Below are 1153433 nucleotides of genomic sequence, written 5' to 3' on the forward strand. Positions count from 1 at the left end.
GGCTGGCATCCTACCTGGCACATAGTAGGTGCTTAATAAATGCTTATTGATAGGGTTGATGGACGGAAGAGACCTTAAAGGTAAGCTAGTTTAAATTCCTATCCCATGAAGGAATCCCACTCTACAACATACCAGAGAAGTAAGTCATCCAATCTTTGCTTGAATGCTTCTAGTGACAGGGATCTCAGTACCCCACTGAATACTATACAACTGCTAGGAAATTATTCTGCATGTTAAGCAAAAATCTGCTTTCCTATAACTTCTACCTATTGGTTGAATGAACCTCTAGGGGTCTCTGGGGACCTGTGGGGGCCACACAGGTTTAGTGTACTCCCACTTTTACATGACATCCTTCAAATATCTGAAGATTGCAGTAATAGCTTCCCTAAGTTTTCTGTTCTTTAAGCTAAACAGCCCCGGATCTTCCAAATTACTCTCTTAAAAATGGTTAAGAAATAGACCCTTTAATATCCTAATATTCCTCTTTGGATATGTTCCATTTTGTCTACATCCATCTTAAAAGGTAGCATTCATAATTAAACATAATCCACATGTGTTCTAACCAATATAATCCCTTCATTTTACACATAAGAAAATGAATGTCATGAGAAGTATGTCACTTACCTAACCAGTCATCTAACTAATTAGTTGCAGACAACCTGTGTCACCTGATTTCCAATCCGGTGTTCTTTTTCCCACTTTACAAATAATATTAATTAATTCTTTTATTTAAAAACATTTATTAAGAGTCCTTTCATCTCTTTCTCTTCAAATCCCTAATTTCCTTCACAGCTCATCTCAAGCACCACCTTCTACATGAGGCCTTTCCTGTTTCCCCCACCCACCCAGTTACTCGTGCCACTCCTCCCCGATTATCTTGCATCTATTTTGTATATTAGGTATTAAAGTCTTGATATATCCATTCACCTAAGAACAAGAAAGGATACAAAGAGACAGGTACCAAGTGCTCATGGACATGTAGTGGCCGGCTAAGGGAAGGTGGCCTGTTGCTCCTCCATCACCTGGCAGTTTAAAGCAATCCTACCTCACTCTCTGCCAGAAAGGAAGGAGGCTGAAAAATGGGTGGACTATCCATTTGGTATGCACATTCAGTTCCAACTCAGTACCCTCCAAGTTACAAGGTATTCTAGCTCCTCAGCCAATTAGAAGACTTTTTGTCATCATAGAGTACTGACTCCTCATCTATCCATGGCTAGAAGCAGGTTCACTCTTGTTTCCAAGACCTTTTGATGGAAATAGGCAGGGAATATCTGTTCATGCTATAATAGCCCTCAAAAGCCAGCCCAACTCTCGTTCTGCTTATTTGGTTTCTGCTGTATCTTCTTTCAGAATGTAAATCCCTCAAGGGCAGAGCGTATATTTGTTTCTATATCTACAATCCTTAGAACAATGTTAGTACATAGTGAGAATATAATAAATGTTTCTCTACTGGATGATTACTACATACAGAATCTAACCAAGGCCTTTGATACTATTAGTCATGAAGGCTTATGGAAAATTATGTTAAAATTTGGCTGTCCAAAGAAGTCCATCTGCATTGTATGGCAATTTTATGATGGCATGATTGCCCAGGATCCTGGATAATGGATAATACTCTCATGCTTTCCCAGTCACCAGTGGAGTGAAACAAGGCTGTGTGCTTGCTCCTATGCTTTTTAGCATGATGTTTTCAGCCATGTTGTCAAATGCTTTCAATGAGGATGAACATGGCATCTAGGTCAACTATTGCACTGATGGTAAATTCTTCAGCTTGAAAAGACCACAAGCCAAGACTAAAGTGGAGGGAGTGTTGATGCTTGATTTTCTGTTTGCAGATGATTGTTCACTCAATGCAGCCTCTGAAGCTGAGATGAAACAAAGTATGGATCGATTCTCTGCTGCTTGTGCTAATTTTGGCCTAACGAGTAACACCAAGAAAAACACAGGTGCCCCATCAGCTACCATCACACCACCTATACGTGGAACCATTGGTTACAATAAAAGTAGAAGTTTTGAATGCTGTGGTTAAGTTCACTTACCTTGATAATGTACTTTCCAGGGATGTACACATTGATAATGAGATTGACTCGCATATTGCCAGAGCTACCTCAGTTTGTGAGGCTCCAAAGGAAAGTATGGGAGAGAAGAGGTATTAGACTGACTACCAGACTGAAGGTCTACAGAGCCGTTGTGCTGACTTCATTGTCATATCCCTGTGAAATCTGGATAGTATACCAGTGCCATGACAGGAAACTGAATCACTTCCATTTGAATTGTCTTAGAAAGATTCTGAAGATCACCTGGCAGGATAAGACATCAGACACTGAGGTCCTTTCTCGAACTAAACTACCAAGCATGCAAACTCTGCCTCAGAGTGCAACTCTGATGGGCTGGCTACATTGTTGGAATGCAAAAGATGTGCTAGCCAAAATGACTATTTTATGGAGAACTCACACAGGGCGAGTGTTCACATGGTGGTCAGAAGAAGAGACACAAGCACACTCTCAAGGTCTCTCTTAAGAACTTTGGAATTGATTCTGTGATATGGGAGACACTGGCACAGGACTGCTCAGCATGGCATGCCCAGATCAGAGAAGGTGCTGTGCTCTATGAACAAAGCAGAATTGAAATAGCTCAAGAGAAACCAAGATGTGCAGACTTAGAGAATCCACCCCAAATGTTCACCTGGACCATTTGTACCCAACCTGTGGTGGAACATTCCGAGCTCGTATTGGTCTGATCAGCCACAGTCAGTCACACTGAAACTTGACTCTAGCATACTGATGTCATTTTGGTCTTCTTCAAAAACAAAGGACAATAACCAACCACATACAGAGTATGATGCCAGGTTCCAAGGGAGATACAAAGATTGGACAAGACACAGCTTTGAGGAGTTTCAAGTCAAAGGCAAACAGATAAGTTGTAAAATAATATTACAATATTTTAAAATAATAATTTAAAAAAATATTTAAAATTTAGAAATTTAAAATAATATTATACCTTAAGTACATTAGAGAAATGCAAAATAAAGTGCTATGTGAGTTGGGAGAGGGGGAGGGGGGATAATCACTGACAAAAAAAAATGGCAGAGAAGGCTTGGGGGAGGTGGCATATTGAAATATTAAAATGATAGCAGGAAGCTCAATAGAAATCAAAAGAGAGGGAGAGAGAGAACAGTCTAGAGCTAGGAAGTGAGAGAACACAGCATACAAATAGAAAATAGCCTCCCTTACTGAAAAAGAACTTTCAAACAACCCTCAGAGCATATTTTTCCCGCTAAAGCATGACCATTATTTCTTTTCATCTAAGATAAATCTGGATGCCCAGGGCATCCTTTTATTAAGGGGATTTGTTCTGTGAAGTTTGGATTCAGTCAAAGGGCCCCACTTGAGGACCTGGAGGGTTACATGTGGCCTCAAGGCCACAGGTTCCCCAAACCCACCCTATACCAATTGGACCACCTGTAATATAGGAGAACAAGAAGAGTTCCTTTCTTCCCAAATAGTGTTAAAGCTCAAAAGTTCACAGGATTTCAAACTGAAGGGCCATTTAGGACAGGGCTCATGCTTTACAGAAGAGAAAACTTGTATGCAGAAAGAAGAGCATCGTGGCAAAGTGGCTTAGAATGCTGGACTTGGAGACAAGAAGACCTAAATTCTAATCTCGACTGAGACATTTGTTATGTGTATAACCCCAGGCATGTCATTTAACTTCTCAATCTCAGCTTTTTTCATCTGTAAAATGGTAATAATAGCACCTGTTTCATGAGGTTATTGTGAGTATCAAACAAGATATTATATATAAAGTGATTTGCAAACTTTGAAGTGCTATATAAATGCTAGCTATTGTTGTTATTGGGGCAACTAGGTTGTGCAGTGCACTGAGTGCTGGGTCTGGAGTTAGGAAGATTCATCTTCCTGAGTTCAAATCTAGTCTCAGACAATTACTGTATGACCCTGGGAGGGTCACTTAACCCTTTTTGCCTCAGTTTCTGCATCTGTAAAATGAACCAGAGAAGGAAATGGCAAACCACTCCAGTGTCTTTGCTGAGAAAACCTGAAATGGGATCATGAAGAGTCAGACACAACTGAAAATGACTGAACAACAACAAATTGTTAGTATTACCCAAGATCTAACAGGAATTAAGTAGCTGATGAAGAAAGGATGCTACATGGGAGAGGGGAAGATATCATACACATGTATGCACATCTTTTTCATGTGCATTTTTCTCCTGCCAGCCTGATAATGAATTTTTAAAAACTCTATTGCCCCAAACAATACTAAAACTACACAAAATATTGGATACGAAAGCTTATTGCTGGCTAAATATAAATATGAATATGTATATATAAAAAGGCATGCTTGCAACCAGACAGAGGGAAGAAAAATGAACTTGCCCTCTGCAATTAGTTCTTGTGATTGCTCAGATTAGCTTGTATAGCATGAGCCAAAATATTTTGAAGTATTAGAAAAAAATTGTGGAGGGTTAGGCCCACACATTTCTATGCAGTTTCTTTGGCAGATTATCTCCCAGAAGTTAATTGAGGGACATGAAATCCCCATAAGGTAATTAAGCAAAAATTATAATAGCTTTTAAACTTTAAGTCTGATAGAAACTTGGTACAGAAACCCTGTCCCTGTTGAGCAAGAAGAGGTTAAAATTAGAATTAATGTCTTATATGGGCTCCTAAGCTGACTTGCTATGATTCCAGAGAAGCTTGGCCCATGGAGACAAGGGCTCTCCTTTTAGAGAGGAAATGCCTATCACATCCAAGGCACCAAAAACAGACTGACTCTCCTTTTGTGAGAAAAAGCAGCTGAGGATTTTTCTCTGATTTGATACCGGGTATGTGAAGTGCCTGATGCCCTAAAAAAGCTGAAAATTAAGCCTCTTGGCTCTAAACTAAAAGGCAGATGATGGTGCCTATTCTTTTGACTAAAGAGAATAAGAATAATACCTCAGTTGAGACCTCAGCTCAAAACAGAAATAGGAAACAGAAAAGTTCTATAACCAAGTGCCCATCAGACCTACTCCTGGAAGCAAATATCAGACCAGCAGAGAGCTACAGAGAGGCAGAAACAATACAGCTCACTAGTCCAGAGTGGAAGAGATAAAGTATTCTGATATCATTCCACCAGATCAAAGTATACTGCAGTATCAAAGGGGTCAGTTGGGTCTCTACGTGTGTATCTTGGGCATGTGTCCCCTACATATGTATTCCCATATTATATCCAGTCTTCCCATTGATATTATATGTATTTGTGGACAAGATTTATGGAAAAAATATATAAAATGCTTCACAAACCTTAAAGGGCTATATGTATTAGTACTATTATTGTCAGTATTATTATTATGATTGTTGTTGTTGATATAACCTAACTTTAGCATTTTGTTCTCTTATGACATCTCTCTAGCCAGACTGTGAATTCCTGAAAGCTGGAAATACTTCTTTTCTCTTTTTCTGGTGCGTCCCCCAAAGTGCCTAGTAGAGTCCAGGGACATACAACAGATGTTCAATGAACAGCTGCTGTTTGACTCCCATATCCTTTGCTCAAAGTTTGAACTGTTGGCCCTTCCCTCTTAGTCATTACAGACAATGCAGCCATCAGTTTTCACCGCTAGAGGTCGTTCCTTTACACAAGTCTTCCCCAGTCAACCAATTCCATACAGCAGAGAGGAGTATATGAGTGGCTCAAAGTAGGGCATGCTAATTTATTTCCTCTCCAACACAGCCTCAGGGCCATCAGAGCCTCTGATGCCAGGGCTCATGCTGTGTCAACTGCAAAATGACAACACTGCAAATAAGAAAGGTCACTGCATCCAGCTCTTGAGAGTTACGGCTCACCTAAAGTCTCCCCTTCTCCCCTAGCAATGTTCCAGCTTGGGCCTTTGATCCATTTTTCCCTATTGAATACCCCCGGCAGGAGAGAGAAGAAATTGGTGAGTAGTGTTGTCACATACAAGCAATGAGGGTCTAGATGGTCTGGCCCTTAAACAAAGGCAGGGACCCAGGAGGGCTGGGCCCACCTTGGGAGTTTCTGACCCAGGCGATGATAGTCTGATGCAACACTACTGTTCTCACCTTGACTGCTGCTGTGTTCTAATAATAATACTTCACCTTTTAAAATGGGTCCTTTTAAACTGCCAGTCATACCTAGGGATGTCAAGGTTCATAGGGTACAGCAATGGATTTGGAGTCAAAGGACTGAGCATGGTTTGCTTAATATCCATGTAAACTTGTAAAAATCACTTAATCATTTTTGGGCCTCAGTTTCCTCATCTGTAAAATGAGAAAGTTGGACTAACGTCTCTTCTGGCTCTAAATCTGCAATTCTATGAGCCTATCCTGGGCAACTAGGTGGTGTAGTGGACAGAGTGCCAAGCCTGAGGGCAGAAAGACAGCTTCCTGAGTTCAAATCAATCTGGCTTCAGTCATTTACTAGCTGTGTGACTCTGGGCAAGTCATTTAACCCTATTTGCCTCAGTTTCTCATCTGTAAAATGAGCTGGAGAAGGAAATGGCAGACTACTCTAGTGTCTTTGCCAGCAAATCCCAAATGAAGTTACAGAGTCAAAAATGACTGAAGCGACTCAAGAATGATGATTCTATGATTTCAAAGTTGGAAGGAATGTCAGAAACCATCTCATCTGACCCACCCTATCTGATCAAAGAATCTCCTCTATCATTTGTCACTTCTCTACCTGATTGATAGATCCCCTCTACCATTTGTCCCAACAAGTGGCTATTCATTCTCTGTTTGTACACGACAGAAGTGGGAAACTCATTATCTGCTACTTTTTGAAATGATTTAATGTTAGGAAGTTCTTTCTTACATGGAGCTTTAGCTGGCTGCCTTTAACTGCCAGCTAAGGACTGGCCCCTAGTTCCTTCATGGGAAAAAACTTCATCCTTTTTTCATATCACAATCCTTTGAATATTCAACTATAGTAATATGTTCTCCCTCAGTCTTCTCTTCTTTGGATTAATCACTAATTCCTTCAAATTATCTTCATATGACATGATTTCAAGTTCCCCCAACTTGGTCAGCAGCATGATCACAGGATTTAGAGACAGAAGGAACCTTGGAGTTCATCCAATCCACCCCCTCACACACACACACACACACACACACACACACTTTATCCTCTGAATGCACTCAAGCTTGTCTGTGTTCCTATCAAAATGTAGTTCCCAGAACTGAATACAATATTCTAGATATGATCTGACTAGCTGCAAAGTTCAGTGAGACTGTGGCTTTCGTGACCTCTCAGTGATGGGGAGGTCATTCAGAATATTTTCCCCATCTGAAGGCCTGCCGCCTAAAACCCCTTTAATCCAAGGACAAAGCCTCTCATTCTACATTTAAAATATCATTATCCCTGAAAGAAGTAATTCATTAACAAATTCACTTTAAGATGTAAGCAATCTTTTTCTTAAAGTTTTATGGAGCAGGGAAGAAGGGAAGGTGGAGGGGAACTATACACTAAGAGAAAGGATGTTAAAAAGGAGAGATTGTAGGGAGACCGAAAACAAATATTTCCCCAGCCAGAATAAGTTATACTCTATTCGTATAGTAGTCAATTCAGTTTGTGACTTCATTCATTTAAATGTTCCCTTCAATGATGCTGATTGCAACCCATCCCTTCCTGCCCATCTTATACGACTGTTATCGGTATCCTCCCTGTATTTGCTGGGAGGCCTCCTGGCATTCTTGGTTACCAGTGAAGCTCTTGGGATGTATGGAATTATTCCTTTCTCTCACCATGTTATCTACCCTATTGCTATACCATGGGAAGCCTGAGTCTTGCCAGGCACCTGGCTATTAAACCCTAACGACCTCTGGGTCTTTTCACCTGCCATGTTCCTCCTATATATGCTTTCCCCTCCCCAAATAGAATGTGAGCTCCTGGAGAGCAGGGAGTGTTTTGTTTTTCTATTTGTATCTCCAGGGCTTAGCATTAAGCTTGGTACATAATATGTGTTCATTTTGTATTTCCTTAATATCTTTTACTCCAATTCTTCTAGGAAGTTTCTAATTTGATATTTGTTGCAACCTGCTCACCTCTACCATGAGCTCATATGTGTGTCTCCACTGCCTTTTCAATGATACTCATTTGTAATTCCTTGGACACTAGTTTTCTAAAGCCTCACGGTCATGTAGCAACCCCCATAGGATATTGGTGTTAGAAGTATGGCCTATGTTTTTAAGAGATTGTTAAAGGCTGTTTCTGGGCCCAACATGCTGTCCATTTGCATTCTGTCTTAGGTACATTTACTGATGGATAAGCTCAATAGTTTGTCCATGGTATTGCATGTCATATCCTTGTCAATATACATTCTTCATCTACATGATTTTCTCCTGTGTTGATGGTTAGACTATACTATTTTGAGTGGTCATGGAACTCTTTCAGGAGGCCATGTTTCAGAGCTTAATGAAATCAACACAAAGTTATATGCAAACATGAACATCTAGAACAAGGGATGAACTACATAAAAACATTTTAAAACTTGTTAGCTAATAGGGCAGAGAGAGTGGTAGCATACAAAAACAGACAGTGGGACAGATTTGGCCTGTGGGCCATGGTTTGCCAATCCATGATCTAAGATCTTTCAATGCACAGGATATTTATATTCAACTTGGATTCTAAAGGGATCTCCTCAATCACATCAGCAAGACGTGTCTCCTTATTATTCCTTGCTAGATACTAATCATCAAAGGGTCCTTGTATAAGCTTATTTTTCTTGTTATATCTTTTCAAGAAATTTTGAGTAATTTTCATGTAGGGATAGGAAACACCTCATTGGAAGAGACTCTTTAAGGCAGCATTTTGCAGTACCAAATAAAATACTTTTAAAAAATAATCAACAATTAGTGGAATCCTACATGCTCTTTATCTTTCAGTCAATTGTGTGACAGTAAAAATGTGAAATATTGCCCTTTAGTTCCCCACTAATTGCCTGTTTATCCCATACCAATACACTCATTGAGGATGCCCTTGACAGTTATGAGATAATTCTCAAAATGATTTTAGATAAATAGAAGAGAAGGAATATAGGTTGTTAGTTGTTGGTGTTCTCAGGTGCCTTTTTTGATATTAGGGCCTGAGTTTTTTTTCCACACATTCAATATTCTTAACCCTCCTTCAGGTACCTTCTGAATATCAATCCCTCTGTGTCCTCCCAATTAGGTTGCCTCCAGCACAGATCTTCTGTATATCAATCTAATCCAGCTAAATCCTCTAATCCATCTGCTTTTCCTGTCTTTATTCCCACTTGTTTCATTTCTAACTCCTCAGTAAGCACATCTGAGACCCTGGTGTTAGAGTCCACATGTGGTGGCTCTATTCTTCTTAAGGCAAAAAAAAAAAGGTTTATTATAAAAAGAGTTTACAGATCTTTTTCATTTTTATCTTACTTGTTGTCCCCTTTCCATTTTCATCTTCAAATCCCCTAAGGAGCTGTCCAGAGAAGTTGAATAATTTACTTAAAGTCACACAGATCATCAATTGAAGAATTGGGATTTGAATCCAGGCTTTGGAACTCTAAATTCATCACCCTTTCCGCCATGCCACATTTAAATGGCAACCAATTGATTTCACCTTGTCACCTTTTTGAAAACAATTTACAAATGTATAATGGACGCAGCAAAGCTGTGTCCCCATCTGAAGTCTGAATACGTAGTCTAAAACAGAGGGCCAGTCTCAAAGTTAGGGAGACCTAAGTTTGAGTCCTCTCTTTGACACATTCTGACTGTGTGACTGGTCCTAAGTCACTCAACTTCTTACTGCTCTAGATAACGCTCTAATGGTATAAATTGTAGAGAAAGCACTGAGTACCACGGAAAGAGGCAATTTCCTCATCTGGGAAATTCATCTATCAATGAAATCACAGTTTCCAGCCCCATCCTTAATCCTGGAGCAGAGGTGTTAGGGCAAAACTCCCCAGTGAGACTGGAACCAGACAAACACATACCTGGGAAATGCTTAACAAAATTAGTAAAAAATACAATAGAACATAGATAATATTACTATGTGGTTTTCTAAGTCGATATGGGCTGCCAGGGATGCTCATGTATTGTTTAGTGGCCCCCATTTCTATTTGAGTTGGACACCATTGCTGTAGAGGGCATGAAATGAAAATATGAGAAGGGATCAGGCAGGCTTTTACAAATTGTATTCCACAGTGGACTTCTCCCATATTAGTCATAAAGATCCTAGGACCATAAATGTAATCATGAGGGATCTTAAAGGTTAACTAGTTTAACCCTTTCAATTTTTTAAAATAGAAATTTGGTGAACTCTTTTGCTTTTAACAGTACATTTATTTACAAATGTTCTGCATCCCCACTGAGTGAAATTTCTGTTGTGGCAGAGATTTGAAAAAAAAAAGTTGAACAAAATGAACTCATTGACCATGTATGCAGTATTCAACTGCATTAAAATGAAGAAGGTGCATTTTTAAAAAAATCTTTTCTGAAGGGCCAGACACGGTCACTATACTCACCCAGCTTTTCATTTTATTGTTCTTTCCATTTACATTGTTTAGTCTTTGTTTATATTGTTTTCTTACCATTCTTCATTCTCTCTGAATCTGTTCGTTGAAGTCTTCCTATATTTCTCTAAATTCCATAAAGTCATAGGTCATAGTATCATAGATTGAGCTGGAAGGGAGCTCAGGGTCTAATTCAACCCTCTCAGGCTTCTCCAGGAAGGTTAAAGAACTGGACCAAGACCATATGGAATGGTAGACATCTGAGATGAAAATTCTACATATTTCCATTTCTTGTGATGCTGTAATATTCCATTATATTTGGACATCAACGTTTTTCTAGTTACTTGGTACTACAAATAATATTTCCATGAATCTTTTGGTGTACATAGGAACTTTCTTTCTGTCTTTGACATCCCTGGTATATATGCCTAGCACTGAGATCTTTGGATCAAAGGGTATGTTGACTTGTATCACTTTTTTTTACTATAATTCAAAATAGTTGGACCAATTCCTAGCCACACAAACAACATATTGGTGTTCTTTTCTTCTAGTAGCCTCTCCAACATTGACTATTTCCATATTTTGTCATCTTTGCTGATTTACTAAATATGAAGTGAAACCTCAGAGTTATTTCAATTCACATATACTTTATCATGAATTATTTGGAGAAATCTTTAACATAGAATTATAGACTTAGAGCTGGGAGGGATTTTAGAGATCATTGAATACAACCACCTTATTTTACAGATGAAGTAAGGCCCAAAGAGTTGAAGTGACTTGTCCAAGGTCAAACAGTTTGTTGTTGAATCATTTCAGCCATGTCTGGCTTTTCAAGATCCCTTTTGGGGTTTTCTTGGCAAAGACACTGGAGTGGTTTGCCATTTCCTTCTCCAACTCATTTTACAGATGAAGAAATTGAGGCAAACAGGGTTAAGTGATTTGCCCAGTGTCACACAGCTAGTAAGTTCCTGAGGCCGGATTTGAACTCAGTAAGATGAGTTTTCCTGATTCCAAGCCCAGTGCTCTATCCACAACACCACCTAGCAGTAAACGGTTATTGATATTTTGAAAATTATTTTTCTTTCTTTTACGAACTCCTTTTTTTTAGGCAATTGGTTTTAAGTGACTTGTCCAAGGTCACACAGCTAGTAAGTGTCAAGTGTTTGGTCTGAGGCTTGGTTTGAACTCAGGTCCTCCTGACTTCAGGGCCGGTGCTCTATCTACTACACCACCTAGCTGCCCCCAAAACTATTTTTTTCATATGCTTTGACCACTTACCTATTGGGAAATGGCTCTTGGTCATATGTATTTGTGCCAATATTATATAATATAAATAAATCTAAGATTATATATGTGTGTATGTATATAAATAATATCTTAGATTTCAGACCTTTGTGTGATGCAAAGATTTTTTTTTTACTCAGTTGACAATTTGGTTATTTGATTGGTTCAACACTAAATCTATACATTAATTCAAGTAGTAGCATCATGTTTATTATATTGGCACAGTCCAACCATGAGCAATAAATATCTCTCTTATATTTTATGTTGTCTTTTATTTCTTTAATGAGCTTTTTGTAGCCATGGTGGTACACACCTAGAATCTCAGCTACTAGGAGACCTGAGGTGGTTTCTTGAGCTTGGTGGTTTTGAGCTACAGTAGGCTATAGCAATCATATGTCTGTACTAAGTTCAGCACTAATATGGTGAACCCCATATTAATATGATGAGTCGGGGGGGTTGAGGAAATATATACCAGTCTGTTTAAGAAAGGTCAGAGCCTGGATTGGGACAAAAGTGGAGCCGGTCAAAGTTTGTGTGGCACCAGTCTTTAGTGGTATGGAACCTGTGAGCATCCCCTAGACTCTCAGATAGGAAAACATACGCATGTACATATATACATAAATATGCATACATATACATATATAAATATATACACGTGCACACTTATATACACATATGTATATCCACACATGCATATATATGTATATATATATACACACACACACACACACATGGTATTCCCATAAATCTTGCATGTGTTTTGGTTAATTGTCTCTCAGATATTTTTTAACATTTTGCAGTTTTTTCAGTATGAGGTACATTGGTATACCTCATCATTTTCCTCAAGTGTATACTATGAGTAAAAGAAGAGATCCTCTTTCTGTTATTTGCTTTTGATTTTTATGACTATTTTACTACATTTGTTTATATAACATTTACTCTATATACAAATGTCAATGATTTATGTAGAATTATTTTAGATAATAGAATTTTATTGGAACCATTGTCTCAATTTACTTGCTGGTTTATTTGCTGATTCTCTGTGATTTTCTTAGTAAGATAATCATGTCTGCAAATTGGGACAGTTCTGTCTTTTCTTCGCCTGTGTTTGTGCCTTTAATTCTTTTCTTTAGTCTTATCACTATCACTGGTATTTCTACAATGTTGAATAGTTGTGAAGAGAGAGAGCATGCTTGCTTTATGTTGTTTTTTACTGGGAAAGATTCTAGTGTTTCTCTATTCCAAATAACACAGGCCTTTCATTTGAGAATGTTTTATAAAATATTGAAAAATGTCAATGTTTATGCCTTTTTTTGGGTCTTTAGAATAAATGAGAGTTACATTTTGTTAAAAGCTTTTTCTTCATTTGATATAATCATGTGATTTGGGTTGTTTGGGTTTTGAAATAATTGCTTATCTCATCAATCAATAAGCATTTAATAAAATAGTGTTATAGGCCTAGCATTGTGTTAGGCAGTAGGAATGCAAACATAGAAACAAAACAATCTCTGCCCTTGAGGAGTTTACATTCTATAGGAGGAGACAAAATCTACACATACAAATGAATAGAAAACAAATGTGCATATACAAAAAATACAAAGGTAATTTTTTTTTTGGTGGGAGGGAGGGGTGGCATTAGCATTTGTAAGGATCAGGGAAGCTAGTCAGTCACTCAAGAAGCATTTATGAAGTGCCCACAATGTGTCCGGTACTGTATAAAGTGCTGGATCTGTAAGGAAAAGTGAAAAACAGCTCCAGCTCTCAAGAAGCTCATAACATAATGGAGAAGGCAACACATAGATAAACATGTACAAATTAGCTATATTCAGGATGAAGAGGAAATAATTAGAAAATGGTATTTGAGCTGAGTTTTGATAAAACTAGGGATTCTAAGATTCATCTGTAAGATGTTACACACTGTACATATGTTGGGACTTTTTCAATGTATCATGCAATTATGCTGACTTTTTCCCCCTCTTTAAAAAATCCTATTTTCTATATGGGATAGCTTAGGGAAAGTGAGGAGAAATAATAATGTGGATAACTAAGATGATCCTAAGAAACAGAAGAAATCTATAAAAACTTATTATAAAAATAAATGAAAAATTCATCATAAAATAGGAATAATAATATCATCTACCTCACAGGGTTGTTGTGAGGATCGAATGAGATAATTTGTAAAGTACTTAGCGTAGTGTCTGGCACAGTAGGTGCTTTAGTAAATGCTTGTTCCCTTCGTCCTCCTCACCCTGAAAATTCCCTCCACCCCTGGCTTTCAAGTCCCCAGGCCAGCCACCTCTTTATTCCTGTCTAGGTTTCACTTCGGACTCTCTTTTCCCTGCCCTCCTCTCTAGCTTTTCATCTTCTTTCTCGATGTTGTCTTCCCCCCATTAAAATGTAACCTCTTGAGGACAGGGACTGCCATTTTCTTTCTGCTTATATTTGTATTCCTAGAACCTATCAGTGCCTGGATACATAGTAAGTGCTTAACAAATGTTTGTTGACTCGAAATGGTTTGTCATCTGTGAGATACAAGAAAACCAGTTTGGTTGGAGTTGAGTGCATGAAAGTTGTAAAAGGTTTTAAATGCCAAACAGAAGCATTTTTATTTGAACTTACTCTAAGTAAGTTCATAAGAAGGAACTGGAATTTATTGAGTTTATTGATTATAGTGACATGGTCAGACCTATGCTTTAGGAATCTCACTTTTCTAGCTATAGGGAACATATTTTAGAGAGAGGAGACACTTGAGGTAAAGAGATCAGTTAGGAGAGTATTACAATAGTTCATATCGGAAGTAATGACTATACGGTAGTGATCATGGAGGGAAGGAAGGGAACAGATGTGGGAAATGTTGTAGAAGTAGAATCAACGTCAATATTCCTTCCAAAACAACTCATCCATGCCTTTCAATCTGTGCAAATCTTGTTCATTTGACATGGGAACATCTATCCAACATACTGGAGACTTAATTTCACTTGCCATTGCAAAAGTGGAAGATGTGAACTATCCCTAAGTAATCCCTCAGTCTTATCACAAGACCAGTTCATTTTCTTTTGGCTTATACGTTTCCTTGATGTATGTTACTTCAATCTGGTTCTCCTTTGTAGTTTTTTCTTTGTAATGTGTTGAAACATACCCACGCTTACCATGTACCTCTACTTTGCCTTCTGAATTAATAGTCATTTTTTTTTGTATATTGTAGGCTTCCGTGACTTTCAGCCATACAATAGCACCAATACAATATCGGAATTTTAAAATGGGCCTTTGTTTCTGGGGGAAGTTTAGGGTCATTAAAGAGCTTTTCTATTTCCCACGGGTAATCCAGCCTGTTTTCCTCCCTCTGTTTAATTATGAACCCAATGCTCTTTTGTACATTTGTAGTGTATGTTTAAGTCATATATGTTTACAAAATCTACAGGTTGTCTATATAACTGCATTTCATAGTTTGCACAATAGACATTCTTTGTCCATTTAGTTTGTCCTGTGTGGATGGTGAGGATGAACTCTTTTGATCTCATTCAGGAGGCTTTCCTACATTCCAGAGTTTGTTGCAGTCAGCACAACGTCATCTCCAAACAGGAACATCCAGAGTAGTTCATCAGATGCAGCAAATCCATTTTCCAACTTAGAGTCAGCATTGGATTCTTCTATGACAGTGGCAAACATGTTTAGTGAACATATAGCTCCCTGCTCTATTCCTTGACCAATATTGGTTATCAGAGCATCATTAAACACCTTTGTTGCTATTTGTTGCTATTTTTTCAAGGAATTTTGCATAATTTCTACATATGAATAGGATATACCTTGGTGGAAGGGAATGTTTAGGGTGACATTTTGCTCTACTATTGACAAACTATCAATTTATTCAAAGAATATAAGCTCCTTGAGGGCAAGGACTATTTGATTATTGTCAACACCAGGGCCTAACATAGTGCCTGACACATAGTAGAAACTTAATTTGTTGTTTGAAGCAGGTTCAAATATTTTTATAGTCAATGAACAGTAAACATTGGTGCATTTTGTATTCTCTACATCTTTCAGTCCGTTATGTGATGTGCTGTGGTACATATCTGTTGACTCATTGAAATTTGAAAAAGACTGCCTGTTTCCTCTTAATGCCCTCAGCAATGGTACCTGAAATGTACTGTATATGATGATCACTAAAATTTTACATAGATGAAGAAATAGGCATATATGTCAATAGTTGTCAGTACTTTCTCGTTTGTTTTTTGGGTTTGCATCAATCCCAAGAGTTTTTCAATACCTTCAGATACTTTGATAACCTATTCCTCAAAGCCCTCAGAAGCGTGTTTCCACCAAGACTGAATTTCTATATTTACACTTGATCTAGTATATGAAAGTTACATAAAAGGCAGGAACCATTTCCCTAGGTTTGGGTTGAGTCAGGTACTAATGTATCACCTTGACTTCTCTCTCATCCCTTAAATACTGAGTTTGATGCCAAAGCTAAGCATAGGTGGTATCATCTTTTGCTAATGATATAGAACACTGCTCTGTCTAGCCCTTCTCCTCACGGTATACAATTTGAGTTGGAAAGGCAACAATGTAGATAGAAATTTGAGTAGTAAATTCCACGAGTTAAAAGCATTACAACTGAAATAGCTTTCATTGGCCCAGTGTCCTCTTAACAAAAAAAACACACGTAGGCTCTCAGCCCTTTGTTATATGTCACATACACCACAATCCATTAATGAAATTATCCTGTTCACTAGGAAGAAAGATTCTTTGCCTGTGGCTTCAAGACTCAAGATACCATTCTTAATTGTCTTCCTGCCATGAATGGTTTAAGTCATTCTAGAAAACCCCCTAGTTGAAACAAAAACCCTCAAATCACACTTCTGAAGCACATATTTACTGCAGGGGGCTGCTGGGAAACTGTAGCATTAGACAGCTCAGTCTCGTGTGCAGAAAGATCCTTCAGGTGTGGATAGTTCTTTTCAAGCAAGATTCTGGTTTAAATGCATCCGAAAGACAAGGTCATAACAAGCACCAGGCTGCATAACTGGTAGCTCTAACACAGATAGTTAGAACCTGTGTAGAGTCTGAGAAGGATTGCTGCTTACCCAGTGCCCTTTGTACCCAATACAGTAGTCATCTGACAGTGTAATGTTTAAGTAATGAAGAAGGAATGAAGACACATTTGTGAAACATTGACTCTGGGCCAAGCACTGTGCTGGACACTGGGGAATCAAACAAAAAAGGAGAAAAAATGCTTCCCTCAAAGGAGACAACATAAATATCTGTGTGTATGTATGTATGTATGCATGCATGCATGCATGTACATATGTATACGTATATGCATATTATATGTCTGTATTATGTATGTATATAGTATATAGGTTGTGGTATGTACATATAGGTGTGTATGTATACAGTATATGCATATAGTGTGTACACATAGCTATTTGTACACACATGTATATGTGTAATATGTATGCACATGCATATCTGTGTATATAAGTGTGTGTATATATATATGCAATGTGTGTATAGTGTGTGCACATGTGTGCATATAGGTACATGCCCATTTATAAACATATGTATATGTGTAATATGCATGCATGTGCATATCTATGTATATGTGTGTATATATAGTATATGTGAACAGTGTATATGTACATGTGCATATAGGTATGTGCCCGTCCACGGACATGTACACTATAATACATATGCATGTGCGTGTGTATAATATATATATATATATATATATATATATATATATATATATATATATATATATATGTACACATATAGATTATACACATGTGTGTATGCATACATACATATTCACGGGAATGATAGCCAGAGAGTGGTATCTTGGTTTGGAAAGTTACAGGGATGATGAAGCAAATCATAATGAAATAAATCGGCATACCCTTTCTAGTAGCAATGGCAGTATTAATTTGGCTTTGGTCACAGAACTAGAAATCAGAGAGGTGGGGAGGGTATGATCTATGCGGCAAAGCAATTCATTGGAAGATGGTCAGGAGGCAAAAAGTAAGTTTGGCTCAAGTTGGACTAAATAAAGTGCACCACATGAATCCCTCACCAATCCAGACATGAGGGCCCCAGGGTAGGAGCTGCAGAGCCAAAAGGGCTAAGTCCTCCAAGGCAATAAATTGAATATGTATTGAGCATACAGGTAAGCCCCTAATCCTAATTCATAGGAGATTTTCTAGGGCCCACGTGCAAGAACCCATCTACTTATGGCTATAAGAAAGAATTGTGGACTTTAAGAAGAAATGGAGATACAAACCCGGAGAGAGGCCTGCAAAACCAAGTATCTACTACAGGGAATTTTGTCCACCAAGGATTGTTCGCCAGATGGAGATGCTGAAATTGCAACACAACCATAAGAGGGAGAAGCAAACCTATGGACCTTGCCCTTAGAAATCAGCACAAACAGGGTGTTGTGTACACCAAGAAGCAGCCCAAGTCTATCAGTGTTTCTTTCATCAAACAAAATCTGTCCTCTATTTGATGTCTTGTCAGCCTGACTGCTTGAAGGAGAGCTGAGGGCCGTTTTAGGAAGTGCTAAACAAGTCAGATGAAGATATTCTCAGGATTCCCCTGGGACAAGCCAGACACATTGTATAAGAGTTTTGGGACCAATTGAGATATGAATTATAAAACAGGTTCTTGTTGCTGCAAAAGATTTCAAGGTCATTTACTCCAACCCATTTACTTTGACAAATAAGGAAATGGGTCCAGTCAATAAGCATTTATTAAATGCCTACTATGTATCAGGGACTGTGTTAAGGCACTCGAACTACCAAAAAAAAAATGTCAAAAGACAATCACTGCCCTCAAGAAGCTCACAATCTAGTAAGTGAGACAACATGTAAACAACTATATACAGGATAAATAGGAAATCATTGAAAGGGAGAAGGTGCTAAAATCAAGAGGGATTAGGAGAAACTTCCTATAAAAGATGGGATTTTATCTGGGACTTGAAGGAAGGCAAAGGGTGGACTAGCATATACGCAGATATGTAAATAGAAGATAATGTGAGGAGGGAGGGTGAACATCAGCTTCCTGCAGGAGGGAGCACCCTGAGCATTGAAGGAAGATAAGGATTATAAAGTGAGGAGGGAACCCATTTCAGGTATATGGGGTCAGATGATGCAAAGTCAAGAAGACAGAGATGGAGGCTGTTAGGAAATAACAAGTAGTCCAGTTTAACTGAAATATTATTGGAATATTATTCCTACAGGGAAAATGAGTTGTGATTTCAAAAGCCCTAAGTACAAAAGGATTTTTTTAATGTAAACTATTCATAATTTAGAGATAGACATATCTATATATCATAGGATTATAGGAGATGGGAAATTGTATTCAGGGGACAGTAATCAGGCCAGTTTGGCTGAAACATAGAACATTGGCTTAGATGTTAAATTGGTTTAGAAAGAAGTGTTCAAATTTGGAACTGTGCCCAAAGGGCAATCGAACTATGCATACCCTTGGATCCAGCAATACCACTACTAGTTCTGTATCTTAAACAAATTAAAAAGGTGGGGTGGGGCAGAAAGAACCTACATGTACAAAAATATTTATAGCAGCTTCTTGTGGTGGCAAAGAACTGGAAACTGAGATGGAATGCCTATCGATTGGGGAATGGCTGAACAAGTTATGGTATATTAATGTAATGGAATACTATTGTGGTATAAGAGATGATGAGCATGCGGATTTCAAAAAAACCTGGAAAGATTTATATGAACTGATGTGGAGTGAAGTGAGCAGAACCAGGAGAACATTGTACACAGCAACAGCAACATTGTACGATGATCAACTATGAATGACTTAGCTATTCTCAACAATACAATGATCCAAGACAATTCCAAAGAGCTTATGATGAAAAAATGCTATCCACATCCAGATAAAGAACTGATACAGTCTAAATGCACATCAATGCATAATATTTTATTTTTTTTCATGTTTTTTTCTTTTGGTCTGTTTCTTCTTTCTCAATATGATTAATATGGAAATGTTTTACATGATTGCACATACATAACCAATATAAAATTGCTTACCATCTTAGTGAGGAGGGAGGTGAGGGAGAAGCAGAAGGAGAAAATTTGGAATTAAAAATTTTTAAAAAATGTTGAAATTTATCTTTACATGTAATTGGAAAAAATAAAATCATATATAAAACAGAAAGAAATGCTGGGGTCAAATTATAAAGGGCTTTAAAATGCTAAGTAAAAGAATTCTTATTTTATCCTAGAAGCAACAAGGAGTGATTAAAGTTCCTTGAGTAGGGCAATGACATTGTCCAACATGTCCTTTAAGAAGATCACTTTGGCCGCCATGAAGAGACTGGAAGCAGGAAGACCAAGGAAACTGCTGCAATAATCCAAGTGGAAAGTGATGAGGGTCTGAACTAGGAGCATGTTCCATAGGTGGAGAGAAGAGGGTAACAGAATGGACAGAATTTGGTGACTGATTGACTTTTCAAGAGCAAGGGAGAGTAAAGTGTTGAATACAAGTTAGAGGCTGTGAGCTCATATATCTAGAAAGTAGTGGTACCCTCAAGAGAAGAGGGGAGTTTGGAGAAGGGGAAAACAATGAATTCCAGAACTTGTACCAAGTCCTCTTTTGCTTCTGTTTCCTCATCTTTCAGATGGTTGAGAGAATGGGACACAGAGAATAAAAATATAGCTTTACCTTTACAGGAAATTAGTCAAAAGCAATTTAAATAGGCTTGGACAGAATTATGAAAGCTACATTTCTCAAGTTAATGTTTATCCAAAGGACAGTCTGATTTCTGTACCATTTTAGTCCATAAAATTATTTTGCTAAGAGTGCACTCAAGCCCATGTCAGATTTCAAGGAAATCATATATTTTTTTAACTTTAGGGAAAGTTGGTTCTCAGAATTCTTAAAGGACTAAATATGTCTTCAGTTAGTAAAAGCCAGTTTTATTTAGTGAGGTAAACATAAGAAATTGAAAAGGGCTCTCATCACATGTTGAAATAGGGGGAAATCAAATATTTAATATTCAACAATAAACCTGCAGAGCAATTACATTGCTGGGAAATGCTGCACAGGGTAACAAAGTTCCCAGGACAACACAAAAATGTTTCCATTACTTTGCCCGTCAATCAGTCTTGCCAATGATCTAACTAGGGGATTTTAGGAAAGGGAAAAATACTCTGTAAGGAAAAATGCTGCAGCCAAACCAGTAAACCATCTTCCCCACCCTGTGCATTCTGCTCAAAAGAAGTGATCTTAAAAAAAAAATAAGTAAACACTGCATTGCAGGAAAAAGTATTTTGTTTATATTTAATGTCTTTACATTCATTAACTCCTGGGTTTCTCCTTCTCTCTCCTCTCCCTGTCTGAATTTAAGCTGCTAGAAGGCAGGCATTAGCTCACTTCAATTCATTCTGCAAAAAGTAAGAGGTTTATGCATGAAGAAGGGAGGATGAGATAGCAGATGACTGAATAATAAAGGCTCCGTTGATAGACAGGTAGGGTTGAATGTGCTCCTCTCTACAAATGCAGACCTCAATCTTTCCACCTTCTCATGTATCATTTAGGTTTTACCAACCTTCCCTCTCGGTGGAGGCATCCTTCTGTTTTGTATGTGCAATGGAGCCAGATGACTGACTATGTGCCCTTTTCTCTCATTCTCACAACATTACCAGTCAACCAACTTTTCTAATTATCCATGTCATTGTTGAGCCTCTTCTCAATCTCCCAATGTCCTCAGTCATTGTCATCTTCAATCTCTGAGAAAAAAAGATGTGTCTTCTCCTTCTTTACTGTTTTCTGAGGCAGCCAGATGGTCTAAGGGGTGGCATGCTAGGTCTGAAGTCAAGAACACCTGAGTTCAAGTTTTTTCAGAGATACTCACCAGCTGTGTGACCCTCGGCAAGTCTCAGTTTCCTCAACTGTAAAATAGAGACAATAATTACAGCTATATCCTAGGGTTGTGGTGAGGATCAAATGAAGATAAAATTTATAAAGTGTTTAATACAGTGCCTAACATATAGTAGGCACTTAATAATTGCTTGTTTCTTTCCTTTTTCCCATTAGTCTACAAACATGTTCTTTGCTGTTGTTGAGCCTTTTCAGTTGTGTACGACCCTCCATGACCCCATTTGGGGTTTTTTTTTTGGCAAAGAAACTGAAGTGGTTTGCCATTTCCTTCTCCAGCTCATTTTACGGATGAGAAACTGAGGCCAACAGCTAGTAAGCATCTGAGGCCAGATTTGAACTCCTGACTCCAGGGCCAGTGCTCTATCCTCTATGCCACCTAGCTGCCTCCTATTTTTCTTTAAATGAAGGAGTGATGAGGGTCAGACAAGTAGTGGTCTGAGTGTCTGATGGATGGATAGATAGAGAATTTATTAAGCAATTACTATGTGCCAAACACTGAGTATACAAACAGAAGCAACAGTCTCTATTCTCATAGAGTCTACATTTTCATGGGGGAAGACAACACATTAAAGGGGCATTGGAAAAGGTGTGGCGCAGATGAGAAGATGAATGGAATGCCCCTTGGTGTAGGCTTCTCAAGATGGCAGTGTGATAAGTGAGGAGAAAGAGGATTCCAGACAGAGTTCAGCCATGAGTGAGCACAGAGGGGATAATGAGCAATAGAACTTGTTAGGGAAGGTCCTCTGACTAATTTTATTCAGCTCTAATTTTTGTATTCTAATATCAAGTAATCATCAGTGATTGGTGGCTGCTATTGCTCCCCCTCTCCCACCACTATGATTAACAAACATAATTGAGTAAAATCTGAAAGAGATGTCTGATAGTAATACATACTTGCTGGAGGAGGCACCCTGAGAAAAGAAGGAGCAAACCTTAGACAGGTTGACATTGGTAAATTCCAAATATATGTTTTTATTATTGATGGGTTGGTGGCATAGACAAGAACTAGGTCCCCCCAAGGTTAGGGCAGGATGAGAGTTTGAAGGGAAGGGGCATGATAGGTAAATCAGTTATCTCCTGCATAGCAATTCAACAAGAGGGAAATTGAGCAGTAGTGAAAGTTGAGAAGGGATGGAGAGGAGAGGGGGGACCTTGAAAGTTCCCTATCGTGTAATTGAGTCAACAAGCAATTGCCTCTGACCTTTCTCTCATCTACATCCTGATTCTTTCCTTTTCCTGGTCTCTCTCTGACCTGAGTTCAAATCTGGCTTCAGACACTTGACACTTAGTAGCTGTGTGACCCTAGGCAAGTCATTTAACCCCAACTGCCTCTTAAAAAAAGAATAAAAAGAGGGGTCAGTTGGATAGCACAATGGCTAGAGCACCAGTCCTGGAGTCAGGAGCACCTCATCTCTCTCTGCCTCTTTTCCTTTCTCTTTGGTCATAGTATATAAGTGAGAACCTTTTAAAATATTTATTGTATTTAATAAATACATTTTATTTCTCCTGTTCTTAATTTTAAAAGTAAATTCAATGTTTTCTATTTCTTGCTTGAAAAAACAATTAGACACACAGCTTAAATCATTTGTCAGTTGTTTTTATTTTTATATAGCCATGGAATGATTTTCCTCCCTTCAGGGTCAGCAGCTCCAAATAGGAGGGGGAAAAGTTCCCCACCTTTGCCTGAGGGATATTGATTGAGAAAAGAAAAAATGCAAGAAGCACTGAACTGAAAAGTCCCTCCTCACTATAGCTATCCAGACCTATTTCAAACAGCTTGCTTCTGTGAAATATTTTGCTGGAATGATGGGAGGTGATGAGAGTCCTTCTCTGCCCCTATTGGAAATTATATTTGTTATTTTTATTATGTGCTTAAGATACTATACACACACACACACACATATATGTATATGTATATATATATATTATACACACACACACATATATACATATATATGTATATGTACATATTTACACACACACACATATATATGTATATATATATATATATATATATATATATATATATATATATATATATATATATATATGTTGTAAAATGATAAAGATGAGATTCTGGAAGAGGCAGTGTGCTACAGTGTGAGGAGAACTGGTTCTAGAGCCAAAGAATCAGGTTCAAATCCTGCTTCAGTGAGACCTCGGGCTGGTCTCCATTTTCTCATTTGTTAAATGAAGCATTTGGACTACATGACCGTAAGGTCCCTTCCAGCTCAAATCTATAATCCTATAAAACCATTTCTGAGGGGAACCATCTGAGTAGAAAGAGACCCCTGGGGAAGTGGTCCCATCTAGTAATACAACTAGGAAAGGCTTAGAGTATGGTTTTCACCTCTACTCTGCAAGGAGGCTAAGAACCAGATGCAGCTCTTTGATAGAAAACAGGAACTTAATGGGAAATTGAAAATGGAACAGGGAATAAAAAGCAAGGATTCTGGGAGAGAGGGAACAGAGCACAAGCTGGTACAGATTTGAAACAAGTGAACATTGTTAAAGGAGCTATCCAGAAAAAGATGGTACATGCCATCTTGACAGCATGATCACTAAAGAGATTAGGCCTTAGAACAAGAGAGAGACAAATTGAGCTTCCCTAAAAGTTAGAACTAGTCCTAATAACAGGCTGTGAAACTCTTTCAGTCAACCTGAATAGCACAGAGGGAGACAAGCCAAAGCCATAGCAATATCCAGGAGGCAGCAAAAAGGTGTATGAAGGACTCTTTGGGGAGTCCTTCCCCATTTAGAGGGTAAGGAGAAAAAATAGGAACCTTTAGGGGCCCTTGAACTAAAAAACAGGACAATCTATAACCACAATGGTCAACTTGGGTGGCACATATCCAGAGATAAGACTGGGAAGAGGAACTAGACAAAACTGAGGAACCCCCACCCCATCTACCCCCCTCCACAGAGACACATACAGCCTTAGATCTAAAAGCAAAATTAAGAAAAAAAAACACAAAGCACCTACCTTAAACTAAAAAAAATCTGAGTGTCTTTATTTAGCATCTAGTCCAGACAGGGTTGGGGCAAAGGAAAGAAACTTGGAGTTGGGTGCCCCCTAAAACATGCCAGCCAAGCCAATCTTTGGCTGCACATCAGTTAAAGTCAGAAATCTGAACTCTGTGAACTCCTTCACTTCTGTGAATATGTGGTTTTCATTCTGTTTTCTTTCAGTTTCCTAGCAAAAGTTCCTTTTGAAAAATTCCAGCTCTTGAAGGGGCTGTGGGAAAAGCAGGCATAGTACTGTACTGCTGGTGAAGCAGTAAATTGGTTCAGCAATTCTGGATAACAATTTGAAATTGTGTAAGAGAATTGTCTAAAATGTTCATATCATTTGACCCAATAAAACATATACCTCAAGGAAGTAAGAGAAAGAAATAAAAGTCTTGTATATACCAAAATATTCACAGCAGCACTTTTTGTGTGTGTGTGGCAGCAAAGTCCTGGAAACAAAGTAGGCACTCACTGATATGGGGCATGGTTGAGCAATCTGTACAATGCAAAGTTAATGAGATATGATTGTGCTGTAAAAAATAACAAATTCAGAGAAACATGAGAAGATGTATATGAACTGCTGTTCCCAAAGAGGACCATGACATCAGGGAAGTGATGCCATGAAATGAAAGTGAATTGGATTTAAGTGAGGGAGGGTTGTGCAAAGTCATCAGCCTCACTTTCTCCTCAGGAGTCCAGTGGCTAGATTTAGATCAGGATGACTGGAGATGGCACTCTTATGAACTGATACTGATATGAATATGTAACTATGCATATATATGTATATATGTATGTATATGAAGAACACTAAAAGTAAAACTGGAAAACCAATAATGACATTGAATAAAGAAATAAAACCAGTAAATAACAAACCATATTACTGTCTTCTTGGGTAGACAGGTGGGAGACTACTTGGGCAGAATGTTGAATAAAATGGCAGATTCAGTCACTCTGTTGGTTGTTTTCACTTCACTTTTTTTATTGTAAGAAATGATTCAATTTTAATGGAGGTTCGTTGGGTGGAGGAGGCGACATTTGGAAATTACTGTGATTGATTGATTTTAGGGCAGATTTTAAATAGTATTTTTTTTTCCCAATTAGATGTCAAGACAATTTTTAGCGTTCATTTTTACAAGATTTTGAGTTCCAAATTTTTTTCTCCCTCCCTCCCTTCTTCCAAAAATGGTAGGCAGTTTGATATAGGTTATACACGGGCTGTCATTTAAAACATATTTCCATATTAGTCAGAGTTATGAAAGAAGAAACAGATCAAAAGGGGAAAAAAAACCTACAAAAAAGAATAAAGTAAGTAAAAAAAGTGTTCTTTGATAAGCATTCAGAATCCACCAGTTCTTTATATGGATGTGAATAGTATTCCTTCATGAGTCCTTTGCACTTGTTTTGGATCATTGTGTTGCTGAGAAAAGCTAAGTCATTCATAGTTGATCATCACACAGTGTTGCTGATACTGTGTACAACGTTTTCCTGGTTCTGCTCATGTCACTTTGCATCAGTCTGTACAAGTCTTTTTAGGTTTTTTGAAATCTGTCTACTCATCATTTCTTATTGCACAATAGTATTCCATTACATTCATATAGCACATCATGTTCAGCCACTCCCCAGTGAATGGGCGTCCCTTCAATTTCCAATATCTTGCCAGCACAAAAAGGGCTGCTATAAATTTTGCACATGTAGGTCCTTTTCCCTTTTTATAATCTCTTTGAGATGCAGATCTAGTAGTGGTATTGCTGGGTCAAAGGGTATGCACAGTTTGGTTGCCCTGTAGGCATAGTTCCAAACTGCTCTCCAGAATAGCTGGATCAGTTCACAACTATAACAACAGTGCATTCGTGTCCCAGTTTTCCAACATCCTCTCCAACATTTACCATTTCCCTTTTTTGTCATATTAGCCAATGTGATAGGTATGAGGTGGTACCTCAGAGTTGTTTTACTTTGTATTTCTTTAGTCAAAAGTGATTTAGAGCACTTCCTCATATGCCTATATATAGTTTTTATTTCTTTATCTGAAAATCGCCTGTTCATATACTTTAACCATTTATCAGTTGGGGAATGGCTTATATTTCTATAAATTTGACTCAGTTCTCTAGATAGTTGAGAAATGAGACCTTTATCAGAGCTACTTGCTATAAAGGTTGCTTCTCAGCTTTCCGCTTTCCTTCTAATCTTGGTTGCATTGGTCTTGTTTGTGAAAAAGCTTCTTAATTTAATATAATCAAAATTATCTATTCCCAAACCAAAAAAAAATTGACATTCAAGAAAAATGTGACTTCTGATCCTTCTTCACCAAGCAAAAGATTCCTTACCTTTCATTTCTGAGCCCTCAGCATCCCCCAAATATCTTAGCCTTCTTGGAGACGCTACCTTTGCCCCCTCCGATCTCAAATACCCTCATTTAGCTAAGTCAGCACTGAGACAAGGGTCTGGTATCATCAGTGCTCTCTATCTCTTATTTGGTCATGAATTCTTTCCTTCTTCATATATCTGACAGGTAGACTATTCCTTGCTCTTCTAATTTGTTTATGGTGTCACCCAATTACTGTGATTTAAAAACAAAAAGCATTAATAAAATTTGTTTAGGAAGAAAGAAAAGTTCCAGCCCCATCTTGCCTGAATAAAGAGGACAAGGGCTTATGAGAACAGTGTTTTCCAGATGCAGTAGACCAGACCAACCTGGAACCCTAAAAACAACTAAGGAGCATTGAGCACCAGCCAGAATGGGGATCTCAGAGGATGTAGAATCTAGATCAGCTATTGACAATGGCCATAAGAGCTGGAGCTCTTAAAGGGAAAGGGCAGAAATTCAGAATACTCCTCAATTATGCAACTTGGGTTACATCTACACTATCCAGCCCCCTAAGTGCTTGCGCCTTCCTTCTGTTTATTATCTCCAGTTCACTCGGTCTCTATCTTATTTGTACGAAGGTGTTGTCTCCCTGTTAGATTACATAGCAATCTCCTCGAGGGAGCTTTTTGCTCTTGTTTTTCGCTTCTCCTTTCTTTGTATCCTTGATCACTTAGTGGCGCCTGACAAATTAGGTGCTTAACAAATGCATGTTGACTTGATTTGGCCAAGCAAAGCCATAGGATAACAAGACGCCTGGGAAAAGGAGACAAAGGAGAAGCAGACAAATAACCCTTTCAGTTTGTCTTCTCATAGACCAGTGAGTAAAATAAAGCATGTGGAAAATACCCACAGAGCCAGGATAGCTGATATCTACCTTTATGTGTCACATTATCTCATTTAACCCCTACAATCACAGTGTGAGATAGATGCTAGAGCTATCAGTATTCTAATTTTACAGATGAAACTAAGAACAGAAATTAGCTCTCAGATTGCTGATTGTTAAATTTTCAGTGTGAACATTTACATATCAGAAATTGCTGCAAATCAGGACTTGACATTGTTTGGTAAACTGTCTAGACTTAAGAAAATGACGGAGAAAATGTTAAGAATGCAATGTAAGGGGCAGCTAGGTGGTGCAGTAGATAGAGACCCAGCCCTGGAGTCAGGAGGACCTGAGTTCAAATCCAACCCCAGACACATAATACTTCCTAGCTATGTGACTCTGGGCAAGTCACTTAGCCCCAATTGCCTCACTAAAAAAAAATGCAGTTTAAACTTTAAAAAGTGTGTTCTGCTTTTCAGGGATCCCATTGTTAAACATTTACCAGCACACCACTGAAAACCGAAGCTCAATGAGGAAAATGATTTATCCATGGCTATCAAGTAGTGGAGACAGGTTTTGAACCCAGGTCTCTTCTGACTCCTGATTCAGCAGCCTTTCCACTATACAAAGCTCTCTCTCATACTGGAGGAAGTTCCCTACACAGCTACAAAGATGGCCTTCCCAGAGCTCTAAGAGATTACTTGGGGTAGCGGGTGGTACAGAAGAACAGCTCCTCTCTTTCAGTACCCAACACACAGTAGGTGTTTTAAAATGTTTTTTCATTCATTCAGTCCTCAGTTAAATCAATTCCACAACTACCGCGCTAACAATTTGTGTTTTCTCACCTGGGTCAGCTCTCTCTCACAGACTATGAGATTCTATTATAAGAAAATGTCCAAATGAACTAACTTGTCCATGACTAAAACAGTGCGGTCCTCAAAGAAATCCAGGTTTATTATCTCATACTATTGCAGAGACCAAGCAGGAGGCAGTGGAATAGGGCTGTGCCCGCCCTCACCCCTCCCCCACACACCATTCATAGGAGATGACAGATGAGAGCCCAGTTTTCCTGTCTGTTCCATGGGCAGACAAGCCTTTTAAAAGAAGACATTTGCCTCATTCAAACTATGTCATGGATCATTTTTCAGCCCCCTGTTGAAGTGACTTATTTAGTGTCATCTGGGCTAGTGTTATATCCTTCACAAGGGGAACTGTTTACTGACTGCCAACAATTTCTTGTTACCATGTAACCTGACCCTTCCCCCCTCCCATCATCACCCCTCCCACCTCAGAGTACACACTGATGATACCAGACCCTTGTCTCAGTGCTGACTTAGCTAAATGAGGGTATTTGAGATCAGAGGGGACAAAGGTAGCTTCTCCAAAAAGGCTAAGATATTTGGAGGATGCTGAGAGCTCAGAAATGAAAGGTAAGGAATCCTTTGCTTGGTGAAGAAGGATCAGAAGTCACATTTTTCTTGAATGTCAATTTTTTTTGGTTTGGGAAAATATTTACATTTGCTACCTAAAGAAAAACATAAGCATTATATTTTCTGATATGGATAGCTTCCCTCTCCAGCCTCCTACTTCATTACCACTCTTCTTCCTCCTCCTCCTTCCACCTACGGATACAGACCTAGAAAACATTTACAGCTTGTGAATATTTCAATAGTGTGGTTTTAAAAGGTACATTAAATTTATTCTAGATGTTGAGCTCTTGACAGGGATAATGTTACATGATGGAGTAAAGATCTCCAAAGAGCTATTCCTATTAATAAATTGGCAGATAAAATATAAGAATCAGACACCACTCCTGGTTTTCAAAAAGGGAGTCATATAATAATGATAGAACTGACTTCTAGAAGAGTACCAGGGCAAACTAGAGTACTGCCAGAAAGAAAAAATACTTGCATTCCTTAGAAAATAGTCAAGAAGCATTAAGATAGAGACTTACAAAGGGGAGATTAAATATACATGTTGAAAAATAAATATACAAAATCTACCATCAAGTAGTAGCTTTTCATTTCATAATGTCCAATACAAACTTTTTACTGACTTTATTCAATTTAATTTTAAGAAGCACTGGTTGAGTGAATTAGATTATGAGCTCCTTAGGGCAGATTGGTATGTTCTGCCCTTTTGTTGTATTCCTAGCTTAGCACAGGGCCTGGCACAAGATAGGTGCTTAATAAATGCTTATTGACTGATATGCTTATAAGGGCAATTCACTGTGCTAGGCTCTGTAGAGGATCCTAACTTGAGAAAGGACCTGCCCTCAAGGAGTTTATAGTCTAGTAAAGGAGGTAAGAATCATGTACAGGTGGTTATTATACAGAACAGAAGGTGATAAATGCCTGAGAGATGTATAAAGGTTGATAAGGGCTCAAAATAAGTAGAGATTATTGGGGCCTCCACTTGACCCATCGGTCAAGGAAGGCTTCACAGAGTAGGAAGTAATTGACTTGGGCCTTGAAAAATACCTATCATGTCAACAAATAGAGATACGTAGGGAAGTGAGGAAAAGTATGAAGAGGTACAGAAGGAAAGTTTGGGCTGTGTTTGGGGGATTGTAATTAATCCAGTTTGGTTAGAGTTTAGAGTAGGTGAAGAGGACAGATAAAGGAGAAGGCTGGAAAGATAGATGGGGCCAGGTGGTGGAGGTCCTTCCTTGCATAAGCAAAGGAATTTGTACTTTATTTGGTGGGCTATGGGGAATCATGGAAGGTTTCTGAGAAGTAAATGCATATAATGACCATTACCCATTACACTGGCAGAGATAGATAGAAAGGATTGGTGGGGGGCCCACTGGGAGACAGGGGGTCTAGTTAGGTTTTCAATTCAACTCAATTCAATTTAATAAACACTTATTAACTGCCAACTGTGTGCCGGGCACACAGTGAGATATAAAATTCAGATAATATACAGCCCTCATGGTTCGGGGGATATGACACATAGACAAGCATTTTTAATATAACATTATACATGATAGACATGAGAAGCCCAAAAATAAAGTGCCATATGAGATTTAAGGGAGTCTTCTCCTTCATTACTGTGCAAAGGTGAGGCTTCACTGATTATCCCACCCACTTAAAAGTTATTAGCTTTATGAAGGAAAAAGCCTTCTTGAGTTTAAAATGAACTAACTATTGTTACTAAATATTATAACTGATTGGAGGAAAAGGAATCAGTGAGAGCCTCATAGAGGAGATAAAATTCAATCTGTGCTTTAATAATAGCTAACATTTACACAGCACTTATCCTCATTTTGTAGATAAAAAAATTGAGGTTCACTAGGAAACAAGTGATTTGCCTAGGGTCACATAGCTAAAACGTGACCAAAGCAAGATCTGAACTTAGATTTCAGATCTTCCTGACTCCAGGGCCAACATTCTATTCATTATACCACTTCTCTGCCTTGTAAAGGATAGGTAGGGATCAACATGTGGTAGAAGGGAAATACATTCCCAGTGACCCCAACCACCCACCCCATCTTCCATTTTTGAGTTTCTCTTCATAGAGGGGCAGGGGCCTACCTACCTACATTCCCCTCTGGGTCTATTCCTGACTTTCTGGACTTCAAAATCATACCCCTGACTTAAGCATGTTTATCTCACACTTTCTGGATTTTCAGTTCCTTTCCAGCCTTGTCCTTGATCCGTCCTCTTCACCTGCTCTAAATTCTAAACCAATTGGATTAGTTACAATCCCACAAACACAGCCCAAACTTTGCTTCTGTACCTGTTAATGCCCTTTGAGGGCAGGGACTATTATTTTTTTTAATTGTTTGTATCTTAGTGCTTAGAACAATGTCTGGCACAGGATCGATAAATGCTTCCTTCCTTCCTTCCTTCCTTCCTTCCTTCTTCCTTCCTTCCTTCCTTCCTTCCTTCCTTCCTTCCTTCCTCCCTTCCTCCATTCCTCCCTCCGTCCCTCCCTTCCTTCCTTCCTTCCTTCCTTCCTTCCTTCCTTCCTTTTCCTTCCTTCCTTCCTTCCTTCCTTCCTTCCGGGAAAGAGTTAGCAGTTGTGTGGAGATGGGCAAATATAGGCTATGGACAGTCTAATCACATAAGCCAAAAAGAGATTCTACTTGAGAACAAATGGAGACAGACCCAGATTGCTTTGAGCACCTTTTCAATTGTGCAGAGCATAGATATGCACTTTTATTGGCTTCTGAGTGAATGTTCCCTCACCAACAAGCAAAATATCTATAACACATATGGGTTTTGTAGTCTTGTCCTAGAACAGAGAAGAGAAAAGGTTTCTGGGTACATTTTGCTTTATAAGCGATTTCTGTAACTGATTTTGCTAACAAGGTTGTTTTGCTAATATAGCTCTTTGTTCAATGTGGAGTCAATCCTGTTATCCTCTGTGTGTGTGTGTGTGTGTGTGTGTGTGTGTGTGTGTGTGTGTGTGTGTGTGTATACCAAGGATGCACACACAATTATTGCAGGTGAAGAGTTAAAAATGATCCAGAGATTTCTGAGTTTAGGTGATCAGAAGAATGTTGGAGCAATTAAGAGAAATAGAAAATTAAGTCACTAAATGAATCAACAAGAGAGATGAATAAAGCATTTTTAAGCATTTTCTATGTGCCAGGCGCTCTGTGCTAAATGCTGGGAATACAAATACAAGAAAGCAAGGCAGTACTTGCCCTCAGGGAGCTTATATTCTAACGGGGGAAGACCACCCATAAAGAAGAAAGCAGTGGGGGCAGAATGCACATGGCAGCATTTTGTGAAAATGGCCTAGAAATGGCATAGCGGTCTGGTTCCAAGCAAGATAAGGCTCACTTATCAAGGAAAGAGGACCATAGTATGTGGTCCAAAGCTTCAGGGGCAATGGGGAAGGGGAGAGAGACAAGGATGATGGCCAAAGTGTAGGCAGTATGGTGCAGAGATGGCTGGAAAATACTATGTGCAAGGCAGGAAATGATAGCCCTTCTTTATATATTATATAATTTGATGGATCCTCTGGTTATAGGCATAGGTCAAACCTGCATATATATATATATTGTCTTACAGACTCGTAGTAAAAATTGTCAAATATACGTTTTTATCATGCATTCAGAAGATACTTTAAAGTTTGTTGAATTGAAATTCTTAAAGAGCACAGAATGGGAAAATAGAGGGGCAGTTTGCTGGCCTGGGACTGCTTTATTCCAATTATATATAAAATATGCAACAGTATGAAAATGGGTGAACAGTATAACCCTGAAAGGTTTCTAGAGTAAATATTTTCCATTCCTGTCACTGCCCACATGTTATTATGCAATGTGGGCATGGTGAAAAAAAAAAGCCACACTTCCATTATTATAGTCTGTGGGCATTTCACTTGAATTGGACAAACATTTAAAAAGACAGAAATATCTTTAGGTGATTTCAATCTCAAAAGGACAAATGTTTCCTAGTATAGGAGTAGCATAGGTGTCAGTGTATAGAAAAGCACCTCACCTACCTTGAGTGATTTCTTTCTTTCTTTCTTTCTTTTTTTTTTTTACCACGAGGACACTAGGAAAGGCAATCTGAACACAAATACTAATATGTTCTCTACTTAGAGATAAGATGGTGTCTTTTGTTAAAATATGACTATCCTGGGGAAGGATAACATTTTAAACATTATTATGCATTCATACTTGAGGAGAAATGACTATCATTAAATCACAGATTTAGAGTTGGAAGGTATCTTAGAGATCATTAAGTTCAACCCCCTCCCCTCCTCCCCCTACACCACCACCATTTTACAAATGAGGAAACAGAGGCTTGGAGAGGTTAGATGAATTACTCATGGTTACATAGTTAGTAAGTGTTTGGCCAGCTAGGTGGCCAAGTGGATAGAGCATTGGACTTGGAGTCAGGAAAATTCATCTTCCTGAATTCAAATCTGGCCTCAGACACTTACTAGCTGTGTGACCCTGGGTAAGTCACTTAACCCTATTTGCCTCAGTTCCCTTATCTGTAAAATGAGCTGGAGAAGGAAATGGCAACCCATTCCAGTATCTTTGCCAAGAAAATCCCAAATGGGGTCACAAAGAGTTGGACATGACAACTAATGACAGCAAGTGATTGCTGTGAGATTAAAACTTGGGATCTTCTTGATTCTAGGTCCATTAGATGCTAAGGTATACACACACACACACACACACACACACACACATGCCTTCACAAACTGGCCTGCTTGCTGCTTCCTGAGTGTTAGCATTGCTTCTTTTACCTATGTGCTTTTGCATAAGCTGTTCTATACCCAGAGTACCCCCCTCTCTCACCATCTCCTTTTAGAATCCCTAGCTTACTTCGTCTCATCTCATTTGCTATCAACAAAATTCATTTGAATTAATTAAGCACTTAATAATTGCCATGTGCCAGACATTGGTGCAATGCTGGGGTTACCAAGATAAAAGGAATTTTTCCCTGCCCTCAAAAGCTTACATTATGTAGAAGGTAAATATTTATTTGTTCAGTCATTTTCAGTCGTGTCTGACTTTTTGTGACCCCATTTGGGGTTTTCTTGGCAAAGATACTGAAGTGGTTTTCCATTTCCTTCTCCAACTCATTTTACAGATGAGGAAACTGAGGCAGAAAAGGTTAAGTAACTTGTCCAAGGTCACACAGCCAATGTGTCTAAGATCAGATTTGAACTCAGGAAGGGGAGTCTTCCTGATTTCAGGCCAAGTACTCTATCCACTGAGCCCTCTAATTGCCCATTAAATACAAAATATATTAAAATTACATTACGGTGGGAGGAGAAGGACACATGGTCTAATGCAAAAGGCAGTTCATATTTTTTTAACAACAGAAATTTCAGTCAATGAAAAGGTAGAGAAGAGTGAGAGAGGGAGAATTTAAAAGGAATGGGATTGACATGGATGAGAGTCAGGGAAGAAAGCTTTGCAAATCTGAATCAGTGGGATTCGGAGTAAATCCATAGGGCACTAGATGCAAGTCCTGTTTTCACATACTCATTGTTCTCTTGTGAATGAAAGTGTAACATGGCAACAGTGGTCCTACTCTCTCAAAGCCAGGCCTGTCACATTTTAACTCCTCCCCTTTTTCCCTGTCTCCTTCCCATCCCTCCAGGTTTCTCGGATAACCTAAAGTGATTATGAATCCTCTTTTTTCTTCCTTTGGCTTCAGTCCCCACTGGAAACCTCCCCAATTTTTAGAGGGCCTATGACTTGCACCCTGGTTCCATTTTATTATCTAACATCAGATTCATTTTTAGAAAGATATATCTATTTCACAGGTAGAGCAACAATGTACATACAAACATTTATCCCACTGTCTCCCTAGTCTTCCCTCCAAGATCTTTGGGGAGTAGGACAATTAGGCTCACAGCTTAGTTTTACTTCTCTATAGCGTTAGTTAACCAAGTTTAAGTTCCAAATGGGTGCCCCTCAGGGTAGTACAAATTGGCTGCAACAATGGGCCTGGATTACTGGATCATTGGATTAGCTCAGAGATTCCACTTCCTATACATAGAAGAAAATGACCAAAAAGGCCCAAGACCCAGTTCCATTTCTCAGGGCCAAATAGTCCAAAGGGTAGAGGAAGGTCATGAGTAAGAGTCATTTTCAGCCTCAAGTGTGAATGCAACCAAAAGTCTTTGTAGGTGCTGAGTCAAGCCTTTTTAAAGAACTTGATGGTTTTAGTTATGCAACCAATGGAAAAAAGACTGCTTCTAACCACATGGTAGGCTGTGTAAAATGTTTATCTGCGCTCCAGTCCTCACTAGATTCTCCCAGAAGCAGGTTCCTAGTATCTTCCACATGGATGATACCATCTTAGCAAAACGGAGGGTATCTGCACGTATGCCTGACCCCAATTACAAAAGAAAGAAGGAAAAAAACACACCCACAAAGTGAAACCCTGTAGTTCTTTCACTGTGTTACAAAAATGCATTTGGACAAGGTCAAGCAGGCCATAAATATTCAGTAAGCACACACTATGACTAACTCACTGGGGTAAAGAAAAAGAAAGAAAGCAGAGGTCATTTTTCTAAAAAGCAGCTTTCCAGTTCTGCCAATAACTAACTGTGAGAATCATTTCACTTCTCAAACTTGTGTCTTCATCTGTAAAATGATGGGGGGATAAGGGAACAGATTGCTGATTCTCTGTTGTTCCTTCTAGCTGTAACACTGCATTCTGGGATCCTCTTCAGGCCCCAGCCCCGCTCTCCAAGCTCAAGTTCTTCTGGAGGCAAGTGTTGTCAAACAGTGGTCTATTGTTGGACCTAAAAAGTCTTTCCATCTCCCTATAGTTTAATCTCTTAAAGAGGGCGTTAGAGATAAGACAGTCTGGGAAACTGACTCATTGACATCCAATTAGGAAGCCAGGATCTGGAACTCTTCTCTCAGAAACAAAGGTAAAAAAAAAAAGTGGAAGGGAAAAAAAGGCAGAATCAATTCTTAACCAAATGCATTCATTTATTCTCCTGCTCTTTTTTTTTCTGTCATGTCTACACAGGTTTAATCCTTATTTAACTAAACATGATTCATCTGAAATGAGAACCATGATTTCATGGGATTTGCAGGGGGGTCATTACAACATGAGAAAACAAACCCAGAGATCTTATAGATAACATGGTGGCAATAGAAGAAAGCGAATTGAAAAGTCATCAAACTTATTTAAATTTCCAGGCCTCTCTTGATAATTTGATATGAACATCAGGGGTTCCTATGGTGGTAAAGGAATCAAATAACTTTAGAGCCAAAAAGCTCTAATTTTTTTTGAGCCAAAAGACCACAAATTTGTGTGTGTGTGTGTGTGTGTGTATGAAGAAACTGAGGCCTGGGATGTTTTAAGTCACAATTACATCATTAAACCTAAACTACCTCTTTGAAACTTCTACCCCTTACTCCTAGCTTTGTTCTATGAGAACAAGGAGAAAAAGTCTAATCCCTCTTCCATATACATCTCACAGTCTCTCAATTTCTGGGTCTCTGCTGTGTCAACTCCCAGGTTTGAGATTCTCCAAGGTTGGCAGTCATTTCCTTAAACTGATCCTCAAATGTCATGATCTGGAGACTTATCAACATCCTGAACATCCAGTGTGTTTCCTAGTTTGGAGTCATCTGTAAATCTGATAGAATGACATCCATGACATGGGTAAACATGCTACAAAGTACAGAGCTAAGTGGAGAGCCTTGGAACACTACTAGAGACTTTCTTTCAAGTTGACATTCTTAATGATTACTATTTCATCTACTGACGGCAGCTAGCGGCACAGTGGATAGAGAGTAAATGGAGTCAAGAACTTATCTTTCCGAGTTCAAATCTTCCCTCAGACGTTTACTAATTCTGTGACCCAGGGAAAGTCACTTACCACTGTTTGCCACAGTTTCCTCATCTATAAAATGAGCTGGAGAAGAAAATGGCGAAACTACTCAAGTATCTTTGCCAAGCAAATCCCCAAATGGGGTCACAAAGAGTCAGACATGATTGAAAAATGATTGAACAACATTCCTAATACTATCTTTTTAGCATTTTTTTCCCAGGGTTGAGGATCAAATGAGATAGTATTTGTAAAGTATTTACCACAGTGCCTGGCATATAGTAGGAGATATAGAAATGCTTGTTTCTTTCTTTCTTTTTCAGGACCAAGCTATACTTTTATATTCATCCTCCACTACTCATCCTTGCTTCCATCATTAATACTTGTCTTTTAAAAATCTTAGTTGGTTAGTGAAGTCACTGTACCTCAACATCTGTCTAACAACTACTTAGAGGCAGATACAGGATCAGAACCATGGTTTGTGTTTGTTTCTTTGTTTTTTAAAAGGAAACTCAAAGAAAATTGGAAGAATGTGCTAAGAGGAGGGCCATTCCTACCTACACAAGACTCAAAGGAGGTGTTCTCTGCTGATTGCATGTATGGAAATTTAGGCTTTTTGGAGTTATAGCTGAGTCACCTCCTTCTTCAGTAGCTGTCAGCTTGAATCACTACCCAAGCAAATGTTTCCTAGCCAGGACAGGGGATGTGGAAGGGCTCAGGAACCGAAACGGCTGCTCAAGGATGTCATTTGCTAGACTTAGTCCTACATAAACATAGACTCTGTCATCACCCTGGCTGACTGGAGGGTAAGTCTAGTCGTTAACAGTGTTGTAAAAAGGCTTGCGTAAGATCAGAGACCTCCACAAGTGGTACAGCAAAATTCCTCTGATATTGGACCCCAGGGTTGAGTTTCTTAGGTTGACAAGTTATTGAGACAATCCTCCTTCTTACCCTCTGCCCTGGAAAATTGTCCAAGTATCTCATCTTTAAAAGCAAATTACCAGTGGTTAACTGTTCTCTTTGTATAGCTCTACCGTACGTTAAAGGGAGTTAACCCACAGAAAGATCTTCCTTTCTCTTTCAAATAACTATACTTTTTCATGTTAGGAAAAAAAAATGCCCAGCCCATGTACATTTTTCACTAGCTTACTTTCTTCCATGGTGACGCACTTTTTAAAAAAAAATTATTTTTATTTTCAGCTCCAAATTCTATCTTACCCTCCAACCCCTCCCCCACCCATTGAGAAGGCAAGAAATATAATACCTATCATACATATGAAGGGTGATGCACTTTTAAGGAAAACAATTAAATGAGGTGTTTTTTTTTAATTACCCAACATGTACCTCAGTAACAATTGCAGCAACTACATTAAGATAATGTCATATAATGGGCAATTGGACATGAAGTCAACAGACTTGGGGTAAAGTCTCAGCTCAGGTATTTACTAGCTATGAAAACACGAGAAAGTTGCTCGTCTTTTCTGGACTTAGTTTTTCTCATATATAAAATGAAAGCATTGGACTACATCAGGGTTGGGGAACCTTTACTCTCGAGGCCACATGTGGCCCTTTAGGTCCTCAAGTGTGGCGGCACTTTGACTGAATCCAAACTTCACAGAACAAATCGAGGCCACAGGTTTCCCACCCCTGGACTAGATTATCTCTAGGGCCTGAGTGTGCTAGTAAATGTTTAACAACCAGGTCTGCCACAAAAAAAATATAAACTGCTTCTTTAATTTTAATTTTAATCTGCTTTATTAATATTTTCTTCATCAGTTTTCTAAGTCCAGTCAACTAACAAAACAATAAATCAAGTTCTGATTTGTAGTGTTTGCCAATTTCTGAGGAGTAAATGGTCACAATGAAAGTTTAACAATCAGCTCTCCTGATATGAGCTGGCTGCAGGATATCCCCTTTGAGTAATGTCCACAACAGCTTTAAATCTAATGATTGTTCAATGATTTGATAGATCTGTCATTTCATGAAAGCAGATGCTCCCTCCAAGAGTACAGATCATAACCTATTCATGCTTTCTCAAACTATACAACTCTTGTCTGTGTCCTCTTTCTAAATCCTTTACATTGGCTCCAAACATGTTGCTGACCTTTGTCTAGCTCTCTTGACATTATATGGGAACTCAAGTGAGAATATAAGCTGATCCCATGCTCTTAACTAAATGATTGGCTCACCACCTCTTCTGATGCAACTTCTCTGTTATATGTACGTTTCTGTTGTGCAGGCTTTCAGTTATACTATATTGCAACTATTCCCATTTATCATGCATCTTTCCATTGCCCTTTGGATGATACTCAACTTTATTTCTTCAGAGACTGGGGTACTACATGATTTGCAGCCATATGGCATCACCAAAAGAATGTTTGTGTTAAAAAAGATGGGTATTGGTTTCAGAAGAGAAGCTTGGAGTCATAAAAAGTACTGAACAATTGTCCAAAAACAATACAGTCCTTCTCTTTATTTATTGGTCCAATTCATTGTCTATCTGCAATGTCTATCCAAGATATATATCTAGATCTCTCTCTGTCTCTCTCTCTACATATATATATATATATACACACACATACATATATATGAAAACATATGTAATATACATCTATATAATATATAATATACATTTATATATGAAAACATACATAATATACATCTATATATAATATATAATATACACTTATAGAGAGATAAATATAGATATATAAAACACACACACACACACAAACTCTGCAGATTGTCCATCAAATTATATAACATTATCTGGATGACAGACAGTCTTTATCCACTTGGATTTTTCTATGCGGATAGTTGGGTCAAACTTTTAAGTAATTCTAGATATCATATTCTAAGGTTTAATATAATCATCTTTAGGGAAGACTAATACAATTGTAATGAAATTTAATACACCATCTTTAAAAAGAAATGCGGGAAGCACTTTACTATCTTGCTTTCAGCATCCTTTAAGAAAATGGTAAACATGGTTTTCGATCATGCACTGTCCTATTTTATGATTATCTTGATCATAATCAAAGGTTATCAAACAAAGTTATCTTTTTGGTGTCTTATTTCAATGAATATTTTATGATTTGACATACACATGGGAGACATGTCATTTGATTTTGAGCCTTTAATAATAATAGCTAATGTTTATACAGTAGCTACTATATGCCCCAGGCACTGTGCTAAGCATCATGCAATTATTCCTTCATTTGATCCTCACAATCATCCTGGCAAGTAGATGCTATTATTATCCTCCATTTTACAGTTGAGGAAACTGAGGCAAAGAGAGGTTAAGTTGCTTGCCCAGGGTTACATAGCTAGTAAGTGTCTGAGGTCACATTTGAACCCAGGACTTCTTGACTTCAGGCTAGATACTCTACCCACTGCACTAGCCTTTAATGGAACATTTTACTTAACCAAATCAAAATGTTTTTAGTCAGTAAACAATAAACAAAGTGTATTATTGTATACCCATTACCTTTTAGTCAATTGTTTTATTGAAATGGTTTACTGAAGAATATCAGTTTCAAAAGTCAGCCTGTTCTCTTTTTACGTTTCATCAAGGATGCTCTTGGCATATGTGTAGATGATTCTCACAAATATTTTGTAAAGATGAAAAATAGGCACAAGTATGAGTACTCATATTTTTGAACACTTTGCTGGCAATAATAATTAAAATCTATGGTTTTTTAATCAAAGATTTAGCACCCTCCCTTTCTCAGTTCTACTGAGAATCAGCCTCAGTGCCCTTAAAAATAAGGCGTACAGGTAACCAGAATAGATAGAATATGGACTTGGAGTTAGGAAGACTTGAGTTCAAATCTAGCCTCACACATTTACTGCTTGTGTGACCTTGGGCAAGTCATTTAACGTTGTGTGTCTCAGTTTACTTGATTGTAAAAATAGGATAATAATAGCACCCACATTCTAGGGTTATTGTAAAGATCAAATAAGATAATATTTGTAGAGCATTTAGCACAGTGCCTGACATGTAGTAGGTGCTATATAAATGCTAGCTATTATTATTATTATTATTATTATTATTATTATTATTATTAAAATTGTGTCATCTCCAGCATCCACCTGTTCTATTTATACTTGTTCTGGTCTAGCTGTTTTTTTTTCCCCTTTAATACCATTTCTATTTTCTTATACAACACATGACAGATTATGGTTTTAAAGGCCAAGTATAGTGGCTCCACTGCTCTTGATGAAGAAAAGAGTTTGGTGTAAAAATCTTGGCAGATCTTTTACATTTTTCATCTGTTTGTTCTTCCAGGTGCATCCTTAAATGCTTTTGGGAAGATCTGGCTAAATTTTCTCTCTTGCCAAGCTTTCTGCAATTCTTTTCCATCTAGAGTTTCTTGTAATTTTTAGAGGCATTTAATTATTTTATTTTTCTATTTTTTTATTATTTTATTTTTCTATTTAATATTTCAAAGATTTAAAAAACGAGTATCACACAGAATGCCGTAGAGAGGCAGATTATATTTAACTTATGAGGAACTTCAAGCAAGAACAAGGTAAAAGATCTCATAGAAAAATGTCTAATAGGAATAGAAAACGGTCTAGTCATATTACAAGGATGTGGAATGCTCCACTGGGATTCCTGAAATGTAGAAGAAAAGGAGGGAGGCCTTAGCATGTTGGATGGCCTTTGTGCGATGCACTAAGGGGAGGCCATGAACAAAAGTCACACAGGATGGGTAGAAGTAGCTGAGTTGTAATCTGTACCTTGGAAGGAACATCCAAATTGATGACAGCCCCTATCCATCTGAGTACCACTCTTGATCTTTCAGCATCGTCTTCTGTAAGGTTTCAAGAGTGAGTTATAAGCTGATACTCTAAACTAGTGTTGCACTTGGCTTCCATATCTCTCTACTTGGCAAGGAGATCAAACGTCACTGGCCAAAGCAGCTTTTCACAGTGCCTGGCACATAGTAGCACTTAATAAATGCTTGTAGACTGACTTCTAGATTCTTCCTGCCTCCCTTTGGTTTCTATGATCCTAAAAGCATATACTTGGGGATATATTCAAGTACAAAATTTGGCAAAAACTGAACTAGTTACTTTGTAAGTTAAATGCATTTTATTCATGCCACTAACTAAAGTTGGACAAACTGAACAGAGTTTAGTGTATAAAGTGTTGATGGTGTCACACATCATAACAACCTAATGTGTGACAGACAATATTAACTGAATACTTGAAAAGATTTGTGATTTCACATTTTGTGTTATTGTTGTTTAGTCATTTCAGTCTTTGTGACTCTTCGTGACCCCATTTGGGGTTTTCTTTAGCAAAGATGCTGGAGTGGTTTGCCATTTCTTTCTCCAACTCATTCAACAGATGAGGAACTGAGACAGGTTAAGTGACTTGCCCAAGGTCTCGCAGCTAGTGAGAATCTGAGGCCATATCTGAACTCAGGAAGATGAGTCTTCCTGACTCCAAGCCCAGAGTTCTATCCATTTCAATAGAGTTGCCTCATCTGGGGCAACAATCTTTCAGTGAAAACCTTCTATGAACTTAGCTGGGCAGAGCCTTGGCCGACATGCCATCACCAAGCAATTTCCCAAAACCTTTTCATCTGCATAGGAAGTTCCAGAGCTTGAGCTCCAGTGACATGGCCTTTAAGAACTCCCGGCCAAAGTATCACAGAAGCCAAGATTAGGAACAGACCTCAGAGGCATCTAGTCTGAGCCTTACCCTACTAAGAATCTCTTCTCCAAAATCCCCCAAAATAGCCTCTACTCAAAGATCTCAAATGCAGGTGAACCTACTCTGTCCTGAGGTAACCCATTCCAGCTTGGGAAACTTCTAAATTTCAGAAAATTAGATATAAAGTACTTATATCCAATAGTGTGCTGGAGCCAGCTTGGCTCACAAGAGCCAATTAAATTTTCAGTGTGAGCATTTACACCTCAGAAATCAGCAAACATTATCATTCAGGGCTTGATTTATTATTTTCTTGACTGTCTAGATTTAAGAAAGTGGCAGAGAAAATGTTAATAATGCAGATTAAATTTAATGGTGTGTCTTATGTGCATCAAGCGCCACCCCTATCCCCCCCTTCCCCCAGGGCTGGTTGTTAAACATTTAATAGAAGACCCCTACTTACATCTAGCTGAAATCTTCCTCTGGGCAATTTTCCACCCATTTCTACTAGACTCTCTTGGCCTTTTGTGGCCAAGAAGAATAGCTCTAATGCTTCTTCCGAATGATAACCCTTCAGATACTTCAAGATAGGTATCATCCTCCTCACCCCCAAGTCTTTTCTTTTGCTGCCTATCCATTGGCAGTTCCTTCAACTGATTTTGACCTGACATGTACTCCAGTTCTCTTACACCTGTGAGATATTCTTGTCTGAACATGCTACAGAATGACAAAATCCATCTGAAAATGTAGCACCCAGAACTGAAAACACTGTTCCAAACATGTTCTAATCAGAGCAAAATAGAGCAGGATAACCACCTCCCTTGTGCTCAATTCTCACCTATGGCTCCAAGAACCCATAGGATGTGCAGCAGCCACACACTGATAAAAACCTTGCTGACAGAGGGGCTAAACCTGGTTGAGGGTAACCAACAGGCCTCAAGCCTATAAGTGAGTTAGGGGGATGTCTGCCCCAAGTATATAAAGACATCCCCCAGTGGAATGGACAGATGAAAACAATTTGTTCCCACTACCATAAGGGCAGTTGAAGCAGGCACTGGGGAGTGCTTAGAGCTTGATTAGACATCGAAGATGCCCAGGTCATTCATTGCATCCCAGGCCATCGACAGTCATCTTGGAGTTGGTCTTGCCACTGGACTTTGATGACTCTGAAAGAGAGAGTGAGGCCTATGACTTAAATCCAATTCACATAAGTCAAGACATCACCCCATATATGTCATTGTTCCTCTTCTAAAATGGACAAACAACAGCTCAACACTATGCCTCTCCTAGTGACTCATCGTGGCCTCACCCTCATGAGGTGATAAGGTATCAGAGGAGGACTTTAGAAACAACAATAATAATATCTCAAATCCAGAAAGCAATTTATAGTTTTCAAAACACTTTCATAAACACAGTATCATTTCATAATAACAACCTTGTGAATTAAGCTTTAAAAACAATTATTTTATCTTCTTACCAAATAGAGGGATATGAAAAGCTAGAGTAGCACCACTGTAGAACAGGAACTCATCTGTAAGACCTTGCATCATATGATAGTGAAAGGTTATGAGCAGTGTTCCAATAACACTGTGAGAAGCAATCCAGGGAAAAATACATTTAAAGAAAGCTTAACAAGAACATCACAAGAGCATTTAAGACTGGACCTGGAAGGATGACAACAAATAGATGTAGTGTTAGGGCAACTATCTCAACCTCTACTCACACTGATGAGTTGGTCCAAACAATCTACTATTACATCCCCTCAAGGCTCTAGGATTAGCCCTGAGTGGTTGGGGTATTGTTTCTCTAGTGCTAGATAGTTCACTAAACTCCACCTAAATGTTTCCTCCTAAGATTATCAGCTGATATCATTTAATCAACCATTCTCCATTTATTTTAGAAGAAGGGGGAAATTTCTAAGGTGGTCTAGGAAAAACAATTGACATAAAACATCCTCCCAGAAATCTGTGGCACATTTTCCCACAAAAACATTTGGGACCTGGGGAAAGTGGGCTCAACCTTAGAGAGCAGATGTGGCAGGAAGATAACTTAGCTTCTGGTTGTAGAATGTCCTTTCCTCCTCTTTGTGGGGTACTCATGAATTTCCCCTTAGGTGTGGTGTCACCTTTTTGCTGGGCTCTTATAAAGCTATGAATCTGCCTTCCCTCATTGCAGCCAGTCTGTTCTCAGCTCCTGATTCAGACACTGTTGCCAGTGGTTGCTAAGATGCTGATGAGAAAATGGAAAGTCCTCTGGACCTCCAAATTTTATGATGTTCTAATCCACGCAGGGAGTAGTGAAGGGGTTCTGCTCTTTCCCCCTCCCTAATCTATTCCTTCTCAGAGATTAAGATGGAAGATTTTTTCATCTCCACTTGTTAAAATTTCTCAGAGGCAGCTGATAGACCAATGAACAGAGCACTGAGCCTGTAAGGAAGACCTGAGTTCAAATCTGACTTCAGACACTTAAAAGCTGTGTGATTCTGGGCAAGTCACTTAACTGATGTCTGCCTCAGTATCCTCAACTGTAAAATGGGGATGATGATAGTGCCTACCTCTCAGAGTTGTTGTGAGAATCACATAAGATAGTATTAGTAAAAAAGCACTTAATACAGTGCCTGGTACATGGTAGGTGCTATATAAATGTTTATTCCTTTCCTATCTAAGATGGCTCGATATTTTATAGGTGACACCTTAGGAGTGACCAAGTTTCTTCAGACAGTTCAAACAAATTTCTTGCACAGTGTCACTTCTACTGATCAAGGGATTTTTTCTGCACTTAATCTACAGTCTTTGATCAGTTGAGACATTCTCATCTCAATAAAGTATCACTTACTTGAAATGGAATAGAGCAATTTGATTGATTTTCTCAATCCTGCCTGTTCTTTATACAGAAAAATGTAAAATCTCTGTGAAGGTTTTTGTAACAAGTTCTTTTAACCATAAATGATAGTACAGCCACCACATCTGGACTCTAACATAATTCTAGTCCCTCCCCCTGATCTATGCCCTAGAGGTGCTACATAAAGAAGAAATTATGAAGAGAAACTAGACTAGGTGTCCTACTCCAGTTTTTGAGGGGATTGAGAGAAAAATTTTCAATGTATATGAAAAAGAAAAGGGCACTAAAAGATTGGGGAGGAGGATCTCAGACATTATTATTAGTCTTAAAATGAGACCTGAAGCATATCGCTAACAAGCCAACCCATATTTTGATTATACATATGCTCTCAGAACATTCTGGATGAAGATATAAGAAAGGCAGAGGGAAACTTTCACAAACGTTTTAGTATAACAATCCGTAATTGGATAATCACATAATTGAGTGAAAGATGAAGAAAAGAAGGGAGAAAGGAAATAAGTATTTAGATGGTGTCTGTCATGTGCCAGTACCAGTTCTTTTTACAAGTTTTATCTCATTTGACCCTCGTCATAGTCCTGAGAGGTGAGTGCTATCATTATCCCTAATTTATGGTAAATAGAAATTACTTGATTGTGAATGACTTACCCAAGGTCATAAGGCTAGTAGGTATCATCTTAGGTCTATCCTGATTCTAGGTCCAGTGCACTATTCTCTGCCTCACTAGTATTTCTATAAAAATACAAGATCTTACTGAACTTTGGTTACTTAAAATTCATTTAATTCAGTAAGGTGAAAGGCCACCATAAAAGCATTCCTCCAGCAATGTCTTCCAGGCATTATATCAAAATTATATAAGATTCCTTGAAAAATGTAGGAAGAGAGATGATGTGGTTCTATTATGCTCTCATTACTAATACCAGGTGAGCCACAAAAAAGAGAAATGCATGCTCACTAAAGGTGATTGCCACCGTCCTCTCTAGCACAGAATTCAAATCAAAGGACAGTTCCTAGTTATTGCTGAGGTACTCAAAATACTAATTTCTGAGAATGATATTGTGCTGATTGCAACAAGCAACAGAACACTGCAGAGCCTCCTAAATGAGATCCATAATCTCTCCAAAGAGTTTGACCTGACCATCCATGTAAGAAAAACCAAGTGGATGAAGAATCCTTATTGTCCACACTAGGATATGCATTTGGATAGATACCCCCTAGAGCTGGTCCATAGCTACACATATTTTAGATAGAGCAAGTGGATAATGAGCAAAGTCTAACATCAAATAGTTGTAAAGCAGGTAAGATTGCTTTAAGGAAATTGTTCAGTGCATTTATTGACCCAACCTTCTCTCTGAGACAAAGGACCATCTTTCTATCAGCAACGTTTTTCTGGCTATTCTATATGATCATTAGTCCTTTTCCATAAAGACACTCCTCCTGCTGTTGCTTTGAAACACCCCCCCCCCCGATTAAACCATCATGCTTGGGAGGGTCTAAGACATTCAGTTCTGCACACCCAAAGACCTTGCAGTCCCCATCTTCATCTCTGTTTATTTTCTTCTCTGCTTCCTCACATATAACCTCCCCTCCATTCTACTTTTCTCCTGAGAACTATAATCAAATTACCAGTAGCATTACCTATGGAAAGGGTGCATCAAAGATTTGCCCTATTGTTCTACTCAATATCTTTGTGACTTCCCAAACCATGACTCCCTTCCCTGGCCACTTATATACATATACATACATATATATACACACATACATACATACATACATACATACAACATACATACATATATATATATATATATATACATACATATATTGTATATATATTGTCTCCCCAATTCAAATGTAAACTCCCTGAGGGCAAGACTGTCTTGCTTTTATATTTGTATCCATATCACCTGACGTGGTGTTTGATACATAACAAGTATTTAATAAATGATTTTTCCCATTCATTCGTTCATTCATTCATGGAATAGTTGGCAAAACATTAAGTTAGAATGACACAATGGACAACGGAAAAGATCATGTTGGGTGTGAATAGGCTTCAATCCACCATCAACCAATAATTATGCAAGAGAAGCCATGTATGGATTTCAGAAAAACCTAAGACTTACTATGAACTGATGCTGAGGGAAGTGAGCAGAACCAGGAGAACATTGTACACAATTACAGCAACGGTGTGCGATTACCAACTTTGATAGACTTAACTCTTCTCAGCAATACAATGATCTAAGATAATTCCAAAAGACTTGTGATATAAAATGCTATCTACATCCAGAGAAAGACCTATGGAATCTGAATGCAGATCAAAGCATACAATTTTCTCTTTTTGGTTTTTTTTTCTTTCTTGCAGTTTTCCCCTTTTATTCTAATTCTTCTTTCACAACATGTCTAATGTGGAAACATGATTAATATGACTGTACATGTATAGCCTACATCAGATTGCTTGCCATCTTGGGGAGGGAGAAGGGGAGGAAAAGAGGGAGGAAAAAATTTGGAACTCAAAGTCTTATAAAAGCAAATGCTGAAAACTATCTTTACATGTAATTAGAAAAAAATAAAATATTATTAAGTGGAGGGGGAGGAGAAGAGAAACCATGTAAAGAATGCAATGAAAGAGATTATTACTGGAAAATGTGGTTGGCCAATCATATGGGAAGGGTGGAGGACAACTAATGGACAGCCTACATGCTTCATTTATACACACTTAAATGTCAAGAGACCTACAGGAAGGCCAAACTCATTATATGGACTCCTGTCTAGGAAGGCAAGAGGACATGGATGATTGTTATTTGCATATTGATGGTCCATCGAAGTGGCATGAAAATGAATTAGGCAGGGCAGGTATTAATTTCCCCATTTGACAAATGAGGAAACTGAGACTCAGAAAGGTTAAGTGATATGTCAAAGGCCACAGTTGTTCATAGCAACCAGCAAAATGTAGATTATGTCTTTTCTTGTCCATCATTCTCTCTATTCTCTCTAAATCCTTTACAAAATATTTATGTTTAACAATCATTTTACTGTTTAAGACTGGATCTTATTTTTCTTGATAGCTCTTATTTTTATGACATTTATTTCTGAATATATCCTCCTCCCTACCCCTTTTCCTCCCCAGCAAGCTACCATCCATCAGAGGCAAATGATTGCTTTCCCATGGGAATATTAGTAGAATAGTGAAAAAAGTCACTTGCCAAGATGACCCTGGGTCATCTTATGGGCAGCTAGGTGATGCAGTGTATAGTATACCAGGCCTGAAATCAGAAAGACTCATCTGTCCCTGAGTTCAAATCTTTTCAAAAAAATTTTTATTTTTTTTAAACTTTATTAATTTATTTTGTTTTATCAATAATCACTTCCATATGCTTTTGAGTTTAATTTTTTCTCCCCCTTTCTCCCCACCACCCTCCCCAAGACGGCACACAATCTGATATAGGCTATACATTTATATTTCTATTAAACATATCTGAGTTCAAATCTTGCCTCAGACATTTACTATCTGTGTGACCCTAGGCAAGTCACTTAACACTGTTTGGCTCAGCTCCTCATCTGTTAAATGACCTGGAGAAGGAAATGGCAAACAAGAAATGCCAAGAAAACTCCAATGATGTCACAAAGAATCAGACACAGCTGAAACAACTGAACAATAACAAAGATGACTCCTGATCTCCTAGCTCTTTTTTCTTCGTGACATTTCTATAGAAATCCCATTCCGTGAGTGAAGGTTTCCCTCTCACTAAACCTGTGACTCATAATAGCAACTGGATGTTTCTGAGCCACAAAGGACCTTGGATAAGTCCCCTAACTGCTAATTTTTGGTGTGTTGTCCAAGTCCTGAGACCAAAGTGACTCTAAGTTTTAGGCTTCCCACAGTCAGCTCAGGATGAGTTCTTTTCTAAGCTCAAATTGGCTTTTGTTTCAAGGAATATTTCTCAAAGCTCTCCAAATTCCCTTTCAGTCACTGAACTCTGAGAGTTATGATTCTCTCCCTAGGAATGCCATTTTCCTCAGGGGTGGAAAGTTCTGGTAAATTTAGATTATAGAAACAAAATAAAGAAAGCAAAACAGGGGGAGTGCCTGGAACAAGGTAAAAAAAAAATAGACTAAAAGCCTGAAGACCTGGGGTCTAGTCCTGACTCGGTAACTAACTAATTATGTAGCTGTAAACTTGGACACGTTATCATCCAAGGGATAGTGGTATAGCAGACACCAATAGACAATGGATTAAGAGTCAGAAGCCCTTCATTTCACTAGCTACTCTGCAACTAACTGGTTGTGTGGCCATGGACAAATATTTTCCCCTCTCCAAGCCTCACTTTTCCTATCTGTTAAATGAGGCGATTGGATCAGAATACCTTTAAGGTCTCTTCCAACTCTAACATTTTGTGATTCTAGAATGTAGCCCTTTCACTGGTATTCACAAACTCACGCCTTTGAGTTTAAGTTGAAGGATAGAAAGTAGTTAAAGAGAGTACTGTCCTGTTTAGTTTGACATTGGGATTCATTTGTGTTACCTTGATAATAGAAATAGATATTATGTACCCACCAAAGTCAGGAGGAGAACATAACTCAGCACACTATTAATTCTACACTAATCATCTCCGCTATGCGTGGTTGATTGTCCATTTCCAAGTAATTTTTTAACCTCTAAGGTATCCCTCTCCTTATCCTGTCCTCAGGTCCTTTTCTATGACTCCTGTTAACTCACATCCTCATCGAAACATTTGGACACATCTCCTTTTACCCTTTCGAGCGTTCCTTCCCCTCCCCCAACTACACACACAAGAAGGACAGAAAGAAACAGAAAAACTTCCAGTTTAAGAAGACATTGATTCACACAGGAAGCCGGCTTTGCTTTGTTTTAATGAAAACAATCCTTGAATATGCATGCACACATGCACACACCCTACATGGAAAATATGTGTCATTTGTACCTTAGCCCAGAGGAAAATGTTGATGTTGTACCGTTGTTAATACAAATTGAATCAACAGTAAATCCTCAAATTATTTGTCTTTGCAAGTGGGATGAGTACTCAGGGCAGTAATTATTAGACAGAAGAAAACTGATATAAAATGACTTAGCATTTTTAGATCCCTGAAAACCAAGTAAGAGTTAGGAGTTAAATTTCAGGGAAATAAAAAGGGAGAATTTCAACAGCACAAACACGATTGCAGCCAAGATAAAATGCAGTAACATCAGAACTGACCCAAACCTGTCATCATTTTCAGTCACTCATAATTAATAATGGTAATCCTGACAAGGGACCAAGCAGATGATAAAGGGACGTGACTGAATAAAACTTTGCCATATTCTAAGTGCCAAATCAAGTGTTGCATGTGGCAGGATGGAACTTTACTACTCAGAATAATAAAAGAGCTGGGCAAGGTTCCCAGAATGTCTCTAACATTTCTTCTTCCTACTGCGGGCCAGATATTGTAATCCAGTGATTCTTCCAAAGCCATTTTCAACCCTAGAAATTTGCAGACTATGAAATACAGGTCACCTAAGTTTCATTGTAGTTCTCTCCTAATGAGTTGGGCCATCCCATTTGGCTCCTGTTTATGTGGGTGGTGGTAGGAAGTGTACCATTACCAATGCTTGTCTTAGACTGAAGACTGGTCAGTCATCATCCATCATTCTCCATCACCATTTGCTGAGAGTGTTGAGGTATCTTCACCACTGTCAGCAAGCCAGAGAGGAGTTTGGTCATATGATGTACTTAGTCAATGGACACTTGCCTAGTTATGCTTACCAAAGACTTTAAGTGGCCAAAACATATACTTATCTTTACTCTAAATCCATTGAAATTGGTCATTGGCAAAAGAATGAGCTACTATACCACCAAAAATCTACTTAATCAAAATGAAAAAGACTTCAATCAAAATCTAATTAACCAAAGGAGAATGCCTGATATGGTAGAAAGAACACAGGTTCTGGGCTCAGAGAATTTGGGTTCAAACCTCAGTCCTTTCACCTATGTGCAACGTGTATGGTATGATGTTGGCTATGTCACTTAATTCTGTCCTAGTGTTATCATTTCCCAGCAAAAAAGTTGAAGTAGAGGTTATCTAGCATCTCTTAAAGCTCTAAACTCCATGATCCTCTGATCTGAGGAGAGGAAGACAACATTTTTCATCTGGGAAGAGTAGGAAGGGGATGGTACCTTAGCTTGGCAGGGAAGAAGAATTTCAATGGGTGGAGCTGGTTGGAAGGGGGTGGTGAGACTAAGCTAGGTGCAAAGGCATAAAGGTGAGAAAGGACAAAATGAGATGGATAAATAGCTAGAAGTCCAACTGACTTGAGTATAGAGCACATGAAGGCTTATACTTTGATATAAGACTGAAAAAGTAAATTGGCACCTAATGCTAAGTCTTGAAGGCTCATGAATTTGTATTTTAACCTAGGGAATGGGAAGTCATTGAAGCTACCTCCCAAAGATGCTGTGAAGATCAAATGATACAATATTTGTCAAGTGTTTAGCACAGTGTCTGGAACATAGTAAGAGCTTAATTAATGCTTCTATCTGTCCTTTCTTCCTTTCTTCATACTCCAAGGAGGTTAAAGATAGGAAAAATTTCCGTACATAGCCAAATATTTATAGCAGCATCTTTTGTAGTAGCAAAGAACTAGAACAAATGCTCATCACTTGTAGAATGGCTAAACAAATTGTGTTACGTGGATGTAATGGAATACTTTTACCTAACACCAATGAATATAATGGATAGAGAAGAATGGGAAGACTTATATGAATCAATGCATAGTGAAGCAGAACCAGCTCAACAATATATGCAATGACTATGACCATATAAATGGAAAGAACAACAAAAACAAAACAGTTGAAACTAAATGCTGTGAAGTGTAATGACCAAGCTTGGCCCCAAAGAAGAGCTATGAGAATACATGTTTCTTCCTTCTTTGCAAAGATGGATGATTGTGTGTATGAAACATGGCATCTGATGTCGCACATGGTTGATATATTGGTTAGTTGTGCTTAAAATGTTTTCCCCCCATTTTTCATTCTTTATTGTGAAGGATGACTATCCAAGGTGAGGGAAAAGAGGATGAATCTACATCAATAAAGTTTTCTTTAAAACCTAATGAGATTTTGAGGTGTTATTTTATAATTGTTTGGGAGTAAATTTGGGAGAGTTCAGGCAATTTCCTGCCTTACTCCACCATCTTGGCTCTGCCCTCCAGGGATGGCTCTCCATCCAAGGTGAAGGAAAGGAGAATGAATCTATATCAATAAGGTTTTCTTTAAAACCTAATGAAGTTTTAATAAAGGAAAAGAGAAATGAAATACAGTTACACAGATAGAATGAGGAGTTCTGCTCTTTAGTCTCACCTTTAACACAAACAGTCTGTAGCACTATAGGATTCTTTTTTTCACTTTGATACTTCAGTTTTCCTGTTATAAAAATGAGGATGATGAAAACTATGTTGCATACACAAGTGGAATGGGCATTTTTAATTAACAATCAAAAGGATTTTGAGACAGTTTTGATTTAAAAAAAAAACCAATATCAACAGCTTTAAGAAATAGGAGTTTAAACAAAGAACTTAGATGAAAAAACAATTCTCTTAAGAAGTTTAATTTTTTTTAGTCAATCCCAAAGTCAGAGGATGAGGCTGTTGCTGCCAATTCTTAACTCTAAAATAGATAAAAGAAAAATAAGGCAGGTCTATTGGGGAGAAAATCCTGAAATAACCAGTCGCTGGTTCTCAGAAAGCTCAGGGTCATCATTCATCTTTAGACTGAAGAGACACCCAACAAAGACCAACAAGTTCAAGGGCTTACTTTTACATAACACCTGAGCAGGAGAAAGAAATAGCTGTAATTCTTCAGACCTTGAGTATGACAGCAAAATTGGATGCTTTGGGAATAACGTTAAACAAACCAGCCTATGAAATGTTAGATTTCCAGATTCAACAAATGCTTAGAGAATCATGAAAGTCCTTTTGATATAATATAGAGGGTTTTGTTCATAATTTCTTTTTTCAATCCTTTAAAAAAAATAATAACAATAAAAAGGCATTTTAGTAGTCTCTCTCTTACATTAAGGCCAGATGGGGTCACAGAATCTCGATGTTGAATGGGATTTCAGAGGTCTTCTAGTGCAGCCTGTTCGTAAATGATTTAGCAATAATGAAAACATAACTTCCAATGAAATAGAAATCATAGACATTTTAGCAGTTTAAGTTTAATTTTACCACCCAGAACCATATCTGATAACTCTAACATGGTAGGTAGACATTTGCTAAAAATAATAACCACCTCAGTAAATCTCAACATCCTCTTCAAATGGAAATCTTATCTCCACCATGTAGAAAGACAATGTAGTATGGTAGATTTCAAGCTGGAAGGTGTTTTAAAAATCCTTTAACCCAACCCAAACACAGACCAGTTTCAAGAAAATGATGCTTAGCTCCTGGCTCTGACACTTCCTAGTTATGAGATCATAGGCAAGTCACTTACCCTCTTTAATCCTCCATTTCTTCACCTCTAAAATGAGGTTAATAATATCCTATCCCTCTCAGGGTTTTGTGAGGATTAAATGAGATAATTTAAGTAAAATTCCTGGCAAACCTTGAAGCAGTCTATGTATGTCAGCTGCTGATTCTCCTACCTCTGGCATTTCCTAATTATGAGACCCTGGGCAACCCCTCTGAGCCTTTGTTTCATTATCCGTAAAATTTGTACCTACCTCACAAGACTGTTTTGATGAAAAAGCTTTGGAAACATTAAAGCTCTATACAAATATAATTCTATGAATATGTAAAGTAGAGGGAAGAAATGAGGTAATTTTCTAAATAATTAAAAGAAATGAAGAGGAGGATTTTTGTACCTGAATTTCCTGGGCAAGTAATTCAGAATATTTTGGGGAGTGGGGGTAGGGGTGGGTTGGGAGTCTTGAATTCTCCAGTAAGTGTTCCAGTTCTTTGTACAACATTAAAATCAACTCTGAGTGCCCTCTAGCATATCGAGAGGTAGGCATTGTAATTTCTGATGGAATCTGGATTCCTTTTATATTTTCCTGGTGTCTTTAGTGTTTCATATGAAGAAAGCCAAAGAGAAAGGCTTTAAGTCCATTGAGTTTTAGCTTGCAGCCCACAAAGAGCGTGAGAGTCAGTCTTCTTTCCATTCTACATGCCATATGTGACCAGAGCAGTTTTAATATAAAAGCATTTCCAAGGGATCAAAGCACAAAGCAGTCAAAACAAAGTGAAAAAAGAAAACCAGGGAATAATATAAAATGAAAGAAAAAAGTGAAAACTTCATTTTCTGGTGTGAGAGCAAAAATCTGAAGACACAAGGAGCTGTATTTAAATTGCAACAAGAGGAATGTAGGATAAACACAAAGAATCTCATGTTCTGAGACACATGGAAAATAATTCAGAAAGGAAAGCAACCAGTTTATGAAATTTTCACCCATCCTGTCTCGCCAGAGCCTGAGACATGCCCTACTGATTTTCTGATATTCTAGCCTAATTTGAAAAAAGATACATTCTGATTTTTACGTAACTATACATATGAGTACATGTGTACATATACATATGTGTGCACACATATACACATATACACACATGCATGTAAAGGCTGCATAAGTGATTCTGGAATCCTAGAGAGTTCCAGGAAAGAGGGAATCCCCTTTTCCCACCAGAAATCCATTTATTTTGCCATACTCAAAGGGCAAAGGGCCCTTTCTGGAATACAGGAAGGGCCCATGATTTAAATAACTCTGTAAATACAAATTCTCAAATAAATATAAGCTCTGACTTTCACTCATTTGTTGTCAGTCAGCAAAAATTTATGGATCTTCCAGTATTGTGTGTGTGAAACACTGGAGAATCTGACGTTGACCAAGCTACTACTTAAAATTTCTACCAGGTCTGCCAAAGTGTAGAGAGATTCAAGGAGTAAGAGTGATCATTGGAAAAGATTAAGCTCAACACAGAGAAGAGAGTGTGCCTCCTTTACTTCATGATGCTGTAGGGATTGTGGATGTATAATGTGTATATTGCCACAACCAATATGCTGGTTAGCTTTGCTGAAATACTTTTTCCTCATTCTTTTTAATCTTTCTTATGAGAGATAGTTCTCTGCATAAAGGAGGAGAAAGGAATATATTTGGAAATGAATGTAATGTAAAAACAAAATATATCAGTAAAAATAGGCAATATTTTTTAAAAGATCAAATGACTATTAAGTACCGTAATGGTTTCCAAGGACTGAAAGAGAATCTCTTTCCCTCCGGGATTATTAAAATTATAACTCACACTCATCTCTTTGGGATAATTAGGTAGGGACTAAGCTACATGGAGGTATGAATAAATTAAATAACCCCTAAAATCACCTTCTACTCCAAGGATTTAGCGTGTTTTCTTGTGCAACACCAGTGAGTATGTGCCAGTACTTGTCACTGTCTTCTCCCTATTCTCTTTCTCTTTAGAGGGATACACTTTGTTATAAGAATTAGTTTACTTTTTTAGGTAAGCTCATTGGCCAAGATAATGGCCTCTTGGGTCTATATAATTCCATTTTCTGCTGTTTTATAGAATTTCAAGCAGATGAAAATTAGAAGAATAATGATAATAGCTCAGAGCCTCCAGTTAGAAAAACTCCTAACATTCAGGCAGAGGCTTCGCTTCCTCCCTAGTTTAAATTTATCTTTATCCTTTCTTCTAACTCCTGATCTCTTTATATTTGAGACAAAAATCAATGTACAGGAAATATTTAGGTAAATGAAGGACATTATATTGTAGTATCTAAGACTACACAACCACAAAGAGAACTTAGGAAAAGAGTAGACTTTTTTTTTTAAACTTCCCTCAGTGCTTGAAGAGGAAGCTTCAGCTTGAGTCTTCTACTTCAGTATTTTCATAGGCAACTAATCTCCTTCATAGACAACTAGTCTCCTCAATCCCTTCCTCCTCTGCTGCAACTCAGCCCTAGTTTTACTTTCTCTTTTTGCTTGCTGACCCATGTCATCTTTTCTTTCCACCTCAGCTCATTAATGAGTGGGTTGTCCCCATTGCTATTCCTACTCAGCTCTTGAAGTCCCCACTACTGACTCTCCTTAGTATGCATCTCACTTGAGTATGTTCTTTTAAGAATGATCAGGTGCATAATCTATATCAAATTGTTTATTATCTTAGGAAGGGGGGAAAGTAAGAAGGGGAGGGAAAAAATTCAGAACTCAAATTTTTTATAAAAATGAATGTTAAAATTTGTGTACATGTAATTGGAAAGAATAAAATACTATTAAAAAAAAAAGAAAGAAAACCCTGGCAGCTAGATGGTGCAATGGATAGAGCTCTGGTCCTGGAGTCAGAAGGATCTGAGTTCAAATTCGGCCTCAAACACTTGGCACTTACTAAGTGTGCGACCCTGGGCAAGCCACTTAACCCCAACTGCCTCACAAAAAAAGCAAAAAACAAAAACAAAAAACCAACAAGCCAAAATGGGGTTGCAAACAATGGGAAAGGACTGAACAACAACCACAAAGGAATGTAAACTTCTTGAGGGTAGAGACAGTCTCACTTTTATATTTGTTTCCTAAGCAACTAGTACAGTTCTTAGCACATACTAGAGATGTAATAAATACTTGAATTGAAAAAAACAAAAGTTTAGACTTCTGCTTCCGGGAGCCAAGATGGCAGAGTGAAAAGGTAGTCACTCTCACTCTCCCCTATCAACCTCTGAAAACCCAGAAAATATCACCCCAGGAAAAAAAAAAAACCCTGGAACACCTGAACTAGAAGAAAGATGGGGATCAGGGCAGCAGCCCAGCAAACGGATCTCCCAGTGCCTCAGCAAAAATAAGGCAGGCAGAACTACAAGGGGCACCAGGCAGATAAGTACCCTGTGGCATTCATCTGAAAGGAGGTGAAGAAAACAACCTAAAGGCTTCCTAAAACCGTGACCTTGCTGATTCTAACCCAACATCAGGTGAGCTGTCAGAGCCCTGCAGCCTCCAATAGTGAAGAAATCCTGAAGCCCAGGTGGTAGAGCAGGCAAACACCAACACCTGGACCTCTGAGTGCCTCAGTGAGGGGGGGCGGACGTGGAAACCAGCTCAGAAAACCACCAGGTGCCTCGGCACTCACCAAAGGAATCTCCCAGTGCATTAGCAGAAACGAGGGAGCAACACTGCAGGGGCCCCAGGCAGATAAACACCCTGCAGCACCCATCTAAAAGGAGCTGAAGAAAGCTAAAGGAAAGGAAAAGCAGGCAACCTAGAATTGCCTGAAAGTTCCAGCCTTGCTGATTCCAGCCCAACACAGGTAAGCTGCCAGAAACCTACAGCCTCCAATTGCCAGCATAAGAGGCCCCAGCACACAAAGCCAGTGACCAAGACCTAGGCTCCCAACACAAGAAGCTTGGGTCAGTACCCTCTGTTCCCCAGCAGGAGAGCTCAATCTCTTTAAAGGCCAGGGAATAAAGAAACACCATGAGTAAAAAGAAACGTACCATAGATTCATATTATGAGAAGAGTGAAGATCAAGACAGAAATTCTGAAGAGGACAACATTGTCAACAAACCCACATCTGCAACAACAAAAGGGAATATGAACTGGTCTGAAGCCCAAAAAGCCTTCTTAGAAGAGCTCAAGAAGGATTTTAATAGTCAAATGAGAGAGGTAAAAGAGTCCTTCAAAAATACAATTGGCCAATTGGAAAAAAATACACTGAAGAAAACAAGTCCCTAAAAAACACAATTGGCCAATTGAAGAAGGAAGTACAAAAACTAACAGAAGAAAACAATCTGTTAAAAACTAGAATTGGACAAATGGAAACTAATGTCTCTATGAGAGAGCAAGATCAGTCAAACAGAAACAAAAAAATGAAAAAATAGATGAAAATGTAAAATACCTCATCAGTAAAACAACCGACCTGGAAAATCGACTCAGGAGAGACAATTTAAAAATTATTGGACTACCTGAAAATCATGATAAAAAAAGAGCCTGGACAGTATCTTTCAGGAAATCATAAAGGAAAACTGCCCAGAAGTCCTAGAACCAGAAGGGAAAATAACCATAAAAAGAATCAACCATCACCACCTGAAAGAGATCCCAAATTGACAACCAAGGAATATAATAGCAAAATTCCAAAATTACCAGATGAAAAAGAAGGTGCTGCAAGCAGCCAGAAAGAAACAATTTAAATATCATGGAACCACAGTCAGGATTACACAGGACCTTGCAGCTTCTACATTAAAAGACCGCAGGGCATGGAACATGATATTCCTAAGGCAAAGGAGCTTGGAATGCAGCCAAGGATCAATTACCCAGCAAAAATGCATCATTTTTCAAGGGAGGAGTGGATATTCAACGAAATAGGAGACTTCCAAACTTTCCTGAAAAAGACCAGAGCTCAACAAAAAATTTGATCTTCAAGTACAGGACTCAAGAAGGACTTAAAAAGGTAAATGGGACAGAAGATACAATATGTTGTTAATGGGGGGGGCTGTTTAAACCCTACAAGGGAATATGGACTTGCAACCCTTGAGAATTGTATGTTATTACACTTGTTAAAAGTATACATAAAGAGGGTGGATATTAGTTGACTTTGATGTAATGATAAAAAAAAATCTAATCAAGTGGGTTAAATGGATCCAAATAAGCGGATCAATCTGATCTTAGAAAATGTACTGAGAAAAGAGGAGGCAGACAAGGGTAAATTACATTACAGGAAAAGACACAAAATCCTATTACAGCAGAGGGAAAGGGGGGGGAGCATTGTTTGAACCTTACTCTCATCAGATTTGGCTCAAGAAGGGCATAATATAATCAGTTAGGTATAGAAATCTAACTTGCCCTATAGGCAGTAGGAGGGAAAAGGGGAAAGAAAAGGGAGGGGGGAAAGAAGGGAGGGAAGAAGCAGTAAGACTAAAGGGGAAGAAAAGGGAAAGGGATAATAAAAGGGGGAGGGACTGAAGGAGGCGGTGGTCAAAAGCAAAACACTAGTGAAGGGGGAAAGGAAAAAGGAGAAAGAAAAGCATAAATGGGGGGAAAGGATGGAGAAAAAGACACAGATAGTAATCATAACTGTGAATGTGAATGGGATGAACTCTCCCATAAAACGGAAATGGATTGCAGAATGGATTAAAAACCATAATCCTACAATATGTTGTTTACAGGAAACACATTTGAAAAAGAGTGACACATACAGGGTAAAGGTAAAAGGCTGGAGCAGAATATATTATGCGTCAGCTGAAGTAAAAAAAGCAGGGGTAGCAATCCTGATCTCAGACAAAGCAAAAGCAAAAATAGATCTAATCAAAAGAGATAAGGAAGGAAACTACATCCTGCTAAAAGGCACCATAGACAATGAAGTAATATCATTACTAAACATATATGCACCAAATGGTATAGCATCCAAATTCTTACAGGAGAAGTTCAGGGAGTTACAGGAAGAAATAGACAGCAAAACTATACTAGTGGGGGACCTGAACCTCCCCCTTTCTGCACTAGATAAGTCTAACCACAAAATAAACAAGAAAGAAGTTAAGGAGGTGAATAGAACATTAGAAAAGTTAGGTATGATAGACCTCTGGAGAAAACTGAATGGGGATAGAAAGGAATATACTTTTTTCTCAGCAGTACATGGCACATACACAAAAATTGACCATGTACTAGGGCATAAAAACCTCACAATCCAATGCAGAAAGGCAGAAATATTAAATGCATCCTTTTCAGATCATGATGCAATAAAAATTATATGTAATAAAGGGCCATGGAAAGATAGACTAAAAAATAATTGGAAACTAAATAATCTAATCCTAAAAAATGATTGGGTCAAACAACAAATCATAGAAACAATCAATAATTTCATTCAAGAGAATGACAATAATGAGACAACATACCAAAACCTATGGGATGCAGCAAAGCAGTTCTTAGGGGAAGTTTTATATCTCTAAATGCTTACATAAATAAAATAGAAAAAGAGGAGATTAATGAATTGGGCATACAACTAAAAAAACTAGAAAAAGAACAAATTAAAAATCCTCAACTAAACACCAAATTAGAAATATTGAAAACCAAAGGAAAAATTAATAAAATTGAAATTAAGAAAACTATTGAACTAATAAACTAAGAGCTGGTTTTATGAAAAAACAATAAAATAGATAAACCTTTGGTTAATTTAATTAAAAAAAGAAAGAAGAAAACCAAATTACTAGTATCAAGAATGAAAAGGGAGAAGCTACCACCAAGGAAGAGGAAATTAAAACAATAATTAGGAATTATTTTGCCCAACTATATGCCAACAAATTTGACAATCTTAGTGAAATGGATACATATTTACAAAAATATAAATTGCCCAGATTAACGAAGAGGAAGTAAAATACTTAAATAACCCCATCTCAGAAAAAGAAATTGAACAAGCCATTGATGAACTCCCTAGGAAAAAATCTCCAGGGCCAGATGGATTTACATGTGAATTCTATCAAACATTTAAAGAACAATTAATTCCAATACTATATAGACTATTTGGGAAAATAGGTGAAGAAGGAGTCTTACCAAATTCTTTTTATGATACAAATATGGTGTTGATACCTAAACCAGGAAGAGTCAAAATAGAGAAAGAAAATTATAGACCAATTTCTCTAATGAATATAGATGCAAAAATTTTAAACAAAATACTAGCAAGTAGATTGCAGCAACTTATCACAAGAATAATACACTATGACCAGGTAGGATTTATACCAGGAATGCAGGGTTGGTTCAATATTAGGAAAACTATCAGCATCATTGAGCCTATCAACACAAAACCAACAGAAACCACATGATCATCTCAATAGATGCAGAAAAAGCTTTTGATAAAATACAACACCCATTCCTATTAAAAACACTAGAAAGCATAGGTATAAATGGAGTCTTCCTTAAAATAATAAATAGCATCTATCTAAAACCTTCAGCAAGCATTATATGTAATGGGGACAGGCTAGAAGCATTTCCAATAAGATCGGGGTGAAACAAGGATGTCCATTATCACCACTGTTATTCAATATTGTACTGGAAACCTTAGCTTTAGCAATAAGAGAAGAAAAAGAAATTGAAGGCATTAGAATAGGCAAAGAAGAAACAAAGCTATCACTCTTTGCAGATGACATGATGATATACTTAGAGAATCCTAGAGAATCAAGTAAAAAACTACTTGAAATAATAAACAACTTTAGCAAAGTTGCAGGCTATAAAATAAACCCACATAAATCATCAGCATTTCTATATATTACCAACAAAGCCCAACAGCAAGAGATAGAAAGAGAAATCCCATTTAAACTTACTGTAGACATTATAAAATATTTAGGAGTCTACCTCCCAAAAAACCCAGGAACTCTATGAACACAATTACAAAACACTTTTCACACAAATAAAATCAGATCTAAATAATTGGAAAAACATCAGTTGCTCATGGGTAGGCCGAGCTAATATAATAAAAATGACAATCCTACCTAAGCTAATTTACTTATTCAGTGCCATACCAATCAAACTACCAAAATTATTTTATAGAGTTAGAAAAAATAATAACAAGATTCATTTGGAAAAACAAAAGGTCCAGAATATCAAAGGAACTAATGAAAAGAAATGCAGGGGAAGGTGGCCTAGCAATTCCAGATCTTAAATTGTATTATAAAGCAGCAATCATCAAAACTGCTTGGTACTGGCTAAGAAATAGGGAGGTGGATCAGTGGAATAGGTTAAATATGCAAGACACAGTAGTCAATGACTATAGTAATCTATTATTTGATAAACCCAAAGACCCCAGCTTCTGGGATAAGAACCCACTCTTTGAAAAAAACTGCTGGGAAAACTGGAAAAGAGTATGGCAGAAACTAGGCATAGACCCAAATCTCACACCATATACCAAAATAAAGTCAAAATGGGTTCATGACTTAGATATAAAGGCTGATACCATAAGTAAACTGGGAGAACAAGGAATAGTTTACCTATCAGATCTATGGAGAACAGAAGAATTCATGACCAAACAGGAGATAGAGAACATTATGAAAAGCAAAATGGATAATTTTGATTACATTAAATTGAAAAGTTTTTGCACAAACAAAGCCAATGCAACTAAGATTAGAAGGAAGGTAGAAAATTGGGAAAGAATTTTTACAACCAGTCTCTCTGATAAAGGCCTCATTTCTAAAATATATAGAGAATTAAGACAAATTTATAAGAACACAAGCCATTAATTGATAAATGGTCAAAGGATATGAACAGACAGTTCTCAGATGAAGAAATTAAAGCCATCTATAGTCATATGAAAAAATGCTCTAAATCTTTATTGGTTAGAGAAATGCAAATCAAAACAACTCTGAGGTACCACATCACACCTATCAGATTGGCCAACATGACAAAACAGGAAAATGATAAATGTTGGAGAAGATGTGGGAAAATTGGAACACTAATACATTGTTGGTGGAGTTGTGAAATGATCCAACCATTTTGGAGAACAATTTGGAACTATGCCCAAAGGGCTACAAAAATGTGCATACCCTTTGATCCAGCAATAGCACTTCTAGGGCTATATCCCAAAGAGATCAAACAAATGGGAAAAGGACCCACATGTACAAAAATATTCATAGCAGCTCTTTTTGTGGTGGCAAAGAATTGGAAATTGAGAGGATGCCCATCAATTGGGGAATGGCTGAGCAAGTTGTGGTATATGAATGTAATGGAATACTATTGTGCTATAAGAAATGATGAACAGGCTGACTTCAGAAAAACCTGGAAAGACTTATATGGTCTGATGCTGAGTGAAGTGACCAGAACCAAGAGGACTTTGTACACAATAACAGCCACGTTATACAATGACTAAGATTGTTAAACTGAACCCTTCTCAGCATTACAAGGATCTGAGACATCTCCAGAGGCCTCAGGATGGAAAATGCTGTCCACATCCAAAGAAAGAACTGTGGAAGTCGAATAGCTATCACTTATTTTTACCTTCTCTTGAGTTTTGTTTCATCTTTCTGATGGTTCTTCCTATTGGTTTTAATTTTTACATACAACTTCACTAATATGAGAATATGTTTAATGGGTATGTAAATGTAAATCCTATATCAGATTGTGCGCCATCTTGGGGAGGTTGGGGGGGAGAAAGGGGAAGAAAAATTTTCAACTCAAAAGCAGAAGGAAGTGATTATTGATAAATTAAAATAAATTAATAAAAGTTTTTTAAAAAGAAAAAAAAGTTTAAACATTTTTATTATTTTCACACTACCTGTTTAGTGGCCTAGAAAAGGCTGAGCCAACTTCAGTCTCAACATATTTCTCTCTCTCCTTGTCTCATGGGCTTCTGCTTCATTGCTACTAAATCTTTTTGTCCCAGTTTTCCACCATGCTCATGTAGGGGGAAAAAAAACCATACAATAAAAACAAACCCTGGCCCTTTAGATTAAAAAAAAATGTCCAGGTGAAACTCAAGATCAAGATAGTCTCAGATCACTCTCAGAGGTCACAGAAGAATGTTTGTCCCTGGATTTCAGTCAGTTCTGAAATTACTATTTCATTCTTCCTTGGAGTATGGAATTTTGCAGTCCTTTGCAAAACTCAGCTGTGATACACCTGGCATCCAGAACTATACAGTATAGCATCAACTTTCATCAGTATTTAACAGAACAAGGATGATTAGCCAGCTTAGAGTTCTATTCACAGTAAATATACTTCAGCAATATATGCAAAAGACCTAGTAAAATGTAGACTATCACTGGACAGACTGCTCTGCTGATTTGAATTTCATGCTGGATTTATTAAATCCATGTTTCTCAGTAATACATGCATATATATCATGCATATATATATGCATGTATGTGTATATACATATGCACATATGTACATACATTCATGTATATGGATCTCTCAACACACTACATATTTATGTATGTGTGTATGTGTGTATATACATATTTACATATATACACATACATACATACATACATACATACATACATACATACATACATACATATCAGTATCGAGAAAGTCATCCTGGAGATCAGTTCTAATTGACGTTTTCCCACTTCAAAACTACATTCAAAAGTCACATTGAAGCCTGAAGCTTCCATATCTGAGCTGGTCTTCTTTGCTGTTAGAAAAAAATTAACTTGAATCTTCTGCCTGATCCTATGGGTAGTAAAACCCTGAGCTGGCTATGAAACTGAGTTCATAAGCATTGTAACTTCTAATCATTTTCATGTTTGTTCTTGGACCTTAACTCTATCTAAGGTCTAGACTTATCTAGTTGTTAATTCTTTCATTAATTCAACAAATATTTATTAGACACTCACTGCCTGAAATCAACTACATAAGCTGTAACATACAATATCATTCTTGAACTTATCTCTCTGCCTTTTCTCAAACTGAAAACTCACAGGAAAGAACATGGTTTTTAGACCAGGTATTCTCACTTTGCACAGTCCCTTTGTCTTCTAAACAGTGGCTTGAGAGGCAGTATAATGGAGTTATATATTACATATATACTCTCTCTCTCTCCATATATACATACATATATATATATATACACACATATATATATATATATATACACACACACACATATACATACTCTTTTATATATATATATAATATGCTCTTATATTATATATACATACTCATATATATATATATATATATATATATAATATATATATATATATATATATATATTATATACTCTTATATAATATATATACTCTCAGATGGAGAGTTGGCCTTGAGTCAGGAAAACCTGGGTTCGTAGCCTGCTGCTGATATATATTGCCTGTGTAATCCTGTAATCTGTCAATGCCCTAAGACAACTCTGTCAAATTATATACTGCAGAGAATCGGTTATTCTGAACTGGTAGAGCCACATTCCTCATCAGGGGTTACATGCACCAATGAAATTATAGGATCAATCCAAAACAAAAGGGGAGAGTGGTTTGCCTTGGCATGTGAAGAAAATAATGGAATTCTAACTTTCTGGATAAATATCTAGCTTGTATCATAAAATAACCCAATTTCAGAGTTGGAAGGGACATCACAGGCTACTTAGTTTGACCTGAACCAGGACAAAAATCTCCTCTGTAACAAATCTAACAAGAGGTGACCTAGCCTTTGCTTGACAGTCTCCAATGAACAGAAATTCATCACCTCTTAAAGCTTAATGAAAACTAAGTGGTACAATGGATACAGTACCAGGCCTAAAGTCATAAAGACCTGAGTTCAAATGTAGCCTGAGACCCTAGCTGGATAAGTCACTTAATTTCTTTTTTGACTCAGTGTCCTCATCTGTAAAATGGGACAATAATAGTACCCACGTCCCAGGGTTGTTGTGAGGATAATAATTGTAAAATGTTTAGCATAGTGCCTAGAACATAGTAAGCACTATATAAATATTAGCTATTATTATTATAAGGTAGTTTACTATATTTCTGGAAAGATATAAATTAAATTTAACTACATATTATAAACCTTATAACTTTTTATATCTTTAAAAATCTTGATATAGAATATGTTCTCCTTTTGTCACACCCATTTGTTTTACATAATTTGATTCATAATTTACATAATTCTCAAGATTTTGACACATTACTGCCAGACCAGAGAACTGAACAAGGGAGGGAATAAGACAGGACCCTGTTAGGGCAGGGGTTGGCACTCCACTAAGCCTGAGGGAAAGAGTCCAGCATACAACTGGGTACAATTCTATTCTCTTAAAAATCAGTTGGGGAAGAGACCTGCGTGAAGCATAAATTACTCAAGATGAGTAAATTGAACTTCAGCCCACGGGGAAACTAAATGAGAAATAGGAGAAAATTGGGGAGGGTACAATAAAAATTGCCAAAGATCTCAGGGGAAAGAAAATGCAAAGACCATGAACATAAGCAGATGAATAAAAAGGGAAAGCATTAACAATAGAAGGAAACATGGCCTCTAGAACAAGTATGTGTGTTTAGATGTTTATGAGCAAATGCAATGTTGTTCAGTTGTTTCAGTCATGTTTGACTCTTTGAGATCCCTTTTCAGATTTTCTTGGCAAAGATACTGGAGTGGTTTTCCATTTCCTTCTCCAGCTCATTTTACAGATGAGGAAACTGAGGCAAACAGGATTAAGTGACTTCACCAGGGTCACATAGCTAGTCAGTGTCCAAGGCTGAATTTGAACTCAGGAGGATGAGATTTTTTCTGACTCCAGGACTGGCATTCTATCCACTGCACCACCAAGTTGCCCTGTAGTATGATAAAATACAATGAAACAAAGGATAATGACTCAACATTTGATGAGACAGAGGACCAATAGAATTTGAGGAGAACATGAGACCACAGCACACTGTTGCTGAGTGGTTTAAAAGAGAAATGTGAATTATACAAGCAGAATTCATGGTCTGTACAGAAGAAATAATTGGTAGAAGAGAAATCTTGAATCAATGATGCAAGTTTCACCAAAGAAACAAAAGAGAAGAACAACTGATTGGGAATGTAAATACACAGAATTCACAATCTAGAAGAAGAAAAACAATGATGTTACAAGAAATCATAGAAAGAGAGAGGATTAGTGAACTGAAGAAGCATTTTAAAAATTAGAAAAACCAAGAAATAAACAAAAATTAGCTAAAATCAGCACAAAAATTTTAAACACCAAAAATTAGAGGAAAAATAGATAAAGATGGAAACTAAAATAAAACATACAAATAATAAATAAAACTAAAAGCTGGTCCATTGAAAAACCAATACAGCTGATAAACCTTTAGCTAATACGATTAGAAAGCTGAGAACAGAAAATCAAATCAATTAAAATAGCAAATGACAAAAGAGAAATCATAAAAATACCAAAAGAAATTAATATAATTGGAACTTTTGCTGTTTTTGAGTTGCCCAGTTGTGTCTGACTCTCCATGACCCCATGTACCATAGCATGCCAGGCCCTTCTATTCTTTACTGTCTCTTGAAGTTTGTCCAAGTTCATGTTCATTGTTTCCATGATACTGTCTATCCATCTCATCCTACGCCATCCCCTTTTCTTTTTGCCTTAAATCTTTCCCAACATCAGGATCTTTTCCAATGAGTCTCATGTTCTCATTATGTGGCCAAAGTATTTAAGCTTCAGCTTCAGTATTTGACTTCCAGTGAGCAGCCTGAACTAATTTCTTTAAGTATTGACTGACTTGACCTCCTTGCTATTCAAGGGACTCTCAAATGTCTTCTCCAGCACCATAATTTAAAAACTTCAATTCTGCTTTGCTCAGCCTTCCTTCAAGTCCAACTCCCATAGCCATGCATTGCTATTGGAAAAACCATAGTTTGACTATATAGACCTTTGTCAGCAAAGTGATGCTTCTTATTTTTAGTATGCTTTCCATATTTGCCATACTTTCCTTCCAAGGAGTGTCTTTTAATTTCATGGCCTCAGTCGCCATCTGCAGTGATCTTTGATCCCAAGCATATAAAATCTGACACTGCTTCCATTTCTTCTTCCTCTTTTTGCCAGGCAATGATGGGACCAGTTGCCAAGATCTTAGTTTTCTTGATGTTAAACTTCAAGCCAGCTTTTACACTCTCCTCTTTCACCCTCATCAAGAGGCTTTTTAATTCCTCTTCACTTCCTGCCATCTGACTGGTATCGTCTGAATATCTGCAGTTGCTGATATTTCCCCCAGAAACCTTAATTCCAGTTTTTGATTCATCCAGATGACATTTCATATGATGTACTTCACATATGACTTAAATAAGGTGACAATATGCAGCTTTGTCATAATCTTTTTACATTCTTAAATGAATCAAGTGTTCCATGTTCTGCTCTAACTATTGCTTCTTGGTCTACAAACACGTTACTCAGGAGACAAGTAAGATGACCTGGTACTTCTGTCTCTTTGAGGACTTGCCACATTTTGTTCTGATCCACATAGTTAAAGGCTTTAGTGTAGTCAATGAAACAGAAGTAGATGTTTTTTCTGTAACTCCCTTTTTTCTCCCTAATCTGGCCAATGTTGGCAATTTTTTTACACCTAACAAAACTAAAAACACTCACACAAAAAATAAAGGAGTACCTTCAAAGATATAAAATATTCAAACTACCAGAAGACCAGATAGAGAGCTTAACTCAATATCAGGGAAGTAAATGAACTAGCTGTAAATGAACTATCATAAGAAAAAAAAAAGACCTCCTGGTCTTTATTCATGGAAATTGATTGGAAAATTCTAACAAACTTTTAAGGAACAATCCACAAATTATTCTTAAAAGAGAGAAATAAAACACCCTAACAAAATCCTTTTAAGAGGCAAATGCAATCCTAATACCTAAACCAGGGAAGAACAAAACACAGAAAGAAAACTATAATAGACAAATGATTCATGGATATTGACTCAAAAATTTTTTAAAATCCTGTCAAAGAGACTACAACAATTTATCCAAGAAATTATCAATTATGACCAAGTGAGATTTATACCATGGATATAAAAATGGTGTAACATTAGAAAAATGATCAGCACAATCATATTAAAAACTGAAACAACCAAACTACATGATTATCTCAATAGATGCAGAAAATGTCTTTGACAAAGTATAACATTCTTTTATGCTAAGAACCCTATAAAGTATAAGCATAGAAGATATTTTAAAAATACCATATAAAGCATCTATCTCAAACCAAGAGCAAGCATCGTATGTAATGGACATACGCTAGAATCTTTACCAATAAATATGACAATGAAGCAAGGATGCTCATTCTCCCCACTTTTATTTGACACAATTTTGAAAATGTTATCAACAGTAGAACAAGAGAAATAAATCAAAGTCATAAAGATAGATAAAGAGGAGATAAAACTATCTTTATTTGCTGATAATATGGTAGCATACTTGGAAAATCCTGGGGAATCATCGAAAATACTAAGACAATAGCTTCAGAAAAGCATCAGGCTACAAAATAATTCTTTAAAATTGATTGCATTTTCACATACTTATGACAAATACAAGAACCAAAAATTGGAAAGGAAATCCCATCCTAAATGGCTATAATATGTATAAAATATTTGGGGATTGAGTTACCAAAGAGCACAAAAGACATGTACAGTTCCAAGTACAAAGTGCTCCTTAAAGAAATGAAGAACAATTTAAATAGTTGCAGATTATTCAGAACTCGTGGATAGACCATGCCAGTATTAAGAATGACAATACTGCCAAAATTAATTTACACTTTTGATGCTATAGCAATCAAATTACCAATGGTGTTTTATAGAATTTGACAAAATAATAAAATTTGTTTGGAAAAATAAAAGATCTAGACTATCAAGGGAAGTGATGAAAAGAGATAGGAACAAAGGGGAAATAGCACCTCCAGACCTGAAACTATTTTATAAAACAGAAGTCACCAAAACCACCTGATATTGGTTTTAAAAAATAGAGACATCCATGGAATAGACTAGAGAAGAATTAGAAACAAAGGAACTCAATAACCTAGTGTTTGATAAAATGAAAACTGTAAATCACCAAGGAAAAAGCTCTTTATTTGATTTTAAAAAAGACTGCTAGGAAAACTAGAAAGTGGTCTAGAAGAAATTAAGCTTGAACCAACACTATATTCCACAATATATCCTCAACGGATATTTGTTGTTCAGTCATTTTCCAGTTGTGTCTGATTCTTTGTGTCCCTATTTAGTTAGTTTGTTTGTCAGAGATAATGGAGTGATTTGCTGTTTCCTTCTCCAAGTCACCTTATAGATGAGGAAACTGAGGCAAACAAGGTTAAGTGACTTTTCTAGGATCATACAGGTAGTATCTGAGGCCAGAATTGAATTCAGAAAGATGAGTATTCCTGATTCCAGGTCTAACACTCTATCCATTGTGCAATCTAAATACTATAACAAAATGAGAAGAGAAACAGAGGCTTTGCCTTTCATAGCTATAGTTAGGAGATAAATTGTTCATCAAACAGGAGATATGGGCAATTACAAGAGAAAAAATAAATAATTTTGATTACATGAAACTGAAAAGCCCCTGAACAGATAAAATCAATGCACCTAGGATAAGAATGAAGTTGTTAAAATGGGTAAGGATCTTTGTGTCAAATTTTTCTGATAATGGTTTGATATCCAAAATTTTAACAATTAATAAATATATGACTATTTGTCCATATCCTTTGATCACTTATCAAAAGAATTTCAAACTATTTAAAAACACATGAAAGAATGCTCCAAATCATAATAATAAGAGACATGCCAATCAAAACAACATTGTACACCCTATAAATTGTCAAAGATGACAAAAAATGTCAATAGTCTATGTCTGAGGAGTTGTGGAAGGATAGGCAAACTTATACCTTGTTATTGGAGCTATAAAATGGTACAATCATTTTGGAAAATTTGGAATTATGCAAACACCCCAAGGAAGATATTGATAAGAAAGTTCCCATATACACCAAACAAAAGTATTTATAGCAGTAGGTTTTCTCCGTGTGTGTGTGTGTGTGTGTGTGTGTGTGTGTGTGTGTGACAGCAAAGAATTGGAAATAAAACAAATGTATATTATTGAGGAATGGTTAAACAAATTCTGGTAATGAAATATTTATTTACTGTGAGAAATTACATCAGTTATAAATACAGAAATGCATGGAGAGATCTACATGAGCAGATGCAGAGTGAAGTAAGAGGAGTGAAGAAAACAATACATACATACATACGTACATACATATGCACACACACACACATATACAACTACAACAATGTAAATGGAAAGAATAACCACTTTTAAAAATCCAATAAAATGAATGTAATGAAATTATAAACATCAAGACACTCCCAACTCACCCCTTTGTGTAGATAAGAGGTTCACAGGTATTACATATTGCACATACTTTTGCATTTTTTCAGTGTATTGATCAGTCATGCTGATTTTTCCTCTTCTTCTTTTAGTAACTTTAAAAAGTAGAATTTGCTATATGACATGGATCTCTGGAAAGGGGACTGGGAGAAATACTGAGGATAACTCTGATGATATAAAAAAAAACAGAAGACTTCAATAAAAAACTTATTTTTTAAAAAAAGGTGGTTGTATGAAAAACTGCAGCTCTCTTATTTACAACTTGCTTTTCTTTTTAAGTATATATTAAGTTCAACCTATAGCCTTCAAAGGGATAGCTCTAATCATTAGGAAGTTTTTCTTGATATCAAACCTAAATTTTCCATTTTACAATCTCTACTTACTCTTCCCCATTCTGCCCTTTGGGATAAAGTGGAACCAGTCTAATTCCTCCTCCATATTATATTCTCTCAAATACTTGAAGCCATTTATCATGTCTCCCCTAATTTTTCCTTTCTCCAAACTAAGCACCCTCAGCTCTTTCAGCTGATATGCATACGGCATGAATAAGAGGCTCTTCACTATCCTGGTACCCTCCTCAATATGCTCTCCAATCCATCGATGTCTTTGCTGGAATGTAATGTCCCCAAACTGAACGTAATCCTCTGTATGCGATCTGACCAAGTCATAGTACAGGAAGACTTTCCTCTCCTTATTCCTGGATGCTTCACCTCTCAATGCAGTGAAAGATCTGAATGAGCTTTACTAGCTGCCATATTGTCTTGCTTCCACTCCTTCTTTTGCCTCGCTTGTCAACATTTGCTTAACACAATGTCTCATCTCTTCATTAAGGTTTAGAACTGCCCTAAGGGATATTTTGGATGTAACTGGCATGAGCAATGAAACTTCCTAACATATTCCATTTCTGAAGGAAGATTTGTACAAGCTACTTCTTTTCTTTTTAGCATAATTACAACCAGCAGCTCCTCAGAGCTCAGAGGAGGCCTGTGGGCAAGTCTTTCCCTGCCTACCATTGCCAACCAGAAAGAGATATTCACTGCAGGAGAGGGAACTGAAGGGTTTTTTTCCCCCATTGGCAGCTAAGGACAGCCATTCTCCCTATTCCTTTCAGTGAATTGTTCAGCAACAATAGGGATTTTTCCATTTCTACTGGAAAGATGGAGGAATAATCGACTCATCTTCTGGTTTGTGACTGCAAGGAAAGAGAAAAGGAATGGAAGGATAGAGGAAAACATGATGGAGAGCAACAAATATCACCTGAGGCAAATAAGCTGGGAATTGCATTAACAATTGGAAGGATCCGGGACAGAAATGGATAGACAGTATAGAAGGAATATTTTCAAGTAGAAGCACCGAGACTGTCTCCATTCAAGGCTTCAATATGTTCATTTCAGTTGCAGAGAGACTTTTCTTATACTGTCCTCTAAAAGACTAGAAGTCTTAGAGTTGTTAGCTTTATAATTACACTGGGAATACGGAGAAAGAAATGGAAGTGTATTGAAATCTTTTAGGAATATGACTTTAGTTTCCATTCTGTCCTGAATTAAATGTTTCTGTCTCAGTGCTGTTCCTTGTCTGGGTCTGTTAGCATTCTGAGCAACTGAATAACATTGTCCTAAATTAACTTTAGAAATTCTCAGTTCTCAAACCAGATGGGAACAAATGATCTGAGAGGTAAATTACTATTCCAAAGTCACCACAATTTGACTCTAAGTCTGAGAAAATCCTAAAGTGATGAAACCCATTGGCTACATGGGAGAAGGGGGATTTCCTGGGAAGAATATGTATGGTTTGGGTAAAGCTATCTGCACTGGCTTTGCAGGAATCTATTTTAGTTGTGATTCTAGGTTGCATTGATCTTATGTGAGTAAAGGTTGCATTATTCTTTTTAGGGTATATACAGCAGTTTATTCATTAAGGACCCTATGAAGAAACTATGCAAAGTTGGATAGAGAAACCACGGTATATGGTGTGTTGGGATGACTGGCCACCATGGCTAGTCAGTCATTGGAAAATTGATGTTCAATGGTAAGATGAAACCCTCATTAAGGACTATTGATTTTGAAAGACCTACCAATTGTGATAAGAACTATTTATGAGACCATTAGCTCTTGGAGAAGACTATGGGAAGATGATGTAATAGCTTCATTTGCAAGTTTGTTGAACTTCTAGAGTCTTCTCAGATTCATCTTTGTATCTCTCCATATTGTATTGCACATCACCATCATGTCACATTTATATAGTTAACACTTGATATACATTATCTCATTTGATTTGCACAACAACCATGTGAGTACTTTGTTAAGAGCTTAGTAAGTGCATGTTGAATGAATGAATAAATCCACAGATTTTGACTGCTGCCTGGGGAAAGGAGAAAACAACTTACAGCATTTATTCCCCAATCTTTCTTACTAGTTTTCCCTGGCATCAATTGCTAGGGCTCCTATCTTTTTTTGTTGTTGTTGTTGTTTTTAGGCTCCTATTTTTTTTAAAGACCAATCACTGCATATCTTGTGCAAGCATTTTAATCTTGTAAATGACCACTCACCTACTTCCCTAAGCTCCTAACAATTAAACCCAGGTAATCATAAAAGAATGCTGTTTTGTTTATTTTAACCTTTAACCTTCATAAGCAAGGAATTTTTTTTTAAAAAGGTTGACTGTTAGAAGGAGGGATGGGAACTAGGAAGAGAAAGGTGTGTGTGAGTTGAGAAATGTTTGGACTTACAACTTCCAAGACAGCATTATTTTGTTTTTTTAGTTAAGTAGTGTAAATGATTATCTTCAGCATGTATCTAGTATATTTTAGGCAGCTCCTGTGAATTGGCGTAAACACTTTCTGTGTCAGATGCAGAGAAGCAAATCTGTTTTAGAATGGTCCTAATTTCCATGTATTATGATTTCCACCAATACGTTGTCTTTTTATATATGTTAACATCTGCGTGAAAGACAGCATCCCACATTGACCAAGTCTCCATCTGGTAACAGGCGGAGGGACAAGAACAGAGACTGCCACATTCTGCAGATGGAATTCTATTAATACAAGCAAGTGACCCTGAAAGAGAGATGGTTCGTTTTAGTCAAACTTTCAGGAGATTGCCGAGTTTCCTGAAATCAGGTTGTTTCTAAATAGGTGGCATACTGCCTTTTAAACACGAACTCATCCTTCTTTCTTTCTATCCAGAGCTGAGCTTACCCAATTTGGCCTAGTGATCTAGGTCCCTTTCTTACAGCACAGAATAAAGATAGGAAAAAAGGAAGAAAGACATCCTGTAGGAATAAAATATGGGGCTCAAAGTTTTTTGTGAGTACTAATCAGCTTTATATAAACCTCATAGCAACCTTTACAGCAGCCATGGGCAAGCCAGAGTTTGAGATCAGAGGGGAAAAAATGGAAAAAAAAAAGTCATCACAGTAGTTTCAGTAATGTGACACATTTCCTTATTTTTTTTATCCCCACTTTGCAGGGACATGGGTTTCCAAAGAGAAGTCTTGTTCTTGCATTGTGAGAAAACAGAGGTTCAGTCATATAAATTTCAACTCTGGGTTCAAGTTGCCAAGCTCCCCAACTCCAGCCCATTAGTCCCAGAAAGGCCATGCCTTTCAAGGAAACTTGAGTTACTACAGGGTTTCTTGGTGCTGTCTCCCTTTATTGGTACCAGTCAGTCATTCCATTAGCATTTTAAAACAACTACCACATGTCAGACGTAGTGCTAAGCACTTGGGGATAAAAGGTAAATTTCTCACTCTTAAGTTCTTAATAGATGATTCATATGGAAGTTCTGGGAACTAGAATTCTAGTCAGGGATTTTCAGAGGAGACGCCATATCTGAATTTCTCTTTGTGATGTGATGCTAAGAGGACTCTCCTTCTCCCTACCCCCACCCCAACAAGTTTGCAATCTGTTCCTTTCAGCATAAAATTGACAGGGTTCTATTTTCTTATGTGACAGTGACTTCAAAGCTAAGTTTTATGTTGGAGGCCAATGACTGGGATCTGATGACTAAGCCTGGGATGTAGTGTTTTAAAGAATGTTTCTTAGCAATGTCATCTGCCTCAGGTTGCAATTAGACAGGCTTTCACAGGGGAAAAAAGCTGATTAACATTCATCATTTAACAATTCAAACTTTCTGTTAACCAGAACATTCACATTTCAGCAATTCATTTTCCTCCTTTGCAAAATGACAGAGATGTCCTATAAAATGACCAAAAGGCCCCTTCTAGCTCTAAATCCTATGATTTGAAGATCTAATTAATTAATTAATAACCTTAAAACATATTGAAAACCTGTTATGTCCTGCGTAAATGTGAATTATCATTATTAATGTTCAAAATTATTATAAGATGATTACTTTGATCTTGTAAGGTCTCATTTCCCAACTATCAAAGAAATATTAAATTATTTTCTGCATAGCTTTATTTTATTTTATTGCATTTTAATCTTTTCAAAATTGGCAACCCACTATGGGACAGTGCTATATAATGGAAAGAGCACCAGACTCTGATACTGACACTAACTTGCTGCAGGACTTTGGGCTTGACCTTTTCTTGTCATTCCTACTATAAAGTAATGTTAGGATTGTTTGCTTTTGAAAATGACTGCATACCAAGGTGCAAATTTAAGAATCAAAGGATCTTTTAAACTCCATTTGCTAATCCTTTCACAAGCAGGCAGGCATTTGGCCAGATGGTTCCTCCCTTCAAATCAATGAACTGAACCTTCTACCCAAAGGAGGAGAATGTTTCTAGTCGTGAGCCCTTTGCTAACAGCATCCAGCTTGCAGCAGGCACTGAGTGATGGAGCACTATAGCTAGTCCAAATTGGCCAAATAGCTCACAGGAACAGAGAGTTCAATCAACAAGTCCCAACACATGGCCTAAGTTCAGTTTTAGATAAAGAATACGGGGAGTGCCAGGTGAACATATGTGTGTGTATACATTACATATGACACAAATGATAAATACATAGATAGCTTCATTTTTAACAATGTTAGCATTCTATTTATATGGAAACTAACTTTTCTAAGGAAAAAAATCCCTTCAGATATGACTTTTTTCTCTTCTACCACTGCCACACCTACAGTCTCACAGAAACTCTACTGAATGACTGACCACTGTAGTCAACTAGTTCATTTGAAAATCTTGCTGACAGAATAGTAACATAAGTTGAAGATAAGTTTAAATAGGAAAACAGTCTTAATACTGCAATGAGACACAATATAAGACTTGTTTCTGCAGAGAATTTGTGACAATCTATGATGATTTAATGATGGCTTTTAATGTATATGCCCAATGATCATGGTTTTCAAACAGCCTTAAATTCATGCTGTAAGAATGCAAACTTTCACAACACCTCTGATCATGTGATTATGTAGCCAATTAGGTATAAAATACAGGATAGCAGAGGAAGACAATAAGGAAACCATTCTGGTATAGCACACAAAATGGTATACACATGAATCTGACCATCCATCAGGTATCAGTTTGCACTCAAATATTGAAAGCTTGCAGAGATTTGGAAACAATCTGATGACAGATTGAGAAACTTGCAAAAACACATTGGGCTTAGTTAGATATGATCAGAGTTTGTTGTAATCATTGCACAAACACCAAAATTATTGTGTGCATGATCATGATGGTTTTGTAGCATTGTAGAAATACACTATAATGCTTCAAAGACATACAGGAAAAATATATTTGCAATATAATTGGGGAAGTATTTACGACTTACTGTACACTAAGAATTTTTCATGTGAACCTCTTGGACCATTGTCAGAAACTCAAGGGGTTCACAAACCATTAAATGAGGACCATTTGTTTAGAAAAAAGTCTGTCATACAGCAAATGCTTCATAAGTGCTTGTTGAATGAAATGAAATTACTAGTGCTGTATCTCTCTTCTTCATCTGATTTCCTTCTGTCACTTCCTGCAGATCTCCTGATTCTTAGCTACCTGCTTAGGTTTTTCAATGTTTAAACAGCTGATTTTTGGTCACCTTTAATTGTCTAGTCCTAGGGAGTTCAGCTTATAAAACTGGTCAAGAAGTCTGCTCTAGTCACCAATGTCTTGGAGGCAGAGAGATGACATGTAACATTTAAGTGTATGAGGCTTCCATAATATTTAAAACTAAATGATCAACCCAACAGAACTCTTTCCATCTTGCATTACTGCCAACCAGAAGAGATCCATAACAGTTGTTGCTAGAATAAGAACCTGATTCTTTCTGCTGTGTTCTAAGCTAGGGTAATTCAAATCATTGTACTTAACTCCCTCCATCCTGGTCAAGGTCAATGTCTCTGTTTTAAAAGGGCCTTTACTATTTTCCCAATAGGCTTCTTTGATATGAGATTATTTTATCCAGGGCAGAGTGAGGAGCCTAGAGAGGAGCCCAAGTACTTCTTGGGTTCAGAAGTATGGCCTCAAACTTCTTCCTTGCCATTATTATTATTCACCAAGCCAAGGCAGGGGCACTAGAATCAGAAACACTGGCAATTATTTTTATCTGTACTTTCCAACCTTCTTTTTCTTTACTGGTCTTTAAGTCTTTCAATGCTCTTTGGCATCTGTGAATTAGTTCATCTTTGTTTATCTGACTTTTGATCTACTCTTTATCCCAAACTTGACTCTACGTGTAGTCTTTGTTTTCAGCTTGCCTTCCTGGGCTCTCACTCATGTCATGGACATGCTCTTTTCCCCAGATATTTCATCTGATCTCAAGCCTTGCTTCCACTTTCTGCATCTAGGCTCCTCATCTTTTGATCACAGGAATAGAGACGGCTACAAGAGGGCCTTAGAGACCACTGAGTCTATAATACAAATAATGAAACTGAGACTCAGAGAAGTTATTCTTAATTTTAGATAAAAGTGCTATATCTATTATCACATTCACCTTAGTCATAAACTCACTTTTTAGTTCTTATCTATAGATCATTAGACCATAGGCTTAGAGCTAGAAAGACTCTTAGAAGCCATGTAGTCTAATTTCTTCATATATACATGAGGAATATACATATATACTGATACACTTGGCAATAAGTAGTTGATTGGAGCTAAGAGAACTTTTCTTCCAGTAGGATTTTTTTTTTTACTACCTGTTTGATGATGTGCTTTGTTTTTACATTACAAACATTTATAGATTATTCCTCTTTGTGAGAGGTCTCTTGTAACAACATAAAACAGTTAAGAAAAAATAATAATACGATGACCTCATCTAAAATTATATGCAATATTTCACATCTGTAGCACCTCCTCACCTCTCTCCCTCTTTTTTAATTAACAGAAATTTAATTTTCCTGCCTCCCATTCCCCCCACTGGAAAAATAAGAAAAAGAAATTTCTTATAACGTGTGTGCACGCGCGCACGTGTGCTCGCGCGTATGTAATCAAGCAAAACAAATTCCCTCAGTGGCTATATTCAAATGTCTTTATGTCTCATTCTGCATTCTAAATCTATTACTTTTTTTTCATGGGTAGCATGTTTCATTACTATTCTCTGGAATCATGAATGGTCATCATATTGATCTTTCAAAGCTTTCAAGATTTTTAGTTTTTTCCAGTGTTGTTATTGTGATTTGCCCAGGGCTGTAGAGATAGCAAATAGCAGGGCTGGAATTTGAACCCTGATTCTCTGATTTTCAATCCAGAATTCTTTTCAGCACACCATTCCACCTCCTGACCTTAACCTGTATACATACTAGACTGCCATGCCCTCCATGATGTGAATACAGTTTCATAGATTCAGAGGTAGAAGGGATCTTAGGAATCTGTATTGATCCTTATAGTCTTAGTACATAGGAAGAAAAATGTCAGTGGACAGGGAGTCTGGAACAATAGAAAGAGTGCTAGATTTGGAGTCACAACGTCAAGATTCAAATCCCATCTTTGCCCCCTTACTACCTGTGTGACCCTGGTAAGTCTATTAATTTCTCTGAGGCTCAGTTTCTTCTCCAAATGAGATGTTAAACTAAATGACTCCTTGGTTACCTTCAGCTCTAAAGCAATAAGCTCATGAGCCTTTGCAGATTGTAGGATTTAGTTAGATAAGGAAATGCTAAAAGAAATGCTACAGAAGCAGTCTAAAGTAGAAGACAGACAAGGTGAGTTTACAGGTGTCAAGCTGAAATAAAGAGGATTACCAAAGTAACAACAACAAGGGTCTTTAGTTGAGGGTAGAGAATTGCAATTCAGGTTACCACACAGCACTGAAGTACTGGAGTGCCAGGAGGGACAAAAGGGGCAGGGTTTAAATACACTTCAACATTGCACAGACAAAGCCAATCCAACCTAGATTGGAAGTAAAGTAGAAAGCTGGGAAAATTTTGTATAGTCAGTGTCTCTGATAAAGGCCCTGTTTCTAAAATATAGAGAGAATTGAGTCAAATTTATCAGAATACAAGACATTCTCCAATTGATAAATGGTTAAAGGATATGAACAGGCAGTTTTCAGAGGAAGAAATTAAAGCTATCTATAGTCATATGAAAAAAAGCTCTAAATCACTATGATTAGAGAAATGCAAATTAAAGCAACTCTGAGGTACCACCTCACACCTATCAGATAGGCTAATATGACAGGAAAGAAAAATGATAAATGTTGGAGAAGATGTGGGAAAATTGGAACACTAATGTATTGTTGGTGGAGTTGTGAATTGATCCAACCATTCTGGAGAGCAATTTGGAACTCCACCCAAAGGGCAACCAAACTGTGCATACCCTTTGATCCAGCAATACCACTACTAGATCTGTATCCCAGAGAAATGATGAAAAAGAGAAAAGGACCTACATGTGCAAAAATACTTATAGCATCTGTTTTTGTGGTAGCAAAGAATTGGAAGTTGAGGGGATGCCCATCAGTTAGGAAGTGTCTTAAACAAGTTATAGTATATGAACGTAATGAAATACTATTGTTCCATAAGAAATGATGAGCAGGTGGATTTCAGAAAAATCTAGAATGATTTCTGATGCTGAGTGAAGTGAGCAGAACCAGGAGAAAGAACACTGTACACAGTAACAATAACATTGTGCAATGATCAACTTTGATAGACTTAGCTCTTAGCAATACAATGATCCAAGACAATTCCAAAAGACTCATGATGGAAAATGCTAACCACATCCGAAGAAATAACTACGGAGTCTGAATGCAGATTTATTTTTGTTTTGTTGTTGTTGTTGTTTATTTGTTTGCTTTTTGCTTTTTCTTTCTCATGTTTTCTTTTCCTTTTGTTCTGATTCTTCTTTCACAACATGACTAATGTGGAAATATATTTAACATGATTTTACATGTATAATCTATATCAGATTGCTTGCTGTCTTAGGGAAGGGGAGGAGAGGGAGGAAGGAAGGGAGAAAAATTTGGAACTCAAAATTTTACAAAAATGAATGTTGAAAATTATCTCTTATATGTAACTGGGAAAAATAAAATATTAAGGGGAAAAAAATAAATACACTTCAGCAGGGCAGGAGTCTCATGGAGGCACAGTCTCCTGAAGCTGTTATACAAGTTGTTTTGTAAAATAGCCAAGAGTCCACAGAAAAGCCTCGGGGAGGCTCAAAGAGTGGTGGCATCTGTTCAGAATAGTGGACTCCAGGTACAGCAAGAGGTGTTTCCAGAGAAACCAACCACAACACCAGCTCCAACTGGTTCAAACCTTCTCTGACCATGAGATCAAAATCATGGCAGTCCTTCTGATGACTGCATTCAGTACAGGAATCTAAGGTCTGAAAGTGGAGCATTGCATTGAAAGCTATAGAGGAAGGAGGAGCAGCAGTGGGACCATAAGGATATCATTGAAGACCTTGACTTTGACAAGTAAGATTTTATGCAGAATAAAGGCAGGGAATGACCAGATGCTGAGTCCAGGAGAAATTTGGCTGTGAGGAAGTTCACATCACAGGTTTGTGAAAGGCACAGCCCAAAAGCTTGAAGGTCAAAGGGAGAACAGTTCTGAATCTAAAAATTCCTAAACTGACCAAAGGACCTAGAAGCTTCTCTCTTTCACAAAAGAAAGGAAAGAGTCAGAAAAGGCCAGACTAATGAACAGACAGTACAGGAAACAGTTTAGGTAAGTATCAACATTTCGAGCACACTGGCTGGAAAGCACCAGTTAAGTACTAAGGCTCTGTATCAATGTTACCACTGAAACAGATAACTTAAGGCAAGGAGGCAATACTATCCAGGCAGGGAGCTATGAGGGTTAGTTTGTGGGTCTTAAAGGAACAAAAGACTCAGTGCCTCTAGTTAAGGAAAATGTAACTAATTTGCAATCAAATGGATTACAAATTTGATCTAAACCAAAATGGTCCCAGATTCAGAGCCAAATAGTATCCTTAGAGGAGCGGATACTTTTTTTTCCATGTCCTAAATTTAACCAGCTGGAATTATTTTTTTTAAATCCCAACCCAATCAATCGTTTGACATGCTAGATTTGCCTCTTAATGGGAAATCTGCATTTCATCGTACAGATGGAACCTACCATTGGGTGTGCCCCGCCGAAGGAGAATTTCATTTTGGATTGTCTATTTAGGATATAATAAAGAAAGCGGTTACATAATAGTTATTTCAAGCATGACAGATTGGAGACATGCATACATATGGATAAAAGAGCATGGAAAATATAACCTATAGAGAATGATGACAAATGAAAGAGTTTTATTGGAGGTGACATCATTAACCTTTTGTTTGACAGACATGATAAAGCAATTTCCGTACATATTCTCTCTACAACTATCACTACAACTACAGGAAATATTACAGAGAATATTATCCCCATTTTATAGATGCAGAAACTGCAGCTCAGAGAGATTAGGTGATTTGTTATTATTATCATTATCATTATCATTATTAGTTGCTGATATTTATATAGTACTCTATGGGTTGCAAAGCACTTTACAAATATTAACTCATTTTATCCTCACAACAACTCTGAAGGAGAGGTGCTATCATTGATCTAATTTTACAGATGAGGAAACTGATGCTAAAAGTGGTTAAGTGGCTTGCCCAGGGTCACATAGCGAGTAAACGTCTGAGCTTGTATTTGAACTGAACTCAAGCCATCCTGACTTCAAGTTCAGGACATTATCCACTGTGCCACCCAGCTGCCTCAGTAGTTATACTGCTGTCCTGGGCTTGCCAAGGGTCACAGAGCTGGTGGACATGATTTGAACTCAGGTCTTGCCTGACTTTAAAAGACCAGTGCTCTTTCCACTATACCATATTGCTTCATTAATATGGAACAAATTCAAAGATCATGGTTTTAAAATAAGTCATCACAGCAATTTCTATTATTGATAAAGGTAAAATTAAAGGATTATTGGTATAGCATGGAACAGTGGAAACGGGCTGGATTTTTAAAAATCTGAGAAGAGATGTTAAAATCCTGGCCTTGCCAATTACTACTTATGTTACCTTAGGTAAATCACAATTTCTCTGGGCTTCAGTTTCATCACCCACAAAAAAGGAGGATGGAGATACTAGATGACCTATATGGTCCCTTCCAGTTCTTCCTCAATCTGTGCCATATTAATGACTTAGTTATTTAAGGGCAAAAGCAAAGAGTTTTGGGTGTTACTCAGACATGGCCAAGTAAGGAACATGTACATCTTCTTAGTGTCAGTACTCACTCTCACTCCTGGATGAAATAGGACCATGACCTTCAGAAGGACCTCAGAGGTCATCTAGACCAATCCCTTCATTTTAAAGCCCAGGGAGTAAAGTGACTTGCCTAAGATCACACAAGTAATACATGTCAGAAGTGGAAATAGAACTAGGTCGGCTTGATGTGGATATAGGATACAATGCCCTAAGGGTTAACAAGAAAATTAAGGGTTGCTTTTCCAGTACTTTATGAAGCCCTCCTGAGGAGGTTCAGGGCTCATTCGGCAGCTCATCCTGTAACTTGAGATGTCCTAAAAATCCTTTTCCCTTGAAATACTGTAAAACTTCTCCTTAACCTTTACCAAAAGAATTGTCTTTGTCTCCCTTATCCTGTGTTCTCCCTGTCCTAAATCTTTAGCCTGTGTCCCCTCCTGCCCTGTCCTTGATCTTTAACCTGTGGCCATAAACATGTCCATTAACAACCATAAACCCCTAAAAACCTTCCTGTTCTTAATCTTTAACTGTCATGAGATGCTAAAAATCTATAGGCTGTATAACTTTCTGCCTATATAAGCCTAGCGCCCCTCCCCCACTTCTCATATCAGCCCTACGGCTACAGTAAAAGGTCCATGTGCTTTTCACATAAATAAAAGCTCTGGATGGCTAAAAGAATGTCCTCTAATTCTTTCACACTGTAACCACTCTCCCAAATCTGACCTCAACAGGCTGACTCCAGAACCAGTACTCTGTCCTATGCACTATACTGACTCAAATACTTGGAATGGCTTCTGAAGAACTAGCACTTGTCCATTAACATCTTAAGACCAAAAGTTCCTAACACCTACAATAGCCTTCTTTCACACTCATAGACTTCCAAATATAATGAAATCATCCATATAAATATTTAAATGTATATGTATATACATATATACATATATATATACACATACACATATATATTATCTTTCCATTGACATCTATATAGATAAATAGGTGATGACAGCATTATTAAATAGTTCATTTCACCAACCACTTTTCTATGACTTGCTGAAGAGTAATAGTTGGGATGCAGAAATTCCTTTAAGCATGTGCCTTGAATTGGCAGAATCCCACTGGATAGAATGATACATTGTCCTTAATTTCTCCCACCATGGCAATCTGATAGCAGCTACTGCCTCAGTCCAGCACTGAAAGGCCTTAGCTGCCCAGAAGACAGCCTAGGGTTCTAAGGCTTTGAGAATGTGTCACAGCTTCTCTTTACTCCTCTTATTCAAAGTCTGATCATACACACACACACCCCAATCTTCCCAGATTTCTTTCATATCACCTCTCTGGTTAAAACGTATAATTCTGTAGTTATGTTATTGACTAACAGGTCTTTCAAGCAGCTAGGTGGCACAGTGGATAGAGAATCCGGCTTGAAATCAGGAAGACTCATCTTCCTGAGTTCAAATCTGGCCTCAGACACTCACTAGCTGTGTGATTCTAGGCAAGTCACTTAACCCTGTTTGCCTCAGTTTCCTCATCTATAAAATGAGCTGGAGAAGGAAATGGCAAACCACTCCAGTATCTTTGCCAAGACAACCCCAAATGGAGTCACAAAGAGTCGGACATGACTGAAAGAACTAAACAACAGGTTTTTCAGGGATTACTGAAGTTCCCTATCTCAGAGAAGGCAAATTACCAAGACCACTCTTGAAAAGGTTAGGAATCATTGAGACTCATTGCATACTTTGCTCACTGGGCACACCCTACATTCCACTCATACCATGAGAACACACTGGCTCTTATACTAAAACTTCTTTCCCAGAAAATCCTCCCATTCCTCAGGCGCTTCAGAGTCTCCAGAGTCAAACTTCTCTGTGTCCTCCCTTTAGCTGGAGGCTTGTGACTGAGGAGACATCTTGATACCACATGGAGCCACCTTTTATTGATTTTGCCTATTCTCTCTGTTGCTTGCTGTCATCTCCGTATCTGTCACAACTCATGTAATTGAGATACTTTATTTTACATGAACACATACTCATACACCCCAATAATTGCACTCACACCATTTGATCATGTACCAGATGCCTTATCACTTGGGTAAGTCTAATGTGATCCACGTTCTTCACAAGTAGTACTTTTTTGATTGTCATTCTCTGAAATACGCCCTCCAAACTCAGTACAGAGTCTTGGGGCCTTTTCTCTCTCCTACTGAAGGATCCTATCCAGGAATATCACGTAATTACCATGTGCATTGTCAGTGCCATGAAATTGGCTATCTGGCAACTATAAATGCTGAGTGTTCTGACAAGGGAAATACACTCAGTCCAACTTCACCGTGCATTGGTCCTACATTTTTCTACCTAAATACCCTAATACTCATGCCTAATCTCAATGGCGTTTTCTAGTCAAGATGCAAAGTTATCCTCTCCTGATGAACAGGGATTTCTTCCCTGCTCCCTGCCCCAAATAAAAACATCATAGCTTTATCTATTGACTCCTGCTTGATAGTACAGGTTGACTGATATTTTAGGCTAAGTCTCAATTAGGCTAGACCATTTGAGTGCAAAATTTTAAATGTAATAAGTACTCATGGGCTACAAAATCCAATTAAACTAACTTTACTAATTAGACAAAAAAATTCCCATTTACTTGAAAATTAAAATGATATGCAATACTATTCCCTTCCATAGTCCTTCAGCCAAGAAAATCAGGACTATAACTTACAAGCAGTTGTAGCTCAGAAATAATTTCTGACTCCACTGTACCACCCAAGCTCTTATACCTTTTATACCTTAACCATCATACATCTGAATGTCCTACCTACTCCTTTAAATAACCAGCCAGTCCATATTCTGGGAACCACCACCTTGTATGCAAAGTGCAGTGCAAGGATGGGCAAAGGGTAAAGGTGATGGAGGAAGAGATTCTGGTTATGGCCACATACCTTTTAAGGCCAGGCAGTGACAACCAAGTTCCTAACACATTCTACCCCTTGGTGGCAAGGTCACAAAAGTTTACTAGGGGGACATTCCAGAACTAAAATAATCTTAAAACAAACCTAACAACTGGAGGAAGAACTTAATTAAAGTAATAAAAGCATAAAACAATATAAATGATATTCTTAAAAGGTATTGGGAAGAGTATAATAAATTTCCCAATAACTCCCTCTACAATACTTACTTTGGGAACCAGGGATACCCTCAGTTTTAGGTAACTCATAGTATAGTCATTATGTCATTTTCAAGAAGTGCCCACAGCATAGTATAAAGTCATTTCAATATCCTCATCATTTCAATCAATTAGAATCCTTTCTCCCCCTTCAAAAAAAAATAGTCTGAGATGAGGCCCAATGTCTAGAACAATGCCTGGTACATAATAGCAAGCTAATAAATGCTTGTTGAATAGCTGAATTGAACCATTAAAAACAAAACTATTGCAAAATTCCAGCCTGGACTTTAAAAAGGAAGAAAAAAATTCTCAATGCTACTAACATTAGCAACTTAAGCAAGTAATTTTTTTTCTAGGTTACCTCAAACCTCCTAGAAACAATCTATGCAATCTATGATTTAAGGAACCAATGTGAAATTGTGTCAAAGTGATATTGCACACCTTGCTGAAGTGACATTGCCACAAGTGGCCATCCAATTACTAAAAAGCTTGTACTCAAAAAGGCAACAAGGTCATGGACAGAGCTCACCTTGAAAGCAGGAAGACCTATGTTCAAGTCCTGCTTCTGAAACATACTGGATATGTGATCCTGGGTAAGATACTTAGCTTCTTAACCATCTATATGGACTCATTGCTCCCTCACCCAGACACACAGGTATATATGCACATGTGCATACACAAGCACACAAACACACACACACACACACACACACACACACACACACACACACATACAAAACATATCCTCCAATGTACACAGCTAATGTAGATAGCTTCGACTTGATATAGCACAATCTACAAATTCATAAATATAACTATTCTAGATGATCTTACACATTACAAACGTAATGGTAGAAACCTTTACTACCACAGACTCAGCGTGATGCATTTAGGGTAGTGATAAGTGTACAAATGGTGCTCAATCCCATATATAGTATATTCTCTACCAAAAGACTAGGCAGAAGCAATAGATAAAATAACAAAAAAAAATTAATTATGTCAGAACAGCAAAGAAAATAACAGGGGAAAATCACATAGCAGAATCGTTCTCAGTTCAGTGATACAGGAAGGGATACAATCTCCACAGACCTCAGTCATTCAATCATATCTGACTCTTCATTACCCCATTTGGGGTTTTCTTGGCAAAGATAGTGGGGTGTTTGCCATTTCCTTCTCCAGCTCATTTGACAGATGAGGAGCCAAGGCAAATAGGGTTAAGTGACTTACCCAGGGTCACACAGCTAGCAAATGTCTGAGGCCGGTTTAAACTCAGATCTTGCTGACTCTAGGTCCAGTGCTCTATCTCCAGCATTCCGTGGTTGCTCATCTATAGATTCCTACATCCATAGAAAAAGAAATAGTGACAAGAAAATTCATGCTTCTAGGTGATTCAGGCTTCTGTGTCTCAGTTGGAACACCTTGCACAACTCCTCCCAGGAGCTGGCTGTATGTTGCTGCTTATTAGCTCCTTCATGTGTTTCCCAAGGTCACCTTGCCATTGCTACAACATTCTACAGCTTCCACTCTACTCTGCCTCCCCAGCTGTTCTCCACTGAGCTGCCATTTCATTTCACCTTCACACTTGCCACTTCTCTCTGGTTCCCAAACTGGCATTATCTACTCCTCTGCTAAGCTGCTGCTACCATCTGCTAAAGATGTCATCTGCTGCTGAGGGAGTTGTCTACCTTGGGGAAAATGTCATTACTTTATTAGGTCCCCAGACCTCACTCCTACCTGAATGAGAACAAGTAAATTCCTTCTACTTCTTCCCCACCCCAGAATGCAGGCTGTGTATCTCTAACCAGGCTCATAATAACTCTGAGTATGAATCTGGGGATAAACGCATGGGAAACTTTTCATCTGCTCATTAACTTTATGATATATTCCCAGAAGCTAGCTAGCACCTCAGGGTGTCTTGAAACTTCAACAAGTCAGTTCCCTAGAATTGGTAAACCTTATACTTTATTCCTGCCTTCAAGACAAAAGTCACAGGCTTCTAGGCAAATGGACAGAGAGCTGGCTTCAAAGCCAGGAAGACCTGGATTCAAAACTTTCCTCTAAAACACAATAAATATAGGAACTTTGGCAAGCCACTTGACTTCTCAATACTGTAGCTTCTTTCTGATGAAAGTTGCAGAGAATGTAATGACCTGAATTGATAATACAAGTTTCTTAGTCTAGGAATTCCCTATACCAATGAAATCACAAGTTCAACCCATATTCCTGTATGTATGTAGAGGGACAGATACACTTTTGTTTTAGCAAATAAACAAGAGTAATGAAGAAAGAACTACTGATGTAATTAATTCATTCAACAACCACATAAAAAGTATTTCCTACTTGTAAAGCACTGATAGGTGCTATCAGGAGCCAAAAGATCAATAAGACCTGGGTCCTGTCCTCAATGTCTTTAAGAACCTATAAAATTTTCATTATAGAAGTATACTACTATTGACAGAATCTAAGTGGTGCAGCGGATGGTGCATAGGGCCTTGAATCAGGAAGACTTATCTTCCTGAGTTCAAATCTGGCCTCAAACACTTACTAGCTAGGATATGTTGGGCTGTATGTAGCTATGTGACTCTGGGCAGGTCCCTTAACCTTGTTTAACTCAGTTTTCTCATCTGTCAATTGAGCTGGAGAAAGAAATGGCAAACCAGTCTAGTATCCTTGCCAAGAAAACCCCAAATGGGATCATGGAGAGTCAGACACGACTGAAAAGGACTGAATGACAATAACCACTATTGACAGAGCTATCAGATGAAGAAGTCTATTACTGGATTTCACACTAATTGTGTGAAGTTGAGCAAGTCTCTATGTAATTCTGGGCCTCAATTCCCTCATCTATAGAAGGAAGGGGATAGAACATATGATCTCTAGATCCCTTTCAGTCTTATGATTCTATGGTATTGCACAATTTTAGTTGAATAATACAAAAATATATCAAACAATCCATAAGAGAAAACCTTATATCTGTAGGAAGCTGGTGTTAAATTTTGGAAAAATATACAACAGGCTATTGTCCATTATCTGAGATCAAATAATAGTGGTCTGAAAAAACACATAAAATGTTCAATTAGTAGCACAACCACCTTTGTATTCTGGTTAAGAAAAGAATCCTCTAGTCAAGGTTATGTGTCTTGTATATTCTTAAGTTTTACAATCCAGCAATAGAAGAAGTAATGGGAGGTCGGAGAGCGGCTTTTTCACTCTCTGGACTTTAAATTTCTGAGCTTCAGTTTTAACAGAGCCACATAAAAGAATTCGTATTTAGCATGAACACCACAGGGACTCCACTATACTTTTCTACTCATTAAAGAGGTGGTCTAGAGAAATACCTTTGTACTAAAGGACTTGATGTCCTAAAGGGCTATAGAGGCAATCCTTTATAACTTGACATCTCTGACTCTGCAGGAGCACACCCATATTTATCAGGTAATAATGCAGGGCTAGGACTATGGACAATCCAGTATGACCATAACAAACGGATTGTGACATAATCAGTATAGCAGTTTGGGTCAAACAAAGCCTAGTCAGCACTGATAAGGGAAGGCAGTGTGCTAGAATAGAAAGGATACTGGCTTTGGTGCTGGAAGGCCTGTGTACAAATCCAAGCACTGCCATTTATTACCTGAGAAACCTTTGGCAAGGCATTGAATGTTTCTGAGAATCAGAAAGGGTAAATGTCATAGCAAGGATGTGTTGGGTTGTATGAAGCTAGCCTGTCAAGTTTCTTCCCAATTCTAAAATCCTTCATTCTATGACTTTATTTTCAGGTGGTTCAATAGTATGGCTGATTCATAGTTTTGTCTAACTTGTATAATTAGTTGAGTACAAATTATTTCATGACATGGTCATTAAAAACTGGCTAGTAAATTTTAAAAATGTGCTTCTTACAAATCCCATCTCTGGAAATCTTAACCAAAAGAGTTTCATATTTTTCCAATGGTCTGGCATTGCAGAGACTTTTTTTTCTTTGAATTGTTTCAAAGTTAAGTCACCTCAAACATGTATTAAGTGCCTCCTGTGTGCTGTAGAAGGAAATGGCAAACTACTCCAGTATCTTTGCCAAATAAACCCCAAATGGAGTCACAAAGAGTCAAACATGACTGAAAATGACTGAACAATGGCACATAGTAGGCAATTGCTAAAAAAAAAAAAAAGACAAAGGGAAGCTAGGTGGCATAGTGGACAAAGTGCTGGGCCTTGAGTCAGGAAGACCTGAGTTCAAATCCAACCTCAGATACTTACTAGCTGTGTGTCCCTGAGCAAGTAACTTAATCTTATTTACCTCAGTTTCCTCATCTATAAAATGAGCTGGAGAAGGAAATGGCAAATCACATCTTTGCCAAGAAAAACACAAATAGCGTCAGGAAGAGTCAGACAGCTGAATAATGACAACCAAAAAAGGAGAAAAGCAATGCTGGCCCTCAAGGAGCTTATATTTTAATGGGGGAAGATAATGCATAAAAAGGTACTGAAATACTATGGATTAAAGCTTAGTAGGAAATGAAAAGATGGCCACTCTTGTTAAATGAAGGTTCTAGGAGTAAGAAGCTCTCTACTTCCCAATCAGAGGGAGGTTGTGCCGGGGGCAGAGAGTACTTCAGAGGCATGAGTTTGTGAGTTCCAGGTTTGAAATATTTTCTATAGGCACAGTCACTAGTATTTATCCAGGTAGCTCCTTTTTTTTTTCTTTTTTCTTTTTTTTTGGACAGTGTTGCCCAACAGATTGTGGAAATGCTATAGATACAGCGTACTTAGATTGTACCAGAACTTTTGGCAAAAATCTCCCATGTTGCCCTTGAAGATAGGATGGAGAAGTGGGATTTCTATGCTAGTACAGTGAGAACATTCAGAACTGGATCTAAAGAGTAATCATTAATGAGTCAATGTTAGCTTTGGAAAGAACACTGGATTTGGACAGAGGACCTCAGTTAGATGCTGCCACCTAAGAACTTGCTACCCACATGACCCTAAACTGGTCATTTAGCTTCTCTAGGACTCAGTTTCTTCTTCAGCTATAAAATGCATAGACTGGGAAAGATAATCTCTAGCATCTCTTCCAATTAGTTTTTTTGTTTGTTTGTTTGTTTGTTTTTAATATAGATCCTGAGCTCAAGGAGCTTACTTTGTGTGTGTGTGTGTGTGTGTGTGTGTGTGTGTGTGTGTGTGTGTGTGTGTGTGACAATCAGGGTTAAGCGACTTGCCCAGGCCCACACAGCTAGTAAGTTTCAAGTATAGGGGGTTGGATTTGATCTTAGGTCCTCCTGACTCCAAGGCCAGAGCTCCATCTACTGCGCCACCTAGCTGCCCCCCAATTAGTTTTAAGTCAATGAACACAGAGGGCAATTTATTTTGGAATGCCCCAAAGATTTCTGTAGCCCTGTATCGTTCATTCTTTGTATCAATAACTTCAGTGAAGTCATAGAAGGCACGCTGTTGAATGTGCAGATGACAAGAAGCTGAGAGGAAGCCATTCCATGTTAGAGCTGATGCAATTCTACAATATTTAATAATTGCACACTGTATATAAGGCCTTGTGCTTGGTCTAGGCAAGGATAAAACTAGTCTCTCTCCTCAAAGGGCTTTCATTCCACAAGTACACAAATAAGTATAATGTGAAACAAAATACAAGTGAAATAATAATCATAATAATAGCTGCCATTTATATATCATTTTAAGGCTTACAAAGTACTTTAAATATATTATCTCGTTTGATCCTCACAGCAATCTAATGAGGTACGTACTATTATCACCCCTTTTTTACAGATGTGAAAATCAAGACTAAATGAGGTTTAGTGACCTGCTCAGACTGACACAACTAATAAGTGTATGAAGCAGGATTTGAACTCAGGTCTTCTTGACTCCAAATTCAGAGCTCTGGAACAAGGGGATTAGAGAAAGTTTTATAAAGAAGGTGGCACCTTTGGTGGCAGAAAGACAGAGAGTCTTGTATTTTCTCTTTCTTGAACCAATTCATTTTAGAATTGGTCTTAATTTCGGTGTAAATTGGGTAGTCATGTACAATATACTCTTTTTTTCCCCTTTACCTTACTTCTTGTGCAAGGACAGGCAAAAGACAAGCCCAGATCTGCCTAATCTCAAACCCCATTGGACTAGATTTGGAAGTCTCTATCCTTTCACCTGGAACATAGCAAACTGTCCTCCAGGCCAGCGGGGGATCATTTGTAAACCCAGCACGACTGCAGGCTTTTCTTATAATATAAATACCTGTGTGAAATGACTCATATTCAGAAGTCCAGTTGGTCCACAGAGACTTTCCTTCTCTAAGGACAATCAATCCTTTTACATGATATGGATTGTAACTGTAGACGAAATGGTTTTACTAACTTGTACCCAAAGTTGTAAACAGCAGGTCTTTTCCCCATAGCACATTTGAGCTGAGTTTTGAAGAAAGACAAGGATTCTGAGTGGAAGAGATGAGGAGCAAAGCCTTTTCCCCATCAGGGATGGGGATAACTTGTACAAATGAATGGAGGTAGAAAGTGAAAAATCAAGTTCAGAGATAGCTAGTATTCTACACCGACTAGAAGGCTGGATGACAGAGTCAAAAATCTGAAAATGTTACGATAGCTTAAAATAGTGGTGTCAAACTCAAATAGAAATCGGGGCCACTATATTGTACAGAAGCATTCCTGGGGGTCACATGTTGACTTAGAAAACCACATATTAATATGATCTGTGTTTTGCTGCATTTTTATTTATTTTATCAACTATTTCCCAATTAAATTTTAATCTGGTTTGAAATGCACTTGCAAGTGTTGTGATGTGTATGCAGTCTATGGGCAGTGTGTTTGACACCTCTGGCTTAGAATGTTCCACTAAATCAAATACAATAAAAAAATTTTAGGTAAAAGTGTCAGGTTCTATACTCTGGCTCAAATTACAGAAGTACAAGACAAGGGAAGGGGGCTAGTAGACAAGCTCAATATAAGTAAGCTGAGTGACATCATCCCAATGCTAGCATCCCAAATGCTAATGGAATTCCAGTTTCCATTTATTTGTTTTTGTGTTTTATTGATTCCTTTTATCTTTTACACCACAGCTATTTCCTCATATTCACTACACTTCCATTTTCATAAAGAACAACAGTTCACCAACACAGCTACTGCATCTGACAACTTATATAATCTTCAGCACCCATAATCCTCATTTTTCTACCAAGAAGAGGAAGGTATATGTCATTTCTCCGTCCTTTGGAACTGATGTTGGTCATTGCCTGGATTATATTTAGAGAAGCCATGTCAAGGGCAAGGATGATGATAATTTAGATCCTGGTCACGAGTCTTTCTTCATTTTTATCCATCCTCTTTACAGCTGCTAAGGTGATTTTCCTGACGGACAAGTGTGACAATGTCATTTCCCTATTCATTAAACTCCAGTACCTTTTAATTGGGGAGCTAGGTGGCTCAGTGGATGTAGCGTTAGGCCTGGAGTCGGGAAGATTCAACTTCCTGAGTTCAAATTCAGCCTCAGACACTTACTATCTGTGTGACCCTGGCAAGTCACTTAACTCTGATTGCCTTAGTTTCGCATCTGTCAAATGAGCTGGAGAAGGAAATGACAAACCACTCCAGTTATCTTTGCCAAGAAAACCCCAGATGGAATCATGAAGAGTCAAACACAGTTGAACAACAATAAACCTTCTTATTACCTCTAGACTCAAATATAAACTCCTTTGTTTGGCATTTAATCTGCCTCTGACCTACCTTTCCAATCTTATCATATACATTGTTTAACTTCTTAGGCACTCCAGTCCAACAAAACTGTCCTGCTTACTGTTCCTCATATGTTGTACAACACCTCCCTAACTCTATGCCTTTGCATTGCCTGTCTCTCATGCCTAGAATACATTCCCTTCTCCCTTCCATCTCTAAGAATCCCTGATTTCCTTCAAGGCTCAGCCCAAGCTTTACCTTCCAAATATAGTTTTTCCTGATTTCAAACACACCATGGCCCTAGCTGCTAGTACTCCCTCCAAAATTACCTAGCACCTATTTTGTTTGTATCATGAAAGCACATATTGTCTCCTCTGGCTAGATCATAAACTTCATGAGGGCAGGCATTGTTTCAATCCTGTCTTTGTGTCCTTAGTGCCTAGCATAGTGACCAGCACATAGTAGTCACTTAGTAAATATTTGTTAATTGATCATATTCTGAATACTATGTTTAGTTCTATGTGCCATATTTTACGAAAATCATAATAAAATTGGAGCGAGGGGAACAAGTAGAGTGAGGGGATGGGAGACCTTGCCAAATGAGCATCTATTGAAGAGCTGAGTATCTTTAACTTGAGGGTACCTGATAATGGTCTTGAGGTATTGGAAGAGCTGTCAAGAAGAGAGGCTTTAGGGGCAGCTAGGTGATTGGCATGGTGGCTAGAGCACTGGGCCTGGAGTCAGGAGGACCTGAGTTCAAATGCAGCCTCATACACTTGACACTTATGTGACTCTGGGCAAGTCATTTAACCACAATTGCCTTACAAAAAAAGAAAGGAAGGAAGGAAGGAAGGAAGGAAGGAAGGAAGGAAGGAAGGAAGGAAGGAAGGAAGGAAGGAAAGAAAGAAGCTTTAGATTGGTTCTGCTTGACCCTAAAAGGCAAAACTAGGAGTAATCAGTGAAAGTTACAAAGTGACAGAATTAAGCTTAAGTAAGGAAAAATGTCATAGCAACAGGAGCTACGTTAAAGTGGAATGAACTCCCTTAAGGAGGTCTTGAAGCAAAAGACAGATGAATTGCAGCAATGTTATAGAAAGGATTTTTGTTCAGGTAGGAGCAGCCAGGTGGTATAATGGATAAAGTGCCAGGCTTGGAGTCAATCATACCTAAATTCAAATCCAGCCTCAGATACTTACTAGCTATGACTCTGAACAGATCACTTAACCTTTGATTGCCTCAGTTTCCTCATCCATAAAATGAGGATATTAACAGCACCTATTTCCCAGAGTTGTTGTGAGGATCAGATGAAGTAACTGTAAAGTGCTTATTACAATGTCTGGCACATAGTAGATGCTATATAAATGTGAGCTACAATAATATCAATAATAATGATTATTATTCATAACATAAAAACATTTATAACAATTATTATTTATAATATAGTATTATAATATAATAATAATTATTATTATTATTAGACATAGGATCTTCCACATCTATCAGTAGCTATGACTATAGTACCTTCAGGAGTAATTAATAGGCTGTATCTTCACAAGGATTTCTTTCCCAGATGATATCTGAGAGCACTGGGCTAGAAGTATTGTTATTCTCAAGACTCTGGTTCAGGGACCTGCCTGTGCCCATCAGAGTCTCAGAGGAGATGGTGGTTAGAGTGGTAATATGATTTGACATGCCTGGCACATGCTGCCTCCTGTCTCTCCCTCTATAAATATTATAAAATATATTAATAACAAGAATAAAAACATATGCTTATAGCAAAAGATGTTCAAAACACTTTTGACAAAATACAACACTCATTTCTGTTAAAATCAAGATTACAGACAAAAACAAATGGATCTTTCTATAATATAAAGTATTACATATCAAAAACCAAGCACTTACCTTAGAGTAATAGTGATACACTAGAGGCCTTTCCAGTAAGATCAGGGGTAAAGCAAAGATATTCATCATCACTACTTATTTGATATAGTGCTAGAGATGCTAGCTGTAGCAATAAGACAAAAAATAAAATTAGGGAATTCATATAGGCTTAGAGGAAACCAAATTATCAGCTTTTGTATTATGATGTGGACTACTTAGAGAATCTCAGAGGGTCAACTACAAAAGTAATTGAAACAGTAATTTGCACAAAATTCCAGAACACAAAATAAATCCTCATAAATTGTAAGTATATTTTTATTAGAAGTAGAGCCAAGTTGGAAAACACATAAATAAAACTTCTATTTAAAATAACTACAGAATATATGCAATTCTTGTGATTCTACCTATCAAGGCATGAACAGGAATAGTATGAATTAGAAAACACTTTTTGAAGAAATAAAGATAGTTCTAAATGGGAAAATATTAATTACTCATTAAAATAATAATACTTCCTGAATCAACATGCTCTTTCATACCATACCAATCAAATAGCAAAGGATTGCTTTCTGGAGCTAGAAAAAAATAACAACACAATTCATCTGGATGAAGGGCTTCAGGAAGTCCATTAAGAATGGATCCTGAAGGATTTTCAATGTGTCAAATGAGGAGGGAGGAGAGAAAGTGGTTATGAGGTATCAGAGGACTGGAAAGGTGCAGAACAGGGCAGGTTATAAATAAGTTTTTAGCATGAAATAGATTTATATTTGAGCCTGGAGATGATAGGGAAGCACTAGAGTTTACTGAATAAGGGGTAGAAATAAACATGGTCAGATCTGCACTTTTAGAAGATTAATTTGACAGCTGAGTGGAAGTTTTCCAGGAAGATTGTGTTTTTAAGTCAGAATTGTAATTTTATTGATAAAGTACATTGGTGCTTTTGGTTTACAGCAGCGTTACAGGCAAATATGAATGTCCTAACTTTTAGCTAAGTAGTAGTCAAATGACTTCTCTTAATTGATTACTAAGAGTCCTTCAGGTGAGTGCTACATTTATCTTTCCCATCCAAATGTCCATACATCTGGCCCTTGGGGCAAATATGAATATACAAGTGCTATTCTGTGGATAGGGATATATGAGTCTCCTCAGGTAACTGGCATCTCTGGCTTTGTCTATTTGTCCTTCATAGAGCCCACTGGATAAAGTATAAAGTGATCCTATTTGTTTAATTTAATGGTGTGCTCCCACCTACTCTTTTGGTTCATTCTTATCCATTATTCAAAAGGTCAGATAAGGGGCTAAAATGTGTTCCAATGATTCCAAAGGACTCATGAGGAAAAATGTGATCCACTTCCAGAGAAAGAACTGATTGAATCTGAATGCAGATCAAAGCATTATTTTTTCACTTTCTTTATTTTTTTTATGAGGTTTTTTTTTTGGTCTGTGTTTTCTTCCACAACATGACTAATATGGAAATATGTTTTGCATGATTGCACATGTATAACCTATATCAAATTGCTTACCATCTCAGGAACGGGGGAAAGAGGAGGGAGGAAGGGAGAGAATTTGGAACTCAAAATCTAAAAAAAATGTGAAAAATTGTTTTCATATGTAATTGGGGAAAAAATAAAATATTCATTTAAAAAACCAAATCCAAACAAAAACAAAACAAAAACAAAAAGTGCCCCAAGAATGCTCTCCACTCCCCATTCCACCTGCATAGCATACTCAAAATCATAGGATCATAGATTTAGAACTGAAAGGGGCCTCAGAGGCCATCTACTCTAATTTTCTCATTTTATTGATAAGAAAACTGAGCCCCAGAGAGTCAGTCAGTCAATAAACATTTACTAAGTGCTTACAATGTGCCAGGTACTTTGCTAAAAATATTGAGAATACAATGAGAGGTAAAATATAGTTTCATCACTTGAGGAGCTCACAGTCTGGGAGACAATGGGAGAGACAACTATATACAAACACACTATATATAGGATAAATCAGAAATTTTCAGCAGAGACAAGGGACTAAAATTAAGAAGAATCAGGAAAGGCTTCCTGTAGAAGGTAGAATTTTACCTGTTACTTGAAGGAAGCTAGTAGGCAAAGATGAGGAAGGAGAGTATTCCAGGTCTGGGACACAGCCAGTGAACATGTCCAGAGTTAGGAGATGGGAGTGTCTTGTTAGAAGAAGAAGAGAGAGGCTGATGTCACTGGATTACAGAGAATATGGGGCAAGGAGAGGAGGAGAGAGAGGGGGTATGAGGTGTAAGGAATTTGGAAAGATGGAGGTAAGGCAAGTTGTGAAGATTTTTTTAACACAAACAAGGTATTTTGTGTTTGTTTCTATAGGTGAAAGGAAGCCATTGAAGTTTATTGAGTGGGGGGGTGAGGTGGGGTGATATGTTAAGTCCTGAGCTTTAGGAAGATCACTTTGACAGCAGAGTAGAAAATAGGGTGGAGTAAAGAGAAACTTGTGGCAGCAGACCAACCAGCAGACTATTGCAATAGTCTAGGTATGGGGTGATGAGAGCCTGAATCAGAATATTGGCAGTGTCAGAGGAAAGAATATATAAGAGATGTTGCTAAGGCAAAATCAATAGAACTTGACAAAATATTGAACATAAGAGGTGTGAGAGTGTAAGGAGCTAAGGATGACATTTAAGTTTTGCACCTCGATGACTAAGCCCTCAATAAGGATACAGCAAGAAGAGAATGTTTCGGGGAAAAGATCATGAGTTCAGTTTTGAACATGTTGGGTTTCAGAAGTTTACTGGACATCCAGTTTGAAATGTTTCAAAGACAGTTGGAGAGTCAAACCTGGAGATTAAGATACAGATTAGAGTTTGATGATAATTTAATTCATTGCAGTTGATGAGATCACCAAGTGATATAGTACAGAGGCAGAAGAGAAGAGGGCTCAGAACAGAACCCTGGGAAACACATATCATTAGCCATCATGTTGAAGACAAAGATCCAGCAAAGATAATTTTTGTGTCAAAGAAGGACTTTGGTAGAATCCTTTATGTTGCTATTTTTTGCAAGCAGCTCATGTAATATTGGAATTCGTTGTTCTTTGAATGTTTCATAGAATTCACTTGTAAATCCATCTGGTCCAGGAGATTTTTTTCTTATCTCTCTCTAAATCTATCTTCCCTCTTTTCTTTCCCTTTCTCCTCTCCCAGTTCCCTTCCATTTTTCTATTAAGTTAAATATTTTTATAACAAACTGGGGTGTGTGTGTGTGTGTGTGTGTGTGTGTGTGTGTGTGTGTGTGTGCGTGTGTGTTCTACTCTCCACCGGATCAGATGAAAGTAAGTTTATATGATTTCCCCACCCCCTCAATCCCTATCACTTTGTTTGCAGTCTCCTACTTGCATATCCAGATTATGTAAGATATGTTTCCCTCCCTTTCTCCTTCTGTCTTTTCCCTTATCCATTTTCCTCCCCTTTCTCCTTTTCAAAACCAAGCCAAATCACTGCTTATCTTTTTTTTGTCATTTAATTTTTATTTTATTTTTTCTCAATTATATGTAAATAACAATTTTTAACATTTAAAAAAAATTCTGAGTTCCAAATTCTCTCCCTCCTTCCTTCCCCTCCCCCTTCCTTGAGATAGCAAGCAACTTTATGTAGATTATTCATGTGCATCCACATAAAATATTTCCATATTAGCCATGTTGCAAAAGAAAATGTAGACCCTCCCTCCAAAAAAACAACTAAGCATAATAAAGAATTTTTTAAAAATTATGTTGCAATCTACATCCAGACTTTATCAGTTCTTTTCCTGGAGATAGATAGCATTCTTCATTATGAGTCCTTCAGAATTCTTTTGGATCATTGTATTGTTTAGAATAACTAAATCATTCACAATTCTTCATCATGTAATATTGCTGTTACTGTGTACAGTGTGCTCTTGGTTCTGCTTATTTCACTTTGCATCAGTTCATGTAAGTCTTCCCAGGCTTTTCTGAAAGCATTCTTCTCATCCATTGCAATCATATACTATAACTTGTTCAGCCATTCCCCAATTGATGGGCATCCTCTCAATTTCAAATTCTTTGCCACCAAAAAAGAGCTTGCTATAAATATTTTTGCACATATACATCCATTTCACTGCTTTTCTTTTTTAAAACTTTCTTTATAACCCTTGATGATACTAAAATTCTGAGAGGGCAAACCTCCCCACTAGAATATAAATATTTCATCCTTTGATAGTCCTTCCAAATTGCTCAAATTTACCTTTTTATGTTTCTCTTGCTACCTATGATTTCATTCCAAAATTTCTACTCAATTCTGGCCTTTTCATCAAAATACTTAAAAATCTTCAATTACTTTTAAGGTTTATTCTTACCCTTTAACCTTCATAGGAGTATACTCAGTTTTTCTTTTTCTTGGTTATAAGGATATATGGCCAGGTCCAGATAAGTATGAATAAAGAATGCCTTGAGGAGGTCACATGTATTCTAATTCACACTATTAGAAGTTACAAATACATAAAAATGTCATCATTGGTTCCAGTCTTATGCAAATATGCAGTTTGAATTCAAATAATGCAACCTCTTTGTGGGGATTTGTTATTCACACTAACCAGGACCTAGCTCTACCTCCCCTCTCTCCTTTATAATAGTAGTTGTCAAATCTTGTGTGATGCTAACTGTGGCTTTCTGATACATTCTTTTTTTTTTTTCTGACTGCTGGCAGTATTTTTTTTAACTTGGAAACTGAATTTTGGCTATGATGTTCCTGGAAATTTTTATTTGGAAGTTTCTTTCAGGGGGTGACTGATGGATTCTTTCTATTTTTCACTTTGCCTTCTGGTTCTAACAGTTCTGGGAAGATTTCATTCATGATTTCTTGAAAGCCATACTCTTTTTTGGGTCATGTATTTCAGGGATTCAAATCATCTTGAGTGTTTTTGTCCTTGTCCTATTTTTAGGTTAGCTGTTTATTATATGAAATATATTTTCTATATTTGTTCTATTCTATATTTTCTTCTATTTGTTTCAGTATTTTGCTTTTGCTTTAATATTTCTTGTTTACTGGAATCATTAACTCCTATTTGATTTGTTCCAGTTGTCAGGAATTCTCTTATTTGGGTAGGATTTTGCACCTCTTGTACTAAGCTGTTACCTTCTATGTCTTTCCTCTAGAACTCTCATTTCTTTTCTAATTGTTTCCTCAAAAGATTTCATTTCATTTATAATGTGATTTTTCTAAACTCTTGTTTTATTTCTTCTAGGAATTATATTGACTTAGCCTTGTGGCCAAGATGTGGTTTTCTTTAAGACTGTACTTATAAACAGAGTTATTCTTTTCTTCTGGGTTTATCTCTTGGGTGTCCCTAGATCCAAAATAGTTGTGTTGTTGGGTTTTTTTTAATTGTCAGTATCCTTTTTATTTGTTTGTTTATTCATTCTTCCAGCTTTCCTTCCTGAATTGGGACTTTATACCATGGCCAGCCTCTATACACCTCTGAGGGGAACTTTAGGACCTTATTTCATCATTTCTCTGGGGTTCTACTGTTGATTTCTCTGCTTATTGAGTCTTGTGTTCTTCAAGGATATCAAGGGTAACTCAGGCCAAAGTCCTGCAAACTCTCAGTATGCCCTAAGCAGTCTGATCAAGGGTAGAGTCTGATCTCCTTGTATTAAGGAAAGTCAGTCCTAGATAGGTTAAATGTCTTGCCAAAAACCACATACTATCATTAGTAAGTAAGGCTTGAATTCATGCTTAGGCTGGTCAGGTTTGGAGAATTAAAAAAACAGAGATGTTGCCACACTTAATGGGTTTATCAGACAATAATATGCAAGCCACTGATAGAATATTTACTCATTTTTTGAAAGTATCTGGATACTGTCTATCACACTGACATCCTCAGATTACCACTTTGATCTGGTGTGGGGAAGGGAAGGGATTCACATAGATAGCATAATCCTAGCTTAGCCCAGGTAGAGGGCTGATTCTGGCTGGCCTAAAAAATTTTAGGAATTATGGGATTTTATAATAAGGGAAGTAAAAGGAGCTAGAACTTTCTACAGTGACATTAATCTCAGGGCAAGTCAATAAAACCATGCACAGAGGTTGGCAATGTTCCTTTTGTGTCAGGAACTACATAAAAGATATCAACCAATTACTCTGTCTCTATCTGTATAAATCCTTACCTCTAGGCTTCTAATTTGCCTTCTTCAGTGTCTCCTCATTCCAAATCCACTTTTTGACTGCATCATACTTTTGAAATATGACCCATCTAATAAGCTGGAGATTGACTATCTCTATGGTACACATAAGTGTGTATATGTGAATGGCACATGTAAGTATATATATGTACATATGTGTGTGTGTGTATCCTAAGTTCTGTATGACCCTTATGAACAACGTGCTATAGAAGAGTTCACACTTCTGCTAGTGCCTTTCATTTCTTACTAGTCCAATTCCTATCCTATTATCTTTTCCACAATTTTGAAAATGCTTAGCCGAGTATAAAATTGCCTTATCTGGTGCTCTGAAATTCTTGTTGAGCTGACAAATAGTAAATAACTAAACAATGGTTTTTTTTTTCATTCGTTTAGCTTCTGAAAGTTGATCAGATTGCATGCCATATTGTTTTTCACAAGGAGAGGTCAAGTTTAGAAGTTTCAATATCTTCATCTATGAGCCTGTAGATGTTTAGAAAAGTACAGGGATTAGAGTTAGAGGACTCTGGCCTCACAATATGGCTCTGCTAGTCATTAGCTACGTAACCTTGAGAAAATTCCTTTCACTTACTGAGCCTCAGTTTCCCTATCTGTTACCTGTTGTTATTGTTGTTCATCCTTAGTTCTCAAAGAGGACTAATGATATCAATGAGGTGATATCTTGACTTGCAAATGAATTGGATTTAAGTGAGGCAGGACTGCACAAAGTCATCAACCTTACTCTCTCCTCTAGAGTCATCTGAGTCCAGTGGCAAGACATAGGTCAAGACTACTGGAGATGGCCCCAGATGCAGTAGGAAATCTTGGCCTTTTTAAGCTAAGGTCTTTCCCAGGTCTCAGTTTGTCTGAGGCAACCCCCATTCAGTGATTTAAGGATAACTAAGAAATAAGGCAAAAGATGACCTAGTTTGCCTACTCAAAAAAAAGAAATCAATCTGGGAGGGGAAGACTCTTACGGTTTCTTGTCAGAATAGAAATAATTCCTATTTACACTCAATCTGAGCCATCAAAACCCAAACAATGACCAAGTGAGGCTTGAGCCAGGTGAGAGGGTTAGACTAGATGATCTCAGAGTTCCTTTCTAGTCATTGATCCTATAAATTCCCCATGCTCAACAACTCTTAAACTTGTGTGTCTTCCTTATTATTTGACACTGTGACAATTCTGCCTTCCATTGAAGAAAAGTCTGTTTCACCTATCCATTAGTCTCGTAAGTAATATGTTCCATGTTCTTCTAATTTTCTTGTAAAATCTCTCTTTATGGTCTTTATGCTCTCTTTAGGTCATGTATCTGTTTTGACCTTATCTTGGTAAATGGTACGAGATATTGCTTCATTTTTATTTCATTTTATCTTTAGGCATAAAATAGATCATTTTAATTATATTGAATTAAAAAGGGTTTGTACAAGTAAAACAAAATGAAGCCAAAATCAGAAGGAACGTAGAAAATCGGGGTGATTTTATAGATATAGATATAGATATAACAGATAAAAGTCTTATATCTACAATATATAAAAAACTTTGTCAAATCTATAAGAATACAAGTCATTCCCTAATTGATAAACAGCCAAAGGATATAAACAGGTAGTTTTCCAATGGAAAAATCGAAACAATTTACAGTCATATGAAAAAATGCTTTAAATCATTATTGATTAATGAAAGGCAAATTAAAACAACCTTGAGATATCATTTTACACCTATGAGAGGATGTGGAAAAATTGAAACACTAATTAATTGTTGATAGAATTATGAACTGATCCAACCATTTTGAAGAGCAATCTGGAATTATGCCCAAAGAGTTATTAAACTACCTATACCCTCTGACCCAGCAATATCACTATTAGGTCTATTTCTAAAGATGATTAAGGGGAAAGGAAAAGAACCTCTATGTTCTAAAATGTTTATAGCAGCTCTCTTTGTGGTAGCAAAGAACTGGAAATTGCAAGGATACCTGTCAATTGAGGAATGGCTAAACAAGTTGTGGTATAGGATTGTGGTGGAATACTACTGTGCTGTAAGAAATAATGAGCTCAGTGATCTTAGAAAAACATGAAAAGACTTGCACAGAATAATGAAGAGTGAAATGACCAGAACCAAGAAAACATTGTATACAGTAATAGCAATATTGTTTTAAGAACTACTTTGAGTAAGTTATTTTGTCTATTATCAATACCCAAATTAAGTATAAAGGACATATGAAGAAAGACTTGATCTGCATTGAAAGAAAGAACTGATAAATAGAAGTATGTATAAAATAATTTTACATATATATACATATGCATATACATACATATATATACATACCTATTTTGGTGGAATGGTAGCCATGTCTAAGGTAGGGTAGGGGGAAGGAAGAAAAAAATGAAATAAAAAGAAATTTATATGATAAGTTTTTATATTTAAAAGGAATAGCAAGTTGTGCATAGTAGTTTTAGAGGTTCATATGCAATCATCTTTTTTATTCTACTACTCTATGGAAATATTTGTTTTATTCCATAAATTAAAAATAAAATACATTTTAAAAACAAATCAAAACCAAAAAATTAAAAGTTAAATAAAAAGGGTTTTTTTGCTTTGTTTTGTTTTTTTACAAAAAAAGAAAGTATGTGTCAGAAAGTCCTGGAGGAGGAGTATTTAAGCTAAGAAGGAGGAAATTATAAAGGTGATTTAGAGGGCTTTGGAATTGTGAAATGATCTCTGCTAGAGGAGTTCACAAAGAAGGGAACCTATTGTGAGTTTTGCTAAATAAATAGGGACTTATAGAGAGATATAGGACAAGTAAAGGCAGGAAGGTTGGAAATAGAGATTAGTGAATAGAACAATTTATCTCGAGTAGTCAGTTCATGTCAAGGAGCAGTAGGAAATAAGGGTTGGAGACATTGAATTTTATCTCTACGCAATTTAGAAATATCCTTACTACATATGCCTTCTTTGATAACCTTAGCCTTTATTTCTGAGGACCTGGTATTACTTGTGACTCCATCTCTTAAATGAAAGCAGAATCATAGCATCTCTGGTCATTTGTAAGAGATTTGTTAGTCTGTGGTCAGTGTCAGAGTCTGTCTCCATGCTTCATATTAGCTACCATCCATGTTATTCTCCATATCCTTGCAATATTTCTTCTGCCCATCTGCTATTCAAGTAGCTCCTAAAAGTCTCCTTCAGACATGTCTTGCATGGGGGAATTTCAAGGATAGCTCCAATGGCATTTGTTGTTGTTGTTTTTCATCGTTTCACTCACATTTGACTCTTTGTGATCCCATTTGGGGTTTTCTTGGCAAAGGTAATGGAGTGGTTTGCCATTTCCTTCTCCAGCTCATTTTGTGGATGAGGAAACAAGTGAACAGGTTTAAGTGATTTGCCCAAGGCCACATAGGGAGTGTCTGAGGTGAGATCTGAACTCAGGAAGACTAGTCTTCCTGACTTCAGGCCTGGCACCCTATCTACTGTACCACCTAACTGCCCTCTGATAGCATAAATTTATCAAAATATTGAGTATGCTTGATGGAGAATGGTCATAACAATGTTCAAAGACAGGAAGAACAATGATCACATTCATGAGTCAAGTCTCTACTGATACTTCAGTTGTCAAGGCTAATACTTTAATATTTTGTTAGGGTTTTTGTTTTTTATTTTAAACTGTTGTTATAATTTATGCCTTAATTACTTCATGCTGGCTTGATAATATATTTGAATTTTTACTTCTTATATTTAACAGAGTGCTAGCATGGAGTAGTAGCTAGGAAGTTGTCTTCAGAAGAAGGAAGACCTGGGTTCAAGTCTTATATCTGATATATTATATTGATTAGGTGTCCTACTCACTTCACCTGTCAGTGCCCCAGACAACTTTCTAAGACTAGAAATCATGATGAAGGTGCCAACCTGCATTGGTAAAAGGAGTTCCTCACCTCTCACTGGAAGCTTGCTATACTGATAAAATCACAGGTCTAAAAAAAATAGCAAACCTTTTACAACAGGGATTCAGGCTCAGCAAAAGTATTTCATAGTAACACCTGTGATAAAGACATAAGGTATTCTTTAAATTAACAAATGAGTAAGAGGATGAAATGATCAGATCTGCACTTTAGGAAAATCACTTTTGTGACTGAATGGAGGATGGATTGGAGTGGGGAGAGACTTAAGGCAGGCAGACCTGACAGCAGGCTATTGCTATCACTAGGCATGAGGTGACGAGGGTCTGCATTTGAGTACTGATAGTGTCAGAAGAAAAAAGGTGGCATATTTAAGAAATGCTGCAAAGATGAAATCTACAGGCCTTGGCAACAGATTACATTTTGGGGAGTGTGAGATAGGAGCAATACAAAATGACTACTCCATTAAGAGTCTAAGGACCTGGGAAGGTGGTGCTTCCCTCTACAGTACCAGAGAAGCTAGGAAGTAGGGAGAGTTTATAGGGAAAGATAATGATTTCCATTTTGGGCATACTGATTTAAGATGTTTACTGGACATTCAGTTCAATATATCTGAAAGGCAATTGGAGGTGTGAGATTAGAGATGAACTGTGAGATTGGTACAGGAAAGGTAAATTTGAAAATCATCAGAAACGAGATGGTAATGAAATCCATGGTAGGTGATGAAATCACCAAGTGAGGTAATATAGGAGGAGAAGATAAAAGGGCCCAGTACAGAACTCTGAGGGTCACCTACAGTAAGAGGATATGATTAGGAGCAGGATCCAGCAAAGGAGGCAGAGAAGGAGGAGTCAGCTAGATAGGAGGAGAACCAGGAGAGAGGGATGTCCCAAAAACCTAGAGAGGAGATAGTGTCAAGGAGGAGAGAGTGATTAACAGAATCAAAGGCTGCAGAGTTTAAGCAGAATAAGGACTGAGAAAAGGCCAATGGATTTGGGAACCAATTGGTCATTGGTAACGTTGGAGAGGGCAATTTCAGCAGAATGATAAAGTTGGAAGATAGATTTTAAGGGGTTAAGAGGAGAATGAGGAGATACAACCTGGAGGCATCTGTTACAGATGGCCTTTTTTAAGGGTTTTGCTACAAAGGGCAGAAGAGAAATAGGATGATAGCAAAGATGGAAGGATCAAGTGAGGATTATTTTTCAGAATTGGGGAGACATGGGCATATTTATAGATAGTAGGAAATCAGGCAGTAGATAGAGAATGAATATAAATGAAAGAGTGAGGATGACAGATGGGGATATCTGTTGGAGGAAACAGGATAGAATGGAGTCACTTGAGCAAGCAGAGTGGTTAGTCTTGGTGAGGAGTAGGGGCATTTCATCATGTAATGCAGAAGGAGATGTGTGAAAAAGGAGATAGTGGCAGAAGGCACCTTAGTGACAGGAGATGAGGAAGAGGGGGAAGAAAGAGAGCTCATGGCCAACAGCCTCAAATTTTTTCTGTAAAATATGATACAAGGTTCTTAGCTTAGAGAGATTGAGGGGAGAGGAAGTCATGGGAGGCTTAAGGAGGGATAAAAATGTTTGGAAGAGCCATTGTATAGAGAGTGGGATAGTGAGTTGATAAGGGAGGTATAGTAGGATTGTCTAGCAACAGTGAGAGTACAATTGAAGTTATGCAGCATGAACTTGTAGTGGACCCAGTCAGCATAGTTGTGTGATATTCTCTATCTTCATTTAGCAGCATGTTTATAGGAATAAAGGTGGCAAATGGTGGGAGTAATCAAAGGTTGAGCCTTTGCAGAGGATAATTGGGTGGGATATGTTACGGGGCCTGAGGATTACAGAGAGGAAAACAGTGTAGAGTTTAATTGGTTTACCAAGGGGAAAAGATGGGGAGGAGAGAGTGAGTAGTACAGGGGAGATGGACTGGGAGAAAATTGAGGGGTCAAGAGATTGGAGATCACAATGAAAATGAAGAGTAAGTTAATAAGGGAAGGCAGAGAGAGAAGTGAAGTCACTAGATTATAGTCAGATAAGGGGATTTCAGAATACTTGAACATAGAGGTGGTATATTTGTGGATGATGGTTTGATCAAAGATACAACTATCATTGCATGTAGCTGAGGTGGGGTGGAGGAATAGCTCATGGGAAGTGAGTAGGTTGAGGAACTGAGTAGTTAGGACATTTGAGAGAGCATCAATATGTATGTTGAAATCCTAAGATAGGGGCAGGAGTTGAGGAGAAGAGAAAAATTATGAGGTGGGCACTGAACTGTTTGAGGAGGAAAGGGGATTCTGGGGTTCTGTAGACAACAGGCAGCAAGATTTTGATTAGATGGTATGTATAAATAATATGAACCTCAAAGGAAGCAAAGTTACTGAGTGAAGAAGGAAGGGGGAGAACCTGAAAGTGGCAATAGGGAGTAATGAGTGAGCCAAGGAAACTGAGTGAAGGTACAGCCAGTACTGGAAAAGATGGCCAGGGAAGCTGTGTCATCAATGGGGAGCCAGATTTCAGTAAGTGTTAGTAGATGGAAGGAATAGGAGAGGAAAAGATTTAGGATGAAGGGAAGTTTGTTGCCCATGGAACACACATTCCAGAGGGCACAGGGAAGGGTTGGGTAGGGTTAGGTTAAAACTTTGGTATGGGAACTTTAAAGGGGTTGAGAATGAAGAATTAGGTGATAGGGGATGTGGAATTGGGTTTGGATAATGATCCACAGGAGTTCAGTCACTGAGATATGAAAGGTATGACCAGGTGTGAGACTCTTCATCTCTGATTAGAGGGTACCACTCCTCTACTCTCAAAGGGCAAGTGCAGCAAGAGATAGAAAGCCTGAAGTTAAAGGATCCATAACCACTTACTATGTGCTAGGCACTGTGCTTGATACTGCGGATACAAAAACAAGCAAAAAGAAATAGTCCCTACTCTCAAGGCGTTCACCTACTAACGGGAAAAGACAATACATAAAATAAGATTAAAAAGTGAGGTCGGAAAGAAAAACATACCCTTTCAGGGGGTCAAGAGAGACTCCTTTTAAAATTATAGTCAGTTCTTCCACTTTGTGGGGGTTATGGGAGTTATTTCCACAATCTGGAAATCCATGTAAAATATTTTGGCTCTCCCTTCATGGCAGAGAAGATTTTTTTTCTTTTTCTTTTATGGACTGTTTACAGTACCTTACTGTAAAATTTGGGTTAAATATTTGGTCATAGGCTCCATGTTGTCTGCAGCTTCTGCAAAACTCTCCCAAAAATTCCCATTTAATTTCTTATGCCAACCCATGAATGGGAAAAGTTGTAACCTGGAAGGCATAATGGTATATTGAAATGCAGTTAGCAAAATATTTCTTAAAAAGCAAGTTCATGGACCCCAAATTAAGAACCAGGAAGGCCCTGAGAGGGTAAGGGGACTAGGACCAGAAAGTCCTTCTGAAGTAAGTGGGATCTGAGTTGAGCCTTCAGAGAAACCCGTAAACTGAGGAGCATGTGAAGGGGTAAGCATTTCAGGTAGGAGGGGCAGCTAGTGCAAAAGCACTAAAAAGATAAAAGAGAGGAGATGGAGTGTCTTATTCAAGAGATTGCAAATAGGGCAGTAGTGTTCTAAACTGGGGGCAGTGTTACAGTATAAGAGGGGTGACATAAAACCAATACCAATCACTCCATTCAATAAAAGCATCAAAGGTGAACTTGCTGCGTAACACTGCCTTCCCATGAGCTATGTTCCTTTTACTTCATTCTATGAGTTTGAATTGAGGGCAACCCTAGCTAATATTCTAGCTCTGGGAAACAAGGAGTGTGGCTATGAAGTAATGTAAACTGTAATTGATTTGATAGGTGTTACTGATGCCTTTTGTTTTTCCATCAGTCATTTCCAGATATACCCTACACCAGGGGTGGGGAACGTGCGGCCTTGAGGCCACACGTGGCCTTCTAGATCCTTAAATGTGGCTTTTTGACTGAATCCAAATTTAGAGAGTAAATCCTTTCATTAAAAGGGCCTACACCTACATCTCTTCTGAAAGGAAAGGAGAAGAGAAGTAAGGAGAAGGGAGAGGAGGGGAAGGAAGTCAAAACAAAGGGAAAGGAGGAGAGGAGTTTCTCTAGCTATTCCCCAATGAATGGGTGGGCACCTGCTTTGTTTCCAGGTCTTCGCTACCAAAATAAAGTGTTGCTATGGATGTTTCAGTCACATATGGAACTTTGTTTCTATCTTGGGATACATACTTAGTAAGGAGATGTAAGGTGAAACTTCAGCATTGCTTCATTTGCATTTTTCTTATCACTGGTGATTTGTAGTATGTTTTCACAGGGTTGTTTATCGTTTACAATTCTTCTTTAGAAAATGAATTTTTCTAAACAAACATTTCAAAACTTTAACATCAATCAGGGCTCTATAGGGTTGCTACAACCAAAACAATAATAATAGTTAGCCTTTCTATAGCTCTTTAAGGTTTGAAAAATGCTTTATATATGTTATCTTATTTGATTCTTGGGACAGCCCTGTGGGCTATGATGACGGAAGTCAGTTTTGATGTCATGCTGAATCTGGAAGCAATGCCCTGGGTTCAAATACTGGCTTTACCACTAACTTGTAATTTGACCTAAGGCCAGTCACCTTATTTCTCTGGGCCTGTCTCCTCACTGTTGAAGAAGGGTGTTGGTCTAAATGACCTTCTCAGTCCAGCTTCTAAGTCCACAATCATATGATTCCAATACTCAAAACATTTACAGAACTCTTTCTTTGAAACTTCCTTCAAAACCCATGGCAAACCATTTTCAATACATATTCAGTGGTACAAAATCATCCCATGAAAGCATATTTGGTTTCTGGAAATAGAAAATATCACTCAAAGCAAAATCTAGTACCTAAGGTAGATGGTCAGTCTAGGGCACAAAAACAAGCGATGACTATAAAGCAGTGAGATTGTCTCATGTAGAGCGCAAGTTGGCTGTGAAGGCAATTCCAAAAACTAATTCCAAGCATGTTTTGTTCCAAAGATGATTACATGGAGTCCTTGAATTTATGGAAGGCTACATTCCTGGAAAAGGCAGTCAAAGTGGTGTGAAATCGAATCTGTTTTTAACAACGTTATAATCAGAAGTTACATACTTGACCAAGGGCCTGATGATAACCACCCAGTTATTTTTTAAAGAAACAACCATAAATGCCATACTTACTCAAGTATCTAATCAACTTTAAATGTCACACTGGTATACCATCTATAGAATAAAACTTTATTGATTGTATATAAATAAATTAAGCAGGATGGCATGATACACATTGTATACCATGTTTATGATTTTAAAGGTTTTTTCTCACTTCAGCCTTGTGATTTTGGTAGTATGATTATGCTCATTTTACAAATGAAGAAATTCAAACTCAGAGATTAAATGTCTAGCCCGAGGTCATACAGTTAATAAGTGTTCTAGCTAGATCTAGACCTTAGAAAGTACTACATTCAATAATAGCTAACATTTATATAACCCTTACTATGTGCCAGGCACTATGCTAAGTGGTTTAAAGATATCATCTCAACAACCCTAGGAGGTAGGTGCTGTTACCCATCCACATTTTACAGATGAGGAAATTGAGGCAGAGAGGGCTTAAGTGACTTGCCCAGAGTCACACAGCTAGTAAGAGGCTGAATTTGAACCCATGTCTTTCTAACACCAGGCCTAGAGCTCAATCCACTGTACTACCCAACTGTTCTCATTCTAATATGAGATGATTACATAAAATGTTATTAGTATAATAGAGGATAGAGTCAGCTTGGAATAGTGGGTAAGGGGACAATTTTTGAGTCAAGAAAACTCAAGTATAAGTTCTTCCTCTTACTCATACAAGTCATTTAAACTTGACCCAAGTTACTTAACTATTTCAGTACCTCAGAAAACTCTGTAAATTACAGATGAGTTGCCCATCTGAGTAGGTGGAAGGAATTTCTCCATAGGGAGTTTCCCTACACTGATGAAATCATAGATCTCGACCCCTCCCCTCCAAAAAAAAGATAGAGTATCATAGTGTATAAAGATTTTTTTAAACTTATGCTATAATTATGGCTTTATTTTTATCTCAACAAATAAGAAAGTGAAGGAATACCTTCTAAGGACTCTCCTCAGTATTTGGACGTGTGTTAACACTTCCCTTGAGTGTCAGAGCTTGTGTTTTTCTAGGTTTCTATTTTTCCATACTTACAAGGGACGTAGATTGCTTTTGGGCCTGTACTTTTCCTTCTGTGGGTGTATTCTGGACATATGATTTTAACAGTGAATGAAACTCCCACTTGGAAACCTCACTCCACCAATACAGATTACAACTCATCTGGAAGAGCCTTAAAGAATTGCCTGGGGCCCTTTTCCATAATCCTAAAGCTAGTTGTGTCAGAAGCAGGATTTTAACCTAAGCATTCCTTTTCTTCAAAGCCAGCCCTTATATACTGCCTCATGTTCTATTTTTCCATATTCAGAGACATTTCAAAGCCCCTCATTCTTGGTCAAGCAGGAGGGGGTTCTGATGGAGTGCTACATGCTTGAGATTGTTTTGGTTAATTTGTTTACAAATGGCTTGGAAATTAGAAGCTATGTGTATCACATTTTCGAATGAGCTAAAGCTGAAACGTATAGCTAATTCATTCAGTGACAGAATCAGAAATCAAAAAAGTTTTGACAGGTTTGAATGATGAGCTAAATCTAGGGATAAATGTAAAAATTGAACTTCGGTTCAAAAAATCAGTTGCACAAATACAAGACTGGGGAGACATAGCTAGAAAAAAGGCTGAATACCTCTAGTTAATGACAAGATCAATTTGAATCAGTAGGATGATGTGGAAGAAGCTAATACAATTTTAGGCTATATTAATAGAAGCAAAGCAACTAGAAAAAGAAAGAATAAGGTGATGATTCCTGTACTTTATATAGGGGTGCCTATGTAAAGGAGATCGTTCCTGAAATATTATATTTGATTCTAGGTGTTACTTTTATAGGCCTATCTTGCATAATTCCATTTGGTGGTTACCCTTAGATCACTTGTCTCCCCATCCTCAAACTACTCCTATGGCCCAAGGCATCTGTCTTCCTGTTTGAAGGCGATAGGGAGCTCAGAAATGTGCCATTCCGATGAGATATGCAATCTAGAATCTTACCAGGCTCCTCATCACAGTTCATCAATAGAGGTATCACTTCAGAAGGGCCTACTAGGATTCAGAACACAGAGCATCTCCTTTCCTCCCACCCCGGCTCTCACTCACACAGAATCTCTGCCTACTCAGTCAGACTGTGAACCCTAGCCTCAACACACAGACTTTCTTGTTCAAACTGCCAGAGTTCTGAGCGCCTAACACCCCCTCAACTGCTTCTCTTGAACACACTGTGACTCTGACTGAATTCCAACACTAAATTTCATCAACAATCTACCTGCTAAATCTCCTTCCACATATTCTAGGGCTAGTTTCTCCTTTAACATTGAACACCAGTCAAGGGTATATTATATCTCCATACCTCTTAAATAGGCCTGAAACATTATGGCACAGTTTCCAAGGCGTAACCCTCCTATCTCCAGTCCTTCTGATCTATATCATGCCACTGAACCCAGATACCTCTGGAGGAGGAAGTGATGCTGGTGACTTTGCACAGCCCTCCCTCACTTACATCCGATTCATTGGCAAGTCAAGGAAACACCTTCTTGATGTCATGATCCTCTTCAAGAGCAAAGGACAAACAACAACAACAACAGGTGTCCACAGATACTGACCAAATGAAATGTGTCGGTCAGAGGGTTTCAAAAAAATATCAACTGAAGATTGTCTGAAGTGAACAGAGAAATGGGAAATGAAGGGTCATATTAGAGGAAATGGTCTAGGACTGGGGTGGGGAACCTTCAGCCTCAAGACCACATGTGGCCCTCTAAGTCCTCAAGTGCAGCCCTTTGACTGATAGATTTGATGTGGCCTTGAGGCCCTGGTCTAGGACCTGCTGCCCAAACTTAACATTCCATTTCTGGCCTCCATGAATTCACACAAACTATCTCCCCCTTTCACAGAATCAGAGATGTGATAGGAATTCTGATGTTTAGAGTGAATTCAGTGGAGTGAGTTCCAGCCTATCACATCACTGATGACCCTTAGGCAAACTGCTTCAATATCTTTGCCAAGAAAACCCCAAATGGAGTCACAAAGATGAATGAAAAATGACTACACAACAACAACAATAACAATAACAATATTATTATTCCCTAGATTTAGCTGAGTGAGATACATGGAATGATCCTCTAGAGGACCTTCAGTCTCCGAATGGGAAGAAACATGGCCCAGGGCAGGCGTGGGGAACCTGTAGCCTTGAAGCCACATGTGGCCCTCTAGATCCTCAAGTGCGGCCCTTCGACTGAATCCAAACTTCACAGAGCAAATCCCCTTAATAAAAAGATTTGTTCTGTAAAACTTGGACTCAGTCAAAAGGCCATACCCAAAGACCTAGAAGGCCACACATGGCCTCAAGGCTGCAGGTTCCCCACCCCTGCCCTAAAGGAAAGAGCTCTGAACTAAGGAACCAGAAGGCAGGTTTATAGTTCTGTAACTGCTGTGTGTCCTTACACAAATCTTCCAACCTTTCTTGGGCTCCATTTCCTCATTTTTAAAATGAAATAGTTGACAACATGACTGCTAAGGTCCCTTTCAGCTCCAAAATGCTAAAATTTAAGGAGGGGAGGGCCCTGTCCCCAGAGGCCCCAGACAGGGCTCAAAAGAGGCTCTTCTGTCCTCTGAGGGTATGGTAGGCTGGTAGCAGGAGTATGTTCCTCCTCATTAGACACTGCCTACCCTCCAACATATATATACAAAAAAACAGAAATATGGCATTTTCTTTTCTACCTCACTGTGACTACCGCAGCTGCAAGATATCACTCCCTTCTGCCAATTCTCTATGTCCTACAGTAACGTGGGAGGGAGCACGGTATATATAGTGGAAAGAGTGCTGGATTTGGAGTAAGGAAAGAGTTGACTATGAAACTATGAGAAACTTATTTAACCTCTCTGAGCCTCAGTCTGTCTCATCTATAAAATGGGGATAATCTATGTAATATTCACTTCAGACAATTATGAATAGGGGCAGCTAGGTGATGCAGCAAATAGAGTATCAGGCCTGGAGTCAGGAAGATTCATCTTCATGAGTTCAAATCTGGCCTCAGACATTTATTAGCTGTGTCATCCAGGGCAAGTCACTTTGTCCTGTTTGCCTCAGTTTCCTCAACTGTAAAATGAGCTGGAGAAGGAAATGGCAAAACAGTCCAGTGTCTTTGCCAAGGAAAAACCCAAATGGGGTCATGAAGAGTCAGACGACTGAAAATGATTGAACAACAACAATTGTGAAGATCAAATGAGATAGTGTACGGATGTAAAGAACCTTATAAACTTAGAACTATATAAAGAGTAGCTATTAAAATTACAGCTCACTGTGTTATGCTGGGCCATATCATAAATATGTTTGCCCCTATCTTGTCATGTGGGCATAGATGTGTTCAGTCAAAAAAATACCCAAAGTGACACAGTCCTCCTTTACCAATGGGGACTGCCACATGTCAGAGAATGCTACAGATCCTCTCTCACATTTTACATAATCAGTTTCTATTCTGTTGTGTTCTCTCACACATGGTGCTCTGAGTCTATTCTGCAAAGGGAAGAATACCCCCCCATTTAGATTAGTAGCATGTTTTTAAGTTGTGCTTAGATTTCTTAGTAAATGAAGTCTATTACTCATATCTGTCAAATGAAGAGAAATACACACAAATGAGTATAATCTGTTTAAAATCCAAAAGTCTCCCTGTTTCCTTCTTCAAAATCTCCCTGGTATTCTCTGCCAAGAATAGCAACAATCTGCACCATAGTCTTGAAGGTGGGAATTTTGCAATGAGGATATATGGTCTTTTGAATGGAAGTTTATAACTCTGTTGGGGCAGCTAGATGGCACAGTGGATAAAGTACTGGGCTCAGAGTCAGGGAGACTCATGTTCTTGAGTTCAAATCTGACCTCAGGCACTTACTTTTTTTGCTTGCATGCACAGTGCATGGTACATAATAAGCATTTATAAATGCATTATCTATCTATTCTTAATTTAATAATTGATCCCCAAGCTACATTTCTAGCCTTGTCTCCTCATATCAACTCCTAGTTGTAGTTTTGCTTGCTGAACCATTGGTACATGGCATAGAAACAGTGGTCCATAGAACTTGGAGGGTGAGGATATAGGATGGGGAGCATGTCATCAACCTGGATGCTGAAGTTACTCAACTCATTCAATAAAGATTTAAGCACCTAATATGATAAAGGCTCTGGGCCTAAAAAGACAAAAGTGAAAGAGTCCTTGCCCTCAAGGGGCTTGCATTTAGTTTGAAATACAACATGTGCACAGATAAGTAATTATAATATAATTTGGATAGGAACCAAGCTTTAACAAGAGGGAGAATTAGGAAAAGATGATCCTTCACAGAGGAGGTAGCAACTAGTCTGAGCCTCGGAGAAAAACAAGAACTGTGAGAGCTGGGAATAAGGAGGAAGATAATGCTAGGAAAAGGCAAGATGACTAGACATTTTGCTTAAGGTGCCTCTCAGGGTTGCCAGAATCTAGGGCTGTTCTTTCTTCCTACAGGGTTCCTATGACTCACTGCCCTCATACTTTACTTACGTATACACATTCTAGCAGCTTCATATTGTGGCTACTCCCAACAGCCCTGGACTAACACTCTCATAACCTTGGCATTCCTCTGCTAGAGCCTCCCTTCCCAACTTCTCCCTTTTCTAAGGCATCCAGAGGTCATCATTCATACATAGGATCTCAGGCTTGACTATGGAATCCACTCAACTGAATTTTCCCTGAACATCAGAATTTCTATTCTGTTTCTGATTCTAGAAATGGGAGAATGGTTTGGGTGAATTCATAGAGGCCAGAGATAGAATGAAAAGTTTGGGCAGCAGCTTTTAAGCCATCTTGGCTAGAACACAGAGTACAAAACAAGGTTGGAAAGATAGGTTGGAGTTGAATAATAGAAGGGCTCAATGCCAGATTGGAAAATTTATATGTAGATATATAGAAAAAGACCAGGCTGTGATTTATTGCTTAGGGGAAATAGGACAAAGATCACCAGCCTTTTCTAACATTTTCTAACCCTTGCCATTGATATAGAACAGAGGAGCATGATAGAGGTTAAAAGCTCTTTCCCCACCAATTTGACTCAAATCTTTATCTTTGACAAAATAGGATTCTGAGGACATTTACTTTAATTAGGCATGGTAAAGACAAAGAATGAAAATGGATTTCTGACAATAAATCAAATATGAGTTAAACTCATGAGACTCAGAAGTGATAGTAGAGGAAAGAATAGTTAAAAGAAAGTTAAAAGAGCATATGTGATCCTTGCCTGTGCATCTGCTGCATTCTGAGAGAAGTTTGGATGAGAAGAACTTCATAGCCATTGGCTCTAAGAGTTGGCTGATAAGAGCTTCATAGCCCTTGGCTGAGAGAGCTTAATGAAAAGTATCGTAGCCCTCCCCTGAAGGGGAGAGGCTTACTAACCATAGCATTCCCTTCCTTAAAGATAGAGGGAAAAGTAGCAGATGGCACTAAAGACAGCACTACAGCTGTAGACCATAGTTTAGGCCCATTGGCTAAAAGAGAGGCTCTAAGTGCTGACTGAAAGAGTTATAGCCATCCCCTACACAAACGGGCACTACCCAGTGGATATTGGAGGTAGTTGAAAGAAATGGCTGAAAGAATTGTAACCTTCCTCTGAAAAGAAAGAACTTCTTTAATCACAGAATCCCTAGTGGGTGGTGGGCAGAGAGATTATTAGGTAGCCCTGAAGTTAGCTGAATAATTGAAGGCCAGCTGGAGCAATAGAGGCATGGTGAAGATCAGGTAATAGAAGAAAGCAATGCCCAGGGAAATACAGACTTGGCAGAGAGGAGTGAGCAGCATGATGACATCATCAGAAGGCATGGGAAGTGTCTTAAAGTGCCTGTAGTAATTAGAACTGGAGACAAGGGCAACAAATGTGAAACTTCTTATCTAGTGTCCTATTTAAACATCTTTCCAATTCTATTCAATTATTTGCTTGGACTAATAGTTACTACTACCTTCATTAAAATCACTAATGGCTCCAGGGAAAGGCTGACATGCTTGAATTTCACTTGTAGTGAGAATCTTACTCTTTCCTTTTCTGGCTAGGACCCTGGTTCACTCAATCTTCACTTACTGACAGACAGTTGCAATTAAGGCACATTTATTCACTTAAGTTAACAAATGATTCTGCTTCACAACAGAGCTATAAACAGACCTTTCTCTAGTGAATAAAACAAGCTAAATATTCTTGCTCTTTACAGGCATTAGTCGCTGGGTCATTAATCCTCTTTCCTCCATACACCCACACAACTAGTTGTGGCTTTCACTAAATACGGAAAAATCCAGAAAGAAAAGCTCGGGGCCTTCTAGCCTCCTTCCCCACCACATGTGAAAACACTTACATGGCACCTGCTGATAGTCCATTTTCCTACCCGTGGAGATCGTTATAGCTTCAGAACAGCTCACAAACAGGCATTAGTCTTTCTAACAGCCAAGGAGGGAAGGTAGAAACTGTTTCCTCTCCAAGGAGACAGCCTAGTACACAGACTTCAGTGAACACAACAGATTTCGCCCTCCTCTGCACCCTTACTTGACCCCCATCAAGTAAAGGAATAATGATAATCATACAAGCATATGGCTTAAACCTTAAAGAGATTTTAGAGACCATTGATCCAAACCTCTGCTTTTACAGGTGAGACAAGTGAGGCCCAGAAAAGCAAAGTGATTTACTCAAGGTTACATTCAAGGTAAGTGATAGTCAAGGTTGAACCTAGGGTTCCTGATTCCAAGTCAATACTCTATAACAGAAAGAAGAAAACAGTAAGCCACATACAAGGTGCCGCTTTGGGAACCCACTCCTGTGAGTGAAGAATGACAAAGCAATCATCAAACTAGCAATAAAGCCAAGAGCCTCAAAACCCCAAACCAGCTAATAATGGAATCCCTTCCCCCTCTCCCAGTTCACCCTGTGTGCTGCCTTTCATATTCACTGACCTGACACTAATCTGTAGGCACACACTGAAAACACCATGGTGCATTGGAAAGAACACTGGGCTCGTAGTCCAAAGGCCCAAGTAAGAGTCAGACAACAAGCACATATCAATAAGAATTAGCATTTTATGAAGCATTTACATTATGTCAGATAGCTTGGATAAATCCTTTAATTTCTCTGATCCTTCATTTCCTCAGCTGTAAAATGGGGATAATGGTATTAATACTGCTCCCTCACAGAGTTGTAATAAAAATCTAAGGAGAAATAAAGGTGTCGCCTGTAACTGCAAAACACAATGTATGTGTGTGGTGGCCAGTTAGTAATGGCGGGCCCAGCTGGCAGCAAGTTGAAGGAACTTACAGCTCAAAGTGCCTGTGGGGTATGTTAGGCTGATCTCCAAAGGTGTCTCCTGCCAGCCAATTTGCAAGTAATGCTACTCTTGGAGTGCTCTAGTCTAAAAATACCCCCGATTCTATTTAGTGACCCTGTCAACCCAGATAAGCAGATTTGAATCTAAGAAAATGTCAGTCCTGTGTTAGAAGATTCATAATTTAAATCTCTCTTTCTAAGGTATCCTCTGATTAATCAGGGATTAATCAGCCAACTTATGGATTTACTGGGCCATTCATCTACCTAGCAGCTCGCATGCATACACACACACACACACACACACACACACACACACACACACGGGAAAGATAAGGAAAGAGATAAATGATTAACTCAAATCATTCATTATTAGTACTTTGAAACAATCAGAACTACAGGACCATAGCTTTAGAGCTGGAAAGCGCATTAGAAATCATTTAGTCCAACCCCTTCATTTTTATACGTGGAGAAATTGAGGCCCAAAGAGATTAAGACTTGCCCAACATCACACATGTAATGCATGGTAGAGCTGAGATTTGAACTCATTTGCTGTTTGACTCTATTTCCAGTGTTTTTTCATAGCAAATAGAGTGTTAAAGTCAGGAATATCTGGGTTCAAGCCTTGCCTCTGATACTTACTAGCTATTGAACTACTGGCTAGTTAAGTAGCATCCCATCACGCAACCTCAGTTCCATCTGTAAAATAAGATTGAAGTGAATGACTTCAATGTCACTTTCAGCTCTAAATCTATGATGCTCTGGTAAAGGTAGGGTTTGAAACTATTTAATAAAGTACTGATCTCTAGGTAGATTTCATTCTTCTCTCATTGCTTTACTCCCTAACATAATTTTTAATTATCAGAAATGGACTACATTTGGCCATTAAATGCTCCCATCAAAGTCTTGCTCTGATACCTCCTCAAGTCATAAAGATGAACCTGGATTTCTTGAAGGCTTTTCTAGATGACCATAAGCTCTGGCATATCCTACCACATAGGAAAAGGAGTACTAGCCTAGTGATGAATCATGTTATTCTCCAAGAATCAACTCAATTGTTGTTGTTCGTCCTTCATTCTCAAAGAGGACCATGAAATCAGGAAGGCAATGCCATGACTTGCGAGTGAATTGGATTTAAGTGAGGGAGGGCTATGCTAAGTCACCAGCCTCACTTTCTTCTCCAGAGCCATCTGGGTCCAGATGCCTAGAGATGGCCCCCACCAAAAGGTTCATCAACAAAAGGCTGGCCTACAGGTGATGATTTTTCTTGGCTAAAGGAACTCATAAACATATTGTGCTAAGACAAGAAAGAGTGGGGATCTATACCAAAGGCTTTCCCAAGGCCACATACTTAGCAATTGTCTAAGTCGGGACTCAAATCCAGATCTTCTGACTCCAAGTCCCATGCTGCTTCAGTGTCTCAAGAGAAAAACTCCAGCACAGGTTTGGTAGTTCCATTTTTTAACCTTATAAATCACTTAATTCTATATGTGAAAGTCTCTTAGTTTGTGCTGGTATTCAGACATTAAGGACATCCAATCTGTGAGACAGGTGCAGTACCATTAGTGACTTTAACCCCATAGTAGTGGAGGCTAGCAGGACCACTCCTAAGTCACTCCACATCCTCACCACTCTGTCATTCTTCTCACCTGAATTACATGCAAGCAAATGTACTTCTAAGATGCATTCACTCCTCTTAACACAAGCTACACAAACATCTGTGGAGAGACTACAGAAAACATGGGGAAGGAACTGGGAGATGAATATTTCAACAGAAACGTGGGAAGAAGTACACTGCAACTTGCAAACAGCCTTCTGTACCGCATGCCATAAATTAACACAATATAAATTTATACATATTTACACCACATAGTCTCAACTATATAAATCCTCAATACTCAGACTTGTGGGGTAGGTGTAAGAGAACAGTCCATATGTTTATTCATGTTCTTTGAAACTCTAGGGAACTCAATGATTTTGTGTGTCTGTACATGTATAGGCACGTGTTTGTATATAGGCATATATATATAGATATATGTACACATTATATGTTATATATTAATGTTCTCCATAATGGTCAGAAAACCTAACACACATCTTAAAGATTTTAAAAATCAAATGAATATCTCATCCCAGATCTCTGTATTTAGATTTTTAGCTGGCTTCTAAAATAATTACAACCAAGTTGTGTTTGTATTATTTATAACTTAGTATTCATGTAGTTGCCTTCTGCATTCCAAAATCTTAATAAACACTCACTGATCTATACAACAACCATCTGAATGTCACCTCATTTAATGAATGTGAAAGACAGCTTATATGGTTTGCTCCAGGCTCCCCAGCAATCACAGACTGAAGCCCCCTCAGAACTGAGAGATTTAGGATTGTCACTCCCAAAGCAGCTTAGGTCATGTTTCTTTGACATTCACACAAGGTTGTGGGCTGCTGTCTTCTGTAGATTTCTTGGAAGGAATCTGGAGCCCAGTTTCTGTTGACACTTTTGTTGGAAAAGAATGCTTTTCACAATGGTCAGGAAAGCATATTCCATCCCTGTTTGCCAGCTTGTTTTTACACTTGCCTATGTGTGGGCAGGGGCTGTCTATGTGTCTTGGCCATTGTCCAGCACTCCATGGACATTTATTAAATATGGAATAGAAACAGGTAAGTCTATCTGAGGAAAATGGCCGTCCAACATAAATATGATAGTCATTTTTTTAACATGTCATTTCTGAAGTTAGTTCAAGCTATAGAGTGGGCAGAGGCTTTATAACCTAGTAGGCACTGAAGAATCACAGTGAAATCTCATTAGCCTCATTAAAACCAAAATAACAACTGCTATTCAGTAAGAAATAGAAATGTGCTTTCTGCTGTCAATAAAGAGCACTCTGTAGACTGTGTATTGGAAAGAATCCCAGATTTAGAGTCAGAAGACCTAGGTTTAAGTCTTGGCTCTATTTCATACCCAACTATGTCAACTTGGAAAAGTCACTTAACTGTTCTGGGCCTCAGTTTCCTCATCTACAAAATTGGTGGGGGTGGGGAGTTGGGAGGGAGGAGAAATGGATAATCTATAAAGTCCATTTTAGCTCTGACATTTCATGATTCAGTCATAATGGGCCTGACTCTTTCCTTTACATCAGAGAAGGGGTTAGCTGTGCACTATTCTGGACCCTGGAGGGAACCCTGAACACTCCCCTTGAAATTTTTGTTCTATATAATGTATAGAAATATAAATTATTTACATGTTATGTTATATTATATTATATTATATTATATTATATTATATTATATTATATTATATTATATTATATTATATTATATTATATTATGTTATGTTATGTTATGTTATGTTATGTTATGTTATGTTATGTTATATCATATCATATCATACCATATCATACCATATCATACCATACCATATCATATCATATCATATCATATCATATCATATCATATCATATCATATTATATCATATCATATCATATCATTATATATCCAGGCTGTCCTAGAGAATACTTTCCTGCTACAGCCACTCTTCTAGGACCACATAACTTGATGGTCAGGAGGCAAACCCAGATTCATTACATTTATCTGTGTATAGTTATTTCCAGGGGCAGCTAGGTGGCACAGTAGATAGAGCACTGGGCTTGGAATCAGAATGTCTCATCTTCGAGTTCAAATCTGGCCTGAGACACTTATTAACTGTGTGACCCTGGGCAAGTCACTTAACCCTGTTTGCCTCAGTTTCCTCATCTGTAAAATGAGCTGGAGAAGGAAATGGCAAACCATGCCATTATCTCTGCCAAAAAAAACTTCAGATGGGTACATGAAGAGTCAGACACAAGAGCAATTACTCAACAACACAAGCTAATTCCACTGCTAAATCCCCTTACATATACACATACAGACACATCAGCGTTATTAACCACCTCCTTTCTCCATTATGAAAGAGGCAGCATGATTCAATGCATTTGTATTAAATTCAAATGGAAATTCAAATTAAATTCAAGCAGAAAATTCAAAGAAAACATGCATAAAGATTCCCCTCATATTGATCTCATATTGACTTAGAAAAACACAAACTAACATTATCTATGTCCTATTATATGTTGATTTATGCTGGACTTGGAGTCAGGAAGACCTGTGTCTAAACAGTGAAATCATGCCTTGCTAAGTGGTGTGACTGTGGGTAAGTCATTTAATGTCTCTAAGCCTCAGTTTCCTCATTTTTAAAATGGAGGAAGGGTTCATTTGATGACCTCAACCCTTCCTTTGATGACCTTTGAGTCTCTTCCATCCCTAAATCTATTATTTCGTACCCCGCCACCACCACCACTGAGAGGTAAAAGGGAATTCTAGAACTGCATGACTCCTCATATGTTCTGGTCACCATCTAACCTTGTCTACCACAGAGCCTTGTCATGGCTGTCTCCTAAGGGAGGAGCACTCTGTTATATTCTTTTCATGAATCAGAGGACGCTAGGGAACTGAGAATCACAAGAGAAACTTCAAGGCTGGGCCTACCCAGGAGGCATGAAATGGAAAGCTAAAGAGTTAAACTGTCAATTGAGACTGAGGAATTCCTCCCCAATCAAGATAGGAACAAGTCTGACTATTTCCAACATGCAAACTCTTAATACTTTTTAGGCTTCATTTGGCCTGAATTATCCATATAATTTTCTGAGCTATCCACTTCACTTTGCATAGACATAGCCCAATGGTCATCACTACAAGAATAACAGCAGGATAGTGTATGAGCCAGGATTTGATAAATTTTAAAAGCATGTGAAAATGAGTCTTAACAGCTGTAATAGCAATACAAATAATTCCTTGTGACTAGGTATTTGTGATATTACTTTAATTTAGCCAGTTTTTAAAACGTGCTACATGCCAGATTCTTTATGATTTTCAAAATGTCCCTGACTACATTATCTCATTTGTTTCTTACATTAACCCTGTGAGGTAGAACAAGTATTATACCATTTTACAGATGAGGCTTAGCAAAGTTAAATAACTTGCACAACGTCACATAGGTAAGAAGGGACACATCCAAGATTCAAACTTTGACCTCAAATCTACCATGATAAAGAACCAGAAAGAACTTTAGCAGCCATCTTGTCATGCTTTCCTAGGTCACATTCACACCATGTTTGCTCAATTCCAATATAATTCCAATAACTGATGGAAAGGAAATAAAATCAAGATTTAGTTTGTTTGGGGTATGCCAGTGTGTCTAGATCCTGAGATCAGGGGAGAATTTCATTATCCTGGCTTTTGTCTGTGACCTATGAGAGAGGACAAGTACATTGGAATAGAGGGAGACAGCACATATGCTTTTGAAGCATCTAATTGTAGCAACACAGAAACAGTGAATGAACTTCACATTGAAAATGTTGTCGGTTCCCCTCCAAAGCCCTGCAGTGTTAAAAAACTGGGCAAAAAATAGAAGGCCGAGCAAAGGCTGTTGTTTCCCTGATGTTCTTGGAAGCCAGTTCCCAGTTCTTGGCAGAGCCTCATTGCTGAGCTTGAGCTGAAAACTGGGAAGCAAATGAATGACATACATCTCTCACAATGAAAATGAATTTCGTGTTTTGCATCTTCTACAGTCTTGTACCAGAATGCTGCTGATTTGCTTCTTTCTTTAAATGGAAAGTCCTCCAGGGAAGTTTTGTGTACTCTAAACGAGATCTCTGTAGGATCAGATAATAGGGTTCTTGTGGCTTTAATACAAAATAGACAGAGGCAAGCATGTTCACACAGATTATCAGTTATTCAGCTGAGACATCTTCCTTCAATGAGATACATATTGTAAATATGACTGGTGTTATCTCTGCTACTACTCTTTGCCATTTCTCCATTGCTTTTTGAGAGTTCCTTCCTTCTTTAATTCTGTCCTTCCTTCCTTCCCCTCCCTTTCTTCTTTCCTGCCTTCCAAGAAATCAACCTGAGAAAACACATGTGTTTTCCATAAATATTTGTCTAAATGAGTTCCATTTTTAAATTGCATGTTCTTTAAAGCTGACACGTGGAAGAAAAAGTATGGAGATGATTATCACTGATTTTATTTGAATGTTCTTTGAAGATCTGATGGAGAAAAGTCTCTCTGATCCATAAAGATGAATAGAAAATGTTTAGGTGACCCAAATTGAATCAGCCTAAGAAGAACTGACACCCAGGAAACTGTGTTCTCAGAAGATGGCCTAAGTGCTTTGGAGCCAAAAGTGACTGGAAATTTAAAGTCCCTCACTACTCCCTGCTAAGGGCAACCTGACCTATCTGTCAGCTTATGCTTTCTTGACAGCCATGGGCCCCAGCCCAGGAACAGGAGCAAGTGAGCCAATCAGTAGGTGAAAAGAGGGCTTAGGCAGTGTGGTTGCAATAACAGGACAAGTTTGAAGAGGGAATCAGTGCCTTGAAAGTGGTAGGGAACTCATGTCTAGATATTGCAAAATCAGTCTTGTTGCCTTCTTATGATCCAGATCTAATTTTTCAGTTTAAGAACTGGTCTGATCCTTTGACTTTCTCCCTTCTGCCTCTAGTCATCTGCTTGGAGAAGTTAGCTCTTCTACGCGAGGGAACCAACCAAAAAATTAAATGTCTGAACTAAAAACAGTTAACTTTGCTGCAGGTTAGCAGCTGTAATGAGAGTCTGAGAGAGGAAAAGGAAACTGCTAGGTGAAGTGAATTTGTTCTGGGATTCTGGTTATCTATACTGCCTGCCTCTCATTACCACAAACAACTGAATCAACACAGGTACCACATAAGGATACATGTGAAACAGATGCTGAATTGGCCTTTAGGGGTCATCCCATGAAACATATTCCGAATGATCATTCCTGGCTCTGACTGACCACATAGCAGCCTTGGGTCCTGCTTCTGGCCATGTGTGATTGAAAGGGCTTATACTTTGAAATGATGAAGAGTACCCCAGCGGGCAGAGAAGCCAGCAGAGCTGATATCTAGGTGGATATATAAAAGGAAGTGACTCTACACTCAGCTCTTCCTCCTTTCCAGATGCAAATTGTGTCAGGACTCATTCGAACACTTCCCAAGGGGTAGATGGGCCCCTTGGGAATAAGCAGCTTCGCTTATGCCTCATACAACAGTGACAACCTGGCATCCTGAATACAACCTTCCTAGGCAAGGCTCAGATGAGAATTGGGATGCTTCTTTTATGTTTGTTCTTTCTGATCTTAACTGAAATAACATCTATCCCCAAGACAAACATATTGAATCTTGGTGGTGATCTTGTGAGTACAAAAGGTCTGGATTTTTTTATTCCCATCAGGTGATTCTCTCCTGAATGGCAGCAGGGGAAAAGTCCCTGGCAACTACTCCAATTGTCCAGGTGGAGAAGATAGTCTTTGACAAGAAGCTTGGCCCCAGTCTGTCTGTTCTACTAGGAAACATGTACTGTATTGGGAATTGTTTGGACAGTGAAGAGTCCAGGTGAAATGTAAAAGGCCTAATTAGCAGTCATACAAACTGCTTTATGTTTTGATGAGGTCTAAATACCTTATTCTCAATAGACTCCAATAACAGTTTTAAGTTAAATTACTGAATTCTGTTCTGAGTTTGTTTTGGTCAAATGCACCCTTGTGAATATCCTGTGTTTAGCATTCCTTTTGTGTGTATGAAATAAATACCTGTCTCATACCTGATTTACATTATACATTGTTCAGTCATTTTCAGTTGTGTCTGATACTTCATGATCTCATTTGGTTTTTTTATTTTAAGCTTTCATTTAGTATTTTATTTTACTCAGTGACATGTAAAAATAATTTTTAACATTCGTTTTTAAAACTTTGAGTTCCAAATTCTGTCTCTTCCTCCCTCTCTACCTCCCCCCCCCATTGAGAAGGCAAGCAATTTGATATAGGCTATACATGTATAGTCATGCGAAACATATTCATAATGGTCATGTTGTAAAAGAAAACATAGACAAGAAAAAAACTCAAGAAAAATAAAGTAAAAAAGGTATGCTTCAATCTGTATTCAGACACCATCAGTTCTTTCTCTGGGGATGGATAGCATTTTTCATCATAAGTTCTTCAGAGTTGTCTCGGATTGTTGTATTTCTGAGAATAGCTAAGTCATTCACAGCTGATCATTTTACAATATTGCTGTTACAATGTTGCTGTACAAAGGTACACAGCACATTTCACTTTATATCAGCTCATGCAAATCTTTCCAGGTTTTTCTGAGAGCGCCCTGCTCGTCATTTCTTACAATACAATAGTATTCCATCATAATCACAAACCACAACTTATTCAACCATTACCCAGTTGGTGGGCATCCCTTCAATTTCTAATTTTTTACCCCCAGAAAAGAACTGCTACTGTACATGTAGGCCCTTTTTCTTTTTGTTTTTAATCTCTTTTGGGATACAGACCTAGTGGTGGTGGTCACCTTATTTGGTAGGTCAAAGGGTATGAATGATTTCATAACCCTTTGGGCATAGTTCCAAATTGTTCTACAAAATGGTTGAATCCATTCACATCTCTACCAACAGTACACTAGTCTTTTTTTCCACATCCCCTCCAACATTTGTCATTTACCTTTTCTATCCTATTAGCCAATTTAATAGGTATGAGATAGTACCCGTAGCACCTCAGAATTGTTTTAATTCACATTTCTCCAATCAATAGAGTATTTTTCATATGGCTATAGATAGTTTTGATTACTTCATCTGAAAACTGATATCTTTCGATCATTTAAAAAATATGGAACACCACGAATTTGCATGTCGCCCTTGCTCTGGGGCTAATCTCTCTATTGTGCCAGTTTTAGTACATATGCTGCCTAAGCAAGCACTCGTTTGGGGTTTTCTTGGCAAACGTACTGGAGCGGTTTGTCATTTCCTTCTCCAGCTCATTTTACAGATGAGGAATCTGAGGCAATCAGGGTTAAGTGATTTGCCCAAGGTCACACAGTGACTAATAAGTATCTAAGGCCAGATTTGAACTCAGGAAGATGAGTCTTCCTCACTCCAGGCCCACCACTCTACTCACTGTGCCCCCTAACTGACATTAAGTACCTCTTTATTCCCCCATTTTGAGAAGAATAAACCACAATATAGACATCAGCCTTAACTTTAGCTATAAGTATCTTTGTCCCTGAGTGCTAAGGGTGCCAAAGAGTATGAGAAAGAAGAGCTTAACATCTCTCATTAGAAGCCAGGATCCCCCATTATTGAATCAAGTCTAAACTACACGCCCACTCCATAACAAGGAGTGGGCATAGTACCCTATCACCGTAGGCCCGGAAGTGGTTCCTCAGTGTTAAATGTATTTTTTTTTTACCCCACAGTTTCACTTATACTGTCTATCTACTTTCTCACTGTGTCAGAGAGCAACCATGTGAACTGCAATTGACCAAACTTAGGGGTTTTTAAAGATGTTTGGCCTGTAATGTGAGGCCTAAATAAGAGCTGTTGGTTATGGTTATAAAATTTACTCCAGGTGGCATCAAGTCATCATTGCCCTTATACTCAACTCAAAATATCCAAAGGATGACTAATATAAGATGCGTAAAGGAGCACCTAAATTCACTTAAACCCCAAAGTCTGTGTTTCAGAAAAAAAAAAAAAACCTGGACTATTTCCACCTGCCTTCAAGAATCCTAGAAGACACAATAATAATTGCTAATATTTATATAGTGCCTACTATTTGCAAGGCAGTGTGCTAAGTACTTTACAGATGATATTACATTTTATCCTCACAATAATCCTGGGAAGCAGGTGTTATTATCCCCTTTTTACAGATAGAAAAACTGAGGCAAACAGAGGTTAAATGACTTGCCCAAAGTCACACATCTAAATATCTGAGGCTGGATTTGAACACAGGTCTTACTGACTCCACACTCAGTGGTAGAGCTAGATCCACCTAGCTGCTGCTAGAGAGGCCTTCTCTAAATCTTCTTCCTTAGATTTCTTTCTCCTATTTGATTGACTCTGTTCTGTTTCAGAAGGACATTGAATGATGATGATTCAGATCTATTCAAGCTGATGTCAGTGAGGAGGAGAAAAAAGGACAGAAAATAAAAACAGTGTTATTGCTACTTCTGCCTTTTTCTGATCCCTCCACAACAGGACAGACCAAGTCTATACAGGCTAATAATCAGACAGGACAAGTATTTGGATTATTCTTCAAACCTTTGATTCCTGCCAGCCAGTAGTTACTTGGCCTTCTCTCCTTCCCAAATAGCTAGGATATTGTTTGCTGTGGCATTAAAAAGATGAAATGAACCAAAATTGAAGAGTTGTAACATTTGGAATTAATGCACTTTTCTTTTGAACCAAATTGTAATATCTCTTTCTTTTTAAAAGATTTAAAACAACACCAAGGGAATCATTTGCCAGAGTCCAGAAAAAATGTTCCTTTTTCCACACAGTGATTATTTTAAGTTGGGTTTGTCCACCCGCATAGTAAAGGAGCAGATGCAACATTTAGTATTAATGAGCATGCACCCAACTGGATCCTGCTAGAGTTGCGACATCATAGAATTCTAGATTATTAGCACAAAAAAATAACCTTATAGACTATACAATCCCAATTTCTTCTTTGGACAGAGGAAGAAACTGAGACCCAAGGAAATCTAAGACTTGGTGACCACCATTAATTAATAAGTTTAAAATCACTAGACGTGATGGCATGCTCCTACAATCCCTGCTACTGAGAAGGCTGAACCTGATGGATCATTTGAGCTGGGAAGTTCTGAACTGCAGTAGGCTAAGCTGATCATGTGTTCATACTAAGTGTGGCATTAATGTGGTGAGACCTCTGGGAGCAAGGGGACAGCAAGTTGCCTAAAAAAGGATGAATCAGTTCAGATTGGAAATAGAGCAAAAAAAGCTCCCATGCTGATCAGAGTGGGACCAGGCCCATGAGTAGCCCCTACATGTCCAGCCTAGGTCTCCTTTTATCTCTTTTTAAGGCAGTTGGGGTTAAGTGCTTTGCCTAGGGTCACGCAGCTAGTAAGTGTCAAGTGTTTGGTCTGAGGCTGCATCTGAACTCAGGTCCTCCTGACTTCAGGGCGGGTGCTCTATCCACTGTGCCACCTAGCTGCCCCTTGGTCTCCCTTTATCTCAAAATAAAAAAAAGAATTGGAGATGAAGCAGAAAGAGAAAGAAGAGGAGGAAGAGGAAGAGGTGGAGAAAATGGTGAATTTTAAAATTTTGCTGACAAGGGAAAACTAAAAAATAAATATATACATGTATATATAAAATTGTTAAAATTTGTAGTACAAAATAAACTTTACAGAAATTCATGAAAGGATGAGAGTAATAAGGTGAAATTTCATGGAAGATGTGGAATTTGATGAGAACCTTGAAGGATAGAGAGGATTTGGGTAAGCAATGAGATATGACTTTCTAGGTAGAATGATGGGAATAAAATAATTGGTCATGTAGCTTAATTGATACTTGAACAAGAAACCCTTCTACAATGTAGCCAACAAATGATATTCAACCTTTGCTTGAAGACCTCTGGTGAGAGGAAAACCACCCTGTCCCATGGTAACTCATTTCCTCTCTTCAACTTCTGCCCAGTATTCCTAGTTTTCTGCCCTCTGCAATGAGGCATTCTTCCTCCATGTGATAGCTCTCAAAATACTTGAGGCTAGCTATTATGCCTCGCCCCATATTTAGTCTCCTCTTTTTCAGTAATGACTTGGAGGTAGCAATGAGCATTACAGGTGTGAGGAGATAGTAAGTGCCCTTTATTGACCTGAGTGGAAGGTTTGTATTGGAGAGTAGGAAGAAACAAAGTTGGATTGTGAAGTGAGTTCAGATTCTAAAGGCATTATTTTGAGGAGTTTGGATTTTTTTTCCTAGAGTAAAGAGAATCATTGCAATTTCTATAGCACAGGAGTGACATGATAAAAGCATTTTCTTTATTAATTTATTTTAAATTTAAATACTAAAGCTTAAATGCACAATAAGAAAAGAACATATTGTAAACTTAAATAATAAAACAAATACAAAATAAGAAAATAAGAGAAAAGCATTGCCATGTGTACAGCAGACCGTCAGAGAGGTTTCAAAATATACAGCAATAAATTTCCATTTCAAGAAAGCCTATATAGGGGCAGCTAGGTGGTGCAGTGGGTAGAGTTCCGGCCTTGGAGTAAGGAATACCTGAGTTGAAATATGGCATCAGACACTTGACACTTACCTAGCTGTGTGACCCTGGGCAAGTCAATTAACCCCAACTGCCTCACCAAAAAAAAAGCCTACATAATAAATACTACCCATTGTGTTCAGAACTGTCCATCTTTGCTTCCTTGTAGGTTTTATTTTGTTCTCTGCTGCATACTTTTTTACTTTGTTCATTTTTCCTCCTTCCCTTCCCTTCCCCAAGAAGGCTACAATTAAGTGAGAGACATATATATATATATGTATATATTTGTGTATATATATATGTATATATACATATATGTATATATATACACTTACATATATATATACATGTACTTAGATATCTATAATCTTACTCATATATAAGCATACATTCATATGTATCTATGTAAGACTATACTATACTTGTTTGTCCTCTGAAAGCAATATTTTCGAAAGATTAATCTGGTAGCTGTGTGCAGAACCCATTGCAGATGAAGAGGAATTGTAAATAGGGAAACCAGTTTAGTAGATGGCTCCAGGAATCCATATGTGGAGGTGATGAAAGCCCAGCCTAGACAAATGGCAGAGAGAATGGAGAGGAAAGGATGAATCTGGGAGATATTTCACCTATGTTAACAAAATGATTTTTACATAGAAGAGTTGACCTTTTTTCAAAAAGTCCCCTCCTTCCAAATCCACTTCCAAACACTATTCAAAGATGCCCTATTTTTTGTTAGAATTCACCCCAGTCAACAGGTTATAGAAAATATGTATATATGCACTAAGAAGCAACCATTTACCTTCAGGAAATGAGGGAGAATGGTGAAAAGAAAGAGTAGGAAGCTGAAGCCCCCTACCAGCACAGTGACCCAGTTAACAGCCAAAACAAGTGGAATATAAAACAATTATCTGGAAATGGCTTACTCCTTCCCCCATTACCTGAGATTGGTTTTTTAGCTCGATATTGTTTCTCCTTTTCTAAGTCCCATCACCCCTAAAGATGATTTTAAAGTGACCACACCTATTCCACAAAGTTTTCACCAAGAGAAATGTAGAGGTAACTTTAGTCAGTGTAATCATAATTAAAATTAGAGGTTTCTGTAGAGTAGTGAAAAGAAAAGTAGATGGAGTCAAAAGATATAGGTTGGAGTCCTTACTACCTGTGTGACCATGGGTAAGTCACTTCACTCTCTGATCCTCAGTTTTCCCATCTGTAAAACAAGGTTAATGATAGTTGCACTATCAATGTTACAAAACTGTTGGGTAAAAGCAAGTTGTGAACTATAAAGTATCATGTAAATTTGAATTATTATTGTTGTTATAAATGTGAACACCTCTAATTTGTGTTTTATCACCAAGATGTGAATTTAAATTTTTGTCATAACATTCCAGAAGGGGCCTTGAAGCAAGTTATAGAGGTCAGGATGACATCCTGATATGATTTCAGGAGTCTTAGGTGGGAGAAAGGATGCAGCAAATATCTGTGACTAAATGCCTAATCGGATAGGAATGGGGCACAGGATGGTAGTGGGGGAACTACTTTTCAGGAGATTAGCAGGGGAGCAGAGATAAAAGGAATGGAGGAAAAGAACTTTACTGATTGTATGACATTTGACAAGTTACAGCTTCTCTGAATTTCAGTTTCATCATTTTAAAAATGAAGTAGTTGGATTAAGTTAGATCAAGGGACCTTTTGAGCTCTAAAGTTCTGTGATTCTATAGCAGAGAGAGAGTACTAGTGATCAGTGTCTTATTTGGCAATAATGACCAGAGCCTGAAAACACCTGAAATCTATCCATGGACCCCCATCCACCCAAGGGTCTGTAGATCCCAGGTTAAGAACATCCGCTGTAAGGATTAAATATGTGGATTTCCCAAATAGATCTTATGGCTCTTAATAGGAAAACTCCTCCCCTTTATCTCATTCCACTTCTGTATTTCCTGATTATTCAATTTTTGTGCATAATTAGAAGGTAGGAAGGAAACATGCTACTCTATGTCATATGCATTACAAATAATATCTCGTTTGCTCCTCACAGTAACCCTCAGAGGTAGATGCTATAATTATCCCCATTTTACAGATGGGGAAACTGAAGTAGACAGAGGTTAAATGATTTGCCCAAGGTCACACAGCTAATAAGTGTCTGAGGTTGGATATGAACTCATGTCTTCCTGACTCCAGGCCCCATGCTCTATCCGCTATGCCACCTAGCCATCACAATTAATTTAGAAATAAATGTAATCAAAGTAACAAAAATATAGTAACAAACAAGTGTCAGTGAGCGTCAACATTAACTCTCATTCGTACAAACACAAGTTTTAATCTGCCATATCCCACCCCCTAAAAGGGCATGAAGATTCAATGTGCCTAGGACACGGGAGACCTCCTCAATGCTTTATTCAGCCATCCCCAGGCTAGGATTATGTCTCCTTATGATTGAAACTCAGTTGCTACTTCTAATCACTCTGATCTATCTACTCATCAGTTCTCAATCTCTTACATTCCCAAGGGCCCCTGCTCCACTCACTGCTCACCTCTCTGTGGATTCACTCTCAACAACAAGCAAGTATTAAACACCTACTATGTGACAAGAACCATGCTAGGTGCTAGAGGTAGAGACAGAAAATAACCAGTCCTTTTTTCAAGGACTTTCCATTCTATCAGGGAAGACAATGTGTACATATATGCAAAATAAATACTGAAATAACAAGATAATTTTGGGGAGGAGACGCTAGCACATGGAAGAATCAAAAAAGGCTACGAATAGAACAGAGCTGAGCTGAGCTGAGCTAGGGAAAGCAGAAGTTCTGAAAGTTGGAGTTGAAAAGGAAATGCATTCCAGGACTGGGAGGATTTCAGTTTCCTCAGCTGTGTTATTATTGTTGTTTAGTCATGTTGACTCTTCATGACCCCACTTGGGATTTTCTTGGCAAAGATACTGGAGTGGTTTGCCATTTCCTTCTCCAGCTCATTTTACAGATGAGGAAACTAGGCAAAAGGAGTTAAGTGACTTGCTCAAGGTCACACAGCTAGTAAGTGTCTGAGGCCAGATTTGAACTTGGGAAGATGAGTCTTCCTCACTCCAGGCCTGGCACTCCATCCAGAGTACCACTTAGCTGCTCACCAGTAAAATAGGGATGATAACTTCTTTTTTGCCCTCTGTTTTTCAAAAGGACAAGTGACATTATGGGGTGATGTCTTGACCTGCTCACAAATTGGATTCAAGTGAGGCAAAGCTGTACAAAGTCGACAGCCTCACTCTCTTTTCCTGAGTTATCTAAGTCAAGCAGCAAGACAAAAGTCAGGATGATTGTCCATGGCCCAGGATGCAGTCGATGACCTTAGCTCGGTCAGACTGAAAGAATTGTTTCTACCTCAACACCGTTTTAAGGATAAACAATCCTGAAAGACTTAAGAATTCTGATGGATTCAGTAACCAAGTATGATTCCCCAGGACTAACCAGGAAGCATCCTACCCAACTTCTAACAGAGAAGTGCTGGACTAAACACAAAATGTGACACATTTTTGGACATGGCCAATGCAGGAATCTGTTTTGCTTGCCTCTGTGTTTGTTACAAGGCAGGGTTTGGTTTTTCTCTTCTCTCTTTATTTCCAATGAGGGAGAGGGGACGGAGAAAGAGAAACAAATGCTTGTTATTTAAAATAAATTAAAATTGTTTGAAAAGTCAATATGAGGTTCAAGTCATAGATATTAGAAAATATGTTTGGATTAAGTCAGGTACAAGGAAGAAGGCAGGCAGGATTCATTCATTAATTTACCAAGCTCCTAATATGTGTGATATAATTGACAACCATCTATTGCACAATTTACAGCAGAGGTTAACAACTTATTTGGCCTACTGCCCCCTTTTCAAAAAAAAATTATACACTGTCCCCTAGTAATCTACTTTCTTTAACACTTAACAGTTTTTTTTAAATTTTGTCATTTCAAAAAATAATTTTTTAAAAAATGATGCATCTTAAATTTAATAATTTATTGTAAATTTGTGGTTTTTTCCTGCATTGAAATTTTGATAATGCAGTATTGTGTCATGCAACCATAGAGTATTGTATTACAAACAAGTCATTACACACACATATTCCTGCCAATGCAAGCAGGACTTGTATGATGTGCTTGCCTGCCAACACTTGCTTGTTAAGACTTGTTGGTGGACTTGACCATTGAACAGTTATTTTATAACTGCTATCACTTGCATTTTGTATGTTTATTTGGAAAATAAATGTAATCTTACAACTTTAACTCTGTTACACAACAGATGAAACACGTACAAACATTTTTCAAAATTTTCTTTTCTTCTTTTCTTTCCTTATGTTTCCACTGCCCCCTTACTTTTATTCAGTGCCCCCCAATTGTGTCCAAGGGTATTACTGCTCCCCTCCGGGTCATTCCAGTGCCCCACAGGGGGCAGTATGGCCCACTTTGGGAACCTCTGCTAGGATCAAAGATTCAAAGTTGCATGGGACATTAGAGGTCACATCCAATCCATAATATTACCTATCTCACAAGGTTGTTGTGAGAATCAAATGAGATGATATTTGTATAGTGCATAGCACAGTGCCTGGCACATGTAGGTGATATATAAAATGTTAGCTATTACTATTAGCTATTTTTATCTTGTGCCAAGACTCAAAGACAGAGATGGGAGTATTATGTGTGAGAAACAGCAAGAAGGCCCATTTGGCTGAAACAGGGAGGACTTGAAGGAAGTCTGTCTTTGACACCAGAGACAAGATATCTCCTTTAGCATTAGCACTCAGTAGGGGCCTCTTACACAGCTCCACAGCATTCGCGACTTAGCCCTGAATCTGGCTCATGACCACAACAGTGCTGGGTCTCAAATCTTAGCAAAGGAAATGCATCTGGAGGCTAAAAATGGACTGGGTCCATGACAATCCCCATTTTCATCTCTCTCTCTCCTTCTTTACCTTCAAAAGTCCTTTGCTGTTCCACCTCTGTCCCTTCAAGCTGCAATTACTCACCAGGGCAGATAGAGCAGATAACATGGGGACACAATGCCTATATATTGGCAAGCTCCTCTTGGAATTGTATACTTTGAAAATGAGTTGCTGCTTCTCATTGGGGCATAAGCAGCAGAGAAAAAATAATTGAGGATGGAGGCTTCAAGCCTGAAACTGATAATAAATACCTATATGACCTCGGGCAAGTCATTCACTCTGAGTCTCAGTTTCCCTATCTATAAAATGGGGATAATAATGCTTTCAGAGGTAGCTTCTGTGGCACAGTAGATAGAGTGACATTCCTGAAGTCAGGAAGACCTGAGCTGCAGTTGGCCTTAGATTCTTACCAGCTATGTGATCCAGGGCAAATTACTTAACTGTTGTTTGCCTCCATTTCCTCAACTGTAAAACAGGGATAACAACAGCACATACCTCTCAGAATTGTTGTGAGGATCACATGAGATAATATTTTTATAGTGCTCAGCACACTGTCTGGCACTGGTGCTTTATAAATGCTTGTTCCCTCCCCTACCTCCCGAAGTTCTTACAAGGAAAGTGCTTTGTAAAGTATAAAGTGCTATATAAATGTGAGCTATTTCAGTACATAAAGTATTAGACCACCATAGGCCCATTCTCTAAATTCATTCAGTCTGAACCTTCCATCCGCTTGCACAGCCTTAGAGAGCTCTGGATCATCTTCCAGGCCACATTGGATGAGTCGGCATGGCACAAGAGACAGAGCACTAGCTCTGATGCCTGGAAAGTCAAATCTAAAATCCTAACTCTGATACTTAGTAGCTGCATCATCGTGGACTTGGCACTTGGTAGCAGTTTCCCCATCTGTAAAATAATGATATTACATTAATACTTATCTCACCAGTTGTGAAGACAGCCCTTTAGCAGCAACCTTGAAGTGCTATAAAATGTAAATGATTACTATAATGAAATGTAGAAAATCCTTCGTATTTTGGAGCAGAACACCTCATCTGGACTCTAACCACCCTGGAGTATTTGGAGTACATTTTCCCATTCGGGGCTACACTGTTGCTGGTTGAAAGTAGGGGAGGATATCCCAAGGATATTCTCACCTCCTCCCTCCCACAATTTGTTCCCTGCTACAATTTACTCAGAAGATGATAAGAGAAACTCTACACAGTGTCACCCATTGCTGGTTTAGTCTTTACAAACATTTCATTGTCCAACTGCCGTCTGCGCTTTTCTGGCATTAAGTCAGGGTCACATGGGCAAGGAGCTCCTTTGGTGCCTCCCACCTCTGGCTGGCTGAACAGTAAACCTTCCTTGCACAAATCAGTGACAAAACAACCACTAATCCACATTATACCTGATTGGCCTAATGCTGATGAACAGCTCAGCTGAGCAATTCAATTAAATCCCAAGGTGGAGTATTAGATGTTCTCTTTGTGTAATTTTCTTTGCTAACTACTGGGGATACAAAGGCAAAAACATAACAGCCCTTGTCTACTGTATGTGGAAAGTAGAAGCATAACATGCACATAGTTAAAAAACAAACAAACCACAAAGTAACAAAAAGTAATTTCAAGTAATTAAAGTTATTAACTTTAATCAAGTAATGAAAGTAATTAATAGCTGGGGAATCAATCAATCAATAAACATTTATTAAGCACCTGCCATGTGCCATGTACTGTGCTAAGGCTGGGGAGACAAACAGAGGCAAAAGACAGTCTTCCTTCAAGGAGCTCACAGTCTAATGACTGATTAATTATTAATAAATTTATTAAGCATATTAAGAGCTTACTATGTGCCAGGCCAGGTGCTGTACTAGGCTTAGAGATACAAAGACAAAAAATTCAACAGTTACAGAAAAGGTTGGTAGGATTAGCCTCTGAGCTATGCTTTGAAAAAAACCTGGAATTCTAAGAGGCAATGCTGTTCAGTCATTTCAGTCTTGTCCAACTCTTCATTTGGGATTTTCTTGACAAAAATACAGAGAATCAGTTCCAGAGATGATAGACTCAATTCAAAGGAATGGAGGTGAGATTAAAAAAAAAAAAGTCATTGACAAGTTTGACTAGAACAGAGAATGTATGAAGGAAAGTAACATAGAATAAGCTTGGAAGCAAGATGGTAGCCGGATTGGAAAGGGCTTTAAGGGCCCAGTTAAGGACTTTATATTTTATCCTATAGCAATAAGGAACCACAAACAGTTTTTGAATGAGATTGGTGCAAAAAGGAAAATGACATTGCCTCCCACTACATTTTTATCCTAGCCTTAATTTTCTGGGGCCCAGTTAGTTCTAAATTCCCAAGTTTCATGATGAGGCAGTCACATTAACATTTGCTCTTGGATTATTTCAAGGACTTTGTGGACTCCATTTTGGGAAAACCATGGGGATCAGATGGGGCTGGGGGGTCTTCATTAAAATGTAAGGATTTGTACATAGATACCACACAACTGGAAGAAAATCTAGCCCTTTCCTGCTGGATGTATATTTGTTTTCTAATTTGTCAAGGGCAAGGCTGCCCTTCCTGACATTTTTCAGTTGTTGGGGGGGGGGAGGGTGAAGAACTCAGAGTGGAATTTAATCTTATGCCACAGATTGTGGGTGTTGGTGGCAGGAAATTTATGGAAGTATAATTGTAGAGGACTGTTTATCCTTGTCACTTCAGGAGGAGAAACAGTGGAGAGACAGTACTTTAAATGTATTCAGAGGTCATTCGTGGTTCTTTTGGCTCACTGACTTCCAATTTCTCTTAAGCGCTATTCAATTCATCTAGCCAAATTGCCTCATTCATTTTCACCTACTTGCTCCCAGCCCTCTAGGTTACGTGGTGGTTAGTTACTCTTGGCTCTCTCTTTCTGAGTATTAGAGACAGTAGGTTAACTACAGTTCTGGATGATTTTTCCCCCTTTAAAAGGTGGTTTTATTTTTCCATTGTTCTGGCAAACTGCTATTTTCTTGTCAAAAAAAATGTTCAACAAATATTTCTGCTGTTTTATCAATAAGTTAAGGAAATAGAAACCTTATGTTGCAGAAATAAGACTGCACGCTATGGATCCACACTTAACATAAGGAGAAAATGGAGATGGAATTGTTTCATTTCTCCTTCCCTTTCCTCGCCACCCCCTTGTCCCCTCATTCTCAGAGGAAGGAAAGGAAGGAAGAATTCAGGAGAGGAGAGAAGGAAGAAAAAAGTGAGGAAGAGGGGAAAAAAAGAAAGCAGAAAAACAGGCAAAACAGAAATGGAAAGGAGGTGACAAGGGTGGAGTGAATAGTTTTCACTTGACCAAGAGAAGTAAAACTAAATTCAAACCCTCCTAAGAAGAGCTGCTTGAAAAGAAAGAAGAAGAAGAAGAAGAAGAGAAGAAGAAGAAGAAGAAGAAGAAGAAGAAGAAGAAGAAGAAGAAGAAGAAGGAGAAGAAGAAGAAGAAGAAGAAGTGCATGTCAATCACCTTAAAAATGAGTTTAAGGACAGAGAAGCACATCAGAAGAAACAGGGTAGAATACTGCTGACTCTCATTTAAGCTCTCTAAATAATGAAAATTTTTAAAAGCCCTGCTACCCCATCTTTTCATAACTAAGCTAAATATTTTATCATTGTTTTCTTTCCAGGTACTCCACCAAGTAAGCTTCTCTCTTCCCTGCCTTCCCCACCCATCTTAGCTTTTTTCTGGCTTTTAAATGCTACCAGGGTTTGCCCCGCCCACTTCTTTCCTCCTTTCTTAGGTAAATGAACAGGAAACTGGAAATCAATTAACTAATAGTACATAATGATAGCTCAGTTCTTCAATACACTGCATAATAATAGTACTTTACATTTGTATAGCACTTTTAACTTTTCAAAGAGCCTTCAGCTCTGATCTACTTGTTCTCACCACTCAGCAATCATCTACTACATTCTCAGTCAAATATAGAGTGGGACAGTTATTCCCACTTCCCTGCTAGAAGGAGGACTGTAATTCCTAAAGTTCAGTCTCTAAACTAAGAGAATACAAGTCTCCTGAATCTCAATTTGTCAACATGCATTTATCAAGCATAATCTGCCAGCACTTTCTAAGCACAAGAGAAAGCAAAACACATGCCTTGATGAAGCTAACATTCCAGTAAGTGAGGTAACTTGTAGACAAATAAAAACTAGCATTTATATAGCACTTTGAGATTTGCTCAGCATTTTACATGTGTTATCTCATTTGATACTCACAACAACTCATATGGGAGGTGTTTTTATTATCCCCATTTTACAGATGGGGAAACTGAGGCTCAGAAGAGGTTAAGTGACTTGTCACAGAGCTAGTAAATAGCCAAAGCAGGCTTTTAATTTGTGTCCTCCTCAGTTCAAGTCCAACAATCTATTCCCAGATATGACATAGCCACCTTGTACAAAAAAGTCTTTGAACTGAGTCTTGAATGAGACTAGGGATTCAAAGAGCTGTCAGGAAGGAGGGAGAACATTACAGGAATAGAGGAGCAACCAGTGTAAGGGTATGAAGACAAAAGATTCAGAGTCCTGAATGAAGAACAGCAAGCGGTCCAGTTTCAGTGAATGGTCCCAGAGGAGAGTAAAGTGTAAGAATAGTCAGACAGGAAGAGGCAGGTTGTGAGGTTTAAATACCAAACAAGAGAATTTAAATTAGATATTAGCAGTAATAAGGAGCCATTGGAGTTTTGGGTGGGGGGAGGAGGGGTGACTTAGAGCTATGTCTTAGGAAAAATCACTTTGGCAGCTGTATGGAGGATGGGTTGGAGTGTCTAGGCAGGAGTGGGGAACCTGTAGCTTCAAGGACACGTGGCCTTCTAGGTCCTTGGGTGTGGCCTTTTAACTGAGTCCAAGTTTTACAGAACAAATCCTTTTTACTAAGAGGATTTGTTCTGTGAAGTTTGGATTCAGTCAAAGGGGTGCACTTGAGGACCTAGAGGGCCACATATGGCCTCTAGGCTACAGGTTCCCCACCTCTGGGACTCTTAAAGGCAGGAGTACCAATTAGAAGGTTATCACAATAGTCCAGGCAAGGGGGTGGAAAGGCCTAAAGCAAGTGTTGGAAGGAGGGAGTAAGAGGTGACTGATTAGGAATAAAAGGGGATATATCCAGAACAATGGCTTTGACTGTTATACAAACTGTTACCCTGTTCTTTGAAAGGCTTCTCCAGATTCTCTCTCTTGCTCCCTCTTTCTTCCTTGCTTTCTCTCCCCTTAAAAACCTACTGGGAAAACCAGATCATTAGAATTGGCCAATACTAAGGTAAACCCATGTTTTATCCCAGAATTCTTTCTCCCACAGAGATAGAAACATCATTGTAAGGAATCAACCAATCATCAAGTATTTACCCAGTTATCGAATTTATCAATTTATCTACTGTATGCCAGAAATTCATGCTAGTTATTGAAGATATGGAGACAAAATCCAACAGTCCCTGCCCTGGAGGTATATACTTATAATCTGAGGTAGGGGTGGAGATAACCCATCAAGAAGGTGATCAGGGATCAGGAAAGGCTTCAGGTAGAAGGTGACACTTGAATTGAAATAAACCAGGGATTCTAAGAGGCAGAAGTGAAGGCATTTCATGCATGGAAGATAGCTAGGGAAAAGGTACAGTGACTGGAAATCAACTACAGCATATACAGAACAACAAGGCCATTTTGACTGGGTGTAAAGGCTGGAAAGGTAAGTTGAGGCTAGGCTGTGAAGAGTTTTAAATGATGAAACAGAACAATTTCTATTTGCTTGCTAAAAGAATAGGGAGACACTAGAATTTGTTGAGTAGGGGAATGATGTGGTCAGAACTACATTTCAGGAAAATCCTTTTGGCAGATGTTTGGAGAATGAATTTGGAATGAGGAGTGCTCCACCTTCAGACAGTGCATTTTCACTGGCTTCCATCCCTGGAATGCTCTCCTTCCTCATCTCTACTTCCTGGCTTCTCTGATTCCTTTAGGTCTCAGATAAAATCTTAACTTCTGCAAGAACCCTTTCCCAGTCTTCCCAGCTTTCCCAGATGATCTCCAATTTATCCTGTTTGTACATAGTTATTTGCATGTTTTCTCCCCCACAAGATTGTTTTTGTCTTTCTTTGCAACCCCAGCATTTAGCACAGTACCTGACACAGAATAGGCACTTAATGAATGTTAGCTAATTTGGTTTAACTTGAGAGAGACTTCAAGCAGGGATACCTATTAAGAGGCTATTGCATTAGTCATAGCATAATCGATTTAGAGATAGAACAGACCTTAGAGACAGACCACCTAGTCCAATGCCCTCATTTTACAGATGAGGAAACTGAGGACCAAGAAGGCTAAATGATTTTCCAAAGATACGATGGGTTAGAATTGTTAAGATGATTAAATCTCTCTTATCTTCTGAAACTAGAGAAAAGGGGGAGAGGATGAGCCAAAGAAGTTTTGTGCTATAAAGGGGAAGAGAGGATGAATAAGCTTGTGACAAATGGCCTCAATCTTCTCAATTACAGGGGAAGCAAAGGTACCTGATGAGTTCATTTGTGGGCTTGAGGGGATAGATTTGGAAGAGTCCCTGGAGAGGGTGGCATAAGAGAGAGTTGATTAGAGAAGAATGAAGTAAATGAGAGCTCAGTTGAGGACTGATAACAAGAATTTACAGTCCTGCTAGTCCTCATGGCTCATAACTTCCTCCAGTGTTATTCAGTATCTCAGCTTCAGTAGGAGTAGAAAAGGAAGACTGTACTGGTACCAGGGACTGAAGAGTTAGTAGGGCATGAATAATAAAAGTAAAGGTAGGGGGTATAGATTTTGAGGGAGGAGAGAATTTTATCAATTAACTAACTATAGAATCAAGATTGTGAAATGATGGAAGTGACACCAGGAGGATGGTATTATGGGAGAGAAAAGAACTAAATCACACTCTATTCAAGAGGCTCCTTGTTCCTTCCAGGATAAAATAAGGTAAGGACATCAGACTTTGAGTGGCCCATTTGCAACCTGCAAAGGGTCTGAAACTTTGAGTTGTCCATTTGCATATAAGATTGGCAAAGACAATTCATTTGTCCCCAGGCATAGATAGCCTTGGCAAGTATTTAAAAAGGAATATGGCAAGAACTGACCATGGAGAGATTGTTTGAAGAGAGATCTTGGTAACTGTAGTTTAGCCTAACCTCTGAAGCTGCTGAGACTCTGATGGAGAGGAAGGAAAGTTTTAGGCTGGTCTTAGAGAAAGGATTCTACTTCCCTCTGAAAAAGCCTAGCCAACAGTTTTAGCTGAGCCAGAAGATAGAGGCTATGGAGACTATAGTCAAGTAGTGTCTAGCAGCGACCAATGGTCTGGCAGAGACACTGAGACCAAGGTTAAAGGTAATAATAATGCAAGGCTATCAGAAGTCCTATGGCTTTGGAGGTGTGAATTGTCATCTCTTATACATGCCTTGCCTACATGTGTTCCACACACGTGTCTCCCTACTATTAACCTCTAGTTTGTTGTTCAGTTGTTTCAACAGTGTTCAACTCTTTGTGACTCCATTTGGGGTTTTCTTGGCAAAGATGCTAAAGTGGTCTGCTATTTCCTTCTCCACTTCATTTTACAGAAGAGGAAACTGAGGCAAACAGGATTAAGTGACTTGCCAAGTGTCACACAGATAATAAGTCTAAGGCCATATTTGAACTTGAAGATGAGTCTTCCTGACCCAGGGCCTGGCACGCTATTTATTGCACTGCCTAGCTGCTGTCTTAACCTCTATGTGGATCCTCTATTTCTTTTGGCATTAGTGTATTTATGGGAAGTGTGCTTTAACTTTTTGGAAAGAATGCTATAATATAAATTCTCTTATTGTGCTATTTCATGAAGCACCTTTGCTCTAAATTAATTGTATCATCTGGTTGATTACAGAAAAGTAAGCACATTGGTGGGGGCTTCTGAGCTATAGTTTTGTGAGTGAAGATCCAAAGAGGACTTGAGACCTGGGGTATTTGTTCTCTAAGGAATCCACCCTGCAAAGTGTCATTATTGGGGAGAGGGAGAAAAGCAGATAGGCATTGTGTATAAACTCCTCCACTTGGCACTTAAAGCTCTTCACAATCTGGCTCTAGCATATCTTGCCAGACTAATTTCACAATATTCCCTATCGTATGCTCTACATTTCGGCCAAACTGGCCTACGTGCTGTTCTCCCATATTCAACATTCTATCTCTTTGAGTCTTTGAACATGCTGCTCTTCATGCCTGGAATGCTCTGCTTCCTCATCTCTGTCTCTTAGAATCCCTACCTTCATTCAAGGCTCAGCTCAAATACCATCTTCTACATATTTTGCCAATTCTCCCCAGGTGTTAACATTCCTAAAAATTATTTTCTATAGAGACACTGTGATAAAGTGGAAAGCATGCTGGATGTAGAGTCAAAGGCACTGGGGTAGCACCAAACCTGGAGTGAGGATGCTATGAGTTCAAATCCAGCCTCAGACATTTACTAGCTGTGTGACTCTGGGCAAGTCATAACCTCTGTTTGCCTCAGTTTCCTCATCTGTAAAATGGGATAATAACAGCACCTACTTCTCAGGGTTGTTGTGAGGATCAAATGAGATAATAACTGTAAAGTGTTCAATAGAGTGCCTGACATATAGTAGATACTGTGAAAATGTTAGCTATTATTATTTTTTTATATCCCAGGTCTGTTATATACTACCTGTATGACCTTGGGCAAATTATTTAACCTTTCTGGGCCCCAGTTTCCTCATCTGTAAAACGAAGGGGTTGAACTAGATTGCCTCTGCAGTCCGTACTGGCTCTAGGCTCGATGATCCTATGATCCTATCCTGTATTTATTTATCTATGTTTCTCCCCAGTAGAATTACATTCTTTTAGGGTAAGGACAATTTTCATTTTTGTCTTTGTAGCCCACTCTAGCATAGTGCCTGCCTCATAGTAGGTACTCAATAAATACTTGTTTAATTCTCTTTCTTTTTAAAAATCAAATTAGATAGCTTTTTTTCCCCAAAAAAACATTCAGAGTTTTGACCATTATATGTTTCCTTCCGTTATATTATTATATTGTTGTTGTTGTTGTTGTTGTTTTTTGCTCCCAATTCCCTCTCTACTGAGAATAGAGATATATAATAGGGTTGTGATCAGCATCAATGTTGTATGTTTACTGCAAACACCTTCCAATCCTCTAACACCATCTTTTCCCTAATATAGACTCCAATTACAGCTTTTCTTTCTTTAATTAGCTTTTCTTTATTATTATTATTATTATTATTATTATTATTATTATTATTATTAGCTTTTCTTTCTTTAATTTTAAATCCCTCTTCACCATCTCTTCTCTGAACTGAGTTTATTTTGTTTATGGCTAATTCCCCTTGAGATCTACCTTTCCTCTTAATTTTCTCTTTTTCTTCTGTTTCCTCCTGTTTCCTACTTAGTTGAATGCATTTCTACATAAAATTCTTTAGCTCTGTGTGTATGTGGGTATGTTCTACCATTCTTCTACCAGTACAGACAAAAGTGAAGCTCAGTGATACTGCCTACCCTCCAAATTATTTAACTCCCTCTGTGACCCTTGATGACACTAGAGTTGTGAGAGATTGCTTATTTCATCCTCCTCTTTCCATTAGAAGGCCAGCATTTCATCCTTATAAAGTCTTTTCCAATTGCTTACTTCTATTTATCTTCTTACGTCTTTTTTTCTCTTTACACTTGTAGTCTTTTTTTTTTTAAACAGGAATATTTAGAAGTCTTATATCTCATTAAAGGTCCATTTTTTCCTGGTATTCCTAGTATTATATTCACTTCTTTTCTGGATAAGTTATTCTTAGTACTAAACCTATATTTTTTGCCCTTCGGACTACCATATTTCAAGCTCTCTACTCCCTTATAGTAGTAGCTGCCAAAATCTGTGGGATTCTGACTTTGGTTCCTCAGTACTTGAACTCTTTCTTTCTGAATGCTTTTAATATTTTTCTTTAAACCCAAAGCTCTAGATTTTTGGCTACAGCATTCCTGGGAGTTTTTATTTTGGGGTTTCTTTTGGAAGATGATTGGTAGATTCCTTCTGTTTTTACTTTGTCCTCCAGTTTCCTTTCAGGATTTCTTGAAATAAGATAGCCAGGCTCTTTTTTTTTGGGGGGGGGGAATGACTTCTTTTAATCCTAATTTGCTGCAGGCAAGCTTATTTGTAAAGCCCACACTCAGGAATCCTGGTACGCAGCATTCTTGGCACCCTCTGGGAGACCTTAAGTTGCTACCCTTTATTTAACAAGATGTGAGTCCTGTATCAGCTCTAGACATCCCCACCTACTCAGAATTCTGAGCACTTAGTCCATTCTTTCAGCTCTCATTCAGGAAACATATTATTGGGGAAAAAAAAGATATGCTGTTCATACAGCTAGGATGAAGACTAACACATGGATAGGCAGAATTCTGCCAGGACCTATACATTGTTAAAAGACCTAAGAGAAGGCCTCCAGCATGTTGGACAGATTCTCTACCATGAAGACATAGATAAGAAATACACTGAATGAGAGCATGTATTACACCTTGGTCCTTGGGTGCTGCTTCTTGACGGAGTCCAAGTTTTACAGAACAAATCCTTTTATTAAGGGGATTTGTTCTGTGAAGTTTGGATTCAGTCAAAGGGCCACACTTGAGGACCTAGAGGGCCACATGTGGCCTTGAGGCCACAGGTTCCCTACTCCTAGATGAATTGATCTGTACCATGAATTCAAATGGCATTTTTTTTAGCATGGGAGACCTATAATATTATTAATAAAATTATTAATAATAATATAATATTATTGATAAACTTCCAGTGAGGAGATTCCTTCTAACAGTGCAAATCAGCAGATACTTTGAAATTTGTTATGTTAAACAGTTTTTTGGACTCCTGATCCCTTCTGCAGCCTCCTTGAATTTGCATTCCCCTCACAAAATGCCCAATAAAGGGACAAAAATGGCCCTGGCCACAGAACTGGAATGCATAATATACTACTATGTGCCAACTACTATGCAAGGAACTATAACAGACATTAGAATTATATCAGCAACATTTAAAAATATTTATCATTGTCTTTTGTTTTTGCTCTCACAATCATTTCCCTTAGAACACTGGCCCCTTCACTGAATCCTTGCTTTTAACCAAGAAAAACATTTAAGCAAAGCCAAAAGACAGAAAGCATAGCTTACAATTTGTATTATATTTTGTGGTATAGGGGAAAGAGTGTGGATTTGGGTTCAGAAAGACCTGGATTTGAATCCTCCCTAAGATACCTGTTGGTTACTATTATTGTATCCCAAAGAGATGACAAAAAAAGGGAAAAGGACCTACATGTACAAAAATATTTATAGCAGCTCTTTTTGCAGTGACAAAGATTTGGAAATTGAAGGGATGGCTATCAATTGGTATATGGCTGAACAAGTTGTGGTATATGAATGTTATGGAATACTATTGTGCCATAAGAAAAGATGAGCAGGCAGATTTCAGAAAAACCTGGAAAGACTTAATATGAACTGATGCAAAGTGAAGTAAGCAGAACCAGAACACTGTATACAGTAATGGCAACATTATGCAATGCTCAAATGTGACTGACTTAGCTCTTCTCAGCAATACAATGATCCAAGGCAAGTGCAAAAGACTCACAATGGAAAATGCTCTCCAATTTCAGAGAAAGAAGTGATGGACTCTGAATGCAGATTAAAACATACTATTATCACTTTATTTTTCATGGTTTTTTTGTTTTGTTCTTTTTCTTCTTTTACAACATGATTAATGTAGAAATATGTTTTACATGATTGCACATGTATCAAATTACTTACTGTCTTAGGATAGAGGAAAAAAAATTTGGAGCTCAAATTTTTATTTAAAAAATGAATGTTAAAAATTGTCTTTACACGTAATTGGAAGAAATAAAATACTACTTAAATGGAAAAAAAGGTACATATTGGCTATATGACTGTGGATCAAACTAACCCCAACTTCTTTACTCCTCCTGCTTTCAATCTGCCCTCATTCTACTTTGCCCTCCATGAAGTAGAGGCTAGCTTGATCCTAGAGGGGGAAAAAAGGTTTATTAACTTCTGTGAGCCTCAGTTTCTTCATTGTAAAATGATAATGATAGCATCTATTTCATAGGGTTTTTGAAAAAAATTAAATGAAATAATGTACAAAAGTGTGCTTTGCAGACCTTACCATTGTCTGCTGTCACTATTACTATTATTATTCCACATCCATAATCCTTACCTCTCTTCCGAGAAGAGGGAAGGCTGTTTTATTATCAGTTATCCAGAACTTGGTGCTATTCATTGCAAGAGAAAAGAGTTTTACTTTTTATTATTTTTATTGCTTTCATTCTAGTAGTCAGTGCATACATTTTTCTCTTGATTCAGCTTTCTTCCCTCAGCATCACTTCATACAAACCTTCCTATGTTTCTCTTGATTCCTCATATTTGCCATTTCATATGGCTAACTCCTAACAGTGCAATAATATTCCACTGCATTCAGATATCATACTTTGCTCAGTTGTTTCCCAATGGATAGGTGTCTATTTTGTTTCTAACTTTTCTACTACAAAGAGCAACAATAGACATCAATTATACCTAAGTGTACAATGTAATTAACTTGGCACAGTGGGGAGCACAAAGAGCGTTGGTCCCTGTCCTTAAGGGCCACATAGCTGGAGAGGTATAAATAAAGACATAATACTTGCCTTGTAAGCTCCTTAAATAATCTAATGGGTTAATGTTTTCACATTAGTCTACAATGATGTCCAAGTTGTAGCTGATACCCTGGAGACCTACAAATAGTATTTGCAGTATCTCCTCCAAGTGAATTCCAATGTTTTACCCTACTTCCAAACTCATTTACCACTTTTTGACCAGTTGTAAAACTCAAGAGGCATTGAAGACAGATATGCAAATATTGAACCTGGAGTTAAAATATTGAACCTGGAGTCAAAAAGATCTGAGTTTGAATACTGCTTCAAACACTTACTTGCTTCATATATATTCCTATGCAGGTCATTTAAGCTTTTTCAGCTATAACTTTCATCTGTAAAATGGGAATAATAATAGCACCACATTCACAGAGTCATGAGGATCAAATGAATTAACGCATGTAAAGTATTTTTCTAAATCTTAAAGCACTATATACAATCAATTAACCATCTACTATATGGAGGCACTATGCTAAGCACTAGAGATACAAAGAAAGGCAAAAGACATTCTCTCCTAAAGGGGGAGACAACATTCAAACAATTATAAAAAGCTTTATACAGGATAAATCGGAGATAATCAACACAGAGAGGACACTAATATTAAGGGGAATCAGAAAAAGCTTCCTGTAGAAGATTAGATTTTTTGCTGGGACTTGAAGGAATCCAGGCAGAGATGAGGAGGAAGAGCATTCCAGGTATAGGGGACAGCCAGTGAAAATGCCTCAGGGGCAGCTAGGTGATGCAGTGGATAGAGCTCCAGCCTTGGAGTGAGGGGGATCTGAGTTCAAATTCGACCTGAGACACTTGACACTTACTAGCTGTGTGACCCTGGGCAAGTCACTTAACCCCAACTGCCTCACCAAAAAGCAAAAAAAAAAAATGCCTCAAGTTAGAAGGTGGAGTGTGTTGTTCAAAGAGCACCAGGGTCACTGGATCACAGAGTGTGGGGGGAAAGGGTCATCAGGGCATATAAGGAATAAGAAGATTGGAAAGGTAAGATGGAGTGGGTTATAAATAATCCTTCAAAAAGAGAATTTTATAATTGATCCTACAGGTAGAGAACCACTGGAATTTATCGAAGCGGGAAGTGGGGTGACAGATCTTCACTTTAGGAAAATCACTCTGACAGCTGAGTAGATGGATGGAGTAGAGTGGGGGCAGCCTTGTGGCAGGCAGACCCACCAGCAGGCTATTGTAATCGTCCAGATATGAGGTAATGAAGGCCTGCAGAAGACAGAAGGGGGCATGTAAGAGAAGTGTGACACCTGTAAAATTGACGAGACTTGGTAACAAGATTAGGCTATTATGGTTATCATTATACTATTTATCTGAGGTTTCACTACCTAGAGGTGGCTTGTGTTTTCTGTTTATTTTCATGGAGCAGGGACATCATTTGACTTTAGAGCAGGGACTGTTTTTGCCTTCCTTGTATCTTCAGTGTTTATAATTCTAGTGCCTAGAACCTGGTAAACATTTAACAAATGCTTGTTGATGGACTGATTCTCCTGTGCCTAGTACAGTGCCTTGCTCATGATAAAAATCCTAGACCTTTGAGCTGCCAGGGACTTTAGAGATCATTTAGTCCAATCCCCATATTTTACAGGGTAGGACTAGAATTCAGATTTCTTAATTTTCAATCTGACATTCAATTTTTCCATAACACAAGAGAACATAGGTAATATTAGCTTCTTTATAAAACATACATTTCTTTGTAATAGTTTCTCCCTAGGCAGTTCAGAGGATTTTTGCAGATAACATCTCATCAACCTTCTACATCATGATAAAGGAGTAAATATTTACTGAAGGAGATACTGAGGTACAGATCTGGCAAGTGATTCTTCCCAAGGTCACAAGATAAATAGTGAACTTGAAACTTAAAACCAAGTCTCTTCCCTATCACAAGGCCAGCCCCTTCCCCCCAACCCAAATTAGTTACTTCAAACCAAAAAAAGACATAGATGACTGCTTTGCAATCAGTTCATGTATTTGGCTTTTACCATCTATTATGAATCTATTATGAATCAAGCTATACTTGGCATATCTGTGAAAGAGTATGTGAAGCTTTCTTGCAGAACAAAAAAAAAAGAGGAAAAACAACACCAGCCATATTCAAAGATTGTGATATTCTGGGATAGCCATATGTGAATAGTGTATCTTCAAAATATTTTATTCTGTTGATATTTAAAAGATGTGAAAAATTTGTTTTCTCCACCAATGATGCTGGAGGAGGCTAAAGGGCTTACAGTCTGGGCTTTAAAAAAAATCCTTACCAGCAAAGTGAATTATACCTGAAACTTTGCACCATGACATAGTCAATCAACCATATCTTCCAGAGTGAAGACCAGCTGATTTTTTTTTTGTATCACAATAGGCTCTGGTCTTCAGCAGAAAAATCACTGTTAATGAAAGTATGTCTAGCTCAAGGTCATAGTGGTGTCCTGTAAGTGAACATCATTAGTACTACTAGGGGAATTTCTTGGACCTCTTATTTCCTTGTACTGTGTGGTAGAATAACAGCAGTAAGCTTCTAATGTAATAATCATAATAATGATAAAAGTAGCTAACATTTATACAGTGCTCACTATTATATCACAAACTTTGCTAAGCACTTAACAATTCCTGTCTCATTTGATCTTCACAACAACCCTGGGAGGTTAGGTACCATTATTATCCCCATTTTATAGCTGAGGAATTTGAGGCAAGCAGAGGTTAAATGATTTGCCCAGGGTCACACAGCTAGCAAGTATCTGAGAGCCAGATTTGAACCCAGGAGAAAGAGAGAGAGAGAGAGAGAGAGAGAGAGAGAGAGAGAGAGAGAGAGAGAGAGAGAGAGAGAGAGAGAGAGAGAGAAGAGAAGCATTGTAATCTTGTAAAAAAATAAAACCTGGATTCAAGTTCTACCAATGACATATGGTGGGGCTAAGTGACCCTGGCAGTGACAAGTTGCAGAACAGGTATCATTCTGTAGAATGATAACATCAAAGGTCTGGTTAAAAAAAAGATATCAAAATATTAGTCAGAATTGGAAATAACTTCAGAGTCCATCTAGTCCAACCCATATCTGAGGAGAAAATCTCTCCACAACAGCCCAGCAAGTGATAAACTAGCCTTTGCTTGAAGATCTCCAGTGACAGAGAATTCACTACCTTATGATGTCATACATACATAATACCTACCACTATATACTATTTTCTAGAAATAGGAAATCAGGCATAAATTCAACATGTAGCATTTAGCTAGAGACCTCAAGGTTGAATGTAATTACAGCTTTTATATAAACATTGTGTACTTTTCCAATTATAGAGCAGCACAAACAACACCACTAGATGGGTACAAACACTTCCAAACATTCCCACTGACCACAATAACAACATAGAAGGAGAAAAAAATCCCAGGCTCAAACCCTTTGGGGGCCCAGCTACCTTATTCCTCCTCATTTCAATTTGCCTTCATTCTACCCTGCCCTCCACGAAGCACAGGCTAATTTGATCCTAGAAACTTAAGTCCTTTCACATTGTCTGGCTCCCTTACTTACTTACCCTAGTGGAAGCTCTAGGGACAAATCAGTGGGCAATCAATTCAGCTCTTTTAATAATGTCTGTCACTGTGGGAATTTCCCCAAAAATCTCTTGTGTGTGGTAAATGGCTCCATCTGCCCTGTCTTCAAGCCCTCTAGTGCCCCATTCTCCTGACTGTACTAACTCCAGAGTCAGCACTTTCCCACCTTGGGATGGCTCTAAGTCGACAGTGATTCTTAGTCAGAGACGGATTGGACAAAATGACCTCTGGGGGAACTTTGAAATCTGAGATTCCATGATTTTATATTGGTTCTCTCTTTTTTTTTTTTTTGGTCTGCCATGTCACATTATTAATTCATATTGCATTTGAAGTCCTCTACAACTGCCAAATCCTTTTTACTTGAAATAGTGTCTATATGCATCTTTTGGGGTGTATGGAGCTTTCAAGGAGGACAAGTATTTCTGGTGTGAGAACTTAACAGCCGATTTTAGGGCTGTTCATCCACCTTTGGTATCTCCCTGGCACTCAACTCTCACTTGTGGCTCCAAGAAACTGTGGCATGCACCTCAGATACACCCCAGTAAACTGTCTTAGGCAGATGGGCTAAACCAGGTTGAGGGTAAGCAATGGGCCTCAAACCCATAGATGAGTTAAGTGGGCTGTCTACCCCAAGCATGTGAAGATTTCCCTTGGCAGGATGGAAAGATGAGGACAACTTGTTCCAACATCCATTAAGGCAGCTGAAGCAGGTGCTGTGAAGCACTTAGAGCTTGGTCAGACATTGGAGACACCAAGGTCATCCACTGCACCCCAGGCTATCACCAGTCCTGTTTACTTTTGTCCTGCTACTGCACTTTGATGACTCAAGAAGAGAGAATGAGGCTGATGACTTTGTGCAGCTCTGCTTCACTTAAATCCAATTCATGCATTTATCAAGACATCACCCTGTGATGTCTTTGGTCCTCTTCAAAAACGAAGGATAAGCAATATGAACAATAAGATGCACTTTCTCATCCTGCATCTGCATAGATATTTTTTAAGCTGAATTGTAAGATTTTCTATTTGTTGTCGGTAAGTTCATCTTATTAGTTTTGGGCCATCATTCCATTTCTGGAATATAGATCTTTCTGATTCTCAGCTATGTCACCTAATATATATTAGCTATCTCTGCTCACAAATTTGTTAAGGATTCCACAAAAAGTATATACTCCATGATGAAGAGTTCCTGTCCTACTCCCCAACCCCAAATTAACACAGGAATAGCTGAGGGCCACTTCAGCCTGACCTCCAACTCAGTTAACCTAAAGTTAGTGGCATTGTTGGGATAGTGATTTGTGCAAAATCACATCTCTGAGTCTCTGCTGTTGTAGCACCTTCGTATCAGACCACAGAGAAACAATTAGCACTTTTTCATACTCCTTACATAATGGTCCTAGAGGAAACTTCACAAAGGCAAGCAGTACCAAACAAAACCCCATATCAGCATTTTAAACACTCAATTTAGGGGAGATTTTTTGGTTTCAAGTTTTTTTTTTTAACATAAATGTAATCAGCACCCTCTAAATTTTAGTTCCCTGGGGCAAAGCCCTGATTGCCTGGTCCTAGATATGATTTTGCACAACCAAGTCAGATGACAAAGCGAATTAAAAGCAAAGAATTTAAATTAAAATAGAATTGCAAGGTAATGAGAATTGAATCAATTATAAAATGCTCTCATCACCCATTACAAACTGGCTGCCACTCCTAGGATTTTCCAGGGACTTCTACACAATTAACCCCTCAGCCTCCCCAACACAGTAAGAGGGACATACAATTCCACTCATGGAAAGCTAGTAGGGGCATTTTCTGTATTTGTAGTCTTGGAAATGCAGGCAATGTGACACAGCAGCTAGAGAGCATCATTGAAATTATTGTTAACTTCTCTCTCAAAAGCAGGTTCATTCTAAGGCAGTTGACTTCAATCTAGGTTGTGTTGATTTATCTCACCGACTCCCTTACTCCTGTTGCTCATGATATTCCGGGCATATCTTGGTATAGCTGCAGTTTTCCTTTCCTTCTCTCATCTCTTCTGTACTAGCTACTGTGTGCCTTGAAAGCATGCCAATCTAATTAGGGCACTACATGATTCCACCTATGGAACTCATGCAGAGATTCCCCCAGGAGGTGCAACCCAAAGATAACTGCCATCAATGAGCAAAGACCTCTTGGTCCCAAGCACTATGGGAACATGGGACCCACACCCTGATACACTGCCTTCCACTGGTATACCTCTAGAGAAATCCAAGCACATAGAAATTAAAGTTATATCCCAGAAACCCAACATGTCCAAAAAGGAAATAATTTATTATCTTTCTACCTAAACTAAGCCTTTTCCAAAATTCCATATCTCTGTGGAGAGCATCATCATCCTTTCAGTCACTCAAGTTGTGGCCTCACAGTCATCCTTATCTCTCTCTCTCTCTCTCTCTCTTCTCTCTCTCTCTCTCTCTCTCTCTCTCTCTCTCTCTGTCTCAGTTTTCTCTATCTCTGTCTCTGTCTCTCTTTCTCTATCTCTCTCTCTCCCTCCCTCTTTCTCCTTCTCTGTCTCTCTCTCATTTTCTATCTCTGTCTCTCTGTCTTTCATCCTCACCACTCCATATCTAATCAATTGTCAAGTCTTACTGATTCTTCTTCCTCGGTACCTCTTGGACCCATCGCTAGCCTCCTTTCAAAACTCAGCTCATGCTGCTATTTCCTTTAGGAACCTTTGATAACATGCTTAGTTGTTAATACTCTTTCCCTCCTCTTCAAATTATTATGTTTATACATGTCTGCTTACATTTCACATGCTTTCTGATAGAATAAGAATAATCCCTTGTCTCAGTTCCTCAGGGAATGGACCATTTTTAAATGCCTAGTACTCAACACTGATTTGACATAGGTGCTTAATCAATGCTTACTGGATTGGATTCTAAAAAATATTTTTCAATCTTAAAAATGATTCACTACTGTATTCCTTTAAATGGAAAACCCCTTTACATAATTTAAAATGTAATAATTATGCTGTAAAATTTCAACTAAATCTAACTCTTGTACAAAGTCAGACAACTATACTAGAAACATGAGCAAAGAGCACGGAACACAGATGCCAGAGAAGAATCTCTGAAATGAAGAATTAGAAAAATAAATACTCAGCATAGTATAGTAGCCATAAGTCACATCTCATCTGATCAGGGTTCTAACCATTTAAAGGATTCCAAAGATGTGGTTTGCTTCATATTCGGAAGAGATTGTGTGAGCCAGCAGAATATTCTAAAATCTTGCTTAGACAATACATTGATAACTTGTTGAGTCATTTCAGTCGTGTCTTACTTTCTGTGACCCCATTTAGGGTTTTATTGGCAAAGATACTACAGTTGTTTGCCATTTCCTCTTCAGCCCATTTTATAGATGAGGAACAGAGGCAAAGTTAAGTGACTTGTCCAGGGTCACACAACTAGTAAGTGTCTGAGGCCAAATTTGCACTCAGGTCCTCCTGACTCCAGGACCAGTGCTCTATTGGTAACTACACTGGTAACTATAAGTCCCTAGATAACTTCTGAGGTCCTTCCAATTCTAATGCTCTGCTGCTACGATAAGGAAAGAAGGAAATATTGCATTAACATCTGAAGTGCAAACTTCTCAAGTTAAAATTAAAATTCAGAGCTTTATATAGTCATGTTCCAGCAGAGAAATGAGGCTGTCTTTTTGCGGGGAGAGCCATTCTTGGGAATATTTGTAAACTTTAAGGTTTACAGAGGTTTTTCTTTATACATATCGTCTTGTTTGATAGAAATAAATCTCATTTAAGAGTTCTTCTCTCATAACAACTCTGGGAGATAGGTGCTGTTATTATTCCCATTTTACAGTTAGGTAAACTGAGGTTAAGGAGAGGTTAAATGAATTGCTTATGATCACACAGCTAGTGTGTGACCTAACTAGCCGAGGCCGGGTGTGAACTTAAATCTTCCTTACTCCAAGTACATTGTTCTCTCTATTATACTGCCTAGCTACCCTTAGTATCTAAAGAGCTATGGTGCTAGAAAAGGTAGGGAGATAGATCAGAGACCAAAAGTTCACATAAAAATAGCCAATTCAAAACTCCTTGGCATAACCACCCTTAATTGTCATCAAGACAAAGCAAACTAGATGTTCCACTTTACAGGGTTAAAGTTTACAATCTCCTTTTCCCTATTTTTTACCATCTGACTCATCACTTGCTTTCTTAACTGTTTTTTTTCATAATATGCAATAAAAATCATCTAGTCCATCTAAAAGTAAACTTCCTCTTGAAGTTCCTATGAAAACAAAATAAATCCTGGACATGGGAGTTTTGCATTTTTAAGACCAGTTGGGCTATTCTTCAAAGACTTTCCTCATAATTTATTGAAAATATTTCTGTGCGGCCTAGTTTTAAAGAATAATTAAGCACTAAACTTTCCTTTTAAAATAACCAATATGATGTCTATCCACCTCTTGGTTTTCACATAAAAACCCATGGATTGCTAAATCCTCCAAATCTGTGCCTTTTCATAAATTCCTATTTAAAGTTTGGTTTTGAAGTTTATTTTTGCATTTATTGTAGGATAGTGATGCACTACAGAAAAAAAGTATAAAACACAAGCTGTCTCTTATTTTGTCTGGTGATAAAATGCTCAATTAAAATGAGGTTATGTTGCTTGCCCGTGGCACCCCAAGCTGATATTGAATTGTTCAGAATAGTAAAAGTCAGTCGAAATATTTTCACATACATCTGTTTTATTAGTAGGTGCTAATTAAACATGCATCTTGTAGAGTGACTTTACATAAGATCATTTTGCAGTTTCCTGTGCTATTTATTTAACACTTTTGGATCTGTGGGTCACAGATCGTACTATAAACTCTCCTCTTAAAATTGTTAATGAAAAGTAGAGTCACTCTAACAGTTTCCGCTCCCCCACCTCCCCCACCAGCTCTCCCACAGAGCTGGGCTTCAGGTTTCTTAGGGAGCTTTTTTTAGAGTCAGAGGTGTAATTTTTTGGATAATGTACATTGGTGCTTTTAGCACGTGGCAGGCTTACAGGCAAATATAAATGTCCCAATTTTTAAGTGAGTAGTAAGAAATGACTTTTCTTAATTGATTGTTAAGAGTCCTTCATGTGAGTGCTACATTCATCTTGCCTAGCGAAATGGTCAGCCATTTGGCTCTTGGGGTCAACATGGACCTACAAGTAAGCGCTATTTTGTGGATAGGGATGTGTGAGTTTCCTTAGGTGACTGACGTCTCTCACTTTGCTCATCTGTCCTTTACAGAGCCCACTGAATCCACTATAAAGTGAGGCTATTTGTTTAATTTGCATGGTGGCTCATTTTTAGTCTTCTGGCTCACTGTCATCCACAACTGAAAAGGTCAAATCGGGGACCAAAATGTGTCCCAAGTGTCTGCATTCTCCCTTAGATCTGTATAGCATCCTATGATCATGGGATTAAAGAGTTAGAGCTGAAAAGGGCCCTTAGAAGCTATCTACTCCAATTCAATCATTTCATCGATAAGAAAGCTGAGGACCTAAGAGTCATTTGGTCAGTCAGTAAACATTTACTAAGCTCCTACCATGTGCCAGGTAGTGTGCTAAAAATCCTGGAATACAAAGGCAAAAGGATGTCTCTGTTGTCTAGGAGTTCACATTCCAATGAGGGAAACAACATGTAAACAACTATACACAAACACTGTATACAGGATAGACTAGAAATTTTCAGCAGATTTCTTCTCACAACATGACTTACATGGAAATATGTTTTATGTGACTATACATGTATAACTTATGTCAAATAGCTTGACTTCTCAATGAGGAGGGGAGGAGAAGGAAGGAATTTGGAACTCAAAATCTGGGGGGCGGAAGAGTGTTAAAACTGCTTTTACATGTAATTGGAGAAAATAAAATATTATTTTTTTAAATTTTCAGCAGAGAGAAGGTACTAAAATTAAGAAGGATCAAGAAAGACTTCCTGTAGAAGGCAGAATTTTACTGTGGACATGAAGGAAGCCAGTAGGTTGAGATGAGGAAGGAGAATATTTCAGGTCTGGAACACAGCCAGTGAACACGTCCAGAGTTGGGAGATAGAGCATCTTTTTAAATGAATAGCAAGGAGGACAGTATCACTGGATTACAGTGTACAGGGGGTGGGTGGAGAGGAGAAAGAGGGGCGTATAAGATGCATGAAGACTGGAAAGGTGGTTAGCGGGCCAGGTCATGAAGGGGTTTGAATGCCAAACAAAGGATTTTATATTTGATTCTATAGGTGATAGGGAGCAACTGGAGTGAAAAGGGGCTGACATAGTCAGCCCTAGACTTTAGGAAGATCACTGTGACAGCTGAATGGTGGATGGGCTGGAATGGGGAGAAACTTGTGGTAGGCAGACCAACCAGTAATCACAGCCATGTGTGAGGTGATGAATGCTTCTACTAAGGCGGTGGCAATGTCAGAGAAGAGGTGTATTCAAGAGCTGTTATTAAGGCAAAATCAATAAACATTGGCAATGGATTGGATATGGGGGTGAGAGTGAGGATTCTAAGGCCACACATTTGCTTAAGCTCACATAGGTTTTAAGTGACAGGGCCAAGATTTTAATCCAGGTCTTCTGATTTGAAAACCTAGTTGCCATATTGTCTTTTATATATTTGTCTAAGTATCTAAGTAAGTCAAGGGAAGGCAGCATAGAAATATTGGATCAGATCACTTCATTCTCTCTGAATCTCAATTTCTTCATCAGTAAAATAAGGTGGTACAATTACATGGACCATTTAAAATTTATCATGACAGATTTTCTTCTCTTACTCTAATCTTCCTCCTCCATAAGGAGGTACTTGAATGGAGGGTCCTCAATCTAGGTAAGAGAAATGATGCACTTCCAAAAGTCAGCCTGAATTAGAATCTGTGTACTTGATCTGCCCACTCCCTACATAACTTGTAGCATCTTTCACCCTTACGTTGCCAAGTACAGGGTATTCTTAACTTTTCAACAGAGTACACCCTACAGTGATAGTCCAGTCATTTAGGTTTTTAGCCAAATCTAGTAAATTTAGCAAAGAATACCAAAGTAATTCCTTCTGTTACCCAAAAGGTCAGGAAGGCTCTAATTTTCATGAAGAACAGGCAGAGTCTTGGCTTTTAAAGGTCTTTTCCAAAGGTTTCTTCACTACAAATTATGCAGTTTGGTTTCTCTGTGTTAGGAGGATAAAGATCACCATTATTCTCTTGTTGAAAATTGATCTGGTGGTTACAGAGGCAGCGGTCTGAGCTGCTGGTTGGGTCAAAACTTAGTTTAACAGAACTTTTTTTTTTTTCAGTTTCCCAACTTAGGGGATTTTTACTATATTGTATCAGTTCTTTCCTTTCTTGCTCTAAAAGGCAAATATTGAGAATAAATTAAACAAACTCATTTGAGAGTTCTGTTAACATCATGTAGCAGTACTTGCCTTTACATCTTATCCCGTACCCCTTATTTTAGTCTGTGTAGTTTAATTATCACATCCCTAGCATGGTTGACTGTTTCTCACTTTCAATGGCTATGTTAGTTGTCCTGGGATTGGTTTCTGTCCCATAATTTCCCAGCTGAAGTAGGAATTACCCCAGCTACTGGCTCCTCATGTCTAGTTTCTGATGCATTACATCATCTCGCAGCTTTGTCTTGCTTATCAAGTCCTTTGGTGCCTATAACTTAGCTAGTTTCTTATTATTACACTTTTCTTGTTTCTGATTTTTAACTATAACTTTTTTGTGTTCCTTGGCGACTACTGGCTGTTTGCCTGATTTGTGACCCTGAGTCCATCTTAATAGCCAACTAAATCATGTTTGGTCCATACTTTTCATTCTCAGCCTAGTCTTGGCTCCCCTGGTCCTGAATTCTTGCCTTATATCCTAAATTATCATTAAAGAAAAGGAAGACTTAGACAAGGACTTTAGGGAATAGGTCATAAGCCCAACACAGACATACTATTGGAGTAATGGGGAATTCAATTATTTGGATATCTGATGGATCTCTCTCTCTCTCTCTCTCTCTCTCTCTCTCTCTCTCTCTCTCTCTCTGTCTCTCTCTGTCTCTCTCTGTGTCTCTCTGTCTCTCTGTTTCTGTGTCTCTTACTCTCTCTCTCTGTCTTTATGTCTCTGTCTTTTTGCAACAAAAAAAAGAATAAAGCATATGTGACTCACCTTAATTATAATTTTATCTTTTCAAAAGTTAGAACGGGGGTAAAAAGGGAAATGCTATTCTGGAACCAATTCCAACCAACAAGGCATAAGCAGTAATAATGGGAACTTTGGAAGCAAGTGGCTACTCCATTGCAGTGTTCATGAAAGAGAAGGAGAGGAAAGCCAGGTATAGTCTGAAATGCAACCTAGATTTGGGAAACTGGATTTCAAAAGATTCAGGCAATTGACAAGTAAGATAAAATCTCCTAATATTTTCCAAGACAGACTAGCCCAATAAGGATAGGAAGCTCTTAAGAATAAAAATTCTGGACATCAGCAGAAATTATCCTGAACTAGAGAAAGAGAGCCAGCTTTCTGCAGAGACTGCAGAGACTGATGTGGCTGCACAGGAAACTCTTTAACCAACTTACTTTTAACAACTTCCTGCATAGAGGGTAGAATCAAGGGAAAGTAATGAAGGGATCCATATAAAACAGTCTTGACCATACAAAATGACAGTCCTGTTACAGTAGCATCAGAAGAGCTAAAGCACAGAATAAGCTGAATGAAATTTAAGAATTTTTTTCTATGTGGTGAAGTAGAGAAGAATTAGAGAAGGGAAATGGCTATTGATTGGATGTTTGAGATAATGGATATTGATGAGAAGGTTAAGCACAACTTTTATTTTATTTCTATTCTCTCTTCCAAGGCAAATAATATTTGGGCTGGGAAGACCACAGCAAAAATGGTTAACAGAGACTTGAAACCCTTGATAAATAAGGAGATGATAAGAATACTTAACTGCTCTCACCTAACTAAGTGGACCAATCTTGAATGAATTGCATTCGAGGGTACTGAAAGAGCTGGCAAAAGGGACTGCTGAGTGACTTTCAGTAATCTTTGAAAGATCTTGATGAATAGGAAGAGAATCACAAGACTGAAGAAAGGCAAATGAATATTCTCCCAGTTTTCAAAAACAGTATGAGGACAGAATTTGCAAACCTGTGAGCTTGACTTCTAAATCCTAAAACACTTGATTTAGAAATTATCAGAGATAATTTCTGAGCATTTAAAAAAGAAATCAGTGATCAATAGAAACCAGCACATCTTTATCAAGTACTGTGCTAAGCAATGGGGATACAAAAGGAGGCAAAAGACAACTCCTGCCCTCAGGTAGTTCACAGTCTAACAGCATTTACTTCTAAAGGTTATTGTGAGATCAAAAGAGATTTTGTAAAATGCTTAGCACAGTGCCTGACACATAATAGGTGGTACTAAATGCTTATTATCATTAATATTGCTATTAATAATAATGTATTTTATGGGCAGAGACACCACTGTCATTTCCACTTCCACCAATTATGATTCTCTTTTGTTATAATTTCTACCCAGGAGAAACTAATTTGCCTTCTTTGTGTAACCCCTAGCTCATTACTGAAGCTCAGAGTTCAATGTTCAGGTCTATTCTGAAGGCCTCTGACAAATCTCTTTGGCTTTCATGGCCCCCTACGATTTCCTCTGAGAACATCAGGATTTGGCTTATGTCCAACAAAGACCTCAGCTCTCATTCAAATGCCAAGACAACAAGTCATGGAGTACAGACGTTTATTAAGCATAACAAACAATATATAATGTATTTATATCTGAGCCCATAGAAAGTCAAGAAAATTTTCCCTCAGATTAAACCCTTCCCTTCCTAGAGATCTATCTTGGTGCTCCATATTCATAGCACCACCTGCAATTGAGGTTCCCTGCTCCCCCTCCCCTTCCCAGCCCTCTCCCTCCAAAACAAAAACAAAAAACAGAAAACAAAACCTCATGGTCAATAGAATCCCTTATATTCATTATGGAAACATAGTCCAAATAAACCTAGTACCAGTGAAGGGTAAGGTCAGATTTGTTCTTTCCCATTGTGATTCAGTGCCTTACTGCGGCTCAGTTGTGGCTCCTGCAGCTTCTAACTTGAACAAGGAACTCCTGGACATAAGACTGGGACTCTCATCACTCTACAAGATTTACTTGCATTGCTGGAATTCCCAGCTTGGCCTAGGATAGGGGTAGGGAACCTGTGGCCTCAAGGCCACATGTAGCCCTCTAGGTCCTTAAGTGTGGCCTTTTGACTGAATCCAAATTTCACAGAACAAATCCCCTTAATAAAAGCATTTGTTCTGTAAAACTTGGACTCAGTCCAAAGGCCACACTCTAGAAGGCCACACATGGCCTTGAGGCCCCACGATCCTCATCCCTGGCCTAGGACAATTATCTCTTTATTGTCAAAGCAAGGACGACAACAACAACAACATCAAATGCTGAAAAAATGTGAAGAATGTTGAGGAGTGAGACAGCATGTTAGATTTGACAATTCAGAGATTACTGGTTGGACGGAGCAGTTTCAGTTGAGTGATGCTAGAATATGGAGGGTTTAGAAGACAGTGAGAAAGTGGAGGCACTGAGTGTAGATGTCTTTTTCAAGTGGTGTGATTTAGAAAAGGAAGAGAGAGATAAGAAGCCAAAGGAGATACCAGGATCTAGTAATCATAAAAGAAAACTTTTTTGAAGTGGAAGAGATTTGGACATGTTTTTTAGGCAACGGGAGTCAGAAGAAAAAGAGAGATTGAAAAAGGTGGAGTTAGGGAGGGAGAGAATAATAGTTTGGGTACTCTGCTGGAGAAAACTAAAGCCTTGCCACCATGCCTCAGCTGCCTCCTGACTCGTTCCAACAGGTTCCTTTTGTTTGATTAGTGAGATATTCCAAGAATCTCCATTTGGGGGGAAGAGTCCTGACCAACCAATCTTGACTCTCAGGACTTAGATGCCATATCTCAGCTGCTGCCTGACTTTATTCCTGCAGGTCCCTTTTCCCCTTGGTAGATTCTTCCCATAATCTTTATTTGGGGGAAGAACCCAGACCAGCCATCCTTCATTATCAGAGTTTGACTACTATGTCCCTAGAACAGGTACCTCCTTCTGTCCTTCCTCTGATTTTAGCTCCCCTTCTTTCCCATTAAAGACAAAGATTCCTTCTTCTTTGCTTCTATTTGTATCCTCAGAGTTTAATTGCCTCTTAATTGCCAAATCCAACGATTTTTTCTCGATTCTCATTCTCCTTGACTTCTCTGCAGCCTTTGCCACCATTCATCACTATCTCCTACTCGATATTCTCTTCTCTCTAGGCTTTTGGGATACCCCTCTTTTCTGGTTCTCCCCTTACCTATCTGACCACTCCTTCTCAGTCTTCTTTGCTGAATAGTTACCCAGATCACGCCCTTTAACCATAGGTGTCCTTCAGGGTTCTGTCTTGGGCCCTTTTCTCTCTTCTCCTTCGATATTACTTCACTCGGTGACCTCATCAGCTCCTGTGGGTTTAATTACCATCTCTGTATCGATGATGCTCAAATCGACTGCTCTGTTCACCTCTAATCTCAAATGTCCAACTGCTCTTCAGATTTCTCAAACTGAATGTTGAGTAAAACTCTTAAACTCAATATGTCCACATTATTTTTCCCCCTAAACTTCCCCCCACCACCTTCCCTGTACTGTAGAGGGCAACACCATCCTCCCAGTTCCTTAGGCTCATAAGCTAGGAATCATCCCGGATTCTCACTCTCTCTCACCCCCCATATCCAGTCTGCTGCTTCTTGATGTCACCTTTGCCACATCTCTCAAATAAGGCCCCTTCTCTCCTCTGACACTGCCACCACTCCAGTGCAGGCTCTCATCACTTCACACCTTGATTACTGCAATATCTGATTGTTGGGTCTGCCTGCCTCAAGTCTCTCCCCACTCCAATCCATCTTCCATTCAGCCATTAAAGTGATTTTCCCAAAAAGCGGGTCTGATCATGTCACCCCCGCCCCACTCAGTAACTTCCAGTAGCTTCTAGAGGTATTTTCTCTGGCTCTCCCACATGCCTGGAATGTTCTCCCTCCTCATCCCCACCTATCGATTTCCCTAATTTCCTTTAAGTTCCAACTAAAATTCCATCTCCTACATGAAGCATTTCCTAACTCCTCTTAATTATAATGTCTTCTCTTTCTTATTCCTATTTATCCACTATATAGTTTGTTTGAACACATTTGCTTGTTCTCTCCCCCATTAGACTGTGAGCTCCTTGAGGGCAGGGAAAGCCATTTGCCTCTTTTTGTATTCCCAGTGCTTAGCACAGTGCCTGGCACACAGTAGGTGCTTAACCCTTCTTAGATGACTGACTAAATTGTGTATAATTACACAAGTCTTAAACTTCCTTATTTGCCAATGCCAGCCTCAAAAGATACATTTATTTATTCTAACCTAGTAATACACATATCGTCCTTCTTTTCATGATTTTTTCAGAAGCAGTATGTATAAGGAGTCTAGGTTCTTTAACAATCTGGACAAATCTGGTTGTCAATCAGCACTTTGCCCCCACTGCTATTTCACTTTTATGTTCTTACTTCTTATATAGTACTATATGTCAATCAATCTCTGGTTGAGCTCCCACCTGCAGGGTCATGATAGTTCTTGGTATATCTTACTTCCTCAGAGCAGTTAAGTGTGTGGCTTCGTTTCCTTAAATCAGCAGTTGACTATTAGGTGGTATGCATATCTCTGTTTATCTTCTGTGTCTGAGTGAACATGTCCACTAGAGATTTGCTCACTTTACAAAACAAAACACAACAAAACTGCAGCTAGATTGATTGAGTTTGAAATTTTCTCTCTGTTCCTTGAGGTCCCAGCCATGACAACACACAGTCATTCCCCATTTGTGGGACTCCTAGTTTATTTCTAGGTTTTTGATCTCCTGTCAATGCCCTCCTCTGGCTATAGTCTAAGGCCACTGAAAACAGAATGAGGACTTCATTGTGAATTTTATTGTATAATTTCATATTGCTTTACAAAAAGGATGATTAATTCATAATTCCAACAAGAGTGTGTCTTTTTTCACCAGAGACATACCAGCATTGAATTTAAGCAATTTTTTACTATCTTTCCCAATTTGATGAGGGCAGGGGAAATTTCAGAGTTGTTTTAATTTGTATTCATTTGATTATTGGAGCATTAATATGTTATGTGTGATTGATATTCTATATTCCTTCTGAGAATTCTCTTTTCTTATATTCTCACTACTTAACAGTTGGAGAATGACTCTTCACTCTGATAAATTTGGGTCAGTTCTTCATACATTTTGAATGTCAGACTTAACAGAAATATTTAAAAATGATTTTTTTTAGTTTCTTTCTTTAAATTAGTCTTTTCTAATGTAATAGGGCAAGTTTTGTAGCCAAAATAATTAAACTAGATCCTACTTTAAGGCAGCACAAACAGTTTAAATATCCTGCGTCTTCCCCAAATTTTTGTGGAACTCCTAATGAAGGGAATAGACCTGTTGTTGTTGAGTCATTTTTCAGTTGTCTGATTCTTCATGACCCCTTTCTGGGGTTTTCTTGGAAAAGATCCTAGAGTGGTTTGCCATTTCCTTCTCTAGTTCATTTTACAGATGAGGAAACTGAGGCAAACAGGGTTAAATGACTTGCCCAGCGGTCACACAGCTAGTATCTGAAGGCATATTTGTACCCAGGTCTTTTTGGCCCCAGGCCCAGTGTTCTAGCCACTGCACCACCTAATATGTATGTGCTCTTAACTGTCAGTTTGGTGTGCTGACTAATACAATTTCAAACAAGCTGAAGATTACTTGGATATTTGGACAATACTCTCTTTGTCAAAGCAATCCTAAAGACTCATGGCCACAAGCCCCTCCAGTGTGGTTTGGTGAAAAGGTCTAACAAAAATATAGTTACCGGCTGGATTGTGACACAAAAAAATCATACCAGAAAGGTCTACAAGTAGGCCAGTGAGAACTCCAAGATCTAGCCAGCCAGATAAATGTACTAACCTCATAAATCTCTGGACAAGAACCATATAGGGCTCAAGCAGTTTGTATAAAGGGTGGCAAGGTCAGTTCATCCATGCAAGCCATCTCTTCATTTTTTCACCTTTAATTTGTTGTGATCTCTATAAGCAAGAGGGCGGAGAGGGAAAACATCTTTTCTGAGTAACCCATTAAAGTAGATATGTCTGCCTGTCAAAGACATGCTCTACACTGCATAAACCTATTTCTGGAATCCTCGAGTTTGGTTTAGAAAGAGTGTGTTGTATTGCCACAGCAGGCTTCTGCATCTCTGAAAGCCAAAGTCTGTAACCTTCTGGGTAGCTGATGGTGCCAAAGGCAATAACTGTTTCCTGGTAGATCAAGCCCAGAGCATATAGACAAGAAGAAAAAGAAGGTCATCAGGGAAGCAAAACTGGAACATGGGAGCAGAAAAGACAGGGCACTAAATAAAGAATGAAGTGGCTGAAAATTAGAAACAGTCCTTTTAATGTTTCCCAGCATGCATCGCCCCTAGAAAACAGAGAGCTACATTTGATTGTTTCTCCATTTTAATTTGGCATCAGCAGCAGCAAGCTTCCTCTGAAGGAGAAGTGTGGGCTGTTGGGCTGGATGAAGGCTTATTTACAGAGGCAGCGCCTGATCATTTCCCCAGGATTGGTTGCCACCCCTTGCCTGAAGTAGCAATTTAATGAATGGAAAGGGAAAGTGCTACATCAAAGCTGAGTTTGATCAGGTCTGAATGAGGGGGTCACTTGCAGCAGTCTTCTCTTTTCAAGATACAAATCCCAAGGCATTCTACCCTCCAGTCACATATACCAGAAAATTAAAAAAAAATAATAATAAGCGACTCTAGTCTTAGAATAGCAAATTGTATTTTTAAGGACAAACAGCAACAGTCTTTAACTTTAAGACTGTAAGGACAGTTTCTGCTCCCAAAGAGTTTATTGAGATGATATTAGAAGAAACAGTGTATTTATTTAAGTACATAGTTAGATGCATTTTCCTTTGTTCTCTCAACAGGTTAGTAATTACAGGAGCAGTAATTAGCCTTGACAGAGAGTACACAAAACAATAAATGGATACTGTGTGCAGTAGTGGGGGATATGTGGTGCCAGGCTTATTATTTTCAGTCAGAGCTAATTATCCTTATTATACTGCGTGACTCTTTTTTCTTGAATTATGAGTGGGAAAGTGCTGAATAGAATTTTTTCAAAGTGCCCTGAACCATGGAGAGAAATGAAAATCACAAACAATGAAAAGCTTGTTAGACAATGAGAGTGATCATCTATTAAAGGGATGCTGAAGAAACTTCCCTTCTTATCTCCAGTTATAGAAATGTAAAGTGGCTATCAGAAAATAATCGGGTTTGCAGAGGGGAAATGACAGGAGTGCAGAAGCTGACAGATACAGCCCTCAGGACAACAGTGGGGAGCTAGCAGTAGGAGGCTCAGACTGTGTGTGTGTGTGTGTGTGTGTGTGTGTGTGTGTGTGTGTGTGTGTGTGTGTGTGTAACAAAGTCCACAGCAATAAAGCATCCAGGATTTTTAATGCATAGGATGTAGGCCTTAAGGGAAGGAATCTGAGGGCAGGGAGTCAGGAAGCTAGAACTTCACAAACCAAATCCCACGGTGGGAGGTCAGCCCTGTAGACTTCTGACAAACCCAAATGACAGACATGAACATATCCTGGTAAAAGCACCTGAATTTTGCATATAGCTTCTATGCAGTTTTTTTCTTTCCATCCTCTCCCTTTCCATCTTTAAAAAGAAAATCCTTCTCCATCCTGCCCACCCCCCCACCTAGACTGTAGTGAGGCATGCAAGCTAAATTCATACAGATGGTGTGGCACTTTTATAAGCTCAGTACTGAAATGTGGTCCGAAATTTCCCTAGTGTCCTCTGTGCGTCTGTCTCTGCAACAGATGCATTTAAATGTTAGCAATGTATTTGTGGAGCGTGATACAACCAGAGCTAAGGAGAGGTGCCTGTGGGACACGAGGAAGAGTCTGAGTTTGAACTGGGTTAAAATAATCAGAACTAATGAATGAGGGCTAGGAGTGATTGGTTTCTGTGGTTACTGCCGGTAAACCACATAAAAACTAGTTTTATCTGCCTCTCCAGTCAAAGTCTGTTCTGTAACCAAGATGTTAAATCAACTCATCCACTAAGAAATAAAGACATTTCTGAACATTTTGGCTTGGAGACATTATACTGCTGCAATACATCTACCATGCCACTTCTTGCCACTTGGTGGGTCTCGGGTTTCTTTGTGGGTATGACATAGGAGCTAACCAGAGGTTTGGGGAGAGGCTGAGTCTTTTAAAGACATACTGTGCCTCTGTAAAGTAACACGATCTAAGAATTCAGATTTGCTTCTCAGAGTAGTGTATGACTCACTCCCCTTTTAAAAATAAAAACATGGCTGTATTTATATGATCCATTCAGATTTACTAAAAGATTCTTGGACAGAGAATAGTACTCCCCTGTGTGGGCTTTGAAATGTCAGCCCAGTTAAGGCAGGCCCTTAATGACACCAGTGTCACCACACTGACATTTTACTCCAAAGCAGGCATTCATACATGATACTGGCGATAGTACGAAACTAGCGATTATGGACAAGTCAAATAAGGCATGCACTATGAATACTGCCATTAAGCACTTCAGAAAAGATGAGGCTTCATAAATTGAAGGAGAAATGGCAATGTTTTAAATGGAGTAAAATCTCATTATACTCAGTTCATGATTCCATGGGTCAGACATGCCATGGGTCAAATTATGTTCCCCAAATACAGTTATGTAGAGAAAGAACCCAATATAACACTGGTACACCTGGAAGGCTGAGCATAACCTGGTTTTTCCCTGGTATTCAAAAACTCTCTCATCTTTTTTGAACTCTTGTTTTCACATTTATATAGTCTTTGAGTTTTGAAAAAATATTTTTAAAATAATATTTTATTTTTCTCCAATTACATGTAAAAACAATTTTTAACTTTCTTTTTTTTAAGTTTCAAATTCTATCCCTCTCTCCTCCCCTCCCCACCTCCCTGAGACAGTAAGCAATCTGATGTAGGTTATACATGTGCAATTATGTAAAATATATTTCCATATTAGTCATTTTGTGGAAGAAAACTCAAACTAAAAAAAGAAAGAAAGAAAGAAAATGAAAAATTGTATGTTTTAGTCTCTATTCAGATGCCATCAGTTCTTTCTCTGGAGGCAGATAGCAATTTTCATCATGAATCTTTTGGGATCGTCTTAGATCATTGTATTGCTGAGAATAACTAAATCATTCACAGTTGCTCATCATATAATGTTGCTGTTACTGTGTGCAATGTTCTCTTGGTTCTGCTCACTTCACTCTGCGTCAGTTCATGTAAGTCTTTCCAGCAAAAACTCTCTCATCTTAATGAAAAACTGATTTCACATCCCTTAACAGTTTAAAATCGTCCCAACACTAAATGATATAGTATATATATACATATATAAGTATAGTTTAGCAGATGTAGAAATATATTAGTATATGTAAAATATATATATATATATTTGTACATATACACATATGTATACATAGTATATACTTGAAGGTTGTGTGATTTCATTAGCACATAGAACTCCCAGTATAGTAACACCCTTGTAAAAGGTAGATTGCAACCTGTGAAATATTAGGTAAGTAGGTACATCCTAGACACACAGAAGTTTATCAGTTTGCCCAAAGTCATACAGCTTGTAAGTAACAAAAGCAGATTTGAACCTAGGACATCTATCTATGATGTCTTGCTCTCTTAATGATATAAAAATAACAACAGTAACAATAGCTAGCATTGATATAGTGCCTTAAGGTTTGTGATGCACTTTACATATATTATCTTATTTGATCTTCACAACAACTTTGTAACCCTGTGCCATTATTAACCTCATCTTACAAATGAGTAAACTGAGATTAAGTTACTTGCCCAGGGACATAATGGCATGAAAATATCTGAGGTGAGATTTAGATTCAGGTCATCCTGACTCCAAATTTAGTATTCTCCTTATTGCACCAAAAGGCTGCCTTATATGATAAGTGTATAGAATTTTAAATGAAAATATTTCAACATTACTATGCCTAAGTGCAATAGGAATTCTTCGAGCTATTGCATCCCAATACAACAAATATTTCTTTGATTTTTTTTTTCTGCTGCAAAATCCTTAGTCCTTGTACAGCCATCAAAAGCTGTGACAGAGACTAGCATTTTCTGGTTTCTTATTGTCCAATGGCTAGTGACGAGTTAAAGGAAGATAAGTTGTGCTGTATTTTTATTTATTTTGTTAAATGTTTCCTGATTACATTTTAATTTGGTTCCCTCAGCATGCCAGAGTCCGCATGCAGCTCCTATGAGGAACATTCTTACAAGCTATAAGCTTCAGGAGGATAGAATCCATGTTTCATCTAAACTCTGCATCTTCCCTAGCCCAGAGCAGTGCTGAGCACACAGTAGATGCTTAAAAAATATTTGTTGGATTGCACTAAATGCTTAGTGAAAACTGCCTAGCTAATTTAGCAGCTGGGGTTTAATGTATACACATAAAATGCACATTGTGGTCATTTGAGCCCAGAGTTACATGAATTTATATTATAAAGCTGGTAATATACTATCACATTATGGAAATGTAATAACACCCTCTGAATTATAATCTCAATAGATTGTATAACATTATATATGAAATCTCACTTTCAAACAAACTAGGCAAATGGTGGTATGACCAAGTCCTCTGCTTCCTACAATAAAAAGTTTATAGCTGAATGGCAAAAAGTACTCAAAGTAGTTGATGGCATAACACTAACATATTATACTATATAATCATAGTTCCTCTATTATTTGGTGACATCTGGAAATTGGGAGTGTGGGTCATGGACAGCCAATCTACAGTATGCACACCAAAGATGGTGGGGGTGAGGGGAGCAAAATTGTTGGCACATGGGTCAGCTGCCATGGTTATATCCCTTCCTATGCTATAAGAGCAGCCATTGGCTTTGAGAACAAGCCTATTTCCATGTTTGTGATAGCCACCACTATTATTGCAATGAGGGATGAGAACAGAATAAAGTATGGGAAGAATGGGAAGCCCTAACAAGTCACTTAACTTCTACCTGCTTCAGTGTCCCCAACTATAAATGGGGATAATAATACCACCTGCTTCCCAGGGTTGTTGTGGAGATCAAGTGAGATGATATTTGCAAAACTCTTAGCACAAGGCCAGGTTCCTAGTAGATGCTTAATAAATACTCTCCTCCTTCCCCTCTCTACACACACACACTTAGTGGAGGGATGTGGAAGAGTGAGTGGTAAAAGCCTTATGACAGTATGCTAGAGAAGGAGCTGGAATCTTTGCATATCCTTCGATCAACTCCTGGAGGTTGCTCTGAGGTGTCAGACATGACTAATGGATAGAGTATCTCCTAAAGAATATTCAACACTTGGAGTTCAGATTTTCTTATTACAGGGGTAATCCTTTGTGTCATTCACTGACTATTAGTAGCTATAATCATGTTGAAATCTCTTTGCAAACTGTATCTGAAAAACTAAAAAAGCTCTGCTTAGGTTTATGGGGTTTCTCTGAAGAATGATTCCTGACATTATTAGATATTTAAAAAACAGATGAAATTTAAGGCTTAGGGTTTATTATTAGATTTGGTGGTGTGGATTTCTCAACTATAAAAAACAAGAATGATCAATTTTTGTTTATGCTCTTTGGTTGTTTGTTTGGCAGGGAGACAGGTTGCTATCAACGGAGCTGGCAATGCATGAGGTAATGGATAAGATTTAAACATGATTACCTTCACATATACCTACTTTTAGGCCAGGCTAGGCATCACTGGGTCAGGGTATATGACACACACTCTAATTTTTGGTGCTTACAAATTACCAGCCTCTTAGGAAGCTGACCCCTCTCACACTTCCAAACTCATTTTAGTTCATCTACCAGTCTCCAAACAGTCAAAGCTAACTCGGTCTGCTGAGGGTTTTTCACCCGTTTTTTTTTTTAAATACGTGACAAAATTAAACTTAGTTTATTCTCATAATACTACTATTATTTTAATATTTGTGATTTGTAATGTCTTTTTAAAATGTAGTTTTCTTTATTTTATTCAATATTTCCTAATTACATGCAAAAAATTGACATTCTTTTTTTTAGTTTTATTTATTGTGTTTTTAATTTATGGAATAAAATAAGAATTTGCGCAATGGTATAATTTTTTAGAAATGATCACATATGAAACTGCAAATCTATTATATACAACTTGCTATTCCTTTTAAACATATAATAACATTATCATGTAAATTTCTTTTTTTCCTTTTCTCCCCTCCCCCCACCCTAGAGATGGCTACCATCAGACACAAATATATGTATATTTATATATGTAAAATCAAAATCATTTTATACATACTTCTATTTATCAGTTCTTTCTCTGGATGCAGATAGAGCTTCTTTCAAGTGTCCTTTGTAGTTAATTTGGATATTTATAATAATCAAAATGATTTATTCGCTCAAAGTTGTTCTTAAAATAATATTATTGTTACTGTATACGACATTCTCTTAGTTCCGTTCATTTTGCTCTTCATTATTTCATACAAGTCTATCCATGTTTTTTCTAAGTAAACTTTCTGATGAGTTTCATTCAACTGACTAGGGCAAAAGCCTTTGGAAGAAAATATTCGTGTGGTATAAGCCCTATGGCATGAGCCTGAGCAATTGACAGGGCTTTCTCACATCAGGGTTGACTTACTGGGAGAGTGGGTATAGTTAAAAGTCCAGCCTGAGGGAGGCTGAGGCACTCCATTGCTTTTTAGCATGCCTTAATGTGAAATGCTTACAAGTTCATAAACTAATAAATGGAAGAGGAATTAGCATCAAAATGCAGGATTGTAATGTTGTATCTCACAATTTATTAAAATAAAATCTTTGCTCCCTAAAAATCAAGCAAAAAAACCCAACCCCAAAGCATTCATTTTTTAGAATTTTGAGTTCCAAATTCTCTCTCTCCCTCCCACACCTTGAGAAAGCAAGTAATAGAATATTAATTATACATGGGAAGTCATACTAAACATATTTCCATATTAACCATGTTGTAGAAGAAAACACAAAATCGCCCCCAAGAAAAATAAAGTTTAAAAAAAAGTATGCTTTAATCTGCATTTAGAGTTCATTAGTTCTCTCTCTGAAGATGGATAGTATTTATCATCATGGTCCTTTGGAATTGTTTTAGATCATTGTCTGGACCAGAGTGCCTAAATCTTTCACTGTTGATCATCCTTACAGTATTGTTGTCCCTGTGTACAATGTTTTCCTGGTTCTGCTCACTTCATTCTGCATCAGTTCATATAAGTCTTCCCAGGTTTTTCTGAAACCTTCCTGCTCATCATCTGTTACAGCACAATAGTATTCCATCAAAATCATATGCTGCAACTTGTTCAGCCATTCCCCGATTGTTGGGCATCTCCACAATCTCCAATTCTTTGCCACAACAAAAAGAGCTGCCATAAATATTTTTGCACAAATAGATCATTTACCCCCCCTCCCCTTTTTATGATACAGACTTGATAATGGTATTGTTGGGTCAAAGAATATGCACAATTTAATAGGCCCTTGGTTGTAGTTTCAAATTGTTCCCCAGAATGGTTGGACCAATTCACAGCTCCACCAATAGCGAATTAGACTTTTCACTATTCTTCACATGTCCTGGTACAGGGGTGGGGAACCTGCGGCCCTGAGGCCACATGTGGCCTTTAGGCCCTCAGCTGTGGCCTTTTGACTGAGTCCAACTTCTACAGAACAAATCCTTTTATTAAGGGGATTTGTTCTGTGAAGTTTGGATTCCAACCAAGTGTTGAGTAAGTATGAGTATGAAGCAGCAGACATTGCTCCTTTTCTAAAGATTCAAGTAATCTGCATCCTTCTTACTTGAAAGGATTAATTATATGTATTTTGTATAAAATAAATCAAATAAATAACAATATGAAACATGAGATTAAGATGGTATTTACCCATATAACCTTAGTGCTGTGCCCTTAGAAGAATGGGCAGGGTCTTAATGTCAATTGTGCTCAAATGTAACCTTCTCGTTAGTAAAGTCCCAGAACATCTCCATCAGAAAGTTCAAATGTCAAATTTCAAGGTCAAGGAGACATGGCAGTGTTATTTTTAGAACAAGAAACACACCAGTTTCTTCCTCTTCTTAACCCTACCAAACTAGATTTCCAATTATATTCCTTCATCATAATAAAGATTATAACGTAGGTGAACTCTCACATTTATACATATATAATAATAGCTAGCATTTACACAATGTCTTAAGGTTTATAAAGTACTTTACAGATAATCTAACATTTTATCCTCACAACAACCCTGGGTGGTAAGTTCTATTATTATTCCCATTTTTCAGGTGAGGAAAGGGGTAGACAAAGGTTAAGTGATTAGGTCACACAGCTAGTAAGCATATATGTATATGTATCTATAAATAATCTATATCTATATAGTCTCCTTTCCTCATGAAAAATAATGTATGGCTCAAAAATATGAGTCTTGACCAGTGTCATACATATATATGTATATGTTTGCATCTTATAAGTTTTTCTTAGACTATCCCTGTGAAGTAGATACTACAAATATTATTACCCCTATATTATAGATGAGGAAATAGCAGATTTAATTGGTTAGGTAACTTGTCAAAGGTCTCATATGGCAAGTAACAGTTAGAGCTAAGACTTGAACCCAGGTCATCTGATTAATCTGAATACTTTTCCCACAAAATTGAATTGTCTTTTACTTACTAGATTAGTAGGATGGAAAGTTGTCAATTTTTGAATGATATAATAAATGATATCCATTTAGATCATTAGTTTCTTGAGGGCAGGAATCATGTCTTATCTAATCAATGTATCTCAGCACTTATCCTAGACCTCTGCACACAGTAGGTCCTTAATAAATGTCTATTAAATGAATGAATAAATTACAAAGAATATAAATAAGAAATAGCAGGCCAATAACTGTCCCTAAGCCCTCAGGAATCCCAGTCTGACCTTGACTATTAAAGCTATTCCAATTCATCCTCACAGACAGCAAAATTCTGAAAGTATCCCAGTAGTATTTATTAGCTTCTCTTCACAGGTTCTTGGGCACCCCTATGTTGCTATTTTTTTCTGCAACCTCTACTATTGCACGGTGTAATAGAAAGAACATTCACTAAATGAATCTGTGACATTGGACAAATCACCTCCTTTCTCTGGGACTCACTTCCTTTATGTGCAAAATAAAGGTTTGGGATAAGATATTTCCTAAGGTCTTTTCCATCTCTAAATACCATGGACCTATGGAACTAAGAGAGCAAGAGAGAATATGCTTAAATGAATAAGGGACAGACTGGGGCAACAATTAGGAATTTGCAATCAGATCTTAGTACAAGGCAGTTGACTTGTATAGGACATGATGACCCCATATAGGGCCACAACCCACAGTTTAAGAAGTGCTGAAGGGGTCACAAGTGGAAAAAGTGTAAGAAGCCCTGAGAGGAATCCTATGGCCAGCCAAACCCATGTAGCAATAATCATTGGTTGTGTTCATTATATATAGCCCACCATGCTAGAGCTTAAGAGAAACATGATGCTTAGGCACAGTGGCTCCCTGTGCTGGCACTTACAGTCTGGTGGGGGGGATATTACACATTCATAGATGATAAGAAGAACTATAATATAAGCTTATACTTATACAATATTTTAAGGTCTGCAAAGCTCTTTATAGAACAATATTGTGATAAGTGCAACTAGAAAGACACAAAACAAAGTGTGATAGGTACAAAGGATTTAGCCCTCTGCTAATATTCTTTCTAAGTCCTCAGGACTGGAAGATTCTGCTAAATGGGAAAAGTCTCAGGATGAGTCCCTATCCTCATAGAACCAAATAAAAGGCAGCTAGGTGACACAGTAGATAGAAGACCGAACCTGGGATCCAGATGCTACCTCAGATACTTCCTAGTTATACAATCCTGGGCAAATCATTTAACCTCTGTATGCCCTAGTTTTCTCACTTGTAAAATGAGAGTAATAATAGCACCTAATTCCCAGGGTTATTGTGTGTATAAAATCATGTAATATTTGTAAAGTGTTTTAAGAATTTTAAAATGCTATATAAATATTAGTCATTATTATGGTAGCACAATAAATAAGGTACTGGGCCTGGAGTCAGAAAAACCTGAGTTCAAATGAAGCTTCAGACACTGACTATGTAACCCTGGGCAAGATATTTAACCTTTGTTTGCCAGTTTCTTCATTTGTAAAATAGGGATAATAATAGCATCTGTTGTGAGGATCAAATAAGATAATAATTGTAAAGTGCTAAGCACAGTGCCTAGCACATAAGTGTTATATAAATGTTAGCCATTATTGTTATTGTTTTGGTAAAAGGTGTGAGAAATTTTTTTCAATGATTTTTTCAAATTTTTTTCAATTTTTTTGCATATTTTATTAATTTATTTTGATTTATCAACAATCACTTCCATATGCTTTTGAGTTTAAATTTTGTCTCCCTCTTCCTCCCCACCTCCCTCCCCAAAACAGTGTACAGTCTAATATAGGCTATGCATTTATATTCCTATTAAACATATTTTCACATTAATGAAGTTGTAAGTAAAAATTAAACCAATAGGAGGAACCATCAGAAAGAGGAAACAAAACTCAACATAAGAGAAAAAAAGATAGCGATTCAACTTTCACAGTTATGATTACTATCTGTGTCTTTTTCTCCATCCTTTTTCCCCCGTTTATGCTTTCCTTTCTCCTCTCTCTCCTTCTCCCCTTCACCAGTACTTTGCTTTTGACCACCACCTCCTTCAGTCTCTCCTCCCTTCTATTATCCCTCCCTCTTTCCCCTTCCCCACTGCTTCTTCCCTCCCTTCCATCCCCCTCCCTTTTCTTTCCCCTTTTCCCTCCTACTGTCCATAGGGCAAGTTAGATTTCCATACCTAACTGATTATGTTATTCCCTTCTTGAGCCAAATCTGATGAGAGCAAGGTTCAAACAATGCTCACCCCCTCCCTTCTTTCCCTCTGCTGTAATAGGATTTTCTGTCTTTTCCTGTAATGTAATTTACCCTTGTCTGCCTCCTCCTTTCTCAGTACATTTTCTAAGATCAGACTAATCCACTTACTTGGATCCATTTAACCCACTTGATTAGATTTTTTTTTATCATTACATCAAAGTCAACTAATATCCACCCCTTTATGTATACTCCTTTAACATGGTGTAATAACAATACAGTTCTCAAGAGTTGCAAGTGTCATCTTCCCTTGTAGGGATGTAAACAGTCTGCCCTTATTAACAACATTTTGTATCTTTCTGTCCCATTTACCTTTTTATGTCTTTCTTGAATCTTGTACTTGAAGATCAAATTTTTTTGTTGAGCTCTGGTCTTTTTATGAGGAAGGTTTGGAAGTCCCCTATTTCGTTGAATATCCATCTTCTCCCTTGAAAAATCATGCTCATTTTTGCAGGGTAGTTGATCCTTGGCTGCAATCCAAGCTCCTTTGCCTTATGGAATATCATGTTCCATGCCCTGCGGTCTTTTAATGTAGAAGCTGCAAGGTCCTGTGTAATCCTGACTGTGGTTCCATGATATTTAAATTGTTTCTTTCTGGCTGCTTGCAGCACCTTCTCTTTCATCTGGTAATTTTGGAATTTTACTATTATATTCCTTGGCGTTGTCTCTTTCAGGTGGTGAGCAGTGTATTCTTTCTATGGTTATTTTACCTTCTGGTTCTAGGACTTCAGGGCAGTTTTCCTTTATGATTTCCTGAAAGATACTGTCCAGGCTCTTTTTTTCATCATGATTTTCAGGTAGTCCAATGATTTTTAAATTGTCTCTCCTGGATTGATTTTCCAGGTTGGTTGTTTTGCCAATGAGGTATTTTAAGTTTTCATCCATTTTTTTCATTTTTTTGTTTCTGTTTGACTGATTCTTGCTCTCTCATAGAGTCATTAGTTTCCATTTGTCCAATTCTAGTTTTTAACAGATTGTTTTCTTCTGTTAGTTTTTGTACTTCCTTCTTCAATTGGCCAATTGTATTTTTAAGGGATTTGTTTTCTTCAGTGTACTTTTTTTCCAATTGGCCAATTGTATTTTTTAAGGACTCTTCTACCTCTCTCATTAGACTTTTAAAATCCTTCTTGAGCTCTTCTAAGAAGGCTTTTTGGGCTTCAGACCAGTTCATATTTCCTTTTGATGTTGCAGATGTGGGTTTGTTGACAATGTTGTCCTCTTCAGAATTTCTGTCTTGATCTTCACTCTTCTCATAATATGAATCTATGGTATGTTTCTTTTTACTCATGGTTTCTTTATTCCCTGGCCTTTAAAGAGATTGAGCTCTCCTGCTGGGGAACAGAGGGCACTGACCCAAGCTTCTTGTGTTGGGAGCCTAGGTCTTGGTCACTGGCTTTGTGTGCTGGGGCCTCTTATGTTGGCAATTGGAGGCTGTAGGGTTTTGGCAGCTTACCTCATGTTGGGCTGGAATCAGCAAGGCTGGAACTTTCAGGCAATTCTAGGTTGCCTGCTTTTCCTTTCCTTTAGCTTTCTTCAGCTCCTTTTAGATGGGTGCTGCAGGGTTTTTATCTGCCTGGGGCCCCTTGCAATGCTGCCTCCCTTGTTTCTGCTAATACACTGGGAGATTCCTTTGCGGTGCCGAAGCACCTGGGCTGGTTTTCTGAGTTGGTTTCCATCAGATCCCCTGCCCTCACTGAGGCATTTGGAGGTCCAGGTGTTGGTGTTTGCCTGCTCTACCACCTGGGCTTCAGGATCTCCTAGTTGACAGTTGGAGGTGTTGGGCTGGAATCAGCAAGGCTGGAACTTTAGGAAGACTCTAGGTTGTTTTCTTCAGCTCCTTTCAGGTGAATGCTGCAGGGTGCTTATCTGCCTGGGGCCTTTTGCAGTGCTGCTCCCCTTATTTTTGCTGAGGCACTGGGAGACTGGTTTGCTGGGTTGCTGCACTGCTGTTCACTATCTTTCTTCTAGTTCAGCCGTTTCAGGGTTTTTCTTTTCCTAGGGTGATATTTTCTGGGTTTTCAGAGGTTGATAGGGGAAGGTGAGAGCAACTACCTTTTCACTCCGCCATCTTTTCCTTTTTTTCAATTTTTTAAAAAAAACTGAATGACTGACTTGACTCTATGTGCTTTTAGGGTACAGCCTGCTGGTTTTAACCAAATAACTTATTTTACTATAAGCATGTATATTGTTTATGCCACACTAAAATTACAGCAACTAATCAAAACAAGAAACTTAAAGGTATTTAAAGCTACAACACATTTAAGTCAAACAAAAATTATTTTTAAAAATATGACAGACACTTTTATACTCATGCTTATCTGTTGACATGGAAGAAATATTATATACTTCATGGGAAAATGTCAACTGATATAAATTAATATCAAGAATATTGTTTTATTATATAATTTTATGAACAATGTCAGGAGATTGAGTTGCTGTGGGGTTAGGGAAGGAGAGACACATAGTGCAGCTATTTGCAAATACAGAAGAACTGGAGAAGGGAGTAATTGATTTCAATTCCACATCCTTATTTAATAGAGCCATGAAAGTAGGCAGTTAGCTGATAGTTGGCAAAAGGTGATGCATGTGAGTGATAGCCTGGTTAGAGAATCAGTAGTTTTGAACCATGTATTATTTTGTATGAGGACTGGTACCTACAAGGAACAGGGGTGGATGGGAGACTTAACAGCAATGGTATTTATCATTTCTCTCCCTTATATTGTATGTGTGTGTGTGTGCAGATACACCTTGTGTGGGCGAAGGGCAAGAAAAGAAGGGTTATTCATGGGCTTTTGCCTCTAGAAAGATTTGTGGGTTTTTTTTTTACTTTAATACTTTCTACTATAGAGTATACCAGTAACAGCAAGCTCTGATGATAGTTATAGGATCAGATTCATTCAAATACTACTTAACTAAATAGTGAAACAGCCAAAACTGCCTCTGGTTTTCATTCCTGGAAGAGAGTGCTGAGGGAGATGGGTGAGAATGTATCTGGCAAGCTTACAAATAACAATGCTAATACATATTATAAACACTATGTGAAATTATCATTATGAACTTTCTTCACCCCAAGAAATGAAAAGAGTTTCCTCAAGGGACAGATTATTACATCTTCTTTTTCCTCTTTGGGGTTAGATTGGGCAAGAATCCAAGAAAACATCACCAAAAGTATTAACATAGGCAAATGATGAAAGGCAAAGATGGCAGAGAGAGAGGAAGCATGTGGCCCAGATTTCTTGCACAATTACCCCAGCAAAGATTGAGGAAGAGTACCAGATTGAATGATGATCAAGAAACCTGGGGAGAAACTATAACAGATACCAGTTTCTAGCCCAGGTTGGCATGGCTGGATGGACAAAGGCCTGTGGCCACTGGGGAAGGACTTCAGCCAAGAAGGCCCATGAAGAAGAATCTTTCCAGCACATGGACTAGGGTTAGAATCTGAGGCTATGTAGGAACCAAGGGCTAGTCCTTAGCTGTGTGCCTCTAACCTCAAACAGGAGCCATGGAACTTTCTGTCCATAAGTCAGTATTACAGGCTGTAGCTTTGTACCACAAAAGGGAGAACAGACCAGGGGAGCCTGTAGATCTGTCATTCTGACCCAATAGAGATTTCTAGCACGGTGCTAGGGTGAGAAGCTATCTATTGGAGCGTCAAAAAGGGAGAGATCCCATATATGGGTTATCCATACCCCAAACAGGGTCAGGGGCCTGCAAAGCCTCTGGAAGGTAGTAATCCGATCATGGCCCAGATAAGACCAGTTAGGGCACTGAAAGTTTGCAGCTCGCTGGCCTGAAGTCATTGAAGAGCACAACATTCAATACCTAGAGAAAGAAGTGGCAGAATTCCAGGTGATGTAGATCAGAACCTAATAAGGCCCTATCGTGGCTATCAGAAGTGAGTACAAAGCCTGGACCTGGTAGAGTCTTGATTCAGGAAGTAAGGCTGGTAAATGAGTAGGCTAAATAAGATACTAATGATAAAGAAATATTATAGGTTCAAGAATGTCCAAGACACAAACCCAGAAGAAAAGAATTACTCCACATCTACAAGCAACACTTCAAACAATAATACAACTTGGTCAAAACGTCAACTAGAATTCTTAGAAGAAGTGAAGTGAGAATTTTAAAATTAGATTTAAAATGAAATAAGAGCTCTAGAGAAAGGAATAAGAATGTGAGTTCTAGAGAAAGTATTCCTAATCTGGGATTCACAAACTTATTTTTAACAAAATAGTTTTATAACCACATTTGAATATAATTACTTCCTTTGTAATACCATACATTTTATTTTATGCATTTAAAAACATTATTCTGAGCAAGAATCTAAGACATCTCCAAAAGTCTCATGATGGAAAATGCTATCCCCATCCAGAGAAAGAACTATAGAGTTTGAATGAAGATTAAAGCATACTATTTGCTCTTTTTTTTTCTGTTTTGTTTTGTTTCTTCTTTCTTGTGGTTCCTCCTGTTGGTTCTAATTCTTCTTTACAATATGACCAATGTGAAAATATGTTTAATAGGAATGTATATGTAGAGCTTTGCATACCATCTTGGGAAGGGGGGGGGATGAGGGAGAGGGAGAAAATTTAAAACTCAAAAGCTTATGGAAGTGATTGTTTAAAACTAAAAATTAATTAATTAATTAAAAAAATTTTTTTAAACCACATTATTCTGGGCAGGGGCCCATAGATTTCACCAGACTACCAAAGGTCTTCATGTCATGAAAAGAAGTTAAGAACCTCTCTTCTAGAGGAGAAATTTGGAAGGAGAATAAACAACTTAATAAAGAGATGCTAAATTTTACCTAAATAACAGACACCCTGAAAATTAGAATGGATCAAACAGAAGTTAATGACTAAGATTACAAGAAAAGCAAGGACAAAACAAAAAGACTGGAACAATGAAAGAAAATGAAAGGTATCTCTAAAAACAATTGACCTCTGTGAGCTAGTCCAACCATTTTGGAGAGCAATTTGGAACTAGGCCTAAAAAGCTATAAACTGTGCATTTTCTTTGACTCAGCAACACTACTACTAGGTCTATATATCAAAATGATTCACGAAAAAAGAAAGGACCTATGTGCACAGAAACATTTATAGAAACTCTTTTTGTGGTGGCAAAAAATTGGAAACTGAATAAATGACCATAAATTTGAGGAACGGCTGAACAAGTTATGTTATATGAATATGATGGAATACCCTTGTGCTATAAGAAATTATGAAGGGTATAGTTTCAGGAGGACCTGTATGCCTTGATGCAGAGTGAGGTGAGCCAAACCAGGAGAACAATTTACACAGTAATAGCAATATTATAATCAGTGTGAAAGACTTAGTAACTATGACAACAGAATAATCCACCACAATTCCAAAGGACTCATGATAAAAAATTCTATCCACCTCTAAATACAGAACTGATGGACTCAGAGTAGCTTAAACTATATTTTTCTTATTCTCTCTCTCTCTCTCTCTCTCTCTCTCTCTCTCTCTCTCTCTCTCTCTCTCTCTCTCTCTCTCTCTCTCTCTCTCTCTCTCTCTCTCTCTCTCTTTCTGGAACATACCTAACACAGAAATATGTTTTATGTGACTTCACATGTATAACAGATATTGTAATTCTTGCTTTCTCAATGGGTAGAGGAAACAATCAAGGGAGGGAGAATATTTAAAACTGAAAATAAAAATAAAATTGCATTTAAAAATGAAATGAGGTTATCAGAAAAACAAAACCAAAAACAATTGACTGGGGTGGGGGGAGTCGACGAGAGAAAAATAAGAATTATAAAACTATTTGATAAATACCACCACAACAACAAAACGCCATATTTTAAGAAATCATGAATGAAAATTGCCCAGTTCTATTAGAACCAGAGAGCTAAGTGAAAACAAACAAACACAACAACAACAACAACAACAACAAAAAGAATCACTTCCTGAATCAGGTTATCTCCTGAAAAAAAGCACCAAATTAAAATTTCCCAGGAACATCATAGCCAAAATCCAAATCTTCCACAAAAAAAAAAAAATCCTGTAAGAATCCAGAAAGAAATAGTTCAAGTACTGAGGAGCTAGAGTTGGGATGAACAAGACTTGGCAGCCATTACTAAAAGGAAAACAGAGCCTGTAATATGACATGCCAAAAGGCAAATATAAAAGCTTGCAACTAAGAATAATTTACCTGATAAAATAGAATATAATTCTGCTGTAGGGAATTGGACCTTTCATGAAATAGATGTCTTACTAGCATTCCAAATGGAAAGATCAGAGCTAAATAGTAACTGTGAAATGCAAAAGCAGGAATTAATAGCAACATGAAAAAAAGATAAATGAACTTGACAAACTAGAAGGGACTATATAAAAGGATGAAATGTTTACATTCTAACAGTGAGAAAAGAAACTAATGCCTCCTCAGAATCCTGATGTCATCAATAGTCATAGCAAGAGTTAAATAAGATGGGGCTAATGGTGGTTTTGTTATATTTTGATTATTTCAGAGAGAAAAAAAGAAAGAGAAAATGAATACACTTGAAAAAAGGGGAGAGAGGATGACATTTACAATCCAATATAACCAAATTCACAAGAAGGAGACCACAAATATGAAGAGGAGGGGCAGGGCGAATTAAGCATTGCTTGAATCTCACTTTCATCTGAACTGAACAAAAGAGTATAGAATATATATTTACACACTTACATATAAAGAGTTTCTGGTAGAAATATATTTACCTCAACAACAAAAGGGCAGAGAAGTGGAGGGGGGAATAAAAGGGAAGGTAGACTCAGGGAGGGATTATATAAAAGCAAAACCAATTCTAGTCTCATAGAAAGGATCATGAAGTGAGGTTTAAAAGGAAATAAAGAAATGATAAGACTTTATAATTGTATGATTGTGTTATGGTATAGGGGAAAAGAAGAGGAGCGAGGAAGCAGAAACAGGTTGTGATAAATATAGATAATTAATGCTGAGCACACTTCTATCTAAGCGCTCGTTTTTTTTGTAAAGAGTTATAGAAGACAAAGAGAGGGAAAACTATAAGGACAGAATGAAAGGAAATACACAATTAACCATTATAACCATGAATATGAATGGCATGATCTCACCCATAAAATAGAAGAAAATAGCTGAATGCATGAGAAAGCAGAATCAAGCAATATGTTTTTTAGAAAATGTACACTATAAATATAAAGAATCACACAGAGCTGAAATAAGGGGCTGGAGCAAAAAAAAATTATGCATCAGGTGAAGAACAAAAAGAAAATACAGTAATCATGATCTCATACACAGCAACAGTAAGAATAGGTTTGATTAAAAGAGATAAACAAGGAAACTATAATGTGCTTAAAGGCACTGTAGACAATGGATTAATATCAATACTTAGTACATATTCACAGAATAGAATAGTATCTAAATAGTTAAAAGAAAAGTTAAATAATTTATATGAGGAAATAGAAAGTAAAATTACAATAATTGGAAACTTCAATGAATACTTTTCAGACATAGACAAATTAATAAGAAAATTAACATTACTTAAAGACCCAGGTAGAATTTTAAAAACATTGGGATAAATAACATTTTGACAACTGGTAAATGGGAACATAAAGGAGCGTAAATAATTCCTAACAGTGCCTGATACCTTTCCAAAAAGTGGCCATATATTAGGGTAAAAAAAAAACCCTCACAAACAAAATTTTAAAAGCAGAAATATTAAATATATCCCAATAGACTATAATACATAGAAATTATTTCAAAATGGGCCTCTGAAGAAAGAATTAATATTAATTAGAGACTAAATTAATTCTAAAGAATTGTTCAGTCAAAAATTAAGCATAGAAACAATAGATAATTTCATTACAAAAATTACATTAATGATGCAACATAACAAAATTTGGAGGATAAAGACAAAGCAGTCCTTAGGAGAAAATTTTTGCATCTAAATACTTTTATCAACCAGAGGGAGAAAGAACAAATCAGTGAACTGGTCAAGAAACTAACAAAAATAACTAGAAAAGCAACAAATTAAGAAAAATAACCAAATATCAAAATAGTATTTCTGAAAAATCAAAGAAAAATGAGCAAAATTGAAGGGAATATTTAAAAACCTTGAATTGATAAGTAAACCTATGAACTTTTTGGGAAAAGAAAGGTAAACCATTCACTAATCAAATAAAGGGGGTAAAAAAGGAAAATCAAATTGCCAGAATCAAAAAGAAAAAGAATTAGTAACAAATGAAGAAGAAATAAATGAAATTATTAGAAACTGATATACCCAATTATATGCCAATAAAACAATAGCTTAAATAAATTGAATAAATATATATGAATATGTGTGTACATATATACGTATATGGCACACATTAACAGAACAAGAAATAGAGAATTTAAATAACTCAGTATAGAAAAAAGAAACCAAACAAGACATAAATGAATTCCCAAAGCAGGGGGAGAAATAATCTGGCACCAAACAGATTTATAAGTTAATTCTGTTAAAAGTTGTTTTTACATGTAATTGGGGAAAAAATAAAATATTATTAAAGTTAAAATAAATAATATTAAGGTAATTCTATTAAAATTCAAAGAACAATTAATTCCAATATTATATGAACTGTTTGCAAAAAAAGGAAAGGAAGAGATCTTACAAAACTCCTTCTATTATACTAATACAGTTTCCATTGAGAGAAGAAAAAAAGAATGAAAAGTATAGATCAATCCCTAATGCACATTTATATAATTTTTTTAAAAAAATCAACAAATAGGCTAGAGCAATATATCAAAAATATTATACAATGTCATGCCATGTGATTTATGCCAGGAATGTAGAGTTGGTTGATTATTATAAAAACTATAAGCATTATTAATGATAAAAACAACAAAATGTCATTATTCCAATAAATGCAGAAAAAGCTTTTGATAAAATACAAAACCTATTTCTGTTGAACACCTGAAAAAGCATAAGAATAAGAGGACCTTTCCTTAATACTGAAATAATGTATATCTAAAACCAGGAGCCAGCTTCACATGTAATGGAGATTAGCTATAATCCTTTCCAATAAGATCAGGGGTAAAGCAAAGATGGTCAGTATCACCACTTTTATTTGATGTACTACAAGAATTATTAGCTATAGCAGTAAGACAAGAAAAATAAGTTAACAGAATAAGCACAAAGAGGAAACAAAATTATTGCTTTTTTAAAAAAATTATGTGATGGCTTACAACCTTAGAGCGTCTACTATAAATTAATTGAAACAATAACTTCAGAAAAGTAGCAGGATATAAAATAAATCCACACAAGCCATCATTTCTTTATATTTCCAACAAAACTGACTAGGCAGAAATAGAAAGAAAAACTCCATCTAAAATACCTACAGAATTAATAGAATATTTGAGATGATGCTTATCAAGGAACAAAGAAGTATATGAATAAAGTAAAAGAATACTCTTTACAAATAAAGATAGGCCTATATAATTAGATAAATATTACTTTCTCATGGTTAGACAGGGTCCAATAAAAATGGCAATGCTACCTAATTAATTTATGTATTCAGTGCCATCCCTCTCAACATACAAAAGATTATTTCATAGAACTGGAAAAATGAATTTTAAAAATCCACCTAGTGTAACAAAATATCAATAATCAAAAAGGGAAATGATCAAAAAAGTGGAAAGAAAAGGTTTCTAGTTGTACTTCAATTCTCAATTGAGAATTTCTTGTCCTTTGATCCCTTAGCAAGTTGTAACTTCATAGCATCCAAAAACCTCAAAGCTTTGTCTTGAATGGTGGCAAAACTATAGGCACACAGCATTTCTGAGTTTGAGCTTGATTTGAATCTATAAGATTAAAAGTCTTTCCATTTTATCCACAAGCCATATATGTTGCTTTCAAAATAGTATATAAAACAGTATAACTGGTGTTGGAGCACTGCACTGTCTTTTTATTATTCATTTTAAGGACTGCTGCTGAGGTGTGACTATAAAGTAATGAGCCTGAAGGTCCCTCCTCTAGGAAACACACTGAAATTTATGTGTTTCTTAAACTATATGTAAAAAGCAGCAATAATCAAAACTATTTAATGCTAGTCAAAAAATAGAAAATCCATTAGTGGAAGATTGGGTGAACAACATACAAAAGCAAATGAATGCAGGGGCATATCTTCTTTAATACCAAAGACCCCACATATTGGTGAAAGGACTCACTATTTGACAAAAACTGCTGGGAAAATGGAAAGCAGTCAGGCAAAAATCTGCTTTAGGCCAATATCTCATATACAAAAGTAAGTTCCAAGTGGATATGTGACTTAGATATAAAAGGTAACATCATAAAGAAATTAGAAGATTAAGGAAGGAAATGCCTATCCATTCTTGGCTCAACTCATTCTCCAAATTTCTCCACCTCCTAGCCAGTAGCCCTCCCACCCTAAAGATATTTCCATCCTTAAGTCTGCTTTTCTGATTGATGACTCCCTAGCCAAGACCTCCATTTCATGAGGTGTTCCAGCCATGCTCACTTCACCCCTCACTTAATTCTGTCTCCTGTCTTTTCCTTTTCCTCACTAGCAGCCTTGAACTCTTACCAGCTTTATGAAAAAATCTGCCTTGGTAGGGATATTCACCTAGCAGTTCTGGCTCTGAAAAGAGTTCCAAAACTATTTTGGAAGAGGAACATTTATTTGGCCACATAAATTTCAGTGTGTTTCCTAGAGGAGGGACCTTCAGGCTCATTACTTTATAGTCACACCTCAACAACAGTCCTTAAAATGGATAATAAAAAGACAGTGCAGTGCCCCAACACCAGTTATAATATACTATTTTGGAAGCAATATGTATGGCTTGTGGCTAAAATGGAAAGGCTTTTAATCTTATAGATTCAAATCAAACTCAAACTGAGAAATGCTGTGTGTCTGTAGTTTTGCCACCATTCAAGACAAAGCTTTGAGGTTTTTGGATGCTATGAAGTTACGACTTGCTAAGAGATCAAAGGACAAGAAAATTCAATGCAAGTAAAATTTCATCCCTGAATTTTAGAAACAGATATGCCTCGTACAACGTTAGGGTGTAAAGTAAAGTAGACGTGGCGGCTCAAGAAAGCAAAGACTTTCTGAAGCATAAAGTAATTTCTTAATAGTAACTAAATATATTTCATAAAAAAGGAAATAAGAATATTGTACGGTAAACTTTGTTTATTATATTTTAAAATATTATTTAATGTCATGTTATTTTTCTTGTTAAATTGACATATATTGTTTAGAAAGCTTTAGACAGTGTATAAGTACACGATTTGTAGTTTAATTAAATAGTTTAAGAATGGTATTCTAGGGGCAGCTAGGTGGCGCAGTGGATAGAGCACCGGCTCTGAAGTCAGGAGGACCTGAGTTCAAATGCGGCCTAAGGCCAAGCACTTGTTACTTACTAGCTGTGTGACCCTGGCCAAGTCACTTAACCCCAATTGCCTAATTTTAAAAAAAATAATATTCTATTTTATCATTTCCTCTATGGGGAAATAATAGACACAGATGTATAATATTGATTACAGTGATTTTTCCAGGAAGGGAACCTGTAATAAATGCAAGGATTCTCCAGATTTTTGTTGCAGTGGAGATTTCCCTGCACCTCTTGGATTGCACCATGAAGAAAGTGAGGCCTAACTTTGATTATGTTATCACACCAATCTGCCTGGGCCTCTAAGAGAATGTGTGAGCTTGAAGTAGAACAGAACAGGTTTTAGAAGTTCTCTAGAGCGTTTGCTGAAACCATAGAACCAACCGATCTTCCAAGGCTCTGCCAAAAAGTAAGTATCTAGTTAAAGTAGGCTACACTTTACAGTTTGGTGGTTCCCAAGAAGAGTCTGAGTCCTGCCTTAATTTCTATAAATTATTACAGGTCTATGATCTGCGTTAATAAAAAGACCACTTTTACATGGCCTTTAAGTGTGGAAGTATTGTTTCATTCAATTTGCAACTAATTAAACATTTGCATTTTGTAATAACTTTGTCATAACTTTGTAAGTCCCAGTTGTGGTCTAAAAATTAAAATTTATCAGTATTAATGACTTAATTTTTATATTTTAATGTTATATTAAAATGTTAAAAATAGATTTAAATAAAATCATAAAACACTAAATTATCTTACATGTTTAGAATATCATTTATTCAAAGATTTTTTTAAAAGAGCGCCAGAGTTTACTTTTTATAATGTAATAAACTATGAAGAAAGATTCCCTTTCCAAAAAATATTTTTGGGCATCTATGGGCCCCATGCATTTTGGAATCATAGGATCTAGAGCTGGAAGGATCCTTAGAGATCTTTTAGTCTAACAACCCCATTTTATAGACTTGGAAATGGAGGCTCTGAAGAGAGAAGTGATTTGCCTAAGGTCACATGGGTTTTAAATAGTAATCAATAGTAACCAACCCATATGTTTAGACTCCAAATTCACCTCTTATCCTTTTTTTTTCTCTCTCTCTCTCTCTTTTTTTTTTTTTTGTTGGCTAGGCAATGGGGTTAAGTGACTTGCCTAGGGTTACACAGCTAATGTTATGTGTCTGAGGTCGCATTTGAACTCAGGTCCTCCTGAATCCAGGGTCGGTGCTCTATCCACTGCACCACCTAGCTGCCCCATTCACCTCTTATTCTCCTGTGAGTTTGAATTTGTTCTCTCCTTCTACATTACTCAGAAAATGAGTACACTCAGTGGAAGATTGAGTCCCACCTTTGAACTCCTAGAGCACATATTTATTCCACTCATTTGGCACTCTGTAGATGCTCTCTTGTATTACAATTATTTTTTCATTTGCACATCTCTCCTCTGTTCAGCTAAAGCATACACTTTTTAGTGTCAGGGACCATATCTCATACATGCATATACCTGCACCTAGCGTAGTGCCTTTCACAAAAGAGGCACTCATTAAATGTTTATAGATAACAACTACAGAATTATCTATATTGACCAAGTAGAGGTAAAGAATTACAACATTTCGAAGGTACTGTTAAGTTTGGTTGCCCAGTGAAATTTCTTTGGCCAGCTAATCACTGAAAAACAGGCTCTCTCACTCTTATGAGATTTCCCCTCCTTCCTGTTCTCAGCTAGAAATACCATGAGAACAGACTGTCTCACAGTGTTTTCAGATTTCCACTTCTAGTCTCTGCCAAAAGCAGGAAGTGCAGAAGTGGGCGATAATTCTTTTTTCTTTTTAAAACTCTGCATTAAAGAGTTTTGGTTGTTTGCTTTTTTTTTTCTCCATGAGCCTCATTAGAGTTTTAGGTTTGAGTAATATGACTCTGAATTTACAGAGTGATTTTCTAATAAAACACTCAAAAGAGCTTGATTTGTGATTGCCATTTTCATATGGAGTAGGGAGAGGATATGAAATCATAGAATGTTAGAGCCAGAAGGGACCTTAGATAGCCTCTAGTTTTATAGCTTAGCTCCTGAAACATTAGCAATTTGTCCAAGTTCATCCATCTAGCCGGGGCATATCTGCTGAGGGCAGGGGATGGGAGATGGTAGCTAGATGACAACTATCCAGCCTGTACTTTATGGAGTTATATCAATGATCAGATTAGATTGCAAGCTCTTTGAGGACAGGGACCGTCTTTGCCTCTTTTTGTATTCTTAGCATTTAGCACAGTGCCTGGCATATATAGTAGGAGCTTAACTAATGTTTACTGATTGTTGAGAAAGATGCTAGCAATAAGCCCCTTGCTCTTATCCTTATTCAAACTCCTTTCTCAACTATTGGCCACTTCTCCCCTGGCCCCAATCCACCACCATCCCTCATCTTATACATTAGCAAACTCAGGGCTGTTTTTGCATCTGGAAAGTGAAAAGCAGATCCCTTCGTGGAAAAGGCTAGGGATGCCTATGTTTATCTCTAATAATGAAGGCTGGAAGTAGAGGAGGGAAAGAGGGAGAAAGACGTAGAGGAAATATGAAAGAAAACAACCACCACCAAGGGAGGGAACAGAATTTAAGCTGGGACTCGAGTTCACTAGTTTGCTCTGACACAACTCGAGCCTCTTCTCAACACACCAAACCATGGGAATCCACTGTTTGGGAAACACGGCTGCCGAGACTCCTTCTGGCTCTGCTGTAGAGCAGCATTTATTTCTCGGCACCTCACTCTAATTTTATCCCTCGATCACAGATGCATTTATTGAAGAACAAGGAGAGGGGGAGGAGGGGATTTGTGACAGATGTTTGCCCACTAGTTAAACAGGATTGATCACCAGGATTAAATAGATACTCATCCTTTTGGAATGTCAGTTAAGCAATCATTTCCCCAACTCCATCCGCTTCAAATGACTTTATGCTCACAAGGTTGGCATGGTATGTTGTGACACTTGAAACTAAGGTCAAGGCACGAAGATATCTTTGGCCAGGGTTCCATGGATCAAATCAACGAAATAGAGGAATATTTTCACCTATTCTGGACTGCTAATTTAGAAAAGCAAATGCCTACAATTTTGTAAAAAAAAAAAACAAAAACAAAAACAAAAAACCCTCAGAACCTGTGAACCATGTTAATGATGTTTTTAAAATGAGGCCATTCTCAGGCATAGTACTTGTCAGGTCACCGCTTAAAGGTTTTCTTGCAGTTACAAAAGATGGAGAAAAAGATCACCAACCACCCACTTCTTAGACTATGAACTTAACAAAAACACTGATGTGATGTGCAGTTTTCTCCTTTTATCTTTTTTAAGAGACCAGTTAGAAACTGAAAGAAAAAAAAAGAATGCTAATGTGAGACTCGGTTTGCAGATTTAAAATAAAAGTACCATAATTGAGAAATGCAAAAGTTTCCATAGCAACATTAGCTCACATCTTCAGCATTTTCAGTTCTACAAAGCCATTAAAACCAGCTTTCCATCCTGGTGGTATGTGAACTATGATTGAGTTAAACTTATTTTTTGTTCAAGAAGCTTAATTTTTCTGTTTTAGTGTTGTCTTGTGTTTTTGTACCAGTCGCTTCCACTTAACTCCTCCCCATCCCTCAACAAGCTTCATTTTATATTTTAGTTTTCTATTTTTTGATGTTAGGAAACTCATAGTATGACAAGTCCCCTAAACAATGCAGATAATGTAGCTTGAGAATGTCGCTGAAAGCATCCAGAAGTTAAGTGACTTGCTCATTGTCACACCATTAGCAGGTATTGCAGCAGGTCTTTAACCTGGGTCTCTCTACTCTGCCACACTGATTTTCTCCATTTTGATTAAATTTAATTAAAATTTCCACAAACATATCTTTCATAAAAGTATACTGCTCAAAATATTTATTTCCCTTACTCCATCCGCTCTCATTTTAAAACTCCCCCCACTTCCCAGGAAGGAAGGAGGAGGATGCCATATCCTGACTCTTCTCCTGAAGGAAGATTATCGTGGAGAATGGGTCCAGTGGCTCCACCCCCACCTTAGAGCTTTAGGCTTAACTTGCTCTGACATCACAACACAGCTTGGAAATCCAAATACATTAGCCTTGGGGAAGGACTGCCAAGAGAAATTGTGGCATGGAGATTCTTCATGTCGGTTTCCTTTACCACTGGTAGATCCACACAAGAAATTTGCCTTTCCCAGAGGCTCCAAGGACAGTTAACTCTAAGAGAACTACTCTCTTTTCAAACCAAACCAAGAGAAGAATCTGGCAGGCAGTATCTATCCTTTAGAGGGGATAACTTGACTCAAGATTTCATGAGCTCTCTACAGAAAGTCACACGTTTTTCTTTGAGAAATTATTAATTGTGAATTTTTGCTAGTAATTTGTATGATGTTTATTTTTCCAGAAATCAAGGGAGCAGATGGGAATGGATAAGAATGCCAGAAGACTCCCATGAGTTCCCCAAACATAAAACAGTATTGGACACTACGGGACATCTGGAGTGAATATGGGGGGAAGGAAACAAGCATTTTCTTCAGTGTACTTTAAGTCTGAAATAGTATAACAGTGTCATAGACACACAGAAACCCTGAATGGAATATACAAATGGATATGGCAGAAAGCTTAAAGTGAAACCAGCTTGCTATGATCAGGGCTATTTTTAGTTTCTAATGAAGAAAGCAGCTGTATTGAGAAAGCCAGTCACTCACTGCTTGCAAAATCAATTTGCGCTTTTTTTTCTGGGCTCCAACATTCATCACTAATAGAAAACCTCCTCTGGGATCCTCAGATGGGGTTTGAGGGTGGGGGAAGCTGAGGGGAGAGAAGGGAGACCCTAAATAGACATCACTGCGAGGGTGATTGGAACAGAGTGGAGAGGTTGATTGGGGACATCCCTAAACAGCCCTGTTGGAATGAGAGAGCTAATCAGCTATTCCTAGGTCTTTCTGGGACAGGGTGCTGTCAGTTCTTTGTCCCAGCCCCTGGCTTGGTTCTTTGACTTTCTGCAGGCAAAGGATAGCAGGCTATGGTGTTCTTCATATACCAAAAGGGCATTCTCTCCCTCTCTTTCTTTTCCTTTGGAAATAAAGTACTAGACAAGAATGTGGAAGGCATTAAAAATCCCCAGAAATGGAAAAGCTAGCACCACTTGATGACCCACTTTTATAAGTAAGATCAAGAGGAAGAGTTTTCCTATTGTGTGAAAGGAGGACTGAAGGATTCTATATTAGATCAGAAAGGAGATGGGGAAGTACCATCAGAGCTCTAGACACATTACGGTATCCATGGAGAAGCCTAGCTAATTCTAATCTCAAAGGATGGGTTGAGGAGTCGGGGAGAGGGCAAACGAGGAGTTCAGCAATCTAAACACTCGAACCTAAAAACATGTGTGAAGTTTGTACATGATCTCTTTAAGGGATGTTGTCTGATATATCAGACCCCAAATAAGACCTTCATTTAAATGGCTATAACTTGACAGTAGGGTATGTTCTCTGATTTCTAAATATTTAGCTTTTTGGCAAAAGAACTAGTAAAAATGCACTAACTTAAAAAATATGGGTTCATAGATCTTAACCACTGGGGCTTAGACTGACCTATGATGACCACTCTTCCTGGGGTTGAGAGAAGTGATGGTGACAGATTCAGCTTAGGGGAAGAGAACAGAGTCTGGTTCAATATTTAATAAAGGCCATAGTGGCTGCACTGTATTATACTATGTGTGTGTCCTGTGCTCTTCTATCTGTGTGAATTGAATTAGGTGATGCCTATCTTTTTTGCATGCTAGAACTGAAATAAGAACTATCTATAGTCTTTTAGAGCTAGTCAATACCAGAAAAGCCAGATAATCCATCCCTCCAAGTTTAGCACAAACTTAAATTAGAAGAGAGTAGTTTAAATGTTCTGAGACCGTTGAGAACCTTTTCCACTTATAGTACCTAGAATCCCACTCACATGAAGGCAGCCAGGTGGTGCAGTGGATAGAGCACCAGGCCTGGAGTAGGAAAACATGATTATAAATCTGGCCTCAGATACTTCCTAGATGTGTGGCCCTGGGCAAGTTGCTTAACATCTCTCTGCCTACATTTCTTCAACTCTAAAACAGAGATAATAACAGAACCTACCTCACAGCATCATCGTGAGCCTCAAATGAGGTATCTGCAAAAATTTGTTAGCACAGTACTTGGCACCTAAAAGGTACAAATATAAATGCTTACTTATCCCCTTCCCTTCCCGTGAGGGTTTCCAGAAGCTACTCCAGATATGAAGCACTTTGTGGGACAGAACTCATTCAAATCCATAGTTTATAAGCCTCCACTGATGTGTTGTTTACTTTTTCCCCCAATGACACATTACGCATTAGTTCAAAGCAAAAAGATTTAATTAATATTTAATTATAAATCTCTCCATAAAAGCATGTGGTACATTCTTCCACAAGTTACCATACCACTGGTGGGAGAGGGTATAAATGCAGTTAATATATCTGACCAGGGGATGTCTGCAGAGGGCACATGTGTAAGGGTGCGTTTGGGACACTGACTTCTGTGTCCTTTTGTGGTACTATTGTGCTGCTCTAGGCTGGCTGTCATATCATGGCTCTCCACTGGATGTCATGTCATCTCTGCTGGGTACTGCATTCTGTTCTCTGTAGCAATGTCTCCAGATTATGTTGCACCTTTACTCTCTGCTGAGCATTTTTATAGATGCCATAGTTGTTGAGCTCTTCTATAATTTTCTATGATCTGCTGGTCTTGAGCCTCTTTGGGGCCATCTTTTGCTCTCTGCCAACAAGTGCTCAGGTAGAGTGGTTAGTAAGCCTGCCAAGGGATACCTAAAACTCTTTAAATGTATAGCCAAGTGCTAGGAGCCACAGCATCCAGCCAGGTAACCAGCAACAGCTGGCAAAAGCCCTCCAGCTAAGATTAAATCTTATATTTTCATAAGTTTTCCTCAAGTGCTGACCCAAAGTCCCTGGCCCCAGTCAACTACCTGACTGGTAGTCAGAGAATTCTTTTCGATTTCTATTAAATCCCTGATTCTTAGTTTGTGTTCACAAAGTACATATTGGAGCCTCTAGCCAACAAAATCATGGAAGGGCTGGGTTACCCCCTAGCTAAGGTGACCAAGCTTCCTTCAGATGCCTGATTAACAAATATATAAGCCTTGGGGAAAGGACAAAAGGACTATAGGAAGCCAGGAGGTCTATGTTTTCATCTTTGCTCTATGTTTTAGTCTTGATATGTGTGCCTGCTAGCAACAAAATCACTGGTTTTTAGTATTTGTCCGTCACAAAAGTGCAGGTTTTCCTACATACTAAAAAAGAAAAACAGGCATCACAAATACCACTGTGGGCCTCACAATCACCACAGCTTAGCTACTGCTAAGTTATTCAAATATAAAATTAAGGGGTTCAACAAAGTAGTTTATAAGGTTCTTTCTAATTCCAACATTTCAACACGTATCTAACTGACATTTTCCAGGGAAGTCCTCCTTTAAATCTATATCTGTACCTTCATTGTGGCCATTTGAAAACAAAACAAAACTTTTATTTTATGCTCAGTGGGAATTGAAATAATACACAGACTAAGAGCTATAGAAATAAAATCACAGAATCTTAAAAGTAGAGAGAAGCTTAGATATCAAAGTTAGCATTTCCCAAATTAATTTTGCCACAGAACACTTTGAGCTGTGAACTATATTGAAGCAAAAATGTAGAGCTCCGTTGTCAAAACCACAGACTTCTAGTGGAAGGCCAGAGTCACCACTGGACAGGGCGGTAAATACAGAGGCAGAGGAATCCCATTAAGACTGTGAACATCAGGAACTGTATCCACACATGATTAAGAAAACGAGAAGGCATTTAAATTGGTTTGGCACTTCCTTCAGACCTGGTATGTTCTCATTTTGCTATTGTTCAGCCATTCAGTCATGTTCAAGCCTTCATGACCCTGTGGACCATAGCACACCAATGCTGTTGAGATTAAAATTGATCCTGTATCATTTTCTTATTGATCCTATTTACAAACAATTGCTTTTGCTCTGTAACAGAACATGACAGCTTGTCTCTGAACTTGGTTCAGAGTTCAAATGGTCTGTAATGGGTTTAGTTTGGAAATCCAGCTCTCAGGCTAATCAGTGATCTTTTCTTGCCTCAATGAATTTAACTGTCGGGGGGGGGCATATGAACACAAGGGACTTGGGTCTTTACACCACCAAGGCATCCTTTAAAGATGTCAGGTTTGCTGTCCAAAAAGGGATGCTCTGTTATCTTGCACCTGGACTCCAAAAATGATCACTTCTTAGATTTATGAGAGAAGAAGGGGTTGTTGCCAATCCCTCCATTACCAAACTTCCAACCAATCATGTTGCTCCCTGAGCCTCAGCAGTGTAACTAATCATGTTGCTCTCAGTCCCACGATGCCATCTACTCTGCTCCGTACTCTCTAAAACCTATTAATGGGGAACTGTCCTTTTGCTCAGGGTCTTTGGCATAAATGGAGATAAGCCACTGACTCATTTATTTATAGGCAAGATGCCCTGCTAACAAATGTTATCTTCCGCAAAGAATTACCTTGGTTTACCCTTTTGTTAAATTTCACTCATCACACTGTCCCTAGGGTTTTTCCTGACAAAAATACTGGAATGGTTTGTCATTTCCTTCTCTAGTGGATTAACGCAAACAGGGGTGAAGTGACTTGCCTCGGGTCATACAACTAGTATCTAAGACCAGATTTGAACTTAGTTCTTCCTGACTCCAGACTCAGTACTCTATCCACTGAGACAAATAGCTGCCTGTGTTATCATTAGACCAGCCTATCTTTGCAACTTTATAAGGCTTTGCACATTGTATGAGAAAATGTGGTAATGGATGACCAGTTTAGATGATAACATGTTTGCAACAGCTAAATTGAGGCAATCTGGGTTTTCCCTCCAGTTTCTATTAGTGGGGTGTGTGTGTGTGTGTGTGTGTATGTGTGTGGGTGTGTGTGGTTGTTGTACTCCAGAGGAGGTAGTAACACACTGTGATGTGTCTCAGTTCTCCTGAGTGTGTTTACGGTGTGTAATAGGGTCTTGAACTGCTCCAGAGCCAAGAACCAGAATACATCTAAGGGAATCAGGCAATGATGACATTCTACAGACTTAGCCCACTGACTTCCTATCTGAATCTGTTCAACTGCCTGCCCCTCTGGGGAAGATCGCTCAGAAGATGGCATCTTCATGACAAGTATTTGTGCAAGTAAATGATCCGACCCATGGGATCTTTCCTTTCTACTTCTTCTTTCTAATGTTTGAGGGGAGGGACAGGCAGTTGGTGGAGTGGAAAGGGAGCACTGTATGGCTCCCCATTTGTGATGAGGACAGGTAAGTATCTGCTTTACCAAGTTTTGACTCACTCCTATAAACCTGGGGTCAAGGAAGGGCTGGGGAGACAGGCCACCTGCCTGGTATATACCCCCTTTGGTTCCAATGGAGAGAATAAGCATTTAAGCACCTACTATGTGCCAGGCATTGTGCTAAACCCTATGCAAATATTATGTCACTTGATCTCACAACAATGTTGTGAGGATTTTATGATATCCATTTTACAGCTAAGGAAACTGAGGAAAATGAAGGTTAAGTGACTTGTCCAGGGTCATACAGCTAGTTAGTGTTTGAATATAGATTTGAATTCAGGTCTTCCTGATTCCAGGCTATACTGCTGAGTTGTACACATTGGTGCCCAACTATATGCCAATCTACAAGATGAACCAGGATGGACATTTTCCAGAAATACCACATATCCCACAGTACATACTTTGGGTAATTCAAATCTAGTCCAACTCTTATTCACTTTAAATATATGAGGAAACTAAGGCCCAGAGAAATGAACCTGCCCCATAGAACACAGCTAATTAACATCTAGAATCTGGATCCCCTGCCTCACATTCAGTGTTTTCAATTCTGTCACATCACTTCTCACTTAAAGATCAGTATCAATCCTTCTTTAACCTTCTTTTTGCTAACCTAAATTACCTCATTTTCTTTATCCTTTCTCATAATCCACATTTCCCAACCCTTCACAATCTTTATTATTCTCTTCTGAAACTGTCTCTAAAATCTCCTACTTCAACCTAAATTTTATACACTATATATTGTGCATTTTGACTTTGAAAAATTAAGAGAGAGAAGAGGCAGAAGATTGGCCTTGATCAAGATCAAGATTTGCTTGACCAAAAGTATCTCTCCTACTTCCCAGTCTTGGGATCAGAGAAATCCCTTTAAGACAGGGGTTCTTAACCTATAGGTTCACGAACTTGCTTTAAAAAAAAAAAGATAAATGTATCTCAATGCAATTGAGATTTTGTAATTTTTGTAATACTATGTATTTTAGTTTATGCATTTAAAAACATTAGTCCATAGGTTCCCATAGTGGGCCCTGAGGAGCACTGGAACAGTCCAGGGGGGCAGTAATAGCCTCAGGTGCAACTGGGGGGTATTGAATAAAAATAAGGGGGTGGTGGAAGCATAAGGAAAGAAGAGAATTTTGAAAAACCATTTGTACGTGTTTCATCTGTTGTGTAAGTTATAGGACTGTATTATTTTCCAAACAAACACACAAAATGCAAGTTATAATGGTTATAATGTAACCAATTAGTGGTCAAGTCCTCTGACAGGTCTTAACAAGCAAGTGTTGATAGGTGAGCATGTCATGTGTTGTTGGGAAGTCCAGCATGCATCAGCAGGAATATGTGTGTGTAATGACTTGCTTACAAGATGATACTATATGGTTATGTGATGCAATAGTGCATCATCAAAATTTCAATGCAAGAAAAATCCCACAAATATACAATAAATTATTAAGTTTAACATGCATCATTTTAAAAACAAAGTTAAGAAAGCAGATTTCCAGAGGGGTGCTGAGAATGTTTTGGGTTTTTTTTTTTGTAAAGTGGGTGGTAGGCCAAATAAGTTTGGGAACCTCTGCATTAGTGGAAGAAGGAGTCCTTAGGCTTTGGGGTCCATGAGAGCTAAAAAAAAAAAAAAGAAAACCTTTGGGCTAAGGCATTGTCTAAATGCAAAGATGCTTCCTGGGAGGAGTAACACCTTAAACCATTAGAAAAAGATTTGAGGAAATGAGACTGGACTGCTATAGGTTAATGGAGGGAGTGAGACAAGGGTGTGCTTGGAGCCATCTGGCTTCCAAGAACCAATTGTTAGATTTGTAACAAATCATGACTTGATTTATTTTTTGTTAATTGTCTAGACTTAAGGAAGTGATGGGGAAAATGGTAATGATATAGAGTAAATTTTAAAATGGGTCCTGGATTTTTCAGAGAGCTGGTTGTTAAACCATTGACCGATTTGGCTCCTTTCCTACTACCCACCCCCACCTGGTATTGGTAAATGGTTGAACAACCTCACCTGCTTCATAATTTTGCCCAGGGCTAGCCTTGTCTGTGCCCTACTTAAAAGTAACCTGATTTCCAAAAAGCCAGTCACAGTAACTAAACAGACGAATGAGAAGGCTGATGATATAGTTAGTGTCCCCTATATATAGTAGTGGCACCCTGACCCACTCCTGAAATAACTGCTTTCCTAATTGTTCCTATTCTTTACTACATGTCCTGTACTCCAGGGGCAAATGATGGTTCCAGCTGGGCTTCTTCCTGAGGTTCTAAACTTCAAGAAAGAACACTGGCTATTTAGCAGTTCAATTCTGGAAATATTAATTAGTACCTGCTATGTGCAAGAGACAGCTAGATGGTTCAGTGGTAGAGCACTGTGTTTGGACTCAGGAAGACCTGAGTTCAAATGTGGCCTTAGATACTTACTAGCTGCATGACCCTAGGCAAGTCACTTAACTTCTGTTTGCCTTTAATGCACTGGAGAAGGAAATGCAAACCACTCCAATATCTTTGCTAAGAAAATCTCATGGAGGACATTGGCATGTTATGGTCTAAGGGGTCATGAGAAATGGCACCCAACTGAACAAGACGCCTTGCTAGGCACATCCAAAGGCCAAAAACAAACCAGTAACAACAGCAATAGAAACAGCAATAATAGCTGCTATTAACATAGTGCTTTTTGAGATTTTCAAAGAAACCTATATACATTATCTCCCCTGATCCTCACAAAAGCCCTGAGATAGGTGCTATTATTAGCCCCATTTTACAGATGAGGAAACTGAAGCAGACAGAGGGGAAGTATCTGACTCTGAGGCCAGTACACTGCACACAAGACGCTCAGATTTAACCAGGGGAACAAAAAAAAAGTACAGAGGTAGGTAAACCTGAAGTATATGAATAGCAGAGGTTGGGATTTGGCTCCCCTCTCAGTTGATGTAATCACAGAAAGTAAGGGACAGATAACATATTAACACCTTGTTATCTCTATTCAGTACAAAGATTTGTCTAGTCCTTTAGGAAATGAGAAGGAGTTCTCTGAATGAATTGGAAACAACTTGGTATTGACTAACAAAAGATTTGCTTAGATTGCTGACAACCTTTGCCTGCAAGCATGGGAGGAATTCAAAGCAGGCAACAGTCACTGGAAGTGATATATGTTTACCTCTACCCTTCCCTTTCTCCCTTCCTTCCCCCTTCCCTTTCCCTTTCCATTCCTCTTTCCCTTCCCCCTTTCTCTTCTTCCTTCTCTTCCCTTCCCTTCCTCCTTCCTTCTCTTCTCGCTCCTCTTCCCCCTTTCCTTTCCCCTTTCTTCCCTCTTTCTTTTCCCTTCCTCTTTCCCTTCCCCTCAGTATTCTAGGCGTATAGCATCAAACCCATATAAAAATAGATCCCAGGTAGGCCACATATTAGGGAAAGCTAACTGGTTAGAATACCAGACCTGGAGTTAGGAAGACTCATTTTCCTGAAACAGCTACTAGCTATTTGACCCTGGGCAAGTCACTTAACCCTGTTTGCCTCATCTGTAAAATAAGCTGGAGAAGAAAATGGCAAACCACTCCAGTATTTTGCCAAGAAAACCCCAAATGGGGTCATGAAGAGTCAGACAGGACTGAAATGACCAAACAACAAAAGGTATTACAAGAGAAGGAGTACACCATGGAGTGTTTCTCATTCTAGGCACAGGAATGACACAGGGAAGAAGAAAAAAAAACCCACATGAAAAAAACATGAAAAAAAACTGAGTATAGTAAGAATCAATTGATCAATAAACATTTATTAAGCACCAGGCACTGTGCTAAGCACTGGGGGATACAAAAAGAGGCAAAGGATAGCCCGTGACCTCAAGGAACTTACACTCTAGTGAGAGATATGACAAGTCTGGGAGCTTCTGAAACAAGACAAGTTTTTGTGGTCCACTGAGGCCAATAAAGAAGCTTAGTACCTTTCAAATGGTACCTACCAAGGCCAGGGCAGTCTGGCAATGAGTCTCACTTCTTCACTGTGCAATTCCTTTACCCCAGAGTCATTTGGACAGACTAAACTATGATTGGGAAGCAAATGGCACTGAAGTTATTGAGGAATGATCTGCCATCTCTTTGCAACTAATTTTGAGAGGAGTTCCTGTAACTGTCCCAAAGCATTTATTTCCCCAAAGAGTAGGCAACCAGTATTTGGATGATATATCAAAAGCACAGTTACCTATGGCTTCTTTAATTCCAGTAATACCCCCTCTTCTTCCAACCCTACTTATACAATATCTTTTTCCTCCACAATCATGGGAGGGCTTCCCTCATCCTGAAGGACTCTGGAGTGAAGTTTGTTAAAGTCTTTACCCCTAACAAATATTTCAAGTTCTTAACTCCTGCTGATAAAACCTAGTCCTAGCCAGGCTATACCAATGCCTAGTCCATTTGTAACCCTTCCAAGAAGGCTAAAGGACCCTTTTATTTTATATTTGCTTGACTGTATTCTTACAAGGCTAATTTAATTCAGAAATTATCTTTTTTTTCCCTCTTTGGTATAAATACCTAACACAACACCCACACAGGAGCTGGTGAAGAAATGTTTGTTGTTGTTATTGATGAGAAGGATATGGATACTGACTCATACACCAAAGCAGAGCTGATAGCCTAGGATAACTTCCAAACACACAGAAGAATGTTAGAGTCACACATGAGGGATTTGCAAATTAGAACAATGAGGAAAACCAAAAAGAAGGAGGAAGGTAACTTCCTATTTAAATTGTTTTCAGTGTATCCTAAGATTCACCCAGAAAGCTTTCTTTTACTTGTTTCTGTTTCTTGAAAGTTTTTGGCATTCTCTGGAATGCTGAGTGTATATGAGATCAATAACTCCTGCTGAGTCTCTGGAATCACTTATTTGGGTCTATTTCTCTATGCAATTAAGCCAAGTTATTCATTCGCATTTCTTAAAGATATTAAATCACGCTACCAGTATATTTATTTATTTATTGGGGAAGAGAGAGGGAGGGAGAGAAGGAGGAATGACAAATGGCCTGAATTAACACTGCAGTTATTTACTGAATATCTACTTAGGCCGACTCATTGCCCCTTGCAGCGGAGAAGCGACATTTCATGCTCTAGATGCCCATTAATCATGCCCATTAATCATGGGCTGGCCTTACACATAGGCAGAATAAGTGACTAGTCACACAGGGTGGTTAGAGGGTTCTTGGAATATGCTTATTCCCCCTCACCTCCTAATAGTCTCTGCCTTCCCCACATGCTTCTGTTGGCTGCTCCCTAAGATTCCACTGTCAAGATTTCATTCTAGTGAGATTTACCAAGGGCTGCTCCTTTTCTTTCTTTTTTTTTTTCATTCATTTTTTCTTTCTTTTTGTCTCTGTATCCATAAGAGACCTAAGAGCATGGGAGGGAGAGAGTATGATGGTTTAGCTGCTGGGAAGGGGATGACGTGAGGTCTGAGACACAGAAAGGGCCAAAGGTACAGAATGACAGAAATAAAGAAACCTGAAGGCAAACTTAGCTTCTTTCATAATTTTGCTTTCCTAAGATCAATTACGATAGTATTAAAGATAAAACTGTTACACTTAGGTATTAATATATAGGATTCTTTGAGCTTCTTTCCTCTCAATGCAAGACAGAGTTCATACAAGCACAAAATTCTGTATCACCTACTGCAATATTTCTCTAAAATGGACATGCTAACTGTTTTTCAGAACATTTAGGTAATTGGGACAGGGAGTTCTGACTTCTTCTCTAACACAAATCATTGAGTACATTATAGCCATGTACATCCCAGAGTGAAAAATTAGCTGTCTAACCTAGCCTCAAAAGGGATAAATTCAGGCAAATGTTTCTCCTTCTAGTCTGACTAATATTCCATTTTTAAAGACTGTAGTCCCTTTTCTTCTGAAAGCCTTCTTACTTTTCATTTGCGTCAACTTTATTGCCACAACAGAGAGAACAAGAAGCTCAATTTCAAACCTGATGCAACTGACAATTGGTGCTTTACATACATGTATACATACATACATACATACATACATACATATATACATAAACAGATACATATATATGTAAAATTTGTCCAATGAGTACAAATAACCCAAAGAGCAAATCAAAGGAAATGAGTGTTGCATGAAAACAGCCTGCGTCATGTCATGCTATCTTCCCAAGTCACTAATGTCCATATCTCAGCCTTCCTTGACAATGAGTTCAAACATCTCCCTCCCACTCCCTAACCCTCACTCCCAAATATTTTCTGAATTTCACAATTTTGATCTAGGCTGCCACCAATCTTCCAGTCATTCAGGCTAGCAGTCTTGGAGTCATCCTCAATTCCTCACTCTCCCTTCTTCCACATTTCTAATTAATGTCAAGTGTTATCATAGTCTCTTGTATGCATCCCCTTCTCTCCACTCACTGTCACAACCCTACTTCACTTGTAGCCAGGAAAATTCTGAATTTCCAACTGGCTCCTGAGACCCAGTTGTTAAATTTTCATTGTTAATTTTTAACATTGTTAAAATTGTTCAATTTTCATTTATACCTCAGTAAAGGTTACAAGTCAGGGCTTGATTTGTTGTTTTGTTGATGATCTAGTGACAGAGAAAATTTTAATAATGTGTATTAAACTTAAATGCACTATTTAATGTATTTATGCTACTAAATGCAACTTAAAACTTTGTTGGGCTACTTTTTTTTTACTGGAGAGTCAGTTATTGAATATTTATCAGCATACCCCTGGCCTCACAGCAACTCTCCCCTAGACTGTTGTAAAACATCATAACCGGTCTTCCTGCTTCTAGGTTCTTCTCTGTCTAATTCATCCTCCATATAGCTGCCAAAAGAATTTTTCTTTTTTTTACCTTTTTAAGCAATTGGGGTTAAATGACTTGCCCAGGGTCACACAGCTAGGAAGGGTCAAGTGTTTGGTCTGAGGCTGGATTTGAACTCAGGTCCCCCTGACTTCAGTGCCAGTGTTCTGTCTACTGTGCCACCTAGCTGCCCCCCAAAATTTTTCTAAGGTATAGCTCTGACCCTGTTACTCCCATATTTAGGGACCTTCAGTGGCTCCCTACTGCCTCTAAGATGGGAAGTAACTTTTTTTTTCAATACAGTTGATTTCCTTCGCAATCTTATATATTTTATTTTATACATATAAAAACCTATTAAGAGAAGGGGTCCATTCACCAAACACCAAAGAGAACCATAACTTTAAAATGTTTTAAAAAATCCTACTTTAAGATAAAATGCCAGATGTTCCCCTTCACATACCAGTTTTTCTACAACTGGACTCCAACCTATCTTTCCAGTCATTTTACTCTATTCATGCTGGGTGATAGAGTGAGTAGAGCATTGGGCCAAGAGTCAGAAAAACCTGAGTTCAAAACCAACCTCAGACACATACTAGTTATGTGATCCAGGACAAGTCACTTAGCTTCTGTCTGCCTTAGTTTCTTCAACTGTAAAGTGAGGATGATAACAGCACCTACCTCTGAGGGTGGATGAAAGCATAAAATGAGATATTTGCATAACACTAAACACAGTGCCCAGCATAGAGAGATGCCTAATAAATGCCTTTCTTCCTTCCTCCCTTTCTTCCTTCCTCCCTCTTTCCTTCCTTCTTTTTTTCTTCGCTCCTTTCTCTTCACATGCATTATGTTCCAGCCAAATTGATGTCCTTGCTATTCCCTCAGACTTGGCCTTTTGCCTCCTGTCTCCATGTTTTTGCATGGGCCGTCTCCCATAAAGGAATATGTCCAGGCATGAGCAATGTGTTTTTTTGGAACTAAATCCCCGAGAAGGTTATGCATGAGTTCATTGTGTGAGCGACTCCTGAGGTGAAAGATTTTTTAAAATGCTAGAGAAAAGCTTCATGAAGGGAAAGATAAGAGAGATGACAGGGAGAGAGAAGAAATGATGACACCTAGACTTTTCAGGGCTAGCGTAGGTGGCAAATGCAGCAGCAGCGCTCTCTGCGATACTTTCTAGTTGTTGTTTCAGTAAGAGCTCATCTGGGAACCATGGTAAGTGCAGTTCATCTTGAGGCTTTCCCAAGAAGTCAAAATTCCCAATACTGGCTGCTCTGGCAAGATGGAAGGGGAAGTGTCTCAGATCAAAGGCTTAGCCTTGGCTCCCCAAAGATGCAATGATTAACTTTGGAATAGCTTTAACACTACCCACCCCAACTGTAAAATAATAATAATTGTCATAATAGCTTGCATTAATGAATTGTCTACTATGTGCCAGGCATTGTTGTCCTAAGCACTTTACAAATATTGTCTCATTTGATCCTTACAACAATCCTGGGAGGTAAGTGCTATTATTATCTCCATTTTAAATTTGAGGAAACTGAAGTAACTAAAGTTTAAGTGACTTGTCCAAGGTCACACAGCTAGTACATATCTGAAGTCACATTTGAACTCGCCTCCAGGACTGGAGCTCAATCTATTCTGCAAGTAGATAATTTCTAAGGTCCATTCCAGCTTTATATTTATGATCTCACTAAGTCCTGGTGAGCTCTTGATATAAGGAGGTCCTAGGGGTGTAGCTTCTAATGTTCTGAGACTAACTCATTATATGCTTTTGCATTGTCTTAGGGAGATTATGAAGATCACCTAGCAGGTTAAGAAACTGAGGACCTTTCTTGAACTAAACTGCCAAGCATTCAAACTCTACTGCAGAGAGTGCAATTCTGACTGGCTGGCCACGTTGTTTGAAGGCAAAACAAATACTTGCTAAAAGGACTATTTTATGGAGAACTCACACAGAATATGTATTCACATGGTGGTCAGAAGAAGCGATACAAGGACACTCTCAAGGTCTTGCGTGACATGCAAGACACTGGCATAGGATCACCCAGTCATGGCGTGTGCACATCAGAGAAGGTTCTGTGCTCTATGAGCAAAACAGAATTGAAGTAGCTCAAAAGAAATACGATATGTGCAGATTTAGAGAATCCAACCCAAATGTTCACATGGACTGTTTGTGCCCTACCTGTGCTAGAGCATTCTGAGCTGGTATTGGTCTGATCAGCCACAGTCAGACACATTGTAACTTGACTCTAGTGTAGTGATGTCATTTTTGTCCTCTTCCAGAACGAAGGACAACAATCAGCCACATGCCTTTGATAAGCATGGAACTTAGTTTACTTATCTTTAAAATGAAAGGGCTGCAATCTGAGGGTCTCCTCCAGGTCTAAAAATTCTATCGCCCTAGTGCATCTGGCTTCTAAATCTTCTAAGGCAGGGTCCAAATCCCATGCTTTAGAGGCTCATGCTCTCACTGAACTTGCATGGATCATTAAATAGCAGGTCTAAATCTGTGATCCTATAAACAGTGCTTATTGGTACTCAGCTGAGTGTTTTCTGGTCTGGCCTTGTGGCCTTATGATTTCTGTATGCAACAGACTATTTGAGTTCAACACCTACGTTGGCTTTTGAATTGTGAGATGTCCTAGGACACATAGCTGAATCCTCCAATTTCCTCAGAAGAAAGACAGGAACAATATTCACCTCTCACAGAGGGATGCTGGGCATATATATTTTTTTATGATGATGCCTGCAAAGTGCTCTGAAGTTGTATATAGTTCTTTGTAAGATTAGCAGGAAACCATTTGAAGCAAGATTAGGCAACACATTATAAAACAGACATTAGCTACAATCAATCATGGCATGTCATAGAAATGAACTAGGTGGCTCCAATATTTTCTGCCTCTTCTTTTGATTATTTTGAGCTACATATAGAAAAGGAAAAGGTCTTTTGGGTTTTCCCCGACTTTCAAAAACTCCTCTTTGAACTGAGAATATGCATGGGCATCCAGAGCCCCAGGTATTGCGGCTGAACTAAAAGAAGAGGTCAGAATGAAACGGAGCCTGTAGCTTTAACAACAGAGTCACTGGTGTGCTTCCTGAAATAAAGTCATTCCTTGAAAGGCAGAAAGTTGAACAAAAAAGCCTGTCTCTGGAATGTGTCTTTGGCAGGAGCTGGCCCATGTGGGGAAGGAGGCTTCCCACTCTACATTCTCACTGTGGAAAAAATAATAATAATACCTGGCACCTTGGCCACTCTCTTTCCTTAGAATAGAACTTCACTTTTATAAAAGGAATGAATACCTCCCAGTCTCACTAGGCTCATTGCCTAGCTAATCCTACAGAGGCAGGCCTCTTAAATCTTGCAGAAACTCTGTGCAGTCCATGCTTATGTATGAAATTCAAAGCCTCCTGAGGTATTTCAACAGAGCAGGGGGAAATTGTGATGAGTAGTTCTATGGGATGATAATACTAACTGACATTTATTAGATAGCAGTTTAAAATGAACAGAAGCACTCTACATACATTATCTATTTGCAGCTCATGCCAGACAACCCTTACGGAGTAGGGCTGGACATACTGTTGTCCCTATTTTAGAGATAAGAAGATTGAGACTCATATAAGTTACTTCACTTGTTCATAGTAGCACTCCTAGTTAAATGGCTTCTGAGAGGATTTGAAACAAGGTCTTCTTGATTCTGGGTCAGCTTGACAACTTGTCTCTTATCCCTATCTTACAGATCTTCAAAGAAATGTAAAAGCTTGGAAATATTAAATGAATTGTCTATGGCAGAGGTTCCCAAACTTATTTGACCTACCGCCAAAAAAATTACTCAGTGCCTCCCTGGAAATCTACTTTTTTTTTTAACCTTTTAATGATTTTGTTTTGAAATTTGCATCATTTCAAAAAATATTTTTAAATGACATCTTAAATTTAATAATTTATTGTAAATTTGTGGGGGTTTTTCCTGCATTAAAATTTTGATAATGCATATTACATCATGTAACCATATAATATCATATTGAAAATAAGTCATTACATGTACATATTCCTGCCAATGCATGCTGGACTTTCCAACAATGCATGACAATGCGTGACAAGCTCACCTGCCAACACTTGCTTGTTAAGATCTGTCAACGGACTTGACCACTGATTGGTCATAATTTGCATTTTGTGTGTTTGTTTGGAAAACAATGTAATCATTACAACTTTAACTTTGTTACACAACAGATGAAACATGTATGAATGATTTTTCAAAATTTTCTTATCTTCTTTTCTTTCCTTATGTTTTCAATGCCCCCTTATTTTTATTAAGTTCCCCCTAATTGCACCTGAGGCTACTACTGTCCCCCTGGATCATTCCAGCACTCCCCAAGGGGCAGTATCACTCACTTTGGGACCCTCTGGTCTATAGTCACACAGCTAATAAGTATGAGCGGTGGCAAGATTTGAACCTCAAACTCTCCTGATTCTAAGATCTGTATCTTTTTTTTATTACACCACCTCTACCACTAGTACTTTGTTAAACTTAAAAGTAGTTATACTTAAATTTACCATCTTAGCATATGTAGTAGAATCTAGTAATAGCTAACATTTATATTGGCCTTTAGAGAAGGTTCAGCGGAAAAGAGTACTGGATTTGAAGTCAGAAGTCCCACCTCTACCACAAAAATTCTTGATTGTTTTTTTTTTGGGGGGGGAAGGAAGCAATCAGGGTTAAGTGATTTGCCCAGGGTCACACAGCTAGTGTCAACTGTTTTGGTCTGAGGTCGGATTTGAACTTAAAGTGATTTGCCCAGGGTCACACAGCTAGTGTCAACTGTTTTGGTCTGAGGTCGGATTTGAACTCAGGTACTCCTGATTTCAGGGCCGGTGCTCTATCCACTGCGCCACCTAGCTGCCCCTCCCCTTGAATGATTTTAAGGCCAATTTCTAAACCTCTCCATTCTTAGCTCCTTCATCTACAAAATGACAGGTTGGATGATGTGACCTCTGAAATCCTTCCCAGCTCTAAATCTTCAAAACGACACGTACAAAAATCCTCCTGTCAGGTGGATTGGGACTAATACCCCTATTTTAAACTTCTCGGAAATTGGAGCTCTGACAAGTTATGATCTGTCCAAGTTCATAAGGCTGGTTAGGAGGCAGAGCAAGGTCTCTGATCCTTCACCTCCAACTTGAAATCCAGGGGTCTTTCCATTGCCCCACAGAGCATAGCACTGAGCAGCTAGGTGCTTTTCCCATCTCCTTCTCTATTTTGAGTTTCAGTTCCTTGTTAATTTTTATTCTATACTTTTCATTCCCTTGGAGGAGAAAACTGAAGTTAAATAGGAATTGAGTAGTTCCTCTTGTTCTCTCTTGTCTGATATCTTCAATCTATTCTTCCTCAAAATCAGTCATCTCCATTCTTTGTTTCTGATCTTGTTCCCTCCATACCTTCTTCTACTTAAAAGAAAGTCTTCAAAAATTTTTGTGCTTAACATTTATCATAAACCTGAGCTCATCTTAGGCTTTAGTATCTTGATACTCTTAAAAGGCCATTCCATTTTTCTGTATTCATCCTCATTTACCTGCCTCTATCTCTTGTATATTGCCCTTTTAAACTCAGAGCGTATCTATGAATTCTATGCAATTAAATCACTTTCTTTAGAAATCTGTCCTGCTTTTTCCCACTGAATATTTCAGAAATAAATGATCAGGAATTCATTTTTGAGACCTTCTCATCCCTGCTGAGTGGGCATGGCATTCTGCCTACTGGTGAATGTAATGTTGACTTTTGGGGAAATGATTGAACTGATCATATTAAAGGAGTAGTTTGTGAGCATTTGTAAAGGGAAATAGTGATCACTGGGAACCAGCATTCTTTAATTAAGTCATGCTGGACTAAATGCTAGATCAGGAGGGTGGCATGGACCCTATTCAAAGCCCAGAGGGTTAGATCTGGAAGGGACCTCACAGTTGTCTAGTCCTTATTTTACAGATGAGAAAAACTGAGGTCCAGAGGTGCTTATGTGACTTCCTCAAGGCTACACAGGTAATAAATATCAGGGTGAGAATTTGAACCAAAGGTCATTAATTCCAAAGTCAGTCCTCTTTCCATTGCTCTAAGCTCCTTGGGGATTTGACAAAATCTCATGTTATCCCTGGGACAAGATGGAGCTGTATTACAGTGAGGCGAATTAAGAACTCATTGAACCACCAGGCAGAAAGAGCAGTGATTAATGAATTGCTCTCACACTGGAGGTAGTTTTCCTGTGGGCTGTCGGAGGGCTCTTTCCTTGGCCCTATTCTGTTCAACATTTTTATCAATGATTTAGATAAAGTCATAGATAGCATGCTTACTAAATTTGCATATGGTATGAAGCTAGGTATGCTCCAAACCATCCTCACACCTCCCACACTTACAGCAGATGATCTAACCTACTATTTCATGGAAAAGACTGAGCCTGGTGAATATGAGCTCGCTTACCCACTCTTATTTTGAGTCTTAGTTCCTTGTTAATTTTTATTTTATGCTTTTCACTCTCTTGGAGGAGAAAACTGAAGCCAAATAGGAGTTGAGTAGTTCCTCCTGTTCTCTCTTGTCTGATGTCTTCAACCTATTCTTCCTCCAAATCAATTTTTCCATTTCTCAAAATGACTTAGCCTCATCATTCATTTGGTCTTCCTTCCCTCAGATCACAGATCAGCTGTTTTTCAGTCATGTCCAACTCTTTGTGACTTTGTTTGGAGTTTTCTTGGCAAAGATACTGGAGTGGTTTGCCATTTCCTTGTCCATTCCATTTTACAGATGAGGAAACTGAGGCAAACAAGGCAAAGTGACTCACCCTGGGTCACACAGCTAGTAAATGTCTGAGGCTAGATTTGAACTTAGGTCTTCCTGACTCCAGGACTGGTGCTCTACCCATTGCTAGCTGCGTAGGAATCCCCTTTGTCTCCTCAGTGATCTGTCCTCATTCCTTGTTCTCTTGTTCTCTACTCTCTCCTATGGGAGCTTGATTTACTTCCATACCTTTAATTATAACCTCTACAAAGATTGGTCTCAGTCTGTATCTCTAGTCCTGACTTTTCTTTTGAGTTCCAAACCTGCATCCCCTATTGCCTCCAGCATACCTTTACCGTATAGTCCACCAGTACCCCAAACTCCATCTGTTCAAAACTGAGCTTATTATTTTTCTCACCCAACTCTTCTCCTCATTCTGACTTAAACATTTCTATCTATAACACCATACTGAATGAATAAAAAAGCATTTTTTTAGCACCTACTAGTGCAGTGAGGTGGCACAGTGGATAGGGCATTAGGCCTATAGGCAGGAAGACTTGAGTTCAAATCTAGCTTCAGATGCTTACTAGCTGTGGGACCCTGGGAAACTCACTTAACCCTGTTTGCCTCAGCTTTCTCAACTGTAAAATGAGCTAGAGAAGAAAATTGCAAACCACTCCAATATGTTTGCCAAGAAAACCCCAAATAGGATCACCAAGAGTTGAACATGACTAAAACAGCTGAACAACAAAAATGTGCTAAGAGCTAGGGAGGCAAATACATCTTTAAGGAGATTATATCTTAATAGGGAAAGACTACATGTATAGGGATATGGTGACTACAGAGAAATTGAAAAGTTACAGATATGTTAAGTATAGCCAAAAGGGGCTGAGACTGATACACTCTTTCCAGAAAAAATGACAAAGTTATAATTCCAGAACCAAGAAGGGGGATAGGGGTGGAAAAGGTACCTATGCAGCAACATGACTGATGAGGAGATGTCTGGGGGTTATTTGAAGCCTGGCCTACATATAAGAGGTAACTAAGCCAACTACCATCAGGAGAACATGGGCATGAAGTCACAGGGCATGTAGGGACAGAGCATCCCTCCCCTAATACAAGCCCTTATTGCTCACTTATCTAGACTATTATAGTAGTCTGCTAGCAGATTTTCCTATATCTACTTTTTCCACATTCCAATTGACCCTACATATTGCTGCCAGCATTATTTTCATTATGGATTTACAGGTAACATCACTCTTTTTCTAAAAAATCTTCATTGTTTCCCTATTGCTTACCAAATAAAGACCAAATTATTTAGCCTGCCATTCAAGATCCCCCATAATCCGATATCACACTGCATTTCCAGTATTCCATCATGTTACTTATTTCCATATACCCTACACTTTAGTAAAATTGGACTGTTCTCTGAGCCCTCTCAAATCCTCTCTATCATAAGTGCACCCCTTTGCTCATTCTCACACCTTGTCATACGCTTCACATCCCAGTAAATCTGACCTCCTGTAGATGGTCACCCAAACCACATTCCATACCTCCTAGCACCCTATTCCTCATTGCCATTCCCCTCAACCCTCCCATCCCAAAGTTTCAACCAAACTCCACCCAGCCCTTTTACTGTGCCATCTGGAATGCCTATTCCATAGGCACCAAACTTCCTTGCATCTTGGATCTTTTCATCTCCCACTCCTTCCATCTACTAACTCTTACTGAAACTCAGCTCCCTTCAGATGACACAGCCTCCGTGGCCATCCAGTACCAGTGGCACTTTCACTCATTCTCTTTGGTCACTGGTCATGGCAGGGGAGAGTTGGAATACTCTTCATTACCCATTGCTACTTTCAGGTTCTTCCCCTTCCTTCAACACTCCTTTGAGATTTCTGCTATTCACATTTACCACCCAATCAAAATCCTGCTAGCTGTTCACTACAGACCTTCAGATCACTCCTCTTCCTTCCTCAGGGAATTCCTTACCTGGCTCATAATTTTTCTTTCCTCTCCTGCCCTCATACTTGGGGACTCCAAGATATAGACATATAGATATATATGTATATATATATGTATATATATATATGTGTGTGTGTGTGTGCGCACGTGCATGTGTGTGTATATGTATATATGTATGTATATATATGTAGATAGATAGATATAGGTATCAATATAGATACAGATAGATAGATAGATAGATAGATAGATAGATAGATAGATATTGATTCTCTTTCAAATGCCCTAACCACTCAGTTCTTGAACCTATTCACCGCTCATAAGCTACTCCTCCACTCCACTTCAGCCATACACAAAGATAGTCATATCCTTGATCTTGCCATCACCCACAAATATATCACTTCTATTTTCAAGAATTCTGGAATCTTATAATCTGACCATAATCTTTGGAATTTTCACCTGATGCTCTGCCTTCCCTTAAAAAAACCCTGTTCTGTCTGTATTCTACAATCCCTTGACCCCTCAATTCTCTCCCAGAACATCTCCCCTGCACTAGCCATTCTCTTCTCTACTCTTTTATCTTTTTTTCTTTGATTAAGCAATGGGGTTAAGTGACTTGCCTAGGGTCACACAGCTAGTAAGTGTTATGTGTCTGACGCCAGATTTGAACTCAGGTCCTCCTGAATCCAGGGCCAGTGCTCTGTGCACTGCGCCACCTAGCTGCCCCTCTACTCCTTATCTTGACCTCTTAGTGAACTAATCCAATTCTACACTGTCCTCTTCTCTTTGGCCAATTTTGTTTTTTAAGGCATTCTTTTCATTGGCTTTTTGGACCTCTTTTGCCATTTGGGTTAGGCTATTTTTAAGGTATTATTTTCTTCAGTATTTTTTTGGGTCTCTTTTAGCAAGCTGTTGACTTGTTTTTCATGATTTTTTTGCATTACTCTCACTTCTCTTCCCAGTTTTTCCTCTACTTCTCTTACTTGCTTCTCAAAATCCTTTTTGAGCTCTTCCATGGCCTGTGACCAATTTATATTTTTCTTGGAGGCTTTGGATGTAGGAGCTTTGACTTTGTTGTCTTCTGGTTGTATGTTTCGATCTTCTTTGTCACCAAAGAAAGATTCTATGATCTGACTTTTTTGCACAGTTTGCTCATAATCCCAGATAATTACTTGAGTTATAAACTCTTTGTTAAGGTAAGGGTCTGCTTCCAGTGTGGAGAATGCACTGTCCCAAGCTTCAGGGGTTTTGTGCAGCTGTTTTCAGAGATACTTCTAGGGACCTGTAAATTTTCAATTCTTCCAAGGTGGTATGATGAGGGGTGAGGTGTTTACTTCTTTCCTGGCCTGTGCTCTAGTCTATGAGTGGCCACAAGCACTCTTTTCTGCCTTGGAACTGTGAGGAGGATTCCTCTTTACCACCACTACAAGCTCCACCAAGCCAGCACTCCTCCACACCACAGGACCACCACCCAGAACCATGACCCAGATCCAAGCACAGGCAAAGCAAGAGAATCCTGCACCAACAAAGAGAATCTGCAATCCCCCTCTGATCAATTCCCCCTTAGTCTGCGAGCCAGAAGCAGCCACCACCCCTGGGGCTACGTGATGGGGCTGGGTCTGGGACGGAGCTTCTCTCTCACGGCAGTCACAGACTTTTCCTACTGACCTTCTAAGTTGTCTTAAGTGTTCGTGGGTTGGGAAGTCTGGAAACTGCTACAGCTGCCCATGATTCAGTCTTCTGAGGGCTGCTCCAGGTTTGCTGAGGCCTGTTTTGCCTACGCGCTCACGCTGAATTGTGTTCCTCTCCCTGCCTGGCATGATACACCCTTCTGATCAACCATCCATGTTGTCTTGGCCTGGAAATTTGTTTCACTCTGTCTTTTTGTGGGTTCTGATGCTTTAGAATTTGTTTAGAGCCATTTTTTACAGGTATTTGGAGGAGTTTGGGGGAGAGCTCAAGCAAGTCACTGCTTTCACTCTGCCATCTTGGCTCTGCCTATTCTTGTCTCTTGAATCCATGTCCCCCTTATCACATTGCCCATTATGCCCAGCCAAGCCTCTGTCTTGGATCACTCCCAGTATTCACTACCTTCGTTCCTATACACATGCTGCTGAATGAAGGTGGAGAATAACATGCAACTATTTTGATCAGACATACTACAAATTTATGTAACACAACTTCAACTGGGCCTTCACCACCACTAGGCAATCCTATTATACCTCCGTTATCAACTCACTATCCTACCCTCCACAATGGCTCTTTCAAACCTTTTCATCTTACCTCAAAATTATCCATGGCTCTGCCTCCTTCCACTCTCTCAACTGAGAACTTTGCCTCATATTTTATAGAAAAAATTTAGGCCATTCACCATGAACTCCCTCTTCCTCATCTCCTATCACTCAGATGCCTCCTGCCACTCTCTCCTCTTTCACCCCTGTCTCACAGGATGAAATGAACTTACTCCTTACCAAGACTAACCCTTCTTTTTGTTCAAGTGATCTCATTACCTCCTGTCTCCTCCAACAACTTACTCCCTTTATCATCCTTACTCTTTCCCTTATCTTCAATCTCTCCTTTTCTATGGACTTACTGCTTTTAAAAAAAAATTATTTTATTCTGAATTTTAGAAATAAAACAAGTACTTCTATAACATAGTAGAATGGGAAAAAAGATAATTATACATGAAACTGCAAATGTATTATATATAACTTGCTATTGCTTTTAAATATATAATAAAGCCATAGTGTAACTTTCTCTTTTTTCCCCTTTTTTCTTCCCTACCCTCTAGCTATGGCTACCATTAGACACATATACATATATATGTAAAACCATTCTATACATATTTCTTATTGCCTGCAAATATGCCCATGTCTACCCCACCCTCAAAAAATCCTCCCTTGATCCTTCTTTCCCAGGTAACTATCATCCTATAGACTTTCTACCCTTTATAGTAGGAAAGGCTGTCTGTAATAGGAGCCTCTACTTTCCTCTCATTCTCCTCTTAACCCCTTACAATCTAGCTTCTAACTTTATCATTCCACCAAAACTGCTCTCTCCAAAGTTATTAATGATCCTTTAATTGACAAATCCAATGGTCTTTCCTCAATCCTCATTCTTCAGACTTTGACATTGTTAATCACCCTCTACTCCTTGATGCTCTTTTTTCCCCTAGGTTTTTAGGACACTACTCTCTCCTGAGTCTCCTCTCACATATCTGAATACTCCTTCTCTGTCTCCTTTGCTGAATCTTCTACCAAATCATGCCCTTTAACCATAGGTATCATAGATAAACCTCATCTCTTCTCCCTCTAAACTACTTCATTTGGTGATCTCATCAGCTCTTATGGATTTAATTACCATATTTATGCTGATGATTCTCAAATCGACCTATCCTGCCCCAAACTCTCTGTTGACTTCCAATCTCACATCTCCAGAAATCTCAAAAGTCCAGTAGACATCTTAAATTCAATATGTCCAAAACATAACTCATTATCTTTCCCCCTAAACTCTTCCTCTCTCATACCTTTCCTATTACTGTAGAAGGCAATAATTATCCTGCCAGTTCCTCAGGCTCACAACCTGAGTCATCCTGGATGCCTCACACTCTCTCACCTCCTATACCCAAATTGTTGCCAAGGCCAGTTGATTTCACCTTTGTAACATCTTTTAAATATGTCCCCTTCTCTCCTCTGACACTGCCACCACTCTAGTGCAGGCCTTTATCATCTGGATTATTGTAATAGTTTTCTGGTGGGGTAATAGGTCCAGGTCTCTCCCTACTCCAATCAATCCTTCATTCAGCCACTAAAGTGATTTTTTAAAATGCAAGTTAATTCATGTCACTCCCTTACTCAATAAAATCCAGTGGCTTCCTATTGCCTTCAGAAGCAAATACAAAATGCTTAGTTTAGCATTCAAAACCCTTCATAACCTAGTCCCTTCCTACCTTTTCAGTCTTCTTATGCCTCACTTCCCCAACATGTACTCTTTTTTCCATGAACAAGACACATCATTTTGACTTGTGGTGTTTTCTCTTGCTGTCCCGCATGCTAGAATGCTTTCCCTCCTCCACTCCAACTACTGACCTCTCTAGCTGCCTTCAAGTCCCAACCAGAATCCTGCCTTCTATAGGAATGCTTCTCCAAACCCTCTTAATTCCAGTACCTTCCTTCCATTAATTATCTCCTATTTATTTGTATATAATTTGCGTTGTATATATTTGTTTGCATGTTGTCTCCCTACCCCCCATTAGACTAAGCTCCTTGAGGGCAGGGACTGCCTTTTGCCTCTTTTTTGAAGCTTCCTATTGGGATAGGACTATGGAACTTTAGGATCCCTAGATATATGAGTCAGGGTCTAAATTGGCACAATGAAGGCAATGAATTGTCATGACAGCCTGTTTACCAGGAATAAACACAGTACATAAATTAATAAATAAAGAGTATGCCAGTTAGCTAGAAATTGCAGCTTTGAAAAGTAATTTGATTCTAGAAAGAAACTAGATCTGACCAGGACTAACTAAAACAAGAAAGGCACAGTGTCTGGCACACAGTAGGCAATTAAATGATTAATTGCTACTCCCCCAAACCTGGAATGTCTTTCTTCCACCTCTTTGCCTATTGAATTCTTACCCACACTTCAAATCCAAACCTAAATGCCACCTGCCATAAAATCTTCCCAGATTTTTCCATATAGCCCTTGATGCCTTCAAATTCCACCCCCTCTCCCCCACTGTACCTCCTGTGTTTAGAATACTTTGAATGCCTTAGGACAAAAGCACTTGGTATAGCTTTCTTCACTACTTGCTGGTGAACAACCCAGCACTGGTGCATGGCATAAGCTCAATTCAACTTGTTCATGGACATATATAACACTGCACACCACCACAAAGCATGTGTGGGAACCTGCCAGCTTCCCTTTAAGAGTAGGCTCCCCATGATTTCTTTGTTTCAGTTAGCCCCAATTAGATCCAGTTTCCTCACAGGACCAAATTCCTTTGCAAATCTGCAGTTTCTAGCTAACCAGTACACTCTATTTATGTGGTCCTTCTGATTAAGCTTTCTGTTAAAAAGGCAATGAAGACATCTCAGATGATATTCCCATATCAAGTTAAAATGCCCTGTATGTCTGGGGGTCCTGAGGTTCTACAATCCCATCCCAAAACTAAGATTCACTTAATATGCCTCAGATGTTCTTACTGCAACCTGATATTCTGTGATAGTAGCAATTCCTATTTAAAAATACTCTTACCAAGCACTTATGATCTTTCTTGAGGACTTTACATAGGACTTTTTGCAACTTTCCATTGCACTTGTCCTGGAACATTGCAAATTATAATTATCTAAGCTGATGTTTTATACCTGATAGCTGTTTTATACCCCTAACAGACTGAGTACCCCATGAGGGCAGGGATGTTATCTTGTGTGATTTCTGTATGTCTACTGGTTCAAAGAATAATGTAGCGTAATGCTGTGTTATGAGACATGGAGAGATGAAAAATTAAAATGCAACAGTCAAGAAGCATAGGTCAAATCTAATAAAAATTAAATTTAATTTTGAGGAGTTCAAAGTATAGCAATTGGGGTCAAAATTCAACTAGTTAAGTGAAGAATGTAGAAGATAAAACAAGAAATCATTTAATGTGAAAAAGGACCTTGGAATTTTAGTGGAGGGCTTATATAATGTACATCCTATACAGATATATGTGTATATAAATGCAGATATATCTATATATTATATATTATATAGATATGTACATATCTGTATATCAAGATATACATATCTATTTACTACAGATAGGTATCTGTATTATTATAGATATGTATATACATATATACATAGTACACATATAGATACATATAGATATATGCATATATAGATGTATATCTACATTATTATCTATTATAGATCTATATCTATTATAGATATGTATATCCATAGATATATGCAAATCTGTATATAATGGATATAGATACATACATATTGATGTGTATGTCAATATATAAATATGTACATCTTATATGAATAAAGTTTCTGTTTATATATGAGCATCATTTCAGAATGTGAAAGGTCCCCAGAGACCTTATAGTCCAACTTCATCTTTTTTTGGGGGGGAGGGCTAAAAAATGGAGTTAAGTGACTTGCCCAGGGTCACACAGCTAGTAAGTGTTATGTGTCTGAGGTCAGATTTGAACTCAGGTCCTCCTGAATCCAGGGCCAGTGCTCTACCCATTGTGCCACCTAGCTGCCCCTCCAATTTAATCTTGAAACATGAATCTCCTATATCATCCACACAAGTAGTTATCCAGAAAATGCTTGATTTTCTATTGTGACAAGTAATGCCTCTAGAATATGTGGTCCTAATAAGGCACTCAATTACACTCATTTGAAGCCAAAGTAAGACTTCCCAACCTCTCTTCTTACCTCTGCCTTACTCAAAGATGCATTTCAGACAATATGACAGTTATGTCTCATACTGACCTATGAAGAGAGTGGTGCTATCTACTTTTCACATGAATCTTTCCTGAATTTAATAAGCTATCTGTCTTTAGTCAGATAGCAGAATCAACATTCTGCCTTAATTATATAATTTTGCATTATGAAAAGATTTTCAGGCAGGGGATATGATATTTTGCAGTATGGGGATCATGCTGTCTCAACCTCCTCATGCCACCAAAGAGATTTTAAATAACTCAACATACTTTTTTGGAGATGAATTGAGATGGATCTATGAGCAAAGGAGGAATGTCCCTTGAAATTAGTGTACTTTTAAGTATCTGCAAGAAAATGTCCTAAAGAACTTTTGAGTTGACATCCTGTCTCTCATCCTTGCTGACTAAAGGAAAGGAGAAAAAAGAAAGTAATTTTTTCTGCAGGAAAAAAAGACCATTAATTTTTTGTCTTCTCTATTTGATGGGGTTCAAGGTAGGCTGAGACAAAACTTTTCCAAGTCCCTTGTACTGATTTGATCTAGGAACATCTACTGACAATATCTACATTTGTGAAGTATTTTAGTTACAGTAAGCTCAGAAAAAACCCCAGCAATCTGACCCCTCTCCAATGAGAGTGTGTGTCTGTGTATAGAAAGCATGTGGGAGGCTTGTCCCTTGGGATTTTCTAAGGCAGAAAAATAATGCCATTGGACACTTTGCCAGCAATGGTCTGGCCATTTGCCAGTTTCATTATCCTTCCCTAACCCTACTCTGGACACAGTCCATGCCCTGAGAGGATGTTGCTTCTTCTAGGCTCCATTCAGCACAAGTAAGTCCATTTGCAATTGCCATTTTCTTTCTTTTGTATTATGATATTTTAATATTCCTTGTTTTTACATCACATTTACCAAAGTGTACCTCCATCCCATTACCGGAGAATCATCCCTTATACAATGAAAAGAAAGGAAAAAAGAAAAACTGTTTAGCAAAATTAACCAACGCATCAACCAAATCTAATATCATATGTAGTATTCCAAGCCAATGGTCTTCCACTTCTACAAAGAAGGGAGGGAAGGAGATGAATATTTAGATCTCTTCTTTGAGATCAGGGTTGGTCATCATAAGTACACAGTGTACAGTTTCAATTGTTTTCTTTTCATTTTTCTTTCAATTTACATTGTTGCAGCCATTGTGCATATTGTTTTCCTGGTCCTGCTTATTTCACTCTGTATCAGTCCAAATAAGTCTTTGTACATTTCTCTCTGTCTTCATCAAATTCACTATTTCTTACAGCATAGTAATGGGCCTGGAATACAATTGTTATAGAAAATTGACATACATATACGAGAGGATCTCATAGTACACAGAGGGCCAACTTTAGAGTCACAAAGACCTGGGTCTAAGTCCCACCTTTGACACATAATGGCTATGTGACCTTGAGCAAGTCCTTTAACCCATTCAATTCCCTCAGGTAATACTCTATATGAATCTAGATTAAATACATATAAACATATACATATATGAATATTGTGTGGATATGTCACATATATACATACATACATATATATACATATGTGTGTATATGTATATGTATGCATGTATATTCCAGACCTATCATTTCATTGTTTTAAGGAACTCCTATGAGGAAATTCTTTCAACAGTGCAGATTAACAACTATTTTGCAACCTGTAGTCTTAGAAAGTCACCCCAGGTACTAAAAGGCTAAGTCCTAAGGGATTTGCCCAAGGACATACAGTCATTATATGCCAAAGACTTGAACCCAGGTCTAAAGGCTATCTTTTTGTCCACCACATTAAACCCAGCATCCTTTCTTTCTTTCCACACACAAACATGAATACATTAATAACTGCTTGGAATGAACCATCAAATATGAAGGAAAACATTATAGCTTGAAAGGTAAATATGTCCTTTTTTCCCTTTGACATACTGAATTTTGGTAATCCTTATTAAAGCCATTTAATGCATACCTACAGCTTCTGCCAAAGGAGGTTAAGGAAATGAGGTCACAAGTACTAATCCACATCTTCACCCAAAAGATCCAAATGGGAATTACTTGCCAGGCAGACACATACAGTGCCAAAAGAAATGATCAGTAGTAACTTTGACAGCAATCTCATTTTTTGACACAGTTATGGCAGAAGTTTTGGGTTCTCTCCTGTATATGGTCAGCCTGGTGCCCAGGAGACTACCATGTTTACAGCTATGGTCCTGATTGCCTTTCTGCTCAATATGTGGCCTTCACTGTTTCAGGCACATGGTAGAGGAACATTGACTCCCTATTCAATCGATTTCTTATCCAATTCAGTATTGACTAAACTGGAGGTGTGGGGAGGGTGCTGGACAATTGGGGGCAGTGATGCACAATGCATAAAAGGAAAGGCCAGAGAAAAACTTTCCCTCTGCTTCCCATCCACTCTCACCTGACTCCTTTCCTACTCACATTCCCATCCTGCCTGTCCAGTTTTCAAATATGCAGGACAAAGTAACCAGATAACCCTTTAGTAGCCAGAGACTGTGCCCCCACATCTCTAAGCAAGAGAGGGAAGGCACTCACTGTTCTTTAGAAAACTCTCACATGTAATTGAGTGAGAGAAGTTGTCAATCACCCTTCACAATAAACCTAGGAAAGTGAAGGGTAGTGAATTGTGTTGTTATCTCTATAACTGGCAGGTGTGAGGCATGGAGCCCTTAGATACCCTACCTGTGCCTCAACCTCCTTGTTTGTCAGATGAAAACATTATTTTTTTATGGATATTCTAAGGACAGAAGAAAAAGAGCACTAGAGAACTATGCAAAAAACCGAAACAAAACCCAAAACAACCCACAATCTCTAACATCATTCAGCAGTAAAAATTATACAAATGGAATAGTAGATAGAGAGGCAGACTCAAGGAGACCTGGGTTTAAGTACTGTCTGGCTGAATCCTGGGCAAATCCCTTAACAACTCAAAGGCCCAGGCAGATCTATATGTTGCAGAACACTTGCTGATCTTCACTGAAGAATCAATTTCCTTATTGACAGCACCTTACCCAGGTTAAGTCACAGGAAGAAGAAGTAAGCATTATTAAGCACCTACTATGTGACAGGCACTGTGTTTGACAAACATTAACTTATCGGATCCTCAGAACAGCTCTGGGAAATAGGCACAATTATCCCTATTTTGCAGATGAGGACAGTGAGGCAGACAGAGGTTAAGTGACTTGCCCAGGGTCTCATAGCTAGTAAGTGCTGAAGGTGGATTTGAACTTAGGTCTTCCTGAAGCTACCTGGCTGCCTCTAGCAATCTCACAGAAGCGGAACAACAAAACAGATACACATACACACATACCAGAGGATAGGAATAAATCACCAGGGAGTCTAAATGGCTTTTAGATATAGCTCTGCCTGGAGGTTAAACACCCTCAAAGCCTCTTCTAAATGACTTTCCTACCCTAATCTTTGAACCGGGTAAAACCCTCCGGCTCAGCCTAATGCGGGGGAAGGATCAACTGAATTCATGAAGATTCTGAATAAATTCTAGAGTGCTTTCTAAAAACTGAGTTTTATTGCTTTTGTATACCTAACACTATCTGTCACTAGATTAAGAAAATGTGGTGTGGGTCCTAATAGCTGTCTAATTCAATTCAATAGGCATTTATTTACTAAGCACCTTCTATTTACCGGCAAACTTTTCCCTTAATTCCTAAGGAATTTACTTTAATGAAGAGAAAAGAAAGACCAAAAGTCAGAATATCCATCACTTGAATATGACTCAGGGTTGGAGAACCTGCAGCCTAGAGTCCTTCCTAGCTTGATGTTGTATCTTCATTATTACTTTGCTCACCAAGTTCTTTTCTAGAGCTGCTTCAGTAGAAAAGAGATCTGGATTCTTAAGTTAGAAGTCCTGGGATCTAGCTTTGGCTCCACCAAGTACATCTCTTACCCACTCAGAGTCAGTAGAGTGTGTAAAGTGGAGAAAATACCCTCTGTGCTGTCTACCCATCTAAGGCTCAACTGATATAATCTATGAAGTTATCAAAGTTTTCAATGTCCTGCACTTTGAAACCTCTCAGGTCCTGTACAAACATAAAGCATTATTGCTATGATCATGCTTTTTGAATTAGTAGAATCTGAATTAATGAGGACTTCCTGTGTTCTTATTTAATTGCAGAGAAATTAGGACAACGATTGATTAGCAGTCTCTCAGGATGACATACTGAGAAATAAAAACCTGTCCTGCACTACTTTCCAAGCCCTCCATACCCCCCACAACTAGACTGGGCATGGATAGCTGTAATCTATAGACAGGGTAAAAATAAAGTTTAATGAACTTCTAGATCATCTAGCAGTCTAGGCCATGGGGACTGAAGTCCGAGATTAGAGCCATACCATTCCTGTCTCAAGGGCTCTCAGGGTGTGAGGTAGCACACATGGCTTCTGGGTTCAAGTTGGGCCACTCCATGACCCCTGTGGTTGGCCTACAGTGCAATTTGGAGGAAGCAAAGCACCTGCCTTGAGGGAGGGTCACATTCTACTCCCCCAGTCCTGGTGATGTGGGAGATTGGGTAAGGGAGGGAACACAAAACAACTTTGTACAAGAGGTTGGCCAAGGTTGTCCGAGAGAGAGGGAAAGACAGAGAGAGAGAGAGAGAGAGAGAGAGAGAGAGAGAGAGAGAGAGAGAGAGAGAGAGAGAGACAGACAGACAGACAGACAGACAGACAGAGAGTTTGCTTGAGAAACAGCAGAGGAGAAATTAAAGTTAAAGGTAAAACTTTTGCTTAGGATCACAGACAGAACTGAAAGAGAACTTTAGAGGATAACTAGTTCAACCCCATCACTTTATAGATGAGAAAACTGAACCCCAGAGAACTTACAGAACATGTTCAGGGTCTCACAGTTGGTTAGTGACAAGAGTTGGGATTCAAACCCAGCTCCTCTGACTCAAAAATCCCTTTTCATTACACTGCTGCCCAGATGCCAAATTGTGTTTCTTGTTCAGGGGATGCCAAATGACACTGTATTTCATGAGAAAGGATCTCATGATATAGTTATTTGTATGTTGTCCCCCATGTTAGAATGTGAACTTTTTACCATGTGACTCCCAACGCCGAGCATAATGCCTATCATATAGTAAGTATTTAATAAATGCTTGTCAACTGACTGACTGGTATAGCAAATGGTACCTAGTAGTTAAGAAGAATATTAAAGGTTGCTTTTCCAGTACTTTGTGGGGCCTTCCTGAGAGGGGCTCATTCTGTAGCTCATTCTGTAACTTGAGAACATCCTAAAATCCTTTTCCCCTTATCTTGAAATACCATGAAATTTCTCCTTAACTTGTACCAAGAGAATGGCTTTTGTCTCCCTTATCCTGTGTCTCCCCCCGTCCTCTTTATCCTGTCCTTAATCTTTAACCACCATAAAACCCTAAAACTACATCACCATCCTGAACATCACTATATAAGCCTAGTTCCCCCAAATACTAGCACCTTTTACTCATCCCCATTGCTACAGTAAAGGTCCATATGCTTTTCATGTTAATAAAGCTCCTGATGACTAAAAGAGAATGTCTAAGTGAATTCTTTCACACCTGAACCACTCTCCCAAATCTGACCTCAACATAGTGAATAAAGTGCTGAATTTGGACCTGGATTAAATCGTAGCTCTTCTATTTGCTCCCTGTGTGACCTTGGGTGCAGTCACTGAATCTCTGGATTTCTTCATCTGAATGTAATGGACTTTTGAAATGGAGTCTGCCTGCCTGGGAACCTGGAAGATGTGGTTCGAAGAAGACGGAGTAGTCCTCTTCCTGCCTGGAATAGTTTTAAGACTTTAGCAGAAATGGTGCTCCAAGGCAGGGCAGGCATTTAGAACTGAGTCTTAGTTGATGGCACAGGAAGGGATGGCTGGTTGTGAAGACAGCAATGGCATGTGTCATGTAGAGAGAGGAACTGTGAGAGAGAGGAGCACCAGGGTGGCTGGCGCCTTCAAACCCTGGGGCAGAAGGGACAACTATGATCAGAGCATGGAAAGTGTCTGATTGCTGGTAAGCATTCTCCTGGCTGAGAATCCAGGCAGCTGGTCAAACCACATTCCCCTTTCTCTCATCCCAGAGGACTCTTGTACAATCCAGGTTTTTCTGTTCTTTAAAGTTGTTTATTTTTTGTCTTAAGTAGTATTTTTTAAAAGGCAACTGATTATAGATAAAATCTGACCTATTTTAACTGCTTTTGATTTCTGTCTGTCCTTAATTGTGAACAGAATCTGCACTAGGGAAGAATAGTGTTTAGTTTTGATATACAGAGATACAGAAAGGACCAAGGCTCCAAATCTGTTCCAAAGTGCCATGTTTTCTCCTGACTGGGAACAGAGCTAAAATGATAATGAATCTTATGGTTCTAATTTATAGATTTTGGACAAACTTCTTAAAAGGCAGAACCAAGCTGGATCTGGATTTTTCTTGGCTCTGAGGCTAAAATGAGTGAGAATGACATTTTTGCTGTCTGAGACAAGGCTTGGCTTATTGTCATGTGGTCTCACTCACTCATCTCTCTCCTTCCCTCTTCCCTACAAAGTATCTGCAGGGAAATTTCTCTGCAGGAATGGTATTGAGGTCTGTGGCTTGGGAGTAGGAACTTCTTGCCTTATGGGAAGAGAAGAGATGTGGTTGGTTATAGATGGTTATGCCAATATTCCAAAGGTGGGGGCCAAAGGAGGGAATATTTGAGAATTTTTTTTCCTGTTTCAGCTTCACCATCAATCTCATACTCAGAGAAATACAAATGTTACATGAAAAAAAAAGGTAGGGACTGGTAGGTTATAGAATAGAGAGTTTCTGAAGTGTTTTCCAACACTAAGTCTAAAAAATTCATGACACTTGACTATTGCAAAGTGGTTAAGAATTAATCCACTAAAGTCCATTCCTGTGTCCCATCATGACATGGAGGTATCTCTGGATTCTAGTGGAAGCTACTAAATCTTGTGTGATCCTGATTTGTCGTTCCTTGGTACCTGAATTCTTTCTTTCTAGCTGCTTGCAGTATTTTTATTTTGACCCAGGAGCTCTGGATTTTGACTATAACATTTTTGGAAGTTTCATTTTGGGGTTTCTCCAAGAAAGCAACTGGGAGATTATTTCAATTTCTACTTTGCCCTATAGTTCTAAGAGATCTGGGTAGTTTTCTTTTAAGATTTCTTAAAATATTATGTCTAGGGTCTTTTTTTTTTTGGTCATGGCTTTCAGATAATCCAATGATTCTTAAATTATCTCTTCCCAATCTAAGTCAGTTGTTTTTGCTATAAGATACTTCGCATTATCTTCTATTTTCCCCAGTATTTTGGCTTTGTTTTAATTTGTCTTAATTTCTTAGAATCATTAGCTTCTATTTGGCCAATTCTAATTTTCAATGAGTTATTTTCTTGGACAAGGTTCTGTACCTCTTATTCCAAGATGTTATTCTCTTTTCATATCTTTCTTGTTTCTTTTCCCATTTTTCCTCTACCATTCTCATTTGGTTTTTAAAATAACTTTTAGCTCTTTTTTATACTCCTGCTTTTCTTCCAGCAATTCTGGTTGGATTTCTGTCTCAGCTATATTTTTACTTGATGTTTTGCTTGTAGATATTTTCAAGTCAGGGGTTGCTAGGTGGCATAGTGGATGGAGCTCATGTCATGTCATGTCAAAAAGACATGAGTTCAAATTCAGAACTCAGACACTTACTAGCTGTGAGACACTGGGGAAATCAATCCTGTTTACCTCAGTTTCCTCATCTATAAAATGAGTTTGAGAAGGAAATGGCAAACCAGTCTAGCATCTTTGCCAAGAAAACCCCAAATGGAGGCATGAAGAACAACAAAATTTTCAATTGCTCTTTTCTTCTGGTTCTGTGTTTTGAACTTCCAGATGCCATAATAGTTCTTTATGGTGGATTTTTGTTTGTTTATTAGCTCATTCTTCCAGTCTACATCTTGACTTTGGATTCTATGATGGTGCCAGACTTTGTGTATTTCTTGAGAGTGTGGTGGGGAGGATGAAGTCTATCTAGACTGGTCTATTTTCTTATGTCCTTCTGTTGGTACAAGTTTTCAGTGTTCCCAAAGTGATGTGATTGAGAGTGAAGTCTATTTACTGCCCTCCTGATATGAAGTCCACAAATTCTGGATCTATTTGGGTCTATTGGCTTGTCCCTGGTTGGGTGTTTCGTTAGAGTGATGCTGGACTCAGCTACTGTTGGCCTACTGAGAGACTCTACAGGCTCAGAGGAACTGAATGACAGGCTCCCCTTTGGACTAGGATTTCTGCCCTGGCTATTCCATTCCAGAATTCCACCTTGGTTTGAAGGAGAGGATCAAGTCCCTTCTCAGCTCTTAGAGTCAGAGCCACACAGCTATAGCTTGCCTCCAAACTTATTCCTTGCTCAGTATACAGCTAATGCTAGCTAGAAACTACTCCTCTGTACCACTCTTATGTGCAGATCTGCCTTTCAGTCCAGCTGGAAACCAGGTAGTGAATGACAGAGCTGTCAAATAGCACTCATTCATGAACCCTGAGGTAGTTCAGGGTCCTCTGGCATCTCTTCCTGCCCTGGTGCTCAGTCCAGACTCCATTTAAGTCCATGTGTGGCTCACTCCTGACCAGACCCTGTTCCCAGTGTTTACAGACCTTTCTGTCTCCCTAAGCTACCTTGGGTTTGAAAAGTGACTCACTGTGACTTTTGCTTGTATTTCCTGATCAGAATTTGGTCTGCTGCCTTTTTCTAGATCTTTGTGGAAGAGGTTTGGTCTGGAGCTAGGCTGTACTTTTTCCTGCTAATTTTCCCTTTTGACTCCACCTCCTCAAGATCTTGTTCTAAAAAGGTATGTCACAAACTGCCGGTGGGTCCTATAAAGGCACAAGGGCTTTGTGTGCTGGTGCAAGGACAGGCTGTGTCTTTTGACTAAGAAATAGTCTCCCAAGTTCAGAGAGGCTTGTCACCAGATGATTTTTTGGCCACAGAGGATCAAACAACCACCTAAGACAAGGGCATATTTGGGTGTTCATTGGTAGAAGGAGTCCTATGCTGATGAAATCATGTCTCCTTAAAGTATTAAAGTAAGCAAAGACTAGAATTTACAGTTCATCTCATTAGCTAAATTATGAAGAAAAATGAAAGGGGAATAAAAAGGAAACATTTCATGGTAGTGTAGAACACAAGAAGATGCATAGGAGAAATTAATCAGGTTTTGCTCTAATTTTTGCTTTGGGTCCTAGAGTTCAATTTTATGCTATTTGTTCAGAATATACTAATAACTTTTTTCCTTATGAAACTGGATAATAACAATATTTGTAAGCACTTATATGTTTTACCTCATTTGACTCTCACAACAACCCTGTGAGGTAGGTACTGCTATAATCCTCCTCTTACAAATAAGGTTACTTGCCCAGGGTCACAGCTAGTAAGTATATATGGCAAGATTCAAATTAAAGCCTTCCTGACTCAAACTCTGACACTTTGTGCAAAGAAAGCTGTCTATAGGGATAAAGCTGAGGCCTGTGGCTAGAGAATATGAACTTTGACTACTACATCACCTAGCTGAGATTGACTCCCATGGCGTGATGATAAGAGCACTGGATCTGGCATCAGAGACTGTTGTTGCTCAGTTGTTTGAGTTGTAGGCAACTCTTCATTACCCCATTTGGGGTTTTCTTGGCAAAGATACTAGAATGGTTTGCTATTTCCTTTGCCAGCTCTTTTTACAGATGAGGAAACTGAGGTAAACAGGGTTAAGTGACTTATCCAGGGTCACACAGCTAGTGAATGTCTAAGACCAGATTTGAACTCATGTCTTCCTGATTCCGGGCCCAGGACTCTTCCATCTACATACCACCTAGCTGCCCTGAAATCACAGGACCTGGATTCAAATCTCAGCTCTGCCACTTGTAGGACCATGGGTAAACCACTTAAGCAATCTATGCCTCAGTTCCTCAAGTGTAAAATGAACCATGGTGTGGCCAAGATGACCTCTTAAAATTTCTTCTAGTTCTAAATCTATGATTTATGAAAAATTGGGGAGGCTTAATGTTACTCAAAGATATCAGCTTTTTATAGCCATCTGTATGTACATAAACAACCAGTAGGTAGCACCTTGACAACCAAGGCTCTTGAAGGCTTTCTGAAATCTGGAAATGGCTTATTTATATACTCATCTCCCCAACTTTGATGCAGAAGAAGCAAGAGTATGTGCTTGGGCCTTTGTGCATTTGGTTACAAGTTGTAGCCTGAAGTCAGAATGCCTTTTCCAAAAACCCAGTTATATAGAAACAGTTAATTCTATCTCGTATATTTTCAGTTTGAGAGACAGGAAGGGGAAAGGGATTCTGTGAAAATCTTCAAGCTCATCTCGTCAATCCTTGCTCAGAAGAATCCCCAAGAGAAACAAGGAACAAGGCCCTCTCAGCCACTCTGATGCTCATGTTCAGTATAAGTGTGATTTTCCCCCAGTAAACTTACCATCTGGTAGTAAACTTACCATCTGGCAGGACTTGAAGGAGCCTCCAGATGGATAGGTCTTTAAAACAGCCATTAGACACAGGGAGGAGAATGCAGAGAGCTACCTGCAGGCACAGAAAGGGTTGGTGAGTCTAGGGAGGAGGCTATACAACATCACAGACATTACAGGAAAGTCAGAAGCAGGGAGTCCAGCCACAAAGCTGACAGGAAAAAAAAAAAAAAGAGGGACGAAAAAATACAAAGAACTCAAGGGAAACCTTCCACAGGAAGGACATTCAGGAAATTATAGAGAAGCAGGTAGGACCTAGCTGGAGCTAAGAGAACCCATAGGATTTGAAGCAAAATTGGAAATTCTTTTAGTGGAGAATTGTGCTATTATCTGAGGTTTCACTGGTAGGGATTTTTTTTTAAAGATCACAATCTATTTTCATTGTCTAGCACCTCACATTTGAAAAAATAAATTTAAAAAAGTTAAAGATTAGCTCAACATTTTCACTCCATTGTAATATCAAAGCTGCCTGGCTCATAATGCTCCAAGGGCAGGAGAAATAGAGTAGGAAAGGGATTACTTTGTCTTCCCAGCTGCCCCAGGAACTAGCTCTGATGCTAGGACTCAGGCCTTTACCATGGAAGACTGGCTGGCTATCATATCCCTCATCATTCAGCTCACTGGTTAAGATTTTTCTAGTCTTTGAATGATGACAATTCTTCATCTGTGAGCCCTAGAAATTATGTAATGAGTTCATTTAACATAATGAAAACACAATGTTAAATGTTTCCTGTTACCATCTCATTTTTATCTCTAGTGCAGATAAAATATGCATCTGTTTCATTCTTTAATCAAAAACATACCCACTAGAAAATTAAAAAAAAAACTTACCTTCCATTTGTCAGATACCCTAGACATTGAAATGAGTACCCTTTAGTGCTAATGAGTGTGAAGCGGCATCAGCCTTTGAAAAAAACTCCTGTTAAGTTACCTCTGCCTTTTACTAAGCAAAGCTCATCATTGTCTTCACCAGAAGGTGCTTAGAAGAGAAGCAGGCTTTGAAAATTTTGCTTTGATATCCTGAATAGCAGAAAAATTAGTCCTCACTGACTTTAGGATTTTATTTGCTTATTTCATATCAGCTATAATAGTTCTACTATATGTATATGGGCTAAGTAAGCAAAAGGTTAGAGCGCTAAACTTGGAGTCATTTAAGTTCCGTTAGAATCTTGATTCTGATACTGTCTACATGGCCCTGAGAATCTTCATCTAAGATGGGATGATCACAGTACCTACCTCAGTGAGGACTCCTATGGATCCTCCTAATGGAGGGTCCTTACCAACCTTCTTATGGTGAAGATCAAATGTACTTTGCCTAATATAGTCAAAGCGTTTTGTAAAACAATATATGAATGTTAGCTATTACTATCCTAATAATAATAAGGTTTGATTGACACTAAATTGTCCTTTTTATTTGTGCAGAGTAAAATTGGGCATTTGTAGATAACATGCCTCTTTCCAGATGGATACGCTTATTTATACAGATGACAGCATATATCTTAAAAGTAAAACCAAATTATGCATTACACTGAACATTAAAACAGAAGATATAACTAGATAGTATGTTATGATTCAGATGAATTTTATATTAGTATCTAAGTGTAGTCTCAGTTTCCTTATCTGTAAAATTAGTGGGTTCTCCTGGATGACACTAAGAGGCAGCTTGGCATAAGTGATAGAGTACTGGATTTAGAATTGGGAAGACCTGGGTTCAAATATGCACTAACACTGTGTGACCATACACAAGTCCCTTAGACTCTCTAAGGCTCATTTTCCTCATCTATAAAATGGGAATAATAATAATAACAGTACATGTAGTATCTATCTCACAGGCCAGTTGTGAACCTAATGTAAGATAATAATAATGATAATAATTATTATAATAATAAAAAATAATAGTATTCATAGAGTACTTTTAGGTTTGAAAAGCACTTTACAAATATCTTATTATCATTGAAATAATGCCTGTAAAGTGATTTTGCAAAGTTTAAAACTCTATGAATGTCTGTTATTTATTATTATCACTGATAATTATAATGCCTTTTTTTAAACTTCCCTTAAGTGGAAGAGGAAGAAAAATTAGCACTGATCACATACTTGGTACAACCATTTCAGTAACATTTATTAAGTACCGCTACATGCAAGGTTCCTTATAATTACATAAAATAATCTAGCATCAAGTCCTAGCTCGTACAATCATTAGAAACCTAAGTAAAGACTTTCAGAACTGTTCTCTGTATATAACACTCCTTGATGTACTAACAAATATAGTAGCGGACCCTTTTCTAATGAAGAATTAGCTCTTGGCTTGGGATGATTTCCCTTGTGTCCACTAGATGGCTTTTTCCTGGTTCCTTTTAGCTACTAGAATGAATCTGAATGCTTTAGCCACAAATTTTTATCTGTCTAGGAAAAATACTACAGCTATTTACATAAAACGTTCCAATAATTTGAAGGTTTTCAGTTATTTCTCATTAGAAAATACCTAGTACTTTCAGTTTTTAAAAAAATATATGTAAAGAACCAGAAATTAGAGCTAAACAATTTCATGTTAAAAAACAAAATAATACTTTTTCACCTATTAATCTTCAGTCTGAATGCTTCCAGACTAGCTTCACCAAGTGTTTAGTGAAATGTTAGGTACTACAGACTAATTCGAAAGAGGAGAACTCCCTTATTTAGGAGACTTCCCAAGAAAATCAGTTTTTATTCCTATAACCCTGTGTTTATTTGGACTGTTCATTTGTAAGAGTTCATTTGTAAGGTTGATAGAATCACAGTCTAAAATGAAAAGTCAAATTTCACAAGATGAAATGTAATAAGCACAAATGTAAAGTCCAGCACTTAGGTTCAAAAAATCAACTGTGTGAATGCACGATGGGGTAGATGTGGATAGACAGCTATTTGAACCAAAAGATCTCAGGATTTTAGAGAATTGCAAACAAGCACAAAGCAAATCAGCATTGTGGACTGGTTATCAAAATAGCCAATGCTATCTTAAGCTACATTAACCAAAGCACAATGACCCTGAAGAAGGCAGTAATAGTCCCACTGTACTCTGCCTTAGTCGGACTACATGTTGGTCTTACATGTTGTGCTTAGTTTTGGGGGGCACACTTGAGGAATATTGAGAAATAGGCCATTTCCAGAGAGTCCCCCAAAACTATCCCATGTAGATCAGATGAAGCAGTTAGGGCTGCCTGGCCTGGAGAACAAAAGACTTAGGGAAGACATGATCACAGTAAGGCTAGAGGACAGACTGAAAACCTTGGCATGAACAGTTTGGAGGGCAGATTTTGGTTCAATAGCAGGAAGGTCTTGTACAATGAGACGCCTCAGAGAAACTGCTAAGCTCCCACATACACATACTGTCTAAGCAGGACAGAGATTTGTAACAAAATTTTTCAAATTCTGATCACTATGATTCTTTTAATGTATCGCAAGTTCACATTAGTTTTCCAGTTGTTGTCACACCATAGGCTCATACTGAGTTTGTAATTTGCAAAAACTTAGAGGTCTTTTTCAGATGAACTGCTGTCCAGGCATGTCTTCCCCATTCTGGCATAGTCTGGTTCAAAAAAAAAAAACCCAACTGCACAAATTCACATTTATTTATATCAAATTGTACCCTTTTCAATTTGGCCCATCGTTCTAGCCTATTGGATCTTGTTGGAAGAGTATTCTGTTATCTGTTTTTGCTACCCCTTCTATATTGGTACCATTTGTAGATATTATAATCATACCTTCTATGGTTTTCATCCAAGTGTAATGAGTGGTTTGGTCAACGGGAGTCCAGTCATCAAAGCATATCTAGGGGACTCTGCCTGCTGCCAGCTGATATGGGGGTAGGGTGGAAGGGAAGGAAAGGTGGTGAGCCTGCTCCTGGAAGTACATGACTTGTAATATAGGGGTCAATGTCCCAGATTCAGAGCACATGCAGTTATTCTGTGACTGTTTCTTGTCTATTTACTTCATGTTGAGCAAGAATTATGAATGCACACAAAGGGCTGCAACAGAACCTGGGACTCTCTTCTACCCTGATGGTGAATGAGAAAGAAAAACTACTATAAGCTACTGAATGGGGGAAGAGGCAGCTGATTCAGCTGCCACACTCTCCCCACCTGGGCTGACATGTGGCTATGAACACATGGTGCCTCTGTTTCTTTCCCTCTTTGAATTTATTCCTTCTTTTCCTTAAAAAAAAATGAGTATTTAGTTAGAGAGGACTAGACTGTGACTTTGTGAATTTTGAAAGGTCCAATGATAAGTCCAGAGCAGACACTGTCATACCTGCCAAAGTTGAGCGACGTAAGAAGTCACTGCCCCCTAAGGAATACTTTTTGTGACCTATGCCAGAAATGAATTGACTTGACGGCTGAGATACTGTGTCCTGCAAGCAAGGAAATGACTTGGCTAGTGAGTATGCCACACTTGGAAGTGCTGAACTTTACGTGTTTAAATCTGAACTCATTAGCTTTCCCTCAGATTGTATCCTCTTTTAAATTTCCCTATTTCTGTGGAAAATCCTAATATCCTTGTAGTGTCTTGGATTTGTAATCTGTACATTATCCCATACTCCATATTCTCTTATACCCCTATATAAAAATCAGTTGCCCAATCTTTTCACATCAACCTTCACGATATCTCTCCTATGTGACACTTTCTCTCCATTCCTGTATCTACCATCTTAGTTCAAGCCTTCATCACTTCTTGCCTTGATTATTACAACAACTTCCTAATTGGTCTTCTTGCTTCAAGTGTCTTACCTCTCTGATCCATCACACATTCTTCTCCAGTACTTAGCACATTGTCTAGCATATGATGGATGCTTAATAATGATTGTTGACCGACTGCTTGCCAAAGTAATTTTTCTTAAGTCCAGACCTGACTATGTGACTCCCCTACTCAACCAATTCTTGTTGTTTCTTGGATAAAATATATGCTTATCTGTTTAACTTTTAAAGCCCTACACAACATGGTCCCAAACTACCTTTCTAACCTTAGTAGACCTTAGTAAAACCTTAGTATTCCCCATCTTGTACTCTTAGATTCACCCAAACTAGCCTTCCCTTACATTTAATAGTATACTTCCAATCTCTTTGCCTTTGCCCTGGGTATCCCCCTTATTTGGAATGAACCCTCTCCTTACCTCAACCTGATAGGATTCCTCTTTTCCTTTAAGACGCAACTTAGGAACCATCTTCTGCATGAAACTTTTCCTTATCCCCCAACTGCCAGTGTCCTCCCTCCCAAGCTACCTCCTATGTAGCTATTTTGCATTAATTTTTATTTATAACCTTTAAGCATATATGATATATATGTATTTATATGTACTTGTTGTACATATAATGTAAGTTCCTGGAGAGTAGAGATTACTTGATTATTTGTACTTGTATCCCAGTGCTTATCATATACTAGATGCTTAATTACTTGTTAATAAATTTATTGTTAGGCAAATGTTTAGCAGCAACCACTTTAAGTTTGAGCCTACTGTACTAAGGAACTACAGTAATAAAAGGGAGAATGTGGCCAGATTTGGGGAGAGGGTATATTTTTGTACTTTGGCTCTTGCTATGACTTTTCAGTAGGTATGCCTTTTTAAAAGATAATTGATTTTTGATTTTCTAAAATCCTGAACTTAAACACAAAAAAGAACATTTACATATGCACAGAGGATGCTATATGAAAAAATAAATCTCCATTTCATTCTGTTTATTCTTTTCAAGTATATAATAAAGTCTTTATATTACTTTCTTTTTTTTTTTTTGGTTGGGCAATGGGGTAGGTCACACAGCTAATAAGTGTTATGTGTCTGACACGGGATTTGAACTCAGGTCCTCCTGAATCCAGGGCCAGTGCTCTATCCAATGTGCCACCTAGCTGCCCCCTTCATATTACTTTCAAAATTATACTGCTTATCTGTGCTTCCTTCAGAATGTTTTTTTCTGTTCTCTTCTTTTCATTAAAGAAGTTACCATGATCTTTTTTTTAATATTACTATCACTAACCCTTGTGCCCTTGACCCCTTCCACACACAATTAAAAAACAAGAGAAAAGAACTCTTCTACAGGATGTAAAGCAAAACAAGTTCACATAGGGACAATATACAAAAACATATGTCTCCATACTTTGTACATCATCAGGTTGTGGATAAAATGCTTCAAGATAGGTCCACTGGAGATATATTTGGTCATTGCTTTGACCAGACTTCTCAAGGCTTTCAAAGTTATTTTTCTTCACAATATTGTTGTCCTTGTATATTGTTCTCCTATTTTCTGCTTACTTTTACTTCGCATCAATTCATACTATCCCAGGATTCTCTGAAATCATCTCTTTCATCATTTCTTATATGGTGATCATATTCCATTATATTCATAAACCACAATTTGTTCAGCCATTCCCCAATCGTCTAGGAGGCAAGTTATCCTTTAGATCCTCATTCTTTACTCCCTTCCCCAACCCCATCCTTTAATGCCCCGTTAAGGATCAGGAAGTTTATTTTGCTGTGACCATTCCCTCCTCAATATAATTCAAGTGATCCACCAGTCTCAGCCTACCCAGTGGTAGGGATTATAGGTATGCACCACCAATCCCTGAAAAGCTAATTGATATTAATTGTTTATCAGTGCTACAAAGATATCAGTGGGTTAAATGACACTGGGAAGATAATAAATGGCACTGCCAAATGTTATTAGGACAGTAATCGATGATGATTGATATCAGGGGGAAAACACCAGATGGGAACTAAAACTAATAGCATAGAAGAACTCTTCTGCATTCCAGGGTTACCCCTAGAACTCTGAGGGAAAGATGCAGTAGGCAAGCTCTAAGAACTCAACCTGCCATGGAATTAGAGTTAGAAAAGTGATCCCGTAGCACTGCTGTACATTAGAAGATATGCCAAATTTTTAAAAATTGTACTACATAGAACCAAAACAGGAACTGTTATTCTGATAAAGACCTCCTACCAGGTGACCTAAACCCATTAATCGTCTCCTTAGTTCTGGTCAATTAGATAATTCTAAATTCACCTAACTGCCTTGTCATGCAGCCCACATCTCCTTATCTTGTCCACAAGGCTATCATTTGACACTTTATCTAACAGTCTGCTTAAATTCAGGCATGCTACATCTCTAAATTCAACTGATATATGGTACCTATCTAGCCATCATTTCAAAAAAAGAAAAGAAATGAGTAAGTCTTGCAGGATTTGCTTTTAGTGAGTCCATGCTGCTTCATAGTGACTACACATGCCCTTTCAAAGTACTCACAAACCACTCTTTTAATAATTCATTCTAGAATCTAGCCAAAAATCAAATTCAAGCCTCATGTTTGAAAAATCGACCTTCTTTCCCTTTTTGAAAAGGATATTTGCCAATCTTCAATTACGCACACTTCCCCCAATCTTTGTGATTTTTCAAAGACTGCAAACTGTCATAAATGTCCATATTCACACATCCTTTAATAATTCTGGAATTCTTTAAAAATGCTGGAACATAAGTGATGTTGTGAAGGTAGAAATGACAAGATTTGGCAGCAGGATGGATATGTAGAATGTTAGAATGTAAGAGAGGAATCATGGATAATACCAAGGTTGAGAGCCTTGGTGACTGGGAGGGGGAATGATGGTGCCCTTGACATAGGAAATTTGGGAAGAGAGGAAGGGTTGGGAGACAGATAATGAGTTTGGGGGGGCATGTTGATTTTAAGATAGGAAAGAGAAGATATTTAGGAGATGTTGTAGAGATTGAAATAAGATTCAGCAACTAACTAGATATGTTGGATGAGTGAAAGTGAGGAGTTGAAATGAGACCCAGGATTCAAACCTGAGTGATTAAAAGGATGCTGATGGGATGCGTTCTGAAAAGCCTGGAGAGACTTGCATGAGTTGATGCAAAGTGAAATGTGCTATGTACAAAGTAATAATAATAGTGTAAGATGATCAGCTGTGAATGACTTAGCTATTCTCAGCAATACAATGATCCAAAACAACTCTGAAGGACTTATGATGAAGAACTCCGTCCATCCCCAGAGAAAGAACTGATGGTATCTGAACACAGACTGAGGCATACTTTTTTTAACTTTATTTTTCTTGAGGTTTTTTTCTCCCACAACATGATTATTATGAAGATGCTTTGCATAACTATACATGTACAACCTATATTGAATTGCTTACCTTCTCAATGGGGGGGGAAGGGAGGAAGGGAGAGAATTTAGAACTCAAAGTTTTAAAAACAAATGTTAAAAATTGTTTTTACATGTAACTGGGGAAAATAAAAAATACTAAATAAAAAAGGATGCTACTGCCCTCAAAAAAATAAGGAAGTTTGAAAGAATTATAGATTTTCAAAGAAAGAAAAATGTAATGAGATCTGATCACAACTCATTCACACCTATTTCTCTTTTATTCTCTTACTTAGTCTTACCAAAATGTTCACTGTCCTTTGCCCCAGAGAGCAGAACCTACCCCGCTAAAAAAGGCCAGCAGTAGCTCTGAGGTAATCTCCAGGTAAGCTGGAGGGAGGAGGAGGGATTTTCCCTTTGTAGATGATGGTGTGGGTGCTGGCCATGGTTAGTTTATAATTGTTCTGAGGGGCCAATGCCAAGTGGAAAAGGGAGGAGGTTGGTAGTTTGCACAGACGTGGGTTTAGGAAGAGAGGATTGTTTGATGCGTTAAAGTAATGATGTGGTTGTGTTGGAGATTAGCCGCACAGGGAGTTTGGGATGCAGCCTATCACACCCTTCTGGGAGTCATGTCATGCCCCCCCCCCCAATGAGGCTGCAGTCCCCACTCTGGAGACCACTGAATTAGGTGACTTCTCAGCTTTCTCCCAGCTTTAAGATTCTGTGATTCCAGGAAATAAAGAAGATAACTGGGGAGCCCCAAACAGGGAAAGTAACTCTAAACACTATAGCATTTCTGTATTACAGGAGGGAAATGAGTAACATAAATAAAAAGCATTGCTATTTGTATTTTTTATTAAAAGCCTTTCCCACTTATTAATTCCTTAAAGAGAATTGAAAACAACATTAGTGTTGTTACTCATTTTGCCAAACTAATGCATATTTCAAATACACTGAAGGATTCTGTAGGTATTTGGGAATTTCTTTTTGACTTAGGGAACCATATCAAAGGGTCAGAGATTAAGGGCTCATTTTACAGACAAGGAAACTGAGGCCAAAGGACATTAAGTGACTTGCCCATGATCACACAGGTTATAAAGGGTCGTATGTGGGTGGAATTTAAATCCATACCAGGTCCTTTTAGCCCAGAACCAGTGTTCTTTCCGTTGTACCCTAGTTCATCATATTTACCAGTCACCTGACTCTGGAGGTCTTTATGCCTATCAAATGCAAATTTGAGGGTAGCTAGGTGTTGGAGCAGATGGAGTGCCAAGCCTGGAGTTAGGAAGACTCATCTTCCTGAGTTCGAATCCAGCCTCAGACACTAACTAGCTATGTGACCCTGGGCAAGTCACTTAACCCTGTTTGCTTCAGTTTCCTCATCTGTAAAATGATCTGGAGAAGGAAATGGCAAACCACTCCAGTGTCTTTGCCAAGAAAACCTCAAATGGTATCAACAAAGAATCAGACACAACTGAACAACAAATGCAAATTTTGTACTAAAACCATGCAAAAAGGTAAAGATTTTTTTTATCTTTAAGAATTTCATGGGCTTATTGCAAGATATTTAGTAATAGGAGTAGCTTTACTAGTGAAATTGTCAATGAAGCACAAAGTCACACGTGCAAACTATTTTCTCGCCTGGCCAGGTTTGCTGCATGTGATTGTTTGTTTTAGGAAAATCATAGCAAATGGTCCCCTGAAGGGAACAGTAATTTTGATCTTATTCAATTTTCCCTGTGTACCCTCTTGGGAAGCAGTTTCTGGCCTCTTACCACACAGCAGCTGCCTGAGACCAGGAAGCAGGAAGAGCACCTTCCATGGAGCCAGCCAACTGAATTTCTGGCTGCAATCATGCAGAACATATAGCTAGGATAAAGCAAAGATTATATTCTTTAGTGTTTTCTTTAGTTTCCTTCAGTGTTTTATCACTGCTCCTCTGGCCTCTGCCAAGTATTCTAACTTAAGAGTTATACTAGGCCAGATAAGAAAAGCACACCTGATCTTGGTCCAGCTAACCTCATTCTTTCCAATTCTGACTCACAAAGTGCTACAGCCCAATATAATATCAGGGCCTTTTGGCATTTAGTGTGGAGAGACATTTCTTCTGAAGCAACCAGCCAGAGTTATATAGTGCACGGTTTAAACTTCCAGCAAACTGAGAACCAAGCAAGGAAGTGGAGCCGTCAAGTGGGCCCCTGATAAAAGAAGCATAGATTAGCTGTTGCTTCAGATGTTTCATTTTCTACTGGCTGCTTAACTACCCTGTTGCTCCTTTATCATTTCACACTCGTCCAAAGCAAAGACTCTTTCAAAAGCAGCCTTTGATTCAGCTCTACTCTACTTACTTGTTTGAATACTGACATTTTATTTATTATTAAAATACCATTTTTCTTATTTTTATTGATACCTTTTTATTTTACATCACAGTTATTTCCAAATGGCTCCCACCTGCAGTCATACTTTGAAGGAAAGATTTAGAGAAAGAACTATTAAAAGCAGTTCTACAAAAATGACCAGCACGTCAACTGGGTCTGACAAGTATATGTACCATATATACAGTGCCCCATTTCTCTAAAGAAGAGAGAGGGGTACATTTTCTCAGGTTTTTTTTTTTCCAGCAAGCTTGGTCATTACAATTACATAACATTTGGCATACTTTTTTTTCCTTTTTGTTTACAATGGGATCATAGATTTACAGCTGGACTGGTCCTTAGAGTTCATCTAATCTAACCCAGTCATTTTGCCTCAGTTTCCTCATCTGTAAAATGAGCTGTAGAAGGAAATGGTAAACTACTCCAGTATCGACTGAAAACGACTGAACAACAAATAATAAGACCTTAGTCTACAACTCTTCCTCTGTTCCATGCAAGTTACCTCCCAAATTATATACTAAGCTCTTTGAGCTTAGTATATAATTTTGTCTTATACTCTCTTACATTCCTGGCACAGTCCTGAGCACAGATTAGGTGCTCAAATACATCTTGCTGTGGTTAGAACCTAAATTAGGACAATTTGGAGACCTAAGTTTTATGACAGAAACACATCCCTTACCCAGAACCCCCATGTCAGCAATGGCTGGAGCACTCCATAGGGTACCCAGCAGTGATATAATAGGTATTGGTGGTATGCTAATTGCAGGGACAGAAAACTGGGATCATTGTAACAATATTTTTGACCTATGACTATGTTTTGGTGCTAACTTATGCTTGGAGATTTATCTGGCCTGGCTTAGCTGAGGAATGATTTATGGAATTTGACAGATAGGGAGTCTTGTTTCTGTAACTGTGAACAACAGAATGAGTACCTTGAAAATGTGTTTGGGCACATATGTGCATGTTTGCACATGCAGATCTGTGATTATATTGAGGGAGGGGGCTGCTGTGGGGCTGGCTCAGGAAAATAGCAAAGTATACACTAGCTTCCTCTTCAGTAAGGCACAAGACATGTGGGAGAAGGGGCAAAAAACGACCCTGATTCTGCACTTGGACCTAACTTAAGGAACTTGCCCTGGCATCTGGAAACCACATCAAAGCATATGCCAAATGTTTGCATGTTGCCAGCTTGGAGCAGGTCCTGATGGGCCTTATTCAAAGTACATCAAATAACAGCAATAATAAAATTGGAAGGGGGCACCTCCAAGCACATAATGAAGGGAAGAATTAGAGCACCACCCAGTCCATGAAACATTTCTGCAAAAGCCATAGTGTCTGGGCATAATCTGGATGAACACACAGCCAATTCTTTTGAGAATGAGTGAACAGGAATCCCTCAGGTAGTTTGCATAGAAAAGGAGAGAGGAAGGGAGCTCACTTGAGAAGCTGTTCTACTTGCAAAAAAGAAATATAGGTGCAAGTAGATTCACTTTTCTCATGTTGGTATTATTATTGCCTGTCAGCTGTCAGACAAACACACCTTGATCCAGCTGCCTTGAAGAGTGCAGCCTCATGGCTCTCCGGTATTAATTTCGCCCAGCCCTCTGCCTGAAAGGTCCTGTGCTCCTCACAGTCTCTGGTGGCTGCTACTGACAATATATCCCTCCTCTGCTGAGATTACACTGAATGACCTACTTTGAAAATAGTGTGAACTAGGGTTCACAAATTATCTTGGAAGGGTGCCAAAGAGTTGATGTGCAAACATACCGAGTCCAGAAGGCTTCTGTCAGAACAGAAAAGGCTTTCTTAGTTGTCCTTCCAGATGCAGTCTCTATGTTATTTTTTTTTTCTCCCCTTGCAGGGGCCTGGGCTTTGACAATTCATCTTTATGCTCTTGAGTGCAGTCTATTGATTTGCTGGGCTGGGCTGCTAAGTCAGAGAAGCCAGGACCAATCAGAGGAGGCTGAAGCCAGGGCCAATCAAATGAGGCCAAAAAGCTGAAATGGTAATAAAGTGATGAGGGGGAGGGGGGGTTCAGCTGAGCTGTCAGCTGCAGGACCGGGGGTACTACAGGTCAGAGTCAATGCTGAGCACCTGATGATGACATTATGCTATTCTGCAGATTGTGGGTTTCCTGAAGTGTTTCTACTTTACAATCTAATGCAGAAACAGGAATTGCCAATTTTTTTTTTGTCTTCCACATAGGATTCGTTTTCGTCTTGGGGCTCTTGACGCTTTTAAGGATTAAGGTGAACAGAGAGGAGAGCAGGAGGGAAAGGGAGGTAGAAGGGAAAGAGATTTCATCAACCACTTTTAATGATGATTTCCCCTCCCCCATCTGTCCCCATTTTTTTTTCTTTCAAAGTAGCCTATTAAAGGAAGAAACTGGCTTTGTATGTAGGAAAATTATCTGGGGTTGTAAATCAGCTTAAAAGGTGACGCATTTCTTTTCCAAAGCTACCTCCATGAATTCTTAGTAGGTAAAACCCTTATTTACTATCTGATAAGACACTTAGGAACAAGGTAAAGTATTTGTGTAAATATACATCAGGAGAAGAAAAAGCTAGTTTATCAGTTTTCCCATTCAAGACACTTGCAGTATGGTTGTTCTTTTCCTTATTGATATAAAATTCCTTATTAAAATTGAGGAGAAGGAAATTTTACTTAGTTAATTTAATAAATGATTACTAAGTACCTACTATGTATAGGGCACTGAAACTAAAAAGATTGTAGAAAAAAGATAATCCAAATTTTTAAAAGTCTTGGAGACTCCATACTAAGGTGATTTTGCATCCCAGAATAATCCTGATTTGCAGTTCAAGATGATTCTTTCCATGTATTTGGTGCTATTAAATATACATATATATGTATATGTGTATATATACATACATATTATATATGTATGTATATATACTTCTGTTCTACATACTTTTTCACTTGGATGCTATTCAATTTCTACTACTTCCTTTGCAACCCACACCTCCATCAATTTCACTGAACATTCTGGGCTTACTCATACCTCGAGGAAAAGATTAGATAAATTAGATAAGAATTTTCAAGCTAGAGGAGACCTGAAGTCTCATCATTTTTTAAAGTGAGGACTGGCTATTTCCCATGGCTTGCTTTCTTTTCCTAATCTTTACCCTCTTCCCCTCTTTGCAGCATGTGACACTGTTGATCACCCTCTCCAGGGTATTCTTTCTCTTCAGGTTTTTATGAACCTGCTTTCCTCTTCTTTTCCTCTTTGACCAACTCACTCTCTGTCTCCTTTACTATCTAATGCTCATTAATTGTTTGTGTTCTGGGTCTTTTTATCTAATCACTTCATATTATCTCACTTGGTGATCTCATCAGCTCCCATGGGTTCAATCATTATCTCTATGCAGGTGATTCAGATAGACATTTGTGCATGTGTTTATATGTGTATATGAATAACCTATACATAGGTATACATGTGCATAAATACATATTTATATGGATATGCATATGCAGAAAATATATATACTTATATTATACATTTATGCTATATAATATATATCATGTTATATAATAATATAAATATAATGTGTTAAGTAACATAGTATGTTATATTTAACATATAAGTATAATATATTATAACATAAAATATTATATATTATATATAAGCATATGATATATGCTTATATATACTTGTTACCTATAAACTTATACATTATATAACTATAATACATACTTATGTAGTATAACATGTTATAAAAGTAGAGTACATACTTGTAAGTATATCATAGATTTGTTGTATATATATAGATTTGTAAATATAATATACTTATATGTTTATTATATACATGCATATATATTTATGCTCAGCCCTAGTACTCCTGAGCTCCAGTTTTATATCACTTTTTTAATATCTTAGACTAGATGTCCGGTAGGCGTTTCAAACCCCACATGCCCCAAACAGGACTCATTATCTTTCCCCTCAAACCCTTCTCTTTTCTGAACTTCCCCATTACTGCTAAGGGTATCACTGCTTCCTTGTTAGTTGGCTCAAAAGTTGGTACCATTCTTGATTCCTTATTCTCACTCACTTCATATTGCTAACCCTTTGCCAAATCTTGTAATTTCTCATTTCACCACATCTCTCCTGCAGGTCCCCATATCTCTACTCACACAACTGCCACTGTAATTCAGGTCCTTATTACCTCATGCCTGGACTATTGCAATAGCCTTCTAATTGGTCTTTCTGTTTCAAGTCTTTCCCACTCCATGCTATTCTTCCCTCACTAAAGTGATTCTCCTCAAACAGAGATCTATCACCCTGTCCCATTCCCCCCAATAAATTCCAATGGGCTCACTATTCTTCCTATGCTGGGCACCCCTACATAGAGATACAGATACATACACACACACACACACACACACACACACACACACACACTCGGATCCAACTAACATGGTCTATTTGCCTTTCCTGTCATTTCCTCCTCCCATTTCTCTAATTCCCAGACTTTCCATTGGCTGTTCTCTAAGCCTGGAATGTTTCCCTTCTTTCCCTCTGCTTCTTGGTTTCCTTCACTTAAGTCAGAGCAAGATTCTACTTAAATCTCATCTTCTTCAGGAATCCTTTCCAGACCTCCCTGCCCATCCCTCCCCACCAAGCTACTAGTGCTTTCACCTCTGAGATTACCATCCACCTAATCTTGCATTTGTTGTCTCCCCAATTGGGTGCCATCTCCAGTTGCCCTGATCTATATCTTGCCACTGGTCCCAGATGGCTCTGGAGAAGAGATGAAGCTGGTAACTTTGCACAGCTCTCCCTCACTAAAATCTAATTCACTTGCGAGTCATGGCATCATCTTCTTTATGTCATGGTCCTTTTTCAGAATAAAGGACAAACACACACGCAACCACATCTAGTCTCCCCAGTTAGACTGTGAGATTCCTTGAGAACAGAACTGTTCTTTTTTTCCGCCTTGGTATTCACAGTGCTTAGCACAGTGCCTGGCACATAGTAAACCCTTATTAAATGCTTGTTGGTTGACTTGATTCCCTTTTTTACCCCTGCCTCCTATCTATGACTACTGAAATCCTACCTCCTCTCCCATTTTCCCACCAGCTCCACTGTTTTTGGACTTCTTTGGACCTCTCCATCAAGCCTTCCTTCCCTAGGATATACATCATTGGGAAATCTCATTATCCTGCTAGCCTGAATCAGCCTGGTCCTCACATCTCATCAGTGTCTTCTGCCCTTATGATTGGATCTTTTTACTGGAAGTCAGGGCCATGGGATCCTAGGCCTCTATTTAAAGAGGGGGCTCAGCATACTTTTTCTCCTTATTTCCCATCAGCTACACTGCTTTGGGGTTTCCCATTCAGGACGCTTATAGTACAGTTGTTCTTTCCATTGCTGGAATTATACCAAGCATTCAAATGGCTCTGAGCATTCAAATTCTGCTTCAGAGACCACAACTCCAATGGGCTGGCCGTGTTGTTTGAATGCAAAATGTATGCTTGCCAGAAAGACTATTTTATGGAGAACTCACACAGGGCAAGCTTTACATGGTGGTCAAAAGAAGTGATACAAGGACATTCTCAAGGGCTTTCTTAAGATTGTGTGACATGGGAGACACTGGCACAGGACCGCTTAGCATGGCATGCCCACATCAGAGAGGATGTTTTGCTCTATAAGTGAAGCAGAATTGAAATAGCACAAGAGAAACACAAGATGCGCAAACTTAGAGAATCCACCCCAAATGCTCACCTGGACTATTTGTGCTCCATCTGTGGCAGAACATTCCAAGCTCATATTGGTCCAATCAGGCACAGTCAGACACACTGAATCTTGACTCCAGTCTAGTGATGTCACTTTGGTCCTCTTCGAAAACAAAGGACAACAAGCACCAACCAACTGGAATTATAAAAGTCCTTATTTAAATTCAGGAAGAAGAAATTTTACTTAGTCAATTTAGCAAAGATTTATTAAGCCCAGAAAATTCCCTACCCCCGGTTTTCTGGCTTTCTTTTGTGTGTTGTCTTTCCCCATTAGATTGTAAGCCCCTTGAGGACAGGAACTGTCTTTGTTTTTATTTGTATTTGTATTCCAAGCATTTAGCACAATGCCTGTTACATAGTAAATACTCAAGTTTCAACACAAATGCTGCCTTGTCCTATTTGGGGAAGACTTCCCTGTTACTTGAATCAAAAATGATCTTTCCTCCAAACTCATACAACTCATTCTGAAGTATAGTTTGTTGTGTTCAGCCATTTTTCAGGCATGTCTGACTCTTCATGACCTTCTTTAGGGTTTTCTTGGCAAAGATAATGATGTGGTTTGCCATTTCTTTCTCCAGATCATTTCACAGATGAGGAAACTGAGACAAACAGGGTTAAGTGACTTGCTCAGGGTCACACAGCTAATAAATGTCTGAGGCTGGACTTGAACTCAGGAAGATGAGTCTTTCTGACTCCAGGCCTGGCACTCCATACACTTTGTCACCTAGCTGTCCATAATAAATATAAAATATATAAACAAATGCATGCATGTGTACATACATACACATGTATATGTTTCACACATTACACACATGCATGCATATATGTCAATATACATACATGTATAAATATACATAAGGCATTGTCAATAAACATTTATTAAGCATATACGATGTGCAAGGTACTGTGCTAATTGCTGGGCATAAAGATAAACAAACAAAAAAAACCCAAAACAGTCCTTGATCCTAGGGACTATTGGGGGTTGCAACATGTAGACTGTTAAGTAAACATGAGCTAATTTGAGGAGGGGGATAACCCTTGAAATTTGGGTTTGGGGTCAAGAAGGACTTCCTTTGGATAGGCACACAAGTTGAGCTCTGAAGCAGGCTATGGATTCTAACAGGTGGAATAGAGGATGGAGAGAATTATAGGCATGAAGAACAACACATACCAAGACATGGAGGTGGGAAATGAAATGTTAAATTCAGGTATTGATAAGTATGCCAGTTCATCAAGAACTTAAGAGTCTCTTAAAGGATACATGCAGGGTTATGCCAGAACCAGCTCAAAGCTGACTGTTAAGTTTTTAATAAGAACATTCATACCTCAGAAATCAGCAAACCTCATATAGGAAATCACTACATGATAACTGATTTCTTGTCTTCTTGATTATCTAGACTAAAAAATGGTGAAGCAAATGGTCAGAATGCAGGTTAAACTTAAAAGTGTTTCCAGTGTATGGTAATGGGTTTTTTTTTGAGGGGGAAGCACCAGTTCTTAAACATTTACCAGCATAACCATGGGTGTATTTATGTGTATGTATGAATATATGTGTGTGTATATATTCATAACACATACATATACATATATACATAGCATTTCTCACTTAGCCCAGCACCTTTATTATGTAAAATGTTTGTAAAGCACATGCATGAAAATGGCAAAAGTAAAATTATCATCTTAGTGCTAGGCATGATTTTTCCACACAGGATGATGCTGAGGAAAGCATTCAGAATAATGCTGTAGGGGTTTAAAAACAAGGAAAGCTGGGATAAAGACTTTGATCAGTTGTAAAAGGAGAACATTATCTATTCTCTACGTTATTCACGCTGTTGTTAGAAATTGTTCCTTTGCCAATTATTCATGAGACAAATTGCTTGGTGGTAATAGATGACAGTAGGAAAAGGGGTAGAATGAGGGGAAAAAATGTATCGGACACATGGCATTTGCTGGTCCTCTTCACTAAACGTCCATATCAGTAATGTGCTATTTTTCAAGAACTATTAACCCTCATCTCTGCCCCCTCCTTTTGCAGTGCTATTCCAGAGAGCCTTCTGCCTGACAGGTGTAATAATAAATACCACAACAAGGCTGACGGTTTTAGACCAGCAGGATCACTCACACAAGTCTCAGTCTGGGAGTGGGTTTTAATTAAAAATGCTAAATGAGGAATGCTGTGCCCAGGAGTTGGCTACTATGAGGAAGTACAGAAGCCAGACCAAACAGCCCCAGACTCCTGGTGTGAGACAGTAGGTGTGGAGGAGGAGCAAAACTTGACTACAATTGTAGTATGATTGCAGCATTTAATCCCAAATGTCGAGGAAAAAATTAGAGCAGTAAAGAAGGCATTGGTAGAGGTTCCACAAAGGAAGGCAGGGGCAGAAGAACAGATCACTTCCTTCAGTCTGGTGATGTGGAGAACAGTGAAAGGAGGCCAGATAGCCAGACATGATGATGGAGCAGTCATTGTGGGCAGAATATTGCAGTGAGGTCTGCAAGTCAGTCCTGGAGAAGATGAGATTGCAATGACAAATGTGGAGTAATATCACTACTAAATCTAACAGTTTTCACAGGCCTTACGATAGCTGAAAGCTATTTTTAAAGCTGATCATCATCATTAAAAAATAGTTATTTACTTATCTAGTATCTGAGTGCCCATGATGCCATGCTACAAACTGAATAGATGGTTACTCTAAAACAGAGGTTCTCAAAGGTTTTAGTCTCAGGACTCCTTTATGCTCTTAAAATTATTGAGGACCTCAAGGAGCTTTTGATTATGTGGATTATATCTCTTGATATTTGCCATATTAGAAATTAAAATTGATAGGTTAAATATTTTTCAATTCATTTAGAATAATAAACCCATTACATGTTAACACATATTTACGAAAAATAATCATATCTTTCAAAACAAAAAAATTTAGTGGGAAGAGTAGCATTGTTTTATACACTTTTGCAAATCTCTTTAATGTCTGGCTTAACAGAATACATTTCTACATTCAATCTGTTGTGAAATGTTTCAGTTGAAGTATATGAAGAAAATCTGGTCTCATTTAGATATGTAGTTGGAAAAAGAAGTAGCATTTTAATAAGCAAATAATGTCATATCATTATGACGAAAATAGTTTTGACCTTATGGATCCCCTGAAAGGGTCCTTAGAGACACCATCTGGTCTGGGGATTACACTTGGGCAACCACTTCAATGGTTACTTGAAACGTTCTCAAAAGATCTTATACAGTCTAGACAAAGTTAGAAAACGTTGCTTTGATTACATTTAGTCATTTACCAATGACTAAAACTTAACAAAGAAACACAACTGACTATTTCCCATTTCATCCTCTCCTCAAAAAATTTTTCCATCTAGGGGCAGCTAGGTGGCACAGTGGATAGAGCACCGGCCCTGAAGTCAGGAGGACTTGAGTTCAAAGCCAGCCTCAGACCCAACACTTGACACTTACTAGCTATGTGACCCTGGGCAAGTCACTTAACCCCGATTGCCTAAAACAAAAATAAAAAAATAAAAAAAATTTCCATCTAGATTAATTCAATAATAATAATGATATGAGTAATGATAATAACTGACATTTCTATACAGCATCAAGGTGCAAACATTACCTTATTTGTTCCTGGCAATAACCCTTTGAAGAAAGATCTACAGCTTTTATTATTCATTAGATTAGAGGTAGGGGATTGAAAAAAAAGCAACTCAATAAAATAATAAAAGAGAGAATGAAGGTGAAGGTCAATAGAAACTTTGGGGCTGGGGGTAAGGGAGAACCAGCTAGGTGAAGTTGGGCTAAGAAGAAAGGAAATGGGCCATTTCATCAGAAGTGACTGCCCTTTTACTGAACGTTCCACTGAGTGCTGATGTTTCTATTGGCCTATCAGCTTTCTGAAGTTTGCATTGAGTATAAGTGCATTTGAACAAATGAGAGAATATTTGGTGGGGAAAAAGCTCTTAACTCAGTGCCTGGCATCTAGTAGGTACTACATAAATGCTTATTCCCTTCCCCTTTACCTCTACCACCACTCATTAATGGGTGCCACCCATCTCAAGAGCTATTTGGAAATTTCAAGTTCCATTTTTCCCTCTCTACCCATTAAAATCTTTGAGGAAGGAGAAGAAGGAGAAGCTCAAGGAGGTGGAAAGGCCCTGTTAATCTCAAGGGAGACGTCCTGCTGTCCTTCCTGGTGTTCTGTTTCTCCGTGCCCCCATGACTTTAGAGTCTGAAGCTCTGCATCTAATTAAATGGGAGCAGAGGAAATACCAAGAGACACAGGCAAGAGAGGAAAGATAAACTGTCAGCAGAGACCCGATGTGATTTTGTGAAGTGACAAAGCAGGAAGGCAGGGACAACTAGGGAGAAGAACCTTACATTGACTAGATGGGGAGTGAGTGTGGAGAAAACTTGAACTCTGATAAAGTATTGGGGCTTTATTCATAGGTATCTAGGGAAGCAGTGTTTATACTCCAGTATAAAGAAGCTTAATGAAGATTTTCCAAAGATTTTTTAAATCCTTAATGATTTTCAGGAAAAATGAGTTGATTAGATTTTATTTTAGAGGTTATTCTATAAAAGGAAATTCATTAATAAGCAGCCTATATGATACAGTCAAATTTTTGGTATCATGCAAAAGACTGTGATCCCTAATACAGAAGGGAAAGGGAATTAATATTTATATAGTATCTACTATATGCCAGATACTATGCTAAGCTCTTTACAAATACTATATCATTTGATCCTTATAACAATCCTTCAAGGTATTATTTTCATCCCTTTTTACAATTGAGGAAACGGAGGCAAACAAGGTTAAGTGACTTGTCCAGTTATATAGCTACTAAGTGTCTGAGACCAAATTTGAACTCAGGGCTTCCTAACTCCAGGCCCAGTGCTCTATCCACTGTGCCACCTACCTGCCTCTACATAATAATATGTATTAATGGAAGATACATGTCTGTATCTGTTATATACAAAACATTTAAAAGACAGCTGTATGTCTAGACCTCACTGATAAAGAATATCAAGTAATTCATCATCCTCAATAAACATTTATTGAGAACTTGTAGCACAGCAGAGCAGACAGGCTGTTTTGGTTTGAATTATCCATTTTTCAGTTTCAAAATGGTTAGTGAGACTCTGGCCTCCTCTATCTGAAGAAGGTGTTCATTTTAGCTAAAAGGTAGTTCAAAAATAATTAGGTCGACCAGATCTAACAGCTGCGGGAAAGGGATTCTTTTCCTTAGATTCTGTGCTGAGTTCCTGCTGGCGCACTGCATTAATATTAAATTAACAACATACTGCTCACATGGAACTTATAATCTAAAAAAAGCTCACATTATGCTGTAAGCCTTTTATTACAAAATAATAGCAGTCGTGAGGTTAAAGTTTGTTCATACAGTTTTCTATGGAGAACATCTGTACAGTTTTATATAGGGGGATGAAAGTGGCATTCCATGTGGATATTAGTCATATGAATATACAGTATAAAATGAATGGCTCATTATTTAATTTTTCTCTTGCCCCGCCTGCTTGCTGTAGCAATTACATTTGTGATTTCTTACATGCAAGGACTCAGGGGATTCTTTTTTTTAAAAAAAGGAATCTCTGACTTAACATTAATTATCATTATTATTATTTGTTGTGTGCCAACAGTGACTCAGCACCTGCAAACCTCAGGGGGTGGAGAGGGGAGAAGAGCCAAAGCTTAACCAATAAGGATTTAAATTTTAATAGGTGATCCTCAATGAGGATTCAAGGTTCAGCCTTGAATTCAAGATACCAAAAGAGCTGTGACATATAAATTAATAGATTCATTGCTGGGATTCCATGTTAGAAGGAAGATTTCTGTAGTATTCATGATGCCCAAACCATCAGAAGTGTCTCCACTAAAATAATAATAAAGATTTTTCTACTTTCTGTAAGATTAAGGCTGAACTGAGATGGAAGGTTTGGGTTTGGGTTTCTTAAGATGGCCCTGAATCAGACAAAGAATGTTATAACCAGAGTATAGTTTAACAGTAAGTCTGAGAGTTTCCTTTAAATTTTAGAATGTTAACAGTGGAAAAACTTAGCCCCAGATAGAATACTAACAGTGGAGCTCTGCAGAGATTTGTCTGTGAGTGAAGGAGCCCAGACTGCCAAGAATCGCCATTAATGAGTCAAATAAAGGAGCACTGGGGTGGGGAATCAGAAGACTTACAGTCAATCCTGTATCAGATCCTAACTGGCCACGATGTTGAACAAGTGACTTAACCTCTACAGATCTCATTTGTGTAAACTCAGTTGAGTTCCCTCTTCTGCAAAATGAGAGGAGTCAGACATGAATTGATCAGGTGAGGTTTCAGACGTCCATTCCACCTCTAGTTTTCTAAGGTTTTATTAAAGTGAGCATAACCACCCCCCCCAGCTATATGGGGGTCCATGGCTGCAAATACTCAGGAAGCATCCATCTAATCCTTCTTTTCATATAGAAGAGAAGAGAGATGGGGAAAGAAGAGGTGTCTTGGAGACCAGGTTCACTGGGTAGGGGGGTGGTGGAAAGCAGTTAGTGGTAAGGTCTTAGAGAAGAGGGCTGCCTGTTACTGTTTATTGCTGACTCTAAATGACTCCCCATCTTAGTTCGTAAACACATTCACATGCAAGCATTATGTACATTTGAAAATGATTAAGAGAATTTACAACACAACATACATGAGTGAGTACAAATTAATAAAGTGTCAAACAAAGTTCCTACATGCTGAGAGACCACATCCACGTAGGCTGGAGACATAAGGACATTTATAAAGTCATCTCCTCCATTTGCACTATTTTTCTAACGTGCCGTGTGATTCTCCAGAGGTAACTTAGAGTTCAAGATGAAGCCCAGCATCTTCAAAGGGAGAAATGACTCAGACGATAACCGAAGACACTGAGAGCTGAGCTCTCTTCAGCTGAATTTAGAAATGGAGTCCTGTGGTTAGACCTGCATTGTGAGTTTGGAACGGTCAAAGTTCCAATCACAGCTGCCACCTCCTTGCCACATGACTAAGCGTTACGGTCACATAACCTCCTTCTGCCCCAGTTTCTCCATCCAAGGGAATAGCAGTACTCACCCCCTACAGATTTCAAAGTGGTTTCTAAGATTCATAGACTTCTTTCTGCAGGGTGTTTTGAGATTCTCTGCCAAAGGGGTCAGAGTCATTACAAATACAATGCAGGCAAACTAATTCTAAAAATGTATTCATTTGTTTGGGTGTGTGGGTGGTTTAACAAAAATGCAACCACTGTGGCATAACAAACCTCAAAGATTGGCTTTGGAGTGTCTGTGGGAATGGGTACAGTAATCCAGATCTAATTAAATGACCAGTATGGCAAAAGTCATGCTTTGAGGTAGACTGCTACCTCAAATAGCTAAATAGATGTGAGCATGTATAGTTCTGAGGAGCTCAAAGCAAGCTAATAAGAAACACACCAGAACTCAGAAGATAAATGACTTTTCCCACAGCTGAATCTTCAGAAGGATGAGCTGTGGGGCTGAAGAACTGGGAGGAGGGGTTACTATGCCATGTGACTTCTGAAAACAAAGGAGATACAAATAAGACAAAAGTCAACTGAACTGTGGTTCAGAGAAGACTGCACATATTGATGTTACAATAGTACTGATTGCTGATATGATGTTCTTCATGACTCTCAGCATTTCCACTGGCATCATTTTGTTTCTGGTGGAATTTTTTGCAGAACGATTGAAGTTTTGGCTGGAGGCTTGTACAAATGATGGAATAAAAGCAGATATAACAGTGCATCTGACTTAAGGAGAACCTATATGATTCCTCCCCAAAGTGGTCTTTTTTTGACATACAGACATCAAATGCAGCTCTTTGATAATTTATCATCTAAAGTCCATTCTAAGAAAACTTAGCCTTTTAGGCAGGTGTCCTTCAAAACGTTATGAAAATAGATGATGAATAAGAGAAAAGAGTTTGTCATCTCACCCACCTAATTTACTCTTTATAGTATGGTAGGAGTTCTCCCTGGGAACATTGTTTCTGTTCTGCTGAGAAGAGCACTGAGGAAATGAAAAAAAGAATCATGATGCAAATTAAATAAGATCATGAATCTTTGGGGGAAATATCATATGTGGTTATTACTCAGATGATTTTTTTACTACTACTACTATTATTATCTTTGTATTTCTGTTTTGTATCTACACCTAGGGATGAGTCAAACATTCTCATTTGCACATTAAAGTCACATGATTAGGCACCTATGATTATCCTTCTGAAATTTAGATTCTAAGTATACAAATAACTTATGCAAACTTTAAAACCTTCTTCGGACAATTGTGGTCTTTGTGTCTTACAGTGCTGCTGCATCATTACTGAGATTTGTGTTGTATTTTCTCTTAGGAGGCATTTGGATTCTGGTTTAAAATGTTACATATGGAAAAATGGAAACAACACCCACACTATTACTTAGTCTCAGTGGGCACTGTCACTTTTTTCTCTTCTTGGTCACTATAAGAACAGTTTGCAGGAATAGGAATGATGTAGTGTCCAAAATATGGATTGGCTCACACTTTGTGGTTAATTTATGAAGAATAATATTCATTACTCCACAAAGTCTTACTCTGATGACTCTCCATGGCAGGAATATGATACTGGGTTCTTAAGGATGATGCTAATGGAACTCAAGCTACACCATGCTGATTAGGCTTTGAGTATGGACCCAATCACAGGTTATGGCATCTTTCTGAGTACCAGCTGGTCACTTGGTGGTGGATTCTTTGGCCATGGCAATAATTGAAACAAAGAAAAATATAAAATATCCATTAGTCTATAGTCTACTTCTGAAGTAAGGGTGATTAGTTGGTAGAAATCAGAGTAGACGAAGGTAAAAATACATATGGGTATTCCCACTTTGATGAGATCACAGATCAAAGAAATGTTCATTTAAAATTAGTATAACAAACTAACAAATAACCTAACCCCCTCCTACCTTTCCAGTCTTTTCACACTATACTCCCTGCCATGAACTCTCCAATCCAGTGACATTGGCCTCCTGGCTGTTCCTCCAACAAGATACTCCATTCTCATCCAGATATTTGTCTTGCTCTCTATCATGCTTGGAATGGTCACCATCTTCACTTCCAACTCCTGGCTTCCTTCAAGCCCCAACTGAAACTCCATCTTCTACAGGAATCCTTTATCTACCTGTCTTAGTTCTAGTGCTTTCCCTCTGTTAATTAATTCCCATTTTTCTGGTATACAGCTTGTCTGTGCATATATTTTGTGCTTATTGTCTCCCCCATTAAATTGTGAGCTCCTTGAGGACTAAAGCCTTTTTGTATCCCCATTACTTAGCATAGTGTCTCATATATAGTAGGTGCTAATAAATATTTATTGACTAACTGGAAAATTAACATGAGGCTTTGCTTTGCATTCCTATTAGTTCAAAGTGGAGGCCAGCTCAGAAAACTACCAGGTGCCTCCACACTCTACCACAAAGGAATCTCCCAGTGCATTAGCAGAAACGAGGGAGGCAGCACTGCAAGGGGCCCCAGGCAGATAAATACCCTGCACCACCCATCTAAAAGGAGCTGAAGAAAGCTAAAGGAAAGGAAAAGCAGGCAACCTAGAATTGCCTGAAAGTTCCACAGCCTTGCTGACTCCAGCCCAACACGAGGTAAGCTGCCAGAACCTACAGCCTCCAATTGCCAACATAAGAGGCCCCAGCACACAAAGCCAGTGACCAAGAGCTAGGCTCCCAACACAAGAAGCTTGGGTCAGTGCTCTCTGTTCCCCAGCAGGAAAGCTCAATCTCTTTAAAGGCCAGGGAATAAAGAAACACCATGAGTAAAAAGAAACGTATCATAGATTCATATTTTGAGAAGAGTGAAGATCAAGACAGAAATTCTGAAGAGGACAACATTGTCAACAAACCCACATCTGCAACACAAAAGGGAATATGAACTGGTCTGAAGCCCAAAAAGCCTTCTTAGAAGAGCTCAAGAAGGATTTTAAGTCAAATGAGAGAGGTAGAAGAGTCCTTCAAAAATACAATTGGCCAATTGGAAAAAAAATACACTGAAGAAAACAAGTCCCTAAAAAACACAATTGGCCAATTGAAGAAGGAAGTACAAAAACTAACAGAAGAAAACAATCTATTAAAAACTAGAATTGGACAAATGGGAACTAATGTCTCTATGAGAGAGCAAGAATCAGTCAAACAGAAACAAATACAATGAAAAAAAATAGATGAAAACGTAAAATACCTCATCAGTAAAACAACCAACCTGGAAAATCAATCCAGGAGAGACAATTTTAAAATTATTGGACTACCTGAAAATCATGATGAAAACAAAGAGCCTGGACAGGAAATCATAAAGGAAAACTGCCCTGAAGTCCTAGAACCAGAAGGAAAATAACCATAGAAAGAATCCACTCACCACCTGAAAGAGATCCCAAATTGAAATGCCAAGGAATATAATAGCAAAATTCCAAAATTACCAGATGAAAGAGAAGGTGCTGCAAGCAGCCAGAAAGAAACAATTTAAATATCATGGAACCACAGTCAGGATTACACAGGACCTTGCAGCTTCTACATTAAAAGACCACAGGGTGTGGAACATGATATTCCATAAGGCAAAGGAGCTTGGATGCAGCCAAGGATCAATTACCCAGCAAACATGAGCATCATTTTTCAGGGGAGGAGGTGGATATTCAATGACATAGGAGACTTCCAAACTCTCCTGATAAAAAGACCAAAGCTCAACAAAAAATTTGATCTTCAAGTACAGACTCAAGAAGAATAAAAGGTAAATGGGACAGAAAGATACAATATGTTGTTAATAAGGGTGTGTTTACCCCTACAAGGGAATATGACACTTGCAACTCTTGAGAACTGTATTGTTATTACACCATGTTAAAGGAGTATACATAAGAGGGTGGATATTAATTGACTTTGATGTAATGATAAAAAAAAATCTAATCAAGTGGGTTAAATGGATCCAAATAAGTGGAGCAATCTGATCTTAGAAAATGTACTGAGAAAGGAGGAGGCAGACAAGGGTAAATTACATTACAGGAAAAGACACAAAATCCTATTACAGCAGAGGGAAAGAAGGGGGGGTGAGCATTGTTTGAACCTTACTCTCATCAGATTTGGCTCAAGAAGGGAATAACATAATCAGTTAGGTATAGAAATCTAACTTGCCCTATAGGCAGAGGAGGGAAAGAAAGAGAGGGGGAAGAAGGGAGGGAAGAAGCAGTAAGGTAAAGGGGAAGAAAAGGGAAAGGGATAATAAAGGGAGGAGGGACTGAAGGAGCAGTGGTCAAAAGCAAAACACTAGTGGGGGGAAAGGAAAAGGAGAAAGAAAAGCATAAAAGGGGGAAAGGATGGAGAAAAAGACACAGATAGTAATCATAACTGTGAATGTGAATGGGATGAACTCTCCCATAAAACGGAAAGGATTGCAGAATGGATTAAAAACCATAATCCTACAATATGTTGTTTACAGGAAACACATTTGAAAAAGAGTGACACATACAGGGTAAAGGTAAAAGGCTGGAGCAGAATATATTATGCTTCAGCTGAAGTAAAAAAAGCAGGAATGTAGCAATCCTGATCTCAGACAAAGCAAAAGCAAAAATAGATCTAATCAAAAGAGATAAGGAAGGAAACTACATCCTGCTAAAAGGCACCATAGACAATGAAGTAATATCATTACTAAACATATATGCACCAAATGGTATAGCATCCAAATTCTTACAGGAGAAGTTCAGGGAGTTACAGGAAGAAATAGACAGCAAAACTATACTAGTGGGGACCTGAACCTCCCCCTCTCGCACTAGATAAATCTAACCACAAAATAAACAAGAAAGAAGTTAAGGAGGTGAATAGAACATTAGAAAAGTTAGGTATGATAGACCTCTGGAGAAAACTGAATGGGGATAGAAAGGAATATACTTTTTTCTCAGCAGTACATGGCACATACACAAAAATTGACCATGTACTAGGGCATAAAAACCTCACAATCCAATGCAGAAAGGCAGAAATATTAAATGCATCCTTTTCAGATCATGATGCAATAAAAATTATATGTAATAAAGGGCCATGGAAAGATAGACTAAAAAATAATTGGAAACTAAATAATCTAATCCTAAAAAATGATTGGGTCAAACAACAAATCATAGAAACAATCAATAATTTCATTCAAGAGAATGACAATAATGAGACAACATACCAAAACTTATGGGATGCAGGAAAGCAATTCTTAGGGGAAGTTTTATATCTCTAAATGCTTACATAAATAAAATAGAAAAAGAGAGATTAATGAATTGGGCATACAACTAAAAAAACTAGAAAAAGAACAAATTAAAAATCCTCAACTAAACACCAAATTAGAAATATTGAAAACCAAAGGAAAAATTAATAAAATTGAAATTAAGAAAACTATTGAACTAATAAATAAAACTAAGAGCTGGTTTTATGAAAAAACCAATAAAATAGATAAACCTTTGGTTAATTTAATTAAAAAAAGAAAGAAGAAAACCAAATTACTAGTATCAAGAATGAAAAGGGTGAAGCTACCACCAAGGAAGAGGAAATTAAAACAATAATTAGGAATTATTTTGCCCAACTATATGCCAACAAATTTGACAATCTTAGTGAAATGGATACATATTTACAAAAATATAAATTGCCCAGATTAACAGAAGAGGAAGTAAAATACTTAAATAACCCCATCTCAGAAAAAGAAATTGAACAAGCCATTGATGAACTCCCTAGGAAAAAATCTCCAGGGCCAGATGGATTTACATGCGAATTCTATCAAACATTTAAAGAACAATTAATTCCAATACTATATAGACTATTTGGGAAAATAGGTGAAGAAGGAGTCTTACCAAATTCTTTTTATGATACAAATATGGTGTTGATACCTAAACCAGGAAGAGTCAAAATAGAGAAAGAAAATTATAGACCAATTTCTCTAATGAATATAGATGCAAAAATTTTAAACAAAATACTAGCAAATAGATTACAGCAACTTATCACAAGAATAATACACTATGACCAGGTAGGATTTATACCAGGAATGCAGGGTTGGTTCAATATTAGGAAAACTATCAGCATCATTGAGCATATCAACACCAAAACCAACAGAAACCACATGATCATCTCAATAGATGCAGAAAAAGCTTTTGAAAAATACAACACCCATTCCTATTAAAAACACTAGAAAGCATAGGTATAAATGGAGTCTTCCTTAAAATAATAAATAGCATCTATCTAAAACCTTCAGCAAGCATTATATGTAATGGGGACAGGCTAGAAGCATTTCCAATAAGATCAGGGGTGAAACAAGGATGTCCATTATCACCACTGTTATTCAATATTGTACTGGAAACTTAGCTTTAGCAATAAGAGAAGAAAAAGAAATTGAAGGCATTAGAATAGGCAAAGAAGAAACAAAGCTATCACTCTTTGCAGATGACATGATGATATACTTAGAGAATCCTAGAGAATCAAGTAAAAAACTACTTGAAATAATAAACAACTTTAGCAAAGTTGCAGGCTATAAAATAAACCCACATAAATCATCAGCATTTCTATATATTACCAACAAAGCCCAACAGCAAGAGATAGAAAGAGAAATCCCATTTAAACTTACTGTAGACATTATAAAATATTTAGGAGTCTACCTCCCAAACAAACCCAGGAACTCTATGAACACAATTACAAAACACTTTTCACACAAATAAAATCAGATCTAAATAATTGGAAAAACATCAGTTGCTCATGGGTAGGCGAGCTAATATAATAAAAATGACAATCCTACCTAAGCTAATTTACTTATTCAGTGCCATACCAATCAAACTACCAAAAATTATTTTATAGAGTTAGAAAAAATAATAACAAGATTCATTTGGAAAAACAAAAGGTCCAGAATATCAAAGGAACTAATGAAAAGAAATGCAGGGGAAGGTGGCCTAGCAATTCCAGATCTTAAATTGTATTATAAAGCAGCAATCATCAAAACTGCTTGGTACTGGCTAAGAAATAGAGGTGGATCAGTGGAATAGGTTAAATATGCAAGACACAGTAGTCAATGACTATAGTAATCTATTATTTGATAAACCCAAAGACCCCAGCTTCTGGGATAAGAACCCACTCTTTGAAAAAAAACTGCTGGGAAAACTGGAAAAGAGTATGGCAGAAACTAGGCATAGACCCAAATCTCACACCATATACCAAAATAAAGTCAAAATGGGTTCATGACTTAGATATAAAGGCTGATACATAAGTAAACTGGGAGAACAAGGAATAGTTTACCTATCAGATCTATGGAGAACAGAAGAATTCATGACCAAACAGGAGATAGAGAACATTATGAAAAGCAAAATGGATAATTTTGATTACATTAAATTGAAAAGTTTTTGCACAAACAAAGCCAATGCAACTAAGATTAGAAGGAAGGTAGAAAATTGGGAAAGAATTTTTACAACCAGTCTCTCTGATAAAGGCCTCATTTCTAAAATATATAGAGAATTAAGACAAATTTATAAGAACACAAGCCATTCCCCAATTGATAAATGGTCAAAGGATATGAACAGACAGTTCTCAGATGAAGAAATTAAAGCCATCTATAGTCATATGAAAAAATGCTCTAAATCATTATTGATTAGAGAAATGCAAATCAAAACAACTCTGAGGTACCACATCACACCTATCAGATTGGCCAACATGACAAAACAGGAAAATGATAAATGTTGGAGAAGATGTGGGAAAATTGGAACACTAACATTGTTGGTGGAGTTGTGAAATGATCCAACCATTTTGGAGAACAATTTGGAACTATGCCCAAAGGGCTACAAAAATGTGCATACCCTTTGATCCAGCAATAGCACTTCTAGGGCTATATCCCAAAGAGATCAAACAAATGGGAAAAGGACCCACATGTACAAAAATATTCATAGCAGCTCTTTTTGTGGTGGCAAAGAATTGGAAATTGAGAGGATGCCCATCAATTGGGGAATGGCTGAGCAAGTTGTGATATATAAATGTAATGGAATACTACTGTGCTATAAGAAATGATGAACAGGCTGACTTCAGAAAAACCTGGAAAGACTTGTATGGTCTGATGCTGAATGAAGTGAGCAAAACCAAGAGATTGTTTTACACAATAACAGCCACGTTGCGCGATGACTAATATTGATAAACTTAACCCTTCTCAGCATACAAGGATCTAAGACATCTCCAGAGGCCTGTGATGGAAAATGCTATCCACATCCAAAGAAAGAACTATGGAAGTTGAATGCTATCATTTTTTTCCTTCTGTTGAGTTTTCCTCTTTCTGGTTCCTCTATTGGTTTTAATTTTTACTTACAACTTCACTAATGTGAAAATATGTTTAATAGGAATGTAAATGTATAGCCTATATCAGATTGTGCACCGTTTTGGGGAGGGTGGTGGGGAGGAAGGGGGAGAAAAATTTTAAACTCAAAGGCATATGGAAGTGATGGTTGATAAATCAAAATTTTTAAAAATGTAAAAAAAAAAAAAATCATCACACCTGACAAGCCAGTGTTTTCTTGAATACCCCCAGTGAGGGGGAAGGCATCACTTCCTGACAAAGCCCATCCCACTTTTGAAATGCACAGCTTCTTAATTGCTTAGGAAGTTACATTTCCTCCTAGAGATTAAATCTAAATTTGCCTTTTCTCAATTTTTACCCATTGTTTTTAGTTAGAACAAGTTGAATCCCTGTTCTATTTGACAGCTCTTCAAATATTGGAAAACAACTATCATGCCCACCCACCTCCCCCTTTCCAAGAAAACATAGGTAAACATGCCCAATTCCATCAACCTATCTTCATATAGACATGAACTTAAGGTTGTACTCTTCTTAAAACTTTTCAACTTATCAGTGTCCTTACTAAAATGCGCCATCCAGAACAGAACTTAATAATCTAGGGATGGTCTGAACAAGGCCAACTATAGTAGTGCTATTATCTTTCAAGGCCTTGATACAACATACAGCCTAAGACCACATTAGCTTTCTTGGTAGCTATATAGTATTGTTGGCTCACATTGAACTCTTAAACTACCAGAACCCATATTTTTTTTTCAGATGAATTACATTCTAGTCATGCAACGTCCATTTATTCATGAAATACATATAACACTACATGTATCTTATTAAATTTATAGCATCCTTCTGTGGATTATTTCCTCAAATTGTCTTTGCACTTGTGTGTTGGGACTTTAGAGGTGTGATTACTCTCTGGGTTCAAGAGTTGATCCTTTAGGATTGCAATCCTAATTCAGAAACCTTCAGTATATTTCCCATTAACACTCAGCCAATACACACAGTTGGCTCATAGCAAAGGCATTTACTAAGATGGCATAATAAAAATTGTAAGTACAAAAATTTTACCTCCATGAATATGGGGTGCACTTTCCAACAAATACACGCAACATCCATGGGAAGTGGACTCAAACTTAAGAGTTCAATAGTAGGGAGATACATGTGTAGGATTTGCTGTTGCTCAGTCATTTCAGTCGTGTCCAACTTTTTGTTGGGGTTTTCTTTTTTTTTAGGCAATTGGAGTTAAGTGACTTGCCCAGGGTCACACAGCTAGTAAGTGTCAAGTGTTTGGTCTGAGGCTGGATTTGAACTTGGGTCCTCCTGCTCTAGCTACTGCATCACCTAGCTGCCCCTCATTTGGGGTTTTCTTGGCAAAGATACTGGAGTGGTTTGCCATTTCCTTTTCCAGCTCATTTTATAGATAAGGAACTGAGGCAAGCAGGGCTAAGTGACTTGCCCAGGATCCAAGCTAGTGTCTGAGGCCAGATTTGAATTCATCAAGCTGAGTCTTCCTGATTCCAAGCCTAGTGCTCTATCCACTGCACCACCTAGTTGCCCATATGTAAGATACATGGCATCAAAGGCAACTAACAACACTTTGTACTGCAGAGCTTTCTCTCTTTGTATGGTCCTCATGCAGCTCCCCTTCAATGTAGGGTCTCCATTGGGTGGGCAATCAGATGAGGTCCCAGGATCTGCTTCTCTTCATAGCTGGCTCTCTTCTCTGTTGCCAGGTGTCATGCTTTCTCCCTCAGGTGTATAACTCTCTCTATCTGTGTCTATCTGAAGGTTGTGTCTCTGCCCTACCTAGATGCACCATATCCTACTGTTCCACCAGCTCCCCTTCAAAACTATACGGTTGATGTTGATATGGAAAAGAAATCCTGCCCCACCCCATCCCTCAGTCTATTTATTCCAATATTTTCTGGGTGACAATCTCTTTGATATTTAAAGCTCCCAGGAACATGCCTAATTTGTTTGCTCACTCAAGCACCTTGTTGCCTTCTTGACGCAATCAAAGGGATTTTATACCTTGTTAACACATTAAAAACTCATAATATGTGACTATATCCTGTGAGTACATAAACTCAGCCTGAGGGAACTCACTAATACCTTCCATTCCTTACACAGTTTATTTTTACTAGATTTGACCCAATGTTTTAGTTTATTAAAATCTTTTTGGATTCTGACTATGCCATTCAGTGGATTAGCTAACCCTCTCAGTTTTATTGGCATCTGCAAATTTGATGAGCGTGCCCTTTCTGCCTGGCATAGATCCCTAGGAAACTCCATTAAAGACTTCCTAATCAAATCATCAATGGATGGGGCCATTTGATCACTTCTGAATCAACTTAACTGAGTTCTCATTTAGCCCATCTCTCTATATTTACACAAAAATAACAAAAGAGACATTTCTAAATTCTTTGCCAAAATCCCAGTACACTATAGCTATAGCATTTGCTTGATTAATCAGTCTAGAAACCCTGTCAAACATGGAAATGACATTATTCTGGTATGAAACTATTTTAGCTCTTAGATGTTCTGGATGTTCACTCACTATCTGTTTAATGATAAATATAATTATAATAAATTGTATTATTAATAAAATAATAAATATATATAAAAGACTAAAACAAGAATGTCCAAGTTCTTTGCTCCATAATTTTCAGATTGTATTCTTTTCCCCCTCTCTGAAAATCAATACTGTGCCTTTTCTAATCCTATAGGACCTCTCTCCTTTCCCATGGTCAGTGTAGGACTGAGCCCTAAGTATAAGCTTTCATAGAGTTTACATTCTACTGGAGAGATACTAAGTAATTTGCAGAGGGAATGCATAATAACAGCAAAAGGGACTGGGGAGGGTTTCCCAGAGGACATATCAATGAGCCTTGAAGGAAAGTCAGAATTCTAAAAGATGAAGATGAAAAAGGAGGGCCTTCCAAGAGATAGCCAGATTTTTAGGATCTTTAGGATAGACTGGAGAATAGGAAATTTGGGTGTAGGAAATTTTTGAAAGGAATAGTTAAGAAAAGAAATGACAAGGCCTGAACCAGGGTCATGGACTGTGACTGGAGAATACGGCTTGGACATAGGGGACCCAGACTCCACAGAATGGATCTGAGACACCAAGGAAGGATCTGCACAGGCCCAAGGTGGGTACCAAAGGGACTGCTTGGCCCCAGATTGCAGAATAGGGGTAACTGGCAAATGTTCTACTGAGACAGATTTTATCTCTCAACATAAGAGAATACTTCCTAAAAATTAGAGGTGTCCAGAAATGTAAAGGCCTACACTGAGAGCTAATAGATTCTCTATTATTAGACGTCTTCAGGAAGATGGTACATGTGTGCTTGTCAGAGACACTGTAGGAAGAATTTTTACTTAGGTTTGAGTTGGGTTAGATGGACTCTAAGATCCCCTTTCACTCCCTGAGACTGTACTGTACACTCAGGGTTAAGTGATTATATGGAAACAACAGAAATGAGCATGCTTCTCAACTGTGCCAGGCCACGTTTGCAAAGCAAACCAGAAAAATTTCCATGATGCTTGATAATGTGGCAGATTTTAAGAGAAGTATTAGGCATCTGTAGTCTCCCCACTCCATGTGATGAAGCACAACACAGTGGAAATTACCCATAGACCACTGAACAAATGCATTATTGCCGTCTGGGGACTTCTATTGGCCTTTGTAGTTAAAAAGTACATACTTCATTAATTTCTCTTTTCCTTGTGAAAAAAGCAACCAACAGCCAGCATAGGACCCAGAGTTATAAATGGTATAAGATAAAGGAGACTTTAAACAATCTTTGAGGACTTTATTATGTTCTTTAGTCCTACACTTGCTTTCTGCTGAATAGACTTTCATAAAAAGACTTTTGCTGGACCAAGGTTGTGAGACTCAAGCCATCGTGACTCCATTTTGAGTTTTTTTGGTGAAGATACTGAACTGGTTTGCCATTTCCTTCTCCAACTCATTTTACAGATGAGGAAACTGAAGTAAATAGGATTAAGTGACTTGCTCAGGGTCACACAGCTGATAAGTGTCTGAAGCTGCCTTTGAACTCGGGTCCTCCTGACTTCAGGCCTGGCACTCTACCCACTAGGCTAACTAGCTGCCCAAGAAGACCTCTGCAATGTGTGACTATTTAATGCAGGACAGTATCATTGGAATGTAACAATGCTGATTCCCCTGTACCACTTCCAAATATAGGTAGTGAGTTCTCCTTCACTGAAGGTGTTCAAGCAGAGAGCGGATGGGTATTTTTTTTTAGGACACTGAAGAGGGAATTCATACACTGAGCAAAAAGCTAGACTAAAGGATTTATTAAGTCCCTTTTAGGTATTGGATTCTAGGGTTTTATTAACCATTATTCTACCTCTCCTACTCTTGCTGTTAGTACTCCTCTCCCATAGTAACTTTTTTTCCTCCTATAACTTCCGTTAGTGCCTACCCTCATCTGACATACCTCCCCACTTCTGAGCTTTAATGCCAATTACATGCCTGGCTTTAGGGATCAAGAGAATCAATGAATGCCAAAACACTTTCCCCAGTGTGTGTACACACACATACTTGCGCATATACGTATATGTATACATACGTTGTAAGTATGTTATTTTCAATTGCAAGAGTATGTTATTTCATTAAATTGTGAACTCTCAGATGGCAAGATTTGTGCCAGCCCACTTTTTACTTCAGTGTACACATTTGGACACTTGGGAAATACATGTTAAATTAGTCTAGTAAAAGAACATTGGACTTGGGTTTAAAGCAGGAGACTCAGATTAATGGTTCTAACCACTAACTTACTGTATGATGTTAAGCAAATAACTTCTCTAAGCCTTGGTTTCTTCATTTACAAAATGGGCGCAATAGTACCTATTTCCCACTTATTTTACAACGTTGGTCCATGGATAAAAGTGAAGAATTTTTCATTGGATGTGAGGAAAATACTGGATGTGGAACGGCTTAGGGGGTATATGAAACACTTATACAAACACACGTTATTATTAATAGTAGGCTTTGAAAACTGGGAGATTTGTGCTATCCTGTTGGGGACTGACTGTAAGGTTATTTAAAGGTACCAATGCTCAGCAGGGAAAGGGATTTGGGAAATGAGAATTTAGTTTTATTTCTGAAAACTCCCTTTTTCTCATGCAGAAATGCTAATGGTAGACCACGCTGAAAATATAGCATTCTGCATTTGTGAAAGAATATTGTTCATTTTTAGGGAAAAAAAGCACTATTAACTAAAAAGGCAAGGTCTCCCTGGAGTTGTGGCAACATGCAACAGCTTCGTTTATGAATCAATGTAGCTCAGGTTCAAGTGGTCTAATTTCCTGAAAACCACTCTATGGCATTAGGTTTCCAGAGGGGTGTAAAAGCCTGTAGCGTATTTATTCACAGTTATAATGAAATGAAAAGGGAAAAGAATTGTAGAGGAATTATTCTCTGAGAGGGCAAGTCACATTTTTTTAATTTGTCTTTTTTTTTTCCCTAAAGGAACTACTCATATAAAGGTGGGCAGACCTGCTAACAAGCACTCTGACTCATGAGATCCTTGCAAACAATGCTGCGTACAGGCTGGAATCCTCTACTTTTATTAACAGGCCCCTCTCCCAAGGCATCTACTAATAAATGCTGAAATTGGGGAAAAGGTTTGTAGGATACTCCCGCAATGTCCTCTGACACCCACAATAGTGGTTTCACTTTTTTTTTTCTGTCTCTCAGTGACAGGAGCTATACTGTTTCCCTGTTTGTTCAACAAAAGTACGAAGGAGAGCTGAGCTCCCAGTCAGCACACTTTAGCTTGAAGAGGAACTGGCAACACAAAGTTGATTTCTTTCAGAGAATCGTGGGAGTACAAAGAAAAAATGGCACCCAGACACAGGGAGAGCCCTAACCTCAAAGCAGGAGCAATTTCAGAGCTGTATATGTATACAGATGAAAAGAACACTTTAATTTAGGATGAAACACCTGAATTATTTTGCAAAGAAAGGAGTCCCTAAAAATTCTTCAGTAAGCAGGAAGGTGAAAACAATATCCAATATTTTTTCTACCCTTTGAAATAAGTAATTCCTTTGCTTTTTATGTTAGATAATTCTTAATTGAAATTTTCTTTAAACAAAAAGTAAATTGAACTTGAACTCTTAAAGAGTCTTGATTTTAATTTATTTCTCAAACAAAATAAATCAACAAGCTGTCAGAAGGTAATTGTGGATAAATGTGCATTTAACACAATTTCTTTAAAAAAACCTCTAGGCCTTGAGCTGTAATTATTAAGGCTTTAAATGTCTCCAATGACATTAACTACATAACATAATTTGGAGCACAGGAATGGAGTAACCTAAAGTCTGTTTATTGATGCATTGTTCAAAATAATTCAGTCAATAAAACTCTGTACAACATATCATTCTGAAACAACTGTGGTAGTTTTCTTAAACTTATCACCTTTCTACTTCTAATACTGCAAAGATCTATGATTTCCTCCTTGTGGCTCTGCCCTCCACTGATGGAGATTACAATCTCTCCTTGCTACCTCTATCAAGAGAAGGTCTTGAGGAGTAGCTGTGAACAAATTAAGTTATCACCTGGTATCCAGCCTCCTGGTGATGAAGCTTTCCAGACTCAGCTGGGTTGGTCCTTGGATGACAGATGCACAATTTGTCAGCAGGGCCTTACTTGACACCTTTCCAGCTTGGTGGGATCTCCCAGACCTTAACTTATGTTGACATAGCTGGGATCAGCTTCTACAACACATAGAAGCATCAGAGTTGGATATTAGTGGAAGCAACAAACTTCAGTTTTGAATTCTATCCTATTAACAAAGGATCCAGGGCACAACGACCACAAGCAAAAGTCTTTTGCCTATAATTCATATTTTGAAGAAATGTTTATAAGCATTTATAAACTTCAACACACTATAATAATTATTTCTAGAATTTAATAGGGGCTATATGGGAATGTTAAGTCAGCTATAAAGTTCACTAATACTGTTTCCAATTTATCTTAAATACAGAAGGTTCTTGACTGGCTGATTTGGAAATATCTTTGATCAGTGACATGAGAAGTGAAAACATGGAAATGTTTCATTCCATCCTACCAAACTGATATTTTCTTTTTTATTAATTTTTTGTGCTTCTTTTTTTCTTTTTTATTTTAATATAAATTTGTTTATTTTTAGTTTTCAACATTTACTTCCACAAGATTTTGAGTTCCAAATTTTCACCCCATCTCACCCCTCCCCCACCCCAAGATGGCATGCATTCTAAATACTCCTTCTTCTAGTCTGCCCTCTCTTCTGTCTCTCCCCCCTTCTCTTATCCCCTTCCCCTTCTATTTTCCTGTAGGGCAGGATAGACATCTGTACCCCATTTCCTGTATTTCTTATTTCCCAGTTGCATGTGAAAACACTTTTTTAAACATGTGTTTTTAAAACTTTTGGTTCCAGATTTTCTCCCTTCCTCCCTCCCCACTCACCATCATTGAAAAGGCAAGCAACTCAATATAGGTTGTACATGTGTAGTTATGCAAAACGTTTCCATAGTAGACATGTTATGAAAAACTATTTCCCTTAATCCTATCCTGCCCCCGATTTATTCTATTCTTTCTTTTGAGCCTGTCCCTCCTCAGAAGTATTTGCTTCTGATTACCCCCTTTCCCAATCTGCCCTCCTCTCTATCATCCCCCTGCTCTCTTGTCTCCTTCTCCCCCTATTTTCCTGTAGGGTAAGACAGATTTCCATACGCAATTGAATGTGTATGTTATTCCCTCCTTAAGCCAAAACCTATGAAAATAAGATTAACTCATTCCTTCTCACCTTCCACCATTTCCCCTCCACTGTAACAGCTTTTCTTTTCTGCTTTTTTTTGTGAGATAATTTACCCCGTACTACCTCTCCCTTTCTTCTTCTCCTAGTATAATCCTCTCTCATCCCTTAATTTTATTCTCCAGATATGACCCCTTCATCTTCAACTCACCCTGTGCCCTCTGTCTCTATCTATCTATCTATCTATCTATCTATCTATCTATCTATCTATCTATCTATCTATACATACATATAATTTTTTCCCTCCAACTACCCTAATACTGACAAAGGTCTCATGAGTTATAAATATCATCTTTCCATGCAGGAATGCAAACAGTTCAACCTTAATAAGTTTCTTACGATTTCTCTTTCCTATTTACCTCTTCATATTCCACTTGAGTCTTGTACTTGAAAGTCAAATTTTCTATTCAGCTCTGGTCTTTTCATCAAGAATGCTTGAAAGTCCTCTATATCATTGAATGACCATTTTTTTCCCCCTGAAGGATTATACTCAGTTTTGCTGGGTAGGTGATTCTTGGTTGTAATCCTATCTCCTTTGCCCTCTGGAATATTATATTCCATGCCCTATGGTCTTTCAATGTAGAAGCTGCTAAGTCTTGTGTTATCCTGATTGTGTTTCCACAATGCTTGAATTGTTTATTTCTGGCAGCTTGTAATATTTTCTCCTTGACCTGGGAACTCTGGAATTTGGCTATAATATTCCTAGGAGTTTTCCTTTGGGGATCTCTTTCAGGAGGAGATCTGTGGATTCTTTCAATTTCTATTTTGCCTTCTGGTTGTAGAATATCAGGGCAGTTTTCCTTTATAATTTCTTGAAAGATGATGTCTAGGCTCTTTTTTTGATTATGGCTTTTAGATAGTCCAATAATTTTTTAAATTATCTCTCCTGGATCTATTTTCCAGGTCAGTTGTTTTTCCAGTGAGATATTTCACATTGTCTTCTATTTTTTCATTCTTTTGGATTTGTTTTACAGTGTCTTGATTTCTCATAAAGTCACTAGCTTCCAATTGCTCTATTCTAATTTTTAAGGAAGTGTTTTCTTCAGTAATCTTTTGGACTTCTTTTCCCATTTGGCCAATCCAAACTGATATTTTCAAAGAACAAATCTATGTCACTCCCCCACTTAAGAAGCTTCAGGGACTCTCTGTTTTCTCTAGGATAAAGGGAAAAAACCCCAACAACTCCTGCCTGACATTTGTCCTCTACAATGGTGCCAACCTGCCTTCTCAGACTTATCTTACATCATTCCCTTACATACACTCTATGGTACAGCCAAACCAACATATATAACATTTTATCTCCTATCTCTCTGCCTTCCTCTCCTTCCTCACCTCCACCTCTTGAAATCCCTAGCTGTACTTCAAGGCTCAGCTCTAGTGACTTTCTCAAACATCCCATCCAGTTTTAGCACTCTTCCCACCTAGCCTGAAATTCTTTTGAATTTATGTGTATGTAGTTGTGCATGTTATTCTCCATCTTCTCCCCACCTAGAATTTAAAGTCCTTGAAAGAAAGAACTCTTTTCACTTTTGCCTTTGTATCCCCAGCATCTCCCATAGAACCAGGCACATAGTAGGTGCTTAATAAGTGCTTGTTGAATTCAACAGGCTCAACGTGTGAGCATTTAAAACAAAAACCAAAAGAGCTACTTTGTGTAAAAACACAGATAGGGCTACCATGTAGAAGCTGAATTATGTGACAAAATGAAGATTTATGCAATGTGGTCAGAGATGGTTTTATTACTTTATTTTCTTTTGCTAAGTGAGGTGAAATTTGGTGCCCCTCATGAGAAATTAACAGCCATAGTCAGAGTGAGGAACTGCGTGGGAAGGTGTTGTGTGAGGCTCCCAATTTTCTTCTATCACTGATTTTCAGTCTTTACCTACCAATCTTCCCTGCATTTTCACAAACAGAGGTTGCTAGCTGTGCAAAGGAGTCTAGCAGCTTTTAAATCTAGACAAATATTCCCAGGAGACTGGGACAGGAATGAGCTTCCTGAGCAGAGACTGCCATTACATTTATTTGTATGTTGCTACAAAAGAATCTGTATCTCATACAAAGTTATTGACCTCTACTTTAACACCTTGCTGCTAACTAGCTGAGTATAACCATGAGTGCATATGTTTAAAACTGGGACTCTTCTATCACAGCTGTTGAAAAATAGCTATTGCTGTTGTTCAGCTGTGATTAACTCTTCATGACCCCATCTGGGGTTTTCTTTGCAAAGATACTGGAGTTGTCTGTGATTTCCTTCTCCAGCTCATTTTACAGATGAGGAAACTGAGGCAAAGAGGGTTAAGTGATGTGCCCAGGGTCACACAACTGGTAAGTTTCTGAGGACAGATTTGAACTTAGGTCTTTCTGACTCCAACTATCCATTGTGCCATCTTGGTTTTTCATTAGGTACCACGTTATGTGTGGTATCCCAGAAAGAAATGATGAGGGAAATAGAAAACCTAAGTTGTAACCTGAACTCTTCCCTTAATTATCAGCATGTCCTTAGTCAAATATCAACACATTATGTTGGGGAAATTTTTCAGCTGTAGGGTCAATAAAAGTCTGTTTAGCAATCTACTCTTCTATTTTTCATTCTGCTTTATTGAAGATTATATCTGATTTTCAGTCTGGTTGTTAGGTTCAACCTGTTGGGTTCTATGGGAATGTTATATCAAGGATAAAAGTATAACAGAACACAAGGTCTGGAACTCAGGACTATTACATATGGCTCTGACACTCCTCAGAGGACTTGGGTTCCATAATTAAATGGATCTAAAGGCTAAGCCTCCAACAGTTGCCATAAGGATGTTACCCATTTAATGAGTAGCCTCCTGCCCCAATATAACTGACACTGCTAGTAGGATTCCAAATATTCTGACGTATTTGACTTTCATATGGAGAAGAGGACACAATGTTCAATCAACCCCCAATGCATTAAGAAGTGCAGCATGTGACATATTTCAGAAATAAAAAACTGGAAGCAAATGCATCCCATCCCAGTCCTACTCTCAGCTCTTCCATTTCTGTCAGCCTAGCATGGTATCCTATATTTCAGACAGAAGCAAAACTGCTACTCAGTTCCATGGCTAGCTATTTAAGGCGCCTAACACAGCAGGACAAATGTGCACAAGTCCACACAGTATGACAGAAGGAATTAAAAATGTATTTACCATCTGCTGGTAGTTTCCTTGCTGGGCTCCCTTCCTTTCCTGCAGCCACAAATAGGGTCTTCAATTCTCTTTCCAACTTCGGAGAGTAAGCTTCTTTTTCCCCACATCTCTGGAAGATCCATTTTGTTTGACTGCCTAAATGGCTGACAGTGATAGTCAAAAGAGGATAGGTCCTTTTTTTTTTTCTTAAACATTTCTGCTTCTAGGACAACAGTTTTTAACCTTGGTATGTGTCTGTCATGAATCCCTTTGGCAGTTTGAGGAAGCCCCTGGACCCCTTCTCAGAATAATGCCTTTAAATACATAAAATAAAATATATAGGATAACAAAATAAACTAATTATATTGAAATAGTCATCAAAATATATTTATTTTTAAAAGCAGGTTGACAGACCCCTGGTTAAGAACCCATGTTCTTGGGCCAATTTCCTAAAAATGAAAAACCATTGGGATTAGTGCCTAGCACTTGGTTAGCTACTCTTCAGCTGTACAGATCTTTGGTTTTCATTGCTAATACTAAGTCATAGCATGGTCATCAAAATTTACTTCAAAAAATCACTAGAGACTTTGGGTAAAGACTAACACAAAATAAGCATTATGTTTTCAGGAAGGTTTAAAAACTGGCTGGACCTTGCCGTATCATGGTGGACCAGATGGGAGTCAGGCTTCTCCCAGGAGAAAAGAAGATCAGGACTGCAATAATGGATTTAAAGCCTTAGACTTTCCCTGCCAAAAAATAGACAGAATAAAGATGATGAGCCAGAGGCATGGTTGAGAAGCTTGGAGGAAAGCTGGTATGATGATCCAAGATCATTTGGGTCACATAGAAACTTACTTCTCAGTGGGAAACTGACTTTATTTGATGATATGCGTACCACTCCAAAGTAAACCATGAAACTGGGGACAGATATTAAGTGTAGTATTTTCTCTCCTAAGAAAATGGTGATAAATGATAACAGCTAGCATTTATATGGGCATTTTAAGGTTTGCAAAGTGCTTTACAAATATTATCTCATTTTATCCTCAGAAAAACCCTCTGAAGTAGATACTAAAGGAGAGAGAGAAAATAAATTTGTTAATTTAAAAAAAAATAGAGAGATGGGGGAATGTTACAGATGTCAGGTGTTGCATGAATTATCCATGAAAGACAGGTATTACTGCTAGCCTCATTTTACAGATGAGGAAACTGAAATAGACAGAGGTTAAGTAACTTGTCCAGAGTCACCCAGCTCCTAAGTATAGGAGGCCAGCATTGAATTCAGGTTTTCTGGATTCCAGGTCCAGTGATCTGTGTTGTCTTATTAATTCTTAATTACTTTAAACAGTTTGTTTTAATCAGTTAATATCGGTTAGTACTTAAGAGCTTTCAATGTGGATGGAAATAGATCATTTTTAGAAAGATGCAAGGCATGCATAACCTATATATAACTACTTGCCATCTCAGGGAGGAGGGAGGGATAGAATTTGGAACTCAAAGCATTAAATAAAAATGTTTTAAAAAGTAAAAAATGGCATTTAAAGAAAGATGCAGGGTACCAACTGAAGCTGAACTACCTCTTCTTCCTTTCTTCTCACAAGATAGATGTATTACTCATTTGATATTTTTTTCTTTTGAGTGAAGTGGGAAGGATGGTCCAGAATTATAATCTTATTATCTATGTGAAGGCACTCTGAGTGCATAAATTCCCTCCACTGATGCAATGTTGTCTCAACATACATAGTCTGAGTTACCATTAAGAAGTCAAACATCTTGCTCACGGGCACACAGATAGTACAGCAGCAACAGAACTTGAACCCATCTTCTTGACTCCAAAGTTGGCACTCTATGCACTATGACAGGCTGCCTTTCTGCCTGACTGGTTCCTTATGTTTTCTTAAGTCAGGGAAGGTAAGATTTAGATATCCTCATCAGCATTTCCTGGAAACTGAGTCTGGGTGGGTATGATGCTCTCATCAGCTCAACCCTTACTGGCATCAGAAGCATCACCTCAAAAAATGTTAAATGGAGTAGATAATAACGTCAATTTAGTTGGAAGTTAGATTTGTTTCAGATAAGCTTCTTATGAAATAATCATAAGACAATAATGAGCTAATTATTCAGGATTCATGGCACCTTCCAACTAGTAGCTTCTCAGTGAATGTTTTAATGGATCATTGGAGTGGTCTTCCATCCAAATAGCCCCCTAAATGGTAGGTAGATAGGGTGGAATTGACTCCCTGTATTACTTCCAGGTGTGAGACTAAAGACTTTTCTTATTTCTTTGAGGAAGTCTTCTTGGGACAGGTGGGCTCTGAATCATGTCTATGACATTCAACAAATACTTGGTGACTGCTTACTGTTTATAAAGAAGTACTGTGTTAGCAGATTGCCATATGTTGAGGACACATTCTAGAGAAGAATGCATAAATCAGTATAATACAAAGAAGAATGGGATGAATGAATGTGTGAAGTGAGTGAAACCAGAACAATTTATACAATAACATCAATATTGTAAAAGTGAACAATTTTGAGGACTTTTATAAACTTAGGAATAATGAAATAAGTAGGACCAGGAGAATAATAACACTATAAAAATAAACAACTTCAAAATCCATAGGAACTATGATCAATAAAATGATCTTTCATGATTTCAGAGGACCAATGATAAAACATGCTATCCATCCAGAGATGAGGCAGAATCAAGATTCAGAATACACACACACACACACACGTACATGTGCCATTTAGGGAAATTGTTTTGATCGATTGCATATTTGTTACTAGAAATTTGTTTTTTTAATTTTTTTTGTCTTGTCAAGTGAATTATGGTAGGGAGTGGTGAGGAAAGGGAAAGGGAAAGAATGAGCATTTATGTAATGCCTACTACATACCAGACACTGTGCTAAGAGCCTTTACAAATATCTCATTCAATCCTCACAACACCCTGTGAAGTAGGTGCAAAGGGGGGGGGTAGAGAAAACAAATTTGTTAATTTAAAAAAATAGAGAGGGGGGAAGTGTTACAGATGTGAAATGTTGCATGCACTTTCAGATGAGTTTTTGGTATTATTTTTACTTAACTGTTTTACTTTGTTACAAGAGACCTCTCAAAGTGGGAAGCAAGTGTAAATGTAATGTAAAAAAAACAAAACATCAGTAAAACTTTTTAAAAAGCGTTTAATAAACACTATGTGCCAAGCACTGTGCTGAGTACTGGAGAAACAAATATAACAGCAAGCTAGTCCTTGACCTCAGGAAGCTTATGTTATACTAGGGGAAGTAACACATATAAGAGTGGTAGCCAGGGGAGGGCTGCTCATTTTAGGAAGTAAGAGAAAAGGTAAGTGGAGCCATAAGGGAGTCACCTGACATTCATTTTCAAAAGCAATGTTAATATTAATTTCATTACTGTGTCTAGAGCAAAAGGTATAAAGCTGGGCCTGAGGATAGAATTTGGGCAGAGGCAGTGGGAAAGAGATGGCTGAAGTGTATGGTTGGATAAGATGTGAAGCATATTCAGGGGATGGCTAGATAGAGCTGGCCATGTATATCTACACTGGCTGGTTCACCAATCAGGAAAACATGGTCCCAGAGTAATGGTTCCAAGGGATGAGCTAATCAAATCATCCAGAGCAAGATCCCAGGGAAAAACTATACTAATGGGCAAAACAGGTGTCAAGGAAATAGTTAGGGGGGGTAGTTGGGTAAGATGTGAATGACTAGATGTACAAATGATGGAGTTGTAAATTGGTCCAACCATTCTAGAAAGCATTTTGAAATTGTGCTAAGAAAGCAAAAGAAAAAAATATGGAGGGAGTTCCCTCAATGTTAAGTTCCCTTTAACGCAGAGATTCTGCAGTTAGGCGTATATCCCAAGAAGGTCAATGATACAAAGAAAGGTCACATATGTACAAAAAATATTTGTAGAAGCATATTTGTAGTAGCAAAGAAGAGTAAACAAAATAGGTCTTATCAATTAGTGAATAGCTAAAAATGATATGGTACATGAGTATAATGGACTATTATTGTGTTCTAAGAAATGATAAATATGATGAATACAGAGAAGCATGGAAAGATTCATATGGACTAAAGTACACAGACCCAGGAAAAATATAAATAATTATTACAATATAAATGGAAAGAACAACAACAAAAAAGTGAAAACTGAATACATAAGATCATAATGACTAAATTACACGTAATGAAAAAACTAAACTAAAAATGGGCCCCTCAGAAGCAATAAGAAAAGTTACTTTCCCCACTTTCTAAGGGCACAAGAAAGACAGCTTGTAAAATTTAAAAAAAAAAGAGAGAGAACTTCATTAGGGGGAAGAGTTAGGGGACATCCAAATAAAAAGGTTTTTGTTTTTTTTTTAAAGTCAATCAGTCCCCAGTTGTGTTGTTCAAAACAGAATTTCTCAGACTGTGTTTGGTAAAAATCCTTATGTTTCTATTAGAATTCTTAAAAATATGTATGTGTAGCTGGTGTTCCTGATAGCTTTTTATAGGCACGCAGAGTAGGATGATGTGTAGGCACATACAGCCCGTCACGTGTCACCTGGGAACACTCACCAAGCGTACACCTTATCTCCCTCACTGTGACATATGTAACAAAATGAGAATGAAAATAAGTTTAAATTGTTCCAATTTTTTTTCCAAAATGTCTACTTATACTTCACTAAAGGTGTATCCCATACTGCTAGACCTGTCACATCAAGACCAACATGTTCAACCATCAATGTATTTCAAAAACAAGAAGTGGTCCATAGTCAGGTTTTGTTGGGCAATCCCTTGCTATGAACTGACCAAATCTTCCTTCGTCCTCACTCCTTTCCTTCCTTCCTCCCTCTCTCCCTTCAGTCTTTCTCTCTCTCTTTCTTTCCTCCCTCCCTCTTTCTTCCTTTCTCTCTTCCTTCCTTCCCTTCTCTTCCTAACTTTTTGGACCCCATGCCTCCTCCATATATATGTTGCTTTTTCATATTTAAATGTTTCCCTTAATTTTATCACAGTGGAAATTTCATTATAAGAACATCTACAGTAGAAAAGGGATAGGGATGGGATCTATGATTTCACTGGCATAGGAAACTTCTCATTGTGCATCTTCTCTGCAACTTATTTTCTTGGAGGGTTGCCTTAGAGTACTGAGAGGTTAGGTGACTTGCCCAGTGTCATATGGCCAGTATATGTCAGAGGCAGAATTTAACCTAAGTAGTCCAGGCATTAAGGCAAGCCCTCTATTTGTTGTGCCACACTGAGTCCATATCTGTAGTAAGATTAAAATGAAGGAGTAAGTATTGTTAATAAAGAGGCTAAAATACTTCTAGTTGTGTTCAATATAGCATTGAGGACAAGGGGAGTTTTGTAACAATCTGTAGAGGGTGAGTTATATGTGGATTTCCAAATGGAACATGACAGCAATGTATGGACAAAGTTCAAGTTGGCCTTGATTCTTGAGGAAAAAGTGAAAGGGCTGGACAAATACATTTCTACTCTTCAGATTATGAGGGAGAATGAAGTATTCCTTAAAAGAATTAAAGAAGTGCTTCAAAAAGGTATAAAAATAAAAAGGGATCTGAAGAGGTGGAAGGATATCCAATTTTGCGTCAAGAAATTGGATCATAGATGAACATGACATAGCAGCAAAGGAAGCAAAAGGACCTCTTGCTCAGCACTTGGAACTAGAAACAGATATGACTCTCTTTTCATAGACTGGGAAGATGCACCTTCTCAGGAAGAAACAGCTTTTTGTGTTCCAGTGAATGATGATGTGGCTCTACAAATCCAATCAGGAAAAAGGTCATTTAGTCATGGTTAAAGGAAGGAGAATTAAGGAGTGGTAGTCAATGAGCCTTGGAGTAGGTAGACTTAGAAGTTCTTTGTTGACCTGACATAAACAAGAGAGAAGTCAGTTATCTTTTCAGGGCACATATCTGTGATGTGAAAGATTATTAATTACTTTAATTATTTATTATATAAATAATTATTAATTGCTCATGAATAGGCCAAGCCAATATAATAAAAATGACAATTCCACCTAAATTAATCTATTTATTCAGTGCCATACCAATCAAACTATCAAAAAATTATTTTATAGAGCTAGAAAAAAATAAAATTTATCTAGAAGAACAAAAGGTCAAGGATACCAAGGGCATTAATGAAAAAAATGTGAAAGAAGGTGGTCTAGCCTCACCAGATCTCAAACTGTATTATAAAGTGGTAATTATCAAAACAACCTGCTACTGGCTAAGAAATAGAGTGGTGGATCAGTGGAATAGCTTAGGTGCAAATTACATTATAATAAATGACCATAGTAATCTAGTATATGATTAGCTCAAAGATACAAGGTTTTGGAACAAAAACTCATTATTTGACAAAATCTGCTGACAAAACTGGAAAACACTCTGACAGAAACTAGGTATAGATCAACATCTTACACAGTATATCAAGAAAAAGTCAAAATGGGTACATGTTTTACACATAAAGGGTGATACCCCAAGCAAATTAATAGTTTGTCAAATCAATGTATAACAGAAGAATTTAGGACCAAAGAAGATATAGAGAGCATTATAAAATGTAAAATAGATAATTTTGATTATATTAAATTAAAAAGCTTTTGCACAAACAAAACCAATGCAACCAAACTTATAAGAAAAGCAGAAAAATGGGGAAAACTTTTTGCAATAAATATCTCTGATAAAGGCCTCACTGCTCAAATATATAGAGAACCGAGTCAAATTTATAAAAAATACAAGTCATTTCCTAAATTGTCAAAGGATATGAACAGGCAATTTTCAGATGAAGAAATCAAAGCTATCTATAGTCATATGAAAAAGTGCTCTAAATTACTATCGATCACAGAAATATAAATTAAAACAACTCTGAGGTACCATCTCATACCTATCAAAATGGCTAATGTGACAAAAAAGGAAAATGTTGGATATTGGAGGGGATGTGGGAAAACTGGGGCACTAATTCACTGTTGGTGGAGTTGTCATCTGATCCAACCATTCTGGAGAGCAACTTGGAACTATGCCCCAAGGGATATAAAATTGTGCATACCCTTTGATCCAGCAATACCACTACTAGGTCTACATCCCAAAGACAATTGAAAAGGGGAAAAGGACCTACAAAAATATTTAGAGCAGTTCCTTCCACGGTGGCTAAAAATTGGAAACCAAAAGGATGCTCATCAATTGGGCTAAACAATGGCTAAACAAGCTGTGATAGATGACTGTAATGGAATAACTGTGGTATAAGAAAAGACAAGCAGATGATTTCAGAAAAACCTGGACAGACTTACATGAACTGATGCAGTGAAGTGAACAGAACCAGGAGAACATTGTACACAGTAACAGCAACACAGCTCAATGAAGAATTGTGAATGACTTAGCTATTCTCAGCAGTACAATGATCTGAGACAATCCCAAAGGACTTCTGATGAAGCATACTATCCCACCTTCAGAGAAAGAACTGATATTGATTGAACATAGACTGAAGCATGCTATTTTTCTTTCTTTCTTTTGAATCTTCTTGTACAGAATGACTAATATGGAAATGTTTTACATAATTGCACATGTATAACCTATATCTGCTTGCTTACTGTGTCAGGGAAGGGGAAGGAGAAGGAGGAAGGGAAGAATAGAATTTGGAATTCAACACTTTAAATAAAAACATTAAAAAAGATTGGGGGGGAGAAAGAACAGGATTTAAAAGAATAAGTTGGACTTGGGAAGCGAATAGCTGGATAATAACAACTTTTCTGAGATAGGTGTTTGGACTTATGGACTGTGTGTGTGTGTGTCTGTGTGTGTCTGTGTCTACACATTGATACCTATGTAGACATAATAAATATATGTATATATGTATATATATATATATATATATATATATATATATACACACAAATACAAACATTATGGTGGATAGAGAGCTGCCCTTGGGGCCAAGATGATCTGGGTTGAAGTCTTGCCTCTCACACTTAGTTGCATGATCTTGGGCAAGTTATCAAATTTTTCAGTGTTTTAGGTAGCTTTCTAAGAGTCTAAATTACTCAACCTGCATTGGTGGAGGGTGTTTCCACAACAGGAAATTCCCTACTTCAGTAAAATTATAGGTTTAGTCCCTAATCCTTATCCTCTATGTTCATTCTTCCAATAAAGTTTCCATTGCAACAAGCTATTTGTTAAATATCAGTTTTATTGAAGAATACAAATGGCAAAGAAAGTGCCAACTTACATTGGTTGAGTGACTTTCCTCATCTGGTAGTTCTCTTTGTCAGAGAAATCACAAACTTAGTTCCTATATGAATACATCTTTCTCTTTCTTCTTCTTCTTCTTCTTCTTCTTCTTCTTCTTCTTCTTCTTCTTCTTCTCCTCCTCCTCCTCCTCTCTGTCTATATGTGTATATATGTATATCTATATACACACATATGTATGTATTCACATGTTTCCCAAAGTCTTATGACTCTGATAAATAAGTCTTTATATTGAAAAATGAAGGGAGAAGAAGAAAATTGTCTATATGTATCATCCATGCCAGACACTTTAGAGAATATCAGGTAGAACACAGGAAAACTGGCAGAAGAGAGCATTAGGAAGTCATAGTGCTCAGGATAAAAGAAGTAGTAATCCTGTTGTACTTTGTTCTGGTCAGTCCACACATGAAGTATCATGTTCAGTTCTCAATACCACATTTTAGAACTAAAGTCTCCTTCAGAGGAAGACTACTAGGATGGTGAAGAAATTGGAAACTGCCAAAATGATAGTCAGCTGAAGGAAATGGGCATATTTAGCTTGGAGGATGGATGAGATGACTAGGGAGGTGCCATGAGAAATGTCTTCAAGTACTTAAAAGGCTAACATGTGGAAGGATTAAACCAGTTCTACCTGATCCCAAAAAAGCGTGAGTTGAAGTTACAGAGAGGTACATTTAGTTGACAAACATTTATGAAGTACTGACTATATTCCAGGCACTATGTTAAATTCTAGAGATACAAAGGTAAAACATAGTCCTTGTTCTGGAAAAGCTTATATTCCAATGGAAGAATCAAGAAGTAAATAATTACGTACATAAAGGAAGGGAATAAGCATTTATATAGTGCCTACTATGTGCCATGCACTGTGCTAAGCAATTTTTACAAATACCTCATTTGATCCTCACAACACCCCTGAGAGGTAAGTGCTTTTGTTATCTTCATTTTATGGCTGAGGTAGACAGAGGTTAATGGATTTGCCAAGGACACACATCCAGTAAGAGTCTGAGGCTGGTCTGACCTCTGGGCTTCCTGACTTCAATCCCAGTGCTCTATGCACTGCATCACCTACCTACTTCTTGCACATAAGATATATACATTGTAAATGGAAAGTACTCTCAGAGAGAGAAGATTAGAAGTGGAGAGGGAGTAGAAGGGGTAAGAAGAGAGATTGGGAAACGCCATATTCATGTATAACTTAAAAAAAAAACACTAACAAGAGTTGTCCAAAAGGGGTGCTTTAGGAAATTTTAAGCAGAGGCTAGATTGCCACTTAATGAGGATGCTATATGAGGCAATCTTGTTCTGGTTGGGTGAATAAGGTACCTTTGAGTTTACATTACAGTTTTCAGCTTCTGTAACTCTATGCTTACATTTCTGACCGATCTTTGTTTTGGAAAAAAATAAAAGAATAAATAATAGGAAAAGAAGAAAGAATAATAAGAGAAAGAGGAGATGGAAAAGGAAAAACAGAACAAAGAGTAAAAAGGGGAAATGAATGGATGAAGAGAAAAATATATAATTAAAAGGAAATTTAAGATAATGAAAAAGTCAGAAAAATAAGGAGGAGAGGGCAGGAGACACAACCCTATACAAACCTCTTATCTTTGACAAAGGATACATGCATACATACATATATATGTATATATACACACATATATATAAAGGACACATATACACACACTACATATATATGTATATATATATATATATAATCATAGAGATAGCATATAAGTACTGTATTGTTTTCACATTTGATCTTATTATAGAAAAGATTAAATAAGAAAATTTCTATTTCATGATAAATGATAAGTTAAATGTAACATTTGAAATGTTAAAAATAAATGGCTTAAATTTTCCCACAAAAAGAAAAAAATATTACAAATGGATTAAAAACAGAATGCAAAAGTACGATATCCATGGGAACTGCATCTAATGAAAAGATGCTATGGGGGAAAGGAAAAAGGGAACAAGTATTTACTATGCATATACTATGTGTCAGGAATTGCGCTAAGTGCTTTGCAAAACTTATCTCAGTTGATGGGAGGCAGGTGATACTATCATTTCCATTTTATGATTGAAGAAACTGAGGCAGAGAGAGGTTATGTGACTTGCCCAGAGCCACCCAGATAATAAGTATCTAAGGTCAGGTTTGAATTCAGGTCTTCCCGACTCCAGACCCAACTACCTAGCTGCCTGGCTGAATCAAAATTTATTATTTTGCAAATAACTCAAGAAAATCTGGAGTAGCTCTGATGATATTTGTCAAAATGCAAATGAAATTTGAAAGTGATGAGATTAAAGAAATTATATAATGCTTAAAAGCATGTTAAATGTCAAAAGTATATCAATTTTAATGTATATGCCAAATAATATAATAGCTATCTTTAAAGTGGGAAAAATAAAAAAATACACTTTTATATAAAGAAAAAATTAATAACATTAGGAGCTTTATATAATATACTATAATAATAGAATATAAGATAAGTAAAAACATGAATTAAAAAGGCTTGTACAGTGTTGAGCAAATTGGATTTAACAACTATATGGAGATTATTTATTTTGTTTAAACTGTGTAAAGAAATCTTATTTTATTTAGTTTTTCATATGAGAATGTTACTACTGTAGGGGACATTGGAATTCACTGAGTCTAACCCACTAATTTTACAGATGAGATAACTAAGGCAGAGAGAATTTAAGTGATTTGCTTAGGTTTACCCAAATGGTAGCTAGGTTACATAGTGGATAGAATGCCAGGCCTGGAGTCCAGAAGACTTATCTTCATGAGTTCAAATCTGTCCTCAGACAGATCTTGAGCAAGTCACTTAACCTTGATTACCTGAGTTTCATCATGTATAAAATGATCTGGAGAAGGAAATGGCAAACCTCTCCAGTATCTTTGCCAAGAAAACCTCAAATGGAGTCACAAAGAGTTGGACACAACCAAGACAACTGAACAGCAACAGCTACACAAAAGGTAAGCATCTGAGATGGAATGTGACTTAAGGTCTCCCTAATTAAAGGTCTATCTTTCTATCTGCTATACCAGGCTGCCTTCTCATATAATGCTGAATAAAGCACCCGCGTGATTTTAGCTTACATAAAGAAAGAATTTTCAAAGATTGTATATTTCTTAAACTCTAAATTTTTTTAACTCCTTAGTAGGACTAAGGTAGGAAAGGAAGTTATTTTTGTTAATAATAATAATAATTATTAGCATAATGATATTTCAAAGATCTATGGTTCTTTATTGGTGTGGGTAGGACTACTGGATTTTGAACTCAGAGAAGTCTGAGAGATCATTTACAGGTAAGCAAACTGAGACCCAGAGAGATTAATACATTTATTCATGGTCATTTTATTAATTAGAAGCAGAACTGATATTCAAACTCAGGTTTTCTTACTCAAAAACCAGTGCTATTTATACTAGACCATGCCCTAAGAATTTAGATCAGAACCCCTCTGCACCTTTAATTTTCAATTCTGATGGGACTGAAAAAAATTATCATAAACCTTTTTATGCTGAGAATCTCCATACTTGGCCAGGCATATGGGAGGATTTAATGAAAAGCAAGGAATATACTTCTTTTTATCAAGTACACATGGAACATTTATAACATTGAATAATATTTTCTTGGTCATAGAGAAGTCCTACATAAAAATTTGAAAGAAAAATTATGAAATAAATATTATATATGCAGATTGTAACAAAATTTAAATAGGTGATATATGATCAGAATGTGAAATTTCGTGGGATAATTAAAGTGACATAAAATAATGCTTGACTTAAAGAATTACGTCCCTCCATGCCTTTACCACCCACCATTAGACTATAAGAGTCTAGATAATAGTAAGTATGTGTTGTTTTTCATCTTTGTATCCTTAGCATCTAATATAGGGCCTTGCACATAATAAATGCTTACTAAGTTGTACTGAATTGATTATATTGTTGTAAATGGCTTTGCTGGGGGTTTTATTACTCTGGGTCATTTATATTGAGATTGCTACATTAAAAAACTTTATTTTAATTTCTCTTGTTGGCCATTTACTTACTGTCTCCCAAGTCCCTTGAGTCTTACTGCCACCATCTTAGACCAGGCATTCATCAGGTCATGCTTCATGTTCCAATCCATCTTCCACACTGCTACCAGATGAATATTCCAAAAATATATTACTGCCTTGCTTAAGAACCTACGTTAGCTCCTACCGGGTCATGTTCACACTGCTTAGCTTGGTATTCAAAACCTCATTAATACTCTTTCCTTCCATAAAAGCTCCTCCTCCTGACTTATTTTTGTTAATGGTGTTACTACTCTCTAGATCTAGTTACCAATATTCAAAATCTTTGTTTTTGACTCCCCCTCTCCCTAGCTTCCTATAACCAATTAACCATCTTAGTCATATGTGGCAATTCTATATCCTCAAAATTTCTTGAAAGTTCTCTCTTTTGCTTGTCACCACAATTGATGATCTCTATGACTGGCTCCCACATTCCACCACGGTATGTCTTTCAAAATTTAAGGGTTATGGCCAGTATCCTTTACCTATGACTCAAAGGGAGACTAGGTAAATCAGTGGCAACTTGGATGCCATGTAACCTACTGAGTTTCCTATGCTGCTTCCTCCTTATTGTCTATCTTTTCTGTCTCTGCCTTTGATATATTGTCTCATCTGACTTGTATTATGCTCCATTTCTGCTCGTGCCTTCTCCTTTAGATTATGTGAACGTTCCTAGCTACCTCTCCTTAGTTGTGGATCCTTTGCTACCTGCATGATCTGTGACTATTTTGCCTATCCAGATCCTTGGGCTGTGGCTGTGGCTGTGGCCATTGATTTCCCATCGTGGCCTCTCACTGTGTCACAAGAAATGGCCTCAATCTCCATTATATCTTTCCATCCCATATTTTTTTTGTTTGATTTTTAGGCAATTGGGGTTAAGTGACTTGCCCAGGGTCACACAGCTAGTAAATGTCAAGTGTTTGGTCTAAGGCTGGATTTGAACTCAGGTCCTCCTGACTTCAGGGCCAGTGCTCTGTCCATTGCGCCACCTAGCTGCCCCTTCTTTCCATTCCATATTGCAGTATCCTACTAGCTCATCTCCTTGCTCCTCTAATCTGTGCTTAATCTGTGATTAAATTTCCTACCTGCTCAGTCCTAATCATGCTATCCACATCACATACTGCTGCCAAACAACAATGATACAACTGACGTTTATGTAACATGGTACAGTTTCAAAGCATTTTATATACATTATTTTACTTGAACATCACAAACCCACTAAGGCAGATATTATGGGTATTACTGCTATTTTACACATGAGGACAAAGACTCAGTGAGGTCAAATGAAGGTCAAACTAGGCTACTTATCTTCTCCCCATATATCAAAAGTCCTAGAATTTCCTGCCTCCAGAGCTGTTCTGGTTTCTTTCTTTCTTTCTTTCTTTGAGTGGGAGGTGTAGTGTGGATAGGGATAATATAGCAAAAGAAAAGAGGGTCTGTGAGACATATTTTAGAGAAGAGAATAGAATGAAGGTCAGAAAGAAACACAGACAAGTAGTATAGCTTTGAAAACTATAAGTTAAATTTATTCTACTTGAAAAGAAGCAAGCTATACATAGTAGATATCTACAGTTTCATTTATAATGCTTTTTTGTTCTATATATTCATATATGCATATTTTATATATGCATATTCTGTATATTTGTATGTTTGTACATATTTTTGTACATGCTTATATATGTGTATGTATATATATATATATACATGTATATGTAAACAGAGAGAGAGAAGCCAATTTATTTGATGTTTGTTAAGTTCAGTATAAAAAAGAAATACATTTTTAAAGAAATCCTAGCCATTTCTGAGAACTTAGCTCAAATTCCACCTTATTGGCACTTTCTGTGATCTATTCAGCCAAAAGGGAAGTTGCAGAGGGGATGTAGAGAATAATGATTGGACTTGATATTGATACTTGTATGGATATGGGATTTGATCAATGTGGCTGTGTAGAACACATTCCATGCTTTTTTATTCTATGCAATTCTTGTTCCTGACTTTCTTAAAATTCTCCTCTGAGAATCTATCCAATGAGCTGTTGGCCTTCTTCTAGTTCATTTAAACATCTCTGAGGTGAGCCTGTGGGTTGTCTTTCCCTTTAGTTGTAAATACTTTAGAGCTTCTGATTTCACTTAAAGCAAAAATATTCAATATGGATGGGGTTCAGTTCCTCTAGTGGTCTGCCAAGTCATTTGTTGTTGGACGGAGATTCCATGTTAAGAGTGCCAACAGTGAAATAAATTACTGTAGATGGTATAAAAATGGAATTTTTCTTAGTCCCCTTCCCCTGTCCTGCCAGCCAACCACTGGCACTTTGAGAGTGAAAGGACACTAAATGGGACTGAGAGCCATTTTGTGTTTCTGATTATTTAATAGCCAAAATAATTCATCACCTGGGAACCAGTCTTCTGGTGGCAAGTATCAATTTACTTAGTAGGATGGTCCTACAGTGTCATATGCTATTTTTCAGGCCTTTCTCTGAAGTCTTGACAGCCTGGAAGAAGCACCCAGAGCTACTGTTCAATTTTAACATGACTAAACAGTAGAGATCAAAGGAATGTCCTAAATGAGGTACATATGGATTTTAGCCAGGCATTTGGCAAAGTCTATAATGCTATCCCTTTGAACAGGACGGATGGCTATAGCTCAATAATGACTTGGGGGAACAGGTATACTCAAAAAAGATGGAACAACCAGACATAAAAAATAGTGATTGGGTCATAGATTGAGTGCAGGAAGGTCAGAAATAATAGGATCACAGATGGAGCACTGGAAGAGACTTGAGATGGATTCTAGTCTAACCACCTCATTTTATAGATATGCACCTCAGGCCAATCAACAATATTCAGTGCCTAGTCTGTGGCAGGCACTGGGGATACAAATACCATATATAAAACTATCCCTACTTGCAAGAAGCCTACATTCAAACAGTTCAGATAATATGAACATATGTAAGTATATACAGAATGAATATAAAGAGAAAACTACAAATAAATACTATATAGTTCTAGGCAAGGTGCATGGTTTAAGAGGGAAGGCATTAGCAGTTAAGGGAATCAGGAAAGGCTCATGGAAAAGGTGATAATGAGGTTGCATCTTGAACAAAGAATGGAATTCTAAGAGAGAGATACAAGAAGGGAGTACATTCTAGACATGAGGGACAGCCAGTATAAAAACACAGAGGAAGATAAAGTACTGTGTGGGAGGAGGAAAAAGAAGGTCAGTTTGACTAGATCACAGAGCGTGACACGGAGAGTAAGGCTAGAAAGAAAATTTTGAAAAAATGTTAGGAAGGGCTGTAAAAAGTAAAGAGGAGTTTATATATTCATATATGTATATTTTTATGTGTATGTGTGTATACACACATACACACACACACACATTCCGAGAGGTAAGAGAAAACCACTGGAATTTTTTATTGAGTAGGGAATGACACAGCCAGACCTGCATTTTAGGAAGATTACTTTGTCTGCTGGATCATGGATGGACTGGAGTGGGGAGATACTTAAGTCAGGGAAACCAACCAACATTATTTTGTAATAGTTCAGGCATGAGGCATGGTGATGATCTGTTCTACGGTGATGGCTATGTGCGTAGAGAGGAAGGAATGTATATCCTATATACACAAAGAGATATTCTGAAGACAAAAGTTGTGAGATCTGGTCACAGATTAGATACCTGAGGTGAGGGGAAGTAAGATTTTGAGGACCATACTGAAATTGTAAGCTAGGTGACTGGGAGTGTGTGGTGCCCTCAACAACAATTGGAAAATTGCCATCAGATGCAGTGTGCTCAATGTGGGATTCAAATATTGTTTTAGAATAGGATAAGCCAAAGCCAATGGCTACTTTTTGTATGTTGTTCTAAATAATCCAGAATATTGTAGAGCCAATTCCTATTTAGGTATGGGTTGGATCTCTGAGTCCTTTCCAATTATGAGTTCTGGCCTTCTGTGAAATGTAGGGAAAAAATGGTGGCACATTTAGATTTGGCAATGATCTCAGAGGTCATTTGGTTGAACCTCCTACACAATGCTAAAGAAAATTACCACATCTTCCTTTAAAATTCTCCAGGCTAAATAAAATAGATCTAGTTACTTTAGTCATTTCTTCCATGACATAGTTTCCAGATCCATCACCAGCTTGAATCTCATCCTCTGTGGATATACTTTAGCTTGCTCTGTATTGTCCTTAAAGTTTGGAGCCCAGAATTGAACACTTCTATGTGGTCTAACTAGAACAGAATACAGTGGGACTACTACTTCCAGTAATTTTTCTATTGATGCAGGTTAAGGTTGGCTTAATTTTTATAAGTTACACTGTTGGCTCATAGTCAATTAAAGCTCTCAGATCATTTTTTTTCCACACTAAGTGCTGCCAACCCAGATATCCTCCATCCTATATCTAGAATAATAAATTTTTGGAGCTAGAAGATAGCTTAATAGATAACTTAATACACTGTACAAACAAGGAAACAGAAGTCCAGAATGGTGAATCTCATGGCTATTGAGAAGCAGAGTGCAAAGTGTGATGAACCTTGGATTTTAATCCTGCCTCAGTTTCTTACTAGCTGTGTGATCATGGCCAAATCACTTAACCTTTAAGAACCTCAGTTTTCTCATCTGTAAAATGGGGGTCATAATACTTGCACCAGTTATCTCACAGGGTAATTGTAAAGAATTTGCAAACCATTAAGCACTGTATTAATGTCAAGTTGTTATTGTTTAATGACTCATCAGGCAACAGGACCCAGGCCTCATAATTCCTAGTCTAAATCTCTTTCCACTTGATGATGCTGCCTTCTAATTCAGTGGCATAAGTTGCACTATGATTTAAAAGACAGAAAGGTGCAATAATATTCCTTTCCATACATATACTGTAATTTGTTCAGTCATTCCTCAGTCAGTGGGCACCCATACCTTAGTTTCAAATTACCTTTTTTTTTCCATTTTATTTGCCCTTTATGAATCAAGAAGCTCGTTTTGTTTGGCTACTCCCTCACTGTATGATCTTCCCTTACACCAACATCCTCTCTCCCACACTCCCCATCTCTACCTGTTTCCCTATTGAGTTTGATGTATTTCTGTATCAAACCCTTTGAGTGTGTGCATGAATTCAACTCTCTTTTGGCTGGTTCAAATAAGGATGAAATTCATTGGATGCTCATCCTCCAACCTTTCCTTCATGTTTCTATAATCCCCGCCCCCACATACACACACTATATGTTCCAATGAGGAGAAAGAGCAAGTTCTACCACTTTCTTTTTCCTTCCTACACTGGTATATTCCTTTTATTCCCCTAGGTTCTTAATCTGTGTATAGGCAGAGGTCAAAGAACAACATAAAAAAGTGGCCATTGACTTTGGTTCATGTACAAGTTCTCAGAGACTTGCTCAGACACTGTTTACTAAGTGAGTGATGGAGTTGATGACTGACTGTCATCATTTCATGCAGCTAATTGGTAAACATTGTTCATTGAAGCTCTTTTAACTAGAACTGAAGTCACCAACTTTGCCAATTAAATCCTCCATCATTTAATTCGGTTAATTAGAAGCTCATGGAAGCTATTTTAACAACAAATGAAGTCACCAACTTTGCCTCCAAACTAGAGATACTGATTTCAACTTTCCTACCTCTGTTAAGGCATCATTGACCTTTTACTCTACACAGATTTAATTCTTAGAGGCATGACCTATCACATCCTTCAAATCCTCCTGATTTTTCCTCTTACAATATTTCCCTAACTCCAGCTCATAAGTATTTTATTAAGTGCCTGTTGTGTGCCAGGCACATGTGATAAGCTCTGGAATTACAAAAATAAAAACTAAACAGGCTTTCCTATAAGAACTTACCTGTTCCTGAAGGGAAGGAAACAATCTCCAACCAGATCTTCATCACTAAAATCTTTGAGAACTATAACTGTCTCCATCCTTCTCCCTTTCCCCTATCCCATCCTGTATACCATATATCATATTAATCTTCTTTAAAAACATAAGAGTTCAAAAATAAAAAAATAAAAACATGACCTCCATCATCTCCAACTCTCCTCAGATTGGCAAATTTGTTTTCTTTGCCTTCAAACCCATTCTTCTCAGTCTTACATTTGATGTTCTGGTTCCACATTATTTACTTTAATTTTATCTATTTGCTATTACTCTATAGCAGCAGTTCTCAAACTTTTTGTTCCCAGAATCCCTTTACACTCTTAAAAATTATTATTATTATTATTTTTGCTAGACAATGGGGTTAAGTGACTTGCCCAGGCTCACACAGCTAGTAAGCGTCAAGTGTCTGAGGCTGGATTTGAACTCAGGTCCTCCTGACTCCAGGGCTGGGGCTCTATCCACTATGCAACCTAGCTGCCCCACTCTTAAAAATTATTGAGGAACCCACAAAGAACTTTTTTAAGTGGGTTATCAGTTTATAGATTAATAATCTATCAATATTGGCCATATTAAAAAATAAAACATCTTACTGTTGTGCTGAAAAAATGTGTCTTAGGGAAACCAAGAAGTCCCTGGACCAAACTTTGAACTATATTACTCTATAAACTCTACAAACCTTTCATTACTGCCAGGCCAGTTTCTTTAACCTGCCTTAAAGATTCTCTATGTACTTCTTCCTCTTTTCATGTCATTAGACATGATAGAGATTATCTAGCCCATACCTCTCATGTCAGAGATCAATAAACTGAGGCCCAGAGAATAAACTGGTCTGCTCAAATTTACAGAGTAAGAAGCCAAGCTGATAATCCATACCATGTCATTTAATTTCACTGTCAGTGTTTCCTGGTTTTTGGTTTTCCCCCCATTATGCCATATTATCTCTCCTCCTCTAATTCAAATTATAAACTTACTTTACAGTTTAGTCCAAGGCCCTCCTTGTAGAAGCCTTCTCTAGCTCACCTCCCTTGACAATGATCTTCTCCCTTGCTTTTCTGTGAATTTCCTCAGCATTGATGTATTCAGTCTGTGCCACAATCTCACACATATGCTTCTTTTGTAAGATCCCCTGGCTGGGTCATGTGTATCTTCAGGTATGTCCTGTGTCCATCCTTGTTACCTTTTCAAAGGGAAGACCTGTGCCTTTGAATACTTTTGTATCCCTTCTAGTGCTGGTCTCCTGCTCTGAATCATCAAGAAACATTCAATAAATGCTTACTAAACGAATGAATTTGCAGTTGACCCAGGATAAATCAAAAGTCATAGGAACAGATTCATGCAGAAGCACATAAAGGGGTTAAATATTGGCCCCATTTGTCAAAGCACAAAAGTGGAAACCCCACCCACAGTGAGATCTGTGGAAATCAAAGGGCTGAATGTTGTATAAATTCCTCTGCCCTGATTGCACACTGAGACCTGCCAACATTTTTTCCTCTGATGTATTCATTTCTGCAAAAAGGGTCGAACTAGGTTCCTAAGAACCTGATCCTGAACTGAGATACAAAATCATGAATCACCACCATGTATCTAGGAAAATTAACTCCTCACTGATCTTACAAGATAGGGAAGGGAGGGAGAAGGGAGGGTGGCCTAGCTTGTGTTACTGGATCAGCCTCAGGAGCAACTTCTCATCTTGGCACAAGAATGTACAGGCGGCCATTAAAGACATTCTGGGTCATCTAGGTTGCCTTAAATTTAATATGAGTAACTGCAGAGGAAAGGGGGAAAGGTTTGGGGCTGGGAATAAAATTAGGAAATCAACTGGGAAAATGTTAACCCCAGGAGAGGAATTTTCTTACTATTCATTTCTACGCAATCCATTTTAAGCCTGGGGGGGGAGAGGGGAGCAGAGGGGAAGAGAGATAATTTAATGTGCTTGGCTTAAAAAGGAGATGCTACTGAGATACCACTGCACATTTATTATAATTATAATGTATTAATTTCTCCCAGCTCTCTGACAAAGAACAAAAGGGATCTAACAACAGTACTACTAACTGAATAAAAATTTGGCTACAGTGGTGTTAGTGAATAATTTGTCTTCTTCTACTTGATTTACTCACATTCTAGCTGACAGGGTCCCCCATTCTATGCATTCATTTTGTACTCAGAAAGGGATTGTTTATAATTTACAGTAAGGCTGAGGGCTATTATTCTCTGTCAAATAGCATCAGTGGCAGTACCTATCTCTTCCTGTGTCCACGCCACAGATACAAAGCAAATCTGTATCTTAGGTAATCAATCTTAGGAGTATTATACATCTTTTCCACCCAGTAATAGTTAAACTTAGTTATTTTACAGATTTCAATAGTGATTCTGCAAATATTAAATGGACTGTGACAATCCCAGTAATCCCAACATGGGCAGTTTCCCTGAATATATAAATTTGCCAGTGAATTTTTCTTCAAAAAGTTGGAGAGGGGAGAGAGGAAGAGATGGGATTTTGGTGATGATGGTTGTCCTGGTGGAAAATATTTTATTTTTTAAATTTTTTTATATTTTTTCCAATTACATGTAAAAACAATTTTTAACATGCATTTAAAAAAAATGAGTTCCAAATTCTCTCCCTCCCTCCTCTCCCTTCTTCTTGAGAAGGCAAGCAATTTTATATAGATTATACATGTGCAGTCATGCAAAATATATTTCCATATTAGCTATGTTGAGAAAGAAAACACAGGCCAAAAAAACTCCCAAGAAAAATGAAGTAAAAAAAAAAAGTATGCTTCTATCTGCATTCAGAGTCCATAAGTTCTTTCTCTGAGAGTAGATAAAAATTTTCATCTTGAGCCCTTTGGAATTGTCTTGGATCATTGTATTTCTGAGACTAAATCGTTAACTGTTGATCATCATACAATATTGTTGTTACTGTGTACAATGTTCTGGTTCTGTTCACGTCACTGTGCATTAGTTCATGTAAGTCTTCCCAGGTTTTTCTGAGAGCATTCTGCTCATAATTTCTTATAGCACGATAGCATCCCACCACAATCATATACCTTAACTTGTTCTGCTATTCCCCAAATTGATGGGCATCCCTTTAATTTGCAATTCTTTGTGGTGGCAAATATTTTAAAAGTAGTTAAGGCATTCCTGAGTTTGTTAGTGTAAGAAATTCTCTCTGAATTTCTCTATGACATAGTGGGGAGGGAGGTTGTTTAAAGCACATAGAGGTTAGGTGACTTGCCCAGGGTAACATGGTTAGTGTTGGAAGCCCAGTAAATCCTCCTGACTTCAAGCTTAGCACTCTCACCATCATACCACATTGCCTCTATATTTTAAAATAAAGAGATGGAAACACTTAATATTAACAATATCAAGACCTAAAGGTTGTAGGTGCTGGAGGAACCATTAAAGACCAATACGTCCAACATCTTTATTTTTCAGTTGAGGAAGTTGCAACTCACAAAAGTGAAGGAACATGTTTGAAGTCCCACAACAAATGAGTAGTGGAGCTAATATAAGAACAGGTCTGACTGTCAGTCCAGGATCCCCTCCTCACTGGATCATGCAAATGACATTCCAGTTGTAATCCTCATTCAAGAGGCTTTAGTGGCAGAGGTCAAATCAAGAAGAAAAAGAAATATTGTGGACGTATTGAGATTCTATAACCACTCATTTCAACGTCAGAAGAGATTACAGAAGAATTAGGCACATCTAGTTCCATCAACTGCTTAATTCTGGTCATTTTTACCTGTCCCCTTTTATCATCAAAAGGCTGTTTACATTTAAATTTTGTTGCTTCTAATAATATCTCTTGGCTTTGATTTGAATTTGAAGAATGGACTTCTTTTTTGGTAGCATAATGCCAAGATTCTGATGGAATGCTTTACTAGGTTTCCAAATACTCCTAGCCAATAGCAAACAAAGTTCAACTCCCTTATTCTAAACCTTGAAATACTGCCTGTTTTCCCTTTGTGCAAAAAAAGCTACATTAGAAGATCAAGGTTATACAACCTGATAAGTTTGTTTATTTTTTTTAAAGAGATGTTACTGATATCTTTTGTTTTCACATTGCCTAAATTTTTCCTGTATCTCTCACCACCCTCATCCAAAAACCATCTTTTGTAACAAAGATTTTTTTAAAAAATAGAGGAAAAAATCTGCAAAACCAATCAATCCATTGAAAGCAGTCTGACATTATATATTGCTTTTTGTACCTGTGAACTCCTCACTTCTCATATCTCTTCTTTGAGGACAAACCTATTCATTATTATTTTGAAACAGCTCCTTCCATTTACATTGATGTAGTCACTGTGTTGTTTTGCTAGCTGTTTACTTCACTTTGCATCAGTTAATGTCTTCCCAAGCTTTTCTGTATTCATTTATGATCATACCTTCTTGCAAGTCAGTAATACTTTGCAGTATTCATGTGTCACAATTTGTTTAGCTATTCCCCAATTGATGGAAATCTACTTTTTCCCCCCCAGCTCTTTGTTATCACAAAAAGCAGTTATAATTATTTTTGCTTCTCTTTTTGTTAGTGGAATAGCTCTAGAATCAAGAGTATAGGCTTTTAGCCATTTTCTTTGTAGAATTCCAAACTGCTTTCCAGAATTGCACAGATTCACAGCTCCACTAACTATGCATTAGTGTTCCTTCCTTTCCACACTCCCACTAACATTTCCTGTTCCCATCATGTATCACCTTTGTCAATTTCCTGGGGGAGGGTTGAAACCTCAGAACTGTTTTGGTCAGCATTTCTTTTATTTGGAACATTTTTAGCACATGACTGTCTCTTAATTTGCACGTGTTCTTTTGATAATTCTTTGTTGATATCCCTTAACTATTTATTTATTGAGGAATGGCTTTTGGTTTTATATTTGTAAGTTATCTATATAGCTTGGATATTTCTTCTTTTCTAACTTTTTTTCCAACCTTCTGCAGTCTTGCTTCCAACCTTTTAATTTGATTGACACTGCTCTCAGAAGTTACCAAATTCTTAATTGCCAAATCTGATGGCTTTTTCTCCTCCTCATCTGTCCTGACCTTTCTATAACCTCTGCCATTATCGATCACCCTCTTCTGGATACCCTCTTCTCTCTCAGTTTTCATGGTATTTTTCTTTCCTTGTTCTCCTTCTGTCTGATCCATCTTTCTTAGTCTCTTTCTATGCTCAGCACTTAACACAGTTCATGACATACAGTAAGCACTTAATAAATGTGTAATACCATCAAACCTTTATTAAGAGTATTTGATATGAAGATTCTTTGCCTAAGCACCTCATTTTTATTTTATACATTAATTTTACTTGTATAAAACCTTTTCAATTTCATGACATCAAAATTATCTATTTTTGGGTATATGAACTACTTCTACCTTTGTGTGATATGATCTTTAATATTTAGAAACCTTAGCATTTTAAGGGCTACTATCTTATATTTAAATTTGGATATAGTTTGTGTGTGTGTGTGAATTAAAATTTATCTAGGACTTGTTTCCAAAATCAAAGACTAATTTAAAACTTTTCCTCACTATTTTCTTTGTAAGTCTCAGGTTGGATTTAAATGCATTAGAAAGATTAAAAATATATACATATACCATGACAACAGAAGCCACCATTTTTCCCCTTCTGGTGGTTTTGTTCTCTTTTCTAGTTAGGAGGCAAATTATTTCATTTTCATTATCAGCATAGTGCATAAACCATCTGTTACTAGAAGGTATAAGCCCAAGTCCATTCAGCCCAAAGCAGCATGAGCAGCTGTAAATCCAGAGGGCCTATGCTTTCTAAATGGAGCAAAGGTTTGTATATCAATCTCTCCAAGTTGCTGAGTAGCTGGTACTGTGCCCAAAACCTAGCAAGTAAATTCAATTTGTTTAAATAATAATAAAAAAAATATGTTGTGGCAGTTCAGAGCTTATGGAGTTTAAGTATTTTTTTTTCAAAAGCTGTAAGCATGAGCCCCACTAATTGTGAGTCATGAAGGAGTCACATAGCTTTTCTGGCAGGCCAATACCTGTTCAGAAGTAGTATCACTCATATTTATATATTACATTTAGGGAAACTGAGGGGTGACTAAGTGATTTATTTAACATGGGCCAACCCTTACACTGTAGGCAGAGACATGATGAGAACCCAAATCTCCCAGTCTGGATTCCATACACTATTCTCTGGGTTCCTTGGCAATCCCTGGGCTATCTTCCAACTCTCAGTATTAATCACGGGCCAATGTAACACTTAGAACTTTTACAAATTCCAACTGTGTATGTTTTTAATTGCAAACATACACTTATTTTAAATGAACCCTAAGGCCAACACTTCTGAAGCATGAAGTATGTGCAAATTATCCAACACAAAATATTTTAATTTTAAGTATTAGTGATGTCATTTTCATTACCCAGAAGCCTGTTGTCCCAAATTATGGGTAGATGATGAAAGGAAAATGATTCATAAGTATGTTCCCTCAGCTTCCCTTGTGCCAAATATACAGCCCTACTACTTTGGTCTGGGTGTGGTGATTTTAACCTTAGTGTCTATTGTGTATGTGGTTTGTGTTTTTTCAAAGTTTGTTTTGCTTTTTTTAGTCTGCCTACTTCTATTTGGGAGTGTAATCTAAGGAAAGTGTATCTGTTTTCTATGGGCATTATGATTTGCTCATATTTTGTAATGACACATGTAGGATAACACCCTACTTATTATAGCAGAGTTAAGGGTCTGTCACTGTTTCCATGATAAAGTCTTACTTGCTAAGGTTTATTACACAGCCATAGCAAATTGCTATAGGCAGAAACTTGGCACTGCTTTATCCTCAGCTAGGAGGAAATTATTTTCAGCAATTAAAAAAAGATAAAAATAAATATATGTTTACCAGCTAAAAACACATGAGCTAGCTAATGTAATTTTAAATCAGTTTAATGAGGAAAGATACATATATGATATGGCTTATATTTTTAACTTTTTTCAAGTTAGTAATTGAGTTATTGAACTAGAAGTAAGTATTGCTCAGCTGCTATATGTTTTCTAAAAAAAAAATCAACTTTTAAATGATGTGGTTTGCATCTTACACTGGTTTGCTGAACTGATACAATAAGCCCCAGTGAGTGTGAGGACTGCTGAGTAAGTGATCCAGGAACAAAATAGAATTTGAGCAGTAGTGCAGGACGGCTTCTTCAGAGATGTTCTCATTCATCACAATAGAAATTCACCTTCTAAAGAGTTAGATTTGTTTCTCCAGGTAAATATGGATGAAAGAAAGAAATGATGCTCAGAGGGGTTAAATCACTACCTTGTGAAGATAATGACAATTTTAGAGTCAAGATTTGAACCCAGGCCTTGAACAGATCAGTAAGAAATGAATTCGATGATCAATTTATAAGCAATATGGAAAAATCTGACTGGACTAAGAGTCAGTAGGCCTGGGTTTTCCAGAAAGTTCTGACACTGCTCTATAACCTTGCCTCAATTATGTAACTTTTATGAATCTCAGTTGCCTAATCTATCATTTTACTTACCTCAAAGGAATATATAAAGATGAAATGTAAAAGGGCTTTCAAAGTATATGAGGTGCTATACAAATATAAGATAAATTCTTATCATGTGCCTTGAAGCTAAGCAGCCAAAACTGATGGGAAATAAATATTACTATGTATTTTTAAAATAATATTTCATTCCAAACAGCATTATTTTGATCTAGTGCTTGCTTATGTAAATGTCTTTTTTTGCTCTAAGTCCTTCGGTTAAAATGAGATAGGGTTGACTGTGTTTATGAATTAACTCTGTTTTTGAGGAAAGCCTACCCAAAGTAGTTTGGGTATGTTGGGAGTTTTTTTGGGGGTAATACTGGAATAAGATCAAAATTCAATCAAAGAATTTAAATAAAAACTTTAAATAGGCATATTTGCCGAGCTTTAAACTTGAAAAGATGCCTACATCACTCCAAATCTCCAACCGCTATAACCTGGTAGTAAATATTTTAACTCCATATGTCTGTCAATAATTAAACAAAGCATACCTATCAGACGACTGCCAATAAACCGATTTATGAACCACTATTTTAAAATTGCCCTTAAGTTAGAGACCCATATAATTATTACATTCAGCACACTTGTGCTCCCTCTACTGCTTTGATGGAAACATTAACTCATGAAGACCTCAGTACAATTTCCTCAGCAGGGTGCAATGTCTTTGGTGGGGAGGGGGGGACGGACATGTGCACAAATTAGGGAGTTCATTAACTGGAACACAGAAGTGGTAGAAAATAATTAAGTCTTAAAAAATTGCAAACTTTTAAAGGCACAAATTTATGGGGACAAAAGAGACAAGAGTTGGGGAGGAAAAGGTGAGCAAAGGCGTTAAGTGGGATATTGTGGGAGTTATGAATTTTTTGGAAGCTACTACTTTGTAGCAAATCATTTTAAAATATAAAAGCATTCTTGATACAATTTTTCTAATCCCACAAACATGAAGCCAATAAAATTTAATGGGTAGAATTCTTTATATGTTCCTGATAGCTAAGTAATCCAAGACATATGTTAGGTAGGAAGATTCCCTGAATTCAGGAGTACAATGGTGGTAGGGGACAGAATGGAAGGCTTTCCTAGGCATTTCCTTGCCTTTTAAAGTTTGCCTTGTCCGTGTGTGAATGTAATATCTGGTTTGTGAATAGTACTCTAGTACTACACATTTGCTTACTGCTTCATGAAAGCCGTACTCCTTTGACTAAGCTTTTATTTGCATGAGATAGTCTTACTTTTAAAGAGACAGTGCAGGATCTCTCTTATTTGCAATTTATCCTTTCTCATCTAAAAACAACTGCCTCCAATATCCTAGATCATGAAACAGTATCATGAGAATTATGCTTAGCTTTTGGACTTGCAGGAAGAAATAGTTACAGATTTAAGTCATAGTTTATTGCTGTTCATCTCAGAAATTAATGGCACATTCTTGTTTTACTGTCTTAGCAATATACAGATTTAGTTTCCTTAAGGGTGCATTTAAATTAATTGACTGACTCTAATCTGAATTATGAGTTTTAATTTGCTGAAGGCTGTTAAAATAACTTGAACTGCTTATGTCAATGAAATAATAAAAATATTTGCTCTCTTTATTAAAAAATTCTCTTAATGCAAGATGACTAAAAATAGACTGGAGGTGGATTGGACAGTCTGCAGATTATGAGTTGGAATAAAAATGTCTCACTTAAGCCAAAAACATGGCAACCAATATTTTCTGTTACAAAAATATTTTAGATGAATTTAGTTTTTATGAAAGCTGTCTGAAGCTGAAAGGAATAGCAGCAGCTCTATTTATTCACAAGCCAGTAATAATACCTGAGGCTCACAAAAGAGGAGTCATTATTGCATAAAACCAACCAGTTCCCGTTTTTGTTCAAAATCCCCACTCTGATGAAGATGTTAAAATTTTACGTATTGTTATGTTATTTGATACCAACCTTTACTTTGCTAATGCTTGTCAATTGGAACAGCAAAAAAGATCACAGCTTTTTGAGAGATGGATCATAACTGTCCACTAGAGGCTGTAATGAGACCAACAATGTCATTGTACAGCAGACCCTGGATTTTCAAATGGTAAAAATAAATAAAAATGTAAAAATGAGTAATGATGACCAATGGTTCTTTTTATGAGTAACAAATTATGTGCTTGGATTTTCAAAATGATAGAAAAAAACTATTTTTCATACTCTACACACTACTTTATTTTCATATCTAAAGTACAAGGCTTTGCAACCCTTAAGGGGGATACAAGCTGATACCATATTTCTTTTGGTGATTCTGGATTTGCATGACATGTTGACTAATGTATTTCAGTCACACACGAATGCAGCTGAAAGACCCATACATACAGGCAACAAGTAGAGATTTAAAATGCAATGCTAAACTTCTTTTTGAGCTGTATGTTGCCTGTTTCTCCTTAATGGGGGCCAGACAGTGTCCGGACACCTATAGGTTCCCCACTTATCTGTCATAAGAGGAAGCTGAGCTTGCTTCAGCATGAATGTGGCTTCTTTTCCTCTATGTGTGCCACACCTGTTGGCAAGGTGAATATTTCTCAGAAAAGAGATTCCTTCCTACTGAGGTAACATTCAACAAGGGATTAAAAAAAAAACAAACCCCAAAAAACCCAAAACCTAACAACCCTGAAGAGCTTACCACTGAGCCCAGAGGATGTGCTTGAAGCTTTCTAAAGTTTATTTGATGTTTGTCATCCCCATCTCTCACTAGGACCTCATTTCTGATTAAATCAATGAACTTGACACTGTCCAGGTGAAGATGATGTTATCTGCTGTAGCTGGCTGCTCTACTTAGACATTAGGAATGGTTACTGAATATCCGGGTCCAAAGAATCTTTCCGGGCCTACTTCTGAGTGTAAGGGAATGGGCAAGGGATAGTCAGTAACTAGGCTTCAGAGATAGTGGAAGTAAATGTATACCTAGGGAAAGGATCGTCCCTCAAAGTTTCCCCAGCAGAGTTTCGTAAAGATTCCAGGGACCTTGTAGTCACCCTCGATTTTCTGAATTACAGAATGAGTTTCCAACCCTTGAATTCCTAACCCACTTGCTTGCCCAACCGGTTTCAGGATAGACATGAGCTGTTCATTTTAGCAGAGGCAAGATACATCGAGCATCAATGTCCAGAGGAGCTGTGAGTTCGGTTAGGCCAGCGGCGATTGAGTAATTCTCTCTCTGACACTCACCTTGATCCTCCTCTTCTCTAGTCGACACTTCTGGGGTTTGAGTAAAAAAGTCAGTCGGAGCTCCTCGGAGACCTTTCCCTGCCTTGCTTGCCAAGGAAGTGAAAGAAGAGAGAGAGAGAGAGAGAGAGAGAGAGAGAGAGAGAGAGAGAGAGAGAGAGAGAGAGAGAGAGAGAGAGAGAGAGAGAGAGTGTGTGTGTGTGTGTGTGTGTGTGTGTGTGTGTGTGTGTGCAGGTGTGTGTGGGGGGGTGAGAGGGGGAGCACGGCAGTGGCGGCGGCTGTGTAAGACCGAGGTTTAAATAAGCCAGCCCCACTACCTTGACCTCTCATTTCTGACACTCTTCCCTTACTCTCATCCCTCACCTCCTCCCATCCCCAAAGCTACTTTTTCGGAGGAGTGGTTAATGGGTGCAGGTTTTGGAATGAAAACTGCTTCCCCCCCCCCCCGCGCCAATGCTTAATCCCTCCCAGTAAATTCTTAGAAGAAGGCTGTGCAGAGACCAAGGAAGGGTTAAGCCCGGCTGGCCTGGCTCTGCTGTGCGTATGCAATAATCTGTGTGGCTCTCTTGGATGTTCGCCAAAGAGTTGCCTTGCCTCCTCCCCCTCCCCCTCCCCCCCCGGTCCGGCCTCCGCTGCCCCCGCCCCCCCGATCTTTTCACTCCCCCCCCCCCGTAGGATCCTTGAGCGGTTGCAGCGGCAGCCAACTGCTCCATATTTGGCTTCTATTACACATTTACATACTGGAGCAAGCGAGCAAGCAAGAGAGAGAGGGAGGGAGGGAGAGAGAGGGAAAGGGGGGGTGGAGGGAGGAGGGAGAGAGGGAGGGGAGTGGAGGAGGAGGAGAGAGCAGTGTATACCGCAGACATCATTTCTACTACAGTGGCAGAGACGTCCAGGACCTGTTTCACTGCAGGGGGATAAAAAACAAGCCCTGTGGATCAGCAACAGCAGCAGCAAGCAGCAACAGCCGCCGCAAGACATTGTTTCTCTCCCTCTGCCCCCCTTCCCCAAGCAACCCCAGATCCATTTACACTTTACAGTAAGTGGCTATTTTTTTCCTCCTGTTTCTTTCTCTCCCCCTCCCCCTTCTTACTCTCCTCCCCCTCTCCCCCTCCCCCCCCTCCCCGTCCTCTTCTCCCCTCATGTAGATTAAGACCCTTCTTTCTGCTATCCCGGGAAAAACATCATCAACAACAACAAACAAATCCAACCCAAACCCTCAAAAGGCGGCGGCACCGACAACAGCTGGAAGAGCGGAGAAGAAAATAATACGCGTTGTGTTGTGTGTGTGTATGTTGTGTGCGTGTGTGTACATACAACCTTCCTACGCTTCAGCCTCTCTGTTGCCAACACCCCCACTCCCAGCGCTGGGGCAACTGGCTAAGGGAACAGGCCAGGAAGCAGATGGAATAGGTGTAGGCGGGAGTGGGGGTGGGGGACACGCGCCCCAGGGGGGAGAGGGCGGGGGGGGTGGATTGTCCCTGGGTGCCCGCGGAGATTCATTGCACCCCTGTTACTGCTGCTGCTGCTACTCGGGCTCCCCAGTGCATGGAAGATATGTCCTCCCTCGGGGTGGCGCAGGGGGAGTCAGCAGCAGCCAGCACTCTTCTCCACCTCACCCCCCAACACTCACCCCACTCACCCCCACTTTGCACTCTCCAGACTGGGAAGGAGGGACTCCGCGGGGTGTGTGCGTGCGTGTGTGTGTGTGTGTGGTGTGTGTGTGTGAGCGTGCACGCGTAGGTATGTGTTGATTCTGGGGAGGGCTGGACTCCCAGCTTACCGGCTTCTTCCTCCTTGCTGCTGGGGGTCGCCAAGCCTGGCAAGACTGTCCTCCTCTGTGTGTGTGTGTGTGTGTGTGTGTGTGTGTGTGTGTGTGTGCACGCGTCTAGGAGACGGGGCGGGGGGGCGGTCTGGTCAGGACTTTGCAAGTGGCCAAGGTCTCCTGCCCTGGCTAGGAGAAGAGGGGGTGGGAGTATGGGAGAGGGAGAGTAAGGGGGGAACAGAGAAAGAGAGAGAGACTGAGAGAGACAGAGAGACTGAGAGACTGAGGCTGAGAAGGGTAACGGGGAGGGGACGCGCGCGCGCGTGAGTGTGTGTCTGTGGGTGCCCGGAGCAGCGGCAGCGGCTGGAGTGGCGGCCCTGGCTGGCTGCTGCCTTGTTTGTGCGGCTGCTTCCTGATCATGTGGAGCCTCAGCTGCTGGTGCTGCTGCCGCTGCCGCCGCCGCCGCCAGCACCGCTCTGCCGCTGCTGCCCTGTGCCGGGCTAGCACTCCGTTCAGGGGGGTGGGGAGGAGGCTTTTCGCTGGTGCCGGCTGCACGTTGCACGGGAGAGAGCGTAAGAGAGTAGTAGAGGAGCTGGTGGCCGTGGGGCAAGTCCTGCCCCCGTGCCTAGAGTGAAAGGGGTTGTGTGGTTGCTGAGAGGGTGAATGAAGCCAGGAGGAGGGGAAGGAGAAGGAGGAGGAGGCGCTGCAGGGATTGGGATGCGCCCAGTAGCCCCGCTGTTCACTCAGGGCCGGGCCAGGCCGGAGACACCATCAGCACTACCACTACCACCGCCTCCTACTTGTTCCAGTGCGGAGTGAGTGCAGGCCAGTCCCCAGAGGGCAAGCGAGGGAGAGGGGGAGGGTATGCAAGCAGGGCCGAAAGGGGAGAGGTAGAAGTGAGGTGTTGTAATAAGAGGGGCGTGTGAGTGTGTGCTTTGGGGGAAGGGGTCATGCTTGGAAAGAGACTTTGAGATTGGGAGCTTGGTTATCTGATCTCCTGGTTTTTTCTGCACCGGCTTCAACCCCTTCACCTTTTTCCCCCGCCTCAATTGGCCTCAAACTTCCTGTGCTGGGCTTTCGTTTTATTTTAGGCGGTGCAGGGTTTTTGCTGGAAGTGGTAAAACAATTCACATTTTCTAGGGAGAACCTTAGTGAGGGGTGAGGGAGGAAGGATTGAAGCTGAAGGTGGAGAGTGTTTCGGGGTGGGGGGGACACTGCACAGTTTCCAAGGACGTTGGGAATCGGCTAAAACCCGTTCCAGCACTGTTTTGTTTTGTTGTTTTTGATAGCTACAACCCTGCAAAAATTGGGAACATTTAAATACTTTTGCAGACGGGGAAATTGCTGAAGAGTAGTAATGGCAAAAAAAAAAAGCAAGTCGGAAGCTGGTTATATAATGCTCTATGTGGATAACAAGAACAAGCTATTTTTATTTTGTTTACCGTATGCTGTGCAGTAGGGACTCCTCCAAACTGGATCTATCCCGGATGAGATTCTGAGCTGCCCCCACAAGATGCTCAGGATACAGTTAACAAAATCAGAAGACCCCGTTGTCCATAAACAATAAAAGCTAATGCTTTGAAATACCGTCTTGTCCTTAAATATGGTCTTGAATACACAGCAGTGTGTATAGGTGAATAAGTTCAGTTTTAGAAATGAAGTGGTCCAGTTCGGTGACATTTTTTTTATAATATAGATTGCACTTAATATTTAATCGTCATTGTTATATATTATGTAGTAATGGTTAGTTACTTATCAGATATTTTTAGACACACTTTTGCTAATGTCTTAGGTAAGCTTTCTGCATTTGGGTTTCTGATGAAATTTTCAGTTAACAGAGACCCCTGCCATCTTCCGACAACCTCTTTGCATTATTCAGCGGATGAAAATAGTTTGATCCGCTGACTCCTTGGAATGAAGGTTATTGACGGAGGGAGCTACCAGAGAAAAGGGAAGGGGGGTGGGAATCCCACAATAAGCTATTGGAAAGAGGTTGCATCATAGCTGCTAATACCATGCTATTTAATCTCCTCTGCCCTCTAACTGTTCATGCATCATTCAATATTTTACTGGTTAGCAGATCTCTCTAATAAATAGGCTTTAATGCCATCTTCTATATAAAGCAGAGGTTGATGGGTTCTCTTGAACCTCCTGCCTGTCTTTTTCATCATGTAGATACATGTCAATGGTGTAGGTTTGCAATGCACTTACTCCAGCCCTGATCAGTCATGTAATTAGATCAGGCTACCATGGCAACAGACAGTATTCCTCGTCCATTCAGGTGGGTTTGTCTTGTGACTAGGCTACTCCAAGTGTTTTATGTGCTGTATTTGTGCCTACCAAGCTGCAGAGGAGGACTTCACTGTTTTTACTGCATCTTCGTCCGGTAATTTAGATGGAAGACACTGTATTAGACTTCTAGTTACTCTTCTATTATGAAAGACACTCCTGTAATACTACTGCACAGTAAGTCAAATCTTACTGTGTGCAATATGTAAATGCATCTCTCCGCTTGGTGAAAGGGGCCTGACAATCCAATTGGTGTTTATTGTTAACAGATCAACAAGTATTTGTTTGGTACGTGTTAGCAACCTTTTCAAAGCTTACTAAAGAGAAGTTTTCTCTTGCAATCTGGTCCTATTTTGGCTTGGGGAGGGGAGGTGTTCTCTAACCCATTACACACATTCCCTCTGAATTTAAATTGCTGACAGGAGTAAATTCTAGGGGTTCGCCAAGTGAAGTATTTGACTTTGGAAAGAGTCCACATTGCCACATTAATAACCTTTCTGCAATTATAACAGCTGTCTTGACAAAAGGCATGCATATTCCAGTGTAGTCGTATTAGGCTGTATGGTGAGGGTAAATGATCTTTTACGTATGTTTTTATATTGATTTAAAAAATAATATTTTTCTTCTTGGCATAGTTGAGCCATGGACAGGGCTCTGTCCCATAAGCTAACTATGTACTATATGAAAACATAAACAGCCCCCTTTAATTCAATTGCATCTTGTCACTTTACTACATAATGAAGATTTTACAGACTGGTATTTTATTGTTCATACTATATTTAGGCCACCACCCGGTTGGGTGCTTAGAGCAAAGAAAAATTTGTTGCAAAATCAAGAGCTTTGTAGTTGCTAAAGCTTGATACCTGGAAAATGATAGTTAGGAAACAGATACTCAAATAAGCTAGTTTTATGCAAGGAGGCAGAAATGACAGAGGTTTTTGGTGCCTATGATGAAGTTGTGACTCTCTGTCAGTTTACTGTCCTAGGTGCTATACATATGAATTTGTCACTCTCTTGAACTGCTGGGAGCAAGGGAGGCTTAGGAAACCTTGCTCTCACTGAGTTTGTGTGGCTTCTTTGTCCTGTGGTCAGTCTGAAAAGAGATTGTTAGGATTTCGGCATATTCATCTTTGGGGCACAGGTAGAGAGAAAATTGCATGACATTTTTTTATATAGTAGCTGGGGGGGAAAAGTGAGTGGAAACAAGGGAAAAGGAAAAAATCCTCAGAAGAAAAAACAAGTCCGTACAGACGACAGTGGGTGCTGCTGCATTTGCCTGGCTCTCGCTAATATTGTTTTGTAATTCCTAGCAAATTACTGGCACTATAGTGCTTCATTGTACCAAGTGAATCTGTGTTTTGGATAGCACAGGTAAAGTTGTGGTAAAAGAGGGAGCACTATGCTCCTGATTACGACCTAGCAAAAACTGTAATTTTTTCTCCACCCTCTGGATATCATTATGAAAGGGTTTGACAAAAGAAGTGCTATTTTACTGAAAATATTATAACAGGGCCTCGAGGCTGTATGAATTATCCTTTACACCAAGAAATAGATTAAATAAAAATTCTGAAGCCTTTAGATTATGTATCAGATGTCTGAAGATGGCCTCATTTAAGTTTATGTTTCGACACACTTGATTGAATTGCGTGGTAGTCTTGGAAAAGGAAAGCCTTAAGAGAGTATTAAAATATTAGTAAACACATTTCTATGACTGGTGTTTTCTTTGTCACTGTAGAGTTCAAGGACTCACATTCTTTTTCTGAAATTATTTTTTTCTTCCATTCTGACATGTCAAGAGGGCTTTGCTTTTTTTTTTTAAATAATACTTTTCATAACGACTTCAGTTTGTAACAACTCACACACCCTAGCACCTCAATACCCTGTTCATTGTCTTTCCCCACCAAAGTCAGTAAACTTACTTTGCTTTACCCCTGACACTATTAATAAACAGAGGCATGAATGTCGATACCTAAAAATATAGTTGTCTGAAAGTGAACACATACTTTGGACTTCGAAATGCTTAGATACCTGTCTTGGTAATAGCGCTTTAGTGAGGCAACACAAATAGACTGGAGTTCCTGAAAATAATATATTTTGGGAAGGAGGATTGGTGTTGCTAAGTCAATAAAGGGAGTATATTATTAGAAGTTTGGAGTTAAAATTTGAAATCATGTATGTTGTCTCTAGTATTTGGTTTCCCATAGCAATATTACCAGGTATAATGATAAAATAATAGAATAGGGTTTGAGTGTTTGATTTTACATGCATAACTTAATCATTAAAAAAAAACAATTTAATGGAGGTCATGTTGTAGAAGTTATCATAGTTTATATGGGTTGTTATAGTGTAGATAGACCCTAACCAAATATTAAAATATAGGTAACCCTTAGTTGTGTACATTAACTAGAAGAGATGTGTTGCTTTAATAATAGCTCTTCCTTAGATTTTCAAAACATGTAAAAATAAATGAACACAAGGTAATATTTTTAACTAAGGAGATTATGTATAGTATAGGACATTCAACTTATTACCATCTATTAAGTTATTAACGTGTTAGTTTCTTTTAGATCTTACTCAAACTTTAGGTAGAGATACATTTACTAGTCTACATTTTTTGTTTTGTGGGTAGAACTAGCACAATAATATCCTGGGATGAAAAAAAAGATACTTTAAAAAATCACATAGGTTCAATTTATTTTTGACTGTGTTATGATATGATGAGGGTTTGGCTGAGGGTTTTTTCCTCCAATGTTTAAATTTCCTCCAATATTTAAAACTGTAGCAGCAATATAAATAGTAATCTTATTTAGGTAGTAGGAACATTATTGGTAGAAGCAGTTTCTGGATTTTTTTAATAGAAATTTATACATATATGTATATATGTGTGTGTGCATATACATGTATGTACATACATGTATACTGGGAGGTTGTTACATGTGTATATAAAACATATATGTGTATGTATATAAACACATGTATATATGTACACACATGTTATATATGTTGCACACACATATCCATCTATCTATGTATCTGACTTCCCAGGGCAGTGGAGTATAAATGTTTGCACTATTATCTCTTGTCCCCAAATTATATAAAAATGTCTAGATGTGTGACAAGGATATTTTATTTGAAATCTGTGATGTTAGCAGAAAGATTTCGTTGGCTTTTTGTAACTTTTATTACCTCTAATTCATGGAATAATGAAAATTATGCTGATAATTATCATAATGTAAATCTTGTGCTGGCTAGAAAATTGCCTTGTAATAAGCTCATCTTAGTGTAGTCAGAACTCAGACTTGGATGGCAAAGGATCACTGGGTAAGGTAGTGTAATGTCTTTTGGATAAGTCCATTTTTTTAGGAGTTTTCTTTAAGCAATCTTGTGCTGTTTTAGCAATTGCTAAAGATGACTGTCATTGGAGTTTATGTAAGGATTTATGCCTCTAAAATTCTTTTAGACTTTACTTTTCTGTAAATTCATGGGAAGCTATCTATTCCCATCTCCTACCTGTATCCTCTTGTAGATATTAATCCAGTGCTAAGCACACAGTAATTTAACATAAATTAATACTTTTTTGAAAGCTTATTTGTAGTAGAAAAAATTGTTTATTTTGTTCATTATCTTGGAAAAGTACTGGAAGTGGAATGGATTTGTTTTCCTCTCCCTTCCAGAAATGTGCTAGGTTGGACTGGATTCCTGAAAGTGATCTGGGGCAAACTGGTGACTGTTTAGAATGGATGCAAATGGATTTGACTACTGTTATATATTGGCAAGTTCCCAAGGACAATTGACTCAATTACCCAGTTATTCATTATCTGTAGTGGGGAATTATCACCATCAGATTCTTAACCTCAGGATGGTTTCTCTTGAGGCCCAATAGGCTTCTGGGATTTTGTTTTCTTAACTTGATTTCACATGCACTCAGGAATTTCAGAGCAGGACATAATTGGGAAGGCATATCAATATCAAAGGTTATATCATTTCATTCTAATGTCAAAAATATGGCTTGGGAATTGTCAACTATATGCACTGTCTCTTCTAGTTAGTGTGCATAACTAAAGATTACCTGCACTTCAGAAACTCTGGTTAGGGTTAACGTATGATCCTAAAATAACTAGAAGTACTAAGGTATTTGATGGCTAGGGATAAAAAAAGATGGAAATTTATTTCTGTTAAGATATGGGACCAACAGATGATAGTTGTAATTTTTTTTTATCCTCTTAGTTTTAGGAAATGTTGTTTGTTTGCCTTTGTAGTCTTATGGGATCAGAATTCTGATCTCAACAATGTTTTCTTTTTATGATTTTCCCTCAAATTATGTTAGACTTTATATTCTATCTACAAAGGAAGAGAAACTGCCTTTTATAGTACTACATATACAGTAGGAACTGAATAAATTAATGAAACGACATGTTGCTGAATATTAGATATTGATTTAAGCGAGGAAGTGGGCTTTATATGCCTAGATGATACAGTAGTATCAGTACGCATACTTACCTGAATCTATTTATGATTGATCATCAATTGATCCGACTAACAAGAATTAGGGGAAGAATATGAAACTGTGGGAAAAAAAAAGACAAAGCTAACTAGCTTAAATGGAAGAGGAAGGATCAAACATTAACCTTAGCTTCACACTGGGGTCTAGGCAGCCAAGCTGAAATGGTCACAGTTTGATTGATGTCTCTTTGGTACATCACTCGTTGATTCTGTTAATTGAAAGCAAATTTAACTTTTTGAAACTGGTTTGTATTTCTCTGCATCTCTCCTGAAGCAAAAGAATTGTGTGTGTTTGTGTGCAGATGTTGAAGTGAGGGATTCTCTGTGTTTTTGACAATCACTGTGAAGTTACTGTTCTTATATGTCTCTAAAGTTAGATTTGAACCCTAAAAAGGCAACCTATTTTGTTTTCCATTTGGTTTTTATCTCCTTTACTTTTGGATTGTTGCAGCTGCATCACAAGGCAAGCCAGCAGGGTGGTCCATTCGAACTTTGGATTTATTCATGGTCTTTGTACAGCAGCCCCTTCTCCCATCATCACTACTGGGAAGTGTACTATAAATCAGGTAAGAGTTTCATGATGCTATTTATTTTGTATTTTAGGGTTTAGGCAGTCTGGCCTGTAAAGAAAAATATTCTGGAAAAGCTCAATGTGACTTATCCTTCAAAGGTGAAATCATGTCACTTGCTTTGTTTCTGGTCTAGGACTAGCAGTGTCTACACAAGTAAAGTGAAAAGGAACATTGAAGCAATTACCAAGGAAATGCAAACTTTTTGCCTTATTACATTTATTGCTGAAATACTTCAGGGATTTGTGATTACTTCCATATGGGTAGTCCTTCCACCAACACAGACTATAAACCCTTCTTGGTACTCTGGTCTTTGGCAGTTGCCATGGCCAAAAAACCTATTTCCCCTACAACCTACTTTTTGGTGATGAGTCTTTTTTAATTTATCTAGAATGGCCCTTGGAGGATAGACAGTTCATGGAGGAGCCTGTACTGGAATTATTTGGGGGAGTTCACAGCCTCAAACTTTCACCTACTTTGTAGATCGTTTAGTAATTTTATTGCTTGCTTTTACTTAATCAAAGAAAAAAAAACAATTTGTTACAAAATGGTTATCATAAGAATAAAATGTTTTTAATCCTTTAGACTTTGCTATAGAATAATATGTCAAGATTAACATAGACAGTGGGGAAAAAATACAATGGATCTGTTTGGTTTGCAGCAAACACCCATTAGTGACTCTAGTATTTCTTTCTCTTGGTCTGTTTGCATTTTACAACTTCCTGATTTCTTCACATACAGTAAACTTGGACAATCATCCAGATACTGAGTGTTTGTGAAGGATGATGACTCATTGTTCTTCACTGAGGACAGGAAGAGAGGAAATTAAATTACAGCAGGAGAGAATCAAGTTAGATCTGAGAGAACTTTTTAGCAGCAAAGTTTTGTTGAACCCTGGAATGGTTAGATTGAGTTTAATAAGTACTTATTAAGCACCTTCTGTGTGCAACTCACTCTAGGGATACAAGGATGAAAAATGACACACAGCCCTCAATGAATTTACCATTTATTAAGTTAAAGGATATAAGCGCAAATAACTGTAATACAAATTAGAATAAGATATTTATATTATTTATTTTATTTTATTTATTTTAAATAATAAAGGTTTATATTGAACCTTTATTAAGCTTCTCTTCTGCATGTGTGTGTGTGTGTGTGTGTGTGTGTGCGCGCGCCAGTATGCTACAGCAAAACTTAACTGACACTGTCCCTGCCCTTATGGAACTTATAATCTAGTAGAGACATATACTACAAACGCAGATAACTATTGTATGCTGCAGTTCATGATAAATATGTTAGAGAAATATAAAACACATTGCTAGATGCAATTCAAAAGAGAGGGTCTTTATGAACAGGCAAAGGGGCAAAGTATGAATCTGGAAAGGCCTCAGGATGGAGATGGCCTTTAAGGGATGAAATCTTAACTTGTGCTTTGGTTAACCTAAGGTTATTGGGGGAAAAAAATATTTGACAGGAGTTCTGGAGAGACAAATGCTAGATAAAGTTGTCTTGTGCTTCTGTTCCTATATCATGTTTTAAGTGTGGACCATTTTCAGCAAACATGATATACCGTAATCTGATTTTGTAAACTTTAGGAAATGATTACTTGGGAAAAAAAGGTTTATGGCCTTAGAAAGATTCATATATTACTTTCTGAAATAGAAAGTGCCATGCCCTACTTATTCATATAAAATATGACTTTGATTTATATACTTTTTAGTGAAAACATTGTATAAAAGATTATATACTCCTATCTCTATCTATGTATCTATCATCTCATTAATTTTAAGTCATTACAAGTGTTCCATCTGGCTCATAAATGCTTCTAAATAAATAGATTTACCTAATTTTTCTTTCTTTTTGTTAACATTGCAGGCTGCCTGGAAGCTGGGCAAAATGACTATGCCAGCATTTTGTATCTTACAACTTTCTCAGAACTTTCTTTTATCCAACAACAGACAGCTACAAATATACAATATAAAAATAACATACTAATTCTACTTGTTGACAATATAGTAATCATAGAAATAAATGTCGTTCATATTGTTGTAATATGAAATGAGGAATTTAACTCAAAACCAAAGAAAGGTGTTGGTTTTATGTCATAAAAATAAACTTGCTCCAGAATCTTACTGGATGCTACATCAGAAAAGTGAGTCAGGGAAATCCCTATTGTGGAATAACTTCTTAATATGTATGCTACATCATTGTAAAATATAGAACACATTATTTTACATTATATTAGTTCTAGGGTAGGGTATTATTCTTGAAATGGAAATAGACTGAGTAGTTTCTTCCATGCAAATTCATGTCTTTTATCTTTTGTAACAAGTTGCCTTATTAAATGGTCAGAGTTTCTTGCTGCCACGGAAGAGTTAAATCTTAGGCAAGGAATTCCAACACTTAAAAAATTCATGCCTTAAATTTCTGCAGGAAAATAACTTAAGTGCATGTGGTCCACACAGGCTGGAAGCAATCTGTCTTTTTGCATGGGATATTAAGGAGAGTAGCTCATTTTTAACAAAATTATCTCATGGTTTTAGAAAATTGCCTTATTGTGAAAAAAGGAAGTCGCAGGCAAATTCTTGTTTGTTGGTCAATCTATGCAACTTGCTGAGAAGAAACACAGTTCTTCATGGTGTGTTAATCAAGTCTGAGTGTGTAATGAATACCCACATTGTATTATTGACAATGTAGTGCAAAGTCACCTTGGATTTTCAAGCAGCTGACATTTCCTGTGATTGCACGTAAAGCAATTATAAGCATTATCTAAACATTTTGCATAAATAATGACCTTATTATAGTCAGTACAATTGACTATCAAACCTGGGCAACCAAACAATGTCATCCACATTGCCCTTTTAGAGTAATCATTAAGGTGTGTAGATTTTTTTTAAATTGAATGTGGATAATATTTATTTTTGCTTTATTTATAAATGCTTTTTAGCTTGAGGAAGTCAGAGTTTAACTGTCACTGAGACGGTGTCATGTTAGAAACAGTTTTCATTCATTCATTTATTTAGTAGCTATTTATTGACTACCTACTGTCTACAAACCATTGAGTACTGCCCTTTCAGGGATGTGATGATGGAGGCAACATGTGCCCTATTTTCCTGGAGCTTACTGTCTTGGATAGTAGGTAAGATGTATACCCAGAAAAGTAGGGTACCATGTGATTAAGTGCTAAAGTGCTCTGCAAAGAAGCAAGAGGGAGAGAGTTCTTCCAATTAGATTAGTAATGGAAGGCTTTATGGATGAAATGCCATGCGTACTGGGGCTTGAAAATGCAGTTAGGGTTTTAATAGTCAGATTTGAAAGAGAAGAGGAAGGCGACCTTTTTCCTTTTGCAATCCATCCATCTGCATAGCTACCAGACTGACAAACTGATAGTCCCAGAGCACATATGCACAGATGACTAACCATTTTAGTCTTCTGATCAAGAAGTGTCAGTAGTTCTCTGTTGCGCTATTGCTTGTCTCTTTGTCATTTCAAGTCCTCCATAATCTGGATATATTTCTAGGTTTACTTCACATTATTTCTGCTGAGATACTTCGTGTTCTGATCAAACTATTTATAGGCTGTCCCTTCTATACAACATTCATTTCTTGTCTTTGGACCTTTGTAGGTTGTTCCTACTCCTTGGAATATTCTATCCTTTCACCTCTACCTAGTGTAATCCCTAGGGCTACCTTTTTAAAATTTTTTTTTGATTGTTAGTCTTTTGTAGGGCTACCTTTTATAGGAGGCCTTCCTGAAGTTGAAAGTACTCCCTCTCCCCATGACTTTGAATTGACTTTTCGTGTATTTTGTGTTTTCTTATATGTGTGAATGTTGTTCTCCTCTTGTTCATTTTTCCCCAGTAGAATATAAACCATCTTGAGGACAGGAACCATAATTGATTTTTGTCTTTGACTCCCCAGTACCTAATAAATAGTAGGTGCTTAATCAAATGCATGTTCAATTATGTAGAGAATGTTAAACAGTAGTACAGACTGATTGGCTATTACAGTATTAATACAGAAGAAGAGTGGGAGATTAAACTGAAAACTGAAAAACTGAGATTGAGATCAATATCAGTTTGTAGCCTCAATCAGAGACATGCCATTAAATGTTTAACAACTGGCTCTACAAGAGGAAAAAATAATTGTATACCCATTTGCATAAGTTTAGTCTGCAATATGAATGTTTTCTCCATCATTTTCTTAAGTATAGACAGTCATATAAATCAATAATGCAATCAAGAAAACAATAAATCAAGCCCAGATTTGTGGCATTTGCCAGTTCTTGAGGTTAACAATTGATTCTCTAGAGCCAGTTCAGCAGGCTGCAGCACAAGCCTGGCTTCTCAATCCACTGGAGTCAAGCTCAGCAGCCTGGACTTTATTCTGAGGCATCTACTGAAGAATTTTTTTTTTAACAAGATAGTGACATGATTAGAGCTTATTTTTGGAAAAAATATCTGATCATGGTGTGGTACATGGACTGGAAAGAAGAGACTCTGGAAGATGGCAGATAACAAATGGTTACATTTTTAACAATTTGGGCTAAAAGCATTTAAAAATGACTTTTTTAGGGTAGTGATATCAGGAAAAGGTGAAAGAGGAGAGACCTGAGAGAAACGGGGAATGTAGGATAGACAGAAGTCAGTGAGTAGTTGGTTGTTGGGGTTGAGAGAGAGGAAAGAATCAAGTGACCTTAAGTTTAGAAGACTGAATCACTAGGAGAATTATGGTGTCATTAATGGAAATGGGTATTTAAATCTGAAGAACTGGTTTAGGTACAAGGATGATGAGTGTAATTTGGACATGTTGAGTTTGAGGTGTTGGTAGGGATAGCCCGATGGGGAGATATCTAATAGGCATTTGGAAATGTAGAGCTTGAACATTGAGGTGGGATTTTTTTTAGGCAATTGGGGTTAAATGACTTGCCCAGGGTCACACAGCTGGTAAGTGTCAAATATTTGGTCTGAATCCGGGTTTGAACTCAGGTCCTCCTGACTTCAGGGCCTGTGCTCTATACACTGCGCCACCTAGCTGCCCCATGGCACCAGTTAGGCAGGTGAGATTCCTAACGAATCTGCACCAAGCTTGAACATTGAAGCTTGGGGTTTGCAGAGAGGTCAGGGTTGTAGATGTCCATTCGGACATGTCCAAACATCCCTGTCAACGGACATGTCCCTCTGATGAGATCGCCAGATTTCCAATCAGTTGCCAAACCTTGTTGATTCTACCTCCACCCTATCTCTCACCATTGTCCTCTTCTTTCTAATCATGTGGCTAACACCTAATTGGTTCCCCTGCTTTTTCCAAGCCACTCCTCACACTACTGCTAAAATGATATTCCTTTTTTTAAAATATAAATTTATTTATTTTTAGTTTTCAACATTCACTTCCACAAGTTTTTGAAATTCCGAATTTTCACCCCATCTCCCTCCTCCCCCCACCCCAAGATGGTATGCACTCTGAATATCCCTTCCCCTAGTCTATCCTCTCTTCTATGTCTCTCCCCTTCTCTTATCCCCTTCCCCTTCCATTTTGTAGTAGGGAAGGATAGACTTCTGTACCCCATTTCCTGTATTTCTTATTTCCCAGTTGTATGTGAAAACATTTTTTTAAACATATGTTTTTAAAACTTTAGGTTTCAAATTTTCTCTCTTCCTCCCTCCCCACCCACCCTCATTGAAAAGGCAAGCAACTCAATATAGGTTGTACATGTGCAGTTATGCAAAATATGTCCACAGTAGACATGTGAAAAACTAACTCTATTTCCCTTAATCCTATCCTGCCCTCCCATTTATTCTATTCTTTCTTTTGCCCCTGTCCCTCCTCAGAAGTATTTACTTCTGATTACCCCCTTTACCAATCTGCCCTCCTCTCTATCATCCCCTGCTCTCTTGTCCCCTTCTCCCCTTTTCCTGTAGGGTAAGACAGATTTCCATACCCAATTGAATGTGTATGTTGTTCCCTCATTAAGCCAAATCCTATGAGAATAAGATTCACTCATTCCCTCTCACCTTCCCCCCGGTTCCCCTCCACTGGAAGAGACTTTTCTTTTCTGCTTTTTTTTTGTGAGATAATTTACCCCATTCTACCTCTCCCTTTCTTCTTCACCGAGTATAATCCTCTCTCATCCCTTAATTTTATTCTCCAGATATGACCCCTTAATCTTCAACTCACCCTGTGCCCTCTATCTATCTATCTACATATACATACATATAATTTTTTTCCTCAACTACCTAATACTGACAAAGTCTCATGAGTTATAATATCATCTTTCCATGCAGGAATGTAAACAGTTCAGTCTTAATAAGTTTCTTATGATTTCTCTTTCCCATTTACCTCTTCATGTTCCACTTGAGTCCTGTATTTGAAAGTCAGATTTTCTATTCAGCTCTGGTCTTTTCATCAAGAATGCTTGAAAGTCTTCTATTTCACTGAATGACCATTTTTTTCCCCTGAAGGATTATACTCAGTTTTTCTGGGTAGGTGATTCTTGGTTGTAATCCTATCTCCTTTGCCCTGCAGAATATTATATTCTATGCCCTGCGGTCCTTTAATGTAGAAGCTGCTAAATCTTGTGTTATCCTGATTGTATTTCCACAGTACTTGAACTGTTTCCTTCTGGCAGCTTGTAATATTTTCTCCTTGACCTGGGAACTCTGGAATTTGGCTATAATATTCCTAGGAATTTTCCTTTGGGGATCTCTTTCAAGAGGAGATCGGTGGATTCTTTCAATTTCTGTTTTGCCCTCTGGTTCTACTGAAATGATATTCCTAAAGCAGAGGTCTGACCTCATGTCACTTCTCTCCTCAAAAAGTTCGAGGAGCCAGCTCATCATTGGTTATAGGATAAAATATAAATTCATTTGTTTGGCAAGTAAAGGCCTTTACAACCCTGCCCCAACTTTGTTATACATCTTTACCTTTCCCTCAAGCTGTGGTTTAGCCAATCCTAAAGTGGTGCTTTTTTTTTAAATTCTAAACTTCCAATTTCTGGAAAGCAACATCAATACAATGATTAGGGTAGAAATGGAAGTATTGGGTATAGAATCATCTTTTGAGCAGTTTGTGAAAGAATGGTACATAGAGGATATAGGGAGGGGAGAAGCTGCTAAGAAGGTTTTTGTTTTTCTTATCTAAATTAGGGAACTATCTGGGCAGATTTGTAGACAAAGAGAAGTATGGGCATCAGGAAGGGAGAGATTCAAGGTGTAAGGAAGAGTGAAGGCAATAGATGGATGGGGTCCTGGGAGAAGCTGTGGGTGAGCACGGGGACAAATGAAATGAATGAATGAATGAAAAACCTGTATTTTGCACTTACCTTGTGCTTTGCCCTGGGGTTACAAATACAAATGATAACTTTTGTCTTCAGGGAGTTTACATTTTAGTGGAAGAGAAAACAAAACACTACTTGAAGAATTTACCCTTGGTCAAGGTCACAAAGACAGTAAGTGGCAAAGCTGAGATTTGAAGGGAGGGGAGGGGGCATCTTCCGACTTCAAATTTAGTGCTCTTCCTGCTGTACCACCTGCCTCAAAGTCGAATTAACCACAGCTCCAATGTTCTGATTAGAAAGTTTATATGATGGTGTTGGCCTCTTGCAGATTTGCTATCTGAGGTACCAGACTTTGGATTGATGGTCTTTTTGAAGCTGCATATGTGTATGTGTGTGGTTTGGGGTTGAAGGGAGAGGAGGGAGACAAGCAGGTAGGCAATACATGGGTTAACAGATGGTATGCTTGTGCAAATTTGTGTCTTCCTCTTTAGAGTTTTGACTGACGAAATCTTGTTGAAAGTTTTAAAAACTATATGGATGTGTATTTATGTTTACACACACATACATATTAGGAATTTGAGCTTATTTTATTTAAAATTATCATATATGTGTAAATTGGAGGTAAAGCTGGTTTTATAATTAAGACTGTGTTGTACATCCCTTCCTTTAAACATGTGATCCTTCCATTTTCTTTTAATCATTTTATTCGGAGGATTTTCTGTGAAGCACAGTACATTTTAACAATTATTACAGGCCTTACCTTTGATCTGGATTTATTCATCTTACGTGACATCCATAAATCACATTGCAGCATCTCATTGACCCTATAGCAACTGCTTATTTGTGGCAATTCATTGACCATACTTTTTGAACTTTCATTACTTAACTCTGTTATCTTTTGCTGGAGGTTCATATGAACTTTCTTAAGTATGGCATTAAAAAAAACTGAATGCTACACACTTAGAATAATTTGAGTTCAGGACAGAAATTGATTCTTGGTTTCTAGAGGGAAGATTAGGCCAAATCTACGTGACACAAAGTGAAATGGAGGTAATGATCTGTTGAATTTTGTTTAAATGTGGAGCCAGATTTTTTTTGCTTTAATGCTCTAAGTTATCTGGATTTTCTATCTACACGACCCAAATTCCCTGAAAAATTGCCAGTTTGCATTTTGAGCTCGGCTGAATCAGAGCAATGCCAGCACTCAGAAAGATCAAGAGCCATTCATTCATACATCCAACAAATATTTATCAAATTCCCTGTGTTGTCAGAGCATTTTTCTGGGCTCTGGGGGAGTGAAAGTTTAGCTAAGACCTTGTCTTTGTTAAGCTAACTTTCTATTAGAGGCAAGACACATATAATTGTAATGCATGGTATTACATGAGATAAATATGTAAGAGACATGGCAGAGCAGCATGTAAGGTTTGAAGAGGAAGATTACTTTTTAAAAATTCAGATAATGCAATTTGGTTTTTGTTGTCAACTTTAATTTTATTTTTAATTAACATTTATTTACTTTCCTCACATACCTATCCCTACCTTCAATTGAAAATAAAGAAAACCAAAACCTTTGTAACAAATATGCATAGTCAAGTAAAACACATTCCTACATTGTCCACATCCAAAAATGTATATCTTAGTATGTTATCTTGTGTCCGTTTTCTTTTTGTTAGGAGCTAGGTAACATGCTTCATTATTGGTACTTTCAAGTTGTGGTTAATCACTGTATTGACCAAAGTTATTGTCTGTTACCGTATAAATTATTCTCCTGGTTCTGTTTACTTCACCCTGTATCAGTTTATACGAATCTTCCAAGGTTTCTCCTGAAACCATCTCTATCATCATTTTTAACTGCATTATTCCAAATTATATTCCAGAATACCTGGAGCAATGCACAGCTCCACCAAAAAGTCATTAATGTTCTTGGTTTCAGCAGCTCCCCCGACAGTTACATTTTCCTTTTTTGCTGTCTTTGCCAAATTGTTGAGTATGAGGTAGAACCCCAGAATTTCTTTAATTTGTAACTAAGTATTAGTGATTTGAAGTCTTACATGATTATTCATAGCTTGGATTTCTTTCTTTAAAAACATCCTATTTATATCTTTTGAATACTTATCAATTTGAGAAGGGCCCTTGTTCTTATAAATTTGAATTAGTTCCTCATATGTCTTAGAAATGAAACTTTTATCAGAGAAAATTGCTACAAAGATTTTTTCCGGTTAACATTTTCCATTCTAATTTTACCTGCAGTGGTTTTGTGTGTACAAAACCCTTTAGTTTTTTTAATCAAAATTTCCCATTTTTTGTGATTTTTTTTCCATCCCTTATTTGGTCATAAACTCAAAGTAGAAGGTTGCTATTGACTGGGGAGTGGGTGGGACAGGGAAGGTGTCATGGAAAAGATGGGCTTTGACTTGGACTTTAAAGGATAGATAGATGTTCAGCAGGTAAAGAGAGAAAAGGCATTTCAGGAATCTAGAACATCATTAGCAAGGGTAAGGCTATGAGAGAGCGTGTGACACATTTGAGGAACAGAGGCTAGACCAGTTTGCATGGAGCACAGAGTTCATGCAAAGGAGTAATGTGAAATAATGTTGGAAAGATAGGATGGCACCAGATTGTGGTGTGCCTTGAATGTCTGCCAAAGATATTTACTACTCTGGGCCTCCAGCAGGGAATCACTGAAGGTGGAGGTAACCATTAAATCAGCAATTTATTCCTTTTTTAAATATTTATTGAGAACTTGCAAAGGTAGAGAATTGAGGGAAAACTTAAAAAAGGATAAAACACTGGCTCTACCCCTCTCAAGCAGTTGATGGTCTAATGGAAAAGGTGACTTCTTTACAAACTACAATGAGACAGTTCATGATAAGTTCCATAAGAAGGGTTCAGACTGTTGTAGATTTAAGAGGAGAGAAAGGTCAGATCAGCTTGTTTTGATAGGAAAGGTTATTAAATTATAAGTTCCAAGAGGGCAGATACAATTTGCTTTATCTTGCTCTCCTCTGTATCTAACCCAGTGACTGAGGCATCGCTTGTGATTGACAAACACTGAATTGAATGGAAATGAGATGATACGTAAGGCAGGGCCTTGACAGCTGGGCTTCTTGGTGGCTGTTCCATGTCTGATGAGCTCACTTTCAAAGTCTTCTCTTCTTTCCTAAAGTTTTCTTTGCAGTATCCGCTCCCTTCCTCCCACATTCTCTTTGGTCCACTGCCAGGCTCAGGATGCACATTCAGTAACCATTAAACAAAGATGACAATGAGGATAATGTATTTACCTGTCTCTTGGTGTACATATCACGCCTAAGCAGGGCTCTCAATACTGGTGGGCAGGGAAAGTCTCAGGCTGATGCTGAACTTTTGACTCTTAAAGGATTCGATGGGTCATTGCTTGGCTTGTAAGATTTGGCTGATAGAAACTATTTATCTCTCCAGCTTGAGAGGTGGTGGTAGTGGTGGTGGTGGTGATGAATGTAAGTGGTGGTGATGAATGTGCCAGCTGGGAACAAAGCATGCTGTTTGAAAGGAGGTCATGCTTTTGGAAGGAGGATGATCTGATGCTCACATCTTGCTGTCTCCCCCATTCCCTTTTCACTTACCCGTTCTCGTGTTTGCTTTGTAGAAGAATGCTGCTTTTTCAAATCAGATTGATAAAGACAAAATAGTGCATTTTTCTTTTCCTCTTGGATCTCTCTCATAGTATATTGCATTTCCATGTCTATTAATGTATTTTTGATTCTCAGGACAAATATAAGTGCCTTGAAGGCAGGCACTGTCTGCCTTTTGTCCATGTGTCATGCCCATCACATAGCCCAATGTCTGGCAGGTTGTATTGGATTGGTCTTCCTGTCTTGCAGATTGAGTTCTAGCCACTTACTTAAAAATAGCAGAAATGATTTTCTATTTTTTGGAGTGGGGGGTGGGGAGGAGTGAGAGGGAATTTTGTTTTTGTTTTTTTAAAGGGCAAAGTTTCTCATTTCATTAGCCCATTAAACAGCATTAAAGATTTACCATTAACCTATCACTGGTGGTTCCAGCACACATTACAGCAGTAATCTTACAGGATACATTTTAATTTACACATTAGTGGTATCTGATGATGTAACAACTAACAGGGAAGCTCCTCCCTACAACAGTTGTATGTCATCTGCTTCAGAGAAGAAATTGCTTAGCAATTCCCATTTGGTAATTCCCTCTTTATTTTCTGATGAGTTACTTAACAGTGATGGGCTTGTTGAAGAGAGCATTGACGTTAAAGTGTGATTCTAAAACTGCCATGTAGGCCTTGGGGAGGAGGGGCAGCATATGAATTCTGTTGAGATTTACCAGAGGAACACTGAAACCATTATATGACCTGTTAATATCTTACTTAATACTGGGCTTAGTACTGAATAGTTCAAAATATAAAAAAATAAATCAAAGCCAGGATTTTTAAAAAAAAATTTTCCCTGTTTATGAAACTTGTGTTGGAAATGGGATTTGCTATCTATAGGAAGTTTAGTTATCTTTTTAAATTGTTTAAATTGTTAAATTTAAATTAAAATAGATTGCATCAGGATTCTTCCTCCTCCAATTGCGACATGAAAATTGTTTCTATATTTTATGTTTGATTGGAAGCTCTATTTTCATTATTAGTAAGTAATTTAGGGTATAACTTGGAATAGATGTCAGATTTCCAACTGTGACATTATGTGAATTTGTGATTATTTATAAAGAGTTGGTAGGTCATCAAAGACACCTGAGACTATTCATCTTTTTTTCTTTATTACTTCATGACTGAGGCTTCCTCCAGGTCTGTTTACTATTCTTAACTGCAGTGCCTGAAGTGACACCAATTTCAGAAGGTGGAGTATACTACAACTGGACAATAATCTTCAGCTGATTATGGTTTTAGACTATTCCAAGGCAGTATAAAACTGTAGCTGTGATTAGTAACAGTATTGAGGCCATACAACAGTATGGCCGTATATGCAAATAAACACTGAGCTCTATATCCAGTTGATGTCATTAGGTGTTGACCTCTGGAGATACTGGGAAGCCTTCACTTTTCTGCATTCGATTTTCAATTGAGGATTATTTTCACAGTACCTGAGAAGCTTGTCTATATTTGGCCAGATATGCTGGATTTTTTTTCTTTAAAAGACCACTTAAAAAATAAAGAAAATATAAAGAAAACTGCATGACTTTGTATCATCCTCTTTGTTAACTTATTAAGAAAGTTTTTGACCTGTTGTGACCTTTAAAAGTCTTAGTAAGCCAGTGCAGATATTTAGTTGCCAGTGGAGTAAATAGCTCATTTTTATTTTTGAATGGGAAAAGACTTTGTATATAGCTTTTGTTTTTTGTCATACTCTGTTAGAAGACATTTCAAGTTTGTGTCTTTTAAAGTACAGTGAAAATGTATATATTGAATAAAGGTAACAAATATGAAAAGGAATAAAGTTACTTAAGTTTCCTTAAGTGTGTTTTAAAAATATGAATGACTCATAAGTTATTGGATCTCTTACATTTCACTAGAAAATGAATTAACTGATACTGTTGCAGAGTTGGTATTTTTATGACATTTTTGAGATAGCTTAGCAATTTCTCATCTGAAACTGCTATTTTTTTCATTACTGATAACTGTGAACATAATTGTTTCTTTTAATTCTTTCTACTAAGTTTAAATATTAGCTATAAATGAAGGGGTATGATTTTATATTTAAAGAATGCTAGTCATTTCTTTCATAAATATGATTGTCAGAAACATAACATTCCATTTATCATAAAGAATTACTTAGGATAGCTTATAATTTTAAAATCTGTAGTACAAAAGACATAAGGCACACCCAGTGATAATTTCTGTTAAGAACTCCAAATGGTCTTACATAGGTTATTTCTCCAAAACCATTGAAGTTTCCACAAAAAAATTAAAAAGTTTATTCTGGTTTGTAGACATTTATACTAATTATGTGACCATTCTCTTAACCTCTTTGGGCCTCAAATAATTAATAGCTAGCATTTATATAGTGTTTGTGGTGTGCCAGGCATTGTGCTAAGCACTTTATAATTTCTATCTCATACTTCACAACAACCTTGGTCACAGGTTCAGTTACTATCCCCATTTTACAGTTGAGGAAATTGAGGCAAACAGGGGTGAAGTGACTTGCCAGGGTCACAAAGCTAGTAAGTGTCTGAGACTCGGTTTGAGCTCAGGTCTTCCTGACCCTGGCCTGGCGCTTTATCTACTGTGCCATCTAATACTAGGTTCTAGACAGTTACAATTAATATAGGTACAAGGTGTTCCCACATTGATGAAATCACAATTTCTTTATGTTATTTACTGACATAAGTAGATATGTCAATATCTGCTAACATAAGATTTGTCAGTTTCTACTAATATGCCAGCATCTGCTGACATAAGCTATATTTCCAACTACTCATGTTTGATATTATGCAGACAGATATTCTGGATTATTGAGTGATTTTTTTCACTTTTCTCCTGGATGTTTTGGCATTCAAGTCCATTTTTTTTTATCTATTCAAAAATATTTAGTGTCTTCTGTACTAGGTATTATGGAGGCTACCGCGTTAAAGTCTCACCTTCTCAAAATGCTTATGATCTAGTAAGGGAGAGAAGACATATGCACAGACAAGTACACTCCCAGCCGGCAAATAATAAGTGCTCTCTGAATGATATAAATAAAAGGATGAAAAAGGAGAAGAGGAAAAGGTCACTTTGGGCCCTATTATTCAGCGCAGCCTTCTTGGAAGAGGTATCATTTCTGCCAGACCTTGAGTGATGGACAGGCTGTTTAGCAGTTAAAGGTGGGAGGGGGGACACTTTAGAAGAAAGAGAGTAGCAAGGACAATGGTAGCCATCTCTAGGGCAGGGCAGGGGAGGGAAGAAAAAAAAGGAAAAAAAGAAATTTACATAACTTTTATATATTTCAAAGGAATAGCAAGTTGTACATAATAGATTTGCAGTTTCATGTACAATCATCTTTTTAATTTTACTGTGTTATGGAAATACTTATTTTTATTCCATAAGTTAAAATTTAAGAATACAACAAATAAATGAATGAATGAATAAAACAAAGGACTTGCCAAGGGTATGTCAGGGGATGGACGTACAGAAAAAGCCCCAAGGAACAATGAAGGTTAGGGACAAGGTCAAGGAAGGTTCCCAGTGTTGTATTTGAGGCCTCCTGGACCTGAATATTAATCTGCCCACAAGGTCTAGGGCAAGGGTCAGAATTTGGCTCTGTCATATGGAAAGTGCAGCCAGAATATCCCAGAAGCATCTAGTTTGGGGAATCCATCTGGAGGTATCATCCTGAGCTGACCTTTCTATGGGGCTCTGATTATTATGGATATAGTACAGTCAGCCCTGATTAGTTTGTTCTGTCCCTGAGGGTGCCTACATAGGGTCACTAAATACCTGTGATTCATCCCCCTCACCTGCTCCACTGGAATTTGCTTCCCAGGCTAGACGTTGTCAGGATAAAGAGGAGAAGGACTAACTTTTAGTTCTAGAATATGGTCCTGCAAAAGATGGCATTTGGGGGTAGAGCATGGGGAAAATTGGGGGAAGGGATCATGGGAATAAAACCAGAAAGACCACGGAAATTATCTTTGTCTGCTTAGCCTTAGAATAGCCCCACCTTGCTGAACAACAAGGACCTATGGAGAGCACAGTGGCCTTGTCCTCAGCTGCTGCGTATAAGGTATACAGCCTAAGAAATTGTAGTGTCTTACAGAGAGTGCTAGATTTGGCTTCCTAGGACATGTGTTTGAATCCTAATGCTCTTTGCTATGTATACTTCTCCTTTCATCTTGCTAGCCTTATTTTTTGAACCCTAAAATAATGGGCTTCGATTACAGCAGGGGTTCTGAAGCTTTTTATTTTGTGTGCTGGACCCTTTTGGTAGTCTGATGAAGCCTATGGGCCCTTCTCAAAATAACACATTTAAATGCATAAAATAAAATACACAGGGTTACAAAGGAAACTAATATTGAAATACAATTTTCAAAATACACATAAAAAAGGAAACAAGTTCATAAATCCCAGATTAAGAATCCCTAGATTATAACAGGTCTGAAATAGTCTCATTTAGCCCCAAATTCTATGATATTAGCCCACCTCAGGTCTATCTTTTATCTTGCCGGTGTGTCCTAGTTCTCTAGCTCTCTTTATTTATTTTTATTTTTTTCCCACATTAGTCATGTTGTGAAAGAAGAAATCAGAACAAAAGGAAAAAACCACAAGAAAGAAAAAACAAAAAAAGTGAAAATAGTATGCTTCATTCTGCATTCAGACTCCATAGTTCTTTTTCTGGATATGAATAGCATTTTCCTTCATGCATCTTTTGGAATCGTCTTAGATCATTGTATTGTTGTAGCTCTCTTTAATTTAAAGAGTTCCCTTTCTCCCTCAATTCTCCTTCTCCTCTCTCTCTCCCTCTCCTCTCCCTCTCCCTCTCCTTGTAATCCAGACCTATGAGAATTGATGAGTCTTGATCAGAATCTTGCCATCTAGGCCTGCTCCATCTATAAAGCCAGAAATGACCCTATTCTACTGGTTTTAGCGTGAGTGACTCAGATCTGGCATCTTTGTCCTAGAGTTGTATTCATAGGACTTAAGAGCTAGGAGGAGACCTTGGACTCCACCTAACTCAAAACCTTCATTTTACAAATGAGGAAATTGATGCCCAGGAAGGTCAAGCAAATGGTTCAAGGTCACACAAGTTGTGAAATAGCAGCTGGGTAGGATTTGAACCAAGATTTTCTACCCCAAAACCAGCACTTTTGTAATTCATACTATACCCTTGACCCATTTATTCATCCTTTAGGATTATGTTATTTAGTCTTCATTTACATTTGAATCATTTCTTATTTATTATTATTATTATTATTATTATTATTATTATTATTATATTTTTTAGCTAGGCAGTGGGGTTAAGTGACTTGCCCAGGGTCACACAGCTAGTTAAGTGTTATGTGTCTGAGGCCTCATTTGAACTCAGGTCCTCCTGAATCCAGGGCTGGTGCTCTATCCACTGCGCCAACTAGCTGCCCCTGAATCACTTCTTCAAATGCCCCTTATTAATTATAATTTTTATTGTAGTCAGCAAAGGATCACACTATGCTTTATATCTCCCTTAGCACAATTCTGAGTAGACCATAAGTGCTTAATGAATTCTTTTCTATAAAAAAAAATTAAGGTAATTTCAGATATGGTTTGGGGTATGGAAGAGGTAGAGGCCTTCAGTCCCTCTGCCCACCTCTTCAAGGTCATTTAGGTGGTAAGGTGATTGCAGGCTGATAAGGCAGGTACATTTACTCTGTGTCTACTGATGGAAAGATGATCTGGTCTCTTAAAAAAAACATTCCTTCCCATAAACATTGATTTCTCTTGAGCTTGAAGGAAACATATGGACACTCTGTAAGTCTAAAGTTTGATATTTTAAGCTGGCTTTACTGTGTTCTCTAAACCCTTACTACAATTGGTATTTACCTTTTACTTTTTAAACAGTACAGGTTTTGGTTTTAACTTAAAAAAATTACCTTAGCTCCTATATCCTAATGAGCAATACTGTGATAACAATCTGTGTAAACAGATGCAGTGAAGGAAAACTCTACCCCCCCCCATTTTTTTTCTTTCTACCCCTGCAAGGTTACAGACCTGTTTCTTCCTTTCCAGGGATTAGTTGTAGGTGATGATAAGTAATAAACCTCTTTAAAAATGATAAAAATACATTTCTGACAGTGACTTTGTAATGTGTGTCATGGTAATAAAGTCTGATCCTTCACCTAACCAAGATGTGGAAGCAAGTCTATCAGATCGATAGATTTGCACTCTGTATACAGGGGTGGTTACTAATCCATGGAAAAGAACAAACACTGGCTGTTGGTTATACTGCTTTGAATGGAACACTTGGTGGCCCAATGATCTAGCAGTTTCTGTCCCTCTGGTACATTTAATTCTGTCCTCTCCTCTGAATCTTGGGAACAGTTCTAAACATAGCCAGCTTTCTTTTCTCAGTCCAGTTTTGTAAGGTTCAACAATATACGCTTCAAAGTTACAAAGGAGTGAAAAAACCTAGGTTTACTGTTCCTATGGTGGGAGGAGAAAAAAATTTTCCATTTCCCTTCCAGGAGTTTATGCAATACAAACCTTTGAATCATGTAATTTTAGTGCTGGAAGGGATGTCAGAGTTTATCTAGACCAAACCTTACTGAAAGCATGAATTCCATCTACAGCATCCCAGACAAGCAGTCTTCTACTTACTCTTGTCTAGAGACCTTTTGGGATAAAGAACTCATTATCATGGGATGGTGTATTCCATTTTTGGATGGCTCAGACTCACTATCTTTCCCATAAGCCCCCACCCCTCTTCTCCATTTCCCTATTTATTTTAAGGGCATCAACACCCACGTTTGCAGCCCGTTTCCAATCAACTGCTAAGTGTTGCCAACACCTCTCATATCCCTTCCCTTATCTCTACTCACATGGCCACCGTCTAGTTCAGGACTTCATTATGTTTCACCTGGACTATTACAATAGTCTACTAGGTCTCCTTGCTTCAAGTCTTTCTCTCTCTAATCTATCCTCTACATAGCTGTCAATGTGATATTCCTAAGGTATAAGTTAGGGCAGTGAGGTGGCTCAGTGGATAGAGTGCCAAGCCTGGAGTCAGAAAGACTCATTTTCCTGAGTTCAGTCTGGCCACAGATATTTACTGGCTACTTGACCTTGGCAAGTCACTTAACACTGTTTGCCACAGTTTCCTCCTCTGTAAGATGAGCTGGAGAAGAAAATGGCAAACCACTCCAGTGTCTTTACCAAGAAACCGTAAATGGGGTCAGACAGGACTGAAATGACTAATCAGAGTAGAGTCTAGTAGGATCATCATTCTTCCTTGTTCTGGAATCTATAATTAATATAGTCTAAGATGTCAGAATGGTTTAGTGGATATAAGGCTAGCCTTGAAATCAGAAAGACCTGAGTTCAAGTCTTTCCCCTGACACATATATCAACTATATTACTATGGACAAGTCACTTAATCTCCCAGTGTTCTCTCATACTGTAAGTTATAGATCACTTGCTGATCCGTTTTTGTTGAAGCAGTATTCACACTGATAAACTCGCAAGTCTTTTACGATAACAACAACAAGATCATATCAGCATTTGGAGTTTCCATGTTACCATACTGACTTGTACTATACATGTAGTCTACCAAAACCCAGGTATTTTTTACATGAACCTTTATCTCCCTAATCTTAAATTTATACATTTGGCTTTTGAACCAAAGTGTGAAACTTTACACTTTTCTCTGTTGTATTTTACTAGTTTAACTTCAGCCCAGTACTCAGTCAGTTGAGGTACCTTTGGGTCCTGATTATGTATTTATTTAGCTCTTCCTCTCAGTTTTGCAGGGTAACCATATCATCTATGTCTTTATCTTAATAAAGTATAAAAATTATATAAAATGGGAGCTGTTAGAGAAAACTAAAATGGAAATTCAGAGACCTGTGAATAGACCTGTGAATAGTACATGGCCAAGGAGGAAGTGCTACAGTATTCTACTAATGTTCCTTTTGTAAATTGACATTGATCCATTAACTTGTCTTTGGTTCTGTTTAACCAAACTACTTTTAAATCTGTCAAATGGTAATACTCCTAGCTCACATCTTTCCATCTTGTCCAGGTAAGGGGAAGGGAATAAGCATTTATCTAGCACTTACTATGTGCTAGGCCCTGTGCTAGATGCTTTTTACAATTATAATTTCATTTGGTCCTCATAATAACCATATATGCTATTATTATTCCCATTTTATAGTTGAGGAAACAGGCAAATGGAGGTTAAATGACTTGTCCAGGGTCACACATCCAGTAAGTGCCTAAGGTTGGATTTGAACTCAAGTCTTCCTGACTCCAGGCCCAGTACTCTATTAACTACGCCATTAGATAGCTACCTGTCCATAACGATATCATGAGAAACTCTGCCAACTGTCTTCTTGAAGCATATATATCCTCTCTTCATTCTGTTCCCTGATCTACTCTAGTAATGCTTTCATCAAAGAAATTGAGGTTAACCTGTCATGACTTAAACTCAAAGGAATCATGTGAGCTGATGGGAATTCCTTTCTCCCCTTTTCCATTGTTCATAAACCATCCCATTCTAGCATTTTACCAGGAAAGTGGTATCAACCTCACCAGCCTATTTGAAAAAACCATCGTTTTCCCCTTTCTGAAAACAGGATAATCTTTACTTGCTTCTGGGTGGATAACATCTTTCTTGTTCACCATGATTCTTCAGAGATCGCCCCAGCAATCATCTTCACTCATTGTTTCATGACCGGAGGAAGGAGGTGGTCTTGGCCTGTTGGTGTCAACTTATCCAAGGAAAGCTATTTCCTCTCCTACTCTATCCACACTTATGTGAATTTCAGTTCTCAGTTGACTGTTTTTTGTCATGTTGTTCCAAGTTTGAAGGTCATTCTCCTTGGTAGAGAAAATAGAAACAAAATAGGGGCCAAGTTATATGTATTTTTTTAACCAGGCCTATGAGTTCATTGGTTTATGGCACTTGGTGAGAGGGAGGAGCTCTTACTACCAGGACAGATTCATCCTTTTTCTGCCACTTCCAGCTTCAGAGAATTGCCTGGAGGCACTAGGAAGTTAAATTACTTGCCTGCCATCAAATAATCAGTATGTGGCAGAAGCTTGTATTTGAACTAAGATCTACTTGAGTTTCCATGTCAGCTCTCTCTAAGGGCTCCCATTTTATATAATCTTTCAAGGTTTACCCAGCATTTCTTTACAACAATCCTATGAACCAGGCAATGCACATATTCTCTTTTTACATTTGAGTAAACTAAGACTAATATAGAGAAAGTGACTTATGCATCACCTCGAAGTAATTATTACAGGCAAGACTGACCTTAGGCTTTGGAAGTTCATTCTTTCCACTCTGCTACATTGCCTCTCTAATTCTGCCTTCTCTCTCTTTTTTCTTCCTATCCATCCCAAGCAGGGTACCAATTTCTTCTTTGATCTTTTACTCCTCCATCACCCCCTCCCACCCAAACATAAGCTCTTTTTCTTTTCTTTAGTAGTTATTGCAAGCCTTAGATCATATTGGGCTGTTACCTTCCTGTTACTTTTTTCATACGACCCTTTTGCTTTTAAAATATAAATTTATTTCTGAGTTCCTTGTTCAGCAATATCAGCCTCTCTAGCCCACTTTCCCTTCTTCATCAGAATCAACTTCAGTTAAATCCTCAGAATTTCTAACTGAGTGCTTCCTATCCTGCCTTCAGCTGACTTCCCTTTTATGGTTTCACTTTATGGAATCCTATGTATTTTGTCTCTGAACTCTTTGAAGTCTATTCCCCTCAAGTGCAGGGTACAGGTCAGAGTCTAAGATGGCATTGTTCTAGCTAGCTTTCCAATCTTTCTGTCATTTCTGCTGCTTACCAGCATCTAGGTTTATAGACATCTGAGCATCATTTCTGACGTTCTTACCCATCTATAAAATGAGAGGGTTGGACTAGAAGGTTTTTTGAAAGTCTTTCCATGTCTAGAGCTACTGTAGACCTGTAATGCTCTTTATTGATTAGCACCTCTACTGCTAATTCTTTCTCCTATGCCCTTGCATCCTTTTCTTTATGATGGCTGGTTTAGCAGTTGGATCTAAGAAGTTCTCTTCCTTCCTTCCATTTTCAATTCCAAGCCTTGTTCATCTGCAAATAAGAGTAGCTTGAAAAAAGGTGTTCCTTCACCAACCTCCCCTACCTTGAAGACATATATACAGCTAGAGGACTCCAGGAGATACATAGTTACCTTATGAATTGGTATATGACCAGGTCTTTTGTGAGCAGAGATAGCTTTGTTTAACTGAATTGATTAGGATCCCTGAATTTCAAAATGGAGCTGGAAACTTAAGGAAAAGGAAGAACCTGACTCACTGCTGAGCATATTAATATTTTAATGACCCCTTAAAACTTTTAAATTTAAATTTAAATTTATTTTTAAAATTTTACATTTAAATTTGCATTTATTATTTATAATTATTATATTTTAATATAATAACATTTAAATTTATATTTCAAAATAAAATATATTTAAAAATTAGTTAAAATTTACAAATGTAAATTCCTATTCCTTTTCATCTGCTTCATCTTACTAACACAATGCTGGTAATGTTAAGACGGAAGTCATCTTTAGCCTATGAATCCTGTGATCTGATGCCATCTGTGATGAGTTGTTTTCCTTTGTGGTTATTGTTCTGGTAGTATTTACTCCCCTTTTTCCAGAAGACTCTTCAGAGAAGAAGAGAGGAAGTTCATACAATCATCTTTGAATTACAGTGGTTCTTGCTGTGGCTTGAGAGAGCCAGCTTTTCTCTTTCTTGGACACTAGAAAATCATTCAGTAATAGCTATCTACCTACTCTCTTAGCCAATGCATTTCTTTATCTTTTATTTAAAAGGCTGCCCAACCCTTCCTTGATGCCAGTTACATGGACAATAACCACTTTTCCTTCAACTCTATTCAGTTCAATTTGATAAACATTTATTAAGCACTTGCTGTGTGCCAGGTTCTATTTTAGATGCCAAAAAGAATGACTATGTGGCACTGGTGAGATATGAACCCATGTTTTCTAAAGGGAGTTTCTTCTTTTACAGAAGCAGTTGGGTGGATGAAGAGCACAGAGTTAGCTCCAGGAATACCAGGAGACTGACCCTATATTAATCTTTACATAGACTTAACATCTAGATTTTGAACTAGTATTTTGGGCAAGCATCCTGGACACAAAACCCATCTCTTTGTATTGAGGTGTAAGCATAGGGACGAAAGTGATCTTCGCTATATAAATCTTTGTTCTTGTTGGAAGTTTTGTTTGGTGCTTTAGCAGGGTAGCTAAGAGTGATTTATCTCTACTAGCCCATGAGGATTCTGAAAAAACAGCTCTTCTTCTTTCTCTATGATCCATTATGATGGACATCTCCAGTATCTGGCATTTTCTTCCTTGTGTGTGTGTGTGTGTGTGTGTGTACATGCATATACATATATACACACACATACACATAATGTGTATATGCTTTTATATATATATGTATGTATATATACTTTTATATATACATATATATACATGTATATATGTATATATGAAATTCCCAATAGAAATAATACATCACCATTGAGTCATAGGCCTTTTATATAAAATACCTCCAGTTTCAGAGATCCTCTTTTGGACCTAGCCTCCTTTTTTCCTCCCTTCCACATATTTCCCTCCTGGATTTTTCCCTGTGTATTTGAAATCTATTTCCAAATAACACTCAGTTGGCTTAAATTGCCTGTTAAAGGGCCAGAATGATGTACCACTTAAACTTCCATGGCCATATAGCTACATACTTTTGTTACTTTTAGATCAGGGACTCCCCCCTGAACTCTGATCTTGTCCTAATATAAAGATGTTGACAAAAAGGCTCAAATCCAGGCCTTTCATGCTGTCATTTGAGCACAGGCTCAGACCTGGGATTAACTAGAACAGAGGCAATAGAGGACAGATTCATCTTGTATTACTTTGTTTCTGCTGGTTCTGGTCTGTTTGCTCCGCATAGATCTAAGGTACAAATTGTGGAGTAACGGGTGCCATGTGGAGTGAGTTGACTGTTGGATTAGAATTGCTTTTCAGCTTTAATTTTTAGTGTTTCTATCCCTTACCATAAACATTTTCCTCATAGGTCAAAATACAATAGGATTCTTGGAGAAAAATAGGTATTTTAAGATGGTGTAGTGTAAAATGTTGCCTTTCAGTATTGTAGATACAGTGTGGTAGAAATGAATGTGTTAAGTTTTGGCCAAGAAAGGGTGAAAAAAAGAAAATAAAACTGCAACATGGACAAACTAGAATGAAACAAAAGTAAACAGAAGCTGACAAATATATGCCCCTTGTTATGAGTTTGGCTCGTGGAATGTTATGTAGGACAAAAGGAATGGAAGAGATATTTCAGTAACATTTTGTTCTCTGTCAAAAAACCTTCTGAAATATAAATCTGCTGTGTATTGGAGATTGGCTACAGTAATTGAGGCAAGTTGAATAGCTCTCATTTAACTAGAAGATCCCACAGAAAGCAGTTTGTGTTTGGCCAACTACATATTTGCTCCTCTTGACTTTTAAAAAATTTGAACTCACTGTTGATTTATTTTATAAGAGTATTATAAGGCTATAGCCACAAGTCAAATCTAATTAAGTGAATACTGTTAAAGTAAATAATTTCATTTTAACAGAAACATTCCAAACCTTGATTAAGGACCTATAAGAATATTTTGTTCACATTATCACAAAATTTACTGAGTTGAAAAATTTATCATTATTATCATTAATTATGTTATATAATTAAAATGATACAATTTACAGATATGAATTATCTCTATACCTATTCATCTATTTATCACTCTATCTCCTCTTCCTCAAAGGCTATAATGGCTGCTAGATAATCTAAGGGCCACCAATTTTTTTCACTGGGCTTGGCAGCTGAATGCTCTTTTAGGTGTTGTCTTCCCCATTTTGAATGTGAGCTCGTGAGAGTAGGGGCCATTTCCCTTTTCAATTTGTGTCCCCAGTACTTAGCACAGTGATTGATAAACATTTTAAAAAATTTATTCATTCCTTAATATCACCAGCATTCTTATCAACTCCTACTTCCAAAACCTAACTCTTACTTGCATGACATAGGAAGATTCTTAGGAATGGGTTTTTTATTTTCTTCTCACATGATGATTGTTCATATTTCTTCTTACTAGAGGATTTAAAAAAAATCATTCACAAGTATAGATGTGTCCTTTTAAAGGTCTTGACATAGTAGTTAAACCCACTTCCAAGATCTTTGCCTGCAGCTCTCCCAGTGTCAGTGAACTCAGAAGCAGAATTCAAACAGCAAGAGAAATATCTCCTGCAAGAAAATTTCAGTGCTTTTGGTATCCATGTATCCATTTCTAGGTTCATTGAGGTGCCTGCTTACTTCATCTCCAGTTTGCTGGGGGGAGAGGGGAGTAATGATGGTTCTTGGCACCTGGGAAGTATAATGATGACACTCAAACATTGTGATTTTCCTGTGGAATTTTTTATATTATCGTTTGACTTGTATATCAAAAGAACCTTAGGTCTCCAGGTAAATCAGAGGCCCTTAAATACTTAACTCTCAACTTTTTAGGTGTATTGATCAAAGTCATAGGGATATGATAAATCCAGTGGCATTTAACCCTGCTTCCAGATTTAATTTGACATTTAAAATTATATTTTCCTTTCAATGTAGCCACTAGTTTATTTCTTGGATTTGTTTCATTTTCTAACTTGGAAACTTTTTTTTTCTAAATGCAGTACTTAGAAAAGCAAAATGTCTCTGTCTCACCAGGCATTTTTTTCTATACCTTGACTCTTCCCTTCCTTCTTTGCTTTAATTTCCCTCCTCTTCTCCTTCTCTGGGGTTTCACTTTGCTCAGCATTTCTAATGTGTGTCATATCTGGGTACTACTGTTTAGTTTCTGACCCTCTTCTCCTTGCCTCTGAGTCCATTTCCTGTACCATTGTAAACATTTTGGTTCTGGGTTACTCTTTTTTTTTTCCCCTGCTTAAAACTTCTGGCATTTACATAGTCAAAGCTCAGCCTTCTAGGGTGAACCCAATTTAACCTAACAAAACTTTTATTCTCTCCCCATCTCCACTTAACTCCAGTGTCTATTCAAGGAGAACCATTTATTCTCTTTTAAAATTCCCTTTTCTTGGTTATCTTATGTAAGTGATAAAAGGATTTTCAGCTTTCCTAATATATATTCTGGCTCTAGACAACAGTAGCCATCAAAAGGTCCTTTGTAAATTAGCTGTCCCTACACACTGGTTTGCAATATTACACTTGTTTAAAAATAATTAAGCTGCTTTCTGTGTTCTTAGGTGTGGGTCAGGAGCTTTACTGTCTTTGACATCCAGCACAGAAGTTAATCAGCAAACAGGCCCTCTGCACACCAAATAATTAAAAATAGAGCAAAGTTTCTGAACTGGGCTGTGGGCAGAAATAGCTGTACTTCCACCTATGCATGGTTAGCAAAATATTTCATGATATTTAAATAACACCAGCTTTGGCATTTCTCTCATTTAAAAAAATACACACACACACACATACACACACCTATTTGTATGTTGTTCTGAAGGACTTTCTATCTGTGTAGGAGTTGACATTGTATTTGGATTATATCTTCCCTGTTTTCCCCCTCCCCCCACATGTCAACTCCTAGAGAAGGTCTTATTTATGGTTTTTGCTTTGAATCTCCAGGCTTTAAAGGCAGAGTGCTTGTACAGAGTGGTCACTTGATAAAAATGATTGTTAAATTTAATTTCCCCCAAACCCTGTTCAGGAAAAAAAAGAAAGTTAAGTAGGCTAGTATCTTGTACACGTGCTTTGTTTGCTAATTTCTGTTATAGTCTTCATTTTTTAAATCTTTTTTGGTGTTCTCTCAGAAAGTTTTCTTATGCCATTATATTTGACCTTGATAAAATCTGTGTGTCTTTTGACCCTACATCCACTGAAGCAAGGACCTGGCCAGTTGCTTTCAGATGCTAGCCTTCTGTATGCAGAGTACAGATGGATGGAGTTGCAATAGGAGTATGGTAGATTAGGCAATCCATATTAACTGGAAACTGGTTTGTGCCTGGAATTCATGCACATTAGGCACTGAGACACTCTTGTGACATAGACACAGACAAGTGGGTGACTGGTTTAGAAGGGAATTTAAACCCTTCAGCTTTCTTGTGGGTAAGCTGGATCTCCTCAGACACCGCTCATTTCTGCCCAGCTCTGTGACTATAACTTTTTTTTAAGAAAAAAAAATTGTTGAAAAAATGTTTTGGTTGTTATTTAATGTGGAAATTTTTCACTGGAATTTTTTTAATGTCACTATTTTTCCTCCCCGCAAAAGACACTTTGGTTCTATTGTTTTTGTGCTGATCCCCCCACCCCTAGTGGAGTCATTCAGTATATGTGTCCATGTACTTATGATTTGAACCCTTTCTTGATAGCTTTGCAGTGTTGACAGATGCATGGCTCCCATAGAAAACCAATGATGTATGCCACTAGGGGGTATGAAATGACATTTTCTTCAGGATGTGTATGTGTAATATATACCCAGGTGATTTTTCCTTCTCTGGGCATATTTTTCACTTGTTTACAGACTTCTATTAAATGCGTAAGTACTGATTGGCAGGAATCAAACTCAACAATGTTTTCATTCCTGAGGCCTAGGACAACTGTCTTTTTTTTTTTTCAAATCAGGAGCAGTCTACTGAAAGCATTTGTCCACTGAGCTGATTGCAAGGGAAGACTGTGGAAGATCAGTCAATCAGTTAGTCAGCAAACATTAGCTACCTGTGTGAGAGGCATCGTGCTAGATGTTGGGGATATATATACAAAGAATGAAACATTCCATACTTTCAAGAAATATTGTTGAGAGAGAGAGATAATTGGCAGGTTAGGGGATCAGGAAAGGCTTCATGTATGAAGATGCTTGAGCTATATCTTAAAGGAAAAGCAGGGATTCTGTGAGGTCAAAGGGAAGTACATTCCAGGTCTGTAGTGCATGGGCATGGAACTAGCGTGCTGTATGTATGGAACAGAGAGATGGGGACATGAGGGATGTCAGGATGAATTTGGGATCTTATCATACCTCTTAGACTTTGTAGTTAGTTGGGCGAGTCACTTAATTTCATTAAGACTCAATTTTCTCATCTGCAAAATGGAGATAATAAGATCACTTACCTTACAAAGTCATGTGAAGAACGGATTTTTAAAAATTGTAGTGCATATTTTGTTGTTCGGTTTCTTTCAGTCGTGTCAAGCCCTTTGTGACCCCATTTGGGGTTTTCGTGGCAAAGATACTGGAATGGTTTCCCATTTCATTCTCCAGCTCATTTTACAGATGAGGAAACTGAGGCAAACAGGGTTAAGTGACTTGCCCAGAGTCACATAGCTAGTGAGTGTCTGAGGCTAGATTTGAACTCCTGAAGATGAATCTTCCTGCTTCCAAGCTCAGTGCTCTATCCCCTGCAAACCTTACAATGCTACATAATGTCAGATATTAATATTATTATTGTTAAGTAAACACTGCTCTGATTTCCTGCAGTACTCTAATCCATTAACCATTACCCTCTCTACTTCTATCAGTCATCGTGGCTAATTGCAATCTCTTCCCCTGAAGAGCATATAGAGATGAGGGATGCTTAGCTCAGTTTGGGGGTATGTCCCCTGACTTTCTCTTTGTTTGCCTTCCTAGGAAAATAGCTTTCTATACTATTAATGGTACTTTTCCCCCTCCCTGAAGAATTGATATTTTGGTTTCCAGTTGAGTTATATAATATTTTATCAGTTTTCTTAACAACTCTTATTCTTACTAGTTTTGAAATATTTGCATATCTGTGATTTCACCTGTATACCTCCTCCCAACTCCTAGCAGTATTCAGGGGACATTTTTCTATTACTAAACCACACCTTGATGAATGTACGTGCTTTGGCTGTCACCATTTATTATGTGTATATTTATATTTTTGTTGTTCAGTCATTTTTCAGTCCTGTCTGACTCTATGTGATCCCATTTGGGGTTTTCTTGGTAAAGATACTGGAGTGGTTTGCCATTTCCTTCTCTAGCTCATTTTGCAGATGAGGAACTGAGACGGAGTTAAGTGACTTGATCAGGGTCACACAGCTAATAAGTGTCTGAGGCCAGATTTGAACTCACAAAAATGAGTCTTTCTCACTGCAGGCCTGGGTGTCTATCCACTGTGCCACCTAGCTGCCCATATATTTATATAGTCTATCTCTTTGAAAATTTTATTTTTTTTAATCAGTTTTGAAGATTTTTGAAAGAGAAAATGCTAATATGTTTTCTAGCAAAACCCAGGAAACAAATGCCCTGAAAGAAGGTTAACTCTTATTCAAACTTATGAAAAGAAAAAAAAAGAAGTAAGAAAAAGGAAAATTCCTTAACTCTATTCCAACACTGAATACTACATTGTACATAGCTCACAAAATCACTAACTGTAATTTGTTTTCCTGAACAACTTGTGGAATGTTGGCATTTTCTTAACATTATTTTAATTGAACTCGGAATCCAAAATGAGAGCTGACCATGATTATAATACTATAAGATCATAAGACTTATAGATTTAGAAGTGGAAGGGATCTTTAAGGCTAAGAGTTTAACTTCTTCATTTTACAAATGAGGAAATTGAGGCTCAGTGAAGTTAGCAATTTGCTTCAGATCATATAGCTACTAAGTTGCAGAACCAGTTTGATCATGAGCTCTGATTGAAAGGCCAGTGTTCTTTCCATTGTACCAAGTGAGATTTAAAGCTGGAAGAAATCTAGCTGAATCCCCCCTCTTTTGCAGGTGGGAGAATAGGCCAGAGAGGTTGACAAATTTGCCCAATGTTGAATAGGGTAATAAGTAGCAGAGCCAGGACTTGACTCCCCATTCACTGACTGCAGATTCAGTATTCCCTTCCATTGTACCACACAACCTACAATGACCTTTCTTAAACTAGTTTAAGATCAATTATGATTCTATGAAATATGATCCTGTAATAATTTGATTAATAATATTTGTCATTCATCATATATCCTAATTTCATATATTTGGTGCTGGAAGACTTCTAAAGTCTTTTATTTCCTTTGTTGTATTTTTTCTCCTGAAGTGTTAAGATGTAAGTACGTTTATTAGGTTTTGCAGGGCATGGAAAAAATGAAATGAGGAATATTCACTGCAATATGAGATGCTATTGAAATAATTGTTAAGATTTAGATGACTATATATTCTGATTCTATAGAGAATGAAAAGTAGATATTTTAAAAGCATTTAATAATGACTTATGTCTGGCATGAGTATTTGCATATCTTTCCATTACAGGGTTTGTTTTTGAATACAATGTTACCTTATTTAGGTAGTCAGATTTTGGCTCAATAAAGCAAGAATTGTCTTACACTTAGTATTGTTCTAAAATGGAGTAAATTGCTTTTAGTGAGTGAATTCCCTATTATTGTTGTTCTGTTGTTATTTCAGGCTATTCATGACCCCATTTGGGATTTTCTTGGCAAAGATACTAGAGTGGTTTGCCATTTCCTTCTTCTGTTCATTTTACAGATGAGGAAACTGAGGCAGACAGGATTTAAGTGACTTGCCCAGAGTCGCAGAGCTAGTAAGTATCTGAAGCCAGATTTGAATTCATGAGGATGAGTCTTTCTGACTCCAGGCCCAGCACTCTATCCGCTGTACCACCTAGCTGTCCCTATTATTGAAAGTGTTCAAATAATTGGGAAGACCACCAGGATCTTGTAGATAATATTCATTATGGATTAGGACTGGGTGGTTGGCTTCCTTAAAATGTCCTATCATGGGACTGAGTACTGGAAAGGATTGTAGAGATGCTTCTCATTTTACAGATAGGAAAGAACAAAATTGGGACACGACCTGCCCAACCAAGATCAAGAGCTTGTGGCAGCATGGAGCACAGAATACTGGCTGTGGAGTCAGGAAGATGTGGGTTCAAATCCTGCCCCAGATACTGGCTATGTGACTCCGGGAAAGTCATTTAATCTCTTTTGCCCTCAATTATTCATCTGCAAAATGAGTGGTTTGGACTGGTTGGTTTTTTAGGTCTCTTCTAACTCTAAATCTGTGATCATACTATGCAATGTAAGTCATAAGTAGCAAAGCTAGGTTTCAGGTCCCTTCAGTTCAATGATTTTATTATAATACTATATCTGATGCATTGTAACATATTTTTAAATAAAAAATTGCCAGAATCTTGATCATATAAATATAGAGAACAAAAATACGCTTAGGGAAAGTAAAAATATAGGAATTCATCCTTTTCACTGTCATTTAAAATGTATACCTTCACTTTTAAAAATTCAGAAGCAATTACGTGCCTATTGTGTTGCTTACAAAAATGTTTTAAAATACATTTTTTTAGTTAAGTGCAAAAAACATAGTAAGCAAATAATATCCCCCCCCCAACTTCATATCTTGGAACACTTCCCCCTAAAGTGAGTATTGACTTAGTATTTTTCACACTGGTAGTCAAGATCTGGCCACCAGGACCAGAATTGAGGAACCTCAATGAGTGAGAGAATGCCTTTGGAGCAAAAGAAAACTCTATGTAAGAGGCAGCATAGATGGGATAGTTTATATATCTATATTTATATCTAAGTCTGTGTCTATGTCTACCTATGTTGTTGAATCGTTTCCAACTTTCAGTGACCCCCGTTTGGGGTTTTCTTGGCAAAGATACGGGAGTGGTTTTCTATTTCCTCCTCTAGCTTATTTTACAGATGAGCAACTAAGGCTTAATAGGATTAAGTGACTTGCCCAGAGTCTCACAGTTAGTGTCTGAGGTCAAATTTGATCTCACATCCTCCTGACTCCGGGGCCAACACTCTATCCACTGCACCACCTAGCTGCCCATATCTATCTATAGATTATAACACACACATACATATACACAATATTCATACATAATAAAAATTATATGTCATATACAGTATGTATATTTTAAAGTAAACAATATATAATTTTTAAAAGTGAAGATACATATATATATATATGCATATACATACATATACCTCTGTAAAATGCAGAAGGCAAGGTATATGTTGACAGTGTTGACAGAGTTGTAGCTATAGAAGCACAGGCCAGTGTTTATAATTCACAAATGTTAGCCGTTCTACTTTTGGATATCTCTAATTATTAGCATTGAAACAATGGTATATTCTTATGTACTAATGCAAGGCTTTCTACGCAATATGATCAAGCCATGGAATGGAACTCATTGAAATAATACAATTTTGTCATCTTGCCAGGCAAGTTTTATGATGGCATAGTTCAGCAAGGAATAATATTCAGGATGGTTCATGAAAGGCGCAACATGTTTTAGCCCAGTGCTAGTAAGGTAATTCTTTCATCAGGAGCAAAATGTATTCCAATAATTCATTTATTCCATTTTTTAAACAAGCGAGTGGGCATTCATTATTTGCAAATTGTACGATGTTGCATGAAGGCGCCTTCAAATGCTGCCCGGCTCCGTAGGAGGGGGTGGTGATTTAGTGCCGCCTTAGCTGTGCGGCAAAAGCAAATCTGTTACTTTTGAGACACCTACATGTTCTAACAGAAATATCTAACATAATTAAAGACATTCAAAATAACCACAATTTAGCCAATTACAAAAAATGTAGTGGATTTTGAAGTTCTAAAGATGATGTACGCACATAATTCATACATATCTATGCATTTATTTTCTTGATGTTGGTTAACATTTTCTCAGGTGTGTCTGTGTGCATAAATACAGTGGTACTTTATAATGCTAGTGCTGAGGAACAGGACTATAGGGCTCTTCTAAGTTAATCCTGTTATATTAGGCTGGGGTTTTTTTGTGTTGTTGTTTTTCCTTTTCCACGTAGTTAGGAGGTCATGACTGAGTCTGGATGAACTATATTACAACAGGGTTCAAATGTATATTTGTATCTTTTTTGCTTACAGAAAGATGTAAGGGTCAAAGTCAAAATCCTTGAGATGGCTATTAAGTAGTCAAAGAATGCAAAGAGTTTACAAGGGAAAAAACTGTTCTAGCATAGTCTGCATATTATCTCCAAAAATGCCATCAGAAAAGGGACATTCTAAAAATCTTTGTGAAGAGTATTTTTTTCTACCCCAAAATCAAAATATCCCATGTCCGTCAAGTAGCAGAAGTAATCCATTTGATTTAAAAATTCCACGTGAATGATCTAAGTGTGAATCTGCCACAACTAAGGTTGTAAAAATTGCCATTAGCTACGAAAAATTACAGTTTAATATTTCACAGCAAATGATTGCTTGGGGGTGCTTTAAATAGCACAGGAAATGTGTAGTGTGTTATACTTGACATTTACAATATTGAACACTAATACTGAAACAGATTCTTTGACCACAGAGAATGCCAGTGTAGGTGGGGTGAGGGGTGGGGGTGTAGGGGTGGGGGGGTGGAGAGAAAGAGGTAAGAGAGAAACATGATCAGATAAAAATAAAAGTTTAGAAGCTCCTCCTTCAAATTGTGTTTCAGAAAAATGCCCAATTAAGGCTAAGGCAAGATAAAATAGCTCACTTAAATTGTAGCCCCCACCTCCCTTTTAATATAAGGAGACAAGGATATACATTGGAGGGTGTCTTGAGCAAGCAGTTAGAGCCTGGCATGTAGTCTTTAGCCGTCGACAGCCCTTATTTATTTTCTGGGGCTTTGAATGTAAAAATGACCTCTTTGTTTTGAAGAAGAAGTAATCCACATTATCTGTTGCATCTGTATGTGCAATTTCTTTTTTTAAAGGGCAGCTGTGTTGACCTTATTTCTCATAGCAGCCCTGTACTTTGGTATTTTTTTTTCTTCTTCTTTCTTCCCCCAAATGCATCTTGTACTCTCAGAGCTTTCTTTCCACCCTTCCCAAACATGATTAATGCTAGTTTTATCTCAGAATGGAGTCTTCGAGCAGTGTGCTCTTTTTCCCAACTGTACAGAATTCCTTCCTGCACAAAATGCTTACCAGGCAGCTTAGCTTCACCAGCTGTATTTAAGAGAGAAAGAAGCCGTGTCTTAAGCAGAGAGACATTCTCCTGCTTGTAGATACTTCTTTATGATTCCAGCGTCTTTAAATGAGAGTGTAAATGTAGAGGATGTAAACAAATTGGTGTGTGGAATCAGATTGGTCTCAGAGTCCTAACTGGTGAAATTCTAATGAAATATGTCAAAGCTTCACTCTTTCCCTCCTGCCTTTCAACAGGGGCACCTTTAAGCATTGGAGGGTGAGTGGCAAGAATCTTTAGCTGGCAATAGCACTGAAAACACTAGCTTTGGAACTCAAAGAGCATAAGCTGTATTTTTGAATCTTCCATTGGCTTCCTGTTTGAACTTGAGTTAAACAACTTTTAATTTCTCCAATGCTGTCCTCTTGCATAGAGAGCCTAGCTGTTGAAAGCCTGTGTATCACTTAGCTTTAAAGGGCCAGTATGAAGGTGATGATTAAAATTCTCTCTCTCTCTCCCTCCCTCCTTCTCTCTCTCTCTCTCTCTCTCTCTCTCTCTCTCTCTCTCTCTCTCTCTCTCTCTCTCTCTCTCTCTCTCTCTCTCTCTCTCTAACGCACACACCCACACCCCCTCAGGAGAACATGAAGAAAAATATTAAGAAGACAAGACACACAGGCACACATTAGTGCTATGTAATATATCATTAAGGAATCAGACACAGAATCTCAGAGACCAGTTAGTTGAAGATAGAGTTGAATGAGAATTATTTTTATAACATCATTAGCCAATAGTCATCCATTCTCTATTTGAAGATATCTAATAAGGTTGGGGGTTGGAGCGACCCACCACATCCCAAGACAAGCATTATACTTTTGGATGTCTCTAATCATTAGCAAGTATTTCCTTAGTTTAGGCTTAATTTTGCCTCTTCAACCCTGGTTTTTTTCCTATTCCAGTTCTTTCCTGCTTTGGCTGAGCAGAGTAAGTCTTGGTACACAGTCATAGAATTTAAGAATTGGTGGAAACCTTAGAGGTCATCTAGTCCAGACCCTTCTTTTACACATGACAAAACTAAGACACTGCTAGGTTCATGGATTTGCCTGAGGTTCACATTGGCTTTGGGGCAGAGCCAGGACATGTAGCAACCAAAAGTGGTGGGACTTCCCTGGAACACTGATGTTATATTTTGCCCATTGCAAGAAGGGACTGATTGTGAGAGGAAACATAAAGTTGTCTGTTAAGCATAAGCAGGCACTTTTCATCCTCAAATCCTGGAATATTTTATGTTCGTAATTCTTTTCCTGTAAGCTTTACCCCTAAAGAAACCTTTGTCTTCAATATGTTGCAGCTTCACTTTTACTGGACAAGCAGTGGCAACTTAATTTAATATTTTTAAAAATTCTCTTTGACATTCTTGAAAATTATAACTTAGTATATTTGTTGAATGAATATTTTTTAAAGAATGGTGTGTGGGCCATGATTTCCTACTACCCCTGAGCCTGATGAAAAGGATCTTACTCCTTTTGGACTTAGCTTGAGCTGTTTTAGCTTGAGCTTTTTTCCCTTGAGCTCCTAATGCCCAACAGAAGGCTAGAACTAGGAGAACAAAAAATGAGACTGAAGCAAAGTGCCACATATTTAATAAATTAAGCAGAGGGGCCGGCAGTGCAATCTTTTACTTAATGCTGCTAAGTTTCTTCCAGTTTCAGTTCAGGGGTCACGTGATCCTGTAACAAGGAACTACTGACTGGTCAGCACAACTCAGAGTACATTGTCTGGGCTGGAAACTTAGAAAGGGAAACTTTTAAACCCTATCACACTGGTGGAGTTGTTTCATTTGTTTGCACAAAGTAAGTCGAGACAAATGGTAAGAGATAGTTGGGATGCCCACCATCTAAGGAGAAGATCAGGAGATTTGGGAGTTGTAATTATTTGGAAGCACTTGGCTCTGGATTTCCAGATGGAATTTTTGGTGTGAGTGAATAATTCATAGCAATATTATCCAAGTTTTATTAGAGAAAAACAACCATATACTTAACAAGATATTTATGACTCATAACTCTCTTTAGTATCATTTACTGTTAACTTGACAGAAAGTTTCCATTTGATGTCTCATTGCACTTCTTTGTCTGCTCAGCAAAAATATAAACACACACCTTTGAAAGTGAGGGAGAGGTGATGCACTGTGGTTCAGCCAGAGCATAGAAGGGGTAGGTCATGATTTCTGATATCGGTTCTTACACAACAATGTCATATAAGGAAGGGTTGCTTAGCCTGGAAAAAAGAAAGACAAAAGAGAGAACAAAAGAACTGGCTTTCAGGTATCTGAAGAGATTCCATGTGGAAGAAGGATTAGATTGATTCCAGTAGCCCCCAAAGACAGAAATAGGACTCATACTTAGCATTAATGCCTTATTTAATGAATGCTTGATTGATGGATGGATAGATGGATAGAAATGGGTGGAAGATAGAAGCAGGCAGACATGGGCTCACTATAAAGGAAAAACTCCCTAATGTTTATTGCTACCTAAAAGTGGAATATGTTGCCTTACTAGGTAGCAATTTCCCTGTCACTGGTATGTTTTCAGGCAGAGGCTGGGTGACTGCAAGAGAGAATTCAAGTTTAAGGTAGATGTTGGACCAAATGTACTCAGAGGTTCCTTTGATTATATGATCCTTTTGATAACAAATTGTGTGTATATTTTAGATAAGGTCTTCTAGTGATGGTATTTTCTTCTTTCCCAACTTCCAGGCAGGCCAGGGTCAGTCAGTCAACAAGTATTATTTTATTAAGTACCTATTATGTGCCAGATGTTAAACATTCCTGGCCTGCTAAGGAGCTCTTATAATATTACTAAAGCTGTCTTTGGAAGTCAGATTACCTGAGGTACTTCATAGAGCATTGGCTGGCTAACTTCTGGATCTATTATGGTAAGCTTCGGAAATCATCCTGTGTAATAAGATGCTGAGGAGGTTGAGGGGAAGGGAGTGATGGCAACTATCAGTGTGATAATGCAAGAAGAACACACTTGTATGATGGAGATGGTGCCTTGTAATTCTGGAGCCAAACAGAGGCAGGATATGGTACAGGGGTTAGAGTGTCAGGCCTGCAGTCAGAGAGATCTGAGTTCAAATCCAGCCGCAGGCCCAAGCTGTGTGACCCTGCACAAGTCACTTAACCTTTGTTTGCCTTATTTTCCTCAACTATAAAATGGGGATTATAATAGTACCCTCCTGTCACGGTTGTTGTGAGGATCAAATGAGATAATGTTTGTAAAAAGCCCTTAACAGAGGCATGCCCTTGGTATTGTGTACTTTAGAGTTTGTATGAGCAGTCTCCTTTTCTTTATTACGAAATACTAAGTGCCTGCTGTGTACATGTCAAAATATTGGAAATTGGCTCCTATCCAAGGTCTCAACACTATGTATATCTACGGCTACTTCTCAGGTTACTCATTTATGACATTTGTCATTTCACCTCTCATTAGTATTTTTACCTGATAATATTCTGGGAAAAGGTTGGAGATAAAATAAAGATCTTCCAGTTTTACTACATCAAAACCTCATTAATTTTCCCTCTACTAATTTAGAATTTGTGATAATTTAGACAGGGTCTAGGCTGGAATTTACCTTCCATCTATGAAAAAAACCCATTTGTTCTGCTAATGAGTAGTGCAAATAACATGGAAAAGGGTAAATGTTTAGACGAGTCAAGAGAAGAAAACTGTTTTCAAGTACTTTAAAAGTCTCTGTTGGCATCCAGACAATGGGATAATTATAAGTAATCCTAATCTATTCATTAAACACTCTGTTAGCCATTAGGTACTGATATAGTATACACTTGGAAGGAATAAAGCTGCATTTATTAAAAAAAAATCTGTAATTGAAACATATTTAATTCTGACCAGCAATCCCTATGATTTATCTCAACTTGTTTGTGACTGGTAGAAGATCTGATGAATTGAGCTGAAATTTATGTGTAAAAGGAAGCTTGGGGAGTATTTGTAAATTTCACTTAGTCCTTCTCTGTGAGCTTATCAGATTGAAAATTGAAGACTTATTTGGCCAGTAAAATATTTTCAATGTTATTCTTATGATTTGTAAATAATAATTAAAGAATATTTTGGTCCAGATCTGACCAACTTTGAATGAATTCGTCTATACCTCTACAAAATGGGAATCTGGCCTCCAGGTTTAAACTTGTAACCTCCTCTGAAGATATTATATTATTGGGTAAGCCACATAATTAAAATACTCTTAAGAAATAAGCTGCTCTCACTCCTTCTCATAGACTTGAAGACAAATAACCTTTTGAAGACTATTTGTCATGTTAGTTTAAACTACAGAGGCAGTATTCTCAATACTACTCAATACCAAGATCCCATGTGACTTAAACATTTTAGAGTTTCAACTGGAGAAGGAGGAGCAGTATGGTATAATATATAAAGAACTAACTTTGTTGTGAATAAGACATGGGATTGAAGGTACCTCAGATACTAGCTGTGTGACCCTGGGCAAGTGTCTATACCTCACATTCCTCATCTGTAAAATGAGTGGGTAGGACTTGGTCTCTGAGGTCCCTTCCAGCTACAGATTTGTGATCCTGTTATCCTTGCTCTGGTATAGATGGATAGATAGATAGATAGATAGATAGATAGAGGTACATAGTCAGTGTGACCCTGGGAAAGACATTCTCTCATGCCCTGAGGCAGTTAGCTAAAATTATACCCATCCATATGGGTAGAGGGAAGTTTTGTAATTAGTACTAACTACTATTATTGAAATCATAGGTCTGGTCTAAAACTGAGAAAGAATGTCCTGCTAAAAAAATTATTCTATGTGTCTCCTCCTGGCAAACCCAAAAGCGATTCTATGTTTGCATTTCATACTTATAATTGACGTAATATATCCCAAATATTTTATACTCATGTTGATAATGACACTGCTCTGAGCAATCAGATGTTCTTAATGGCAGTGTACAGTGCTTAGCAGACCTTCTCATTCTTTACAGCTTAATTGAGTGTGGATGCACTGTACAGTACCGAATCTTAACAGAATTCCTTAAGCCCATTTCTGTAGTGCCAACACAGGTTTCTGTGGGGGATCCCCTGCCACTTTACCACCTTACCCTCTTGTTTTGCTGCTAAGCACATTGTGTGGGGCTGTGACCTGCAGCTCTGCTTGGATTGATGATCTTCATTGGTCAGGCTCTGATGGCAGTCTAGCTTTGACAGTTTCAAAAGAGAACTTTAAACAAAAAAGGCTGCATTTCCTTTTCTGATTAAAATTAAAATTGCAACATACTGAACACCAAAGGTTCCTTTAGGGGTCAAATTTACAGAAAAGGAATTATGAACACAGAAATTTCCAAGGTTTGAGGTCGTGCTTAACAGATAACTGTATTTCTTTTTATAATCCCTTTGGGGAAAAAAGTCCCCTTTTCAGACTTGCAAAAATATTAGCATTCCATTTAGGCAGCGCCTTTTCTTGCTTGGGCGATAGAGGTCCATGTATAACAAACAAGAAAGAGAGGGAGCAGGAGGAAGGAGGAGGAGGAGGAGGTGGAAGAGGTAGTTAATAATTATAATGTACTTAGCACAGTGCCTGGCACATAGTAAGTGCTATATTGATGCATAGCTTCACTGGTCAGTCCCCGAAGGCAGCCCCTGTCAAAGACCAGCACTGGCAATTTCAAAAAGAGTTGGCTTTGTTCCATGTGAGCTAATTTAACCTTGAAACTGAACAGATCTGAGCTGCTTCTCCATACCTTTTTTTTTTCTTTTTGGTGAGGCAGTGGGGTTAAGTGACTTGCCCAGGGTCACACAGCTAGTGTCAAGAGTCTGAGGTCAGATTTGAACTCAGTTCCTCCTGACTCCAAGGCCAAAGCTGTGTCTACTGTGCCACTTAGCCCCCATACCTTTTCTTTCGTCACCAGTTCATTTGCATTTTCTTGGACCGTTTTCTAGTCTTCATAGCTTTGTAGTTCATACTTTTCTGTAAATATTTTGTCTCCTGTAAGAACTCTGTTGTTAACAAATTAACAATCACTCATCTGGAGTGAAAACATGTAATAGTAGCTACTATTAGTTGATTTGGACTTCTTTTTTTCATTCTTTCGCCCAGCAAATACTCTGAATGATCTCTAGATCAACTCTTAGTGGTGAGGAAGGGACATTTTACAACATTACATGGCACAACAGTGTCCCAGAGGTTCATGCCATTAATTTTCTTTCATCTCTGCTAGTGGTCATTTTGCCCCCATCATAACTTCATTTCAGCTAAGATTCAACTGGAGGGGTTAAAATTAAGATACAAAAGATATTCTTTTCCTGACCTACTGTTTTCAGCTATACCTTCCTCTGTAAAATAATACCCTCCAGTGGTTATGCAGTCAGCCTGTGGCTTCTGGCTGATTGGGCATACTTGATGGGTAGTCTCCAAGGAATTCTGGGAGAATTGACCTCAGCCAGCGAGGACGGATGGTATAGAAATGAGAGCAATTACGCCTATTTTATTAACTTGACTCTGTTGTTAAAATAATTTTAAGCATGTTGAAAGATGCTTTGACAATTGGGAGCAGGCTACTTCTTGGATTGCTTTTCACTGTAGCAGGTGGAGAGCTGGAAGCCCAGAGGGCTGAAGAGATTTATCTCCCAGGTTGTGGCATAATTATGGAGCATGCAGTAGAATGCTGGATTCAATACTTACTTTGCCATCCTGTCAGAGTTTTGGCTTGTCTCCCATACTAGCGAGGCTCTCTCAGCTCTTCCACAAGTTGAGATTTCATGCATTTTCTTTAGGTTAATACTGAGGAATCCATTCTTGTCATCATTTTTTTCCGTTTTTTTTTTAGCAGAGTTTCTTTGAGGCCCATTCTTTTCCCTGTCTAATTTAAAACAAGATAGCCTTCATTTTATAATTTGAAAGATACAGTGCTTTTCTCAGGGGCAGCTAGGTGGCGCAGCAAACAGAGTGCTGGGCATGGAATCAAGAAGGCTCATCTTCATGAGTCCAAATCCAGACTCAGGCACTTCCTGATGGTGTGACCCTGGGCAAGTCATTTAACCCTGTTTGCCTCAGTTTCTCATCTGTAAAAAGAACTGGAGATGGGAATGGCAAAGCACTCCATGTCTTTGCCAAGAAAACCCCCAGTGGTGTCATGATGAGTCAGTGACAACTGAACAACAACAAAATGCTTTTCTCACCTGGTCTGTAATTAATAATTTAATAAAACTTTGGGTCTAAAGAGAATTATTAAGAGAGTTGTGGATTTGAATTTTATTAATGTGAGAAACATTGAGGAACTTTGAGGGGAGTTTCAAACAGGATGACTTCGCATCCAAGAGTTTCATCTTCAACACTGAAGTCCTCTAGTTTGAAACTAAGCCTTGAAAGGTCCCCACTGCTTCAGAACTTCCACGAGAGCTACTTTTAGTATAGCCACGTTCTCAGTAGAGAGTGGAGGGAATACGGATATGGATATGAAGAACATGTTAAACAGAAATGATCAACTTATGTTAAGTATTTGGTCAAACTATTTGGCTGAGGGGGTATTTTTTAATGGCTTTTAGGTTTCGCAATTAAGGAAGTCACATGATCTAAGTCAAATTTTCTTCTAAGCAAAGAAGTCCACTCTGTTATTAATTTAAAAAACATACTAAGAAGTTAAAATTGTGTAATTATCTTAATACGAAGGAGCCTCTTTTCTGACTAAACATTGGATCCTGTTCTGTTGAATGTAGGGAATCTGGCCAGGCAAGCTTAAGGAAACTTAGCCTATGCAGGGGAATTTGTTAGATTTCTAAATAAAAGGTTTAGTTAAATGGGCAATATACAGCATGCTGTGTGGCTAGAAATGTGCAATGGTGTTTCATCTTTTAGTGTGTCTCTTAGGTACAGTTGTCTCTCACTTCAAACTATAGACGAAGTCCTAAAAAGTTATTTGTAAAATGAATTTTTGCAAATCAAATAGTTTTCTAAATGCATAAGGAGGTCCCACTTTTAAAATAAATTCTCTGCATGATCATTTTATAAAGCATAGAATCCTTCTTAAAGCTGGGTACACTTGTGATTTTTGAATAGGAAAAGATAAAATTTCATGACCATATTTAAAAAATAATTTCCTTTCTCTTTAAAAATAATTGCAAAGAATGCTAAGTCTTAACATTTTAAATTGCTTAGTTCCTAAAGCATGCTAATAGTTGCAATGTTCAATTGCAAACTGTTTTTCTTTAACAGCAGACTGTCATCTGCTGAACATTAAATAAATCTCAAGTATCTGAACCATAGCCTAGAAACGTTATGTAAAGCCACCTCAAGCATTTGTAAAACACCTATGCTCTTCATTACTAGACATGCCATATTAAAATAACCAGATAGTCATGTGGGTGGATGCACATGTGTGTGTGCCTTCTCTGATATGAGAAAAATTCGTCTACCGTTTTTTTTTTTCCTGTTAGTATAGCAGATCTCATCGGGGCAGAGGATGCCACTTGTATATATAAAATCATCCACCCTCTATGAATGGAGATTATGGGAAGGCAGCTGGAAAAGCCAAATGGCCACAGCTCCAACATGTCAAGTATACCAAAGTTACTGCAGATGCCAAGTGACAAAATATTAATTTTTATTGTAGTAACCATTGATAGTGTTTGGCAAAGCTGATACAGAATTGAATTCGATTACAGTTATGACTCAAAAAGGCTTTCATAATATGAGATATTTTCACTGCATATAATTTTAGCTTTTTCCCATGTCACTGTGCTTTCTTTCAGCAGAAGAAAAAGGGCCAAGAAAAGCAGTACTTTTAGTGGCTCCCTTTTCAGAATCAATTTTGCAGACAAAATGGGAAAGCCTCTCATTTGTTCTTAGCACATATTTTGCAAGTGCTTCCTTGTGCTTTTCCACATCTAGACATTTTTTTCAAAAATACATTTCATTTTTTTTTCTTAGACATTTTCAATACCTGGCTTGAGCAGCCTAGGGAAGTGGCCTTTGAGTTAGTGAAAAGGAAAACAGTCTATGTACATGTTTTAGTAGATTCAGAATATGTGTCTTATTCTACTTCCTTGTAAATTTTCAAATTTTTCCCATTGATCTAACTTCTGGCCCTTTTATGCATGTGGAGGATGTGATTAACATACGGACATCCTATTGCTTATTCACAGACACCTACTTCTATTGTATCATTTTGGAGAAATATATATAAAGCGTGTGTTGAGAATTTTAAAATTTCTTTCTTCATTTCTTCAACCTTAACTTGTGGTAGCATAATGTGTGAGATAATACTTTGAGTAGGGAGCCTGATGGTCTGTGCTGATTAGGGATAGAGGAGAGGAACATCTGTGTAGTTCAGAGAGAGGAGAATGCTTGGGTTAGCAACTCTACAACAAGTATAAGACAACTGTTTAGAATTTCGATCCTTGGTCACTAAGTTCTTCCTCCTGTTTCTATAGAATCCTTAAAACGATAACTTGGAGACATGGGGAAGAACCGGAAAGTCCATAAAGAGAATTAACAAATGACTGAGATGGTACAATAGGCGTTAGACTCTGAGTCAGTTAGAGCGCCACCTCTTTCTCTAACTAGTCTTATGTTGTTTTTGTTGTTGTTGCATCATTTTCGGTCATGTCTGACTCTTTGTGACCCCATTTGGGGTTTTCTTGGCAAACGTACTGGAATGGTTTGCCATTTCCCTCTTCAGTTCGTTTTCTAGAAGAGGAAACTGAAGCAAATGGGGTTAAATGTTTTGCCCAGGATCACACAGCTAGTAAGCGTCTGAGGCTAGACTTGAACTCAGGAAGATGAGTATTCCTGACTCCAAGCCCAGCACTCTATCCACTGCGCCACCTGACTGCCCCACCTATGCTCTTGACAAAATCACTTCCTGTATAAGGTGAGGGAGTTGGACTAGAGGATCTCTAAGGGCACACTTCTGACGGTATATGTTCCTATGACTATCATAGCGTGGATGATGTCTTAGCAGCATGGCTGCAATGCATATAAATAAGACGGCTAACTCATCTCAGCTTAACTCCCTTTAGTACTTGTTAAGATTTATGAATTGATTGGTGGAAGTATTCCCTGTACCGGCACAGATCACACACGATACTTCCATCCCTGTCTTACTTGAGAGTCTTCATGAGTTGCTGGGTAACCATCTGTCTAGTTTAGTCTTTCTGGGCCCATAGGAGAAGCCTTTCCATAGTGGGATGAATGTGCCAGAGTTGATGCTCCACTCTTTTGGCTTTCAAGGACTCAGGGCTATGGCCAGGACACTATGGAACTCCAAAGAATGATTTCATTGGATTTCACTTTGAAGCACTCAAAAATAATGTTGTAAGACTTCAGCATTGAATTGGCATGAAATGAAGAGACTCTCCTAACCTCCTGCCATAAACCTCTTGCCTTCCACCCCGCCCTTATTTAGGCAATGCTTAACATGCAGGTCTCTTGACTCTTCATACAAGTGCTCTTGACACGACACCAAGTTGGCAATCAATTTGGTATCATTGGGGAAACGAATGAGGACCAAGTGAAGTTGATGACTGCTCTCCCTCCTTGTGCTTTGTTTTATCAGGAAGTATGTAAAGGAGCTTTCAGGGATTTGGATAGGACTGGGGTGGGAAGGTTGACAGTCTGCTAGGCCTAGCAAGCCTTCACCACAGTCATAAAATGGAAATTAGGAATAATTCTTTTAAGAGTAGAGTGACCACTTCTAAAAGGCTAATCATTAAAAACAAAACAAAATCCCTCTCAGATACTAAGTAGTGGGTAGTATGCTTAATTTACTGAAGAAAGTATCTCCGGTTAATTTCTCTAATAACAATATTAAAACAGCAGCCTTTGTGATTTGGGGGAAGAAAAGAACAAGAATGGCAGGAAAAAAGAAAATGCCTAGTTTCTGAGTAAATACTGCATTGGTTTCTGAAATGCTTTCAGTTGTCTTTCAGGAAAGGGATGATTAACTTCTGTGGATGCAGCCCTGTCCCATCATACAAGTAGAAGGCCAAGAACTTGAGGCAGACAGGACTTTGACTAATGGGAGAATATTGAATGGGTAGTGACATACAGGTCATTTTATCTTGCTGTGGGATTCTAGTTATTCCCCATTGTGTATAGTGATTTCACAGGCTAGGTGGAGAAGCCTTGATTTCTAGATGAGTTGGACTGGAGTCATTGGCCATATCACCTCAGTCCCTAAATACGCCTTCATAAAGAACATGGAGACGGGATGTACTGGAAGCAAAAACATAATGCAACCAATCTGTAGAGGCCCTTATATGGCTAGCCATATAATGTGATCATTTCATATCAGCTAGTCAACAAGCAGTTATTGGTTGTTTTTTTTTAGGCATTTGGGGTTAAGTGACTTGCCCAGGGTCACACAGCTAGTAAGTGTCAAGTGCTTGGTCTGAGGCCAGATTTGAACTCAGGTCCTCCTGACTTCAGGGCTGGTGCTGTATCCACTGTGCCACCTCGCTGCCCCCTCAACAAACAATTATTAAAGGGTTTACCACGTGCCAAACACTATACTAAGTATTGGGAAGCAAAGAGAGGCAAAAACAGTTCCTACCTTCATCTAATGGGAAAGACAATTTGTAAGCAACTATATACAAATAAACAAAAACTCTCTCTCTTTCTCTCTCCATATGTATGTGTGTGTGTGTGCATGTGTGTGTGCATACATATGTGTACAGGGTATACACATAGTATATGTTATATACATATACCGTGTGTGTGTGTGTGTGTGTGTGTGTGTGTGTAGTTATTTAGGCTGAAGAAAAAGGGAGAAAAGATCTTAGTGGTGGACATTGTTTCCTGAGCAGTTTAGTTAAGTACCATTTTTTTTTTTCGAGAAAAGGGTTATCTTTCTTTGACGGGAACAGAACTAGTATTTGATGACTCCTACTGAAACAGATCAGTTTTCCTAGCCATCCTAGGTATGTGGAGAAGTCCAGGCTTTCCTTGATTTTTCTTGCTAGTTTTCAACAAAGAAGATGAAAAGGTGGTAACCATGTGAAAGAGGAAGTAATTGTGTGTGTATGTGTGTGTGTTTTGTGGTGGGGAGGACATCTTCCTTATGTCCTTTTCATCCATCTGTCCAAATTAATTCAAAACATCTAGTATGCCATGGCAAAAACAAAAACATAATCTGTCTGCTGAAATCTCTAGTATCATTAAAAAAATTATTGTTGTGCTTTGAACAGGATAGAAACTTAAACTTTATTCAGAAAGGCCGTAATAGCCACAAGAAGTAAAAAGACCTCTTAATTAGTTGTCATATAAAATTGTGACTGTATTCATAAAAAACACTCAGATTATAAGGTTCTTATCAGTAAATGTAGGATGAAGTCTATTTGAGGGAGCTATTCTGTATACCATTAACACATAGGGATCTTTTGACCAATTTTTTGTAATAGCCCATTGTTTTCTTTCTGATTGTTCATTCTTAGCTTGACAGTTACCTGGCAGATTTGCTTGATGATTTTTCTGTTTCAGTATTACATGCTTTCTTAAAGTTATTGTTATGTATTAGTCTACATGCATAATAAGTTTGAATGCACTAATCAATAATTGTTTCCCTTGACATTTTTTGACAGTGCATTGCTATGCTTAGCATTCTGTCGTGAAGGCAAAATGAGATCTATCAGTCTGTGAAAACAAGGTAAAGTGTCTGTCTCTTTCTATTCTCTTTAAGTGTATAGAACATGCATATTTACCTTGACCAGGGGGATTTTTCCGATGTGGAAATGCTGGTGATGATGCAGAATAAAAATAGCAAAGAGGGAATGAAAACAAATGACTTCAGAGAATTAACATCATCTGCTAAGAAGCATTTGCCTTGTGTATTCATCTGAGGCATTACATTTCTTGTTAACTGGACTTGATGGCATGCAGTGATCAGTGACAGTGAACAATCTAGAATAATTAAAGTAGGCAGAGTGATTTTTAAATAGCGATTTAACCTTTTACCCATTTCTCTATTGATTGTCCCATTTGGAGATTCCACATGAAATACTGAGCATGAATGGAAAGACGTGTAAACACATATGTCCAGATTTATATTCACACATATAAAAGGGTATGATAATTGAGGTTGATACGGCTGAAGACAACAGCAGGGGGAAAAATGTTCTCTCTTACTAAAATCGCAGTGTTAAAATTCTTGGCAGCTTTCTTGGTCCCGCTGTAGCTGTTGGTTTACATTTTGATAATTTACCAAAGAGTATATAATATTTAATTCCTGTTAGGATTGTGCAATAGAACTCAGCAGCTCCAGTAAAACAGCTCAAATATGAAAATAAAGCACTTCCTCTAGGGACTAGCAGCTCAGTAACTCCCTCTGTTTGTCTGTGGGTATGAGCATGACCTGAAGGTTAGAAACTTTGGGAAGGAAGAATAAAAATGGATCATGTCACAGAGTTAACAGGAAAGGAGATGCTTCACATTCCTGTTTCATTTGTAGTTTGGTTTTTCCTTCCTTAAAGAGATGGTATTTGGCCTTGCATCGCCCTAGTATGGTAGAGAAGGCAGTCAGTGAACTTCTGATGCCCTCTTTTTCTTTTCACCCCAGAAATATTAATAAATAAGATTCATTGTTTTGCTTATTAGGCTGAAATTTTTCTGAGTACTAAGCAACTGTTGCCCAGTAACAGTGGGGGAAAAACTGCTGTCAATTTCTGAAAGTCTTTAATATTTCCCTTCCCCATTCAGAATGAATTGTCATCATATATATTGTCTATGTTGCCTAAAGCGGTGCATCACGACACTGGAACCGGCGTGTATTTCAGCTGCTGTCCATTATTTCTTTGTACTGGTCTTCAGGCTGCTGAATGGAGAACCTAGAGTAATTTTCCTCTTTTGTGTATGTCTTTGAGAAGTTAGCCTAATACAAGGATAAGAACTTTGTCTTTTATCCTGAGGGAGATTGGGCTTAGTTCTATCATTGTCCAAATAAATCCCTAGGAGAATTAGGTTTCTTAAAATATATTGGTTGCTATACCTGGACTAACACCATTAGGTAAGGGGATGAAGAGATATGAGGACATGTGTGTTGAGCATCAGCAGAGTAATCATCTTGTTATGCTTTAATTGTCTTTCTGGGACATGGGCTAGGATTTCTAAAGGACCTCAGAGAGCCCCTAGTTCAACTCCTCCTATACCCAACTCCCCTCTGAATTTATAGGTGGGGAAACTGAGGCACAGATTTGTCAAGGTCACGTAGTTAATTAATATTAGAGTGGGGACTTTGATCTAGGTCTCCTGATTCTAAGTTATATGTTTTTCAATAACCACATAGTGGCACTCTGGAGATTTGTGATTCTCATAGATGGTAGAGGATAAGCTTTGTTGGCTAATGGAAATATGGCTATTTGGTGGTTTTTGTTTCCCGAACTGGCATCACCAATTAAATTCAGCTGGTAAATGGGTAGTTAGGGTACTGAAACAATTTTGGGGAAGTGACAGCCTCAGCTCCTGCAGTGAGATGACGCCTTGCCCAGACACTTGCTGTTCATTTGTTTCAGTCGTGTCCGACTCTTTGTGCCCTCATTTGGTGTTTGTTTGGTTGGTTTTTTTGTGCAAAGATGCTGGAGTTATTTGCCATTTCCTTCTCCAGCTCATTTTACAGATGAGGAAATTGAGGCAAAGAGGGTTAAGTGATTTGTACAGGGTCGCGCAGCTAGTAAATATCTAAGGCCAAATTTGAACTCAGATCTTCCTGACTCCAGGGCTGATGCACTTTGCTACCTAGCTGCCCAAACACTAGACAGAGTCTGTAGCCTAGTAAAGGCCAGACCCTCCTGCACTCCCCTGGCACTGCTCTTCATGGTGGATATAGAGACTTAAGCTAACAATTGAATATCCAGGTTTATATGCTGTGCATTTCCTTATGAGGCTTAGAACTCTTGGAATTGGTTTGGAAAAGCATCCCCTTAAGAAGAATTTCATTATTGATCTCCATTTCATTAATGATTCTTGTTTGCAGATGCTGAAACGAGAATATTTAGATAGTTAAGTGACCATTATTGACTCCCATAAGTAGTTAATTTAGCTGTATAGTTTGAAATGTATCCATGTTGGAGGGTTTAAAGGCTGCAGCTGAAGGCTGCAAAGAAACATGGCCTCCTTTTGTTGTTTACTTTTCATGGATGCTTCTGCTGGATGGATGGATTCCCATTTGTGTTTGTCAGTCACCTTCAACCCCAAACCTCGTAATAATGGCATTAAGAGAGGGTGGGAATTGGGCAGAGTTAGACTGGCAGTAAGGAGTTCATAGAGGCTCAGAACTAGAAGACCAGTCCAAACCTCTCATTTTTCATATGAGGAAACTGAGGACCACAGAAGTCAGATGATTTATGTAAAGCCATAGAGACAGGAAGCAAGTAGCAGAGCTGAAATTTGAATTAGGTCTTGAGATTTCCAAGTTGAAGGCATCCTCCGTTATAACCTGCTTCTGGGGCCACTCAGATTTTGTGTGTGTGCTTACATTTTGATGATTTCTATGTAAGATGACATGAGGCAGAACTAGGATTAGAACATAGAATAGAAGCTGCTTACTTACCCAGTTTTAGACTAGGAATATTTTAAACTTTGATACTTGGCTTTTCATTTTCGAAAACAAACAAACAGATACACATTAGTGTACCAAACCTCCATCTCACATAGATTGGTAAGAAAACTGAATGGGGAGTCAAGAGACCTGTATTTTCATCCCAGGGTCTGATAAAAACTGGTTGTGTGACCTTGAGTAAAATGTAGCCTTCCTCCCTGGAGGTTAGGGCTCAGTTTTCTCATCTGTAAAACATTTCAGTGGTCTCTGAGATCTTAACACTAGGATTTTATTTTATTTTTATTGGCTGGTAGAGGGCAGTCATATTGTGCACAGAGTGAGTGCCTATGGCTTGGAGCAATGCCTCTGCTTTAATGATATTAGCAAATCACACTTACTTTGTATTCCTGTATTAACTGGAATTTAGAGAACTGCTTCACACAGGAATACACACTCACACATGTCTTTACCCATAAGGGGGTGTTATCCTTTTGTTCCCTTTTCCTTTAAAAAAATAGTGAGTAAGCTAATTGTATAGGAATGTCTCAGAAATCTGTTCCTGTAAACACAGGATTTGTGAATTGAAATAGAGGAAGCAATGCTGATCAGCATGATCTTGTTGAAATCTGTTCGTATAGTCACATAGTTCCCCCTAGACAGATACAATTGAAATGAAGTAAAATCAGCCTCTTTCTCCCACTCCCTTTTCCCTCTGTGTGCAGTAATGTTTCATATGAGCACATTTTTTGCTTTTTATATAGAATTAATATTTTTATTTTTTTCCATGAGTAGAGATGATTCAGAGAGGGAGAGTTGGGATTAATTGCTTCATCAACCATGCATATGAGTCATCTCTCAATTGTCTCAACCTAAGTGAAAAGAAAAAAAAAGTTATTTGGTTCCTGGTGCAAGGTTGATCTTCAACAGACTAGGATGCTCTTTAGAAGGGCTTGTGGTCATATTTTCATTCATTCACTAAGGAAATGAACAGACTGCAAAACCTCATCACACAAATTTGTGTGAGTAGAGGCATAAATGGCAAATCTCAGTTACCTCATGACTGTAACAGCATGTCTGATGTCATCGGTGGGATGTTGACAGAAAAGACAAGGTTTTTTTCTGGAGGGTGAAAAATAAAAAAGGAAAAGTATGTTTAGATGACTTTTCTTCACTGGATTCTTTTCTACCTACTCTTAATTTGGTTAAGTAGGTAGGGGGTGGTTGGAGTAGTATGAAGAAAATACTACTCCAGCTCTCTCAACACTTCTCTGAGTTTAGCTGAGTCATTTGTTAACCGATAGATGAAGAAGAGCCATTTTTTTTTCACACTCCACACAATTTCCACTGAATCTTTTAAGTGTTAATTCTCTCTCCGATTTGAAGTAGGGTGGAAGCTCTCCCCAGGCAACTATTACTGTAGCTGAGGAGGTCCATCCACAGTCTTTAATCACTATTCACAGTTCTGTCTTGGGGGTCGAAGGTGTGAGTAGCAGAATTTTTGTTTTTGATTTTTGTTCTTAATTCACCTCTGTGATTTAATGTGGGTAGGGAACTTCCAGGATGGATGCTTTCTCCATTGATGCCATTCAGCAAACTCCTCTGTAATGTCTAGGTTTAGAGCATTGCCCATCCATGTTCACAAAGGTAATATTTGTGTCAGAACTTGAACTAGAGGCTAGACTTCTTTCTACCAAGTCATGTTGCAGGAGATAGATGGATAGACAGGTAGATAGATAGATAGATAGATAGATAGATATACAGACAGACAGACAGACAGATAGATAGATAGATAGATAGATGTGTATTGTGTATATGTATGTATATGTCCATATGTATGTATGTATGTATATATGCGAACATATACGTATAAACATACGTACACATATACATGTGTACACACATACACACACATATATCCTCTTAGGAAGTAGAAATTCACCTTTCTTCCAGGGCTAGAAATCCCCAGATAGATAAAGGCAAAACAAAACAGAAAGTCCACAATACTCAGAGGTATTTTATTTTATTTTTTTTTTATCTCCAATAAGAAAATTCAAAACTAGAACTTAACTCTTAATAATAATGCTTTGAATCATACTTCATTATCCTTTCATAATCACAGAATTTCATAGTTTTTTCCTTTTATTTTATTGAAGTCTCACAGTACTTTATAAAAGATTCATTTTCATTTATTTATCTCCCCATTTTCTTGATTTGTCATCACAGTTTGATCACCGCAGATCACTGTAAGTTACAGAAAAGGGTCAGGAGTTGACCCTGTCAAGAATTGTTTATTAAATAGTTGAATTTTACAAATTATTTTTATGGAGTACAAGTGATTAATGCTAACTTATGTGAAGGCATAAAGCTAGGCAAGACTAATAAGAAATCATTTTAAATTTGTCCACACTTTCCAGCTACTGACTAACCATCAACAATTATGATTCTTCAATTTGAATTCAGGTCAGCACAGAAACCATGAAACTGCAGTTGAGTAGAAAGTGTGGAAAAGCTGGAAAAGATTGAGGGCCTAGTGGCTTATTGAACAGGCAGTCAACCTGATATATCCATGAACAATTTACGCTCTTTTAGTATATTAAGTTGAAATGACCTTTTCCACATCATGGATTATGTTCCTTAAATAATATTTAAATCTGTAAAGCTGCACATTGGAGGGCAGTGCATTAGCATTATGTATCTTCTAAACTTTTTTCTTGCTAGATTAGTGAGCTATCCTACCTTTCACTTAGGGAGATAAAGAATAATTGTTTTTTTCCATAATCCTCAACATGCAGTTTTCTAGGAGGCTGCAAATTAATTTTTCTCTGAAAATGGTAGGTCAAATAACTGGTGATCCTACAGAATGATAAAAGTTACTGAAAGCTGAATCATCTTTTTATCATAACTGAACTTTTTAAAAAAATTACAGATAACAATACATTATTTCTTTTAAAAGGAAGAAATAGTTGCATGGAGTATCCACATCAGCATCCATTTTTGTTTTGTTTTGTTTTGATTTAGAATATACCAGTTTTTTTTTTCTGACAGATTTTTACCTTCCTTAATTATACTTAGCTTAGGCTGATTTGAAAGGAGTTTGTATTTCATGAGTGAACACAAGCTGGGTAGTGGGGAGGTGGGAGGAGGTGACTCAGATTGTCCTGGATGGTTTGGGCAGAATCTTGCTTGGGATTCAAGATTTTCAGCACGTGGGCCTCATACTGGTTATCAAGAGTTGGCTCTTCTCAAAAAAAAAAAAAGTTGGCTCTTAATTGAAGATGAAAAAAGCAAAGGTGAGGATGATTAAGATAGATGTGCAATGAAAAGTATTTTTTGTGGGGAAGGGAGAGGATAATTATTAACTAATGTTATTTTCTGATTGATCCATCATAAAATACTTCTTGGTGGTCTTTCTATCTCTGCCTGCATTCCACTTTCAGCAAGTCAGTATTCATTGAGTACCTACTATGTACTCAAAATTGTACAAAAAGAAGAGATAGTAGATGTAACTGTTGGATTTGGAAGGGCTTTTTATTTCTTCTCTTTTTTGTCCTTTTATGGGCTTCAAGTACTGTTTTTCTGGCTTATGGCCCATTCGGCACCACCATTGTGAGATGGCGTAATGGTAATGACACACTATGGCTGGGTCATATTTGCTCTGTGGTTTGTATGCTATTTAATTTGTTCTTAAGGCTTCCTGCTCCTTTCGTTTTCAAATGGCGCTGCATTTGTGGTTAGGCTGGATGTTGCCATAGAGAGAGATGACAGACTTAGGTAGTTATACCTGAAAAGTGACTGCTCAAAGAAACCATTCTGGTAGTTTGGACCTGGACTTTTGGAACTGGATCCAGTCATCCAGAAAAGTAAAATCATATGAGCTAGAGCTAGGAGGGAATCTCGAGGTCTTCTCATCTAGTCCCCTCATTGTCCAAATGAACAAACTTAAGGCCCAGAAAAGGGATATGACTTGCCCAGACTTGAACATCTAACTTTCAAAGAATTAAAAACACAACAAAATTTACTTATAATATCATGGTCACAAAGCTAAACACTCAAAAATTTTACCTTTCATGACTGAAGGTGTCTCAATATCTAGCCTTTTTTAGGGGCATTTTTGGTGGGTTTATACATAATAAAATAACCGAAATTGAAGTTGTATTTTTTAAGGCTTTTCAAACCATCTTCCTGGGTTGTCTCCTTTCATCCTTGTGAGAACCCTCTGAAGTTCATGCTGCAGCTATCATCTTCATTTTGCAGAGGAGACTGAAGCTCAGAGAGATTAAATCACTTGTCCCTGGTAACACAACTGGCAATTTTCAGTGGCAGAAATCAAAATTTTTCTGACTCCCAAGTCTAGCACTCTTTGCCTTTTGGATTTGCCAATGAATAGAAAATACAAAATAATAAAGTTTACTGTGAGTTCTTTGAGGGCAGGGACTGTGTGTTACCGTTTATATCCCCAGTGCTTAGCACAGTGTCTAACACAGATAAGGGAAAAATGTGCAGGGCATAGTGGCAAGAACTTTTGTGAGTCAGGAGAACTGGATTTTCACACAGGAGGAAATTAGAGGGGGAAAGGGGGCAGGTGAAATGACTTGCCCAAAGTCACATGGCTCCTTAGTAGAAGAATCTGGACTTCATCTAGATTCCTAATCTTTTCCCTACTGTGTGATTTATTTCTACTGCATTTTGTTTGCATCAAAGTCCAGACAAGGACTTTGCAAAAGGCTACAGAAACTAGTCTGTTATTGACTTCACATGTACTCATTGCTTCCTTGGAGCAGTTAGTTGCAAATGCCTCTATCACTGGTATTTCAGTAAGTTGTTTATATTACATGTGGAAACAAAAATCAGAGAACTCTTTTAACCCTTTCGAAGAGAGAAAAGCGCTGAACAGTCTTCTATTTGAATATGGATTAGTTTTATTATTGCTATTCCCTCTCCATTGTCTCTGGAGCCTTTGTATAAATCTGTTTAATGAATCATTTTACATAGGGAGTAGAATCATGTTGCATTGGAAGTTCAAAATAAAAAAGAAAAAAATGTAGAAACTACTACATCAAGTGTGGGAAGTATTTTTTTGATGGCAAAGAGTCTTCAAGTGCTAAAGATGATTTATGTCAAAAAGACATTTACTTTCATCAGTGTAAAGTATCTTCTTTTTTTTTTTATTCTTAAGAAATAACACCCCAAGTTTTAGCGGTAGCTAAGGTATTGAGTACAATGGATTTTTATCGAAAGAAGTTCTTAGAGGGAGGGTAAGAAGGAGTATTGCATAGTGCCTTTAGAAGTGGTTTATAGCACTTGACTGATTCTGTCGAGTGAAAGCCTTTTTTGGTTTTTTTTTTGGAATTGAGAGAAGGAAGTGCTTACTAACTCAAGGCTGTATAAAAATGACTGAAAAGATCTGTTCAGTAAATCTTCTGTCCAGTTCCTGGTCTCATGTACAACAATTGATGGTGTGTGTGTTAACACCCAGTATTGCTGTCATGACCTAGGAGGTATTTGAGTGATTTCAAAAGCTGAGGTAAAAACTCATCTTGTATTTATTCTAGCAATTCTGCCCACCTAGTATGTGTATATTTTATTTATTTGTATGTGTGTACATGTATACACACATAATATATGTATTTTGTATATGTAAATGTACATATATAGACATATGTGTGCATATGTTCATGTATACATATATGGCATATAAGTACATAAACTACATATACAAATGTGTATGTATACATACATGTACATGCATGTATGTATACAATATATGTATGTATGTGTACATACATGTATACATTCCACACCTGTGATTTCACCCACAATTGGATCTTTCAGTGTGGAAACTCCCTTTATCAGGGCAGCCAAGCAATACTTCTGTAGCTTGTAGCCTTAGAGAATATTTTTAAAAATGAGGGACTTAATTATAAGCAGAAGTCAGTGTTGCTCCCCTCTCTCCTCAATTCAATCTATTACTTATGATCCAGACAAAGAAGTTATTCCTTCCAGGTTTAGACTCTGTTCAGATATTCCTCTTTTCAGGTAAAGCCCTGCCACAAAACTTTTTAATTTATTTGTTCTGTTTGTGCTTCTATTTATATTGGGAGGAGATTTAAAAGGTACATTGTCTTTTATTTAGACTCAGTTCTTCATGCAGTTTCCTTCCTTCCTAAAAAATGTTTCCCACTTGGAAATGAAGTGGAAGCTCAGTGAAGCAGACTCTTGCAGCTATAAGGCTATGATTGGCTTACTACCGTATTTACACCCGTAGGGCCAATCCTCTAAATCCTTTATCTAGTAGCTCCTTAAATTCCAATCTTTGAGGAGAGGCTCCATCTTCTCAGGTCCACATCAAAGGTCTACAGGAGGTAATCAGAGAACTACAGCTCAGGAAGACAAATGAAAACCATCTTATTGTTGGGGAAGTTATAGCAGCAGAAACAATAAAAAGAAACTGGACTTGTTTTGTATGGTTCTGTAAATGGCAAAGATTCAGCCATTATCTCAGGATTTTCTCCACTCTGGACCATTCCTATCACTACAGCCTCCTGTTAAAAGCTAAATCACCCAGCTTGGTTTTCAGCCCTATTTGCCATTACCCAGCTGTCTGGGTACCATTGGTTTGGTCAACATTTTCATCCAGCAAGCAGGGCCAAGGGTAAAAGAAGAGTTTAGTGCATAGAAAAGAAATGCAACAAAAGAATAACAATGGAGTCAGAACAGAGAGTATTTTGGTCTACACGCCATATAGATCCACCCTCAGCTTGTCAGAACTAATACTGAGAGGGTCCAGCCTTCATTCTTCCCAGCCTTGCTTTAGAAGAAGAAGAAATCAATGTAAATAAGTCAAGATCACTGAATTTACTTAGGGACTGTGTTAAGAGTTTTCTCTTCTGCTCTACAAGTTTTGCCCTACCATGTGTGTTTAATAAAAATGTGATTGAAGGGGAGAGTGAGAATGCATTGTGAGTTTCCATGGGTGGCTTAATAGATTTTTTTATGTCTTAGTATAGATTTTATTTTATTCAGTAGATCATTTTAGTCACCATGCAGTTTCAAAAGTGTTTTTCATATGAAGTAGTTTAAGTAGGATTTATTTTTGAATCTCATTACTTTGCTTTCCTTTGAGACCATTCAGGGTGTGTGTGTGTGTGTGTGTGTGTGTGTGTGTGTGTGTGTGTGTGTGTGTGTGTGTGTATCCTTTCATGAGAGAAAGAGGGAGAGAGCTGAAACAGAATGAAAGATGCAAATTTGCACATTTACTGAATTGAGTTTTCTTACCTGAGATAAAAGTTATTAGTATATAAAATGACAAAAGCCTGAAACTTCTTTTTGGAAAGTCTAGGGAGGCCTGTAAGTTCTTGTTTTAATAAAGCCCAGCTGCATCTGTTTCTCCTTATCACCTTTCAGTATCTATGCTGCTGACTCATGTACTGTGGTCTTGCTTAGCCCTCCCTGGAAGTTACATTCTGTTTCAGGCCTCTCTTTACTCTGCCCCACCAACAGTTTTGGGTCTTTCAAATGGATGAGCAGGAGGTATAGCCATAGATAAACAAATGGTGAAAATGAAAAGCGGCTTTTCTGGGGCATCAGCCTTCCCTGACAGGGGCTTGGGCTCGGGCTTGGGCTCGAGCTTTTTCTGCTTCTGGTTTCAGGTTGAGAGAGGGGGGGAGGGGAAAAGGTTTCCTTCTTCCTAAGAGCAAACTATTTACTACCTCTGGTGTGAATGTCAGGAAAATAGTTAACTATTTAAAAACTTAGATTTGTAATGCCAGAGGGTCTGAAATTAGCCTGAAGTTTGTTTTAGGTAATAGTTTCAGACAAATGGCTGAAAGATTTTGCTTGCTTACTCTTCCTTACCCACTGCCCTCTGCCCACCCCTTTTTTTTTTTTTTAATGATGATTAATGGTGAGTAATGGAGAAGTTGTTGCTTCAGTGGAGGGAGCTACTGAGTGAGACCCATAACTGAGCAGATGGATTACAACAGACATATATTTTGCTGTGTGTTACATCTGGTGACGTTCTGAATGTTGAAAAAATAAAAGTATTTTCCCTGTCTCCCCTCTCCTCTCCAGAAGTATGGGCCAGAAATGAACTCCTGGACAATGTTTCTAAAGCAGAACTTAAGGAAACTCGATGGTGTTTTTCTACATTCTTGTTAGTTGGTTTTCTAGGACGATTCTATAGAGGGTGACCCAAAAGTCTTAGTGCAGTTTTAATCCATTAAGGCCAATTAAAGGAACTACACTAAGACTTTTGGTACACCTGGTATTTTAGATACTTTTTTTTAAAGGATTTTTAATTTGAAATCTAAATGACACTTATTCCACTCCTTATTTTGTTGCATTGGAGGAGAATTCATAAAAGAGAGAATTTTACAGATAGATAAGATTTTAGATCATCTGAACCAGAGGTGTCAAACAAGCAGCCACAAGCTGGAGGGAGCCCAAACAAGATTAAAATGTAATTGGGAAATATTTAACAAAATACACAAAAATTCAATAAAATATAGATAATGTTAACAAGTGGTTTTCAAAGTCAGTCTGCAGCCCTCAGGGATCCTTGTCTATGGTTTAGTGGCCCCATTTCTATTTGAGTTTGACACCACTGATCTAGACCAGTTCCTTCATTTTAGAGATGAGTATACTCACGACCAGAGAAGTTAGGTGACTTATCTGAGGTCACTGTATTGGGTAGTAGGAAATCCAGGGCTTGATTCTTTGGCTAGTGTTGCTTGGAGCACACAGATTGAGAAAATCATTGTTTTATTGTTTGTTTTAAATTTCTTTTGAAAAATCATTTCTTTTTACCTTAATTCCATCCTCAAAAAAGTAGAATGGAATTTTTTTTCATAAGCTAAAAATTAACACCATAGAATACAAAGGATGGTTATGAAATATACTGAACAGAGCTTTAAATTCCCCTCAAATATTGAAGAAATTTTAGAGGCTACTGGCCATCATTCATTCTTTAGGGAAAGTATTAGTTAATGAAAGCCCATTATTGGGTAATCTGTACACATTAACAATAAGTATCCCTTCTTAGGTGTTGGGGAATAAATGTAGGTGGAGTGGGGCGGGGGAAGGGATGGTTCTATAAGCATTGTGTGACATCCCCAAAGAATAGAAGCTTGATTTCTATCACATGTTCAATAGTAAAACTTCAGTAGTGGTTCTTGTTAAAATAGAGCCTTTAATGGTAGTGAGAGAGATGTGTTTAGTTTTGTTTGGATGTGATAGTATAAGCTCTTTGAGTGCTCCTCAAATAAAGAACATATTTAATTCAGTGAGCACATGGGATTCACGTGAAAAATTATTCATAACGTGGTGGAGCTTGAGGGCCATGTGTTTTTTCTGTATTTTTTTTCTCTTGACCATTGAGAGAACCTCTTCTCTTTGCACAGACAATTGTGAAATGGCAGTCTGTTCTATTTCCCCTTAAGCTCTCCAGAAACAAAGTTGTGGCCCTGATCTTTAAGGAGAGGTGTCCTGGTGCAGGGATCACTTTTTGTTCCTTGTGGTAGGGTATCCTAGTGGCCAATTGGAGCACTGTCCCAGTAGGTAGGGCCACATTGCCAGCCCAAAAGTATGTCAGGTAGTCACTGAGTATAGATTTAACCTTAACTCCCTTGTGTTTCCTTGATTTAGACCAACATATTGGGTTTGTTTAATCCATTTATAGTATGATTAAGTGCTTGGCTCCATTAAAAAGCCGGTTTAGGTCTTTCAACCATAAGGAGTATCCCCCTACACTTTTGACTGAATTAGGAACATCTGGGGGCACACTCAGTGATGTTACTACACTGCACTCAGTGGCTTCCTATTGCCTCCAAGAGCAAATATAGACCACTCTATTTGACATTCAAAGCCCTTCATATCCTAGCCCCCTCTTACCTTTCCAGCTTTCTTACACTTTACTTCCCACCATGTACTCTTCAATCCACTGACACCGGCCTTCTGGTAGCTCCATGGACAAGAAACACAGTCTCTCTGCTCTAGGCATTTTTTTTCTGACTGTCCCCTATTTCTGGAATGCTCTCCCTCCCCACCTTTGACTACTGACTTTCTTGAAATGGCAACTAAAATCCCACCTTCCATAGGAAGCCTTCCCCAACCTCTCTTAATTCCAGCGCCTTCCCTCTGTTAATTATTGCCTATTTATCCTATATATAACTTGCTTTGTATACATTTGTTTACCTGTTGTCTCGCCTGTTAAATTGTCAACTCTTTGATGGATGAGACAGTCTTTTACCTCTTTTTCCATCCTTAATGCACATAGTAGGCACTTAATAAATGTTGACTGATTGATCGATTGATAAAGAAACAGATACCTAGAAATATAGAAGGCAAGATATCTGTGGCTGAGAGAAACCAAGAGCTGCTATGCACTTATAATAAATAGCACATGCTTGTTGAATTGAGGGCATTTAGTGCAAAGAGTAGGATTAAAGAGGTAATTAAAACCTGTTTTCTAAATATAATTAAATAGAGCTTGGCACAGAAGGGGCTAGAAGCAGCCTGTATGTGGGGGAAAATAAACAAATATTGAGAATAGTGGCGCTTATGAAGCTTCAGTGACAAGATAGTTAATTGTCCTGAGGAGTTTTTGATTTCTTCACACTTGCACTAAGTGGGACGTTTTGAAATTTCATGCTTGAAGGTGAAGGTAACTAATTTTCCAGCTGCCTGTAAGATATCTGTATCTAGAGGTCTCTCTGGTACCTCAAACACGTCCAAACCTAAACCTGTTTTTTTTAATGTTTTACTTTATTATATCTCATTTTTATGTACTCATCTGATCATGTCACTTCTTGGTATAAAACTTTTTCTGTGGGAGGGGAGTATTTATTACCTTATTAGTTTAAACTTCTTTATCTGGTATTCAGAGCCCTCTACAATTGAACTCTTACCCTTTCCAGCTTTATCTCACACTGCATAGAATCCATGTGCTAGTCAAATTAGATTTATTGAGGACGCTTACATGTCCTGGGCTTTTCTGCCCATGTGCCTTTGTTCAATGTTTTCTGTGTCTGTAATCTACTACTTCATTTTCTTCCACTCTCTCCTCCTGACCCATTGAATTCCTACCCATTCCAAGGTTCATGCTAGTAATAACCTTTCTTATCTGACCTTACTAGGACTTTGCTTGCATTTCCCTTGTGTACTGATATTTAATTTTGTATTATAGTTGTGTGTGTGTGTGTGTGTGTGTGTGTGTGTGTGTGTGTGTGTGTGTGTGCTCTTCTCCTGACACTTCTATGAGGGCAGGAACTATTTCATGTATAAACTTTCTCCCTGGGCATTTAATTTAACAATGCTCTCTGTACATAGGAGCGTAACAGATGTTAGTTGAATTGAATTGTGCTTTTGTCTAAACAAAGTGGCATTTAGGCAATGAAATAGCACTGGACCCGAATATAGTGAGGAAAAACCAAGTTCAAATTTAGCCTTAGACACTTTCTAGCTGTGATCCTGACTTAAGCACTGCCTGCCTCAGTTTCATCATCTGCAAAATGGGAATAATAAAAATAGCACCTACTTCCTAGGGTAGTTGTGAGAATAAAATTAGATAATATTTCTAATGCTCTTTGTGCACCTAAAAGTGATAAATAAATGATACCTATTTATTATTATTATTACTATTATTATATTATTATTATTCATTAATAATGTCAGTGTATTAATTCAGTGGTTAGCTATTGAAAGAAATTTGTTTTTCACATGATTAGGCACATGGGGGCAGCCACCGGAGTGGAAGCTGTGATGTCTCAAAGTAACTGAAAAGCCATACTTAGAACTTGACTCCCTGCCTCCGATTATTATTAGTGAGGGAAGTAATAGAGGCATGCAGCGGAGGCATGTGGCAAAAAGTAAAACTCGGTGTCTGCTTGATTTTATTCCAGTCACCTCATTTTATAGATGTGGAAACTACAGCAGAGAGATTAATTTACCTGCTCAGTGTCACACAGCTAGTGAAGGACGGAACTGGAATTTGAACCCAGATTCTTCCAGCACCCCACCAGGGTCATTGAATACAGGATCTTGGCCGTGAACCCACCATACCTGTACTTGCTGCAATCTATAGTTCAAAATACAGAAAGGCTTTATTTAATTGGCATTGCAAGATGCTGGGCTTGACGAAAGAAAAGGTCTCAATGGGAGTCTGTAGTTTCACACTTTACCACCTATGTGACCGTGAGCAAGCAAATTACTTAAGCCTCTCAAAGCCTCAGTTTCCTCATCTGTAAGATGGGGATAAAAATATTTGTACTTCTTTCCTAGCAGGGTTATTATGAAGAAAATACATTGTACACTCCCAAGTCAGTTAGAAATATGAGCTTACTGAGTTTGCACATTTCAGATAATTAAAGCTTAGACTTTAAGCACCAAAGTTTTTCAAAACAAAATGGGACAAATCTTTCCTAAAATGTTTTGGAATTTCCCTTCTCTGCCTTTTTAAAATGAGTGTGCAACATAATTTGCGTTTTTCTTTATGACTTTAGGGTCATCATTTAGAATATCAATTATTGTACTGGGCTGTCCTGTAGTGCCATCCTCAGTGGCTCCTGAAGTTTGTGTGAGGGCAGGGCACGTTTTCCCCTGCTTTGTATCAGTGATTCTGCTGCCTCTGCTTTTTCCCTGTCTCACTATTAGCTGTCACTTCTCAGTATTGCGATGTCTAACAGCTCCACCCCCTCTGCCTTTCTAATAGCCTGTAACCTGGGGGAAACCTGATCACTAAGATTGTTAAATCTAAAAGCTTCTTTTTATGTGCAATTCTAAGCCCTCCCTCGGGTTTCGGGGGTTCATGCTTCTATTCTGGATGTTGAAAGTTATGAGATTGCTGGAAGTTATAATTAATGTATGAAGTGGGGGCATATCGGTGCCCCTTTTATTGTTTTACTAATTGTCCAGAGTCTGCTGGGTATTTTCTCAAATGCTGGCAGTGGTCACAGTGACTGCCCTCGTAGAACTCATGTTCATAGGTAAACTGAGAGGAACACAGGATATGGGAGAAGAGCCCTGGTTTGGAAACCAGAAGAGCAAAGTTCGAATCCATGTTCTGCTGCTTAACTGTTCGGTCTCAGCATGCTCATCCGTATAATAAAGGGGTTTGGGTTAGGTGACTTCTCTATCTGTGTAGGATTAAAACAAGGAGGGGGCAGTTGTACCTGCAGTGTGGTTTTGCTAGGTGGAGGAGAGCTAGCTTTTGGGATAGGACTGGTTCCCTACTAGGACGGTGAGAAAGGAGGAACATGGGATTTGCATGCTTAGGGCCAGATCATTTATTCAGGTAATGACATCAATAAAGAATAGACAGCAGTGTACCTTAATTTGCTTTCATAGGGAAAAAGATTTCCCCAAATGTCAAAATGATGCAAGGCAGACCCTAATTCAGGAGCTCCAAAAGTTTGTAAATTGATTGTTTGGAACTCGGAGGATTATTAAATGACTGATCCTCCTCAGCCGCAGTTTCCTAATCTGTAAAATGAGGGTTTGGACTTAGATGGCCCCTGAAGCCATTTCCAGCCCTAAATGTATGATTTTCTTTTCTCTTTTTAAGTTTCATTGATGACATTTTTTTTTTACTCCGTCACTTCCTGATATGCCCCACTTCTCATAACCCTTCCTTTTAGCAAAGAAAAACAATTACCAAAATCAACCAATAAAGTGACAGCATTAGCGACGTTCGACACCTGTAGTGCCCTATCTCTGCCAAAAGGAGGGAAGCTTGCTTCCTTATCTTGTCCTCTAGGACCTCTAAGACTGGCGACTGCATTTTATCTGAATTCAGAAAGCTTTTAATGTTGCTTTCACTTATTTACCTGAGGTCAGGGTATATACTGTTCTGGCTCTCAAAGCACACATTTACTCATGATACAGTGTTCTAATACAGGGTAGTTAGATTTCTAGGCAAGCTCACAGAAGCCAGGTTAACCCCATGAGGTAGGTAAAATAGTAATAATAATACTAGCTCTTAGCCACATGCACGCAGCTAGGTGGTACAGTGGGTAGAGAGCTGGGCCTGGAATTAGGAAGACTCATCTTCCTGAATTCAAATCTGGCTCTGGTTATGTGACCTTGGGCGAGTCACTTGACCCTGTTTGCCTCAGTTTCCTCATCTATGAAATTAATTGGAGAAGGAAATGGCAAACTACCCCAGTATCCTTGCCACGAAAACCCCAAATGGGGTCATGAAGATCATGATAAGATTGAAACTACTGAATGACAACAGCAAAAGATACATAAACCCATCTGCCCCCAAGATTTCTTCCTGAGCTCAGTCAGTTGTATGAGGAAGGGTTATAGTAGAGAATGTGTGTAGAGCTAAGTCATTTAAATGGGACATAGTGAATATTTGTTGAGTTCAAATTGAAATGACTTAGATGATGAGGTAGGTGAACCTAGCAAAGGGCCTCAAAGGCAGCCAAATCCTACCTCAGAAAATGGAAATAATTTCCCCTCCATTTTTTTCTTTTCCCTTATTTATAAGGGACAAAAATTTAACTAATCATTCTTGCCCTTTTCTATCTTAGGGAGAATCGTGCTCACTCTTTTACTCATCCTGTTAGATCTCATTACACTCCTTTAAACTTTGGTTTTAGTCTCCATTCTGTTTATGACTTCATCAATTGTTTGTGTTAAATTAAATATTGCCACTAATAAAATCATAGGCAGGTGGCTCTGGATTCTTAAACAGCTATAAATATTCAGTATTTTGAAACTTTCATTTGGAACATTTAGTCAGATTAATGGTCTTTGAAGATTATAGAGGGAGAACTTAGACATATCTGACTTTTTTTCCAGCCTCTTAGTCTTTGTTCACAGTGTTGCCTGTGCCTGGAAAGCCTGCCTTCCTTCTTTCCTTCCTTCCTTCCTTCCTTCCTTCCTCCTTCCTTCCTTCCTTCCTTCCTTCCTCCCTTTCACCTTCTTTCCTTCCTTCCCTCCTTCCTTCCTTCCTTCCTTCCTTCCTTCCTTTCTTCCTTCCTTCCTTCCTTCCTTCCTTCCTTCCTTCCTTCCTTCCTTCCTTCCTCCTTCCTTCCTTCCTTCCTTTCTTCTTCCTTCCTTCCTTCCTTCCTTCCTTCCTTCCTTCCTTCCTTCCTTCCTTCCTTCCTTCCTTCCTTCCTTCCTTCCTTCCTTCCCTTCCTTCCATCCTCCACCTTTCCTTCCTTTCTGTGTTCCCCTCAACTCATCCTACTGCAGCTTTTCTCATTTGTTGTTCAAGGCTGAAATCTTGAAATCTCTGTGAAGCTTTTCCTGTTCACCTCTTCTCAGCTTCCAAAACTGAAAGTGATCCTCCCTTCCTTTGAACTCTCCTTGCTCTTTTTATCTCTTACAGCATGAGCACATTTTGCCTCTTGTTATACTAATTTCTGTGCCTGTGTTATCTTCCCTACTTTACTGTGAGCTTTTTAAAGGCAGAGAGCCTGGTACATTTATCTTTGTATGTTCCTTAGACCTTAAGCCAGTGCTTTGTACATAGTAGGTATACTGCTGTGTAGATGAACTATATTGAATTGAATAATCATCCAGAGTTGATACTGATTTGATTCAGATAAAATCTTTGAAATGAAGATGACCTCTGTTTTTAATCATTCCATATAAGACTTTAACTGGAAGTGTGAACCTCGTCTTTTCTTATTTACTAGGTTCTCTAAAACTAATTATATTAAGTATAAATATAATAAACTAACTAGGTGGTATAGTGGATAGAGTGCTGGGCCTAGAGTCAGGAAGACCTGACTTCAAATATGGCCTCTGACATTTACTAGTTGTATGACCTGGGCAAGTCATTTAACCCTGTTTGCCTCAGCTTCCTCATCTGTAAAATGAGCTGGAGAAAGAAATGACAAACCACTCCAATATCTTTGCCAAGAAAACCCCAAATAAGGTCATGAAGAGTTAGCATGATTCAACAACAACATAAATAATATGGATAATATTCGTATGAAATACTGAGAGGATATAGCCTGATCGACCAGGAAAAGTCTGGCTCATGTTCCTTCTGGAAAGCCAGCATACTTTTTTATTGAATCAGCATATCAACATTAGCAATAAATGACAGAGGAGAAACAAACATTTACTGAGCACCTACTACCCACATGGTGGTACACTAAGTGCTTGGCTATAAAGATAAGGAGGAAGAAATGCCAACACTCTGCCCCTTTGGAGCTCATGCTTAGAAACATACACATTCATTCATTAAATAAACATTTATTAAAGTGACTGCTCTGTTCCAGAATAACATATCTGGTGCTAGGGGGCATGCAAACCTTAGATAAAGCATGGTTCCTGCCCTCCTGGATCTTATAGTTTAAAAGAGGGAAAATAAAAAAACGCAGCTGTAATAGTCATTTCATATTTAGCACATTAAAAAGCTGTATGATAAAGTCCTATGTGATATCTAAGGAGGAAGATGATTATTGTAGATTTAGGGATTGTGGGGGAAAGATGAAGAAAGCTTGATGGAGAAGATGACATTTGAGTTTATCTTTAAAGAATTGGCAGAAATTCAATCAATTAATCAACCAACCAACAAATATTCATTGTCTGCTTCCTGCTAGGCCCTATGATAGGCGCTGAGGATACAAAGCAAAAATGAAACCATCCTTGGTTCTCAGGGAGTTTGCATTCTATTGGGGAAAACAACACATGAACATGCAATTGGAGATAAGATAAATATACAAATACAAGATAATATTTTTGGGAGGGGTAGTGTTTGGACTCATAGAAGGTATTGTTTAAGATGGGCTTTGAAAGATAAGTGGATGTTGAAATGGTGGGGGTGGGGGGGAAGGCATGCTGGGCACAGGAAAAATGTGATTACAATAAAGGGATGGAGTGGCCCATGACCTGTTTGGGAGAGAAAGAATAGACTAGTTTAGGAAAAGCCTAAATTGCATGGAGGAAAGTAGTATAAGACAAGTTGGAAAGGAGCTGGATTGTGGAGGGTATTAAATAGCTGATAAAGGTTTGAACTTTACCTGGCAGATAACAGGAAGCCCCTGAAGAGTTTTATGCAGAGGAGTAAAATGATTGGGTTATACATAAGAAAGATTTCAGCGTGCTGTGAAAGATGGATCAGAGTGAAGAGAGAGTTGAAGTGGGGAACAAACTATAAGGAGGCCATTGAAGTAGGCTAGCCAGATAGTAATAAAGGTCTATACTAGGTTAGGAATAGAAAGTTGGGAATCAATGTAGAAATGGAATAGTGGTAGCTTATCAATCAGTTAATCGATAAACATTTATTAAGTGCCTGATATGTGGCAAGCATTGTGCTAAGCGATGGGGGTACAAAAGGAAGCAAAAGACAGGCCTTCCCTTCAAGGACCTCACAATCTAGCGGGGCAGATATGCATATATGTATGTAATACAGAAATGTGTATATATGTGTGTCTGCTTATAATTATATTGGAGATGAGAAGTATGTGTGTATATGTGTATATGGTATATATTTGTGTATATGGTTATATACACACACAGTGAGAAGAAAAGAGGAGAGAAAATGAGAGGAGAGGAAAGAAGAGAGGAGAAGAAAGAGGAATATATTGGAAATGAAAAGTAAGAGAGAAGGAAGAAGTCAAAAGGGCAGCTAGATGGTGCAGTGGATAGATTGCCAGGCCTGGAGTCAGGAAGACTTATCTTCCAGAGCTCAAATCTGGACCCAGACACTTATTAACTGTGTGACCCTAGGCAAGTCATTTAACTTTATTTGCCTTAGTTTCCTCATCTGTAAAATGAGCTGGAGAAGGAAATGGCAAACTGCTCTAGTATCTTTGCCAAGGAAACCCCAAATGTCTTAAAGAGTTGCAAATGATGGAACAACAAAAAGTCAAAATCCAATCCAATATAACAAGTATTTGTTAACTATCTTTTATTTGCAAGACACTGTGCTACATATTGGGAAGACAAAGACACAATAAAAATAGCCATTATCCTCAAGGAGATTACAGTATACCTGAAGACAAAACATATACTCAGATAAATATAGACATGGGATTTTGGGGAGGATCAGAGAATTAACAACTAGGGGGATCAGAAAAGGCTTTCTATGGGAGGTTGAATGTGAGAACCTCAAAGGAATCTAGGGATTCTAGGAGATAACAATAGGGTGAATGCACATGCCTAGAAAGTCATGGGGAATGGCTGGTACACAGGTATGGAAGTGGGATGGCAAGTGAGTATTGGTAACAGACGGAATGTAGAGTTCATGAATGAGAATAGTATGGAGCAAGCCTAGAAGAGCATTCTGGAGCCAGATTGTGAAGGGCTCTAAGTGTTAAGTTGGCAGGTAAACAAAGGAGGTCTCCTATGTTTGTTCAAGGTAGCAAACATAGGAGACTGGATAAATGGTGAATTAAAAAAGAAAGAGAATTAGTGAAGTCAGAAGAAAGACAATGATTAAAAGGAAGTGTAATAAACACACTTGGGATCTTTTGAGTTTGAGATTCTGGTGGGCAATCCAAATGGAGATGTTGGAAATGGTTGGCTCTTGGAGATAGACCTGGAGTTCAAAAGAAAGGTCAGAACTAGAGAGATTTTAATTAAATGCTTGTGAGATTGCCAAGGGAGACAGTGTATAGAGAGAAGAGAGGCAAAGGATAGACCCTTGGACAACATACTTATGAAAGGGTGAGGAGGAGGATGAAGAACCAACAGGGAATCAAGATATTGTGGTATCTCTGAAGCCATCAGAAGAGAGAGAGTTATCAGCAGAAGGGAATGATTCACAGTGTCAGAAGCTGGAAAGATGTCATAGAATATTATGACTGAGAAAATGTCGTTGGATTTAGCAAGTAGGTTTTTGATGTCTATTATAATGTCAGGAGTTGAAGTGCTATCATAAGGGGTTGAGGATATAGTGCATAGGGAAGAAGTGGAAGCTCTAGCTACATAGAGCTGTTTAAAAAGGGTTCTCAGTGAAGAAGAGAAGAGAAGTAGGAGGATAACTGGATAGCTAAGAAGGGCTGTGGGAAGGCCCTTTGTAGGATTTTGGAAATCTGGGCACTTTACTGGAAGATAGCAAGGAGGTAGTAGTAGAGGAGAGATTGAAGATAGGAAATAACTCCTGGAACAGGGCCCCAGGGGGAATGGAATGAAGAGTGCAGGGAGAGAGACCTGATCACAAAAACATCTAAAGTACAGAAAAGCAAAATTGACACATGCAATTTAATATTTTGATTTGATGCCAAATACAAATCTACTGATATTTCTGTGCTTATGTGATCCCAGTACAATATCTTCCATGAAGATAGTTTTAGTGATTGAAGACCTCATAGAATGGAAGAAACCTGCAGTCATGGTTGTGGTAATAGATAATACATATTGGCTAAAGTTGACCTCTCACCATTACCTTGAGGTAGTTCTGGGATGTAGGTTAGAATTAAACCTGTGGTTTTTAGTCTCACGCATACCAGAGGCTTCACACTGAAGGCAGATGACTCAGAGAGTACTGGGGATCGCTTTAAATAAGTGGTTTCATTCCAGTTGTTACGCAGGGTAAGGATAGGTGTAGAGATGGGAGGTTTTGATGAATCTGATGATCAAAGGAGATAGGTACCCAAGGTGCTTTGCAAGCATTAAAATCTTATAACAAGCAAATTTAGTGATGTGTTCGATATTTTAAATACCCTTCTTCCCCATATTAGTTTATTTTTTTACCTGTTTTATCTATCTTGCATTTACTTACCTGTGTACATGTTGTTTCTCCTTAGTTGATTGTAAGCTCCTTGAGGTCAGGGACAGTTTCGTTTTTGTCCATGTGCATTCAGTGACTAGCCTAGATCGTTAATTGAATGAATAAAGGGATGAATGTATACACGTCAGCTGCTGTTTTGTCATTACTATTACCGATACTACATGAGCTATTCGGAACTACTTGAGGAGGGGAGGTGATGAGATGGAAAAGGAGCCGTAGGCCACCCTCAACAAACCAAAGAAATGTTGGCAGCTGGTGGGGCTGTTTCCCAGCGAACAGCATGGAGTCCAGAAAGGTCAGTTGATTTATGAACTAGGTGATGGGAAATACTTGTTTCGATGATACTGTCCCTTAGATCCCTTCAGGGAGACGCTGAAACAGTTCCTTGATGAAGAATACTTCAGTGAAGTAGTTTGAGAAACAGTGGTTGTGAAGGACTGGGACACAGTAGCAATCCCTTAGGATTCTTCCAACTACAGTAAGTTCTCTCTTTAGTTAAACCAATTAGTTAAACAAGCATTTAATTTATTAATTACCTATGTGGTACTGACTACTGTGGGTAAGATATAAAAAAATATAGATTAAGACTTATCACCCCTGTCATGCAACTTATACAAATAATGAACACAAAATCATGTAAATCTGCATAAGAAAGGTGCAAAGTGTTGCGTGTAAAGAGTACCAGGGAGACAGAAGGATTCTAGTGTGGACCATCTGATAGCATATTCTACTCATATAGTAAACTTTCAGAGAAGTGGAAGATAATAAAACATACTTATTGTTAAAACTAGACTGAATATAATTTAATTTTTCTCTAGTTATTGATTCAAAAGATATTTTGTGATTTAGAGTGCTTCAGGGTAATCATGGAATTATCTTGGTACTATAGGTATGTAGAAGGGAGGTGGCTAGCAGTTTCAATTGATAGAATGACAGAACGTTTGCATTATTGTTGTGGAGTTCAAGGCCTTTCATGTCTATGCTTGGTTTTGAACCTGTAGCAGGAGTTGTGTGTTTATTGAGAGGTTAACACTTTTATTCTCAATGGATATCAGTTACTTTATGCATAGACGTCTCTTTAAATTGTTACATTATTCATTTGGCTCATAGAATCAATGTGAGGGCAGGAACTATCTTGAAAAAAATACCTATTTTAAACTTTAAAGCATTCTTCTTTTTATTTATTGTGAATATATCAATTGAATTTACTTACTATATGTTTGTAAAATCTAAAAAAAAAGAGCATTTTAACATTTTTATATCCCAAGCTCTGTGGGGTTTTTTGGGTTTTTTTTTTCAGATTTCAGGCTCTTAGCTATCTCTCTCTGAATCTGTTCACATAAATTATCTGTTGCATTATCAGGCCTAAAATTTTATTGTGACTATCTTTCAGCTGTTAAATTACAGGCTAGAATCAAAAAAGGGACCCACAGACAAAATGACTAATTTCTGTAGTTGCATGTAGGTCAACAGTATAACTGGTGTAGGGCTAATTGGAAAAGTAATGATTTTCCAGATACCTTCTGAATGTACAAAATTCCCAGCACTCCCTTTTCACACAGTAGTCCCCTGTTAACTGTGGCTTATACATTACTATTTTTGCTCCTGACCTGTGATTTGAGTAATGTAGGGAGCTTCTGATGAAGAGCCTCCCCTTACCAGGGCAGATCTCAAAGTGTTTACCAGTGCAGACAACAAACTGGGTAACTCATAGTTTTGAGGAATTACCTGGGTACTTAGAGGTTAAGAAACTAGCCAGTGATTCAGCCAGTATGTTTCAGAAGCAAAACTTGAATCCACATCTACCTTGTTTTGCTAAGTGGCTCAGTGGATGGAGTACTGGGTCTGGAGTTAGGAAGACCCGAGTTCAAATCCTGCCTTAGACACTAGCTGTATGATGCTGGGCAAGTCACTTAACCTCACCTATCTCAGTTTCTTCATCTGTAAATTGGGGATGATAATAAACACCTATCTCCTGTGGTATTTGTGAGGTTAAAATGAGATAATATTTGTAAAGCACTCTGCAAACCTTAAAGCTCTACATAAATGTTAATATAACTTGATTTATTATATTATTATTATTATGACTTGCTTTAGGGAGCTCTAACTAGCCATGTGACCTTAGACAAATAACACTCCCAGGGCCTCAGTTTCATACACTTTTATCAGGAGAAAAGTAAGTGATTTTTGAAGTCTCTCCCAGCGCTATTATTCTATGGTTTGATTGTATTATATGCAACTTAAGCATTTTTTGTGTTTATAACTAACAGTTATAATTGTTAATTACAATTAATAATTTCTGTACTTAGTGCTGGGGATACAAAGAGAAAATGAAAAACAGGCCTTAACGAAATGAAAATGAAAAACTTCTCAAGAAGTTTGCTTTCTACTATGGTGAGAACATTTACAGATCATTAAACACAATATAATTGAAAGAGGAAGAAAACACTGACAATGAGGAGAATCAAGAAAGGCTTCCTGATAGAAGATATGTGATACATGCTTTAAAGGGGGCCAGGAGTTCTAATAATGAAATCTAATATTTGTATAAGTCCTTTAAAATTTATGAAATACTCTGCATACGTTGTTCCATTTGATCCTCACAATAGCCTTATGAGATAGCGTACGTGGTTCCCCCCCCTCCAATTTACAGATCAGGAAACTGGGTGTCAGGGTTATTTAATTACTTGCCTATAGTCACACAGTAAATATCTGAGACATAATTTGAACCCAGATTTTCCAACACTCTTGGCACCATACAGCCCTGCTTTAGGTCATTTTAGCTGGAATATAGAATGTTTGAATTCAAATGTTTCTCTGAAATTGTGTATGCATTGATATCTAGATAGAGTGTCCCAAAAGCCTCACTGCAGTAGGCAAAGAACTAGACAACAGCCTTGTGAGGGGGGCACCACAGGTATTATTATCCTTCTTTTATGGATGAAATGAAGGTTCAGAAAGGATGTCACTTGCTCACAGTAATAATACAGCTATTAAGTATAAGAATGAAGGCCATATCAGCTGCATTGTGACAGGCTCGTTTGGATACCAAGGTGATGAATCTTTGGGTTTCAGTGACTCTAAGATTAAATTGTTAATGTACTGGTGGAGAGAATCCCTCTCTTTATACTGATGAATCTATGGATTTTTGAAGCATCAAAGTATGTACGTATGTGTACATTTACCATGAATTTTTAGCATATTGAACAAATTTCAGTGGATTTATCTCCACTTATGATTGGCTCCAATACTTTGGCTTTTAGTTTCTCAGCTTCAAGCTTAAGGAACTAATGGTGTCTATTAAAAAAAAAACAAACAGAATTGCAAAAAGGGAGAGGCCATGTCATTAAGAGAATTCTCCAGTGAATCTTTCTTTTGTCCTATAAATAATCAGAATTGGATTCTCCTCAGTCTTCTCAGTCTTGTCCATGAATCATATGATTTAGAGCTAGAAGGGCCATGAGAGGTTTTCTGTTCCTCATTTTACAGATAAGGAAATTGAAGCCTACACAAAGAGGTTGAAATGACTTGTCCAAGGTGACACTAATACTACATGGTGGAAAGCTGAGGTTCTACTTTAGGTCCTCTGACATTGGATCTTATATTCTTTCCATTACATCACTGCCCGTTGGCAATATGAGCTATGGAAATTCAGTGCGCTAGGTGGAATCATAAAAATTTTTGAGTGGGGAGAGACTTGAGCAACCTCCAACATTAAAGCTGTAGGTATTCTTTTATCTTTGCATCTGCTACTCTCCAAATAGGGGGCTAGCTTCAGAACCAGTCTATCTAGTCTTTTTAATTATCTGCAAATGCTACTTTTTAACACTTTTTCACCTGGGGTGGGAGAGAGCCCCAGAAATTAAAAATCAAAACAATACTTACCCTTTCTAATTCCTAATGCATTCTCCGTCATTCCATGGCAGCTCAGAACCCATTCTTTAGGGTAAGCAGCAATTATCACGTTTTACCTTTAAGTTGGGACCAAGAAGAAAGTTTTGCCTCCTGTAGGGAAGGTAGGAACATAGTTTTATCATTAAGGATCTCTCTAGTACTTCCTAGCTTCCTCTGTGGTGAGAAGCCTAGAAAAAAAAATATGGACTTTTAACCAGTTTTTGGTGGTTCTCAAGGATGTCATTAGTGGGAATCTCGAGCTTTTAATCCCATTTCATTGAAAGAGTTTATTGGTAGTTTTAGAACAGTATCGCTTTTTTTAGGGAGCCCCACTCATTAAAATGTGCATGAGGAAAAGTAGTTTGGATGTGGTCCAGAATATTTTGTGGGAAGTGGGCATAGAAAGAACTCCCTATTTTTCCCACTACTCTTACATTTTTGGTTTGTGGTGTCCTGTTGAGTCAGGCTATATCCTGTCACAGAGTATTACAGCTTGTCGCATTTGATGTTTATTACTCACAAAATATTCAGCCCACAATGTTAAGCAGGTGCTAAGTGACCCATTCTGAATTTAGTGGCAGCTCTACAGAGGAGACCAAAGTCCAAGGTTTTCGATAGCCCCTGAGCTTTGCTCATCTCATCTCCCTCAGTGTTGGCAGCTGTTTGCTCTGGCACTGAGAGATAACTGGGCTTGGAACCATGGGATTTAGAATTGGTGGTGAAATGACTTACCTAATGTCACACAGTGAGCAAACAACAGAGTTGAGATGCGAACCCATGTTCTTTCTACTTATGAAGTCACTTTAGTGGGGAGAGCTGAGTAATTATTATGGAATTTTTGAGGAGAGGAGGGATCTTCTCAGACTAGGACCCAGAGAAGGGAAGTTAACTTGTCTAAGGACACAAAGACAATAAATAGTAGACCGTGGATTTGAATATGGCTTTCTGATTCCAAATCCCAGGCCCTTTTCCTTACAACTCATGGCTTCTTAGAGATCATCTAGTTTTAAGTGACAGAAGAAGAAACCGAGGTCCTGAGAGATGAGTGAATGACTTTCCCAAGGTCACAGAGGTAGTAAGTATCCAAGCTATGATTCAGAATTAGATGATCTCTAAGATGCCTTTTGGTTCTCGATCTTCTGACCTCCTCCTGTCATCAGTTGAACTAAAAACCCTGCCCATGCTTTTATAAAAAGAAAATGTTAATATGCCAACACATTGAGCTCTTTGCTAGTGTGTATATTATGTCTTTTCAAGTTTTTTAAAAAATATTTTATCTTATTGATCATTCCTTGACTACTTTGTATATATAAAGCCTTATGTTTATAGAGAAGAAAAAAAGACTATATACTTTTGTTAATTCAAATCCTGTAGGAGACCTGTCAGCCAGCAGGAGCTTTCACTGAAGAGCCCGTGGATCAAAAGCTCAGAATTGCGGATAGGGGATGGATAATTGGTAATCAGGACAATCACATATTTTGTTTCTGCTGCTTATTCAGTATAACTGGTGTTTGCTTTCTTTCTTTTTTCCCCCTCATCCTTTTTTTAGTCTCCCTCTGAGTTTTGCAGTTCTGAAGTACATTAGTTGCTATGGCAATTGCAATGTCCCTTCAAGTGGACAGAGCTTTGGTGCTACTGACAAGTACAGAATCATTTATAACATAATGACTTAACATTGATACCTTGATTTGGGAAACGTAGGCACTTGACAAGAGTTAACATAGTTTTGTCTTTGCTCTAAGAACAAATATGGAGATGAAATAAGTAGATTTGTGTTCTTTTTTTGCCTTAACTGCTCATGTTGCTTTTTTGCAAATTTTCTACAGTTATGGATGGTGTCATGGTCAGTAGGCCATGTTTTTTTGTCTGGCCTCCCATGGATTCTAGGCTTGGGCAGATGGTTCAATCCTAGGCCCCAAAGGGTGAGTTTCTGTCTTTGGCTCATGCCTCCACTGGGATCGCTCCAGGAAAATCTCTCAAAAAAAAAAAACAAAAACAAAACTTAGGTAAAGCTCAGGTCTGGGTTTCTTTAAATGTGCATAACAAGGTTTCCAGCTCCTGCACAGGCACTCAGTCTATAGCATGGATATTAGGTATGGGACAGCCCTAATTCATTCAACATAGAAAAATCATAAGATACAAAGAACTCCTAGCATCCCATGAACAAATATAGACATGTAAAGCTGCCAAGAGGAACAGTGGATAGAGTACCAAGCCTGAAGTCAAAAAGACCTGAATTCAAATGCAGCCTCAGACACTTAGAAGCTGTATGACCCTGGGCAAGTCTATTTGCTTCAGTTTCCTCATTTATAAAATGAAGAGAAGTAGCACCTACCTTCTAGGGTTGTTGTGAGCGTCCGATGAGATAATAATCACAAAGCTTTTACCTTTACAATGCCTGGCACATAATAGGCACTATATAAGTGTTAGCTATTATTATTATTATATGCCTTTAAATAGTCCATTAAAATCCCTTTTCCCCTCTCCAAGGTATCTATTGTTAGTGGTTGCTGTGCAGAATTCTTACATGATGATGATGTTGATATGATGATGATGATGATGATGATATCTAATGTTTATATAGGTTTTTAAGGTTTGCAAAGCATATTACATATGCTATTTTATTGGATTCTAACAACAGCCCTGTAAAGTAAGTTCTATTATCATCCCCATTTTACAGATGAGGGAACTGAAACTAGGAGAACTTAAATGACTTGCCAAGGGTCACACAGCCAGTAAGAGTCTTTGCACCCAGGTCTTCCTAACTCCAAGTAAACTTAGGAGGATCCTATCGTCCCATGCACAGCACAGAAGGGCACCATCACATTCAATGACTGTATTGGAAATGGACCCACTTCCCAACCTCTGCTGTTTTTGTAACAGCTCCACCCTGGTTATATCTCTAACTGGTACTGACATGGCCCACAAGCAACTATATGAAACGGAAAGCATCAGCAACATTCCTCCATTGTCTTTGACCCCGCAGGGCAGAAACTTTGACTGTACAGTCCTGGCCTCTTCAGGAATTCACCTAGGACCTGCACTATCTGAGCAAATCCCAGCAATAGCATGGAGAGTTGGCAAGATTCAGATCTCATGGCCCCGTATGACATGTCTTAGGGTGATCCAAAGAGGAAATCTGCTGAGGAAATCTCCCTTTTATGAGGCTGCACCCAAATGACCATTCTTAGGAACTCTAGAATTTGCATAGAAAGTCCACTCTCAGGAAATGTATAGTTTCAGAAGTTGTCAGAAGACAAAACAGAATGGCAGAAGACAGCCAGGACCTGAAGGTTCAGGACTCTCCTGGGAAATACCCTTCATCCCTCATCGTTTTGACTGAGGGGCTTATCAAATTGGTCTTGAACATCCTTATTCAATTTGCCCCAGGGCATTCTATTTCTAAGCACTTTCCTGAATATCCTACATTTAACTATTAGAGAAAATAGGTCCATTTGTCCTCACCCCTTTGCACCTAGGAGGCATATGATTTGTTCTGTTCCTACCCATGTCAGATTGAGTAGCAAAACGTTTAAAAATGATTTTATTCTCTAATTTTGTGAGCTTCTTTTTTGAGGGTAATTTTCCCCCCTCAGTGATTATTCTGCCCTCTGGGGCTTCTAAATAGGGTGATTGTTAGAAGATGTCATCATCTTATTGGAGACCTTCCTCATCTGGCTAGGGACAGCTAGGTGCTGCAGTGGATAGAGTATCAGAACTGGAATCAGAAAGATGAGTCTTCCTGGGTTCAAATCTGGCCTCAGACACTAGCTGTGTAACCCTGAGCAAGTCACTTAACCCTGTTTGCCTCAGTTTCCTCATCTGTAAAATGAGCTGGAGAGGGAAATGGCAAACCATTCCTGTATCTTTGAAAAGAAAACCCCAAATGGGGTCATGAAGGATTGGACACAAATGAACAACAACAACAACTCATCTGGCTAGTCTTGCTTTCTGGTCACTTCTGTGGGCACCTGTGACGTGGGGGCAATGGCAGACTTCTTTTCAAGAAAAGAAAGTGCTTTTGTTTTTGGTCGGGTGGGTTCTAGGTTGGAGGTGGGCTTCCTTTGAAGTACAGTATTGTTTGTTTTTGATAAGCTTTGGTTTTATTTCCAACTGAGAATTTCACAAAACACAATCCAACTAACACTTTGCCTTCCTGGTTGTAATTACATTCCAGGTTCTTGCTGGTTATTATTTTAGAAGTTGAGTTCGTTGTGAATTCTCTGAGTATAGGACTCCCTGACTGTTCACTTTAAGATTGTAATTTCATCCGTGGGGTACAGTGTCATCACAGAAACAGGATGGAATTACAGCTTTATGCACATTATGGAAAGATACATTATTTATTGAAAATGCATTATAAAGTTAAATATTAAAATAATAATTTTCTGATTGTACTGGAAGTCCAAGGAGCTTGGAGAGAAACACAATGCTGGGTAACCAAAAAGGCACTCAGTCAATACTTACTGGTTGAATGATTGATTGACAACCTCTGATTTAACTATAGAATTTAATACACACGTTTCTTCCAAATGTGGAGGTATATGTAGAGAGGTTGCACATAAACTAGTATTTTCATGCATAAATTATTTATAAATAATTCATGTTCTCCTGCCTTAGCATTGCTGGTGAAGTGACCCTGGGTGTTAGAAGCCTCTGTCCCCAGAGCACAGGAGCCCAGAAATATTTGGCATCCAAGGATCAGTTCAGCATATGATTGTGGGCCAGGCAATTGATTTGGCCATTCAAGAAGATCCTCTCTAAAAGGATGCAGAGATTCTTGACATTGTTTTTTGTGTCCTGGACCCCTTGGGCAGTCTGGAGAAGCCTAAGGACACTGTCTCAGAAGATTATTTTCAAATGCACAAAATAAACTACGTCAGTTTACAAAGGAGAACTGATTATGTCGAAATACAGTTACCAACATATTAATATAAACAAACCAAATTCTCAGACCCCAGAATCCCTGTTCTAAGGTACCGACGGATTGTCTTCTGCATCTGTGTACATGGCTGAACCTGCATTGCAAGATTAAATGATCAATCTTGAAGTGTCCAAGTAAGTGTCTGTGATTGATATTATTATGCTTGCTTCCAAAAGTAATTAAAAAAGGCATGTGTTAAAGTACACATACAGGTACACTTGATTATTGGTGGGGGATAGCCTCATCTTAATTTGCAGTGTTGTAAAGTATTTGTGTTTATATTTATTATTTATATTTTATCATATAAATATAATTTGTTTTATAAATAATATATTTTGTATTTTCAAAATTGATTAGCCCATAGAAATATGTTTATTTTGGTCTTTTCTCCCCTTGCTTTCAAGTTTGGTGTTGGGCTATTTGGGAGGCACAGAATCCTCAGCTTTAAAGAGATCTCTTCATAATCAGCAATTGCTCCTAACAATAATTTGCACTCTGGTGTAGGCCCTGTCACATAAAGAGCTGGTTGTTTTACCCACAGGTGAGACCTCTCTTAGGATTTTCTGTCTAGGCAGAAATTTTGACGGTATGATGAGTAAAGGCAGAAGACCTGAGTTTTCTTCAAACTTTTACCTTGTTGATGACTCAGGCAGTCAGAACTAAGGCAAGCCATGAATCCAGAAGTGCCTTGCCCAGTAGAGGGGACAGCCTCTGGGTTTTCTTTGAGGTATTACTTCAGAAAGTGTATATTTTTGCCAACAAGGTTTCACATTTCTCTGTAGGGAGATAAAATAATACTTTGTTATCTGACATGAGCTTATACATTTTTAGCTTCTGTTGTCATTTGCATTACAGTGTGAAGTCATGAACTTTGAAGTGGTGAAATATGTGTGTGTGTGTGTGTGTGTGTGTGTGTGTGTGTGTAAAATTCTATTTCATAAGGGAATATTGTGCCCTCAAGATACAATTTCAGAAAGGCTCTCTGTGGAACATCATTTTTTTTTTTGAGTGAGTCATTGGAATTTCAAAATTTGTGCATATATGCATGAATGAAGAGATCTTCAAATACCTTTGTTGGTATAAATAATTAAGGAAGCTTTTTTTTTATTAAAAAATAGCTTGAAGGAATTACAAATATTTAAAATCAGTTCAGATACATTCTGTCTTCAAGTATTCGACATGATTAATTTGCATGGAGAACGTCAAACAGATGACCCTAAAAGGGACATTAAATGTGCCAGCCACCTGTGTTTTGCTGTTAGAACAAGCAATGATGAAGACCCTGCTTTTCTGGCTGATATTTTTGCCCAAGAAAATGCCCCTGATCTTTATTTCTGTGAAGGAATTATTCAAAACTATGCCAACTAGTTCAGTGTTTGACTGTAAATCGAGACTAATCATTCGTTGTCTGGTTTTTCTTTTTTTTTCACAGCTTGATAACTAATCCCATCTTCTTTTTGTGACTTATAAACATTATATATGCTAGCTAGCACCCGAGTCTAATTTTATAACAAAAGAAACATTTCAGACCCCACGTAGACTTAGAATTAGAAGAGGCCAGAGCTCAGGTTCTGTCTCAGATGCCAGTTAACAGTGTGTCTCAGGTCAAGTCATTCCCCCTTTCTGAGTTTGCTTTTGGTCTATCAGATGGGTCTCACAGTACTTATTTCATGGGATTATTGTGAGAAAAGTACTTTGTAAACCTTAAGGCACCATGAAATGGGAGCTATTATTATGATTATCTTTAATCATCTTCACCCACCCACCCTCCTTAAAGTAGATTTTTCTTCCTCAGATCTTAATTAGTGGTGAATCTTATGTAAAGTCTTGGATCTTCTGGGGTGGTAGTGTAGGTGCCACAGTCATCTTTGCATATGTCTTTTTAAATATGCAAGATGCATCATTGGCTGTGGGTGGGGGAACTACCTGAGATGCTTTAACTAATTACTCATACAGCTGTAGCTCACCAGAAGGGAAAAACCCCCAACCCAATGGCTCACTCAAATTTCGAATAATGAAGAGAGAGAGAGAGACCAGTCTGATTTAATGAAAGATATGAATTATAGAATTTTTGGAAAAAAATAGGTTTTATAAGTTTTGGGACCAAATGGCTTCCAAACCTGTATCTCTAAATCTCTCCTCTCAAATCCTCAATTCACTGTTGCAGCTCTAATGCTACACCTCCAGTTGCCTGATGGAGACATCTCAATCTGAACATGTTGTCTGTGCCTCAAACTCAACATGTTCAGAAGATAACTCATTATCTTGCCCCTCATCCTAACTCCCTATTTCTATTGATGGCATCAGTACCTTCCCATCCTAGTCACTGAGGCTTGAAACCTTTGATTTCTCCTTCTTCCTCAACCTCTCTTCCCCATTCCAGGCAGTTGACAATTCTACTAATTTCACTTCTACTATGTCTCTGATACTCCCCTTCTTTCAATCAATCTATTAACAAACATTTATTGAATGATAGTCCTCCCCTCTCCTCCCATCCCCTCAAGGAGCTCATATTCTAACAGGGAAGGCAACATACACATGCATTGCTATTTTCAAAGTACATATAAAACAGATTCAAGGTAATCTTGTTGGGAAGACAGATGCCACTCGGAGTGAGTGGATGAGTCAGGGGCAGCCAGGAAAGGTCTTATGTAGAAGGTGGTACTTGAGCTGAGTATTAAAGGAAACCAAGGATTTGGTGAGGAGGGGAGGGCATTTCAAATACAGGAAATAGCCAGTTCAAAGGCACAGATTTGGGAGATAGAGCATCATGTGGAAGGACATAATGCTATTCACTTTTAAAATTGGGACAATAATTGCCTCTATATCATAAGGTAGTTGTGAAGATGAAATGAGACAACATATGTAAAATTCTTTGCAAACCTAACATGCTATATAAATGCTAATAATGATAATAACAAATTTTTGTGTTTTATACTATAGTCAATAATAATAACCATTATTATTGCCCACATGCTTATCATTATTATTATTACCTTTAGGCTAAAATACAAACTGCTTAGCTTGGCATTTAAGACCTTCACTAATCTTGTTTCAGTCTCGCTTTCCAGCCACACAATTTTGCCCTCTCTCACTTCCATGTATTTGGTTAGGCTGTCCTCCTGCTCCTAGAAACTAAGAATAACAATAATAATAATTATAAAACCTAGCATTTATATAACACCTGCTTTATTTGCTGGTCACTGTGTTAAATGCTTCATAAATATTTTCTCATTTGATCCTCACAACAACCTTCAGAGGTAGGTGCTATTATTATCCCCATTTTACAGATGAGAAAACGGAGGCAAATAAAAGTGAAGTGATTTTCCCAGGATAAGACAACAAGTAAGTATCTGACACTAAATTTGAACTCAGATCTTCCTGCCTCTGTGCCCAGCATTCTCTCTGCTACTCCACCTAGCTCCCCTATAATATTCTGTCACCGTTTCCATCCTTTGACATCTTTTTCTTTCTTCAAAGACCAGCTCAGACGTGACCTTCCTGACACCTTCCAGGATCTCCCTAGCTGAAAGAGATTTCTCATGCTTCACATTTTCCTAGACCATTTTGTCTGAATCTCCCTTTTGTCCCCTTGCATTCTGACTTGAAATTTTTTGTCTTTATATTTGCCCGTCCCCCTGTAAAATATAAACTCCTTGAAGGCAAGGACTATTTTTCATACTTTTTTTCTCCAGCACCTAGTACAATGCCTTATGCATTGTAGGTTGCCCAAAAACTGTTTAATTTGCATTTAGTATAGACTAAGAGTTAAATGGTTTCTAATCAACAAGCTAAACAGGGTAAAAATATCTTGTCAGGCGCTCAAAGTCAACCCCACACAACCATGTGAAGCAATAAAGTCCTTTCATATGTAAAAATTAGTTGCTGAACCCAGAAATAGGTTGAGGGAGTCCTTTTATCTGAACTTCCGACTCTAAAAGCTACTGACATAAGGCAATAAAGTTCTGACTTTCTTGTAAGACCACGATGACTTTCAGAGAAGGACATTATTTGAAGTTTCCGCTTAAGAATAGTTTGTCTGAATTACTGAAAACTTTCCATCAAAAGAGGCATTGTTGTAGTGGAGAAAGTATTGGACTTGGAGTCTAAAGATTTATGTTTAAATCTTGGTTATTCTCCAGTGTCTGGAATATAGTAATTGTTTAATAAATACTTGGTGATGATTGACAGATTCTGCTTAGTACCCGTGTGACCTTGGACAAGCGAGTTTGCCTTCCTGGGATTCAGTTTTCTCCTCTGTCAGATTGAGGATTGAGTTGAATTAGGTTATCCAACAATCTGCATTTCTGTGAGATTTTACTGTGTAAGAGAGATCCATTTGGAATGAACCTAGATCTTTAGTAGGTAGAAGACTAAATCTAATTGAGAATGAGTAGACTGCTACTTTTCAGAACTGCCGGGAATCTTTGCCAAAGGAACGGAGAGGAGAAGGGAGCAGAGCTTTGTAATGTTCCCCATTGGGACAGAGGGAAGCCTTATGAAACAGAGGAGACAGAAAAGCAAAGTTGCACCGAATCCTTCCTTTCCCAGCAAAGTTTTTGAATTCAAAGAGTCACTGGTGTTTTTCTAGTTACTGAGGAGTCCATATTTGGCCCTTGGCAGCCAATCTTTTGGGAACTGTGTTTTAGATCCTTTGTTGTTGTTCAGTCATTTCAGTTGTGTCTGGCTCTTCATGACCCATTGGAATTTTCTTGGCAAAGATACTGGAGTGGTTTGCCACTTCCTTCTCCAAATTATTTTACAGATGAGGAACTGAGGTAAACAGGGTTAAGTGACTTGCCCAGGGTTACACATCTAGTAAGTGTCAGGCCAGATTTGGATCCAGGAAGATGAGTCTTCCTGACTCCAGGCCCAAAGCACTATCCACTGAACCACCTATCTTTAGATCATTAGTCATTTAATAAAAGATCTACATTTCTGAGTTGGAGTGGTAGAGGAAACGGGGGGAGAGGAGGTTGTCCAGTATCATGGATGTTAGGTCAGCTAAATTACTAGTAATAAGATATTTTTAAAGTCTGAGGCATCAGTGATCATGGTATGGACCCTTTCTATGGCTCCTCTCCCCCTTTTTCTGATATCTCCTCCTCATCTTTACCTACACACCAACCTAAACAGATAGCTCTTTTTGTACTACAGGGAACCCTGGTGTTTTTGGGTGACCCCTTAGAGGTCCCCACTCCTGATTTATTGGTGCTGTGGTATAAGTCAGGGATTGTGGACTGAGGATGGCTCAAAGTGACTTTTCCTATTGCCATGCCAGGCCAAAGGAGGGGGCTGGTAGAAGGAGTGTGGCATGTCCCATGTCATTGCTGGAGTGTGGACAGCTCCTTGGCACTGTGCCTCCACTGCTTGGTGTGGGGTACAGTGAGTATGAATCAGGAGAGTGGCAGAGACTGTGCAGCATTATCCAAATTGGTGGCAGCAGCCTTCTGGCCTGTGTGCCAGGCAGAATAAACTCATAGATCACCCTCTGACCTGCATACCACAGGGTATCCACCCTTGGTCTAAACCATTCTGATTCCTTTGTGCTGGTACAGAAATCAGGGGCACAAGTAGAAATCAACCACTTAAAATTTTTATTTATTTTTTTTTAAAGACTGAACATGTGAATGGTTAGTTTACTCTGATCCTAAGCCTGAGAAGTTTCCATAGCACTCTGTGGAGAGGAGGTGGGAGTTGCTTAGTCAGCTTATTGATTTTAAATGAGTCTGTCACAGTGGTACCAACATAGCCTATGTCAAAGAATCTTGAAAAGAGGATTTTTTCAAAATATGGAAAATGACGAAGGCTCAAATCTCCACTTCTTTTAATAAGGGGTGGGAATTCCTTCATGACTCACAACAGAATTCCTCCTTATGAATAGTCAGGGAGGTACCGCTGTTTCTACAGGCTCTCTAGGGTACTTGAGAGCTCTGGAAAGTTGTAGTAACCTTTAGGGCATTCAGTCTGAGAAACTGCCAGACAACCTGGCAGCTACAATTAATTCTGGAAGGCTGTCAATGGAGATGCTTGCACTGGTTAATTTAGGAAGCTGCTATATATTGGAGGCTGCCAGAGTGCTCTGATTGGGCACATTGGTTTACACCCTATCTAACCACTGGGTGGAGAGCTGCAGGTGTGCCTCACTTTAAGCAAACCCAATATTTGAAAATCCAGACTTGCATCATTAGTAATTGAACTGATTAATTTCCTTAGGGGAGAAAAAAGAATCATACCCTTGGATTTTGTCAAATAGTAAATCCCTTTGCTACATTGAAAATAACGTTCAGTTTATATAAGCCTTTGCAGGAATACACACATTTTGTAAAGCAAAGTATACTTTTCTCTCTGGGTATTGCTCACAAGGATGCCACCTGAGTTTCATCAACAGTTTGGTTCATTTTGGCTGTGGAGATGGTCGTAGTAGAGTAGCTGTGAGCCAGGTTTCTGATGCTCCTTCTAAGCCAGGAGTGGGGAACCTGTGGCCTTGAGGTACCCCGGTTGGATTCAGTCAAAGGGCCATACTTGAGGACCTAGAGGGCCCCTGTTCTAAACCATTTTGGCTTTGAAGACATATCCTGGCAAACTTCAAAAAGACCTGCCGTATTACATTTTGGTAAAATATATCACTAGACACATAAACACATAACAAATATAGAAATAGAAAGAGGAAGGGGAGGATTAACAGATAGAAAAGTAATCATTTTTCCATGGAAATATTATAAAACACTCTCATAAAGGTCTTACTTGTAATATTTTATTCTGTAATGTATATTTGGGTATTTGATTCTGTAGGGGCAGCTGGGTGGCTCAGTGGATAGAGTGCTGGGCCTGGACTCTGGAAGACCTGAGTTCAAAATCTAGCTTCAGGGACTTATTAGCTTTGTGACCCTGGGGAAATCACTAAATCTCTGTTTGCCTTAATCTACTGGAAAAGGAAATAGCAAACTACTCCAGTATCTTTGCCAAGAAAACCCCAGGGACCGTATTGACATGCGATGGTCCATGGGGTCAAAAAGAGTTGAACATGACTCAACAACAGTAATTTGATCTATCCTGAGTCTCCATAGTTTTCTATTTTCTGGTGATAAGTTTTCCATAATTTGGGACCTCAAAGGTTCTTGCAAAAACTTTAAATTTTATCATTTGTTCATTTTGGGGAAGATGTAGAAATGGCTTATTCTCTTGGTCTCAGAAATTAAACATACTTTATCCTGTGTCCCAATGCAATTTTTTTCATTTTTTTCTACCACAAATATTGTTGTTAACTTAGTCATCAAATCTTAAACTTATAGCCATGTGGGGAAGCTAATTTCCTGGGAGATGGGAAGTGTATATTTCCTTGAGAATAAATGATGAGGCCAGATAGGAGAAGGTGGAAGAAGATTTCCACAGGACAGTCTTACAAGTGATGGTATTCAGAACTAGATGTTGACAAGTGTGACAAGAGTTCATTAGAGGTAGAACTGAGCCTTTCAGGGAGCCCCTGATGCTGTGGAACTCAAGCTAGGATCAAAGTCAAGATTAGAACTGATCTTTTACCTTCGAGGGCAGGTAATGCCTGGGTCTTTTAGGAAATGGGGTGTGTGTGTGTGTGTGTGTGTGTGTGTGTGTGTGTGTGTGTGTGTGTGTAGGGGGGAGGGGTGGTAGATGAATAAATTGAAAAGAAAATCCACTTCCAGCCACTTTGGGAAGTGGCTAGTTTGCATGGGAGTAACACCCTTTGGAGGGGTCAAGGTACTCAGGTACTATAGGCCAGTAGCATCATATACTGGAACTGTTTCCATTCCTTCCTTGAGCTTCTCTGTCTCCTCTATCCCCTTATTGTGTTTAAATTCTTGGTCCATAAAATTGCCAGCTGGTACTCTCCATTTCACATTTTGCTGGCATTTTATACCCTCCCTTTAATGGCCTGTGTGTGAACTTGGGTAGTTGGATAATTGCAGTTCGTCCAGTTCATTGCAATATGCTTAGTGACTAATGGCCTAATCAGGATTGTCGAAAATATATAAACAACTCAACATAAGCAGTTGATTCTGTAAAATTCTTTTCATCCAGAGGAGGGTGAGCTAATGAGCATCAAAAAGATGGAGGTGTATAGCAAGCCCTTTGATGTATGGAAGTTAGCACTGTTCCCACAGATCCCATGCATGCATTAATGTTCATTGATGGTTTATCCTTTTTCATATGCATGAGGCGGCAGTGCCAAACTGTAGTCCTAATTGGCGGCTGGATATTCCTTGATGTGGATGTTACACTTGTTACAACTTTTTTCCTCTTTTTCCTTAAATACCAACTATGACAAATATTTATATCACCAGCCTGTCTGGGGGCCTTCATGGCATCATTCTGCACGCTACACTGAGAAGCCTGGCATTGTATTCCCACTCCACTTCTCTTGTTTCTTAGGATAGAATTATGATGGAAACAACACGCACAGTGCCTGGGAGGGAGGGAGTACTTTGGCTTGTTTCCTCGGCCCGACTTCAATGCCCTGTTTAAGGAGCACTGTTGATTGGCACAGACTCTTGTCCGATGTTCTGAGCAACCTTTTCATCACAACCGTGACCAAAGAAGCAGCATAGTGGGTTAAATGCAAATCTCAAACAAGCAATTAAATGTAGTGGGCCACCAAATTCATCAGGAATATGGACAGTTTCTCCAGGGGGAATTAAAAAAAACACCCAATTATGATAGCAGAGTAACATAAATTCCTTTAGGTAACAGTTAAATTTCATTCTAATTTTTCTTCTAGTTTTTACAGGACACAAAATTGGAATCCTTGCTTTCTTTTCCAGGCTCTGACACTAATTCATTCTGTGTTTTTTTAAAAAAAGAAATCACTCAAAGTCTTTGCAAACCAGTCTCTTTCATCATCCACAATTACACCGAACATTTTCCCAAATATGCTATGAAAAATAGCTAACAAATGATGATGAGATATTACGTCTTCTGTAACATTGAGCATGTTTCTTCCTTTAGCTCCAGGATAGTGGTCAGACATGGAGAGGTGAGGAAAAGAGGGGACCACCTGGAGAGAGTGGAGGAGTGACAGCCCCATTTTTCACCTCTCCTGTCCTGAATTCACCAAGCAGGAGGAGGGAAGTTTTGCTGGTCATTCTGAAGCCAGTGGTCTCCTGAATAGGAGCTATGGCCTGAGGCCACCCTCACTGAGATATACAGTCCTGGGATTGTCTCCAACACAGTCACATCTATCTTTATCCCCCAACGTTTCCCCATTTCCCTTTCCTTCAGTCGAGCAAGCTCCTAACCTTCCCCACCCCAGCTCCAATACCACAAAGCCTTTCTCAGTCCAGTGTTCCCTCAGGGCAATTATAACCTAAATTAGCCACTATCCAAAGCAGCTACCCAGATGTCATTGGGAAACTTATATTTACAATATCTGCCTCCAAAAGTTACCAGAGGTCTGTGGCAGTTGCTCCTCAAAGGGTGGGCTCTATGCTTTTGGACACTGACCAATGAGTAAGATCCCAGTTTTCATTTTGAGTTGGGCAAAGTAAGTGCACAACATGAATAGGGATAGGATAGATTGTGGTCTGGATCTCAGATATTATTAAACTATCTTTCCCTACCCACCTCCCAAACCTATCTTTCTGCTGAATTTTTCTATTACTGTTGAGGGCACCACCACCCTCCCAGGTGCTTAGGTTCTTACAACCACAAAGAGAAAAAAATCTTCACTTTCCCTCACTTCATTCAAACATCCATTTGGTTGCCAGGTCTTGTTAGTTTTACTTCCATATGTCTCCTCCCTGCCTCCTTCTCTCCCTGTACACACAGCCACAACCCTTTTTAGGTCCTCATCCCCAATTGCCTGGATTATGGTAATAGTCTCTTAATTACTCTCCTGGTCTTTCCCCACTCTGATTTTCCACACAGCCTCTAAAGTGATTTTCCTAAAGTTGAGGTTTGACCATGTCATTCCTTTACTCAGTACTCCAGTGACTCCTGTTACCTGTAGGATTAAATAGTTTTTCATTTAATTTATTTCTATTTTTAATGAATTTTTGTAATTCATGTAATAAATACAATGTGTATATATACACACATGTATATGTTAATATAGATTCATAAATGTGCCTACATTAAGGGTTCGTGCTTAATTTTTTTTTTTACTCGTGGGCTAGATCACAAAAGTTTGGAGTCTATTGCCCTAGAGGATTTTGTACCCATCTTAGCAATTACGTGTCCATGTGCACAATTGCCAGTGAAAGTTTTTTGGTACTTTGAATCCCTGCTGACCTGGGGAAGTTCCAGGAAATAAGTATCCAGGTTTTATCTTTGGTGCCTCACCTCCTCCTTTTAGTCTACTCTTCTTCCTCTATTCTCCTTTTCCCAGTTTCCTCAATTGTATAAAATGATAGCACCGACCTCCCAGGGTTGTTGTAAAGATCAAATAAGACAGTATTTTTTAAAAGCACTTAACAATTCCTGGCACATAGTAAGCACTTAATAAATGCTTGTTTCTTTCCTTTCTTCCCTTCCCCCACTGCACTGAAAGTTTCAACCTAGTGTCCTAATATTTAAAATTTATGATTGAGGTGTGACTTATAATGGGTGAGTGAATTATGGAGTAGTAAAGTTATATATTAAGGGGTAGTCTTAAAAGGCAATGGGTTAGTTTTTAATGGTGGAGTTTTGTGACATTGTATCTCTTTCTCACAGGGTTATTAGTTATGTCATAGGGAAGTTGTGAGAAAAACACTTTACAAACATTTATTATTATTATTATTATTATTATGCAACCAGTGAATATATGGCAAGGGAGGGGAAGAGGGAGGAAGAGGTTTCCGAGTGGGTGGGGGCTTCCTGTGTCCCTCAAAGAATGCTAATTAAGCAGCTGCTTATTCTGTCTACACTTCAAATTTGGGACTGTAAATTCTGCACTCATGAAGCCCATGCCACAGCCTCCTTTGGGACCACAGAGCTCCAAAAGTCCTGGGAAGAATGGTTGTGATGATCAAATGAGTCAAGACTTGTAAAGTGCATTATTGCAAAGCTTTACAGCATGACATAAATTCTAACTATTATTATGATTTAAATCTGAAACACTAATGTAGTCAATCTTAGGTCATTTGTAGAAATAACAAAGAAATATTCAGTGGTGGTGGACATGTGGGAACAATAATGGTTTTCTCTCCTTTCTCAGGTTTAACCCCTTATCTCACATGTAATAGAGAGTAACGCAGATTAGATTCCCCCTTTGAGTGAAGTGTAGAATCAGAAAGACCTGAGTTTCAAATACAGTTGTAATTCATAGTGGTGAATGATTGACAGTTTAAAAATACTTAAATATGGTGTTGAAGAGCACAAGTCTCTCAAATTTAACTTTAAGTTTTGACTATATATTATCCCTTCTCCTGATTTTTTGCCTACCTATTCCTGTAGTTCCTCTTTCTTAGCTTTGAAAAGACTATCAGTTTTCCTGAACCTTTCTCAGCATTATGAGGATCTAAGACATCTCCAGAGGCCTCGGGATGGATAATGCTGTTCACATCCAAAGAAAGAACTATGGAAGTCGAATCGCTATCACTTATTTTTACCTTCTGTTGAGTTTTGTTTCATCTTTCTGATGGTTCCTCCTATTGGTTTTAATTTTTACTTACAACTTCACTAATGTGAAAATATGTTTAACGGGTATGTAAATGTAAAGCCTATGTCAGATTGTGCGCCATCTTGGGGAGGGTGGAGGGGAGGAAAAGGGAGAAAAATTTTCAACTCAAAAGCATATGGAAAAAATAAAAAAATTTTAAAAAAAGAAAAAAAAAGAAAAGACTATCAGTTTTCACACTGATTTAAGGGCAGAGCCTAATGCAAAGCCTATGCTGTATCACCCAACATGCTCGATAGCATTATCCCTGGAATAGGAGGGTAGTAGTTTTAGTTGAAAGCCTTTTTTTTCCCCTGGAGGTCTAAAGGAAGCCTTTATGTATCTGATTGGTGACAAAGTGAATAAGAACATGACAACAGTATTTCTCTTTGCATATAGCAGGGCTAAATAAATGGTTGTTGAATGAAAATAAATGAATTTACCTAAATAACCAGATAATCAAGAATTGACTGGTCTTTCACTATTAATACAAATTATGGCAGGGCCATGGAGCTCAGATTTTGGGTGCATAAGAACTTTCACAAAAACTATTAAAATAGCCCACAGAAATAATATTGTACTTATTTTGGGTAAAATATCTGCTTGTCATGGAATGGTAACTCAATTAGCCTGTTACCACATGATATAGAACCCGTAATTTGATTTTCCACAGTTCTGGACTTTTAGCGTTTAAGCAAAAATGTAGTCCATTTGGTGACAACATTTATTTAAAATGATCTGGTTGAAAAAGAGTTAGAATGAAAAATACATTCTAAATAATGACCAATATCCAGAAGAGTGCCGTTTTCATTTGATGAATACTTCACTAGGTAGACTTTTATAGGGGAGTAGAGTACCTGACAAAAGATACGGGAGAAGGCCTGGTGAAAAGAACACTTGTTTGGAAGTCTGGGCACCTGAATCTCTGCTGTTTTCATTAATTTGATTGATGGAAACAATCTTTAATGTCTTCCTCAATAGGTGTTCATGCTTCTATTCTGTTTGTCTGACCACATCAGATTAATTTTCTTCATGCATATATCAGATCATGCAACTCTGCTCCCCATTTATTGAATAAAGTTCAAATTTTTATGCCTGGCATTCAAGGAATACACAGTCTGGCCCAACCCAGTCACTCCATTCCTCACCCCCACAAAATCTCCTTCTGCTCTGTGTGAGTCAGATATATTACTGGTCAGGCACGTCACAAGTATTTAAGTGCTAACTGTGCTAGGACTCTTAGGACTCAGCCTGTTTTCCACTACAAAATGGTCCCTGAACTTTCCTGCCTTTGTGCTTTTTTGGTTTTTTTCAGTATTCCTTGTACCTGAAATACTATTCCTCACTTCACTTGTTGAATTGCTCACCCATCCTTCAAAGAGTAACTAAAATGTCACTTCTTCCATGCAGCCTTCTCTGATTTCTTGTCAGTAAAACTTTCTCTTTGAATTCATATTGCATTCTACACTGGGACAGTGACAGCATCTTCTCCAAACTTTGCGCTTCTTCCATAGTAGTAGCCATGTATGATGTGCTCTGCACAGAACAGAAACTATATGGTTGTTGATTGAGTTACATCTGAAGAATGAGAGTATTGAAATCGAACTCTAATGTCCTTTTTAGTTCTAAAGTTCCATGAATTTATAAGAATGTCTTTTAATCATGAACCAAAATTTTATCTTTTTAGACAGCCATTTTCTGTTTTAAGTTGTAGCTGTGTCTTCTGAGAGATTTAACTGTATCATAGATAGTAGATATAAGAGATAGGGTTTGAAAATTGTTTGACAAAAACAGACTGAATTAAGAGCACTAAGAATAAATTGTAAGCATGTATGTCTGAATTCAATCAATTACCCTTTGCTTGCATTCACAATTATTCATCTAATGGAAAAAATAGATGCAGGTGAACATGTTTAGCTGCTTGGAAAGACAAATGCTCACATTGAATTTCCATGAAGAGTAAGGTTAAGTACTTTGAAAAAACAGCTATCTCTGTGCTGAATGGATGAATTCATAATGAAAAGAATGAAAATAAGCAGAAAAATGAATGATGTCTACTTAATTCTCTACAAATGTATTTTGAGATTTAATGAGAATTAACAGTAGATAGGTTGTTTAACTACTGCTGTTGATACAAGTAGTACTAAAAATGAAGCCAAAACACTAACAGATATGCAAACAACAATAGAAATTATTGGGGAATTTCAAAATAACTAATTCTTAGTAACCAAAGTTATGACATTCCAGAATCCTTAATGTGACTCTCAGATTACATGTATGAATTTAATTTTTTAATTTTATAGGTATACCCAAAAGATTGGCCTCAGACACTTACTAGCTGTGTGACCCTAAGTAAGTCACTTAACCCTGTTTGCCTCAGTTTCCTCATCTATAAAATGAGCTGAAGAAGAAAACAGCAGAATATCTTTTCCAAGAAAACCCCAAACAGGGTCACAAAGAATTGGACACAACTGAACAACAAATACTCAAAAGAATGCTTCTTTAATTTGGTTAACAGTTCATTGGAAACAAAATTTAACCAAAAGTTTACATCTGAAATAATATTATTTTATATGATTACAAATAATATAGAAATTATGTGATCAAATAATGTTGAAACCCTCTTGTGTTCATTGTAATGATGATGTGTATATGTATATACGTTTATATAATACCATCGGAATTGTAGAAATAGCAGCTATGAAAGCACGTACAAACTGAGCTTACATGAAGAAAATAGGGTGATTGAAGCTAGTGTGGAACATTTCTTCGGTTAGTTTATAACTTTGTCAAATGCATGTTTCAGGAAGGAAACCAACCACAGTCAAATTGTGTAGCTCTATGAAAGCTGTTTTGAATATGTTTCTAACCAAAAGTGTCATGCTAAAATACCTGCAATACCACAAGCAGCCAGCAACTGATGATGTAGTTCAGGTCCCAGGAATCAGAAAGGAAATACAAAATGTCAAGTTCTTTTTATATATGTAATCCGTGTCCCAGAACCAGGTTTGTCATAGATTGGTTTCAGTCTTGAGGTCTTTCTTATAAGTCATTCTCTTTGGTTTGTGCCCCCACCCAGGGTCTCTTTCACTGCTTTGCCACCACCTTTTCACTGTTGTTATCCCCAGTGTGGAGAAAGTCTTTGGGGATGGTTATGTGGAGGAATAAGCCTTCCCCCTGCTTGGAACCTAAGTCCACTGCCTGTGTGTAACTCCTCTCCTGTTTGCTGTCTCTTAGTTCTGGGCTCTGTCCATGTGCTTTAAAAGACCAAGCCGAAGTGTGGCTCAGATAGACACTGTATATGACTCAGTCAGTCACCACTAATAAGATGTAAATGGGCTAGTAAATACTCTCATTGAGTTTATTTGTTTATTCTTCAAGTTTCTAAATGTGGTATTAGTGGGTTTATTTCTTATTTCTATGAGAAATCAATTTTTCTCTGGCTGTCCCCCATGCTTGACTTCCTCAGTTTCCTTCAGGTCCCACCTGAATTTTTTGTCTCTTTCTGTGCCACCAAATAGCTTTATGATCTTGGACAATCCATGTCCCTTCTGTGGATTTCATTTTCATCACCTGTGAAATGAGAGGGTTGATTTCCAAAGTTGCTTTCAGTGCCTTATTCAAGTCTATTCTAAAAATGCCAAATGCAAGACCTCAGAACAGCCTGGATTCATTTTCATATACAAGAAATTGTGATTTGAAATAATATGCCATGCTGTGCCTTATTTTAGAGAAAAATATTTTTTCTGTAAATCTGAAGCAACATTCTTTGTTAATAGTGTCGTTACCTGGTGTCTATTTTATTAGAAAATAAGGAATTTCATGGACAGAGGCAATATGGTATAGTACAGAGCTGAGAAACCTGAGTTGGAATCGTATCTCTGACATTTACTACCTCTGTGACCTTGGCCAGGTTACTTAACCTATTTAAGCTTTAGTTTGCATGCCTGGCAGACACTTGAACTTTCTACTTCATAGGATTACTAGAATTTTTAGAGCATTATTATAAGGTTTGCAAAGTGTTTTACAAATATTTTATCATTTTATCCTCAGAGCACAACCCTACAAGGTAGGAAACTGAGGGAGGCAAAGGTAAAATGATTTACTCAGGGTCATATAGATAGTAAATGTCTGAGAATGGATGTGAACTTAGATCTTTCTGATTCCAGGACCAGTGCTCTGTCTACTGCTTCGTCTAGCTGTTGTAAAATGATTGCTTTGAAAATCTTAAAGTTTATTTTAAAAAAAAGTTATTTTAATTAAAGACAATAACAAGGAGTGTTCCAGGCAACTCTCTAGTACTATATGTTTTAGTCCAGTTGCTGACCTGCATTGGTGGAGGGAGTTTCCATACCTAGAATTCCTTTATACCAATAAAATCAGAGATCCAAGATACTCCTTCCCACCCCATAGGCTCTCTTCCTGGCAGAAGATGTGAGAGAAAAGCCCAGGGAAAATGTGTGGGTGAAGTTGCCATTTTTTTTTTGCTAGGCAGTTGGGGTTTAAATGACTTGCCCAGGGTCACACAGCTAGTAAGTATCAAGTATCTGGTCTAGACTGGATTTGAACTCAGGTCATCTAGACTCTAGGGCCAGTGCTCCATCCACTGCATCACCTAACTGCCTCCTAAAGTTGCCATTTCCGCAGCTAGGTAGCACAATGTCAGGATTGGAGTTAGGAGTCATCTTCCTGAGTTCAAATCTAGTCTCAGACACTTAGTGGCTATGTGACCCTAGGTAAGTAATTTAACCCTGTTTGCCTCAGCTTCCTCATCTGTTAGATGAGCTGGAGAAGGAAATGGCAAATCACTCCAGTATCTTTGCCAAAAACAAGCAAACACATCAATCACATAAGATCACAGAGTCAAACATGACTGAAATGGCTGAAAAGTTGCTGTTAGTAGGAAGTCTCTGTCCCGGTTAATATGGCAATAACAAATTGAGGCTTGATCTATGAGCATCTCAGTAGAATTAGTCCAGCTAAAAGACTGCGGTTTCATCCTGCCATCTTAGTTATAGGGCAGCTTGTATGGGGGGAAATAGTCTGTCCTTTCCTTGCCTGTAGTAGTCTTTATGTTCTATACAAATCAATTGAACCCTGCTAATCTTCAGGTTGGGCCAATATGGCCATCATACATTTAGATCCACTGTGAGGAATGGTGGTTGTGCTCCAGAACGCAGTGAAATTAGTAGCCTGTGACTTTATACTGCTGTGCTGCGTAAGTGGTGATATTATGCATTGCAACTTAGGGATTAGGTTGAATGGAAAAGCACCCAGAGAACATATTTTAAGTTTTGAGCAGTTCAAATCCGTTACTTGCATGTGACTTGCAAAGAAATTTGTCTGTTTCTCTAGTAGTATGATGTGTTATCATAGAACAGTAAGTATGGCCTAATGCAAAAGCTTCTGTTTGATTCTCTGTACCTCAAAGTACTGAGACTTTATTCTTGTGTGCCTCTGACACAGATCACAACTTACATATGCCTTAATAGATAGCTTTTGTGAGCTGCAACCAAAAAAAAAATCCATTCTTTGTTGGCCAGCCTTCTGGTAACGAGGTCTCGCTTAGCTGGGCCTCTACTCAAATGACAGATATCTGATCCGTTGCTGGAATAGTACTCAAGGAGAAATAGAAGATAGCAGAATGGACTCAGAGTTAGCAACACATACCTGTCTCTGATGTTCACTTAACTTTCTGAAGTGGGAGAGCCACTTAAACCCTCTAAGCCTCAGTTTCTTTATCTGTAGAATGGGAAGAATACCTGTACTTCTTACCTCATGGGGTTTTTGTGAGGTTTAAATGTTATAAAGTGCTATGTAGATGTTAATCTTTTTTAAAAAAAAGAGACTCAAAGCCTTTTTAACTTGGTAGGGTATGTCAAAGTTTCTTTTCCCCTGGAATAGACTATGAGAGTCCAGGGTGACATCATATCCATATCATTATGTGACACCATAGGAGGTTGTTAATGAAGACAGTTCTATTATCCTTGCCAACAAGTCAACAAATACTAAGTACCTACTATGTGCTGATAAGTTATCTATGTGACCTTGGGCAAATCACTTAACCTCTCAAGCTTCAGTTTTCTCAACAGTAAATGGGGGATAATAGCACACACTTAACAAGGTTGTTATGAGGGCCAAATTAGAAATTTAGAAAACTTATGTCAAGTGTTTTGCAAACCCAAAAGTGGTATATAAAAGTTAGCTATTGTTATCATTATCATTGTCATCATTATTAATACCTGTGTTATTAGTTTATCCTATTCATTGGAAAGAGTGCTGGATTCAGAATCCCAATATCTAACCTCAATTTTCTTATCTGTAAAATGGAGGAGGGAGGAGGGAAAATTGTACTCTCTGTCAGTCTGTCTGTCTATCTATCTGTCTATCTATCTATCTATCAGTCTATCTATCTATCTATCTATCTATCTATCTATCTATCTATCTAACTGTCTATTTATCTAAATTTCCCTTGTATTCCTAAATCTGTGGTCCTATGATTCTGTGTTCCTGAGATCCACATGTCTCATTTTTTGGATTTTTATTTTCATTGGTCAAATCTCTTGGCACCACTTAGATATAGCTAATGTGGGCATAGAACACAGAGCTTTTTCTTTTTTAAGAAAGTCCTAAGTGGTAGTCACATAGTCAGCCTTTAGTCAGGTTTGCCTCAGCTAAATAATTTGTGCTATCTCCTTTATTGTTGTTCAGTTGTTTTCAGGTGTGTCCCACTCTTCATGACACCATTTGAGGTTTTCTTGGCAGAGATACTGGAGTTTGCCATTTCCTTCTCTAACTCATTTTACAGATGAGGAAACTGAGGTAAACAGGGTTAAGTGACGTGCCCAGGATCACACAGCTAGTAAGTGTCTGAGGCTGGATTTGAACTCAAGTCTTTCTTCAGGCCTGGTGCTTTATCCACTGTGCCACCTACCTGCCCCTTGTGATATCTCTAGGAGTTCCAAAATTCATGATTGGGGTAAAATGTGTAATGGACAGTTTTTAGTATCATATAATTGGAAAGCAAACTGAAATTCAGTTTAATTCATCACACACTTATTTGTTCAGCACACACCAACTATGCAAAACCCTTATTAAAATATATTTTAAAAAGTTAAAATAATAAGAAGGCATATATCTGCTAGCCTATGGATGAGGATTCATTCATCATGCCTCTGAGGTGGAATTTTGACAAAGTGTCTTCTATAAAGGCTGACATTTCTGCACTGCAGGTATGACAAGGTAGAATAAGACCAGGACCAGTCCAAATATGGACAGATGCCTCAGAACCCTTTGCCTTCCTGGGAGAGGTCTGAGACAGTGGGGCACCACCTGACTGGGTAAGATGACACGTGAGGGTCTTCCCAGCCTGCATAGAGTTCCAAGGTGACAGGTCCTCTGGAAGATGATAAGGGGGGTAGGAGCCACATCTAGCTTTGCAGAGTGAAGCAGGACTGAGAGGCTGGAGACCTGGGTAGAATCTTGGAGTGGGGGGTGAGGGGTGGGGGGGAATAAAAGAGGCCACCCCGTAGTTAAATGCTGTAGTCATCACAGAGTTTTATTTAAAGAGAGATTAAGAAATAGCTATGGGATTCCATCTTTTAATCAATTTGTTAAAATTGAAGAATATTTGTGCTGCTCTGAGAAGGCTTTCATGCTAGAAATGGCCTGAGCTTTTACTTTCGTTTTCTACAAAGAAGTGGCAAAGGCAGCTAATACTGAAGCATTTCATTGATTTGGACTAGATTTGGAAAGGGGTCATGAGAAGAGTGTAAAAGCTGTCTTTTAGAAATGTAATAGTGTAATTTCACTGTCTTTAGAAGCAATTTTCCTTTAGTTAATGTAGATAGAATAGAAAACATATTGCATAGTGTTAAGAAGTACCAGCACAGACTCCAATGAAAGAGAAATTTGTATGTCAGAGGTGGAAAACAAGGAAATGGGTGAGGGTAGACAGCATAGAAATATGAGTGAGTAAATGAAAATCTGCTTCTGTTATAAAATTAGCAAATAGGAATATAACAAAACTGACTTAGTGGAATTCCTTTATAATGCTGATGTTAGGGGCTATAGCTAGTACCCGTTTTAACATTAGAATCTTTTCGTATGTGGCTTTTGTTACATATGATTAGCTTTGGGGATATGATTTGTCTCTTGGAATAGGCAAACGTATGCTATATGGAGATATCTTTTAAGAGTTTCAGATTTGGTATACTTGGAATCACACTGGATGTTCTTCCAGTGTGGAGCAGGATGATTCAGGGCAAGTTACATAACCACATCGAGCTGTGTTTCCTTGTCTGTAAAGTAGTGATAATAACAACTGCCTCTCCTACTTCAAAGGAGTTCTCAGATGAAATAACTTACATGTCAAAGTATCCTTTAAATCAATGGTTCTTAACCTGGGGTCCATGAACTTGATTTTTAAGTATTTTGATCTTTGTATTTAAATATGATTGGTTTCCTTTGTAGTCTTTAAATTTTTATATTATGTATTTGAAAAACATGATTCTGTAAAAGGGTTCACCAGACTACCAAAGGGGTCCATAAAGCAAGAAAAGTTAAATACCTTGGCTTTAAAATATAAAATGCTTTGTAAGAATATTTTTACTTTTGCTATGGTTATTTTTACTTGTAAAGCCAGCCTTTCATTCTGATTAAATATATTGTTGATATCACCTAATCCTTCGTGAATGTCCAACTCAAATGCTTTATCCTCGTGGTGTTCAAGTTGTGGTTTGCCTTCCTGCACTAGAAGGACTTGGAGTGTGGGCCCAGTGATAGAGAGGCTCTATCATCTGAAGAAAAGTCTACCTAAGTTAGGAGAGACTCATCTCCAGGTAGTCATGAATTTAGGCACTGTGGTGATTGTGGAACAAAGAGGGAATATGCATACCTATGCAGTCACGAATTTTTTACAGTATTCAACACAACCAGGATGGGAAGTCCAGAAGAAAAAGGGTTTTCTGACAAAACAAGCAGTCCAGAAAAGTATGAATAATCAGTGAGTTTTTTTCTCCTTTGTAGCCTTCTAAGAGGTGATGTAGTCTGTTCTCAGTCTGAAATATGGAGCAGGGGAAGAAAAAGGATGAGCAAGCTTTATGGTCCCAGAACACCAAAGACCTCGATGTGCCTCCTCTCCCAACCCTTTTCTCCTTGCAATCCTTCTGATGTTTACCCCATCCCTCCAAGTTGTGTTACAGGTGAATGTAAATGTAGGAATAGAAAGAAATAGACTCAGTGATAACAAACAGTGGTCTCCCCCATACCAAGTAGTTTTTTTTTCAACCAAGACCCAGTTATTATTCTTGACAAGCGCTGTCAGGTTATAATTAAATTATACAAGACTCAGATCAATATAGCATGCCTTTATTTCAGTTCAATTCAGCAAACACCTATTAGTTGCTTACTACCTGTGTGGTCTTAGGCAAATCACTTAACATTCTTGTGCTTCAGTTTTAACTGTAAAATGAGGGGGTTGGACAAGTGGCCTTTGAGCCCCCTCCTAGTTTTAAGTCTATGATTCTGTGATCTTAAATGCCTACAAAGGGCCATGTACTGGATGTAGATGTTGAGGCTACAAAGATGAAATGAGACATAATCCCTGTTATAGTAGGTATAAACAGATAGCTTTAACACAAGTAAGAATGTGATAGATATGATAGAAAGGCATGAGATTTAGGGATGAAGGGATCTAGGTAGGACAATTAAGGGTGATTTCATGGAGATAGTCACCTGAATTGGACTTTGAAAGAGGAAAAGGTTTTAAGTAGATAGAGATTTGAAAAGGAACTCATTCTAGGCTTAGGAGAATAGCGTGTACATTTTCATAGTGGTAAGAGAGGACAGGATAAGATTAAGGAGTACTTGGTAGTCTAGTTTGGCTAGAACATGAAGTGTGTGAATGTAAATTTGAAAAGTAAATTGTAGCCTGTTGGATGGGAGGGACCTTAAATGCCTAAGGTATGTGTGTTAGTCAGTAGACAGTGGGTACACAATGAAGGCCAGTAGCAAGCAGTTTTATCTACTGAGAGAAAGGTTGGATATGATACAACAGGCTTGAAAGGAGGAGGTTTGGGACTGGATATTAGAGTCTCAGTGGAGGTGAACAAAAAGATTGCTATGTAGCTGTGAGGTCTTGGTTGAGGTTAGACAATAATAAATATGTAGTGGGTCTAGGCATCAAGATTTTGTGACTTCCTCTAATAGCACTTGGCAGTTCTAGGATAGGATTAGAGAAGGCTAATGGTGGTGTTGGGGTGCCCACAAATGGAGATTATCTGTAGCAGAAGATCAAGGGGCCAGATGTTCAAGGACAGAGCGCATAGTGTCAAGTTTATGAAATAAAGTGGAGTCAGAGCAGGCTTAATGGACTAGGAGAACAGGGTGGATTATGAGAGTAAAGAGGAGCATTAAGAGGAGTGAGAGGATGGAAAAAGCAGAAGGATAGGAAACTATGGTCAGAGAAGGGAACTTTAGAGCTCAGGATTTTGTGGCTGTGGCAGTTTTTGAAGTGAGGGTGAGGTCTGAGGTATGGGTAGGGGAAATGGAGTAGAGTTTTTGGGATTTGAAGAGCGGAGAAGCCACACAAGTGTTTATTGAAGTTGGTGAGAATGATAACTGGGATGGGATGGAGAGGAAGTTGACAAACTTGTAAGTCATTGAAGGAGACAGGAGATGTTTCTGATAGTTGTTCAGTTGACTTACGACAATGAAAAGGGTAGGAAAGGATATTATGTACAGGGTGAACTTCAGAGAAGGAGGTTGTTGAGTAATGAGGTCTAAGCCAAAGTCTTTGGTGGTGTTGGGGAGCATGAAATACGTGTGTTCCTGGCTTTATGAGGAGGGGAAGGATGAATGGTTGAAGGGTTGATCCTCAGGGAGAATACTGCTGTGAACTAGGGCCAGATTTAATGGGGAGATATTAAGGATGATAAGACTATTTATAATAGAGCTGGAGTTCTAAATGGCATTTGGGAAGGTAAAAACAGGAGGCCTGGGATGGGGTTGGGAGTTAAACTGAGATGCAGAGGGATTAGAAAAATAATTGCAAAAAGGTTAAGATACTTAGACATGGAGGAGGTCTTAGAGATCATCTCATATAATACTCTCATTTTTACAAATGAGGAAACTGAGGCCCAGATGATTTATTTGTACAAAAAGTCAGACAGATTGTAGGTAGCAGAGATCTTTTGGTGCCGCATCCAATACTCTTTCTGGAGTTTATGTCTGCTTCAGTTTTCTCATCTGTAAAAGGGTCTGGAGAAGGAAATGGCAAACTATTCAAATATCTTTGGCAAGAAAACCCCCAGTGGGGTCAGATACAACTGAACAACAAACAACAATTAGCAAAGCAGGTGGTACCTTCTTCTTATGTATTGGGTATCTTATTTCCTGTAGAAAAATACTAAAAAGTAACTACGTCTTGGCTTGCAATTTTTTAAAACCAAATTTAGGCGTATTTAATTTTATTAAGATTTATAGTAACTACAGTATTATTAATTTTTCTTCTTGTAGCAGCATGGCAATAATAACAGTTTATCTTTGTGTAGTGGTTTACAAAGTCCTTTCACAGGAATTATTTAATTTGACTCTTTCCACAACTACATGATATAACTTAGGTGGGATAGCTCAACAATTCAGCCGTAATTTGTTAAGTGCCAACTATGAGCAAGGCTTCAGACAATAATGAAATAATCCTACCTGCAGGGGAGTTTACATTCCACTGGGAGAGTTTGCTTATATGTGCAGATAGTAAATGCAAATCAATTTTAGGGGTAGGGGGAGCACTAATAAATTGGGGCATGGGGCAGGATCAGTAAACTGAGTCTCTTGTAGGAGGTAACCACTAGGCTGAACCTTGAAAAGAGCTAGGGAGTCTAAGAAGCAGAGGTAAGGGGGAGGGAGATCATTCAAGGAACGGTAGACAATACAGCGAAGGGAAACAGCAATTAGATCCTTAGGACACTGTAGAGCTTAAGAGGGGACTTATGTGAAATTAGTCTGGATGGGTCAAGTTATTATTATTACAGTTACTAGAAAATTAATTGTTGCTCAATCATATCCAGCTCTTTGTGACTCTATTTGTGGTTTTCTTGGCAAAGATACTGGAATGGTTTGCCATTTCCTTCTCCAAATCATTTGACATATGAGGAAACTGAGGGAAACAGGGGTAAATGACTTACCCAGGATCACACAGCTAGTAAGTATCTCAGGCCAGATTTGAACTCAGGAAGATTTGTCTTCCTGACTCCAGGCCTAATGTTCTATCCCACTGTACCACTTTGCTATCCAAAGAACATCATCCTGAGTCTTTTGCAGTGGTCTTAGATCCTTGCATTGCTGAGAAGAGCTATCTATCAAAGTCTGCCATTACACAATGTGGCTCTTACTGTGTGCAATAATAACATTGTTTAAAAAGGGGTGTGTGTGTGTGTGTGTGTGTGTGTGTGTGTGTGTGTGTGTGTGTAAGATAATAATACTAGGAAAGATTGCTGACTTTAAAATTTAGCAAACATGGTGAATGTAAGGCATTGTATGTGGGGCAAGTAAAGTCAAACCAAAAATAATAGTTATCACTCTCGTTTCAATCCAGTACATTAAGAAGGGAAAGTTTGGTGTGTTACACTTAGATTAAGATGAACATTTTATCGGTTCCACAGATTTGATTAAGGGGGCTATGAAGGGGAAATCCGAGGGCTGAGTTGAGAAAAAAATTCACAGGACATTAAGAAAGGAAACAGGTTTGTACATATGGAATGGGTTGCCCCTGACACTGTTTTCAGACGGTCGGGAAGGTATGAGACATAAATCCACATCAGATCATTAACATTTTAAATAGATGAGCCTCAGTAACTAGGGTCACTTTGAGGGGCATTTTGGTTTGTCTGAGAGGAAGATAAAAATCCCTGTTGTTGCAGCACACTAAAAAAAGGTCCTGTTGTTCTCGCTCTAGGATGTTAAACTTCATTTTTAAGAAACACCGGATGCAGGCCTTTAAAGAGGGGTTGGGAAGGTAAGCAGGTAAATTGGGTCCTGGGCCCTTGAATCTTGGGGTGTATAGCTCAAATGATGGCATTTCTTGAAAAGGTCAATGCCAGTTATTTTGTGATATGCTCCCAGAGAAACATGTTGAAAACAAGAAAAAAAAAGATTAAAAGGAAAGTAGATAGTGGTAGCGAGAGTAACCACCCCAAATAGTGCCTTTGCAGAGTGTATAGAGAGTATAAGACAGGCTTCTGGTGGTTCTCTATGCACTTAGAATCCTTTGTATCTTCTACAATATGTAATGGTCTGTCACTGAAGGCTCTCCCTCCACTGGAGGTCTAATATCATTTATATTGTGTTTTAAGGTTTGCAAAACACTTTACGTATATTATCTCATTTGAACCATAGACCAGCTCTGTGAAGTACTACTATTATTCTCCCCATTTTATACATTAGGAAACTGAAGCACAGAGATGTTAAGTGACTCACCCAGGATCACATCTGGGGCCAGATTCCAACGCAGGGCTTCCTTCTTCTATGGTCAGTGCTGTGTATTCAATGTGACACCCAGCTTTCTTCTGACTTTGTGGGAACTGTAGAGGGGTCCTTATTTGGTTACAGGTTAGATTGGATGGTCTCTGAAATGATGTCTGCCCATGAGATTATTTGAAGTTACCTATCTCTGTGTCTATGCAGGATAGAAGGACATTTTAATTAGTCACTCTGAAATACAGTTTATTTCCCTTAGTAATGTCCAAATCATAGAATATCAGTAGTTGAATGACTTTATAGTCCAGTTAGTACCTGGCCCTCATAGTTCAATCAGTACTTGAATAGGAACCTTCTTGAGGCAGTGAGGGGGCCCAGTAGCTAGAATGCTATGCCTGGAATCAAGAAAACCTGAGTTCAAGTTCTGCCTCCCACACTTACTAGCTGTGTGACCCTGGGCAAGTCACTTAACCTCTGTTTTCCTCAGTTTCCTCAGTGGTAAAGTGGGGGATAATAATAGCACTTATCTCATGGTTTTTTGTTGTTGTTGTTGGGGTTTTTTTTGTTTTTCTTTTTTGGTGAGGATCAAATAATATCCTATTGGTAGAGCATTTAGCATAGTACCTAACACATAGTAGACGCTATATAGATGCTTATTCCCTTCCTTTCTCTTCCTTATAATTCCCCCAGAAAGTGCTTATCCAGTTTCTGCTTGAAAGCCCAGTGTGATAGAGAACATCATTGTCTAGTTAAACTGCTCAGTTTATAGCATAATGTAATATCAGTCATTTTCATATGAAGTATTATTTAGCCACTCTCATCAACCTACTTCCCTACCTCCATCTACAATTGATTTTTTTTGAATGAAGTGTAAAACTTTACATTTATCCCTATTAAACCCTATCTTGTTAGGTTGAGTGCATTGTTCATAGGTTCCCAAAGTGTGCAGTACTGCCCACTGAGGGGCCCTGGAAGAATCCAAGAGGGTTGGTAGCAGCCTCGGGTGCAATTGGGGGGACCTTCAATAAAAATAAGGGGGCAGTGGAAGGATAAGGAAAAAAGGGAAGATAAGAAAAATTTGAAAAACCATTTGTACATGTTTCATTTGTTGTGTAACAGAGTTAAAGTCATAGTGATTACATTATTTTCCAAATAAATGCAGAAAATGCAAGTTATAACTGATCAGTGGTCAAGTCCACTGACAGGTCTTAACAAGCAAGTGTTTGCAGGGAGCATGATGCACATTGTTGGGAAGTCCAGTATGCATCGGCAGGAATATATGGATGTAATGACTTGTTTACAACACAATACTATATGGATGTAATGACCTGTTTACAACACAATACTATATGGTTATATGACACAATATTGCATCATCAAAATTCAGTGCAGGGAGACCCCGCCCCAAATTTACAATAAATTATTAAATTTAAGGTGTATCATTTAAAAAAATACATATTTTTTGAAATGATGCAAATTTCAAATAAACTATTAATGGGTTAAAGAAAGTAGATTTCTAGGGGGATATTGAGTAATTTTTTTTGAAAAGGGGCAAGTAGGCCAAATAAGTTTGAGAACTTCTGTTCTAGTCTGTCAGAAGTTTTCTAGATCCTAACTCTGTCCTCTACTGTATTAGCTCTCCTCCAGCTCTGTCATCTTCAAATTTAATGAAACTACTGTTTATGCCTTCATTTAAATCACTGATTAAAATATTGAATAGATGAAGTGTCAAAGAATGTGGGGAGTTTTTGAGGTAATAAGGAGACTGGCATAACTGGAGAAGGGACATTGGGTTTAGGTATATGAGGTATATTGTATGTTTTTTGGGGAAGAGGATGGTGGAGCTAGTACATATTTTTTGGGTTTTATTTTAAACACTGGGTGCACTCATACACTTATTAATCTTCCTGTCATTAGAGAACCTCAAATTTTTCTGCTGCAGAGTAGGAAATAAATGGCTTTAGAATGAAACATTTGCCCTTTTCATATCATATGTTATTAGCATATGATATGAGGCAAAGGAACTTTTACTGATTGGCCTTTAGTAGGTGGACCTGAGCACTCCAGCAGGCAGGTCCTCCTTTGTAAAGAATAAAGTAGTAAGAAAACCTCTTTAATCTGTAGTAATTTAGGGAAGAACTGTCTTAATTAATGAAGTTTAAGCTAATAAATATTTTAAGTGGAGGGAGGTTTTGATTTAAAAAAAACTTTAGTACTATAGAAAAATTCATACCAAGTTGATTAGTATGATTTCTAATTGAGTTCTTTTGGCTATTGTTAATGCTACATTAATAATTTGTAATTAACAATTCATTTCAGTTTGACAAAAATTAAAATTAATAGCCTTCCATGTGCAAGGCCTTGTGCTAGGCAATAGGGACACTAAGAAGAAAAGTGACATGGTCCCTGCCTTCAAGACATTTATAGTCTTGTAAAGAAGATTAAATATATGCACAAATAAAGAAGACACAAGATAGAATGTGATAATGGCAAAGGAGAGCCTGGCAAAATACTATAAGAAATTTTAGGAGAAAAAAGATCAATTTAATCTGATTAGCACGTCAGTCATACATAAAAAAGTTGTGTTTAAAAAGCATCATACCAACCAATTGAAAACAAACATTAAGCACCGAGTTTGTGCCAAGCTCTGGGGATATAAAGAAAGATAAAAACAGTGCCTGCCTTTGAGGAGCTCACTTTCTAATGGGAAAGATTACCTATAAATAACTGGGGATGTGCAAGTTCTATACAGAGTAGATAGGAAGCAATCTTGAGAAAGTCCCTAGTAAATGAGGAGACTGTTTGTATCTGTGGAAGAGGGATGATCTCCCTGCTACGAAAGGTGGGCTTGACTGAAAACTTGGAAGAAGCCAGGGAACTGAAGAGGTGACTGTGATGGGATAGAGCATTATTAAAGGTGTGGGGACAGCTGGTGTAATGTCATGGAGATAGAAGATGGAGTATCGTATTCAAGGAACAACAAGCAAATAAATAAACCAGTGTATCTGTATAATTAATAATAATAAAAATAATAATAATAACTAGCACTTGTATAGTGCTTTAAGATGTGCAAATCAAGGCGTTCTTGTCTTCATTTTATAGATAAGAGAACTGAGGCAAAGAGGAGTTAATTGATTTGTCCTGGGTCAAACAGATGCTAAGTGTCTGAGGCAGGATTTGAATTCAGGTCTTCCTACTCCAAGTCCAATACTTGAAGTAAGGCATAAAGAGACTAGTTAAGGGAGGAAGGAGAAAAGTTACAAAGAGCTTTAAATGCCAGACAGAGGCATTTCTGTTTGATTGTGGAGGTAACAGGGAGCCACTGGAGTTTATTGAACAGAGGGTGACATGGTCAGGTCTGGGCTTTAGGAAAATCACTTTGTCAGTTAAGTAGAAGTTGGATTGGAGTAGAGAGTTTTATCTAATTAGAAGGCTATTACATTAGTCCAGGCAAGAGGTGACAAGGACTTGAACTAAGGTGATGATCACAGTTTGGCAACACATTAGTGATTAAGAATTGTGAAAATTTCAAAGAATTATTAGAGAAATGTATGATTGGAGATAAGGAAGGTGGATGATGAATGACCAGTGGACAACCAGTAGATTTGCAGTTTCATGTGCAATCATCTTTTTTGTTATACTCTGTTACGGAAATGCTTGTTTTATTCCATAAATTAAAATAAAATTTAATAATAAAAAAAGAATTCATGAAGCTCATTGGGTGAATCCCCTTGTGGAGAACTTATAGGAGCACGTAGATCAAAATCTTACTGATTTAAAAAGTATACCTGGTTTATAATCTGTGTTGTCATTGGTGGGAGCACCCACATGAGCAAATTCGTAGGTCCTTTGAAATAATAAAGAACTTAAAACATTTCCCTTATAACTTTATTTATACTCTGAAAACCTATCTAGGAAGATATCTTGTATAACAAATAAAAACAGTACCCCAACCTCTATTTAGAGTTGTTGGGAGTTTTTTGTTTCATTTTTTAAAAACAAATTATGAATGTGTTTGAATTAATGAGCTGTCATTTAAATGTTTAAAACAATGAATACAAGGTTATTGGATATCTGGCCAAGGTTAATGTTGCTTACTCATCTGCTGATTTGAAAAGTGTAACCTAGTGTAACATAACCGTGATCTAACTATGATAATCACAAAATCCTAGGAGATCATTTGGTTCTGAAACTGGACAGAGTATGTGGTGCTTAGAAAACAGACCTAAGCAGAACCCTTTTTTTAGTGAAGTATCATCAGGATTCCACCCTAACTCACAGTTATTTGGAAAAATAAGACCACAGGTTCATAGATTTAGAGCTATAAAGAACTCAGGAGGTCATTTTGTAGAACAGGACCTGAGAGCCAGAAGGGTTCAGCAATTGATTCAAGGTCATAGGTAGTGATAGAGGCAAGGTAGCAACCTAGGTCATTTGACTCTCAAGCTTTTTTTTTTTTTAACTATACTGTTACTTCTAAAGTTTGTCATTTGATGATCTGATGTGGTCAGGAAGCATTGTAACCATTAACCACTAGCACAGTGCCTAGCGCATAGTAAGCACTTAATAATTCCTACCTCCCCTCCTTCTCCTTCCCTTTCCTTCCTGTCTTCCTTTCTCCCTCCCTCCCTTCCTCCATTGACCTCATTTTAGCATTCTTTTCTAATATAAATAAGATTAACTTCTAAAAGTACATTAAGAAAATATTTTAGGCATTTTCCTAGTTTAATACACATCATTTTCTCTTTGTATTATGAGACAAAGCAATTTCATTCCCTTCTCACACTGTTCCAATAACAGGTTAGTTGGTAGCACCTTATATATTGATATATTACTAATATGTGGTATTTTAAAGTGGCAAAAACAAACAAAAAGCCTTTCATAATGTATCACATCCCTTTATGAAAAGAGTAACTTCTTGCCACAGTTAGATTTATAAATGTCAGCAGGCTTTGGTGTTTCCTTTTCATGAGTCTTTGTTTCCAGTATTGTGGTTTCCACTGGTTGTGGTCATAATCACAATAGTTAAAACAAAAGAAAATTATTTTGTCCCCTGGAAAGAGGAACACTTTCTTGGCCTCTTGATTATAGGCATTGCCCTGCTGGTAAAATAAGGATGATTTTCAAACCAAACTGCCAGAAGTTTACTAATTTCACACACAATGTCTTTGTGAACTCCTGTTAGGCAGAAGTGCAAAGTTAATTTCTTTGACTTTCTACATTTTATATGTCAGAGAGACAGGCAGAACACAGTGAATGATGTCTTAATTATTTAAAAGAAAAATTAAAAGGCATTTTGTATAGTTTCATTAGGACAAGGGTAAGAGTTGTTCAGGATAGGCAATCATGGGTGGTTAGGATTCTGGATCACTGGTGGGGACACACTTATGAGATCACATATCCATTGGATTTCCAAAGTATTTGTATAGAAACAAGTTTTTTCTTGTCAATTTCTATTTAACAGTACTCACTTGCAAGAGACAGTAGTACTTTCCACTCAGAAACTTGATACAGTTTCCTTTCTTTAGAGATTTCTGTCTTTCAAAGAGAGAATTGTTTCAAGAAAGGAAAAAACGTAGTGGATAGAGATCTGACTTCTTTGAGGTCAGTAAGACCAGGGTTCAAGCCTCATTTCTTATACACACTCACCATGTAGTCTTGGGCAAATCACTTACTCCCTCAGTGTTCTAGGTAACTCTAAGACTATAAGGTAAAAAGAGGTACCAACCTACATTGCTGGAAGAAGTTTCCTCACCCAGAAATTCCCTATATGGATGCAATCACAAAAGTCCACTCCTTATTTTTCTGTTTTTAACTTTAAAGTAGAAGCTACCGTGGTGATACCTCATTCAGTTTTTTATTTTCATAGACATACAACCCAGGTTATGCTGCCACCACTGATTTTAGGATAATTTACATATGATATATGTGTGTAAGGGCAGACAGACCTGCAGAATTATGGATACTTCACATTTAAAATGTTGAAATTATTGATTGCCAGACCATCATAAAAGCTAGCCTTTATATGGTATTTTGAGGTTTTCAAAGTGCTTTACAAATATCTGGTTTAATTCTCACAACTGTGTGAGGTAGGTACTGTCAACTCATTTTGCAGTTAAGGAAACTGAGATAGTTGGAGTTTAAATTACTTGCCCAGGGTTACATCAATAGTATGAGGCCAGATTTGAATTCAGGTTTTCTTTACTCCAGATCCAGTGCTCTATCCACTGTGCCACCTAGCTGCCTAATTTCTAGAGATTTAGCCTGTATGTACGTAATGTGAAAACAACCAATTCTCATTGGTTGTGAAGGCAGCACTATATGAATTTAAGAGCTAATTTCCTTCAAAAGTCAGCCAGTTCAGAGAAAGCTATCTGTGAAACAGGTTGTAATCATGAAAATTCATCCATCAGTAGAGTTGAACCTTGCACTTTTTAAACAGTTGTTTTTGGCGTCATGTAGACAGACAGCCCTGGGCTGGGAGAGCATATAGACTTAGATTTTCGTTCCCAAGGGATCATTAAATAACCACAGCTAAAAATAAAAGTTGAAAAAATACTGAAACTCACTAGAGTGCTTTGTCATGGGATTCATATTTTAGCAGTGAGTCATGTTTGGAGTTTGAATTACTGAGTATGATCCATCATTAGCTTTAGCAAAAGTACTGATGATGCATTTTTAAGCTTTTGGGCTCTGCTTGTGTGCTTGGACATTGTAAAAAGTGAGTTCAGCAGATCTAGAACTCATCTTCTCAGAGCTTACCATTAAGGATACATAACACTGGTAGCAAAAAAATATGTCAAGGAAATGGGATGACTGAACAAAGACTGAAGAAGTAAACAGTGATTTATTATATTTGTAATGAGGTTGTTAAGCACTGTGTGTAAGCAATGGAGCAAAGGTGAGTGTGATACTAAGGGAAGAGGAAGTTATGAGAAATGCATGCTTAAAAAAGAAATTTGTCTGAAGGGAAGTTACCTTCTTTTTCCCCCTAGGATCAGACTTTTAGATCTGGAAAAAGCCTACTAGGAGGTTAACTAATTCAAACTTCTTATTTGACAGATGAGGAAACTGTAGAACAGAGAGGCTAAGTTTCAAGGTCCCAGAGCTAATAAGTTCCTCCATGCTTGCTTCTCATTTTTGAAAGGAGTATATTCTTTTCCCAGAATATTTAAAAACATTTGAACAAAATTCAACTAGTTTATTCAGCAGAGATCTACAGTGGCTAGAAAGCCAGCATATAAAAAACTCTTATTATGTCAGCCTTGTGGCAGTTGGGTGTTTGTGTGTATGTGTGTGTGTGTGTGTGTGTGTGTGTGTGTGTGTGTGTGTGTGTGTGTGTGTGTGTGTGTAGGGACAGAGAGAAAGAAAGACAGAGAAAAATGGTAAGAGAGGGATTCAATTTATGGTATAGGTGAATCAATATGAGAATGAGCTGTTATGATTGAATTCTGCTGTATTTTGACATTTTCCTTTCATAAAAATGTTTTCTTTTACAAAAGTCCTACTTGGATGCCTTGTCATGGCATAGAGGTGAGCCCGGGTTCTTGAAGACTGTGAAAGGAAAGCTCAAATTCTGTCAGATCTTAACAAAGCTGGAAAAGCTCCCAATGTGGGCTCAGTGTCAGACTATATGTCTTCTGTTGAATGACCAACCTAACTCATCCTGAAGTTTAACTACTAGGTGACAAATTTTGTTTGTTTATCAACTATTATTTTTTGAATGTTTGTTTTTGCTTTGTCAGATAGCATGATTGCAATTCCTATTTTTTTATTTAATAAATAGCAAATTTATTCCATCCCCTCAGTTTTATTTTGCATGTCTTTCTTTTTTAAATATGTTTCTTGTAAGCAACAAATTATAGGGTTTTGTTTTTTTATACAGTCTGTCATTATTTTTTATTTTATTGGATTGTTTAATCCATTCCCATTTAAAGTTATGAGTTAGGTTTATATTTTCCTTCATCTATCTCAAACATATTTTTAAAATAATGATTATTTCCTGTCTTCTGATGCAAACACATCTTCAGTTACTTAACCTTAATCTTTTAAGGTGGCCCTGTTCTCCCTGTCTCTCTCTCCCTCACTCTTGTTTGTTATCCCTTTCCCTTTGGGGTTTTGCTTATTAGTTACTTTACCTTTTATCTGGTTATATATTTCTTTCCCTCTTTTTTTCCTCTCAGTTATTCAAACAGATTTTCCCTTCCTCTCCTCCTCTTCAACTAGTCCTGTTCATTAACTTTTTAAATTTAATTTTTGCCTTTTTCAAAAAAGATTTATTTCTTCAAAAATATTTCTCTCACTCTTCATTATCCATCTTCTCTTTCTAGCTGTTCTACATCCTCATTCTCTGATTCATGACCCCAATAATTATCTAGTCTCTATCTCTGTCTCAGTCTCTCTGTCTCTCTCTTCCCCCTGTATTCTTGCAGTCAAAGTTTCCAAGGTATCAATTCTAGGCTCTTCCCTGTAGGCAGTTTCTGCCACTGCCTTGTAGTTCATAATTCAAGAACTTGCACCACAGATTCCCCTTTTCTATTGTGCCTGATCTCTTACTGGTTTCTGTGGTATCTCTGTCCTTGGCTGCTATATTTATTCACTCTTGCTTCATTTTTGTTTTTAAGAGTGTTCAAAAACCAAGTAATCTCGTCAGTTCTGGTTTTCCTTCTAAAAATATTTCAGAATCCTCTTTATTATTGAGCATTCATCTTTTTTTTATTTATGATTACTCTCATACTTGCAAGGTAGATCACCTTAGACTGCCTCCTGAGATCTATTGCTCTTATGAACACATTATTCCATTCCCTCTTGTGTTTTCTGGTGGGTACAGAATAGTCTTGCATTTTTCAAATTTCCTTTTCTTTGTGTTTGAAGGCCATTCTCCTGATTGCTTACAGAACTTATTGTTTCAGATTTGAATGGTTAAATTTAAACACTGTGTGTCTTGGAGTTTATAGCATTGGTTTTTTTTTTCTTTCTTTTCTGGAGGTGATCTTTGAATTCTTTCAATTGATATTTCATTTTTTATTTTTAGAAGTTCTGGGAAGTTCTTTTCTATTATTTCCTGTATTATGGGTTTTTTTTTTTCTGAAAGACCTATGAAATTTAGGTTGTCTTTTTTGTATCTTTCCTTTGAGACCAGCATGTTTTCTTTTAAGGTTATTGTCTTTGGCTTCTTTTCTTCTATGTTATCCTTCTTTCTGTACATTTGCATTCTCAATCTATTGTTTACTGTTTTTTTTTTTGTGAGGCTTGCAATTGTAAATTCTAGTTTTTCTATTCTATCCATTATTTTGCTACCCAGGCCATAAATTCCACTGTCATAATTTTCATTTCTCTTTTGAACCACTCAGAAATAGTAGATTATGGTTCAGTGTTCTTCTCACATTCTACAGAATCCTCTGTCTCATCCAGTGTTTGATTGTTTTCCTTTATTTTGTGGTATTTATTCACAGAGAAGCTAGATGGCACAATGGATAGAATGCCAGGCCTGGAGTCAGGAAGACCTGAGCTCAAATCCAACCTTAAACACTTACTAGCCATGTGACCCTGGGCAAATCACTTAACCCTATTTGTCTTGATTTTCTCATCTACAAAATGAGATGGAGAAGAAAATAGCAAACCACCTCAGTATCTTTGCCAAGAAAACCCCCAAAGGGGTCATGAAGAGTTGGACACAACTGAAATGACTGAACAAGAACAATTTATTTATAGATTCTTGAACTCCTTTACTAAATCTGGAGGCCATATTTACTTTCGTTGTTAAAATTTTGCATTGGTTTGTCTGCTTATTGTGTTCAATTTCTTTGAGTTTTCTTTTTCCTGATATCTCTCAGGTAATTTCAGTCTTTCCCTCCCTGCCCTGTCCCCCCCCCTTTACTGTGTGGCTCCCTTCCCTATGATAGTTGTTACCTTAGGAGCTGGATCTCAAAGCGTACCAGCCCCTTCTATTCAGGTTCACCAGTCTAGGCTTCTGTCTCAAGTAACTTTTGGGTGATCAGAAGTGGCCCAGCTAGATGCTGAGCTCTTTTTCTCAGGCTTAGTAGAGTATTACAGAAACATCCCCTCCTACTCTGCTTCCCTTCCCACCCCCGAACCCCAACCCCACCCCCATTCCAGTGTCCTGTCCCACTCCTTCTGTTCCTCAAAGGAACTGCTAGAGGCCTGACCCCAGCAGTTGAGTGTTGCTAGGGGTTTGTTTGCTCTGGCTCCTGGATTTCAGAGGTTTTGGTGCTATGAGGTAGTGGCCTCTAGGAAGTTATTGCTCCTATAGTGCTGAGGTTGTGTTGCCTATTTGTCCTGGCCTGGGCATGAGATCTCCACAACACTGTAAAGAGTGAGCGTGAGTTGTGGTATTAGTGGGTAGAAGCTTTGTTCTGTGTTGGGTGTTTGGGTCTACTAGTGGGTACTACTGGTAGTGGGAGGTAGGGGAGGGGTGCTGAATGAGCTCAGGGTCAATGAATATTAGCATCAGCATCATTTTTTTAACCTTCTTTTGGATACTGGGCATCTTAGACTATGGAGACAGCTAATCATGCTTTGTCTTTGATGCATATTTTCTGTTTTGGAGAGGTTTGAGAGATCATGGGGACCAGAGAAAATGTCTAGTCCTTCATCTTGTCCAGTAATAGATTTTTTTGGGGTGGAGGGACAGAATAGGCAGAAATACAAAGTGGCACTCTGCCCTAGAGGGCCTCCTTATTCATCCCCAGTGATGGTGATTTAGTGGTGGATGGTAAAACAGAAAGTGCAAAGGATCATATGGGTCTTAGTTCATCTCAAAACATGGATATAAATGTTGATAGTCTTGTCATGTGATCTTTGTTCAGTGACCAGCAAGTTGGTACACTACTGGAAGAAATAGAAACACACCCATATCAACACTAGTCCAACCCCTTTCATCTTGCAGATAGGAGACTGAAGTCCAGAAAGCTTGTGACTTGTCTAAGGCCACAGTGTAGGCACCATCATCATCATCATCATGCCAATAACTGCAATGAACAGCAGTGGCATTTATGTAGCCTTTTCAGGCTTATATAGCTTTATATGGCTTATGTCGTATGGTCCTCCTGACTTTTGATTTTTATCTTCCTTTTACTCATGGGTAAAGTAATGTTTAGAGAGGTTAACTGACTTACCTGTCACCAAACAACTAGACATAAGATTTGAACTCAGGTCTCTTGGATTCCCATATCTCTTGGATTCCAGTTCAGTACTTTATCGGCAATATCAGTGCTGTCCTTTCTCATACTTTTCCAATAAAAACCACAAAGTAACTGAGCAAATGGAAACTCAATAAAAACAACCACTGCATGGTACTGAACCTCTCTATATAGTCCCAATTCTGTTAATCAGGCAAATTTGTGACTCATCCAGGTCTCTTGAGGGGTGCTTAGGTTTTTTTTTCTTTTTTGGAATTTTGTCTAAGTCACTTAAGGCCTGTCAGGCTCTGCCTCAGTTGACATGTAGTTTGGGGGAGATGAAATTCTCGGCACTTAATTTTACTATTAACAGCTCTGGTGCGGAAAAAAAAGCGTTTGGCAGAGGTGTAGGCTGGAATTCTTATTTAAAATGAGGTCTGGTGAATTATCAGGAGGTTTCTTTCATGCAATTGATGTTAGGTCCCCCAAAAGCAGATGTAATTGAGAGCTGGCTATAATTTACATAACATATCACTTGCAGCTCTTCCTCCCTACCTCTGTGGAGATAAATAATCATCATAACTAGAGACACTTTCAAGTGAGATTAGTTTAATTCTTCTCAATAAGCAGTATAATCTCTTTCTCACTACAAACCTGATTTTTACCTCTGGAAAAGGACATTGTAGTATCACAAAACCAAGAGATTGGTTGAGTATACACATGAACAGAGTACAATGTAGCAATGAATTTCACAATTTTTTTTAATTTCAGGAAAAGTAAATGTGTATATATCCACACATATTACACAGGTCTCAAAAGAGAATCTTACAATGAATTATATTTAATGCTGTTGATGAAGTTTAAGAAAAAAATGTTTTTAATTACATTTAAATGACAGAAAGACTTTCATATAAAATCCAGGCATATCCTGCAGAACTTTAAAGTTTTGTAATACTTTTGATTAGATATTGTAACATAACCCATCAGAAGGTCTGGAGCACACTTCATTTGGGGCCAAACCCCTGCTCTCCTTCTGGCAGGTTCCAACTCCCCTTTATTTGTATCTATTCCTGTAGCATTAACTTCTCCAAGTAATGTTTTACTGGAGTTGTTTTTATGAAATTAAAATAGAAATCCATATCCAGGTCTTAATTCATCATGAATCTGAATATTTACCCCCTAAAATTCTGTTTCCATGGTGGAGGCAAGATAAAGACAGTTTGTTATCTTTTAGAATTCCTGATTTAGGATGATTTAATCATGTATCAATATGTTGGCTGTTCCTCAAACATTTGAGTGGGCGCTGAATTGGTAAAAAGAGCTGAATAGAGCTCTAAGAACAGGTGAGATCATCACAATCCTAATTCGTTGTAGAAATTCATTGGATGAATGAATGAAAAAAGCATTTATTAAGCACTTACTATGTGCCAAGCTGTGCTAAGCACTGAGACTATGCATAAAAAGGGGGGAAAGTCCTTGCTCTGAAGGAGCTCACACTCTAACTGGGGGAGACAGCACATAAAGGACAGTTCAGATACAGAACAGATGGACTAGCTGGGAAAACATGATAAAGGCCCATCGGTGCTGCAGTATCATCTATGGCAAAGCCCAAGGGTCCTGAGGTTCCATCAGAAGATCAGATGATAGTGTTAGGGGTCTGTCTTTATCCTTCAAAGGTGGAAGGACATGAAAACAGCCAAACTGTTCTCAGCCATTTTCAGATAATTTTATCCCCTGCATTCTATCCATTGGCTTGGCAACAGAGTTCAACATAAATCACTTGAATCAATCTGCTTAGCTTTCATTTAATTTGTTTTTATCATTTTTGTCATTATCAGAAAGTATGCATTAAATGGTTCAATGTGCCTGAGCAGGACCATATATAAAGCCCAGAGTGGGGAGAAGGGAGAGTTTTAGAAAATCAAATGATTTCATCTTCAGAGGGCTTTCCAAATATTAGCCAATTAGGTGCAACAAACAGGTATTATCTTTCTTAGTTTAAGGTTGACACATTTGAGGTGAGAATATTAATGATTGACTCAGAAGCTTAGGAGCAGAATGGGTAGAGCTTGGAGGTCAGGGGATGACTGGCAGCTAATCCTTGGCTCTGAACAAGGGCTGAAAACTGTACCCAGCTGACTTCCCTGGTTAAAATGGAAAGAGCAAACACAAGTTAGCCTGAAAAAATGCAGATAATGCTTTTATACTGTTTCTTCAAACCAAAGTGGGGAAAATAGCTTTAATAGAGCACTAGGGGGGAAAAATCACTTAGACTTGTACCCTATCTCACATGAACACTGGGAACACCAGGTGAAAAAAAAGCTTTTCATAGTGATATTGGCATATAGTGGCTCTGCTGTGTAGGCTTGAGTGGCTGCTGTGAGTGGGGAACAAGAGACATGCATCTTTCTTAACCAGGCATTTAAAATTCATAATGTAGACTAACTTTTAAATTTATGTAGAAGAGATTTTATCACAATTGAGTCAGACAACCCAAACCTATCAACTTTCTGTTTCTAAATCGAAATGGAAAATTCTCTTTCCTTATTACTTTCTTATCTTCTTAGCCTTTAAAAAAAACTCATATCAAGATATTAATAATAGTTTAAATCATTCTGATAATCCCATACAAGCCTTTTGCTATGTCATAATGTGGCTGAAAGAGGTTATCCTGAGACCCTATTGACACTTGGTAATTCTCTAAATGATGTTTCTCATACTTTAGCTTTAATTTTAATTTCGTGACTTGTCCCCCATACTGAGAGGAAGCCTGCTATATAGTATATAGAAGTCTGACCTTCGAGTCAGGATTCCCTGAGTTTGGGTGCTGCCCTTTGACACATTAACTAGCCATGTGGCCATGGAGGAACACAGCTTTTTTCATTGCCCCCTAACAGCTAAGATTATAAATTACCAAGGAACAGCAAACATGCATTGCTGGAGGGGGATTTCTACACTAGAACTTCCTGACATTGATGATATCACAGATGTGTACCCAAAAAACCCCCTCCTGTTATCTTCTACAAACTTGGGCCTGTGTTTTATTCATCTTTGTATTTTTCTCAAAATACCTAACATTGTGTTTTATAGATAGTAAGTGCTTTCATACATGTTTATCAAATGAAATAAAATTAAGTTGAAACATCTAACTTCTTGCACATTCTGGAGCTAAACTCTTCTATGTCATTAGGCAGACATTCAGACTTCACATAAACTTTTAAAAAATGAGAACACTACTCTGAAAGCTAATCTCTTCTCCATTTGCATATTTGATTTCTTTCCACAAGTAAGCCTTCATTTTTGTAACTAGAGTCTCAATGCAGTATGCATACCTTGATGTTCATTCAATTTGCTAATACTTCCTTGGGATTTAAAAAATATTTTCAGATGTTTTAGGTTGTCACTAAAAGTTACCCCAGAAAGACTTGATGTAGATCAGTTGTCTGATAGCTGGTGTGGTAGTGAAGAACATGCTTGTTTGAGGTTATAAGATACATATTTGAGAAAAGCCAGGGATTTCCCCAGGGCCACCGAACAAACACTTGAAGTAGCATTTTCATTCTGATGTCCTGTCCTGATTGTTTTTGTTTTTGTTATACCACAGCATATTGGAGCACAATGAAAGAGTTTATTCCCAGGCCTCAGGAGAAGTTCAGCTGCACCCAGTGAGAAAGAGAGCAAGAGTACACAGAGGGCTGCATGAATGGTCTTGAAACATATGTGATTTTAGGTAAGTCTTCTGAACTGAAGGGCTTGGTGCATATTGGCTTTTAATTTCATTAACTCTTATTTATTTTGTGTGCCTGAACATCTTATTAGAGTGTGTGACTATTTCTGTCCAACACAAGCAGTAGGATATTGGAGGATTTGTTTTCTTAATGAAAAATCCAGGTAATACTACCCAGTACATGGTGTGTTTGTTTCAGAAATTAACAAAATGATACTATCTGAATAAACTTTATTTGTCGATAGGGAGAATCATGACCAGCTGCCATTTTAGCCGAGAATACCAGAATTAACAAAATGAAGACTAGGAGCTGGTTCAAATTCTACCTCTGACACTCATCACTTGTTGGACCTCAGGCCAATACTTTCACCTCATTGGGCTCTGATATCCTCCTGTATAAAACAGAGAAGATTCAGAGAGCTGGGCTAGATGGCCTGTGAAGCCCTTTACAGCTCTAGACCTATGATCTTGTCACTAAGGGAGATTCCTTTCTTTGGATTCAAATGTCTGATAATGGTCAGTCAGTCAGTCAGTCTATGAACAAGCATCTATTAAATAACAGCTATGTGCTAGGCACTTTGCTGTTCACTGGGGATACGAAGACAAAAACTGGGACAGTATCTTCTCTCATGGAGCTTGCACCTAATGGGGTAGGGGCGCTGATAACATGTTGATAGTGAGATGTGAGTGAAATAAATACAATGTTACAAGAGCAGGGTTAACAGCTGGGGAAACCAGGAAGGGCATATTGAAAGAAGCAATACTTGAGCTAAGCTTTGAAAGGAACTGGAAGCTTCAAGAGGTAGAGAGGAGAAGGAAGAGGAAGAGGAGGAAGAGGAGGAGGAGAGAGAGAGAGAGAGGCAGACAGACAGACAGACAGACAGATTAGAGGCATAGAGGAAAGACTATGCAAAGACATGGAAGTATATCAATTATCTTAGGCAGAGAGGTAGAACAGTGGATAGAGTGGGGGAGGGGAGGACCTGAGTTCAAATATGGCCTCAGATTCTTATAAGCTGTGTGACCCAGGACAAGTCATTTACCTTCTGTCTGCCTCAGTTTCCTCATCTGCAAAATGGAGATAATATTACCTACTTTCCAGATTTGTTGTGAAGATCAAATGAAATAAATTTGCAAACTGTCTGACAGATAATAGACACTTAATAAATGTTTCCTTCCATCCTTCATATACAAAGAGTAGCTGGAAGTCTTGGCTGGAACTAGCCAGCATAGATTTTCATAAAAGAGCTGTGCATTTATTGTCAGAGGCCCTGGTATTAAATCTGACTTTTCTCCTGGCTACCTTTGTGGCCTTGATCAAGTTATTTTAATTAGGTGCTTTCTAAGGACTCTCCCAGCTCTAGATCTGATCATCTTTTGTGGTTATTCAGCATGAAATGGGTGGGAAGGTACCTCTTATTTAGAGCATCCAACATCCTTTACTCCTTGAGTGGCAACTTTAGCTGGTTAGAAGTGGTCAGATGTTCTAGGAAGGAAATAAACTACCCCTGAAGCTAGTCATAGCAACTTCAGAAAAACCTGGAAAGACATATGGACTGATGCTGAGTGAAGTGAGCACAACCATGAGAACGTTGTACACAGTAACAGCCACTTTGTGCAATGACTAACTTTGATCGACTAAGCTCTTCTCAGCAATTCAAGAATCTACGACATCTCCCAAAGTCTCATGATAGAAAATGCTATCCACATCCAGAGAAAGAATTATGAAGTTCGAAGGCAGATTGAAGCATACTATTTGCTCTTTTTTTTCTTCTGTTTTGCTTTGTTTCTTCTTTCTTATGGTTCCTCCTGTTGGTTCTAATTCTTCTTTACAACATGACTAATGGGAAAATATGTTTAATAGAAATGTATATATATATATATATAGCCTATATCAGATAGCATGCTGTTTTGGGGAGGGAGGGGAAGAAAAATTTAAAACTCCAAAACTTATGGAAGTGATTGTTGATAACTCAAAATAAATTAATGAAAAAAGAAGTAGGAAGTAAGGTAATAAAAGTTTTGCATACAAGTAAAAAAAAATTTGCCATAGCAATAAGTACTAAAACTGTATTAGATCACAAAAAACAATTGTACCACCCTATGTGCCCTTAGAACTGCCTCTGACCTCACAGTGTATACAAGTAGTAAAATGAATTAAATAATAATTATCATTTTTTCAATCATCATTCACATAATGAATGAATGAATGACACGCCTTGGGAAATGGTTATTTGCAAAACTGTTAAGCTTTCCAGTTTAAATTTGTGGAGTTCCTTGCTACTACTGGTATTAATGATCCAGTCCTTTCCTAAGTGAAAAATTTCATTCTCTAACGGTAGTAATATACCTCCACTTAGGAGATGGCAAGATGCAGTACAGTTACAGAATGAACCGATTAAACATGACAAAGAGGCTTCATTTGGGCTTTTGCTATTTCCTTTTCTTTAGGAAATCTATAGTTTCCCTGCGGCCTTTTATCGTGTAGATGGCTTACCTGCCACCCTTTCCCCCTGTGAAATCCGTAACTGCTGTTTCTATTTAGTGGCATTTATTTTTCCCCTTATTTCTAAGCATCCTCTTTCTGAAGCTGAGCTGAGAGCGACACTTTGAATGATGCTTGGATGTCACTCTGGTTAGCAGCTGGCTGCCTGCCTCTGAATGTGGTGCCTTATTTGGGTTTCACAACTGCATTTTTTCTCTTACAAATGTTAAATTATGAAGTGCAGGAAACCACATGAATGCAGCATTTAGATAGAAAATTCAAACCCAATTAGGTCAGAAAATGCTAGTGTTAAAATTCTCTTGGTAACAATATCTTCCCTGAAATCAATGTGGAAAGCACATTTTACCTGTGGGCTGGTGCAGTTTGGTGAGTTGTGTGTGTCATAATATCCTCATCTCCATTTATGCTGCATCTGCACATGTTTTCCATATCATATTGAATCATCAGTTTTGGTCATGCTCCATTGTTTTCTGCCCTCCCTTCCCTGCTGTGGATCCAAATCCTACCCATCCATCAAGGCCTAGCTCAAATCCGTGGAATCTTGGCTGATTCCTCTAGTCCTCATTAATCTCCCTGTCCTTTGAACTCTTATAACCCACAGCCTATACCACATAATTTAGCACTTCATCATTTACCTCTGTGTGTCTTCATCCATCCTTTGCTCCTTCCCTCCAGTCTTAGAGAATGAGGTGGCATTCCTCCTTGCCACACTCCACATATCCTTGCTCTTATCCTATCTTTTATGACACCTTGTTCCTTCTCTCTGTCTCTCCCTCTCTCCTCTCTCATTCTCCCTCTCCCTTCCCTCTCTCTCTCTCTTTCTCTCTCTCTCTCTCTCTCTCTCTCTCTCTCTCTCTCTCTCTGTCTGTCTGTTTGTCTGTCTCTCTCTCTCTCTCTCTCTCTCTCTCTCTCTCTCTCTCTCTCTCTCTCACAGTCCCCCTTCTCTTCTTGTTTATTGGTTCTTTTTGTCTACTGTTTGCTCATATCTTCCCAGTTTTCCTTATCTATAAATGAGAGGGTTGGACTCAAATGTCCTCTTAGCTCTCTTCCAGCTCTAAATCTTTAATCCTGTAATTCTGTCTAAAACATAAACACATTCCCTTGACCATTCTGTCCTCTCAAACTTTATTTTCTATATCCCAGCCATTCACTACTAAACTTCTAAAGAGAGTAGCCTTTACTTATTGCCTTCTTTATCACCCACTCATTCTTAAGCATATGTAAATTAGTCTCTCTGCATCATCTCTGTTGAAATTGCTTTCTCCAAGATAACTCTATCTTATAGTTAATTCTATAAGTGGAAGAATAGTTACTGATCTGGGTTGTTCAAGAGAATATCCTTCGTCAATGAAATCACAATTCTGGACCATGGTCTCCTGTGACATCTTACCTGCAAAATTTAATGGATTTTTGTTAGTCTTCATTTTGGGGGATGTTTTTACAGTATTTGACAAGTGTTGATCATTGACTCATTGATACTCTCTCTTTCTTTGGCTTCATGGAAACTTGTCTCTTCTTGGTTCACCTCCTACCTCTCTGACTGTTCCTTCTAAGTGTCTTAATTATTCATTCCCCTCCTTCAGTTTTCAAAATGTGAATATCCCCCAAGGACTTTCCCTGTGCCCTCCTGGTCTCTCTATGCTCTTTTTAATTGGAGACATCATGCATTTTCATGACTTTAATTATCATCTCTATGAAGATGACTCCTAAATTTTATATTCAGTGCTGATTTCTCCTTTGATTGGTACTTTTATGATTCCAACAGTCTGCAATGCATTTCCACCTGTATATCCACCTGTATATTGATGGCACCTCAAATTCAACTTGTTTCAAACTCATCTTCTTCCCAACTTCCCTATTTGTTTTGATGGCATTAATATCCTCTGAGTCACCCAAGCTTGAGTAGTCATCTTTGGTTTTTTCCTTCTTGCCTACCACATCCAATCATTTGCTAAGTTCTGTTCAGTATCTATCAGAACCAACCCTTTTTTCCACTCAAGAATGCCTAATTCAATCTATCTTTCACTCAGATGCCAAAGTGATTTTACTAAAACATTTGTGACCATGTAACCCCCTCCCTCTGCCAACTCAATAAACTCCAACAGCTTCTTAGCTTTTGGATCAAATATAAAATCCTGTTTGGCATTCAAAGCCCTTTCCAATATGCTTCTTTTCTGCTTCTCCATTATTCTGATATTTCACCCCCGCAAATGTACTATACAATATAGTTATATTATACTCTATCTCCCAACTTCTTACCTGTCACTGTTCTTCATGTCTGGAATGTTTTCCCTCCTCACTCCAACTCTTAATTTCCCTACAGTCCTTTAAGACTCTGTTCAAATTTCATCTTCTGCAGGAAGCCTTTGCCATCCCCCTACTACTAGTACCTCTCCTCTGAGATTACCTGACAGTTACACTGTTTGTATCTTGCATACACAGAGATATTTGGATATTGTCCCACCCCTTTTTGTTTGTGAACTCATTTAGAGCCTAGAAAGTATGTTTGCCTTTCTTTGTATTCCCAATGTGGTGCTAAACAAATTTTTGCTGAATGACTAATTGACTGGACTGTTGTAATAGTCTTCTAACTGGTCTTTCTTTTTCCATTCTCTACTCTTTCCCACCTTTCCTTTACATGGCTGCCAGAATAGCCTCCCTGATTTAAAAGTCCAACTGTGTCATTCCTATCCTCATTACCTCCAGTGATTCCCTGTTGCCTGCAGGATAAAATAAAAATTCCTTAGCCTGGCTTTTACAACTTCACAGTTGGGTTCCCCATTGAGTTCATCTCATTCCCCATTATGCATTCAGCATTCCAGCCATAGTGGTGTACTAAATGGTCTTACCCTTTGTGCATTTGTGACAGCTGTCCCGCATTCTTAGAACATTCTCTCTCTCTCTCTATCATTTTAAATCCTTTTTCTTTAAGGTCTAGGTCCTGTGCATCCTCCCTGCTTTCCATCATTCTCCTGGATGAAAGTGATCTCCTTTGCCTTTACCCTACTGTGTAGTGTTTTTCTTTATTTATTTGTCTTATCCATGTAATTCCTGGTTACAGATACATTAGGAACATTTATGATCCTTCAACCTCACCCATCCCCTTTAGAACCTCTTTAGTGTCTTCTCCATCTACTTCCAACCCTCCTACAGTGATAGCAGCCTGTGAGGAGGCCTGGTACAGCAGCAGTACTATAACTTGCCATTGCTAGAACCACACGATTAATCAGAAATAAATATCATAGGATTCCTACCTCTAAGAGACCTTATGATTCACTTCAGCCAATCCCCCCTTTTACAGGTAAGGAAATTAAAATCCAAAGAGTATAAACAACTCACCCAAGATTATTCAGGTATTATGGGACAGACCTGCACTTGAACTTAGGCTACTAGCCTAGTTGTTCTTTCAATTCCACTACCAGACATCTCTAAGGATCTGGAAGATCCTAGCTTATAACATCATAGATCAAGAATCAAAAGGGACCTTAAAGGTCATTGAGTCTATCAAGATATGAGGAGATACCCTTTTTGCCATGGCTAAGGTCCAGCAAGCAAGCTGTGCCCTAAGTTAGGCATAACAACATTTTTTTGTGCTCACCTTCTGGAACTGATGGCCCCTGAGTTCAGGTAAGCACCAAGAAGCCCAGCTGTGATATGAACAACCTCACTGTTGCTGTTGTGCCTCACTGCTGTTGCTACACTATACTGTTTGACTATTTGTCTAGCCACAAGTATGTAAATCAAGGTTCAGCCACACTGAAATGGGTCCCTCCCTACTACAGGCAAGACCCTGGCACATGTATCCTTGCTTGTAAGCTGTTTCTCTCACTTTGAAATTGACCTTTTGTTTGATTCCTGACTCTCCTGTCTCTAGCCTGCTCTGTTTGGCTCTAGCCACCCACAGGTTAGAGGCCAGTTCTGTGCAGTTGACAAGTCCAATCCCCGTTGTAGATGAGGAGACTGAGGTAAAGATTGTCCAAAGTCACACAGCTTATAAGTATCTGAGATTTTGCCTGGGATTTTAATCTAGATCTTTCTGACTTCAAGGCTAAAACTGTATACCCCATGAAGCTATATATATATGGGGTTAGCAAGTCAGCCTAGCTGAAATACCAAGGTCCCCTGAGGGAGAGTGAGGAAGCACCATGTGCCAGGAAAATAAATGCCACCGTTACCTTGACTTCTACTTTCCAGCAGATCATGATGGCCAGGACCCTGAACCACGAGTTTTGGGACTAGTTGTGCCTCTCAGACTACTGGTTGTGTTTCCAGATCAGACCCTGTGGGCGTCATTATAGGAAACAATTGAGATGGAGAAGGGGTCTAGCTTCCTTGCCACCACCAATACCACCTTCTGACCAGCTTCCCCCCGTTGGCTCCATTATTCCAGGAAACAACACTTGTAGAGATATGTCCTGCCTCCTATTCCTGTGGGTACTGCAGCCATAACTACTTAAAACAAAAGTTTCTGCCACCAAATCTTTGCCATTGCCAGTTGATTCAACATCAGAAAAAATAAGTGGTTTCTTCAGTAGAAATTATATTTAAACAAAATGCAGCTTTGCTGCTGTATCCCAAGGACCAAAGGACTTTTCTATCTGACTTAGAGCTGAAACTTTCTGTATGTGTTGTCTCTCTCTTTAGGATGCAAGCTTCTGGAGTGCAGGGACTGACTTGCTTTTCTTTTTGTTTCCCCAAGACTTAACAGAATTGCCTTGATCCAAAGCACTTGATAAATGCTTTTTTCATTCATTCATTCATTCATTCATTCATTCATTCATTCATTCATTCATTCATACTATAAGACAGTTTTCCATTTGGGAGCCCCAGCCTTCTCTGCTTTTCTTAGCATTTTAATTTGTCAGTTTCAAATGTGAGAGATTTGGGGTGGTTAATTTCATTGCCAAGAATATTCTCACTACTAAAACCATATGTCATTTAAATGGGGACAAATTAAAATATTCTGATTGGAGTTGGGCACCTTTGGACCTTGAGACTAAAAATAGTGAAGGACAGCTAAGTGGGCCTGGAGTCAGGGAGACCTGAGTTCAAATTCATCCTCAGACACTACCTTTGTGACCTTGGACAAGTCACTTAACTTCCATTTGCTTCAGTTTCCTCAGCTGTAAAAATGGGGATAATAATAGCACACTTCTAAAGGCTGTTGTGAAACTCAAATGAGAGAATAATTTTAAAGCACCTGGCACAGTGCCCACTACGTATTAAGTGCCATATAAATGTTAGCTAGTATTATTTCTCTCCATTTATTGCTTCTCTTCCTTCTTCCACTTCTTCCAGTAGGATCAGGGAGCCTGTGTTTGGAGTCATCAAAAAATTTTTTTCACTGTACAATTTTTTCCCCCAGATGATCTTTTTTTCATGTCTGATGATAGTTACAGAACTGGGAGAAATACCTGTCAGTGAGGAATCAGTAGAAAGAGTTCTCCTAGTCTACGTTGGTTAGTTAACAGGGAAAAAATGTCCCACGTATATTTGTTAGTTACTAAAACAGCCACTGGTGTGACTGAGTTCATCAATTATTCTGTAGTTTGGAATCAAGTTTTGATTCTTGTATAGATACAGGTTTACCTGAAGGAACTGAGTTAAATCTGAATTTAGATAAGGAAAAATGAACTCATTTTCTCCGTGTAGGGACTAACACCACTCCTACTTTGTTCTAAGCTTAAACCTAAGCCAAATGTGTCTCAGAAGGAAGATAACCCAGACTGGATTGGAAGTAGGGGATTTTTCTTCACCTTTTCTCAGCTAATGGGAGAAAAAAAAGGATGTTTTTGAAATGAACTGAATTGGTTCCCAAAGCAACTGGTGTTAAGTGGAAATGAGGCTTTTATAACATGTATGCTTCCTGGTGACCTGTTTTGAGTCAGTCGTATGTGGATTCTTTCAAGAGAGGGGAGGAGTGCTTCTTTTGTGAATCAGGAGGCTAGCAACTGCTCTGTCAGCCCCATTATAGAATTGCTCATTTGTTTAGATAAGTGTATAAGCCTTTGTTAAATGGTTTCTGGCTAAAGGGACAATAGGGACATAGTTGTGCAGCTGAAAGAATGTATGGAAATAATAAAGCCATAATTTGAGTGATGTACCAGGAGTTTCAATTCCTAATTTGTAGGACCTTTTTAGTACTATGTAGTTCATTGACTGTCTTCTTTATTAGTAGCCATAGATTTTTTTTAAAGAAGAATTGCTGCTGAAAACATGTTTCCATAGTTTGAGACCGCCCAAAATATATATATTTTTAAATTTTTAAATAATTTATTTATTTTTAGCTTTCAACATTCACTTCCATAAGATTTAGAGTTTTAAATTTTCTCCCTCTCCTCCTCCCCCCTCCCCAAGACAGCATGTAATCTGATATAGGCTCTACTTATACATTCATATTAAGCATATTTTCCCATTAGTCATGATGTATAGAAGAATTAGAACTAATGGGAGGAACCACGAGAAAAAATAAATAAAACAAAATAACAAGAGAAATGGAGAGCGAATAGTATGCTTCCATCTACATTCTTACTCCATAGTTCTTTTTTTTCCGGATGTGGACAGCATTTTTCCATCATAAGATCTTTGGAGAAGTCTTAGATCTTTGCATTGCTGAGAAGAGCTAAGTTTATCAAAGTCAGTCATTGTACAACATGGCTATTACTGTGTACAATGTTCTCCTGGTTCTGCTCACTTCACTCAGCATCAGTCTATACAAGTCTTTCCTGGTTTTTCTGAAGTCAGCCTGCTTATCATTTCTTGTAGTGCAGTGATATTCCATTACATTACTATACCACAACTTGTTCAGCCATTCCCCAATTGATGGGCATACCCTCAATTTACAGTTCTTTGCCACCATGAAAAGAGCTGCTATAAATATTTTTGTATATGTGGGTCTTTTCCTGTTTTTATGATCTGTTTGGGATATAAACCTAAAAGTAGTATTGCTGAGTCAAAGGGTATACACAATTTTATAACCCTTTGGGCATAGTTCCAAATCGTTCTCCAGAATGGCAGGATCAGTTCATAACTCCACCAACAACGTATTTGTGTTCCAATTTTTGCACATTTTCTCCCATCATTTATCATTTTCCTCAGTATTTATCATTTTCCTGTTTTGTTACTTTAGCCAATCTGATAGCTGTGACGTGATACTTCAGAGTCATTTTGATTTGCATTTCTCTAATCAATAGTGATTTAGAGCATTTTTTCATATGACTACAGATAGCTTTAATTTCTTCCTCTGAAAATTAACTATTCATATCCTTTGACCATTTATCAATTGGGGAATGATTTATATTCTTATAAATTTGACTCAGTTCTTTATGTATTTTAGAAATGAGGCCTTTATCAGAGACATTGGCTGTAAAATTGTTTTCCAGCTTTTTGTTTCCCTTCTAATCTTGGTTGCATTGGCTTTGTTTGTACAAAACCTTTTTAATTTAATGTAATCAAAGTCCTCCATTTTGCATTTCATAATGTTCTCTATGTCTTGTTTGGTCAAAACATTTTTTTAACATGATGTATTCTTGAAAGCAAAAATAGAAGAAAGAAAAATGTCCATGGGGCTCTTTAAACTATAAGTGCAATATTTTGAAGCTTATCAATATGAATAGGGCTTAGTCCACAGTATAGTTTATTCTCTCTGCCCCCATCCCCATCCCTCACCCTCTACCCCTGGCTGTGAATGAAAAGCTGCTCAGAGACATTCGTATTTAAAGTGACTCATTCATTTCAAATATTCAGACTGATGCTTCAGAGACTCATTTCCTAAAGCATTACAATAATGTGTCTTCAGCTCACTCCAAAATGCCTTATACATAGTAGGCCCTTACTCTTTATTAAATGCTTTAATGAATGAATGATTACTGACTTCTTCTGGGTAGGCTTTTTTAATGATAAAATCACAGAAGGAATAAATGCATTTATACTTTACAAATGCTATTTGCCTTGGCAGGGCTGTTAGAAAATCTTACTAATTCAGGAAATTGGGTGAATTTTCTGACACTAAGCAACATATAAACAGATGCCTCTTTATTTTGTAAGCTTTCTCACCTTGGCAACTGTCAAGGAGTTTTGAAGAAAGGTATTTGCCTGTGAGTGGAATGGAAATAATTCAGAATTAACTGGTATAGTGTTGGAGTCCCTACAGGAAGAAGCCCATCCAGAAGCATACTGATGAACCTTGTAGTGAGTCATTAGGTAAATTGTCAGGTAAAGCCAACTGTGCCTTTTGTTCTGTTATAATGACCAAGAGCAGGCTTTTGAGATGTATACCAAAGAATCATGGATTATGGCTGGAAGGAACATTTGAGATCATCTAATCCATGGCTTTCATTTAACAAGTGAGTAAAAAGAGATAATGAGGAGGTCAGGAAAGGTCCATTATCTGGGGTCACACAAAGGTGGGTAAGTGGAATTGGGGATTTGAATCCAGACCTGGTGAGGTGACTAGTGCTCTATCTGCTTTATCTTATCAAGTTTGCAAGAAACAATACCAGATTCTAAAGAAGATGTGGTATCGTAAGAAGAATATTTAGAATCAGAAGTTGTTGTTCCCTCATTTCAGTCCATTCTTCTTGACCACATTTGAGGTTTTCTTGGCAAAGATACTAAAATGGTTTGCTATTTCCTTCTCCAGCTCATTTTACAGGTAAGGAAACTGAGGCAAACAGGGTTAAGTGACTTGCCCAGAGTCACACAGCCAGTAAGTTTCTGAGGCCAGATTTGAAATCAGGAAGATGAGTCTTCCTGACTCCAGGCCCAGTTCTCTATACACTGGGCCACTGATACGGTAGCTGCCATCTAGCTGCCCTAAGAATCAGAAGACCTGGGTTCAAATCCTAGCTCTGTCACTTTACTACCTGTGTGCTCTTAGACAAATCATTTGATCTTTTGGAACCTCAGTTGCCTGACCTGTCAATTGAGGAGGTAGACCAGATGATCTCTAAGAACTCCTCCAGCTCTATACCCCAAGATCCTAGGAGTTTGATAACTACAGAGAGTTTTCAGCATTAGTGAATTCTGTCTTTAATTGGGATAAATTAAATTTAGTCTTTGAGGTTATTGGGAATTGCTTTTTAATTATACATATCTGCCAAATTAGATCACAAATTGCCATGTCTAATATACTAGCAATATGATATGGATTTGTCTTTTTTTTCCCCAAGATGAACTTAGAATCAGAAAAAAATAAAAAGACTTGATAGCTGAACAAATGACAAATGCATCATTTTCATCTGTTAAATATAGAACTATATTCATTACTATTTTGTTGTTTCCTCAAACCTATGTGGCAAATATAGCAAAAAAACAAGAAATCTGTCTTGGCTTGAATAAAATTAGCTATAATCACCCAAATTACTTTGGCATCCTTTAAGGTTTCTTCTGAAAGGGAGTAGGAAGATACTTCTCTTCCCCCTCCCCAACATTACTAGATGAAAAATATAACTAAAAAAACCTTTTACATACAGACGTGAACCAGAAATAGTATACAAAATTTTGTTGAAATCGGTGAAGCCAGAGGCAAGGTATATGCACTCTATCTGGACCAGAATTTTAACATCAGGGATAATTTTTCAAGGAATATCTTCCCTCTTCCTGAACTCCCTCAAAATACAGCTAGGGAATAGCCTTGTAGAGAAATTAAAACCAATAATTTAGAATTTTGGCCTTATATAGGTTTATAGAATCAAATTTAGCATTGTGAATTTAGAGCTGAAAGTGACTATAAAGGTCACATAGGCCAGCCCCTATGTGAGAGAACATGAACTTGAAATGGTCTCAATTGTCTTGTCTGCAAAATTGAGATGAAAATTCTGGACTGTTCTTTAGCACGGTTGCTTGAAGCATAACACTGAACTGAATGTAATAGAAAACAACACATAATAGAGCAAGATGACTCACAGATTTGGTTATGTCAATACCCTGCTCAGAAACCTTTAGTGGCTACCTCATTCTTTTAGGATGAAATACTAACTTGGGGTCTACCTTAGTCTCGTTCCAGCCGTGTTGCATACTACTCCATGAACAAGTCAATATGGCACGGTACTAAAACAAAAAAACAAAACCCTTACAGATCTGAAGGTAAAGGTTGTTTTGTCGTTTTCAGTCTTGTCTGACTCACTGTGACCCCATTTGGGGTTTTCTTGGCAAAGATACTGGAGTAGTTTGCCATTTTCCTTCTCTAGCTCATTTTACAGATGAGGAAACTGAGGGAAATGGGACTAAGTGAATTGCCTGGGGTCACATAGTTACAAAGTGTCTGAGGCTGGATTTGAACACAGGAAGATGAGTCTTCCTGACTCTAGGTCTGGTACTCCATCCACTTCACTACCTGGGTTTGAATATCAGTTCTGCCACTTCCTACTCATTGACCCTGGGCAAGTGACTTTACCTCTCTGGTACTCAGTCTCCTTATATATATAAAATGAAGGGGTTAGACTCTTAGGTGGTTTCTAATCTAATCCCTTCTAGTTCTAAATCTATTGAACTATGCTAACCTGCATTCAGTCTACATGAGCTAGACCACTAGGCATACTTGGCTTTTCTCCATTGTACATTTAGCCCACTCCTCATCCTGCAGTGCCTCAGTGGACTCTTTTCTCTTCTCTCTGCCTTTTGAAATCCTTTTCTTTCTTGAAGGATCAACATCTCCTCCATGAAGCCTTCACCATACCCCTAGGTAAAAGTCATCTCTCATTTCTCAGATTTCTTATAAATCATTTGTGTGGACTTCTTTGCATTTAGATCGTTCCTTTGTTGCATCATATCTTATCTTTTGTCTTATCTTCCTGAATAGATTGCTGAGTCCTTGAAAGCATGGTCCGTGTCCTATCCACATTGGTTTCCTCAGTGCCTAGCATCACCCCTTTCATATCCTAGGCATGAAATAGATGTTTGTTGAATAGAATGACATCAGTTTTAAATGTTTTGTGTAGATTTCCTACCCCATTTCACACATTCTGCTTGAGGAATCTCACAGCAGAAATGCCTGTTTTTGTTTTGTTTTGTTTTGCTGTGGCACTGCCTGACCTTTGGGCAGTGTTTGTGGTGTGACATGGCATGACTAAGGTGACTGAATAGTTGCTCTGAGCTGTTTTCTCACATCGAAGATGTTAAAGTGACACGCGGCTGCAGTCTTCATCATTTACTGTTGCAGTGCATTTAATCTAAGACAGATGCTGCCCTCACTTGCATTGCTTTTGTGTTTGTCACTATTTGGAAGCAATCTAGTTGTCTGGTGACAAAGGCACCAAACTTCAGCAGTTTTCCTTTTCCAGGTATTTAACATGGTTTCCACCCCTCCTTTTGAGCCATTTTAGCAGAGCATTATCCAGTGGGCTGATATTATGTTATTTTGGCTGATGACCTATCAATGTAATCCATCAATGAAAAATGTTTTTGGTTACATTCACATTTACTCTCTCTTAAAAAAATCACTGATAGAAGTAACTGTCAGCAATGCCGAGCTTATATAGGTAAACCAGGGAGAGAGAAATGATTAGGGATTACTTTATATTCTGAATGTAAAACACAGCAACTTAAATCAACATGAGATTTTTCAATCCCCTGGGAAAAATCTAGGTCCTGAGAACAACTCTGATAATAATAATAACAACAACAACAGTAAAAAGAGGCCATATTTTTTACATAGTGCTTTTTTTAGATTGTGAAGTAGCTAGTACTAGTATTAGTATTCCTATTTTTTTTTTAATAGGACAAGAGACTGAGGCTTAGTGATACTAAGTGACTTTCAAGGTTACACAACTAGTAAGTAGCAGAGACAAAATTCAAATCCAGGTCTTGTAATTCTAAGCCTAGTATTTTTTCTTCTGTTCTACCACATGACTTCTAAGTTTCTGGGAAAACTGACAGCTTAGCAAATGAATACAGGACTTATCGTCGATATAGTGGTGGGCAAAGTATGGCCCAGGGAATCCTGTGGGACACTGAGACTCTTTCAGAGGGTTCTTGAGGTTAGAACTATTTTCATGATAGTGCTAAAATATTTTGATTTCTAATATGATAAATATTCATTTTGTTGTTGAGTTGTTTCACTTGTGCCCTACTCTCTGTGACCTCATTTGGAGTTTTCTTGGCAAAGATGCTGGAGTGTTTTACCGTTTCCTTCTCTAGCTCATATTATAGAGGAGGAACTGAGGCCAACAGGGTTAAATGACTTTCTCAGGGTCACACAGCTAGAAAGTGTCTGAGGCCAGATTTGAACTCAGGTTCTCCTGCTTCCATAGCTGGTGCTCTATCCGCTGTACCACCTAGTTAAAAATCTATAGAGAGAGTCAAAATAAACAAAAGCTTTTTTGGGGGATGGTAATCTCAATTTTTTAGAGTGTAAAAGGGTCCTGAGACCAAAAAGTTTCAGAGCTGCTAGCCTGTATCATTCATAGGACATAAAATTAGCACATATTACTTTTTACTTTATACACATCTGATGTTCTGAACTAGACTGTAAACTGAGGACTGGGACCATATTTTATACTTCTGATCTCCCATAATTCTCAGCCAAGTGCCTTAAAAAGTCAGATATTTGTTGACTCAAATTTAACTCCTAGACTTAATTAAGAACTGTGGAGGATAGAGACTGGGATATGTCTTGCCTTTTTTGTCCCCTCCCCATCCCTCTTCCCTCTATTCTCATCGCCAAGGACATTGCTTCTTATTTCCCCCCCCCCAAGGACATTGTTGACAAGCCAGCATTTAAAGGCCCATGGGTTTGCAGTATATGACACACCTTCATTTTCTGCCTGGAACTTGTGACCCAAGGATAGGAAAAGTGAATCAACTTTTTGGGTTGTAGCTTGGAGCAGTCAACATGGCAAGATGTTTAGATCTTTAGGTAAAGAAAAAACTTCCATTACCCCTCCATCTTCCTTGAGTATATCTCAACTTAATTCCATGATAACATATCCCTGGAAGGGTCAAACCAGTATTTGCCTTTTTAGTGCTGATCTGAGTTTGAAATGACATTTTAGTAAAAAGAGAAATGGAATACAAGCCACCAAAATGCCATAGCTGGAGAATTTATAACCATATCTGTCTTGAAGCAAGCCCAATATTTGAAAATTTAGATGTACAGACCTGTTAAATTTGGGGTGATTATTCTCTAACATTAGGACTACCCAGAGATTCCCCTTTAAATGGCAAACTCCCTTAGAACATTCAAAGCAGGGGCTAACAGTCTTTGATGAAAGTCAATGTGGGTTTATTGGCTCTTCCCCTTCATTTCCAGCTCTAAAGATGTGTCCGAAAGCCACCATTCCTACAGCTTGCCAGGAGGGCAGGGCTCTCCACCTTGGCACTCTACTTTTGAAAATGTTTGCCAGGTGATTATTTTAAGTGTAATTTAAATGTGATTGATTTACAGAAATTTAATTTGCAAAAATCCATTTCAAGAATATATTTGTTGTATAAAGTAAAAGCACATTTATATAATTCTTATGACAATTTTGGAAGCTAGCCCATAACTAAAAGGGAAAGTTATAGGAAATAAGAACATTTTTTCCCTTACCTGTAATTGAAATACAATAAAATGATATAGCAAAGACTAAGCTTTTCTTTTCTTTTGGATATATAGTTTGGTGCCTCTTTTCTGAATTGACTTAGTAAAAGCTTGAGTTTCAGTCCATGTTTAGATTGAATTACTTTGCTGTATTTCTATGAGCGAACCTGCAGTTCGGTAGTAAAGCTTCTTGAGAACTTGTCTTTTTAGACAACACCTCTCAACTGATGTATCTTTCATTCTTCCCTTTATTCACTTCTGAAATTACTGATTCTGCCGGCTTGACTGTGCCGATGATAGGCAAAAACATGTGGTATATCTCCTTCTGGACTTTTTGCTCTATCACGTAAGCCTAAGGATGCCTTTCTGGGCAAAGCCCAAAGCCTTAAAATTTTACTATAGCACTAGAATTGTAGTAAGGTGAACATAGTTTTTCTAATTATGTCTTTCATGAACCATGATTAAAAATAGTGAGTTGGCGTGTCAGAGTGAATGTGTAAGCTCTTCTGTTGCCCTGGCACCATGTTGTTATTCCAAAAACCTGAAGAAACAAATGGGTGGAAGTTGCAAAGACACATATTTAGGTTTGATGCTAAGCAGAAACTTTCTGCCAATTAGAGCTCTCTCATTGTGGGATGGGCTGCCACCGGGAGGTGTGGTGGGTTCCTCCTCACTGGAAGTCTTTAAGGAAAAGCTGAATACTCGCTTGTTGGAAATATTGATGAAGGCATTCTCATCTGGGTATATGTTAGACTAGATGGTCTCCCAGTTCCCTTCTAACTCTGAAATTCTGTGGCTCTATGAAAGTCAAGGAAAGGCATCACTGACAGTGGGGCAGTAGTATCATCATGGCTAGACTAGGGTAGGGGTTTGCCATAGGGTAGGGGAAAATAAAGTATCTGCTTACTAAATCTCCTTTCACAGAAAATCTTTTCTTTTTTGATGAAAGGATATTATGAATTAATTTAAGATTGAGGCTCTTTGAAAGAGTTCCTGCCTTCTTATTCACCATTGTGACAGATCTGATCAGCTGGAGCTTCCTTTTTCAGACTTAACTTAAAGCCCAGCAACAGAAGCAGAGCCCTTCCTGGAGAGGGCCCTCCTCTTTGGCATTTCACATCTCCTTTTCAGCACTCCAGAACAAGCATGTTAATGTCAAAGGCAATGGGCAAGCAAGATATGACCATTTGGTTTGGTTCTCTTTTGTCAGTGCTGTAAATACATGGGGTTTCTTCTTCTTCCATGTCTGTGTGTCACTTCTTCCCCCAGTGACCTGGTTGAATTGTGGTGGTAGTTATGTATGTTCACCCAAAGGACCATTTCACTTGTTTCTTCCAGCAGTTCCTTAAGTGATAAAGAACACAGAGTATATGCCACTTTTTCAAACAAGTCCCTGTGGACTACCTTTCTCCTTGATGCTTATTGGAAGAAGCTGTCTAGATGAGTTAATGAAAAAGTGGTTTTTATCCTTAAAAAATAATGTAGAAACATTTTACAATTCTAATTCATTAAATTCAATTTGGTAAATATTGAGAGTGCAGGGGTGCCTAGCACTGTAATTAAACATGTCCTTGGATGATTTTATATATATATATATATATATATATATATATATATATATATATATATATATATATATATATATATATATATATATATATAATATGTATATAAATATATATATATATGTATATATGTATATGTAGATAGATAGATAGATACACACACACACACACACACATATATATGTATATATATACACAGAGAGAAAATGTACCCATATGATATGTACATATACATTGCATTTTTTCCTTTCAAATTTACCTTCAGAATTTCATATTCCTATTCATTCCTTAATATAGTGAAAATTGATTTTCCTGGACTTCTAAAGATTTTTCACTTTGAGATTTTTAAAGGAATTAATGTCATAATTGTTGTTGTTATTGTCCTTTGTTCTACCAATGACATCACAAGAGAGATGTCTTGACTTGTAAGTGAATTGGATGTAAGTGAGGAAGAGCTGGCAATCATAAGAAAAAATTCAAGGAGGTATAATAGAAAGAGCACTGGGTTTGGAGTTACAAGAGCTGCATTCGAATTCTAGCTCCCCTGTGAAGTAAGTCTCTGTGTAACCTTAGGCAAATCATGGAATCATTGATTAGTGCTAGAAGGAACCTGGTAGACCAGTCTACTCTATATTTCAGTTTTCCACATCTATAAAATGGGGATAATACCTGTCCTCACAGGATTGATGTGAGGATCAAATGAGGTAATGTATTGAAAGTGTTTTGTAAACCTTAAAGTGTTATGTAAATATAAATAATGATGATGAATAAAAACTAGACCATGGTATTAGTATTTTAATGTGACTGAATAATAATGATGACTCATATTACTAAGGATTGCTCCTCCTTTCCGAATCATTTCCTCTCTATTTGAGCTAGAGTAGTTTATAGTATAGCAGTGCTGCTAAAAAAAAAAACCTACCACTGCCACACAAAAACACTAAAAAAAACCCCAGTAATTTTAAAATGTATTCTTTTCTATACCATTCAGAACAAAATTAATTTAATGGTCATATTCTAAAGATTTTTTTTTCCTTGGCTCGACACACTGTTATTTTAAGGTAAGTAATTACCCTAGTAATAACTCACTTGTTCAAGATAAACTACAAGTTGAAGCCTAGGGAAGGTAGGTGACTGTGATTTAAGAAACAGCTGTTGATTTCTAGTATGCTGAATTAGGGTTTTTTTTTCCTTCTTCCCTTCTTTAAATGATTTCCTTTATTGTTCTCAGGCTGTTGTTAGGTGTAAAAACTAATTTAGCTTAGATTATTTTTTAGAAATGCAGCTGGTATTCAAGCTGTGAAATTTCCTGCAGAAAACATCACTACTCTGACTTGAGAGGAAAAGACCCCAAGAAGATATAAGCCTTGATCTTTTTGAGGAAGCAGGTGTACATATGTCTAGGGATACTAGCTTGAGTTTTTTGTTGTTTTTTTTCCTACAAAATTTATTCATTCCCTGTATTTTGAAGTTGGTAGGAGGCAAAACTATAGGAAGATGTTATGTCAATCAATCAGTGAATTAAGGGGCATTTGGTATGAATATCATGTCCATGTGCTCACAGGTGGGATAAAGAAGCCTGAAAGTGGAAAATTGCCACCTACGGTTCGTTTTCTCAGAAAGCAGAATGACTGTTACTAGAGCGTACTTCTCTCTCTCTCTCTCTCTCTCTCACACATACACACACACACACACACACACACACACACACACACACACACACACACACACACACACACACACACACACCTCCTAGTGATTGAACAAGTGGGAGGGAGGAAAGCAAATAGGTAATGGGGTGTAGTGGAAAGAACATGGGACTGGGTCAGTAGACCTGAAATTTAGTCTCAGTTTTTCCATTCACATATCTAAAACAGAACTCATTTTCTTTCCTCCCATGCCCACTGCCCTTCTAAAGCTATTGATGTTCCTGAGTATCACCATCCTTCCAGGCACCTGAGTTTGAAATCTTGCTGTCATCCCTGATTCTTTCCTCTCACCCTATGTAGCCAGTCAGTTGCCATATCAGGCCAATTTCTATCTTTACAACATTTCTTACATTCTGCCTTTCCTTTCTACTCTTGTGACCATGATCCTTGTTGCCTGTTGCTGGACTGTTACAATAGCCTCTTCCTCTTCACACTGCACTGTCCAAAGTGTCACCAAAGTGTTTTTTTTCCTCCAAAGGTACAGGTCTAATTACATCATCTTACCTCTGTCCCCCTCTCCATAAACCTTAGTGGCTTGCTATTGCCTCTAGGCTCAAATATAAATTCCTTTTCTTTTTTTTAACATTAAATCTCTTCACAATCTGGTCTCTTCCCACCTTTCCATTCTTCTCCTTAAACATTACTTCCTTCATTGCACACTGCAGTATCACCATACTGACCTCCTCATTGTTCTCCACACAAACACTGTATCATCTATCTCAATGCCTTTGTTTGCACTGGCTGTCCTTCATGCCTGGAATAAAACTCCCTTCTCACCTCTGACTTTTGTAATACCTGCTTTCTTTCAAAACTCTACTCAAACACCACTTTCTGCAGGTCTTCTGGACCTTTCCTCACTCCCCCCCCCCCGCTCCACTTGGCTGTTCATGTTCTCTCTCCCATAACTATGTAGTCATTCATTCACTAATTATGTTGTGCATACACAGTGCCCCAAAAAGTGTAGTGCAGTCGTAAGTATTCTTAGTTTAAGGAGGACGTGTGGTCTTCCTCATTAGAATGTAAACTCTTTGAGAGCAGTGGCTGTGTGTCTCCACAGCACTTATCAGGTGGTCACCCTGAATCACAATGTCTTTGAGCCTCAGTTTTTGTTTTTGTTTTTGTTTTTTTATCTGTAAAATGCGCATGGCAAGAGTAGGAGCTGAAAGATTCCTGGAAAAGGGAAAAATGTCTCCCATTATGAATTCAGCTGATGGGGAGGTTTTCTGTATGGGGACAGCTGCATGTTCCCAGAATCCAGAGTTTGGCTGCAGGGTGTCTGTTCACACAGAGTATGTGATATCTTACAAAGCCTTTTCTTCACAATAATCTTGTAATAAAGGTAATATAAGTATTTTCATCCCTATTTTATACCTGGAGAGGGGTAAAATGATGTGCTCAAATGTCGCCCAACTAGTAACTGTAAGAAGAGGGATATTGATCCCTTGTGTCTGAGTTCAATTTCCTTTGTGTTAGGCACAGTTGCTTCTCTTGAGCCCTGCCCTGAGAGCTTCCTTTTAGGGACAGCAGTCTCGTCTTGTACTGATTCCCCCCACACATACACATCTGCCTTGGGTTTATCTTTTGTAGGTGAACTCTGCCTGCTTTTTGGTCACACTGAATTCCTTTCCAGAAGCTGTACCTTCAGGTATTCAGGTTTCTTCTGGGTGTACTCACAGACCACTGGAGATTTTTATTGCAGCTACAGAAGACCTGGAAAATGATGCAGATCTATTCTTCTGCATTTTTATTTAGTCTGTGCTGCTCAGAAGAATCAGATACATTTCTACGTGTTGGTGGCTGAATTCCCCATATGTGAATGAGCTATTCTTATCAGTAGTGTACGTGCTGTCTGAATTATCTTGAGTCTTTGCCAAATAACCTAGTTAGTCATTCAGTCAACATTTATTGATTTTGGGCTGAGCTTGACTCAGATACTTAATGCTTTTGTATTGGCTTTGGGTAAGTCATTTAACATCTCTGGGCCTCAGTTTCCTCATCTGTAAAATAAGATTAATCTTAAATAACCTCTAAGGTCCCCTCTAGCTCTGAATGTATGATCTGTGAATTGACTATATTCAAAACAATTCAATTAAATTTGACAAGCATTAAGCAACTACTGTGTGCAAGACTGTGTTCTAGGCAGTGGGAAAGATAGAAAAATGAAAAGCAACACAGAGTTCCTGTCCCTAGGGACTTTTGAGTCAAGTATAGCACCATACTAGATGGTCCAGTGGGTTCAGGAGACATATTCTCTGCTCTCAAGGATTCTGTGATCAAGAGACTGACAAATGCAAATATCTGCATATTTAAATCCAAGTGACAGAAACCATCCAGCGCAGGCATAGCAAGCTTTAATTATCTAGACAGTAGTAGGAGTACTAAGAAACTAGATAGAGGACGTGCTGCGGAGACTGGAACCCAGTGGATGCAGTCTGGTTAGACACAATGGATAAGTGTCTTGATCTGATTTTGGAAAGAAGGAAGTGGTATGATTTGGTGGAGGGATGGGGAAAGACCTTTTAAACAAAGAAGTAGATATGTGGGGGCTCAGATGCTGGAGAAGGTTATTTGGCAGGGAAGTGAAGGGGAGGGAAGGCAAATGATAGATAGGGTAGTTTGGCTGAAATAATCTTTAAAAATTTTTTTTTATTAGTTTATTTTGATTTATCAGCAATCACTTACATAAACTTTTGAGTTTTAATTTTTCCTTCCCCTCCCTTCCCACCTCCCTCCCCAAGACAGCACGCAATCTGATATAAGTTTTACATATACATTCCTATTAAACATATTTTCACATTAGTCATCTTGTAAGGAAGAATTAGAACCAATATATTTTGGAAATGAGGCCCTTATCAGAGACACTGGTTGTAAAAATTCTTTCCCAGTTTTCTGCTTCCCTCCTAATCTTGTTGCATTGGATTTCTTTGTGCAAAAACTTTTCAATGTAATGTAATCAAAATTATCCATTTTGCATTTCATATTGCTCTCTATCTCTTGTTTGGTCATAAATTCTTCTGTTCTCCATGAATCTGACAGGTAAACTATTCATTGCTCTCCCAGTTTGCTTATAGTATCAGCCTATATATCTAAATCATGAGCTCATTTTGACTGCATTTAGTATATGGTGTGAGATTTTGGTCTATGCCTAGTTTCTGCCATATTCTTTTCCAGTTTTCCCAGCAGTTTTTGTCAAATAGTGAGTTCTTATACCAGAACCTGGGGTCTTTGGGTTTATCAAATAATAGATTACTATAGTCATTGACTACTGTGTCTTGCATACCTAACCTGTTCCACTGATCCATCATTCTGTTTCTTAGCCAGTACCAAGTAGTTTTGATGATTGCTACTTTATAATAAAATTTAAGATCTGGGATGGCTAGGCCACCTTCCCCTGCATTTCTTTTCATTAGTTCCCTTGATATTCTGGACCTTTTGTTCTTCCAAATGCGTCTTGTTATTTTTTTCTAGCTCTATAAAATAATTTTTGGTAGTTTGGTTGGTATGGCACTGAATAAGTAAATTAGCTTAGGTAGAATTGTCATTTTTATTATATTAGCCTGCCTACCCATGAGCAACTGATGTTTTTCCAGTTATTTAGATCTGACTTTATTTGTGTTAAAAGTGTTTTGTAATTGTGTTCATATAGTTCCTGGGCTTGTTTTGATAGGTAGATTCCTAAATATTTTATAATGTCTACAGTAACTTAAATGGAATTTCTCTTTCTATCTCTTGCTGTTGGGCTTTGTTGGTAATATATAGAAATGCTGATGATTTATGTGGGTTTATTTTATAATTGGCTGAAGTAATCTTAACATCACCAGGTTATTGTTCCAGTCATGTGAGACTCTTTGTGACCCCATTTGGAGTTCTCTTGGCGAAGATACTGGAATGGTTTGCCATTTCCTTCTCCAGTACATTTTAGAGATGGGGAAATTGAGGCAAAGAGGGTTAAGTGACTTGCCCAGGGTCACACAGCCAGTAAGTATCTAAGGCCAGATTTGAACTCAGGTCTTCCTGACTCCAGGCCTAGCACTCTATCCACTGTGCAGCCTGTCTGCCCCATCATAGATCAGGGTTGGAAGGGGCCTTAGTTGTCATCTAGTCCAACTTCCTTATTTTATAGATAAAGAAAGTAAGGCCAAGAGAGGCAAGTCGATGTGCCCAAGATCATCCAGGTACTTAGTCCCTGAGCCAGGACTTGGATGCAGCTTCTCTGACTCTAAAAGTGTGATACAGCACACTTTCCTTTACATCACACTGCATGAATGGGAGTATAATAGGTCAAGAGGCAATTAGTAGGTGTAGATGAAATCAGTCAGTCAATCAACAAGCATTTATTAATTGCCTGCTCTGTGATAGCCAACAGGCTGGGTGCTTAGGCTACAAAGAAATAAAAAGTCTTTGTCTTCAAGGAACTTACATCCTAATGAGAGAGACAACTTCTGCATATATATAGATGTATAAAAAGCATGTACAGTAAAAGGCCAAGGTAACTTGGGGAGGAAGGCAGCAGTATCTGGGGGACTAAGAGAAGCTTCTGTAGAAGGTAGCAGGTTTGATTCTTGAGGGAAAGCAGGTATTCCAAGAGGGAATGCATTCTAGGCATGGGGAAAAGCTAGTACAAAGGTGGGACATGGAGTATCATGTATGTATGAAGGGGAGTAAATGTAAAGAATTGTTTAGTATAATGTACATCTTTCAAATGTAAGCACACATTTCAAACAAAACAGTGGTTGGCTGGTAACCAAATATGGTACATGCAATGGTGTCATACCCTGGAGAGATTTCATCTTCGGTTTCTGGTGTCAAATGATATGAGCTTCACATTCTCGCAATTGAGCTGTCACCATCTTTACTTCAGATTTTCCATTAATTAGCGCAACATAGTCGTTTGAAGACTATCCAGGGCATAGTTGCTTTAATTGCAGAAGAACTCTTGGGATATTTGTGTTTTCAGATGTCATATGCTGCTTTCCTCCAAGGCCAAAATTATGTATAGGCACCATATTTTTGGCCTGCCAGCCCCTGGGATGTATGGCAGCAATATCAGCTGTCAAACCAAAAGTAACATAAAGATGGGACTGCAGTACTTCTAGGAGTTCCCTACTGGAAACATTTGACAAATGATCTTTGACCAAGATGGAGAGAACATTTTGAGAATTTGAAGAAGTTAGGTTTGTAGGGGATTTCATTTCACTTTTTCCCTGGTCATTCAGGATCTTCTAGAGAATTGGGAATTCTTCTCAGTCACCCTGCCCTTTCATTTCTGAGATGCAAAGAACAGCAATAAAATATGAAAACTGAGGGTAGAACATTTTCCCCCAAAGGATAATTTCCCCTCAAAAAATCTTTATTTAAAAAGGGAAAGAAGGGGTGGCTAGGTGGTGTAGTGGATAAAGCACCAGCATTGGAGTCAGGAGGACTTGAGGTCAAATGCAGCCTCAGGCACTTGACACTTACTAGCCGTTTGACCTTGGGCAAGTCATTTAACCCCACTGCCTAGCCCCAAAAGAAAAACAAAAACAAACAAGGAAAAAAAATAAAATAAAAAGGGAAAGGAAAAAAAACCATTCTTCTGCCCTGCCCCCCAACATTAACATGTTACTTTCTTCACTTTTAGGTCTTCATGGAGGTAAATTTAACAGATATGATAGATCATTGTATGAGTAAAACATATTATGCACAATGCATTTAACAGTATCATATTAAAATATATATGTACATATGTTTGTATGACACTTTATAGCCTTTTAAGTTTGCAGAGTGCTTCCCTCAGGTAACTCATAGCTTAGAGCTGAATGAATGTTTAGATTTACTATGTTACAGACACTGTGGTAAGCACCAGGCATACAAATGTGAGTAAGCAAGGCAATCTTTGCCCTCAAAGAGCCTATAGTTGTGGGGAGGCAGAAGCGAGGGAGGTGGAGCATGCATGATGACATGGTTTGGAAGTGACAGGAAGTAAACGGATGCCTGGTTCTGGCCAACAGGGAGTATGAGAATTTGCACAACATTTTAAAAGTACCTTAGATCCCAGGGAAGTATTTGGGCAAATAAAACATTTAGTATAGGACAGGCTTTATCTAATATAATAGCAAATTCGAAAAACTCATGTCTAAACCAATCCATAAATAGGAAAATTCTATCTTATAGTGGATTCTGCCTTTTCCTGGGCTTATATTATTCCCTTGGGGAAGACCCCCTGCAAAGGGCATTGAAAATCTCCCAAATTTTAGATTTGTCTTCCTCAAAGACTAGCACCTCTGGTATGAGCCCTTTTCAAGGTTGTTCATCCACCTTTGGTTATCTACTTGGCACTCAACTCTCACCTATGGCTCCAAGAAGCTGTAGCATGCACAGTGACTCCACCCCAATAAACCATCTAGGTAGATAGCTAAAGCCACGTTGAGGGTAGCTGACCCTTCGGTGAATTAAGGGGGTGTCTACCCCAAGCATGTGAAGACTTCCTCAGCAGAATGAGTGGATGAGAACATTTTGTTCCAACAGCTGAAGCAGGTGCTGTGGAGCACTCAGAGCTTGGTCAGACATCAAAGACGCCAAGATCATCTGGGCATCCCGGGCCATTGCCAGGCATCTTGACTTTTCTTTTTTATACTAGACTTCGATGGGTTTTGAGGATGATGACTTTGTGCAACTCTGCCTCACTTAAATCTAATTCATGCATGAATCAAGATATCATCCCGTGATGTTATGGTCCTTTTGAGAAACAAAGACAGACAACAACAACAACAAATACAAACCAATTCATAATACCTGTATTGTTTCATGATATTCCTTTATGTTGTTGCTCCCGGCTGTAATCATCTTCCATTTTGTGATTCTTCATTCTCTTCTTTCACATCCTTGCCTCCTTGCTACTCTGTATCTCTGAGTTAGTTATATGTTTCCAACTGATGCCAATTTTTTTTTTCCAGGCAATTACATATTTCAGTGTTTGACCTCTTCCCAGCTTCCCATGAGGCCCTAGACCAAGACTGTAGCTCAGAGGTGTGAACTAGCCCTGAACTTGAGTCTCAGGGGTAGAGTAAAGACCCCAATTAGTCTGACAAGGTGACTTTAGAACAAGAGGAACTCATGCCTTCTCTTAGCAATTCACAACTTGTCAAGAAGACATAAGGGAGTTTGTATCTCCTGGAGCATGTCTGTTATATATATATTATCTCATTTTATCTCACAACAACATTAAGTACTGTCTGCAAGTATTATTAACATTTTACAGATGAGGAAACTGAGGTAGAAAATGACCTAAGGTCACATAGCTAGTAAAATTTAGAGGTGGAATTTGAACTCAGATCTCCTTTGAATCTGTATTCGTTTAAAGTCTATATAAACATTTCTAATTATTGTAAGCATTTAAAATTTATCTCTAGGTTTTGGGTCTTTTTTGTGGCTTCAAAATTTTAGGAAATTTTACAGTTATAGCCCGGTCAGGGTAGGTGTTTTGATGAGAAACTCTGGTGATGTTTGTGAAGCTGATGATTTGGCAAGAAGCATTGCACCATCCCCCTGGACTTTTCCAGAACTCATTCATGGATAATGTGTCAATGGCTCAGTGGCCATATCTTTCTTGTCTGTTCCTAAAGCTGTAGCCCCATCTCTTTCTTGGACTGCCATTTGTTGCATCTCTATTTGTCCCACTTACTGGAGCACTTGAAGAGAATTAACAAGAATTTTTCATGAAGAAAAATTCAGATGAGAATTCTGGAGAACAAAAGCTATAATTCTTCCCGGACCAGCGCCATGTAAATCATAGGTAGAGTAAAGTGGCAAGTGATAAGTAATCATGTGGAAAGGCAGGAGAAGTGAGAGTAGTAGGGAATGAAGGAGCCCCTTACTAGAGAAGGCAACTTATATAGGCATCTATTATTAATGTCAACTGTATGTTTATGAAGAACTACAGATTTTCCAGGTTATGGATTGCTATGACCTGTTTCTTCTGTGCTTCTTGCATTCAAATATCTGATATTCAAGACATCTAGGTGGCACAGTGGATAGCATGCCAGGCCTGGAGTCAGAGTCATCTTCCTGAGCTCAAATCTGGGCTTAGACACTTAGTAGCTGTGTGACTCTGGGCAAGTCACTTCATCCTCTCTGCCTCAGTTTCCTCATCTTTAAAATGAGCTGGAGAAGGAAATGGCAAACTACTCTAGTATGTTTGCCAGGAAAACCACAAATGGGGTCATGGAGAGTCAAACACAAGTGAAATGACTGAACAACGTATCTGATACTTGGTCCCTAACACATTATGTAAGAGGATTTACTTATAAATGGAAAAAATAAGCAAGGACTTCAGGAAATGTGTTAGCAAATGTCCTTTTCTTATGACATATTTTAGCTAAAAGGTAACTTAGGTTTCTCAGAGCTTATGCTAGCTTCAGCTATGGCCCTAGAAAGAGACTTTGCCTAAAAACTAAGAACCAACAGCAGGTTGACCACTAGGTGATGCATTATTTGTCTGCGGCAGCTTATGAACCAGATCAAAATACAGAATGTTCCTTAGTCCTGAGGAGCAGACTCCCTTTGCTTCCACAATGATGGTGGTGCTATAATGGCTCTGGAGCCATTATACTGAAAATTACATAACCTTTACACTCAAAGAGCTGGTGACCTGGGGAAAGTAAGGTAGAGAAGACTTAAACTATTTCTTAGTAATTCTAATGGAAATTTTGGTGGGGAAGGTCCAAACTTTCTCTGTCTCTCTCTGTCCTTGACTCTGTGTGTGTGTGTGTGTGTGTGTGTGTGTGTGTGTGTGTGTGTGTATCTCTCTCTCTCTCTCTCTCTCTCTCTCTCAGGTTTTGCAGTTATGCGTGGATTTTGGAAGATTAAGTTTAATACCCAGTATTTGGAGAGAGAATGCCTGAGGAGAGATGTTGACAGACTGCAGAAAAGCAGACTTCAGTTTTATGTAAAGACAAACTTTCTTGTAATTAATTCTTTCCAGAAGTGGGGTGGGTTTCCTGGGAGCACAGCAGAGAAGTGTACTAAAATAGTTGAGCATGGGCCTGCTACACTGGGAAAACTAGCTTCACAGCAAATGGTCAACTACTAAACCATCAACGTGGCATAGAAGTGGTTTCTCATTACAAAGGTGTTCAAGCATGGCTGCTTAGCCATTTGTTGACAGTGTTATAGAAGGCATTCCTATATAGGTGCAGGTTGGGTTAGATGGGATCAGAAGTCCCTTCCAAATCTGAGACTGTGGGGTTCTCATGATAATAATACATTCTCTTTGGGTAATTATGTTTTCAAAAGGTTTCTTTACCGTCTTACACTTGGTAGCATAAATATAGCCTTCAGCAACTGGGATCTAGGATGCAAGAGTCTGTATTCTGGAGTGTGGAGGTGATAGATATCATTTACTCTTGGAAATTTTTGGAATTTGGTGCATAGCTCTCAATTTAGCAATCAGTAATTCAGTTAACATTTATTGAACACTTACTATGTTCCAGGTACATAGCTTTGCGTGACAGGTACAGAAAAAAAGACTAACAAACAGCCCTGTCTCAAGCTTACCTTCCAATGGAGAAGATAAAAAGTAAATAAATACACACACACTTATCTTAAAGTTTTAAGAGCTATGTGCTAGAAGGAATGGAAAATTAAGACAATGGGTCATTTTGAATATCGCTCCGTAGCATTTCTTTTTTATGCTTGTCTTGATCTATAGTGAGGCTCTGTCAATTAATATTGTGGCTTTTTAATTCACAAAATATCCCAAGAATTAACTTGAGTTAAATTATTTTCGAGGGGATTTAGTGGCATATAAAGCTTCTTACAAGATATAGACGGTGAAGTCATGGAGTGGTACTAGCCTATGGAAAGTTTGGGGGAAAATAGGGAGCACAACCAGGACCCTAATTCTCTGGCTCTGTGGGCTGTGGCTTTGCCAGCCACAGAATTTGTAGGGACACCGGGACCATTCAGTCAGTCAGCGAGTATTTATTAAGTACCTGTTGTGCCAGGCATTGTGCAAGGTGCTGGGGTTAATAAGTACAAAAAAATGAAACAGTCCCCATTCACAAGGAGCTCACATTTTAATGAGGAAGACAGCAAAGAGACATTTTTATATGTGTACACACACACAAACGCACCTATGCACATATATTTTTAATTGTTTTTCAATTGTGTCTGACTCTTCATGACCACATTTGGGATTTTCTTAGCAAAGATACTGGAATGTTTTGCTATTTCTCCAGCTCATTTTACAGATGAGGAAACTGAGGCAAATAGGGTTAAGTGACTTGCCTAGGATCATACAGCTAGTAAATGTCTGAAGCTGGATTTGAACTCAGATCTTCCTGACTCCAGGCCTGGCACTCCATTCACTGTATCAGCTAGTTACCCATGCGTGCTCACGTGCACACCCACCTATACACACACACACATACACACACACACACACACACATAATAACCATACGCGCACACACACACAAACATATATATGCAGATATACATGCATATATATGTATATATACAGAATAAAGAGAATAAATACAAAAAATAAATACAAGATAGTTTAAAGAAAGAACAGATGGTAATCATTTGCAATCACAAAACATACAATGTGCCCTTCCTCAAACTTACTAAAAGAGATTTAAAGAATTTTTTTTTTTTTTGCTATATCAAGAATGCAAAATTTGCTGGGTGTAATCCTGGCAAGCAGACAGACTGCATAACCAAATGCATTTAGTACTATTTCTATTAATATCTGCACTTCTTGGTATTAAACCTGACTATTTTATGATTTGAATTGCCCTCTCTGTGAACAGATTCTTGTTACTGTCATTCCTGCTTAATGTCTTCTGACAAATATCATTATGTGTTCAGCTCTCGGCTTTGTGTTCCATTGTTGGTGACTTCATGAACTCTTCTTTAAGCTCATTACCTAGGAAACTCATCTGTAATCATTAGCAACTTTAGTGTCAAAGTAGAGATGTTACAGCATTTGCTTATGTTTTTCCCTCTACAGATACATAACTCGGTCTACCATTGTAACAAACAATGTCCTCTTAGGCCTGGATTCCCTAAACTTTCACTCTTTTTGTCCCCCAAATCTGCATCAAAATAATTGTTCATATTTGTCTTCCAAGAAGACTTTTCTAAATAAGTCTTCATATTAATCACTTTGCCTTCTGCATTCCTTTAGCATTGATTTTTTACTTAAATTTGAACTCTATTACCTTCTGTTCCATAGGTTTTGTTGTTTGTTGTTCAGTTGTTTTTCAGTCCTGTCTGACTCTTCGTGACCCCATTTGGGGTTTTCTTGGCAAAAGGTACTGGAGTGGTTTGCCGTTTCCTTCTCCTGCTCATTTTACGGAGTAGGGAACTAAGTCAAAGAGGGTTAAGGGACTTGCCCAGGGTAACCCAGCTAGTAAGTGTCTGAGAATGGATTTGAATTAAAGAAGAGGAGTCTTCATGCCTCCAGCACGCTATCCATTATGCCACCTTTAGTTCAATTCAAAAAATATTTATTAAATGACTACTGTGTGCTAGGTGTGGGAGATAAAAAACAAAACAGAACTAGACATCATGGAGTTTGTATAATAATGAGGGAGGAAGGGGAGCACGCATACTGTTTTTTTTTCTTTCCACATACATACAAGAGGTAACTATAAAATAGTGAGACTGGTTGCCAAAGGGGGCTTGTGGGACTATCATTGATTTATGCATACAACCCATATTTTTGGATTTGACCTGTGATTTCCCTGATATAGGAAATCTCGGGGAGGAAATACCCTCTACCAATGTAGAAGCCATATATGCTCCAAAACTTTGAGTCTCTTGTGTTGCTGAGTTAAAGAGACTTCCTTAGGGTTAGTCAGATAGCCAGTGTTTATCAAAAGTGGCACTCAAATCCAGGTATTCCCAACTCCTAGGTCAGCCGTTTTTTCATTATATCCTCAGTTCCCACTGCATCCAGCACCATCTCCAGTCATCCTGATCTATATCTCACCACTGGACGCAGAAGACTCCTGAGGAGAAAGTGAGGCTGGTGACTTTGTATGGCCCTCCCTCACTTAAACCCGATTCACTTGCATGTCATGGTGTCACCTCCCTGACACCATGATCCTCTTTGAGAATGAAGAGCAAACAACAACCACCACCCTAGAGCAAACTGTTGGGTGCACCAGAATATTTAAATTTTTGACCCAACTAATGAACAGAACTGTCAAGTATTTCTTTTGGCCTAGAGCCTCTGTGAAAAATCACTGGGACACCAAGGGCACCATGAACCAAGAAAGTTTGGAAACCTCTGTATTATACGTACCTTCCTTCCTTTTATCATACAGATTTTCACTTCGCTCTGAAGCTAGAATCCATAGCCAATAGCATCCAGTAAAGCCCAACTCACACAATGGACATTCAGTAAATGCTTACTTAATGAACTATTGAATGAATTTAGTTTTCATCATCCATAAAAATGAGACTAATAGAGCTTTTACTATTTACTATATGAGGTTGTTCCAAGGAACATGCTTTGTAAACTATAAAATGCCACATTGATGTGAGTAATCTTTATTAATTCAGCAGCATTAAAGACCTTTTAGATTCATTCTTCTGGTTATCCATATTGTATTTCTTCTATCTGATTTTTTTCCATTCCTTCCTTGTTTCTAGGCCATAGAGGCAGAGGCTGTTAGAGTTGGAAGAGATCTTACAGATAATTTAATCTGTTCTCCTAACTATGTAGATGAGGAAACTGGGGGGAATCTATTAAGTGACTTGGTACACTGGAAGGGCTGGGATCTGGACTCATATTTTCTAACTCAAAAATCCTGTGCTTTTTTTTCACACCACCTGGACAGACCAAGGGAGATGAGCTATAGTGAACACCTCCTTTTCATGGTATCAGTTCACTTGTTTTCTAAGATGTTGGGGCTGCATTTTGCTGTTTAATATTAAGCTTAATTTGCAGGTGAGGCTGAGGACACCTCTTAGGCAGCAGATGAAAACCCTTGTAGATGCTAAGCATGATTTATATCTAGCAGGCCTACACTTTCCACTTGACTACAGGACGCCAGTCTTTTCTCTACTGCCACTGCCCAGATTTAGATTTGCTTTTGATTCTGATGCCGTAATAGAGCTACATTGTGCTAGCCTTCTGAAAGACATCCTTATCCTGATTTTAGTTTCAGCTTCTCTGGGGAGTAGTGCCATATGGAAGAGGGCAAAGCCTCAGAACCAGAATTCACTGATAGCATTGGCATTGCTATGGAATTCTTAGCTCTTCAGCATAATTTCTTTGCTATAGGCAAAGACAGGAAGTTAGGTTTATCAGCTATCTTTTATAGAGTTGATGGTGATCTTTGGTATTCCTGCAAGCATATGACTTTATGCATGGAGACACCAGGGTTAAGTGACTGTCATGAGAACGGCTATTGACATTAATGAATTGTTGAGGTAGAATCATATCTTAAAGATTTAGATGTAAAAATGTCACCTCAGCTTTGGAGTACCTGGCTGTATAAAATAGACTGAATGAAGCTTAGCTCACATTATCTTATTAATTAATTCCATTGTAATGTAGGATTCATGAGAGACCAAGGGCGTTGACATCTCTTACATTTCTCCATGTGTTGCCCTGTGACTGATACTATTAACTGAAGTCTAACCAGTCAGTAGCAGAGGAAGAAGCAGAACAGTAGAATACAGGGATATATTGGATTTGGTCATAGACTTTAGAGCTGAAAGGGATTTTAGGTTTTATCTAGTTCGTGTTCATCATTTTCTATTAGAAGAAGAAACTGAGACCCAAAGAAGTGACTTGCACAAGGTTGTCAAACTTAGTAAGTCAGGAGTAGAACCCGACTCTCTCAACTTTTAGGCCAAAGCCTTTGTCCGTTGTTCCACTTTGCTTTCTTTCTTGTTTTTATCCACTCTGAAATGACCATCTATATTGGAAATTCTTGATCTTTTTTTTTTGTATCACTGGCCTCTGTGGCAATCTGGCAAAGGCTATGAATAATATTTTTAAATACAGATTATTATAAAGGAAATCAAATGTATTAGAATGCAATTACCAAATCTTTTTAAAAACAAGTTTCTGAACCCCAGATTAAGAGCCCTTGATCTATGCCATTGTTGGTACTCATTAAATCTTTGATTATTGGTTGGTTTGCTCAAACAATGTCATGGTTGCCAATATATTTATTTTCTTTCTTTTTTTTTTTTGGAGGCAATCAGGATTAAATGACTTGCCCAGTATCACACAGCTAATAATGCCTGAGTCCGGGTTTGAACTCAGATTCTCCTGACTCTAAGGCCAACCCTCCATCCGTTGCACCACCTAACTTCCCAATTGCCAATATATTTAAATATCTAATCATAATTGGTTTGTCATATGTCATTACCATTATGATGAGGGTCTTGTGAACTCAATAAAAAAATCTGATTTTTTTCCCTGCCACCAGCTTCTATGGTTACCCGGCTGTTGGCGTCCACACATTGACTTGACTGAGAGGTGTGTCAGATCCTAAATTGGTCTCTGTGTCTCTCAGCTATCTTTGGATCTTTGAAACTTAATTTCAGATACACCACCATTAAAATAAGAATATGTACAGACACAAAAATACACAAACACACAGACACACACACACACACACATCAGCAATTCATTGACCTTTTCATCAGTGTGAGTGCCTTCCACCAACTCAATTTACAGCCCCTTAATTCAATTCAACAGCTCGGTTCAGCAAACATTTATTGATTTGTTTGTTTGTTTGTTTGTTTATCTATCTATTTATTTATTTATTTTTGGCTAGGCAGTGGAGTTAAGTGATTTGCCCAGGGTCACACAGCTAGTAAGTGTTATGTGTCTGAGGCCAGATTTGTCCTCAGGTCCTCCTGACTCCAGGGACAGTGCTCTGTCCACTGCACTCAGCAAACATTTATTAAGCAGGTGCTCCATCCAAGGCAGGGCAGCTAGGTGGCTCGGTGGGTAGTGTGGCAGCCCAGAGTCAGAAAGTCTCGTCTTCCTGAATTCAGATCTGGCCTGAGACACACTTACTAGCTGTGTGATGCTGGCAAGTCACTTAACTCTGTTTACCTCAGTTTCCTCATCTGTAAAATGAGCTGGAGAAGGAAATGGCAGGCCACTTCAGTATCTTTGCATCGAAAACTCCAAATGAGTCAGATATAACTGAAAATGACTGAACAACAAAAAACATCCAAGGCACTGTGCTAATCCCTCAGGGTAAAAAGACAAAAAATCATAGTCTCTACCCTCTTGAAGTTTACAGTTTATGGGAATTTTCCATGTGGCAGAACGTCTTTGAGAGTTCCTGTTACTGAAAAATTCATCACGCTGTAGCCTATTGAATGATGAGCTTTTTTTGAACCTAATTAGACTTGTCCTTGGACAACAGAAATAAAGCTCATCAACAGGCCCATACTTGAATCCTCCCAGCTTTGGAGGGCCTGTCATAGATTACATTCTACTGATATAGCCTTTGACAACCCAGGCTTATCTCTACAACATAAAGACGTTAGTATGCATATGTGTGGGGGAGAAAATAAACATTTGTATAGTACCTATTAAGAGATAGGCACTGTGCCAAGCACTTTACAAGTATTATCTTCTTTAATCCTCATAACTAGCCTGTGAGGTAGGTGCTATTGTTATCTCCATTTTACAGTTGAGGAAACTGAGGTGAGCAGGTTAAGGGACTTCCGTAGAGTCACATAGCTAGTAAGTATCTGAGGCTAGATTTGAATTCAGGTTTTGCTGACTCCAGCCGCAGTGCTCTAACCACTACATTACCTAGCTGCATGTACACACACACACACACACACACACACACACACACGCACACATCTTCATATTATTTATTTATTTTATTGTTCAGTCTTTCTCAGTAGTGTCCATCCTCTTTGTGACCCCATTTGAGTTTTCTTGGCAAAGATAATGGAGTGGTTTGTCATTTCCTTCTCCAGCTCATTTTATAGAAGAGGAAACTGAGGCAAACAGGGTGAAGTGACTTAGCTGGGGTCACATAGCTAGGAAGTGTCTGAGGCCAGATTTGAACTCAGGAAGAGGAATCTTCCTGACTCCAAGCCTGGTGCTCTGTCCACTGCACCACCTAGCTGCCTAGATAGATGGAGAGAGAGACAGAGAGAGAGAGAGAGAGAGAGAGAGAGAGAGAGAGAGAGAGAGAGAGCGAGAGCGAGAGCGCGAGAGAGCGAGAGTGAGAGCGAGAGAGAGCGAGCGAGAGAGAGAGCGAGAGAGCGAGAGTGAGAGAGAGAGAGAGAGAGCAAGAGAGAGAGAGAGCTATCTCAGGATGGAAAGTGTCTTCTGAATAAGACACGATGCTTGATCAGAACATATTTTCTTTCACTTTAGGGGTACTGAAATCTATAACTTTATAGCTCAAATAGAGCTGATGCATTTCCTGTTGGATGATTTCGATTATAATCAGCTCATTTTGATGGCTACATGATGTAGTTATTTTCCTTGTCCAAAGTCTCTTAATAACTATCATTTTACTAATTCAGCTTGGAAATTATTTTATTCACCTTTCAAATATCAATGCTTTTCAGATTAGGCACACTGCCACCCAATGGTAGTAGGATGCTGTAGCCATGTAGTGTGAAGAATAAGGGATAGTCCCTAAGTGTTTTTGATTGATATACAAGATAGGTATGTTTTGCTTAGCTTTTTTTTTTCCAGATAAAATATCTTTATTTTTATAAATTTATTTCTGAAAAGCTAAATTGAGCAAAATTTAAACAAAACTACTTTTAAAAATAATAAAGCAAACTAACTAAAAGTATAATTAGGCATCTTTCTTCCCAGTCACTTTATTGTGATTTCTGTCTAAATCTCATTTTGGAGCAAAAAATATCTGTGTACATTTTTCTAATCAAGAAAGCTCTAAGACTGAATCATGTCTTTGTCTTCTCCTTCTTCCTCAGTTCCCATTTCCAATCAGTCATCAAGTCCTCTTGGTTCACAATTTCTCTTGAGTTTTTCCCCTAGTATCCACTCCATGCTATTACTCTTATTCAGTCCTGTGTTAAATTATGGCTGAACAACTGGGAGAGCTTCCTTCCCCTTCCAGTCTATCCCCTTTCTAATTCATCCTGCACATTGCTGCCAGAATAATGTTCTTAAAACATTGCTTTCATCATTTAATTCCTCTGTTCAAAAGCATTCAGTTTTCCAGGACACCCCCCTCTCTTCCCCCATCACTTAAAGGATAAAGTTCAAATTCCTTAGCTTAGTCCCTAAGCCTTTCCTTAGTCTAGCCCCAGTCTACTTTTCCAGACTTATTCACTACACCAACCCTCTACTCAATCCAAATTGATTTCCTTGGCATTCCCAGAATATATGTTATCATTGCTATGCCTTTTCTCATACCTTTCCTCATCCCTTGTACCTTCTTTCTGCTTATGCAAATCATATTTATCTTTTAAAGTGTAAATTCAATTATTGGGTCTTTTGTAAAACCTTCCTTGACTTCCTGAAATTACAATTGATTTCTTCTTCATTTGAAATCATAACATAGTGAAAAGAATGCTGGATTTGGAGTCAAAGAATATGAGTTCAAGTTTTCACTTGAACTTAACACTTAAACCTCTGTGATCTTGAGTAGTTCTCTGGCACACACTTCTCTTTGTCTGTTTCTTATCTGTAAAATTAGAAGGTTGGTCTAGATGACCTTTAAGGTCCTTTCCAGCTCTAGAACTATAATCCATAGTAATCCTTAGCAAAGAAGGTCCAAAATAAAATTGCTCCCAAATCTTCCCTTTTCCTAACTTCTCTTTTTCTGCTGAAGATACCACCATCCTTCCAGTCACTAAGGTTCAAAATCTTGGAGTCATCTTCAATCTTTTCCTCTCTCTCATTCCTCTTCTCCTGTCAGTTGTCAAATCTTGTCACTTCTATCCTCGACTAAGAAGAACAGAACTTATTCATTGGCTATCACAGTGCATGGAACTATTAAGTGCTTTTTGAATGAATGTCTAAACTACTTGTCATTTAAGGCTGGTCTACAACTTGCCTTTCTGGATTCCTCTCACATTACTTCCTTTATCTACCCTGTGCTGTGTGGCTAAACTGGGTTTCTTGCCCAACATGGCCACAACTTTCCATCCACTGCACTTTTGCTTACACCTGTGTCTGAAATGTCCTGTCCTTACACTTCCCCAAACTGGAATCCTATCCAGTCCTCAAGTTCTCACTGAGGTGCCACCTCCTCTATGTAGCTTTTCAGTGATCATCTTCCTTCCTAATAGGAAATAATTCTATCTTCCTTGGAGGTTTCAATACACTTTACACCTTTATTCTACATTTGAAACTTTGATTTATGTTATATTTATTTGTATCTATCCGCAGTAGTAGATCATGAGTGCCTGGAGAGTCATCAGTGTTGTGGAAAGAGCATTAGGCTTAAAGTCAGGAGACCTGGATTTGAATCCTGTTTCTTATACTTAAGCTGTGTGAATATCAGTAGGTCATGTAACCTTGGTTCCTCATCTATAAAATTAGGATAGTATCACATCCATTACCTACCTTACAGTTTTGTTGTAGGGGAAGTAAATTGTATACTTGAAAATGCTATATTTATGATTATTGATGTCAGGGATAATATCTTATTCACTTTTTACCAACTTTAGTGCTTAAGAGGGAGCCTGGCACATAGCAGGCCTACAATAATCATTTGTTGAATTTAACTGAAAGTAGCATGTACCACTTGTCTGGCCCCTCACCATGTACCAGAGAAGAAAAATGAGAGCAGGACTGCTGAAAGAGATGAAACATGCAGAAGGAGGCAACCCTACCCTCTCCCTACCCAGGGAGCATTTTAGCCTCAGAGATTGCAGCAGTGGGAAAAGATTCAGCCTTATGGAAGAGTTCCTGACCAGAACTGCTGACCAGAGAGCAGAGGAGGAGGAATTTGTAGGATACATTGAGATCCTGGACCAAACAGGAGCCGAAGCTGAAAGGCAATAGGAGGCAGAGGCACACAGAGAGAAGAAAATGTGGACCTAACTTTCATTAGGACTAGACCCACATGTGAGTCATATTCTGGTGAAGTGTTCCTCCCCTCGAGCTGGGGCATGGAAAACAATATTTTGTGGGGTACCCCCCAATATTAAGCCTAGTCCGTATTAGCCCAGAGCTGGGGTTCTAGGTTATGGGTTACAGGGATTATACTGAAACTACATTGGAAGACAGCTCTGAGCTTTCTAAAGCATTTTTATAGTCATTATCTTCCTGACATTAGCATTCTGACTATCTTCAACTTATTGTGTATTTGCTTATTTGTTCAAATGTAAACTCCTTAACAGGAGTTTTTTTTTTAATTTAAAAAAAATGTGCTCCTACTTTCTATACCCAGAGCCTAGTACAATATCTTGCATATAGTCGGCTCTTAAAGTTTGTTGACTTGACTTGAATTGAGTTTCATCTGTTTCTTGGTATGTATGTCTTGTCTCACCAGTGGACTAATCTTAAGGCAGGAATTTTGTCATATCCTTTTCTTTCTATCTTTGTCAGCCCCTGGAATATGGTAAGCAGTCAGTAAATATTGATGAATTGATTCTGAAGCAGAAAATGGTAGTACACTGCCCTCTCTTTTTTGTTATGTATTGATAATTTACCCAGTCATTTGTATTAATGACTGTAGACAAAGCAGTCAGAGATGAGTCTCAGATTTGCTCTTGCAAAAGAAGTGAGACAAAGGTCATCAGTCTTTTTGATCATCTCCAATTATCCTGGCTCTTGTGATTTTCATAAAGTAGAGGAGCATGATGGGAAGTTAATGGTGAGCAAAGGATAAAAAGAGTTTCCCATACACAGTTTCACTAAATAACTTTCTTGTTTAAGAAAGTAGTGCCTTGAGAATACTTGCCCACCCCTGAACCATGAAGAGTATGACAAAAACTAAGAAATCCAAGGGCAGGTAGGTAGCACAGTGGGTAGAGTACTGGGCTTGGAATCAGAAAAACTCATCTTCATGAGTAAAATAATAGTTCAATGGAGACAATTAGAAATAGTACAGAGGACAGGAGCAGAAAGGGCTGCTGTAATCTTAGTTTGGACTTCTGCTAGTTAATGTTGTAAGCTACAGTGTGCCTAAGGAGAATGGGGGAAACATTACACCAGTTATGGAATAGGCTCAGCAGAGAACATTATCAGAACAGATTAACAACTACAGCATTAGAAGCATGAATTGTCTCTCCGTGCATGTGCCTGAACACACAGTTCCTATATTTATGTATACCATGCAGATACCCTGGCTCCATTTCTGTCCTTTGTGTGTGCCTAGGGCATGAGCCTAAGCCTTTCCAATCTTCCATGGATGGTGTGTGTACTTGTGGATGAGTGATCTCAAAATGTTCTGTTGTTATTTCATTACTATGCTATTTCATTAAATGTTGTTTCTTTGAACTGTGCGTTCCCTGGCTGACTAATAAAAATCAACACACTGGCAGAAATTTGTGAGCTATGACTTAAAGAGGATTCTGATTAACCAAGTACCAGAACCTGGGGACTAGTCTTCTGGGAGCCAAGGGGTGAAGGGTGCTACTTATCTATATTAGAAAAGGGATTGATATGCTTTCTAATACTGTGTAAAACATTGGGGCATGACCTATCCAGCCACCGGAGGGTAACTCAATCACAACTGCCACATAGTCCATTGAAAACTCCAAACTACTCTTGTAAAAAAGAAAAAGAAAAGGGTGTATGGATCAAAGAATCATGGTATCTTAGCATTAGAGAAGATCCCACGCTGTTATAGAGAAGGCAATGTTGGTGACCCTCCTTGTCCTTGTAGACATGAATTAATCCCAGTCTGTGTGCCCTGACAGTTAAGAATATATTCCTTACCTCTGCTTTAATTGGAGTAGGCTTCATTATAGAATCAGAGAAGTGAATTAAGGTGAGCTTTGAAAGAGGAATGAGATGTAGCTAGTTTGATGGCTGTGGGAGTAGGAGTGGGAGGTTGTTCTTAGGCATAAAGGATAGTAGCAGAGAAGGTTTGGCTGTTCTAGTTCCGAAAACTGTGTATGATTTTCATTGTTTAACACTTATTGGGTGTCCACTAATCCTAAGGCTGTCCAGAAACATAAACATCACATGTGTAGACTATGTAGAAGAGAGGAAATGTATTCATTTCAGTGGCAAAATTAAAGGTTGAAGCCGTCATGTGGTTGAAAATTTAAATATGCAGAAGTTAGAAAATTCAAAAGTTTAGCTACAAGCATGACTCAGTTCCCTTGGGCATATGGTAGTAGTATTTTCTGAATTGTGGCATATTCTGCTAAGTTTCAGCCCCTGTATGTGCAAAGTTGTTGTTTTGAAGTTGCAATGAGAGCAAATAACTTTAAACTTCTGTGACTTTTTAAAAAATTTTATACTGTTCTCACCTATGACAGCTCATGCTTTTGTAGGTTCATTTGTGAACCGAACATTTATATTGCTTGTCACAAATTTTAAAATGAGGGAAATGCCCAGCCTGAGGGGCTTTCCATGTGATTTGCACATTTGAAATGTTAATGTGCTTATGGTAGCCCTCATTAGTGGAAAGTGAGTGGGGCTTGAAGTTCTGAGACCTGAGTTTGAATTCAAGCATTAGTTATATGACATTAGGCAAGGCAGTTAACTCCTCTGAGACTTACTTCCCTCAAATGTAAAATGGGAGTAATAGTAGTTTCAATACCTATCATGTTTTTGTCAGGAAAATATTTTACAAGCTTTAAATCACTCTACAAATATGTTATTTTTTTACAATACTTCTTCGTGTTGAAATAAAACAAAGCCATATTAATTTCAGGCACTGTAGTGCAAGGACTGGTAAATTCTTTATCTTCCTCCTTAGACCTCAAATTACTTCCACATTTGCTTTAAGCTGCTCTAATTTTAAAATGCCATTAAGAAATTACTAAATTGTGCATTTCCTTTGATACCACTACTAGGACACATGTACATAAATATTCTTTTTGTAGTGACAAAGAATGAGAGACTTGGGGACGTTGCTTATCAGTTGGAGAATAGCTAAACAAACAAAGGTATATAAATGTGATGAAGAGAATGGTTTCAGAGAAACTTTGAAAGAACATGTATAAATTGATGCAGAAGGAAGTGAACAGTACCAAGAGAACAATTTATATAATAATAACAATATTATAAAGACAAAAAACTTTGAAAGATTTAAGATTACTGATTAACACAAATGATCAATCACACTTCCAGAGGATTCTTGATGAAATATTCTAGCCACTTTCTGAAAGAGAGGTGATAGACTCAGGGTACAGACTGAGACTTTTTTTTTAATAACATGGCCAATGCAGGTACTTGGTCTACTCAACTATGCATATTTGGTACAACGGTTTTTTTTTTCCTTTTTCAACTGGAGATGCTGGGGGGGGAGAGAGAGAGAGAGAGGAGAGAGAGAGAGAGAGAGAGAGAGAGAGAGAGAGAGAGAGAGAGAGAGAGAAGATTTTAATTCACTAAAAACAAATAAATTTTTTAAAAACATGTCATTGAAACAATACTGTATAATTGTATAATGCTGGGGCTCTTAACCTGGGATTCATGAATGCATTTAAAAAGCATTTTAATAATCATATTTCAATATAATTAGTTTCCTTTTTAATGTTATATGTTTTATTTTGTGCACTTAAAAACCTTATTCTGAGAAGGGATTCATAGGCTTCACTAAACTTACAAAGGAGTCTACACCCCCCCAAAATGTTAAGCCCTGTAGAATGAACAATAGGTAGCCTCGGGAATGCTGGCCAATGACTTCACTTTTATGGGCTTCACTTTCCCCATTTATACAAAAGGGGAGTTTTAAGCAATGGTCTCTAAGGTCCCTTTACTCTTTGATTAACATTCCATGATTCTTAGATCCTTAGAAGCCTAGCATGTTCTAATGGGGAAAATGTCTCTGCATATTTAGGAAATGTATTTACTAGAATTGAAATTCTTCAATTTCTTGGCCATGGTTGTTTTTTAGTTGTTAGAGAACCACCAAATTAGAATTCTTTTTTTTAAGTGAAAAAATTATGCTTCACTCTGCATTAAAAGTTGATCAGTTCTCTCTTCTAGAGGTGAATAACATTTTTCATCATGGGTCCTTTGGAATTGTCTTGGATCACTGTCTTGATCAGAGTAGCTAAGTCTTTCACAGTTGATCTTCCTTACAATATTGCTGTTACTATGTACAGTGTTCTCCTGGTTCTGCTCATTTCACTTTGCATTAATTCATACAAGTGTCAGATTTTTCTGAATCCATCCTGCTTATCATTTTCTTTTTTATAGCACAATAGTATTCCATCACAATCATATACCACAGCTTGTTCAGCCATTCCCTAATTGATGGGCAGCTCTTCAGTTTCTAATTCTTTGCCACCATAAAAAGCTGCTATAAATATTTTTGTATGAATAGATCTTTTCTTTTTTCTTTAATCTCTTTGGGATGCAGACCTATTAGTGGTATTGGTGGGTCAAATGTACAGTTTGGTGACCCTTTGGGTATAGTTCCAAATTGTTCTCCAGAATCATTGGACCAGTTTACAACTCCACCAACAGTGAATTAGCATACCTATTTTTCCACATTACCTCCAACATTTATTATTTTCCTTATCTGTTATGTTAGCCAATCTGATGGGTGTGAGGTGGTATCTCAAAGTTGTTTTAATTTGCATTTCTTTAATCAATAGTTTAGAGCAATTGTGTCATGTGACTACTGATAGCTTTGAGTTCTTCTTCTGAAAACTGCCTAGAACTAGAATTCTTCCTGAAAGACCAAGTTTGTGGACAAGCCAATTTTGAGTTGGCAAGGAGTGAGGGATAAAAATACCTACCACTCAAGTCATTTGAATAGTGTTTTCTAGGTGCCCCTCCCCCAAAAATGTTTTTCTTAAGTTAGAAAAATGACATTTTGTACTTAGTTAAGAACAGCCCCCCCCGACGAAAAATCTGGAAAGCATTTTTCCAAAGTTTTAAGGTATATTCATAACCTTTTACATTTATAATGTAAGAAAAAAATGAATGCTACATGATTCTACCTAAAATACTCTCTTATAGTATGAGTATTATTCTGGTAGTATAAGAGTTTCCCAAAATAATTTGACTACAGAACATTTTGGAATATAGTGATGGAATTAGGATTTTTAAAATTAAATTAAATTTTTTAAAATGAATGAAAATCTACCTTCTTTCTCTCCCAATCCCACCAACACTTGACTGAAAAAGGAAGAAAAACAAAATCCTTGTAACAAGTATCAGCTGGTCAGGTCAGAGGTTGGAGGAGGGGCATGTGGAATACCCTTTGGACAAAGTGGGAGTGAGGGACTGTGGAGAGGAATATTTTGGACCAAAAGAAAAGTAAAATAGCCTATTTTCATATTGAAACATTGCCTTTTTTTTTAACCACAAAACACATATTCCTTGAATTTAAAGACTGTCTTGTTTCTGTCTTTGTGTCCGCATAACCTAGTACATGATCTTGGTTAATAGGTACTTAATTAATATTAGTTTGAACTGGAAGCCAGGATAACACTGGGCTGCTGCTGTAGATCACATGATATATAGTCCTTTAGCAACCCAGGCCTTTAAGTGTACAAAAAACAATTCAGTTCAAACCATGAAAAGAACTCATGTTTGGTCTCTAGAATTAAGAAAAAGGGTTTTAACCTTTTATATTCCATGACTCTTGGGCTCTGCTTCTATTCTTAGGGTATCTGGTCTCTGACTGTAGCCTGCCTGTCTGACACTTTCCTTGAATTTGGCCACTGGCCACATCATTGACTTTTGCTAAAATTGTTGCCTTGCCTATGGCCATTATCCCACTTTCTCAACCTAGGCTGAACTTTCCATCAGTGCTAGCTAGCTACTTTGCTAACCATTGCCCAGTGGCTGCTGCTCTCACTGCTACAATCAGAAAAAGAAGACTCTTGCCCTACATTTCCCCATCTTTTCCAAGACAAAGGAAAGGAACATTTTGGTACTCCTTTCCTGAATGATTATTGAGAGTAACAACATCATTTTCATGGAACTCATAATTATATAACGTTAAAATCTAGAGTCCCATGGAATTTTCCTATATAAATCATAAGTATGGTAAATAATAATTATGATGGTAATAATAATAACAGAAATAATTGCTAACATATGGTGCTTTAAAGTTTACAAAGCATTTTACATATGTTGTTTTATTTGATCTCAACAACAGTGTGGGGTAGGGTTTATTTCCCCCATTTTACAGATAAATTGAGGCTAAAGGAGAGTAAGTGTCTTGACAAAGGTTACATAGTTTGCAAGTGTCACATGCAAGATTTAAACCCAGGTCCTCCTGACTTGTAAGAACAGTATCTTTGCCACCATACCACAAGGTAGACAAGTAAAAAGCAAAAAGAGGGCAGGCATAGATACATACTTCCCCAGAAAATTTTTATGAGAAATATTTTAAGCTGCTGAAAATGGGATCTATTATCAAGAGAAGTCAAATTAGGGTATCTAAATGGTCTTTGTTGTATGATGTTTGAGGAATGTTTGAATCTGACAGTACAAATGAAAAATAATTGTTATTTTAAAATGAAAAAGTGACACATGTACTGGTTGGTGCTCAGGTGCCAAGTCTTCCTTATTTTCCTTATTTTCTAGGTGGAAATGATATCTATTTCTCCTTCCTCAAATTGCTCATAGCATCATGTCCTAATTCCTACCATAGGACACCCGTCTGAAGGAGGAGAAATGTGTTCAGCTAGTAGACTTAGATAGGCAGCCAGAAGCTGGATCAGAAACATAGCATCCTCATTGCTCAGCTGCCCTTTGTCTGGTTGACATAGTATGTGGCCTCTGGAGCAGCACAAACACACGATTTAGACAAGAACACCACTGGAACAAATTATACAAAAGACATCAAACCCCAGGACCTCCAACATTGCAGTGGTGGTGCTGCACTACTCCTCTGGGCCCTGCTGGCCTCTGGGTCTATACACTCTCTGCTCACCACCACAGATAGGCCCATTTGAGCAGCAAATGAACCTGAATAGAGAGATGTATAAGAGATGTTGTAGAGGAGGAATCAATCAATAGGACTTGGCAACTGATTAAAGAGAATCAAAGAAGATCAAAGAGATGAAGAATACAACAATTTTAAACTGGGATGACTAGAAGGATGGTGGCACTGTGGGCATCAATAGGGAAACTAGGAAGAAGACTGGATTTAGTGGGAGAGTGATTGAAATGAGTAACAGTAGCCCACATTTATGTTATGCTTTAAGATTACAAAGTGCTTCACATGCTTTATCTTTTGATCTTTGCAAAACAGTGTAGAATAGATATAGTTCTAATGAGTTTCATTTTACACATATTGAGTTTGAGATGCTCATGGGAAAGCCAGGTCAAGAAGTGTAGCAGGCAGTTGGAAGAGGGGAGACTAGAGCTCAGGAGAGAGGTGAGATCTAGTGAAGTAGATTTGGTAGTCATCTGAATAGAAATGATCATTGAACCCCATGGGAGCTGGTGATATCACCAAGAGAGAAAAGATCATACAGTCATTGAATTAGAACTATAAGGGACCTTAGATGTCTAAATCCCTCATTTTACAGAAGAGGAGACTGAGACACACAGAGATTAAGAGTATCGCACAGCTAGTAAGGCAGAATTTGAATTCAAGTCTTCCTGACTCTATGTCTAAATCTCTATCCACTGTGCCACCTAGCTACCACTCCAGTCTGCCATTTAAATAAGAGACATAGATCCACTTAGGAGCTTGAATGAAGCTAATGAATTCAGCAAAAAGGACTGAGAATAAACCAGCAGAATGCTATGAAGAGAGTCAATAGCGAGCAGTGTTATGAAAACCCAAGGAGGAGAAAGTATCCAGGAGAAGGAGTTGTTCAATTGTATCAAAAATGTACAGATGTCAAGAAGAAAGAAGATGGGGAGAAAAGACCATTAGGTTTAGCAATAAAATCTTACCTTATTATTTTGTTGTAATTATTTGTTTCCATTTCATCCTCCCTATTTCCTTCACTTTTACTTTTCTTTTTTTTTTTTTGGTAGTACTCTTCATTGGTTTTTATGTGAAATTATCTGCTGCATATGTCTTTCCCTTTTTCTTTTCAATCATCCTTTGTATGTATTGCTGAGTGTACCCTCATTACAAACAAATATGCACATCACTAGGGCCATTACTGTCTTGCAGATGTGGGAATTTTCCCATGTTTCTGAGACAACTAAAACATTTACAATGCTTCAGCACTTCAGCTTTGTTTGACACTATTGTCTTAGCTCTTAGAGTGAGGTTGGAGTGAACGATATAGTGGCTTTGGAACTGTGAAAGTGACAGGCAGGGAGAAGAGTGAGGATGATTTATAGATAATACACTCAGTTAGGTTATCTCCTAAATGCATGTGCCGTTATGCCACTGCTAATGGTATCTGACGACCTTCTTTCTCTGTACGTGCTTGGTCTTTGCATCAGCAATTCATTTGCTGCTCTATACATAGCTAGATTTATGGAAATGGTATGGCCAGTGAAAGTATCATAAACAGTGGGGATGCCTGGGATGTTTTAATTTATTTTTTTAATTTGTTTTAGTTTGTTTGAAAAGGAAAAACTTGCTTTGATATATTCAAGAGCTTCTAGGATTAGAAGCTGCATGTTGGTGCTTATTTGCAGAAATGTTATAATTCCTTTTTTAATGGAATCATCACACTCAAAGTGCCTTAGAGATCATGTAGGTCAGTTTCCTTCCTTATTTTACAGGTGAGGGTCCAGAGAAGTAAAAGAATCAGTGGATTAATGGACAAGCTGAAACTAGAACTCAAGTCTCCTGACTATCTGTCTAGGGCTTTTTTTCATTATAACACACTGGTTCTTACCTGTTCCTTCTCTTTTCGGTCTACAAATCAGCAGGCATTTATTAAGCACCTATGGTGTGCTCCAGACACTGTGTTAGTCACTGAGGGTGCAAAGGCAAAGAATCAGTCTCTGCCTTTAAGGATATTCTGTTGGCAGAGACATCATGTTCACATATAAGTATGTGTGTATGTAATATGTATATCTATATACATTTATGTTCATATATACATATTTATATATAGACATATGTATGTGTTTACCCATATACACACATACAAATAAATATATATACACACATACATATAAACGGAGTAACTGGAACATAGTAAGTGCTTGTTGACTTGACTTAACTTCAAATTAATTTTGGCAGAAAGTAGGGGGAGGCACTAGTAGCTAGGGGAATCAGGAAAGGCTTTATGTAAAAATGGTACTTAAACTAAGCTTTGAGTAAAACTTGGGATTCTGACAGTCAGAGGTGAAGAGGGCAGACATTCCAGGCATGGGGACATGCAGCCAATGTAAAGGCCCAGAGATGGTCTATAAAGTAGCAAATGCATGAGGAAGAGCACGAAGTACAGTTTGATTTCCCTTTACTTTATCCGGTAGCGACTTAATGCAATATGTCACTCTAGAGTAGGCTCCTCCCGGGGGGCTATTTGTGGGCTGATATTCTGATTGACTACATACTGCTTTCCAACAGGTCACCCAGTTTCCTTTGGGAGTGACCTTTGCCTGGCCCTCATATTTAACTATGAGAAAATACCGGCAGATCTTCATTGATCCAGGCTTATATTACACATCTTCTCTCTAAGGGTTTATACGTAGGGTCATAGAACAGCGACTTCTCTGAGTGTGTTTGTTGAGAGAGAGGATACATCCTTACTGTGGCCATTTTCCCCCTGACCCCCCCATGCTCCTATTTATCCTCTTTCCTACTAATTTGGCCAAACCCCAGGATATGTGTTCTTTCTTGTTTATTTGTATTCAATATTTGGGGCTACTCTGCCCCTCTCTATCTCCATTACAAATAGCCCTTCTTTAGGAAAATCTGATGTATGGACATCTGAATTTATAAAACAGATGGTTAGCAATACAGAAGGATTTCAAGATCCCCTTAAAGAGTGATCTCCTCTAATGCATGTAAGAAACATAGACGAGACTACAAAGATAGGATTTAAAACTTTCCAGAGATTGCCTTAATGTAAAATGGGTCTCCAAAGTACAGTACTCGGCAGTCCAAATAGGTACAGAGTAGCACCCTGATGAAAACCCAGGCACCTTTGCCAGCAATAATAATGTTTATGGTTAAGAAGTGACACCCATTTTACCTTTTCCTCTCCTTCCACCGTCACTTGGTGACTGGGCTCTGGTTACTTATCCTTTGAGAAAATTTCTTCACCGCATCCATTTCAGTACTCCCTCAGGCCTTCATTTTGGAGATAAAGGATGCCAATGGATTTCAAGGAAACAAAGAACAATAGCACTACATGTTGTTTGTCTAACAAGAATGGGAGGGGAAAAGTTTCTTTGCCATATAAATGAAATGTGGTGAGAAGCAACCAAATAGAAGCAAAGTGCACACGGGCAGAGGTAGGTTGTGGGCCCCTCCCTCAGCTTCATGTGAATGTAATCATGGGAGAGTGTTTGACTTCAGTCTGTTCCCTTTTGCCTTCCAGACCTCAGTTACTGACAGCTGACCAGGGTGACTGAGAAAGAGAGTGAGTGAGTGTGTGTATGTTATATCTGGGTGATAATTTCCTAGGACATCCTGGTCTTTAAAATCACGAACAAACCTAGAAAAGAGTGCCTCTCTTTTTCTCTGTCTCTTTATCTCTATCTGCTCTTATCTCTGTAGCCATGTCTCTTTATTTCTCTGTCTCTCTTTACATTTTTTTGTAATGAGAACTCTGTGGGTTCTCATAGTGGGATGCATTGAAGGTGGTGGTAGTAGAATTCAGCTTCCACAGTACAAGGGGAGAAATCTAAGTAGGTTCTAGCTATGTTCTGTTACATCCCTCTGATCCAAAGACACCTTGAAATCTCAATTGCTCTAGATTTTCCTCTCTTTGTGTGGCATTTCTAATTCCTATGGACCATGGACAGTGGGACATTGCTGTGTCAAGCAGTCCTCATCCTACATTACCTTTCAGCAGCTTTTGACATTTAACCCTTTTCTGCTGGACCTCCTTTCTTTCATTGGCTTCCATGATACTGCTCTCCTTTTGTGTTTTTTTCCTACCCATATGACTGTTCCTTCTTAATCTCCCTTGTTAATTCCTCATTCACCCCCTGGACTCTTTCTTGTTCATGCTAGATATATATGTTCATTCAGAGGTAGCTGGATGTCACAATGGATAGAATGCTTGATCTTGAGTCAGCAAGACAGTTAAAAAATTAATCCTTAGACATTTACTAACTGTGTGACCTTGGGTGTCAGGGTCTTAATTTCTGTCTGCCTCAGTTTCCTCAGTTGTAAAATGGAGATGATAATAGCATCAACCACCCAGGGTTGTTGGGAGAATCAATGAGGTAACATTTATAAGTTGCTTATAGCACAGAACCTGGCACATAGTAGGCACTCAATCAATCTTTTCTCCCTCTGTCTCTTCCTTCCTTCCAAAATCGCTGTACTTTATCAACTATGTTCTTTTCTTTCTGCATTCTTTCTTGGGGATCACATCTGTTCTCCTGGGTTTAGTGATAACTTTTAAATAGAAAACTGCCGGTCTTGTGTATCCAGCTCTAGGTCTCTCCTGAACACTAATCGCACCTATCTAGTTGTTTGCTGGTCATTTCCAGTGGGATATTTGAGTATCACCTCCATTTCAACATGTCTAAAACTGAACTCATCATATGGTTTTAGGTATAGTTTAAAGGCCTGTGGCCTCTTTTCCTCCTTACTGCCTTTCCCCACCTTTCCTTTTGCTTTCTGATGCCTAGAAGTTTACTACAGTTAGAAGTAAAAGGTGAGTCATTGCTGGGAGAGGTAAAACAGTGACTAAAACTCATTAGATCTGTAGCCTATCCTTGACTTAGAGTCAGCAACAGATACCAGATATCTTCCTGTTTTGATGAGGGTAGAAGTTTGGAGAAACGCTCTGATATTTTGTGAATCTCCGGGAACTATTTGGCACTCAGTTTCTCTTATGGTTTCATTTCTAGATTATGGGGCACTTGATAGTTTTGTCGCTAGATTGATTAAGGGTCAAGTCAGTAGGCTATGTCAAGGAACTTAACCTAGAAAACTATGAAGCTTCACCTCTCTTATCTCCTTGATTATTCATAGGCAATCATAGAATAAGAGACTTGGGGCAGCTAGTGGATAGATGTAGTGGATAGAACAATGGCTCAGGACTACCTGAGTTCAAATCTGGCCTCAGACACTTAATAGCTATGTGGCCCTGACAAGTCACTTAATCCCAATTGCCTCAAAGAAAGAAAGAGAGAGAGACTCAGAAGGACATTAGAGTCCATCTAGTTGTATTGCCTCATTTTCTCAATTTTTTTTTCTGAATATACATCAGTGACTCATAGCTAAAGTAATGAATTTGAATGAACATTCATTTATATGTATACCCTTATGGGTTTCACATCTATTAAGTATCTATTTCTAGACCAGGAATTAGCCATTTTGATTTGGGGGGGGAGGGTATGACCTGAGTTCAAATCCTATTTTTAACACTTTTCTAGTTGTGTGACCCAGGACAAATCACTTAACTCCTGTGTTTCAGTTTCCCCATCTATTAAATGAAGACATTGGACTTGATAACTTCTAAGGTCCCTTACAATTCTTTTTTTCCCTGTATTAATTTATTTATTTTTAGTTTTCAACACTCACTTCCACAAGATTTTGAGTTCTAAATTTTCTCCCCATCTAGTCCCTTCCCCCACCCCAAGACTGTGTGCATTCTGAATACCCTTCCCCTAATCTACCCTCCCTTCTATCTCTCCCTTCTTCTTCTATCCCCTTACCCTTCTATTCTTCTATCCCCTTACCCTTCTATTTTCCTGTAGGGCAAGATAGATGTCTATACCCCATTGCCTGTGTATCGTATTTCTCAGTTCCATGTGAAAACAATTTTTAACATTTGTTTTTAAAACTTTGGGTTCCAAATTTTCTCCCTTCCTCCTTCCCCATATACCCTCATTGAGAAGGCAAGCAACTCAATACAGGTTATACATGTGTAGTCATGCAAAACACTTCCATAGTAGTCATGTTGTGAAAAACTAACTCTATTTCCCTTCATTCTATCCTGCTCCCACATTTATTATATTCTCTCTTTTGACTCTGTCCCTCTTCAGAAGTGTTTGCTTCTGATTACCCCCTCCCCCAATTTTCCCTCCCCTCTATTATTCTCCCACTCTCTTATCCCCTTCCTCCCTGTTTCCCTGTAGGGTAAGATAGCTTTCCACACCCAATTGAGTGTTTATGTTATTCCCTCCTTAAGCCAAATCTGATGAGAATAAGATTAATTTATTCCCTCTCACCTTTCCCCACTTCCCTTCCACTGTAAAAGCCTTTTCTTCTCTGTTTTATGTGAGATAATTTAGCCCATTCTACCTCTCCCTTTCTCGTTCTCCTAGTATAATCCTCTCTCACCCCTTAATTTTATTCTCCAGATATCACCCCTTCATCTTCAACTCACCCTGTGCCATCTATCTATCTATCTATCTCTCTATCTATCCACATAATTTTTCCCCTCCAACTACCCTAATACTGACAAAGGTCTTGTGAATTACAAATATCATCTTTCCATGCAGGAATGTAAACCAGTTCGATCTTAATAAATCCCTTATGATTTCTCTTTCCTGTTTACTCTTCATGTTCTTGAGTCCTTGTATTTGAAAGTCAAATTTTCTATTCAGCTCTGGTCTTTTCATCAAGAATGCTTGAAAGTCCTCTATTTCACTAAATGTCTGTTTTTTTCCCCTGAAGGATTATATTCACATGATCACATATATTTACTAGGTGATTCTTAGCTGTGATCATATCTCCTTTGACCTCTGGAATATTATATTCCAAGCCCTCTGGTACCTTAATGTAGAAGCTGCTAAATCTTGTGTTCCTGATTGTGTTTCCACAATACTTGAATTGTTTCTTTCTGGCTTGTTGCAATATTTTCTCCTTGACCTTGGAACTCTGGAATTTGGCTACAATATTCCTAGAAGTTTTCCTTTGGGGATCTCTTTCAGGAGATGATTGGTAGATTCTTTTAATTTCTGTTTTACCCTCTGGTTCTAGAATATCAGGGCAGTTTTCCTTGATAATTTCTTGAAAGATGATGTCTAGGCTCTTTTTTTGATCATGGCTTTCAGATAGTCCAATAATTTTTAAATTATCTCTCCTGGATCTATTTTCCAGGTCAGTTGTTTTTCCAATGAGATATTTCACATTGTTTCTATTTTTTCATTCTTTTGGTTTGTTTTACAGTTCTTGATTTCTCATAAAGTCACTAGCTTCCATTTGCTACATTCTAATTTTTAAGGAAGTATTTTCTTCCATGAGCATTTGAACTTCCTTTTCCATTTGGCCAATTTTGCTTTTTAAGGCATTCTTCACCTTATTGGCTTTTTGGACCTCTTTTGCCATTTGGGTTAAGCTATTTTTTAAGGTGTTATTTTCTTCAGTATTTTTTGGGTCTCCTTTAGCAAACTGTTGACTTGTTTTTCATGATTTTCTTGCATCACTCTCATTTATCTTCCCAGTTTTTCCTCTATTCCTCAAAATCCTTTTTGAGCTCTTCCATGGCCTGGGACTGATTCATATTTTTCTTGGAGGCTTTGGATGTAGGAGCTTCGACTTTGTTGTCTTCTTCTGGTTGTATGTTTTGATCTTGTCACCAAAGTAAGATAATGTAGTCTGACTTTTTTTGCACAGTTTGCTCATGATCACAGCCAATTATTTGACTTCTAAACTCTCTGTTAAGGTAGGGGTCTGCTTCCAGTGTGGTGAATGTACTGTCCCAAGCTTCAGGGGTTTTGTGCAACGGTTTTCAGAGATACTTCTAGGGACCTGTAAATTTTCTGTTCTTCCAAAGTGGTACGATAAAAGGCGAGGTGTTTACTCCTGGTTTGTGAGTGACCACAAGCACTCTTTTCTGCCTTGTTACTGTGAAGAGGATTCTCTTTTCACCACCACTACAAGTTCCACCACGCCAGCACTCCTCTTCACCCCAGGACTGCAACCCAGAACTGTGACCCAGATCCAAGCACAGGCAAAGCAAGAGATTCCTACCTCAGCACAAGCAAAGAGATCCCTATAATCCCTCTTTGATCAGCCATTGGATTCCCCCTCCATCCATGGGCCGAAAACTCTGGAAGCAGCCACTGCCCCAGGGCTGCGCCAAGATTAGGGACCAAGCTTCTCTCTCACTGTGGTCACAGACCTTTCCTACTGACCTTCTAAGTTGTCTTTGGTGTCTGTGGGTTGAGAAGTCTGGAAAGCACCACAGTTGCTTGTGATTCAGTCCCCTTGAGGCCTGCTTCAAATTTTCTGAGGCCTAGTCTTTGCCTGTGTGCCCATGCTGAACTGTGCTCCTCTTCTAGCCTGGCGCAATAGACCTTTCCAGTCAACCATCCACGTTGTCTTGGGTTGGAAATTTGTTTCACTCTTTTTGTGGGTTCTGCTGCTTTAGAATTTGTTTAGAGCCATTTTTTTACAGGTATTTGGAGGGATTTGATGGAGAGCTCAAGCAAGTCACAGCTTTTACTCTGCCATCTTGGCTCTGTCCCCTTCTAGTTCTAAATCTGTTATTCTATATTCCTATGATATATTTATATGTCAATCTCCAATTTAGAAATGGTTTACATTCTAAAAGTTATTTTGCAGGTAGGGTATTTGAGGTCATAACACCTTTTCCCCATAGAAATAATATTCCCCCAAACTCAGCCCCCCAGCCCTTTCTTCTTGACTTTTCATCATCTGAACCCACATACCTCAGATGTGCTCCCTCCTCATATGTATCTTAGAATTTTTATCTTCATAAAAGCTCAGGGTACTGCCTCCTACAGGAATTGTAACTTGATTCAACAACTTAGTTGTTGGTTGCCTCTCCCTTTTCATATTCTAATGTTTACATATCTGTGTGTATGGTAGACCATCTTGTGACTTCTCCATCTTCCTTCAAGTTCCAGCTAAAATCCCACCTTCAATAGGAAGCCTTTCCTTATCCCCCTTAATTCTAGTGGCTTCCTTCCATTGATTATTTTCAATTTATCCTATATATATATATATCTTGTAGACATGTAGTTATTTGCACATTGTCCCCTCCCCTCTTTCCTCTATCATTCAAACTCAGCTCATTGAAAGAAGGAACTGCGTATTGTCTTTGTATTCTTCTGGCACATAGTAAATGTTTAATATATGCTTATCGACTGACATGCCAGATCATCCTTTAAGAAATAAGGTTTTGGGGGAAAGGGACTGTTTTTCTGTTTTTATCTTTGTATATCCATAACCTACTGCAGTGCCTTTCACATAGTAGGTGCCTTGTAAATGTCTGTTGTGATAATTGAATACTCTAAATGGGAACTGTGTTCCCATCTGGCCACAGAAGCCCAGTGAAGCTAGACTCAGAATTTTCTACTTATGAAATGTGTTTCTCCTGAATTAATGAAAAAAAATTCAAATTTTAATAGTGAGGCCGTGTGATGATAGAGGTCAAACCATTGCCAAATGTAAGAGCTCATGTGATATCATTGCTTATGACAGCTACTTGTTATTTAGTTCTTACACTACTAAAATAGTTTCTGAACTTCTCTGTAGTCTCTGTCTCTGTTTCTCTTTTTGTCTCTCTGTCTCTTTCTCTGTTTATCTTTCTGAATTTCTGTCTCTGTCGGTCTTGCTGTCAATCTGTCTCTCTTTTTCGAGAGAGTTTTCCTAAAGAAAAAGACATCTAATAATTAACTTTAAGGTCTAAATATGTTTTGTACTACTGACATTAACATGAGTTCTAATATCAATACAACCTTGATCTTATCAGGGACTTTTATAACAGTGATGGAAATACATTTTCCTGGACTTTCATAATTTCTGGAAGAGACACACCTTTGTTTCTTTTCTTTGCTCTTATTTCACCTGGCCTAGATAACAGCCATCCCAAATTGTCCTCTTCAGCAGGGAGTGAATAATGAATGTTCAAAAGATGTTACCAGTATAATCTGAGCTACTTGATTAGGACCTGAAGTATCTTATATCAATTTTCATGCCTGGTTGTGACTGACTGGGGTTGAATGATACTATTTCATCACCCTTATTCAGCTAGAAGATGTTGTATAGTGAAGTAGAAGGAAAGCTGGGCTTGAAATCAGAAGGCATGGGTTCAAATCCTGTCATTGAATATTACTGGTTTTATAACATTGGGCAAGTCATCTAAACTCTGATTCTTGGTTTACTCATAAATGAAATGGGAACAATAAAATTATAATACCTATCTCATAGGTTTGTTGTAAAGAAAGTGTTCTGTAAGCTTTAAAACATTTCACAAATATGGGTTGTTATTTTCAGTATACATAATCTGCAGTCTATTAAAAGATCATACATTTAGAGATGGGAGAAAATATAGCTGTCATTTAGTGTAGTCTTGCCATTATATAGATGGAAGAATGGAGACCTTGAGAATAGAAGTCATTTATTTAAGCTACACAGAAAACAGAGCTAAAATCCAGATCCAGGACCTCTGACTCCTAGCGTTCTTTCCGTAATACTACAGTTACAGAAGGGGAGCAAAATGAGTTACATGCATTGCTAATGTGTATTTTCGTAACTATGTTTTTTGTTCTCTGTATTTTGAAGATTTCTCTTCTAGAGGTAACAAGATGTAACAGCGGACAGAGAGCTGGGGCTGGAGTCAGGAAAACCTTAGCTCAGATTTGGCCTCAAATGCTTTACTAGCTGTGTGACCTTGGAGAAGTCATTCAATCTCTTCCTCAATTTCCTCAACTATAAAATAAAGATAGTAATAGCACCTACCTCCCAGGGTATTTGTGAGAACCAAATGCAGTAATATATGGTAAAGGCTTTGCAGACTTTGAAGTGTCATATACATGCTACCATCATCATTATCATCATTATACTAAATAATCAAATTACTGAGTTGATACCTCAGAAGGTACAGAGTTGATGCTGTCTGATGAGATTCTTGACAGGCTTTTCATGTGTCCTCAACAAGTCTCTGGTGTTAGGTGTTAGGGGTTAGCTTGAGTCTGAAGGTGAGGCTGGAAAGCAGAAAAGTAGGCTCTGAATTAGACTGAGATCCAAAGACAAACAGTACTTCAACTATTTGGTTTATTGCTAGCCCTGGCTAAGTGATTTATAGGGCCTTTCTATCCTGCCCACAGGTCATCAGAATTTATAAAGGACCCTGTTAGTTGTAAAACAAAGTTTTCATAAATTGCACGTTGAAGAAAGTGTAATTTCTCTCCATCCCCCTGCTTCTGCTGGTGTCAGGGAGCACAGCTGGTGAGTTACACCAAGACAGCTCATCCGGAAGGGACCTAAAAGGATGTGGGATGCTACTTTTTTTTTTTGGTTTGTTTGCACTTAGTGTAGGAAGGTTTTCTAAGTTCTTAATTGAACAGTTGACCTTATGATGAGGCTGGTCAAAACTACAGCTAAATGTCATCTAAATGACTTTCCCAGCCTCTGAATTTGCATGTGAAGCAAGAGCAGCCCTAGGCAAAACTAAGAAGTAGACTGCTGTTCTTGAGCTCCTTTGTCACTCCCCCATCCCACCTAGGGTGTTGAAGCTCCTTCCATCTTCTTTTCTCATCAAAACTTAATCTCTTAAACTCCTACGTCTTAGATACACTGAGAGACCTTAATATATTATTTCTGCTAGCATTTTGCTTTGTTGTGTTTTGTTTTGGTTGGTGTTTTTTTTTTTTTGCTTTACAAGGAGCTGGAAGCTCATCTTCAGGAAGTCTCTGTCTCTGTCTCTGTTTCTTCCTCTGACTTTCTCTCTCTTTGCCAAAAGCAGAGCCTGCTAAAAATTTCTTGGATTGCCTTAATGATGCTTTTATCCTCCATTCCTCCCATTAGAATGTAAACTCCTTGATAGTAGGGATTATTTCATTCTTTGTCTTTGTATTTTTAACACTGAGCACAGTGCACAGAACACTGTAAAAGCTTAATAAGTATTTGTTGATTGATTGATTGATTAATCAATTGATTAAAAAAAAAGAAGAGGAACCAACAAAGGCATGTGCTATTATGGATCTGATTTTCACCAAAACAAAGAGGAACTGATTGTTGGAGGGGTATTTGTGATAGAGAAGGAAGAGGAAATTTGGGAATAGTCTGTTATGTGTGCTGGATTTGGGGAGAACAGATTTCATTCAGAGAGGATGGATAGGATTTCATGCACCAAAATTCTGTGAGGGAAGTTAGGCCAAGAAGGATGGGAAATTCTCAAGAATGAAAATCTGAATTTACTAGGAGATTTTTTTTTAATAAGGACAAAGGGGAGTTGTCTAAAGAGACTGCTATAAATGAACAGAGAATTCATCAACTCACATTTTTAAATGTATAAAAGATGGAAGCAAAGGCAGCTAATGAAAGATGAATATTAAAGCATGACACAGTGTTGTAAAAAGAGTAACAAGAGTGCTAACGGTGAGAATGAGCTGAGGCTAATGAGGAGAACTAAGGCTATAGCTAATGGGTGCTTTTGGGCTGTGGTAGGGAAAAGAGAATGAACAAAGGATGGAGAGAACTACTGTTTTGGGATGAATGGGACAATGATAACCAACAATGGAAGACGAAATAGAGCTACTGAACCTTCCTTTTATATTTCTCTACCAAAAGAATGATTTTTGGACTGAAAAGGACAAAGTCAAAATAGCTAACAGGGACTTGATCCATCGCCAAGATCACTAAGGAGATAATAAGAGAACATTTAGTTGACTCTGATTAGTTTAAGTCCTTTGACTCATGAAATCACATCTTTTGACATAGAAGGAATAGACAACTGTGATTTCTGAGCTACTGTTAGCCAACTTTGAAAGACTGAGGAGAACTGGAGGAATAAAAGTGGATTAGGAAAGGGCAAATATCTCAATATTCAAAAAAAGGAAAAGAATGGATCCTGCATCCTAAAGGCCAATGAGCTGTATTTCCATTCCTGGCAAAATTCTGGAATGTGTCATTAGAAGGATGGTTACTGAACATCTAGAAAAGGAAGCAGTGGTCATAAAGAGACAGTACAATTCTTTTAAGAAGAGTTCATGGCAGACTAACTTTATTTCCTTTTATGATAGGCTTACTAAAATCTCTCAGTCTATTCTTATGGACAGGTTGAGGAGGTATGAACTAGCTGAGAGTACAGTTAGGTAGATTTAGAACTGGTTATATGGCCATACCCAAAGAACTGGTTTGATATTTACAGATAGAAGTCTTTGGTGAAGTGCCCCAGAGACGAATTCCTGGACCTGTGCTATTTACTACTTTTGTCACTGACTTCCATAGGAATATAGACATTATGATCATCAGCTAAGCAGACAATACAAAGTTGGAGGATTGCCTGATACACTGGGTAACAAAGTCAGTATTTTGATAGCCTAGAACATTAGGTCAATTCTATTGAGATTCAATAGGGAGAGATGAAAATTCTTATACTTGGAAATCAACTTATAAAATAGGGGTATAGCTAGAGAGTAGTTTATCTGGAAAAGATCTGGAGGTTTTTAATGGACTGAAAACTCAGTTACAAATAAATAGTATAATTTACATCTAGGAAAGCTAATACAGCCTTAGAATGCTTTATGAGAGGCATCATGTCCAGTCAGGGAGGTGATAGGTCCATTGTATTCTTGCTGATCATACTATACTTGGAGTGTGGTTTTCAATTTTGAACACCACATTTTAGAAGGACCCTGATGTGTCCAGAAGGTAACAATGCTGGTAAAGAGCCTTGAGATGAAGCCATAAAAGTATGGAGTGAAGCACCTACAGCCTTTATCTTAAAGAAGAGGAGATATCAGGGTGCCGTGTGATAACAGCCTTTGAGTGTTTGAATGCTTATGGTGGAGGAGATGGATTAAATTTGTTCTCTTCAGTGCCAGTGGCCAGAACTAGGAATGCTGGGTGGAAGTTGTAAAGAGGCAAATTAGATTTGATATAAAGAAAAAAGTTCCCTAATAAATAAATATCCCCAAATAGAATAGGAGTTGTGAGTTCCCCTTCAAATGAGGTCTTCTAATGTAAGTTGTGACCACTTAATGAGTCTCTTGTACCAGTTCTTATCTGGGCATAGGCTAGAACCTTTTAACCTTGGAATTCTGAGAACTTTTCAATCAAATGAAGGAATCTCAAATTGTATAGTTTCAGGTACAGCCATGAAGCTAGAACTAGAAGGTGCTCTCAGAAGCCATTTAGTTTAATCCTGTAACTGAGGGCCATGAAAGTTAAACTAATTGCCTAAGGTGAAGGTCATAAACAGAAGAGGCAGGGTTTGATCCCAGGTATTCTGGCTGTTTACATTACACCATGCTGCTTCCTTTTGAAAAGGTCATATGGTGGACAGAGGTGACTTCCTCAGCACGCCAGGCCTATATCAATGGCATGGCCACTTGTACTGCCTAAACTAAGTGTCTGACCAGGGACTGGTTTTGGATTTCAGTATCCTCCCTATTTGCATATTCCTCATGTAAATTGAGCAACATGGCCTTTTTATACCACCTTTGTAGCAGTATGCCCAGCTGCTTTTCTTTCCTGTGGATGGTGAAGTGTTTGTCCTCTCAAAGTTTCCTCACGGAACCATCCTGTTCATGTTACTTGTGCCACTATATGCCTGTGTGTAAGCCTGTCATTTTATCTCCCTCCCCTGGAATGGTTACTCAGCTCTAGATTGGAGATTGTAGTAATCTTTCATTGAAATAAAATACCCACCCACTGTGTGCATGTGCCTATCTGAGATGTCCCCCTTTGAACTCCAGAAGAGCCTTCTGCTTCTGCTTCTCTGTGGGCCAGCCAGGTAGGTCAGAGCTTGCAAGAGATTATGTTGCAAAGGCACATCGTTTCCCCCGGATGGCCACTGGCTCTCCTAATTGCAGTCTGAAGTGCAAAGGAAACACACCCAGCAGGGCTGTGGAGTGTGGGTGAACATGTAAGGTGAACACCTTGGAGACATCCGGCTCTGATGAAGTTCAGGTTCAGCTTTCCTCCTTCCGACTGATGAAGTTCCCTGACAAAGCCCGGAGGAATTTTCTTGCCACCAGAGGTGTTTATAACCTCTAATTTGCTCACCCCTCCTAAGTTTTTTGGCAGACTGCCACCGAGCTTACTGTACACTCCGAGCCCCAGAAAGGTGGGGCTCATCTCCCAGCTTGCCCTGGCAAACAAGGGACAACCATTCCTTCCCACACAGCTGCCCTGGATGTTTGCATGTTGTCCACCCAGAAAGCCAATCAGGGAACAGAAAGGTGGTCACTGTTGCAGTAAGTAAATGAAAGGGATTGCTTAGATTCATCTGGGGGCAGCTGGCCCAGCTCATCTGAGCAGCTCCTTGGAAGCTTAGTAATTTAAACACTGAGGAGTGCCTTGTGCTGTTGGGGAGAAAAGAAGGAAGGAGAATAGTCCTTAATGAAGAGTCCTTTTTTATATCTGTTTTGAGTTTGGTAAGGGCTCTCTTTTGGAAGAAAAGAATTTGACAAGTACTCGTGTAGTATTTGATACAACCTCAGGTTTGCTTCATGCACTAAAACAGGTTCTGACCTCATTTCCCAGAGGAGTTATAAATGAAAAAAAAAAGGGAGTACTAATTAGTGCCTCATTAAGTACTTACAGTGAAGTATGATAATTCTCCTGAAAAGATAATCTAGTCGATGAATAAAAAGCCAGACTCACCTTTAAAATAGCACTAGAATACAAAGTCATTTTAAATCAGACTTCTTTTTCATATTGGTGAAAAATTACAATGTTTTAATGGGTCTTATACATAACAGCACAAAGGGATCTTTCAGAACATGCTGATGTTAGAAAAGTTACCTATTTTGAAAGCTGTCTCATAGTCTGAGTTTTCACCTGAATGGTTCCAGACACCATTCCCCCCTTCCCCCTTCATGTTTTCAGGTGACAGTGCCAAGTGCTTTAAACACAAAATGCAGTCACTTTGTTTATGTACCTTATAGTAAACAAATTGAAGCCTGAGAGCTTCCTCTTTTGAGAGGGGGAATGTTCCCTCCTGTAGTTATTGTCTGGCTCCATTCCAATGGGTTTACCAGCCTGAAAAGGGAAAGTACCAGTGATGTGATTAAATTGAGAGAACCATATTGGAACCATGCTTAATTAAAACAGTGTGAAAACCTAATAAGAGACTTACGGAACCCAGGATTTTACCAGAATCCTCAGATAATTAAATTATTAGGCACCCAAAAAATGGGCATTAAAAAGAGGCACTGTGTAGTGGGAAGAATGCTGTATTTGGAGTCAGGTCTGCTCCTTATCATCTGTGTGACTATTGCTTCACACCCCTTCCCTTAAAATGATTACATTCTGGGACTTCTTCCACTGAGGTGAGGAGGGAACTCCTTTCTTATATCTGCGAAATAAAGGGGTTGGTGCCTGCCTGCTTTGGCAGCACATACATTAAAAAAGGTGGGGGAGGGGGTTGGATGTAATGATTTCCAAGGTTCCTTTTGGTTCCAAATCTTTTGTTTCCTAAGTCCTTTTGTGAACTTTTCCAAAGGCAGATTATCCCAGTTTGCAGGTTATCCAGCTACTTTTCCCTTTACTGTCAGCCTATGACTGTTCTCCCTCCCACCTCCTCCATAGGAAGAAGCATTTCTTTTTTTGTGCATCCCTTGACTAATTGCAATGAAGAAGGCGCCTAAGCAAACCATAGTCTGAAAAGTAGAGCTGCTACAAAATAGAAATCACATATGTGCAGAAGCCAGATAAAAGCTTTCTCTGAGGTGTTCTTGGTTTATGATTGTCCCTTTTTACTCTACCCCCTCCTTTTTAATTTTAATAATCATAAATTGACCACATCTTATTTTATACTAGAGTTTTATACTCTCTTGGCCCTTATTAAATCCTAATTCTGAGTTTTATGCTCTTTTGGTCATCAGTAAACCTTAATTCTGATTTGGACTCCATCACATGGTAAAGTACCAAATGCTTTAAATTGGAGGTCATCTTAATCTGTTTTCAAATACGGGGCTTTAAGTGCTACCATTGAGAATTTGGTTTGGTTATACTAAGTAAAAGGAAGGAAACAAGCACCTACTATGTGCCAAGCACTTATGAATAGGATATCATTTGATCTTCACAACAGTTCTAGGAGGTAGGTTCAAATCATTACCCCCACTTTACAGTTGAAGAAACTGAGACAGTTTAAATGACTTACCCAGAGTCATGCAGCCAACAAGTGTTGGGATTTGAACTCTTTCTGTATATGGGCCCACCTACCACCTAGCTGCTGTCTTCCAGCTTTAATATTGAGTTTTGATAAACTAATCTGAAAAAAAATAAAAAGGGAACTCTGCTTATCTGAAACAAGATGTGTATGTGTATATAGTTAAATACTTCTTTTTGTCATGAGAACACCCAGAGACCTGTCTGTGACTTGATGTTAGAATGTGTTTTTAGAAAGAAATTTTACAAGGTGATTGTTTTAAAAAGTAATTTTAGCATTCTTTTATGTAATCTGACATCTGGAAGTGAAAATGCTGAGTTTCATACCATTAAAATAGAAATATTTGTATTTTTATTGCTGCCTCTGACAATTAGCCGTCACTAGTGCTGTCCAGTGCTGTCAGGCCTTGTGTTCTGTTCTTAAAATTGATCTAATTTTTTGCACAAGCGTAAGTGTTATCCTGTCCTGATGGAATTATTGGTAAATTTTTGTGGGGATTTTTTGTTCAGGTTTAAAGTTTTTCTTTGTAAACATTTCTGCAGTTTCTGTTTTTCTTTGTTAATATGAGTGAGCATACCCTTGGATTTTCAGTATTTTATACTTCAAACATATCTGATTTCCAGATGTGCATAATCCCTCTACTGATACAATCCTTATCTTAGGAGTGGCCTCCACATACAAGCTGCTCTGGCAGAAAACATTTCACCATTTGGTGGGCACACTTCTTGTGATGAGCTTATCTGCTCTGAACTGGTCTGATCTCTAGACACCACACACAAGATGTCATGGACCTGGCCTCAAAGCCATTCTAACTTAGGAGGACTTAGGGGAATTTATGTTCTTCAGCATTGACTCCTAGAACATGGGGCATGTTCATGTCATGCCATGAGGTATGAAAGTGGGGTTTTGATGTAAGCAAAGTGTATTACATTGCTAAATAAATATGACTACTAGATAAAATCATGTTACAATTTAAAGGTCTGGTAACGACCTGGGGTCTTGAATTTGTTCTTATATAGCTTGTTTTCTCCTGTCACTCTACCAAATCCATTAAAAGAAGTATTAATGAACTAGATGAAAAATTGCTTACCTTGAGTTTTATAATTGAGCAAGTAGGTAATAGAGGAGTCCTGATAATAACAGTGATGATAATTGTTATTGTTATTATAAATAACTAGCATTATTTTACATAGCACTTTAAGGTTTATAAAGCTCTTTACATATTGATCTTCTTTACTTTTCATCTCTACAACTCTGACAGGAAGGTGCTATTATTACTCCCATTTTATAGATGAGAAAATTGTGGCTGAGAGCAGTTAAGCAGCCTTCCTGAATCACATATCTAAGTGTTTAAGGCAGGATTTTAACTTGGATTTTTTTGACTCTGTGTCTGGTACTTAACTGATATGCCATTTTTTGTTTGTTTAGTTTAATTATTAGTCATGTCTGACTCTTCATAACCCCTTGTGGGGTTTTTCTTGGCAAAGCTACTGGAGCAGGTTTGCCATTTCTTTCTCCAGCTCATTTGATAGATGAACTTGAGGCAAGCAGGGTTAAATGACTTGCCCAGGGTCCCCTAGCTAGTAGGTGTCTGAGGCCAGATTTGAACTCAGGTCCTCCTGATTCCAGGGCTGGTGCTCTATCACTGTACCATCTAGCTGCCCCCAATATACCACATAGAATATTAAATATTGATAAATACATACATATGTATACACATATGTGTATGAAGAGATATTTTTATGACTTCAGCAATAACTTGTTAGATTTTAAAATTGTGTTAGGACCCATTATTATTATCAAGATGTTTTACTGATTTATTACTCTTTTTTTTTTCTTTTTTCAGCCATGGTTGCAAAACTAATGCCATTTTTTCTTTCTCCTTTCTATAGTTTGTTTCATTTTACTTAAGAAGGCAGCTAGGTGCTTTCAAAAATGGCTTTAGATACTTACTGAGCAAGTCACTTAAGCACCACCTGACTCAGTTTCCTTATCAGAAAAAAGAGGATAATAATAGCACCTATTTTCCAAGGCTGTTATGAAGACAAAATGAGATGATATCTGTGAAGTGCTTTTCCAACCTTAAAGTGCTATGTAAACGTGAGCTATTTGATATATGGACTACATACAGAAAATATTTACAATTAATTCACAAAGTTTTATGGACTATTAATTAGACAAATAACTGAGTGACATTTATAGAGTTGCATTATTATGCCCAGCAATCACTGGTAACTGATGAACATTGACCTCTGTTCTGTTTGCCTGGCAACAAAAACAATATATGGCAAACTTTTATAATTATTTGGGCTAAAAGCTCGTGAAACTTGAATTATAACTTGTTTCTGGCATTTGGATTTTGGCAGAGAGATTTTTGCACAGTCAATAATCCTTCATTACTTATTCTTTCATGCCTTCACAGGTTTTGTGAATTCCTGAAACAAGGATTTGGCCTCCAGCTTTAGTAGGATAGAGTTTAATCTTATCTCAAGCCTTGTGGATGCCACTCCATCCTTTATTTCTGTTCTTTGCTGTTGTTCAGTCATGGCCAACTCTTCCTGACCCCATTTGAGGTTTTCTTGGCAAAGATACTGGAGTGGGTTTGCCATTTCCTTCTCCAGCTCATTTTACAGATGAGGAAACTGAGGCCAGCAGATTTAAGTGACTTGCGCAGGGTCACACAACTAGTAAGTGTTTGAGGCTGGATTTGAACTCAGGTCTTCCTGACTGCAGTTCTGGCACTCTATCCACTATGCCACTGAGCTGCCGACATTAATTAGATCTTTTAAAAAATTTGTTACATGGAATTATTTTACTTTAAAGCATTATTTTAAGAGGCTTCTTATGATTTATAATCACAAGTAATTATAGTGATTAATCATTCTTCTCCAGTAGGTCAGGAATCTCAGTTACATTGAGTGTGGAGACTCCTGCCTCTGATATGGGTCTCAGCTTGAGCTTAGTAGATGGTTTTGGAGAGTTGTTGCATTAGAAAAGTTCATCATCCTATAGCCACCTGATCATAAGCCTCCCTGAACTTCTCTATGATGGGCCTTAAATGACAGACATATAGGCTTTCCAGTTTGATGAAAGCTGTAAGAGAGCTATGTTCCTTTGGAATATCCTCAGAGAAACTGGGATCACTTTCCTACTCTGATGAGAGGGAAAGAGAAAGATGGGAAGAGAGAGAGGGAGAGAAAGAAAGAGAGAGAGAGAGTCAGAGTACAGCTAAAACCTGCAAGCTAAGTGTAATGAATTTTTTTTAGCTTTGTAATTCACTTTTTTCTTTTGTCGTTGTATTTTACAGACTTGGGCAGTCAATATTTATTGAATTTCCCTTCTGCCACTGCTTTCTACTCAAGCAGCGTCTGCCTGAAAAGACCTTCCAGGGAGAAAGAATTCACTGGTGATGCTCCCACTGTCTTCATCGAGATGAAAGCACATGGTACAGGTAACCCCCAGCCCTACCCCCACTCCAGCTCTGCTCCAGCTCTACGCTACATTGCCATTTTGTTATGATGACTTTGGTGTGCTAATGTAAAATCTTCCAGATGCACCGCATTGATATCAAACGTGGCTGGTAAAAATCAAGTGGAACTTATTCTGAGTGGTTAGATAGGAACGTGGCTGACAAGTCAGAGAAACAAAAGGTTTTTTTCCCTCTTTTCTCAGCAGTGCCTAATGTCTATATCCTGTGTGTTTGCAATAATAAAATTTTACTTCTTTGAAAAAGGGATGGGCGGAAGAATAGAGCCTATTACTAAAGAACATCAGTATTTGTTTATGCAACAGTGTAGTTTTGAAGTCTTTAGTCAGTGGCAGTTCATGGGACCTTGAAGGTAAGGGAGCAGCAATGCAAACAGATTTGTGATTGATCCTCAGACTCTGTTCCTCCTTGACCCTGCGCAGGTCTATGCTCAAGTCTAGAATTCTCTCCCTTCTCATTGCAGCCTAATAGAATCCTTTACTTCCTTCAAAGTGTAGTTTCAATATCAGAGGTATTTCCTAATCTACCCCTCACTGCAGTAATGAAGGTTTTCTTTGGAATTATTTTGTATCACTTTATATGTAGTTTGTATTTAATAATCTGTGTAGGTGTTTTCTTCTCCAGTAGAATGGAAAGTCTGATGGCAAAGATTGTTTCATTTTTCTCTTTGGGTTGAGCACAGTGCCTGGTTCATTGTTGGTGCTCAGTAAACATTTGCCCAATAGAACGGAACCTTCAGAGCATTTCAAATAAAAATAGAAGCAGACTTTTCATTTGGCATATTCTGTATTTATTTTCTAGTGTTTCTTTTGGGACTTTCAGGGTCTTGACTAGGTCTGCTGTCTACTATTTTCACCACTGTGCCCTTTAAAGCACCCAGATGGGTAGATGATGGAGTTATTGATCTGGTCACTGTGGTCAACCTTTGAGAAACTTCTTTGTACAGTTTCCAATGACAATTCAGACTTGGCCTGCTTGTCCAAGAACTCTGGCCATCCTTTCAACATTCTTAATGCTGATTTCTTACTATCCAAATAAACAGAACAGCCACAGAAAATTAAATTAATATATTACTTTAAGTCTCAAAATGGAGAAAATATAAAAGTTGAGGCTATCCTAGACTTATTTACTTTTCCATTTTTTACTGTATTTGTTATGAATTGTTGAATTTGGAGGCACACATTACTAATTAAAATCAATACAAAAATGTGAGGAAGAGAGACAAACATTCATAAGTATAAGACTAAAGTTCTGAGATCAAGATCTCAGTCAATCAATAAGCATTTATTAAGCACTTCCTATGCCAGGCACTGTGCTAAGAACTTGGGATACAAAGAAAGGCAAAAACATTCCCCACTTTCAAGGAACTCACAATCATAATGGGTGAGACAGCATTCAAATAACTATGTGCAAACAAGGCATAGACAGGATAAATTGTCTTCCTCTGTATCTCTGATTTCTTCTTCTTTTTCTTCTTCTCCTCCTCCTCCTCCTCTTCCTCCTCCTCTTCCTCTTCCTCCTCCTCCTTGTTCTTCCTCCTCTTCTTTTTCACTTTGACCTCTTTCATTGGTCTACAAAACTGCCTTTACCAATACAGATCAACAACTGTTCCTTAATTTATCAGTCCTAGCCTTCTCCCTGGGACACTGTGTGACTTGTCCAGGGTCACACAGCCAATGTGTCAGAGTCAGGACACTTTCTAATTCCAAGGCCTGACCTCTTACCTGTAATGCAGAGTTGTGTCTGACTCTATTATTACAGTATAATAGTTGTTCCTTAGCTTTCTCCTGACCCTGCTAAGGTAGTATTCATTGCAGGGATGAGTAGTACTTATAATCCTGACTGACACTTATGGAGCCAAGCAATGCCTGGGCTTCAACTGAAAGACCTGAGATTAAAATGAAACACCTCACTTTGACTTTGGGGTGCGGAGAGAGAGCCAGAGACACATACCTACAGAGCCAGAGAGCCAGAGAGAGAAACAGAGAGAAAGAGGAAGAGGGAGAAGGAAAGAGAGGAAGATGGGGGAGAGGGAGGGAGGGAGAGAGAAAGAGAGAGAGAGAGAGAGAGAGAGAGAGAGAGAGAGAGAGAGAGAGAGAGAGAGAGAGAGAGAGAGAGAGAGAGAGAGAGAGTTGGCTACTTAGCTCTTCAGAGTTGCCCATTGGATTTAGAAAAGTAAAGAAAATCTTAGGTAGGATAGGGTTAAGCCTTGAGTGCTACTTTCACGCCTTCTAAGAATATAGTTCTTTATAAAGGCAGTATATGAGAAGAATCATCATGTGGTAGAAAGAACATTTACTTTGGAGTCGGAGGACCCGGGTTCAAATGTTTCATCTGTTCCTTGGTAAAACATTTCTGGTCCTCATTTTCCTCATCTGTACAATGAGGGACATGGATTTAATAATGCCTAAAGTCCCTTCCACCTCTAATTCTATGATCCTATGAAGGAAGGGAAGAGGGAAAAAAAGGGAGAGGAAAAAAAGAGTATAGCTGCAGAGAGGAGGTGAAGTAAGAGGTGCAGAGTGCCACCAATACCATCATAGAGCTTTTGAATGTTATACACAGAAAAAGAATCCTTCAAGATTCTTTAATCCAGTCCCATCATTTTACTGATGAGAAAACTAAGAACCTGTGACATGATTGCACTACCTTAAGTCTAATGGTCACAATTTGCCTCAAATTTAGGATATTATATTTGTAATTGTTGTGGGTAAATCCTCTAAACACTAGTGGGTGATTTAATATTTGTTTGACAGTTCTGTCTCCTTATCTTGTACATTTGTTAACTAAATAAGCTTCCAATGATATCTTAGTGTCCAGAGATTATCTCATTTCTCTCAACATACCTAAATTACAGCTGAAGTTTGAGGGAGAAACAGACCCTGCTTCTGCAGTTTACATGCCATACATGTCATTCAACCTTCTATTTATGTGCATTTCCTAAGCCTGTCTGTCCCCCATAACTACTATGTACTGTCTTCTCATCTCTGCCATTCAGAATCCATAATTTTCTTCAAAACTAAACTCAAATGCCGCCTTCTCAATGAGGATTCCTCTTCCTTACAGCTGTGGAAGCTTCCTCCCTTGAAATTACCTTGTATTTATTGTGTATTTATTTTGAATATAATTATATTTACATGTAGTCATATCCTATGAAATGTAAACTCCTTGAGGGTAGGGATTTTTTCTTCTTGTCAGTCCTGAAGTGCTTAGCACAGTGCCTGGTACATAATAAGTATTTAATAAATATTTGATTGATTGATTGATTGATTGATTGAAGTCAGAGTCTGGTCCATAAATCTGTGAAGGACTATGCTCCCTGGATTTATGAAGCTAATGCCTGAACTCAGTGTGCAGTATTGGACCAGCTCTCTGCAGGGGGATCCTTTGTCTCCTCTAAGGCAGATCACTGGCCACCACTTAAAATTGCCAATGAACATTCTGTGTTAGTCTGTTTGATTTAGAATCTCCTTTAGCTGTGTAAGACCCAATTGAAAAGTGAAAAGGCAGTCAGCTGGGTATCTGGAATCATGGAGATCAACCATCGAATCCAGTAGTTTTCATTTCAACCATTCTGGGCTGGCTTCCTTGTAGGAGAGACTGAAAGAGAATATGAAGAAGGCTCTTATAGAGACCCTTTTGCATTCAAGGAAGTCATCATTCTTCTTCCTACCTACCCATATAAAAGAGAAAGCTGTGTAGTTACACCTCATTCATTCAGCTGACAATTATTAAGTTCCTGCTGTGTGTGGAACACTCTACTAGGTTTGGGGAGGGGATGGGGGAAGATAGATACAAAATTTTAAATGAGACACAGTCATATCCTTCATGAAACTTGCAACCTAAACCAGGAGTTGATAAATTCTTGTTTTAGGACCAAAAAAGCATTCTTAGCTAGCGGCTTCTACAAAAAAATGGGCAGAGGGTCTGGGATTTTGCTCTAGGCTTAGACCTTGCTGACCTCTGGTCTAAACTAATGGAGTTAGATCATATTTTGGTTGAAAAATGAGATAAAATGGTTAAATGGTTATCTGACATCATGATGGTCATTACAGATGGCATTTTAATATTTATATAATGCTTTCTGCACAACAGCCCTGTGAAGGAGGTATTGTAAGCATTGTAAACTCCATTTTACAGATGAGAAAACTGAGGATCAGATTGCTTAAATGCAGAGATCATAGATTTAGATCTTGAAGGGGTCTTTGAGGTCACTTCATCCAAGCCCCAACAAAAATTTGCCAAGGTCATACACAACTATAAGTGTCAGTTAGGATTTGAACTTGTGTTTCCTGACTACAAGTGTAACATTCTTGTCATGCTGCCATGTTGCCTGTACTCAGTTGTTTTAATTGAGGACTTTTTACCTTAATGAAGTTAGTCAAGGGGATCAGGATCGGGACTAGATCTGAAATTAAATTGTTAAAGGAAACTTCCAGATGAGGAAACTCTCTGTATATAGAGGCAGCTGGTGGCACAGTACATGGAATGCTGGGCCTAGAGTAAGGAAGACATGAGTTCAAATCTGGCCTCAGATACTCACTGACCATGTGACCCTGGGCAAGTCATTTAATCTCTCTGCCTCAGTTTTTTTCACCTGGAAAATGGGGATAATAATAACACCTACTTTATAGGGTTCTTGTTTAGAGCAAATGAAATAAGGTATTTAACATAGTGCCTGGCATGTAGTGGATGCTATATAAATGCTCATTCCCTTCTCTTCTCCCATATCAGTGACGATTGGTACCTTTTTTGCAATGTATAGTCTTAATTGCCTATACATTGAGAGGTTAAGTAACTTACCTGGAGTCACACAGCCATTATAGGTCAGAGGCAACACTTGAACTCAGGTCTTCTGATTTTCTGAGGCTAGTACCTCTCTATCCACTATATGTCATACTGCTTCGTAAAGTCAGTCAATCTAGTCCTAAATACAGAAGCTTCTTTAGCTTTGGCCTAAGGTTCAGCTCGAACTGAAAGCAACTGCATTTTTTTTTCCTTTGCATTAAAACGTTAACATTTTGATTCTTAATTTAAAAGCTATATGCCTTCATTATTCCTTTTAAGCAGAATTCTGTGACTTTCTAGGTCACAAATCATTCTTTTTTCCTAGGATCATTATAGAAATAGAAGATCAAAAGCACTTTTTTATACTTAAATTCCACTCATGTCTTTTATGTTACTATGGTGAAAATATCGCTTTTTGGACTCTTTTTTTCTTCTGACTAGCAACTCCCTCTTTCTCACCACTTTCCTCTCCTTACCTTTCTTCTGTTCATTCCCCTATGTTGCTTGGGGACACCTCCCAAGTTATGACACAATCTCAGTATTAGAAGGGACCTCAGAGACCAGCCAGACTTGTACCTGGGCAAGAAGCCTTTCCAACAATATGGGTGATACTTTGCTTCAAGGTCTTTAGTAAGGGGAAAATCCATTTACCTTCCAAGACAATCTTTTCCACTATGGTACAACTAATTGTTACAAAAATTTTCCTTCCGAAGCTGTATTTGCCTTTATGTAACTTGCCAGTCATTGCTTCACAATGTATCCTTTAATGTCAGGCGGGACAAGTCAGATCATCCTTGCAGATTATAGCCTCAAATACTGGCTCCTGCCTAGAACTTTCCTTTTCTTGGCTAAACTTCCTCATTTCCTTCAGCTGATTCTCATGTGACATAATTTTGAGGACTTCACCATTCTGATTGGCTCTCTTTGCACCTTCTTCAACTTATTTGTGTCTTTCTTATGGTGAGGTGCCCAGAACTGAATACAATACTACAGGTGTGGTCCAGCTGGGGCAGAGTGCATTGAAACAATCATCTCCCTAGGCCTGGACACTATGACTCTATTTACATAGCCTAATTTTGCATTGAGGGTCTTGGCTTCCATATGTAGGCATTTTGGTGTCTGAGTTGATTTGCATTATGAATTCATATTAAGCTTGTAGTCCAGTAAAACTCTAGATTAACATTCAGTCCAGTCCATTTTCCCCCTTGGTGGAGGGGGCATGAAATCATGTTTGGTGTTATTTGACAAGTCTGTTTCTCTAGCAAAGTGAAATTTTCATATTTGAAAACACTTCGATACATGTAACTCTTTCCATGAAGGCATAACCTTTATAAACTGTCTTGAAATGTATTTGAGTTTTAAAATAATTTGCCAGCTTAGGTATAAACCAGTTTACTCTTTGAAGGTTTTATACAAGATATAATTGACCCCTTCACTAATGCACACAGAGCCACAAAAAATCGTATAGGATAATGTAGAACATTTTATCACTTACATAGTAAAACATTATTGAAAGATGGTATCTAAAGCAACTTTGTTGGCCTCCTGCATTGACCTTAATAGGCAGAGAACTTCAGTGATTTTTTTTTCCCCTTGGATCCAGTTCTGCTTTATGTATTGACAAACTTCATTATTCAGAGCAAAGGGCATTGAGCACAGATTTTGAAAGGTAACCTGTCCACATGGCAGTTCCTATACTTGGTGTTGCTTTCCAAAGCCATGCGCATCTTACAATAGAGTCTTAGGGCTGGAAGTGACATTCTAGACAGAACCTTCTCATATCTCTTTAAGCCTGCTGTGGTACTCCTACTCTTCACTCTGCTAGTGACCTTGCCTCATACTCTACCAAGACAAATTGTTGTTGTTGTGATTGTTTTTCAGCCATTTCAGTTGTGTCTGACTCTCAACGGAGAGCTTCCTCTTCAGCCCTCCTTGTCTCGCATCACTCAGACATCTTCCCCCTCCCCATCCCTTCACTCTAGTTTCAGATGAAGGGGGTAATCCACTCTTTAACTTGCCAGAGCAATCCTGGATGTGTACTCTTGTTCCCATCTCCTTCCATCTTCTCCACCAGATTGCCCCAGCCACCTTCTCCATTCTCTCTTTTCTTCAGTCTTTCCTTATGTACTGACTCCTTCCATGCTGCCAACAACCTTTGCACAACCTTCTGTTGACTCTGTATTTATCTTGTATGTACTTAGTTATTTACATTTCCCCCCTCTTTAGAATGTGAGCTTCTTATGGGGGAGGGACTGTTTTGACCTGTCTTTGTATCTCTAGTGCTCAAGCACATAGTAAGTGCTTAATAAATATGTTTTGATTGCCTGATTGGCTGGCCTATGGCTATCCAACTTTTCCTTCATCACTTAGTTTTGTCGTTGTTGAGATAAGATATCAGTCATCAATTTTTGACAGTCATTGTTAGTGTATACTTTGAAAATAACATAAAGGGCTTGTGGTTTTTGGGGTTCAAACTATTAGGTCTAAGTCATCAAGAAACAATAGACTTATGCCCCTGTGGGCCAGTTGGTGCTCCAGCAAAACTGAATTGGTGACTATATGTGCTCACTGAGCTTTTCGGTAAGATTACTCAAGGCAGTACCTGTTGCCTATGGTCTGACCAAATGCTATTGCTGCTAATGATGTTCTGCAAATTGCGTCTCTTCCCCTACCCACTCCCACCAATTATTTCCCTGCCAAGGAACATTTGCTCTTCACTTTTCTCCCCTCTTTCTATTGCCTCTCCTTTACTTGGGATCTTAATAAGCTGTAACAACACCATGGTTCCAGGTTGAAATTTTATCTGCCAGTAGAGCACAGTAGAATATCAATTACTGTGAATCGTCTAAGTGCCTTTTTGGAATGCCCAAATATTTGATGGTATTGGGCCGGGGTTCTTACCCTGTGGGTCTTACCCTGTAATCTGTTCATTTTTTAAAGAAACTTTTTTTTGAAAAATGTATGTGATTATAATTTACTTCTGTTTATTCTATCAATTTTATATTGTTCAATCATATGTATTTCATTTTATGCATTAAAAAGCACTTTTCTGAGAAGGGACCTGTAGACTTTATCAGGTTGTCAAAGGGGTCATGACCCAAGAACTCCTGGCACAGTGAGAAGAGGTGGTCTTGCAAATAGGACACTTGGGTCCTGTCCCTGCTTTTGCCATTAACTGATCTTGTGATTTTATACAAGTCATTAAACCCTCCCTGAGCCACAGTTTTTTTATTTATAAAATCAATAATAAATAATAGTTAGCATTTATATAGTACTTTAAAGTTTGCAAAGCTCTTTACAAATATGACAAATATAATTTTATCCCCGCAACAACCCTCTGTGCATCCACCCAGCATTCCTCAGTAGTGCCTTCCCATTGCAAAAGGATTAATAATAACACAGGTAGGTGCTGTTATTACCCCTATTTTATGGGTGGGAAAACTGAGTCAGACAGAGGTTAAGTAACTTGCAAAGGATCACACAGCTATTGAGTGTACGAGGTCAAATGAACTCAAATCTTCCTGACTCCAGATGTAGCACTCTAACCATTATGCCACCTAACTGCCCGAGTATTTATTAAGCACCTACCATCTGCCAAGAACTCTGCCAATTGTTAGGAAAACAAGGACAAAGAAAGGAACAGTACCTACTTGAAAGGAGTTTACATTCAACTGGGGAGATGAAAAGTAAACATAAAAATATATATACAGTGTGAATAAATACAAATATGCAGACAGTCATTAAATACAAGTTTGGCAGGGAGGACACTAGAGGTTGGGAGAGTCAGGAAGGACTTCAGGCAGAAAATAAATCCTTGAGCTGTATCTTAAAGGAATTGGGGGTTGGGGTTTGGGAGGGGAGAGGGAGAAACTTTATGAGGTAGAGATAAAGAGAGTACATTGCAGGCATATGGGATGACTAGTGCAATGGAGATGAGTGGAGTATCATGTGTAAAGAGCAGAAAGATGGCCAGTTTGGGTAGTAGAGGGGGAGAAAAGGTGTAGAGGAAGAGGAATGCCTAATAAGGGAGGAAAGATCAGTTGGAGTCCAGTTGTCCATGGCTTAAAAAGATGAATAACTTTTTTCAGCTTGAAGAAAATTTTATTTGTTTACATCTAAGGCTACTTCTAGCTCTTAGAAAAAATTCTAGTTTTCTGTTGTGTAACTCTATTCCTTAATGTTTCAGGGTCCTTGCAGAGGATTGCTTATGTAACCTCTCTCTGCATTTTAGTTTCTTAGTTTTGTTTTTTTTTCCTTCTTCTTTGTTTCTTTCCTCCTGCATGCTCAGGTGGAGCTAATGACCAGCTTCTCCCTGGATGATTATATAAATACTCCTTTCAGTTGCAAATCCTCTTCTCCCCAAGTACTTGAGACTGTAAACTGAGGGATCTTCACTTCCCTTGCCACTGAAATCCATCCATCTCTGGAGTAAATTCGGCAGTTGTTTAATAGCCAAGCTGCAATACTCATTTTGACAGTTTAGGGAAAGGAGTGAAACAGAAATAGCAGTTTCCAAAATAAATCCAATTAAAACAGAAGGGAGAGTTAAGTTAGGGAGAGAATGGTGTACCCCCAAGTCGGCTTCTCTCTTCTCTGTTTAAATTAGGTAGATTTCAGCTTCAGAAGCTTTAATAAAATCCTTTTGCAATGGGAAGGCACTACCAATGCAGGCTTTGGGGATGCACAGAAGGCAATTTGACCTCCAGTCAGGAATCTCTCACATACACCAAAATATTCAGGCTTGTCTAAGATTCCATCATGCCATAGCTTTTGTTTTCCCCATATCTTTTCTGTGTGCTGATTATCAGGTTCTGTGTGCACATAAATAGCTCCTGTTTTTATAACCAGTCTCCTCCCTTTGCCCGATGCATACAATATTGTCACCACTGAGTATTTTAGGACGTCAGAACTCACTGACATAGAGGCTGTGGGTAAGTTTCACAATTGTAGGAGGGCGTCATTAGAATTTGGTTCAGTGCGGAAGAAACAGCAGAGTAGAATGGAGAGCCTTTCTGTTTATATGTTTGGGGATTCTGGGGATCAGCTGTGCAAGGAAAGGAGAAATTGGAGGAATTCTGGGAAAGGAAGATCATGAAAAAGTACCTGACAAGTTGAATGGAGCTTTGGTAAAAATTTCGAATTCTGCTGGAGTGTGACCAAAATGCTAGAGTTATGGTACAGTTTAGAAAAAAAGAACAGAACTAGTAAAGGATGAAACTAAAAAGATTTTAGTACAGGTCATGGGAGTCTTAAAAACCAAAGGAAATCTTCAGTCTTCTAGTAAACACAGGTCCACAAAATCATTTTACTAATAACATAAGAAGGAATAATGAAGCCCTGTTTCAAAGTCTGTGAATACTGCCTTCTATTTTAAAATGAAGACTTTAGGGAAGAATGAATGGTAAGGAGAATAGCAGGTGAGGGAGGAATATTATTTTTTAGACTGGAGAACTGTAAGAGGAATTTGGAGATCGTAAGGTAAAGGCAGAATTGGCAAGGAAGTATGCATAAATCTGCTTTCGATCCAGTTGTGAAATGGAATCAGAATAGACTCAAAGCAGAATCAAGGAAGGAAGATGGTGTGCAGTTTTAAAAATGTCTGCAAGGTCTATTAATGTTTAGAATAGACTATTAGAGACTATAATAGAAACCACCAAAGTAAACTTTTAAGTCAGAATCTAAATGCCTATGCACAGAACAATCTATTAAACTTGCCTGCAAAATCAATGTACATTTTTATATACATTTCTTTTTGTCCTGAATTTTTATTCTTAAGATGTTAAAAAAAATTTATTCTGTTGAGTTTTGTAACACAGTGTTCTGTATGTAGTACCCACTCTCCTACTGAAATAGAAACCAAATTATTTGATGGTGAATGCTGCATCTGTATAAGTCTTGAATTACAAGATGAAAGAAAGTGGAAGAAAGGCAGTTGATTCAATTTTTACTTATGATATCATCTGGCTTAATTGAATAATCCTCATTTAAAGAGGTCTGAACAGGAAAGGGTGGGGGTACTGTGAATTATGAACAAGAGTTAAATTGAGTAGGATGCTGATAGATATAAAAATTGAAATGGAGAAGGTACAGCCCTGTAGATCTTTAGAAAAAAAAAGTGTGGGCTTACAGGCTGAGGTTCTCTTTTATGCATCAACCCATCTGTCTCGTTAGTTTCTGTCTCTTAATCACAGACTCCATGAAGTGTCTACTTGTCTTTTTTTAGCTTTTTATCTTGATCTCCTGCAAAAGTTAAGGGAAGGAAATCAGTTCAGTTGGATTATATACTGTGTGTGTATGCACGTGCATGCCAAAGAAGGGAAACTAATGTTAGGAGTATGTAATCATATCCATATGCTAGTGCTTGCATATGTGTTCAAGGGTGTTTATATGTACGAATGTTGAGAGTCAGCTATGAGGAGAACTCTACTTTTGAGGACCCAGTCACTGGGTTCTGATTCCGCCCCTTCCACTTATCACTTGTGTGGCCTTGGGTAAGTCACAACTCCTTTGGACCAAACTTGCCATGTCTATAGAATGAGAGATTTGGGCTAGAGGACTCCAGGGTCCCTTTCAGCTCTAAATCTGTGATCCCTACAAGTCTAATACACTACATAGGGTGAGTCTGATGAATACATTGTGGCAAGGCAAAGACTCAGGCAGACATTCATTAGGAATTAGCCATGTGAAGCAGAGAAAGCAAATGCTTTCAGCATTGACTATCATAAAGTACATGATGATGTAATATGCTGCCTGTGTGTATGTGCAGAAGAGTTTGCTTATTCATCATTTAGAACAATAGTGGGAGTTAATATTTAACAGATTTAAACGTCAATAAAAGCCTGAGAGTACAAATTCTCTATTGTGAGGAGCTCGGCAGTAAGGTACTGTACTTTCTTCAGATGTGTCTCTGCTTGCTTGGAATGCAGAATGCTTTGAATAAAGGATGGTGCAGAATACAATTTGTGGCAGAAAATTTGCCCCATCATTCAGGATGTTATCATTTGGGGTGTTTGTGGGGTTAAACTATTTGCCTGTAGAAAAGCACAACTGTTAGCAAATTAGAGTAGAAGTATGTTGAAATGGAATTGCAGAAGAAGCTCAGTGAGTTCCTTTCTGAATGAGAGTACCTCTTAATTCTTCTTTATTATTCCCTGTGAATGAAGAAGAACTATGGAGTCTGGATTTGAAAACTGGATTGAAATAAATGACTTTTGAAGTGTTCTTTTTATTATTATTAGCCATTTCCTGCTTTTCTACTAAGCCATACAGATGTTGAAGGCTATCAGTGTTTAGAATATTCGTTCATTCTGAGAGTCGAATAAATATTTGGCTTATTTAAAATGCTTAGGACTGGAGCAGGAATTGTCCAGTGGGTCATTAGCAACACTTAGGCTCCATCTCTTTGAGGCAAATGAAATATAGTACAGAGCAAAAGGGCTGTAGTTTGTGGCCAGGGAAATCTCAGTTTGGATTTTGTCTTTATCACTTATTACCCTGTGTGACCTTGGCCAATTAATTTTACTTCTCTGAGCCTTAGTTTCTTCATCTGTAAAATGAGAGAGTTGTTAGGCTTGATGGGATTAAATCCCTTCCAGCTCTAAATCTGTGATCTCATGAAATGTATGATATTACCAGACTTCAGATTTCTTATTTGCCTTGTTATGTGGAGGAGTGACTAGAAGACCAATCTTAAAGTCAGGAAGACCTGGGTTCAAGTCCTTGATTCTTATACATACCAGCCTTGTGATCCTGGGTTAGTTACTTAACTTCTCGGTGGCCCCCAGGCAACTTGCCTAAAATGATAAGTTACAGAGAAGGTACTGTTCTGCATCTGTGAATAGTATTTTCATATAGGAAGGTTCCTAAACTAATGAAATTACAGATCTGGGCCAATTTAAAAATAAATATATACTTATCTCTTCTACAAGCAAGGTAGATTCATGAGACCTGGGTTTTTATCATGGTTCTCACCTTACACAATGGAGGACCTTCCCTAGAGCTTTTGGAATAGGTAGCTACACCAGTTCTCTAGGGCTAGGTTGATGGGTGTTTGGGGACAGGAGCTGATGCTTCCCATTTTAACCATATAGTGACTTGGGAAAGGAGAGCAGAGTAGGGTGGGGGAAAGTCAGAATAGGACTAGACTACATAACACCAACTAAGCAGTTCCCATGACTTCTAAGAGAACCCATAACACTTGAGGGTGCTTGTATGAGGGAAATGGCCTAATTGAGCCCAGTGTTAGTGCTAATTCGTGCTACCTACTCCTATAACAGCTCACAACCGTTTTAGATAGAAACTACCCTAGAAGAAATACACTTGCCTGAAATAATCTTTTCCTTGAAATGTCTTGTCATGGAGTACCATTTTGAGTTCTTAGGGATTGTACCTATATAATAATATCTCCATTTCCTATGTAACTGATTCTTAATTACCAAGAGCTTGACAATATGTAGCATCTCTTGTTTGAGGCAGTACAGTGTGGCAGAATCATCTGTAAGATGAAGGGGATGGACTAGAGGATCTTCAAGACACCTTCCAGTTCTGAAACTCATGAGCTTATGATCTGAACCTGAATGGAAATTTTGAAAAACAGTCTAAAATTGTGGGATGTGTAGCTAGTTGCCAACTCAGTATTTTTTCCTCTACTTGTTCAAAGCTTAATACATGGCCTAACCTGATTCCTGACTATCAATCCAGTTACAACATAAGCATAATTCCTGTGTTGTTGTGCAGAGACTCCTGCAGCAGGGTTCAGATTTAGCCTTGACACTTGCTGGCTCTGTAACTTTGGGCAAGCTAATTTCTTTGATCCTAAGATTCATTGTCTACAAAATGAAAATAATAATACTTGCATGACCAATCTCATAAGGTTGTTGTTGGGGAAAAAAGGTAAATCTTAAATGCTATTTAGATGAGTTGCCGTAATTGATAGCTACATTGTTTCAGCAAGCATTTATAGAAGCACTATGGGTAAAGTGAGAGAAACAATAGAGGTATAAAACATGCACTTTGCTCTCAAGAAACTTAGAGCTTAGTTAGGGAGACAAGATGGACCCACATAAACAAGACAATATGTAACCAAGTGCTGAATGGAGTAATATACCCTATGAGTGGAATAGTTCAGAAAAGGCAGAATTGAGTTTAGAATTATAGTTCCTTAAGGGCAGAGATTTTATTTTTTGACTTTAATCCCTTCTTAGAGGCTGTAAAACTGATCTAGGTCTTCCAGAATGAGTAGGATTTTGATAGAGAGAAAGGGAAAAGGAGATTTCAGTCAGAGAAGGAACATAGACAAAGGCATAGAGGCAAGAATTAGCGTGGAGAGGAAATAATAAATTGGAAAGAATATTTTAAAGGAAGAATCAACTAGTCTCAATGGCAGCCTAATTATAGGTTATTGAAGGAGAGGGAAAGCAATTTTAATGACTACAGTGCTTTTAGCTCAGCAGACTTTTTGCTTAATATGATGGTCAGATCCTGAAGAAGTACCATTGGATTGGGGATGGACAAATGTCTGGATTTGCAAAACAGAGAAGAGAATTGAATCAACATAGTGGCAGGGTGGGGAACCTGTGGCCTGCTAGGTCCTTGAGTGTGGCCTTTTGACGGAGTCCAAGTTTTCCAGAACAAATCCTTTTATTCAGGTGATCTGTTCTGTGAAGTTTGGATTCAGTCAAAGGGCTTCACTTGAGGACCTAGAGGGCCACATGTGGCCCCTCAAGGCCGTGGGTTCCCCATCCCTGGATAGGTACTGATTCCTGGTAGGAATCTTAGAACAGATCATTAAAGATATGACTCAAGAACACTTAGAAGGAAGAAGTAATCACAAAGAGCCAAGAATATGTCACTAAGAACTACTCTTCACCAAGAAAAGGTCATGTCAAACTACTTTTATTTACTTTTATTGACAAGATTGTTAAAGCAGTAGATCACAGGAATGCTTTAGAAATATCCAGATTTTAGCAAAGCATTTGATAAAGTATTTACTGTGATTCTTTTAAGAAAAATAGAGACATGTGACCTCAATAGGAATACAAGTTAAATGGATTCAGAATTGGTTAAATCACTAGACCCTGGGTAGCACCTTAACTCTTTCTGTTCAGCAACCTTTGGGTTGCCCCTTACTGTTTGGTGGCCTTGAAAAGGACCATGTTATAGTGGAAAGAGCTTTGGCTTCAAATCCTTCTTCTTCTTCTTCTTCTTCTTCTTCTTCTTCTTCTTCTTCTTCTTCTTCTTCTTCTTCTTCTTCTTCTTCTTCCTCTTCTTAAGGCAGTTGGGGTTAAGTGACTTGCCCAAGGTCACACAGCTAGTAAGTGTCAAGTGTTTGGTCTGAGGCTGGATTTGAACTCAGGTCCTCCTGACTTCAGGGATGGTGCTCTATCCACTGCATCACGTAGCTGCCCCCAAATCCTTCTTCTTATACTTGTTGTGTAACCATAGACAAGTCACCTAACTTCTTTAGGCCTCAGTTTTTTTCATCCATAAAATGAGCAGGTTAGATGAGATGGCTTCTGAGATCCCATCCAGGTCCAGATATAGAATCTTGTGGTCTGTGGATAAGGATGTCAGGGGTCTAACACATCCTTATTTTCAGATAAGAAGGGAACCCCATCCCCCAAAGGCAAAATGGTTGCCTACTTATTCTGTAGCAAATGAGACTTTGGAAAAATGGTCCTCCTCTTGCTACCATCTGCTCCAATATTGTAGGTACATACACATTGTGTGCAATCATTTTGTGTAGATTTGTATATGTATCTATTATAAAGACTAGCAATGATATGATTTTCATATTGATAATGGTGAAATGAAGCTGAGGGACAATTGGTTAATGGAGAAGTGCTACATGTTGCAAATGAGGAACTGTATAGGAGAAGTGAAGTAGTATATGACTAGGAAAGAAGATAGACTGGGCATGTAAGGAGAGCTAGGGAAAGCCAATGGACTGCCAAGTGCTTCAGTGGTATCTGTGGAACATCAAGAGGAAACCTAGATGTTCTTAATGGAAATATCATTAAGAAAACCTCGATATATTAACTTGGGTGCAGTATATTGCTAACGCACCCTTCCCTAATCCCTTTTGGCATGATTTTGGGAAAGATGCAGATAAGACTCTCACTAGATCATCAAGCATGCATGGGTTAGTCTTGATCAAATGAGATAATAATTGTAGAGTATTTAGCACAGTACCTGGCACATATTTAGCACTATATAAATGCTAGATATCGTCATCATCATCATCATCATTAGATTGCAAGCTCCTTGAAGGCAGGGACTGTCTTTTGCTTCTTTTTGTATTCCCGGCAGTTAATACTGTGCCTGGAACATAGCAGGTGCTTAATAATGTTTATAAATGGATTAAAATATTCATTATTATTATCATCATTGTTATTATTATATGAGATGGGAAAAAGTACCCAAATATATGAAAACATAGATCCATTAAAATATGTTAATAAGGCTTGAAGTACTTGCAGAAACATGGAAAAAATCATTCTCCCACCCCAACCCTGCCCCATCTCAGTTAACATTATAAATATCCATATTACTTGGGATGAATCAGATAGAGTTTCTTCTACAGTTTGAGCCTAACATTCAAACCCTAAGCATTCTGGTTACTTTACCCCTTCATGTACTCTGTGATGGAACTTGACTTTCTTGTATTTGTACAAGCTGATCCCTGTGCCTGTAGAAGAGGGGTCCTTAGCCTGTGGCACACAAACTTATTTTTTAAAACATATTTTAATTAATTTTTGTTAAATATTTCCCAATTACATAAAATTTTTTAAACATTCTTTTTTTTTAAAGATTTGGAGTTCTAAATTCTCTCATTCCCATCCACCCCTTCACTAGCCTCTTGAGAAGACAAACAATATGATATCAATTATACGTGTAAAGTCATGCAAAACATATTTCCATATTAGTCATGTGTGCTATTTCAACATAATTGATTTGCTTTGTAATGAAATGAATTTTTGTTATGCATTTAACAACATGATTCTGAGAAGGGGTCTGTAGGCTTCACCAAAATGCCAAAAGGGGTCCATGACACACAAAAGGCTAAGACCTCCTGCTCCAGAACTTTTCCCCTCTTCCCTCTGTTTCTCAAAAATCTTATCATCTTTCCCTTCTGGAAGCCTACTCAGTTCTGTCCCCAGCCCCCCTCCCCAGTTGTTAGTATTCTTTCACCTCTAATTACTTTGCATTTGCCTTTTTACCTGTCTAGCTGTTATTTTCCTTGCCCCTTCCACTATCTAGGCTTCATTAGTACAGAGGCTGTTTTTCTTCTTGTATTCCCATTATTTAATCATAGTGTTGTCTACCTAGTAGTGGCTTGATAAATGCTAATCGAATTGAATCGACATTTATTGGTTATTGGCATCAGTAAGCATCTATTGGTAGCAGGCACATTTCCTGAAAGTAGTATCTCCAGTACAGCTATTCCAGGGAATGATTTTAGATGAATATTTGGCAGAGTCAGCATGGCCTCTTAAAACCTGCAAGCCCTTTGTTGTCAAAGCTTCGAACCCAATGGCAATTAACTGTGCGGCATATTTTATTACCAGTGTGTCTTAAATGAAGGTGTCCAGAATAATGTTAATTGATTTTAACTGTGACCAACTTCTGGAAGAAGTATTGCCTATAGATGGTCTATTGTCTCAGAAAAATACTTTCTGAAGTGAATATTAGAATTCTTCTCTGTGTGCTTGCTTTGATGGTATGTATAATATGATTGAAAGGATGCAGAAGCCTTTCATCTCATTTTTATTTATATACCAGGGTCAACTTCCCTGCTCCCTCAGCCCCTCCCCCTTCTCCCCTTGTAGTACAATAGAAAGGGCATTGAGCTTTAAAGTCAAAGGACACAGGGTAAGTCCTGGCTTTTTGACTTGCATGCTCTGTGATTTTGGACAAGTTGCTTTCTCTGGGCCTCTGTTTCCTCATCTGTAAAATGAGAGGTTTGTTTAAGAAAGATAGGAAATCAGAAGATATGAATTATAGTCCTATTTTCACCCAATAACTGGTTTTATGACCTTGGACAAGGCTCCTTAACTTCATTCACATTGTATTCCCTGTCATAAAAGGGAGATAATAATATATGATATTCTTATCTCAGAGTTATTTAATGCAATGCAGCAAGCATGTATTAAGTGCCTACTGTATGGAAAACAGTGCTAAATGCTGAGGTGATAAAGTACAGAGAGCTTTGCATCAATATTCAGAGGATCTGGATTCTAATCCTGGCCCAGCTATTTACTACCCTATGTAGCCTTGGGCAAGTCATTTTACTTCTCTAGCTCTCAGTTTCACCATTAGATGAGGCTATTGGATTTAGTGGCTTCTATGTTACCTTCCAGCTCTAAATATTATTCTATTAGCAAATCCATTTTAAGTCTTCATTTTTAATGGCATTCAAATGGAAAGCTTCTACTCATTGGAAAGACAAATACTAAGGCTGAAGTTCATACACTCTGGCCACATAATGAAAAGACAGGAGTCACTGGAAAAGACCGTGATGTTGGGAAAGATTGAAGGCAAAAGGAGAAGAGGATGACATGGATAGATAGTGGCATGGAAGCAATGAACATGAGCTTGGACAGACTTCAGGAGATAGTGGAGGGCAGAAGGACCTGGTGAAGGGTCCATTGAGTCATGAAGAGTCAGACATGAATGAGCTAATGAATAACAATGGCAACAAAAATGGAAAGCTTCCGTTATCTGGAAGAATCATTTAAATAAAGTATGGCCACCTTTTACAGTATCATCTAAAGGAGCTGTAACTATCTTGGCAGAGTCATTGAATGTGCATTGAATGTATCAAATTTACATGTCTGATTTCCTCTCCTTTTTTTTTTCCTTTTTCCACATTTAAGCTCATATATCCCCTTGGATTGTTTCCAGAAACAAGGATTCATTTGCTTGACATAGCTTTAGAAATGGATGAAAAACAATTATCTCCTGGGAATATGTTTCCTGGAGTGTGGACAGATAGACAGTTCTGTGATAGACAGAATATAAGTATTCTAAGAACAAAGTCTAGTGCTTTCAGATTCTATGGTTAGGTGCTTGTTCTCAGGCACTAATTAACCACTACAGGAGGTTCCTGAATTGAAAATAACCCCTGATACAAATAACTACCTTTCCCTCCTACAACCTTAAGGCTTTGAGTTCAGTTTATTCCTTTGTCTCCTGTAGTTTTCCTTTATGGTTTCTTGAAATATAGCTTGGGAAAACCAGGCTTTGATAAAGTCCATTGGAATTCAAATGGAGTTACTTGACTGTCCCTTTAAAACCAAATCACTCTGGCTCTCACTGATTGGCTAGTAAAGCCTCACTTGTTCATTGTTTGGGTTTTGATAGCTCAGAGTAAATAGCAATTGTTTCTGTTCAGTCTAGAAACCCTGAGGGTCTTCCCCTTCCAGACTGATTCTTTCTAGAAGGCAAATAAGGCCATCTTTTGCCTCAATTCTTGCCTGACCTTTATTCACTGAATGGGTGATGTCTCAGACGAACTGATACCTGGGAAAAACCTTAGCTTAAAAAGGCCAAGGTCCCCCACTGCATCCAGGGTCATCAGCAGTCGTCCTGATTTATCTCACCACTAGGTTCCAGCGACTCTGGAGGAGAGAGTGAGGCTGATGACTTTGCACAACCCTTCCTCACTTAAATCCAATTCACTTGCAAGCCTAGACATCACCCTGCTGTTGTCATTGGTCTTCTTCAAGAATGAAGGAGAAACAACAACAAATTCATGATTGACTTTTCAAGACTCTAGGGGCAGGCTCCCAGGAGAGAATAGTGTTACTGCCCCAGAATATCTTGCCCTATATCATTTGAACTTGTTTACTTTTGCTTTTGTTGTGTGGTCTGAAATCCCACTAATTAGAGGTCTATTTAGTTATATAGAGAGGTTATATAGTTTAGTTTAGTTACGTATAGAGGTTTAGTTCATATAATTTAGTTATATATAGAGGTCCATTTAGGTATTCCATATGGGACTCAGTTTCTTCATCTGTAAAATGATGGGGTTGGATAGTTGGTCCCTAAAGTCCTTTCTACTTCTATACCTATCAGGTGCTGGACATGAGGTCTATAAACTTGGTATTTAACAATATTTTGATAACTACATCTCAGTATAATTGGTATTACTTATCATTCTATATATTTTGTTTTATACATCTTATATTACTTGAAATGTCCATATCATTAAAAATGCCCTATGATCATGGAACCTTAAATGGTTCAGGGGCTATTTTTCATTTATGTGGTATTGTCCATTTGTTTAATCAGATTTCTGTCTTCTTAACATTTGGCTTAAGTTAACCGCACTGAAGTTTTCATTGCAGGACAAGGAGAGGACAGGCTACTGATACTGAACATTGAACATTTTGGGGACATGGAAACCTGGAATGGGATGACCTGATGGGGGAAAAGGGGAATTTGAGAAATCTTGAGGATACTGTGTCTGAAGAGCTGGAGGGATAGGTAGTAGAAATAGCAGGAATGAAACATAAAGTAAAAAGGAACCAAATACATTTTGTTTCCACATTTTGCCTATGGCCATCACTCAGGCAAGGAAAGGGGAGCAAATACCTACCCTACCCAGAGTATTATGGCCCTTGTTCTGACATCTCAGATCCATTTCAGGATAAATGCTATTTGTACCATATTTCTATTATCTAGGAAAACACAAAAGGTCCCCAGAGTGTCTGTGATTTGATCAGGGTAGGAAAATCCTGTGCGGGAACTTCCTTCACCAAGGCAGACTATAGCCTACTAAAGACTTGGTGGATCAAGTCCTATAAAGTTCCTTTATGCTCATAGAGAATCTTCAGATCACAGATTTTTAATTAGAAGGCCCTTGAGGGACCTCTAATCCAGCCTCTGATTTTATGATGAAGAACCAAGGCATCTGGAGGTTAAAGTATTAACCAAGTAGTAAGTGAGATAAGTTAGTCGTTCAATGAGCAGTTATGAAGCACCTACTATGTGTCAGGCCCTGTGCTAAAAAGAAAGGCACAGAACCTAATGAAGGGAGACACAAAAGGATTTTCCTTTTTTACACGTCTTTTAAAAAGTCTGTATCCATTTCCCTCATTTCCCCTCCCTCACATTGGAGGGCTTTTCTGAACAGTAGCAGGAAAAAAGGGGAGAGAGCTAAAACGCTTTTGTATCTTATGTGGATATAGTCCAATGGGGAGAGAACATGCAGACAACCATGTACATATAAAAATACCAGATAAATTGGATATAATCGACAGAGGAAAAATACTAGTATTATTCAGACAACTAATAAGTGTCAAGAGGTGGTATTTGAACTCAGGGCTTTCAGATTCAGCTCCCTCTTCTATCCATTATGCCAGGTGCCTCTTATTTCTGATGCATTGTGGGTTCAATAAATAGGCTTTTGTTGGCAGATCTGGGAACCTTATACTCTGTAACAGCTCTATGTCATACTATGTTCTGAGTTTCAGGCAATTTGCTTAATTAAGACCAACATTTGGAACACATCTGTTTATGAGTTGGGTACTACTTGGTTGAACTAGAGGTGTGGCACACGGAAGCATTTACCTATGTTTTAAATCATTACAAGTTTTTTGTGATAATTTTAAATTAATTTTTAAAAACAATTTTTGCTTTATTTAATGACAGACTCTGTATTGAAATTTAATATTTTCATTCAATAGGGAAGTACATTTGCTTTGAGGACACTACCCAACTGTTGTAGTTTTACATGGTGATTTCACTTTGTCTCTGAGCAGACTTCATTCACTGTGACCAGCTAGAGAGTAAATTGTAGAAAAACATGAGAGCTGTTTTAAAGAAATAAGAAAAGTATTCCTTTGGTTTTTCGTGGTTGTTAGGTTTCTTGCTCTGTAATTGCTGTGGTAAATTGAAGAACCTTGAATTCTAGTTTTCCTTTTTTTTTTCCCCACGTAGATGTTCTGCATCTATAAGGGGGGAAAACCTGACACTTCAAAGCAAAATACATTGTTAAAGTAAGACTACAGAATATTTTAATGGTTGGCAATAAGCAATAATTTGCAGAGATTTTGTATTTACTTTTGCAAATATCTAAAAACTAAGCTAATTGTTCTGTGGGATTAATCTGCATATCACATGTTTTGTTTACTCAAGAGTTTAAGCTATTTTTGTGTGATATAGAAAAGTTATCAATATCAAGGCACATGTGGTATGCCTAACAATGTTTCAGGAGTTCTTGGGTGAAGGAAAGTAAGAAGGAACTGCCCTCGAGTTGGCTTGTCCTCAGGACTTGGTAGTTAAATAATGCTAGGTGGAACATTGGATAAAGTGCCAGACCTGGGGTCAGGAAGACCTAAGTTCAAATCCACACTCAGACACTTATTAACTGTGTGACTTTGGACAAGTCACCTAACAACTATCTGACCCAGTTTCCTTATCTGTCAAATGGGGGTAATAATAGCAACCTACCTCCCAGGATTATTGTAAGGATAAAATGAGTTAATATTTGTAAAGTGCTTTGCAAAGCTTAAAATGCTGTCTAGTATTACTTATATACTAGTTTACATCTTTATTTAATTTGAACTTCATAATTTCTTAAAGTAGATACTCTGGGTATTATTATTCTCATTTTACAGATGAGGAAATTGAGCCTCAGAGATGCTGTATGATTTGGCCATTTTCACACAGCAAGTACGTTTGGATGTGAGATTCAAACCTGGGCCTTCCTACTATACTATATTTCCTCTTTAGATATATTATCTAAAGGGATATGTTCTCCAAATTTGTTGTAGTTCTAATTGAAAACATGGAAATTGGCAGACTATCATGTCAGATTCTGTGGTTTTAATCCTCTGTTAGAAGGTTAAAATAGAGCACTTGAAACTGTTCAGATGTCAAGTGAATACCAGGATAATCTGTTTCTCCATATGGAGAACGTACAATTTCTGTCATTGGTGATGAACCATTTCTCCTCTGTTACTCTGACCTACATTGAAAGATTTAGGTTTTGGCTCTAAAGTAGTTAATGTTTAGTGAATAGGAATAAACAGTTCTATGTAATGACCTCTTGCTGCAGTTTAAAACAGTACTGCAGCTTGTGAAAGAATTGTTCCCTTTTTATTATAATTTGATGTATTATGGTTGGGCCTTTTGATGGGTTTTCTCCATTAACAGAATGAGGACAGTAATCTTTTTAATGCCATCACTGTTTCATCACCAGGCTAGCACCATGTGGACCCATGTTGTCCTTGCAAGTTCTATAAAACATTCATGTTTGATTTTTTAGCATCTTAAAAATTATATATGAAACTACTTTTATAAGGCCCCTGCTGAAAGTGAATTGCAAATGCTTTTAATAGAAGGGGATATTAAAACAGAGGAAACCTAAATTGAAATCCACTTCGGCTATAAATAATATTTCTAAGTGGCAAACATATCCAGAAACCCGGAAAAAGTCTGTTTTCTCACAAATGGAAATGTCAGAGTCTATCACTATCAGAATGTAGATGTGACCTCTATGCTGCACCTAAATTGTTTGGGACTCAGGACTCGGATAGAATATTTGTTAAAAAATCATCTGGGAGGTTAAAATTCTGAAGCCAGTGCTTTAACCTCCTCAAAAATGAGGTGCCATGAGTGTGTCTTACTTTATAAAGCAAGCACAGAATACTGTAGTGTCATACCATGCAAAGCAGCATAAGGCTGACCAAGGGTTGGTTATAAATCCATAAATTCCATAAGCCCACTTTTGTCAATCCACTGAGGTTCATAAATTTCTTTTGCTTCAATGTTTGGTGGCTACAGACAGCAACTTTAATTGTGCCATTTAGGCTAAAAGGCTCTGTGATCTACCCTTAATTTGGTTTAAAAAAAAATGAAGAATGTGGGAAAATTACCCATTCATTCTGTTAAGTTTCTTTCCAGTCTATGCCCAGACAACAGATAGCTACTTACCTCCAGTTTCCCTTTCCAATAGCTGTTGTATTCATTTGTACATTTTGCAGACCTAACATGTGGTTGGCACCTCTTTGTGAAAATTGGGCCCAATGGGCTACTTTATAGTCACTGAATGTGCTCGGCTCAGTAGTTTATGTTTTGCAGCTGACACTCCACTGACCTGAGTAACCTGTTATAAAACATCATGCTTTATAATTTGGTCTGAAACCACACTGTTTAAAATTTAACGTAGGGATTTTTATTACCCTACACTTAAAAAAGGTTTTACTTGGAAATTCTTTGCTTTTTTCAGTTGATTTGTGAAATTGTTAAGGCAGGGAAAATAATACACTCACAAACAAATATGTTTAAGCCACTGTCACATAAATGTTTTTATGGTTTTATGTGAAAGGAATTGATCTTTTGGACCTCACAAAGTTATTATTAACATTAATATTAATTAGTCCACTTGTAGACATGGTCAACAAAGAGACCATGGAAGGTAGAGATGGATTTTTAGTATTTTCTTTCTTTGAGGTGGTTGACTTATTAGGCAAAGAAGAATGGCAAAGTATGCATTGCCATCCAACCATCCTTATATGGGGGCAGTGATAAATAGAGGATCTAAGGGTTAGCAGGACTATCAGCTTAGCTTTGTTTATAAGACTGACTATATGTGTGAAAAGTGTGAATGGGAGCCAGCAGTGTATGACTGTGAAATATCAAGTAGAGACTGATTTATGATTATGGTGCTCAGAAGAGTAGAAAACATGTGATAGCCCAGATTGGAATGAATCTGCTAAGTAAGAAAGGACTGGGGAAATAGCTTCTAGCACTTAGCGAGCTAAGAATTTCTCAGGAGGGAGAAGATCAATATCTTCTCAGATTCATTAGTGAAGGACAGATTGGAATCCTACTTTTTATATAATCCTTCAGTTCAAGTCATGTCACCTAAGATTCTGAATCTATTGAAAAGTTCCTTATTCATAAATATTGGGCAGGAAGGGCCATGAATTGTGTAGCTTACTTTAAAATAGTCTGAATTGAGACAGCATCTTGAAAGCTTAGCCATCCCATATTTATTCTTCCTTTCCATGAACTTTCCTGCCACATAATTTTCAGTCTCTTTCTTCCTCCCTCCACTCTCTTTTACCCTGCTCCAGATCAAAAATTACTTGGAGAATAAAGTTGTTACAGGGTAATACATTCTGGAAAACTATCCTTCCCTTACTGAACTCTATTTATCTTTAGGGAAACTCTCCAGTTTTACCCTGAAAGGTAAAAGAACATAACATACAACCATTTCTTACAGTGAACCAACAATGAGATTGGTTACTGCTTGGACAATATAATTTTTCAAATTATGTTCCCATTTGTATTTATAACAAGAACACTTGAAAATATGGCCAAGGCATCCAAGTCTTCTCCAGGGTAGTTCTTTGGGACTTGATATCTGTTTACAGTAGGTCATCTTACTGTTGAGAAGGAAATGGAGCTCTGGGAGATGGTCCGTTTCTCTCAAGATTTTTAGTAGTTGTTTTCCATTCTGAGCTTAAACAGCTCTTGCTACTAGGATACATTTCATGGGTTCATCAATTGCTAGAGCTGAGCTTCTTCATCTGTAAAATAAGAGGGGGTACTCGAACCAGAGAATCTTTAAGGTTCTTTCCAGATGGAAATTCAGTGATGTATACTTGGGTTCAAGATTCCTTTTGTTTAAGGTTCCTTTTTTTTTTCTTGCCTTTTGCCATCCTTCTAATAAAACATGATATCCAGAATGATAAACTAGAACTACAGGTGTTTTTGAGTACTACCATAGGTGAGGATGCTAGACTAGATAATGTCTGTCTCTAAATCTGCATCCCTCCTTGTCCTCACAAGAAAGTGTTGCCCTCCCAACAATGGCAGCAACAGTGGTAGCTGTGGACTTAGTGCTGAGTTGTTTTCTGCTGTTTCAATGGAGGCAATAAGAGATAAGGAAGTGTTCTGGAAAACCCGAGTTTCTTGGGCAGCAATCTGAAGGATGCCAGCTACCTGGCACTGTGGATAGAGTATGTATGTGAGCCTGTAGTCTAGCCTCAGACACTTACCAGCTGTATGACGCTGGGCAAATCACTTAACCTCTGTTTTCCTCCATTTCCTCAACTGTAAAATGAGGTAATAATAGTACCTGACACCCAGGATGGTTGTGAGGATAAAATGAGATGATATTTGTAAAGTGCTTAACAAAGTGCCTGGCATATAGTTGGTGCTTAATAAATGTTTGTTTCCTTCTTTCTTTCCTACCATGAAAAGAAGGAATGGCAGTAGTGCTAGAGTAATCTCTGGACATTTTCATGAAGCAGCCAGATGTTACATTGTGTGGTTTGCAGAACCTGCTGACCCTTGCAATCCAGGTTCCATTTCCTGTTTCTTCTGTATCTTCTAGTCGATTTGGTTAAGCTTGTGCCGGATATCTCCTACAAATATTTTGAGCACCTATTGTGTGTGGTTCCATGCACTATGCTTCTTTGTATGCTATGCATTATCACTGAAGATATCCTAGTGGATGTCCTGCCACTGTTTGTAGGTGATCAGGAGATGGTAGAAAGGTTTGGATACGTGGTGTCACATGTGGCATAGATAAACAAGGAGCCAATAGGCCACAGGAGAAGTTCTGTACATATAATTGTGGTTGCTTATTTGGTTGCCAGTATTCTTGGGCCATCAGTCCTTATCAGATAAGATGGCTTTGGCTGGAAAGATTAAGCAACTTTCCCAGGACCACAGGATGCATCAGAGGCACCACATGACCTCAAGTCTTCCTGGCTTGGGGACTGGCTCTCTATCTATTACATCAGGGTTCTTCTCATAGGGTATCGTACTAAATAGAATTGAGCTTCTTGACTGGAAATGGAATTATTTCTCCAGTGAAAGATTCTCTTGTTCAGTAGTAGAAGTGAATTAACAAAGTGTTCTTGTGGCCAGCACAGTACATGTGAAAGAGATTCACTTTTAATGCTGGAGCCAGGTTGGAACTTTAATGAAACCTCTGACCTTTCTCCTCTGACTTGTTATTTCTTAAATATTACAGTGACAGAGATTAAAGAGATGTTTTAAGTTTATTTGGGAAGAAAATTGTTCCCAGGGTAAAGTGATAGAAAAATGTTGCTGTATCCAGGGTCCCGACCACTCTTAGTACTATGCTTTGTTTGGTTACCTGGCTGGCAGTGCAGAGAAGGGAAGCTGGCTAGATTTATGTTTTACATTATCTAGCCTAAATAAAAATAATTAATGCCTACAACAGTGTTAAAAGATCATCATTCCCTAATGTGCCATTATCCCATTATCTCACTAGTTTTAAGGTAATGCTCAAATGACTCCCAAGCTCTGAAAATAGCAAATAACAGCATGTAAACAGATTACTGCCTGGAATTCCCTCCAGAGTGCCCTTCAACTATCCACTCTGGCATTCCAAAGGCTGCATGCATTTGTTAAGGGAATTGGCAGGTCAAAACAACTATACCAAGGTCAGTTATATGGGAAGCATCTGTTTTGTAGACTATCCTTTCTAATGTTCATTAAAATTATTTATTTAGTTTGTGAATTATCCACCCTTAAGGGTCATCTTCCCCCTTGCCTCATGGGCTTTAGGTTGCTTTCTGGTGTTTCTTGAAGCAGAGTTAGAAGCAATTCTGTTGGCCAAAGGGCTGTCTGGAAAACAAGTTGAAAACACTGGTTAAAATGACAGTTTTCAGTTAATTGTGGATTTCAGCTATCCCGTACACCACATGGACCCCTGTCACTACAGATAATGGAGAGTTGGCTAAAACGGGAAGGTCACCCATGCAGTGTGTGGTGAGCCATACTGTCTTTCAGAAACATAAACTTGTATAAAAGGTCTGCTTGTCCAAAGAGTTGAAAACACTGATGAATCAAGTACAGAAATCTCTGTGGGAGGGCTAGAAGGAAAAGCTTTGTATAGACCCCATGTTCTTTTATTTGTACCAAACCATTACAGGCTGGCCAATTTGTACAACTGGCATTAGTAGCTAAGATTTCTTCTGCAAAAGAAGAAATTAAGGAAGATTGGTCCACCAAAATTTCTTATTTTTTTAAACCACAAATACTTGGTGTGGTTAATTGATGAATTCATTCCTGTGATTGTCAGAGCATTTTACAGATGCTTTGTTCTAAATTTGGATGGTGGGAAGTGGGGGAGCTGAACAACTTAGGTAAGTAGGTATGAAATAAAGAACCTTTCCTCTCTGAGTCCTCTAAACAAATCTGACTCCCCTTCCTTTGACTTGGCACTTCTCCAGTCCCAGCAGAGGCCATATTTGAGTGAGTTATAAAAACTGAATTACTCTCTTAATCCTGGAGGTGGTCCCTCCCTTCATCCCTATTAGAGCTCAGGTACATTAATCTGGAGATGTGTATAGTAAGCTTGTGCTGTTCCTTAACTTGTTGCATCTGTTCTATGAATAGCAGAGATTGGTCTCCTGGGTGGCCCATTTTGGTATCTTTTATGAGAACGGAAAAGACTTAATTAAAACACACACACACACACACACACACACACACACACACACCCAGAAAAACTCCACTCAAATCAGATTGCATAGTTTTCTCAGTTTGGATTTCAGGGTCCTTGCCATGTTTAGTTTCTTTATTTGACTTTTATAGGTAGATGTGTTATACAATTAGAGTTTATAATGAGTGATAGGCATTTTGTAAATGGTGAATATAATCGAGTAGTGCAAGGGTATGGCATGATATGCTAATTCTCTTGCAGAGATAAAATAGTAGACTGATTTTCCTTGCTAGCACTGACAGGAGTTTATGAGTGGGAAGTCCGTGCTATAAAGGAAGAAGTCTGCAATTATCTTTTAATTTCATGCCATTTTCCATTTGCCAATCAAAGGAAAACAGTCAGAAGTCTGTGGGAATATATAGCACCCAGAGAATCTTCAAGACTTTTGCCAGGGAAAATTCCATAAAAAGGGGGCAAACCAAAGTATTTGGGGGATATTTTCTGCCTAAGATAATGTCATGTGAAACCCACAAAGTAGTTAGCCTAAAGAAGCTTACACAATGGCTAAGGAGACAGAATTATTTCCCTGCAAGAATACTTGATCAGTAGAAATAAGGCTAATAAAGGGTTTAGCATGTTGAGAAATCCATTCATCACTGAAGGAGAAAAGAATGCCTGCAGAAATCATATGTGTATGTTTGTTCCTTTGTTGCCTTCATAAAAGGTATTTTGATCTCTTCCAAAGAGATCCAATCCAGAGAAGTATTTTATATGCTAACCCCAAACCTGACATTACTCTAGTAATAAATACTAGAACAGGCTGTCCCTTGCCATAGCAGAACAATAACCAAAAAAACCCAGCAACAATTGAATCTTTGATGCTCGTTGGAAACAGCTAACATCCAGCGTTGGTGTATAATCTATCCTGTGTTATGACTGAAAACAAAAGGCGCTAAAGCCAAGCCTTTGCATGAATCATACACATCTTAACGTACGACATAGCATGGTCTGTTACACCATACGCATTGGTCAGTTGGGCATCCAGTGAAAAAAGTGCAAGAAAAGAAACCTTCTTCATGATTGTGTTTTGTCTTATTGTCCTCCTGATTCCGTGGCATATGCTTCTTCTACGTATCTCCCTACCTGCTGGCTTACTTCAGTGCCTGCTCAAGAATAAGACATTAAATTAATATTTGGTGTGGTGATCACCGTGAGGTCACCTGTGAGGGCATCCACATGACCCAGGACAAATATTCTTCTTCATTTCCCATTTTTGTGACATAAAAGTCTATGCTTTTGTTTCTGGCATATGTTAATAAAGAATTTAATTAAAAATGGGCATCAGGACTTGGATATCTCATTACATGCAGGATGACAGAATTTAAGAATTAGAAGGGACCTTAGTGACCATCTAGTCCGAGATATATTTAAGAAAGGATTCCCCCTCAATATACCTAGTACATAGTTGTCTAGCTTATCTGCGAAGACCTCCACTGGAAAGGAACCTAGTATCTTCCACAGCACTTCATTCCACTTTCATATAGCTCTTTTTGTTACAAAGTTTTACCTTACATCAAACCTTACATCAGACTTAGATTTGCATCTTGGCAACTTCTGTCCCGGTTCTTGTTCTGGTTCTTCCCTCTGGGACCATGCAGAATAAATCTAATCTCTCATCCATTTGACAACCATATAAATACTTAAAACTAGCTATCAACCCCTCTCCCCCCAAGTCTTTGCTTTTCAAGGCCAAACGTTCCCAGTTCCTTCAAGTGAACCTCATATGGTGTGAACTCAAGAGACTTCACTATCCTGGTCATTCTTCTCTGAATGCTCTCTGATTTACTCTTGTCCATCCTAAACTGTGTTACTCACACTGACCAGGGCAGTGAAGCCTAGAGCAGAACAGAGTAGCTTATCAGTATTCTTCTTCTAACAAATCTCCTTTGCACATGAATTTTTATTCTATTTCCAGGGATTTCTGGAATTTATCTCTAGGAAACAGGGAGCAAATGTTACATAGTTCTCTGAAGCAGAGAGCCTTTGATCCATTGACACTGGCCTCCTGGCTATTCCATGAACAAGATACTCCCATTTCTGTCTTTATATTTAGGCATTTTCTCTGTCTGCTTCCCATGCCTGGAGTGCTCTCTCTCCTCTCCTCTGCTCTGACTACTGATCTTCCTGGCTTCCTTTAAATCACAACTAAAATCTCCATAGTATTTAATTGGTGTATGGCCTAGAATGGATCTTATACCCCCATCCTCAGACTAAATCCTTTTTAGTTAGAACTTATCCTAGAACAAGATATTGTGTGGAGCCCCAGAGTGACTTAAATAGATGTCGTGTTTGCCTTTTGAAAGCCTATAACCCCAAATGGACAACATTGGCAAGAACCAACATACGAAAAACACATGGCAACAGAGCTACGCATGCAGAGACAACAGTATGACACAAGCCCAAATTATTGCCGAAATAAATAAAGATGAGTGTTTGGGGGTGGTTAGCATGCTGTGAAAAGTGTGAGGAGCTTTGGGGAATTCAGTGGAGTGAATATGTATGTAGGAATCAACACCTCGTTTCCTCTGTTTAGGAGAATCAATTCAAAATAAGACTGTGAGGGAAGAACTATCTGCTGTGCCCAGAAGTAAGGGACACTGTCTTACTGATGGCTTCTTCTTCCTTCCCCTTCTCCTGAGGCCCTAATGAATTAAGGAGCTATGTAGGTAGATTGTGGAGGATTTCACTTATCTCTTCTTTCTGCTAGAGGGAGGGTTTGCATGCTATTGTATCTTTTGAGCAAATAAAAGAGGGGCAAAAGTTAAGGGGAAACTTAACTCAGAGGCATCTCAGGAGCCTTTCTACTATCCTTAGGGGAAAACAAATTACCCAGAATCAGACTAATTCACCTGTTACTTGGTTGATAGAGTTGAGGAGGAGAGGGTGGGGGAAGGAAGAGAATGGGTTATTTTTAGTACAATAGCATTGAAGATTTGAAAATTTCGGCAATTCAGGATTTTATTCTGCACATGAAGTTGTTGTTTCTTGAGCCGGCATCTATGAGAGCAGAGTGGCAGCTGTGAGTGACAGTGAAAGTCATTCTGGCTTGTAGTTAAGTGCACTCAGACAGCACTTTGTCAATCCCCTCCCCTTCTCCCCTCACCGTATCAGCCCCGTAGGATGGGGGCGGACAAGGAAGGCGTTGACTAAAACGGTTTTCTGCACAGTTTGCTGCTCTCACAGGTTTTTCCCTCTTCATGTATAACTTCTTTTTTTTTCTCTCATCCATTTCCACTCTCCCCAGTGAAGAGAGCACAAATCACATTCAACACTTTTCCTATCTGAACAAGCTGTGCAAAGGAGGGCTTAGAACAGCATCCCGCTGGATTGTATCCTGAATTCCACTGTGACGGCAATGTTGCCCAGGTTCTGTACATCCTGAAGTAATTGGACTGCATTGCCTAATCAGTAAGCCAATGACAAATTGAGAACGGATTTCTGTAGGTTCTACATGTTTAACACCTAGCACCAGATTTTCAAGTGTGCAGTTTAAGGGTGCACTACCACCTGTTATCTCTTTCCATATGTACACCACACGGTGTTAAAAATGAGCTTGTAGAATATTTAGATTTATAGGTAGTGTGGGATTTATTAATTCTTTCCGTACTCCCTCTCTCTACTCCAAAGTCTAATCCAAGTTTTATTGGATTTGTTTCAAAGGATATTATATTCTTCCCCCTGTAGAAGATCTTGTTAGGACATCATGTTGGTCCAGTGGAAAGAACATTGGTCTAGGAGGCAAATGAGACTTGAGGTGCAGTTATTCTCCTGTTATTGATTCATTTTGTGATCTTGGGCAAGCCATAAAACCTCTTCCTGCCTCAACTTCCTTGGCAATAAGATGGGAATAAAAACTGTTTATAAGATGATTGTAGATATAAGATAATATGTGTCATATTTTGAAAGCTGTATATATTAGCAGCATGTAATGAAAAAGATCTGGCTTTGGAATCAAAGGATCTCGGTTTGGAGCCTTACTTCACCTGTACATATACTACTTACCTTCTCTGGACCTCAGTTTCCTCTGCCAAAAAATGAAAGAGTTGGACCAGATGATCTCAGAACTAGCTTCCTTTCACTTTTAAGTTATGTGGTTTTATGATCATGGTAGTAAGGGTATATTGCTTACAGCTGAGAAGTTATTTTCTGTCTTATTTATCCTGCTTTATTGTTGTAGTCTAAGCTCTGTTATTCCATCATTTGTTTCATATTAAACGATTTCTCTTTTGGTAATGCTCAACTACTGCTTTTCTTTGCCAAGAAGCACAATTGGAAAAGACAGAAAAAAATGACTAAATGGGAGTTGATAACCAAAATAAGTAAGGAAATGGTAAGAAAACTTCTGACTGCTTTTGGTAAGTCCACATCATCAGTTCAGAATAAACCACTATGTCCTTGGATTTTTAATAACTGTAAGATAGTTGGTGGACTTAGAAAAATACAGAGAGACTTGGACTTATCAAGGAAGATATTATCCATCCTCAGAGACAAAAAAGTATAGCATGGTCTTACAAAGATGTATATGAATGTATATGTCTCTAATATGAGTATGATTATAGCTAAGTTTATATATGTGTATATATATGTTTTTGCGTTTATAAGTATATATGTATGTATTTATATATGTATGTATACATATATATGTGTATGTATGTATGGCTATGTCTTTGCTGAATTGTAGCCTTTTTGGAGGAGAAGCAGAGGAAGGGGGAGAAAAGAAAAAAGGAACAAGTGCGCAACAGAGAACAAAAGAAAACTTATAAAGAAGCAAAGGAAAGATGGACAGCTCTGAACACAATGTGTAGTATTTATTGTATAGGCTTTCTTGAAATGGAAATCTATTGCTGTATATTTTGAATCCTCTCTTAAATTCTGCTGTGCACATGGAAATGCCTTTTTTTCCTTTTCTTATTTTGTATTTAACTTTTAGTATTTAAGTTTATAATGTGTTTCTTTTTCTTTTCTTATTGTGTATTTAAGTTTAAAATAAATTAATTTAAAAAATAACTAAGATGAACTGCTCAACCTCTGTCAATGATTTTTATTTCTTAAATATACTGTGGAGCAGGAGTGCTGTTGGTTTAGAAAAAGGGCAACTGTCTCTACTTTAAAAAATTTAGAAGAGAATAGATTCTGTAAGTCACTGAGCTTCCTTGTATTTCTGGCAAAATTCTAGAATATTTTATTAAAGGAATAATTAGTGAAGAGTGGAAAAATAAATGAAGCAGTGATTACAAAGGGCCCACACTGCTTCAGGAACAGGTCATGCCAAGGTCACCTGCTTTCCTTTTTCCATTTGACTAGGCTATTAGACTGATAGATCAGGAGAGTGGTATATAGTTTATCTAGATTTTATCAAAGCTTTTGACAATCTCGTGTACTATTCTTGTCAACCAGACTCTAGCGTTAGATGATAGTATGGTTAGCTGGATTGGACTTAATTGAATAGGTTTGACAAAAGGGAAGTCATTATTGATAATGGTTTTATGTCAACTTGGAAGTTTTCTAATGGAGTTCTCTGGGGATCTCTACTTGGTATTGTGCTGTTTAACATCTTCAAAAATGATTTGAATATTGGCATGCTTGCAGTTCATGTGGCACAGCAAATAAAGGGCTAGACTTGTATTCATATAGACATGAGTCTACTCTTACCTTACATGTACTAGCTATGTGATCATGAGAAAGTTACTGATTTCTACAAGCTTCAGTTTTCCCAGTAAAATGAAGATAATAATTATACCTACTTCTCAGGGATGTTGTCATCAAATGAAGTAATATGTATAAAACTCTCTGCAAACCCTAAGGTGGTATATAAATGTGAACACTCATTATCACTGTGGTAGAGTACATTTTCAGAGGATAGGAGGGATAGCTAATCCATTGGAAATTAGAGCTAGGATTCAAAAGTATCTCTAGAATTTAGGACCAAATCTGATAAAATGGAATTTGACAGGGGGTAAATATTAAAGTTTGTACTAAATAAAATTGTTGCAGGTTAGAAGTCCATGTGAAAAACATCTGACACGTATGAGTTAGTAGATTTCAATCTCAACATGTGTGAAGGCATCTAGGAAAGCTACTGTGACTTTGGGATGCTATAAAAAAGTGATTCTTTGTAGGATTGAGGAGGTGTTTATCTGAATGTACTCAGTTTTAGTCAGACAGCAATATATGCACTAAATTTTAAGAAGAATGTTGATAATTTAGAAAGTAACATGAGAGTTTCTTCAGGATGGGCAAAGGCCTAAGGATTATGCTATATGAGTATTAATGGAAAGAATTGGGAATATTTAGCTAGAAAAGAAAAGACTGTGGGGACATCATTATAACCAGTTTCAAGTATTTGAAGGTCTGTCATGTGAAGGTTGGATGACCACCAGTCATGTATATTATAGAGGATATTCTTATTTTCTCTTGCTTCTAGGAAAAAAATACAAATTCTATGGCTTGGGATTTAAAGTCTGGCTCTAATCTATCTTTACAGACTGGCTTCACATCATTCTCCCTCACGTACTCTTAATTCTGGCCAAATTAGCCAGTACACCAAAAACAGCATTCCATTTTCCACCTCCATGTCTTTGTCCTCCATACCTGACATGGCCTCCTTCCTTATCTCCACCTCTTAGAATGCTTACTTCTTAGCTCAAGAGCCATCTTCTAGATGATACCCTTGTTCTCTCTTAGTCTCTCCACAATTTCTTTGTACTTTGAATATAATTTGTTTTTATTTATCTATATACATGGATTTCTCCCCCATCCTAGCTCCCCAAGTAAAATGAGGTTAAGGCCTGTTTTGGTTTGGTGTTTGTATTCCTAGCACCAAGCCCAGTGCCTAGCAGAGAGTAATCAGTTAGTAAATACTTATTGAATCCAATGGAATTAAATGTACCTTCCCTTTGTCCTCACTTTGCCTACCAGGTGATAAACCTCTGAGGTGTCTGGGGTGGAGAAAGGGGATATTTGGGGACTGGGTGGAGTCAATACATCATAAAGATTTTATAGTCTTAGATGTTATGAAAGAGCTTGTACAGTTTAAATTTTGGCCACCTGGGAATGTATCTCCTAAATTGTGACATTGTTTTTATTAAACTGGATGCTGCTTCTAATATTATTTGACCTAATATTGTTGAAACTCATTAGCTCTTTTAAGTGGTACTATCCATGTAAGATAGAAATTCTTCTTGATTTTCATCTTAATTCATGTTTCTGTCTTGCATTAAAAGTAGAGAAGTATATGGGTGAGTCGTTAGTGCGAACGTGTAGAAAAGGATGCACATTTGGGAGAAAGGCTTTTTGGGTTGAGAGGCCATGAAACAAAATCAGTGAATTAGGTGTTTAGATAATAGCATGAATATGATACACAGCTTCTTGGCAACTGGACCAGACTTGGACATAGTAAGATTTTTACAAAGCTGTATTTCTTACAATAGGAGTAATTGGTGCAGTAGCCATTATGAAGGGCTGTTTTAAACGTGTGTGGGCACAGGATATACAAATGATGCCTCATTGTTTGCTCTAAGCAGTAGCCAACACTAACTCTTGCAAATCCTAGGGGATGGGAGGAAGTTAGGCACCTAATGCATGCACATGGCAGTATAGGACCACTCTATTACTTATGGCTTAGTACACCTGCCAGATTTTCTTTACCCACCAGTCTTGAGCTATGGCAGGTGGTCTTCCAATTTGAGGCAATAAACTAATGGCCATTTCCTCCTAATCCCAACTGCTTCTCCATGGCATTTGGCACATAGTTTAGCTTTTATAGCCATTGTGCGCATGGCACCAACCTGTGACTCAGTGTGTATTAATATTAACAAAATTTACCTGTGGTTTTACATTTATAAGTAAGTGCATTTAAGACTTAATCCCAAGGTTCATTTAGATCAGGCTTTTGCAGACATTGTAATTACATTTCTTCCTCGTTCCCCAGGTTGCACACTCCCCCCCAATGCCATGTCCTTAAATGGTATGTGCTTCTAAAGGAAAATGAGTGCATTGGAGCAATGTATTTCAGTCACATGTCCAAGATGCTGCTAGGCTTTTTCTTCCTATGCTTGGTCACTTTTGCTTTAAATTACAGCTCTAGAAAATAAGTGGAGGGGATAGAAAGAGAAGGAAAACTGTTGAGAATTTTTAGTATTCTGTATTAAGGTTTTCAGAAAGCTTCCATTTAGGTTTAAGGTTTGGCAAGTCAAAGGCAAAAAGAAGGACTTTTTTTTCTTTCTTTTTCATTTTTCTCCTTCCCCTCCCTCCCCCCTTTCCTTGGGCTTCCTATGAAAGAGGTTGGAGTTCCCCCAGGGAGAGGGCCTGCCTTCTTCTTCAGGAAATGTTGATTTTTATTATATGTAACATTTGTTTTTCATAGAGATTTCCATTTCGGCATGAAAATGTTGAAATAGTTGGTTCTAATTTATATGTGAAAAATAAATAAGCTTTGCATGGAAGTGCTCTCAGGGTGCAGTTACATAATGATGACTACCCTGTGCTAGTTACATAGACAGCATCATCTAACTGAAAGCATCCTTTTTTTTTTCCTTTGTAAAATCGATGGCTTTCAACTGCTTTTTGTCCACCTCTCTGCAAAAACGATTGGTTGTTTCAAGTTGAAAGTCTTACTGTTAGAAACAACAAAGCCTTTAAAAGTATCACCTGTCATTAATAACCTAGGGGTTTTTTGTCTGTTCTGTTTTTGTGGGGTAGGGGTGGAGAGGCCTTGATCTGTGATTTCAACCCCAGTTAAGGAATTTCTGGTGGGGAAACTCCAATGCTCTGCAAGTTATGGTATTAGCATCCTGGGGCACTGAGAGGCTAAGTCATTTGCTTGTGGTCAGATAGCCAGGATGTTTAAGAATCAGGAAGAAATTGAAGCTAGAATTTCCTGACTCCCAGGATAACCATCTAGGCATTGCTACACTTCTTCTGTACATTGTATTATCTCTCCACCCTATTATCTGGGGAAATTAAGGTCTAGAGATTTTCAGGAAGCCCAATGCTTTGACTTCTGGGTCATTCTGTGAGAATAGAAAATAGGCCTAATTTTAATGATGCTAAGTACATAATTTCAAACTTTAGGATGTTAAAATGTATGCCTTTAATCCCTTTCATTCCCTGTTCCATTCCTTCCCCATCCCTCCTCCATTCCTGCTAGACTCTAACTATATTGACCATTTCCTATATACCTCCAAAAGCTTCTCATTCACAAACCAAAGTGTCCTTTCTCCCCCCACCCCAAGTAAAAGAGCATATCAGCTTCTTCCTCTGAAACAATATATTCCTCCTCATTGGCCTCTGTATGGTATATATAGTATTCTAGATGCCTTTTTAAAAAAAGTATAATAACATGACAGTGTTTCCATAATGAATTCAGTAGCTGCTTTCTCTTCCTCACTAGTCTGAATTGTAGGAAACAGAATACAAAAGATTAGAGTGCTTTTTAAATAAACCCTAGCTAATTACACATACAACCACATTCACTAAATGGGCATATTTTCAGTGCTTTATTTGCTACAGAATGCCACCTGTTCAAGATCTAAACTATTCATAAGTGCAGATTTAGCACCCATTTAAACATACCACCACAACTTTTGCATGTTCAGTCCAAGCCTCCTTTTTGTTCTGATTTAAAATTCAAGTCCTAGCTCAGAATTCATATTTTAGCCTCCGTGATGTGTCATGCCTTGCCACAGCGATGTTCATTTGAATCTTTACTTCCTTTGCTTGCTTGGCATTCGGTTCAGTTCACCAAGCATTTAAGTTCCTACTGTGTGTCAGGCACTGTGCTAGTTGGTGGGAGTGGAGATACAAAAACACAAACCAAAGTCCTTAAATTATACTGGAGTGGCCAGAGGGAGAATTGATGAACCCTGAGTGCAGATTGAAGCATACTTTTTCACTTTCTATATGTTTCTCTCTCTCTCTCTCTCTCTCTCTCTCTCTCTCTCTCTCTCTCTCTCTCTCTCTCTCTCTCTCTTTCTCTCTCTTTCTCTCTCTGTCTCTCTCTGTTCTTTTACAATATGGCAAATATGTTGTACATGACTTCACATGTATAATTGGTATCATATTGCTTGCCTCCTCAGGGATTGGAGAATGGCGAGAAGGAGGGAGACAATTTGAACTCAAAGTTAAAAAAAAAGAATGTTAAAAAATTTAAATATAATTGGTAAATATTTAATGAAATAAATAAAAATGATACTGCTGCTGGTGGTGGTGGTGGTGGAAAGGACACCAGTAGCAACAAGGAAAGAAAACCAAGAGAAGGGGATATAAATACAAAAGTATATACAAAACAATCTGGGGATGGGTATTGCTAACCCAGGAAATCAAATTTAGGGGAGGGAATAAGCATGTATATGGTGTCTGCTATGTTTCAGCACTGTGCTAAGTGCTTTTTGTAACAGTGGGTGTAAAGATGCTATTATTTTCATTTTTAACAGTTGAGGGAACAAGCAAAGAGAAGTTAAATGACTTGCCCAGGCTAGTAAGTGCCTGCGGTTGGATTGAGCACAGGTTTTCCTGCCTCCAAGCTCAGCTTTCTACGTACCATGCCACCAGCTGCTTCTGTTTAGAATATTGCATTTAAGCTGAGCTTTAAAGAGAGTAAAAGAGTCTGAAAGGTGGAGACAAGGAGGGAGGGCATTCCTGGCATAGGGAGGGACAACCTGTGCAAAGATATGGATGTGAGGATTGTAATGCTGTGTATAAGAAACATTGTATAGATAAGTTGGGCCAGAATATAGAGTAGATGAAGCAGGCTAATGTATAATCAGACTGGAATAAGGGTCAGGAATGAGACTAAAAAGTCAAGGATGACTAAGGTTTAGAAACCTAGGGCTCTGGAAGGATGAAGTTGGAAGTTAGGAGGAGGGGAGAAAATAGGAGCAATTTTGGTTGCCTTTTATTTTATAATGGTATTTGGTCCTCCTAAGGCAGTGTTTAAATGCAAGATTTAGAACAGGAATTGGCAAACTCTAAGGCCCGAGGGCCAAATCTGGCCCATAAAAAAAACCAACACAAAACTTTACTTAAAAATCTAAAAAACATTTTTTTAGTTGGTGGTCAGTACAAAAACAGGCACAGCTTACTGACCCCTGTTGTAAGAGCATTTTCACTGATTTGAAGATTTCAATTTTATACTTCATATAACTCCATAAAATATCTTATCAGTAATCATTCCAATGAAAATAACTTCCTCAGAGAATTTAGGGTTTATTTAGTTGGTTTCCTGGTTGGAAATAGCCTGTAGAGGGGACTTTCCAGAGTGACGTTTGTTAGATTGAATTGTTCTGATTTTCGAGGTGATTGATGCGGATGGAGGGGAAAAAAAATTCTGTCTGGTTCTTCTACCACGTCCCAGACTGTGGGTAGGACAGGCAGCTTAGTGACTGCTGATTACACCAGAGAAATTAGGAAGATTCCTAATTGGCTTAGAATAAGCCTGGGATTTAAAAAAAAAAAGAATCATTGAACCTAGAGGGATAAAACTCACAACCAGTCCTAACTGCGTTCCTGCAGTTCAGATACCAACCTTTCCCCCCATAGGTATGGGGTTTCAGTTAAGGATAAGATTTGAAAGTATATTTGCCACTAACTTTGTAGCTAGGTTGATTTTGCTCTTCTAAATGACCTTACCCTATTGTAATGTTTTTGAATTTGCTTGTATTATTTTCCCTTGAACATAAATCCTAGAGAACACTATTTTTTGTTGTTGTTCTGGAGAACACAGTTATGGGTTCTGGAGTGTGTGGAGACAGTTAGAAGGAGAGGAGGAAATGGGTGCTAAGACTGAGCTCTGAGAGATTGAGACAAGAGCACAAGGAAGAGGAAAGGTGATGGATCGGGTTTGGCGTTGGCAGAGTTCTGAATTCCATGGATGATGCCAGCTTGGGAACCTTCGAAGAACACAACTCTTGGTTCACAGGTAAACGTCTTGTGGAGCAACTCCAAGAAGCGGAGGGCCCAGTGTCTTCAGAACTGAAGATGTAAGAAACATGTAAGACTCAGGATTGCATCCTTGGCGCAGGTTGAAACAAGTTATCTTTTCTTTAAATAAGTATACATTCGTTTAGCACTTTGCCATTTATAAAGTACTTTTACATATAACCTCATCATTACTATTATTTTACTTGTCAGAAAAATCCCCAAAGATAGGCAGTATGGCATAGCTGACAGAGCATTGGATAAATCAATAATAATAATGATCAGTAATAATATTACTGCATACTTTATTACCAAGGATGACAAAGCACTTTTCTTAGAATAGCTTTTGAGGCAAAAAGTTTAACTCATATTACCCCATTTTTAAAATGGGGAAAACTGAAGCTTTCAGAGGTTCTGTAATGGTTCTTATTTTCTTGGCTGTCCTCCGTGGGAGTCAGTGTTGTCAAACTACTCTTTTTTTGAGAATTATTTGTTTTCCCTTAGAATGACAAGTTTAGTAAGGTGTATTTCATTAATCTTTTTTAATAATGAAGTCTATCCATGTATGCTGTATTTATAAATTCATGTTGAATTGAATTGTGTTTGGAGAGCATATTTCTTCAGTCACAAGGAAAGGGAAATTAGAATTTTAAATGAAACTTGAATCACCCATCTCTTTTCTGAAAGATTCTCCATTTGCAAAGGTTGGTGGGAAAAAGCTGTATAAAATAAGGTGGTTTCTAGGAAAGTAGTCAATTAGGAAAGAATATTTCTTAGTTGTGCTGATGGAATCTTATATCTTCCTTCAAGTTATGTCCAGTTTGCAGTTGTCTGGTGTTGAAGATATTCATCCAGTCTTATCATAGCAGGAAGTTCTGATTGAAATCATATAGCAAGATATCAGGAAGAAAACACTTATCTGTCCTGAAAGTCTTTACTTCTTACTAAGCTTTGACACCACCTCCTTTTATTCATCCCTGAAATTCCTTTCTCTTTTATCTCCTTTGAAACTTCACCTTCCTGAAGAATAGCTAACAATAATAGTAATGTTTTCTATTTAACCACCAATAGTAGGACTTCTGACACATTCTTCTTCAAACTCTAATGGAACTCTTATTACTGAGGAGAACTCTATTGCTTCTTCTGCCCAGGGATGCTTCATTTGAGTTCTCATTTAACACACATGTTTACCCAAATGCAAATCATCTTCTTTGTATACATCATCCTTTGTTGGGGGCAGGGTGAAAGAGAAGTAAGGTGAGTGTGCTATTTAGGCATTTGCCCATTTGAATTATTTCATAGTGTGCTCATATACTTGTTAAAAATACTGTATTATAGGCATGCTTTGGCAAGTAAAAAGAACCATAGGGGGGCATCTAGGTGGCCCAGTGGGTAGAGCACTGGTCCTGGAGTCAGGAGGACCTGTGTTCAAATCTGGCCTCAGACACTTGACACTCACTAGCTGTGTGACCCTGGGCAAGTCATTTAACCCCATTGCCTAGCCAAAAAAACAAAAAAAAAGACACATAGGATTTGAGAGAGAGAAAAAATTTTAGAGATTATCTTGCTTTGCCTAGAGCTAGCCTGAGACAACATGGAGCCACAAAAAGCAATAACATAATAATCTCTAGAAAGAGAAAGGACCACAATTCCCTTAGTGAGTGGTTAACTCCCCTCAGCGTTTTGCATTTTCTTACCTGTGCAAGCAGAGATATCAAACTTGTTCCAGAGGCAAATGCCCACAAACCTCCACTGTGTAGCTTGAACCAGACTAAAATGTAATTGGTAAATGCTTAACAAAATAAATAAAATTACAATAGAACATAGATAATGTTAATTATGGTTTTCTATGTCAGTGCCAGCAGGGATCTGTTTCTGTTTGAATTCACTGGATTCTGTTGTTTCTCCCCAGTAGACTGTAAGCTTCTCCAGGGCAGGCATTGCTTAATTTTTATCTTTGTATCCCCAGAGAGCCTGACACATAGTCAACACTTAAATGTTTTTTTTTAATAAATCGGCTCTATTATATGTGGGGTGTGAATTAGAGAAAAAAATAAAGAACATTTCAGTAAGAGCAGGAAACATATAGGTTACAAAGAGCATTTCAGTCCACTGAATGAGGGGGTAAGGATCAGAACAGAGTGAAATGGAAACAGAACCAGTAGTGGAAGTTGCATTTGTAGATCTTTACACATAACATCAGGGTAGCTGGTTTGTCTTCTTCTTGTTCAGGTGACCATGGAAACACTAGGGATAAGTAGAATCAGAATGTCGTGTAGGTTAAGCATTACTGGAGTCACTGGTGGAGAGATAAGTGATGAGCTGTAGAATCACAGATCTAAAGCTAGAAGGGTCCTCAGAAGCCATCTAGTGCAACCCTTATTTTACAGGTGAAGAAACTGAGGTCCAGGAAAGTCAAGGGCCTTGACTCAGGTTAAACACATAGTAAGTGTCAGAGGTGGGATTTGAACTTGGATTCTTTGATTCTATCCCAGCAACTTGAGGGCAGGAACTTTTATTGGGGAAAAGGTAGAGATTGGACCTGTGATTTCTTTGATAGGGAAAATTCAAATGAGGAAACTCCCCTATGGATGCATGTCAACACATTCACTACTGCCCTGTTGGAGAAATTTGCCTAGAGCAGGGGTGGGGAACCTGTGGCCTTCTAGGTCTTTGGGTGCAGCTTTTTGACTGAGTCCAAATTTTACAGACCAAATCGTTTGGATTCAATCAGAGGGCCTCACTTGGGGACTTAGAGGGCCACATGTAGCCTCCAGGCCACAGGTTCCCCACCCCTGGCCTAGAGCATTATCAAGTGACTTGCCCAGGGTCATGTAATCAATATGTGTCAGGTGGGACTTGAACTCTGGCTGTAAAATCTTTCCTGAGATTGCCCCCTCATAGAATTCATGGGAAATTTAGGGCCAAAGACTTTGCTATGGTCTTGCTCTTCTCAGAACATTTCAATCTAGAAATAATGGAACTGGGGAAGGGCTGGTTTGGTGTTGAGGTAGAATCTCTCAGTATCCCCAGTTATGAGATCATATGCACTAATTTGGACTGTCTGCCCTGACAGCTGGCTCTGGTAACTGTGGGAACAGTGTCAGGAAGGCCTTTGTCACATTCTTCAGGGGTCAAAGGCATGACTTCCCCAACACTTTGGGCCCTTGCTGGCAAAGAAAGTGAAAGATTATTTTGAAAGAGCAAGGGATGATCTTAGGCTGATCCACCCCTTCCCACCCCCATTTTAGAAATGAGGAAACCAAACTCCAGAAAGGTTCAGTATCTTGCCTTCTCTAACTGCTAGTATGCCCTCTCCCTAACCACAACCTACATAACTACCTCACGTTTATTCTGTATATAAATGCACACATATTATCTTCATTGTTATAATACAAGCTTATAGAAAGAAAGGACTATTTCATTTTTTGTCTTTCTATCCTCAGTGCCTGGTCCAGTGCCTGATACATAATGTCTCTTAATAAATGCTTGTTGATTGAATGAATGATTGCCTAATGTCACATAATTAGCTAGTGACAGAGCTAGGGAAGATCCTAGGTCATCTGACTATCCAGTGCATTTTCCACCACACCATACTCCTCTCCAGTCAATCAGGATTTTCTTGAAGAGTGGTGAAACTGATTTTGCTGAAAGTATTTATTTGATTTTATCATATGTTCATGGGGGTGTTGATTAGGCCCTGAACAACTGATTTTCTCCCTTCTATTCCCCATGCCAATTATGTAACACAGAAAGTGAGGGTTAGATAACAGAAAGAACAAGATATTAAAGTTTTAAGTGAAGTGTAGAGGACAAATTACACATTTTTGTTATCCTTTTATGAGGAATAAAGGACTTATTAGGAGCAAATTTGATGGAATTAGAGTTGCCATTACCTAACAAAAGATTGACCACACATTGACAAGCAAGCTTGCCAATTCTAGAATCAGTCAAGGAAGCTTCGTGATGTGTGGTCTTTTGCAGCAAAGAAGTGACTCAGTCATAGACTTTAAAGAGAATTAGCCCTAGGAATTGCAAATGGAGCTACAAAGAGGGACAGGGTCATGGAGCCAACTGAGTAACCTGCCCAGCAGAGATGTTTATATCTAGTAGGGAGCATCCTGAGGATACCACAAGAAGAAAAAGGACATCAGAGTTCTTTGGTGCCAGGGGCTTGAATTACCTTGGCTGTATGTTCCCTATAAGAATACCAACCCCTAAAGTACACTCTGTTTGTGTCTGCTCCTCCCACAGATATTATATGTATTGGTGGGTATGTATGCCTCAAGTTTAGGGAAGGAATGTTTTCTAGCTACCGTTCTTACTGATCTTACCTCAGAATATAACCATTTGAATGCCTGGCATATCATTCTCGACCATCACCACCACCTCTCTTCTACCACTATAAAGTCTTTGGGGGCAGGGACTGTTATTTTTCATCTTTGTAAGCACAGTACCCGATAGGACCATGTACATAGGATAAATATAGACTCCTTTGTTTAACTTTTAAAGTCCTTAACAACCTGGCTCCAACCTGTTTTTCATGGTTAATTGTAGTTTAATTCCACACACACACACACTTTGCAATATGCTCGGTTGACCTTTTTTTTGTTCTTCATGTGACACTCCATCTCTTTACTGTTGCACTGTCTGTCTTTCTGAAAAGAATTTATTCCTTCCTAACCTCCAGCTCACAGAATTCCTCTCTTTCTCTCAAGATGCAACTCAGGTATTGCCTTGTACAAGAAGCCTTTCCTGATTTTCTAAAAAGCCAGTGCCTTCCTTCCCCAAATCTCTTGTATTTTACTGATCTGTATTATGTTTATCTTATCTATATTTACAAACTACAAGAATGTAAATTCCTGCAGAATAAGCCCCAGCTGAATAGTAAATACTTAGTAGGTACTTAAGAAATGCTTGCCCATTGACTGTTTTATTGATTGAGAGTAGGTGCTTAATATATTTGTTGAATTTGAACTTTCTTCATACCCATGGTTTCAAAAATAACAAGCATTTTTTTCCCCTTTCCTCTTCAACTGAATAGAATTACAATCAGTGCTTGTGGGATATAAACTACTAGATGATGCTATCAATTGTCTTTTCACAAGGCTGCACAATAAATTACTTTCCATCAAAGGAAAAACTGTACTCCAGTGACATGCAGCCTCCCCCATGGAACCTGGTGGTAGCTAGGAGTGAGCAGTAGAGGACTGGCAGAAATGCTGCTGGGTTTGGGACTTTGTTCAGCTTTCTGGTCTCTCATTTTATGAACTACATGTCCTGTCACTCCCCAAGATTATTTGTGGACATGCTGTGTTTTAATGCTTCATTATCTGTGAAGAATTTGTTCTTCATTTCTCTGTGAGCTTTTCCAAGATCACAGAGCATTTTGTGTGCAAAATATGAAACTCTGAGCCACACGCATGCTTTTATGATTTCCTCAGTATCTTTTTTTCCTCCCCTGCTTATTATTTTTATTTAACTGCTATGGAGATGCCCATCTTCAGCTAGAACAGTACTTGGAAAAATAGAGTGGTGCAGTGGAAAGTGAATTGTACTTGGAGGACCCAAATTCAGATCCTCATTCTGCTGCTTACTACCCATGTGACCTTAACAGAACTTCTCCTCTCAAGATCTGATTCTCTCTATCCATAAGATGATCTGGTTGGGCTAGATGAATTATGACTTTCCTTCTTTACTCCTAAAATCTTGAGATTGAAGGGTTGGCATAACTTAAAGATCAGTAAGTTCTTTGTCACTGGAAACTAAAATCGGGGACATGTTTTGTACCACAGTTCTTAAACTGTGGGCCATGACCTCATGTGAGGTCGAGAAAAATTTGACAACAATAAAAGGTTTCTGAAAGTGCAACGACCAAAAATTAATTGAAAATCAGTGATGAATCCGAGACGTTTCCAGTGGCACTTGTCCATGTTGCATCTCACCACTTCACTGCAGCCTTGGTTCTGAACACAAAGCATGCGCACTTTCCACCGTGCAAGCCATCATGCCCACACAGCACCCATGAACTTGGCCAAAATGTGAAAAATGGTATGTAGTGGAAGAAGTTTGAGAAGCCCTGTAGCATACTGAATCCTAGGTCAAATCTTGACAAACTGAGGCTATGAGATCTAGCCTTGAAGCAGCTAGGATAGAGTGCTGGACTTGGACTCAGGAAAACCTGAGTTCAAATCCTACCCCAGAAACTTACTAGCTATGTTGGGACAGCTAGAGGGCACAATGGATAGAGTGCCAGGCCCAGAGTCAGGAAGACCTGAGTTTAAATCTGGCTTCAGAAACATACTAACTGTATGGCTCTGGGCAAGTCACTTAACCCTGTTTGTCTCAGTTTCCTCATCTGTAAAATGAACTGGAGAAGGAAATAGCAAACCACTCCAGTATCTTTGCCAAGAAAACCCAAATTGACTCACAAAGAGTTGGACGTGACTGAAACAACAAAAATGGAGATAATAGCACATACCTCAGAGGATTGTTGTGAGGATCAAATGAGATGATAGATGTAAAATGCTTTGCAAACTTTAAAAGTCTATGTAAATTCTAGCTACTACTACTACCACCACTGTTACCACCACTATCATTATTATTATTATTATTATTATCTATGCCCTGCAAGGCAGAAAGGAATATGAGACAGAAATGCATCACAACTTAGAATGATGCTATTTCTTGCCTGTTAAAGATGCATAGTATACGTTGCTATTTGAAGAGAGCAATTTAGATTTATATTAAGGAATGAATAAATATGATGTGGTGATGAAGTCTCATCTAGAGTGCATGCAGATTTATATGCTAATGATTGTGTGTATGAAGATAGCAGTGCTTTACTACTGCAGCACAGTGAATGGTGTTATCTGTATCCAAATGGAAGCCCTGACTAGAAGCCTAGGAGTCTGAGGGGGAGGGAGGAACAACTCATGTATCTCCCACATTTACCACTGGGATGTGATTTAAGCAGTGGAAAGAAATTGAGCCATATTGCTGCTTTTTTGTACATCTTTCAATAATCCAATGACTTCACAGCACTTGACAAGACTTAAGATGTTTCTGAAAGATCAGGTTTATTTTCTGCTGGATTCATAGGGAACCTACACAGGCAAATGGAGGGTATCATTTGGACTTGGTATGTCCTGATGATTAGATTTTTCCCCCAGTTTCTGGAAAGGCATTGTGGTGGAATGGTTAAAGCAGTAGACTTGGAGTCAGAAAGACTTGACTTCCAGTCTCCCTTCTGGTGCATCCTAGTAACCTCTCTGGGCCTGATCCTGTCATACCTCTGCTCACAAATATTCTGTGGTTCCATGTTGCCTAATTTAATAAAAGTCTACACACTTTAGCCTAGTATCCAAGTATAAGCTGGCCCCAAGTCTTCCTTTCTGATTTGATTTCACATTACTCCTCTTCAAATATCTTTTGCTCTCCAACTGAGTAAACTACTCAGCGTTTCCTTCCTCAACCTCTGCTCCATATTTTCTCTTTCTTTGCTTTTGTTCATCTCATTCCTACAGCCCTAAATTCCCTCCCTCCTTTCCTGGCTCTCTTTGCTGAAGTCTTATTTATCTTACAAGGTTAAATTCAGCTTTTCTTTTTACACTTAGCCAGAAGTTCCCTTTCTTATGAATTTTCATACCACTTTTTAAAAAAATCTCTTATGACACCTTTCCCATTCTGCCATGAATAATAGTTACCTGCATGCATATTTTATCTCCGTTATTAGGTCATACATTCTTTTACAGCAAGGACTGTATCTGATTCATATTTGTAATGCCTGCAACACCAATTTTTGTTGAATGGATTAATGAGGTCTAATTTTTTTACTTATTCTTTCATATCCAGAGATAATGTGGTATTTTGGAGAGCATTTGGACCAAGAGTTAGTGATGGATTCTAGTCCTAATGCCTCCACCAGCAAAGTGTGAGACTTTGAGGAAGTTGTTTAACTATTTCTCTGGGCTTTAGTTTCCACATGGTATTATAGACTAAGGGATGAAAGGAATCTAAAAGGCCATCGTGTCAAAGCCTCCATTTTACAGATGAGGGACCAAGATACATATTGGTTAAGTGACCAGCCAAATGCTCTCCAGGTAGTCAATGTCAGAAGTAGGATCCAGAGGCAATGCTATTTCCAGTATCCTATGCTTCTTACCCTTAACCTCAGAATGAGGGTTTTAGATAGCATCTCTCGCAGCTCTGAAATTTTTTGAATTTTAGGTATCCATGCCTGCTATGGTTCAGCAGCTGCAGAATTTAGATCCAGCTGCAGAATTTAGATCCAGCTGCAGTCTTTGTCCCTGGCACAAGACCCTAGCAGAATTCTGCTATCTCCTCATACTTAGCTTCTTTTTTTTTTTTAATCAGGATTCCTATTTTCAGGATCCAAGTACTAGATCAGAAATAGTTGGGCATTACCCTAAGCAGCAATATCTGTTTCAATTAACACCCCCCTGGACTATTCCACCCTATCTTGTAACTGCATAAAGTACAAACATTTTTTAGCCCCTTTTTGCCTGCTGTTGGTCAAAACACCCTCTGAATTAAGTGAAAATGAGGGAAATGGATATAGGTGTGTTTGAAAACAAATTAAGAAAAAGCAAATGCTTTTTGTCTCTCTCTCATTAGACTGTGAGTTGCTTGAGAGCAAGGACTGTCTTTTGCTTTTGTTTGTCTCCCCCTCCCCTCAAGCACTTAGCATAGTGCCTAGTACACAGTAGAGGCTTAATAAACATTTATTGACTATCCCATTTGGCAGTTTAGTACAAAGGAAAGAAAACTGGATTTGGAGTTAGGACTTAGTGCTAATCTTCTTAGTGTCTGTGGGCAGGTCACTTAATCTCTCGGAGTCTCAATTGCCTCATCTGTAAAATGAGTTTGGATTCTTTTGAGGTCCCTACCAGTTCTAGATCTTCAGTCTGTGCTTTTCATCTCATTCAGGGGGAAGAGGAAAGGGTCAGGCGTGCTGCTAGGACAAAGGAGGGTTGATATCCTTTCACTGTGGCCAAAAGATAAGCATCCAAGATAAGTCGCTTTGTGTTTAAAATTCTAGTCCAGTGGCTGCCATTCAGTAGCCTCACCTCATGCTGATATTTCTAAACTCTCCCAATTTCATGGTGGCATCGAGAGAATCGATAAATGAGAGTGAAATACTTGGTGAAGGTGCCAAGTATCCTTGTCCCCTCATTTTCCCTTTTACAAGTTAGTTGTGGTAGCTCCTTTCTTATCTCTCCTTCTGGGTTCAGGCTCTGCCTGTGATTCATCAGACATATAACCCCTAGTCCAGGAGGTCAGTGTGCACATCCACCTGGACAAAGGAAAAAGGGCCAAGAGAGAGAACCTGTGTAAAGGTCCTGAGATTTCTGCAGACTCAGGTTTTTTTGTTTGTTCATTTGTCTGTTTTTCCCTCCAGCTTGAACTTGGGACTCTTCCCAAATCGAGCTGTGACTTTGCTTGGTGAGAGGAGATTTTGTTTTCGGGGTATGATCCATCTTTGAAGTTGTAATTTGATTCTGATCTATGAGGGGACGTTCCTTTGAGATGATGTCTGTTGATATTATGCAGAGATCTCCTGTATCGATTGATGATATGACTGTTCTATAGTCGGAGGAATGATGTAATCCTTATCATGTTACTCAGGTCCATGACCTTCAGGATGATCAGTTGACCCAGCAACCTAGGTGAATCACTGATTACAAAATGTCTACATTTAAAGAGGGATAGATTTTATTCCTGTTAATATTTTGTTTTAAAAGAACTGACTAACAGGCACACTAGATGAGCCCTAGTAATAGTATCTACTAATATTTGTGGAACCATCTAGGCCTTAGTGAGGGTGTTCAAGCTGATTTTCAGCTGTCTATTTGTACTGCCCCTTATCTTTTTTTTTTTCTTCTTTGGCCCAAATTTTCTTTTAAATATACTATGTCTGTGAAATTGTTGGTGTAAAGTTCATAACACTGCATATAAGCTTTTTATAGCAACTTTGGCTGAGTTTTCTTTTTTATAAAATAGACACGCACACACACACACACACACACACACACTCAGGCATGCATGAATACGTATAGCTAGGTGGCTCAATAGGGGGAATGCTGGACTCGGAATCAGGAAGACCTTGAGTTCAAATTCAAGCCTCAGACAATTCCTAACTTGAGCAAGTCCCTTCAGCTTTCTTTGTCTTGGTTACTTCATGTGTAAAATGGGGATGATGATAGCATTTACCTTGAAGTGTTTGAGGATCAAATGAAATTTGTAAATATTAAAATGCTATGTAAATGTTGATGACAATGATGATGGAGAAGAAAGCATCTCTAATACAAATAAATTGTGATAAGTTTGTTCATGAAAAGGCCTTCTCAAAAAAGTTCAAAATGGTCTGTATGTTTAATTAAAAATTTGCTTTAGATAAACACATTGTACAATCAAATAAGACTTTTCAATATTATCTGCCAGACATTCCTGCAATTTCCCCACCTGGCTTCTTCCATGCTGGAAGTGGAGGAAGATTCTTAGGGACACGATGGGATGTTGCTATTTTAAAAAATAAATCATGGTCTAGGTTTAGGCCTGAGGCTACACAAAGTCACAAAATATTCCCTGTGGGTACTTCCTTTTAGCAGGCAAAAGGAATAATAATAATGTTCAAATATTTTTGATACAGACTTGAGCCTCTGTTCTTCCCCTCTCCCCCTAAAGTGACCTGGATTTGAATCTTGACTCTACTAATTAGTGCCTGTGTAACCTTGGAAAAATCATTTAACCCCTTTGGGCCTCAGTTTTCTCATTGGTAAAATGAGGGAAATTAACTTAAATGAGCTCTCAGGTCCCATATAACTTTACATCTATGATTCAATGATAGCAAGTCAGTTAACCCCTGTTTGCTTCAGTTTCCTTAACTGTAAAATGAGGTTGCTGTGAGAATCATATGAAATAATAATTTAAAAAAACCAACCTCTTAGCACAATGCTTGGCAAAGAGTTGGTGCTTCATAAATGCTTATTACTTTGTCTTCCCTTCCCAAAAGCTGACAATGGTTGAATCAAGATAATTCAATAGACTCCAACAAGCATAAAATAATTCAGCAGGTGCAACAATCTCACCACATTTTGTGGACATCCATGATAGGAAACAGATTGCTAATTTCAAGGAATGCTTAAAATAGATTAAATGGAGTAGCAGTTTTAATGAAGACTTCCTGAGAAACCAACAAGTAGAATTCATGGAAGTTGTATATTTTAGTGTGCCATCCTTTTACTATGTCCATTCAGTGGAGCAATAACTGTATATTTCCTATTGCAAGGGCAGGTGTTGAAACCTTTCCAAATCAACGTTGAAATATTGGATAGAGTGGAAGCCAACGTGCTCTCCATAACATAGAGACTGGTGACCTTAATGAGCTGAGTGGATTCCCCAGCAGACACTGAATTTTACCTTTTATGTACTAATATCCATTAGTATAGTGCTTATTATTTGATAGAGTACTTGAGGGATGTACAGATAAAAACCTTGGCAAAGATTTTGTCTTTCTGTGCCAAAGTGGGCAGTCTTTGCAAAAGAGAGGAAAAAAAAAGAAAAGAAATTATGTTTTAGGTCTTCTCTAAAATATAACCTTGCCATGTAAAAAATGGTGCTATAAATAATCAGACATATAGTTGGGCCAGATAAATAAATGCAAAATTTTATTATGATGATGGGTGATTGCTTTTGGTTTTAAGTAACTTAGCAACCATAGAACAAAAATCCATTGTTCATAGGTTTTCTGAGAATACAGGATTGTTACTAATCACTCTGTAGGAAAATTTGTGGCTGGATGCTATAAAGCAGAGGTGTTAAATGGCACATGTGACCTGCAACCCCAATGTCCTGAATCAAATTAAAATAATTGGGAAATATTTAACAAAATAAATAAAGACACAATAAAAACATAAGCAGTATTAACATTTTAAAGCTAAATCAATATACAGCCCACAGGAATTCTTATGTAAGGATTAATGGCCTCTGTTTCTCTTTCTATTCCATTTACTGCTATAAAGGATTTTCAGTTTTTAAAAACAATGAACAATTTGAGTGAAGTCATCTTTTGTAACATTACTTCCAATGCCAAGTGGTCTAAAGGTGCCCCTGATTCTAATGGTTAATCTTGGAGGTGCTACACTTCCTCCTATCTCTGGTGTTTCTGTAATGCCAGCAGCTTTTCCCATATGATATCAGTGCCTTTGGGGAAAGTAAGGTTGTGTGAAAGGTTTCTATAGTGTTGGGATATGGGGGAGGGTAGAAAGGCCAATGAGTATACAATGAGTGTTGATGGGCTCTGCCAGGAAATATTTATGTGTCTCTGAGTAGATCAAGACAGAGAACAAGTTAAAGCTGTTCTTAAATGTGTTAAATGTCCCTTTTTGTTCTTTGTTGTCCGCTGGAAAGACTTGAGTTATTTCAGCTTGTCATTAACAGGCCGAGGCAGAATGGAAACTGTGAATGGAAGTATATCGATGACAGTGGATGATGTGCTATAAGAAGATGAGCTTACATACCAGTACTTCTGTTAAAGTACTAAAAACAACGATTTTATTCACTTTCACAATAGTCACCTGTACAATGGGAAGAAATAGACTATTAAAGCAGTTATTAAGTGCACGTTCTGTGCCAAGTCCTGTGCAAAACACAGAGAATACAAAGAGAAGAGTAGGACAATCCCTTTTTTAAAGGAGCTTATGTTGCAGTTAGGGGAGACAACACATATGCACAGACACATGTGCACACATGCATACCACATATTAAACACAAAAAACCAGTAGTGGGATAGCTTTTTGTCCCAGGACCTTTCTCCCTGAACTCCAGTAAATATGAGGAAGATAAAAACAATTCTTAATAATAATAAACACATGTAGTGCTTTAAAGTTTGCTAAAGGCTTTACAGCTTCATCTCACTTGAACTTCATGACAAGTCAGTAAGGTAAATGCCATTATTGTCCCCAGTCATCTGCCAGGTGCTCACAATTTGTAAGTACCTAAGGCAGGATTCTAACCCAGATCTTCTAACTCCAGATTTATCCACTGCGCTGAGGAACAACTGCAGGTCTTTGGTGATTCACCATTGACCAGTTATGTAATCCACATATTCCATATATTTCTATGTGAATTGGCAACTCTTCACTTTAGAAAAAAAAAGCCATTGGTGGCATGGATTTGGGAGTTTGGCCTTATTCTAGACATGGCATAGTCAGAGAAGTAGATGAAAATAACATTGAAGTAGCTGAGTTATCACCTGGTTGGACAAAACGTTGAACCTGAACCTATGGAAAACTGTTGGGTGGTACTGCACAACTGAAGGACATAATTATGGCCATATATAAGCCATCGTAGATCTGGAAGGCCATATTCATTCATCACTTTCCCATATATGAATCAGATTATGTGTTCCTTGTCTGTTCAGTTTGGACCCACCAGCCATTCCAATTAGTTAGTTACATGGCAGAGGGATTGAAGGGTCATGACATTCAGGACTATAGCTGTGAAAGAGCCTTAACTCAACACTGTTTTTCTTAAAAGATTGTATGGGAGCTCTAGGGAAAGATATAGAGAGCTAGGTGGATCCCTGCTTCAAGTTATTTTTTAGAAATTGCTTCAGAGCCAAATTTCTAGGATAGTCAACAAATAGATCCAGCTGACTAGAATCAGTGTTCTGATACTAGGTTACCAAAAAATTAAAATTCCTCTCTCTTTCATTTGTATTAAAAACATCATGAAAGTTCCAGTCCTAGTGAGGTAAGTCTGGCTTAAGGTCTAGCATAAGCCATAGCCAGAGAGGGCCTGTATCTGCTACATGGCACTGCTTCCAGCAGAATCTGATCTTACTCAAGTACCATTCAATAGTTGTAATATAAAACACCAGGCCCATTGGAAAGACTGAGAATAGATTATGCTCAGAGTGAATGCTACCTAGTAACTCCCACGCTAGCCTGCATGAGCTTGGTCTTTTGGATCACCAGTTGAGTACAGACCAAATTGGACACTTATCTGCTCTTTCAGCCAGTACCGTGGAGCCACAAGACGGTAGGATACTTATCTTGGTGGGTAGTGACTGAGTTTATCAAATTCACAGTGGCTTCAAAATCCACCAGAAGTGGAATACTGTGCTTGATTTTGGCAGTCAGGAACAGATGGACTATAAGTGAATGTGGGAGTACTTTGAGAAGAATTAAACATTTATTCCCTGTGCTTATAGGGGCAGGTAGGCAGGTCCCTGGATGTCCCCATGACAAGGTGGGACTTAGAGCTTAGTTGAAAGAATGGGTGGGATGCAATATTTTCCAACCTGTAAACTCCATATTAAAATTCCTCCTGCTTTCATGATGTATTGAGATACTAATAGGGGAACCAGAAAAAGGCCAAAGGGACCATCATAGTTTTGGCCTTGACTTGATGCAACTACATTTCTGTACAAGCATGGATAAGTTGCTGGTGTTAACCTAGATTAATTTACTGCAGGTAAAGAATTACCAATACCAATACCAGTATGGGTACATCTTCCAAGGGTATAGATCACCATCTTATCCTTGCTTTCTTGTATTTGTCCATGCCATGATATAAATCCTCCATAGGACAATAAGCTAAATACCTTCCTGAAGGTCTCTTAAAATTAAAAGAGTACCAGTGCAAACCACAAATTGTCTTATCTGTTACACCCTTCTCTTTCTATGTGCCTGGCCCACTTCCTTTTTTGATGATACATCTCTTTGAAGATACACTGTATATCACTTTCTGCGTGCAATCCGCCATCATTGATAAGCTGCAGACCATTTCCTCCCCTGCCATTTAAAACTCTCCATTTTGTCTTGTGGGTGGCCTGCAGTTTTGATTCTCCAGAGATTATGGTCTTCCATGATTTGCAGCCATATCATATCACTGGAAAGATATTAATGTTTTTTAAAAAAGGATAGACTTTTGTTTCAAGGAGAAGCTTAGGGTCATTAAAAGGGCTGTGTAGTTTCCCAAATTCAGTTCAGGCTGCTACCTTCCTTCTGTTTTACTTGGAACCCAATTCATTGTCTGTTTACAGCATCTGTTCAAAATAAATGTACTGGTGGACTAGCTCAAAGGGTAATCCATCCAACTATATATCATAGATAGCCTGTACAGCAGACATTCTTCATCTACCTCGTTTGCCTTTGTGGATTGTTAAGCTGTTCTCTTGAGTGGTTGTAGATATCTTTTAGGGGACTGTGGTGTTCTTGGACTTGAGCCAACCATCACAATATTATCTGCAAATAGAAACATCTGGAGAACTTCTCTATCTGTAGGGACTTCTATTTGCACTCTGCACTTTACCTCCTCTGTGATAACGGCAAACTCCTTTGTTGAGACTACCTCTCTTTTTATCCCTTGATTTTAATGAAGGACTATCAAATAAACTTGTCTCCATTGTTGGATCTCTCAAGGAATCTAAGATGATTTTTAAGGCATTCATGGCAGATACCCTGTTAGAGGAGAAAGTCTTTAAGGCTGCATTTTATTCTAGTGAATCAGTGATTTTTAAATTATTCTTTTTTAAAGTCAACAAAGAGGGAGCACATATTTTATATTGGGATTATGTATTCTCTGCACATTTCAGTCTAATGTATGATGATAAAAAAAAAATTCTCATATAGAATACTGTTTGCCAAAGCCTGTCTTTCCTTTTCAAATGTGCATCAAGCATGCCCTCCTTAAATATAAGTCAATCTCATAAAGATTTGTGGAAGTGAGAAATAGGCAAACTAGGCATATGGTTTGGGAGCATATTTACATCATTCTCCATCACCTTGTTTTAATAATAGCATAGGGCTATCTTCTGCCCTTTCAGATAAGTTGAGAGTTGTTCCCTCAATATCCTCAAAATTGTATGTCTAACAGAGACCACCTATTGAACTTTGGCTGAGATGGCCAAACCTTTGATGTGTTTGTGCATCAAAGAAGAAGTTTCGGGAAGAGTCCTAATTTAGGACCCAGAAAGAACTGGGATATGTGGTTATGATGTTTTGCTTCTGAATAAGGGTTTTTGCTTTGTTTTGTTTTAGGCAATTGGGGTTAAGTGACTTGCCCAGGGTCACATAGCTAGTAAGCGTCAAGTGTTTGGTCTGAGGCTGGATTTGAACTCAGGTCCTCCTGACTTCAGGGCCAGTGCTCTATCCACTGCTACACTTTGCTGCCCCTGCTTCTGAATAAGGGAGTAAATTTTATCATTGGAAAATTTTTATATAAGATTTATTTTATTTTACTTTTTTTAAAAAAATCATTTATTTTCATTTTCCTACCTCTAATTCCTCAGTTAAAAAAAAAGTAAAAAATGAAAAAACAACAAAATTTTTTTTAAAAATCCCAAATCCCCTATGACAAAAATTGATTGTCAAGGGAAAAAAATCCCAACATTGGTCATGTCCAAAAAATGTATATATCATTCTTCTCCTTAAGTCCATTACCTTTACTGTAAGATGTTATATAGCATGCTACATCATCAGTCCTCTGGACCTGTATTTGGCTATTGTGTTGATTAGAGTTATGGCTTCCAAAATTCGTTGTCCTTACAGTGTTGTTGTAGTTGTATCAGTCATTCTGTTTTTGCACACTTCTCTCTGCATCAGTTCATACAAGTCTCAGATTGGAGCAGCTAGATGGTGCAGTGGATAGAGCACCGGCCCTGAAATCAGGAAGACCTGAGTTCAAATCTGGCCTCAGACCAAACACTTGACACTTACTAGCTGTGTGACCCTGGGCAAGTCACTTAACCCCAATTGCCTAAAAATAATAAATAAATAAATTAAATAACAAGTCTCAGGTTTCTGTGAAATCACTGCACTCATCATTTCTTATGGCATAGTAGTATTCCACTAATTCATGTATGATCATTTATCCAGCCATTCCCAATTGGTTGAAGAATATTTCTGTACAGTTATGCAGGTCTGACCATCTCACTTTCATACTCAGTAAACTCGAGTGGCTTCCTGTTACCTGTAAGATCAAATGCAAAATCTTCTCTTTGGCTTTCAAAGCCCTTCATAACCTAGATTCCACCCTAGTCTCAACCTTTTTGGTTTTCTTACACCCTCCCACATGCCCTTTGATCCAGAGTTACTGTCCTCCTGGCTGTTCCACAAACAAGACACTTCATTTCTCACCTCCAGACATTTTCTTTGGCTGTCTCTCATTCCTGGACTATTTTCTGTCCTTATCGCCACCTCTTAATTTTCCTGGCTTCCTTCAAATTCCAAATGAAATCCCACCTTCTACAGGAAACATTTCCCAGTGCTTCTTAACTCTAGTGCCTTACCTCTGTGAATTATTTACTACTTATCCTATATATGGCATATTTGTACATATTTGGTTTTGATCATTGTCTTTTCTGTTAAATTGGGAGCTTCTTGAGGGCAGAGACTATCTTTTGCTTTTCTTTGTATCCTCAACACTTAGCACAGGGTCTGACATACAAGTGCTTAATAAATCGTTATTGACTGACTGGCTGAAATGTTAGTAACTTTTGGGGCATAGTTCCAAATTGCTTTCCAGAATGGATGGACCAATTCAATACTCCATCAACAATTCATCAATGTACCAGTTTCCCTGAATCCCCTCCCAACATTTGTCATTTTCCTTTTTTTCGCCATCATCTTTGTCAAACCGATGAGTATGAAGTAGAACTTCTGAATTGCTTTAATTTATATTTCTCTAATTATTAGTGATTGGGAACATTTTTTCATATGGCTAGTTGATGGCTTGCATTTATTCTATTGAAAACTGCCTGTTCATATCCTTAGACCATTTTTCAGTTGGGAATTGCCTGCTACAAATTCTGGATCAAAAGCATTTGCTGAAGGTCTTCTTGCTCTTGTAGAACACCCATCCTCACTTGACTAATAGTGCTATTTCCTATGAACTAAGGGTGGCCCAAAGGACACACAGTCTCTCCTACCAGGTAGGCTTCTTTGACATGAGATGTGGGAAGTCCTCAGTCCATAAACTGCCATGTGCCAGAAATCCTGGGATGTTTCCAGCTTACCATATGAAAGAATTTATAATTCTTTCTAAATGCCCAGGGCATCTACTTTTGTGGCCAGTTGTGGGATTCTCACAGAATCTCCTCAGAGAGTCACCAGTTCTGACACCAGGCTCTTGCTTCTCAGGACCCTGTCTAGAATAACCACTGTCTCTGACATCAGCAGGAAGAATCTAGTTATGGGGTTTATTGATGAGACCTTTGGATTAAATTAAACTTGAGTTGATAAGGATATGAAATAGGGTACTGGCAGGATGAATGGAGAGGAGAGGATAAATGTGACAGAAATTGTTAATGAATCAGCTCTCCAGCTCCTAGAAATTCTTTATTCATGAAATGTTTATTAAGAACTTATTGTTTGCAAGGTACCACAAGAGATACTTTCTGAATGATGTCAGGCAAGTGCTTTCATCTGGCTTAGCAGTGGTTATCTCCAGTATAACATGAAGATAAGACTGCTTGTACCATCTCCCTCATATGTGGTAAGAAAAAAGTATTTTGTAAATCTTAAGGCATTATATAAATGTAAGCAGTTGTTATTGCTAATATTATACAAAAATACATGGTCCCTGCCCTCCAGCTTACAAGCTGGTATTAGATACAGTTTTACTTCCCTAAAGGAAACTTTAATCATAGCAAGACTATAAAAATGGAATTGTAATGTATGTGTTAGCATTTTCTTTCTGTTTAAAAAATCATTTATTTGAATACTTTGATCTGTGATCTTCTCAGTGTGGGCACCCTCCCACAATGCAGTTCTCAACTCTTCTCAACATTTTTATCCTTCTTGTTCATGTGTTTCCATGAATCCTTGGAGGGAGTGTGTGGGGTGATGGTGGGGAGAAGGATCCACTCAGCATGCTGAGGGTGGGGGAAGCAGAATTTCTCTAGTTCTCCTGACATTTTGTCAGTACCAATGGGTGCATTTGGGCTGGGTATCAAAAATAGCTTGCTCTCATTAGAGAACCGTCAAAATTATGCATAGATATTATATACTTTATGTGATCATTAAAAATTGGATCTGACTAATATTAAAAATATTAACACTATGCTAAGTCTTGTGAAGCCCTTAAGGAGTGTGATACTCTGCTCTCCTCTCCACCATCCACCCTGCCCCCTTATACACCTACAGTGCTAGAAATGATTCATAAATAGTGAAATGAAGTAACAAAATACTGCAGTGATTCCAATTTGCCATTAGAACAAGACATCTCAGAGAGTTGTGAAGCGTGTTTACTTTACGTAGCTGTGTGCTAAAATTGAATGTGGCAGGAAGTCCCCAATGGGCAATCTGTCTAAAAGTACTACTGGTGTAGTCTTCATCCAACCATAAGTGATCCAGCTAGGTGGTGGTCACAAAACAAATGAGGTCAGAAAGTATTGATTAAGCTCCTGCTGGGTGTTAAGCACTGCTTTAGCCACCTTAGGGGATATATAGAGGGCAAGTAGAAGGCAAGGATTTACCCATAAATAACTGTGGGAGGCAGGATAGTGGTGGAGAGAGCCTTGGTTCTGAAGTCAGATTAATGGGCGGGTTCAAATCCTACCTTTGATGCTTGATACCAGAGTGATTTTAGTCAAGTTTCTTAACTGTTCTGACCATTGAATCTTTATGCAGTTACATGTATAATCATCTTTTTTATTGTACTATGTCATGGGAATGCTTGATTTATTCCATAAAATAAAAATTTTTAAATGTAACAAAAACAAAAGAAAACAAAACACAACTAGGGGTTGGACTACATGGCCTCTAAGATTCTTTCCATCTCTAGATCTGTTAATGACCTTATAACCTAACTGAAAAGTGTAAACAAGTGCAGAAAAGTGTGGTGTAGACATAAGGATTATAAGGAGTTAGTAAATGAGAATATTTAAAAAAGAGATATTCAGCAGAGGCTTCTTGGAAGACACCGGTATGACAGCTAGGTGTCACAGTGAATAAAGTGATGGACTTAGAATGAGGAAGAGCTGAACTTCAAGGAGAGCTATCTCACCCTGGGTGTAGGTCACTTAACTTTTCTCACCTTTACTTTCCTCATCTGTAAAATGGGATAAAAATAATACCTGTCTCCCAGGGTTGTTGTGAGGATCTAATGGGATAAGGTGTGTAAAGGATTTCATAAACCTTGAAGTGCTAAGTTCAGTGCTAGCTACTAAGAGAATAATGATGGTAAAGATGATGATAATGAATTAGGCTTTGAAAGATATGCGAATTTTGTTTTAGTTGAAAGAAGAAACCTCGTACTGGGATAACAGAATGAGCAAAGCATGGAGGCAGTAATGGGAGCAAAATGTAGGGCCTGATGGGATCTCTGAAAGATAATAGGTAGACTCATAGAGCCTGATAGCACTTTAGAGATGACGCAATAGAATATCCACATTTTACACTTGAGGAAACTGAGGCTCAGAGTGGTAAATAACATGCCCATAATCACACAGCTTGAAGTGTGTGAAAGAGTGGTTACTAGAACTCAGGTTTGTTTACTCCTAGCCCAGAGTTCCTTCTTAATATGCCATGATGTTGTCTTGATTGTAGGAAATCTCATATAGTCCTTTGGTTGTTTGTTTGTTTTGGAGAGGGGCAGTGGGGATGCCAGGAATTACTTAGCTATATAAATCTCAGTTTTCTACCTTGAATTAAAAAAATCTTTAGCTCACACATATCCACATGCATGCACATATATGTATTATATATATGTGTTACATATATGTGTTCCAATCCTGCTAGTTCTCTGCCAAATATAAAGATAACAACAAAAATCATAACCTACCCTTTGTTCACCAAATGTGAATGAAAATTCGTTGTTAATGCTCACTGGCCATTGCATTGCCAGCCAAGCAAAACAGAAGGTTCTGCAGTTACCCTGTGAATTTGGGACAGTCTCACAACCCGTCTGGATAATTGAGTCAGAACCATATGGTCTAAAATTTCCCAGATAAGTGTATAGCTTTCTACTTTGTTTTGACTTCATAGACACAGCCTTACAATAGACAAGGTGTGAAAACAGAGCCAGTGTCACACGTGGTCATTGCTTATTTTAAGGAGCAATTGCCCCCTCTTGTTGAGTTGATTTAGAAGTGTGTGTTTATTTCCTTCAGTATTATGTAATGAAACTAGAAAACCTGCCTTCCAGTTGACTGATGGATGGATAGTAAGCATCTTTTTTGCATGATAATAGAGATAGCCACATGCTTTATCAGTTTGATTTATATCTTTGTTCTGACTTAAGAAGAACTGTATGGAAAAGTTTCATTATGTAGCACCCGGTAGAATAGAATGCCATAGAATTAAAGGCTCATAACATTTTAATGAGATGACAGTGTAGGTGAGTGGATAGATGAGTGGCCCTGAAGCAAGGAAGACCTGAATCTCAGTCCTGCTATCCACATGTTTATTGACCATTGAGAAATCATTTCATCTCTTAGTGCTGCAGGCAGATGTCTAAGACTTCTAAAAAACCATAGACTAGTTACTGATTTGGATCACTGGAAAGTGTTTCATCATTTGGAATTCCCTACACTGATGATATCACAGGTCCAGATCCCCCCAGAAACAACAAACAGATGATCTCCAGGCTATTTGTATGAAATTCAACTGCATGGAATCAAGTTAGGTGTGGTGCAAAGATTAAACTTGTAGAAGTTTATATTTCACAATGTAGGATTTAATGTTGAAAGGGACCTTAGATATAGTCTGATCCTTTTGATTTGATTGAATCAACAACACACAGCTGTATACAGTCATATATATATATATACATATATATATATATATATATATATACATATATATACATATATACATATATATATACATACATATATATATATATACACGTATTAATGTATACACATTCACACTTCTACAGATATACTAAGTAGAATATTATGTCCAAATGTAGGAGTAATGGGAGTTAAGGAGAAGAGTGAGAAAACTCCATTTCAACAGTAGATGATGGTTTCTCGCTTTAATCTCATGAGATACCAGGTCTTACCCTCATAGTTTATAACCCTTAAACTTTGGTCTACCCAAGGAATATGCTTTCCTCCCTTCTGTGTCATAAGTATAATATATTTCACCCTTCTGGAATGTTCTTACCAATCTATGACTCTTCTCTTGATCCACATTTGTCCCACCTCCCAGTTCCACCACAAAGTTGAGACTTTGAGTTGCTTTAAAAGACTTTAAAAGAGAGACTTTAAAAGAAAGCAGTAAAAACGTCAAGCTCATTTTACTAAGACATATGCCAACCTGTGGCCATAGTTCTGCCTACTTCCCTTCTATTCATGGGGATATATGATATATGTTACCCTTCCATCACAGTTATTAGCTACTGCCAGGTGGGGTGGGGAAGAGAGAGGGAACAGGCAGATAATCTCAGAGACAGATGGGACTGTAGAAGTCATCTAATTAAACCCTGACCTAGACTGTAGTCTTCCTACAACTATGCCTAATATACTTTCTAAACTTCTCATTCTAGCAGAAGTCACCTTATAGAGAATTGGTAAATCACTACTACATAAATGCTGATGGTATCTTGGTCTAACTCAAGCCTAGGTTCTAGCAGAACAAGTAATACTGATAATTTCTGAAGGTTATGTTACTGGATGTTTTAAAAGCCCATTGACGTCCTTGAAAACCTCCTGAGAAGTAGGTAGGTGTTATTATGCCTGTGTTTTTACCTGAGGAAACTGAAACAGAAATGTGAAGTGACTTAATCTAGTTCATTGATGTTTTCTACCTCTTTTTTTGCCTAGCAGAGTGTTAAATACCTACTTCAATAAATAATATGTCATTCAGTTAGTCAGACCTGCAGAACATACTCTCCTGGGTACTACAACAGTACTCCTCTGCCACACACTACAGAAAAACCTAATAGTCCTAAGGAGACTTTATTAAATTGTGAAGGACTGATAACTGCTACTATGAGGCAATGTAGCATAATTTTGAAAGAGATTTGGACCAGGAGTCAGATAGACATAGGAGACAGACATTCAAAAGCTAGTTTTGATATTTACTATGTAGCCACTCTGAATCTCAGTTCCTACTTTGATAAAATGGAGATAATAATACCTTTGTTTTCTTCTTCACAAGGTTGTTGGGAGAGTATTTTATATATATAGCAAGACCATACCCCACAGGTGTCAGGGGGGTAATGTTATGTGGCTCAAAGGGAGGTGGAATAGACATCTCTAATGTCTACTCTCCCTCCCCTTCACTAAGGGAGGCTTTAATTCTTGCCAGGAGGTGAAGAAGAAGCCTCCACTCTGCTGTCCTCAGAGAAAGGAGGTACTGGTCTGAAATTATATCTGTCCTCTCCCTTAAACATTAGTCGTCTAGGAGATATGGTTTTCTAGTTACCTCTGATCACTGTTTATTAACAGGAAAAGGAAGATGCAGTCTTTATATCCAAGGCTTGACTTCCTTCCCACCAAATACCAGTTTTGCAATGAGTACCCTTAGAGAGTAGCAAAGACACTCATTCATCCAAGTTGGTAGCAAAACAGAAATCAGAGAAAGTATACATGTGAACATATATACCCCACAATATAGAATGAAGGAAGTCTCCCATTAGAATGAGATAACTAAGTTCAACCAAGAAAAAGCATCCCACCTCTCATCCAAATGGGAAATTCCCCAAAGACTCTAGTGTAGCAAGGTATAGATGAGGACATGGTGGAGATTGCCAACACTTCTCAGGTGGGCTTCTTCCAAGAATCTATTCTCCCATCAGCAACCTGAAGTGAGGTTGACATTGCTCATCTTCTCTCGAAGTAAAAACCAGATGCACATGAAGTGACTGCAGAGCGTGGAGACACTCACGAGACTCAATGAATCTGAAGAGACTGCCCCTTTCCTCTATCTCACTCTTATCAATTCTGCTCTGCTGGTGTTCAGCATTGATTTCTACCAGTGAAGAGAAAGTCCCACGTTGATGGGACTTGAGACTAGGATTATATATAAAAATAGCTGTTATTTTAAAAAATAAAGATTCAGTAGTTTGAATTCACTTCAGCAACCATTCATTGGACACACGTTTTATGCCTAAACTGTGCTTTTTCTAACCATTTTGGTATTTATTGTGCTCTTGTGGCTTATAGTCAGTCAGTAACCATGTGCTTATTAAGTGCTTACTATGTGCCAGGCAGTGTGCTAAATGCTGGTAATGAAAAGACAGTCAAAGACAGACCCTACTCTCAAGAATCTTACATTCTAATGAGGGAGAAATACATATCACTATGCATACAAAGTATATACAGAGTAGTTGGAAAGCAATGAGAGAAGATACTTAGTAGCTGGGGAAGGGAAAGGGAGGTCTGAGCAAGGCCTCCTGCAGAAGAAGGGATCTGAGCTGAAACCAAGGTGGGGAAATGAGGGTTTACTGCATTCCAGGCTTTGGGGACAGCCTATGTGAAGGCACAGAAACAGAGATTCAGTGTCACATTTGAGGAATTGAAGGTAGGCCAGTGTAACTGCATTATAGGTTATGTGGAGAGGAGTAAAATGGAAAAAGACTAGAAAGTTAGAGACCAAATTATCAAGAGCTTTAAATGCCAAAGACTTTATATTTCAGACTGGATATTAAATCAGTAAATAGTGTTACTATTAAATATTATTTACATTTATCATGTAATATATTTATATGTTTATATTATATAGTATAAATGAACTGAATAATATGTAAATATATTATTTCTTATATTTATATTTAAGAAATTGAATATTACTGGATATTAAATAGGGAACCCCTGGAACTCACTGGGAGGAGTGACATGGTCAAACCGACACTTTAGGAAAATTGTAGAGAGCCCCTCCCAGACATTTCATTTAGGGTTTGGGGCCAGAGCAGCCACCTAATCATTTCCCATCTGACTGCTTTCTTGGACTTCATCATTGTCTCCAGGAATTCATCTTCCTGCAAGGTCATATCAGCTCTGAAACACACACCTCCTCAGTATCCCCTGTCTTGGTTCTACTCTCTCCCTCTGATTTGAGAGGATAGAGGATAGACATTGAAAAGATTTTCTCAGACCCTCCATTGAAGAAGGGCATCTAGGGCAAGGATCTTATCATTTCCTACCCATCTGCAGGTCCAAAGTGTGTCTCCATACTGAGTGCACCCCGCCCCCAACCCTGCCAACACTTTTCAGCTTCTTTTAATGTGTTGTCTCCTCCATTAGATTACAGTAGGGGTTGTCTTTTGCCTTTGTTTGTATTCCCAGCACTTAGCACAGTACCTGGTGCATAGTACTGACTTAATAAATATTTATTGACTGACTAATTAGAGGATGGATTTGAATGGGAAGACTTGAGGCAAGATCACTTACCATAGTAGTCCCAGGAAAAGGTAATAAGGGCTTTTGATGAGGGCTTTCTTCCATTTTCGTGGCATTGTTGATGATACAATGGCCAGGTGAGATGCAAATATTCTTTGTATGTACACCTTCCTTTTCCTAAATAGTACAGATCATTCAATCCTTGCCAATCTCTTGAACAGATTGTATATTTCCTACTAACCTTGATTGGAGCCTCTCCAACTTTAAGCTAAGATGGAAGAAAGAAAGGAAGGAAGGACGTAGTCAAAGAGATGTCATTGAGTAAGGTGGGGTGTGTTGTGATAAACAGCCTGCTCCTATGGAGCAGATACTGATACCTATCTCCTTTGCTCTTGGAGAGAAACAGGGTACTATGGAGGTACTGTGGTATAATGCTGTATAATGCTGTCAGACTTAGTCACTGCATTGGCGTTTGCTGAATTATTGTTGTTGCTGCAAGGGAGGGATCAATGCTGGGGTTAGGAGTGCTTTGTCAGGAAATGACTGGGATATAAAACCAAAGGTAGCAATAAAATTTATTTTAAGGGATAGTGTGTTATCCTTCACTCTAGTAATAATGTGTGCTTTCCCTTATTTGCCTAGAGGGTATGAGTTGTTTAAGGTGGAGATTTCCAAGTTCTTTAGATTTCTGATACAAGTCTCCTTGGGGTAGTAAAGAGATAGTAGATGAAAAGTATTGAATTATTATTTAATTTTTATTGATTACATAACACTTGTCCCTCACTCCTTCACAAAAGCATTATAGAGAACTGATATAATGTTTAGTAATAAAATAGATTAAAATTAAGAGAGTAAACAACCAGAGATATCCTGGGATATCTCAACACCAGATTCAGAAATGATTATTCTAAGAAATGTACTTTTTTTTCTTATCTAGTTGTAGAACTCTTCCTAATTCTAGCAGTGTGGTATTTATTGTTTTGAAGAAGGATTTGTGGTGATGCCATGAGATTCAAATAGGATCCATCAAAGATAATGTATGAAAGAAAAAGAATATGGGTTGCCCATGTAGCAAAGGCAAAGTGTGACAGATGGAAAGCCTGTGTGCTCTTTCTTGGATCCTCTCAGTGTCAGGAGAAAATGAGAAAGGCTTCTAATACATGGAGTGGACTCTCTGTGCTGTACTTGTGGGAGAACACGGACAAGAGTCATATCAGATGGTCATGCACTGATGGCTTGCTATACTCCTTTTCTGCACACTAAACATCTCCAGTTCATTCCATCAATCCTCATTTGGCTTAGAATTGAGTTCACTTATTGTCCTAGTTACCCTCTCTCAACTTCTCCAGTTTGTTAATGTCCCTCTTGAACTGTGCTACACAAAACTGAATAGAGTATTCTAGATGTTGTGTGATCAAAATATTCTGGAATTTTTTTACCTCCCGTCTTCTGTATATATCTTTGAAAGCCTGCTAAGATCACAGTAATCAAAAAAAAAAACCTGCTTTACTACATTGCTGACTCATATTAAACTTGTACTCCGCTAAAACATTCTAGTATTTTTTACATGGACAGTTATCTAGCCTCCCTCCTCTCTTCTACAGTTGTGCAGTGAATTTTTCTTTTAACCCAAATGTAGGACTTTACATTAACCCCTGTTGAATTTCATCTTATTAATTCATACCACAGTTCCACTCTGTCATAAACATGAAATTTTAGGTCCTAATTATGCTGCTCAGTAGAATCCAGCTTCATATATTCCACAAATTTAATAAACATAAAGCCCCTTTTTCCAGCTAGGTCAGTTATTAAAAATGGTGAAGAAAACAGAGTTGGTCAGGGGTCTACACTAGAGACCTCCCTCTAAGTCAGGAGCTCTTAATCTTTTTTGTGTCCTAGATCCCATTGGCAAGCTACTGAAGCCTGTGGAACTTTTCATTCAATGATGTTTTTAAATGTATAAAATAAATTACATAGGATTACAAAGGAAATGAATTATGTTGAAATAGTTATCAAAATACCGAAAGAAGAAAAGCAAGTCCAGGGGCCCCAAGTTGAAAAGCCCTATTCTAGAAAAACATTAGTCCATTTAATCAACATTCTTTGGTTCTGACCATTTAACCAGTCTGAATCTACCTCATTGTGCCATTATCCAAACTATGTCTTTCCATATTGTAAAAAATAGTATCAAGGAAAGTTTTATCAAATGTGAATCCAGTTCTATTCCTTCTATAGAAGAAATCTAGTCCTTTTCCTTCTTTAATAATCCTAATTTTTAAACTCTCCTCCCCCCAACCTTTTAAATACCTCTTATGTGTTGTCTTCCCCCATTAGAATATCAGCTCCTTGAAGGTAGAATGTACCTTTCTTTTTTTGCTTGTATTTGTAACCCTAGTATTGCTTAGCATGGTGCCTGGCACATACTAAGTGCTTCTTGACTAGACTTTAAACTTTGTATTCTAGGTTTGATGTGCCAGTACTTAAGTTAGTTACATTTTCCTTTGCCTCTATTCCCAAGTTACCATATATCCTTGAATAGCTATAGCATTAGAAATGACACTGAGCTAGTTCTGGATCACAAGCTACCTGCTAGACACTTTCCTTGTGTATACCCCAAAAGAATCTGAAACTCGGCAGGTCTAGACCAAACTTGTAACCTTTCCTCTCAACTCAACATTCTTCCCAATTTCCTTATTACTGTTGAGGGAACCACCATCCCCTGTCCCCTGGTTTGGAACCATAATATCACTCTCTTTCACCACATATTCAGTCAGTTATCAAATCTTGTTGCTTCTCCCTTCACGTTATTTCTCACATACAGCCTTTCTCCCCCCTTGTCACAGTTACCACTCGAGATCAGCTTTTTATCCTACTTCATTTGGCCTGTTGTAGTAGCCTTTCGGACTCTCTGCCTCATATCTCTCCCTGCTTCAGTTCATTTCCCGCCACAGCTGTTTAGTGATTTTCCTGAAGCACAGGTCTGATCAGCTCAACTAACTCCACTGCCCCCCTCTAGAGTGAAAGACAAATTCTTATTTGGCATTTAAGGTTTTCACAACCTGGCTCCTTCTTACTTCCCCAGCGTTCTTGCTCATTACTTTCCTTCTTGAAATCTGCCATCCAGCCATTTCAGCCATGCAGGATATTTTTATGTCCCTTCTCTGAGCATTTGCACAGGCTGGCTTCTCTGACTGGAATATAGCCCTTCCTCATCTACGTCTTTTGAAATCCTGTGTTTCATTAAAGACTCAGCTTAAGTGCTATCTTTTACATGAAGCCTTTTCTCATAACTATCTGATGTGAATGTGTATGTGTATCTATACATAAAATATATTTATACATAAGTGTATACACATATGAATGTATAGAATATTACTTGTAACGATCTACAATATGTTATGTGTGATTATTATATATAACACAATACATGTAAATTCATATGTACATGTATGTATGTAAACACATGGATACTTATACAGACAAATACATCTTTTCTCTCCCATCACAATGTTGAATCCATTAGGGCAGGTATTGTTTCACTTTTGTTTTGTCTCCCGAAGAACACAGTTCCTTGCACATAGTAAAGGCTTAATAAATGCTTATTGATTGATTCCCAAATTTGCCCAGCTTCCATACTAGCATATAGCTAGCTGTTCCCTGTCATTTATTTTTATGTGATGTTTTTGCTTGCTGAGAACAGAGCTATAAACTTGCTTAGATTCAACTGTATTCTGTTTATTACTAATAACATCCAATTTATCATGGCTATTTTGAATTCTTAACATGTCCTCTGCTGAGTGCATCATCACTTCTTCCAACTTGATCTCATGTATGAATATAATGAACAAACTCTCTTGTTCATCACCTAATCATTAGTAAAGATTTTAAGGGCTCCTGTATTTTGCTCAAACACTCAATCAAGTTGTTTCATTCCAATCAGTGAGTTGGTCTGTGGAAAAAGTCCTTCAAATGATTGGATGTCCAGAGATAAGTATAAAAGTCATTCAGTTGTGCTGAGGGTCTAATGGTACAGGCAAGGGAGATATCGAGTGTATTTACTGTGACTAGTGGCATCAAATGAGACCAAGTTCTTGCCTTGTTGTTTACGACTTTCTCTGAGCTCCCTTGAAAGACTGTGCTTCAATGATTAGCTTTGAGTTTAGGTCAGATGAGAATGTGTTCTGTCTGCCACGCTCTGATAGCTTCAGCAAAATATTAATGGGGGTTATTCAAGACCTTCTCTATGCTGATTATAGCACTGCGTGCTTGTGACACACAATCAGAAAGATGCAAAATAATTGAGAGATGTTTGCCAATTTGTTCCTGTTCTGGTGGGGCTGTCAGGACTCTCATCTGTGCTGTTGTACTCATGCTGCCTAGATGGTTAAGGCCTACCACCTTTTGGCCCTCTCAGTGGCTTCCACTGAAAGTCACGGATAGCTCTCACTCTCTTGAGAATGATCTCTCTTTTCTCATTACAAAGACACAGACTCAATTAAAAAAAAAAAGGCCAGCTGGTGATTATTGATATCATTGTCAGCTGCTTCACAGAAGAGTTGAGATGAATCTGTGGTGCTGAATTCCAGAGTAGAGGACAGAAAACCTCTAGAAAGGCACAAAGATGAGAGATGGAATGTTATGTGTGAAGAGCACCAAGTGGTGTAGTTTGTCTGGAATTTAGCACGCATGAAGAGGAGCATACTGGAAACATAGGTTGGGGCCGACTGTGAATATCCAAACAAAGAAATTGATGTTTTATCCTAGAGGCGTTACAGAGTTATTGGAGCTCTTTGACTTTTACGTACTTCAGCAATATTGTTTTGATGTCTGTATAAGGGGTGGATTAGAGAACAGAGTTTTGAGGCAGCAGTGTTCCAGGTAAATGTTTTTGAGGGCTTTGAACTAGGGTGGTGGTGGTATAAGTGGAGAGAAGGTAATGAATGTGAGGGATATCATGGAGGTAAAATTACAAGATGACCAATTTTTAATATGGCAGATGAGGGAAATTAAAGTGATAGGGATGACTAAAAATGGAAATTTTGACAATTAGAAGGATAATGGTACCCTTTGCAGAAATAGAGAAGTTGAGAAGGAGGATTTTTCCCCAGGGGTTGGGTGGAAGGAATGAGTTATGTGTTAGACATACTGAGTTTGATATGCTTATGGAACATCTAGTTAGAAATGCCCAATGCACAGTTGGTGATTGAACACTAGAGCTCATGAGACAGAGTAAGATTAGATATATGAATACCATAGTTATCTATCTATATTAAGACAATAATTCAATCATGGGATCTTGTGAGGTGTTCAAGAGAGCTGGTATAGACAGAGAAGAACCAGGAAAGAGTGTTGGGTTACATCCACAGCTGGAGGACAGAACATGAATGATGATACTGCAAAGAAGATTGAGAAGGTACATCAAACAAGTAGGAGAACCAAGAGAAAACAGTATCATGAGATACTCCCAGAGAGGAGAGAATATCCAGGAACAGAGAATAGTCAACCAGTGTCAAATGCTGCAGAGAGGTCAAGAAGGATGACTCAGCAAAGCCATTGGATTTGGCAATTAGGGGTCATTGGTAACTTCAACACTTTTTTTTTTCTGGCTAGGAAAGGGGGTTAAGTGACCTGCCCAGGGTCACACAGTTAGTAAGTGTTATGTGTCTGAGGCAGGATTTGAACTCAGGTCCTCTGAATTCAGGGCTGGTGCTCTATCCACTGCACCAGCTAGCTGCCCCATTGGTAACTTCAGAGAGAACAATTTTGGTTGAGTGATAAGGTCAGACATCAGATTGGCATTCCCCAACCTGTTGCTAAGACTTTCTACAGATGATATTTTCTGATATATTTGATGAAGTTAAAACACAGAATCCAGAGTCTTGTGAAACTCAGAACATATTACATTGATTGATTCCTCATCACCTACCAAACCAGCCAGTCTTTTTTAGAAGAAAATTAGACTGCCCTGATAAAACGTGTACTTCAAAATGTACTACTTGGCAATCTTCTAAATAGTCTGACATCTTCTAGTGTTTTTACAGGTATCCAAGTTTAAATGAAAGGTTTATATAATACCTGTGGTCACCCAGGGATGTATAATTTCTAGCTTGCCTTCTACTATATCCTTTAACTACTTATGCCTCCTTTGTGTGTATGAAATCAAGACAGTCACTCATCTTCCTTAGCTTCAAATGCATGATTTCATGCTTACCAGGAATAGTCTTGTCCAAAATTACCACTGGGCTCTAAAAATCATGTCTACTACTGTATATCTGACCAAATGAGATAATAAGGCCTTTCCTGATTCTTCTAACTACTAATGCCCTCTGAAATTACTTTGATTTTACTTTGAATTTGTAACAAGTTTGTGTGTGTGTGTGTGTGTGTGTGTGTGTGTAATGAAAGTTATTGCTTGTTGGTTTTGTGAAGACAAGTTGTATAAGTGTAGAACTGGGGTTTGAACCCATGAATTTTGAGTTTTGAATATAGGCTACTTACCATTATGCCACAGTGCCTCATTCATCATCTATTTGTTGAGCCCAAGATACTATACTTTGGGGGTACAAAAAAGGTTTAAAATATGGAAGGTAATCTCTGAGGGAAGGCATGGAGGGGGTTGAGAAAGGCTTCATGTAGAAGTTGGGATTATAGCTGAGACTTGAAGGAAGCTAGGGGAGGAGATAGAGATGAGGAGGGAGAATATTCTATGCATGGGGGACATCTAGGGGAGATGCATGTGATTGGGAGATAGAGTGTTGTGTGCAATGAATGGTATTTAACCAAATCTTATTATCTTTTCATAGACTCAGAATTGTAAAGAGCCTTAAAAACTGCTAGAACAGACCTTGACCTATATCTTAATCATTTCTATGACATCCCTGACAAATGGTCCAGCCTTTAACAGTCTTTATCTATCTTGCCCTTTCTTCTGTGCTTGATATTTTACATAGGTGATTTTCCTCCTTGGTTCTTTGGCTTCTATGACATCCTTTTCTGCCTAACTCTCTGAACTCATTGCCTCTTATCTGGAGCCTCTTCTTCTTTCTCCTAATTTCTACTAAGGCTCTTTTTCCCCCTCTCTGCTTTTCTTTCTCCAAATCAACTCCTTCAGAGATCTCATATGATATGAGATATGTCATATATAAGATATCAGATACCTACCATCAGCTATTAGCTGTGTGTTACCAACTTTTTATTCAACTTCATTCCCTCCAACATGTCTCCACTTTTGTATCCATCACTTTCAAGCTCAACATGTCCAAGACTAGATTCATCAGTTTTACTGCAAAATCATTTCCCCTTCCCAGCTTCCTGTTTTCTGTAATCCCTTTCTCTGGCATCAGTAATTTATCAGTTCCTGAAATGGCAAAAAAAAAAAAGGCGGCACTATTATGTTTAAAGTATACTTTAAAAAAGCGCCATGAGTACATCTGAAAAATGAACCAGCAACAGTCCATAAAAATATTTCCCAGTCTACAATGCTTTTTCTTCCCTACTTTATAGGGTCATAAGAAGGTAGTTTGGTGCTATGGAAAGAACAGTGCCTCATGGTGGTATCTCTACTTTTGGGTACAGTTGCAAAATGCTTTTCAGATATATTTACTAATTTACAGCTCTACCAACAATGCATTAGCATGTACAGTGGTTTTTAATTTTTTGTTTCTTTGTTTTTCTTGCTATCCCCAGGCTAACTTCATTTAGTTTTGTCCTCATTTCATTTAGGGCTTCAGGACTACTGATGTGCAGTTGATTTGCAAATCAACTTAAAAACAACTTGATTGTTTTTAATTTTATCTTTTTTTTTCTTTCAGTTTTCCAAAGAAGTTAGACCTGTTTCTTGGTGAAGAGAAGGCAACGTGCTTTTTCCATAAGGTCAGTCAGTTTTCATGTAAACCTTATATCTTTTTTTTAAAAACTTCACAGGAAATGTTTGTTCAGGTACAATTCTACAAAAAAGAAAAAAAGTTCTTTTTAATAATGCTTTCTAGCTGAGTTGCTTGAGTAGGTTTTTCTCCCTGTATTTTTGCCTTCAATATCTGGACCTATAGGTAACAATATGTATTTTTAGCTCCTCCTTCCTCACTATCAGAAGTTCTCACAGAAGCAGGATTTTGTCCTTAATGGCTAGATTCTTGTGCTATTTTTTGCTATCCATATGTTTCATTGTTAATTGGCATCATTGTTGCTATCATTCTAGAATCATGGACTCTTTGATTAAAAGGGAACTTTAAGGTCAGGAAACTGGCCAGTGTAAGAACTAATTGCCTCTAGAATAATCCCAGACAAGTGGTTATCCAGCATTTGCTGGTATACTTCCCAAAATGGAAAATTCACTAACTCTGATAGCAGCCCATTCCATTTTTGGGTAGTCCTAATTGTTCATAAGCTCTTAGCCAAAATCTGCCTCCTTATAACTTCCCATTAGTCCTACTTCTACCATCTGGAACCATATAGAATGGTGGCTATTTAACATAGTTCCTTATGCAATACAGATGAAACAGTCTGTTCTGTCTTGCTTCGGTAGCCCCTTCTTGTGCTTTGGTCCTTTCTGTTCATCGTCTTCATCTTTTACATTTCCTCTTTCCAGAAGACAGTCCTTCAGATATGTGATAACTGTCACATGCTCTCTAGTGCCTCTCCAGAGGTTATACTCCAGACTACACATCCTCAGATTCTTAAATTGTTCCTCAAATGATGTCATTGTGAGTCTCAAATACAACTTGACTCCACTTGTCAGTGTCCTTCCTAAATGTGGTACCTAGAACAAAAGCTGTTCAGGGAGCAGTACAGGGCAACATTTCTCTGATTCCAGACTGTTCCTAAACACATCACATTGGTGGCTCATATTGAGCCTTCAGTCCGTTAAGTCCACAGCCCATACAGCCTGACAATTCTGTTTGGGGAGGTGGGGTGATTTACAATATATAGATAGGAATACGTATAATCATTAGAGGAGAGAGAGCAATAATGAGAGGCATTCAGAAAGGCTTCACATCAGAGATGGTGCATGAGTTGAACCTTTTTAAGATACAAAGGTGAGAAAATAATAAATTTCTGGTGTGGGAGACAGCTTGTACCAAGACATGGAAGCAAAGAATGGAAGGTTGAGTTCAGGAAACAGTAAGAAGGCCGTAGTGGCTAGAATGTAAACCTGGAAAGGTGGGCTGCAGACAGACTGTGAACAGTTTTAAATGTTAATCTGAAGCTCCTGTATTTTATCCTAGTGATAAAATAGTGAGCCACTGAAGATTCTTGAGTAGAAGAGTAACGTGGTCAGACTTGTGTTTTAGGAACATTATTTAGCTGTGTGGAGGATGGATTAGAGAGGTGAGAGACTGCAAGCCAGCTTCCTGTTGTAGTCCTCTACATAAGAAGCAATGAGGGACTGGACTAGGGTGGTAACCATGTGAGTGAAGAGAAGACGTTGTGGCAGTAGAGCTGGCAAGAGTTGGCAATTAAATGAATATGGAAAATAAAGGGAAGAAGTCAAGGAAAATGCCAAGCTTGTAAACCTGTGATGCATGAAAATCATTTGGAGGAGAGAAGTGTTTTTAAACAAATACATAAATTAACAGATAGATGAATGAATGAATGAGTAAAAATGTATTTTATGTTTACGATGAGTTTTTAATTCCTGTTTGGACATGTTGAGTCTAAAATGCCTTTGTGATAGCTTTTTGGATATATCCAACATCCAGTTGAGGAAGTGAAACTAAGAGAGCAGGTGAGAGATTTGGGCTGGAGATAGGGATCTGATAATCACTGCCACAGAGCTAATTAAATCCATGGGAGTTCATAAGAGCAAGACAAAAGAGAGAAGAGAATAGAGTGTAAGGAGAGCAGAGCTAGAACAAGACATAGCCTGGGGATGGGTATGTACATACATACATACATACATACATACATACATACATACATACATACATACATACGTGTGTGTGTTTACATGCATACACACATATACATATACACATATACATGTGTATACCCACGATTAAGAGGTGGGGTATGCATGATAATTTTACAAAGGAGCCTGAGAAATAGACATAAATGTAGGAACAGAAGACAGAAGTATCATGAAAACCCAGGGATGAAGATTAGGTTTCTTCTTGTGGAGGGATGAGATATATAGGATAAATAGTGTAAGGGAATGGTAGAAACAAAGTAAAAGAGGTCAATAATCAATAAACATTGATTAAGCACCTACTCTGTGCTAGGTACTCTGTTAGATGCTGGGATACAAGAAAGGGAAAAGATAGTCTCTGTCCTCAAGGAGCTCACAATCCAAAGGGGGAGAATAATGCATAAAAAGCAACTGAAAATGGGAAGTGACTTGGAACGGGGATATAATGAAGTAATACAACCAGGGTGGAAATGATGAGCCCTTGCTTTTTCCTTAAATGGTAGAGGATCTGGGATATATGGGGTGTTCAGGGAGGACTAGTTCCTCTGGTGTGAGAGCTTGTGAACTCTTTTCAGGGCTGCTCATGCACCTTTGGCATCCACCTTCACCCAGCTCTCACCTGTGGTTCCAAGAAGCTGTAGCATGCACAGCAGCCACACCCTGGTAAATTGTCTCAGTAGCTGGGCTAAATCAGGGTGAGAGTAATGGATAGAGCTTAAACCTATTGGTGAGGTAGGGGGATATCTATCCAAGCATGTGAAGGCTTCCCACAGCAGAATGGGTAGATGTGAACAGTTTCTTCCCTTTGCCATGAAGGTGGCTGAAGCAGGCACTGTGGAGCATTTAGAGCTGGGTCAGACATGACAGACTTCAAGATCATACAATACACTCCAGTACATCACCAGTAGTCTTGACTTTTGGCTTGCCAGTGGATTTGGATGACTCCGGAAGAGAGAATGAGGTTGAAGACTTTGTGCAACTCTTCCTCACTTAAATCCAGTTCACATGTAAGTCAAGATGTCACCCCATGATGTTATTGGTACTCTTTGAAAAGGAAGGACAAACAATAACAGAGGATATGGGAGGAGCTCCCCAATGAAGGCGCTCTCTAGTGGCCGTGTACACTCTCTCATTAGAGAAAGGGAGATCCACAGAGGTCAGGAGGTAGTGAGGAGGTGTGTTTCAGAGTTGATGTCGTATTGCAGGATGATGAGTTTCTAGAGATCAAGAAATCCAGGAGAGGAGCCACGTGGAAAATGATGGGGGAATGATGTCAAGGGATATTGAGGTATAGAACATGGTATATGAGGGGGTTCATGCTAGATGGCCTCTATTTTCTCAGTAAGATGTGAGGCAAAGTCTTTTGTGGATAGGGAGTGGAGAAGAGGTGTTATAGGTGTCTCAGTGTAAGAAGAGAAAGTATGGAACAGCTGCTTTGGGGAGTGTGATAGGGAATAATAAAGATACCTGTGCAATAGTGAGAACCCACTTGAGATTAATACATAACTTTATTGCAGACCTAGTTGACGCTGGCATGTGATTTCTTCTTAAGTAGTACCTGTGGAAGAGAGGAGAAGGGAGGTGGTGGGGAGTGACCTGGGGTTGGGTTTTGGAAAGCATCAGCAGAGCAAGGTAAAGGGTACTGTTCTTCAAGAGTACTCTTTAGTTATAGGGTCAAGGTTGTGAAGGGAGAAAAGTGAGGCCAGAACAGGGGTGTGGATCCAAGAACAATTAGGGAGAGATAGAATAACTAAAATAACTAAAAATCATGGTGAGGAAAAAAAATAGGTGTAGAAGCAGTGAGGCACAGGAAGATGTGGAAATTTAGGAGGTTATTGTCAGAAGAGTTTAGGAATTGTGGGTCAGATTTGAATATTTATGAGTAATAGTGAGAATAAGGGTATGACCATCCCTTTGTGTGCTGGGGGGTGGAGTAAAAGGTCAAGGCACGGGAACTGAGGAACTAGGAGACCAGTATATTTGAACCGACACCAATCTGTATATTGAAGTCTCCAAGTGTAAAGAAGGTGGGATGGAGAGGAAAACTGCAGGCCAGTTATTGAATACTGTGAGGAAGGAAGGACAATAACCTGGAGATAACTGCTGTCAGAGTGTGGTTTGAGTTATATTTGAATGGAGGAAACCTAGTGGAAGAGGGAGAGACTGGAGGTGGCCACAGGGAGTCAGGAATGTGCCTTCTCTCTTGGCCCAACAAACTGGGGCTACGTGATTTAGTACTAAAGAGGGTGGCTGGGGATACAGTGTCTTCCAGAGGAATTAAAGTTTTGGTGAATACAAATAGAGTAGAAAAAAGTCTACAACAAGGAAAGTTTGTTAACCCTAGAATAGGAGTTTCAGAGGGCACAAAGGAGGAAAGAAGAACCAGACTGAAACATTGAAGTAGTAGAGTTGAGACGGGTACAGATGAGAGATTGGTAGGTGGTACCAGGGTAAAAGTTTTTTTGTTTTGTTTCATTTTATTTTATTTATTTGTTTTTGGCTAGACAACCTACTACTGGTTCACTAGATCTTGGGGAGCAAGAGTGGGAGGTTTTTAGCCATGAGATATATTACTGTTTGATTGGGGCCTACTCTTAGATAAAGACCTGAGGGCAAAAGGTCAGGTGTCTGGTCCTGGTCAAGGTGGTAGAAATGAGGGTCTGTTGTCTGGGACTCTAGTACTACAAGTGAGAAGCCTGATACAGTTAAGTTCTAATTAGTTCAAGAAATGAACTCATGCAGTGGTGGTATGTATTCGAATTCACACTGTTCGACAGTATAATTAGGTAGAATAAGATAATTGGTTCCAGGCCTGTAGAAATATGCAGTGTGAATTCAAATAATGATTCATTATTTTTAATGGGATCCAGCTATGTTGGAGGCTGAGATCCTAGGTCCCTGAAGGAGCTCTAGACATATAAATTGTCATTTCTTCCCCATGCTATTCTTTTACAATGTATTCTTTAAAAATAAACAAAAAATTAAACACAGCATTTTGCATTTGTCCCTATCAGATTTTGTCTTCTTCAGTTCATCAGTTTAATCTACTGACAACTTTCTGGATCTTAATTGTTAACCCAGTGCATTAGCTTTGTTATTTTGGTGCCTGCCAATTTGATAATCATGCTTTCCATGTCTTTATCCAAGTCATTAATAAAAATGTAGAATAGAACAGGAAGGTGCTCCACAGTGTGCCACTAGAAACCTCCCACTAAGTTGACAGCAATCCATTAATCAGCACTCTTTGGATACAATTTTGGAACCATGTATAAGTCCACAGGATTATATCACTTCTCATCCAATACTTCTCCAAACCTTCCTCATCCCTTCTTAATTCTGGTGCCTTTCCTCTGTTCATTTCTTTCTTACTTATCTTTTAGCTTTTTTTATATGTTTGCAAATTGTCTCCCCCATTAGATTGTAAGCTCCATGAGGGCAAGGACTGTCTTTTGCCTCTTTTTGTATTTCTAGCACTTAACATAGTGCCTGGCACATAGTAGGTGCTTAATGAATGTTGATTAATTGATATATGAATTATCATGAGAGATTTTATCAAATGGCTTGAAATCCAAATACACAACATCTATACAATTCCTCTTATCTTCTGCTAATCTAGTAATCTTTTAACAATATCAAAATATAAACATAACTGTTCAAAGGAACTAGAAACCATATCATATGAAGAACAGTTGAAGGAACCAACAATGTTTAGACTAGAGAAGGGAAGACTTAGAGAAAATGGAGTAAAAAGAATTGGGATTGAATCTTGGCACTGGCTGTGTGTGACCCAGAACAAATACCTTTTTTGAGCTTTAGTTACCACATTTACAAAATTGAGATAATAGTACTTTCAGGGACTTCCTTTAGAGAATTCTTGTGGGAAAAGCTTTTTGCACATGTCAAATGTGTCATTTAAATGTGAGCTATTATTGTCATTACGCTGATTTTTAAGTCAATATAGTATAGCAGAAAGAGCATTAGATGGAAAGTAGGGAGGCTTGGATTCAAATCCTACCTTGCCCAGCTGTGTGACCACAGGCAAGATACATCTCAAACATCAAGTCCTTATTTATTAAAAAAAATGTTTATACTACCTCTGCCAGGATTCTCAGGATCAAATGACAGAATATGTGTAAAAGACTTAGCACTGGACATATAGTAGGCTCTTAATAAATGCTTTTTTTCATCCCTTCTTATCTCCCCTCAGTGTTCTAAGGGTTGGCTTTCTAGGACCCCTTCCACCACTAAGCTGGCCAGATGCTAAAATACCTGTTTTAGAAGTGGTTTGCTTATACAAGCCTCAGAGAAAGAGACTTGAGTTTCCTCAACCAATCCCAAAATATTTCCTGCATAGTGGCATTTTATTTTATCTAGTGATGGCTTCTATACTACTTCCATAAGGACTTTTCACTCCTAGTTTAATGCCTTTGGTTAATTCAGTAGGGGTGTTCTCACCTGATAAAGGTATCAAGGTATAGATAGCATCTTGTTAGTTACTTTGAATGAGGTAGGGTGATTGATTGACTCAGAAGAACCCTACCCTTACATGGAGGTGGCACAGGAATGGAAAGGATGGGTGGCTTATCCTGAAAAATGGATACTGCACCTTGAGAGTCAGTGAATGGCTTATCTGATTGAGTGACTTCTACCCCCTACCTTAGATTCTTGGCTAGGGACTGCTCAGATGAGGTAGAGGGGGGAGTAGGCACTGTGGAGTGCTTAGCGATTAGTCAGACACTGAAGATGCCAAGGTCAACCATTGCATCCTGGGCCACTGCCAGTCATCTTGACCTTGGTCTTGCTACTGGACTTCGATGGCTCTGGAAGAGAGAGTGAGGCTGAAAACTTTGTGCAGCTCTGCCTTACTTACATCCAATGCAAGCATGAATCAAGACACCACTCCGGGATGTCAGTAGTCTTCTTTAAAAATGAAGGTCAAACAACAGCAAACATCTGTACTACCTACCTAAGGGATTATGGAAAAGAAAGAACTTTGTAATCCTTGATGTGATATATAAATATGAATTATCATCACAGCAACAATAAGTATTATTTTCATTTTGGCAGTAATCATTTTAACTCCCATATCTACTATGCAGAATTTGTATTCATTTACAGCACAGCAAAAATCATGACGTTTAATAATGTTATCCATCTGCAAATGTCATTATTAATTAGTATTGTAATAATAACATGAAAACTGATCTTAAATAGGTTATTCTCATCCAAAAGAGGAATTACACTTCTATTATTTAACTTTTAATTGGAAAATGAGAATAATTATCTTTTGTCTTTCTTTGTATCCCCAGTGCTTAGCACAGTGGCTGGAACACAGTAGGTGCTTAGTAAATTTTTATTGACTTTATTTTATTTACTGACTGACTAAATGACCTACAAATTCCCATCTGTGTAATAAATAGCATAATGGAGAATCATAGAATATTAGAGCTAGCAAGAACTTATGAGATGATCTAAACTTAGACTGGGCTAGAAATGGGGAGGCTGAGCACTAGAAAGACCAAGTGACTTGCCCAAAGCAAGATAGGCAGTTAGTTACAGATCCTGAATTAGAATCTGGTGAACTTGACTCCCATCCCAGCGCTCTTCCCATAACAGTAAACCATCATATATATCATGAACTGATTTTTCAAGGTATAAGGTAACAGTTGGTATAATCTATTATAGTATTAAGATAATAATAGCTAGCAATAATGGTAGCTAGCATTTATATAAGCACTTCCTATGTTCCAGGCACTGTGAAAAGCATTTTACAGACATTATCTAATTTGATCCTCACAAGAACCCTGGGAGGTAGGTGCTGTTATTATCCCCATTTTACAGTTGAGGAAACTAAGTCAAACTTGCACAGGGCATATAGCCAGTAAGTGTTTGAGGCTGGATGCCAGGCCAAGTACTCCATCTACTGCACCACCCTGCTGCCTGTGGCATAAGGGGAATTTCTGTTTAGCTGGGTTGCCATTTAACAGAAGAGATTTACCAGTTCCACTTAGCTGTTAGTGTTTAATTGAGAGCTTCTTTGTGAAGAGTCCCTGGATTTCAGAAATGTGCAAATATGGGTGTTGTGCAGGCAGAAGATATCCTGGGATGTGTGTGTGTGTGTGTGTGTGTGTGTTGTGTTTGTGTATCTGTGTCTTGCTAGAGCTTCTTAGCTGCCAGACTTCCATCTCCTAGCTCCTGCTCCCCTGCTGATTGTCCCTAACACTCATTCTCAGAGAGTTTTAAAGTTTATTCTAGTGTCACAGAGGCAGTTTTTACAAATATGATACCTCTTCGCCAGCCAGTGTGCATTAAAGAAAAGATGTAATTTAGCAAGACCATTAGACCATCAAGACCAGGGCTGGCACAGGGAGGGTAGGATAAATCAGCAAGAAGTTAGTCAAACCTCAGAAAGAACATAGAATTTAGAGCTGGAAGGGATACTAGGTAGCAAATAGCTCAATCTTCCCAATTCATAGATGAGGAAACTGATATGCAATAAGATGAATGACTTCTCCAAGGTCACTCACATTGCTACTAACAGAGCTGGACTTCAAATCTGTACTTTTGAAGGGGCGGCTTACTTATTCCAGCTGTAGACCATTTCCAGTTAGGGTTCTGAGAAGCTCATTCAGCTTCTAAGAGAACTGGAGTGAATCTATTCATCTCAGCTCATGCTTCCTCTTATGTTTGTGAGATGCCCAGCTTTGCTTGCTTTCCTCCTTAAAGGCTATGTGAATGTAAACTTTCTGTCTAGTTCTGTTTTAATGTAGCCCCTTCATCTCAACAAATGGGACATCTCTTCCATGTTAAAGCAGTTACCTGCATTAACTGGAGCAATTAGGAGGGGGCATGACATACTCACTTGTTTTCTTATGAGAGAAAGAAACAATATGCCTGCCTGCCTATGCTCTGCCTTAGAGCAGGCATAGGTGAATCACCTAGATGTGTTTGTATTTCTGCAGCCCTGGGCAGCTCAGTTTGCACAGATGTTCAGAGTCATTAGAAGCATGAACATGTGGGACTCCTCTGCTGTCAACAGCAAACGAGGAGAAACCTGAGATGATTTGATTCCACAACAAACATTTATTAATCAACAATTGTGTGCAGTGACATCATGAAGAACCTACCTTGGAGTCAGGAAGACAAGTCTTTTCTCTGACACTGGCAACACGATCCTGGGCAAGTCATTTAATGTCTCAGGGCCCATAGATAGTGGTCTGCACTGATAGAGAGAGTTTCTTCATTGGTAGCTTCCCATACCAGTGAAATGAGGTTCATTCAAAAAAAAAGTGTAAAAATATGCATATGTATATAATATACATATATAATTATGTTTGTGCATATATTATGTACATATATGCACATAAGAATATGTGTATTGGACAAAGTAGTCTGGGATACATCACTGCCTGGATAATTAAAGGGAACTCTAGGAAACTATGAGTTGGATAAGGATGAAATTAAAGGGATGAATTAAGGGGATTAGGTGGCCGTGAGGCAAAGTATTATTAACAGTGGCCAGCTGCCAAATTTAAGTGCTATATTTTGAGGTGAAACTGAGAATTGTTTTTAGGTAAAGAGGTGAGGGAGGAGATGAAACATGAACAAAGAAAGTCAGGTATACAAGAGCCAGCGCAGGTCCATTGTGACTGGAAGGGTCACCAGTTTTTCCTCTTGGGTAGTCTAGATTTGCTCTAAGGCAAAACTTTTCAAGAGACTCCGAATTCCTACAAAAAGTCCTACAAGTCAATTTCTGGATCCAAGTTAGTGATAACAGAAGGCACATGCTTGTTATCTTTAGAAAGACACTCAGAAACCATGATTCCAATCATGGATACCACATACATATGTACCACATGCATACACAGTTCATAAAGCATATGGCATTGAGTGCCATTTGGTAACTGAAGATTGGGCTAGATTCTAGGAGAGATGTTGATATTTTCTTAGGACCAGCATGAAGCTCAGCTAATTTCAGCAGTTCATGCTGGGTGTTTTGGATAGCGATTTAATAACATGTACTTCAGATCCCTAGATTACTAGCTAAGCCCAGTCTATGAACAGTTGATGATATCACTATAAAAAAATCTAGAGACTATTACCAATGCTATCTTTATTGCCATTGCTCATTTTTTTTTGTTTATTCCTTTTTTGCCAAAGACCAAGACTATAGCATAAATTGGTTCTGTGGTAGCATCTGGGACACTTTGTGGTACAGTGAAAAGAGTTCTGTATTCAGAGAACCTGGGATCAAATTCCGCCTCTGACTCATACTACTTTTGTGACCTTGTTGTACAAGTCACTGTGGGCATCAGGGGCTTCATCTGTAAAATGACAGATCTTAGAGTTGATGACCACTAAGCTTCCTTCAGCCCCTAAATATTTGATCTGTGTCTATGATCTCTGCAAGAACTATTGAAAAGCTATTGAAACTGTTAAACTTGGAATGAACCATGTGTTCTTCTTCAGTCATTTCAGTCGTATCCAACTCCTTGTGACCCCATTTGGGGTTTTCTTGGCAAAGAACCATATAGATCCATCTAATCCAGTACTATCAGTTTGCAAATATGAAAACTGAGGCCTGGAGGGGTGAAGTAATTTGGCCTAAGGTCATGTTGGGGGGGGGTGTAAAAAGGGAAAGGAAGGGAATAAGTACCTACTATGTGCCAGGTACTGTGCTAAGTGCCTTACAAATATTATCCCATTTAATCCTCATAACAATTCTGGGAGGTAGGTGCTATTATTGTCCCCATTTTACAGTTGGGGAAACTGAGGTTAAGTGACTTTTCCAGAGCCACAAAGTTAATATGGGTCTGTGGTCAGATTTGAACTCAGGTCTTTCTGACTCCCAAGTCCAGAATTCTATCCACTGTGCTTCCTAACTACCAGGCAGTGAAAGTGAAGGTACCTTGGAGCTCTAAATGTATAATCACCTATTCCCCTGATCATGACTTTCTCAAATCCCAGGCTTTTTCTCTGCCCTGCATAACATCTTGCCTCCATGCTGTCATCAAGTGTCACCAAGATAAAATGACCATTGGTCACTATACCTTTGACAGAATGTTGTTGTTGTTCAGTTGTTTTTCAGTCATGTCCAACTTTTCATGACCCCATTTGGGGTTTTCTTGGCAGAGATACTAGAGTGGTTTGCCATTCCCTTCTCCAGCTCATTTTATAGATAGGGAAACTGAGGCAAACAGGTTTAAAAAACTTCCTGAGGGTCACACGGCTAGGGAGTGTCTTGATGGAGTGAGTCCATTCCTATTCTCCACTCTTATTCCCCCTCTTTATGCTCTCCTTTCCCCCATTACTACTCACAGTGCCTCTTAACAGGCTTCTATATGGGGTAAGAACGTAATCAACATTGTTCTTAACATTAGTCTGTGATAGCCTACCTTTTCTAGAACTGTGTGAACCTTCTTAAGCTGTTTGGCTTGGGATAGAGTGGGGAAAAGGCGGTGTCTACAATAAAAACTTCCCTCCTTTGAATGAGCCAGGACTGGCAAAGTCAGCCTGTGATAATACAGTCAGCAGATGGACAGGATGTGCTCTCAGTCATCACTGGGGCAAGGCAACTCAGTGAGAATAGCACAGTGGGAAATGCATTCCCTTTGCTTCATGGTCAGCCGCCCCTGGATGGAATGCTGACCGTTGTTTTTAAAGTGAAAGGGAACCAAGGTGAATCCTGGGGGAGTGAAATACTGACACAGGGATCATTCATTCACTTGAGTAGCTCATTCATTCTACACTTTTTGAGCACTAATTGGTGCTTTATTAGACATTGGGGGGAAGGGGGGACAGGCTTCTAATCATTAGTGCTCTTCTGGGTCCTCAAATTACCTTGTATTTACTTAACTGTGTATTTGTTGTATCCCCCTATTAGAACGTCAAGAAGGACTTCCTTGAGGTCAGGGACTGTTGTATTCCTAGCACCTACCATGATCTCTTTCACATAGTAGGTGCTTAATAAATTTCAGTCAGATTGAATGATACACAGCACCTCCTTCAGCGAACTTACTGTTTGATAAGTGCTTTGTTGTTTTACAATGCATTTTCACATAAACTTTCTTACCAATCCTCACAGCAGGCAAGGAAGATGGAATCCCAGAATCTCAGAGTTGGAAGGGACCTTAGAGGACACGCAGTAGATCTCCTACCTGAAAGGCAATCCCCTTTTAAATCTCCCCTACAAGTTGTCATCCAGACTGAGGATGAATGGTGGTAAATCTGCTATCTCTTGAGAAAGCCCACGCCATTGTTGGACAATCCTCATATTTTTCCTTCTGTGGCATTTAAAAAGTTCGACAGACATAATTTCTGGGTAATTAGTCATTGTGTTAATAATGCTAGCATTTTAATAAAAGGTCAGTGGCACTCTCGAATGCCAAAGACAGTCACGGTGGCAAGCTCACAGCTTATATGCCCTTGGAAGAGGGGTGTTCCTGAGGGTGACAATCAACTCTTCCTGGTTAACAATTAATGAGAGAATGAATATTATAATTAGGGGCTGAACTAATTCTAATGAACTTTGATTATGTCATTTACTTCTCAGTTACCTCCAGCCTTGGGCAGTCTATTCAAAGACTTTATCCCCACCCAAACCTGAGAAGAATACAATGGCTTCAGTTCCTGGATGGGGTCTGAACAAGATAGTTAAAAAAAGTTAATCCAGTCATTATCTACTGTATCCTTCAGGAGCCTGAACTTTGAAAATGAGGACTATAGAAAAAGGGAGAACTGTGGGTCTCCCCAAATCATTGGTTATTAATAATCATTTCTCTCATTTCTTTTGAGCCATGATTTACCTCTTAACACTGCTACCTAGGATCTACCCTTTGGGTCCAGGAGAAAAAAAAAAGTCTAAGCCCTTTTTCACATGACAACCCCTTCGATCCTAGAATTCAGATATTGTGTCTCCTCTAAAACCTCTATTCCAGTCTTAATATTCCCAGTTCCTTCAACTGGTTCTTTTTTTTTTTTAACAGCCTTTCATGACCTGGCCCCTTCCTACCTTTCTCATCTTACTCCCCTTCCTGTGCTCAGAGATCCAGTGACTCTGGCTCCTTGCTCTTCCTCTCACATAGTATTGTATTCACCTTCTTGGAGCCTTTTCATTGGCTGAGCCCCATGCCTGGAACTCTCTCCCTCCTCAACTCCTCTTCCTGGCTTCTCTGGCTTCCTTCAAGTGTCAGCTAAGGTCCCACCTTCCACAAGAAGCCTTTCACTGTCCTCTTAATTTTAATTGCTTTCCCTCTGAGATTCCCCTCCATATATCCAGTGTAAGATATACACATGGTTGTGCATGGTTCTTTGTGTGTTGTCTCCGCAGTTAGCCCCTTGAGCTCCTTGAGAGCAGGGACTGGGGTTTTTTGTTTGTTTGTTTTTGCCTTTATTTTTGTCCCCAGGGCTTGGCAAAGTGCTTGACACATTTGTTGTTGTTCGGTGGAGTCTGATTCTTCATGACCCTGTGGACCATAGCACACCAATACTGTCCATGGGGATTTCTTAGTTAAGATACTAGAGGGCTTTACCATTTCCTTCTCTAGTGGATTAAGGGAAACAGGTTAAGTGACTCGTCTGCAGTCACACAACTAGAAAGTTTCTCAGGCCAGATTTGAACTGTGGTCTTCCTGCCTCCTGGCCCAGTGCTCTATCTACTGAGCCACCTCAGTTCCTCAGTGCCTCAACCTAGTGGCCCAGCACATAGTAGGTGCTTAATAAATGCTGGATAATTGATTGACTTTTATGACATGGTTGGTCGCCAGTCCTCTGACCATTCTCTTTCTCTGGATGACTTGTTAGTTTCCTTCCAAAAAAGGTGTTGGCCAGAACTGAACCTTTCTAGTGTATAATAGGAGTATCACCTCCCTCATTCTGAGCTCTGTCTCTTTTAATGCAACCTAAGATTGTATTAGCTTTTTCAACTTCCACTGGACATGAGGTAGGCAGGGCAGATATCATCCCTATCTGCTCTGCCTGTTTCAGACTAAGGAATTAAAACTCAGAGAGATTAAGCGATTGGTTAAAGGTCACATAGCTAGTAAGGAAAAGAAGCAGGATTCAGTCCGCAGGCAAGGCTCCTTCTAGGTGATCTGGCTTCTGAGTCTTAATAACGTGAGCCTCAAATCTCCAGGTCATTTGACTTTAAATCTTGTATTCTCTTTACAATACCACACTGTAGAAAGGAGAGAAATGTGATGATATACAGGGCATCCCATAAATTTTAGTGCAGTTTTAAGCTAAAGCTACTGTTGTTAGAACTGTGAATTAGTCCAGCTGTTCTGGAAAAGTTTGGAATTATGCAAGACAGGTCACTAAACCTTTGACTCAGAGATCCCACTGCTTGGTGTATACAACAAGGAGGTCAAAGATAGTGAGAGAATTCCCATATATATCAGGATATTCAAAACGTTACTATTTGTAGCAGAAAAAATACTCTTTAGATTTGCATAGAGTGGGTAAGGTAATGGCTGAGCAAATTATAGTATGTGAATATTGAATACTACTACACTCTTAAGAAATGACAGATTTGGAGAATCCAAAGAAGCACAAAATGACTGGTATGAATCAATGCAGAGTGAAATAAATAGAACCAGGGAAAAAATATTCAATGACTTAAATAGTATAACATAAAAATATAATAAGAAGAACACTAAAACTAAGCTGAATTCTGTACCTCTGACATTTATATGGCCTTGGACAAATTCATTGATCTCCCTGGATGTCAGTTTCTTCATCTGTAAAATTAAGGGGTCGGAAGAGATAACCTCTGAAGTCCCTTGCAGTTTGGGAGCTATAATCCAGTTACGACCTATCTTGACTCTGGAGAACCAGGCTTCATTTTGGGGAGAGACAGATGACTGCATGTGAGGTGTACCGCATAACACAATTAGATGTGATTATTGCATTGGTTGATTTCACATATCTTTTTCTGTTACAAAGGAAAGCTCACCAGGTGGTTATAAGAGGGAAGTACATTGGGAAAGTTATTCTGATGAAAAAAACGAAAGGCATCAATGAAACTTTGATATAAAGAAAGAAATAACGTGATTATATACACACATGTGCACACATACACATATAATACACATGTGATGCATATGTTCATATGTACATATACATGCACATATAGACATGTGCGTGTGTACATGCATGCACATACATCATGGTGCACACCTCATGGTATACAAAGGAGATCCGTGTAGTCCAAGTTTCACTGATGACTTGCAATTAGCCGTGTGAACTCAGGCAAATTTTAGAAACTCTGCTCTTTTGTTTTCTTCATTTGTAGGGAAGGCTTTGCTTGGCTGCTGTAGTCCTCCCTGAACTCACTGAGCACTTATTGCCAACATCCTTCATTGATGTCGTATATTGTTATTTATTATGTTCATTATTGGTATGGCATGGTGCCCCAAGTCTCTTCTTGGGGAGGCATGCCCTATAAATAAAGTTTTACTTGTAGGGCATGCCGGCCCTCCTGAGGGCAAAAGATTTGCCTTCTGTCTCTCTATATCTGAGGCGCCCAGCAATAGGCATTAGGCTCAAGAGGGTGTTCATATATATTTGCTCATGTTATCATGATAATTATATTGATACCTCATCTTCCTATCTCACGGGAAAATTTTCAGGACAAAATGAGAGTATTTGTAAAAAATGCTTTAATCTCTTTGTGGGGGAGGATAAATTTCAGGTATTATCATTTTGTCATATATTACAGGTGATAGGCCATGAAGTTAACAGTCACAGAATTTAGAGACAGCTGCATAATGTAGTGGGTAGAGTGCTGGGCTCAGAGTCAGGAAGATCTGAGTTCAAATGTGACCCCAGATACTTACTAGCTATGGGACCCGGGTCAAGTCATTTAACCTCTGGCTACCTCGGTTTCCACAAGTACAAAATAGGGGTAATAAATAGCATCTATTTCCCAGGGTTGTAGTAATGACAAAATAAGATAATATTTGTAAAACACATTGCAAATTCTGAAATGCTCTATAAATGCTTGCTGTAATTGTGGGGGATAACTAGTGGATGGAGTACCAGGCCTAGAGTCAGAAAGACCTGAGTTCAAATCCAATCTCAGACACTTACTAGCTGTGTGACCCTGGGCAAGTCACAACCCTGTTGGCCTTAGTTTCCCCATATGTAAAATGAGCCGGAGAAGGAAATGGTAAAGCATTTTAGTGTCTTTGCCAAGAAAACCCCAAATGTGGTTGCTATGAGTCGTATACAACTGAAATGACTGAACAACAAATTATTATGTTATTTTGTCATTTCACAGCTGAAAGGACTGAAGAAGAGATTATGTTATTTAAGATTTGGAAGGTTTGGAAGGGCCCTCAGTGGCTATCTAGTCCAAACTATGCCCCAAAAGAATCCTCTCTACAACATGAAGGTAAAGCTCATCTAAGCCTTGGTTTGGGGGCTTCTGGACACAAATCACTTAAGAAATTGGTCCCTCTCACTAATATTAACCAGTGAGAAATAGTGTGCTAGATGAATGAAAAGGTGTTAGTGATGCCATTTCAAGATTTTTATTCCTTGCATTATTTAAATGCACTGAAGCTATAAAAAAGTGATATTTATTTGTATGAATGTGTTGATTTCTATATGATCCAACTGACTTATTTTTATGCATAATGTATCCCTTATCACTTTCTAAAAATATCTAGATTCTTATGTGTCAGCACTGACAAGACAGGATGTGTTCCATCCTGATCATGCCAACATAGTGGGTTTTGTAAGCATTCTCAGTTTCTGCTTAGCAGCCAATCAAAAGCTCCTTTTTTTCATGTGGGAAGCATATAGAAGAGTAAACTTGTGCATTCTCTGAAGTCTGCCTGGGGTTTAAATCAATAAAGTATGCGGTGCACACCCCTAAGGACTGACCCCATTGGCCAGTCCCCTTGTTATTTAAGTTATTCATTTAAATGCAGTTTTATATGTTTTACTTGATTATACATGTATAACCTATATCAGACTGCTTTTGCCATGTAAGGGAGGAATAGAATTTGGAACTTTAAAAAAAGAATGTTAAAAATTGTTTTTACATGTAATTAGGGAAAAAATTAAATATTATTTTTAAAATGCTATTTCAACAGCAGCAGTAGCAAATTCACTGTAAAGGGCTTATCAGCATGTCTTCATATCCTGTGCTTTGGAAGTATATCATTTTTATAGTCGGAGAACTTCAAATATGCTTTTGAATTCGTTGTTTTCTCATTGACTTTTTAACTTTTGGTCAGTGAAGCATTCTATTTTTCAAAATTATTCTTCTTTCTCCTTCTTTCTGTCTCCATTACTAAAGCAATAACCCCAGTCAGCACAGGAAGCTTATTTGGAAGTTATATTGTTTTTTTTTAAACAACACTATAATAATAGGTAGCATTTTATATAGTACCTACTATGTTCCAAGAAATGTACAAATATTATCTTCCTTGATCCTTACAATGACCCTGGGAAATGGATGCTGTTATTACCCTCCTTTTACCGATGAGGAAACTGAGGCAAAGAGAGGTTAAGTGACTTGGACAAGGTCACACTGCTAATAAATGTTTGAGACCAATTTGAACTCAGATCTTCTAACTCTAGGTCCATATGTCTATCCACAGTGCCACCTAGCTGCCTCTTTTTGGAGGATGAGGGAGATATTTATGTCAACTATTACCAACAGAGTGACCCCAGAATCCTGGGGAAAAAATTAGTTAGACCTAAAATAAATGAGGCTGCAAGTCAAGGACATTAAAGAAAAGGGCATTAAATTCAGTAAATTTATTAAGTGCTTACTATACATGTACTTGGATAACAGCTATTTTCAAATGCTTAAAAAGGACTGTCATATGTAGGAGGGCATATTCTTCTTAGTGGCTAGAGTAGAGAGAACTAGGAGCATTGAATATCTGTTGGACAGGTGCTGATTTTAGCTTAAAATTAGAGGGGGGGGGAATGACTTCTTCACAGTTAGAGTTCTCCAGAAGTGGAGTGGATTGCCTCAGGGCAGCTGCAGAGAGTTCTCAGCCCTGGGTGTATGTGGGTGAAGGTAGAATGACCCTCCTCATCTTGCTGACAGGATTTTTGTTTAGATAAAAGTAAGAAAAGCTGACCTTGCCCAGAAACATATTTGTTGAGTACCTATTATACGTAAGATATGGGCATAATAAATCACCCAGCCTCTGCTTAGACCTTCCACTTAACTCTTGATAATTCAGAACAATAAAAGAATGTAGAATAAAAGCAAATAATCCAGAAATAACTTTTTTAGACTTTATGAATGCATCAAATAATTGTTTTTGATGGATTCATTTTCTTGAGTATGTTTTCTTCCTCATTATGTGTATTATGTATTACGTGTATCATGTATTATTTTTTATTCTTCATTATGTTTAATGTGTCATGTTGAAGGTGAATGCTTTATCTGTTTTCATTTAGAGCAAATCTGCAAAGTGGACTTGTTACTAAGACCTTGAGCCCCCTCTTGGGAACAGCTTCCCTCCCTTGGACCTCATAAACTGTTCTGAATCTTTCTAATGCACTTATATAATATTTCATATTATATGAAATTATTGTCATTTAGTTGATTAGTTGTGTCTAACTCTTCATGACCCCATTTAAGGTTTTCTTGGCAAAGATATTTGAGTTGTTTTCCATTTCCTTTTCCAGCTTATTTTACAGATGAGGAACTGAGGCAAACAGCGTTAAGTGACTTGCCCAACATCACACAGCTAGTAAGTGCCTGAGGACGTATTTGAACTCAGGGCCTCCTGAATTCAGGCCCAGCATACTGTCCACTGCACCACCTCACTGCCCCATATGTGAATTTATGTCACATGAAAATGTCTCATCCCCTTGCTAGCCTGCAAACTATGTGAGAATGGGGACTATGCTTTGACTAAATTTATATCTCCTTTCAGCGAGGGCCATCTCCAGTCATCCTGATCTATATCTGACCACTGGACCCGGATGGCTCCAGAGGAGAAAGTGATGCTGGTGATTTTGTATACCCTTCCTCACTTAAATCCAGTTCACTTGCATATCATGGCATCACCTCCCTGATGTCATGGTCCTCTTCGAGAATTAAGGACAAGCAAAAAGCTCCTCTCAGCACAGTGTTCTGTACAGAGTATGCTTAATAAATATTTATATATTAAATGAATTGGACCACAATGGTAAGGAGCTGTGTTAGACTGGCATGAGGGATGTAGGGGGTAGACAATGATTATAAAAGATAGTCCCTACCTCAAGGATTTTGCTAACCAATTGGGAAAACAAGGCATGAAAAAACATAAATACGAAAGTGTATGTTTAATTTATAAATGATTAGTATAGACAATTATTGCTTTGAATAAAAAAAGACATATAATTGATGGTTCATGTGGTCAGGAAAGGTTTTGGTGGAAGATTTAGACTGAAGCTTGTAGTATAGCCTAGGAAAAAAGAGAAAACATAGTTGGGGAAAGGGGGAATTAAGGAGTGATGGGAAGTAGTGAAAATGAAGACAGTGAGGCAGGAAATTGTAAGAAATGTTTGTTGGGGTGGGAGGAGGGCAGGAAAGAATGTTTAGCAGACCAGTTTGGCTTGCCTGAATGGTTCACAAAGGGAAAAAATAAGAAACAATACTGGAAATCTAGGAGGGGCCAGACTATGGAGGGCTTTGAATTAGTAGCCTCAATGGTTTGGACTTGTGTAATGGAAGGAGCCATGAACTAGAAATCAAGGGATCATGGTTTCAGTCGTAGTTCTACCCCTGACTAATAAGGCACTCTCTAGATGCATTTCCTCATCTTGTAAAATGAGGCTGGACAGTATGATCTCTAAGGCTCCTTCTACTCCTTAATTCTGTGATCTTAACATTTGACTTGCTTGAAAATTGCTTTCATTAAAAAAAATTTAAAAAGAACATTGTCATCATTTCCTGACCTTCTAGAGGAAGTAAAATGTTTTAAAATATGGACAAGAGAAGGGGAGAAGGTAAAAGATAGATATTTCAACCCCCTTCCCCCATCCTCAACTATTGAGGGTTCATTGAATAGGCTATGGAACCATGGATTCACAGGTTGCTAAGGGATGAATTTAAGCCTGTGATCCTTGAAACTGAGCTGGGAAAGTATTGTTGAATGCAAGTTGACAGATTATTATTTTTTTTTCTGAGGCCGTTACACATCGCTTTCTAGTCAGACTAGGAGGAGCCAATTTTGATTTCAGAGAAAAGAGACAGAATGTCATTGGATTGAGGGAGGGGAGGGAAGCAAAAAAACTTATTGCTTTCATATTTTCGTTTACAACTGCTGGGCATGTTGGTTTTAATATGAGTCTGTTTGTGATGGCAAGAGGAGGTATAATGAGAAAAGCAATGGCCATTTGTAGCTTGCATCCAAGACAAGGAATCTAAGTTAAGTTGCTCAGGTTTCCTGTGATTGGGGCGTGCCTACAGCCTCTAATCTCCCTCATTCTCTTTTCTCCAGGGAAAGTTCCTTACAGGATTATGGAGCTGAAATGAGTACACTTAGAGCAAGAGAGGCTCTCTAACCCTGCATTTCCCTTTTATTAACCCTGCTCTTTGGGGGAGAGTAGGAGGAGCTACCACCCCTTTCTTCCTCCTGGCCAGGACCTTAGGGAGGCACCATAGATAGGGAAGGAGAGGTGGGAAAAGGAGATGGTCCAAGCACTTGTCCCGTCAGGCTGTGGTTCCTGCATAAACCAGCATTCTTCTTGAAATGCTTTTCCTTGCCCAGAGCCTTGAGCTCTTTGCACAGAGTTCTCCACTGAGTAAAGGGGAAGGAAGCTTTGTATTTCTGACTGAGCTCCTATGAAACTTGCCCTTTAACATATCAACGAAATCACTGGGCTTTGTGAGATTAATTTATAAGGGCTTTATTTGCAATGGCTCAAGAGGAGGAGATGCTATCTCTTTCTGGAGGACATGTGTATTTAAACCAGAGGCCAGTCTATTTATAGGCCTTATAGAGTGTGTTGTAGGAAGAAGGTGGAGGTCGATGTTTAATGCTTTGTTCCTCATTTGCTGTGGTTTCAAGAGCACTTTCCCAATAGTACTAGAGGCTTAAAAAAAATCCAAATCTCCATTGATATGTATAATCTTTTGATGTACTTTTCACGGAAAATAAAGCAGGAAAAAGGTTTCAGTGTAAGCTAGCCAAAGAATCTTGGGTCTTTTGATCACTTTCCATTAGCATTAAACAGTAATCTCTGTCCTGTTAGATTTTGTTTGAAAGGAAGTTCACTGTTTAATGAAGATAAACATGTTGGTTGATATTTAATATGTCTTTGCAAGTCAGGGGCTGAAAGGATTCAGGCTCAGAGTTGAGCTCTGTTGGCAGATACACCTTCTTTGTGTGAGGGGGATTTTGAATGTCCTAAACATCTTATCAGCCAGTGGCCAAAAGATTGAAATATGCTTGCCCAAAAGAAAAGAAAAAAAGTGTAGCTGAGAGAGAGGTTTGCTTCGGATCTCTCTCTTTCCACTATGAGTCAGGCATGTGTTCTAGGGGCCATTGAGCCACATTTCGGTTCTTGTCACCCAGTCCTGTGGTCAAAAGAAGTCTGAGTGTGAAGGTAGACAAAACCAAAGTGACAGGGTCATTCCTAGAAAGTAGTGGTGAGTTTGTTTTTCAGCTTCGGTTGGGTAGGTTGGACCTAGGAAAATTGGTGTAACTGTGTTTGGAGTGTATCCTGAAGCTGTTGGTGATTCTGCTGGCATTTCACTGTGTTGGAGGGAAGGCCTGACTTCTTTGGGCTGATGGTCCCCATGGCTTTGTATGGAAAACACATCAGGGAGGTGCATCAGGTCAGGATTGTTTGCAAACCTTTTTATCCTTTTTGGCCTGAGTACTGCCTAGGATTCTTCAATGCCTCTTTGGCATGTAGTCTAGAGTCATTTTATTTTAGAAGAGCATGGCTCTTAAGAACTTGGAAAAAAGAAAACCTTTGTAGAGAAATTGAACTTGGTACTACAGAAACTACAATGTTGGTGGTGTCTTGAGAGTATAAGTTAGAATTGGAACATCAGAGTTAGAGGAGACAAAGGTCCTAAGAATGAAAGCAGCCCTTTGCGCTTTACCAAGCACTTTCTTTCCAATGACCCCGTGAGGTAGACAATGTAATTATTAATGTTTCTGTCCTAATAGATGAGGAAACTAAGAGTCAAAGGAATTAAGAGGCTTGCTAACATTCACACAGTTATTAAGTGCTGGAGGCAGCACTGAAACCCAAATTTTCTAACTGCAAAAGTCATCTGATCCAACCACTACTCAAAGCATGAATCTCACCTACAGAAGTCCTTACAAGTGGACAGACTACCTCCACTTGAATACCTCCAGTATAATGGAACTCACTGGAGTCCCTGAAGCAGCCAATTCCATTTTTAGACAACTGTCATTGCTGGAAAGTTTTTTTTTCTTTATCTGTACCTTAAATATGCCTGCTTCTAACTTCCACTCATTGATTCTGCCCTCTAGTCTAGCAAAATCTAATCTAATCTCTCTTCCACATACCAAAGTTTTAAATATTTGAAGACTAAAATTCTTTCTCAGTCTTTTTCTTCTCAGGGCAATTATCCTTCATTCATTCAGCTGATCCTAGTGATGTGGTTTTCAGCCCCTATACCCTCCAGGTCACCTTCATCTTCAAATTCTCCAATTTTCAATATGTGGCACCAAAACTGGAATGTTTCTGGATGTGTGTGCCCAGGGCAGAGTGCAGTGGAACTTCTCCCTGGGTATTTTACTTCTATTAACTTAGCCTTGGATTGCATTAGTTCTTTTGGTTCCCACATCTCATTTTTGTATCCCCAGTGCTTAGCACAGTGCCTGACACATAGTTGGCTCTTGATAAATACTTGTTGACTGACTATTCCATATTGATCTTATTCACCTAAAACTCTCTGATTTTTTTTTCAGGTAAGTAAGAGTCACATAATGACTTTTTAGCCAAGACTCACCACTCTCTACCTGTGGAGTTGATTTTTTGAACCCAAGTGCAAGGCTTTATCTTGTTGCTTTAGCCTACTATTGCAATTATCAACCTATTCCTCCTAGCTCCATTCAGTGAGAAAATTTGACATGTCTGTTACTGATTATTGTGCCCATGTAAAAGTCATTGATAAAAATGTTGGATGGAACAGGGACTTGATGAAATAGGAAATGGACAGAGGACAGTAAAATGGAGAAAAACTACTTTGTACTTAATTTAAAACTCAGAGTTTCCCTGGAGGTGAAGAATGATTTGAGAAGCCCTGTTTTCATATTATACAAATCCCTAGTTCTCTAATCATAATAAATTCCATCTGTAGCTTCAAATTATTATAGCAAATTGGGTCTTCTGAGAGAGTTGCATATAAGACTTTGTGCTCAAAAGACAAATTGGGTCTTCTGAGGAAAGGGAGTTATAGATGAATGCTCTACACTGAAAGAACCTCTAATATTGGCTTTAGCGGCATTCATAAGGGAGGGAGTTATTGCAGTAATAACAGCCCCTCTCCAAATCTTGAGATGGAGGAGAAGGCTTGTGTGTTTTATCGCCAATTAACACTGTATTTCCTTGTAGCACCAGTATGACTTAAGAGATTGATAGGGCTTGTTGAGGGGAGAGGTGGGGCACCTGAGGAAGAGAACAGACTGGTTAGGCACTTTAGGCTTATACTGAAGAGGCTTCACTAATTAGAGTGGTAACAGTCAATCAGTCAGCCAACAAACACATCAAAAACCTCTTCTGTACCGGGCACTGTGATAGGCCCTGGGGATATAAAGACAGAAATCAAATATCCCTTGCCCTCAAGGAACTTATATTCTTTAGGAGGGTACAATATTTACATATAATCTGTGCTTGAATAAGTAGAGATAGGACTAGACCTGTGTTTTTATTGATATACAGAACTCCCATTCATTGTAATTGGGTGGCTAAGTGGCTTGGTGGATAGACTTCTGGGCCTGGAGTCAGGAAGACCTGAGTTCAAATCCAGCCTCAGATACTTACTAGCTGTGTGACCCTGGGCAAATCATCTAACCTTGTTTGCCTTAGTTTCCTCATCTGTAAAAGTGAGCTGAAGAAGGAAATGACGAACCAAGAAAAAAACCAAAAAAATCTCCAAATGGGGTCTGACTGAACATGACTGAACAACAAAAGTCATCATAGTATGTCAGAGGTGGGATTAAACCCAGGTCCTCCTGGCTCTGAATCCAGTTCTCTATCCTCTATGCTGTACTTCCTCTCCGTAAAGTAACTGCACACAAAATAATCACTAAGTACATAAAATATATGTACAGAATGAATACAAGATAATTGAGGGGGGGAGGCACTAGCAGCTGGGGATGTTCCTCTTTGGATGAGTTCCTCTTGGGGGTAGCATTTGATCTGAGCTTTGAAGGGCATCAGGGAGTCTAAGAGGCAGAACTGTGGAGAGGGTGCTTTCTAGGCATCAGGGGCAGCCTTGGCAAGGGCACAGATATGAAAGAGGAAATATCATGTGTAAGGAACAGCAAGAAGCCCGGGCTGACTGAACCAAAGAGTAGGTTAGATCCAAATTGCAAATGGCTTTAAAATATCCGAAAGTAGAATTTATATTGGATCCTAGAGGTTATAAGAAGTCAGTGGAGTTTATGGAGAAGGCCTGTGTGTCAGGAATATCATTTTCACATCTGTGTGGAGAATCAATTGGAGGAGAGAGAAACTTGAGGTAGGGAGACCAAGCGGGAGCATTACATTAACAATCATCCAGTTAGCCTTGGAATGACCAGCCAATCTTGGGCTGATGCTTCCTGCTGTTTTCCTTCTTACTAAATGAGTCTGTTGAGCTCTCTTTTCTCCTCCCCCCCCCTTCTGCAATATAGGGGGAACACTTTATCTAGAAAAAAAGGTCAATTCAAAGTCATGTTTTTGGGGTTTTTTAGGGTAGAAGCTGAGGAAGTGTGTTGAAGTTTCTGATTGTTTAGTAGTAGGAGGAGGAGTAATAGGAGTAGTAGCAGCAGCAGTAGCAGCAGCAGCAACAGTAGTAGGGTTTCTTTATTGTTGCTGGGATGGTACAGAGGTGGAAAGATTCATTGTATACAGCAGAATGCCCGGAGGTGACTGGCTTGAATGAAATAGAATGTATCAATAATAGCTGGCTGGACTGGCTTGGTCCCTTTGCAGGCTTATTTATGCAGTAGAAATCCTGAATATGTTGCAAGCAAAAATGAGTTGTGACTTACTCCTGTATGTCTTCAGTTGGAGGGAGATAGAAGAGTCGGACAGTTACTCTTTGAATAAATACAGAAAGCCATCATTTGTTTTTAAATAACCTAGGGATAGCTGTTTTCCTCTCTTGTTACATATCCCTTTGAGTGTGGAACCATTCATTCCCTGCCTTTTCCCAGTGAAATAATGTGCCTACTTAACTGTTTTGTGTTTTCTTGACCATATTTTCTGTAATGTGATTAGTGCACTTGGCTGCTAGGTGATGAAGTGGCTAGGTGGTACAGTGGATAGAACACTGGACTTGGAGTTGATAAGTCCTGAGTTCAAATCTTGCCTCAGACACTTAGCTGTGTGAACCTAGGTAAGTTACTTAACCTCTCTGTACCTCAGTTTACTCATCTGTTAAATGGAGATATTGTGAATATCAAATGAGATAATATTTATAAGGTACTTTGCAAACTTTTAAGAGCTATATCTTATTGTTGAGTTGTTTCAGTCATGAGTCTTTGTGACCCTATTTGAGATTTTCTTGGCAAAGATACTGGAATGGTTTGCCATTTCCTTCTCCAGCTCATTTTACAAATGAGAAACTGAGGCAAATAAGGTTAAGTGGCTTGCCCAGTATCACACAGCTAGCAAGTGTCTGAGGCTGGATTTGAACTCATATCTTCCTGACTCCATGCCTTGTTCTTTATCCACTGTACTACCTAGCTATCGCTAAAGAGCTATATAAGCGGAAGTTGTTTATTACATTATGTGAGACAAAAGGAAGGAAATCCTGGGCAAAAATGACTGTTATACTGGGACAGCTAGGTAGTGAAGTGGATAGAGAACTGGCCTTGGATTCAGGAGGACCTGAATTCAAATGCGGCCTCAGACACATAACTCTTACTAGCTGTGTGACCCTGGGCAAGTCACTTAACCCCATTGCCTAGCCAAATTTTTTTTTAAATGACTGTCATATAACTTGGAGAATAGACATTTAAAAAATTATCTTTCCAAGTTTTACAGATAGCTATTTTTGTTCTGTAACCATTTCCCTTTATTAGGCCTCTAATTGAACTCTCTCATAAAAAATAAAAATGATTTAAGCAAAACCAACTGGTCCAGTGACCATGACTGATTATATATATATGTCACATTTCATATCTGTGGTTTCTTGTCTCCCTACTGTGATGTCAGAGCAATTCTTATTTATCAGTTCTCTGGAACAAAAATTGTTCAGTGTTTACTGTCTTTTAGTACTGTTATAATTTACACTGTTATAGTTATTAAGTGTTATTCACTTGGTCCTATGTTCTTCACTCCATATCACTTATAATAAAATCATAGGTTCTCAGATTTAGAGCTAGAAGGGACTTCAGAGGTCATTGAGTCTAACCCTCTAATTTTACGGATGAATAAACTGAGGTATCGGTGGAGGTAGGAATGGAGTGGAGCTGGAAGTAGATTAATTTGATTAAGACCACCAAGGTACCAAGTGCCAAAGTCAGGATTTGAACCCACGTCCTCAGACTTCAAATCTAGTACTCTTTGCACTGTCATTCTGCCTTCAAATATTGCTATATTTCTCTGAATTAATTCTGCCTCACATTCACATCCAACAATTTGTTCAGTCATCCCCCATCTGGTAAGCATTTACTTGGTTTCCAGTTTTCTGTGACCACTAAAAGTGCTGCTATGATTACCTTGTTATGTAGAGAATGTTGCTGTCATTGACCTCAGTACACTCTATCCTCAGCAGTAGGATCACTGGGTCGAGAACATGGTGACATTTCTCTCATAATAGCAAAATGTTTTCCAGAATGGTTGGACCATTTCATAGCTCAGGCAACCTGCGGTGTAGTCGAGGGCATGTTTTCCCATCGTCCGTCTAATGATTTTTTTTATCATCTTTTGCAGTTTGAGGTATATAAGATAAAACCTCAAAGTTGTTTCCATTTGACTTCCTCTCCTTAATGATTTGAAGCATTCTTTCAGATGTGATTTTTGATCATTCGTTCATCTTCTGAAATTGTTGAGATGGGGCAGGTTTTAGCAGATATATCTAAGAGTTTGAAGGGACCTCAGCCTAATTTTATACATGAGGAAATTAAGGACCAGAGAAGTTAAGTAATTTATATAGGGTCACACTGTCTGGTGGGTTCTGAGGTGGTATTTGAGCCCAAATCTTCCTTACTGCCAGTGTTAGATTCCTTTTGAGCTGTGACATAAATATTTTCATAATAATATGGCTGCAGAATGATTAATAAAAATGAAGGATTTGTAGTAATGACAAGAACCAAGCTTCCTGCAGGAAAGGTTTTACATTGTAGCTTCTGACCACAGGCTGCTTTTCTCCTAAGCTTTACAGAAACCCAAATTGCTCTCAAGCACCTACCTGGCCATTTTTAGGCTTAGTCTGCAATGTCAGAAAGAAGATTGATACAGTACCCCAATAAATTTTTTTCTCAAAATCCATCCTTTAAGTTCTAGTTCATGCCCCTCTTCATGTTCAGAAATACAAGAAAGGATAATGAACAAAATATTTGAAATAGGTGAAAATCTATGTTGGCCAAAAGACTTCCAGAGAAGGGGAATATGCAACCCCATCTCAGAAGCAAACCTGATCATTAGGAAATCTCATTTCCTACAAACTCAATTCATCAGCTAACCCATATGGTCAAGTCAGCCATCAGATAAGAACAGCAATAGCAAAAGAGAAATGTACTTTAAACTTAGCATTAGACTTAAGCTGGATATTAGAGAGAACTTCCTTAGTCTTGTCAGGGTGAATTACCTAGTCATTTTTCTTGCATTCTTTGCAAGATTCACCTCTACCTCTTCAGAGCTGCCTTTGCTTATTACTTTATTCTAACTTAAGGGCTCCATAAACTAATATATAATAATAGTATTTATACAGCACTTTGTTTTGGGGGGGGGACACTAGGCTGTGGGGTTAAGTGACTTGCCCAGGGTCACACAGCTAATAAGTGTTATGGGTCTGAGGCCAGATTTGAACCCAGGTCCTCCTGAATCCAGGGCCAGTACTCTATCCACTGCGACACCTAGCTATCCCTTATACAGCACTTCGAAGTTTGCAAAGCAGTTAACATATGATCCTCACACCAGCCCTGGGATGTAGCTCCTATTTTTACCTCCATTTTATAGGTGACAAAAACTGAGGCAGTCAGAGGTTAAGCAACTTGCCCAGGTCTTGTAGGTAGTAAGTGTCTGAGGCGGGATGTGAACTCAGGTGTCCTGTACTCCAGGTCTTTATTATTAAGAATCTTGGAGTCTGGAGGAAACCTTGGAGGTCACCTAGTTTAACTTCTCACCCCTGTGAGATTCCTTTGGATAGGTGGTTTATTATCCAGCCTGGTTCTTGCTTATTTCTCAGTTTACTTACTTACCTACACACAGACACACACACACACACACACACACACACACCCTTAATTATGTGAATATTGTGTACACCCAGTAAGATTAAACTCCTTGAGGACAGGGACTACTTTGTTTTTTGTCTTTTCCTCCCCAGAATCCTTTCATAGTGCATTGCACACAGTAGGGGCTTAATAAATGTTTGAACTGAACTGAACTGAATGGGTTATTAGAGAGAATACCCATTTTGTCTGGGATGTTTGAAATGTAATCATTCTTTGACATGAGTAGTTAATCCCTCCAGTTTCCTTTTGACCCTTTAATTACATGATTGTTTTTGTCTCATTTCCCTATAGCTTCTAAATGTAGTGCAAATGGGATATTTGATGGGTTTGGGTATCTTGCCAGAGATGAAAAACAAATTTTTATTTAAGCCAAAAGATCTTCATTACCACAAAATAACTTGACTCTTTTTCTTGGCAAGCTCATTGGGAGTTCCAATCTGGAAGTCTGATGGATTTGGTTTAAAAAAAAAAAAGCAAAAAAACAAACAAACAAAACAACAACAAGCACCACAACCCTGAAGCATGTTGTTCAGATTATAAGCATGACAATTTGCTTTTCTGGTGATGAGGCGGAGAGAGAGGCTTCATTTCAGTCAGTCAATAAACATTTACTAAGTGCCTGCTCCACTTGTGCTAAGCTCTGGGGAGGCAAAAGACAGTCTGGACCATCGAGGAGCTTGCAGTCTAATGGGGAAGACAACATGTAAATAGATATATACAAACCATGCTATATACAGGACAAATAGGAAGTAATTAACAGAGAGAAGGCACTGGAATTAAGAGGGACTGGGGAAGACTTTCCTATAGAAGGTAGGATTTTAGTGGGTTTTTTAAAGGAAGCCAGGGAGGTCAGTCCCCAGGGTGGGGGAGGGGGAGCATTGCGGACATGAGGGACAGCCAGAGAAAATGCCTGGAACCCAGAGATGGAGTGTCATGCTCCTGGAAAGGCCAGTGTCACTGAAGTCGTCTTTGTTCTTGATGTTTGCCATTCTGAGGTATAGGAGTACTTCCCTGTATCCTTCCTTATTGTATATGTGTTGGTGTGTATGTATTCTCTAGTTTACATTTAACAGGGTGCCACATGGTGTTGAATACAAGATCAGCAATCGCTGCCAGGTTTCTTAGTCTCTTAGCAGAGGAAATAAAACAGAGTTAAGCCTAAGCAGGTACTGTTCAATGATATTCACTTACTCCAAAGACACAAGCAACAGCCTCATAATTATGCCCACCAAACTGCATTTCTTCACTGAGCCACTGACAGTAGTAATGACAATAATAATAACACCTGGGTATTGTAAAGCACTTTGCAAACATTAATGCATCAATCCTTCCAACATCTCTGGGAGAGAAGTTAAAATTTCCTCCCCGTCCTGTAAATTGATGATATGCCTCACAGATTATTTAAATAACTTTAGCTATGGTTAAAAACAATAATTTAAGGTCCAAACTCAGACCAAAGCCAAAACTTTCTGGTGCTCAGGCTCTTTTGCCAAGAGAGCAGATTTTTTGTTGGCTAGGGTATATAGTGAGGATTGGCATTGTGACTGTTGCTTTTTTAAATGTCACTCAGCTGCCTAGATCAGGGGAAATTCCCGGGAACCTCCCAAATGATTCCATTTCATGAAACATTTCTTTTATTGATTTTCGTGCTTAACAATATGATTAGCCTAAAAGATGGCACCATAACTCCCTGGAAAAGCATCCGATTCTAAAAAGCTGAACTTCCGTTTTACCTTAAGAAATAGGTCTTGTTTTTTCCCAGTGCCTCTGATGTCCTTGTATTCCTATTCGTCTGCTGCTGAGGCTGGTAGTAAATGCCTCTGTTGAGGCCTCCTGGGAGTTTCCTGACAAACTTCAGTTGTTCTCAACTCAGAGTTCTCCTCTTAGTGAAGCTACAGTAAAAAGGAAAGTAGCAGCAGGAGCATACTCTCTTACAGTCAGAAAGTGGGCTTCTGTGCAATCATGACATCATCGGCCAGTCCTCCACTTGTGGAAAACAGAAATTGTAAGATTATTTGGCAGACAAAGAAGGGCAACATCATCTTACAAAACTGTTTAGGTGATAATGGCCATATTTTAGATGCACAATGATTTGCTTTCATGGGTAACTTAGGTCATTATTATAATCCTCATTTTCCTTTTTTTTCCCCTAACCTGTGGGACTTAGTACTAGAGCCTTATGTCAGAGTACATGGGTCAGTGTGGTAGTACCATATTGAGTGTACAGTTTTGCAAGTACGTAAGTGTTTCTTTAAAACCAAATCTGGTCAAGGTTTATATTTGCATTCATATTAAATCCTTATATTTATTGAATGTAGAGAAGAAAATTCAGAAGCTCAGTCCTGTATTTAACAATCCATTCTGATGCTCTCAGTTTACTTGCCCTCATAATGTATATGTTAGTCATATAGCTCATTAATTCCTTGACTTTGGGAATTCCTGATTGGATCTAGTGATAGGAAATACAAAATTAGCACTATAGCTGGCACCTAGATAGAGAGTTAAATTAAACAAAATGGGGTATTATAGTGATTTGAATGTAATGGTGTCTGGTTAATTATGACTGCCAAGGAGATAGGGTTCCTCGTTTGTCAGAAAGGCTGGTTACTGATATATTGCCTTATTTCAAGCAAAGCCTCTATTTGGATTTCTGATTCATGGCTGGGTCTTTGAGCAGGCTGGAGTTGGAAAGAAACCTCTCTGGCATTGCTTCGATGAGATCCAGTCTTCCAGGCAGTGGACACACTTGCCCCAAGAGAGAATTTATTATTAGCTCTGGTGAGGTAGACAGCAAGGGCAATTATCCATGGTTGAAAACAGAACTGGAATTAAAGAAGGGAAAAGAGAGCTGCATGCCTGGGCTTCTGGGATGAGGGGAAGGCTCTTTCCCATACCATACTGTACCATAGAGTCACAGACCAGTCACCCAGAGGGGAAGAGGGAAAGGTGTTTTCTACTATCTCTACTTTTTTGGGGGTTTTTTGTTTGTTTTGTTTGGGGTTTTTTGCAGGCAATGGAGTTAAGTGACTTGCCCAAGGTCACACAGCTAGTATGTGTCAAGTGTCTGAGGCCAGGTTTGAATTCAGGTCCCCTGACTCCAGGGCTGGTACTCTATCCACTACACCATCTAGCTGCCCCTATCTCTACTTTTCGACCTCATAAAAAGTAACAGTCATACAATCTTAGAGCTGGAAGGGTCCTTGGAGGTTGTCTGGCCTAACCAACTTGCTGAAGGTCATATAATTAGTTTGTGGCAAAACCCAGGACTAAAAACCAGCTCTTCTGCATGTCAGTTCAGGCATTGTTCTGTTACTCATATATAAAATCAACCTCCTTTCAGCCTCTAAATCAGGAGTTCTTAACCTAGGGTTAGATTTCTAGGGGTACATGAAGTTGGAAAGGGAAAAAATAATACATCTTTATTTCAACATAATTTGTTTCCTTTGTGTGTGTGTTTTATTCCTTTAGACAACAAATCAACACACATTTATTAAGCAAGTGTTGTTCAGGCAGGTCCAACTCTTTTTGACCCCACTGGGGCTTTCTTGGGAATGATAGTAGAGTGGTTTGCCAATTCATTTTACAGATAAGGAAACTGAGGCAAACAGGGTAAAGTGACTTGCCTAGGGTCCCACAACAAGTAAGTATCTGAGGTTGGATTTGAACTAATGAATATGAGTCTTCCTGATTCCAAGGCCAGTGTGCTCTGTCTGCTGGACCACCTAGCTGCCCTGTTATTAAGCAAGTACTAAGCATTTATTAAAGCACTGTGCTAAGTGCTGGGAATACAAATACAAGAAGAAAAAAAGGCAGTCCCGGCCCCTAGGGATCTTACTTTCTAATGGGGAAGACAACACATAAAGGAATTTGCAAAGGTAGAAGGATGGAAAGGTACCAAGAGATTCATGGTAGAGAATGTCTGGAGAATCAGGAATGGAACCTGGAGAAGAATAAAGCTATGGTTGGCTTGGGCATTTTCCTTAAATGGACATTCTGGGAGGAACCAGCCAATTAAACCACCTTAGCATCAGAGAGTACTTCCAGTGTGAGAAATTTAAGTGGAGTTAGAAGTGCGGGTTTATGTTTAACAACTGGCTGTCCCACCCTGCAACCCTTCCACCCAAAAATGTACCCATGACACACTTTTATGTTTAATTTGCATTTTTCACATCCTCTCCATCACCTTCGTGAGTCTAGACAATCAACAGAACGCTAAATCAGGCCCTAATTTGTAGGGTTTGTGATTTTCTGAGGTGTAAATGCTTACATTGAACATTTAATAGTTAACTTTCCTGAGCTAGCTAGAGCTGGCTCTAGCATACCCTGGTTGCAGTGAACTTTCACAATGAGGAAGCTTCTATGTCTAATGGTATAGAGACAGTCTGGAGAGTCAGGAGTGGACCCTGGAAAGGAATGAAAACCTATTATTCTGAGGTCCCTCATTTTCACAAGACTTCTAGAAGGGTCCATGACACACAGAAAAAATGGTTAGAACTCCTCTAAATCTTAAAACTTATTAGTATACCTTCTTTCCCTAAGCCACTACTCCTTTGTAGGTGTTCCATTCCTGAAATCCATAATAGTCCCAAGAAGAGTGAAAGACAACATTCATCTTCCAACAGTTTATGTTAAGTGGAGCCAGAGAGAACATAGGAAAAACTAGAAAAGTCCCTTTAGTTAACAAGATATGCTACAAAATAGCCAAGTTAGGTAGTTTAAGTAAAAATTATCTATCCATTTTTTCTTTGCCCATGAACCAACAGATATGCCAAGAAAAAAAGTGAAAATATAGGCAACAAGAAGATCAGAAGGGGGAAGGAAAAGTACCTGAGTGAGCCACAGAGTGGGTGATCAGTCCCTGATGAATTAATGCTCCATAGCACCACCAAACTCTCAGACCAGTGAGCAGCAAGGCAAGCCACCATGACATTAGGTCATTCTGCTGTGTCCATGGCTTCTCTTCAGTATTCCGCCCGAGTAGAACAGACCTGGGACAATATGGGATAGCTGTGAAGGGGATTTCACAGACCTTTGTATATTCAAGGATATGATTGATGTGTTGTGACATGACGGATGGACTTAAGGGCCACATTGCCCAGTCTATGCAAGTAAATGGGGATTTGTGGAAATCTAATTCTCTGAATTGTCTCGTGTTATTTTTCCCTATATAAGATTGGTCTACAGTAATTACTTATGTTGTGTGTTATTATTACCTATCAAAGTTTTTGAGACACAGGAATTTTATGATTTGATGCCTTGGACTCAGTTGACAACTCTCATTCTTTGTGAAGGATTGAGCCTCATGAAAAACCATAGCTAATCTCATTTTTTTAATGCCTACAATGATATGTCGGGTAAGTTTGGTTTCTTTGTGGACTGAAGCCAGCAACCTACTGTTTTGCAATTTGTTTAAACATTGCAGTGTATACAACATATGTACATGTTCCATCAAATATGAAGTCTGTTGCTATTTTTAGCCTATCACAAAGAAATCCACATTTTCTGTTAAATGTCTTGATATAAAGTAATTTTGAGCAAAATTTCTGCACAAATCATTTTCGAGAGATTGGCTGTCAAGTGTATTTTTTTAAGTAGCACTTTCATGAGAACCAATGAGACCTTGAAAATTCAGATGTATTCTGAGCATGAAATGTGGTTGAAGATGTCAATTTTTAAACGGCATTTTGAGAAGTAGTTAGCTTAAAAGTGTAGCAATTCAGAGCACACAAGGAATGATTTTGAAGTGTAAAGTCTTAAAACAGGGGAAAGAAATTTGACAGTTTCACTACAATTAGGACTGCATCAGGCTCAGCTCCTACTTGTGAACACTTTTTCATCTAACAGCTTCCTCTGCTGTTGTTGAAAGCCTCCAGCAGAGAATCTAACGGCTTTACCTGCTAACCCAGCCTACTATATTGAACTGAATGGCCATGTAGGACTAAAGTTCTGCCGTCAGGCTGTAACAGTCCTCCCAGAAAGGTCATCATGCCTCTCTCTCTCTCTCTCTCTCTCTGTATATGTGTGTGTATATATATATATATACACACACACACACACACACACACACACACACACACACATATATACACACATATATGTAATATATATATATGTATATATATAATTAAGCATGTTTTTAAGGGTGGTGTATGAGTGTGTGTATTTATGTGTGTGTGTTTAATGAATACCAGGTTAAAGGAGGGAAACAGGAGCTTGGTTTTCTCCCCCCCTCCCATATCATTACAGAACTACTCACAGTTGCTAGTATTCTCAGGCTAACTTTCTAACAGGTGATCAGTTGCAAATGTTCTCCATCAGTTGCCCCTCCCTTTACTGGGACTCTTATAACCTCTCACTACAATAGAGTGGCCCATGAGGCAGAAAGATCTAGAGGGAAATAGGGTCCCCATTAATTAGGAAAGGGCTAAAGAAATGGTATATGAATGTAATGTAATGTATTGCATTTGTAAGAAATTATGAATATTTAGATTTCAGAGAAACTTGAAAAGACTTTTGAACTGATGCAGAACAGAAACAAGAGAACAACTTACATGATATCCACAGTAATGTAAAAGAAGACAGCATTGAAAGATTTCAGAACTCTGATCAAATTGTGACTTAAGAGAACTAATGAAATAGGGCAGAAAAGTGCTTGATTCAAGATGTGGGATAAGTCATGCTTTTTTTCACTCATGACTCGTTGATTTGTTTTGTTTAACTGCACTTTTTCTTTTTTACAATGGAGGGTTCAAGTGGTTGGTATAGCAGGGGAGGGAAGGCACCCCAGAGTAACAATGATATAAAAATGAGCATTGATGAGGCCTTTAAAATTAAGGACTGAAGTTGTTAGAACCCAGAATCTTTAGTAGTTATATGCTTTAAAGTCAGTAGGGGAACATATTTGAATTAGGACCAAAATACTTGGGGTCACTCACTAGGATTGAGGTAGGAACTAAGTTAGGGCATAAACAAAGTCCAAGGTAGAAAGTCAAAATTAAAACCAGAACTGAGTTCCTAGGTTATTGAGGAGTAACCCTGAAGTAAAGTTAACAAATTCATGGTCAGCAAACACAGCCACACCGCTCTAGGAGCTTACTGGACATCCATCTCAGGTCAGGGTAAGGGCTTAAACTACAGACAGCTGTGTTATTGGTTTAGGCAGCCTTCCAGGCCTTAGGTGGTCACGTACTGGCCCTCATACTGTGTGGTACTGCTGTCTCAAATCAATTCAATTCAACAGATACTAATCATGCACCATTTATGTGCCAGCCCCATGCTGGGTAGATGAGATTATGAATATGAAAATGAAAAAGTCCTTGCCTTCAAGGAATTACATTCTACTAGAATTCTACCTCAGTCTGGGGATGGGGAGGGGTGGGATGAGGATGAGGATGAGGAGCAACTTTAGGGTGTGGGAGCAGAAAAAAAGTAGTGAGCTCTTTAGTTTCTCTCACTGCCTCAGGCGGCTCATCGCAATGAAATATTTCACAGCCTTTGTCAGTCAGTCACCCGAGTCCAGCCTGCCCTCATATCCCACCTACTCCATCCTTCTCCCTGTCCCCACCCAATCAGAGCCTTCTTCCTTCTTTCTACCATGGTCACCTCTACCCCAAACCTCCCTTTTATCAAAATTTGCAAAAGAGTCAGGAAACCTAGAATATGTTTAAGATACATCAGAATGTCATGAGAAGTAGTGTTTGAACAATAGTAGAACCAATCCAGATTTTTGTTGTTGTCATTACTATTGATTTTACTCAACTGAGAATTACAAGTAACTCCTCTGAAACACCAATCAAAGAGAGTAGTTTCAAAACACCAAAGATGTAAGAAATATAACTTGTAAAAATATGCATTTGTTGTTTTACCAAAAATCAAGGCTTGAATGGTAAAAAGAAGATAGATAACTCCTTTCTTTGGCAGATGAGTAACATCACCTTTTTCACTACAGATTTTGTCTCACCACCCCCATTTCTCCTAAATGAATTTTTGATTTTTAAGCTCACTTTCTGTTTCTTACCTTAGGTTTCTGTTTCAAAAGCCCAATATTCTTGAAGTGCTCACCCCCAGTTTACCACCTTGGTATAAGTAGGCTGCCTGGTAGGGATAGCTTTATGAGTAGACAATACTTAACCTGCCAATAGAAGGAGAATGATATAGTGCAAAGAATACAAAACCCCTAGATTCACTAAAGCAAAGAATATCTGATTTGAAAAGGACCTCATACATTGTTGAATCATTAGGTATACCCAGAAAAAAGTCAAGAATGGGGGTGTCTGGAGTCCGATCCCACTTCTGATACTGGTTCTCTGATCCTTGGGCATTTCATTGGCTGTGTCTAAGTTTCTTCATCTGAAAAATGGGAATGAATATGATGATTAGGATTGTTGTAGTGAAAGCATGTTGCAAACCTGAAAATATTTTATCACTGTTATTATTCAATGGTTAGATCTCTAGGATATCAGAGACACTCCCTAGCCAAGATAGCTGATAGCCAATATTCCTTAATTACAGTATTATGCTATTGGCTTAAGCTGAATGGGGTCAAATGGAAACATATTAAGCCTCATTTATATATCAGTGTAAACAAATTTGTCATCTGCTTTCTGTGATTTTTATTAGAAATGGAAAGAAAAATAAAGGAAGAACATGTGGACAGTAGATGCCTAAGGCTTGAGAGATGTGGTTTCGTTTAGAGCCAACTGGCTACTGACCTACAGAATATAGCCAAGGAAACAGTTCCTAAATGGAGCATCTCAGCTCCGTAAGGAACAGGCAGTTTGTTTTTAACTCTTGAATAAAGTAAACATATTTTTACGATTTTTTAATAAAAGATAAAATAGGAAAAAATTTATTTTCTTTATGTCCATGAGAAAGAAACTTATTACATCTTTGTTTCTGACTAGGTAAACCTCAAACCTTTATATATATATATAATGTTATCCTTAGCTAATGAGAATAGTTCGAGACCTAAGGGCCAACTTGTACCAGCTATGTTGAGTGAGTTCCACAGATGTGAAGTTTCTTCATTGTGTTCAAGGGTTCAAAACAAGTGGTACTTGAAGAAACACAAGCTAAGCAGTTTTGAGCTATTTGCTGCTCTTAGAAATTAGTCCTTGTAAGAAAGCACTAACACTAAGATAGTTGACTTATTGAAATGGAAAGGAACAACTTTCTTGATAATATGCAGAATCAGACCAAGTAGCCAATCAGAAAATTGCATGGAAAATCCTTTAAAAAAAAAAGCATGATAATTAAAAAAAAGACAATGTTTAATTAAATGAAAGTTCATTTAGAGGGAAAGACTTTTTAAAGGTTGCTGTTTTGTAGAGACAAGGGAAAACTAATTAAATTAAGCATTAAAGATGATTTAACAGTATAACTTTGTCCCAGAGAAAGAAACTGAATGGGCTCTTAATATTTTGGCAAATGAAAGTGGCAATCAAAAAGAGGACTTAAATAATAAGTTGAAAACCTTCTTAGAACCACATTAATGAAAAGGTGGATAAATTGCTAAGTCAATTGAGAGTCTTTTCTCTGGACAAGTTTTTATAATAATCTTTAATTGATTGGAGTTCACATTGCTTTAATTTTCTACCCAGTTAAGTGGGAGAAGGTTTAGTCCACGGCCACTTACATTCAGCAATCACGTTTCCACACAGGCTGCTTAAAAAAAAAAAAAGGACTTTTTTTTTCTTACTGGCTGTAACTTAACCAATTACTTAAAAAGCCTTTGGCCTGGTTGAAAAGATTATTATTTCAAAACTAGCACTTCAAGTAACAAAAATATTATAATTATTATGCAATGACTTCACATGTATAATGGGTATCATATTGCTTGCCTTCTCCATGGGTAGGGGAGGGGCTGGAGGGGGGGAAATAATTTGGAACTCAAAATAAAAAATGGATGTTAAAAATAATAATTATTATTATGCAATGACAAAGTATTTTATATAGTCGAGCAAGCAAATGGATAAATGAAAAAGCATTTATTAAGCTCTTGCTATGTGAAAAGCACTGTACTAAGTAAGTACTGTGTATAGAAATAGAAGACAGCCCCAGCTCTCAAGGAATTCACATTCTAATAAGGAAGGTAACACATATGGGAGGTTTCAGATGCAAGTCAGATGGAAAGACCCTTCCTATCTCGCTCTCCCACCCCACCCTAGTCCTTAGCAAAGCAAATGGTAACACATCTTCTGCAGTATCATTTATATTGTTGCTTATCGTATATCACATCATCATCATAAATAATACCTAATATCTATATAATATTTCACAGTATATAGACAGTGATTTTACATACTTTGGTATTTTCATCTGATATCTACGCTACAACTCTGTGAGATAGATAAGGATACTCATCACATTTTACAGATGAGAAAAAATGAGGCTCAGAGAGTTTACTGGGGGTGGGACTCAAATAATTTTGTCTCAGATAAAAGTCTGTGGGCCAGGGAATGTATAGTCAGACAAGCAGGGCCCAGAGGCACTGTACTCTGAAGAGCCCAAACATACAGTATACTCATCTATGAAGTCAAGGGATTGGTTTAGATAACTTCAGGGCCCCTTCCAGCTCTAGACAGAAGATCCTATGATGAGATCAATAGGTCCCCTGTAGCAATTGCCTGCCAGATGGGTAGGGCCTGTCTTCTGGAATTTAGGGACAAACATTGATTATCTGGGGCATGATACTAAGTGGGAGAAAAAGCTAGTTTGTGAATGTGTATGCCAGAAATCTTCAGTGACCAATTATTTGGTGATACTTTTAGAACAAGTGTGGCCAAGGGAAATTGGACACGTATCTAACTGTGCTGCTACAATAAATAATACTTAAAGAATTGACATGGATCTTTTATAAGTTCTTAAGCTTGGTATAGCATGACTTGATTTTCAAAACCCACCCATGCATTCTCATCCTATGTAATTCATTTTGATGTTCTCCCAGAAATTCTACACAAAATAACATCCAACCAGCATCTATATGTACATATATTTTATTTCCCCCCAATTATGTGTTAAACCAATTTTTAATATATTTTATAAAGTTTTGAGTTCCAGATTCTGTCTCTCCCTTCCTCTCTTCCTCCCCTTCCCTAAGATGATAAGCAATCAGATATGGCTTATACACATGCAATCATATAAAACATTTCCGTATTATTTATTTTGTACAAGAAGACTCAAATAAAAGAAAAAGAATGAAAGTAAAAAACAGCATGCTTCAGTCAGTATTCAAACAATATCAGTTCTTTCTGGTCCAAGAGGTTTTTAACCTTTTTGAGTGAAATTCACCTTTGACAATCATCTGGTGAAGCCTATGGAACTCTCCTCAGAGTAATGCTTTTAAATGAATAAAATAAAATACATAGAATTACAAAATAAATCAGTTATATTGGAATACAGTCATAAAAAATTTCTTATAAGTTAATGGACCCCAGGCTAGTAAACCCTACTTCCACGGGGGTGGGGGGGTGAGAGATGGGGTGGGAAGAAGGGGTTGTTTCTATTTCATGAGCAGGGTAAATGGCCTATCCGTCTATTATTCTTCATTCCTACCATATGTCTAGCCTAAATTATTTTCTGATATATTTCCTTGACATAACAAGTGCCTTTTCTTGAGTAGTTCAGCATCAAAAATATGCTGCAGCTTACTTTAGCCCACCCTGCATCTTTTCATTGTCCTTTGGATGAAAACTTGGGTTCTTTGAAGATGGTGATTTTACAATGTTCACAACCATATCAACATTAACAGAGCATTTGTGTTAAAAAGTTAGGTTTTGAATTTGGGAGAAGCATGGGATCTTTAAAAGCATTTGTGCTGGCTGTCCAATGAAAACCAGTGTTTTTTTTCTCTTCCTCTCACTTAATTCTGAGTCAGTGCCTGTCCCAAATACATGTACTATTAATGTACCAACCAAAAAAACCTGACCATCTAAGCATATGTTATTGTTTCAGCAATAAGTACTTATCATCTATTTGGTTACTCCAGTATGGATTTTTAGGCCAATATTATTTGAGTAATGATAGATCTCATTGAAGAGGCCATGTAATATTTTGGAGCATAATGCCATCAGCATAATATCATCTGCAAACATGAATATGTCAAGGACTCTATTGTCTAAAAGTAATTTCTTGTCCATTTGAACCTTGTGTAGGAAATCCTCTGTGACAGGGGCAGTCATCTTAGGTGAGCATATGTCTTCCTGTTTTATCACTCAGTCAATATTAATTATCAAGAAGTCATTGAACAGACCTTTGTTTGCCTTTTTCAAGGATTCTTCTGTGATCAGAGGAGTATTGATTTATGAAGGGATCTCATAGGACTTTTAGTCCAATCCATTCATTTTGCAAATTATAAAACTGAGGCCAAGAAGCAATTTGTCCAAGGCTGTATGGGTAGTGACAGATCCAGAATTTCAACTCAAGTCTACATCATGAATAGAGCACTGGGCTAGGTCTGGACTTTTGTCTTGCAACTGGCCCTGGATGAGAGAGTGAGGTTGATGACTTTGTGCAGCTCTACCTCACTTAAATCCACTTCATGCAGAACTCAAGACATCATCACCCTTGTGATGTTACTGGTCCTCTTCAAAGAACAAAGAATCAACAACAAGAGTGCCAGGCCTGGAGTCAGGATGACTCATTTCCCTAAGTTCAAATCCAGCTTCAGACACTTACTAGCTGTGTGACTCTGGGCAAGTCAATTCACCCCACTTACCTCAGTTTCCTCATCTGTAGAATGAGTTGGAGAAGGAGATGACGAACCACTCCAATATCGTTGCAAAGAAAACCCCGCAGTGGGGTCATGAAGAGTCCAAAATGACTGAACAACAACAATAACCACCGGTCCCAGATTCAGCACTCTTTATACTAAAATACACTGTTAAAAGGAGAATTTCTGACAGCTCAAATACCAACACTAATCACAATGGGATGGCATGTTTTCTATGCCTTTCAGTAAATTGTGTGGCTGTATAGTCTGTTAATGGAATATTGTTTGAGGAAGTCTGCACAGTGCATAGTAAGTGCTTAATAAACCTTGTTGACTGACTTGAGTCCTTATGCTATCATTAATAACTGCTCCTGATGCATGTGTAGTTCTCATAAAAGTCTTGCAGAGATGAGGAAGTTTAAATATGGGTTATTACTGATGCTCCCCTTTTTTTTTGGGTAATAAAATCATCTATGATTTTCCTCCCATTCTTTTGATTCTGCCTGTCCTCACTCCCTACTGTCACCATCTTAGAAAACAGTTCCTGAATGCTTTCAATGTTACGTTGCTTCTAACATGGATTTCCTCTTTCTAGTTCAATCTCTGTTATCATCATCTTAAGTGTCATTTAAACTTCCTCGTAAAGCTTATGGGAGATTGAGGTCTTGCGGCCCAAATGTAATGGTTCCTTTGTCACTAATGAGGAAACTAGATCATCATAGAAAGATTGAGACATTTGTTCCATTTTCCATCCATTTGTTGTCCTCTGCTTTCCCACCTCCACTCACTCACTCATTGCCTCCACTTTCTCACCTCCTACTCACTTCTCAACCCCCATAATCTGGCTGCTTGACTGAAACTGCTTTCTTAGAGTTTACCAACAATATCTTAACTGCTAAAACCAATGGCCTTTTCTCAGCCATTGTACTTCATGGCCTCTGAAGTTTTTGACAGGGTCAACCACCCTCTCTTCCTGTTGTGCTCTTGAGAACCTTGACTCTTCTACTTGTCTGGTTGACCCTCAGTGGACTTTACAAGATCATCTTATATCTCCTACCCCTTGAGTGTGGTTGCCTTTCAAGGCTGTGGCATGAACCTTCTTTTCTCTTTCTATAAATTCTTTCAGTGAGCTCATTAGCTCTAGTGTACTCAATTATCATCACTACCCACTGACCTAAATTCATAATCCAATCTTAATCTTTCTCCAGAGTTCCAGTCCCCCATCACTGATTCTTTGTTGAAAATATCAATCTCAGTGTCACAGTTGGTATGTGAAGTTTAGCATGTATAAATCATAGTTTATCTTTCTCCCTAAAACTACTCATCCTTCAAATATCCTGATTTCTTTTAAGGCAAAGTTCTCTTTTTTGTAATTTTTTTTAAGATTTTAAACTTAAATACAAAATAAGAAAAGAAAAAAACAAACTTAAATGCTAAAACTAAAATAATACAAAAGAAAAAAAAAGCATTGTCATGTGCACAGCAGAATGTGAGAGAAGATTCAAAATATATAGCAATAAATTTCCATTTCAAGAAAGCCTATAAAATACTATGTGTTTGTGTTGAGAGATGTCCGTCTTTTCTTTGCTGGTTTGTAAGTTTTCTTTTTTTCTCTGCTGTGTGCTTTTTGCTTAGTACTTTTTTCCTCCTCCCTCCACCCCAAGGCTACAATTAAGCACAGATATATTTATACACACACAGCACGCGCACACACACACACATATACACACACATATAGACATATATACATATACAGACATGTATGCATAAAGCTATACATGGACACACATATATCTGTACATACATATACTTATTTACACAGACCTGTATTTAGATATTGATAATTATAGTCATATATAAACATATACATTTATATGTATCTATGTAAGACCATACTATACTTATTCATCCTCTATTTTTCTGAGGGTGAATAACCTCTTCCTTCACAAGTCCAAGTCTTTCCATATTTTTCCAAGTCTACCAACTTGTCATTTCCTACACCACGACAGCACTCCCGCCTTATACTGTCTAGTTGTCTTAAATAGTCCAAAACAATGTTGATACATGTGGCTGACACATATTGTAATTTCCTTGTTTTTCTCTTTTGATTAAATCTATTTTAGTCTTAACTTTGTCCAAGATCATGATTACTACCTCTGCTTCTTATTCCTTAACAGGAGCTCTTAACTTATGGTTTGTTAACTTGATTTTTTTCTATTTTGATAACTGCATTTCTATATTATTAGTTTCCTTTTTAATTCTACTTATTTTAGTTTATGCATTTAAAAGTGATTAGCCAAAGGAATCCATAAGCATCACCAAACTGCCAAAAAGCTACATGACACCCAAAAGATTAAGAACCCATGTGCTAAGAAAACACCATGTTTTCAACCATCCAAATTCATAACCCAGTTCTTCCATGTCCCTTACTTTCTATGTGCAGTTGGTTGCCAAGTCCTATCAATTCTTCTTCCACTACAGCTCTCAACTTTATCCCCTTTTCTCTGCTCTGACAAGTGGGACAAATAACACCAACAATAAATTTACCAATTTAGTATAAATTGAACTACCAAGCACGTGTATGGTCAGGGAAGCAGTTAGCTCAACAGAATATATGTTTATCAATAATGGCATTGCTATAATATAAATAGAATCCTTAATAATCATGGGATCACAGACTTTGAAGCAGAGTAGATCTCAGAGGTCATTGAGGCTAACATTTCATTTTACAAATTAGGAAACTGAGGCCCAGAGAAGTTAATTGACTTGTCCAAGGTCACACATGCAGAATATGGAGAGCTGACATTCAAACCCAGGCTCTCTGACTAAAATCCAGCACTTTTACCTCGGTACCATGCTGTTTCTTTTGGAATAGATTGTTGAATTGAATAACCTCTCTCCCTTTTCTTCCACTTCATCATTGTTCTTGCTAAAGTGTTGGGTTTTTTTGAGGGGGAGAGGGGTGACTCCATAGGACTGGGGTTCATTTTTTCCTGTGTTTAATAGATTACTTACCCAAATAATACATTACCTAGTAACTTTTGAAGAGATTATTCTTTTATTGATAAACTTCTCTGTGCCTAACTGGGTTAATTCTTAGAAAGGAAATTCAGTCTGGTTCTTAGCTTTTCCAAAATGGCAGAGCCTACCATACCCTGCCCCCTGCTGGCAAAGCTTTGGAAAGCCTACGTCACCTCCACACTCTGAGATATGGTAGTGACACTTTAGTGGACCGTCACATTTCTCATTTAATTTAATAGTACATATTTTGGTTGTAGAGTGTTAAGATTACAGAGCACTTTCTCAGAACTCTGTGAGATAGGTAGTGGTAGAATCCCCTTTATTTCCATTTTACAAGGAAGGAAATGGTGGCCGACCAGCTCCTCACTCTCCATCACCCCTCCAAGACTGGCCAGTTTTACCATCACATCTCTCTCACACACACACACCCTTCTCACCTCGGACAGATGCTACCACCCTGGTGTAGGCCATCATCACCACACTCCAGTCTGTCCTCCACTCAGCTGTCAAAGTGATCTTCCTAAAGTTTTGACCCAACTACTGAGTACACTTCAGTGGCTCCTGATTGCCTCTAGAATCAAATACAAAATCCGCCACTGGATGTCCGTCCCTTCGTGACTTCGTTCTCCTCCTCACCACTTTTCTGGTCTTCTTACATCTTATATATACCCCACTGCATACTCTGAATTCCAGTGACCCCGGTCTCCTTACTGCTCCTCAAACAAGAAACTCCATCACCAGTTCTAGGCATCGTCACTGACCGTCCCACTGACCGTCACTGAGATACTTTCAGTTTTCATCTCTGCCTCGTGGCTTCTCCAGCTTCCTTCAAATTCCAACTAAAATCCCATCTTCGAAAGGATGCCTTTCCCAATCCCTCTTAATCCTAGTGCTTTTCCTCTGTTGATTATTTCCTAATTATCCTTTACCTAGCTTGTTTGTATATTTGTTTATATGTTGTCTCCCCAGTTAGACTGTGATTTCCTTGAGAACAGGGACTGCTTTTTACCTGTCTTTGTATTATCTTCTCTTAGCACAATGCCTGGCATTAATAAATGTGCTTAATAAATGCGTGTTGACTTAACTGACTGATAAAATGACTTAACCACAGTCACACAGCCCAAGAGGAAAATGCAGAATTAGAACCCTGACTTACAGCTAGTATCTCTTTCCACAGTAAATATTTATAGACAGCCTCCTGTAGTATATAGGCACTACACAGAGAATGCTTAGGACCATACGCACTCCTTCTTGGGTAAGACAAAAATTGATGAATGCATGAGTGCACATGGAACAACTTCTATCCATGTGCTTTCATATTTGAACAAGCAAGATCTGCATTCACTCAAGCAGATGCCAATGTTCCTGTATCTTTTTGCTTATCTGAGTCATCCTCCTGGTGTTTAAATTAGGCGTTGGGGTTCCATTTCTGTTCACTCTGCAGCTAGCTTCATCCATCAAAAGTGCTCCAAGCATTACTTAATTCTGGGTCTCATTGTGAGCCTCGGGAACAGATCTAGGATTTCTCAAAGTTTTCCAACCAGAAAAAAATGATTCTTCTATCCACTTAGTCTCCCTTACCCCCACCCCCACCCTGGCTGATGTAAGATTTTTTTTTAATGCGCTCATTGTACTGAAAATCACGCTTCTAAAAATGCAAATTTGTCTAAGGAAATACTTTTACTAGTAGAATTTTAAATCTTTTAATTGAAAGTATAATGTATAGTATAATTTGTAAGGCTTTCAAATTGATATCCTAGCTGGAAGAATTGTCATTGAAATGGAAGAGGCTGGTTTAATCATTTAAAAAAAAATTCCCCTTTCCTGCTGGGGTCAGCACAAACAGTAATCTTGGTTTTTTTTAATTTCTTTCTCTTTCTTTCTTTTCTTTTCTTTCCTTTTCTTTTTTTTGGGGGGGGGGGTTTCTGTGTTATTATTATTATTATTATACCAGAAGACCTGTATAGGAGGAATGCTGAAATCTGAATTAAAAATAGCATTTTTATGTCCTCCCACTCACTGTACTTGAGTGCACTGTGAATGCCTTTTATAAATGCAGACATTCTGCCTGGCTAGATAAAAGAAGCTGTCACTTCATTTTCATAACGAAGTCATTCCCAGGAGAATTTCATTGTTTTAGCAATAGAATTTTTCTAAAAGGTCTCTTATTTTGCCTGAAAAAGGTAACAAAAATGAACTTTTGAGAGCTCATTCTACAAAACAATTAGGGAAAGAGGTTCTCTCCCTTTGATGTGTTGGGAATTGTACGTGGGAGAATCCCCTGAGACCTGATATTAGGGTAAATCTGAAAGGTTGAGCTTCGGAGGGAGGAAATCAAACCCATTAGCCTCCCTAGACAAAAGATAAGAGCATACCATTTACCATGTATATGTGTGTGTATGTTCTAGAGCTATTTAACAAAAATCAATTATTATTTTAAAAATAGCTTAAGTATTGATTTATTTTTAAATTTTAAGAGATGTAAGAACCATCTAGAACAGGCATTTTACACCTGGGGTCTGTGAACTTTTTAAAAAATTGGTAACTGTATTTAAACAGAATTGGTTTCCTTTATAGTTCTATGTATTTTATTTTATACATTCAAAAACATGATTCTTAGGAGTCCATAGGCTTTACCAAACTGCCACATGGGTCCATGATACAAAAACAAAATGAAAAGCAACAATAGCAAAATGTTAAAACCTCTTATCTAGAATAAGTATGATGTTGGGAATTATCTGGGCATTATTGTTAAAATTTTGAGTTCAACCACTAATGTCAATTTCTTAGAATAGAGAAGACTTAAGAAAAACTTACTTATTTCTTACGGTGGTTGGCCTGTAACTTTTCCATTGCCTTCCATTCACTGAGTTTTCTTTTTCAGCTAGTCTCATTCCTCGGGCTTACTATGCACTACTTTCCCAGGATGTGCTGCAGGCTTCCACTCTGTAGACTTACTCAATACATTCTCCAACAGGCATGTGTGCACATGCAGGAACGTACATAAATGGACACATACTGATCCATGCCCCAAATAGTGAATCAGACCTTCCATTCATAGAAAGGAAGAAGTAAAGAGTGAATAATAACATTTCTTGGCTTCTGTACCATACCAAGCAACCCACATCAAAGTATACCTGCCTTGACTGATTCAAAAGGTAATCCCTGCACTTAATGCCAAGCGGTATTTATCTCTATTACAGAGCGTTCCTGGCTGGCCCTGTTGAAAACTCTGCTTTGTGCTAGAATAATTTTATTAAACCACCCTGCAAAGGAGAGATGGTTTCAATAGAGCTCTTGTTTTAAAACACTCTTGTTCCAGTTTTCTTGGAGAGTCATAATACTTATCCATGTAGACTCTCTCCCTAATGGCAGTAGGAAAGAGGTTAAAATACAACAGATTTTCCTATTTGGTGGGTTTTGGCTTCATAAAAGAGAAAAAGAAAAAGGACATGAGGAAGATCAATGAGGCTGATGTAAATGAAACTGCAAAATGCCGACTGATCGCTGATTGTCTTTGAAGTTACATAATTAAAAGTGTTGCTAACATTGTGTTTTAGAAAATATTTCTGTGGTTAGTTACATAATTAAAAGTGTTGCTAACATTATGTTTTAGAAAATATTTCTGTGGTTAGTAGCCCTCAGGTGTCTATGTTCCCTGAGTCATTAACTATTGCTTTTCAATAAGGATTAGGGTAATAAGATCTCACAAAGTTGAAAAAATGGTGGTGAATGTCTAATTCTTCCAGAATTGTTTACTATCATTGTTGTTTTTTGTTATTAAAGAAACAGTAAACTCCTCCTCATTATATTGTGAGCTCTTTGAGGCCAAGGACTGGTTTTGCATTTCTTTGTATCCCCAGTATCTCACACCTAGTAGGTGTTTAATAAATGCTTGTTTACTTGGTGGAAAGAGTGAATATGTATACTGAGCTTCTAGCTCTCCTAAAGATTTTATTGACTTTCTCTGTTACAAAAAGGGAAGAAGAAATTGGGGAAGACAGAGGGCCATATGAGGAAATTGAAAGGACCATTTATGTTTTTTAACCAGTAAACTTTTAATTTAGAGATGCCTATAAATGTATATAGCAGAATACCTAAATACAGCTTTATTTCTGGATTGACAAAACATACTTCCCCAATACTCAGACTAAGGGACAATGCTTTCAGGTAGATCAAGAGTTTTAGAGTGTACCCTAAGGATAATGTGTGTGATAACTCCTACTGGTCTAAAAGGAGGTAACCAATATAATGATACATGCTAAGGTAATTTGCACTTTATTAGTATTCCTCATCTCTTCTGTAGGCTTTTTTTTTTTTGCTTTTTGGTAAGGTAATCAGGTTTAAGTGACTTGCCCAAGGTCACACAGCTAGTAAGTGTCAAGTGTCTGAGGCCAAATTTGAACTCAGGTCCTCCCGACTCCAAGGCCAGAGTTCTATCCACTGTGCCACCTAGCTGCCTCCCCCCTTTTAATAACCTTCTTGGCAACATGGTTGTTAAAGGGACAATGTCCTAATTGTCAGTGAGGACTTAAATCTTCGTCATGTGTGCCTTTTAGGAGACCCAAGGTTGAATTTAAAGGCCATCCAGTACAGTACTTTTCCTCCCAGATTTCCCCTTTCCCTAACCTCTTCGTTTCTTTAGATGGTACCACCATCTAAAGACGTATGTTTATAATAACTTTGGAGTCATCTTTGGCTATTTCCTCTCCTTCACTGCCTCCTAATGTCCCTTACCACCTGCCCCTCCCTCTATACCCTTCAGACCCCCAGCACTGTCATCTGATCTGCTTCCATCACGTAAGAACTCCTAGGCCATGCCATCCAACATGCTACTTCACTCTTAGAATCCCACATCTTTCCATCTATACTGTAGCTGAAAGTTCTCATATGTGCTATCTCCCTCAATTAGACTGTGAGCTGCTTGAGAATAGGGACTGTTTTGACTTTCATATTGGTATCCCAAATGCTTATAGCACATAGTAAGTGCGTACTAATGTTTTTATTCATTCATTCATTTCCTTACTCACAACTGTTGTTAAAGGTTTGTGGATTCTACCTATACTACATGTGCCATACTAATTCTCCCCTTTCCAGTCACACTGCAGCCAGTTTAGTTCAAACCCTCATTATCATGTACCTGTGCTATTATAATAGCTCCTTCACTAGTCTTCCTATGTCTACTATATTTCCTTTCAGATCTTATACTTTATAACTTACACACGCGCACACACACACACACACACACACACACAGAGCTATACAGAGACATCAGCTTCTTTATTCTTCCTCAAATCAAACATTCTATCTTATGACTTTGGGCATTTTCACAACTGTCCCTCATATAAGAAATTCTCTCTATCCTCATCTCCACCTTCTGGCTTCCCTGGCTTCCTTCAAGTCCCAGTCAAAAATTCCACCTTCTACATGAAAACTTTACCAATCCTTCTTAATCCTGGTGCCCTCCCTCTGCTGATTATCTCTAATTTATTCTGAATTTATCCTCTATGTAGCTTGTCCTTACATGGTTATTTGCATGTTGTCTCCCACATTAGACTGTGAGATGCTTGAGATCAGGACTGTCTTGCCTTTTTTTGCATCCCCAGTGCTTAGCACAGTGCCTGGCACATAGTAAATACTTAATATAAATGTTTGCTGACTGACTGCTACCCTAGGAAGTAATTTTCCCAGTGAATTAGCTGTTCCCTTCATATGACTCATTGATTCAGAAACATCTGGTGAATTCCTATTGTCTCAGGAATAAAATATAAATGCCAGATATAGGCATTCAAGGCCTGCCATGATCTGCTTCTCATTTACTTTTCTGGGCTGATCTCTCACTACTTTCTTATGTCTCCCTTATTTGATTGTGAGTTTCTTGTGAAGAGGTGAGGGGAAAGGAAGATTGATTTTATATTTGTATGCCCAGCAGTTGACATAGTATTTCATAAATACTGAGGGTTTAATTAATGCTCTTTCATTTATTTATTTATTCATTATTTATTCATTTGTTTATTTATCTGTCTGTCTCTTTGTTTATTTACCTTCATGTATGTTATTTCCCTTCATGATTCTGTAAGCTTCTTAAAGGCAGGGACTGTTTCATTTTAGTTTTCTCAGGATCTGGCACAGTTCCTGGTACTTTTTTCCCTCCTGGATCTTTGATTTCTTCACTGCAAGAAATTTCTTCACTGTCCTTCTCCCCAAAGGAATTCCCTTTTCCCCATGCAAATCAGCACCTCCTCTTCAACTTACAGTCAGAGAGGGTTGCCTGGGGCCACCGACAAGTTAATTAACTGGCCCAAACCAGTGTGTATCTGTCAGGACTTGACCTCAAGCCTTCCTAACTACAAGGCCCTTCTCTATTTATAGTGCCACACTTCCTTCTCATTGCTGGCACACATTGGTGATTAATTTAAAAAAAAACTTTTAAAAATGAACATATTCACTGTTCTCACCAAATTGGACTGTTCTCATCCCCCATTCTCATTCTCCCCTCTCCCTTATTCATAGCATGCGTTTTTTCCTTATTTGATTTTCCTCATTGTACTTGAGCTGATACTAAAATTAATTTCTGTTCCATGAGCATATTCTAACTCATAGCAGGGAGGAGATAGCCCAAGGCATCCTAGAGGCCAGCAGACTGCCAATCTGGGAAGAACACATTGCCATGGAGATAATCAAGATTATGGATATCAATGATGGCTTAATCACGCCTTTCAAATTAAGTTGAATGTGTGACCTTTATGCAGAGATACTTTCTGCCTTTGCTTTCCCTTCTCTTCCTATCCTAATGGAGTAAACAGCTATAAGAACTCTGTCTAGGAATTTGTCCTGTGCTAAATGTCCCGGACTCAATGAATCTTTCCTCGGAATCTGAGTCCGGGGCCACCGTGAATGGCATTTATCATTCTTTTGAATCAAATTCTTATGTGGAAGAAACATTTCCCAACATGGCAGTTACCAGCAGTTCTGTCTGTTTCTCTTAGGTCCTTAGGATAGCTTCAGTTCTGGGTTGAAAAAAGAGATTCTTATAAAATCTTCTTATTGACTTATTAGGGTTTGTATAATGATTTTTATGCAAGTAACGAGAGAGATTCTCCCTATGATGCCAATGGGGATTGAGGGCAAGTAAATATGTACAAGTCAATGTGAAACTGCTACACCAAGTTTTCCAAAATTTAACAAAATGTTTTCTTATATTTTAAGTATGTTCTTTCTCTAGTGGCCTATCATCCTTTAGGTTCATTAATGTTATCCCTTCCTACATGAACACTGTGACACTGTGATTAAATACAGAATGAAACACTGAAGACCTTTCAGTTCAGCAGTTAATAGGTATTCTCCTGAGGCTCTTTCCTGAGTCTTATTCTCCTTCTATACTATCTCCCTTGATGGACTCCTCGGCTCAGTAATCATCTCTATGAAGATGGTTCCCAGACCTGTATATCCAGCCCTAATATTGCTTCTGAGTTCCAGTGTTGCACCATGACTTTTAGACATCTCAAATTAGATGTCCCATAAGCATTTCAGACTCGATCTGTATAAAAACAGAGCTCATTTTGCTTCTCCCCAAAACAAAACCTCTTCTAAACCTCAGTATTACTGTCAAGGGCACTACCATCTTTCTAGTCATCCATGCTCTAAATCTCAGTGTCATCCTTGACGCTTCTTTCCCATGGATTCTAAATATCCAGTCTGTTGCCAAGTCTTATCACTTCTGTCTTCCTAGTATCTCTCATACATGTTTCCTTCGGCTGAGTGGTAAAAATGGATAGATTGACAGGCTTCGAATCAGGAAGACTCCCCTGTCTGAGTTCAAATCTGGCCTCAGGCACTTATTAGCTGTGTCACCCTGGGCAAGTCACTTCACCCTGTTTGCTTCACTTTCCTCATCTGTCAAATGAGCTGGAGAAGGAAATGGCAAACCACTCCAGTATCTTTGCCAAGAGAACCCCAAATGGGGTCACAAAGAGTTGGACATTACTAAAAAATGACTGAACAAAAAAAATGTTCCTTTCCTTCCCTGCTCACAGCCCACCTGCTGCAGGTTCTCATCACCTCACACCTGGACTGTTGAACCAGCTTTCTGGTTGGTCTCCCTTAATAAAGTCTCTACCCTCTCTAATCTATCCTCATTCTGTGATTTTCTGAAAGTGAAAGTCTAAATATATCATTTGCCTTCCCACTCGGTAAACACCAGTGACTCTATTTGTTACCTCTAGGATCAATACAACATATTTCATTTGTCATTTAAAGCCCTTCACAACCTGGCTTCTTCCTCCTTTTCCAGTATCTTTGCACTTTACCTCCTGCACATATTCACTGGCCTTCCATGTTTTTTTCACCCATGCAGTCCTTGACCCATTGGCAATCAGTCTTCTCCTCCCCCATGCCTGGAGTGTGATAACTCCTCACCTCCATCCTGGCTTCCCTGGCTTCCTTCAAGACTCAGCTGAGATCCCATCTTCTGCAGGAGGCCTTTGCATGTATTCCCACCCCCTTTGCTTCTCACCTTCTCTTTGAGGTTACCTTCTGGGGGCGCAGTGGATAGAGCTTCGGCCCTTAAGTCAGGAGGACCTGAGTTCAAATCTGTCCTCAGACAAAACACTTGACACTTACTAGCTGTGTGACCCTGGGCAAGTCACTTAACCCCAATTGCCTTTAAAAGAGAGAGAGAGAGAGAGAGAGAGAGAGAGAGAGAGATTACTTTCCAATTCTTCTGAACATACCTTATACGTCCAGAGCTGTTTGCACATCAACTCCTCTGTTAGAGTGTTAGCTCCTTAAGGACACAGAGCCTGAGTTTGTCTTTGTTTTTATCCCAGGTGTTTATCACCAGTGCCTAGCATATAGTAAGCACTTATTGACTGCTCTATAATTGACTTTTCTAGCAAATAAAGATCTTGGTTTCTCAGAGAAGTCACACTCAGGGAACATCTAAAATATGTATAAGATTGCAAAACAGACTCCAAAATGAAAGTTTAAAGTAATTTAGATTGCTTAGTCTAGAGAAGGCCAGCCTAAGAAATAACATGACTCCCATTATGTGATGGACTATTATTCAGAGAATGGTAACTTGACGTCCTCTGGTTTGTTGTCATCTTGGGGGATAGAAATGGGCATAAATTATAGCAGTAGAGATTCTTGTAGCATGTTTCTCAAGGAGTTTGGGTAACTTCAGTTCAACAAATATTTTTTAATCACCCACTGTATGCTTAGACCCATGCCCAAGACCTTGTCACCAAAGCACTTGTATCTTCTTATCCTAGAATTTGGCGGATGTATGTGTGTGTTTACATGAGTGTACACTGAGAGGACTTTTAACGTGGTAGCTATGTAATCATACAATCAGTGAGACCTGAATTCAGTTTCCATCTTTGACACACACTAATAGCGTGACCATAAAGTCTTTAAGTGCCTCGGGCAACTCTATAGACTGTAAATTATAGAATTGCTGAAGAGTTATCAGTGAAGGGGAGTTCATACAAACACATAAGCATGCACGCATGTGTATACACACACACACGCACACACGCACACACGATAAAAGTAAATTAAATATAATCAGCACTTAAAGTCTCTGGTACAGACTGCAAGTGCTTTTTAGAATGGAGAGGAATGTGGTCTGCATAATTTCCTTCTCTGGAGAGAGGAGGTAGTTCTTAATGTGGAGAAGATGCTTGCCTTTGGACAGGGTATTGGACCAAATTACTTCCAAGAGTTGTTTCTGTCATTCTCTGTTTCTTTGTGTGTCCAGCTTTTCATACCAGGGAGATCAGCAGACAGCACTGTCTTAGTGAATAGTTGTAAACTCAGTCTGTATCTTGGACCATGCAACATTTAGAAGTCTGGAGTGTAAGGAATTTTTTTCCCTCCTGTGATTTTAAATAAAGACTCACACCATCTTATTTCCCTTTTAGTGAATTGGTTTATTTCAAACAAAGTTTAAATCTAATTTCTCTTTGATAATTACTTCCCTTGAAATGACAATTAGTTTAAAGGTATGGTGAATGATATATTCATTAGGAAATCAATGAAGCTAGCATGAGCTGTAAGAATGGTACAAGTTGGTCTCTTCATTCATGGGAAAACATGAATGAACCTGCCCCATGCTGCTCCTAGGGAACCTGAAGGGAAAGAAGGTGAGGGACAGGATTACTGATTTACCTTGGCTGAAGTATTAAGTCAGGCCAACTACTGGAACAGAGTGGACAGTGGAGAAAGTCCAGATGAACACAACATTTCCAGTGCCTTTTATGTTGCTGGGTCAGGGTGTTCATCTTGTTAAGAAAACTGTCAGTGTAGCACCAAAAAACCTAGACTCTAAGGATCTGACATTTTCTACCTGTGTGCCTATGGCAAGTCATTTTAGCCATTCTGAACCTGTTCATTCACCTGTAAAAGTAGGGATACTAATTAAACCACTTCCTCAATTTTTTTTTCCACTGAGGAACATACTTTACAAATCTCGAAGCACCATATAAATTGAAGTTATTCCTACAAATAGTTGTTGAAATGAGCCAAACCCTGAGTTCAGGAGAGAAATTATGAAAGATTTCTTTTATTGGAAGATGAACAAACAGGAGTCAACTAAGGGAAGCTACCTAACCTTGAACTGCCAAGTTGATTTTTCAGAGGCTTACATGCAACTGGGTCCACATTTAAGTCTTCTATTTTAATGACATTCTTCTTGATTCTAACTTTCAGTTATTCAATCATTAACATTTATTAAATGACTTTTTCTTTACAAGACATGATGTTGGATGAGGTGTAAAGTTCAGATAAGATACGGACCAGCCCCTGACCTCATGTAGCTTGTAGTTTAGTAGGTAGCATAGGATAGAAATATAATTAAATTAGTAAGCACCTACTATGTGCCAGACAATGTGCTAAGCACTGGGGATACAAATATTTTATTTTTCATAGTATTTTATTTTTTTCCAATTACAGGTAAAAACAATTTAAACAATTTTTAAAAGTTTTGAGTTCTAAATTCTGCCCCTCCCTCCTTTCCATCTTCCCTCCCTGAGATGGTAAGCAACTTGATATAGGTTATACATGTGCAATCCTGAAAAATATTTCCATATTAGTCATTTTGTGCAAGAAGGCTAGAAGAAAAAGAAAGAGAAAGAAAGAAGGAAAGGCAGATGAAAGAAAAATAGTACGCTTTAGTCTTTATTCAGACAAATCGGTTCCTTCTCTGGAGGTGGATGGCATTTTTCATCATGAGTCCTTTGAGATTGTCTCAGATCATTGTATTGCTGAGGATAGCTAAGTCATTCACAGTTCTTCATCTTACAGTATCGCTATTACTATGTACAGTGTTCTCCTTGGTTCTGCTTTCTTCACTTTGTATCAATTCATGTAAGTCTTTCCAGGTTTTTCTGAAATCATCCTGTTTAATATTTCTTATAGCATGATAATATTCTATTACAGTCATATCACAACTTGTTCAGACATTCTCTAATTGATAGGCATCCCCTAAATATCCTATTCTTAGCCACCACAAAAGAGCTGCTCTATTTTTATACGAATAGGTATTTTTTTCTTTTTAATCTCTTTGGGATACTTGGATCAAAGAGTATGCAAAGGTTGATTGCACTTTCGGCATAGTTCCAAATTACTCTTCAAAATTGTTGGATCAGTTCACAACTCCACCTATTGGTACATTAGCATCACTGGGGATGCAAATAAGAAGATAGTCTCTGACCTCCACAAGCGTAAGTGGAAAAGAAGTGAATGAAAGAACTAGGTTATCTGGAAAGACTTACATGAACTGATGCTGAGTGAAGTGAACAGAACCAGGAGAACATTGTACACAGTGACAGCAACATTGTGTGATGCTCAGCTGTGACTGACCTAGCTTTTCTCAGCAATGCAATAATTAAAGACAATTCCAAAAGACTCATGATGGAAAATGCTATCCACATCTAGAGAAAGAACTATGGAGTCTGAATGTGGATTGAAGCATACTATTTTCACTTTTTATTTTTTCTTTCTCATGGTTTTTCCCTTTTGTCCTGATTTTTCTTTCACAACATGACTAATGTGGAAATATGTTTAACATGATTGTACATATATAACCTATATCAGATTGCTTGCTGTCTTGGGGATGAGAGAAGGGAGAAAGGGAGGGAGAAAGGAGGGAGAAAAATTTGGAACTCAATCTTCTTCAGAATGAATGTTGAAAACTATCTCTACATGTAATTGGCAAAAATAAAATACTGTTAAGTGGGGTGAGGGAGGGGAGAGAAAGAACTAGGTTATACCCCTAGTTATCACCTTCATCTCAGCTATATTTTTTAATTCGTTATTTGTAATTACATTTGTCAATGCTTTTTGTCAGATCTAAAGTTGGAGTATAATTCATTCTTGGTTTTGATGTGTCAATTTCAGGCATAAGGTTTGAGTGTAATTCATTCTTGTTTTTGATGAGCTAAGTGGCAACTTGTCTCCGTAGCAAATATTAGCAAGCCCCTGGTAATGACACTGCAGCTCCCACCTGTGTCCTCTGCCTGCTTGTTATCCTGGAAAAGAAATAATGAATGTCAACTGTGGGTGATTGGGGTGATTGCATGGGGGTAGTAGAGGGAAGGACCCTAGCTTAGCACTTAAAATTCCATGTTTTTCATAATCCCTAAACCCCAAAACCACTAATGTGAGTTCCTTCACCTCAAGTATGCCTCTCAAGGGCACACAAGTCAAAATAACTTGATAGTACTGGCCCAGAAAGAGCTATTCCTGGCTACACTTTAAAAGAAAAGAGAAATATCAGAAATTCAGGCATGCAAAACACTTATGATTAGGACATGAGTAGATCTTTTCTTAAAAAAAAAATAAAGTCCAGGCTTCCTTGAGAAATGGCCTTGCTGTGGCACTTTTCAGTATGTGTAAGTGTTATTCTCAGTGGGTGGATGTGGAGGACAGCCAAGTGGAAAATTTCACAGCACCATAGACACATACCATGCACACAACACAGCAGACTGACAATATCAGCCACTCACAGAGTGTATTCCAAGTAATGAGGCACCACTAAGCACTTCATTTGCCTCACCCCTTCCTCTACACATCCATTCCCTCCTCCCTTGCCATCCACCCTCCCCCTGTCTCTACCCTTTCTTTTTTTCTTTGTCGTTTTCTCTCAGACTCAGAATTCCTCAATGTCTCCTCCACTCCCCACCCACCCCCTTCTCTAGAAGAAAAAGCTGCAGCATTGCTGATGGAGAAGAAGATGTTTGGGGGTGGAGAGATAATGATTGTTGGTGCTGAGACATCCTTGCTTTTTATATTCTGGCTTAGTGTTCAGTAACAGGCTTATGACCACTAATAATACTTTGTATTTATATAGGGGCTTTTTTCCCCTCAGGAAATGAGAATATTTTACAGACATGATCTTCTTAATACTCCCAGTGACCTAGAGAAGTTTGGAAGGTACAAAAGATAATTGCCCTGTTCACTCAACTTCAGACAATAGAGCTAAGTGGTCAGGTGGCAGGTTATAAGACAATACTGCAAACTTATCTCTAAGTGAAGCCTTCAACAGAGGTCTACCAGAATCCTCAGTCCACTGGGCCTTACAGCATATTGAATTTGTGTTCAAATCTTAGAATCTTACCTTTAAAAAAATCAATAAAATTGGACTCCACTGAAATGTTATTTAGCCCAGCTAAAATAGGGAAGAATATATATCTGCTCAGATAATAAGTAATTTAATGCGTACTCCTCTTTCTGATTTTTTTTTCTTTCTTTCTGTTCATTTCAACTTAGGGTTTTCTCACTTTCTTATGAAAGAGAAAAGGAACCTGAGCCTATGAGCAATCCAGCAACTTCTGAAAAATCTCCGTGGTGAAGAATAAGCCAGGACAACCTGCAAAAGAACATAGTGAATGTTGTAAGTTAACAGCCACAGTGTGGCATCTGTAATAACTTGTTTTGCCAAATATTCTGAATCACTGGATTTGACTGAGCTGGGATGCAGGACTGGTACTATTAATTATTATCAATTACTTTCTTTGATTATGGACAGAGGGAAGAGATTGTCTACATTTACAATTTATTGTCTTGTCTCAACTTATCTTGGGCAATACTCATAATGGAGTTAGGGGGAAACAATACTAAGTCTCCCCATGATTCAAACAGAATCGTCATTTCTCTTGCTCTTATTAAAGGACATCTGCTTTAAAGTGGCTTCCGTAAATCATGCTGTTGAAAAGTTATCGTGGAGTAATTAATGAGAAAAGGAAAAGAATAACAGGTCTCAGGCTGGCATTAAATAGCCAAAATTTCTCTTCAAATACTATTTTTATTTGCATGAGGCTTCAGTGGTTTTAAATAGGCTTGTGATTTTTGCTAAACTGAAAGTATGCAAATATGAATGTTTTATTACGGCTCTTTGATTCAGATTTGGTATACTTTGGACAGCCTTATCGGGTCACCGGAATGGGATTTTGAGATTAACTAATCTATTTAACTATTTAACTAAATAGCTCCTGTGTGTCAGTACCCAGATAATTTTCTTAAAAAGTTTTAATTTGAGTACTGAGGGGATCGAAGGGGGCTGTCCTAGCTGAGCTTAATGAAGCCTAGAAGTAGCATACTGTTAGGTATGGTTGTGTCCTGGGAGGGCACACTCAAGAGCCTTGGTGTGTTTTGCTGAAACATCTAATGAAAAGAAATTCAGAAGAAAGTTTTCACCAATAAAATTAACCACCCAAGAGATAAAAAAAAAATTACCCTGGGCTGGGGATGGGAATTCACATATGGGAATGTAGCGGAAAACCTGGGAATGCTTAGATAGATCTGTGTTCTCATCATGCTATGTTGATTACAACCTCTTATGCTTTCTCATCCTTACTGATGCTTTTATGTAAATCCTTCACAAAGGATACATGTAAAGCACTGAAGGCCTTCCTTCATTTCTTTTAATGTAGCATCTCCTTTTCCTTTTTTTTCTGGAGGAGAGGGCAGGTTGCAGAGTCCTTTGGCAGTCTGGTGAAACCAAACCAGCAGCTAGGTGGCAAAGTGGATGGAATACCGGGTGTAGAGTCAGGAAAACTCATCTGGCCTCAGATTCTTACTAGCTGTGGGACCCTGGACAAGGCACTTAACTCTCTTTGCCTCATTTTCCTCATCTGTAAAATGATCTGGTGAAGGAAATGGCAAATCACTGTAGTATCTTTGCCAAGAAAACCTCCACAAGGGTTAATGAGGAGTCAGACATGACTGAAAACTCCTGAACAGCAACAACAAAGAAGCCTAAGGAATAATGTTTGTAAATGCATAAAGTAAAATATACAGGATTGTAAAAGAAACTATGTTGAAATATAATTATCAAAATATATATTTTTTAAAATTTCACAGACACTAGATTAAAGACCCCTGTTTTAATATCTTCTGAGTTTCAGTGAACTCTTTGAGCCATCTGTTAGATCTTATCTTGTACCATAATGTTTACAAGGTGTTTGTGTAGGGTATATTCAGAGAAGACTAGTACCTCTGTGGTGAGGGCTGCCAAGCCCCTTTTGGGGCTACTTTCCACTTTTGAGGTCCACCTGCTCCACCTAACTACCACCGTGTCTCCAAAAAGCTATAGCACGCACAGCAGCCACACCCTGATAAACTGTTTTGGCAGATGGACTAAACCAGGTTGAGGATAACGGAGGGGGTCTCAAACCTGTCAGAGAGTTGGGGGACATCCACCGTGAGCATGTGAAGAATTCCCCTGGAATGGGCAGATGAGAACAATTTCTTCTAATGGTCATGAAAGCAGCTGAAGCAGGTGCTGTGGAGTGCTTAGAGGTTGGTTACACATTGAAGCGGCTAAGGTCATCCACTGCATTCTGGGCCATCACCAGTCATCTTGACTCTGTCTTGCCACTGGACTATGATGACTCTGGGGAAGAGAGTGAGGCCTGTGACTTTGTTTAACTCTGCCTCACTTAAATACAATTTATGCACAAATCAAAAGACATCACCCATAACATTTTGCAAAGTGTTTTTCCTAACAATAACTCTGTAAAGTAAAGGAACTATATCATCTTCATTCTTCCTGGTGAAAAAATTGATACAAGTATAGCCAGCCCACTTTCTTTTCTGATCTCATGTTATTTTATCCAACCATTGCTGGTTTAGTCTACGTAACGCTTTTAACCTACTTCAAGCTAGCAACAAGTATTTATCAACAACAATAGTAATAGCAGCTATCATTTGTATAATACCTCACGCTTTAAAAGTACTTTGCATATATTGTTTCACTTGATCTTTACAATAGCCCCATGAATTTGAGGCTATAGTGTCCCAATTTTGCAGATCAAGAAACTGGAACTGAGGGGCAGAGCCAAGATGGTAGAGAGAAGCTAGGAAGTCGCCTGAACTCTCCCTAGTTCCGCTCAGAAACAACATTAAATCAAGCTTCTAAAAATATTCTGGAATAAAAAATCCACAAAAGATAGAGTGAAACAATTTTCTAGCCCCGGATAATTTAGAAGGACTTTAGGAAAGGTTTCTCTCAATTGCGTAAAAGGGGAATGTGGCCCAGAGCAAGTGGTGTCTGGGTAAGCCAGCAGGAGGCTCTTAACAACAGCACAGATTAGTAGTGGAGGCTCCCTGGTTCTGGCCAGGTGTTAGGCCTGGAGCCCAGAGCAGCAAGCAAATTGCCAGTCTTGAACCCCAAGGCACAATGGGCACCACTAGATCAGACCAGTGCGGTGGGCAAAGCATCAGTACTAGAGGCCCCAGCAGAAAAAGCCAGTGACCAAGCCCTTGGTCCCCTATGTAAGAAGCTTGGAACAGTACCCCCTGCACCCCAGGAGCAAAGCTTAACTTTTAAAAATGATCAAAAACAAAAGAACCCTCACCACAGAAAGCTACTATGGCCACAGGAAAAATCAAAACAGAAACTCAGAACAGGACAACAATGTCAAAATGCCTATATGCGAAGCCTCAAAGGGGAATAGGAATTGGTCTCGGGCCCAAAAAGTCCTCTTGGAACAGTTCAAAAAAGATTTTAAGAATCAAGTAAGAGAGGTAGAATAAAAATTAGGAAAAGAAATGAGAGTTACACAAGAGAACTGTGAAAAAAAATAGTCAACAGCTTGGAAAAGGAAGCACAAAAATTGACTAAATAAAACAACTCCTTAAAAAATAGAGCTGGCCAAATGGAAAAGGAGATATGAAATCTAACTGAAGAAAATAATTCCTTAAAAATTAGAATTGGGCAAGTGGAAGCTAATGACTCTATGAGACATCAAGAATCAATCAAAATCAAAAGAATGAAAAAATAGGAAAAAAACGTAAAATACCTCACTGGAAAAACAACTGACCTGGAAAATATGTTCAGGAGAGATGATTTAAGAATTAATGGACCACTTGAAAGCCATGATCAAAAAAAAAAAAAGAGCCTGGACAGCAACTTTCTTTCTTTTTTTTTAATATAAAATTTATTTATTTTTAGTTTTCAACATTCCCTTCCACAAGATTTTGAGTTCCAGATTTTCACCCCATCTCACCCCTGCCCCCACCCCAAGATGGCATGCATTCTGAATATCCCTTCCCCTAGTCTGTCCTTTCTTCTATCTCTCTACCCCCTTCTCTTATCCCCTTCCCCTTCCATTTTCCTGTAGGGCAGGATAGACTTCTGTACCCCATCTACTGTATTTCTTATTTTCCAGTAGCATGTGAAAACATTTTTTGTAAACATATGTTTTTAAAACTTTAGGTTTCAAATTTTCTCCCTTCCTCCCTCCCCACCCACCCTTATTGAAAAAGCAAGCAACTCAATATAGGTTATACATGTGCAGTTATGCAAAACACTTCCATAGTAGTCATGTTGTGAAAAACTAACTCTGTTTCCCTTAATCCTATCTTGCCCTCCCATTTATTTTATTCTTTCTTTTGACCCTGTCCATCCTCAGAAGTATTGCTTCTGATTACCCCCTTTCCCAGTCTGCCCTCCTCTCTATCATTCCCCTGCTCTCTTGTCTCCTTCTCCCCCTATTTTCCTGTAGAGTAAGACAGATTTCCGTATCCAATTGAATGTGTATGTTATTCCTTCTGTAAGCCAAATCCTATGAGACTGGAGAGCAACTTTCAAAAATTATCAAGGAAAACTACTCTCATATCCTAGGACTAGAGGGTAAAATAGTCATTGAAAGAATCTACTGATCACCTCCTGAAAGAGATCCCAAAATGAAAACTCTGAGGAATATTGTAGCCAAGTTCCAGAACTTTCAGGTCAAGGGGAAAATACTGCAAGTTGCCAGAAAGAAACAATTCAAATATCAAGGAGCCATAGTCAGGATTATACAGGACTTAGCATCTTCTACATAAATGGATTAGGGGGCTGGGAATACGATATTCTGGAAGGCAAAAGAGCTTGGATTACAACCAAAAATCAACTACCCAGCAAAACTGAGCATAATCTTTCAGGGGGAAAGATGGACATTCAATGAAATAGGGGGCTTTCAAACTTTCCTGATGAAAAGACCAGAGCTGAATAGAAAATCTGATCTTCAAATACAAGACTCAAGGGAAGCATAAAAAGGTAAACAGGAAAGGAAAAAAAACATAATATTCAGTAAGGTTAAACTGTTTACATCCCTACATGGGAAGATGATACTTGTAAATTTTAAGAAATGTAGCTCTATTAAGGCAGTTAGAAGGAGTATGTTTAGACAGAGTGTGTGGGTGTAAGTTGACTTTGATGTGATGATTACAAAAATTAATTAGTGGATAAAAAAAAGAAATGATAGTGTTGAGAGAAGAGGAAAGTGGGAGGCTGAATGGGGTAAATTATACCACATGAAGAAGCAAGAAAGACCTATTACAGTAGAGGGAAAGAAGGGAAGGGGTGAGCATTGTTTGAACTTTACTCTCATCAAATTTGACTCAAAGAGGGAATAACATACACATTCAGTTGGGTAGAGAAATCCATCTTACCCTATAAGGAAATAGGAGAGGAAATGAGAAAGAAAAGGGGGAGTGATAGAAGGTAAGGCAGAAGCAGGGGAAAGAAAAGGGGCAGGGCTGATAGAAGGGAGGGCAGATTGGGGAAGGCTGTGGTCAGAAGTAAAACACTGTTGAAAAGAGACAGGATGAAAGCAAAGAGAAAAGTATAAAAAGGGGGAAAATAGGGTGGAGGGAAATAAACAGTCATCATAACTATGGACATGAATGGGCTGAACTCTCCCATGTGATGAAAGCAAATTGCAGAGTAGATTAAAAACCAGAATCCTATGATATGTTGTTTACAAGAAACACATTTGAAAATGAGAGACATATGCAGAGTAAAGATAAAAGGTTGGAGTAAAATACATTATGCTTCAGCTGAAGTGAAAGAAAGCAGGGGTAGCAATCCTGATCTCAGGTGAAACAAAAGCAAAAATAGATCTAATTAAAAGAGACAAGGAAGAAAACTACATCTTGCTATAAGGTACCATAGACAATGAAGTAATATCAATACCGAACACATATGCACCAAATGGTATAGCATCCATATTCTTTTTTCTTTAATTTTTTATTAATTTATTTTTAGTTTTTAACATTCACTTCCATAAGCTTTTGAGTCTTAAATTTTTTCTCTCTCCTCTTCCTCCTCCTGAAGACAACATGCGATCTGATATAGGCTCTACATATACATTCCTATTAAACATATTTTCACATTAGTCATGTTATAAAGAAGAATTAGAACCAATAGGAGGAACCACAAGAAAGTCAAAACAGAAACAGAAGGGAAAAAAAGAGCAAGTAGTATACTTTGATCTGCATTCAAAGTTCATAGTTCTTTCTCTGGATGTGGATAGCATTTTCCATCAGGAAACTTTTGGAGATGTCTTAGAACCTTGCATTAGCATCCAGATTCTTAGAGGAGAAATTGAGTTATAGGAAGAAATAGCAAAACTATTCTCGTGGGGGACCTCATTCTCTCACTCTCAGAACTAGATAAATCTAACCACAAAATAAACAAAAAAGAAGTTAAGGAGGTAAATAAAATTTTATAAAAATTTAAAAAAAAAACAAAAATTTAGAAAATTGGAGAAAATTGAAAGAGGATAAAAAGGATTATACCCTTTTTTCTCAGTGGTACATGACACCTATACAAAAATTGGCCATGTGTTAGGGCATAAAACCCTCACAATCAAATACAGAAAGGCAGAAATATTAAATGCATCTTTTTCAGATCATGATGCAATAAAAATTACATGCAATAAAGGACCACAAAAAGATAGATTAAAAATTGATTGGAAACTAAATAATCTAATCCTAAAAAATAAGTGGGTAAAACAATAAATCATAGAAGCCATCAATAATTTCATCAAAGAGAATGACAATAATGAGACAACATAGCAAAATTTATGGGATGCAGCCAAAGCAGTACTTAGGGGGAATTTTATATCTCTGAATGGTTTCATGAATAAAATAGAGAAAGAGCAGATCAATGAATTGGGCATGGAATTTAACAAGCTAGAACAAAAACAAATTTAAAATCCCCAATTAAATACCAAACTAGAAATTCTGAAATTCAAAGGAGAGATTAATAAAATTGAAAGTAAGAAAACTGTTGAATAAATAAAACTAAGAGCTGGTTTTATGAAAAAAAAATTAAAATAGACAAACCTTTGGTTAATTTGATTTAAAAAAAGAAGGAAGAGAACCAAATTACTGGTATCAAAAATGAAAAGGGTGAATTCACCACCAGTGAAGAGTGATGAATAATTGGGAACTGTTTTGCCCAACTATAGACCAATAAGTCTGACAATCTAAGTGAACTGAATGAATATTTACTAAAATGTAAATTGTCCAGATTGATGGAAGAAATAAAATACTTAAATAACACCATTTTAGAGAAAGAAATTGAACAAGCCATTAATGAACTCCCTAAGAAAAGTTTGTCAGGGCCAGAAGAATTTACAAGTGAATTCTACCAAACATTTAAAGAGCAATTAATTCCAATACTATATAAACTATTCGTAAAAATAAGTGAAGGAGTTCTACCAAATTCCTTATATGACACAAATATGGTCAGATACCTAACCCAGGAAGATCCAAAACAAAGAAAGAAAATTGTAGAACAATTTTCCTAATGAATATTGATGCAAAAACTTGAAATAAAATATTAGCAAAGAAATTATAGCAATTTATCATGAGGATAACATACTGTGACCAGGTGGGATTTATACCAGGAATGCAGAACTGGTTCAATATTAGGAAAAATATTAGCATAACTGACCATATCAATAATAAAACCAAGAGAAATCATATGATTATCTCAGTAAATGCAGCAAAAGCTTTTGACAAAATGCGGCACTCATTCTTATTAAAAAACAAACAAACAAACAAATATTAGAGAGCATAAGAATAAGTGGGGCTTTCCTTAAAACGATAAGTAATATCTATGTAAAACCACTAGCTAACATTTTCTGTAATGGGGATAAGTTAGAAACTTTCCCAATAAGATCAAGAGTGAAACAAGGATGTGTGTTATCACCCCTGTTATTCAATATAGTACTAGAAATGTTAGCTTTAGCAATAAGAGAAGAAAAAGAAATCAAAGGAATTAGAGTAGACAACGAGGAAACAAAACTATCACTCTTTGCTGATGATATGATGGTATATTTAGAAAATCCTAGAGAATTAACTTTAAAACTGCTTGAAATAATTAACAACTTTAGCAAAGTTGCAGGATATAAAATAAACCCACATAAATCATCAGCATTTCTGTATATTACCAAGAAAGCCCAGCAAGAAGAAATAGAAATTCCATTTAAAATAACTGTAGACAATATAAAATATTTGGGAGTCTACTTGCCAAGACACACCCAGAAATTATATGAACACAATTACAAAACACTTTTCACACAAATAAAGTCAGATCTAAACAATTAGAAAACTATCAATTGCTCATGGGTTAGCTGAGCTAATATAATAAAAATGACAATTCTACCTAAATTAATTTACTTATTGAGTGCCGTACTAATGAAACTCCCAAAACTTATTTTATAGAGCTAGAAAAAATAATAACAGAATTTATTTGGAAGAACAAATGGTTAAGAATATCAAGGGAATTAATGAAAAAATGCAAAGGAAGGTATAGCCTAGCTGTACCAAATCTAAAACTGTATTGTAGAGTAGCACTTATCAAAACTATTTGGTACTGGCTAAGAAATAGAGTGGTGAACCAGTGGAATAGATTAGGTACATATGACACAGTAGTAAATGATTATACTGGTTTACTGTTTGATAAACCCAAAGATTCCAGCTTCTGGGATATTAAGTCACTCTTTGACAAAAACTGCTGGGGAAACTGGAAAATAGTATGGCAGAAACTAGGCATAGACCAACATCTCACACAATATATCAAGATAAGGACAAAATTGGTACTTGAATTAGGCATAAAGGGAGATACCATAAGCAAATTGGGAGAGCAAGGAATAGTTTACCTGTCAGATCTATAGAGAAAAGAAGAATTTATGACCAAACAAGAAATAGAGAATATTATGTTTCTTCTTTGCCTATTCTAATGCCTTCAGTTTCTTTTTCTTCTCTTATTGCTAAAGCTAAGGTTTCCAGTACAATATTGAATAACAGTGGTGATAATGGACATCCTTGTTTCACTCCCGATCTTATTGGAAATGCTTCTAGCCTGTCCCTATTACATATAATGCTTGCTGAAGGTTTTAAATAAATGATATTTATTATTTTAAGGAAGGCTCCATTTATACCTATGCTTTCTAGTGTTTTTAATAGGAATGGGCGTTGTATTTTATCAAAAGCTCTTTCTGCATCTATTGAGATGATCATGTGGTTTCTGTTGGTTTTGTTGTTGATATGCTCAATGATGCTGATAGTTTTCCTAATATTGAACCAACCCTGCATTCCTGGTATAAATCCTACCTGGTCATAGTGTATTATTCTTGTGATAAGTTGCTGCAATCTACTTGCTAGTATTTTGTTTAAAATTTTTGCATCTGTATTCATTAGAGAAATTGGTCTATAATTTTCTTTCTCTATTTTGACACTTCCTGGTTTAGGTATCAACACCATATTTGTATCATAAAAAGAATTTGGTAAGACTCCTTCTTCACTTATTTTCCCAAATAGTCTATATAGTATTAGAATTAATTATTCTTTAAATGTTTGATAGAATTTGCATGTAAATCCATCTGGCCCTGGAAATTTTTTCCTAGGGAGTTCATCAATGGCTTGTTCAATTTCTTTTTCTGAGATGGGGTTATTTAAGTATTTTGCTTCCTGATAAAGAATATTATGAAATGCAAAATGGATAATTTTGATTGTATTACATTAAAAAAATTGCACAAAAATAACACAATCAAGATTAGAAGGAAAGCAGAAAGCTAGGAAACAGTTGGGTTTTTTTACAGCAGTATTTCCAATAAAGGCCTCATTTCTCAAATATATAGGGAACTGAGTCAAATGACACAAGTCATTTCCCAATTGATAAATAGTTAAAGGATGTAAACAGACAGTTTTCAGATGAAGAAATTAAAGCTATCTATGGACATTTGAAAAAATGCTCTAAATCATTATTGACCAGAGAAATGCAAATTCAAACAACTCTGAGGCACCACCTCACACCTGTCAGATTGGCTAATGTGACAGAAAAGGAAAATGATTAATGTTGGAGAAGATGTGAGAAAATTGGGGCACTCATGCATTGATGGTGGAGTTGTGAACTGATCCAATCATTCTGGAGAGCAATTTGGAACTATGCCCAAAGGCAATCAAATTGAGCATACTCTTTGATCCAGCAGTACCACTATTAGGTCTGTATCCCAAAGAGATCATAAAGAAAGGGAAAAGACCTACATGTACAAAAATATTTATAGCAACTCTTTTTGTGGTGCAAAGAATTAGAACTCGAGGGGATGCTCATCGACTGGGAAATGACTGAACAAATTGTGGTATATGAATGTAATGGACTCTATTGTGCTATAAGAAATGATGAGCAGGGAGATTTCAGAACAATCTGGACTTACGTGAATTGATGCTGAGTGAAATGAGCGCAACCAGGAGAACGTTGTCAGTAACGGCAGCACTGTCTGATGATCAACTGTGATAGACTTGGCTCTTCTCAGCAATACAATGATCCAAGATAATTCCAAAAGTCTCATGATGGAAAATGCTATCCACATCCAGAAAAAGAACTATGGAGTCTGAATGCAGATTGAATCATACTATTTTCACTTTTTTGTGGCTCTTCCCTTTTGTTCTGTTTCTTCTTTCACAACGTGACAAATGAGGAAATATCTTAAAAAAAAAAACTGGACCAGGAAGGGTTTAGTGATTTGCCCAGGGTTACATAGCCAGTCAGTGTTTACATCAGTGTTTGAATTCAAGTCTTCCTGACCCTAGATTCAGCCCTTTATTCAGTGTTCTTCACAGACTCCTCAACGGGGTGATTGCTACATGCCTATAAGAATTGAGACAGGTGCCAGGGATAACCGTGCAAAATGAGACGGTTCCTGCCCTTAAGGAGCTCCTCTTAGGTTTTGCTTGTATTCATCAGATAGTTTCCCATTGCCCTTTAGGTTACTTGTAATTTTAATTCTTCTGACACCATGTTTTCTATGATTGGCAGCCATCAAGGGTCTCCAAGAGAACACTGGTGTTGAAGGGATGCATCATGCAATCATGAACAATGTGGGATCATGGAAAGCATTGCACATTTTCCAAGATTCATTCTTGCTGTATTTCCTCTTACTTCTCAAATCTGTTCCTAGATCTTGATCTGTCTGTAATGCCTATCCTATAGATGTATATTTATATAATATATAAATTTATATACTAGTGTACATATATACTTACTATATCTACACATATACACAAACTGTGAATGTATGTATGTGTAACTATATATGTGTGCGTAAATATTTATATAATGTTTACATGAATATGTATGATATATGTACACACACACACACACACATACATATATACTTAGTATATAACTAACACTACAGGTTGCCCATCCTGCTACATGATAATGTGGATAGTCTCTGGTTTTTGTCAGTTTGGAAGGATGGGTTTCCTAGTGAATGGATAGACGACTCTTTTGCATTGCTATTGTTTTCTCTGAGTGGACTTGAAGTGTTCTCAGGCTCATTATAATTAATACGATGTCATCTTCAAATAAGGGCATTTGGATAGACTCAACATTGATAGGGAATTCTTCTTTTGTTGAATCTCTGTGGAAAAAATGTGACACTCATAAACCTGGGACTCATTCCTTAAAAAAAAGTTTCCAAATTCCCAGTGCTTCAGAGATGTAAGCTTTCATGTCTTTCATTAAATTTCGTCAGTTCCCATGTATTTAAAAAGGAAGTCCATGATGTGGAAAGAGAAAAGTGACCATAATATTTTTTAATATGTAAGTGATATCATAGATATTCATTAGTAATAACCTTGTTTTTTTAAGTTGAATTTAATTTTCCTTAGTTTTAGATTACTACTTTGGAAGGTGCATTAATTTTTTTTCAGGCCACCACATTACTGTATTGCCACATAGTGTTGTTTAGTCATTTTCAGTCTTGTCTGACTCTTTGTGACCCCCTTTGGGGTTTTCTTGGCAAAGATGCTTGAATGGTTCGCTGTTTCCTTCTCCAACTCATTTTACAGATGAGGAAACTGAAGCAAACAGGATGAAGTGACTTACCTAGGATCACACAGCTAAGAAGTATCTGAGGCTGGTTTTGAACTCAGGAAGAAGTCTTCCTGACTCCAGGCCTGGCACTCTGTGCACTGCGCCACCTAGCTGCCATTTCCATGTACTACTCTGTGGCGTATGTCAATACATATACCACCAGGATGAACTCATTTAGTCCATTAGCAAGTATGATTTATATGCCACAGGTAACAATGACCTTATCTAAGATTCTTTGGTAATAAACAGTTCCCAAGTGTGTGTAAAAAGTTAGTGCATCATACAAACTAGCTAATTTATTGGCAGTAAATAATTTATGCTCTTGGGGGACAGGGTTCAAAGAAAGTCATAATGATACTTGAATGTTTTTGATTGTGAGATATTTCTAGAATCAGGCAGTAGTTAAGAATTATCCACCATCAGATTTTAAAGGAGCATTTTCACCTCTAGTTGAGCAAGTGTCTTAAGGAAGGTTTATTTTATATTGTATTATATTATCTTCAAGTTAACTTTTGGTATTCAATCTGCTTTTTTGTTTAATCATTCTTTTACATCATTTATATGATGCCCTTTCAAACATCTGGCCTGAAGAGGAGTTTTTCAAAGTTACATACTATAAACTTTCAGCTGCCACAATGCAGGCTTAAAGTAATTTTAAAATATTTTTATAAACTGAACAAGTCAAGAAAGACAGTACAGAGGGCCAAATTCCAGTGAACGCCCTCATTACTGAGGAGCCAGGCTTTCTTTGTCAAACTGTACTTTTCTTGGGGGCTTGCTCTGCTCTTTTAGTAAATTTGGAAATTACTAATCTTTCATAATCTTTGTGCATTTTTATGATATTGAGATCATATTTTCCCTTTGTTTCAGTACAGTGATCTCCCCAAAGTCAGTGTTATTGTATGCCATTATAGTTGAAAAGCCAGTGATGAAAATGTGTATTTGCTTAGAAGAAGAAAAGTAGTTGGTATGTGGTGGCTTAAATAATTATCCCTTCCCTCACTGTGGGTAATGTTTCCATCTTCAGAGCTCCTTTTAGACAATAACTCAATCAAAATGAATTGGGGGTATTCTTTTACTAATCCTTATTTTCCACCTTGAACACCTGCCTAGTGCACAGCACGCTTAGCTCACAGAAGGTCAAAGCTAGGATTTTAGGATAAGAGGTTCGGCTAAAGTTTGGCAATTTGATATAATAGAAAAAGCCCTGGAATAGAAATCGGGAAACCTGGAGTCTTGTCCTGGTTCTGGCACCGAGGAACCTTAGGTACCCCATTCATAACATTATTATCCCTTTATCTGTAAAATGAGGGATTTGGACCAGATGACCTCTGTGAACCCTGTCCATCTCCAGCATTCCATGATTCTATAACAAGGCAGTGTAGCTCAGACCTGGAGTCTGCTTGCTACATTCCTCAAAAAGAGTGGGTTTTTCATAAGATTCATTCACATTCACTCTAAAAACTCAGGGTTTTATCCTGTCATAAAAACAGAAGTAAATTACTCCCTAGGAGTTAAAAGATCATCTTTGCCTTCTATCAAGCACTGTGGTGTCATTTAGTAAACTACCTTACTCTGCTAATCCATGGGTATTAATTTTCCTTTTTCATAGGAGAATAATTTTTAGTAAAAATAACTTTTAATGGATCCAAGTTTGGAGCCCTTTTTGGAATGTGAAATCTGTGACACTTTTGAACTTAATTGGTTCTAAAGTTACTCCAGATTCCCAGAATGTTCCAAGCTGTATTTTAGAGGATGTCAAGTGTAGAAGCAAAGGGTTAGCCAGGGGTTTTTCCTGAACTTTCTTCTCGTGCTTTCTTAAGTAAAACTTGCCATGTCCACAGATGGTACGTGTATATGACTAGGCTTCTTGTGTGCAGGCCTGGGCCACACCAGGAAGAAACATCCTGAAAGGAAAAAGCAGGCAATATCAGAACTGGTTCATGAAAAGACCTTGACCATAAGCCAGGGTGGAATATTTGAAGCATTTTGTCCTGTAGGTAGTAACAAAGCTGTACATGGTTGGACAGTTTATCCATCTTCCTTACAGAGACAAAATGCTAAAGATACATAATGTACACTGTTAAATGAAGGGCTAGATTTTCTTTTAAAGGGATATCAGTGGAGAGTCCAAGGTGGCTGCTTTGTATCTATACAAATTAATGCCATAACTTGATTTCCTCTCTTTTTTTTATTTCAGTGACTTGCATTGTTAGGTGTTTGAGAGAAACCTGCCTGGTCACCCTGTGTGGCTATTTTTTCTCTTGTAATCAAATCATTTCATCACCATTTACATCGACATTCATTCCCGAAGTAGGAGCTGACTCTAATGCATTCTGTCTGCCTAGAAACTCACTGTTTATTGAATAACATGATTTTCATTCTATTTATATTTGGACAATACATGTTCTTGGAATAAAAGGACTGTATGCTGGCGCAAATTTAGCCCTTCCAGTGTCTTTGCAGTGTGGAAAGAAGAGGTCAAAAATGCTTTTTCAGGAAGGATATCTTGTATTGCTTTTTAGGATTATAGGAATAAATATCTCCAACATTTATGTGTATAATGAATTTTCTCTCTTAAGGGGGGAAAAACCTGCTCTGAGTGCTAGGTTTTGTTGTGTTTTATTTTTCTCTAGGGAAGAGCAGGATAACAATAGGATAAATATCACTATGCTTATATACTCTGTCTTATGGTATCTTTTTTTTAACCTTGAAAATTAATAACTGAATTTTTAATCCCAGGGTAGGAGAAATAAACAAATACACCTTCTGTCCAACATGCAAACAGTGGTGTAGGAAATACCCATAAGTACTTGGTTGAATTTGTTACATTTTATGTAGGAACCCCGAATTCTAGATTTCAGGTTGGAAGGGAACATATAAGTCATTGAATTCAACCCTATCATTTTATAGATGAGAGAACTGGGGTCCAGAGAGGTTAAGTTATATGTCCAGAGTCACACACCCATTAAGTATCTGAGGCAGGATCCCATTCCAGGTCTTCCTACCTCCAAATCCATTACCCTATCCTCTAATCCTTGCCACTTGTGCTACCAACTCTTCTTACTGCATGATTTAAAAAAGATCGAGTAATCAAGAGCCAGGAGGAAGATAGGAAACAATCTTGACATAGTGCACTAGAAAGACAATTGGATAGTGCTAGTAACTAAATTTCTTTGAGGCTACTACTGCTTCTAGTTAGTTGGCTCAGTGGATAAAGCGCTGTACCTAGAGTCAGGAAGACTTGTTCAAATACAGCCTCAGATATTTATTAGCTGTGTGACCCCGGGCAAGTCACTTAACCCTGTTTGCCTTAGTTTTCTCATCTGTACAGTGGGGATGATAATAATAGCACCTGTCTCCCACAGTTGTTGTGAGGATCATGGCATGCTTAGCACAGTGCCTGACACATAGTAAGTGCTATATAAATGTTAGCTAGTGTTATCGTTGTTGTTGTTATTTAAATTTCTACTACTCTACTCTTCTCTAACTTTTTTTTCTCATTGACACTCTGCCCTGAGGCTGCCCATCCTCCTTGCTTCCATTAAGCTGTTTTTCTAGCACCTCAGTCTTTGGCAGGGCGGGTTAGTGAGCGACTCCTTCTGGGAGCTGATGTCAGAGCTGCTTCCTGAATTGGCTGGCAGGGTTTAGCACATACCAGGCACACCCTTTCCCCCCCACCTCTTCACCTTCTCCAGATGCCAGGCCTCCCCAAGCACAATGGTAATAACAACACCAATGAAAGGAGGGGAAAAAAACAACCCTGAACACCCACAAGTTCTGAAAGGAAAATGCTAATGGACCTCCTATTAGCGGGTGTTTTGAGGTTGCCCAGAAACTCCCCAGGGCTGTTCTAGTCCTTGAGGCAGGATTGCCACATGGGTGGAAATGATGCACCGCTGTGTACTTGAGCAAGGATGAGCTATTTTAAAATCCTGATAGAGTAGATGGAAAATTTTGACATTCCTTTTGAAGCTCTGAATGAGTTGGTCTCCAAGCTGCCTTTACCCCCTGTGCACTAATAGCTTCAGGGCCACAGTCCTTTTTTCTATCAGAAACCATGTGGTCACTGACAGAGATAAAACTTGAACTATTTGGGATATTTTATACATTCACATGAAAAAAGGCCACAGCAAGAACAAAGACCTCTAGAAAAATCAATTGCTTCCAAGCACTAGTCACTCCAGCATTATAAACTGAGTTGGGAACCATATTCTGTAACCAACATTGCCTTTCCCTGATGATATACCTCGAAAATGGCCCTTGTGCAAACCATACTTCTCAAGCGTCTTGGTTGCTTCTGTGGTCTTCTTCACCCTAGAGAGACATTGTGATGCAAACATTTGTCAGCTTGAGGAGGTTCAAATAATCATGTTGAGATTCCTGTTTTGTGGCTTGCTATGTATTCTCAAAGGAATGAGAACCAAACTCCAAATAGTTCTTAAGTAACTTCTACACTAGGTCTGGATGCTTCCACTTCAGTTATGGGGAAACTGAGGCATGAAGCAGTAACTCAATAACTCAAGCAATAACCTTTTATCCTTTTTAACAGTACCTCCTTCAGAGCATTGTATAGAACCATATACTTAAAAAGATGAATAAACAATTTCAAGTTACCAATTCTTGTTGCTACAATGTATTCAGTTTATTTCCTGGAAAATATTTAATAAAATATAACTTTTTTTTTCTTTTGGTGAGGCAATTGAGGTTAAGTGACTTGCCCAGAGTCACATAGCTAGTGAGTATTATGTGTCTAGGTCACATTTGAACTCAGGTCCTCCTGACTCCAGGGTTGGTGCTCTATCCACGCCACCACCCAGCTGCCCCAAAACATAACATCTTATATCAGTTCTGAATTACGCTAGTAAATTATTGATGAGCTAATTTACTGTATAGCTTCTTGGCCTGAAAGAGCTAGAGTATTTGTTTTCCCATAATGTCTGCAAGTTAAAATGTATTCATTGTCGGGAGTCAAATGACTCTATTTGCATGATTTAGAAAAAGTAATTTTTTTCAATTAGAAGAAGCCCCTTACCCACTTTTTTCCTATTAAGTAATGAAGTTTCCTACTTGTGGCTTAAGTGGGAGTGTTGTTAGGCTTTGGGTGTTTTTTTTTAAGCTATTGTTTCTATTTTCATAATATTGCTTGTGTTATTTATAAACAATTGGTTTGTACAATACATCAGTATCTTTACCTGAGCATGTTAGAGTAATTTAAAACATTGATTACGTACAAAGGATCATCTTCCTCCTACTTTGAGAACTTTCAAAATTAGTTGTTCCTAAATCTTTATTCAGGTAGCTAGGTGGTACAGTGGGTAGAACACCAGACCTGGAGTCAGGAAGACCTGAGTTCAAATCTGCTTCATATACTTAATAACTGTGTGACCTTGGGCAAATCACTTCACCCTGTTTGCCTCAGTTTCCCTATCTGTAAAATGAGCCGAAGAAGGAAATGGCAAACCACTCCAGTATCTTTGCCAACAAAATGCTAATCGGGGTCATGAAGAGTAGGATATTTCTGAAACAATTGAACAACAGCAGCAAATCTTCATTCAAGTGCCCATCTGCAGGGTGCTTCTGGTCTAATCCTCTATCCAGTTTCCTCTTCAGATTAACTCTTTCTGCTCTTGCCTCCCAATATGCCTTCACCCACTTGGCACCATGGAAGTCTTCCTATCACACTGGCATAATTTGCTACTCAGGGTACCCTGGGAAGCCACTCGGCATTTTGGACATTTCTTCATGATGCTGCATGTTAGCAGGCTGTGACATCATGCATGTGATCATCAGGATGCTGATCTTTTGCAAGCCTAGCAATGTGCAGACCCTCTCTGCTGAAAAGTTTTTAAAAGTTTCTATCAAGTTATTTTTTAATTTGTTTTTCTTTTTCTCTCAAGCCTTTGTAGTTTCCAAAGAAATGAAAAGTTGTAATTTCTCCAGGGCTAAAATCCAAGGCTTTGATAGACAGTCCTGATGCCTGGGGCTACTACGTGTTGCTACTGGTTATAAGCACTGTTGAACAAAGAGAACTGGGCACAAAACTCATTCTTTTCCCCTACCATGGCAAGTTTCTCAGCTATCCTTGCCTTTTCTTCTTCCAAGAAGAGGGGGTTGTAAGTTCAATACTCTAGAAAGGGGGATGGCTATATCTGAACAGATTGTTTTTTCTTTTTGCCAACTTTAGCTGCTCCTCTTTCTTCTCACTGTCATCTTTCTGATTTAAGATTTCTTTTCAGGAAACTTGGTCATAGTATATAATTTTTTCCACATGGAGCCTTTTTTTTTTAAAGGCGAGGGAAAGGCATTTTCTTTTTGGTGTTTGTTATCGTAGACGGAGAGAGGTCTCCAGAGTGACAGAGTTAGACTCACAAATTCAGAGCATGCTCTGTGTCAGCTCACCTCTTTTCTTCTTAAAATCTGTCAATATCTGAGAGTTTCAGCTTTTAAACCCCATTCAGCCTTCATATCAAACTCTAGGGCAGGATATTAAGGCTCTGGACTGTTTAGTGAGGTGACAGGACGCTGCAGGTTAAAGTTTGGGTCCAACTGCCTCTAGAGGGGTCTTCTAACTGACAATCAGTATCTTGGTGGTATCATCAGAGTTTGCAATCCAGGCTGCACTGCTGATCTATTTCTATGTTCCATTGGTGATGCCATTAACACCTAGCAATATGCTGGCATACCTTTAAGGACGAGTAAGGGGGTAGCAGTGGCATCAAGAGTCCTCCGGAGGGTCAGAAAGGAGTTAAGAGTTAGACTCCTTCACAAGAGGATTTTTCCATTTTCTTAAGCTGGGCAAGCTTCCAGGAAGAAAAGTAGGTATCTTGAGAGTGTCATTTACTGTGGATCATGGCCCATAGAGCCCTACTGGTTGCAGTATCATCCCATGGAGAATAACAAAGGTATTCATGTCTATTCCAGGTTTGTTAGCTGCTTGTAAAATTTAGTAATGGCCAGGCCAGGATGTTACGTGATCTCAGAAAATGAGATGGTATCATTTTTTTCTTGTGAACAATGCTCATGTTTCTGGTTGTTAATCAGCACTGGCATTCAGAGTAATGGACACGGATAGATGTTTGTGAGGCATCTTGCGGCACAGAGGTCAAGAGTGAGGAGAGCCAAATTACTACAGTTGCTTTTGGCTCCTTTTCCTGTTGACAAGCTTGAGCTGGGAGTAGACCCCTGTAACTGGAGGAGCTGCAGTTCTACTCAGCTCCAATAATTTATCCGAATAATGCTATAAAGTAAAACTCCTTACTCATACTCTATCCTCATTTTTTTTTCTTTTTGCTTACTCTTCTCCATTTAATCCCATCCAGTGATAGAATTAACTTAACTTCTTATTCTGATGTTGGTGTGATTAGAAAGAAACCCTATGGATCAATACCTAAAACTTCCTGTGTTTGTGCTTTCACTCAGGTCTCTGGCTGGACATCAAAGTTTCTTTTGGATGTCTTGGGGACTTCCTTCTATGTGTGATCTGTGGTATATACTAATCAGGCTACTGAAGAGGTCTAGGGGTTTTGGGGTGCTGGGACCCCAAGATCACAGTACCGGGCCCTGCTGAATGAATTCAACTCAAATCTTCTTCAACCAAAGGAAAAGTTTATTAGTGATAAATCACATTGACCAGGTGATGCCCGTAAAGACAAGCGGGCATGAGAGGTTCTCAGCCTTGTGGGCCTGAGATTCTCAGCATCTGAATGAGGGCCAAGGTGGATCTTAAATACTAAAGTGACTTTGGGTGGCCAGAGAAGGGGGTTGGGGAAAGGGTCTAGATAAGAATTCTAATTGGGGAGGTCAGAGAGATTGAATAGACAATGGGAATAGATAATGGAGGGAACAGGAAGGCAGAAGTTTGAAAGTCATCTGCACAAAATCAAGGTGGGGCTAGGACTTTCAAAAGGAGATAAAGGGAAGGCCTTTCTGGGGCCTATGGACAAAAGGGAGCCTAAGGCTTTCAAAGGGAGATGAGGGTCTGGGGCCTGTGAGTCAGATTCCCTTTGAGGCAAAGGGTGAAGATCTTGGCTTGGGCCCCCGCCTTCATCACTACTGCAAGCTGATATTTCTGCAAAGAAAATTCTTGGGAGTGATTCTGAATGGCTTAGCATAGAGGTGGAAAGTTTTCCATAGAGGGGAAGATTAACATCATTCCTACATAAACTCTCAATGTCATGTCCAGATGCTGGATGCCAGGTAATACCACCAATGAATGGGCTATTGTTCAAAGCACATTAGACTTATGCAGGAGAAAGAGCTCTTACTTCCTTATTCTTTTAGTTGTAAGAGGGCCTGCAGTCATCTCTGCTTACTATGCATCTTCATTTCTCTGGTACCAGACCATACTAAAGGAGATAACATCATGTCCATGCAATGGAAGCTAGTTATGGTATAAGAGCAAAGATAACAAGGAGCAGAGTGTAGAGCTAAAGGAAAGAGAAGGGTTTTTTGGTTGTTCTGTTTTTTGGTATCAGTGGGGATGGAGGGAATCAGAGCTGGTTGCAAATGACTATGAACAGGATACTCTGGTTTGGATAGGTTTCTTGAAAACAAAAATAAAGTCTGCTTCTTTTAATAAGAAGACAGTATGCCCAGGCAGATCTCTCCTCTCAGCTGCCTTCAGAGTTTAAACAGGTGCACATTGTGTGTGGCTGAAGCAACAAACACCTGTTAGCGGTACCCTCTTGAGCTTGAGGGCATTTTTTAGGTGACTAAAATCTTGGTGAGAAATGTTCTTCATTCACCATGGTAAATGGGTCATGAAGATAGTTCTCCCAAGTCAACATAAATAATAAAAACAATTAGAATGTGTTCAACTAAAGTTTGAATGGAGTCCTCCTTTTCCCAGATTCTGCCACACTGCCCCCTCCCTCGCTTGAGTAAGCCAGACTGACTATTAGAACAAGTATTTGTTTTGGATTTGATTTAAAGCCCTTTGTCATCTCACCAGCCTGAGTCAGGATCTTCCCGTTTTGTTCACACCTTGGCCAGATGGATAATGTTTTGAATTGGAAAATTACATTGAATACAATAGAGGCTTTTATCTCTACTCAATTTATTTCTGCTCAAAGACTTCCTGAGACTTTATGCTGATGCCAAAGCAGAAATAGTTAAATACAGGAAGGCATCTTAGCTGAACTTTAGACTTGGAGTTGTGGCTTCTAGTCCCATTAACTGACATTGTGACCTGTCCTCTACCGTACCCTCAACTTTAAAGAATAATTTTCCTTTTATATGCATCATAGGTAGAAAGAGGATAAAAAATACTTATTCTGCCTATCTCTAAGGCTAAAATATGTCAGTATTGTTGCAGGTTTACCCCTATTGCAATAAGCTCCAAGTAACTGTCCAAATTTTTTTATTGTCATGAAATTTTACAAATCAAATTTCTGCTAGAGATGGCCCAACAACTGGGACTTATAACTCTTTTTGCTATACAGAGATTTGCATTGTGATGTAATCCAGGGGATTAGTAAAATGAGAGTACATTTCTAGTAGTAGTAGTAATTATGGTAGCAGAAATGATAGTAGTAGAAGTAGTAGTAATTATAGTAGTAATAATTAGTAGTAGTACCACCAGCAGCAAAGTAGTAGTAGTAGTAATGGGATTTTTTTTTTTTGGATGTAGAAGACCTATATCAGCTGCGTGTATGGGAAAAATGTACCTTCCCCTCCCACCCCCCAACTCTTGGGAGAGCTCACAATATTAACACCAGACTTCATGAGAACACCCAATCAGCTTAGCTCCCTGCAGCACAGAATTCCAGAGTCAAGAGATCCATTCTCCCAAAATAGTACAAATCACAAGTGCTACCCAACTTTATTGTTGACAGTGCTTTCCTCACAGTGATCCTACAGGTTAGTTAATGTAAATATTATTCTTATTTTATAGATAAGCAAACTGAGGCACAGAAAGTTTAAGTGGTTGATGAATGTCAGAACTAGGATATAGGAACCCATGTCTTCTGATTCAAAATCCACATAAAACCCAGATTTTCTCAGCAGTGTGTATGTGGAGGGGGGGATTGTAGGAGTAGGGGGACAGAGAGGAGTGTTGGGAAAAGTATTGAAAACAAAGGTTTTTGTTTTATACCAATACATGTAAAAACCTAATCTCAATGCACCCCAAATTCTATTAATCTAAATACAAATAAGAGCATGGGAAAAGACAGGGGGGGGAAGACATCCATGGGAGAAAAAAAAAGGAAGACAAGCATGACATGTCTAAAGCATAACTCATCTTTACGTTCACATTTCTCTATTTCTACCCAAGGCACCACCAGTCTCCAGGGTTTGTATTATCAGCTTTTATTCTTGACTCCTAACTTTCCCTCATCCCACATATCTAATCAGTTGCCAAAGCTTGCCATTGCTGCCTTTATACTATCTCTTATATCTCTGACCCCTTTCTATGCATGCCTCTACCATCTTAGTTTAAGCTTTCATGAGGTCCTACATAGATTGTCACAGTGGTCTCTATATTGAATGCCTTGATTCAAAATCATCCCTCATTCCAGTTTATCCTTCCCATGTCTGCCATAGTGATTTTCCTTAAGAGCAGGAATGATTATGTCATTGCCCTACTCAATAAATTCCAGGGGCTCCCTGTTGTCTCTAGGATAAAATATACATTCTTCAGAATTTCATTGTACATTACTCCCCATCCCATACTCTTCAATCCAGACAAGTCAAACTTTGCTGTCTTCCTCACATGTCACTCCATCTCCCATAGCATGCCTTTGCACTAGCTAGCCTGAAAACCTAGAATCCATTCCCTCTTTATCTCCCTCAGGTACCCCTTTATACATGAAACCTTGTGGAGTCTTTCGGCAGGCTCCACCCCACACACCCACACCCCTCACCCTTGGTCCCAACTATTCCTCCTTCCCTCACCAGCTTATATTTGATTACTTTTTGTTTATTCAGTACTTATGTACTGTGTGTGTGTGTGTGTGTGTTTGTATATGTAACTCACCCATTAGAATCTAAATTCTTCAAGATTAGGGATTGTTTCATTCTCTGTGTTTGTACCCCCAGCACCTAGCACAGAGCCAGACTGATAGCAGTCCCCTAATAAATGCTGGCTTGGATTGATTGATTGGTTGACTGACTAAAGGAAAAGATGTCTTGTTAACCTAAGAGAATCAAGAGTTGGTGGCATCTCAGAAAGATGAGTAAGGACAGTCAGAGACTAAGGAGAAAGCATACATTATTATTGTGTAGTGTTATCTGGATTTGCTTAGAAGGAAGCTAAAGACATTTGTCCTTCATTTGCCACCATCATTCACCAAACTGCTCTTTTCTAGGCACCAGCACTACTGCTGGGCACTGTAGGTGCTTGACATAATTGCCTTGACCCACTGAGATTTGAAATAGCCCTGAAATGGACTATGTTCAGCAATAATGAGACAGCTCCCTGCTCAAGCTTTTATTGCTTTTCAACAGGGCTCTCCCCAAACTGAATATACACTCTTAATTCCAGAGAGCCCTAGGTGCTGCCTGCAATGTTCCTTTGTCCCTAGTCAGATCTAAAGCTTGCTCACTAAATATGGACTCTGCTTTTCTAACCACACCTCTAAGCATAATTTAGTTTTACTAAAATAGAACTGATTGTTTCATTTGACTAAATTCAAGGCACAGAGAGTGAGAACTTGCGGTTTTACCAGCCCCCTTGGTGGTGGTGGAGAGCATGTTGTCACTGAAACTTCCTGAAACCTGGTGGGAGGGAGAGGACAGGGTATTTTTCTCTGTTCAGGGTTATAACCAAAACCCATGAAGCAGCATTGTGTTCAAATAAAAATGAAAAAAAAAGTTTAAATATATAGAAAGTCCAGTTCTGCAAAGAATTATAACTTCACATTTTTTGCTTCTTGTAGCAAAACTGTCTCTCACAAACACATCCCATACAAGGATATTTTGTGTTTTGTTTAACAAGATGATAACTCCTTGAATTCCTACTAGTCACCTTTTCTTTAAAAGTATATGCATGTCAACTTTGGAGATGAAGTGTCATTGAACCAAATATGCTGGGGACCAGTAACCCTGCTGATGTGAATGGCTGGTGCTGTCATTGGGCAACCTTAAGTCAATGAAAAGCAGTTTGGAAAGTAATGAGTGAAGACACTTTAAGCACCCAAAGGCAAAGTCAGACTCTAATGGAACTGCTTTGCTGCCCAGCAACATCTCCCAAGTTTTAGACATTCTTATCAGGGCGTCTCACTTGGACAATTATGTAGTGCACTGATAAAGTAACATATGATAGGAGACTTCATAGTTTAAAATGCCTGAGTTTGGCAAGGTCTGCAATCACAATAAATGGAAAGAAAGATATGGCATGTTTTGGAATTCCTGATTCTGCTTTGCTTACTTTAATACTAGATCATTGCATACAGAGTGACTCATTGCATTCTGTACTGAAAGGAAGAAATAGTTTGCTTGTAGAAGTTATGTTTAGTATATAGACTGACGCCCAGTCCAGAGTGCAGGGAGGGACAGGTCAATGAGTAAGTTCAATTTTACAATTCACTAGGAAACTGTTTAACCTTCAAAGCTTATCTTTATAAGCACACAGGCTAGATAGGGCTTTGCACATCTTGCACTGTTATAGTAGTGCATATTTTAACATTCTCATTTCTGGTCCTTCCCATTCAGGATATTGATGTCTCACATAAGGAGAAAAGGCGTTTTCCCAATTGTTTTGTAAAGGAAAGAAAGAAACATGCACTTATAAGGGCCTGCTATATGCAGAGCAGCTAAGTGATACGGTGGATGAAGCACTGGGCTTGGAGTCAAGAAGATCTGAGTTCAAATCCAGCCTCTAACCCTTGCTGACTGTGTGACTGTGGGCAAGTCACTTAAGCCCTATTTGCCTCAGATCCACATCTGTAAAATGGGGACACACTGGAGAAGGAAATGGCAAACCCCTTCAGTGTCTTTGCCAAGAAAATCCCACGGACTTTTGTCCATGGGATCATGTAGAGCCTGACACCACTGAATGACCAAAAGACAATATGCATGAAACTATGCTTAATAAGCATTTTACAAATATGATTTCATTTGATCCTCTCAACAGCCGTGAAAGGTAAATAGTATTGTTGTTCCCATTTTACAGTTGAGGAAACTGAGGCAGCCAAGTTAAGTGACTGGCCCAGGGTCACACAGTTAGAAAGTTAGGTCTTCCTGATTCCAGGACCAATGCTGCATGCATTGTGCCACCTAGCTAACTGCTACAGGAGGCAGATGCTTCATTTGGCTATGTCCTATCATCCTTGTGTCTTTTTGACATGTTTCCTTTTCCAAATTGAGTTCTCATCACCTCGATTTGAGTTTAGCATCTCTTGATGTGCTCTTCTTTGTTACCATAGGCCATAAACCTCCATCATCATCAAGGTGAGTGATTTTACCATTATATTCCCTATAAAAACTGAACTTACCACCTCCTTCTATCTTCTTTTAGAAAACCTTGAGATAAATTAAACTGGAAATGATGAGACTTTAAAAAAAAGGTTAAAAAATTAAATGGCCTTCTTAGCTAAATTAAAAAAACAGTCAGAGAGATCTACAAGAATTCAGAAAGATATTAGCGAGATTGATGAGGTACTTAAGTATTCTGAGACCCCCAAAATAAAAAAGTTGGGGGGCACATGGTCAGAATGTTAGTGGGGCCCAATTTGTCACCCTTAATCCCAGCTCATAGCAAGAAAAGTACAAGAGTACACACACACACACACACACACACACACACACACACACACACACAGATATAACCATTGTATGTTTACACCAATGGGAAGAAGATTTAAGAGACCTTCTTTCTGTGTGTTCTAATGCTGTTTGGTGTTGTATGTTTGGGTGTGGGTATACTTGTGCACACATTTAGACTAAGACATAGCATTACTTTTTTTAGGGAAGAAACAAGGGTCACATTTTTCTGAGCTTATTGCCATAGACAGTAATTTAACCCACTTTTTCTTTGTGCTACCAAATTCCATCTATTGATTTTTGTCCTTTTCCAGTTTCTTCAAAAACTGCTTATTGTTATAGTGGGGGTCATATCTTTATAGGATTTGAAAGTAGAAGCCGGGTTTGGAGATCATTTGACCCTCCCTCCCTCATTTGAACTAGAGACATTCATTGATTTTTCCCAAGTCACACACATAGTTAAGTAGTAGAATCAGTATTCAAACCCAGGTCCTTTGACTCCATATTCAGTATTCTCCCTCTTACTGCCTGTAGTAATAGAGTGTTCTATGGCAAGTAAAGAACAAACAATAATAGCTTTCTCTCTCTCTCTCTCTCTCTCTCTCTCTCTCTCTCTCTCTCTCTCTCTCTCTCTCCATCTCTCTCTCTTTGTCTTAATATACACACATCACTTTAAGATTACCAAAGTGCTTTTTTCACAACTCTTTAAGTTGGATAGCACTAATATAATTATGCCTATTTTTACAATTGAGTAAACTGAGGCTGAAAGAGGTTTAGTGACTTGCTCATAGTTACACACCTCAAGGTCCCAAAACTAGTAAGAGAGCAAATGCAAGTAAAATCATAAGAGGTAGAGCTGGAACTGAGTGCACAAGTGACTCATCTAACCTAATTCCCTCATTTTACAAATGAGAAGGAGACAGGTTATGTGGCTTGGTCAGAGTCACTTAAGTAACAGAGATGGAATTAAAATCCAATTCTTAATCCAAAGCCACTGCTTTTCCTACTGTGCTCAATTGCCTCTTCTAAATGTGTATGTGTATACACATATATACATGTATAAATTTGCATATTTTCATTTATTTAAATTTTTTATTTTAAATTTTTATTTTAAAATAAATTTATTCATTTAAATAGTATAGTATACTATAGTATAGTAATAGTATACCAGCCAAATAATTCTATTTCAGTATGTGAAACTAAGAATTTAAAACTGGTTACAGTGAGTCAATTATGTGACCATGTTTTTAAAAAAATGTATTGAAAGATGTATTCATAATCTGATAACACTTTTCTTGTTTTGAGTTATCCCTTTTAATACCATGATTCTGGTGTCAGACAGAGGAAGGAAAATTGAAAGATGGCTGTAAAAGGGGAGTCTAATGAAGAATAATCATGGTACTTTTCCCAGCTAGAAAGGAAAAAAAGTTAAGTAGGCAAACTTTGCTTCCATCACCCTATCTGTAACCCAGAACTCCTCTGCACACCCCCCTCCCTTTCTTTCGACTGTATCTGATCTGCAGTAGAATAAACTCATTCACATTGATGCATTAGGAATTTAATATGTGGCCCCTCTCAAGAATATTTGCATTTTAAGAGGAACCCAGGGGAAGGGCAATGTTTAACACAAGGGAAATAATTACTCATAATGTATGATCATAACTGTTTTTGAAGATGATATTTTGGATGGAGGGCCTTTTTGGTGCTCTTCATATCACAATAATAGAGGTGACTACCTACTCAGTTCATGTTAAAGTATATTTAAAGACTGCCTAGAGCCTGCTAGGACAATATGTCTACAATTTGTATGCCACTTTAAGGCCATAGAAATATTTAGCCCACTGTCTTCTACTTTATAGGGCACCAGAGTAAACACTAAAAATGAAATGGAAAACAATCAAATCTCCTTGATCCAAACAAATGATTTCCATTTTTCCTTTTGTAGCTCAAACATTGTGGTCCAGGCTGGCCTTGTTTACAGATGTGAGTTATCTGTGGAATATGAGTTAGCTTTCATCATCCTTCGTCAAAGTATTTGTTTCCCCAGACCTGTGGCTTATGCCTAAAATTCACTACCACCACCACCCCTTTGAGAATCGTGCTGTGAAGAGCTGCATAACCCTTTTTTTTCCTACCAAAGACAAGCATCTCTTCCTTCACAGTTTAGGCTGTATTTTCATATGGTAGGATCATGAATGCTACAGCCTAAAAAGACATTACCTGGTCCAACCCCCTCATTTTATAAAGCAGGAACATGAGATCCAGATGATTTTACTTCCGGTTGATTTTTTTTTTAAGCACAAATATTTAAGATATGTTCTACCCTTCTGTTTGGGATAGCACCTTCTGGGCTAATTCATTCTTCCCTTGTTCAAAGTGAGTAGAATGTACTAGTTTACGTCTTCAGATTTTTTTTCTAGCCCTGCAATTTAAGCTGATTTCTTTATTTCTGATTCATCATTTCCTCCTTCATGTTGGAGCTATACTCAATGTATACTCTCTAGCTATACATGTATAGCATGTATGTATGTATCTGTGTGTATCTATGTGTATATACATATACACACAGAGAATCTAGGTGTACCTATGTCGCTCTTGTGTGAATTGAGGACAAAGAGATCAGGTTCAATCAGGGAGACATATCAATAATAACTCATCTCTAAGGCTCATGTTTTGCCCTCATATAAATAAATCTGGGACTATCTGAAGTTAGCTCACTTCTTGGCTATTTGAGTCAGGCCACCTGCTAGCAACCAAGACAACCAATAAACGTTTCCAACATAAACGTTTATTACCAAAATCAAACAAACAAAAAGAGAAAAGCCTAAATGTGGCTTGACCCCCAAGTCTTAGAAACAAGGGACAAAGTAATATGAGTAGGGGAGTCTTCGCAGGGGCACTGGGGCTAGCGCTTCTTTGTTGAAGGCCGTGTTGTCATGGTCTTGACCTTACTCTTCTCTCCATTCCCTTTGGAATCTTGCCCCGTTCTCTTTAGCTTAATCCAAGAACTCTTCAGGCGCTGATGTTCACAGTGGCTCTCCATAATTAGTTCTTCCACTACAAGGAATTTACATTTTGTGAACCATGTTGTTCAGAAGCTGGCATTCACTTAGCATGCTGTTAACAGCAATCCTGTTAGAAATGGAACTGAAGTTTGACTCATTCAGATCACTGGCTTTGCACTGATTTGCAAACAGCATATGTGACGACGTGCTTTTCAGGATGTGGCCAAAGCAGAACATAGCTTTTCTTACGGGCTCTAGTAACTGCTCAGTAACCCCACGGTGGCTTCTTTAAAAACATACTAGTTATTTCAATAACAATTTGATAGTACTTCCTGTTTGTGAAGTAATGACTGTATCCTGAACTAAATTATCGCTGTAGGCTTTTGTCTTAGGATGTATTTATTTCTTATGCTGTTAGTTTTAGAGCTAAGAGGAGACAACTTATTGTATTACATTTTTATTGTAATTGGTGCCACTGTTGCTGTAGTTATCATTACAATTAAATATTTAATAAACAGGGCTAGGAAATGTCATTGGTCCCCTAAATAAATGTTGAATTAGCCTAGCCATGATGCTCCTCCCCCTACCCCCACCCCATGCAGCATTATGTAATGGGAAAACCCCTGGATTTTGAGTATCTGGTTGAGACCCAGCTCTGCAGTTTACCATCTGTGAAACCTTCAGTAAATCAACTGATCTTTCTAGGCCTCAGTTTTCTCATCTATAAAAAAAGGGAGTTGATTTGGATAAGGAATTTTTAACTTGGTATGTGAATTTTTTTTTTAGTATTTTGATAATTGTATTTCAGTATAACTGGTTTCCTTTATAATCTGGTTATTATTTTATTTTATGTATTTAATTATTCTGAGGAGTCCATAGGCTTCTTCAGTAGATGACCGAAGAGATCCCTGACACAAAATAAGGTTAAAAACCGGGGGGAAAAGACGGTCGGTCTCTAATAGATTTAAACCATCATCTACTCTGTTATAAATATTAGTGAAGATTAGTGATAACCTGAATAATTGAAACTCCATTTAAGCCAATAAATTCAATCCCTTCTTCTTCTAATTGCTCTTTGCCAGAGTTAAAAAACTCTTGGCATCAAAGAAACAGAGTTATCAGCAACTAGTAGTAAATCTGAATGGTTTGTTTTCCCTGCTCTCTCTTTCTCCTTCCAGCTTGCTCCTGGTATGGTAGACATGCCAATGAAAAAGTGAAAATAACTATAAAGGGCAGGTACCAGGAGGGAAGATTGGGGGCAGACGCAAAACCTGAATAATTAATAGGCTAAATAATCTGTCCTTGAATAATGGACAGTTGATCTACAGTGAATGCTGTTTGAAGACACTGCAGGAAGAAAGCTTTGTAACTAGTGGCCTTTGAATCAAGGTCCTCTCCTGGAGGGACTTCACTGCACAGTCGTTTCTTTCAGGAAGAGGTTGATAAGGCTGGTGGGATCTCACATGCAGTCATTAAAAATATGCTCTCTCAGCCACACCTCCTTTTGTGTGTAATGAAGTAAGAATAGAACCTAGGAAAGCTAAGCGAGGAAACGTACAAATCTGACCCCTGGTGATTGGGCAGCCCATCTCTGTGGTTTTGATGGCAGGGAGCATTAGAGTTGTAGAATAACTGATTCATGCTAGCTTCTGGTCCTGCCACTGAATTATCTTCAGATTAGTAATTTGTGTCATGGGGATTTTCTGCTCATCTTGTACATTTTGGTTCTATTTTTAGTTTTTTTTTTTTTTTTTGGTAATACGACATTTAAAATCTAAACTAATCAAGAAACCTCCTCCATAGCCTAGGAAATAAATGTGAGAGGCACGTGGGAGTCTCAGTCTCCTTTTTAACCAATGCTGTTTGCATTTTGTTTTGTGCTGCTTCTATTGTTGTCTGTGGCTTCAGCTAGAAGGAATTTCCATTGATTTTTTTTTTCTTTCTTTTTGTACTAGGACATAGCTTTTGAGGTAATTAACATTATGATAGGCAGCAGACTAATCTGATTCAGGCACTGACTGTTATCTCTGACAATTATGTACTAATCACATACTTCATACCCATGCTGCTCACTTGTGCTCTGCATTACATCCAAATGAGACTGCTCTGCTGCTAGTCCTCACCCTACTTCTGTCCCTGTGTGCCTTTGGCCATGCTGATCTCCCACACGTAGAATGAATTTTCTTTCCTTTACTACCTCTCATTCTGTTGAATTCCCTCGCTTTTTCCAAGGTCCAGCTTAGGTGCTTCTGCCTCCTGTCTCTGGCTTTTCCTCATGGCCCCAGGTGAAATTTTCTCTTTATTCTTAGATTTTTTTCCCTCACCTTTTGCCTAGACCTGTCCTTTGTACTTTATCTCACTTTCATCTGGGGACCTCTGTGTGTGTGTGTGTGTGTGTGTGTGTGTGTGTGCGCGCGCACGCACGCACCGGGCATGTGCAAGTGCGCAAGCACTTGCCTCTCTACCCTTTCTTTGTATCTGAAATGTCTGGCACAGAGTCAATGCTTATTGATTGATTAATTGATTAAGAAGAGGTACCACACAATTTTTCATGTTTGTCTCTCTAGGACCTAGTACAGTGTTAACTCAATGAATGAATGAATGAATGAATGTTTGTTGAATGAAAAAGGAATAAATGATTTGAAAATCTATAAATCATCAAGCTTTTATTAAGTATTTACTGTGTTATAGTCACTGTGCTAAGCACTGAAATACCAAGAAATGCAAAAACAGGTTCTGCCCTCAAGCGTCATTAAAAAAGCAGAGGACCGTACATTTATTATTATTATTTTTAGTTCACCCATAATATTAACTTCCTAATGTACCTACCTTTGTCTACCAACCTTCGGACCTCAAATATCCCTCTTTCTAACTTCTTTTCCTCCTCCTGTGTCTGTGTAGAGGAATGCTTAGAAAGAAACTTTAAAAAAACCAAGTATTTAGCATTTTCATGATCTGAAGCTACTGCTTTGTCCCAAACATGACTGAGAAATATTTTTCCTCTGTGCCCACCTTCTTTGTGCAGTTTTCACTATCTTGTTCAGATCTTACTCTCTGTCTCTCTCTAGATGTCTTTCTCTATCTCTTTCTCAGTCTCTCTCAATCTGTGTTTCTCTCTGTCTCTCTCTTCTCTGTGTCTCTGTCTCCTTCCCTCCCTCTCTTTTTCACTCTCTCCATCCCTCCCTCCTCTGTCTCTGTGTCTCTGTCTCTTTCTCTGTGTCTCTGTGTCTCTGTCTCTCTCTCTCTGTCTCTCTGTGTGTGTGTCTTTGTCTCTGTCTCTCTCTCTGCTTAACCTTTTTCTGTAGTCAGTGACTCATAAGCTGCCTCACTCATGGTCTTCCTACCTCTTATAACCTTCCCTTCCTTTTCTCCTGCTTTCCAGTGAGACTTCTTTCTTACACATTTTAGTTACATCAAGGGGCTTCCCAGAAGTGTCTATAGTGGTTCACAATTGCCTCTTATATCCAATTAAGTCTAACACTGAGTATTCAAGGATTCCACTAGTTATCAGCCTCCACCTCTTTACCTAATTGTAGTCATCATCTGGCACTTCTCAGTTCCTGGTTTGCACCCAGACAAACAAACTTGCTTTCCCAGCCACAGTTCACCTCTTGAGGTTCCACCTCCAACCTTTGATCATGCCAGCATCTGCAATGTCCTCCTACCTCTTTTGTGATAGTTTCTCTTCTTTTCTTCCAGCTTATTGCCCAGAAACCACTTAATTCATAAAGTACCATTTTACTCCAGTGATTCTGATACTTCTCCGCAACTGCTAACTCATGAAAAGCTGTAACTGAAAGTCCATATTTATATGTCTGCCTTTTTTCAGCCACGTAGGTTCTGATTCCTTTGTTAAGTGAGAAGATATTCATGGAAAAGATACTGTCTTTTTCTGTTGTAACTCCATGTAACTCTTAGTACAGCACTGTACAGGCAATAGGTGTTAATAAATGGTGAACGACTGGCTCATCTCTTCCTATTCTCATTCCTATTCTTGGTAAAATATAGATCAGTGATTTTTCTCCCCTATTGTTCCTCCCTCGATTTCTATTGTCTTTTGCTCTCCAAAGTACCTTAGCTTGTGAATTAGTTCAATTCTGTATTGATGTTATTCATCCTATTTACATGTCAAAATTCCCCCTTTATTATAGTACCCAAGCTCCCAGGCAAGCATAAAAGTCTTGAATTTAAAAGAAATGCTGTTATGCTGTGTAGATAATAACTTTACATTAATTTTACAACCTGAATAGGTGATGGGTTTAATAAATATCTTATTTCCCAGTATTTAAAATTCCAGATCTTTTTTTTCCTACTAAGACAATTGAGTGTTTGTTGAAAAATATTTTTAATTCCCCACCCCACAAAGGCTATTTAGCCTTGACTTGTTGGTTAATTACATATTTATGCCATTACTATAGGACAAGTAAAACTTTATCCTGGGCAGTATGTAGTCTTAGGAATTACAAGCACCAAAGTTACTAAGGTAAAAGTATTCAGATTGGAAAGGCCCCTGTGAATTAGAGAATGAAGGAAATTTTTTTATTTGACCTATAAAATGAGGAAGCTGGATTAGGTGATCTTTTAAGATCTCTTCCAGCCCTGCCATCCTGTGAGTTTATGTGGATACAACTATTCCAGAATAGGCAATTCAGCTCTGTGGGTCTCAGGCACCAGGAACTCCCCTTCCCTTCTTTTCCCACTGTCTCTGAAATCTACTTTTCTCAGAAGCACCAAATGCAAATAGACGTGGAAGCATGTGCCCTAATCCTTGTACCTTAGGAAGAAAAGAAAAGGGTGAAAGAGATGGAGAAATGTATAACAGTGATGATTGCATTAGCAAGACTCTCCATTTACATAGCTATATTCTGACCTCCTGAAATCCCTATCCCTTGTCTGTAACTTCCTTCACACAACCTTCTCTAATTGTGTTTATATCTTCTCATTTCTGGAGACCTGATTCTATTCTATGAGTACCACCATAAATAACTTGTAGGTGGAGTAGCCCCTATTCCCATTTTAGGAGTTTGAGATTGGACTGTGCTCCTGTTTTTTCAATTTGGAGCTTTCAATAAATTTTTCCAGTCAATGAACAAACATTTATTAAATGTTTACTGTTTGCAAGGCAATGTGCTATACTCTAAGGATACAAAGACAAAGATAAAAGCAATGTCTTCCTTCAAGGAGTTTACATTCTTCTCTTGGGCAGAAAACACATACCTAAGTAAACATATATACCAAATATGGACAAGATAAATGCAAGGTAGGAGTGAGCAGCTGGGGAGGCAGGAATTTCAGGAAAGGTGTCAGGTAGAAGCCTGGGCAGAAACATAAAACCAAAGTAAGTGAATCATAGTATGATATTAGTGCATTGTTTTAGTTCAGGTACATCATATGTTTTGGGGGGTTTTTTTGTTTGTTTGTTTGTTTTGTGGCTTGGCCTTGAAGGTTTATCATCAGAATTTGATACTTTGCTGTAATCTATAATCTTGCTGATGGGGGAACTCTGTTCACCAATATCGATCAAATTTATTTGTGCCTTCTCATCTTGTGTAATTTCCGTCCATGTCCTTCCTTAAGTCCTATATAGAGAACCCAACCTGCCAAAAGGCCTTCCTCACAAATTCTTTTAACATTTAGGGGATAATAGGACAATACTAGGTCCATCTCTCTATTTTCCCTCCTCTATTTAGTAGTCTCACTAGCCCTTAATGATTTCCCTCACATTATTCCTTGAATACTCTCTGTTACAGCATGCATTCAGAATTTAAAACAATTAATAGCTGCCTCTTAGTGAGGGATTGCCTGTAGAGTAAAAGTGAAATAGCAATGGACTACTTTCAAGTACATGTGATAACTGCTCAGGGCTAACTAACTGTTGCTCACAATTTACTGCAGTGACTAGGTAGGAATCACTTGAAGTCAGCATCCTGCTGGCATTTAAGCAGGTAGTGCCAAAGACATTTATTTGAGTGCCTAAGTAGGATAAACATGCACTGATACACTAGACTGTCTTGTTTACAAAACTGTGCAAACACTACATGATTCATTTACTTACCAACCCTTAAAAAAAGAAAACATAATACTCAAAACAGCAAAACTTTGATTCAAGCCCTATCCACATTGCCACAATTTAAAATTATTAGGTTCTAAACTAATTAAGCCATGAATTAATTTTCTGGTATTCTCAAATGATGGAATAATAAACATAAGTTGTTACGAAACAATGTGGTAAAATGAGATCAGAATAGATCACACAGTATGAGAACAGGAAATATGTAAGCTGGAGGAAAGTTTTCTGTAGACAGACTCCTTAAGTACATTTGATATCATCTCTTGATAGGAAAAAGTATCTGTAAAATCTCATGGTAACGGTAGGAAGGGAAGCAATAGCTGTTTATTTTTTAACTTACTTTTTCATTTCAATGCTTAGTTAATCAGGGGGACATTCAGATAGGCAGGGGATAATATCCAGAGGTGAGTGCCCTTCCAGGCAGGAATAGCACAGTATCTGCATAATCTGGGGGCAGTTAGTAAGAAATTCAGACAAAAGGATAGTAGGCAGCAGGAGGTAATAGGAACCCCACCACATAGGCTGTAGGCATTCTCTACTTAGTCCTCATCTAGCTCCTCATTTATGTGTCTTTGATGTAGTTATCATATGAAATTTTGTGTTATGTTTATTCTGCATGTGTTATATGTTGTACTAGATTGTAAATTCTGTGTGGGCAGGGACTGTCATGTTCATCTTCATAGCTCCCACCCTTGCATATGCACATTGCTCTCCATGTAATAGGTAAAGAAAGCATGAGGGGCAGGAGAGTAGAGATGCAGCAGAGAGGAATGCAATGGAGCACTATACCTGCAGTAAGGATACTTGGATTTAAATGCTGCCTCTGACACTAACAAGCTATATGAGTACAGATAAATTACTTAGCTTAGCCTCAGTTTTCTCACCTGGAAATGGGGATAATACTTTATGTGTTATTTACTTCATAGGGGTACAGTGCAGAAAATGTCTTGTAGCATATAAAATATTGTAAGTCAGTAACAATAATAATAATGATAAACTGCTGTAGTGCATCGAATCAAAGACTGCTGTGTCCAGTAACAGTTAAGAGCAAGGCAGACCATCAGGACCAGAGAAGATTTAAAGAAGATAAGATTTTTAAAAAGTTCTTAAGCACAAAGGAATAAAACAGACTCCTAGTTATTAGGACTGGACATGGTCATGAAGACCAAGAAAAAGGAGCTCAGTTGCTCAAACCAGGGTGATATGATATTGCAGATGGAATACTGAATTTGGAATCAGAAGACCTAGATAAGGGGTGGGGAACCTGTGGCCCCAAGGAGGCCACAGGTTCCCCAACCCTGACCTAGATTTATTATGTAAGTTCTGCTATTTACTATTTCCTTTATGATCTTAGGCATGTCATGTTTCCTCTCTGAATTTTAGTTTCCACATCTAAAAGTGATTGAATTAAATGACATCTAAAATGTATTAACAGGGCTAAGAGTGATTAACACCCTGTGGTCAGAACAAACCAGGCAAGTAATGGTGGCATCCTGAGTTTGGGGTCCTGCAGAGTACTTTGCCTGGGAACACATTGGTCCTGGAGCAGGGTGGATTCTGCAGCTGGAGGATAAGTGACCACAGCTAGAGGGATGTAGGGGCAGGGAACCAGCCTGGTGATTTTAGCTGTGATTTTAAAGTGAGATTAAGATGCTTCTTAAACCACCCACAAAACTTGGAAAGGCTCATTTTCCTACAAGTTAATTAGTAAGTATAGAGTCTGGGTGTTATATGGAGTCTGGCATGCTGGTTGGTATATTGGGCTTTCACAGTACTCATTAACTACAGTGGGCCTATTGTAGATTGTATTAAAAGAAATCTAAATACAGCTTGACATTTGGTAATCTAGAGAAGAGGATTGCCTTAGCGACACTGCAGAGAGAGACTACCACTGCTGCTGACTTGTTACTTAGAATTGTTTCTGTAGATAAAGGAAATACATCATGGGCATCTTTGCAAGAAAAAAAGAGCCAAACTAAATAGCAGATAAAGGGAAGAAAACCTTTTAACCTTTAAACAAACATTTTTCAGTTCAGTCTGTTCATGTTTGCTTTTGGGGAAGAAAAAAAAAACAACAGAACTCTAATTACCAACGGCAAGTTGCTTTCAGCTAGACTACTTTCAATCCTATATAATTTGTACTTCTGAAGGGGTAAGCGTTTGCTTTTTAAATGTGAAGAGAAAGTGCCTTATTGCCTGGAAGAGACCGGCATTTATTATTTATTATTTATTTAAACATAGTCTCCAGTGCCCAGTGATTAGAGTTTTATAATTATCAAGGAGCCACAAGCTAGCTCTGTATAATGTTGGCATTTGTAGCATGTGTTTGGTCCTTTTGACACTTGCTATCATTTCAGGTCCTTTTCGATCTGATTCCATCACAGATGCCCATCACATTTGAGTACCGAATGGACCAAGATGAGGAGTCATTACATAGTTCTGTGAGAAAGAATATCTATAGAATTCATAGACTACACACAAAGAGCTGACATGAGATGGTGTACCACTTCTGTGGTAACACTGACTATGCCACAATGGCTCAGATGCCAAGTGGACATGCTGTCCATCCTTTAGCAGCAGCAGAGGATTGCTGATGGTATGAGAAGGAGAATCACTATACTATGAAATAATAATAGCTACCACTTGTGTAATATTTTAAAATTTACAGAGTGTTTAAAATGTTATCTATATTCGACCTTCACAACAGCTCTGTGAGTAAAGTGCTATTATTGTCTCCATTTTACAGATGAGAAAACTGAGGCTGAGAGAGATTAAGTGATTTAATTTAATCAAGTTCATGACTTAGTAAGTGCCTGAGGTAGGATTTGAACTTATATCTTCTTGACTTCCAAGCTCAACATTCTATCCACTATCCATCGCCTAGCTGTCCACTGAGCTCATCTCTTAGTTTTGAGAAGTAACTACCACCTAACAGTGCAGAGATCACATTAGTAATAAACCATACCAACCTACCAATAACTCAGCAGATGCCCTGAAAAGAAGTCAAAAGATTCAGACGATCATCTCTATGGTTCAGATCTCAAACTGTTTGGCATCATGTAGGGAAGACACCTATATGAATGGAAATATTTGCCATGTTGTCCCCATGTTTAGGTGCCACAGAGACCCAACTTCTGAAGCATGTCTTGCCTTTTGACTGTGATATCTTAATGAATCCAGGATTTCATCAGTTGTAATCATTCCCTGCATTGGTGCAGGCTGAAACTCATTGATGCCTTTTTGTCTTGTGCTATTTTTGTCTACTTTCTGCTATAAATCTTTCATAGAAGAAGTACCCAATATGCTAAAGACCTCTTCCTAGGTCAAGGATATTTAACCTGGTATCCATTAACTTATCTTTTTTATATTTTGTTAACTATATTTCAGTAGAATTAGTTTCCATTATAATCCTATGTATTTTATTTTGTGCATTTAAAAACATTCTGAAAAGGTTTCCATAGGCTTCACCAGACTGCCATAACACAAAACAGTATTAAGAACTCCTGCTCCAGGTCTTTTTTTAGCTTTCCAGGGTGTAGCAGGGTAACATTTGAGCAATCCATCTGCTGTCTCTCACTCTCACTTCATGACCATGGATCCCCTTTTCCAAATGGGCATTCCTTGACAATATCTTTTAGAATACTTCTTGTGTGTATGTTATTGTTGGTAGTATGCTTCAGCCTACATCCTCACACTATATATCTTACCACTGCTCACAAATTGTCATTCAAAATTGTTATCCACAGTTTTGATTTCTAAGAGATCATAGTGTTCTGTGTTCCACAATTGTTACTGAGAGAATATTGGTACTAAAATGTTGGGGTTTGGGGTTAGGGAATGGCTTGGAGTTGCTGAAATAAGTGCCCAGCTTCCCAAATGTAGTCTAGCCCACTTTCTTCCTTTGATTCAGATCTGAGCCCAGCTCACTGCCCATCTGCAGTACCTGTCCAAGAACGAGGAATAAATAGACTTATGGGCCTGCTCATCATTCCATAAGAAGCAGTATGGTGTAGGAGAAATTTCACTGAATTTAAGATTATGAGAGTAACATTGGAATCACCAGGGCTTGAATATTCCTCCTTGGACAGTGTAACAGTATGTATAGCACCTGTGATGATACCTCTCAAACATGGGACACTGAAATATTTACCTCAATGTTCAGTGAATCCTGTGGGTTCACATCTCCTCAAAACAATAGCTTACAAGCCCCTCACCAATGTCTTTATTTTTTCTAGTGAGAAGACAAAATTTGTTCAAATGTATTTAATGGAATAGTATACTAAGAAGTTTTGCATTAATATACTCTCTCACCTCCTTAAACTAAGGAGCACCCTTTGTCAAATATAAACACTATGGTAGGGAGGGTGAGTATGCATAAGAATCACACATGAGGGACATGCGTTCAAAGATAAATTTGGAAGAACAACATATAACTTCCCAACCTTCAGACCCCCTGATGTCTTCTTGTCATGTCATCATTCTACCCTCTCTGGTCTTGCTGGTCATGGTGTCTCTGCTGGGTGGGTTGCTTCACCAGGTTCATTGGGCCTGCTGCTCATGGGATTTCTTCTGGGCGCTTTGCTTCCCACTGGCACATTGCTTTGCTGGTCTTGGGGCATTGATCACTGCTTTTTTCTTCTGGGCTAATTTTTAGGGGCAGTCAAGCCATCCCAGTCTCAGTATGTTATAGGTTTGTAGCTTTAGGGTATATGGACTAACAAGCCTTCCTGATAAGAGCAGGCAGACAGTTCTTTAGTCAGCCACTACATCCATCTAACAACCACCACTGCAGAAATCCCTCAAGGCAAAGATTTGGTCTTTCCTTTTCCATCCCTGTGTCTGAGCTAAAGATCAAAGTCTGCTATTAAAGAAACTCTCTAACTCAGGGTCCCTGTGTGCTCATATACTGCCAAGATCTGGCTTAGCTGCAAATGAATTTGAACCTGAACAGAAGATAGGCTGGAGGCAAGGTCAGTGTTCTATTCCCATGTAGCCCAGAGTTCTATCTTTATTTTGCATGTCTACCAGCAGCTCAGCCTGATTACCTGTTTGACCAATTTGGCCAATGAAAACTGTACTTCCTGTTAATGTAACAATGGTCAAGTCTCTTTAACTTCAAGGTAGGCAAATCATGTAAGCCTTTGTTTTCTCATCTGCAAATTAATAATACCTGTGGTACTTACCTTGTTAAGTTGTTGTAAAGATGAAATATGATGAGCAACACACTGTAAAACTTTAGGCCCAATGTTGTCATTCTTGTCACTGTTCTCTTGTTCTTCATGTCTTTTTTATATAGTTCAGATAGAAAGACTTCAAGGGTAAGTTGCTATCTTGCTATCATTCTTTTATACTTAGTGTTTTTTTTAATATAAATTTATTTATTTTTAGTTTTCAATGTTTACTTCCAAAAGATTTTGAGTTCCAAATTTTCACCCCATATCCCCCCTCCCAGCCCTCCAAGATGGCATGCATCCTGAATATCCCTTCCCCTAGTCTGCCCTTTCTTCTATCTCTCCCCTCCTCTCTCTTATCCCCTTCCCTTTCTGTTTTCCTGTAGAGCAGGATAGACCTCTGTACCACATTTCCTCTATTTCTTATTTCCCAGTTGTATGTGAAAACATTTTTTTTAAACATGTGTTTTTAAAACTTTGGGTTCCAAATTTTCTCCTTTCCTCCCTCCCCACCCACCCTCATTGAAAAGGCAAGCAACTCAATATAGGTTATACATGTGCAGTTATGCAAAATACTTCCATAGTAGTCATGTTGTGAAAAACTAACTCTATTTCCCTTAATCCTATCCTGCCCTCCCATTTATTCTGTTCTTTCTTTTGACCCTGTCCCTCCTCAGAAGTATTTGTTTCTGATTACCCCCTTTCCCAATCTCCCTCCTCTCTATCATCCCCCCGCTCCTGTACCCTTCCCCCCCCCCCGTTTTCCTGTAGGGTAAGACAGATTTCCATACCAATTGAATGTGTATGTTATTCCCTCTTAAGCCAAATCCTATGAGAATAAGATTCACTCATTCCCTCTCACCTTCCCCATTTCCCCTCACTGTAAGACTTTTCTTTTCTGTTTTTTTTGTGAGATAATTTACCCCATCTACTTCTCCCTTTCTTCTTTTCCTAGTATGATCCTTTCTTCATCCTTAATTTTATTCTCCAGATATGACCCTTTAATCTTCAACTCACCCTGTCCCTCCTATCTATCTATCTATCTATCTATCTATCTATCTGTCTGTCTGTCTGTCTGTCTGTCTGTCTGTCTGTCTATCTATCTATCTACATATAATTTTTCCCCCTCCAACTACCCTAATACTGACAAATAACTCACATGAATTATAAATATCATCTTTCCATGCAGGAATGTAAACAGTTCAACGTTAATAAATCTCTTATAATTTCTCTTCCCTGTTTACCTCTTCATGTTCCACTTGAGTCTTGTGTTTGAAAGTCAAATTTTCTATTCAGCTCTGGTCTTTTCATCAAGAATGCTTGAAAGTCCTCTATTTCACTGAATGACCATTTTTCCCCTGAAGGATTATACTCAGTTTTTCTGGGTAGGTGATTCTTGGTTGTAATCCTATCTCCTTTGCCCTCTGGAATATTATATTCCATGCCCTGTGGTCCTCTAATGTAGAAGCTGCTAAATCTTGTGTTATCCTAGTTGTGTTTCCACAATACTTGAATTGTTTCTTTCTGGCAGCTTGCAATATTTTCTCCTTGACCTGGAAACTCTGGAATTTGGCTACAATATTCCTAGGAGTTTTCCTTTGGGGAATCTCTTTCAGGAGGAGTTTGGTGGATTCTTTCAATTTCTATTTTGCCCTCTGGTTCTAAAATATCAGGGCAGTTTTCCTTGATAATTTCTTGAAAGATGATGTCTAGGCTCTTTTTGATCATGGCTTTCAGATAGTCCAATAATTTTTTAAATTCTCTCTCCTGGATCTATTTTCCAGGTCAGTTGTTTTTCCATGAGATATTTCACATTTTTCTATTTTTCATTCTTTTGGATTTGTTTTACAGTGTCTTTATTTCTCATAAAGTCACTAGCTTCCAGTTGCTGTATTCTAATTTTTAAGGAAGTATTTTCTTCAGTAAGCTTTTGGACTTCCTTTTCCATTTGGCCAATTTTGCTTTTTAGGGCATTCTTCTCCTCATTGGCTTTTTGGACCTCTTTTGCCATTTGGGTTAGGCTATTTTTTAAGGTGTTATTTTCTTCAGTATTTTTTTGGGTCTCCTTTAGCAAGCTGTTGACTTGTTTTTCATGATTTTCTACATCACTCTCATTTCTCTTCCCAGTTTTCCTCACTTCTCTTGCTTCTCAATCCCTTTTGAGCTCTTCCAAGGCCTGGGACTGATTCATATTTTTCTTGGAGGCTTTGGATGTAGGAGCTTTGACTTTGTTGTCTTCTTCTGGTTGTATGTTTTGATCTTCTTTGTCACCAAAGTAAGATAATATAGTCTGACTCTTTTTGCACTGCTTGCTCATGATCCTGGCCAATTACTTGAATTTTAAACTCTTTCTTAAGATAAGAATCTGCCTCCAATGTCGAGAATGTACTGTCCCAAGCTTCGGGGGTTTATACAGCTGTTTTCAGAGATACTTGTAGGGACCTGTAAATTTTCAGTTCTTGCAAGGTGGTATGATAAGGGGCAAGGTGTTTACTCCTTTCCTGGACTGTGCTGTGGTCTGTTAGTGACCACAAGCACTCCTTTCTGTCCTGGAACTGTGAGGAAGGTTTCCTCTTCACAGCCACTACAGGGTCCACCATGCCAGCACTCCTTCTCGCCCCAGGACTGCCACCCAGAACCATGACCCAGATCTCAGCACGGGCAAAGCAAGAGATTCCTGCCTCAGCACTGGCAAAGAGATCCCTGCAGTCCCCCTCTGATCAGCCACTCGATTCCCCCTCAGTCTGTGGGCTGGAAGCTCAGGACATAGCCACCGCCCCAGAGCCCATGCTCTGTTTTCTGGAACTGGAACTGATACCCCACGCTCCTCTCTCAGCACTGTAGAAACAGACTTTTCCCACTGACCTTCTCAGTTGCCTTTGGCATTCATGGGTTGAGATGTCTGGAAACCACCACAGCTGCCAGCAATTCAGTCCTCTGAGGCCTGCTCCAAGTTCGTTGCGGCCTGCGCCCCCATGCTACACTGTGCTCCTCTACCAGCCCGGCCCAATATACTTTTCTGATCAACCATCCAGGTTGTCTTGGGCTGGAAATCTGCCCCACTCTGTCTCTTTGTGGGTTCTGCTGCTTTAGAATTTGTTTAGAGCCATTTTCTATAGGCACCCAGAGGGGTTTGGGGGAGAGCTCAAGCATGTCACTACTTTCACTCCTCCATCTTGGCTCCCCATCCAGTCTATACTTAGTGTTCTGTAGACTATTGTGCAATTAGATAAAAGTAATTGAATGAAAACATTGGCATATAAGCTCTTCTTCTGAAGGCATTCCCAGGAAAACACCAGTGGCAGAGAGGATGACAGGGATGACGTGTACTTATCTCCATTAACTACATGGTTTTAATTTCTTTTAATGGATCTCTAAATTTTGAAAGCTTTTTTTTTAAAATTGAATAGTTTGGAGATTATGATGAGTATTTTGCTTAGGAACATGTGTTAAAAAAATTACTCCTAATTTTTTATAGATCAATATTCTGTCAAGGTGGTTATGGGTAATAATTCTGTCTGCAAAGATGCCCTAGTTCCAGTACAACTTATTTGTCACTTGGGAGTCTATATTGAAGTACATAGATCTGTCAGTTGTTTTTATTAGGTACTGACTTAAGTGTAGACTTGAATATAGACTGCTCAAAGACATATTTTATGTGTATGTTTAACTTGTGGGCAGCTAGGTGATGTAGTGGATAGAGTGCCAGGCCTGAAATTAGGAAGACTCCTCTTCCTGAGTTCAAATCTGGTCTCAGACACTGAATAGCTGTGTGACATTGGGCGAGTCACTTATAGTTTCTTCATCTTTAAAATGATATGGAGAAGGAAACCACTCCTGTATCTTTGCCAAGAAAACTCCCAATGTGGTGACAAAGAGTTGGACACTCCTGAAATGATTGAACAGCAACAATAAATTAGAGACTGAACTTCTGGTGTATAAGTCTAGCCATTTGATTATATCTTCCTAGGTATATGGCAGATGCTAAACTCTTGCAACTTTCAATGACATTTGGCTGAGTTTCCATCATTTCATTGTGTAATCTGCTCATATTAAAAAACGCAGGCGCCTTAAGGATAACCTTTCTGCAAATTTTAGTGACCTATCCTGAATTGTTATTATACACTCTGCCATTTCTATATGCAAATCAGCATGACTAAGCCATTTGTTTAATACTTTTTCTTTAAAAAAAAGATTAAAAGTAAAGAGTCAGCTTAACATGGTAATTCTATCCTTGTTCTACTTGTCTTTATCCCCTTCTAAACTTCCTTCTGGTCACTACCGTGTATTTTTTAAGAAGTATTTCACGGGGCAGCTAGGTTGTGCAGTGGTTTGAGCACCAGTCCTGAAGTCAGGAGGACCTGATTTCAAATCCAGCCTCACACACTTGACACTAAGTGTGTGACCTGGGCAACTCACTTAACCCCAATTGCCTTTTTAAAAAAAGTATTTCATTAATGCCCTTTTCTTTCTTTTCTTATTTTTTGGCATCACTATCACTCCACCTCCACCTCCAAAAAGAAAATTCCCTCTCTTGTAATAAATAAGTGTAGTCAGGCTAAACAAATCCACACATTGATTGCCTGAAAATGTTTCTATGCTTCTAGTCTGTTTGACGCTTCTTTGTCAACAGATGGTTGGTTGAGTTCATGAGAATGTTACCCATGGAGTTTGCCTGTTGGTTCCACTCCCGTACCTTAGCTGCTACATAAGCTCAGTGTGGAGATAAACCGCCTTTGGCTACAGTCAGCAGATCTGGTAGCATATACCTGTTGTCATGATTTACTTTTGCTGTGTGAAGTAAGATGTATTTGTTCCAAAAAATTTCTGAATATTTTTCAACTGGTTTTATCGTGTGTTGCAAGAACAACTATCAGTCTTCCATTGTCTCCTCTTTTTGGGGGTGGGGGATGAAGAGTGTTCATCTCTCTCTAGCTCCCTTGGTAGATGGGGCCCATGTTTTGTTAACATTGTATTTATTTGCGTTTGCATGACTGCTGCATCTATTGGCATCCATGTTACCATGCCAAAAGTATACGTTAAGCTGGCACTCATCATATCAGCTGAATACAAACTTGCTGTTGTGCATTTGATCCAATTTGTGTTTTTGTTGTGTTGGATTTCTTTTGGATGATCATCCTTATCATCCTCATCCTCCTGCCATGAATTGGACAGGATGCTTTCTTCATAAACTTGTTGTTTCCTATGTGGATTAGAAGGTTATTCTCTTGTACATTATTATGGATCTCACGGAGAAAGCCAAAGATGGCAGAGTCAATAGATCACTGGACTTGGAGTCAGGAAGACACGAGTTCAAATCTAGCCTCAAACACTTACTAGCTGCGTAACTTTAGACAAGCCACTTAATCTCTATTTGCCTCAGTTTGTTCAAATGTATAATGGGGATAGTAGTAGCACCTACCTCTCAGAGGGGTTGCAAAGATCAAATGAGATAATATTTGCAAAGTACTTAGCACAGTGCCTGGCATGTAGCAGGTGCTAGATAAATGTTAGCTGTTACTGTTATTATTACCTTGGGCAAATCACTTAAGCCCTGTTTGCCTCAGTTTCCTCAACTGTAAAATGGGGATAGTAATGGCACCTACCTCCCAGTGTTCTTGTGCGGATCAAATGAGATGATATTTGTAAAGCACTTACCACAATGCCTGGTGCATAGTGGACTTTTTAAATAGGGTTTTTTTTGGTTCTTCTAGGATATGATGCAAATTCACGCAATGTTATCCAAAAAAAACCAGAAGTGAGCATCATTGTATTTATTAACCAATACTGTGCCATCTTGAAATTTTCATGAGAAAATCCTTGTTACAGAATAGCTTTTAAAACTGTGTTTTGTTGCTCTATTAAGTCAAATTCCTGTTTGTAATCAACAAATAGTACAAAGAGAGCTTGTACTCTCACCTACCCTATTCACTGGTATCTGGGAATATTTCCCACTAATAATCTCTCTTTTTTATTTTTAGATTGTTTAATTAAATTTTTCTATTGGGTAGAATAAGTGTTAAGGAAATGGAATCACCAGCAGGTACAATCTAGGTTGACAGAGAACAAGCTGGCAACTTCCAAATCAGTGTTTTATCTGTTGGGGGAACTCTCCACATCACACTTAGACCAATCTCTGTTAGAGCTGGGTGGGCATTTAGAAACTAGTTATAGATTGGCAAAGAATTAAAATTTCTGTGGCTTTTGGCTAAATAATGACATTCCTGGAAAGTGGGCAGGCAGAACAAAATAGGAGTTTTAGTGATAGAACATAGCAAGCGTTTTCAGTTAGCATTACAGCTGCAGGTGCAGAAATTATCCTTGGCTTCTCCTGTGTTGTCTCAAAAAATAGCACCAGGCATTTTGAACAAAATGCCTGAACACAATAGAACCTGTAAAATGAAGTACTAATCATATGATCCAGGTTCACAAAGGGGGAGGTCTTTTAACCTAGGCCATAACCGCATTGTCAGATTTGGTTTATTCTGACTTGTCAGAACTCTTCTCACCAAATTCTAGGAAGAACTCAGGAATCCTATCAGCAAAAATAAAACTGGGTAAAATAAAGTCTGTATATACATTAGTGTTTATATGTATTAATTTTGGACAAAATATGTATACTTCTGGTATCCACATAATGTCAAGAGAATAAGAAGAAAGTCCCTAGCATGTTTGGGTGCTAGCTTGTGTGGTAGATTTTTCTAGATGACATGAACAAGAGGAGCACAGGATTACAAGTGTGGTTACCATTTGCAGTGTCAAAGGAAGTACAGTGATAAGATCACACACTCAATGGGATAGCACGGTTTACATCTGCATGCATGTTTGTATATTCCTTTTGCAGATTTTCTGCTCCTAAGGATTGTTGTTATTGAGTCATTTCAGTCTGTCTGACTCTTCGTGACCCCGTTTGGAGTTTTCTTGGCAAGCATACTGGACTTGTTTGCCATTTCCTTTTCCAGCTCATTTTGTAAATGAGGAAACTGAAATAAACGGGGTTAAGTGACTTACCCAGGATCACACAGCAAGTAAGCATCTGAGGCTGGATTTGAATTCAGGGAGATGATTCTTGTGACTCTAGTCCCAGTGCCTTATCTACTTCACCACCTAACTACCCTATTCCCAAGGAGACTAAAGAGTTTTTCATGTTTGCAAAACATGTTGAAATCCCTGAGAGATCCATTATTTAATTGTTCAGGAGTCTTTGTTGAAAATACTTTACATACAATAATTTTCCAGCCATATGCATCAACATTAGACAGCCCGTTGGGGAAACATTTACTATTATATTTAATACTGCACTCAACATTAAGTAGCAACGTAGAGGAAGAATGAATGATACAGGAGAGAAGAACAGAAGAATTTCCCCCATTCTTTTATTCTGATTCAAGTCAATGTTGTTTGTCCTTCCTTCCTTCCTTTTTTTTTTTTGGCCTTTTTGGTGAGGCAGTCGGGTTTAAGTGATTTGCCCAGAGTCACACAGCTGGTAAGTGTCATGTGTCTGAGGCCAGATTTGACCTCCGGTCCTCCTGACTCCAAGGCTGTTGTCTTTCCTTCTTGAAGAGGACCAGGACATCAGGAAGGAGATGTCATGACTTGCAAGTGAATTTGATTTAAGTGAGGGAGGGCTGTGCAAAGTTGCCAGCTTCCTCATTCTCTCCTCCAGACCCCTCTGGGTCCAGTGTCAAGATATAGATCAGGACGACTGGAGATGACCTGGGATGCAATGGAGGCCTTGATCTTTTTGAGCTAAGATCTTTCCCAGGTCTCAGTTTGTGTCTGAGGCAACCCATTCAGTGATTAAGGCTAGGTGCAAATGAGGCAGAGAATGGCTTCTTTTACCTAGTCAAGAAAAATAAAATCAATCTGGGAGAGGAAGGACCTTCACTTATGGTTTCTGACCAAAACAGAAACAATTGCTATTTATACTCTCTCTGAACCATCAGAATCCCAACAATGACCAAGTGATTCAAGTGAACAAACATATATTAAGCACCTACTATGTATGTGTTATGTTAGCTGCTGAGGACATTAGGAAGGAAAGTAACTCGGGAGCATATAAACAAGAAGGGGATAATAACAGTTTAAATTTAAAGTCCCATCAATATAGGTATTCCCTTCAGTGGTACACATCAAAACCCCTCCAGTCCTCAACCTCTCTGGTGCTGACCCACATTCTCCTGTGCGGAGGCCTTCCTTCTAGGTCTTTTAATAGCCTCCCAGGACTGGTGCAGTGCTCAGATGGACCCTCTGGTTTTCCTTGCTCTTGTCACAGGGTTGGCCCTTTTCTTTTTCGGGTGTATATTTCTTGGATATTATCATTTATGCTACTTCTTGCACATAGGCCAGAATTCATAATATGCTAAAGTTATTATTATTGTTGTTAGATTATTGAATATATAGAATTATTATATAACAAGTATCATATTACATAATAATAATAACAGTATTTATATAGCACTTCAGGCTTTGCAAAGTGCTTTACAAATGTCATCTCATTTGATCCTCATGACAAAAGTCGTGTAGGTGCTATTGTTATTATCATCAACATTTTACAGATAAGGAAACTGAGGCAGAGAGAGATTCAGTGACCTCCCTAGGAATACACAGCTAAAAGTATCCAAGGCAGGATTTGAACTCAGTTCTTTGTGATTCCAGGTCCAATGTTCTATCTATTGTGCTACCTTATTTATATCCACCATTGCCACAACCACTTGCATTTTTGATTATTTGGAGATTCTTTCATAATCCACAGCCATTTATGCCTTCATCAGATAGGATTAATGAGAAGGGATGACTTGGAAAAATAAGAATGGGCATGTGTCTTTTTCTTTATTCACTTACGTATCCGACCATAGCCAGTCAGCAAGTGATATATGCATATGGCACCTTGGGAAGCAGAGGAAGAATAATAATAATAGAAAAGCACAGTGATTTGAATCAATCAGCAAATACTTACTGAGCTCTACTCGTGTGCAGGACATCATGTTATACACTGAGAGGATTCAGAGAAGCTTAATTCCCCCTTCTCTCCAAGAGATTACAGTCTAGATGGGGTTAACATACTTTATGTGTGTGCACAAAAGATAAATACTTTTGAGATAGTGTCTGATAAGCTTAATGGAAGGTTTAAGGAAATAAATACTGTAGGGATATAGGGGAGAAGGAAGTTAAGTGATGTTCTTAGGATCACAAGAGCATAAGATCATAGATTATAGAGCCAGAAGGTCCCTTCCTTTTACAAATGAGAGGAAAAAGAGACTCAAAGAGATCAAAATAGCTTTCTCCCTCTTCAGCTCCGTCTACTGACTTCCTTGGGTCCCATTAAATTCCAACTAAAATCCCATCTTTTACTAGAAACTTTTCCCAACCCCTCTTAATTCTAGTGCCTTTCTTCTGTTAATTATTTACTATTTATCCTATATATAGCTCCTTACATATACATACACATACACATACACATGCACACATGTGTTTGTGTATGTGTGTATACACACATTATTTGCTTGTTGTTCCTCCCATTCGATTGTAAGCTCTTTGAAAGCAGGGACAGTCTTTTGCCTCTTTATGTGTCTCTAGCATTTAGCACAGTACCTTGCACATTGTAGGCACTTGATAAATGTTAATTGATTGGTTAATTGAAATAAGAGACCTTGGATTTGAAACTGGAGCTCTAGAGTTGAAAAAAAAACAATAATATTTTCACTGTATCTATACTTTTTATTTTCCTTTCAGAAAAATCAAGCTGATAGTAACCAGAATAGAATCTCAAGGCTTTTCCTAAGGGGTTTGGGGGATGGGTGAGGGGAGACAACCAATGAGTCATGTGATCTTAGGCTCATCATTTAACCTCTTTAAAATGGAGATTGATAGAGCTTATTCTATCTACTTTGTCAGTTGATATGAGGAAAGTATTTTGTTAACCTCAAGTTGTTATATGAATATGAGCTACTGTTATAAAATGAGAAGGTTGGGCTAGATCAGGGGTAGGGAACACATGCAGCCTTCTAGGTCCTTGGGTGCAGCCTTTTGACTGAGTCCAAGTTTTATTATTTAATTTATTTATTATTTATTATTTAATTTTTACTTATTAAATGTATTATTTAACATTATTAAATCCCCCTTTACTAAGGGATTTGTTCTGTGAAGTTTGGATTCAGTCAAGGGGACACACTTGAGGACCTAGAGGACCACGTGGCCTTGAGGCCACAGGTTCCCCACCACTAGTCTACATGGTGTCTGGGTCCCTTCTGGTTCTAGAGCTCTGTAAGTCCACAAAACTACCAGAGGCACAGAGGAGAAATATTTTATTATATAACTTTCTGAAAAGTACTCCCTCAGTTCTTCTTCCTATTTGTCCCCCCAAAGTAGTTCTGTACACTGGAAGGACTGAGCTCTCATTATCTGCAAGCTAGAATTCAAGTGATCAAGATGAAGACTGAGGTACACTGAAACAGACAGAGTGTGTGTCAGTGAGTCACTGTAACCAGTGCCCTGGCTCTGCCTGCTGTACTTAATGCCCAACCAACACCATGGGAGTTGCTTAGGCTTTCAAAGAGTCTGCCTCATGGCAGCTTTAAAAACGTGTTTGCCAGCTTGCCATTGGCAAACATTATTTTTTCCTGGGCTTTTGGCCAAGGAGGACAGACTGACAGATAGACACAGTAGGAAGCATATGCTTTTCTTTTCTGTCCTTTACAGCAGATTCCTGGAGGGCCTTCATCCCAAGAAGACCTGGGCTGAACAGGCCGACTTCTTCGAGTGCATGTCACTTCCTGTTCTTGATGGTGGAAACTATGCTGTCTTTGGGGTTTAAATTTAGACTTTACAAAAACCATTCATGTTCTAGAAAACTTTTCAAACAGCAGTGGAAACAGAGAACCTTTCCTAAGATAGGAAGAAAAGATTGGACATTTTGGGAGTATGTATGTGTTACTGAAGTAGCTATGTTTTACACACAGGACCTTGTCCTAGGTTTCCTATTCCATTTACCATGAAAATGTATTTTCCTCAGAACAGCTTTTGCCATAAACCATACCCTGTAACCCAACAATCATCTGTATCTAGCCAGTGTCACCATATTTTTTCCCCAAGGTAGGAAATTGATCCATGGCTGGGGATGTAGTATCTTTCTTAGTTTTCATTAATATGCTGAACCCTGTAAAAGTTTGTCAGTCTAATGAAAGGATCTGCTTTACAAGGATTTTTCTTATTCTGTTATATGAAATAAATATTAGGTAGTATTTTTCTGGTTTACAGTATCTTTTCTTCATCAGAAACTTTCTTTGGGGGATTGAAAGACTTCAGTACCCTTTGTTTTCTCATTTATCCCCATAAACTCTATGGGAGGTGGTTGTTTGAGGGTAGTTCTGAACTTTTCAGAAGTATTCATAGCCAATATATATGTTACATGCAGAGTGCAAACTCTTGGTAAGAGTAAATCTTTCAAAGAACAAAGAATTTGCTCATTAACTGGGGAAGTGTGATATGTCTGCAGCTAGTGTTGATAATTGTTGATTTTTAGTTTTACCAATTCGGTAAGGACAATGTTGCACATTTCTCATTGATCTTCAGAACTTTACATTAACCTGAAATGGTTGATGCATGTTAAAACTATCTAGCTTATGTTAACAAGCCAGAATGGGACTTAATATTAATAAGTATACACCTAGAGCCAAATAGACTACATCACACATAGAAATGAGAATATCATTTGAAATGACTATGTTTTCCTACTTGACAATTTCAGAAAATTTTGATAAAAGTACTTTTTTTTTTAAAGAAACACAGTACAAGCTCTTATATTCCAGCCATAGGCAATGTGACATTTGTTCTGGTTTTCTAAACCTATAGGAATATGAGTGTCTATTGTTTATGGTGACCCCACAGAAAGTATTTAGTCAACATCTAGTCTAGAGGTCATTATAAAGAATGAGGCTCTTTATCAGTTTTTCCCCTGAATTTCCGCTGAGCATGTTCATTGTCAGATTTGCAGCATGGGTGCTTGTTAAGCCTTGCTGAAGTGACATATCACCAAATGTCATTCTTCAGCATAATGATAAATTTATGAATGACTAACTAATTATATTTTAGCTTCAGTAGTGTCCTTAAAAAACAAGAGCTTAACAATATACCATCATGAGCTTTTAGGCCAAATGCCATTTCTGTGAGTAGAGTGGTTCTTCATGACATGCACAAATATTTTCTCTCTGTGATTCAATCTGTGAATACTAATAGATAATGGCTCTGTTTCTTGTCTGTGACATGTTTTACATGAATTCCATATTAAATCAGTATATCCATTTGCTGAGAGCTTGCATATTGTACATTTTATATTCAAACATGCTTGATACCCCTAAGCCTCTACAATGAATAGATTACTGGGTGATCAGCATATTTACAGCTGCAGCACCTAGTAACTGAGACAAATTAGTTATAAACAGATGAATAAATTCCAAGGACAGCTAGGTGGTGCAGTGGATAGAGCACTGGGTCTAGAGTCAGGAAGACCTGGGTTCAAATTTGGCCTCAGATAATTACTAGCTGTGTGACCCTGGGCAAGTCACTTAACCCTGTTTGCCTCAATTTCCTTTTCTGTAAAATGAGAGGGAAAAGGAAATGGCAAACCACTCCAGTATCTTTGCCACAAAAACCCAAAATGTGGTCATGAAGAGTCAGACATGACTGAAAAATAACTGAACAACAAATAAATTCCAAATTGTCAACCTGCATACTGAAATCATTATTCAGTTTCGTAATAAGCTGCAGCTGATATGTAAATATTATGGATTTGTGAGACTTCTGAAAGACATGGTAAATACACATTTCATAGATGAGGGGAAAAAAGTCAAAACCTTAAGAGGTTTTGCCCAGAGTTTTGGGATAAGTTTTGCACTGGGCAGAAACAGTGATATTCAGTAGGGAAAGATATATCCAGTTTGGGAGTTATTCTTTTTGTAATCATTGCTTTCAGGAGTTTTCCTGTTTAAAGTCTATTAAGTGTGTTAAAATCCACTTTTGCACCTATAGTAAGAGAGAATTTCAGGCTTTACTCTTTGATCCTATCCTTGTGATGTTCCATGTTATGCAGAAAACACTCTTATACGTTGTCTTAAGTGTTTAAGTGTTTATGCACATTGTAGCATCCTCTTCTCCTTTCTAGTCTTTCTAAGTCCAACATGCTGAAAACTGGCAATGTTGTTGCTTTTGTTTTGTTTTGTTTTGTTTTTTAGGAATTCTTTGATGGGCCATAATCCTCTAGAGCTATAAGTGTTGTCTCCTCAAGTACCATTACCTAATAATAATCTGCATAAGGAGTTCCCAGACCAGTTTTGTCATTGCACTCCTCCTCTCCCCATCCAAACCACAAAAATCATTTCCATGAAAACTACAAATGGCAAAGTGAATAGCAATAGTAATGCTTTTGTAATTACATATGTGGCAACAACATGGGAAAGTATTTTATTCTTTATATGATGAACATTTTATATGAGATGTTGGATCATTCTTCCCCAAAAATAATCTAAAATCATGAGTAAATAAAGGAGGTAAGGAAAAATATTCTCCTAGGATTGTACCTCCATGTGACCTAGCCCATAGGCAGGTGATGTTCTCTGTATTATTTTTGACTATATCTGGGCTACATAATTGAATCTGCCAGTACCATTTTTGACAGAGAATAAATAAAATGACAAATTAGCAAAATAAAACTTTTATATATGCTAAAAACATTTTGTTTATATATATGCAATCACATATATGTATTACAAATGATTTTAAGTTGTCTTAATACAAGTAGAAACACAGAGCTTCATTCTTGAAAAAGATAGTCATATCTTCCTCTACCATGACCATCATTCTTTTAGCTCAATGTGCCAGAAAAATCTCTAGTAAGTATAAAGCTCTTGGACCTATTCCCTTCCCTATGAGTCAAAGGTAATAATGTCTTTCTTTTGTTCTTGAGATTATCCACCCTTAAAGGACAAAAGGTAATACAAAAAACTTAACTGTATTTTATAATATATTTGCTATAACATTGCTATAGAATTCATTAAGTTTTCCCCATGGCTAGGTGCCATTTTATATACTTTATCCATTTTATACAAAAGATGGTATCTTTTTGAATGGTGTGCAAACATTTGTTTCAGACTTCATTTCTAGTTTAAATGATTCATCCCATATATAGTCAGACTTCACTGATTCAGGTAAATTGAGGGGAAAGGCCATTCCAAAACCTGAATTATAGAATATTTTTAAAGAAATGTGCTTTTGCTACTATCCAAGAAATTGGAACTAGACTGCCAACTCTAGCCTCAAAAGGATTCTTGGAACAGCTTTAGATAATAGACAAAAATTATTTTAGTTTACATTTCAGTTGTTTTTAAGTAAGTTGATATTTCATTTAACATGCATTTATTAAGTATGTTTCATGTAAGGTTCTCTGATAGGTAGAGGGTTCAAAAAGAAAAACTAGATGCCCTCAAGGAGCTTAGTTCAATTGAGAAGACTCATTAGATACACAGAAATTCAGTGTAAAATGTGCAGAGATTAAATATAGAATAATTTGGAGAGAGATGGTGAGTGCACTAAACACTGTGAGAATCAATAAGAGCCTGCTGCAGGAAGTGGCATTGAGTTTTAAAGGAAACTAGGATTCTAAGGGTATGAGAATGCTGGAAAATATCTCAATTCAACAAACATTTTTTATTAAGCATCTGCCACACACAAAGGCATTATTCTAGATGCAAGCAATACCACAGCAAATATATAAAGGTATAAACAGTATTACTCAAATAACTATGACACAAGGGAGATTTTAATAAACACCAAGCAAAAGTTCTTGCAAAGGGTTATGAAAATTTGAGAGGGAAGAGATCATTGTCACCTAGGAGTAGGGACAGGGGAAGAGACCAGGAAAACTTGCATAGAGGAGATGGTACCTGAGTTGTGTCTTAAAGGAAGGGAAAGACTTTGGGTAGACACAGATAAACCCATTCCAGATGACATGGACAAAGACATGGAGAAGAGAGGACAGGGGGGAAATGGCAGATAGTCCAGTTTGTCTGGAGCACAAAGATCTAAATGGGAAGTAGGATCAGACCAGAAAGGTAGGTTGGAATCAAATTGCTAATAATATACTACACTTAATAAATACTTGTTGATTGATTGATTGATCTTATATACCAGGATCAGGTGATTATGCTTGATTTGGTACTTAATGGGGAGCCATTTACTTTTTTTTTAATAGATAATAACTAGTATGATTAAGGTAAAGTGATAGAAACTTTTTTCAAGCACTAGGTTACATGTTTGAATACATGCTGTAGTAGGAACATTATGTGTTTTTCATTCATTATATTTTTCCAAGGTGAATGATCTTTCATACCAATGTGGGTTGTGCTGAGGATTTAGAGTGTTCTAGAATTTGGTGTGATGAGGATAGTGACGTTCAGAAAACTTAGGGAGCCTTTCTCTTACTTGAATAACTTTCATGATAGCTTCCACGATGGTAGTAAGCACATTATTGGATTACACATTTTCCTTAATTTCACCTCATTTGATGTCAATACTTGCAAGTTCTTGAACAAATTTTCTCTGTCACCTGTCACCACTCAAGTCCTAATTGATGCCTTATCACGGTGTGTAGGTGACCCTGGGTAGTTGAAGACCATCTCAAAGCCAAAAAGGCTTTGAGTGAGCTCCGAGAGGCTCATGCCGAGGTGGCCCCAGAGACTGCTTGTTATCTTGTAGAAGGATTGCAACCACTAAAATCATGTTCTTTGAAGTATGGAAGTCAAGTGTTTCTCTTTTAGGGTCTTTTATAATAGCAGGACATGCTTGGAGGAGAATCTTGTCTGAAGAGAGTCTTCTGATCTGCATTTTGTTCTACCATAAATTTTTCTAAAACCATTTTTTAAAATATAGAAAATTCTATTTAGTTTACTTCTCAGCTACTTTTGTGACAGTAGAGATGTTGAAAATCATCTGTGAAATCATACCTATTTCCTTCTCATGTGTTCATTAAGAAGCCCCCTTTGGCATACACAAACTCTTTTCTTGGAGTTTTCAAGAGCTGAGAAAGTACTTACACAGTATGTAAGTTATTAGCATCTTATTGGTTGGTTGTGATCTTTCCATTCTTTTGGAATCTTTTCCTCTGTGAGCTATATTGAAAATTACTCCATAACTGTAAAAAGGTCTCCTTACCTGCCTTCCTCCCTTCTGACAGATTTCTTCTATAAGCATTTTGTTGGGTTCAGCTGCTTTTCTCAACCTCTTAATTGCCAGTTGCCACTCTTTCAAGTAGTATGTCAGCTACCGAAACAGTGGTGTCCATAAGACAATGATTGAGTTCAGGCATGGTGCTTCTACTCTCAGGACCAATAAAAATAGGTCAGTAACTAATGTTTGTGTTATCTCCCTACTTCTGGTTTCATCTATGGATATGTTGGAGATGATTTTGCTTAGCTGGATCATATATCAAGCTCTCTGCTAGGCTCGTCTTCTCAATGGCTTTTCATCATATTGAAAGGAGATAATAGCTCATCTTCTATCTTCCTTTCTTCCACTTCTTCTTTCATGTATTAGAAATAAATTTGTATTATAAACACTTTATTTTTGTCTGCTATATCTCACTAAAGGAAATTAGTGTTAATGTTGAGGTTGCTTCTGACTCTTTTCACTTTTCTGTATTGACTTTTGCAACAGTTAAACTTCTCTAAGCAACAGTGCTAGGTTCAATGTGTTTACTTTTATTCATTTTTCATTTTTTTTCAGAGTTGACAGATGGTTTAAATAGGATGGGTTGGTGCTATTCTAATCACACACAGTGTCTTCTGCTCACCGATATGCTTTCTTCTGATTTAGTATTTGTTTTGGTCTCATCTGTAGTCAGTGGATAATCAGACTAGATGATCACCCAGTCAGCTGATTCTGAAATGACTCTTCTGTTTATAAGTAATGATTTGTTTTCCTCTCTGTTAGGATGTACTCAGTTTCATTTTTTGTTCCTTTTTTTTAGTTTTTTCACATTCATCTTCCAACTCTCTTTTTTTAATTAAATAGCTTATTAAAATTTTAATATTAATATCAATAGAATTAATTAAGCTTGCTTAATAACAATTTACATTCAAATTGGTTCATTTAAATGCATAAGATATCATAATTCTTCAATTATTCCTTCAATGTTCCATCAGGATTGATTGTTTGTCCATTCATTCTGATGGTTGTACTTATTGGGATACTTTAGTCTTCAAGTTTTTATTGTTCACTTTTTATTATTTAAAGTTTTTCCCCCCGCAGATTTCTTTGTATTCCTCATACTTTGCATTTTAATTGCATTATAGTATTCCATTATATTGATGTGCTATAATTCAACTATTCTCATCATGTCGGGCATTTTGGTTGCCTCTAGCTTTTTACAGTTACATATGATGCTGCTATGAATAACTATGCATAAATCTTTTATGTAATTATTTTTGATAACATTTCCAGTGTGTGTTACCATTATGGAATTACTAGGTCAAAGAGTATGATTATTTTTATTTTTCTAAGTGTTGTGCCAAATTGTCATAAAAAATCTACAACATTCTACTAGAACTGAATGAAGGTATAAATATTTCTCCACAATACATCCCTGCTTCCCACCAGCCCAACATTGACTTTTTTTTTCTGCTTTTCATTATTTTTGTCAATTAATGAATACAATGTAGACCTTAGAGTTGTTTCAATTTGCAGTCTTTCAATTCTTAGTGAGATGGAGAGCTTTTTAAATGATTATTAACATGTTTTATGTTGCCTTTTTTGAAAACTTTCTGTTTTGGCCCTCTTTTAGAAGATGATGACATACATGCTAGAAGCATCTGAAGAATCCACACAAAGCTTTTGGCATTTTTCATTCCTTGATCCTGAACTTTATTTTCCAAAGTTGTTTTTCACTGGCCATTTCATCCTTTTCATCCCAGTCATTCAGTATTGTGTTGCATGATGTCTTAGTTGGGAGGTTCTTGCTTGGTTACAAATAGAACCTCTATATTTAGTTCATTCTCAGATAGTTGTTGATGAGTTAACTGCATTGATTTCCTTAGCCATCTGTTTGTTTACATGCCTCCTTTGGGCTGGGGAAATTGAATAGGCTATGATACTTGTTGCAAAGGTAAACTTTGAGAAATTCAAGTCAATGGAGTATGGATTAATGGAACTTCTGTATTAACAAGAAATGTGCTTCCAAGAGTCATCAGACATGTTCTAGCTTTGCTTCTTCCTTCCTCCATCACATCCAATGGTATATTACTTCTCCCCAGTGTTGCCTAACAAGGAATGGTTCCCAATAAATTAAATACATTGCGGTGTCCTACCTTAATTGACACGCTTGACCCAATTATACCATTAGACCTGTGGTGAGCACATACTTGACCTAAAGATTTACATATTAAAAGAAAGGACTTTTATAACCCATTTTATTGAACTTAGATTAGACTGTCGGACATTTTTTCATTGTGCAGTACATTAGGGTGTTCAGGAAAGACTAGCACCACTGGTGTGAAAGCTTGCTAAGACCTTTTCAGGACTGCCCATCCACCTTTGGTGTCCCAACTTCACCCAACTCTTACCTGTGGCTCCAAGAAACTGTAGCATGCACAGCAGCCACACTCTAGTAAAACTGTGTTGGCAGATGGGCTCAGCCAAGTTGAGGGTAACTGACAGGCTTCAAAAAAAAAGGTGAGTTAGAGGGATGTCTACCTCATGCATGTGAAGACTTCCCCCCAGTGGAATGGATAGATGAGAACAATTTGTTTCAACAGCTGTGAAGGTGGCTGAAGCAGACATGTGGAGTCCTTAGAACTTGGCCATCACCAGTTATCCTGACTTTTTGTCTTGCCACTGGACTTTGAGGACTCTGCAAAAAAGAGTGAGGCTGATGACTTTGAAATTCTGCCTCACTTAAATCTAGTGCACCTCAAGTCAAGATATCACCCTGTGATTCCAGTGGTCCTCTTCCAAATGAAGGACAAACAACCTACATTGGGATACTGAGATTCCAAGGAGCTCTAAGTTACGTTTTATCTTTAGGAGTTAAAGAGTTAATTCCCACAGAAGTCAAATAGGAATTATGTTCTTATAGTATTGTAATGGGAATGACCAATAACTTTAAATGAGCAATAGCAGTCAAATTAGAAAAGAAATACAAAGAAGCATCTCAGGACTACCAGATTTTATGGACCAGGGGTCATAAAACAGCCTCAACTAAATTTTTACTTGAGTAATTTTATTACCCCCATTTTACAGCTGAGAAAATTGAGAGTCCTAGAGACTTGCCCAAGGGCACAAAACCAATAAGTGACAGTGAAAATTGTCATCCTCAGCTATTTTCATAGGATCATAGATCGGAGGCCATCTAGGTCAAACTTTTCATTTTATAGTTGAGAAACTAAGATCCTGGGTAGTTGACTTGCCCGAGGTCACACAGAGTAAGTGTTAGAGGTGAGCTTCTGATTCATAAGACTCTTTCCATAGTGTTCTTTCCACCCCACTCTACCTCCCTGTCTGTATGGCACAGCTGAATGATTTTTCCCCCATTCACTGGACTGCCACTTCACAAAACTGTGCAGTTTGTCCCTGGTGTGTGCTCTACAGATAATGTCCTCTAACCCTCCCAATTTCCACCCCCAGAGCATCATTTCAGCAAGAAAACACTGTTCAACAGAGCAATGTCTGAATTAAGTTCTGAGTCTAAGAGCCTGACATTATTCGACCAAAGCAGGGAAATTCATCATCGCAGTTGCCGAGGTCATCCTTTCATTCCTTGTAAATCACCTAGGAATGATTGTGATACTTCTCCTTCAGAGACTCCTTACTAACGGTGCTAGCCCAAGTGTCAGGAGGCTGCCTCGGTCTCATCTTGCCATAGTTTTGTTCAGAATCACCACAACCTTCTCAAATACCCGATATGCTTCTACAGGAAGTATGTTTTGGGACAGTGGACATTTGACAATTTGCTTTATCTCCACTCTATAGTGGAAAATAGAATAGAGACAAGGCCTAAGATGTCCTTGGTGAGGAACTCAGGGATGATGAAACTCTCTGGCAATGCAAGTTGGCACCACCCTTTGAAATTTAGGGTTTTAGAGAGTTGCCTACATCACTGAGAAGTGTTTTGCCTAGTATCACACAGCCAATATGTCTTTTTTTAGTATTGACGATTTTTTCTTTTTCTTTCATTCTTATATTTTTAATTCAATTTTATTTTATTTTCAGGTCAGCACTCTCTCCCTCCTTCTCCTCCACCCCCATTGAGAAAAAAACAAACAAACAACCTATTACAAACATGTATAATCAAGAAAAACAAATTCCTGCATTGGTCATAGCATATGTGTGTATGTATATGTTGTGTGTATGCACATATGTATGTGTATATACAACCACTCCACTGATTTGAATTTCTCACATCTTCTATTTCAACAAGTGTCATAATGCAACTGTTTATCCCCACTCCAAAGGAGGTGTGTAAACAGATGGCCAAAGAGATCAGTGTAGTTAACTCATCAAAAATCTATATGTATATACATATATATAAACACATACATGTATATATGTATATGCATATAAATATAGGTATATAGTAATGGACTACATAGAGAGGTGATGGATTCAGTGCAGATTGAGGCATATGTAAAATATATGTATGTACATATGTACATATATGTAAAAATATAAAGATGTATGTATATGATAGTATGGTTGGTAACATGCTATTTCAGTGAGTTTTCTAGAATAATGGTTGTCCTTATAAATGGATCAGAGTCCCTTTGTCTTTCAAAGTTATTTGTCTTTATAATGTTTTTGTTATTTATAAATTGTTTTCCTGGTTCTGCCTACCTCTTTCAGCATCTATTCATATAAGTCCTCCCAGCTCTTCTTGAAACCATCCTCTTCATCATCTTTAATAGCACAATGGTTTTCATTCCATCACATTTATATGCCATGACTTGTTCAGCTGTTCCCCGATTGATGTGCACCCCTTCAGTTTCCAATTCTTTGCCACCACAAAAAGAGCTGTTATATATATTTTTGTACATATGGTTCCTTTTCCTCTTTTTTCAGTCTCTTTGGGGTATAGACCTAGTAGTGGTATTGGATATGCACAATTTAATAGTTTGAGGGCATCATTCCAAATAGCTTTCCAGTTCACCATTCCACCAACAGTATATTAATGCCCCTATTTTCCCACAGCCCCCAAAATGTGTCAAAAGCAGGTATTGAATCTAGGTCTTGCTGGCCTTGAGGCCAGACTTCTTTTCACTGTGCCACATTGCCACATTATAATTTTCTATGGAAACACACATCTAAATTACTGTACAAAAGTACTCTGCTATTTGGAGATCAGATCTAAGACAGCATCAGCCTTTCAGAACAGAAGGTCCAAACGTGATGGTAAGTTTTAAAGGCCTCTGAAAGTCCCAAAGAGCTCTCAAAAACTCATGCATTGAAGTCTGACAGTTCACTGTACATACATTTTACTGGCTACTCTTTAAAACCTATTTCTTAATAAAGCACTATACAAATGTAAGGCATCATTGTTATGAATGAAGCAGTTCAGATAACTGGAGTTTCATCTACTCTCCATGATCCTAAAGAAAATGCTGAAATGGCTAAAAGATGGGAAGTAAGAAGGGGAAGTAGTGACAAGCCTTTGAAAGTCTTCCGTAGGGCCATCAAGATTTAATTGTTTATTTGGGTGAAGACTTTCAGGTTTCTAGACATGAAAAGGAATAAAATTACAAATACAGAAAGTACATTTTGGAAGATGTGATTGATAACAAGAGAGTGATAAATTAATTTTGAGTTTCATTTATCTCGGCCTAATTCATTTGTGAGTGAATACTTTAGTATATAGTACAGTATTTGGTATACAGGGGTAGAAATGCTTTTTTAAACTTCTCATTTTTATACAGAATAGTCTTCAGTTAGACGAGGCATGATGACCTTTTCTTTATATGTGAGAAAAACCAAAAGAGAACAGGTTATAGACTTACCTAACCTCTCAGACCAACTGATAGGTTGATCCCAAGGTTCAGATTCTGACCTGGATGGAGGAGGTCACATGTAAGGGCTACATCAGAGCCAAATGACTACTCTGCCACTTCTCTTCCTTTAGCTCTGTCTCTATAGGTTGAAGCAGTTTGTTTCATCTAGCTACCTATCATAGTTGGACATAGGAAAAGAATTTAAAACAAGATAAATTGGGTTTGAGGGTAAGGCTCACACAGCTGAGTGCCATCAAGACATAAATGAGCCTCTAGACCTAAATATATGAGACTTCCATTGTGTGCCTTTACATCATTTTCACCTGTGTGCTCCCAGAAAGTGAGACACATAATGAGGAGGGAAGATTTTGCTGTAACGGATTTTATTTTTCTTTATTTCTTTAAAACAGAGGTTCTTTTTGCGTCATAAACCCCTTTCACAATCTAGTGAAACATGTGGACTCCTCAATATAAAAATTTTTAAATGTGTAAAACAAAATACATAGGATTACAAAGGAGACCAGTTATGTTGAAATACAGTTATCAAAATATTTTTTTAAAAACAAGTTCATGGATCCCAGATTACGAAGGACGTGTGTGTGTGTGTGTGTGTGTGTGTGTGTGTGTGTGTGTGTGTGTGTGTGTACTCTCTAAAAGACAACAGCTCTAAAATCTGATTCAACATTCTTGGTGACTCGGTATAGAATCTCATCTTCTTACATCATCTATGTCTCTCATCATCAATCAATCAAGAAATAAACATTGATTAAGCATGTATGGATGTGCCAGGCAACTATGCTAAGCAAGGGGATATAAAAAGAGGCACAAACCAATCCCCTGCCCTCAAGGAGCTTACAATCTAATGGGGGTTATAAAATGTAAATAAATAGATACAAAGCAAGCCATATGCAGAATAAAGAAAAATCATGCATTTTGGGTCAGCTACCTTCAGTAAGACTGTCCTTGCGGACATACTTGGTAGTATGGACTACAAAATGTATCATAACATAGATGTTCATGGGATCCTAGGTTAACAAGTTAAAGCCAAAACGAAACTTAGCAATCATCAAATTCCCTTATTTTGCAGATCAGGCAAGTTACCCCTAGAGAAGAGAAGTAATGCCCAAGATCACACAGGTATAAAATATCAGAGCCAGGATTCCTCTGCAAGTTTTCTGATTCCACACACAGCTCTTTTTCTTGTTGCTGAACTAATAAAGTTTAGCAAGGGGTGGGGTGTCATTTCATTTTCTAGGTGACTATTATCTAGACTGTGAAAGAGCTAGAAAACCTACATTCCTTGGAGTTTTATCCACTCAGATATTAAGTCTCCCATATTTCAGATGATTGTTTTGTCAGAGTTTATGGCCTTAAAAGGATTCCTCTGGCCTTTCTCACCCAGTTCCTGGCCCAGAGGACATGGGAAAAATGCTTTGGTACAAACCCATTATACTCATTGACACTCCAGATAAAGCCAAGTACTGCGTAGTCCTGAGCTCCCCATGCACATTTCTGCAAGAGAACTTTTTTTTTACATTCACTCCCTCCAAGGCTAGCTGAAAAAAATTTGTAGTGTCTTAGAAATGATTGAGAAGGTTTTTTAAAAATTATTATTATCATTATTATTATTATTATGAACTTGGAATCCGTAGGCACTCAGCATGTTTGAATGTCAGCCCAGACACTGGCAGGCATCCATTCAGATGTCGTTGTGAGTAAAATGTGTACTCAGTGACTAGGTTCAGGCCCTCTGCATTTTCCAAGCAGATCTTTCCAGTTTTCTAGAATATGGGGAAAAAATAGGTTAAGAAAAATTTATGGCATGTGTGTGTAGACACATGCATGTATGAGACCTGTATGTCTTCCTAACATGGAAATTATATTTCTATGGCCAGTGAAATCTCCATGCTTCATGCATCACAACAAAGCCTGTTTTTTTTTCCCAGATGCCTTTTAATTATATCTTTTAATTCTTTGACTATTAAACCTGTTTGCTTTAAGAGCTGTAAACATCTCATACTGCTAATAAGCTTCAGCAAAGTAAAGCAAATTGACATTCAGTATAGAGGTTATACAAAACCAATGAAAAACTATGCAAATGAGCTACAGAAGAGGCAGATTTGCATATTCTTGTAGATTGGGTGATGATATTCCCAGCATGAGCCTGGCAGACTTGCGTTCTACCTCTGTGGATAAAGCATATTCTGGTGGTAGGGCCCTGAAGGGTCAATTTAACAAGTAAAACATTATGATTTTCCACTAGGGTTCTCAGAACCACTGTGCAAAATGCAGCAATAAATAGTGACAGAGGAAATCGATTTTTAAAGTAAATACATTGAAAGGGGGTGAGAGGGAAGAACTGAGGGGATAGAATGGTATTCTATAAATCTTACATATTACCAGAATGAGTTTAGCAATTGCTGTAGTATTCCAAAATCAGTCCCTCTCCTTATCTCCCCATTCTCTATATCACTCCCCAGTTCTGATACCTCGTGGCATTTTTCATTGTCCCAATCCCAATAAGAGACTCGGCTAAGAAATTGCCTGCTTTCAGTAACCAGCCTGCTAGAGTAACAAATGCCCAACTGACTGCTTGGTATCACAAAAGTCCCACTGTTACTTCATTCCTTGAATTGCTGGAATCCAGGGAGGGGTGTGTGTGTGTGTGGTGTGTGTGTGTGTGCACACATATGTGTTCCCCTGAATTCCTTACTCTCTACAAAATCAACTCTCTTCCCTTTATTTTCCCTAAAAGAAGGAGAGATTTCAAGAAGAACATAATAATTGAGAGGAAATAATTAAATACCTTGCTTAAATATTCTGGATGCATTTTAAAGGATTTTCTCCCCAAGTAGTTATAAAACACCTCTGAAGTAAATTTACCCATCTTTTGCCCACACCAATCCTGTTTCATTCCAGGAATAAAATTCTTCACTTTGGTTTAAAAATAAAATGAGTGGAACAAGCTGAATTAGAAGTCCTTGGCAGACATCCCCCTGAGCAGAATGTTCTCCCAATTGGTGGCATCTCAATAAAAGCAAAGATATTTTAAAAATTTACACCCCCCCTTCAGCCAAAGTTGCATTTTTCTATTGTAAAAAGCCAATATGTCTGAGTTTTACATCGTCCCTGTGATGCCGCCCCCACCCCCTCCTTACCATGTATTTAGACAGAGCTGCTTGCTTGATCTCTGAATACCGTATATGTGCATACTGCACTATGCTGACTAAGTTCACGGAAATGGGAGCAAATTCTACTGCTTTCAGATGAGAAGGCTGCCAAGAAGGAGAAGAAAAAAAAAGAAAAAACCCTCAAGTGTATTCACAGTCTATGCTCCCCCATTCCCTTTTATCCTTCTATAAATATTCAAACCCTTTTTAGAGAGACTTCTGTTAATGTGTTATCCCTGCGAACACTGTGGACCTGGAACATGCTTAATACTCTTGAATCCCACAGGAATTATTTGCTTGGGGAGAGGCTGGAGACAATTTCAAATGGGATGGGGTAGGAATCTTGGTAACCAAAAAACATGCCCATTTGCTCAGCCTCCATCAGGACCACTGTTGTATGTAACTGATAGAAGTTGTTTCTCCCTCCCTCCTCCCTCCCCCGAGGGCTCCTAGAGCAGACGGTTGCTTTCTCTCCCCACTTCCCAACCCCCCAAAAAGGGAAGGGTAGTGGTGGGGGTGAGAATGGGGAGGGGTAAAGAAACCCTCCTTTGACTTGGACATATGCACAAAATTATGTGAACATCTGTGTAAGTAACAACATACAACAAGACAAATTATTGGTGGTAAAAGGCAAAACCCTTGTTTCGAAAACATGTCTGGAGATGGTGTGTATACAGAAACTCGCCTTGTGCTAATTATACATAATAACTGTCAGCTTTATGTTACACGGGCTTCTCTGGTATTAATTGGTGGTAGTGGTGGAGTGTTTTGTTTTTTGGGTATTTTCCCCACATTGTCTCTTTGCTCTGTGTGTGTGTGTGTGTGTGTGTATACAAAGTATATCGTTTCATTTTGGTAGTTCATGTTATCTGGGAAACTATATAGAAATGTATGGGATTTGGTGTCTCATTTCTTGAAATATAACAATGGGCAGATGAAGTTTTTTGCTACAGAACCGACTCACGTTGCCACCTCTGTGTAACAAGGAGACTGTTGAATACAACGTGCCTAAAATTGTTTTTTTTTAAATATACAACTTTTGGTTTTTTATTTCATTCCTTTACAAACGATTATATGCATACATACACAAAATGCCACTCATTGTAAGTGAATGAATTTCCTGCTTTGTTCTTGGCCACTTTCTAACTTTGCTTAATACCAAGATATTCAGGCAACATATCCCTAAGGATTTTATGATATGAAGAGCCCTGTACTTGGAGTTGTCCACTGTCAGAGGCAGCATGAAACATGGCCTTGGAGTCAGGAAGACTTGATACTGGCTTGTGTGACCCTGAGCAAATCATTTAACTTCTGTGTTTTCTGGGCAACTCTGAGACCAAGTTGCAGAGAAGGTGTCCATCTACTTTGATGGAGAGGGAGTTTCCTTTCCAGGAAATCCCCTATACCAGTGAAATCACAGATCCAGTTCTTGTCTCTGTCCTTTGCTTAAAGACCTAATTCTAGCTGTGGCACTAATTGGCTATATGACCTTGAGAAAGTTAAAGCTGAGTGGCACAGTGGATAGAGCACTAAGGCTAGAGTCAGAAGCCAGACTCAGACACTTTCCAGCTGTGTAACCCTAGGCAAGTCGTTTAATTTCTCTGGGACTCACTTTCCTCATCTGTAAAATGGGGATAATAACAACACCCTCCTGCCAGGATTGTTGTGAGGATCAAGTGAGATAATATTTTTTAAGTATTTGGCTCTTAATAAATGCTTGTTTCCTTTTTGGTCTTCCTTCTGTGCCTCAGTATTAGCATCTTCACCTGCTTTACTAAATATATCACTGTTTATTGTGTGGATCACATAGAGAAAATTGTGAAATTGAATTATTTGACTAAAATAACTCATGCTGAGTGTTAAAAGCAAGGACCTGTTCGAACAAATGCACTTAGCTTGTACCTTCAAGGTCAGGAGGTCAGCAGGTTCAACAGAAAAGGAGTCCCTCGGAGTCCTGCAGACTGAATTCCTGGGGAGCAGGGGCTGCTGGTGGTTGTTAGTGTTGTTGTGTGATAGGTCTTTTGTGTCCCCAGCACTTAGCACAATACCTGGCATATAGCAGGTGCTGAATAAAGCTTCTTCTATGGACTTGGAGCTCAAATATAGAGTTGCTGGGAAGACAGGCAGTCTTTCTGATATCTAGGACCCAAACTATGTAAAGTTGGCTAAAAATAGGAAATGTATCAGGGTTTCTTCCATTTCTCCCTACTAAAAAAAAAAAGCACCAATCCATTGCAGCTAATGTCTTTGAAGACCTTTGAAGAATCAGAACATTTCAAAGCAACCATAATAGCCCTGTGGAATGTATTTTCAAAAGTAGCCTTAACTTAGCTTTCAGTTTGGGGTAGAACATTTAATGCAATTGCAGCTTTAGACGGCCATATGCCAACAGTCTTATTAATGTGTAGAAGGTGAATGAGCTTATGTGTCTAACCCAAGTGCTCCCAGGTGAGCGTTCAGGGCACACCATCAAATTGGGTACCCAGAACACTGAGGGGGGGGAAATGTTGAGATCCTTTTGAAAATGTCATATTTGATGTACTAATTAGCTTTCACAGAAAAAGTATAGGACAGAATGGGAATACTCTGAAATGAGATTAACCTTTCCTCAAAGTTTCTAGAATGGAATTCACTGCATGTGCTCACCTTCATTTTAGCAGCAAGAACACCTCCAGGTTCAATTTGCATTTCAGAGAATGGAATAGTTTATCCCCACATATATAGCTAGATGTGATAAAACAGAAGCACGAAGAGACTGGCAAATGCCTATATTTTATGCAGCATTAGGACTAGAAAGAAAGTATGGCTTTTTCCCCTTCTACAAAGAAATATTCTTAATTCCCCCTTTTAGGACTAGGCCAGGGGTGGTAAACTTGCAGCCTCGAGGCCACATGGGGCCTCAGGTTCCCCATCCCTGAATTATTGGCTGCCAAGAGAAATCTCTCTTGTTGGGTCTCCTGTTTAAAAAAAAAAACTATCAGAGAAATCAACTTTTTTTTTGTTTTTGTTTTTAAACCTGGTCTTGTTTAGTTTCTGGTTTTTTTTTTATTGTTGTTGTTGATTTATTTTTGCCATGAGATTCTCTGACTACTAAACCCTTGATCATGATCTGATTATTGATTTACTCCCTCCTCTCCCTACCTCCAGGATTCCATTGTATAGGCCCATAAGACAGAAGAAGACCTGAGAGTGGAGAGAGGGCAGAGGAGTGTGTGGATGGTTGCAGTGGAGGGAGGAGGTAAGAAAGGCAAGGGGGAGGGTAGGGGAAGAGCATGCCTAAATAGAGGCTTAACTTGGTTAATGGAACTGGTGTTTTGAACAAGAGGATTTGCTAAGGGTATCCTGTCACCCTCCCCACCCCCCACCCCATACAGGCCAGGTGGTTTCTGCTTACATACATGGCTTGGCTCCCTTACTCTTTGGCTTGGAGTATTTCGCACATGAACAACACAGCCTTCTCCCAGAGATTTGTCACCCATCTGCTTGCATAAGGGCTGTCTGTTTCTCTCAGAAAACTGGTCAAATCAACATTTTCCTTTGGCCAGGGTGGCTTACCAGCAGCTCTTCCATACGGTCCCAAATGGCAATTTTTCATTCCATTTGCCTGATTGGCTCCATCCCTCTGTCCCCCTTTCCACCTCCCCTTCATCTCCTCCAGCCCCTATTTTTGTTGTTTAGAAGCACTGTCACTCATGAAGGCATTATCTAGTTCTATTTCTCCTCAAATGGCTTGTTACTCATAAGTTTAAAGCAACATTGCCTTCTGTCCTCAGAAGGTTTGCAGATGTTTTTTTCATGTTCCCTTCCAGTGTGTGATGGAGGACGGATGCCTTTTCTCACACTTTTTCTAAGCTATGTCTCTTTAGGAACATTGTAGGCAAATATGTCATTGAATCGCCCTACTTATGATCTAGCCCATCCCTTCCCCTCCCCTCCATGTGCTTGCTGTAGGCAGTGGCTAATATAAATCCATAAAGCTTGATGTTGACTGTGAAGTTGAATTTTGTTGTCCTCATACTGAAGGGGTGCACATACTACACATTTCTCTTCTGAGACAGTCTTGAAAACACTGTGAACAAATGATTTGGACTGAGGGGCAGCATCAACTTTGTCTTTTATATCCCAGAGTATTAGTTAGCATTAAGTTAAAAAAAAAACATTCCCCCCTCCCCAATTCCTTCTGCCAATTATAAAGGGAATCTTAGGCAGAGCTAAAGATTGAAGTGACTAAATGAGCATCCATTTTACATATAAGGAAATCAAGGTTCCGAGAATTATGTGAGCGAGTATCAGAGGTGAGACTCAAACTGAGATTCAGTGAGTCCAAAATGAGAATTTTCAAGGCCAGGAATTAGGTTCAATGGATTTAGGGCCATTTACAGAGCTAAACTGTATGAAAATCCATTTGTTTTCTCAATTTTCTAAATTATATGGGTGAATAGTCTAAAATTTACTGAACAAACATTCCCATTGCCATCCTTTCCCCACAGCATAGGCATCCTTTCTCCCTACTTGTATGTAAACATATCTATGATATTGATAGAAAAAATACCATCCAGTGGAAAGAATAAGAGATTGGAAATTAGTAAACCTGGGTTCTGCTCCAGCTAGGCTACCAACCTCAGTGGCTTTGGACAAGTTATTTAATCTCTCTGGGCCTCAGATTCCAGTTCATTCGTATCAGTGGATCTGTGATCTATGTGGATATTCTCTCCAGAGATATTCTCTCCACCAGTCAGCTCAGTGTTTCCTTCCCATCATATGTGGCTCTTGTCTATGGCCTCTAATAATCAAAATCTACTCCCTAGAGTAGAGCTTACTATTTTGTACATATAGCATACCTACTCTTCAACCCCTCTTAGTTGAATTAAGCACATTGGAGGCAGGTACTGTTTAATTTTGTTTCTTTGCCATCAATCACAGTATATTTCATGTGGTAGACCCATATTCTCAAAGAATATGCAGTGAATGAGTTCTGTGGAACTTGAAATTGTAGTCATAAAAATGCACGTATGAGTCTTCACAGCCAAGAGTATTACTATGCCATAAGACCTTCCGCACCCCAACCTCTCCACCAAAAGTCTGAAAGCCATTATGGCAGACCCTTAGTAAGTCCTAAATTCAATTGCATGGAAGAATTAATAGTCTAAAGAATGCAGTGCAGTCACACGTTCCATTAACTTGGAGCTAATCAAAGGTAAACTCTGGCAAGAAGGTAACTCATTAAAAAAAAAACCATTAAATGTTGTGGTAATCAGACAACACTGAATAGACCTCCACATCAATACATTAAAGAAATCCTCTACCCCAAGCTATTAGCCCAGTATAGATACTGGCTTGAAAAGTTGCTTTACTTGGTTTGCACAGGCTTATGCAATTTTCTCCTTGTTGGCCTTCAGTCTGACTTCCCTTCCATGCCACCCTTAACAGTTTTCTTGGCTTATGGATCTCAGTTCTTTTGAAATACTCCCACAGTACCCCTGTGGCTTACTCCCTCTTTACTCACCTAACTGATCAACTGTTCTCCCCCCCCCCCGCCACTGGCAACATTGAAATAAAACTTATTTATAATATTTCAGGCCTGCTCCATGACTCCCATCTCTTACCCAAGACATTGGATAGCCTAGAATAGTTGGAGAATGGAGGGGGGGGCAGTGAAAGGTGGATCAGACTTTAGGTTAGAAGACATGGGCTCAAGATCTAGCCCAGCTATTTGCTGTAACGAGTCATTTGCTGAACCTTACTTTTCTCATTTATAAAAAAAGACAATACTACTTAAATATGTCCCAGTATTGTTCCAAAGAAAGCACTTTGCGTATGGTAATGGTAGTAAAAATAAGTAGCCTGGCATTGTAGATAGAACACAGGCCTAGGGTTCAAGAAGACCTGTTTTCAGGTCCTACCTCAGACACTGTGAATGATATAAATCTGGTGAGTCACAGTCAACAAGCAGAGAGTTGCAGAAAAAAACTCAGTGACCTGTGGTTGGTAGAGGAAGTTACCTTACTGAAAGTTCCCTATACCATTGAAATCACAGTTAAATAGGAGAAGGGAAAACAATCTATAGAACTTAAGAATGTATCAATATGACTTAAGGGAATATAACCCTTAACACTTTGTAAAGCTTTTTTCTTTGTAGCTAAATAGTATGAGTATTTCAGCAATTCAAAATTTTCAAGATGTTGGAAGATTTCATAACCTATGATTAAGTCACATAAACCATCATGATACTTTATTCTGAATCTTTACATTTTTCATTCAGTAAATGTTCAGAAAACACTAGCTGAATGATAGATTTTTACACCAGTTTGAATACCTTGGCTGCACTTAAGCCTTCAGGGAAAGTGGACATTCTCTCCCATATGTTGTTTTCCTAATAGAAAAATGAAGGCTAGAGCTTACAATTGCTGAGTTCTTTCATGTGAGGAAGTAAGGATGGCACAGATTCAGGTTCTAATAAATAATGAGGCAGAATGTCAACAAGAAAGCGGCACAGGACAGTGGAGATGATGCAGAGCCAGCTCGAACTGTGATGCAGCGGAGGTATCAGTACTGACTTTCACATTTGATTGCAGACGAAAGCTTTCCAAGTAAATGATTTCCTGCTACTAGGGTTTCCCCTTAGGGAAACCCCACGGATTTCCCCTTCATTAAAAATGAATTATAGCAAGCTACCCCTAAAACCCCTTACCTGAATTAGATTCCACTATTATATGACAATACTGGTTTGTGAAAAAAAAAACATTCCTTGGTTAAAATACTTGATATCTTTGATGTCACCTTGAATATTTCTGAACTTTCCTTTGTGAAAATTACACGGGGGAGTTATAAAATTAATCCATAATCAGCAACAACATACATCAAGACATAGCAGACATTATATTCAAATACTTGCTTGGATGTGGGTTCTCAATGATGTGGCTATTCCCTCCAGTGATATAGATCAAAGACTGTTTGTACCTGCCTATCCTGTAAGATTCTTGCCCGAGTTCTCTCATGTATTCTCCACAAAGGGAATCGACTCAACGTGTGTGTGGTTGTGGGAGTGGGGGTGGGGCATCTTTCACCTGACGATACGATCGTAACAAATATTAATTTCTAAGAAATGCTTGTTTGGGGCATTACCTGGAAAGAAAGTCTGTGAATGTCAGTTATATATATCACTGTCAGTGTGGGCACCGATGTTCTCTGGAGGCCTGGAGGAAAAGCTTTTTCTCTCAGTATGTGTATAGTGAGAAGTAATGAGTGAGAAAGGTCTGTTTGGGGGTTAAGTTCCAGTCTCCTGATCGATCTGCTAGGTGACTGGCAGAATCTTGTAATCTTTCTACTTCTTAATTTTCTAAGGAGATAATGCTTTAGAGGTAGTGAGAGGATTAATTAATGCTGTGTTTGAGGCCTTAAACTGTGTATTTGAGAGAGCTCCAGATCTATTCTGTTTTAAGTCTTTCTCTTCAAATGAAAAAAAAAAAAGAAAAAGATGGGGATTTGGAAGGAGTCAGGATAGGAAGCCCAGGATATACTCAGTAGAGTTATTTATATCTCTCTGAGTGGTTTCTGATCACCGAGGCAATATTCTCCAGCACCTTAGAATCATAGCTTTAGAGCTGGAGTGGTTATCAAATCCAACTCTGTCATTTTACAAATGAGGAAAATGAGGGCCAGAAAGTCCCCTTAATTTGTCTAAGGTCACACTGGTATTAACTGTCAGAAGCCGGATTTGAACCTTAGCCTTCTGATTCTAAATCCAACCCCTTTTCTTCACCTAGAGAGCTATTGTTACACCAGGGTGGGTGAAAAAAATTGGGCATCATATTGACTTGAATGTAAAAACTATTCCATGCCTCACTGGTAGTAACATTTGCTTAGTACTTCATTATTGGCTGTTTGATGACATTGTGGTCTCTCCTACTCTCTCCCAGGCTTTACAGTGTAGGTTTCTCTAAAGATAATGTTGCCAGAGAGTGAAGCAATTCTTCCCTGACTTGAAATAAATGAGAATAAAATCTGGCGACTCATTAAAGTAGAAGGGCAAAAAACAAAATAAAACAAAAACCTCATGCACTTGAATAGATTAAGAAATTTTAATACCTATTTTTTGCAACAGGTGGGAATAGAATATTTATTAAAAAGAATTTTTTTAAAAATCTACATGGGCAGTTGCCCCAGGATAAACTTTTCTAAACATGGTACTATTAATTCTTTTGAGTAAAAATGAAATTTTAATACTTATTTCTATATAAAATCTTCAGTTGAGGACTCAGCTGCATTTGATTTGATTTGTAATACTTGTGGTTGTCCTGATTAATACCAGCTTTATGCCTAGGAATGTATCTGTATGTCTGTCTGTGGGAGTTGGGGACAGGGAGGAAACAGAGATATAGAAAGAAATGGTAAAGACGGGTGACTGCCTAATATTTTCTAATGTTGATTTTTGGATTCAAAACATTTTTGAAAGTTGCCCATTCAAAGAAAGAAAAAGAAAAACCTCAAACCTAAGAAGCATGAGTAACAACTTTAGTATGATGCTTTCAATTTTCCTGATCTTGGAGCAATACAAATGTGCTGTTTTAAGTTACTTTTTTTAGGCGTTGTTTATGTAAGGCTGTGAGGGGGTGGAGTGAGAAGATGGTGATGTGGTAGGTTGTCCCCCTACACACACACACATACACACACACACACACACACACACACACACACACACACACACCAACGAGATTCCAGTGATCAATAGTTGTATTAGTTCCAAGTTCTCTTGGCTTATTTTGGACACAAACGTGTCCTTCTCATACCATGTTTGACAAAAACCCTAAAATGGGGTGACCAAGAAAAAAATTTAAGGCTACCACCGCACTGCTAACTTGAGGCAATTAAGCCTAATTGATACAAGTAAAATATTATTCTCTGTCTTCATGTACTTCCACTGATTCCCAGCTGTGAGACTTATGGTTTCAGTGTGAGAGTCAAAAATCAGAGAACTCAGCCTCTGTAGGAGTTTAGTGCATTACTACACTCTAAGCCAGCTAGGGAACATATAGAGCCTAGGCAAATGGTGTGACAATCAGCTGTGCAACTAAATGGAAATCATGTAAAATAAGAGATCATATGCGTGGTTTCGGTTTCTCCATCTTTACCTTAGCCACTTAAATCTCTAATTAAAATACTGCCACAGCCCTCCAGGAAAGACATAAGCTGTGGTTGTTTGATTTTAGACATCCTCTAAGGAAATAGCCTTCGTGATTATTTTCATAGGTCATTCTGTCCAGTGGCAATTTAGAATGTAAAACTATCTTCCAGCTTTCTGAATGTGATGTCTGTTTTTCTCACTTTCCAATCATTACTTCAGTTCTGACGGTAAGAACTTGGCGTGGTGAGTCTAAATTAGGGCTCTCTTTGGGGTATTACTAGAAAGGAGATTTTCTTGGCCCAGATTATCCGGTGTGGTTAAATGAAACAATACCATTGCCAGATTTCCTCTTTGCTCAGTGCATTGTAGACATATCTACAACACCATCATAACATTCAGACATTCCTCAATGTATTCCTAATGTGTCTAATAGTAGAACTAGTATTAAATGAAAAGCACGTGAGTGTTTGATTTCTTGCATTTGCCCCTCTCTCTGCTTCTTTAACAATACAGATAGTAAGTGCATTTTAATATTTATTTTTAAAGTTGGCACCGTGGGATTGCTTCACAAGATAGCTCATTTGTTCAGGGTTCCCCAGGGGACAGCAATAGTCATTCCACATTTCTCAAGCAGACTTCATACAGTACAAATAATGCAGTACAAAACACTCCATCCCACGTTCTAGGGAACATTGAGCTATTGGAATTCTCATTTGATACACAGCATTTAGTGGGTATTTATGTGCTCTGTGTTTATTTGTCACTCCCTGTCATTTGCAAAGTACATTTAAGTAACTACGAGTAAGCATTGGCATAGATATTTTATGCCAGAATTTTGGTTGACAGAACATTTTGATATGGAAAAGTTCCCTAAAGTCTCCTTGGACACACATACTCCTCTACACACAGAATATATACCCTCTCTCCCACCACAGGACGCACACCCTCCCCCCACCCACATACACTGTCTCTGTTCTGCGGACCTGGAATTGTCCTTTTTTTCAGTCATGTCCAACTGTCTGTGACCTCATTTGGGGCTTTCTTGGCAAAGATGCTGCAGTGGTTTATCATTCCTTTTTCCAGTTTACTTTACAGATGAGGAAACTGAGGCAAATAGGGTTAAGTGACTTGCCTAGGGTCACACAGCTAGTATCTGTGGCCACATTTGAACTCAGGTCCTTCTGATTCCAAACCCAGTGCTCTATCCACTGTGCTGCCTAGAGTTGTCCATATGATGAGGCAAATCAGGACACATTCATCAGACTCTACATTTGTCAGGGTGGGGCAGGGAACCAAAGGAAAGATGCCTAGCCAATGATTAAGGAAGACTTTGGGGATGGATGAAGGGAAGAGAGAGGTAGTTGCCAGCTAGTGATTAAGAAAAGAAATAAAAACCTAAGGGCCTTTTATAAGTAATGAGCTCCTCAGAGCAAACATCTCTGTTACCAAAGCAAACTGGAAGGGATTGATCCTTTCTTCCACCTTCCATCCAACATTCAGATTTAGGATTTCCCTTGCCACACAAGGCTGCCTTGTAGTTCATTTTCTTTTGATTCAGTAGATCTTTATATTGGACAATATCCCCAAAATTATATTCCTTGGGAATTATTAATATCTAAACAGTGATAGGTCAAATGTATATGCTATAAGGGCTCAATTCTCAACTCAGACTTATGTCCAAAATAGCCAGAAAGGCCTGGGTAATCCTCAAAATAGAAATTTGTAATGTTATATGTTTAGGGAATTTTTTTTCATTTTTTCAAGTTTCATGTGCTATACAAATCCAATCTCCATTAATAAGTAAACTCCCTCTGTTTGTTCTTTGATCTAACATATAGTTGTGACATGCATATTCCAAACACATGTCTGCACTTATGTTCTGTCTCATTCTCAGTGTGCAGCATTTAAAATAGCTAATATGCTGTGCTGATTGTTATAGTAGTATAGCAGTAGAGAGAGAACTGGTCTCAAAACCATGCTTGTCTAGGATCATACTACCCATTTGATCCTTGGCAAATCATTCAACATTTCACTGCCCTGAACACTCTCTGGATAACTGTGTAAGAATATAAATTGCAGGGGCAGCTAGGTGGTGCAGTGGAAAGAGCTCCAGCCCGGGAGTCGGGAGGACCTGAGTTCAAATCCAACCTCAGACACACAACACTCACTAGTTGTGTGACTTTGGGCAAGTCACTTAACCCCATTGCCTAGCCAGAAAAAAAAAAAAGAATATAAATTGCAGAGAAGGCACTAACTTGCATTGGCAGAAGGATAATGGAAGTCATAATGAAAGAAAGAGTTGTAATGGTGGAAAAACAACACACACACATATACATACATACACATACAAATACAAATGTATTTTTGTATATATGTATGTGTGTATACACGTGGGACAGCTAGGTGGCCCAGTGGGTAGATTGCCAGGCCTGGAGTCAGGAAGACTCATCTTCAAGAGTTCAAATCTGGCCTCAGACACTTATTAGCTGTGTGACCCTGGGCAAGTCACTTAACCCTGTTTGTCTCAGTTTCCTCATCTGTAAAATGAGCTGGAGAAGAAAAAGGCAAGCTATTCCAATGTCTTTGTCAAGAAACCCCCTAAATAGGTCACAAAGAATCAGACATGACTGAAAAAATGACCCCAAAACAATGTATATGTGTGTGCATATATGTATGTTTCTATGTATACATTTATGTATCTGTGTGTATATTTCACCACACTTAGTAAATGTACATAGAATGAAGGTGCTATAACATTTTCAGAGGCACCAGTATGCCTAAATATATTAGAAGAGCATAATGACCTGGAATGATGGAACCTCATGAGGTAAAGAGGAGGGTAGTTTCAGCTGTTTACTAGGAGCAGTTCAAGAGCAAATCCCAATATGGTGGCATCTGGCTCTTTTCCAGAGGTCAGTCTGTCAACAAGCATTTATTAAGTGCTTACTATATCCTGGGCACTGTGGTAAATGCTGGGGGTACAAAGAAAGGCAGAAACATGGTCCCTGCCCTCAAGGAGCTCACAATCTAATGGGGAAGATTATGTACAAACAACTGCTAAGTACATAGACGCACAGAAAAGGGAATCTCGGAGGAAAGGTGGAGACAATTAAAGGCTTCCTGGAGAAGGTGGAATTTGAGGTGTTTGAAAGGAAGCAGAGGAGGTCAGGAGGTAGAGATGAGGAGGAAGGGCATGCCAGATATGGCGAAAGACCAGTGAAAAGTCACAGCACTGAGAGATGTCATGTCATGTGCAAGGAACAGCAAGGAGGAAAGTTTTGCTGGATTGTAAAATATGCTGAGGGGACTAGAGCAGAAGAAGACTGAAAAGATAGGAAGGGGCAAGGTCAGGAAGGGCTTTAAATGGCAAACATAACATCTTACATCTGATCCTGGAGGCAGCAAGGAAGCACTGGAGTTTATTGTGTTAGGAGAAGTTGGTAGGGAGGGGGATAATGAGGTCAGACCTGTGCTTTAGGAGAGACTTGAGGCAAGAGAGCAGTCAGAAGGCTATTGCAGTAGTCCAGGCTTGAGGCTCCAGGTAATGGCCAGGAGGGTGGAGAGAAAGGGATGAATATAGGAGATATTTTGAAGGTAGAAAATAGAAAGGACAAGCCTTGGCAACAGATTGCATGTGTGGAGTGAGTATAACAGGGGAGTCAAAGATGACATCGAGATTGTAAGTCTGGGTGTCTAGGAGAATTGTGCCCTTGACAGCATGAGGGAAATTAAAAGGGGGAATTTGGGTGGGTGGATGGGGAATCATCAGTTCTGTTTTGTACATGTTCTGTTGGAGGTATCAATTTATTAGACATTCTATTCCAGGTGTCGAAAAAGCAATTTTTTTTTTGTGAGGCAATTGGGGTTAAGTGACTTGCCTAGGGTCACACAACTAGTGTTAAGTGTCTGAGGGCAGATTTGAACTCCAGTCTTCCAGACTTCAAGGCCAGTGCTCTCTCCACTGTGCCACTTAGCTGCCCCCCCAAAAGTAATTTGTGATGCTGGACTAGAAGTCAGGGGAGAGAGAGCATAGGGCTGTCTATGTAGGTTTGGAAATCATCTACATGGAGATGATAAGGCCATGCAGGTAATCTGTGGTAGAGCTGGGAAACAAGTCCAGTATTTTTAAAATGTATACCTTTAAAAAAACCCACAGGATTAAAAAAAGCACCTTCATTTCTCAGTTCTTACTGGTCCTACATAATTAAAGAAGAAAAATCGAAAACATAAATCTGGTTTCCTTCTATGACATTACACTTTTAATAAAGTACCTCTTTGAAGTTGAGAACAGCACTAGTCTAGTGATATCAAACCCAATATTCCTTAGGGACAATGTGGTAACAGATATAATTGTTGGGAATATGTGAAGTACTATTTACTTCATTTAATTAAGTATTCCATTACTATCATTGTCATCGAGCAGAGAGCAGTACAGTTAGGGAATGGGACACAGAACACGTAAGCATTTGTGGAGGCGAGGATGTATGGGTGTATGAAAACGTTCAGGCCTCTGGGATGCCAAACGGACGACCTCAGAGGCAACGAAGGAGATGGGGGGGGAGGGGTCCAAAAAGGCACAAAAGATTGAATGAAGGCATAGTGTGAGAATCAAAGATACTTTGTTTTCTCCAGTTTTGCCAAGGTTCGTTTTTTACATTTACAATACTTTGGAGGGAGAGAATTATCACAAGTATTGTAGGTTGACCAATGTTGTGTTTTTAATGTGATTGCTATTTCTGGGAACTATCATTTGACTTCATTTAGCATTATTACTTGCAAAAGAATCTACCACGATATATGTAATAAGATTTGGCCGTAATTACTCTATAGCATACTCCCTTTTTTTCTTATGAATGTACCTTCCTACCAGAAATTTCTATTTTACTAATATCTGTGAAGCAAACCTAAGATAATAAAGTATTAAATGGAATGCTATGGCATCCCTCTGATAATTTAGTATGAAAATCCTCAACACCCCCATGGACAGATTGATGGGATTTCTCTTTAGGTAGAAGTATAACTACACCTTTAGGAAGCCATGTTTACTTAGTTAAGTGCTTACTATGTACCGGGGGTAACTAGTAGGTGCAGTGGATAGAATGCTAGGCCTCGAGTTAAAAAGGGTCGTCTTCATGAGTTCAAATCTGGCCTCAGACACTTACTAGCTGTGTGACCCTGGGCAAGTCACTTAACCATGTCTATCTCAGTTTCCCCATCCATAAAATGAACTAGGGAAAGAAATGGTGAACCACTCCAGAATCTGCCAAGAAAACCCCAAATGGGGTCACAAAGAGTAGGGCATGACTGAAAAATGACTGAACAGGTGAAAGAGGTGGGATTTGAACCCCAAATCCAGTGTTGTTTCCATTTGCAGTCTTGTTGCTTTCAAGTATTTGTTCTGATTTCCATATGAAACTTTGATTCTGAAGTTTTTAAAAGTGGTTGCTGTTTATTTTTATGGTGGTGGTGGTGGTGGTGGTAGTGGTAGTTGCTTTTCTCCTAAGAGACAGCAAGGTCTAGTAGAAAGATTGTGAGCCTTGGATTCAGAAGAGACTTGAGTTTACCTCCCATTTCTGATATTACTAGTTATAATCAAGTCACTTAACTTACTTAAATCTAAGTTTTCTCATCTGTAAGATGGGGTTAATAATACCCAGAGCATTTCCTTCATTATGACATCATAACCTCATAGATTTAGAGCAGAAAGGTGCCATCTAGTTCAATCCACCTTTCCCGGTGAGGAAACTGAGACCTACAGAGGTTATTGTTCTAATTCACACACATATCCGGAATTGGGACCAAAGTCCTCTGATTCCAAATCCAGCATACTTTCCACAGCACCACACTGCCCTAGAAGCTCCTTCAGAGCTGGGGACCACCTTGTCTTTTAACTATCTTTGTACCCCCAACACTTAGCATAGTACCTGGCTATAGTAGGTGTTTAATAAATGTTTGTTGTTGACCAGTTGAGTAGTGGATTTTAAACGCTTCTAGATCTTGAAACACTATATAAAAAGCTTTTTTGTTATTCTCCTCTCTCAGAAAATCCACCAGCAAGTCCCAGAAAAGCATGATGGACCCTAGTCTAACAAGGAAGGAGTCTGTTGGCATCAATGGCAACAAGTAGAAATGGCTTAAAGCCACCTTTTGACCCTAATGCAAAACTTCTGTATCATCCCCTGTAATTCTGAGGTTTCCACCTTGGGCACAGGGACACTGTGATCACAAAGACAATAAATTGGTAAAGATGTCACATCCGTTAGGTAGGTAAGGGAAGCAAAAATAAGCATTTCTAAAGTGCTTACTATGTGTTAGGCACTATACTAAGTGCTTTCCAAATATTGTGTTATTTGACCTTTACCATAACCCTACAAAGTAAGTGCTATTATTATCCCTATTTTACAATTGAGCAAACTGAGGCAAACAGAGGTTAAGTGACTTGCCCGGAGTCATACATGAGTTAAGTATCTGAGGCCAGATTTGAACTCAGGTCTCCTTCACTCCAAGCCCCTTGCTGCACCACACCGCTGTGCCCTTTTGGCCCACAGATAGTCATTTTTTAAAATTAGTGTTAGATGGACAAGATTTCAAGGAATATATGGCCTCAGGCACTCACTAGCTCTGTGACTTTAGGAAAGTCACTTAACCATTATTTGCCTCAGTTGCCACAGTGCCTCACACATAGTAAAAATAATCTTAATAATAACAACAGCAACACCAATAATAACAAACCTACTATGTGCCAGGCACTTTACAGATATTTTATTTGATCCTCACCATAACCTTGGGAGGTAGGTATTATTACTATTTCCATTTTGCAGATGAGAAAACTGAGGGAAACAAAGGTTAAGTGACCTGCCTAGGATTAATCATACAGCTAATAAGTATCTGTGGCTGGGTTTGAATTTAAGTCTTTATTTATTTATAAAATGGTTTTAAATATTGTTAAGTCCTACATAAATCTTAGCTTTTATCATAAATGAAATAAAACTATTTCATATTTTTAAAGTATATATGAATTTTTGAAGTATAAAAGATGACTCTTTGTTCATACAGGAAATCTGTCTATAATACAACTCCTTGAATATGAACTACAAAGAGAGGGCAGATATGAGAGAAGAGAATAATAGTAATCTTTTGCATATAATAACTCTATAATTGAGAGTAATGAGTCATAATGGTGAGAACACTGATCTTTTTCTAGGGTATGATCACTGATTTAGAGCCAGGAGGAACCTTTGACATCATCTTTCAACCCCTTCTTTTTACAGATAAGGAGACTAAGTATCATAGAGTCAGAGTGACATGCCCAAGATCACAGGGATTATAAGTATCAAAATCAGTTCTCAAACCCTTAACTGTTTTGCTTTTTACACTGAACCCTAATACTTCCCTCAAAAGACCTGGGATAGGGTCATAACTTCAGAAGTTACTCTGTGCCTGTAGGAAGGTCATTTGACTTCTCAGAGGCCTCTCTTGCCTCAACTGAGGAAGTGAACATAATAGCAGCTTTGATGATATGATGATGGCAGTGGTGGCAATGATGATGGCAATGATGAATTTTTAGGAGTAGAACCTGTTGGAATTCATTAGACTAAATTATAATAAAATGGTTTTGAATAAATTTTATTTATTTCAAATAAATAAGATTCACCGATAGAAGCCCTGCAAGAAATGCTTTACTTGCTACATAATTGGTAGTTGTCATTGGCAGGTTCTCTCATAGCAAAGGGCTGCTGGTGGTAGCTCAAAAATTATCCATTCTCTTAAGTAGATTAAACATTTCAACTGTTCCTATTCATTCACATATTAATATATTTACCAATACTTCTTCACTTCTTGAATAATTCTTTCAATCCCGTTTGAGGAGGAAAATCAAGAAAAAAGTGTTTCTTTGTATAATTTCCTCATTTCTGCATTTTCCCCCTACCTAGAAACAGCAATAGTTTTGAAGCTTAGAATCTTAATATCTGGAAGAGTACCATTCAGTGTCATAGCTGTATACGTAGTGATCAAATTTTATGCACAATAATGAAAGTTTATAAGGTTTGCTTTGGTTGCAACTCAGTTTTATCACCTGGAATAAAGCAAAAGGAATAAGCATTTAAATAGCTCCAACTAGGTGCCAGCTAGTATGCTAAGCACTTTACAAACATTATCTCATTTAATCCTCGTAACAAACCCTGGGAGGTAGGAGATGTTATTATCCCCATTTTACAGATGAGTGAATAGACAAACAGAGATTGAGTGTCTCACCCAGGGTCATACAGCTAGTCAGTACCTGAGGTCAATCTTGAACTCAGGTCTTACTGACTCCAGGCCCAGTGTTCTATCTACTGCCTAACATTTTATCCTCACCTGGATAAACAAAAGAGTCACTTTAAGTAGCAATATGCTCTGTTATTTACCCTGAGCATGACTACTGAGACAAAAACAAATGTCCACTTTACCCATCTCCTTGTTATTCCTTTTTTCTCCTCACTTGAAGGAAAAATGTACTTCTCATAGAAGTAGGATGAAGTTTAGGGTTATAGGGTTATTCCATGTAGTTAGTGAATAGTGTTAGATTGAGACCCAGATGTTGTAATAATTCCCTTGTAATTCCTTCTCCCATTCTAGAGTAAAAATATCATGGAGTAAAGAGCCTAAATTATGTGAGCAAATTGTAGTTCACTTATTGAACTGTGTTCTCATAGATAGTACAAAGGCGTATCAGGTCAGTCCTTATCTAAATTATTGCAAATCCCAAATTAGTGGGGTTCAAGTTAATGAAAACTTACTGTATTTAAACTTTTATTCCCAACTGGTATACAGATTTTGTATCCATATTTTTTTTTAACTAGAAATTAAATTTTTTTGGCCCGTCTTTATTGAGAAATAATATTAATCCAAAGCATTAATGGTATAGGTGTCCATAGAAAGGTCACTTGTTGAATCTATGCATTGTATTCATTGAATGTTTAACTTCTCCCTTGAGTTATTCCATATTAATGAGATGACTGTAATTTGGCAGATGTCTAGAAGAAGTAAAGTCACTTAACCAGCGTTAGTTAACTAGGTAACCTAGTTAGTTATCATACCTTCTACTGAAAGTCACATCTTCCTCCTGGTTCACAGTTCTTTCAAACAACTCATACTCTCTTATATGGCAAAATTTAATTACTTCAATATACAGAAAGGAGAGGAAATGAACTCTGAATAAAGTATGTACAGACTACCTCATTTTTTAAAGTTAAATAGCATCTATTCTCCTGGGAAGTATCAGTTGCTTCCAACTGTGCCTTATTTTGAATAAACAAGTATCAGTTGAACATGGTTTTACTGTCTTTGGCTAGATACCCAAATGAAATGGCTCAAGATAAAGAGGTCCAAGGCCCCATTTGTTTTTGGTTTTGTATTATTTGTTAAGTGTAGCTCATGAGCTATGACTGAGCAGCAAACACAAATGGAAACCAGCATAAACCAGTTTGAACAAGCCTGGACAATTTGGTCATCTTTGGTCTAGTGATTAGTTGTGTGATGAATGCCACCCTTTCAGGCTGAATGAATGTTCTATGATACAGAAGTTATTTTATCTTGGGTCTGCCTGTAATAGCTTATAGTATATAATGGCAAATGTTGAGTGAGGAAAGAATGAAGCCCAGGACTCAGTGACCATCAGGGCTCCTGCAGTGCAGAGTTTGACAAGTAGTATGTTTTGAGATAGCAGCAGTATGATTCCACACACCCAATGTCATCACTCCCATAGTTACACCAGGGTTTCCCATCCGTTGTTAGTCTACAACATAACAGAACTAATCACAGCCCCGAAGGTTTGTGGAAGAGGTAAGTTTAACTTCAGTTCAAAACTGGTTCAACCTTTAGGAAAATGTTTCTGGGGATAAGATTATTGCTGAAGGCTGAATGGAATGATTAGTAGTCCAGTATGAATTTAGACCTGGTTTAATTTTTGATGCAGATGCAAGGACAGCTAGCTAGCTACATGAATTAATTCTACTTTTGTGGTTGTGTTGTTGTTAAAGTAAGTACCAGCATGATTTAGCATACCCCTGCCATTTTTAATCAGTGCCTCAAAAGTAGTTTTCTCTTTCTTTAAATCTGCAAAACTTCAGTACCTTTGCAACAAACAGAAAAGGTTTCATTTTTCCAAATATAAGGTGGAATTTTTTTAGGCAAGCTTTATTTCTATGCTGACTTTGCATGTGTGATCATTTTTCTTTTTTAGAGTTTGGAAATTTTGATCAAAGTGTGAAATAGATTCTTGTTTGCCCAGAAAATCAGCCATAATCTTTGAAAAGAGAACTTCTGACTTGAGGCTGAATATTAGGAAGAGAGCATGTCTTTAAAAATCAGTACTCTGGGGGCAACTAGGTGGCATAGCACCAGCCCTGGATTCAGGAGGACCTGAGTTCAAATCTGGCCTCAGACACATAACGCTTACTAGCTGTGTGACCCTGGGCAAGTCACTTAACCCCATTGCCTAGCCAAAAAGCAAAACCAAAAAAAAAAAAATACTATGGCATACAGGCCACTGCAGGTAGGGAAAAGCATGGTCTCACAACTGACCCAGGTTATCTTCCTTCACCATGCATCATTGTATCCTGACCTACTGATCAGGAAGCTGGATTAAATAACCGCATTGGTGAGTCTAAAATTCTGGGTTTGATCCCTTTATGGTTCTTAGCCCCAGTTCAGTTCTTACCCAGAGATTCCTCTCCTAGCCAGAGCCAGCCATGTTGTAGGTAGATGCCCTTGGTCAGAGGTAAGTCCAAAGAACAGGAAGTGGATGCATCAGCATAAGCCTTAGGTCATAGACCTTGAGCTGGAAGAGGTCTTAGATCATCTAGATCCAAACCTTTTCATTTTACAAGAGAGGAAATTGAGACTTAGAGAAGTAAAATTACTTGCCCAAGATCACACAGCTAATAAATAGCAAAGATGTGATTTGTACCCTTGCGAGAAACTCCTTGCTAAAGTGGAAAAAGCACCACCTTTAGGTTGGACTCCTGCCTTCGTTACCCTGTGTGTCACTTAAACTCACTTGGCCTCAGTTTCCTCCTCTATAAAAAGGGAGAGATTGAAGTAGGTGGTTTTTAAGGTCCCTTCTAATCATTTGCATCTGAGGCCACCTCCAGTCGTCCTGATCTATATCTGGCTACTGGACCCAGATGGCTCCAGAGGAGAGAGTGAGGCTGGTGTCTTTTCACAGCCCTCCCTCACTTAAATCCAATTCACTTGCAAGTCATGACATCTCCTCCCTGATGTCATGGGTCCTTGTTGAGAACGGACAAATGGGAAGGTCGCTTCCAGCTTAATCTGTGATACCAGTGTGTAGTACAGTGCCTGGAACATAGTAAGCCCTTAATAAATGTTGATTGATCGATTAATTAATAAGACCTCTTTCTTCAAATCCAATGTCCTTTCCACTATACCATAATTTTGCCTCCCTCAGATGTGGCACAATCATTTAATATATCCTTCAAATACCACTTTATCTATACACACATATGTAAACCACTTTACATATATGTGTGTATATATGTAGAATGGTATTTGAAGTGCTACCATATACATATATATTTGTAAATATGTAAACATTTAAATATATATTTTACATATATATATATTTTTAGGCAGACTATATTTGATGGAGGTACAGAGATACAGAGCTGCACAGATGAGTTCTAGTTTTTGTTGTTGCTATTGTTAAAATGAGTAGAAACATGATTAGGGTTTTTTTCCACTCCTAAGAAAACAATTCTGAACACAATCCCCATCGATGATAGGTTAGGGAGGGGCATGTTTTCTATGCAAAGGAAAAAACACTATTATAGTCCATGATTGTTCTAAAGACCAATTTATCTTTTAGCCTCCTTTTATACCCTCAGGATTGGATGTAGGTCTGAAGAGAAACATGGCTTCCTTGTTGCTGGGAGCAAGCAGCTTCCTATCACCCCAACTCCCCAAGAACTGAAGTATTCTTCCTGTACAGATAATCCCAGTGGTGAAAGCGTCTAGGTACCAAATTGTCTGGTTCACTACATCACAGCAGCTCGTTTGCCTGTACCTGGCATGGCACCCTCCCCTTGGATGCAGTTATTCCCATGTGACCTATGTTCATCCACTTTAATGACGCCTACCCCACCCAAGAGAGATACTGCTCTGAAAAACAGCCAAGGGAAGAGTAGACTCAATTATACCCCCCCACACACACACACACAAAATCCCGATGTTCCATTGCCAAGCAATGAAGTCTTTGCAGTATTTGAAACTGTGTTACTTTGTAAGAGGAGGGATGAAGGGGAGGCAGGGGAGACAGGGACAACGAAGGCACGGAAGATTAAGTTTTTAAAGTAAAGGGCATGTTTTGTTCATTTTAACTTTTATGGTATTTGGTAGAGAAGAAGAAGTTTGCAGTGTCAGAATTTTGCTGGGTGTGGGTGAGGGAGTCCTGGGAGATTTAATTATTTCCCTGAGAAGTCCTGGGGTTTAGAGTACTGACAGTCTTTCTTGATTATCAGTATTTATAGCAAGTATGTCCCCCACTGGGTTGGGGGGCTTTAAAAGGTGGCTGTTTGAAATATAAGGATGTTGTCATAGATGCAGTTTTGTAGAGATTTGTTTCATTTGGGGACTCGGTGAAGTTTAATGTGTGTGCATGTGTTTAAAGAAAAAAAAGAGGAAAAAAGTAATATAAATCAAATACTTGAGTGGGTGGAATGGAGTGTGCATAATCTTAGTTGTAAATGTTTTAATGGGCTCATGAGGTAAGGCAGCTATGGTTCCAATACAAAAATAGAGGCCTTAGGGGACAAGGCAGGCCACAGTGCTCTGTAAGGCAGCTTAATCATTTTAATGGCCTCACTGGTAAAAATCTGCCTCATGTTAAGGCGGTACCAAGCCAGGCTTCTTTTTCCACTTATTTCTTTAAATGTAAGACATGGAAATGATAAGCTGGAAAGGTGGTCATAAGATTATAGCTCTAGAGCTGGAAAGGACCTTATAAGGGCATCAGGTCCAACTCTCACTTTTTACAGATAAGAAACTAAGGCCCAGAGAGACTAACCCAGCTAGTAAGTGTCTGAGACAGGATCAAGGTTTTCCTCACCCCATGTCCATGGTTCTATCCCCTGTAATGTGCTTTGGAGTTAGTGGGACAGGGGTGTCTCCTATGAAGTTTTCTGCGATTAGCAACTTTGGAATTTTATGGAACATTTGTATTGTTTTCCCTAAGTCTCTGGATTCATACACTCATCAAAAAATATGTTGTACTTCTGAGGTGGGTGATTTTTCACAGTCACTAATAAATCCATACGACATGCCTACGGGAAGAGTTAATGCTATTATGTGGGCAACTAGAAGAGCCATGATGAGAATTCACAGGCCTAAGCCTCTGATTCCCCCAGCTGAGAAAAACAAAACATTGATGCCTGCTGGAGAGGACCCATTCCTGCCCTTCTGCCTTGGCGCCTACCCAGTCCAACCTCAAGAACAATGGCAGATATTGATCCAGGTCCTAATGGTCAGTGATCTCGCTATGCAGCAGATACTCTCCTGAACAGTTGTCTGTATTAAACCAATTTTAATTAATTTAATAGTATCTTACATGCCTTGGAATCAGAGGTTCTAACTTTGATTCCTGGTTCCAAGGGTATGGAACTAGGATCAGCAGGATCAGGCTTAAACAGCCAATTGTTAAATTATTTATGTGAGCATGTACACCTCAGAAATTGATAAACATTATAAATTAAGGCATGATTTGTTGTTTGATTAATTGTGTAGACTTAAGAAAGTGATAGAGAAAATGTTAATAATGTAGATTAAACTTACAAGTGTGTTGTATGTATGGTTTTTTTTATTTAATTTACTTTTTGGAGAGCCAATTTTTAAACATTTATCAGTATGCCTCTGCCCAGCTCTGCTGCTTACTTGCTACCTCACCTTGAATAAGCTAACTTTTTCTGTTTACCCCAGTAGAATGTAAACTCCTTGAAAGTAAGGGCAATTTTCATTTTTTTCTTTGTTTCCCCAGAACTCTAGGGCTCTAGGACTCAGTGCCAGTATTTATCAACTAAGGGTCAAGAACTTGATCTCTAATGTCCTTACCAGCTCCAAAATTATGATCCTAGTAACATAAAGGAATCTTGTGATGTCAGTGCTTTTGTAAAGTGATTAATCTTGTTCTGAAGTGTTTGTATTATAACTCAGAATCTTTGCCTATTGGGTTTACTTAAATCAAACATCAGCAATTTCCCAGTTAGACCCTTTTATTCCAGAAGAGCTCATAGCTAAACAGATTCAAATATGCCTCCCCAAGCCAATCAGACTCCCCAATATGTAACTACATCTAGAAAAAAGCCAACTATAACAGCCTATAAGATGGGCATTGATGCTGAATACCCCTGTGTCATTACTTCTTAAGGATAATCTATTCATAATTTCTAGTGGTGATGATCCTGTTCAGACAGTCCTGAACTGTCATCATAAATTGCTCCATTTCTATAAACAAATCTATATGACCCAGTTGTTTGTTTAATGCTTTTTTTTTTAACAGATTGTTGATTGAGTTGATGGGGATGTCATCCACAAAGGGCCTTTTGATTCATTCTTGAAACCTGGACATTTCATAAAAAAATTAACTCCATAAAGAACTAAACCAATGTCAGTTATATTTGATAAATACAATGGCATCCACCTCTTGTCAGCCTTTACTGTTGCCCCGTGAATCATAGTTATTATTAGCAGGATGTTATTATAGAGGATATTGTTATTGTTTATGTGAAACAATGTGGTACAGTGGAAAGAACACTACATTTGGGGTTAGACAACCAGGATTCATGTCTTAGCTCTAATCCTTACTATCCTTGGACAGGTCCCCTCTTGGGATCTCAGTAGGATAAAGGGTTAGACTAGAAAAATTGTCATATGCCTGTTAGTTGTATGATTGCCCCTTTGCATCTTTGCCATTTGACATCGTTGGATTAGTATAGAAATAAGTAGTTGATCCACTCTTGAAACCCCCATTCCTTCCACTATAGGGCAGGAAAGAGAGAACAAACATGGGGCTTGATATTATGTAAGACATGGGGTATAAAAACCATTCAGTTAAAGCCGAAATAAAAAACAAAGAGGCCATCTATTTGCATTGGTAAGAGTGTATAAATTTGACTAAAACAGATTCAACCCTACACAAGCCTGCTTTTTAAATTGTATACACAGCAAATCAGAATTTTAATTTGCCTTAAAAAGTAGGTGCTCCATAACAACCACAATTACCATGATTTGTATTTTCTTTTATTATTGTTGTATTGGGGAGAGGGAACAAAAGCAAAAGGAGATTCTGTGGAATAGAACAATGTCCCCGAGTAATGGTCTCCTGCTGGCACATAAATGTCGGGGCAAAGCCAAGGCAGTTTTGGAAAATAAATGTCAAAGCAAAGTCAGAGTCCTTTATTTCCTTAGCAGGAGATATTGATCTTGTGACATTGTTCTGTTACAATGAGGCTGTTTCTATTATGTTAAATGGCTGATGTATATTTAATTAATTTATGTGATGAATACCATTCATTGTGCCATTTTGAATGGTAAACATCATAGCAGTACAGAGGGGAAAAGCACAGGATTTGGAAATAGAGGACCTGGGTCTGGGTTCAAAATCCCGGCTTTCCTACTTGCCATCTGTGTGGCCTTGGGAAGCCACTTAAACTCTCTGAAAAAAAAAAAGCATAGGGATCGGACTAGATGACCTCTAAGGTCCTTTTCAGCACCATGGTTATCATGTATTTAGCAAGCAGTGATTAAGCACTCACTATATGCCAGATGCTGTGCTGGGCTCTGGGGAAACAAAGCAAAAAATGAAAATTGTCCTTACCTTCAAGGAGTTTATATTCTATTAGGGTAAACAAGTTCACAGGTATGTAAATATAACATAAATAAAATTAATTAATACAATACAACTTGCAGGATGTTTCATTTAAGAGTCTTTAATATGTCAGTAAGCCATGGGAAATTTATAGGCAGAGTGTCGGGGGAGGAAAGGTGGAGAACAAAATTCCTTACCTGTCCTCAGGAAAAACTATCCTCAGCTTGGGGTTTATGAGAAAGAAGGTGGACAATATAAAGAGCAGAAAAAATAGAGCAGGAGGGAAGGGGGCAGTAGGCAAATAGTACTTGAATACTTTGATATTTAGGGAAGCAAATCTTCACTTGAAGCCAAAGACAATTTAGATCCAAATGACATTTGGGTCTTAAGCTACCAAAAATGCACCTCTGTTTCACTTGTCCTGGTGCCACAGTCAATAAACTATGCTGTGTTCTTCCTGGGAAAATGGGGAAACAGAATTAAAAGTCCCCAAAGAACTGAACTGTCTCACTCCTCCCCTTCCACTGCCAACACCTGCTAAGAATCCCTGGCCTTTATCCGCAGTTCTGTGATAGTTTCTGTTGCAATAAATGTCTGTATCTAGCTTTTGTTCTGGCATTTATGTGTTGCATAAGCCCCCAAAGAGTGTGAGCCTGTTTTCTACTCATGGGGGTACAAATACATTAACCTCAAACTGAGAGGGCAGGTTGATACTACGTACCTAGCACTGGACTAGAATTTAGGTTTGGGTTTGGGTTCTCTCTCTTACACTAATGAGTTTGTGACCATACAGTTCACTTGATTGAGCTAGACTTCAGCTTCCTCATCACTAAAATGAGGAGATGATCTCTAAGGACCTCTTCAGTTCTCAGATTACATGTTCTACCATCTTAGAATGGATTGCTTTTTCAAAAAACGCCGCCTACATCATTATTATACTTTATTGTCTGCTCCTAGGTCCCTGAACAGGGCATTTGAGATTCAGCCATAGATCACTTGTGTCAACAAGGCCGTATACTGAGGACTCTGTCATTGGAAAAATGATTCAAAAATAATATTAAGTAGTACTGAAGCAAAATCAAAAGAAAAACGAAAACAAAATTGTTACTTAGGATCCAGAAATACAAAGTTGCAATTATTCAACTGCCTCACTGCCTAGTTACCTAGAGCATGTAGTTATCAAATTCTTGGGTTTTTATCTGTGTTGTCTAATGTAGATTGTTCACTCTTAAAGGCATGAACTGTGCCTTTCCTATAATCAGAAGTTAATTTTAAGACAGCCTGTGCTTGTAATGGCTTATTAATATACAGGGGACTTTCCACCGAGAGTTCTTAAGGACTGGCTAATGTAGCTGTGCCTTATTAACCATTAGTGTCTATATTCTCAGAGATATGCCATAAGGAAAGTCCACCCTGGGCCTCATTTTCCTTCTCTGTAAAATAAGGATTTGGGCCTCCTTCCAGTTCTAAATTTATGTCACTACAGCTGTACATGAAATGAGGATGATACTTGCTGATGGATCATGCTTACATCAGAGCTACGCAAGAGAGATAGATTTGCCTCCAGATTTGGGGAGAATAGCTGGTCTTCCTCATTTCCTAGAGAAGTGTTATGCCTGTATGATGCAATCAATACTGTTGAGTGAATGAGAAATATTCCCACTGAAAATGTTTTTTATTATTATGAATATAAAATTTTGTTTGAGGCTTCAAAGTTAGATTGCTTTCTCAACGTGCTCCCCAAATGTTGCTTGTCTGGTTTATTTGTCTTAAGACTATCAGCAGAAAGAAGAGCTTCCACAGGGGGAACATTGTTATTTTACAGATAATTCAGCCTTGGAGAAGTAAAACAAATGATACGAGTGACCCTGGGTCCCAAAGGGTTTACTCATGTGCACAGAGGTGGGGAAGGAAGGCTCCCAGACAAACAAGGGAAGTACAACAGAGGAAAGGAATACATCGATCCTGACACTTGCTACTGTGTACTCTTAAAGGTACAAGATGCTGAAATTGACAGGGACACAGGGTACAGCGAGAACCAGCCTGAGACAGCATTACACACACCCATCTATGATGGAGCTTGGCATGCCAGGCAGCAGATTAGGATCTGAGATGACAAGACAAATGTGGTCAGGAAGTCACTTCATTCCAGGCTAAGAAAACAGATAGTCATGTGTTATAGGGCAATAGGGGAAGGTGCAACCCTCTTTCCAGCAGACAGGACCAGGGAGCAAGGGGATTGGGGGTGGGGTAGGGAAATAAATTAGAAGTAGAAAGGGAAGACATTTCACAAAAAAAAAAGTATCCTTTTGAAAGTTCCATATCTCCCTTTCTTATTTCCCTGATGTCTCAGAAGCCTCATTGTAGGTATAACTCTTCAGCGCCGTGCTTTTTAACACAAATGGAGAGAATAAGAATAATACTCTGAATTTCTGGATGAGAAATCTTTTGTTGCTGTTCCTTCCAGTGCCTCTTGATGCTGTTGACTGCCCTCCTCTGAGGTTATATCAAAGGTAGACAAATAGGCAATACACACAAATCCAAATTTACCAGTCATCAAAAAGGGCCATTTTTCTTCTTAAATTTAATATAAAATTAACCATCATCAAAATTATTTTATTTTTGAGCATCTTCACCTCTGTCTGCATTAAAATGTGAGCATTTTAAGTGTTTTGAAGGTTGTAATACACTTTTAACCACAGCATCAGTACAATTTGTGCAATATTACTTTTTTTATATTGGCTCTAAGGACCATTCTTGAAGCCTTATGTGAAACTGGGACTCTATGTTGGATATCCCAGGCCACTTAATGCCAGCAGGACCAGGGAAAGCTGTGGAGGCATAATAGAAAGGGAGATAACAGGGTGTAGTAGAAGGAGCCTTGGATTAGCAGTTAGAGGACCTGTGTTCCAATTGCATCTGTAACAACCTTGGCCAAGTCACTTACCCTCTCCCCCTCAGTTTCCTTATCTTATAACCTGAGGTGATAGGACTAGATTATCTCTCAAGTTCCTTTATCTATGATCCTTCCAATTCTAGATTCCATGATCTTACGAGAAGGTAAGGCAGAGAAACTTATGGGAGACAAGGACCAATCTCCTGGAATTAAGGGCAGGATAGCCCCAAGTGTTAGGCTGCCCAGCCAAGGAATTTGACCTTTCTCACACATCTTTCCTTCTACCAACAACTCCCTCTCTTTAAAGAAAAACAAAACCCACACAATTTTAACATATGCACTGAACTGACTAAAGCCTGGGATTTAAAAGAAATCTTGCCTCCTCTCCCATGAGGTAGATCTCTGTAGAACTCTTTGGCTGGAATGGCACTGATAGGTTGGAACACTGACTGACATAACTTAGAGCAGGGGTTCCCCTCTCTAGACCATTCATACACTAAAGTCCAGAACAGGAGAGGGCAGCTTCTTTGCAACTTAGAATCTTAGTTGTCTAGGACATGAAGAAGTGAATTAGCTTGCTTTTCAGGCAGGATTTGAATCCATGTCTTTCTAATGCGTAATCTAGCTCTTTATCCTCTTCACCACACCATCTGATCTGTTTGGGTAGGAGAAAAGTAATGGATTTTAGGGGAACAGGAGAGAGGGTTCCCTATAGTATAAAAACATGGGGGCACTTCATTAAAGGGGAAAATGTATTTTGTTCACTTGTCTTACAATAAACATACAATAATAATACAATAGACATCCCCTCCCTAGAAGGAAGGGAGAATGAAACATCACATAAGAAACATTCCACTCTTCTTTTTCTGACTTTTTCTCCCCCTTTGGAAATTATTGGCCACTACTAGGAGGTGAAACAGTAATAACTTGGAGCCCAGCAGGAGCTCTGACATCAGACATCCACCTCTTTCTGCATAATCTCAATGAAAGCTGATCCCAGAGAAATGAGCATTGACTAGGAGTGGACTCATGTAAATGATTTTCACATGGAGAGGAAGCAGCTTTCTTAATTTGTTCCAGCTATTCCTTGCATGAATTGTAGATCACTTGCCTCACAGTGGAAATGAACACATCAGTGATATTATGTGTGTTTTCTGTCTTTTCTTTCTATTCTTCTTGGCTCATTTGATGTGTGCCTGCTATTAACCGGAAAATGACCATGAGCCAGTTGTCACTGATTTTTTTAAAACATAGTAGAAAATCATGAAAATTTACCTGGCCCCACTTTTTGTATTTAATGTAAGGAACCACTTTAAAGTAAAGGAAGTGGGGCAGGAGTCAGTATTCACTAAGAACATAATAATGTCCTTCCTAAAGGAAAATAAGTGATCAGATGATTGTCAGAATTAGAGGCAAGTTCGAGACACTTCATCAATATCTTGTCTACATCAGACATGTGGGTTAGTGGGTTAGGAAAGATGCCTTTTAAATTAAGAGAAAGCAATAGTCTCATATTTCTTAGTTAGTGATGTGATTCTTCAGTTAAAACGCCCAGACTAGAGAAAGAGAGAACCCAGAACATTCTCTCTACCCAGGAGATTTAAATCTGGTACCTGTATTGTAGCTCCTGGAAAGTAAATGGTAAGAGAATTACAATCAGTTGTAACTCTCTCTACAAGCCAATGGCTGAAAATGTTTTCACCAGGGGGCACTCTTCCCACTGAAAATACTTAAGTTGTCTTATCTGCCTCAAATAAAACAATGGGTGGAGTTAGAGTTTCTCAGGCTACTGTTTTCATTTTCAACAGCTTTGTAAATAATGTCAACATAATTCCCTCTAGGAGCAAACACTTTAGCTATTAAGACTCCCGCAAGTAAAATATTTTATGACATTCTTGACATTGTGATATAACATCACTGTCCTTACCTGTTTTATGGTCCAGAGAGCCAAATTTTCTCCCTAATTAATGGCAACATACTTTATAGCACCCTCATGAATAAAGAGGGAAGAGGAAATCAATCCAAATAAGTGATTAATCAGCCTACCCTCTTTCATGGAAATACACTGGTAACAAAGTAGATGAAATCAGTATTCTGGTGAGCTGAGGAAAAAATAAATTTTAGTTAAGCAGTTATTTCCAAAGCTACTTTAAGCAAGAAATGTTTCCAAAGACGATTTATATCCTTTTTGAAACAAAAGCCAAGTTTACTTGTGTGTTTACCTCCATTTTCACTTTTTCTTTTCAAACTGGCAGGCATATAGATGAGATAAATGCATTTTAGGTTAGTGGCATCAGCAGTCCCATTCTCAAAGTCTCTCCTCTTCCTTGTCCCTCTCCCACCATATTTCTTATCATCCCCAAATGGTGGCAGAGGCTGCACAGAGAGAATCTAAGAGATCTAAGTTAGTAGTATAGTCTATGAGCCTCAGTTTGGGGCTTGCATGCTTAGCACAATAACTAGCCTCGTATGTCATGTACTGATGCCTCTGTAAGACGAAAATGACCCTATGTGGTAAAGAAAAATTAGGAAACTTCTGCCAAGATTCCACAACTGATTAAAAGCAGTTCCAGATTAGAACGCAGACCTTCTGACTCCCAGGCCAGTGATCTTTTAGTTGGTAGAAAATAAAATTCCTATAGCTGGGGCATTCATCCAGAAAGGAAGGCCCTGCCTTATGAGATCTTTTAGTTCCATGAGGCAGGACTGGGTTGGCCATGGTATTCGGGAAAATAGAGGCCTCCTTCCACTATTTCAGGCCTGAAAAATGCTAAGAAAATATCCATTTTTAATTTGGCAATCTGATTACTTTCAAATGTCCTAAAAATGATACTGAGGCTGCTGACTACTTACTAGTTAATTCTGCTAAAGCCAAAGGAAACTCCTTTCTAAGAAAATATAGGCTGGGTAACCTGACATCACTTAAAGTCATCCTTCCACAGCCACCCCAATGCTGAGATCGAATGGACTGCCTAATTCATTCTCACAAGGCATGGAGCTAAGTGATTCATGGGCAAGTTGCAGGGTTTACTTCTCACCAGTCCATTGCCACATTTAGAATTTCTTATTGAGATTTTGAAAAGCTTTCCCATTACGGGGTCACTGCTGGACAACCACAGGAATCTTGATGAGGTGACAGATGGCTTTACTTCTTCCAGTTATTATAGTTATCTTTGCTTAATGGGTTGAGAAAAAGTCAGAAGGTTTTGACCCCGGCTTGAGATTCTCAGCATTGAAGCATGTTTAATGCTCTCTCACTTCATTTATACCCCATGACAAATGTCCATGTAAGTGCCCGAATGCTCACCCACTAATGCACAGGCATTTACACTTGCCAGAGAAAAACTTGGATCCAAACACATGTTTTTGGTCTTAAGCTTTTAAGAACCGCACCTCCCCCCAACATACACACACACACACACACACAGAGTGCACATCATATTGGAAAGGCCCTTCCAAGTGCCACAGTCAATAAGCCATGTTGTGTTTTTACTGGAATAGCACGTTTCTGGCCAAGCATTCTTCACATTTTTCCCAGGATTTAGTCATAAAATCACTTTAGACATATTGCAAGGATGAAATGTGTACATATCCAATAAAAGGCAGCTTTTTGAGTTTCCACAGAAGTCATTTTGATTTTTTTTTCACTTGACACCATTGAATATGTACATTATTTCAAGGACTTGATGTCTTTATCCACTGTTAGACCTAATTGAGTAGAAAATGCCAGATCACTGAGATAGGTTGGGTCTTTTTCCCTTTGGTGAGAGTGATTTAGATACAGATCCTAGAGCACTGCCTCAGCTATCCACATACCTGCAGTCCTTTGGAGAATTCAAATGTAAGTGAGATTTAGAACCTGGCACAAAAGAAGCCAGATGTGTGTCAAGTCGATTTCTGTATGAATTGTTGGAAAAGGAGAATAGGGTCTTGGACCCTTAGCAGGCTGTGGGCTTGGGTGAAGGTGTATCTAATTTTCAATTGGCAATACTAACGTGTTACCATTGTTCCTGGAAAGGATGAGTCAGTTGATTGTCCTATCGATCAACTCACCATCTCAGTGACTTCCTTCAGATTCTCCCTTCCACGTATAGTCTCCTCCATTAGAATGTAAGCTCCTAGAGGGCAATAACCATATTCCCACTATTTGAAGTTATAATTATGCAAAATATGGAATAGAATAGAAATATGCAGTGGGCGTTCAAATAATCATGTTTCATTATTTGCACTAATGAGAACCCATCACTTTCCCTTTCACATAGTAGGCACTTAATAAGTCTTTGTTGTTTGTGTCTTTGTCCTCAGTACTTAACACAATGTCTGGCATGTTTGTTGTTGTTGTTGTTGTTGTTGTTGTTGTTGTTATTCAGACTCTTCACGACCCCCCCTAGACCACAGCACATCAATACTGTTCATGGAGTTTTCTTGGCAAAGATACTGGAGTGGTTTGCTATTTTTTCTCTAGTGGATTAAGGCAAGCAAAGGTTAAGTGGCTTGCTCACAATTGTACAACTAGTAAGTGTCTGAGGCCTCCTTTGAACTCCGGTCTTCCTGACTCCAAACCCAGCATTCTATCCATTGAGCCACCTAGCTATCTTCAAGGCAAACAGAGGTTGTGACTTGTCAAGGATCACACAGTTAATAAGCATCTGAGGCCACATTTGAACTCAGGTCTTCCTGACTGCAGGCCCACTGAACCTGCATCCACTGAGTCACCTAGCTAACTCTATGTGTTTGGCACATAGTAGGCATTTCATAGTCTTTTTAAAGATCATGCATTCATTTATGTTAATAGCTAGTGAACAGTATCATAGACAGCATTTATATAGCACTTTAAAGTTTGCAAAGCACTTTACAGATGTGTCTCATTTGATCACAAAAACCCTGTGAGGTAAATGCTATTATTGTCCCCATTTTACAGATTCAGAAACTGAAGCAGACTGACGTTAAATGACTTGCCCAGGAGCACAAAGCTAAATAAGTGTCTGAGACTAGATTTGAACTCAAAACCTAGCATTCTATTTATTGGTCACTTTGCTACCTTTAATTTATATGTGCATGAATTCATATATGCACATATGCATTAGTAAGCAAAATATTAATAATAAAATAAATAAATAAAAATTAATAAAAATTAAAAATAATAAAAATAAAAAAGCATAATTCTTTAAGGTTTGTAACACTTTACAAATATTATCTCATCTTCATAACAGCTCTGGAAGGTAAGTACTACTATTATCCCCCATTTTTTTTTATGGATTAAAGAAACTGAGACAAACAGTGGTTAAGTAATTTGCTCAATGATATACAGCTAGTAAGTCTGAGGTCAGATTTGAACTCAGGTCTTCCTGACTCTGATCCCAGCACTCTATCCACTGTACTGCCTGCCTCCCACAGTAATTTTAAGAAGGAGTCATAATCTTCAAAAGATGCAGAAATTAATTCTTATGTTTGCTCTTTCAAACAAAAGTAGTGCTACCACATATAACCATGATGACAACGTGAGGGGCAGAGAATGAATTGTCATTGTTAATCCTTGAAGAATTATGAAGGATGTAAGAAATGCCAAAAGCCAGGCAAAGGTTTTTACCAGTTTTCAAGAAGTAGGTTCCATGAATTAGCAACCTAGACATCATTCCCAAGCAAAAATCAAATGATGATCTTTGTGAAGTACCATGAGTTCAATATAAACAAACAATACCCAACTATCCTCATTTTCTGTATGGAGGAAGTCATTAAACTAATGGATCAGGAAATGTTCTAAGCGTGGTATATTTGGATTTCCGCGATGAACAGGCTCAGCCTGGATCAAGATATCTAGTGATGTCCCACAGGGTGCTATCCCTTTATTGTTAGCATTTTTTGTCAGTGACTTAAATGAAGATGTAAAAGGTATTCATATTGGATTTAGGGGTGAAATGAAGCTGAGGGGGAAAGAAAGTTAATTAATTCAGAATCCAAAAAGATCTTGACAGGCTGGAATTTGAAAGAATGAAATTTAATAAGGGTAAATGCTAAGCCTCATGTTTAGATTTAAAAAGGAACCAGCAGAAGTACAATAGGAGAAATGTGACCAGGCAGTAGTACATGAGGGGGAAAAAAGACTAAGAGGTTTTGGTTGACTACAGATTCAGTATGAATCAGGAGTGTGATGTTGCTGCCAGAAAAGCTAATGAGATCTTACTCTGCATTTACACGATTTTCAGATCTAAGAAGGTCATTGTTCTTATCTATGTTGTACTTGTCAGACCACATTTGGAGTACTATATTCAATTCTGGATAACAGCATATTAGGCTGTATATTGATAAAGTGAAGTACGTGCAAAGGAAGGCAACTAGCCAGGTGAGAAGGCTTCAAGACATTTCCCATGAGGGATGATGGGGTGTTTAGCTTTATACTTAGGAGGGAAATGAGAACTGTCCTCAGGCATTTGAAAGTCTGTCTGTTGGCTTTAAACGGCAGAAGTAAGACCCGATTAGCTTCATGGGGTAGAACCAGGCTCAGTGGGTAGGTGTTAAATGGAAGCAGTCTGGGACTCAGCATAGCCAGCCAATCCAAGACCACGCTATAAAAGCCATGACTCCTTCCCGCTGAAGTTTTCCATCCACGCTAGGCCACTGAAACTCTTCTAGCCAAGCCCTAAATCATACCACCATCAGAAAACAGAATGGGATATTTTGTGAAATTTAACAACAACAATGAATTTTTTGTGCAGTGCTGTAAAGGTTTACAAGGCATAGTAGGGCTTAATACCCATAAGCATATCACAGAAGGGATTCATGCATTAGATGAAGAATAGGACTATATAACGTCTAAGATCGGTTCTATCTTAAAGATTCTGTTATGCCCATGGTCAATCCCAACCAATCAAGGCTTGAAACCCATAGAATGTGTTTGGGCAATCTTGGACCGCTGGCTTGGTAGTACGTCTCCAGGATGTATTAGTGAAACTTTATGCCACCCCAGTGAAGAAGAAAGTTTTTATATTATCCAACAAATCCAAGACTATGCTGTAAAACCCGTGTAGTGAGTTCAGACGTAAATGATTTCTTTGCCCCTAAAGTCTTCCGTCTACACCCTAGGCCACTGAAACTGATCTGTCAAAGATCACCCATGATCTCCTTATTGCCAAAGCCAATCTAATGGCATTTTTCAACTACCCTCATCCTTGACCTCTCAGCATCACTTGACAATTGTTGAGAATCCCCTCTCCTTGATTCTTCCCTTGACCTTGAATCTTCCTTATTCTCATCTTACCTCTCTAATGGCCCCTTCTTCAGCATCTCTTCCTTCTCCCATTCCTGAAATGTATGTGTCTCTCAAACCTATGTCCTGGTGCTTTTCTTTCTCTACAGTCTCTCCCTTGGCAGTCTCATTAATTCTATCCAATTCAACAAGCATTAATTAGTTGTCTAGATGGAGACATTGGTAGAGGGGAGTTTCCTCACCAAGGAGTTCTCTGTACCAGTGAGATCACAAGTCCAGCCCCCTAGTGCCATATGCAAGGTACCAAGGATAAAAAGAGAAATGCAGTGCCCTCCCTGCATATCCTAAATGAACTTATGATCTAATATGGAATAAAAGCCATGTGCACAAAACAGAATTTTTTTGGGGGGGGTGTTTTTGGGCAGTGCGGGTTAAGTGACTTGCCCAGGGTCACACAGCTAGTAAGTGTTATGTGTCTGAGGCCGGACTTGAACTCAGATCCTCCTGAATCCAGGGCCGGTGCTCTATCCACTGCACCATCTAGCTGTCCCGACAAAGCAGAATTTGATAAGCATGAAGAAAAGGCCACAAAAAATGCTATGGGAAACTTGAGCAGGGAGAGATCATTTCTAGCTGGATAAATCCAGCTAGAAGGGAGAGGAGGAGAACCTGATTTGGAACTTGAGGGAAAAGATGGATTTCAATAGAGAGGCTGTAATGCAAGTGAATTGCAGGCATGAGGGGATAAAGTGAGCATAAGCATGAAGATGGGAGCAAACAGGGTGAAAAGGGAAAGTGCTGAGTCCATTTTGGCTGGAACACAATATATTTGATGGTGAGTCTTGTATTAAGGTAGAAAGATAGATCATCAATTGTGGATATTATAGTGGAAAGCCTTGAATGCCAGGTTAATTAGAGACATTATTATTTCTTTCTTGTATTTAATAACTAATTATTGTATTGGGACCAAAGTTTTTCCCCTTTTCTACCTCCAGATTCAGAAATCAACCAATCCGTCTCAGAGATTTACCCAGGCCACGATCTAATCAGACAGTAAAAGAAATTCTAAGTTTGGGCTAATGGTAGTATTCCTGCTTATTGTATCTATTCAATCAGATGTGGGAAATTGTGGATTCTCTCTTTTTTCAGAAGGTGATGTGGAAATTGATAAGTTTCTTTGACTAAGACTTGGGCAATCCAAGTCACATACCTCAAGACCCTCATTGAAATATAGCCTAGCCCCTCATTATAACATTCATTTTCTCATTAATTGTTAACCAATCAGAGTTGATTGTCACCCTCAGGAACATCCATTCTCCCAAGGGTATATAAACTATAAGCCAACACCATGAGGAGTCTTTGGCATTTAAGAGGGCCATTGATTTCTTTTTATTAATAAATATGCTAGCCCTATTAATAAAATGATTAAATTACCCAGAAATTATGTCTCTTGAACTTTTTAAAATGCCACACTAAAGATTTTGTACTTTATCCAACAGTCATTTGTGAGACACTGAATTTTTTGAGTAGAGAATTAATATGATCTAAGTTGCAAATTAATAGTTCTATAAAGATAGCTCTAAAGGATGTATTGGAGAAGGCAAGGACGAGAGGCAAGACCACTTCAGCCACTTAGTAGGCTGTTCAGTTATCAGGGAGAGAGGTGATAATAGTCTGAACTGTCTCAGCAACTTATAGTCTCAGAAAGTTGTCTAGAGTAATTGCCCAGGGTCACACAGCCAGTACATGTCAGTGGTAGGCCTTGAATCCAGGTCTTCTGGGCCTGTCCTCCATCCTCTATACCATACTGACGCTTGACTTTCAAGGGGTTATAAATGCAGAATTTGTCAGGCTTTCTTAGAGACTGGAAATGCTGGTCTGATCATACCACTTTAAATAGCAATAATAATAATAAAAAGAAACAACGTAATGTTCCAACCTGAAAGACGCTGGCTTATTGAAAATTGAAAATGACAAAGTATAAAACACACACCCTCCCACAAATCCCCTTTCCACTAAGTCTAGTTTCTACACTGGCATGATCCTGGAAAAGGTGTAATAATGCAGCAGGTATAAGAAAATGGTTTCCTGAGAGCAGGAGTCAATCATCTTTGAGGTTTGGGCTTTTCTGAGTTCCCACAAGGAAAGAATCTGGTCTTCAAGGTTTTGGGGAAAAAAGGTGTTTTTATTCTTTATTAACGTGTTAGTGCTGTGGATTACTGCAAGATGTCTTTTGACACAAGAGACAGGCTGAGAATGGTGCTGTAAAATTACAAGGAATTACCAGCATGAACTGGCCATTAAGAGTGAATCAGGTGAGTCATCCTGGACAGGAATTAGACATAGAGGAAATGGGGATGTTTCAGAGAGAAACGCTGATTTTTTTGGGTAGAATTTTATGTTGTCACAGCTGAACCTCTACTACCTCAGCCTTTCTCCTGACTTCCAATCTTGCGGCCCCAGCTAACTACCTTTCAGACATCTCTAACTGAATGTCCAGTAGACATCTTAAACTCAATATGTCCAAAATGGAACTCATTATCTTTCCCTTTAGACCCTCCCCCACCTCCTATCTTCCCTGTCACAGTAGAGACATCGCCTTCTTCCCGGTCCCTCAAGCTCTAACCTAGGAATTATCTTGGATCCCTTGCTATCTCTCTCCCACCCTCATATCAAAGCTGTTGCCAAAACCTGTCGATTTTACCTTTGCAACATTTCCCAATATGCCCCCTTCTCTCCCCTGACACCATCCTGGTCCATACCTTCATCTCCCATCTAAACTATTATTGCAGTAGTCTCCTGGTAGATCTGCCTGCCTCAAGCCTCTCCCCACTCCAATCCATCCTCCATTCAACTACCAAAATCATTTTCCTGAAGTGAAGGTCCAACTTCATTGCTTCCTGCTCATAAATTGCAGTGGCTCTCCATTACCTCCAGGATCCATGCAAAATGATGTTTTTCTGCATTCAAAGCTCTTCATAACCTGTTGTTATTGTTCAGTTATTTCTTCATGACCCTATTTGGACTTTTCTTGGCAAAGACATTAGAGTGATTTGCCATTTCCTTCTTTAGCTCATTTTACAGATGAGAAAAATGAGGCAGATAGGGTTAAGTGACTTGCCCAGGGTCACATAGCCAGTAAGAGTCTGAGGCCAGATTTGAGCTCAGAAAGATGACTTCCTGACTTCAGGGCTGACATTCTATCTACTGCAACACCTACCTGCCCTATTCATAACCTAGATGCCACCTACTTTTCCAGTCTTCTCCTACTTTACTCTACACCACATACTCTTCCATCCAGTGATACTTCCTGGCTTCCTGGATGTTCTACAAACAAGATGTTTCATCTCTGGGCTCCAGGTATTTTCTTTGGCTCTCTCCAGTGCCTGGAATGTTTTCCCTTCTCAATGCCAACTACTGTCTTCTTTTAAATCCCAACTAAAATCTCACCTTCTACAGAAAACCTTCCCCAGTCCCTTTTAATTCCGTGCCTTCCCTCCATTAATTATTTCCTATTAATTCTATATATGTACCTTGCTTTGTATATATTTGGGGGTTTTTTGTTGTCTCCCCATTAGAATGTAAGCTCCTTGAAGGCAGGCGCTGTCTTTTTTGTATCCCCAACACCCAGCACAGTGCCTAGCACATAGTAGGCATTTAATAAATAATTGATTGATTGATTGATTGACTTCGGCCTGGAAAACTCTTTTAAGTCACCTTCTTCCAGACCTCTGCATGATAACCTAGAGGTATTAAATGGATCTCTGTGCCTTAACATTTCTTCCCTCATGCTGGAGTTCTCCCTGCAATATCAAAAGGATTGATAAGCACTCAGCAGCTTAGACACTACTACTTTATAATTGTTCCTATTGCTCATAAATTTGTTACTTATTAATGGCCTTATGTATTTCTTCTGCTTTCCCAGGCACAAGGAACAGTAGTTTCTTCATCTGTAAAATAGGTATAATAATAATAGTATTGATCTTACAGGTTTGTTGTGGGGATTAATTGGGATAGTATTAGTAAAGCATTTTGCAAACCTTAAAGCACTGTAAAAATGCTAGGCGTTATTATCATCACTGTTGTTGTTGTTGCTGTTATCATTAACTGATAGCATAAGGGCACTTATGTACATTCCATTTTATCAATTTATCTAAGAGGAACCATGGGTCAGTGGCTTGGACTCAGGAGGACCTGGCTTCAGGTCCAGGTTTCTGATGCTTACTAGCTCTTTGACCCTGGACTCCATCACTTAACCTCTCAGTCTCCCCTAAGCAATTTTCTAAAACCTTGAGTTGTAGTAAGTTACTGACCTGCATTGCTGGAACGAGTTTCTACACTGGCAATTCACTACATGGATAAAATCATAGGTCTGGATCATAAACACTGCCACCATCCCTCAAAAAAATATATCTGAGGCCTTTATGGTTACTTACTCTTTTCCTATGGTAGAGCAAATAGAATCAAGGTAGCAACCTTGACGTTACTGTACCTTCCTAATTCTACCCACTAATGCCATAAAGTTGGACACCATCAGTCCTTGGCCTCTTCCAGCTCCAACCTTCTATAGGGTCTTCTAATTTCATATACACTAATATAAATGATATAATGATATATATATATATATATATGTACATATTTATATATATGTATATATGTTAGATTACTGTAAATGTTGATAATATTTCTTGGATCTCTGATTCAGGGGAGAAATTTGTACAGAATTTAACAAAAGGTAGACTTACCATTCGTTGCCCTATATACCAGTCCTCTTACTCACAGTATCCACACTGACACCTCCTTCTGTACTGAGTAGGCTGTGTAGCTACATCAGAATGAGCAGAGCATTGACCCACACCAACCCCAGGGGGGCAGTCCCACTTATCTGAAACAGAATGAAGGAATACCCCTATTAGTCACAGGACACAGGAATTTTTTATGTTAATGTTTTCCATTGATCGTCTCTTGGTAGTTGTTTTTGCACCCCGTCTTAAGAAAAGTGAATGGAAAGTATGCCACACAACAAGCCTATTATCTGCTATACGGTTCTCCTAGTGAAAGGATTGTCAGCGTGCTGAGAAATCTAGACTGCAGCAAGGCACTTTTGTTCAATGGTTTTCACAGATTAATCAACGACCATAAGTTTTCAGGGTTACAAAGAAATTGGAAGAAATCAGGCGGTGGAGCTGTATTAAACATTTTAAGATCTAGCCCACTCTGGCTTTCCTTTTCATTCCCATTTTGCATTTGAGGAAATAGGCTCAGGAAACAAAAATACTTTCCTGAGGTAACGGGGCTCTCCCAGTCCAGAGCTCGGTTGCTTTTTCTGTGCTATCACTTTACAATGATGATGACTGTGATATTTCTTTTAAAAGGAATATTTGGGGCCTGGTTTGAGCCCTACTTGGCTGCCTTATTGTATGGCATGGAATGAATTCTCTAAAGTCCCTGCAGCTTCAGTATGAACCAATCCCACTTAGCTGAAAAAGTGTGCACTCTTAACAGGTCCTATCAGGTTGGAAAGGCTTCAAAGTCAAATTATATGATCATAGATCCTAATGCTAGCTGGGAAGCACTTGAAACACCAGCAGCTTTAGTGATCACCTTTATCAATAGCCCCTTGTGTATGACTGCTACCCATGAAGTTAGCCCCAGAGCTGTGGCCGACAGATATAGACCTGTTGTTTCAATCAACCTTTCAGTGTTGATTGAAGCCTTGGGCGGAAGGTCTGATGACCCAGGAGGAAGCAGTGACCATTGAATGAGGAAAATGCCACTTTTGTTTTAATGATTCCCAAAACCTCAGAGCAAGATTCCATTTGTGGTGAGAGATTTTTCTCTGTTTGTTCTATATTTGTTCTCAAATACTGGGACATCCTAAAAGCCCTGTCCTTAGAGTAGCACCAGGCTCAGAGTTAGAGGCAATCCATATATCAGCATGGCCAGTAATGCAAATTGCTCCATGTATTTACTTTTATCCCTGAAAGTGCACTTTCTTTGTATTCCTTTATCTTCATTTCCTCTGTTTTTATTGCAGAAAACATTTTCTGTTCCCCCACCATGCTATTATCATTTTAATAAGCTTTATTACCAAAAATGATTTTTCCATTGCCTACTGAATAAAGTCTAGAATTTTTACCCAGCAATTCTTGGTCCTCAAAGGTCTGGCTTCTGTCTTTGCAGCCTTTTCTCTTTACTGCTTCCCTTTATTTACTCTGCTCTTAGGCCATACTGGGCTTCTCACTAATCCTAGAGTTCATCCTGCTTTTTCCCACTGCTACCCTGATTTTAACCATTTTGTTCTCAGTGCTTTGAATTCATTTTCTCCCATCTCTGCCTGTGGACAGTTTATCCATTTATCATTGCCCAGATCAGATATTGCTCTTTCCATCCAGATGTGATGCCCTCTTAGCAAAAATAATGTCTTACTTTCTGGATAGCTCATAGAAATTGACTCATATACTTGCTAGTCATTTACCGTATTCAAGTTTGTATTATAGTTCTTTGTACATCCATCTTATCCCCTTTCCTAAGTTGTAAGCTTCTTGAGTTGGGGGTCCATGTCTCATTTAATTTGATATTCCAAACAGGGTCCTAGAACCTTTCATGTACCTGCTAGGGATATAATAAATGGGTTTTTTTTGACTACTTTTGTGCAAATGTGCAGACTCATCCCTTCATTAGCCTTCACATCTGCTTTCCTTGGGGAGGATCCAAATAGCATTGTGAGGAATGCACTGTCAAAGACTTCTACTGATTTCTTTTATGCAGAAGTTATGGGTTAAGGGCTTAGCGTGATCTGAGAAGGAGGGCTTAAGTTCTCTGCATATAACTGTTCTGCCAAATTTGTACCTTTGCAAATATGTTAAAATGTTCTCTCAGCCCACCTCCACTCCTGAACTCACATCTTTCATGGTTAACAGGCTGTCATCACTACCCAGCAATCTACAAAGTGGGAACGGGAGCAGTGGGGAGAGCTTGATGTAGATAGCTTTAACAGCAGTTGACACATTGTCATCTGAGTAAGGACAGAATGGTGAGGAGAAGTGATTGATGGAAACTTTGTGGGGCAAGCTTCACTTAATTATTTTTTTTTGCATCAATTACTGAATTTTAGAAGCCTTGCCAGGGGAAAAATAATCCAACAATATACACTAGTTTTTAAACAGTGGAGATGTCACTTTGTGTGAGAATAACCAATAGGTCTTTGGGGACCAAAGGGCTGTCCTGGGCTTACCTCAAGATTCTTAGGATGACTCATTGAGCATATAATGAAAATTAACAGCCAGAGGGCATGGGGGTAGGAATCCATGAGCAGGAAGGAGAGGGAAGATTGGTGATAATCAGATGAACTAAGCATAGCCTCCTATCAGGATGGAAAATGCATGTGAGATTAGCACATATTATCAGGAAACTGTTTGTGCTTATCTCTCTCCTTAAAGTTAAAACTTCTCCTATTTCATAGCTGAGGTAAAGTGGTGAGCTGAACATCTGGCATTAGGGAGGTACTGACATATTTTCATAAGGAGAATATGTATTTTTCCTGGCTCCAACCTAAGTACCTCAAATCAAATAACAACAAATCCATCAGCCTTTATTGAATACATGCAATATGTAGAGATGGAACTGTCCTTGGCACTGAGCATACTAGCAAACTAAAGACAGGGCCCTGCCCTCAAGAATCTTACTGTCAATTTAGGTGCTGACTTGTAAGAAAGTTAAATTACAACAAAAGATTTAACTGAAATTTAAGATAATAATAGTACAAAGGGTATCATCATGGTGAAATGAATTATTCAGATTTTACTTGCTTTAAAATTTCAGAGGAGAGAGGGATAACATCAGTTTGCTTGAATTAAGGAAGTCTTAATGGAAGAAGTATATGGGATTTTTGCAAGTTCTTGGGCCTACATAAGCAAGTAAGAAGGTGAAAGTCAAGTTTAAAAAAAATTTTTTTTGGTAAATAGTATTTTATTTTTTACAATTACATGTAAAGATAGCTTTCAATATTCATTTTTGTAAGATTTTGAATTTCAATTTTTTTTCCTTCCCTGCTTCCCATACCCCTTTGCCAAGATGGCAAGCAATCTGATATAGGTTATACATGTGCAATCATGTAAACATATTTACACATTAGTCATATTGTGAAAAAAAAGAAACAGAATAAAAGGGAAAAGCGCACACACACACACACACACACACACACAAAGTAAAAATAGTATGCTTCAATCTGCATTCAGACTCCATAGTTCTTTTTCTAGATGTGAATAGCATTTTCCATCATGAGTGAAAGTCAAGCTTAAGGAACTGCAAAGAAAGCAATAACGTTGGAATAGAAGCTTCATGTTGTGAAATAATGGTAGATAAGCCTGGAAGGTAGGCTGTAAACAAATTATAGAGGACTTTGAATGCTAGGCTAAAAAGATTGTAGACAACAGAAATATATTGAATGTTGTTATGGTTGTGGTTGTGGTTGTTAGAGGGATGCATGTCATAATTATGACCACATCATAATTATATCTCCCACAGTGTCTTCTGCATAACACATGCTGAATAATTGTTTCTTGAACAAATGAACAAATGCTCAAAGTAGTGTCTTTGGAATATCAATCCGGGATATATTCAGGATAGCCTAGTGATGAGATGAGTTAAAAGCTCTTGGAGTAGACCAAATGTGAATTGGTAAAGCCCTTTACTAGACAGACATGGTGGTGCATGATATAATAATCCCTGTAACTAGGGATGCTGAGACTAGTGATAGGCTTAAAACCAGTGCAGTATCCTTACCAAGTCTTACCCACACATATGGGTGGGTAATATGGGTAAGCCCCTAGGAGGGGCATGGCTGGGCACCAGGATGCCTAAGGAGGGGAAGACTAGCAGTGGTCAGAAATGGAGCAGCAGGCCAAAATTTCCATGCTGATCAGCAGTGCAGTTGGGTCCATGAGTGACCATTGCCTTTCCAGCATCAGTAAGATGTTGAGAACCAGTCTCTAGAAAAAGAAAAGAAGAGAAAAAAATTGAACTAGTAATAAGTTTCAGAGTGAGTCAAAGGATAAAGAGATATCAGATGTTTCAAAGATAAACTGAGATGTCTTCTAGATGACTCTCCACTTCTGTGCCACCTACAATTTCTCCAATCCCTTCCATATCTTTGCTACTGAATGGAACATTAGGTGAGTGACATATCATTCCTTACAGGGTGCCTCAGGGTGACCTTTTTATATAGCATTTTGGTCGACATTATCCTTACTCTACATCTGAACAATAGTGGGAAGTATATTCTTAGCCTTAGGAATATTGGTAGGGGTGACATGTCCACTATAGAAGATGCTTAAAGAATGTAGGGCTTGAACAAGTTGGATCAGCCAGATAGGTGGGTAAGCAAGCATGTACCATCACGTGTTTGAGTTAACTGCTATGTGACTTTCCAGTAGTGAACTGGCTGATCTTGCCTGCCATGCTTAACTTAAGTTCCTAAAGTGGACCATACTGTCCCCTGGGGGTCACTGGAATGATCCAGGGGGGCAGTAGTAGCCTCAGGTGCAATTGGATGGTGAAAGGGGCAGTGAAAGCATAAATAAAGAAGAGAAGAGAAGAAATTTTTAAAAAACCATTTGTGTATGTTTCATCTATTGTGTAACAGAGTTAAAGTCATAGTGATTACATTATTTTCCAAATAAACACACAAAACGCAAGTTATAACCAATCAGAGGTCAAGTTCGCCAATAGGTCTTAACAAGCAAGTACTGGCAGGCTAGGGTGCCATTCAATGTGGGGAAGTCCAGGATGCATTGGCAGGAATATGTGCATGTAATGACTTGTTTACAGTATGATACCATACAGTTACATGATGCATTAATGTGTCATAAAAATTTCAATGCAGGAAAAACCCCAACAAATTTATAATAAATTATTAGATTTGAGATACATCATTTAAAACAAATATTTTATATTTTTTAAATAACTCAATTTAAAAAACTGTTAAAGGGTCACAGAAAATAGATGTCTAGAGGGAGTGCTGAGTAATTTTTTTAAAGAGGGCAGTAGGCCAAATAAGTTTAAGAACCTCTGCTTTAGTAGAATGGTTCAAAAACATTTCAGTGATAAGAGTGATACAAATAGGGAACACTCTAATATGTAACCTGGCATTCATTTGACTAGAATGCACACGTGAGAGAAGATGTTAACAAAGATTGCTGAGATGTGGAAGGATCCTTATTACCCCTTCTGTTATCAGTTAATGACTATTTGAAAACCTTCCCAAAGGATTTGTTCCCATTATTCATGTGAAAGAGATTGGCGTGGGGAAAAGAGTACTGGTCTTGGAGAAAGGAAATCCCAAATTTAAATCTCCCTTTCAGCAATTACTTACTTGTGACTCTGAACAAGTTACTTAATACTTCTCTAGTGAGGGTAATAATATATATAAAGGTCAGCTAGGTGGCACAGTGGCTAAAGCACCAGGCCTGGAGTGAGGAAGACCTGAGTTCAAATCCAGACTCAGACACTTACTAGCTAAGTTATCACTTAATGGGCAAGTCACTTAATGTAGTTTGCCTCAGTTTCCTCAATTGTAAAATGAGCTGGAGAAGGGAATCGCAAAGCACTGCAGTATCTCTGCCAAGAAAACCCCAAATGGGGTCACAAAGAGTCAGACACAATTGAAACAACTGAACAACAACAATGTATGTGAAACATTTTTTCAGATTTTTAAAGTACTGTGTAAATGTCAGTTATTATTATTATTATATCAACGTGGCCACAGCTGAGAACTCATGATGAGGTAATGACACTGTAATCGGATGGTATTTATAATTAGGTGGATTACTATATCTCTTATTTCATTGAGAGCTTTCCCAAAGGTCTTCTGGCCTTTTTGATAGTGGATGCATCCATTTGATTAATATATAAAATCTACCATCCAGGGTATCTTGCTGTCTATAGGAACGAACTAAAATTAAAATACAGTGATCCTTAAGCAGGAAAGTTTAGTTGACTTTAAGAAATATGGAAATTATATTAGATTTTGAACTAGGAGACCCGAACATAAAACCCTGGATGCTATATTTACCAGCTGTAAGGTATAGCAAAGAATTGTACTTTTCTGAGCCATCTTTTCCTTATATGTAAGATGAAAATAATAAGATAATATTTATATTTACAGGATTGTTGTGAGGAAAGTACTTTGTTCATCTTGAAGTAGTTATAATAGCTAGCATTTATATAATACTTTGAGGTTCACAGAGTGTTTTACATGTCTTCATTTGATCCTTATAGCAATCCTGCAAAGTTATACCCATTTTGTAGATGGAAAAAAAATGAGGCTGAGAAAGCTTAAATGACTTGCCCAGGATCACACAGTTGGTAAGAGTCTGAGGATGAATTTAAACTCAGGTCTTCCCGATTCCCAAGTTCAAACTATTCACTGGGTCACCTTAAAAAGTAAATGTTTTTAAATAGTATATTTGTGATCAAATTTGTACCACCTGGACACATAGACAATCTAAATTAGTAAACAATTTGAATTGTTGTTTCTATTTAATAAATAGTTCCATTACTTCAAAACACTTCAAAATAAAATAAAAACTATATTAAAGTATCCCCAAGTAGAAATCTTCTCCAGCCTATTTCAATGGAACTTTGAAGCCATTTTGAGATTTACACAGAAGTAAATGAGTATTGGTAATCTGCTTGAAAAGTTTGTTTATTTAAATAGGTCAAAATATCTTTGCCTTTCTCTCTTTCTCTCTCTTACTCCATCTTTATAATTGTATTCATAAATTAATTAGTGTAGCCAGTCCTTTTTCTCTGGATCTTGCAAAGGGAGACCGCAGTGCAACCCTGCATGGAATGATGAGTAACCTTTTGGTAGAGTCTAAATTTGTATGATCTTTCTGCATTTTGAAAATACATGAATAGTTTATAGGTGTAATAAAAAAAAAATCACCACCAGCAAACAAACAAAATCTTCTGAGAGTAGAGATTTACCAGGATAGCAATGTGTCCTGTTTCATGCAGCAGACAGCAATAATAGCTCCATACTATCTGGTGTCTCCTTATCAGTCAAGGAAAAAAGGCCTATTAAGCTCCTGCTATTTATGAGACACCATGCTAGGCTCTGGGAGATACAAAGATAAAAGTTAAATCATCCCTGTCCTCGAGGTGCTTATATTCTATTGGGATAGATAATATAGAAACAAAAAACCAGGTGAAAAATGCGTGTCAAATAAACACAAAGCAATTTTAAGAGTAAAAGGCATATTAGAGCTTGGAGGAACAAGGAAAGGGCTCCAGTAGAAGGTAGGTCCCTTGAGCCAAGATTTTAAAGGAAACTTGGGTTTCTAAAAGCTGACTGAAGAGGGAAGACGTTGTAGCCATGGGAGTCAGCTTGTGCAAAGGCACACAGATGTGGGGGGCAGCATAGTATATAGAGCATTGCTGGACCTGGAGTCAGGAAGACGTGAGCTCAATTTCAACCTCAGACACTCACTAGCTGTGTGGCTCTGAGCAAGTCACTTAACCGCTGCCTGCCTCAGTTTCTTCAGCTGTAAAATGTGGATTATGATAGCATCTACATCACAGGGCTGTTGTGGAAAGCATTAATAAATGCTTATTAATCAGAAGATCAAATGTCTTGTGTCAGACACAAGAAGGTCAGTATGATTGATCCACAGAATGTATGGAAAAGAGTAAATACATAAGGAGTCTGGAAACACAAGTTGGATCAGAGTGGTAAAGAACTTTAAATAAGGGGAGTTTTTATTGAATCCTGGAGATTATTGTGAAACGTTGGAGGTTGTTGAACAACTGAGTGACATGGTCAAACCTCTCTTGGAAGGAGAAGGGAAAGTAACAAATATTTATGTAGTGCCTACTGCATGCCAGGCACTGTACTAAGTGTTTTACCAATATTATCTCATTTGATTCTCACAACAACCCTGGGAGGAAGGTGCTGTTATTATCTCCATTTTACAGTTGAAGAAACTGAGGCAGACAGAGATTAAGTGACTTATCCAGGGTCACACAGCTGGTAAGTGTCTGAGGCCAGATTTGAACTCAGCTGTGTGGAGATGGATTTGAAAAAGCGAAAAGAGAAGGGAGACGAAAAAGTCTTAAGGAAAGGAGAGCAATTAGGCCGCTGTTTTAGTCCAAGTTAGAGGTGATGACTGAGTTGAGAGAAGGAAACTAATGCAGAAGGTGTTGTAGAGGTAGAAACAACACTTGGCATCCAGTTGGAAAAGTGGATTAAGACAGAGAGAGGACAAGCAGTCAGGGGGATGACTCAGAAGTTATAAATATGGGCAGTGAGAAGGAGGATGGTACCCTCAACAGAAATAAGGGAAGTTCAGAAGATCTATGGGCTTGGATGCAAACTTTAATGAGTGCTGATTTAAATTAGAATTGTCTATAGGGCATCCAATTTGAAATCCAATAGGCAGCTAGTGATATAAGACTAGAGTTCTGAAACCACAGAGTTGAATCCATGAATGGATAGCAATGTTAACGTACGTCATGGCATTCAGTATAGATAATCCACTGTAAACACCTGCCCATTTAGAACCAAATACCACGTAGACCAAGTGTCTCTAGCTTCTGAGAAGAATGCCGTTATTTGCACAATTAGGTAAATAATAAACTAAGGAACTGAGTGACAGGTCCCTTGTTGTACAAGTAAATTGGCTCTAATCAGGACCTCAGTTGCCCTGTCATGAACAAGCAATCTCACATGCTCCCTTAAACAGTGGTATCTATGGATTCATATACCACACACACACACACACACACAGAGACGATTTTTATTTAATAAATTTGGGTTCTGAGAGAATCACTGCAAAATAGTCATTCATTTTAGATAGCGGCTTCTCTGGAGTTTGTGATGCAATCTCATGCTGCCCTGAGAGCTATTTTTGTCCTTTCAAGACTGTGAGCTGTTCTGTGTGTGTGTGTGTGTGTGTGTGTGTGTGTGTGTGTGTGTGTGTGTGCGCGCGCATGCACATGCGCATACACACAAGCAAAAGAAGTCATGCTGTTCTTACACCCGTCTCATAGCACACACATGGATCACTCATTCCACCTGGAGTTTCCCATTAGCTGGTGCATCAGAAATATGATTGACTGTCTGGCAGTTTCAGCTACAACAGCTTTTAAAGAGTGTCATGTGGATGTCATTTCCTCACTGTCTACCCAACAAAGCCTTAGAACAGAAATCAGGAAACACTGACTCCCAGTGCCGAGTAGCTGCTTGACCACAGAAAAGTCAGCCTTCCACATGCCTGTTTTTTCCACCCATTAAATGAAGACAATGATTTCTGCCTCTCAACAATATAATCAGAATTGGTTCAGCTTAATTTTCCTCTCCCTGCAAAAGAATGTATTCTCTGGCCCTGGATATAAAAAGATCTTCCCCATTCCTTTGCCTACATTCACTCTTTTCTCCTGGTTGAACTGGGGTTGGGAAGAAAAAGAGGAGGAGGGTAGGAAAGGAAAACGGACCAGCTGCTTCTCATCTCTCTGCCCCACCCCACTGTGTACACATTTTGTATGGATTGTGAGAACCTTAGCTGTGAGTGATGGGAGCCAAGAATGCGCCCTGGACAAACCAACGGAGAATATTCTCTGGCCAGCTCTGAGCAACCTTGGAGGGGGTTGTACACAGGCACTGTAGCCAAACACAGTGTGTGCACATGGGAACAAGAGACGTTCAATTCCCTTCTGTGGAAAGAAGCAGTGTCTATGTGAGGTCACATTTGCTGTCTTTTTGTCTCCTCCCTCCTATTCTCTGTCTCTGCCTCTTCCCTTTTGCGTCTTTCTTGCTTCATTGTACTTGGCCTCTTCCTCTAGAAACTTACAGTCTAACCAGTGAGAAAAGAAATACATACCATTTTAAATAGCAACACATCTGCCAACTAACAAGTGATGACGGTACGAGAGAGATCTCAAGGCAGTGTGTGATTAAATGCCAAATGGTTGGGGCAGACTGAACACCAGAAGTTCAGGGATGGGAAAAGTCACTATGTCTAGATTCGTCTAGAGTGGCTCAGGAAGACTTCATGAAGGAAGCTGGACTTAAAATTTCCTCCAAAGGATGAACAGGATTTGGAAAAGCAGAGAAGAAGAGGAGAAGGAGGAGGAGGAGGAGGAGGGAGCACTTTACTAGCAAAGGGGAAGGTATGAACAGCAAAGGAACAGATGTGGGAATACTGAGAGTATGTTTAAAGGACTGAGCAGTAGCTTATGTAATTACTCTGTTCTCCACACCATGAAAAAGAGATGAATGAGTTTAAAGCTAATTTAGTTCATCAGAAGACATTATAAAAAGACATTATTAGGTTTTGTGAAAGTGGCAACTCTATGACAGTTCTCTGAGGTGGAAGACCATGGTTGTTGTTAGGAAGAAGCTGGAGGAAGCTTGCCAATTTCCTAGCCAGGCTCTTGGCCCATGTGTGTGTGTCTCAAGTGTGCACACATACTAGAAGATGGATAGAACAATAGTCTTGGAGTCAGATCTAGGTTTGAATGCCACCTCAGTCACTACTTACTAGCTGTTTGACCATGGGCAAATCACTTAACCTCTCAGAGCCTTGTTTTCCTTGTTGTTAAAAGGGGGTGAGTGGTGGGTGGAAGTTAATAATACCTGTACTTTACCTCACAGAGTTATCATGCAGCAAGTAGGCTAACTGTTACTATTATGGTGGATCCAAACAGCCAAAAGTTCTGCTGATCAAATGTAGAATTGGAAACATGTCCATGTGACTGTCTGGCAGTTAGAGTGTCTTTGTCCCCTGGGGGAACTTAAGATGCCTCACATACATCTGAGTTGGATTCTTCCTAGGGTGGGAGTGGAGATTAGCTAAATTTAGGTATATAGATATTGCTGCTTTTGTTATCCATGTAATCTCAAAAAGGTCAAAAGGAGATTTGGTGGTTGTAGAATTCTCTATAGAGAGATATGCTAAGTTCTAGTGATAAATGACTACAGCAGTTTCATATTATACACCCTCAAGATGATGTCACTGTGCCATAGGCTACATGAACTTTTTGTTTTCCCTAAAATGGTATAGTTCTGCTCTGTTTCAGGCATTTTCTTCTTGGAGTAGTAGGTGCAGTGTCGTTGGGCTTATATGGAAGAAGATAGGCCCTATCACTATCTTGGAGACCTCAGTCTCTACCACCACGAAAAAGAAAAAAAGTTAAAAATGTACTAGAAGAGAATCAGTGATAAAACTCCTCTTTAGTTCCCATAATAATTAGAAAGAAAAACAAAACAAGACAAGGGAGAGGAAGGGAAAGGAGGAAGGAAGGAAGGGAGGGAGGGAGGAAGGAAGGAAGGGAGGGAGGGAGGAAGGAAGGAAGGAAGGAAGGAAGGAAGGAAGGAAGGAAGGAAGGAAGGAAGGAATGAAGGAAGAAAGGAAAAGAAGATCATCATATCATACAAAGCACAGTCAAGCAAAAGAAATTCCATTGTTGGCTACATCCAAAAATGCATTTCTTATTCTACATCTCTCTGTCATAAAGATTCAAATTTTTTAGAATAAAAACCATTCCCCATTTGATAAATGGTTGAAGGATATGAACAGACACTTCTCAATGAAAGAAAGAAACCTAAATTATATGAAGCTATATTTTAAAATGCTTTCAATCACTAGTGATTAGAAAAATGCAAAAAAAAAAGCAACTCTGAGGTTCCGCCTCATAACCATTAGCTTGACAAAGCTGATAATAAAAGAAAATGACAGATGTTGGAGGAAAACAGGCACATTGGTGTACTTTTGGTGGAATTTTGAATTGGTCCAACATTCTGAAAAGCGCTTTGCAGTTATGCCTCAAAAGTTAAACAGTTTGTGCCCTTTGACCTAGTGAAATGCTAGTGTTCCCTAAAGAGATCAAAGAAAGAGGAAGAGGTTCTGTATGTCCTTTTTGTGATGGTAAAGAACTGCAAACTAAGGGGGTGTCCATCAATTGGGAAATGGCTATATGCTATGTAAAGGTAAGGGAATACTGTTGTGCTGTGAGAGCCCTACATATTAGCATCTTGTTCACTTTCTGTGACTCTACCTTAACTCTCTTTCAGCCTGTTACTTGCCTAAGAAATTTTATTTTCTCTGTGTCAAGCTACGGGTGGAGATGCTTGCAAATACAGGCCATGATCACCCAGAAAAATAAAAGTGTGCAGTGCACCCACAGTCCAGTAGATCCCAGAAGACTAAATTCAAAAAGTTCTAGAAAATAGTCAGAGTCCAAAGGACATAATTATAGGGTCATAGTGCAGAAATTGGGTCTGGAAAGATGTCTTCCATTTATCTTCTTAGTGGCTACAAGTTAGACTATGCGCTTCATAGAGGTCCATTTTTGTGAAAATGGTGCCCCATCATAGCTGATCAAGGAGAGGGGCAATGAGGGGAAGTGGGTGCAACTCCCTTCATTGTCAGAGTATTAGAGGATCAGTGGCACAGTTACAGTTTTCTTTTTAACAAGCAATATCAGTGTCCAAATAAATCTACTTAGCATGGCTTTTTTGCTGGTCCTGTATTTTTATTCCTAGAATTCCCAGTGAGAAAGCACACTCAACTGATATAGATTGGTACCTGCGTGGCAACTTATTTAGTCTTGGAGAGTAGCCTAGGGCAGCACTTCTTTTGATCTCATATGGGGTCTCAAAAAATTTGCCAACAGTAAAAGGTTTCTGAATGCGCAACAAACCAAAAATTAATTAAAAATCAAACGTGTAACGAATCTGAGGTGTTTCAGGCAGCACTTGCCCATGTTGCATCACACAGCTTCACAGCCTTGGTTCTAAACACAAAGCATGCACACTTTGCACTGGGAAGAGGGGTCACAAGAGGAAAAAGTTTTCAGAAGCCCTGGCCTAGGGCACCAAGAGGTTGAGTTGCTTAAGATTACATAGCTGGTAGAAATTAGGGGTGAGATTTGAACCCAAGGTTTTCCTGACTCTGAGATTAGCTCTCTATACACTATCCCAGACTGTCTCTCCTATATGATGTTAATGTCCATGAATTTTTGTAGGTCTTAAGAAGCCTATAGAGATAGGAATCCCTGGGATTGAATAAATCATACAGTTATGGACATAATGGCCTGGCAGTTGTTAGTGCGAAAGGTATCCTGACATTGATGGTACTTGCCAGGGGAAGCAAGGTTTGTGGCTGTCAATTAAAGACAGTTAGAAGATATGTGAAATGGTTAGAAACATTTCTGTAAGCAATGAGATGAAATAGAGGAAAAAGTATTTATTAAATGCTTACCATGTGGCAGTCTTTAGGGTGTATCTGCAGGGCCAATGATAATGCCTCATGGTCCAGAACACAGTGGCAAGTCATATGGCAGTGCCCAAGCATCTAGAGAGGAAGGTATCCATGAAGGCCGTGTGTCCAACCATATCATTAAAAAGTATTGTAGTAGGTCATCTTGGGTCAGCTAGCAGATCCCAAGAATCACTGGGAATTGCTGGTATTAACTGACAGTGTTGTAGATAAGGACTTTTTGGTAATTACCTGTGTGGACCTGTGTTGGACTGGTTTTATGAGTAATGGAGTGTCCCACCATCTGGAGGTGGGGTTGTTTATCAGTTTTTTTTTAATTACCACTGCTGTGGAACAGGGCAATGTAGGGGAATATTCATTCTGAATGAGATTATAATATGTAAACTTTCTGAAGTCTTCAGAATTCAACAGAGCTCAGATCTAGAAAATATAATGGTTAAGAGCATAGTAATAGAGACCATGTGCTTGAATGATCATATGACTGAACTCATTACATCATTGTGCCCTAGGGTCATTTGTTGGAAAAATCATGAAGCCTAAGATGACTGTGTTATAGGAAAAGGCCCTCAGCCTTTGTGATTGAGCATATATGTATGTTTGTGTGGAGCAGAGGGAGGAAGGATTCTCATTTGTGGCCATAAACTTCTCTCTCTCATTGCTTCATGTGAATTTGGTTTCTCAGAAAGTAGAATATAGACCTATTTTTAGAACTGAGCATTCATGTGGCTTTCTCCTGTGTCTGAATTGTAGATGCCACTCATACACTGCTATATTAATGAGAGAAGGATGCCAGTTTCTCTGTTAGTTCATTCTTGACTAAATTAGACATCTTATCCAAAAATTTTTTCCATATACACCATTTCATTCCAGTGAAGTTCTTGGCTAAGAGTCCAGAGGTATTAACATAGCTAATATCTCACCTTTAGCCCTATTCATTTCACTTTATCTCATGCTTTATAGTTTCAGCCTGAAGACAGCTATCAAAAACCTGCTTGGCATCCAGATAAAAACTTCGAATTCATCCAGTGGTGGTTTATTTCTGATTATACATCACATAACCAAACAGTTGGCCTAAGATGGAATCCATATAAAAGCCCACGTTGGCCTGGTTGATGGGGAAGCCTCACAAGCAGAATTACAAGAATAGACTCACTTGGACCTAGCAGACTGATAACTCATCCACCTATGAAATTTTCAGGGGGATAAGAGATAGTACACCAGTAAGCCTTCTCTCAAAGCCACATGTTTTCCTTAAGGGTAGCTTTCTGATCACATAAAGCTGTATTTTGAAGCATGAATTGGCCCACATGGGCCTGTAGGGCCCAGTCTATCTCAGTTATTTCAGCCTTACTAACTATGAAAGTAACTCCAAAATATTCCATTCCTTCTCAAGGATAGATAGAAGTAGTATTTCAGTTCTGTCCTAAACATAAAAAAGAGGTGGCTTCCAGCTAGAAGGTCTAGTTCTATACCTAGAATTAGACCTAGTTCACATAATCCAAGCAGGGTAAATGGTAGCAAAATAGAAATCTTTTTGCAAGAGAAACCTAGTAGATGTAATTCAGAAATAGAAGCTCAATGGTATTAGGGGAAATGGATTCCAGTCTCTGATATGCTGTCCAGAGCATGGTTGAATGGAAATGATTTTGACAAAGTAGGTTTGAGGTACCAAGGAAATCCAGCCACTGGGTGGAGTGGATGAGCTATATAGATCTGTGGTTAAACAATTCATGTTAGAGCAGGAATGTTGATGTGTCTGAACCAGACACTATAACTTGCCCATCCAGTTATCAGTCCTGCCCTTTTTCTAGGGCCATGAGAACTCAGTTGAAAGTACTGCTGTAATACTAAAGAAGCAAATACCACCTGTTTGCCAAAAGAGACCTTAGCATCTTCATTTCAGTATTTTAAAAAGATATAGTTAGCTATTCAGGAATTGGAGGTATATGATTTTTTCAGACTAGAACATCTGATCACAAAATTAGCTCTATGATAATGTAATGTGTCAAAGAAGTCAGCTAAATGTTATAGTTTTTCTTGCTTACACAAAAAGAATAGTTATAAAGCTGACTTTCTTCATGATGTAAATAACTTTTTGATAACCACTATAGGTTACAATTTAGAGGGTGTAAGGAAGTTTAGAGATCATCTAGTTTAACTGTCTCATTTTACAGATAAAGAAACTGAGGCCTAGAGAGTGCCTTATACAAGCTCAGTAAGTAAATAGAGCTAAGATGTGAAGCCAGATCTTGTATAACAAGCTCTCTACTATAACATGTTGCTTTTCATTGCTAAAATCAATAATATTTAACTGTGTAACATTACTTGTTTGAGGGATGGAGGAGACTGGGGGAGGGCAGGAAGGAGAGAGAAAAGACAGAGGATAGCTTACAGATTTCTTTCATTTAAGCATAATTTCAATTTTAAGATATGATGTTAGTGCTGAGAGAGAGGGGTAATACCCATGTTATAGGCTTACCATGTTATATCAGACTTTTTCTGCATGTAATTGCTATGTTGGAGGATGTAATTTATCTTATGGTCTATCCAAATCCATATAATGATATGCTGAGCCATAATGTGGCTCTAGGGGATTAAGTAAATTTCTCTAGTGTAGACTTTTTCTTTTTTTTTTTTCATTTTGCAGGGTAACATTTTCATTATTGGATGACATAAATTTGCCAAATATTTGACTAGTCAAAATGTAATCCTTGCACACCCCAAGTGAATATTTCCCTCCTTTTTAGATACCCTGAGTGGGGAGGTACATGAAAATAGGCTCAAAAGAGCCTTGAGGATTTTGTCAAGACCAAAGTGTATTTTTTTTTCCTTCTTTTGGCATTTCTTTAGAATTACTGAAAGAACTTTTTCTAATGAAGCATGAAAATTGTATGTGTCTTGCCAGGGGGATTCTTCCTAAGTCTTAAGATACTAAAGATTTCATGAGAACTACATGAAGAATATCTTCTTGAATCATTTACATTTTTCCCTTTTATAGACTTATGTAACCATGCAGAAAATCTAATAATAAATGTGCTATTAGCGTACTGGTTCCCATCCTACAGGCTGCACTATCATAATGTTAAAAGTGCCAGTGTCCCAATGCTATGCTGAAAGAGTTTGAGTTACTGAAATAAACCCATTATTTCTTTTAATGGATCTGTGTTGACTTTCTGCCTTCCTCCTTCCCCCTCCCCTTCTTTCAGCCTCCTTTTCCTTTTTGTAGTAACAGAAGGAAGCAGTGTTTCTGTGGGCTTTACTGTTAGAATGATGTGTGTTTTCAAAGGCAAATGGCGCAGACTTTGTCTACTCTAATGTAACATTTGTCTGATGTAGGTGGTGCCAACCCATGTGGAGGGGGAAAAGAGGCATAGCATGAGCACTAAGCTGGCTTGGACTTGGACACTGAAATAAATATTGTAGGAAGATGGTGGGATGGGAGGGGGGAAAGGCAGGAGAGAGAGGAGGGAGAAGGAGAAGGAGAGAGGGAAGAGGAGAGACAGAAAGAAAGAGAGACAGAAAAAGATTTGGAGGTTTACTGCAGGGTATTTGTTTCTGTTCAACTTTGACCTCTTTCACTCTCTTTTCACTTCAGAGATGAGTGCATTTGTTGTTTATTTGCTATCATTAACAGTCATTGGGTACAAACAGTGGCATCCAGATGGCACAGTGGATATCGTACTGAACCTGGAGTCAGGAAAACCTGATCTTGAATTAGGCCTCAGGACTGTAAAACAGATAAGAGACACACGCGCGCGCGCACACACACACACACACGCATATATATGTAAAGAATTTTGCAAGACTTAAGTGCCAACTCTTGAAAATTGTTCTTTTAGAGTGATAACATTAACATTGGAAAACCTCCACCAAACTGTCTAAGCAAATATGATTGAAGCTTATTTGGGACATCTGGTTGTCCCTGTCCCCACCCATTTCTCTGGAGATGTTTAACTACAGCTTTCTCTCTACAGGTCATATTTGTCCAAATCCTGATTGAAAATGAACTCCCAAACGTTATTCTTTCTGCCCTCCATCACCCTTTTCTCCACCTCTCTCAACAGCATTCTCATTATTCCATTTGCTGGCTTCATATTTCCTTGTCTTTTCTGAAGTAGCTCTATCTCAAATGTATCTGCAAAGTGAAAATGTAATAAATAGTAACCAGTTCATGAAAAGCATCAGCCATCCTTTGCAAGTCTGCCCTAAATGCAGGGTGCTTCAGGGGTGGAATCATTAGCTATTCTGATGGTTTATGACTTTGGAAACATTATTTTTTAATTGATGCTTGGTTTGGAAGTATATTTCCTCAAGGTCCTGAAGTGCTCATTAAATAAGAGATTAGACGGTGGTAGATGTCTCATCATTATGAAATGCGAGAAGGAGCTCTGAGAAGCTTGTTATGTAAAGCTTCTCTGAAGTATGAATTTAAAGAAAAGGTTTGTTGTTGTGATAAACCACTTTCAAGCTAATCAATCATGGGAAATCCAGTTTTATACTTAAGTAAGCTTAAGCCTTAAGTTTCTCTAGCAAGAAAATTCAGACATGTCAGACTCTAGAACCTAGGTTTTACACCATACTCTATGCAGTTTTATTCTAGAACTGTTCTTATTTGTATGTCTTCTTCCATAGAATGTAAATTATTTATAGGTACAAATAATGTCTAATTCTAATATCTCAGTTACACACACACACACACACACACGTGCGCGTGCGCGCGCGCACCCCACCCACTAAGCTCCTAAAACAGTGCTAGTAGGCATTTATAAGTGACTTAATTAATTGAATGCTATGTAAGTAGACCTCTTATAATAGCTCATTATTCCATGGTTTAACATAGTATCATATCAAAGGATCAAGAGCAAGGAAAGTCATTTAAGACCATCTTCTATGACCTTTTTATTCAAAGATGAGGAAACTAAAGCCCAGCAAGGTTAAGTCAAGGTTATATAGGTGTTAAGTAACAGAGCTAGGGTTCAAACCGACATCCTCTAAGTACCAAGTGTAGGGTTATTTCTTCTGTAGCAGCTGTATAAATCATGTGCTCTCCCACTCCCCAAATAATAACCATTTAGCGTAGAAGCACAACAACCCATTGTTGTTGTTCAGTCATGTCCACCTCTTCATGATGCCATTTGGGTTTTTTTTGGCAAAGATATTGGAGTGGTTAGCCATTTCCTTCTCCAGCTCATTTTACAGATGAGGAAACTGAGGCAAATAGGGTTAAGTGACTTGCGCAAGATCACATTTTGTTTTTCATCCTTCATTGTCAAAGAGAAGCAATGACATCAGGAGGGTGATGTCTTGACTTGTAAGTGAATTGGATTTAAGTGAGGCAGGGCTGAGCAAAGTCATCAACCTCACTGTCTCCTCCACAGTCATTGGAGTCTAGTGGCCAGACATAGGTCAATTTGATTGGCAGTGGTCTCTGATGCAATGGGAGACCTTGGCCATTTTAAGCTAAGGTTTTTCCCAGGTCTCAGTTCCTCAGGTGTCTGAGGCAACACCCATTACATGATTTAAAGCTAAGTAAGAAATGAAGCAAAAGATGGCCTCTTTCATCTTCACAAAAGAATCAGTCTGAGAGGGGAAGACCCTTAGAGTTTCTGGTCAGAACAAACACAATTGCTATTATTGGCCAGTCAATGAGAGCCAGAATGATTTGGGTTTAAAGGGTCACATAGCTAGTAAGTGTCTGAGACCAGATTTGAACTCAGGAAGATGAGCCTTCCTGACCCCAAGTCCAGCCCTCTATCCAGTGCGCCACCTAGTGGCCATTAATCTATAGCAGGGGCATTAATTCTTCCTGCAACATCAACATTCACAAAATCTCAGAGTTAAGTCCTCAGAAGTCACCATTGAGGTTTTGAATGTAGGCGACTGAAAGGGTGGTGGTACACTTGGGGTTAAAGGGAAGTTCAGAAGACTCCATTTGGAAAAGAAAAAGACAATAATTTCTGTTTTGAAGATGTTGGGTTTTGAGAAACCTATGAGATATTGAGTTCAAAAGTCCAATACATACATGTATAACCTATCTGCTTGCTTACCGTATCAGGGAAGGGAGAGGTAATGGATGGGAGGAGGAAAAGAATTTGGAACTGAAAACTTTAAATAAAAAAATTTTAAATGGTCAAGAAGTCCTAGAAAGCAATTTGGAACTATGTCCCCAAAGTTACTAAACTGTGCACTTTGAACTCAAAATACCACTACTCAGCTTATATCTCCAAAGAGTTTAATTAACAGAAAAAGAAAAGAATGCATGTATACAACAATACTAATGGCAACTCTTTCAGTAATGACAAGGAGCTGGAAAGTAAAAAGGTGCTCATTGATCAGGGAGTGGCTAGAAATATTATGGTATATAAATATAATAGAATACTATTATTTTGTAAGAAAGGATGAAGGGGATGGTTTCAAAGAAACCTAGGAAAACTTGTAAGGACTGATGAATAGTGAAGTGAGTAGAAGAATGAGAACAATTTTTTTCAATAACAAGATTGTAAGCACCAAAAAAAAAAAAAAAAGAAAAAGTCTAATGCAGTTGGTGATATAGGATTGGAACTTAGTAGAGAAAGTAGAACTCCCAAATAGAGATTTGGTAGTCATCTGCAGAGAGGATGGTTAAAGGTGTGAGAAATGGTGAAATCACCAATGGAAAGATCAGAGACGGAGAAGAGAGCTCTGGACTGAACTTTGTGGTACGCCCATAGTTAGGGGATATGATGTGGATGATGATCTCCTTGGCCAAGAACCTGTAATTCTTCTATTTTCTAAACCATGTTACAGCTCTTCAGACCCATTTTTCAGAAACCATCTTCTTTCTTTCCTAAATCGTTTCTCTTCTGATTCTCTTGCCTTCCTTGGAAACAGTGATGGAAAACATCATTTTTGCTCCTAAGGGTTTTCAGTTTTCTGCTCTCAGAACATCCTAAATCTTTAGCAGTGTTTTTCAGATTCGCCTGTGCTCATGTGAATGAAGTGGTTAGGAGAATCCTGTTGGCTTGGCATGGGAGCTTCTCTTTCATATCTTGAAGATGTGTCCCAAGAATACAGGCTGACCTCTCTTTTATTGTCAACCGGTCTGATAAATGACTGCTTTCATATTTCTTATCTGAGAATCACTAACCATAGAGGCTCAGCTTTTCTTCTTCTGACCCTTACTGGATAATCGCTCAGCTACCAGCAGCACCACCTGTGGACCTATGTCATCGTTCCTCCAAAGACAGACAGCTTTCTCTTCAGAGCATCCTGCTTCATCTCCTTCAGGAACAGGACTATACCTCTTTCATAGCCTAGAGTGTCAGTGCTCCTTCTTATCTTGTTCCTCTAAGATAGCTAGGTGTAGAAGTGCTTAGAGATCTGGCCTTAGCATCAGGAATATCTGAATTCAAATCCAATATCAGACATCCTACCTTTGTGACCCTGGGGAAGTCACTTAACTTCTGTCTGTCTAAGGTTCCTCATATATAAAGGGAGAATAATATTACCTACCTCCCGGGGTTATGAGTATCAAATGAGATGATATTTGAAGAGTGCTTAGCACAGTGCCTGGTATACAGTAGGTGATCAATAAATGCTTGTTTCCTTCCAGTATGATATTCCTTTAGTCTCCAACTTCCCGACATAGATCAGGTTCCCCTTTACCTTTTCCAGTCCTTTTTTTATCTCTGTTTTATCACTGAAACATTGTTTTTTACTTTTTAATGAACATTTCATTCTCTCTGATAAACTGTGAAGCAGAGAGAGGTTTCTTGAGCCCCTTTGCCCTCTCTTCTGGGAGCAAAACTAGCCTGTATAAATAGCAGTGCCAATGGGCTGCTGCTGGAATACAAACACAGTCACTGCAAAATTCTCCCTGCAATAGAAATCTGTTCTGCAGTCTTTATATAGGAATGCAGCTGATAAGAACGTGATGTTTTGGGCTTGGAAGCAGTATTAATTCGTTAAAGATGAATTGGTTCTACTCTTTGAGGGTCTGACTTCCCCTGCTGAGGTTGGTGTGGGTGGCTCATGAAGACACTTCTCAAAAACCACTTAGTCTGTCAGTAACACCTTTCATAAATGTGAGTCTTTGCTTAGAGAGAGCTTTCTTCCTGACAGCTCTGCAGGATAGATAGTATAAATATTGTTATTCCCATTTAGCATATGAGGAAGCAGAGACCAAGAGAGATTTAGTGTCTTTTCCATGGTCACACAGCAGAATACTTGAGACCAGGTCTCCTGGCTCCAGTTTTCTGGGCTCACTCTGGCCACAGGGCATGAACTCCCTTGGGTACGTTTCCTTCCATGACTCCGCATTTGGCCAGGAAGCATAGTGTTTAAAATATTTGGGAGACAGATATTTAAAAAGACACAGCTTGTAGTATTTCATACACATTAATGGGAAAATAGAGTTCAATGTGTGGATACCTTTTCAAGATTATTTTTTGATCCATATTTCTAGCTTTAGCTATGTTGGGACCTCCCCAAGAGGGAGACTTTACCAAATGCAGATCTGCAACTTTTCAGCTATTTATTGTCTTCAAGAGGTGCCTGGAACACTGAGAGGTCAAGGGCTATGTCCGAGGTCAGTATGGGTCAGACACTGAATCCAACTTTTCCTGATTTCTAGACTAACTCTCTATCTGCTGTGGAATATTGCCTCTATTATCAAAGACTTATCTTACAAAAATATTTAGGAATATTTATACATAGCCTTAATCAAATTTTGCCACACTTTACTAATCTTTTCCTGTTGTTTTTCTTTCCATTTTCAAAACCACTGGTCTTAAAAGTTGTTTATATTTTCCCTGTTCTTCTTTTTTAAACTTTCTATGCAAAAGGAAATGTTATTTTAAAAATTATAGTATATTGGATGATGGAAGAGAGAAAGGGGAGAACAAAAGGAAGGATTTACTACTACTATCCAGCACCGATTCAAAGATTTTTATATCAGTAGTATACTGTAAAATTTAACTACTGGCTGCCTCTTATTCTGTCTGGTATGTAATCACAAAGTGCTATTTCAGATTACAAGCATTCCAAATTTTGTGAGCTAGACTAAAGGATGAAATCAGAGAAGTGAGTATATTTCATTTGACCCCTTTTGAACCTAGGCTCAGATTCCAAATTAAAGCTCTTATGCCAACTCAGTTCCAATAATTGTTTCTTGCCAGAAGGTACATAATGTACCTCCACTACTTCCTACTCTATAGCCCACCTGAAATAGGACTAATTCTACTTAAAAATAATAACACCTTTCAGTTAAAATCATTGATGTCAGTACTGTGCAATAAAAGCTCATAAATTTAAATTAATTGAATGAAAAGGCCATTAAGAATTTTAAGTAAACAGTTTTATTAATCAAGGATGCCTTCTATATATGTGAAGATAATTCTTATAAAAATTTCATAGAAGAAAGTAGACCTGTAGATTATTAGTTACTTGTATTTTCTTAGGAATTTGTTTGTTTGTTTGTTTTGGCAATAATAATGCTCATGATTCCCCCCCCAAAAAAATTTGGTTTCCTATCTTTCAGTTATCTTAACAATTCATCCCTTAGTATGGAAATCTTTCTTACCCTACAGGAAAGAAAATAAAGGAGGAAGGGGGCAAGAGAGCAGGGAGATGATAGAGGAGAGAACTGATTGGGGGAGGGGATAATCAGAAGCAAACACTTCTGAGGAGGGACAGGGTCAAAAGAGAGAATAGAATAAATGGGGGGCAGGATAGGATGAAGGGAAATATACTTAGTTTTTCACAACATGACTACTATGGAAGTGTTTTGTATGACTATACATGTATAACCTGTATCTAGTTGGCTTGCCTTTTCAATGAGGGTGGGTGGGGAGGGAGGAAGGGAGAAAATTTGTAACTCAAAAGTTGTAAAAACGTACGTTAAAAAAATGTTTTCACATGCAACTGGGAAATAAAAAATACAGGAAATGGGGCATTGACATATATATATATATATATATCCTACCCTACAGGAAAATAGAAGAGGTAGGGGATAAGAGAAGGGGGGAGAGATAGAAGCAGGGGCAAATTAGGGGAAGGGAATGTTGAAAACCAAAAATAAGTACATTTAAATTTTAAAAAAAAATAATTCATCCCTTAACACACTCATAGTTGTGTCACCTCCAGCATGGATTTCCATTGTCAAGTCCAGCTGCTTTATCTGTCTTTGTTTTATTTAGGGTCCTGTTCTATTTCCTCATCATATATTAAGGACTGTTATGGTAGAATCCAAATATGATGGTTCCACAGCCATCGATGGAGAAAAGAGCTTATAATAGAATTTTTTACAGATCTTCTCAATTTCTCAACTTTTCACATCTGCCTTCCAGTTCGCTCTTTTTTTTTTTTTTTGGTGAGGGCAATTGGGGTCACACAGCTAGTGAGTGTTATATGTCTGAGGCCAGATTTGAACTCAGGTCTTCCTGACTCCAGGGCCAGTGCTCTATCCACTACACCACCTCACTGCACCCCCCCCCCAGTTCTCTTTCAACAGTGATCATTTATTAAGCACATCCTACAGGCATTGCATTATGCACTTAGAATATAGTGACAAAAAGGAAATACAGTTATCCCTTCCACATAGTGTGGGTTAGGGGCATGGCACCCCCACAATCTGAAAAATCCATGTAACATGTTTTGACCCTCCCTTCATACCAGAGAAGTCTGAATCATTATGGCATTAAAAGATAAAATACGTTCATAGTGTGTGATACTTTATATATATTTTATGCATTTCTGAGTTTCTAAACTTTTTTCTGGGTTGTCTGCTGGCCTTCACATGTTGTCTGTGGCTTACACAAAACTCCCCCAAAATTCCCATTTAATTTCTTATGCTGACCCACAGTATATTGAAACCAAGATGGGGAAAGTTGCCATGTGGAAGGGATAGCTGTAGTCCCTGCCATTAAGAAGCTTACATTCTACTGGAAGTGGGAGTTTGGTGAGAGTGGGTTATGTGTATAGCAAAATAAAACAAAATATATACAAAGTAAATGCCAAATAATTTAAATAAGAAACTAAAAACTGGGGTTATCATAAGGGGCTTCATGTAGGCAGTAGTACTGAAACTGGAGGGAGCTAGAGAGAACAGTAGAAATGAGAAAAGAGAGCATTTCAGGCATGAATTTCAACATGTACAAAAAGCATGGAGGCAATAGATGGAATGCCACGGAACCCATGATAGGTCAGTTTGGCTGAAATATAGTGTGCATGAGGGGGAATGAAATCAGACTTGGAAAGATGATGGAGCCATCTATAAAGAAGGGCTTTAAATGCTAACGCTATCACTTGAATGGTAAATCCTCTAAATGCTCACAGAGGAATTTGTGTTTTATCCTAAAGGTAATAAGGGGCCACTAAAGCTTCTTGGGCAGGTGAGTGACGAGGTCAGACCTGTAATTTAGGAATATCAGTGAGGAAGTTGAATTGTAGGAAGGAGAGAAGAGAGGCAGGGGAGATCAGTCAAGACACCATTAGTATAGTCTGTTTGAGAGATGATGAAGACCTTAACCATGTGAGTTGGAAATGATTGATGTGAATTGTTGAGGAGAAATTGACAAGACTGGGCATATGTGGAATGTGTAAGGTGAGAGAGAGAGAGAGAGAGAGAGAGAGAGAGAGAGAGAGAGAGAGAGAGAGAGAGAGAGAGAGAGAAGAGAACCTTAGTGGCTGGAAAGATGGTGGTGCCCCCAACTTAAATAGAGAAGTTATGAAGAGAAGTAGGTTTAGGGAAAAGATGAATTGTGTATTAATCATGCTGAGCTTGAGATGCCAAAGGGATATCCATTTAGCAACGCCCCTCACTGATGCAGGGTTGATTCCAGCCAGAGAGGTGTTCTGGATATCTGGGAGTCATCGGCACAGAAATAGTAATCTGATGAGATCACCGAGAAGAGAGTGTAGAGAGAGAAAAGGGCCCCGGAGAGAATCCTGGAAGACATCCAAAGTCAGGTGAGTGGGAACGGATGAAGGAGACTTGAGGAAGGAGACAGCCACAAGAAAACCTGAGAAAGAATAGTGTCCTAAAAAATCAGCCATCCTTAAATTCTCTCTGAAGTTTATGGCTTAACTGGCTCTGCTGCCAAGCTTTCTTTAAACTTTGCACTGTATGAATGTATAGTTTTTTTAATTTGGAAATACATATAATAAAGCAAATCATCTGTTTCTGTGGTTGCCAAGTAGAAGTCCTATTAGATCTGCTTTAATGGATAGATCATTGTGATTTCTTTTTTCTTTTTGTTCAGTTGTTTTTCACTCATGTCTAGCTCTCCGTGATCCCATTTGTGGTTTTTCTTTGTAAAGATACTGGAGTGGTTTGCCATTTCCTTCTCCAGCTCATTTTACAGATGAGGAAACTGAGGCAAAGAAGGTTAAGTGACTTGCCCAGGGTCACACAGCTAGTTAAGTGTCTGAGTCTGGATTTGAACTAAGGAAGATGAGTCTTTCTGACTCCATATCTGGCCCTCTATCCACTTTGCCACCGAGCTGTCTTCTTTGTAATTAGGATATTTGTTATGTAAAAATGTCTGCTATTTAAATAATTTAAAAGTTTTTGTTCTCCTAAGCAGATTTTGCAAAGCAGACTCAGAATCTTCACAGATAGTGAGTGCAGAGGATAACTTCAGCCCACCCCTAGGCAAATTATCACTAATTTCAAATTCTCAAGGTACAAATTAGTAGAACATAGCTCCATTAACTAGGGTGCCAAAAGCATTGCCATATGTTCTTAATTTGGCATTAGATATCAAATATAGCAGGTAAAGTTCTCCAGGTTGTTTTTGGGGAAGGGGGAGGGGGAAGGTTTCTGTATTTTCCCCAGGTAGAAAGATGTTATTCAAAGCTAGAAATCTGGCCTAGGGAAATGGGAAAAAATGTACCTGAGAAGATTCCATAAGTAAAACTTCTTTTGAAACAGCTTTTAGTTTTGTCTTTCTTTATTATTGACCCCAGTTGCCAGAACTCATGAAGAACATTATATAGTATTTTCTATTTTTCTTTTTAACACAGATCATGAAAGCAATTGGTAAAAGTTTCAATGCTTTCTCTGTTTTTCTTTAATCTGTACTTTTCAGAATTGTGACTAGTGTCACTAGAGAAAAGGGCCTTTAATAGACTATTTCTAGCCCCAAAAATAAGGAGAAGGTAGTGCCTGGATAAAAAGGTAAGGGAACCCCAGTATTACAACAACAACAGCAACAGTTATGATGATGCATTTTTATAGTGCCTACCTTGTGCCAGGCACGGTACTATCTGCATTTCAGATATTGTCTCATATGATCCCCACAACAACCCTACAAGATAGGTGCTATTATAATCCTCATTTTAGAGTTGAGGAAACTGAGGCAAACAGAGATTAAATGTCTTGCCCAAGGTCACACGGAGAATAAGCGTGAGGCTGGATTTGAATTCAGGTCTTTATCACTCCAGGCCTAGCACTCTATCTGCTGTACCACCTAGCCGCCAATATGTTTTTCTGCAGTCGGCCTGCAGCTTTTCAGACTTGAAAAAGAACTGTTCATAGCTACTTACTGGAATAGAGTATGACAGGTGACTTCTTGGTTACCGTTAGTATTTCAATGACCATTAGCTATAACCATCATCTTTTATAGGAGAGGGAAAAACTCGTTTTCTGAAGTAAATAATTTTAAGGCAGAGATCCAGTCCAGGTGGAATGAAATGGAGAATGTCAGTTTGCATTTAAGGTAAGCTAGTAGTTTAGTAGAAATGAGAAATCATCAAGGATGCTTAAGGGAAAGAAGATTGATGATATTTATGCCCTTTCAGTACATTTCTAAAAGGATTATAAACTCAGAGAGTTAAGTAAAAAAGCAACAGGAAAGTGAAAAGATTAGAGGTTAGTCCATAGGTACGACCTGTGTAAATAAGTGAAAATTGACTAATCCGACGCAGTCACATAATTTTTGCTGGTCCATGGTTTATGACTTTCATCTGAAAGCAAAAGTACAAAAATCTAGATTTATTTGCCACAAAATGAACTACACTGATAATAAGGTTTCCTGAGGTCCTAAAATCTCAGGTGAGGCATCTGGTTCAGGTAAAGGAGTAGGAGGAAGAAGTTTCTGGGAAACATATCCCAGTCCAAAACACAGTAGGAAGATAAAGTACTCCCTACTTTTCTGTCTTCCATTTTAACTATTAGAGGCTGTAGATAGCAGACTAACAGACCAATTTCAAGCTTAAGAGGCAGAGAAGAGTTACTCAAAAATACTTATCAACTAACATTTATTAAGTACATGCTATATGCTGAGCCCTGTGCTAAGTACTGGTAAAAATACAGAATATGGGGGCAGCTAGGTGGCACAGTGGATAGAGCACTGGCTCTGGATTCAGGAGGACCTGCGTTCAAATCCGGCCTCAGACACATAACACTTACTAGCTGTGTGACCCTGGGCAAGTCACTTAACCCCATTGCCTAACCAAAACCAAAAACAAAACAAAACAAAAATACAGAATATGGAGACCCAGTCACTGACCTTGAGAAACTTATGGGAAAAGATGTGTCAATCTGCTTCTCTATGTTTTTACTAATTATCCTGAAACTTTGCAAATTGAAATGCTTCTCCCTGGCCACCACTTCCCTTTATATTTTGTCTCCCCTATTAGAATATAAGCTCTTTAAGGATGAGACTGTTTTTGTGATTACATGTATATCCCTATTGCTTATTAGCATTGTATTAAGAAACCAAGGGAAACATTTAAATATCAAAAACCAACAAGTTTAACAAATATATCCTGATTGTTTCATTTAGATAGTTATAATACTCAGAGTTGGGCAGCTACATGGCACAGTATGTAGATAGAGTATGGCCCTGGAGTCAAAAGAACTTGAGTTCATATCTGGCTTCAGCACTTAGTAGCTGTGTGACCCTAGGTAAGTCATTTAACCCTGTTTGCCTCAGTTTCCTCAACTATAAAATGAGTTGGAGAAGGAAATGGCAAACTGCTCCAGTATCTTTGCCAAGAAAATCTCCCCTCCAAAAAAAAAAAAATGGAGTCATGGAAAGTTGGACGCAACTGAGACAACTCAACAAGAACAAAAATACTCAGAGTTATGAGATGAATGCTTTAGAAAGTCACAGAACAAAGTCCTAGATGAGATGAGAAGGGAGGTAGCTTCAGGACAGGTTTTCTGGGGGAGTTGGCACTTGATCTGGGTAAGTAGGAAATTAGTAGGCATAGAGGAGGAGAGAGGACATTCCAGCATAGTGGCCAGTGTGAGCAAAGGCTGAGTTCTGGGAGAGTACAGCATGAGAAGAGAGATGTCCGGTGGGTGGAGGGGAGTGATACAGAACTAGGGCTCTAGGAGTAAGGTATGTGGAGGTTACATGAGATGGGAGTAGAGGGAAATGGGAAAAGAACAAGTTATATTTTACTCTCTTAGCAAATGAATTTAATAAAGCTGTTGTATTGACTTTTTTTTCCAATTAAGATGATCCATTAGGACCTTTCAGGATCATTCTGGAAAAGCTGTCAGAAAAAATAAGACTATGCTATATGAACTTTCTATATAATAAAATGCCCCATGGCTCTCCAAAATTAGATCTTTAAAAAAATCATTACTAGACTATTTGGGGGGGGGGATGAGGGAGGGATTCATTTTAAAGGAAAGTGATGTGTGGAAATAGTCCTGGATTTAAGATGAGAGAACCTAGGTTCGTTTCCTTATTCTACCACTTACTAACTCTGTGACTGCAATTTTTTTTTATGTTAAATAAATGAGTTGTACTAGATAATCCTTCTCAGCTCTTGTACAGTGAGGCCTTATTTTTCCACTGAAGACAAATACCAGGAAATACTCATAGTACCACAGAATAAATAGAAAGTCAATGAGTTATAGTTGTGTTTATATTTCTATTGTCAAGGCATTTTTAAAAGTGAATTAATTAATTAATTTTTAGATTTCAACATTCACTTCCATAAGATTTTGAGTTCCAAATTTTCTGCCCATCTCTCCTCTCCCCCCTCCACCCAAGATGATGTGCAGTTTGATATAGGCTCAAAATGTATGTTCGCATTAAACCTATTTTCACATTAGTCATGTAAAGAAGAATTAGAACCAATGGGAGAAACCACAAGAAAGAAGAAACAAAGAAGAAAAAGAGAGAACAAATAATATGCATCGATCTGCATTCAGACTCCATAGTTATTTTTCTATATGTGGACGGCATTTTTCATCATGAGTCTTTTAGATCCTTGCATTGCTAAGAATAGATAAATCTATCAAAGTTAGTCATTGCATAATGTGGCTGTTACTGTGTACAACATTCTCCTGGTTCTGCTCACTTCACTTAGCATCAATCCATACAAGTCTTTCCAGGTTTTTCTGAAGTCAGCCTGTTCATCATTTCTTATGGAACAATGGTATTCCATTACATTCATATACCACGGCTTGTTCAGCCATTCCCCAATTGATGGGCATCCCCTCAATTTCCAATTCTTTATCACCACAAAAAGAGCTGCTGTAAATATTTTTGTACATGTGGGTCCTTTTTCCATTTGCATGATCTCTTTGCCATGCAGCCCTAGAAGTGAAATTGCTGGGTCAAAGGCTATGCACATTTTTGTAGCCCTTTGGGCATAGTTCCAAATTGCTCTCCAGAATGGTTGGATCAGTTCACAATTCTACCAGCAATGCATCAGTGCTCCAATTTTCCCACATCTTCTCCAGCATTTGTAATTTTCTTATTTTGTCATGTTAGCCAGTCTGATAGGTATGATGTGATATCTCAGAGTTGTTTTGATTTGCATTTCTCTAATCAATAGTGATTTAGAATTTTTTTATATGACTATAGACAGCTTTAATTTCTTTCTCTGAAAACTGCCTGTTTATATCTTTTGACCATTTGTCAGTTGTGTATTCTTTTAAATTTGACTCAGTTCTCTATATATTTTAGAAATGAGGCAAGGTATTTTTTGAGTATAGCTATATGGCCTCATTAAGTATGTTAGCTCATTAAGTAGTGGAAGGAAGATGGTGCCCTTAACAGAAACAGAGACATAAGGAGGGCAGGTTTAGGAAGACATGATAAATTCATTTTAAACACATTTAGTTTGAAGTTACCAGTGAGACGTTCAAGTAATGGCAACCAGTAGTCACTTGTAAATGGGGGGCTGGAACTCTAAGGAGAAGTTGGCAATAGAGATAAAGATTTGGGAGACATCTGCAGAGAAGTGATAACAATATCCATAAGAGTGAATGAGATCACTGAGGGAAAAAAAAGATTGTAGAGACAAGAGAACAGTGCTGGCAAGTCTAACAATCATGTTTGGTGGGCAGACATTCAAGTTCTTGGGAAGCCCACAGAAAAGAGACACATGGTACAGTGGATAGAGCACTAGACCTGGAGTGAGGGAGCCCTCAATTCAAATCCTGCCTCAGACCTTTACGAGCTATGTGAGCCTGGACAAGTCACTTCACCTCCTTCTTTCTTAGTTCCTTATCTGTAAAATGGGGAGTGTTGTTACAACAATGACAACAACATCTGTAAAAAAACGGGGATAATCAGAGTTACCTTCCAGAGTTGTTGTGAGGCTCAAGTGAGATAATATTTATAAGTCACTTTGTAAACCTTTAAGCACTGTATAATTCTAGCTATTATCACTTTTGTTGTTGTTGTTATTTGAAGAACAGTAAGAAGAACCATCACAATATGGTATCACAGAAACCTAGGGAGGGGAAAGAGTTCAAAGAGGAAAGGCATGATACATTGAGGCAGATGCCACAGAGAGGTCAATAACGGGATCTGTGAATTGTGTGAATTTGGTGGGGGTTTTGTTATTAGTCTACCTACCATCAGATTTTATGTTTGCAGTGGCATGTGGTATCTTCCGTATTACACACCTAATCCAGTCAGACTGATAGTCTTACTTGGACTAGGTAGACAGATACAGCTCTATAGGTGATATGTGTATATATGTATCTGATATAATAGATATGCATATGTATATATGTATGTACGTGTATCATGTATCGGTATGATAAATCAGCCTTTCCCTTCCCCTTTATGACTGCTTTGTTGATTCATAACTTTGTTCTTTCAGGGGATATGGAACAGTATAGAGTTTTTAAAATTTTTAATAAAAAGGTCAAATTTCTTTTAGCCAAGAGATGGAACAGAAGTAGAAAGTACTTAAAGAGGAAAAGCAATTTCAGCCAGAAAAAGCTTAAAATAAAATTTTTAAATGTTTTAAATGTTGTTTGTCTTTAAAAATCTAGGAAATTTATGTCTTGCTTTATAGTCCTCAAGAAGATAGAAAATGTTCATTTGAATCTGCTAACTACTTGGGTGAATTCATTAACTTGCTCCACATCTCTTAGCTGAGTTTCCTTGTCTTTGAAATGAAGCATCTGTGCCAGATGACCTCCCAGGTCCTTTCCAGATCTAAATTTCTTTGCATTGGGAGAATTATCTGGATATTAAAGTCAGAATTATTTTAAGTGTACATCACCCAAGTAGGACTATACATTTCCATTGGCCTTAAGCCTTACTTAGCCAGCGTCGTTTTATTTTTAGGCATAGATCAGACTCCTTAGGGTTGTTTTATTTTTGTAAGAAATAAGATCATTTCTGCAAGGTGTGATGACTGTAAACACAGTAACTCACTAATGTATGCTCCCCCACACAAACAGTCTCAGGCACATACACATACCCTGGCACTGTTCACACTTCATTTTATTAACAGTGACAGGCCAATGTGTATTTTCTGTAGAGCAATGCACCTGTTCAGGTTATTTGAGGTCAACACCAATGCTAATAATCGCAGCAATGTTGCTCAATGCTGTGCAAGCTATAATGTTTATTCCTGGGAGGTAGGTTTTCCCTGGATGAATTGACAGCGAAAGCCGCTAAAATGTTCAGGGTGTGTAGTTTTTTCTTCTGAGCCCCAGTATGATAATCCCAAAAGAAGTCAAAGGAAAAATCACATGTTCCCATTAGAGTTCTGATTAAAAAATAACAACCATAACAGGCAAATGCTACTGGAAAATATACTAGTGTCTGTATTAATATTTGACCTAAGTTCCTATTTTTGTTCTGACACAGATTCTCATATTCATTGTCTTTGTGGATGTTGATTGCTTTGACTTCTTTATATTGCGCTGTTATTATGTTGTATTATGTTATGTCATAACATGTGATGTGATATGATATGATGTCATATTTCCAGCTTTCTCTGGTCCTTGTCTGATCAAATGACTGAATTCAGGAGTTCTGCTTTAAGTGTGATCTGAGTGTGCATGTGTGCGAGTTCTCTCTCTCTCTCTCTCTCTCTCCCCCCCCTAACAGTAGCAGTGAGGTCAGCTGATTGGTTGGCAGGGAATCAGACTTCAGCTTTGTGGAATGCTCTGGATGAATGTGATATAGCTAGGTGATGTAATCGTGTTTCCTGGGAAACTGCCAGATAAATATGGCTGACCTCCAGAAGAGAAACTCAGGATTTTATTTATTTATTTATTTATTTATTTATTTATTTGTTCGTTTATTCATTATCACTATTATGTTAACAAGTAAACATTTGCAATGAGACTATTTCTTGCTATTCACCTCATTATAATAGGCAATCAGACTTTCTCATAGTTCATGAAAGAGTTAATCCTGAGAGGTCCCTCCTCTTTAGTGTTCAGCCAGTCTTTGGGAGAAAACAGGGAGGGCCCAGGGCAATTAAGAGCATCCTAGGAAGAAAAAGAAGGTGGCAGGACAAAAAAGAATCTCATTTTGGGGGGAGAATTGAGTATGTCTCCTATCGGCAGATTCTTCTGTTATATCCCAGTTATATGGAGAGCAGCAGCCGGAGGTAGACCTAGCTAGGTGTGGAAGGCATGAGCAGTTAGCATGTGTGGTTGAAATAAGACAAATTTTAACGGCCATAGGATATTTCAAGGAGACTTAAAGATCAACCAGTTCAACACCTTCACCGAATAGATAAATAAACTAAGGCCTATCATCACTCTCCCTCTCTCCCCTAATCTGGCCCTCCTCCAGAGTTTCCTATTATTGTTAGGGTACCACACCCAGGTTTGTAATCTATGAGTCATCACTCTCCCTCATCAATCCCCACCACCACCATATTCCAGTCTGTAGCAACTTCAGTCCTCTCTTTTTTCCCATAGCCACCAATGAAATTCAGTCTTTGTCATTTCTCACCTGGGATACTGAAATAACCTCCTAATTGGCCTTTCTGCTTCCATCTTCTAACCATCTTCAATCCATCCCACACACAGTGGCCAAATAATCATCCCCAAGGTCACTATCCTGCTCAGAAAGCTGGACAGGCTCCCTGTAACCTCCAGGATAAATACAGCCTTCTCTGTTTGGTATTTAAAACCCTTCACAGTCTGACTCCAGCCTATCTTTCCAGCTTTTGATTACATTATTTCTTCATATACTTTCCAGTGTAACCAGATTGAACTCACAATTATTTCCAACACTTGATATTCCAATCTCCTGTCTACATGTATTCATACAAGTTACTCCCTCTGTCTGTAATGTACTCCCTCCTCAAGTGTCTCAGTTTCTCAGAATGATCTTCCTTCAGGGCTCAGCCCAGGCTCCACTTCCTCCATGAATCTTTCTCTGAACCTCTTGCTTATTAGTCCCCTCCCCCTTCAAATTATCTTGTTTCCACTTACCTGTATAGTTGTCTTTCTATAGTAGAAAGTCTACGTCCTAAGGGTAGAGTATGATTCGTATTTATCTTTGTATGCCCAGCATCTTGTACTGTGGATGTGGTAGAGACTCAATAAATATTCATTTAATTGAATTAAACTGAGTGACTTATCCATGATCACACAGGTAGAATGTAATACTGCCCATTTGTGTGAACCTAAAAATTCTAAAAATCTATTTTTAAGACTGAACCATTTTGTCTTTAATAATAGTTCAGCAAATTTGGCTGCTTTATGATTTTCTTCCATTCTGTGTGTATTCATTCATCTACATCCCACAAATTTTTATCAATGTATGTTATAGGCATTGGGTGCTGGATGTACAAAGACAAATATGAAATCATCCTTGACCTCAACACATACATTCTATTTGGAATGGTTAAGAGAGGGTACCTATATACAAAAAAGGAAATGTAGATTATATAAATATACATACACGCATATACCTATATATACATATATAAGCACACATATACATGTATACACACATACATATTCACGTACATATAAATACTAATTTACGTGAGTGATATATAAAAGTTAGGTGATGCAGTCAACAGAGTGCTGATCTGGAGCCAAGAAGAGTTAAGTTCAAAGCCAGCCCCAGACACGAGTCGTGTGACACTGGGCAAGTCATTTAACCTCTGTTTGCCTTAATTATCTCCTCTGTAAAATGGATATAATAATAACACCTACCTCCCAGGGGTTATTGTGAGGATCAATTGAGATAATATTTATAAAGGGTTTTGCAAACTTTAAAGCATTATATAAATGCTTTGTTGAACCATTTCAGTTGTGTCTGACTCTCTGTGGCCTCAGTTAGGATTTTCTTGGCAAAGATATTGAATTGGTTGCCATTTCCTTCTCTGGCTCTTTTTGTAAATGAAGAAACTGAGGTAAAAAACAGGATAAGTGACTTGTCCGGGGTCCTGGCAGGTAGAAAGTGGCAGCCTGACATTTTATTCACTGCCTCACCTAGCTGACATATAAATGCTAACTCTTATTAAAATAGACACAAAGACATGTCTGGCACTAGCCAACAAAAGGGATTAGGATAGACTTCCTAGAGGATGCTGCACTTAAGTGGTAATTTAGAAAAAGATAACAATTTTACATACTAGAGATGAGTAAAGAAGGAATTCTATGCATAGTGAAAGACAGAGGTTAGGAGGTAGAATATTTGTAAATTGTGGTTGGAATGAAAAGTGTATAATGGCGGATTATGTGCAAATGGTTCCTCTTTTATATGGTGTGGACTCCTTTCATTTCATTTACACACCTGGAATGATTTAAATCCCTCCAAAGTTCACATGCTCTCTTCTTTAGTACTGTTGCTTGTCCTTTATTCTCGAAGAAAATGAATGATGTCCTGAGGGTGATGTTTTGGCTTGCTCATGAATTGGATTTGAGAGAGAGCTAAGCAGATTTGCTAGCCTCACTCTCTCCTCCAGAGTCATCTAAGTCCAGTGACAGGACAAAGGTCAAGAAGACTGGTGATGGCCAAGGATGCAGTGGGTGACCCTGGCCTTTCTAAATTAAGATCTTTTCTAGGTTTCAGTTTGTCTGAGGCTACTTCCATTCAGTCATTAAGGTCTGGGTAGGAATTGAGACAAAAGATGGCCCAATTTACCACCCCAGGGATATCAGTCTGGAAGAGGAAGACCCTCAGAGTTTCTGGCCAGTACAGAAAACGATTGCCATTTATACTCATTCTAAGCCATCAAACAATGTGTGGAGCTTCTAAGAAAGAAGATTAAAGAGCAAACACTCACTGCCATTTTAAAGCTTCACTAGCTCCTTTGCTAAAAGCTTCTCCTCCACCTCATAGCAAGCTTTACTTGATGGCATGATAAAGATGTTTTGGGGTTTTTTTTGTCATCGATTTTCTAGTAGAATCAGAAACTAAGACCCAGTTCCTTTGTGCCTCAAAGGAGTAATAGTATTTTGGAACACTGATGCTGAATTATTTTAAAATTGTATTTCTAACTCTTAGTGTGATTTATATGTACCTAAGAATCTTTTCTGCCACATAAATAACATTTTTAAGTTTTTTTAATACCCCCTTCCATTTCCCCACTCTCAACTCCATTGCCTCACCATCTCCATCTCAGCAGCCTTCCACCTAAGAGATGCCTCCACCTAAGGTCTCCTCTCCAGATTGGTGAGTCTAGATCACCACTTCTTTAGGGGGGCCCCAGCCATATTTACTTCACTTGACTCAACTCCTTCTGTGGACTTCTGCTTCATCTCCTCTCAGCTCTTGTCACTGGACTTAGATGATTCTGGAGGAGAGACTAAGGCTGGCAAATTTGCTCAGCTCCATCTCAAATCCAGGCTTACCCTTTCCCAAATACCCTCCCCCTCCCTTGCCAACTTGCAGTTTATGTATCATCTCCCCCCATTAGAACATCAGGGACTGTGATGTTTCTCTTGTTGCTTGTATTTGTATCTCTGGTGTATTAGGCACAGTGCCTGGCACACTGTGAGTGATTAACAAATGTTTGCTTGCTTACCCTCCCCACCCCTCTCTCTGCTATTTTGTCTTGCTCACTCCCGTACATTTTCTAGCAACAAAGAAAAATAGCCGAACAAAACAGACTCACAAAAGCAGAACGCCTGAGAGGGTATATGCAACATTCTGCATCCGTAGTCCTTCATCCTTCTGTGAAGAGGAAGGTATGCAGGGGTGGGGAACCTGCGGCCTGGAGGCCACATGTGGCCCTCCAGGTCCTCAAGTGCGGCACTTTGAATCCAAACTTCACAGAACAAATCCCCTCAATAAAAGGGTTGCACTTGAGGACATAGAGGCCCACATGTGGCCTTGAGGCTGAAGGTTCCCCATCCCTGGTATAGAGTATAAGGAATATTCCTTAATTTTATCAACTTCCCATGTGCTAATACATTGTTTAATTGAGAACTTTGAATTTTTTCAGTCTTCATTCAGTGTCTGTGTTCAATTGACTCTAACAGGCGAACTTGATACTTTTAAGATCTGAGCCTATAAAACAAATGCTGGCATCCAGCTGGCAAAATGAATTTTATCATAGTCATAATCACATTTAAAGCCTACTTAATTTGAAAGCTTAGAGATTCTGACCTACTCAGCTGTTTCAAGTCAAGACTCTTATTTTAGATTCACTTAAAAAAATTCACTCTGTACTTTGTTCTCAGTGTGTGTTAAATGGCCCCGCCCTAGTCCTGGCAATTGGCTTGGTGGTCGGCCCACTGATTAAAGCATTCCACTTTTTGTCTCAGATAAAATTAAATACGCACACAATCATTCTTAAGCTCACAATTCCATTCCAGGTCACTCCCGGAAAAGTCTATGAGGAGAACAGAAAAAATTCCTTCCCTGATTAACACACTCCATAGTGCTTGTTCAAGCCTTCTCTTCCCACTTCAAGCCAGCCAGTACACTCCCCCCACCAGGTGCGCGCGTGCACACATATACACCCCCTCAAAAGAGTTTACTTCATTTCTTACTTTAAAAAATGGAGGCTAGCCATACTGAATTCTCTCTTCTTCCCAATTCTACACCTCAAATTCCATCAGCATCATTACTCATTTGTTGTCGTTCAGTTGTTTCAGACTTTTCATAATGCCATCTGGAGTTTTCTTGGCAAAGATACTAGAATGGTTTGCCATTTCCTTTCCCAGCTCATTTTACAGATGAGGAAACTGAGGCAAACAGGGTTAAATGACTTGCACAGGTAGTAAGTGTCTGAAGCCAGATTTGAACTCAGAAAGAAGAGTCTTTTTGACTCCAGGCCCAGCACTCTGACCACTATGCCAGCTAGCTACACCGGTTCAGCCTAACCCAGATTAAAATATAATTGGGAAATAGTTAACAAGACAAAAATACAATACAATGTGGATAACAATTACTTTTTAAAACTATGTTAATATGTGGCCTACAGGAATCCTTATGTACAGTATAGTGACTTTATTTCTATTTGAGTTTGACACTACTGGTCTAGATGATTTCTAAGACTAAAACTTATCATAGGGGCAGGTAGAGTATTGTTATCCCCATTTTACAGATGAGAAAACTCAGAGAAATTAATGTAGTTTGGTGGAAGAGATGAATCAAAGCTAATTTTAGAAGGCATAAGCCTCATTGCAGAGACAAGAGAAGCATCCTGAACTTTCATGAAATAGAAAATGAAAACTGGGATATCCTAAGAGTTAAAGACATTTATGTAGAATGGAATAAGTTGATGTAATGCTTTTAATTAGAATACTTGGTTAAAAGTCACTAGGGGGCCTTAAAGTCTCTGAACATGATAGAGTGATCATAAGAATGCTTGAAGAAGATTACTCTATCAGCAACAAGTGTCACATGGAGGGAGACAAGAAACTGTTGTAGTGGTCCAGGAACCAGCTATTCCTAATACCTAGCTATACCAAGGCTAATGGCCTTTGTAGAGGCCATTAAGAGCGCTAGGAATTCCATAGATAATAGCTTTTAAATTATCTATAAAACCAGCCAAACCAAGATACTGCAATGTGGTTTTTCATAATAGGTACATGAGTCTTGTGTGAAAATAATTTTCTTGTTGCTTGTTAAAGTCATATTGCATTTTTTTTCCTCAGCTTTATTAGGCTGCTTTGCATTCCTACAGAAAGCTGGTTTTCAATATTCAAAATAGTATGTCAAAGCCATATACTAAACTAGCTACAAATCAGTAAGGGTATAATAATGACAGCAACAAAAATAGTAAGGAAAGTGATGGTGACTCTATCTATGATTTTATGACTATTGGGAACTCTCAGAAGATCACACTCCCTCTTTAGGTATGGGTCAGCACCTTCTTTAAAACTTTATAGTCCTACAGAGTTATTTGGAGCACAGTGACTTGCAGTGATTCACAAAACCAGAATGTCCCAGAGGTGGTACTTGAACCCATGTCTTCCTGGGTCCTAAGCTAGTGCTCTATCCATTAAAAAATGGAAAATAAAAATAATGATAACAATACCAGTGCTAATTGGAAAAAATAAGGCAGCATTAGAGATCACAAGGGGACATGAAAGCAAATGTGACGTTTTTATAGCTATTTTTTGTGACAGTTCCCACCTGCTTTTTAAAGGAACAAGGACTGGATTTGTGTTTTCATTGGTAGAGGCAAAACCCAAGTGAGGAAACTCCCTTTCCCAATGCAGGGCGACATCTTTTCTGCAATTTATAACCTCCTAATGCTGCCCATAGCACTGGGAGATTGAGTGATTTGCCCAGGGTCATACCACAGTGATATATTAGAGGCAGGATTGAAACAGAGTTCTTACTGATTCTGAGGCTGGCTCCCTATATATTATGTCATGCAGCTTCTCACTTTTTAAACCATATTCAATAAATTATAAAGTAAAGTTTTATATATGACCATTTTTATTTTGTTTTTCTTTTCCTCGAATGCTTATTTTTGTTCTTGGTGGTGCTAAGTGTAGTTTTCTTTTAATTGTATCAACATCAGCAGGAGCATCATGGGTTTTTACTGAGCACCTATTATGGGCAGGGCATTGTGTTAGACCCTGGGGATGCTGAGAGGTCTAAGACTGGTCAGAGGGTTGTCACTCTACTTGAAGTCACAAACTAGTTACACCAATTAAAAGCCACAATAAGAAGGAACATACTGCAAAAATAATCTTACAGATAATATGTGTAACAGAGTGGAAAAGACAATAATAATAGAACAAAGGTTAGAAGGTATCATAGGGAATTTTTATAGATGAGGAAACTGAGACCCTTGAGAAGTTAAGTGACTTGTCCAAGGTCACACAATGGTAGGGCTACAATTCAAACCAAGGTCTTCTGATTCTGAATTCACCACTCCTTCTACTATACCACAGGGAGAGAGGGAAATCCTTTTGGGCTGGGAAAATGAGGGGGAAATACTAGTGGAACTGGGCCTTGAACCAAGGGAAGAATAGATTTCTGTGTATATCATTGCCTACTAGATTATAAACTCTTCACAGGTGCAGATCCTTTCATATTCATCTTTGAATCCCCACTAATGATTATCACAGTGCCTTGCTTATGGCAGGCACCCAATAAATGGTTCAGTGGAAGAGTGAGTGAATAAAACAAGAAATCAGTGAATGTCTCTGGGAATTAAGTTAAGCACAGGAGCCTGTTAATAAACTCAGCCTTTTCTTTATCCTCCTAAGCACAATGCTAAGAAAGCCTACCACAATCAATACCTTGAGAGAAAGGACTTGTATGTCTCATTCTGGCATGGCTGGGCTGAACAATAGGCCTACGCTATGGGTCTCAGTCTTTTTCCCCTCTCCAACAGTTTTGAAAGAAGTAGATATTTTTTAAAAACATGTTTTTGAGAAGGGGAATGCCACAGTAACAAATAGTAACAACAATAATAGTGATGATGGAGGGAGAAGGGCTGTTAGCCAGAAAAAAAGTAGAAAGCTGTGAGAAAGTATTGAGAGGGAGAGAGGGGGTGGGGAGAGAGAGAGAGAGAAAGAGAGAGAGAGAGAGAGAGAGAGAGAGAGAGAGAGAGAGAGAGAGAGAGAGAGAGCGCTCTACAAAGCAGAAGCCAAGTGACTTCATTTGGAAATTCCCCTAAGCACCAAGGAGCTCAAAACCCCCATTCGACAGAGATCATAGGATCATAGATCTGGGGCTGAGAGGATCTCAGAGGACATCTAGTCCAATCCCTCATTATACACATGAGGAATTTTTTAAATTTGTTTTTCCCAATTATCAAGCTTCATTTTTTTTTCTTTTTATATTCCCCCATCCATAGGGGTTGGAAAGAGAAAGAAGAAAAGAAATTCAAAACTCCTGTATCACATAAGCATGATCTAGAAAAACTGCTCTCTGCATTGTCACTTCCAAAAACTGAGGAAATTGTGGCTAAGTGACTTGTTCAGAGTCACATCAGAGGCAGGATTTGAACCCAGTCCCTCTGACTCCAGAGCCTTTAATTCCCCTGCTTAATTCTTCTGTGTGTTTTAATATGAGAATTTAGTAGTTGTTTGAAGGTCATTAAATTCACCCTGAAATTCCAGAACAATAGACTTAATCTAATAAAATGAACTTCTAATAAGGGTACATAAAAATTCCTGTACTTGGATTTTAAGAAGCAGTATCTCTGGTATAGGAGGGGAAATTATGTGGCTAAGCAGTGTCTCATGCTGAGGAGCCCTTGAGCCTTCAGTGAGCAGTGAATTCAACATATAATCTAAAGCTGTAGTGGGACAGCCAAAAAAGTTAATGACATTTCATGGTGTCCAAAGCAAAAGAGGTGATAATCATACTGTACTCCTCCCTGGTCAGACAGAGTATTACATTAAGTTCTGATTACCATATTTTAGAAAGAACATGGTGGACCAGGGTGGTTACAGGGTGGAGAGTTCTTGACATAAGAGGATTATCATTTGAAAGAACTGGGGATATTTAGCCTAGAGAAGATAAGAATTAAGAGGGCTAGGGCATGATGAGCCAGTCATTTCAGTTGTATCTGACTCTTTGTGACCCTATTTGTGATTTTCTTGGCAAAGATTCTGGAAAGGTTCACCATTTTCTTCTCTAGCTCATTTTACAAATGAGGAAACTGAGGCAAACAGAGTTAAGTGACTTGCCCCAGGGTCACACAGCTAGTGAGTGTATGAGGCTAGATTTGAACTCAAGAAGATAAGTCTTCCTGACTCCAGGCCTTGGGGCACTCTATTCACTGTACCACCTAACTGCCCCTTTGTAAGCTATTGTTCAGATGTCTGGGGCTCTGTTTTTCAGGTGAGGAAAACTGAAACTCAGAAAAGTTAAATAAAATGCCTACAGTCATACACATAATAAATGTCAGTCTGTATTAAAACCAAGTTTTCCTAACTCCCCATCTAGTGCTTTTACACCACACTGCCTCATGGTTGTCTGGCCCTACTTTAAGACCTCTGTGGAACAAGGAATCCATTGACTCATGAAGCTACCTTTTCCATTTTGAAATAATTTTGTTGGGAAGTTTTTCTTCGTATCAAACTGACTTCTGTTTCTAGGTTTTTTTCATCTGTTGCTCTTAATTCTGTTCTCTGGGTCCAAATAAGCAAGAGGCAAGTGTAATATAACCAAGTCAAATCAACAGACATTTATTAATTAAGCACATTCTAGGAGCTAGACTCAGTGCTAAGTACTCTTGATCACTGATAGATAAGCCTTCAGATACTTGAAGATCACAGTTGGCCCTTCTCTATTAAGTAATTATGAGCCCCTTAAGGGCAAGGACTGTCTTTTGACTCTTTTTGTGTCCCCTGTGCTTGGCACAGTGCCTGGCACAGCGAAGGTGCTTCATAGACATCTTTGGGTTTTTTTTAGTTTTTAGCTTTTTTACATTCTTATTAAACATTTTCAGATTAGTGATGTTGTAGAAAGAGGAAACAAAACTCAATAGAAGAGAAAAAAATAGCAAATAGTCTGCACCGATCTGCATTCAAATTCCATAGTTCTTTCTTTGGATGTAGATAGCATTTTCCATCATGAGGCCTTTGGAGAAGTCTTAGATCCTTGTATTGGTGGAAGTTTATCAATATTAGTCATCGCACAACGTGGCAGTTATGGTGTACAACGTTCTCTTGGTTCTGCTTATTTGACTCAGCATCAGACCATACAAGTCTTTCCAGGTTTTTCTGAAGTCAGCCTGTTCATCATTTCTTATAGCACAATGGTATTCCATATGCCACAACTTGCTCAGCCATTCCCCAATTGATGGGCATCCTCTCAACGTCCAATTCTTTGAATAGACACCTTCTAATGCTATATGCACACTTATTCCAGTGATTCTGTGCTTGCTTAAAAATCTTTTGAAAATTTTTCTTTAATTGCCCTCAGAGACAGTGTATGGGCTCTGCTGCAGCCGGGTACTTTAAATATGTGGTCTAGTGTGGGCAGTATATGCATAAAAGCAGAAACTAAGCAGTAATGAGCTGAGGGAGTAATAACCTTGTCACTGCAAAGGAGGAAGGAAGGAAGGAAGGTAGGAAGGAAGGAAGGAAAGAAGGAAGGAAGGAAGAAGCATTTATAACTGTACAAAGTGCTGGGTATACAAAGTCAAGTAATTCAATTTCAGCTGTCAAGAAGCATATGTTGTAGAGGAGGAGACGATATATATAGGAGAGTATTGGTCATGAAAGGGTGTTTTGATCTGGAGAGTCACAGGGATGGTGAGTGGACTAATAGGTCAGTCAATTGACACACCCTTTTTAGAAGCAATGTGAGGGTTGATTTGGTTACAGTCCTAAGAGCAGCAGCTCTGAAAATTGTAACTAGTATGAAAGATCACAGCCATGGCCATGGTCTGGGGTTGTCTAACCCCAGGGTCTAGTTGGTGAGTAATACTGGTCTCACCAAGCAGGACAGCCTGACGTAGAGAAGGAAGAAAGGAAGGTAGAATTTATTAAGCACCTGCTGTGTGCCAGGCATTGTGCTAAGTGTTTTACATACATCATCTAATTTGATCTTCACAACAACTCGGAGGTGGGTGCCATTATTATCACCATTTTAAGGTTGAAGAAGCTGAGGCAAAGAGCTTAAATGACATGCCCAGGGTCACACAACTAGTAAGTGTCTGAGGTTGGATTTGAACTCAGATCTTCCTGACCCCAGACCTAACACTCTGTCTACAAAGCTAATTTAAATAATGGCCTCTGGAGATCTGGTTGTGAAGGGGAGTAGCAGGGACAGCAGGTGTGTAAAGAGTACTAGACTTGGAGTGTTAAACCTAGATCCAAGTGTCAGCTCGGACACAGACACTGGATATGAGAGTGATTAGTTCTCTTATCTGTGTCTCAGATTCTTGTCAATTACAACGAGGAGGTTGGACTAGCTTGTTCCAGCGCTACCCTTGTATGTGTATGGTTCTGAAGGAACCCTTCCGTAATTTCCAACTGCTTATTCTGGTTGAAAGCAACTATTGAAAAATTACACAGGGCCCCGGAAAAAGCATCTAACAGCGCAAAGATATGGTATCTACACAAAATGAGGAAAAGGGTCCCCTACTTTATCAGGTGAATTAGGTCCTTCCATACTGTCGTTCAGGTGGTTTAAGCCAAAGTAATTTATGGAATTATTTAGGTTGGCTGTGGGGAGCATTCCAATTTCAGCTGCTATCTATGCAGCTGCTATTTTCATTCAACTATGTGAACACAACCAGTGGATGAACAAAATATTAAAAATCCCTTCAGAAAAGTAATTCAGTGCTTCATTCTCTCCAGTCAGGTAAAAAATTCATGCTTCTCCACACTTATGTGAAATTGAAAATGTAATATTCTACCAATGTGTTACAAGAATTACTAAAGGGAATGGTTTCAGAGGAACTTTGGAAGACTTATGTGAACTGATGAAAAGTGAAGTGAGCAGAACCAAAACAGTTAATATAATAACAACAATATTGTAAAAACAAATAACTTTGAAAGACTTAGGAATTCTGATCAATAAATTGATTAACCACACATCCAAAGGACTCATAATGATACATGATATCCATCTCCAGATAAAGTAATCAACTCAAAGTGCAGATTGAAAAATATTTTAGAGGGATATATATGACTAAGGTGGGAATTTGTTTTGCTTGACCATACCAATTTGTAATGGGTTTCATTTTTCTTGTTTTCTCAATAGGTGAAGGACAGGGTGATGGGAGGGACAGATTTTGAAACTGTAAATAAAATTGAATAAAAAATAGAAAGGAAGAAAACAAATTATTCTAGAGAGAGAAAGAGAAGAAAAAGTCACTAGTTCATCCAGTTTGGATACAGTCTCAAAGAAGATTGGAGGATGAGGGATTCAAATAAGAAAATGATTGTAGATAGGTCTAAAAGAAGAGGTAATCCAGGGAAAGAGTAAGGAGAAAGAGCTGAGAAGAGAGAGTCATGCTGCTCTCTGAAAGCTAAATTATGTTTGGGAGATGAAGAAGATCTGAGAGTAAAATTTAAGATTCATTTCTTTTATACAGTAGGAACTGCTAAGTACTTTTATTTGTTTATGCAAGTTTTAAGGACAAGTTACATTTTTATCATAAAATCTACATTTACTTCCAGAGAACTGCCCCCGGGCAAATCCTTTGGATATTTTCCTTAAGGGTCTAAAGAAGAGGGGGAGAAAAGGATAGTTTAAGAAGTGGGTGTATGTAATAAAACATTTTTTTAAAAGAAATCTTAAATGACACAACAATAATTACACATATGTATGAATTAAAACAATGAATTCCAAATGATACAAATATCCTTTTCCAATCCTATTTCAGAACAGAACCTGAATGAAAGATTTATAAGTTCTATCCAGTCTTTTGCCCCAACCTAATCTTCCTCTTCTCTGCTTCTCATTGAATTGAATTTAATGGCATATATCCCATAGACTTCCAAATATGGACATTTCCTTTCTCCCTGCCTTCCAATATTTCAGATCCTAGCTTGCTACATTCTTTTCACATGAATGGAGGGGTTTCTTCTGTTAAGTATTCTTATAGGTGGAAGCGAATTGAATGTGAGTGGTAAATGGGAGTGCACATTGACAGGGAAGCTGCTGGCTACATGTGATCACTTTACATTCTTTCAATGTTCTCCCAGGGAATCATTTAGCTAGTACAGCTGAGGGTTCTGCAGAGCTCCCCCTCGTGCTGGGTTCAAAGCTGTTTTCCTTGTTGCATTTCTCCTTTTCGGTGCACAATGTTCTAGTTTCAGAGTTATTTTAGAATCCAGTTCTCGATCTGTAGAAATCCAGAATGACCCAGAAAACATGTTGGAATGAGGAGGATGGTGTTGGAGGAACAGGAACGTGTCTGTGAGCCGCTCACTGGTATAATGATTAGATCACAGTGATGATTTATGTTACCGTAGTGATCTCTCCCATTCTTCTACATCATGGAAGTTTAAATCAGCCAGAGTATGCCTACTAATCATTCCCAGATTTAAAAATGAGGTAGGGAGGAAGTAAATGGCAGGAACAGTGTTTCCCATGGTTTAGTTCTCTTTAATTGACAAACGGCCCATGTTTTCTGGCTCTCAGGGCCCTGTACAGAGCCCATCTGTTCAGTCAAGCATTTGCCTGGTGATGTGGGAGGATCTGCAAGTACAGTCCCAGACAAACGATATTTAAATTTCATATTTGTTCTTCATATGTGTGCTTTGATACTCATTGATGGGTGAAACTTTGAAAGTAAATAACTAATGATATAAACTCATAAATGGGACTGTGACTAGAGAAAGAGACAAACAGAAAAGATTCTATTTGATTCATTTGCCTCCTTTCCATCAAGACTTATTTCAGAGGTCACAATGACCTTCTAGCCCAAATGAGTGGATCTTTTTCATTTCTCAACTTCCTCAGCTTTTCTACATACATCATACTTTTGATCATCCCCTCTTTATGAAACTTTCACTTCCCCTAATTTCTCTTTTTTCCTGATTTTCTTCCCACCTCTCTGATCCATCTTTTTATATCTCCTTTATTAGTTCGTCTTCCTCTACCTCCAAGTTGTGGTTGTCCATCCAAGGATAAGTCCTTGATCCTTTGCTTGGTGTATTTCTTCCTCTACACTCATTTCAAAGACTTCATTCATCTTTACAATTGTACCTATGGCTTCAATGCCAGTGATTTCAGAATCTTCTCTGGCCCTGACCTTTTCCTGCTCTTCAGTTCTATATCTTCAGTTTCCCACAGAACATATCTATCTATGTGTCCAGAAGCACAGTATGTCTAAAATTTGATCTATAAAAGTTCAGAAAGACCCAGGAGATTTGTTGGGAAGTGGCAAGACCTATACATGTCTATGTATGTCCTAAACTGTACTCAAACTCCAAACACTAACACTCTTTTAACCTTCACACTGGTTCTTCTTCTGGCACTATCATTCTCTTTATCTTCCTCTGTGTGTGTGTGTGTGTGTGTGTGTGTTTTCAGTGTTTATTCAGTACTTTATTAGAAACATTCTTGGAAGAGATTATATAATTGGTCTGCTGGGTTCTTCCTTTGTGTGTCTTTATGAGAAAAAGGTATTATAAATGAACAAATTAGGGCTGATGAATCCATGCTAGAGGTCAAGGAGTCAAAGGGAAACTAGATCAGGAAGGCACATGCACCAAAGTATGTGAGATTGGGAAGTCACTGCCCTTGAAGTAGGAAGAATATCACTCTTCCTGCAAGAGATACAGTGGGCCTCTTGGTAGCATGGTATGGTAGTCATCAGTGAGCTGATTCACAGTCTCCCTCTCCATGCCCTACTTGTCAGAATTCTCCTTGAAAATACCCTCTTTTCAGAATTGCTGCAGAAAGGCCGCCCACTTCCATAGCTTAATAAACTTGGTGGTATGTGCTCTCAAATAAAATGTAGAAGCTGATGTGGTTGGCCATCATCAACCCACCAATATGGGGGCAGCTAGGTGGCGCAGTGGATAGAGCACCAGCCCTGAAGTCAGGAGGACCTGAGTTCAAATCCGGCCTCAGACCAAACTCTTGACACTTACTGGCTGTGTGACCCTGGGCAAGTCACTTAACACCAATTGCCTCACCAAAAAAAAAAAAAGAAAGAAAGAAAATTAGAAAAAATGAACCCACCAATATGGTATTCAGATGGCAGATAGGGTGACTTCCAAGACAAAGACACCTGGATCCGCTCTGGGCCCCAAGGAATGAAGTTAGCCAACTTTTAAATGTCTATGTCCTTTGTAGGTTTTGGGGGTTGCAGGTGAGTTCTATTTCTTTCTAGATTATATTAAGAATAACAGTATAGCAATATTTGGTCTGACCATTCTAGCCTACAGACACCATCACATTCTTGGGTTCATGAATAGCTTTGTATTATTTTTATTCTTCGTTTTGGGCTTGCCATCTTACAGACCCTTCTCCTTCCCGAGTCAGTTACCAATTTCTTTTCAATTCCACATTTGCCTTTGATTCATCCCTTCCTTACTATTTTTACAACTACTACCTCATCTGGTCCCTCATTATTGTGTGCTCAGATTTTGTCAGCCACCCACAGTAGAGAGACAATGTCTGCTGCAATGAACAGATCACTAAACTTGGCATTAATAGACCTAGGTTCTAGTCCTAGTTGGTTTCTGGGCCTCTGTCTTCTCATGCAGGATAAAATGGACAGGCTAGATTATCTTGAAGTCCTTTTTTGTTTCTGAGATCCTGTGTTTCTATGTTGGTTTGAGCCTGAAAAAATAATCAGATGTAGATGTAAGCCAATATTTAAAAACAGAAGTTGGAAAAGAGTGTAACAGAGTACCATGCAAAGAAATCCATAATCCTTTGCAGTGATCTAGTTCCTATTTCCTATCATTTAGAGCCCCTTTACCATGTCTCCTTTTGTCTACATACTGCTAAATGCATAATCAAAATATCCTTTCTGTTTTTTCCTGGTATTATATGAATTTCTGTTTACAATAGACTTATCATTCTGATAACATTTGCCTAACGTAATATGAAAATTAGTTTTCAGTCCCTGAACACACTTAGTGAAAGTGTAGGGAATCAGTCCAAAATCAAACAGAACATAGGTTTCCATTAGGTTGGAGAGAAACCATTTAAGCAAGCATTGTCAATAGGTGCAAAATGCCTTTCATGGATGATTTTTGGGCAACTTTGCTGATAATAACTCTTTAAGTCTTCACAACATTTCAACTCCATAAATAGAGACACTGATGTTAATTAAGGTATGACTTAACAGGTTTTTTTAATACAATAGAAAAATTAAAAAAAAATAATTGAGGACTGCACGTGCAGACTCTGAATCCTGTTCACTAAAGAAAAAGACTGCAATTGTCTATTCTTAGAGCATGGCTAAAACCGATAGCAGAGGTAATGCCCTCAGAATAAAACAGAGCTGGTTTTCAGTTCAGTTTTACTTTAAAACAGGAGGCAAGGGAGCTATAAATGCCTGTAATTTTTTTTTGTCTTTAAAAGGAAAATGATAAGATAGATCTGAAAAAGTTGTGCTTTCAGTTTCCAAGAGGTTATTGCAAATGAGTTGAGTGTTGAGTAGACAGGCATATCACATGCTAGTCAAGTTATTTAGTGAGTGAGGTGCCCATTAATGAAATCCTGTGCTTTGTATGCATCTTCATAGGAATTGTGAAAAAATAGGGAATGGGGAGAGAGGAAAACAGCTCTTTGGCAATATTTTTCCAAACATGCAGAGAAACTAAAATCCAGTGTTTGTTTTAAGTTTTTAAGTTCAATATGTTTAGTATAAACATGAAAAGCTATAACTACCTGACTGCATTTCTTAGTTATTTCCCTGGGTTAATACCTTGATAGCGCTTATAAAAATATTTTGAGTAAATAACAAATGGAAATTGGTGGCATGACATTGCTGCATGTCAGTGCATGTTGATAAGTTATGTTTAAGAAGTGGTAGTTGAATATACCCTTCTGCCCAGACATTTTTCCCTGTGGAGACATGGGGAACTGTATCTACCTGAACCTGTCCTGTATGTTTGCTAAATAACTTCTCCACACTATTGCTAAATAAGCTTCTTTTTGTTATATATTTTTAAAAAAAGAAAAATAAATTTTGGTTTGTGTTCAGGGTCTCCATGATTTTGACTAAACACATCAGAGCATGTTGAGTTGTTTATGCAAAGCCAGGTTAGGTGGGGGAGGATGTTATGAGATAAGGAATGTGGGCAGAAGGAAAAAAGCCATCATCTTGTATGTGGATGCTTTTTTTTCCTCCCTCACCAAGATCATCTGTCAGGGTCAGAAGAGACTTTATATTTCTTTAGCTAGAGGAGTCAGATTGAAGAGAGTAGGATGAGTCACCTGTCACTCTGAGAAAAAGGAAGGGTGGCAGTAATTGCCATTCCAGTTATCTTTCCAATTAAATTATTGTCATTTGCTATTTTCTGGCATCAAGCATTAAAGGTGGCCAAATTGTGCCGTGAGGACTGGGAGCAGTCTGGAGAAATGATTTTATCTTTACAACAGATCCTTTTCATTGCCCCTATTTTGCCCACCTCCTAATTAGAGAGACAGTTAGTTGCCCTGGAGTCAAGAGACTTGGGACAATCCTCATAGACCTTCACAGTTGAAAGAAAGAGAATGAAAGAGAGAGGATGGGAAGCAGGGAGAGAGACAGAGACCAAGAGGCAGTAAAAAAGGATTAGAGATTCTGGCATGCACCGCACCATCTGAGCCTGCTAAAGTCAAGAGTATTGTATAACAGCATGATGACACAGAAAGTCCATGAGCTGATTGATAGCATGGTATTGGATTCTTTATCTTTGTTCTGGATCGTTCATATATGCACATAATATGAAAGTTACCAGAACAGGCCAGTAATAGTATGGTTTTTTCCTTTTTTCCCTTTTTTTTAGAATTTACTTGGTTAAACTTTTTTTTATACCGTCTAGCCTGTTGTTTCCACTATGAATGCATTAACATATAGATGTATATGTACATATATACATGCATAGTTACATATGGGTGTGATTGTAAAGCTTGTGCCTATTTCCTAGAGTAAAGTAACCCTCTAAATAGGGAAAGTAGGAAAAACTCAGACCTCTAGCCCTTCTTCATATGTCCTAAGGAGCCATTTGTGAATGCCTGGGTCTAAGAATATGGTCTAGGAGGAGAATGTGGTCAATTGAACCTTGTGGTAAATGCCTCAGGAGAAAAGATAGGCAAATTCATTTCTTTTGAAGGTGAGATGAAGTGGTCAAAGCGTATTCCAGGTGAACCAGTGGTAAAAGTGGGGACCTGCTTAATGTGTACAGAATTGAACTCATGATCTTTCCGACCAAACTTGTCCCTCTTCCAAACAGACTATACTGCCAAAGTAATTTCTCTTAAGGCCACAAAGATCTGACCATGTCACTCCCCTTCTCTGACCCGTGGACATGAAGAGGTCTAGGGGTTTTGGGGTGCTGGGACCCCAAGATTGCAGTACCGGGCCCTGCCTGAAAGAATTCAACTCAAATCTTCTTCAGCCAGAGGAAAAGTTTATTAGTGATAAAACATATAGGCCGGGTGACGCTCATAAAGATGAGCGGGCATGAGAGGTTCTCAGCCTTTTGAGCGTGAGATTCTCAGCATCTGAACGAGGGCCAAGGTGGATCTTAAATACTAAAGTAACTTTGGGTGGGCAGAGAAGGGGGTTGGGAAAAGGATCTAGGTAAGAATTCTAATTGGGGAGGTCAGAGAGATTGAATAGACAATGGGAATAGATAATGGAGGGAACAGGAAGGCAGAAGTTTGAAAGGCATCTGCACAAACTCAAGGTGGGGCTAGGACTTTCAAAAGGAGATAAAGGGAAGGCCTTTCTGGGGCCTATAGACAAGAGGGAGCCCATTAGGAAATTTGAGGGTTTAAGGGTTTTCTGGGTCCTATAGACAAACAGGAGCCAGATTCTATTCAGGGCAAGGGTTGAAGGTGCATCTGAATAAGATCTAAAGGTAAGCTAGGGCTTTCAAGGGAGATGAGGGTCTGGGGCCTGTGAGTCAGATTCCCTTTGGGGCAAAGGGCGAAGATCTTGGCTTGGGCCCCGCCCCTATCAGACACTGGATTCTGACTAGTGAGCATTATCATGCCTCGAACAAGGTTATGATGTTACTTCAAAGACATTCCGAACCATGTACCTGCAGTCTGGCCATCCTCATCCTCTTCCCACTGCAACTAAAAATCTGCCACCAGGACCCTAAGCTCTGATAGCCTTATCTTATCCAGACAGGCTGCCGTGACACTTCCCAGTCATTTCCAAGCTGTGTCATTACATATACTCCCATCCCCCTCTCTATCGACAGATAGTAAGTGATTAATAATCAATTCTAGTGGCTCTCTATCTCCACTAGGATAAAATACAAATGTATCTGTTTAGCTTTTAAAGCCCTTTACAACTTGGTCCCAACCTCTCTTTCAAGGTTCATTCACAATTACTCCACTTCCCTTGCTTTGCAATCCAGACAGACTGTTCTCTCTGTTCTTCCTTGCACATGCCTGAAATTCACTTCCTCCCCAAAGTCCCCTTTTCCTTCATGAATAAGCATTCTTTCCTGATTCCTCCCCACCCACCCCCACTCCCAGCAGCTAGTGCTGTCCCTGTCAAACTACATTGTATATCACTATTTTGTATTTAATTTGTATTCTTCACTGCTACATTTAGTCTCTGTATATGTATGCTTATATAAATAGTTGCTATCTTCTCCATTAGAATGTAAGTTCCTTTGTGAATAGGAATTCATTCTTTTATTTGTTCCTGGTACATGGTAGGTATCTGATACATCCTTATTGATTGATTGATACCACATTTGTTAATGCCTTAGTTTTAACTGTACCTAAGGAGCCATACTCCATTTACATTACCCTACGTATTGAACATTTTGGCCTTTTATAATAAAGTACTTTATAAAAAGCACCAAACCCAGTTTAATTGATAAATGCAACCACACAGGTCCAATCTAAGTCTTAACTCAGAATTTGAGCTGAGAGAAACTTTAAAAATTACCTAGTTTAAAATCATAGATTTGGAATTAAAAGGGACCTCAAAGATCAATTTGTTTAACCTCCTGATTTTATAAATGAAAATGAGGCTGAGAAAAGTCAAATGATTAACTCAGTCACATAACAGGAAAGTGACAGAGTCAGGATTTTAAGCCTGATCTTCTGACTCCAGATGCACCTCTCCTAGTGATCCTTTGTCCAATCTTCTCATTTTATAGATGAAAGAAATTGAGAGCCAGAGGCCTGTGACTTTCCCAAGGTCATGTAGTTGGAGAGTTGCACCTAAATTTAGTACTAAAATCTGTGTCTTTGTCCCTGTCCAAGACTTTTTCCACTGTATTTTTATTGTGTACTTGTAGATTGTTAGAGTCTATGTTGGTATATATTTGTGTTGTTATTGTTTTTAGACATACATATTGTTAATTATGATGGTAATTCTTTCAAGACTTGGTTATCTGGATATTCTAAAATGGCAGATAAATAAATATTTACATATAACTTTGGAATATGTAAATTCAGGCTTGTCTAATGTACTAGAAAGTTACTGCATATCTAAAAATGCTAAAGCCACCCTGTGAAAATATGATTTAGGAGAACTTGGGGCACTACTGAACTTCCCCATCACACACTCCCACTCAGTACCTCATGGTATCCACTCATGCAACAGATGATTGGAATCTCCTCAAATATGCACTCCTATGAAAAATACCAGACTGAAAAATACTGCCCCCCCTCTATTTGAGCTAGCTATTTTGGCATGTCTCCATCAATACTTAAACAAAATTAGGAATTAGTTGGAGTTTTTTTTTCTTCTTTAATTTCCCCTTGCAACCCTTTTAAGCATTATTTGTCTCCTTTTGCTGCATCTATCTTAGGTCCATAGCGCTTTCCTGCTCACATTCCCTTCTGGTAGGAGAAAAGCATCTAATAAAATATTTCACTATCAAGTTAATTAATGTATTAGTAAATTAATGTGTTCTTCCTCCCAGGATTATCTGCATTTTAGGGACTTCCTGGCTAAAACAGTGCATCTGTGATGCCCTAAAATACCACGGATGTGAGTACCTTCCTGGCCCTCTTTGAATTACCACATGTAGTCAACCACCTATCCCACCCATGCTGGCTTGGGACTATGGGAAGAATTAAGTGTTTAAAGGTGTTAAAAGTGTAGACTGGGAGGCTGTAGGCCTGTGCTCTGCTGCAGATTTGTGCTTTGTCCTTGGGCAAGTGACTTTACATATTTAAACCTCAGTTTCCTCCCATGTAAAATAAGGACTAGATGGTCTTTCAAAGTTCTTTCACCTCTTGTCAGTTTATGTAAATATGGCAACAATGACCCTAAGGGAGTTGCTTGAGTAAAGGAGGTAATAAGGTGATAAAGAAGTTCAGAATTTCTGTCCTCAGCTTCCAGTGTAGGGAAGCTACTCTTGATAACTTGGAGTTGTCTCTGTTAGATTTGTGTGAATCACGTGTACTCTCCACCACTTACAGAAGTCTTCCCCATTACCTGGTACTGATGCCTTTCATCAGAGAGCTGCTAGACCTCCAGAGAAAGTGATATTCAAAAAGCCTTTAGAGGGTAGGGAAGACAAGAAGCGTCCAGAGAATGCTACGTGGCCAAGTATGTAGTGTTTTAAATATTTTTGGAGCACATTTTAGCCTTGTGACTAGTGAGCATTATCATGCCTCGAACAAGGTTATGATGTTACTTTGAGAGGTTTTGTTTTGTTTTCCTTTGGGGGAAATATATCATTGTTTAAAGACAAAAGAATGAATTTTTAATTAAATAGCTACGTCTTCACTTGAGAGACGAATGGACCAGTGTATGCTTTAGGTCATCTTGTACGGTCTTATGCACAGTGTGAAATTATGAAGAAACCATAGAGACTTAAGATCCTTAAGAATGGCCAGCCTAGGGGCAACTAAGCAGTGGATAGAGCACCAGCTCTGAAGTTAGGAGGACCTGAGTTCAAATCCAGCCTCATACCAAACACTTGACCCTTACTAGCTGTGTGACCCTGGGCAAGTCACTTAACCCCAATTGCCCTCCCAAAAAAAAGAATGGCCAGCCTACTGCCTACTGCACGTCACTCATCTTTTTCTTGACCTCATCACTCCATTACTGCTTCTGATCACCACCACCCTAGGCCTGACCCAGAGAGGGTAAAGAGAGAGGGAAAGGAGAAGAGGTAGAGACAAAAGAATGACTAAAGTGCACCACCCTCAGATATTTTTAGGTCTTTGCAAGAGGACAGAACATTCTTGGCTGTCACTACATACCTCTTCCCTCCAAAGTCAACCCCCATCCAAACCCTAAAACTCTGCTATTCACATGACTTTAATCGATACTAAAGTTGAGTAAAATTGTATTTCGAGGTTAAGCAGCTTAGTCTCGTGTTTTATTTTCAAGATTCTAGAGTGGGTCTCTTTCATCTGCTAATAATATGCAATTCCATTTCTTTTTGCTAACACAGCCATTTTGTCTTCGTAATTATTGTACAACTAGAATCTGAGAGTGCTGTATTTGTTACAGAGTACTTTTATTTATTCTCTAAGGCTAAATAGCTTTTGTGCCTTTTAAGTTTAATGATGAGGTATATTTGAATGGTTCTTACTATATTTTTACCCCAGTCATCCTCCATTTTTTTTAAACTTGCTGTTTCATAATGTCCTAAGGCACTTGAAATTCAGTGATTCAGACTAATTGGATACCCTTCACTATTCCCTAGTTCTCTTTCTCCCTTTTTCATCAATGAAACTAATGTTCCTCTTAGGTAGGAGTTTTACTTGGATGCTGTCATGATAGTAATATCTCAATACTCTGTTCAAATTGGCATTACAATGGATTGGGTATGTGGCACCTTCTTCTGTGTGAGGGACCATTCTATGTTAATCATCACAACTTTCCATGAACTGCAGAAGCCAGTTTTTAGGGTTTATCTGGCTATAATCATCTCTCTCAACAGCCTTAGACTTTCTAAAGGTGGTTGGCCATCAAACAAGGTGGCAGTGTATTGCAGTGTACCACACAGTCATTGCAAAACCAGTTTGATAGTGTTTGTAAACCTATGGGTTTGATTAAAACGTTGTCCACCACACTGCCCTTGAGGAAATTCTCCAATCAGTTGAAAACAAAAGTCATCAGGCTAGCACATCAGACACACCTCCCTTGTCCCAGTGACTGTTTTGCAAATCTAATTGTGCCTTTTAAGAATTTTTGGAAGAAAATTATTACAGAAAGTAACATTTATTAGCTGTCATCACAATCATACAACTTAATGTTTTATTAAGTACCCATTTTGCGTATGATTTATACATCCATACCAGAGGTTTCCTAACCTAGAGTCTGAACTTTTCAAAAAATATCTTGATAACTGTATTTCAATACAATTGATTTCCTTTGCAATCATTTTCATTTTATGCATTTCAACATATGATTCTAAAAAGAGGTCCATAGGCTTCATCGGACTGCCAGAGGAGTCCATAACACTAAAAAGGTTAAGAATTCTTGGTTTGTAATATCCAGGAGATGGTAGCATGTACTTAAAAAGGACAAGCAAGAAAAGGATAGGCTTGATTTCAGATCTGGGTGCCCTTGGCGAGTCACTTAAACTCACTGAGTCTCTATTTTTTCATCTGTCAAATGCAGAAAATAACACCTCCTCTGTTTTCTCTAAGGTTTCGATGAATATCAAATAACATAAGCTTTTGAAAAGTGTTTCGTAAATTGTAGAACTATCTCAGTGTCACGTGTTATTATTATATTGCTATATAGTACTTGGCTGTGTTTGCTACTCTCACTTTTATTTTGGATCTAACATATTATTTGTCTATTATTCCCTAGTTGTATTTATGATCCTTTGGGGACTTGAGGGTGTAAGGAAGATCAGTGTGTGGATTCTGTCTCCTTAATCTGACCCTTGTACTCTAGGACAGAAGAAAACTGGCAACAGATAGAACTTTGGCTTATAAACATGTAGATAAGCTAATCCTCCTGGAATTTTGGAGAGGGGTCCCTTGACTTGAGAGTGTGCCAAGACACACAGATATGTTTTCAGGATTTTGAAATTTTCCTTATTTTTTGAAATTGTTAAGGCTCGATTCTCACCTACCATTACCACTCCCTCCCTTACCAAAAGAATCATCAATTGAGTTATCTTGCTGTATATAATTCAGCTGATTGATCAGTTTAACTTATTTGATCAAGTTTCTTCAGTTTCCCCAAATACAACTGCGATGTGAGATGCCACAGCTCTGCCACCCTTTGCAACATGCATGGTGGTCTGATACTCAGAATCAGGTATCAAGTAATCAGATACAGGACTCATTTCCTAATGGAAAAGAAACATTTAGCAAAGTTTGTTGTAAAGTGAATTTCAGTTAAGTTTTTCCCTAATTTTCATTATCAAGTTAGAATTGCATTTTCATTTTATTTTTAAATAAGGCCCTTGAATATAATGAAATACCGATTTTAAGTTGAACTAACTATTTAAAATTAGCAAGAGGGCAGCTAGATGGCACAGTGGATAGAGCGTTGGCCCTGAAGTCAGGAGGACCTGAGTTCAAATGCAGCCTCAGACCAAACACATGGTACTTTTTAGCTGTGTGACCCTGGGCAAGTCCCTTAACCCCAATTGCCTAAAAAAAAAAATTAAATCAACAAGAGAAAGGAAAAACTTTTTTGTACGGGCAGGTGTAGCACACTTTATTAGCATGAGCACCCAGGGAATTGTTTTTTTAATGTAAACATTTAAGGGTAAAGAATATAAAAGATGTCATTCAAGAATGGTAATGATAGAAAGGGAAGATGATCTGGTCATGTGGCAGAAGCAAGGGGTAACCCTGTGCATGGTCAGAGTATTGTACTGGTACCCTCAAAATGTCAGAAAAAAGCGAGGAAAGCATCTAACGTATTGGATGAAAACCCTGTGGTGAACTTTTAGGAGGAGGAGGACATGGACAAGAGTCCTGCAAGAGAGGTAGTGATGGATGAGTTACAATCTGCAACATTGGAAGGAATTCCTGAATTGATAAGATTATAGCTACTTCAGAGTATTTGTTAAATACTCAATCATAATCATTAAGCAAACAAAAGAAGCTAGAACTTGGCTGAACTTAATTGTTTGAAATAACTAAATTTAAGAAACAAAAACTTTTAAAGTGAGACTCAAAATACCAGATTGTTTTGAAATATTATAGTGTCCCAGGGCATATGCACCAAATGCAAGTCTATGGTTGGTTGTTCAAACCAGTTATTTGTAGCACTCAAGATACTCCCAGTAATACTTTGCTGAACCACAGTAAAGTCACAATAAGAATTCTGAACGTGAAAACCAGCTCTCAGTATTTTGGTGGTCAAGTCACCTACCTTAAACCATACTCACTGATAGTAGTACCAGCCATGCAACATTGTTTAAGATTGATAGATGCCTTTAAATGCCTTTATGCTTCTAACTTTTCTTACAAGTTATTTTGTTTCTACTTTTCTCACTATCTGAATTCACTAGTCTCTTTCTAGACACCTGTACAGTTTACTGCAATTGTAATGAAGGGCATCTCAGCCAGCATCCTGGTAGTTTCTGGGGACATGCAGTTATCTTATAGCTGAGTGATGTGTGACAACAATCAGCAAATTTACTTACCAGATAAGCAATTGTTTATTTACTTATCAGTTGGGTCCATCATTAGGGGCTATTATTACGTTAAGATGGTTTTTGCTGGGCTTGGTCATATTTGATTGTTAATTAGTTGCCAGAATTTAGTAATAACACATTGAGAAAAGTAACAGAGTACTCAAATTCTGTGATTTCAGGGGTGCTGTTCCACAGAGTAAAATGTGTGGTGAAATGTGTGGTTGCATTCTCCCCAAAAACCTGCTCCTCCTCTTCCTGGCTTCTCTCATTTCTAGTGATTAGCTATACAATCCTACCAGTTTACTCAGACTCTGAATCTCAGTAACCATCCACTTCTTTCTCTCTTCTTCATCTTCTTACATCTTCACACATCTACTTAGTTACCTAGTCCTAATGAATCTGTCTCTAACCTATCTCTTTTTCCTATTTAAAAATATTTTATTGATACTTTTTAAGTATCTTGTTCATTTCCTAATATAATCCTCACTGCCATTAAATACCTACAATGATTCCCATTGGCTACTAAATAAAATACTCCTTAACCTGATATTCAAGTCTACAGACAGGTTCAACTGACTTTTCCAGTTTTACTGCTTCTCTTGACATACTCAATAATCTTATCTATCAGAAGATACCACCTGCCACTCCTTTGAAGAGGTAGGGGGTCCATGAGTGTGAAACACTGCATGTAATGTGAGATTACTTTTGTATATTGATGGGTTTTGTTGATTTTTTAAATTTTCTTCCTCAGTTTAATTTTAATTAAAAAAAACTTTATTATAAAATATGGTTCTCCAGGAGGGAGGAGAATATAGTGGGAAATTTAGGTGAGGTAAAAAGAAAAAATATCAATAAAAATCTGTTTTTAAAAACCTCATCCTTCCCTTTCGTTCCTCTGTGCACTTGTATACACTGTCCACCATACTTGGGACAACTAGGAATTGTAAATCTAGTACAATGCCTTGCATATAATAGGAACTTGATAAATTTAAGTTGAATTGAATTGAAGGGCTAGCTTAGGTGCTTCTTCTTCCCTCTCCCAAGTGATTCTTCCCTCTTTGAATCTCTAATGTTTGACCTCTTCTGTGTACCTAATCAAATTCTCACTTGTACTGCTACTATTGAGTCAGCTAGGTGGTACAGTGGATAGAGTGCCAGGCCTGAAGTCAGGGATACTCATCTTCCTGAGCTCAAATCTGACCTCAGACATTTACTAGCTGTGTGACCCTGGGCAAGTCACTTAATCCTGTTTCCCTCAATCCCTCATCTTGACTTTTGTCTTGTCACTGGTCTTTGATGACTCCCAAAAAGAAAGTGAGGCTGATGACTTTGTGCAGCTCTGCCTCACTTACCTCCAATTCACATGTAAGTCAAGACATCAACCTCCTTATGGTCCTCTATGAGAAGGAAGGATGAACAACAATTACAGCAATAGCGACAGCAACAACATCTGTAAAATGGGCAGGAGAAGGAAATGGCAGACCACTCCCCTATCTCTGCCAAGAAAACCCCAAACGGAGTCACAGAAAGTCAGATGTGACTGAAATGACTGAACGACAACAAATAACGCTGCTGCTGTTGACAAAGGAGACTCTCTTTCATCAGAATATATGATTTAAAAGTGGAAAAGACTTTTGAGATCATCTCATCCAGAGTTTAACATTTTTTTTTACGTCAGCCCATTGAGCAGTGTAGCAAAGCCCATGGACACCTTCTCAGTATGTCTTAAATACAGGAAATAAATGCATAAGATTATAAAGGAAATTAATTCTGTTGAAATACAGTTGTCAAAATATTTTCCCTTAAAAGTCCACAGATACCAGGTTAAGCACCCCCGATCTAATCGCTTATTGTGCAGATGATGAAACTGAGGTTCAGCAAAGTTAAATGAGTTGTCCAGAATCACACAGGGAGGTAGGCAGGAGTTAAATCCAGGTTCTCTTACTCCAGATCCAGTGATTACACTTTACCCTTATATTAGGTCATATTACCTATCAATGAGATTACAGACTCCTTGAGGGTAGGTACTCCTTTTTGTTCTTGTTCTGTATCCCCAGCTACTCTCACGGTTCCTTGTACTAGTGGAAATTTGCTGAATATCTGTTGAATGTGTTGATTTGAGCATCTGAATGTCTTACATAATGAAGGCAGGGGCTACGTTGCTTTTCCTGTCATTGTATCACCAGGATCTGTTGTAATGTTATGCATAGAGTAGAGGTTCAGTTAATGTTTACTGAAATAAATTAAATGCATCTAGGATAAATTGTCATTTGAACCATATTTTTGGAGGCCAGCGCAGAAGATCCCTGAAAAATGAGTTCATATCAGAGAACAGTGACTACTAAGTATCTCTCTAGGTTTTGCACCTCTCCACACCCCATGCTGCCATCCTTTATCTGCTGCCATTGTTTTGACTCTTCACCCAGTGTAGAGGGCACTGGCTGTCTTCCAGAGAGAGTGGCTTTGTGGGTTTTTTTTTTTAATGAATACCTGATTAAGTTAACGAAGCTGAGCCAGGGGCGGGAAGAGTAACTTGGCGGCAGAATACTGCTGTAGGAGATCTGGCAGCATATTCAACTCACGGGGTGTGTTTGGAGGCTCCACGCTGGGCTTCCTGTGAGCCACAGGAGAGGGCTACAGTAATTACCAGGCTGCCTGATTGAAAACAGCTGCAAGTAGAAAGTCATCCCATTGTCCATTTCACTGGTGATTAGAATTGACTCGCTAGAGCATCTTGGGTTCGGCATCCTCTCTTGGAAATACATAGAAGGTAGGAAGAAATGAAGGTTTCCCATTTGCCTGGCTTTTTAAATAAACCATTCATGGCTTGAGAGTCAGAATTCAGCCTCCTATTCACTGAATATGAATCAGTCTCTTGATTTTTTTTTAAGGCTGTCAGAAAGAATTCTTATTTCTGCTAATTACTTACAGCTAAATACTTAGTTTACCCCTCACACTTTCCACACTCAGTCAAGATGGTTACAGAGGATTTGCTACTTATAAATACACATTGCTTTCCACAAACCCCACAGCTTACAAAGTTGTTGTTTTGGGATTCTAACCAAGACTGCTGATAGTTTGGGTTAATTGGATATAGAATTTCAACAGTGTTTAAAATTAGCAAAAACTAGAACATCTCACATCATATACTTGCATCCTATGCTACAAAGGGTGACAACTTTTCACAGAATCAGGAGGAACCTGAAACATCCAACCCATATCAAAAGAATCTGTTCTCTAATATACCTGACAAGTGGCCATTCAGCCTTTCTTGAAAACCTCTAGTGTTCTGCTTTTGGAAAATTCTGGTTGTTTTTTTTTTTTTTATTTCCTCGACAAGGATGATTTAAAGCCTGAACCATGCTGGCCACCTCCTCTGGAGGCTCACCAGCCTATTGATGACCTTTCCAAATGCAGTGTCTGTCACTAAATACACAGTACACAGTAAAAACGCAGGGTTGTTTTATTTTAAATCTATCTTGTTACCCACCTTTGCTTCTATCATCTGCCCTTTCTTGTTAATCTAAATTGATTGATGAGTTCCCTTTGGGTCCACATCATTTTCTCTTTATGCCACGCTCCCTTTTCTCTTCACCCAAATTATTTGAATTTATGACTACAAAATCTTAATTTTTAAGGTCTCATCTTTTCTGGGCTGGCTTGTCACAGAGCATTCTAGTTCATGGAGTCACATTTAATTTCTCTGAATCCTTTCAAAAATGATCTTCAGAAATATAGCGCACATGCTACATTATACTGAACTTCATAATTTATCAATTGGAATGATAACTTTACATAGACATTACTATTGTTTTTATTTTATCAGCCAGTTCCTCCTTACTAGTGAGAACACAGTCGAGACTAAGAAGAGTTCCTTACATTTGTTCCTGTACTATTTGAATGATGAAATCTTTGTTAAGACTGACAAAAAATATCCTGGGTTTGAGGGCATCATTTCAGAGGCAGAATCGGTATTCACTCTCTCTTGCTTAATCACAAACTTTTTTTTTGTTTTTTTGTTTTTTTGGCTAGGCAAGGGGGTTAAGTGACTTGCCCAAGGTCACACAGCTAGTAAGTGTTATGTGTCTGAGGCCGGATTTGAACTCAGGTCCTTCTGAATTCAGGGCCGGTGCTGTATCCACTGTGCCACCTCACTGCCCCAATCACAAACTTTTAAGAGCAGATACTCTGATCAAATACTTAGCATTTGGCATAATGTCTGGCACATAACAGGTACTTAATAAAAGTTTATTGAACTGAATGAATGGTTAGGTGATAAGAGTTCTCATTATAACATTAAAAAGCGAAATCGGAACCCAGGGCATAACTTAAATATGTGGGTAGGGTTTATTGGATTTCATAACACAGATAGTTGGATTCCAAGGTTATAGAGGAAGGTACTGGAATTTTATTATCTCTGATGCTCCTCCTGGGCCTAGAAGGAATCTTCATTTCTTATTAGCTACCATATCTATAGTATAGAAGAAAGAAGATGCAGTGTTCTTTGTAAGTAACGAATCTTTGATGGAGCAATGTGGGGCTGGGCTGCTTTTGCTTATAAATAAAGATCTTATTTGTAATGTGGTTATCTGCAAATTCTCATCTTCTCTATGACTTTGAAGGTATGAGAAGTTTTGATTGGACAGGGTATATATGTCTGAGGTTGTGTATAATCTTTCTGAAATGATTATTGGTTTCGAGAAAACTCAGCTTTGACACGTTTAATACCCCCTAAAAAGCTTGGAAAGACTGGGGTATTACCTGTATGGAGGATCTTTAATAGGAAGTTTCTCATAATTAACATAAGGATTACATATTTGGTAACCTTAGGAAATGTCCAGCCATGGCCTGCCCAGTGCAGGTAGTAATAATTATCCTCTGAATGACCTTGGAAGAAGCTACCATTGAGAGAGACAGAGAGAGAGAGAGACAGAGAGAGAGAGAGAGAGAGAGAGAGAGAGAGAGAGAGAGAGAGAGAGAGAGAGAGAGAAGGAGAATGTATGTATTGTATTGGGAGGAGAGTACAAAACCTATACAGTAAGACTTCTTACAAATGGTAATTAAAGGGGACAGAAGCTGCCAGGCTTTTAATAGACAAGATAACACATTGTAAGTGATTATGATCTACTTCAGAGGATACTATTAACAAGTCTTTCTGACAGCAATGTTTGTCTTTTATAAAAAAATCAGTCTCAACTAAGTGACTGATTCATATTCAGTGAATGGGTGACTAAATTCTGACTCTCAAGCAGTGAATGGTTCATTTAAGAAGCTGAGCAAGTGAGAAACCCTACCTCTTTATTTCCAAGAGAGGATGTTGAACCTCTGATGCTCTAGTGAGTCAATTCTAATCAATAGATGATATGGAAAATAGGATACTTGCAGCTATTTTCAATCAGGCAGCTAGGTGGCACAATAGATAAAATGCTGGACCTGAAGTCAGGAGGTCTTGAGTTCATTGCACCCTCACACACTTTTTAGCTTTGTGACTCTGGGCAATTCCCTTTATTTCTGTTAGCCTCTGTTTCCTCAACCATAAAACAGCCCCTACCTCCCAGAGTTACTGTGACAATCTAATGAGATAGCACAGTGCCTGACACATAGTAAGCATTATATAAATGGATCTGGTCCACACATGATCTTGTTCTATCACTTAGAGTTTCTTCTGTAGATGTAAATTCATATATTACTGAGATGAGTTACAGAAAACCGCATAATGTACTGACCAATAAAAAGGCCACCCAGAACACTAAGAAAATTTTAAGCTTTTCTGCATTTAGCCGAAAGAGAGCCCCACAAGATGTCTGGATAATTGAAGTCTCACTCAGTTCTATATCATGCCTCCAGGGTGGGCTAGTGGCCTGTGTCCCAAACTCCTCATCTGTTTCCTTTTTTGTCCAGGTGATATGTAGAATAACCATAAGATGGTATCATTTTTGTTTCTGCCTCTGTTGTTCTTCATAACAATGTTATGTAAATTCCTTCTTCCCCTCAGGTTCCTAGATTTACTCACAAATATATCTTCTTAATATATAATACTTCTCCATTTTAAAAACATATCTTGTTCTTTTTAAGTAAAGAATAACTTTCTTCATCCATATTCAGGTATTGGATCCCTTCCTAATAAGTCTCTGTTATACCTATAAAGTCAAATTTGATTCCTTAAGTTTATATCTCTGATTCACCTTGAAGGTTCTGGGTATTTATTTCTTTTGCTACAACTAATGCCTCTTTATTTTGTGTGTGCATATGTGTGTGTGTGTGTGTGTGTGTGTATGTATAGTAGTAGTAGTAGTAGTAGTAGTAGTAGTAGTAGTAGTAGTAAATTTAGTAGTAGTAAAGATAATAATAGCAAAAGGACATCCAGTAATTTAGTCGACAGATTATCCACATTTCTTTATTTATTCTTTACTGTCTGCTTTTGTTTCTGAGGGTGTCTCACCAGAAGAGGAAGATGAAGCTAGTTAATAAATGTAATAGTAGTAGCAGCAGCACATTTATATTATGCTATGCTTTACATTTTCTAGAGTGCTTTCCTCATCACTGCAATTCTGAGCAAAGTATAGTCTTGTTCTCATTTTAGAGGTGAAAATTCTTAAGCTTGGAGAAAAGAAATAATTTGCCCAAGGTCACACAGCCATTAGATAGCAGAGCTGATATCTGAATTCAGGTCATTAGACTGAAGTTCAGAATTGTACACTAACCCCTTCTTAAAGATTACAGACAAAGCAAGAGAGAAAGAACCTCCTAGAGGTACTGAGAAGTATTTTAATGCCCTGAAAAAAGTTTTGGTTGAATAATTGTTCATATAATCAATAATAATTATAATAGTTAAACTTTTCACCAGCCAAAGTAATATTATACCACACTTGCTACAACAAGTAGGTGCTTTGTATATGTTCATTGTACATATGGACAAAGAAAGGGTAATGAGTACTTCAGGCCTGACTAGGTATTTCTCAGCCTTGGGAAGGCATTTTTCAAACTCGGTAAGGATTTCTACATTCCCTATTAGTAAATCTCAGCTATTAGTTTTCTGGGGAGTTCATTCCATCCTGTGATTGGTAAGATCCAAACTAAACCTAGTATGGCTTTTAACTAGTCCATTCTTAAGTTAAGCATTTAAAAAAAAGGCAAAAATGAATGGGAATAGACAGCTGGCAGGCATCCTTTTGGAAGATCTAGCATATTTCACTAGGCTGTAGAAAGAAGATTCAGCATTTCCCAACCAAACCTTTTGGGGCTTTTTCTTAAAAAAAAAAGTATTATGGAAGAAGCAGGCAGGATGGGGCAAGGAAGTATGATACCACTACTCAGAAATGTCAGACCTTAACTAAGTATCTGACCTTTCCTTTTATTGAATTTATATATGTGAGTTGGGCAGAAATAATGCCTACCTGTCCAACAGAACAGTGTGAATAAGTGACCCATGCCTTGAAAATGTTAGAAAATTAGTTGCATTAATCAGCTGGGGGGGGGAAGTATTAAGTATTAAAAATAAGTTCTTTTGTATGAATTATAGGTGTAAGAGAGATTATTGGTTAGTTCAGAGGATAAGTGGAAAAAGTCTTCTAACGAACCATTAAGATTGCCATTTTAATCCTGAGTTAGGAGTGACTTGCAAAGAACAGATTTGATTGTCGATTGTGAATTAAAGTTATTGAATTATTATAATTTAAAATTGAGGCCTTTAACAATGCTCAAAGCTATGACTGCTTAGTAGGTAGTAAATCATTTTCTGCTTTTCGTGATGAAAGCCTAACCCATTGAAAATATGAGGGGTAGTATGGTGTTAGGGAAACATTACTGATCTGGAGATCAGAAAACCTGGATTCTGGTCCTGATTATGCCATTGCTCAGTTGCATAACCCTGGGCAAAGCCTTTCCTTTCACTGGGCCTCAGTTTCTTTACTTAAAAATATAGAGAGTTGCATTAAATAAACTATAGGCTCCTTTCCACATCTAAAATGTATTATTTCTATTTGAAAATTATAACACACACACACAGAGTGTACAACAAAAAACTAGAGGTTTTCCACATTGGCACCCTTGAGTAGAGTCATTGTGCCAAGTTTGTTGATTGGGTGGGTAACAAGGACAGAATTATCACTTTCATCCTTAGACATAAGTCCAGGTAACAGATAAGACTCACTAATTATGGGTTCTGTAGAGAATGATTTCTCTTCCCTGTCTTTGGCCAGCACTGTGGATAAACAAAGGTTTTAGAGTACCAGGATAGTTAATCTGGCATGTAATTACTCATTAAAGCGGGACATTCTTTGTGCATGTATTGAACTAGGAAGGTCTTTACAGAAAGGCATTTCCAGCTTTTCTTGAAAACACAGATTCTGACCTCTGCTGAACAATTCAGTTGGGACCATTACATATCCAGATGGTGATTCCTTCAAGTGATTATTTTTCCGCCTTGAGCCTTTCCAGGAATTCTAGAATGGGCAGGCCGCCAGGGGACACTGGCTACCCAGACACTGCAGAGACGTTCCATGTGTGCTGGCTTCTAGGGATATCAGAGCCCAGCTGCTGTCCTGAACATCCCCTGTGTCATCTCCTCGAAGGCACAGACTTGCATGCCCACAGCCCCAGGTGCCTGCTCCAAAGCGTACTACCCCATGCATGTAAACATGGGAGGACTTGAGTTTATCTCCTGGCTCTCATCTTTGTGATCTTGAACAGGTCACTCAAACTTTCCTCTTTACGGTGGAGATAGTAATGCTTGTGATGTCTACCTCATGCTGTTAGTATGAGGAAAGTACCTTGTAAACCTTAAAATGCTTTATAACTGAATTACCATCAATAACAGTAATATAACAACAGTGGTCACTGATTAATATTTAGTAGCTATTAAATGTATCTAGGGATGTGAAAGAAATGGAAATACAAACATATGAAAAGCAAAAAAAAAAAATAGAACCACAGCAAGAGTCTTGGCAATGCTTTAAAAAAAATGGAAAAGTGAACTCAGTTAGGGTTCCTAAGTTGGAAAAAACCTTCTGTTCTTAAGTTTCTTACAGTAGACAAATAGCTACATTGAGCTAGGAATTAAATTGATAATATTATTTTTGGTTGATTTTTAAAATATTTATAGAAAAATCTTCTTAGGTAAAAGGATTGGACCTATAAGTTCACTGGTTTGGAAATTCCCTCTACCCAATACAGGTTGGCACCTTCTCTGCCTAGGGCACTGAAAGGTTAGGTAACTTATTCAGGGGCACACACAGCCAGTATCCATCAGATAAGACTTGAAATTCATTCTTCCAGTCTTTGAGACCAGCTCTCTAGCTACTACACAGTGCTGCCACTGAATAACAACGTTAAGAATACTTTGAAAAATATAAAAAGGATTAAAAGAGATAAAAAAAGGGATGTAAAAGCCAATAGAACATTTCTATTACTATTTTTACTAAATTTAATATATACTTTTTTTTAAACACTCTTTTTTGGAGGGCAATTGGGGTTAAGTGACTTGCACAGGGTCACACAGCTAATAAGTGTCAAGTGTTTGGTCTGAGGCCAGATATGAACTCAGGCCCTCCTGACTTCAGGGCCAGTGCTCTATCCACTGCACCTCCTAGCTGCCCCTGATGTATACTTTTTAAAGGGGTAGGTATAGGAGCTGTGATTTCATTGATATAGAGAATTCTCTGGTTTAGGAAACTCCTGCTGCCTCTGTAGCTTGGCACCTTCTCTCCAACTTAAAGTCTCAGAGAATTGTCCATAGTACAGACAGGTGGTGACTTAATATTCTGCCTTAACCACCTGTGTAATCTTTTTTTTTTGGGGGGGGGCTAGGCAATGGGGTTAAGTGACTTGCCCAGGGTCACGCAGCTATTAAGTGTTATGTGTCTGAGGTTGGATTTGAACTCAAGTCCTCCTGAATCCAGGGCCAGTGCTTTATCCACTGCACCACCTAGCTGCACCCACCACCTGTGTAATCTTGAGGAACTTATTTAATCTCTCTGGGCTTTGGTTTCCTGATCTGTAAAATTATAGGAGTGGATTAAATGACCTTTGAGGTCCTTTCCAGCTCTAGACTTATTATCCTATGATTGTTCAACATATTTTAACAATGAATTCATTGAAAATACAGATGGCTTACTTATCAAGTATATGTCCAAATAGTTAGCAAGTCTTTTCACTTGTCAGTTTTACCTCCACAACTTACCTTGTATGCATCACCTTCTGTCTGTTTACATGAACACTACCTTAGTTTGAGCCCTCATCATCTCTGACTTGGGCTATTAAAAAGAGCCTTTTAATTGACTACCCTCATTTCGTTCTCTTCATAAACTGATACACCTCCCAGACAAAAGTCTGACCTTGTTGCTCTCCAGCTCCAAAAGCTTCAGTTGCTACTGATTGTCAGTAGGATAACATGCAGACCCCTCGTCTTGGCTTATAAAACCATCCACAGTCTGATCCTAACCTTTCCAGACTTATTTAACATTATTCCTTTTTGTGAATTCTACATTCCAGCCAGGCTGGCCTGTTTACTGCTCCCTGAGCGTGACAGTTTCTCCTCCATGCCTTTGCATCAGCTGTCACCTGTGCCTGGAATGCCCTCCCACCTCTCCTCCACCTCTTGGAATCTCTAACTTAGTTCAAGGCTTCCTTAGCTGGAGCCATCTCCCATATGCAAAGCCTTTTCTTCTTTCCCCAGTGTGTCAGTGCTTGGACCCTCCTCCTATATTTATGTGTCTAAATCTTATATCTGTCCAATAAAACATACACTTCTTGAGGATGGAGGCTATTTCAGTTTTATATTTGTATCCCACTACCTAGCACAGAGCCTCACACATAGTAGGCATTTAATAAATGTGTATGGAATTGAACTAAAATCTTATCAGCCTTTACTAGGTCAGTATTGCTGTCTAACCAGCAGGGGGAGCATGGAACATTTAATTTGAGGACAATCTTTTTAATGAGTACTTTTAGTTAGTTGGTATGGCTTGTGAACTTGAGGTGGGATAGGATGGGACAGGGGATGAGGAGGAGTTGGAGGCAGGGAAGAAACAGAGCATACACACACACACACACACACACACACACACACACACACACACACACACACACACATATATATATATATATATATATATAATATATATATATATATATATGTATATATATATATATATATATATATATATATATATATTTCCTTTAGTAGATTTAAAGACAAAGCCATCACAGTACAAAACAAAGAGTAGTGGCTCTTGGGTTATTTAAAGTTAAATATATAATTTAGATTTAATAAGTGCATGCTGATAGATTTAATTTCAATGTTAGTGTTTAAAATTCTGCAGAATTATCAAAAATTAACAGTTATTTGGAGGTAATCATGTCCTAGGCATTATATAGGACAGTGTTGAGAAAGCTACTTATCCACACACCTTATAATGGCAGCAGTTGCCAAAATTCAGTTTCAGGAGCAAATTAAAATACACTCTCTTATCTTAGATCTTCCACGTCATCCTCAATTTCCATAAATATCTGCTCTATAAAGTACCTCTCTGCCTTTCAAGCAGTGCTCGTATTGATTAAAAGTCCTTTAGTGTGAGATGTCACCTCTAGCATCGATCATGAAAATGAGTAAGGAAGTAGGGGAGGGAGAGACTTCCGAAGTCAAATTGTGCAATTTTGCCTCTTATATTAAGTAGAACAGAAACTTTTGGTTTTTTGTCTTTATATTCACAGTCCTTAGCACAATACCTTGGGCATAGCAAGGGTTTAACAAATAATTATTTAGCTGAATCTGCCCTTGAAAGAATTTGCACGAGGGGGAGGGAGGGGGAGAAAATGTAAAACTCAAAAGCTTATGGAAGTGAATGTTGAAAACTAAAATAAATTAATTAAAAGAAAGAATTTGGACAAGGAATGCTAAATCTTAGCCAAAAATAAAAACAAAAACTGACAACCAACAACAGAAAATTATAGGTGAGATTTGGGAGGGGAGGATGTGTGGGGAAGGGGAACATAGTACTGTGTAAGGGAAGAGCTGGGTGGGGCCACAAGAGTACATCATTTGCTACTACAGAGAAGGAAAGAGTGTTGAAGACCACTTGCTTCTTCTCCCTTGACTCTCCTAAGGATGAAATAACTGTTGTTGTTTTTAAGCCAAGTGAAAAAGAGCATGGATGATGGATGCCAACAGCAAGTTTTGGCTAAGGCCATTTTCAGTTGCAAAGCTTCGGTTCTTATTGCTTCTCCAGGCCTGTAGCACCGATTACTAAGTTGAGCCCTTGTTTCCTGTAGAAGTTAAATTCAATCTGCTTCTTGTTATAGTCATTCTTATTGGTTTGCTAAATGTTCTGCCCTTGCCCAGGTGGAAATCTGTTTGTCACACGAAACAGCTGAGCCGAGTTGTGGTGACTCATGGTTCAGTGGTTACTAAGAAACAGAAATAAGATCCAGTAAAGAACTAGCTCTGGGTTTACTGTCCTGGTGCCTTTACAGTTTTAAACATGCAGGGACAGTTTATCTGAAGACCATTTCCTTCCTTTTGGATTTCATCGCTTGAGTTGATTCTGGGTGGACATTTTTACAGATATTAAGGTAGAGGAGAAGGGGGAGAAAGGAAGGAAAGGCAGTAGCCAGGGAGCAAACCCTCCCAAGAAAGCTTTAAAATCACCAAAGAAAGAAATGAAGAAATAAAAGAATGTAAAGAAATAAAATCAAATCAGCCCTGGTCAGCTTGTGGCAATCATTTTGCTCGTTGGTAATGAATAGTAATACTACTTAGGCTGAAAAAAGTATTTTAGGGATGAGAATTGTATGTGTCTCCTTGTGCTGAATTTCAGGGAGCAGTGTATAGGTGTGTGTTTGTACGTGCTGGGGGAATCTAACTAATGAATGTTTAACATGGACCCGGGGAGATGATAAGAATGTAGAAATAACTCTTTGAGACAGTTTCAAGAGTTTTGTTTCCAGCACATGGGTCTTTTGGGAGCTCGTATAGTTGTCTTGAACTCAGAGCATCCTTCCCATGGATTTTAGGAGTATGCAAAGGGTAAGGTGTGTATTCAGGGCAGGGGAAAAGGGTGGGGTTAATACTGCTGAAGTGAGAGTATATGAAATGCAGTGTTTCCTGACCATGATAACTAGGGAAGAGGCAGAGGCATGGGGAAATAGAATTATAAAGAGAAGTCGTTTTAACTACAACAAAATTATAGCTTGTAAAAGTTCTCATTTGCTTAATGATTTTCACGATGTATGAACTGACATGGCCAGTGTTGTCTCTACTCTTATACTGTGGCTATAAATAGAATCTTGGCAATCCTATTAATAACCAGAGGGCTCTTCTGAATTTTGTGTGGGATTTCCCACCCCACCCCCAGGACTGATATTGTGATGTCCTCTCCCCCCTTCCTTCCCCCCTGCCTCACTGCCCCCTTTCTTTTTCCAGAATCCCGAGCAGCTGTTGGAAGATTGTGCTCATAGGGAGATGATTCCTCATGAAGTCTCTGGATCCCCTTCCGAAATCAAATGCGACTTTCCATTTACCAGACTGAAACCAGAACTAGCCAGACAGTGAAGCAGTCACAGTGGAGGGGGGACGGCGAAAAATGAAATCCAACCAAGAAAGGAGCAATGAATGCTTGCCTCCCAAAAAACGTGAGATTCCTGCCACTAGCCGGCCATCGGAGGAGAAGCCAGCGGTCGTGCCAAACGACAACCACAGGGCGGAGAGCTTCACATGGCTCCCCAGCACTCAGAGTGGACAAGGCAGCGTGGGCGGGAGGCCTGGGCCTGGGGGGACCTCGGCAGCAGAGCTTGGTTTACAGCAGGGAATAGGTTTACACAAATCACTGTCCGCCGGGATGGATTATTCTCCACCCAGTGCCCCCAGGTCTGTTCCAGCCACTACCACTCTTCCGGCGGTGTACCCTCCCCCACAGTCAGGGACCCCGGTGTCCCCCGTGCAGTACACACACTTGCCGCACACTTTCCAGTTCATTGGGTCCTCCCAGTATAGTGGGCCCTATGCTGGCTTCATCCCCTCCCAGCTGATCTCCCCTCCAGCCAATCCTGCCACCAGTGGAGTGGCCTCCGCTGCTGTGGCCACCACTCCATCACAGCGCTCCCACCTGGAGGCCTATTCCACTCTGCTAGCCAACGTGGGTGGCTTGAGCCAGCAGACAGGGCACAAGGTTGAGCAGCAGCAGCATCTGATCAGGACTCCGGGGCTTATCTCGGCAGGGTCCCCACCGCCCACACAGCAGAACCAATATGTCCATATCTCCAGCTCTCCCCAGAGTGCTGGGCGAACCATGTCCCCTCCAGCCATCCCAGTCCACCTGCATCCCCATCAGACGATGATCCCACACACACTTACCCTGGGGCCTTCCTCCCAGGTGGTGGTGCAATACACAGACTCTGGTGGTCATTTTGTTCCCCGGGAATCCACCAAGAAGGCTGAGAGCAGCAGGCTACAACAGGCCATACAGGCCAAGGAGATGCTGAATGGTGAGATGGAGAAGAGCCGGAGATACGGTGTTCCCTCCTCTGCAGACCTGGGCCTCATGAAGGCAAGCGGGAAGACGGCCTCTCACCACTATGAAACCAGACACGTTGTGGTCCACTCAAGCCCTGCTGACTACAGCACCCGTGATTCATCGGGGACGCGGGCCTCTGTGATGGTCCTACCCAACAGCAACACACCCACCACAGATATGGAAGTCCAGCAGGTCACACACCAAGAGCCTCCCCATCCACCCTCAACGACAAGAGCAGCCTCCACTTAGGGAAGCCCAGCCACCGCTCTTACGCTCTGTCCCCACAGCAGGCTCTGGGCCCTGAGGGTGTGAAGGCCGCCGTGGCCACTCTGTCACCACATACTGTCATCCAGACCACCCACAGTGCTTCGGACCCCCTCCCCGTTGGACTTCCAGCCTTCTATGCAGGGACTCAGCCACCCGTCATTGGCTACCTGAGCAGCCAACAGCAAGCAATCAGTTACGCCGGCAACCTGCCCCAGCATCTGGTGATCCCTGGGACCCAGCCTCTGCTCATCCCCGTGGGCGGCACCGACATGGAGCCATCCGGGGTAGCCCCTGCGATCGTCACTTCATCTCCCCAGTTTGCAGCAGTGCCTCATACGTTTGTCACTACCACCATTCCCAAGAGCGAGAATTTCAGCGCAGAGTCCTTGGCCACTCAGGCAGCCTACCCAGCCATGGTGCAGGCACAGATCCACCTCCCCGTGGTCCAGTCCATTGCATCTTCTGCAGCCGTTCCCCCAACACTGCCCCCTTACTTCATGAAAGGGTCAATCATCCAGTTGGCCAACGGAGAGCTGAAGAAGGTCGAGGACTTGAAAACAGAAGACTTCATCCAGAGTGCTGAGATTAGCAACGACCTGAAAATAGACTCTAGCACCGTAGAAAGGATTGAAGACAGCCCTACCCCAGGCATTGCCATCATCCAGTTTGCAGTGGGAGAACATCGAGCACAGGTAATGTTCACCCCAGAGCTCCCTCACAAATATTGGCAGTCACACACCCACTTCAGATGCTCCACTTTTTTTTTTCTCTCACAAGATGGATGGACTTCTTGGCCAAGCTGGGGGGAGATTGTCTTCTCATTTGTGCTTAGGAATAAGTCCCATGTAAGGGCCTATCTTCTCCAAGCCTAACTAACTGATCTCTTTTCCCTGTTTCAAGAGGAAATGAAGCAGTAGCTGATATAGGGTGGTGAAGTGAAACTTGTACTGGATTTGGAGTCTGGAGTTAAATCCTAGCTCTGACTCTTAGTACCAGTTTGACCTCTGAGGTTTAAGTTCCTTCATCTGTAAAATGATAGGATTGTACTGGAAGACCTCTAAGGTCCCTTCTACCTCTAAATCTGTGATTTCTGGTCAGGCTATAATCATGTGAAGGTCAATGAGTCCCTGTATCACACTGCTACTTCAGAGAAACCATAACTACCATGAGTGATCTCCTTGGCTGTAGGAACTAGGAATTCCAAGAACAGGATGACAGCTAAAACTAAGACAAGCCATTCATCCAAAGTGTGTCCTTCCCTTCCTGGTTTCCACACATTCCTTCCCTTCTTCCTACCTGTCCCCTAAATCCTTTGAAATCATTTCTTTCCATAGCTCGTTTGTAGTAAACAGCAATGCCCTTGTTCAGGTTGCTTTAAATCAGTTGTTAGGTCAAATGGATTTGATTTGGTCAAGGTTTTGAATTTCCATGACTAGAAATCAAAGAATCTTCTTGGAATGTTTCCACTGAATACTTTGAAGGCATTAAATTGGTACAGGATCCCATTCAGATTTTAAGGTGAAAGCGATTTAAAAGGAGTAGAGTTGATGTATTGAAAAGTCAGGACTTATACATTGTACTGGGTTTGAATTTGTCTGTGTGTACGTGTTTTTTAAAGGAAAAAATCAAGAAGGTTGGGGTGGAAGGGATAATCATTTTACAATATATTTCCCAGAAGTGTTACATGAATGACCCAAAGTGGTGGCCTTATGGTTTTAGGAGATATTCCATCTATTGCTAAGTATTCCTGGACCCAGTAACCATCCCAAATTTTCTGTCTCTGTGTGACAAATCTCTTTCTGCATGATTCCTATAATGATATTGTTGTTGTTGAGTTATAGCTGACTCTTCATGACCCCATTTTGGAGTTTTCTTGGCAAAGATACTAGAGTAGTTCGCTATTTCCTTCTCATTTTACAGATGAGGAAACTGAGACAAACAGGGTTAAGTGATTTGCCCACAGTCACACAACTGGTAAGCATTTGAGGCCACATTTGAACTCATGTATGAGTCTTCCTGATTCCAAGCCCAGTGCTCTATCCACTGTGCCACCTAGCTGCCCCTGCCTATACCCAGGAAGATTTTGAAAAGTTCAGATCTTTTAGACCACATTTTAATTAGTTTTTCTTTTATAAACAACAATAAACAAAAATTAATTTCTCCAGAGTTTATCATCATTCTCCTTCTTATTAATTGTCTCCTCTTAGGGGGTTAAAATAAAGTTTTAAAAAGATAACAGTGTAGCACAAGTAACTCTTAGTAGGGCACCTCTTGGTTCACTGCCTGAACTAGGCCTGTAGGGTAAACACACAACTCTCTTTTAAATGGAGATTGAATTGGTTTTCTCCTGGCATTTTTTAATTTAATTTTTTTTTTAATTTTTGAGTTCCAAGAACTGTGATTCCATCTCTAGGAAGTTCCTAGGGTGGAAACTCTCTCCAATTCATATTAGCAACTTGTTTGTGACTTACCATCTTAGACAGTTGCCTAGGGGCACTCAGAAGTTAAGTAACTTGCCCAGGGTCACTCAGCCAGTCTATGTCAGAGGCAGGACATGGACCCAGATCTTCCTGCCCCCATGGCCAATTCTCTATCTCTATGGGTTTAGCAATAGTGACTTTGGAAAGGAAATCCTTCTTAAAATGCATTCCTTGACAGAATTCCTTTAAGAGGCAGAAAAAAGGGGAAGCAGTATTAGTTACTTGGTGTTTACGCTCTAAATCCCCCAAAGCATCAGTAACATGTAAACTATGTAACCTTCACATTCCTTTTCAGGCTTCGTTATCCACTAGGCGGTTCTTAGTGAGGAAATGTCTATTTGTATTTTTCACTATTCAGTACTCTTCAAAATCAGAATGTAAGACATAGAGAAATCAGCTTCCATGTGTAGTCATATCCTTGCTCTCATTTCTGTCCTTGCAGCCAGACCATTAGTCACTATGCAGAGGTGCAAATTAGTAGGTAGACTTTGTGTGGAATCTTGTTCACAGATCTGTCAGCACAGCCCCCTGTGTTGTCTCAGTGCATGCTGGGAAAATCTTCTACATAGAAGGGAAGAACATGATGTGCACTGCTAAAAGGGGTATCTTGGATTTCATGCAGTAAGAACAGAATTGCAAGGCACCGGCTCCACAAATGATTTGTCACCTTCCTGAGAGCCATATCAGAATCAGGCTTACATCATCACAGCTAAAATACTTCACCAGCTGTATTTCTCACAAGGGATGGCTCCAAAGTCCGCAGAGAAAGTCATATAGAAGTATGACTAATCTCTGGGCTTAATTTAGCTTTTATGCTGTGGGAGTCCCTGTCCAGCTCTGTGGTGTCCCTCAGTGTGGATTTTCTTCCCCATGCCTAGAGAATCCATTTCATCTCAGTGGGTAAAGAATTGACAGTACTTCCAACCACAGGACATTATTTAGGTTAACTATCAGAATTACAATATTTTGTTGTGTTTTGCTTTTTGTGGGAATAGGGAAGGAGTGGTCAGAGATGAATAGAATTATGATCTTATGCCTAAATCCTCAAATAAAAAGTTCCAAAATATTTGTCTTCACAATTCCTACCGTTATTATTCTATGTATCTTTATTTTTCATTCTTAGGTACAGAATGATTGTTGGGCTGCTGTCCAATACATCTTTCCCATGTTCTCTAGCTCATTGATTACAAAAGCAGGGTTTGGCACTGACCTATAAGTTGACAGATGTGGGCTCTAGTCTCAGCTCTGCAACTTATTAGCATTGTGACATTGGACAAGTCAATACATTTCTCTGAGCCTTATCCTTCCTTATTTTATATTTTCATTTCAGTCCAACAGATGGATTGATCTGTTGCAATCTCTGCACTGGGAGATAGGCAATTTGAATAAGAGGTTTTATCCCTGTGGGACTTAGAACCTCATAGGGGGATATGACACACACAGAAATAATTTTAACATAAAATGATATCATATAAGTACATAAATAAGAGAAGTATAGAAGCAATCGAGAGCCCAGGGGGAAGAGGTCATTACTAACATGTGACATCCGAGTAGGTCTGAAGCATTGCTGAGATGGTTGATCAGGTACCCCAGGTTCGAATCCTTAGCAGAAGGGGTAGATCCAGTCCCTTCAAGCTCTAGCTTTCTGTGCTTCTCTTCCTCTCTTAAAAAAACCCTTTGTAGTTTTTATCAACATTGACCATCACCACAAGTAACCCTTAGAGGGAAAAATAGACAACTACTATTGTCTTGCCTTCATGTTAGATTAGGGTAGTAAGGTGGTACAGTGGATAGAGTCAGCCTAGAGTTAGGAATGCTCATCTTCCTGAGTTCAGGCACTTAACTATCCGAGTGACCCTGGGTAAGTCCCTTCATCCTGTTGGCCTCAGTTTCCTCATCTATAAAATGACCTAGAGAAGGAAATGGCAAACCATTCCAGTATCTTTGCCAAGAAAACTCCAAATGGGGTCAGGCAAGACTGAAATGACTGAATAACAACATGTTAGATTAGCCTGTGCAGGGGAAACCAAACCCATCCTGTATAGAAATGTGGGCTTGTTTTATTTTTAAGGAGTCAAGGTTTTAATTATTGCTGTGGAGAGATGCTATAAAATGTTGTTTCTAGCTAAAGATCCAGACACTGCAGTATAGCAAAAATACAAAAAACCCAAATCGAATGAAGAAAAAAAAAACCTTCACACATTCACCACAGTCTCTGAGGTTTCACCATTCCCAGTACAGTGTTCCTCTATACACACAATTCCTTCTGCCTTTGCAAGCCTTTTTGTTTCTCACTGTTCACTATTCTTCAGAACAGAAAGAGAAACAAAAGAAAGTTTTAGTCATTACCCACTGCCCTCCATTGCAGGCATTCACTCACCCTTTTTATAATCACTGTGCATTCACTAATCATTCTGGTCAAAGGGTCAGGGCACACTCTTCCTAGAATGACAGGCAGTCAGTGGCGTGAGCCACCCACCACTCAGAGCCAGCAGGTCTGTGGCTAGGAGGCCTTGTGTGGTGAGTGAGTGATCCAGTGTGCTGGCAGACAGGACCTGCTTCCCTTGTGAATCATTGCGTACTGTGATGCCCCTAATGCACAGATCTGTGTTGTATAGCAGCCTCCATGGGCTAGAGGATCACCAGTTGAAACAGCTGCAGCCTGGAAAAGAAGGGGTAAGCATCACAGAGTGGCTTCTTCCACACTGGGTAAGGTTGACCCACAGGTTGGGGAAATGTGCTGGGGAAAATCAAGTTCAGAAGAATCATTATGTTGTCTGTGTCCTTCAGTCTAAGCTTCTTGAAGGAAAGGTAGTTTTGTACCAAAATGCTGACAAAGAAGGCTTAATTTATCTAAAAAACACCATAGATTTTTTTTTAACCTTCTTATACTCAAGTAGTTTATGATGATAAGAGACCAAGCAGCTTTAGGGTACACGTGTATACGTCTTAGAGGAAAGGAAACTGAAAGTTCATTTTCACGAAAGTCTGTGTCTAACTGAACAATCACTGGAAAATCATAAACAGAGGAAACCCCAATGGATTGGGGCTTTTAGGGCCTAGATTTTAATTCTCACTCTGTCATGTCAAATAACCCCATGAAAAACAACAAAAAAGTACAAAATATGCCACCTTTCCTGTCTCCATGCATATGACTTTGGGGGCAGTATGCTATAGAATCAATGATTTAGAGTTAGAAAGGACTGTTGGAAATACCAAGTCTAGCTTCCTCCTGTTACAGATGAGGAAACTGAGACCCAGAGAGGTTAAAAGACTTGCTCGTGATAAGTATCTGAGGCAAGATTTGAACCCAGGTCTTTGTGACTCCAGGCTCATTGCTCGATCCAATACAGTACACTGCCTCTCTGTGTTAATATCTATATCTATATCTATATCTATATCTATGTATGTATGTATGTATGTATGTATGTATGTATGTATGTATGTATGTATGTATATTTAAAAACAGAATCATGGAATTTAAACTTGAAAAGGACATCAGTAGCCATTCTAGCATAATCTATGACGACCCCAAAGAAACCCCACTGTCATAGACTGTGAGCAGTAAAACACCCAACCAGAGCTGACCTTTAGACCAGGGATATAGATATCTCACCCTGAACAAACGAAAAGACCCACTTAGAAACTGTCCAGGTGGATTCTTGTTTCTTCCAGGAAGACCTGGCCACCCACAGAAGGGCCTGTGACTGGCTATTTCTCCCTTGCTCTCATACAAAGACCAGGGGATTCTTTGTCTTGACCACTAATCAGCCTCCTTTCACTACCACTTAAACACACACACACACACACACACACACACACACACACACACACACACACATACACACACACCCCAGCAAGCACAGGATTTCTGAAGAATATTTAAAAAAATTTTGCTCAGTAGAATTATATTAAATAATATTTATAAGATACTTCAGGGCAGCAGATTCTTCTCAATGATTCTTTCTTAAATACTATATGTATCACATCTGTCTGTTGCTTCCTAGATCCTCAGTAAATGACTGTTTCCTTTACCTTACTTGGCAGCTGCTCAATATATCCCAGGCTCTTGTCCTCTCTCTCTCCTTTGCCTCTGTGTGTGTGTGTGTGTGTGTGTGTGTGTGTGTGTGTGTGTGTGTGTGTGTGTTGGGGAGTTGCGGGGGCCACTGCTTTTGGTATCCTAAAGCACCACATGTCTACCAATGGCTTTTATTCTACTCCACTATTTTTTAATTTGACTGCTGTGGACTGTGAGTCATCAATGGCAGCTTTATGCATTTCATGGATTAGCTAGCACCTAAAAATAACTGGAGACTTAATGCAAACAGAATATAAGCCCACACAGTCTTTTAGCCGCCAACGTGCATCTGTTTGCCAACCTTGAAATATACCAACCAGGCTTCAAATCAAGGAATATGGAGTGGCCGCCTACTGTGTGTGCCAGCAATGGGCCGAGTGCTGGTGAGGGGGTCCTGCTTAAACCTTAGCAGTGTCTTATTGGTGACACGATGTCTGTCCTTGTTGGCATCCTCACACAGACAGTAAGGAGAAGAGTGACAATTACAAGTGTTTTGATGACCATGGGATCACAGATCTAGAGGTGGAACAGACCTCGGAGGTCATCTAGTCTAAACTTATCATTTTACAGATGAGGAAACTGAGACCCAGAGTTTAGGTAATTTATCCAAGGTCACATAGTGTCAGAAGGGGGACTTGAATCAAAGTCCTCTGACTCCAAGGCCAGTGTTTTTATACAGTTTTACTTTTCTAGTGAAACTAATCTTCATGTTAAACATCTTGATTGAGAGGAGTAGAGAAGTGAGCATGATTTTTTCTTAATGTGCATGTTTCTTGACTGAGTTTTTACCAATGCTTTTGTAGGTGTCAGGCCTTTGTAGAAACTCTGTAGACTCCCAGAGGAAAGAGAGCAGGCCCACTGGAATGCATGTTTTGGTCTAGTGAAAAACTGTTCTGTCAGAACCCCTTTTCATTTACGCCTCCTGATTTGTCAAATGAAGCATGGCCAGGAGACAGCACTTCAGGTCCTAACGTGCATGCCATGTCACAATCAAAGCTCTGTGCGAGTGGAGCGGCTGTAGTGTGTGCCTTGTCCTGATGGATTTTTCATTTAAAGTTTGTGTTTACAGCATGGTTTGTCAGCATCATTTGGGTGCCCACCAGGGCATGGGTTTACCAAATAACCTGAAAGATTTCCAACAAACACTGAGTCAGACTTAGAATTAGCATGATTAAGTGACTTAAACAGAAACACTTACAAATATTCTCATACTCCACAGAAAAGTTTTGACTGTTTTTATTAATTATTTTTAAAATTGAAATAATAGATATCTCTCTCATCCCCTTCACCATTGACACAGGATTTTCTGGTTTTACTGCTTTCATAAAGGATGCTTAAGAAAAAGGGGACTGAAAAGAGAAGTGGGCTTCTCTCTGCAGGTATAAACAGGATGAAATAATATCAGTGGAACCCAAATGAGCAGGTTTCCATTTCATAGCCTCCCCGACGCAAAATCAAAACCTGAAAGGAGGATGCGTGCCCTGTGGCCTAACAGTGGCTTCTTTGCTCCCTTGTTCTAGGCAGGATTTTCCTATTTTGGAGAGCACTGAGCACAAAACAGATGCCCTTCCCATTTGTGAAAACATGGCCCTCTTGGTAGGGAAAAGGGAGACATATTTTAACAACAGACGCTTTGTTTTCTCCGCATCTTGTTTCTGGTGATGTGTACATATGTGTGTATGTACACATAGATTAATCTAAGGCTGAAATATACAATCAAACAAAATATAAATATATATGTGTATATGTAGAGCTCTTTGGATGAAGCAGATATTGACTTTTTTTTTTCATGTGGTTTTGTACTCCCTAGGACCTGGCCCTTTTCCTCTCCCTCCCCCAAAATACACACACACACACACACACACACACACACACACACACACACAGAGTAGGTGCTTAATACCTCCTGGTTGATTTGTTAATTGATTATGCACACAATGAATTTGAAAAATTGCATAGAAGGTGAGTTACTAGTCAGCCAGGTAGATGATATATAATTAGGTCTTCTTCAGATATCATCAGATAAGAGTTTCCTTCCCCCCTTGGTGTTTCTCTTATGAATGAAAGTATGAACTGGTGATGAAGCTAGGTGTTATGGTAGACTGGGGAAAGAAAGTTGCTTTATTACAAAATGCAGCAGCAGGGAGAAGAAATTTGGCAGAGGGAAAATCACCTGGTATCATAGAATTAGAACAAGAGAGAACTGAGATAAAATCAAGTCCAACTCCATTTGTTTTACACATTGAGGGAACAGCCCATTGATGTTAAGTGACTTGCCCAAAGTTACCTAGGTAGTAAATGATAGAGCTATTATTTGAATCTAATTAAATCTTCTAACTCCCATTCTAGAGAATCAGTTCAAATCACAGCTCTGCCATTTAATACATATGTGACCATGAAAAAGTCCCCTAAAAAGTCACCTGGACCTCATTCTCCTCATCTGTAAAATGAGGAGATAGGAAGAGATGATCTCTAAGGTTATTTTCAGCTATAAATCCTGTGATACTGAGTTTCTGGCTTCAGGTTTCATTAGGACTCAGAGGTGACAGTAAGTAGTTAGGAGGAGGACCAGGGTTATAGAGATTAGATATAAAGAGTGGTTTGGGAATATATGCGTTTGGATATGGATTTTTTCCATTTTGCCTTTGCTGTTGCAAGTCCCAAAGATGAGAGAGACAGAGAGAGAGAGAATATATATGTGTTTATGTTCAAGATGGGAGAGGAGAGAGTAGGAAATTAGACCAAAGGATGAAAAATGAAGCCAGCTTGATCTTTGTGTTATCTTCTCTTTTATTCATCAGGTTTTAGTCAGGTGGAATGTTAGAGACTTAAAATATACAGTAGCTTAAGTAAAAGGAAGGAACATAGAAGCCACTGATATAAATAGGAAATAACTAAAATGTAATCAATAAAATCATAATTCAGCATCTGACTGATGTTATTAAGAGGAAGAGAAAAGTGGAGCTGCGAGCTCACGGCCAAGAAATGTGGTCTTTCTTGGGTGAACCTCTTGCCCTCAAGGGAGTTTAATATCCTCTGCTCTCAAAACTCATCCTTGAGATGATGTTGATGTAGCAGGGCAGATATATAGATTCTGTTCATTTAGAATAAATCAAGGTAAATAGAGTCAGTAGTAGTGAGCCAAGAAGGTTGATGGTCTTCGTAAACAGAAATGTACTCTATGCTGTTGACCTCAAAGGAGCCACCCTTTTGTTTGAACATCGCCCTCTAGTGGCAAATATATATAATTGTAATCTACAGGTATTTACAGAGAAAGCACCAAATGAATAAATTGAGTGAAAGAAATTATTAAGCATTTATATTTTTCAAGCACTAGGTAAGTGCTAGAGATACAAACAGTGAGCTAACCCTTGCTTTTAACGAACTCACACTTTAATTGGAGGTGACAATAAATACAAGAAAGTTCAGCTTCAGGTTGGAGAGGAAAGCCCCAGAAGCCTTGAGGGTTCAGTAGTGTGGCAAAAACCAAGGCCCAGGGGTCCTAATGTTATGTCAGTAGGTTAGATAACAGCATCGGATAAGGGAGGGAAGGTTCTGCAGAGGTAAGGCATGGAGGCAGGGCCTACAGTAAGGCCTAGAGGACCTTAGGAGGAAATGGCAGGATAGAAGCTAAGCTCTTCTGATCCCCCATCTCACCAAAGAATAAGATCAGAGATTTTAGAGCTGGAAGGGACCTTCGAGGTCAGCCAGTCCAAATAATTCATTTTACAGATGAGGAAACGAAGATCCAGAGAAGCCAAAGCTCAGTGTCACCTAGACAATAAGAGGCAGAACCAGTATTCAAACCCAGGTTTTATGATTGACACCATATTCAACTCCTTTTCCATTATACTGAGCTGTTTTGACTTGGTAGACAAATCAAAACATTTGGTAAACTGGCAAATTGGGCTGTACTTGTATAAAGATTTTTTTGTTAACGCTACATATTTATATCATTTCCTAAACGTTACCCAAAACACATACTGTTCTCATGCCTACATTTCTTATTTTATATCCTCTCCCCATCGTTATTGTCCTTTCCCTTCCCCTCTTACTATAGAAGTCCCACTCCATCCTTCAAGTTCCGCCTCAAGTCCTCATTCCATTAACTTTCCAGTACTCATTGACCCGTACTACTAGAGCATCTGTTGTTGATATTCATTTGGGCATATAATCCTATACTGCCTTTTATCTGTAATAATATCTGTTATCTATAGCAAATGTTTGTTGGGGTGTATTGTATCATGTATGTATGTCTGTCTCCTTATCTAGATTATAAGGTCCCCCTGGGCAAGAACTATGTCTTTTACACCTCTTCTATTTTATCACAGTGACTTGCCTATAGTAAGTGCTGAATAAGTATTTGTTGAATTGGTTTGAAAACACGAAACCTAGAATAATGTCACAATCAACAATTTGTCATTAGATAGTTATCGTGCTGTGGTGGCAGAGGGAAGTGCCACGGTAAAGACTTGAGCAGCTAAAAATAATAATGGACATGCTTCCTATCTTCAAAAGTAATGACATTAATACATCATTTTTATTCAATAGAAAATGGCTATCATAACTAACAGTAGTTTTTGAAGTTTAGAATTTTAGGAGAACAGAGTGTAGCATTCGTGTCCTTTAGGAAATTTCATTTGGTGAGATATATTTTCTTGTGTTGAATTTGTGTTCAGGATATTTAAAAATTCTGATGGTGAGCCCAGTTTTGAAATACAAATTTATTAGTTATGAATATTTTAAGATGTTTGTTCAAGATGTGCAAGAAGATTTTAATTGACATGGAAGGGGGAAACATTTGAGGTAAAATTCACATTGGAAGAATATACAGAGACTTGAAATAGTTATCACGATGTTTCAGGCCCTCAAAAAACTTCTAGAAGAGAGGATAGAGGGAAAGGGGATGACATTCAGAATGAGTAATGCAGTTCAACTTGCTACACTAATCAAGCTGTCTTTCTAAAAAGGAAGTAAGTATAAATTGCAGAATAGGAGATTTCTGCCTGATGTAAGGAAAAACAGATCTGTTCAAAACTAGAATAGAATACTTCATGAGATAGTGAGTTCCCTGTTTTCAGGCAGAGCCTAAATGATTGCTTGTCTAAGTTCATAAGATCATAGATAGATGGCTGGAAGGGACCTCAGAAGGCTTCTAGTTCAACCCTTTCATTTTTCAAATGAAGAAATATAGGCCAAGTGACTTTGCCCAAGGTCACAGAGCTAAGAAGTAGCAGAAAGGAGCTTCAAACACAGATCATCTTACTCACATCTAGTACCCATGTCCGTTACACCATACTGTCTCTGTGGTTTTTATAGAAGGAATTTCTGTTGAGGTTGTTCTGTGTCCCATATCTCTCCTCTCCTTATCAGCTAAACTCCCTGAGAAAGCCATATGTAATCCATGCCTCTATTCCCTTTCCCCTCACTCAGTTCTAAACCAATTACAATCTGGCTCCAATACCTAATTTGACTGAAACTACTCTCTTGAAAGTTCCCAGCAATTTCTTAATTGCTGAATCTAATGGCCATTTCTCAAGCCTCATTCTCTTTGTCCTTTCTGCAGCCTTTGACACTGTTGACCACCCTCTTCTCGTAGATACTCTCTCCTTTCTAGGTTTTCATGGTTCTCTTTTCCTCTAATTATCTCACTTAGTGAGAACTCCCATGAGAGCATTTATCTTCTATATGCATGTGATTCCCATATCCATATAGCCAACCTTAACCTTTCTCCTTAGCTCCATGTTCCCAGTACCAACTCTTTTTTTGGACATGTGGAACTGGATATCTTGCAGGCATCCCAAACTCTACATGTCTAAAGCAGTAGCCATTATCTTTTACCCAAAACCCTTCTGAACTTCCCCATTATTGTTGAGTAGACTCCCATCCTCCCAGTCACCCAGGCTCTTAACCTCAATGTCATTGTCACACACACTCTATGTATTCAGTCTGTTCCCGTGTCTTGTTATTTCTACTTTCATGGTGTTTCTTCTAACCTCCACTTCTCCACACTCACAAAGCCACCACCGTAGTGTAGGTTTTCATCCTCTCATACCTGGTCTATAACAGTAGCTTTCTGGCTGATCTCCCTGCTAATCTCTTTGGCATTTAAAGCCTTTAACAACCTTGCACCGTCCCAGCTTTTCTGTTGTCTTATACTTTATTCCCCTCTGTCTATTCGGTGATCCAGGAATACCTATCTACCTGCTTGCTGTTCCTTGCACATAATACTCCTATATCTTGACTCCAGGCCTTTGAACTGTCTGCCTGCCTGGACTACTCATATTCTTCCTATTTATGTAATTGTTTTACTGACTTTCTTCTTTCCTTGTAACATGAGGTGGTTCATTGGATAAAGTGCTGGGCAGAATGTGGAATACCTAAGTTCTAATCTAGCCTCTGACACTTAGTAGCCCTGTGACCATGAGCAAGTCATTAACCTTAGTTTCTTCAACTGTCAAATGGGGATAATAATAACCCCTACATCCAGGGTTATTGTAGGATTGAATGAGATATTTGTAAAGTGCTTAGCACAGTGCTAAATACCTAATGGTAGCTACCTAATAAATGTGTGCATCCTTCCTGTTTTTTAAGATTTAGCTGAATTTTCACCTTCCACTGAATGCCTTTCCTGACCCCTCCTACTTCCTCTCTTTACCCACCAATGCCTTCCCTCTGTGATTGCCTTCCACCAATACTGTATATATCTCATATATACATAGTTTGTTTTCATGTTGTCTCCTCCATTAGAACATGAGCTCTTTGTTTTTGGGGGGTTTTTTTGGTTTTGCTTTGGTTGTATCCCTAGCGTTTACTGTAGTGCCTGGCATGTAGTAAGTTCTTAAGAAGTACTTACTGATTGACTGCATATATTAATATTTGACTTTGGTGAAGGTCAAATTTAACCTTAAGCTTTTATAACAGTAGAGTCAAACTACCCACTTTTGCAGGGCCATGGGAGTACCTTTGTAATGAAAATTTCGGAATTTAAAAAGAGAGATGAAAGACAGAACTTTGAAGTGGGAAAAAAAAGGTTTTCTCCCATCCACTATCTAAATATAAATAAGACACTAATATCAACAGATTTTGTGTATTTCAATCATGGACCTTCTTCCCCTTTTCTCTGTCCTCCCTAGTCCTTATAAGTAGGCTCTGAAAACACAGCAAAACTTCTCCCCCTACCACTCACTATTTGAATTTTGTTATGGGAAGGAACTAAAAGCTACAAGTCTTATAACTTGTAAGATGTCAGAAATAATTTGGGACATAATTGATGAAAGTGCTTCATCTATATTCTACCTCTTAGAGTGACAGATAACATATTCAGATGTGAAAGCTTCTGAGAAACTCCATCCTAATGAGACTATAGATACCTGACAAGGAAAGTAATTTATAAACCTGAATTACTACACAGATTTATTTGTGAATATCAAATAAATATATGCTTATTTATACAGACCAAAAATGCAGATTATAACAAAGTGCATGTGCTTTTTGTTAGTGTCTTTAGATGGCTACATTGGTCTTTTTTTTTTCCATGTATAACATTACTTTGAAGAGATTAAATATTCCAGAGAAATCAGCTGCTTCAAAATCACTGATGCACACAACCACTTGTCCTATGGATGTTTTAGTCTGAGCATTCAGACACCTCCTAGTACAAAACAGAGAGAAAACATGGCCTCAGTCTACTGGGCTAATAAGCTAAACACAACAGAGAAAGATGAACCTCACACCCCTACCCCCACCAAAAATGGTTAGATTAAGATAGATAATTTGCACAAGAAATAAGGATGTTCAGCCCATTATCTTCTTTTGTTTCCTCCAGGCACATCGCTACACTGTCCTACTTTGCAAAGGGAAAAACTTCTTCCCTTTCCCTGAATGGAAAGATACAGAGTAGTAGGGACAAGGAAATATGTGAGGAGATATAGTTTCTCCCAATAGTACATTCAACCAAAAGAGAACTTCTTTTTGTGAATCTATACAATCTGGAAATCCTACAGAGAGGGTATCTTTTGAAAGAACAACTGGAAATAAGTAAGAATCCGAAGGAATAAAAGGCAGGTGCTAAGAGACATGACTATGAGGAAATGACAATGCCTAGAACATGGAAAAATACCCGAATAGAAAATATAGTTGTGGGAAAGGAATGGACGAGACTATGACAAGACATGCCTAGAAAGCGGGTCAGAATTAAAGTGAAAGATTTCTATTATAGAGAAATAAGGTGGTGAGTAGAAAAGCATACCCTCACAATCCTAGTTTCACCTCTTCAGTATGTCAGTGTAGAGAGACTGCACCCTCTTCTTGGCTCCATACTTTTAACTGGGTCCAAATTTATTTTCATGCAAAGGGAATGTTGGGAGGGAAGCTGGCTTAACTGTCCCAGCATCTGTACATATAAAAATCAGGTGGCCAACGTGTATGTGTAGCTGGGACAAGGCATTCCTATAATACTGTAGAACTGCTAATGTTGTCCAATGACTGGTGGTGTTCCTGAATATGTATCACATCGTCTCTGCTGGCATCTCTTAGACGCTCTAAGATCCAAGCTGCTCCCTGCATCCATCTACCAAAGCGTGGTTACTAGAAAGCCCTACTCTGACAAGAGCAGGCTAACCTCTCTCTTGGTACATAGCTGAGGCTATCATTCACAACACCCAGCCAAAGAAAGCTAACAAAAGCCAGCAAAACAAAACCTAAACAAAACACCTCAAAATAAGATTATTCTTTAAATGTTCTGTGTTTGATATTGTTACCAAGTGTCTAGTCTCAGACAAGTATGTGACTTAAGGTTTAGGAAATTCCTTATAACTTCATCACGACCCTTGTTACTCCCATTACATTGGGTCTAAAAAACCTTTTTCAGGAATTCCACTTCAAACAAAACCAAAAACCAAGAGTTCAGTGGTGCCCAGGTAAGCCCCAGTAACAAAAGCCTCTTTGATTAGCGTGCAGGTGAAGTTAAGGCCAGGTGAAGAAGCCATAGCCATCAACCTCCAGACCCCTTCAGTCCGCATTCCTGCCTTTATTAAGCATTGCTGTCAGTGGCGACGTTTAGGTTGCCTATTCCCAGCACCTAAGTTCTGTCTCTCTAAGAGCAATCAAATGAAGAGAAATGTTGTGTTATAGTTCTACATTATAGCTAGGTTGATCGGACAGAGTGAATTAATGTTTTATTTGCCTAGACACCACCATAGTCTCTATTTAGAATGGTCTCTTCTTTCCCCTTGGCTACTACAAATCCTACATATTCTTTAAGGCCCACCCACTTCAGGAAGACTTCTTTGACTATACATTAACTGTACCATACCATGTAGGCCCTAAATATAGTCTGTCTTCATGCAGCATGGCATAGTGAGCAGGGCTGGGAGTTAGGAAGTCCGGAATTCATCTCCTGTCTCTGACACTCACTAGTTTTGTGACCCTGGGCAAGTCATTTTTAAACTTTATGCACCTCAAGCAATTCCCTATGACTTAACTAAATCAAAGAAGGTGTATGATCTGCATTGGTTATGGGAGCCGCCAAACTTGGAGTTCCCCACCCTGAAGAAATCATAGCTCATCCATGTATTCCCAGATTATTTTCTAATTGTTTCATGTTATTAGCCATGCATCTTTAACTAATATATGCTTCCCTTGACAACCAAAAGCACATCTTATATTATTTTCATAAGTTCTCATAGTGCCTAGCACAGAGCTAAGAATATAACATGAACTCATTAAATACTTGCTAATGGATTCATTTCAACAAGTAATAATACTAGCAGTAATGCCCAGTGAGGTACCATTAAAGATATTGAGTAGCCTTTTAGAATTTGCTACCTTGTCATTAGTTTCTGCTAAAACTGTATCTGGTAAGTAAATGATAATACAGTCATCATTTCTGATATTTTTTGGGTGACTAGCATACTTCAGTTACACCTCATGTCCACGACTAAAAAGCAAACATTTTCATAGTTTTTTTTCCCCTCTTTTTCTCCTTTTCCTTCTTTTTCTTCTTTTCCTCTTCCTCCTCTCCTCCTTCTCTCTCTGTCTTCTCTCTTCTGTTTCCACAGGTCAGCGTTGAAGTCTTGGTAGAATATCCTTTTTTTGTATTTGGACAAGGTTGGTCATCATGCTGCCCTGAGAGAACCAGCCAGCTCTTTGATTTGCCATGTTCCAAACTCTCAGTCGGGGATGTCTGCATCTCGCTCACCCTCAAAAACCTGAAGAATGGCTCTGTTAAAAAGGGCCAGCCCATGGATTCAGCCAGCATCTTGCTGAAGCACTCAAAAAATGACAGTCTAGTAGGAAGTAGACACAGGTATGCCGAGCAGGAAAATGGGATTAATCAGGGAACTTCACAGATGCTAGCAGAGAATGGTGAACTCAAGTTTCCAGACAAAATAGGATTGCCTGCAGCACCCTTGCTCACCAAAACAGAACCCAGCAAGCCTGTGGCGACGAGGAAGAGGAGGTGGTCTGCGCCTGAAACACGGAAACTAGAGAAATCAGAGGAGGAGCCGCCTTTGACCCTTCCCAAACCTTCTTTTATTCCTCAGGAGGTTAAGATTTGCATTGAAGGTCGATCTAACGTAGGCAAGTAAAGGCGCTTTGGGGGACAGGAAATTAGGCTCTCCCTTGTCATTTTTATCCAGATTACTGTACTGTAGGCTAAATAACCCAGTATTTACATGTTATCATCTTATTTTAGGTTTATGTTATAACCTTGTTGTTATAGTTGCAGCTGGTATTATGCAGGAGACTGGTGCATATGTTTTTTTCCACAAGCATTTGTCAGTGATTAGGTTGGTTGGGAGCTAAGGCAGGGGCTGCCTAGGCTCCACACATATATTGGATGGAAACGAACATGGCGTCCTGGCTCCTGCCTTTTTTCTGACAGTGCAGAAACACCTGGTGTCCAGCTGACTTCTGCTGATTCTTTCTCATGAGGCCACAGAAAGGGAATTGGAATGGAAGAATCAGAGTGAGTGAGTGAGTGGGTGTGTATGTGTGTGTGTGTGTGTGTGTGTGTGTGTGTATGGATGCAGATGTAAGTGGTTCTCTCTCTCTGCCTCTCTCTGTCTCTCTCACTCACAGCATGAGATTACAGCTCCATCGCAATTGTCATTATGAGGTCCTCACACACAAAATCAACATTAGGAACCCAGCTTTAAGGCATCTTCAAGAGGCATCAGGCAGGAAGCAAATAGTTTAAAACCACATTTCTCTTCAACTTATTTTACAATGAAATGACTTTTAATCCAATAAATATATATCTATATATAAACATATATTTTCCCCCATGGGGCCTGACTGCACTGATATTTTTCATAGAGTAACTGCCACATGCGGATTCCATTTCTGCTTTGCTAATGACATTGCAAGGGTGTAACTTCATGAAAAAAAAAATCTCATCCCCCTCTTGCATTGTTTTGTTGAGGTTGGATTGGGTTGGGTTTTCTCCTAGGGGAAATAGAGAAAAGGGTAGTGATACACCCTGTAGAGCTGCCAGCTAAGACCTACTCTCAGTTTCCATGCAGTGTTAGAAAAGCAGACTGGGTTTTTCCATGGACATTTGCTTCTAAGAGGTAGATATGTCCTGCCCCTTCACAGAAGGCAAACCGAATCTGTTTGCACTTCAGCTGGCAAATCTTTTGTCTTTTTGACTCTAGTACTGTTTCTAGTTCATGATTATGGACAACCTGGTGCCACTCTTTCAGATTTCAGTGTGACACATAAAATGGTATGTGGAAAATGAACACAATGTCTTTAAGCACCTAAAATGCTATTCACACTTTATTCCTGAGCATCTTGGTCTATCACTCAACTAGTACTGTATCTCACTTTTCATCTGTTTGGGAAGAAAAGCAAACACACAGGGAAATTATTTTCCCATCCCTCCCTGCCCCCAACACTGTCAACTCTAGTACAGTTAGGGAGAGTTTCTCGTGAGCAAGATGTTGAAAGTTTTTATATGGTTTAAAGGGATGAATGTGAATTATGAACCAGTATGTGACAGTAAATGTCCACCATGGGCAATTTGAAAGGAGGCACTTTTAAACTCTGATGCTTGAGAAAGAATAAAATGTGGAGCTGACAGAAAATCAGAGAAAATGAGAGAAAAGGGATAGAGGAAAAAATACTCATTTTTGTCCAGTGTTTTTTTTAAAGGATGGACTTTAAAGAATCTTGCAATTTGCACATCTTGAGTTTATCATTTATGTAGTGTTCCTTCAGTTTTTAATCCAGTAATGTTATGGGGAAGGGAGGGGGCTGAAAGAGCATAAATAAATGTAGCAATTTCTTTCTAACCTGCCTAAGCTCTAGGCTGTTTTATAAGGTTATGTTCCTTTCAGAGTTCATTTTGATCTTTATATCACATCTATCACAAAGAACCAGGACTTAGCAGGACAACTCTGAAAATCTTCAGATTCATTGAAAGTTTTCCATAATAAACATTTCTATATGTGATCAAGTTTTTTTTTAAAGAAAACTTATTTTATTATTATTGTTATTATTATTATTATTTTAATAATGACTTTTTTCCATTTGAAATCAAATCTAGATTTCAGAGTTTGGTACAAAACAGGAAAGGGTATCAGAGTTTTCAGTCTTTCATTCCCAGAAATCTGGAACATTTTGGGTTTTGAGTTTGCATTTTTACAGTGGTTTTAAGAAACTGTACCAATGGTGGGGAAACCAAATTTACAGTTTCTATATTGGAGTTGTAATAACCAAATGGAACAAAGAAATTCTCATCTGAAATTTCCTCTGCCATTTAACACAGTACTTCTAACTCCTTATAGAAATTTTCAGAAAATTCAAATATCAACCCAACCTTTGACTCGCATTTGTTACTTGAAATTTAGCTCACACTAGAACTAATTCTTTTTGTACCGTTTTCTGAGGTGTACCAAAAACATCTGAGTAAGTTTAAAATAGCTTGAAACTTTTCTTGAATTTTATTAACCTCTCAGCATGTTAGCAAATAGCAGTGATGCTGCTTATTTAGTGCTGTATTTTTTAAATGTTTCTGCTCGGAGAACTTGCTTAATCTTCCATATACTCTGCTCAGGGCACTTGCCATTCAATGGGTTTCATTTTTCTTCGTTTTTTTCCTTTCTTTTTAACCTTTGATAGTAAGAGAAATATGGGGCCACAGTCCAGACTTAGTTTTCATCAGCACCACTATAGTTGGTGGTTCACACGTACTCAGAAAGACACACACCTTTTGGCAAGTCAAGAAGCAAGGACTTTCAAACTTACTGGACATAAGGAATTATTCAACACTAAAATGGGAAAACATACACCGTTTGGAGCAATAGGAACATAATCGTAATTTACGTGCTTTCCATTTCAGGTACAGGAATTACAGAATAATTGGTTCTTTCTCAATGTTATCCCATTTGATTCTCTTGCTTTATTTTTTATTTTATTTTTAGCATGTGCAATACTTCATGTGCCAATGTAGATTCACCTGTGTACTGCTCTCTTTCATACTTTTTTTGACTTTTATCACCATTTGGTTATGCTTCCTCTTTTCCCCCAGAACCTTCTGTAGAGATGGGGCAGATTTCAAAAAAATAATTCCTTGCCACCCTCCTCCCTGCCCTTGTCACAAGTCAGGGGCAGAAGGAGGCTCTTCACCTTTTGAAGAAGTGTCTTATTTGTCTTCACATTTCAAAAATAAACAACCAACGAAACAAAAATGCAGACTAGACCCAGGAGAAGGAAAAAAAAATTAAAAAAAGAAAGACTTAGCTGTAGTTCCCTCAGTGACAATAAAAATGATGGTATGGTTGAAAAGGGTAAATGGAGGGAACAGACATCCACGTCATGGGCTTATCAGCAAGTTAGCCAGGAATCAATCCGTTTCTCAAATGTTCTTTTGCATGAGGAGAATTAAAACTGGTATCCTTGCCTGTTCACTTATGCCTATAGTTGTATCTCTGGGTGAGTGCAGGTCCCAGTGTATCCCATGTGTTGTCCAGACACGAACGAGCATTGCTGCCCATTTCAGGACTGTGCTCTTAGCTACTAGCAATGGGATCTAAGTCAAAGCTATTAAGTGGCAACGTAATAGCAGCAGCAATAGCATCTATTACAGAAGATTCACAAGTATGGGGGGGTTCCTTTCAACTGGCAGAAACTGGTAAGCCTTAGCTCATGGCTTCCAGGACTGTTGCTCCCATTTCAATGAACTGACAGTTTGGGTTGTTTTTTGTTTTGTTTTTGTTTTCTATAATGAAAATAACAATTACAGGCATAGAAATATTTAGCTATCATTCAGCTTAAGAAAATCAGTCATGTACCTCTCTGTACAATGCCCACTTTGCAATATTTACCAAGTTGGGTTTTTGTTTTGTTTCATTTTGTTTTGTTTTAACTAATAGCAGGCCTTTTCGTTTACAATGGAACACAATCACCAAGAAATTAGTCAGGGCAAGCATAAATAATAATAATAATAATAATATTAATAATAATAATAACAAAAACCTCTCTTTTTAGGGATTTCTAAATATATAAAATGACTGTTTCTTAGAGTGTTTAACTTAGGAATTGTTTCAGTTTGTCTGGGCCACATCGGGGTGGGGGGGATATGGAGTTCGATGCCACTTACCTCAAGTCCTTCTTAGTGGAAATCCAAATTTCACTTTCATTTTAATTCATATGATGACCTTCTATTGATTTTTTTTCTCCCTGTCCCTACCATCTCACCTCTACTCGCCTTCAAGTCATCTGAATTCACGCTGGGACAATTTTTTCTTTTGATCCCAGTTGTAACTCTGAATTGTGAACCTCCTATTGTGTCAACTTTTTTGTGTATGTGTGTACCAGGAAGTGGCATCACTACTCTGTCTCCCCTATCAAGGAACGTTGCGGAACCTTTCACACCTCTTAACTCAGGGATGGGGCTGGCGTGTGTGTGGTGCACTGATGTGTCCAGAAGCAGCACTTTGTCTGCTCTGGGGTAGGGTTGTTCGATTTCAAGGACAGTTTGGATTTCCTGCATCATGTGGACTACTTCCTAGAGACTGCATAGGTTGCAATACAACGCTGCACGTTCAGAATGAACTGTAGCTCTTAGAGATCACAAAATCTACTCCGTGCACAAAGTTTGATCTTAACAGAAATCTGTTGCCAAAACTTTGGGTTTTTCTTTTGTCTGTTTGTTTTTGTTTTTCAAAGGAAACAATTGACAATACCCTGTTAACACTTATGACTACTACTAAAGAAAATCAGTTCCTTTTGGCGAAGAGCAAATCTGAAAAGCTTTCTAAGACACTAATGCCATGTGATTTCAGAGATGGGCGAACCAGAGTTCTTAGGCTAGAAGGCCCCATTCACAAGATCTGGCAGTTGTATCGGCTTCTGTGGAGGGAATGGCAACAGGACAGACAGTGGCCTAGCCTCTACTAAAACCCTGCACGCTTCCTTTCTCGTGTCACCTACAATGGCACCTGAGAAGAATAGGGCCTGCATAATCTGCAGTCCTGCCCAATGCTTTGGTGGTGATGTGAAAAGCAAAGGAAATGAATTATACTTTTTGTAAGTGGAGTGGGGGCTGTTAATTCCTTTTTTGTGTTTAATCCCAAATTTCTGAAATGTAAAGTTTAAGAACACTCTGAGTAATAGAGATATACAGAGAAATGACTTTTCTTTCTTTTTTTTTTAAGAAAAAGCACATACAATATAATATTGTGTTCAGCTGGTTTCCTCTATTTTCCAAGGACAGTGTTGTGTTTCTGTTGATAGGGAAATTCCAAACAACTTGCACACCTCTACTCCAGAGCTAAAATTTCTTTTACATAGACGACCTCGCTTCAGATGTGTTACCTTACTGATAGAATCTTTCCTTGTAGCACTATACCTTGTGGAAATATTTTTTTTAATGTAAACCTAATTTGAAAAGCTTAAGAAAAAACTTTTCTGAAGCACTCACATTGAGGAGTACAGGTAATTTTTTTTTAAATTGCACAAAAGAAAAATGAATGTTGAAACGATTCATTCAGTGTTTGAAAGACATGGATCTGTTGAAACAGTGAGTTTCATACCTTGTTTGTAAAAAAAAAAAAAGCAGAGAAAGGTTAAAAGTTACATGTTGGTTATTTTTTTCCTTTTTTGTAAATAGAAATTTGTCGTGTCTAGATGATGGGATTTGTATGGTTATGGCCAGGAAGTGTTACTATTTAAAAGGCTCTTAAACTACAACTATGCTTAATGTTATGTTTATGTTACATGAGTCCCTTATTTGAGGGAGGGGGAACTCTATTCTGAGCTGAGAAAGCACTGTCCACCTGTACCTGTACTGAAAGTACTCAGAGCTTCTTCTCTCCTCCCGCCCTTCCCAGTTTTGACTTGTAAGCCATTGCAACTCCTTTTTTTTTTTCTGAGATGATGCTTGATATTTTCAGCACTTCCTGTTCCAACAAATCCAAAGAATATAATCTTGAACAAGAAGTGTTTATAACAAAGGATCCTAGCTACCAATAAATAAAGGACTCATTAGAAAAGAAAAAAAAAGTTGGCCTTTTGTCTCACCCTCCCCTCATACCTCATTGAAATGGGGGCCGTGGTAAAGATGTAGATTTTAATTTGAAAGCCACAATTTACTTGCAACAGGTTACTTTGATTTTTTTAAAAAATTCTTGTGATTCAGAGGCCAAAATAAATGGAACGTGAAGCAGTTTCTGAGTAAAGAGCCCTTTTGTTCTGGTCCAAAGATCAGGTTGGACAGCAGGAAACCTGAACAGCTGTAGTGTGAATGGGGGTGGTTTTGGGGTCATTGAGACCTACCCACAGTTCTTAAAATTCAGAATCTTTCCCTCTCCCTTAATATCTGGTATCTAACTGTCTGGCCACATTTTGGGGAGGGGAGGAGAGCATGGGGATCCATTTGTGATGTCCCCAAGGCTTACATAAAAATGGCTCAAGTGTATTAACATTTAAGTGCATTTGACCAATAGGTTGTATCTATATAATAACAGTCTTTAAGGATTTCAGTAACTTTTCTTGTTATCTAAAAGGACTCAAGTCTTCCACTGAGCATAAATTGAAGACTTCATCCAAGTTCTCTTTCTTTTTTATTTGTTGGTTCATTTCCTTTCTGGGTGTTCAGAGAGCCTGTCTCCTTTCCCTTGGCTAATCTGTAGGCCTGTATTGGAAGCATTGTTTACAGTCATACTCACTGCAGCAGATACTGTCCTTCAAAGTACCATGGGAGGAAACAAGCTTGAAGTGTCAGCTGGCTTTAATCAGCAGTTACCCTAAGAGTCTAGGTTCGTGCCCCCCCCTTCCCACCTCTCCCCACTCTGAAGCTTAGATGACCTACCTGCCCTTAAGTTATTATATGGTCAAGGAGTGGAGTTTTCCTCATAGACAGTCAATGGATGTTGAAAACGAGATATTTATATACTTTAGATCATAGACTTGCTTGGTTCTTAAGCATATGTTATTTCCATGAACACTGCCTTCCTGCAGTGTTAAAATAGGGATTCCCCCTCACCCCCACTCCCTACCCACTAATTATGAACTCAAATTACAGTGTCAACTAAAAGAAGGTTTTATTTTTTTTTTCTTAGCCCTGTCAGTATTTTCCGTGGCCTTAGGCACAAAGAGAGAATCTTCGTTTCTAGCCAGGGTCATCCATCCTGGGCCCAGAACCATCTCTGAGATTTGTCCCGTTGGACGTTTCCATGTTGGGTCATCGTCCCATCACACTTCCAATCTTCCGCCTCCCACGGGCCAAGTGAAAAGAGACACTGGAGATTTGTGTTGGGGGCACTGTGGGGCTGACATGGCCAGTACCAAGGAGAACTAGGGAGGGAATCAGGTTTTGCACCTTATTGAAAAGAAAAAAAATTTAAGTGCATACATAGTTAAGAGCTTTTATTGTGACAGGAGAACTTTTTTCCATATGCGTGCATACTCTCTGTAATTCCAGTGTAAAATATTGTACTTGCACTAGCTTTTTTAAAACAAATATTAAAAAAATGGAAGAATTCATATTCTATTTTCTAATCGTGGTGTGTCTATTTGTAGGATACACTCGAGTCTGTTTATTGAATTTTATGGTCCCTTTCTTTGATGGTGCTTGCAGGTTTTCTAGATAGAAATTATTTCATTATTATAATAAAACAATGTTTGATTCAAAATTTGAACAAAATTGTTTTAAAGAAATTGTCTGTATACCAGTACAAGTTTATTGTTTCAGTATACTCGTACTAATAAAATAACAGTGCCAATTGCAAGCTTGTGTCTGCCTCTCTGTTAGGTTCCCAGAGATAAACAATAGGTCAGAGAAAAGCCAGCAATCTGTTTTATTTTTTCCCCTTTTTTTGTTCACCTTGACCATAGTTCTCCATAGTGCAGGTCTGTCAAGAAGGGGTGAGTAAGGGAGCAGCTAGATGTCACAGTGGATAGAGCACCAGCTCTGGAGTCAGGAGGACCTCAGTTCAAATCTGGCCTCAGGCACATAAAAACTCACTAGCTATGTGACTCTGGGCAAGTCACTTAACCCCATTTGCCTCACTTACAAAAAAAAAAGGGGGGGTGAGTAAGAACAGTTGTTTCCCTCCCCCTGCCTCACACCTACCTCACTTCATTTTTTTGCATCCTTGGAGCACAGTTCATAGAAAACAGGCACATTTCCACATCTGGCATCTTGGCTCATCCAGTTAAACATTTTTTATTTCTCAAGAACTGAACAGTACCATTTGCAAGAAAAGTTGTTTTAAACAAGCATTTGGCAGCTCATGAACTTATGTGGCATGAGGGATTCACTGTATACAGTTCTGCTATAAACTGATTTCTGAGGAAGTTCATTCATTCATGTCATCCGCAGTCTGTGTGTGCCCATATGCCTTATCATAAATGCACAAGTAATTAGACTTCCCATTGTAGGTTCCCACTAGCATGACCTGTTCATCTCAAAGAGCTGCTGGACCATGAGTGTGCATAGAGCAAATGATGACTGATAAATGTATGTGTTTGGCCCATGTACACCAAACTCAAGGAGAAACAAAAGTGATCCTTCATCAGCTTCCTTCTGGTGAAAGATGTATGTTTCCCTGGCACCAAGTTGTTTGCTTGCCTGCCAAAGGTTTCCAGCCCTAAATGTCATCCAGTGGAGATTGGAGAGAGGAGGGGGAAATTTTCAACAGAAAACCCTCATGCAAAAATTTAAGCCACAGAAGGAAGTTCATTCTATTAGCCTAAGTTGAAATTGCTAATAGCTTTTGACTCTACTTCTCTACTTGTCATGTCTATCCTCGACTCCTCACTGTTTATGAGTTAAGATTTGAGCAAGTGACCCAGAAATACTGATGCCTACATGCCAGAAGGTTAAAGGCTTGATCACTTTCAACCAGGACGAAGGAAGACTGCTGGTCATCTCCCACCCTGGAAGATGGCATGCTAAAATGAATAAGCCACTAAAATTAGGTACTTTTCCTGCAGCATTGTGACCAAGCTCTTACCTTTCTGACCTCAGTCCCTTCCTCTTGGCACATAATCCGATTTTAACAACATAGCCAGGGGCAATTCTGACAGGAAGATGTGGGTCCCAGACAGTACACCACTTTTTATTGGGTTGGCTTGGCTAGGGTAGGAGCATTTAGCCAGTCTACTGCACAGGGAGGATTTGGAAAATACAGTAAAATGATAGCAGCTCGGCCAAAGCAATGAGAAATATTCAGAATCTACATTACTTAAGGCAGTTGTTAAGCGAGGTGAGTAACCCCTGCACTGTGTCAACATCTCCCAGCTAGTCTTTATTTAGGAAGGCAATCTCAATGCTCTTTCCTCTGACTCACACATGGAAAAACCTTCGCAGGATGCAGGTGTCATCTGTCCGTTCAGTCATCACCAAGGCAAATGACAGCTGCAGATTGATGCTACAAATGCCAACTGGGGGTCAGCTTAGGTACCCTTCCCTCTGTCTTGCTGCTCAGGCCAGCTACTGAGGCAACATTTGTTGTTCAGTTGTTTTTCAATCCTATCTGATTCTTTGTGACCCCATGTGGGTCTTCTAGCAAAAGATACTGAAGTAGTTTGCCATTTCCTTTTCCAGCTCAATTCACAAATTAAGGAACTGAGGCAAACAGGGTTAAGTGACTTGCCCAGGGTCACACAGTAAGTGTCTAAGGCCACATTTGAACTCATGAAGAGGAGTCTTCTTGACTCCAGGCCCAGCGCTCTATCTACTGTACCACCTAGCTGCCCACTGAGGCAGCATGGTGCTGTGCAAAGTATTCTAGGCTTGGAATCCAAAGGCCAATCAAGATACAGTGAAAAGAACATCAAATTTAGATCTGGAGGTCCTGGGTTCCAATCCTGGCTCTGCCATTGACCTTGGGCAAGTGACTTCATTTCTCCTGGTCTCCGTCTCCTCAATTGTTAAATGAGTGTTGGACTAGAGGACTGCCACGGTCCTTTTCAGTTTTAAATTTACAATCCTATGTTTCCATCACCTAAGTTGCAATCCTGGCTCTCCCCTCCCCCCACAATAATATGTGTGGTCTTAATTATTAGACAAATCACTTTTAACATCTGGCCCTCTGTTTTTTCATCTGTAAAAATGGGGGTAATGCTTCCTGCTCCATACATCAGTTGCTATCAGAGGATCAAATGAAATGTCTCTGAAAACACATTTAACCTGTAAAGCCCAATCTAAATGTAAACTATTCTCAAACCTGTGGAAGCAGAGGATATTTGCAAAAATCTTTGCTCTTCTTGGACTTCTACTTTGTTTTTAGGCCACTGTATCAAAATTACTTTGGCTTTTCTATCAGCCTCCATTTCCTTAAAAACAAAGATTAGCAAAGAGGTCTTCCACATAGGGGTACCCTGGAAAGAGTATAGGACTTGAGCTTACAGGACTACCCCTTACTTGCTTAAGTGAGCTTGGACATGTCAATCTCCCTAGCCCTCAGTAAAAATGAATGGGTTGAGCTAGACAACCCCTATGGTCGCTTCTCACTCCCAATATAAGGTCCTGTGTGAGACAGATCTAGGAGCCTGCCCCATTGTCTCACAGAATGGGCAGTAGTTAATCCTAAGTTAGTAGAGTCATGAGCTAATGGACCACATCTTTCTAGGTGCAGGATTTACTACTGTCTCATGTTTTCATCTTGGAGGTGAGGGGGAAAGAGCAAAGAGAGGAAAATTAGCTATAATTAAAAGACATCTGTTGCTAGGGGTGAAAGGGATTTTTTAAACTTCCTTTCATGTTTTCCTTCTGCCTCTCCCAAACCCATCAGCAGCACTCCCCCCAAATCTCCCTTCAACTAGTGGTTAAGAAAAATAAATAGTGACTATAAAGACAATAGGGCAAAGGAAACCCATTACTCATGAAGTTGAAGGCATACGCCCTTCCCCCCCGAAAAGAATTAAAAGTGTGATGTTCTGATATTTCCAAGATAGGCCCCCACCTTGCCTTTGTCCTAGTTCTGCCATTAATTATCTGGGTGATTATGAGCAAGTCATAGTCTCTCTGGGCCTTAGTTTTCTCCTGTAAAATGATAGGGTTGGACTAGACCATCTCCAAGGTTATTTTCCAGTTCTGAATCCCCATACACCACCCACGTTATCCAGATGTTGCATTGTTTCCCAACAGTAACTCACACATTTATCTTTATATAGCATGAAGAGCTATGTTCATGTATTTTGGGGAGAGGCAAGGGGTAAAACTGCCTCCACTAGACTTGAAGGTATTGGCAAGATATGTGTCACTGAGACATGGAAAGATTTCTCATTTTTCCAGCCTATGCCTCATGTTTCAAATAGCTTTAAGTGGAGGGTAAGGTTGAACCTGATAGTCTGCATGGTCAAGCACCAGAGGTAGCCCTCTTCCTTTGACCTACATCACAATGGGCAATCAAACACAAGCTTCCCAGTTTGTCCATATTCTCTTTTCCCAAAAGCCTCAGTCATCTCTAAAGAGACTCAATTTCTCTATATTGTCTTGTGTCTAGTAAAAACAAAGGCTGTTTTAAGTTGCTTAAACTTCCCAGTGTATTGATATCCAAGTAACTCTTTGAAACAAGGAGCCAGGCATCGATTCATCCAGTGTGCCTTCTGTTACTATGTCACCATGACTTCCTGTGAGATTCCTCTAGGGACCACATATCATTGTGATCTGTCAATCAGCCATCATTACAGTCACATGTTATCCACCATGAGAAACAGTCATTACCACGTCCAAGTGAAGTCTCTTAACTTAGAGTCTTACTCCTACATTCTGGTAAAGAGCTGTATTAACGGGAGCTGCCCTCCCTAGCAATGATGGGCCTCTTCATTACAAATGTTTCACTAGGATCTTTACAAAAAGAGGCTGTAGTACATTTAATGTGAGCACACAACCAAACAGGTGTTTTTTGAAGGTAAAAGGGAGGGGGGAAGAAAGGAGAGAAGTCCAAAGAGGGAAAGCCAACACCACCCCTGCCTTCCACAAGGAGAATAGGCTCAATGAATATGTAGCTATGACATCCCTAGAAGGCACATGTAATGACCCTCTGGCCACCACAGATCACAGATAAGGGACCAAACCCATAAGTAGCCCAGAGCTCACTTAGTCTATGCTTCATGTTCTCATACTTACAATCTTGGTGCTTTCTTGGGGATCAAGGTCACTACCCTACCTAGCTGGCTTTGCTGGGATCTTCTTCTCCCTGGGGAGCCTGCCCAACCACCACTGGGCAGTAGCACTGTCTGTCTGCTAATACCAGCAAATGCTAGTTTGACTTTTACCACATCTGGAGGACAGGCAGAAAAATCCCCAAACAGTGACCACAGGGCTTGATTCCGGCAAATGGAGACTCCAGCCATCAATTGTGAAGACACAGCATTATGTTAAAGTGAAAACTATTTTCTTTAAAAAAAAATGGAAGGGTCTCACATGGATTTCAACAATGAGAATGTTTGTTGAGGGCAGCAAACACTCTATACTGTAGCACTGGGCTTGGCTACTAAGTCCATCCCCAGCTACATGCCTGCAGGAGATGCTGGTTATGGACTCCCAAGGCCCTCCTGCTGCTCAGAGGAGGCATCTTCCATCATGAGAAGCCAGGAAGCTCTTACACAAGACAAGAAGGGAGACTGTGGGCAAAGCAGATGCATGTCAAAGCTTCCACTCTAGTTGAATGGGGTTTAGGTCCCCCAGGTTAGCTAAAGACCGAGTTGTGCTGCTGGGTAACCCGGATGAATGTCGTCCTCCGACTGAGCTCTTTGAGCTTGGCGGCACCAACATAGGTGCAAGTGGACCTCAGACCCCCCAGGATATCCAGGATAGTGTTTTCCACATTTCCTTTGAAAGGCACTTCCACAGTCTTGCCCTCTGAGGCCCTGGGGACAGAAAACAGTGATTACTCTGGGTTTATTTTCTTTCTTAATCGCTTACTTTTAAAAATCTATGCTTTAGAATTTCAGTAAGATGTCAAGGTTTTCTGCCTTGGGCCATCCAAAGCCTGAAACGCATGAAATCTCAGCTAAAAATGAAAGCAAAGTCTCCAGGACCTGAAATTTACCACTTGCTATCAAACCCCCACACTGAGCAAGTAAACATTCCTCAATAACAACTTCTGAGGCAACTGTAGATCTGAGCTTAGAACACAGAGAACAGGAAATGTGTGTCATCACAAGAGATCTCCACCCCAGACCTGAAAGGTAGCAACTAACTCGGTTCTACCTTAACCCATAGATAAATTAATTACCAATAGCCCAGAACAACCTAGGGAGGAAGCAGCATGCTGTTTTATTTCTGGGCAGGTATTTCCTTTTTTTCCAAGCTCTGAAAGGTGCTCCTTAGCACACTATGAGGCACCCTCATTCTTTCCATGTCTATGCAACAGCAGAAAAAGACTTCCTACCAAGAATCAGGAGCTGAGGCCATGTGCCCAACCAGAGCTTCTTGGGGACAGAGAGAGGAGATGAGGAGAGAGATAAGGAGAAGGAGGTAGATGGATGTCTCTTGCTCACCTCAGGCAGCAAGAAAGGTAGAAGATCTACCATCCCAAAGTCTAAACTGCTAGCAATGCAAAAGATCCTTCTGCCAGTCCCCCCAAGCCCACCCCCATATCCATAGGGACTCTTTCGCCTCCCACTGTACTTAACGCTAGATTACCTGCATTCTCATCACCACCATTTTGCACATTTTACACTAAGACTTGAAGGAAACTAGGGATTTTAAGCAATGGAAATGAGAAGAGAGTACATTCCAGGCATGGAAGAGGACCATGGAAAAGACACAAAGATGGGAAAGAGGGTACCATGTTGGAAGAACAGTAAAAAGGCCAATTAGATTGGACCACAGAGTGGGTGAAGTGGCATAACGTAAAATAAGGCTGGAAATGGAAAAAGTATGAAAGAACTTGAACACCAAAAGGGAGTTTATATTTGATCTTAGAGGTAATAGGGGGTGACTAGGTTTTGCTGAGTATGGAAGTAACATGGTCAGAACTATGGTTTAGGAAAAATATTCTAGGAGTTATGATGAAGATGGATTGGAATAGGGAAGTTAGGAGACCAATTAATAACTAGCATTTACTTAAGTGTTTTACAATTATTATCTCATTTGATCCTCACAACAACCCTGGGAGGGAGAAGCTATTATTACCCCCAATTTATAGATGAGGAGACTGGTGCCAATAGAGATTAAGTGACTTGCCCAGGGCCACACAGCTAGTAAGTGTCTGAGGTGGCATCTGAACTCTGGTCTCACTGACTGGGCAGCTAGGTGGTACTGTGGGTAGAGTTCAGCATCTTGGAGTCTGGAAGATTCATCTTCCTGTGTTCAAATCTGGCCTCTGATACTTACTAGCTGTGTGACCATGGGCAAGTCACTTACCCAGTTTGTCTCAGTTCCCTCATCTGTAAAATGAGCTGGAGAAGGAAATGGCAAACCACTCCAGTATCTCTGCCAAGAAAACCCAAATGGGGTCACAAAGAGTCAGACACAACTGGACATCACCACCACCAACTTCCCAACTTCAGATCTAATGCTGTATTCACTGCATCACCTAACAGGGCAGGTGGAAGATGAAGAGAGCCTGAACAAGGGTGATGCTGGCATGGGTAGAATATGGGGATGGTTGCAAGAGATACTGTACGAGTAGAAAAGACAAGGTTTGCCTACTGTTCATGTACAGGGAATAAAAGTAAAGGATGACAATGAGGTTGTGAATCTCAGTGACTAGAAGCACAGTACTGTCAACTATTCAGAAAAAAGGGTGGGTTGGGGAGATAAAGGGGGAGATTAGTCAGTTCTATTTCAGAAATACTGAGTTTGAGATGCCTAGAGGACATACAGATGGAAACGTCCAATAGATAGTTGGGACTGGGGCTCAGGAGAAAAATTAAAGCTATAAAATGAAGGTAATTACCCTGACTGATCAGCCTCCCAGGGACGGTCCAAGGAATAAGTGGTAAATGATTGCCAAGGAGCTATTAAAGCATAAGGAGCTGTGTCCTAATTGAATGTAACGTCAAAGTAGGAGAAGCCTTCTCATGAAGGAGAGGTCATTGTAATAAGCATCTCTTGTTCATAAGTCATTTCTAACAGTCTGAGAAGTGCCACAGGGAGTGAGAAGGGCCCTAACCATGTAAATGGAGCTCTGGCCAGTGGTTTGCTTGAGTGGGACTTTAATTATTTCAGTGTTTTCTTTCCAGAACTGTGCCTTGATACTCCTGAATCTTTCATTCTCTGTTATGTTTAAACCCTGCTGAAATTACAGGAGACTTGTTTCTTTCAGTTCCTCAGTTCCTATTTTGGTGTGCTAAATGTGGAGTCCATCTCTCCCCAGCCCCAATTTAGAATAAAAAGCAGAATAAAAACCAAAGGTTTAAAAAATGGTTCAAAGAAAAATTAAATCTGCCTAAGCAGGGAAGCTAGCCATCCCCCCTCTGCAACGGTCCTGTTTATATAACTGTATCTGTACAGGGTAGCACCAGTCTCTCAAACAGGGACACCAAATTCTGATATATCATTAAGCTTCTTGGCACTAGGCCTAGGCTCCCACTCGAGGTAGGAATTCCTCCCTCCTCCCCTAGCTGCACTGTGTAACCTGATGCATCAGTTACCACATGGGAGAAGGAGGCCTCTCCCAGGCTACTAAGGCTTTGAGAGGAAGAGTTGTGTCTTTTGTTCTTAATTATATGGAAGGTTCCAAAGTATTTGCATAACATCCTCCACCTCCTGGGACCCCTAACCATCCTTCAGGTCCAGATACTAGAAGGTAAGGGAGAGATGGAGTGGGGCAGCTAGGTGGCATAGCAGAGTCAGGAGGACCTGAGTTCAAATCCAGCCTCAAACACATGACACTTACTAGCTGTGTGACCCTAGGCAAGTCACTTAACCCCAATTGCCTCACCCCCCCAAAAGAAACCAATAAGTAAGATAATTAAATGGCTAACTATACTGCCTCCATCAATCGTCCAGCCTTTCCATCCGTGCCTCACCAAGACAGCTTTGAAAACTGACTACATTCAAATAGATTTGCCTTTAATAAATGATCTGAACACCATACTGTGGTCTAGACAGCAGTTGCATTATTAAGCACTCAAAGACATCTTTTCCAAGCCTGGTGACTGCTATATGACCTCCCCACAGGCTGGAAGTGAAGCTATTAAACACTCCCCAATGCTCCTGGGCAGAGAAGTCCAGCTAGAGTTCTCCCTATCTCAACCTCACCGAGGCCAGGAACACTGCTCTCACCATATTCCTGAACCAGCAGGTCCTCAAAACAACCATTGAAGGGCAGCTACGTGGTGCAGTGGACAGAAGGAGTCAGAAGGACCTAAGTTCAAATTTGGTCTCAGACACTTGACACTTACTAGCTGTGTGACCCTAGGCAAGTCATTTAACCTTGACTGCCAAACCAAAAAGCAAAAACAAAAACGACCAAGGCTTCCCCCAGAAGCCTTGTTTGCATGATAAAAAGTGCTGGATTTGGAGTCAGAGGCCCTGGGTTCAAATCCCAGCTTTGCTGCTTATTACCCCAAGGGATCCATTTAACCTCGATGGGCCAATCATCTCTAAATGATAGGGCGACCTACATTACTTCTGTAAAACCATCCATTCCAGAAGCATTGATTGCCTTCCACGTGGCAGGCTGGCCTAGGTAGTAGGGACAAAGGGACAGAAATAAACCACTTCCTGGCCCTGAGGAACTTACATTGTATGGTGGAAGGAGGAAGCACAACATGTACACAGGAAAAATAGATACATATATATACCTATATGTGTATGTTCATATGTGTGGTATACATATACATATATATATGTACATGCACACAGAAGAATTTCTTGGGGGAAATCAAGTGGTAGGGAATGAAGCCATAGGGTAGGGAATCAAGATGGACTTAGCAGCAATTCAGTCAAACCCTGCAGGAAGCTGGGAAGTCTAAGAGACAGAGCTGAGAAAGAACTGTATTCTAGGCCTGGAGGCCAGCTTTTGCAAAGACATGGAGGCAGGAGATGAAATATTATGTATGAAAAACAGAAGATTTGTTTGGCCGGAATGTAGATTGTATGAAATAACTAGCATTTAAATAAGTGCTTTCAGGCTGGCTGAACATTTTACAGGGCACTGGGCCTGGAGTCAGGATGGCTCATTTTCTTGAGTTCAAATCTGACCCCAGACAATTACTAGCTGTGTAACCTCGGGAAAGTCACTTAACCCTGTTCGCCTTAGCTTCTTCATCTGTAAAATGAGCTGGAGAAGGGAACGGCAAACCACTCCAGTATATCTCTGCCCAGAAAATCCCAAATGGAGTCATGAAGAGTCAGACGTGGCTAAAAATGTGAAACTGGAGTTCAAGAGAGAGACAAGAGCTGGGCATATAGATCTGAGCGTTACCTTCACAGCTGAATGCAGGGGAGCAGATGAGACTATCAAGAGAGTATATACAGAGAAGGAGAAGAGAATCTTGAAATATACGCAAGTCCATGGGGCAGAAACACAGATGACAACAGTGTAAAAGAGACTGAGGGAGAGCTTGGAAGGGTAGGAAGAGGACCTGGAGAGAATAGTGTCATGAATATTCAGTGAAGAGGGAATGCTTAAGTCAAGTCCACATACTTTTATTAAGTGCCTACTACTCAACAGAAACTGTGCTAAGCACTCAGGTTGCCAAGAGAGACAAAAACAGTCCCTGCCCTTGAGAAGCTCCCCGTCTGAAGGGGGCATGCACACATGTCTAGACACACAAACAACTATATAATAACAAGATATATACGGGAATTGGAAATAATCTCAGAGAGAAGGCACTAACTAGCATTGAGGGTGGATCAGGAATGGCATCTTGAGAATGGGATTCTCACTGATATTTGGTCAAGTTACAAATTCTGCAGTGAGACTAATAAGCATGAGGACTGAGGAAAGGTCATTGGATTTGATAATGAAGAGATCACTGGTAATCAGTTGAGTGATGAGGTCTGAAGCTAGATCGCAAGGGACTGAGAAGTGAGTAGGAGGTGAGAAAAGAGAGAAAAGTGAAGACAGCTTTTTCCCCCCCCCTAGGAGTTTGGTTGCAAAAGGGAGGAGAAATATAGGATAATAACCCGAGGAGATGATAGGATCAAGAAAAGTTGTTTGTTTTTTTTTAATAAAGGCTAAAGGAGCATTTGGCACATTTTTAAGCAGTAAGGAAGGAGCCAATGGACAGGAAAAGACTGAAAATTAAGGAGGGAGAAGGGATGCTTGGGAAATAGAGTTTCTAGAAGAAAGACAAGGAAGCATCATAACTAGCTCCCAAATCAGGTCCCCTAAAGACTTGAACTATACTTAAAGAAAAAAAAAAGACCAGGTCTCCCTCCTGCTAAATGAAGTACATATTCCAGCACTTCTGCAGAGCAGTTTCCAAAAGAAAAATAGAAAAGAAAGTCCTGCAGCTCATTTCCTTTCAGCCAAGCTGTGTCCCATTTCCATCACCCCCAATGTGAGGACGCAAAGCAGCTGGAGAAATTTAAGACATATTCAAGTCTGAATGCTTCGGTTGCTCTCTCACCTGTATTCAGCAACTCGTCCTGAGTGTTTCTTCATTGCCGTTTCAGAACTCATCCCATAGAAGAGCTTTACTTTTTGACCATTCCTCTCAATTACTTCACCCGCACATTCCGTGTGACCTGAGAACATCCCTCCCAGCATGACGAAGTCAGCACCGGCTCCTGAAAAGGGACAAGGAGAACCGAGAGGACAAGAGAACAAGAGAGGGCAAAGTCAAAATTGCCTCTGGGACCACTGCGGTCACAACACAGAGAAAATTTCTATCAAGTATGACCTACAGCCAAGAAGACCACGTGGGCTACTGAAAGGAGAGAGCCGGGGAGCCCTAGCATTTAACATATAACCTGAGCACTGAACTGCAGAGGCAAATGGCCAGTTGATTAAAGTTGATGATTGGAGCTATAGATAATCATTCATGGTGTTGATGACAGGAGTCAGTAAAAGAGCGAGTACCATACAAACAAATCCAAATCCCATAGGCTCATGGACATTTATTTAAGAGCTGGAAGGGGTCTCTTAGAGGTCCTCTGGGCCGACTTCCCACCCAGAGCCACTTACTTGTGGCTATATGACTTCATTTATTTATTCTTTCTTTCCTTTATTCATGTCATTTATTTATTTGCTTATTTATTTACTTATTTGTTTCCCAGTTCATTTATTCCACAAAAACTACATGACCTTAGTAAGTCACTTCCCTCTGAGCTTTGGTTCCTTCATCTGTAAAATCAAAGGATTAGACTAAATGAGGTCAAAGAATTCTTCCAGGTTGAGAATCCATTAACACAGGAAGACTTTTCTCCTCTGCTGCATTCTTGGAAGTCCCTTTAGCTCAGTGCACCCACTAGGAATGCCAGGGAGGATGTGGCCACTGCTTTTTCCCTGAAGGCTTCAACTGAACAAAAGGAAGGCTAGGCTAGGGAGGAGACTTGACTTACCCAAGGTGACATAATACCTGACTGGCAGAATTCACAGAGCATCCATTGCTAAGTTCCCTACCCACCATGGCCTCCCTAGATAATTTCAAACTATGGCCTTTTCGCTAATCAGTAAAACTGAGAGGCTGGAGGCAGAAATGTTTTCCCCAATGTCAGATCCACTGAGTCCTTAGGCCTATGGGTCCTGCAGTAATTCTGAGCACTGCCCTCTGCTGCCCCCTTGTGTGTCTCAAAGGCACATTGGAAGTACTCTCAATGTCCTGAAATAAGCACTAAGTCGGGACGCGGGGGAAGGGGGAGTTGGAAGGTGATAGATCATCTCCCCCGATCTTCACAGCCACTTCTCCAGAAAGACTTCTTAAGACATCTCCAAAGGCCTCATGATGGAAAATGCTATCCACATCCAAAGAAAGAACTATGGAGTTTTAATGCAGATCGAAGCATACTATTTGCTATTTTTTTTCTTCTGTTGTGTTTTGTTTCCTCTTTCTGGTGGTTCCTCCTATTGGTTCTAATTCTTCCTTACAACATCACTAATGTGAAAATATGTTTAATAGGAATGTATATATAAAGCCTATATCAGATTGTGCGCCGTCTTGGGCAGGGAGGTGGGGAGGGAGGGGGAGAAAAATTTAAAACTCAAAAGTTTATGGGAGTGATGGTTGATAAATCAAAATAAATTAATTAATAAAAAAAGAAAAAAAAGACTTCTTAAGCCCCACCCTTAAAGCAGGAAAAAAGGGGTGCATCCATCTAACCTACAAAGGCTAGAACTGATCAGCAAAGAAGACTTACTAGACTAGGAGTTAGGACACCTGGGTCCCCACTCTGAAACTAGCTTACTATGTGTGTGACTTTGGGTTCATCACTTCACTTCATCTGTACATGCAGGACTGGGACTAAATGATTTCTGAGGTCCCTTCAGCTCTTAAGAAAAAGTCCTAAATTCTGGTTTCTGCTTTAGTAGAGCAGGTAGGGTCAGGGGAACTCTGGAGCTGGCCAGGCCCCCATATACTCCTAATAGGCACAAGAAAATTGGAGTAAGAGCATATCAACAGAAACCCAGTGGGAGGAAATTCTAATCACTGCCCTGAGAACTCCTCTCCTCCTTACACTTATCATGCCCTGTCTCACACCTCCAGACCTCTAAGTGAGTGCCTTCGTTCTTGTTCCTCCTTCACCCAGAACCCATCCCTCCCTCAGCCCCGCTCTTCCCATTGGAGGCAGCCGGCTACCATTTGTGCCTGTGCTTACCAAATGATTTGGCGACATCTCCTGGACAAGTGCAGCCTCCGTCCTTAAGAAAAGAAAAAGCAAGTCAGTCAGAATGAGGCAGAAAAGGCAGAATCCCTAGTGGCCCCGGGATTGGTTCCTCTCTGGGGGATTTGTGTAGGATACACACACGAATATCCTGGCATCCTAAGTCATATTCAACTATAGAAGGAGAGAGAGAGAGAGAGAGAAGAGAGAGAGAGAGAGAGAGAGAGAGAGAGAGAGAGAGAGAGAGAAGAAGAAGAAGAAGAAGAAGAAGAAGAGGAGGAGGAGGAGGAGGAGGAGGAGGAGGAGAGAGAAAGAGGGAGGAAGAGAGGGAGAGATGGGGAAGAGGGGAAAAGAGATGAGAGAAAGGAAGTAAAATAGAAGAGAGAGGGGAAGAAAAATTTAGGGGAGAGAGATAGAAGAAGAGAGAGAAATACAAAGGAGAGAAAAGGAAGGGAGGTGGGAGGGAGATAAACAGATATGTTAGAGGGGGGAAGTGGGAAAACTTATTTTTAAATAGGGTATTGACAACAGGTATAATAGAAGAGGCACTTCAGTTTTCTCATTTGTAAAATGAGAAGTTGAACGAGATGACCTTTATGCTTTCTTTCATCTCTAAAGCCAAAAAGATTGCAGAGAATTTATGCCCCCCCCACCTAGTTTTCTTTCCATTTTCCTAAAACATACCAACCATGCTAAAGCATGTTACTTCTATTTAACCATTTTTGAAGTCCCTACTATCTGCAAGGCACTATGCTAGATATTAGGGATGAGAACTCAGACCCTATGCTCAGTGAGCTTACAACAGAATGGGAGAAAGCCCAAATACGCAATACTAGAAAGGGTCGATCGATCGGTACCTGGAGCCACTACGCTGGAAGAATGGCAGGGAGGGGGAGAGGGGGTAGAAATCAAATCAGTTCCCCAGAAGCTCCTTTCCCATTACCCTGGCAGGGGCCTGCCTCATTTGCCCAAGGACCTCTGGCACCTCTGCCCCTGGGGAGCAGCACACCTTGCTTCTGCCTGTGGCCTCCCTGAGTTTATTTTGGTTTTCATTCTAGCAAACCCCATTTTAAACAGCCAAAGTCAGTCGTCATTCCAAGCTTCTTCATTGTGTATGCACAGTGCACCCAGGAGGTGGGGAAAGTGTACTATTGGGTTGGAAATAGTTTCTGACCTCATCCTACATGAGTGGCTTACATAATCCACTGCCAGGCACTGCTATTTCTGCTCCAGTCTTCCTCTCCTTGGGCCATTCACACTCATGTTTATAAAACAGGACTAACACTTTTCAGTTTCAGATTTAATTGTTAGCCTTTCCCTCCCTCCTTTGAAGTGTGCTAGCAACTGGGTGGTGGATGGGGTGAGATTTTATTTGGTGCAAATGGCAAATTAATCTAAGGGAAGGGGAAAGGATACTGGGTTATTTCCTGCATTAAAAAAAAATCCTCCCACTTCACACAGATGCTATCATGCTTATATAATTTATACCATCCTTCTAAAGCCAACTGAAAGATCATTTGGGGCAATGTATATCATCCAAGCCATTTGCACATCACTGCATTTCCTATACAGCCCATTTCTAACCCTTCAAAGTGGTTTCATATTTAGCAAGAAGACAGCACCATGCTTTCTCTATAAGCACTGAGCAAATATGTGTGTATGATGGTGATGAGGAATAGCATTTGAACATGACTCTAACGACTTCTAACACAGGATGGAGGAGAGGCAGAGCAGGGCACTGGGATGATGGGAAAGGATGGTTATTTTTTCCCCACACAGCACAAAATAATAGCCTCTATTTCATGAGCATGTTAATGTTTAAAAGCACTTTCCTCACAACAACCCTGTGAAGTAGTTTAAGTACAAGTAGTTAGCTCTGTTTCACAGATAGGAAGACTGAGGCTCAGAGACATTCAGTGACCTGTCCGTGGTCACATATCTGTTAAGTGTTAGAGTCAGGACTTGAACACAAGCCTTAAGACTCCAAGTCCAGCACTCCTTCCAAAATGACCAAGAGTACGATGGCTTACTTCATACCTACATCTCATTTGCTCAAATATGTCTGGGTGTAGATCAGAAGTTAGAAGTTAGAAGAGGGGCAGCTAGGTGGCACAGTGGATAAAGCACTAGATAGGGCACTGGCTCCAGGGAGTCAGGAGGATCTCAGTTCAAATCTGGCCTCAGACTAGTTGTGTGACCCTGGGCAAGTCACTTAAGGAAATCTGCACAATTATAGGATGGGGGAAACATAGTTTAACAGCAGTTCATGTGATAAAAAACACCAACTTAGCAAAATCAATATTGGCCAGCAATGGACAGCAAATGCCAAATAATCTAATGTAAATGTAGTCTCCATTACGAGAGACTTTAGTGTCATACAGTCCTGCTGGGCTCTGCCCTGAAGTGCCATATCTTGTTCTAGGTACCACTCTCAGGAAGAACTTTGACAAACTGGAACACTTTGAAAGTAAAGCAATCAGAACTAACCATGTCATAGGAAGATCGTTTAATGGAACTGGGGGTGTTCAATCTGAAGACTGGAAGGGCACATGAGAGCTGTTTTCAAATATTTAAAGGGCTGTCATGCAAGATGGATTAGACTTGTTCTTCTTGGTGCCAGAGCGTAGAATAGTGACCAGTGAGTAGACGTTACAGGGAGGCCAATTTCAGCTCAATATAAGGAAAGAAATTCCTACCATTCAGGGCTATCCAAAAATGGAATGAGCTATTTCATGAAATAGTAATGAGGGCTCCCTTCCCAAAAGTATTCAAGCAAAGGCTGGATGTGGCCAGCAATCAGGGATATTGTAGAAGGGACTCATGTATCAGCTTTGGGGTTAAACCAAATGACCTAAAATATCTCTTCTGACTCAAAGGTTTTATGATCCTAGGACTGCCAACAAGGAGTTAGGACCATGACAGAGGTCTAAGTCACCAGCTACCCAGAAGCCAAAGGAGCCACCAGCACTACACGAGTCAATACCCTGAAGAACTGTGTTGTTCCCACGAAAAGAGGCAGTTCAAGAAGTAATTGGGGAAGACGTTGTTTCAGTCGTATCCAACCTTTGGTGATCCCATTTAGGGTTTAGGGTTAGTGTTTTGCCACTTCCTTCTCCAGATCATTTTACAGATGAGGAAACTAAGGCAAACAGGGTGATATGACTTACCCAGGGTCACACAGCTGGTAAGTGTCTGAGGCCAGATATGAACTCAGGAAGAGGAGTCTTCCTGACTCTAGTCCTAGCGCTCTATCCTCTGCACCACTTAGCTGCATCATTAGATAGCTTCCTACTCTGTTGTGGCTAATAGGGATAGGAGCATGTTTTGACTAGCTTTGTGACTGTCTGTAACTATTCTAGGCTGCCTTTCATGGTGTGTCTATTTCTGGGTAACACTACGTATTTTTGCAAGAATATTCATTCAAATAAAAAATAATCTTGAGCCCTGAGAAATATCTATAAGTAGTGCTATATCTACCATATAGTATAGAGGATAGCACTCTGGAATTGGAGTCACATAGACCTGAGTTCAAATCCTACCTCATATACTTGAAACACTATAAAAACCGAAAGTTTAGCTCTGAAACACTGAACAAATTACTTATCTCAGTTTTAGCTTCTTCATCTGTAAAATGAGGATAGTAACTGTGCCTATGTAAGCCAAAGATGGCCCTCTGACCCCCTGTACCACATTGCCTCACATATAGAATGTCATGGGAGCAGAGGGCCAGTCTTAGTCAGGATAGCTTGGGCCTAAGTCCCATCTCTGACACATACTGGCTGAGTGACCTTCAGGACATTACTCACTAAAACTATAAAGAAGTAATTAGAGGCAGCTGGGTGGCACAGTGGATAGAAACCTGGGCCTGGAGTCAGGAAAACTTGAGGTTACATCCAGTCTCAGATACTCACTAGCTGTGTCACCCTGGCCAACTGCTGTTTGCCTCAGTTTCCCCATCTGTAAAATGGGGATAAGAATAGCACTTACTTCCTAGGGCTATTGTGAAGACCAAATGAGAAAATATTTGTAAGGAATACTGCCTGGCACATAGTAGGCACTTAATAAATGTTTATTTCCTTCCTTCCTGTAAAGCTAGGAGAACAATTACTGATCAAAAGTGATGAAGATTTCCTCATCAAAAGTAACCCACACCAATGACATCATAGATCTGGACCAAAATTAAATATATGTGTATATGTGTGTGTGTGTGTGTGTATATATATATATATATATATATATATATATATATATATATATATATATATATATATATATATATGTATATGTATGTATCAGATCATTTTTTACACAAATACATATAGCTATCCACATAGTTCTGTTCACATGTTGCTTCTGCATACTTCAGGTCAACCCCCCCAAGGAATCATTTGAATAGCTTCCCCACAGTCCTTGTTAAGGCTGTTTTTTTCCAGTAGTTCTTACTCCTACCATTTCAAGGATGCAAACTGAAAAGTTCATTCTAAGTATCTTTTTTCTTTTTCTTTCTTTTTTTTTTTTGCTAAAAGGCAAAAGAGCAGAGAAAGACTCACTCAGGATCTGATACAAACACATATATGTACACATGTACTCATTATTTATAAATTAAAGGAGCCCAATTTTCATGTTTTGCCTTTAGCATATAACCACCAAAAAACCACATACACAAAAAAGGGCAGACTTCCTATAGCTCAACAACTTATACTGCCTTCTAACAGCCTCCCAAAGAGGCAGAAACAATGGAGGTAAGAATCATCTGATTTTTGGCAGATTTCTTGAACATATGTATGCTCAAAAGTATTTCCCCCATCCAATGCCTGAAATTCCACCATTAGAGAGTCATGTTCTCTTAGTTTCAAATACAAGTATCCCTGATAAAGGTAGCACATTGAATCAGTAACAACTTAGAGCTGGAGTTTTTGACCTTTTTTTGTATCATGGACTCTTTGGGTAGTCTAGTGAAGTGTATGGATCCCTTCTCAGAATAATATTTTTAAATGCATAAAACACACAGGATTACAAAGGAAATCAATTAAATTTAAAGTTTGGTTTTTTTTAATGTCATAGACCTCAGGTTAAGTGCATTTGACTTGGAGCATATAAATTTATCAGTCTCTTTCATTCCTAAAAGGAAGTTTTCAGAGAAATAATTCATTATATATCTAGAGTGGGAAAAGGAAAGGTTGAGAGATTCAGGATATATGAAAATCAATTAAAAGGATGCTCAAAGGGGAAATAGGTAAGGGTCAATGAGAACAAAATGGGCCTACTTATAATTTTGCCTGGGGCTAGCTGTAGTTACAAGTAACGACATTTCTCATAGTATTTGTGAGTGTTTAGGGACCTTAAAGGTCACCCAGTCCAATCTCATTATTTTATTAATGAAAATAAAGTCAATTGTGAACATACAGAAATATGCATCTGTAACTCGGGCCCCAAATCCATTAGTATGGGACAATCTCCTCACTGGTGGAGGCCACAGACCTCCACCTGGAGGAAGAGCAGTTGGGCACAGTTGGTGAGAGTGAGAGAGAGTAATGGGGCTCTTTAGTCTCTTTGGGTTCTTCTGGCCTCCAGCATTAGAAGAGAAGACATGGGAAATTTCAACCTCTCTTCAGGGCCATGAAGGGAGAAAGACTCTGGGAAGAAGCTTACATGGGAGGAGTTGGCAGTTTCCATCTTGTCTCCATCCATAGCTTACTACACTAGTGATTTGGGGGACTTTACCTTCGGGGGAATCTGGGACTCTCTCTCTCTTGTTTGAGCTGAGTTATGCCACTCCCAATGGGAGAACTCCTTCAATCTGTATCATTTGGTATAAACATAATTATAAGTATACACACAGATACATATATATACACACACACATATATGTTTCACATGTAAACTTTCTCTGACTTCTGTTTTGCTATCAACTTGGATAAATGAGTTTCTTTCTTATTTGTGCTCTGTGTGTGTGTGTGTGTGTGTGTCTGTGTGTGTGTATATTAGTGGAATTGGGTTGAAAGGGGGTCAAGCCTTGGCTATAAAACTTTCCCCATTATGGAACAGCAATCAGGAATTCATTTGAACCTAAAAATTATATCCCTGAGCCTAAATTAATAATACTTAAGGGAGCAGACATATATGATTCCAGCCTGGTAGCCTCTCTCTCTGAGGAGAGCAGAATGGCCAACCTCTGGCCTCAACGTCCTGCTTCCTATCCTGGCAGCAATTGAAGTCTCCTTTGGAGAAGGGTAGGGGAAGAGATACTAGAGATATTCCTGCCTCCCTCTGAGCCACACACAACCCCCATGTGCTCCAAATTTGGGGGGTTACCTGGAAAAGAATGTTTAAATAATGTGTTAGTTTCCTTCTACTAACCAGCTGTTCTATTCTAAAGGAAATGCACAGAATCAAAGAGTATCCAAGTTGGACGGCATCTCAGAGGCCAGTTCATCCAAGCCCTACCTGAAAAGGAATCACCTCTATAACATCCTTCACAAGTGGCCATCCAACCTCCATTGGAAGACCTCCAGTAAAAGAAGACCCACTTTTTCCTGAGGCAGCTCATTCACTTTAGAACAGTTCTAATTGCTGGGAAATATTTCCTGATATCAAGCCTAATGGACTTCCTTGTAGCTTTTACCCATAGCTTCTCACTCTGCTGTCCAGGGGCCAAACAGAACAGATTTAGTCCTTCTTCCATGTGACAGATCTTTAAAATCTCGAAAACAACTTTTGTGTGTCCCCAAAATCTTCCTCTCCTCCAGGCCTGGCCTCCTAGTTTTTTATAATAATAATAATAAAAAATACATGCCTAACTTTTACATAGGGCTTTAAGGCTTACAAGGTGCTTTCTACATTCTCTCATTAGATCCCCACAATAAATCATCCCATGAAATAATCCTGAGTTCCTTCATCATCCTAGCTGCTCAGGATGCTCTTCTCTGGATTCTCCAGGATAGCTCCAGAATAACAGGGCTATTATTACCTCCCTAGTCCTGGGAAATATCTAAGTACAGACTAAGATTGTATTAGCCTTCTCGACTGGCATATCATACTGATAACTCACACTTCTGCAATCCACTAAGATCTCCTGAATGTTTTCAAACTGCTCTCTAGCTCTACCACGCCATCCTTTACTGGTGAGGTTGATTTTTTTTCTTTTAATTCAAGTATAAGACTTCACATTATCCCTATTAAATTTCATTTTCTTAGATTTGGCCCAGTGTTCTACCATGCCAAGATCTGGAATCATCACTCTGTCATTCATCGTGTGTGTCATCAGTAAATTAGACACGCATAACATTTCTGTCTTTCCATGTCATTGATAAATATTAAATGGCAAAAGACCAAGCATACATCTTTGTGGCAGTCCACTAAAAGTCTTCTGCCAAAATGGCAACAAATGATTTATGACACCCCTTTGGGTCTAGCCATTCAACTGGTTTTAGATATGCCTGGCTGAAGTATCGTCTAGATCAGAAGTGTCAAATACAGTGCACTGATACTCCTGAGGGTGGCTGGAACCAGATTAAAATATAATTACGAAGTATTTAACAAAATAAATTAAAAAACTATAAAACATAGATAATGCTAATTTGTGGGGGTTTTTTAAAGTCAATTTGCAGCCCAAGGGAATCCTTATATATGGTTTAGCCAGCAGCCATGATACCACTGATCTAACCCATATCTCTCCATTTTTTCCAGAAGAATAATTTGAGAGATTTTGTTCAATGCTTTGCTGAGGTCTAAATAAACAACATCAACAGCATTCCCCTGGTCTACTTGTACTATAATGTCTACTCCTTGGGAGCTAGAATTGTGACATCAACAGGCACAGAGAAGATGCTTAATAAATGCTTGTTGATTAGCTGATTGAGCCATCTCTGTCAGAAATGTTAGCTTTACTAATGAGGCAGCTAGGTAGCACACTGGGTAGAGTGCTGGGCTTGGAGTCAGGAAGACATGAGTTCAAATCCAGCCTCAGACACTTGCTAGTTGTATGACTCTGGGCAAGTCACTTAACCTCTGTCTGCCTTAGTTTCCTCAACTGTAAAGTGTGGATGATAACAGTGCTTACCTTGCAGGGTCTTTGTGAGGCTCAAATAAGTTATTTACAAAGTACTTAGGAGAGTACCTGGCATGTTATAAGTGCCATATAAATGCTTATTGCCTCCCCCTGTATTGGTTCAACCAATTTTTATTTTGATCCTCCCCTTAGACACTTACTAGGTGTGTGACCCTGGACAAGTTACTTAACCCTGTTTACCTCAGTTTCCTCATCTGTCAAATGAGTTGGAGAAGGAAATGACAAACCATTCCAATATCTTTGCCAAGAAAATCCCAAATGGGGTCACAACTCTCATAAAGACTCAAACATGACTGAACAACAACATATTCTAACAGGATGGAGTCAGCATATAAATAATTAGGCAGATATAAGATCAGTGTAAATGAAAGATAATCTTTAAAGGGAAGGGACTAGAAAGAGCAGGGAATGTCTCACTTTTTCTATATGTATTCCCAGCAGTCAGCACAGTGCCTGACATAAATTAAGAGCTTAGTAAATACCTTTATAATTCATCATCTTTCCCCTAAAAACCAGCCTTCTTTCTAATTTCCCTGTTTCTACTGAGAACACCACCATCCTGCCGGCCATTCAGGTTCTCAACCTCAGACTCATCCTTAACTCGACTCTCCCTTAGCTGTGCTCCTGGCACATAGCAGGTGGTTAATATATGCTTGCAGACTTGACTTACCCACCATATGCTGCCAGATACCATATGTGTATTTTTATATATATGTATACATGTATATACATATATGTGTGATGTTTTGGAAACAGAATCAATCAGACTTAGTGATTGGTGACATGCGTACATATGTGTGTGCGTTGGCTGTTGTTTAGGTCTGGAACACATAGGAACATAGAAAAGGCTTTTTATTGATTTATCTGATCCACAGAAATCTTTTTAAACAATACTCCTTTCTGCTCTTCATCAGGATTATTTCTCTTTACATCTTCAGAATTTTCTTTATTTCTGAGAGCTTACCATCCCTCCCAGGATGACTTGACTTACAGAATTTTAGCCCATGAGACCTGACTTATCCTTTCACTGAACTCTTTGAAATCTGTCCTTCTCCAAAGCTGGGGAGGTTCATTTCAAACTTTGAACAAGTTTCCTCCCACCTCTAAGATGGACTAGATTCTTCTCTCCAAAGGCCTCCCTCATTTCTACTGCCAACAACCAGTCCCTTCCTGGTTGGTGAGAATCTCATCCAAAATAGAATTTTGCCTTGCTCATTTTCCGTCTTTTGAAGGAAGAAATGATCATTAAGGTGAGTCAGGAAATGTTGAGTTGTTCTGATTTTTGCAGAGAAGGTTAAAACATATGTAGGGAACCTGGAGGTGCCACCATTATTACTGTATCCTACTTCTCTGCCAGTTTTTTGATCTGCTTACCTAACACCTCATTGATTTCCTGTTTCTGTTTAGGTCTTGTTTCTGTCTAATGTCCAATGGCATTATCACTTCCATTTCTACCTCCACTGACATTTAACCAACTGTTCCTTCATGGAACACTTCTTAAATTTATGGTCATTTATGGTCCTCCTCTGTTTTCTCACATTTCCTCACATTAATATATCATCTTTATATACAATCCTGTTCTATTTCCTTCAACCCAATCCTTTTTGACCTGTCCTGTTCTTTTGAATAAGACATATCCTCTCAGAGCCATATTCCAGTCGTGGGTCACATTCCACCAATTCTCTGTGTCCTATGAGATCAAATTTGGCTCCTTATATAAGGCGCTCCTTCTTGTTCACCTTTTTCTTTGGCTACATAAACTTGGTGTATTTATACATAAATGACTGAAGCCATGGGTTTACTACACTATTTTTATCTTTTGTGAGCACTGAAATGTCTCTAATATTATTCTTCCTGTACCTGGTCAACATACATCAGCAGGGTTGTTTCTATATCTTCAAGTCCCTTTGATTAAATTTACAAGACACCAGACAAGTACACTGTTATCAGCCCTTGTTAGGTATACTCCATACCTGACCAGTAGCCTGGATTTCTGTATTTTAAGCTGTGGTCCAGAAGATCAAATCCCTGTCTTTGTAACTAGCCTTCCTCTTCTGAAGGCTGTAATATTATATAGCCTTCAGTTTATAAAGCACTTTAAGGTTTGTTGTTCAATGATTTTCAGTCGTGTCTGACTCTTTGTGACCCCATTTGGGGTTTTCTTGGTAAAGGTATTGGAGTGGTTTGCCATTTCTTTTTCCAGCTCATTTCACAAATGAGGAAACAGTTGTAAACAGGACAAAGTGATTTGTCCAGAGTCACATAGCTAAGTGTCTGAGAAAAGATTTGAACTCAGATCTTCTGGATTCCAAGTCTTACACTCTCTCCACTGTGCCATCAAGCTTCCTGTAAGCCTTTAGATATAAAATGAATCCTAGATATGATCTACAGTAGTCCAGTCTCCCATCCAAGTCCATAGCAAAATATCATTGACAAGAATTATCCAGCTTCTAATTGAACACTGCCAGTGAGAAGAAACAAACTATTATGGGACAGCCCATTCCAAAAATGACCATAAATTTAAGAAGTGCCCACTATTATTATTATCATCATTATTGATGTAGAGAAGGCAGCATGGAACATTGGAAAGAACACTGGCTTGGGAGTCAGAGACTCAGTACAAATCCCACATCTCCCACTTGCATGACTTTGGGAAAGCGGTCACCTTCCTGAGCCTAGGTGGTCCAGTGAGGGAGTCAGACCAGACGGCCTCTGATATTCTGTGATGCTCCTCATGTATAGAAATGACTCCAGGGGGCAGCTAGGTGGTGCAGTGGACAGAGCACCAGCCTTGGAGTCAGGAGGACCTGAGTTCAAATCCGGCCTCAGACATGTAACACTTACTAGCTGTATGACCTTGGGTAAGTCACTTAACTTTGCCTCGGTTTCCCCATATGTAAAATGAGCTGAAGAAGGAAATGGTAAACCACTCCAGTATCTTTGCCCAAAAAAATCCTAAGTTGGGTCATGAAGAATCAGACACAACTGAAAAATGACCGAACAATGACAAGAGTGGCTTATCATCAGTAGTTTAGTCATGTGGTGATAAGTTTTTGGTCATGCCAATCCATGAAAGAAAGAAAAAAATACAAAACAGCCCTCATTCCTGGGTGGCCCCCTTCCACTTTGGCAGTAATGAAAGCAAAGTAGTGGAAATGCGTACAAAGTATTAAGAATCATATCATTTTTATGCCATCAATAAACATTCATTTAATGGTTGGCACTCTAAATATGAGATATTCCCATCGAACAATGAGTTGACACAGGAGTGAAGGCCTTGCTACATTTTGACTTGTCTTTGTCCCTCTTAAAATAAAGCAGAGAATTGAACACAATACTTCAAATGTGGTCTGACCATGACATGGTACAGTGGTATCATTATTTCCCGTGATTTTCCTAGAATGCTACGCTTCTATTAATTCAGCCAAAGTTTACATTTGTTCAGATTGAGCTTATGGTCAACTAAAGCACTGAGATCCACATGAATGGCTAGCAAGCCAACTTTGCTCCATTCACTGTTTATATAATTTTTTAAACCTAAAAGTAACATTTTACATTATTTACCTTCATCTTATGGTTTGGGTCCAGCATTAATAACTTCTTGAAATGTTATAACCTTCATTCTGTCATCATATTAGCTATTGCTTTAAGGGGTTTTTTTGGCCTTCTTTAGATTAATAATTATATTTCCTATATCTTCATTGATTAAAAAAATTTCAAGAGAGCAGGACCAAAAGCAGAACCTAATATTAGCTTGCTCAAAACAAAATTAATAAGGTTGATTTGCTGCAGTAAAAAAATGCATTATGAAAGCCAAATAATATTTCTGCCACAGAAAAAATGCATTATGAAAATTATTTTTTTTAATTATTCAAGCTGTTATTCCCTTGTAAATGGTTAAACAAGAGTTGGTTGTTTCTGTCACTCACACTGCAGAGCTGGTATAAGAACAAATGTAAAGATCAGATACTTTGAAGAGTTTTAGGGGAAGAAGGATTAAATTTTTTTTAAAAGCCAAATAGAGAGAGGGAGCATAATATGATATGGTATGGTATGGTATGGTATGGTATGGTATGGTATATCAATACAATTGTTTCCTTTTGCATTCATATTTTTATTTTATGCATTTAAAAATAAGATTCTGGGGGGGGGGTTCACATACTTCACCAATCTGACAAAGGGGTCCAGGGCACAAAAAAAAAAAGGTGATGAACTCCTGAATGATGTAGGAGAGAGGGGACAGTCTCCATATCCCTGATATGTGCTGGGCTTACCCTGGATTTTTCAGATCTGTGTTTACTGGAAAACACTCTGGCTTTTTTTAAGTATGGAAGAAAAGCTCTCTGCGTTTCAATAAACAGAAACACTATCCCAAGTGTAGTCCCCTGAGCCCAACTGACTCCTTGCTGTGGCTTGCTTCTGCACTTTAATAGAGCAGATGTGCTATTTCAGCAACTAAAGTGTAAAATGAGATAGCTGGCAATTGGACAAAAAGGCAGTAACCAAAAAGTCTGATGGGTTTCCAGTGGATACAGAACTATTGGCAACAGAAATGTAATTGCGAAACAACATTAGAAAGTGGCTGTGGAGTGATGATACTTTTGAACCTCAGCTAGTTCAACTAGTTAGCTCAGTGCTAATGAGGCCAAGGTTATGGGCTCCTTTCCTCCACAGGCCAGTTAGCATCACTTTGTTCTATGTCCACGGCTGTCTCACAAATGTGTGTGTGTGTATGTGTGTGTGTGTGTGTGTGTGTGTGTGTGTGTGTGTGTGTGTGTGTGTGTGTGTGTGTTTGGTACTAAGGGGGAACCATGTGAGAAGCATGCCTGAGTCCATAAATCCATTTCCAGTGCTGAGAAAAATCTAGAGTGCACATTCTGCTTGGATGGAGGCAGGAGGAAGGACAGCCCCAGTCTGCCAGTCAGCTGGCAGTTATGTGCCGGACACTGTGCTAAGTCTTGGAAATACAAAGAAAGACAAAAAAAGAGTCCCTCCTCTCAAGGAGTCCATCTAATGGAGAAGCCCCAGATCTCTCGGTTTAACTGATCATGTATCTCTTTTTTTTTCTTTTGGCGAGGCAATTGGGGGTAAGTGACTTGCCCAGGCTCTTACAGCTAGTAAGTGTCAAATGTCGGGTCTGAGATCAGATTTGAACTCAGGTCCTCCTGACTCCAGGGCCAGTGCTCCATCCATTGAGCCATCCAGTTGCCCACTGATTATGTATCTCTTATAAGATGAGGCATGTAGCTATTCTCAAGCTCACTGTCAGCTAAAACATGTTCTCCAATGAAGAGCAGCATGGAAAATAGAAAGATCCATGAGGTTTTAATCACAGTAGTGTTATACACACATAGTAGAAATTCAATAAACACTGACTGATTGAATGATTGATTGATTGAAAAACTTTAAAGGAAACTCTTTCTTGTGAAAAGTCATAGAGATCTGCTATGGTTTTATACTATTCAACTTTTTTAAAGGGGGAGGGGCCTGACAGAGAACATATTTATCAAACTGAAAAAGAACACAAAGCTAATGTGGCTAGTTAGCACCATGACAACAGCATGGAATGGTGGGCTGAAAGCAACAAGATATAGCTCAACAAGGATAAATGCAAAGTTTGACATTTAGGTGCAAGCATCAAATTCCACAAGTATAGGAAAAAAGAGGGCTGGCTTGGAAACCACCTATGTGAAAATGATATTCAGGATTTAGCGGATATAAGGCAGCAATACAATGCAACCACTGAAAAAGGAAATGTGATTTGAGGCTGCATCAGCAGAGGTATACTATACTCATCAGCAGGGAGCTATATATTACTATACTCTGCAAAGGTCAGATCACATCTGTAAGGGTCATTGTATTTGATCCTGGGTATTTGCTACCCTATAAAAAGGCAACTGATAAGCCAGAATGAATCCAGAAAAAAAGGAAACCAACATTGTGAAGTCTAGAAGCCATGTTTTGTAAGGAAAACATCAGTCTAAAGAAGTAAATGCTGAGAAAAGATATGAGAGCAATGTTTAGCTATCTGAAAGGCTATCGTGTATCTAGAAACCAAAGCGGGGCTGGGGGAATAGATTTGTGCTACACTGCTCCCAAAGGCTGTACTGTAATCAACAATAATGGCCAATTTTAAATGGCACTTTATAATTTGCATACATCGTCTCATCACATTACAATTCTGCGATTATATGTACTGCAAGTATTATTATGCTCATTTTATAGGTTAAAAAATTATAGTTCATTCACATCCAAAGAAAGAACTATATAGAGTTTGAACGCAAATCAAAGCCTACCATTTGCTATTTTTTTCTTCTGTTGTGTTTTGCTTCCTCTTTCTGGTGGTTCCTCCTATTGGTTCTAATTCTTCCTTACAACATCACTAATGTGAAAATATGTTTAATAGGAATGTATATGTATAGCCTATATCATATTGTGCACTGTCTTGGAGAAGGAAGTGGGGAGAAAAATTTAAAACTCAAAAGCTTATGGAAGTGATGGTTGATAAATCAAAATAAATTAATAAAGTAAAAAAATTATCGTTCAGAGTAGTTAAATGACTTTCTCATGGTTTACACAGGTAATGAGAGGGAGGGTTAGGTTGGATCCAGGTTATGCAACTCCAAAGTCATGCTGTTTGTGGTAACTATATCTCAGCTGCCTTAGCAGGGCGAAGTCACAAAGAAACAGATTTCATTTCCGCATAAGAGAGAACCCCCTGTGAATATACCTATTCAGCAATGGAATAAGCTTCAACAAGTGGTAGTGAGTACCCCTTAACTGAATACAATTAAGCAGAAACTGTATGGCCCTGGGTAACCATGGTGAAGAAATTATTCTTTACTAAGTAGGAATTGTACTCAAAATTAAGTGAATTGAACAAATGATTATAAAATACTTATTATACGCAAGGCACAAAGACAAAAACAAAATAATTTCTGCCTTCAAGAAGTTTATAGTTTACTGGTGGACAAAACATGTACCCAGATAAGTAAATACAAGGTTATATGGAGAGAGGAGAGAAAGACAGAGAGGGGAGGGGAGAAGGGGAGAAGGGAGGAGGAAAAAAGGAGGGAGAAGAAGGGAAAGATGGGGAGAGAAAAGACAGAAGAGAGAGAGAGAGGGAGAGAGAGAGAGATGAATAACTGGGAAGGAGGGAATCAAGGCACATTTCATGGGGAGGGTAGCAGCTGAGCTCAGCTGAGCTGAGCCTTGAAGGAAGGTCGAAATTCTGAGAGGTGAAGATGAGAAAGAGCGTGTTCAAGGAACAAGAGACAGTCTGTGAGAAGAAAGAAAGTCAAGAGAAGGCAGGAATGCCAAGTTCTAAGGACAATTAACAATTCTGTTTGGCTGGAACACAGAGTTCACAAAGGGGATTAATATGAAATCAGTTTGGAAGAGTAGGTGGGAGCCAGATTATGGGAGCCTTTAAATGCCAGGCTCAAGAGTTTGTATTTTGTCTTCCAGTCAACAGGGAGCCAATGAGGGTTGAAAGTACAGGAGTTACGTTCATACACGTCCTCTGGGAAGATGATTCTGGCAGTTGCATGGAAGATAGAAAGCTGAGGCACCAGTCCCAGGGAGACCAGTTAGGAGGCAGTGATAGCAATCTGGTTGAGAATTGATAAGGGCTTGAACTAAGGCAGTGACCATGTTGGCCATGTGAATGGAGAAAAGAGGACAAATATGAGATATGCTATGAAGGTAGAATCAGTGAGACTTGGCAACGGATTGATTATGTTACCTTCCAAATCTAAAATTCTGGGATTCTATGTGCATTTGTCATTAACATAATAAACTTATTAGAATGAGCATTCAAAATAATAATAGCTAGCATTTATGCACAACTTTAAGGTTTGAAAAGAATTATACATATATTTTCATTTGATCTTCACAACTCTAAACTAGGTGCTATTATTATCCCCATTTAACAGATGGAGAAACTGAGCCTGAGAGAGGTTAACTGACACAGCCAGGAAGTATCTGAGGCAGGATTATGATCTCAGGTCTTTCTTACTCTTAAATCCAGCGCTTTATCCACCATGCCACCTACCTAGCTACTTATAAGCCTGAGAGAAATTTAGAAATCATCTATTTCAGTCCCTTCATTATTACAGATAAAGAAACCAAGTCTTAGAGATCTAAAGTGACATGTTCAAAGTCACAGAGTTAATTAGTATCCCTATACCTTTTATTTTAAAATACAAAAGTACTATATAGCAAGACATTTCTTGTTGAGCTATGGTATGATTTGGACTCTTCATTAACTTGTTCCAACCCTTTCACCCATTCAGTCTGCATCAGTGAAGTTTTCCTGCAACATTTACAGTATCATGATGAAATTCTACATTCCCCAGGAGCTTAGTCCCATAAGTGGCTCCAGGTAGGGAGGAAGCAGATATTGGACAGGGAACACAAGGGCCTTCCCTGGGGCTGAGAACCATAATTTCCCTTCATGCCCCTCCTATCCCTGCCCCCACCCCACCCTCCTCACCAGACTGGAGTCCCAACTTACAGAGATAATGTGTCCCTTGAGGCCATGGGCAGAGTCAGCACATTCAATAACAGCACTCAGCTGAGGGTAGCCCACACCAGTCTTGGTGCGAGTGGTACATACAGAGCCTGGCAAGAGGAAGACAAAACCCAAGAGTTAAAGCATTAAGGAAAATCACTGACACAAAGTGGGGGAGTGAAAGCACAGGCTTCCCTTTCTTTTCCCTTCTTTCTCTCTGTCTCTTTCTGTCTCTGTCTCCCTGTAGCTCTCAGTCTCTCCCTCTGTCTCTCTGCCTCTCTCTATCTCTCTGTCTGTCTCACAACACACACACATACACACTTTCAGGACCAAGTGAATCAATCAAAGTATCTTTGTAAGAATACAATTTTCTTTTTCTTTTTTCTTTTTGGTGAGGCAACTGGGGTTAAGTGATTTGCCCAGGATCCCACAGCTAGTGAGTATCAAGTGTCTGAGGTCACATTTGAACTCAGGTCCTCTTGACTCCAAGGCCAGAGCTCTATCCACTGTGTCACCTAGCTTCCCCTTAAGATTTTCAAGATATATAATTTTTTAAGATATTTTTCCAAGATATAATATCTTGTATTTGTTCAGCACAGACTATTAAAAGTAGAAGAAACACTAGATCATAGGATCATAGTTCTCAAGCTGGACAGGAACTCAAAGGCTATTGAGTCCAACTTTCTTGTTTCACAGATGAGAAAATTGAGGCCTGGGAAGCTGACTGCCTTGCCCAAGGCTGCTTAGGTAACAAGCATAAGAGGTAAAATTTGAACCCAGTTCTTCTGACTCTGAGGCTGGTGCTTTTCCCACTCTACCATGCTCATATTAGCAGGTCACTTGATCAAACACCTTCACTCTATAGATGATGAAACTTTGGCTTCTAGGCTTTAGACCAGAAAGATTAAGTGACTTGCACAAGAGATTACACATCTAGTCAGTGTCAGATTTGGGACCTGAATTCAAGAATTTCAAATGCAATGTTGTAGAGTTTTCAAAATGCATCACATATCTTCTTTCATTTGTTCTTTTCAGTAAACTTCTCCATTTTATTGATAAAGAAGCTAAGGCTTTTACAGAAGGAATAATTTCTACGAGGTCTCATACATATAGAGTCGTCAAAGTGACAAAATAGAGCTCAGGTCTCCTAGTTTCTCATCTGGTCCTCCTCCTCCCACCACAGCTCATCACCCTGGATATAGTAAGACCTGCTGTCCACGGCAGCTCTGCCTGATGGCTGGCCAGCATAGTGGAATGTTGCCCAGTTCCCTTTGTGATGGGCGCTTTCATCCTGAGCTAAATTCTCCCCCTTCCACCTGCAGAAAGGCACAAGCTGTACCATGAGCCTTCCTCAAATAAAAAGGAGGAGAATGAAGGGAGAATTACGGGGCCCACAGCCAAATCTTCTCCCTAGTATGGTTCATGTTCACATCAGTGGAAGGGCAATTACCAGGCATGTGGAATTAGTCTGCCTTCTCCTATACCAGCTTAGGGACTAAGATAAAATAGTCCAGCCGCTGGCTCAGATGAGTAAATGAAGAAGACAAAAAACACCACCTCAGCACTGCAGCTCAGGGAAACCCTACTGGAGCCTCTTCCTCCCACTATGTAGTGCCCCTTCCCCAAATCCCTTCATGTAATGGTTTTATTGGATCTCTTTGTCACTTAAAGCCCTTCACAGGCTAGCCCCAACCTATCTTTCTAGCCCTAGTATATATACCTCCCTTCCTATATACTAAAGTCTAATCAAATTGGCCTTACCATTCCTCCTAACCTGGCACGCTATCTCTCCATCTCCCATCTACATGCATTTGCTCTAGGTGTCCCTCATGCCTGCAGAGTTCTTTCTTTTCACCCCATCTCTTGGAATCTCTACTTTTCCTTAAGCTTCTGCTCAAATGCCACCCTCTACATGAAGCTTTCCTGACCACCCCCACCACCCCCAGCTGCTGATGCCTTTCTCCTGCAACTGTATCTATTTTACATATACCTATACATGTACATGTTGTTTCCCCAGCTAAACTGTAATCTCTGTAAGGGCAGGAGTTATTCCAATTTTGTCCTTGTTTTCTCCAGCACCTAGAACAGTGTCTGACATGTAGTACGTTCTTCATTAGTGTTTGTTGATTGACTGAATGATAGGGAATCCCAAGACATCTCCAGGGCAGTCATTCCTCCAAACAGGGTGGGGCCCAGTAGCCCAAGTCAAGACACAGAGAAGGCTTCAGAATCCTAGAAAGTCTCAGCTTTCACAGGGGGTCTAGAGAGTGAGCTGAGAGGATGACTTAATTTTAAGCTTTGTTATACTGTGTCCTGCCATTAATATTAATTTTACATTATGTGAACCTCTTGACCTCAGTGAAGTATCCTCAGCCAAAAGCAAGTAGGACTATGGCAGGAGCCAAACAGTTCTGACCATCCTAAAGTGATTATCCTATCTCCCCACATCTGTCGCCATCTGTTACTCCTCCACTGCCACTACTCATTTCCTATCTGACTGCACACATTTTGGACTTCTTCATCATGTCCCCAGTAACCTCATTATTGGAAAACTTTGTCATCCTGCAAGAACCAGTCAGCCTTGGTCCTCCTATCTCATCAGTATACTCTGACCCTCTGGAAGGTGGGGCCATGAACTCCTCATCCCTCATTTAAGGAGGAGGGGGCAGGACAGATATCTCATTCTCCCTTTGGCTGTCAGTTGTACTCATTTCGGACTTCTTTGAGTTCTCCACCATGCCCTCCAAGCCTGTGACCTCCAATCCACCCATCCTCTCCAACCTTCTGTCCCCCTAATTTTTTGGCAAGGAAATTGGGGTTAAGTGACTTGCCCAGGGTCACACAGATAGTAAGTGTCAAGTATCTGGTCTGAGACTGGATCTGAACCCAGGTCTTCCTGACTCCAGGGTCAGTGCTATATCCACTGTGCCACCTAGCTGCCTCTGTCCCCCTAATTTTTCAGCTTTCTTTTGTGTGTTATGTTCACCCTTTAGGTTGTAAACTTTTTAAGAGCAGGAGCTGTCTTTCTTTTTTTGTATTTGTATCCTTAGTGCTTAGCACATAGTAGATGCTTAATAAATGTTAATGACTATTATTGACTATTACTGACACCCCAACAAAAGGATAATTTCATAGAAGATTAGAGCTCAAAGGATTCTCTGACATTATCCAATCCAATATGCTCTCCAGGTGAAAAGTCACAGATTGTTAAACCTTAGAAGGGTCCTCTGAGATCATCCAGTTCAGCCCAAAATAAGATCTAAAAATTCTAATCCAGTGGTCTTTCTGCCATATCTCAATTGATTGTGGAGACCTCTGGACCTCCACTGCTATTAGACTTGCCCAAAGGCAGAAATCTTAAACCATCCAAGATCAACAAGTATCTGACTCATTATTAAGAAGCTCCAGCTCTATTTATTAGCCATTCATTCATTTGTTTATTCCAAAAATATTCTTAAAATGCCTACTGTGTACTGAACTCTGAAGGGTATCCCTGCTCTTTAGAGATTTACCAATCCTTTAAGACAGGAATACTTAACCTGGGAACTGGAAACTTTTTTAAAAAAAATTTGATAACTATATTTCCATATAATTGGTTTCTTTTGTAACATTATGCATTTAATTTTATGTATTTAAAAAGAAAATTCTGAGAAGGGACCAATAGGCTTCAGCAAACTGTTAGAGAAGTACATACACCAAAAAATAGTTAAGAGACTATGCTTTAAGGCACACTGACAAAACAACTTGAAAATAATAACAAAGCACACACCTAAGGATGTACTACAGGCGGAGGGGAAATCAAGTTCAAGAAACCTTCAACTGGGGCTTTTTTCATAACTTCCCCCAAATCATCTATTCTAATCCTTTCCCTGGATCATTGGTTCAAAGTTGGATGGGATCTTAGGGACCATCTAGTCCAACCTCATTTTTCAGATCAAGAAGCCAAGGACCAGAAAGGTTAAGTGATTTATCCAATGTTTAATTGTTAGTGACAGAGCCAGGTCCTGTGACTAACCAAGAAATACTTCCTTATGCTTAAGTGAGATTTCTTATGCTCATTTTCTCTTCTAACATACATAAGAAACTGTTAAGACAGATCTCTGTTTTCCTTGCTTTTCCGGTAGTCTTTTTTTTTTTTTGGCAGAGGAAGTGGGGGGAGAAGGGAGACGGGAAATAATATAACCAAAAGAAGCAACTTGGCACTGGACTAAATCATTCCAGTAAGATGTTAGTGCCACATCCACATTTAGACATCATTTTAGCCCTTCGACCAAGACCACCAAAGTTGCTGCCTTTCCCTGAAGGGTACGAAATCGGCAAGACTTTTATCTGAAGCATGAGGGTTTACTGTTAGCCTTCAGGTACTACAGTCCTACTGGGGACAAGGGTAAGGAGGACACTCACCATTTTCTACTGATTAACTCTACTTGTTATTACAAAGAATAATTCTATGCTCCTATGACTCTGCATGTTCACAACCTGTCCCTTGAGAGGTAGTTCTCTTAGTCCCAAAAATGTGAAGAACACTGTCCTCCTCTCACCTGAGTTATTATAACAGTCTCCTAACTGCCTGCCTTCAGCCTATTTCCCTTCCAATCCATACTACACATACCACTGCTAGATTATTCTTGCTACTTGTGATTATTCTTGTAACATCCTACTCAGAATTCTTTAATGACAGCTCATTGTCAACTACACAAAGCTCCAGTGCCTTAACTGAGCCCTCCAAACCCTCCACAATCTGACTCAAGCTTATCTGGAAACATCTTTACCTCCTATTACTACCTCTTCATTTAATCCATATATCAGACGAGAGAAATAACATAGAAAATCCTCTGTTTGGCCTTTAAAGCCCTTTATAACTTCACCCTTTCCTACCTTCCCAGTCATTGTACACCTCACTCCCCTCCCAGTTACTCCGTGATCTAGTGACATTGACCTTAGCTAATGACTGTGAATTTTCACCGGCTGCTTCCCCCCATGCCTGGGATCATCTCTCTTCTCATCTCCTCTTCCTGGCTTCCCTGACTTCCTTTAAGTCTCAGCAAAAGTCCCCCCTTCTGCTGGCAGCCTTTCCCAGCCCTCCTTAATCTTAGAGCCCTCCCTCTGAGATTGTATCTGATTTATCCTGTATATATCTTCTATGTACATATAAGATAAGTTTGCATGTTATCTCCCCAATTAGACTGTGAACTCCTTGGGAGCAAAGACATTTTTTTTCCTTTCTTTATATCTCTAGCACTTGGCAAGACGCCTGCCACACAGGAGATGCTTAATAAATACCTGCTGCCTTTGACTTGAAAATGAGCTTAAGTGACAGCAGTTATGTATAAAGGAGTATTCTTAGATTTGAATCCTGCCCTTGATAACCTTGGACTAGTCACCTAACCTTTTAGCCTCTGTTCCTTCTTCTTTGAAATAAGAGGACTGAATTAGGTGATCTCTAAGGTCCCTTCTAGTTCTACATTTATGATTCATTGAAGGCATAAGTAAATAGAAAAATAGAGGATCAGAGAGAATTTTAAAAATTTGCACCTCAGACTTCTTACCATTGCCCTAGAATGTCCCATATCTGTGTTCACACTGTTCTTCATGGCTAGAATGCAACTGATCTCCAACTCTGCCCATAGAAATCCTACCTGTCCTTGAAATTATGGCCTAAGTGCCACCTCCTCCAAGAGGCTTCCTCTTTGACCTTCCCAGTCAGAAGTGACCCCCTTCAGTCTGACCCCATAACAATTTATACCTCTTATGAATGTGTCACTGCCAATATGTATTAGTTATTTGTGCATGAATTTCATCCCCATTGGTAGATTTTAAGTTCTTAGAGAATAAGAATCTTATCTTAATCATTTTAGTATCCCCATTGTGGCTAGCCTATTGCCTGGCACATAATAAGTGCGTAATCAATGTTGAATGAATGAATGGAATACAGACATCCAACCCTAATTTGTCCTAAGCAGCACCTCTCCACATATCCATTCCAGTAACTCTGCAGCTATGAATTTCATTTGGGTGTTTTCCAACTAGTTCCTAAGGACCCCTGGAGGATACAACAAAGTTGCAGAGCCAGCACACACATAGGCATCCTCACACAGGACCAGTGGTTCTTTCCCAGAGCAGAGAGCTAGTTGGGCTCCAAGAGCTAACTTAGAGGATACATTATGAGAGTGAAGCCAGGATCAGAGTTTTCCTTGAGCTGGTCCTTGTCAGTGAGTATGGCCTCCACCTACCCACAGGAAGAGTAGTCAGAAGTCTATGCCTTGGGACATGCTAGAAAAATAGAGCCCTAAGTGTCAAGGGAGAAAAACTGTGGCTATGGAAAAACCCAAGATATGGAGCTAAATGTGGACTTCAGAGTTGAATTAACCATGTACAGGACTCTTCAACATTCCAATCGTTCCTTTCTCCCCCAAATTCTCCTAACATTTTTGCTGGCTCTCCTTTGTCTCTATCACATTCTACTTTGTGTCACTTATTTTAGGTACACAGTTTATACCTGTCCTTTTCAATCAGACTATAAGCTCCTTGGGGTCAGACACTGTGTTGTTTTCCATTTTTGTATGCCCAGTGCCTAAAAATGTCCATGAATATATAGGTGCTTAATAATTTTTTTTCTTGAATTTAATATGGGAAAAGTAAAACCGTTTTCCCACACATGTTGCATCCTCCCCCTTAGAGGGTCACAGGCTGAGGAACCAAAGAAGCCAGCATTCTCTGCTTCTGTACTCATGTTCTGAAACCACAAAGCAGCATCCAAATTTTGGCCAAAGTCACTTAGAGACTCTCCAGGGTCAGCAGCCACTTCTCTATCAATAAAATCACAGGCCTCCCCTTAAACCCTTCTGTTTCTCACTCATAAGGTATCACTCCCCAGCAACAGGAACTTCCTCCCTAGCCTCCACCCTCCCCTAGTCAAGATTCTCACACATTATCCTGGACATTCTCTGTTCTAGACAGTCCTTACCTGGTCCAATTCCCACTTTGATGATGTCTGCTCCAGAAAGAATAAGCTCCTCTACCATCTCTCCAGTCACCACGTTACCTGCCTGAGACAGAGAGAACAGCATCATCAGCCCAAGGTGTCTTCCTGGAAGGTGTGGAGAAGATTTGAGATCTGGGCTCCATGCTCCTAGCTTCCTCCCCTATAAGTCGGGGTCGGTCAATACATAGCACCTACTATGTGTCAGGCACTATGCTAAGCACTGGGGATATAAAGAAAGGCAAGAAAAGCAAAAGACAGTTCCTGCTCTCAAGGAGAGAGCCTCCTAACAGGGCAGACAACATGCAAACCACTATGTACAAATAAGTTCTATACGGGATAAATTGCATATAATCAACAGAGGGAAAGCACTAGAATTAAGGGGGATAAAGAAAAGTTTCCAGCAGAAGATGAGATTTTAGCTAGCACTTAAAGGAAGTAGGGAAGACAGGAGACAGGGCTGAAGAGGGAGAGCATTCCAAGCATGAAAACATTCAGTGAAAATGCCTGGATTCTGGAGATGGAGTCTTGTTTGAGGAATAGTAAAGAGGTCAGTGCCACTGGACTGCATATTAAATGGTAGGGGTGGGGAGTAGGGGTATAAGCTGTAAGAAGATTGGATACTTGACTTTAAGATCTTTATAAGCTATTCTGAGGAATAACAACAGCTAACATTTATATGATATGCTAAGAACGCAAGAGTACAGATCACTTTATATACATTATCTCATTTGATCCTTACGACTTTATGAAGTACGTTCTGTTCTTCTGCTCATTTTACAAATGAGTAAACTGAGTCTGAGAGAAATGAAGTGACTTGCCCAGGGGTACTCTTGCCATGTCCTCTGATCTTAGAGCTATCCTATCAATTTTTCTTTTCTTAGACTGTTTGTTAGGTGCTGTAACACAAGCAGTTTTTTTAAGTATTGCAAAACACTGCTTTAGAGGACTATGTGAGCTTAAATGAAGTGAAAACTCATTAATGCAGTGTTAAATGAGGCACTTACATAAAGGATTCGAAGTGAGACCAGTTTTAAGCAAATTTTCAGGTATGTCATTGAACTTGTGATGACCAAGTATGAAGCAGAAAGCGCTGTTACATTTCCAAACGAAACTTCGATTATATTTTGTAACATTGACATTCCTTCCAATTAGCTTCATGTGCACCTTGTAATCTTTGTCACAAGTCCTAAGCTTTTAGATAATTGTTTGCTTTTGTAAAACAACTTGATGGAAGGACTCTATTTTGAGTTACTTTGCTTTCAAAATTTTGTAAATTTGGTTTTATTATGTAAATTATAAATTTAAGCTCGTGTCAGATGTAAGTTTTTTTTTTAAACAAAGTCTCTGACTCATCTTCCTGAGGTCAAATCTGGCCTCAGACATTTACTAACTGTATGACCCTGGGCAAGTCACTTAACCCCATTTCCTCAGTTACTCGTCTATAAAATGATCTGGAAGAAGGCAAGGGCAAACCATTCCAGTGTCTTTGGGAAGAGAATCCCAAAAGGAGTCATGAAGAATCGGACACAACTGAAATGACCGCACAGCTCTCCTGTCTACAACGCCAGTGCTCTATCCACTGCGCCACCTGGTGGCCTCTACAGAAAGATCACTAGATGAGGTAGGGCACAAAATGTCAGTGGGAAGGGACAAACCATAGTACAGTGAATTAAAGTGAGTGATACAATAAAAAAATATATATTGCATATCATGAGTGAGTGTGCCAGTCTCTTTGTCAAAGTCATGCAGTGAATTGGTAGCATATAAACCCGGATGAGGATTTGTGTGTCCTGGCTCCTAATTCAACGTTGTTGTTTTTCTAATATACCACACCCCTTGGTAGTAGCATTGTGTCTCACCATGTCTAGTTAGCAGTGCCTACCTGAAGAACTTCCCTCACTGACAAGCAGACACTGAAACTTACCTTGTTTTCCTTTTGAAAACAACATATGCCTACTTTCTTGAAACTATTAGCAATGGAATGGAGAGAGCCAGGAAGCTGGAAGAAGCTACAAATCTCAAACATGCACCTGGCAACCATCCAGGATTTCTCTTGCTGCAAGGGTGTGAAGTCAGAGATAGCAGTTCCCCAGAAGAGGCCTTCATGAGAAATTGTGAGAACTCACTGACAGACAGATTCCCCCAAAGTGGTGAATAGCAAGCATACTTGGCAAGGGGCCGAGTGCTGGGGACTGAACACATTTGGGTGTGTACGACCTTGGCCATTTTTGTCAGTCACATTCAAGCCCTAGCATGCTCTCTGTTGTGTAGAGGGAACTTAAACTGAGTGAGAAGAAAGGTTCTGAAAGTTTATCCACTGGCTCTCTAAATGATCCTCCATTGAACCAAGCACATGGGTGGTGGTGGTGTTTTTTTTTAATGTGGATGTGCTTTAAAAAAAAGTTTCTGGTGCCGTCTGGACAGAACAGAATTTTCCTTGGCCATGCCCAAGACCTATTATAGGCAGCAGAAATTCATTCAATAGCAATGCATTTCAGGCCAGAGGTAAAATGGATTCATTTATCCTCAAGGTAAAGGCCAAGCAATGGCTTACCTTATCCAAAAAGGTGATTGTGGACTATGAGGATTTAGCACTGGATGAGGTACCAAGTATCCTACCATTTCCAATTAACAGAAAGACAGGTACACATATCATCCTATTCATAAGCCATGCCCATGGCCCCTTGATAAGAACTAAAAACAAGAGCAAAGTTGACAGGAATAGAGCATATGCAAGCCCTTCCCTAGTTACAGAGCACCAATCTCTCCACTGATCAAGAAAAGGATGATACGATAAAAAGGTCAGGTACCAGTGTGTGTGCAAGCTTCTCTTCTAAGAAGAAAAGGCTACGCATTCTGTTTTGCCGCCAAGAGGGGAAACTAAGTCAAGGGGGTAGGGATCAGAGAAGGCAAGGAAGAGGATCAGAGAAGGCAAGGAAGAGAACCAGATCCTCTTCTCTAAAACAAAAGAATCTAAAATCTGGTTGAACCCATACCTAAACAAATCTAACCAGTGATCATCCAAGCTCCACTTGAAGTACTCTAGTCAAGGAGAACCCAATGCATCTTGGGGCAATGCATTCTACTTTTAGATAGCTCTGATTGTTAGAAGTCTTTTCCTGACATCAAGCTTAAATATTCCTCTTTGCAACTTCTACCAACAACTTCTAGATCTTCCCTCTGGGGTCAGAACAAATCTGATCCCTCATCTACATAAAAGCCCTTCAAATACTTGAAGAAAACTAGCATGTCCCCATTAAGTCTTCTCTTCTCTAGGCTAAACATACCTAGTTCCTTCAGCTGATCCTTACATGGAATGATTCTGAGGCTCTTCATCATACTTATTGCTCTCCATTGGATACCCTCTACATTATTAATATCCTTCCTAAAGTGTGGCTCCTAGAGTGAATCTAGAACTCTAGATATGGTCTGACCAGGGCAGAGTATAGTGGGACCATCACCTCCCCAATCCTGAACACTATACCACTCCTAACATAGCCTAAGATTCAGTTGACTATTGTGGCTATGATATCACACTGTTAATTAATATTGAGTTTCTAGTCCACTAAAAGCTCAATATCTTTTTTTAGACAAAGTCCTACATAGCCATACTTCCTCTACCTTATGCTTATGAAATTATTTTTTAATACAAATATCAGATTTTATACTTATCCTTAAATAATTTTATCTTCTTAAATTTTTCTCCATGTTCTAACCTATCAGGATTTTTTTTGAGTCCTGGTTCTGTTACCCACCATGATAGCTATTCCCTTTAGCTTTCTATCATTAGCAAATTTGTTAAGAATGACATCTATGATAAAAGTGCCCTTTCTTTTTTTTTTAATTTTAATTTTTTTGCTTTTAGGCAATTGGGGTTAAGTGACTTGCCCAGGGTCACACAGCTAGTAAGTGTTAAGTGTTTTGTCTGAGGCCAGATTTGAACTCAGGTCCTCCTGACTTCAGGGCTGGTGCTCTATCCATTGTGCCACCTAGCTGCCCCCAAAAAGTGCCTTTTCTTAACATAGTAAATAATATCTAAGTCTAAGAGCAAGCATTATATACAATGGAGAAGTTAGAGGCCTTTCCAATAAGATCATGGATAAAGCAAGGATGTCTACCACCAGCACTACAACCTAACATATTGCTAGCAATTCTACCTATAGCAGTATGAAAAGAAAAATAAATTGAGGGAATGAGCATAAGCAAAAACAAAACAAAATTGTAGTTTTTTGTAGATGATATGATGTGTACTCAAATAAAAATTAATTGAAACAATTTCAGCAAAGTTACAGGATATAAAACAAATCCAGAAAGTGTTACAAAATGTAAAACAGATAATTTTGATTATATTAAATTAAAAAGTTTTTGCACAAACAAAACCAATCCAAATAAGATTACAAGGAAAGTGGAAAGCTGGGAAACAGTCTTTACAGAAGGATCTTTGATAAAGGCCTCATTTCTTGACTATATAGAAAACTGAGTCACATTTATAAGAATACAAGCCATTCCCCACTCAATAAATAATCAAAGGATACGAACAGTCAATTTTCAGATGAAATCAAAGCTATCTATAGTCATTTGAAGAAGTACTCTAAATCATTTTTGATTAGAGAAATGCAAATCTGAGGTACCATCTCATACCCATCAGATTTGCTAATATGACAAAAAAAGGAAAATGATAAATATTGGAGAGGACGTGGGAAAACTGGGACACTAATGTACTGTTGATGGATTTGTGAACTGATCCAACCATTCTGTAGAACAATTTGGAACTATGCCCAAAGGTAAACCAAACTGTGCATGCCCTTTGATCCAGCAATACCACCACTTGGTGTGCATCCCAAAGAAATCATAAAAAAGGGAAAAGGACCTACATGTGCAAAAATAATTATAGCAGCTCTTTTTGTGGTGGCAAAACATTGGAAATTTAGAGGATGCCCATTAATTGGGGAATAGCTGAAAAAGTTGTGGTATATGAATGTAATGGAACACTATTGTGCAATAAGAAATGATGAGGAGGCAAATTTCAGAAAAATCTTGAAAGACTTACATGAACTGATGCAAAGTGAAATGAGCAGAACCAGGAAAACATTGTATACAATAACAACAGTATTGTGTGATGATCAACTACGAATGACTTAGCTCTTCTCATCAATACAATGATATAACACAATTCCAAAGGATTCATGATGGAAAATGCTATCTACATCCAGATAAAGAACTGATGGACTCTGAATGCAGATTAAAGCATACTATTTTCACTTACTTTATCTTATGTTCTTCACGGTTTTTTTTTCCTTTTGGTCTATTTCTTATTTTACAACTGTGACTAATATGGATTGCATATATACATACATATGTATATATAAAACCTATATCTAATTGCTTACCATTTAGGAAGAGGGGAAGGGAGGGAGGGGAGGGAGGGAGAAAAATGTGGAACTTAAAATCTTGTAAAAATGAATGCTAAAATTGTCTTTACGTATAATTGGGGGGGAAATACCATTAAAAAAAACAAATCCATACAAATCATTAGCACTCTGATATAATGCCAATAAAACATATCAAGAAGAGCTAAAAAGGGAGATTATATTGAAAATAATTACATGGGACACTAATACATGGTTGATGGAACTGTGAGCTGATCCAACCACTTTGGAGAGCAATCTGGAAGTATGCCCAAAGAGTTATAAAACTGTGTATACCCTTTGACCCAGCAATACCACTATTAGGCCTGTTTACCAAGGTGATCAGGGGAAAAGGAAAAAAACCTATATATTCTAAAATATTTATAGCAGCTCTCTTTGTAGTGGAAAAAACTGTAAACTGAGAGGATGCTTATCAATTGGAGAATGACTAAATAAGTTGTGGTATATAATTGTGATAGAAATGATGAGCAGCAAAGAGGGAATAACATACACATTCAATTGGGTATATAAATCTACCTTACTCTATAGTAGAGTAGGAAGAGAACTGGATAAGTAAAGAGGAGGTCACGTGATAGAAGGGAGGGCAGATTGGGATAAGGAGGCAGTCAGAAGTAAAACACTTTTGAGGAGGGACAGGGCGAAAGGAGAGAGAGAGGAGAATAAATGGGGGTGGGGAACAGCATGGAAGGAAATAGTTAGCAATAGTAACTTTGAAAAAAAATTTTGAAGCAAGTTTCTCTGATAAAGGCCTCATTTTTCAAACATATAGAGAACTAAATCAAATTTATAAAATTAAGAGCCATTCCCCAGTTGATAAATGATCAAAAGATATGAACAGTTTTCAGATGAAGTAATCAAAGCAATCTATACCCATATGGAAAAATGCTCTGACTCACTATTTTTTTAGGCAATTGGAGTTAAGTCACTTGCCCAGAGTCACACAGCTAGTAAGTGTCAAGTGTTTGGTCTGAGGCTGGATTTGAACTCAGGTCCTCCTGACTCCAGGGCCAGTGCTCTATCCACTGCACCACCTAGCCCATGACTCACTACTGATTGGAGAAATGCAAATTAAAAGCATTCTAAGGTACTAACTCATATCTATTAGACTGGCTAATAGGACACAAAATGAAAATGGAAAATGGTGGAGGAAATGCAGGGAAAATGAGACATTAATGCACTGTTGGTGGAGTTGTGAACTGATTCAGCCATTCTGTAGAGCATTTTGGAACTAGATCAAGGGGCTATAGAACCATGCATCCCCTTTGACTTTAGCAATACCGCTACTAGGTCTGTATCCCAAAAGAGATTTTAAAAAAACCCAAAACAAAAAAGACCTATATGTAACAAAAATATTTCTGGGGCCAAAGAACTGGAAATTCAGGGGATGTCCATCAACTGGTTGAACAAATTATGGTATGTGGTATGTAATTATAATGGAATATTATTGTGCTATAAGAAATGATGAGCAGGATGTTCTCAGAAAAACCTGGAAAGACTTACACTAAATTGTATTATTAACTAACCTATACCTTCTCATCTTTTCCATAGGAATGATACGAGACTTTATCAAATGCTTTGGTAAAATCTTGGTATACTTTTCCTATAGCATTTCCACGAACTAAATCTAATAACTTTGTTAAAAAAGAAAATTAAGTTAGACTAACATGACCAGGCATGGATAGAGCTAAGCTGGTTATTCATGGTTACTGATTACTTTTCCATATGTTAATAATACACTGTAGAATCTTTAGGATTCAAAGTCAAGATCACTGGCCTATCGTAATTTATACATGCTATTCTTTTCCCTTTTTTGAAAATCAGGATAAGATTTGTCCCTCTCTAGTCCTGTAGCAAGGCAGCTAGGTGATGCAGTGGATAGAGTGTCTGGCCCGGAGTCAGGAAAACTCATCTTCTTGAGTTCAAATTTGGCCTCAGACACTTACTAGATGTGTGACCCTGGACAAGTCACTTAGCCCTGTTTTCCTCAGTTTCCTCATCTGTAAAATGAGCTGGAGAAGGAACTAGCAAACCACTCCAGTATATCTCTGCCAAGAAAACCCCAAATGGGGTCACAAAATGTTGGACATGACTGAATGACAAAGCCCTTAGGTACCTCTCTCATTCTCTACGATCTTTCAAAGATCACAGAATCCTTGCTCAGCAATCACATCTGCTTGTTCTTTCAGTATGCTGGCATGTATTCAGCTGGGTCTGGTTACTTGAATTCATCAAGGCCAGACAGGCAATCTCTTATTATTTTACTTCTTATCTTTAGGTAATGACTTCTTATTAACCATCTTTTGTTCTGCTCCATCCAGTCCAAAATCATTCTCCTTGTCTGGGGAACAAGAAGCAAAAAAAGCATTGGGTCCTTCCACCTTCTCTCCATCATTAGTTATCATCTTCCCAGCTATGCTGAGTGGTGGTTCTAGCTCTTCTTTGGTAGAGGATGGAAGCATGTACAGGGGAAATCAGACAACCAGAGTTTAAATAGCAGCCTTTCCTCTTATGAAGACTTTGAACAAGTCTTTTAACCTCTTTGGGCCTCAGTTTCCTCATCAGTAAAATGAGGAATAATCACTTCCAACTTTAGAGATATGTGTCTTTTAGTCTTTCTCCAACATAGTTTGTTGTCCTTATCTTTCTGCCCAGCCTAAGTTCATTCTGAGTCTTAGCACTACAGACACTATTCTTATAGAATTTTGCTATGCCTTTGTAATCATCCTTCTGTCCATCTTGTGTACACGACTTTTTCAAATCTAGTTAGTTGGTGAGTTCCTTGTAGATCTGATCCAATGCAACAAGAATTTACATACTTACTATGCTTGAGGCACTGTCCAAGGTACTGAAAAATAGTCCATGCCCTCAAGAAGCATACATTCTGCTAAAGGTAGGGGAAGGACATTACAACAATACACAAACAGATTAGTATATATATGATAATCTGAACAGAAGGAGGAGAATACCAACTACCAAATGCATCAAGAAAGGTTCCCATTGGAGGTGGTCCCATGAGCTGAGTCTGGAAGAAAGTTAGGAATTACAAGAGGTGAATGTATGTGACAATACAGCCAGTACAAAGCAATGGAGTCAGGAAACTCAGTGCCAAGTTCCAAGAACCGCAAGAAACCACTTTGGATGGAATATCAATTTCATCAAGAAAAGTAATGTGCAATAATCCTGGTAAGGAAAACTAGAAACAGTTTGTGAAAAATTTTAAAAGCCAAACTGGGAAGTTTCTATTTTGTCTGAGAAAACCATTGAAGGTTCTTGTGCAGAGCAGAGTAACAAAGCTAGATTTATGGTTAAAAAGGGTATTTTGTGTGGAGAATGAATAAGAGAAAGAGATACTAGAAGTCAATTGCAAGACTGCTACAGTTATCCAGGAAAGAAGCAATAAGGTCCTGAACTAGGGTTGTTGCTACATGAGAGGAGAGAAGGGGATATATTCAGGAAATGCTGTGAAGGTAGAATTCATAAGATGACAATTTGTTGGATATGTGGGGGTGATGGATCATGAGCAATTGAGTAGAACTCTGAGGTTTCAAACCTGGGTGATAAGAAGACTCGTGGTGCCCCTTAAGACAAATCAGGAATTTTGGAAAGGTAGGATTTTTTATCTGGAAGAATGGTGGTGGACAGTGTAGAAGAAAATGAGTTTCATTTTTTGCATGTTGAGTGTGAGATGCCTAAAGGAACATCCAGTTGGAGATATCCAACAGACAGTTGGAGATGTGGGACTCAAATTTAAGAGAGATTGGGTGTGGTTATGTATGTTAGATCTGAGTCATCTGTATTGACATGTTTAACTGAGATGTTAACTTAGATTATCCCCTCCTTTCCTCACTAAAATTATTTGTCTTCATGGATCCATTGTTGATTGCTTCCTCTCCCTCCTAGGCTAGTACCCCCAAGAGAATTTTAGTCTATAGAATACTAATTCTCCTTTCTTTGAACTTTTTGAAATATATTCTCCTCAAACTAAGGTATGTGTCAGGCCATCCTCTTCTCCATCACAGATTCTCAGATGAAGTAGTCACTAACTCCCTAATATTCCCACCATTTCCACCTGTTACAGTATTGTTGCTGAACATCCAATAAAGCACTGCCTGGCTCAATGGATAGGGCTCGTGAGCTTCAGCTGGAAGGAGTGGGCTCTGATAAAGCAGGGAGTGAAGCATGCCATCAGCATGGAGATGAGAATAGCTACTTTTATCTCAGAGAAAATATCACATATGGCTGAGCAGATACACAGCTGCCAGCACAGTATCATACAGCAGGAGGGACATACAGTGGGCTCAAGCACTTGATTGGCTTCCTCCGTGTCCTTTGGGGCCTCTAAATAGCACAAGCTGGCACTGAAACAGTCATGACAAACTTTAATCTACTCTTTGGGCCCAAGTAAAGAAAGAATGGGAATTCCTCCTTTAATATAATATGGCAGGCAGATGGGGAGCACTCTGCCAATTGCTGTTTTTTCCACTGGGGATGGGATGCACTGTCCAGGTTCAATTATGTTCTTGATGTTAACAACTGATGTTTGGCACATTAAAAGTAGAAATATGAAGGCTTTGAGAACAAAGGAAATGGAGGGGGACATAACTTTTCCCCCCCTCAATTTAAAAAAAAAACAAAATAAAAACAAACTTTCCTTTAGAAAAACATCTCTCCAACTCTTCTCCCCCCACCCCTCATCTCTAGCCAGTGGCAAAAAGCAATTTGTGTTACCTTCATATTGTTCTCTCTCCATTTACTTTTATTAACTCCTCTAGGGCCCCTAAGTGAGAGGAATTCCCTTTCCCAGTGGAAGAAAATGTTTGTTCCCAGCAGATCAAAGAGTGTAACAGGAGAATGTTCTGAGTCCTCTCTCTCCCTGAGAGTTCAGAAAATAGCTATCCACCTGCTGCTGGGTTACCATCACTACATAGGGCCCTCTGGCTAGCAGACTGTCCGGGTAGCATTTATCTTTTCATGGTGCGTGCCTGATTTAGGGTCCTTGTTACATGACCTTCAGGGACAGACATCACATAAATCCAGAGATTTTATTACAGTTCTCTGCAACATGTCCAGTCCCCACCAATGCCTAAGTGAAGGATGACTGTTCTTTAGTTGTTTCAGTCATGTCTGACTCCCCATTTGGGGTTTTCTTGACAAAGATACTGGAGTGGTTTACCATTTCCTTCTCTAGCTCATTTTACAGATGAAGAAACTGAAGCAAACAGAGTTAAGTGAATTGCCCAGGGTCACACAGCTAGGAAGTGTCTGAGGCCAGATTTGAACTCAGGAAGATGAGTCTTCCTAACTCTAGGCCCAGCACTCCATCCAGGAAATCACATGTGTTTAAAGATCCTTTTCTATAATGATCCCTCTTTTACCCTAGTGAGCTGCTTCTTGACTGGTACTGGTAAAATACAATGGAAAGAGCACTGGCCCTAGAGTCCAAGCACCCAGGTTCAAATTCTTTTTTTTTTAGGCAATTGGGGTTAAGTGACTTGCCCCGGGTCACACAGCTAGTAAATGTCAACTGTTTGGTCTGAGGCCGGATTTGAACTCAGGTCCTCCTGACTTCAGGGCTGGTGCTCCATCCACTGCGCCACCTAGCTGCCCCCCAATTCTATTTTTGACACGTATTACCTGTGTGATCCTGAGCAAGTCACATAACCTCATTAGGCTTCACACAATCAAATGTCTAAAGCTGAAAAGGATGTCAGAAATCATCTACTCCAACACCTTCATCTCATAGACAAGGAAACTGGAGCCCAATGAAGTTAATCAATTTGTCCAAGGTCATACATGTAGGAAGGGATTTGAACATGGACTCTTAACTCTAAAACAATGTTCTTTCTATTAAACCATCCTGGTTGCCTGCCCATCAGTTTCTTCACTTGTAAAATAAGGGGTTAGACTAGAATCTAGTCACTAGATGGTCTTTAAGGCCTCTTCCAGCTCTAAATTGGTGATCCTATGATCCTTCCAAAATTGAGAACCTGCCCTACTCTGTTCCCTCACCCCAATATTTTCAAGTGACCCAGATTTCAGATGGGCCCAAAAGTCAAGGAAATATTTAGGTTTGTATTCCTAACCCACCTCTAAGCCCCATCGCCATAGACAATAGTACAAGAGAATGAAGAAGCATGCATTCTTGTGTGTGTGTGTGTGTGTGTGTGTGCGCGCGCGCGCATGCATGTGTGCATGTGTACAAATCCTGGAAATGCTAAGTCCAGGTAGCAGCAATCTCTGTCCAATCATGAGAAGGCCTGTTGACATTTGCCAAGAGCATTTTTAAGCGTTGCTTTTGTTCACTGTATTGTAATAATCACAATAACGCTTAGCACTCATGAGGCACCTTTCATCTCTAAAACACTTTACAAACATTAATTCATTCTCACAACAGTCATAGGAGGCATGAATGACAAATGAAAATGACAGTGAAAAACTGAGGAAGAAGGAGTATTTCATTTCTCCTAATGAATTGCAGATGAGGGGGAGGGTAGAGGTTAGAACAGGAATGGAATAATTTAGGAATAAACATCTTCCTAGCCAAAGGGGAGGGTCAGCTTTCTATTTCTAAGTAACCAACGGAGAGCAATGAAAACACATTTCTGGCCAGCACACAGGTATTGGGCAGACTGTTGCCAGTGGTTACCCTAAGGATGGCAGGAATCCTACTTCCCACACTCAAGCTGATAGCCCCCAGCCAGACCCATGATGGCAAGAAGCCACGGTCTCTTTATCTTTTTCAGTCATCCTAATTTCTTGCTTCTGCCCCCTCTTCTGGTTCTTTGTCTCTTAGGGTTGGAGCTGAAGCTCCCTGGAATTAAAGAAACAGCAGCTCAAGCTGGCTCTGGGCCAAGGCAGCTGTCAATAAAACTTCATTCCCAGCTGTTTGGAGAGTGTGCTGAATTGCTGAGCATGAGAGCTCTTGGATGGATCCTCCCTCCTCCCTTAAAGTATCACTCCCCCCTCCCCATAAAAGAAAAAAAATGATGATTTTTAAAAAGTCATTTTCTACAATGTCAAGATCTGAAATTAGAAGGGACCTTGAAGACAATCTAGTCCAACCCTCTCCTTTCATAAATGAGGTAACTGAGGCTCAGGAAGTGGAAATGACCTACCCAAGATCACACAATAGCAGAACAGGACTCAAATCTGGAATCTTAGGACTCCAAATGCCATGTTCTTTCCCTTATACCACACTGCCCTTCTCCAGCTAATGCTGAAGTTATATTGATCTTTCATAAACTGTCAGCTCCTAGTCTTTTGCACAATTCAATTTATCTGGGATTTATAAAAAGTAATGAAAGTGACTGTTATTTGTATACCACTTTAAAGTTTGCAAAGCATGTTTGTGCACACCACTTCACCAAAGTTTCACAACAACCCTACAAGGCAGACGTTCTAAGCATTATTATCCCTCTTTTAGAAATGGGGAAATTGAGGTTGAGACTATGAGTAGCCCCATAGGCATATAGCTAGCATGTATTGGAGGTGGTATTTCAACTCAGTTCTCCCCAACTCCAGGTGCAGCACACTATCTCCTCCACCATAATAGCTCTTTCTTTAGCCCAAGAGATATAAGAACAATACTCCCAATATGTGCTTCTGCCTTGGCTGAAATAACAATGTTCTGGCCAGAAACAAAGTGCAAAGAAAGCAGGGTACAGAAACTTGATGGAAGCTGTTTCAATGGCTTGTCCCAGAAAATAAAAATGACTAAACCCATTCAATTTCCAGTGTCTAACCAGCTGCAAACAAGCTCTAATTCTACTTGCCATTCTGTCATTTCTAAGTAACATTTTTCTCCTTTTTCTAAGTTCTCAGTCAAGGAAAAAAAGGATACTTCCAGCTTAATGAGGGACAGAATTGGATGCCAAATGGCCTGGCCGGAAAGGTCCTAGGCTACCCAGAGGAATATGAAGGAAGAACAGGACAGACAGCCAATTCTTTTATGGTTTCTTCCTTCTCTATAAATGAAAGGATTTAAAAAGCAATCACTGAAGACCATTTTCCTCCTCTAGCTTTAGGAAGATATATGCAATGAATGCACTCTCCTAGGCACAAAGAAGGAAAACATGTTTCCTGTTCCAACTAGTAATTCAACAAATGCCAAATGAGCTCCTACTATGTGTCCCACAGAGAATGAAGGGAGACTCATAAGTATTTATTGACTCAATGACAAAAGATTTTCTCCTGGCAAGGGTGACCTTCACACTCTCGGGAAAACAGCTTCCCCATGCTCCTTTAAATAGTCAGAGAGGGAGGGAAAAGGCATAATCAACAAGGATTTATTAAGGGCTTACTAGGCCCATACCAATCAAATTACCAAAAAAAAATTTTAGAACTAGAAAAAATAATAACAAAATTCATCTGGAAGAACAAAAGGTCAAGAGTGTCAAGGGAATCAATTAAAAAATGTGAAGGAAGGTGGCTTGGCAATATCAGATTTCTAACTGTATTTTGTTGATGTTGTTCAGTTCTTTTTAGTCATATCCAGCTCATTGTGACCCCATTTGGGGTTTTCTTGGCAAAGATAGTGGTTTGTCATTTCCTTCTCCAGCTCATTTGACAGATGAGGGCACTGAGTCAAAAAGGGTTAAGTGACTTGCCCAGGGTTACACAGCTAGTAAGTGTCTAAGGCCAGATTTGAACTCAGGAAGATAAAGTCTTTCTGACTCCAAACCCAGTACTCTATTAACTGCACCACCTCGCTGCCCCACTTTGTACTACAAAGCAGTAATCATCAGAACAATCTGGTACTGGCTAAAAAACAGAGTAGTGGATCAACGGGCTAGATGAGGTACACAATTCATAGCTGTAAATGACCATAGTAATCTAATGTTTGACAAACCCAAATATCCAAGATATAGGGACAAGATATCACTATTTGACAAAAATTACTGGAAAAACTGGAAAGCAGTTTGGCAGAAACGAGGTATGGACCAACAACTCACACTGTATATTGAGATAAGGTCAAAATGGATTTAGACATAAAGAATGATATCATAAGTAAATCAGGGGAGCATGGAACATTTTACTGGTCAGATTTATTGATAAGGGAAAAATATTATGACCAACCAAGAGAAAGCATTATGGGACATAAAAGGGATAATTTTAATTACATCAAATTTTTAAAAACTGCACAAACAAAACCAATGTAGCCAGGATTAGAAGGAAAGCAGGAAACTGGGAGAAGGGGAATTTACAGTATGTTTGTCTGATAAACACCTCACTTATCAATATACAGAGAACTGAGACAAATTTAGAAGAATACAAGTCATTCCCCAATTGATAAATGGTCAAAGGATATGAATAGGCAGTTTTCGGAAGAAGAAATCAAAGCTATCTATACTCATACAAAAAAATTCTCTAAATCATTATTGAAATGCAAATTAAAACAACTTTGAGACATTATTTTACACCTATCAGACTGGCTAAAATGATTGAAGGAAAAAGTAAGAAGTGTTGGGGGGAAATGTAAAAAAATTGGAACACTACTTCACCGGTTGGTGGAATTGTGAACTGATCCAACCACTTTGGAAAGCAATCTGGAATTATGCCCAAAGAGTTTATTAAATTGCCTAAATCTTTTGACCCAGCAATACCACTACTAGGTCTATTTCCGAAGATGATTAAGAAAAAAGGAAAAGAACCTATATGTTCTAAAATATTTATAGCAGCTCTCTTTATGGTGGCAAAGAACTAGAAATTAAAGGGATGCCCATCAATTAGGGAATGGTTGAACAAGTTGTGGTACATGATTGTGATGGAATACTACTAGGCTATAAGAAATTATAAATTCAATGATCTTGGAAAAACATGGAAAGACTTACACAAAATAATGAAAAGTGAAATGAGCAGAGCCAAGAGAACATTGTGTACAAAAGCAATATTGTTTTAAGAATGACTTTGAGCAAATAAGTCATATTGACTATTATAAATATCCAAATTAACTATAAAGGAAATATGAAAAAAGATGCTATCTGCATCCAGAAAAACAACTGATAAACAGAAGTATGGATGGAATTATTTTACACACACACACACACACATATATACACACCTATTAGTATCTAATGGTAGCCATGAGGTGGAGGTGGGGGAGGGAATAAAAAAGGGGACAAAGGAAATTTACATGAAGGAATAGCAAGTTTGTACATAGTGAATTTGTGGTTTCATCTGTAATTATCTTTTTATTGTACTATGTTATGGAAATGCTTGTTTTATTCCACAAAATTTTAAAAATATTTTTAAATGTTCTAAATCACTATTGATTAGAGAAATGCAAATTAAAACAACTTTGAAGTACCATCTCACACCTATCAGATTGGCTAATGTGACAAAAAAGTAAAATGATAAATGTTGGCGGGGATGTGGAAAAATAGAAAAATTAATGCATAGTTGGAGTTGTGAACTGATCCAACTATGCCCAAAGGGCTATAAAACTATGCATACTCTTTGACACAGCAATACCACTACTAGGTCTGTATCCCAAAGAGATCAAAGAAAAAGGAGGGGGAAAAAAACCCCACATATACAAAAATTTAGCAGCTCTTTTTGTGGTGTCAAAGAATTGGAAATTGGGGATAGCTAGATGGCACAGTGGATAGAGCACTGGCCCTGAAGTCAGGAAGACCTGAGTTCAAATCCGGCCTCAGACACGTAACACTTACTAGCTGTGTGATCCTGGGCAAGTCACTTAATCCTGATTTCCTGAAAAAAAAAGAATTGGAAATTGAGGGGATGCTCATCAATTGGGGAATGACTAAACAAGTTATAGTATATGACTGTGATGGAATACTATTGTGCTATAAAAAATGATGAACAGGATGCTTTCAGAAAAACCTGGAAGATTTACATGAAGTGATGCAAAGTGAGATGAACAGAACCAGGGAAATATTGTCCACAGTCAAACAGTAATATTGTACAATGACCAACTGCAAATGACTTAGGCATTCTCAGTAATTTAATGATCCAAGACATTTCCCAAGGATATATAATGAAAAATGCTATCCACCTCCACAGAAAGAACTGATAGAGTCTGAATGCAGATTGAAGCATACTTTTTCTTTTTCTTTTTTTGTTTTTTGGTCTGTGTTTTCTTTCACAACATGCCTATGAAAATCTTTTCATCACTTCACATATATAATCTATATCAGAGGTTCTGAAACTTATTTGGTCTACTGCCTCCTTATCAGTGCCACCCCCACCCCAAATCTACTTTCTTTAACCCTTTAATGCTTTTTAAAATTTGCATCATTTTAAAAATATTAATTTTTTTAAATGATACATCTCAAATTTAATAATTTATTGTAATTTTGTGGGGTTTTTCCTTCATTGACATTTTAATGATGCAATATTATGTCATGTAACCAGATAGTCTCCTACTGTACACAAGTCTTTACATGAACATATTCCTGCCGATGCATGCTGGACTTCCCAACAATGCACAACATGCTCACCTGCCAACACTTGCTTGCTAAGACCTGTCAGTGAACTTGACCATTGATCAGTTATAACTTGAATTTTGTGTGTTTATTTGGAAAGTGATGTAATCACTAAGACTTTAACTCTGTTATACAACAGATGAAACATGTATGAATGGTTTTCCAAAATTTTCTTCTCTTCTCTTCTTTCCTTATGCTTCCCTGGCCCCCTTATTTTTATTCAATGCCTCACAGTTGCACCAGAGGCTACTACCACCTTGGATTGTTCCAGCACCCCCCCACAGGGGGCAGTATCACCCATTTTGGGAACCTCTGAATATCAAATGGCTTGCGTTCCCAAGAAAGGAGGAGGTGAGGGAGAGAGGGAAAGCACATGGAACTCAAAATAAAAAGAAATAATAATATTAAAATTTGTTCTTACGTGTAATTGGGAAAAACTAAAATTTTTTAATTTTCCAAAAAAAGAGCTTACTAATTGTCAATCACAGCACTAAATATTAGGAATACAATGTAAGGCAAACCAGACTCTATCCTGAAGGAACTCATATTTTACTGGGGAAATAAATAACTAGGAAAATAAAAGATATATTGAGAGGAGAAGGCTAGCAGCTGGGAAGACTGAAAAAGACCTCTTTTAGGAGGTTGCAGTTTGTAACACTGGAGGAGTTATAGGAAGATAGGCTTACTACTGCATTGTTAGTGGAACTGTGAATCAACATAACCATTTTGGAAAGCAATTTGGAATTATGCAAATAAAGTGATTAAAATGTCTATAACCTTTGAACTGGAGATTCCACTACTAGGCATATACTACAAAGAGACTATTGACAAGAAGAAAGTCCCTATATACACCAAATATTTATAGCAACATATTTTTGTCATATCAATGAATTAGAAATAAAGCAGATGATTGTCAATTGGAAAATAGTGAAATAAACTAAGATATATGGATGTGAAGGAATGTTACTATGCTGTAAGAAATAATAAATATAATGAGGACAGAAAAACATGGAAAGACTTAACATGAACTGATGCAGAGTGAAGTAATCTGTGACAAGAAAACAAAATTATGATACATGAAGCTAATGGAATATTACTGGACTGTAAGAAATAATGAATACTTACAACACAAAAAAGCATAGGAAGATTTACATAAGCTGATGGAAACTGTGGTAATTAGAACCAGAAAAACAATATACACAATTACATACAATATACACAACATTGGAAGTGGGAAAAAAATCTGATCATTGTGCAATCATAGTGGTCCAGCTTAGCCCCAAAGAAGGGATAAGCCAGTATAATCCCTTTCTTCTTTAGAGGGATGTGAGACCAAAGCTATGGAACATTTTATATTATTAATCTTGGTTGATATATTGGTTGATTTTGCTGAACTATTTAATTCTCTCTCACCTTTTTTTTTTGTTCTTTGTCATAAGATATGGCTCTCTGGGTAGAGGAGGGAGTATATTCAGAAATAAAGGGATATAAAAACAAATGCTATCAATTAAGTTTTAAAAATAAAAAATAATCAAGGAGGAAAAAGTGCTTGGAGTATCTGAGGAGTAACCTATAGAACATGCAAAATCTATGTAAACACTGCTGCAAAACACAAAATAAGATAATTAAGGGAAGAGATATACAAACACTCAAGACTGGGATATATCAATATAATAAAAATATTAACACATTTAAATTAATTTATACATTTAATGGGGCAGCTAGGTAGTGCAGTGCATAGAGCTCTGGCCTTAGAGTCAGAAGGACCTGAGTTCAAATCCACCCTCAGACAATTGACACTTACTAACTCTGTGACCCTGGGCAAGTCACTTAACCCTGACTGCCTCACCAAAAACAAACAAACAAAAATTATACATTTAATGTAAAATCAATCAAATTATAAAGGGAACACTTTATGGAACTAGATAAAATGATAACAAAATTCATTTAGATAAAAGCTCTAAAATATCCAGGGCAACAATAAAAAGAAGTAGAAATTTAGAAAAGATAGCATGACCAGATTTCAAATTTTATTAGAAAGCAATAATAATCAAACCTACTTGATATTGGTAAAAAAAAAATGAATAGGAAATCAGTAGAACAGACTAGATAAGTATGAAGTAGAAACAAAGACAGTAGCCCAATATGTGATAAACCCAAGAAAAATAAATTAGTGAAGGAAATATTCTTTATGTGGCAAAAACAAAACAAAAACAAAAACTTGAAAGCAGTTTGGCAGAGATTAGTTTTAGACCAGCTGCTTATACCACATACCATAATAAACTGCTAAGAAAATTAAAAATTGACTTCATTTCTTAATTGATCCTATTTTTGTAATTAATTCTATTTATAGCTGATTTTATTCTGTAAATCCTTTTCTTTGTCTCTGAGTTTAAAAATTCATAGGGTCAGAAGTTTGGCCTTCTCTGAGCTAAGTTGTCTCATACATCAAATCTTCATTCATAGAAATATATTATCTCCCTATCTAACTGCCCATCCACAGTTAAGGGAGACCTATTATCTTACTAATGAGCCTTGCATATATACCCATGTACAATTAAGGAAGATCTGTTATCTTACTGATGAACCTTGCATAGCGATGTACAATTAAGGGAGATCTATTATCTCACTAACAAGCCTTGCAAGTCTGCAGGTGGGCACCAGGAAGTCTGTTATCTCTGTTCCACTAAAAAGCCTCCCAGGATGCAGATGGACTCCATAAATCAATCAGTATTCCTTAATGACAAGACAGGGTTATCACTAGCCCCACATCCCCAATTTCTAGACAATCACGTTGTCCCCCACACCTACAAAATTAACAATCATATTGTTTTCGTTTAGACTTTGTAACCAAACACAGCTTATTTTTGGCCTCTGAAGTCCCACCTATGAAGTCTTGTTCTTTGTTCTGTATTTACCAGAAAAAAAACCCTACAAAAAGGCTAGCTTGCCCCACTTCCTGATTTTAGCTTTTCTGAGAAAGCTAAGATCCTTATTAATTGGTGAATTTGTGATTTGCTAATAAATTGATCATGCTTGGAGCTTCTGCCTCAGTTTACCTTAATTTTGACTGTAACACTGCAATTGGATACACACCCTCAAATCAAAAGGTCATTTAAAAAAAAATAGAGAATGGTTAGAGAAAGAATTCTTCATTTTTTGTCATTATGGATATCATTTGTTTCTATATCACTTTTATTTCAAAATACATTTCTTCTCCCCTACCCAAGACAAAAAGCATTTATCAAGTGATTACTATGTGTTAGGCACTATACCAGGGAGTCACATACCACGGCAAAGAACAAAAAAGAGAAGAGACAAAAAGTTCAGCAAAAAACAAAACATCAACAGAATTTGATGGTACATGCAATATTCCCTATCTCTGAGCCTTCATCTTTGCAAAGAAGAGAAGGGGCTATTTTCTTATCTTCTTTTCAGGCCAAACTTGGTTATTAAAATTAAATGGCATTTACTTTTATTTTGTTTTAATTGATAAGCCACTGTAAGAATTATATATATATCGTTTTCCTGGTTCTGCTTTGCATCAATTCATGTAATTCTCTCCATTCTTCCCAGAATTCATTATACTGATCATTTTTTCATAATAATCAATATGATTTATGTAATGAATGTACTCATTTATATTTCTCAAGAGACTCTGGCTTGAGAGCCAGAGACTTACAATGCAGCTTGAAATGATCAATCAAACAATGCTCTCTCGCAATTACTGCATTTTTGTGCCTGTGCCCCTTAAGTGAAGTGAATCAAAGGTTGTGGAATCTGTTCCCATCACAGAACTCTGATTCTGTGCTCCCCTCCAGCAACTAACAACCCCCAACGACTTGAACAAGACTGTTCCAGAACACCTGTATTGTGGACTTGTGTGCCTGGCAACTTAGGCCCTGAAGATGATTATTTGTAATCCACCTTCTGCCCCCTCCTTCCCCACTTGTGATTTATGTGTATAAGCTGTGTTTTTACTCCAGCTTGGAGAGCATTCCTCACACTGAAACTGATTAATTAATTGATTACTAGCACTCCAGTCCCTAGGCCTGCTTTGTGCAGCTCCAAGTATTCCCAGGTTATAAAATCCTGTTAACATACTCCATCATATTTATGTTCCTCAGTTAGTTTAACCATCCCCCACTTAATGGTCATGTACTTTTCTTTTTGGTTATTTCCTACCACAGAAAGTGCTACTACAAATATTTTGGTGTATGTGCGGCCTTTTACCCCGTCTTTGAATTATTTGGGGGAATATGCCTAGTAGTGGGATATTTGGGTCAAAAGTTATCAACACTTTAGTCAATTTTTAGCATACCTGAAGATTCAAAGTATTGTACCCAAAGTACCCAAAGAATTCACTATACAACAAAAACGGATGGGAATGAATATAGATGCAGAAATATTAAATAAAATGTTAGCTAGAAGACTACAACTATATATTACAAAGATTGTACATTGTGACCAACTAGGATTTATACCAGGAATGAAAGGATAGTTTATTGTAAGGAAAACTATTAACATAATTGATTATATCAATAACAAAAGTAACAAAAATCATATGATAATATCAATATATGCATAAAAAGCTTTGGATAAAATACTCATTCCTATTAAAACACTTGAAAGCATAGGTATAAAGAGACTTTCCCTTAAAGTAATAAGAAATATCTACCTAAAATTACCAACAAGCATTATTTGTAATGAGGATAAGCTAGAAGCCTTCCCAATAAGATCAGGAGTGAAACAAGGATGCCCATTATCACTCATATTATTCAATATTGTGATAGAAATGCTAGCAATAGCAATGAGAAGGGAAAAAGAAGTTGAAGGAAACAGGAGAGGCAGTAAGGTAATAAACTATCTCTTTTTGCAGATGATATGGTGATTGGAAAATCCTAAAAATTCAACTAAAAATTTAGTGGCAATAATTCATAATTTTAGCAATGTAGCAGGACATAAAATAAACCCATATAAATCATCAGCATTTCTATATATCCTCTACAAAGCCTGGCAAGAAGATATTGTAAGAGGTACTCCATTTAAAATAACTGTAGACAGTATAAAATACCTGAGAGTATACCTACTAACAAACCTAGGAACTATATGAACAAAATTATAAAACATTTGCATACAAATAAAGTCATATTTAAATTATTGGAGAAATAGTAATTGTTTGTGAGTAGGCAGAGCCAATATAATAAAAATGACAATTCACCTAAACTAATCAATTTAGCAATGTCATCCCAATTAAATTACCAAACAAATTTTATTTTACTGAAGTAGAAAAAAACAATAACAAAATTCATTTGGAAGAACAAAAGTTCAAAAATATCAAAGGAATTAATCAAAAAAATGCAAAGGAAAGGTTTAGCAGTACTGTATCTTAAACTATATTATAAGGCAGTAATTATCAAAACTATCTGGTACTGGCTAAGAAATAGAAAGGTAGATCAGTGGAACAAAGTAGACATAAAATATGTAGCTGCAAATGACTGTAGTAGCCTTGTGTTTGACAAATGTAAGAATTCAAGCTTTTGGGATAAAAATTCATCATTTGATGAAAATTGTTGGGAAAGCTGGAAAGCAGTCTAGCAGAAATTGGGCATAGATCAATACCTTATACCATTTACCAACATAAAGTCAAAATGGATACATGACCTAAATATAAAGGGAGATATAAGAAAACTGGAAGAACATGGAACATATTACCTATCAGACTTATAGATATGAGGACAATTTATAAATAAAGAAATAGAGAGCATTGTGAGGTATAAAACGGGTAATTTTGATTGCATTAAATTAAAAAGGTTTTGTACAAATAAAACCAACATAGCCAAGATTAGAAGGAAAACAGAAAATTGGGAGAAAATTTTTTCTCAGATAAAGATTTCATATCTAAGATATGTAAAGAATTTTGTCAAATTTATAAGAATATAAGCCATTCTCCAATTGATAAATGGTCAAAGGATATGAACAGGCAGTTTTCAGAAAAAGAAATCAAAACTATATAGTCACATAAAATGCTCTAAATCACTACTGATTAGAGAAATGAAAATTAAAATAACTTTGAGATAGCATCTTATACTTATCAAATTGTTTAAACTGATAAAAGGGAAAAGTGACAAATGTTGGAGAGGATGTGGAAAAATAGGGACACTAATTCACTGTTGGTAGAACTGTGAACTGATTCAACCATTTTGGAGAATAATTAGGAATTATGCCCAAAGAGCTATTAAATTGCCTATACCCTTTGATCCAGCAATATCACTATTAGGTCTGTTTCCCAAGGGGATTAGGGAAAAAGGAAAAGAACTTCTATGTCCTAAAATATTTACAGCAGCTCTCTTTGTGGTGGCAAAGAACTGGAAATTGAGGGGATGCCCATCAACTGGGGAATGGCTGAACAAGTTGTGGTATATGGTTGTGATGGATTACTACTGTGCTATAAGAAATGGTGAGCTAGTTGACTTTAGAAAAACATGGAAAGCCTATTATGAAATAATGAAGAGTGAAATGAGCATAACCAAGAGAACATTGTACACACTAACAGCAACTAAGACCAACTTTGAATGACGACGTCATTTTGAGTATTATAAATACTCATATAAACTACAAAGGGGCTATGAAAGAAGATGCTATCCACATCCAGAGAAAAAAATAATAAACAGAAGTATGGATAGTATGATTTTACACACCACACACACACACACACACACACACATTTGCATCTAATGGTAGCCTTCTTGAGGGTGTGGGGGGGAGGAAGAAAAAAATAAAAAGCATAGCAGAGAACAAAAGAAAGCTTAGAAGGAAACATAGAAAAGCAGGGTAGCTTTGAAAATGATGTGCAGTGTTTTACATAGTTTTTCAAAAAAGTAAACAATGGGAAATGGAAATTCATGGTTTTATAATGAATCTTCTCTTTATGTTATGTTGTGTACATGGAAATGTTCTTTTTTTTGGTCTTTTTGTATTAAGTTTAAAACGAATAAAATTTTTAAAAAACAGATGGGAAAACTGGAAAGCAATTGGGCAGAAACTAGGAATCAACCAACATCTCACACCATATACCAAGATATGCTCAAAATGGGTAAATGATTTATACATAAAGGGTGATATCACAAGTAAATTAGGGGAGTATGGAAAAATTACCTGTCATATCTATGGATAAGGGAAGAATTCATGAACAAACAAGAGATAAAAAGGATCATGGAAAATAAAATGGATGATTTTGATTGCATTAAATTAAAAAGGGTTTTCACAAACAAAACCAATGAAGCCAAAATTAGAAACAAAGCAGGAAACTGGGTGGGGGTGGGATTTACAGCAAATTTCTCTGGCCAAGATCATTTGCTCAAATATATATGGAACTGAGCCAAATTTATAAAAATAAAAGCAATTCCCTATTGATACATGGTCAAAGGACATAGGCAGTTTTCAGAAGAAGAAATCAAAGCTCCGAATAGTCATATGAAATGTAGAACCACCTCACATCCATCAGATTAGCTATCATGATAGAAAAGGTATATAGAAAATGCTGGAGGGGATATGGAAAAATAGGCATACATATTCAATATTGGAACTATGATCTGGCCCAACCATTCTGGAGAACAATTTAGAAATATTCCCAAAAGGCCATAAAACTATGCATACCCTTTGACTCAGCAATACCACTGCTAGGTCTTTAACCCAGATCAAAGAAAAAGGAAAAGGACTCATATGTACAAAAATATTTATAGCAGCTCTTTTTGTAGTGGCAAAAAGAAAATGCAAATTGAGGAGATACTCATCCATTGGGGAACTGTTGAGCAAGTTGTGGTATATGATTGTGATGGAATACGATAGTGCTATAAGAATTGACAAAAGGGATGGTTTCAGAAAAACTTGGGGAAACTTACATAAGCTGATGCAAAGTGAAGTGAGCAGAAGTAGGAGAACACTGTACACAGCGATAGCAATATTGTAATGATAATCAACTGTGAAAGACTTCGCCACTCTGATCAATACAATGATCCATGACAATTCCAAAGGACTAATATTGAAAAAGACTATCCACCTCCAGAGAGAGAATGGATGAACTCTGAGTGCAGATTGAAGCATGTTTTTTCACTTTATTTTTCTTGCTTCCCCCCCCCAATAAGGCTAATATGGAAATGTTTTGTATGATTTCATATGTATAATGTGTAATATATTCTTTACTTTCTCAATGAGTGGTGGAGGGAAGGAGAGCATTTGGAACTGAAAATTAAAACTGAAACATTTTTAGCATAATTCCAAACTGTTTTCTAAAATGACTGGACTAATTCATGGTTCCACTAATAGTGCTTTAAGTATATCTCATTTCACAAACCTTCTAACATTGACTATTTCCATCTTTTCTTGTCTTTGTCAATTTTCTGGATGTGATGGTAGACTATTTTTATTATATGTTTGCCTTTATTTTTATCCCCAGTGCTTATAGTAACCATATTTGGTTTTTTGATTAATTGTTTAAGAAAGTTACCTGATTTGGTTTTCTCTAATTTTGTTTTCATAGTGTGACCTTAACATTCAGGTCATGTGCCTATTTTGAATTTATTGTAGCATATTATATAAGATGTTGGTTGAAACATAATTTCTGGGGGACAACTTTCCAGTTTTTCCTGCAGTTCTCATCAAATAGGGAGTTATTCACCAAATAATTTGGTTTTTTTTCCAGGTTTATAAAACACTAGTTAAGGAAAGATTTCTTAATCAAACAAAAGATAGATGTGATCATAACAGACAAAAAAGTGCCATTTTAATTACATAAAATAAAAGAGCTTTTGCATCAAAAAAATAAAGATAGAATTAGAAGAGAACCTGTTGGATGGGAAAACATATTTTCCTTTAATATCATTTATAAGATAGTACATCATAATGGATAGAAGGCTCACCTCAAAACCAGAAAGACCTAGGTTCAAGTCCCACTTCTGATACATTCTCACTGTGTGACTAGGAAAAGGCACTCAACCTCTCAGAGCTCTAGGCAAATCTCAAAGATTCTAAGTTGCAGAGGAGGTCTCCACCAGCAGCTACAGGAAAAATTCCTCACCAAGAATTTCCTGTATCAGTGAAATCATAGATCCAATCCCTATCCTCATCCTATTACTGATAAAAGTCTGATATTCAATATTTAAAGAGAAATTACACACACACACACACACACACACACACACACACACTGAAGAACCAGTTCCCATAGACAGAAGTCAAAAGAAATGAAAAAGGTTTTCAAAATAATTTCAAACTAAAAATGGCCACATGAAAACATGTTCCAAAACACTGATTGTATGAGGAATGTGAATCAACACAATTCTGTGTTTTCATCATATCTGCTGAAAATTGGCAAAGATGACAAAATCAGACACAGTCAATGTTCGATGGGCTGTGAGAAGACTAAAATTAATGCTCTTTAGATGGGGCCACAAACTGGTCCAAACATCTGGGATATCAATTTGAAATTATGCACGAAAATTGGCTAAATTCCTTCCCAAGCATCTCACTACTGTGTATTTACACCCTATGGAAGTCAAAGACGGAAACTAAGTCATAATATATTTATAAATATTAATTGCACCATTTTTTTGTGCTGGAAACAAAGTAGAAGCCTATCAATTGAGGAATTGCTGAATAAAATCTGGCATATAAGTGCAAGGCAATATTGTTATGCAGTAAGAAATGACTAATATAAGGAATTCGGAAAGAACTGGGAGGATTTGTATGAACCAATGCAAAGTGAAAGAAGCAGAACCTAAAGAATAATACATATGATTAAAACAATATAAATGAAAAATCACTGTAAGGAAGCCCAACTAAAGGCAATTAAAATAAATAATGTTCCTAGAAAACAAAATAAAAATACTTTCCTCTTCTTTGGAGAAAGATGGGGTATTGCTGGAACAAAATGGCATACATACACATATCAGAAATGGCCGCTGTTTAGGGTATTTCTACTTAACTGTTTTCCTTTCTTACACAGGCGGATTCAAATTGGAGGTGGTGGAAAAGGGCTTATTCTCAGGAACAACGGTGTTATAAAAACCAAAGGCATCGATGCAACTTCACATGATATAGTTGATAGGATGCTAGACTGGGAGGGAGGCATGGAAACTGAGGTTTAAATCCTATCCCAGATACTTACTAGTTGTGTGACCTTGGATAGGTCACTTCACTTGTCTTTGTCTCAGCTTCCTTATCTGAAAAATTAGCAGTTTGGACTCAGTGACCTCTAAGGTACTTTCCATTTCCTAATACATATTATTAATATACAGGCATATATGTGTGTGTGTGTGTTGTATAGGCACATATATGTATGTCTATGTGTGGGTGTGTGTATAGTGTATGTGTGTGTGTGTTTGTGTAACCCAAAGCCCATTAATGGCATGGGACTCTCTACCACTCTTGACAACTCCACCCCCACCCCCACTCCTCAAGCATGCATGGGGTATTGATCTTCACTAATAAGGAGTCCATACCAATGGGCTTTGGCAATGAGGCAATATATACATAAAGAAATTAACTGAAAAATATATGGAAAGTGATGCTGGTGCCCAAATGAGAATGTCAGCCTGAAATAACCCAAGTTTAATAATTCTCCAAATATCTAACTTCAAAATATAGCCATATAAATTAAGCAAATGTAAACACAGGTATTCAACAATGTTATAGGACGTGCTTATCTAAAATGTGTGAAATAAAATTTCAGATCTATGTCCCAAAAAATTGCTCGGAACACTCAGACTTAAGGAGCTATGAAGTGCCTCCTATCTAGAAAACAGGGAATAATTACTCTAATCAGGCATTTAACAGACATTTATTAAGTGCCTATTATATGCAGTTGACTGTGCTAACTAACTACCAAAGGTGATATAAAAAGGAATAAAACAAAGTCCTGTTTATTATTTATTATTTAGGCAAGGGTTTTACAACTGGAGGTCCATGGATCTATAGGGGTCCATGGACAAATTTTAGGGGGCCTGTGAACTTGGACAGGGAAAAAAATACATCTTTATTTTCACTAGCCTCCAAGCGAAATTTAGCATTTCCTTCAATTATGAATGTGGGCAACAAACATTATTCTAAGAAGGGGTCCATAAATTTCTCCACACCACCAAAGGATCCAGGACACAAAAAAAGGTTAAGAATCCCTGATTCTAATAGAATCTACCTCACAGGGTTGATGTAGGAAGAAACTGAGATTTTATGACGTTCAATAAAGATATTTGATAAAGTTACACTTGTATCACTGATCCATTACTGGCTATATTAACTAAGAAGAAAGAAACGTGAATAAGTTTGAAGAAAAGCCAAAAATATGGAATGTGGCATATGCTGGTCAGACCAGGTCTGATGCTTGTTTTTGCTTAAATGTTATCCTTACTTACAAGGGAGGAGTGGCATGGGGTGCGGGAGGGGCAGAACACTGCCTAAGGGAAAATTATCACAGTCACACAAAGCACCAATCAAATTAGTTTTTTTAAAAAATGAAAGGGGTGGGAGAGACATATATGACCCAAAAGCCTGCTTTTGGACAAGAGTTACTTGGAACTAAGTCCTTAATTTCTTCCTTATTTCTCTGTCCCTCTCTTCTCAGAAAAGCATGGAAAATGACTGCTAGTTTACCTTCTCTTTCTGGTTGACACCCCAAACCACCTCCTCTTTCCCAGAATATGGGGACAAAGTCACTTGATGGTCTTTAAATTGGGTTGAGCAATCAACTATTGGCTTCAGCTATGCAACTGTTCTACAGGTTTGAAGTAAACAACAACAAACAATGGAACGAAATGAAGGAGAAATGTGTTCACTTGGAAATGTGTTCAGAGACAGCTAGCTGGTGCAGCGGATGAAGGGCTGGATCTGGGGTCAGGAAGAACTGAGTTCAAATCCTGTCTCAGACACTTACTGGCTGGGAAAGTAACTTAACCTCTCTCAGTTTCCTCATTTGTTGGATGAGGATAATAATAGTACCTATTTCTCAGGGTTGTTGGTAGGATAAAATTAGATACTTATACAGTGCTTAGCACAGTGCCAGAATATACTAAATGCTATATAATGCTAGTTATTATTATTGTTGTTGTCATCATCATCATTATTATTACTTGTACTGGTTGGGAAAGAACAATAGCTCTCAAAGGGTATTTCATACACACACACTCTCAAGGTTTCCACTGAGTGTCCCAAGAATCATATGGAACTTCCATTTGCATGCTCCAATCTCTGCCAATTATACAAAACCTACAGTTCTATTTGAGTCTCTCCTCTTGTGTGAAGATTCTTCACAACAAAGAATAACACTGTTCTATGAGCAAAAAAAGTCTGAAGACCTCTAGGATAGAGATTTGTTAAAACTGGAACACTGTGAATCCTGTCAATAATTTTTAAATTATTATGTTAAATTTTTAAAAATTAAAAATTTTAATTTTTAAAATTATTTTAAAATGTTACTTGTGTCATATTACTTTAGGGTTGGATAAGACAGGGAGCATAGCATAGTGGAGCCTCGAAGTCAGGAAGACCTGGATTCAAGTCCTGACTCTGACACATACTGGCTGTGTGACCCTGGCCAAGTCACATTCCCCCATAGTGCCCCTTGCACCTTTCTAAAGACAACTGCTTTCTAGGGACAACTGATTATTTAAATTAGTGGAGGTACTGGCAGTTTCCTTTGCTGGTGAAATTATGAGTCAAGACAGAAAAACAACTATAATTTTTAGTGAAGAGGCAACCTTAGGTTCTCAAAGGCCCTATCATAGAGGCAGAACAAGTCATTTAACCTCTGAGCCTCAGTTTCCTCATCTGTAAAATGTGGATGATAATAAGAGCACCCACATTACAGGGCTATTATGAAGATTAAATGAGATAATATTGTAAATTATTTTGCAAACTTTCAAAAGCTATATAAATGTTAGCTATCATTATTTGAGCGTGTGATCTTGCAGGCCTTCCCATCTGAGAAATAGTGTTGGGGAACAGATGGAGTACTGCACTTGGAATCAAGAGGACTTGGATTCAAATCTCACCCTAGATATTTACTTGTTGTGTGAACCTGGACATATCACTTCATCATTCTTTTCTTCATTCTCATCTGTAAAATGAGGGGTTTGGACTCAGTGGCCTCTAAGGTCTTTTACTAGCTCTAAATCTGTGAGCTTATGAGCCTATGACCTGGAAAGGGTCCAAATATGATAAGACTATTGATAAATGAGGATGTTTCCCCCCTAAGGACTAGCCCAGTGAAGCACAGCTGATTGAGGTTCCTCACCAGAGGATTAGCAATAAAGGGTCAATAGCATCAAAATCAGAAGTTGTGCACGAAGATGTAAGAACTTTGCAATTTGTGTCAACACAGGAGTAGTCATCCTGATGAAACTACAGATCTTTTGAAGTGTTACATTAACAAAATTTATTAAATATCTTTGGAGACAAAAAACGACAGATGACAGATGTTGGGGGATGGTACAAAATGATCCAAAGTATTTGATAGTATTTAACAAAGAGAAAAGGCAATGCTGTTTTTAAGAGCTGATGAACTATTCTAATAGACTTCATTTTGGTAAGGAATGGAGAAGAATCATGAGGTTTTCCCATGGCAGCTATTTGTGTTTTTTCTAATCATTCTCTTTTTACAAGAGGCACTGATGCACCCAAGAGCCCACATCTAGCTCATTCTTTCCCTAGCTCCCTCCCAGCTTCCCTCTCTCCTTCCTTCTCCACCAATAACAGTGTGTTCTGCCATACCTACCATTATGGTGTGTTCTGGGAATTTGGCTCGGACAAGTTTCACAAATTCCACAAAGTGCTCGGAATATCCGTTGGCCACATCCAGACAAATATATTTAATCTGTGGCACAGCCTCCAGGATACTGCTCATCCTGTCCAGGTCACTCTGTCCACTGCCTGAGCTCACGGCTACATGCTGGACACATGAAAAAACATACATGAATGGCAATGCTCAGGAAAACAGTCTCAACTGCAACCCACTCACCAACAACGTACAGAGGAACATTCCTCACTGATCATGAGGAGCCAGTTTTGAGATAACTGACCTCAGTGTAAATGAAGTTGACCAGGTCATTAAACTGACCTCAAAATCAGGAACCCCGAGTTTACATCCCATTTCCACCATTAACTCACCCTATGTCCTCATACCAGGATTTTGACCATAACACCTTTTCAGAAATCAACAAGCTCTTGGTTATTCTGGAAACCTCTCTTTCTTCTTCTCTTCCCTCATTTCCTTAATCAGTGTATACACTGGCAAGGATCAATCAACCAACTAATAAGCAGTTACTACACACCAGGTAAATGGCACATAGTCAATATACTAAAGGGACAGCTAAGTGGCACCATGGATAGAGCTCTGGGCCTGGAGTCAGGAAGAGCTGAGTTCAAATTCAGCTCAGACACTTACCAGCTGTGTGATTTTGGGTAAATCACTTAATCCTATTTATCCCATTCCTTATTTGCAAAAAGAGCTGAAGAGGAAACAGTAAAGCATTCTAGTACCTTTGTCAAGAAAAGCCCAAGTGGGGTCACAAAGAATCAGACATGACTGAAATAATAAAAAAAACAACAAATATGCTAAATGCTGGGGATACAAAGACCAAAACAAAGCAATCCTTGTCCTCACATAGCTTAACTTCTAATGGGGGAAATGTAATTCAAGAAATGTTAACAGAGATCATGGATATAGAGTTCAAAAGACCTCAGAGCCCATCTATTCCAATTCCTTGTTTTACAGATAAGGAAACTGAGCCCTGAGAGCTGAGGTGACTTGTCCAATAGAGTGTCAGAAGCAAGATGACTTGCAGGTCCTCCAGCTCTAGAGCTGCCATTTTTTCTAGTGTACCAATATTATGCATCCTCTCAATAGATGGAGGCAGCTGTGTGCCATGAAGAGCACTTAGGTCCTGAAGTCAGAAAGCCGGGTTGAAGTCCCCACTCTGAGGCAAGTCACTTAGCATCTTTGAGCCTCAGTTTTTTTATCTCTACAGTGGGGACAACAATATTTGCATTACCCATCTCCCGAGCTAATTGTGAAGATGATGCGCTGTTGGAAGTACTACAGAAATATAAGCTGATAAAGCAGGCAACCGTGAAAGCTGCATGGACGATCATCTGCTTTCAAAGTCTGTCTCCTCATGTGTACGCTATGTAGGACGCTAGATAATGTGGTCGATGGAGTGCCGGGTTGAGTCATGAAGACCCAAATTCAAATCCTGTTTTTATGTGCTTCACTTTCTTCCAATGTAAGCTTCTATGTCTAAATCTTATTTTTTTTTCAATTCAATTCAGTTAGGATTTATTCATTTTGTTTTTTGCAGCATTTATTTATTTTATTCTGAACTTAAGAAATAAAACAATCTAGCTCTAAATCTATGATTTTATGATCCTAATCCAACCCAGGTAGTGCATTAGGTGCTGAAGACACACACACACACACACACACACACACACACACACACACACAAACCAGGCCTTATCTTTAAAAAGTTTACATTCTACTCAAAGAAGTTGATTTCTGTCTCTACCCTTCCCTTTTTCACAGCTGGGCAGCCTGGTACAGGCCCTCATCATTTCAACACCTGGACTGTTACAGTAGCCTTCTCATTGGCCTCCCTTCCTCAAGTCTCTTTCCCACTCCAATTCATCCTCCACTCAGCTACCAAAAATCATCTTCCCAAATCACAGGTCTCACTATGTCACCTTCACACTCAGCCAGCTCCAGTGCCTTCCTATTACCTCTGGGATCAAATATAAAGCCCTCAGTCTGGCTCTTAAAGGCCTTTGCAACCTGGCCTTTTCCTGCCTTTCCAGTCTTCTGATACTTTGCTCCCCTCCACTGTATTCGGTGATCCATATCTAGGGATTTTGGCCTTATTGTTCCACACATAAAATACTCCATCTTCTTGACTGTATCTTTGCACTGGCTGGAATGGTCTCTTTCCTCACATCTCCTTAGAACTTACCTTCTACATGAAGTCTTTTTTTCTATCTTTCTCATAGCCACTTCCTAACTTCTCAGATCACTTTCCATGTATACTACATTTTTCTTGCATTTATATAGTTATTCACATGTTGTCTCTTCCATTAAAATATATTATCTTCGAGGTTAAACAATGTTTCTGCCTATCTTTGTGTGGCCAAGATTTGGTGTAGAATGCTTGTTGACTAACTCCTCCAATCCCCCTCTCCCCAACTCTAATGATTTTGGCCACCTCTTCCTCTCCCTCTCCCCTCCACATACTCAAGAAAAATTCTACTCGTTTACACTTTAATATAGTCTTAAGTAAGGGATTCTCCCTGTAGCAGGCAACTGCATTTTAAACTTTATCTCCTTTAAAAACATTTCTCTATGGGGGACAGGCCTTTCATCCCATTGAAATCACACTCCTCCCAGGCCTTGTTATCTGAGTGCTCGTGTGAATCCATTTCCATTTTAACTCAATCTATATTCCTTCTTTCTTAGAATAATAGTCATAATAATAATTCATTATTCATATAGGATTGTACTGTTTCATAACTATCTCTAGAGTGGGGAGAGGGGAAAAAAGAAATTTACATGATAATTTTGTTGTATGTTTGAAAGAAATAGCAAGTTATGAGTAGTAAATTTGCAGTTTCACCTGCATGCAGTTTCATCCTTTTTATTGTACTATCATGGAAATGCTTGTTTTATTCCATAAATTGAAAATAAAATTCTTAAAAGGTTAAAAAAATATTTTAGTGTACCTTATCTTAACTGACCCTCACCACAATCCTCTGATGTAGGTGACACAATACAATTTATCCCATTTTATAGATAAAGAAACTGAGGGTCACAGACATTAAATAAACTGCCCAGAAAGATTAAGTCTGGCAAGACCCAGGACTCAAGTCTTCAGCCTATATCCAGCTGCCTCTCACTTAAAATTTGGCTACCTTCATTTGCCTGTCTGGTAGAAATTTGTTTTCAGTCTTCCATATTGAATCAAATGTATACACCTGGTATCTTGCAAATCTAATCAAAGGGGTTTTAAAACTGAAAAGGAAGGGAGGTGAAGGGAGGGAGAAAAAATTATCTACATACATCTACCTAGTTATTAAACAAAGAAGGTAGCAAAAAGAAAAACAGCAGTAGATACACCCCTCAAATTCCCAGGAGACAAAATCCAAGAAAAATTCTGGTAGTCAGGCCCACAGACTCAGATACACAAAGTATGAGTGACGAACAAGGTAGACAGGAGATAATAATGATAATGATAGTAACAACAACATCTAACATTTATTTGTGCATACTACGTGCCATGCACTGTGCACATTACAGCTATTATTTCATTTAATCATCACAACAACCCTGGGAGAGAAGCAGCTAGGTGGCGCAGTGGATAGAGCACTGGCCCTGGATTCAGGAGGACCTGAGTTCAAATCCGGCCTCAGACACATAACACTTACTAGCTGTGTGACCCTGGGCAAGCTAAAAAACAACAACAACAACAACCACCCTGGGAGTAGGTGTTATTATTATTCCCATTTTACAGTTGAGGAAACTGAGGCAGACAGAGGTTAAGGGACTTGCCCAGGGTCACACTATTAGTGAGTATCTGATGCCAGATTTGAACTCAGTTCTGACTCCAGGACCAGTGTTCTATCCACTTCACTACCTAACTACCCCTAAATTTTAAAGGAGGCAAATTTGATCTCATATGTTTCACTGACATTTGATGGGATGAGATCCATTACTGGAAAATGATGTTGGAAGTGTATACATTGTACCTTATTCAAATGAAACAGAAGAGTTAAAACATAATGGAATTGGAGGATGAGATTAAGAGGGAAGTGAGGAGTTACAGAACAGGATAGACTCACGGGGGGCCTCCAGGAATCAGAGGAGGAAAAAGCATAGCACAGAACATTTGGGGGAGTATCAGTGGAGGCAGAAACAGAACTATATGGGCATCAAAGTATACTGCAGACCCCTTGGACACATGGATCTGCTGTATGCTCTCCTGGTCAGGCTACATGGAGTGTATTTTGTTCTGTTCTGAGAGGTGCATTTTACAAATAACACTAATAAGAGGAAGAGTATTTAGGAAAGGGTGACCAGACAGGTCAAAGGCCTGGAAATCAAATCACACTTGTAGTAACTGAGGATGTTTGGTCTGGAGAAGAGAATTAGGGGAGGCTTGATAACCATCTTTAAGCATTTGAAAGAATGTCTTGTGGAGGCAGCATGACATAGTCCAGCAGGGGTGGGGAACCTGTGGTCTTCTAGGTCCTTGGCTACAGCCTTTTAACCGCGTCAAAATTTTACAGAACAAATCAGATTTTCAGAGTTCATAAGGGAAGGTTGAGGTTCTGATTAATGAAAGGTTATCCAAAACTACATTTACAGAAATGAAGGTTTGGGGGAAAAAAATCATTGCTTACTCATCAACAATTTTCTCAAAAGGTTGTTGGAAGACAAAAGAGAAGAGAAAATAGTCATCATTCACTTGCAAGTTGTAAAATGAAAATAAAATATCAGCTGCTCAGTCACTGAGCTAGAGTCACAGGAATCTTTTATCTTAGAGAACCATCTTCTCATTAATCAGAATCCAGACATAATTAATGTACCGGCTCAAACAGCAGCAATCAGAATGAGGTGACAGAACTTGGCAATCACAGAGTGACCTCGTTCAGTCCCATGGAGAGCATCTCTAATGTGGCTTATGAGAATTTTCTGTTAGCACTGCCTCAGAAACCATTGTAAAAAGCCCTTAGGAATGAAGAAGGAAGAAAAAGAGCTGGCCCTGTCTGCCTTTCTTTGCCATCAAGCTTGCTTTTTCTTTGTTGAAAGGTATGACTAGTAGTTGCTGCTTTTATATTCAGAAGTTATATTAAGATTGGATTCAGCTTGGAGTTTCAGGCTAGAAACAGAGGTCATATTTCTCAGCTCTCCCACTCAAAACTGTTAATGGCCCAAGGGAAACCAAAGACATTTTCTGTAAGAAACTCAAGCACGTCCTATTGTATGTGACTGGATTCCTTGAGGTGACTCACTCCCATCTGACTTTTATCCCCATTGTCTCTGTTGTAATACTGCCACATATTAATTCCGCTTCTGGGACAGATCCCTGCCAGTTTCTCTTTGTCTACTCATGTCATTTTTCTTCTCCAAATCTCTATAGCAATTTAATATTTACAAATCACTCCACAGCTACCTTGGGAGGTGGATATTACAGGTATTATTACAAAGTTTGCTGTTCAGCTGGTTCAACTCTCCATGACCCAATTTGGGATTTTTTTGGCAGATATATTGTAATGGATTGCCATTTCCTTCTCCAGCTCGTTTTACAGATGAGGAAACTGAGGCAAATGAGGTTAAGTGACATGCCCGAGGCCAGATTTGAACTCAGGAAGTTGAGTCTTCCTGACTCCAGGCCCGGCACTCTATCTACTATACCACCAAAGTCCAGTGTCCTTTCTGCTGTAACATGCTAGTTGTCAAAACAGAATTATCAAGAAAAAAAAAGGTAAGGAGCTTTCCCTATCACACAAAACTCTACATTACTTGCTTTAATCTAGTAAAAAAAATAATTCTTTCGGAGCAGCTAGGTGGCACAATGGATAGAGCACCAGTACTGGAGTCAGGAGGACCTGAGTTCAAATCTGACCTCAGACACATAACACTCACTAGCTATATGACTCTGGGCAAGTCACTTAACCCCAACTGCCCTCTCAAAAAAAAAAATTCTTTGAACAGTTTGCTGGTGATTCCATATGGGATCAGAAAACACCTGAAAGCAGTTCCCTCTTTTGATAGCAGTTTATCTTTGGATCCCAGTCTCTAGGACAGTAAATATTCACAGGACCAATCTACAGGAACACAGATGTAGAGCTGGAAGAGACAATCTAATCCAATCCCCTCATTGTGCAGTTGATTAAGCTGAGGCCCAAGGAAGCTAAGTGACTCACTCACACTCACACAGGTGGATAAATGTCAAAAGTAGGATTTGAACCCAGGTCCTCTGATTTTAGAAGCAGCTCGCTTCCTTCTATCAGGTTGCTCCTCTCCATTTTATTCTCTCTTAATTCTTTGACATCTTCATCTTAACAGCAGAACACAGTGACTTTTACCAGATTCTCCTTAGTTTGGATCTTGTCAGTTGCCTAAACAATACATAAACCTCTTCCTTTGCTATCCCCATCCTTTTAAAAAAATCAATCTGGTTTCTTCTATTTTTAGGTCTTCATTCTCCCAGGAGGCAGCACTGTCCAACTGCTTAATTGAATCTACCATTGGAGACCCTCTTAGAGACAGGATCATAAAATCACAGAACCGAGTCCCAGAATCCCGGCAGTCATCTAACCCAAGTCCTTTACACAGGACACTCCACTTGAGCCAGCTTTCTCTATAAAAATACCGCAGACTATATTTAAAATACAATGATTCTACCTTTCTAATCCAAATACCCTTGAAAACGCAGGCTTTTTTTTCTTCCCAATATAACATATTTATTGCTTGACATGAGTCAAATGATCAATAATCATGATGTGATCATACCTCCAGGCATTCTGGGTGATTGGTGGCAAACAGCTTCCAGTCCTCCAGGGTGTAATGCTTATGAATTGCTGTGAACATGGCATGCTGGGAAACAAAACAACATCATTAGAGTTAGAAGCCAGGTCAGCCCATTTTCCTTCTGTCCATATGGCAGATATTATCTCACAACCTCAGAGTATCCATTTTACTGACACTTACATGTACCTTGCTTTGCATATGTTCCCAGGAAGTAACAGGCAGCTAAGATATCTGGGTAAGTAATGACACTCACAAAAAGTTTTTTCCAGATTGGAAAGCACCTATAATGAGAGGAGCATCTATAACTAGGCCAGTAAGGCCTTACCATGAGTGGATGAGAGAGTCCTCAGAGATTCTGTATACCTTGCTCAGGACTCCATGTCACCACTGTAAATGACTAAAAGAATCATTCCTATCAAGGGAACCTTTCATTGTGTTTCTAAATCAAGCCCATGTCAAGGCAGGGCTGCATCAAGACTGTTTTCCCTCCGGTAGCTGATTCCAATGCTGGTTCTCAAGAAGCTCTCCCTTGTACCTAACCTAAACCTGGAATAGTTGAGTTGTTACTGAGGCAATGTGGTGTGATAGTAAGAGTTCTGCACAGACCAGGAGGCTTTAGGAAGTGAAAAAAGCACTGAGGAAAATAAAAATGGGAAAGAACAACTGGAATAGATTTAATACACAAAAAAGAGGTCCATCCTAGAGGTGATAATTTTGAGGGCATGGAGGTATATAAAAGAGGGGAGAACTCCAATGACTTCCCAAGAATAAAGGCTCCCTCTTTTCAATACTGATGTTTTTCTAGTGGTTGTGTATAGCTACAAGATTAGAGTGTAAGCTCCTTAAGGACAGGGACTGTCTTTTGCCTCTTTTTGTATCCTTAGCTCTTAGCACAGTGCCTGGCACATAGTAGGTGCTTAATAAATGTTTATTGAATTGAATTGACAAAGACAGAGAATACTTCCATTTTTGAGAATTAAAACTGAAGATCAAAAGAGTAATGGAAGCCCACAAAGTTGCTGTGAGCAGGCCATAATATATTACCAAAAAAAAAGAAAAAGAAAAAGAAAAGAAAAGAAAAAAGAGAAAGGAAAGAAGGAAGAAAGGAAGGAAGGAAGGATTACACTGACTAAAATGGAGTAAAGGATATAATCAAAAGAAATGTATGACCCCTGCTTCTCCCCCCCAAATAAAAGAGCTAGCCTGTTCTCATCTTAAGAATGAGGGAAACCCAGTGGAGAGTCTGTTTGCTCCACTGGTAGCCACACAATGTCAAAAGAATGTAAGAAAGTCCCCCAGAACAACAGGTAGAGCCCCAGTGGTGAATTAATTGGAGGACATGGATAAGGATCACATCCAGTGAGTAGGTATGGAGGGATAATAATTTACATTGCTGGAGGGCACAGGCACATTGATGAGATTAGTAACAACCAAGTATTTATTAGGCACCTCTGTAGGCACTGTGGTAGGTAAAAGAATGAAACTCTCTACTAGTAATGAGCTTATAGCAACTATATATGTGTATATACAACTATATGTACACATGTACATGTATATAACTATAAGTATATACATACATATACATAAACATAAATAGCACAAATATAAAGTGAATAAATACAAATATGTACAAAGTAGTTAAATAAAAGGTTGTTTGAGTTGGGAGGCTTGCTGTATCTTACAGAAGGGGAGGGACTCTATGAGGCAAAGGTAAGGAGGAAGCACATTCCAGGCATACAGAGACACAGAGATGGAAGATAGATTGCCATGTGTGAGGAAGAGAGAGGTGGCCAGTTTGTCTGGACCACAGAGTGTGGGAGGGGAAATAATGTCCAATGAAGCTGGAAAATAGATCATGGTCAAGTTGTATAAGGCTTTAAAAGCTAAAGAGAGTTTGTATTTTATCCTAAAGCAAATAAGAAACCACTGGAGCTGAGTGAAATATGAGCTTAAGGAAAATTATTATTAGGTTACATATCTGTTGGAGTATTGGAGTACAAAATCCTGTATTCAGGTTCCAAAACCCACTGCACAAGCACAGGATATGGAAAACCTAACCAGAGAGTAAGACATGGATTTTCATTGGCTAGAAATTCAATACGAGTCAATAATGTAGCGTGGTGCCCAAACAAAGCACACACAGTCTTAGGCTTTATTAATAGATTATAAAATCCAAAATAACGGAAATATCAGTTACACTGTGCTCTATACAGAACATGTCTGGTTTATTGAGTTCAGAGGTTAAGATGTCACATTTTAAGAGACACATGACAATATCCAGATGGAACACAACCAAGATGGTGAGATGACCTGAACTTAGGTCATTTGGGAGTTGTGTGAATAAGTTAACCTGGAGAAGAGAACATTTAGGGGAGATGTAAAAAGAACTCTTCAAAGATCTGAAAGACTGTAACATGGAAAGCAGATTAGACTTAGTCTTTGGGGCTTCAATAGGGAAAACCAAGACTAATGGGAAGAAGTTATATGGAGTCAGATTTCAAGTCAATATAGGGAAGAGCATCCCATCAATGAGATGTCTAAAATTGGAATGGGTCACTTCCTCATCTATAAAATAGGAGTGATAGCCTAGGTGGAGAAGTGAATAGTTCACCAGGCCTTGAGTCAAGAAAACTTGAGTTCAAATACAGCTTCAGATAATTATTAGTTGTGTGTCCATGGGCAAGTCACTCAAATTCTATTTGCCTCAGCTTCTTCAAATGTAAAATTGGGATTATAATAGCACTTACCTCCCTTGGCTGGGAGGATCAAATGAGATGATTGTTAGGTGTTTAGCACAGTGCCTGGCACATAGTAAGTGCTATGTAAATGTTAGCTATTAACAGTAATAATGATGATGATGCTTGGATTATTTACCTCACTTGTTTGTTATGAAAAACTTGAAGCATTAGAGGGCTCCAAGAAGCTCTTTGAGAGTAAGGACTGTTTTCTGCCTTTCTTTGTATCCCCAGAGCTTAGCAACATGCCTGGCACACAGTGCTTAATAAATGCTTGTTGACTTGACTTTATGGGACAATGAGAATACTTTGTTACTGGAGGCATTCAATTATAAGCTGGATGATACCTATCGAGGACATTGGGTAGAAATTTATGTTCAATGATTTCTAAGGTCACTTGTATGATTTTTATGATATGATTCCAAATCCATTTGCTAAGTATGGACACTGTTCAAAATAGTTTTCATCGTAACGATAAATCCCAGTAACTCCTGTGACTAGATTAACTACCTTCATGAGAAACACCCTTTTTTTAGCCAAAGATTTTTCTTTTCCCTCTTATCACTCTGGCCACCAAAATAGATTCACAATCATCACATACAGAATCATCACTCTCAAGGGAGCATTTACTAAGGGCCTACTATGTGCAAAGCACTATGGTGTGCAGTAGGAAGCCAAAGAAATAAAAGACAAGTTTTTCAAGGGGTGCATAATTGTTCTAATTCAGGCTGACGGTAACTAAAGTTGAATGGGAGAGGCATTTCCTGGAAGAGGGTAGGGTGGAGTGGCAAGTCTGTCTTTCATCTTGAATTGGTATTTCAAGTTCAAGATGAAAAGGGGGGAAAAAATCACAAGACCAGAAGAGATAATCTTATAGCACTATCAAAATGATTTTTAAAAGACAGATTATTATTTAAAGTGCAACTAAAAGTTCAGTCTTTAAATCTTGACATCATAACTCTTCTCTTTAGCACCAACCAGGCAATTTAGCTTCTTAATGCTTCAAGCTCCCCAAACTAGGTTTTGTGAGACAAGGGTGGGGAAGAAAGGATGCTGATCTACGGTTCCCCATTCAATGTATCATCTTTAGTTTTATCTGGTTGCAGCAAGTGAAGAGTTGATCTCACTAAAGTTTCTGATGAGGAGTTGAGCAGAAGAACCATCATGGCTGCTCTATTTCCCCAAATGAAATAAGCTAAATCTTTTTTTTTCTCCTCCCATCATTGCTGCATCAATAGCTGGCTGATCAAGCACTCATGGGAACTCATATCAACCTGCAAACATCCGAAGCGCAACTTTCCAGTTCCCAGCTACAGAGGAGAAAGAGGAAGATCCTTCCTCCCCCAACAAATTACCTGAGTCATCACCGCTGCCATCTCAAATGTACCAACTGTATCCATGTTGGACACAATGATAGGGATCCCAGAGTAGGTCTGCTTGGAGTTGCGAAATGTGAAGCTGCATTTAAGATCTACCTGTTGGGAAAAATGAAAAGGTAAGTGAGTTCTCCATGTCCTCTTTGGGCTTTCCCACGTGGCTGGTTCAGAGCATGAGGGATTTAGTGGAGATGGGGTTGGGAGGTGGGCAGAACGTAAATGAAGAACATGGCTCAGTGAATCCATTCTGGTGTTAGGAGATTAGTTTTCTACAAAATAATAAAGTACGTTCTTTGTATACCACCAGGGACAAAAGGCAACAGGTTACATTCAAGTTAAATTCTGAAATCTTCTTTGTTGGGTAAATCTGCTACAATTATTTCTTTGCAAAACTCACGCAGACCAAAAATGATGTTCTGCCACAAAATAAAGCTCCCAATCAGAGGTATTAAAGCCTTATACTATTAGGCCCTTCTTTTCCTAACTTCCCAAACTGAACCTTACTTTCCAGTTTATGTTCTTCATTCCAGCTCTGAAAGCTCATCTGTTGCCCTTGCTTACTCTACACATTTCCCAAACCATTCTTCACTGAAATTCTCCCTGCCAACTTCTTTGCCAAAACTCTTTTGAAACTGGTTAGATTTAAAAATCACTTCCTTCATAACTAGTCCCATCCAGAACCAGACCTTTTAATCACTGTTTCATCATCTCCACATAATCTATCCTTTATCTTTTCTAGCTCCTCATCTGCTTCGCTTTCACAAGTCCATCTCTGCACAGCTGTGGTTGGGCCCATGAGTGAGTCAGAGATCTGAATGCTTATATTTCTATCCACCTCTTTAGATTTCAAGATGCTAAGGAGGAGGGACATTACTTCTATTGGAATTCGGAGGTCTCATGATTAGGGAGCTGCTGTTCAGTTCTGAGGTCAGGAACCTTTTCCATGACTGACACAGTAGTAGCCTCACCAAGAGCACTGAGTTACGGTCAAATCAAGAGTACACTGGAGCCACCTCAAACCTACTCAGAAGGGCAAGCTGTTAAATTTTCAGCATGAGCATTTATACCTTGGAAGGCAAATGTACCAACCAAGGCTTGATAGATTGTTTTATTGATTGTATAGACAAGAAATTGAGAAAATATTAATAATACAGATTAAATTTAAGTGTTTCAGCTGAGCACAGGTTGGTTTTTTTTTGGTTTTGGTTTGGTTTTGGGTTTGTTTGGTTTTTTTTTTGGAAAGCTAGTTTTTAAATATTTACTATTACCCAACTCAGCCAAACACCCACAAAACAACATACAGCTGGCCAACCCACAATTCTTAGATAAAAACTAAACATTTGCAGCTCTTTTCAAAAGGCACCTAGACGCTATTCTGAAGATACCAAGGGTGAAATGATAGAACAAATACAGGGGTGGTTCTACTGCTTTTATAGTGCCTTGGAACTAAGACTACACTAACCCTGTAGCTCTTAATTAAACCACGAGCTCTTAATTAAACTGAAAATTAAATGAATTAACTAATTCATTTTCTTTTATTTTTGATTTCTCTTTTTAACTCAATTTTTAAAAAATTTTCAGTTCCAAATTATCTCCTTCCCTTCATATCCTCCCACATCCATTGAAAAGACCGTATTAGCCATGTTCCAGGAAAAACAAAGAAAAAGAAAAAAGATAAAAGAATATGCTTCAATCTATGCTCTAAGTCCAGAAATTCTCTATCTAAAGGTCAAATGCATTTTTCATCACGGGTCCTCTGGAATTGTGGTGGATCTTTCACAGTTGATTATCTTTATAATATTGTTGTTACTGTGTAAATTGTTCACCTGGTTCTGTTCATTTCACTTTGCATCAATTCATATATGTCCTCCCAGGTTTTTCTGAAACCACATCCTTCATCATTTCTTATAGCACAATAGTATTCCAACACATTCATATACTATAACTTCTTCGGTTTCCCCATACCCTGGCTGATTGGCAAGAGTGTTCATTTTTTTAGCAATGCATACTTAGAGGCTCTTTGTCCTTTCCCCTGACCTCCCCCTTTCATTTGAAGATAATTTCATGTTTCAAGATCAGCACCTAGACAGAAAAAGCTGTGGACTATCTCAGACCAATAATCCCTTAATGAATGTTGAGAGCAGTGATTGCATACCTATTTCTGTAACCAAAATCTGTTCAGTGAAAAGAAAGATCCACTTAGATGAGAGAGTGTCTTACTATGTAGGTGGCCAGTCTAACCATATGAATTATTGGTTCTTATTATTAGGATGAAAAGATGTTTAAACAGTGTCCATTCTAACCACCTGCCTGGTTTCTCTACATCAAGCTCATTCCTTTCCAGAATGAATGATGTCATATGTAACACACACTAGTGGGTTAAAAACAGCAAACAATCAGTGGAGAAAAATAAGAGCCCATAATTGCATAAGCATAAGCTCATCTCCTCCATCTTCAGTCTCAGTTCTATTTCCATGAGGCGACAATTTCTGAGATACAAATAATGAGTAGATTAGCCATAACCTGCACAGAGAATGGGTCTGCTGTTTAGTTGCCCTGGCCTAAATAACCAGTATTTCAAAAACTAAATTTGCAGTTACACTTTCAAGATGCATATAGTTCAATTCATGCTGTGCACTCTAGCGATATCATAGGAGGTTTTGCCCTGGCAATCCAAGAACTTTAAGGAACATATAAAAACCAGAACTAGCCATGGAAAATACAACAAGCCTTGATAATTCCCAGACCTTTATATGAAATGAATTCTTTGCTTCTTGGGGAATTGTTCCGTTATATGTCACCAAGGATCTGGCTACGTGTGATTAATCTCTGTTCTAAAGTGATGTAATGGCTAGGTTACCAGACTTAGAATTAGGCTGACCTGAGTTTAAATTTGACCTTAGGTGCCTGCCTGCTGTTTGCTGTTGTTCAGTAGTTTCAGGAGCATTGGATGCTTTGTGATGCCATTTGGGGTTTTCTTGGCAGAGATACTGGAGGGGTTTGCCATTTTCTTCTCCAGCTCATTTTACAGATGAGGAAACTGAGGCAAACAGGGTTAAGTGACTTGCCGAGGGTCACACAGCTAGGAAGCATCTGGGCCAGATTTAAACTTAGGAAGATGAGTCTTTCTGACTGCAGGCCCAGCACGCCATCCACTATGCCACCTAACTGCCCCAAATCTGGGCTAAGGCACTTAGTAGCTATATAACCCTGGGTAGGACACTTAACCTTTCTCAGTCTCAGTTTATTATTTCATATTATTGTGATAATAATACCTGTAGCACTTGTCTTATTAGGTAATTAGTTGTAAGAATCAAATGAGATAATATATTAATAGAGTCTTGCAATGTTCAAGGCATTTATAAATGTGGATAGAGTACTGGATTTGGAACCAGAAGGACCTGAATTCAAATCTGTTCTTAGGTGCTTAGTAGCTATGTGACCCTGGGCCAGCCACTTAACCTCTCTGTCCCTCAGTTTCCTCATTTATAGAATGGGGATAATAAGAGCACCTACCTCCCAGGGCTGTTGTGAAGATAAAATGAGATCATATTTGTAAAGTACTTTGCAAACCTCAAAGCGGTATATACATGCTATTAGTAGTACTAGTAGTCTAGTAGACAGAGATGAACAACGAAAGAATATACTTCCAAAAACATCAGTGGCATTTAAGAAATTATGCTGACATTTAATATGAAGTGGTTGGCCTCTGAGTGGAGCAGGCCCTTTGGCACATACACCCATGCTCCACATTCCAGCTATTAAGCCTAATTTAGGCCCCTTAAGCAAGAATATAAATTAATCAACTCATTGCCTTAAGGTCATTGAGGAGACAAATGTTCATTCCAACAGCTCTGTGTCCAGTTCCCTAGCAGGAAATGCCAATTGAGATCCCATCTTACCCAGGTCTTTGAATGAGACTCTGGCCTAGGATAAGTGACATTATCAGTTCAGAAAGACCCCCAGGAAGTTATCACCCTTGATTCCCAAGATTCAGAAGGAATCTCTGACAGTTCTGAGGCCCAACTAGTAGTTTAAAAAAATCACAGGATCTTAGAGCTGCAAACAGTCTTGTGGTCCAACTGTCTTTACACAGATTAGGATACCATACACCTGAACCATAGCAATGCATACTTAGACCATAGACATGAAATGACTTGACCAAGGTAATCTGGTAGCATGTTGGTAAATGTTCAACAACCCTCTCGATGAAAACAAATTTAGGCAAGACACACTTTTCACTTTAATCTGTATTATTAACATTTTTGTGTGTTCCCACTGAAAATTTAACAACTAAATTTAACAATCCAGCACACCCCTGCCTGAAAGCTAGGTGGTGCAATAGATAAAGCACTGGACCTAGAGTCAGGAAGTCCTGAGTTCAAATACAGCCTGATGCTTACTAGCTATGTGACCCTAAGCAAGTCACCTAACTTCTGTTTGCCTCAGCTTCCTCCCCCCCTAAAACGAGAGTAATAACAGCACCTACCTCACTGGGTTGTCAGGGGGATAAAATGAAATAATAATTGCAAAACAGATGCCCGGTACCTGGCACACTGTAAGCATTATATAAATATTAGCTATTGCTGTTGTTATTATCAAAGCACTCTACCTCCCTGAAGTCTATTCCAGCACAGATTATAGGATCCCAGACTTAGAAGATGAAGGGGCCTTACAAGGCATCTAGTCTAACCCCACATAAAGAATTTAAGTGACTTGCACTAATTAAATAGGGAGCAACCCTAGGCCAGTGCTGGGGTGATTAAGCCCTCCAAAGGACTGTGATCTGATCTCCCTGAGGCCTTCAGGCCAGGAATAATTTATGCTTAACAGAAGGAAGAACTTCCTTACCATTAGTATTATCCAAAAACGGAATGGGCTGCCTTAGGAAGTAGCCATTTCTACATGGTGGAAAGGGGGCTGAGAACGATGAGAGTTGGACCTAGAAGAAATGGGTTCAAATTTTTGTTCTGCTACTTACCATCTGTGTGACCTTGGACAAGTCACCTAACCTCTGAGGGCCTCAGTTTCTTCATCAGTAAAATGGGATGGTTGGGTTAAATGTTCTCTCAGGTCCCTTCTATAATCCTATGATCCTTACTAGAAGCCTTCCAAAGAAGGCTAGATGACTCTATATCAGCGATGTTTAAGCTAGAGGCTATTGGTCCTTCCCAATTCTGAATTTTTGTGATTCAGCTATATTGATGCCTCAGTAATATTCTTATTGAGAGGTCAAAGAAAAGACAAAGGTAGGAAGGAAAACTGCCAAACAACAGGCTTGTGTAGGCACTAAGGGGTCAGTCATTCGCCTGGGGGTGTTTGGAGTTTTGTAAACAGACTACCCCTGTTATATTCTAGTAATCACACTTGGAATTTGCTACAAACTATTTCGCCAGGGGCCCCAGCCAGCCAGGTGCCTGAGAGTGCCTGACCAAACCAGATAATTCTCTGTTCCCCCTGCCCTGTCCTCTGTCACGATGCCTCCTGCTAGCTCCCAGCAAGTTTGTTGTATGGTAAACTGTTTTTCTTTAGTTTCCCCCTAATATCCCTCAGGGCCACCTTCAGTGCCCCAACACTCTCTCCTTTTCCCTACCATCCAGTAAAATATCTGACTTTGGTTATTTTCACCTCAATATTTGCATGTAACAGGCTCCTGAATAAGTAATGAATGACCTTCCAGAGGTATGGTCCTACCCACATGTTCACTTGGACCCTGATCCCCAATTGTGAACTGCAAAAGATTTTGTCCCTTAAAGGAATGTCGCCTCAGCCAGGAGGCAGATGAGGTTTCTGAAGGCCTTGGGGGGGGGGGTGGAGTACAAAAGTGGGAGAGGGAAATCCTTGGGCCCCTGAAATCCTATCCTGCAAGCCACTGCTATCCCTGCTTATCTCACTAAAGTCTTTTCCATCCCTTGCTCTATGGAAGGCTACCAGGAAGGAAAGGCACTAAGTTTCTGCCGGCTAGAGTGGTGAGAGTTAATTCTAGACCAGCCTCTTCCTGTACCACACTGCACCGCACCCCCGCCAACCAGCTAGCCCTGCTACTCCTCAAAGGTGACTTTACTCCTCACTCATGGGCAAAAGCACAAAGCTGCTCCTATTCAGCTAGGATAAGACTCCGTGAATGGCAGTACCAAGTACCACCAACTCATGCTAAGCCCCAAACAACAAGGTAGACAGGTATGCCTCCTCGCCTCAGGGAGTCGGGTTTCTGTTTTTGAAACTGATGCAGCAGTGACTTGGCTCTGGCTTGCTCTGTTTACTCCTAGGTCTGTAGCCTCAGTGATGGTGTCCAATTTCCTAAGCTACTATTGTCACCAAGACAAGGCTGTGCCAACACCATTATGCACAAAGAATAAATTAACCTGTGCATTCCTTGACCTCTGTCCTCCCCCAGCCAGGCTACCATACCAACAGTCCATTCCCTTTTCTCTTATGCCCTTTACAATGCAGGGTGCCACCTGCTCAGAAGGTCTTCATTCCATCCCAAGAAGAAATGTCAAAAAGAACAACCACCTGCTACGATCTCCCCGCCCCCCCCAATATTTTTCTCCCACTTTTAGGCTTCTGGCTGGATCAGCAGACTTGCCCAATTCCTTAGTGTTATATTTAGAATGGAAATATACCTCCCCACCCCACCCCCACATACCTTCCAGGAGGAAAAAGAGTCGCCTACCAGGCCCACCTGCTCCACAGGCAATCAAAATGTATCTGGAGCTCCTTTTCAAAGACATTTCCAAAGTCAGAGAACTCCAGGGACTCACAAGTGTAAAGTCAACAGCAGCCTTCAATATTGAGAATAGAAGCAAAAACCCAAATGTGGTTTAGCATCCCCTCCTGTCCTTCATACCATCCCTAACACTCTCACTCTCACTCGCTCTCTCTTTCTCTCTCTCCACATAAAAGTCCGGTCCAAAGGCATCTTGATAAACAATTCTTACTTTGCTCACTTATGGCAGGGCCATTCTCAATTTCTCTTCCACCTGCCTTACAACTCCCACCCACCACCCCTGCCCTGGTCTTGGGAAATAAGAACTCCCCAATTCTCTCTCTTTTTTTCTTTCTCTGCCATAAAGGCATTCTCCTGCCCTGGCAAGGGAATAGCTGACCTTGGCCACCTCTGCTCAGGGGAAAATAACACAGCGTTAAGCTCAGGGAGCTCAGAAAGGAAAGCAATGTTACAGAACTCTGACGTTAGGTACCAAGAAAAGGAAAACAGAGAGAACTCAAAGCACACAACCATCGCGCGGCTTCAGGCTCGGCCCCCACCTCGGCTCGGCTTTTGAGGCTGCTTCGCTTAGGTCTGAGCAAGACATCTTTAAAGTCCAGTTTGAGGTCTGCATCTACCCGAGGCATCTTGTGGGATCCGCAGGAAGGATTTCTCTCTCTTTCTCTCTGCCAACCTCTCCCTTTTGGAACCTGGGAGAGCAGGGGCAGGGGCGGCTCTGAGTGGCTGCCTGCTGGGGTCAGCTGCGGCCGGATCTCAGGGCTGCCCGCCGGGGCTGACGGTCTGTGATCCGCGAGTGTTTACAGGGAGGCCGGCCGCTCCATCGCTTTATTAGGAGAGGGCTGTTTTTAGAACCGGCTTCTGCAGAGCGCACGCCCGGCCGCTCGCGGTCTCCTGTTTCCTGCTCGGGCTCTCTCAGCTGCTGGCTCACTCTTCCTCCCTCCTTCTGTCCCTCCCTCCCTTCTTTCTTCCTTCCCCTCCCCCGCCCCCCTGTCGTCGCCGTTCCCTCCAAATGGAGCGGAGTGTGAGCCAGGGCACTGCAGCAGAGTAATCGATAGCACTGAGTGTGTCTGGAGAACAGGGCTGGGCAAGGATGGTTATCCTACAGGAAGCTCCAGGTTTAAGGACAGGATGATAGTTAAAGAAAAATACATGAAAACAACTCCTGCTGCAACCCTGCCCCCGTCCCAGCAGACAGCACCCCCTCCCCCCAATCTTTCTGTCTCTGGCTATCTCTCGGTTTCTCTGACTCTGTCTCACTTACCTCTCTTTCTCGCCTCCTTATCTTTTTTTTCCCCCTCTCCATCTCTGTCTCCATGTCTCTGTCTCTGTGTCTTTCAGTCTCTACTCTTTCTCACTTGCCTGTCTCTCCCCCTCCCTGTCTCTGTCTTTCTCCCTTTGTGTCTTTTTTGTCTCTCTCTAAATATACATATATGCACACATATATACATATATACACATACATAACACATATTTAATTATAAATTGCATATACATATTTATCTTTATATAGGCACAAACTGTTACACGTTATATGCTCTTATATTTTGTTCCTGTTTAGGTTAAAGGGAAGTATACAAAACCTACTACAGGAAAAATCTCTGTCTCTGTCTCGCTCTTTCTGTATGTGTGTGTGTGTGTGTGTGTCTCCCGTCTTCCCTCCTCTGTGTCTCTACATATATATATATATACATATATATATACATATATATATATAAAATATATGCATAGTAATAGTTATAGTTTTATATATACATATTTATCTGCACGTATGCACACATGGATACACTCTCTATATAAGCTTCCTTATCTTTCTCATTTTGCTTCCTGTTTCAACAGTTTACCAGCATGATACTCTTGTTGAATACTGAATACATATTTTGGCCTAAATGCTGAATACAGTGTCATCTGGTTTTGGATTTGAAGGTAAAGAAGTCTTCCACCTTCTTGCCTATTTTCTAGAGATTTACACAGAGCTCAATTTCTCTGCTAGTGTCTGAGCAGGGCCTCTCACCTGTGAGAAACTCAAGTCCTAACACAGGGGTTCTTAACCTGGGGTCCATATCTGTGGATAGATGGGGGGGTGAAATTCGAGGGAGAAAATACATCTTTATTTCAGTATAATTGGTTTTCTTTGTATTTCATTTCATGCATTTAAAAACATTCAGAGAAGGGGTCCATGACACAAACAAAGTTAAGACCCATGGCTCTCCAGAGTCTGAAGGCAAGTGGGAGAGGATTGAGGAATTCTCACTCCTCTAAGCAAATTAGTAAGGGAATTTTACAAATTCCGTTTTGTTAATGATTAATGCTTCTGCCAAAAAGAAATAAACAAAAGAATGGAGGAGTGGTGAATATAGATCCTGCATATGAGGATTTTCAATGATCCAAGTTTGGAATTTTCTAAGAACCTAGGGGTTTTGTTGTTTTTCCAGTCATGTATTGACTCTTCATGACCCCTTTTTGAGATTTTCTTGGCAAAGATACTGGAGTGATTTGCCATTTCCTTCTCCAGCTCATTTTATAGATGAGGAGACTGAGGCAAACAGGGTTAAGTGATTTGCCCTGGGTCCCACAGCTTTATGATCCCACTAATAGCCAGAAATAGATACAATAAAGTCTTCTTGACTAGATAAAATACTACCAGTTCTCATCTATTAAATAAGATGATTTGGCTAAATGTCCTGTAAGGTTCCGTCTAGCCCTAGATTGACTATCCTATGATAAAGACATACAATAAATAAATTGTGTAACTTTTAGTGTAAATGCCAATGAATAACATTGTGGGGCTAAACAACTCACATGACTTCCTCATCTTCTTCCCTGTTCCTCCTCTCTTCCTCCTCAGCCAAGGGAAACAAAAGACAACAAATTCTAGCCTGTTTCCTGATATTTAAGAGTGTTTTCAAATTAACTGCCCAACATCTATCAGTGTTGCCTTTAAGATAAAACAAATCTGTTGACTTTATAGAATTATGAGCTGGAAAGGATCTTAGAGGTCACCTTATTCAAATCCCATTATTTTACAGATGGGAAACGCACTCATTTAATGATTTCCCCATGTTCACCCAACTTGTAAATAGGAGAAATGGGAATTCTGACTCCAAAGCTAGTAAGTACTCTAACCACTACACTACACAACCTCAAGAGTTTTTTTATTTTTAAAGAACCCAATAATAATCTTCTTTACAATATTTTGCTCTAGTAAGTAAAGCATAATATAACTATAGCCTAGTATGAATATTAAACCAACATAGCCCTCCAAAATACAGCAGATGGACCCCTGGGATTCCTGTAGCTCTTATATGCTAAGATAAACATTTGATACTCTGCCAATGAGAACTCACTAAGATTTCTTAGTTCTTCCTTGTCCTTTTTTCCCTGTGTCATATTTCTCATCTTAGTCACATCCACTCATTCTCTTCCCCCTATCCCCTTCCAATACTACTCTGAAGTCTCACTGTGGCTTGGCAGTGACTATGGGTAGTCAGCAGCTGTGTCAGCAGAGTACACATACTGGCAGGTTCTGCCAAGTGGGAAAAGGTTTAGTGTCAGGCTTGGAGAAGGACTAGGTGTCTTTTGTGTGAGGACCATTCTGGCTGAATTTGGAAAAAGCCATTATCAGAAGGTTGGCCATACTGAAAGAAAATGTTTAGCTACTGCATGTGGAGTAAGGGTCAGAACAGATGAAAAAGGAAGGGAATGGACATTTGTAAGTAATTGGTTGGTTGTCCTTCATGCTTGAGGAGGATCAAAATGACATCACCATGTTGGGGTCAAAGTATAGCGGGTCTGACTGTGGCTGATCAAACCAAAACACTATCAGAAGGCTCCACCACAGGTTGGGTACAAATAGTCCATATGAATGCTGGGAGTGGAGATGTCTCTAAATTTATGCATCTTATGTTTCTTTTGAGCTACTGCAATTCTGCTTTGCTCATAGAGCACAGCACCTGCTTTGATGTGTGCACAGCAGACTGGGCAGTCCTAGAACAGGCTCATTTCTCATAATCGATACCACAGTTCTTTAGAGAGACTGTGAGAGTATCCTTATATTGCTTTTTCTAACCCCACTATGAGCCCTTGTCTTGTGTAAGTTCTCCATAAAATAGTCTTTTAGGCAAACATAAGTTTAGCTTTCGAACAATGTGGCCAGCCCGTCAGAGCTGTGCTCTCTGCAGTAGCATTTGAATCCTTGGCAGTTTAGCTCAAGAAAGAACCCCAATGTCTGGAGTACCTTATCTTGCCAGGTGATCTTCAGAATCTTCTTAAGACAATTCAAATGGAAGCTATTCAGTTTCCTGACACAATGCTGGTAGACTGCCCAGGTTTCACAGGCATACAATAATGAGGTCACAACAATGGCTCTGTAGACCTTCAGTCTGGTAGGCAGCCTAATACCTCTTCTCTCCCACACTTTTTCTTAGGAGCCTCCCAAATGCGAAGCTAACTCTGGTAATGTGTGCATCATCCTCATCATCAGTGTATACATCCCTGCAAAGTATATTGCCAAGGTAAGAAGGGTTGTGAGAATCCCTCAGCAAGTTGGGTAAATTCCCTCAATGATGTCGCTAGATAGAATAGAATATCCAGAAGACAGCACATGAGAGGGGAGGGACTTTCATGGAGAATTTCAGGGATTGATATCATATGTGGTGCCACTAAGGGGCTGGGTTAATGATGCAGAGTATGCTAGCTGCCAGAGGCCTAACTTGGAGTCCTTGTGCTAAGGCAAATTCAGTTGAAGGTAGGCAGGGGATGTGGATGAGATGTTAGCAGAGCAAAAGATGGTAGTCCATTCCAGGGACAGTCGCTCCAAAAGAGGGGGTAAACTATATCCTGGAGAGGCCAAACTGCATCCCTGAAGGACAGTGAGTGCTCTCCAACCCTGAAAACCTCAGAAGAAATACAACCAATGCTCCAAACCTTGGAAAGAAGCAGAGGTGAAGAGACAGCAGGCAGTAGACAGAGGGAATACTGAGAAAACAGGTCTTTGGAGGGGTATATCACATTGATAGTTCCCTGAGAGTCTCAAATTAGAGCAAATGGTCTAGCATAGTCCTCCTTAAAGATATGAATAGTTTTCAGAGGACTGCTGTGAGAAGGAATAATTCTCTCAGTTGGCACCCTGGGACAAAGCCCTGGCCATCTTATCCTATTACAGGTCTGCTAGCTGCTACAGTTTCCCATTCCATCTTGCAGCATAAGCTAGTTGATGGGGCCACCATGCCATTTGTACAAACTGTTGGAGTAGTATGATTCTTTGGAGTAGTCCAACACAGGGGAGGATTTTATGTTCCAAAAATATCAATGAATCTTAGATTCAAGACCATGTAGAAGTTAATACAAGGTGCATTTAAATGAAAGAAAACCAAGGAAATATTTGAACCAATGACATTTGGCTAACACCCCTTCTCCAATACGCACGAAAATGTAGGAATTATTTCTGAGGCACAGAATTATATCAGCAGAAACATTCTGTCTGGTCATTTTGATCTCCGCATGCAAAAACAAAGAAGCATTGGCCCAATCTAAAAAATGACTTTTCAATTTACAAGTTGAAAACTACACCAGGGAAGTAGATGTGACTATGAATTCCCTGAAATTTACTCCCTGTATCTTCATGGTGCAGGTCAGTTGGTTAAAAAGTATATTTATTTACAAGACTTGTCTGATACTACTCCATTTGTCTTTGGAGCATTCATGTTCAAAGTTGGCTATTTTAAGAGCTGCTTAAAACTTGTGCTCCGGGAGATAACCCAATTTGGAACAAATTGAGTATTAAAACCTGCTTTTTAAAATTATAGCATTATTACTGTATCTGTGGATATATATCTATATCTATATCTATCTATCTATCTATCTATCTATCTATCTATCTATCTATCTATATATGGAGTCTGTTCTCCACACATATTCTTAACTCTGATGATGTGGCAGTGGAAAGATGGGCAAAATATGCAAAGAAGAGAGGATAATCTTCTAAAGGGAGGCCCCAATGGTAATCTTCTCTCTGTGACTTTTGGTTTGACAGGTTTTGTTCAGTAATTTCATTAGAAACATTCTTGCACATTTACATGGATAAACATTCCACTTTAAATAAATTTAATTACCTACCCTAATACTGAATGACTTAAGAAACCTTCTCCAGCTTTTCTGTGCCTTGATTTTCTCATAATGCTTCATCTCAGAGTCATTGTTTTGAGGGAAATTTAATCAAGCTCCCTTGTAAACACATGGCAGCATGGTGTAGTCAGAAGAGGACTGGACATGGGATCAGGAAGGCCTTAGTGAGATTCCTGCCATAGATACTAGTTGTATGCCACTGGACAAGTCATTAACCTCTCTAAGCCTCAGTTTCTTTATCTGTAAAACTTGCAATAATAGTGGCATATATCTTTTGGTTTTTACACTGCCTAAATTTCTCCCTAAATCTCTCCCCCTTTGTCTTCGAGAGATCTATGGCTTATAACAAAGTTGGGGGTTTTTTTAAGTAAAGAAAAAGAAAAAGTAGAAGAGAAAAAAATCAGCAAAACCAATTGATACATGGAAAATATCTGGCAACATGCTTTGCAAAACTTTTTAGCACTAAATGTCATCTATTATCAGTACTTTAAAAAAAATCAGTGGGGCAAAAATCATCTTATTTAGTCTATTAATTTTCCAGCTACATGCCCATAATTAGCTATTTCCTCTTCTTCCCTTTTCTCACTTAGCACACCACCTTCATCTCCATTCACTGCCCTCCATTTTGCTCATTTTAACTGAATAGATGCCTTTATTTACCAAAAAGTACATTCACAACTCCCCTTCAAACACTGACTCCCATGAAAAAAAAAAAAAGTAAAGGCAGCTAGGTGGTACAGTGGGTAGTGCTGAACCTGGAGTCAAGAGGACCTAATTTCAAATCCTACCTCAGACACTTAACCAACTGCGTGACCCGGGACAAGTCATTTGACCTCTGGCAACCTTGGTTTCTTCATCAGTAAAGTGGGGATAATAGCTGCACTACTTTCCAAAGTTGTTGTGAGGATAAAATTAGATAGTATTTGTAAAGTGTTTTGCAGACTTTTAAATGCTAACTGTTATTATTTTTAAAAGAAAGAAAAGTTAAAAAGATAGGAAGAGTGAATGTTATATCCATTTGGGGACAGTAGATAGATAGATAGATAGATAGATAGATAGATAGATAGATAGATAGATAGATACATAGATACATAGATACATAGATACATAGATACATAGATAGATACATAGATACATAGATAGATACATAGATAGACAGACAGACTAATCAATAGATAAATAGGCAGACCAATAGATATAGATATATAGACAGATCTATAGATAGATCTATAGGTAGATAGATGTACAGATCACTAGATAGATGTATAGATCACTAGATAGATGTATAGATCACTAGATAGATAGGCCAACCAATCAAATAATCAATAGATAGACTGGTAGATATAGATCTATAGATAGAGGGATAACTAGATAGATCCATGTAAAGATAGATTAACAAATGATAGACAAATAGGTAGATCAATCAATTGATAAACAAGCAGACCAGTAGATATAGATCTATAGATAGATAAATCTATAGTTCACTAGATAGATCATTGTAGAGATAGATAGATAGATAGATAGATAGATAGATAGATAGATAGATAGATAGATCATTAGGTAGACAAATCTATAGACAGATCGATGACAGACAGACAGACAGACATAGATAGATAGATAGATAGATAGATAGATAGATAGATAGATAGATAGACAGATAGATAGATATACAGATAGATAAGTGCTTACTATGTTCCAGTCACAGTGTTAAGTTCTGAGGACACAAATACTAGAAAACAAGAAACTCCTAGCTAATAAAAGGTGACAAAACATAGCATGGAGCTGGAAACCCAGCAGTGTGGGGTTGGGGAGGGTGCCCATTCCTGGTGAGAAACAGTGATCTGGTTAGAGCTGGGAATGAAGGGAAGCAGTGTGTCTGGGGCCTCTCATGAAATGGTACTCCTGGCTAGGGATTTGCTCACTGCCTTAGTTAGATTTGGCCTGTCTTGCGTTCTTATAGGACTACATGGGCACAAACTCATTTTTAAGACAAAATTATTGTCAGTAAAGCTCTTTGAGTGTGGAGAGTTACTGTACAAGTGGCATATGCCATGATCTTGAACGTGACAAGCAGCTGACAGTTACAGAAAGTTTCAAAAATATTCTCTCAGAAAGTCATCAAAGAGGGGGAACAAAAAGCCTAGTAATTAAACAGCCCAAGTTTTAATGGTCACCTCTTTAAAAATTTTTTTCAGAAAAGACAAGCCAGGCTGCAGTTTGGGGCCTATCTTGGAACCCTTGCAAGCAGATAAGCTGTCAATGTATTTAAGTTGTTAACAAGTAGCTAGTTTTGTGCCAATATTTCCAGTCTTCTAGCACCACGTTCCAGCCTGTCTTCCCTCTCTCAGTTCCTGTGGCTGTGGATAGTGAAGAAGATATTCTCTCCTATGTTATTTACTCTGTCGGTGAGTTAAGTGGCAGCTCAGCATAGCATTTTATCTGTGAAATCTTGTCTTTCAACTATACAGTTGTCATTCTAGCTGAGGGATAAATTGAGGAGGTTAGGTGGGTCATGGCATTACTAGGTTCAATTTAACTCAACTACCCAATTTCCATTAAGGACAGACTGTGTACAGAGCACTGTGTGAAGCACTGGTGGGGAGAGAGATACAAAATTTGGCTAGGACTGTAGGACTGTAGCACGGGTCCTTATGGGCCCAAATGCATAAATAGCTCAAATATATGATAACATATTAAGTCCAAAACAAAGTGTTGTGTGGGCTTAGAGGGAGAAGGTTAACATGAACAGGGAGATCAAGGAAGATTTTCTGGCAGCAGTAGCATTGGAGCTGGTCAGCACGGCATAGTAGATTGAGAGGAGGCCTCAAAGTCAGAAAAACTTAGGGCTCAGTCCTGTCTCTGACATCTACTGGCTAGGTGACTCCAGGTGAATCATTTAACCTTTTGATGGCTCTAGGAAACTTTCTAAGACTAAATTGCAGAGAAAGAACCCACCTGAATTAGTAGATGGAGTTTCTTCACAAGGGAGTTCCCTACATAGTTCCTCTTCCCCTTTAAGAATGGTTAAGAATTCAATACTGGAAAAGGAAGGTGGTCAAACCACAGGGAAAAACAGAACCAAGGCACAAAGTTTGGGAGACTACAGATGACAAAGCCAAGTCCCAGAGAGTTCAAGTGATTTGCTCATAGATAAACTGGGATTTGCACTCAGATCTCCTGTGACTCAAGGTCAATTTTCCTCCCACTGCCTCATGTAGGAGTGGTTAAAAAATTATATTAAAATTATTATTGAAAGTTATAATTAAACATTAGAAAGTGGATCAGTTTGTCTGGGACATATAGTTTGTAGAGGGATGGAATAGGAGATAAGGCTGGAAAGGTAGGGGATTACTATACTGTGGAAAGCCTTGAATGCCAGGCAAAAGACTTTGTGCTTTATCTATAAGGTAATAGGGAGCTACTGAAGACTTTTGAGCAGAAGATTGGTTTGATCTAATCCTAACTAGATTTTCTGTGAAGTTCCTGTCATCTCTAAATCCTATGATGCTGTGTTTGAAGGACACATGGTCTGGAAGCAGTATGACTGGGTAGACTGGAGTACTAAAGGAGCAGAAAACAAAGGCACCTTAGGAGGTAACAAGGTGAATTGTTACTTTAATGATAATGATGGACCGAGGACTTAATACAGTCATGGCTAAAATAAGAATCACAATACTACTATAATTATCCCTTCTACATCAAAACTTTCCCCATTGCCATTTCAATATTTTTGCAGGTGGGCATAAGAAATTAAATGGGAATTTTGTGGAGAGTTTTGTAGAAGCCGCAGGCAACACAGAAGTTTAGAAGCTCAGAAATGCATAAAATATATGTATAGTATTGTATAATAGCAACACATTTTATTTTTAATACCAAACTAATTCAGACTTCTTCTCTGGTACTAAGGGAAGGCCAAAAAAAATTTATGCAGGTTTTCCAGATCATGGGGAGGCAGGGTGAGGAGGGGGTAGGGGTGTGCCATGCCCCTAACCCCCACCCTCCGGTTTGTGAAAGGGATAACTGTGATTCACAATTCTTAACCTTGTAAAGGCCACAAAATACTTTCTTCTCTAAAATAGGGTTATGTGTGAAAAAGATTGAATACCTTTTATAGCCAAGAGTATAGATCTTTGGCCTTCTGGCCAATCCCTATTCATGTACCTATGTATATATCTGTATGTCATAAAAAAGAAAGTAGATCTTGAAACTTTAGCTGATAGCTACAGGCTGGTTAGGGTTACCTCCCATTCCCCCTCTTCCTAGAATGTTCCATCTCCTTGGTTTGTCAGAATTCCCATCCTAGAGGGAGAGCAAAGCCATCCCCCCCCCCCAGCTCCTTTCATAGACTCCACCACCTGCTGAGGGATTGGGCTGTTAGCCTCTAAAAACCTTTTAGGCACTTTATGGTCAACAACCCTCCTGTGCCTGATAACTTGAGGCGCTGGATAAATTGAAGTCAGGCCTTATCCCCAAAAGATTAAGGACCCCTAATGGAGTGCCTAGGTTTTTGATTCAGGACAGTTTATGGCAAGAAACAACATAGTGCAAAAAATACTATATTTCAGTTACTCATTAACCCAAAATGAATCAGAGGAGAAACTGGAAGAGCATGTCTTTTATAAAAATTAACTCAGTTATTTGCACAAAGGGATATTTTAGAGAAGTCTTGAGGCAACCAGGTAGCCAAGGTGATTAAAAACAATGATTTTTGTTGTTGTTGTTCAGTTGGGTCTGAATCTTCATGATCCCATTTTTGGGGGGTTTTCTTGGTAAGGATATTGGAGTGGTTTGCCATTTTCTGCTCCAGCTCATTTTGCAGATGAGGAAACTGAGGTAAACTGGGTTAAGTGACTTGTCCAGAGTCATACAGCTAGTAAGTATCTGAGGCTAGATTTGGACTCAGGAAGATGAGTCTTCCTGATTCTGGGCCCAACACTCTCCTCACTATGCCATCTACCTGACCACAGTAATAGTGGTAGCTAGCATGTGTATGGTACTTTAAGATTTGCGAAGCACTTTACAAAATATTATCTCATGTGATCCTTACAACAACTCTGGGTAGGTGCTATTATTATCCCCATTTTATAGATGAGCAAACTGAGACAAATAGAGATTAAGTGACTTGCCTAGGGTCACTGAGCAGTGAGGGACTGAGGCCAGAAGGGAACACATGTATTCTTGACTCCAGGTCCAGCAGTCTATGTATACACTGTGCCACCTGGCTGCCTCTGTTATAAATAGAGCATTGGACCTAGAATCAGGAAGACCTGAGTTCAAATTTGGCCTCAGACTCTTACTAGCTATGTGACCTAAACAAGTTACTTAACCTTTCAGCTTCAGTTTCCTCATTTGTAAAATCACTATAATCACCATCAACAATGTGCATTTATTAAGCATATTCTGGAAGCAAGGTGGCACAGTAGGTAGAGTGCTGGCCCTTAAGTCAGGAAAAGTCTTCCTGAGTTCAAATCTACCCTCAGCTACTTAGTAGATGTGTGATCCTAGGCAAGTCACTTAACCCTGTTTGCCTCAGTTTTCTCATCTGTAAAATGAGCTGGAGAAGGAAATGGCAAACCACTCCAGAATCTTTGCCAAGAAAACCCTATATGGGGTCATGAAGAATCAGACACAACTGAAAAATGACTTAACAAAAAATCACTCTCTGTGTGCCAGACACTGTGCTAATTGTCAAGGATACAAAGAAAAGCTTCATTATCATTAAAGTAACAATTCACCTTGTTACCTCCTAAGGTGCCTTTGTTTTCTGCTCCTTTAGTACTCCAGTCTACCCAGTCATACTGCTTCCAGACCATGTGTCCTTCAAACACAGGGTCATAAGATTTAGAGTTGACAGGAACTTTACAGAAAATCTAGTTAGGATTAGATCAATATGTAAACAGCCATGAGCAAACAAGATGTATAAATGGGAAGAATGGGGCTAATTGTAGCACCTTCCTCCCAAGGTGTTTGAGAGGATCAAATGAAATGATGTATATAAATTGCTTTGCAAAGCTTAAACACCTTCAAACTGTAAAGATGTTAGCTATTATTATTCTGCCTCTTTGCATCTCCCACAGAGCTATGCATAAATATTATTCATGGATACATCACAGGATTTAGAGCTGGAAGAGATGTTAGAGATCACTTAGTTCAACCCCTTCTATGCAGATGGGGAATTAAGAACCCCCAGAAAGGGATAGCAGCTCTGCCTATCAGAAGCAGGCTAACTGATTGCAGAAAGGTTTATTCTGGGAAAGCCTTGTATCTATTAAATCAACAGAAAGGAACCTATACATTCTGAAATATTTATAGCAGCTCTTTTTGTGGTGGCAAAGAACTGGAAATCGAAGGGGATGCCCATCAATTGGGGAATGGCTGAACAAGTGGTGGTGAATGAATTTAATGGAATGGTCGTTGTCCTTTGTTCTCGAAGAGGACCAAAGTGACATCACTATGCTAGAGTCAAGTTACGGTGTGTCAGACAATACAAGCTCAGAATGTTCTTCCACAGGTCGGGCACAGATAGTCCATGTGACATTCTCTAAATTTGTGCATCTGGAGTTTCTTTTGAGCTACTTCAATTCTGCTTTGCTCATAGAGCACAGAACCTTCTCTCCTGAGGACATGCCATGCTCAGCAGTCCTGTGCCAGCGTCTCCCATAACACACAATAAATTCCAAAGTTCTTAAGAGAGACCTTGAGAGTGTCCTTGTATCACTTCTTCTGACCACCATGTGAGCATTTGCCCTGTGTGAGTTCTCCATAAAATAGTCTTTTTGGCAAGGGGACGTGTGGCATTTGAACAAGGTAGCCAGCCAATCGTAGTTGCGCTCTCTACAATTGAGTTTAAATGCTTGGCAGTTTAGTCTGAGAAAGGACTTCAGTGTCCATTATCTTATCCTACCAGGTGATCTTCAGAATCTTCCTAAGACAATTCATATACTGTGCTAAGAGAAATGATGAGCTCAATGGTCTTAGAAAAACATGGAAACACTTGCAGGAAATAATGAAGAGTGAAATGAGCAGAACCAAGAGAACATTATATACAGTAATAACAATATTGTTTTAAGAATGAGTTTGAGCGAATAAGTCATTTTGGCTATTATAAATACCTAAATTAACTTTAAAGGACATGTGAAGAATGATGTCTGCATCTGGAGAAAGAACTGATACACAGAAGTATGTATGGAATAATTTTATACACACACACACACAGATACCTATTTGTGTCAAATGGTAGCCATCACTAGGGTAGGGTGAGGGGAAGAAAAAAAGTGGGAAGAATTTATATGATAACTATTATATATTTCAAAGGAATAGCAAGGTATACATAGTAGATTTGTAGTTTCCTATGCAATCATCTTTTTTTTTTTATCATACTATGCTGTGGAAATGCTTGTTTTATTCCATAAATTTAAAAATTAATTAATTTGAAAAATAGCCATAATTTTTTTTATGAAAAGGAGATATGAATGCCATAAGATAGTATTTGGGGGGGGGTTAGGCAGTTGGGGTTAAGTGACTTGCCCAGGGTCACACAGCTAGTAAGTGCCTAGTGTTTGGTCTGAAGTCGGATTTGAACTCAGGTACTCGTGACTTCAGGGCCAGTGCTCTATCCACTGCGCCACCTAGCTGCCCCGAGACAGTATTTTTTGTTAAGCTCTACCCAGTAAACTTGCCTGAGCCTGGTTTTTGCTAAATCTTTTTGTAAAAATCTGCCTAATATTAACAATAAAAACCAGTCCAAAGTGGAATGGGCTGCCTCAAGAGGAATGGATTTCCCCCTCACTGGAGCTCTTTAAGAAAAACTTGGATGAGTACTGGTTGGGTGTGTGAGGTAACTGGTTTCGGGTTCAAATATGAGATGGGCTAAAAGCCCATTGTGACTCTTCCAACAATGGGGCTTTGTGATGCTGTCACACAGTCATCTTTGCATCTACCATATTGCTTCGCCCTTAATAGGCCCACAAAAAATATTTATTGAAAATAAAGAGAATAGTCAACTCTCAGGTTTTCTCAGTGTTCCAATTATAAATCGAGTTTTGTCCCCCAGCAGAAATAACTGCCAGGAAAAATTTACCTTCAGATAAATTTTCATTGTTGAACAAAATGCAGCAGTATTATTGAGAAGGGTTACATGGAAACCCAGAGTTGTTCAGATTACAGTGAGAGAAAAAAGGACCATACTAAAGTTTATGGTCTAGCAGTGATTTTCAAATCAAGTCCAGAAGCATTTATTAAGTACCTGCTATGCCCAAACATTGAGCTAAGTGCTGAATGAATGAGTGATTGGGAAGTGGTGTGCAGTTTGAAAAAAGGTCCTTTCTGACTAAAAAAAAAAAGTGAAGGCTTACTCTGAATTAACTGGAGAGGCTCCTTGAGTTATGAATGAACCCTGTCTTCTTTTCTTAGTGGAAAACAATGAGTTATATTTTTTCCCAGGATGAATTTCTCTTAAAATAAAAGTTGTGTTAAGTCAGTTCTGGGAGCATGAAGTTATGTGGGGATGGGGGAGTGGCTACTCACTGCCGACCCTATTGTTTTATTGGAAAAGTTCTGAAAAGGCAATGAAGGAGTATCAGGGAAATGTAAATACATATATCCCAAAACCCTATATAAAGGGACTTGAGCAAGAAACTTATCAGGAAAGGTACTTATAAGTAAAATAAGGTAAGAAAAGGGCATATATTGAATAGTACATTATTACTATTTCCATTCATGCCATGTCTTCAACCACTACTTTTGTCGGGAAATGTGGGTAGTCAACTCTTTGATTCCCTTTTCTCATATTTCCCACCTCACATTTACAAAAACAATAGACTATTTACGAGGTCAGACTGAAGGCTCTTCCTTCCTTCACACCTAGATGCTCCCTTCTGGGCTTGCCAATATTGGAAGGATTTTTGATGTTATACATCCTTTGTTTTTGAAGGGGAGGACATTACAAGGGTGAGGTCTTAACTTGCTTGTGAATTAGATTCAGGTGAGGCAGAAGAGCACAAGGTCCTCAGCCTCACTCTTTTCTCCAGTCATTCAAGTCCAGCGGCAAGAGAAAAGGCAAGAGGACTAACGATAGCCCAGGATGCAGTGGATGACCTTGGCCTTTCTAAATTAAGACCTTTCCCAGGGCTCTTTTTGTCCATTCAGTGACTAAGGGCTGGGTAAGAACAGAGACAAAAGTGTTGTCAAGTAACCAACAGCACACTAGGAGTCAGAAAATCTCTGCTTCTTTAAGGAGATCTGGGTTCTAGTCCCAACTAAAATGTTAAGCTGTGCAACTTGGGAGCAAATCTGTGTAACTTCCCATTGGCTCAGTTTTTTCCATACAAAATGATGTGGTTGAATTAGTGGATCTTCCTTGGTCCACAAGGCAGGTGACGCAAACCCTGTAAGGCTCAGCCACTGCACACTGTCTCCAGCCTCTTCAATCTAAAACTGCCTCCAGTTTATAAGTTATATAAGTTACCTTATAAAACCTTGAATAGATGTCTAATTGCTTCTCAGGGTGGACCCAATCTGAATGAATCAGAGATTGATGATCTTAATCCAGAACGTGATATATCTGAGTCACCCTTATTTAGAGACTGAAAAAGGTATATTCAGAGACAAGCTTTGTTTATCATTTACTATATAAGAAAAAGAATTCTTAACTGTAAGCAGAATAAGAAATATTTTTCTCCCCCAAGGCAGTTTGTGGCTCTCCTAGATATTTTGGGAAGTGGCCTTGAGTAATTGGCAGAACATGACCAGGATGCCCCAGGGAGAATGGCAATTGGAGAGAGATTGGTGTGCTTTTCTACATCTTAAGTCCTGTGGGAGGTACTGATGTAGAAAGGAGGAATACTGCTACAGTACTGAAGCATTTATTCTTCAGTTGCATCCAACTCTTTGTGACCCCAAATGGTGTTTTCTCAGCAAAAGATATTGGACTGCTTTGCCATTTCCTTCTCCAGTGGATTAAGGCAAACAGAGGTTAAGTGACTTGCCCAGAGACACACAGCTAGTAAGTGTCTGAGGTGAGAGTTGAACTCAGGTTTTCCTGACACCAAGCCCAGTGCGCTATCCTCTGAGTTATCTAGCTAAAGCATAGAGGTCCAAATTATGCCAAAGTTCCCTGAGTCCATGTGGAAATGGGGAGAGATACCTGTTTGCCAGGTGCAAGGTAAGATTGGTTCTCCTAGACTTCAGGAAGCCTCTTTTTTGAAAGCCTAATGTCTAAAAGAACTTTAGCAAAAGAAAAGGCTTCAGAATGAGAGATGTGCTTTTCAATCTGTGACACAAATTTCAAGAGATTCTGGAATCAAGTTTTTCCCCAGACAGAACCCTCAGACAATGGCAGTAGGTGTGGACAGCAGGAAGAACTGGGCAGGATAGTGAATGATAAGATGTACACTGAGGGGATGTTATTAATCAATGGGATCTGAAATAAATGACAAGACTCGTGGATTGCAGGCAGAGTAATGCAGACTTGGGGGTCAGAGATCCAGGGTTTGAATACTGGCTCTGCCACTGCTATGATCTTGAGCAAGGTACTTAACTTCCCTGACTCTCAATTTCCTCATCTATAAAAATGAGAAGATTAGACTAGATGACTTCTAAGGTCCCACCAGCTCTGAATCTATGGTTCTTGGTTACTGTTAGACATAAGTGTGTTTCCTTTACTTAGAAATCAAAGGATAAATAGAAATTAGGAGTCAGTTTAAAAAAACAATTCTCACAAATGACAAAGAATCAAAACTCATTAATAAATACCAAAAATTGAATTGTTACTCAAACTGTCCTCAAAGATTTAGTTCAAGGGCCAGTTCCAAGATGGGAGGTTCATAGGGACCTCCAGTGATGAGGAAAGAGTTGATGTGTTACACATACATCCCCTCAGTTAGTGACCTGTTTTCTCCTAAACAATTTTGGCTAACCTTCTTATATTGTATAAGAATAATGCCTCAAGGTTCAGTATACTGAAGACATACCCTTGGTTTTGCCCATTTGCCATGGAAAAATCTCTTTAGGTGTATGCAAGCTGCTACAACACACTCTTGTTCATCCTTTATTTTCAAAGATGACCAATGATAACACAGGTCATGTCTTGACTTGTGTGTGGATTGAATTTAAGTGAGGCAGAGTTGCAGAAAGTCATCGATCTCGGTCTGTCTTCCAGAAACACTGAAGTCCAGTGGCAAGACAAAACTCAAGACACTGACGATGGCCTGGGATGCAGTGGATGACCTTGGTGTCTTTGATGTCTGAACAATCTCTAAGCACAACAAAATTTTCTCATTTGCCCATTCTGGGGGGGGACATCTTCGCATCCTTAGGGTAGACATCCCTGTAACTGATGGGTTTGAGGCCTGTCAGTTACCTTCAACCTGGATTAGTCTGGCTGCTGAGTTGGTTTTATCGGGGTGTGGCAATTGGGCATGCTACAGCTTCTTGGAGTCACAGGTGAGACAACACACTAGTGAGAGAGTGACTGGCATGCCCTTTCTTGGTGTTCGGCATGAGCTTTTCACTTTAAGGCTCTAGAATCCCTCTTTGCATGAGAAATGTTTTCATTTTCTCCAGTCCCGATCAATCCTAGCAACAGAGTAAGGGCACAGCTCAAGGCTTCCCATTCCCTTTTTCCTTACAGTTCTTTACTCCCATTAAAGATTCATTTATGATGATGACAATTCATTTATTCACAATTTAATGATTCACAGAGCACATTTCTTTAAAGAGCTCAAACAAATTTTAAGCAATAAACAATTACTTTGATAGTCACTTCTAGAATGAATCTCTGGAATCTTTATCAGGGCTGAGGAGCATGACAGAGTTAAGACAGAAATGTGACAGAAAAAGAAGCAAACATTTCCTTAGTGAGATGGACAATGTGTGGGCAACACTTTGTAGAATTTCAGTCAAGTCTATAAAGTCCTTTAGGATTCTTTTGGTAAGTGTAAAATATTACAATTCTAGCACCATCTTCTGCATGGAGCCTTTCCAGATCTCCTAGTTGCTATTGCTCTCCCTTGTAAATTACCTTGTATTTAAATAATTTATATATTTATATTTATTCACTTTGTAGTTATGCTATACATATTTACATATGTTCTTGTCCCCTGGGACAGTTGGTAACTGGGTGGCTCAGTGAATAGAGAATCAAGAAGACCTGAGTTCAAATTCAGCCTCAGATACTTAATAGCTGTGGGACCCTGGGCAAGTCACTTAACCTGTATACCTCAGTTTTCCATTCTGGAGAGATAAATAATAAGGATAATCATAGCATTTACCTCCCAGGGTTGTTGCATGGATAAAATGAAATTGTATTTGTAAAGCACTTACCATAATGCCTGGTACATAGTAGGTACTATATAAAGAATTGAGAGTAGAGATTGTTTTATTCTTTGTTTCATGTCCCCAAAGTAGGTGCTTAATAAGCATTTGTTGATTCATTGATTATTATTATTATATCATTTTACAAAGAGGTGTAGTAGATATAAATTCAGCCTTTAAGTTAGGAAGGCCTGGGTTTAAGTCCTAGGTTCTGGGTTCTTATTGACTGTGATTAAGGCAAGAGACTTAACCCCACAGTGATGCTAGACAACATAATAATACTACAATTGTCAGAGAGCTGCTCATCTGCATCTGTGGAGGGAGTTTCAAAAGTAGAGAGTTCCCGACACTCATGAAATCAAAGTAACAAGAAAACAAGAAAAGCAATCTTTTGTGACATGTGGAATCCTTCCCCATGAGATGAACGTTGCCAAGTCTAAGCCCCATGATGATCCCGGTAACTGGAGCTCCAGGAAGCCTCAGTGCTCTATTAGCTCAGCTATTAGGAAAAAAAAAAAAGCAAGTGGTAAGATTCACTATGACAACTCCAGTCTTGGCCTATTGTCCCCATTAACTTCCACCTCTACTTCCCAATGCTCCAGGTCTATTTGTACATCTTTTGAATAACAAACACTCAAACTTCTGGCACCTGAAATTAAGGATGTTTTCAAAATTCCTTCCTTAGCCCCACTTTCTCCCATTAGTGAGACTTTAGCCTTTCTATGGCCATTGTAAAGTTCAGAACCAATTTACTTTTTTATCCTTTGGGGTTATGGAAACTAAAAAGATGGAGGCAGGGTGAAGGAAGAAAGAAGAGAGAATGTTCTCTGAATCCCATGGTTGCTTCCCCTCCTGCTTTGGAAATAGGATGGCAATTTCTCTGAAAAGCAGCAAACTGTGGGAAACCAAACAATCTACATCCCCAGGCTTTCCATGTAGCGGCTTTTCTGGTATACACTCTGGTCTCCTGGCCCTTCTGTTCCAGCCTGTGGGAACCTGGATAATTAGCCTCATTAAGCATCCCAAACAAGCAGTCCTTTTTTCTTCCTTCCATTCCTCCCTTGACCCTGGTGAATTATAATTTCTGAAGTTGCTAAACATAATGGAAATGGGGGGGGGAAGAGGGAGAGTACTTATCAAAACCCAAAAGTATCTTAGCTAAAGAGTAGCCTAGGCCTGGGGATGCTGTATGTACCCATTGTGGTAGCTAGCCCTTGCTGCCTTGAAACAAGGCTACCCAGCCAAGCATATGTCGGCATAATCAGAAGGTTCAAATAGGATAGAGGCACCTGCCCCACCTGTTCTTTCCATTTGGCTCACTCACCTCTGACCCAGTCTTTTCACCTGTCATCTTTATCTTCATCTGGCCTCATTCCCAGACTATCTGTCCCCTGTGTAACTACTATTGCTCTGATATTTTAAAAAATCCACTATTAAGCATGATTCAGGCTAACTGGATATCTACCTTTATAGCTTTCCCTTCATAACTGAAATTGCCAGGTGTGTTCCTGGCTCCTGGACAGCTGGTGGAATTGATTTGAGCTCATCTTTGCAAAGAGGGGACCATCAATGTAGAATCTTTCCTTCAGGTCTTATCATTGTATTACCTTGTCCTGTCATCAGGTGAGATACATGTTTGATCCCCCCCACACACCCTTTTCTAGTTTTCTTGTGAGGTGGCTAGTACAGAAAATTTCTGATATCTTATCATGACAGAATTGGAATAGCTCATCCTCACTGGATTGGGGAATCAGTCCAAACAACCTTAGAGTAAATCTGAGATGAGGCTCTGGACAATAGTCACTAGTACAGATGGACTTGTGGAAAGGCTGCTGTTTTTCTTTCCTCTCTCCCCAAACACTCTGTTCCTAGCTCGAGGGCCAGCCCTCCCCGTAGATCACATAGATGGCAACCTATAAATTATGATTTCAGATAGATCTGTGAGCTTTCTGTCTTCTGAATACTCTCTGAAATCACTTTAACAGAAGATCAAGTCTTCTATTTTTTAGTTAAATATAAAACTTAACGTGCAAATAATCATAGAGGGGTAGCAATCGACCCAAATTCACGATGGATTGTAAATGACTGATGTAAAATCCTTTCCCAAGAGCAGGTTTTCCCCCAAGGAGAGATGAAAAAGCAATGCATTGTACTTTCTGAAGAATGAACCACAGGGGGCGAATGGGAGCAGAAAGTTGGAAAAGAGAATTTCAAGTTTTTAGCTGGGGGCCTAGTACCTGGTTGATAGGATCATAGAATTTAGTACAGGAGCTCTTGATGGAGTTCTGTGGATAGATTTCAGGAAGCCCATGAACTTGGCTGGGAAAAATTATCTCTATTTTCACTAACCTTTGGTTTCTTTCAATTTTATCTATTTTATTTTATGCGTTTAAAAACGTTATTCTCAGAACAGGTCCATAAGCTTTACCCAATTGTCCAAGGGGTTGATGACAAGTTGCTTTTGAGCTTGAAAAGATGCTAAACTTACCCTCAATGGGAAAGCTTCTTTACTCTGCATTGTCTGGCATATATTCTCCTATGTTTTGCTATTGCTCCTGATTTCTGTTTTGCTATTGGCTTGGACAAATGGGTTTCTTCGAGAATGGAAAGAGAAGGAAAAGAGGAAGGAGAGAGGAAGGAAGAGAGGAAGAAAGAAAGAAGAAAAGAAAGAAATGAAGGAAGGAAGAAAGAAAGAAAGGAAAGAAGGAAGGAAGATGGAAGGAAGGGAGGGAGGAAGGAAGGAAGGAAGGAAGGAAGAAAGAAAGATATAAAAAGATATAAAAATGTTTATATCACCTAGGGCAATTCTCTCATTTTATAGATAAAGGAAATGAGTGACCTGCCCAGAGATCACCCAGCTATAAGAAGCAAAGCAGGCATAATAAAATATTTACCCCAATAGTTCTTTCCATTTGGCTTGCTCCTCCTTGGCCCAGTCTTTTCGTTTGTCATCTTGATCTTCATCTGTTCTTATTCCCAAACTTTCTGTCCCCTGCCTCTGATTTTTTTAATCAACTAATTAAGCATGATTCTATGGAACTGGATCTGTACCAGAAAGAAAGGTTTTCCTTTCTGGAGAAGTTGAACTTACCCCAGATGTTTCTAAAGTGGTATTTTATTGTTGTTGAATCATTTCAGGCATGTCTGACTCTCTGTGACTCCATTTAGGGTTTTGTTGACAGAAACACTGGAATTGTTTGCCATCTCCTTCTTTAGATCATTTTACAGATGAGAAACTGAGGTAAACAAGGTTTAGTGTGTTGCCCAGGGTCATACAGTTAGTAAGTGTCTGAGGCTGGATTTGAACTCAGGTCCTCCTGATGCCAGGCCCAGCACTCTATCCACTGTGCCACCTAGCTGCCCCCACTATCTTATGGCTTATTAGTGGGGCTTGAGGGATATGAGGGCTTCATAGGTTTCTGGTGAAACCTATAGGTCCATCTCAGAACAGAATAATGTTTTTAAATGCACAAAATAAAATACAAGAATTACAAAAGAAACCAAAAGTTAATGAAAATACATATGCATTTTTTTTCTCCATCCAAGTTCACAGACTACCTGAAATCTATCCAGGGACCCTCTTCTATAGGAGCCATGGTCACTGTGAATAGACTTTGAAATTGGTGGAAGTCATAACTGTGGAGTGGCAGGAGCCAGTGATGCTTCAAGGCTTCCACACAGAGGGGTCCACAGGTGCTGCTCTTACCACATTCAAGACGGCTTCCCCACAGCTCTCACCCTCTTGGAGCAGCTGAGGAGAAGAGGGCTTACCTGAATCAGCAGCTCCAGAGAGGTACTTAGAGGTTGTAGGAAGTAGAAAGGCTGCTAAGATGCGGACTAGACCAGAGGTGGAGAACCTGTGGCCTTAAGGCCACATATGACCTTCTAAATACTTAAGTGCAGCCTTTTGACTGAATCCAAATGTAAAAAAGGCCACACTTTAGGATATAGATGGCCATATGTGGCCTCGAGGCTGCAGGTTCCCCACCCTTGGACTAGACATTATGTAGGTGAGACAAAGTGGATAATAATTGATTGCTATGTCCTTTCCAGGAATGATTGGGTTAATTTGATACATAACCTGAAACTCAAGCTACAAGACCATTTTGCTTTGGGTAGACCAGCAGGATTGATGAAAAAACAGTGAAAATGGAAGGCCAGAAGGAGTAGGCATAGGTCTTGGAGAACCTAAGTGTATGGCTGGACGGGCAGCAAAGCCCTAAGTCTGCTTCACTGGAAAAGAGCCAGCAATCACAGGCTTCCCAGATTTGGTGATGCAATGCCTATCTAGGCATGTGCTTTAGATGTAGAGTACCTGGTCATCTGACTATTTACCATTATGAGAGATATTGAGGTCAAGATAGAAAAGAAAGTCCTTTGGGAGTCTGGCAGGAATCAGCCAGAAACCTCATTCCTCTACCCTATGGCTTTTGGTTTTGGGTCCCTAAAGACATGACCAAATGATAGAAATACCAAAACTACGTTGATAGATCTGGGCAATATACTTCCCTTGGTCTAGACATGTGAGCTCCAGACCCTTCCTGCAATTCTACCATAGCCCCATTCTAGAGTCACCTAGGGGAAAGGGTTAAACAATGTCATTTTGAGGTCTGAGATAGAAAAGAGCTGACCATTGTCCTTTCTTCTATGAGCAAGATGTTCAGAGAGGTTTTGAACACAGGAGTGAAGCATAAACCCTCATTAAAACCCTTTCAATTCAGACTACTAACCAAGATGAACAAATCTCAGGAAAAACACGGGGGAAGAAGGAAATACTGTCTACCAGTCTACTGAGCAGAAAAGAACTCTATATTACCTTAACTGATGACCAAAGCTCTAGGATACATTTCTGCACTTACAGTACTATCCAAAGTGTTCCATGTCTCCCCACCCCACTTCAAACTAGTATAATAACACAAGGGTCAAACATCTCTGTCTTATTTTGAGCTCTAAAGGACCTATGTAATCTTGATTTTATTACTAACCTGAGTGGAAACTAACCAAAAGGGAAAACTACACAGCGTAAATAGAAATGTGCCCTAGCCCTTCCCTGGACCTGCACTTTCCATATAAATAACAGCAAAATCTGGCAGTGATTCCACCTTTGGACATGAACTAGGTAAAACGACTACTATGTAAGAACTGAATTAAATTGTGAGCCTAATCACCCCATGCCCCACCACCAGAGACTGAGATGGTTAGAGATTATGCCCCCAATGTATTGAGGGAATTGTTTGTATATTTCTTCTTGCTATACCTTTGAAGTAAATGTCCCTTTATAAAAAGCTACTTAGTTTTAAGTGGTTAAATAAAATTGAAGTGCTCATTATCAGACCCTAAAAATAGAGAGAACACTTGCAGAAGGGCCATGAGCCAATAGCAGTAGAGAAAAGAGACACTCCCAACTCTCCCTCCCAGTGTACCTGAGAACCTTGAGGGGAAGATGTAACAGGCCCTGACAGAGTAGGCTCAGAGCAACCATGTTGCACCAGGGTTCAAATAAATGGGGAGGCATTTTGGCAATTGGATTCATTCCTTTGCTGACATGAAGCTGTTACCTAATTTGGGAACTACACAATTGATATGTTTGGGGAAAGAATAGTGAGAAAGTGACCTTTATGCAAGGTCAAATCCCAGGAGGAAATTAAACAATAATTCAGTAAAATACAGATTTAATATATTGAGCGTCTACTGTGTGCAAGAAACTGTGGTAGTCACTGATGGGGGATACAAATTAGAAAAAAACCATGTTATTTCCCCTCAGAGAACTTCTAATCTAGTAAGAGAGATAAGATATATATACAAATAATTATATTGCTATAATAAGTAGAAAATGATAAGTGTATCTGAGCATTAAAAAAAAAAATCATCGAGAAGGGAGAGATCGCTTTTGACTGGAGATATATGGAAAGTTTCCTGAAGGGTGGAGAACTTGAGCTGGGCCTTGAAGGAGAAAAAAATGTCAACAAGTAGAGATTGGGGATAGAAGCTGGGGTGCATTCTAGTAAGGGAAATGTTCTGAGCAAATGTGGGCTGTCAGGAAAGGATAGATAGTGCTATGTAGTCCAATTTGAATGGAATAGAGAATACATTAAAGGGAGGAGTGAGCCTACAAACCCATTTGGAGCCAGATTCTGAATGACCTTGAATGTCAAACTAAGAAGGTTGAACTTATTCAGTGGGAAGTGGGGAACAGCCTAAAGTTTGAAAGTTTTTGAGCAAAGGAATGAACTGATAAACTAGAATGGGTTTAGAAGAGGGCAGTGATGATCTTGGCATGGCTAGAGACCATGTCATGTGAGGATCAGTTGAACAAACTAGGGTATGTTTATCTTGGAGAGGAGAAGGTTTATTGGGAACAATGGTAGCTTTCTTTCTGCATTTGAAGGGCTGTCATGTGGTGGATGGATTAGACTTGCTCTATTTGGCCATTTTGGGCAATACTAGAAACAGTGGGTGGAAGTTGAAAAGAGACAGATTTAAGGTGGATATAAGGAAAGAATTCACAGCAAAAATGTTATCTAGTGGTGCAATGCACTGCCTACCTCAGGATGTTGGGAGTTCTCCATATTATGTCCCTTCTGGGTTATCCCCTACTCATCCAACTCACACTCACAGAAAGGGTCCCTGGAAGAGACAGCAACCATAAATTCAAATTCACGCAGGTAAAAAGAGGCAGAGTCCAAAAGTTAAACTGAGATCCTCAGATTCTAGATGCTGTATTCTTTTGGCTCTACCACACTACCTTCTTTTACTCTTATAGTTTTCCTTTTCCTTTCATTGCCCACTTACTTCTTCCTGGTTATATATTTGTGGGTCTGCAATCCTAAAATTATAGCTCAAGAGTCCCCACCCATATGTCTACATTTAATTTATTTCCTTGCCTTGCTTCAATGTTTCTTTTTTTATTTTTCCCAGTACTACATAAGATGTTTGCAATATTCTCTGTGTTCTCTTTAGAACTATATCCCCTAGAAGGTTGTGTGAGATTACATTGTGAGGACCATTAGATTGCAGAGGATGCTTTGAAAGGCTCTGGAAGAAGTCTTACAAAGGATGAGGTGTGAATGTACAGGAGATAAATAGGGGAGAGAGAGAAGATAATGGCATGTGTCCTATGCTCTGACATCCTTTCTAGTCTTTGATGAAGAAGTAGAGTTAGGTTTGAGATTTTAGAGGGCATATTTTTCTAGAAGCCTAGCACTGTATCCCCAGAACCACAGTGTATGTTAGAGCTACATCAAATTTCTCCAGAAGTTTTCTGACAGTGATTGACAGATTCCTTCCCCCCCACCCCAGGTCAGTAGACCATAAAAAGGGGGTAAGAGTTAGAGTTAGATGGTATCAGGGAAACAATGGTTAACTGAGAGATAAGTTTCTCTCCCAAGAGAAACTTGTAAGAATGGTGATCATTTTGAATGGGTGACAGTTTTATTTAATACCTGATACAATCCCTCATTATTCTGTTTCAGTTGAATAAAAGAAGCACAAAAATCCAATGAAGAGAAGAATGCTTTGAAAAGCAGAATTAGCCAAATGGCTCACTGAAGAAAATAATTCCTTAAAAATTAAATTGGACAAGTGGAAGCTAATAACTTTATGAGACATCAAGAAACAAAACAAAATCGAAAGAATGAAAAAAATAAAAGAAAATATGAAATATCTCATTGGAAAAACAACTAACCTAGAAAACAGATACAGGAGAGATCATTTAAGCAATTATTGATCCACCTGAAAGCCATGATCAAAAAAAAAAAGAGCCTAGACATCATCTTTCAAGAGATTATCAAAGACAACTGCTTTAATATTCTAGAATCCGAGGGTAAAATAGAAATGGAAAGGATCCATAGATCACCTCCTAAAAGAGATCCCAAAAGGGAAACTCCCAGGAATATTGTAGCCAAATTCCAGAGCTCTCAGATCAAGGAGAAAATATTGCAAGAAGCCAAAAAAAAATTCAAATATCATGGAGCCGTAGTCAGGATAACGTAAGATTTAGCAGTGCTAAGATATTATTAGAGCTAAGGCCCAGCAAACAAGCTGTGTCCTGAGCTTATCATAACAGCAATCTCCCATGCTTGTAACCACTAACAGTCCCACAAGCTTGTAACTGCCAAGTGAACCGAACCAGAACTAACCCTGGTTCTGTGCCCTATGACCTGAACAACTTGAAGACTGTTCATTGTGGTCCAGCCATGCACTTGGAGACTGTTTACTCAAGACCCAAGAATGCCTGTATTGTGGTCCAGCCATTTGTGGTTTTCACCCTTAAAACTCTACCCCTGCCTTAAGCATGTGAGCCTCCCTTCTTAGGAAGGACTTCACTTGCAAGCTGTTTCTTTCACTTTGAAATTACACTTCTGTTTGATTCCTCACTCATCTGCCTCTAGCCTGCTCTGTTTGGTTTCAGCCATACATACACAGGTTAGAGGCCAGTTCAGTCCAGTTGACAACAGTTTCTACACTGAAGGATTGGAGGGCTTGGTATAGGATATTCCAGAGGGCAAAAGAGCTAGGATTACAACCAAGAATCACCTACCCAGCAAAACTGAGAATAACAATATATATTATACATACATATATATTATATAATATGTAATATTTATAATCCTTCATGGGGGAAAATTAACATTCAATGAAATAGAGAACTTTCAAGCATTCTTGATGAAAAAACCAGAGCTGAATAGAAAATTTGACTTTCAAATAAATGACTCAAGAGAAGCATAAAAAGGTAACCAGGAAAGAGAAATCATAAGGGATTCAAATAAGGTTAAACTGTTTACATTCTTACATGGGAAAATGTTACTTGTGACTCCTAAAAACTTTATCATTTTGAATATGATGGGATAATTATTTAAAAAAATAAAAATAAGGGATGAGAAAAAGGAATGCACTGGGAGAAGGGGAAAGGGAGAGATTGAATGGGGTAAGTTATTTGACATAAAAGAGGCATGAAAAAGGGCTTTTACAGTGGGGAGAGGGAAGATAGGAGAGGTGGAGTGGAACAGCACATGAGCCTTACTCTCATTGGAATTGCCTCAAAGAGGGAATAACATGCACATTCAGTTGGGTGTAGAAATATATCTTACCATATAGGAAAGTAGGATGGGAAGGGGATAAAAGAAGGTAGGAGGCTGATTGTAGGGAGGGCAGATTGGGGGAGGTAAAAGTCAGAAGCAAAACACTTTTGAAAATGGACAGGGTAGCTGGGAAACAATTTTTACAGCCAGTGTTTCTGATAAAGGCCTCATTTCTCAAATATATGGAAAACTGAGTCAAATTTATAAGAATACAAGTCATTCCCCAATTGATAAGTGGTCAAAGAATATGAACAGGAAATTTTCAGATGAAGAAATTAAAGTTATCTATAATCATATTGAAAAATGCTCTAAATCACTATTGATTAGAGAAATACAAATTAAAACAACTCTGAGATACCACCCTATACCTATCAGATTGGTTAATATGGCAGAAAAGGAAAATGATAAATGTTGGAGAGGATTTGGGAAGATTGGGACACTAATGCATTGTTGGTGGAATTGTGAACTGATCCAACCATTCTGGAGAGTGATTTGGAACTATGCCCAAAGGGCAATCAAACTGTGCTTACCCATTGATCCAGCAATACCACTTCTATGTCTGTATTCCAAAGAGATCATAAAAAAGGGAAAAGGACCTATATGTACAAAAACATTTTTAGCAGCTCTTTTTGTGGTGGCAAAGAATTGGAAATTGAGGAAATGCCCATCAACTGAGGAATGGCTAAACAAGTTGTGGTATATGAATATAATGGAATACTATTGTGCTATAAGAAATGAGCAGGCTGATTTCAGAAAAACCTGGAAAGACTTATATGAACTGATGCTAAGTGAGCAGAACCAAGAAAACATTGTACACAGTAATGGCAACATTGTATGATGATCAGCTGTGAAAGACTTAGCCCTTCTCCGCAATGCAATGATTCAAGACAATTCCAAAAGATTCATGATAGAAAATGCTGTCTATGTCCAGAGAAAGAACTGTGGAATCCGAATACAGATTAAAGCATGCTATTTTCACTATTTTGTTTTTTTTAATGATTTTTCCCTTTCATTCTGTTTCTTCTTTCACCACATGACTAATGTGGAAATATATTTAACATGATTGCACATGTATAAGCTATATCAGATTGCCTGCTGTCTTGGGGAAAGGGGCTGGGAGGGAGGGAAGGAGAAAAATTTAGAGCTTAAAATTTTACAAAAATTAATGTTGAAAACTATCTTTACATATAATTGGAAAAAATACTATTTCCAAAGAAGAAAGAAAGAAAATGGACAGCATGAAAGGAGAGAGAATAGGACAGACAGAGATAAAATACGATGGAGAGAAATACATAGTAATCATTACTGTGAAAAAATTACAATAAGTTTCTCTGATAAAGACCTAATTTCTCAAATTTATAGATAACCAAGTCAAATTTACAGAAATAAGAGCCATTCCTTAATTGATAAATGGTCAAAGGATATGAATGGGCAGTTTTCAGAAGAAATAATCAAATCTATATATAGTCATATGAAAAAAATGCTCTAAATCATGATTGATTAGAGAAATGTGAGTTAAAACAATTCTGAGCTACCACCCCATACCTATCAGAATGGCCATTATGACAGAAAAGGAAAATGACAAATGTTGGCAATGATGTGGGAAAATTGAGACATTAATGAACTATTAATGAAGTGCTATACTGATTCAACCATTCTGTAGAGCAATTTGGAACTGTGCCCGAAGGGTTATAAAAGCATGTATACCCTTTGACCAAGAAATACCACTACTAGGTGTGTATTTCCAAAGAGATTTTTAAAAAGGAAAAGGATTTATATATACAAAAATATTTATAGCAGGTCTTTTTGCGTTAGCAAAGAATTAGAAATTGAGGGGATGTCCATCAATTGGGGAATGGCTGAACAAGTTGTGGTATATGATTGTGATGGAATACTATTGTGTTATAAGAAATGATGAGCTAGATGCTCTCAGAAAAACCTGGAAAGGCTTACATGAACTGATGCAAAGTGAAATGAACAGAACCAGGATAACACTGTGTACAGTAACAGTAATATTGTATGATGACCACCTGTGGATGACTTAGCTATTCTCCGCAATACAATGGTTTAAGACAATTCTGAAGGACTTAAGATGAAAAATACTATCCATTTCCAGCAAAGAACTGATGGAGCTGAATGCAGATCAAAGCATACTTTTTCTTTACTTTCTTTATTTTTCTTGTTTTTTTTTTGTCTTTCACAACATGAGTAACATGAAACTATGTTTTGCATGACTGCACATGTACAACCTATGTCAAATTGCTTGTCTTCTCAATGAGGGAGGGAGGGAAGGAGGGAAAGAATTTGGAACTCAAAATTTTTTAAATTAATGTTAAAATTGTTTTTACATGTAATTGAGGAAAATAAAATATTAAATTATAAATAAACATATATTCCAATAATTTCATGAACTTAAGTAGAGCAGAGAGAGTGTTATGATGAGGTCATTGGGAACTACAGCTGCAATGGATGCCTTGTTTCCAGGGATTTAAATACTTTGGTACATGTTTGGATGGAAAATCTCATAGAGCTGAATCCAGGACCTCCCTAGAGGAGGAACTAAGTAAGTGCTTGTCTTTGAGGGCAAGCATTCAGAAAACAGATGTTTCTCAACAAAGAATCCAGTATTCAGTCCTAGACCCAAAGAATGAAACCTTTCCTGTTCCTAGAATTGGACAAGTTGACTGAATAAGAGCACCATGTATTAAGGCAGACAGGAAGAAACTTTACTTTTGAGATCTTGAAAATACAGATAATCGCTAGTTATTCATAGTAAGAGATCACCCATAATCAAAATTCATATGTCTTATGAAAACTTAATTTTAGTTAGTGACCTCAGTAACTTTCCCACTATCACCTCCACCCACCGCAAAATTAGAATACATTGACTCAAAGGCAGCTAGCAGGAAAAAACTGGAGGAGAAGTGGCTACATCATCTATGAAGTAGATACAGAATCAACCTTGAACTATCCAAAGTTGAATGTATCATTATTAGATACATATGAACCAAATTCATGAAATTTGAACCTAAAAAAAAGTCTTCCTTGCAGCTAGGTATGGGGTTTCTTTGCACTGAAACTTTCCCTTTTCCTAGTGAATTTTGGACTGACATCAGATGTGCCAGCTCTTTTTAAGTTAACACCTCCTCTGAAATTCCAAATACTATCCAGAAATATAAGATTGTGGACCAGATCATCTAGACAGAGGTGTCAGACAAGCACAATGCAATATAGGTAATGTCAATTTGTGGTTTTCTGAGTCAATATGCAATTTCTTTGACGTCACTGAATTCTAGAATACGAATCAGCAAACTACAGCCCATGGGCCAAATCTAGCCTGCCACCTGTTCGTTGTTGTAGTTGTTGTTGTTGTTGTTTTTGACCAGGCATATGAACATTTTTATTTTGAAATAAAAATTTTTATCCTACTATCTCTATTTTCTTTTTCAATCAAGAAACACTTATTTAGCACCTACCATGTACCAGGCACATTTTTATTGGAGATGTAACCTGTTTTTATACAGTCCAGAAGCTAAGAATATTTTTTTAATAAAGTTTCATTGTATTTAAAGATGTAAAACCCATCCTTAGCTTGTGGACAGTACAAAAATAGGTTGGATTTGATGCACAAGCCTTAGTTTGTTGAACCCTATTCTAGAAGAATAGTGTTTGAGTCACATTAAATGACAGGGACCCTTTCAGCCATGCTCTCAAGCACCATCCCTCACTAAGCACTTGATCCCTCTAACTAACTCCACCCTGGCCATTCTGTTTTCCCTTATAAGAACCACTAGGATCTCAGATCTAAGCTATATAGCTACATCTGTCTAGGTTTGGTCATCACAGGACCCCAAATAATGACATTTATCTGTGGTGTTTAGCACTGTGTCCCAGTGTGGATTCAATCTCAGGGTTCAAAACACCAGCAGAACCAGACCAGCCTCCACATAGACCCAGGACGAACTCTATCTATGGTTCCAAGCCTTCCTGGTATTAATTCCAAATGCCTAAAATGTCCCCCCAAATATCTCATCATCTACACCTGAAAAATAACTGCACTCACTCCTCTCACCTAGAACAGTAACTAACCTACGACTGCCTGGGCTTTACCTACGTGAGGAAATATAAAGTTCCTGAAAATTTAGAGAGTGCAAAGATTTAATATGTACTCCTTCAGCAAAGTAGAAAGAAGTGAGGGGAGTGGGAGGTCAGAAGCTGGTCTTGGGTTAGGGAAGAAGAGGTTCAGGCTCTGGACATCACAGACAATACCCTTTCTGCTCCCCCAGTCCCATCAAGAAATCCTTAACTCATCCTACTCTAATACCTGCCAATGGATGTGACTCTTAAATAGACTGTTCCTATAATTATTGCCAGATAAGAGTAAGCCTTATGTATGTAGCTGAGGCTTCATATGTTTGGAGGCCAGCTAGTGGCGAAGAAAGGCTGTCCTTGTGTGGCTTCCTTCTCCAAAGGAGGCTTTCATTCCTTCCAGGAAAAGCAGGAGGTTGGGGTCCAAAGTCACTCTGCTCTCCTCAGACGGAGAGGAGGCTAGAATAGAATTTTATATATCTGCTTCCTTAAATATTGTTTGTCTAAGGGATATGATCGGGTTTGAGCTAAATTTTTATTGTGTTGTCATTTGGGGAGGTTAAGGAGGACCGTAAGCTGTATATAAAAAGGCTTGACCCCTTTCTCACCAAATACTGGTTCCACAATGAACACACATAAAAAATAACAAAGAAGCCCATTTATCCAAATTGTAGCAAAACAGAAATCACATAATATATACATAGGAGAACATAGTATGTGTTTTATTCTTTGGTTAGACTGTAAATTCCATAAGGGCAAGTTTACTTTGGGTTATCTAGCACATACTAGGTATTTAGGGCAGTTAGGTGGTACAGTGGATAGAGCACTGGTCTGGAGTTAGGGGGACCTGAGTTCAAATCCAGCTTCAGATACTTACTAGCTGTGTGACCCTGGGCAAGTTACTTTACCCTATTTGCTTCAATTCCTAATCTGTAAAATGATCTGGAGAAGGAAACCACTCTAGTATATTTGCTAAGAAAACCCCATATGGGGTCACACAGAGTCGGATACTACTAACGTGGCTCAACAACAACAACTGGTATTTAATAAATGGTTGCTAAATAAATGACAATGATTTCTCTTGGACTGTGCAGTCTGGTTTTAGAGAAGATCAGTAGCAAGCAAGTTGGTATAGTGAAATTAGCACTGGACTTGGATTTAAAAGACCCAGATTTGAATACAGACTCTCCCACATATCAGCTATGGTAGCTGAGATAATACAGTCTTTCTAAATTTCTCAACTGTAAAATGGGACTAATAGGATTCTAAAATGCATTTTTAAATGGGTGAAGTAAGCCAATAAGACCAGGTGCATTCCTCATAGAGCGCAGCTTGCACAACCTGTGGCCTGCAGGAATGCCAAAGGATTTCGGGCAACTCGAGAAAAATGTAGAGGATGTTTTCCTGACCACCTGAAATTCTTTGACGGGCTGCAGGCTATGTCATAGAGGGAGGAGAGGGGAAATATGTGCATAGGAAAATCTAGAATGGCCAATGCCTCTGTTGATGTAGCCTCTGAATTTTAAAAAATTCATTTTGACCTGGTGTGATTAAATTAGAAGGGATTCCCTCTGCCAATGCAGATTTGCATAATCTTTAAGAACTGCCTAGAGAATTGACAGGTTGAATGACTTGCCCAGGGTCACAGACTGTATGCATCAGAGACAGAATTTGAAACCAGATCTTCCTAGCTTCCCTAGCTTCCTAGTTTTCAGAGTATCAATAAAGTCCAGAGCTAAGTGAGTAGGGAGCTATATAATCTGAAACAGGATCATTGGGATGGCTGGAGAGAGTAAAGGCTGTTTTTTCAGAATGCAAGACTGAAGATGTTTGTACACAGATGGGAAACCAGTGGGGAGAGAAGCATGAGAGATAGAGAGAAGAAGAATGGTTGCTGTAGTGATATAGAGAAGAGACAGAAAATGAAAATATCAAGGGTGCAGGTAAAGGGGATTAGCCTAAGCAATAAGCAGGGTCTTCCTTTATGACCTGAACAAAGCAGGAAGGAGTGGGTTATGATGCCTTGAAGTTTCCAGTGGTGGAATTTGAGGAAACCACCACATAATTCTGATAGTCTCAGTCTTCTCATGACTTAAGAGGCTAAATCATGCACTCTAAAACTGGAGATTGGGCATACCTTGAAAGCCTGAGGAGAGGAAAATATTTCCCTCTTCTATACTGCCCTATATGAATGGAATTGCTATTCATCCAATGGAACAATTATTCATCCAAGAAGTTTTAACCTATGTCCTAGGCATCCTTAGGTTTTCTCTTTAAATATTCATTATTTCCATAAATAATTTGCTGAACTACTAGACGATTGCAATAATGAATGTTTACCTACTTCCCCTGTTGCCACTCATCTCTCCTTTACATCACCTGTGCCTTTTATTTCTAATTCGAATCCAAATCCGCACTAATCTTCTTTCTTTCAGTTAAGGCATTTCTTCACTAAAGTCCTACTCACTTGTGGTGTGGAGGTGACTGGGTCACTGAAGACTATGCCAGCAAAGTGTAAACTCTAGAAGACTCCATCATGTGAGGAAAGCTTTGAGCATGATGCCAGGAACAGAAATTATTTCCCCATTCTAAGCCCAGGATGGAGGTCCCTCACCAGCAGGCTGGCCACTTGGAGATACTTAGAGCCAATTACAGACTAGCTCTTACTCCTTGGTAAAAGCCATTCTGTTTCTGCATTGACTGGCTCTAAGTGGAAAGGGGGCAGAGGGCTCTCAGAACCACACTGTTTTTAAATTGTCTATAAACATGAACTGATTGATACTTTAAACTTAAGATCCTTGTCCAGGGAGCACCATACAGATGGATATACTATGGGAGGGCCCAAATCATTTGAATCTTGACCTTCTCACTGTAAATTAAACTGGAAGCAAGAAGTTGCAGCTAAATGGAAAGATCGTTTAAATGTTCTCCTCTGAAGAGCAAAAAAAGAAACAGAACCAAGAAATGTTGTTTCCTGGGACATTTGGTCATCTCTTATTTCGGGACTCAGTTTTTCATTTGTTTATTTTTGGTCCAGAATTGGGTTTTCATTGCTCCAGAGAACCCCCTTTGAGAGAATTCCTCCACCAATTTAGATCAGTGGCTACTGGCAACTTATAAACTTACATAGTTTCCTGGCACACTGAAAATCACACATGGTTATCTAATCAGTATGTGTCAGAGGAATGCAGGTCTTACCTACACAAAGGTTGGCTGTCCACTATCTTCTGCTGCCTTCTGCTTCATGGTAAGTATTTGCAAAAACAACAACAACAACAACAACAACAACAACAACAACAACAACAACAAAGAAAACCCCACTGTTGCATTTTATGCACCAATCTCTATTTCCAAGGGTGAAGAGGTAAAGAAATTCACTGCTGAACTCATAAAGACTGTCCAAGTCAAAATGATGATAGGTGGTGTGGCAGAGGGGGTGAAGGAACGGTCTCAGAATGAGGTAGACCCGGGTTGAACTCAGGCTTCTAACACATACTGTCCATGTGACACTGGAGTAAATCACTAAATCCCCCAGAGCCTGACACATCTCTAAGACTGCAGTGGGAGGGAAGTTGCTGATCTGCTCTGGTAAAGCCTCCTCTACACTAGACCACAAGTCTGGACCAAAGATCTGAAGTTATATATCTATTAATACCTAGTGATTTCAATGCAAAGGGTGGTAGTAGGGAAGGGTGGTATAAAAGATATTGAAAAGTACAATTCAGTGGAAGATTGTGAGTAGTGAACTATGGATACTTATATTTAAGGGCTAGCCTGGTTAAATTAAAATAGGTTTATTAATCAAAGGCTGGCCACCTGCTGATGTTTTCTTTTTTTTTTTTAAGACAGTAACTATGGCTTATTAAGTTAGACATAGTTACACAGTAACTATTACTAAGAAGTAGAGGAGTTATGATCTGAGTATTAACTTCTATGAAATAACAGATTCTGGAAGTATTTCATATTCCAAGAACTCAAAAATATGTTACTCTTTTTATCCTTTAAGATGTTAACAATTGTCTGATTCAGAATTTTCTTTTAATGCTTGTCACATTCATGCTAAAATTCTATTACTATGATGTAGAAACTGTCTCTAACTTGACAAGCAGATAGTAGAACAACTGCAAGTAAAACTATGGTACCCCAAGTAATATCTTAATGGAATTTGGCAGAAGTACCCTTATTTTAAGAAAGTCCAATACATAGAAACTGAGAAAGAAATTATAATCAGAATCATAGAATTTTAGATATGGATGGGATATTTTCTTTCATCCATGTGACTAATTATTTTATTACCCCAGGAGTCTTCCCTTTAAAAAGGAATTCATTTGGTGGTCCACGTGCTGATCATTTGAAGGAAATGGACAAGTTTATCATGAAGAAAAGGAGACTTAGAGGGGAAATGGTAGGTGCATTTAAATATTTAAAGGGCTGTTATGTCTAAGAGGAAATATTGTCATTCCGTATAATTTGAGATGACAAAACTATAACCAGTGAATGAAATATTATGGGAAACCAAATTCTGTCTACATAGATGGAAGGATTTCCTAACAATTAAAGTTGTTCATATATAGAATTAGATGTCTCATTAGTGAGTTACCCATCATAGCTTGTATTCAAGCAGAAACTGGGTAATTTGTCAGAAATATTTTTTTATAATTAATTAATTTATTTTTAGTTTTCAACATTCACTTCGATAAGATTTGAGTTTTAAATTTTCTCCCCCTCCATCTCCTCCCCCCTCCCCAAGACAGCATTCAATCTGATATAGGCTCTACTTATGCATTCATATTAAACATATTTTCATATTAATGTAAAGAAGAATTAGAACTAATAGGGGAACCATGAAAAAGAATCAAAACAAAAGAAAAGTGGAACAAATAGTATGCTTCCATCTGCATTCAGACTCCAAAGTTATTTTTATAGATGTGGATAGCATTTTCCATCATGAGTCTTTTGGAGTTGTCTTAGATCCTTGTATTACTGAGAAGAGATAGGTCTATCAAAGTCAGTCATTGCATAATGTGGTTGTTGCTGTGTACAATGTTCTCCTGGTTCTGCTCACTTCACTCAGCATCAGTCAATGCAAGTCTTTCCAGGTTTTTCTGAAGTCCATCTGCTCATCATTTCTTATAGCACAATGTATTCCATCACATTCATATACCACAACTTGTTCAGCCATTCTCCAATTAATGGACATCCCATCAATTTCCAATTCTTGGCCACCACAAAAAAGGCTGCTATAAATATTTTTGTACATGTGGGTCCTTTCCTGTTTTTATGATCTCTTTGGAATGCAGATCTAAAAGTGGTAGTGCTGGATCAAAGGGAAAATGCATTTTTATAGCCCTTTGGGCATAGTTCCAAATTGCTCTCCAGAATAGTTGGATCAGTTCACAACTTCACCAACAATGCATTAGTGTTCCAATTTTCCCACATCTTCCCCAACATTATCATTTTCCTATCAGGAATATTCTCGAGACAGTTCATGTTTCAGGAAGGTTGTAATAGAAAATCTTCAAGGTCCCTTCCAACTCAGAGGTCTAGTAATAATAGCTTGAATTTTTCTAGTGCTTTTGAGGTTTACAGAGTACTTTCCCAATGACCTAATGATAGTAATAATGGAAAGTATGTAGGGCTTTATGGTTTGCAAAATGTTTTATAATTATTATTACATTTTGTCCTCATAACAACCCTGGGAATTAGGTGCTGTATTCACTTTACAGATAAGGAAATCGAGGCAGACAGAGGTTAAGTGACTTGGGCTATTATATGTCTAAAGCCGTATTTGAACTAAAGTCTTCCTGAATCTAAGGAAAGTGTTCTACCTACTGTGCCACCTAACTATAGCAACCCAAAAGATTCCTCAAAAACATCTCCATAAAATGGGCAATGCAAGTATTATTATCCCCCTTTTAGAGAAGAGGAAAATGAGACAGAAGTTCAACAATTTACCTAAGGTTATATAGTCAGTAAATGTTAGAACTCTGATTTGAACCAAGGTCTTCCGATGCCAAGTCCAGTGCTCTTTCTTTCTCCTGCTCTTTGTTACCCCTCACTGCAGAATTTCTTTAAATAAAAACTCCTTGAATATGAGATTTTATTTTTTTAAAATAAGTTTTTATTGATATTTTCTGTTCCTTTTATCACAATAGTTATCCCAAATATCTCTCCGTCTCCGCATCCTAGAGAGCCATCCTATATGACAAATAGTATTTTTAGAGAGAAAAAAATCATTACAAATGATCAATACATTGAAAAAGTCTAAAAACATGTACAATGTATAACACCTATGGACCTCCTACCTCTACTAAGGCATAGGTTGATGATGTCTTCTTGTATCTCTTCACTGGAATCCTACTTGATCTTTATAATTTTTTTACATTTGCTTTTGATTTTTTGGTGTGTAGTTGTTGTTTTTTTTCATTTACATTGTTGTAGTTACTGTGTATATAGTTTTCTTGGCTCTGCTTACTTCATTCTGCACCAGTTCTCATAGATCTTTCCATGCATCTCTATATTCATCAAACATCATTTCTTACAGCACATTAATATTCCACTGTACCATGTTTGTTTAGCCATTCTCCAATTTGTTTCTAATTCTTAGCTATCACAAAAAGTACTGCTATAAATATTTTGGAGTATATAGGGACTTTAAAAAATCAATAACTTCCTTGGCAGGGGAAGCCCAGTAATGGAATCTCTGATTCAAAATTAATAATTTGGTCACTTATTTGCATAATTCCAAATTACTTTCCAAAATGGTTGTCTCATTTCACAACTCCACCAACAATGTGTCAGTGTGCCTATCTTTCCATAATCCTTCCAACATTGACTATTGTCAATTTTTGCCAATGTGTAGGGTGTGAGGTGAAACCTCAGGGTTGTTTCGATTTGCATTTATCTTGTTACTAGTGTTTTGGAGCATTCGTTCATATGGTGGTGAATACTTTGTAATTCTTTTGAGAACTGTTTCTTCATATCCTTTGATTATTTATCTTTTGGAGAATGATTATTAGTCACATATGTGTATATAGACATATGCATGTACACATACATGCACATATATGTAACACAGTGGAGCTTTTTCAGAAGGTCTAATCACAAATCTACATACCCCCCCTCCCAAAATATATCCCTCTGTCCCCCTGCACTTCTCAGTCTATGGAGGGAAGGGTTGATTAAGTTCGTAGTTTAGCTTGGTTCTCATACAGCACAGTACCAGGTTTGGGTCTCAGGCACCCTGACATCTCAAGGCTTACACCGGCCTACATGTATGGCTACTGCACCACTCCACCTATAATCTTAGCCCCAAGGTCGCCATGGCTCAAACTCTAGGTCCTATAAGTATAACCTCTAGCATCTGGAACTGAGGACAAACATCACAGCACAGAAACAAACACATCCAGATCCATTTCTGAGAAGGGGTAAGCAGAGCAAGGCAAGTCCCTCCCCTCTTAGCCGTTGGCTCCATGACATCCACACTTGGAGTTGTGGAAGAGTGCAGCCAAAAAAGATGACAGAAAAAAAGGATATAGTTTAATTTTAGCAAAAACTTGATTCAGAGCATACATGACCTTTCAAGAACCCAGCTGTATCATGAACCAAAATAAAGGACATTGGTACAACCAGCACTTCTGGCCTTCTTCAATAGCATTTATAGAATTCGAGATGTCAGGTTGGAAGGAACTCTAGAAGTCAATTAGCCTATCTGATCTCCCTTTTTTTCCAGACAAGGAAACTGAGTGATATAGGGAGTAAGTGGCAGAGGCTAGATTTGAACTCAGATCCTACTACAGCCCAAACTAGTGCTCTTTCCTCTGTACTATGCATAAAATGTTAGAGTTGAAAGGTACCATCTAGTCTACTCCTTTCATTTTACAGGTGAGGAAACTGAGGCCTAAGACATGCTTAAACTCACAGACCTAGTTAGCTAGAACCCACGTCTTCTGACTGCCAAGTGATGCTCTTTCTATTAGCCCACACCGACCCCAATTAACATTGGTTCAATGTGGAAGGGCTGTGTTCTTAAAGAGCAAGTTCCCTAACACTTGGAGCTGAGTATTGGCTTCCTGATTCTGACTGTAACTGATGCCATCTGGGTACTTTGATCAGAAAACCCCTGATTCTGAAAAAGAAACTGCCCTTTTCCTCAAAGGATTTTTTGCAAAGCATTACTTGGCCTTTGAGGACAGTTGGCTGCTGGTCACCAAAGGAAAGAACACATTTGGAGATAACAATGGCTCTGTCCTAACACATTATAAAAACACATGCCTTTTTTGTTGTGTTTTTTTTTTCAGTTGTGTCCGACTCTTCATGACCCCTTTTGGTGTTTTCATGGAAAAGATAATAAAGTAATTTGTCATTTCCTTCCCCAGCTCATTTTACAGATGAGGAAACTGAGATAAACAGTGTTAAGTGACCAGCCCAAGGTCCCGCAGCTAATAAATGTCAAAGGCTGGATTTGAACTCAGGAAAATGAGTCTTTCTGGCTCTAGGCCTGGCACGCTTATCCACTGTGCCACCTAACTGCCTTCAGTATACCTTTAGCCATTCCAATAGTGTGGATTTTTCCTATTTGGACAACAGATTCAAAAGTATGATTTATCTTGAGCCTGCAGAAAAGAAATGGACAGCCAGATTTATCACATAATGGAAGCAGCATACTTCACTTTACTGAACAAGGCTCAAATATTTTTATCTCTACTTTTTAGTATTCAGGCAGATTTTTAAAAAACAAACTTTTACACACACACAGGGAAGCAAAGTTGCAGCAACTCTGAGGTAGTCCAACGGGCACAGGGGAGTTGGCAGACAAGCTGAAAGTAGGATTCAAATAGCATCATCAATGCTGCCCAAATAATTTCTCCTGACTACCCTTTGCGAAGGTACATTGTTAATTACACGTCCCTGTTGTACCACTAGAGGGCACTTTGACACTTGATATTGAAAGATAGCTAGTCTTCAGCACTTAAACTAGGGTTTAAGGTCATTATCATGAGTGAGTAATACATCTATTATCAAACAGCCCATGAACCAATACAATTTTCTTCTGGTTCTGATGAAATGCATTAATTTGAATAAGACTGGCACTGTGAACCCTCACCATAAACCATAAATATTGGTTTATGGTGTTGATGGAAGATGTTAACAGTCTTAGTGCCTTCCTACATAGTCATTAGCCATCCCCAAGAAAATGAGGTTACTGGTAAATACAGGAAAATACAGCAACTGAAATTACTGTGCAGTCCACATATTAGGAAAGGCACTGATAAGTTGGAGAGTATCTTGGAGATCAGCATTAGTATTTACTTCCAACCATTTGGCATATGTTCTTACCATAGCAGCCTATACAGAGAAAGCCATTCATGAATTACTGGGCTGGTGGTGTCTCTGGTGAAATACCCAGAAAAGACGTGCATTTAGTAAATGATTGTGTATTAACTTACACCAAGTGAGCAGAATGTAAATCCTTCATTGTCAGTGAAACCTGAGAAATCTGGTAAACCTAGATTCTTTGAAGCCATGAGGGCAGCTAGACAGAGAGCCAGTGTTGGGCCTGGACTCAGGAAGACCTGAGTTCAAATGCAGCCTCAGATACTAACTGTGTGACCCTGGATAAGTCATTGAACTTCTATTTGCCTCAGTTTCCTCAGCAGCAAAATGGGAATAATAACAGTATCTACCTTGCAGAGTTATTATGAGGATCATAGGAGGTAATTAAAAAAAACAAAACTCTTAGCACAGTGCCTTGCTATATAAATACTTATTCCCTTCCCTTCCCCCCGTGTCATCAAAAAAGCCAAAGAGTTGCAGGCGGACTGAAGGTAGGCACAAATTTTACCCATTAACACCTTTTCCTGAACATGAGAGCTGTGTGATTGTTGAAGAGAATTATCTTGTGAGATCTCTGCAAGAAAAGAATCCAAAGGAGGACTGACCTGGGAAAATGACCTTGGCTTACCTTCAGAGAGATGAGATCCTATGAAAGTCCTCCTCTGATGCCCTCGTGATGGCAATTCTGGGTTCTCACAGTTTATGCCAGTGATGGTCAGGGCATTGGCCTTATAGTTAAGGAAGGCTGTTACTAGCTGCACAAGACTGAGTAAGTCACTAAACTTCTCTGGATTCGAGATTCTTTTTGTAAAATGAAGAAGTAAATGATCTCTCAGCTCCCTTCCAGCACTGCCACACCAGGAGTCTACCTAGGTGGGAAGCCTTCAAAAACCTCCATAATGGCAAGAGATTGCATGTCTATTATCATAAGACCAGCCTAGCTAACCTTAGAGAGGCCTATGGACAGAAAGGTGACCAGCAGGTGATGCATTATCACTGGTCATGCAAGCTATGACATGGACAAAAACACAAAATCATTGCTCAGTGGTGGTGACAAGTCACAAAATGCTAATTACAATACTTGGAATCAGTGGTGCTCAGCTCTCTGCATTGGTGAGAAAAAAAGATTAGAATATAGATTGCTAAAGGAATAAAATAAAGCCCTAGGAAGGCAAGTATGGGACTTTTCATTTAACTGACAAATTTGAGCATGTTGGAATAGGAAGACTACTGGAAAATAAGTAAATCATATAAAAATATAACAAGAATGTTAAATTATCCAGGGTTAAAATGATTGGAGAGGTTGGAGGAAATGAGTCTTTTAATTCTTTAAGGAATTGGGGGGAGACAATATCTTCTGAGCAGTTTAGGGTATTCACAACCACTGACTGCTTGAGCTCCAAGATCACTGACACAAGTTCAACCAAAGGAGTATAAAAGGGCTCAAGAGATATTGTCAGAGAAGCAATTGTGACTCATTCTATGACAGTCATCACTGCTTATCCCCTTTTAAACGTCTAAAAGCTCAGGAAGCTCAATACAACCCCAGACACAACATCTTCCTCTAGGACACAAAATGGCAAATGCAATCACAATGGCAAACACAACCACACCCAGGTAATAAGACTTCCCAGAGCTACACTTCTCTGCCCTGTTGTTCTTTCTCCTTCTCACACAATCAGCTTTATAGACAGGGCAGCTAGATGATGCAGTAGATAGGTGTTGGGCCAGAAGTCAAATCTGGCCTCAGACAGCAGCTGTGGGATCCTGAGGACGTCACTTAACTCTGTTTGCCTCAGTTATCTCATCTATAAAATGAGAAAGCGTTGTTAAGAATTGGGCACAACAACAAAAATCTTTTGACTCTTTGATTATTACTTTTTAATTGGACTCCCCATCCCCCATTTGGGCACCTAAATTTTGACACTGTCAAACCCTGAAAATAAATGACCAAAGAGCCACAGAAGTTATGCATTAACTGTTAACTCTGAATATACCAAAGAGTTCATAGAAGTTATATACTAACTTAACTCTGAAAAGATAAAATAAAACCAAAGACCTCACAGAGATTATAGGCAAAAAGCCTTCTTTATTCCATCGGAGGAGGGAAACTAGATACATGCCAGTGTCTCCTCAGTCTTAGAGTCTTAGACTCCTCTAAGACTGAGGAGATTCAAGCTGGTCAGGCTAAGCCTTGATACATATAGTCATGGCTAGACAAAGAACCAGACAGTGAGGTATAACCTCAGCATTGAGATGTAACAGTAATTTTGACTCCAGAATTTTGACATGCCGTACTGAAATTGACTGCTGAATTAAGACAGAAACATTTTGACTCTTAAATGTTTAACTCTTGGACCTGAATATTGGCTCCCACTTTTGTCTCTCATTCCTGAATTTTGACTCTCCTTTTGACTTTTTGACCTGAATGTTGATTCTTGGGTTTTGACTCTTTGTCATGATTATTGACTCTCTGATTTGGAACTTTTTGTCAGGAATATATATACAGCTCAAGTTTGACTCTCAACCCTGAATTTTGGCTCCCTAATTTTATTTTCATATTTTGACTTCCAGCTCTGAATTTTGACTCCTGAATTTTGACTACTTCTGTACTTCCCTCCCCCTTTACCTAGATGATTAATTTGTGTATGATGTTCATATTAGATTATCCTTCTCTATCCTAAGTCACATTCTATGGATGCCTCATTGTGCATTTGAGGGAACTCTGAGCACTTCAAGGTTCTTGAAGCAGAGCATAAGTTTTGGTAGGCCCTACTGAACAAGAAATGTTTCAAGGTAGGGGTTGGTGATGAGCTATGTATTTGGCATCCAAGGACCAGCCTATTTAAATTCATAGAAGGTAGAAGATTGGCTTTAAGGTGATTTTTTTTTGTTACAGCAACTCATGAATACCATAAGCTAAGAGGCTATGATCTAAATCAGTCATTAAAAAACATTTATCAAATGTCTACTATGTGCTAGTCACTGGGCTAAGCAATGAGAATAAAAAAAGATGAAAATGAAAGACAATGCCTGTCTTCAGGAGCTTACAATCAAATCAGGTAAAACCACACACAAAAAGAAGTTGAAAAGGGAGGAGGAGGAGGAATGGGTCAGGGGCATAATGATGAACTCCGAGTGCAACCAGGTGGGAAATGAAGAGAGATGGCTAGCCTGAGTACCCTCCTTAAAATGAGGTACGGGGGGGGCAGCTAGGTGGCTTAGTGGATAGAGCGCCAGCCTTGAATCAGGAGGACCTGAGTTCAAGTCCAGCCTCAGACACTTGACACTTACTGGCTGTGTGACCCTGGGCAAGTCACTTAACCCCATTGCCTAGCCAAAAAAAAAATGAGGTATTGGGAAGAGCTTTTCATCTCTGCCCTCTCCAACCAGAGGGAGGGGCCTCAGGGGCACAGAGAACTGATGAGGCATGAGATCTAGAGCTGAAATGATCTTATAGGATGTTCATTTTCCTTGGGCATGATGGTGAAATCCAAAGAAGTGCAACCATTAGGAAAGTATACACACAGATAAGATCATGGATCTCTGCATAATTGAAGTTACTATATTCATAGCAATATATTCCTCCAAACCTTTGTTAAAGGGGTTCAAAGTTTGAGGGTTTTTTTTCTTTTTGTTTTACAAATAGAAAAGAAGACAAAAAGAAGTTACAGTGAAATGGAAAGATGGCTCATGGGTTCATCATGGAGAAACAAATAAAGTTGCTGAAAGAGTTTCATATGTCAAAAGGAAATAAGAATCATGATTGCATGGGAAATATCTGACCTTGCAGTATGTATAATGAGCATTTTCAGAAAGACCACCATGATTATAATTGCAGTTCACATAATCAACATCTATTGCAGAGGATGAGAAAATTAAAGAAATCCTAAGAAAAACTTGATTACACCCTCCAAATTAAATAAAAATATATTTTAACAATCAGTTACTTTGATTCAAAGGTTGGTGTAGAGAAAGATGTTGGAAAATACATCCCAAGATTTAGAGTCAAGAGGCAAGAGGCTGATTGAAAGGTCCTAGACACGATGAACCTCAAATAAAATCACAGAAATGAAATTGACTATTTTCTAACACATAGGAATTCAATTTAATCCAATCTGGGAGTCGTTTCCAAATTAGGCATCTATGTAGTCAGCCTATTGTCCTATTAGAGGAAAGACCAAAATAAATATCCAATTTGCAGAAAGAATAAAAATGAAAAGTTATGTTAAATTCCAATTTGACTATTTGAATATAATTGTTGAAGTTAAAAATTAGGAAATGGATAAAAGAATAGATATCAACATAGACTTTCACTATTCCCTAAAGAAGTTTAACCAATGTAAATCAATTACTACAATGAGAGAGAAAAAATAAACAGCTTAGAAATCACCTTGACTAGTAATCCATTCCAATCCAATCAATATTTACTAACTGCTTACTACTCGCCAGGCACTGGAGATGCAATTAATAAAAACAAAGACAGTCTCTGCCCTCAAGGAGCTTACAATCTAATGGGAGAGGAGGTAACACAGGAAAGGAACCTGGAAAGGAGAAGTAGTATTTCCTAGAGTTGAAATCTGGTAGAGTAACAAATACAAAATGCAGTGAGCTGAGGGTCCAGTTTCTGCCTTCTATTAAAGGAAAGTTTTCAAAGTGATTTACAAATATTATTTTATTTTACTCTCAGAATTACTCTAGGAGTTAGGGCATTTTTAATCATGCCTGTTTTACAGATGAGGAGGCTGAATTCTGAACTCTGGTTTTTCTGACTGTAGATCCAATGTTTTATCCACTGTGTCATTACAATCACTGAGCCTAACAATAACTCAAGAAAAACTAAACATATGCAGAATGTATGTTAGTTGGGTGGATAGCCCAAAGGCCTAGAATTTGTTCTAAGTTCATTAACAATGAGCACAGTCCAGAATTCAATAGGACAAGGAGATCTGGATAGATTGTAGTAGGAAAATTGTCCTGTTTTTTAATAATGCCCAAGCTTCACTCTGGCCTTTGTTCAAGATCTGGCTGTGTGACTCTTGGAGAATAGAGAACCATGATGTAGTGAGTAGAGAGCTATCCTCAGCATCAGGAAGACCCAAGTTCATTGGCTATGTGACCTGTGGCAATCACTTACTCTCTTACTTCTCTTAAGACTACTCTACATTAGTTAGAGGGATTTTCCTCAAAACTCTTCACCACTGGATCTCTTTTTTACCTTTCCAGATCACTCAGACATTACTCTTCTCCACATGCACTAAGATCTGGCTAAGACGCTACTCGTTGTTCCTCTCACATGACACTCCATTTCCTAACTCAATGCCTTTGCATTGGCTATCTCCCATGCCTGGAATGCTCTCCCTCCTTACCTCTGCCCCTTGGAATTTGTTGTTTCCTTAAAAATTCAAATACCACCATCTCTATGATGGTATCTCCTGATTATTCTACCTACTAGTGCCCTCCCCTACCAACTACTTCGCATTTATTTTGTCTATATTCTACATATAATTATATAAGTATATGTTCTCTCCCTCATTTTTGTCTTTGTAATCACAGCACTTAGTTCTATGTGCCTAGTACATAGTAGGGACTTAAACGCTTGTTTATTAATTGATTGGGCATTTCCTACATAGATAAATCAAGTATCTAGTTCTCCCTCCACACACACAAAATTCCAGTGATGCCATATGAATGCAAATAAAGGAAAGCAACCATTTTTATCCAAAGAATTAAAATTGCAGACCACTCAAAGGGCAAAGAAGAGGTACCAGGTAGTCATTAGTTGTCTGCAACATATTACCAATGAAAAAATGCACAGAAGGAGTGTGCAAAGGATATTATAAATTAAGTCACAACATACACAAGGATGATACAAGTCTCAGCTAAAATCCCACCTTCTGTTTCCCTTCAATGCTAAGGCTTTCTCTCTGTTGACTATCTCCAATTTACCTCGTATATGTCTTGTTTGTACACAGCGGCTTACATATCGTCTCCATTCATTAGACTGTGAGTTCCTTGTAAGCAGGGACTGCCTTTTACTCTTCTTTGTATCCCCAGAATTTAATATAGTGCCTGACACATGTAGGTATTTGATGAATGCTTATTGAGTGACTGACAAGAGATGTCACAAGGCAATTTATCATTCAATGCAAAATTATTCTAACATAGGTCCTATAGCAGAGCATTCCTCTTCCAGGCAGGGCAGGGAGTTCAGTCAATATATTCAGATATGCAGCATTTATGATGAACCTGAGAGATAATTTGTTCTCTCCTAATTCCTCCTTTGAGGATGATGTGGCTGTTTTTGGGAAGAGCATAATCACACATTCGTTGGTCACTTAGACATGTGAGGAAAACAAACACAAACCACATGTGCTTTCAACTCATTCTTCCAGGGAATCGTTGTCAAGTTACATGCACAACACATAAACAAAGGGGCAATAAACTACATTGATCATGTCACTAGCCCTCTCTAATGAGTGTCGCCACCCCTGCACTCTCCCCATATAGCCCTCTTTGCCCCATTTAGATGGTCAGTTTAAAGAGTATTTGAATACTGTTCTTCAGGGCTTTCCTTATTTACATGCCCTTCCAAATACAACCCAAATGAAACTCTTGGACTCATTATTTGAAAAACATGATGGCATGGTATTGATATTAGGTGCTATATGTTCATAGGAGTAAATCACTGTCAGCTCAGAGAAAGTTTAGAGAATGTGTCATGGGGGCAGCTAGGTGGTGCAGTGAATAGAACACCGGCCCTGGATTCAGGAGGACCTGAGTTCAAATTTGGCCTCAGACACTTAACACTTACTAGCTGTGTGACCCTGGGCAAGTCACTTAACCCCATTGCCTAACCAAAAAAAAAAAAAAGAATGAGAATGTGTCATGCTGGACAGGGGATCTGGACTAGACATTAAAGAATTGATAGGATATGGCATCTGGGAGGGAGGAAGAAGGTGATGTCAGGTAGTACAAAGTTGATAGGCAAAGGCAGAAATGTATGGTGATATGTTCAGGGGACACAAAGTAGACTGATCTTACTGGAGTGCAGAGTATTTGTTGTGGAGTACTGAAAAACATAGTTGGGCTCATAGCTTCAGAAGGGAAATTTTTAGTAAGATATAATACAGCTTCCAACAAAGGCTAAATGGTTTTTAAAGACCACTTAGCTCATCATGTGCTATCAATTTACTTGTTAGATGGAATGCTGGGAACCTCACTTATTACAGCCGGGGTATCAACGCTGAAGGTACTAAACCCAAGCCAATACTTCCTTCTACTAGACAAGGCGGATCCAAACGGATGAGCAGGAGAAGGGGGAGAATTTGCAGTTCTCTTTTGGTTCCAGACTGGTGACTGAATACAGAATACAGTCAGGTTCCTGGTGAAAATAAAAGGGAGCAGATGTATTTAGAATGTGAATGGACTTCTGCAGTCTCTCTGCTCTGAGTCTCAAGAAGTGGATTCTGAGAAGATGGGTAGGAGGTCAGAAAACTTCAGGCTCTCCAAATTTTCTCCACCAAAAAAAAGACAGAACATCACCTCAAAATGAACGTAGAGCAGCAGAAATAAGCAAAAGTTGGGGTCCTCCTAAGACAGCTTGAGAAGACCTAGGAAAGACTTGACCTCAGGGTGGAAGTTTGGCTGGAATGAAGTGGAAACACCTCCAGGCCTACTCTATGGAATCAACAAACAAGTCCTGGAGGCAGCTGGGTTGGGAGGCAGCCTCAGCCTCAGGAACTTCGACCTTATTGACAGTGTGGGGGTCAGATGCTTGAGTAGGAGAAGACTGAAGGACCTTCCATTGTCAAGGGATGCCAAACACAGCTGTGCTGAGCAGACACAGTCTGGGGCTCTGGCTGCAAAGGAGAAGGAGCTAGCACATGCTTGGTGAGTGTGGTAGCAGAGGTGCAGGGACTCTACTGGATAAGGACACTTGCAAGAGAGTCCCTGGGCAGAGAGGACAGTTAAAGTTTGCAACTACCAGAGGGACCATGGGGAGCAAGAGCATTTGCTAGACATGTGGTTAGTGTCCCTAGCCATGGCTTAGGGGTGGAGAGGAGTGCCTGAGCTCAGAAAATAATAATAAGGACCTGAGGCCTGAGGCATCATTCCCTACACCTTGGGACTGGAACTGAATTATAATAATAAGCTGCTTTAAAAAAATAAAACAAAATAAAAATGAATAAGCAAAGGAGAAAGAACCCAACCATAGATAACTACTATGAGGACAGAGATCTGAGTTCATATTCAGAGGAAGATACTGGAGCTAAAAAAAAAAAAGCCACTCCTTTTTCAATGAGAAATGCTAAATGGTCACAAGCTCAAAAGGACTTCTTGGAAGAACTTTTAAAAAGACTTTAAAAATCAAATAAGAGAGATCGAGGGAAAATTAAGGAAAAAAAATAAGAACAATCCAAGAAAATCAAGAAAATTATGAAAAGAAAGTTAATCAACTGGGGAAAAAAAGAGAATCAAAAATGTAAGGAAGAAATAATTTATTGAAAACTAGAACTGGGCAAGGGGAAGCTAGTGGCATTGTAGGACACCACGAAATAAACAAAATCAAAAGAATGAAAAAATTGAAGAGAATGTGAAACATCTCATTAGAAAAACAACTAATCTAGAGAACAGATCAAGGAGAGACAATATAAGAATTGTTGGACTACCTGAAAGTTACGATAAAAAAAAGAATCTTGATACAATATTATGATAAATTATTAAGGAAAATTGCCCTGAAGTTCTAAAACAAGAAAACAAATAGAAAAAATCATGTCTATTGAAATTCTTCCCTTCATTTAAGGCTCAGTTCAAATGTCACTTGCTTTGTTAAACCTCTGATTCCTGCAGCAAAAAAAAAAAATTCCCTTCTTTAATTTTCCTAAAACACTTTATCTAGATCCCTTTTTCACCCCATCATATCCTATCTTCTACTTTATTATTATTTGTGTACCTTTTATATCAGTCCTAGTAGATTGTAAGCTTCTTGAGGACAGGAATCCTCTTGTCTTTCATCTTCATATACCCTTCATCTAATGCAGTACCTTGCATGCGGTAGGCACTTAAAATTATTTCTTGAAGTGAGTTGACATTATCATCTGAATTATGAAATTTGGTGTTCATAATTACAGCGTTCTAGCATGAGGTGAAGTCTTGAGTCAAGGAAGGGTTACTCATGGCTCCCCCAACAGGTCAATCACAATCTACCAATAGATCTTGACTTAAAAGACTAGTCTAAGTCAGTTGTCAAGCATAGCCATCACTTCCCCTTTTCCCCATTATCACTTTGCAATGTTATCCTTGCCCTTCATCTTTTTAGCCCTTGGAAAAGATGTAACACCCCAGGTTAAGAGTTTTTTTGGGGTTCATTTTTTTTTTTGGTTTTATATCCCTACCCCTTAGCACAATGTCTAGCATAAAACAGGTGCTTAATAAATGCTTGTTGATGACTTGAGAAGCCCTGATCTATCCTGATCTCTTTTTACAACTGAAGACACTGAGTCTCATAGAGGTTAAGTAATTTGACAAGGTTAGTAGAGCCTGGTAATAATCCAGGATTTGCCTCCAGATACAGTACACTTTCCACCGTATCATCTTTCCTCTATCTCTACTTCGTACTGAAATGTTGTTTGGGAAAAAAAAAAAAGACAACTTGTCTAGGCTTCCAAAGTACTGGGTGGGGTCCTTTAGGCCTTTCTTATGTTTGCTTTTGTAATCTCCTGCCAGTTATAGCTTGGCTGACTTTTTATATGTTGTGCAGGCGATCGCTGTTGCTTATAGTTCAACAAACTCTGAACTGGCACAGTTCGCTGTAGTCCCGGGGCCATTAGGGTAGGGATGAGGGAACATGGGGTGGGGGAGGGTGGAGACTGGTTTCAGAAATGTCAGGAGCCAATGACAAAGCTTGTGGGGTTTTGACTGGGCCAATGTGGCCGATGAATGGCCTCAGTTCCAGAGCTGGCTGTCTAGGCCCTGGTTCTGGCTAGCAACAGTATATATGGTACATCTGGTAACACTGTGCTCCTCTGTGTTAGCTTATTTTAGGCTTCACAGATATTACACACAGTCAGAAGCCAGGCCTTTCATTGGTGGGGAGAAGCCTAAACCTCTAACCACAGGCATATTTTTCTCTGGGGCACAGGGCAAATGCGATTACATCTGTGACCAATTTGCACAGCTGGGAATGCAGCCTTCTGACAGAAACATTTATTTGAGATTTGATTCTCTAGGGAGCTGAGGATCCATACAGGAAGTAGGCGTCAGAAAGTATTAGTTGTCTCCATGTGAAGGTAAGAGGGAGCTTAATAAAAATGTTGTTTACTAGTGCCTTTGCAAGCTACCAATGAGGGTCCGCCTTCTCCTTAACCCCAGGCAGTTTTCATAAAAAACAAACAAACCACAAACACGGATGGACAAGAGATGCAGCTGCTATTGGTCCAAATACAAAGCTTACACAAAGCCGTAGTGGAGACAACACTGGCCTGGGGCTTGGAGAGCTGGGCTCTGCCCCCTTGATCTCTGACTGACCTCAGGCAAATCTTCTTCAACTTTCTGGTCCTCAGTTTACTCATCTATAAAATGTCACCGTTAGACTAGGCAACCCCCAGATTCTCCAGTGCTCTTGAGGTCATTGGGTAATGTCAGCAGGTGTTATAGGTGAGTAAAGTTTCTTAGTCATATAGGGCAACCCAAAGGCTGAGGTGAGGTGGGGCAGAAATGTTCATCGTATCCTAAATGCTGGAGAAGTGTGGGTGTGTTTGTGTGCTACTCAGCTGTGGTTGGAATGAAAGAAGATGTTGTATGGATATGTTCCATAGGTTGTGGTTACTCCGGACTGACTTATAGCACTAGTGCTGGAATCTGCAAATATAAAGGACTTAAAAACAACCCCCTGCCCTCAAAGGGCTTACAATCTAGTTGGAGAGACAAGGCATGAGCATGAATGGATAAATAATATGTGGTTCTACTTTCTCATCCAAACTTTAATGAACTTTTTTTCTTAGTGCTTTATTTATATTTTGTTTTATATCATCTTCACTTCCAAATGTCTTTTCTTCCTGTCAACCTTTGTAGCAAAGAGAAAAAAAGAGGAAAGAGAGAAAAAAGCAATTCAGCAAAACTAACCAAGACCCCATCCAAATCTGAGAGTATATGGAATGTTCTATATCCTTAGTCTCCCAGTCAAAAGCATTTATTAAGGCCTTACTACAGGTGAAGCACTAAGGATGCAGATATACGCAAAAGGACATTCTCTGTCCTCAAGGAGTTTACATTCTAATAAGGGAAGCCAAAAAGGAAAGAAGTATAGTGGCCAAAGACAGGAGAATGAAGGATGGCTGGTCTGGACCCTTCCTCCAAATGGAAATTCTAGGAGTAACTCACCCATGACAAGAGACAGAAGGCAGCTAAAACATAACAGAGGCTCAATTAACTTTTTTCCCCCTATTTTAAAAAGTCAAACATCAACAAACACGAACATTTTCATATACAAAGAAGAACAGAAAAAAGATTGCATAGGAAACTATATATGTGTGTGTGTATACATATATATGTATGTGTGCATATATATATATGTACACATATACCTACATATACCTATGCACATACATATTATATGTATATGTATGTGTGGGTGGGAATATATATATATATATATATATAGTATGTATACATATATATGTGTATATATATTAACCAAGATATATATGTGTGTATGTGCATGTGTGTGTTTGTGTGTATATCCTGAGTTTTTAAAAGTATGCCCTGTTTATTTTCTGAATGAACTTCTACTCCTATTTCTTATAAGTGTTTTATTGATGTACTTTTCTTTTTTTAAGATTTATATTTGTATTAATATATTTATTTTTGATTTATGGAATAAAACAATCATTTCTATAACATAATAAAAAAGTTGTGTTTTTTGTTTTCCAGAGCCAGTGCTTTTTCCACTATAACAAGGCTGGATTTCAAAGACTAGATTTGGAAGCTGTGTGACCTTGGGCCAGTCAATTGTTCTGAGCCTCAGTTTCCTGATCCATTAAACAGGGGTAATGGTATTTTCAGTATCTACCTCAAAGGTGAGGAAAAACTCTTTGCAAAGATTATGTAACACTATTTAAATGTCAGCTATTATTAGAAGTTTTGTTTACCCACATTTTCCACTGTGGGTTGAGTAAGATGCATGGCTCTTGCCAGACCACCCCGAACCAGCTGGACCCTGCAGTTCACAAAACATTTTCTTGTATTTATCTCAAAGATTGGCTTGGGTGGTTTGGGCCCCCTTCTTTTCAGGAAGAAAGCTCCCAGTTAGGTATCTTTGTAGGCTCCTTAAAATCATTCTGGGCTGTGGCCTCTACAACTTCTTCTCTGGCCTTGCCGGGAAAGGGTCCAGGGATGCCTTGAGATTTGGACACATTTGCCACAACCTTCCATTGTTAGACAGAAACTACCACGATCCTGTATCTGGGAACAACGTCAAGTGGTACCAACAACTTCAGAAACCAGATAAATAAGTGTCCCGGGGCATAGACAGACTGAGCAAAGGGGGCTTTTGTGCTTGAGACTAAAAAGGTGAGAGGGCCATTCAAAGGCTGCCAGCAGTCAGAATAGGCTGGCCCTGGCAAGTCTGGTGGATGGGATCCAGTCCTTAGCAAACATCCATTCCCAAACTCCCTGAAGTGCACCATTAACAAAACGCCTGGAAAAGAGGGTAGATGACACGGGGAACAACACCGATAGAATGGCTTTAATGAACCAAAAAATGTGGTTTCAAGAACCCCCAGCTTCAGACACTGGGGCTTAGCTCTCTGCCAGCCAATGCGGAAATTTGTTTTCATTGAAGCAAACACCCAGGCCTGGGAGGGGGCTCTTGTCAGCTTCACATTCAGCTCTTTGTGAGAAAAGAGCAGAATGAGCAGAAAGAGGATTGTTGAAAGGCCTGAATATGGAACTGGGTCTTAGCTGAGATCTGGAAGTGTTTGGCCGGTCTTATCAGGACTCTCTGGAGGTAAAAGGTGTTTATTACTCAGTGAACTAGGGGTTATTCAGCCGGCTGGGTTGTTGTGGTTGTCCTTGGATTAACTGGCTTTTGATTTTTCCTCCTCTTCCTCCTTTAGTGTTTCCTGCCCTTTTACCCCTTCACTGTTCAGCTGTCCAGTGAAGGGGAGGAAAGGAATCTGAAGAGAAATTCAAACCCCCATGTTTTGTACCCTGGTAGCAGTTCTGGTAAAAGGTCTGGATTAGAAGGAGAGATGCCAGCTGTTGGAGCCCCGCCTCTATTTTTTACTGTGAGAATAGCTGAACTCCTTTGGCCTTAATGATTAAGTTGAACAGTTGCAGAGTGTGGAGGTTCTAATTAGATCTCCACAACAAGGTTCTATTAAATTCCTGCTATTAACCAGGCCCTGTACTAGGTTTTGGAGATACAAAGGATCTTCCATTCAAAGACAGTGGTTCCCCACCTTTTTTATTGTTGCTCTTCCAACCCCTTTCAACAACAACGATGAAAATAAATGTGTTATGAACCCATAGGGTAACTTAAGATACTACTTATGACATTTACAAACAATTGTTTAGTATATCATCATTGTGAAGCCCACTAAATGGGAACCACCATTCTAAGACATAATGTATACAGACAAATAAATGCAAGTAATTTCAGAAGGGTACTAAAGAAGAATTGGGAAAGGCTTCCTGTTAATAGGAGATGGTCCCTGAGCTGAGCCTTGAAGAAAGCTAAGGATCCCAAGAGGTAGAGGTGGGGAGGGAGGGCATTCCAGGCACGGGGTACAATCCATGCAAAGGCGGAGAGATGGGAGTTGGTTCTGCTGAGTTCTGAGAATTGTCAGTAATCTAGTTTGGCTCAAGAGGAGCAGTATGAAATATCAGGAAAGGTAGGTGAAAGCCAGATTGTGGAAGCCTCATATAGTATATTGCTTAGAAAAAGGAGATCTTGGCACACCATCAAAAATTCTGAACACGGAGAGAGGCAATCACCTATGGAGACCTCTGGAAAGGCAGACAGGGCTTGGACCAACACTAAAAGCGATCTTGAATCATTCAGCATGGAGGACTCTTCATCATAAAAAGAAGTATAGACTGTTCCAGTGATTAAGATTCCTCCCACAGCTAGCTGCTTTAACCTCAGGGCCTCAAAGCACTTTCCTGGTAATGAATGTATGGCTTCTGGTAGTCTCACCCAGGACCTGGATTAGTGGCAAACCTTAACTTAAAGACAGAGGAAGCCTGCTCAGAGGGATGAAGGCATTTGTTGTTAATTATACCATATGTTAGGGCATGAGAAGGAAAAGAGAACAAAGGTGAAATATGCTGTCAGACCCCCACCTCTATTTTTTATTGTAAGAATAGCTCAACTCCTTTGGCCTTAATGATAAATTGACCAGTTGCAGAGTGTAGGGATGCTAATTAGATCGCAACAACAACAAGCCTGACACCTAGGTTTTTCCTGGAGCAGTACTTCTCAAACTCTTTGGTCTCAGGACCCCTCTAATGCTTTTAAAAATTATTTAATGCTCCTCAAAAAACTTTTGTTAATATGGGTTATATCTATCCATATTTATCATATTTGAAATGAAGACATCTTCCCATTATTATGGAAATAGTTTTGACTTCTTGGATCCCATCAAAGGACCACTCCTGGGATCCCTGAATCATATATACTTTGAGAACCTGGGCCTAAGACCAATCCAGCATCTTTTCGTGGCTAATAATGTCAGTTGTGAAAGTTATAATTCAGACCACCCCCCACTATATATGGTGCAGTACAAAGAGATGTAATGTACTAAACTAGAAATCAGGACACATAGGCTCTTTTTACTTGCTCTTCCTCATAAGACCCTCCCATCTGCTTTTCTCTAGCTATGGCTCATGCCCGGAATGCTCTGCCCCTCACCTTAGCCTTTTAGCTTTCCTGACTTCCTTTGAGATTCAGCTCAAATCCCTCCTTCTTCAGGAAACCTTTTGCTTTGTACTTTGTAGTCACAGAGACTATAAAGGGGCAACTAGGTGGTGTGGTGGATAGAGCACTGGACCTGGAGTCAGGAAGAAGAGCTCAAATTCTACCTCAGTGTTTAGTAGCTGTATGACCTTGGGCAACTCATTTAACTTGTCTGCCTCAGTTTCCCCAGTTGCAAAATGGGGATGGTAATAATAATAATAATAATAATAATAATAATAATACTTTATAGGGTTGTTGTGACAACCAAATGAGATAATATTTTGTAAAGTGCTTTGTACAGTACCTGGCACATAAGCACATAGGTGCTTAATGTTTGTTTCCTTCCTTAGATACTTGTGGTATTGAAGACTTGCCTGTATTCACACAGTTAGTATCAGAGGGAGGAACATGAACTAAGATAACTTTCTGACTTCAAGACTGATTTTCTACCCTCTCTGACATAATACATTGTATGATACTTATGAGTCACTATTTTTTTTTGTAATAGGTATTATAGCTGATGGTAATAAAAGTCCATTTATCTAAACATTTTATAATTATATTTTATTTAACTACCAGATGGCACAGTTAGTCACTGTCCTGGTTCTATTCACAAGGATGGATTAGGAGCTGGGCTGATATTGCATGCTCACACTGGCGATTATGTGGGTCTACCTCCACTGACAGAAGTGCCAATCTTTTTTTCTATAATTCTGAGAGAGAGTGGGAAATCCTCCATCCTCTACCTTCACCTCTCTTTGTACGGCAGCTTGGATTTGCTATCTAGCAGATGTTTCTAATGGATTTACCCAATCTGAATCTACTTGAGCCCTGGCCTCTGGCAAACCCTAACTCTTCCCTATCCTTGCAATATTTCACAGAGACCTAGTCACGTGATCCTGGCACGATGGAGTTGACTCCCAACATGAACAGACAAAATATAGTTAACTGCCCATGGTATTCTGCCCTTGGCACAGAATCAATAAAAGCAAATAAACAATATATAATATTAAAACAATATATAATGAAATCGCGACTGCTAGCCTCTTCCAGATGCTGGTAATTCCCAGACAGACAGAAGTTACTTTGAACACAGTGGTCTCAAAAAATGCAGAGTCAGCTTGCTTAGTTCCTATGGGTGTTCCTTCTTCAAGTCAGCAAGAGATTTTAGATAATCCAACTGGTTTGAAACAGCCCATAGTTCCAATAGGGCTGGTTATCAGATGAAGATTCACAAGTTCTAAGGTACTCTGGACCTGGGACCTCTCCCATCCTGGGGATTGAGGACTGGTGTGAAGTAGAACTCTTGGAGGCTAGCATTTTCAGGACCTGAAATCTCTGACTGGTCCTCATCTTGGCTAGCTCATCCTTTGATGATATAATCAGGGAGAAATGTGAGCAATAGCTAGCCAAACAGGGAAAGGATCTCTGCTTCATTCACCATCTTATTTCCTTGGTTCCTATTTTGTCTCTGATACTGAGACCCTCAATCAGAGGGTTTTCAGAGGCTAGAAGATTTATCCCATTACCTCTGCCTCTTCAGTTCTAGCTTTTCAGTTTTATGGGCAGGGTCAATTCCAGGCGTGGAACCGTCATCACCTGAAGGTCACTGACATTTAACCATCCTTTTACATTTATAATTTCTTTAAAGATCACTTATAATTAAAACTTAGTAATAAATTACTAATTTTTTCCACCTATAGCTCTTCCCCACTCCATTTCTCTTTCTTCTCCCATTAACTTATCCATTGCACAGAATTGGTAAGGTATAATCGACTTTGGGGCTTAACAGACTAAGTTCAGCCCTACTGACTTTCTATTCCCATTCTCTTTCAGTGGGAATTTGTAATCCTTTTACTGAACTAACCAGATAGCTTCTGAAGTGGAGGTTTAGTTCCAAGTTAAGCTAATTGTCACTAGCAACTCCCTTTGTTTTCGAAGTGCTGCAAAGAAAAGCCAGCTTGGACATAAAATCATGCTCTTCAAGTCTTCTTCCTAGGAACTTCACTCAAGAAAGAAGGTGGAGGCTAATTCCCATAATCAATCAATTATCATTTATTAAGTGCTGGGCACAGAGCTGAAGCTCTGCCAAAGAAAGGCAAAAGACAGTCCCTGTCCTCAAGAAGCTTACAATCTAATGGGGGAGATGACATGAATGATTAAAGTAAAGAAAAAAAGGTGTTTCAGAAAAGATTGGAGGAAGAGAGTGTGAAAATAAGAGAGGAAAACATTCAGGAACAACCAGTGAGGATGACTGGGAAAGAAGTGAAAATGACTTGGGAAAAAATATTAGGGTCATTCTTTAATGACAAATTGGAGAGTATGAAAGTCATTCATTGTTAGTAATCCCCAGTTTAGTTCTACAAGCCTCAAGGAAATGGTGGATCTGAAGGGAGATATCCAATTCCTTTTTTTTCTTTTTCGTAAAATTTCTTTTAGAACAGTGATACTATCAGCACTGCAAAACCAGTTAAGGAGGGCAAAAACATCCCTCAAGTCCTGGATAATGAATCCACACAGACACCCAAGGCCACACAAGGAAAGGAATAGTGACAGAATCAGGCATGACAAGGAGAAGCCATTTGGTGCTGCTGTCATCTCCAGACACAAATCTCTGAGGACACGTGAGTATGCCCTGGGGATGGCATAGTCTGCCAATGGAGGAGGAGCATATGTTCAAAGCAGGAGTGAAAAGCTCTTTTGAGTGGATGATATGACCCAGGGCTTTTTTATATGCCTAGTAAGATAATAATAGACAATCTGACCTCTCATATGTGCCTCTAAGATAGTAGTAGAAAACCTAAATCTTGACTGGTTTTTTAATGCAAATTAGTTAAATATGAGATGAGACTGTTTGCATACTGGGCACTGCCTCATGAACTATACAGTGTATTAAATAAGCTTGGTAAAATGGGCTTTTGGCTAAGTGGTTTTCCAAGTCAAGTTGATCAGATTTATGTTGCTGCATCTGATACTTTATGCTTGCTAAAGTAGCAGCTAATAAATAAAGACCAAGAATGGCCAGGCCTGCCCCTAAATGGAGCTGGCTGCTATAGCAACAGAGAAGGCTGACTCATGGCACCATTAAGATGGAAAGCTCAGAATTCAACCCTGGCAGAATGGATGTGGCATGATAAAGGTAAAAGTAACCCTGGAATCTCAATTCTACCTCAGAGAGTGTTTTGACAAGTAACTAACCTATTTCTCCTCCCTCCTCTGCTCCCTCCCCCCAGAAAACTTTACAGTATATTAAGTTTTATGTTGTTTTTTAAGGGTATTGCAGACACATGTAATGGTTGAAGATTACTTCGTGGTGCCCTTAAAGAGTCTGTCAGTCAAAAAAGTTTAAGGACCTACTATGCACCAGGTACTGTATTAAGCTCTGTAGATACAAATACAAAAAAGAAAGATGGATCCCTGCCCTCAAGGAGCTTACAATCTAATGGGAGAATACAACACATAAAAGGAAGCTGAAAAGGGGGGAGAATAAGAAGGGAAGATAGTCACTTCAGGGGCATGGTGGATAAGTCCAAAGGAGTACAGTTGGATGAGAAATGAACAGGAAATAGCTAGCAGTTTCATGCCACCATCAACCTAGGGTTTACAGAGGTTCCTCTATTCCCAATCAGCCCCTCAACAATTTACATCCAGCACTGGTTCATGGGCCTTCCCTGTATTTCTTAGGCTGACGTCAGAAGTTTCAAGGATGAGCCAAAAGATTGCTAGGATAACACATAGGATCATAATTTTGGAGCTAGCAAGGACCTCTGAGGTTCTTTAGTCCCTCATTTTATAAATGAAGAAACTGAGATACAAAGAGGTTGTCACTCACTTGTCCAAGGTCACACATATAATAAGTAGCAAAGGTAAGATTTGAACCCAGATCTTTTAGCTTTAGAACCATTGAATTTTTCTAATGCACCACAGTGCCATTTAACATGTCATAATACAAGTTGCTTCTTTGTTCCTTCCTTACTACTCATCACCTCACCTCTCTTTGCCCATACTACTGCTGTGAGTATAGAGAAGGATCTAAAAAAGATGTCCCTTGCCTTGCTTAGATACCAACAGGGTTATCCTCTTCTCCCTACCCCTCATTGTACAAATGAGTCCAGTGGCATATAATAGTCTAAAATGGGAGTCCTTAACCTAGGGTCCACAAGCTTTTAATAAATATTTTGATAATTATATTCCAATATACTTGGTTTCCTTTGTAATCCTATGTTTTTTTTATATGCTTAAAGACATAAATCTCATATTTAAAAACATTTTAAAAAACATTTCAAAACATGATTCTTTGGTGTCACCAGATCATCAGAGAGGTCCATGATACAAAAATGTTTAAGACTTCCTTGTCTAAAAAGGAAGGGAAGTTGGGGGTCCATAAAAGCAACCTTCAGTTTAAGGGACCACTAATGTAAAAGAAATCGAAATAATTATAGTTATAATTACTTAGATGATGATAACTGAGGTGGTTATAATTGCTTGTCTCTGGGAAACTAGCAGACTCAGTAAATGGAGTGCTGGCTCGAAGTCAGAATAATCTCAGCTCCAATCCTGTGGCAAACACCATGAAGAAGCAGCTCTAAATGATAAATAGAGGAGTTGGTATTTTATCTCACAGGCAAATGGGCAAGTTTAGACTCTGCCATGAGAAAGGTAGAACTATAAAAATTCAGGAAACCAAATGAAACTTGAACTAATCAACCAAAAAAAATCTAATCTTATTAATTTTAATAAGTGAATAATAATAATCAGTGAAATGTTGTAAACCAATCAACTGATTTTTCTAATTCTCAAGGGATGACAGCAAAAGGAACAGTATAATTTTATAATGAATATAACATAATTATAAAATGAATGCAGCTTTAACTCTGCAATTTAGCTTTGGACATTCCCTCTTGACTTTATTCCTCACCAAAGATGGCTTTTACAGAAGAAACCACACCTTGTACTACTCCAAGGTTACCTTCCTATTTATCTTGTGGCAAATTTTCAGGCCTAGGAACAACTCACGGTGGTACTCTAACCCAAAATATCAAGAGAATAAGGCTAAACTAGCTTTAGTTGGTGGAAGTTATATGAAGGCAGGTTTGGGTTTAAGAATAAGAAAGAACTTCTGAAAATTAGAGATGCTGTAGAATGGGTTTCCTCAAGAAGTGAAAGTACCCTGTCACTATAAGTGTTCAAATGAAGGTTTGGTAACCACTTGTCAGAAGGGATGTCTGTCTATGAATGAATTGGGTAGATGCTTTTTAAGATTCTATCTACTTCTATGCGCTTAGACACTTTGATGAGGCACAAAATATTAGAAGTTGAAGATAACAATATTAAATTATAAATTTAATCCAACTCTTGTACATTCTCAAACCTTTAGTAGTCGAATTCATCCTTATCAAAGAATCAAATGATTTAGATTTATAAGGGGTATCAAAATAATTTTGTAGGACATCCTCATTTTACTGATAAGGAAGGTGAGGCTTAGAAAGGGGTAGTGAATTGCTTAATGTCACACAGATAGGAAATAGCAGAGCTAGACTTTGAAAGGGAGCCTCCTTTCTTTAATATCTATAACTCAGGAGTCCGAATTGTGGCATCAGGAATAATAAATAAACCTTTTCTGGGATTTGTTGAGTGGCCTCAGGCCACTTACTACAAGTATATATTTGCATTGCTATTTATGTGTTCGGCTGGCCTTATCACGCTATTTGCTCTTATCTGCCAAGAAAGATAAAAGCTATAAGGGGTGGGAAAGCTCAATTTAGATGAAAAGCTTGGTAAAACACTAAGAATTCTGCTTTTATTTGATGAGGATTTATTCTGAGAAGCAAAATTATGTCCCTTGAAAATTCCCAAGTTCCCCTGATTATCTCCCGCCTCCCTGCCTCCCCAGATCACCTAAACCTGATTTCAATGTTTGCACTGTCATTTGGGGCTTCATTAAGCAAGCCAAAGAAAAAGAGCAGCCAACCCCAAAGTTATTTTTTCCTTCTTGGAAGGCCATCTGCTACCATGACCTATTTCACAATATGCAAATTCACCAGCAGAATGCAATTTCCATTCAATCAGTGGCCTAGCAAATATAATTACTGTGCTAATTTTAAATTCCAAATGGTCAATGCAGGTTATAGTATGCCCACTCTGTAAGCAAAGTGCTACAATTAATTGAGAAAATACAAGGGTCTACATGCCAGGGTTCTGAGAGAAATGCTAGGGTACAAGTTTGTTTTCCTAAGCTTTGTATGTTCTTGGCACAAATGAAATAGTAGCATTTCCAAATATTTTCCTTTGCTTTTTTTGATGTCGAAGATAGAGACTAAGGCCAGCAATAAGTGGAAATGGACAGTCACCAAACCAAGTCATTTAGGGCCATATTGATTTATTTGAAGAAGTGGGGAGAAGATGGAAGAGATTGTGTCAACAATAACCCATATCAGAAACTGGACCACAGGCAAATAGGCAAACCAATCTGCATATTTACTTTTATTATGGTTGATGGGAGCAGAAAGAGGGAGAAAAGGAAAGGTTATTCAATATCACAAGAATTGTCAAAATACTTTGGAAGAACCAGAAAAATGCGAAGTTGTCTATATTAAGGAAAAGATTAATATTACTATTTCAAGGGTGATATAGACAATCTCACAATGAGGCATTTAGCACAGTTAGAGCAAGAGGGAATACTTTGAGCTTGAGCTAGAAATGCAGGCTAAGGCTAAATTTTTGGAGAGCTTTGAGTGCCAAGATAAAGAATCTGAATTTTATTTGTGGAATCGGAAATTTTATTGCTTGGACACCATCCAATTTAAGATCTTCATTTTACAAATAAAGAAACCGAGGCCTAGAGAAGTCATAGAATATCAGAGTCAGAAAGGACCCAAGACCCACCAAGTTCAACCTACAGTTGAACAAAGATCCCCACTAGAATATGCCTGAGAAATGCTTAACTAGCATTTGCTTGAGGGCCCACTTTCCCCAGGAGCAGCCCATTCATTCTTGTCTTTCCTTACATAAAGCCTAAATTTCCCTTTGTACAACTTCTACAAAGGCCATCACCCCCTCTGGAGGAGAGAGTAAAGCTGATGACTTTGCACAGCCCTGCCTCACTCAAATCCAATTCACATACAAGCCAAGACACCCTTGAGATATCATTGATCCTCTTTGAGAATGAAGGATGAACAACAACAATAATTTCTAACTATTACTTCTAGTTGTACCATCTAGGGTTAAATAGAATAATTATACAATGTTTTCTACATGATGGATCTGCAAGCATTTGTAGACAGCTGTCATAATCCCCCATAAGTCTCTTCTTCTCTAGGCTGAAGATACCCAATTCCTTCAATGGATTCTCATATGCCATGATACTGAGGCCCTTCATAATCCTGGTCATCCTCCTACAGATAAACCTACAGCTTATCAATGTCCTTCCTCAAATGGGACATTCAGAACTGAAGCCAATACCTGAGACATGGTCTGACCAAGGTGGAGAGCAGTCATGGAGCTACACCCTGGGCAGCTAAGTGGTGCTGTGGATATGGCACCAGGAAGACTCATCTTCAATAGGTTCAAATCCAGCCTCAGACACTTACTAGCTGTGAGACCCTGGGCAAGTCACCTAACCCTGTTTGCCTCAGTTTCCTCATCTGTAAAATGAGCTGGAGAAGGAAATGGCAAAATACTCCAGTATCTCTGCCAAGAAAACTCTAAATGGGGTCATGAAGAGTCAGACACGACTGAAATGACTGAACAACAAATGCCATCCTTAATGCAACTACAATTCCTATTAGATTTTTTTTTTGCTTATCATCTCTTTTTTTTTTTTTAATATGAGGCAATTGGGGTTAAGTGATTTGCCCAGAGTCACACAGCTAGTGAGTGTTATGTGTTTGAGGGCAGATTTGAACTCAGGTCCTTCTGACTCCAGGGCCGGTGCTCTATCCACTGCATCACCTAGTTGCCCTGGTTGTCATATCTTCTTATCACTTGCCAGCCACTTCCAAATCATGCTACCTGCACTCCAGCCATCGTTCTCATCTTCCTTTCATTGGTCCCTTGAACTCTGCCCCTAGAACCACATTGGACTCTAAATCAACTTTAACTTTACCTTGACCAGAATCAGCATCCGTATCACAAGCTGTTTCCAAACCATGATGCCTTCATTCCAGCTATTGTCCTTCATCTTCTACATCTTTCTCCCACTGGTACTTTAGGTCCCTGGAACTATCCTATATCCAGGAAGATGAGCTTTTGCCTGGAACCTATGTGTTGTCTTCCCCCATTAAAATGTTCTAAAATGTTTATAGCAGCTCTCTTTGTGGTGGCAAAGAACTGGAAATTGAAGGGATGCCCATCAGTTGGGGAATGGATGAACAAGTTGTGGTATATGATTGTGGCGCAATACTACTATGCTATAAGAAATGATGAGCACAGTGATCTTAGAAAAACATGGGAAGACTTGCACAAAATGATGAAAAGTAAAATGAGCAGAACCAAGAGAACATTGTATGGAATAACAGCAATATTGTTTTAAGAATGACTTGGAGGAAATAAGTTATTTTGTCTAATATAAATACCCAAATTAACTATTAAAAACATACGAAGAAAGATGCTATCTGCATCCAGGGAAAGAACTGATAAATGAAAGTATGTGTAGAATAGTTTTACATATATGTACGTATACACACACACACACACACACACACACACACAGACATATATATATATTCGTCTAATGGTAGCCATCTCCGGGACGGGGCCAGGAGTTCAGGGGAGGTGGGAAGAAAAAAAGGAAAAAGAAAAAGAAAAAAGAAAAAAAGGAAATTTACATAATAACTTGTATATTTAAAAGGAATAGCAGGTTTTACATAATAGATTTGCAGTTTCATGTGTAATCATCTTTTTTTTTATCATACTACGCTATAGAACTGCTTCTTTTATTCTACAAATTAAAAATAAAATAAATTTTAAAAAATAAAAATAGAATGTTGCCAAGTGCTGTCATTTTTACCTGTGCATCATCGCATGTGTATGTCCCCTTCTCTCTTCTAACAAAGTAGCCACTCTTATGAAAGCCTTCTTGACTTCAGGCTTAGTCTGTTATAATAGCTTCTGATTGATCTTTCCCTGCATCAAGTCCCTCCCCACTCTAGCCCATCTTCCACTCAGAGACCAAACGAATAATGTAGGTCTACTCAATAAATTCTAGCAGCTCTCTCTTACTTCTAAGATCAAATATGAAATCACATTTGGCTTTTAAAGCCCTTAACAGCCTGGTCCCTTCCACCCTTTTCCATCTTTTCACACTTTCTTTCTCTTCATGTACAAGTGGCACCAGCCTTCCTGGTGTTCCTCCTACACAATCCTCAACTCCCTACTCCCTACTCCCCCCAACTTTCCACTGGTTTTCCCTCAAGCTCTCTCTCGTTTGCCTCTACTTATTGACTTTTCTGGCTTCCTTCAAGACTCAATTAAAATTCTATCTTCTGCCAGAAGTCATTCCCAGTTCCTCCACCCCAGATCTTTTCTCTAGTTTGCCAATATCTATATTTTGTATGGACATAGTTGTTTGCATGGTCTCTCCCCAGATAATGATGATAGCTAGCATTTATATTGCAAATATTACACACTAAGCGTTCTGTGAAGTGCTTTGCAAATATCTCATTTGATCCTCACAACAACTCTATTACTATCTCCATTTTATAATTAGGGAAAATGAGGCTGATCAAAATTAAGTGACTAGTCAAGGATCACACAGCTAGTAAGGGTCTGAGGATGGATTTGAACTCAGGTCTTCCTAACTCTAGCACTCTATCCACTGTGGCTCCTGGTTGCCTTTTATATTGGAATATGAGCTCCTTGAGAGTAGAGACTGTTTTTGACTTTCATCGCACCTCTGGATCATAGTAGGCACTTAATAAATGCTTGTTGACTTGACTTGAGGGCAGAGACTATTTTGCTGTCATATATTTGTGTTCCCAGCACTTAGTAAAGTCCTTGGCACATAATAAGTGCTTAATAAATGCATCATCATTCATTCTTTTTTTTTGTAAACCTTTAAAATTTTAAACTTAAACACAAAAGGAGAAAAGAAAAAAAACATTGCTATGTACACAGTAGACCATAAGAGAGGATTCAATATAAAACAATAAATTTCCATTTCAAGAAAACCTATATAATAAATACTACACATAATTTTCAAAGCTGCCCAGCTTTTCTTTGCTTCCTTTTTGTTTTTCTTTTGTTCTCTGTACTTTTTACTTTATTTTTTCCCCTCCCTCCCAAAACCACCCTAAGGAAGGTAACAATTAAGCATAGATACACACACATACACATACTCACACACATATACCTAGATATCTATAAACATACACACATATACATATACACTCATACACATGTATATAAGACTGTACAATGCTTATTTCCTCCTATGATCTGTTTCTCTGTAAGTGGATAGCATCTTACTTCATAAGTTCAATTCTTCCTGTGTTTTTCTAAATCAACCAGCTCATCATTTCCTACACCATAGCAATATTGCAACCTAATCATGTCCTATCTGAGAGACCATAAAAGTTTTTTCCCCAATTTTCTGCATTCCTTCTATTCTTGGCTACATAGGTCTTGTTTATAGAAGAAAATTTTAATTTAAAATAATCAAAATTATTCTTTTTATACTTCAACAATGCTCTTACCTCATAATATAGTTTAAGGTCTGAGACTGCTAAATGTACTTCCTTTACATTCTTTTTCCCTATTTTCTTTGCAGTTCCTGAGCTTTTGTTCCGCCAAATGAACTTTGTTATTATTTTTTCTAACTCAGTAAAATAATTTTTTAGTAATTTGATTGGGATGACATTGAATAAATAGATTAGTTCGGTAAAATTGTCATTTTAAAAATTTTATTGTCTTTACCTACACATGAACAATAAATATTACTTCAATTATTTAAATCTGAGTTTATTTGTATCAAAAGTGTTTTATATTTATGTTCATATGATTCTTGTATCTCTTTTGGTAGGTATATATTCAGGTAGTTTATACTGTTGAGGTATTTTAAATGATCTAAAACAATATTAAATAATATTGCTGACACAGTGGTTTTTCTGTTTTTCACTTTTGATTAAATCTATTTTGCTTGACTTTGTCTGAGATTATGATTACTGTCCCCGCTTTTTTTTTACATATTAAATTCTATTGCCCTTCGTTTTATCTTTGTGTGTCTCTCATTTTTATAATGCTTCCTGAAAGCAACATATTGGTGAATTCAAATTTTTAATCTGCTATCCATTTCTGTTTTATGGGTAAATTCATCCCATTCACATTCTAAGCTACAATTACAATTACTCCTTGCTATTTTCCTTCACTATCCTTCTCACTCTGTTTACCCTATCCCTCCTTATTTCTGTGTTTTACTTCTACCTGCTACCTTGACCTCCCATTCCTTAACCTACCCACCCCTCTAAGAGTCCCTCCCTTATTCTCCCCCTCACCCTGTCCCCTTGCCTTCTTATTTCTTTCTGAATTTAGAAGACTTTTATACCTTTCTATATGTTGTTCCCTCTTTAATCCATTCCTGATGAAAGTAAGATTCTAGCACTCCCCCCTACTAGCTTCTGTATCAGTTTTTCATTTTATGCCTCATTTGTATGAGATAATTACTTCTTTTATCTCTCCCTGCACAGTTTTTTTAGAATCATCCCATCATACTCAGCTCAGCCCACGCCTTTCTTTCAAACTATTCAAATATTGATGGCAATCATAAAAGTACTGCTAATGTTTTCACATATATGAAGTAAATAATTTGACTTTATTAAGTCTCTTATAATTGGTCTTTAATGTTTACTTTATATTTCTCCTGGATGTTATGTGTCAAATTTTCCCTTAAGTTCTGAGGTTTTCATCACAAATCCCTGGAAATCTTTGAGTTTGTTAAATGTCCATTTTTTTAAAATTCAAGATTATACTTAATTTTGCTGCATAAGTTAACTTTAGATGTAATCCCAGCTCTTTTGCTCTACGGAATATAGTATTCCAGGACTTATGGTGCTCCAGTGTAGTAGCTGCTAGGTCTTATGTAATCCTTACTGTAGCTCCATGATATTTTAAATGTTTTTTTTTCTTATTGCTTCCAATATTTTCTCCTTAACCTGGGAGCTCTGAAACTTGGCTATGATATTGCTGTAAGTTTTCCTCTTCAGATCTCTTTCAGGTGGTGATTGTTGGATTTTTTTCTATTTCTACTTCACCTTCTTATTCTAGAAATTCAGGACAATTTTCCTTAATAATTTCTTGTATTGTATCATGTTGTATCAAAATTCTTTTTATTAATCATAATTTTCAGGTAGGATGACTATTATTATATTATTTCTTCTCAATCTGTTCTCCAGATTGGTTGTTTTTCTGATGAGGTATTTTACTTTCTCTTCTGTCTTTTTTTCATTCTTTTTCTTTTATTTTATGATTTATTGGTGTCTTAGAATGTCATTAGCTTCCCCTTGCCTGATTCTAGTTTTCAAGGAATTATTTCCATACTCAAGTTTTTGATTCTCTATTTCCAGTTAGTTGACTTTCTTTTCATAATTTTCTTGATTTTCTTGTATTGCTCTTATTTTTTTCTAATTTTTTCTCAATCTCTCTTTTTTATTTTTAAAGTTCTTTTTAAGGTCTTTCAATTATCATTCATTCTTAGCACCCCATTGATTTATGAGGAACTTCTGTTTACCAACCCCCCCCTTTTTTTTAGATGAAATGCTGTCTATCCACACTTCTCCCATGTTTTACTTGTGAAAGGATTTGCCCACGGTCATTTAATAAATTAGTGGCAGGGTTGGAACTAGATTTTGTTAGACAATGTTAGTAAAATCCATCCTCAGACACTTAATATGTGACTCTGGACTAGTCACTTAACTTTGATCAGACTTATTTTCCCCAGTCGTAAAATAGAGATAATAATCACGCCTACCTTTCAGAATTGTTGTGAGGATCAAATGAGATATTCTTTGTAAAGCACTTGGCATAGTACTTGGTGTGTAACAATATAAGATAAGAAACAAATAAGATACGATATGATATGAATGTAGGTTTACACACACATACACAGAGGACAGCTGATGTCCTCATGCTTTAATTCAGATCTTCCCCTTCCTATTGACCTAGGCAGCTAGATGGCATAATGAAATATATAAATACATAAATAAATAAAATACAAATACATATATGTAATACATAAATACATAAAATACAAAAAATGTATAAATACATAAAAATACATAGAAATATTGACCTGAATTCAGAAGACCTGTCTTCATAATTCTGCCTCAGACACTTACCACCTGTGTGATCTTGAGCAAGTTGCTTAATCTCAGACTGCCTCAATTTTCTCATTTGTAAAATGATTTTAATAATAACATATATCTCACAGGGTTGTTGTGAGGATAAAATGACTATACATAGGTATATGTATACGTGTGTGTGTATACTTATTTATATATATATATATATCCTTTTGCAAAATTTCTAGCTTTTTTTTATTATTTGAGTCTAAGAAATCTGAAAGTGTGTTCTTGATACTATAATGTCGTGTTACTTTTAAAAAATATTTCAAAATGTTTGGAGCCTTCCTTAATTATCACAGAAAGTAGGTATTGTTTCTGTTCTAAATGGTCATTAATACCTTTCAATGGTTAATGTCCTTCAAACACATTGAAGAAAGATCATGTGTATTCAAAGAAGAGAAACATTGGGACTTAGCAAGAAAATCTAAAAGGGAAAAAAGAAAGGCTATTTTCAATGTACCCTGTGTCCCATTTCACAAAAGCAATGAAGAAACTACTCTTATTTCTGGCACGACTATTTCTGGTTTCAGCTTCTTGTTCCCTTGTGTCTTGGTGTTGAATCAGGACCCACTGTCCAGGGCAGAACCCCAGGGACTCCGAAGCCAACTCTCTACCCCGCTCATCCTGAAAAGATGTCTAGCAAACCAGATATGTCTGAGATTCAGAAATCTGCAAAGTCTGAATTGAAGAAGACAGAGAAACCCATTGCCTCCAAGAGAAAACAATTGAATAAGTGAAGCAAAATGGGGAAACCCAAATGAAATCTGCTCTGCCAGTAGACATGGTCTCAGTGAAATGCATAAGCACTGCCTGACTGTTTGATTTCTTTAGCTGTTTAGCTTTATCAGTTGCAAAAAGGTTGGATAAGGCTTCTAATGATCGTGTTGTCCTTTTCCACATCAAAAGAATAAAGAACTAGTGATGCGCCATGACATACTGCCTTTCCATCAGCCTGTCTGGCAAGTTTGGTCCTAGTGATATGAAAAGAGCTTGCAAGTTGGAAAAAGAATCTGGATGAGGCAAAAATCTTGCTTGATTAACAGAGGATAAAACACAAAGCTGTAACCAAGGCCCTGGAAAGCTGTAAAATCCATTAAATGCAGTGCTGTCTTTTGTTGCTCCTTATACATGGGGAATGGAGAAGAAAGGGAGTTTGTGGCCAGAATTTAGGGATCCTAACTAGGACATGGCAGATGGCCAGTGCACTCCTGCCTCACCTTTGCCTCCTAGAATCCTTGGTTCTTTTTTCAAAGCTCAGTACAGGTACTATCTTTTACATGAAGCTTTCCTAATGACCCCAAGCTGCTGTTGCCTCAGCTTAAAAATTACCTTGTATTCATTTGGTGTATAGTTAGGTATATATGTGTTATCTCTCCCTGTGAATGTAAGCTCCTTGAGAGCAGGAATGTATCTCCAGAAAATGCATAGTGCCTGGCAGGTAATAGGCACTTACTAAGTGCTTATTCATTGATTGATTGATTGGTGAAGCCAAGACCAAAACAACCCCTATGACAATTGGGGAAGTTATTTTGCTTAGAGTTAGATTACATTCAGTAAACTTCCAGATCAGCCAGTATCTAAAACTAGTTAGATAACTTTTTTTAAGTATGGAAATTCCATTGTACCATATCTGAATCTATTATTTTCCCTGTAAATCAATCTCATTCCAAAATGTATTGGGGTTAGTTCTAGCAGCATAAATGTATATGGTGGTGAATGACAAGAGGCAGTGTGGCAAACCAGGAGAATAAAAGTAAATGGTTGGAGGTGTAATAAGCAGAGGGAGGGAAAGGAATAAACATGTACTTTTAAAACAAATATCATTTTAAACACTATTTTGTCTATTATAAATACCTAAATTAACTATAAAGGCCATATGAAGAAAGACATTGTCTGTATCCAGAGAATGAACTGATAAATAGAAGTATGTATAGAATAATTTTATACACACACACACACACACACACACACACACACACACACACACACACACACACACACACATTTTCTCCTTAGCCTGGGAGCTTTGAAACTTGTTTATGATACTCCTCTAAGTTGTCTTGCCGGGATCTCTTTCAGGTGTTGATCAGTAGATTTTTTCTCTAGGGTGGGGGGAGGGAAAGGGAAAAAAAAGAAATATAAGGAGGCAGCTAAAGACTGTACACAAATAACTGTAAATGCAGACAGTAGATGCTAAGTGCCATCTGAGAAGTATCCAAAATATTTTAGGAGTTCAGAGGAGAGTGGAGGTCATTTGCATCAGAGGTGATCAGAGAAAGCTTCTTGGAGGAGGTGACTTATGCTTTGGTCATGACAGATAGGAAGGATTTCAACAGGGAGAGGTGGGGAAGGCAAGGGGAAGGTGTTCCAAGTGGAGCAATGATGGGAGGCAGCCAAGGTGCATTCAGGGAATGGCAAGTAGGTCCATGTGGCTGGAGTATGTGCTTTAAAACTCTCTCATGCCATGATTCTGAACATGAAACTTCCATTGTAGTACTGTAGCCAATCACCTGGTGTTCTAGAACAGTGATTGATAGGGAAGAAAAGGCATTAATATGGTTCTTCTGCTCTCAGAATCCATCTTTTGGACATTTAGTTGGCAAAGAGTACAAAGTAGGGAAAAGAGGAAGTAGAGAGATAGTCCGACTTATTCCTGTAAAGTTGGGGAGGCCTGTTCTCATAAAGATAGGAGGCTTTTTCATGGCCTTGAATGGACTCTTAAAAAAACAATTGTCTGTAAGTTTTCCAAAGCCATTAGGATATATATATACAATGGCATAGATATGCCAGCTCACCCAGGTATACCTGGCGTGTTCTCTGCGTACATACGCCCAGAGCCCAGGGGTTCATCCTTTTTCACAGGTGACCATAAGCATATAAGAGGCTTCATGGTATAATAAAGAACAAAGATGCTAGTAAATTTTTACTGTGGCTTGAATTTCTGATTTAACTCAACTCTCTCAAACCAGCCTTTATATTCTAAAATATGCTATAGGTTCAATAAACCTAAACTATAATATTAGTTATACCATAATATTCACTCAGGAATTTTTGTTCATTACTTCATAGGCTGAGGGATCTTACATATATGAGATGGGATAGCAAGTAATTGCTTATTTGTAAATGCATCCATATATTTCTTTTCTCAAAAATTTAATCTTAGTTTTATTGATGCCATTTGCTTTTTATGTCTCCTTCATTCCTGCCATTTATCCTTCTCCCTCACCTTGTAACAACTATTTTAAAAAAGAAAAAAAGAAGAGCAGTTGAGGAAAACATCAGCCTCATCTGACAGCATATGCAATATTCTACACTTATGTTCCCCCACTTCTGCAAAGAAGGGAGGGAGGCATATTTTCTCAACTCTTTGCTTAAGCCAATATTAAAGAGTACAGTTCCTTACAGGAAAATGCCAATTTGTTTACATTCACAAAAGGACGGTGGAACTTGCAGTTTCATATATTTAAATGGAAAACACGGCTGCATCCTGGCAGAGTGGATAGAGAGTTGGCCTATGAGATAGTAGGATATGATGTTCATGTCTCTCTCCTCTGCCACAAATTCACAGATTCACCCTAGGCTGGTCACTTGACCTCAAAGTGCCCCAGGCAATTCTCCAGAACTATAAATTGCAGAGAAAGATGCTGATCTGCATTGGCAGAAGAAGTTTCTGGATGAGAGCTCTCTAAACCAATGAAATTGAAGGTTGGGTTAAAAAACAAAACATTTCCGGTGCATTATGGGAAAGCATGACAAAAGCAGTCAGAAACCAGACATCATGGAATGAATTTTGGTGGTGAGAGTTTAGCAGGTCCTGCCACAAAGAGAATAATTCAATTACTTTGAAGTCTGCTGACTCCCACCCTCCACTCCCACCCAGCTTCTCTGGCATCCACTGAGGAAAGATGGCTGTGACAACTGCCAAGGTATACCTGTAGGACCCAGGAAAGAAATGGGTGTCAGGGAAATCCAATGAAAGTTTGCTAGTGAAGCTGAAGACAGCTAAAAAATGCTCATGGTTTTTAAAATTTTAAGTGTTTCAGAGTGAGCTGGGCCTGTAGGGCTATCAGTATAAAACAGTTGGTAATTAGGCCAGTAATCACCACAAACAGAAGGCTTCTATGTGAAACGATTTTGATTCAGCTACAATTTCATTCCCTCCTACGAAAGTTAGTAAGAGGAAAACATAAGAATGTCAAAGCAGGTCCTTCATTTATTTATTTGTTTGTTTGTTGTTTGTTTATTTTTCCCTGCCATCTAAACTAAAACACAGTTGTTCCTGTGGACTTTTGGAGTCTGCCAGAGTTTAGCTAATCCTCTGACAATCAAGCATGACATTCCTTAGCCTACTGGGGAAAGAAGCAGAGGAACATGTCCCTCTTCTTACTGCTTTCAGATTTCCCAGCTGGAGGCTCTTGTGGCCCTTAGGCATGATGGGTCTTCTTTTCAGTTGTGTCTGAAGCTTTGTTTGTTTCCATTCAAGTTTCTATTCTAGGGAAAGCAATGAAATCTGCTCAAAGCCCTTAACGTTGGAACTCAAGCTTTTGTTTTGTGAACTCAGATGGTTTGTATTACTCAAAATGATTTTGCCAGGAACCAAAAATGAGCAGGCTGCTCTATAGCTCGTGTACTGCTTTCTAAAAGTCCATTATTTCTAAGTATTTATTTTGTGAGTCCCTTTTCTGAAATCTCTTTCTAAAGTATAAATAATGCCGCCACCCCCCCCAGAAGAGGAAAAAGGTAATTCACTAAATTTCAAATGTACCTTTCTGTCCAAACGCAACATGATTCTCTCTATAATTTCTAGTAGTACACGTGGCTCCTGTCATACTTACAAAATAGCTTTATTTATACCTCATCCACATAGCTTCTAGAAAATCTTTTGTGAGAGCCCTTTGCTATACAAACGTTAATCAGTCATAGTATTAAAACTAAAGACCAGTGGTGGTGGAAAGGCATTGCAAACCATTCTATCTATTCTGATATCAACCAGCCATGGCAGGGCAGGTAAGCCTTTACTAAGGATATGACAAGAGGTCTATTCTCAGCAGCTAAGTACTAGCTTTGTGATCATGGGCAAGTCATTTAATTTTCTCAATTTCAATTTCCTCCTTTTAAGATGAGGGAATTGACTAGATGACATCTCAGCTCCCTTCAGTTCTGAACATAAGATTTATTTGCAGGCACAGAAAATGGAATGAGATGGCTTAGCTTGAAATTGGGAGCACATTTAAAGATTTGTTCTCAGGTATTAATTTTTTAATTGGAAGTATTTTTTTTAACAGTTTCTTACAGCTAGGCTAAGACCTGAGTATTTAGAGTGGAAGGCTGAGTAGTGAGAATAATAATAATTAACAAGACTCATTAACGTAGCGTTTTGACGTTTACGTTTACATTGTATTTTACTCATGATCTTATAAAGAAGATCATGCAATATTATCTCCATTTTATAGACATAGAAACTGAAACTCAGAGAAGTTAAATGACTTGCCCAGGGTCCTATAGCTGGGAAGTGGGTCTCAAAATTTAAGTCTTTTAAGATCAAGTTGAATGCTCTTTACAATGCCTCAGATTTTCTCTGGAAGAGTTAAGGTGTTGCAGGAATTTAGTGTTTTCAAAAGTTCAGGAATTTATAATCATAGACTTGTTGGTTGCATAGCCAAGCACTAGCTTTTATCAGCTAATCCACAGTTCAATAGCTAAAGCAGAGTGATCAAGGCTTTGTCTCAGGTGCCAACATGAGGTAGGTGCACTTCTTCCCCATCCAAGCTCCAACATCTCATGCTCTTCTTTAGGCCTTGTACTATGAAATGCCATGAGGATTTTTGTCTCTATCCCTGAGTCTACCTTCCATAAAAATGTTTTGTCCCTCTCTCATGACATAGCCATGACCCTCACCTGCCACTTCCTCCCATCTCTGCCTTTTCTCTGTGGTCCTCCAATATAAATAATAGTGCTGCCATATGACATAATACAGTAAATCCCTTTTTTAAAAATTCTGTGAACCACTTCTGATGAAAAATGAAGTGTTGTGAATCCCCAGGTAATTAAATATTCTACTCACAATATTCTTTTATGTTTATTCAGTAAGTGCTTACAATAACTATAATAACAAAATTTGCCCCCAAAAGTACCAAATTAGAAGTTATATAATAATAATTATAAGATGTAGATCATGAAAAGTAAGTGTGAAATTATGAAACTAATAATTACAAATATTTTATGTGGGACAGTCTGAAGAATTAAAAGAAAAAAATCCAACAAGATTTCATATGCTTACTATTATCTATAAAATTTCATATTCAATTTCTTTATCTTACAAATTTTATTAAATACAAATAATATTTTAAGGAAATGAGTATAACCTGGAAGATGCTTAAACATAATATTATAATAATAATATAGAAACTTGATTTTTATGTTGGATTTTTTTATTTGAACAAAGATTTGCAATATTAGCTCACCACTAAATTTGGTCTTAAATCTAGTTCTGCACCAAGTTTATTTCTGCATTTTGGTTTAAAACAAGAATAAAATGAAAATGCTCGTTCACACAAATGTAAAGTAGAAAATGGTAGGAGAGTTTTAAAAATGGAATTAAAAAAAAATTTTAGCCACCAAACCAGTCAATGAAAGTGAATATCTAGTTATGATGTAAAATATTTACTTTTCTAATGGCTAATGACAAGCACTGCATTATATGATAAAGTACTTGAAATTCCATCGCATACATCGACATTTCTATACAAACTATCCTTTGTAATGAAAGAATCCCTGGAGACATGACTTTCTTCTCTTCTACCACTGGCACTCTAGCTGCACTGTTACTTGAAAATCTGCCAGATACAAGAATAGTAACCTAAGTAGAAGATTAGTTTAGATGGGAAAATAGCCTTAGTCCTGCAACTGGAGACTAAAGTTTGTTTCTGCAGAGCATTTGTTATGGTCTATGGTGGTTTCAAGATGGCTTATAATACACATGCCCAGAGATAATGGTTTTGAATCAGCTGACATTTGTGCTGCAAGAATTTGAACATTTGTCAGTCAGTCAATAAACCTTAGTTAAGCACCAGCTATGTACTAGGTACAATGCTAAGTGGTAGGGATATGATTTTTTTTTAAGATAGTTCCTGCCCTCAAGGAGCTTACAATCTAATGGAGGAAGACTATACACAAAAGAAAGCTAGAAAATGTTGGGGGGAAGAGTGGCAGGAGAAGAAGCTACCTGGCATAGGGGCATAGTGGAGTCCTATCCACCGAGTACAGCTTGTGAGAAAGAAGAGTTGGCTGATCCGTGAGCCTTCTTTCAACGGAAGCTTTGGAAGGAATTCTTTGCTCTGCCCTCCAGCCCTCTAATCAGAGGGGTAAGGGGTTTTGAAGATACTGAAGAAGTCTGAGTACCAAAACCATGCAATCTTGCAGTATCATTAATTTCCTGGTGAAAAGATTTCTTGAAAGCATGATGATGATGGAGTCTAGTCCAAGGAACGAAGCTAGTGGGAATTGTTAGATCTGTAACATCTTGATCATGTGATAATATAGCTAATGAGGTAAAATTACAAGGTAATAGAAGAAATAAGGGAGCTAGTCTCCTTCACTGTGCCTATCACAGAGGAGGGTATGGGAGTGCATCTGAGCATACATTGGAAATTAGTTTGCAGTCAGATGTTCAACCATTGTGGTAGTTTGGAAACAATTTGATGGCAGGTTAAGAAAGTACAATAACATATTGTGCTTAATCAAAAGTGCTCAGAGTTTGATGTAATCACTGCGTGAACACTAAAATTGTTGTGTATATGATCAGGATGGTTTCAAGTTACAGCAGAAACAAACCTACAAAAGCATGTGCTTTTTTTGTCAAAGAAAAAATAATATATTTGTAACAGTTGTGTAAATTGTAACCACTCCCCAAGAGAATCTGCAAACCACTAACTAGGAACCACTGGAATAGTGGATGGAAAAGTGACCTTGAAGCCAGGAAGAACTATGTTTGAGTCCAGTCTCTAATACCTACTAGCTGTGTGACCCCAGGAAAGCTACTTCACTTCTTGGTGCCTTTCCCACCTTGGTGCCTTATTGCCAACTCTACAAGACTGTGAAGTGAAGAGCAGGTGCTGATTTACATTGATAGAGAGTTCCTTCACTTGAAATTTCATACACCAATAAAATAACAAACCTGGTTTTTGTAAAAGTAATAACGTCTTTTACCTACTAAGGGCCACATGGTCAAATACAAATACATTCACGAAGAAAGCATTTATTAAAGAGCTCACTATGTGCAAAGCATGGTGACAAGTGCTAGCGTTACATAAAGGAAGATTGTCCCTGCTCTCAACGAGCTGACATTCTAATAGTGGAGACAACACATATAGGCAGTTTCTATAGTGAATCAGATGGAAAGGTTCAAGGGTTCTTAGGATGCATAAGACAAGGAATCACAACACCTGAATTTGAGATTTGCCTCCACCACTTACTAACTGTAACCCACCTCTGAGGTTAAAATGAGATAATACTGTAAAGCACTTTGCAAACCTTAAGTGCCATATAAATGCTAACTATTATTATCTGTAAAATGAAGCTGAAAATATGTGTTCTATCTCCCTCACAGAATTATTTATTGTCAAGATCAAATGAGATAATGTGCTTTGTAAACTGTTGGTGTCATATGCCTGTAAACTACACTATAAAACACTATGAGATCTTTAGGGGAAATAAAGCCCCCTTCAAGTCTTCCATAGAAATGATAAATTGTGACTCCCATGGGCCTGATGCTTTATAACATGGCCTTCAACATTGTAAGTTTCCAATGAATGTTTATAATCAATTTGTAATAATAGCTACCATCAATCACTGCTGTCACAGAAGGCCAAAAAGTCCATCTGGAACTCTAGGAAAGAAGTGGGTCTATGTATAATAAAGTCGGTTGGCCATTCTGCCATTAGAGACAGACATGGATTAATATTCCCTTCCCCATATCCCATAGGCTTTATTAAGCCCAGAAGAAATTGCTTTTCTGGAATCCTCCATTAGGTGCTCCATTAAGGAGTAGACATAAAGATCTTTAAGGAAAAAGTCCTGAAAAATCATTTTCACAATTCACTTTAAATAGACTTAAAACTTTTTTTCCTACTGAAAATGCTTACAATGTTGTGGGCCTTGGGAGAGGACTAGAACATTAAAGGATGAGGAGAATAAGAGAGTTAACAGAAATATAGATGGCACTGACAGCCACATGAACTTTAGGGGAATCAGAATGGTACAACACAATCTGTTGCCACGTCTGGACAGTCTGACCTTCATAATATTTCTAGCATATGCCCCCTTCTGTCTTCTGGCACTATGACTGCTCTAGTACAGGCCCTCATCACCTCACATATGGACTATCACCATAGCCTGGTAGATGGTCTGTCTGCCTCAAGTCTCCCCCAGTCCATCTTCTATTCTGCTGTAAAATCAATCTTCCTAAAGCACAGATCTGATCATGTCGTCTCCTTTACTCAACAAATGCCAGGGACTCCTCATCACCTCCAGGATCACATATAAAATCCTCTGTATGGCATTCAAAGCCCTTCACAATCCTGTCCCCTCTTACTTTTCCAGGCTTCACATACCTTGTTCCCGCCACATACTCTGTGTTCCAATGATGTTAGCCTCATTGCTGTTTCTTGCACAAGGCACTTCATCTCCAGACTCTGGACATTTTCAGTGACTGTCCCCCATGCCTGGATTACTCTCCCTCCCATCTCTTGGCTTTCCTCACTTCCTTCAAGTCCCATCTAAAATCCCACCTTTTATATAAAGCCTTCTTTGCTTTTGGGGGCAGCAAGGTGGTGCAGTGGAAAAAATACTAGGCCTGGTGTCAGGAAGACTCCTCTTCCAGAGTTCAAATCTGGCCTTGGACACTTATTAGCTGTGTTACCTTGGGCAAGTCACTTAACCCTGTTTGCCTCAGTTTCCCTATCTGTCTAACAAGCTGGAGAAGTAAATGGAAAACCATTCCACTATCTCTGCCAAGAAAATCCCAAATGGGGTCAAGAAGAGTCAGACACAACTGAAAAATGATCAAACAACCACAACACAGGAAGCCTTTCCAGATACCTCTTAATGCTAGTGCCTTCCCTATGCTGATCATCTCCAATTTAACCTGTTTGTAGAGAGTTGTTTTCATGTTGTCTCCAGCTGTCAACTCCTGGGATTAGACCATGAGATTCTGGAGAGGAAGGACTATCTTTTCCCGTTCTTTGTATTCCCAGTGCTTAGCCCAGTGCCTGACACATAGTTGGTGATTAATAAATGCTTATTAACTGACTGACAATAAAAGAGCACTAAACCTGAAATCAGAGAACCTGAATTAAAATCCTGGCTCTCCTATTTATTACCTGTGTGACCTTGGGCAAGTCATTTAACCTCTGTGGGCCTCATTTTTCTCCTATATAAAATAAGAAGATTGAACTTGATGACTTCTAAGGTCCCTTCCTCCCTTAAAGCTTGAGAAATCTACAACACAGTCTAGTCTTTCTCCCAAGGTTAGGGGCCAGAATTCCATGAGAATATTAATCACTGTAAGCATGCAAATGGATTTATAATCTTATCAGTTTGGAAGAAAGGAAATAAGCATTTATAAAGCACCTACTATTTGCCACACACTTTGCTGATACTTTCTCATTTGGTCCTTAAAACAATCCTATGAGATAGGTGTTATTGCTATCTCCATTTTACAGATGAGGACACGGAGAAGTTAAGAGATTTGCCCAGGGTCACATAGCTAACAAATGTTTGAGATCATATTTGAACTTAGGTTCTCGTGACGCCAAGCCCAGCACTCCATCCACTGAGCCACCTTTTGGAAGTGTCTTTAGATCGTGCAGGTGCTCATCCATCTTGTGTGACTTATCTATGGCCTTCCTGCATCTTCCTATAGTGCTAGAGGACTTCTTTGCTTTTTCATGGGGGATACCAATGGGATACTCTGACTTTCTACCTGTCTCCCGTTACCTTTGCCACATGTCCAGCCCATCTTCTCTTCCTATCATACATTTCCTGCCCCTCCCTCTCCTTCTTCTTCAGAGTTCCCCATTGGAACATTCTACGTGGCAGCCTACTCACACTCACAATGGACCTCTCCTCTGTCATCAATGTTATTATACTCATTTTGATTCTTTGGAGACTGCTTATGTTCCCAGGCTTGCAGCTGTACAACAACACAATAGAATATTGTTTCCAAGAGAAGTTTAGAGTTATTAAAGAAAATGCTCCAAGCATGGGCTCACAAACAAAAACCTGAATAATCCAATTAAAAAGTCATACTTGGCAATGGGTCCCCAAAGGCAAAACAAGTGATCCTAGGAGCAATCCTGGACCCCATGTAAAACTGAATCTCTGGTCCCCACTGTCTGAAACCCCAGTCTGTTACAAACCATCTTTCCCCCAGGATTCTTCAGTATCCGTAAGGGAGTTTGGAAATGTCTTCTTGTCATTGTTGTTTAGTCATTTTCAGTCGTGTCTCTTCATGATACTGTTTATACTAATAAATCATGACCTGTGATTATAAGTTTAAAATCTCAAATCATAATTAAATTAAATTAGTTTTTACAGAGTTCCTCGTCTAGAATATCCAGATTCAGTCGATCATTGTTCAGTCATTTTTGACTCTTAGTGACCCCATTTGGGGCTTTCTTGGCAAAGATACTAGAGTGGCTTGCCATTTCCTTCTTTAGCTCATTTTACATATGAGGAAACTGAGGCAGACAGGATTAAGTGACTTGCCCAGAGTCATATAGCTAGTGACTGTCTCCAGTCAGGTATGACCTCACAAAGACAAGTCTTCCTGATTCCAGGTCTGGTGCTCTATCCACTGCGCCACCTAGCTGTCCAGTTGGAAGTACCTAGCCTCTGCAATTGGCTTAAGTCCCCACTGGTTATGTTCACCCAATTTTAGGGCAGCCTAGCACTCCAGTTCTATTTAACCACTTAACAGATCAGTTTTTTTCGAAGGAATATTTACTCCAAAATATAACAAAAATAAATATAGATTCTTTTCAATACCTAGGGGACATAATCCTTGCCTTTATATCACGTCAGTCTTTGTGGATAGGAAAAGCATGAGTTTACAGCTTATTTCAGTTCCTATATAGCACAGCCCTACCTCAAGCCCTGGTTTTGGCTGCCTTACCAATGTCTTTGTCCATTTTTGATTTATAGACTCAGAGTCTTAATAGAATTGGAAGGGACATCTGACATTCTCTAGTTGAATCCTCTTGACAATCTCTCAGACAGGTGGTCACCTGGCTTCTGATTGCACTCTTTCAGCAAGGCCCCTACAGATGTCTAAAGCTAGATCCTGCAAAGAAGATAGTAAGAGAAGTAAGTAACACCATGGGAAGAATAAAAAGGCATTTGTCTTGAATCAAAAAAGTATTCTTGAACCAGCTACCTGCCTCTCTGATTGTCACAAGAGGCTGGAGGTAACTGATCTGCAGAGGTGAGGCCCTTCCTATTCTAGCCTTCTACTCATTATAGCTTTCCTCTAGCCTCTACTCTGTTTTGATTCAGCCCTCACCCCTCTATGTTTGCCCAGTCATCGTTATCTACTGGCTCTGCCTCCTGCCCACTCCAGCCAAGCTCCACCCCTGCCCCATCTTGGAATTCCTGGACCACCTATCACCTAGCCTATCACCTAGCTTAAGAGCTGCCACTTCAGAAGTCAGACAGCTTACTGTATTATATACTATTATATAACACAGGTTGGAACTTAAAAACACAAAATGTGATTCCAGGAGTGTAGTCCCAAACTAAGTCAATGCGCTTAGTATTAATAAAAACCCCAAGACTAACTCACATTTTTTCTGATATGCTGAGATTCACCAAAGTAGGCTTTCCTTCACATGTAACACACTCGAAGCTCCTTGGCTGGCCTTATCAAAAGAAAAGGACCCCTTAAGCATTTTCATCTGGTACTTTCTGGTCCTGGTACCAAAGGGCACCAATCTTTCCCAGGGGCAGCCTCAGTCACTTGCATCTTAGGAGGTCTAAATAGTTTTCCTGGAAAGGAAAGAAGGATAAGTGCGTGTACTCTTGGCCCAAAGACAGTTAATTGCTAGCAGAGTGTCTTGGTAAACTTTCCAGTCTTTATATTTCAAAACAGAACATGGGGCTAATAAAGTTTTACTTTAGCTGAAAAAAGAAATGTTCTTAAATCTCTCAAGCCAATTCTGCCTCCAGCATCATTATAAATGACTGTGTTTCTACTCTATAGATGACTATTCAGTACTGCACCCAGTCTCTGAATCAAAATAGGCAACCTCGTCAAAAAAAAAACCCATCCATTTTCCAGTTAAATGTGAATGAAAACCATCTGCAAGGGATTCATTTAGAAATTTTCCATTTGGAAGAAAGCAAAGGGTTTTTGAAGTTTAGTTAATTTCTCTCTCTAAACCTCAAATTACATTGCATCCAGAGTAGCTGGCTCATTATACCACCCAGAAACAAGCAGAGAGGTTGGAGGTCCACTCGTATTCACTTTTTATATACTCTATGGGCATACATGCATATACACAAACCCACACAAGAGTCATTGTGAAGCTAGGGTCTTATCAGAGGAGATGGCTGTATCTGGAGGCAAAGAGGACAGATCGCAGTGTAATAGTCTTAGTATCCTGTAGGGGGCAGTGAATGTTCAGGTTGATGGACCAATGAGGCCCAAGCAGCAATAGGTAATTGGCCTAAGATTCCCTAAGAGGGGTTCTTAAATATTTTTGTGTGTGTGTGTGTGATAGATCTCCTTGGTAATCTAATAAAGCCCATGTTGTACCCCCTCTCAGAATAATATTTTAAATGCATAAAATAAATTGCATAGGATTACAAAGGAAAAATTATATTGAAATACATTCATCAAAATATTCAAATTTCCCAGTTTACGAACCTCTTGAAATCTATACAGTTTTAAGAACCCCTAAAAGGTTCTCCAGAAAACGAAGGTGAATTTTAGAGTTATCCTAGCAATTTTTACCAGCTGTGGAAAAGTTCTTGGGAATCCATCCTGAATCTGGAGCCCCTGCGGCTTCTCCAAGAGGGGCCCTGAACTAATATAATCCACACCCCCATCCTAGAATTCCTTAGAATGGAAGCCAAGCCAACTTCGAATAGATCTGAGATAGCTTTAAATTCTCTATAGTCACTGCAGTAATAATTGAAACTACTGGTTGAGAAAACAGATTTTTTTTTTACTTTGATGTGAGAGCAATCTCACCAGATCAGGACATAGCACAGATACATTTTAATAGTTTCACACACACACACACACACACACACACACACACACACACACACACACACACACATCTAGAAACATTGGAGATCTTCAATTCAATACATTTTATTTTCCCCCAATTACATGTTAAAACAATTTTTTTAATATTTGGCTAAAACAATTTTTTACCTTTTGGCTTTTTTTTTAAATTTTGAATTCCAAATTCTATCCCTTCCTCTTTTCCCTTGCCCCCTCCCTGAGACATAAGCAATCGCATATAGGTTACACACATGTAATCATGTGAAACATTTACAGTAGGGATCTTATACTCTGTTTTTCACAGAAGAACCCTAGGGTTCTCTGAGACATCTCCAGAGGTTCTTGAAAGAGCACGGGGGAAAGGTAACCACAGGTAGAAATGTCGTGGCTGCTCCATGACCCTACAGCCCCAGTCCAACAATAAGCCAGGGGTTTGGGATATAGGAATGAAAAACAATACAAAAGGATTCCCCTCTATTCCTCAAAAAAAATGAAACCTATCAGTTTCTAGCGTAATGGCTCACAAGCTTTTTCTTCTCTAGTCAGTATTTGCTATTTTAAGTGATTGATCAGTCCAGGAATAAAGAAACTACAGTTATCCCTTCACATCTGAATTTTCTCCATCACCATTTTGATTTAGCGTGGGTTGGCATAAGAAATCAAATGGGAATTTTGAGGGATTTTGTGGAAGCCACAGATGATGTGCGAAGGCCAGCAGACAACACAGAGCCTATGACCAAATACTTAACCCAAATTTTACAAGAAGGTACTGTAAACACCCCATAAAAGAAAAAGAAAAAATTCAGACTTCTTCTTTGGTACCAAGGGAGGGCCAAAAAGTTTTATGTGGATTTTCCAGATTATGGAGAACTGTGCCACTAATACTCCCCCATCCCATGACATGGAAGGGATACTGTATAGTATAAAATATACTATACTATAGTCCTATTGGTCCATCTCAGGAGGTACCAAATCTGGAGTGCCATAGTAAGTTTAGGGTGTCCAATTTAGGAAGGACGGATAAGCAGGAGAATCTACTGATGACAGCAATCAGGATGGTTAAAACTTAGAGATGATGTTATTTGAAAATGGATTGAAGGAATTAGGGATGTTTAGCCTTGAGAAGACAAGACTTAGAGGGAGGGGCATGATAGCTTCAAGTATTCAAGTGGTACACTGAAGGAGAGGGTTTAAACTTCTTGTACTTGGCCCTGGAAATTAGATCTAGAAGCAATGGATAGATGTTGCAAATAAACAAATTTGGACTTGAAATAAACAAAAACTCCCAACAATTAGAGCTAGCAGAAGAGAAATATACTACTTTCAACCATACTGCATTCCCCCTCATTTGGAGGTCTTTAGGCAAGAGCTAGGTACATCCTGATTAACTCAGAGGGCATCTAGTCCAACCCCTAATTTTACAGATCAAGAAACTGAGGCTCAGAAAACTTAAGCATCTTGCCCAAGATTGCAAAGATATTAAGTGGCAGAGCAAGGATTTGAATCACCTCCTTGTATGTTTAGAGCCAGTATTCTTTCCACTCTATTGTCCCTCCCAACTCTGAAATTCTGTGACCTTAAACTGAATTCTAATGAGTCTTGGCCACCACAAAGCTTTGTAAGACGAAATTCAGAGCTAAAACTAAGGTTGAGCAAGTAGAGCTTCCATTTTATTCAGTTGTTTCTCAGTTGTGTTTGACTCTTTGTGACCCCATTTGGCATTTTTTTTTTGGCAAAGATACTGGAGTAGTTTGCATTTCCTTCTCCAGCTCATTTTACAGATAAGGAAACTGAGGTAAATAAGGTTAAGTCACTTGGCCAGGGTAACACAACTAGTAAGTGTCTGAAGCTGGATTTGAACTAGTTATGATGGGTCTTCCTGACTCCAGGCCCAGGGCTCTATCCACTGCACCATCTAGTTGCCTTAGGGCTGTCATAGGCACCAAAATTTAGAGGCGCACCACTTTTCTCCCCCACATCCCCACCCTGCCAGCTGGATGGAGGTCACAGACTAGTTAGTTACTGACAATAGATGTTAAAGGTGTCAGACTAACAAAAACATTATCTTTCTGTTCCCTAAACCACTAGTCTAAAGAGTATGACATTTCCTTATACTTGGTGCTGACTTTTTCTGCTTTCAATACTCTTGAAATTTTGTTATCCATTAATCCATTCTATATTACATGTCAACATCAACAAAAATCCCTGTTTATTCTAACGTATTCCAAGAAGGCTTTTTGGAAGCAAAGCTTCAGCAAATAATTGACATCTACACTGAAATCAACTTGTACAGATTGTGTTGCAAAGTTACAAGCACATTCACTGTATTATCCGGGCCTTTGGGGGGGAACCTCTGAGGTATAAAAATAATTGTGATGAATAAGACTTTTGGCCTTAGCTCTTAATAAACCCTAAGCAAGGCACAGATGCTTCTATTAAGAAAAAAAAATCCCTTTCCCAAAAGTAGATTTCCAGACTGTTTCAGAAAGCTTCAGTTTTAATCTGAAGCAAGAGGGCGGTTACCATAGGAACCTGGATGCAGGTCAACGGAGTTTGGAGCACATGTGTGGAGAGGGGGGAACGGGGAAGGTGAGGGTACTAAGGTCTTAGTGCATAGGCTAAGGTCTCAATCTCCTAACTGTCCCAGCTCCTTACCTCCCCTGCCTCACCAGTCAGACATCCACAGTAATGACCCTCACTCCCCTCCTCAGGGCTCTTTTGGGGCCAAAGGGGTCTGCCACCCAGCCTGTCGGCTATATATAGTTCCTTTATGTAGCCACGGGTCAAGGGAGATGATATCCAGGTTCTCTCTTTCCCTGCGTTAGGGAGAGAGGATTGAGAGTCCTCAAGGGTCATGGAACTTCATTGTGGAACAGGTTACACACCCTGGGAAGTCCTCCCCCAAAACAGCAATCAACAAACTATTAACGAGTGGTTGGTTAAGTCCGACAGGCCTCAGAGGTGGGATTCCATGGGATTCCAGACTTCATTCTAAGGTGAGTTCCTCCCTGGCTTGTCCATCCTGCTCTCCTCCTACAGCAGGTCTCTTGAGCTCTTCCAAGGTTTATGATCCCTGGCTCCAGGTTATAGAACCTCTACTTTTGGCTCTGATGAATTTCACATATTAAAATGGTTAATACAGCATAAAAGAGGCAGTGCGATATAGTGGATAGAAAGCTAGCCATGGAATCAAGAAGGTCATGTGGTTGTGGTTTGTCCTTCATTATCGAAGAGGACCATGACATCAGGAAGCCAATGCCATGCCTTGTGAATGAATTGGATTTGGGTGACAGGAGCGCTGTGCACAATCACCAATCCCACTTTCTCCTCCCGAGCCATCTGGGTCCAGTGGCCAGATACAGATCAGGACAGCTGGAGATGGCCCAGCGTCAAGAAGGTCCAATTTAACTGACACATACCGGCTGTGTGATCTTGGGCAAGTCAGTTAACTTAGCATCATGGGAAAATCAGTTGTCTATCTGCTTTGGTAGAGAAAGTTCCTCATCAGAAGCTCCCTATGCTGATTTTTTTTTAATACCATATAAAATAGTCCTTTAACCTTTTGAGTATATGACAGTGTATTCCAGGCCACTAGCTACCCCCTCGCTCCACACGCTTCTGGACCTTCTTTCATTTCTCTTATTCAACCTCCCTATCAATTCTCCCCAAGAGCAAGAAGTAGGTAGCAACATGGCCACCTCTAGGGAGCTGGGCACCATGGACTGACTCAGGAGTGGAGCCTTCACTGATGTTTTCATCGTTGCTATTTCTAAGGCTGCAGAAGGTGCTGATCTTGTAGCTGACCTTTCTTCCTAGATGACCTGCCAGCTCCCTCTTTCAGCCTTCTTTAGGAATTTCCCTAATCCTCTGGCCCACTTTGTATTGAGGGTGTGGAGAGGGGAGGGGCAGAAGGCTCTTTAGTAGGGATGAGAGTTCATCTCTGACAGTAAATGACCATTCCTAAAACATTTCATCCTCTCTGCAGTTTTGTTCCATGCCTTTTTAGTGGTGGTATAAGTTTAAATAAGCTTTTGTAACAGTGTTTTAAAAGCAAGTCTGCCCACAAAGAAGGTAAACAGCAGGGTCTCAGACAGTTACAAGGACTCATGAGAAGTTGACTCATTTCCTTGTGGTTTCAGTATCACTTAGGGCAAAGTGTCTGCATTTTTTCCCCTTGATTCTCAGTAACTGGGAGGTCTTTCAGTGCCAATAACAGCTCAAGCATAGGATTGAAAGCAGGGCTTAGAGAATGCTGATTTTACTTTAGACTTTACTTGAGCCTTTAGCACAGAGCTGAATTGTAGCAAAGTTCAAATCTCCAGCAACTTTAACTTGTTTGCAATGGAAAGGTATGTAGACATTAAACAGCAGCAAGCAAATAGCATTTTGATAGGGAAATGAAGCAAACACTCGGGCTGAATTTCTTGCAGAAATGCACGAGGGTGTTGTTTCTTTTTCATTGCAGAGGAAAACTGGACCCAGCCGAACTCCAACCGCTGGAAAAAGGAGTTTGCAAACAATCACATAAAGCAATTTCTGATCTCTAACTTGAATTTAGAAAGGAAATGCAACTAAAGTAAGGTCTGCAAAGGCATTTCCTTTGAATCTTTATGTCAGAGATTCTCATGACCCAGGTACCCTTTGGGAAAGTCTTACTCTGATTGTTATCGTCCAATGAGGAAACCTGGGAAAATGTGGCATCTCCTCAATATACTGAAACCAAATGCCCGTCTTACATTAAGTAGTTTGCAACGTTGCAGAATACAATTTTTTATTTATTTACTTTTTTTTCTTTTTCTTTTTTTCTTTTATTTTCTTTTAAAAAGGCAATGGGGATTAAGTGATTTTGTCCAGGGTCACACAGCTAGCTATTAAGTGTTTGAGGCCAAATTTGAACTCAGGTCTTCCTGACTCAAGAACCAGTGCTCTATCCACTGCGCCACCTACCTGCCCCCCAATACAAATTTTTACTAATATTTTTATTCCTATATTTTGTTTTTACATCATCTGCATTTTCCAATGAACCCCTCTCCCTTCACCCATCCAGAAAGCCATTACTTATAGCAAAGAATTTTTTTAAATGGGGGGGCAATTTTCAGCAAAACTAACCAATAAAATGAAAAATCTGATATTGTATATGTTAGGGAACATCTTAACCTAGAGGTCCTAAGACCCTCTGGAAGAGTAATTCCTCCCACTTTGGTCTGTCTGACCGGAGAGAAAAGACTAGAAGAGAAAAAGTTTAATTAGCATCAGCTGATGGGCAGCTGTCAGCTGAATGGCAAAGACCTGCACAAAGGGAGATGCATACTTAAAGGGTTTCACACAATCTTTGGAACACACTACTGAAGAAGAGAAGAGTTCAATCAGCTTATTAGGTAAGGCTACTTGACCATTTTCTTTATTTGAGAGGTCGAGCAATAGGGACAAAATGCCAGCAATTTGGGGAGAGAATGTGTTAACCTTGAAATCTTAGGAGTTCCCTAAGACCAAATCTGCTCCAGTGAGATAAAAGTTTCTTTGTTTTGTTTTTCTCTCTAGCTAGTCATATTAGAGTGTTGTGTTTGGGCAATAAATCTCTAAGCCAGAGAAGGTTTCCTTTCAAGAGAGTATCAGTTCATCTTATCCTTATTAGGCTGAGGGTCTCTCTTTACCCAACCCTGTCACTCTGTTCCTCTGGCTCTAAGGCTCCTCTTTGGATAAGATGTTTTCCCCAAACTCACAATATATGAGTGCTTTTCCTCCCCCACTCCTTCCACATATGCAATGTTGAATAACCATAACCCCCCATTAACATTTTATCAAGAGTAAGAAAACAAAATAGATGTCTTTAAATAAGTCCTAAGAAAAGAAAGATAACGCTCCATGGAGCAACAATCTCACAATGATATTGTGGATAGGACTCAATTGCTTACAGTCTGGACTAGGCAAGTCTATTAGTAGGTGTGTTCTCCTGTGCCAGGCAGCTGGGTGGTGCAGTGGATAGAGCACTGGACTTGGAATGCTCCCAGATACAGTTGACTTAGAAGCACTGTTATTCATTCTTCCAATATCACCAGAGTTCCAGGGTACTAGAATAGGAGAGGCAGCAATGATATAGAGGGTCAGGAATTGGATTTAGAGCCAGGAGGACTCATCTTCTTGAGTTCAAATTTGGCCTCAGACACTCACTAGACTCTGGGCAAGTCACTTAACTCTGTTTGCCTCAGTAAAATGAGATGGAGCAGGAAATGGCAAACCACTTCAGTGTTTTTGTCGAGAAAACCCCAAATGGGGTCATGAAGAGGTTAGACACAACTGAATAACAATGATGACCACCCTCCCGCAATGTCTTATTGGCTTGGGAAGCAAGTCAGGTCTTCCTCCCTATCACTTCCATTTCTGGAGTTTTGCATTATATCCAGCAGAAGGCACCAAGTGAAATAATCCCTCAAGGATTCTTCTGTAGTTCCAGGTGACCTACAATAGAAAACACTTTATTGTAGTTCTTCTAGGCTCCAGGGGCCCATTCTGAAATTGTTCTCCATCAAAGTGGCACCAGTGTGATTGCCAAGCCCTATAATCAACATTCATCCAGAGTCAATTTCTATTTTGGGGCATATAGAGGGGAAATTCCCCAGGGTGTTCCCCCCTGGACAGGAAATGTGGTTCTTATATAACAAGTTTGATGAAGCAATGTTTGATGCAGGGAACGCCAGACATCTTCTCTCTTTTAACTGTGCCTGCTATGCCTGGTCTTACAAAGCCATGTCCGGGAGTGGGGATGTTACCATTCTCAAACTCTGCATATCTCAGTCACCAACACCAGATTCAGAAAACATAAATACAGATCCTCATGTCCTTTTCCCCCTTCAGGCACCTCCAAGGGTGTGCTGGGCCCAGCAGGAATATGCAGAGAGCTGATGGTTTAATTTTCATTGTGCGCATTTACACCTCAAAAATCAACAAATACTACAAAGCAGGTTTTAATTTATGGTTTTGTTGATTGTCTAGTCTTGAGAAAATGATGAAGAAATGTTAATAATGCAGATTAAATTTAAAAGTGTGTCCTGTACATCCTCCCCTCCTCCCCATAACAACCATAACAGGATTGTTAAACATTTACCAACACACCACTTGGCCATCTCAAAATGATGTTTCCCCACCTGACTGAAACTTCTCCATTCAATAGCTGACAGAGAACTCTAGTTTCTTCCTAATTAGTTCTATTAAGTTCCAAAGACTCACTGGGGCAATTGAGGAAGATTATTCAAATCTCCCAAGGCTAAGGTTTTTGATTTATTTTATTTTTAATTTATGGAATAAAATAAGCATTTCCATAATATAGTACACCAACCACAAAAAAGATGATTGTACGTGAAACTGCAAATCCATTGTGTACAACTTGCTATTCCTTTTAAATATATAATAAAGTTATCATGCAAATTTCTTTTTTCTTAATTTTTCCTTCTCTTCCCCCCCCCCATGGCTACTATTAGATACATATATGTGTGTATGGAAACACACACATATATGTAAAATCATTCTATATACTTCTATGTATCAGTTCTTTCTCTGGACACAGATAGTGTCTTCCTTCATGTATCCTTTGTACTTAATTTGGGTATTTATAGTAATCAAAATGACTTACTCAAAGTTGTTGATAAAACAATATTGCTGGTACTGTATGTAATGTTCTTGGTTCTGCTCATTTTACTCTTCACTATTTCATGCAAGTCTATTCACTTTTTTGTAAGATTATAGAGTTCACCATTTCTTCTAGCACAGTAGTATTCTATCACAATCATACACCACAAGTAGAAGTCCTTAACTTTTTTTGTTCCCTGGACCCTTTGGGCAATCTGTTGAAGCCCATGGACCCCTTCCTAGAATAATGTTTTTAAATGCATAAAACAAAATAGAAAGGATTACAATGAAAAAAATTATATTGAAATAAAAATGTAATTTCCCTCCCAATCAAGTTCAAGGACATCTTGAAATTTATTCAAGAACCCCAGATTAAGAATCCCTGGCCTCCCCTATAAGCAGCCACATGATGACCATTTTTACTCCTTGGGAGAAAAGAAAGAAGAAACAGTTTTTATATCTGGCTACACTGGCACACGTGAGAAGACCTGGAAACTTTCAGCCCATACTTCTTTATATTTTTAAATATAATATTTCTGACCAGTCAAATAGTTGTAGAGAAATGGGCTGGGTCAAGGGCAGATAGGATAAAGGAGAATAAATCAGGACTGAAACTCATGATTATTATAGGTTAGGGACAAGTCTAGGGGAGGGAGGATAGAGTCCCTTAGATTTCCCAGTCCCCTTATTTTATCTAAAATGTAAGGTGCTTCTCCCCAGTATCATAATTGCCAAGTTCCTGGAAAGCTATCATAGTTATTTGGTCATTTTCTCATGTCTTTTTGTGATTAGTGAGCCAAACCGAAATGTAGTCAGTGTTCACGTGACCATAGATTCAGAACTTTAGAGGGAACCGTAATTATTTAGTTCAGCCCTTTCATTTTGCAGATGAGGAAAATGAGGGCCAGAGATCACAAGGTATTAAAGATCACACAGATACTAAGTAATGGACCCAGGAAACTGAGGTCTTTGGATTGCTATTGTTCTGCACTATGCCATGCTGTGTCTTCACCATTAAAAACAATTGCTGCAGCCAAATGAATTGTGTGAAGGGTGATCTGTATTAACTGTTGGAATGAATAAACATTAGGGTAAATAAATGGATCAGGGCATTCATTCACCAAATAATATTTACTGAGTACCTCCCCTGTGCAAGCCATATAGCCAAGTTGCTATCTTTATTCATGAATAGAGTAGTATTCCCCTAAGTGGGGGCCTAGTACAGCATAGAACCCCAAGGGGTCTGTAATCAACCAATAAGAGGATCATATCCCACCCTTCCTGCAACAGCCTTTCATTAGCCTGTCTCCAATGCAACTACACTATCTACTTTATTGTTCATGGCTCAACACTCCTGCCCCTCCACTCCCTCCCACCGCAGTCCTCTGATGGCTGGGTCAGACATAAGCTCCTCAGGATGGCTATAACCTAACTGTGACACAGGGACCTGCAGCAGCAGGTGTTTGGGTCAAATTTCCTGCTACCAGCTCAGCATCCCCACATCCTGCTCCCTATTCACCTCTGTAGGCACTGGGATAGAGACCCCCACACTCTTTTATTTTGCAGTCTGCCTCAGAGATTTCCTTACTTTATCTTTCTCTCCCAATCCCCCAACTAACCTTTCTTTGAAACTTCTCTGTTCCTATCTAATGAACTACTATCCTGCTACTCACTCAGGTTCACAATCTCAGTGTCATCCTCTATTCCTCTCTCTCCCTAGATTTACATAATCAGGTGCCAAATCTTATCATTTCTACCTCTATCACATCTCTTATGCATGCCGTCTTCTCTCTGCTCACCTAGGAAACCCCTATCAGGCCCACATCATTTCTTGTGGGGACTATTGCAATTGCCTTCTGGTTGGTCTCCCAGCTTCAAGTGCCTCTCTCCTTTCCGATCTGTCTGCTACACAAGTGATTTTCCTAAGGTACAGTTATGATCTCATCACTTCCCTGTTAAAAAAAAAAAAAGACCAAGTTATTCTCTATTACTTCTAAGATCAAATATTATTTCACCTTTATCCTTTGAAAAATATCTATTTTTATAGTGTATGTAATTATGTTTATATAATTATTATTATAATACATACAGTAAGTATAATATATATGTAAAAAATTTAGAAATAAGTAAATATACATATGTTAGTCAGAGGGTTGTACAACAAAAAAAAGTCTGGAAACTACTGGTGTGGTTGTTCAGTTAAGTCTGACTCTGTGACCCCATTTGGGGTTTTCTTGGCAAAGACACTATGGTGATTTGCTATTTCTTTCTCCATCTCATTTTAAAGATGAGGAACTGAGGCCAAACAGGGTGAAGTGACTTGCCCAGAGTCACACAGCTAGTAAGTGTCTGAGGCCAGATTTGAATTCAGGAAGATGAGTCTTCCTGACTTCAGGACTAGAACTATATCCACTAGATCACCTACGTGTGGGAGCCAAGATGGCAGAGTGAAAGCAGTGACTTGCTTGAGCTCTCACCCAAACCCCTCCAAATAACTGTAAAAAAAAATGGCTCTAAACAAATTCTAAAGCAGCAGAACCCACAAAAAGACAGAGTGAAGCAGCCCAAAACAACCTGTATGGTTGATCAGAAAGGTATAGCGTGCTGGGCTGGTAGATCAGCGCAGCTCGGCGTGGGCTCGCAGGCCGCAGCGAACCTGGAGCAGGCCTCAGAGGACTGAATTGAGGGCAGCTGTGGCGCTTTCCAGACTTCTCAACCCACAGATGCCAAAGACAACTTAGAAGGTCAGTGGGAAAAGTTTGTGTCTGTGGTGACAGAGAGAAGCTAGGTGGTCTCAGCTCCAGTTCTCAAGGTTGGCCCTGGTGCAGCAGCTGCCTCCTGAGTTTCGGGCCCACCGACTGAGGGGGAATACAGTGGCTGATCAGAGGGGGATTGCAGGGATCTCTTTGCTGGTGCAGGATTCTCTTGCTTTGCCAGTGCTTGGATCTGGGTCACAGTTCTGGGTGGCAATCCTGGGGCAAGGAGGAGCGCTGGCTTGGTAGAACTTGTAGTGACTGGGGAGAGGAAATTCTCCTCACAGTTATAAGACAGAAAAGACTGCTTGTGGTCACTCATAGACCAGAGCACAGGCCAGGAAAGGAATAAACACCTCACCTCCTATCATACCACCTTGGAAGAACTGAGAATTTACAGGTTCCTACAAGTATCTCTGAAAACAGCTGTACAAACCCCCGAAGCTTTGGACAGTACATTCTCCACATTGGAAGCAGACTCTTACCTTAACAAAGAGTTTAAAAATCAAGTAATTAGCTGGGATCATGAGCAAGCAGCGCAAAAAGAGTCAGACTATATTATCTTACTTTGGTGACAAAGAAGATCAAAATATACAACCAGAAGAAGACAACAAAGTCAAAGCTCCTACATCCAAAGCCTCCAAGAAAAATATGAATCAGTCCCAGGCCTTGGAAGAGCTCAAAAGGGATTTTGAGAAGCAAGTTAGAGAAGTAGAGGAAAAACTGGGAAGAGAAATGAGAGAGATGCAAGAAAATCATGAAAAATAAGTCAACAGCTTGCTAAAGGAGACCCCAAAAGATACTGAAGAAAATAACACCTTAAAAAATAGCCTAACCCAAATGGCAAAAGAGGTCCAAAAAGCCAATGAGAAGAATACCCTAAAAAGCAAAATTGGCCAAATGGAAAAGGAAGTCCAAAAGATTACTGAAGAAAATACTCCCTTAAAAATTAGAATAGAGCAATTAGAAGCTAGTCACTTTATGAGAAATGAAGACACTGTAAAACAAATCCAAAAGAATAGATCACCTAGCTGCATATAAAGTCACTGTTCAAATCTTCATCCCTGCCTCCCTCAACCAGCTCTCCCATCACAACTGCTTTCTGTCCTTTCTTTGACTTTATAATCCTTTTCTTCCCCCCACCCCCAATAATCCTGCACTGATTCTATGGGCCTGTTAGATGCAATTAGCTTTCTTGCTATACCATTTACTTAAAGTCCTACTGTTGTTTGTTTGTTTTTCCCATTTCAGATACTGGAGAAGCTTCTCTAAGCACTGAGCTTTGGTTTTTCTTTTAATCAAATACACTCCTTTACAGTACAATTATGGTCAAGAAAGCACGTGAGAGCCAGAAGCTAATTCATTTAATTGTATTAAAGGTATTGACGATAACAAGTCAAGCTTATGAACTAAATGTTTTTGTTTGTTTTTACTGATTCCCAAGTTCAAGTAGTTTAGCAGCTACACAACCATACTGGATTTTCAAGACATTTCAACAGAAAAGTGATTCACAGTTCATCTCCAGTAGGAATGCTAATACCAGCCCAGGCTCTGAATGCTTGGATGTTTTGTGTCTGTGAATCCTGTGTGTGTCCTAAGATTGGACTCTTGTGCCAGTAGTGTGTATGCTAGCTAGCAGCAATACAATGCCTCCTGTCAGGTGTTAGCTGGGCCTTTTGAAATGGCAAAGTGACTTTGGTTTTCCCAGAAGAAATGGTATTTTGCAGTAGGCATAGCAACTGCAACTCGCAGGACTTTGATGTGACCATTTGAACAAAGATTTTGAACACCTACAGGAAATTGCCTGGAAGCTTTTAAAACCTATGTCTTATTTCCTCCCACTTTTGCCAAGGTAGGGGGTGAGAGAAATGATAATTAATAATCAATGATTTGGGAAGATTCAGATTTCCTCCTTTTTCTTTTATCCTCATTTTAAGACCTCAGGCTCTGAAGGTTGAGCTAACCTTCTCCTCTCTCCAGATGCCACCCACGTAGGGCTTCCATTGTGAACTCTCAGGTTTGGGAGGGTATACATTCTTTGAATAGATTGTCTAAGGCGGGTAACTGAGAAGTAAATGACAGAATCAAAACTTATTTGAATAGGTTAGCCCCTCATTGTAATATTCATTTCCTCATTAATTGGAAATCAATCAGAGTTGATTGTCACTTGGGGAACATCCCTCTTCCAATAGGCATATAAGCTGTGACCACCATGATTGTCTTTGAGGTAAGAAAGAGAGATGGCCAAATGACCATCCTTTTATTAAAATTCTGGCATTATTAATAAAATTATTAAATTACCCAGAAATTATGCCTCTCAAGCCTTTTTAAATGCCACAGGGGATGTGGGTCACAGATGTGGAACACTGGATATAATGTTGGATTTTTTTTGGTGTATTGATCAGTATTGCTGATTTTTTTTTCTCTTACTATTTTTCTTTTTAAAAAAAACTTTGTTATACTGGAGGACTCTCTGGGAAGAGGCAGAGGGATACAGGGGGACACCTGGACAAGACGAAGACAACGTATATCAATAAATCTTTTTTAAAAAACTCAAACTTCCTACATATTTATACTAGGAAAATGTATATGCTACAGTTCTTGCCTGTCATATTGTAGTAAGCTAAAGTTAGTTATAATATTGGACATTAGATAAATGTTGAAATCGAGGTCATCCTTAGGAAAAAGTTGTGAAGTAAACAAAGTTCTTCCACATCTCTTTTCAGGGCCTTCTCTGACACCTGGCAACCCTGCACTTGCTCAGGGTCCAGTCTACAACCCTTAGCTGGCCAAAGTCCCTGACTGACATTCCAACCATACGTATCTGCCCTTTATCAACCTGGCCCTATCTGTCAGACTCCTCTCTGTTGAAATTTACTGATGTTTTCATCTTTTCTCCTATGGGAAATGAATTAATAAACTAATTCACTTAATGAATAACATTAGATTTAGTGGACTAACTCTCCATGGGGCATTTTCCCTTTAATGAGGGAAAGTATTCTTGTATGAAGAGGCAAGGTGAGCCAGAAATATGAGATCTGGGCTCTAGTCCTGGGTCTTCCATGAACTTAGTGTCATCTTGGATAAGTCCCTTGCTTTCTCTTTTGTTGTTGTTTTGGTCTTTTTTTCAGTCATGTCTGACTCTTCATGACCACTTAATGATTTTCTTGGCAAAGATACTGGAGTGGTTTGCCATTTCCTTCTCCTGCTCATTTTACAGCTGAGGAAACTGAGGCAAACAAGTTTAAGTGACTTGCCCAGGGTCACCAACCTGCTTTCTCAGGAAAATTAGGAAGATTTCCAGCTCCGGCATTCTGTGACTTTGTTTTCATTGTTCTGTGATTATTTTTTTTTAACTCCAGTAGAATGGGATAGCAGACACTATGCCAGGTGGGGGCAAACATATTTTGGGGTGGAACCCCCTCAAATCATACCACATAGGCAGCCAGCCCATCTGTAAGCAGGTCACACAATTATGAAGTGGAACAAAGTACTGGTTGGTAAACCTCACAAAGGTAGGAGCTGATGTATGTGAGCTTTTTGTATCTCCTCTCTCCGCTAAGTACAGTGCTCCGCATATAACAGGAACTTAAATGGCTGTTGAATTGAATTTATTGACATTTACAAGCTAAAAGTCATTTGTGCCTGGAAGCAGAAAAATAAAAATGATGTAAAATTTGGCTGTTGATACTGGATGGTGTGAGTTGGCTTTCGTGTCTGGGCTCTGGTGATCACTCCTCTTCTTTCAAACTCTTCAATAAATTAGATGCTGTTTTGCAATTCTGCCAGTATTTATGGAGAACAGTAAATTACCTCCCTATTCCAGAAAAAAAAAGTGGCCTTTCTAGAAATAAACGGAAGCGATTCGTTTACTTCCTTATGTCTAAATCCCGTCTGACCACTTTGTTTTGCTCTTGCCCCTTGACAAAACAAAGCATACAAACTTTTAACCAAGAAGAGAGGGAGGTGTGGTATAGTGTAATCCACAGAGTGCAGGGTCGAGGATTTGTCTGGAAGTGAGTTTGAGACTCATTCCCCACACTGGCTCTTACCTAGAAGCCCTTGGCGAATTAACTCACTTTCTGAGCACCCGATACTCCAGCTGTTTTCCTTCGGATAACATTACTTATGATACTTATATTCCTTTGGATAATAGTACTTATGATACAGTACTGGACCTAGAGTTAGGAAGACTTTCTGAGTTAAAATCTGACCTCAGAAACTGACTAGCAGTGTGCCCCTAGGCAAGTCACTTAACCCTGATTTGTCTGGAGCTGGAGAAAGAAATGGCAAACCAATCTAGTATCTTTGCCAAGAAAACTCCAAATGGGGTTGTGTGGGACAGCGACCCTAACCCAAATTAAACTCAGAGACTTCTCAGGGTGGAAAGCAAAGGTTACCTTTATTACAATCTCGAGAAATGGCTGTCTGCTCCTTCCATACACTTGGAGAGAGAGACTGGTCACGGGACAAGTGACGCCTTATAAAAACAAGTCTCCACCCACCGCTATCCCTTATTCCCCTTAACTGGGGGTGGACTTACATTCTAACTGGGAGGTGGGGCTTACATTCCAGGAGAGAAATTCAAAAACAAGGAAAGAGGCAGGAAGCCAAGGGCAAATGGCTCAGGTTGGGGGTGGGGCAGGGCTTATCCTTTCTGTTAAGTGCTTAAAAACAGGGTCTGAGCAGCAGAGGATTTTGAAAATAATAATAAAAAATTATTGACCTTTTGAGGAGGCTTCACTTCTGAGAGTTCATCTCTCACAATTTCCCCTTCTCATTTCTTGCAATTTGAAGCCTCCTACACCTTTAAGATATGGAGGCCCAAAAATAAAGATAAACTGTCCATTGAAAGCTTCGGAAGTCTCTTCTCATACTGCTGTCTGACACTCTGGGCATCATCTGGTAAAGTCTTCTTGTCTAAATGCTGTTCAAGCAGTGTCCAGCAGACTCTCACTTCCCTCCTGCAGAGATTCTCCTTCTTGAATCCACTCTCCTACAAGACTGATCTCAACACCAATTTTAAATTACCTTGCCAATAACCAGGGCAAATAATGAAAATTAACTCAACCCCTATGTCTTTACCATTACCACATCAAAATTGGAACTTTGTCTAATTGTCATGTTTCAGGATGCTCAAATGAAAAAAATCAGAACCTAGTCCTACACTGTGCATTACTTCTAGTTTTATACCTTTATTATACCTTTATTCATTCCTATTCATATTCCCCATCAGGAGGATGAGATTCCACTAAGGAATTAATAACACACTCCAATACATAGTAGTTAATTTAAAACCAGTACATATCAAATAACAAAACAATCCCAACTTCTAGTCATGTACAAATAAATAATCCTTAATTAAAATAGATGCTTCTTTCAAGGCATTTACAAGATAAGCCATAAGATATTCCTCTTTTAACATTAATTGTAATGAACTGAGATAACATTAACTAGGTATTAACTAAGTAACAGAATAATATCCTCGTTCCACAGTCTCCTGGCCTAATTATCCCCTAATGATGGGGTAAGGTCCAAGTCGACCCCTGCCCCTTGCCCCAGAAAGAATGTGGTTCTCATTTGTCTAAGAGCCCCAGCTCCCCATCTTACTTTGAAAGCCCTGGCCCCACTTTTTGATCTTATTCAGATGCCTTTCAAACTTCTTCCTTCCAGTTCCCTTCATTATCTATTCCCATTGTCTATTCAATCTCTCAGACATTCCAATCAGAATTCTCTCCTAGACCCCTTTCTCAGCCCTCCTCTGGTCAAAGTTACTTTAGTGTATGTAAGATCCAGAGACTTTCTCATGCCTGCTCTTCCTTATGGGCATCACCTGGCTTATATGTTTATTTCCAACAAACTTCCCCATGGCTGAAAAGACCTGGGCTGAACTTCTTCAGAAGGGACCCTTGTGCTGTGACCTTGGAGTCCCAGCACCCCCAAACCTCCAGACCCCATCATAACCATTAGGAGAAATTAAAGGATCCTGACTTATACAGGAATATACTTAATTCTGAAATTCTAGGCCAAATAACTCAGTCTTTTGTATCTTACTGTAATAACCTCAGATGTTCCCGCATCAATCTATTGCTTAATAGATTCAATATTTATGCTTACAGACTTATGAATATAGGAATTTGCCATGAAAGAACATAACTAAAGGGAACAATGCTTCCCTAGATTCATGTCAACTCCAGGCAGAAATTATATAATAACCAACTGCATTGAGCCAGGTTTAAAGTCTGCCAGGTGTTAAAGTGGGGAAAGTGAGTCAGGAGAATCCTACCTCAGCCATGCAGAAAAGTTGTTGTCCCGACCTGCCCATGAGAATACCTTCTTGCAGCTCATAGGTGCAGCTCACAAACCTCTTTGCAGGTTGCTGACATCAGGGGTCAGTAGCTCAATCAGTTCTTTGTTAACCATACCTGGATTTAGACTCAAAATAATAGTTCATTAACAGATTCCAAGGTCTTAGATAGCAAATTCCCCTCATCAGAGTTTCAGGTGTGACTATAGTCTCACATTAATTGGAGAACATCTCCAAAGTGAGCTCTAAGTAGCTTGCATAACTTCCTACACATGTTATGGTTCCTAATAACATCTGAAGTAAAATCAAATTTCCATTAAGATCATATGTTGCTACTCTAAATAGATTTGTCTTTCTGTTTCTCAAGCATATCTATCTCTCTCTAACCATCCTTAATCTGAAAGAATGAGACACTTTCAGGACTCGATTCTTATACATATAAGTTCAAATAGTAATTTTAGCTCTTTCTAGGCCATGGAATGAATTCAGATCAAAACAGTAAGATCTTTCCTACTTATAGCTTATTACAGAAATTTAGATGCTTTAGTATTAATCACTAGCCTTCGATTTCTGACACTGCTCCCATTGAGACCGTTTCTTAAAAGCACCCAGTTAAGCCCAGTCCAAGGACACAACTAACCCAGGAATGAAACTCTAAGTTCATAGTAGGTTTGGACATAAGTTTCTTGCAAATAGAAATTTAGTAGGCTCTCTAAAAAGAGTATCAAAGATTTCAAAACATTTTTTAAAATTTTTTTTCCATATGCTTTTGAGTTGAAAATTTTTTATCCCTTTTTCTCCCCCCCACCCTCCCCAAGGTGGCGCACAATCTGACATAGGCTTTACATTTACATACCCATTAAACATATTTTCACATTAGTGAAGTTGTAAGTAAAAATTAAAACCAATAGGAGGAACCATCAGAAAGATAAAACAAAACTCAACAGAAGGTAAACATAAGTGAGAGCAATTTGACTTCCATAGTTCTTTCTTTGGATGTGGACAGCATTTTCCATCCCGAGGCCTCTCAAAGCATTTTTTTAAATAATACTATCTCCCTTTCTCAAAAACAGCTTACAATTTTCTAATTACCATAAAATTCCTAGTTACCTAAATTCTTTAGTCAAAAGGTGTCTGTATGAGAATTATTTTTTTTTACAAAATCTGTTTTTTTTGTTTGTGGTTTTTTTGCATAATTACCAAGTTTCTCTTCACACACGCAAAATACTTTTACCAGTAATTAACTTAAACAATAACCCAAAGAGCTTAGTTAACAATTTAAACTTTGTAAGTGAAAGCCAAATAATCCTAGCTAAGACTTTCCTTTAAACAGAGACAAAACTTGGAAGTTCTCATTTCTTAAATTACAGTACTTAAAAGGAAATGTTACAAAACAGGACCATATAGAATGTCCCAACAGCCCTAATTCAGTCCTTTTTCTCTTTTCTCTGAAGGCACAGTTCTTAATTTAACATTCTAGGTTATAAAATAAATTGCCCTTAAAACAACATAACTAATACAATTGCTTACTAGATTACATCCACATATGAACATTCAGAAATATGTAAGCAGTATATTAAAAACTTAAAACAGACCTAATAAAGATCTTTCTTTCTGAACTCTTTCACCAGGTCCAGTCTCCTAGGGCCACTCCCTCCCCACTAGACTGGCTTTTCTTTATTATCTATGGAGTCTGATAACCTCTGGCCATATCCAGATTCAACCTCAGTGAGGCTAGTTGGCCTAAACTTCCCACACAAGCTAGTCTCTGCCTTAAGAGCCTGGCTCATACAGCCCATCCCCCAACAAACCCAATAGTTAGCCTAAAGAAGGCCTGGGTTGAAAAACATATGTACATATATTTTTCTATTATTATTATTTTTTTCTAATTTCCAATTGAGGCCCTGATATGAGAGAATACCTCATTAATTCCAAATACATATCAATAAGTTTTTCCACAATAAAATATGTTTGTACCACAGGGCATACGTTATAAAATTATTTCCACAATTGTAATAAACTTTGAAACGACCCATTATCAATTTAGATGGATGTTCTTCTAAGTCACTTTGTACAGAAAATCATTCATCTCATCATTAATATGTTGAGACTATAACTTTAAACCAGCATATATTTTCATAATAGTCAAGATTTTAAATGAAAATCTACTATCATAGTCTTAGAACCCAATATACCTCACTAGGTATTTAACAGTTTCAAATTATCTCAATTTCATCACTAAAGATAAAGAGACATCTCCACTCTTTATCACTAAAGACCCATTCCAGGCCAAGAGTTACTTTAACACCATTTCTACCTCACAATGGTCCCTCAAATTTTACAGTCTAAGAGTTTTAGAAATACAATACAATTTAGAAATACAGTAATAACTTAAACAATAAACTTCAGATAACATCAATTGAATTTCCAGATTATCACATATAGAAATTATCTCTCTTATTACTCTTAGTACTTTTAACAATTACACTAAATAATAAATAGTGCCACTTCTAACATATGCCATTGTATTTAGCATTCTACAATCATCATTCATTTTCTCATAGTAACCATTTTTTTTTATAAAACAGTAAACTTAAATCCAATCAGATTCTAATTTATAATTGCTATATATGATAAACATGTAAAAACATTTTTGTTTTAAATCCAATACTATTGGCCCTTTAAAAGGAAATATTCTCCACAAATTTATATATTCCCTTAAAAAGACATGTGTAAATAATTCCTGCTCTAAACAATTATCTCCCTTTTTTCTTTCCTACTTCAATGTTAACTGGGGGTAATCAATTTTCTCCCCTTAGGCAGAAAGCTTCTAGAGTTTCAATAAGTAATTGAACAGCCAGTTTATGTAACAATCTCCAATCACAATGAGATGCAAAATTTTCACTTCAATTCTACCCAAAGCAGAGTCAAACTTCCTCACATTTTTACAACACCTTGAAGTCATCCAGAAGCAATATCCAAGGGTGGCTTACCTCAAAACACCCTTTTCCCACCCAAATTACACTCATCAAGGCTGGGGCAGCTTTGGACTCAGAAGGGACATAAGAATCGCAAACCCAGAGAAAAGCACTCTCCTAGCCTTTCCCCAAATAGCTTTTATAATGTAAAAAATCCTTATTTTTGTAATGTTAAACACATTGCCCCTATACCAGACACATTGGCGGGAGGGATGAAGACAGCCATTCAAACTCTTAGCCTTGGGATCCCATTAAACCTGAATTCTAATCCTCAGCCCTTTTTCTTTTCCCATCTTGGGCTGCAAGCTCCTTATCAGTTAATGGCTGCTTGCTGGCCTTCCACTAACTTCTGAGAGATTGTCTCCTTTTTCATTCTAATCTCAATCTCCCCAGCAAAGCCTGAGCAGGAGGTCTTTCCCACTGTTCCTTTTCCAATCTCAGACCTCAAAAATTACCCCAAAATTTTTCTGGCAGACACAAAACATCCATAGACAGACAGACAGACAAAATGTGCACGATCCTGCTTCTAATCTTGACCGGTCAAAAGAAACTTATTTTGTCCCAGGGTCCCCTTTGAATGGGTTCCGAGGTTTTCCTTTTTTCTTTTTTTTTTACCTTTTCTTTTCCTCTTACTCGACTTAAGAATATACCCGTAGCTGTTGGGGTTATAGCCCCTGGGCCCCAGCAACCAGCACAACCTTTTTCTTCTTGAGAGGCCTCTCTTTTATCATTTACATACAAATTTAGTAGTTGACAAATCCAATCCTCATCTGATCCAAATTTAGGCCCAGACACTGATGGTGCCAGGATAAGTTCCTTAGTTCACTCCTGATAACAACATTTAATCATTTTCTTCCCTCTAGTCCTGGGAGCGTCCTCCCAACTTTCTTCCCAGACTGCTTTTACAACTTTACTATGCATTCTGAACAGTTCACTGGTCTTACAAAAAAAAAATTTTTTTTTCCAAAAATTTCCAAATCTTTTACTTTCAAACACTCTATTCATGCTCATTCACACGACACACACACACACACACACACACACACACACACACACAAAACAGACATATAATAAATTGCTGCAGAGTCCTCAAATCATATTTAATCAATTTTTTTTCTATCTTTCCCTTTTTATTTTGGTAGTTCGTTCCAATCTTGGAGTCTACTCCCTAAAAGACTATCTTCCGGAATATCAAATGGCAGCTTCTGGTTTACTGCTTTAGACTTCAGTTTGCCCATAATTTTCTTACCTATATGCAATTACACAGATGAATTTGGCTGAGAGAGATTGCTCTTCTCCCCGAGTCAGTGACTCACAATTAACTAACAGAAGAGGTCGCCCTCCCCCCTTACAGTCACCCGAATGCTCTCTCAGTGTCCCAGGAATTTTTCGGGCAGGTCGCCCCCATCCCCAAGTCAGAGACTTAGCAATTAGTTAATTTAGCTGAGGGTTGTCGCCTTCCCTTCAGGTCAAGGACCTAAGGAAAAAAGGAATGTGAGAGCCGCCTGGTTGGGCTGTATGCATACAACTCATATGACTGATCCGGTTCTTCACTCTATTTCACTCTATTCACCAGGCCAGCCAGCTTCACACAATCTTATAGCTGCCCTGCCTTTGTTTTCCCCCTCAAGCGTCTCTCTTCAAGACCTTACCCAAATGGAGGGAGGCTCCCTAAGTCTGGTCTGAGGGTTGCCGGAGAAATCTCTGAGGGCGGCCTGACCCCCAGGGTCCAGACGGTGGTCTCTCTCACAGATGGGCAAAATCTCGATGGGATCCCCAAAGTTGTGTGGGACAGTGACCCTAACCCAAATTAAACTCAGAGACTTATCAAGGTGGAAAGCAAAGGTTATCTTTATTACAGTCTCGAGAGATGGCTGTCTGCTCCTTCCATACACTTGGAGAGAGAGACTGGTCACGGGACAAGGGACACCTTATAAAAACAAGTCTCCACCTACTGCTATCTCTTATTCCCCTTAACTGGGGGTAGGCTTACATTCTAACTGGGAGGTGGGGCTTACATTCCAGGCAAGCAATTCAAAGACAGGGAAAGAGGCAGGAAGCCAAGGCTCAGGTTGGGGGTGGGGCAGGGCTTATTCTTTCTGTTAAGTGCTTAAAAACAGGGTCTGAGCAGGGGAGGATTTTGAAAATAATAATAAAAAATTATTGACCTTATGAGGAGGCTTCACTTCTGAGAGTTCATCTCTCACAGGGTCACAAGGACTCAGACACAACTGAAACAACTGAACAACTACACAAAAGACTAGTAGAAACAGGAAGGGCTTTGTATTACAAATAATACTTGGAAGAATGGCCCTCAACTTTGCCCAGCACCAGAATTTCCCATTTAAAATTAAAATGATAACAAACTTTTTCAATTACAGTTTTGTTTCTCCTCCTCCCCCCTCTCTTTTTCTGACCCTCAGTTTTAATCTAGGCCTATAACAGCTTTTTAGGCTCCCCTTATCTGTGGCTGGCACTGACTTATACTGACTTCCTGGCACTTAAATTGTTGGATTGAATAAAACCTAGGCTTAGGTAGATGTACATAGACCATTGGGCCTGCCTGGTCTCAATTTCAGCTGACAGTAACTTAAAGAAGATTTGGGCATATCTTTGCACAGCTTGGCTTTTGCTGCTGGTGAAAAACAAAAGGAAAAGAAAGGAAAATAATTTTACCACTCTGTAAAGCTGGCAGGATAATAGAGCAATAAAGGCAGAAACGGTCTCAGTTGATTTGTGGAGGGGAGTAGGGGCTGGTAATTACTTAATTGACCTGTAAGGAAAGAGTAGGCAGGTTCAGTTTCTAAGGACAAGGCTGCTGAAAACAGAGGCTAATGAGGTACAGGGTGCGCAGAACATAACCACAGATCTGGTCCCAGTTGTTACTGACTGATCAGGGCCCAGACTGCTTGTGGGAGACTGCTTGATCCAGAAATAGTGTGTGAAATGCTGCCTAAAAGGTTTTATTGCTTTCTTTCAAAAACCTCCCCAAAAGCACAATTTAGAATAAAGCACATTATACAGGCAGTCAGTGTCTTCCTCCTGGGATAGCTGAGTCTGTGCATTGGCTTTCTTTCACACCCACAAACCACTGCCTCCTTCCGCCTCTTTCTTTCTCTCTGACATTTTCCTTGACCTAGACAACCCCTACAGTTTATTGGGGAGGAACTGGATTTATTTATCATTTCTATGCAGATTTCTCTGGGTCTATATATCCAGCCTAGTCTTCTTCCTAGAGTGGAATAGAAAATTATTTGTTAAGCTGTTTCCTTGTGCGAATCACTGAGCCAAGCACTGGGGATACCAAGAGAAAAGTGGACAGTCCTTCCTCTGAAAGAGTTCACATCCTAACTGGGAGGGACAGAAGACATACAGTAGGAGAGTTCAGTTGTAGGGAGAACGGCCAGGTCAAAGTGTCCCTGAAGCACATTGTTGGGAAAGGAAGATCCTGGTGGACTCTGGAGAGCAAGGTGTATTGTGGGGGCGGTTCAGAGATGAACAGGTCCCAAGATAAGAATTAACAGGATAACGTGTCAGGTAGCAGGCTGAGGGATAGTAGATGGGGGCAGTGTACCGAATAGCCTATGGAACTCATGTATTATACACAAAAGGACAGTTATCTGAAAACATTGTATCTATGATGTCTATGCTGTCTCTTCCATTAGAATGTAAACTCCTTGAGGGCAGACATTTTGCTTTTGGTTTTGTCCCAGCACTTAGCAGAGTATCCCACATCTAGTGAGTGCTTTAATAAATACTTATTGATTGAGTGAGACCCACAAAGGTTAAATAACTTGCTTAAGGTTACACAGGTACTAGACCCATGTTTATTTAAAGTGAGGCCCTCTGACTCCAAATTCAGCACTGTAAGTGTGAATTCTGGGAGTGTCAAGTGTGCCCTGGTGTACCATAATGTCTCAGTCTTGGGGGAGGAGGGCAGCTTGTGTTTTATTTTTAAAGTTGGTGTTTCAAGGAAAGCTTAAATTAATTAAAAACCAAGTTTCCTTTTGTTAGTTTGATGAATAAAATGAAAAAAATAGTTTGGTGAAGTGGACTGAGTGCCAGACCTGAAGTCAGGAAGACTCATCTTCTTGAGTTCAAATCAGACCTCAGACCCTGGGCAAATCCTGTCTGCTTCAGTTTCCCCATTTGTAAAATGAGCTGGAGAAGGAAATGGCAAACCACTCCAATATCTTTGCCAAGAAAACACCAAATGCGATAACGAAGAGTCAGACACAACTGAACAATTTAATAAATTTTCACCTTTGGAAAATTTTTTCAAAAGTTCTGAGGTACAAGCCCTAATGATTATGTTCTGAGCATGCCTACATCCAACATCCCTTTCAAACTTACCATATCTATCATTGTAATAGCTGTCTATTACGTGTAGTATCTTTGAGCTGTAGTAGAAAGATGGCCATCAGGTTACGTTGGCTTCAGTCCTAGATGAAGTGTGGTCCTAGAGGTAAGTCACTCAACATCTTTAACTCTCAGTTTCTCCTTCTTTCTTTATAGAATAGGGATGGTGATACTTGCTCTACCTAAGAGGAGGTTCTGATGAGGATCCGATAAGACAGTGTGAAATGCCATGTGAACGTAAATTACCGTTTTAGGAGTCCAGTTCACTGACCCACTAACAAGTAGCAGCCTTTCCGGATTTAGGCGTTGCTCTGTCCTAGCTGGGACAGGAGAGGGGTATGCAAAATTATGGGATATTAGTAATCATGGGATGATAGATCACAGTATCTAGAGCAAGAAGTGACCTTGGAGACCATCTACTCTAACCCCCTTATTCTATTGACGAGGAAAACGAGGCCCGCCCAAGAAAGCTAAATGACTAAGGTCTAACAGGTAGTAAGTGGCAGAGATGAGATTCAAACTCAGGTCCACTGTCTCCAAAGCCAATACTTCTTTTCCATTAGACTTATGACATGGCTGACTTTTGTTGCAACAAAACTACTCTCAAAATTAGTATAACATACAACTATACTGTATGCTTCAGGCTAAAAAAACAAAACAAAGCACCATTGCTTTATTCAAAAGCAATAAAAAATAATTATAATGCCCCACGTGGCACTGCCTGGCATTCATTCATAAAGATCCCACACCCTCCCTCACACAATCTGTGAGTTTTTAAACAACAAAAGGGTGACTTTTGCAAGGCTGTCTTCATGTGATGTTAGTGCATGGAGATCTGCTCCTGGAGTTGTAACTGTTGAAGAGTCATTGCTTCCTTAATGAGTCCTCATTTGGATGACAAATCTCTTCAACTCAACTGACGGAAGGATCAACACTGAATATCTCTAGAGGAGATGTTTCTAAAAATCCCACTGTTACCAGTTTGGTGAAGAGAACTATTTCTACAATTGATTATGAAGTCACTGTCATCCGCAATTGACTTTTTTATGATATAGATTCTGCCATCTAAATTATAGATACAAAGGCAAGGTAAAGGAACAGACATTATTAAGTGTTTACTATGTACCAGGTACTATGCTAAGCAAAAAGAAAGACAGCCCCCACCCTCAAGCAACTTAGACCCTAATGGGGGAAAGCAGTATGCCTAAGGGAGAAGAAAAGTGTATTGGGAGAGGTACAGACGAAGAGATAATATCCTTGATGAGGCCTAGTGGCAAAGCCCTAAGAGTCAGAAGCAGAATCAGGAGGGGAAAGAAGAATGGCTGGCCTGGGCCTGAACCCTAAACAGAGGCCCTGAACTGAACTTAGCAATGAGAGAAGGGGTCTAGAGAGGCAGACCCACCACTGTGGTCCAGTTTTATAGCCCCTAGCAAAATCTTTCTTTTGTAAAAATGAATGAGAAGCACATACACACACACACACACACACACACACACACACACACAATCATCCTTACTTACGTTGTAAGTCCTCTAATAAATCTGGATGGAGATGATTAAATCTTGAGTTACCTCCCAATTAAGCAAGTTAATTGGACTGACTTCTGTTAAACATGGAGTAAAACATTCAATAGTAAGAAACTGGGAAAGTTTTTTGGCTAATCTCCTCCAGTAGTTTGCTTCAGGGCATCCTTATTATTTTGAGTTGGCTTTTCAGTTAGATTACATGATAGAAGGTGATAAGGAACCATAGTGACAGCTTGACTAAGATTCCTGTTCATAAATTTCTTAAACTCATCCAAGGGAAAAGCAGTCTTCTGTCAGGAATGGTAAGGTCTTTAAATTCATATGCTACCAAAAACTGAAACTGAACCATGATTACTACAGAAAAGACCTGAGATGGAACAAGGATGCAGATTCTTAACCTGGAATCCAGGAACTCCATTAGTGGGGGCAGCTCCTTTACATGTGGCCTTCTTCCTGGATACTTTTTCTCTCTCCAGGGATCCCTCCCAGAAGAGAGCCTAGAACCATAGGAATCCTCTTTTGAAGCTGAAAGCCAAAAGAAGTAGAATCTCTTGTCTCCCAAGATCTTACCATCTCAGCCCTTCATGCAGGCATGGGAGAGCAAGTAAACATTTTCCACCAATGAGAAGAGTCTTATGCAAATATGCTCCAGTTTAGCTTACACTGAATATTTTTATAACTGTATTTCAGTATAATTAATTATCTTTGTAATCCTAAGTATTCTATCGTGTGCATTTCAAAACATTATTCTGAAACCTGGAAAGACTTACATGAACTGATGCAAAGTGAAGTGAGCAGAGTCAGAAGAACCTTATATACAGTAACAGCAATACTGTGCGATGATCAGCTGTGAATGATTTAGCTATTCTCAGCAATACAGTGGTCCAAGACAATTCCAAATGGTGAAAAATGCTATCTACCTCCAGAGGAAGAACTGATAGAGTATGAATGCAGATCAAAACATACTATTGTTCACTTTCTTCTTTTTTTGTGCTTTTTTCCCCATTGTGTTTGTGTCTTCTTTCACAACATGACTAATATGGAAATATGTTTTTCATGATTGCACAGGTATAATTTATATCAAATTGCTTACCCTTTCAGGGAAGGGGGAGGTGAGAGAGGGAGAAAGAAAGTTTGGAACTCAAATTTTTTTTTAAAAAATGAATGTATTTGAGAAAAAATAAAATATTTTTTAAAAACAACATTATTCTGAGAAGTTGTCAATAGGTTTCACCAAATTGCTGGAGGGGCTCATGACACAAAAAAGGCTAAGAATCCCTAAACTTGGAGGACTTCGACCCATTTTTGAGAAGTTTCTAACTATAATGAAAAAATTCTTCCCTTGGAACAATCTTGAAAAATTAAAATGGATTCCTGATCCAGGCTTCTTGATTACTTCATGCAGAAAATTAAGTATCTTTGCCAGGTTATGCATTGTGTTCTAAAATGGGCTGTGTTCCTATGCTTCCCAACATACCACAGTCATCCTGCCCCGTGTGCTACCACTGGATTCCAGTGACTCTGGAGGAGAGAGTGGAGCTGACTTTGCACAGCCCTGCCTCACTTAAACCCAATTCACTTGCAAGTCAAGACATGGCCCTCCTTGTGTCATTGCTAGAATGAACGATGAACAACAATAAACAACAACAACCACACCACACATTTTGTTTATTTATTTTTTGTTCCACCTTGAGTTTTTATGGGTGCGAAAAGCTCTTAATGAGGAAGCTGGAGTCTAAGAGAGTTGTCTGGGGGCTCTGAGAGGTTAAATGAATGAACTTGTCTACTGTCACAATCCAGTTTATGTCAAAGGAAAGATTTGGACCCATGTCTTCATGCTTCAGACTTAGACCAGCCCACTCTCCACCATGTTATCATTGCCTCTTTGTACTCTCTTATGATATGTTTATATTCTGAATTATGTCTAGGCTATAGAGTCTAGCCATTCGCTTTCACGTCAGTAATTCAATGATAAATTTTATATAGTGTGACCAAAAAAAAATGAAAACCATCTTCTGGAATTACAAAGTAATCTTCTCATAAAAGACATCCTTTGTGGTTTAATAATCTGTGTCGATAGCTTGTAAGTGGCTTAGATTCTTCAGGTAGCTTCTCTCTTACCTATCTACCCCACAACCTGTTCAAATCCACAGGCTACTTTTCAATTCTATACTGTTAAGTATACTATTTAATTAGTCTGAAGATGTGGCACACTTCTTCACAAACCTCTAGTAGGCACCAAACCCTCTCTATGCACTTCCCCCAAATTTCCAGTTTCTGATTATCTTGTGGATATGGTCATGTGACTGAATTACAGGGACCTTAGAGGCCATTTGGTCCACCCTAGACCTAACCAAGAATCCCCGCTATAAAATCCCAACCAAGAGTCACCCAGCTTTTGCTTGAAGACCTTTGGGGAAGGAGCATCACTACTTCCTGAGGAAGCCCATTCTAAAGGTATGGATGCTTTTCCTTGAATCGAGATAACATTTGCCCCTTATGACATTTCCTACTACTTCTAGCTCTGTCTTCTAGGACAAAGCAGAGCAAATCTAATCCTTTTCCCACGCAACAACCCTTCAAATACTTGAAGATAGGTAGGTGGGTCACAGGAGTCTTCTTACACTAAAGCTTCCAGTGCAGGTGGCACTGAATAATATCAAAACTAAAGATAAAGGGTATGAACATTTGATATTACAATTGCAAACAAGTATATAGTCATGGGCAGCTATGTAGTGTAGTGGATAGAGTGCAAGGCCTGGAGTCAGGAATACCCGAGTTCAAATCTGGCCTCAGACATTTACTAGGTATGTGACCCTGGGCAAGTCACTTAACCCTGTTTGCCTCAGTTTTCTCCTCTGTAAAATGAGCTGGAGAAGGAAATGGCAAACTATTCCATATCTTTGCCAAGAAAAGCCCAAATAGGGTCACCAAGAGTTGGAAACGACTGAACAACAACAATATAGTCATAATCACAGAAAACATTGTACGTGATGACACCACTAAAGATGTAACTCAACTTTAGAATAAGAATCCTAATTTGGAACTCAAATTTTAAAAAAATGAATGTTAAAAACAAAAAGAAAAAGATCCTACAAGAGGCTTGCGATCCAATAAAACTATAATGGCATGATATACCATGGGTGCAAAACTACCTTACTACTGAAGTAACATCAAGGGCTTCCTTAATGATTTGTGCATAATCATTTTACGCTGTTTAGAAACAGTCTGTGTCATATAGGAGTGGCTTGTTCTTAAACATTTGGGAGGATTTGCTTGTGAATCTGTCTGAACCTGGTGTTTATTTTTTTGTTTGCTTGTTTTAACTGAGTCTGTCTAATTTTGCCTAGACTGGAAGTGCAGGGGTGTTCATGGGATCTGATCATACTACTAAGATACATGTGGGGCTGCTCTGTTTCAGACCTGGATGCTTTGACCCTCAATAGGTATCCTGGGAGCTTCCCCCACCACACACACACACACACACACACACACACACACACACACACACACACACACACATTTAGGGGCTCCTCATATTGACGCAGGACTTAATGTGGATATCCTACAGCTTAGTGCATTACAGCTTAGAACTCTCAAGCCTAAGAGATTTACCAGCTTCAGCCTCCCTGGTAGCAAGGATTACAGGCACGGACTATCAGGTCCAGTGGCCCAGGGTCTTTCTGCGGAGCAGATCTATAATGGCTTTTCTGATTTCTCCTTTGGAGGTTGATCTATTTACGTGACCTATTCCTTATGTTGACACTTTCTATATTTGAAAATAATCATCCATTTCTTTCGGATTCTCAAATTAATTGACATATAGATGTATGTAGTAATCTCTGATGATTTTCCTGATTTCTTTTCCCTCGTGATCTCTCTCATTTCTGATTTAGGTAATTTGGGCTTTCTCCTCTTTTGTTTATTAATGTACTAATTACTAAGTTTGTTAACTTTTTAGAAGAACAAATACTTGGATTTGTTATTTTGATTTTTAAAAGAAATTCAATCCATCTCAGTTATTATTGTGGTTATTGGTAAGACCTCTCTAAGACTGTGAATTGCAGAAAAGATGCTACCTGGCAATAGTGAATGGAGTTTCCTCCCCAGTTCTCCATGCCAATGAAATCATTACAAGTCTAGTCCCCATCCCTACCTCTATTATCTTGGTTTCTCTTCTGTTTTCTTTTGTTGTGTTGTCTTGCTCTTTTTTAAAGTTTTTCAAGAACAGATTCAACTCATTAGCTTTTTCTTTATTTTTAGATATAGATATTCTGGGTCACAAATTTACCTTTGCTTAGTGCTTCGCTACATTCTATAGATTTTAATGGCAATAGCTTTGATGCAATCAGCTAGTTTTTATAACTTCCTCTTTTACCCAAAGATTATTGATTTATGTATGTAATTCCCATGTTGGCCTATACTTTCTATTCATTGTATTATTATTTATTACTAGCTTCATTCTATTATGACCATAAATGTAGATTACTACAATAACTACTTTCCTATATGTATCTATGTGATATGATCATGTGATCAATTTTATATACGTTTATATTTATGTATATATATATAATACATAAATATTTATATATAAATACATATATGAATTCCCTATGAGCTTGGAAAACATGTATATTCTATAATCACCCCATTGTCAACCAGTCAACAAGCATTTATTAAGCACCTGCTTTATGCCAGACACTATCTTAAGTACTAAGTGTAAGGATTACAAAGAAAGGAAGGAAAAAAAAACAGTCCCTGCTCTCAGGGAGCTCACAGCTTAATAGGGAGACAACACGTAAATGCCTATACATGGACAAGATATAAATTAAATAAATTGGACATAATCAGCAGAGGGAAGGCACTAGCATTAGGGAGGAATTGAGTTTTGCCTATCGTAGATCAGTTTTATACACATATTATCCCATTTGGTTCTCAGTAAGGTCCATACTACAAATACTATTTTCACTTTTACTGATAAGGAAACAGGCTCAAGGATATTAAGCGATTTTTCCTTGGTCATGTAAGTAGGAAGAAGGAGGTTTCAAACTAGGTCTTTACTGATTCCATATCTTTCAACTCTTTCCACCATATTGCCTCTCCCCTGGGGTGAAATGGATATCAGTGGCATAGGGACAGATTCCTAAGAAGGTTTCCATTGGATATTGGAGGATTTCATCTTCTTTTTCTCTTTTAGATACTTACATATTACCTGGAGCTTGTTAAAATATTTTTACAAATTTGTCCTCCATTGATGTTCAGGAAACCATTGGGTTGTTCCATCTATCACTCCCAGAATCCTATCCCAAAGAGTTTCAGTGAAGTTCTGGAAAATTCTAGTACCTACAGAAATTCTGAAGAAAAGGGCATCACTTGGAATGAACATGGTTGGAAGGCTAATGATTCACTTACAGTTGTCTACAATAAATAAAGTATCTCAGGCAAAGCTGGGGTAAGCAGAAATATTTTTAATAGCAAAAGTTTAGGCCTTCTATTTTGTTTGTATCAAGACAGAGACACTGTCCAGCACAAGAGAAAGACAGGAGGCAACATGTGCCGCATGGGTCAAACCATTGCCACCACCCTGATTGCCACTCCTCCTCAGATCCCAGCAAAGGCAGCTCAGGAGCCCATGCCCAAGAGCCACAGGAATAGCAGTGCCACCACATCCCCAGGCCATCAACTCTTTCATGTAGTTATCATCCAGGAGAGCAACCCCTGTGAAGACCTGGCAGCTGTCTGTTGGTCCTCCAGTCCCTGTCTCTAGCTACCACAGCTCCTGAAGACACAGAAAAGAATGTCCTCAGCATCAAAGTCCCCAAATCTAATGGTTCAACCTCAGAAACGGGTTTAGTTTTTATCCGTAGAAATGATCTAAAGAAGATGCATTGCCTCTTTCTTGTCACTATACCTTAAAGACCCCTGGGTTTTGCCACTTGTCTGTGATAGCACCCTTAAAAACATCCTGGAGCTGGATTCTCCTATGTTGTCTCCTCCAGTTAGAATGTAAGCTCCACAAGGGCAGGACTGACTGTTTTGCTTTTCTATTTATATTATACCCCCCAGCATTTGACACAGTACTTTGTATGTATTAAATGCATAATAAATGTTTTTCATTAATTCCTTCATTCATTTGAATCCCAGCATGCTGGATGACCAATACCAGTCTCTATGGCATGTCCCATAGCTTAAGCAGAGGTCCATTCTGATGCCAGTGGAGGCTGTTTACCTATATAGCACTGGAGACATAGCCAGGATTTGTCTGGCCTTAACAGTAGTTGGCCAACATTTCCTGAATAGGTGTGCCTAGCAAGATGGCACACGTGCACACACTTTTTTGCTGAATAGCTACTCCAGAGCCCACTATAACATACAACTACAGAAACTCGAAAGGTACAAGACTCTTAAGAAGATAAAAGGGAATAAAATGTCTACACTGTGCTACATAAATATAACTAACAAAAATTTAATTCTAATTATAATTCTATAATTATGTTAGTTCTGCTCTAGAAAGGACCTAACCAGTCAGCCCATCACTCTCATTTCATAAATGAGGAAAATGATGTCCACAGAGCAACTTCCTTGACCTCATCTAGCTAATCACTGAAGTGAAAACAAGAAGAAAAAAAGAAACATACTACTAAGATACCAATTTGCATGTGAGCCGAGTAGATTCACAAATTTGCTTTCCCGTCAATATACGAATCTTGATTCCTCAATGCTACTTTTCAGGAAGAAAAACAATCCCAAACTGTGTGCCCATTTTAATTTTAATCTCTAGTTGTAGCTGCCTTCAGCTTTATTTAAAATATTACCTTAAATCTCTAGCAGAGCACAGTTTCTAAAGTGTCTATGGGCCAAAAAGGTCAGGTAAATGCTTAGGCCACTCATTGCCTGTTCTACAGCAAGCTGACCCTTGCACAGCAGATTTATGGTGGCCCTCAGAGCCTAGCACCTGGTGATTGGCCGGGGGTTGGCAGGATGGGGAATGCTGCTATCTGAGGCTAGGCCTCTTGTGAAGGGATTGTGTACCCAGCCCGTTTTCCCATGCTCTTCTTTGCTCTCAGTCAGGTCATACTCCCTGCCTGAAAGAACTGCGAATCCTACTGAAGCCTCCAAGTTTTTATTAAATAAATAAATATGGGAAACAGACTGTTTGTGGCTGATTTCTCAGTCATACTCCCTGGTCCAGAACCCCTACTCCATGGATATCTAAAGGCCTGCTGGGCCGCTCCATGTGCAAGCCCCCCGGCCTTCTAACTTGCCCCTCACAGCTGACAGACACCGAATGGAATCAGGCCCAGGGATGCTTGTTTTTAAAAGGGCTCCCCTGCTTGGACTTTTGTATATTTTACTTGAATTCTTCCTGTTTATTTAGTTAACTCTGGAGGTTATCTCTAAGCAAGATCTAGCTAAGAGAGCAAGAGTATATTCCTGGGGAAAATTCAGGGTAGCTACTTCTGTGTTTGTTTTAGTGTCCTAGTTACATAGGAGGTGGGTGTGGATTGTAACAAAATAAGAGATAAGAGTTGCAGAGAGACATAAGGGAATTAGGAAGAAGAGGGCAGGGTGCATTTTATAATGGGATAGAATGGAAATAATAGGGTAATAGAAAGAGCTGTAGACCTGGCATCAGGAAGACCTGGCATCAGGAAGACCCAGGAATAATTTCTACCTCAGACGTTTACTAGTTGGGTGATCCCAGGCAAGTCATTTAAACCTCTCACACCCTCAGTTTCCTCTGAGGGACAATAATAATACCTACCTCATAGAGCTATCGTGAGGATCGAATGAGACCTTGACTGTAAAGTGCTTTTTGAACTTGAGTTAAATGGTATCATGGACTAGCAACCTTGCTTAGAAGTGTGATAGTTAATCTTCATTCTACCTGGCCTTCTTCCAACCATTTCTTTATATACAGATATTATTTCATTTGGAAAGGGAAGGTTGGGAGCTTGGATTGAAAAACAAAGGAAAGTCATAGTCTTTTTTAAAAAAAATTGATTTGTTCTTCAGGTATTCCAGTACTAGAAAATGGCTGAAACACACCACACACACACACACACACACACACACACACATACACACACACACACGCATCAGAGATGATTAAGAAGCAGATGAGCTGAAACACAAGCACTATTCATGTTCATATCAATGGCAACTGGATTTACTAGATGTGAGATACAGGTGAGTTAAATATTGTTTTCTTTTAAATTAAATTAAAAGCATCTATTAACTAAGCATTTGTGTAATTACAGCCAGACCCATTAGCCAGGAGCTTTTTTTTCTCCAAAGTCCAAATAATAGTCATGGTTCTTTTGAAGCTGTAGGTAGGACTATAGTAACATGAACAAAGTTACCCCCCCAAATTATTACCTGTGAAATTTAGCTGAGAAATAAGAACAATATTAACAATGATAAAGCACATTGGGTATAAGGTTCTTAATCTTTTTTTCACAGCATAGTGATTTAACATTTAAAAAGCTTTGGAGAACCTTTTTCCCGCTCGAGAGCTCCTTTCACAGAGACAGTCTACCCAGCAATGTTTCTTAAACTGTGGGTTGCAATCTCATATGGGGTCGCAAAGAAATTGGCAACAATAAAAGGTTTCTGAATGAACAATGACCAAAAATTAGTTAAAAATCAAACACATAATAAATGCAAGGTGTTTCTGACAGCACTTGCCTGTGTTACATCATGAAACTTCACTGCAGGCTTGGTTTTAAACACACAGCATGTGCACTTTGCACTGTATATGCTGTCATGCCATGCAATGCCAACTAATGCCACTGAAATGCAAAAAGGGGTTTAAGAAGCCTTGATTGCAGCTGCAAACATCCTCAAACTTTCAGGAAATGATTTTTTTCATCTTCACTTCTGTATTTTATATTTATATAAATAACATTTCCTTTCCATCCAAACCTGAAAAATAGGATTGTATATGACAATCAATCTCAGACTTACAAGATACACATTGTCAGCTGGGGGAAGATAAAAATGACCTTTACACAGATATGCCTAAAATGTCACCATGATTGTATTATACCGTTCATAGAGTACTTTGAGTTCAAATGCACTCCAAAGGCCTAGAAATATCAAGAATGCCTTCTCCTCCTTTGCATTTTGACATGAGAAGCAGGAGCTTTCCAAGATAAGCATTCAGTGGTTATGTTTTGGGGGTTTGGACCCCATTCAGATTAACTGTCCTCCACCCATTTTTAAAGAATCTATCTTCTACCATTCATTAGCCTGAGTATCCATGCTCACTAATCCCATAAAGGCACCAGATCTGAGATCCTATAAGATTCTTCTCTAGATTAAATTAAACAATATAGTGTAAATATTCACTATGCCATGACGTGGTACTGTCTGTCAGCTACATTATCAAATGCATCTGATACCCAGAAGCATAGCTCAGGAACAATTTTTTTTAATGTCAGCATTTTTTCAGTCTCTCTCTTAAGGGATTTCTAAGACAAAATGATTGCTGGCATTATGTTCCATAGAGAAAAGAAATGGATTCTTAAAGAATGATTTCCTTAAAATTAAAAAAAAATGGAAAGACACAATTTTTGTCCAATGCCACATTGCGTTCCAGAGATTTAAGGTGATTTCTCACCTGTGTTCACTAGAATCTTCAAATCATGGAACTAGGAGTGGCCTTAAAAAGTATTCTACTCTAACATCCTCATTTTACAGGAATCTGAAGCAAAGGAAGGTTAGGTGACTTGTTCAAAGTCACATAACTACTTGGTGTTAGAGCTGGGATAAGAATCAAAGTCACTCAACTAGGATTTCTAATACAATGATCTTTCCAGGATGAAGAGCAACAACAAAATTTTGTGAAATTAAAAAAAATAAAAATCATTCTAAACATATACAATCAAATCATCACTAATGGTGAACATTCAGGGATGGGGAAAAAAAAGAAGCCATTCTATCATCCTGCAGCATTCAAAAATTGTAAAAATGAACGAACTTTTAAAAATGAAGTTTGAAACCATTCACAATATTTTTAGATTATCATTGCTTTTTTTTTCCCCTTTGGCCTATCATTTGCCAACATAAAAATTTTAAATTCAATGTATTTATCTATCAATTAACAAATATTTTAAAAACTCCCATTATGTACTATTTTGGGGATTCAAGTACAACGATTGTAATAGTGAATAAATGAATGAAATATTTATTAGGTGCTTGCTATGTGTAAAGCACTAGGCTAAACACTGGGGATATAAATAGAAAAGCTAGGAAGTCCTATGAGCTCACATTCTAACAGGGGAGACCACATACATAGAAGGTTTCAGCTACAAGTCAGAAGGAAACCTTATACAGAAGTGAGAAGGAAAGGTCCATTGCCACTTTGAATTAGGGTGCTGGAAAAGACTTTTGAGATTCCCTTGGAGAGCAAGGAGATCAAATCAGTGAATGCTTAAAGAAATTAATTCAAACTACTCATTGGAAGAATAAATACAAAAGGTGAAGCTTAAATACTTTGACCATATGATGAGAAGACAGGACTCATTTGGAAAAGATCCTGATGTTGGGAAAGATTGAAGGCAAAAGGAAAAGGAGATAGCAGAGGATGAGCTGGATGGATAGTGTCATGGAAACACGAACGTGAGTTGGGACAGATTTTGCGAGATAGTGTATAATAGAAAGGCCAGGTGGGCTATGGTCCATGGGGTCATGAAGAGTCAGAAACAACTGAACAAATGAACAACATGGCCTTTAGGGTACATCTGACAAAGCAGATGATAATGCTTTTTCTTTAATATCATTCCATTGATAAAATTATATAATTTTTTTATATTGAATGATTTAACTGTGCCAAGGCCTTTGGTGATAAGAACTTTCTTTTCTGGGTCAAACACAAGTCCATAAGCAGTTATTAAGGTCATACTATGTGCCAGACGCTGTGCTAAGTGCTGAGAATACAAATACAAGCAGAAGGGAAGGTAGACCCTGTTCTTGGGGAGCTTACATTCTAATGGGGAAAGACAAAGCATAAAAGGAAAATGGAAACAGATTCCTCAAACTACATTTATTAAGCACCTACTATGGGGTAATAAATGCTAGTTGTTATTACAAATAACAATAGTTAATATAAATAATTAATTAAAGTTGTATGACTCATTGACTAGTAAGTGGCAAAGGTGGAATTAAAATCTAGAACTCCTGGACTCCAAGCCCGGCAGTCTGTCCAACTGTGCCAAGATACCAGCAAGATATATTGATATAAGGGACATATATATTTTTGTGCATGTATATGCAAGCATGTGTGCCCTCCATATGTGAAATCTTAAAGCCACTCTTCCTTGTTAACCAAGAGTCTTACATCAGTACTTTGGGTTTTCTATTGTGATCTGTGATTCCATTATGACCCAGCTGGTCAAAGCTGGCACACAGCATCTACAGCTGCCGACCTGATAAGCTGGCTATCCTTTAGTATGGCAGTTCTGGTGACTTTGTATCCATTCATTCATTCAACAATCTTTTCTAAAAGCGCTGATTATGTAAAAAGCACTGTGCCATGTTCTGGGAGAGAACCAAAGATAATCAAGGCAGACCCTTCATGGATCACACATTCAGTTAAACACATAGATGATGTTATTCAGTTGCTTCAGTCATATCTGACTTTCTATGATCCCATTTGGGGTTTTCTTGGCAAAGATACTGGAGTGGTTTGCCGTTTTCTTCTTCAGCTTATTTTACAGATGAGGAAACCAAGGCAAACAGGGTTAAGTGACTTGCCCAAGGCCACACAGCTAATAAATGTCTGAAGCCGAGTTTGAACTCAGGAAGATGAGTCTTCCTAGCTTCAGTTTTGGCACTCTACCACCTTTGGGACTAAGCGATTTGTGCAGAAAGGGGTACCTTTCATACTCTCCATGTACTTTCAGATCAAAAATAAAATTGTAATGTTTGTTGTATTATTATCAATAATAATAATAATAAAATATATCACAGCACCAGTGCTATATTACCAATTACCCCATGTTATTTCTCACTGAACATTTATGGAACTGTTTATCATTACAAGTTGCTAAAGTTAGTATTGATATCCCTTTGCCCCATGTATAAATGGCATTTTCCATGTACAGTCGGGCAACATTTTTCAGCTAAAACACAGCTCTCTGCGACATGATATCAGTGCCATTTCAAGTCAGGCAGGATTTAGAAATCTGGAGATTTAGGTTCATCCTCAAAAAAAAAATAGTTATGTGTTGGGAACTTGTGACAAACATTGGTCCAGTCCCCAGCTCTGATCCTCACCACCTAGATGATATTAGAGGTCATTTAAACCACTTAAACCATTCTCTGTGTCTGTTTCCTCATCTGTAAAATGAGGGGTTAATCATTTTCTAAGGTGATCTAAGCCTCTGGTTCTAATTTGTGATATTACGATCACTAAATTCCCTTTTTAGCTCTAAATCTAGGCTCTCATATTATTGTACGTATGTCAGGGCTTTGATAATGAGTTGATCAGAATGAGCTTACTCCCCCTCTCAGGTGCATCAGGAGGGGGTCTAGTTCACTTTACTCCAAAGTAGAATTCGAATTCTACTGGAAACCAACTGGTGAGGTCTCCAGCTTGGAAATAAAAGCTCTCACAAAAATAAACCACACAATACAGCATCTTTGAGAGCCAGTGTTTCCTACTGAGAAAGCTGATTGAGGCAAATGAGGAATGAAAAACTTTGCCTAACAGCTTCCTGTTTGGTCCTCTTACATGAAGAACCCTTAATTTAACTGATTTACTCTTTCTAATTAGATTTAGCAATTAGTATAGCTATGAACCTAGAGTTTTCCTTTAAGGTTCTCATCCACAAACATGTCCACATGGCTTGGTGCCTTACAGCTGTGTAATTAACAGTTAGAACCACATCTATTCAAAGAGGGAATGTGTATAGCTAAAACACAGGTGCCTCCTGCAGAGGCACTGGTTGACTCCCTGTCTGCCTCTGTCTCTGTGTCTTTCTGTCTGTCTCTGTTTCTGTCTCTCTGTGTGTCTCTGTCTCTCGGTCCATCTCTAACTTTACCTCTGTTTCTGCCTTTGTCTCTCTCTGTCCCTCTGTCTCTGTCTGTTTCTGTCTCTGTCTCTTTCTGTGTCTATGTCTGTCTCTCTTTGTCTGTCTCTTTTTCTCTGTCTCTATGTCCCTCTGTCCCTCTGTCTTTTTCTCTCTCTTTCTCTCTCTCATGTAGCTATCAAAGCTAGGCTGGTACTTGCCTAAGCTGGTACCCCAGTAAGAGCAGTAAAAATACGCTGCATTAACAAACCGGTGGTGTTATCTTGAACATTCAGACTCTCCAGGATAACAAGCTACATCTACTTTCCCTGATTTCTTGCTACTTTTTCTGTAGCACCTAGCTGCCCAGATTCTCGGGGCTCAGGGCATGACCAAGGTCTGCACTGCAGTTAGAGAGTAGACCAACGACCCACCAGTACAGCTATAGCTAGACATCTAAGGGTAGAAGGGAGGAGATGGCTGGGAAGAAAGACTTGACTTCCATCTTCCAAAATGATTTACTGAACAAGGCCTCAGGGAAGGCTTTCATAAAGAGGTGGGGCTTGCATCTCTTCTTGAAAAGAAAAATTCAGAATTTCCAATGAATCTTTGGAAGGAGTAAATTCCATAGCTTATAGCTCTCCATCAGGCAAGCTTTCTTCGCATTTTTTCAACTCTAACCCTCACGTACTGTGATGAAAAGTGAAAGAGAAACAACTAAGAATGTCTCAGCTATTCAGTTGCTTTTACCTCATAATTTTCTTTAAAACCTACTTTCCTCAAAAGATTTTTAAAACCTCTATCATTGAAGCTCAATTAGCTCTATAATTACGGCAAGAAAAGAATTGCTTTGAATGTTTGTTTTTCTAAATTATTCTTCATCTGTGTCTTCTTTTGCATCTTCCACATTCCCCTTCTTTCCCCACATTTTGGGCTCCTTTTTGCTTTTTGCTTTTGTAGTGGGAGCTTTCTTGTAGTAGAGAGTGAGCTGGATGGGAAGTCAAGGCCAGGCTCCTGGGCTTATTAGCTGTTGGGTGACCCTGGGCAAATCATTTAATCTTCTTTGAACCTCAGTACTTTTCAGGGTGCTTGTGAGGCAGGTGCTTCCTGTAACTTCCAATATTCTATAAGTGCAAGTTTTTCTTTGTGTTTATATACACATACATACACACACACACACACATATAGGTTTGTTTCTCCAGTCACTACCACTTCCTCCACTACCACTTACCTTCAGACCTGATTGGAGATAGCCCAGTTCTCTGAGCCCAAGAACCCTGGGGAACAGCAGCCTGCTAACCTCCCCACCCCCAGACCACATACCTCCTTCCAGCCCAGTACCTACAGCCATCATTGAGGACATCGATCTACATGGAAAAGCAACCTGGCCATTGCCTCTAGAAGCAATGGAGCCTCTGCCCCTCAGTGACCACACTACTGAAGACCTGGAGGACAGAGTTCTTGACACCAAAGTCTTGGGCTGTCAAATGGTTCAGTGTCTCAAATGGATATTTTTGTTTTGTTCTGTTTCCCCGTCCCATCAGCCCCCCCCCCCTCCAGTGGAAATAACTTTAAAGATGATGCTTTGCTGTGTCATCCTGAGGACTATGAGGCTTTTCCATCTGAGTTGCAGCTGAAATGTCCTATTTCAGTTGTCTCCTCCTATTTAATAGTTCTTAACCTTTTTGTGTCCTAGATCCCTTGGGAAGTTTGGAGAAGCTTCTCAGAATAATGTTTCTAAATGCAGAAAATCAAATACATAGGATAACAAAAGAAACCAATAACATTGAAATATGGTTGTAAAATTTTTTTCAGACCTCACTGTTTTTAAACCTTTGTTTAGAATGTGAGCTTCTGGAGAGCAGTTTTTCTTTTTACTTGAGAGCTTGGCACAGTGCTTTGCACATTGTAAGCTCTTACATGCTTTTTTGTTCAGTCCTTCACATTCATTCATTCACTTTCCCTTCCTTACTTTCTCCCTCCCTTCCCCCCTCTCCCTGTATTCCTTCCCCACCTGCCTTGCCTTTCTTCCATCCTTCTCTCCCTTCCTCCTCTCCCTTCCTCCTCCCCTAGCTGCCTTCCCTCCATCCCTTCCTTCCTCCTTTCATCTCTTCCTCCTCTTTCCCTTCTCTCCCTCCTCTCCCTTTCCTCCCTTCCTTGTTTCCTCCCTCCTCTTCTCCTTCCCTCCCTTCCTTGCTTCCTTCCATCCATAGTTGTATCTACTTCCTCTCCTTGCTGATAGTGAAGGTAGCATGGAATAGTGTTAAGAATCTGAGTTCGAATGCTGTCTCTGATCCTAGGTAAGTGACCATGAGAAGTCTCTTGATATCTCTGAATTTCAGAGGTAAAAGGAGGATATCATCCAGCATATTTACTTCTCAAAATTACTGTGAGGCTCAAATGGGAGCATGCTCCTAAAGCGTTCTGTGAACTTTAAAGCACTGTACAGGTATCCCAAGAATCTGAGTGCAGGTTAAGCTATTAAAGTTTAAAAGTGCACTCAGACTTTTGGGACACCCTTTTTAAGCAATCATTATTTTCTTTTCACTTGAGATGATTCCTAGGAGACTTTTCTTCCTGGAAATCCTTGATTACAATAATTGCAAGTTCCCTCTTTAGGGTTGGAGTAAAGTTTGTCTTCTTTAGATGCTTAGCTCAGCTGCTACCTCTACCTTCTTTGGTTCTCTTGGTTGTGAGTCAAATTACCCTCTATTGATCTGGATACATTTAATTGTTGTTATTCAGTTGTTTCAGTCACGTCTGACTTTTCTTTGTGACCTCATTTGGGGTTTTTTTGGCAAAGATATTGGAGTGGTTTGCCATTTCCTTCTCCAGCTTATTTTGCAGCTGAGGAAACTGAGGCAAACAGGGTTAGGTGACTTGCCCAGAGTCACAAAGCTAGTATGTGTCTGAGGTCACATTTGAACTCAAGAAGATGAGTCTTCCTGACTCCAGGCCCAGCACTCTAGTCTAGAGGTGGAAGGGATCTGAGAAGTCCTCTAGACAAACCCTCGTCATTTAGAGATGAAGAAACAGAAGCCTGCAGAGGTTAAGTGACTTATCTAAAGTCACATAAGTAGTAAGTGGCAGAGCTAGGATTCAAACCTAGATTTTGTGACTGCAACTCTAGCCTTCTTTCCATAGGAACACATTGTCTCTCCTCCCTCCCTGGAGTTGAATGTAGGCTTCTCCAAGGCTATTTTTATTGCGTACTTATGCTCAGGACCTTGCATATAGTAAGCAGTTTAAAAAAAAACTGTTGTCTTGCTTTACCACTGGACCCATATCTAGTATCATCAGGCAAGCAGAGGAGGCTGCAGAACCTTCGTTTTAGGGTACTGGGAATCACAAACAGTAGGGACATTTGAACTGGGTGTTTTTTGAGTCCTGAGGACTTTGATGAGGTTAGGCATTTTTGCAGCTTACCACACTTCATGGGGGAAGAAGGGAGAAGACGAGCAAAAGAGCAAAGAGGCAATGGTTTGACCAGAAGTACTTTTTTTGTATTTATTGAATTGGGCTGCCTGGCATACATGGGGATAGAGGGATGGGGGTGCCCAGAGAAGTAGTCTATGGTATAGAGCTGAGTTTCTGGGCTTCCTTTGTGAAAAATAAAAGCATTGAGGAACTATGGTAGAATTGAGGGATAAAGATAATCAGGCACCATGGGACTAAAATTTAGCTCAATCTGATGGCCAGATTGAGGGATAGGGACAGCACCCATCTTGATAAAAATTTTGTTCTCTATATAGCTGCTATTTTTAGTTCTAATAGCAATAGTTATGCTGTTTAACATTATTGCAGGAAATTATAGGCAGGAAGCATCATAGGCATTATATATACATATATAATGTATTATATATTATTACATATATATTATATGCTCATTATATAATTATATACGACATATATATGTATATATACTTACATATACACACACATATATGTATATATGTATATTTTATATATATACATATATATACACACACACACATATATATACATACATATATACATATATACATATATACATATATATACATACATATATATATAATATATATATATATGTATTAATTATAGTCAGGAAATTCATTTGAGAACAAATCTTCAGAATGCAACCCAAGGCCACCCACTGCCACTTGTTATCTACTTTCCTTACCGCCTGTGTAAAGTTTTCCCTTGTTACAAAAGGATTATATAGGCTTGAGGTGTGGGTAAGAGAAAAAAGGGAATATTTATCAACCTTATCCCTTTTCCACTAATGGTCCCAGAGATCTCATTGTCTCAAATACATTTTCTAAAATCCTTTCAGCTGCAGGAGGCCAGGCCTTATACAGACCATCCTTGAACCAAGAGGGCAAATGCCCCAGTGACTACATTCTTCCATACCATTTTAAAAAAATATTGTTTTATACAATAACATTTCAAGATTACAGTGGATAACTCAAAACAGGAACTGGGGGAGTCTGGGATTGCTTCTTGTTCCAAAAAAAAAAAGAAAAGAAAGAAGGAAAAAGAAAAAGAAAACTGAAGAGGAGGTTTATTGTAGAGAGGTCTATGGTTGGTCAGAGAGGCCCAAGGGATTTTATGACTCTCCAGGCAAGGTTCCTGGATGGTGTGTCTCTCTAGGATCTTACAAAAGAAATAGCTTTGACTCTCAGGATAATATAATTCCTGACAAAAGAAACAAGAGAACAGAGAAACTGGTGATTAAGCAAAGAGATTTATGGCAGTTAGGAAGAAGACTTCCTTATGCTGACAGAAACTTAATGAAAAGAAGACATTAGAAAGGGTTTATGGAATTTTTGAGATTAGAGACCACCTCATCCAGGGGTCTTATCTTATAGCCGAGTAAGCCAAAGCACAGAGAGGTAAAGTGATTTTTTCTTAGGTCACACAGCGAGTTAAAGGCAGAACCAGGACAAGAACGTGGGTACCTTGCCTGAGAGTCTATTGTTCTCTCCACTATACCATAGCTTGCTGACACCTGAGAGGCAAAACCCAAAGGGGCTTTGCAGTTAAGATCGATCAAAATCCTGTAAGGCACTACAAGCCTGTGGAGGTCTTTGATAGAAGATGAATAAACTTATTCCCTTTCTTAACCTGAACTTGAGGATAAATGAGGGTGAGGACTGTGAATTATAACAGCTAAACAACAGAGAAGCAGCTGTAATTGTAACAAAGAGGTGTTTGTTTTGCTTAGTTTGCTACAAAGTATCTTTAAATATTTTGGTTAACTGTTAACTTAAATTTAGCTACTTAATAAGAGGCATTTTTGATAGATTATTAAAAAATTTATGGTGAGAAAGCTATGAGAACCTGAGCAGAAAGCCAAGATGTGATACGCAAGAGTTACATACCTTAACCAACTGGACATGGTAGACTATTACCATTTCATTCATTCATTCATTCATTCAAACATTCATTCATTCATTCAATAAGCATTTATTGTGTCAGGAGCAAGGCTGGGTTCTAGGAATGAAAAGACAAAAAAAGGACCACAATCCCTGGCCTCAAGGAGTTCTTTCTCCTGGGAAGAAATATGTACACATATAATAAGTAAATACAAAGTAGACATGCAAAATAATATTGGGGAGGGGGAGAGATAGCATTTAGAGAAATTGGAAAAGGCCTTATGTAGAAGGCTGACTTTGAAGGAAGCTAGGGATGCTAACAGGAAGAGAAAGAACAGCTTTTGGCCAGGTGAACTAAAATTAGAGTGAAGAAGTGGCAAAAATGGCCTCAGAGACTGTGACAGTCTATTTGCATAGTCGTAAATGTACGGATGGCATCAGTATTGGCCATCCATATGGGATCTCTTTGGAAAAGGGTCCATTATGAATAATTTGAATAATTATGGGAAAAAGGATGGAGTTGGGTAACTATAAATTTCAAAGCAAGAAAGGACATGATTCACACTGGTCTCTTTATTAAACAGTCTATTCAGACTTTTTTTTTCAGACATTTTATGCAAAGTTTTGCCCTAGAGCAAATTTTCTCAGTCATGTTAAATTCATGGGGAAAAAATCCTCATAGGATTTGGAACAGAAAAATAGACAGCTTTAATAAAAGGAACAGTGATATAAAGAATAGGGGAATAGGGCATGTTCTAACCATTTAGGAAAAACTGGGTAAGATACTATTAATTTGGGACACTATATTCATGCCTGACTTAATTTCTTTACATTCCTTTCTCTGACATGGATTCCTAACCTTTTGTGGGGCATGTACCTTTTTGGCAGTATGGCATTTCACTTTGCATCTGCCCCATGTAAGTCTTTTCCAGGTTTTTCTGAGAGCATCCTGCTCATCATTTCTTATAATACAATAGTGTTCCATCAAGATTACATACCCAACTTGTTCAGCCATTCCCCAATTGATGGGCATCCCCTCAATTTCCAATTCTTTGCCCCCAGAAATAAGCTGCTATAAATATTTGTTGTACATGAAGGTCCTTTTCCTTTTTTTTTTTTTTAAATCTTTTGGGATATAGACCTAGTAGTGGTATTGCTAAGTTAAAGGGTATGCATGGTTTTGTAGCCCTTTGGGCATAGTTCCAAACTGCTCTACAGAATGGTTGAATCAGTTCACAACTCCACCAACAGTACATTAATGTCTCATTTTTCCCACATCCCCTCCAACATTTGTCATTCACTCTTTCTATCCTATTAACCAATCTAATAGGTATGAGGTAGTACCTCAAAATTGTTTTAATTTGCATTTCTCCAATCAATAGTGAGTTATTTTTCATATGGCTATAGATCTATCACCTGAAAACTGATCATATCTTTTGATCATTTATCAGTTGGGGGATAGCTCTTATTTTTATAAATTTGTCCCAGTTCTCTATGTTTGAGAAATGAGGCCTTTATCAGAGAAATTTGCTTCAACATTTTTTTCAGTTACTTTGCTAACTGTATTTCCCTCCATCCTATTCCCCCCTCTTCCATTTATTCTATCTCTCTTTTCACCTTGTCCCTCCTCAAGTGTTTCGATTTTTACGACCCCTCCCCAATCTGCAACCCCCAACATCCCTCCCTTTTATCCCCTTCCCCTCCTACTTTTCTGTGGTAAGATACCAATTGAGTGTGTATGTTATTCCTTCTTTGAGCCAACTGTTATTTTCTCTTTGAGCTAATTCCAGTAGATTTTTGTATCTCCTTTTCTATTTGGCCAATTCTACTTTTAAAGAGAAATCATTGGTTAATTTGATTAAAAAAGGAGAGAAGAGAACCAAGTTACAAGTATCAAAAATGAAACGGGAGAATTCACTACCAATAAGCAGAAATTAACACAATTATTAGGAGCTATTTTGCCCAATTATATGCCAATAGTTTTGACAATCTAAATAAAATGGATGAGTATCTACAAAAATATTAATTGCCTAGATTAACAGAATAAAATACTTGACCTCATCTTAGAAAAAGAAATCAAACAAGCCATCAATGAACCTCCTAAGAAAAAAATCCCAGGGCTAGATGGATTCCCAAGTGAATTATACCAAACATTTAAAAAATAATTAATCCCAATAAACTATTTGGAAAAATAGGCAAAGAAGGAGTCCTACCAAATTCCTTTTATGACACAAATACGGTACTAATACCTAAACCAGGAAAAGCCAAAAACAGAGAAAGAAAATTATAGATCAATCTCCCTAATGAATATTGACACAAAAATCTTAAATAAAATACTAGTAAAGAGGTTACAATAGATACACTATGACCAGGTGGGGATTTGTACCAGGAATGCAGGACTTGTTCAATATTAAGAAAACTATCAGTGTGACTGGCCATGTCAAATGAACAGAAATCATGATTATTTCAATAGATGCAGAAAAAAAAACCTTTGACAAAATATAATATTCATTCCCATTAAAAACACTAAAGAACATAGGAATAAATGGAACTTATATTAAAATGATAAATAATATTTATCTAAAACAATCGGCAAGCATTATCTGTAATGGGGAAGAACTAGAAACCTTCCCAATAAGATCAGGGCTGAAGCAAGATTGCCCATTATCACCACTATTATTCAAAATTGTACTGGAACTGCAAGCTATAACAAGAGAAGAAAAAGAAATTGAAGGAATTAGAATAGGAGGAAACAAAACTACTCCTCTCTACAGATGATGCAATGGTATATTTAGAGAATCCTGAAGAATCAACCAAAAAACTAGTTGAAATAATTAACTTTAGTAGTTGCAGGATACAAAATAAATCCACATCAATTATTAGCATTTCTACATACATGGTTATTATTCACTTCAAAATCTTCAAATTTAAAGAAGGTATTACAAAAATATAAATTTAAAAATATTCTGAGGTTAAATGTGTATATACATACATACATATATGTATATGCATACATCCATATTTATATATTTATACCTTCCCCGCCCCCTAAATCTCTCCTCTACACTGTCTTTAAATGTCCCAAGCAATATTTTTGACATGGTGACATGGTTTCTAGTCCTTGCATATGCTATTCACTCTCTAGATGCATTCTTGTGAACAGTTCTAAAATGTAGAACTCAGAATTTAACAGAACATTCCAGAAACTGTCTGACCACAGTTGAGTGCTGCAGGTCTGTTACCTTCTTCTTTCTGAACAGCCTTCTTCATTTTAACCAAGGTGCCAGTCAGGTGAAAGGAGTTTGCCGTGTCTGGTAACCTTGGTGAGATAGTAATAAGAGCCCTAAATGCTACTGCGACTACTTCTGACTATACTACTTACGGCTAAGTAGTCGTCCATCTGCACAAGCTTTATTACTGTTGTAAAAATTTATTAGAATCTTTGGAACATTTTACACAAACTGGGATGGCTAAACAAACCCCTGTTCTACGTCCTTACTTTCCTATTACAAGTAAAGATGAAGTAAAAGAGATTTCTCCCCTTTTCCCTCTTGCTAGTTTCAACTTTCTGCACGTATTTACCTTTTATGTTTGAACTTTGCTGTCCAAGCCTCTGTCCAGGGAAAGATTTTCTCAAGTTTCACTTCCTGAAAGAGTTCATGCTTTAGTCTGACTTGCTTTTAATTCATATACTTATTAACTGAGGTTTCAAAAAAGATAAGAACCTAATGATTGTTTCAGGGTGGGGCATCACCAAATTATAGAATATAATTATTGAACCCGGAATTAATCCCATCAGCCACCATGTCGGATTCAGAAAGAACAACCTGTAGTTTGGTGGTTAAATTTTGAACCTTTAAAATGGAAGTCAGAGACGCAAGTTCTATTGACTGAACTATGGGCAAGTCACTTAGCCTCAGTTTTCTTGCCCAAGGGAACTGGGTTATGAATAGTAACTAGCATTTATATCATGCTTCAGAGTTGGCAAAATGCAAAATTTTCATTTTGCTCTCACAACCTTATCCTCATTTTACAGATGAGCAAACTGAGGCAAAAACAGGTCAAGTGACTTGCCCATACTACTAAGCATGAGTCAGGATTTGAACTTAGGTCTTCCTGGCTCCTAGTCTAATGCTCTACATATACACTGTGCTACCTACCTAGCTGGATGACCTCTGAAAGTCTGTGCCAATTCAAAAACTCAATAATTCTACGAATATGAAAGGTATTTAAATCTCATTCACAGAGACTATATATTTCATAATGAAATGACTCATTCTGTATTTTTCAATTCCAAATGTAACTTTAAAAAATATTACTGAAGTCAGGAGAAACAGACCTAGTTCAAGAATTAATGGTTAGTGTACTCCATTTAAATTGAAGACAAAAATTAAAAATGCTCTGCAAATTCAGTAAAGCATTTTTTGGGGAAAAGTTTTATGTATATTGTAACAAGTTTATGCTGTGCTAAAGGAATGTTAATTAAGGCTGAAATTCAATATTTGAATATTTTGTATAATTCTCTTTTAAAAGTTCTCCATGTTGTTCGTGTAATATGTAAAATTTCATACTTATCTAAAGAAAGTAGTGACAACTCTCAATGACTTCATCCAGGATGGCTACTCTATTTTTGTTTGTCCTTGGTAGGCTGCCCCATTTCCTGGTATGTTCTCTTACCACTCAGCTGTTCATGGATATTCAAGGAAAGTGAACTAAGTAAGTAAAACATAACTTCTAAAAGTAGATTGCTACGAAAAAACTATCAAGCATTCCAATAGGACAAAAGTAAACGTATTTTTTAATCTGATTTGACAACTTCCCTCAATTGGGTAGCTGAGTTGACTGCATTTCCCTAATTCACAAGATAGTTCCAGAACCACACAAATTAACATAACATGCCAGCATGCCTGGAGCAGCGAGGTCCTTAGTCTGGGTTGTTCAGAATGGTACAATACAAAGAAACAGTAGACAGATCCAGAGCAAAAGGACCAGGGTTGGAATTCTGGGTTTGCTATTTACTAACTACATGACCGTGGGCAAAAAGTTTGCCCTTTGTGGGTCTCTGTTTCATTTCTCCTCTAGAATACTAGAGGATCTGACATATCCCTCAAAGTTCCTTCTGGTTTTAAATCCTAGTCTGGGGGTAAGTCTTCTCCTTTAAGGGTAACTGCTATTCCATCTGGCACCTCCATCTGCTGGATTTCTTCCAATCTCTTTTTCATCATGTAAAACTTTTCAAAACATGAAAATTAACTGGAAAAAAAAACACATTCCTATTTTCAATCTGCATCCTAATGTTCACATACAGAGGGAAGCTGGACAATTTGGATAGGCAGATGAACAATTATTTGCCTATTAGTACCAGATACACTTGAAAGTCTTATGAGTAAGAAAAAAATAACATTGCATTACTTGTGACATTTTATCAGCTTTTCTTTTATAAAGTAAAGCCTAATTTTTAAAAGTACAAAGATAGAAAAGAAACCAAGTATTTGCTTTAAAGTCTTTATTAACCTGAATATAAAAAGACAGAAATGTAATCTAAGATATAACAGAGTTCTTTATGTGGAAACAATTTTTTTACAAGTGAAAAAATAAATACCTCTTGCAATAAAGGTTTATATGCTAATGTGCCATAAAAAAGTAGAATTTTAATATTTTGACAAAATGTCTGTGCAAAGAAACAAATGCATAAACACATCACTGCTACATTAAGGCAATATGAAAAGTATACTCAGAAAAATCTCAGTAAAGTGACAGTGTGGTTTTCTAGCTTGAATTTCGCTAGTATTGCACCCAAGAAGGTAATCTAGGTTTCCCTATGTCCTAGAAAAACCCACTAGTTGATCAGAGTCCAAAATGCCCAGATGGGGAGTGGAAGGTAGGCTTAAGGAGACAAAGACAAAAACACAGACCTTGAACCCCCAATACAAAAAGAGGACAACAAAAAGTTAATACTCAAGCACTTTAAAAAAAAAAAAAGAAAGCTTATACAATGCTTATGATACTTAGGATAAGATTTTAAGTAAGGCTTGATAGTTCAAGCAAAAATAACCGCCACCTTAGTGAGGCTGGAGTAAATAGCTAGAAAGAACTATAATGACTATCACAGTTTATACCAACCATGAAGTATCTCTAGAGTTGTGTAATTTAGTCTTTCCAGGCAAAATATTCTCCCTTTAATCAGCAGAAATTGACTTTCCACCAAACCAAAGACCCAAAGGAGTGATTAACAACAAGCAGAAAACTACTTAACTAAGGATTTTACTTTTCAGAAAAGCTACCTTTCTGAAACACAGAAGGGGGAAGGGAGGTATTGTTAGGGAAAGAAATAACTACCTCACACTGTACTGAATCATCTGTTGTCTAATAGGCAGATTAGAATCTGACACTTAACCAGCAATTATTTTTTTAAAGTCACAAAATAGATTTTGGAATCTATTAATTAACCCTCCAATCCTTATACTTAAACAAGTTATAAAAGCAAAAACTGACATTAAAACAATGTATACTTATTAAAAAAAATTCCTATTATAATGTCTGGAATGACCACATAAAAGGAAAACAAAATAAATCTCTAAAACCAATTCTTCAACAATCTGTTCTCTGGGTAGGAAATTTTCTTCAGATACAGCAAACACGCTCATTCACAATATAACCAATCCCCTACAAGTGCCCAATTTTTGGCATTGGCGTCACTTTATCTGTCACTGAAGAGGAAAATTTGCTTTTCCTTATAGGTTTGCTCCTAAGATGATAGTCAATTTCTATGAGATTTTCATAGCTTTTCTTTTTCCCTTGGATACCATAAATGGAGTTGGCTTAAACCAATGGTTGTGTTTTCAGAAATGTTTCCTTCAAGGAAACATTCCTCATTGCAGGTAGGTGTTGGAGTAACCACTTTTCCCACATTTTTTTCTAGTTCATAATAGTGCAGTTCGTAGAAATGTGGCTTATAAAGTAAATGTATCAGTACAATATATCAGATGACTGTAAGATTGAGGAGGCTTGTATGGGTGGGAAGATACACATGCTGAACATGTTCTATTCGAGATCTGCAGACTGGACATGACTAAAAAGACAAAGACAATATCTGTTAGAACACCTTTGTATTATGGTCTGGCGTTTTCCTTAGAGTAAATGTATGTACCACATTTCTTGTTCAGAAAAGTATAATGAATTAAATTATCCATGGTGGTTACTGAATAAATAATCCAAAAATATTTGACTCAATTGTAGTGACGTTTTTCTATGCTTTTCTGGGGCCTGGGTAGAAATTTTATAAACAGAAGACATTTCTATATTAACGGAAATAAACTAACCAGGATTTCTACCAAACTTCAATTACAAGATATGTTGTAATCAATCAATGACCATTATAGACCTTTCTCCTCCCATGCAATGGAGACTCGTAAGGAAATACGGAACTATTTCAGGCCCATTCTTTAATCTTTGCTAAGGCAAGTAATCCAGTAGATTAAATACAAAATGCTAACGAGGCCAACGTGATGATCTGGATGACTGAGTCAGTTGGCTCAGTTTTGTTTGATCAGTGATCAGTTTGCACACACTTCTAGACCTGGCCAAAAGAAAACTCTTGGCAAATCTGTGCTCTTGGTTACAAGAGGAAATAAGTGGACTGAATCAGCACAAACACATCCCCAATAATCAGAAAACAAATCAAGCATGTCCCTCAATAATAGGGCAGTGGAATCTTCACACAACATCAGATGACAATTCTGTCGATTAGACTTTCACCACAAAGCTATGGCCCTATCACTTGCAAGGGAATATTGTTTGCTCTTCAAGGCTAGTTTCACATAAAATTGATGATCTGCCACTGAAAAGAGAGCACACAGTTTGTACTCAACGTCAGAAAGCAGCAAGAAAAGGCATAAAAATGCCACAAAGGAAATTACTCCAAAGAATTTTTGAAAGTGGGTATTTGATTAGGTATTAAAATTAATATAAATTCTCTGAGCACACAGAGGTGACCCTTAAGCATAGTGGGTAGTAGGAAGATACTAGTTGGATGAAAAAATTTTATGTAAATTAACAAAGATTAAAAACCTGCCTAATTTCAAATCTCATAAGGATAAACATACTTCTCCTTATTTTCATAATATAATTGCCAAAGGTTCATCAATATGCGATTCAAATATTTTACCAATACAGGAAATGTTAAACAGTAACCTAAAAGACATATGTTGGACATTTATTTATCTCTGTAGCTGGAGAAGGCCATATTTAATTTGTGAAAAGCTTATATCATGCAATAATGTCATAACCATCACAGGCTACTTGACACTGCACATACCTGTAACTGGGCAGCACAACCTTCACAGCACACAGTATGACCACAAGGGCAGAAAGTTGAGTTTATCTCTTCTTCGCAGCACACCATGCACAACATGGCTTCCTTCAGCTTCCGTAACTTTTCCTGGAGTGCTTTGCTTTGCTGGCAGCTGAGCCCCTCACAGCTCCCACAGTTCATGCTACTCTCTGAAGACTTCAGGGGAGAAGTGGGTGGGCTCTGGTCACTTCTTGAAACAAGGTCCACAACCCCAGCATTATAAAGAGCCCTTCTTGCATGGTCATACACTTCCTTGGATGTTCGTTTAATGTCAAAGACATACTTTTTGCCAAGGTTAATGTTTTCATTTAGAAACAGAGATGCCAGGTGACCCTTTAAGTCACGACTGTATTGCATCATGACAGCACTGGTAACTGTGTCACACCTGCAACAACAGATTGAACAAAAATCTGCCTTGATACTTAAGACACTACGCATGCATTTCTAGAATTCAGACAACTACATGCTGCCAGTCAGAAATTTAAAGCTTTGGGTTTTTACTTTCAATAAGGGGATCTTTCAGTTTTATGTAGGTTTGAAAATGGTTTTGATAGCTGTGCTTCTAAGGATTTTAAAATAAAAGGGTCCTAGATAGTCCCACAAAACTGAAAACATTTTAATTTTCTGAATTTTTAGAGAGAACTATTGCTGAAGAAATTAAAATTTTAAAAGTTACAAAGGTAGCAGCTATATAGGCACAATGATCCAGGTTCATTAGGGGAGAAGTGATAGCCCAAGAAGATAAAGCCAACAAAAAAAGAGAAAAAGAGAGAGAGAGAGAGAGAGAGAGAGAGAGAGAGAGAGAGAGAAACATGTTTGTACAATGCATACATATGTGTTTCTTGTGAGAAAAAAAAAACAAACTAGAACCAAACCAATGACTATGTTGGCTTCATGTAGTTCTGCTGCCACGGAAATAAAAACATTCCCAAATAACAAACGTCTCAAATTTTGCTGGAGAATAACAGGCACATGAAAATGTAGTCACCTTAGAATCCTGAGGAATTTTCATTTTTAGTCTACTGCTACTGTCAAGTTTGTTGTTGTTGTTGAGTTGTGTCTGACTCTGTGACCCCATTTGGGGTTTTCTGGCAAAGATACTGGAGTAGTTTGCCATTTCCTTTTCCAGCCCATTTTACAGATGAGGAAACTGAAGCAAATAGGGTTAGGTTAAATGACTTGACCAGGGTCACAACAATTAGTGTCTGAAGCTGCATTTGAACTCAGGTCTTTCTGATTCCAGGCCTTCACTCTAACCACTGAGCACAACCTAGCTGCCTCATCGACAAGTTACAAAGGATTTATTCATATAAGTAGCCATGTATACCTGTAAAAAGCATGTGTTTCAGTAATCGCTCGGTAAAGTCCACTTGCGGCTCTAGTGCTGATCATTTTAAAGAGGAGTACGATGCTATTACCAGATTCCTTGGTGACTGTCAGGTACACATTCTTTCCAGACTGAGTTGCCATCTGAACAACAGGATATGCTATCCTAAAAGCAGGAGAAAATTAATCTGATCAAGACAAAGGAGAACGTATGAAGCTCATGGCTTATTTTTTGAGGTGTTAACTATTTTCTCAAATTTCGGCAAAAACACCTTAGTCAAGAGTAAAAAATAGTTACTTAACATGTCAATGACAGACAACCTCTTCACCCATTAACATGTAATACTAAATAAGAAAAAATGTTTATAAACATATAGATATAGATGCATTTACCCAAAATAGACTCAGACTGAAAAACAGCCTAATTCTACTTATGGGGAGTAAGGTGTGTCTTCTTAGCAGTGAGCCACTTACTTTACTAATGCCTCCAGGCCAGTATATTTCCATTTTCTAAGTTCTTGATTATTAAACTGTAACAGGAGCCTGAAAATGTTAATGTACATCTGAAAGAATGTATTTTATTCAAGGGGTGATAATTTTTCAACCCCCCAACTCTTTTTTCTATTTTTATAATCAAAGCCATACAATATAACCCAGAACTTTAAAGACCTTGGTTACCTGTTAATAGGGCTAAGGTCATCTTTACAAATTGAGATTCCTTCAGGTCCTACACCAATGAGCAGTTTTTGCCCTTCACTGTCCCTAACAGAATGCCATTCCACACCATAGTTCTCCATTGCTGATACAATCTGCAAAACTTGGTATTCAGCTGAAGCCTGACTCATCCCTTCCAACTCCTTGTGCTTTGAGGTGATACTATAAAAAACAAAACAAAACAGGAAGCTCTATCAGCAAAGAGTTAGCCAGAGACACTATTTTACGAAACTCTAAAGATGAAGATGTTTAGTTCTAGGCATATTACATGAATGGATTACTGATAAAGAGTACTGCTGCCATCCGAAAGCAGTGACATAGTTTAAATGTATTATTGATTTAAAGCTGAATTTCCAGTTGTTTTAAAACTACATTAAAGTACTCAAGAGTTTTTAATAGACCAATAACTTAAAAAAAAAACAGCAAATTTTACAGGGTAGAATTAGAAGACTTATAGAACTTTATAAAATGTAAAGATATGGAGGCAAACTAATATGTTGGAATTTCATAAGAATTCTACTATGCATAAATTCCCAGTACTTTAAAAATAAACATTAGAGGGAATTAAAATCAATTTCTAGATATAAATAAAAGAAAAACCTAAAAACCACTATAAAAAATTGCATACAATTAAACTTCTCTTGGGTCACCATTTTCAAAAGATTCAAAATAGCAGGCAATTGGAACAGCTTATACAGATTATCAATAATAAATTTTTCAAGACACGCAAACATTTTAATAAAAGACGTCAAATAAATGCTGATTAGAAAAGAGGGTAGAACAATCACATAGCAAGAATGATGGATAATATATGGAAATTCCTGCCCAGTGAAGCACTGGCATCCAGAAAGCAGCATACCAGGTAGTACGTAGAATCTATTTTGAAGGATTTGCAGTCAAATACTGAGACATACACAGAATGAGATGTTAGGGAGCTGTGACCAACACAGGTAGAAAGAATATAACATAAGTGAAATTAAGGATCTGTTGAAGTACTAGCAATCTCTTTACTTGAGTTATTGTGGGACCGAAAGTCATCAATTAAGTGTAAGGCAAACTTGTGAGAATTTAAAGTTTTCAAAATCAGGGGTGAGACTGTAGTAGTAAGACAGCATAAGAAGGAGGCAGAAAAAGAGATATTTCACTGGTGTATATTGCTGTATGTAATATGATATTCCATATTAAGGTATTCAGTGATGGAAGATTTGTTCATATATAACTGTGGTCACAATTCTCTTCATATGTTAAGACTATTCAAAGTAGAGTGCCATTTAAAAAAAGGTGAGGTGGTGGCACCAAGAGTCTAGTGTTACCTTACTTTAATACCCATACATCAAGTAGATAAAGTCAATGGTCTATGAAAGCAGAAGCCCACAGTTACCTGTTTAAGGTGGCACCCGAGAGCTCTTTCGAACATAGTTCCTCATAGTTATACTTAGCAGTGTTTTGATTATAGTCACCAAATTTTGTCTGTGCCAATAGTGCACTGAGTTCAACAGCATGCTCTGATGAACACTGAAGATTGCCAGCCAAAAGATCCTCTTTTATATGCAAGAAAAATATATGCCTACAAAAGAATGAATTTACTTTTAAAAATCTGATCTGTAGTCAATTTAACACAAAAAGTTTAAATAAGCAAAACTGAGAAATTAAAATAACTGAAAGCTCAATACTGAAGTTGAGACACAGCCAGTTTTAACTAGATTAAATCACAGCAAAACAAAAGAATAAGTTTCTTTCTGATACAACTTAAATATCCCCTGTGGTATTTCACATCTATTATTCTTGGTAACAGACCTTCACATGCAGTGATATTTAAAACACCTGTGGGAGTTATTTCTTGAACAGCTAGGACAAAAGATTTACTGCCATTTGATTAGCATTATGAGGTAAGGTCATGTTTATTCAAAATAAATGGAAACTCAATGGGTTGGAGTGGAAAGGACACTGAATTTGGAGTCACAAGTCCTAGGTTTGCATCTCAGTGTTACTAACAAGTCACTTCTCTGAGACTCAATTTTCTCATTACTTAATTCAATGTTTTGTGCCTTCTACAACGAGAAAATGTTACTGAACACTGCCACATGAAGCTGTCTCCAAGTCAGAACAACGAAGTTCCTCCTTCAACTCACAAGCCCCTGTAAATAAGCCATAGTAAAAATTTAAGTAAAAATGTACTCAAAGAAGATAAATATGGTTTCTATTAACTCAGACATCTGCTAGTCTTTAGTGTTTTTTGGGAACGATGGTAAATCTGAAAAAAGAACCTATAAAAGCTAGTTTTGCAACAGTGACTGCTGGGCCCTGATCTAGCAGCAGTTCCATAAAAATCATGTTATGGCACAGCCTTGGACAAAGATCAGGGAAGCTCCACCCAGCTTGTTTGCTTCTCTATCCCAACCCTTAAAGAGAAAATAGTACTAGGTAGAAGTTAATATTTTAAAATAGCTTTGAAGGAGACTTTTGCTTAAAGCCATAAGGAGGGAATAAATGGTTCAATATTTTATTGACTCAACCTAAAACCTTTCAGAATTGACTTTTCAAGTTTAAATTGGTAATCAGATCCTGGTCACCTGGCAGCAGGGGCCTTCAAACAATATACTCAGCTTCTCACAGATAATCTATGCATGTGTCTAGACGGGCAGCTGTCAGGCCCAACAGGTGGTCAGTAGTCAGTAATGCTGACCCCCTGCGTGCACAGGAGTCAAATTAAAACCTATCTGTAGATTAACCATTCTATATGTTACACATTCTAGGCTGGACCTGAAACAATTCTTTATTATTTTCCCTGAAAGTAAACAAGAAAAAATATCTTTGTGTTTAAACTTTCCAAAAAGGTAATGTGTACTTTCCCATTTTTTCCAAGGAAAAAATGTTTTCCTTTTCAGGAACTGAATAGATCACCCTGCTAAAATCATAGTATCATTCTGGTTATTAGGTGAAAGGATTCAAGTTCTTAGATGGAGGAAGGGAGAAGAGGAAAAAAGTATCACCCAGGATAAAGTGGTTCTAGTAACAAAACTTAGCAGTGGTCCTAACACTGGCCATCTCTCTGGGATACCCTTACTAAGAGAAAGAAGTTATGTGAGTGTGAGATCAATATACCAGTTTAAAAAAAAATCTAAAAATACTGTTTTCCAATAAGGTAATTCAGTGATCACGCAACATAGTAGAGAAGTTTTAGTTAGAATAATAGTGTTCTTCCCAACTATGTTTCCTTCTAACCATCTGGACTGTAACTATTTGTTTTTTTTCCTGGTTAAAGCAGGTGAAAGGTTACCCAAGGCTGCTCACTAAACACTATCAAAACAAACAGCTGTACTCAAACAACTACTTCACGCCTGCAGTGGGTATTTCTTTTCACAGAAGACAAGCAGGTAACAGACCTACTGGTCCTACACCCTGGGATGGCAAAGTAACAACTGGAGAGCATTTTCAAGTTCTTCATTCTTAAATAAACGCCCAGAAAGATTAACATATAATTTACAGATGAAACTTCAAAAATTGTAATCCCTAAACCAGTATTTCCCAAACTAACTTGGAAAATGAAGAGTTAAGAAAATTTTAATGCTTAAGAGAAAGAAAAAACTAATTCTATTTTCAATGCAAAATTAAGTATTTGATATTTTAGAAAGGAAAAATTCTCAGTATAGACATTCTCTTACTGTCCTAATCATACCACCAGGGTTTGTTGGAAACATCAGGATTTGTTAGGTAACAGTTTGGGAAATGCTATCCTAAACATTATGCTAGCTAAACCTTAAAATATGAAATTGTCCTAAGTTTGCAAATGTTTCTCAAAGTGATACTGAAAAACTTGTAAGTATATTTTCTGGCCAATGCTATTAAGTTGCAGTTCATTAAATGAGTTGATTTGTGGTACTAATTAATTCATGGTTGTAGTGCAAAGATTTTCTTAAAATAAAACAAAGGAACAATCAATTTTCAACCAAGTTGTTAGGTATTCCAAAGGTAGTTTTTTAAATGACAAAAGATTTAATTGTAAAATGAGCATATATTTCTTGAAGAACAAAGCTGAAAACTTAAGACACTTAGAAGTGCTCCATTTTACATTTTCACAACACTCCTTCACATAGATTGGCACGAATATCACTGTTCTGAAGTTTAAAACATCTCTAAACTCTGTTGACTTGTTTCACAAACCAGTTTTTACCATAAAGCCCCTCTTCTTCTTAGAGACAAGACTTACAGACCAATTAGGGATTAGATTTCTTTTGATATCTGGAAATCTTCCAGGATAGTAGTTGCTAATTTGCCAAATGCCTGGTTGTTATTACTAAGGGGGTTACTCTCAGTCATTGACCTAACGTTACACTTCCCACTTACTAAAGAGTCTTGTATCATCCACAGCCACACCAAGATTCACTTAAAACCAAATGTTAAACTGTTTCTGTAATGACTATGAAAATAATTTCTGATTTCATCCTAATGTCTAAGCTGAACTCTGCCCTTGATAAAGTATTAACCTTTTAAGTACAAAGGTATGATACTGGAAGTGGCATGATAGAAAACAGGCTTCCCAGGAGCCACTGGCACTATATTTGTGCTCTCATCCAGGCTCCTTGTGGCCCTATGTTCTGGAGTTGGCAAGCCCAAAGATACCTGAAAGCATGAACATGGTTGAAATCATCTGAGCTACACTGTTCAATGTGTTAAACAAATAAATTCCTATTAAGACATGGTTTGACCATCTCCAGTTAAATACAAAATAAGTCTGCTGGACTAACAGGTTACTTTTCAGTTTTGTAGTTTACACTCTTAGCAAAAATTCCCTAGGGTCAAGGTTCAGATGATTCAAATGTGCAGTTCTCTACAGGTACCCAAAACTGGTTCAATGATAAGAAATCAAACATATTTAAGTGATTTTTTGACAAGATATGCCAAATTATTGACTACAGAGACCCTGCTCTGTAACCTCAGAGCATATGAAAGCCAGTGTCCGTCCTAGAGACATCACGAACTCAACATGTCCAAAACAGAACTCATTCATTATCTTTCTTACCAAACCATCCCTCTTCCAAGACTTCTCTATTTCTGCTGAAGGCACCACTGCTCTTCAAGTCTCCTAGATTCATAAACTCGACTTCTCTCTCCTTCAGCCCACTTAGCAACTCACTTGTCAAATGTTGCTATTTCTACCTCCACCTTTCACTTCACCCTTATCATCTTAGTTCAGGTTCTCATCCCCTCTCACCAAATTATTGGGAAACCAAGTCCCTCTCTCCTTCAGTCCATCCACAACACTGCTGCCAGTGATTTTCCTTAAGTACATATCGACCATTTTACCCACCAACTCAATCATCTCCAGTGGCATCCTATTATCTCTAGAATGATGTAAAAACTCCTCTACGGACAGTGTGCCAGGCCTGAAGTCAGGAAGACTCATCTTCTTGAGTCAAATCCAAACCTCAGACACTTACTAGCTGTGTGACCCTGGACAAATCACTTAACCCTATTTGCCTCCGTTTTCTCATCCATAAAATGAGCTGGAGAAGGAAATGGCAAATCACTCTAGTATCTTTGCCAAGAAAACCCCAAACGGGGTCAGGAAGTGTGGGAAAGATTTAACAACAAAAAAGTATACATAGTCTTCTAAGAATACATGAATATAACTTTTTATCAACTATTCCTTATTCAACAACCTATTTCTAATTATATTAAGCCTACCTAACCGCAAATTATTTTAAACTTAATTATGCTTTGCATTACTGAATGACTCATCTCTTTAATGCACATTATTGTCCCTGTGTCCTCTTTTGTAGGCCTTTCTTTGGTTTTTAGCCTAGTGCCACAATGTATACACTCGTGAGATTATGTCTAAAGCCAACAGGCAGGTCACTGGTACAGGATGCCAAAAATACAAAGCCAACCAGGACACTGATCTGCCAGCACTCCCTGAAGAATCAAGACAAGTCCGTCAATAAACATTTATTAAATACATACTCTGTGCCAAGTACTATGCAAAGCAATGGAGATACAAAGTAAAACATATTCCCTGCCCTCAATAAAGTCATAATCAAATGAATATATTTAAAAAATCATCTGCAACACTACACTAAATCCACTAGTCCACAAAAACCTTGAACTAGTCATTACTTTCTACATTCTTTCCAAGTGTTGACTTTGTGCTTGGTACACAAGATAACTATTCCATTCTAATTCCAGTTGTTCAATCAAATAAAGAAGATTATGGCAACATCCTATTATACTTTTTACAATATTGTAGTATTGTTGATGTAAGTGTTTTATAACCAAGATTCCAGGCCTGTGTAATTTTCCAATGAACTTGATAAAATTTGCCTAAAACAAAGACAGAGATTAATAAATTATTTAGTTCTCACAAAGATCAAAATCTATTAAGATAATACTAGACAACAGAAATCCATTTTCATTATGTAGCTAGAAAAATAAGAAACACATATTTAGCCTTTGTAGCCATTTTAGCTAAGAGACATTAATAATGTAAACATCCACAAAAGTCCTATCTTTCATCAAGACATGACATGGATACAACCCAGGGCTCTTCCAAGGCAATGTTAGTAGTGGTCAAGCTTTTGCAGGACATACCCTACTAGAAAGGTTTCATTTCATAGGGTGCTGATCATCCCTTCCCCAAAGCAGTGCTCTCCAAGGCTTTGAAAAGGCCATAATGAAGATAACTCTAATTCACACTCACTAATGTTTTGCCCAGATTAAGGAGGTAAATTTCTGACTGGTTTCCATGACTGGGCAGTTGTGTCAAAGATAAGTGGACTCTTGTGGAACAAACTTTCATGCCGCGCCCCCCCCCAATTCCCCATTCATAAAAGATTAAATAGAAAAGACTCTATTTTGTTTAGGGGACCTTCTTTGTAAGACTCTTTTAGTGTTTTCCTCCCTTGGATGTTGTCAGAATCCATCCCCCAAGACACTCAGTAGTCAATCATCTTTGATTCAAAACACCTGTGTATTACGAAGATGTTCTTTAAGAAGAGAGTTGGGAGATCCTAAATACAGCAAGAGTCAAATAACATCACAACAAAATCAACACTAAATTAGAAAAATCAAAATGATTAGTTATGGTATGCAATTCAAACAGCTCCAACCTGGCATACATTTAAAAACAAGTCATCAAAACCAAGAAGAGAAAATGGATACTGTCAAAGGTTATCGATATTCTCCAAGAAAATTTAATACTCACTAAAACCAAGGGGTCAAAAAAAGCTAGGCCACCTGACTTAGCAATCTCTTGGTGAAGCAGCCAAAGGCAACATTAGTTTAGAGAAGAGAGAAGGGAATAAACATTTAAATAGAGCCTACAATGAGGCAGGCAATGTTCTAAGCACTTCAGAAACAGTATCTCATTTGATCCTCACAACAATCCTGGTGAGATAGGTGCTGCTATATCCTCAAATTACAGTTCAGGAAACGGAGGCAAACAGAAGTTAAATGACTTAGCCAAGTTCACACAGCTAAGTGTCTGAGGTTGATTCTGAACTCAAGTATTCACTGAAGAAATTCACTGAACTCACCTCTATTCACTGTGACATCACAATATAAACTAACTTGCAGAGGATGATAATGAAGATTATGAACAATACTGTCTCAATACAGCAAGATATAGAAGAGGGGAAAACTAAAGTGTTGTAGAAGACTTAACCTGAGACCCAATTATGCTAGATCACCTAAAAAACACTTCAGATGAAATTGGGGGTATGACAACATAAGCAAAAAAAAATTTACAAAAATGTTGATACAGCTTTTCCAAACGCTTTTTTTTTTTTTACAATGACTGGGAGGTCACATTGAGATGCAGTTCCTGATAGAATGTGATACAAGCATAAAGAAGCAGAAATGCCACTGAAGAAAACAAAATTGGGAAGAATAGCTGCACCAAACCAAGTATGCACAGAGGAACTCTGTACTAGTGACAATTTTAAGGTGGTCGAGGCACTGATAAAAAATCCAGAAAGAGAAGAGTTCAAACAAATATAAGTAAACATGGACCTTGTGCTTAATTTTTCACCTTTATGAGAATAATTTCCACATATTAAAGCCATTTTGATGAAGGAAATAGATAGGCTTTTGTGAGAGATACTCTACAGTGGCAACTAGGTGGTGCAGTGATAGAGCCCTGGACTTGGAGTCAGGAGGACCTGACTTCAGATCCAGCTTCAGATACTTGACACATACTAGCTGTGTGACCCTGGACAAATCACTTAACCCTGACTGCCTCACCAAAAAGGAGAAAAAAAAAAAAGAGATACTCTACAGCATACCAAGTTGTAGTGTTAAGATCATACAAGGTAACCCTGATAGAAGCAACAGAGAATTTTCTTTCAATATTACTTAAATCAAAGGAAGAAAAAAAATTGAGATGTATGTTTTCCAAAAGTATTTGCTACTGCCATACAGGATAATGAATGATGAATCCAACTGGAGGAGCAGTGCCCTGGAGTTAAGATCCTCCACACATCAACATGAAGACACTTGCAATAAGGCCTGGAATGCTACCGAATCTGCCCACTGAGGTCCAGAACCATTCAATAGTTTGTAGGAATGATGCCGGTGGATGAAAAATGTCTATTACCCAGGCCATGATATACATCGTTAGATGTGTAAACCCCAAAGCTATCTTGAATCTTTACATGATGCAAACAGACAACAGCTCAATAGGAAGATGGGAGATGGGGGGATGACTACCTTTGGAAAACTGCTCGGTATTTTTAAGGACTTCACGTTTCTCCCCAAAACAAAAACCTTTTCAAATCAATATCCTTTCAGTGTTGCTATATTTTTGTGAATCATGGAATAATGCTATCTCCAAAAATTCAAACTGTAAGTTGCCCAAAAGGCAAAGAAGAGGAACAGCAAACTGATGGCAGTATGTGACCTAGAATACATGATGTATTAGGAGTGGTGTAAAAGATGTCAGATCTATGTGACCAGAGAAGGAAGTGAGCCAGTAATGGAGCAAGGGAAGGGTGAAAGGAGACCTCAAGGAGTTTATAATCTATAAGGGAACACAATATGTATACACAAGCGTATGTGAAATAATTACATAATAAATATAATTTATGGGAGCAAACTTGGATCAGAAAAGGTGCTGAGCTAAGCTTTGAATGTACTTTAAAAGTACTTCTCAGAAGTGAAGGAGTGACAACAGGGTACATTCTAGGGATGAGGGTTAGCTCGTAAGGTATAGAGGGATATTCATGAAGCCTGGGTAGAGAAGAAAACTAATTTGTCTTGGACTGTAGAGATTGTGAAGGGAGTAATGCACAAAAAGACTAGAGCCAGGGAGCCAGGCAAAGGAGTTTGCATCTGACCATGAAGGTAACAGTCACTGGGTTTAGGGTTTACCGAGTAGGGGAGTGACACTTCTGAAGTGTGCTTCAGGAAAGCCGCTGACAATTGTGTGGATGGTTAATTGGAAGAAAGAGTATGTCTCCAAAAGCTTTAGTTTGAGTAAAAACAAACAACAAAACCATGACTGGGCTGTGCACATATACCTGAATACTAAGAAATAATGGGGAAAAAGTAGGAATAAAGGATGAATAGTAATTCTAGACCTCAAACTGTATTAAAAAGCAATTATTATCAAAAGTTTTTGGTATTGTTTAGAGAGATCAATGAAATAGAATAGACAAAGAAGAATCAGAACTAATTGGACATGACCTAGAGGATGATAAACTTGAAAAAATAAATTACTTAGGAAGGAACTCCCTATTCTATAAGAACTGCTGGGAAAACTAGAAAGCAGCCTGGCAGAAATTAGGTTTATAGACCATATGCCACAATAAGCTTAAAATGGATACACGACTTGAATGTTAAGGATCAAACCATAAAAAAACTGAAAGAAAATACAAGGGGTAGAGGTGATTACAAAAGATAGATAATATTTATTACATGAAACTAAAAAGCTTTTGAATGAATGAAACTGATTCATCTAGGATGAGATGAGAGAAAAAAAACTTTGTATCAATTATTTCTTATAAGGGTCTGATATCTAAGATATGTAAACAACAAATACATAAGCCTAAAAAAGCCATTCTCCAATACATTAAATGGATAGGGAAATGAACAACCAGTTCTGAAAAGAATCACAAACCATCAACAACAATATGAAAGAATGTCACAAATCACTAATAAGATAAATGCAAATTAAAATTACTCGGATTTCACTTCATGCCCAGCACAAAGCTGGCAAAAGATGGAAACATCAACATTATAGAGGCTGCGGAGAGATAGGTATTGTAACACACTTGTTGGTGGAACTGTGAAGTCGTTCAACTATCCTGGAAAGTGATTTGAAATTTAGCAATGTGAATAAAATATTCATCCCTTTTGACCCACAGATGCCAATTTCAGGCATATGCCATAAGGCAGTTAAAGATAGAGAGTTGCCACATATACCAAAAGTATTTATAGCAGCCTCTTTTGTAGAAGAAAAGACCTGGTAACAAAGTGGATGCCCAACAACTGGGGAACTTGCTAAACAAGTGGTAGATGAATAACTGAACATTATGGTACTGTAAGAAACTATGAAAATGATGAATACAGAGAAGCTTAAGGAGAATTATATGAACTGATGTGAGACCAGGAAAACAACACTTACAATAATGAAAACAATATAAATGCAAAGAATGAAATCATAATGATCAAGTTTGGCTGCCAAGAAGAGATATGAGAAGGTGCCTCCCCACTTCTTCGCAGAGGCGAGGAAGACTATGGGTGTGGAATCCTGAACGCCAGACTTTTTCAACACATTGGTTTAACTTTTGGTGAACTGTCATTTCCCCCTTTTTAATTCATTTTTATAAGGCAAGGCGAGGTTCTTAACTTTTGCTATATCAAGAAACTCCCCACCCCTACTGCCTTGGCAGACTGCTGAAGTCTATAGATTCCTTTTCAAAATAATTTTTCTTGCCTATATTCATAATTGAAGAAAATGCTAGACTTCAGTTAGATATTAAGAGAAAATAAAGATGCAATTTTTTTTTCCTATCCAAGTTTATGGACTCCCTGACATCTAACAATGGGCTATGAACTCCAGGAAAAATACTCCTGTTATAAGGGGTGTGGCTCTCTGTGATGGCGAGAGGGTAGGATACAATAGGAAATGTAGGTAGATTTAGATAAATTCTTAATGATAACTTTTTTTTCCCCAAGAAAAGAAACAAAACTAAATACCACATTGCAGTCAATGTGAATCAAACCACACACACTTTTCTGAGCTGTTTATTATCACTAATCTGAAACACTCACAGAAGGGCTTGGTATATTACCAGGTACATAGGTACTGCCACCACCTGGGTACAGGCCCTCATCTGTTCACACTTGGATTACTATAATAGTCAGCTGGTGGGTCTGCCTGCCTCAAATCTCTAATCCATTCTCTGTTCAGTCCTAATAGCTACTTGTCACCTCCTCAAACACAAAATGTTGTTCGACATTCAAAACCCTTTAAAACATAGCCCCTTCCTACCTTTCCAGTCTTCCCATACCTTACTAGTCCCACAATGTACCCTTTAATCCAGTGACACTGGCCCCCTTGCTCTTCCACCAACAAGATGTGCCCATCTCTTGGCTCCAGGCATTCTCTCTGGCCATCCCCCATACCTGGAACTCTTTCCTTCCTTACCTCTGCCATCTGGCTTTCTTCAAGTCCTACAGGAAGCCCTCCCTAATGCCTCTTAATGCCAGGGCTTCCCCTCTTTTAGGGATTTCCTAGTCACCCTTTATATAGCTTGTCTGTACATGTTTTTGCTTGTTGTCTTCCCCACTAGACTCTGAATTCCTTGAGGACAGGGATTGTCTTTTGCTGTTCTTTATGTCCCCAACACTTAGCACAATGCCTAGCACATGGTAGGTAAGGCTTTATAAATATTTATTGACTACTCGTACTTGTTCCTATTAATATCGACATTCCACTCCCCTAAAATCACTGACACTAGATGCCAAAAACACGTTACAGTTCTGGGTCAAATCAGTTTTCTGTTTCCAGCCTAGACAGCAACAACCATCCCACCTTGGACAACATTTCTATCTGTGGGATATTACATATTTTGCCCTTGTTAGCAATTTATGTATTCAAAAAATTTTTAATTGTACACACGTTAATGGATAGCCTGCTCTCTTTCTGAGTCATTTCCAAACTATGTACCCTCCATTTTGGTTGGCATCCTCATTCTCCTTCCATAGGTACTTGGACTCTGCCCCCAAGGGAACCTTTAACTTAACTTGCCTGAGATCACCACTCTTTTCTAGCTGTTTCTAAACTAAGCTCCAGCTGCCTCCCCCTTCATTATAAGAAATGTAAGCTCCCGAAAGGCAAGGCCTGTCTTGCTAGCTTAGATTTGTATCCTCAGCACTTACCATAGTACCTGGCATATAGTCTGCACTTAATAAAGGCTTTCTCATTCATTCATAAATAAATGTAAAAAAATTTTTTTTTCAACATTCTCCATGAAAATTACAGCCAAAATCATGGTAACTGAATCAGCCTTCAAACTACAGTTCACCAACTAACAAAAATATGGTTCATGAAACATTTATTTTTTTTTCTCTTTTTGAGTCCTTTGGAATTCATGACAAAGCTGGATCATCTAAAAATGAAGATTACATTACCAGAGGTTTAGCTACGAGTGTTGGGTCAGTCGGATTAGAAGCAAAGACACCAGAGCATCCTTAAGTGTAAAGAAGTGGAGAAAAACACAAATTATTCAGGCTCTGGTATAATTAAGAAGTGATAGATGAAATATACCAATATTCTGATATCTGTCTTTTCAAAATATTGTTAACAATTAAATCTGATGAATTGTTTTCACATTTGAAACCCTCAGAGTCCCAAAACACCAATTATGATCTTCATTATTTAAAATACATATCTCTATAATATAGTAATTCCAGCTTTACTTTCAAGTTTGAATTTCAAACAACAGCAATGATTCTTATGAAAACATCCTAAGAACATGAGAGCTGAACTTAAGTTTCACTCTTTCCACTCCCAAAGTCACCACCCTAGGCCAGGCCTCATTACTCATTGGGACAGTTAGGTGTCTAAGCGGATAAAGCCTGAGGCATGGAGTCGGGAAGATCGAAATTCAAATCCAGCCTCAGGCACTTACTAGCAGGACAAGTCATTTAATGGTGTTTGCCTTGAGGAGAGGGGCCGTCCTCTGCTGTTCTTTATGTCCCCAGCACTCAGCACAGTGCCTAGCCCAAGGTAGGTAAGGCTTTATAAATGGTTATTGACTACTTGTGCTTGCTCCTATGTGACTATTCTTTATGTCCCCAGCACTTCGCACAGTGCCTGGCACATGGTAGGCACTTAATAAATATAAAGCAGGGATATTAATAGCACCTACTGTGTAGGGTGGTTTTGAGGATCAAATGAGATAACATTTACTGAGTCCCTGGCACCTAACAAGCACTATATAAATGTCAACTACCTTTCAGCGCTCTACAGTGTGGTGGTAAGGAGAGCACTGGACTAAGAAAACATGGGTTCAAGTTCTAATTGTGACACTTACTAGCTTGTGATCATGGGCAAGTCACAACCTCTGAAGACTGCTTCCTTATTCATAAAGTGGAGATAATACTACTTCCTCAACCTATTTCACAAAGCCATTATGCTGCTTTGCATAAAGTACCAAATAAATCTAAGCTACAGTTATTTCTATTTGCTCTACTTATCAGAACTATCTTTCTAATGGCACAGCTCCAAAGGTGACGCTCCAACACTCTAAAACCTTTCTTAGCTCCCTGACGACTACCAAACATCTTAGTCTGGCACTGCAGACTGGCTGCACTGTAACTTCCCCCAAAGTACATAAAGGACTAGCCTGGTTCTGCTTTGTCCCTGAGGACAACAAGATTTAAGAAAATGTATCTTAACAGATCTACCCCAAAACACAATGCCTCAAGAAGAAATTCTGTAAAGTAAAGGGTGGAAGAACATTTCTTTGTTAAGGAAGTCAAAGGACCAGATATCTGCTACTAAAGCCTCTTCCAGATTTATTTATTTATTTATTTGTTTATTGTGAATTTGGAGGCAATGGGGGTTAAGTGACTTGTCCAGGGTCACACAGCTAGTAAGTGTCTAAGACAGTTTTGAATTCAGGCCCTCCTGATTCCAGGGCTGTATCCACCATGCCACTCAGTTGCCCTTCTTCCAGATTTAAGACAGGATAATTTGCTAGCCTTTTCCTTTTCTCACTTTACTATGTTTCAAACTGGATATCACTGCTCCTCCAACATGTTCTAAATTTGACCACTTCCATGCATTTGTACATTGTGTGCCACTGAATGACCTCTTCATGCCATCTGCTCTTACTGAAATTTGATTTAAGACCCAGCTCCAGTGCTAACCCTTCTTTCCTTCCCTGATTTTCCTCTTGATTTCTAATGAAGCTCTCACGGACTCATTCTATTTCATGAAGACATTTACCTATATGTCTATTCTAATACTCCATAGGAGACTGTACATTTTTTGATGAGGAGAGTTATTTAGTATTTTTGAATTCTGCATGTAAGTCTTAACAATTTGTTTTAAACTGAGCTAAATTATGAAGAAAATCTTACTTCTTAGCCATTACCCTACCCCCAAACCTTGCATGAACTACTTCTGTAATCTTCCTTAAGAACCTTTCTTTTCCTTCAATGAAATGTATTTAAAGTAGTTAAATTATATTCTATACTAATACCTGTACAAAGTAATGGTGGTGGTATAGGAGAACTGACCATAGAATTCGATGCTGAGAGGGGCTCTTGGAGATTATGTGGCTCAACCTCTTCATTTTACAGAAAGTTGAAGTGATGTGACCAAAGTCATGCAGGTACTTGACAGCAGACCCAAGTTTTCCAAATCTCATTAGGAACTGTTCCTATCACATCATTTCATCCTTAAAAGACGTGAAGATTAAGAAATTCAATGGAGGAATGTCAGGTAAAAATGACAAAATTCAGTGGAAGGGTTTCAGTCAAATGCCAGTTTATTATTATTATCATTTGTTGCTGGGTCCACTCTTCATGACCCCATTTGGGTTTTTCTTCGCAAAGATACTGCAGTGGTTTGCCATGTCTTTCTCCAGTTCATTTGACAGATGAAGAACTGAGGCAAACAGGGTTAAAAGTAACTTGCCCAGGGTCATACAGCTAGGAAGTATCTTAGGCCAGGTTTAAACTCAGGAAGGTGAATCTTTCTGACTCCCAGGCCCAGCACTATATTCACTGAGCTACCTAGCTTGTTCATTATTATTGTTGGAATAGCCCTATTTTAAGTAGACTGCAATCAGTCCACAGGAAACAACACAGTCAGATAAGCTGGGTTTGAATACTACTGATGTAACTTTGGAAAAAGTCACTTAACAACTAGAACCCTCCAGATCTGCAAAATAAATTGGTTAGACTTGATAATCTTTTAAAGTCCCTTCCAGTTCTAAAGGTATGATCCTATGATCTTCTAGGGCTTTAAAGTACTTTGCAGTAAACAATCTTAATACTTCTTTGTTATCCTAAAAGAGCAAATAAGTACTTGCTAACAATTCTAAGTGCTTATTGTAAGTCAAAGATGACCTCTCACACAATCAGAAGTGTTACTATAATACAGTCACAGTATTTTACATGTAAAATACTTATTATTATGACTAGTTTATAGCATAATAAAATGTCAGGTTTCATCCACTAGTTTAGATTCTAACAGTCAAAACATTTAGTATATTATTTAGAAATTAGCAACAAGACTAGATTCACACATTAAAAAAGCTCAAAACAATTAAACTTTAAGACTGCCCACAGCCGTTATATGTTCCTAAACTTTATAATATAGAGGTGTTTACAGCTAAATCCTTTCCAAAATGAATACAATTAATACTAATATTTCAATACAGACGGTGATTTAGAATAAGATGGAAGCAGACTACATGAATTGGTGAAGTCTCCTTTTTTTTTTAAATGAGAAAAAGTTTTATTTCCAAGAATATAGTCTTGCTTTACTGACTAGATAAATTTGTAATTATCATTTGTAACTTGTAATTGATAAAACAAAGCAGTGCTGCCTTTTGACACTGTAATTATATACTTATGTGTAAATGGATACTTCAAGTCCTTAAAAACACTTTCTTTTCATAAGCACACAAAACCAGACCCCTTTGCATCTTTTTTCAAACACTTCATTTGCTTGGCAAGCCATTCTTCCCCCACCCTATCCCCAACAAGTTATAAGTGAACTTTAGTTCAACCCTGTTCAAATGATTATGACTTCCCAATTAGAGGGATGTGATTTAAATGAGGTTTTAGTGTAAAACAATATGATCAGTTCCTAGCATCAAAACTATTCTGTAAGAGAAACCGTTAACAAAACTATTATAAAGTCTCTAGAATGCCAAGTTTTAAAACAGTAGAGCAAATATGCTGGGGGCTGAGGGGAGAGCTGTGCAGGAAGGAATACATTCAGGAATGAATGCAATACAAAAGCAAAAGGCATCAGTAAAAACTAGTTGAGCACAAAGCTACAAAAGATTTTTAAAAATAACTTACATATATACAATGCTTTAAGAAATGCTTTCCTAAGTATCTCACTAGATTCTCACAACTTTGCAAGGTTGGTAGTGCCAGTATTTCCATTTTACTCATGAAAAAAAGCTGGGATATTTGACCTGCTTAAGATAAGTGGCAGAGCCCCCTTTCAAACAATATGCTTTTGCATCATATCACATTAAAGTGCTGCTGAATGCAAAGTAATAGCAACAGTTTAACAGGCAGAATTCTAACACAGGGTCAGAGTTTGTCTTTGGAATAGCCATTCTAAAAAATATACCATATTTCCCCCAAAACATTTTCTTGTATCATTTGCATTAGAAGACACAAGACTTGCCAAGAAGACTATTTCAAAGTGGGCTGATTAGGAATATAAATAAACAAGTATTTGTTCAAAATTTCCTCTGCCACCAAAAATACAAATATAGATTTAATAGCACACTTTCAAGTACATCGAATTGAGGTTTCCAAAATATCTTTAGAGGTAGAGAGTGGTGAGGAAAGGACAACATGAGTAAATCATTAAGTCAGTCAATAAACATTTATTAAGCACCTACTATGTGCCAGGCACTGTGATAAACTCTGAGGATACAATGAAAGACAAAAGATAGTCTCACTTTCCCATCCCCCAGGAGCTCACAATCTAAGGGGGGTAGAAAGACAACATGCAAACAACTGTGTACAAACAAGCTACATAAAGAATAAATAAGAAATAATAAATATAGAGAAGGCCCTAGAATTAAAAGAGATTGGGAAAGGCTTCCTATGGGTCTTAAAGGAAGACAGGGAAGCCAGTAGGCAGGGCTGAGGAGGGACAGAGTTCCAGGCACGAGGGTCAGCCAGAGAAAATGCCTGGAGCAGAGAGATGCTGGTGGAGTTGGATCGAGTTGAGGAAATGCAAGAATGCCAGCGTCATTAGATTCAAGAGTATGTAAAGAGTAAAAGTGGAGTACAGAAAGACTGGAGAATTGGTGTAGGGGTTGGGGACTGGGTAGGAAGGGTTTTGAGAAAACAGAAAGTTTCCTCAAGTAAGTTAGGAAAACTTATTTGATCCGGCAGGTGACAGGGAGCCACTGGAGTGAAGGGAGACACAACTGGACCTGCACTTCAGGAAAATCATTTTAGTGGCTGAGTGGAGGATGAACTGGAGGGAAGGTAAGTATCTCTGGCTAGCCGACCGACCAGGAGGCGACTGCAACAGTCCAGAAGTGAAGAAATGAGGGTGGCAGTATCAGAGAGATAATACCAAGGTAAAATTAACAGGCCTTCTCCACAGACTGGACATGGGGGTATGAAAGGGAGTTAAGAGGTGAGGATAACACCTAGATGGAAAACCTGAGGAACTGGGAGGACGGTGTTGCCCTTAATAGCAGTAGGGAAGTGTGGAAGGGAGAGAAGGTCTTGGGGAAAAAGACAATGAGTTCAGTTTTGGGCATGCTCAGTTTAAAACGGCTACAGTTCAAGATGTTTAATAGGTAGTTGGAGACAGGAGACTAGAGAGGTTAGGGTAGGATAGGTAGATTTGAAAATCCTTAGCACAGAGATGATGACTGAATTCAAGGGAGCTGATGGAATCAAGTCAAATAGTATAAAGGGAGCAAGAGGGCCTAGGTCAGAGCCCTGTGGGACAAGCACATTTGAAAGACATGACCTGGATGAAGAGCTTCAGAGGTCAAACAGGTAGCAGAGCCAGGAGAGGAGAGAGTATCAAGGAGAAGAGGGTAACTGACAGTGCAGAAGGCTTCAAAGAGATCAAGAAGGAGGATTGATAAGAGGTCATTGGATTATAAATGAAACAAATTTCAGCATAAAAGAAGTGAAGTAATTGGTGTTTACCTATTTCAAAAGAGCTTCTAGAAAGATGCTCAGTGAAAGTTAACTAGCTGCTCTAGGTAAATCCACGATCTTAGTTATGTTCTCAGTTGAATTTTAACACTGTCATTAGCAGTGGCTATGTAGAATTCTAATACAGTTCTAATCCTAAAGTTGAATTATTTGGCAAAAAGTCTCTGCATTTTCACATGTGTAAAATGAATATAATTTTTAAAACTCCAATTCTTATTACAGAAATAATGGAAAGACCAGCTAATAAATAATTTAAGTTAGAATTCTGTGAATATGAAGTGAAACAAAGATACTACTATTACAGCACCATTATTTAAATGAAGTAGTCGTCAACATTTACGCAGATTCAAAAGTACATCTGATTTTGCTGGAGTTTATTTTTCCATCCAGAAGCCCAGAAAGGTCTGAAGGAACATTAAAATAAATAACTAAATAAATAACAGCATGCAATCAAAATTCTTAAGTGTTGATTTTTTTTTTACTGACCTCCAAGTCATAATTGCTAAGTGAAGCTTTCACAAAGCAGCTTCAAGTTAAAATCATGTAAACAGTATTTAAATTAATGTGACTGAAATAAGATTGAAAGATATGAAGACATTTGGACATTTTATAGGACCATTCTTTTAAACTGAGTTCATAGGCTGGTGGGCTTTGGAACTGATAGATCTATGACGCCCCTTAGTTCAACTCCTTTCTGTAGATTTTTTTTTAAATAAGAAAACAAAAAGTTAAGTACAGAAAAGCTAATAGACCTGCCCCAGGTCAAAGGTAGTAAACAGAAGAACAAAACAGAGGCCCCACTAATTTGAGTTCAACTGCTCTTTCTACTATATTCCGATGCAATCTTACTTTGTAAAAAAAAATTAAACATTTGATAATTTTTATAATTTTCCGTGGACTGGAAATATTAACAAAGAAAAGTGCCATCACTAAAAGCTGAAGGAATAGGATTTTACTACGAAATGCTCAAAAATCTAACATGAGTCTATTTTTCCTGCTTCATATATAAAGCAGTAGCTGAAACTGAAATGCAGGTACTAGAGAAAGTATTAATAATTTTTATCCAAGGTTTACTATGTTTGAAAATAAATCATTTTTTCAATGTACTATTTTTAAGCCAATTATCAGGGTAGGATTCAAGTTACACAGAGCAGCAAAGTCTCTTGAATTTCAATCAACAAATGTTTAAAAGCAGCAGCCCCCAGTTTGGGCCACTGTGGGGGAAAGCATTACAACCGATCCAGAATGATACTTTCTGTTGGTAAACCACGTGAACATAAAACATTCATGCATATTATAAATTTCTTTTAATACCTACATGTAAAAATCAAGCCTTATGAAAATGTTTAGAACCAGGGAAAACTCACATAATTCTTACAATGCTCATCAGACAGAATTGTTAGAAGTTTTTTTCTTTTTCCAGCCAGAGCTCGTAGCTGCTGTAACTTGAGACCAGACTGAAAAAGTTGACCAAGTTTAAGTAAGCTAAGAGGAACTGTTTCCAGCTTTTCAGTTAGAACGGCTTACAATGACCTAGAGTAACACTGCTGAGCCAGAGGTTACTATCGGACATTCATATGTTTAGGAGGAAGAGGTCCCAGCCACCCAGAACTCCTTATAGCACTAAACACTTGCGTTTCATATGAATTCAATCCTGTTCAATAAGTTTTCAAAGCAACTAGAGTCTCTAGCTCCCCTTTCAGATTTTCTAAAATGGGCCAATTAAATATATGCAGCAGTCCCTCCCTAACCTAAAAAAAAGTTGGACGATTGTGAATTTCCAGATAATTTTTAAAAACTCGTTTTTTACTGGCTAAATTCTGTCCAAAAGTATATAGGATATAACATATCTTATCTAGGTGAAGCAGGATAGTTTTAGTACAACAGCATCAGTCACATTTTACATCAGTTTATTTTGGCTTCATTTTACCTAGTCTGCTCCTGTAAGATGAGATGTGGCTCCACGAAGAACTTGACTCTCAGTTTAAGTCTGTAAGGGGCCAGCCCATCCATCTGCTGGGAGATTCGGTTTCTCAGATTCAACCATAAACTCTCGCCTTTGCTACCCGTAAATTGCAGACCAAAATAATCAACTTCTATAATTCCCAATCTTCTGCAAACCTGAAACAAAAGGTGAGCACATCACTTAAGCAGGAGGATGTGTAGCCCTGCTAGATCAATGTCATTAAGTATATGCATTACATGTAAAAACAAATCCTAAATCTGTACCCATCTTGGCACGTTCTGCAGCAGAGGAGATTTCCTAGTGTTAACCCAGGAAACAAAGCTCAAAGACTCCTGAGATTTCAGGTATGGTACTCGAACTTACTGTGCTTGATCTAATACCTTAGCAAGCCTGCCAATAACCCTCAAAAGCAGCTGAAAGAAAAGTCACTGAAGCAAACCACCGGCTATTTTCCATTTGACTTGAATCACTGGAACTCTGCACCAGCACAATCTGTACAGAGGAATTTTCAGTTCGGTATCTGGGCGATTTTAGCCATATGGACATTCAAAAAAACAAGCCGGGGAAACAAACACTCCACAAGTGTCAGCTAAGCTCTCCAAGAGGTTTCTTAGACCTCTCAGATCTTGGGATGTGGATGTAGTTGTGAGTTTCCATAGGAGCCAAACTTAAACTGTCTGGGATAAACTGTAACCCATTCTTTTTTTTTTCCTTTTTTTTTAAAACTTCCAAAGGCAGAGATGTCAAAAATACAACAGGCAGGGCTGGGAGGTTGTGTGGGGGGTAGGAGGTTACCCAAACCACTGACAGTTCTGCAAAACATTAAAACCGATGGCAGATGTTTAGGAAGCAGGACACGTTCAACAAAGGATCCTCCTCGGCATCTCAAGGACAACAAGGGGACTAAGGGACAACTGGCCCCAAATGGGCTGGTCGGGTCTTGCAGCAGTGAGGTGGGGGCAATATCAAGCGGACACCTGCCGCAGGTGCGCTGCATTCTTAGGAGAGCACCCCCCCCTTGGGCGCTGACGCCCCGGGCATTCACCTACAGACAGACCCAGGCACGTGGCCCCCGCTGCCCCCACCCCCGCGCGGCAGGAGGAGGAGGGGGCGGCGGCGCCTCCACGCGCTTCACGCCAGCAGGGGAACCGCGCCGCACGCGGGGCGCGCGGCCAGCAGGCTCCGGCGCGTTCCCCGGGGCGGCGGTGGCGGTGGCGGCGCCGGCGCCGCTTCGCCGCCCTCCTCCCCCAGGTTGCAGTGGCGGCCGTCAGGCCCGCCAGCGTCTGCCGGTGCCCCCTCCCGCTCCGCTCTCACCTGGTTGAGGCAGTCTTCGCCGTTGGCTTTCGCCTCCACCTCCACCTCCATCAGCACGGCGTCCGGCCTCGTCACATAGCACAGCATGTTGGGGGGCCACCGCGACCTCCCTTCGGGCTGTGTGGTGCAGCCGCTGCCTCCCACACAGAGGCTCGGATCCCGTCCCCGGGCTGAGCTACAGCTGCGAAGCGGGAGGCAAGAACTCCAGCAGAGCCCCTCTCCGCCCTCCCTCTCTCTCCCGATTTCTCTCCGGGCCCGGCTCCGCCGTACTCCAGCAGCTTAACTGCCTGCCCCCAGTCAGTGACTCCTTCTGATATAGCGGCCCCGCCTCCTCCGGATGGGGTTCCGACCAATCGCGAGGCTCCGTTCCCTTCGTCCTCTGCCCCGACCGTCCAATAGAGAAAGCCGGCTTCGTCTCCAGGCCGGAGCCTGAAGGAGCCGGGGCGCTTTACTCCGGGCTGGCTGCTCCAGGGCGCCTCGCGGTGGGCTAAGGGATGCAGGAAGCGCAAGTCTTGGGCTCCCCGTGGTGATATAGTAACCACTGGCTCGGAGGCGGAGCCCTTTCTGTGAAGAGCAATAAATTAAAACACACAGACTGTCGGGTGTTTGCACTGAGCCTAACCCAGAGTTTCTATCAGGACACTCTAGAAAACCATTTCCAAATGCGGAGGGAAAAGGGTAGAGGCAAGCACTGCAAGAAACCGCAGTGCATTTTCCCAGCTCTTGACTTAGCCAAAGGTGATCTTTGGTTCTCGGTGTTTTAAAAAGTTTTTGCAGGTTGGCAAATGAATCATCCAAACTCTGCAGCACCCTGGTCATCGCTACTTCTAGAATAAGAAGGAGGCATATTTGTCCACCCCTACACACACACATACACACACACACACACACACACACACACACACACATACACTGGGCTTTGAGGCTATCCGTCTACTCGATATAACTGACCTCTTATTTCCTGCTTGTGTCCTGCCAGTATCCTTTAGCATGCATTCTTCCTGTCTTACCTTTACACCATTTTTTTTCCAGTATTTAGAGATGCTCCAGGTTGTAAACACTCCAAGGAGTATTTGTTGATAAGGCTATGCAACTCTTTACTTAATTCCCATGACATTGACTTCTCAGCAGTCATACTATTGTTCAACAGAATCTTCAAGGCCAGGAGAGTACCACTTTCTGTTAACCAGTCCTGATAAGTTGCCACCCACCACTACCTACATTGGCTCCTTGATCTGTTCTTTCCTCCTGTTGCTCTTATTTATTATTATCTATTCAGTAGTGTGTTCCTATCCACTAAAGTGTTTCAACCCTACTGAATCTTCTCTACTATGCAGTCCAACAAAACGTATTACTCCAGAGTCAATATCTCTGGGTCCTTCTGCATTTTCCTAGAGACACAGCTAGTTGTCAAGAGTTAGGATAGACGCTGGATTTATGAACTCCCTAGTGACAAAACACCCTCTCCCAGTGCAGGTTGGTACCTCCTCTGCATTGTGTAAGTTTGGAGAGGTAGTTGCGTAGAGCACTCAGAGTTTACGGCTTGACTGGCTTGACCGGTGCACAGGGCCAGTATAGGTCAGAAGGCAGGACTTACACTGAAGTCTTTCTGACTCCTGGAGTACTTCTCTATATATTAAGACAAGGTTCCCTCCCAAGAGATAACTTAATGTGTGATAGTGGCATAACAAATCTTAATGGAAAGGTAATAGCTCCATTGTTTTTCCTTCAGGCCCTGGTAATTTCTGCATTTCAGTGGAGGTCTTAAAATGCTAAAGCTCTCATCTTATTTGCCCATTACCCAGGGAGAAGGATTTAGTACTGGGAAGGGGAGAATTGTAGTGGCAGTGGTGATGTATCTTTTTTTTTGTGAGGCAATTTGGGGTTAAGTGACTTGCCCAGGGTCACACAGCTAGTTAAGTGTCAAGTGTCTAAGGTCATTTGAACTCAGGTCCTCCTGACTCCATGGCTGGAGCACTATGCACTGCGCCACCTAGCTGCTCCAAGTAATGTATCTTTTAAATTACTCAAAGGAAGACACTTAAAAAAAACCTAACCAAACATCAAATAAATGAGCATTTTTCTATACATGTATATTGTAGAAAAGGAGGGGATTGCCTTTAATTGCATATAAATCTCTATAGTGTAGAGCTTGCTTTTGTAAACTCAACACATAACTTTCAGAGCTGTCCTGTTTGTCAGTCATTCCTTCTGGTCTTCTCTATTCTCTCCACATTTTTATTTTGGAACCCCATCTTTATCCTCTTTTTCCTCACTCTGAAGCACCAATTGAAAAGAAGGAAAGAAAAACCCGTATAACAAATTTACAGAGTCAAGCAAAACAAATTTCGACATTGGTCATGCCCTAAAACTGTGTATTTCATTCTGTACTTTGAGTTCATCACCTTTATGTCAGGAGGTGGTTAGAATGTTTCAATCATCAGTATAATGGAATCATGGATAGTCGCTATGATGGGTCATCCATCTTTAATGTTTCAAAGTTTTTTTGTCTTTATGTTGGTGTTGGGAAACCACTTTAAAGACAAAGCATATAATATTATAGGCTAGGATTTTGAAGCTCCAAACTTTTTTTGAGAAAGCAGTGCATATTAGGACAGGCTATTTCCACGAAATTGTGTATAGATGCAAGGCCAACACCAGTTGGTACAGGACTGAGCCTAAAGGCAGCCAGGTGATACATGAGATAGAACACTGGACCTCAGGAAGATCTCAGTTCAAATCCACCCTCAGACACAGTAGTTGTGGACCCTGGGCAAGTCACTTAACCTCTGTCTGCCTCAGTTTCCTCAACTGTGAAATGGGATAATAATAGTACCTACCAGGGTTATTGTGAGACTCAAACAAGATATCTATAAAGTGCCTGGAACATAGCAGGTGCTTAATACATACTTCCCTTTTATTTCTCAAAAAGAAAAATAAAGAACAGATAAATAAATGCCTTGTTGTTAGAGAAAAGAATCACTAGTTTTACACTGGGAGGAAGGGAAAGGAATAAGCATTTATTAAGCACCTACAGTGTGCTAAGCACTTGACAAAGATGATATGCTTATACAGCATAATCTTTGTTCTGGTTTCTGTAGTTGACAAAAGCTATTTTCTCCCTAGTAAAGACAAAGGGAGAGAGTTTTAGGCAGTGAGAACGATGCTATCCAGTGCTTAGGTAAGTGGCGAAGCTCGAGAAAGGGACTATACTTAGGAAAGGAAAAACCAATATTTTAGAAGAAAGAATACAGAGGTGAAGTTGGAAGCTGAAGTTTCAGCATTTCATAAAATCTCCAGGCACTTGCTCCAAGTTATCAGATCCTGGGTGAGTTAGGACTTCTGAAGACAGGAAATAGAAATTGGATTGAACAGTCACTAATGGTAGCTAAGAATTGAGAAACACCTAGCAGACATAGATTAAATCTTGCTCTGAATTTTCCATTATATCATCTTTAACCAGTATTATTAAAGGTGATTTTGAATGCTTAACCTTAGCCCTTTTAAGAATTATGTTTTATAGAAAAGCATGATTGTTTAGGAAGATAGACTAATCTCATCTCTGGCATACCTAATTATTCAAGACTATGTAGTTATACCCCACTCTCCATAAATTGGTAAAGTATTATAATTACTGCAAAGTACTTAGGAAAAAACAAAGCCTCTTAAGTGATGGCCATGCAAGCTCAAACCTACAAAATCATGTCAAGGGGCCTTGTGATGTGATGGGAAGTGTTTGACTTAAAGGCAGGACACTTGGGTTTGAATCCCAGCTCCAACATGTACTAGTTTGATATCTTTGGGTCTTAGTTTCTTCATCTGTAAAATGAATTTTTGTACTGCCTACCTCACAAAGCTCTTGTGATGAAAGCATTTGTAAAATTAAAAGTGTGATATAAAAATGATCAGGTAATCACTCACCACTTCAGCATTCATCTGTTAAGCCTACAGATAAAGCCCATTCCTGATTAACAGTATCTCTACACTTCTTTTCTCTTCTCCTGGTAATACAACCGGCAAACCCACAACCATATTGTTGGTACCTTATTTATAGCTTAGAGTATAGGGCTGGGTATTGTCCTGATTCCATTATTCATTTAACTTCTCTATGCCCTTTTTAACCTCACAAAAATGTAAGGTAAGTAAAACGTGAAGCTGCTTTGAGTTTTTTTCTGAAGGAGACGTATCACATAGCGTGCTTTTTCCTCTCCCTTTCTAAAGCATACTGTGATGTTAATATTAAGTTCTGAAGGGGGAACAACAATTAGCAACTTTACTAATTGTTCTTCTGTTTATACCTCAAATCCCCAAAGTCAATTGCTTAAATAATGGTATATGTATTGATTGCAAATGTCATCATTGAAAGTGCTGACTGACTTTAAAGTCTTGGTTTGCACTGAGAATTCTGAAATCCAAATGCACTTGGGAAAGGCAAATAATTTCATTTTCTCATAGCCTATAATCAAGTCAGAGCCTGTTAGCTTCAAAAACAAGTAGGTTGTTTAAAGGGTAAAGATAAGGAATAAGGAAAATTCATGAATTAGCCTAAGTCTTTATTGCTCCTAGACAGTAAACAACCTCAGAGCTAAGACTGTTCATTTCAATTAAATCTTTCTCTTAGCCCTTTGAAAAGTTTCTATTTACATCTACTAGAGTCTCAATAATTTGATGGTAATTAAATACTATATATTAATTTTCTAGCAGCATTTTGGGGTTGCAAGAGACTATTGATAACACATCTAAATGTTATCACAAAAGTCCAATCAGTAAAGTTATATATTAAAAAAAAATCCCTTTTGAAGCTATTGCTGTTGTCTTAGTTTTGTTCTTACAGTTATCCCTTCTACATCTAAGGGTTTAGGAGCACGGTGCCCCGCCTTCTCCCCACACACACAGTGATCTGGAAAAACCAAGTAAAATTTTTTGGCCCATTTCGTGCCAGAGAAGAAGTCTAAAGCATTGTGGTATTAAAGGATAAAATATGTTGACATTATACAATACTATACATATATTTTATGCATTTCTGAGTTTCTAAATTTTTTCTGTCATCTGCTGGCCTTCATGTGTCAGCAGCAGCTTCTATAAAACTCCCCCAAATTCCCATTTAATTTCTTATGCTAATCTGAGATATATAGAAACTGTGATGAGGAAAATCACAATGTGAAACAGATAACTGTATTTGTGTCTCTTCACCTCTGCTTCCTTCAAAAATACTGTTCTTGGGGGCAGCTAGGTGGCGTAGTAGATACACCTCCGACCTTGGAGTCAGGAGGACCTGAGTTCAAATTTAGCCTCAGACACTTGAAACTCACTAGCTGTGTGACCCTAGGCAAGTCACTTAACCCCAATTGCCTTACCAAAAAAAAAAAAGCAGAAATGCTTTTCTTTAGATTTGCTTTTCTTCTTTCTCTCCCTCACCCTCATTACTTTTTCAATAGCTCCTACAAATTGTCTTGTTTTGTTATGGTTTCCATTTATACAATACCACATTACTTGCCACTTGGTTGTGAGATTCTCAGGGCAGAGATAATCAGGACAGCATTACCAACTTGGCATATTTTATATAATAATAGCAATTCTATGTGTTGTGCTTTTTATATGAAAATAATGTATTATGAGGGGCAGCTAGGTGGCACCGTGGATAGGGCACCTGGGCTTGGACTTCTCTTCGTGAATTCAAATCTGGCTTCAGATACCTACTATCTTGTGTGACCTTGGGCAAGTCACTTAACCTTGTTTGCTTCAGTTTCCTCATCTGTAAAATGAGCTGGAGAAGGAAATCACAAACCATTCCAGTATCTTTGCCAAGAAAACCCTAAAAAGGGTCTCAAAGAGTTGGGCATAACTAAAATGATCAAAAAACAACTGAACAACATATTGTGGGGACTGGCCAGTGAGGGCCCAGTCTTCAGAGCAGACTTGGATTGGCCCTTTCTGATGTCTATACAGAGCATGCACAGTAATTCCCTACCTTGTTTTAATCCAACATGTGGAGGGGCTCACTGAGCCTACTCTTGGCCATGATTACTACTGATATCGAAAGTATGTCATGGGCCTTATTTTTTTGTTTTTCTGTGTTTCAATAGTACTGATTGATTTGTGATGACCTATTCATACTTCCTTTCAGCCATTATCATGCATTGTGGGAGGCTCAGTCGTTTTGAGAAGGACATTTCTGGTCATCGAATAGAAGATATCAAATCCATGAAGTTGTCATTAAAATGCTTGGAAAATTTAAAACAGTATTCAAATGAAAGGCAGTATCACTATAAACTGAGCTACCATGCATTCTTTTGAATAGCATATGATAATATAGGTTATGACTAGAAAACAAATGGGTCTTTTTATATTTTATTTTTTAAAAAGTATATTTTATTTTACTTCTTCATGAGTGATGAGGTTACACAGTGGATAGAGCATCAAGCCTGTAGTCTAGTCTCAGACATTTACTAGCCATGTGACCCCCCTGGACTCTGATACTCTGATGATTCTGGAGGAGAGAATGAAGATGATGAATGCTACTATTTCTTCTCCTTCTCCTTCTTCCTTTTCTTCTCCTCCTCTTCCTCCTCCTTCTCCTTCACTTGCCACATGTGGTCCCACATGTGGGTGCTCTGTCCAAAGGAATATAATTTTTGATCACTTATATTTTGAAGATATGTTGGGGCTTGGGGGCTAGATTTTTTTATTTTCTATTTATTATTATTATTATCTTAAAAAAAACTGGGACAATTTACTCTTTGTCCTGTGCAGTTTTCATTTATGATTTCTTGAAATATAGCTCTGAAAAAACATCTATTGTGATTCAAATGGAGCTGCTTTGCTGTGCCTTTAAACCTGAAACACTGGAGCTTTCCTAGAATGGCCAATAACAGACCCCAGCCCAAGCCTCTCTTGTTCCCTTGTTTGGGTTTTAATAGCCTAGAGTGAGGGTAAATAGTAATTGTTTTCTGTTCCAGGCCAGAAACTCTGAGGCTCTTCCCCTTCCAGACTGATACTTTTGTGATGGTAAACTAGGCCATCTTTTGTCTCAATTCTTACCTAGCTCTTAGTCATTGAATGGGTGCTGCTTCAGACAAACTGAGACCTGGGAAAGACCTTAATTCAAAAAAACCAATGTCACTCATTGCAACCTGGGCCATCACCAGTCACTTTTGTCTTGCCCCTGGACTCTGGATGACACTAGAGAAGAGAGTGAGGCTGATGTCATTTGTCCTTTTCAAAAACAAAAGATGAACAGTAATTTGTATGACCCTGGGCAAGCTACTTAACCCTGTTTGCCTTAGTCCCTCATCTGTAAAATGGTCTGGAGAAGGAAATGGCAAACCACTCTTTGCCAAGAATACCCCAAATGGTGTAATGAAGAGTTGGACACGATTGGAAAATGGCTAGCAACAACAACAAAAATTTCTTTATGCAATATAATAATTTGATATAAGTAAAATTATTACCATTAGTTATTAATAGTTATTGATATATGAAGTTATCAACTGAGTCTAAAACACCCACTTAGAAGAAAAAGGAGAAGAAGAAGTTGTTACATAAATGCTTCTTTAGGAGCATAGGCTCATAGACTGAGAGTCAGAAGGAAACTCAGAGGATATCCAGTCCAAATCCTTCAGTTTATAGATTAGGAAATTGAGGCCCATGAAGACTAGATGACTTGCCCAAGGTCATACAGGTAGTAATTAGAGGTCAGATAAATGTAAGCTTTTAAATATGAGTGTACACTTCACTTTTTAAAAACTTATGGACAGCAATGGTTTAATTAAAGAAATAATTTTAACTTAAAGTCAACGATTAGCTTTGACAACTAATGACAAGTAATGAATTGCTGCAGATATCATCTCAGCTTATATATGAGACATGCTGTTAAAGTCTTTGAAGTAAGATATTTGGTTCTATTACCCAATATTATTATTTTAAGCACCATGGAATAATTACAAAGGGGAAATGTTGGCAGTGTTCTTATTTGGCATCTTTCCCCTCCAACTTCTCCATATGGAAATTTACATTTCCTTTAGAATAGTGGAAATTAGATCTCATCTTTAAAAATCTTTATCTATTTTCTTATCATATCATCCAATTTTCACTCTTCACTTTCAGAGTTGGGTCATCAACTACAGAAGATGACTAAGATTAATGTAAAATATTTTATTCTCTTATCCAATTAAGAAGGGTATAGACTAGAAGAGACAGTGTGGCATAATGGATGATACTACTCACTTTGAGTCTGGAGCTAAGGTTGGAATCCAATTTCAGACACTAGCTATTTGAATGTGGGTAAGTCAGATAACCTCTCAAACTCAGCTTCTTTGCTTATAAAATGGGAATAATAATGCTTGCACTTCTTTTCTTATAGGATTATTGTAAGGAAAGTACTTTGCAAACCTTGAAACTCTTTATAAATGTGTGTTATTAGTATTATAATGTCTAATCAGCTTCATTCTGTGTTACATGGACAATATACTTCTCATGGTAATGAGATTCCTATTAAACCAATGCCAATCATCTTGTGCTTTGTTTAAAAGAAGTAGTCTATCTCAATGGTTCTCAAAGTCTACCAGTCCACTGGGGATCCCCAAGACCATTTCAAGGGATCATTGAGGTCAAAACTATTTTCATAATAATACTAGGTTGTTTTCATTTCTAATATGGTAAATATTAATGGATATAACCCAATAAACAAAAGCTCTTGGTAGGGAGGGGTGTGGTGGGGTGGAGGGGGAGTAGCTCAGTAATTTTAAAGAGTATAAAGAAGCTCTGAGATCAAAAAGTTAGAGTACTGCTGGTCTAGCCTATAAATGACTCACATTAATTCATTAGATTATAGCACAGCAATAGATTGAGAAAGGATAACACTTTTGGTAAGTGCTTTGAAGGTAACCAAACCTTTCTCCCTTTGCCTTCTTCTCCACCCTTGTATGAGTAAGAAAATCTCCTTTGATGAGGTTTTGTTTTTTCAATAACATTCTTAAAGTTGCATATACAGTTGGAAGAATTGTTTACTTAAACTGTGGTCCTAAGGTGCTCCTTAATCAAAAATATCAAACAAAGCATTGTATGTGAATTTTCTGTGTTATTTTGCCTATCCCAAGTTGCCTTATCGATTTAAAGTTTTGTTTTGTCCGGTTAACACTGAGACAATTGTTGCTAGCAACTGACAGAACTTGTTCTTAGTGGTGCCAGGTAAATACGACTGACTGAATGATTTCCTTATTTTAGGTGCAGTTTGGCTTTGCCTCTAAATTTTTTAGACTATGTCATGGTACTAGTCAAAAAGTTACCTATCATTTATAGACATCCTACATATATGTTTACATATGGTAAAAAAAAATATATATATATTATGTAACATAATATATTATTATTTGATATAATATCTATTTATAAAAAAAATCAAGTGGTTAATAAAGACCAAAAAATCCCTCTATTATGTAGGTGATGTATGTCAGATTGTACACAAATGATCAGATCTAGCATCTTTTTGGTGAACATGAGATGCTGCTTAACATGCAGATCTTTCACAGAAGAAAATTTAACCTTTGGATGCTTTTAAAATAGAGTAAATCAACCTATGCTTTATTAGACGTTTCATCAATGGTTCAAGTGTACTGTTATCCAAAAAAACTGAGTCACAATTTTTCTCCCCTCTCCCCTATTCCTACATCTATCATGACTAACTTAGTTCCTATGATCTGTTTCTTTTAATAACCTTTGGTCCTCTAACAATGTGACCCTAATCAGCTAATAACATTGCTTAGTTTCATATCAATACATTTGCTTGTATACTTTCACTTAGGATTATAGGATTATGACCCAGAAGAGATCTTGGAAGTCATCAAATATAATTCTCATTTTACATGTGAAGAAACTGAGGTCCAGTGTGATTAAATAACTTGTCCAGCTTCTCAACACTAGTAAATTGCAGTCAGAAATCAAATCCAAGTCTTTTTACACTAATGGCATTTCTACTCTATCCTTGCCTCCTCTTAACAGCTAAGGTTCTGAGAGTAAGCAATTTCAAAACACTTTCTACCATCAAATGAACCTGCAATGAGACTAGTAAATCATTTGACTTTTCTTTAATATGCTCAAAAGTAGCTGTGCTAGATAGAACAGTTCCTGACTTTGAGGAATTTGCAGCTAGGTTGGGCAACCAAATATATTTGTAAAACAATAATTCCAATACAATAAATTAACAAGTATTGTATAGTACAAGCTCTTTGCACTCTCATTCATACATGTTGTTGTTCAGTCATTTCCATTGTTTCCCACTCTTCGTGACCCCATTTGAGATTTTTTTTTTTAGCAAAGATGTTAGAGTGGTTTACCATTTCTTTCTCCAGCTCATTTTATAGATGAGCAAACTGAGGCAAACAGGGTAAAGTGATTTGCCGAGGGTCACAGAGCTAGTAAGTGTCTGAGTTCAGATTTGAACTCATGAAGATGAGTCTTCCTGATTCCTTTTTTTTTAATGGTATATTCTTACTTATGTTTAGTTTTCAAAATTCACTTCCACAAGATTTTGAGCTCCAAATCTTCTCCCCATCTCATCCCTCCCCCTACCCCAAGATGGCATGCATTCTGTATACCCTTTCCCCTAATCTGCCCTCTCTTCTATCTCACCCTCCCTTCTCTCATCCCCTTCCCCTTCTATTTTCCTGCAGGGCAGGATAGATTTCCATATCCCATTTCCTGTATTTCTTATTTCCCAGTTGCATGTGAAAACATTTTTTTTTATTAACATGTGTTTTTAAAACTTTGGGTTCCAAATTTTTTCCCTTCTTCCCTCCCCAGCAACCCTCATTGAAAAGGCAAGCAACTCAGCATAGATTATACATGTGTAGTCATACAAAACACTTCCATAATAGTCATGTCATGAAAAACTAAGTATATTTCCCTTCATCCTATCCCAGCCCCCATTTATTCTATTCTATTTTTTGACCCTATCCCTCCTCAGAAGTTTTTGATTCTGATTACCCCCTCCCTCAATCTGCTCTCCCCTCTATCATTCCTCTGCTTTCTTGTTCCCTTCCTCCTCTATTTTCCTATAGGGTAAGATAGATTTCCATACCCAATTGAGTGTGTATGTTATTCCCTCCTTAAGCCAAATCCAATGAGAATAAGATTCACTCATTCCCTTACACCTTCCCCTGTTTCCCCTCGACTGTAAAAGCCCTTTCTTGTCTGTTTTATGTGAGATAATTTACTCCATTCTACCTCTCCCTTTATCCTCCCAGTATAATCCTCTCTTACCTCTTAATTTTATTCTCCAGATATCACCCCTTCATCTTCAACTCACCCTGTGCCATCTATCTATCTATCTATCTATCTATCTATCTATCTATCTATCTATCTACATACATATAATTTTTACCCTCCAACTACCCTAATACTGATAAAGATCTCATCAGTTACAAACATCATCTTTCCATGCAAGAATGTAAAGAGTTCTACCTTAGTAAGTCTCTTATGGTTTCTCTTTCCTGTTTACCTCTTCATGTTTCACTTGAGTCTTGTATTTGAAAGTCAAATTTTCTATTCAGCTCTGGTCTTTTCATCAAGAATGCTTGAAAGTCCCCTATTTCACTGAATGACCATTTTTTCCCCTGAAGGATTATACTCAGGTTTTCTGGGTAGGTGATTCTTAGTTGTAATTCTGTCTCCTTTGACCTCCAGAATATTATATTCCATGCCCTCCAGTCTCTTAATGTAGAAGCTGTTAAATCTTGTGTTATCCTGATTGTGTTTCCACAATACTTGAATTGTTTGTTTATGGCTGCTTGCAATATTTTCTCCATGACCTGGGAACTCTGGAATTTGGCTACAATACTCCTAGGAGTTTTCCTTGGAGGATCTCTTTCAGGAGGAGATCAATGGATTCTTTCAATTCTATTTTGCCCTCTAGTTCTAAAATATGAAGGCAGTTTTCCTTGATAATTTCTTGAAAGATGGTGTCTAGGCTCTTTTTTTGATCATGGCTTTCCGATAGTCCAGTAATTTTAAATTCTCTCTCCTGGATCATGTCAGTTGTTTTTCCAGTGAGATATTTCACATTGTTTTCTATTTTTCCACTCTTTTGGATTTGTTTTACAGTATCTTGATTTCTCCTAAAGTCACTAGCTTCCAATTGCTCATTCTACTTTTTAAGGAAGCATTTTCTTCAGTAAGCTTTTGGACTTCCTTTTCCATTTGGCCAATTTTGTTTTTTAGGGCATTCTTCTCCTCATTGGTTTTTTGGACTTCTTTTGCCATTTGGGGTAGGCTATGTTTTTTTTTTTTTAGGCAATTGGGATTAAGTGACTTGCTCAGGGTCACACAGCTAGTAAGTGTCAAGTGTTTGGTCTAAGGCCAGATTTGAACTCAGGTCCTCCTGATTTCAGGGCTGGTGTTCTATCCACTGCACTACCTAGCTGCTCCTAGGCTATTTTTTAAGGTATTGTTTTCTTCAGTATTTTTTTGGGTCTCCTTTAACAAGCTGTTGGCTTGTTTTTCATGATTTTCTTGCATCACTCTCAGTTTTTCCTCTACTTCTCTTAACTTGCTTCTCAAAATTCTTTTTGAGCTCTTCCATGGCCTGGGACCAATTCATATTTTTCTTGGAGACTTTGGATGTAGGAGCTTTGACTTTGTTGTTTTCTTCTGGTTGTATGTTTTGATCTTCTTTGTTACCAAAGAAAGATTCTATGGTCTGACTCTTTTTGTGCTGCTTGCTCATAATCCCAGCCAAGTACTTGAGTTTTAAACTCCTGTTAAGGTAGGAGTCTGGTTTCTGGTGTGGAGAATATACTGTCCCAAGCTTTGGGAGTTTTGTGCAGCTGTTTTCAGAGATACTGTAGTGACCTATAAGTTTTCAGTTCTTCCAAGGTGGTATGATAAGGGGTGAGGAAAGTTTACTCCCTTCCTGGCCTGTGCTGTGGTCTATGAGTGACCACAAGCACTCCTGTCTGTCTTGGAACTGTGAGGAGGATTCTCTCTCTATTGCCACTACAAGCTCCACCATGCCAGCTCTCCTCCTTGCCCCAGGACCACCACCCAGAACTGTGACCCCAGATCCAAGCACAGGCAAAGCAAGAGAATCCTGTCTCAGCACCAGCAGAGAGATCCCTGCAATTCCCCCTCTGATCAGCCACTCGATTTCCCCTCAGTCTGTGAGCCTGAAGCTCTGGAAGCAGCCACTGCCCCGGGGTCAAGCTCGGAGACTGGGGCTGAGACCACTGCGCTTCTCTCTCTCACCACAGAAACCGACTTTTCCCACTGACCTTCTAAGTTGTGTTTGGCATTTGTGGGTTGAGAAGTCTGAAAACCACCAGAGCTGCCTGTGATTCAGTCCTCGGAGGCCCGCTCCAGGTTTGCTGAGGCCTGCACACTCACCCCAAACTGCGCTCCTCTCCCTACCCTGGCGCAATAGACCTTTCTGATCAACCATCCAGGTTGTCTTGGGCTGGAAATTTGTTTCACTCTGCCTTTTTGTGGGTTCTACTGCTTAGTCTTCCTGATTCCAAGCCCAGTGCTATATCACCTAACTGCCTTCTTAGTGTTTGTTGTTGTTCAGTCATGTCCTGACATCAGGTCCGATGTTCTGTTCACTGTGCTACCTAGCTCCTGAGTGCATATGTATGCACATGCATGCATATGTATGTATAAATATAAATACCCATATCTATCTCTATTTGTATATAAATAGGTATACACGCATGCTGAAGAAATTCAAAGTAAGGTATGGGGTAAGGAGAGTCAAGAACTGTTTCAGGAGGTTTCTGAGTCTTGAAATGGGTTTTAGTAGAAATATAGGGTTTGGATTGGTGGAAGAAAATAAATAAAGTCAGAGAGATCATTTCACAATAAACTAAGTTCCTGGTATGTAACTAATATGATGTTATACATGTTTGAGGAATTGTAAAGAAACTCCTTTAGTTCCATTACAGGGTTAGCAATGGCAAGTGAGAAAATTTAGGTTGGACCCTGTCCCTGCTCTAATCTACCAGTGCTTCTGGGGTTCCACTTCTCCCATGCACAAATCTGCCTGTCCTTGCCTGCTTACATATAGCGGGGCAGAAGACAAAGGTGTCCTGCTGTTTGCTACCTGTGTGACTGATTAGGTCATTTCATTTCTCTTCCTCTCAGCTGCCTCAGTGCCTGGCACACAGTAAGTGCTTAATAAATACTTGTTGGTTGATCTGTGAAATGAAAGGGTTGAACTCAGGTTGTCTCCCAGGGGTCTTCTAGCTCCAGAGCTTGCAAGGCCTCTGCCCTGAGATCAGGGGGCACAATGTTGATCACTTGCACTGTCTTGACTCTTACTCTTCCCCAGACTTTGGAACCATTACCCATCTTCTTTCCACTGCCTTAGCAGGCTTCCTGAAACTTGGACTTGCTTACTTACCCTGGACTCATTTCTTTACCTTTGGAATGTGGTACTCGTTTGCTCTTTCCTAGAACAGCTAACACTGCCATTATCTAAAGGTTCCCCACCCTTGGCATAGACCCATGGAATTTGTTAAATTCTTCCTCTATAGTTAGATTCCCATTGCTGTCCAATATGATTGCCACAGAAATCCTAACATTTGAGTCCACGTGCTTAGGCCCTAACTGGCGGCATTACTACCTTGTAGTCAGAAGCTGTCTGGACATACTGGTTGCAGGGTCAGACACACTACTTTGGCTAAAACAATTTGATAGGCTCTTGAAGAAGTCTGGATTCTTTAAGCAGCATTGTCTGCTTTGACACACCAGGCCCCTTATCTCACCATCATTCTGTAGCTTCCAATAGGCTTTTGATATTCAAGTCCTTCATAACCTAGCCCCCTCCTGCCTTTCTAGTCTTCTTACATCTTATTCCCTAATACATACTCTTTGATCTTAGCTGTTCCATGAATAAGACACTCTGTCTCTTGGGCATTTTCTCTGGTTGTCCACCATGCCTGGAATGCTCTGCCTCCTCTACTCCTAATACTGACCCCCCTGGCTTCCTTTAGTCCCAACTAAAATCCCACCTTCTAAGGAAGTTTTCCCCAACTCCTTTGAATTCCAGTCCCTTCTTTCAGTTAATTATTTCCTTTTTATCCTTTACATAGCTTGCTTGTATATATCTGTTTGAATGTTGTCCTCCACATTAGATTGGAAGCTCCTTGAGGGCAGGGACTATCTTTTACCTCTTTTTGTTTCCCCAGGGCTTTAGCATAGTGGCTGGCACATAGTAGGTGCTTAACAAATGTTTATAGATTGGTTGAAAAGGTGAGACCTCAGTCCAGTATATTGCAAACAAAAAGTCTGTAAGCCAAAAATAGTTGTGTGCTTTTGTTCTAAGCCACCCACCCACTGATGATCTTATTAACTGATTGATATATAATCAGTCCAGAGGTTCCTCCTGAAAAGCACACACAGTCCAAGGGGACCTCAAGAGAACTACACTTGGGGTTGGAAAGATGTGGGCCACACAACACTGCTGGGGATGAGTTAGGGACAGGGAGGAGGTCATAGGATCATGGATTTTACTTGGAAGGAATTTTATTGACCCTCTGATTAAGTCTTTTGGAGACCAGGTTCTCCAAGTATGTACTCTCACTGAAAGCAGAACAATTCTTTGAGAAAATCTTAGCAAACGGGCAGCATTGTTGTCCTATTGCTGGCTTTATGGTCAGGCCACTTGCTATAGTGACTTGGACTATTGCCTCATCCTAGTTTAGAGCTGGCAGGGACTTTGTAATTCCTTCTGCTACTCTTTTCACTCTCTCATGCTGCCTTCTTATAAAACACCACTGCACTAGAATAGTTCTAACCAAGTGATTGAATGCCACTTCTATTCATATAAGGTGGTTGGTGGTTTGATTGTGCCAATCACACATTTGTTGGCCCCTTCTCTACCTTTCCAAATGAAGCTTTCTTGCACAGAGACCTCTCTTAGCTACATCTACTCTGCTTCCCATTCTTGTGAGAATGAAGAAATTGAGTAGAGAAGTATCAGGTAAAAACGAAGAAATTCAGCAGAAGGATATAAGTCAACTGCTGGTTTGTTACTGTTTTCTTTTGTTATTCAGTCATTTTCAGTTATGTCTGAATCTTTATGATTTCATTTGGAGTTTTCTTGGCAAGGATACTAGTTTGCCATTTCCTTCTTTAGCTCATTTTGCAGATGAAGAAGCTGAGGCAAACAGGTATAAATGACTTGCCCAGGGTCACACAGCTAGTAGGTATCTAAGGCCAGATTTGAACTCAGGAAGATGAGTCTTCCTGACTCCAGGCCTGGCACTCTATCTACTGCACCACCCGGCTTTCCCTGATTGCAATCTCTAATTTCAGTAAATACATGCAACATAACTTCCTGAAATGCATTGTGCCATTATTACTTATACACGTCATTTTGGTCTTGATGCTGAGTATTTTGGAAGAGGAATGAAAGAACACTTTTATCTGAAATCAGCAACGCATATTGCCAAATTCTCTTCATGAAGAGTATATTGTAATTATCAGTTGAGCTGAACAACCAGAGACCTAGAAACTTGCAGACCATTCCAGAGATAATGACATATCACTATGAACAACAAGATGGAGCTTGCAAGAAATAGGACTCTAAAAAAGGGACGAACAGGAAAGGCTATTAGGTCCAGGGAGGTCAGTCAGCCATCAGGAGAAACAAGCAGGATCCCAAGTATGGGAGATCAATGAATCAACTAACAAGAAGAACAGAGGTGGTTTGTGTTGTGCCCTATTTTATGCTGTGCCTGGATATTTGTGCTCCAGGCCTGTAGGTGCTGATCATATCCAGAAAGAGGTCTTTGAGAGATACACAGTTGAGTCCAGGCACCATAAAGGCAACGATTACTTTAGAGATAATGTTCTCTTGATTTAATATATAAAATTAACTTGAGCTACTGGATGAATTTGAAAAAAATCAGTGAACCTTCTTAGAATGGCTTATAGTTTGAAAAAAGGCATCTTAAAGGAAGGAATTGCCCAAGACCTCTAGTATTAATAGGCTGAAAAAGACACAAAGAAGTAATTAAGCACTATATTTTGAAAATAAATATAATTATTCTAGCTACCTGGTATCAAGGAGTAATCCAGACTGATTTTCAAATTAATATTTATCAGATTAAGTAAAAATTACAGAGAATTCTAGTTGTCTTTATAGTCTGCCAGACCATTAGAATGCTTATTTAAAAAAAGAAAAACACCTTTTCATTATCTGAAGATCTTTTGAATCTAGCTAACTATAATAACAGTAATATCACACTGTCCTGGGAACAGATATTAAAGATAAACCATGGACCTTTTTTTCCCCCTTTTCCTTCCTAGGGCATTACACTCAGTTTTGTGCACAGAAGGATATAAGAGGAAATATAAATTGAAGTTTAGAATAAAGACATGTCAGGTTATATAGATTTTCCCATAAAAGTACACACATACAGAGAGAGAGAAAGAAAAAGAGTAAGACAGAGAGATTATATATTAATGCTTTTTAAAAATGTTAGACTTATCTCCCCTTGATGAGTTCAAGTTGTCAGGTCCAGACTAACTATATCCCAAGTTATTGAAAGAACTGGCTGATTTGATTGTTGAGCCTGCTGTTGGTGAGCTTGCAAAATCATTTAGAAATGATTTGAAGCAGTAGTATGGCCCAGTAGATAGAGCACAGGGCCTAGAGCAGGGAAGAACTCAAATTAAGATTCAGGCCTCAGACACTTAATTTGCTATGTGACCTTTAGCAAGCCAATTAACCTCTATTTACCTCAGTTTCCTCATCTGTAAAATGGGGATAATAACAGCATCTACCTCCCAGGGTTTTTGTGAGAATCAAATGAGATAATATTTGTAAAATGCTTATCACAGTGCCTGGCACATAGTATTTACATAGCACAGAAGTGCTATATAAATGTTAGTTATTATTATTATTATTATTATTTATTATTAACTGGAGAGGTGCCTATAATATTTGAGAGGGCAACTGTTTCCTTAGGTTTCAAAAAATGGAAGAGATTATAATCTGTAGATTATTGGCCAGTGAACTTGATTCAGTTCCCAGCAAAATTTTAGAATATATTATTAAAAAATGTTTAGTGAATATCTAGAAAGGGAGGCGCTGATGTCAATGAGCCAGCATGGATTTATCATTCTGAAGGAAAAAAATTTCTAATTTCTTTATTTGAAAAATTGGTCAAGTAAAATGACAGAGAATGCAAGTTCATTTAGAATCCTATGAACTCAACTGAATATAAAATGGTAGACTAGGGAATGCTACGGATGTAATTTACCTAGATTTTTGCAAAATATGTGGCATATATCTTATGTTCTTGTCATAGACAATCTGACAATATGAGGACTAGATTACAGGTGAATTTAGAATTGGTCAAATGGTCAGATCCAATGAATAGTCAGTAGTTATTCAATGTCAACTTGGAAAAAAGAAACTATTCTTGGCTCTGTGCTGTTCAATATGCTTTTCATTTACTTGGATGAAGGCACAGAAGACATGTTCATCAAATTTCAGATGACATTAACCTTGAAGAGATAGCTAGCATCTTGGATGGCAAAGCCTGGATCGAAAAATATTTCAGTAGACTAGAATGATAGGCTGAAACTAATAAGATTAAACTTAATAAAGATAAATGTAAAGTCACAGAGTTGGGTTAAAAAAGTCAACTTCACAAGAACATGATGTAAGTAGATGGCAGTTTGAATAAAAAATATTTTAGGGTTTTAGTGAACTGCAAGGTTGTATGAGTAACCAGTGTGATATAGTAGGTACACATGTATACACATACACATACACATACACACACACATACACACAACACACACACACAGAGCTTACACAATCCTAGGCTGCATTAAGAGAGTGATAGGCCTGGGGGTTTAGGGGTGAAGAGGGTGATATTTCCATTATACTTTCCTCTGCTTAGACCATATCTTTGTTCAGTTTGGAGTGCTAAGCTTTGAGAAAGACCCAAGCTGGATAACACTTAGAGGAAGGTGATCAGTACAGTGAAGGGCTCCAAGATCATGTCATATGAGGATTAGTTGGAGAAACTAGTGATGCCTGTAGTAGAGAAGACTGAGAGGAACCATGATAGTTGTCTTCAAATATTTAAAAGGTTGTCATGTGAGAAAAGTATTAGACTTGTTCAACTTGAGCCCACTGGGAAGAACAAGGAGCACTGGGTAGAATTTGAAGAGAGGCAGATTTAGGCTTGATATAAGTAAAAATTCACAATTAGAATTGTGCAAAAGTGAAATAAATGGATTGCTTTGGAAGGTCCTGTGTTTCTTCTCACTAGAGGTGTTTAAGATGAGGACGAATTACTAGGTAAGTTCCAGAGGTGTACCTATTCTTAAAAACGGATGGTTACAAAGAATCAACTCTCAGAGTCAGAAGCTCAAAGGAATGTGTTTACTCTGAAGTCAATCAACTATTGCTAAATAACTCAGATTGCTTATCAGTAGGATAGATAACATTGTAAATAAATCTCTCCTACATTATCCTTTCCTTTTCCCATCTGGCAAATAAATTATTCTTACGTCTTTTCAATCCAGTCCAATTCTTCCCAGCCCCATTTGGGGTTTTCTTGGCAAAGCTACTGGAGCAGTGTGCCATTTTTTCCCAGGCCATTTCACAGATGAGGAAGCTGAGGCAAACAGGGTTAAGTAGCTTGCACAAGGTCACATCTGAGGCAAGATTTGAACTCAGATCTTTCTGACTTCAGGGTGGATAGGTGGCATAGTGGATAGAATTCTGGGCCTGGAGTCAGGAAGACTCATCTTCTTGAGTTCAAATTTGACCTCAGATACTTATTAGCTGTGTGACCTTGGGCAAGTCACATTATCTTGTTTTCCTCAGTTTCCTCATCTGTAAAATGAACTGGAGAAGCAAATGGCAAACTACTTCAGTATCTTTCCCAAGAGTACCAAATGGGGTCACAAAGAGTCAAACACAACTGAAATGACTAAACAACAAAAAATAACTTCCTGATTTTAAGCCTGGAACTCTATCCACTTCACTTACTAACTGCTGCCTACAAATAACTAAGATTGGTCAAAGGTTTGAAAAGCCCTTTATGCTTCTAATTATAAAAAGAAGTATCTGAGAATTCAAGCCCCTTTAGATAAAAATTAATAAGAGTTTAGAATCCTTTAATATATAATTAACAAGATAGCTGCTCCAAATATTTTTTTTTTGCAAATAGTAGGGAAGGTATAAATGCTCAACAAATTTTTGTATCATAAGAAAATTGTGGCACATATATTTGACAGAATTAAAATAATCTAGTTTTTCATTGTTTCAGATTCAAAATCATGCAGAAAACTGGTCATTTTTTCCGGTGTACAAAATCAGTGTAATTTAGGCATAGTGATGTCACGAGTTGTATTCGAATTCTACTGGCTAAGAAAGAGACCATCAGATATAAAATAAACTGAGTCAGTGTGGATGTAAATTAGGATTATTTGTAATTTGAAAGAAAAGGGAGGCAGCAATGTATAGTAAAAATGGTCAAGAAATCTGGGTTCTAGTTCTATATAACCATTTGACCCTGGGCAACCACTTAACTCTCTGGATCCCAGCTCCCACATCTACGAAATGAGAAGGTTGAACTAGCTTGACCTCTAATGTCGCTGTTATCATAGGATACCAGCCTAGGAGGAATCTTTTTCCCATTGTGTTTGTAATGTAGTGGTAATTTCTTGGGAAATGATGGAAACAACATTAGAACATATGTTCTACAAATTGATTGCTATGTTCTAAGAATCTATTATCAAAATACCACTAATGAATTGCATTTTGTTTGTAACATAATTTTTCCTCATATTCCCTTGGACATACTACAAATAAAAACTTAGTGGCCCTGAAATCAGGAGGACCTGAATTCAAATCCAGCCTTAGACACTTGACATTAACTGTGTGACCCTGGGCAAGTCATTTAACCCTGATTGCCTAGCAAAACCAAAAATAAAATAAAATAAAAATTTATGAATCATTTTCCTCTGTTGCCTCCAGGATCAAATATGATATCTTCTGTCTGGTTTTTAAAGCCCATCATAACCTGGCCCCTTCTTACCTTTCCAGACTTCTTGTAATTCTCTCCCCTCCATGGACTCTGCAATCTGTTATACTGGCCTCCTTGCTGCCCCTCACACATGACACTCCATGTCACAACTCCATGAATTTTCACTATCCCCCATTCCTAGAATGTCCTTCTTCATCTCTGCCTCCCAACTTCTCTGTATTCCTTCAGATCTTAGCAAAAGTCCCACTGTCTGCAAGAAGCTTTCTCAATCCTCCTTAACCTTAGTGCTTGCCTCTGAGACTAACCTCAGTTTATCCTGTATATATCTTGTTTTTACACGGTTGTTTACATGTCATATTCCCTGTGAAGCTATGAGCTCTTTGAGAGAAGAGATCATATTTTGCCTTTCTTTATATACTCAGCATTTAGCACGGTATTTGGTGCACCGTAGGTGCTTAATAAATGTTACTTCACTTGTTGTGACTTTTGATTAGTAAACTCTATCCAATATTCACTGTTATCTTAACTGTGGCTCACCTATGTAGCCTTTGTGTCATGGGTGTTGTGTTCTAACAGCATTTTCTTTCATGGGCACTATAATTCATTCACAGCATCAAACTACTTCCACAATCCAGGATAATGGGGCAGCTGGTTATCAGGGAACCACGTTCTTAGAGCATGTTCTAATAATCTACTGTTAAGATTGTGGCAGATATTCAAGAGCTGACTAGAGTTTTAAATCAGGGGCTATCTTTAGGATCTTTTCTTCCAGGCATATGTGACTACTAACAACAACAAAAATTCCCTAATCTATGTGATGTTGCCAATTTCATTACTGTTTGGCATAGATAAAAGTAGACAGAATGTGGCTTTTTAAAAAAATATTTAAATCTTCTGGCATGAAAGTAAAATAGGTCTTTGAGAAAAGGATTTTAAACTGTCAAAACTAATCTTAAGAATGAATTCGGTATTTTAAACTATGCCCTGCATTTCAAAAGTTCTATCTCTGTAGTGTTTGGGGGAGGGGGAGTAGGCACAGAGGGAATCCTTCTAGTTTTATTCGGATGAACATTTTCAATGGGGTTGATGACAGTCCTTCCGGGCCTTTAGTCTCCACCTCTCTGACTGCAACTTGAATTACACACTACACAGGTTCCCTACAGGGAATACCATAGAATCCACCAGCAGATAATTCAGAGACATTTCAAAGTGTTTCCTCCTTAGATGTTGGGAGAAAATTGACGTTCCTCCCCCATCTCTATAAAAAAAAAAGTACCTAGTAGCATGACATTTTACCTAGTGGGAGGTTATTTTCCAGGTCATCAATTCAATTAACATTTTATATTCTTTAGTATGCTCAGTTAAGATAAAAATATTGCTGATTTTTTTTTTGTATCTGCAGTTTCATAATCTGGTTCCTCTCATTTCAGAGCAAAACTTTCAAAATTTTTATCCCCTAGTCTTGAAAGGCTAGATGTATCTAACTTTTTTTTGTTAAAATCATATGAGTTTTTCTCAAGTCTTATTCTTTGCTCATGAATCAAATTTATATTCCATGCTGTGGTCAAATTTCAAAGGAAGTTAAATATTTTGGTAATCTTATCAGTAATCTGGATGCTGTCCCCAAACTCCAAACCTAAACCTTCTATTGCATCTTCTAGCCAAAGCAGTTTTAGAAGATTAGCATCAATCTAAGCTTTCACAAGTAGAATTGTTAGTTCCCACATTTAGATTCAGCTCATATTTAGCAATTACAGTATATTTCTCCTATCTACATTTTTCTCCATCTTTTTACTAATTACACCATATACTTCCTGCCCTAGACATTTTGTACAGAGGCTATATGCAGCTTCCAAGTTGTTAGCAGCCACCCTGCACCCAGAAGGATATTTCTATATACATTCTCTGTTAAGATGGCTTCTATGCTATAATAATACCACATGAAACATTTTCAAAATCAAATAAGCAAAATAATTACATTTCAAATGCTCAGGCTCTCGTTTTATAAAGGGTGCATATTTGTGTAAATAAATTCTTCACTTTTTGTGTGATGATACAGAATTATGTAAATTCATAAAAATTCACTATTTTTACCTAGTGGGTAAAATCTCGGTCAATCAATGAATAGACATTTATTTAGCTCCTACTACGTGCCAGACGATGGGAATACAAAGAAAAAAAAGAAAACATTCTCTTCTCACAAGGAGTAAACATTGTATGGTGGAGACAATATATGCATGGAATAAATAGATACAGCATAAATACCATACACACAAAGTTCTCAAATACGATGTGGTTAAGGAAGGAAGGAAGCATAGTTAGGTCTCTCATCATTTTCCACAAGCATAGTTAGTTACCCATGGCAGTAGGAGTTTGTCTAAGGTAGGAATAGATCTAAATGTACGTGCACTAGATATTCTTACAGGTGCGTCATTGCAGCCCCAGTGCCCAGGCATCATGAGCTGGAAAGCTGCCTTTCAAACATGCCTAGCTGTAAAGGACATCAGCTCCAATGTGCAATGTATCATTCCAACTAGACATATACAAAGTATCGGGACATGGGGTGGGGATATTTTCCTTTACGGAATTATTTTGGTCATACCCTTCCTCCTATATAGGTAAAAATTAGGTACAATATAAAACAACCCCCCAGATCACTAAATTTGATCATCTTTCCTCAGTTCAATTTGTTGGGATTAACCATTAGTTTTAAGGATCAGCTAGGTGGCACAGTGGATATAGCCCCAGACCTGGAATTAGGAAGACTTATCTTCCTGAGTTCGAATTTAGTCTCAGACACTTACTAGCTGTGTGACCCTGGGCAAGTCACTTAACTTTGTTTGCCTTAGTTTCCTTATATGTAAAATGAGCTGGAGAAGGAAATGGCAAGCCACTCCATTATACTTACCAAGGAAACCCCAGACTGATTCATAAAGAGTTGGATACAACTTAAACAGCAACAAATTAATTTTAGAAGATATCTTCATTTCCAATTCAAGGTTTCTTGATAAACTCAGTTTATCTTTATGAGTATCTCCATGGGTATTTTATGTGAAGTGTTTTAGTTCCCTATGACTCAAATGTACTTCTTTCTTACCTCCTTCCCATTGACTTTTTTTTTTCCTTTTTGGTGAGGCGATTCAGGTTAAGTGACTTGCCCAGGGTCACACAGCTAGTAAGTGTTAAGTGTCTGAGTCTGGATTTGAACTCAGGTCCTCCTGACTCCAAGACCAGAGCTCTATTCACTGCGCCACCTAGCTGCCCCCCCCATTGACTCTTTACCTGTCTTTCCCCAGACAAAAGGCTTCCCCTAATGCCTGTAGCTATTAGCATACAAGCCTGTTATTTTGGGTACCTTTGGCATTTACTTGTGTACTTCTTGTATCTCCTCACCTCACCTCCCATTCCCACCAAATGTAAATTCTTTGATGGCAGAATTGTTGTATTTTTGTCCTTGTATTGCCAGACCCCAGCACAGTGCTTTTGCTCGTGGCAGATACCTTAATAAAGGTTTGTTGAATTAGATTTAATAAAAGGTCCCCTGTAGAGCCACAAAGACCTAAGTGTGAGCCCTGCCTTCCATACATATTAACTGCATGATAATGGGCCATCAATCTTTCAGTGCCTAAGACAACCCCCTAACTAACTAAGTTACAGATGGAGCATATGGAGCATTCAGGGAGGACTAGCACCTCTGGTGTGAGGGCTGCTGAGCCCTTTTCAGAGCTGCTCATCTACCTTTGGTGTCCATCTGTCACTCAACTCTCACCTGTGGCTCTAAGAAGCCGTAGCATGCTCAGAGGCCTCACCCAGGTAATGCCATCTAGGCAGTTGGGCTTAAACCAGGTTGAGGCCTCAACCGACAGGCCTCAAACCCATTGGATAGTTAGTGGGATGTCTACACTAAGCATGTGAAGACTTTTCTCATGGGCAGATGAGAACAATTTGTTCCAACAGCCATGGAGGTAGCTGAAGCAGGCACTGTGGAATGCTTAGAGCTTGGTCACACTTGGCAATTACCAAGGTCATCCACTGCAACCCATGCTATTACCAGTCATCTTGACTTTTGTCCTGCCACTGGATCTCGATGACTCTGGAAGGAAGAGTGAGGCTGACAATTTTGTGCATCTCTTTCTTACTGAAGTCCAATCAAGACATCACTGGTGACCTCTTTGAAAATGACGGACAAGTTATGGATGAGTTGGCAATCTGCATCCACACTGGGAGCACCCCTCCCCTCTCCCCACTGGTGGAATCCCAGGTCTGCACCCCCCAAAATTTAAAAAACATTTACTTATACACCTAAACAAGTAGTTCCAGATTAAAAGCACAGAGAGCTCTGGCAGTGTAATCAAAGAGCTTCTATAATTCTTAAAATTCTCAAGAGATTCAGTCTCCTTTTCATCATAATACCATACATTTCTCTCCACCTGAATTTACAATGAACTGCAAATACAGCCTCAACCTCTCTTGTCAAAAGACATGAAATAAACATTTTTGACATTATACTGGTAAAAAAAAATGTATCATGTAAAATTTGAAGTAGTATGTTTATTTTAGCCAAGGAACCCTGAAGGTCTAGCCATCAATATCTGGATCAACTCATTCTGTCTAGTTCCGTTGTCATTATATGATCTCTTATAAGATCCTCAAACTTCTAAAATATTGTATCTTAAAAATAACTGCATTTCATCTAATACCTTTAATTTTGTAGAAGACAATGTAGATATTTAACTTAGGATCATAGAATCGTATATTTAGAGCTGGAAGGGCCTTGAGATACCATCTAATTCAACCCATTCATTTTACAGACTAGGAAACTGAGGTACATAGAAGTTAAATGATTTTGCCCAAGGTCATATGGATAATAAGTAGCAGCCCTAGGATTTGAATCCAGGTCCTGTGGTTCCAAATTCACCACTCTTTCCGTTTGGAAAAATCTACCTTAGGTTATATTCCTAAGCTTTAAAAACACACACATATTCTCCCTTCTCCCCCCACCCCAACATTTTTCCTACTTATTAAACGTCAGAAAAATAAGAGAACGATTCCTGGCTCTGACACTGCTATTCCTAATTGAAACTTCTTAAGGGAGAAAATTATACTTTCTTAGGCTACTGTGGTGCCAATCAGATACTGGTAAATACCTTCATGTGAATTTTTCTTTTCTGTGCTAGACCTGAAGTTTCATTGATATAGAAAATTCCTCTGCCAATGAAGATAATAAACTTCTAGGCAACAATTAGAGAGTTCTAAGGGGATTGACAGGATAAGTGACTTATCCAGGGTCAAGCAACCAGCATGAGTGAGGGTCAGGTCTTCATGATTCCAAGTCTGGCCACTAAGCTATACTGTGTATGAATAGTAATAATCAGTAGCGTAATTACATACCCACTTGCATCTTTGGGTAATTCATCTCTTTAAAAATGTTTTGTTCATGGCTTTCATCAGATGATTCATTTTAGTGATAATTTTTACTATTATAATGACAGGAAAATTTCTGAGGGCCTTAATATTCAAATATGAATGCAAGATATTTTTAAATGGTTTTATCTGTTTTTAGTGTAAGATTTAAATCACCTATGTTTAACATAAGAGCTTACACAATATATCTGAGTACCTCACAGTTAGGACCATACTATTGCTAAAAGTAAAAGCAGATCATAGGACAATCGACCAATCATCAAGCATTTAATGAGTGACTGCTGTGTGCTAGGTCCCATGCTAGGTCCTGGGGATACAAAGGTAAATAATGAAATAGTCCTTGTCCTCAAGGATTTTTCCTTCTATTAGAGAAAACATTGAGTACCTTTATAAAGAATGCAACTTAACAATAAAATTGTGTCAACTTTAAGATAGATTTTTCTCTTTGACATATTATTTATACCGAAAGTAGCGGCTGAGGAGATAGAGAGTTGGGTCTGGAGTCAAGAAGACTTGAGTTCAAATCTGGTCTCAGACACTTACTAGCTTTGTGACCCTGGGCAAATCACTCACCTCTGTTTGCCTCAGTTCCTCATCTGCAAAATGAACTGGAGAAGAAAATGGCAAACCGCAAATCCCAAATGTGGTCTAATAAAATTAAGAAAAAAAAGAACAACCCTGACTCAAGTAGGCATTTGAATATTATATTCAAAATACGTACAAAATAAATGCAAGGTAATTTAGGGAGAGAGGGCACTAGGATTGGGAGTGTGGATTAGGAAAGGCTTCCTGTAAAAGGTTGGTGCTTGAAGGAAACAAGGGATTCTGAGAGGTGGCGATAAGGAGGAAGGGCATTCCAGGCATGGGGTACAGCCAGGGCAAAGGTAAGGAAATAGGACATAGAGTGTCATGTGTAAGGACAGCAAGAAGGTCATTTTGCAGGGAGACACTGAGACAGTAGAGGAGAGAGGGGAATGATGTGTAACAAGGTTGGAAAGCTAGATACAAAGGAATATTACAAGGAAAAGAGGGTAAATACATATAACAAATAACAAATAACAAAAATTGGGAGACACACAGAAATATGGATTTTATTTTTAAAGCCAGAGCAGTGTGACATAGAAAGAAATAATGACTAGAATCCTACAGTTAGAATGGTTTATGGCTACCTTAGCCTCAATTCTTGAAGTGACTTTTAATGAGCACACTAAGTCTAGATGGAGAGAGTATGCCATTGAGATGGATGATTTATTGCAATTTGTGAATAAAACAAATTGTAAAAAAAAAAAAGAACATTGTGTCAGGGAGAGATAATGGGATATAGACCATTTTAATAACTAATGTGATTCTTGACAGATGCTGAGATCATGATCAATTGCTTTGTGCAATTTGTGGTTGTGCATTGAAGATGTGTATATCTCTTTGGCAAAATAGGTCAATATATTTTTGGTTATTCTTATAGCTCATTTAGATATGTGGGTGATTAATTGATATGTGCTGCTTATTTTATTTATTTAGCTTATAAAATAAATTTAAAATATTGCCTTCAAACCTGTCCTTCTTGTCTGTGATTACTTCTAGCTTTCCTTCTGTTTTCTTCTGTGTATTTTCAAAAGCATATTTCAATTATTTTCCTTTCTTCCTTTTTTCTTTTTCTTTCTTACTTTTCTTTTCTTTTTTGGCAACCCTATCCATAACTGCCCTTTTCCTCCCACCACTCCAAATAAAAAAAGAACATAACCCAAAAAAACCTTTGTAACAATGATGCATAATCAAGCAAAATAAAATTCCACATTTGTTTTGAATACGCATAGTCAAGCAAAACAAATTCTGAAAATGTGTCTGAAAATGTTTGTCTCCTATAACTTGAGTCCATTATCTCTCTGCCAAGAGGTTATTAACAAGTTTCATTATAGGTCCTCTGTAGACATTATTGGTTATTTCATTGATCAGAGTTCTTAAGACTTTCAATGCTGTTTGTCTTTACAATGTTGTTATTATTGTATAAATTGTTTTCCTGGTTCTACTTACTTTACTTTGCAGCAATTCTTACAAGTTTTCCCAGATTTCTCTGAAAGTGTTTGGGGGAGAGGGCATTTTTTCTAGCACAACAATATTCCATTATATGCACGTACCAAAATTTGTCTAGCCATGTACATGGAAATGTTCATTTTATTTAATAATTGTTGAGTTTAGAATTTTAAAAATTAAATACTTTCTTTAAAAATAAATCAATTTAGACCTATCCAAAAAGTTGCTAAACTGTGAATACCCTCTGACCCAGTGATACCCCTATGAAGCTATGCATCTCCTCATGCAGAGCTTTGCTTTTCAAGTTACATTTAACATGTAACTGTCAAGCCTATCCTGATTGATTCCTTGTGGCCTTCTGTCTGTTCTCTCATTTGGGGGGTAACTTTATCCTTAATGTTCCTCTCTCTCCCTGCATTATACCCATCAATTAGAAATGCAAAAAGGTAAAATTCTTGTAACAAATATGCACAATCAAGCAAAACAAATTCTCATATTTATCGTGTCCAAAAAATGTATGTCTCATTATGCAGGTAGAGTCTATTTCTTCTCTTGTCGGGAAGTGGGTAGCATACTTTATAATGAGTATTCTAGAATTATGGATACTCATTACATTGATCAGAGTACCCTTTAAGATGGTCTTTACAATGTTGTTTTTATTGTATAAATTACAGTCGTGGTTCTGCTCACTAAATTATGTATCAGCTCCTATAAGTTTTCCTAAGTTTTTCCGAAACAATCCTTACTGTCATTTCTTATCACACAGTAACGTTGCATTACATTATTATAGCATAATTTTTTTCAGTCATTCCCCAACTGATGATAATTCTTTTTAGGCCCCAATTCTTTGTATTAACAAAGAGAGCTGCTGTAAATATTTTTATGCATGTGTCCTTATCCTTATCTGCCCTGATGTCCTTTTCCTCATTCTTTGATTTCTTTGGGAATCATAGGTCTAGTAATGGCATTGCTGGGCAAAAGGGTATGTACAATTTTGTGACTTTTTGAGCTTTGTTCAAACTGCTTTCTGGAATGTCTGTGCCAATGCATAGCTTTACCATCAGGATATTTGTGTACCTGTTTTCCTGAAGCCCCTGTAACAATTGTCATTTGCCTTTTTTTTGTTTGTTTGTTATTTTTGCCAATCTGATTGGTGTGAGATGGAAATTCTGAGTTGTTTTAGTTTGCATTTCTCTATTATTAGTGATTTGTAACATTTTCTCATATGGTTGATGCTAGCTTGGATTTCTCACTATGAAATTGCCTATCTACAGCCTTTGATCATTTATCTATTGGGCAATGGCTCTTGTTCTTATACATTTGAACTACTTCCTTATATATCTTGGAAATGAAATATTTATCAGAGAAACTTGCTGCAAAGATTTTTCCCAATTAACTGCTTCACATCTCATTTAAAATGCATTGGTTTTGTTGTGTATTTTATCCACTGCATTACCAGTTGTCTCTGTGCCTAGAACATTGTAGGCATTTAATAAATGCTTACTAACTTGACCTGACTGTAAAAATTTACTTTCCTCCAAAATGGACTAGCATATTTACATCCAAAGGTAACCATATGTTATGGGATTAAACATAAAAAAGGAAATAGATGAGGAAAATTTCCTCAAGGAACTTTTTTCTTCTTCCCCTGAATAGTTGTGTAAAATGATGCCTACTCAACCATTCAGTGATTAATGACAGAATAATTTTACATGCCTGATTTCCTGTAGAGTACCAGAACACAAGAAAACCACCCTTGCTATTGTCTCCTTCTATCAAGTACTCCTAATTTATTTGAAGAAATTAACATTTGTTGAAGTCAGAATAATCAGTGACAGGAGTAAAAAAATTCCTGTCAACTATTACAATATTAACTACCCTTTCAATTTTCTGGAAACAAAATCTGACAGAACTTTGAAATACATCATTTGGTTTCTTTCTGAATTTATAGGAATAATTATTTATGGAATTTTAAAAAATAATTTTAAAATTTTTATTATTATTTATAAATTAAAAATTTATAGAATTTATTAGAGAGTGCTCATCATTTCTACTGGTTGAAATAGAATCACAATGAGACCAGACCCTTTTGTATTACACCCCCCAAACCCAGGGGATTTAAAGAAAGAAGACATAGAACAGTTTGAAAGCTTCCATACCCTGAGTAACAAACAGGTGGCTCATCCCATTCCTTTCGAGGGTATCTGGTAAAGCTCTTACCTTGGATACAGTACCTATAGAAAGAGCAATTTTTTTAAAAAAAGAAGTTTGAAAATTTCATCATTTTTTGTTTCAAAATATAAAAACTGAAGAAATTATTTTTTTAACTTTGATACTTTGGTGCATATCACAGTTCATCTGTGCCTTTTTGTGCCTTCTTATTCTATGTAATCTGTGTCCATGTCCTCAAGTAAAATCTACCAGGGAGTTCCCCAATGAATGTACTTGGACTTTCCTTTAAAACAGGGCTTTAAAAAATATTTTGATAACTATATTTCAGTAGAATTCATTTCCTCTGAGATATTTTTATGCATTTTGTGCATAAATTTTATCTGTGTTTTATTTTATGCATTTAAAATATGATTCTGAGAAGAGGTTCATAGACTCCCAAAGGACTCCTTGACACACCAAAGAATCTAGAGCTCAGTTGATTGATAGCGTGTGACTGTTAGAGGTCTCTCCATGTGTTATCTCTCACTCTCACTGCATCATTGGTCTACCTCCTTTTGGGGTCACACATCTTTCTGATGTTTTTTTTTTTCCTGTAGAAATACACCTGCTGGTTTTTTACCTATAAACATCACCATTGGTTTCTATGCTCTACCCTTTCTCTAAGTAGTTCCTTTTTGGTCTCCATCATGTCTCTCCATTTTCCTTTGGGTGACTTGCATTCTGTTACTTGTAGCCATAGACCATCATTGAAACAACATTGTTGTTGAAAAATTGGCCCTCCCTTAAGAATTTTTAAAAGGACAAATTCAAAGAACATTGGACAGCTTATACTAACTTACTCAGAGCAAAGAAGGTAAGATCTAGAGAACAGGTAGCAACAACAATGTCAAGAAGTGAGTGCTAAGAGACAACAGAATTCAGATCAATGCAAGGACCAGGGTACTTGATTTTGCTGCCCTCAAGTACATCACTGTTGCAGACCATTGCACCCTCTGACAGGGGCAGGCTTTGTTGTTGAGTTGTTCTTCAGTTGTGTCCGACTCTTTGTGATTCCATTTGGGGTTTTCTTGGCAAAGATACTGGAGAGGTTTGCCATTTCCTTCTCTAGTTCATTTTACATTTAAGGAAACTGAGACAAATAGGGTTAAGTGACTTGCCCAGGGTCAAACAACTAGTAAGTGCCTGAGGCTGACAGGTCTTCCTGACAGTGTCAGGTCTTCCTGACTCCAGGCACTGCACCACCTAGTTGCTCTGGTAGGCACAGTACCAGGTGGTTTTGTTTAACATTTTCTTTTTGGCTAGGGAAGGTACATACTATGCTTAGGGTGAGTAAAATGTTGTTGGGTAATAACTGTGTTTGGTTTTTTAAAAAATGTCTATTCATTTATTCATTTGTTTATATTTTTCTTTTTTCTTTTAATTTTTATTTTCAACTTAAATACAAAAAGACAAATTAAGAGTATTTCCATGTGTACAATATGATATAAAAAGAGGATTCAATATAAAACCATGAATTTCCATTTCACACTATTTACTTTTTTTTGAAAAACTATGTAATAAATACTATGCATCATTTTCAAAACTATCCTCTTTTTCTGCGCTTCCTTCTAAGTTTTCTTTCATTCTCTTCTGTGCATTTTTTATTTTTTTCTCCCTCCCTCTCCACCCCACCCTAGAGAAGGCTACCATTAAACACAAATATGTATATATACATATATACATATGTAAAACCATACTACACATGCTTCTATTTATCAGTTCTTTTGATGTAGATACCATCTTCTTTCATAGGTCCTTTGTAGTTGATTTGAGTATTTATGATGTTCAAAATGATTTAGTCACTCAAAGTTGTTCTTAGAATAATATTGCTGTTACTGTGTACAACATTCTCCTGTTCTTTTGGTTCTGCTCATATCACTTTTCATCATTTCATGCAAGTTTTTCTAAAATCAACCAGTTCATCATTTCTTACAGCACTGTAGTATTCCATTTGTGTAGTAATTACATAAATGAATCAATGAAACTTTTAAAGAAAAAAAAGAAGTTGGACTATGTTTCAAAAGGTGCAGCAGGGTGATACAGTAGATAGAGTGCCAGGAATCAGGAAGACTCAACTTCATGAGTTCAAATCTGTCCTCAGACACTTAGGAGCTGTATGACTCTAGGCAAGTCATTTAACCCTGTTTGCCTCAGTTCCTTATCTGTAAAAAATGAACTGGAGAAGGAAATGGCAAACCACACCAGTGTCTTTGCCAAGAAAACCCCAAATGGGCTCATGAAGAGTCAGACTTGACTGAAAACAACCAAACAACAACAAGGTAGAAAAATGGGATCGGATGGGGTTCGCATATCCTAATGAAGAGCAAATGGAAGTTCTCCCTTTTCAAATCCCAAATGGTGATTTATATTGTCCCAAAACATACCTTGGTATAGTACCTCCACATTAGCTACCACTGAATATCTGCCTGCAGCCAATGTCTGTTTTAGCTATTCATTGGAGGCCTATACTTTTTAACTTCTTTATAAGACACCTGCATTTCTCTACATATTAAACTTCATTCAAATTCAACTGTCAGATGAAGCCTTGAATTTTGATATCACCCTTTCCCACACCCCCTCACCAACATAATCTTAGACTAAAGGAAGAAGCAAATCTGTTTTACAAGAAGTGTGGAAACCATATAATTAATTCAGCCACATTCCTCCAGACATTTATTTTTCACTTTGTTGTATAAGGACTATGAATTTAAAGGGCCAAGGAAAATTAGAATTTCTTACACATTCCTCCAATTCGATGGCAGTCAAAATGTCCTTGTTCAGTTTGGGCCACATTTGCTACCTATCTTTACACACTGTGTCTTGTTAATGTTTGGCATGATGGTCAGCTGCAGCTGTATAAGCTGTCAAATACATTCAACCCTTTCTAGGGAAGCTCTGTCGTCTGGCTTCATCATATCAAAAATAAGTGCTTAAGGTGGATTTGAGAAAGACCTGGAAAGACTTCCAAGACTGATGCTGAGTGAAGTGAGCAGAACCAGGAGAACATTATACCCAGTAACAACATTGTGTGATAATCAACTTTGCTAGGCTTGGCTCTTCTCAGCAACATCATCATCCAAGACAATCCCAAAAGACTCATGATGGAAAATGCTATCCACATCCAAAGAAAGAGCTATGGAGTCTGAATGCAGATCAAGGCATACTATTTTTACTTTTTTTGTTTGTTTTTTCTTTGTCTTGGTTTTTCCTCTTTTGTTCTGATGCTTCTTTCACGACATGACTAAAGCAGAAATATGTTATAAAGAAGTGTTCAGCCCAAGTTTTCAGTAATTGGAATCAGGACAGAATTATTTGCTCTTTAATTTGGTCAAAATAGCCATTGAATGTTTTGTTATAAAAATGACTTAGTATGAAACTTGAAATTTTTGAACATTTAAAAAATTGTTTGACTAAAAGCTTAAGGAAACAGAATTATGTTGGATGGCATTCCAAAGATTCTTATTCTGTATGCCTTTTATTCTCACTTCATGATTGAGATGAAAAGGTAAATCCTTTTGTTGACAGCATCTTAGGCCAGCAGAACTCAAATAGTTTTAGGGCTCTCTTCTGCACTGGGCTTCCCTGAAACAAAAGCCATGCTAACAAATGGGATAGTTTCCCTCATTAATTTGGCAAGCGTTGAACTCCTATTTTAATGTCTAAGAATGGATCATTTTCTATAAGGAAACTACCTTAATATGATACTGACAGCTTTTGCTGATTGAATTCAATCAAATACCGCGTTAGGTCTCTGACCTTCAGTACTAGTCCTCTGCCATGTGGACAGTGTGTATTGTGATGACTCAGAACTGCTAATTATTCCTTTTGAGTGACAAAGTCATTCTAATATCTTAAATCCACTTATTTCCTTTCCAAATAGTTTTATGGTTATTTTAATAACATACTTAGAAACAAATAACTATGAAAAAAATCTCCCTCCCCACCCAAAAAACCCCTAACTAATTAAACCATTAGTTTAACCAAAAAGTCAGTGAGCCAGCAGTAGCTATGTTAGATTAGGTGATGGTATAATCTGGAAGAGAAGCAACATAACATAGTGGGTAGTGATCTAGCCTCAGGAAGACCAGGTTCAAGTCTGACATATATAATACTGGCTTTGTGACCTTGGGCAAGTCACTGGATATTTCATTGCCCTAGGCAACACTCTAAGACATTGAGTTGCAGAGTAGGTGCTGACCTGAATTGGCAGAGGAAATTTCCTCATCTGGGAATTGCTGAAATCATAAATCCAGCCCCTCTCCATGTCCTTAATCTGGAAACCTCCTTGATCTAGAAACCTCAATTACCCTGAATTAAATTACATAGCAGATTTTGAACAAATGATCTATAAAATATTTCAGCTCAATTGAGAGGGGAAGAGGTGCTACTATCCTAATTAAAGAGAGACTCCAAAATGAGTTGCACCCTGCTTTATAATATTCATTCCTCTTTAATCACGGCAGATGATCTGTGAAAGGTAGGAAAAGGAATAAAGAGGAGGCAGAAAGCATCAACAATATTTTTACCTTTCAAATTCAGTGACATTTTAAATTTTGCTTGTTAAATGATGAAATATGAATGATTTAACTGCTACACTTGAAATGAACAAATTGGCTTAAGCTGCAATGTGTCCAAAGGCCCAAAGCATATTGAATATTCTCGGTTCTCCCTCTCCTTGCCTTCTTCTCTGGTCTCATTCCTCCCACCAAACTTCTGGGCCAATGAAGCAGAGACACCCTCTATCACTGTCCAGAGCTAAGTCTCCCAAAGCATGTTTGCATCATCCTCAGAGAGCTCTTTCTCACCTATTGATTCTGAAGGATTCCAAATGGCACTCAAAGCCCAAATGGCATGAGCAGACAAAAAGCTTATATTACCTGTGCACACAGGTGACAGATTTATGCCTATACACAGAGAGCCAGAGGGATTATTTATTTATATTAAATGTTTTATTGAAAACTTAATATTGAACAGATATTTAAAGTTACTTAGTATTTAAATTTAAATGAATGATCTTCAGTGCTTAAAGCATCATAACAACTTCTCATTCCTTCCACATAGGTCAGTCTTCAGTCTTTGTTTCTCCATTTATTCTCATTTACTTTTCCTTTTATATGATTGTACTTACTGAGTGTTTCATTCTTCTATTTTCACTTTCCATTGTAAAGATCTTTCTAGATTTCTTTGTTTTCCTTATCTTTGTTTATCTTGATTGCATTATAATATTCAATTATGTTTATGTCCAACAATTTATTTAGCCTTTCTCCCTGTTGTTGGATGTGTGGCTTGTTTCCATTTTTTTTTTCTTTTATAGGATCATAGATTTAGAGCTGGGAAGGATCTTAGAGGCCAAGTCCAAACCTCTCATTTTACAAATGAGGAAAGTGAGACACAGAAAAGTTAATTCACTTTCCCAGGATCACACAGATCATATGAACACAGCTCTTCCTGACCCCAAGTCTATTGCTATATCAACTGCTCCACCCCCTAGCATATGAAGTGGGAATAAGCATTTGTTAAGTGCTATTATGTGCCAGGCACTGTGCTAAATGCTTTACAATTATCTCATTTGAGCCTCATAACAACCCTGCAGAGTATTTATGTTATTATTATCTATATTTTGCAATTGAGGAAACTGAAGGAAACAGAGGTTAAGTGACTTGCCCAAAGCCACATAGCTAATAAGTGTCTGAGACCAAATTTGAACTCAGGTCTTCCTAACTATCCATGAATCATACATTTGGGCAGTGAGTTGGCACTATGATACTATGAGTATAATACTATATATTTAGAATACTATGAAAATTTATGAACTGGTAGTTCGTTGAGGGAGGGGAGTATTGGATAATGTTATCAGGCTATAATCTCCAAAAGAGAATTATTCAAAGGTCAAAGGGTAGAATAACCTCCTCTCCTCTTTCTCCTCTCCTTTTCTCTCTTCTCCTATCCTGTCCTCTTCATTTCCTTTCTTTCCCTTCCTTCCTTCCTTCCTTCCTTCCTTCCTTCCTTCCTTCCTTCCTTCCTTCCTTCCTTCCTTCCTTCCTTCCTTCCTCCCTCTTCCTCCTCTCCATCTGTCCACATAGGGAATCATACCCTTACTTGTGGTTGCTCTGCCCAAAGAAATATAAATTTTGATTGCTGAAACCTTGCAAGATACCTTGGGACTTGGAGGCTAGATTGTTTTTTTTTTCCTCCTTCCTACCTATTTATTCTATCATTTTTTAAAACCATGCCTTAAACCCAAATCATTCTGGTTCTCACTGATTGGCCAACAATAGCTCACAACACAAGCCTCATTTGGTCCACGTTTGGGTTTTGATGGCTCAGAGTGAGTGTAAATAGCAATTGTTTCTGTTTTGGCCAGAAACCCTGAGGGTCTTCCCCTCCCAGATTGATTTTTTTTTTTTGGACTAGGTAAAAGAGGCCATTCTTTGCCTCATTTCTTACCTAGCCTTAGTCACAGAAGGGTGCTGCCTCAGACAAACTGAGGCCTGGGAAAGATTTTAGCTTAAAAAGATAAGGATCTCCCACTGCATCCGGTGCCATCTCCAGTCATCCTCATCTATGTCTTGACATTGGACCCAGATGACTCTGGAGGAGAGAGTGAGGCTGGTGACTTTGTACAGTTCTGCCTCACTTAAATCCAGTTCATTTGCAAGTCAAGACATCACCTTCCTGATGTCATGGTCCTCTTTAAGAATGAAAGACAAACAACAACGACAACAACAACAACAACAGCTTCTCAACCAGTCAGTCGAGGAGCAAACTTTAGTAAGCACTTAGCATGTACCAAGCACTGTTTTAAACTGTTCGTGCTTTCCAGTCTCAAGATATATTGTCTCTCAAATTAAAATGCAAGCTCTTTGAGGGAAGGGATTGCGTGTTTTGTTTGTTTGTTTTTAAACTTTTTTTTTTTGCATCCAAAAGGTTCAACACTGTGCCAGGCACATAATTAATAAATGCCTGTTAACTAACTAACTGGTTCCCTTTTGAGCTAGATCTTTCTATCCTGGTCTGGTGCCTCAGATTTCTCCTTTAATCCTTACTCAGTTGGTAACCATTAACATGAGCTGGTCAAGCCAATAATTGGACATATTCTAACCTGTATGTGTCCCACTGATGTGAGCTGAACTCAGTTTTAAATTTAGAGGGCATTTCTTATTTTACCAAATATAGCATTGCTTAAAACCACCATATGTGACAAAATTATGATACCATTTTCACTTGAATTACCTTGAAAATTACTTACTCATGATTTATTTTGTATTTGTAGAAAGTGCTACAATGTGCAGATACTAAAAGAACCTGAATGATAGGTAGATGTAGTTTAGTATAGAGAGCACTAGTCTTGCAATCAAGAAGCCTGATTTCAAACCTAGTTCTAGCCCTTATTATTTGTGTTTTATCTTTCAGTTTCCTTGTCTATAACATGGTAAAAACGGTAGACAGCTGAGTTTTTGTGATGAAATCCTTTCATGCATTATAGGAAAAAAATAATAATAGCTAGAATTTATTTTGTTGTTCAGTTACATCTAACTCTTCATGACCCCATGGACCATGTTGTCCATGGGGTTTTCTTGGCAGAGATACTGGAATGGTTTGCCATTTTCTTCTCCAGCTCATTTTATAGATGAGGAAACTGAGGGAAACAGAGTTAAGTAACTTGCCCAGGTCACACAGTGAGTAAGTGTCTGAGGCCAGATTTGAACTCTCTGACTCTAGGCCTAGTACTCTTTCCACTGAACGACCTAGCTGCCTCCTAAAATTTATATGTAATGTTGTTATTATTGAATTCATTAAGCATTTATTAAGTGGTTATTAGTATTTACTAGCCCACTTTCCTCCAGGACTTATGTGGAAACTGGGCATAAAATGATAAAAACAAAACCCTCCCCTGCCCTCATGGAACTTACATTCTGGTTTTTGTTTTTTTGTTTTGTTTTTTTGTTGGGGGGGGCAAGGAGGGAACATAGCTAAGCAAATACAAATTACATAGAGAAGAAATTTGGATGTAGCAGGCACTAACTACTGGGGGGATGAACAAAGGCTTGGTGTAGAGATAGAATTTGAGCTGAGCCTTTCCCCTTATAGGCACCTAATATAAATAAAGTTCTATAGCTATATAGATATTTATGCAGAAAACTACTCTTTGAGCTGTACACTAATGTGATGCTGGTACTTTTTTTGCCTTTACACTGTATTTGATTTAATATCCTATTCATATTTTTTTTTGATTAGAAAAAAGGAAATCAGGGTATTACTTGGCAGTTTTGCCTGCCCAAAAGACAGTCTGTCATTACAACAGAAGGAGAGGATTCTGGTTTTCTGGGTCAGATGCACTCTCAAGGCCAGAATGGTGAAATGTCATTCTCCTTCCATTATACAATGAACAATTCTATTAATTTGCTTTTTGACTTTAGCGCACATAACAAAGAGGATTTTGAATATTTTGTGTTCTAATATTTATTGAAATAAGAAGAGAGTTCTTTTAAGCAAATCAGGAAATAGGTATGATTTCATGTTAGTTGCCAAATGATAATGTTTGTACAATTGTACTGAGGTAAAAGGATTTCAGTGGAAGTAGTGGAGAAGGGAGATTTCATTTATGTGCAATTTGAGGCAATTTCTTTATAACACAAATTAAGGTGGAAATTTGCTCAGTTTGATTGACACTGAGAATCATACTAAAATATTTGGCTCTAGGGACTTTCTCTGGGACTTGAATTATTCAAGGTGGCTATCTGTACTGATTGAATTAATTGATTAATAGGCCACGTCTCTTCATTTTGGGGAAGGGGAAGACAACAAGCATTTATTAAATGTGCCAGGCCAGCTCTGCGCTGAGTGTTTTAGAAATGTTCTACCCCTTGATCCTTATAACAACTCTTTGAGGTATTAGTATTCCAATTTTACAGATGAGGAAACTGAGGCAGACAGGTTAAGTGAGTAACTCAAGGTCACAGAGCTAGTGTCTGAGAATGAATTCGTACTTGAGTCTTCTGACTCCAGGACCAATGTTCTGTCTGCTTGTGCCGTCTAGTCGCCATTTTGGCAATGAAGACAGTCAGCTAATTTATACAAAGGAACCTCTTCCCATCTTAGATGCAAAGGGTATGGCACCAACTGGAGCATTATCTGGACAGAACCAAGTTTAGAGCCCTCTCTAAAATTTGGGAAAAAATTTGGAAATGGGATGGAGGCCACCAAATCGCTAACATTCAAGCAGCACTTAGTATGTGGGAGGCTCTGAGCTAAGGGTTTTACAACTGTTTTCTCATTTGATCCTCCAACAACCTTGGGAGGCAGGTGTTATTAGTATCCCCATTTTACAGGTAAGGAAACTGAAACAGAGGTCAAATGACTTGCCCAGGTTCACACAGCTTTTGTTGTTGTTCAGTCGTTTTCAGTTGCGTCTAATTCTTTGTGACCCCGTTTGGAGTTTTCTTGGCAAAGTTACTAGAGCGGTTTGCCATTTCCTTCTCTAGCTCATTTTACAGATGAGGAAACTGAATCAAACAGGGTTAAGTGACTTGCCCAGGGTCACATAGCTAGTAAATGTCTATATACTTGCTATCTGAAGTAGCCCCAAGATACTGTCCTGGAGCATTTAAGCTAGGTGATGGTGAAAAAAGGTAGGTGAAAAAAGCAATGGTGTGGTGGAAGTGTGTTGGACTTGGATCAGGAAAAATCTGGGTTCAAATCCTTCCTCTGACGCTAGCTGTATGACTCATGGAAAGTTAAGCAACCTCCATGAGCTTTTGTTTCCGTATTTGTAAAATGGGTATAATAAAGCCACCAGTACCTGGTTGTTTTGAAGATCACATGAGAAATCAGATGCAGAATGATAGATAAATGCCAATTATTCTTATTACATCTTAAAAAGATAGTAAAAGTTATTTTTTTTTAACAAACAATTTGAAATTTCTACTATACCACTTCACTTCTGTTAATCTCAGGGGCCCTATGCCTCGTCAGCCTATTGGTTATTGGGCACTAGTTGTGTTGCTAGAAGGATGGAGTTTAATTATTTTGTTTATGCTTCAAAGTTTCTTAGTAAGTTAAGAAGGGAGCAAATATAATAATTATTTTCAGTTTGCTATTTGAAAAGTTAAGGCAACATCTGAGAAATTCAAAGAAATATGAAGTCTTTCATGAACTGATGGAGAGTAAAGAAAACAGCACCAAGAAAACTGTTCAAAATGGGTAAGGCTAGGTCCTAATTAGTGTGAATAATGAATTCCATGGAGTGCTTGCAGTATTTTAATTTTCACCTTTTGAATATATATATTTCCATGTAAAACATGGTAATTGATTATGGCCTAGTGGAAATATGCAATGAAAATGTTTAAAAATAAGTTTTTAATCTGTTTATTAATATAACAGCAAAGGATAAGAAAAATTCATTTCTGATTTTTAGCTATAGAAAGCATATTTTAAAAAATTACTGTATGTTGTATCTGAAGGATAAGCCTATAATGACTACATGATGAAAAATCTTGTTATTGTTTATCAGTGTGAACTGAAATTTCTTCTCTTTCTTTAAATCTTTAGACAGAGAGCTTTATACACATTTTGGAGAATTTGAAAGCCCACATTTTCATACAATGAACCAAATGTAATTGGATAACCTGGGACATCATCTAAGATCAATAATATTTTAAACATGATATTGTCCTTGCAATATTTTTCAATAGTTGGGCTAAAATAAGTTGAAGGTTGTTATTATTCAGTCTTGTCTGATTCTTCATAATTCCATTTGGGGTTTTCCTGGCAAAGATCTTGGAGTAGTTTGTCATTTCCTTCTCGAGCTCATTTTACAGATGAGGAAACTGAGGCAAACAGGGTTAAGTGACTTGTCCAGAGTCACACAGCTACTAAGCGTCTGAGGCCAGATTTGAACTCAGGAAGATGAGTCTTCCTCAGTGCAGGCCAGGCACTCTGTCCATTGCACCACTTAGCTGCCCTAGAGAAACAAGAGGTCACAAAACAGTAAATGACCAAATAATGCAGGAGTTCTGGAAAGGCAGAAATCACTGTGGGCTGGAATGGTCAGGGAATTTGTCTCAGAACTTTAGCTGGTTTTTACTGGATAGGCAGTATTTGCTTTTTCAAGGTAAAATGGGTACCATTTAATGTATACTATAGTATTCTTGACTCCAGGACCAGCACTCTATCTGCTATGCCACCTAGCTGCCCCTATAAGTAACCTGAAAACTAGCCTTCAAAAACGGCTTTAGTCACCCATGCTTCCTTATCTGATCACTAAAGAATTGGAAGGGATTGATGGTTGTAGCTTCTGAGTATGAGGATTTTGAGATCTATAAATGAGCATTGGTTTTCATTTAAAATCTCCTTCTGCATTACTTCCTAATAAAAATGTTAAGTGATTTTTCTTCCTTAGAAATGTAAGTTCTGGAAAGCATCCTTTTACAGAGTAAGCCAGTTCTAAATGCCTTAAAAGTTTGTTGATCTGTGCATCCACCTTCCATCCATGTTAAAGATTTATTGACCTGTATGTACCTTATTCAATTATTTTATTCAAAATATTCAGATCTCTAGCTACCATGTCCTCATCTGCACTAGAGGAATATCTATCTATCTATTAATTCTATCCATGCACATCTGCTACCATGACCTTGCACAAATACCTTTCCTGGCCCCCTCCTTTTCAGCACCCTTTTATGGGTCTGCCCACATTCGAATGTAAGCACCGAGCCTACCACACAGTGAGTGCTTTAATAAATGCTTGTGCACTTGATTTGTAGTATAGAAGAAAGAATGCTTAGTTTGCAATGAAAAGATTTGTGTACAAATATCAACTCTTCTACATCTGTAACCTTGATCACTCCATCTCTCTGGGCCTGAGTTTTCCCTTTTATAAAAAATAAAGGAGTTGAACAATGTAGTTGACCGCTAAGCCTGTGTTTGGAACGGAGCCTATTTCTTTTTGTGTCTTTTTTTCTCTTTGGTACAGAGAGTCTTGTGAGATTTCAAAAGGCAGCTGGCATTTTAACCCCTTTCTAGGATGAGCAAAGGAAGCAAATAGACATGAAGGAGAGTAGGAGTAAAAATTTTTTTAAAATTTTTATATATTGACTGACAGAATTGAGGGTGACTCTAAGGTGGTGAACCTGGGTGACTGACTGGAAGATTGGTGGCATATCTGACAGAAATAAACAAGCTAAGAGAGGAGTGGATACAAGAGAAAAGATCCTGAGTTCTGTTTTGGATATTTTGATTTTGACATGTCTATGGGGTATCCATTTTGAGATGTTCAATACGTAGTTGGTGATGTAGAAATTGAGAGGTTGGATAAATGTGAAGTCATCTGCATAGAGATCACAGAGACAGAAGGCATAGACAAATGAGAATGCAGATTAAGACAAAGCCTTGGGGATATCCCCATAGTTAGGAGACAGAATATGGATAATGGTCAAGCAAAGAAGCCTAATATGAAGCAGTCAGATATCTAAAAGGAGAACCAGGAGACCTGCAGCAGAGAAAGTATCCAAACCATTAACAAACATTTATTAAGCACCTACTATGTGCCAGGCACTGTGCTAAGTGTTGGGCATACAAAAAGGGGGGAAACATAGTCCTTGCCCTCAAGGAACTTGCACTCTGATGGGGGAGACAACAAATATATACAAAGCAAACTACACATGGGATAAATAGGAAATAATAAGAGGGAAGGCATTGGAATTAAAAACAGAGACTGTAGGATGTGGAATTTTAGTTGTGATTTAAAGGAAGCCAGGGAGGTCAGTAGTCAGAGCAGAGAACGGAGAGCATTCCATGCATGGAGGACAGCCTTGGAATACCTAGAGCTGAGAGATGGAGTGTTTTGTTCCTGGAACAGCCTGGAGGTCAGTATCACTGGATCAAAGAGTACATGGTGAGGAATAAGGTGTAGTAAGACTGAAAAGGTATGAGAGGGTTAGATTATGAAGGACTTTGAATGCCAGAGAGAGCATTTTGTGTTTGCTCCTGGAAGCAATAGGGAGCCAGTGGAGTTCACTGAATGGGAGGCAGGGGTGGAGTAACATGATCAGACCTGAGTTTTAGGAAAATCATTTTCGTGGTTCAATGGAAGCTGGAATGGAATAAGGAGAGACTTGAGGCAGGTAGACCCACCAGCAAGCTATTGCCATAATCCAGGCACAAGGTGATGAGGGCCTGAACTAGAGCAGTGGCATATCTGAGGAGTATCAAGGAGAAGAGGGTAGTCAACAGTATTGAATGCATCAGAAAGGTCAAGAAGGATGAGAACTGAGAAATGGCTATCATGTTTGGCAAACAGGAGATCACCAGCAACTTTGGAGAGGGCAGTTTCATTTGAGTGATGAGTATAGAGGCCAGATTGCTGAGGGTTGAGAGGTAAGAGAAGTAGTGAAAATGACAAGTGTGGACAACTTTTTTTTTTCTATAAATTTAGCTACAAAATGGAAGATAGTTAAAGGATAGCTTGAGAGGATGGTGGATACCAGGGAATGCCTCTTTCTTTCTTTCCTTTCTTTCCTTCTTTCCTTTCTTCCTTCCTTCCCTCCCTCCTTCTTTCTGTCTTTCTTTCTTCCTTCCTTTCTTTCTTCCTTTCTTTCCCTTCCTTCATTCCTTATTTCTTTCTTCCTTAGGATAACCTTAAAAAGGATAACCTTTGACATATTTGTAGACAGCAAAGAAGGAAGGAGCAAGTAGATCGGGAATATTAGAGGAAGGAAGGATTATTTGTGAGGGAATTTTCTACTGATGAAGATTGGAAGGGATGAGATGAAGGGCACAAATAGAGGGTTGGATCTGACAGAGTGAAGAGCCACTTTTTCATCATTGATTGGAGTAAGGGAGGAAAGAATGGTGGGTGGTGATAAGGGATTTTGAGATGCAGAGAAAAGGAAGTTCGTAGCAATTGACAACAGTAAAGTTACTCTACACAGATAACAACTCTTAGAGACTGAGAAAGTTTATGGAAAATGAACATTTCTAAATTTCCTGTGCTTCTGTCAAGTTTAAATCCCTGGGGAGTTCCAAGAATCTATATATTTGGAATGGGGTGGGGATATGTGGGGAATGGTAGAAGGCACATAAGCTTTCTGTTTTGACTAGTTCGAGAGTAGTCACTTTACTCTGACAGATTAAGAATTGTCTTTCATTTACTTTTTTAAGGCATAGGATGAAGTGGGCTTGATTCTTCTTTGAGTCAAAGATGTCTTGATTATAACTAAGGCATTTAACTATAGGATATAGCCAATTTAGTGGAGTGCCCTGAACTCTTCACTTTAGGGAATCTCTTCGCTACTATAGTGTGAAGCAGCTGGATTTGCTAAGAGACAATGGTTTAGGGAGAAGATATGAAGCCACCAGCATTGGCAGAAATATGAGATAACCGTAAATGACAAAGGAGAAAGGGAAACAGTAGGGCTGATGCCTGGCTAATACCCACACCTTTTCCCCTACTTCCATACATATGTCCTTCAGATAATAGGTTGCTTTTTTGTGTGTTATTTTCCTATTTTTCCCTCAGGTTTCCCTTTATGCTCATGTTAGACCAATTTCAATGCTTCTCCACTTTCAAGATTATCAAGGAGCATGAAGTGCTCCTTAAATTGACAAGAACAACAAAATAAAAACAGAAGGATTTTGATGTGAAAACAAAGAAAAAGTCTCTGAAGAGACAAAGGGATAGTCCTGACCTGTGTCATAAGGTTAGAGAGTGAAAAAAAATGTCTCTCAGAGGAAAAAGGGAAGAAGATACTAACAAACACTTCAAACTAAGAAACAGCTATGAAGTTCTTTCCAAAGAGGTTGAGGTTGAATGCTCTAGAGAGGTACTAGCTGCTTGCCCTCTAAGAAATATTGATCCCCAGGAATTGTCAAGTAAAGGTGAAAGGAAGAAAAGATAAGTGGTTGATGACTGTTTGCTAAGGGGTAATTAGCAACCAGATGACTTTTTTGTCAACTAGATAACAATAGGGAAATCTGCTACCTTTCTGGGATATGTACCTTAAGACTTGTCCAAATGGATGACTTCAAACTACAGGTGATTTGTATGAGGACAAATGCTAATACCAGAAGAAACTTAGAAAGAATGGTAATGATATAAAATCTCAAAGGCCAAATGTCTTTATTTTCAGAAAAATGGAAGTGAATTAAGTCCTCAGACTTTAAGCCAGTGATCAACACTTAAAAGACCTTGGAAAATCATAGAATAGATCATCAAAGACATAGTGAACACTTAGTAAAGGAAGTTGCAAAGGTCACAAAGAGCCAGAACACGGCTCTGTCAAGAACAGGTCATGTCTGACTAAATTTATTTCCTTTTATGACATGGTTTCTATACTGATAGATGAAAGAAATATTTTCAAAATAATTTGCCTAGATTTTAGTTAAGCATTTCATAAAGTATCACACTAATTTTCTAGAAATATGAGGGTAGATTAATATAATTATATGGATTTAGAACTGGTCATTATTGTTGTTTGCCCTTAATGACATGACAGGGTCTTGACTCATGCGTGAATTGGATATAAATGAGTCAGGGATGCACACAGTCATCAGTCTCACTCTTTCAGAGTCATGTCCAGTGGCAGGACAAAAGTCAAGATGACTGGTGATGGCCTGAGATATAGTGGATAACCTTATTGTCTTCAATGTCTGACCAAGCTCTAAATGCTCCATAGCACTTGTTTCAGTCACCTTCACGGCCATTGGAACAAATTGTTCTCATCCATCTCTTCCACCTGGGGAAGTCTTCACATGCCTGGGGTAGAGACCCACTAACTCACTGACGAGTTTGTGGCCCATTACTTACCCTCAACATGGCACGTAAGCTTTCTGTTTTGACTGGGTTGAGTGGAATCACTTTACTCTGACAGATTAAGAATTGTTTTTCATTTAACCTTTTAAGGCATAGGATGAAGTGGGCTTTATTCTCCTTTGAGTTGAGGAAGACACCTTGACTATAGTTAAGATGCTTGACTATAGTCCTTAAGGTTTCAATGTCAGTTTGAAGTAAATAGGTCTCCAGTAGAGTACCCCAGAGCTTTGTGCTTTGTCTTGTGCTGCTTAGCATTTTATCAGTGGTTTGGGTAAACTCATAGATAGCATCCTTATTAAATCTGCAGAAGACACAGAATTGGAAGGAATAGTTAACATGGTAGCTAACATAGTGAGAATCTAAAAAGGTCTTGAAAGGTTAGAACATTGGACTGAATCCTACTTAGGTTATAGAGGTTTGTTGCCTATGTAGCTTATGTGTGTCCACGTGGATCTTTTTAGATTTGGCTTTCAGAAAGGTAGGAATAGATATCTTGAGAACCTCCTTCATCTACCCCTCTCCAAGAGAGATTTAGATTCCTGCCAGTAGGCGAAGTAGGAGATTAGGACCACAGGGCTGGCCATCTTGTACTCTGTAGAGAGATGGGGTACTGGTCTAAAATTATATCTGGTTTTCACCTGTCTCCCCTGCCAAATATTGTTAATCTAGTGGAAATAACTTTTAGATTTAAGCTGCACTCCCAGTCACCGTCCTTTACAGGGAAAGAGACTTGGGTGGGAGTGGGGGAGTAGGGGAAAGGAGAAAGGCAGAGCCAGTATGGTAGAATAGAGAAAGCACTCAGTTGAGCAATTCCAACATTCCTCCCCAAAGAACTTTAAATTATGCCTCACATAGAATTCTAAAATAGCAGAACCAACAAAATGCCAGAGTAAAATATTCCTCCAGTCCAAGATAACTTAGGAAGTCAGAAAGAGAGATCACTGACATGGGGTGGAATACTGCAGGGGCCAGATATCTCAGCTCAGACGAGAGAGAGTGTGTGTCCCAGATCTTACCCAAGTGGAAATTCCCAGAGTCTCTAGTGTGGTAAGCTCAGGATAAGCACATGATCAAGATTCTGACTCATCTATACATCTACTTCTTCACAGTCTTCCTCTCTCTCCAGGGACCTCTCCCTTAAGGCACCTGGAACCACATATTTCTTTTCTTGAAGCTGGAAGCCAGAAGACAAGATCTTTCCTCTTTTCAAGCTCACACAGGCATGAAATCTTGAGTAATTAATCTCCCCCAGTAAGAAGAGTCTTATGAAAATAATCTTGAGTCTCTAGTTACACTTATAAAATGAAATTAAATAGAGAAAAGTATTTTGGAGGTTCAGAAATAAACTTCACAAGTATAGGATGAGGAGTGTAGCTAGGAGGCAGATCGTCTAAAAGAAATCTGGTGTTTTTAGTGGACTAAAAGCTCAGTATGAGGACTCTTACTGAGTGTGATATGGCAGCCAGAGAGCTATTGCAATCTTAAGCTGCATTAAGACAGAAGTAGCTCTTTGAAGCAAGGAGGTGATAGTTCTTCTATGCTTTGCCTTGGTCACACTACATCCAGAGTAATCATATTCTATATGTAGGAAGTGACCAATTCAGATAGTGAAGAGTCTTGAATGATATTATGTGAGGATCAGTTAAAGGAACTGAGAATATTTGGCCAGAAGAAGACTCAGAGAATGATAGCTATAGTCAAGTATTTGAAGGGCTGTCATGTGGAGTAGACATTAGATTTGTTCTGTTTGGTCCAAATGGGTAGAACCAGAAGCAATCGGTAGAAATTGCCAAGAGGTAACTTTAAATTTCATATCAAGTAAACATCTTTTAGTAGTTAGAGCTGTATAATAGTGGAATGGGTGAGCCTTGGAGGTGATGGGTTCCCCCCCACCTTGGAGGTCTTCAAGCAGAGGCATGATGACCACTTGTCAGGTGTCTTGTGCTGGAATTCTTTTTTGCTGCCGAGCTTCCTTTTAACTCTGAAATTCTTTGATTCTCTGATTCTCTGATTTAGAAATGAAAGGCTCCTGGCCATGAATAGATTACCCTTAACAAGAGTAGAATGTATTTGCCCAGAGTCTTGCAAATCTAATCAAAAGAGCTTTAAACTGAAAAGAAAGGGGAAAAGAGAAAATGGCCTACTTATATCCACCAAGCTAGACACTGTAGAGAGAAATATAAGAAGATTAGCCATAAGTATACTAAGAATTTCATAGGAGACAAAATCCAAAAAATGTGCCAGTTAGAAAAGCCATGGCCACAAATGCCTATGTAGAAATGCAGACAGTGTGGGTAACAAACAAAATGAACTAGATATCCTAACTCAAGGATGAAAATTTGACCTCCCAGGTATCGTTGAAATCTGGTTACATTGAGATCCAGGACCAGAATTTGGCTCTGGAAATGTAAGAGTAGATGGAAGAGTAGCATTGTACTTTGATATATACTCATGTGAGAAAAACCAGGAATTACCGATGAAAAGCAGGAGAGATAGTTTTTGTATGAAGATCAATGAAGCAGTAGTGATATTGTCATTGGAATATATTATGGAACATTTGGACAGAAAGAGGAAATTAATGAGTTCTGAAAAGAGCGTGTGCCTGGTACAGAAGCATGGCGATAATTATGAATGACTTCAGTTGTCTGGAATCTGCTGGGGCGCGTTCTTTCTCTGCCATAAGCAGACCAGCTAATAATTTATTGACTAGTCTTAATGATAATTCCATATTTCAAAGGTGGAGGACCTAATAAGGGAAAAAATCTATACTGGATCTGATTCTCACTAGCAAGGAAGGACACCCTGTATTTTAGGAAAGCATATTCCAAAGAGATAAGAGAAAGGATAAGTAGGAACCTATGGAAGTCCCCCAAGGAGGGAGAGGAAGCTCCAAATAATGAAATTTGGATGACAGCTCATGTGCTGAGGGAAGAGCCTGAAGAGACTTTTGTGAACAGGGAACTCCCCAACCAATGCAGATTTATAAAGATGTATAGAAGATAGAAAGAAAGACAGGTAATGGAGGATGAACATTGAAATGTGACATTACGTCGTAAGAATAGTGTCAGTAGTCCTAAAATTCAGGATGAGCAAGGGTTGGCAAAGAAAGCTAAGGGTAACCTAAAGAGGACTTTTTTTGTTTTTTAGCCCTATTACAGAAAGAGACAATTAAAGAAGGGACAGGACCACTAATCAAAGTGATAATAACTGAAAATAGAGCTACTTAACTCTTATGAACCTTCTGGTTTGCATTTTTTTCTTCTACTAAACAGAATGATTTTTAGACTGAAAAGGACAGAACAAAAATGACTGGTGTGGTGTTAATAACTCAAGATAAGGAAGGAGATAGTAAGAGAACACTTCTGAGCTTGACTGATTCCTGACAAAATCTGAGAACTTGTTATTTAACAGATGGTTGGTGAATATTTAGGAAAGGAATTGGGTATCACAAAGAAGCTTCTTGAAGAACATATAGTTTCCTTCACTAAAGTACTATTTGACTGCCTTATTGTGGCACAAAGGTGCCTGTTTCTTAAGGTTATGACAGAACAAAATTGGCTCAGGAGGGCTTTCCAAGCTAGAAAAACTTTCAGTATTAGCCTAGGAACAGAATCACTTAATGATGACCCTAGCTCAGTCTGCAGATGTCCGTCACCAGTTTGGCCATAGATAATAACTTTTTGTTTTTTGTTTTTGGTGAGGCAAATGGGGTTGTGACTTGCCCGCACATCTAGTGATAATAACTTTTTTTGGCCTAAAAGGTCTCTAGGATTATCTGTTGAGCTGTAGTACAGTTGAAACCTGTGTAGGAACACCAACACCAATGAAATAGATTCTTGAAGAATTGAAGTAAACATTTGGATGAAGGTTCTGGGTTTCTGCTTTCATGGAGCATCTAACTGATTTTTAAAAAATTATTTTATTTTTATGTTATGGAATAAAACATGCATTTCCATAACATAATATAATAAAAAAAGATGATTGCACATGAAACTGCAAATCTACTATTCATAACTTGCTATTCCTTTCAAACAGACAACAAAATTATCACGTAAATTTCTTTTTTTCCTTTTTTCCTTTCCTACCCACCCTGTCCTAGAGTTGACTATTATTAGATACAAATAGGTGTTTGTGTGTGTGTAAAATTATTCTGTACGTATTCTATTTATCAGTTCTTTCTCTGGATGCAAGAGCATGCAATTTAGTTGAGGAGAAAAGATATATCCAAATGAACAGTTAAATAACATTGTAAAACATTGTTGTACAAGAGGTTAATTGTTGTTCAGTCAATTTTTCAGTCTGAATCTTTGTGAACCCAGTTGGGTTTCCTTGGCAGAGATACTGGAGTGGTTTGCCATTTCATTCTCCAGCTCATTTTACAGATGGAGAAACTGAGGCAAATAGGGTTAAGTGACTTGCCCAGGGTGACACAGTTAGTAAGTGTCTGAGGTTAGATTTGAACTCAGGAAAATGTGTCTTCCTCACTGCAGGCCAGGCACTCTACCCATTGCACCACTTAGCCCTATAGAGACAAGAGGTCACAAAACAGAAAATAACCAAAATGATGAAGGAGTTCTGGAAAGGGAGAAATCATTGTGGGCTGGAATGGTCAGAGAATGTGTCTTAGGACTTCAGCTGGTTCTTGCTGGGTAGGCAGTATTTGCTTTTTCAAGGTAAGATGGGTACCATTTAATATACACTACAGCATTCAAGCAACTGGAAAGAAAAAATATGCTTTCCAGATAGCCTTACTGACCCCTGGAGAGAACCATAAACTGAGAAAAATACAGCTCAAGGATTTATAGGCTCTTCTGTGCACTTTATGAAACCTCATTAATCTGGGCTTCATAAAGTTAGAATTTTGACCATTTGTCCAGGAGTCAGATTAAAATCTGCCTTTGTTTATCATATCTTGCTTTTTGATAATGCAAAATTAATGTAGAAAATTTTTGCAGGGAAACCTTTTTTTAAATATTTGACAGCTAATTTCTCAAACACCTCAGAAGTATCCATTCTCATATAAATGATACATTAATGATAGCAGTGGCTATGACTGACCTAAAGCTGTGCTGTGCTAATTTCACATTATCTTTTTTCTATTAGAAATTTTATGATACAAGAATATGTCATAATTTGTTATGATCAATAAGTGAAAGTGTTATCATATTTTTAAAAAATTAGTTTTATTAATTCAGACTGATTTTCTACCAATTAGCCCAAATTAATAAGACTCTACTTACTAGTAGGGCTTTATTCTGAGCTATCAGCATATAGAAGGTAGCTAGGTGGCATAGTGAATAGTGTTTCAGGCTTGGAGTCAGAAACATTCATCTTCCTGAGTTCAAATCTGGCCTCAGACACTTACTAGCTGTGTGACCCTGGACGAGTTACTTAACCCTGTTTGCCTCAGTTTTCCTCATCTGTAAAATGAGCTGGAGAAGGAAATGGCAAACCACTCCAATATCTTTGGCAAGAAAACTCTGAATGGGGTCATGAAAAGTGAGACACAACTGAAAAATGACTGAACAACAACAATCAGCATGTAGGCAATGACTGAGCAGCAAGATTTCCAGTCTCTGTTTTCACTAAAAAAAAAATAGACTTTTTGCCCCATGTAACAGAACTAAACTGTATAATCACTTCATTTTTCTGAAGAAAATAAAAGCGCCTCAAGCATCACATGCTATGAATTGCAAAAGAGCCAAGTCTTGGTTTTGCAAGAATTAGGACAAAGCACAGAAGGGTAAGGGGCTATTATGAAAACTGAAATGAGACTGGATATGGGGAAAGTAGACAATTGTGTTTGTGTGTGTGGCTTTCCCCCCTACCCCCCAAATAAAATCTAGCTTTACTAGAGAGTTTTTGTGGGGCATGAAAATGGAACACAGTTTCCACATGTGAGCTCACAAAAGCGAACTCAGCAGAAATGACTTGCCCATTTAGTTTTTGTGGTCCATTTGTTCTATAATCTATATGAGTTCATGACCCCTTGCTCATGGAGAAGAACTTACAGAATAACTAATACTAGCTGGTTTTCTTGAAGTACTTTATTTCCCTGGTTAGTGTTCTCTCTTTGTTAGGTGTACTTTCTTGGGATCAGATTGGATTTTTTTTCCTGTACCAGACGGTTCTTGATTAGAAAATGGTGCATATTCATATATTCAGCTTGTTCTGTCAGATGATGAAACCGAGTCTTTTTTGTTAGTAGTCAAGTGGAAGGAATCACTTCTGTCACAGACATAATTTTCATAGTGGAGGAAAAAAAGAGGAACTATGAAAATCTACTCAGCTGTTGCCCAGAGGTCAAACTGCCGTTCACAAAAAAGCTTTTCATTTCTGATTATATTAATGTCCTCTGTACCACTGCCCCAAACAAAAGATCAGAGTGGAACTGAGCAAAAATATGACCCCATGGCCATGTACTCCCTACAAAAGAACAATGTGTCAAAAGTAATTTACCCTAGAAAATGTCTTATTTGTATAAGCAGCTTGATGTTTCCTGGAAATAGAGGCAGAACGCACGGTCTTCTTTATGGATGTCCCCCCTCACCATCACTCATACCCATCAGCACCTGCTCCAAGAACAGATCTCTTATGTTTGCTTCTGGAGGCTTCCCGTTTCTTGTTGCTTCAGTTCAGAACCTGCAGCCTCGAGGCCACATGTGGCCCTCTAGGTCCTCAAGGGTGGCCCTTTGACTGAATCCTGCATTGGAAGTCTCCCACTCCCTGGCACCCTGAGGCCCATCCCTCCCCAGCCAAGCTTCCATCTCCCAGATCACCTGGCCCTTTGTGTTTTACTTCTTATCCTAATGGATAATTAAAACTTAGCTTCAGTTAGGTCATCACAACAGGAAGATAGTACAATAAAACTCTGTAGCACTGAGTCTCTATCAATTATGGAGGTGCCTAATCCCATGTAAGGAAATATTTAAATTATGAATTACATTTTAATATCACAAAGAATATCCATAAAGATGCTCAGAATATTTTTTGAAAATTAAATAAAGCTACACTAGTTCTTTTCACTAATATTTCTTAGGAGTTGTATAGACTGTTCTTTTTGCTAACACCTCTTCAGAATTACACAGACAACTGTCTGTTTAATATTGATATAAGACACTGTTTACATGATGATGTTGATGTTAGCTGACTACCACAGACTAATATTATGACAAAAAAAATTCTGTATTATACTCTCTTAATATGACAAATTTTTGTTTTTGTTCATTAATTTCAATTGTGTCTGATTCTTCGTGACCCCATTTGGAATTTTCTTGGCAAAGATACCGCAATGGTTCCCTTCTCCAGCTCGGTTTACAGATGAGGAAATGAGGCAAACAGGGTTAAATGACTTGCCCAGAGTCACACAGCTAGTTTCTGAGGTCAGTTTTGAACTGAGGAAGATGAGTCTTCCTGATTCCAGGCCCAGCACTCGATTTGCTGTGCCACCTAGCTATCCACAATGTGACAAATGAATTTTCATGATTCATGCCTTTTTTAAAACAAATTCATTTGTTATGTCAAGGAGCTGTTGTTGATGAAAATATTTATCTAACATCTAGTAAACAGAGAATGATCTGTCTGGTGAATATTAGGAGAGCCTTCCAATTAGATGGTTAAATTGTAGGTTCTTGGGGTCAATGTGGATATACTAGACACCTGAAAATCTGTTATCATATCCTACAAATTAGATTAACTGATTTCTAAGGTTTTTCCTGCCAAGTATCCTTGATGTTGCTATGATTCAACTTCCTACCACATTTCCCATTAATCTCAACAGTAGGTGGGTGGAAGACAATGATCAGGGAGGAGACCCCTTGAGCATTCTGGAGAGTTGATCCATTAGAGCAGCAGTGGGGAACCTGTGGCCTTAAGGCCCTCTAGGTCCTCGGGTGTGGCCTTTTGACTGAGTCCAAGTTCTACAGAGCACATCCTTTATTAAGGGGATTTGTTCTGTGAAGTTTGAATTTGGTCAAAGGGCCGCACTTGAGGATTTGGAGGGACATGTGGCCTCGAGGCCACAGGTTCCCCACCCCTGCACTAGAGAAACCTCCCTGAGGTGCTGTTATTTGGCCTAAAACATTTATACTTTGTTTTTAGCCAGAAGATGCTATAAGACATGAAAAATAAAAATAAATTTAAAAATATAAAATAAAATAAATAAAAATATGGGGAGTTACAGTGCAAAATGTTTATGAAACTCTTCTGTTTTGTAGACAACAGCCTGCCTAAGTAGTGCTTCTGCTAGATGTCATGACTAATAGGGAAGTGGGGGATGGGAATAAGCATTTATATAGCTCCTATTCTTTCAAGTACCGTGCTAAGTACTTTACAAATGTTATCTTGTTTGATCCTCATAACCAGGTGCTATTATTTTCCCCCATTTTACAGCTGAGGAAACTGAGACAAACAGAAGTTAAGTGAATTTCCCAGGGTTACACAGTTAGTAAGTATCTGAGGTTGGATTTGAACTCAGGACTCCAGCCCTAGTATTCTATCCACTGCACTACCCAGCTGCTTCAAGTTTGCTGGAGGTGGAAAGGAGGAAAGAGAAATCCTCTTCCCCTTAAAGTTGTATAAATGTAACATGGTAAGGAAGGGAGTCCTCCCACTCCCAGAGGTCACACCACCCACCTTGTTAGCCAAGGAGCCAGAGCTCATGTGCAGCTATAAATGTAAGCTACCATAAAAATTATTATTAGTGTCTTTCCAGATACTGAATGGAGAACAGAGCCCATTGTGTTTAAAATACATGGCCTTTTCACATCCACTTGCTCCTGAGAGCTCTAGATCAGCTGAGCAAATAGTCTGGAAACAATGTCCTCCTAGTCTTTACTAGGCAAAGGGGTATTGTGAGGACTCCGCTATTGCTAAGGCCCTAGCAGACAGAAGTGACTCCATATTCGGCCACTGATTGACCCACCTGTGTAGGGAAGTTTCTATGTACTAGGAATTTCCTTTGTACTCAGTAAGAGGTTTAGCAGACTTTTTATTTTAATATACTACTTAAAACATTTTTTATTTTCTTATTTTTAGTTTTCAACCTCCACTTTTATAAGATGTTGAGTTCTAAATTGTTTCCCATCCCTCTTCTTCCCTCTCCCCAAGACAGCAAGCAATCTGATATAGATTATACTTGTACAATCATATTAAACTTATTTCCGCCTTAGTCTTGTTGTGAAAGAAGAATCAGAACAAAAGGGAGAAACCACGACAAAGGAAAAAAAAGAGAGAAAATAGTATGCTTTGATCTGCATTCAGACTCCACAGCTCTTTCTCTGGATGTGGATAGCATTTTCCATCATGAGTCTTTTGGAATTGTCTGAGATCTTTGTATTAGCTGAGAAGAGCTAAATCATCAAAGTTGGTTATAAAACCATATTGCTGGTACTGTGTACAATGTTTTCCTGGCTCTTCTCACTTCACTCACTTCACTTCACATCAGTTCATGTAAGTCTTTCCAGGTTTTTCTCAAATCTGCCTAGCAGACTTTTTCTAGGCCAGGTATACACGGCTATAGTATGTGGTGGAGATTGAGATCAGGGGACATGGTGATCGATTGTCCCTAAGTTCCCTCTCCCACTTGGTCCCTATAAATTTGCCCAGCAATTACAGGCAGATATAAGAAAAGAGACCCAGAAGTCTGAGCTTTTGACTGGGGTAACCATCACAATGTTGTAGTTGGAACCACATGTTTGTATGTCTGTGAGGAATCAATAACCTGCCTTACTTGTGATTCTTAAGTGCTTATGTTCTTTCCTGGTACCTCACACCCACTATCCCCTCCCAGGTATCCATGTGCTGCTGGAGCATACCTTCTCTATTAGAAAGGAGGTCTGAGGTGGAATTGATTTCAAGGGAGGCAAGAATAGAGAAAAGGATGGTGGTAACATTGGGACCAGTGCATTGCAATTCTGAGGACTGTGCTGTCCTGCAGATATTTCTTCTATGATATTCCTGCTGCTATACCTCGCATACAGGTCATTATGAGAAATAGGCTACAGTTTATTGGCATCCATCATGCACTTCTCCAATGTCCTTTGGGTCACCTATGACCCTGATTCTTCTGAGATTGTGGTGCTCTAAGATTTGAAACCATAACTTATATCTGCAGGAGGGGCAGGTCTAGTCACGGACTGTGCTGAAGGGTCTTTGAGAGCTCTGACTGAAGCCATGCCTTAAGATGGGGGCAGAAAGGATCTTTCTTAAGAGTAAGGACTTATTTCTTTTTTTTTCCATTTTTTATTTTTGTAGGCAGTGGGGTTAAGTGACTTGCCCAAGTGTCAAGTGTCTGAGGCCAGATTTGAACTGAAGTGCTTCTGACTCCAGGGCCGGTGCTCTATCCACTGTGCCACCTAGCTTCCTCCAAAGGACTTATTTCTTAAGGACTCAGAAACAAGAGGCAGGTAGCATGACTTCTACTACTGGTTAGTTACTAGTGTAGAGAGCATGAATTATAAAACAATTAGGCGTCCTAGGCAAGAGATGAACTTGAAGATTCTCCAGGAGAGTAGGTCAACAATACGGTATCAATGAGAAGCAAAGGAAAAGTGGGAAAATGTAGTTTAAGGTGAGGTTTTAGGTAAAAGAACCTGATTATTTATCAAGGTCTGAGTTTGAGCAAAGTGAGTTCATGCACAATCTGTCACTTTCAATTAGGTGAATGCCTCTGTGTCTATTTAAGCTCATTCCTCTCAAAGTAACCTTGACTTCCTTGTTTCTTAAAAAGGACTTTTGCTGCAAAGACAAATCCTGGCCATTGCTTGAATTTCCCATGTGGGAAACAGCTATATGTGAACAACAGTGGACAGTGACTGTACAGCATGTACGTGCTTTATAATCAAAACTCTCAATCTAGTAAAATTCCAGATTAACTGATTTTAGCTTTTTAATTAATAAGATCCAAATAATACTAAATCTACTCATGAAAAAGGATGATTTACTCACAACTTTAGTTTCATAGATTTAGAGCTAAATGGGAAGTCAACTTAACTTGAGAGGTCAACCAGACCAATCCCCTCATTTTACAGGTACGGAAACTGAGGCTTGGAGTACTAATGTGATGTGCCTATGGTTACACTAGAATGTAAGAGAACCTGGATTCAAACTAATAATAGTAATAGTTTCATTTACGTGGCAATTGGAGGCTTGCCAAATGCTTTACATACATTATCTAGTTGGATCTTCACAACAACCCTGGAAGGTAGGTACCATTTTTTTTCACATAAAGAGACTGAAGCATAGAAAGGTTCAGTGACATAAGTTTTCTCTTTTATTTATTTGTTTATTTCTTCATTCATTCATTTATCTATCTATCTCTGTTTATTTATAGTTTTCAACATTCACTTCAATAAGATTTTGAGTTCCAAATTTTCTTCCCTCTCCCTCCCCTCCCTTCCCTCCAAGATAGTGTGTAATCTGATATAGGCTCTACATATACATTCACATTGAACATATTTTCATGTAATTTTCTCTTTCTGTTCCTCCTATGTGGAAACCCCCTCTGTCTTCTCTCTCAGCATTCCTAGTGCCCAGCCTCAAAATGTCAGGGTCTCATAGACCGATAGCTGAAAGGGCCTCTATAGGTCATCTAGTTCAACCTCCAGGTTCACACAGCCAGCAAGTATCTGAGGCAGGATTCTTACTCAAACCTTCCTGATACCAAGTCCAGCTTGCTGTATATATTATACCAAATCTAATCCACTATGCCAAACTACCTGGGTTTAAATGGGTGTACTCACATACCTGCCTTGTAAATCATTGTGTCCATTTGGTTCGAACGTAGTATTAATAATTATGTAAATTTCTGCTTGACCTTTTCTTATATTTGGACTCTGTCTAGGTGGCACAGTGGGTAAAGTGCTGAGACCGAAGTCAGGAAGATTCATCTAGCTGTGTGACTCTGGGTAAGTCACTTAAATCCTGTTTGCCTCAGTTTCCTCTTCTGTATAATGGAGAAGAACATGGTAAACCACTCCGGTATCTCTAACATGAAAACCCCTAATGGGGTCATAAAGAGTCAGATGTGACTGAAGAAAAAACTATCATAGTCACTAGCAAAATTATAAAATAAAAATGGAAAAGGTAGATATATGGAATGTAGATTAAAGTAATTTTTTAAAAAGGGCTGGCCGTTTAAATTCCTGCCAAAAAAAAAAATCAAAATCTCCTTGTAGCCAGAGAGCCCAATAAGAATACTATGTTGTTGCTGATGCTGACAGGAAGCTCAGTGTGAAATCTACTGTGCTGCTTGGAGACAAAAAAGCGGTTTAATGTTGCTGAGGCTTTTAATGGGAACTTTAAAGGTTATTGAATCTAGTAAGGCGAGATTGCCTAGCAAGAAGAATTGTTCTGATAAGAACTAGCTTATAAAGCTGATGTCATGTGAAAATTCTTGGTTGAATTCCCTCAGTTTGTTAGGCTCTATTGAGGGTTTTCAATTTCAGTTTGCACAAATTGGCAGCAAGAAGACCGGAGAGGACCCTGTTTGTTCGTAGCCCTGGAAGAATCTGCATTCTGTATCCTAAGATTGCTGATGAACTATGCTTGGACTTCAAGCAAGGTGAAGCATACTTGTGTAATTCATAGGATCAGATTTGGAGAAAAGGGGGAGAACTCAAAGGTTAGTAAGTCTACCCCTCCCCCTCATTTTATAGATAAGGAAACCAAGGCCCAGAGAGGTTGAGGGAATTACCCAGGGTCACCCAGCTAGTATCTGAAGCAGGATTCAAACCCTGATCTTCCTGACTCCAAGTCCACGATAGCATATTACCTCTTAGCTATTCATTTTGATAGCGATGGAAGAAACTCAGATGTTCTAGTCATGTAGAAAGTCACAGTTATATGTTGTTGTTCAGTTGTTTTTTCAGTTCAATCCACTCTTCATGACCCCATTTGGGGTTTTCTTGGAGAAGCCATTTCCTTCTCCAGCTCATTTTACAGATGAGGAAACTGAGACAAACAGGGTTAAGTGACTTGCCCAGGGTCACATAGCTAGTAAATGTCCAAGGCCAGATTTGAACTCAATTTTCCTGATTCCGGGCCTGACACTGTATCCACTATGCTACCTGGATGCCTCTCACAGCTGTATACATGAAAGGGATTTGACCAAACATATTTGACAACTCTTCTTCTTGACTATGCTTCAGTGCTTTAGTGTATTTGTGATCTCGCTAGTAAAAATTCTACCACCAATGGCATATGGCAGCCCATCCCCCTTTCATCCGATGCCATTCTTACCAGGTCCTCCAGAGATCCTCTATAGGCAATCTGCCTGTGGTAAAGGAGGTCTTCCTCTAGGTCTTTGTACCATTTACATCTGTCAGTGTAACACTCAGGTGCACCATCGCTCATGCTCTATGACAAGCCTATTGTGTTTTGTGATCATATATTTCTTCTCTGATATTCCTATTGCTATACCTTGCATACAGGTCATTATGGGAAATAGGCTATAGCTTACTGGCATCCATCATGCACCATCATGTGCTTCTCCAACGTACTTTGGGTCACCCGTGACACTGATTCTTCTGAGACTGTGATGCTCTAAGATTTGAAACCAAAGAACATCACCAAGAAAACATTCATGCTTTTTTTTAAAGATTATTTTTGCTTTGTTTTGATCAGGGGGTAGTTCAAAGTGATCAACAGCCCAGCACAATTTTCCACATATAATCCATCCTATTCTTCTCCTACTCAATTTTGGGCCAAATCCATTGTCCACCTTCAATGCTTGTCTTAAATATGTATACTTATTTGCTAAATTGAAGAACTGTCCTTTCAACTTTTGTCTGGATGATAGCACTTTTTCATCCATTTGTATTTCTTTGTATGAATGGTTAGGTTGATCTCTTCTGGTGGTAGTTGGTGATACAATGGATAGAGTGCTGAGCCTGGAGTCAGGTAGAGCTGAGCTCAGACACAGCTTCAGACACTTACTATCCATGTGACCTTGGGCAAGTCACTCGACCTCCCTTTGCTTTAGTTTCTTCATCTGTAAAATAGGGATAATACTAGAACCAACGTTACAGGATTGTTGTGAGGACCAAATGAAATAATATTTGTAAAAAGTACTTAGCTCATTGCATGGTACACAGTGTATTTGAATAGCCATAGATCTCGATAAGACCTTATTAAGTTCTAAGTCTCAATGCAATCAATCAATGTGGCGAAAAGATTCTCCTGGGTAACATTTTTTGAAAGAATTCCTACTCTGTTTTATTTTTTTTCCCCTCAAAATGTTAGTAATCTTTAAGGTCCCTTCTAGCTATAACACTCTGTGAATCTGTTTATTATTTCTGTATTAGGAGACTTTTTTTTTTATTAGCACACTACCTAACATATAGTAGGCACTATTTAACTATTAGTTATTATTATTGTCATTAATTTTATGAGTTGGAAAAAAAAGAATGCGTGCTTTTATTTGATAAATTTCTTATCTGATCAGTCTTATGTAATCAATCATTCTTATTTATTTTGAATCAGGGATGAGGAAATGCACTGCTACTAATTCTTGGGAATGACTTTGAAAGTTAGCCACACTCTGACTTAAATTCAGTAATTTCAGGGGACCAATCATGCTGTGTGGCCCCACCCTCTGACTGAGAAATTATGGACTCAAGGTACAGAAAGAGGCACATCTTTCTGGTCATGACCAATGTGGGAATTTGTTTTGCTTGACTATGCATATTTGTTACATTTGTTTGTTTTAATATTTTTTCCCCATGCTAGGAATGGGAAGGAAAAGAAAATAAATGAAAGAAAGACAATTAACTGAAAAAAATAAAAACATAATTTTAAAATAGAAGAGAAAGGAAGACAAATTCTCAATTTATTTACTCCTCATCTAGGATAATACATTCTCAAATGGGAGAGAAACCTTTTCAATTTCAGGTTTTTTATGTTTATAAGCAAGGTGTATGCCTGGGAAAGAGAATTGGCTTTTTTCAAAGTAATGCTTCTGGTGTTCATCAAGCAGGATGTATTCCTATTTCGTTTCAGCAAGGTCTAATACTCTCCCACTATTTCTTGCCCCAACGTCTTTTTATTTTCTCCTTTCCAGAACAGCCACCAGGTTCAGCTACCCATCAGCCACCCACTAGTAAGCCAGCCAGAGTAAAAGAAAGAATTCTGGGAAGGGCTGAACAGGTGAGAAAATATTATTTAAAAGTGCCAGTAGCTGATTAACCCTTCAGGTCTCCTTAAATAGATCCTGGAATCTCAAGCAAGGTGCTTCTGAGTCTCCCTTCACATGAAAGAAACCTCAACGTTTCTGAGACAGTATCCCACAGAGACAGGCCAAGCTGCTCAGGCAGATTTATGACAAGAACAAATCCCTTCATTTGTGCCTTGCTCGGTAAAACTGATGAGTTACAGCAGAACAGCAGGGCTGCAGGAGTAATTTATTAGTGAAAAACGTGCAAACCCGGTTAAAAGCGGCTTCAAATGTCCAGGGAGCAAGAATTCAACCAGCAGCCTGTCAGATGCCACATGTCAGCTTTCGATGAGCAATTTTCAATGAAGTGTAAGGGAATTGAGACATCTTTCCTAGGTTTGGTGACTTGGGGCAGGGACTTCTGACGTGGAGCTATGATCTGTGGTAACCTGTTTGCCATTACCGAAATTATTCAAAAATAAGATTCTTTTATATAGGAAAGCATCATCCTGGACTAAAAGCTGCATAAAGCACCCAGAAGCGCATAAATTCAAAATAAATGGCCATAGGGAAAAACTGATTTAGTGAAAGGCCTGGATTGCAAAATCTAATATTTCAAACCTCTACTCATATAACTACTCCAATGCATTATTATGCTCTGGAGGTGATCTTAAGCTTCTCAAAGACTCTGCTAGCAGGTCCCACTAAGCTGGAATGTTTTGAGTATTCAAATACAGGTCTGGAAATGGACTGTATGAATCTTGTCCAAGAACCATCCTAGCTAAATTTGGAAAGGGCTCACCACCAGGTGATAATTTTTTTGGGTGGGCAAGGGCACACTATTCATGAAGACTAGCTACTGTAACACGGCAGAATGGCAATCTGCATCCATGACAGGAATGCCCACACCAGGGATACATGGATCTTTTGAGGAATTAAAAAATTTTAAAAAGAAATGTAGTTTTAATCTAGCTAACTAAGGGTGAAAATAACTAAGGGTGTATGTGCAGATATACACTGAAAAGAATAATTATTCAAAATTAGAGGCTGCTTGGATAGAGTATTTCATGTGGAGTCAGAAATACTTATATTCCCATCCTAGCTTTCCTACCTATTGCTTATATATCCTTGGATAAGTCATTTAACCTTGGAAGGTCTCAGTTTTCTTATCTGTAAACTGGAGGGTGGTTGTGGAGGTTGGAATAGATTATCTGTGTCTTTCAACTCTAAATCTATTATCTGATGATCTCTTGTATTGAAATTACTTTGATGAAGAAAGTTGGACATGAGGAGTCACCCCAGCCAAGGCCAAAGGCCAAAAGGCAAAGACTTGCAGTGGCCACAGTAATTCTGTACATCAAGACTACTGATAAATTCATAGATCGGAATTCATTGGGACTGGTGGGGTGGTGGAGGGGAAGTATGGGGTGGAGGCAAGGAGAGATTTGGCAAATAGGATGTCTGTGGGGATTCACTGCACATTCTCCACTTGAACCCTGTGGCTTTGTGCCTTCTACCAAAGGACACTAGAGATGAGGAGTACAAAAGCCATTTGGAACACAATTATAGTCCTCATTCACATATCTTTCAAGCCAGATGTGGGACAAAAGTGTGACCTACATACAAATATGGCATTTATTGAGTGGATACTATATTCCAGAGACAGTATTGGCTCTGGGCTTTAGTGAATATGGACGAAGATATGAATCCTGCTTAAGGTTTATTAAGGGAAAGTTATAAAGAAACATTTTTTAGACAAGTAAAATCCCCATCATCTTGTACATTATGCTTGTCTCATGTGATATTTAAAATCTATATATTTTTCCTGTTTTGAGGCTATATTTTAAATATCTTAATTGCTTCCCCATCAGGCTCTTTCTTCCTTTAAAAAAGATTTTGCCACACCTGAATTAAAGAACTAATACGTCCAATGGAAGTTTGGAGGATCATAAATCTAGGGCTGGATGGCACTGCAAACATTTCTAGTTCAACTGCTTCATTCCACAGAAGAGGACATCGAGGATCAGACAGGGCTTGCTCATGGTTTAAAAAGTCATAAGTGTGGGAACCAAATCCAGGATTCTTTCCAAAGTATAATGGTTCAGTACTGTGTTGGGGATGGAATGGGCAGTGTCACAACATAGTCATGGGCATCTTCCATGGGTAACCCCTCTGCTTTTGGCTCAGAGGTAACTGAAGGGAAGCAATTTAGAACATGGGAACTAAAGGTAAAGCAGTTCAGCTAGCCCATAGCTCCCCCTGGAATGTCCTCTATGATCATTGTCCTTACTGGCACTCAAATGCCAAAGTCACTGCGATTACTTTTAGTTCCTGGGACAGTTCAGTTGAGTCAGTTTGTCGGTCAATACACATTTATTAAGTGCCCTCTATGTGCCAGTTACTGTGAAAATACTTCATCTAATACCTCCATATTTTAACTAATTATTATTTCTAACTAGGTGCTAAGCTGGGGTGTTTCTGTAATGCAGAACTCCAAGTTATTTTAAAATAAATCTTCAAGGTTCAGCTCAAGTATGCCTTCTTGCCAGAAGCCCTTCTCAATTTCCATACTTGTTAGTGCTTGGGCAGTTATTTGGCATTTAGTGAATATATTTGGGCAGCTTGGTAGCACAGTGGATAGAGTGCAGGGCCTGGAGTCAAGAAGACTTCTCTTCCTGAGTTCAAATCCAGCCTTAGACACTTACCAGCTGTGTGATCCTGGGCAAGTCACTTAACCCTGTTTGCCTCAGTTTCCTCATCTGTAAAATGATCTGGAGAAGGAAATGGCAAACCACTCCAGTATCTTTGCCAAGAATACTCCAAATGGGGTCATGAAGAGTGGGACAGGACTGAAAATCAACTAAACAACAAACTGAATACACCTACTTTTGAGTGCATGCTATCTTACCCTACTAAAATTTAAGCTCCCTGAGGCAAGGATGCTTTGCTTTTGTCCTTGTACCTCCAGCACCTAGCCTGGTGCCCGGCATATAATATGTGCTTGTCGAATTGAATTTCAAATGCTGTTAGCACCCTTTAAACTTTGGTGCCCTGGAACAAAGCCCTGTTACCCTTTAGTCTCCCATTTCATTCTTCTGAAGCCTTCCCCAACAGTCCAGCCCCCCATAATGGCACCCTTCTCCAAATTCCAAAGAATTTGATCAGTCAGCAAGCATTTATTAAGTACTTCCTGAATGACAGGTACATCATGCTAAGGCTGGGGATACAAAGACAAAAGTGAAATAATCCTGTCCTCAAGGAGCTTACATCTAGTGGGAGATGTACAATATGCACATATACAATATGTATGTATATATGTACCTGTTCAATTTTATATGTATACATATGCAATTACAAGTAGACTATATTCAAATAAATACAAGGTAGCCTGGTGAGCGGTAGCAACTTGGTGGGGAAATTAATGTTGAAGGTGGGGTTTGAGCTTCAAGGAAATCAGCTATACCGAGAAAGAGAGGTGAGAAAGAAGTATTTGAATTGTGAGTGTGTGTGTGAGTGTGTGAGAGACAGAGAGAGAGGGAGAGAGAGAGAGAGACAGAGAGACAGAGAAACACAGAGATCAGAGTTGGCGTGTTGTGTGTGGGCAACAGTAAGGAGTCCAGATTGACTGGATTGAAGATTTTGTAGAGGAGAGCAATGTGTAACAAGCCTTGAAAGAAAAGCTTTCCCTAGTGGATACATTTTAGTCAAACTGTATGAACAATTCTAAAGAGAATTGCAAATAATTAACTATATGAAAGAACGTTCTAAATCACTAATAAGAGAAATGCAAACCATAAAAATTTTGAGATTTCATTTTTATCCAGAAAATTGAAGATTACTAAAGACAAGGGAATAGCCAATATTAGAGGAGTTGTAGAAAGACAGGCAAACTGATGTAATAGTTATTCATTGATCCAACCATTCTGGAAAGTAATTTAGAATCATGCTGAGAGAGACTAAAATGTCCATTCTCTTTGACTCAGAGGTTCTGGACATATACTTCAAAGAGGTCAATGATAAAAAGATTCCATACATACCAGAACTTTTTTTTTAGCACTTTTTATGGTAAGAAAAAACTAGAAACAAAGTAGATTCGTATCTATTTGGAATTGCCTACTCAAGTTGTAGCACATGCATATAATGTAATGTTACTGAACTATAAGATCCTGGGAATATGATGAATGCACAAAAAGCATGGGAAGACATATGAACTGATGCAGAGAGAGGTAAGCAAAACCAGGAAAATGATAAACACAATGATTAAAACAATATAAATAGAACACTAACAACAAAACAATTGAACCTGAATGCAATGAGTTTATTGTGAGCAAGCTTGGCCCCAAAGAAGGGGCCAAGGAACAAGAAGGGGTTGTCATATGGGATGGCAACCTCTTCTTTTATTTTCAGAGATAGGGGGTTATGGACATGGAAAACTACAGGTGCTAGGCTTTTTCAAGGTGTTGGTTAGTTTTGCTAAACTATTTTTTTCCTATTTTTATTCTTTGTTATATGTAATAACTTCCTAGGTGGGAGAGAGAAGAGAGAGAGATTGGGAAATGCAGGTAATGTAAAAACAAACTATATCAATACAATTTATTTAATTTTTTAAAAAACAGTAGAAAGGTGGGGAAGCGGTCAGGTTGTAAGGAACTTTTAAAAGTGACTAATAAGGGGTCACTGAAGTTTGTGGGTGTGACATGTCATCTGAACATTAGGAAGATCACTTAGACAATTGTGTGATGGATGTGATAGATGTGGGGCCAGGATACCAAATAAGAGGACATTGCAAAAGTTGAAATGAGAGGTGATGGGGGTTGGAAATAGTGTCATGTTTGTGTGAGTTTAGAGAAAGGGATGCTGCAAAATATGTTGTGGCTCTAGAAAGACAGGACTTGGGAATTGATTTGGATATGAGAAGTATGAGAAGTGGAGAATAATATCAAGTTAATGAATCTGGCTAAGTGGAAGGATAGTGAGGAGCAGCTAGGTGGTACAGTGGATAGAGCATTGGCTCTGAAGTCAGGAGGACCTGAGTTCAAATCTGGCCTCAGACCAAATGCTTGACACTTACTAGCTGTATGACCCTGGGAAGTCACTTAACCCCAATTGCCCCCCCAAAAAAGAAAAGAAAACAAGTGGAAGGATGGTGGTGCCCTCATCAATAAGAAGGGAAGTTCAGTGAAGGAGTGGGGTTGGGAGGAAAGATGAGTTCTTTTTGGACATGTTGGCTAGAGTGCTGGACTTGGAATTATAAAGACCCAAGTTCAAATCTGGCCTCAGATATTTCCTAGCTCTGTGACTCTAGACAAGTCCCTTACCTTCTGTCTGCCTCAGTTTTCTAACCTGTAATACAAGGCTAATATAGCATCTACCTCCCTATGAGGATGAGATGAGATAAAATTTGTAAAGTGCTTTGCAAATCTTAAAGTGCTATGTAAATACTATTATTATGACTCATTTGGCCCTTCTATTAGTTGTTCCTTTATACGCTTTTCTTTTCTCTCAGCTAGACTATAAAGTTCTTGAGGACGGGGAAAAATCCTTCCACTTAGTTTTTCCCAAAGAACGTTGCACACGCTACCTTACATGTCACAGTGAAATGCTCATAGTAAGTCTTTCACAAACATTTAGTAGTCAAATTGATAGTGGAAGCCATAAAAATATATGGACAGGAATCTTTAATAAATCAAGCTCAAATGAGTGGGAAAAAAGGGACAATTAAGAGATACTGGACATAACAGAATCAATGAGGGTGAGAGAGCTCTAAATAATAGACAGTTTAGAGGTTGCTGCTTCTGGTTCTTATTTATGATCAGTTCTCATCTGAGCATTTCTGGTCTAATTGTGCTTCCATATCTTTTACTTCTATTATTGTGTCTGTATCCCCATGCTTAGCCAGTCCTATAGTTCCCTTCAGAAATTCTTTAAAAGATTTTGAGATTTAAAATCATATGACAAGTGTCATATGTCTCAGATATCTATACATCCAATGGAGAAATCTATTAGTGAAGGCTGTCTGGACTGTCCTTTGATAAGGAATGGGGAAATGATACCTTTGATTGTTATAAGTAAAGTCATAAATGTTCCTACTCATGCTCATTTGATACCTATGGATTTCTTTTGTGATGGAATAAATTACCAACAGCAGGACTTATTTCTTTTGTGAAATATTCAGCCTATAAGCACTTAAACTACAAAGCTGTAGCTTGCAGTTTAGTCTTTCATTCTCTGGGGTGTTATCAAGCATATGATGTTATTTTTAGGCCGTTTAGGATATTGATTCCATCTTTGCTGTGTATAAAACTTGGCTCTCTAAAGACTGGTTAGCAAAATACTTCTCTGTGCATTTAGGATGTTTCAGTGGAAATATGGCTAGTTCTAGGACCAAAGAACCTGTATTCAAATCTCGCCTCTGATGCTTATGACTCTTGAAATCTTGAGCAAATCCTTGAACCTTCTCTGGGACACAGTTTTCTCATCTGTAAAATGAAGTCTCTTTTAAATCTATGACCAATAACAGTGTAATTTAAAATAGAGAATGATGTTTAGTGTCTTTAGTTTAAAGCGTTTCTTCTTTGTATCCACATAGCAACGGTAAAAGGATCTCTCATTTTTGTTTTGTTTATCCTGATGTAGCCATGATGCTTGGTGCTTTTGGTATAATTTATTTTGAGATTTCCCTCTCCTGAACGCTAAAACAGCAACGGGGAAAACAGATAAAGCAGAGATGCTTTAAATTTGCAGAGGGAATTTAGATGTTCTGGGCATAGTCATAATTTACCGGGGTAAAAAAAAATTGTTGTGATCTGTACTGTTTAGTCTCTTGGCTCCAAAGTAAAATGCTAAGTTATACATTAGCTGTTGAATAAATTTGCATATTGATATATGCAATACCACCCAATTTAATAGCATCACAGATTATGAGAGACAGATGCACACAAACACTCACAGACTGACACTCAGAAATTCTCCATCACAGGAATGATATGGACAATGAAAACAGGGGTAAAGACTGTGCTGTTAGGACAGCGATGTCTTTCTTGGAGGGCAGAGACTGGTCCAACTCATCTTAGTATTCCTGGTGCCTATTAAGGTGCCTCAATCTATACCTCAATACTGAACAAAATAAAACAAAATAAAAATAAATGCTCAACAATTGCAATTTCACGTGTGAATATTTCTATACCTGCTAGTCATGGCCTCTCCATGCTTAGTAGATGGTCTTCATGGGTTTCTGTGGCCTTGACTTGGGTTGGGGGAAACAGCCTTTTGACTTTGGAGTCTAATTCAACCCAGTTCAATCCAACAAGCATTTACTAAGCACCTGCCATGTTTTGGGCACTCTACAAGAGACTGGGGCTATGAGGACAAAAATGACATAGCTCCAGCCTTCAAAGAGCTTATGTTCTACTTGGGGGAGACAATTTGGGTAAAGGAGACAATATAGTGGAGATGGTAGGCACTGGCTCTGAAGCCAGATGGCCTGGGTTCTGCTTTGACTTTGGGCAGGTCTCTCAGTCTCCCTGGACTTCAGTTTTTTCATCATGCTAACCTAGCTGAAGCATCAGGACACCCTGAAGGGGATATGGGAGGGAGCATTTTCCATGCAAGTCAAATCACTATCACTACTACTATCTTGCTCATCTCCTCTTGAATATTGATGGGACAGCCCAGGACCTTGAACCCAAGAGCCTTGGGAATATTGAGGCCTCCAAACCATTAGACATGTTTCCAGACCAGTCCTCAAATCTACCATTAAGGAGAAGAAATCATTGTGAAGAAGGGGTCCGCTTTACTCATTACCACTAGAAATAACTTCAGACAAACTACCACCAATAGGCAGATAGACACAAGAGCCCTGAGAGTGGTAACTGCCACCAGACTAGTGATCCTGTTTCCAGCCAAGGCCTCATAGCCATCATCTTGGGAATGATCTCACGTGGAGAAGGGGTCATCTATCCCCACTAGCCAACTGATACTCACCAGTCAAGCAAACCAGCTTACCTGAAGCAATGTATGCCAATCAGGTCAAACCATCACCAACACCTTTTACACCATGGCCTCTCAGACAATGATGGAGACAGCCCAGGACCCTGAACCCAAGAGTCTTTGGAATAGCAATGCTTTCAGCCCAGTATCTGCAGCCATCATTCTGGGAAGTAACCACTGTGGATGTTTGTCACCCAAAACCCTTGGCACCATCAACTGGCTTAACATCAGAAACTGACACAATTTTATCAGTGGAAGTGACATTAAAGAAGAGGTGTTACCATCTGCTTTAACACTGCTTTCTGAGGATCACGGGAACATCTGGTCTTCAACCAAAATTTTCTGTGTGTTTTCTCCCTCATTAAAATGTGAGCTCCTTGAGAACAGGGAATGTTTTCCTTTTCTATTTGTACCCTCAGGAATTAGCACAATGCTTTGTGGATGGTTAAATGCAAAATAAATGTCTCATTCATTTAGTCATCCACCCATCTATGTGAGGGATAGGTGAAAGCTGTACCAAAAGGCCTCTGAAGTCCCTTCCAGTTCTAAATAATAAGTGGAGTGAATGCAACAATGTATTTAAAATAAGAAGCACTTTCAGGTTGGTGGGTGAATGTCAGCAATAAAGCCTTATTTTGCCCTCAATGCATAGAAGCATCATTTCACTTCTTAGTTTTTCATCACTATCTGAATTTCTCTCTCTTTTTCTTTTTGATGAATTTGCATATCGAATACCCTAATCAACTCTAGTTCTTTTTGAAGGAATGCCCTTAGTTATTCTTTAGGTTAGTAAACATCTATTTTTTTTTTCACTGACTATTAGATGTTAGGCACAGCTTTGCAGGATGTATTATTTTGATATGTAGCTTAACCTTGCTTTTAGGAAAATCATATATATTCCAGTGCTTCCATTGATTTCTAGGAAATGAGGGTGAGCCATTTTCCATGAACCTTTTCCCCTAGACATTGTTGAAAACACACTAATGAATTCCTCATTGCCAGCTTTCCTTTTTCTAGACTCTAGCAGAATATTACCCTTATATTTGCTTTGGTCAAAACAACGTTACTCTTTCTTCCTTCCTTCTTCTTCCTTCCTTCCTTCCTTCCTTCCTTCCTTCCTTCCTTCCTTCCTTCCTTCCTTCCTTCCTTCCTTCCTTCCTTCCTTCCTTCCTTTTTTTTTTCTTCTTGTGAACAAATACTAATTCTACACTTCCTCTGTTGAAGTCACTATGCTATTCACTCTGAAGGGTTACAAACTTACACAAAATAGAATTTCTGTCTTTAGGAAGTTTCTAATCCAGTAGGGGAAATAAGAAATTTACACAAATGAGTTAACATATGTAAAGCGCCAAGAAAACTTTAAAGCTCTATATAAATGCTAGCTATTGGTATTATCATTATTATCATTCTTAACAAAATAGCATGTGATTTTATTTTGAAGTTACAGATTGTTTTTTATTGATTGAAGATGGCTGCTTCCTGATGATATAGAAAAAAGTCATTGAACTCATCAGTAAACTAAGGCAAATCACACTAAAGATGATGTGTAGGGAGGTTCCCTATGGTTAGTTAAGCCTATAAATTAGTCTTAAGCAAAACAAAATCTTAAAGAGGGGGAAGTATAAGAGAATGGGATAGAGGGAAATGTACAATTAACAATCATGAATATGAATGGGATGAATTTACCTATAAAAAGTAAGAGAACGGACTAATTAGAATGTAGAATCTAACAAGTTTTTTTAAAATGAGAAATACACTTTGAAGACGCAAACAAAGTTAAAATAAGGGCGTGGGTCAAAATCTATTTGCATCTGCTGAAGAAAATAGTTCATCCTATCTATAGTGTGTGGATTCTTATCGGCATCAGTTAAAGAAGTGTGCCTTCCTTGACTTTGGTCTTCTTTCTAACATTATCTCCAGTTATCTCTTGCTTTATATTTGGAGCTCACCTGACTCTGAGACTTGCAACCTCTATAATTGACTACACTGATGACACAAGTAACCCAGTTTATAGAAAAACAGCTAATCATTGCTTCAATTTAATTTGATTCAAAAAGCATTTATTAAGAGCTTCCTATGGGAGTGGCACTGCACAAAGACAAAAATGAAGCAAACTCTGCCCTTGAGGAGCTTATGTTCTACTGAGGAATTATAATATGTATAAGGATAAATAAATGCAAAATATTTACAAAGTAATATCAAGTAAATTAAAGAAGGAGAAAGCACTAATGATTTGGGGGAATCAAGAAATTACTAATATAGGAGGAAACAATTATAGCTGTGCTTTGATGCTAGTTTATCTAGGAGATAGATACATCAGACAGAAAGATACTGCTAGTAGGCATTTTCTATACACATCAAAATTCTTCAATTTTTAATTAAATAATGTAGCTTATTAATTTGTAATTAATGTAATTAAATAATGGCTTTAATGCAGCCATGCAAATTGGCACAGGTCAAGAAACTCATAGTCCAGGAGAAATGAGGCCTAAAAGAATCCTATGACCAAATATGGATTTTAGTAGAAACAAAAAATGCATTCAACTAAACTTGAATCTTTTGAATAACTGTGAATGTGAAGGGAAGGCTACCCCAATGCTAGCCCCAAAGTATCTCCCAACCCCTAATTTGCACAGAAACTGAAAAAAGGGGGAACTTAAAGATTCTATCTAGCATCAGAAGGCACAATACATGAAAAATAATTCTACAGCTAGGTATCTCACCCCATATTCTGCAAAGGAACAAAGCAAAACAAAAATGAAAAATCCAACTCTACCCTGGATTCATTTAGATAGTGGCTACTTAAGAATGATTTTAAACCAAAGATAAATTCCAAAATAAAAATGAAAGGAGCCTTCATATGAAATGGCATTTTATAAGATGAATAGTGGAGAATTCTTGAAAGAAGAGTTTTTCTAAGTGTTGTATTTTGGGGGGATGGGGAGGGAGGAAAAAGGGGTAGCACCTGTGATTTTCATCAGTGTAAAGAATTTCCAATATGAAAACTTCTTTCGCAAATGCAAATTAGCAATCTGTTTGTACTTTATAGTCCTTTTCCTTGGAGTTCTGAGCAGATAAATGACTTGCCCAGGGTCACACAGCTAGTATGTGACTAAGGCAGGTCTTGAACTTAGTTCTTCCTGATATATGTATGTATATATGTGTGGTGTGTGTGTGTGTGTGTGTGTGTGTATCTATATATGTGTGTATGTATGCATATATAGGTATGTGTATATATATTATATGCGTATGTATGTATATGGAGTAAACAGGAGAGCAAATTGATTGAGAGAATTTATCAGTCTAATCCAGGGCTCTTCCTATCACCCTTTGCCTAACAGTAACTCCAATACCATTAATCAATTCACTCTATCACTCTGACTCTCCCACAAAAAACTTAAATGCTAGGAAGAAATAAAATCAAGAAACTTTATTCTGTTGCAGAAATGACATGACCTTCCTATAATTCACCATGCTCTCCTACAGGATATATACAACTGTAGTATTTGGAACTCCAATGTACACCCATACACACACATGCACACATCCCACATGAAGTATTCTCATTCAGCCAGTTCTGTGTATTTTGTTCACGTCTGTAATAGATGGAAAGAGTTAACTGTTACAGCAGAGACTACTCTAATTATTAGTGCAATGAAATAAGTTGCCAGTGAGACATAACAGACTCATTAAATAAAAATGCCTGCATTTTTGCTTTTTTGGTGAAATCCCTTCCCTGCTTGAAGATACCAGAACTGTAATTATACAATAAGCCTGCATTTTGTTGCTCTGAAAGCTGCTAGCATACCCTATGGTAAGGAAAGCAACACTATGATTATCCTCATAATGCCTGAATTCTAATCAGGAAATTTTTAGAGCACAGCAAGAGTTCTAGAGTAAAAAAAAAAAAAAGACAAAATCCCAAACCACAAAACCCAAAAAACCCCAAACCTCAAAGCCAAAACTCAAAAACCGGAAAACCAAAAATACATGTGCCAAACAGGAGTCTAATTTTGCAGACTTAACTATAGCTCATGGGAGTCTGTTGATCATTGTCTCTGCCAGTCCCAAAGTATCTCCCAACCCTTTCTTTATACAGAAATTGAAAAGGAGGGGGAAACTTTGAGATTCTACTCAGCATCAGAAGGCACAGTATACGGTAACTAATTTCCAGCTAGGCACCTCATCCCATATTCTGCAAAGGAACAAAGCAAGATGAAAACAAGAAATCTAATCTAATTGTCTCTGATCTGTTTGGACTGGCCCAAGAGTTTGAGGAGCCAAGATTGCTGAATCAATTTGATTATTTAAAAAAAAAATAGATGTATATTTGTGTGTATGTGTATGTATCTATCAGTATACCTTACTGATATAGGGCAACTCCTTTTCAGTTAAAGTAAAAAGTACAAAGCCAACTCAAGATGCTAACTGCTGATAAAGAATGTAAAATATATAAACAGGCAACTCAACCCCTACCCCCAACCCCACTCTGTAAAAGAAAACTCCGAACTATAGGTGAGTTACTGCCTTAGACATGTTTGCTGTGTTTTCAGAATTGATGAGATGCCAAGATTCGTTAAAAAAAAAAAGTTTATCTGTTTGAAGAACTAAAATTATACTGTCACTGCTTTGGGGAGCCAAACCAAGAGTTAACTGATTTTAACAAGTACTTATTAGGTGGGCAGAGAGGAAAGAGGATGACATTCTGAGATAGTGGAGTTACAAGAGCAAAGGCTTAGGGGTTAGAATGGAGGGCAATGAAGAGACTGACTGACTGACTGGGCTAGAGTAGAGAGCCTTTATTGTTGAGTAGTTGATCTGGGAACGCTTTGGTTGCCATGCAGAAATTCTGGGGTTGAATTTTGCTCTCCAAAGTGAGCTATTGGATTTTTGAGCAGGAAAGGGAAATGATTAAAGCATTTTAGAAGGACAAATATGGCTTTCCTTCACAGTATATACTAGTGAGCTAGACTGTAGGCAGAGACACCAGTTAGAGCCAGGGATGGGGAACCTCCAGGCCACCTGCAGCCCTCTAGGTCCTCAAGTGCAGCCCTTTGACTGAATCTAAACGTCACAGAGCAAATCCCCTTAATAAAAGGATTTGTTTTGTAAAACTTGGACTCAGTCACAAGGTTGCGCCAGAGGACCTAGAAGGCCGGACTACAGGTTCCCTGCCCCAGAAAACTATCACAATAGTTCTGGTGCTAAGTGATAGAGATATGGATTAGGGACTGAGTATAGGTATCTGAGAAATACTGAGGACTACAAATTGATAAGACTTGCTGAAGATATGGATGTAAACCATCTTAACAGTAATATCTCTTCAAATAGCAAGTGAGGAGGGTAGCAAAGAAATTGCTAAATAAAAAATGAAAAAAAAATCCCAAAGTCTCCCACAATTCAAATATTCTTCCCCCACCCCTCCACCGTCATGAGCATTTTTCAAGTTTAGTTTTCATTTGTAAATCTAGCCAAGAGTCTGGTTTCTCAGAGGGGTGATAGCTTCTCCCAGCCTTCTCCCCTTTCCCTACTTCTACCTGACCATACATGTCCAGAAATCTTCAAAAAGACCCCAATTGTTCTGACCTAGCAAAACCGGGTTAGAAATGAGCTGTGCCAAAAAAGCATTTTTTACTTAACCCAAGCTACATAACTACTTAGACTCTTGTTTGCCTAACTACATGAATGGGGCCCTAGAGTACATGTAATATTCATTGGGATAGTCTGTATAGCTAGATCAACTCTGGCTCTTTTTTTTCTAAGGTTCATAAAGTTATAACATTTTTAAAGCTGAAGGGAACATTATTGGTCTTTTAATCCAATCCCTAAATTTACAATGAGGAAATTTAAGCCCAGGGAGAGAATGTGACTTACCTACGGAACAAGAAAATAGTTAGTTTCTTATCCAAAGACAGTCCTTACAGATGCACAATCTGTCTGTTTTCTTCTCTTGGACTGTAATAATTGAGGGCCCCTAAAAATATACCAGAGTGATGATAGATTTTTAGTGTTTTTTTTTGTTGTTGTTAAATATTAAGGGGATAGTTGCTGGGAGAATTTGATAATAAAAAGCCTGAAAGTTTGTGTAGCTTCATAACCCTTTTAAATTTTCTCAGTATTCTATCCTGTCCTACAGGAAAATTGAAGGTGGAGGGAATAAAAGAAGAAGGGGGAGATAGAAGGGAGGGCAGATTAGGGGAAAGGGTATTCAGAATGTATGCCATGTTGAGGTGGGGAGAGGGATGAGATGAGAAAATTTGAAATTTAAAATCTTGTGGAAGTGAATGTTGAAAACTAAAAATAAATAAATTAATAACAAAAAATACATTAAAAAATTTCTCAGTAAGCCACGTTAATTATAATGCCTTTGTTTTTTCTTTACCCATTCTATTCTTTGTTGGTCTAGCTACCAGGCCTTTAGCCTTATGTGTCTTCAGTCACTAGATTAGTTTTGATGATTTACAAAAACAAGTCACAGGTTTGTCACTTACAAGAAAATAAGCACATCTGGTTTATGTTTACAAGGTGAATCAAATTCTCTTTCTTGGTTCTATTACTATCTATTTAATCATTTACAAAGTGATTAAGACATCTCAGCATACATTAAAAAATGAAAATGAAATTACCCAAGTGTTCACAATGGCTGTCAGCAAGGAGAGGCAGAAAGGTAACATTTATTAAGTGCTTGCTATGTGCCAGGGACTGTGCTGATCTTGGAGGACACAAATACAAGAGAGTCCCTGCCCTCAAGGAGTTTATATTCTAAAGGGAGAAGGTAATATATAAAAGGGAACGGAAAAGGGGTGGAGAAGAAGGTGCGGGGAGGGACTCTGAGAATCAGAAGCACAGCTCAGAGGGGGAAGAGGCACAGATGCCCTGGACCAGTGCCCAGAATGGAGGCCCCTGGAAGGAACTCACCAAAGAAGAGGCCAGCATGGCAGAGGGATGGTCCAGGTTGAAAAGACCTCAAGCCCTGAGGGAAATTAAGGGGTGAGAAGGCAGCTGAGTTATAATGACAAAAGCAGAGTATAATGTTCTTGACTTCAACAAATACTAAATCGAAAGTCTAAAACAAGACCAAACAGACTGGCCAAAGACCACAGCCTCTTTCACCCCGTGTTTGCTGAGTTTGCAGAGTCCTGAGGTCAACAAATCAACAAGCATTCATAAAGTACTTACAATGTGTGAGGCACAGGCTAAGCCCTGGAAATAGAAAGAAAGGCAAAAACAATTCCTACCCTCAGCCAGCTCACATTCTAACGGAGAAGACATGAAAGAGAGTCAGATAGCATGAGAAGTTGTAGATTGCTCGCCATTAGCACCACTGGAGGGAATGCTCATATTGGTGACATCACAGATCTATTGAAAGATCAGTCAAAGACTGAAAAGAGATTCAAAAATTAGAGACTAACCTTCCATGGTAATAGTGGTTTCATGGAAATTTCCATTCGTCCTATATTTTGCCTGTTTTCTTTCCAGTTCAGACACAAAGATTCCAACACTGATATTTTGCCTAGGACAGATGCATAGGCACAGCTATGAAAAACTCATGGTATTTATGGGTGGTGCTTCGGAAATCCTGAAAACGTCAGCCCCCTGCCTCCATTTGTATTTTAGTCTGTGCATAGTTACAACCAAAGGAATCCAATGTGAAACGCTCCTTCTGGAATGAGAATTCTTTGTTCTATTCCAAATAGGATCCGCTCTTTCTCTGCCTTCTTGCACGTTGTCCACAGGGGCAGGAAGGCCTTTCCAAATTAGAAGAGTGGAAGGGATTCTAATTTTAGTGTGAGCCTTGCAGGCTTAGTGACTGACTATGGATGCTCTTACATACAGTAAATAGAAAGAGTAGAATGAAAGCTGTGTTCAGTCACAGGACAGTGGAGGCCAAGATGGCAAAATGGTTCACGATACCCCAACAATGGAGAGGGCTCAGGCAACTTGGCTGTAAGATGTCCTCTTCCCATACTACTGCATGACTACTGTTGGTGCATAAGTATTCAAGGCTGTATTTGATTTTTAATTTTGCATTTTGAAAGAACAATGAAATGTTGTTATAGGACAGGGCAATTATTGTTGTTGTTCAATTATTTCAGTTATATCCAACTTTTCATGACTCTATTTGGGGTTTTCTTGGTAAAGAACTGGAGTAGTTTGCCAGTTCCTTTTCCAGCTCATTTTCAGATAAGGAAACTGAGGCAAATAGGTTTAGGTGACCTGTCCAGGGTCATATAGCTAGTAAGTGTCTCAGGCTGAATTTGAACTAAGGTCTTCCTAAATCTAGGCCTGGTACTCCATCCACTGCACCACCTAGTTGTCCTCAGTTATAAACTGTCTAAAAGGTACTTCCTGCTGTGTGATAAAACAAGTGTGTTCTCACGTCTGCATCATTCATGGGGGGATGGCAAGGGAGAGAAAGAAAGAGCCAAGTGTCTTTTCAGTACAAAATACCAAAGGAATCATTGGTCTCCTCCTTTGTTAACTGGGAAGTCTAACTGTTTCCCAATTCAAGCCAATCTGATACATGAATAGACATTCATGTATATTTAACAAGCTTAGAAAACCTTTGCAGTGGTATCATAGGACTTTTAAATAGTAATTCTCTTAGTGGGCTTTAAATGAGCAATTTACAAGATTTGCTTGAGCATTTCTTTTTAGGAATGCCTCCATTATATAATGTGTGACATGTTTGCAGTTCTTTTTCTTTCTGGGTTATCTATCAATGAAGTTTCTTCCATTTATATCTTCTACCAAATCTCAAAGCCCAGATCTTTAAGAAATAAACCAACTGGCAAGACTATTCTAGGTTTATGGCATTTTCTTTCTCCTGCTCAGTGAGTTGAATAATGCTTTAGATACAAAGTGCAGAATGAAAATGTAGTACTGATTACAATCCAGGTACAACCTAATTTTTTCTTTTTGCTGTTGTATCTTTAAGCAAATGAAATATAACATAACATTAGAGAATAAATATATTATTAATCTATAAATATAACATAAATTATATTATTAAAATTATAATAAAACACTATATATTATATTTATATATAATATTAACATATTATGTAATGAATATTAAAGATAAATGGCCATGGCAATAGGAAAAAAAGGCTCTGCCTGGTCATACCAGTTATACCATCAACTGCTTCCAAAATCCTCCCATCTCCTCTTTTGAGGAATGCAGGACGATGTGCCTGCCAAAACCTCTTAGAAAACTGAGGCCAAAAGAAAGCTAGTGATCATTTATGTGTGAATTGCATTAAGCCCAATAAGACTACAAAGCATCCTCAGTAAAATCCATTATTATTAGAAAAATATCATTTTAACCATTCACACGGGAGAAGGCAACAAAAACAAAGTAAATATAAAAAGTATTTTTATTTAGATTTTTATGTGGTGCTGCCCAGTCTATTGAATTAGTCTTTGGATACACAAATATAGCTTTGACAGGTGCCAAAGATGGACAATGGGTTGGGTTCAAACTTGACTTAGATAATAACAGCTCTTTTTCTTGAGCCGTTTTTTAGTTGTGTCTGACTCATCATGACCCCATTAGGTGTTTTCTTGGCAAAGATGTTAGAATGATTTGCTATTTCCTTCTCCAGCTCATTTTATAGATGAGGAAACTGAGGCAAACAGGGTGAAGGGAGTTGCCCAACGTCACATAGCTAGTGTCTGAGGCTGAATTTGAACTGAGGTCTTCCTGAATTTGGGCCTGGCACTCTATACAGTGTGTCATCCTAATAATAATTTGTTATTGTTCAGTTGTTTAAGTTGTATTTGACTCTCTGTGACCCCATTTGGGGTTTTCTTGGCAAAGATACAGGAGCCATTTGCTATTTCCTCCTCCAGATCATTTTATAGAAGAGGAAATTGAGGCAAACAGGGTTAAGGGGCTTGCCCAGGGTCACACAGTTAGTAAATATCTGAGGCCAGATTTGAATTCAAGAAGATGAGTCTTCCTGACTCCAGGCCCTCCACTGTGCTACCTAGCTGCCCATAATTATACATATGTGTGTGTGTGTGTGTGTGTATGCACACACACACACACACACACACATATACATATATATTCACATATACATTCACATTCGCATGTATATGCACACTAACATATTATATATACATATATACATGTAATATGTATATATACATGTAACATGTATGTATACATATTATATATATATGTGTGTGTTTATATATACACACTTGTGTATAGCACTTGAAGATTTGCACCAGTACTTTACATATATTATCTATTTTTTTGTCTTCACAACACCCTATGAGGTAGGTGCCATTATTATCTCTATTTTACAGATAAAGAAACTGAAGCTAGGAGTAACTTGCCTGGGGTCACACAGTTAGGCAGGATTTGAATTCAGTTCTTCTTCACTCTAAGTCCAGCATTCTAACTACTCTGCCATCTAGCTACCTTCTCAGAGGGGGACATAGATCACATTTGCAAAACCATTCAGTGCTTTCAAGCACACTAAACTACCTGATGCCAAAAAAGCTCATTTCTTTGAACATACTCTCTCTGTGATTTTATATGGCTGCAAATCTAGAAAAACAGTTTCATTTAGACTTCATGATCTCCAGTACAGGGCCAGTTTTCAGATAAGACAATGTGGGTTGCTTGAGACATATAATTGTGAGAAAATTCCTTGCATCACTGCCAGGGTTTCTGGTCAACATAACCTAGGTCCTTAGTTAAGGTCTCTAAGCAACAGGTAGAAGTGATCCAGGTTCCTAGCTACATAGGGCTTGGTTCAAACAATGCAACAAAGTTTTCTCATGACTCTCATAATTTAAATGGACTAGA

General features: G+C 38.5%; 4 protein-coding genes and 1 long non-coding RNA gene across 9 annotated transcripts; 2 read left to right on the top strand and 3 right to left on the bottom strand.

The window, feature by feature from the left end:
• Positions 1-95825: 95825 nt before the first annotated feature.
• On the bottom strand, positions 95826-301386 carry LOC110208695 (uncharacterized). Its single transcript, XR_013485735.1, has 6 exons — positions 301169-301386; positions 273560-273702; positions 269155-269313; positions 247206-247352; positions 230937-231021; positions 95826-95916 (listed from the first exon to the last, which is right to left on the bottom strand). It is a non-coding gene; the product is annotated as an uncharacterized LOC110208695 (long non-coding RNA).
• Positions 301387-303258: 1872 nt separating this feature from the next.
• ATXN1 (ataxin 1) lies at positions 303259-827699 on the top strand. Its single transcript, XM_020986797.2, is given in 11 exon segments — positions 303259-303467; positions 311437-311551; positions 357022-357086; positions 428316-428441; positions 494244-494387; positions 567751-567811; positions 625956-626079; positions 694138-694228; positions 802536-803830; positions 803833-804584; positions 820512-827699. Coding segments are annotated over 3 exon segments (2418 nt in total). The 5' UTR covers positions 303259-303467; positions 311437-311551; positions 357022-357086; positions 428316-428441; positions 494244-494387; positions 567751-567811; positions 625956-626079; positions 694138-694228; positions 802536-802695; the 3' UTR covers positions 821043-827699.
• Positions 827700-827985: 286 nt separating this feature from the next.
• GMPR (guanosine monophosphate reductase) lies at positions 827986-914408 on the bottom strand. Of its 3 annotated transcripts, none has more exons than XM_020986798.2 (9): positions 914027-914407; positions 906737-906856; positions 902629-902712; positions 895846-896019; positions 865187-865268; positions 858223-858329; positions 841631-841673; positions 839443-839602; positions 827986-833781 (listed from the first exon to the last, which is right to left on the bottom strand). In XM_020986798.2, exons 1-9 carry the CDS (start codon positions 914111-914113, stop codon positions 833601-833603), a joined length of 1038 nt encoding a protein of 345 aa, XP_020842457.1. In that variant the 5' UTR covers positions 914114-914407; the 3' UTR covers positions 827986-833600. The 3 variants fall into 3 exon arrangements, with proteins under 3 accessions (XP_020842457.1, XP_020842458.1, XP_020842459.1); XM_020986799.2 differs by lacking the exon at positions 914027-914407 and adding an exon at positions 913407-913746; XM_020986800.2 differs by lacking the exon at positions 895846-896019 and having other exon boundaries at positions 914027-914408.
• Positions 914409-983352: 68944 nt separating this feature from the next.
• LOC144456574 (thymosin beta-4-like) lies at positions 983353-983534 on the top strand. The gene is given in 2 exon segments (XM_078151789.1): positions 983353-983436; positions 983439-983534. Coding segments are annotated over 2 exon segments (180 nt in total).
• A 62886-nt stretch (positions 983535-1046420) lies between these two features.
• On the bottom strand, positions 1046421-1073477 carry MYLIP (myosin regulatory light chain interacting protein). Of its 3 annotated transcripts, XM_020986794.2 has the most exons (7): positions 1072990-1073473; positions 1071640-1071830; positions 1052704-1052889; positions 1051287-1051484; positions 1050610-1050774; positions 1049247-1049667; positions 1046421-1048001 (listed from the first exon to the last, which is right to left on the bottom strand). In XM_020986794.2, exons 1-7 carry the CDS (start codon positions 1073074-1073076, stop codon positions 1047912-1047914), a joined length of 1338 nt encoding a protein of 445 aa, XP_020842453.1. In that variant the 5' UTR covers positions 1073077-1073473; the 3' UTR covers positions 1046421-1047911. The 3 variants fall into 3 exon arrangements, with proteins under 3 accessions (XP_020842453.1, XP_078009705.1, XP_020842455.1); XM_078153579.1 differs by lacking the exon at positions 1052704-1052889 and having other exon boundaries at positions 1072990-1073477; XM_020986796.2 differs by lacking the exons at positions 1071640-1071830; positions 1072990-1073473 and adding an exon at positions 1071077-1071618.
• Between the last annotated feature and the right edge of the window lie 79956 nt (positions 1073478-1153433).

This window comes from Phascolarctos cinereus, unplaced genomic scaffold (assembly GCF_003287225.1).
Source record: "Phascolarctos cinereus isolate Bilbo 61053 unplaced genomic scaffold, phaCin_HiC Scaffold_4;HRSCAF=312, whole genome shotgun sequence".
In the NCBI taxonomy this organism is placed as follows: Eukaryota; Metazoa; Chordata; class Mammalia; order Diprotodontia; family Phascolarctidae; genus Phascolarctos; species Phascolarctos cinereus.

Bases quoted from the DNA above. Each gene is read 5' to 3' on its own strand.
- GMPR (XM_020986798.2), bottom strand. From the start codon at position 914,113: ATGCCTCGGGTAGATGCAGACCTCAAACTGGACTTTAAAGATGTCTTG. The intron at 906,857-914,026 runs GTGGGGGCCGAG...TTTTCCCAACAG, and splicing joins GCCTCAAAAGCCGAGCCGAG to GTAGATCTTAAATGCAGCTT. The intron at 839,603-841,630 runs GTAAGCACAGGC...GTCCCTTTTCAG, and splicing joins AGATGTCGCCAAATCATTTG to GAGCCGGTGCTGACTTCGTC.
- MYLIP (XM_020986794.2), bottom strand. From the start codon at position 1,073,076: ATGCTGTGCTATGTGACGAGGCCGGACGCCGTGCTGATGGAGGTGGAG. The intron at 1,071,831-1,072,989 runs GTGAGAGCGGAG...CTTTTGTTTCAG, and splicing joins GCGAAGACTGCCTCAACCAG to GTTTGCAGAAGATTGGGAAT. The intron at 1,048,002-1,049,246 runs GTATGTGCAGTG...TTGTCTTTTTAG, and splicing joins GTTGTGCTGCCCAGTTACAG to TCATGTCCAGTCTGCAGATC.